The 1,153,433-nt window shown below is 37.1% G+C and overlaps 5 protein-coding genes, 2 long non-coding RNA genes and 1 pseudogene across 30 annotated transcripts; 4 read left to right on the forward strand and 4 right to left on the reverse strand.

The window, feature by feature from the left end:
- The first annotated feature begins 27,861 nt into the window (after positions 1-27,861).
- FRZB (frizzled related protein) lies at positions 27,862-61,154 on the forward strand. Of its 2 annotated transcripts, XM_033230948.1 has the most exons (7): positions 27,862-27,982; positions 28,725-29,481; positions 37,324-37,371; positions 51,945-52,010; positions 56,220-56,424; positions 56,816-56,879; positions 60,201-61,154. In XM_033230948.1, the coding sequence occupies exons 2-7, from the start codon at positions 29,004-29,006 to the stop codon at positions 60,315-60,317; spliced, it is 978 nt and encodes a 325-aa protein (XP_033086839.1). In that variant the 5' UTR covers positions 27,862-27,982; positions 28,725-29,003; the 3' UTR covers positions 60,318-61,154. The 2 variants fall into 2 exon arrangements, with proteins under 2 accessions (XP_033086839.1, XP_033086838.1); XM_033230947.1 differs by lacking the exon at positions 27,862-27,982 and having other exon boundaries at positions 28,029-29,481.
- An 11,338-nt stretch (positions 61,155-72,492) lies between these two features.
- Positions 72,493-85,200, forward strand: LOC117094769. Its single transcript, XR_004441670.1, has 3 exons — positions 72,493-72,505; positions 73,107-73,113; positions 85,057-85,200. It is a non-coding gene; the product is annotated as an uncharacterized LOC117094769 (long non-coding RNA).
- A 39,281-nt stretch (positions 85,201-124,481) lies between these two features.
- DNAJC10 (DnaJ heat shock protein family (Hsp40) member C10) lies at positions 124,482-193,513 on the reverse strand. 7 transcript variants are annotated; one of them, XM_033230949.1, is made up of 26 exons: positions 193,013-193,513; positions 192,438-192,494; positions 192,050-192,161; positions 191,244-191,593; positions 189,365-189,527; positions 187,576-187,626; positions 174,564-174,646; positions 174,228-174,359; positions 172,960-173,053; positions 171,796-171,873; positions 170,335-170,378; positions 166,556-166,693; positions 165,480-165,566; positions 162,977-163,066; positions 162,014-162,127; positions 159,908-160,022; positions 155,840-155,967; positions 155,436-155,552; positions 152,851-152,952; positions 151,480-151,635; positions 150,116-150,249; positions 149,112-149,165; positions 148,694-148,841; positions 145,045-145,164; positions 128,212-128,316; positions 124,482-126,485 (listed from the first exon to the last, which is right to left on the reverse strand). In XM_033230949.1, exons 4-26 carry the CDS (start codon positions 191,445-191,447, stop codon positions 126,474-126,476), a joined length of 2,469 nt encoding a protein of 822 aa, XP_033086840.1. In that variant the 5' UTR covers positions 191,448-191,593; positions 192,050-192,161; positions 192,438-192,494; positions 193,013-193,513; the 3' UTR covers positions 124,482-126,473. The 7 variants fall into 7 exon arrangements, with proteins under 7 accessions (XP_033086840.1, XP_033086846.1, XP_033086847.1 ...); XM_033230953.1 differs by lacking the exon at positions 192,050-192,161 and having other exon boundaries at positions 125,820-126,485; positions 191,244-191,541; positions 191,577-191,593; XM_033230955.1 differs by lacking the exon at positions 165,480-165,566 and having other exon boundaries at positions 125,100-126,485.
- Positions 193,514-386,741: 193,228 nt separating this feature from the next.
- On the forward strand, positions 386,742-784,051 carry PDE1A (phosphodiesterase 1A). 11 transcript variants are annotated; one of them, XM_033230957.1, is made up of 17 exons: positions 386,742-386,969; positions 387,201-387,311; positions 656,084-656,197; positions 680,942-681,124; positions 686,763-686,829; positions 690,129-690,245; positions 691,091-691,231; positions 697,579-697,679; positions 709,313-709,438; positions 713,345-713,446; positions 713,563-713,683; positions 730,085-730,166; positions 732,582-732,702; positions 733,091-733,278; positions 750,278-750,437; positions 752,768-752,771; positions 755,449-755,549. In XM_033230957.1, exons 2-15 carry the CDS (start codon positions 387,211-387,213, stop codon positions 750,424-750,426), a joined length of 1,713 nt encoding a protein of 570 aa, XP_033086848.1. In that variant the 5' UTR covers positions 386,742-386,969; positions 387,201-387,210; the 3' UTR covers positions 750,427-750,437; positions 752,768-752,771; positions 755,449-755,549. The 11 variants fall into 11 exon arrangements, 7 of the variants coding, with proteins under 7 accessions (XP_033086848.1, XP_033086849.1, XP_033086851.1 ...); XM_033230958.1 differs by lacking the exons at positions 750,278-750,437; positions 752,768-752,771; positions 755,449-755,549 and adding exons at positions 776,669-776,782; positions 781,510-784,051; XM_033230960.1 differs by lacking the exon at positions 750,278-750,437 and having other exon boundaries at positions 755,449-755,844.
- An 11,084-nt stretch (positions 784,052-795,135) lies between these two features.
- Positions 795,136-933,463, reverse strand: PPP1R1C (protein phosphatase 1 regulatory inhibitor subunit 1C). Of its 3 annotated transcripts, XM_033230966.1 has the most exons (6): positions 933,097-933,457; positions 931,372-931,432; positions 866,182-866,219; positions 863,875-863,935; positions 805,754-805,848; positions 795,136-795,382 (listed from the first exon to the last, which is right to left on the reverse strand). In XM_033230966.1, the coding sequence occupies exons 1-5, from the start codon at positions 933,175-933,177 to the stop codon at positions 805,760-805,762; spliced, it is 330 nt and encodes a 109-aa protein (XP_033086857.1). In that variant the 5' UTR covers positions 933,178-933,457; the 3' UTR covers positions 795,136-795,382; positions 805,754-805,759. The 3 variants fall into 3 exon arrangements, with proteins under 3 accessions (XP_033086857.1, XP_033086856.1, XP_033086858.1); XM_033230965.1 differs by lacking the exon at positions 795,136-795,382 and having other exon boundaries at positions 805,292-805,848; positions 933,097-933,463; XM_033230967.1 differs by lacking the exon at positions 795,136-795,382 and having other exon boundaries at positions 805,294-805,848; positions 863,864-863,935.
- LOC117094773 lies at positions 838,741-856,400 on the reverse strand. The gene is made up of 3 exons (XR_004441675.1): positions 856,290-856,400; positions 852,282-852,288; positions 838,741-838,753 (listed from the first exon to the last, which is right to left on the reverse strand). It is a non-coding gene; the product is annotated as an uncharacterized LOC117094773 (long non-coding RNA).
- Positions 933,464-943,121: 9,658 nt separating the features above from the next.
- On the forward strand, positions 943,122-956,681 carry LOC117094191 (annotated as a pseudogene).
- A 39,726-nt stretch (positions 956,682-996,407) lies between these two features.
- ITPRID2 (ITPR interacting domain containing 2) lies at positions 996,408-1,035,232 on the reverse strand. 5 transcript variants are annotated; one of them, XM_033230969.1, is made up of 18 exons: positions 1,034,657-1,035,232; positions 1,034,274-1,034,319; positions 1,030,862-1,030,911; positions 1,030,004-1,030,060; positions 1,028,043-1,028,082; positions 1,027,858-1,027,956; positions 1,026,056-1,026,264; positions 1,024,500-1,025,200; positions 1,016,944-1,017,016; positions 1,012,963-1,013,051; positions 1,010,474-1,011,685; positions 1,007,876-1,007,953; positions 1,007,669-1,007,784; positions 1,007,105-1,007,255; positions 1,005,901-1,005,966; positions 1,004,113-1,004,577; positions 998,544-998,661; positions 996,408-997,578 (listed from the first exon to the last, which is right to left on the reverse strand). In XM_033230969.1, exons 1-17 carry the CDS (start codon positions 1,034,865-1,034,867, stop codon positions 998,557-998,559), a joined length of 3,768 nt encoding a protein of 1,255 aa, XP_033086860.1. In that variant the 5' UTR covers positions 1,034,868-1,035,232; the 3' UTR covers positions 996,408-997,578; positions 998,544-998,556. The 5 variants fall into 5 exon arrangements, with proteins under 5 accessions (XP_033086860.1, XP_033086859.1, XP_033086864.1 ...); XM_033230968.1 differs by having other exon boundaries at positions 1,007,669-1,007,796; XM_033230970.1 differs by having other exon boundaries at positions 996,705-997,578; positions 1,005,913-1,005,966; positions 1,007,669-1,007,796.
- Between the last annotated feature and the right edge of the window lie 118,201 nt (positions 1,035,233-1,153,433).

Below are 1,153,433 nucleotides of genomic sequence, written 5' to 3' on the forward strand. Positions count from 1 at the left end.
ATCACCACACCACCATCATCATCATCACCTGCTTGACCACATGACTGCTATGTGATGTTGATTATGTGAACTGGATTTGTTGTAATTGTGTTTTACAGAGAAAATTTATACTTGGCGTCCTTCATATCTATGAGAGTGGTGAATTTTCTGGGTGGAGAAATTACTTAGCTGACTCTTCCGCATAACAAGGAGGCCACCACTTGTTCTACAACTATCACATATTGTTTCAGAAAGTCTTTGCTCTGAATTTACATGCCTCAAATACAAAAGATACAGAAGGCAGTTCCAGAGGAAAAGAATATATTCTCATTTCGATTACAGATATGAATAATCTGCTACGAAAACAACACACTACAAAGAATAGTGGGACATAAAGAGTTAGGGTATGGCCCTCAACCTTGAAGCACCAGAAGTTAATATATGCATTTACATTAAGGGTTAATATGATTATGTGACATAGCTGTGACAAGTGAGTTACTGCAGGCTGCCAGGGTTGGGGAAGAGTTCATGGAGATCATGCTTATTTATCAGCTTGGCCAGAGCAGAGAATGTGTGTTGTTAAAAGAAAATCTTTAGACAAATTAAATTTAGCAGAGTTTTTTTGAGCAATGATTCATGAATTGGACAGCATTCAGAACCAGGACTGAACCATGAGGCCCTTCGACATTAAGAAATCCTGGGCCAGGAGCAGTGGCTCATGCCTGTAATCCCCGCACTTTGGGAGGCCGAGGCAGGCAGATCACCTGAGATGGGGAGTTCGAGACCAGGCTGACCAACATGGAGAAACCCCGTCTCTACTAAGAATACAAAATTAGCTGGGCGTGGTGGTACATGCCTGTAATCCCAGCTACTTGGGAAACTGAGACAGGAGAATTGCTTGAACCCAGGAGGCGGAGGTTGCGGTGAGCCGAGATCATTCCATTGCACTCCAACCTGGGCAACAAGAGCAAAACTCCATCCCACCCCCCCAAAAAATAGAAATCATGGAGATGAGGATTTCCAGGAGGTTCAGAGAGCTCTATCCAGCAATGTAGAACAACATGGCAGGCAATATTTATAGCTAGAAAAAGGAAATAATGTACAGAAACAGCTTGATTGGTTACAGCTTGGCATTTGCCTTATTTGGGCATGGACTGATTAGTTGGCAGCCTGTAATTGGCTGAAGTTTGGCTACTATGATTTGCTAAGATTCAGCTACTTGCTACTCAAGTGTTGGCCTGCATTTTGTTTGTATGCTGTTAGGTTGCAGTTTGCTACAGAGAAATAAAGTAAGGAGGCAGAAACAAAAGTAAGGAGGTGGCCTTGGCCAAATTTAGTTTAATTTAGCAGTATTGAGAAACAGCTGTGTGTTGGCTTGGAGAGAAGAATAGAATGGGTTCTATGGAAGGGGCATACAGTCCAAGAGCAGAAGGACCCTTGGTGTGGTGGTGGTGGTGCTTGGGGAGCATGGACTAAACAGGGGGAGAATGTTAGGGATCTGAGGATCCTGAGTCAACTCCTACAGGGCTTTGATTAAAACTTCAAAGGGTAAGTCTCAGTCCCACTTCTTATGCCTCTTTGAAGAAGAATGAGTTTGGGGAAGGCTAGACACCAAGACTCTGGGTACCTCCTAATGCTGCAGATTGGTTCTGAGCAGCCCCTCTGACCTTCTGGGTCCTCTCTGAAGCTCTATGAAGGGCACAGAGGCTGACTTCCAAGGGCTGCTTTATTTCTTCCCTTTACCTTGGATTTAACCTCACTAGGAAAATGTGTTGTGAAATTAAAATATATATATATTTTTTATCTCAAAATATTCTGAAAGAACAAAAGTTACTAAACTTAAAAAAACAAAGACACATGTTCTATTTTTTCATTCACTCACTAATTCTCATTCACATTACAATCTACACTTACTGAACATCCATGGTATTTAAGGTACCATACTGAAGAAACAAGACAGATGGAGCTCAGTCTCTCCTTTCTCTGGAGGTCCCTGACTTGTGCTCACATCATGTTATGTTATGGTTGGAACACTTCCTGGTATTACAGGATTCCTTCAGTGCCACTTCACCAGCCAGAAATCTCTGCAGCTGCTGTGACATCTGCTCAGGGCCTCACTCGGCCCCTGAGGCTCACTCCACCCACTTGGCCCATAGGCTGTGCTCAGCTTGTGCCCCTACCCAGATCCCACATCCAAACAGGGACTCAACCCTCAGCTGGACCAGGGATGCCATGTGTGGCTTTCACATTGGGTGCCAGAGTCTAGATGAGGGGAATGTGGTGGCACCTGAAAACTCAGAGATGCCAGCAACTGCAGAGCCCCAGTGGGTGTCACACCTCTCGCTCAGGGAGTCCTGAGGTCTGAGCCCCCAAGAAATGTGGTTTTCGTAGTTTGGCAAGCCAGCCAGAAGGGAATGGCGCCCAACTGCTTCTCTTCTTTATGCCTCAGCTAGGCAAACGGGGATTTGTTACAGCTCTCTCTGATGCCCACAGCTTGGCAGATGGGGGTGTGTTACAGCTCTTTTGTTCCTACCACCTGCTGCTTGGTGAATGGGGATGTGTGGTGCCCAGTGGTTTTTCCACTCCCTAGCTTGGGGAACAGGAATGCCTGTTACAGCTCTTTTTGCACCTACCATTTGGTGGTTCCAGGTTCTTGTCCCACAAACAAGAGGAATGAGGTATGTGGACACCAGAGAGTGAGCAAGGCAGAGAAGAATTTTATTGAGCAACAGAAAAGCTCTTGACATGAGCGGGCACCTCAAGTGGGTAGCCCTCTGTGTGAGAGGAAACCTGAAAGCAGGTAGCCACCTGTGAGGCTGAGTCTAGGGTTTTTATGGGTTCAGAATGGGGGAGTGCATGCTGATTGGTCCATGGGCAGGCCTGGAAAAAGACCATTCCATTGGCTGAAAGGCATGGAGGAAGTTCTCACTCTGGTGGTGGATGCCACCCGAAAGTGGCAGCTCAGTTTTCAGGCTTCAGGCTATCTTTAACTTGAATGTTGGATTTCACTGGGAACCTGTCCTTGCCTACCTAAGAATTTGTCTGTCTCCTGTCTCCTTCCTATCACTCATAGGAAAATAAAAATCATTAGGATATGTGCCCCATCACATTCATTTTTCATAACCTCAAAGAATGGGTTCAGTTTTATACAGCTACTCTCTGCTCCTGTGTGCCTGAAAGGAGAAAGTAATGACCAAACAGTTTGTTAAATAAGCCAAATTGTTATTTATTTATTTATTTATTTATTTCGAGACAGAGTCTTACTGTGTCACCCAGGCTGGAGTGCAGTGGCGTGATCTTGACTCACTGCAACCTCTGCCCCCTGGGTTCAAGTGATTCTCCTGCCTCAGCTTCCCAAGTAGCTGGGATTATAGGCACCTGCCAGTGTGCCAGGCTAATTTTTGTATTTTTAGTAGAGACAGGGTTTCACCATCTTGGTCAACCTGGTCTTGAACTCCTGACCTTGTGATCCACCACCTCGGCCTCCCAAAGTGCTGGGATTACAGGCATGAGCCACTGTGCCCGGCCCAAATTGTTCTTTTTGTTGCAGTCAGTTACAGGGCTGAAATTGTCCATGTGCTCATCCTGAAGGATAATGATCTACAGAAAATCCTAGTGTTAAAGTTATTTAATTTTATTCCAATAACAAGTGATGTGTTCCATGAGCAGGAAAGGAGCATAAGGCATTTGGTGGAATAGGTCGTTTTAAGACTCTTCTAGTCAAAGCATCTGATTTCATTATTAGCAGTGTTAGATTTTCTTCCAAAAGCCTTTTTGTGGGAATATTAAGTTGAACTTCACAACATATCTGAAGTGTCATAATTGCTCTCACAATAAAAAGATAAGCCCTATGACTATTTTCATAAATTTTAACATTCACTTCATGTCTTTGCCACCCAACAAAACTAAAAGGAAATGAATGAGCTCCAGAACTTCTGGTATAATTAATCTAAGTTTTTGTTTGTTTGCTTTCTGAATCTTCAGGGAGATAACCCCTACATTATCCCTTTAGGACTAGGCAAATTCAGCAATACTGACTTTGGCGAAAAGCTTATTTTTTCAGAGGTTGTAAATTCTAGAACATTTTCAAAACGTTACACTAAATAAGCTTAAATTGGTAGCAATCAGCTTTTACTTAAGTTTAGCCATTTGATATTTTATGTCTATGTGGAAAAAAAACTGCATAATATGCATCCATCAAAGAGCATTCATTCCATACACAAAAATATGCCATGTTAAATAAAATGGCAGTGTAGGAGAATTTTCAAGTCAACGTAATATTTAATGGGTTTTGGGGAAATACTTAATGTAAATAATTTATTACAGAATCTTAAATTTAGGTTGGTAAATTAATCATACTGCAATGGGAAGTCTAAGTCTAAAGCTTTTCTTATTAATTTACTTTAAATCAATCAAATAGGTATAAAATTTGTTGCTGGATATTCAGAGTTTGAAGAGTTTTATAAATTAAACATCAGAAATCTTTTTCTTTAGAATAGAATGTCTGTCTAAAGAGTTGCTTTTGCTCATTTAATTCAATTTTAAATCTCCTGTCTTCTCTTCCTATCAAGCTGTGCTTCATAAATAAAGGCTACAGGCAGCGGATCTTAGCTATGGTTGATTGCATCATTCACAAGTATAGACTGACTTGCCTTTCCTAGAGGCTATAGTAATGAGACATGGAATCTAATCCTAACCTTATGACGATTAATTTGTCAAATCAGGACCATCTAATCAGAGTTAGAAAGAAGAAGGTAGTGTTGATAAATAGCTGATGAAACTGGCTGGGAAGGCTCTTTCCTTCTCCTTGTTTCTGCTGCAAATGAATTCCCAATCCCGAACAGTTTCTCTATGTCTCCATGACCTGCTTTTTTTCTCTTTCCTCTTTCTACCCTAAATTATCACCAATGAAGAAATTAATATATACCTCTGATCAAATAGTGATTTAAGCTACAAAAATATCATTGAGAGTTGGTTTATCATTGAAAATAAATTTTTAAAATCCTAACACCCTGTGCAAACAACCGGGTAGGTCAAAATTCAGTTATATTCAGCTTAGCTTTTTGTTAACTAGTCAAATTTCTTTATTAGTATATAGATTCAATCATAGAAATGGGTAAATTGTTTCTTTTAAGAACTTAAAATGTAGATACAGTACTGATCTAAAAATAAGTAGAGACCATAGAAAGAACTGAGTATATAGATCTGTGTATGTGTATGTATGTATAGTGAGATAAAAAGAAGAAAGAGGAGAGAGAGAGAGAAACCTTGGGTTTGGTGAGCAAATGGGGTTCGAAGGTCACAAGGGTGGAGGGCTTTTGCAACCTCTGGAACATTTGCAAATGTAAATCATTTCCAGACCATGCCCAGTCTCAAGAACAAAGATTCATTTTGAAGTTTTTAGTTTCAATTTTTCTCTGCTCTTCTGGTATGTTCTCCTTTATTCGCTTAAGTTATGTGCTCTATTGTTTTTGTAGTGGCTACTTGAGACACATTTTGAAGGACGTATTTCACCTCACACAGTCTAATGTCAATAATTAGACAAGCAGATAATCCTTTTAAACAATGAAGGATTTTAGAATGTCTTAATGCTAATCACCACTCCCTTTGGGATTACATGGTTATCGTTATCTAGTAAATACATATTTATGTGTGGACATGCTCTTAAAAAAAAAAGAAATTGGGAGAAATCAGCTAATGATTACCCAGATATAAATCTTCATAAACATCGTATAATACTAATTAATAATGGAAGTATATAGACATTTTTACCCCAAAACATAATGATTTTGTAACCATTCCGTATCACCAGGGAACATATTTATGACTTAAGTCTTGGTTCACAGGCTCATGTGAATGTTCTTGGAATTCATTACTTTTATCAGTGGGGAGTTGCAAATAAAACAAGCAGGAGAGTCTTGGTGACAGTATTACAAACCTGGAAGGACACATGTTGAATTACAAGCAGATTCACTGAAACGCTCAGCCGTTTTCATGGACCTTGCCTCAGGATCTCAGAATATTTTATGGCATTAACCACAGTACATATCAGGTTCCCGACAATACTCATATTATAAAAATGTGTAATACACCTTTGGCCTTATAAAAACATACAGTATGTCAAAAGCAACTTTAGTCCTGGATTTTCTGAGGGATGTAGGGAATGGGGGTTATTCAGCACACCATCTGTTCTATCTTATATGTATGTAGTAGTTAATCTCGAGGGCATTTTTATTTATAGAAAAGCAAAGAACAGGTAATAGGAGAGGAAAATTGGTTGGGGAGGAGTCATGGCATACATGAGAGAAAAAAAAATTGTGAGAGTTGAAGCCCTAGTAAACAGTATTTTATATTCTATTATTCTGTGACTTCTTTGTTCTTTGTGATACTACTTATAAAAATAACCATTAGGGATCCAGCAATTCGACTTCTGGCCATATATCCAAAGGAACTGAAATCAGTATGTCATAGACAATTCTGAACTACCATGTTCATTGCAGCATTATTCAGAACAGCCGAGATAAGGAAACAACGAAAGCGCTCATCAACAGATGGATGGATTAAAAATGTGATATATATATATAAACAATGAAATACTATTCAGCCTTTTAAAAAAACTGGAAATTCTGTCATTGGCAACAACATGTATGGGCCTACAGGACATTATGTTGAGTGAAATAAGACAGGTACAGAGAGACGAATGCCGCATGATCTCACTTATATGTGGAACCTAAAAATGTCGATCTCATCATAGTAGAGAGCGCAATGGTGGTTATCAGAGACTGGGGAGGCGGGTGTAGATGGGAAAGGGGAGCACTTGGTCTAAGGGTACAAAGTTTAGTGAGACAAGAGAAATAGGTTTTCATCTATTTCACAGCATGTGACTATTTCGTCTATTACACACCATGTGACTATTGTTAATAATAATGCGCTGTATATTTAAAAATTGCCAAAAGAATGCATTTGAAATGTTTTCACCACGAAGAAATGATAAGTATTTGAGGTGATGGATATATTAATTAGCCTGATTTGATCATTCCACAATGTATATCCATATCAAAACATCACATTTTACCCTAAATATATAAAATTATTATTTGTCAATTAAAAGTAAAATTCAGGAAAAGTAACCAATATTATTGTAAAGAAAAGAATAGTACTTTAGGATCAAAGCATCTCTTTGGAATTGTATCCGTTTTGGTGCGGTCTCCCTAAGAGGATCTGCACAGAGGTCTCATTACCATCCACACTATAGAGGAACTAGACTCTAGGGGTATGCGCGGTCCCTGAGGGCAACAGGATGAAATTAGACTCCTGGTAAATCTTGAAGGGGCCCAGTAAGCAAACACCTCTTTTTACCAATCCAAATTAAAAACTAATTGAAACAAAAGTCACAGCAGATTAACTGACTGATGTTATTACTAATATAAAGTTGGTTGGAGAATGTGACTTTAGATATGTTACTAACAGGTCTTGCCAATTTTTGATCCCAGGATTCATAAGAATTAAGTACCCAGTCATGGGTGTGCTGGACCACTGCAGGGCTCCTCTGCAGGCTGAGCTACCCCTAGAAGTGACCACACAGGGCACTGAAAAGTGGTGAAGAGTTCCAAAGGAGAGAGGAAAGCCCAGATGTCTTCCTTTGCTCAGATTTACAGGTCTGAAAAAACCTCCATTCAGGTTCCTCCCATGTTGTTTTTAGTCCTGGGGAGAAGAGTGGATGTTTCCTCCTCTCTGTGGGAATACGTTCTTGTTTCTTCATTAAAGTTAAACTCATCCCTAGCATCCTGCAATCTTGTTTTGCTACACTTCTTTTCATTTCCTTTGTTCTTTCCACATCTGTCTTTCTCTGTTTTGGGGGTTCATACTGTATTGATCATGGGAAGCCATCAAACATTTTTCTCTGCCCTTTGTCTTAATTTATTTCAATCATATATAGTATGATATAATAGTAATATTGGTTACAACCACTTACCAGAGCAAAGAAAGTATGTAATTTATATATTTTTAGCTCTATATGTGAAATGAAACACATCTTCATTCTCTGTATTCAGGAAAGAAAAAGTAAATTTGCATTTAGGTTGAAACATGGAATGTGTGAATACCTAAGGAACATTACATTTATTAAAAAGGTAGAATAAATTCATTTATAAACAGAACCTAGAGCTAGTCAGAGCTAGATAGAAGCAATTGATTTGTAGTCTATTTGGATAACTTTTTCCTTTTTACATGTGATCGAACTCTTTTCTATGTAAAGCCATTTCTTGACTGCTTTTAGTTCCTTTGTCATAGTCTTACTGTGAATTAAGTGTTATAATTTTACAGCCTTCTGTTTGGTTCTTCTTAAATACTTTAGGGAAAATTTGAGCCTGTTGTTGGCTTTACCCCATTTTCCAGAGAAAAACAAGCTCGAAAACAAAATGCACAGCAGATGTAAAGCACTATAGAGTTCCCCACTGACCCTTCCACCAGAAATGATATTTTTAATACTAGGCAGCGCCATTTGTTGATGTGGCACCAAGTAACAGAGAGTTCCTTGAAGCCTATACAAACCTGGCAATAGTGGTTTTACAGTTACTTGTAGTTAAAAATTGTTTATACCTAGAAGAGGAAAATGCAATTTTCTGCAAAATGTGTGTTCATGGGTAATGTGAGATGAGAAACAAAAATAAAATGAAAATATGGACCTATAACTTGGTGAAATGAAACATCAAATGTGTCACCTGCGGGACAAATAGTTATTTTAAATATACACATTTAGGCTCTCACTAAATGAAAAATGACTAAATAAATATATGCCAACATTGACATACGTTGGTGAGACATAAGCAGTTTCTCAAAAGCAGTTTATAGGCACTATCAAAAATGCCCAATTAATCGCATTCCACCTGCCAGTTCTTTTAAAGCCCTGTCTCCCAGCCGCCCTCCTTCCACATTAGGTTTATGGCCTTTCTGAAGAAAACTGATGTACATGGCCTCGTTCGCAGGGTAGTGTCGTCCAAACCCTTTGAAGAGAAAAGTATTCTGTCATTCTACATAATTTAATTTTTGAAAAACCAAGTTCAGGAATTTACCAACCTCTACACTAGAACATTCTTCAAATCTGGTGTAAATCTTCTCCACTGTAACATAAACAACGTCGTAACTTAGTTTTCCCTCAGTTAAGATATAGGACCTACCTGTTTATAGTTCTTTCCATCTTGTAAAGTAAACTTATTAGAGTTTAAGTTTTATGATGGCCCAGACCCTGCTTTGTTTATTGCGTTATCTCAGCAACCTAAAATTGTCTGGTAATTAGAAGGTGAGCAATAAACGTTCAATGAATGAATTGGGTGAATTATCTTTTTCAGAATAACAGTATTATTTTAAACCTTCCTCAGAGATTATATTCCACTTCCTTCCCCAAAGAGGCTTCATAGTTTCTTCTGTATCCTGTCCAGTTTGGTCCTAGTAGACACAGTATTCTAGACCTTAATAGCTGTATTTTCATTGTGTTAATCACCATCAGAAACATTAAAATAAAACAGCATAAATGGACTCCAGTGGACGTTCCACTCCAATGCCCTCTTGGGAGACCTTTGAATGTTTTCATTCAAAGCAGATTATATTTTACTTACAAATTAAATTTGTTCTAGTTTCAAAACTGGGAAAAAGGAAATCTAAAACAAGAGATGTAATTTCTTACTCTTGCAAAATATTTAAAGAATTCAAATTGTTTTTGTTTGGCAATTACTAGTGACTTATCAACATTGGAACTTCTATCAAGAGAGATGAAGAATTTATAGAAATGGTGTACTGCAGGCCGGGCGCGGTGGCTCATGCCTGTAATCCCAGCACTTTGGGAGGTGGAGAGAGTGGATCACTTGAGGTCAGGATTTTGAAATCAGTCTGGCCAACATGGTAAAACCCCGTCTCTCCTAAAAATACAAAATCAGCTAGACGTGGTGGCGTGCACCTGTAATCCCAGTTACTTGGGAGGCTAGGGCAGGAGAATCACTTGAACCTGGGAGGCGGAGGTTGCAGTGAGCCAAGATTGTACCACTGCATTGCAGCCTGGGCAACAAAGTGAGACTCCATCTCAAAAAAAGAAAAAAAGGAAGAAAAAGAAAAGAAAAGAAAGAAAGAAAGAAAGGAAAGAAAGAAAGAAAGAAAAGAAAAGAAAGAAGAAAGAAAAAAAGGAAGGAAGGAAGGAAGGAAGGAAGGAAAGAAAGAAATTGTGTATGGCCTTCAAAGTGCAAAAGAAATGCAAATCAAAAACACAATGAAATCCCACTTTACACCCACTAGGATGGCTATAATAAAAAAGACTATCTAAATGTTGTATCTTTAAGTGTTGACAAGGATGTGGAGAAGTTGGAACTTTTATATGTTGCTAGTAGGACTACAAAATGGCACAGTCACTTTGAAAGAATCTGTGTGGCCTTAACTTATCTTCATGTGGGTGTTATTTTCAAAGCTTTGCCAGGTTCTATCTTTATCAGGCCAAGAGAAAGGATGGCTGATGTTCTGTCCCCATCTCTCTTTCCACCTCATAGAGAATAATTGAGTGATGTCACTCCAGGTAACAATCTTTCCTGATCCTCTCTCTGGGAATCTCTCCCATTATGCTGCCTTTTACATGACATGTTACTGTAGGGGAAGGGGGAAGTTTCTCAGAAGGCCATGTGCAAAGTCCTATCAAATTCTAGGCCTCATCAAGTCAATTAAAGAATTGTTGAGACTGTCACTTGTTCTTACTGTCTTTATTCTGTCAAACTCAACATTGTAATAATCAATTGACAGCCAAGATTGAGGATCAAAACAAATATTTATTATAAATTATAGTCATGGATATAATTTTCTAGAGAGCCTTGGAAACTATCTCTTATGAAGGAAATAAGTAAAAGCAGATTTTTATTTAAAGATAGAAGAAATAATCCTCCCCTAGATGTATTCCATAACATCATAATGTAGTAATTAAGCAGTTGGACCAGATGTTTTTCCTTTAGGCTCAAGAAATTATTTATTGTTCCATTCAGTTAATAATATTGTATTGATCTCATATCAGTCATATGTTCAAGGTAGAATTTGGAAATTACAACCTTCCTGTCTTTCCTTTCCTTTCCTTTTCTGAGAGATTGCTCAAGGGTGACAGGCTTTGCAAGACACATTTACTAAGATCAAACCAATCTTGTTGTTAAGGTCTCTACGAATTATCTTCAGATTGAATTAAGATATCTAGGGAATTATGGAATGGAATCAAAAGTCCAAAAATATGTTCAACTGATTTTTTTTTTTTTTTTTTTGAGAAAGGGTCCCTCTCTGTCACCCAGGCTGGAGTGCAGTGGCATGATATTGGCTCATTGCAACCTGCACCTCCTGGGCTCAAGCAATCCTCCAACCTCAGACCCCTAAGTATGTGGGACCTCAGGCATGCATCACCATGCCTGGCTAGTTTCTATGTAATTTTTGTAGAGACAGGGTTTCACCATGTTGCCTAGGCTGGTCTTGAACTCCTGGACTCAATTGATCGGCCTGCTTCAGCCTCCCAAAGTGCGTGGATTACAGGTGTGAGCCACCATTCCTGGCTTGTAAACTGATTTTTGACAAGGGGGCCAAGACAATGAAATGAGGGAAACAAATAATATTTGAACAAGTAATTGCTGAGACAACTAGATAGTAGCATGTAAAAGAATGAAGTGTAACCACTTCCTTACATCATGCATAAAAACTCATCCAAAATGGATTATAGACCTAAAGATAAGAGCTGAAACTATTAAAAATTCTTAGAAGAAAACAAAGGAGCCAATCTTTGTGACCTTGGCTTCTTAGATATGACACTAAAAGTACAAGAGACAAAAGAAAAAAAGATAAATTGAACTTCATCAATATTAAAAACTTTTGTGCTTCAAAAGATACCATAAACAAAATGAAAAGACAACCCATAAAATGATAAAATGTATTTTCTAATCACATATCTAATAAGGGACTTGTATGTGGAATATATAAAGAACTCTTAAAACTCAGAAACAAGACAAGTAACTCAATTAAAAAGTGGCAAATGTATCAGCAATAACACAGACCAAAAAGAAAAAAAAAAGTGGCAAAGAATTTGAATAGCTATTTCCCCAAGGAAGTTGTACAAATAGCCAATGAGCATTTGAAAAGATATTCAACATCATCAGTCATTAAGAAACTGCAAATCAAAAGCACAATGAAATGCCACTTTACACCCACTAGGATGACTATAATAAAAAAGACTATATAAATGTTGTATCTGTAAGTGTTGACAAGGATGTGGAGAAATTGGAACTTTTATATTTGCTAGTAGGACTACAAAATGGCACAGTCACTTTGAAAACAGTTTGAGAGTTCCTAAAAATATTAAAATAGAGTCACCATGTGATCCAGCAATTTCACTCCTAGGTATATACCCAAGAGAAATGAAAGTATATATTAATGCAAAAACTTGTACACAAGTGTTCATGCCAGGATTATTCATAATAGCCATAAAGGTAAAAACAATACAAATGTGTATCAATTGATAAATGGATAAGCAAAATGAGATACATCCATTCAGTAGAAGCTATTTAGCAGTAGAAAGAAATTAAGTTCTGATACACACTACAACATAGATCAACCTAAAAGCACTATGTAAAATGAAAGAAGCTATTTACAAAGACAACAAATTGTATGAGTCTCTTTATATAAATAGGCATATATATGTCCAGACTAGGCAAGTCCATAGAGATAGATTAACGGCTGTCTAGGGCTGGAGGTATGGGGGAGAAATTGGAGTGACTGCTAATGGGTATGAGGTTTCATTTTGGGGGGTGATAAAAATGTTCTGAAATTGTTTGTGGTGTTGATTACATGACTATGTGAATAAACAAAGAACCACTGAATCATATAGTTTAAAAGGGTAAACTTTATGGAAATCAAATTGTGTCTCAATGCAGCTGTTATAAAAAAAGATACCTGAGGGATTGGCAGCAATTTAGTAGGTGAGGCATTTATATTAAAACATGGGGGGGCGGAGCAAGATGGCTGAATAGGAACAGCTCCAGTCTCAAACTCCCAGTGGGAGCAACACAGAAGACCGGTGACTTCTGCATTTTCAACTGAGGTACTGGGGTCATCTCACTGGGGAGTGCCAGACAATCGGTGCTGGTCAGCTGCTGCAGCCCGACCAGTGAGAGCTGAAGCAGGGCGAGGCATTGCCTCACCTGGGAAGCGCAAGGGGGAAGGGAATCCCTTTTCCTAGCCAGGCGAACTGAGACACACAACACCTGGAAAATCAGGTAATTCCCACCCCAATACTGCACTTTAAGCAAACGGGCACACCAGGAGATTATACCCACATCTGGCCGGGAGGGTCCCACGGCCACGGAGCCTCCCTCATTGCTAGCACAGCAGTCTGCAATCTAACCGCAAGGCAGCAGCCAGGCTGGGGGAGGGGCGCCTGGCATTGCTGAGGCTTAAGTAGGTAAACAAAGCCGCTGGGAAGCTCGAACTGGGTGGAGCTCACAGCAGCTCAAGGAAACCTGCCTGTCTCTGTAGACTCCACCTCTGGGGACAGGGCACAGCTAAAAAACAACAGGGGAAGCAGCAGAGGCCTGTGTAGACCCGAATGACTCTGTCTGACAGCTTTGAAGAGAGCAGTGGATCTCCCAACATGGAGGTTGAGATCTGAGAACGGACAGACTGCCTGCTCAAGTGGGTCCCTGACCCCTGAGTAGCCTAACTGGGAGACATCCCCCACTAGGGGCAGTCTGACACCCCACACCTCACAGGGTGGAGTACACCCCTGAGAGGAAGCTTCCAAAGTAAGAATCAGACAGATACACTTGCTGTTCAGCAATATTCTATCTTCTGCAACCTCTGCTGCTGATACCCAGGCAAACAGGGTCAGGAGTGGACCTCAGGCAATCTCCAACAGACCTACAGCTGAGGGTCCTGACTGTCAGAAGGAAAACTATCAAACAGGAAGAACACCTATACCAAAACCCCATCAGTACGTCACCATCATCAAAGACCAGAGGCAGATAAAACCACAAAGATGGGGAAGAAGCAGGGCAGAAAAGCTGGAAATTCAAAAAATAAGAGGGCATCACCCCCTGCAAAGGAGCGCAGCTCATCGCCAGCAACGGATCAAAGCTGGTCAGAGAATGACTTTGACGAGATGAGAGAAGAAGTCTTCAGTCCATCAAATTTCTCAGAGCTAAAGGAGGAATTACGTACCCAGCACAAAGAAACTAAAAATCTTGAAAAAAGAGTGGAATTGATAGCTAGAATAATTAATGCAGAGAAGGTCATAAATGAAATGACAGAGATGAAAACCATGACACGAGAAATACGTGACAAATCCACAAGCTTCAGTAACCGACTTGATCAACTGGAAGAAAGAGTATCAGCGATGGAGGATCAAATGAATGAAATGAAGCGAGAAGAGAAACCAAAAGAAAAAAGAAGAAAAAGAAATGAACAAAGCCTGCAAGAAGTATGGGATTATGTAAAAAGACCAAATCTACGTCTGATTGGGGTGCCTGAAAGTGAGGGGGAAAATGGAACCAAGTTGGAAAACACTCTTCAGGATATCATCCAGGAGAACTTCCCCAACCTAGTAGGGCAGGCCAACATTCAAATTCAGGAAATACAGAGAACACCACAAAGATAAACTCGAGAAGAGCAACTCCAAGACACATAATTGCCAGATTCACCAAAGTTGAAACAAAGGAAAAAATCTTAAGGGCAGCCAGAGAGAAAGGTCGGGTTACCTACAAAGGGAAGGCCATCAGACTAACAGCAGACCTCTCGGCAGAAACTCTACAAGCCAGAAGAGAGTGGGGGCCAATATTCAACATTCTCAAAGAAAAGAATTTCCCAGAATTTCATATCCAGCCAAACTAAGTTTCATCAGTTAAGGAGAAATAAAATCCTTTACAGATAAGCAAATGCTTCGAGATTTTGTCACCACCAGGCCTGCCTTACAAAAGACCCTGAAGGAAGCCCTAAACATGGAAAGGAACAACTGGTACCAGCCATTGCAAAAACATGCCAAAATGTAAAGACCATCGAGGCTAGGAAGAAACTGCATCAACTAACGAGCAAAAAAACCAGTTAATATCATAATGGCAGGATCAAGTTCACACATAACAATATTAACCTTAAATGTTAATGGACTAAATGCTCCAATTAAAAGACACAGACTGGCAAACTGGATAAAGAGTCAAGACCCATCAGTCTGCTGTATTCAGGAGACCCATCTCACATGCAGAGACACACATAGGCTCAAAATAAAGGGATGGAGGAAGATCTACCAAGCAAATGGAGAACAAAAAAAAGCAGGGGTTGCAATCCTAGTCTCTGATAAAACAGACTTTAAACCATCAAAGATCAAAAGAGACAAAGAAGGCCATTACATAATAGTAAAGGGATCAATTCAACAGGAAGAGCTAACTCTCCTAAATATATATGCACCCAATACAGGAGCACCCAAATTCATAAAGCAAGTCCTTAGAGACTTACAAAGAGACTTAGACTCCCATACAATAATAATGGGAGACTTCAACACTCCACTGTCAACATTAGACGGATCAACGAGACAGAAAGTTAACAAGGATATCCAGGAATTGAACTCATCTCTGCACCAAGCGGACCTAATAGACATCTATAGAACTCTCCACCCCAAATCAACAGAATATACATTCTTCTCAGCACCACATCACACTTATTCCAAAATTGACCACATAATTGGAAGTAAAGCACTCCTCAGCAAATGTACAAGAACAGAAATTATAACAAACTGTCTCTCAGACCACAGTGCAATCAAACTAGAACTCAGGACTAAGAAACTCAATCAAAACCGCTCAACTACATGGAAACTGAACAACCTGCTCCTGAATGACTACTGGGTACATAACGAAATGAAGGCAGAACTAAAGATGTTCTTTGAAACCAATGAGAACAAAGATACAACATACCAGAATCTCTGGGACACATTTAAAGCAGTGTGTAGAGGGAAATTTATAGCACTAAATGCCCACAAGAGAAAGCAGGAAAGATCTAAAATTGACACCCTAACATCACAATTAAAAGAACTGGAGAAGCAAGAGCAAACACATTCAAAAGCTAGCAGAAGGCAAGAAATAACTAAGATCAGAGCAGAACTGAAGGAGATAGAGACACAAAAAACCCTCCAAAAAATCAATGAATCCAGGAGTTGGTTTTTTGAAAAGATCAACAAAATTGACAGACCGCTAGCAAGACTAATAAAGAAGAAAAGAGAGAGGAATCAAATAGACGCAATAAAAAATGATAAAGGGGATATCACCACGGACCCCACAGAAATACAAACTACCATCAGAGAATACTATAAACGCCTCTACGCAAATCAACTAGAAAATCTAGAAGAAATGGATAATTTCCTGGACACTTACACTCTTCCAAGACTAAACCAGGAAGAAGTTGAATCCCTGAATAGACCAATAGCAGGCTCTGAAATTGAGGCAATAATTAATAGCCTACCAATCAAAAAAAGTCCAGGACCAGATGGATTCACAGCTGAATTCTACCAGAGGTACAAAGAGGAGCTGGTACCATTCCTTCTGAAACTATTCCAATCAATAGAAAAAGAGGGAATCCTCCCTAACTCATTTTATGAGGCCAACATCATCCTGATACCAAAGCCTGGCAGAGACACAACAGAAAAAGAAAATTTTAGACCAATATCCCTGATGAACATCGATGCAAAAATCCTCAATAAAATACTGGCAAACGGGATTCAGCAGCACATCAAAAAGCTTATCCACCATGATCAAGTGGGCTTCATCCCTGGGATGAAAGGCTGGTTCAACATTCACAAATCAATAAATGTAATCCGGCATATAAACAGAACCAAAGACAAGAACCACATGATTATCTCAATAGATGCAGAAAAGGCTTTTGACAAAATTCAACAGCCCTTCATGCTAAAAACGCTCAATAAATTCGGTATTGATGGAACGTACCTCAAAATAATAAGAGCTATTTATGACAAACCCACAGCCAATATCATACTGAATGGGCAAAAACTGGAAAAATTCCCTTTGAAAACTGGCACAAGACAGGGATGCCCTCTCTCACCACTCCTATTCAACATAGTGTTGGAAGTTCTGGCTAGGGCAATCAGGCAAGAGAAAGAAATCAAGGGTATCCAGTTAGGAAAAGAAGAAGTCAAATTGTCCCTGTTTGCAGATGACATGATTGTATATTTAGAAAACCCATTGTCTCAGCCCAAATCTCCTTAAGCTGATAAGCAACTTCAGCAAAGTCTCAGGATACAAAATCAATGTGCAAAAATCACAAGCATTCTTATACACCAGTAACAGTCAAACAGAGAGCCAAATCATGAATGAACTTCCATTCACAATTGCTTCAAAGAGAATAAAATACCTAGGAATCCAACTTACAAAGGATGTAAAAGACCTCTTCAAGGAGAACTACAAACCACTGCTCAGTGAAATAAAAGAGGACACTAACAAATGGAAGAACATACCATTCTCATGGATAGGAAGAATCAATATTGTGAAAATGGCCATATTGCCCAAGGTTATTTATAGATTCAATGCCATCCCCATCAAGCTACCAATGAGTTTCTTCACAGAACTGGAAAAAACTGCTTTAAAGTTCATATGGAACCAAAAAAGAGCCCGCATTGCCAAGACAATTCTAAGTCAAAAGAACAAAGCTGGAGGCATCACGCTACCTGACTTCAAACTATACTACAAGGGTACAGTAACCAAAACAGCATGGTACTGGTACCAAAACAGAGATATAGACCAATGGAACAGAACAGAGTCCCCAGAAATAATATCACACACCTACAGCCATCTGATCTTTGACAAACCTGAGAGAAACAAGAAATGGGGAAAGGATTCCCTATTTAATAAATGGTGCTGGGAAAATTGGCTAGCCATAAGTAGAAAGCTGAAACTGGATCCTTCCTTACTCCTTATATGAAAATTAATTCAAGATGGATTAGAGACTTAAATGTTAGACCTAATACCATAAAAACCCTAGAAGAAAACCTAGGTAATACCATTCAGAACATGGGCATGGGCAAGGACTTCATGTCTAAAACACAAAAGCAACGGCAGCAAAAGCCAAAATTGACAAATGGGATCTAATTAAACTAAAGAGCTTCTGCACAGCAAAAGAAACTACCATCAGAGTGAACAGGCAACCTACAGAATGGGAGAAAATTTTTGCAACCTACTCATCTGACAAAGGGCTAATATCCAGAATCTACAAAGAACTCAAACAAATTTACAAGAAAAAGCAAACAACCCCATCAAAAAGTGGGGAAAGGATATGAACAGACATTTCTCAAAAGAAGACATTCATACAGCCAACAGACACATGAAAAAATGCTCATCATCACTGGCCATCAGAGAAATGCAAATCAAAACCACAATGAGATACCATCTCACACCAGTCAGAATGGCAATCATTAAAAAGTCAGGAAACAACAGGTGTTGGAGAGGATGTGGAGAAATAGGAACACTTTTACACTGTTGGTGGGATTGTAAACTAGTTCAACCATTATGGAAAACAGTATGGCAATTCCTCAAGGATCTAGAACTAGATGTACCATATGACCCAGCCATCCCACTACTGGGTATATACCCAAAGGATTATAAGTCATGCTGCTATAAAGACACATGCACACGTATGCTTATTGCGGCACTATTCATAATAGCAAAGACTTGGAATCAATCCAAATGTCCATCAGTGACACACTGGATTAAGAAAATGTGGCACATATACACATGGAATATTATGCAGCCATAAAAAGATGAGTTTGCATCCTTTGTAGGGACATGGATGCAGCTGGAAACCATCATTCTTAGCAAACTATCACAAGAACAGAAAACCAAACACCGCATGTTCTCACTCATAGGTGGAAACTGAACAATGAGATCACTTGGACTCGGGAAGGGGAACATCACACATCAGGGCCTATCATGGGGAGGGGAGAGGGGGGAGGGATTGCATTGGGAGTTATACCTGATATAAATGATGAATTGATGGGTGCTGACGAGTTGATGGGTGCAGCACACCAACATGGCACAAGTATACATATGTAACAAACCTGCAAGTTATGCACATGTACCCTAGAACTTAAAGTATAATAAATAAATAAATAAAACATGGTAGACTTTTTCTAGTGGGCACTGGGTTAAGACTGAAGGAGTAAATTTCCATGCAGAGGGAATGCAGTGCTGTGACGGGGAGCACGGAATGTGCAGCCAGATTGTCTGGATTTTAATCCTGACATGACCTCTTATTAAGTCATGGGATCTTGGGAAAATTATTCTGTGACCTAGTGTCCTCATTCACAAAGTGGGAATAATAATAATGGTACTATGTTTTAGAGTTGTGGTGATTAAATATAAGCTTTAACAGGGCCTGGTACATAATAAATCATAGTAAATGCTATTAGGTTGGGGCAAAAGTAGGTGCTTTTTTTTTTTTTTCTCATTACTTTTACTGCAATTACTTTTGCACCAATCTAAATATGTAAGTATTTGCTATTATTATAAAGGCTACCAAATTCAAAGCATAACCTTCTGGAGCTGACTAAATTTCAACTCTGTTTCCAAATGAGTGAGTAATCACATGAAAAAAAGGAGCCAAAATTTTAATAAGGAAAAATGGATTTCTAAGGAGTGGATTTCAGAGATAATAAAATACAGAGGAATAATAAAATATTTGTATTTGCCTTCTCATACAGCTACATTTTAAGAATTAGTATCTTGTATCTGTGAAATGTGATTAAATATACCCCAAGAAAAAGGCAAGCTGTCTGCATTCACCTTTTGAGACTTATAATTAGGAAATTCTCTAGCTACTAAATTAACTATTGAGTTACTAAGGTTGTTAGCATTGCGTGAATCCCACTCTTCTGGCCTGAGTTACATTATAATAATTCAGTTCCTTGTGATGGAAGAATGGACAGAAATATTGAATGAGTATTAGCCAGAGGTAGAGTTATTACCCAGTGATGAGAAGAGTGAGATAGATAGCTGAGAGCCACCTTGAGGATCAGGGCCTCAATTAGAAAAGATCTTGGAGGAAAAATTTCACAGGATGGTTCATGTTCTTGGGTTAGCAAGAGGAGCAGCAGGTCAGGATTCCCAGGTGGGGCCAATTTGTTGACAGTGGTACTAAACCTATTCCCAGGGAAGGTTCTGTGAGCACTAGGAGGATCCATCTTAAGATGTAGGTCCTTTACACTGGCAAATTTATTTTGAAATATCTCACTTTACCCCTAAAACACTTTCAATAGGCACTTCTGACATTCTGATTAGCATTTATTCTTCAAAACTGAGGACAAAAGTTTAGATTTTAAAAAATGCATTGGATTTAATACTTTATGTGGTTACCAAGTTGGCAGGTTAGTTTTCTCATTATTTATATATCAATGAAAGAGACTGATTCACCTTCCATATTAAACATAAGGTGTATGACTCACATTTAACAAATCAAAGATGAATGAGGATTAACCTGGTTATTGCTTTTTTTTTTTTTAGATGGAGGCTTGGTCTTTTGCCCCAGCTGGAGTGCAGCAGTACAATCTCAGCTCACTGCAACCTCTGCCTCCTGGGTTCAAGTGATTCTCCTGCCTCAGTCTCCCAAGAAGCTGGGATAACAGGTGCATGCCACCACACCCAGCTAATTTTTGTATTTTTATGGAGACAGGGCTTCACCATGTTGGCCAGGCTGGTCTTGAACTCCTGATCTCAAGTAATCCGCCTGCCTTGGTCTCCCAAAGTGCTGGGATTACCAGTGTGATCCACTGTGCCCAGCCCTTTTGATTGTTCTGTTGGATTTATAGTCTTGTGAGGGATCATTTTAAGGCCAGTTTCTAATTTGGCCTTCATCACAATGAATTGTTTAGGTGTCTACATTATAACTGGGGCATGAAACTCACGTTGGAATGACCTGTATGCTACTTGGTTGCTCCTCTGTTACCATAAGGAGAAATGAGCAATAGAAAAAGGCTTTAAAAGATATGATAATACAAAAGATGTGGCAAAACATGTAGGTCTATTCTAGAGTAAGATGGTAGAAAGGGTGTTTTAGAAATTATCTGCAATTATATCTTGTCAAAGGGAGCTTAGAAAGAAATTCAGAATCATCTGGGTTTCAACCGACATGGGGAAAGCCTACAGTGTGGGCTCTTGGATGTGCCCCACACTTACCCTTCCAGACCCTGAAAACCTTTTGGACTGCTTGAAAAGTCTAGATTATTTTAAGGTATTACATAAACTGAATACCATTATGTTAATTATCAGATATATTTCTATAGTCATTTTCTGTTTCCAGGTGTATAAGAAAAACACACACTACCAGTAGAGAAGGAGAATGGTGTAAATAGATCAAACTAGCAAACACTCTTAACTGCTGCTTTAGTTGGTTCTCACATGCTATGAAAAAATACCCAAAGCTGGGTAATTTTTATTTTCTTTTTCTTTTTGTTTTATATGAATGTCATATTTTAGTAAACATTAAATAAAATGTAAGGTTTTTTTTTATTATACTTTAAGTTCTGGGATACATGTGCAGAACGTGCAGGTTTGTTACGTAGATATACACGTGTCATAGTGGTTTGCTGCACCCATCAACCCGTCATCTACATTAGGTATTTCTCCTAATGCTATCCCTCCCCTAGCCCTCCACCTCCCTCAAAAGGCCCCAGTGTGTGATGTTCCCCTCCCTGTGTCTATGTGTTCCCATTGTTCAACTCCCAATTATGAGTGAGAACATGCGGTGTTTGGTTTTCTGATCCTGTGTTAGTTTGCTGAGAATAATGGTTTCCAGCTTCGTGTACGTTCCTGTAAAGGACATGAAGTGATACCTTTTTATGGCTGCATAGTATTCCATGGTGTATATGTGCCACATTTTCTTTATCCAGTCTATCATTGATGGGCATTTGTGTTGGTTCCAAGTCTTTGCTATTGTAAATAGTGCCTCAATAAACATATGTGTGCTTGTGTCTTCATAGTAGAATGATTTATAATCCTTTGGGTATATACCCAGTAATGGGACTACTGGGTCACATGGTATTTCTGGTTCTAAATCTTTGAGGAATTGCCACACTGTCTTCCACAATGGTTGAACTAATTTACACTCCCACCAACAGTGTAAAAGCATTCCTATTTCTCCACATCCTCTCCAGCATCTGTTGTTTCCTGACTTTTTAATAATCGCCATTCTAACTGACATGAGATGGTACCTCATTGTGGTTTTGATTTGCATTTCTCTAATGACAAGTGATGATGAACTTTTCTTCATATGTTTTTTGGCCACATAAATGTCTTCTTTTGAGAAGTGTCTGTTCATATTCTTCACCCACTTTTTGATGGAGTTTTTTTTCTTGTAAATTTGTTTAAGTTCCTTGTAGATTTCCATATTAGCCCTTTGTCAGATGGATAGATTGCAAAAATTTTCTCCCATTCTGTAGGTTGCTTGTTCACTCTGACGATAGTTTCTTTGACTGTGCAGAAGTTCTTTAGTTTAATCAGATCCCATTAGTCAATTTTGGCTTCTGTTGCCATTGCTTTTGGTGTTTTAGTCATGAAGTCTTTGCCCATGCCTATGTCCTGGATAGTATTGCCTAGGTTTTCTTCTAGGGTTTTTATGGTTTTTAGGTCTTAGGTTTAACTCTTTAATACATCTTGAGTTAATTTTTGTATAAGGTGTAAGGAAGGGGTCCAGTTCCAGTTTTCTGTATATGGCTAGCCAGTTTTCCCAACACCATTCATTAAATAGGGAATCCTTTACCCATTCCTTGTTTTTGTCAGATTTGTCAAAGATCAGATGGTTGTAGATGTGTGGTGTTATTTCTTAGGCCTCTTTTCTGTTCCATTGGTCTATATCTCTGTTTTGGTACCAGTACCATGCTGTTTTGGTTACTGGAGCCTTATAGTGTAGTTTGAAGTCAGGTAGCGTCATGCCTCCAGCTTTGTTCTTTTTCCTTAGGATTGTCTTGGCTATATGGGCTCTCTTTTGGTTCCATATGAAATTTAGAGCAGTTTTTCTAATTCTGTGAAGAAAGTCAATAGTAGCTTGATGGGGATAGCATTGAATCTATAAATAACTTTGGGCAGTATGGCCATTTTCACGATATTGATTCTTCCTATCCATAAGCATGGAATGTTTTTCCATTTGTTTGTGTCCTCTTTTGTTTCGTTGAGCAGTGGTTTGTAGTTCTCCTTGAAGAGGTCCTTCACATCCCTTGTAAATTGTATTCCTAGGTATTTTATTCTCTCGGTAGCAATTGTGAATGGGAGTTCACTCATGATTTGGCTGTTTGTCTATTATTGGTGTATAGGAATGTTTGTGATTTTGGCACATTGATTTTGTATCCTGCGACTTTGCTGAAGTTGCTTATCAGCTTAAGGAGATTTGGGGCTGAAACGATGGGGTTTTCTAAATATACAACCATGTCATCTGCAAAGAGAGACAATTTGACTTCCTCTCTGCCCTTGACACGTAGGGGTTATGAGGATTACAATTCATGGTGAGATTTACTGGGGACAGAGGGGACACAGACAAACCATATGAGTTGCCATGTCATGCCAGGCCCCTATTGACTTCAGTAAGGATGGTGCCATGTTCAAGAAGCTGAAGAAGGGACCCAGAGCCAGCAAACGAGACATGGAGTTTATTGAGGGAACTTGCATACGGGGTAGTCCAGTGGCAGTGGGCTGGACAGGAGAACCACTACCATTTGTAGAAAGCACGCTGTTTATGCAGAATTTTCACTTGGCACCCTCTCCTTAGGAACCCCTACCTGACAACCTTCATTTAACCCGAAACAAACAGCCTCAATCCCTGGTATGGCCTGTGTTCCATGGGATGGGCTGGGAGTTCATAGGTTCCTCATAAATAATGAATTAATCTCTGGATTGGTCACTTTTGAATTCCTTAGCTCACAACTCCAAACACACCTTGTTTTTAGACCATAGGGTCATTCTCAGGGCATGCTTAAGTTATTGCTGCTGGTAGGTACGTCTGCCATACATGCCATTAACTTCATGATTTTGGGTAAGTGATTTTATCTCGAGTCTTCTCTTCAAATTAAGGTATGGTGGGGCGGGCTAGGAGGTTGCAGAGGTGAAAGACGTGGGTGGATTAGATTGCTGAGATTCATTCCACCACTAAGATATTAAGGTTCCTTCTGGAACTTCTTTGAAGCTGGATCTATCATTCGTCTTCTGCAATGGGGGTGGAGTGATGCTATGACCCTTAGGACAGTACATGAAGACCAGAGGGCCAGTTGATTGTAAGGCCAAGTCTCACTGGGGCTATTATTATGACCTTTGAGTAGTAGAGGTATCTAGACAAACTTTAGAGAGTCATTTAGCTATTAGGCTGCTTTATTAACATTTTGTTTCCTATTTTCCTATGAGAAAAGATAAAAAGAGATCAAATCATGAAATCTTTATAGCATGAAAAGCATTTACTCGGGGTAAATCAAAGCTTACTATCTAGTTCAAAAGAGTGATTTTAAAGTGTTGTTCCTGGACAGCAGTATTAGGATCACCTGCTAATTTATTTGAAATGCAAATTCTTACTTTATCAGAAATTCTGGATGAAGCCCAGCAACCTATGTTTTCAGAAGCCTTCCAGGGGATTCTGCTGCATGATTCAGTTTGAGAATCATTGCCCTAAGGTTGCTACATCGAACAGTTGGGAAGATTTTATTGGTTTGCGTGGAGATGGGAAAGGGTAAGATCTTCTTCCTAAGACAGAACTCAAGGAATTACTGGGTCTGCAGAATACTTCAGGTACAGGCTATGAGCAAGGAGGTCTCCCCATCTGAAATCCAAAGCTTCTCATTGGGCTTGACATCTTGACATTTTTCTATTCTTTTTTTTTTTGAGATGGGGTCTCTTTCTGTCACCCAGACTGGAGTACAGTGGCTTGATCTCTGCTCTCTAAAACCTCCACCTCTTGGATTCAAGCAATTCTCCTGCCTCAGCCTCCTGAGTAGCTGGGATTACAGGTGCGCGCCACTATGCCCGGCTAATTTTTTTTTTTAGTAGAGACAGGGTTTCAGCATGTTGTTGGTCAGGCTGGTCTTGAACTCCAGACCTTGTGATACACCTGTGTTGGCCTCCCAAAGTGCTGGGATTACAGGCGCGAGCCAGCGCACCCAGCCAACATCTTTCTATTCTTAAGAAGAGAGAGCCAATATCTGACGGTGTGGTCAGGGTGCAGGCTGAGACCCAGGCTCACCTGGTATTTCCCTTTCCCTGGCTCTTTTGTGCCTATGAAGCGGATAATTTGAATTGTTAAAAGAGCATAGATTCAAATCTCACTCTGCCAGGCCCTTATCTATCTGTGATAATTTTGGGAAACTTCATCTTATGGAGCCTTATTTTCTTCATCTTTGGAACTAATACCTTGTGCAGTTTATGTGCTTAAAATGTGGTTTATGTACCTCACATAAAATACTCAATAAACATGAATTCCTTGCTCCTTGATACCCTGATAGTATAGAATGGGCCTGGCCACAGCCATTCTGACTCACTGGTGTTCAACTATTTTACGTATTAGCTCTGCTTGTGAAAATGTAAGAATATTTCTTTTGTATTTTTTGCAAACACATTTTCTTATAGCAAAGATGTGGGTAGACTTATTAACACAAACCTGGGGTAGGTTTACAGTTTATTCAAACAGATGAAAAAATAACGTGAATATTTAAATTACTGACAAAAAAAGACATTGCAAAATTGGGGCAGGGAGGGGGAAATTAGCCAAATTTGAATTTTGGTAATATGGCCATATCAAAGTAATATACTCTAGCATGATGTTTTTCTTGACATTGCCAAAGGAACACCTACCTGTCAGGAAGTTAAACCAAATGCCAGTAATCATGATATCATCACACATCCTAAGAAGCTTGACTGGCCATCACTGGGTCTAGGCGCGCTTCCTAAGCAGTGGTTGAGCCTAGAATTAACCCATAGTCCCAACTAGGTGCTAGGGGGCGCTATGTTGCAGAAGCCTTCCAGAGGACAGCCAGGTGTCCTCACTTGGATATGCATTGTGTGGAGCCCATAAAAAAGAATTAAATAATGTATTTTGCAGCAGTTTGGATGGAGCTAGAGGCCATTATACTAGGTGATGTAACTCAGGAATGGAAAATGAAATACTGTATGTTCTCACTTATAAATGAGAACAAAGCTATGGGTACACGAAGGCATATCTTTGAGTGGTATAATAGACTTTGAAGACTCACAAGTGGAGAGCTTATGAGTCTACTAGGGAGACTGAGGCAGGAGAATCTCTTGAACCCGGGAGGTGGAGGTTGCAGTGAGCCAGTATAGTGCCACGGCACTCCAGCCTGGGCAACAAGAGCAAAACTCCGTCTCCAAAAAAAAAAAAAAAAAGAATAATTTGTAAAAACAAACACTGTTCAAGGACAACTAACCAGAAAAATGAACACAACTAGACAAGGTACTCAAAAGGGCTTCCTCAAGACAGTGACATTTATTTTGGGCTTTTAAAAAAACAAATTTGGATTAAAGTTGTAAGGAGACCTATTAGACAAAGAGGATAACTGACTTTTGTGCAGGGGAAGGAAAACAGACTTTGTTTCAAATAGTTGTAGAACCTTTAAAACTATTGGCACATTTCTTCTTACACTGTAAGACTTGAGATGAACAGAAAAATGTATTTAGCAAACAATTCACTACATCTACTCCTGATGTTTTTTCTTCTAATTTATTGAAAATCTCAGCTATATTTTTATTATACAGAATAGCCCCCAAATGTTCTAATGTTGACTGTCTTCTAAAGTTGTTTTTCCTCTAAATTTTACTTGGTAAATCATTTTAAATTCGTTTGTACAATTTTTGAATTTGTTCTCTTACATGACACTAGATAATTGCAGACCAGGCAAAGTTTGTATACTAACTGACTCCCTGTCTACCATCTGGTGTTCCCCGCCCCCGCCACCATAAGTGGAACAAACTTCCTTCCAAAAAAATTTACTGCAGTCACAAACTGCTGTTTATGGTCATTTTAGAGATAAAATTCCATAACTCAAGTTAGCGTTGACATTTTATAAGTGCTGTCAGGCCACTCTAGGGAATGGAAAGGAGCATCTCATTACGTGCTCTGAAGTGGGGACATATTTTCTCTGCTTGTTACGGACGGTGAGAGATGGCTAAATTAAAGCAGGGAAATACTTCAGTGATGCAGAGCAAAGGTGACTTCCTGTTTTGCTTCAGGTTTTGTTTCCTTCTCCTCTCAATGAAGGCTGTGTTTTCTGACATTCGGCAATCCTTTTGCTCAGTGATTTCCCATTGAGAGGGCATAGTGTGAAGGCCTCTGCAGGTCATTCCATTTACAATATAAGCTGAAAGGGGAGGGTGGGGGGGGGGGTAGGGGAAGGGGGGCTCATTAGTGGAAGGAGCAGACCAGGCGGGGATCTGTTTTCCATTTTCTCCTCCAGATTGAACTCATCTGGATGGAAAGGGTTTGATTGTTGATATAATCATCATTATTACCTGCGTGATGTCGTTTTCCTACACTTTTTTTTTTTAAGTGTCGGGCAAAATTGTTGCTGAGAAGAGTTATTAACAGATAATATCTGCCATATTATTCGTGAGCAAAATCAGAAGAAAAAAAAAGTCCAAGTGCATTAGAGCTGTTAGTTTCCGCAATAATGCTTAAGGAGCAAAACTCAGAAGTTCTAATTCCACTGGGGGAAACAAATATAAGAAAAAAAACCCTGTTCCTTGCTTCTGGTGGCCTATTTGTAATCATGCGAAGCATTTCCTGCTTTCTTTCTTTTTTGAAAGGCAATCCTCCGCCCCCCCCCCCCCCCCCCCCCGCGTAGTTATTGAAAATGGAGAGCTCTGTAGTCACTAGCTCTGGGTTGATAAGGCTCCACCGCTGCTCGCAGGGGTCTGTGTTTTCCGCTACTTGGACAAAGTGACATTGCTTAAGCCTTTCCCCCCACCAGGTATGACTCTGCAGAGCCAGTGATTGCAGAGGAAAAGCTGCAGTTTGCTTAAGGGAAATACCTCCAGGAAGGAGGGTCTCGGGTGGGATCCCAAGTGGGGAACTAGGGGGACTTTTCCGTCGGGAGTTGGGGTGGGCTCTTGAGTGAGGGGCTAGGGGCTCGTCTCTGGGGTCAAAGACGGGTTTCCTCGTGTGAGGGCGCGGATCGACTCGGCGCTGTCTTGGGGTCTCGCACTCTCACCGCTTCGCACGGCTTCGCGCCCCACCGCCTGCGACCCCCAGGCCTTCTCTTCCCCCGGGCGCCCACTCCTTTCTTGGGAAGAGCAGCCGGTGCTGGAGGGCAGACACTGCCCCAGGGGCGGAGCTCCCTCTCGGGCCGGAGGTAGGAAAGTGCAGAACTGCAGGGGCGGAGGCAAAGACCTCCCGGAAAGGCTCCTCCCGAGCGTCCCTCTTGCCAGCCGGGGTCGCAGTCGCAGCGGCGGCCGCAGCTCTTAGCCCACAGGATTTGCAAACTCTTACTGCACCCTTCTCTCCCATTAGCAGCTTTTCCTCCCTCCTTCTCCCCGACCCCTCTGTCCTCCTCACTTGGGGAAATTTAATGTTTTCTTTAGCATCTTTTTGTGTGCTTGATCTAGCGGACGTCACACCCCAGAGTTCCAACTATCTGTCAGCTGAATTCTACTTTTGTTTTTATGTCTTCCTCGCCTCCTCTCGTGTCCCTCTTATCTGACTGATCTGCGAAGTCTGATGCTTCTGCCAGAGGGAGAGGAATAAATAGATGCTGCTGCCTCCGAAGGCTTAGAAGTTGGGAAAGAGCAGCCTGGGCGGCAGGGGCGGCGGCTGGAGCTCGGTAAAGCTCGTGGGACCTCATTGGGGGAATTTGATCCAAGGAAGCGGTGATTGCCGGGGGAGGAGAAACTCCCAGATCCTTGTGTCCACTTGCAGGGGGCGAGGCGGAGACGGCAGAGCGGGCCTCTCGGCGTCCACTGCGCGGCTGCACCCTGCCCCATCCTGCCGGGATCATGGTCTGCGGCAGCCCGGGAGGGATGCTGCTGCTGCGGGCCGGGCTGCTTGCCCTGGCTGCTCTCTGCCTACTCCGGGTGCCCGGGGCTCGGGCTGCAGCCTGTGAGCCCGTCCGCATCCCCCTGTGCAAGTCCTTGCCCTGGAACATGACCAAGATGCCCAACCACCTGCACCACAGCACTCAGGCCAACGCCATCCTGGCCATCGAGCAGTTCGAAGGTCTGCTGGGCACCCACTGCAGCCCAGATCTGCTCTTCTTCCTCTGTGCCATGTACGCGCCCATCTGCACCATTGACTTCCAGCACGAGCCCATCAAGCCCTGTAAGTCTGTGTGCGAGCGGGCCCGGCAGGGCTGCGAGCCCATCCTCATCAAGTACCGCCACTCGTGGCCGGAGAGCCTGGCCTGCGAGGAGCTCCCGGTGTACGACCGGGGCGTGTGCATCTCTCCCGAGGCCATCGTTACTGCGGACGGAACTGGTGAGTTTTGACACGGCCCAGCCTTCCCTTACCCTACACCTCCTCACTTCTTGGAGTCCTTGTTACTAGCCTTTACTCTAAATCTTTTCTCTTCGGATCACTTATCTTAATCTCTCCCTTAACTGCTCCTCTATCAAACACCCTTCTTCTTCTTTCTTCTTTCTTTTTACAAAAACAAAAAAAGCCCTTACCTTGTCACCTTCCACACTGATGCATTCTTGCACTCTGTTCCAATAAGTGATCCTTTTAAAACAATCCATGCGTTCCAAACCCATCACACTTATACTCCACAGGAATCCTTCACTTCAACTCTTTACATGTGGAAGTAGCCACATTTTGTAAAGTGATACTCTTTTTCTTTTAAAATTTGTCTATAATCATTGGGTTTTCTTTGCTGATTCTCAGGCAATCTCAGTCATCAGGTTTCTGTATCTTTAGTGTCTTAGATGCTTGTTAAGATTGTATGGATGAAACAGAAAACTGAAGCCCCATTTTCTTCTAATTAAAAATGCCAAGATAATTTCAATAACCTTACTCTAGCCGACAGATGTTAGGGGTATGTGTTTGCTCAAGATTCAATTTGAGCAATTACCTTCACCTTAAATTTCCCCCTCCTTTCAATGAGATAAATTGTTCTTCCATTCCAGAAGGAAACAACTGTGAAACATTGCTATGCACTGTTAATTAGCTTCTGTGCTTGCCATAGAGCTGGCAGACTGAAATTACTGGGCTCTTTTCACATGCCCACATGCCTTCAAGTCATTTTATAAGTGGCACACAGATGAAAGGAATTACATTTAAGGTGTGTTATCATACACTCACATAATGTTATTTTACATCTCACCCCTTATTCCACTCTCATATTTGGCAAAAAAAAATTGTCTTTTATACCTTATTTCATGCTCCTTTTCCATGTGTGCACCCACCACAGTCATTTCAATCTTTCTCTACCATAAAACTTTATTGCAGCTCTAAATTTAATGGAGTCAATCACAAGTTGTTTTCTCACTAGTGTTTAGTCTAATTATGACATTTGTAACTTTAAGACCCCAACTAAACCTACTTCATTATGGTCCATTTAATTCTAACTCAGTATTACTTCTACCAACTAACCCAAACCTCAAATTTTTACCCTTCATATATTTTACAAAGAAGGCAATTTTTTTCATTAGCAGTCCTCTTTCATACCCCGCCCCAACAACTCTGTTCTTAGATGTGTTGACTTGGTTACTTGGTTGCCTCCATCTGTTTATTTTTTTGGGCATCAACTTTCCTTCCTCTTTCAACTTGCACAGTCTAGGCACATGTCCTCAGTCCATTTCCAGGTAGTAATTCTTAGTTATCAGGGTATTGATTTGGAAAAAGTACTTTCTGTGCACATTGACTCGTTTAACAAAGTGAGAGAAGGAGAAGTAATTGTAAAAATAGCCGAAGGAAAAATAGTGAACAGAAAAATTTCAAGAACTTTTTAATGGTGACCTCACTTAATTTATCACTTTTTGAATATACCTATTGTATTCTTGATTTTATTCAAGAACCAAAAGCTGGTTGTGTAAAATCATCACAGAAATGTATTCCTCATTAATCTTTGCTAAAAGAGCATGCTTGAGGCTTCGTACTCACTGAAGTCCCAGACTGCAAAGTCTGTAAGTACCCAGTGCAGTTGCCGCTCTGGTTTGCCAGGCACTTAGAATCAGTTAAATGCAAGTGCTCCTCTCAGGCCAAGGGCTAGGAATGAGGTGGCAGTGGTTCAGGCTGAAATGCATTCCTTCCCGTAAAGCACAAAACTTGCTCTTAAACCTCCCTTAGAGGTGGACCTAGAGTGAGTGAGGTTTGGCAAGGTTAATGGCTCTCAAAAAGCCATAGTCAATATGGATGGGAAGCAGTTTCATTAAGTGTCCCTGAGTTACCCATCATTGTGGAACAAACATAGAAACAGTTGCCTCACTGAAGCACTCAAATAGGACATGCATGGAAACAATTTGTCAGTTCATGGGACCTGATTTCTAAGCTTCTTTAAAATGCCAGAATATTTGCTTTACTGACAGCATCCTTGCTAGAAAAATAGGTGGTAGTTGGAATCATAGTTAGTGATGGCGTTCCTGCTCCTTTCCATAAGCTTCAGTGTGAACCAGAGGCTGTGGTGGCAGGGGGAGCTGAAAGGTGTGGGGAGGTGGGAATTGGGAATGAAGTGGGTAGACTGTAGCCTGAAGGGTCTCCTGGCTTCCAGGGCCAGCTTGTTGAAAATTACATTCCCTATGCTGAGTCAAACTGTCAGACACCTGGAATTACTTGGGAACTACCACATGTGGCCAGTGTAATTTACGATGCAATATCCAGTATACTCTTTGATTCAATGGGAAGTGATAGTTCACAAAGCAAGGTTTTTTTCTTGTTCATTTGGGTATAAACAGAATCCCTATGTCTTTTGACTAGTATATGTCCAACTAGATATAAAAATGAGGTCTCCCTGAATAAAATAGGACAATATTTCAAATTCTTTCTATGCCAAGAGGATTTTCAAATCCTACCCATTCATGGAGATCTGTTCTCTCATAGTATATCATGACTCCGCAAACAAGCTTAGGACCTTTTCCAAAGCAGTCTTACTGAAATGGAGTAATGCTTGAAACTACTTTTTTCCTTTCAAAATACTAATGGTAAACATATTTTTGAAAAGAACGGGTTCCATCCTGGCCATTATTATTCATCTTACACATTTTGTATTTGCTATAGTGCGACTACATGTACAACTGATTATCTGAAAACAGCTCAATTTAGTTATTCAGCAAGTTAGTGATGACATTCAGTCAAATCTTTAATATTGTATGGTGAGTAAAGAGGATAGGCTTGGAGTGGGGCAAACCAGGTGTTGAATGATTCTGCCCCCACATCAACTATTGTTTTAGGAAATTTATATGACCTCTGTAATTCAAAGTTTTCTTATCTATAAAATCAGGACAAAACACTCTATATCCCAAGGGCATGGTAAAGATGAAATTAAAGCTGGTGCAGTGGCTCACTCCTGTAATCTCAGCACTTTGGGAGGCCAAGGCGTGTGGATCACTTGAGGTCAGGAGTGGAGACAAGCCTGGCCAACATGGTGAAACCCCGTCTCTACTGAAAATAAAAAAATTAGCCTGGGATGGTGGTGCACGCCTATAGTCCCAGCTACTGTAGGAAGCTGAGGCAGGAGACTCACTTGAACTCGGGAGGCGGAGGTTGCAGTGACCTGAGATGGCGCCACTGTACTCCAGATTGAGTGACAGAGCCAGCCTCTGTTTCAAAGAAAAGAAAAGAAAAGAAATTAAACAGCATATAAAGCATTGCTTTAGTACCTAGTAAGCACTGAAAAAATTGCTGCTGCTGTTTTACTGTTATCACTGTTATAACAAATTGACTAACATTTTCTATTTTGTTTTTGAAATGGTTATGTTGGTAAATGCAGATGCAGCCTAGAACTTTTATTAGTTCATCTCTGGGGAAGAACAAAACAAAAAAGCTTTACACTGGGACCTAACTGGAAAAGCAAATCTGATTTCTTCTGAAAATATAAAGGTAGTATTTCATTTTACACAAATTGACCTAGACCTCAGGCTCAAGAGCAGTCCCTTTGGGAGTGACAGAAAAAAGAATGAGTCTGGTGGATGAGTTAATTACAAATAATTTATCTCAGAAACCCAGGAATCAAGCAGTTAAGAAAATTTATGGTATGATATTTCACAGCTATTTCCACAACACCTACAGTTTGCCGTGCCAAGGGCTTCATAATCATTCCTCAGTCAGTGCTGGCTTCTGTGGCAGTGTTAACTTTTCTCCCCACCTCTTGCTCAACGAACGCGTTTCTGCAGGCCTTCTCTCTCCTGGCAGAGCCGTGCCAACTTTCATATGCAGGAGCTGCCATTTAATCATTTCTCCACTCCCAGAGAAACAGGCAGTCTTTTCTTTAGCCCTGGTCTACAAATATTTGAGGGGCCAAGTACCAAGAAGGAAGAATTATTTAGTGTGATATGAGGAGGAAAATGGAAAGGAGAAATGGAAATTTTAGATTAGAATGAAAGGGCAAACACGCTTCTGAGGATCCTTCATTGTGTAAAATACTGAAAGGCACTCTGGATGGATTAGGGAAGGGTGTCTCAGTGTTATATTAATAATGTTTAACTTTATTTAGAGCAACCTCCATTATCGGGAGTAATCTTATGTCATCTCCAAATCTTATTTTAATAATTTACTTTTTATCTCATTCCCACTAAACCTTCAGATAGTTGTTGCTACAAATTGCAAAACTGATTAGGTTATATTTGGCTCTTCTGGTTCTACTTTGAGTCTAGAATGAGGAGACCAAGAGCCAACAGATAGACATAGTTTTGAATAATTAAGAATTGGCTACATCTCCTCAATTTAGGAAAAACCACAGTTTTAGAGTTACAGGCCCTTAGTTGGAATTCTAGATTTGCCATTAATTTTGAACATTGAACTAGTCACTTGACATTGACATTGATTGGGGATTGTGAAGAACAAAAGAAATATTAACATGAAATTACTGATAAATGGTAAAGCACAATGTAAATGTTCAACAACAACATCATTGGGGAGGGGATGTGTCATCCTGAGGACAGGAACCATTAGAATCACAATAAAAGCAACCAACACTTATGTTCTAGGTGCTGTCCTGAATGCATTTTGCACATTCACCTAATTCTCATGACCACATGGTAGGGGCTATTATTCCCATTTTGGAGAAAAGGAAACCAAGGCATATAGAGAAGCGAAGTGACTGTCCGAGTTAGCAGAGCTAGTAAGAAAAAGAGAATTCAAAGCAGAGCCTGTTCTACACTACACTTCCTGCCTTAAGAAATGTAATTCCTAACTTTCTAGAGAATCTGTTATTCTTTGCCTAGAAGATTGCAGTTAAAGGAACAAAGGTTTTCTCATTGTGTTTTGAAGCCAGCTTATATACGGCTTAAGAGAATAAAAGGTGGCTTCTAGACAATGGATTCAAAGAGATAAGAGATTCTGACTTCACTGCAATTTTGAGATAGTAGATATTATACATTCCAGATTCTCATGTCCCTATTCTCTCAGTCTTGGCATGTCCCAGAGTGAACTCATCATTTCCCCATCGTCATACACTTGTTTCTTTCTAGTATTTTCTATATTGTTGGAAGGTACCACCATACCTTAGTAGTCCAGGCCTGGGAGGCAGTCTTTTTTTTTTTTTTTTTTTTTGAAACAGAGTCTCACTCTGTCACCCAGGCTGGAGTGCAGTGGCATGATCTCGGCTCACTGCAACCTCCGCCTCCCAGGTTCAAGCAATTCTCCTGCCTCAGCCTCCTGAATAGCTGGGACTACAGGGGCATGCCACCACGCCCAGCTAATTTTTGTATTTCTGTTAGAGATGGGTTTTCGCCATGTTGACCAGGCTGGTCTCGAACTCCTGACCTCAGGTGATCTGCCCGCCTTGGCCTCACAGTGCTGAGATTACAGGTGTGAACCACCGCACCTGGCTGTGGGAAGCAGTTTTGATTCTACCTTTTTCCTCATTCCCCTCGCTCAATAGATATCACATGCTGTTGGGTCTACTCTAACTCAAATTCTCTTCCCTCCCTCTCTAATGCTACTTTCTTAGTTTGGACCTCACCATTTCTCACTGGGATTATGGCCATACGATGATAATGGTCTCTCTTATCTCCAGTGTTTCCCCTCCATATTCCAATAGATATTTTTTCTGAAATGCAAATCTCTTGCTTAAAATCCCTGGATGTCTTCCTCTGGCCTGCGTGATTTCACCCTTCTGACTCCTCTAGCTTGTTTCTCTCTGCTTACACTGGTCTCGTTTCAGCCACGTTTGCAGGCATCTCACCCCAGTACCTTTGCAATGCTATTCTCTATCTGGAAAGTTCTCCCTACATTTCCTAACTCCTTAGGACTCCTCTGGAAACCTCTGTGACCTCCTCTAGAAATCCTGGGGCATAAAACTTACTAATAATATCTATTTTCATTTAAGGTAATTTGTTGTTAGAATTCCTAAGTTTAACTTTCTGATAATATTTTTTTGATCAATTATTAGAAACTTTTTGTTTTCTGTCTTTCAGTTCTAACAGTTGACTTCTAAGCATTTGTAAAAGTGTAGAAACGTTTTCCTTTGAAGAATGAAAGAAGTAAAACACTCTCCTTGGCTTAGCTATTTTGAAGTGATTCCTTTTTACCAAGCAAAGTTTTATTTTTCACTCTTATTTCTACCTTTGAATAATAAACATTTCAAATGTGGGCCAACATAATTTCTTCCTTTATAAAGACATTATTTTTGTATGCATTTTATCACATGATTATTCAGAAATAGAAAAACCACTGGCACGTTACTGTAATACTTGGGTACATTTATCATGAATGAATGTTTGAATATAATGAAAGTATTAGTAATTAATAGTTTATGTCCAAGTTGAGGCAAATGTTTTAGAATTAGTGTTTGTTATCCGCTTATCTGTTTGTTTGCTGACTGCTATCTTTTCTTGGATGTTGCTTTTTAAATACTTGCGGATGATTACTAAACCTGGGAAAGTAATTCATTAATTGTAATTGTCAGTGTTATTGTCCTAAAATAGTATTAACCCCTCGTTTAATTTATTCCTGATAGGACCTATAAACAAAAAGGACAAAGGAAGAATACTATTTTCTCTGAGAATAAATAGAGGCATTAAACTAGTTTAGCATAAAGTGTTACTACAAATGTAAAACTCATAAAAGTACTGAATTGGAGTGTCGCTAAAGATATATTGCTAGGTACAGCATCTCTCAGCATGGTGCTCTGCTGATGCACTAAATGTTGTTCATTAGAGGCTGCTTTCTTTTTTTTTTTTTTTTTTTTTTTTTTTTTTGTTTTTTTTGTTTTTTTTTTTTTTTTTTTGAGGCGGAGTCTCGCTCTGTCGCCCGGACTGGAGTGCAGTGGCCAGATCTCAGCTCACTGCAAGCTCCGCCTCCTGGGTTTCCGCCATTCTCCTGCCTCAGCCTCCCAAGTAGCTGGGACTACAGGCGCCCGCCACCTCGCCCGCTAGTTTTTGTATTTTTAGTAGAGACGGGTTTCACCGTATTAGCCAGGATGGTCTCGATCTCCTGACCTCGTGATCCGCCCGTCTCGGCCTCCCAAAGTGCTGGGATTACAGGCTTGAGCCACCGCGCCCGGCCGAGGCTGCTTTCTTAATTAGAGCACAGAAAACCTTTATCATTACCATTTTCTGGGATTATGGCATCATAGAAAGAATCAATAGCAATTTCTAATTATTGTCTCATCTGTTAAATGCACTGACTTGAATAATCCCTAAATAGTAGGTTTCTTTTCGACTGAAGAACTATTTAGCCTGCAATTAAAGGACATGAGAATGATTTCTGAGTGTTCGTTTAGGAACTAAGGATTTAAATATATACCAGTTCGGTGTGATATGTCTATTTATTGAAGATGTGTTTGGTTCTTTATGTCATCAAGTCATAAGTGTTGGATGAGTGCCTAGTATTTGCATAGGTTTGATTGTGATAGGATGCTTATCATTTATAAATTTTGTGAAATTCAACTAAGTTATTAATTCTAAAATTTTATGCACAGTTGATGAGTATTCAGAAGAGTATTTCCTTATAACCACATGAAAAATTAGATCTCATTCATACATACTCAAAGCCCACAAATGATAAGAATGCCAACCTCATGACATTAATAAGAGTCTACTTCCTTCAGAAAATTGGATTCTTACCCAAATCAAACTTGGAGCTGAGTTAGATTTTTATCTTTAGGAATTCTTGAAATAAAACAAATATGTTATGGTTCTTTGTTCTGTCACTTCTTTTCAGATTTTCCTATGGATTCTAGTAACGGAAACTGTAGAGGGGCAAGCAGTGGTGAGTATATCATTATCTTCCTGGTTTTCATTTGTGGTCAGATTAGTCATTGATGTAATCTAGATACTCAAGTCATTCTTGGGGAAGCTTGTGCCCTATATTTTACAAGTCAACTTTTTGTAAATATAAACTTTAAAAAATTTCCTTATTTATATTAATTTTATTTTTAAAATTAGCATGTAGTAAAATTAACCTTTTCTACTGTTTTATTTTCTGTTTGTGCCCTCTCCTTTTTATTCACATTCCCTTCTTTCTTTTGGATTGAGTCTCTCTCTCTCACACACACACACACGCATGTATGACAGATACATATATATCCTCATGAGATAATTTTGTATTTTTTCTTTCAACCCTTACTTATCTTTTAAACAACTTGAGAACAGTAGCCTACTGTATTTATACGGATGTTTTAATTTCTATTATTCTTCCTTCTTTTCCAACATTCCATGCTTCCTTCTGGTATTCTTTCTCTTCTGTTCTTCAGACAGAAGTTCTATCTAAAGAACTTTCTTAAGTATTTTTTGTACTTGTTTTAAAGCAGTTCTGCTGGCCAAAACTTCTTTTTTCCTTTACCTGAAAATATCCTCATTTCACCTTCATTCCTAAAGGATATTTTCACTGCAGATAGAATTCTAGGTTTGCAGTACATTTAGCACATAAAAAAATATTCCACTTCCTTCTGTCTTCAATGTTTTTCATGGGAAATTGGCAGTCTTGCAAATAATTGTTCCCCTGTAAATAATACATCAGTTTTCTTTGGTTGCATTTGATATTTTTTTCTGTGTCTTTAGTTTTTAGCACTTTAATTATTACATGTCTGAGCATTGATTCCTTGAGTTTACCCTGTTTAGGATTAACTGAGCTTCTTGAATCTATAAATTTATAATGTTAGCCAAATTTGAGAAGTGCTTAGGAATTATTTCTTCAAATACTTGCTTTTTACACAATAGTCTCTTCTATGATGATATGAATGTTATATCTTCTGGTATTGTTCCACAGACTCTAGAGGCTCTGTTAATGTTTTCTTCTAATATTTTTTCTCTCTTGTTTAGGTTAGGTAATTTCTATTGGCCTAGCTACAAGTTCATTGACTCTTTCGTTGGTCATGTTCAATCTCCTACTGTCTGAAGCACATCCAGTTAGTTTTTTATTTGTTAGTAGCTTTTTCAAAGTTAAAAGTTCCATTTGATTCTTCATTATCCTTTGTATTTCTTTGGTAAGATTTTCTATCTTTCCATTTATTTCAAGGGTATTCACCCTTAATTTGTCAGGGATTTTAATGATAGCTACCGTAAAGTCATCTGTGTCATCTAATTGTCTTGTCCCACTCAAGTCAACTTTTTTTTTTCCCCTAATTCTTCATGTGTAGAGTAATTTTGGGTTGAATCCTGGACATTTTGAATATCATGCAATAGAGCTTTGGGTCTTGTTTACTTAAAGTTATATGGAAAATGTTGATTTTGTTGTTTTTTTTTTTTCAATTTTAGCAACAGTTAACCTAGTTATGATTAGTCTGCAAATTCTGACTAGTCTTCTGTGGGTTATGATTTCAATGTCAGTTCCATTTCCAAAGCCTTTGAAGTACCTTCCATATCTATCCCATGTGTACACCACTCAGTGGCCAGTATGAGGTCAGAGCAATACTTTATCCCACAGTGCAGTTTTTGAATTCTGTGATATACTGTTTTATGTCAGAGTCACACATGCCCAGGGGTGACTTCAGTAGTTCATAAACAACTTTACAAAATCCTTTCCCAGGCTTCTTTCTCTCTCTGATCTCCCTAGCACTTTTCAGTTCCTTGGAATTCCCCCGTTTTGGTCCTTTGGCTAGAAAGCTGGAGCTTTATCCCACTCTGTGATTTGCTTCTTGTGACTGCTCCTTCATATGGGGCCAAGTGGTGGGAGGACAGAGAGAGAGAGAGAGAGAGAGAAAGACAGAAAGCAATGGGCCTTTGCCCCAGTCTTTTGGAACTACAAGTCCTCCAATCAGATAGTAAGGTTCTCTCCTTCATCAGAGGTTTGGGCTCCTGAGGGTCTCCCTTGTTGCAATTGTTGCTGTTACCACAGTCCCAGGATGCCTTGAGGAATGGAATGCAAGAGGCCGATATGTTAGAGATCCTTTCCACTTCTTGAGCTAGAACTAGAGGGCTTCTCCTAGAGTGTACTCTGTCTGCACAATGCTCACCTCTAGGATACAGGCTGTGTTGACACCAGACTGGTGGATACTGGAGGGAAAAAATGATGAGCCCACTATTAGTTTTATGGTATTATTTTTCCCCCCAGTCTTCCTATTATGCTTGTATTACCTTTTAGAGTTCTTATGTTGCTGCTTCATGCACTCTGTTCAGGTTTCAGATCTGCTTTCAGTGGGAGAAACAAGATGGAATCTACTTATTCCATCTTACCATAAAATAAACCATTAAAGTATAACATGCATGCAGAAAAGTGCACAAATCATAAAAGTGCATTTTCACAAAGTAACTACTCTCTGCAACCAAGATATATAACATTACCAGCACTCCAGAAGCCTCCAAGTCACTACCCCCACCCTTCTTTTCAAAGGTAACTACTACCAGGGAATTCTGGTACTACAGATTCATTTTGCCTGATCTTGAACTTTATATAAATGGAATTCTACACTATGTATTTTTGTATATGCATGTGACTTCCTTTGCTTTTCATTAGGCTGTGTATAGCAGTAGTTTTTCACTTTAATTGCTATATTGTATTCTGTCATTGAATGTGGTACACTTTATTCATTCTAATGTTCCTGGATATTTGGGTTGTTTTCGGTTTTTGTTACTATGACTAATGCTGCATTTGTTTCTACAATATGATAGCTGCAATGAGTACCATGTATTCCATTCCACTTTCCTCTAGTATTTCGCACTGATTTTGGTCAGTAAGTCCAGCCTTATAAGGTGTCTTATCTGTGGAAATGAAACATTTAGTTTATTAAGTTGTAAATAAGTTTGAAATATCAACTTTCATTACATTGGGACAGCTTTCTCTGTTGACTTCCACTGAATCTTACCAGGGTGGCATGCTTGATCTGAGGGAATGTCTACCAAAAGTGTTCCAACAAATATTTATCCCATTAAAAACATAAGTAAATTAAAATTATTTTAGAATTGTTTTGTTACTTTATGTAATTGGTAATGTTTTTCAGTATCTTCAGATCAGTTGGAAATCACTGGTGTCCAGTAATGTTGCTATTTGAAGGGTCACTCCTTCTATTGTGTTTTCTCAACCCAAACTGAAAAGCTCATTTGTATAAAACTGCAATTGGTGAGTCAAAATTTCTGGTCAAGGACGTGTATATGTTTCCAATTTGTTCCAAAGTTATGGTTAGAGTAATATAGCACTTCAATGTGTGAAAGAAAGGAAACATGTCAACAACACTCAACAATGTAGAAAAAAACAGTTCAACATGTAAAACTACCTAGAACCAATGTGGTGTTCTCAGAGTCACTGTTTACTGTTCCTCTTTTAAAAATATTTTCCAGTTCTCTGTATAATGAAAGTGATGAAAACAAATAGGCAAAACCAAAGCTCATTCTGTTTGTGAAAAAAACACTAACATATTTACATGTTCTGAAAAGAAAATATAATTTGTTCACACTCGAAAATTTATGCTTTGGAGAAATGTAACAGCTGAGGTTGATCATGATAAAACAGGAAATGAGGAAGGCATGAAAACACTGTAACCCATATAAGGACCTCTTTCCAAAGTGTCAAGCTGTTTCTGTCTGGAATTTGGAAAAGAAATTCTTTCACTCTAGTTAATTTATTCTTTGCCTCAAAGCTTAACAATTTTTTCTTTTTCTTTTTTTTGAGATAATGATTCTGAACACCATCCAATTGTAGTTTTACTGTTGCAAATCCACTATTGTAATAAGGAATCGATGCTCTTTATTTCCATAGCATGGAATATGGAGGAAAACAATTTTTGTTCTATTTCACCTAGTCACTTGATCTATCAAATCAGCACACGGAAAATGAAGGCAGATATTCAAGTGGTCCAATGTAAAGGGTTTTGTTTTTAAATTAAAATAATTCCAAAAAGTAATTCTTCCGATTTTCTGCTTTGTGATGTGACCAATTTATGAACGTTTACATTCGAAAAACACAAATTTCTCCAGAGCGGAGATAGAGTTGGTAAATTCTGACACTAAATATACAAGTGTGACCAAATTATATCTTGGGGTCTGTTTCCTAATATAAAATCAGATTGTATTGATCTCTGAGTTCCCTTCTGATTTATCTTAAATTAGGGAAAAATTAGTGTAAGTCAGATGCTCTCCCAGAGTTTTCACTAACCTCTTCTTGGCTGTGTTCCAAAGGTGCTCCGGAGAAGCGCCTCTGGGTAGCTGCCTGGTGGCCACTGAGCAACTGGAGATTCCTGGTGACTGCAGCTGCCAGGCCTGCCCGGCCACTCCCTCTTTTGCTGACATGATTTATGCTTAGCTTGGGTAGTATAGACCCATTCCCTCGACTTCTTTCTCTTAAACTTCTTTCCTCCCTTTTGGCTTACTACCAATTTTGGGAAGGAATTCAGTTTTTTTCTTTGGTACAAATGTTTACTGACTGTAGAGCCAACTTCTACACCTTAATGGAAAAAAAATATGATAGACAAATAGTATTTTTGTGATTATACAGTAGCTTAAAACTATAGGATTTTTCCCCCATTACTTTTGCAACAACTGATACTTTTGACCAGTTCTCTTTCCTAAGCATTCCTCTCCTTGAGCTATTACCCCAATTGTCCTAGTTCTCCGCCTGTCCCTCAGCTGTAGACAGTCATTGAGGCTCTGTGCTTGGCTTCTGTTCCTCTCTCCTCATAGGGATTCATCCTGTTGGAGTTCATCAAGCTACATAGGCTGAATTGTCACTTTTATGATTCCAGTTGTGATTACTCTCTAGGACCACATTTCCCTCCAGTAACACTTCTACCTGGGTACTCTTTGGGTACTTCAAAAATAATGTATTTATTTACTAAAGTAATTTTTTTTTTTTTTTTTTTGAGATGGAGTCTCACTCTGTTGCTCAGGCTGGAGTGCAGTAACACGATCTCAGCTCACTGCAAACTCTGCCTCCTGGGTTCAAGCAATTCTCCCGTCTTAGCCTCCCGAGTAGCTGTGATTACAGGCACCTGCCATCACACCTGGCTAATTTTTGTATTTTTAGTGGAGACAGGGTTTCGCCATGTTGGCCAGGCTGGTCTCTAACTCCTGATCTTAGGTGACCCACCTGCCTCAGCCTCCCAGAGTGCTCCCAGGGATTACAGACATGAGCCACCATGCCTAGCCCTGAAGTAATCTTTTAATTAAAACTTTCTCTTTTGTAACTTTCTCATTTAAGTATGTGACATCATTGCTTTTCTAAGTCCCTAGTACTGAAACTTTATTTGGTTTTAGTCCATCGATCTCACCATTCATTAGAAATGTAATGACCAGTCCAGCTGAAAAGCTTCTGCACATCAAACAGAACAATCAACAAAGTGAAGAGACAATCCGTAGAATGAGGGAAAATATTTGCAAACTATCTGGCAAGAGCTTAATAACCAGAATATATAAGCAACTCAGACAATTCAATAGCAAAAACAAAACAAAAAACAACAATCTAAAAATGGGCAAAAGGTCTGAGTAGAAATTTCTCAAAAGAAGACATACAAATGACCAACAGGTATATGAAAAAATTTTCAACATCACTAATTAGATAAAGGCAAATCAAAACCACAATGAGATATCTCACCCCAGTTTGAATGGCTTTTATCAAAAAGATGGAATAATGGATGGTAGCGAGGATGTGGAAAAAGGGGAACTCTAGTACACTGTTGGTGGGAATGTAAATTAGTACAGCCACTATGGAAAACAATAGGGAGTTTTACAAAATCTAAAAATAGAACTACCATATGATCTAGCAGTTTCATTACTGGGTATATATCCAAAAGAAAGGGAATTAATACATTGAAGAATATCTGTACTCCAATGTTTACTGCCACGCTATTCACAATAGCCAAAATGTGGGATCAACCTAAGTGCTTATTAGTGGATGAATGATAAAAAAATGTGATATATACACACAATAACATATTATTCAGATATAAAAAAAGTGAAATCCTGTCATTCGAAGGAAAATGGAACTGGAGGTCATTATGTTAAGTGAAATAAGCCAAGCCCAGAAAGACAAATATCACACGTTCTCATTCATATGTGGGAGCTAAAAAAGAAAAGTGAACCTCACAGAGCTAGAGAGTAGATTTGTGGTTACCAGAGGCTGGGAAGGGTAACGTGGAGGAGGGAATGAAGAGAGGATGATATACAGTTAGTTAGGAGGAAGACCTAGTGTTTGACAGATCAGTGTGGAGACTATAGTTAACAATAATCTATTTGTACATTTCAATATGTACAATAATTCACACATTCAAACATAAAAAGGAATGTTCAATGTGGTGGATATTACCCTGACTTGATCTTTGCACATTATGTGAATGTACGAAAATATCAATGTACCTTGAAAATATGTCCATCTATTATGTTATAATAAAAAATGTAAGGGACACTTACTTGTATCAGGCACAATATGTGCCAAGGACATGGAATGAAAGAGCAAATAGGTGACTGGCACACCCTTTTCTTTCACCTCTTTTCAATGTACTTGGCATTGAGTTGATGCATAATCTTCTAAAGGCTGTGAAGCCCCCTTTTCTTCTTGTTAATTGACTTCTTTAGAGTCTATCACAAAACAACACTTCAGAAGTCATGAGGGAAACCAAGCATAATTGTATTGACTCTTTCTATATTTTGGATATTCTGAATAACTCTTGGATCCAGAAAACTTGTGAAAGGCAGTTTACTTGAAATTTTCCGAAGACAAAAAGGAATAAACTGAATTTCCTTTTCTTATTAATATAGTGTTAGTTCTGTCAGTCTTAAGCAATTTCTTTTACAAAGTGCAAATTACTATGAATTGAGTCCTTTATTACAATATTTGAGGTTTGTTTTTACAGCTAAGTTGAGCAAATGTTACTTTTACTTTTTAAAGCCTTATTATATCACCTAGGTTCACCAGTCAACTCCATCACATTTTCCATATACCGGTGTAATCCAAAATAAAATTTAATATGATATTCTTTGCCCTGTGTATAGGTTTAGGAAATAAATATTGTTTTAAATACGTAATGAATGATTGCTAAGTCAAGACACATTTTGTTTTATAAAAAAATGAAAGAAATGTCTTATTTGTATGTTAATAGGACTTTATTAAGGAATAATTACAGTAAAATACTACAAATCTTCAGTGTATGCTCCATTTAAATTTTGACAAATGTATATACTTATGTTACCATCACCCAGATCAAGATAAAGAACATTTCTTTAAATTGCCTGGTGTCCAATCATCCATTCTGTCCCGAGGCAAGCACAGTTCTGATTTTCATTGCCATAGATGGGTGTCGTTATTCAGCTTCATGTGAATGGAAGCATACTGTACACACTCGGGCCTGGCTGCTTCGGCATACCATGGCATTTTGAGACTTTGAGTTCTGTGCGTTATTTTATTTTATTTCTAATTGTGTAAAAGTACACCCTTGTATGAGCATAATACCAATATGACTTCTAAATTCAAACCTCCTTAATATGGTTCCTAGTTTAATATAGTTGATTTCTGAATCTGCAGGAGTTTTGTTGTTGTTGTTGTTGTTGTTGTTGTTCATTTTTTTCCCTTTCATCATTGACATCAGGACTCTAGGGTTCTGGTGTTTTGTTTGTTTGTTAATGTCCTAGGAACAATGAGACCCTGTCGATTTTCCATTAAGTGTCCATTTGATGACTTGCAATTTTGAGAAGGGGGAGTGTGTTCCTTGGGTGGAATCTAGGGATGTTTTACCATCGCCTTGTTTCTAGAAGGATAGTAGAATTGGCCTTCTGAATGGCCAAGTGGTATACTGCCCATCTTCTGTTTAAGGGCTATCTGAACAAGTACCACAATGGCATCCATTCCTGCTGCTGTTTTGATAGCTGCGATGATAAGGCAGATGATCCATCTAGTGCATTGATTTCTTCTCTTTACTAACCTGCTTGTCTGTTCTACCCCAGCCACTCACTTCCATGAGCAGTTCTGGGCCTTGCAGTGCTGCTAGCAGCGGTGCTAGCATTGTAATATTAATTCTAATGCTGCAGGGGTGCTAGCATTGTAATATTAATTCTAAGAATCCAGCTCTTTGCCTGCTGCCTCATTTCATTCCAGATGATTTGTTGCAGTATCATCACTGCTGCCTTTTTTTCCCCCCCTACCATGTTGAGATTACCTATCCATCAGCTGCCACTTACTATCTGCTAAGCCTCTGGCCTTTCTTGTCTATGTCAGATATCATGGTCTACTGCAGTACTGATACCCTTGAAAATACCCTCAACTTCTTTGCTTTCTCTTCCTCTTCTATACTCATTTGGCAAATCCCAGCTCCAGTTATTTGAGAAAATTACTCAACTGAGGCGACTGGTTTCACTTTAAGTTCAAGATAGAAAATTCAAATAGACAATCGAGATTGCCATGCATTCTTACCTGCTATAAAAGTTTGCCTTTCTACTTGATGAAATAACTGCTTTATACTTTCTATACTTACATGCCCACATCCTGCTGTTCCTAGCCCCTCATTCCCCATAGCTGATAACTTCACTTCATTCTTCAATGAGAAGGTAAAGGCCATTGGAAAGAACTCCCTCATTATTCCACCAACTAATTTATAAACTTGTCAATATCAGTACCTTTCTCTCCTTTTCCTTCTTGTGTAATGGATAAAGTCTTCTGGTTTTCAAAGTCCTATTCTCTCTTTTGCTCAGGGTTCAGTCATCACCTTGCCAGTTGAATTTAGTGGAAACTTTTCTCTCTGAACTCATTTTAGCTCTGAGGGTCATTTGACACAGAGAACTACCCTGCTTTTATTTTGGAAGACCCTTTTTCAATTCCACACTCTCCTATATTTCCGTCCACATCACTGGACGCTCCTTCTCAGTCTCCCTTGTAGACTTCATGTTCTCTATCTTATATATAAAGATGTAGTTCCTGCCTAAAGAACTACAACGCACCTTTCAGGTTTCAAGCTTTAAATATAATTTTCTTACAGTATATTGGAGGCCAGACTAGTTTAGGTCATTAAGTTATATGTTCTTGTTACACATACACATTGTGTTTTAGTTTCATATCATGTATCACATATGACAAATTATTTTGTGTATAATTTCTTTGTTCAATGTCTTTATCCTCTTCTGGATTGTCTGTAGTGTCCATCATGTGTCCTACATGCCTATTATAAAGCCTGGAATGTAGCAGATGCCCAATATTTGCAGAATGAATGAATTCATATGTAAGTGACTGAAAGGGTTCAACAAATGTTAGTTCTCTTTCCCTTTCTCATCTCATATTTACAGAAGCATTGATATACCAGAGTTGTGGAGTCAGAGGATACTACTATCATTTCTATAGAAGAAAGACAAATTCATGGTATTATGGATGTTACCAGATGTTAAAAATTATGGAACTGTTAAAAATTTTGGAACTGCTCACAGACACCTCGTACAGGCAGTTGGAAATATAGATCTAGAGCTCAGCAAAAAAGTCATAATTAAGGACCTGGATCTTCAAATAATAAAATTTTATTTTTTATATCTTTTAAAATGTGTTGTGTTTTGCCCCTATGTGTTTTAAAATGGAGGAAAAGAGGACAACTGGGCTTCAGGGCTCAAATGCCAGGGTATGAGACATACAGTGCATCTGGTAAAAATTACAATGATTTAAAGTCTGATCTGATTAGGAAGGGTCAGTCTTGAGAAAGTTATAAAGGAAATTGTAACACAAATACAATTGTATTTTCTTCTCTCCTTCCCCATACTTTTTGACAATAAATCCTGAGCACAGATCTAAGGGTTTTTTTCCTAGAGAAAACAGAAAAATATCCACTCAAACATAGTCGTCCTCCAAAGTCATGGTACGTGAAAGGTTGTGAGAGTTTGGGGATCTGATGAAGTTAATTATAGTCTTACAGCTCTGGATAAGACCCAGAAGCATTCAATTTCAAACAAAGGTCAGGGATAGTTAGAAAGTTTTATCACACTTAAGCTTGAACTCAAACAAGGTTGCGTTGAACAGTGGCGGTCCAGTGAGTATCATATTTCATAGCTGTATCAGCTACTTAGACTTCTTTAGCTCTTCTAAGATCATATCAAAAATACTAGTATCCTTATGTTTTTTAAAAAATAAATGAGCATATTCGTATGAGCAAAACAGAATAAAGAAGTCTAAGATTCTTGTCTCCTCTGAACTATTTTGATTTTTATAAGAAGCCACTGTGAGGCCGCGAGGCTGTTCACTGCTTGGGCACTGTGTGTATCATGGGGCATTTCTCTTGCATTGCAGACCAAGTTCTGCAAAGTACTGGGCATGTTAACTTTGCAAACTCAGATTTCTACAAGAGTGATGAACTTACGTTTCTACTAGGTAATAAACAGTCTCCAGGTTCATTAGCAGATATGTAGGAGATCATTAATATTAGGAGAGTCACTAGAAACATCAAGCAAGAGGAGTGGAGGGAATGTGAGGAAGAACTAAGCTGAAAACAGTTTTCTGTCCTTTCCATGGCTGCTCCTAAGATGTAGCACTGCACTCTGTCCCACAATTGAAGGTATTGTATTAATTCCAGGCTTTGAGGTAAATGAATTGCTAATGTTAAAACTGCCTGTGTTTGAAGATCTCTTTGTCACTTCTTAGCCTGTTTTGTCAAAACCAACTCCTTTAACTTTTAAAGTATTTCTTTCCTTAGATAAAGCACCAAGGCAGATTCTAATTCATTTATAAGCTTTTCTTCTCAACAGTGAAATACAGAAAAATCAGTATCTAATGGTTTTTGTGCAAAGCTCAGTAAATAATAGATTTCATTTTTTCATTCTAAAAGCCAAAACTTAAAAAGCTTGTGCCATTAGGTTTTGCCAAAGATTACTAGCAATTAAACTAGAAATGATGGTAATGCTACAGGCCCCCCAAAAAGAATATCAAGAAATCAACTATTGATAATAAAAATAAACTGTTACATCTGATTTACAGTAGCAGGCGCAAGAAAGGTGACAGCTAATGGATGCAACATACCTCCATGATTCTTCACAATTTCACAGCTCTTGGGCTTGTGGGGATGTATATGTTGATGTGTGTAAACATAATTTAGATGAGGATTATGTTTCAGATCTATTGATCTAAGGTACACTTTTCATGAATAACCTAAGATATGAATGTTTGGGTTGAACAAGCATAAATGAGAGGAGGTTCTTTCATATTTGAGCTTTGTGGATATAAACTCAGCTTCTCCTTATTACTGTTATTTTTTCAAGCTACTTGAACTAGACAGATAATTTGCTTATGTCAAGAGCTAGGGATTGGGACATATTATCCCATATATTTAAAATATATATTTAGTATGGCATTGTCACCTTGGAGACCAGCAGAAATAAGAAGCATATTGCAGATGAGCAAAATTTAGTCCTGAGAATATTTGCTTAGCTCATTAGCTATTAGGTAATAGACTAGCTATGTATATGTAGTTGTATGCATAGCTTTGTAAATGCCTACTTGAAATATTACTAAATCATTTTATAATATAATTTTTAAAAATCCCTGCCTGATACCATCTCATACCAGTTAGAATGGCAATCATTAAGAAGTCAGGAAACAACAGGTGTTGGAGAGGATGTGGAGAAATAGGAACACTTTTACACTGTTGGTGGGATTGTAAACTAGTTCAACCATTATGGAAATCAGTATGGCGATTCCTCAAGGATCTAGAACTAGATGTACCATATGACCCAGCCATCCCACTACTGGGTATATACCCAAAGGATTATAAATTACTCTACTACAAAGACACATGCACACGTATGTTTATTGCGGCACTATTCACAATAGCAAAGACTTGGAATCAACCCAAATGTCCATCTGTGACAGACTGGATTAAGAAAATGTGGCACATATACACCATGGAATACTATGCAGCCATAAAAAAGGATGAGTTTGCGTCCTTTGTAGGGACATGGATGCAGCTGGAAACCATCATTCTTGGCAAACTATCACAAGAAGAGAAAACCAAACACCGCATGTTCTCACTCATAGGTGGGAACTGAACAATGAGATCATTTGGACTCGGGAAGGGGAACATCACACACTGGGGCCTATCATGGGGAGGGGGGAGGAGGGAGGGATTGCACTGGGGAGTTATACATGATATAAACATTATGCACATGTACCCTAGAACTTAAAGTATAATAAATAAATAAATAAATAAATAAATAAAAAATAAAAAAAAAAATAAATAAATAATAAAATAAAAAATAAAAATCCCTGCCTGGAAAGTTTTATGGAATCCATTTGTTTATGCTCCAAGCAAAGGCATGTAAGTAACAACATCAAATTAGACTCAATTCAGTAACAGTTGCTATAGTTTTTGCCAATAATTTTTATTTTAACCTATGCAAATTTCTGAAGAATTACAAATGTGCAATTTATTGACATGCATTATTTTTGGTGGATATTTATTTTTAATAGAAACATCACAAGTCTATATATAATATGGATGAAGATAATTTATAAACTAATACCATAGAATTTACGTCTTCAGAAATATTCTCATCTAAAGAATATCTCTTTGAAAATACATATAACATTTTAGTACAGAATAAAATACTGTACAGAAAGCCAAAAACTGGGTAACTTTTTGTTCTCTTCTAAATGAGAATACAATCATTTTGCTAATAACGTTATTTTTGGAATAGTTTTTGTCAAAATAGCAACAAGCACTAATGCTACTCATTGTTTATTGGCTGAGATCTTCACAGAAATTGTGTGCTAAAAATTATCGGGAGAACAAGGGAAGGAGCTGTGTGTGGTATTGAGGAATTCTCATTTCTGTCATGGGCAAGAGCAACAGTTGCTGCCGCTACCTATCCCCAGTAAAGATACTTATTTCTCTGGCAGGAAAGGTGATACTCTTTTCGGGACTGCTGCTTTAAAGTGTATTATCAACAAGTTCAACTGGAAATAAAATTAATTTTCTTTAGAAAATACCAGTGGTCAACAGAAGCTCCTACCTTTTATTGTTCCCCATGTTAACATAAAACAACTCTTTTTTTTTGAGACAGGGTCTCACTCTGTCATCCAGTCTGGAGTGCAATGGCGTGATCTTGGCTCACTGCAGCTTTGACTTCCAGGGCTCAAGTGATCCTCCCAACTCAGTCTCCTGAATAGCTGAAACTACAGGCACGCACCACCACACCCGCTGATTTTTGCATTTTTTTTTGGTAGAGACAGGGTTTTGCCATGTTGTCCAGACTGGTCTTGAACTCCTGGGCTCAAGCAATTTTTCTTTCCCCCATCTACCGCCCCACCCTGCTGGCCTCCCAAAGTGAGTGCTGGGATTACAGGAGTGAGCCCTCAGGCCCAGCCATAAAATGCCTTTTAAGCGAAACTTTTTTTTGTTGATGTCCTTTCTCTAATTTATGTGTTCTTATTTCCTTTCTGTGTCAAAAGAGAAGCACATACCATTTAATTTTTAATAAAGCTTTCTCAGGGGGCATTCTTTAAAGAAATCTTCATATATAATTAAATATTTTAAGAGAATTGTGTATTATTTTCTACTTTTATATTGACATTAACTCCTGACAATTTGCCATGCTTATGATGTATATTTCTTAGCTAAGTAATCTTAACTGTGTTGCTCTTCTATAAAAGGCATAACAATCTACTCTCCAAGATGTCAAATGAATCTACCCTGTAGATGAAACATTTTGAGATAATTAGAATTGTTATTATTATGATGGCCAAAACCACAACTACTTTTGCACCGACCTAATATATACATAAAATATGCATTCTGGTCACTACTCACCAAATATTTTTAAAATGTGAAATTTCTCTTCTTAAAATACATGCATAGTTTCCTCCAACAAGCTCCAAAACACCACTGAGTTGAATGGTAGCTATTTTACCTATAGAAGAGGCTCATTGACCCTCTTAAGAACTTCACCAAGTTCACCGGGTTGTAGTAACACTTGCTTATCTCTTTGAGTTGCTTTCAGATCTAGGAGCTAATAGTAGGAGGAGTGCTGTGTCGCCTGTTAAAAGTATGTGAACATTAGGTGGTAGTCCACAGGGTAAACCAGCTACCTGAGCATAGGCAGAAAATTGCCTGCCAGTTGGCATTCATAATATTAACATTTCCATAAGCATGAAGCATACCTCTTTCAGGATTAAGGGGTCATGCTCTTCTCATGCATGGGGGTGAATAGCATTTCCTCAGGATGTGGGTGGTTTGTTGAGAATGGAAACTCATTCTCATGAGCGTACTGACATTGAATAAGAGGACGTGTAGATAGAAAAAACATGAATGTAGTTTCAGGAGAAAAAGGCCAGACACACAGAATTGACAAGAACTTTCTCACCACCAAATTGAGATCTAGTCTCAGCAAAAAATGTGAGTAAACAAAAGAAAGCTAATATTGGAAATGTGCTTATAACTAAAATGTGTTTTTCAGAGCGCTGTAAATGTAAGCCTATTAGAGCTACACAGAAGACTTATTTCCGGAATAATTACAACTATGGTAAGGAAAACTTTATGGTTGATGTATAAACTGCTGTGTTAAGAAAGGTGTATGGGTGCATCCATGAGTATCTGCACATGTAAATGAGTGGAACCATTTAAGAATAAGGCTTAAAAACAGAAGGACAACTTTTAGGAGCATAGTCCCTCCCTCTGCCCCAACCAATTAAAATGTCTCACATGGGCAAAATGCTTAACACTTGGTTGACGCTGAAGCACATCAGGCAGTATTGTCATCCTAGAGCCATACACTTAAGTACACAGAGATCAAGATAGATGGGACTCTTCCCTACCTGGAGGCTGAAGGAGGATTTGAGCTCAAGTTGGGTTGTATAGGCCATCAGTTGTGCTTCACCGGGTGAACAGCAGAGCACTTTGATGTATAAGGAACTGTTAAAAGACTCAAACTTGATTTCTTCAGTGAGCCTATCCCATGAAAAACACTGACAAATTTGGAAAGTAACACTTGTAGAAGTTGTTGGTATTCAGCTAAGGAAATGTGTTGTTATCTAGCTTGACTTAAAATCTGACATTCTAATAAACTAAATATTAATTGAAGAGCCACCAATCCAAATGTAGCTGATAAACTTAACTGAAGGATTAAAAAGCCTACCATTTTTGCGCCAGGGACTGTGCTAAGTGATTTCCATGCATTATCTTTAATTTTCTCAGCTGCCCCATGAGATATATTACCGTCCCGATTTTATCAATGATTATTGAACTTAAGTTGTCCCTTCTTTGATTGTTCACAATGTACTTTTGGATGCTGGTGTATATTTTAGAGTCATAAATTCATTTATACAGTCATTATATTTAGAAAGAGCAATTAACAGAGCTTTCCGGTTGATACATAAGGGACTGATATTTACTGTATTCCATAGGCATTTTGATTTTTCCTAATATCTATGGTATTAATAAAAGATATGTTACTATCTCTGCATCAACAAGACTATTGATGTTGAGTCAATGAGTAAACATGGAGATTAAACAGAATTTTATAATGAACCTTATTAAAATAAGGGTTTTATTATTGCATTTATGTGCACTATTTTAAAAGTATATAGGATATATAGAGCAGATTTATTTTTTCTATACTTTTGGAAATTGAAAGGAGAGAAATGAATAAGACTGTAAGGGTTACCTTCAATATCTTTCAAAATGCAGTGTATTAAAAAATATAAAGTTGAAAAGTTTTGGTTTAGTTAAATCTCTTTAAAACAAATCCACCTTGTTTCCCAAGTTTTTCTTCAATGGAATTAATTTTTATGTTTTGCTTGCTACTACTCTTACTTTTTTTTTTTTTTTTTTGAGACGGAGTCTCGCTCCGTCGCCCAGGCTGGAGTGCTGTGGCCGGATCTCAGCTCACTGCAAGCTCCGCCTCCCGGGTTTACGCCATTCTCCTGCCTCAGCCTCCCGGGTAGCTGGGACTACAGGCGCCGCCATGTCGCCCGGCTAGTTTTTTGTATTTTTTAGTAGAGACGGGGTTTCACTGTGTTAGCCAGGATGATCTCGATCTCCTGACCTCGTGATCCGCCCGTCTCGGCCTCCCAAAGTGCTGGGATTACAGGCTTGAGCCACCGCGCCTGGCCTTTGCTTGCTACTCCTCTTAAGAGGAATGTAGCTTTTCTTAGTCAATGATGGATGCTCTTTCTAAGTTTGTAAGGTTATGTTTATGTAAGAAGTCAAATGCCTGGCTGCTTATCTAAGAACCCGCTTCTTTACAGATTGATGTGAAGAACCCCAGGGAAAAGGGAGGCCTTAATTTCTAGGAGATTAGCTTGTTAAGATTGAAAAATGTTATATGAACTTTTATATACTGTAACACTAAGAATAAAAACATATACATTTTATATCAGGGAAATGTAATTATTTATATTTATTTTGTGTATCCTATTATCAAGTTTTATTTTATCTAGCTTCTTTAGTGCTGCAATGGTTGTTGCTGTTATTTTTGTTAAAAGTTGAATGACAAGTCATGGAAAATGAAGATCGTAGAGAAGGTAGCTGAATGAATATCATAAAATAAAATGGGATATGGATTATAATTAATGGAAAGGAGCAGATAATTTCTTTTTTGTAGCCAAGTAATAGCTAAGTTGATCATAGTTTCAGGATTGTCATTTGTCTGGGCTTTACTTACAGTTTCTTTGGGAAAGGGAGGTACTCAAATGATTAAATAGAAGGAAGAACTCTGAAAAGGAAGTATATTTTACTTCCAAAATATTTTTATCTTCTGCATGTGTCCATTGAGAAAACAAGTCAAGGTGGGAGCAGTTGGAAATTCAGACAAAACCTCTATTTCATTTAGATTAATTCTGGGAAAAACTCCTTAAGTGTTAACAAAATTACTTGAGTGAAAAAGTAGGTCTTGTAGAAAGATATTTATTTTGGAGTGGGTACATGTGCTAAAAATTTCTAATGAAAATAGTAGACACTGGGTAAATAAATCATTAGTTTGAGAACATTTGCACAGTTCACTAATCTCTAATAGCTGATGGATGCTATGAAGCACGTTCACTTAAGCCAGGACACAAAAAAATGCCCGCTAGCTGGGGTTGAGAACGTCTCATCTGATTCTCCCAAATGGCATTTCAAAAAGGGCAATCTTAGCTTTTGTTAAATACAGAATAGGGAGAACATGAATAGAAAGGGGTTCCACTTGCCAGTCAAACCAAGCGAGGACAGTTGGGTAGTTACAGTTTGTTTGCTACACGTTCTCATATTTGAGGCAACTAATTCTCTGAAAACTGAAATGTGCAGCTTTTAGAATTCATTAGTAATTTAATTTCTGTCGTGTGTGTTGTACTGGTAGAATAAGTTTGTGTGGTGAAATTGGAGCATTAATGGGGGAATGGTTGATCAGCTGGTTTTATATTTTTCACAGATTACTTTCTTCTAATCCTTTATAGTCCAAAACCTCTAAAATATGTGGGAAGGTGCTCAGATTAAAGTGGTTTGCAGTTATGTGCCTAAGAAGTTTTTGAAACGTTGACTCATTTGGATAAAGCATGTTTTCCTCTATATAATGTCCGTGGATAGTGAAGTGGAGCAATAAGGGCACTGGGAGAAATGCCATTGGCTTTTCACTAATTGACATTTTTACTTCTTTCTTCGTGTTTTAAAACTTCTCTTTTTAAAAGCTCATTTACTAGAAGCAGGAATCTAAACAACTTGACTCTTTTAAAAGGGAGAGATACAGAAAAAAGCAGATCTGTACTTTCTAGATTCTGAGTCACATACTTTAACTTTGCAACTGAAGGCAATTTGTTGTTACATTGATAAGTAAAGCAACTCTTGTGAGATAAATTGGGTGCCAATATATCCATCAAGAGAGGTAGAATAGTGCCACTGACATTTGAGAATATATTCCATAGCACATGAGGGAAAGGAATGTTGGAGTGTCTGACTTCAAAGCAGATAGAGGAAATAAGATCTAGTGGTGACAATTTTTATTCAAGAAGTAAATATAGCCCGCTTAGAGGAGAATATAAAAGATAATCTGTACTGAGCACAAAGGAAAAAAGGACCTAATATCTGAACAAAGAAGAAAATGTAGCCCACCTAAAGGAGAATATAAAAGATAATCTGTACTGACCACAGAGAAAGAAAGGAGCTAATATCTGAACAGCGAGCCGAGATGAGGAAGGTGAAAAGATTGGAGGACCAGTTTGGGAACACTATTGAGCAGGACAATTTTATAACACTAAAGAGGCCACCACTTGAGAAAACCTGTTAATAGACCTGATAAAAGAATGTCAACAAGGAATAAAGCGTATTTAAGTATTAGGTCTTTTCACACAGTAAAATTAACATAGTTTAAATTCCTGTTGGCAGCAATTGGAACAGCACATGCATATATACACATCCAAAATGGAATTTTAGAGAAAAATTAGATCAGATTATTGACTCAATTTTTGATTCTCTAAATGAATTTCTCAAAAGCACATGCACACACATGTATAAATACATGTGAATATATACATAGCCACAAATTGGAAAGGGAGAAGGGCTGGGCATTAGGAGGTCAGGTGTGTTGTTTTATGTCACACACTACAGTCTAAGGCGAAAATATCTGGCTGACTTTTCTGTTCCGTCCATTGAATATCAAGTGGATAAGAATTAACCAAAGAGAAGCCTACTTTGGCTTTTTTTGAATGGGGCACCTATTATGTGTCATATTATTATCAGTTTTTCTTGTATTTTATCCCAGTCATTCGGGCTAAAGTTAAAGAGATAAAGACTAAGTGCCATGATGTGACTGCAGTAGTGGAAGTGAAGGAGATTCTAAAGTCTTCTCTGGTAAACATTCCACGGGATACTGTCAACCTCTATACCAGCTCTGGCTGCCTCTGCCCTCCTCTTAATGTTAATGAGGAATATATCATCATGGGCTATGAAGATGAGGAACGTTCCAGGTAATTCACTCTTTAAGGATACAGAATAACTACTTTGCTTATCCCACCCTCATTGCATTTCTCTCTCGAGATCTTACCCTCGCATTTTTACACTGGGATCTGTCTACCTTCTTGGGGATTACAGATAAGTTTTACTTGGGTTTCTTGATTTCATATATGGAATGGGTGTATGTGTGTAGTTTATAGGTTTACATTTTTCTTGGGTGAGGGACCATGACTTCCTTTGTTTCTTAAAGGGGTCTGTGACTCACAAATGGTTAATAATTACTGTTCTAAATCTTAGCTGTCCTATTCAAGAATAAACATATAAGTCTTTCTTGGCACTGTTTTCTTGTACTTTTCAGTAACAGGTTTTAATTTTTCAAAAATGGTTGCTTCTTTTAAAAATCAGATTACTCTTGGTGGAAGGCTCTATAGCTGAGAAATGGAAGGATCGACTTGGTAAAAAAGTTAAGGTAAGCCTGTATTTTATGTTTGAAGTAATACACAGAAAACAAAAGTAGAAAACCAGCCATCTGTCACTGAAATGAAATAGCTGCCTTCAACCATAGGAGAAATATTAAAATTTAGTATGCATGTATTTATATACTCCTAGAGCTGAATTTGTCTTTCATGTCTACTTTATTTAAGGAATGAGTTCCCTGTATGTGTATCAGAGATCTAACTACAGTTGCCATAATGTCTCTTCACAGGGAGTCTAGCTGTAGTCCAGTCCTGGTCAGGTGGTTCCATGGTGTCAGGCTCCTAGTAGCTTATGGCTCTATCATTTTTAAAGGCATCGCTTTCATACTCATACTCACCCGGAGGTCACAAGATGGCTGCTCTGCCTCTAATCTCACGTCTACATTTCAGGCAGGAAAAAGAGGAGGTAAAAGAGATTTCCAAGAGCCTCATCAAGCAACTTTTACTTAGCTACAAAACAGGCTAGGAAATGTAGTCCTTTTTAAACCTGGGGATATTGCTTCTTTGAACAAACTGCAGTTTGTGAGAAGGGGAGAATAAATGATGGGAAGGAAAATAAACAATGATGTCCAATGAATAAACACCAATTCCTATGTACAAAGTGTAGCTACATTCATCTCTGTATAAAAGATCTGAACAAATTAGGTCCTTAAAGCAGTAATATAGCCTTATTTTTAAGCCAATAACTCTTAAGATTGTGGAGTTGATACGTTTTTTAAAATCACATAGTACATTACTGTATTATAGAAGGTTTGTTTCTTCTTACTGAACTAAGCAAATCTGTTTTAAAGAAAAGAATAGGGTGGGGGAATGCAGAGGGGGACAAAAAAATCTCAAAGGATGTGTGGGTGGGTGGGGGGAGTGGGAACTGTAGCAAACGTAATACATCCTCTTCCTTCTGCAAGTCTGAAGGCTTGGGAAACATTTACATGGTAAGTTAAACACCCCTGGCGGTTTATCTTATACATCTGGCACTTGACATGGCAGACACATTTGGTTTAAGTGACCTACGAAAATGCAGAGGGCATTATTCTGTAAGGAGAAGCTACCCTCCAGTAAGTTCTTCCCCCCTTCAGTAGATTTGTCAAAAGTGAGATGCATTTCAAGTTCAGACTTGTGGGCATTCTCTCTGCATCTCTCTTCAATTAGTTTGGTGTTTATTAAAGAAAAAAGTGGCTCTTGTTCAGTATGTTGGAATCTCTTACTGTCTTTTTAATTTGGTTTTCTGCTTGCTAATGCAGAACAGGAATTTGTCCTAAATTCCTGTACCAGTTGGAAGAGCTTTCAATATCCCTGCTGCAAAGCATGTAACAAGGCTTACTGCTCCTCTTTTGGTACCAAAACAACATCACTGGGTTGTTGACAGGATACATGGCTTGTTTGTCCTGTTTCCCATTGCTTTCTGCAATATTTCCCATTGTTTTCTGCAGGGGACTTGCAGAGTTATTATTGTAAAGTCATTTATATTCTTAGTCTGGATTTAAATATTCTAAAGGAAAGAAACCAATGATTTGAACAATTTTAAATTCATATGCAGATATTGAGGGCTAAAGAGTTTGGGTAGAAAATCTCCTTTGGCCAGAATTATTGAGATTCCTATTTTAGTTTTCCAGTCGATTTGAAGATGTGTAAAAAGAGCTTTATGAAGGGTGTTATTTTTTCCAATCAAATTTGCTCTTTGCTGAGTTTTGCTCTCAGTGGATAAATCAAGAATAAGGTTTATGAGAAACCTTATTATTATGTTTTTTTCATGCAAATGGTTGTTCACCTAAGTCTCTTATAGCAGACTATTCAAGACGTTTGGACTTCCTTGGGAAGATGAGAATCAGACTGTTTTTAAAATATGAAGACAAGATTGTGGAGTAAAGTATACTAAAATGAAGAATTACTTTCAATAATGGAAAAACACTAACAAATTTACTATGTGCTAAGCACTTTATATTTTTATCAATCTTCAGATGTATCTTCTACTTATAAGTAGATTCTATTGTCAGTTCCAATATATACCTGATGAAAATGAGGTCTAGTAAGTTCAAGAAACTTCACACAGTAAGCGGTGGAGTTAGAATTTGAACTTGGGCCATCTGACCCAAGGATCTGATGGTCCTTGCTGTTTCAAGTGTGGTCCCAGGACCAGCAACATAGGTATCACCTGGGAGCTTGTTAGTAATGAAAATCTTGGGCCCTGTCTCAGACCTACTGAATGAAATTGCAATTTTAACAAATTCCCCATATGATATCCATATCTGAAGTTTGGGAAGTACAGCTATAGTTTGTATTCCCTACCTATCCTCATGTAATATAACTTCCATTTTACTTAAATTACATAAAAACATTATTGACATTAATATGAAATGTTACTAAACTTGATTGTGTTTATTAAAAACATTGTTAATGCCTGCTTTGTAACATTTAGAATGAGGGCAGGACCTTGTCTGTTTTTTTCGTTGTACTTGGTGGATATTACTTAGAAAAATTTTTTTTTTTTTTTTTTTTTTTTTTTTTTTTTTTTTTTTTTTGAGGCGGAGTCTTGCTCTGTCGCCCACGTTGGAGTGCAGTGACCGGATCTTGGCGCACTACAAGCTCCGCCTCCCGGGTTTACGCCATTCTCCTGCCTCAGCCTCCGGAGTAGCTGGGACTACAGGCGTCCGCCACCTGGCCCGGCTAGTTTTTTTGCATTTTTTAGTAGAGACGGGGTTTCACCGTGTTAGCCAGGATGGTCTCGATCTCCTGACCTCGTGATCCGCCCGTCTCGGCCTCCCAAAGTGCTGGGATTACAGGCTTGAGCCACCGCGCCCGGCCAGAAAAATATTTTTGAGACCTCCCCATCCCTCAGAAAAATTTCCATTTTTTTCCAGTGCTCAAATCACATAGATTTTAAAAGGCTATGTTCTTACGCGTATTAAGAGAGGATGTTGAAAAATAGCCTTCCCTTCAAATTCTGTGTATAAATCTTCCATTTGTTGAGTACCTGTGAAGCATTAGCCTGCTGGCTGTTACCTCAGGAAATACCCAGAGATATAGAGAGATATTTCTGTCATCATTTACAGACATGGACATTTTAAGTTTAAGGTTTGATAAGAAAGCATTACTAAATATATTATAGATGGGCAACTTTGCGCTCATTAAAATCAGAGAATAATGTTCATATTGCGTCAGTTTTCTTGTTACCCTGGGAGATAGATTTATACTTTTGGAAAAGTGGCAAAATGTTTCAGAGATCTGACCTTCAGTCTGACCCAGTTGTTGGAATTGTGGCAATGATGACCCTGGTGATATGTGCTTGTGACTATTTTCTATTTTAAATTTCACAGCGCTGGGATATGAAGCTTCGTCATCTTGGACTCAGTAAAAGTGATTCTAGCAATAGTGATTCCACTCAGAGTCAGAAGTCTGGCAGGAACTCGAACCCCCGGCAAGCACGCAACTAAATCCCGAAATACAAAAAGTAACATCAGTGGACTTCCTATTAAGACTTACTTGCATTGCTGGACTAGCAAAGGAAAATTGCACTATTGCACATCATATTCTATTGTTTACTACAAAAATCATGTGATAACTGATTATTACTTCTATTTCTCTTTTGGTTTCTGCTTTTCTCTTCCTCCAACCCCTTTGTAATGGTTTGGGGGCAGACTCTTAAATATATTGTGAGTTTTCTATTTCACTAATCATAAGAAAAACTGTTCTTTTGCAATAATAATAAATTAAACATGCTGATACCAGAGGCTCTTTGCTGGAGTCCCCAGATGTTAATTTACTTTCTGCACCCCACTTGGGAATGCAATATTGGATGCAAAGAGAGGTTTCTGGTATACACAGAAAGCTAGATATGCCGTAAAACATACTCTGCGATCTAATTACAGCCTTATTTTTGTATGCCTTTTGGCCATTCTCCTCCTGCTTAGACTTCCAAATGTTTATAAAGGTAAAATGGCAGTTTGAAATCAAATGTGACACAGGCAAAGCAATCAAGCTCCAGGAAGCGTTTATGAGGAAACAACACACAAGATGAATTATTTTTGAGATTGGCAGGAAGCAAAATAAATAGGAGCTTAAGAAAAAACATTTTGCCTGATTGAGAAGCACAACTGAAACCAGTAGCCGCTGGGGTGTTAATGGTAGCATTCTTCTTTTGGCAATACATTTGATTTGTTCATGAATATATTAATCAGCATTAGGGAAATGAATTATAACTAGACATCTGCTGTTATCACCATAGTTTTGTTTAATTTGCTTCCTTTTAAATAAACCCATTGGTGAAAGTCTTTATTTTTTTCTCGTCTTTTAAAAGAAATCAGAATTGCCGTATTGACCAGAAAAGATTACGTACGGACATGCACCAGGGTGTTAGTTTTTAAAACTACATAGCTCTATAAAATGCTGTAGATTTAGATGATGAAATGTGCAGGGTTTGGTTTTGTTTTTTTTCTGGTGTATGTGTATCTGTATTTGTGTACATGTGTGTCTGTGCACTCACACCCAAGGTGGATTAAAATATAGGCCTGCAAACTGGCCTGCACGTTATCATTTGGATTTGTGCTGCTTAATGCTCAGTGAAAAATGTCTAGTAAAATGAATTATGGTTGTCAGGAGAGAGGTTATTTGACTTTTGAACCAATTGCACATTTCTCATTACCCAAGCTGCAGTGAGATCCCAGGGGCTGTGGTGAACAAATGATGCTTTTATACATGGTCCCTAGCTTACAACGATTCAATTTACAGTGCTTCAATTTAACAATTTTTTTACTTACAGTGGGTTTATCAGGATGTAACCCAATTTCAACTTACGATATTTTCAATTTAGAATAGGTTTATACAGATGTAACCCCATCGTAAATGGAAGAGCATCTGTACTTCCTTCCTCCAGCAGAGTTCCTTAGAGCCTTTGCCAATTACTTGAAAGTTTCATTCTCTGCCATTTACGTGTGTGTTATTAGTAGAACCAAATTTCTAAGCTGTGGTGTGCTGAAATTAAAATGCTTATGAAGCAAAAATGGTGCTATGTTTCCTTCTACAAGGATAATCAAGCAAGGATGAAATTCATTAGTGAACAAAAGTTTCCTAAAATGGTAAATAATCATCTATCCAAATGTTCTCTTTTAAAAGTGTGAGTTGGGTGTGGTGGGTGCACCTGTAATCCCCACTACTTGGGAGGCTGAGGAAGGAAGATGACGAGAGCTCATGAGGTTGAAGCTGCAGTAAGCTACGATTGTGGCCACTACACTCCAGCGTAGGTGATAGAGCATGACCCTGTCTCTGTAACAACAACAAAAATGTGAAAGTTGATTCTACAAATGAGTCATTCGTGTCATACCCAACTAAAATGGAGTCGGGAGGCCATCGGGAAAGGCACCCAGGTCCTGTTCAAGGAACTGATTTTGCAGTACAACAGAAAAGCCATGAAGACTTAACTCTAACCTTAAGATAAAGTTACCTAGTAGCTGCTGCCACTCACCAGTCAGAACTTGCCAAATCCTACAAGACACTCCTGGCTCCAGTGAACTTTCATTCAAAACCATTTAGATCACCTTCCTCTCTTCCCCAATAAAACCCTAGCCCTTTCTCTTTGTTCTTTGAACACATCTAGAGGCTACACTAGTTTGTGTGCCCAGAATTACAATTGTAATTCTTATATTCCCAAATAAACCCTTTACTTGGAGATTGATCTCGCTACATTTAAAGGTGACAGAGTAAGGGAACATTCCTGCCTTCTGATTGACTCTCTAACGCCAACAATTTCCCCAGCCCCAGAAGAAAACATTCCCACCTTTGCCTATAGGACTGCATAGTCTTTTGAGCTTCCAAAAACCACTTCCAAAGGGCTTGCCATCTGCTCGTTGTTGCTGTATTCTCAGATGGCAAGGACATCTCTTTTGAGGTGCTGTCATAGCCTTAAAAGGTGAGTTGGGTGTCACTGGGGAGTAATGAAGCACGACCGTGGAGGGACTGCCCCTGAGAATCTCTCTTCCTGGTGTGTAAATCTCAACTTGAGCCTGAGGACAGAGGGGTAGAAAGCAGTACTGGTGCCTCAGCCTATTTTCCTCAGGCCTTCTCACGTTAACTCTGAAAAGAAGGACAAGAATTGACTACGGGAGAGGTTTAAAGAAACTGTTATCTCAAATTCACAGCATCAACTCTCTCAAAGCACAGTAAGCAATGTTAAGTAAGGAACTCTTTTGATGTATAAAAGCTGCAGATGTTTCCAGCTTCTGCAGTTTTTTTGTGTGGGTGAGGGTTGGGTAGAGGGGGAATGATCAGTTTCTGTGTAGGAATTTGACACACTTTATGCTTAATATAAACAAAAGATGGCCAGATTCTTAGATTCAGCAGTTTTTTTTTTTTTAAACCACCTTCCATTTGGTGCCATTTTACAACCTACTGTTTTACCACTACCATCTATAGTGGCAATGTTTGATTTTGCTCATCTGTATGAGGCTTCTGTCAGCTGTTTCAACATTTCTAATGGTATAAAGTTCAAGAATAAAGTACATTTGGTTTTTCAGTTTGATAGCTACAATATCTTCATTAATAAACTGTGCAGACCTCTTTTGGGAGGATGGTATGATTTATCATGATGGTCATGTTTCTCATCAGACTGCAAAACCATTTCTACTCTAGTTGCCATAGTACAAAGACATCTCGCTAATGCCTCTCTACAGGGTTTTCATGCAGATACTAACTTTTAAAGCCACTAAAAATTTAATATACATGCATCTTTGTCAGGAACCTTGAGATTGATAAAATTTATATTTCTTTAGAAAATTGTATTCACCTTTAGGATTTTAATTTTCTCAGCCAAATAAAAGTCAGATGCATGCTGAATAAAGTAGCAAATATTTAAATAGCAGCAAACATGGATTCTCTTTTCATGGATACGTATTTTACTGTGTCGCATACGATGTAATCTGATTCAGTGCCATATGTTGCACCCAGTGTTCAGGGATGGGGTGAGACAAACTCTGTCTTTCCACATCTGTCACACATTAAGAAGGGAAATACAAAAGTGATAGTCACTGTGAGCGAATCGCACTTCCTATTACCTTCTGCAAAAAATTATTTGCTATTACATTTCAACAAGTAAAATGACTAAAAGTATTTCAAGATCGATATTTAGCACTGAGTTTTAACATATTTTAATACACAAAAATTCAAGAAGATGGTAAAAATAAAGCAGAGACTTCTAATATGGTGTTACTGAAATCCAGCCTATAAAATGTAAAAGTATGGTTCCCAGATGTATTAATATTAACAAAAACAGTATAGTCATACCTTTCATAATTGTCTGTTTGGGGTAATAACATCTAACAGTGGCAAGAACTCTACGAAACACTTGTGCATATGTTACCTCACTTATTCCTTGAAAGTTGTTGAAGTAGATGTTTTATTCCCATATAAGAGATTTTTTTTAAAATGAGGATTTAGAACTTCAGAGTTCTGTAAGTAGCAGAGCTGGGCTTTAGATCCTCATAATCTTACTTCCCAAATTATGTGTTTTCCACCACTGCAATTTCTGATAAAAAGGTAAATGCATCCTAGCATTGTAAGAAAAAGAAAAAGCATAGTGTCAGGCATATAGTGGTAGCTAATATTTCTTTTTTTTTTTTTTTTTTTTTTTGAGGCGGAGTCTCGCTCTGTCGCCCGGACTGGAGTGCAGTGGCCAGATCTCAGCTCACTGCAAGCTCCGTCTCCCAGGTTTACGCCATTCTCCTGCCTCAGCCTCCCGAGTAGCTGGGACTACAGGCGCCCGCCACCTCGCCCGGCTAGTTTTTATACTTTTAGTAGAGACGGGGTTTCACCGTATTAGCCAGGATGGTCTCGATCTCCTGACCTCGTGATCCGCCCGTCTCGGCCTCCCAAAGTGCTGGGATTACAGACTTGAGCCACCGCGCCTGGCCGGTAGCTAATATTTCTTAAACTGAGGTCTACCAACTATGTCAGAAAACCTTTATAAGAGTCCCAACTCTAATCCAAGATACTGTCACTTCACCTCTTCAGGTTTCCTCCCTTATTAAATCAGAATTTCAGTAGAATTATTTCCATACAGGATGGGTAGGTGAATTAAGTAATTTTAGGGGCATTAATTGTTTAAAAAATGTGACTCTCAGTTTAAAAAGCATTTTTTAAAGTTTCTGTTTTCCCTTGAATTTGGAGAAAAGTAAACAGTTAATCTTATTTAACAACACCTGGAAGAAAGTTGAAATTAAAAGTTGATAATTATTACAGATAAAACCAGAATGACTACTTCCATTGGGAACTCTCATTTCTCCTTTTTAGATTATGCCCCCTATTTTTCCCACCACCAGAGTCCTCCATAATCTAAAAAATCTATTCTACCTGACCTAATTCCCCCTGCTTTTCATTCATAAGTATTTTCACTATGACAGGAATTCAACATGTTAATGCAAGACAACTAAACATGTTTTTCTTTGGATGAAATGCAAACATTTGTCATGTTTTTACTTGGGTGGTTGTTGAGAACTTGAGGAGTTGTCCCATGAAGAAAGAAAGGTTGTGCTTAGGGAAGTTTGTCCAAAAAAAAAAAGGATTTGTGGACTGTTGAGGAAACTGACACAGAAATGAAAGAAAAGAATGTCCTACTAACCACAGGGATGTGGAGGGGAATGACCCCACTCATTACACAGTGGTACTGCGGCCACTCTGGCAAACAGCCACCATCGCCCTCCCCACACACTTAGCATCATGATGTGGGATTGATGTTATGATTGCAGGGTTGGACTTAGGATAGCCTGGGACCTCAGCAAGGATGGGTCGGGTGATGTCTGAAATATAGGTTAGCTCTGAGATGTTAAGAAGTCAACGAAACAGGGAACAAAGGATTTCTTGTTTATACTGGGTGGTAAACCTAATAAATAAAGCAAATCCAGTTCACTCTAATGTCTTTATTTCTACATTGTTTTGGTGATTCTGAGGGAATCATGGCTTCCCAGAGATGGTATCCCTGTCCTAGCACTGAAAAGCAGAATTTGAGTTGAACTCTGGGAAAACTTGGCAAAAGAGAGATCAGTATGAACAGAATTCCTATTGGAAAACTTTCTTTAGGACCTAAAACTCAAGTAATATGTCAAAGCTTTAAAAGATGCATGACGCTCCAGGTGAAGTCTTCTGCTAAAAAAACAACAAACATGTTTAAATTTGCCTTTTTCTTTCCCTCTCATTAATTGCTGGAATTGCCATGAGTCCCTTGCTCTGTGAAGGTTTCTCTTTCTTTGAAAAGTCAAGATATGGTGTTTTGTAAGTGATCTAACCAGCCAGCTCTTTCTAATAAAACGTGGCCTAAGAGAAGAAAAACAAAACAAACAAACCAAAAACAAAAAATAACCATGAAAATATTATACCCACAAATAGTGAATTGTCCTCTCTGCTCACATTCATCTCTTTCCCTCCTGGCCATTCTCGTCTATTCTGCTTTTCCTCGTATTGCTTGGCTAATTAAATCAAACACATACCCACAGGAATATTTTCAGAATTGCTAGAAGATCAGGCCTGATGCAAATAGAACTATCTGATATTCTTTAAATTCATTGATCAATATCCATGAAGCTCATTTCGATTTCTTTCAGGTCATCAGTTCAGGCCATTTGTCCTGAGGTTTTCTTGCCTACATGATACCTGGAACCACAGCTGCCCACCCTCCTTCTTCCTTAGGGACAACATTTGGAGACATTCAATCATTCAAAATGGCCCCCTCACCATACCTTGAGAAGAGCTCTTTGGAGTTAGGGCACTTGGATTCAAATTCTCACTTTGCAACTCATTGGCTGTTTAGCCTTATTTCCAAGCTTCAAGATTAGGAGAGATGAGCTGGACCGATTCTCTTGGGCAGTGCCTGGAGCATGATAGGTGCTTAACAGGAATCAGAATCATTCCACCTTTTACTCCTGGATCCTCTCTATGAAGTACACACTTCTCTAACAGGGTTCTAGTGAGTGCTTACTAAGCCCAGAAGAAAAATGGCTTTCAAGAGATCACACTTCCTGCCTGTTCTCTCTTCTCCATCTTTAAGATGCCGGACTCAAAAAATTCTCAAGTTTTCCTCAGATTGAAGATTCAAGTTCTTTTTCTTTCCCTCCAGTGAGGCAGGTTTGCTTAAAATGCAGCATGATCAAGAGACTGGACAAAAGATTCTGGAAAAACCATATAAGTACTCAAATCTACAAATATATCACTAATATAAATTTACGTTTCATTCCAAATATTATGATTTATTTTGGCAATCAAAGAGCCAAAAGACTTCTGCAACCATGTTTTTTAAATAATAATTATTTTTTAAGGCTAGTCAAGCAATGGGGGTGAAGAAGGAAGAAAAAAGTCTGTAACTGGTTGTGATCAATGATCTGAAAACACCAAGGCACTAGGACCAGCCTCCAACCATTTTTAAATATAGAGAATGGTCAACCCATAGGAATTTTAATGTCTTCATGCTGGTTATTTCCATGGAGATGTTAACTTCCAGATTAATTCATTTATTCCTTGAACTTTCAAGTGGAATCACGTTTTTATACTTTACTATTCATTGTAAGTAATAGGTTACTTTATATAAAAGAGCAAAGAAAAAAATTTTCTCTGAATGTTATTTATAAAAGTTTGACTCCCCAAAAAGGTTATTATTCATAGTTTAGGTCAGCAAGGAGAGACCCCTTGGAAAGATATGTGTTCTCAATAAAAGCTGAATTTTTGTCAGAGGATCTTCTTGGTGTTTTTCATTTCCTAGGGAGTTCCAGAAGTACTAAAATTATATCGAGACAAAGTGTTTATGTTTCAAAACTGCAGGCTCTGCATTCCAGGCTACACACTGAGGGTTCTCAAAACAGAGGCAGCTTTTACTGAAACTGGGAAGTAAGGACAACTCATAAAGGCCTTGGACTAGTCCATATTAGAAAAACACACGATAACCAAAAACCCAGCTTCAAAAGGAAGAAACTAATCCAGGGATTGACCAACTTTTCTGTAAAGGGTCCCATAGTAAATATTTAAGATTTTCCAGGCCATGCAGTTTCTGTTGCAGCTACTCAGCTCTGCCACTGAGGCTCAAAAACAGACATAGACCATATTATATATTTGAATGGGCATGGCTATGTTCCAATAAAACTTTATTCATAAAAGCAGGCAGAGGCCTGAATTTGGCTGTTGGGTTGTGGTTTGCCTACTCTTGTGTGTGCCTAATAAAATGCTTCCTAACTAGCTTGAATTATTTTATCATTCTTGGAACTTAATGAAATTGGTGGTTTGGTAGCAATAGAAACTTAACTACGAACAAAGGTTACCTGAAATCTTACTATTAAAGATTCAGTCTTTTGGATCAATCATTGTTGTCTTCATGAATCCACTTAAAATGCAAGGCATATGAAATATATCAGTCCCTATTCCTTAGTAACAATTAGCTTATTAAGTAACTGGGGCTGAAAGGGGCTCTAGAAGCTGCCCGAGAGAACAGAGTGCCTAGAGCAGGGAAATGGTGACTGAAAGGGGAGAAAGACGCATATGAGAGAGACTTTAGCCTTCCCCTGACCCTCCCAACTGAAACAATTATTCATAGGACCCAATGGGCTCCCAGTAATGTTATTTTGTTTCTGCAAAGGCTCATTCTTTAGGAATAAAGTCCTGCGTGAATGAGCGCTCATGTCCAGGCAGAGAGTACCCACTTGGTTCTTGCACACCCATTCAACAAACACCTATTTTGCTGCAAGGCTCAGTGCTAGGAATCGAAAGTAAAAAATAAAACAAGATAATCCAGCAGGGAAAAATCCGCATGTAATACAGGATGGTGGAGTCTACAAAAGAAAGAAGAACAAAGGGCCATTCTTCTAAAAAAAATTCCTCAAACTACTGGTCTCATCTCTGTCTTGCCCACCCTCCCATTCATTCTAGTATGATGTATTGAAATGTAGTCCTAGCGCTAATTATCGCATTTTTAAGGCTGGCATGCCAGAGACAGTGAAAAATTATAAATATGGTTGGTAGATGTCATTTTTTGAAAACCTATTTACCCTTCGCTGTTTTCTTAAAAATTTTCATTTTAGTTGCTAAAACTAAAAAAGGTCTTAGGAAGTGTTGCTGTAGCACTAAAACGCTCTTGTATGTTTAACCTAGTCACCATAAGCTTGATTTACAACTGCTTTCTTTGCTTGATGAATCCCACATGCCTCATAATTTAAACATCTTAATGTGCCTCTCACTGAAGTGGCTTTTTATTTGAATGCAAATTGATTCTGAAACTGCTTCCAATCAGAAGTTTGTGTTTGATATACTGTAGGTTGGAGTTAAATATTGCCATACTAAGGTCAATATGCAAAGAATAGGATCGAGAGTCAGTTGCTACCATAATTAACCTAGCTTAAGTTCATTTAGCCATAAACTATACACTCTGACTGTTTAACCTGTCCCAAATAAATGAACGGTATAGATCCTGAGCCACTCAATAAATGAAATGTGGTTTTTCATATAAATACAAAAGAAACTTGAGTTCATTTACAAATTTGTTCATTTCTAAAGCTTTTTCTTTTTCTTTTTTTTTTTTTTTTGAGGATTTTAAGGGATTTTCAGTTGAAGGCAAACAGGATTTTTGCAGCATTCTCGACCTGATACCCGACTAAGTCTTATCTAGTCCAAGTAAAAACAAATACAAACCATGTAAGATAGTGGCTTATTCATTCCACCCCACCTCCTTTTTTTTTTTTTTTTTTTTTTTTTTTTGAGGTAGAGTCTTGCTCTGTTGCCCAGGCTGGAGTTCTGTAGCCTGGTCTCAGCTCACTGCAACCTCTACCTCCCAGGTTCAAGTGATTCTCCTGCCTCAGCTTCCTGAGTAGCTGGGACTACAGGTGCATGCAACCATGCCTGACTAATTTTTGTATTTTTAGTAGAGGCGGGGTTCTGCTATGTTGGCCAGACTGATCTTGAACTCCTGGCCTCAAGTGGTCTGCCCACCTTGGCCCCCCAACTATCCCATTTTTTTAAAGCGCACTTGAAGACATTTAATAATCTCCATTTGTAGATAGTTCTACAATTTAATAATTTCTACTATTGGCCATTTACAGTGCAGATTTTAGCACAAGATATCAAATTATGTGAAATATTTAGCTACAATTATAGATGTTATAATTTTCCCCAAGTATTTGTTCAGCCCTTTAACTTAAAAAGCCAAGTTTGAAAGTATTTCACATTTAGCTTGAATGTCATCCTAGCAAGTCTTACTAAAATATCATCCCAGTTTTCTCCTTCAGGTTCGGGAAGAAAGGAATTAGCTTCAAATAACAGCTCTATCTGTCCGTGTGCAGGTATTAGCTCTCCTTGGGAGGTTAGACAAACTACAGACCTCTTGCCTGATCTGCTTTTCAGAGCCACAGCCCAGAAAGTGGGGAAACATCTTGCAGTGATGAGAAAAGGCTGACTAAAAAAAATCAGATAAGAGGGAACAGGTGCACTAATGCATCCGGAGAGGGAAGGCCTGAGCTCAGGAAGCGTCTTGGGCTCCGGAGTGGATGCTGGCACCCTAGCCCCAGTAGCGTCACCACGGCCAGAAGCCAGGTTGAAGCAGCGCTCTTCCTCTAAACACCGAGCATGGTGATTTTGACCAGGTAACTAGGCTCAACCCTCATGAACAACTGCTTATTTGTCTCTGAAATTAGGTTGTGGCTTTAAAAATTCCTGAGGCTGGGAGTAGGTAGGGTATAACAATAGTTTCCCCTGCACCAGAAATTGTGTCACCCTGTCAGCTTCTTAACATAGAAAGGGAAAGACAAAAAGTTGCTTTGAATGACACGACAACTTTAAAATGTTAGTTAATTGCATTTATCTAGCACAATTAATCTCAAAGGACACGTTGTTATTCATTCAATGACAAGTCTTAACTGAATGCTACTGTGTCAAATGCCAGTTATGGTGGTGGGTGGACTGGCAGTATCTACCCTGCTGCAACGTACACAAAGGAAGAGCCAAACAGCACACCGGTGACAAATGCAAGAGGCAGATGGCACACAGGTGACAAACTGTGAGAAGTGCTAAGAAAGATAAATATTAGGTTGGTGCAACAGCAATTGCAGTTTTTGCCATTACTTTTAATAAGATACAATAAAGAATATCAGAGATAGAGGTGGGAGGAGGAGAAAACCTGCTTAATAAGGGTAGTTGCAGAGTTAGAATCATTGTAAATTTCATGAGGCAAAGCTTAAGGGTCCTTCACTTGTACCGGTCTCTTGTAAGGCCCTGGGTATTTCCATGATTATGTGATTTTGCAAAATGTGCACATTTAAGGCCTTTATACATTATTTTTCTATAAAAATGTTTCTACCAAGTTGTATAGGCTTCAGGGTTCACAAAATCTGGATTCACACTTAGTAGCTGGGGAAGACTTCTAGAAGGAGGGAGATTTCAGCTGATTTTCACAGGATAAGAAGGAGCCTGCCATGCTTGATGTGGGGACAGCAGTTCAGGTGGGTTGAAGGACCATTTGAAAATTCTGAAGCTGGAAATTGCCTTGCCAATCAGAGGATTGAGCATGGAGTAGTTGGGGAATGGAGAGAGAGAGAGGAGGTAAAGTTGTAGAAATTAGTGGGAACAAAAGTGGAGGGCCATGTAGCCGTATTAGGGAGCTGGGTTGTAGCAAAGTTCTATGTAAAACCATTGGAGTGTTCTAAGCAAGAGAATGACATGCTCAGATTTATGTTATTAAAAGATTACTCAGGCTCCATAGGAAGAATTGATCTGGGGTTAAGGCATGATTAGAGAAAGGACGCTCTTGCAGTAAAGGTGAGAGAAGATGGTGGTTTGGATCAGGCTGGTGGCAGCGTGTTATAGAGCAAAGTGGACAGATTTTGGATACTTATTAGACTTTGAAATCATTGGACTAGCTGATGAGTTGGATGTAGGGAACTGGGAAAAGATTCAAAGATGACTTGAGCAACTTTTCAGACTTGAGCCACTGGGTTGATGGTAGTGCCACTATCATCTAGGGGGAGGAAAGCCTAGAAAAAGGGAAAAATTGAGTCAGGAGTGGATAAGAAATTCTAATATGGTTGTGATGCGTTTGAGATACTTGTTAGTTACTCAGCAGGAAAATGTTGAGTAGATATGAGTTTGTAACTTAGGGGAGAGCTGTATGTAAAAATTTGAGAGTCATCAACATGTATTTGGTAAATGTAACATATTTTAAAACTATATAAAGTTCCTATTTCTGTTCTTATTACTGGTCTCCCATTCCGTAAGTTAATTGAGACAGGACAAAGCCTTTAAATTGGATTAAGTAGAAGTGCTAAATTGAAAAGTTACTTTCATGTGGAACTACAGGATTCTTAGTAAAAATATATTGAGGGCTGGGTAGAAGTGTCTCCAGGGAGTTGCAATCACCATAAAAAGTTCTATTAGAAATATTTAGGAGGGCATTTAATAATATAATGGATATGGCTTTATGCATGTGTAAATATGTCAGTGTTGACCTCTGCTTGAAGGTGATATAAAAGCAAGATTATGGAGTTAGCCATGATTCTGCATCACTTAATCCCGCTCAAGTGTGCAGGAATGAGTTAGGTATGTGAAATATGTATACCATCTTAATAAATCAGACTTTAACTTTGTTATCTGAGTTCGTTTACATTTCTCAGTGGCCTGGGAGAAATAATTAAATGACCACCACTGAATCATTCTAATTGATGAAGACACCAGACTTTTAAAGCATATATGAAATATGGCCAACATTATGTTTGCCTGTGGATTCAGACCTTGACTTTAAGAGGTTTCAGTTAGGAGATGTTTTCCCAGAGTTAAAAATATATTTTTGCAAATAAGCAAGTAAGAGAAGTCTTGGCTAATCTGGTGTTTTCATTTCTTTCAAGTATACCAAATTTCTAAGTGTCAGCTATAATTAAGCATGATCTGGGGATATGGGATCCTGACAAATCCTTATGTGTGTATGGTGTAAGCATTAGAGACCATTTTGAAAAGCTGTGAAATAGAGATAACATAAGAAAGAAGTCATTTGTTATGCTAATATTCCAAAAAATTCTTGCCTTTTCCTAGGGAATATACCAATCACTATACATAATGAGTAGAGAAAAACACAGTGAAAATTGTATTATTGTAAAACAAAGTTTTCATTAGGCTTTTAGAGAATACATGGTATTTAAGTAATTTGGAATTAAGAAGGAGATCATGAGGCTGCAAAGCTTCTTAGGAGATGTCATCTGTCACTTTGTAACATGAAGAAGGCCAGTCATCTCAACAGTCAACTCTATATGAAGTTTTCCATGAGTGGATTTTGTATAACTGAGTTTCCATCTTATTTCAGAACTCATTTCTTCTAATTCTCTGTTTTCTTTATGAGAGCTGCTAATCTAAAAGTTTGGGGAGCTCATCTTTGCGTGGGACTTCTGTCCTCTACCCCCTCATATGCAAAATTCCTGAAATGTTTATTTTGAAGTCTGGTAGCATTTGACTACAAGTCTAATCCAGAGAAAAAGAAAAAAAAAGGTAGGAGTGAGAAACGTACAGAAAATAATAAAAATATAAGCCCAACAGGCAAGCCAACTTAAGAAATTTAGGGGTGAAAATAACAATTTTGGGTTGCTTAGCACTACAATGCTAAACCCTAAAGAAGTACAAATTAATGGTAAGATAAAAACATTTTAAAGAAAGGTTGGAAAAGGGGCAAGGATGATGATGAATCTGCCTTTGCAAAAATTATAACTGAGAAAATTATGACAGTGAAAGAGATCTGACCTAACCAACTCCATTTTGCTTCTAACCTCCAAGCTGTCCTTGTTCATTCCTGGGCCTAGGCCGAACTAACTTTAGGAGGAACTTAGTTTATAGTTTAATTTTGAAACAAGGATTATAACAGCCCTTTCCCAAAACAACCCCCCTTTCTGCCTGGGGACTAGATTGCCTTAGCAGGACTAACAAATTAGCCACAAGATTAGAAATTATGGTTTAGGAGTCATGCAGCTAGAGGCTGCAAGCGTCTAAACTTCCCCAAATTGCTCCTGAGGATAATATCACTATTGTAAATATTAAGATCAGTGCTTGAGATATTTTGGAGACCCTGTACTTGATGGATCAGCTGATACCACTTAGAGGGATAAACTGGCTCATCTGATCTTATGGTCCCCACCCAGGAATCGACTCATCACAGGAGGACAGCTTCAACTCCCTGATTTCATCTCTGACCTGACCAATCAGCACTTCGCACTTTCCAACTCCCTGCCCACCAAATTATTCTTTAAAACCCCAATCCCCAATTTCTCGGGGAGATTGATTTGAGTAATAATAAAACTCCATCTCCCACACAGCCAGCTCTGCATGATTTAAACTCTTTCTCTATTGCAATTCCCCTGGTTTATTTTTATTTTTATTTTTTGGAGACGGAGTCTCGCTCTGTCCCCAGGCTGGAGTGCAGTGACATGATCTCAGCTCACTGCAACCTCTGCCTCCCAGGTTCAAGCGATTCTCCTGCCTCCTGAGTAGCTGGGATTACAGGCGTACACACCACACCCAGCTAATTTTTGTATTTTTAGTATAGATGGGGGTTTCACCATGTTGGCCAGGATGGTCTCGATCTCTTGACCTTGTGATCCTCCTGCCTTGGCCTCCCAAAGTGCTGGGATTACAGGTGTGTGCCACCGTGCCCAGTTGCAATTCCCCTGTTTTAATAAATTGGCTCTGTCTAGGCAGCAGGCAAGGTGAACCTGTTAAAATGATTCAGGAAACCTTGCCAATAGTGCTACAATAGAAAAATAAAGCAATTTTCAAATTCTGCCTGTTTATAGAATTTTAGGCATAAAAATTGAATAGGTCAGGTAGATAGCCACCTCAAGCTATTTCCTTGTAAGGTTACATCCTTTATCATCTCTGCCTCCAACTCAGAATTTCTGTAGCCATCAGCCAAAGATGATGTCCAAAATCTAACCTAAGTTATTAAAAAGTAAGTGTTAGACCTGGTATGGTGGCTCATGCCTGTAATCTCAGCATTTTTGGAGGCGGAGATAAGAGGATCACTTGAGGCCAGGAGTTCAAGAACAGCCTGGGCAACATAGTGAGATCCCGTTTCTACAAAAATCAAAACAAAACAAAACAAACAGGCATGATGGTGCATAACTGTAGTCCCAGCTACTCAGGAGGCTGAGGTGCAAGGATGGCTTGAACGTGGGAGGTCAGGGCTACAGTGAACTATTGATTACATCATTCCACCCCAGCCTAGGTGACAGAGTGAGACCCTGTCTCAAAAAATATATATATTAAATGTTAGCACCTGAGAAGTCAACAGTGTTGAAAAGGGAATCAGGAGCAACTTCCCTCCCCACTTCTAAGGGTCCGGTCGTCATGCACGCTGCTGTGGTCAATCTCATGGCTGAACACTTGGAGAACCAGTAGTCACCTCAGAGCTCTAACACGTACCCCAGGAACCAGTGGCACGTGGCTCCAGAGTGAGCACAGCTGCATCAGCAGAGCGTGGAGCACCTGCTTGAGAGCTGCCCCCAAATCACCCACAGAGCCAGATCTGACCCTAAGGAGCCTCTCCCATCTGGCCCTTGAGTCCCTTCAGCTTACCTACATGTCACTGTACCATGGGCTGTCACTCACCAATCACATTTGAACTACCAGGAAAAGACTAAATCATTCAGTATGCTTGTGGTTCCCCAAAATATCTTTGTTGACTGCATTATTCATAAAATACCCTTATATGAACCTTATTCTGTTTGGCTTTCTTTGGTTAAGAAATACACTTTTAGGCTGGGCGCAGTGGTTCATGCCTATAATTCCAGCATTTTGGGAGGCCAAGGCGGGTGGATGGCTTGAGGCCAGGAGTTCGAAACCAGCCTGGCCAACATTATGAAACCCTGTCTCTACCAAAAAATACAAAAATTAACTGGGCCTGGTAGCACGCACCTGTAGTCCCAGCTACTGGGAAGGCTAGGACAGGAGAATTACTTGACCCGGGAGTCGGAGGTTGCAGTGAGCCGAGATTGTGCCACTGCACCCAGCCTGGGTGACAGAGCGAGACTCCATGTCAAAAACAAATCACTTTTCACTAAAATAAAACTTCTCATGAATATGAGGTCTTTATCTCACTGTTGCCAAGTGTGGCTTTTATTAAAGCTTGAAGAGTGAGAAAATGAATAGCTTTTCATCGGCCACTCACGGAACAAAAATGCCTTACATGTGTGACTTTCCACAAGACTAATTTAAATTAGGGAGAACTGGCTAGATTTCTCCTGTCTGTTGTGCTCTTTAGTAAATGCATAATATAAATGCAGCACAGCTAATTTTGCCCCTCTGTTAGTAAAATTAGTTTCTGTGCAGTCTGGTTGACCCTGCCTGCTACAGCACACAGCTGCTTTGGCATGCTAATTGAATTGTCAACAATAAACACTGGGAAGGAGGCACTTGAAGCTACCATTTTGGGCCACAAAACCTTTGCTTAAAGGCTGCCTGCTGTTTCTCCCAACTATACTTGAAAAGCAATTAAGGAAAGTCTTGTATAACTACAGTCTGCTAAATCAAGGATAAGCTGTATATTGGAACTAACAAAAGACACACAAAATGCTTGCAAATCTTCTCAGGACCAAACTGTGTGCACTTGTGCTTGTAAGAATGTGTGGCCCAATTAATGGAAAAACACTTAACTAAAAGTTAAATTGCCCTGTTACCTTTTGCCCTATTAATTGGTGTCTAGCCTTAAGCATGAGAACCCTAGCTGAATGCTTATTTTACCGAGGCAGAAACACAATAAACCAGATATGAACCAGTCTAATAATTTTACCAGTCCTGGGCCAACTATTAATGCTAAGAATTTATACAAAATGAATAGATACCTCTTTGTTATTTCTAATTGTCATGGTGAAAAGGTTACTAAATTCCCACACGTGATGGGACAAAAGACACTTTGCCTACACAACAGCTCCATTTGACACCCGTGGAAGGAAAGGACTGGAAGCATTTAGGCCGAGTTAAAAAAAATAAAATAAAGGCTGTATTTGTTGACAGATGTGCCTGGTAACATAACCTTAAGTTACTTGCTTTTAAAATTGTGTAGTTATTCTCTTGTTACTAATAGCTTACAATTTTGACATGTGCTTTGCCACTAAAAAAATTTATAAACTCTTCTAAGCTCCAAATGACATCTTGGTTCTAGATGTTATTGAAATAATTTGTGGGATAATATACCTATGGGACATCTTATACCCCTAAAGCTGATCTCCGGTGGCATAGTGTGTGCAACAGTAATGTCTGTGTTCACCCAGGAAAGGCCATGGAAAATGGCTCATAGAAACTGGAAATGTATTTAAAGTTGCTGGTCAATGTTTTCTTTAAAGTAAGATTTTGAAAATACTGAAAGTAAAAACTTGAACGTTGCTAAAAATAGAATAATTTAAAAAGTTGTTCCCCAAGAAAAGACCTTTTAAGTCTACATCTTAAAATTCAAAATAATTTATAGTCATTCTTATGATGTCGTTAAAATATATGCAAACTTTAAAATGTTGACCAAAGTTTTAAAATTAACATTATACTGTAGAACACCAGAGCTTACAGGAAGTGTACATTATATACACACAGCTATTTATTAGAAGGGAAAACATTTTCTTCCAGGTGATTCCAATTGATCCTTAATTGTATTTTTAAGATTGGGATACGACATATTGTAGCTATTTAATTTTTTAAGGATTATTTTTGTTATTTCAAGTGTCAACCTTAAAGTGCTTTCACTGTAGACAGCAGCATTCTTTGTCCTGCCAAGCAAAATGCAGCTGTAATAAGATTCGATTCTTTGCTTCTGTGTTTCTATTTTTAGTCAAGGACAATCCTAGAAAATGCTTCTCTGGCCATTTTTCTCCCTTTTTCTAACAGTACTCAATGAAAACGAAACATCTTTAGGAAAATTAAAGTCTAAATCACACATACTGATACAAATTTTGTGAATGGATTTTACATCTCTTTCAAATGTCAAAACTGTTGCAACTACATAGTGACATTCCTGCAGAATGGATAACAAGATACTGATAAAGCTGCATATCACATGATCACATACTCACAGAGCACTTCTGTGTTTAATCAATTGATTCGGGTAAAATGTGGTGATTGTCAGTAAGAGGTTGTAAACCTAAGTGGCAGGAAAAGTTTTTATTTCTCTTTTGCTCTTCTCTTTATTTCATCCTTGCTTATAAAAATCCTGTGGCAAGAATGACTGGTATTCAGAACATGTTCTCTAAAGTTACTGTTACTGCTTATCGATTTGAAACAGCTGTGAAATTGAGGGGATCAAGTGAGTTTCAAAACATTGCTGAGTAGAAATGTCTATGTTAGATCCTACATGTTTAGGAGGTTGTTATTATTATTTTTTTCATTCTTGGGACAAAGCTTGCTGGGCTCCTGGGTTTTCCCTGGGCCTCAATGAAAGCTGTGTAACTCCTGTGAGTACTCCTGAAAATATTCAGATACAAAATGAAAGGTTAGCAAAAAAGAGAAAATCAGTCAGCACAAGACATCGCCCTTAAATGCTTGCAGTCAATTAAAGCCCTGTTCAAGGTTAGGCTGGAATTCCTCCAGCTGTAGTGTTCCATGTAAAATAAAATACTGCCAGCTGTGGTCAATTATTTGATTTCCTTGTGAAACTTGAGAAACATGTAATCACTGTTAATATGGTAAAAAATTGATCAAGTGTGACATGCTATGTAATTTACTGATTGCAATAGCCTTTTAGGTACTAACTCTGAGAGTGGTATCTGCTGATTAGTTTCTAGACCTCAAGGGCTAAAGTAAGGTTAACTTTTGTACTTAAATTTAGCTTCATATCACATGACAGGATTGGTTAAGTGATTTAGCCACTTGATAAAATAGCATCAACTAGTAAGTATTTTTGTGAAGAATGTTTAAAGACGTAAAAAATGCCTACAGTAGAATAAAGGAGAACTCAAAGTTGTGTATATAATGATCACAATTGCATAAAAAATCTGAGATCAAAAATGCTAAAACATGAACATATCTTTTTTGCAACCAACTGTTTCAAAAAGTACATTTGGTAGTCTGCATATGATTTGAGGATATAGAGGGAGAAAATGTATTAAAAGAATAAAAAATGCCGAGTGCAGTGCCTCATACCTCTAATCCCAGCACTTTGAGAGGTAAAGTGGGCAGATTGCTCGAGCCCAGAAGTTCGAGAATGGCCTGGGCAATATGGTGAAACCCCATCTCTACAAAAAAATTTAGCCAAGTGTGGTGGCACACACCTGTAGTCACAGCTAGCTGGGGAGGCTGAGGTGGGAGGATTGATTGCGCCCAGGAGGACAAGGCTGCAGTGAGCTGTGCACTCCAGACTGGGTGACGGAGCGAGTCCCTGCCTCAAAAATGAAAAAGAATAAAAAATTGTAAGAACCAAAAAAAAAAAAAACTCAACCGAACAAACAAAAAACAGTAAAAAATAGAGGGATCTGAGAGCCCAGCATCCAATTTCACAACTTGTGCCAATAAATTAATTCCTATACTACATACATGAATATCCCATAAACATTCCTGGGGACCTAAATATGCTTATCTTTGGAAGGGGTAACAAAGGTGGGGCATATAATCACTTTATGGTGGGAGAGCAACCTCAGGTGCTAGTCATAAATCCAGCATCAAATATGTCAGATCTCAGCTTTCCCATCTTTAAGGGGGAGTCATTACCTGCCTAACCAGAACCACTACAGTCAAGTGAGAGCACTGAACACACCGCCTGGCCACTGGTAACAGTTCCATCAGTTTCCTGTTTGTGTGAGTTTTGCTATGCCTATACTTCATATCTTTTAAGCTATCAACTACAATTCATAGGTTTTATTTTTATAATAAAATACATAATCAACATTTCTAAGATCTTTTTGTGGGCCCACAATATTTCTGATTGTCTGTGATAAAAATTCCAGGGCATTCTCTTTAGCTGCCCAGCAGGGTCTAGCAATTCTGCCCTTTCTTAAACTGGCTGGTTTACATATAACTTTTAAGAGGGACTCAAGCATCGTCTCCTCTGGGTTCTGCTTTTTGCAGTTAAATTCCACTAAAATTGACATCATTTCCTTGTGAACCTTCATGTAATGTTTCTTTTTTTATGTAATTTTTAAGCATAAAAAGTCTAGTTTTAACTTTGGCTTAATGTATCTGACTAATTCACAGACTAATCAGAAAATGGTAAAGGGCTGAGGCTAAAGTTCGTGTTTCACGTTCTAGGAGTGTTATCTGTCTTCAAGAGAGAATCTTTAAAAGCCCATTATATTTTAAACCTCAAATTTTACTACCTCGTGACTCCTCCTAGTTGTAATTTCATTAGTGATACTGGCTCAAAAAGGGAGTAAGTGGGCACTAAATCTTTGAGTTTCCTATGTACATTTGGTCCATTTGAGAAAACCAAACAAAATTATTGCTTAATAGAGACTCCTTTTAAAAGTCAATTAAGTAGCTCAAGCTCTCAGTTTGTCTATCAAAAGAATGTGCTTTCATCCCCTGGTTGTTTGCTCCAGTCCAAAGAGTCAGTCCAGGTGGCTCTGGACTCACCGCATGAGTAGGGTCCAAGGGGCACCTCCACAGGCTGGAATCACCTCAGTGGGCCACTGCATGCCCACATCAGAGATAGGGTCCTAGCAGATACCTGGGAAGCTGTAAGTGCTCGCTTAGAGTTTGCAGGTCCTTTGGTTGTGCCTCAGAAGGTGGTCTAAGTGCTAAACATCCTGCATGGTTCTTACCAAGCCTAATGAATGCCCCTGCCCTAACTCTGGTGGTTCCTGCATGTGTGAGGGCTAAAAATATTCACCTTGGGTACTATCCTAGCCAAGAAGCCTTCTCACAAAGTTGCATCTTTGGGCCAGGCCAGGGATTGGGATCTGCCCACCACCGTGGCCCAGACGCCCCCTCTCCATTTGGTGAGCCTCTGAGGTGCAGAGGCCACGTTCCTCGCCCGGCTTTTCTACCACCACTGTGTGTGTTTTAATGTCAGGAGCTTTGTCCTTTCCTGCTCCTGGTCCTTCAGTCCAGTCCTCTTCCTCTGATAGGTGTCAATCACTTGAAAGCTCAGAAGAGGTTGGGATGTCCTCATGCAAATTTATCTCTCCAGCTGCCTTCAGACTCTGCACATCAATAGTTTGTGAGAGAAAAGTCCAGGTTTCACCTCCTTGAGCACTCCACTACTGAATGTCTAATAACACAACTTAATGACACCTACACATTAGGAAATACAATAGTATGTGTCTGACTTGGACGAGTTCTCAAATTGTCTCTTGTATTTCCTTCAACTTTTATTTTGTCTGAATTTTGCAGATAACTTCAGACAAGATTCAAGATATTGTGGAATTCTCGGTAGTTTTTTCACAGTGAGTAGCCATTCCCAGTACAGTTTAGAATATCATGAGCAAAAGAACAGATGCACTGTTACTTGGAGGAGAATCATAGTGCCTGTCTTGTGTCTTTCCTTTATGCTCACTTACCATTCTGCAAGCACAGAATAGATATTTACATTTTATTGTTGCTGGGCATGGAGACAAGCTGGCACTCAAGTTTCTTATAAATACCACATGCTTTTGGTAATTTTTGCTGAACTGGAGTTTGGTGATTGTTCCTGTGGTAACCAGATAACACTGGATTTTTGGCTAATTTTATTGTTAGGAGAAAATCAAGGTAGTTCATGCAAACAAGATGGAAATATTGAAACTTGAATATATTGGTCAACCTTAATTTTCTTAAAAGAGGAAGGTTGTACTACTTACAACCACACGCCATATGATGAATTAAATTGAAAGAAAAATCCCTGAGTCAAATCAGCTGGTGGTAAATGGAGGCCGATTAAGCCAAAAAAGAGAGGTTTGTGTGACTGTGCATGTTATTTAAATATAAACTTCACTATGAACCCCCAAATCAGTGTCTCATTTGCATTTGGAAAATTGTAATTGGTGCATTTTCCATTGTCTATTTTGGTTCTTATGGAAAGAACATGGAAACGTGGCCTGATGAGGTGGTGGTGATGCTTAAATCCACACCCGGTCTCTAACTTTTCTCCCCGCAGGATTCAGTCTACAGAGTCTCTTAACACTTGCTGCTATTAATACAAGCTGAATAAAATGATGCCTTTGTCTGAAGACATTAGCAGAATTGTAGTCGTGTTCCAAAGGACTGGGGGCAGAGAGGAAGGTGTGAGAAGGCCAGTTGCCCAGGGCACCAGCCTAAAGGGTTGCTAAATTTGTTAAGGGTGGAAGGCACCCAGCCAGCCATCAACGAACCACAGGTACCCAGTCGCCAATCTCAGTGTCCATGATGCTTGGAATAGTTCTGCTTACTTTAAGCAGTTCTACCACATGTGGCTCCAAAATTCTAAAGACCATTTATATATTTTAATGAACCAAATTTTTAAAAATTGGACATGCAGTCTTGCTTTATACTCAGGGTAATGACTATTTTAGAATTAAGGTTATAAAGATATCTAATCCAAACCAGGAAAACCAGGAAACCCGCACCATCTTCTACCCCTCTCCCTAACCCTCCACAATAGAGAAAATGTTGGTTTTATTTAGTTCTTATTTAAGGATAGTGCAGTGTTTCAGCACCCTGGTGGAACAGCAAAATCACCTTGGAACACTGGGCCCCAGCACAGTCCAATAGAAATGGAATCCCTGGGGTTAGGGCTCAAGAATCTGTAACGCTAAATGCTCCTCCGGTGATTCTGATATACAGTGAGGGCTGAATGAGAACCACGTGGCAATGGTTACTATAATGGTTACTACTTCAGGATCACCTGAAGGGCTTGTGAAACCAGAGAGCTGGGCTCCACTCCTAGAGTTTCTGATTCAGGAGGTCTGGGGCGGGGCCCTAGAATTTCCACTGCTAAGTTCTAGTGCTTATGGATGCTGCTCTGGGACCACATTTCGAGAACCACTGCTATAATATGAATCCTGAGTCATTTGACACCTCCTAAGGCATTTTCACTCCTAGAAAACTTCCAGAAGTATTATTGTTGTTTATGGTTGAGATCTGGAGAAGGGGCATAGAGTCAGTGCCATGAGGGCAGGAAGTGGAGGAAAGGGACTTTAAGGAAAAAGTTAACATGAGAATGTTATAAAGATTGAAGAGAGGAAGTTTTGAATTTTAAAAGTACAGGCTGGGCAGAGAAGTTGAAGGAGAGAAAACTAGGGGGCACTTTGAGAATGTAAGAGAATTTAAAGGTTATTTTAAAGAAGTATTGTTGCGGGTCTCTGTCTCCTTCAGTGTGTTAAACAAGTATAATTAAAAGGTGGTTTGGGCCCAGTGTGGTACCTCATGCCTGTAATCTCAGCACTTTTGGAAACTGAGGTGGGAGGATTGCTTAATAGCCTGGGTAACACAGTGAGACCCAATCTCTACAAAAACATTAATTAGTCTGGTGTAATGGTTCCTGCCTGTAGTCCCTGCTACTTGGGAGGCTAGGTGAGAGGATTGCTTGAGCCTGGGAGTTCGAGGCTGCAGTGAAATAGGATTGCACCACTGCACTCCAGCCTGGGTGACAGAGTGAGACCTGGTCTCTAAATGAATGAATGAATGTAGTTTTTGATTGTGTCACTCTTTATCAGTGCCACACCTTTCTGGAATTAACCACAGGAATCATGCTTTTGTAAGCATTCCTCACTTTTTTTTTTTCCTTCATTTTTCTCCTCCCTAGAAAAACCACAACAACCTAACTAGGAAAACTCACTAAGGAAAAAGAATTAGAGAAAAATGGGGTTTTGGCCAGGCGCGGTGGCTCATGCCTGAAATCCCAGCACTTTGGGAGGCTGAGGCAGGCAGATCACCTGAGGTCAGGAGTTTGAGACCAGCCTGGCCAACGTGGTGAAGCCCTATCCCTACTAAAAATACAAAAAATTAGGCATGGTGGTGGGTGCCTGTAACCCTAGCTACTTGGGAGGCTGAGGCAGAGAATTGTTTGAGCCTGGGAGATAGAGGTTGCAGTGAGCCAAGGTCATGCCATTGCACTCCAGCCTGGGCAACAAGAGCAAAACTCCATCTTCAAAAAAAAAAAAAAAAAAAAAATGGGGTTTCAAAGATTCAAAAGACTGAATTCTTGGGGTAGAGGAAAAAAGAATTTGCCTGAGTCTAGGAGAGACTGAGTTCAGGGCTATGTTGAGGGTGGAGTGAAACGTGAAACATTCATCCAATGGCTCCCATCTCTCATTGGTCCAAAGGAATCCTAGGGTGTGGAAGCCTCCTGCACTTCAGTTGCATTGCAGGGCAGGGAGGGAGGATAGGAGTGAAGAGATGTCCAGCAGCTCCCCCCTTGGCAGGTGCATCAGGCAGAGGCACAGCAGGCTGCCCCTGCATGGAGCTGTAAGCACCACACAGTGCTAGGACAGGACACGGTGGGCACTGAGGGGCTCTAAGGTGGTGCAGAGAGGAGTGTGATTCGGTCAAGGAGGAGGGGACATGGGTGCTGGTAGAATGGCCAGCAGTGTTTACTACAGAACTTTCAATTGCTCATGACAGGAATCTACCCTTAAAACAAAAAAACACCCCAAACAGCCCCAAAATCCTATCTAAGGCACTTGTTTCAAAGTTGTCTCTAGTTATACCTTTTTACTAGCTCTGCAAATTAACCAAGTAGACCAAAGCAAACTTCCCCTTTGGTTATAATGCCCATCCTCAGTGTAAGAGACTTTAATGAGCAATACAAAGACCCCAAAGCAAGATGGAAACATGGGTTCTGGTTATCAATGGCCACGATAGCTATCTTTTGAATTAGGGAAAGTGGGTACAATTGAGACAGAGAAGAAGCTAGGCTCAAACTTATTTTAGAAGAATCAAATGGGACTCCCTAATTTTTTTGGTCATCAGCCACTTTAAAAAGTCACCTCATGGATAATTTGTCTAGCTTTATCCGTGACTAGTGGTGTGTAGTCCAGCTATCCCTATTTCCTGAGCTGCAAATGTCCTCTTACAAAATGATTATCTCTAAGGTCAGATCTGACAAACATCCTAAGAAACAGAGGTGAAGAATCTGATGTTAGGTCCTACTTAGGAACCTAATTTTTGAAGCAGAATACTGCCTGTCTTCAACAAAGATTCAAATTAGGTAAAACTCAAATTTGTTTCCTTGGGTTTGGGGCTGAGGCCAAAATTAAGCTTAAAAAAGCACAAAGAAATCAGTAGAGCCTTGTCCTCAAAGTCTCAAGGTAGGAGCGTACAGGACAAATGTTATGACAGTTCAATTTTAGTAAACAAGAAATTTGGCAACAGCAGTGCAGCACTGCAATAGAGTTTAATGACTATTCCATTGTTATTTTTTTCTTTTTTGGAGGTGGAGAGAGATTTACATTCCTCAAAGGACATGGATTAAAATATAGCCATGGATTAAAACTTAGCCTGGAATCTTTTTTATAACAAACGACAGATCTTATTTCTGTTTCTCCTTTCACCCTCTATTGGTTTTGATATTGACAAACCAGAACAATCTTTTTAAAAAATACATGAGATTCAGCCATTTATGCTATGTGAAAATTAAGCATATTTTTCCTTATTCTTTGTCTCATTTCTACCTGACCTTCAGAAGTAAAGTTTTATGGCAAAAGTGGAAAGTTGTTCTGAAAATTCTGATGGAACAATTACAAATTATAACCACGGAATGGTTATAATAACTGGATTTTAAAGGATGCAGTCAAGAATATAAAATTGGATATAAACAGCCATTTTATATAATTTCATTATTAAATCAATCAAATGATAGTATCAGAATTAATTTAAATCACCTTTGTAGATTATTTGTGGCTTATCAGTGGCATTCAGGCTTACTGAAACTAAATTTCCATTGAACTACCAATATGAGATTCATCCTTCTACTAGTTCCTGATTCCATCTCCTACCCTCTCACAGAAGTTTCTCATTCTATTTGTCTTTCTCTCTTCTGTGTCTTAAAACCCTCCCCATTGGATTACTTCTGCCTCTAGGTATACATGTGCTCAAGATGTTCCCACCCTGAAAATAATTAGGTCCTCCTGTATGTTTGATACAATTAGATACTGCTGTATCTTTGTTTCCCTTTCTTTTCTTTCTTCCCTTTCTTTCTTCATCTCCTTTTTTTTTCTTTCTCATCTCCCCTCTTCTTTTTCCCTCTACCTCACCACCCTCTCCCATTCATTCATTCATTGGTCAAATACATTGCGGACAGGAGTGCCTACCATCTGTCCAGCACTTTACTGAGCTCAGGGAAACATGAAATACTGGAAAGATTGGGCTATGTCCTTGTGGGGATTATAATCTGGTGAAGACAGGCATTTGATAAATATACCATGGACTGTCATTTCTTCTTCTCTTACCTTCAATTTGTTGCAATTGGCCTTGAAGCTCTAGCCCAAGTCATCAGTGACCTCTCAGTTCCAAAAGCAATGAACCCTTTCATTTTTTTCCACATTTTAAAATTCCTATTGGAGTTTATCACTTCATTCTTCTGGAAACTTCTTTTTCCTTGCTTTCTGTCTTCATTCTTCTTCACTGGTTTTTTTACTCCATTTTATTTCCCGGGCTCTTGTGGTTTCTTTTCCTATACCCATCAATTAAATGGGAAACATTTTGGCTGGGTGCGGTGGCTCATGCTTGTAATCGCAGCACTTTGGGAGGCTTAGGTGGGCGGATCACAAGGTCAGGGGTTCGAGACCAGCCTGACAAACATGGTGAAACCCCGTCTCTACTAAAAATACAAAAATTAACCAGGCATGGTGGTGTGGGCCTGTAATTCCAGCTACTCAGGAGGCTGAGGCAGGAGAATCGCTTGAACCCAGGAGGCAGAGGTTGTAGTGAGCCGATATCGCACTATTGCACTCCAGCCTGGGTAACAGAGTGAGACTCTGTCTCAAAAAAATATAAATAAATAAATAAATAAATAAATAAAATAAATGGGCAACATTTCATAGTGTTCTATTCTCAGCTCTTTTATAATTTTTCACCTCTCATTTCCTGAGGCAAATCTAGCTATTTTCATGTAGTCAGCTACTACCTGGGCACTAATAATTGCATATCCAACCATTTATCTTTCCTGGGGATCAGTTCCATCTATTCAGCTGCCTGGTGGGCATTCTATTTCCAACTCAAACAGGTCCTGAACTGAACACATTTTCTCCAACACTGGTTCTTCTTTGTGTGTTTGCTGTCTTATTTTTGAGAACCACCGTGCATGTAATCACCGAAATGAGACTGTGGTAAATAAGAGCAGCAAGCTTTTCAAGAACTGGCTTATATAGGGAAGATTTGAACTGAGATTTCAATGACAAGAAAGAGCCAATCACATATGTGACAGTATTTTTCGCAGATGGAACAGAAAGTACAAAGGCCCAGAGGTGAAGAGTGATTTTGAGTAGTTAACAGAAGAGAAAGACCAGTGTGGCTGGTGGTAGCAGGCGGAGAGGAGCAATCCCAGATGAGCCTGAGGAATCTGCAGGGGTTACATCATTAAGACTGCTGGCACTCATGGGGAAGGCTTCATGTTATTCTGAGTACAATGGATGCCACTGAGGGACTGTTCATCTGGAGAGTGACATTGAATTTATACTTTATAAAGCTCACTTTTGCTCTGTGAATAATTGTGGAAAAGAAAGTGTGCAACTACAGTGTCCAGCTAGGAGACTGTGCAGTAAAACAGGCAAGAGAGGGTGAGGGCTACAAACAGGGTAGTGCTGAGGGAGCTGGAGGGAGGAGGAAAAGTCAGGATATATTTTGGAGGTGGCATCTATAGGACTTGCTGATGAGCTGGTTATGGAGGGTGAGGCAAATAAAGGTATCTGAGATTACTTTTAGGATTTTGACAAGAGCACTGTAAAGGCATATTACTGAGATACTGAAGACTGAGTGAATGTGGAAACAAGTGAATGTAGATAGAGAAGAGCAGAGAAAAAGATGACAATGGAGGCCTAGATTACTCTATTGTTTAGAGGTCAAACAGGAGAGACGCAAGCAGACTAGTCAGGCATGCACAGTGAGGGGAAAACCAGGAGAGTATGTCCTTGAAGCTGGGAGAGCAGCTTCCTTTACTAGTGAATGATCAGTCTGGTGAGGGGTCAAGTAAGTGGCAGGCAGAACAAAGACCCTAGAATGGAGGTTATCGATGACCTGGAGGAGAGCAACTTTAGAATGGATGTGGTCCAGGCTTTGAGGGTGAGCACTTCAACTTGGCCCTGACATACTTTGCTGCTTGTGTTATTGATACAGTTCTTTATTATAGCTAATAATGGTCACTACTATTGAGGGCTTGTGTGAGAGAAGAGTTTGTACAAAGGCATAGAGACATTTAAAAATGACATGACCATTCAGAAACTGGCATTAGTTGAATACGGCCAAAATGTGTAGTATGAGAGGGAGAATGAGGGGGGAAGAAAATAGGAAAGAGTGGAAGTGAAGTTGCATGGGGAGACGGGGCAGATCTAAAAACATCTTGTACGCTAAACTATAAAGATTTTGCATTTTGTGCTGTAGACAAAGGGGAACCATCGAGAGCTTAAATGCAAATCATATTATTCCAGAAGCATAGTTTTGGCAGCATTAAGGAGGACAAATTGGCTAAGAATAAAGCTTTAGGAGAAAGATGAAAGAGCTTGAATAAAGACGATATCAGTGTGTCTAGAAGGGATAAGGATTGTGAGAGATTAAAGAGTGAACTGAGAGATGAACTGAATGTGAAGGAAAAAAATTATTTGAGTATCCTTGAGTTAATCAGACTATCTCTCCTTGCTCCAACTCTTACTTTATAAAGGTCTCCCTAAATGTATTAATCTACTATCCTACTTTATTAAGAACTATGCAGTATAGATATTTTAATTTCACATTAGATTTTTTCAGTATCCCCATATTAATCTGATAATATATACTCATTTTGGAAAACTATGCAAGATTAATCTCAATTTGTATACATCCCAGGATTAATACTATAAGTTAACTGTTGTTTAATACCCACAAACACAAATACTGCATTAGTATCAGCATAGTTTATCATTTAGTTTTCTAAAATAAAGGTAAAGAGCAAGAACTTTCCAGTTAACTGAGAGCTTTGAGTGGGTTTGGGGCTTATTTAAGATTTTATTATATCTTAAATAAATTGGAATATTTCTTCTGAAATATATATTGCAGCTGAAGATTCAAGGAAGAATTTGTTATTCCTGTTAGAAAAACCTCTTTAAACTTCTTCCACTAGCAACCTTGGTTTTAGTTTGGAATTATTCACATCTGAACACAAGTTTTCTGAATGGCTTAATTTTTAAATCTCTAGTACTTTTAAGTGTAAGCCATATAAACACATGATCAAATACGGCAGTCCCACAGTGTGGTTTTTCTATGACCAAATAGGACTAATCAAATGCAATTACTTAAAATTGTGCAGTTTTCATTACAATCATCATTGTATATGAAAATTGAGGGGTTAGATTGAGAACTGTAATTTCACAGTTTAGAAAATAATGTTTTGGATCTGTAATACTTCACTCATCAATAAATGGATGAATGTTACGTGACACTGTTGAAATGTTCTGGAAATGACAGCCTGAAAGGAAATTCACTTTCCACCTTCTTTTCTTGGGGCTCTAGACTGGAACAGTCTTGGTGTATGTTTCATTTAATGTGTTCCCCGTTGTCTATAGATCTAGCCATTCATGAGCTGATAACCTAAAAATTGAGCTAGGGTGCTTTGAGAGAAGTGCCACCAAGATTGCCAATAGGAAATTTTCTTTCCACTTTTTTTTTTTTTTTTTTTTTTTTGAGGCGGAGTCTCGCTCTGTCGGCCGGACTGGAGTGCAGTGGCCGGATCTCAGCCCACTGCAAGCTCCGCCTCCCGGGTTTACGCCATTCTCCTGCCTCAGCCTCCCGAGTAGCTGGGACTACAGGCGCCCGCCACCTCGCCCGGCTAGTTTTTTCTATTTTTTTTAGTAGAGACGGGGTTTCACCGTGTTAGCCAGGATGGTCTCGATCTCCTGACCTCGTGATCCACTCGTCTCGGCCTCCCAAAGTGCTGGGATTACAGGCTTGAGCCACCGCACCTGGCCTCTTTCCACATTTTAAAGTGCTTCGCCCACAATTCAGAGATAATTCTCCTGGATAAATCATATTGTTAGCACTCTTGTATTTTACTACCTGTGAAAAATAAAATTGCCATTATAAGTCAAGATCTCGGCCGTGTTAAAATGGACATTTGCTAAGTAAACATTAAACAACTAACAAGTTCCATTAAGGGCAGTTTTTATATAGCAAGACAAAAACAGAAATATAAAAGTGAACAGCACAGTAGCTGATTAGCTAACACCTATTTAAGGATGTGGGCAATTAAAGAGTACTTTCTACATAATATTAATAATGTTGAATGAAGCCTCATGCTGACCGGAAATCTTGCCCTCGAAAACACCTTAGAAAAATTTTTTCAAAACCCTTGATATACTTTCAATTACAGTTAGTCTCCTGTATTCATGGGTTTTGCATCCCCAGATTCAACCAACAGTGGATCAAAAGTATTCAGAAAAAAACAATAACAATACAACAATAAAAAATGACACATGGTGTAACAACTATACACATTTTCATTGTATTAGGTATTATAAGTAATTTAGAGATGATTTTAAATATATGGGAGGATGCGAGTGGGTTATTTCAAATACTATGTCAATTTATATAAGGGACTTGAGCATCTGTGGATTTTAGTATCTGTAAGAGGTCCTAGAACCATTTTTCCGTTAATAATGAAGGATGCCTATGCTATCATATTTGAGATGGGACATTACCTAATTACTATCCTAGTTTTGTCTTTAACAAAGCTAAGTCACAACCAATATTAAAGCATGCAGTAGGTACTTAATGTTTGAATTAATGTGTGAATGATAAATGTCACTTAAAAATACCAATTTTTTAAAAGAACAAAATCATATCTTTTACAGCAACGTGGATGCAGCTGGAGGCTATTATCCTAAGTGAATTAATGCAAGAACAGAAAACCAAATACCACATGTTCTTACTTATGAGTGGGAGCTCAACATTTGGTACTCATGCACATAAAGATGGTAACAATAGAAACTGGGGACTGCTAGAGGAGGGAGGGAGTGGAGAAAGGGTTGGAAAACTAACTGTTGGGTACTATGCTCAGTACCTGGGTGACAGAATCATTCGTACCCCAAACCTCAGCATCACACAATACACCCAGGTAACAAACCTACACATGTCCCCACAAATTTAAATAAAAGCTTAAAAGTAAATAAATAAATAAAAATACCCATCTTTGAGAGCTAATCTTCAGTGAAAAAAATGGCTTTATGTTTGTTATTAAAAATCAATCTTTACATGAAATACATGACAAAATACAGTTGGGCCTCATTTGTGGCTTCATATTTATAAATTTGCCTACTCACTAAAATGTATTTCTAACCCCAAAATCAATACTCATGGTGCTTTCGTGGTCACTTATACATAGGTGCAGGGTGGGAAAAATTGGAGTGATCTGAAGTACACATTCCTAGCTGAGGTTGAGCAAAGTGGAACTCTGCTTTCTCACTTCAGCCCTCAGACTGTAAACGAGTGTCTTTCTCATAGTGCTGTGTTTATCACATTTTTGTGTTTTTCGTTGTTGGTAATTGTATTGTTTGCAGTGGCCCCCAAGCAAGTGCTAAAGTGCTGTCTAGGGTTTCTATACACAAGTCTGTGATTGCTTTACAGAGAAAATACACGTGTTAAATAGGCTTCATTCAGGCATGAGTTATGGTGCTGTTGGCCATTAGTTCAATGGTAATAAGTCAGCAACACATGTTGAATCAGGTGTCTAAACAGAAAACACATAAAACAAGATTATGTTTTGACCAGCTGACAAAAATGTAACCAGAGGCTTGTAGGACCTTCTTATTTCTCCTAGGAGGAGTGGTTTAGTATCTGCTTGAATTGTGTTTGTGATGACTCCATAGAACATAACTTCCAAGAATAATGACAATCAACTGTACTTACTGATGAAGTGATGTGATGGAGTTTGCTTAAAAATAATCCATGGAGGCCGGGTGCAGTGGCTCACGCCTGGAATCCCAGCACTTTGGGAGGCCAAGGTGGGCGGATCACAAGGTCAGGAGTTTGAGACCAGTCTGGCCAACATGGTGAAACCCTGTCTCTACTAAAAATACAAAAACTAGCTGGGCATGGTGGTGTGGTGCCTAATATCCCAGTTACTCAGGAGGCTGAGGCAGGGGAATCACTTAAACCTGGGAGGTGGAGGCTGCAGTGAGCCGAGATCACACTATTGCACTCCAGCCTGGGTGACGGAGCAAGACTCCATCTCAAAAATAAATAAATAAATAAATAAATAGTAAGTAAATAAATAAAATAAAAAATCCATGGAGGCATAGGGAATTTGGATCTGGCACAGATGAAACAAATGGGCAATGAGTTGAAAGTTGCTCAAGTTACATGATGGGTACCTGGGGTTCACGCAACTATTTTCTCTATTTCTGTATATGTTTGGCATTTTCTATGGTAGAGCATTTTTTTTAAATACATTTATAAGTATTTAAAAACTTGAGTTCCAAAAATTTTCCTGAACTCTTGCTGCTCCCAATGAATCTTAGTACTTGACTAGAAATTTTCCTGTTTTTTTCCTTCCTATATCTTGTTTTCTCCCGCTTTACCCTATTCTACTGTTATAGCTAAAAGAAAATGAAAGGAAGTTAGAACAAAATCTGAGGGCTATAAGAAGTGAATTGAACTTTGCAAACCTAGAAAAAGTACATTATATCTTGTAAGATTCTGCCACCTCTCCAGTACCATCAAAATGCTAAATAAATGAGCTGTTGCCAGAGAGTTAATCTACAAAACTCTCTTTCCTGCCTCAAGGATTCAGTGACATCCTGTGTTTGTTTGCTCTTCTGAGAATACATTCTATATGGGAATCCTCCTTGCAGGGTTAACCCTTACACACCAAGACTAGCTTTAATGGTAGAACATTTTCTTTTTAGTTTCATATTGACCTTGACCTTTCAGTATGGAGAAGGATCTCAGGCCTGCCCTGGCTAGATGAGACACATTTAAACTGACATAGGAGGCTGGCTTACAGAGAGGGAGGAAGAGGTCACCAACTCTGTTTGTTTGTTTTTAATAAAAGAGCAGCCAAATTGAAAAAGATAGGAGAAAAATACAGGGAAAATAACATAATTGTACCTTGCGCTTTCCTAATGTTTTCTGCCTGTAGAGTTCAAAATATTCTCCAAATATGACCTTAAACAGCAGCTCCAAGGTACAGACAGGACAAGCATTACTCTCATCTGAAAGATGAGGTCAAGCATGGCAGGGAATTGACAGAGTCAAGATGAGGACTCAGAACTTGACTCCTATTCAGCAACCAGCAAAACTAACTCGAGGACCTCTACTCTTCCATTGCTGGGTGCTTTTCCTTCCTTCCTTATCTTAGTATAACCCGTTCCTTCAGCACAGGCCTCTTGTGATAGCTCTTCTCTCATCAGTGAGATCTTCCCTGATCTTCCTATCTAAGCAGTGTCCCTCCATCTCCATCCCACCTCTGCCATCACTCTTTTCCCTTCCCAGCTTTATAATTTTTTTGCCCTTATCATCTGTCATGTTATTTCTGATATCTCTTCATCAGGATGACCCATGACTGAACACTATATTGTTGTTAATTCCAATCCCTATTGAGCCCACAGTGGGTGCTGAGTAAACATTTGTTGACTAAATTTCCTCTTTTATTAAAACTTACTTTTAGTTAAGAATCCAGTATCTCAAGGCTGAGAAGGCTCAATACCAGACATTCTCTTTGGGCTACTTTCATTAGAATAGGAGAAACCTTGCTGTGATTTAAATCAAAGGAGCGAAGCCCTAATTCATAGCAACTCGTATTTGGAGAAAGTATTTTTGCACAGCAAGGGATTCCTTTGATGATCTCTGACCTAACACCAAGGTCAGCCCTTCCAATAGCTATCGCTGGAGACAGGGAGTGAGAGAAGAAAAGTAGATGAGAAATAGACATTGTATGATGCACATCAGCAATGCTGCTTGAATTGTGGAGAAGTAAAACACAAAGTTTTATTTTAATTAAAGCATATTTAATATCAGTAAAACTTCTCAATGCTTTTTAAACAATATCCTTTTCTATTTTATATCTTTCCTTGTGTCTTGCATCTGACTTTTATTTTATCTGAATAAATGCTTTCCAGACACACAAAAAAAGGAGGCGTTGCCTTTGCCAAGTAATCGGATGCTTCCTTAGAGGCTCAGACCCTCATCTAACCGAAGAGGAAGCAGAGAAATGCCTTTCTTCCAGGCTTGTCTTGTCAATTGATAAAGAGTTTCAGGTAGTTTCCCAGTGGCAATTTTTGAACAGCTGTTTGGTATAAAGAGCTTTTCTCACAGAACCCATCATCAGAACAAATTATAATCGGGAGCAAATCAGCGCATGATCAGACTTCTAGTATCTTCTACAGATGCAAGTACCAGATTAAGGTCTAGCAAGATGATGGTCTATGTTGTAGCTATTGTGCAAGTTTTTTTAAAAAAGTAAAACTCAGTATTTTCATTTGGTTACTCCTGATTTATTCTTGATTGCCACACACATTTCGGTATTTTTGTACTCCTTGCTTTTGTTTTTTCCCAGTCTTGTTCCAAGAACCATTTAAGGTGGCTTAATGTATATATATAACAAGAAAAAAGATTACATTAAAAATTGGTGGGAGAGGAAAAGTGAGAGTAGGAAAGGTGAGATGAGGACAATAGTGCCTAAACATAGACAGTTTGCTACATGATCAGCACTGTTCTAAGCACTTTGTGTATATGAATTCATTCAGTCCTGACAACAGCTTCATGGGAACAATACTACAGACTGAGCATCCCTAATCTGGAAATCTGAGAAGCTTCAAAATCAAAAACCTTCGGAGCATGGACATGACACCATAAGTGAAAAATTCTACATATAAGTACTTAACACAAAGTTTGTTTCATGTACAAAATTATTTAAAATATTGTATAAAATTTCCTTCAGTCTCCATGTATTAGGTGTATATGAAACACAAATGAATTTCATGTTTAGACTTGGATCCCATCTCTAAGACATATCATTTTATATATATACATATACACACACACACACACACACACAACTATTTCATAATCAGAAAAACTCTAAAATCTGAAACAATTCTGGTCCCAAGCATTTTGGATAAGGGATACTCAACCTGTATTATCATCTCCATTTTACAGATGAGGTAACTGAAGCACAGGTACATGATTAAAACTATACAAATAGTAAGTGGTAGAGCTCTGAGGTTCAAACCCAGCCAGGTCCTCTGCTCTATCATATGTTACTCAACAATGAAGCTGGGAATAAGGTTAATACACGAAACAGAAATTATAAGGTCCTATGGTTCTGCTAGAGACGAACCACAAATTTACCTCTAAGATTTTTGGCCAAAAAAATTGAGAAGGAAAAATGATCAGTTACATGGTTCACAGTGTTCAGGAGATAAAAACAAGCTGGTTGCTCAAGAGTAGCAAAATTATTTCTGGTTGGGAGACCAGAAAGAAATTTCTCTTGTAAATCTCACAAAGAAGTCACTATGTGATGAAGTGGACACTATTCTCCAATAAGTCCAACAGATTTTCATAGGGCTGCTTCTTACAACATCCCTCACTGTGTCATAATGCATAACACACACCAAAGCCAAATTCAGTAAAAGGCAATTCAGGAGGGGTGGGGATTTCAGAAGATGTGGTCAGGTTTGTGGATCTCTGCTGGTCTGGCTTAATTTAGGAAAACATTTTAGGCTATTTAGAGGGAAGAATGAACTGTAGATCCTACAGGCCACCATCCGTAATTATTATTCCTCTCAATTGGGCTTTTGTAGAACTTAGAGTGGTAGTGAATTTGAGGTTGTTTCCAGGCCAGCACCGGGAGTGCAGCTCTTCTCTGGTGCTGTTTAAATGTGGAGCTTTAGCTTTAGTAGTCAACTGATGGGGGAAGGATGACATTCTTGTAAAAGCTGAGGCACTGCAAGGATGCTGTTTGAATAGAGGGCCACCCAGTCTGTATGGGGCCACATTGAGTGAAACCAAACCTGAGCCCTTGACTGCCTCCAAAATGTATGGAGCCAAAATGACTCTGTGGCTTTTTGTGATCAAAAAGTTCCCCATAGAGCACTCTATCCTGAATTCTAAAGCAGGTGCAACCTTGATGATTTTTAAAAAGTTTCAGTAAAGGACTCCTAGAATTTTTAAACTTAAAAATAAAGCCAAACTAATAAGCATATCAACATTATTTTTAAAATAAAGTAGCATAAAAACGCTAAAAACGAAAAAGCAATAATCCTTTGCACCGACCTTCTTCTCTCTTGTTTCACTTAGATGCCACCCCTTAAACATTTTTTATGTTTTACATTTTATCCGTATTCACCAGTTTTTAATATTTTGCCATATTTATATTACCATTTTCTCACTTTATGTACATATATAGAGACAGATACATATATATGATTTTTTGGAATGTTTTGAATTAGTATTGAATTATAGTACAGAATTGAATTGCATACATCATGGCCCTTTACTGCTAAATACTTCAGTAACATATTTCCTAAGCAGAAGTTGAATATTCTTTTATATAATCTAAGTACAACTGTTAAATTCAGGAAACTAAACAGTTCAACATTTTATCTAATCTGTAGTTTGTATTCCAATTATCTCAAAGGACTCAGTCATGTCTGTTAGAAGATTTATTATCCTTTATTGCTAAATCCAGTTTAGGATTAAGTATTGCATGAACAGTCAGCCCCTATATCCAGTTTCCAAATTCAAGGATTCAACCAACTGCAGATCCACAATATTCAGAAAAGAAATGATAATTGTGTCTGTACTGAATATGTGCAATTTTTTTTCCTTGTCATCATTCCCTAAAAAATATAGTACAATGACTATTTACATAGCATTTACATTATATTAGGTGGTATAAGTACTCTAGAGATGATTTTAAAGTATACTGGAGGGTATGCATAAATTATATACACATGCTATGCCATTTTATATTGGGCCTGAGCATCTGCAAATTTTGGTACCCGTTGTTGGGACCCTCCCCCCAACAATGGGTACCAAAATTTGCAGATGCTCAGGCCCCTGATATAAAATCCCCAACAAATGCAGGGGAGCTGCATTTGTCACTCATTTTAATCTCCTTTATTCTGGAGTACTTTTTTAGACTTTTTCTGCCTTTCACAATATTAACACACTAAAACACTCTCACTTTTAAACAAAGCTTTATTGAGATAAAATTATGACATAAGTTGTACAGTAGATAATTGCACAATTTGAAAAATTTTAATGTGTATACATCTGTGAAACAATCAGCATCATCAAGATAAGAAACATACTGTTCACCACCAAATGTTTCCTTGTGTTCTTTTGTAACTTCTTCCACCCACTCACTCTTTTCTCTTTTCTGAAGCAACCACTAATCTGCCTTCCATCACTGTTTTTAGAATTTTATATAAATGAAATGAAAAAGTATGTAGTTTTTTTGTTTCAGCATAACTATTTTGAGTTATTTATGTTGTTGCATGTATCAGTGTTTCATTTTTAAGTTTTATCTATTTTATGTTATTATTTTATTTATCAGAGATGGGGTCTCTCTTGGTTGCCCAGGCTGGAATGTAGTAGTGTGATCACAGCTCACCGCAGCCTCAAACTCCTAGGCTCAAGTGATTCTTTCACTTCAGCTTCCAAAGTAGTTAGGACTACAGGTGCACACCATCACACCTGGCTAATTAAAACTTTTTGTTTTTTAGAGATGGGGTCTTGTTGTGTTGCCCAGGCTTGTCTCAAATTCCTGGACTCAAGTGATCCTCCCACCTTAGTTTCTCAAAGTGCTAGGATTATATGCATGAGCCACTGTGCTCAGCCTCATTCATTTTTGTTGAGAAGTATTATTTTGTATGGTTATATCATGGATTGTTTATCCGTTCACCTGTTGATGGACATTTGTGTTATTTCCATGGCTGTTACATATGAAACCATGAGTAGTTATCTGCAAGTCTTCATATAGACTTGTATACCTTCTAAGTAAATACCTATAAGGAAATGCCTGGATTATATGATAGGTGTGTGTTTAACTTATAGTGCTAAACTTGCAAAGTGGTTGTACAATTTTGTATTCCAATAGCTTTATATAAGAGTTCCAGATCTTCCATTTTCTTTTTTTTTTTGAGATGGAGTTTCACTCTTGTTGCCCAGGCTGGAGTAGAGTGGCACAATCTTGGCTCACTGCAGCCTCCACCTCCCAGGTTCGAGTGATTCTCTTGCCTCAGCCTCCTGAGTAGCTGAGATTACAGGTGCCTGCCACCATGCCCAGGTAATTTTTGTATTTTTAGTAGAGATGGGGTTTTGCCATGTTGGTCAGGCTGGTCTTGAACTCCTGACCTCAGGTGATCCACCCACCTTGGCCTCCCAAACTGCTGGGATTACAGGCATGAGCTATTACACCTGTCCAGATCTTCCATTTTCTAGCCAATATTTACAATGGCCAATCTTTAATTATAATGATTCTAGCAGTTGTGTAGTAGTATCTTATTGTGGTTCTAATTTGCATTTCCCTAATGACTAATTATCTTGAGCGTACTTTATGTGTTTATTATCTGCATTTTTTTAGTGGTTTTTTCAAAGATGTTTTTGATATTGATATTCTTAAATGTTTCTCAATTTAGGGTTCTCTGATGTTCCTTCTTTATTAGATTCAGATTATACACACCCAGCTGGAATACCATCAAAGTAATATTTCCTTCTCAGGACATTATATCTGGAGATATAGTTTATCCCTTTGTTCCCCATTGGTAATACAATCACCTAGTTGAGGTGTAATCATCTTTCTATTCTATAGTTACTCTTTTCCCCCTTGTAACTAATAAACAGTCTGTGGAGAGACACTTTGAGACCACAGAAATGCTTGCACTCCGTATTGAATTTCCCCAATTTAACATCCTATTTTGGGGGATTACTTTTTCTGAGCCAATTTTCGCTAGTATCATCACAAAATGTTGATTTTTTTTTTTTAATAACTCCAGCACTCCTTCATTTATCGGTTTACATGGTGCTATAAGGAAGAGCCTTTGTTTGGCTTCTGTCTTTCCTTCCCTCCTCTTTTATGCCCCCTCCCTTTCTCATTCTATGATCAGTATGGCCTCAGGGATTCCTATTTTATTCAATGGGTTATAATTTATTACTGACCTTATATTGATGTCTGAGATTTGGACAGAGGACGTCCCTTCAAGCTGCCTTGTGTGGCCTTATGCCATAGGTGTTTTAGTTTTTGAGCAGATCCTTACTTTCTGTCATAAAAAGATGTTGAAGGCCCACCTATACCTTTTCTGTGGCGGTCCTGAAATTAGTAATTTTTCCAACTGAGGAATGAAATTTAGAAGCTAAGATCTGGACATTACACATGCTTATTTCTGCTGAGGTGTAATTGCTTTTAGACCTTTTAAGCAGATAGAGCTACAAAACCTATCTATCCAGTGGTGAGTTGGAAAAGTTTAACAACTAGGTCTGGGGGAAGGGGCCAGGAAGACCTAATTTCTAGTATTTGCCAATTTCCATGGTGTAAGTACTGTCACTGTGGCTGGTTTCAAGCTACTAATGTGAGGTCACTAAATGCAGATTTGGGAAAAGATGCATAGTTGTGTCTAATGAGCCAATAGGACTAAGCTCCAACACACCTCTGTGTCTGCCCATTCATCCATACACACACCTACCTTCCCTGTTGGCTTACACCTCCAATTTCAATCCAACTGCACTTTATTGACTTCATTCATTCTGCATTTGAACTTCTTTTCCTCCATAATGAGAATCCCAGCTCTCAATAACATCAACATATTAACTCATTTGCTCAGTTCCATGGTATACAGGGAATAATTTAGGAATTGCTACACCCATATCATAGTTAAAAAAAAAAAAAAAACTATGAAAAAGAGTTCAAGATTTATTTGCATTTTCCCTAGACTGCACACATATGGTCAAATTAGTTTTTCATAGTTCCATGAATGAGTTTCCCTTTTTCCTTTAGTTATGTTTCATTTGAAATAAAATTGAGTTCATTTCTATTTGTTTGCATTCAGTTTCACAGTTTTATTCACGTTTTTGTTGACTTAATTTTATTTTTTGAGTATGTAGAACATTACCGTAATTCCAATAATACAAAAAGGTGTACTTGGAGGAGTGTTGCTCTTTCTTCTATCCCTTTTTTTTTTTTTTAATACTTTAAGTTCTAGGGTACATGTGCACAACGTGCAGGTTTGTTACATATGTACACATGTGCCATGTTGGTGTGCTGCACCCATTAACTCGTCATTTACATTAGGTATATCTCCTAATGCTATCCCTCCCTCCTCCCCACCCCACGACAGGCCCTGGTGTGTCATGTTCCCCTTCCTGTATCCAAGTGTTCTCACTGTTCAATTCCCACCTATGAGTGAGAACATGTGGTGTTTGGTTTTTTTGTCCTTGTGATAGTTTGCTGAGAATGATGGTTTCCAGCTTCATCCATGTCCCTACAAAGGACATGAACTCATCCTTTTTATGGTTGCATAGTATTCCATGGTGTATATGTGCTACATTTTCTTTATCCAGTCTATCATTGACAGGCATATGGGTTGGTTCCAAGTCTTTACTATTGTGAATAGTGCCGCAATAAACATATGTGTGCATGTGTCTTTATAGCAGTATGATTTATAATCCTTTGGGTATATACCCAGTAATGGGATGGCCAGGTCAAATGGTATTTCTAGTTCTAGATCTTTGAGGAATCGCCACACTGTCTTCCACAATGGTTGAACTAGTTTACAGTGCCACCAACAGTGTAAGTGTTCCTATTTCTCCACATCCTCTCCAGCACCTGTTGTTTCCTGACTTTTTAATGATTGCCATTCTAACTGGTGTGAGATGGTATATCATTATGGTTCTGATTTGCATTTCTCTGATGGCCAGTGGTGATGAGCATTTTTTCATGTGTCTGTTGGCTGCATAAATGTCTTCTTTTTTTTATTATTATTATTTTTTATTTTTTATTTTTTTTATTTTTTATTTTTTATTTTTTATTATACTTTAAGTTCTAGGGTACATGTGCATAACGTTTATATCGTGTATAACTCCCCAATGCAATCCCTCCCTCCTCCCCCCTCCCCATGATAGGCCCCAGTGTGTGATGTTCCCCTTCCCCAGTCCAAGTGATCTCATTGTTCAGTTCCCACCTATGAGTGAGAACATGCGGTGTTTGGTTTTCTCTTCTTGTGATAGTTTGCTAAGAATGATGGTTTCCAGCTGCATCCATGTCCCTACAAAGGACGCAAACTCATCCTTTTTATGGCTGCATAGTATTCCATGGTGTATATGTGCCACATTTTCTTAATCCAGTCTGTCACAGATGGACATTTGGGTTGATTCCAAGTCTTTGCTATTGTGAATAGTGCCGCAATAAACATACGTGTGCATGTGTCTTTGTAGTAATTTATAATCCTTTGGGTATATACCCAGTAGTGAGATGGCTGGGTCATATGGTACATCTAGTTCTAGATCCTTGAGGAATCGCCATACTGTTTTCCATAATGGTTGAACTAGTTTACAATCCCACCAACAGTGTAAAAGTGTTCCTATTTCTCCACATCCTCTCCAACATCTATTGTTTCCTGACTTCTTAATGATTGCCATTCTAATTGGTGTGAGATGGTATCTCATTGTGGTTTTGATTTGCATTTCTCTGATGGCGAGTGATGATGAGCATTTTTTCATGTGTCTGTTGGCTGTATGGATGTCTTCTTTTGAGAAATGTCTGTTCATATCCTTTGCCCACTTTTTGATGGGGTTGTTTGTTTTTTTCTTGTATATTTGTTTGAGTTCTTTGTAGATTCTGGATATTAGCCCTTTGTCAGATGAGTAGGTTGCAAAAATTTTCTCCCATTCTGTAGGTTGCCTGTTCACTCTGATGGTAGTTTCTTTTGCTGTGCAAAAGCTCTTTAGTTTAATTAGATCCCATGTGTCAATTTTGGCTTTTGCTGCCGTTGCTTTTGGTGTTTTAGACATGAAGTCCTTGCCCATGCCTATGTCCTGAATGGTACTACCTAGATTTTCTTCTAGGGTTTTTATGGTATTAGGTCTAACATTTAAGTCTCTAATCCATCTTGAATTAATTTTCGTATAAGGGGTAAGGAAAGGATCCAGTTTCAGCTTTCTACTTATGGCTAGCCAATTTTCCCAGCACCATTTATTAAATAGGGAATCCTTTCCCCATTTCTTGTTTCAGGTTTGTCAAAGATCAGATGGCTGTAGATGTGTGGTATTATTTCTGAGGACTCTGTTCTGTTCCATTGGTCTATTTCTCTGTTGTGGTACCAGTACCATGCTGTTTTGGTTACTGTAGCCTTGTAGTATAGTTTGAAGTCAGGTAGCGTGACGCCTCCAGCTTTGTCCTTTTGACCTAGGATTGTCTTGGCAATGCGGGCTCTTTTTTGGTTCCATATGAACTTTAAAGCAGTTTTTTCCAATTCTGTGAAGAAACTCATTGGTAGCTTGATGGGGATGGCATTGAATCTATAAATAACCTTGGGCAGTATGGCCATTTTCACGATATTGATTCTTCCTATCCAAGAGCATGGTATGTTCTTCCATTTGCTTGTGTCCTCTTTGATTTCACTGAGCAGTGGTTTGTAGTTCTCCTTGAAGAGGTCCTTTACATCCCTTGTAAGCTGGATTCCTAGGTATTTGATTCTCTTTGAAGCAATTGTGAATGGAAGTTCATTCCTGATTTGGCTCTCTGCTTGTCTGTTACTGGTGTATAAGAATGCTTGTGATTTTTGCACATTAATTTTGTATCCTGAGACTTTGCTGAAGTTGCTTATCAGCTTAAGGAGATTTTGGGCTGAGACGATGGGGTTTTCTAAATATACAATCATGTCATCTGCAAACAGGGACAATTTGACTTCTTCTTTTCCTAACTGGATACCCTTGATTTCTTTCTCTTGCCTGATTGCCCTAGCAGAACTTCCAACACTATGTTGAATAGGAGTGGTGAGAGAGGGCATCCCTGTCTTGTGCCAGTTTTCAAAGGGAATTTTTCCAGTTTTTGCCCATTCAGTATGATATTAGCTGTGGGTTTGTCGTAAATAGCTCTTATTATTTTGAGGTACGTTCCATCAATACCGAATTTATTGAGCGTTTTTAGCATAAAGGGCTGTTGAATTTTGTCAAAAGCCTTTTCTGCATCTATTGAGATAATCATGTGGTTCTTGTCTTTGGTTCTGTTTATATGCTGGATTACGTTTATTGATTTGCGAATGTTGAACCAGCCTTGCATCCCAGGGATGAAGCCCACTTGATCATGGTGGATAAGCTTTTTGATGTGCTGCTGAATCCGGTTTGCCAGTATTTTATTGAGAATTTTTGCATCGATGTTCATCAGGGATATTGGTCTAAAATTCTCTTTTTTTGTTGTGTCTCTGCCAGGCTTTGGTATCAGGATGATGTTGGCCTCATAAAATGAGTTAGGGAGGATTCCCTCTTTTTCTATTGATTGGAATAGTTTCAGAAGGAATGGTACCAGCTCCTCCTTGTACCTCTGGTAGAATTCAGCTGTGAATCCATCTGGTCCTGGACTTTTTTTCGTGGGTAGGCTATTAATTGTTGCCTCAATTTCAGAGCCTGTTATTGGTCTATTCAGGGATTCAACTTCTTCCTGGTTCAGTCTTGGGAGAGTGTAAGTGTCCAGGAAATTATCCATTTCTTCTAGATTTTCTAGTTGATTTGCGTAGAGGCATTTATAGTATTCTCTGATGGTTGTTTGTATTTCTGTGGGGTCGGTGGTGATATCCCCTTTATCATTTTTTATTGCGTCTATTTGATTCCTCTCTCTTTTCTTCTTTATTAGTCTTGCTAGCGGTCTGTCAATTTTGTTGATCTTTTCAAAAAACCAACTCCTGGATTCATTGATTTTTTGGAGGGTTTTTTGTGACTCTATCTCCTTCAGTTGTTTGCTCTTGCCTCTCTAGTTCTTTTAATTGTGATGTTAAAGTGTCAATTTTAGATCTTTCCTGCTTTCTCTTGTGGGCATTTAGTGCTATAAATTTCCCTCTACACACTGCTTTAAATGTGTCCCAGAGATTCTGGTATGTTGTATCTTTGTTCTCATTGGTTTCAAAGAACATCTTTATTTCTGCTTTCATTTCGTTATGTACCCAGTGGTCATTCAGGAGCAGGTTATTCAGTTTCCATGTAGTTGAGCAGTTTTGATTGAGTTTCTAAGTCCTGAGTTCTAGTTTGATTGCACTGTGGTCTGAGAGACAGTTTGTTATAATTTCTGTTCTTGTACATTTGCTGAGGAGTGCTTTACTTCCAATTATGTGGTCAATTTTGGAATAAGTGCGATGTGGTGCTGAGAAGAATGTATATTCTGTTGATTTGGGGTGGAGAGTTCTATAGATGTCTATTAGGTCCGCTTGGTGCAGAGATGAGTTCAATTCCTGGATATCCTTGTTAACTTTCTGTCTCGTTGATCTGTCTAATGTTGACAGTGGAGTGTTGAAATCTCCCATTATTATTGTATGGGAGTCTAAGTCTCTTTGTAGGTCTCTAAGGACTTGCTTTATGAATCTGGGTGCTCCTGTATTGGGTGCATATATTTTAGGAGAGTTAGCTCTTCCTGTTGAATTGATCCCTTTACCATGATGTAATGGCCTTCTTTGTCTCTTTTGATCTTTGATGGTTTAAAGTCTGTTTTATCAGAGACTAGGATTGCAACCCCTGCTTTTTTTTGTTCTCCATTTGCTTGGTAGATCTTTCTCCATCCCTTTATTTTGAGCCTATGTATGTCTCTGCATGTGAGATGGGTCTCCTGAATACAGCAGACTGATGGGTCTTGACTCTTTATCCAGTTTGCCAGTCTGTGTCTTTTAATTGGAGCATTTAGTCCATTTACATTTAAGGTTAATATTGTTATGTGTGAACTTGATCCTGTCATTATGATATTAACTGGTTATTTTGCTCATTAGTTGATGCAGTTTCTTCCTAGCCTCGATGGTCTTTACATTTTGGCATGTTTTTGCAATGGCTGGTACCGGTTGTTCCTTTCCATGTTTAGGGCTTCCTTCAGGGTCTCTTGTAAGGCAGGCCTGGTGGTGACAAAATCTCGAAGCATTTGCTTATCTGTAAAGGATTTTATTTCTCCTTCACTGATGAAACTTAGTTTGGCTGGATATGAAATTCTGGGTGAAAATTCTTTTCTTTAAGAACGTTGAATATTGGCCCCCACTCTCTTCTGGCTTGTAGATTTTCTGCCAAGAGATCTGCTGTTAGTCTGATGGGCTTCCCTTTGTGGGTAACCCGACCTTTCTCTCTGGCTGCCCTTAAGATTTTTTCCTTCATTTCAACTTTGGTGAATCTGGCAATTATGTGTCTTGGAGTTGCTCTTCTGGAGGAGTATCTTTGTGGCGTTCTCTGTATTTCCTGAATTTGAATGTTGGCCTGCCCTACTAGGTTGGGGAAGTTCTCCTGGATGATATCCTGAAGAGTGTTTTCCAACTTGGTTCCATTTTCCCCCTCACTTTCAGGCACCCCAATCAGACGTAGATTTGGTCTTTTTACATAATCCCATACTTCTTGCAGGCTTTGTTCATTTCTTTTTCTTCTTTTTTCTTTTGGTTTTCTCTTCTCGCTTCATTTCATTCATTTGATCCTCAATCGCTGATACTCTTTCTTCCAGTTGATCGAGTCGGTTACTGAAGCTTGTGCATTTGTCACGTATTTCTCGTGTCATGGTTTTCATCTCTGTCATTTTGTTTATGATCTTCTCTGCATTAATTAGTCTAGCTGTCAATTCTTCCACTCTTTTTTCAAGATTTTTAGTTTCTTTGCACTGGGTACGTAATTCCTCCTTTAGCTCTGAGAAGTTTGATGGGCTGAAGCCTTCTTCTCTCATCTCGTCAAAGTCATTCTCTGACCAGCTTTGATCCGTTGCTGGCGTTGGGCTGCGCTCCTTTGCAGGGGGAGATGTGCTCTTATTTTTTGAATTTCCAGCTTTTCTGCCCTGCTTCTTCCCCATCTTTGTGGTTTTATCTGTCTCTGGTCTTTGATGATGGTGACGTACTGATGGGGTTTTGGTATAGGTGTCCTTCCTGTTTGATAGTTTTCCGTCTGACAGTCAGAAGGTCTGTCTGTTGGTCTGTTGGAGATTGCTTGAGGTCCACTCCAGACCCTGTTTGCCTGGGTATCAGCAGCAGAGGTTGCCGAAGATAGACTATTGCTGAGCAGCGAGTGTACCTGTCTGATTCTTCCTTTGGAAGTTTCCTCTCAGGGATGACTCCACCCTGTGAGGTGTGGGGTGTCAGACTGCCCCTAGTGGGGGATGTCTCCCAGCTAGGCTACTCAGGGGTCAGGGACCCACCTGAGCAGGCAGTCTGTCCATTCTCGGATCTCAACCTCCGCGTTGGGAGATCCACGGCTCTCCCCAAAGCTGTCAGACAGAGTCCTTGGCCTCTGCACCGGCCCCCGCTGCTTTCCCTATTGGACCTCAGCTGTGGGCTGTCCCCAGAGGTGGAGTCTACAGAGACAGGCAGGTTTCCTTGAGCTGCTGTGAGCTCCACCCAGTTCGAGCTTCCCAGCGGCTTTGTTTACCTACTTAAGCCTCAGCAATGGCGGGCGCCCCTCCCCCAGCCTCGCTGCTACCTTGCGGATAGATCGCCGCAGACTGCTGTGTTAGCAGTGAGGGAGGCTCCGTGGGCGTGGGACCCTCCCGGCCAGGTGTGGGATATATTCTCCTGGTGTGCCTGTTTCCTTAAAGCGCAGTATTGGGGTGGGAGTTACGCGATTTTCCAGGTGTTATGTGTCTCAGTTCCCCTGGCTAGGAAAACGGATTTCCTTCCCCCTTGCGCTTCCAGGTGAGGCGATGCCTCGCCCTGCTTCAGCTCACGCTGGTCAGGCTGCAGCAGGTGACCAGCACCGATTGTCCGGCACTCCCTAGAGAGATGACCCCAGTACCTCAGTTGAAAATGCAGAAATCGGCGGGGCGCGGTGGCTCAAGCCTGTAATCCCAGCACTTTGGGAGGCCGAGACGGGTGGATCACGAGGTCAGGAGATCGAGACCATCCTGGTGAACACTGTGAAACCCCGTCTCCACTAAAAAAAAAAATACAAAAAACTAGCCGGGCGAGGTGGCGGGCGTCTGTAGTCCCAGCTACTCGGGAAGCTGAGGCAGGAGAATGGCGTGAACCCGGGAGGCGGAGCTTGCAGTGAGCTGAGATCCGGCCACTGCACTCCAGCCCCGGCGACAGAGCAAGACTCCGTCTCAAAAAAAAAAAAAAGAAAATGCAGAAATCACCGGTCTTCTGTGTTACTCGCGCTGGGAGTTGGAGACTGGAGCTGTTCCTATTCGGCCATCTTGCTCCGCCCCTCATAAATGTCTTCTTTTGAGAAGTGTCTGTTCATATCCTTTGCTCAATTTTTGATGGGGTTGTTTTTTACTCTCTCCTCTATCCTTTTACCCCATCCTACCATACCCTTGTAGTCTCCAGTTTTGTTAATTTCTCATTTATCCTTCATGTGTTTCTTTTACAAAGAGAGGCATCATACTAGATATTCTTTTGAAGTTTGTATTGTTAACTTAATAACATATCCTAGAAATCACTCCATATCACTTTATATAGATCTTTCTCTTAAAAAATGAAAAAAATTCATACCTAGTATTCTATTGAGTATATATACACTTTAATTTATAAAACTCATCTCCTATTTATAAACATTTAGGTGGTTTATATTATTTTTAAATTACAAATAATGCAACAATGAAGTTTTGTATATATGTATTTTCTAATTGTTGAGGTATATCTTCAGTGTAGGTTCTTTTTTTTTTTTTTTTTTGAGACGGAGTCTCGCTCTGTCGCCCAGGCTGGAGTGCAGTGGCCGGATCTCAGCTCACTGCAAGCTCCGCCTCCCGGGTTTACGCCATTCTCCCGCCTCAGCCTCCCGAGTAGCTGGGACTACAGGCGCCGCCACCTCGCCCGGCTACTTTTTTTTTGTAATTTTTAGTAGAGACGGGGTTTCACCGTGTTAGCCAGGAGGGTCTCGATCTCCTGACCTCGTGATCCACCCGTCTCGGCCTCCCAAAGTGCTGGGATTACAGGCTTGAGCCACCGCGCCCGGCCTTCAGTGTAGGTTCTTAAAAAGAGGATTGCTAGGCAAGGGATACATGCAGAAGTAGTTTTGTTGTTTCCGGAGACAGCCATTTTTACTAATTTTTCATTTTTAGTTTAAATAACATGTTTATAGTACTTTAAAAATATATTAATTTAGCTATTGGCATTTGATTTATTATGATAGGTGAGGATTTAGCACACTTATACCTTTTTCTCTTCTTCCTTACCTCTTCCTTCCCAATATAGTTTTATCACTGCTCTCCAAGTGTTGGGGGAAAGAATTTTAGTTCCCCAATTCTCCCTACTGTCCTCCCCAATAAATGCAAATAATATCCTTGCAGTGCCAACACAGCTTCAAAAAAATTCCCCTCACCTTGACTTTGGCTGGATGGCCCTTCTATACTGTAAAGCTGCTGCTGCTGCCAGTTTAACATCTGTACTGGTTAATTTCGTACATTCAAACACCTTACTTATCCATCTGCTATTGCAGTGTCACAAACTGGAAACCCCAGGCTGGGTATCGTATTGTTTGACCCTCATATTTTTAAGTGTTTTAAGTAGTTATGAACATTTAAAATATTTTACATAAAAACCCAGATTGGGGTAAATTCTGGGTAAACTGGAATATCTGGGTCTCTTTCTTCTTTTGGAGTAGAGAAACTACTGCCTTTTTAAAATAGTGTATGCACTAACTACCGACATGTACTTTGCCTACCAAACACCCATAACTATGTGAGTTTGCAATGCCTGACTACAGCCTCTCTTCACTCTGGAAGATAAGGACATTTGTGCTCCTACCCATCCTTAACCTGGGTCAGTGTATATGTTAAGCTGAAAACTGGTGACAGCATTTGCATTTTTGTGACAAGTTTATTTCACTTCTATGGGTTATAGTAGAATCAAACCTAGAATGACATTTCTTACTCTGTAAGTTTAATGTGGTCATCACACAAAGGAGAGAATCTGAATGGATTATTTCTATCCTTTATCTATTGTTTCCTATGTAGTCAAATTTTTCTGAAGTCCACAAATAGGGATCTGACCTACCGCCTCCTCCTTCCTCCTCAGAGACTTCTTTCCCAGGCTCTCTGCTCTCTCAGCCCCATTTGCCCCTGGTCATGTTTAGGCCTCCTGCTTAGCTGCTATCCTGTGGATTTGTTCACTGCTCTCTTGGGTTGGAGTCATTGTTTCTTGGATCCCCATGCATTTTTGTTTATGCTTTCATTTGGAAGAGGTGTTTCATCACCTAACCACCTAAAAATATATTTATCATCTGCCTGCTACTTGTTAGTCTGGGTATATATGAATAGAATCCTAGATTAAAAATATTTTCCTCTCAGAATTTGGAAGGCTTTCCTCCAAAGTCTTCTAGAATATTTCGAGCTCCAATTACAATCTAATTGTTATTTTTTTGTTGGTAATATGTGTGTGTGTGTGTGTGTGTGTGTGTGTGTTTCCTCTCCGGAAAGTTTTAGGATTACTAAATTAAATAAGCAAGAGGACCTTGGCCTGAGGCTGTCTCCAGACTTTGAGTTCCCATGTAATAAACAGTAACCTAACTTAGTACATAAATAAACTGAAACCTAATTTAGGATTATATAGCTATATTTTTGTAACAGATAGGTCACAGCCAATTGCATGCTGCCAACTTGCCTTATTTGGAGAAGACCACGTCCAAATAAGGCAAATGCCTATCTGTAACCAATCAAGCTATTTCTGTACTTAATTTTTGTTTTGTGTCTATGAATGTTCACTGCATACCTTGCAAAGCAGAGCTCTCTGAATGTCTTCTGGTTCTGAGTGCTGCCTGATTCATGAATTGTTCTTTACCCAAATAAACTGTTAAATTTATTTTGCTGAAAGTTTTTCTTTTACCAGGATCTTCTTTTTGGTTCTGGAATTTCACAATTTCATTGTGAGTAAAAGCTGAAGTTCTTACAAAAGTTAAAAAGTTAAAGTCCTTACAATGATCAGCGAAGCCCTCTATAATGTGGCTCCCCACTTTCTCTCTCTCCCTAACTTCATCTTCTCTCCTGCTAGCTTACTCCATTCCAGTCATGTGAGCCTCCCTGCTGTTCCTTGAATCTGCCAAGCATGCCTTAGAGCCTGTCCTCTGGCCGTTTTCTCTGTTCATATGCTCTACCCTCAGCCCACTTAGTGGCTACATTTTTTCCACCTCCTTCAATGGCATCTTCCCCAGGAGACCAGGCCTGCCCACCCTATTTAATACCCCAACCCTCCTGCTGCTGTCCCCACACTCCTAATCCCTCATACCCTGTTCTACCTTTTTCTTTATTTCACAGCACATCTTCTAACATACTTCTAATATACTTAACATTTACTTATATTGTTTATTGTCTATCTCCCCACTGCGAGAATAGAATCTTCATGAGGTCAGTACATTTAATGCACTATCTTAAATGCACAGAACAAAGCCTAGCACATTGTAAGTAGTCAAATAAATGTTTGCTGAGCGACATGGGGCTCATGTTGAGCTCATGTAACTAGCTCATAAATGATTTCTATTCAGGAAGGCCAAAGGAAAGATGACAAGGAGGATTATGATGTTCCATTAGTGGAAGAGTTGAGTTGAACATCACACACTTCTCTTGCAGATAAACTGGTTTGAGGTTATAGGCCTCTAATTTATTAAGAAAGAAACTGGCATGCATTCAGATGGACTGCTTAAGTCAATAGGTCTATAATCTGCAGGGAGCAAAGAGTTGTTCTTTCAAATAATGAGAGGTTAAACAATACATTTATCAGATGGGACTTTTGTGAACACCGAGGGACAAAACAGGAAGCTGAAAAGGAAACCAGTTCTACCAGGGTTTATAACAGATGTAATGAAAAGTTTTGGGGAAAGAAATTGGAATATATCCTCTTCATTATTTTTGTACCTCAAAATGTTATCCTGTTCCACAACCCTCAAAACCCCTCACAAAGATAACCAACTACTGTAATCTTCATTTAATAAACATAGACTTCAGCTAGTGCATTTAATTCTAATGAAACTTGTGCAAGATTATAGCATAGAGATTAAAAAATAATTATTCATTGATGGTATGCACACTTTTGGGAGGATTACTTATAAATTGACTTGAGCATCTTGTTTTTTTTTAATTTACCCTTTGAACATGTATTGAGTGTCAAGATGATGGCATGAAAAGTGAAGATTGTGTCCTGGCTTTGAAAGTTCACGCACTCTAGGACAGGGAAACAGACCAGTCAACAGGGCTGAACTTACAAGGTGTTTTAGGATCCAATTCTCTGATTCTCTAGATTATTGCATTGTTTAGAGTTAAATTTAAAATTTGTATCTTCAATATGTTGTAAAATGCAAAACATAATTTATAAACATTTTAAACATCCATTGTTGAAATGTAAGATGCAACTTAGTATCTATTTCCATGTTGCAATTAAACGATAACTACTAACTGAAAATCTTATCACATATTAGAAATATGTGACTGAAATGACTAAACTGTTTTTGAGGTGTCTTATCCACATTAGTGTTTTAAAATGTTTTATACAGTTTGTATGCTCAAATACTGGTTTTATTAAACAGAAAATAAATAAGAGGAAGAATAAAGTAGTCAGTGTTGGAGCCAGGTTTCAGTTGTCAAGAAAGAGTTCACAGAGGAGGCCAGTTTGAAGCATATCTTGAAACTCATTAAACTGAAAAAGTTTTGACCAATATTTTGCTAACAACTATATAACCATTATGGACAGAGCTACTTTCCCCAGCATAGTTTCAGAAACACACATTCTAGCTGGGCTGAGCTTTTAAAGTTTAAGATGTTTATATACTTTTAAAATTTCATTTTACAGTAACTCATTTGATACTAATTTGGCCAGAATAGTATTAAAAAATATTGTGTATAAATGGCCACCTGAATACATCTCTCTCTTAATTTTTAACTTTTGAGGCTGGGTGAGTTTTTATGTTAAGGCTTATTCATATCAAGGCATACTAGTTTTTGTTGCCAACTAGTTATGATTCAGGAGGACTGAAAACTAAGCTCTAGAGTTACTTTAATTGGAGAATTACTGCTTGGATTTAAATTTTATGGCTTGATCTCATAATGAATGAATTTCCCTACTTCGGAGGGAACAGATTTCATGCAGGGTCAATCTGTGTGGGGGTATTTATCCACTGAATTTATGTAGTGAATATTTTATCCCAAATGAAGGACTTTAAAAAATATTTACTTGAAAAAAAGTCATAACATTTAAATACCAAAATAGTGAACAAAGAGAGAAAGAGCATAGACTCTTGAACAGGAGGGGAAAAGAGAATATGGTTACTTGGAAGAAATAAGAGAATAAAAAGAAGGAAAAGTCGGAAAAAAAGTCAGCTTAGCAGGCAGTGGAACTGATAAGTAAGGTTATTTGATGATAGTGTTGGAAGGCATAATTATTACTATTGTAATTTTTTTTTTTTTTTTTGAGATAGAGTTCACTGTCGTTGCCTAGGCTGGAGTGCAGTGACGTGATCTCGGCTCACTATAACCTCTGCCTCCCAGGTTCAAGTGATTTTCCTGTCTCAGACTCCCAAGTAGCTGGGATTACAGGCATGCACCACCATGCCTGGCCAATTTTTTTGTATTTTTAGTAAAGACGGTGCTTTACCATGTTGGCCAGGCTGGTCTCGAACTCTTGACCCCAAGTGATCCACCCGACCTCGCCTCTCAAAGCTCTGGGATTTCAGGTGTGAGCCACTGTGCCTGGCCATTGCTATTGAATTTTAGAAAAGGGAAAAGGTGCTTCATTAGATATTGGTTTTTATGTCTGACACTTTATATAGCAGATTTAAACACATTTAAGTATTGTTCAGTTCTGTAAGACCAAGGTATTCGATTTGCAGTTTTCTCAAGTTTCACATGCCGAAAGTCATGTAAACTAAATGAATAAGCTAGAAGCATTTGGCACCCAAAGCACTTCAGCATGTCTTGAAGTTTTTAAGTATAAAACAAATTTCTTCTGCTCTTGAAGACCTAACAATCTAGTTTGGAAGATAACATATGGAATAATTAGAGAATAATATAGGACCGAATAAAAGTTTTTTTTATAAACAAATACTAAGTTTTGTGGTAGACAGTGAGGAAATTTTAGAAATTCAGAAATCAATGTGAAGTAAATAAGTCAGCAAAGACTTTACAGTGGAAGTTGGATTTGGGATTTAAGTTGGATTTGGGATTTAAGTTAGATTTGGGGTTTATAGGATGAGGTGAAGGATGAAAAGGGCATCCAAATGGGAAAGTAATACAAAGCACGGTATGAGAATGTAAAATAACCAACTTCCCACAAAGTGCTTTGTTATGGAAAAAGTTAAAATAAAGACTCTGAAAGTACAAATCAACACTCCAATGGGATATGAACGCACACTCATTGGGATACCTACTATTTTAAAGAAGTGAGTGTTGGTGAGGATGCGGAAAAACCAGAACTCTTGTGCACTATTGGTGGGAATGTAAAATGGTGCAGCTGCTATGAAAAACAGTATGGAGGTCCTCCCATATTAAGAACAGAATTACTATGATATAGACTTTTTCTTCTAAGTATATAGCTGAAAGAATTGAAAGCAGGGTCTCTGATATTTGTACACCCACGTTTATAGCAGCATTATTTACAATGGCCAAAGGGTGAAGGCAACCTATCAATGGACAAATAACAAAATGTAGAATGTATATATAATTGAATATTATTCAGCCTTAAAAAGGAAGAAAATTGGCTGGGTGTGGTCGCTCATGCCTGTAATCCCAGCACTTTGGGAGACCAAGGCAGGCGGATCACCTGAGGTCAAGAGTTTGACACCAGCCTGGCCAACACAGTAAAATCTTGTCTCCATTAAATATACAAAAATTAGCTGGTGTGGTGGCACTTGCCTGCAGTCCCAGCCACTTGGGAGGCTGAGGCAGGAGAATCGCTTGAACCTGGGAGGTGGAGGTTGCAGTGAGCTGAGATCACACCACTGCACTCCAGCCTGGGGGACAGAGTGAGACTCCGTCTCAAAACAAGAAAATTATGACACATACTACAATATGGATGAGTCTCAAGGACTTATGCTAAGTAAGAAATCACAAAAAGACAAATGGTGTATGAGTTCACTTACATTAAATATCTATGGTAGTCATATCGATAAAAAGTAGGGTGGTGGTTGTCAGGGTTGGTAGCATAGGGTTGTATCCATAAAGCAAAACCTTTTTATTTACCAATGCTAGCTTTATGGATACAAAATTTCAGTTTTACAAGATAAAGTCCTGGAGATTAGTTGAACAATGTGAAATTACTTAACATTACTGAGCTGTCTACTACTTAAAAATGATTAAGATAATAAATGTTGTTACATGTACTTTATCACAATTTAAAAAACTCTAAAAGGAATCAAGAGTTTTAAAAAAGACATAAAATGAAACTTGAAATCTCTCTTCCCCACAAAAATCCGTAGACATACTAAGTGATCATAAAGTCATAGAGCTTGAAGTCCATTTTAGAAAACTTCTGAATAGTCTAACCTTCAGTCTTCCCAGGAAGGAACTTCCCTGGATTTCCTCTGAGATAAATAGATATTGCTTGTGCTGTGGAATAAACTCACTTCCTTTTGTTCTCTGGGACTAAAGAACAGAAATATGACCATCACTTGCAGTCGGACTTACTGCTACAACCCATTGCTAACATTTTTCCTTTTTAGATAAGTATTTAAACTCTTCATCCTTATTTCCAAGATATTTTTCAAATTTTAATACTTTTTATTTACATATTTTGTTTTTGCTTCTACTTTCTATTTTTTGGTGGTTTTATAACTTATTTGATGATTAACAGTTCTCATCCACTTTGTTGATTTCTGCAAGTGGTAACAGGTACACAGGTAACCGAAGTATAGAGCTCGTTTGGTGAATCTTCATCCTCACTACATTTTCTGGACGATTGCTCATGGATAAGATATGGGACATCCTTTATTTGCTTGGCCCTGACAGCTTTGTGGAGGCTGGTATCAATGTGCATTTCCTTTGTGGCACAGTTCTGGATTTTTTTTTTTTTTTTTTTGAGACGGAGTCTCGCTCTGTCGCCCAGGCTGGAGTGCAGTGGCCGGATCTTGGCTCACTGCAAGCTCCGTCTCCCGGGTTAACGCCATTCTCCTGCCTCAGCCTCTGGAGTAGCTGGGACTACAGGCGCCCGCCACGTCGCCCGGCTAGTTTTTTTGTATTTTTTAGTAGAGACGGGGTTTCACCAGGTTAGCCAGGATGGTCTCGATCTCCTGACCTCGTGATCCGCCCGTCTCGGCCTCCCAAAGTGCTGGGATTACAGGCTTGAGCCACCGCGCCCGGCCTGGATCTCTTTTAAGTGCTGAGAGGTATGCTTCTTGAATCCCACTCCAAGAATGAGCTTGTGGACGCTGATGGAATATTCTTGGGTCACCACCTCATTGGTGGCAGAACAGCCTTTCTTGCCACTCTGCGAGGCTCAAATTGGAAAGGACTCATTATCTTAAAGAGTAGCTCTTCAAGTATTTGTTAAACATATTTCTGAGAGTACAGTAAAAGAATATGCCTTAATTTTTCTTTGTGTGTCTTCAGTTTGGAGACACCTAACTCCTAAAATCATTCTTTGTCTTTTGTTTGTTTTTTTGAGACAGGGTCTCCCTCTATCTCCCAGGCTAGAGTGCAGTGGTGTGATCACGGCTCACTGCAGCCTCGATCTCCTGGGCTCAAGCAATCCTCCCACCTCAGCCTCCCAAGGAGCTAGCCGGGAATACAGGCATACCCTACCATGCCTGGCTAATTTTTGAATTTTGTTGTAGAGAGGAGGTTTTGCCAGGTTGTCCAGGCTGGTCTTGAAATCTTGGTCTCCAGGAATCCTTCTGCTTGGGCCTTCCAAAGTGCTGGGTTTACAGGTGTGAGCCACCGCACCTGGCCTCTATGTCTCACTTTCATTCCCATACCTATTTTGACTAAATTAGATGTCTTTGATTTGTTCGATTGGTTAGAGGTTAAGACTGTTAACCAAGCATGTGAACTTTCAGTGGTAGTCTTGCAAAGATCTAAAATCTAAAGTATGTGGCTTTGGTAGGCAGTTCTGTCATGACGAATGAATGGTTTGGTAGTAGATTATGGGTTTGTATAAACTTCTTGAATAGCAGAGCTTATAAACTTTTCAGAATCAAAACACCAGGTAAACAGTAGGAAGAGACAGTAGGCCCACCCTATTTTCTTCCATAATTCCAGAGCCTTAAAGTAGCAGAAGGCACAATGACTAGCGGGTGATGTGCACCTTGCTGGAGTCTGAATCAGTATGGAGAGATTGTCAAGCCAGTATAGCTTCCAAAAGAAGCTTTAACGTCTGACTGTGGATCAGCTCCTCTGGCATTCACATGACCAGTGGAGCTGCAAATCTGATTTTTTTCAATATACTGTCTGTCCAGGCTGCTGTAACAAAATGAACTGGGTGGCTTAAAACAACACATTTATTTCTCACAGTTCTGGAGGCTGGTAAGTCCATGATTAAGGTGCTGGCAGATTGAGTGCCTGGTGAGGGCCTTGTTTGTTGGGTTATAGATGGCTCACTCTTAGTGCTCTCCCATGGCGGAAGGGATGAGCAAGAGATGGGTCTCTTTTATAAGGGTACTAATCTCAAAAAGGAGGTCTCTGCCCTCATGACTTAATCCCTTCCCAAAGGCCTCACATCCCTAATACCATCACCTGGGGGGTTAGGATTTCAACATAATTTTAGAGAGAGCAGGAGGGGATATAAACATTCAGACCATAGTAATAATTTCTAAAAATAGTTTTTCATAGATTGGTGTGAAATCTGATGTATGCTGAGAAATCTGTTGAGAGGGAGAGAACTTGGCTTTGGCAAGAATGGGGTTTGAAGGACACAAAGGTGGAAGGCTATTCAAAGCTGTGTAGTTGGCAAAAGCTAGGTGCTGCTGGTTGGTCATCTAGGTCTACTCCTTTGGGAACAGGAGGTCACACCTTAGGAAGATGGTGTACCCTGTGCCTTCAGGCAGGTTCAGTTGATCTTCCTTGAAGAAAGTGGTGAGACCTCATCAGTCTAGTTTGACTAGAAAATCTCTAGTCAATTATTTCCATTTCAGAATTCAGTATTATGACCTCAGTGAAGGGAAGAGGATTACAATTTTCCAGTATATTGAGAGGTTGAGGCTCAAAATGGTGAAATGATGCTCAGGCTCCAAGCTGAAAGGAAGTAATGAAAAGAAAATGAATTCTAAGCATTCTCTTTGAAAGTGGTCCCACTTAGAGCCAACCAATTCCATTTTTATCCTGTAACTTTTCTACCTCTAACTGGTAAACTGATTTCCTGGCAAACAGTGATTATATACTTGTCATTGGGGGTTCTGTATAAATTCCAATGTTATCTTAGTTGTAAAAACAATATTTTGCATTTTTGAAATTAGAACTTAGTTATTAAAACTGTATTATAGAACATTTTTCAGCAAAACAAATATATAATCAACCCACATCTATCCTCTATCAGCTTCAATACTTACGATACAGACAGTCTTGTTCCATTTAACAGCTACCCAAAGTCCCTGGATTATTATCTCCCCCTCTTTGGTTTCTCTCACATCCTGGTTACTGGATTATTTTAAAGCAAATCCCAAACATTTTCATTATTAAAAAAATGTCATTAGAATACGTAACAACAGAACAACCCCTGCAAACAATTCTTAGTTAATATCAAATTCAAATATTCTGATTTCCCCAACTGTGTTTTTATATATATGAAATATATCCTACTGTCTCTGTAGCTCTCTCTCTCTGTATATAATTGTTCAAATCAAGATGCAAATGTAGCCCACACACTGCATTTGGCTCATATGACTGAAAAGCCTTTTTCTTTTTCCTTTTAAGCTATATAATACCTTTCCCTTTTTCATTAAAGAAATCGTATCATTTGTCCTACAAAATTTCCCACATTCCTGATTCTTGCCTGCACATTGATTTGTTTTTCTAAACACATTACCTCATCTTATCTATATGACTACTTAATGAAATATTTTTTCCACTTAACAAATGAGTTAATTAGGGTACAGAGATATGAAGTAAGCAATTTTTTGAACCTCATAGTTAGTAAGTACTTGACTACAGGGCGAGAATTCAGTAAACTCATTGCTTTGACCAAGAGCTCTTTTTACCTGAAGACTGTGTCTCTTATTTCACAAATTAAAGGAGTACTAAAAACCTCAGAAAACCCTGAGACTTTCGAATTGGAAAAAAAAAAGCTATTAGTCCAATTTTATGCTTTATTTATTAAAAGTGATCCATTTATACTGTTACACAGGCATCATTCTTCATGAATGGGAATCTGCTGAGCTCCAATACATGCATGTATCTTACATGTCTATAGTAGTGTGTGTGCCTGTATGATTTTCTAAATTTATTGTCATACCGTTGATACACTTGTCTTATTTATTACACTAGATCACAAACTTTTGGATGCAAAACAGTTTTAACTTTTTTGCAATTTCTCATAGTCAAACATAAGTGACTGATAATTCAGGATATTTTTAGTGAAAAAACAAAGGCCAACTAGGCTGTGTGATTCTTGTCCAGTACTGAGGTAGAAATAGCATTTTATTGGAATAATGAACTGTGTCTGCTTATTTTTCACTGCCATCTACTGGTACCTGATGTTATTTCTGCTTAAAATCCTTCAGGGAAGTCTATCAGAGGGACTTACACAGAGCAACAAGAAATTTTGAGGCCCTAAAAATCCTTTGAGAAAGTTCCTTTCAAAAGAATAGGTGCTACTTTAAAAGGTAAAGCTACCTTAAATTTTACAATAAATATTACTAACATCTAAAAAGGTTACTATAATATCAACTACAATGCCTCTAAGCTATAAGGGCTACAAATTAAACTTATCATTATTTATAATTTTTAAGGCATAAAACAATGAATTTATAATTTCTAGTCAGAAATTCTTATCACAGTAGAACTCTGGCAAATTAATTTTAAACACAGTCAACAGCATACTACTCTGACTGTTTGTCAATTTCAACATACACTGTGCTTCTATGGATCAACAATGTGCTAGGTTCTGCCAGCAATGCAGGGAATAAGACACACATGGCTGCTATCTTCAGAGATGAAAATATGGCTGTGTGTGTGTGCGTGTCTAGGAGGTTTCTTAATTTTAAGTTTATATAAAATATCAACAATTTTTTTTTTTTTTTTTTTTTAGACAGAGTCTCGCTCCATCACCCAGGCTGGAGGGCAGTGGCGTGATCTCTGCTCACTGCAACCTTCGCCTCCCAGGTTCATGAAATTCTCCTGTCTCAGCCTCCTGGGTAGATGATTACAGGTACGCACCTCCATGCCCAGCTTGTTTTTATATTTTTAGTAGAGTCGGGGTTTCACTATGTTGCCTAGGCCAGTCTTGAACTCCTGGCCTTAAGTGATCCTTCCACCTTGGCCTCCCAAAGTGCTGGGATTACAGGTGTGAGCCACCGCACCCAGCCAACAAAATGAATTTTAAAGTTTACTTAATCCCTGTAGTGAAACAGGTTTTCATTTTGCATCTTGAATTTATTACAAATTAACTTGATAGGATTAATTTACAATTAGTTAATTAATACAAGTTAACTTTCCAAAGTCTTAACATGATGATTGTGAGATTATAGGCCTTTTGATATATCATGTTATTCATTCTTGAGTTCTCTGGTGATTACTGACAGATGAATTGCTAAGATAGCAAAAATAACAATATAGCTGATCTTCAAGTAATATCCCCAAGTTTTTATAGTAAAACATGAGATACTGCTGTTCCAAGTCTGAAAAATATATATAAACATGTTTAAAATCATTAAAAACCTTTTCACTCCTGTCACAAAATAGAAAGTATAGTTAAAATATAAAACAAGAAAGTTGGGTTACAGACAAGATAAATCTAAGGTTTCTCAAAAATAGAGGAAAAATGGTACAGACTTTACCTTACCTTCATAATTTTCATGATAACTGAAGAAAGGGAAGATGTCTTGTAAATAAATGATTTTTCCTAAATACATTAAAGCCAACAAATTGTTTCATTTTATTACTTTCAGTTGGCAGTGGCTGCTGAAATATTTGTGTGTGTGTATATGTATTATTTGCCTTAGTGCCATATACTTTATCTAATGACCTGAGAAAGATATTTCAATGCATAGGTGGGGCTTTTTGCTAGTTTATTGGCTTCAGAACGATGTTTTAGTTAGCCAATTTTTTTACCATTTGGTAATATAAACAGCCACTTAGAATTCAAGTTTTCTAAGTTTACAATTTTATATTTTCCAAAAATCAACACTTATTCTTTTAAAGACATTTTACTTCCTCCAAACGTTTGAAATAGCAGTTATGACAAAAACATGATTATCTCAGTAGATGCAGAAAGGCCTTCGATAAAATTCAACACCCTTTCATGCCAAAAACACTCAAAAAACTAGATATTGATGGAACGTATCTCAAAATAATAAGAGAGATTTATGACAAACCCACAGCCAATATCATACTGAATGGGCAAAAGCTGGAAGCATGCCCTTTGAAAATCGGCACAAGACAAGGATGCCCTCTCTTACCACTTTTTATGTATTGGAAGTTCTGGCCAGGGCAATCAGGCAAGAGAAAGAAATAAAGGGTATTCAAACAGGAAGAGCGGAAGTCAAATTATCTCTCTTTGCAGATGACATGATTGTATATTTAGAAAACCCCATCATCTCAGCCCAAAAACTCCTTAAGCTGATAAGCAACTTCAGCAAAGTCTCAGGATACAAAATTAATGTGCAAAAATCACACGCATTCCTATACAACAATAATAGACAAACAGAGAGCCAAATCATGAGTGAACTCCCATTCACAATTGCTACAAAGAGAATAAAATACCTAGGAATACAACTTACAAGGGATGTGAAGGACCTCTTCAAGGAGAACTACACACCACTGCTCACGGAAATGAGAGAGGATAGAAACAAATGGAAAAACATTCCATGCTCATGGATAGGAAGAATCAAATATTGTGAAATGGCCATACTGCCCAAAGTAATTTATAGATTCAATGCTATTCCCATCAAGCTACCACTGACTTTCTTCACAGAATTAGAAAAAACTACTTTAAATTTCATATGGAACCAGAAAAGAGCCCATATAGCCAAGACAATCCTAAGCAAAAAGAATGAACTATACTACAAGGCTACAGTAACCAAAACAGCATGGTACTGGTACCAAAACAGATACATAGACCAATGGAACAGAACACAGGCCTCAGAAATAACACCACACATCTACAACCATCTGATCTTTGACAAACCTGACAAAAACAAGCAATGGGGAAATGATTCCCTATTTAATAAATGATGTTGGGAAAATAGGCTAGCCATATGTAGAAAACTGAAATTGGACCCCTTCCTTACCTCTTATACAAAAATTAACTCAAGATGGATTAAAGACTTAAATGTAAGATCTGAAACCATAAAAACCCTAGAAGAAAACCTAGGCAATACCATTCAGGACACAGGCATGGGCAAAGACTTCATAACTAAAACCACAAAAGCAATGGCAACAAAAGCCAAAATAGACAAATGGGATCTAATTAAACTAAAGACCTTCTGCATAGCAAAAGAAACTATGATCAGAGTGAACAGGCAACTTACAGAATGGGAGAAAATTTTTGCTATGTATCCATCTGACAAAGGGCTAATATCCAGAATCTACAAGGAACTTAAATATACAAGAAAAAAATCCTATTAAAAGTGGGCAAAGGATATGAACAGACACTTCTCAAAAGAAGACATTTAGGCGGCCAAAAAAGATACGAAAGAAAGCTCATCATCACTGGTCATTAGAGAAATGCAAATCAAAAACAATGAGATACCATCTCACATCAGTTAGAATGGCGATCATTAAAAAGTCAGGAAACAACAGATGCTGGAGAGGATGTGGAGAAACAGGAACGCTTTTACACTGTTAGTGGGAGTATAAATTAGTTCAACCATTGTGGAAGACAGTGTGGCGATTCCTCAAGGATCTAGAACTAGAAATACCATTTGACCCAGCAATCCCATTACTGGGTATATAACCAAAGCATTATAAATCATTTTACTAAAGACACATGCACACGTATGTTTATTGGAGCACTATTCACAATAGGAAAGACTTGGAACCAACCCAAATGCCCATCAATGTTAGACTGGATAAGAAACTGGCACACACACCATGGAATACTATGCAGCCATAAAAAGGATGAGTTCATGTCCTTTGCAGGGACATGGATGAAGCTGGAAAGCATCATTCTCAGCAAACTAACACAGAAACAGAAAACCAAACACCGCACGTTGTCACTCCTAAGTGGGAGTTGAACAGTGAGAACATACGGACACAGGGAGGGGAACATCACACACTGGGGCCTGTCGGCAGGGCAGGGGGCAAGGGGAAGGATAGCATTAGGAGAAATACCTAACGTAGATGACAGATTGATGGGTGCAGCAAACCACCATGGCACATGTATACCTATGTAACAAACATTGTGCACATGTATCCCAGAACTTAAAAGTATTAAAAAACAAAAAAAAGGAAATAGCAATTGTTTAATGAAGATTGTCTATCAGTAGTTAATTAACACCTTTTTGGGGATGATTACTAATTTTCAGGACCACAGGCCACTAGGTGATGCACTCAAATGACTACTTAACGCAATCAAGTGGTTCAAAGATGTATTTATGGAGTCCATATTGATGTAGACCAGTTTGGCATGAGACTTTGGCTATATTTTTGACTAGTTACTATTCACAAAATATACCTAGCTGTTCACAAAGGGACTCAGTGACAGTACAAGAATCTAAGTGTAAATTCAGTGTTAAATAGAAAAATGACTCAAGCCAGTGAAACACATATTTTTGTGTATGATTAGTAATTTATACTCAGCTTGGTCACTGGCCTAAATTTTGTAATTCTTACTTAAAATAAACTGTATTAGTCTGTTTTGTGTTGCGATGAAGGAATACCTGGGACTGGTTACCTTATAAAGAAAAGGTTTATTTGACTTGCAGTTCTGCAGGCTATAAAAACATGGCACCAGCATCTGCTCAGCTTCTGGTGAGGTCTCAGGGAGCTTTTACTCATGGCAGAAGGCACAGGGGAAGCAAGCATGTCACACAGAAAGGGAGCGAGAAAGAGAGGAGGTGGTGGTGCCAGGTTCCTTTTAATAACCAGCTCGTGCAGGAACAAACAGCAGGAACTCACTCATTACCACTGGGGAAGGCACAAAGCCATTTATGAGGGATCAGCCCCCATCACCCAAACACCTCCAATCAGACCCCACATCCAATATTGGGGATCATATTTCAACATGAGATTTGGAGTGGACAAATACCGAAACCATATTACAAACTTCTTCACTAGAAGAATTTGGGTATATGTAAGTTTTCAGTATATGTGTAAAGTAGAATATTATCAGAAAGGTTATTTACTTTTCATCTTCATTATCAATTTTTACTCTATAGGTATAAAAATTAAAAATGTATTTTGTTAATTTAATCTTTGTATTATTTCTTAACAGTCACAATGGAAGAAATGTCCCTAATTTAAGACATCTATCTGGTTTTGTTGGCAGATTTAAGGACTAATACTAGACTAAATATTACACAAAGATTCTATTCAAATAACTTAAAAATGCTAACAATTTTACTGTACTACACATCTTTGAAATGTGTGTCCCATAGGAAACGTGTTTTTTTGATAACTGTACTTCTAAAACTATTCCCACTTTGAGCACTGTCAGAAAACAAAGAGTAAATTTAAAGAAAATTTTGAGAATGTAAAATGTTATTAAATAACCATTTCATTTTACTTTTCCTTTATCTTAATCATATACCTTTAAAAAAAAAAGCTATGAATGACCTAAATAAAATTTGAGAAATTAGAATAGACAAACATCATTAATGACCAAAACACAATTTACTTGAGATGGCATCTTGCTATGTTGCTCAGGCTGGATTCGAAATCCTGAGTCCAAGCAATTCCTCCTGCCTCAGCCTCTCAATTAGAAGGGACAACAGGTGTACACCACCATACCTGGCTGTAAGCCACATACTTTAAATGGACCGAATTCCCAAGGCTGGCTGCCTGATAGAATGTGCTTTGGTCAGCTAAAATTGATACCTTGTTATACAGGGTCAGCTGCACACAAAAATGGTGTTGCTCAGAGAAATGGCACATTATACCTGGTACTCCTTAGAGGTGCTCTATCTACTGCATCAATACAGCCATTAAAAGCTCAATCTGCCAGCTGTTTTTGAAAGATTCAATAATACTGTTATGACTGTATAAGATAACCTTGATGTATCTTATACATAAAGTGATGTACCACTTTATGATACATGTTACTTAACATGACTACTAGGGGGCCCTGGCTTAGAGCTGATTCCAAAGGCACATAGCTTAGGTCAAATTATAGGACACATATTATTTACTATTTTATTTACTGCCTAAAATATTTCTCAACTAACAAGTGTAGGAAACATTTATAGGTAGTAATGTAAGTACCCTGTGAGCTCAGTGACAAAATTGTGAATTACAGACAGTTGGGAGATGGTGACCATGTCTTAGATTCCTTTTGTACACTCCTCAGTGTCCAGTGTGGTGATATGCACCTAACCAGTACATTTTAGTAAATATTCAAAGTAAGACTTCTTTAGGCATTCCATTTTGGGATTCTTGTAGAAACAAGCCAAATTTGTAGAACTTCTAGGCTTTAAACATTTGAGAATGAAAGGCTCTTGCCATTACTGATCATAATTCAAAAAGCTGGTGTTAAGTGTGAGAAGTGGTGACTGTTGCATATATGCCCACAGGCATACAGCAGAATCCAGACAGAGTTGAGTATGTAGTAGAGAAAAAGATGGGAGAATATGAAGAACAAAGTCTATTTTAATAATAATTATGGCTATAATATGGTAGTATTTATGAGGAAATACTCATATTTATGAGGAGATACTGGTGAGCAAGATAAAGTGATATTGAAAAGAAAAAAAACTCTTCCAAACACAATAAAGCATATTCTAACAGGTTTTTGAAAAAATTGCAAGCCTTTTAATTCATTGACCTCTTTTGATTGATTGGAATTTTTACCACTCTGTACACTCCGAATATAACTAAACAACTACATGTTACTGACAAATTTGTGATTCTTTGAGTCTAAACAACACAGAAACTAAAAGATCCCTTTTGTAGATTTATATACTTGATTTTCTTATAAAAATAACTTGTTATTATTTCAATATTTATCTGGAAAAGGCAGCCCTCTGACAGTAAACCAGTAACTGGAGTAACTACAGTATCATTATGAGCTACAGTAAAACAACCCTGTAAAGTAATTTCTCCTATTTGAATGATAGACTGGACAAGAGTGAAAAACCAAAACTATGAAAGAAAAACCCAATGTAAATAAAGGATACAGGTCAAAACAAAGTTCAGAAGGCAAATATGTAAATATTAGATGCCTCAAAAATCAACTATCAGTGGGAAAATTTCTATGAAAGCAATTTCAGAAAATACATGAACACATATATCTTTAAAATATAGAACTCTAAATACTTGATAACATATTTAGGATACTCTACAATGCCCAGTTAATTGCTATAATTTTTTTCTCTCAGGTTTTCCTGGATGATACAGCAATCTACAGAATTTGTGCACTTACTGTTGCTCAAATTTGTGTACTTACTGTGTGCACATATACTGCTGCACTGTTTCTCAGCTGTGAAAAATTAAAAACATTTTTTCAACCTTTGAGAAGGAAAGAAAACAATGAAGAATCTCTTCATAATAATATAGCATAACAGGGTATGTTTACTGTGCCACATCATGAGTGTTTTTAAAACAAAATATAAATATATGGTCAGGGATAGCATTTTTAGGAGAACAAGTGACCAAAAACCAAGTTACCTCTTTTCAGGCCAGCCAAAAAACGTGAAGGGAAAGTGTGCTTTGTACAACTTAGACATTTATGTAGATAATAGCACAGCAGACTCATGTTCAAGCTAGCCACCCGAAACATAAGTCCGTAGAGAGGGACAGCAATCTATGGTCCATGGACTGAATCTGGCCTACTTTTGTATGGCTCTGAGCTAAGAATGGTTTTTATGTTTTTAAAAGAGTTGTTAAAAGCAAATAACAGAGAAGAATACATGATGACTCCATTCTTGTTCTCATGTGTGAACCATATAGCCTGCAAAGTCTAAAATATTTATAATCCGGCCCTTTACAGAAAAAGTTTGCAGACCCTTCTTTTATACCAGTGCTGTAGATAATTCTGGCAGTACAATTGCAAGTCTTAGATAATGTTCATTCATTCCCATCATAAATGTAACATTCTAAATAGGTGTCTTCTGATGTCATCTGTCAGAATTTCTTTTAAATTTTTTCTTCATCTTCAACATTATCAAAGTTCATCCTATAATAATAATGTAAAGGCAATAGAGAAAGGAGAAAGTATGAGTTTGCAATGTTAAAAATAAGGTAAAACACCACAAACTAACCAACATTTTATTTTCAGAAATACTCAATATTCTTATTTAATGGATCATGACATGAAATATACTTTGCCAAAATATAACAATAAAAAAGAAAAGAGTATCTCCTAGTTCTCACCTGCCCACAGCAGATATTACTAACTATATAGGTTTACATAATTTCAAGCATATTCAGTAAGCTCTTTAACTTAATTTCAGGTATGATATTCTAGATTATGACAATTTTTAAATTTCAAATATTTAACATGATAAAAGTTATACCTTTCAAAATAAAGTATCTTGAGAAAACGAATATAGCAAAACACTAGAAAAACATGTTTGTTCTGTGGAACCAAGAAAATACAGAATCATAACTCTTTCCTATTTCAGATTTGTACAAATTTCAGATTCGTAAAGAATATTCTTGAAGTAGGTTATTGTCAGGCTTTGTCTATTGGGGTCTGCAGTTTGAACCCAAACTACTGTATAGGATTACAGTAGAACCTATAGTCTAATATGGTGCTATAAAGCCAGACTTCTCTATCCCTTTCCAGAGGCTGAGCTATTTTGTCCTCCTTTCGCCTCACAGGGAAAGAATCCAAGATACCTCATGTGATTGTATTAAATTCCATTTTAAAAGCACTACAACATTCATAGACTCTTTGTTCTGTTTTTAACTATGACCTACAGTAACATGGATTTGAAAAAGGTAAAACTGAACTGCCTTCTGAAGAGTAACAGGAAAAAGGTGCTGCTTCTTGACAGATTAAAGATTCAAAGAGGGGCTATGAGAAATATGGGTTTCAATACATTCTGATTACACCAAGAACAAAAGAAAATTTGCTATCCAAAACGTGTTATGAGGCTCCAGTATATTTACTGCTAACAATTCAATGCTTTATTTACGTTTGAACAAAGTTTAAATAATTTATGGCTATAGTCACTATTTTTTTTATGCTTTGTTGAGATATATTTCACATACTATAAAATTTCCACATTTAAAGGAGTTTAGTGGTTTTTGGCATATTCAGAGTTGTCCAACTGTCGCTGCAATCTAATTTTAAAATATTTTCCATATTCCCAAAATAAACTCCTTACTACCCATTAGCAGTTACCCAATTTGCGCTCTTTTCTATCCCACTCCACTTCAGCCCCAGGCAACCATTAATCTACGTTCTGTCTCTACGGATTATTCTAGATATTTTACATCAATAGTATTATATAATATTTGGCCTTTGTGACTGGCTTCATTCACTAAACATTTTCCAAAGTTCATCCACGTTGTAGCATAGGTCAGTACTTCATTCCTTTTATGGCTGAAAATATTCTATTGTATGGATACACCACATTTCGTTTATCTGTTAGTTGACAGACATTTGGTTTTGTTTTTTTTTGCTATTATGAATGATACCGCTATAAATATTTGTATACATGTTTTTGCATGGACCACAGTCACTATTTTTTGTTAAGTGGTTTTACTTGTCCAAATTTCTAAAAGCATTTCAGTGTCTAGGCTACATTGTGATTGTCCTATTTCCCAAAGTAGAATTTTCAGCTATCTTACTATTTTTTGATGCCTCATTTTGCTTGTCTCTGGATACATGTAATGTATAGGAAAAATAGATTTTGCTAACTTTTGCCAAAGTCAACTCTAGGCTTAGTCCATACCTTATTCCTCTTGCCTTGATTTTGAAGAGTTTCCAATTTTTCATTTATTAAGGCAGCGATTGCTTTTGCATCTCTGGTATTTATCTGCTCTTCTTGAAAATTTCTCTAAAATTAAAAACACTTGTTATCTTTTAAGTATTTAATCAAAATATAACAATTCCACCTAAGAAACTTGATTAAATATGCTTTCAAGTTCTTTTGTTCCACAACTTGAAGTGTTTGAAATTCAAATTTCTTCTCTTCACGGAAATAATGCTGCAAAAACAACCCATAATGTACCTAAAATAAATATTAATAATAGTGTCATGGAAACATGAAACAATTCTTTGTTAAAAAAAAAATGCATCACTGACTCCAAAAGCCCCAAAACATCAAAACTGTGCAAGAACACATGTTCCTGGAGAAAGTTTGAGAGGGCGTTCCAAGATGGCCAAGTAGGAACAGCTCCGGTCTGCAGCTCCTAGTGTGATCGATGCAGAAGACAGGTGATTTCTGCATTTCCAACTGAGGTACCTGGTTCATCTCATTGGTACTGGTTGGACAGTGGGTGCAGCCCACAGAAGGCGAGCTGAAGTGGGGTTGGGGTGGGGGGTGTTGCCTCACACGGGAAGTGCAAGGGGTTGGGGGATTGATTTCCCTTTCCTAGCCAAGGGAAGCCATGACAGATGACCTGGAAAAATGGGACCCTACCACCCAAATACTGCACTTTTCCCAAGGTCTTAGCAATAGGCAGACAAGGAGATTCTCTCCTGCGCCTGGCTTGGCGGGTCCTGTGCCCATGGAGCCTTGCTCACTGCTAGCGCAGCAGTCTGAGATTGAACTGCAAGGCAGTAGCCTAGCTGGAGGGGGGTCATCCACTATTGCTGAGGCTTGAGTAGGTAAACAAAGCAGCCGGGGAAGCTCCAACTGGGCAGAGCCCACTGCAGCTCAACAAGGCCTATTGCATCTAGACTCCACCTCTGTGGTCAGGGCATAGCTGAACAAAAGGCGGAAGACAACTTCTGCAGACTTAAATGTCCCTATCTGACAGCTCTGAAGAGAGCAGTGGTTCTCCCAGCATGGCGTTTGAGCTCTGAGAACGGACAGACTGCCTCTTCAAGTGGGTCCCTGACCCTGTGTAACCCAACTGGGAGATACCTCCCAGTAGGGGCCAAAAGACACCTCATATAGGCGGCTGCCCCACTGGGACAAAGCTTCTGGAGGAAGGAGTGAAAGGACACAAACACATCACAGCCTTGAGCACATCACATCCCCCCATATGCCTCCACTTCCTGGGCCGGACACAAACACATCACAGCTTTGAGCACATCACATCCCCCCATATGCCTCCACTTCCTGGGCCGGACACAAACACATCACAGCCTTGAGCAATGCCTCCACTTCCTGGGCCCGACACAAACACATTCCTCCATATATTTCAAAGAAAAACAACACCTGGAGAACCTCCGATAAGGTTACAACTGTTTGTAAAAGCACAGGAACCAATAAGAAAGCTGCTAAAAGCATAATTTAAAATGTAAACCAATTGTAATGCCTTGTTCCTCTGTAACCTGACAAGTCCTGTTTACCTCAAGCTATAAAAAGCAAGCACACGCATTGTTCCGGGCCCTCTTGTATGTTGTAGAACGGAGGGACCAAGTTCGAACTTGTATTAAAAGATCCTTGCTGCTTGGCTTTGACTCTGGACTTTGGTAGTCTTCTTCGGGGAATAAACGGTCTGGGCATAACATTTGGGGGCTCATCCGGGATTCCCCCAAGCCCACCAGACCCCCGGTCAACGGATCTACTAGGATTGATCTGCTAATAGGTGAGCCGGCTCGTCTCTGTCTGTCTGTGTCCGTTCTGAATCTGCAGCTCTCTGAGTCTGCGGCTCGTCTCTGTTTGTCTGTCTGTGTCCGTTCTGAATCTGCAGCTCTCTGAGTCTGCGGCTCGTCTCTGTTTGTCTGTCTGTGTCCGTTCTGAATCTGCAGCTCTCTGAGTCTGTGGCTCGTCTCTGTTTGTCTGTCTGTGTCCGTTCTGAATCTGCAGCTCTCTGATCTGCGGCTCTCTCTGTTTGTCTGTCTGTGTCCGTTCTGAATCTGCAGCTCTCTGAGTCTGCGGCTCGTCTCTGTTTGTCTGTCTGTGTCCGTTCTGAATCTGCAGCTCTCTGAGTCTGTGGCTCGTCTCTGTTTGTCTGTGTCTGTTCTAAACCTGTATCTGTAACTCGCGAGGTCTGAAACTGAAGCTGACGCAGTCCTGGCAGATGCGCTATAGGACGGCCAGCGGAGACCAGTGGGAGACATCCCCTGGCTCCCCTCTGATCGGATTGTGACCCAGATTTCTGGTGCACGCTGGCGGCTCCCCTCTGATCGGATGTGACCCAGATTTCTGGTGTGCGCGCCTGCGGCTGACGTAATTTGTTCCCTTGCAGGACCTGTTCTAGACGCCTCTCCGGGCGCTACCGTTTAAAATGGGTAATACCCAGAGCACTCCCCTATCTCTCCTTACAAGTAATTTCAAGGATGTTAGAGCAAGGGGCCGTGGTCTCAGTATGGAAATCAGGAAGGGAAGGCTAATTACTCTATGCCGCTCCGAATGGCCTGCCTTTAATGTAGGGTGGCCATCCGGAGGGACATTCTGCCTTCCCGTCATCACTAGAGTCAAGTCCAAGGTTTTCCTATCAGGGCGTGCCGGCCACCCGGATCATATCCCATACATTCTTATATGGCAGGACCTAGCTGAGAACCCGCCCCCTTGGCTGTCCCCCTTCCTATTAGCCCCGGAACCCTGCAAGGCACTGGTTGCTCCGCCGCTAAAATCCAAGCAACCGACGGCCCCCCCATCCTGTTTTACCTGAGCGCGAGGACCCACTGTCCACAGAACCCCCTCCGTACCCCTCCGGACCCCAGGCCCCAGCTCCCCGGGCTGAGCCACGGGAGGGAGCAGGCGAACGGGAGGCGGCCGGAGCTCCCGGATCTGCTGAAAGTGAAAGTAACTCTGAAGGGCCGGCTGGGCGGACGCGGGGGCGCACTTTGCGAGCTAGCCCCCCCCAGCCGCCTGACTCCACAGTGGCTTTACCCCTCCAGGAAATAGGACCCCCAGATGACACGGGAATCTCCAGGCTTCAGTACTGGCCATTCTCCACTAGTGATCTGTGTAACTGGAAGACTCGGAGTGCCCGGTTTTCAGACAACCCCAAAGATTTAATGGCTTTACTAGATAGTGTCATGTTCACCCACCAGCCCACTTGGGATGATTGTCAGCAGCTCCTCCGGATCTTGTTCACAACGGAGGAGCGAGAGAGAATACAGGTAGAAGCTAGAAAGCTGGTCCCGGGGGACGACAGTCAACCAACTGCCAACCTGACCTCATAAATGCGACTTTTCCTCTGACCAGACCGGCGTGGATTACAACACAGCAGAAGGTAGGGGACGGCTACACCTTTATCGCCAGACTCTAATGGCGGGTCTCCGGGTGGCTGCTCGCAAGCCCACTAATTTGGCTAAAGTATACGCTGTTTTGCAAGGAAAGACAGAAAGCCCAGCCAGCTACTTAGAAAGATTAATGGAAGCCTTTAGACAGTATACCCCCATAGACCCAGAGGCCCCAGGAAGTCAGGCAGCTATTGTAATGTCTTTTGTAAATCAGGCAGCCCCAGATATTAAAAAGAAACTCCAGAAATTAGAAAACTTAGAGGGAAAACAGATACAGGACCTCCTCCAGATAGCCCAGCGAGTTTACAATAATAGAGATACTCCAGAAGAAAGGCAATTTAAGGCCACTGAAAAAATGACTAAGGTCCTGGCAGCAGTAGTACAGAAAGAGCATCTACAGCCAGAGAACACTCAACCTAGGCAGTGCCCCAGACACGATAATCTGAACAAAGACCAATGCGCCTTCTGTAAGGAAGTTGGCCACTGGGTAAGAGACTGCCCTAAGAAGAAACAACGAGGACAGGGACCCCCTAGGCCTACACCCGTACTAGTCACTCAAGACGAAGACTAGGGAAGACGGGGTTTGGACCCCCTCCCCGAACCTAGGGTAACTTTGCAAGTGGAGGGGTCCCCAGTCCAGTTCTTGGTCGATACGGGAACACAGCATTCGGTCCTAGTTAAAACTAATGGCAAGTTATCCACCAAGTCCTCATGGGTACAAGGGGCCACAGGAATTAAGAAGTACCCCTGGACGACACAAAGGACAGTAAACCTCGGAGCCAGGAATGTAACCCATTCTTTCCTGGTCATCCCTGAGAGCCCCTGCCCCTTATTAGGGAGAGACCTGCTGACTAAAATGGGAGCACAGATCCATTTCCTCCCTGAGGGGCCCATCGTGACCAATTCCCAAAATCAGCCCGTGCCCATCCTGACTATAACCCTAGAAGATGATACTGGCTCCACCAAGAGCAAGTGACCCCTGACCAGGACATAGCAACCTGGCTCCAGCAATATCCAGGAGCTTGGGCAGAGACAGGGGGCTTAGGACTAGCGAACACCGTCCTGCCTTGTTTATCGAACTCAAGCCTGGGACAGATCCTGTTTGGGTACGGCAGTACCCAATGCCCCTAGAGGCCAAAGTAGGAATTACGCCCCACATCCGTCGGCTCCTCGACCAAGGGGTCCTTCGGCCGTCATTCACCCTGGAACACTCCATTGTTGCGGGTACATAAACCTAATAGCGGACCTGTACAAGACTTAAGAGAAGTCAATAAGAGGGTTATGGACATACATCCAACTGTGCCTAACCTGTACACCCTCCTGAGTACTCTAAACCCCAAACACCAATGGTATACTGTTTTAGATTTGAAAGATGCCTTCTTCAGTTTGCCTTTAGCCCCTCAGAGCCAAAAGCTCTTCGCCTTCGAGTGGACTGACCCCGAGAGGGGCATAAGTGGCCAACTGACATGGACCAGACTGCCTCAGGGATTCAAAAACTCTCCCACCCTGTTCGATGAGGCCCTCCATGAAGACCTGGGTGAGTACCGACGCAAACACCCTGAAATAACTTTACTACAGTATGTTGATGACCTCCTGATTGCAGCCGAGACCCAAGAAGCTTGCCTCCAAGGGACCAAGGGTCTCTTACAAGCTTTAGGAAATCTAGGATACCGGGCCTCGGCAAAGAAAGCTCAAATCTGTAAACCAGAAGTAACATATCTGGGGTACCTGCTAAAAGGAGGGCGGCGCTGGTTAACAGACGCCCGGAAGCAGACTGTTCTGCAGATCCCCAGGCCACAGTCCACCCGACAAGTAAGGGAATTCCTGGGGTCAGCAGGATTTTATAAACTATGGATACCTGGGTTCGCGGCGCTGGCTAAACCCTTATATCAGGGAACCCGGGGACAGCAGCCATTTAGTTGGACAGAAGAAGCCGAGACGGTTTTCCAACAGATCAAAACTGCCTTACTCTCTGCGCCTGCACTGGGACTACCTGACATCACTAAGCCCTTCCACTTATACGTGGAAGAGAGCAAGGGTGTCGCCAAGGCGGTGCTAACTCAGAACTTAGGCCCCTGGCGGAGGCCAGTTGCTTACCTGTCAAAGAAATTAGACCCAGTGGCTACCGGGTGGCCCCCTTGCCTCCGAATGATTGCAGCCACGGCCCCGATGGTACAAGATGCTGATAAACTTGTCATGGGTCAAGAATTACGGGTTGGTACCCCACATGCCATCGAGGGTGTACTTAAACAGCCACCTAATCGGTGGATAAGTAACGCCTGGCTCACCCACTACCAAGGACTACTACTAAACCCTCTCAGGATAACTTTCCTGCCCTGACAACCTTAAACCCTGCCTCGCTGCTGCCTAACCCGGACCTGGACGCCCCGCTCCATGATTGCACTGAGATACTAGCTCAGGTGCACGGAGTTCGAGAGGACCTACAGGACCGCCCACTTCCTGACGCAGACCTCGTCTGGTTCACTGATGGAAGCAGCTTCATTCACCAAGGCCAGAGGTACGCTGGAGCAGCAGTGACTTCAGAGACTGAGGTAATCTGGGCGGAACCCTTGCCCTCGGGGACATCGGCCCAGAAGGCCGAACTGATAGCGCTCACCCAAGCTCTTACCCTAGGGGCAGGAAGAAACTGACAGTATACACAGACAGCCGATATGCTTTTGCTACGGTGCACATACATGGGGCCATTTACAGGGAGCGAGGGTTACTAACGGCTGAAGGAAAAGAGATAAAAAATAAGCAAGAGATCCTAGCCCTGTTAACAGCCCTATGGGAACCAGAAAAATTGGCTATTGTACATTGCCCAGGGCATCAGAAACCAACCACTCCAATTGCTCAAGGCAACTTTCTGGCAGACAAAACCGCAAGGAGTGTGGCAAAGGCTCCCAGTCAACTCCTTGCACTCCAGCTCCCTGATCTGGGCCCCCGGGACCTGCCATATCTCCCTGATTATTCAGAACAAGATCTCCAGTGGATCGCCAAACTTCCCCTGAAACAGATCCAGAATGGGTGGTGGACTGATACTAATGACCAAACCATCCTACCAGAAAAATTAGGACAACAAGTGTTAGAACACATCCACCGAACCACCCACCTGGGGTGCCCGGCGGATGATAGACCTGATCAGACGCTCCAAGCTCAAAATCAGGCATATAGCCGAGACGGCCAGCAGCATCGTGACCAATTGCAAAGTCTGCCAGCTTAACAACGCCTACCCTCAATCCCAGGCTGCAACGGGAACAAGGCTCAGGGGAACCAGGCCCGGTATCTACTGGGAGGTAGATTTTACTGAGATAAAGCCAGGGAAGTACGGGTATCGGTACTTATTTGTCTTTGTAGATACTTTTTCAGGGTGGATTGAAGCATTCCCAACCAAGAGGGAGACTGCTCAGGTTGTAGCAAAGAAAATTCTGGAAGATATCCTTCCCAGGTATGGCTTCCCCGTCCAGATAGGGTCAGATAATGGACCAGCCTTTGTTGCTAAGGTAAGTCAGGATTTGGCTTCCATCCTTGGGGCAAATTGGAAACTACATTGCGCTTACAGGCCCCAGAGTTCAGGACAGGTAGAGAGGATGAATCGGACCTTAAAGGAGACCTTAACTAAATTGACTATGGAGACTGGCGCTAATTGGGTGGTTCTTCTCCCCTACGCTCTGTTCCGGGCCCGTAATACCCCTTACAGACTGGGCCTTACCCCTTATGAAATCATGTATGGCAGACCCCCACCCCTGGTTCCCAGCCTAAAAGATGATCTGCTCAAATCTGAAACAGAAAATGTCTCTGAACTCTTATTTTCCCTACAAGCCTTGCAGAAAATTCATCAGGAAGTCTGGCCCAGGTCCCCCACCGACACCCCATCCGTACCAGCCAGGAGACTGGGTCTTGGTTAAGCGACACCGACAAGAGACCTTAGAACCCAGGTGGAAAGGACCACTCCAGGTACTCCTAACCACACCCACCGCCCTGAAAGTAGAAGGCATCGCGTCGTGGATCCACTACACCCACGTCAAACCGGTGGACCCAACCTCCAACCTGCTTGGACCACTCATGGCAGCGACTGAAGCACCAACCACATGGACTGTGGACAGAGCTAAGAACAACCCCTTAAAACTCACCCTGCGCCAGCAGCATAGCTCACTGCAAACATGCAGCTAAGCAGTCTAACCCTAGCGTTAGCTGCCCTAGTGGCCACTGGGGCAAACACAAAACCAGTTTCTAATCCCTTTGTCTGGAGATTCTGGCTTTATGAAAACCGAACCCACCCTGGGCAACCTCATAAACCCGGAAAATTATTAGCCAGTGCTGATTGCCCCCCCTCAGGGTGCAGTGACCCAATTTTGCTAAATTTTACTGGTTTTCAAATAGCCGAACCAAAGATGCCAATAATATGTTTTGAATTTGATCAGACTAAATACAATTGTAAACACTATTGGTGGCACCAAAACGCAGGCTGCCCCTACAATTACTGTAGAATGCATTCAGTCAGAGGGTGGCGTGAGCGATCTGGGGGGAACTTCTACCGACAGGGTAGAGGCGGCATCTATACTTGGGTAAAGACCCTTGGAACTCCCGCTGGACCAAGCCTCAACATGGAGCTGTATACTACTCCCCTTCCTCCACGTGGCCTAGCAGTCACCTCTGTCTGTGGTGGGGCCTAGTTCAAGTACTGTCCCTGGTCCATGGGAATATCCAACGACAGGAAGACAGACTAACACAAGAGTTACGTCCCTTCTCCTGGTTAAAATTATTACGAGAAGGAGTAGAACTTGCTAACCTTACAGGACTTCATAGCTTGTCCGGTCGCTTTCTATGTGCCACCCTAGGGCGCCCACCGCTAACCGCTGTCCCTCTGCCATGGGGATCCTCTACCCAAATTAACAACCTTCAGAATCTCACAAACGCCCCCATTCTTGATGTGCCACTGTACCTGAACCCCAGTCAGGAGAAGTTTCCCTACTGTTTTTCAGGCACCAACTCCAGCCTCTGCAACATCACTGTAACGCCCCCCAACACCAACCTGAGGGCCCCGCCGGGCATATTCTTTTGGTGTAATGGAACATTATCTAAGAACCTATCTGGTCCCTCTGTAACTAACCAACTGTGTCTTCCCGTTACATTAGTTCCCCGGTTAACCCTCCTAACTGCCGGCGAGTTCCTGGGGTACACTGGTAACTGGACTAGTACTACTATTCACCCAGTCCCTAGACCGAGACCTGCACGAGCCATATTTCTCCCCCTCATTGCAGGAATCTCCCTCACATCATCCCTCATTGCGGCCGGACTGGCAGGGGGAGCCCTAGGTCACACCCTCATAGAAAATAACAAGTTGTACCAACAATTTGCTGTTGCTATGGAGGAGTCGGCTGAGTCCCTTGTCTCCCTCCAACGACAGCTTACATCCCTAGCTCAAGTAGCCTTGCAGAACCGGAGGGCCTTAGACTTGCTCACTGCTGAGAAAGGTGGTACATGTATGTTTCTAAAGGAAGATTGTTGTTTTTATATCAATGAATCAGGGCTTGTAGAGAACCGGGTCCAGCAGTTACGCAGGTTAAGCATAGAAATGAAAAAACAGCAGTTTGCCTCAGCTGCAAACCAATGGTGGAATTCCTCTATGTTTTCTCTGTTAGCCCCCTTCCTTGGACCCCTACTAAGTCTGCTGTTTCTGCTTACCGTAGGACCTTGTGTTATAAACAGAATTTTGCGGTTTGTCAAGGAAAAGTTTGACACCATACAGCTCATGGTCCTCAGAGCTCAATACCAAACTGTGGACACTGAAACGGAGTCAGACCTATAGGACCCAAGATTGGCTCCAGAGGTACCTGAGAGAGGGGGAAATGAAAGGACACAAACACATCACAGCCTTGAGCACATCACATCCCCCCATATGCCTCCACTTCCTGGGCCGGACACAAACACATCACAGCTTTGAGCACATCACATCCCCCCATATGCCTCCACTTCCTGGGCCGGACACAAACACATCACAGCCTTGAGCAATGCCTCCACTTCCTGGGCCCGACACAAACACATTCCTCCATATATTTCAAAGAAAAACAACACCTGGAGAACCTCCGATAAGGTTACAACTGTTTGTAAAAGCACAGGAACCAATAAGAAAGCTGCTAAAAGCATAATTTAAAATGTAAACCAATTGTAATGCCTTGTTCCTCTGTAACCTGACAAGTCCTGTTTACCTCAAGCTATAAAAAGCAAGCACACGCATTGTTCCGGGCCCTCTTGTATGTTGTAGAACGGAGGGACCAAGTTCGAACTTGTATTAAAAGATCCTTGCCGCTTGGCTTTGACTCTGGACTTTGGTGGTCTTCTTCGGGGAATAAACGGTCTGGGCATAACAGGAGCAGGCAGCAACATTTGCTGTTCTGCAGCCTCCGCTGGTGATACCCAGGCAAACAGGGTCTGGAGTGGACCTCCAGCAAACTCCAACAGATCTGCAGTTGAGGGACCTGACTGTTAGAAGGAAAACTAACAAACAAAGGAATAGCATCAACATCAACAAAAAGGTCATCTACACTAAAACCCCATCTGTAGGTCACCAACATCAAAGACCAAAGGTAGATAAAACCACAAAGATGGGGAGAAACTAGGGCAGAAAAGCTACACATTCTAAAAATCGGAGCGCCTCTTCTCCTTCAAAGGATCGCAGCTTCTTGCTGGCAACGGAACAAAGCTGGATGGAGAATGACTTTGATGAGTTGACAGAAGTAGGCTTCAGAAGGTTGGTAATAACAAACTTCTCTGAGCTAAAGGAGGATGTTTGAACCCATCGCAAGGAAGCTAAAAACCTTGAAAAAAGATTACATGAATGGCTAACTAGAATAAACAGCATAGAGAAGAGCTTAAATGACTTGATGGAGCTGAAAATCATGGCACGAGAACTTCATAATGCATGCACAAGCTTCAATAGCCGATTCGAGCAAGTGGAAGAAAGGGTATCAGTGATTGAAGATCAAATTAATGAAAGTAAAGCAAAAAGACAAGGTTAGAGAAAAGAGAGTAAAAAGAAATGAACAAAGCCTCCAAGAAATATGGGATTATGTGAAAAGACCAAATCTACATTTGATTAGTGTACCTGAAAGTGATGGGGAGAATGGCACCAAGGTGGAAAACACTCTTCAGGATATTATCCTCAACCTAGCAAGGCAGGCCAACATTCAAATTTGGGAAAAACAGAGAACACCACAAAGATACTCCTCAGGATGAGCAACCCCAAGACACGTAATTATCAGATCCACCAACATTGAAATGAAGGAAAAAATGTTAAGGGCAGGCAGACAGAAAGGTCGAGTTACCCTCAAAGGGAAGCCCATCAGACTAATAGCAGATCTCTCGGCAGAAACCCTACCAGCCAGAAGAGGGTGGGGACCAATATTCAACATTCTTAAAATAATTTTCAACCCAGAATTTCATATCCAGCCAAACTAAGCTCCATAAGTGAAGGAGAAATAAAATCCTTTACAGACAAGCAAATGCTGACTTTGTCACCACCAGGCCTGCCTCACAAGAGCTCCTGATGGAAGCACTAAACTTAGAAAGAAACAACTGGTACCAGCCACTGCAAAAACATGCCAAATGGTAAAGACCATCGATGTTATGAAGAAACTGCACCACTTAACAGGCAAAATAACCAGCTAATATCATAGTGACAGGATCAAATTCACACATAACAATATTAACCTTAAATGTAAATGGGCTAAATGCCCCAATTAAAAGACACAGGCTGGCAAATTGGATAAAGAGTCAGGACCCATCAGCGTGCTATATTCAGGAGACCCATCTCACGTGCAAAGATGCACATAGGCTCAAAATAAAGGGATGGAGGAAGATCTACCAAGCAAATGGAAAGAAAAAAAAAAAAAAAAAGCAGGGGTTGCAGTCCTAGTCTCTGATAAAACATAGTTTAAACCAACAAAGATCAAAAGAGACAAGGTCATTACATAATGGTAAAGAGATCAAGTCCACAAGAAGAGATAATGATCCTAAATATATATGCACCCAAATTCATAAAGCAAGTCCTTAGAGACCTACAAAGAGACTTAGACTCCCACACAATAATAATGGGAGACTTTAACACCCCACTGTCAATATCAGATCAATGAGACAGAAGGTTAACAAGGATATCCAGGACTTGAACTCAGCTCTGCAACAAGCAGATCTAATAGACATCTAGATAACTCACCTCCCCAAATCAACAGAATATATTCTTCTCAGCACCACATTGCACTTATTCTAAAATTGACCATATAACTGGAAGTAAAGCACTCCTCAGCAAATGTAAAAGAACAGAAATCACAACAAATTGTCTCTCAGACCACAGTACAATCAAATTAGAACTTAGGATTAAGAAACTCACTCAAAACCGCAACTACATGGAAACTGAACAACTTGCTCCTGAATGACTACTGGGTAAATAATGAAATTAAGGCAGGAATAAAGATGTTCTTTGAAACTAATGAGAACAAAGACACAACGTACCAGAATCTCTGGGACGCAGCTAAAGCAGTGTTTAGAGGGACATTTATAGCACTAAATGCCCACAGGAGAAATGAGGAAAGATCTAAAATCAACACCCTAACATCACAATTAAAAGAACTAGAGAAGCAAAAGCAAACAAATTCAAAAGCTAGCAGAAGGCAAGAAATAACTAAGATCAGAGCAGAAATGAAAGAGATAGAGACTCAAAAAACCCTTCAAAAAAAAAAAAAAAATCAATGAATCCAGGAGCTGGTTTTTTGAAAAGATCAACAAAATTGATAGGCCGCAAACAAGACTAACAAACAAGAAAAGAGAGAAGAATCAAATAGACACAATAAAAAATGACAGAGGGATATTACCACTGAACCCACAGAAATACAAACTACCATCAGAGAATACTATAAACAGCTCTACGCAAACAAACTTGAAAATCTAGAAGAAACGGAAAAATTTCTGGACACATACACCCTCCCAAAACTAAACCAGGAAGAAGCTGAATTTCTGAATAGACCAATAACAGGCTCTGAAATTGAGGCAATAATTAATAGCCTACCAATCAAAAAAAGTCCAGGACCAGAAGGATTCACAGCCAAATTCTACCAGAGCTACAAAGAGGAGCTGGTACCATTCCTTCTGAAACTATTCCAATCAACAGAAAAAGAGGGAATCCTCCCTAACTCATTTTATGAGGCCAACATCATCCTGATACCAAAGCCTGGCAGAGACAAAACAAAAAAAGGGAATTTTATACCAATATCCCTGATGAACATTGATGCTAAAATTCTCTATAAAACACTGGCAAACCAAATCCAGCAGCACATCAAAAAGCTTATCCACCACGATCAAGTCAGCTTCATCCCTGGGATGTAAGGCTGGTTCAACATACGCAAATCAATAAATGTAATCCATCATATAATACAAAACCAAGACAAAAACCACATGATTATCTCAATAGATGCAGAAAAGGCCTTCAAAAAAATTCAACAGCCCTTCATGCTAAAAACTCTCAATAAACTAGGTATTGATGGAATGTATCTCAAAATAATAGATATTTATGACAAACCCACAGCCAATATCATACTGAATGGGCAAAAACTGGAAGCATTCCCTTTGAAAACTGGCACAAGAAAAGGATGCCCTCTCTCACCATTCCTATTCAACACAGTACTGGAAGTTCTGGCCAGGGCAATCGAGCAAGAGAAAGAAATAAAGGGTATTCAATTAGGAAATGAGGAAATCAAATTGTCCCTGTTTGCAGATGACATGATTGTATATTTGGAAGACGCCATCATCTCAGCCCAAAATCTCCTTAAGCTGATAAGCAACTTCAGCAAAGTCTCAGGATACAAAATCAATGTGCAAAAATCACAGCATTCCTATACACCATTAACAGAAAAATACAGAGCCAAATCATGAGTGAACTCCCATTCACATTTGCTACAAAGAGAATAAAACACCTAGGAAACCAACTTACAAGGGATGTGAAGGACCTCTTCAAGAACTACAAACCACTGGTCAATGAAATAAGAGGATACAAACAAATGGAAGAATATTCCATGCTCCTGGATAGGAAGAATCAGTAGCATGAAAATGGCCATACAGCCCAAAGTAATTTATAGATTCAATGCCATCCCCATCAAGAAAATGACTTTCTTCACAGAATTGGAAAAAACTACTGTGAAGTTCATATGGAACTAAAAAGAGTCCGCATTGCCGAGACAATCCCAAGCAAAAAGAACAAAGCTGGAGGCATCATGCTACCTTTCTTCAAACTATACTACAAGGCTACAGTAATCAAAACAGCATGGTACTGGTACCAAAACAGAGATATAGACCAATAGAACAGAACAGAGGCCTCAGAAATAACACCACACATCTACAACCATCTGATCTTTGACAAACCTGACAAAACAAGCAATGGGGAAAGGATACCCTATTTAATAAATGGTGCTGGGAAAACTGGCTAGCCATATGCAGAAAGCTGAAACTGGATCCCTTCCTTACACCTTATACAAACATTAATTCAAGATTGATTAAAGACTTAAACGTAAGACCTAAAACCATAAAAACCCTAGAAGAAAACCTAGGCAATACCATTCAGGACATAGGCATGGGAAAGGACTTCATGACTAAAACACCAAAAGCAAAGACAACAAAAGCCAAAATAGACAAATGGGATCTAATTAAATGAAAGAGCTTCTGCATGGCCAAAGAAACTATGATCAGAGTGAACAGGCAACTTACAGAATGGGAGAAAATTTTTGCAATCTACCCATTTGACAAAGCGCTAATATCCAGAATCTACAAAGAACTCAAATTTACAAAAAAAAAAAAAACCCATCAAAAAGTGGGCAAAGGATATGAACAGACACTTCTCAAAAGAAGACATTTAGGCGGCCAACAAAGATACAAAAGAAAGTTCATCACTGGTCATCAGAGAAATGCAAATCAAAAACACAATGAGATACCATCTCACACCAGTTAGAATGGTAATCATTAAAAAGTCAGGAAACAACAGATGTTGGACAGGATGTAGAGAAATAGGAACGCTTTTGGACTGTTGGTGGGAGTGTAAATTAGTTCAACCATTGTGGAAGATAGTGTGGTGATTCCTCAAGGATCTAGAACTGAAATTACCATTTGACCCAGCAATCCCATTACTGGGTATATACCCAAAGTATTATAAATTATGCTACTAGAGACACATGCACACGTATGTTTATCGCAGCAGTATTCACAATAGCAAAGACTTGGAACCAACCCAAAAGTACATCAATGATAGACTGGATTAAGATAATGTGGCACATATACACCATGGAATATTATGCAGCCATAAAAAAGGATGAGTTCATGTCCTTTACAGGGACGTGAATGTAGCTGGAAACCATCATTCTCAGCAAACTATCACAAGGACAGAAAACCAAACACTGCATGTTCTCACTCATAGGTGGGAATTGAACAATGACATCACATACCGGGGCCTGTCCGGGGGTTGGGGGCTGGGGCTGGGGGAGGGATAGCATTAGGAGAAATACCTAATGTAAATGATGAGTTGATGGGTGCAGCAAACCAACATGGCGCATGTATACCTATGTATCAAACCTGCACATTGTGCAGATGTACCCTAGAACTTAAAACAAAAACAAACAAAAGATGTTCCCAGAGGACTGAACTCATTCCACTCTAATACAGTCATAAGCACTGCCAACCATGACCAACAACAATAATGGAAAGCAACATACATCTCCTAGTTTTTATCTGTGCACAGCAGGAAGGTGACTGAAAAGCAGGGAAGGAACAGGTTAATGTATCCTGACCTGCTTATTTGCTTCTGGGGCCACTGGTTGTCTTAATCTTGGTGTGAACCCTAATCTCCAAATACATGCTAGGATTTTGTTTTGTGTGTTAACTGCCCACCTGGATTCTTAAACAACAGTTTCATTTGACACTCTACTCCAACCATTATTCTGCTTTGGCCTTCCTGACTGGCCTCAATGGCTGAATGCCACCCTTGTCTTTCAATTTGGACAGGGATGTTTGGTTCCTAACTTTGTCCCCTAGACTCCTCTGGACACAAGGCAACATCTTTTCAAACAGCTCTGTCTATGGTATGGTTAACTCTTGTGACTGCTCATTAAATTGATGCTTCTCTGATATTATCTGAAGAAGACTTTTATTTATGTCACCCATCTCTCAGCTGTTCCGAAAACTGAGAAACAGAGCTGTTGATTCAAAGAAATGAAGACTCAGGCTCTGGTATAAGCTGCCTCTCACCTCCATCAAGTTCTGCTTGCTCTAGATTGTTCTAAAGACAGAGACAGATTCTTGACAAATCAAAAACCTTCACTGAAAAATCTACATGTGTGGCAATTCTAGATTTCTGAAATTCATCATTAAATTTCTTAATTTAGCCCTACTCATCTCAAAATATCACTACCAATAAATAACATCAGATCTTAACCTAATTCTCCCTCAAAATGTGGGGTGGCGCACGGCAACATATTCAAACTTATGTACATGGCATTTGAGGTCGGGGCATGGAAAAACACTGGGGCACTGTGTGTATGTTATTTGTGCATGAGAATGAAACTCCTTGACCCTGAAAACAGGACAGGGAGCCCAGTGCGTGGTGTGATAAGGAATGCTGAAAACAGCCTCCTGAGAACGCAGTTTGAGTGCTTTTACAAGGTCACAGGTGTCTCACGACCGGACCTCAAAAAAGCCATCTAGTGGATGTTTGTGGTTTAACAAGCTCTTTCAATAAATACTTGGCGGATGGATGCTGGGGCGGACTTCCGCTCGGCTGGAATTGTCTGAGAACTCATTCTTGGTGTTCAGTGCAAGCTATAAGCTCTGCACAAAAAGTATAAACATATTTGAAATTATGTATTTTTAATGTTTTAACAGAAAATATGAGTAGATGGCAAATACTTTATCATTCTTTCCTCTCCACAAAGGAAGTAAGCTCATTACTTTGAAACTTATTCAGTAAAAAGTATACTGAATAGAAATATAGAAAGGAAATATTATTCCAAGCAGCAGTGTGTATTATAGAGTATTCTTAGTGACCTCAACAGTCACCATAACCTTTCACAGGAAGTAGAAAATTACCTTGAATTCCAGCACCCAAAGATAATAATGAATAATACTTTTTTTGTCTCTTTCTAGTAGTTTTTCTGTTAATTAGTATAAAAATATTAAGGCAATTGAATCTGTATCAACCATGAGACAAAAAAACCTTTTAAGATCGCTTGTTATACATGTAAATTTTAAAAACTTGTAACAGTAATATGTAATAATATAAAAAAAAAGACAGGGAGCAGAAAATAGAAAAAACATTACTCAGACTAAAACACATCTTTTGAGCTTGGCCTACTAAGGGAAGGAACAGAGGAAAGTCTGGACATACCTTTGCTCTTTCGTAGAAATAAAATTTAACAGTTGGATAGGCTCTGATACCAGCTTTCTGGCATGTCTGAGCATAAGCCTGACAGTCTACTTTTCCGGCTTTCACTTTTCCTTTAATCATCTGAAAAAGAAAAATATGGTTTGTCATTTTGTTTGGCATAAACTATTTTGGCAACAACAAAGCAATAGGATATAAAACATTTTGTGTCTAAGAATTTATTTAAAAAACTTTAATTCTTCCTACTCAAACAAGCTTATTTCCACATTATCCCTTTAAGCCTCTATTCACCTAGCACCACCTCTCCAAGAGCAAATAAACCCTCCTTTGCCTTATCAAGAAAACTGAGTGGCTTTATCCTGAAATGTCTCAACTTCCTGCTACCCACAACTGGCACATCATACCATAAATGTGTTTCTGTTTCTTTTTCTTCTTTCACTGGGGGTGTGCTGTGGTAGGACTCTTTGGGGACTGTTTGTCTTGTGAAGGCTAACTACTCCATCTGTATTCTCCAGTCCCTCCCTGTCAGAATGCATATTCTCCAGTGAAGATGTATATAATCACGAAAGGATTCCTTCCTGGATTACGGCTCCTCTGCCATTGTGCTTCTCATGCTCTCTCTTTTTTTCCCGAGCAGCAGTCTACTCTTTCACTGCTTCCCCACTGTCTGCTTATTTGGCAACATTTTAGTCTGGCTTCTGTGCTTACTGCTCCTTCCACTGAAACTGCTGTAAGTTCACCAGTGACCGCTTGACCAAACTGGCCACTTTTTGATCTTCTTATTGGGCAACTGATGTTTACTGCTGACCACTCTTTTTTTTTTTTTTTTTAAAACAACTGGTAATCAATTTATTAAAATAGTTGACTTAAGCATCTAAAATGGTGACTTCCACCTCAACTCCTGGCTCAATACTGATGGAAGTAATCTGTTTAACAATCTCAGAAGGACTGTGCGAGGCTGACCACTCCTTTCTTTTCTTATTTTTTAGCATTTATCACTACTCTCTCTTGGCTTTCTTACCGCTCTGTCTGTTCTTCCTTTTTCCAGCATGAGGATCTGCTTTACCTGCCCCTCAAGTTATCAGAGTTCCATCTTTGATCAACAATCTTTTCACTGTGAACAGTTGCCCAGGGTGGTTTTCCGTATCTATATGCTAATGTACCCCAATCACTCTCTTCAATTTCATAGCTAACTACAAATTGGCCTGCTTTGGGTGAATGCTGCATAAGCACCCAAACACAGCATGTCCCCTGAACCCACTCTTCCTCCTGTCCTATTCATTCACTTCAAGCCAGAAATTAGGCTTATCCAGACTCCTCTCTATCCTTCATCTGTCACATTCAATACTATTTATTCTCATCTCTCTTTTGTATTTGTCCCCTTCTTTCTATCATCACTGCCCCAATCCTGATTAAAGTTATCACCTCTCACTTCAGGACAATTAAAACATCTTTGCTGCCTCTAGTTTCGTCTCCAAGGCAGGGGTATACTAATATGCAGACTAACTTGCGTTAGGGCACAAGCACGTAGGCAGACACACACACACACACACACACACACACACACTCTCTCTCGCATACTGAAAGTAAGAAAAATGTAGGAATGTTATTTTCGTAAGTTTCTATGTCATTTACAAAATGTTTGTGTATGTGCTTACTTGTATTTCCAATTACTTATGAGATGGCACCATACTGTTTTTGGTGCTCTAAACATCTTTCTTTGGCATCACTGACACTCTTCTGTCCATGTTCCAGCTTCATTCTAATTTTACTGTAGCAACTATCTTGTATTACTTATATTTATTTCCATTTTCTCTTTTCACTAGATTAAAATCTCCTTAAAGACATGGAATTTCTTCCTTTTCATCTTCCTTTTCTTCATCTGGAGTTATATGGCCCTACTACTTAGCATAATTGCTTTTCACTTGGTACTTAAAATTTGTTGAATGAGTGGTCTTTTTCATGTTTAATAATTTTCTACTAGATATAATACAGAGTTGCACTACAAAGTTTATAATTAAGTAGAGTTTTTAGTACATGAGAAATGGAGTAACACAGAATCATTACAGAAGGAAGCATAAGAAGATTAGAATAAATGGAAAGAATAAACCTCTCATCTGATACACCAGCTAATAACAAAAATAATCTTTCATAGCTAGTAAGACCTTTAAAATCCCTCTGCTAAAAAATTCCCATGGCCTGGGATGCTAAGCTTTAGTGTGAACTGGTGGAACTGGCACTGACTTTCTCATTCTAGTTGAATGTTTTATACCAACACTAGTGGCAAGAGTTCCTTGAGTTATGGAGGCAAGAAAGCTATCAACCTGGATTAGGTCACTAATAAGACTGTTATGACAGAAAGAAACACCAAAAACTCAGACTACATTGAGGGTATGTATTCAGTTTAATTTTATATAAGCATTTACTGAATTAGGCCCTGGGGATACAAAAATAAATAAAACATGGACTTTGCCCTCAGGAAGAGATAGCCATTTTCAAAGGAAGATGGACAATGCTATACCAAAAAAAAAAAACCCCAAAACCAACCAACCAAACAAAACCCAAAATTGCTACAACTAAATATTTCCATTGGTATTCAGCTCCTTTTATTTCTGGTCAAATTTAAAATCTTTCAAGTAATAATAAATAAATAATTAATATGCATTGTATCAGTACACTTGATAACATATCCAGGTGACAATGATTAACTGAGAAGGGCAGAGAATAGAGCAGTGCCATCAGAGCTAAGTTTTGTAGGAAGAGGAGAAAAAATACAGATGACCAAGGTAAGGACAGAGCATTTTAGAGAGAGGGGTAGCATGTAAATAAGGATACATGTTCAGAGAACCTGGAGTACTCTGTTATACTGGAATCTAAGGTGTGCGGTGGACAATAGAGATAGAGCTCATATCAGACACCTGAAGTCAATGTATGCATATTGAGAAACTTAGTAAGCCAGAGAGGGAAATATTTTAGAAGATCACCAGGGCAGCACTGACAAAGGTAGACTGACAGTCTTGAACAACAAAGGCTTGAACTGTGTTGAACTGCTTGAACTGGGAATTTTTTTTTCTAAGCAATTGCAGATGGAAAATATAATATTCATAGGATGTGAAACCCTGCATACAGAGGACCCACTTTGAGGCCTGAGCATGAACAGATTTTGGTATGGAATGGGGGTTCCTGGAACCAATCCCCTGAGTATACCAAGGGAAGACTGTACTTAAAAGGCAAATATGGTTAAGTCTAGACAACAGATGATAAAGGATTGAATAAACAGGTTAGCAGCAGAAATTAATAAGAAATGACATTTGAAAGACATTTAGGAGATAAAACTGACAGAATCTAGTGACTGCCTGGAGGGCAACAGAGTACTTGGGTGGGGAAGAGGAAATAGACAAGAGGGAGAAGAAAGAGAAGTTTCTGGCTTTTATGGTTAGTAGATGATGATGTCTACCAAGATAGAGAAGATGTTAGCTAAAAGCTTTAACAAAGAAAGAGGAAATCTACTACAATGATTATAATCATAGAAATATAATAGTTATTTTTAAATTCAGAGGAAACATTTAAGAAAAAAACCTAAAAATTATGTATTTAAAATGTTTTATCTAATTACTAAAACACGAATGTTGTTACAACAGGTAAGACTTACCCTAGCCAAGAGCTCAAACTCTGGAGCAAAATTCTGGCAAGGTCCACACCAAGGAGCATAGAAATCAATCACCCAATGATTTTTCCCTTGTAGAACTTTTTCACTGAAAGTCTGAGGTGTTAGATCTGTGGATACTTGAGGTAAAAATCTGTGGCAAAGGATCAAAATCATTTTTCATTATATAAAACCAAAGCAAACATCTAAAATGTAGTAATATTGTAATACTTTCTAAGTTAAAAATGATGTCAAGGAATGGCAATGTAATAAAGTACAGTACCATCTTGGTTAATATAATCCTTTACTAACTAATTTAAAAGGCTAGAACTTTAACCCATAGTAAATTTAACTATTGACATAAAAGGGGGGGTAAATAGCTTTGAATCTATTTTATACAAAGATATACATTTTAATTACTCACCCTAGACCCCAGATTCTCAGGGAATAAGCATCCCTATTCCAACCATTGTAACTGCTGAGAGAAGAAAAAATGTTAGTTGTAAATAGGACTCTCTATTATTGGATGTATTCAGAAAACCATCTTATTGTAGCAATTTAAAAAACAAGTTATACTGATTGATTTCATCTGGCATCTCTCTTCTCAGATAGTCCTAGCTACAAATTCTGTTTACAAGGCCTCACAAATGTATTTTTCTCTAGTCTTGGTATCTTTGTGTCCCAGACAGCCCAGAATGTCTAGCTATCTACTGGACATCTCCTGTAGACCTATGGGAACTGCAAAACTCAGAATGTCCATGGTTTTAGTTTCTGAATATTCAAGTTATTACTGTCTGTTAAATTCCTACCGATTTTTAGACACATGTCAAAAACTACCTACAAAATGCAGCCTTTCATAATTTCCTCATAGTTGAGATCCTTTCCTCCCTTGAAATCCATGGTTCAATTTTACTTGTTTAATAACATTCATCATATGTACCTTACATTTGCGTTTTCTACCTGAAATACCACACGGTGTTGTGGAAATAGCATGGGTGCTGAGACAGACTTATCTATCTAAGCCTTAGATAACTTCTAGACCTTGGATTCTAAGGTCTGAGAATCACAGTTTACTTCTCTGTAACAGTAGGAAGGGCAGTAATTCCTAGTTCACAAAGTATATGTGAGGATTATTGGAAATAAGGTGAGTAAAGCATCTAATATAGTACCTGAAACCAAATAAGGACTTAATAAATGTTAGCTCTTCCTTTCCTTATCTTTTTGTCTAGACTATAAGCTTTATGCACAGTGAGACTGTTCAGTACTCTCTTTTCATCTTCTGAAGTGCTCATTAACATACTATCTTTACTTACTGGGCTCTCAATAAATATTTGTTGGGTTAACTTTTATTTTGTTCAGGTAACTTAACTGTTAAGTGTATAATTAAATAATTATAATACATGCCTTCAAATATGAGAGAATACTTACTGATACTGATAAGCTTTATTTGATTTTGGGGGAAAAAATCTTATCTCAGGGTATCTTTGAACATTTTCCTGGGCACAAAAAGAATGATACTGTTGGCAATCTATACTGCCCACATTGATCAGTCCAGTTAATGTCTATAAAAGAAGAAACGGATTACCTCCATCACTTTTTACATATGTTTACAATAAAGAAACAAGCATTATATTATTATAGTGAAATAGTTATTATGTATCAGTGACTTTCACCCAGTAAGGATAAGGGTTTAACATAAAATAGACCACTTATACTAATGAATTTGTAATCTAATTTTGTAATTAAGCACTTACTAAAATTATTGCAGATTAAACAATTTACTTCATTTACCTGTTACATGAGAAAAAACTATGTACTTCTAAAATTCAAAGTGCCAGAAACTAATGAAAGTCTTTGCAATATTTCAAAGAATTACTGTTTCCAATGAAAACAAGCATTGTAGGTATCTAATATGTTATACTGACTCACACCTGAACTTAAAAATTTTATTGAAAAGAGCACAAAAATATGTAATCCTAAATGTTAAGATACTAGAAATCACTTTACCTCAGATTTATTTTTTATCTTGTAAATAAATGTGAAGTAGTAATTGCATTTTTCCATTCTGGTATTTAAGTAATTTGTTTCCAATCTTGTACAACTTAAAACATGGTGCCTATTTTCAGGAAATTTTCTAATACACATGCTAAAAGCTTTTTGTTTTCTTACTTTTAAGTCCTACAATATGTGAGGAAATGTTATCTTTAAGCTCTAAAAATAAAGCAGAAAAAAAAATTAGAAAAAATTGAAACAAAAACTGAGGTAAAGTTTTGGGTTGTTTTTGGCAACAATTTAGTTAAAAGTACCGGATATACTGGGCACAGTGGCTCATGTTTGTAATCCCAGCACTTGGAAAGGCAGAGGTAGGCAGACTACTTGAGGCCAGGAGTTCAGGACCAGTCTGGCCAACATGGCAAAACCCTGTTTCTACTAAAAATACAAAAACTAGCTAGACGTGGTAGCACATGCCTGTAATCCCAGCTACGAGGGTGGCTGGGTTGCAGTGAATCAAGATTGCGCCACTGCACTCCAGAGTGAGACTCTGTACCTCGCCGACCAAAAAAAAAAAAAAAAAAAAAAAAAAAGTGTACCAGATGCTATACACACAAAAAGGGTAGGCTATACCATTCACGTACCAGACAGAAACAGAGCTGTAACCAAAGTGGTATGATCAGAACTGTTATTAAGTAATAATTTAATTGTGGGTTCACTCACATCAGTTTCAAAATAATTCTGTTAAATAAACATTCTTAGTAAATGTTAAGATTAAAAATAAATGATTTTTACTATACCCGGGCCATTCTTTTCCATTCTGGCATTAAGACTTGACAAGGATGACACCACGGAGAATAGAAATCAACCATCCAGACTTCGTTGTGTTTTCTTTGTGTAACTAGTTCATTGAAGGTGGTGGGTGTAAGGGAGACCACTGAAGGATTCATAAGATCCTGAAGAGAATATAGTTTCCTTTATAACATATATATAAAACACAGCTCTTCATATATTCCTGGAAAATTGTTGGTACAGGCTGAGTATCTCTTATCCAAAATACTTGGAAGTATTGTGAATTTTGAATTTTGGAATATTTGCATATATTTTGGGGATGAAACCAAGGCTAAACATGAAATTCAGACTTTGGAACATTTCAGATTTAAGATTTTTGGATTAGGGGTGCTCAATCCGTGTATGTCCTTTAGAAAGTTCCCATTTTTGAGAAACCAAAAGATGCTTAAGGACAGCTAAAAGAAATCTAATGTGAATTAACTTAAAAAATGAAAATAAACCTAACTTAAATTTTTTAAGTTTGGATTTTGCTCATCAGTTTTGTAAGAAATCAAGGTCTATTTTTCCTTTATCTCTACGTATCACTAAAATCATAACAGGCAGGGAAAAGAGGCGATTTTAAGTTCGCCTTAAATAATACAAGAGTTTCAAGGTCTGCCTGGATGTCTACAGAGGCCATAAAGTTCTGTTCTAGAACCAAGAATGACTGGCTTGGAAATGATTCTTTAATTGCTAATGGAAAGCCTCATTAGTCAGGAAACCTCTCATTTTTCTGACATTCTGACTGGCGATACTACACCTTTCTACAGATTCTTTGTTCCAAATGATATTTTAACAAAGCTTCAGCCTACAACAATCAGGTAATACTAATGAAGAGGGTAGCTTCACTGGGAAAACACCACAAAACGTTACGTTAGAGAAGGAGGAACAGATGAGTAGGACAAGGTTGGAGGGTCATTAAATGAATAATAATAAACAAGAATTTTTCATTTTTTTCTAGGCGTCCCCTGTAAGTATTTCAGTCAATCAAGAGTGTTACTGAGAAGAAAAAAAAAAAAAAAAGATGCTGTAGCTGCCGGACACTTGTTCAGAGAAAACGGAGCAAAGGGGTGATAAGGTGAAAGTATACTGCATATGTTCAATAAAGAATTGTGTCCATTGTTTATAAGGCACTGTATATACCAGGTAACAAGTAAAACACAGATTTACGTTGAGTTTAGTAAGAGTAAAACATTAGAAAAATTCTTTAAAAATCATTTTGTCAGAAAATAGTTTGGGCATGAAAAGAATAAATCCTATTAAACAATATGAAATATTCATACAGGGTATAACATATAAAAAGACAAATTTCTAGCCACATAGTCTATAGTTAGAAATACCTCTATGAACTCCAAGATTTGTTCAGCAGAGTGATGTCCTTCATACTCATGAATGTTGGACTGGTTGAATACCACTGTTGTTGGATAAGCCTGAATGTTATACTGATAGGAAGGAGAATACAAATTAAAGATTTTATAGATTTCACCTATTTGTTACAAATTTTTAACAAGTTTGCCTTTAACAGGATTTTAAAAACCCATTTCTAAATTGCTGGTGACAAAAATTTTAGTCTCACCAAATTTAGCAAAGGAGTCATGGCAATGAATACTGCTAACTACTGATGAATACCTGATCCTTGATCCTTATTTATAGCTGCTCCATTAGCCATGAAAACCATAGACATTGAAACATTGAGAAATTGACATAGGTAATTACACAAATGGTCCCTTTTTACTCTCCTGAACCAAGGTAAGAAGAAGCTATAAAGAACAGGCTGTATCTCTAGCTTGAGTCTTTTTTTAAACCATAATAAATACTTTTTCTACAAATAGATGATGATCAGGAAATAAAATAGCAAGAATAAAGACACAAATAATTAGGGGGTACATGATTATATTTTAGGTTAAAGAATTATGAATCATGCCCTATGAATGTAATCACTTTGTCTTCTTTCTTCAAGATAGCCTTTATAGTAGGAAATGCTTAATCTCCTTCTCAGAAATAAAATGGGCACCAGCCCAGGAAGCAACTCTCTCAAGCTATTATTGTTACTTTTTAAGTTATAAAGAGATCCCTGTCTGTAGATTTGCTGTAGCTGAACCTTGCACTCTTAAAGTTTTCAGTACTCATTAGCAAATTGGAATCTTTGACCAGGATTCAAAATAATTTTTGAAAAAACAATGGAAACATTTATATTAGTCTTGAAAAATGTGTGCAAATTCAAATAATTCATTGAGTAACAAAGCAATTACAGCTAAAATTTAATGTGTTTACTATGTGTTGAGCGTTATTTTAGCATTTAACATGTAGTTTCTCATTTATTCTTCACAACAATTCTACTTAGTTGCTAAAATTATAAAACCCACTGTATAGATTAGGAAACTAAGCTACCGAGAGGCTAAGTAACTTGGTCAAGGTCAACCAATTGATGTGTGGCAACTAATTGGTGAGTGTGAATTTTGGCCTCTATTCCAGGTAAATCAGATATCAGTTTTAAATGCTTACACTGAACTCACATTTGTTTAACGAGCTAAGATGGAAAGTAGAAAAACTGAAGGAATTAAAATTAAGATAATTATTGTTTATCACATAAATTTTGTATCTCTGGCATTTCTTTCAAAGTTACAGATAAAATATTCAAAACCAAAGGCCTTATTCATTTCCTTTTATAAAAATGTATTTTAATGAAATTTCTACAGGCATGTGCCACTGCTACTGGCTTAAACTTCCATGATGTTCTAAAAGTGTATGGCTTTCTTTTGTTTTCCTTCCTCTTCCCATTTCTTTTTTCCCTTTATCTTTTCTCCATCTATTTTTTTTAAACTTTTTTTTATGAGTTATTTAAAACATTCACAAAAGTAGAGAGCAACAAACTCTCGCGTATTCATATAGCTACAATAATCACTGACTCGCGGCTTTTTATTTCACTTATACTCCCTTTCTAGTCTACTCCTAAGATTATTTTACAGCAAATTGCAGATGATCTGTAATTTCATCCACAAATATTTCAGTATATTTAAAATGTAAGGACTCCCCTCCATATAACCATAGTATCATTTTTGTTATCAAAAATTAACAATAATTACCTGAAATCATCAGATACCTTGTCAGTGTTCACATTTCCTCAATTATCTTTCTTTGCACTTGGTTTGTTTAAATTGCATCCAAACAAAGTCTAAATGTTGTATTTGACTGATAGTCTGTTAAGTCTCCTTAATCTCTCCTCCACTATATACAATGTATTTGACCAATAAACTGGGTGTTTGTCCTGTGAAGTTCTCCACATATTGGAAAGTACAGATTTCATATCCATGGTGTCACTTAATATGCTCTCCTGTCATTCGATTTCCTATAGACTAATAGATCTGGAGATAGATCTACTAGAGGATTGATTTTTTTTTTTTTTGCCAAGAGTATTTTATAGGTGATATTACGTACTTTCATTCTACGGTATGTAATTTCTAGTTTTTCCTGCAACTGAGGAGTGAATATTTACCTGAGAAAATATTTTCATTTAAAAAAGATTTCTAAAGGCTTGTTCATTGTTTTAACTTCCTTCCAGCAAATATACTTAGAAGTAGTAGGAAAGCCAAAGAAAAAAAATTATAAAATGTCAAAAATATTAAAGAAATATAACAACCTTAAATAACTGGAAAATCATATAAGCATTTTATCAAGTTAATGAAAAAAGTTGCCTGAATTTGATAAATAAGACCTTATTTACATTCGATCCACTGATTAGCTATTCATGGTTTAATCCAATCATATTTGATATCATTTTCTAAAAAAATTATTTGTTTAAATAATTACTACTCTAAATAGAAGATGTATTATTTCTAAGTTATTTTATTGTTTTAACAATAAACAGCCCAAAGGTCTCCATTTTATAAAATTAATTAGAATAATTTTTGATACTTTGCCTTACCATGTTACAGAGTCCCTCATGAACTGTACAATCTAGTGTACCAAACTTAAGCTGACCATAAAGAAGATTTGATGCTCTTCGTAACTCTGGTAGTAAAGCTCGACATGGTGGGCACCACTAGGGAAGAAAAAACATTCATAAGCACCGAGCCAAATGACACAAACCGCACCCCCCCATCATTTCTGCAACAAGTAATATGCTAAGTAACACAAACTATATTTAGTGGCAAACCTTCCCTGGAGGGGTAATTACATTAGCACTCATTTAGAAGCAATGTGCATTAGTGGCCACAATGGATGACACAGTTCTAGTACTAATGATTCAAAGTTATCTAGAAAATGTCTTTTTGCCATAAGAGGAGAAAACCTGACAATGTTAGAATTTGACAGACAAAAATTACTTACAGGGGCAAAGAAATCAACAAGCCATGGTTCTTTGTCACTGGCAGGAAAATTTTGAGGTCCAAGTGTGGTAACATGAGAATTCACACTTTCTTTGGCAAAGGCAAGTATATCATATAGAATCTTCTTTCCTTTCAAAGTGAATGAGAGAAATTAAAATCTAAATTCTGCTTTTTGTATGCACAGAAACATTTCAAAGTTTTTACACTCAAAATATTAAAGAAGATAAATTATGAACAAACTGATTTTGGTGAGGTTTTAGTGTTCTGTATACTATACAGGGCTTAGCTCTGATAGGAGTACCCTTTTCTTGCACACTCTTCTGTTTCCTGGACTAAAAATGTCAAAATTGGCCAGGCGCGCTGGCTCACGCCTGTAATCCCAGCACTTGGGAGGCCAAGGCAGGCAGATCACGAGGTCAGGAGATCGAGACCATCCTGGCTAACACGGTGAAACCCTGTCTCTACTAAAAATACAAAAAATTAGCCAGGCATGGTAGCGCGTGCCTGTAGTCCCAGCTACTCGGAAGGCTGAGGCAGGAGAATTGCTTGAATCTGGGAGGTGGAGGTTGCAGTGAGCAGAGATCTCGCCACTGCACTCCAGCCTGGTGACAGAGTGAGACTCCATCTCAAAAAAAAAAAAAAAAAAAAGTCAAAATCTCTTTGAAATGTTCCCTCATCTTCAGAGGTAGAATAATGACTTTTTTATAGGGTTCTTTAAATTATTTGTGCTTACTTCGGTGATTATTATGGCCTAACTCCTAAATTGTTTTCTACAACCTAGACTTCTCTTAGGAATTCAAAACCCATGTTACCAACTGCCCAGTGAAAAATTTGTACTTGGATATCACCTAAACACATCAAACACAATACAGTCCTGCATAATGATATTTCAGGCAATGGTGGACCACCTATATGATGGGGTCCCATAAGATTATAATGGAGCTGAAAAATTCTTATGACTCAGTGATGGTGTTGCTGTTGTAACTCTGTAGTGCAACACACTACCCCTTTTCTATATTTAGATACATTTAGATACACAAACTCTTACCACTGTTATAGTTGCTTATGGTATTCAGTACACTGTAACACACTGTACAGCTCTGTAGCCTAGGAGCAACAGGCTATACTGTATAGCCTAGATGTGTAGCGGATTATGCCATCTAGTGTTTTTAAAGTACGCTCTCTGATGTTTGCACAACCATGAAATCACCTAACGACACATTTCTCAGAAGCCGTCTCTGTCGCTGACACATGGCCATATATTCAAATTGAGGCTGTGTTGTTTTCCTCCAAACCTGCTCCTTTTCTCACCATCCTTATCTTGGCAATAACATAATTATCCACTAGCTGCCTAAATATAATTCCCCAGAGTAAGCCTTGACTTTTTTCTCTGCCCTGTATCATAGTAATTCTATCCATTCCATCTCTTACCATTTCCAACCCATTGCTACTGCCTGAACTCAGTTTGGCCTACTGCAATAACCTGGCTAGTGTTTCTTCACTCAGCCTTCCTTAACTAATCCATTTTCTACATTGCTACCACAGTCCGCTTACACTGAATAGTAAATCACTCAATCGCAATTTCGTTAAGACAGAAACATAGGTATTATCCTTGACTCTCTCTCTCGACCTCCCACACATCTCAACAGTCACCAAGTAATACTGATTTTGCATTCTTGGTCTTTTACAAATCTACTTCTCTTCATCTCTGTTACTATCAGAGAAGCTAGCTACCATATTGAGAGCAGCTCTACAAAGGACCACATGATGAGGAACTGAGGCCTCTGCCAACAGCCAGTGAGGAACTTAGGCCTCTTGCCACATGAGGCCTCCTGACCATTGCAGGAGTAAGCCTGGAACCAGACCCTGTAGCCAGTCTGGCCTTCAGAGGACCAGAGCCCTTGTGTATTCTGAATACAACCTCATGAGAAAATCCATGTCTGGAACTACCCAGCCAAACTGTTCTCAGATTCCTGACCACCAAAAACTGAATTAATACATGTTTGTTTTAAACTACTGAGTTTTGGGGTAATTTACTACTAAGCAATAGACAATAAACACTCCCCACTGCAAACATTTTTGAAAATCTGTCCATAAAAAAAAAATTGTCCATTTATTTGTCTGTTTTCCCTAATAGCCCACAATGTTCTTTGTATTAGAGATTACTAATTATAGTTCACATTTTTTCGTATTCTTCAGTACTGTACCTGGTACATGTAGATGCTCAATAACTATTTTAATCCAAACAATGTAAGTTCTATTACAAAGTTAGTAAGAGCACATAAAAGGAAGTGCTTGGAGATTCACAATGTATTTCCCAGGGAAGAAACTGCTTTAAGTTTTGAAGGGCAATTTGGAGTTTGCTAAATATTCTGTGGAACAGGAAGTAGTGATTACAATGCAGGAGGAAAAATCATGTGTGAAGGCACCTAGAGGAGTGAAAGAACATGGCATTCACAAGGATCCAAAGGTAGCTGGAGCTAAGACTATCTGGAGGGGCAGCAGTGGGAATTAAGATTGGAAAAACTGGCAGAGCCAGACTGTAAACATATCCCATTCACTTAACAAACATTTCCTGAGTTCTTACTATGTGCCAGGCACCACTCTAGGTGCTGGAGATAGAGCAGTGAGCAAAACAGACAAGATTATTGCTTCTATGCTAAGGAATCTGAAGCTTATGCTATAAGAAATCAGGAAAATCAAGGCAGAAAAGTGATACAAGAATGGAATGGACAATAACTGCAAACAAAACAAGGAATCGATTGTAAGGAAGAAAGGCTAGGAGATAAGCAACCCTCCTAGAGAATATTATTATAATAGATGAAGGAGATAATGGGCCTGAAACAAAGCAGTAAGCACAGAGAAGAGGGATGTCTGATAACTATTTCAGAGATAAAAAATAATATAATTCTATTATTAAAACTTAGTCATTTCTAGCACTTTTAGTGCATGGTATAGTTTAAACCTAGGTTTTGGAGTCCGTCAAATTTTGATTCAAAATCTACCATGGCTAGTTTCCAGTTGTCTGTCATAGGGCAAGTTACTTAACCTTTCTGAGTCTCCATTTTCTCCTTCACTGGGCTGTTGTAAAGATAAAAATGAATCACGTATGCAAGGCTTTTGGCAGAATGTCTGACTTGTAGAAAGCAGTGAATAAACAGTAGTTACTGTGAGGGTTATCTTACCCCAAGCCTTTGCTCACAAAGTGCTTCCAGCCTAGAGGTCTCACTTCTTTTTCCCCTATAGTTGCTCGGGGAAACTGAGCACTTTATGCTCAATTCAAATACCACTTCTTGACCTCTACTATGCAGAAGTCTATTTTATCTTGTTGTAGTTAATATGCAATGACCATTAAGGTATTTTTTATGTTTTCTTATGGATCTCCCTCCTCCGTTCCCTACTACACTATTTTAAACTTCTTGAAGGAGTTCATGTCTTACAAATGTATATCCTCAACATTGAAAGCAGTGCTAGGTGCTAATGGGCACTTCATCGGTATGTGTTATTCACTTAACTGTATGAGAGTTGGTAGTCTGTGTGTTTCTTTTGCTACATTTGACTTCTTTCAGGACAAGGACTCTGCTGTAGTCTGAACTCTTGGAGTTGAGACTGCACTCACATAAATGCAGAGCTAAAGTCCCAAATAAGCTGAAATAAAATTATAAACACAAGAAAGATAACAAGGCAGTTAATCGGAAGTCTAGTGGGAGAAAAACCAAAAGGAATGTCTGGAAATTGCCTATAATGGCTGAGATGATACACATGGCAAGCTGGAATATAAACTGCAGTTGTTGCTTACTTTTGTCAACAAGCAGGACTTGAATTTCTCACTAGCTTGACTTATCACCAGAAACCCTGATCAAAATATTGAATAGAGAAAAGGCATTTATGTTAAAAAGAAGGGTAAAGAGAATAAAATGACTACATATAATTCAAAATATCTGTCCTCTTATTTACTGAGAAGTTATTTACAATAAGCATGTCCATACAAAATAAGTTTAAAAAGCACAATTAGAAAACTTCTATTTGAAAATGAAGCTACATTTTTTATCATTTTTTCCATTCTTACCATGATGAATTTCATATTCTTTGGTTCCTTGTCCTTTAAATACTGCTAGAGATGGCTGAAAAACATACAGATTACTACAGATGTCTGGTGCAGAGGAACAGTCAAACCTGCCAACCTAAAGGAGAAAAAGAAGGTCAAATTTGATAAAAATAGTCTTACCCATTTGATTTGTAAATATTCATGATAATCCAAAAATGGCATTGCCCTAATGACACAGTTTTTAAACAGAAGCTAATAGGCTATGAAAGAGACAGAAATAATTCATTTATATTTAATAATAAAACTCAATTTAGTTAAAAAATGCTTCCTAGAGAGTTAACAAAAACCTGAGGAAATTCCCAAGAAAATAAGAAGTTATTCCAGAAACCTACTTTCTGAAGATGTAGAGAATGTTTACATAATCTTGAGATAGAGGAGAGATCATTTTCAGAAGCAGAAATAATGAAGAAAAAGGTTAATGTTTTCAAAAAGTGTGAAAAAGAAGAACGTAAGCACAACAGCCAAATGATAAACCGGGAACAAATTTGTGGCATTTAAGACAGAAGATCCATTAAGAAACAAGATGGGCCAGGTGCGCTGGCTCCTGCTTGTAATCCCGGAACTTTGGGAGGCTGAGGTGGGTGAATCGCCTGAGGTCAGGAGTTTGAGATCAGCCTGACCAACATGGTGAAACTATGTCTCTACTAAAAATACAAAAAGTAGCCAGGAGTGGTAGCTTGCGCCTATATTCCCAGCTACTCGGGAGGCTGAGGCAGGAAAACTGCTTGAATCCGGGAGGCGGAGGTTGCAGGGAGCCGAGATCACACCAGTGCACTCCAGCCTGGCTGACAGAGCGACACTACATCACATCAACAAAAACAAACAAACAAAACTGGACAAACATCCCATCAGAAAAAAGAAAACGGGCCACAGATACAAAGAGAAATGAGAATAAAAACCATTTAAGAAAACATAACCTTGAGTTGAAAATTTCCCATACGGCCAGGTGCGGTGGTTCATGTCTGTAATCCCAGCACTTTGGGAGGCTGAGGTGGGTGGATCACCTGAGGTCAGGAATTCAAGCCCAGCTTGGCTAACATGGAGAAACCCAGTCTCTACTAAAAGTACAAAAATTAGCCTGACTTGGTGGCACGCGCCTGTAGTCCCAGCTACTCAGGAGGGAATCACTGGAACCCGGAATCACTTGAACCCGTGAGGCCGAGGCTGCAGTGAGTCAAGAGCATGCCACTGCATTCCAGCCTGGGTGACAGAATGACTCTGTCTCAAAATAAAAAAAAGAAAAAATTTCCCACACTAAAGATAAGATCTGCATAATTTGATATAAAAAATAAAGGAAATGACATAAAATCAGTGAGATATGCTAAACAATTATGGCATAGCCATATAGTAAGCCACTATGTAGCCTTTAGGGAATAATGAGGCTATACATGTGTACATGGATATAGAGATTTTATATACATATAAATATATATGGATTTTTGCAAGCCTGCGAAAAAGTTTATGATATTGGTGAATGACAAAAGTTAACAAAAAAAGTATACAGTGAATTCATTTTGATCAAAACGCATATACATTTACATGTGTAGGTCTATTACAATGGCCATTACAATATGTATGCATGTGCACACATATACATATGCCTACATACGCATATGGGCACTCACAAAATGTTTAAATGGTCATACAGTAAATACTTAGCAGGGTTATGAACAATGTTAAGAGTATGGGTGATGTTTTTAGATAATTACTTTATTTTTGTACTTATTTATTGTCCTGATTTTTAAACAATGACCGAGAATTACTTATATAAAGAAATAAGAATTTTAAAAAGGGAAAGATAACTTCCTATAGTATGCATTCCAGAAAAATTGTATGATACAGGTTTATCAAATGCCGAAATAAATGAAAATTAGCCACTTTCAGATTACATATAAACTTTTAATAAAAAAGAGGAAAAAGAAAGCACAAACCAAGACCAAAAGCACTTATAGGCTTCTTATAATTTCAAATAAGACTTTTTATGTAATTTAAAATTTAATTACTATATGTGTTAAATTTACAAGAAAGTACACCAGCAGAAGGCTAGGCAGAAGACATTTTTCTTACTTGAATATGATCATTTTTAAGTAAAGTTTTTAGTTTTTTCAACTCATGATCATTTGAATTTTCATTTTTTCCAAAATGAAAAAATAAGAGCCACCGATGATGAGCCAAACGATCCTAAAAGTGATAAAGAAAGGATATGTCAGAGATGGGAAATTCTAAAGGTTGTAATCTTCATTTCTATGACTTGAAGTTAGTTTTACCTCCCCTACCCATTATTTCAAAATACTGTCTAAAATTCAGACCCACTCATTCTCTTATTTTGTAGTTTACTTAGAATAATGCTATGTAAAATAAACAAATATTACAGGAGGGTTAGTCACTAAATAATAAAATCTTAAAGTAGATGACTGCCAAACACAAATACATGATTTTAACAGCATATAGCTAAAAAGTTGGGTGGCAAAGTTGTCAGTTTTTCAGGCTTAACACATAAGATCTGGTAGTGATACAGACTTCAAAAGATCCGTGGTTAGGAAGTATTTCATTTTGTGCAAAAGTAACTGTGGTTTTTGCCAGTACTTTTAAATGGCAAAAACTGCAATTACTTTTGCATCAACCTAATAGAAAAAAAATGATTCTACCACAAGCAGTATTTCTCAGCATTCTATCCATAAACTGAGTACTTCTTCTTAGTAATAAATATAATCTGTTCTGTAAGCAAGAACAAAAAGTTACGAATCAGATCCAAAGTTGCTGTGATTAAAATTCTGCCTTTTCTGATGTTCCTTTTGAAGCTCACCTTCAGGACTGGGTAGGTTTTCCATAACTACAGATCCATCCTGAATTAGCAACACCAGAACTACAATTATAATTTAACCTACAAATAACTAATATATAATCCTTTGAAACTGCTACTTTCAATTCTCTCTAGAGATGAATAAAACAAATGCTGATTTTAAAATGTTAAGACTTGAAATGTTACCAACGTTCATTGCTACTTATCATTATTAATAAAAACATTACCTCTAGTGTGTTTGCCGAAAGTAGTTCAAAATCTGGAAGATTATGTATTACTTCCAAATATATTTCTTTAGCATCCAATGAGTTAAGAAACTAGAAAAAGAAAATCACATTGTAATCTTTTTGAATAAATATTCATTATATTTGATATCTTTCTTTTGTTTTTTCAATTTCCAATGTAGTATTTTTAGGAAAATGTTATAGAAGGTAAACAGTTTTTCAAACAATTCCAAATGTCTTTTTTCAAAAACAAAAAAGTGTATTTTGGCAATTATCAAAAATATTATATAATGGGGCCATTTCTTAGTGATATACAATAAATTCTATTATCAGGTGTTGCATTAACTGGAATTTTTAATTAATTATGCTGTGTATTCTATAAAAATCCTCAGAATAATCCTGAGTGACCTCTCAATCATCAAGAAAACCATTATGTTTAGCTTAATTTTACTGCTAACCATGTTTTACAGAATGCCAATGCTTTACACATTCACGTAAGAATTTTTATTACACCAGAAGAAGAAGAATAGATTACTGAAGACACTTCTTTCCCCAACCAATAATAAAGATTAATTAAGAGGAACTTAAAACTGGAAAATTGGAATGGATCTTATTGCTCATTATAGAGGTTTTCATCTAAAAACCAAACCACTTAGGAATTTTTAGAGTAAAATATAATGATACAGATCTTATCTTAAACTTGTTTTAGGCCTGAGTCTCTTATTTAAAACACAAATGAGTATAAAAGGCCCTTCTAACAAATCTTCTTTATTTCTGTCAATATTTTATCCTCAGCATACTTTTTTTGTCATAGAACTCTCCCTGCTGGTCTGATTCTCTCAATGAAGCAGCTGTTATTATAAAGAATGCAGCAATCGTTACATCAAGAAAATGTATATGAAAGGTGACAAAACAGAGTTTAATATATGTCTTTAATTATGAACCATCTATGTTTAACAGTTTACGTATTACTTAAACTCATTAAAAACTTGTACGAAGAATCATGGAATCCACAGCTTAATCATGCTAGGCATGAGAACAAACATATGGCTAAAAACAATAGGTACAACATAAGAATAAAAATTCAGGTTTTTTCTTAAGATTCTTTCCTTAAAACTTTAAAAAAAAATCTATAGCATAAACATTCTTAGAGGTCTATATGAAATAGCTCCTGCTACCAAAGAGCTTAAAATGCCAAAACAAATCTTTCACGCCTCAGTTCTACAGCTTATTCACTTTAGTCCTATTCACTACGAAGATTTTACTAAAATGCCTATTACACAGCCTATATAAACTTGCAGTGATTAATCTACTAGAACCTCAATATAAACCTGTTTCTGTTAGAGGATAATTTGACAGTTATACCTATAAAGGATTGCTATCTTATCTAGCCTCTGAATTCCACCTACCATATATATTTAGCTGGCATACTGTTTCATATTTTGTAAAACCTGAATGCTTTTGGAAGGGACAAGTAGTGTTTAATTCACCACTCCCTGTTATTACATTTCCAGAGTCATTCATTCCTGTTTCCTGTCTTTGACCTTGCAATTTTCTATCATGAAGCCCAGAGACTATAACACTGAAGGCAAGAGGCTCTATTGTTGGACAGGGTGTAGGCAATCCTTGTGGACTGATGGCACAGAATAAACTAGCACAACTTTTCTGGAGGGCAATCTGGCAATACCAATTGAGTTTAAAATGGCCACAGCACTCCCATTCTAAAAAGATAACTGAAAAAGTGCACAAGGATAAATACACAAGATTGCTCATTACAACATTGCTTATAATCTTAAGAAAGTAGAAACACACACCAAGAAAGAACTGATAAAGTATGTCACATGTAGTCAATGACTTACCACCCAGGGATCATAAATTACTTCAAGGATAATGTACACATATTCATTTATAAAACAATAAAGTATGCATATAAAATGTATATTTTTAAAGAAAGTACTTTCCTGATACACTGAGTGATAAAACCAGATTAGAAAATAGAATCTACTATATTATCCCATTTATGAAAAATTACATATCTGTATCCATCCATCCATTTTATGCATATAAACACATTTTAAAGATAGAGCCATAGATTTTCTTGATCAATTTGTTATAAGGTATGAGAAAAAGAGAAATCAAGAATAACACCAGGGCATTTGGCTTGAATACTAAAGGACAGAGTTTTCATCAAATAATATGGGAAAAAACTGGATGAGGCAGATTTATGGGGGGATATTGGGAATATGGTTATAGGCATTTAAATATGAGACACACAGTAATATCCCAAGGGAGATACTGAATAAGCAGTGATATATACGTATGTACATACATACATATAAATACAGAAGCGCACATGCACACATCCACACACACATATAGAAGTGCATGTGTATAATATATCTGGAGTGGAAAACAGAGGTTTGAGCCATAGATATAAACTAGAGAATTGCTGGCACAAAGTCATAATTGCATATATATGTCAGTAGAGATCTGGATGGGTATTTACCAAGATTTGGTGGTGACTGTCTATTACTGATTTGGTTTTAGGGAATTCTGCATCTTCTTTATACAGCTCTGTGCCATATGTGAATTTCTGAAAAGAGTATATGTTATCTTTATCAACATCTAAAAAAAGCAGAATTAAAATACAGAGGGAAAACTAAAGGAGATTTGTCTTATTAGAGTCCTTATTTTCTTTTGGGATTCCATAGTGACCCATCCAATATCCCACTATTTATCTCAGTTCCTTGACAACTAGATTGAGCCTCAGTTTCCTCATTCAAACTTAGGGCGGTATGCCACATTAGTACATGTGAAAACTAAGTTTACACCAGAATCCCATGGGGTGCTTTAGAAAAATACTTAGGCCCCAGCCAAAACTACCACTGATCTATATTTTTAACATTAGAAAATAAACAATTAGGCTGGGAGTGGTGACTCACGCCTGTAATCCCAGCTCTCTGGGAGGCCGAGGTGGGCGGATCACCTGAGGTCAGGAGTTCAAGACCAGCCTGGCCAACATGGCGAAACCCCGTCTCTACTAAAAGTACAAAAATTAGCCAGGTGTGGTGGTGGGTGCCTGTAATCCCAGCTACTCAGGAGGGTGAGGGAGAAGAATCACTTGAACCTGGGAGGCAGAGGTTGCACTGAGCTGAGATTGTGCCACTGCACTACAGAGTGGGTGACAAGAGTGAGATTCCGTCTCAAAAAAAAGAAAATAAACAATTAAATCAAAAACAATGAAAACTCATGGTATAAATGCTCTTTTGTATAACCTAGGAATGTACTCCATACTTTTGGGGTTTAAAAATATAATGGTTTTAAATGTAAGGTAATTTTAAAGGTAAAGATGTAATGACTTTAAATGAAATGTAATCTTCAGTTTAAAAATAATCCTTAAATTTTATAATCTGAAGCATGTATTAAAAAGAATCTCAGAAATTAAATACCTGTTCTAAATAAGCGTTCCACAAGACAATATAAATTGTTCATTTCTTTGCTCACTGCTTACAAAAATAATGTATTATTTTTGAGTGCATTTGTATATTATATGTAAAGGAATTAGTTTAAAGTGATTCATACCAAAATACTGTTTTTCTCTCTGTTATTTAAAGTGGCTCCAGGAGGAAAATAAGCAGTAGTACTTGTTGTAATATCTAAGCTTTTACAAAGGTTATCCTGGGTAGCACAGTCCATCCATCCTACATTAACAAGACCATCCTAAAATGGAAAAGAAACAGAAAACAAACCATGTTGTAAATAGGAGGCAAAAAGTTAAAGGGATTTAGAGCTTTACTTAGCTAAAAACACAATTTTTCTACCACAAAATTAAAACTTCATGCCTTAGTTCTACAGCAAAGTTAAGTAGATTTCTAATATTATTAGAAATATTTGAAAGTAGACAATATTTCCAATATTATAAATTAATAAATTTACAAATGTTAAGTGCAGAAAATGGTACTTAGTAACTTGAGAAATGTTTTTTCCCTAATAGAAATCTACTTTTTATAATTCTTTCTACGAATCCACAAAAAACTACATTTACAATTTTTATAGAAAGTGAGCTGTCCAATAGTCTTTCAGGTTAAAGAAAATAAACCAAACTACTGTTTAAGACTTTTCATTATGGCTATCCTTTTCATAATTATACAGTTTATGAGACATTCTCTGTATGTGTCTATAATGTGCATTTAAATTAGTATCTCCCCAGTTTTCATCTACAGTGGCTAAACTAATCCTTTAGTGAGCTCCAAAATCCTACATGAAAAGTACATTTCTCAGACCCTTAAGTTACTGAAAAAATTTTTTGGACTGGGCAAGTTAGTAAACAAATAGAGTTCTAACATACATTCAACTGGGATCTTGGAAAGATAAGGGAGAGTAAGACAGAAACAAGTGAAATAACAGCTGACAGGTTTCCACAACTGATGAAAGATATTAACATAGCTACAGTGATAAAGAAGTCTAGTTAATCTCAATCAGAATAAATAAGAAACTCAGACCTATGTATATCATAATGAAAGTTCAGAAAATCACAAACAATTAAAAGCTAAGAATAGATCTTGATCTAGGTGGTGTTACATGGGAGCATATATATGTAAAAATTAAGTTGTACACTTAAGATTTATTCACTTAACTGCATTTAAGATAGAACTTAGAAAAAATATTTGATTAAAACATGTAACAGCAAAGTTTCAGCGGTAGTAAAATAATTTGTTTAGTACTCTTGCATTAGGTAACAAATGAGTAAGTCAGGATACATGTACAAAATTTCTAGGGTACCCATTAAATGAACAATAAAAGAATGGGTAACTAAAGATCTAGTAGAGATGGGAAATGAAATTTTAAAAATCACTTGATTAATCCAAAAGAAGCAAAAAGGAAAAAGGACTAGAAAACAGGTAGGACAAATATAAAACTAACAAGATGGTAAGTATAAAGCCAACTATATCAGGAATAATATTAAATGTAAATGGACTAAAATAAAGAATGGCAACTAGATAAATACAAAACCTACTTACATGCTGATTGCAGGCTAATAAATATAAGGATACAGTAAGGCTGACAGTAAAAAATGGAAAAATGCCAACATTAAACAAAAGAAAGCTGGTGTAGCTATATTAGTATCAGTCAAGGTAGACTTGGAGGCAAAATACATGAAAGGGGATAAAGAGGGTTATTTCATCAGGTTAGAGATTCAAATCACCAAGAAAACATACAACTCTAAATTAATATCTACCTAATAATAAAACATCAAAATAAATAAAAATTGACAGAAAACAAAGGAAATAGAAATATCCACAAAGTAGTGCAGGATAGTAAAACACTTCTCTGTTATTGATAGAATAGGCAGACAATAAAATTATTAAGATCTAGAGGATTTGATCAACATAGCTAACAAATTGGACCCAACTGATTTTATAGAAATGTGCACTTGTGAATTACAGGATTCATTTCCAAATGCACATGAAACATTTATAAAAATTTACCACATATTGGGCCAGGAAAAAAGGCCTAACCACTTAAAAAAACTGAATCCATGTTCATTATCCACGGTAGAATTAAGCTAGCCAAAAAATAACAACAGTACTTTTAAAAATACCCTTTATGATTAGGAACAAAAAAATAAAGAATCTGTGATTCAAAGAGAAATAAAAATGGAAGATTAAAATATATTTTGAACTGCTAATCAAAATACTATATATATCAAAATAGAAGATGTACCTAAAGTTGTACTAATTTACAATCTAAATTCATATATTAGAAAGGAAAGCCTGAAGATCAATGAACTAATCATTCAAGAACAGCAAATTAAATCATAAAAAAGTAGAGGGAAGGAAATATAGTACTTAAGTCAATGAAATAAAGAAACGTGCAGTAAAAAAAGAAAAATCAATAAAGCTAAAACTTGAGACTTTGAAAAGACTTATAAAGCTTAAAAAACCTCTCCTTGGACAGAATAAGAATAAAAACAGATGACACACACACAAAAAATATGATCAGAAAGTAAGAAAGAACATCACTATAGATACTACAGATATAAAAAAATAGGATATTATGTACAATTTTTATAGCAACACATTTAGACATTTGGTAGAAAGAACGAAGTCTTAGAAAAACAGAATTTACCAAATAGAGGAAGTAGAAAATCAATCAATCAATCAATCAATCAATTGAGATCGGAGAAAAGTCTATAAAAACGGATTTAAAGACAACTCCAGGCCCAGATGGTTTCCTGATAAATTCTACCAAAAAAATTTTTTTTGAGAAAGAAATAACACCAGTTGTACAGAAACTGTTTCCAAACAAGAAAAAAAGAATACTTTCCAACACATTTAAAGGCCAGCCTAACTTTGATGCTAAAAGCGCACAGACTTTACTGAAAAGGAAAAATATAGGCCGATCACTCCGATCACCAAATATTAAAAATACAAAGATACTAATGCTCAGTCCTCACCCTCAAATATTTTGATTTAATTGATCTGAGGAACCTGGTTTTGTTTTTTTTATTATTTTTAAAAGCTCCTCAGGTGATTCTAACGTGTAGTGTTGAAAACTAAAGGCCTAGGCATAGGGTGAAATAAGGAAAGGGAATGAAACAAAAGCATACTAAGTTAGTGATTTTATTATCAAATAAAACAGAATTTGTGTAAAAAAATCCATGATGCACAAAGAGAAATAAATAGCTGCCAAAGGATATAATGTTCATACTGCTGCCAACAATGTCAAAATATGTAAAGGAAGAACTGACAGAAATGTAAGAGATAAATCAATGATTGAAAGTAGAGATTTTAATACATCCCTCTTAGAAATTACAGATCATGCAGTCCAAAAATAAATAACATGATTAATAAATCTGATCTAATAAATACAATATTACACCGAACACAGAAGATATTATTATATTCAAGCTCACAAAGAATCTCCACAATTTTCACAACTGACAAAGTGCCAAGCCACAAAGCCACAAAGGGTATTTCAATGGTGTTAAAAAATCAACATCACTCAGACTACTTCCAAGCCATAACATGAGAGTGAAATAAATTTAAAAATGACTAAAAAAGAAAACAAAAAATAAAGTTGGAAATGACAAAAACACTAACATGTAACTTCAGTTGAAGAGGAATTTATAAATTGCAGAATAATTAAAAAGTAAATGACACTTAGAATACGTCAAAATTTATTGAATGTAGCTAATTATTCAGAAAAAAACACACAGCTATGAATACAGTCATCAGAAAATAAGATTACAAATAGGTGAGTTAAATGTTCAAGAAACAAGGGAAGAAAACATTTCAAATCAATTTCTAAACGTGTTTCTTTACATGGTGATATAATTTTACAAAATGATTGATGCTTACCAACATGCCACTAAGCCTGAGTCGTGTCTGTGAAGTCAAACAATCTGGGGACAAAAAAACCTTATGAGGCAGTTTTACCTTTATGAAGCCTAATGAAAATACTTGCATTTGCCTTTCCCCCAAATTATCATGTTCATTCGAAGGCAATTAATTGAGCTGGCCTCTATGGAAATCCTTCTACTTACACACACACACACACACATACACACTCTCCCTGGCTCCCTCACTCTCTCTCTTTCTTTCATTCTCTCCCTTTAATTTCTAGGATTTCTAGCTACAGACGAAAAGAGTAATCTTCTCTCTTTAGGATAATACTCTCAATCTCTCCTCCTATCCACAATCCGTTTTATCCAAGAGATCTCATAATTGGAGGAAAATAAAATGTAACAGATATTTGATAAAAGTATGTAAAGGATCCTCAAAATACAATAAAATCTTTAAATAGTGCCTTCACTATTTTTATGAAAGTTCTGTAAATATGAACACTATACAATGAGAGAAGATTTAGAAGAAAGAGCTATAGCATTACAGAGCCTACAAAGACAGGGAAAAGCAATTTACCCGAGGTGAGGAGTAAAAGAATCTCAGGGAGTGTAAGAAATTTTGTTCACGTGTGGAAAAACAGAAATTTGGGCAATAGGCCAAAATAAGACAAAATCCCTTGGTGATTAGTTAAGTTTAAGGCTGATGTTCTGCTGCAAGGCAGTGTCTTCCTAGCATAGGACTTACAGGATGGGGTAATGGGTTGATTTTAGTTAAAAGGCAATACCGTTTCGATATAACAGCATGAAGGCTGAGAGATGAAATGTGGGGAAAAGACTCATGATGGGATTAAATACATGCAAATACATTGAGTTACAATATTTTGTTATCTTGGACCAATTTTTAACCAACCACACTGTTTGAACACAGTTACAGTTTGTGGCTTGCTATGCAGAGTACTGAATTTTCAACATAATTTATTCAAGGAAAGGTTCCTAGAAGAAGCTGTCATCTTCAAATATATAATTGTATGAGGCAAATCTATGTACGTTTGAGAGATATATATAAGCATGAAGCAAAGTCCATATTTCCAAAAAATTATTATTTTGGGATGGGTTAGAGCTGTAAACAACTAGTTATTTTTGTGAATTGTCAAATAACATCTGTGGCTACCTGAAGGTACAATTTATCATGAGTCTATTTAAGCTGAAAAAGTGGTCCACTAAACATAAGAACATTAAAAAATGAATTACATTAAAAAGTTGAATGTAAAATTACATTAAAAAACAATAAAAAATGAATAACCTCATGTGTAAAATAATGAAAAAGGCAAATATTCATTAAGAAAAACAATTGCAATCTTGGGCATACACTGTAGTTTCAAGTACTTAATAATTAATTATAGTAGCATACTTAAAACTGTCACTGAAAATTTAAATGTCATGTTCTCTTCATTCCAACAAAATTAAAAAATATTACCTCCTCCTTTTGAACAAAAAGTGATCAGCCAGCCAATACCAGCAGCAAAAGCAGTTTGTATGGCGTTAACAAAATTTCCTTAAAAAAAAAAAAAAAAAAGCAAATTCTGATCACCTATTACTCCTTTACTAATGGAAACAGTCTTCTAAGTAATTTTTCCTTTCTAATCTCACCCTCTTCTAATCCACTCTGAGTTTTACCAGTTATCTTTCCAAAGATACTCTTGAGTATGACAAATTCCTTCAATGGCTCTCCAATTTTTTCATCATATAAAACCTAAATTCATTATTTCATTAAGAAAAAAACTCAAACTGGCAAGTTAGGCCCCTGTGACTTGAACTTTGTCTACCTATTCAGCCAGCTATATTGTATTTCTCCATACCACTTGACCCAATTATTCATCTTTTTGTCAGATTCATGAAGTATTGCCAGTTCCCCAAATACACAGTGATCTACTAAGGTTTCCTATTCATTTTCATGACAGATTAGAAATGACTTCTTTCAAGAAGTATTTTCTAACTCTCTTTTCCCCAACCAGGTTGTTTTACATATGTTATGCTTCCTTAAGCTCTATAACAATAGTTACTATATTGCATTTTAATTGTTTACTAATGTTTTCCTCACTAATGAAGTCACTGATGGCAAGGATTATGTATTTTACTACTGCAGCCCTACTATTTAATAGTTTCTGACACGTAACTTTACTCAATGAATAAAATGAACATCTTGAGCCACGAATACTATTATTTCCTGGATAGCTTAATCTGCCTAAAGGCAGTTAATGAGTTAAAAGCCTAAGATTAGAAGCATTTTTAAACTTTAAACAGAATAGGTTTGAATTTACTGACTGATAAGCATACTTAAAAAAGCAATGAAACACTTGTATTACAAAATATTTAGTTGCACTTTGAGAGATGTCTTCTTACCCTAGCCCTATCTCATATCCATTTCCCATATCTCAATAGTTTCAGTTTCTGTACAAATCTAATTAGTTTGTTAAATTCAGCAGAGTTCAGAGTAAATGACACAATTCCCTTCTAAGAAACATGGAAAAGACACTTTAAAATTTCAGTACTATGACCAAAATGTTAATATTGCCATTAAAAACAAAATACTAATTTCAAAATACCCTGAAAATCAAGCAAATTAAGAAAATAAAATTACCTGTCCAAAGTTCTGTCACTGTACTTCTAACATGCTGCATTGCAAAACTCACTAAACTCTCCTTTGATCTGTCTCCATGATATTTCACTGGGGCCTATTGGTTTTTGGAAGAAGAGAAACATCTTTTACTTTTTCTTTTAAAAACTCAGTAAAAATAATACCAAAGAGTTTGATTTTTATATTTTCTTGAATAATGCAGCAAAGTTCTATTTCTCAATAGCAGAATGTATTTCCAAATGATATCCTGATAATCTTGACAGCACAGATTCTATGGAAGACATTTTAATAATACCATTTATAATGGTTTCAGTTTCATCACTGGAAACTAAGAAAAAAGATATCAGAGCTTTACATTCAATGAGACAATACTTGTAAAATACTTTGTAAACTAAAAAATACAATATACATATTGTATAAATTATGTTCCTTAAGACAGAAACTGGAATTGGCAAACATTTAATTTTAAAATATAGCAAAGTCAATGGTGTTTGGCTGGGCACCATGGCTCACGCCTTTAATCCCAGCACTATGGGAGGCTGAGGTGGGCAGATCACCTGAGGTCAGGAGTTCAAGACCAGCCTGGCCAACACAGCGAAACCCCGTCTCTACTAAAAATACAAAAATTAGCCAGGCGTAGGAGCGGGTGCCTGTAGTCCCAGCTACTCGGGAGGCTGAGGCAAAATTGCCTGAACCCAGGAGGCAGAGGCTGCAGTGAGCCGAGATCGCGCCCTTGCACTCCAGCCTGGGCAACAGAGTGAGAATCCGTCTCAAAACAAAAACAAAAACACAAAGTAATGGGGTTTAAAAATATCTAGGCCGGGCGCGGTGGCTCACGCCTGTAATCCCAGCACTTTAGAAGGCCGAGGCGGGCGGATCATGAGGTTAGGAGATAGAGATCATCCTGGCTAACACAGTGAAACCCCATCTCTACTAAAAACACAAAAAATTAGCCGGGTGAGGTGGCGGGCGCCTGTAGTCCCACCTACTTGGGAGGCTGAGGCAGAAGAATGGCGTGAACATGGGAAGTGGAGCTTGCAGTGAGCCTAGATCGACCAGTGCACTCCAGCCTGGGTGACAGAGCAAGACTCTGTCTCAAAAAAAAAAAAAAAAATTCATAATCCAAAATGTTTATTATCACAGAAGACCAGTGAGATGGCACCTAAAACAAGACTTAAAATGTTCTGCAAATTCCACATACTGTATTTTCTCTAGTATTTAACTTGTCATAATGTTTCACAAATTTAAAAAAGGCTAACTTTATCCCTTACCATTCCAGATCGAAAAATGAAGAGACTGGGATAGCTGTTGACTCCTTTCATTCGGCAAAGCATTCTATCATCACCACAGTTAACAGCTCCAATTCGAAGTAACCCATCCACTTCTTTAGCAAAGTCTCTCCACTATGAGAGAAAAAGAAAACATATTTCTCTGATGAGACCACTTTTCTTCCCTTGAACACACTCCAAGCTATACATTTTTAAATTAGTTTGAAAGTATTTGATAATTATTTTTGATAACTACTATTCATAGAAAAAAAATTCTAACACATAAATTGCAGATCAATTAGAAATAAAACTAGTAATGGGAATGTGAAAAATACGTACTGTGGGAGCTAAATCATGGCAGTGTGAACAGCCTGGGGAGTAAAAGTTTACAAACCACAGTTCTCCAGAATTAACAGCAGCATCTAAAAATAAATAAAACGGAAACAACTTATAATTATTTACTAAAGGTTCATGCATATTTTAGTTAACTTTTTGTGGAGATCAGAATTTTAATGTCATAAAATTTTCATATTGTCTTTCTCATTTTCTGTGTAATTTTTTTCTATATCTTCTACATAAATGACATTCTTAAAAAATTAAAAAATTTTTTTTCCACGAGAAACATTTTCAAATATTAAACCAACAGTAACTTTTTAAAAAAACTCTCCTATGCCCACACTTGAAAAAGCAGCAGCCTCAAACTGCAAGATAAATATGGCCATAAAGTTGTAAAAAGTGACAGCACAAGAAACAGCAGCCAAACCTCACATAAGAGTGTGTGTGCACGAAAGAAATAAAGAAGACAAATAGAGTGACTGAGATTTAAACTCTTCTATTATATGCAGCATAGGTTAAGTAGGTTTAGTCAATTCTGACAGCTACTTTAAACTCTGAAAGAATAAGAGACTTACATAATATAGTAAGGATTGTGGGGATTAAATTTAATCTAAGCCCTAAATAAGACATTACCTTGGAAAATCATTTTGAGGTTTTTTTTTTTTTAACAATTCAAAACATTAATACATATTTGCTAAAATTACAGATTTGAACAACGTATAATATCTAGCTAATAGTACATTTTACATTATCTGTAAAATGACCTGATGCAAGTTACAAATTTTACTCATTTAAAAAATTTAACATTGTAAAAATGTACTTTCACATTCAAGATAAAAAGGCGAGAGTAATTTGCTTTGGGTTAAAGGATTTCCATATAATTTCATGTTAAAATTAGTTATTTTAAAATAAAAATTTCAGAAATTACAGTAAGACATTAAATCACACATGGTATTCTAAATATGTGCAACTAATTCAGGCTAATTAGAAACAGGTGCAGGACTCAGGGTTCATCTACATTTCAAGTATAAGATAGAGCTGTAGGAAAACAGTTAATCTGTACATTATAGGCAAGGTGTATAATTCAGAACTATCAGCTGTTCTTTGGCAGTGTTTTCAAAGTCTGGCAAATGACCATTGTATAGAGGTGGTGGAAAAAATTGCCATATTGGTTTAGACCACAAGCCAGTACAAATTTAGGTAAAAATATTAATAGAATTAATGCAAACTTTAATGAAAGAAGGGATTATCTTATCAGCTATAAACAAGTAATGAGGTATTTTTATATAAAAATAGAAAGCAATAATTACACAAGGTATTACTGTTCATAAGTCTTAAATAAAAATATACTGTAAAACAAATTTGAATGGTATTTGACATAAAACTCTGTTTGCAGTGAAAATGTCTCCCACCCTGCTAACAGGCATACCTCAGATATTGCAGGTTTGTTTCCAAATCACAACATAGCAAGTATCGCTATAAAGGAGTCACACACATTTTCTGGTTTTCCAGTGCATAAAAAAGTTATATTTACACTATACTATAATCTATTTTGTAAGAGCATTATGTCTAACAACAACAACAAAAAAACAATGTACATACCTTAATTAAAAAATAGGCACAGTGGCTCATGCTTGTCATCCTAGCATTTTGGGAGGCTGAGGCAGAAGGATCATTTGAGTCCAGGAGTTTGAGACCAGCCTGGGCAACACAGCACAATCCTGTCTCTACAAAAATAGCTGGGCATGGTGGCACGTGCCTGCAGTCTCAGCTAGTCAGGAGACTGAGGTGGCAGGATCGCTTCAGCCCAGGCGTTCAAGGCTGTGGTGAGCTACTATCCTGCTGCTGAACTCTCCAGCTGGGATGATAGAGTGAGACCCTATCTCTTAAAAAAAAAAAAAAACCCAATGGGGCGGAGCAAGATGGCCGAATAGGAACAGCTCCAGTCTCCAACTCCCAGCGCGAGCGACACAGAAGACCGGTGATTTCTGCATTTTCAACTGAGGTACTGGGGTCATCTCACTAGGGAGTGCCGGAAAATCCGTGCTGGTCAGCTGCTGTAGCCTGACCAGCAAGAGCTGAAGCAGGGTGAGGCATCGCCTCACCTGGAAGCGCAAGGGGGAAGGGAATCCCTTTTCCTAGCCAGGGGAACTGAGACACACAACACCTGGAAAATCGGGTAACTCCCACCTCAATACTGCGCTTTAAGCAAACAGGCACACCAGGAGAATATATCCCACACCTGGCCGGGAGGGTCCCACGCCCACGGAGCCTCCCTCATTGCTAACACAGCAGTCTGCGGGGATCTATCCCCAAGGCAGCAGCGAGGCTGGGGGAGGGGCGCCCGCCATTGCTGAGGCTTAAGTAGGTAAACAAAGCCGCTGGGAAGCTCAAACTGGGTGGAGCTCACAGCAGCTCAAGGAAGCCTGCCTGTCTCTGTAGACTCCATCTCTGGGGACAGCGCACAGCTGAAGGCCAACAGGGGAAGCAGCGGGGGCCTGTGCAGACGCGAACGACTCTGTCTGACAGCTTTGGGGAGAGCCGTGGATCTCCTAACGCGGAGGTTGAGATCTGAGAACGGACAGACTGCCTGCTCAGGTGGGTCCCTGACCCCTGAGTAGCCTAGCTGGGAGACATCCCCCACTAGGGGCAGTCTGACACCCCACACCTCACAGGGTGGAGTACACCCCTGAGAGGAAGCTTCCAAAGGAAGAATCAGACAGGTACACTCGCTGTTCAGCAATATTCTATCTTCTGCAACCTCTGCTGCTGATACCCAGGCAAACAGGGTCTGGAGTGGACCTCAAGCAATCTCCAACAGACCTACAGCTGAGGGTCCTGACTGTCAGAAGGAAAACTATCAAACAGGAAGGACACCTATACCAAAACCCCATCAGTACGTCACCATCATCAAAGACCAGAGGCAGATAAAACCACAAAGATGGGGAAGAAGCAGGGCAGAAAAGCTGGAAATTCAAAAAATAAGAGCGCATCTCCCCCTGCAAAGGAGCGCAGCCCATTGCCAGCAACGGATCAAAGCTGGTCAGAGAATGACTTTGACGAGATGAGAGAAGAAGGCTTCAGTCCATCAAACTTCTCAGAGCTAAAGGAGGAATTACGTACCCAGCGCAAAGAAACTAAAAATCTTGAAAAAAGAGTGGAAGAATTGACAGCTAGACTATTAATGCAGAGAAGGTCATAAACGAAATGACAGAGATAAAAACCATGACACGAGAAATACGTGACAAATGCACAAGCTTCAGTAACCGACTCGATCAACTGGAAGAAAGAGTATCAGCGATTGAGGATCAAATGAATGAAATGAAGCGAGAAGAGAAACCAAAAGAAAAAAGAAGAAAAAGAAATGAACAAAGCCTGCAAGAAGTATGGGATTATGTAAAAAGACCAAATCTACGTCTGATTGGGGTGCCTGAAAGTGAGGGGGAAAATGGAACCAAGTTGGAAAACACTCTTCAGGATATCATCCAGGAGAACTTCCCCAACCTAGTAGGGCAGGCCAACATTCAAATTCAGGAAATACAGAGAACGCCACAAAGATACTCCTCCAGAAGAGCAACTCCAAGACACATAATTGCCAGATTCACCAAGTTGAAATGAAGGAAAAAATCTTAAGGGCAGCCAGAGAGAAAGGTCGGGTTACCACAAAGGGAAGCCCATCAGACTAACAGCAGATCTCTCGGCAGAAACTCTACAAGCCAGAAGAGAGTGGGGGCCAATATTCAACGTTCTTAAAGAAAAGAATTTTCAACCCAGAATTTCATATCCAGCCAAACTAAGTTTCATCAGTGAAGGAGAAATAAAATCCTTTACAGATAAGCAAATGCTTAGAGATTTTGTCACCACCAGGCCTGCCTTACAAGAGACCCTGAAGGAAGCCCTAAACATGGAAAGGAACAACCGGTACCAGCCATTGCAAAAACATGCCAAAATGTAAAGACCATCGAGGCTAGGAAGAAACTGCATCAACTAACGAGCAAAATAACCAGTTAATATCATAATGGCAGGATCAAGTTCACACATAACAATATTAACCTTAAATGTAAATGGACTAAATGCTCCAATTAAAAGACACAGACTGGCAAACTGGATAAAGAGTCAAGACCCATCAGTCTGCTGTATTCAGGAGACCCATCTCACATGCAGAGACATACATAGGCTCAAAATAAAGGGATGGAGGAAGATCTACCAAGCAAATGGAGAACAAAAAAAAGCAGGGGTTGCAATCCTAGTCTCTGATAAAACAGACTTTAAACCATCAAAGATCAAAAGAGACAAAGAAGGCCATTACATAATGGTAAAGGGATCAATTCAACAGGAAGAGCTAACTATCCTAAATATATATGCACCCAATACAGGAGCACCCAGATTCATAAAGCAAGTCCTTAGAGACTTACAAAGAGACTTAGACTCCCATACAATAATAATGGGAGACTTCCACACTCCACTGTCAACATTAGACAGATCAACGAGACAGAAAGTTAACAAGGATATCCAGGAATTGAACTCATCTCTGCACCAAGCGGACCTAATAGACATCTACAGAACTCTCCACCCCAAATCAACAGAATATACATTCTTCTCAGCACCACATCGCACTTATTCCAAAATTGACCACATAATGGAAGTAAAGCACTCCTCAGCAAATGTACAAGAACAGAAATTATAACAAACTGTCTCTCAGACCACAGTGCAATCAAACTAGAACTCAGGACTAAGAAACTCAATCAAAACTGCTCAACTACATGGAAACTGAACAACCTGCTCCTGAATGACTACTGGGTACATAACGAAATGAAGGCAGAAATAAAGATGTTCTTTGAAACCAATGAGAACAAAGATACAACATACCAGAATCTCTGGGACACATTTAAAGCAGTGTGTAGAGGGAAATTTATAGCACTAAATGCCCACAAGAGAAAGCTGGAAAGATCTAAAATTGACACTCTAACATCACAATTAAAAGAACTAGAGAGGCAAGAGCAAACACATTCAAAAGCTAGCAGAAGGCAAGAAATAACTAAGATCAGAGCAGAACTGAAGGAGATAGAGACACAAAAAACCCTCCAAAAAATCAATGAATCCAGGAGTTGGTTTTTTGAAAAGATCAACAAAATTGACAGACCGCTAGCTAGACTAATAAAGAAGAAAGGAGAGAGGAATCAAATAGACGCAATAAAAAATGATAAAGGGGATATCACCACCGACCCCACAGAAACACAAACAACCAGAGAATACTATAAACGCCTCTACGCAAATCAACTAGAAAATCTAGAAGAAATGGATAATTTCCTGGACACTTACACTCTCCCAAGACTAAACCAGGAAGAAGTGGAATCCCTGAATAGACCAATAGCAGGCTCTGAAATTGAGGCAACAATTAATAGCCTACCCACCAAAAAAAGTCCAGGACCAGATGGATTCACAGCTGAATTCTACCAGAAGTACAAGGAGGAGCTGGTACCATTCCTTCTGAAACTATTCCAATCAATAGAAAAAGAGGGAATCCTCCCTAACTCATTTTATGAGGCCAACATCATCCTGATACCAAAGCCTGGCAGAGACACAACAAAAAAGAGAATTTTAGACCAATATCCCTGATGAACATCGATGCAAAAATCCTCAATAAAATACTGGCAAACCGGATTCAGCAGCACATCAAAAAGCTTATCCACCATGATCAAGTGGGCTTCATCCCTGGGATGCAAGGCTGGTTCAACATTCGCAAATCAATAAACGTAATCCAGCATATAAACAGAACCAAAGACAAGAACCACATGATTATCTCAATAGATGCAGAAAAGGCTTTTGACAAAATTCAACAGCCCTTCATGCTAAAAACGCTCAATAAATTCGGTATTGATGGAACGTATCTCAAAATAATAAGAGCTATTTATGACAAACCCACAGCTAATATCATACTGAATGGGCAAAAACTGGAAAAATTCCCTTTGAAAACTGGCACAAGACAGGGATGCCCTCTCTCACCACTCCTATTCAACATAGTGTTGGAAGTTCTGGCTAGGGCAATCAGGCAAGAGAAAGAAATCAAGGGTATCCAGTTAGGAAAAGAAGAAGTCAAATTGTCCCTGTTTGCAGATCACATGATTGTATATTTAGAAAACCCCATCGTCTCAGCCCAAATCTCCTTAAGCTGATAAGCAACTTCAGCAAAGTCTCAGGTTACAAAATCAATGTGCAAAAATCACAAGCATTCTTATACACCAGTAACAGACAAACAGAGAGCCAAATCATGAATGAACTTCCATTCACAATTGCTTCAAAGAGAATAAAATACCTAGGAATCCAACTTACAAGGGATGTAAAGGACCTCTTCAAGGAGAACTACAAACCACTGCTCAGTGAATCAAAGAGGACACAAACAAATGGAAGAACATACCATGCTCATGGATAGGAAGAATCAATATCGTGAAAATGGCCATACTGCCCAAGGTTATTATAGATTCAATGCCATCCCCATCAAGCTACCAATGACTTTCTTCACAGAATTGGAAAAAACTGCTTTAAAGTTCATATGGAACCAAAAAAGAGCCCGCATTGCCAAGACAATCCTAAGTCAAAAGGACAAAGCTGGAGGCGTCACGCTACCTGACTTCAAACTATACTACAAGGCTACAGTAACCAACACAGCATGGTACTGGTACCAAAACAGAGATATAGACCAATGGAACAGAACAGAGTCCTCAGAAATAATACCACACATCTACAGCCATCTGATCTTTGACAAATCTGAGAGAAACAAGAAATGGGGAAAGGATTCCCTATTCAATAAATGGTGCTGGGAAAATTGGCTTGCCATAAGTAGAAAGCTGAAACTGGATCCTTTCCTTACCCCTTATACGAAGATTAATTTAAGATGGATTAGAGACTTAAATGTTAGACCTAATACCATAAAAACCCTAGAAGAAAATCTAGGTAGTACCATTCAGGACATAGGCATGGGCAAGGACTTCATGTCTAAAACACCAAAAGCAACGGCAGCAAAAGCCAAAATTGACAAATGGGATCTAATTAAACTAAAGAGCTTTTGCACAGCAAAAGAAACTACCATCAGAGTGAACAGGCAACCTACAGAATGGGAGAAAATTTTTGCAACCTACTCATCTGACAAAGGGCTAATATCCAGAATCTACAAAGAACTCAAACAAATATACAAGAAAAAAACAAACAACCCCATCAAAAAGCGGGCAAAGGATATGAACAGACATTTCTCAAAAGAAGACATTCATACAGCCAAAACACATGAAAAAATGCTCATCATCACTCGCCATCAGAGAAATGCAAATCAAAACCACAATGAGATACCATCTCACACCAGTTAGAATGGCAATCATTAAGAAGTCAGGAAACAACAGTGTTGGAGAGGATGTGGAGAAATAGGAACACTTTTACACTGTTGGTGGGATTGTAAACTAGTTAAACCATTATGGAAAACAGTATGGCAATTCCTCAAGGATCTAGAACTAGATGTACCATATGACCCAGCCATCCCACTACTGGGTATATACCCAAAGGATTATAAATTACTCTACTACAAAGACACATGCACACGTATGTTTATTGCGGCACTATTCACAATAGCAAAGACTTGGAATCAACCCAAATGTCCATCTGTGACAGACTGGACTAAGAAAATGTGGCACATATACACCATGGAATACTATGCAGCCATAAAAAAGGATGAGTTTGCGTCCTTTGTAGGGACATGGATGCAGCTGGAAACCATCATTCTTAGCAAACTATCACAAGAACAGAAAACCAAACACCGCATGTTCTCACTCATAGGTGGGAACTGAACAATGAGATCACTTGGACTCGGGAAGGGGAACATCACACACTGGGGCCTATCATGGGGAGGGGGGAGGAGGGAGGGATTGCATTGGGGAGTTATACATGTTATAAATGATGAATTGATGGGTGCTGACGAGTTGATGGGTGCAGCACACCAACATGGCATAAGTATACATATGTAACAAACCTGCACGTTATGCACATGTACCCTAGAACTTAAAGTATAATTAAAAAAAAAAAAAAAAACCCAAACAAACCAAGGAACAAAAAATAACTTTATTGGTAAAAAATGCTAACATTAACAGTCATTTGAGCCTTTCAGCAAGTCATGCATGTCATGATGTTGATGGGTGCTGACTGATCATGGTGGTGGTTAAAGTTGGGGTGGCTGTGGCAATTTCTTAAAATGAGACAAAGAAGTTTGCCACATTGACGTTTCCTTTCCTGAAAGGTTTTCTCTGAAGCATGCAATGCTGTTTGATAGCATTTGACCCACAGAATTTCTTTCAAAACTGGAGTCAAAATTGGCCTCAAACACCCTGTTGCTGCTTTATCAACCAAGTTTATGTAATATTCTAAATCCTTTGTTGTCATATCAACATTGTTTACAGGACCTTCACCAGGAGTAGGTTCCATCTCAGGAAACCACTTTCTCTGCTCATCCGTAAGAGGCAACTCCTCACCGCCCCACATTTTATGATGAGATTGCAGTAATTCAGGCACATAATCAGGCTCCAGTTCTCTTGCTATTTCTATCACATCTGCAGTTACTTCCTCCACTGAAGCCTTGAACCCCTCAAAGTCATCTATGAAGGTTGGAATGACTTTCTTCCCAATGCCTGTAACACTGATATTTTGACCTCCTTCCATGAATCACAGATGTTCTTAATGACACTAGAATGGCAACTCCTTTCTAGAAGGTTTCCAATTTACTTTGCCTGGATCCATCAGAGGAATCACTATCTATGGCAGGTAGAGTCTTGTGAAATGTATTTCTTAGAGAGTATGACTTGAAAGTCGAAATTACTCCTTGATCTATGGGCTGCAAAATGGATACTGTGTTAACAGGCATGGAAAAAAACATTATTCTCTTTGTACATCTCCATCAGAGCTCTTGGGTAACTAGGCGCACTGTCAATGAGTACTAATATTTCCAAAGAAATCTTTTTTTTCTGTGTAGTACATTGCAACGGAAAGCTTAAAATATTCATAAAATAATGTGCTGTCATCCAGGCTTTGTTGTTACATTTACAGAGCAGAGCCGATTTAGCCTAATTCTTAATGGTTTTTCGTAAAATGAGCACTGGTTTCAACTTAAGGTTACCAACTGCACTGGCCCCTAACAAGAGTCAGCCCATCCTTTGAAGCTTGGCATTGACTTCTGTCTAGCTACGAAAGTCCCATACAGCGTCTTCCAATGGAAGGCTGTCTCATTTACACTGAGAATTTGTTGTTTAGTATAGCCATCTTCATCAATGATCTTAGGTAGATCTTCTGGAAAACTTGCTGCAGCTTCTATGTCAGCACTTGCTGCTTCATCTTGTATTTTGATGTTATGGAGATGGCTACTTTCTTTAAACCTCATGAACCAACCTCTTCTAGCTTCAAACTTTTTTCTGCAGCTTCCTCATCTCTCTCAGCCTCCAGAAAATTGGAAAGAATTAGGCCTTTCTTTGGTTAGGCTTTTGCTAACGGGATGTTGTGGATGATCTCGTCTACCCAGACCACTAAGACAATCTCCATGTTAGCAATATGGCTGTTTTGTGTTCTTATCATTAGCATGTTCACTGGAGTAGCACGTTTACTTTCTATGTTGCATTTATAAATTTAACGAGCAAAAGAGGCCTTTTAGCCTATCTTGGGTTTTGATATGCCTCCCTCACTAAGCTTAACCATTTCTAGCTTCTGATTTAAAATGAGAGATATGCATCTCGTCCACTTGAACACTTAGAGGTCACTGTAGTTATTAATTGGCTTAATTTCAGTAATGTTTTATCTCAGGGAGTAGGGAGGCCCAAGAAGAGGGAGAGAAAAGGGAGAAGGAAGAGGGAGCAGTCAGAATAGACACAAACATTAAGTCTGCCATCCTATGGGCACACTCCAAAATGATTACAATAGTAACATCAAAGATCACTGACTGCAGATCATCGTAACAGACAGAATAATAGTGAAAAAGTTTGGATACCAAAATGTGACACAGAGACATGAAGTGAGCACATGCTATTGGAAACATGTTGAGCTGACAGACTTGCTTGATACAGGGTTTTGCTAAAGACCTTCAATTTGTAAAAAAAAAAAGAAAGAAAAAGGCATTATCTGTGAAGTGCAATAAAGCAAAGTCTAATAAAATGAGGTACACTTGTACTTTGTCTTCATGGAGCACTTCTCATATTTGCCAAGGTCCCACTGATTGCTGAGTAATAAGAATAAAGTTAAAATATTTTTCATACTGTATCATCACAGCTCAATGGGATGTTGTGCTTAACAGTGACCCAGAATAGAATTACATTTCAAAATGCAACGTTCCACTTCTAAACTATACAACTAGAGGTATTGTCTGTTAATACACATAAAACTATAGTTAATAGCTTCTGTTAGGAAAGTAAAGTCTAATTACTTTGCCTGTAATGTACAGATGAACTGTTTTCCCACAGGTCTATCTTATACTTGCAATGTAGGTGAACACTGAGTCCTGCACCTGTTTCTAATTAGTCTGAATTAATTGCACATATTTAGAATACCATGTATGATTTAATGTGTTATGGTAATTTCTGAAATTTTTATTTTAAAATAACTAATAACTAATTTTAACATGGAATTATATGGAAATCCTTTAACCCAAAGCAAATTATCCTCGTCTTTTTATCTTGAATATGAAAGCTCATTTTTACAATGTTAAATTTTTTAAGTGAGTAAAATTTGTAACTTGCATCAGGTCATTTTACAGATAAAATATAAAATGTACTATTGGCTAGATACTACATGTTGTTCAAATCTATAATTTTAGTAAATATTAATGTTTTGAATTGTTAAAAAAAAACTCAATCTTTTCAAACAAAATGATTTTCTAAGGTAATGTCTTACTTAGGCCTTAGATTACATTTAATCCCCACAATCCTTACTATATTATGTAGGTCTCTTATTTTATTCTTTCAGAGTTTAAAGTAGCTGTCAGAATTGACTAAACCTACTTAACCTATGCTAAATATAATAGAAGAGCTTAGAAGGCATTTGCTTGTTGACTTTCTAGAGAGTCAGAAATGATACCATCTGCTTAGCAGAAAAATGCCTGGGAAAGCTTCGCTAGAGGGTCCTTCTCTATCACAACAGTTCCTGCTCATTCCTCTCATCAAGCAAGGTTAATTATTTATGAATTATCTCTGAAGTTTTGTGGCTGCAATTTATCTCGAACTACCATTTAGGGTTCTATATGAACTATTAGCAGTTCTTAACCTTTTCTGCATAGTGACACATCTGAAAAAGCATGAACCCATAAACAATATAATTATCAGTGAAGTCTCATTCTAGGTAGACTCATGGATTAGTAAGCTTGCAAGTTTTGTTCAGTTCCTCTACCTGTAATTCCAATGTGTTTCTGACTCACTGGTTCACAAAACACTTACTGATGTATTGGGAGATGAGAGACAATAAAAACCACACAGGAACAGGTATAGGTTTATATAACTCACACAACAGAGTTACGATTCTGCCAGCTTGTGACATGAGCATTAATCTATTAACAATGCAAATGAATCAAACTGTCTTATTTTATTTGCAGAATATAGGAAAGATATATTTTTCTATTCACTTAGAACATGTTCAAGTGTTCTTGTAGAAGGCTTTTGACAAAGTAACACATTGAACAGCTATTTTATATGTGGAGCTTACCAGCATGATGTAGAAATTAAGATTAAAATGCCACCCTTGGCCAGGTGTGGTGGCTCATGCCTGTAATCCTGGCACTTTGGGAGGCCAAGGTGGGTGGATCGCCTGAGGTCAGGAGTTCGAGACCAGCCTGGCCAACATGGTGAAACCATGTCTCTACTAAAAATACAAAAATTAGGTGGGCATGGTAGTGGGCATCTGTAATCCCAGCTACTCGGGAGGCTGAGGCAGGAGAATCGCTTGAACCCAGGGGGCAGAGGTTGCAGTGAGCCAAGTTTGTGCCACTGCGCTCTGGTCTGGGCGACAAAGCAAGACTCCGTCTCAAAAAAACAAAAAACAAAAAAAGCCACCCTTGCTTAGAAGGAACGAACTGTATAAAATCAAGTAGCTGTAATAAATTTTTAACGATAATAACATATGAAAAACATTACATAGATTTATATGTATTTTTTGTGACTGGTAGGCTACTTTAGTTTTCTTTTTTTTTGTGGTGCCATCATGGCTCACCGCAACCTCCGACTCCCAGATTCACGCAATTCTTGTGCCTCAGCCTCCCGAGTAGCTGGGATTATAGGTGGGTGTCACTACGCCCAGCTAATTTTTGTATTTTCAGTAGAGACGGGTTTTCCCCATGTTGAGTAGGCTGGTTTCTAACTCCTGATCTCAAGTGATCCGCCCGCCTTGGCCTCCCAAAGTGCTGGGATTACAGGTGTAAGCCACTGCGCCCATCCGTATTTTAGTTTTCCAAATTAAAAGCAATTGTGATAGAGTAATATAAAATTGAAATTTGAAGTATAATTTATTGCTTTGAAGTATAAAAAATAAACCTATTATTACTGTACAAAGGAATGAAGGTATAAGAATCTATTCTGGTATACAATTTTCTTAAATGCAATGGAAAATGCAGAACTGTATTTTTACGGGCATTTCACACAAGTTGCCAAATTAAATCTACTTCCAAAATAACTATACTTTTATCAAAAACTCTAAATCAAAAAGCTCTAAGAAATTTTGCTGTAAGTTTGTAGCAAGCTCACTTGGCATCCAAACCTGATCTGAACTGGTTTTTAAATTTCTTTTATTTAGTATATACTCACACATTTTGCTAAAGAAATATTAATGTTTTTATTATGGTACACTTCCCCACATTCTGCTAGAAATATTTAATATACAGTATATTACATTATTACTGTTCAAGAATCCAAAAGATTTCTAAATTTCAAACATATATATCCCCAAGAGTTTCAGATGAGATCGAACTTGTATTAAGTTTCACAAAACCTTAAGCCCACAAACTTACCAAATTCTCTTCTTTCCAATGTTATGATTTCAGGATCATCATCATAAATACCTAATTTTAAAAGTATATAAAAATTATAAAATCAAAACTTCACTCACTATATAAATTGCCACATAAAAATAGATTACTCATTTTAATCATCAAAAAAAATCAAACTACTATATTAAACCTCAAACTTAGAGAATATGCAACAACCTAAGTGGAAAAAAAGTAAATAATACTATCAATATATTTAGGGTGATCTAAAGATACTAGAATTTTGATACAGACTCTCATAGGTGTGTGTGTGGCAGTTCCTAATATTCACATAATTTCATCTCCATAGAAAATTTATATTATGGTTTTAAAAATAATTGGATTCAGGAAAGTGCAAAAATATAGACTCTTAATGTACTTTTTACTCACCTTCCTCTAATGGTGACATGTTAATTAGCTACAGTACAATATCAAAAACCAGGAAATTGAGAGTGGTACGCTGTTAACTAGACTACAGACCTCATTCAGTTTTCAGATTATATGGTTTTTAATACATGGTATCATGTTAGAATATCTTCTGCTAAAAAGTTTAGAATATTTGCAGAGGCAGACACAAATATTTAGTAAATACAACTTTTTAGGCTTTATGGGATGTATGGCTTCTGTCACAACTTCTCAACTCTGCTCTCAAACTGTGAAAGAAGTCATATATGTTATGTAAACAAATGAATGTAATTGCATTCCAATAAAACTTTATTTATAAAAGCAAATGGCAAGCCAGATTTGGCCTATGAAACGTAGTCTGCTAACTCTTGATATAGACTATCAAGGTGTAGAGAATATACTTGAAAATACTATTTTGAAAAGAAAATTTATATTTACTAAAAGCAAATCCTCCAGATATAAATTTAAAATACTGTGTGTTTACATTCTTTCTTCCTTGGTTCCTTTACTTTATTTCCTCCTTCCACCTTATTTTTTCCTTCATGTTTAAGAAAAAGAACACCTTTCGTCCTTCTCATATGGAATCTTTATTGATAATGTTTCAAGGTATTGACCTTAATGTCAACCGAAGGCCAAAACACCTTAAAACATCAATAAGGGTTCCATATGAGAAGGATAGCATTTCTGTTGAAGAGATCATTATTAAAGTTTAGACTTTCTTGGAAAATATGATGCTCTAAAATATATTGGAAAAAATATTATTCAATACTAAAAAATACTGAAAGAAATATTTAACTACCCTTAATGCAAATATATAGTCATACATCACTTACTAATGGGGACACATTCTGAGAAATATGTTGTTAGGGAATTTTGTTGTTGCAAAAACATCACACAGTGTACTTACACAAACCTAGATAGCATACCTTACTACACACCTAGGCTACAAACCTGTACAGCATGTTATTGCTGAATACTGTAGGCAACTGTAACACAATGGTATCTTTGTATTTAAACATAGAAAAGGTACAGTAAAAATATGGTATTATAATTTCATGGGACCAATTTCCTACATATAATCCATTGCTAAGTGAAATGTCATTATGCAGTCCATGAATGCGTATTTTTTATTAAATAACAATCCTTATTTTAAAAGTATTTAACAAGATTTGACCAATACAACTTCATATCTGTACAGATCATCTCTGTATACCCACTGACTTTCCTTTTAAATTTCACTCCTACAGCAAATTAAAAGGAGCTAATCAAAGTGACACATATTAAATATATAACCTAAGTGGTGAAACAGAATTCACTTTTCTTTTACTCTGATAAAAAACATTTCATAAGTAATATCGTATCACCTTACCAAAATCATAACGATAATAGTTCCAGCTTTCATACTGGCCACCTTGATTATCCTCAAGTCCCTTTTCTCCATATTTGTCATACTTTTTCCGTAGATCTTCATCTTTGAGTACTTCATATGCTCTATTTATTTTTAAAAAATCACCATGTGCATTCGGGTTATTCTGGTAAAAAATATTAGATATAATACAATTATTTCAGATACACAATCCAAGTTTCTTCAAAAAATATATGTAGGTTTAATTAATCTAGTGACTTCTGGGAGACCACATACCAACATGAGGAGGGGTAATACAACATGACATGAGTTACCATGGGTCAAAATGAAGTATTTTTTGAGAAACTATAATCTTCAAAAAGAAAAAAAGTAAGAAAAGTAATGAAATCATAATTGACTCTTGAAAAGGTTGACAAACGTTATCAGACCATGTAAGTTATTTTTCCTAAAAAATGCAGCTGAGTGAAACTAATAAGCCTGTTGAAACTCTTAATTTCATATTTATTGCTCCTATAACAATTATAAATCAATACATTTATAGGTTATTTTTCTATTTAAGGCAAAATCAACTTATTAAAAAAGGATGTGCCCCAATCCATCAAATAATTACATAAAAGCCAATATCAGAAAACACCCCAAAACTGATTCCACTACTTTGGGAGGCCGAGGAGGGTGGATCATTTGAGGTCAGGAGATCGAGACCAGCCTGGCCAACATGGTGAGATCCCCATTTCTACTAAAAACACACAAACTAGCTGGGCAGTAGTGACGCACGAGTGTAATCCCAGCTACTTGGGAGGGTGAAGCAGGGGAATCGCTTAAGCCTGGGAGGCAGAAGTTGCACTAAGCCGAGATGGTGTCACTGCACTCCAGTCTGGTCAAGAGAGTGAGAACCTGCCTCAAAAAAAAAAAAAAAAAAAAAAAAAAAAAAAAGAAAACAATCCAAATTGGATTGGAAATGTTTCTTCCTTGTTACTGTGCTTCATAAAATTTGTCTCTGAAGGATGCTTTCATTTAAATAATACTTGGATGATAGAAGGTCTACTATCTTTTATATGGAAACTTAAAAATCATTATTTGAAATGTTAAAGAAAAACTTAAAAAAAATCTTAAATGTGGATCTCAGGAAAAGATAATCAACTAAAGAAGGGTTTTAAAGAAATATTGTTTTTCTTGCTCAGCTTTATGCAATGAAATAAAATAATCCTATTTTAAAACTTCTACCTAGAAAAGAGAAAATTATAACTACATCTTCTGCTTGTTCATGATGAACGGTAAATCTCATTAAGACATAACCAACTAATTACAAAAACACCATAAAAATTTAAATGAATTTAGTTTTGAAAGATTTACGTTATTGGTACATAAATATTTATGACTGGCATTATATTCAGCTGCTCTCAAGTATTAATTTATAAAACTTTCTAACTGGTTTGTGGACTTGTGCATGGAAGAAAACAGTCAAAGTTAAAACATGCTATTATTAGCTACTACTTCTATTTTTAGCAAGTCATACCCTCTTGAGTTTTAAAAAAATATTTTTTGCAACTGTTCTAAAATACTTGATCTTAACCTACTTTAATAAGAAAACTACTTCAACTACTTCATGGATATTATCGTTTGTTTTGGGGTTAATGTCTTCAACAGAATTGTTGGAAATTCATCCACAAATTACAAGGGAACTGAATTTTTGGTGCTGACATTCCTAAATAATACAAAATAATCCATAACATTTTGGTGCTTTTGTTTCTAGCATACAAGTTGAATTATAATTTTGACATGTGATTATTCTTAAGCATTTGATCATTTAAAGCAATTTAAATAAATATCAAAATGTACTAAAAATAAAATCAAATATTTTTAAAAACAAACGTTTACCTACCGGGTTTTTATCAGGATGTAACTTCAATGCCAATTTCTTGAAAGCTTGTCTTATTTCTCTACTACTTGCAGTTTTGGATACTCCAAGTAAACTGTAAAAATCCTGATCAGTGCCCACTAAAATGGCCATATACACTATCAGAAAACAGAGAATGATCCTTTTCAAGTCTCTGATATAGTCATCTTTATTTAACCAGACTCCCATTCTCTTTCTTATGCAAGTTCTGATTTAAGTGAACATTAGGATTCACTGCTGGTTCTAGTTGATGTAATATGCAAATTTGAGAGCTTCTGTCCACATTACTTCAATGGTGAATCAAGCATCACAAATCTGTCCCCAAAAATATTAATCTAAGAAAGAAAAGCAGGCAGTTAAAATACATTTTGAACTAAACAATAATAGCACAATGTATTTATCAAAGAACATGGTCAGCAATACAATCTCCATTAAATGGCAAATCAGTGTGAATGCCCCACGTTCTACGTTCATGTAGTTAGATTTGTGAAATCACTGAAGATAGCAAATAAAAGGTCATGAGTGGTAGTAACTAGCTAGAACACACACACTCAACAATTTATACATTGAGAAAAGACCTCTGACGAGCACCAGAACACAAAGGTGGCAATAAGCTACATGTCCTTCCTCTTTCTACTCAGTTTCAGCTTTGCCTTTAATAGTTCTTCCTTTTAGCTACTTCTTTAGCCCCTAAAGCTAATTTTCATTTTCAGCAGAATTCACTTGTAGGAAATGTCCTTGTGAGGGACTAGAAGGAAATATAGGGTTCTTTATTTTTCATATAACCCTACCAGAAATGGCAGTGAAGTATATTGTTATAATAGACAATCTACACAGCAGTCGATCTTTTTCCCGGAGTTTTCTCAGAAGGTGCTTATATTGAATTTAAGCAGAGGCCATTTTCTAAAAAGAGTAGAAAAATAATTGTAAGTTACCAGTGTAATTTTATTGCAAAGTTCATGTTTGGTGTAAGTAAAAACAAAAAACAAAAAGAGAAGGGAACAGGTTAGACATACTCTCTGCAGGGCAAAAACAATCATTACTTCATCATATCACATTTCAATCACTATATTTTAGTTCCAAAGATCTCCTAATGCTTTGAAAAATCTAACTCTCCTTGCACCTCATTTCTGTTTTTCATCTAATCCTAAATGTCTATTTTTAAATTATTCTCTTTACCTGTGAATGATCTTCAGTTCATTTCTAATACTTCCTTTTCATTCCACAAAAATATACCTTTGAAAAATATAATGATGTAGAGATTAACAAGTATCCAAACAAGAAAACAACCATCAGAAAAAGAGAGGCCATAGTCTCAATCAACCCTTTCTCGCCCAGGGGTTGTTCTTAGCGTGGGGGTGACCGAACTGCCCGTGGCCCGAGCTACTGGGCAGGTGGAAGCGCCAGGTAAATGCAAGGCTAAAGCTTTCGCGCTGCCATCACTGCGGAGTGGGACAGGGGAGACGGGGAAAGATGGAGACACGGGGGAACAGGGCTGTCAGGAGTTGCTGGTGTCTGAAGTCTCAGGTCGGACTCAGGCAGAAAGTGTAAGTAACTGAGAGGGAACCACTGGGCAGAGAAAGGGTGGTGTGGATAAGAGTGAGGAGGAAGGTGGGGAGCGAGAACACAACACCCAGGTCATAGGAGCGCAGAGGAAGGGGGGTTCAGGCGCTCAGCCATTCCGCCCCTCCCTGACCGGAGGGCCGCGGCCACCACTGGCTCCAGCAAAGCCCTGGCCCCGGGCCCATGCCCACCTTGCCATCGCGGGGTCGCTTCCTGCAGCTACTCCCCCATCCTCAAACCCTGGCGGCGGGCCCCGCCTGGCCGAGCCCAAGCACCGCGTGCGGGAGGGAAGCACACGCACTCTCCGACGGCCCAGCCGCGCGCACGGGATGGGGAAGGTCCAGCCCCACTGGCCACTACTAGCGCGCGGCCGGCACCGGTCAGCTCCTCACGCGCCGGTCTCCAAGGCGAGTCGGGGCGGGGCCTGGCGCGGAGCATTGTGGGAAAGGCGTGGAGGACGCTGCCTGGGAGACTCGCTGCGGGCCTAGCCGGCGCGGCGGCGGGAGTGGGGTGGAGAGGGCGGTGTAAGTTTAGGTTGACGTGGCCGCGTGCGCGGGATCCGGCTCCGGCTCCGGCTCCAACCCGGAGCTGAGGGAAGTGCACAGACCAAGCCGCCCGCGCCCCCTCACCAATGCGGCTGGTGCCTGCCTTGGGCGGGGACGGTGGATGGCGAATCCCGCCTCTTCCTGCTTCCGTTGCCAGGGTGACGGGAAAACCCAGAGGGCGGGTTTTGGGGTTGACTTCCCTGAGACTCTTTTAAGGGAAAACGGAGCTTTGGAGGATTTGTTTGGGTGATGGGTGAGTGAGGCCGAAAGGCGAAATTTGGCGGAGAAAGAACTTGCTTGAAGCGACGCTGATTGCAGTATCAGGCTAGCGGACCGAAGAAGCAGTAGGAAACTTGAAGGAAATTAAAACATTTACAATTTTGTGTAAGCGTGTGTATCAACAAGCATTTGAGACTTCTACAATATTTTCTGGATTCTGAGTCATACAAGCTAGAAACTGGGGAGTTATCCGTGTTCTCCTCTCTTACCTTGACATCCTACCGCAATGGTACAGAAACTGCATTTTGTCCCACAGCAATATAACAACTGAAGTGGTTATATTTACTACATTTTCTATTTTTAAAAGAGAAAACCGAGCCTAGAGGATACCTGCTTATAACATCAACCCTAACATGAAATAAGTTGTGATTGGTAATAGTTTCAGGGGGAGTAAATCAAGTGTCAGCTTCTAAAAACTTGGAAGACCATACAGGATCTGTGGCTAAGCTAATATATGGTAGCAAAGAAGAGGAAGTAGAATGAACAAAGGCAAAAGTGTTAGAAGCAGCGTGATGTAATAGTAGTTAATGTGTCTCAGGAACTGGTCTAAGCACACGTAGTAACTCATTTAGTCCTCCAAATAATCCTACAAGATAGTGGCTATTGTACCTATTTCCCATTTGAGGAAACAGAGGCAAATATTTGAGAACTGGTATTCACATCTAAGCAACCTGGCTTCAGGGACTATGATGTTAAGCATTATGACACAGTGTGTAACCATTTTGTTACACACTGTAACAAAATCTTAAAGTAAATTGAAAAACAGAAAACTGGAAGATGAAGCAGGGACCAGATCACAGACAGGTTTTTATGTCAAGATGAAGGTATAGATTTCTACCTCTCAGGTGATGACGAAGCTTTTAAAAAAGAGACTGAGACTGTATTTTAGATCATCCTGGCAGCTATTGGAGAGAGGATGCAAAGCATACAAACTGGAGAAAGAACAAGAGAATGTTAGACAAATAGGGTAAATGCTTTAAGAGGTGGTGGGCCAGGCGTAGTGGCTCACGCTTGTAATCTCAGAACTTTGGGAGGCCGAGGCGGGTGGACCACTTGAGGTCAAGAGGTCAAGACCAGCCTGACCAACATGGTGAAACCCCATCTCTACTAAAAATACAAAAATAAGCTGGGCATGCTGGCGCACCCCTGTAATCCCAACTACTTGGGAGTCAAGAGAATCGCTTGAACCTGGGAGGTGGAGGTTGCAGTGAGCCAAGATCACATCACTGTACTTCAGCCTGAGTGACAGATCAATACTTTGTCTTGGATAAAAAAAAAAAAAAGGAAGAGATGGTGATTGGCTGGATATGGGAAATAAAGGAAAGATTTAAGGTTAACTTCTGATTTCACATTGTTGACTACTACCCACTGAATGAAGATCTGCTTAGGGAAAAGATAAAGGGTTCTTCTGACTTGGACATGCCTCGTTCAAGGTTCCTAGATCACATTTTAGTGAATATATCCTGCATGAAACTCATGGGTAATGTCTAGATTGGAGAAAAAGGAGAAAAATCATTAGATCACCCAAAGAAAGTGTGCAGAATAAATAAAGTTGTGGACCAAGGATTAAAACCTTGGGGAATTTTAACATCAAGAATGAAAGCACACACGGGAAAAGATTTTTTAAAGCTTCATGAAAGTGGATTTTTGTTCATTTTATTTACTGTTATGTTGTTTACTGTTATGTTTCTAGCTGCTCTTACTATATGGTAGTGTGTCTGTAATTGGTGGGTTCTTGGTCTTGCTGACTTAAAGAATGTAGCCACGGGCCCTCACAGTGAGTGTTACAGTTCTTAAACATAATGTGTCCAGAGTTTGTTCCTTCAGATGTTCAGATGTGTCTGGAGCTTCTTCCTTCTGGTGGGTTTCTGGTCTTGCTGACAGGAGTGAAGCTGCAGACCTTTGTGGTGAGTGTTACAGCTCATAAAGGCAGCATGGACCCAAAGAGTGAGCAGCAGCAAGATTTAATCATAAAGAGCAAAAAAAAAAAATTAAACTTCCACAGTGTGGAAGGTGACCTTAGCGGGTTGCCATTGCTGGCTTGGCAGCCTGCTTTTTATTCGCTTATCTGACCCCACCCACATCCTGCTGATTGGTCCATTTTACAGAGAGCTGATTGGTCCATTTTACAGAGAGCTAATTGGTCCATTTTATAGAGAGCTGATTGACCCATTTTTGACAGAGTGCTGATTGGTGAATTTACAATCCCTGAGCTAGACACAGTGTGCTGATTGGTGCATTTATAATCCTTTAGGTAGAGGCGTAGTGCTAGACAGAAAAGTTCTCCAAGTCCCCACTAGGTTAGCTAGATACAGAGTACTGATTGGTGTATTTACAAACCTTGGGCTAGACACAGAGTATTGACTGGTGTATTTACAAACCCTGAGCTAGACACAGAGTGCTGATTGGTGCGTTTACAATCCTTTAGCTAGACAGAGTGCTAGATAGAAAAATTCTCCAAGACCCCACTAGACCCTAGAGCCCAGCTGGCTTCACCTAGTGGATCCCGCACCAGGGCTGCAGGTGGAACTGCCCGCTAGTCCGGCGCAGAGCGCCCGCACTCCTCAGCCCTTGGGCGGTGGATGGGACAGGGCGCCTCGGTGCAGGGGACGGGGCGCCTCCGTGCAGGGGGTGGCGCTCCTAGGTAGGAGCCCACAGCTGAGGAGGAGGAGGGAAGAGGCTCGGGCATGGTGGGCTGCAGGTCCTGAGCCCTGCCCCGTGGGGAGTGGCGGGCCAGCACTGCTGGGGGACCTGGCACACCCTCTGTAGCTGCTGGCCTGGGTACTAAGTCCCTTGCTGCCCCTGGTCAGCGGCGCTGGCGCCGGCCCGCCACTCTTGAGTGCACGGCGGCAGATCCCGCGCCCACCCGGAACTCGTGCTGGCCAGCGAGCGCCTTGCGCAGCCTTGGTTCCCGCCTGTGCAGCCTTGGTTCCCGCCTGCGCCTCTCCCCCTACACCGCCCCGCAAGCAGAGGGAGCCGGCTTCAGCCTCCGTCAGCCCAGAGAGGGGCTCTCACAGTGCTGCGGCGGGCTGAAGGGCTCCTCCAGCGCGGCCAGAGTGGGCGCTGAGGCCGAGGAGGTGCCCAGAGCCAGCGAGGGCTGCCAGCACGCTGTCACCTCTCAGTAGGTACTATATAAATATTTCTTGAATAAATAAACATTAATTTGAGAAATAGGCTGAAGAAGAAGAACCCATACAGGATGTAAAAACGAGATGATCAGAGATGGGCAAAAGGAACTAAACATCAAGGAAGTTAGAGTGAGTCAGATAAGATACTGACTACAACTTGCTAATTAGGTCTGGCAATTAGGAGGTTATAGGGACCTTAGTAAGTACAATTTTGGTGGATGGTAAGGCTGGAAGTTAGACTGTAGTAGACTACAGATTGGCTAGGAGCTGAGGAAATGGACAATAGCAAGTACATATAGTCTGTTCAAAGTTTGGATGAAAAGAGGAGGAAGGAAACTTGTAACTAGAAGAGGATGTGGATTCAAAAGAGGAAATGCTTTAGGCCTGGAAAGACTTGAGCAAGTTTATAAGCTGAGTGGAAGCCACAGAAGAGAGAGGCCACAGATGTGAGAGGGATGGAGTCAGGAGCACAGATGGATTTATTAATCTTACACAGTTCATTTATTTATTATTGTTATTATTATTTTTTGAGATGGAGTTTCACTCTTATTGCCCAGGCTGGAGTGCAATGGCGTGATCTTGGCTCACTGCAACCTCTGCCTCCCGGGTTCAAGCGATTCTCCTGTCTCAGCCTTCTGAGTAGCTGGGATTACAGGTGCATGCCATCACACCCAAATAATTTTTGTATTTTTAGTAGAGATGGGGTTTCATCATATTGGTGAGGCTGGTCTCGAACTCCTGACCTCAGGTGATCTGCCCACCTCAGCCTACCAAAGTGCACATTTCATTTATTAATTAAAATAGTCTACTGTTCTCTTGGCTAAGTCATTAGGGTTACTGTGGTGAGCAAGGACATAGCTCTACCCTCAATAAGTAGGATAATAGAGGACATATCAATTATTCAAACAAATCTGTAATTATGAAGGAAGAATACATAGTGTTGTGATGTTGTGATCTACTCTAGGGGCAAATATTTGTCAAAGGTTTTACCAAAAATAAAAATAAAAAAGAACAAATTTAACATATATGGCAAAAAATTAGGGAATATTATAGGCAGATTGAACAGCAAGTGCATAGTTCCTATACTTCAAAAGAACATGGGTGTTAAAGGAACAAAAAGTCACCAGAACGTGAATGTAGCAAGCCAAAAGGAAAGAGTCAACAAAATGGGAATGTAAGAATAGGGACAAGATGTAGTTTATTTTAAGGAATTTGGACCTTTTCCTACGAGCAATGGGAAGCCACAGAAGGGTTTGAACAATGGAATGTCATTACAGTATTGAATTATTACTTTAATTTAAAAAAATTGGGCTGGGTGCGGTGGCTTATGCCTGTAATCCCAGCATTTTGGGAGGTCGAGGTGGGTGGGTCATGAGATCAGGAGATTGAGACCATCCTGGCTAACACGGTGAAACCCTGTCTCTACTAAAAATACAAAAAATTAGCCTGGCGTGGTGGTGGGCACCTGTAGTCCCAGTTACTCAGGAGGCTGAGGCAGGAGAATGGCGTGAACCTGGGAGGCGGAGCTTGCAGTGAGCTGAGATCGCGCCACTGCATTCCAGCCTGGGTGACAGAGCAAGACTCTGTCTCAAAAAAAAAAAAAAAAAAAAAAAAAAAAAAAAAGAAAGAAAAAGAAAAAAAGGAAAAGAATTTCAAAGTTACAAGAATGGTAAATGTACAGAACAAATAATTTTGTTTCCTCAACTACTTGAGAGTAAGTTGTTAACTTCTTGTCCCATTATCTCCCAAAACTGGTTTATATTTTTTACAAACAAGGACATTCTCCTTCATAACCAAAACAGAATCGTCAAAATCCAGAAATTAACATTAATGTCTTACTACTATCTAATCCTCGGACCCCGTTTAGGTCTTGCCAATTGTCCCAATAACATCTTTGCAGTACAAAGATCTACCTGGCAACTACTTGTTTCAATTTAGTGTGTTAATATTTCAGTCTCCCTCGGTTGGAAACAGTTCTTCAGTTTTCCCTTGACTTTTAAGGCTTTGACGTTTGTGAAGAATATAGGCCAATTATATTGTAGATGTCTTTCTGTGTCAGTTTGTCTGATGTTTCTTCATGATTAGATTTAGGTTATGTATTTGGGAAGAATCTAACAGAATTGACCCTATGTTCTATCCATTGCAGGCTCCAAATTTTGATTCGTCTCATTGTTGGTAGTTTTAACTTAGATGGCTTCATTATAGAGATGTCTGAGAGGCTTTTCTACTGCAATGTTACATTTTTCCTTTTGTAATTAATAAGTGCTTTGTAGGAGGTACTTTGAGACTCTATGAACATATTCTATTCCTCATCAAACTTCCAATTTATTCATTAATTTATATTATTATGGATTCATGGATTTTTATTCAATGGGTTAAAATCCATTATTACCATTTATTTGGATGTTTAAGTAGTTCTAGATTTGACCAATGGGAATTCTTTCAAGCTGGCTTATGTGTCCTTTTGACAATCCCATCATTCTTTGGGTATGCTTATTTTAGTGCACAATAAGATGTTCCAGGCTCATCCAGGACTTTTCCTGGCTCAGCCATTATACTAGCCATTTCTCTAAAAAGCCTTGGTCCTTTGGAAGAATGGTATTTACATGGTAAGATCTAGGTGCTAGGCATGCATCATAATTTGGGGCTGCTGTTGCTTCCAGGTCTTCTCAGTGGACAAGGTAGAGTACATATATATATATATATATATATATATACACACACACACACACACTCTCACACATATACACTTCCACATTTATATATGTATAAAACTGTGAGTTTACACCAATATTTCCAATTGCAATGTAATATCACAGGTGTCAGATTTATTTTAGTTTTTCCTTTCCATATGTGTAGCTCTTCTCTCTGACAATAAGAAAACTGGTTCTCATTATCACTGAATCAGTATGTGTACATAACCAATCTTCCATTGCTGATGCTCCTCCTCCTCCCCTGTGTGATTGCCCCACTCATCACACTTGAGTTCCCATACCTTATACTGGACTGCTCACCTGAGCAGATGTTCTGTTTACTCTACTCAGGTTCCAACCTATTCCAGGCTGTTCTCTGGCAGGGATACATATCTCATTCTCAACGGGTTCCAATACACAGTGACTCACCCTCTCCGCCTTATAGGAACACTCTCCTCACACTGGTTGGGCTCTGACACTGCTCAGCCTCTCTTCTCATGGCTTTGGTCTTAACTATTTAATTGTTTTAGCTAAAGTTTGAAGAATATGTTGGAGGAGAGCCACAAAAGATAGAGGAAAACTGGCTAGGATACTACTGAAATAGCCCAGGTGAGAGACAATGACTTGGACTAGGGTAGAGTTAGCATAGATGTGGAGAAATAAGCAGATTCAAGAAAAAAGTGGAACCCATGTTCATTGCAGCAACATTCACAAGAGCCAAGGTATGAAGACAACTTAAGTATCCATTGATAGATGAATAGATAAAGAAAATGTGGTATATATACCATGGAATATTATTCAGCCATAAAAAGAAGGAAACCCTGCCCATTGTAACAACATAGATAAATATAGAAGACATTACATACACGAAATGAAATAATCCAAATACAGAAAGGCAAACATTGTGTACTCTTACTTATCTGTAGAATCTGAAAAGTAAAACTCGTAGAAGCAGAGAGTAGAACAGTGCTTGCCAGGGGATGCGGCGGAGGGGAAATGGAGAAATGGTGGTCAAAAAGAACAAACTTTAAGTTGTAAGATGAATATGTTCTGGGGATCTAATGTACAGCCTAGTGACTATAGTTAGTAATATATTGTCTCCTATAATTTGGTAAGAGAGCAGATTTTAAGTGTCCTCACCACTCCCCAACACACACACACACACACGTAACTGAGTGGTGATAGATGTGTTAATTCATTCAACTGTGGTAATCAGTATAGAATATATATTCAATCATGTTGTATATGTTGAATACATACAGTTTTCATTTGTCAAGTAAATATTTTAAAATTAAAAAAATGTAGAAGGTAATATGGGCCAGGTGTGATGGCTCATGCCTGTAATCCCAGCACTTTGGGAGGCCAAAGTGGGTGGATCGTGAGGTCAGGAGATCGAGACCATCCTGGCCAAAATGGTGAAACCCCATCTCTACTAAAAATACAAAAATTAACTGGGCATGGTGGCATGTGCCTGTAATCCCAACGACTCGGGAGTCTGAGGCAGGAGAATCGCTTGAACCAGGGAGTCGGAGGTTGTGGTGAGCCAAGATTGTACCACCGCACTCCAGCCTGGCAACAGAGTGAGACTCTGTCTCAAAAACAAAAACAAACAAACAAACAAAAAGAAAGTAATATTTAGGATTTGGTGATAAACTGGTCATGATGGGGAAGAGAAAGATGTTTGAAGACACATCTCTACTTCAGGTAATTGATGTGAAGGATGTCCACTTGCTTGGGAAACCAAGGCCTTGCCAGTCTCAGGGTAATAAATCGAATTTCAATACAAGAGCACCATCATATATGTATGAGATATGTTTTTACAAAGAAATCGTTCATTTTTTTAGTTTCATCTGGAGAAATGCTACTTATCTTTCAAGATCTAGTTCATACTTCTTCTGAAAAATCATTTTGTAAGCTCCAGCTAAGCATATTTGATCACTCCATCCTTTACTATTGCATTTATCACAATATATTATAATTATGTTTCATTGGTTGGTCTACTATACTGAATTCTTTGAGATCAGGAATCCGGTTTTATTTATCTTTCCTTCAATGCCTAGCTAGAACAGTGCTTGGCATGTATTCAATACATGCATTAGGATGAAATGAAGAATAAATGTTTATTATATACAAAGAAGTAAGAGTGGACCTTTGTTCCTAAAGTTATTATGTCTGGCCCGGTGGGAGTAGGTGAAGAACAAACAATTGATATGTAAAAATATTTGTTAAATGAGTTATATGAACAATATTGTCCCAAAAGACTTAATTTGGGGCTGAAGTGCTTAGAGGAGAATTAGAGGAAAGTATGGGTGTTTCTAATTTTTTTTTTTTTTTAAATAATTCCTTAAAAGATTTGGAATTTTAGAACCAGGTACAATCTTTGAGGTCATGAGGTCTATTCCTTCAATTCATGGGGGAGGAAACTGAGGCTCAGGAAGATTGATGAATGACTTGCCTAAAGACACTCAAATGTAAATAGATGACTTAGGAACATAACCTGTGGTTCCTGTTTTTTTTGACCAGTATGAAATAATGATCATCAAAATAACCAAAACTTACATCTGCTTTATAATTCTCAGATACTATTTTAAGCACTTTAGTTATAGTAATACATTTAATTGTCACAACAGCCCTATGAGGTAAATACTGTTATTAAGTCAATTTTACTGATGAAGAAGCTGACACAAAGAGAGGTTTAGCCACTCGCCAATGACACACTGTTAGTAAGTGGTAGAAGTTGGATTCCAACATAGGCAGTAATACGGTTTGGCTCTGTGTCCCCACTCAAATCTCATCTTGAACTGTAAACCCCATGTGTTGAGGGAGGGACCTGGTAGGGGGTGATTGGATCATGGGGGTGGTTCCCCCATGCTATTCTGTGATAGTGAGTTCTCAGAGATCTGATGGGCTTGTGAAGAAGGTGCTTGCTTCTGCGTCACCTTCCAGCCATGCAGAACTATGAGTCAATTAAACCTCCTTCCTATATAAATTACGCAGTCTCAGGGAAGTTCTTTAGAGCAGTGTGAAAACTAATACAGGCAGTGTACATCTGGAGTCCACAAAGAATACCAAAATCAGTTAACTGAAATATTTGTGACAGCATTTACTGAAGTCAGCAGAGGCATTATTTTCATAGATTTTTTTCATAATAACATAATAACCTATTGATATGGTTTGGCTGTGTCCACCCAAATCTCATCTTGAATCGTAGCTCCCAAAATTCCCACGTGTTGTGGGAGGGACTCGGTGGGAGGTAATTGAATCATGGGGGCAGATTGCAAAGCTAGTGGGGGCAGAACTGGAATTCGAATCTGGGGAGCCTAGTCTGAAATTGTGTATTTTTAATTAACATGTAATAATTGTACATATTTATGGGGTACAGAGTAATATTTTGGTACATATATGTAATATGTAATGATCAAATCAGGGTAAATAGCATATCCATCACCTTAAACATTTATTATTTCTTTGTGTTGGGAACATTCAAAGTCTTCTCTTCTAGTTATTTGAAAATACGCAATAAATGATTGTTAACTGTAGTCACTCTACAGTGCCATAGAACATTAGAAGTTAGTCATCCTACCTAGCTGTAACTTTGCATCTCTTAACCAACCTCTCCTTATTCTCCCCTCCCTGCTACCCTTCCCAGCGTCTAATAACCACAATTTGATTGCTGCTTCTACCTAGACTGTACTTTTGATATGGGGGTAATGCTGGCCTCATAAAATGAGTCAGGAAGTATACTCTTCTCCTGTACTTGCAGAGAGAGATTTATTTTATTTTTCCTTTAAGTATTTGATAGAATCCATGGTGAATCCACCTGGAGTTTCCTTCATGAAAAGGTTTTTATATGACTTAAAAATTATGTATGTAATTTCTGTGCTAGATATAGGGCCATTCAGATTTTCTATTTCTTTTTGAGTCAGTGTTAGTAATTTGTGTCTTTTAAGTAATTTGTCTATTTCATCTAAGTTGTCATATTTATTACTGTAAAATTGTTCACACAGTTCCTTTATTATCCTTCAGCATCTGGGAAATCTGCAGTGATGTTCCTGTTTCATTCTTGACATTGGTTGTTTCTGCTCTTTCTCGTTTTTCTTAATCAAACTATTGACTGGTCCATTTTATAGATCTTTTCAAATAATGTGCTTTTGATTTAATTGATTTTTATTTTTCTGTTTTCTAGTTTATTGATTGCTTATCTTTATTTCCTTTTTCTTGCTTATGTTGGGTTTAATCTGTTTTTAAATTTTTTGCCTTTTAAGATGGAAATTTAAGTTACTGATTTTGGATATTTCTTCTTTTCTGGTATAAACATTTAAAGTTCTAAATTTCTAAGTACTGTTTTAGTGGCATCCCATAAATCCTGATGCCTTGTGTTTTTATTCTGATTCAGTTCATAATATTTTCTAATTTCCCTTGTAATTCTTCTTTGGCCATGGGTTATTTAAATATAATGGGGAATAAACTAGTACCTCCCTCAAATAATCCTGTGGGGCACAATGAACAATGGATTACTGTAAAAGTGAAGTGCTTTCAGAACAGTGCCTGACCATTACTGCTATGCATCAGCCATTGTTTTCACTGCCAATTTTACCCTTGGGTTTCTTCATTCTGCTTTAAAGAGAAAACAGAATTTCTGTTACCTCTGCTGCTCTAAACCCTGGAACATATTGAAGTTACTGCTTACTCTTTCATACTCCTTTGTTACTATCATTGTGAAATCAAAATGCCTAGGCTTTTTGCACATTCCTAGCATGTAATTGGTCTCTTTGATTAATCAGACACTGTGGAACCATGATTTGTTTTTTGCAACTTCTGCTTGCTTTGGAAGCCATGTGCCTTTTCAGATTTTGTAGCCAGAACATGAAAACAAAGAAAGAACATGGGTTGGGTGTTAACAACAAAACAATACAAAACAACTTGTTTCTGTGATTGTCTTTTTAAATCAGAAAAGTTTACTTTGGTCACCTTGAAATATATTACTCATTTCAACCAGTTTCAAGTTATATGATTCACTCCTTCTTGGTTAGCGTGTTTTAGACCTAAAGGAATTTTATTTGCAAAATGCTCTTTCCAGGGGTGTTTTCCTCCTCAACATTTTAAAACCTCAAACAGAATTGAATGTGTCTTTGCCCAAATTAATATAATCAAAACTAAGATGAAATAAAAATTTCGAATTTCAACTTCAGGCTGATATGCTGAGAATCTTACTCAATGTTGAATGGAGATGCAAATAAATAGGACAAGCATTCTCTGTCCCTAAAGGAGGGAATAGAATTTCAGAGAAGGGAGTAGGCGCTAAGACGCTTTTTTTTTTTTTTTTTTTTGAGGCGGAGTCTTGCTCTGTCGCCCAGGCTGGAGTGCAGTGGCCGGAACTAAGCTCACTGCAAGCTCCACCTCCCGGGTTCCCGCCATTCTCCTGCCTCAGCCTCCGGAGTAGCTGGGACTACAGGCGTCTGCCACCTCGCCCGGCTAGTTTTTTGCATTTTTTAGTAGAGACGGGTTTCACCGTGTTCGCCAGGATGGTTTCGATCTCCTGACCTCGTGATCCGCCCGTCTCGGCCTCCCAAAGTGCTGGGATTACAAGCTTGAGCCACCGCGCCCGGCCGCTAAGAGGCTTTTTAAGGTTTAAAGACACTGAACCATTGTTCCCGTGTGTCTAGATCTAGGTACAAATGCCTGACCTGATGATGGCTTTTGGATTTGTTATACCTATAGCCAATATCTCACATTTGACTATAGGCTTCTATTCTATTCTCCATTTAAAGGTTTTAATTTCTATAATAGTCAGATTTAGGTTTAACAGTTCTGTTGGCATAACTGACCACAAAATCTTGTATGTATCAAATTTTGATACCACAGTAGATTGAATGTAGACACAGATATGAAAATCTAGTTGACCTTTATAAAGCCAAACATTAAGAGATTTGCAGAAAGGTAAAATGCTGCCATCTTATTCATTAATTTTGGGGAAAATTTTTCACAAATATATATGTTAGTATGTAATGGATTTATTATTTTTAAATAAAGTAATAAATATTTTAAATTTATGTTTTAATTTTTAATATGGTAAATATTAGTAGACACAGCACATATAAACAAAGATTACAGAGAAAATGCTTACTTTGACCTTCCTCTCCCAATGATCGTGTATTTAAATTTTTGACTAACTTCCTAATACATTTTAACAACCTTAATTTCCATTTTTAGTTCATGGATCTAATTATGTCTTTTCCCCTTAGCCACAGATTCGCTGCCAGATCAATTACCTTGAATTCTGAGTTTCACAGAGCCCTGAATAGCTGCAGCAACTTCGTGACTTGAGAGGCAAAACTACTGGAGAGGTATGAGTGAGGAGCTATGAGTAGGAACAGGGAGCTTTTAAAAAACTGAGGTTTTTTTTTTTTTTTTCTTGGAGACAGAGTCTCTCTCTGTTGCTCAGACCATGATCTCGGCTCACTGCAACCTCTGCATCCCGGATTCAAGCAATTCTCCTGCCTCAGCCTCCTGAGTAGCTGGGACTACAGGTGCCTGCCACCACGCCCGGATATTTTTTTTTCTTTTTTAATAATTTTCAGTAGAGACAGGGTTTCACTATGTTTGCCAGGCTTGTCTTGAACTCCTAACCTAAGGTAATCTGCCTGCCTCGGCCTCCCAAAGTGCTGGAATTATAGACGTGAGCCATTGTGCCCAGCCAGAACTGAGTTTTTATAAATATTTCTCCTATAATTTCACATTCCTGTAACCATGGCCACAAGAACTGACTGGAGCTGGAACCTTATTATTTATGGATGGTCTGTAATGTGCCTTACATTCTATTAGGTGCTTTATGTATTTTATTTTTAATCCTTGTGGCTTCTGTGAAATTGCAGAAGAAGAATCCATATCATGGATGAGGAGACCTAGGTTCAGAAAAGTGAAATGAGTTGTTCAGGATGACACAGCTAATTGGCAGAGTTGGGATTCCCAGGCTGGACTGATTAGATCCCAGGCTATGTGAGGAGAAGGTGCCTTTCAATTCTGTGTATGACATTTTTTCTTCTTTAGATTTTGCCTTGGGTGGGTCAGGACTATAAAACATGTTTGACATCCTCCATTTTTGTAGAGTGGAGGCATAAATTTTACCCAACCCAGGAGCTGGGTCCTGCTTAGCTCTTTTAGGATTCTTTCCCCTTTCCCTTATGTCATTAAGCAACCTGATCAGAATTGGAATTTCTAACCATTGCCTACACTCATAACTGTATGCTCTACATTAGAATCAGAGCTCTTTTAGCATGGAGAATCACTGATCTTTCAATGGCTGTGAAAATTAATGAGTAAAGATAGGCCTGTTTCTTCTGGAATGTAAATAGAAATTAGTCTAACAGGAACTTCAAAATAAATTGCCACTAGAGATTGAAGAGTTGTTAGAAATAAAGATCAAATCACAAGTAGGATTTTTATGTAACATTAAATATATAACTTGACTACTTACCCATACCCGCTCCTGAAAGAAATTGTATCATGCTTTCAATAAGTTATCTAGACCAATTTGGTTGGTTGTGTTCCATTTTAACAATCAGTTTAAGTACATGAATAGGTTCATATCATTAACTTTTATCTCTATGTGCCATTATAACTTGAAGTCTTAAAAAGTAATGGTTATTCTTTCAGAAAGTACTTTGTGTGATTTTCCTATCTGAAAGATCACAAGAAAGATAGTGATAATTTGCACAAATCCAAACTGATATATTTTAACTGTCATCTATTTATTCATTTCACTTCTAACAAAAAAGACTTGAATTTAATCCAATCATATCAATGTGAGAGGAGAAGCAACACTAGCCACTCTTCTAATAAAGAGTTGAGATTGACTCAGAGCAAAAAGTATGAAGATGATATGTGATAAATTTATCAGAGTTCTAAATAGTTAGAAAATAGCTCTTAAAAGTATTGCTCTGATTCAATATTCTTTATGTTTTCTATGCAAAATACTTTTTTTCATAACTTTTATATTTATGAAAAATAAGACAATGTGTCTTTCTGTGACTCCTTATATTAATTCATTGTGCATATTTTATGAAGTACATCACATAATAGTTTCTGTGTGCATTTCTCCTCTCCCTCACTAGAATGCACACTCCTGAGAGTAGAGAATCTGTTACTCATCTTTGTGTCCTTCACCAAAAGCAGCACCCTGCTTTGCATATTTTGTATCCGATAAATAGCCGTGTGAATAGGCCATGTGAGATCACACCTGTAATCTCAGCACTTTGGGAGACCGAGGTGGGTGGATCACTTTAGGTCAGGAGTTCGAGACCAGCCTGGCAACATGGTGAAACCCTGTCACTAACCAAAATATAAAAAATTAGCCGGGTGTGGTGGTGCATGCCTGTAATCCCAGCTACTTGGGAGGCTGAGGCAAGAGAATCGCTTGAACCCAGGAGGCGGAGGTTGCAGTGAGTCGATATCCTGCCACTGCACTCCAACCTGGGCGACAGAGTGAGACTCTACTCAAAAATAAATAAATAAATAAATAAATAAATATGAATAAATTATTACTGTTTATGCATGCTAAAGTTTTTCTTACAATTTTAATCTTAATTCTACAAATTAAATTCTATAAATTGGTTTCTTTTTTTTTTTTTTTTTTTTGAGACGGAGTCTCGCTCTGTCGCCCAGGCTGGAGTGCAGTGGCCGGATCTCAGCTCACTGCAAGCTCTGCCTCCTGGGTTTACGCCATTCTCCTGCCTCAGCCTCCGCAGTAGCTGGGACTACAGGCGCCCGCCACCTCGCCCGGCTAGATTTTTGTATTTTTTTTTTTTAGTAGAGACGGGGTTTCACCGTGTTAGCCAGGATGGTCTCGATCTCCTGACCTCGTGATCCGCCCGTCTCGGCCTCCCAAAGTGCTGGGATTACAGGCTTGAGCCACCGCGCCCGGCTATAAATTGGTTTCTTTAAGAGAAACCTAGAATCTAGAGTCCCAAATTTAGCTGAGTCTTCCTTAAATTTTGTTTATTTGTATTCTTTAAATGAGTGTGAACATAAAAGGCAGGCATTATCTAAACAATGATTAAAATTGATCTTGTTAGCAGTATCTCAGTTAGTTTTGCTGGAATAAAAGCTCTGTGCTTTCATAACAGATCCTGAAGACCACAGCTCCTCTCTCCCATGTCTTTGAAGACTACCTAGAATCACAAGAGGGTGACAGTGAATAGGTGGTTTGGGACAAATCTGGTACTTTAGTCATTTGGACACAGGTTTAAAAGTTAAGCAAGCCAGCCCGGACACAGTGGCTCACACCTGTAACCCCAGCACTTTGGAAGGCCGAGGCAGGTGGATCTCTTGAGGCCGGGAGTTCAAGACCAGCCTGACCAACGTGGTGAAACCCTGTCTCTACTAAAAAATACAAAAATTAGACTGGCGTGGTGGTGTGTGTCTGTAATCCCAGCTACTTGGGAGGCTAAGGCAGGAGAATCGCTTGAACCCAGGAGGCTCAGGTTGCAATGAGCTGAGATGGCGCCACTGCACTCCAGCCTAGGCAACACAGCAAAACATCATTAATAACAACAAAAAAAGTTAAGCAAACCTTAACTTTTAGAATAGAAAATATTACTAAAACAGAAGGTCGGCCGGGTGCGGTGACTCTCGCCTGTAATCCCAGCACTTTGGGAGGCTGAGGCAGGCGGATCACGAGGTCAGGAGATTGAGACCATCCTGGCTAACACGGTGAAACCCTGTCTCTACTAAAAATACAAAAAATTAGCCTGGTGTGGTGGTGGGCCTCTGTAATCCCAGCTACTTGGGAGGCTGAGACAGGAATACGGCGTGAACCTGGGAGGCAATGCTTGTAGTGAGCGGAGATTGTGCCACTGCACTCCAGCCTGGGCAACAGAGGGAGACTCTGTCTCAAAACAACAACAACAAAAATAGAAAGTCAGGAAGTAAACAGAATATTCATATTCATTCAGGAAAGTTTTTTTTTTTTTTAATGAAAACTGATTAGGACATGCATTTAATGAATTACTTTTTTTTTTTTTTTTGAGATATAATCTCCCTCTGTTGCTCAGGCTGGAGTGCAGTGGCATGGTCTCAGCTCCTTGCAACCTCCGCCTTCCGGGTTCAAGTGATTTTCTTGCCTCAGCCTCCCAAGTAGCTGGGATTACAGGTGCCTGCCAACACGCCCAGCTAATTTCTTTTTCTTTTTCTTTTCTTGCTTTTTTGTTTTTGAGACAGAGTCTTGCTCTGTCACCCAGGCTGGAGTGCAGTCGCACAATCTCAGCTCACTGCAACCTCTGCCTCCTGGGTTCAAGCGATTCTCCTGCCTCAGCCTCCCGAGTAGCTGGGATTACAGGTGCCCGCCACCACAGCCGGCTAATTTTTGTATTAGTACAGATGGGGTTTCACCATGTTGGCCAGGATAGTCTTGATCTCCTGACCTCATGAGCCACCCACCTCAGCCTCCCAAAGTGCTAGGATTACATGCGTGAACCACCACGCCCCACCAACACCCAACTAATTTCTTTTGTATTTTTAGTAGAGATGGGTTTCGCCATGTTGACCAGGCCAGTCTCGAACTCCTGACCTCAGGTGATCCACCCACCTCAGCCTCCCAAAGTGTTGGGTTTACAGGCGTGAGCCACCGCGCCCAGCCTACATATTTTTTTAAATGGGAAATTTTAGAACAAATTTGTTGTATGTTGTATTTTGGAAACAGTTAAGCCACTAGAGTAAGGTGTTCTTACAATTCAACCAGCATGAGAGTAAATCACTGGTTTTTATTCTTGGGAAATGTGACCTAGTATGAAAGCACTTGTGTTAATGTCAAGAAGAGTAGTACGATGACAGAGGCAATGAGAAAGTGGTTTTCCTCATTAGAATAGTTTTCATAGAGAAAGGAAAGTTGGAGAATAAAGTCTTGTCCATCTTTTTCCAAGAGAAGAGAAACAGGTTAGATGACAGTAGCACCGGTAGCCAGCTGAGCCTCATGGTCAAGAGCAGGGATTCTAGGAAAAAGAGGCAGGCCTGGTTGGAATCCTAGCTATGCCACTTTAACTCTGGACAAATTGGTTAACCTCTTGTCTCCTTCTTTGTAAAACAGCCATAATAATTCTGTTTATCTCCCAAAATTGCTTTGAGAATTACTTTAAAAAAACCGTGTTTTTAAAAAGCCTGGTACACAATAAGCATTCAGCAAATGGTGACGTCAAAGAAAAACAAATAAACAAATTTGTTCTTTATACAGAAATATTTTTACAGCCCAGAATGACATCTCATCATGCTATTTTAGCATGGTGGAAATATTTCTTAAGAGCCTGTAACTGTCATCTAAAATTCTACATACTCTAGCCTCCTATAGTCTATATTTTTTGAAGAGGAATTAATTCAAATCCAATAACAAATATCTTACAGAAGAAAATAATAGATCTGCATTCTTATAAAATAAAGTATTACTGTTTATGCATGCTAAAGTTTATTGTAAACTATGTCATTTGTATCAAAATTGTCAGTGCTTTATTCTTCAGTGAGCTGATAAAATCAATTTTCATAAACCAAAAGGTAAGAAAAATTTGGTTCTGAAATTTGGTGTATTTACCAAAATGTGACACTTAGTGAACCTCAAACAATCAGCTGGTTGTACCCATTTCTTTACTGGGAAAAGCAATAGAATGATTTGCTTTCTGAAGGTACGGATAGTCAGTTTATTAGTGCAGTGCTTTGCCTAGAAGCATTAGTTACTTTGATGAAAACAATTCCTACCCTGGTTTCCTTTTTGGAGTGAGAATATTACCACCTATCCCTTTTTACCTTGGGTTATGATAAAAAGAGATCTGAGTTAAACAGGGATCAATACAGCATTTATTTTTACTGATAAAGGGCTACCTCAGGGATAGACATGAAGTCTTTAATGCTTAAGAATAACAGTGTTACTGCCTGATCCTCATGTTAGTTGACAAATATTGCCAAATGTCTGTAGTCATTCCTTGGGAACTAGAGGTCTCAGGGCCAAATGCACTGTGTTCTTATGTTCTCCCACGTGAGTGCATTTAGAGATGAAATCAGCTTGAAAAGAACATTAAGAACAGCCTTCAAGGGGGGAATGAAGTCATAGCCAGGCAGTTTTATCTCTTTGCCTTGGTGATGGAGTATGTTTTGTGCTCACTGCATACAAATGTCTCTGGGCTTTAAAAAGAAATATTTTTCCATAAGAATAGGCAATATAAAAGAAGAGTAGAAAAAGGAAAAATAAATTCACCACGCTAATATAATTACTATGTGCACTTTTATGTCCATCATTCAGTTTTTACAAATCTGTAAAATAATGAAAAATTATTTTTTATTCTGCTTGTTCTATTCAAAACCATAACAAATATTTTCCATAACATAATCTTTATAAACATGTTTAATAATGCTCTAGTATATAATATTTTACTGATGGAGTTAGCATAATTTATTTAACTACTCTTTAGTTATTTTTAGTTTTTAAGGTTTTCCTTTGCTCATAGAAATAGTGCTGATGTAAATATCATTCTGCTGATATAATATCAGCCTTTGCTATTTCAGATTTCTTACCTTAATATACACTCCCAAGAGCTGATTTCAGGGTCCAAGAACCTGAGATATATTCCTGCAGGGTTTTTTTTAGTAGATGATAAAGAACCACTTTCTCCTAATACAATCCTAATCAGCTCTTTAAAATCTGGTGTTTGAAGGTTGGACTGAGGAAGAGCCGTATTTTAGGAATGGCAGCAGGGCATGTCAGAACTGTATATGGGAGCTGACATTCTGTTACTTATATTTGTTATCTTAGCAGCAGCACAACTAGGAGAAAATACTAACCTTCAATGCTGCTCTTCCGATGCCTGAGAGGAGTTTAACAGAAAATTGAACATGTTTTCAACTTGATGAATTTCTCAAGAAGAGAGAGAGGAACTAACATTTATTGAGTGCCTATTTGACTCCAGGCACAGTGATTGTTATTTCAAATTTATTATTATTGGAATTACACAGTGGGATTTGTTGCCTGAATTGTAGCACTCATCTATTTTCCCCAACAGGGTTTTCTGGTCAACAGAGTATAGCTGCAGAGACCGGAGTCAAACAGGGCCCAATGTCTTAGCCGTACTGCTAGAGCTGGGTTGAGGTATGTGAAATGCCTCCTAATTCCCTCCAAGCCTAGACTTTGGAATCCAAGGGTCACTGATTTATCTACTTGCCTACAGCAGAGAAGCTGAGGTTGACAAAGCAGGCCTCTCTTGGTCTGCTTCTCACATAAAAATAAAAAAACACAGATACTCACTGTGCAAGTAAGCAGGCCCGAGAGAATGAAAGAGAGACCATCACCTGTCCACCTGGCAACGTGGTGTTTTGCCTTCTGGTCAACATAGTTCTATGGAGAGGGTCCTCTCTGTACATTCAATCAGGTCAGCCACTTCTCCTCCCCTGGGGAAGGACTAGGCAGGGAAGCAGTGTCCTTATGGAAACTGAGGAAGGGATCTAGGATTCAGATCCCTCACTCCTCCAAATTATCACAAATAGTCTTTGAAAGAATACTGTGAGAACTAGAATCATATTTGAGGGTAAGGAAGCTGAGATTCAGATATGTTAAGCAATTTCCTAAGGTCACACAGTTAAGTGGCAAGTGGCTGAGTCAACATTCAAACTTTGGTGTGTGAGACCCCAAGGTCCATGTTCTTTCCATTGTGCTGTTGAGTGCTCCTGCCTTCATGAGCCCCACCTCCCCCAAGTACATTTGTATTTTAGTACAGGCTATCTGCAGACATAATCACTTAAAAGATGGGAATGATTCTCATGGTGGGAATTTCAGCTATCTTGGTATATCAGAGGGGTTGAGATTTGGGGCAGTTTGGCCTTTTGACATTTCTCAAACAATAAGCTTATATGTAACATTTAGAATTGATATAGTAATCAGTTCAAGCTCAAGACAGAAAAAACTGAGAGATAAAAATCAGTGCTTAGTATCTAAGACAAATTTTGTCCTGAGAAATACTTATGAGCCTTTTTATTGTTATGTAGTTATATGATTTAAACTTAAAACATTAGACTTTATGACCTAATAATCTATAACAAATTATATTGCTTCATGCTTCATACATTTCATAGGAAATTTTTGAAAATAGACTTTATTTTAAAGCAGTCTTAGGTTTATAGCAAAATGGAGTGGAAGGTACAGAGATTTCCCATATTCCCCCTGTCCCCACACATGCACATCCTCCCTCATTGTCAAAATCCCCTCCCAGAGTGGTAGATTTGTTACAATTGATGAACCTGCATTGACATATCATTACTATCCAAAGGTGCACTCTTGGTGTTGTACATTCTATAGGTTTGAACAAATGTATAATGACATGTGTCCACCATTATAGTATCATACAGAGTAGTTTCATTGTCCTAAACATCCTCTGTACGCTGCCTACTCATTCCTCCCTACTAATCTCTCCTTCCTCCTAATCCCTGGGAACCACTGACCTTTCTACTATCTCCATAGTTTTGCCTTTTCAGAATGTCATGTAATTGGAATCATACAGTATGTTGCCTTTACAGAATGCCTTCTCTCCCTTAGTAATGTACATTTAAGTTTCTTCAATGTCTTTTCATGGCTTGATAATTCATTTCCTTTGAGCGTAAATAATATCCCGTTGTCTGGATGTACTATCGTTTATTTCCCTATTCATCTACTAAAGGACATTTTGGTTGCATCCACATTTTGGCAATTATGAATAAAGTTGCTGTAAATATCCATGTGTAGGTTTTTTGTGGACATAAGTTTTCAACTCCTTTGAGTAAATACCAAGGAGTGCATATTGCTGGATCTTATGACAAGAGTATGTCTAGTTTTGTAAGAAACTGCCAAACTGTCTTCCAAAGTGGCTGTGTCATTTTGAATTCTCACTAGCAATGAATGAGAGTTCCTGTTGTCCCACATACTTGTTAGCATTTGGTGTTGTCAGTGTTCTGGATTTTGACCATTCTAATAGGTGTGTAGTAGTATCTTGTTTTAATTTGGATTTCCTTATTGACATATGACATGGAATATCTTTTCATATGCTTATTTGCCATCTGTATATTTTCTTTGATGAGGTGTCTGTTAAGGTCTTTGGCCAATTTCTTAATTGTATATTTTGGATAGCAGTCCACTATGAGATACATTGTTTGCAAATATTTTCTCCCAGTTGTGGCTTATCTTTTCATTCTCTTTTGCAGAGCAGAAATATTAAATTTTAATGAGTTTTAAACTCTCAGACATGTCCACACTGAACCTCCTGCAATTTGCAATTATAGTTTAAGTTTTCCTACCTCCATGCTGGTTCCTATGAAAGGTTCTGCTTGATGTTTTCTAGTTTGGTACATTGTGACTCAATTTTGGGGACAGTGGTTTGCCCTCTGACCTCTCTTCTCATGAATTTAAGAAGAGTTGTTGATTTTTCAGTTTTCTCAGCCTTTTACTTGTTGTTAGGATGCAGTGGTGACTTCCAAGTCCCTTACATGTCAGTCTAACCATGCTTGTCTTTTAAATCATGCGAGGAATAAAAATTTAAAATATGCCTTTCAAAGAAAACAATGGAAATACTCACCAATTATAGTTTCTAAATTCTTTAGTTTTGTAATCTAAATGCTTTTTTGAATTAAAATAAATTTTACAGTGGTAACCATTTTTTAGATTATAAAAATAATGTTACTTTCAAAAAATGGGATAGTATGTTACGTAGAAATAGCATCAATAATCTCATCATCATATGCAGTCATTTTTATAATTTCTTGTCTTTTTTTTTTAAAAAAAAACAACTGTTGCCCCCCACTTTTTTTTTCCTCTATGTAATATCAACAGTCTTTCAATTCTTCCACTGAAGCTCTGGGTTTCATAATCCATTTTCTCAGGAGTCTGCTTCCATCAATTACTCTTCTTCTCCTGAATTTTTCTTCTTCCTGAGTTATTTTTTTTTAGCATATGAACATGCTGTATTAGTCAAGGATATGTGCCTTTTTCTGTAAACATTTGTTCTAACACAGATCTGTTCTTTCCAAATCTAAGTAAAGACCCTTCCCCCTGTCAGAAGAGAGCTCTTCATGAATCTCTTTTATTCCTACGTGTCTTCTGGGTGTGTCATACCTGACTGCCCTTTTATGTGGATCATTTCTCAGACGAGAGTAGGCTTCATTACTGCTTGTGTAGATAGAATGGATTCCCATGCTCAGTGTTTCTCAAGTGCAGTGCAAACTCACTACATGCATAGAATCCATCCAAGCCTGTTGCATCATCAAGACTCTGCACTACTGGCATAAAAACAGACATATGTGTCAATATATCTCAATAGAACTAAGAGTCCAGAAACGAACCCATAAATTTATGATCAATTGATTTTCAACAAAGAAGCCAAAACAATTTAGTGGGAAGGAAAGAAGTGTTTTCAACAAATGGTGCTAGGACAGCTGGATATCCACATGGTAAAGAATGAAGTTGGGTCTCTATTCACACCACATACAAAAATTAAGTCGGAGTGAATCGATGACATAAATATAAGATATCTATCTAAGAAGAAAATATAGGTGCACATCTTCATGATTTTGGATTAGATATTTAGATATAATACCAAAGATAGAAACAACCAAAGAAGAAATAAATAAAACAGGCTTCATCAGAATTAAACAGCTTTGTTTTTATAAGAATACTGTCAAGAGGCCGGGTGCAGTGGCTCATGCCTGTAATCCCAGCACTTTGGGAAGCTGAGGCGGGTGGATCACTTGAGGTCAGGAGTTCGAGACCAGCCTGGCCAACATGGCAAAGCCCTGTCTCTATTAAAAATACAAAAATCAGTTGGGTGTGGTGGTGGGTGCCTGTAATCCCAGCTGCTCCAGAGGCTGAGGCAGGAGAATCACTTGAACCTGGGAGGAGGAGGTTACAGTGAGCTGAGTTAGCACCATTGCACTCCAACCTGGGTGACAGAGTGAGACTCCATCTGAAAAAGAAAAAGAAAAAAACAAAAAAACAACAAAAAAAACACTATCAAGAAAGTGACCAGACAACACACTGAAAGGAAGAAAATACTTGAAAAACATATGTCTGATAAGGGTCTAGTGTCCAGAATATATTTAAAAACTCTTACAATTCAACAACAAAACAACCAAGTAACCCAACTGTTAAAAATGGCCAAAGACATTTATGCAAAGAAGTTATGCAGATGACCTGCAAGCACATAAAAGGCTGCTCAACATTATTAGCTGCTAGGAAAATACAAATAATACAGTATTGTGGTTATGTTAAAAGAGATTCCTTATTAAATAAGGAATACAAATATTTATGATGAAATGATATGATATTTGTGATTTGCTTCTAAATCATATGGGATGGGGAGAATTGGGTAGAAGTTAAATGAATGTAAGTGACCAAAATCGATACTTGTTGAAGTTGGGTAATAAAGATAAATGGGAGTTCACTGTACTCTTTACTGATTTTATATATATTTGAAATTTGATATTTGAAACAAAGGTTCATAGGATTCTTATCTTTTTTTTTTGGAGATAGAGTCTCCCTCTGTCACCCAGGCTGGAGTGCAGTTGCGTGATCATAGCTCACTGCAACCTCAAACTCGTGGGCTCAAGCCATCATGCCACCTAAGCCTCCCAAGTAGCTAGGACTACAGGTGCCAAATCATTGGGGCAATAAAAATGGAAAATAGATTTATTTTTAAAATCAATAAATTAGGTAACTTGATTAAGTAAAACATAATCACAGATATCTAGTGAAACATATAAATTATCTGAAATGACCCAAGAGGAGGCAGACATGTTTACACTGATTACTGTGTAAGAACTAGGAAAGGTTCTTAAAGATAACCCTAAAAAGTTTTCAAATCCAGATTGTTTTATACCTGAATTCAACCTAACTTTCAAATATCATATAATTCCTCTATTACTTGCTATTTCAGACCAAAAATGGATTCAAAATGGCCACAATTAATTTTTTAAAGGCAACCTTAATTCTGAGTATTAGTTAGAATAGTTCAAACAAAAAAATACATGAATAGATATAAATATCTAAATAAAATATTAGCAAATGAAATTTAACAATGTATTACTAGAGAAATAAACCATAAACAAGTACTGTTTTGCATTTCAAGGTGGAAAGATAGTTTAACCCTAGGAAATCTATTCATATAAGTCATTGCCATAGCAGATTAAAGAAGAAAAATCATGTAATTATATTAATAAATTTTTTCATTTTTGTTATTGTTGTGTATATTTGGAAGGTGTATTTTAGTTCAGTTCTCTCCCTACTTTGCAGATGACTTCTGGAGTGATCAGAAAATATTCCAGTCCATAAACTTGCCTATTGGAGGGGAAGGAAAAGAAGGGTATATAAAATATTTTTCAATTTTTCTAGAAGAGCAGGCCGTTAAGCCTGTTCAACTTGGTTCAAATCAAGCTTATTATGTGGTATGGAATCATATGATATATGATGATTAAGATTGCTCTAATGACTCGTAGAATAGATTTCGTGTCTTACTAAAATGCAAATTATCTTGGCAGGGATAATATATTCAGCTTCACTTGCCAGTTAGCAGAGGAGACTTTTGTTAGGGAAGTGGAAAGAAATGGACACATAAGATGGGGAGGAAGGTGCATCATCAAAAAGCAAAAGCGCTTTGATCAATTTTGCTGATGTAACACTTTGGCTTAGGGTGAGCCTTGAATGTCTGTGCTCCTATCACAGAGGCCAGCAAGAAAGGTAATGACACACTCAGACAGAGTGCAGACAGGAAAGGATATTTAGCACTCAAGTAGTCCCTCCCATGGTCCTAGCTTTTGACAGGCATTTTAATGATAGCAAGCACTGATTGTTCACAATTTATAGATGAAGAGACTGAATTTTAGAGGGGTTAAATAACTTGCACGAAGTGACTCATCTATCAAAATGCTATGCCAAATTTTAATTCCGAGTTTGTATGACTCCAAAGTCAGTGTTGTTTCCATTGAAATAATTAAAGAAAAGAATAGTTAACTACGCCACTTTTTCAATAATGAGAATATGAGTATTACATAAACATATTATACATAGCATACAAATACATCATTAGCTGATTTACTAAAAACTTCAGTGAGCTTCAAAAGCAGAGAATGTCCTTTTGTTAACTACAAAGACTAACAATAAGCAGTGGGGATTATTTTATTTCTTTAGTATATATAAGTTTAATTAGGCATTAAAAGCAGGCAAGCCATCTGTTTCTCTTCTGATAGTTGAGGTTTTACAAAGTTACTTTGTGGAGATATATCTATCTGTTCTCTCTCTCTCTCTCTCTCTGTATATATATATATATAATATATACTCCGAATATATATATAATATATATAATGTATACTCCGAATATATATATATGTGGAATAACCACAGTGCTGCTGCTGTTAAAATGTCTGTCAAAAGCTGGCACCACGCAGGGCACTTCTTAAATGCTAAATCTCTTCTTTCTGCCATCTCTCTGAATCTACTCCTCCCTTTCTCATTGGGAATGTATGAATGTGTCATTTATATACGTATATATGAATGACACCAATATAACCTCTCTAGTACATCATTTAAAAAATTAATAATTTTAACATTTATATGGTCAATTAAAAATTACATGTTTTTGAGGCAGGAAGATCACTTGAGATCAGGAGTTCGAGACCAGCCTGGCCAACATGGCAAAATCCTGTCTCTACTAAAAATACAAAAAATAGCTGGGCATGGTGGCTCATGCCTGTAATCCCAGCTACTTGGGAGGCTGAGGCAGGAGAATCACTTGAATCTGGGAGGCGGAGGTTGCAGTGAGCTGAGATTGCGCCACTGCACTCCAGCCTGGGTGACACAGCAAGACTCCATCTCAAAAAAAAAAAAAAAAAAAAAAAAAATATATGTTTTGCATCTTAAAAAACTTGTAGAATTTTCTTCTTCAGGAAAGTCTGTTTTTGATGTGATTACTTACAAAAGGCTTGCAGTTTGGATTTGTAGTCTCTACTTCAAAGCAGAGTAAGAAATAAACTAGTGTGTTCTTTCTTGGTGAGAATTGTTTAGTTTAAATATTGTGATATAGCTTATTTTTTCTCAGCTATTTAATTAGCACCTGTATTGGCTAGAAAATACAATAAAATGTATACTATATATAATACACAATGTACATATATTACATATGGGTATTGTCAAATACATTTTCTTAGTATTTTTGGCAGTTTATTTTTGGAATGAAGCTTTAGAAATAGTTTTGGTGTGTCATTTTTATATAATTTCTTTTAGGTATTGCAAAATGATCCTCTGTTGAACCATTTTGCATTTCTTTTCTTTTCTTTTCTTTTTTTTTTTTGAGATAGAGTTTTACTCTTGTTGCCCAGGCTGGAGTGCAATGGCGTGATCTCAGCTCAATGCAAACTCTGCCTCCCAGGTTCAAGCAGTTCTCCTGCCTCAGCCTCCTGAGTAGCTGGGATTACAGGCATACACTCAGGCTGGTTCAAAAATGCTAAGCAGTGTGTGATAAAGAAAAACTGTAAATATTGGGAAAAGTCTTGACATAGTAACATTTTCAGGGAAATGAGAAAATATGTGATATTGAAACCAGCTCAATTATTCCATAGGGCTGATATTTAGGGCTTCTTTGATTAAACATAGAAACTAACATAGAGCGAGACTCCATCTCAAAAAAACAAAGTTGTTCCAATGCAATCATATATTCCAATGCAATTCATATATGTTTGATCATAACACTAAATTTGCATTTTCTTATGCACAATTTTATGTTAGAAACATAAAACTCACACAGAAAACTGTACCCAGCTTAACTGGGCTGCACTATGGAGGAGTACAACATGCACACACACACACACCCCTACACACACATAGTCCTCAGACATTTACCTTAGTTCTCTGCGTCTCTTATCTGATAAGGTTGTGTTTTGCTATTATTTTACACATTTGTAAACTTTTCTATGTTAAACAACAGCAACAGCAACAACAACAACAATACTCATTTAACTTCCCAAACATGCCTAAGCAGGCTGATTCAAAAATGCTAAGCAGTGCATGATAAAGAAAAACTGTAAATATTGGGTAAAGTCTTGACATAGTAAAAGTTTTGAGGGAATTGAGAAAATATGTGGTATTGAAACCAGCCCAATTATTCCATAGGGCTGATATTTAAGGCTTCTTTGATTAAACATAGTAACTAAGCCTCCCAGTCTTAGAATTTGAGAAAGTTATAATTGTCTTATCTGAGTTCCTTTTTCAGGAAATGAACTCTCAGGAGTCCCAGATAGTATCAAGGAACTGAAACTTACTAGATCACTGCATCTGGAAAATAAGACACCAGACCCTTTATCCATCATGACTGCCTAACCAACTACCTCCTTCCTGTTGTGCAACATTTCTTCCTTACCCCTGCCTAATTACTGTTTTCCCACATATGTTTACATCTCTCCCCTGTTATATAAACCCCTGCGTTTAATTGGTCAGGAAGATAGATTTGAAACTGATCACCCATCTCTTCAGACACAGCTCCCAATTAAAGTCCTCTCTGGCAATGCTCATCTTAGTGATTGGCCTTCTGTGTGGCAAGCAATTGGACAATTGGACCTAGACCAAATGCCTGGTATTTCTGTAACAATCTCTCTCAGGTAAAAGGCATATGGAAGTTCACATTGTAGACAGAAACTCCACAAAATAAAAGAAACATCGTGGCTGGAACAAGTTCAAATGCTGTGAAGTCAATAAGAAAAGGTCTCAAGAGATAGAAGAAATGGAAAAATTGTGGAATACAGAATGATGACGAAACTGTGTTGAGAACAGCCTTTCTTATAACCAAAGAGAAAGAGTAGGCCGGGTGCCGTGGCTCACGCCGGTAATCCCAGCTCTTTGGGAGGCTGAGGCAGGTGGATCACGAGGTCAGGAGATCGAGACCATCCTAGCTAACACAGTGAAACCCCGTCTCTACTAAAAATGCAAAAAATTAGCCGGGCATAGTGGCGGGTGCCTGTAGTCCCAGCTATTCAGGAGGCTGAGGCAGGAGAATGGCGTGAACCCGGGAGGTGGAGCTTGCAGTGAGCTGAGATTGCGCCACTGCACTGCAGCCAGGGTGACAGAGTGAGACTCCATCTAAAAAAAAAAGAGGAAGAGTAATCTGTATACAAAGACCTTAAGTAGATATTGACAAATCCTGGATAACTTTTTTTTTTTTAAATTTAGAGGTCCTGGTTTGGCAATTTTAAACATCACTATAGTTTTCAAAGTCTTCAGCTGTCAGGCTTTCTCTGTGTACAAAAGGCCACAAAAGAATTTCCAGATAGGTGTGGTGGCTGATGCCTATAATCCCAGCACTTTGGGAAGGTGAGGCAGGAGGATAGCTTGAGCCCAGGAGTTTGAGGGTTTTGAGGGTGCAATTAACTCTGATTGCAGCATTGCACTCCTGCCTGGGCAACAGAGCAAGACTCTCTCTCTCTCTCTTTTTTTTTCTCTCTCTCTCTCTCAAATAAATAATTAAAAAGAATTTCTAGCAGTGAAACACATGTGAATGGAAGAGGTAGGCTATATATTGTATCAAACTACAGTTTTGAGGAAACAGCTGTTATTGAAAACGTATCTCTTGAAGGATCTACATCTCAAAGGCCAAAAAAAAAAAAAAAAAAAAAACCCAAAATAGGACCCAGTGAAGTAGGGGATAGGACTTGACTCCAGATCAGATTGAAGACTGACTGAAGAAAGGAAGAGACACCAAAAGTACCTCTCCATAAGATACACCCACCAGCCCCATCACAGTTTATCATTGCCATAGCAACACCTGAAAGTTACTGCCCTTTTCCACGGCAGCAACCTGGAAGTTACCGCCCCTTTTCTAGAAATTTCTGAATAACCTGCTTATTAATTTACATATAAATTGAAAGTATGTATAAATAAGACGGCAGAACTATCCCTGTGCTGTTACTCTATGCACTGCCTATGGGGTAGCCCTGCCCTGCAGGAGCAGTCATGGAGCTGTAGTGCTGCTGCCTCAGTAAGGCTGTTTTCTTCTACCACTGGTTCACACTTGAATTCTTTTCCTGGGTGAAGCCAAGAACCTTCCTGGGCTACACCCCAAGTTTGAGACTTGCCTTCCCTGCATCAAAAGGATTTAAAGCTGTGAAACATCACGAACTGTGAGAATCCTCCTTGTACCACTTCCTAGTAACTCACAAGCTGCAATCTTTCCTACATACACTTTCACAAGCAAACTTCAGGTCTTTTTTAAGATTAAGTGTCATTTAAAAAATAGTATCTATGTATGTCTTAACTATTTAACATGTATAAAACTATGCTATGCTTTTTATTAAATTACCATCTTAAAAACAAATGTCCCAGCCCGGGCAACATGGTGAAACTCTGTAATTTTGTACAAAATTTAATTTTTGTAAATTTTGTACAAAAAAATAAAAATTATCCAGGTGTGGTGCTGCATCCCTGTAGTCCCAGCTACTTGGGAAGCTGTGGTGGGAGGATTGCTTGAGCAGCCCAGGTTGAGGCTGCAGTGAGCTGTAAGCATGCCACTGCACTCTAAACTAGGTGACAGAGCAAGACCCTGTCTCAAAAAAAAAAAAAAGTCACTGTTGGAGTTTTTTAATGTTGACCCCTATATGCCCTGTGGGTTTTATTCTGTGATTCTACATAATGGCATAATTTGTAAGAATGGTTATTTGCCATTTTAGCAGAACTGACTGACCATATTTTATCTTGAGTCAAAATGCTGCTTTTATGTTATGTTTCCATGTGTACTTTTTCTATTTCTGAACATTCAATTTTGTTTCATGGTCTGTCTGACTACTCATATGCCAGTGCCATATTATTTTAATTTTTGAGGCTTGATAATGTTTTAATATCTGGTAAAGGTAGTGCTGCTTCCTCCCATCTTCCCCCTACCCACCATTTCTATATTTCAGGGGTTTCCTGTCCTATTTTGACTTCCCTATTTTTCCATATGGACTTTAGAATCAATTTTATTAGCACTAGGACAAAAGTTGTTGATTTTTTAAATAAAATCACATTAAATCTGTGAATTAACACAAAAAGAACTGACATCTTTGTGATACTGAGTCTGCTTCTTCATGAAATGGCTCCAGAAATTTGTTAAACTCTATATTTTTTTTTTTTCAGAAGGGTTTTAATGATATTTTTCTCATGGAGGATTTTACATTTCCTTTTTTAAAAAGTTTTATCTTATTTGTAATTGACACATAATGTACATATTTATGGGTACAGTGTGATGTTTCAATACATGTATACAATGGGTAATGATCAAATTAGGGTAATTAGAGCTGGGTGTGGTGGCTTGCGCCTGTAATCTCAGCACTTTGGGAGGCTGAGGCAGGTTGATCACCTGAGGTTAGGATTTTAAGACCAGCCTGGCCAACATGGTGAAACCCTGTCTCTACTAAAAATACAAAAATAATTTCCAGGCATGGTGGCATGTGCCTGTAGTCCCAGCTACTTAGGTAGCTGAGGAATGAGAATCGCTTGAACCCAGGAGGTGGAGGTTGCAGTGAGCCGAGATCACATCGCTGCACTCCAGTCTAGGTGACAGAGACTCTGACTCAAAAAAAAAAAAAAAGAAACCAAAGTGAGGGTAATTAGCATATCCATCATCTCAGACATTCATCATTTCTTTGTGGTGACAACATGTAAAATTCTCTTTTTAGCTATTATGAAATATACAATATACTATTGTTAACTATAATTACCATACTGTGCAATGAAACACTAGAACATAATCCTCTTATTTAACTATAATTTTCTACTTATTGACCAACCCTCGCCATTCCCCCTCCCCCTCTTCTTTGCAGCCTCTGGTAACCACTAATCTCTACTTGTATGAGATCAACTTCTTATTAAGTGTGTTTTTAGCATTTTATATTTTTTGCTGTTATAGTAAACAATATCCTCGTTTCCATTATATCATTTAACTGGTTGTTGTTTTGATAAATTCTATGGATTTCTGTATATTAATTTTATATTCTGCTACCTTAATAATATACCTGAAATCTTATTGTTTGTAGTTGTTTTTCCCATTAATTTTTTTGGCACATGCAGGTATACATCATATGATATGATTTTTATGTTATTAAGCAATAGAAAGCAATTAGGACATTTTTCAATTCACATGCCCTAAATAGTTTCTCTTTCTTTTTTTTCTTTTTTCTTTTTTGAGACAGAGCCTTGCTCTTGTCACCCAGGCTGGAATGCAATGGCATGATATCAGCTCACTGCAACCTCCACCTCCCAGATTCAAGCGATTCTGCTGCCTCAGCCTCCCGAGTAGCTGGGATTACAGGCGGCCACCACCGCGCCCGGCTAATTTTTGTATTTTTAGTAGAGACAGGGTTTTGCCATGTTGGTCAGGCTGGTCTCGAACTCCTGACCTCATGATCCCCCGCTTCTTGGCCTCCCAAAGTGCTGGGATTACAGGCGTGAGCCACTGTGCCCAGCCATATTTTCTTTTTCTTAATGGCATTACAACGAATACATCCTATACAATCTGAAATAGTAGTTGTGATAGCAGTTTACCTTTTCTCATACTTGCCTTTAAAAGGGGTACTTCTGGTATTTCCTTATTGTATGCTCCTGGCTTTGGGGCTGTGATATATTAAGAAAGTTTCTATCTATTCCTATTTGATTGAGTATATTGTTAGGAAGGAGTATAGAATTCCTGGGTTGAACTGAGATTATTTGATAAAATGGGCAGTCAGAGATGTATAGAAAAATTGATTTTTGTATATGTTGTAAGGAAGGGGTCCAGTTTCAGTCTTCTGCATGTGGCTAGCCAGTTATCCCAGCACCATTTATTGAATAGGGAGTCCTTTCCCCATTGCTTGTTTTTGTCAGCTTTGTCAAAGATCAGATGGTTGCAGGTGTGTGGCCATATTTATGGGCTCTCTATTCTGTTCCATTGGTCTATGTGTCTGTGTTTGTACCAGTACCATACTGTTTTGGTTAATGTAGCCCTGTAGCATCATTTGAAGTCAGGTAGTGTGATGTCTTTGGCTTTCTTCTTTTTGTTTAGGATTGTCTTGGGTATTCCAGCTCCTTTTTGGTTCCATATGAATTTTGAGATAGTTTTTGTCTAGTTCTGTGAGGAATGTCATCAGTACTTTGATATAAATAGCATTGAATCATTTGAGCAGAATGGCCATTTTAATGATATTAATTCTTCTTATACGTGAACATGGAATGTTTTTCCAGTTGTTTGTGTCATATCTGATTTGTTTGAGCAGTGATTTGTAATTCTTATTGTAGAAATCTGTCACCTCCCTGGTTAGCTGTATTCCTGAGTATTTTATTCTTTTTATGGCAATCGTGAATGGGAATTGATTTGACTCTCATCTTGGCTGTTGGTGGTGTATAGGCATGTTAGTGATTTTTGTACATTGATTTTGTATCCTGAAACTTTGCTGACATTGTTTATCAGCTGCAGGAGCTTTTGGCCAAGACTGTGTGGTTTTCTTGATATCGAATCATATTGTCTGCAAACAGGCATAGTTTGACTTTCTGTCTTCCTATTTGGATACCCTTTAGTTCTTTCTCTTGCCAGATTGCACTAGCCAAGATTTCCAATACTATGTTGAATAGGAGTGGTGAGAGAGCATCCTTGTCTTGTGCCAGTTTTCGAGGGGAATGTTTCCAGCTTTTTGCCCATTCAATATGATGTTGGCTGTGGTTCTGTCCTAGATGGCTCCTATTATTTTGAGGTGTGTTCCTTCTATACCTAATTTATTGAAAGTTTTTAACATGAATGGATGCTGAATTCTATTGAAAGCTTTTTCTGCATCTATTGAGATAATCATTTGGTTTTTGTCTTTAGGTCTCTTTATGTGGTGAATTACATTTATTGATTTTGCGTATGTTGAACCAAACTTGCATCTTGGGGAAGAAGCCTACTTGCTCATGGTGGATTAACTTTTTGATGTGCTGCTGGATTCAGCTGGCAAGTATTTTATTGATGATTTTTATATCAATGTTCATTAATGATATTGGCCTGAAATTTTCGTTTTCTCTTGTGTCTTTTTCAGATTTTGGTATTAGTATGATGCTGGCCTCCCAATGAGTTGGGGAGGAGTCCCTCCTCCTCAATTTTTGGAAAAGTTTTAGTAGGAATGGTACTAGTTCTTTTTTGTACATCTGGTAGAATTCGGCAGTGAATCCATCTGGTACTGGCCTTTTTTTCTGTTGTTATTGTTGGTAGGCTATTTATTACTGATTCAATTTTGAACTCATTATTGATCTATTCAGGGAATCAGTTTCTCCCTGGTTCAGTCTTTGGAGGGTGTATGTGTCCAGGAATATATCCATCTTTCCTAGGTTTTCTAATTTTTGTGTGTAGAGGTGTTTGTAGTAGTTTTCGGTGTTTATTTTTATTTCTGATGGGGTCAGTGGTAATGTCCCCTTTGTCATTTCTAATTGTGTTTATTTGGATCTTCTCTTTTCTTCTTTACTAATCTTTTCAAAAATCCAACTCCTGGATTCATTTATCTTTTGAATTTTTTTTTTTTTTTTTTGGTCTGAATTAAAGACTTAAATATAAAACCAAAAAGTATGAAAACCCTGGAAGACAACCTAGGCAATACCATCCTGAACATAGGAATGGGCACAGATTTCATGAGAAAGATGCCAAAAGCAATTGTGACAAAAGCAAAAATTGACGAATGGGATCTAATTAAACGAAATAGCTTCTGCACAGCAAGAGAAATTTTCAACAGAGTATATAGAAAACCTACAGAATGGGAGAACATTTTTGCAAACTATGCATCTGACAAAGGTCTAATATCCAACATCCATAAGAAACTTAAACAAATTACAAGAGAAAAACAACCCCATTAAAAACTGGGCAAAAAACATGAACAGACACTTCTCAGAAGAAGACATGCATGTGATCAACAAGTATATGAAAAAAAGTTCAACGTCAGTTATCATTAGGGAAATGCAAATCAAAACCACAATGAGATACCATCTAATACAAGTCAGAATGACTATTAATGAAAAGTCACAAAATAACAGATGCTGGAGAAGTTGCAAAGAAAAGGGAAAACTTATACACTGTTGGTGGGAGTGTAAATTAGTTCAACCATTGTTGAAAGCAATATGGCAATTCCTCGAAGACCTAAAGACAGAACTACCATTTGATCCAGCAATCTCATTATTGGTATATACCCAAAAGAATATAAATCATTGTACTATAAGACACATTCATGTGAATATTCATTGTAGCACTATTCACAATAGGAAAGACATGGAATCAACCTGAATGCCCATCTATGACAGATTGGATAAAGAAAATGTGGTACATATACACCATAGAATACTATGCAGCCATAAAAAACAATGAGATGATGTCTTTTGCAGGAACATGGATGGAGCTGGAGGCCATTATTATTAGCAAACTAATGTAGGAACAGAAAACCAAATACTTCATGTTCTCATTTGTAAGTGGGAACCAAATAAGGAGAACTCATGAACACAAAGAAAGGAACAACAAACATTGGGTCCTACTTGAGGGTGGAGGGTGAGAGAAGGGAGAGGAGCAGAAAAAATAACTATTGGGTACTAGGCTTAGTAGCTGGGTGACAAAATAATCTGTACAACAAACACCCATGACACAAGTTTACTTATGTAACAAACCTGCACGTGTACCTCTGAGCCTAAAATAAAAGTTAAAATAAATAAATAAATAAAAACAAAAAATTTTACAAAAGAAAATCAAATGGCCCATTAAATCATGGGGTTGCAGCCTAGGGAACTGATTAACATTCGTTGAATACATGTTGTGTGCTAGGATTATTAGGCATGTTAATAAAATCATTGAAACAAAAAACAAAAACGATGTACAGAAGAAAATTAGGTAAGTAGAAAGTATTCCTCTTGAACTTCTTATAAACAGTCATGAAGATGGAACTTCTTCAGGCACATGCCTTTGAATCTACCATTGGATTTGTTTTCCGCCTCACTATGATCAGAGGTGGCAATTCTGAATAGTTTAAGAAGGAGTCTATTTGTGGGACAGGAGTGGGTGGGGTGGTGGGGTGTATATATATGTATCCATTAATGGGATTAATAAATGTGATTCAATGTATAATTTATTTTGTCCTAGGCCCTGCATTCTAAGATTTCATGCTGGTAGGGATGATACTGGCTTTTTTTTTTTTGCTAGTTCTACATACACAGCTATCAGATTATTATACATTTAAGGTAAGAGCACAGATTAAATAAATAGCAATTTAATGAGATAATTGGGGGAAAGTTTACTGGAGGCAGGGACCCTGTTTCATTGTGTTTGTCTATGGTACTTAACAAAAGGCACTATGGGCATTTTACCAAATATCAGTGTATAGAAAGGACTGAATCATGAGGCAAGTTTGAAAGCAATGCAACTGCAGATGTGTCACATAGTGGTTTAGTGTATAGTGTTTCAGTACATAGATTTTTGGTGTCAGATTTGAGTTCAGTTCCTGGCTATACTACTTACTAATTGTGATCATGGTCAAATCCTATACATTTTCTATTCCTTAGCTTCATCATCCATAAAAACAGGGATGTTAATTTCTACCTCAAAGTTTACCATCAGGCTTAAATCAATTCATATATATAAGAAGTTGTATTACCTATGACATAATAAGTACTCTATAAGAATCACTATTTTTATTGGATGGTAAGTTCTCCCTAGTTTTATGGCTGAATGTTCCTGTTTATGAGCACTTTTTAGGGTGATCAGTCTAGAAAATACAGATGAACTGATTTACATAAGCAAGAAATTAGGGTGTTTTTCTTATACTTAAGGTTTCCTATTACAGTAATTTTGGCTTTTATTATGTCAGAGCATATATCTTAGAAATTTGGGTTGAATAAGCAACATATTTAAGGCAATTCTATTTAAAGGAGTCTGAGATAGTCATGTTTATACATGACTTAATTTATACAAAATTAAAACTAAATCTTAAATGGAATTAGATTACAATATATTCAAAAATTACTTATTTAAAATGTTTAATATTATATTGAAATGCTGCCCCATTATACTATGTAAGTGACACATTTTCTGAAAAATAATTCTCTCATGATTTTTTATTGTTTAATTTTTCTTAGCATGCTATTGTCTACATCTAGATGTATTGAACTAAAAGGTAGACACCAGTAAAAAGAAGTGGAGTCATATTTCTTACCTCTTTGTACTTCGCTACCTCTTTGTGGTTCATAAGAGGTGCAGAAACACAAGAGATCCATGCAACATTGTCTTTCAACACTTACACCTTTTGATAATATATTTATTTTGATTAATTTTTAATAACTCACATGTTCAGATGAAGACAATATCAAAACTTCAAATAATATATTTATTTTGATTAATTTTTAATAACTCACATGTTCAGATGAAGACAATATCAAAACTTGAAATTTTAAGCTCAGCCTAACATTGATTACAAAGTCATCAATCTGAAACAATCAGAATTACAGAAGTCACCATAGTGGCTTAGGCAATGATATGTCTAAAATGGAGTGTGGCTAATGATATAATGGCATATCTTCACTAATATTTGGTAGCAACTGGATTGCCACAAAAACATGTGAGGACCCCTTTTCTGTTATATTGCCATTGTATTACAATGGAAAAATTACTCTGCTGTTTTCTCAGAGTCAGTCCTGGAGTGACGTGAGTAGCAGAATGCCAAGTCCATGAGTCACTTGATAACTACTGGACATGCACATGAGAATATGACAAGGATGGTGCCTTAGAATAGGGATTCTCAATCTGAGGTAGGAAGACATTATGAGCCACAAAATTCTTACTACAAATTAAAAGGAAGATCAAGAATCGCTGATAGAATTGAGAAGATCTGAAGGGGCATATGGTGTAAGTTTAGCCCAACTAACGTGGAAATGTTAACAGAAGTACCTGGCAGGCATCAAACAGAGGCAGCTTATCATGAATGCTGCTCAGCTTACTTTCTCAGAGAATCCAGAATTCACTACAAAAGTTGTTACTAATGGCTAGTCAACCTGCTCCAGGGAAGACTGCCCACACTTGTCTTTTTGATGGCTTCCAGCCAATCAGCTTACTCAAAGAAAAGTAAAACAAAACACACTGCTCTCAGATAGTCTATGTGTGTTTTTTTCTACCCTGTCTCTTTCTTTTATAAATTCTGTTTTTGTTATATTTGTTGACAACTGTTTAGTGACTGACTGTCTTTTATGTAAGTAACCTTTTTTGTGAATACTCACTAAAGGTTTCTGAGTTATTTGTCAACAGTCCAAATCCATGATATCTTACACTTTTGTAATAATAGGTTGGTGAAAAGTAACTGTGGTTTTTGCATTAAAAGTAATGGTAAAGTAATGCTATTTTAAGGTGCATACATGCTGCTTGTGAAGTACAATATGTTTGTATAAAAACATCAATAAATTGATAGTAATTTTTTAATGTGTATTTTCTCAACCAATAGGTAACAATGGGAACAATTACCTTATAACTATTCAAGTGTTCAACTAGCCAGTATTTTAAAAATACCTACTAAATCCTCAGAATAGTCACCGAAGAAAACTAGGGATCCAAGAAAATCGTAAAACTTAAAAATAATTGGTAAGTATGCTATTTAGCATGAAAAATTAGGTTGGACACTAAATGTTCTAGCAATTTAGAAGGGAGGTTTAGCGGGCAGAACTTGAGGTGTGGCTGGAGTAAGGGGAGTATTGCTGGGTGTATGGTCACTAAGAAAGGAGAGGGCATTTAGAAAGTCACGGCCGGGCGTGGTGGCTCAAGCCTGTAATCCCAGCACTTTGGGAGGCTGAGGTGGGCAGATCACGAGGTCAGGAGATCGAGACCATCCTGGCTAACATGGTGAAACCCTGTCTCTACTAAAAATACATAAAATTAGCTAGGCGTGGTGGCGGGTACCTGTAGTCCCAGCTACTCTGGAGGCTGAGGTGGGAGAATGGCGTGAACCCAGGAGGCGAAGCTTGCAGGGAGCCGAGATCGTGCCACTGCACTCCAGCTTGCGCGACAGAGCGAGCCTCCATCTCAAAAAAAAAAAGGAAGTCACAACCACCAGAGTGAAGCTGCAAATGATGCTTTTTGTACCTATCGGGAAAATGGGGTTTGTGTAGTTTGAGTGCTGACCACTCAAAAGTGTGATCCGTAGACTAGCAGCATAGCCATCACCTGGGAGCTTATTAGAAACAGTACGGCAGGGCACAGTGGCTGGACACCTGAAATACAAGCACTCTGGGAGGCCCAGGTGGGCGGATCACTTGAGGTCAGGAATTCAAGACCAACCTGGCCAAAATCATGAAACCCCGTCTCTACTGAAAATACAAAAATTAGCTGGGCTTGGTGGTGCACGCCTGTAATCCCAGCTACTCGGGAGGCTGAGGCAGGAGAATCATTTGAACCCAGGTGGGGAAGGTTGCAGTGAGCCGAGATCATGCCACTACACTTCAGCCAGGGTGACAGAGCAAGACTCCATCCACCACCCGCCTCCCCTCCAAAAGAAATGGTGAATCTCAGGTTCCACTGGAGTCCTACTGAATTAAAACCTCCACGTCAACAAACTTTCTCAGGTGGTTCTTATCTTTGTTAAAGCTTGAGAAACATTGGCAGGTGATTGGTTTCCCAAATACCAGTCCCCACACCAGGACCATTTTGGCTAAATAAGAATGTCTGAAGAGCTGGTTAAAAAGAGGCTTCAGCACCCATCACTAGAGATTTTAATTCAATTGGTCTGAAATCCAGGAATAGTAACAAGATCCCCCGGGTGATTGTGATGCATCATTACCATATGCCTAGGACAATCTATCCCAACTTTGACTTGATCTAGTTCTAGATAAATGATTCTCAGCCTTGACTGCACATGAGAAAAGCTTGGAGAGCTTTTAAAAGCTATTGATAGCTGGGCCTCACTCTGAGAGATACTGATTTACTTGCCCTGTTGTAGAACTCAGGACTCTATATTAATTTTTCAAGCTTCCCAGGAGTCTTTAATGTGCAATCAAGGGTTGAGAAATACTAGTCCTTGTAAAACAGTTAAATGGTTTAGGTGGGAACAATTGAAGAAGACCTTGGAATTTTTTTCTCTAAACAGATGTAGGGTAAACCCTCTGGGTACCTTTTGATTCAAGAAGCCAAAAAGAGACCCAGAGCTAGCAAACGAGACATGGGGTTGTACTGGGCACTTATATACAGGGGAGAGAGAGTCCAGTGGTGGTGGGCTGCACAGGATATCTGCATGGCCCTGTGGCAGTGAGCTGGCCAGGAAAACCATAACTGCTTGCAAACAGCATGTAGTTTATATACCATTTTTACTTAACACCATCCCCTTAATGACCTGCACCTGGCAAACTCCATTGATCCAAAACTCAGGACCTTGAGCCCATGTGTGGCCCATATTCCCATGGGATGTTCCGAAGGCTCAGATGTTCCTAATAGACAAGGAATGACTCTCTGGGTTGGCCACTCCCGGATTCCCTAGCTCAGAACACGCATGCAGGCGCATCTGCCATACTGGAGCATTCTCAGGGTATGCTTTTGTCATTGCTCTCCGGGTGTCTACCATACACATGGTGTAAAAGGTGGATTCAAAGGAGAGAGTTAAGTGTGGGAACCAACTATGATAAGGCAGTCAAGAGCTGTGGGAATAGAATGTAAAATACAAGGGATTATAAACAGAATTAATGATGAAAATATGCCTGATGGGGAGTTCATTAAAAATCTTTAACCAAGAAGATGGGAAAGAAATAACATGCTTAATAGAAGGGAATAATAGTCTAGTGAAGATTGCTGTTTTAAAGAAGGGTGAGATCTTAACAAAAGGTAAAGTCAGAGAAGAGACTGAAAATAGAAAACAAAAACTTCCAGCTTTTTAATGCATTGAAACTATAGCAAAAATTCAACAAATTCTCCTTGACTGGTGGGAATATTTGTTAAAAGATGGTTAAAAACCCACATCTGGAGACAGTCTTTGACTTTGTCAAAACAATAATTCCCATCACTTTAAGCAGCACCTGACCCTACTGGGCCATTGTATTAAAAGTTACACCTAACAAACAAAATGGGCCAAAACAAGTAGTATCCTTTTGTTTTGAGGAATGATCTTTGGAGTCCTGTAAATAGTGCATCTGGGGTGAGTGGAGGATTAGTACGCTTAATCTTGCCTTATTAAAGGTTATTTGGTCTCTTCAGTCTAGAATGGCTTCTTTGGGGGAAACAGTTAATTCAAAGTTCAACCTTCCTGAAAGGCTGTTTCTCTCTTCTATCAAAGGCCTCTTTTAAGGAAAATGGATGTGCTGTGGTCAAGAATAGGCTGAGGTAAATATCCAGTCTAGCATGACTCAGTGAGTTTGGAGCACAGGTTCACAATCCTATGCATTATGTAATCTGTTGTTAAGCTCATACTTGGCTCTTAGCCACTATTGTCTGAAGGAGTGTAACTGCCCTGCTGCCGCCAGCTCGCACAGGGCAGGAGAGAGAGAGAGTAAAACTGCTGACTCTGTAAGAGCCAGAGCTGACCACCCTACAGGCGAACAGTGGGGAGCCAGGAAACGGGCGAGTGCTCCAGGGAGTGCAGCTGCAGGTGTTGGGGCAGTAGGAGCCACAGAGCTGGCTGCTGAGAAGGGCTGTGGCAGGAGCAGGCAGCAGAGACGAAGGCTTGTGCCCAGAGAGAGAATAAAGCCATATTTCACCTGACTACAGCCCCCTGAGTGTTCTTTCAACTACCTACCACTCATCCACCAACTCCCCCTTGAAACTCAGTTTGGGCTCGAACCCAACACCTCTCTGCCCTTTCCTCCATTTCTAGAGACTGTCTAGGGGTGTGCATGTGTGTGTGTGTGGCTTACAGTTACTCTTGGTGGCCTCTCTATTTTTTTTTTTTTTTTTTTGCCTTTTTTCGGTCTCATGGTAGTCTCCACTGAAGTGAAGTTGATTGATCTAGTCTAGACTTGCAGAGCTGTGCTTATAACACTCATGTGTAAGTGCCCTCTGCTTAAGTCCATGGTTCTACTATTTGTCATTGTTGTGATGTGCCTGCCCCTATCTCCTGTCTTGACTGCAGATCCCTAGTTGTCCAGCATCCTTCTCAGCACCCCTACAAATCCCACGTCTCTGAGCCCTTGGGAACCATAAGTCAGCTGTGGAGAATTGGTGCTACGTCAGGCTACTCTTAAATACTCACTGCTCTCTGATCATGGACTAATACCTCTCAGCCATGCTACACTGAGAAGGACAGAGCAGCCTCCCGGATAATTTTGGATTCCTTCTCCACTCATTTAGGAATCTCTTTTCCCTTTGACTGAAGTCCAGGGGTTGGGAGGGGTGTTGCATCTTCATCAGCATCATCCCGCTTCTCGCCTCCAATCCTTTCCCTTAGCAGACTCTAATATCTCTAATGGAACTTCCTTGATATTATATCTCAAGTATTCTTTATGGCTTTTAATAAAGCCCTATTTTCAGATCCCAAGGGTTTACTTTTCATTTGAAAGAAAGAGATTTTGGAAATTATAAAGTCTCTCATTTTGGGTTGCAGTTTTGGAAGTTGAGCATTGACATTGTTCTGTCTTTTCCAGATATAGCAATTCTAATCCCTCTGTGACAGAATCTCTTCTGTTTGGACTGTTGACTCACAAAGCCTAAAATATTTACAATCTGGTCCTTTACAGAAAATGTTTGTTGACTTCAGATGTACAGAAAGGAATCTAAAAGTTTAGGACTCTAAAGACTTCGAACAGGAATGATTTGTTACATGGGTACTGTGTCCCTCTACCTTCAACTGCATTGTCTGAGGAGACCCAGAGGATACTCCCTTGAAAGCAGTGAGAAACACATTAGTGAGGGGAACACCCACATTCTGAAGAGCACTGTGGTGGTTCTCATATGTAAGCCATATATGACGGTGGCAAATACCACCATTGTGATGGGTTGCCTGATTCCAGTAGGGATGGTTCTGTCTTTTCCGGATATAGCAATTCTAATCCCTCTGCGACAGAATCTCTTCTGTTTGGACTGTTGACTCACAAAGTCTAAAATATTTACAATCTGGTCCTTTACAGAAAATGTTTGTTGACTTCAGATGTACAGAAAGGAATCTAAAAGTTTAGGATTCTAAAGACTTCAAACAGGAATAATTTGTTAGAATCGTTTGCCCTGGAAGAGCAGAGGCCAATGGACATTACTTAACTGCCAAAGACAAAGCAGCCATATTTGTTATAAAGGCCAGCAGATTCTGATTACTGAAAAGGTAATCAGACTATTTTGACCTGCAGGAATTTTTGGTAGTGACTAATTCTTGTCGTTACCAGAAATGAAAACGATGAGCAACCTACTAAAACATTGCTTAATTTATAAAACAAAAACTGCAGGTCTGGTAGTTAAAAACCTGACTTGAGCCACCTAGTGGAGAGTGATGGATTTCTACCTAGTTTTTAGACCTAAACCAGTTCACAGAGTTAGAAGCCCTTGATTGAAGGGGAGGCCAGGTTCTTTTGAAGAAGGATGCTACAGCAGAACCAAATATATAATGTAAAATTTCCCTTGATTCTTTCCCAAAGGGTGACTTACTAGCATGATTGTGCACTGGGAAAAAGGAAATACCTAGACCATGACTGTGCGCTGGGAAAAAGGAAATACCCAGACTTTTCAGGTATTCCTAGATACTTAATATGAACTGATGCTATTCCTGGGTACTGTACCAGTCAAATGGGAGCTTATGGTGGCCAGGTGATAGATAGAGGCTTAGATAGAGGTAGAAGTTAGCTGGTGATTTCTTCACTGGTTCCTGAATGTAGAGTTGGAATAGACATACTTGGCAATTGGCAAAATCTCTGTTTCTTTTTTTAATTTATTTAATTTTTAATTTTTAATTTTTTAATTAATTAATGATTTTTTTGTTTATTTATTTTATTTATTTTTTAAATTTTTTATTTTATTTTATTTTTATTTAATTTTTAAAAATTTTTAAAATTTAATTTAATTTTATTTTATTATTTTTTATTTTTTATTTATTTTTATTAAAAAATTTTTTTTTATTTAAAAAAATTTTTTTTACAAAATCTCTGTTTCTTGCTATCATGTCAAGCTTTACCCCTTTGAGTGTGTTACTATCTATGATTTTTTTTTTTTTTTGAGACAGAGTTTTCCTCTTGTTTCCCAGGCTGGAGTGCAATGGCATGATCTTGGCTCACTGTAACCTCCACCTCCCAGGTTCAAGCAATTCTTCTGCCTCAGCCTCCCGAGTAGCTGGGATTACAGGTATGCACCACCACTCCCGACTACTTTTGTAGTTTTAGTAGGGATGGGGTTTCACCATGTTGTTCAGGCTGGTCTCGAACTCCCGACCTCAGGTAATCCACCTGCCTTGGTGTCCCAAAGTGCTGGGATTACAGACGTGAGCCACTGGGCCCAGCCCCTTGTCTATGATTTTTTAAAAAATGTAGTAATTTTTAATTCATTAAGCCAAATTTATGTGTACTTATTAATTTAAGCATGTGCATTTTTTGGGGGGATTTTTAAATTTTAATTTTAAGTTATGGGGTACATGTGCAGGGAGTGCAGGTTAGTTACTTAGGTAATCATGTGATACCTATCAACCCATCACCTAGGAATTAAGCCTTGCATGCATTAGCTATTTATCCTGATATTCTCCTTCCCCGCCGGCAGGCCTCGGTGTATGTTGTTCACCTCCCTGTGTCCATGAGTTCTTATTATTCAGCTCCCCATTTATAAGTTAGAACATGGGGTGTTTGTTTTTCTGTTCCTGTGTTAGTTCGCTGAGAATGATGACTTCCAGCTCCATCCATGTTGCTGCAAAAGACATGATTTCATTCCTTTTTATGGCTGCATATATTCTGTAGTGTATATGTACCACATTTTCTTTATCCAGTCTATCATTAATGGGCGTTTGGGTTGATTCCATGTCTTTGCTATTGTAAATAGTGCTGCAGTGAACATACGTGTGCATGTAACTTTATAATGGAGTGATTTATATTCCTTTGGATATATGCCCAGTAATGGAATTGCTGGGTCAAATGATATTTCTGGTTCTAGATCTTTGAGGAATCGTCACATTGTCTTCCACAATGGTTGAACTAATTTACATTCCCACCAACAGTGTAAAAGCATTCCTATTTCTCCACAGCCTCACAAGCATCTGTTGTTTCCTGACTTTTTAATAATTGCCATTCTGACTAGTGTGAGATGGTATCTCATTGTGGTTTTGATTTGCATTTCTCTAATGATCAGTGATGTTGAGTTTTTTTTCATATGGTTATTGGCCACATAACTGTCTTCTGAGAAGTGTCTGTTCATGTCTTTTGCCCACTTTTTGATGGACTTGTTTGTCTTTTTCATGTAAATTTGTTTAATTCCTTGTAGATTCTGAATATTAGGGCTTTGTCAGATTGCAAAAATTTTCTTCCATTCTGTAGGTTGCCTGTTCACTATGATGATAGTTTCTTTTGCTCTGTAGAAGCTCTTTAATTTAATTAGATCCCATTTGTCAATTTTTGTTTTTGTAAGCATGTACATTTTTTATGACAAGAAAATTTATACTTCTGAAGTCTTTTTTACTGAAAACTTAAAAGTGAAACTGAAAAAATCTAGTTTATTGTAGTATTTTATCAATTTTCTATATGTTTATAATTTTTCATAACAAAACCATTTGGAAAAAACAAATTAAAGTTTGATTTGATCAAAATTTTTCAAGAAAATTGTTTATAAACTTTAAAAGAAGATGTTCTAACAACTATCCTTGACAACAACTATTTTGTATTTTGAGTTTACTTTTTTTTGAGAAAAATAACTGTGCCACATGCCATTATTGTAATATGTATTGTTTTAAGCCTGAGAATGAAAAAGAGATATTGTTATTTGACTTATGTATCTCATTAGAATAATTTCAAAACAGAAATCACTCTGGCTAGCACTTTCTTGGTATTATGAAGCCTTTGATATTTTTGATCCAGAGTTCCATGGATCCGAGTGCATTAATTAATTATAACTCATTTTAGGGTGGGGTATTTCTTTTTGCCAGACACCCGGTTATTTAGATGGGCAGTGGTGTCTTTCTCTTCAACGTTAAACTCAATCAAATTCCCTCCTTCCTTCCTCTTCAAACCAAAGGAACCACTATTCTGTATTTGGTACTTATCATTTCATGCCAAATGCATGCCATTATTTTAAGTACACTTGTATTCATCCCATAACAATATAGTGGAGTTTCAAAACTTCAAATAAATGTTAGTACTTTAGTTATCCTTCTGCCACTGTGAGGTTTTCCTATTTTAGTACATGTGGTTGTGTGTTGTTCTTTTTATAGCCATTTGGTTTTCCAAAGTATAAATATACCACAAATTACATACCTGTTCTGTCATTGATGGGCATTTATGTTGTATCCAAATGTGTTACTCTTACAAGTAATGTTTGTATATGACTCCTTGGGCATATTCACAAAAATTTCTTTAGCAGCAGAACTGCAACTTATAGGATCTGTGCATCTTCAGCTTTATCAGATGTTCTCAAATTGTTCTCCAAAGTGACTTGCACCAAACTGCACATGGGTTTACTATTACTTGATTTTAAAATTTTTATTTATTGGATGGATATGTAAAAAATCTCACTGTAGCTTTCATTAGTGTTTCCCTCATTACTAGTAAAGTCAAGTACTTTTTCCAATTTTTGCCCACTTTTCTTTTGGACTGTTTTTCTTGCCAAAGTTTTTTAAAAATATATATTTGGGATATTAATCATTTGCTACATAAAAGAGTTTCAGATAAGTTTTCTTAGTCTATGTCTGGTCTTTTGAAAATGGGGACTCTTAATGTTCAAAAATTTAAATTTTCATAAATTACTTTCTTATGGTTTATTTTAGGAGATCTTGTAGAGCTTTTTCCTTTTTTTAACTTTTAAGTTCAGGGGTACATGTGCAGGTTTGTTATAGGTAAACTCATGTCATGGGGGTTTGTCGTACAGATAATTTTGTCATTCATGTACTAAACCTAGTACTGATTGGCTATTTTTCCTGATTCTCTCCCTCCTCCCACTTTCCTCTCTCCACTAGGCCCCAGCGTCTGTTGTTCCCTTCTATGTGTCCGTGTGTTCTCAGCATTTAGCTGCCACTTATAAGTGAGAACATGAGGTATTTGGTTTTCTGTTCCTGCATTAGTATGCTAAGGATAATGGCCTCCAGCTCCATGCATGTTCCTGCAAAGGACATGATCTAATTCATTTTTATAACTGCATAATATTCTATAGTATATATATACCACATTTTCTTATCCAGTTTATCATAGATGGGCATTAAGGTTGTTTCCATGTCTTTGCTATTATTAATAGTGCTGCAGTGAACATATGCATGGATGTGTCTTTATGATAGAAGCATTTATATTCCTTTGGGTGTATACCCAGTAATGGAATTGCTGGGTTGAATGATTTTTCTGTCTTTGAGCAATTGCCACACTGCTTTCAACAATTATTGAACTAAATTACACTCCCACTAACAGTGTGTAAGTGTTCCTTCTTCTCTGCAACCTTGCCAGCGTCTATTATTTTTTGACTTTTTAATAATAGCCATTCTAACTGGTGTTAGATGGCATTTCATTGTGGTTTTGATTTGCATCTCTCTATTGATCAGTAATGTTGATCTTTTTAAAATATGGTCATTGGCCGCATAAATGTCTTCATTTGAGAAGTGTTTATGTCTTTTGCCCACTTTTTAGTGGAGTTGTTTGCTTTTCTCTTGTCAATTTGTTTAAGTTCCTTATAGATGCTGGATGTTAGACCTTTGTCAGATGCATAGTTTGCAAAATTTTTCTCCCATTCTGTAGGTTGTCCGTTCATTTTGATGATAATTTATTTTGCCGTGCAGAAGCTCTTAAGTTTAATTAGATCCCATTTGTCAATTTTTGCTTTTGTTGCAATTGCTTTGGTATCTTCATCATGAAATCTTTGTTTCTATGTCCAGAATGATATTGCCTAGGTTGTCTTCCAGGATTTTTAGAGTTTTACATTTAGGTCTTTAATCCATCTTGAGTTGATTTTTATATACGGTGTAAGGAAGGGTCCAGTTTCAATCTTCTGCATATAGCTAGCCGGTTACTCCAGCACTATTTATCGAATAGGGAGTCCTTTCCCCACTGCTTGTTTTTGTCAACTTTGTCAAAAATCAGACGGTTGTACATGTGCAGGCTTATTTCTGCGCTCTCTATTCTGTTTCATTTGTCTATGTATCTGTTTTTGTACCAGTACTGTGCTGTTTTGGTTACTGTAGCCCTGTAGAATAGTTTGAAGCAGGGTAGTGTGATGCCTCCAGCTTTGTTCCTTTTGCTTAGGATTGCCGTGGCTATTTGGGAAAAAGTGTTCTTATTTTTTTAAATTTGTTTAAGCTCTTCTATATAAAAATTTCCTTTTAATATGTAGGTTTTTAGTTATCTTGAGAAAACTGGATAACCAGTTACTAACAAACTTTTTTTTTTTTTTTTGGATATTTCAGCTTTTCCTTATGGTGAAATATCAAGTTTCTCAATACATACCTGTTTTTGGTTCTTTCTTCTGTTCTATTTACTTCTGAGGTCATAGTATACCATTTAAACTGTATTATAAGTCTTCATGTTAGGTAGGGTAAGCCCCCTCTCCCCATCATATTTTTCATATATATATATATATTTTTCAAAATGGTTTTGGCTATTAGTGGCCCTTTGATTTTTTTCATATAAATTTTAGAATCAGCTGGTTGAATAAGTAAAATTTTCTTTGGATTTTTAGTTGAAACTATATCAGTTTTACAGATTAATTTGGGCAGAATGTATATCTTTATGTTAATTGGTCTCCTCTAATGTAATTCCGTAAAGTCTTATAATGTCTCACATATCCTTTGCTACATTTATTTCTAGGTACCTGACATTTTTGTTGCTATTATTACAAAGGATATTTCTTAAAATTATATTATACAGCTCTTTATTCCTAGTTTAGGAATATTTTGGGTCCATTACATCCAATTACTGTAATAATTTGTCTATAGTTTCTTGTAGGATTTTTATGTAGGTGGTCACATTGTCTGATAATAATGTCAGTTTTTGTTTCCCTTATTTCCAACCCTTCCATATTTTTATTTTTTCTTGTTTTGCTTCATGGTTAGGACAACCTCTAGTACCACATCAACTAATGTAGTGATGGGGAGTACTTTGTATCTGCTTTTAATGGCAATGTTTCTAACAGTTCACCATTGACCATATCTTTGCTTGTAATCAATGGTTGGGAATTTGTCTTTGATTCCAGCACCTAACCTGATATCTGATACAGAGAAGGTGCCCACTGAATAATTGTTGATTTAAATTCTATTATTCTTTCTACTATATGGGCATATATTAGGTAAGAGCATTTCTGTCAGGCATAAAAATCTCAGAAAATTATACGCCTAAATGCAAAGCGATTAAAGCTTGCAATCTGGTGTAACATCTTAAATTATCCAGAAGAGATGTCAACTTGAATATTTAAGAATCTTTTTAATCTCTGTGATAAACAGGAAGAAATTACTCTGCAACGGAGGAGAATTGATTTATGACAAAATTGCTGTTTTTAAACATCTGTTAATGTCAACTCACTAGGCATAAACATTTAAATGTCAAACATGTCATTCAGAAGCTATGTTTTTGTGTATGCCTTCTTCAAAAGCAAAAACCAATACTAGGCATTTGGAGACGGAAGTCAGATTCCACAGTTCTGCTACTGTCTTACCTTTCTATTGCTGTGTAACAAATTATTACAAAGTGAGAAGCTTAAAACATTGCTAATTTATTGTCCCGGGATTTCCAGGGTGAGGAGTCTGGGCACAGGTTAGCTGAATTCTCTGTTTGAGTCTTAAGGGCTGCAATCCCAGTGACACCTGTGCTGTGGTTCTTATCTGGGTTTGGGGTCCTTTTACAAGCTCATTTAGGTTGTTGACAGATTTTAATTTCTTGCAGCTCCAGGACCGATGTCCATGTTTTCTTACTAGCTGTTGTCTGGGCACCTCACTAAGCAATTAAAGGACATCCCTCTCTGTAGATAGCTTGCAACATGGCTACAGTATTTGCTTTCTTTCTCTTAAGCCAACCAGAGAAAATTCTTGCATTGAAGGGATCACCTGATTAGATCAGAACAACTAAGGTAAACTACCTTTTGATTTACTCAATTAACATATTTGGGACCTTGATTATATCTGCAAAATCTCTTTTGTCATGCAATGTAACAATCACTGAATATAAGGAGAATCTTATATTCATAGGTTCTCCCCACACACAAGGGAATAGGGTTGTACAGGATAGGGGCAATGGGATCATTTTAGGATTCTGACTCTCATGTGTCCTGCATATATGTAGAGTGTCACTCTCCTCTTTCTTCCACTCTCTCAGAGGAGCATTTTCTTTCTTGTTTCATGGCATCATCTGAAGGTGTCAATGAATCTTTTTTTTTTTCTAAATATTTGCATATACCTTAAACTGCCATATGCCTTACATTGATAGTTTGGTTTCAGCCTCATTTCTTAGGTAAGGCTGGGGACCATCTTTTTCATGTGCTCTTCAGTAGCTGGATAATTTATGAATTTTAATCCAAGAGCTTCTGAGTTTCACTGGTTTACAGCTGATGTTTCGGCTATATTCAAAGCCACATGTACACACGCACATCCAGCCATGCCCATGATATATTTGGTAATTTACTGTAAAGTTTTACTAATGTCTTGCTGTTAGCGCAATAGTTTCTGGTATAATTTTATTCTCTTGCAGTTTGAATATGTTAGAGTGTTTACAAAGTTATGAGAGCATTAGATAATCCTAAAGTGACAGAAAAAACATTTTTATAGTATTTTGTTTTACCTTTGGGAGATGTGGTTTTTATTATTAATACCTACATTTCTATTTATTAATCATACCTACATTTACAGTTTACAAGGCATCATGCTACATATGTATCTCATAATGCTTAGCAGCAGTTTTGTAAGTGAGGAAAGGAATACCAAGGTTGGTGATTCCTCAAATTATGCAGGTAGAATTGGGTAGAACTGGGAATTCAACCAAGGAATTTTGAGTTCAAGCTCTTTCATATAAACTTTTCACTGCCATGTGAGTAGAAAGAGTTTATAAATATAGCTCATATTTTCATAAAATAATAGAGATATAACTTTATAGAATTGGAGGGATATAATCTTATTTTATGCAACTCTGAACTCATTTCAAAGAATGACTCTTTCATTTTCCTCTAGATTTATGTACAAGTCTTTATGAATTGATTTTATTTTCTATTATGCCCTATCATTTATAATTTGGCATATGCTTCTTGTCTGCTTCATATTTTCCTTGTATTTTTATGAGGCTACAAATCTTATTTGTAAAGGGAACAAATGTAAAACAGTCCAGTTAACAGATTTATTCAAGGATTTCTCAGCCTTTCACACTTAGACTATTCCTTAACAACATTTCATTGTCTAGAGACAAATTTTCTAAGAAAGAATGACAAAAATATTCAGAATAGAAAATTCATGAGCTTTGGAGATTGATGAAGACATTATGCTTGGCAAGAGGCTTTTGTTAAGTAGATGGAACTTACAAATACAGAGAGAGATGGTAGAAGTGGGTCGATATCAGGTAACTTTTAAAATTCAATTATTTTAAATAGGTAATATGGGCAGATGATAAATTAAAATAAGTAAAAAGAGTATAGTAAAAAATGAGTTTTTCTTTCAATTCTGTGTTCCAGTCCCTGTCAGTAGTATGATGGCTTGCAGTGAGAATTTGCAGAAATTTAGTCGTTTTTTCAAAATGGGAAAAAATATTTGCTAGTGTTTGAAAGTGTAATAGAATTTAAGAAGGAGTGGGAAATGGCAGTAAAGTGTGTTTGCATGCATACCAAGAAAAGCTTCTGGACATCTCATATCCAAAAGGATTTTGCCCTTGAACTGATACAATGTTGAATGACTCAGAGAACTTATACTATTTGTATACATGTTTGCTGTATTCAGCACAAAATGACAAACATTTCTCAATTATTGAGCTGCTTCTACCATGTTCTTGTTGTACTTATTAATAGAGTACCACTCCTTCAATCATCTTTACTTATCTCAGTTACACTGTGGAATCCACCTATGCTATGTCATTATAGAATCAGGATGCTGTGGGTAGAATTGTGTCACTTAAAAAGATACGTTGAAGTTCAAACCTCTGGAACTTATGAATGTGACCTTAGTTTTGAAACAACATCTTTGTACATATAATCAAATTAAGATGAGGTTAAGATTGGAGTAGGCTCTAAATATAATGACTAGTGTCCTTCTAATAAGGCCTTCTAATAAGGGTAAAGGTGCACACAGAAAAATACCATGTAGTGTCTGGGACAGAGATTGGAGTAATACAATTGCAAGGCAAGGAATGTCAGGGACTGCCAGTGATTACCAGAATCTAGGAGAAAATCATGGAACAGATTCACCTGTAGAGCCTTCAGAGGAAACCAGCCTTGCTGATACTTTGCCTTTGGACTTACTTCTAACCTGTAGAAATGGGAGAATAGTTTTCTGATATTTTAAGCCACGTAGTTTGTGGTGCTTTGTTATGGCAGCCCTAGGAAACTAACACAGGAGGAAAGGCAGGAAGAAAACTTTTTTTTTTTTTTTTTTTTACTGAGAAGCTGTTTATGTGCTAGGTACTATGCCATACACACATTATGCCATTACTGTTATTCTCACAACTGCCTTGCAGGGTAGATATTATTCCCATTTTATAGCTACAAAACCTCAGGCTCAGAAGTCTTAAATAAGTTTTCCAAAGTTATGCAATAAATGGTCTCTATCTGGTAAAGAAGGCATTATAGCACATTATTCCTGATGATCTCTCATTTACAAAGGGACAGCTAAACTTAGAGATGTTTTTAGCCACCTGGGGCTTCCCACATGGTTGATTTTAGGAGAATTAGAAGCAAAAAATATATCTCCTGCTAATGCCTAAAATTTCACTTTTTTTTATTATTAATATTTATTTTTATGATATAAATATTCCTAGAAGAAATAATATATGCCCCTGGAAACATAAATTTATTAGGTTTTTTTTTTTTTTTTTTTTTTCTGATGCCACAGAAGCTCTACAGCTTAAGACCATTGGATACATGGTGAAAAGATGGGCACAGATTAGTGGAAAAGTATAGAAAGAGAAGGTAGAGTATCAATATAAAATAAATCCTGCCCACTTTAGGATTTTGTTAAGGTCTGGAAAATATTTCTTATGTATTTGTTTATCCTTAATCACTTTTGTTGTTAGGGCTGACATCATCTTCACTGGATATTTATATTTGTAATAGTGTTAAATATAAGGACTAAGTTGGAATATTTGGTAGAGGTAGGATAATAGAATATATGCCTGACACATTACCTGGCTCAAGCAACTGTTTGGTATTCTAAATGCAGTTGAAAAAATTTAATGTAATGTAGTTGTGTTGTTTGTTTGGGGTTTTTTTGAGACAGAGTCTCGATCTGTCACCAGGCTGGAGTGCAGTGGTGTAATCTCGGCTCACTGCAACCTCTGCCTCTTGGGTTCAAGTGATTCTCCTGCCTCAGCTGCCCAAGTAGCTGGGGCTACAGGCGCGCACCACCAAACCCAGCTAATTGTTGCATTTTTAGAAGAGAGGGGGTTTCACCATGTTGACAAGGATGGTTCTCAATTTCTTGACCTTGTGATCCGCCCACCTTGGTCTCCCAAAATGCTGGGATTACAGGCGTGAGCCACCGTGCCCGGCCAGTTGTGTTTTATTCTGCATACAGTACATTTTTACTGTAAGGAATTTAGAAAACATAGATAAGAGAAAAGAAGAAAATGACTAATCACACCATCCTAAGTCTGGCAAAGCTGTATTTCAGTATGTGTTTTCAGGACATATTGTATGAATACTTAAAAATTAAATGGGATAATACCAGCATGTATTTTTGAACTACTGGAAAGTTTTCAAATAAAATAAAAGTAAATGAAGGAATACAAATATGGTATGCCTAATACAGTTTAATGATTATTTGAATTTCTGCAAATAGGCTTTTCTTGTTTTAGGTACAGCTACTCATTGAAGACTAAGTAAAAGGACATTTTAAAGATTTGTTTTCATTTTCTGCAGAACTTAAAATCTCATCCCAGGACTCAGAGTAGAGTTTGTCTTACTTTATTGGTCATCAGTCTATATTCCTGATACTGACCTCATCCAGTATAGCTAAGTGATGAAAGTGATGATTTTCTTTTGCTTTTCCCATCTTTCCATTTTTATAGTTTCAAAGTGAAATTATCATAGAATGTGCATTATAGCTAAATCACAAGTTGGCTGCTTGACAAAAGTAAGATAGAGTCAAACCACTTAGATTTTTAGACGTTTTGATTGTAATGAATGTTATTTTCATTACTATCAAATATAGATCTGTACTTCCTTTCTAAATCTGTACTTCATGTGTCTCAGAGGTCTTTTGGAAGAAAACTGATGTGTTGTGCTCAGTGGAATGGTGATAACTCCTGGGGTAATGTGGCATCATGATGGCTAAGAATCTTACCTGTAGTGTATTGCACTTGCAACAGTTAGAAGGTAAAATACTGGCAGCTACAGTAATAGAAGATGTGGGGGAAATATTAAGGACTGTATAATTGTCTGGCCTTTGCTAACTGCTTTAAAAGGCTTGATGGGCCGGGCACGGTGGCTCAAGCCTGTAATCCCAGCACTTTGGGAGGCCGAGACGGGCGGATCATGAGGTCAGGAGATCGAGACCATCCTGGCTAACACAGTGAAACCCCGTCTCTACTAAAAAATACAAAAAACTAGCCGGGCGTGGTGGTGGGCGCCTGTAGTCCCAGCTGCTCGGGAGGCTGAGGCAGGAGAATGGCGTGAACCCGGGAGGCGGAGCTTGCAGTGAGCTGAGATCCGGCCACTGCACTCCAGCCTGGGCGACAGAGCGAGACTCCGTCTCAAAAAAAAAAAAAAAAAAAAAAAAGGCTTGATGAAGGATAACCACAGGGTCAGGTCAGCCAACCATCAATCAGGACACTGTGAAACCCAGCAGGCCTTCAAGGCCTTCAAGTTTTTGAAGTGATCTTTATCTCCTGCAGCCAAAGAATAGATTGAGACTGGAATTTAATTGTGAGGGTAGTCAAGATGCAAGGGAGATGGAGCGAGAAGCCTTGGCAGGTTTCCTAAATTAGATTCAGGGCTCAGATCATGGAAACTTGAGAACTGGAATGAAGATATTTGGTGGATGTGCCAGAGAATTTTGAACCTTTTATTCTCCTATGCTGGCAGAGGTGACCCCCACCTACTGGCTAGAGGCGAGTATCCTCTCCTTGCCTGGGGAGAAAGAAAACTTTGCATGAAAGACCTCAACACAGGCAAATGCCTTGCAAAATGATGTATGTTTTCCTTCCTTCTCTCATTGTCTAAAGGCTAGAAAGAAATAAAGGTCAAATCTGAGCATTACTTGAGGAGAAAAGTCTGGGGGGAATAGTTTACTCCTTAAAGGATTGCAGGATCTGGATAGGCTGTACCAACAGGAACTAGGTAAACAGGTGTGGAAGTAGATCTTGTGGCCATTAGCCAGGGGCTCGGTGCAGAATATAAGGCTGGTAAGTGGAGAGTTTATTGACTTGGTTTCACCTTCCCATGACTCAAGATTTAACATCCTAGTGAAAACACCTGGAGTCCATCATAATGCCCTGCTAGGATGGCTCTTTGAGGCTAGTTAGAGAAGCCAGAATCTTTTGACAGAGTATTGAGGAATGGAGTCAGAAGCTCAGGGAAGTGGGAATGTTAGAATGGATTTATTATATGAGACTAGAAAACTCTCAATACTGCCTCTGTTCCTGGGAGAGCCTTGATGACGCTTCATTCACTAAAGCAATAAGGAATGCACCTTGAGGCAGACATTGGCATCTTCGAGAAGCTGTGTAGTTACTATCCTCTTTACACTATGGTTGAGAGTTGGGGATTGGCATCTGTGGTTTCCTGGACAAAATGGGAATGGTAGGATTCCAGAATTTCTGAGGCCAAATGGTGGTACCATAGACATAATAAATGGGCAAAAAGGCCAGATGAATGACCAGGAGGCCTTGACCCACTGGGACCTGTGGCAAGGGTTCATACCTCATGGTGCTCCCGACAGAAGAGACATGGAAAGCCCATTAGGGTACAGCTTGTTAACTTCAACAAATGGAAAAAAAAAGAGTTGTGAACAGAAGACTGATGTCAGATGGGATATGGACTATGAAAAATAGATTCCGGACTGAGCTAGAGAGATCTGAGCTAGTTCACAGAGCCAGAGCCCATTCATTGAAGAGAAGGCTGGTTTCACTTGAGGAAGGATGCTGAGAGGTTACTTCATGTGTATGCCATAAATATGTCTCCATTCCTGCCCCCAAAGGACTTAAAGCCATATATCAGATTACATGTTGAAAAAAGGCCTTTCAAAGGACTTTGGATAAATGATCTGAGCTGGCACTTAAAATAAAATAGGGGACATTTTAAACAGGAATATTACTATGATCCCTAGTTAGAGTGACACCTTGGAAGAGCAAATGCTAAATAGAGTCCTGACCTAAATATATCTTACAGTGAGTCCAACTCCCCACACCAAGAAAAAGAATCCGAAGTGAAACTGCAACCTGGGAGAAATTGCAGAGGTTAGTGCTACTCCCAAAGACTTAAAGAATGCAGGGTTCCTTCCAACACATTATTTTCCAATTCATCTGTTTGACCCACGCAACAACGATAGGAATTTTGGTAGATGGTGGACTACCACAAACTTAACCAAGTGGTGGGCACAATTGCAGTGGTGTCAGGCATTTTATTTCCAGTAGAATCAACTAATATAGCCTCTGGTACTTGGTATTGGTCTAACAACTGCATTGTTTTCAATCTCTATCAATCAAGAGTTTCATAATTAATTCACTTTTGTGTTAGATGGACAGTAGTATACAGTCACTATTTTCCACAGGGCATTATTAACACTCCTATTGTCTATGAAAATGTAGTCTGCAGGGACTCTGATTATTTTAATATTTCACAGATCATTTCATTTGTCCACTACATTGATGCCATTGTGCCAACTGGTCCGTGTCTGGTGGCGATGATGGATCTGATGTGCAGGAAGAAGAGAGTACCCTAGTTGTCCCAGTAAGGCACATTTGTGTCAGAAGCTGGGAGAAAGACCCTATAAAGTTTCAGAGTTTCAGAATAGCAATGATGGTGGAGGTGAAGACTTGTATCTGAGCTTAATAACGTGAAGGCCCACTCATCCCAGCTGATCTGGCTACTAGTGCTGCTGAATGCTGGGCCTTTCAGAAGCAGCGATCAATGATATGTTCCCATCTCTCAAGGAGAGTAACTAATCACTCGATGTCAAATTGATTACATCAATCCCTTTCCATCCTGAAGATGAAAGTGATTCTTCAATTACTATCTTTTCTAGATATGGGTTTCCTTCCTTGATAACAGGGTTTCTGCAACACCTCATTCAAGCTCTTACACAATATATGATTTACAAAAGCAATATTGTAAACATCCTGTCAGATCAAGAGCCTAATTTCATAGAGAAAGAGGTGAGCAAGCAAGTGTGTGGGCAAATAGTCTTCTGGTCCTGCCACATACCTCATCCCTCGAAAAAAACTAGATGATTAAAATTATGGAGTGGTTTAGTCAATGATCTTCAGAATTGCCTTAAATCATTAGTGATATATAACGAGATATCTCTCATGGCTAAAATATACAGATCCAGGAAGCAAGACATGGAAACAGAATTGGTTCCTCTCCCCATCATCCTGAGGTCCACCTCAGGATGGAATTCACATTTTCCCTTTTTAAACAAATTAGCTCTGCTATATTAGGAAATATTTGTCCTCAGCAATATGGTAAGTGCCCACTAAACCTGCAATTGTGACTACTTCAAAAGGGTCAAAAGTGATTCCTATGTTATGGGCTCCTCATGCCAGTAGAACGGCAACCAAAAAAGAAGTATATTCCTGGGGGAAATGAGCCCCATGATCCTGAAGAGTTAGAGTTGCTACTACACGGTAGAACTCACGAGATGCACTTGTGTGTCCATGTCTGATGACGATGATGAACCAGCAATTGCAGTGACCATAGCATGGTAAGAACAAAACAACTAAGAACTCAGAATCAGCTGAAGGTTTGGGTGACTCCATTAGGCAAACACCCTATATCAGCAAAAGAGGGACTGAACAACCTGATGGACAAAAGGGAGAGAGAAATTATAAAGCGTAATAGAGAAGTGAAAAGATGAATATGAATTATGATTTGGGTACCAGTTGCAGCATTTGTAGTTTCTGCCTGTAACTGTTGTATATGAAGCTTTTTGAAGAGGTCACCACCTTGAACACTCAGTGATGAATTGCATTTAATGTAGGGTACAAGTGGGTCTCAAGGGTGCCAGGGGTGGACTGCATCAAGAGGATGTGTCCCACCTCCGTGCTCTGAGCTATACCTTTGTATCTAGCTGTGGCTGGGGAGGATAGTTCCATGCATGTTTTGACTCATTTTGTACTGACAATATCTTGCCTCAGATCTCTGTTGTATGTCTTTGATCTCAGGCCTAGGGTTCCTCTGATGCTGAGGATGAAGGAGGTGTAAAATAGGCAGTTGAAATAGGGATCCAGATCGTAGGAGGTCGATCTGGTGAGGTAAGTGTGTTTCTTGACTGCGGAAGGAATCTAAAGACCTGAGAAGGAAAAATTTCTCTAGGGAGAATTGCAACAGTGAAGTTAGACAGTCATAGGGAAGAGTCCCAAAGAATATTTAAAGCGCTTACAGTCAAGGGACAGGTAATACATATGTGAGGAGAAAAGATTGGCAAAGAAGCTTGAAGAGCAGTCTGCAATAATACTGGGAGAATGCGTCATATTTTTATTCAAGGATGACCTAACTTGGCTGAACTCTCCATTTTACGTGAAAAACAGAAAAAATACTATATATGCATTGCTGTTTATGATTTATACAGCCATTCTATATGTTTTTACAATTGATATAATAAAAATATATAATAATCTCAGCTGTCAATATTATCCCATTTTAGATCTAAGTATGTTGGATCTCTGACTTTCTTGATAAATAGTGGAGTGCTAGATGTTAAAGCAAAGCCTATCCCTTGTTAAACTGCAGATTCCAAGTTTGCAGCTTTAGGCTTTACATATTCCTATTAGGCCTGCCATCACAGTCTTGTGATGATCTGTATGTCTTAAGTGGGGCAAAGACGTTTCTAGCTATGCCTTTATTTTTTTATTTTTTTATTTTTTTCGAGACGGAGTCTCACTCTGTCGCCCAGGCTGGAGTGCAGTGGCCGGATCTCAGCTCACTGCAAACTCCGCCTCCCGGGTTTAAGCCGTTCTCCTGCCTCAGCCTCCCAAGTAGCTGGGACTACAGGCACCCGCCACCTCACCCGGCTAGTTTTTTGTATTTTTTTTAGTAGAGACGGGGTTTCACCGTGTTGGCCAGGATGGTCTCGATCTCCTGACCTCGTGATCCGCCCGTCTCGGCCTCCCAAAGTGCTGGGCTCAAAGGCTTGAGCCACCGCGCCCGGCCAATGCCTTTATTTTAATCAGTGTATGTTAATGCACCTGTGTGTAAAAGCGTTTATCAGTTACCCAAATGCATTGTATAAATTTTAGGTAGAAGCCTCAAATGTTAGATTAACAAATATTGTTTCCCTTTTGGTAACTTATGGACTGACTTATGGACTGAAATGAATGTATAAGGTTTAAAAAAGTGCACACAAAAGATGAAATAGTCATACTGGTACTGGAATTCCTTTGAATAAATTTATATGTGTAGGACATAGAAAGTAGAATACAAATTAACACATTTTCAATACAAATCTTTAATTTTTTTGTCTGTTCTAACTAGGTAGATAGATAATGTTCAAAGATATTTCCCTTGGGAGGAAAAAGATCATACTAAATTTTGTAAAGACATACATTTTTGTAGCAGCAATAGTCAAATTTGTCACGTTTCTCAATTTCAGTGACTGCAGCCAGAAATGAACAAAATATCTACCCTCCTAATTTGGCATTAAAAATGCAAGGCAAGGTGCAGTGGCTCATGCCTGTAATCCTAGCACTTTGGGAGGCCAAGGCGGGTGGACCACTTGAGATCAGGAGTTCAAGACCAGGCTGACCAACATGGTGAAACCCCATCTCTACTAAATATACAAAAATTAGCTGGGTGTGATGGCGGGCGCCTGTAATCCCAGCTACTCAGGAGTCTGAGGGAGGAGAATTGCCTGAATCTAGGAGGCAGAGGTTGCAGTGAGTAAAGATCACACTATTGCGCTCCAGTCTGGGCAACAAGAGTGAAACTCCATCTGGGGGGGAAAAAAACAAAAACAAAAAGCAAAAACAAACAAACAAACAAAAAACCCCAAAAAAACAAAACACAAATAAGACTCTAGAGGGCACTCTACTCCCATTGTTTTTCAAGAAGTCTTTTTAAATGTAACCTGAAGGCAGATATTTAAAAGTCATCGTCAATACTTCCAAGAAGGTTAGAATTCTTACGCAAGATCTTGAATATCAGTTGTCAGCATGGAGCAGTGGGATTTTCGTGTTATCTTTTAAGTGTTTTCAGTTGGGATGGTTTAAGTTTTTTAATGCGTAGGATAGAATTAATTCTGCAAAAGAGTATACTTACATTTAAAAAGTTAGAGTTACAACATGTATAGCTATAATTGTTATCCCCACATTACTTTATGACATTTTACTTAATTACCTTGCATAATTGTTATTACTACTACTGTCATTATTATTATTGTAGACATGAAATCAGAATTTTGAGATGCTTTCTGGGGAATGAGATTGTCAAAGTGTTTTGATTCAAGTAACCTTGTTCTTCCCCTTTGCACATGAAACGTATATAGGAGGGCCTCATTCCTGGGTTATAGTAGGTGCTAACTGAATGTTCCTTAAGTCTGAATCTGAAGTTAAAAAAATAACTTTTAATATTATTGAATACATCACACTACATATTTGTATCTGTGCTATCTTCTTTGGGCCATTCATGGTAAGAACCTGGTCTCCTGGGATTTAATTTAGCCCAGAGACCAGTTTTGCTTGTTAGTAGTTTTTAAAAATCTGAGACTGCCTTTCAGTGATTGCATTCTAAATACTAAACAATATTTGCATTTTTCCATTGTCTGAGACCCTGTGCCCTTATACATTTCCTCATCTACTTGGCATCTAAAGCCATGTGTGTTTTAAACCTATGGATAGATCTAGGATCTTTTTGCTGGCAGCAGACGTCTCTCTCTCTTATTTTTGGAGAGAGAATCTCACTCTATCACCTAGGCTGGAGTATGATCACATCTAGGTATGATCACGGCTCACTGCAGCCTCAAACTCCTGGGCTCAAGTGATCCTCTTATCTCAGCCTTCTGAGTAGCTGGGATTACAGGCATGAACTACCATGTCTGGCTAATTAAAAAAAAATTTTTTTTTTTTGTCTGCTGGGCGCACTGGCTCACACCTGTAATCCCAGCACTTTGGGGGGCTGAGGTGGGTGGATCACGAGGTCAGGAGTTCAAGACCAGCCTGGCCAAGATGGTGAAACTCTTTCTCTATTAAAAATACAAAAATTAGCTGGATGTGGTGGCATGCACTTGTAATCCCAGTTACTTGGGAGGCTGAGGTAGAGAATTGCCTAAACCTGGGAGGTAGAGGTTGCAGTGAGCTGAGATTGCGCCCCTGCACTCAAGCCTGGGTGACAGAGTGAGACTCCATCTCAATTTTTTTTTTTTGTATAGAGAGGGGTCTTGCTATGTTGCCCAGGCTGATCTCGAACTGCTGGGCTCAAGAGACCCTCCCACGTTGGCCTCCCAAAGTGCTGGAATTACAATTGTGAGCCACTGCTCCTGGCCAGTAGATGTCTCTCTTGAACATCATTTCATGATTGAATAAGGTTCACCTGCCCCCTGAAACAACCTCTTCAGCTTCCTGCATCTCTCTGTGTTCTACGGCTGGGACTCTATTCCTATTTGTAGGCTCAACTTTCCTACATTTGACCAAGGGGAACTGAAATGTTAGGAATAGCTCATGTTGCTTTTCCTATTCTGATTTTGGTTTCAGTGCTAATAACTTATGTTGCACAAAGCTACTACCACATACCCTGTTGCCAGGCAGTAGGTACCAAGATTGTTTTTAATATGTCTGGAATCTTATCTTGGTAACCTCTCAGCTATCCAGTTTCTTCTCAACTAAAATATCATTTTCTTGTTCCTATGCCTGAAGATGATAGTCTCAGGTGAATTCTAAGCCACCAGAGGGACCTGCTACCTGCTGCCACTTACACACACCTCACAATTTTTCCATTCTACATTCACATTGCAGTGTTTCCCCACCCACTTGTAGGGACACATCTTGTTTGTCCTGATACCAGCACTTGCTCTCGTATCCTTTACCTAGTAATAATAATTGCTCATATTTAGGTGGCACTTTCAAACACTAGCTCTGATAATAACATCTATAAACTGGATATCATCACTTCGTTTGTATAGATGATAATAATGTGACTGAAAGAGTGGGATTTGCACCCACGTCTTCATATTGCAGGTATTGGGATGCTTTGTTGTTGTTTATTTAAATTAATTGCAACTGGCTTTAACTGCCTTGTCTTGAATTTTTTTTTTTTTTTTTAAAGAGACAGGGTCTTGCTCTGCCACCCAGGCTGAGTGCAGTAGTGTGATTATGGCTCACTGCAGCCTTGATCTCCTGGGATCAAGTGATCCTCCTGCCTCAGCCTCCCAAGCAGCTAGGATTCCAGGCATGCACCAATGCACCACTGCATCCAGGTAATTTTTTAATTTTTTTTTTTTTTTTATTTTGTGGAGACAGGATCTTGCTTGCTGTATTGTCCAGGCTGGTCTGGTCTCAAACTTCTGGCTGCAAGGGATCCTCCAGCCTCAGCTTCCTAAATGCTGGGATTATAGGTGTGAGCCACTGTGACCAGCCTGGACTTGTTATTACTGCATCTACTTAAGCTCTTGCCACAAACTGTGAGGCCTTAATGTTTTTGTTTTGCTCATCTGAATCAGAGCTCCTATTCTGACTCCAACAACTGGACCATCTTATTGAGAATGAGGCTTACTACTCCCAGAGCTCAGAATGTCCCAACAAGCCCACAGAAACATCTTTTTAGCTACAGTGCTAGCTCAAACTTACCCGATGAGGATCACGTGAGGCACTTGTTATAGGCACAGATTGCTAGGTTACCAGGTTTCTTCTCTAATATACTGTGGTTTCTCCAACATACCATGGAGGCCTAAGGCTGAGGCCTAAGAGTATTTTAAACAAGTGTTCTAGTCAGTTCTTATCTTCAAGCAAATTTGTTGTCTTCAAGCAAATTTGAAAATCAGCTTCCTAGAGAAAAGTCTCTCAGAAGGATGTGAGGTTAACCTGCTGATACTCACTTCCTTTCCTGGGCCTTTTTTTTCCTTCAGTAAATTTGGGCATCTTTCTCTCCCTTTTTTGTCCTCCTCTGTCTAGCTCCTCCTGTCAATGACAGAATTTCATTTAATTGTTTATCAGCTGACTATGTAATTTGGGTTTGGAAAGCCAATTGTTCTACAGAGGCTTCTTATGTTAAATTGAATTGGAGTAAATGATTCTGAAATTGTAGCCACCAAGATGATTTAGTCTTTACTGTAACATTGCATCTTTAAAAGCCATACACTAATGAAAGGGTTTTGGAACCAGATGGTATTCAACTTAAATCTTATCTGCTCAGAAAAAGGTGATATGTCTTTCCCTAAGTGACTCCATTTTATCCCTGCAGAAGTTGCTAGATTATCTTGATAGTCTGTCTCAATAACTATCTCAATAACTCTTAATAGACTACCTCAATAACCCTTAAATTAAATTCCATGAGGCTCTTGGCTCATTATAAAAACAAAGCGCATAAAGATACCATAGGAAAAATGACAAATTATATAATCGTTATTGTATTAAGTTGTTCTGGGAAGGTGTACACTCCAATCTAATCTAACTATGCTTTATTGGAAAGAGACCAGAAATAAATTCTCATCTTGAAAACTGCTGATCCATCCATTCAGTAATCTATCTTGTTAAGATCCCTCATCTGTGCAAGCATCACCCTAATAGAGCACGTGGAAAGGTACAGGGGCACAGGTGAGCACACGCAGTGCTGTCCCCTGAGAGAAGAGACTTCCTGGGGTGAAGTAATTTTGGAGGATTTGCTGTGCTGAGAGGCTGGTCCTCAGCTGGACAGCCTTAAAAATCCTAATTTGGTCAGTTCCACAGGTGGATTCAACACTGTTAAAAACAAAGAAACTAGAAACTTCCAACAAATTCTTAAAACTAATGCATAAAATCATCATGCCAACCTGTTACTTTACCATTATCTGTGTGATAAGAACTGGAATCCAGTTATCAGCATGGCTAGATCTACTTTGTCTCCATGCAGGCCTAGATGGAAACCAATTTACTACCAGAGAGCTTGATGGCTAAATTTACTGCTTTTTATTGACACCATCTGTGTAGGCACTGCCAATGTTTTTAAAAGAGTCTCCTATGATTTTTTAGCTGATCTGTCTTTCATTCTGCTTAATACATAATTTCTTCAGCAATATTACTACCTTTAATTGGGTTATACTTATGTTTCACTGACTTGGGAATTAATCTTTTTGGGTGACTTTGCTTAATTCTTTTTTTTTTTTTTTTCCTAGATAGAGTCTAGCTCTATTGCCCAGGCTGAAGTGCAGTGGCGCAATCTCGGCTCACTGCAACCTCTGCCTCCCGGGTTCAAGCAATTCTCCTGACTCAGCCTCCGAGTAGCAGGGATTACAGGCGCCCACCACCACACCTACCTAATTTTTGTATTTTTAGTAGAGACGTGGTTTCACTGTGTTGGCCAGGCTGGTCTTGAACTCCTGACCTCATGATCCGCCCGCCTTGGCCTCCTGAAGTACTGGGATTACAGGCGTGAGCCTCTGCACCTGGCTTTTTTTTTTTTTTTGAACCTTAGCCTCCTGGGTTCAAATGATTCTCCTGCCTCAGCCTCCCGAGTAGCTGGGACTACAGGCATGCACCACCATGTCTGTTTTTTTAAAATGTATTTTTAGTAAAGATAGGGTTTCACCACATTGGCCAGGCTGGTCTCAAACTCCTGATCTCAGGTGATCTACTTGCCTCGGCCTCTGAAAGTGCTGGGATTACAGGCGTGAGCCACCGTACCCTGCCGATTTTGCTTAATTCTTAATGTAATTAGCCATGACCAATCCAACCTGTATTCTTATCCATCTAACTCTGTAGAAGAGTGGCTGAAGGTTGTTTTTTTTTCTTTTTCTTTTTTTGACTATACTGTTTTAAAAATTTATCTTTTATATCCCCCATGTAGCCTATTGGAAGTTATTTTCAACCAAAGTATGACATTTCCTTCCCCAAATGGGGAAGATACAAATCACTAATTCAGCATATTCAGAAAAAGAGAAAATATATTTTAGGCAAACTCTTTACTTTGGATGACATTTAACATGAATAATAATTTACCTTGTTGAGGAGGGAGATAATATTTAAAACATGGATTTTTCTTAACTATGGAACAAGAAGCTGGCATAACCTTCACTGTTTTACCTTTTCACATTAACGATAATGTTGCACCTAGATTTAGTATATTTTGTTCTGTAGTGGCCATATATTAATTTTTTTCTTTTCATTAGAAATTGAAGACTTAAGATAATCTGCAAACATTTTTGTTTTTTGATTACTTTAGAAATCTTGAACTTTTTTCTGAGCATAATGATTTTGATAAACATGTTTCATTATTATCTGAATATCTGACAAGCTTTCCATTAACATTCCAAATAGTACAATAGCTGACTTCAATTTGACAAAAAAAGATAAGTGTTCTCTGGTCGCCAATGTTATTGATGTGTTTTGAATAAGAAATGCCAACCATGCTTGAATGGCTTAGTAAAGATGAAGAAAATGTGAAAAAAGATAGATTGCTAGTGATGATTTTTTAAGTGACAATTTTATTAGAAAGAATGCCCTCAAAGAAGTATTTCATCAGGTAAAAAGGAATATTTACATTAAAACAAATATCCATAACAGAAAGTAACTGCAAAAATACAGAAGAGGGCCAGGTGCGGTGACTCAAGCCTGTAATCCCGGCACTTTGGGAGGCCAAGGCGGGCGGATCACGAGGTCAGGAGATGGAGACTATCCTGGCTAACATGGTGAAACCCTGTCTTTACTAAAAAATACAAAAAATTAACTGGGCTCGATGGCGGGCGCCTGTAGTCCCAGCTACTCAGGAGGCTGAGACAGGAGAAGGGCAGGAACCTGGGAGGCAGACCTTGCAGTGAGTCAAGATCGCATTTCTGCACTCCAGCCTGGGCGACAGAGTGAGACTCTGTCTCACAAAACAAAAACAAAAACAAAAAACAAACAAACACAAAAACAGAAGACATGGGCATGCTTGAGGAAGCAGAAATAATTTATTTCATTTTAAATTACTATATTTTCCAACATTGAAATAATTTAATGCTATTATCTATCTTTCAAATATATGTGTATATATTATGGTTTTTTTCCAACTCTACTTATGTTCAAACATTTTCGTGAGTTTCACTGATCCTGTTTAGGTCTTAAATAGAATTGGGAAAGAAGAAGGAACCATGTGCTAGTCACTCTGCCACTTATGCTACCTCCCTTGTCACAGTTTTTCATCACCACAGTCCTCTGAACAGGTTGTATCCTTCCCACTCATAGATGTGAAAATGAGGCTCAGAGAGATGATGTCATTGCCAAAGGTCACAGTATTAGTAACTTCAGCAAAATTGGTGTCAGAAGCTCAATCTTCTAGTTTAGTAACTCATTCCACACCATGGATTATACTTTTTAAACTATATAACAACATGCACTTGGAGAGTTATAATTATTACCTTCTACTGTAGAATTTTTGGTAGAATCATTTTACTGTATTAGAAGAGCATTACAGTTTATTTCAAACCTGACAAATGTTTGAACTTAACTATTTTTGATCCATTAGTTCTAGAAACCACCATCCCAAACTCCATGGTTTGGATCTAATAACAACTCTGGGTTTCATACTTGGCTTTACATACACACACACATAAACACACACACACGCACACACGCACCCCCCCACCCCCACCCCCACCCCACAGAGTCTTAAGACGCTGACCTGGAGATATCGGAAGTAAAACCCCAGATTTAAGTCATTTTTGGTGGTTGGTAAATCCTCAGGTGTAGAAGCTCACTACAAGGCTGTGTGTGTGTGTGTGCGTGTGTGTAATCATTGATTAGAGAGAAGGTCTCTGACTTAATATAAATTAAATATGACAATTAGGTTATGAAGAGCATCAACTCAACTCACTTGAGGCAAACTGTAGTCTTCTGGGAATTAAAAAAAGGGAAAACTTAAAAGACATTAATCATCAGCATTTATATATCATCCATCATAACCTAAACAAAGAATTTTGGTTGCATAAATCAATGGGACTTGGCTGAATTCCTGGCCTAATTAATAAGCCATCCACAAAAGCAGCTTAAATATATTGCAAATAAATTACAATATGTTATTTTCTCATATTCTTCTTGTTCTAATTATACTTTAAGTTCTAGGGTGCATGTGCACAATGTGCAGGTTTGTTATATATGTATACATGTGCCATGTTGGTGTGCTGCACCCATTAACTCGTCATTTACATTAGGTATATCTCCTAATACTATCCCTCCCCACTCCCCTCACCCTGTGACAGGCCCCGGTGTGTAATGTTCCCCTTCCTGTGTCCAAGTGTTCTCATTGTTCAATTCCCACCTATGAGTGAGAACATGCGATGTTTGGTTTTTTTGTCCTTGCAATAGTTTGCTGAGAATGATGGTTTCCAGCTTCATCCATGTCCCTACAAAGGACATGAACTCATCCTTTTTGATGGTTGCACAGCATTCCATGGTGTATATGTGCCACATTTTCTTAATCTAGTCTATCATTGATGGACATTTGGGTTGATTCCAAGTCTTTGCTATTGAGAATAGTACCGCAATAAACATATGTGTGCATGTGTCTTTATAGCAGCATGGTTTATAATCCTTTGGGTATATACCCAGTAATGGGATGGCTGTGTCAAATGACATTTCTAGTTCTAGATCCTTGAGGAATTACACTGTCTTCCACAATGGTTGAACTAGTTTACAGTGCCATCAACAGTGTAAAAGTTTTCCTATTTCTCCACGTCCTCTCCAGCACCTGTTGTTTCCTGACTTTTTAATGATCACCATTCTAATTGGTGTGAGATGGTATCTCATTGTGGTTTTGGTTTGCATTTCTCTGATGGCCAGTGATGATGAGCATTTTTTCATGTGTCTGTTGGCTGCATAAATGTCTTCTTTTGAGAAGTGTCTGTTCATATCCGTTGCCCACTTTTTGATGGGGTTGTTTGTTTTTTTCTTGTAAATTTGTTTGAGTTTTTTGTAGATTCTGGATATTAGCCCTTTGTCAGATGAGTAGATTGCAAAAATTTTCTCCCATTCTGTAAGTTGTCTGTTCACTCTGATAGTAGTTTCTTTTGCTGTGCAGAAGCTCTTTAGTTTGATTAGATCCCATTTGTCAATTTTGGCTTTTGTTGCCATTGCTTTTGGTGTTTTAGACATGAAGTCCTTGCCCATGCCTATGTCCTGAATGGTATTGCCTAGGTTTTCTTCTAGGGTTTTTATGGTTTTAGGTCTAACATTTAAGTCTTTAATCCATCTTAAATTAATTTTTGTGTAAGGTGTAAGGAAGGGATCCAATTTCAGCTTCCTACATATGGCTAGCCAATTTTCCCAGAACCATTTATTAAGTAGGGAATCCTTTTCCCATTTTTTGTTTTTGTCAGGTTTGTTAAAGATCAGATGGTTGTAGATGTGTGGTATTATTTATCAGGCCTCTGTTCTGTTCCATCAGTCTATATCTCTGTTTTGATACCAGTACCATGTTGTTTTGGTTACTGTAGCCTTGTAGTATAGTTTGAAGTCAGGTGGCGTGATGCCTCCAGCTTTGTTCTTTTGGCTTAGGATTGTCTTGGCAATGTGGGCTCTTTTTTGGTTCCACATGAACTTTAAAGTAGTTTTTTCCAATTCTGTGAAGAAAGTCATTGGTAGCTTGATGGGGATGGCATTGAATCTATAAATTGCCTTGGGCAGTATGGCCATTTTCATGATATTGATTGTTCCTATCCATGAGCATGGAATGTTCTAGATGTGCCAAAGCAAATGTCCTTCATATCAATTCTTTCATTTAAAGATCTGACACTGAGTTTCTCTCTCTTTTTGTTATTGTAGTGTCCCCCTGAAGAGTAGCTATTGTTTCTGGACCTCCATTTTTAAACCTTTTCTTTCTCTTCCTAAAGATAAAGAGCAATGCTAATAGTTCTGGTGAGAGAGCTGTCTCTTTCATGACTCCTGTTGTCTACTTCTACATGCCTTCACTTCCTTCTTAGAACAATAACTCAAACAAAAAACATACCTCACTCCAAAAATAATACCGTTTGTTGTAGAGCAAACATATTGGGAAGAAAGTTATGCAATGTATGACGACGGTTGGGCAGGAAGCTGAGATGAGAACACAAGATGAGAAGGGACAAGGTAAGACTGAGAGCAGTACCCAAGACCAGGCATAAGATGAGCCAGACTCAGAGAGAACCTGGAAGCTGGATATAGGGAGAAAAGCATGAGACCTAGGTGGAAGGCCTGGCTCCCTGCTTACCTGTGCCATGCCAGGCAATTAATTAACTTCTCAGCACTAGTTTTTAATCTATTATAAAATGACAACTATACCCTGCCTCAAAGGAGATTTACAAGTATTTGAATGTACTTGGTAACTTGTAACTGTCTAATACGGAGCTGGAGGAGCAGCAGCAAGCAGCCAGGAATTTAGCAGGACTCAGGCTCCTGAGGACCAGGACCCAGCAACAGCAGTAGTTGTCTTTGGGTCTGAAGGTTAAGGCTGCCTAGCCTGGAGGGCTGCACTGGACAGGGAATATTCTCTAAGATGAGGGTGTGGCTGAGAGAAATGACGGGCATTAGGTCTCCTTGTAACCTCTGATCTTCCATGCGTGGGCACATGCCTGTCCCTGACACTCGGTTTAAGGGTGTCAACTTGTGTTTGTTTCTGCCTACAGAAGGAAGGCATTTCTGGAGCCAATTAAAGGGAGTAAATGGATGTCACTGGGAAATCTAAAGTGTCACCAGAAGATCCAATTTTCAGGATTTAAGCCAGACGATGTTCCCTAAAATAACTTAGGGTTCTAAAATGTGATTATGGAAAGCTTCAAAGACATGCTTTTCAGAACTTTAAAGTTCATTCTACTAGGTTAGATATCTTAGCATCAGAGGGAAGTGAAAAAGAAAATGTATAGATAAACTTCTTCAGCATCTCTTCCCCGATTCCTTTTGAGATGAGCCATCTCTTCCCCAATTTCATAACAACTGGTGTAGCCTGGTTGCGTATTTATGTTTCCTAATCCTCCATAGCACACCCTCCAGGCCTGACCAATCAGAGCGCCGCATCCCGCTGACCTCAATAATTGCTAGGGGGATGAGTATGTAACTCACAGTGGGCAAATTCAGAGTCCTCAGGTTTGTGACATCTGTAATCCATATGGTCTTAGGGATACCTGCAGCCATTTTAAATCCTGTCTGATCTGAGACAAAGCAGTGGAAAGCAGAACCAAAGTCAAGGAGGAAAGAGAACAGAGTCCTGACGATGATGTTTAAATTCCTGGATTTAACAGGAGATTTATCTTTTATGACCTTCTCACTTACATTTTTCTGTCGTTTGATGCTGAAAATGTTCTGGCTTATACAGTTTCCAAAGCACTGAGCCCCAAATATTTCTTATTATATTACATAATTTATAATTTAGTGAAGCAAAAGTAAAAGAAATATTTTAGACTACAAATAATTTAATTTGCAGGATTCCATATCATATGTAGACTCTGCTGAAGTATTGGCTTTAGAAATAACAGTCAAGTTTGTCCTATGAAACCTTTCCGTAAAAACTTTTCTCATAGGTCTTTGTCTTTATGATTAAATGCAATTGGTTAGGAAAGAAATAGTTTCTAGTGACATTAAATAATAGGCCTCAGACGATCTTAGGAGGTATGCCATAGTAAATTAGAAAAGTGTGCAGATAGCTTTTCTTGGATGCACTTTTGACAATTGAAGATTGCTTAAATGTTGACTGTGAAGATGTATATTGTCTCATGTACCTCGGAAAGCAGCTATACTGATGTGCCCAAATTTCCCAATGATTATCATGCCTAAGAATAGTAACAATAAATATGTTACAAAAACAATAAATTTTTTCTAACCTCAGAAAAACTTTGTAGAGGTCTTTAGTCATTATTCAGGGTTGTAAAATTAACTTATTATGTGAAGATGTGAAAGAACACTAATGTTCTCAGAATATGAAACTATAGTAAATTGTTAATTATAAATTAATGATCTTCTTTTTCATCATAATGATTAATTTTATAAATATGAAATGAATAAAAGTCCAAAAAACTCATTTGGATTAGTGGTTTGCTCTTAGTTAAAAAATTTCAATTTATAACTGCTTTCTTGGGAAAAAGGTTGAAATACCCAAAGTTTTGGACAAATATCTAATGATCACTCTTTGTATTATTTATGAAATACAGGGAATAGCCTACCTATGACAACAGGTAAAAAATGGGCCTAGTTTTTAATGATTGAAAATATTTTGTACATTATTTTATTTGATTTTCTCATTAGGTAATCCTAAACTAAAATAAAAAGAATGGTGAAAAAGTCTGTCTCATCCTTTTCCCCCGTATGCCTAGTCCTTTCCCTACATTCTTCTTCCCACTTCTCCTCTTATGTAGGCAACCATATTTTTAGTTTTTAATGTAAACTATGTCCTTTCAGAGTTTCTTTATGCATATATAAAAATGTGTACCTAGAATCTTAATGTTCTTTCATTTTTCACGTTTGAAAACTTACTGCATGGTTTGTTCTCTTGCTTTGTGTTCTTTGTATTTTTTCTTTTTTTTTTCTTTGAGACTTAGTCTCACTCTGTTGCCCAGGCTGGAGTGCAGTAGCATGATCTCGGCTCACTGCAACCTCCACCTCCCAGGTTCAAGCTATTCTCCTGCCTCAGCCTCCCAAGTGGCTGGGATTACAGGTGTGTGCCACCACATCTGGCTAATTTTTGTATTTTTAGTAGAAATGGGGTTTCACTATGTTGACCAGTCTGATCTTGAACTCTTGACCTCAAGTGATCTGCCTGCCTTGGACTCACAAAGTGCTGGGATTACAGGCATGAGCCACTGCACCCAGCCTGTATATTTTCTGATAATTAAGAATTCTTTTTTTCCTTCTAGTGGTTGCTTTCACAAATATAATTGTGTATTATACCCTTTGTCTTACAGTATCGATCCTACTAAGAGTAATGATAAAATTAGCATTTTATCTTCTTCCATGCACACTCCTTCTTCCACCATTTGATATTAGAAAATAAAATCATTTTAGTATTTACTCATATTCTTAAATATACATATGTTTCTACTAATTGATTTGTCAACTTCAAATATTTTTATTCCCAGCTCTTACAGATAGGACAGAGTATTTATTTACTTTCTACCTCTTTCCTTAATGCCCTTTCTGGTTTGATGGGTTGTATCATTTCAGTAAGTTCAGAGCATATAATATTTCCATTCTGATTGTTCACCCTTATCCCCACTTTTATTCAGTGTCAGTTCTAAGAGAAATATATTTCAGTCCTCATTTATGGTCTCTTTGTTGCAGTTATTCCTGACTTTGCTTGGGTAAAGTTTGTATTCTAATATTTTCCTCAAGAAGGCTTGTGGGACCAACATTCCTGAGTTCTTGTATACACAACCTTCACACTTGAATAACAGCTTGACGGAATATAAAATGCTTAACCCATGCTTTGGTTTTTGTGAACCCTGTAAGTATTGCTTCACTGTCCTCTAGTATTATAAGATATTGAGGAGTTATAGGAATATAGCCTGAATTATTTTCCCCAAGAGATTATTTAAAGTTCTTGCTAGACTTCACCATTTTTTTTAACATCCTTTAAGCAGGGATAGACCATATTTTTGAGCATTCTGATTTAATTTTTTCTGAATAATATGTTCTTTTATTATAACATATAGATGATCTCTGTATATATATATAATAAATATATATTTATATAAATTATATATATGTTTCAGAGTTGTTTTATGGTTGATATCTTTATATATTTGTTCTATTCCATTGTATTTGTTTTATTCTCTCAGGATTCCAGTTGCATGTATGATGGGTCTCTTTTTCTTCTATATCTAATATTTTCTAATTCTTTTAAATTTTGTTTTCTTTTCATGTTGCTTACTCTTCTTTTTGGCCTAAATATCTCAATATCTCTTACTGTATTTTTCACAGGATTTCTCTCTTTTTTGATTTTATTTTCATTTCTATGATAGTTTTAAATTGTTTTTCATTTTTCTAAGAGAGGATTTTACCCTGTCATGCAGGCTGGTGTGCAGTGGCGTGATCTCAGCTCACTGCAACCTCTGCCTCTTGGGTTCAAGTGATGCTCCTGCCTCAGCCTCCCGAGCAGCTGTGATTACAGGTGTGTGCCACTCTGCCCAGCTAATTTTTGTATTTTTGGTAGAGATGGGTTTTTGCCATGTTGGCCAGGCTGATCTCGAACTCCTGGCCTCAAGAGATCTGCCTCGCTTGGCCTCCCAAAGTGCTGGAATTACAAGCAAATTTATTTTAATCCTCACTTTCTTTCCTGAGTTCTCTCAGGTCATGTTTCATCTTCTGTTTTCTTACTCTCTGCTTAGGTTTTCTTACCATTTCTCTTTTGCCTTCTTGTATTTTTGCTTTCCAATTTATATTTAGAAAGCAATTGCTTTATTAAGTTCTGAAATTCATGGCAAAATGTTTAATCCAAGTTTTTATGTACTTACGATGTATGGTCCTCTTTTGGTAAGTTTTCCTGCTCTTTCTTACTGTTTCTTATACTGAAATTTTGTATCAGCACTGTCAGATCTTTCAAAATGTCATGAGTTAGATTTCCTTGACCCTGCTGTTGAAAGGAGGTGTCTTCAGAGTCTGGGCTGACATTTTCTGAGTTCTCACCACTGAAATTATGAGTATCTTTGCTACACTTTCCTCACCACATGGCTTCTGTTTATTCATTCTCTATCTGGTTCCCTCCTGATATGGAATCTCTTGTGTAGAAAGGTGATAGTTTTATCATCTCAGTGTGAGCCCCTAGCTTACCAGAAGCGCTAGGCTGGCTTGTCATTTACTTCTCTTTTTACTACTTCTGTTGTAATCTTCCTGTGCAACTTTGTCACTTTGTCATGATTTTAGCTGCTTTTGGTAAAATTTTTATGCAGATTATACCTAATGTTTTTCACTGAAAATAACGGGCTTTTCCCCACTTACCCTGATACCTTTGTGTGACATTCAGGAGGAGAAGAGAAAGTCATTTTTTGTATGCCTGATTTTTTTTTTTTTTGAGATGGAGTCCCACTCTGTCACCCAGGCTGGAGTGCAGGGCGTTATCTCAGCTCACTGCAACCTCCGCCTCCTGGGTTCAAGTGATTCTCCTGCCTCAGTCTCCTGAGTAGCTGGGATTACAGGCACCTGCCACCATACCTGGCTAATTTCTGTTATTTTTAGTAGAGATGTTCACCATGTTGGCCAGGCTGGTCTTGAACTCCTGACCTCAGGTGATCCACTGCCTTGGCCTCCCAAAGTGCTGGGATTACAGGCGTGAGCCACTGTGCCCAGATGTATGCCTGATTTTTATTTTAATTATTTAGTTTGAACTAATTTTATTTTATTTATTTTTATTTATATTATTTTTTTTATTATACTTTAAGTTCTAGGGTACATGTGCATGACGTTTATATCATGTATAACTCCCCAATGCAATCCCTCCCTCCTCCCCCCTCCCCATGATAGGCCCCAGTGTGTGATGTTCCCCTTCCCGAGTCCAAGTGATCTCATTGTTCAGTTCCCACCTATGAGTGAGAACATGCGGTGTTTGGTTTTCTCTTCTTGTGATAGTTTGCTAAGAATGATGGTTTCCAGCTGCATCCATGTCCCTACAAAGGACGCAAACTCATCCTTTTTGATGGCTGCATAGTATTCCATGGTGTATATGTGCCACATTTTCTTAATCCAGTCTGTCACAGATGGACATTTGGGTTGATTCCAAGTCTTTGCTATTGTGATAGTGCCGCAATAAACATACGTGTGCATGTATCTTTGTAGTAGAGTAATTTATAATCCTTTGGGTATATACCCAGTAGTGGGATGGCTGGGTCATATGGTACATCTAGTTCTAGATCCTTGAGGAATCGCCATACTGTTTTCCATAATGGTTGAACTAGTTTACAATCCCACAACAGTGTAAAAGTGTTCCTATTTCTCCACATCCTCTCCAACACCTGTTGTTTCCTGACTTCTTAATGATTGCCATTCTAACTGGTGTGAGATGGTATCTCATTGTGGTTTTGATTTGCATTTCTCTGATGGCCAGTGATGATGAGCATTTTTTCATGTGTCTGTTGGCTGTATGGATGTCTTCTTTTGAGAAATGTCTGTTCATATCCTTTCCCCACTTTTTGATGGGGTTGTTTGTTTTTTTCTTGTATATTTGTTTGAGTTCTTGGTAGATTCTGGATATTAGCCCTTTGTCAGATGAGTAGGTTGCAAAAATTTTTTCCCATTCTGTAGGTTGCCTGTTCACTCTGATGGTAGTTTCTTTAGCTGTGCAAAAGCTCTTTAGTTTAATTAGATCCCATGTGTCAATTTTTGCTTTTGCTGCCGTTGCTTTTGGTGTTTTAGACATGAAGTCCTTGCCCATGCCTATGTCCTGAATGGTACTACCTAGATTTTCTTCTAGGGTTTTTATGGTATTAGGTCTAACATTTAAGTCTCTAATCCATCTTGAATTAATCTTCGTATAAGGGGTAAGGAAAGGATCCAGTTTCAGCTTTCTACTTATGGCTAGCCAATTTTCCCAGCACCATTTATTAAATAGGGAATCCTTTCCCCATTTCTTGTTTCTCTCAGGTTTGTCAAAGATCAGATGGCTGTAGATGTGTGGTATTATTTCTGAGGACTCTGTTCTGTTCCATTGGTCTATATCTCTGTTGTGGTACCAGTACCATGCTGTTTTGGTTACTGTAGCCTTGTAGTATAGTTTGAAGTCAGGTAGCGTGACGCCTCCAGCTTTGTCCTTTTGACTTAGGATTGTCTTGGCAATGCGGGCTCTTTTTTGGTTCCATATGAACTTTAAAGCCGTTTTTTCCAATTCTGTGAAGAAAGTCATTGGTAGCTTGATGGGGATGGCATTGAATCTATAAATCACCTTGGGCAGTATGGCCATTTTCACGATATTGATTCTTCCTATCCATGAGCATGGTATGTTCTTCCATTTGTTTGTGTCCTCTTTGATTTCACTGAGCAGTGGTTTGTAGTTCTCCTTGAAGAGGTCCTTTACATCCCTTGTAAGCTGGATTCCTAGGTATTTTATTCTCTTTGAAGCAATTGTGAATGGAAGTTCATTCCTGATTTGGCTCTCTGCTTGTCTGTTACTGGTGTATAAGAATGCTTGTGATTTTTGCACATTAATTTTGTATCCTGAGACTTTGCTGAAGTTGCTTATCAGCTTAAGGAGATTTTGGGCTGAGACAATGGGGTTTTCTAAATAGACAATCATGTCATCTGCAAACAGGGACAATTTGACTTCTTCTTTTCCTAACTGGATACCCTTGATTTCTTTCTCTTGCCTGATTGCCCTAGCCAGAACTTCCAACACTATGTTGAATAGGAGTGGTGAGAGAGGGCATCCCTGTCTTGTGCCAGTTTTCAAAGGGAATTTTTCCAGTTTTTTCCATTCAGTATGATATTAGCTGTGGGTTTGTCATAAATAGCTCTTATTATTTTGAGGTACGTTCCATCAATACCAAATTTATTGAGCGTTTTTAGCATAAAGGGCTGTTGAATTTTGTCAAAAGCCTTTTCTGCATCTATTGAGATAATCATGTGGTTCTTGTCTTTGGTTCTGTTTATATGCTGGATTACGTTTATTGATTTGCGAATGTTGAACCAGCCTTGCATCCCAGGGATGAAGCCCACTTGATCATGGTGGATAAGCTTTTTGATGTGCTGCTGAATCCGTTTGCCAGTATTTTATTGAGGATTTTTGCATCGATGTTCATCAGGGATATTGGTCTAAAATTCTCTTTTTTTGTTGTGTCTCTGCCAGGCTTTGGTATCAGGATGATGTTGGCCTCATAAAAAGAGTTAGGGAGGATTCCCTCTTTTTCTATTGATTGAAATAGTTTCAGAAGGAATGGTACCAGCTCCTCCTTGTACCTCTGGTAGAATTCAGCTGTGAATCCATCTGGTCCTGGACTTTTTTTGGTGGGTAGGCTATTAATTGTTGCCTCAATTTCAGAGCCTGCTATTGGTCTATTCAGGGATTCAACTTCTTCCTGGTTTAGTCTTGGGAGAGTGTAAGTGTCCAGGAAATTATCCATTTCTTCTAGATTTTCTAGTTGATTTGCGTAGAGGCATTTATAGTATTCTCTGATGGTTGTTTGTATTTCTGTGGGGTCGGTGGTGATATCCCCTTTATCATTTTTATTGCGTCTATTTGATTCCTCTCTCTTTTCTTCTTTATTAGTCTAGCTAGCGGTCTGTCAATTTTGTTGATCTTTTCAAAAAACACATCCTGGATTCATTGATTTTTTGGAGGGTTTTTTGTGTCTCTATCTCCTTCAGTTCTGCTCTGATCTTAGTTATTTCTTGCCTTCTGCTAGCTTTTGAATGTGTTTGCTCTTGCCTCTCTAGTTCTTTTAATTGTGATGTTAGAGTGTCAATTTTAGATCTCTCCTGCTTTCTCTTGTGGGCATTTAGTGCTATAAATTTCCCTCTACACACTGCTTTAAATGTGTCCCAGAGATTCTGGTATGTTGTATCTTTGTTCTCATTGGTTTCAAAGAACATCTTTATTTCTGCTTTCATTTCGTTATGTACCCAGTAGTCATTCAGGAGCAGGTTGTTCAGTTTCCATGTAGTTGAGCGGTTTTGATTGAGTTTCTTAGTCCTGAGTTCTAGTTTGATTGCACTGTGGTCTGAGAGACAGTTTGTTATAATTTCAGTTCTTGTACATTTGCTGAGGAGTGCTATACTTCCAATTATGTGGTCAATTTTGGAATAAGTGCGATGTGGTGCTGAGAAGAATGTATATTCTGTTGATTTGGGGTGGAGAGTTCTATAGATGTCTATTAGGTCCGCTTGGTGCAGAGATGAGTTCAATTCCTGGATATCCTTGTTAACTTTCTGTCTCGTTGATCTGTCTAATGTTGACAGTGGAGTGTTGAAGTCTCCCTTATTATTGTATGGGAGTCTAAGTCTCTTTGTAAGTCTCTAAGGACTTGCTTTATGAATCTGGGTGCTCCTGTATTGGGTGCATAGATATTTAGGAGAGTTAGCTCTTCCTGTTGAATTGATCCCTTTACCATGATGTAATGGCCTTCTTTGTCTCTTTTGATCTTTGATGGTTTAAAGTCTGTTTTATCAGAGACTAGGATTGCAACCCCTGCTTTTTTTTGTTCTCCATTTGCTTGGTAGATCTTCCTCCATCCCTTTATTTTGAGCCTATGTATGTCTCTGCATGTGAGATGGGTCTCCTGAATACAGCAGACTGATGGGTCTTGACTCTTGATCCAGTTTGCCAGTCTGTGTCTTTTAATTGGAGCATTTAGTCCATTGACATTTAAGGTTAATATTGTTATGTGTGAACTTGATCCTGTCATTATGATATTAACTGGTTATTTTGCTCGTTAGTTGATGCAGTTTCTTCCTAGCCTCGATGGTCTTTACATTTTGGCGTGTTTTTGCAATGGCTGGTACCGCTTGTTCCTTTCCATGTTTAGGGCTTCCTTCAGGGTCTCTTGTAAGGCAGGCCTGGTGGTGACAAAATCTCTAAGCATTTGCTTATCTGTAAAGGATTTTATTTCTCCTTCACTGATGAAGCTTAGTTTGGCTGGATATGAAATTCTGGGTTGAAAATTCTTTTCTTTAAGAACGTTGAATATTGGCCCCCACTCTCTTCTGGCTTGTAGAGTTTCTGCCGAGAGGTCTGCTGTTATTCTGATGGGCTTCCCTTTGTGGGTAACCCGACCTTTCTCTCTGGCTGCCCTTAAGATTTTTTCCTTCATTTCAACTTTGGTGAATCTGGCAATTATGTGTCTTGGAGTTGCTCTTCTGGAGGAGTATCTTTGTGGCGTTCTCTGTATTTCCTGAATTTGAATGTTGGCCTGCCCTACTAGGTTGGGGAAGTTCTCCTGGATGATATCCTGAAGAGTGTTTTCCAAGTTGGTTCCATTTTCCCCCTCACTTTCAGGCACCCCAATCAGACGTAGATTTGGTCTTTTTACATAATCCCATACTTCTTGCAGGCTTTGTTCATTTCTTTTTCTTCTTTTTTCTTTGGTTTTCTCTTCTCGCTTCATTTCATTCATTTGATCCTCAATCGCTGATACTCTTTCTTCCAGTTGATCGAGTCGGTTACTGAAGCTTGTGCATTTGTCACGTATTTCTCGTGTCATGGTTTTCATCTCTGTCATTTCGTTTATGATCTTCTCTGCATTAATTAATCTAGCTGTCAATTCTTCCACTTTTTTTCAAGATTTTTAGTTTCTTTGCGCTGGGTACGTAATTCCTCCTTTAGCTCTGAGAGGTTTGATGGACTGAAGCCTTCTTCTCTCATCTCGTCAAATTCATTCTCTGACCAGCTTTGATCCGTTGCTGGCGATGGGCTGCGCTCCTTTGCAGGGGGAGATGCGCTCTTATTTTTTGAATTTCCAGCTTTTCTGCCCTGCTTCTTCCCCATCTTTGTGTTTTATCTGTCTCTGGACTTTGATGATGGTGACGTACGGATGGGGTTTTGGTATAGGTGTCCTTCCTGTTTTATAGTTTTCCGTCTGATAGTCAGAAGGACTGTCTGTTGGTCTGTTGGAGATTGCTTGAGGTCCACTCCAGACCCTGTTTGCCTGGGTATCAGCAGCAGAGGTTGCCGAAGATAGAATATTGCTGAACAGCGAGTGTACCTGTCTGATTCTTTCTTTGGAAGTTTCCTCTCAGGGGTGACGCCACCCTGTGAGGTGTGGGGTGTCAGACTGCCCCTAGTGGGGGATGTCTCCCAGCTAGGCTACTCAGGGGTCAGGGACCCACCTGAGCAGGCAGTCTGTCCGTTCTCGGATCTCAACCTCCGCGTTAGGAGATCCATGGCTCTCCCCAAAGCTGTCAGACAGAGTCGTTCGCGTCTGCACCGCCCCCGCTCTTTCCCCTAATGGACTGCAGCTGTGCGCTGTCCGCAGAGGTAGAGTCTACAGAGACAGGCAGGCTTCCTTGAGCTGCTGTGAGCTCCACCCAGTTCGAGCTTCCCAGCGGCTTTGTTTACCTACTTAAGCCTCAGCAATGGCGGGCGCCCCTCCCCCAGCCTCGTTGCTGCCTTGCAGATAGATCGCCGCAGACGGCTGTTTTAGCAGTGAGGGAGGCTCCGTGGGCGTGGGACCCTCCCGGCCAGGTGTGGGATATATTCTCCTGGTGTGCCTGTTTCCTTAAAGCGCAGTATTGAGGTGGGAGTTGCCCGATTTTCCAGGTGTTGTGTGTCTCAGTTCCCCTGGCTAGGAAAAAGGGATTCCTTTCCCCCTTGCGCTTCCAGGTGAGGCGATGCTTGGCCGTACTTCAGCTAACGCTGGTCAGGCTGCAGCAGCTGACCAGCACCGATTGTCCGGCACTCCCTAGTGAGATGACCCCAGTACCTCAGTTGAAAACGCAGAAATCACCGGTCTTCTGTGTCGCTCGCGCTGGGAGTTGGAGACTGGAGCTGCTCCTATTCGGCCATCTTGCTCCGCCCCTGCTGAACTAATTTTAGACTTATAGAATAAATGCATGAAAAATCTGTCATCCTATTTCCTCTATTTAACATCTTATGCTCACAAAGGATAATTATCAAGAACAGAAAATTAGTATTTGTACAATATTATTAAGAGACTCCATTAGAATTTCATAAATTTCCTCGCTAATGTTTCTTTTCTGTTTCAGAATTTATCCAGGATTTTCGCATTTAGTTTTTATTTCTCCATTGTTTATTCCAGTCTGTGATAGTTCCTTGGTCTTTTCCTTTTTTTTTTGGTGACTTTGACTTTTTGTTTTTTTTTTTAAGACAGAGTCTCGCTCTGTTGCCCAGGCTGGAGTGCAGTGGCATGATCTTGACTCACTGCAACCTCTGCCTCCTGGGATTCAAGTGATTCTCCTGCCTCAGCCTCCTGAGTAGCTAGGATTACAGGCATGCACCACCATGCCTAGCAAATTTTTGTATTTTTAGTAGAGACAGGGTTTCACCACATTGGCAGCCTGGTCTTGAACTCTCGACCTCAAGTGATCTGCCCACCTCAGCCTCCCAAAGTGTGGCACAGGTGTGAGCCACAGTGCCTGGCCTGACTTTGACATTTTGGAAGAGAACTGATTCTTTGGTAAGAAAATTCAGGCTCCTATGCTGACATTCTAACCTTCATAATTGGTATTTTCTTATATTAGCCACATTGATACAAGCTCTTTTCTTTAATTGATCCTTCATATTTCCATTCTATTAGCTTCGTTTTTTGACAACTTGAGGAATATTTAAAAATTCAGATTCTTATGCTTAAATTCTAATCTTCATGATATTTAGCATCTGTATGGATTAGCCACTAATCAACTTGGTTCTTCACAATTCAGTTCATCAACTTGTTCTGGATTGCTATGGAATTTTCAGTCTGCCAAAGGGTAGAACTAGGAGGTTATATTAGCGAATCAATGGAGTGGTATGCCTTTGGTAAAATTTATTTTGCTATGTTTCAAATGCTGGATGTCTAGGAAGAAGAATGACCTCTTTTAAATTCTCATGCCCTAACACCAGACCTATGAAGATGTTACATGATAAAAGGAATTTTGCAGATGTGATTAATGTTACAGACATTAAAATAGGATGATTATCCTGGGTTGTCCTGCTGGACCTAGCTCAAATTACAGGAGCCTTTCAAATTAAAGAAATTTTTTCAGGTGGAGTTAGAGAAGTGTGGCAGAAAGACAAGTCAGAGATATTTTATTGCCAGAGGTATTCAACCTGCCATTGCTGGAGGGGGCTCATGAAAAGAATGAGAAGAATGTGTACAGCCTCTAGGACCAAAGACCAGCCCCCTGCTGACAGCCAGCAGAGAAATAGGGACCTTACTGCTACAAACACAAGAAACTGAACTTAGCCAGCAGCCTGACTGAGATGGGAGGCATATTCTTCCCTAGAGTGTCCAGTAAGGAGCACAGCCTTATCGGCACCCTGTGAGATTCTAAGCAGGGTCTGACAGACTTCTCGACTATAGAACTGTGAGATAATCAATTTGTATGGTTTTACACCTCTAAGAAGCAATCGTAAATCATTATAATACATGGGAGAAAGTTTGCTTTGCTGATTAGGGAATACATGCACTGATGAAAGTAAAATAAGTTTGTCTGAAATAAAAATAAAAATAGTGCTAAATGGTTTTTTTTTTCTTATTGTGAAAATTACATGATGAAGGGAAACTGGGTGACTTCATCATCTTTTGGGTGATTTAAATCATCTTTTATCACTTGAAAGCAGCGTTTGTGAACTTCCCATGCAAACCTAACTATGGTAAATCAGGATTATACTGTTTTCCTTCTGGAAATTATCCAAAAGTTAAAGACAGAGTGAAAAAAAAAAAAAACAAAGCCCAGTGAATTCCATTTTTGTTGAAACTAGGAGACTGCTATTAATCAGCAGACCAAAAAAAAAGGGACATGGATGCAGCTGGAAACCATCATTCTCAGCAAACTATCGCAAGGACAGAAAACCAAACACCACATGTTCTCACTCATAGGTGGGAATTGAACAATGAGAACACTTGGACAAAGGAAGGGGAACATCACGCACTGGGGCCTGCCATGGGGTGGGGGGAGGGAGGAGGGATAGCATTGGGAGATATACCTAATGTAAATGATGAGTTAATGGGTGCAGCACACCAACATGGCACATGTATACATATGTAACAAACCTGCATGTTGTGCACATGTACCCTAGAACTTAAAGTATAATAAAAAATAAATAAAAATAAATAAAAACAAAGAAATTACTTTAAGGCTAAAAAATACAGGTGAGGTTGGGCAGAAGCTTTATTGAAGGAAGTAAAGAAAAATAAGGACTCAGAGCAGTGAGAGAATTCAGTGGCAGCAGACCTCAGAAAACATTAATCAAAATTTACTTCCTTATACCTTAAATATATACAATTTTTGTTTGTTAATTATACCTCGGTAAAGCTGGAAAAAGAAAACTGAAAAGTTTCACCTCTCATATGAATGACACTCTTTGAAGTTAAAAAGAAGTTCCATATATATAAAGAGAGAGAGACAGAGAGAGATATATATACTTTTAAAACAAAGTGATCAATAAATGATTAAAATGAAAAGGTGGCCAACGGAAGATGTGGGAACAGCTGGTGATAAGCTGGACTGTTGACAGAAACTCTCCTAAACCTGTACAAGTCCATAGGATATATTAGTTAAATAAATTACGGTTTTTCATACAATGAAATATTTTTCATTTGATAAAAACATACAAGGAAGTATTCTGTGTACTAATTTTGAAAGATTTCTAAGATACATTAAATGAAAAAGTCCAGGAAACTATGATATACAACTATTAGTATAAATTGGAAACATCAATATATAGTATTAATTATATATATAAACAATTGTTACTGGGAAGGAGATAGTTGGGAACTGGGCAGATGGAAATTATCTTGGAAAGAGTCTTCACTGTATATCTTTTTGAACTTTGTAATTTTTGAGTCATGTGAATTATCTATTATTACATTAAATCAATTATATTGAAAGCAACATCAAAACATTCTAAAGAAAAAAATACAGAAATTTAGTATTGATCAAATTTTTAAAAATCAGCTTTTTTTTTTTTCCATTTACAATGTGGCTATGTACCCAATTCCCCTATTCCCGCAGAGTATGAGAACACATCTTTTATAATGAGTGGCATCCAATTGATTTATTGTCCTATAATTCTAAAATTCAGATTATGCTTTTGAGATCCATAAGCTGCATGACATTACTTATAATAATTGCAACTGCAGTTTATTTCACAGCAAGTGACATTTTATGCTACCTTTTATTTCGCACCTGTTTTCAATATTTCTGGAACAGGTTCCAATCATTAGGATGAATGTAGTAATTAAGCTTTGACTAAAGATGAATCATCATCCATATATGCTGTGTGAATTTTGATCATTTTAATATTTGCCAGTGCAAATTGCTGTTAAAACAATTCATTTGCATTTCATCAGGTACTCTTGTAGACCTTTATTTTCTTTTCAGTCTTCACGTTAGAAACTTGTTTTTTTTCTCTGAGTACCGCATAATGCTAACCAAGTGAAAGAAAGATTTTGCATTTCAAGGCGAGGGTAACATTATTCAGTGAATAATAGTGGCACCTGCAATCCTTAGTATCTCAGAAAATGCTAATAGGACCAGCTTCATGTTCCAAAAACGATGGTTGCAAACCTCTTTCAGCAAAGCAGGACTCCCCTGCTATTGCTTGGTTTATTTCAACTGTCTGTGTGCTCTTTGGTCTGCCTTGTTCCTGGAGTTTTCATTTTCTCTACTTTTAATCTTAGTATTATACACATTTTGGAGATACAAAGCTGATTTCTCTTCCCATTAAAAAATAAAAATTGGAAACACTAGACTGCATTATGTGTGGTTCACACTAGACATAATTCAAAACTCATCAACTGAGTCCCCATACTTGGAGAGATTTTGACTCTACATGAAAAAAACTAGAAAATGAATGTACATTTGTACATTTTAAATTCAGGTGGATTGTTTAAAGGATGTGTAATACTTTTTATTTTTGATTAGTTTATGACATAACCAGTGTTGATGTGTCAGATAAAAGGATTGCTACTGAACTTGAAGGGTTATCTTTTTTTTTTCTTTTTTTTTGAGACAGAGTCTTGCTCTGCCATCCAGGCTAGAGTACAATGGTGTGATTTTTGTTTGCTGCAACTTCTCCCTCCTGGATTTAAGGGACCTTCCCACCTCAGCTTCCTCAGTAGCTGGGACTACAGGTGCACACCACCACTCCTGGCTAATTTTTGTTTTTTGTTTTTGGTAGAGCAGGGTTTCACCATGTTGGCCAGGCTGATCTTGAACTCCAGGGCTTATGGGATCTGCCTGCCTTGGCCTCCCAAAGTGCTGGGATTACTGGCATGAGCCACTGCATCTGGTCTGGTCATCCTTTTAATCACTCAGTTTGGACCTACGTGTTGTGAGATATGTGGAAGTCTGTTTTTGGAAGAATGTAATGTTCTCTTAGGATGCAGGCCAAATGATTAGAAATATTTAATAGAATATCTGAAGCAGGGTCAGGATGAAATGAAGAGCGGGAACAAAATGAGAAAACCATGGGTCCAGAAGTCACATGATTCCTATTTCTGCTAGAAGAAATCCATGACTTAGGTCACAGATTAACAACACTTCTCCTTCCCCCATGGTTTCCTTAAATAAGAGATCAGCCTTCCATGCCAATAGTAAGGATATTCCAAGTGCCAATAATTGGACATAACACCAGCCATTTCTGTTTTGGTGTGAGTGAGTTTTCAGGCTAAGTGTTAAGTGACTGAGACTAGTGGGGAGTCCGCAGATGATAATGTAGGTAGGAACAGGAAGAAAAGCACAAATACCGGTCTGGGGCAGAATGTGACAGGGCGGACATTTTTATTCTAGCATGGCTTGAGGAAAATCTATTTGATGACACAGATAAAGTTGTTTTTGATTTTCAGATTGTCCATGCAATCGTTGTCATATTGTTGACCTGAGCAACTGAAAATCTTATTCATGTTGTGCTAGTTACCCATTTTATGCTGACCTGCTGTGACTCTGACATCTCCGTCCTAAATGTATCTAAGTAAATCCATTCTTCATGCCATTTTATCTTACTTTGTTTTGGTTGGAGCAAATGGAGCCAACATGAAATTCATTTTTATTTGTCATATAGCATGATTTGAAGGGAAGCCTCTAAGACCTAAATGGATACAGCATAATCTATATGGTACCCGATTAGGTGCTTTGAGTTTACCATGAAGTCCTAAAATTGTTTTCCTTTTTCTTGGGCTTTTGGGAAATAATTATGCTTTTTATTGAGTTAATTAAGAAACAGAGAAACCAAACAGCATTGCCACCTTATAGTAGTCATTATTTGAGATTGTTCTGTAATATTCTGAACTTGAAACTTTTATTTAAAATTGTGGGGGCTAAGTAAACTTGTGTATTTGTAAGAATAATAATCTTTTCAAAATATATTTTGAACTTCTATAAACAATTCCATGTGTAGTCTGTTTGTTTTCATTTATAGAGATGCTTAAAAATTATCTCTCATCTTTGTAAAAACCAGGACATTTTGATAAGTTTAGAACCCAGTGGGACATGGGAACAGTGGAGGTCTAAAGAAGAATTTTCAAGGTAGAGAGTATTTCTTCTTGTAGTATCTCATAGTGCCATCTTCTTGCTAGGGGAGAGAGAAGGCAACTGGAGGAGTAGGAGGCATACCTACAATGAAAAAAAAAACAAAAACAAATGAGAAGTAGTGTTATGCTGATCTTTGAATTCATTATCAAATGTTTAAAAAGGAAGATTTACATTTGCAGTTATTCTTTCATTTATTCAGGTGGATGCTAAATCTTACATAAAAGATTGTAAAACATCATCAATTTTATTTGATTGCTACCATAAAAGTGGTTAAAATATTCTCATTAAAATATACTGGTAACTTAAAATTTTGTTTTTAGTGGTGCTACAGTTAACGAAAGCATACTGTATTTTTGTTTGATTTTAAATCTGATGAAATATTTGTTTGGAAAAAATCTCTGTCTCTGTCACTCTCTCTCTGTCTCTCTGAGTGTGTGTTTATGTATCCTGAAGGTTTTCTTCCTTTTCCTCCCATCTCCAGACTAACCGTCTCTCACCCTCTGTGTACTTCAGTCTGGAAGAGAATAAAACCCTTTGAAAGTTGTTTAAAATCGGTATGAAAAAGGGAAAAAGAAAGTAGTCACTATAATTTAGTATCAGTGTATCTGATTCAGCTGTATCTCATTCCACTAATTTGATTAATTGTGCTTTTTTTATTTATGAGAGTTTCTAAAACAAATGGTAATTATTACTGTTTCAGCTGGACTCTGAGTTCCACTTATGTGTTTGAGAATAGCAAGATGTAAATTTTGACAGTTTCTTAGCATTATACTTGAAAGAAATGCAGAGGAATAATTCCATGTGAAAACCATGTCAGAAAGGAAGAAAAGTAAATTGTGACAAAAGTTTTTATTTGTCTAATATACAGTTAATTTTTAACTAAGTTAATGCCTGTTAAATACAAATTACAAAATATATAGTATCCCATCATATGAAAGTGCTTTGCAACTGTAGGAAGCTGTAATGGTTAATTTTATGTGTTAATTTGACTGGTTCATTGTGCCCAGATAGCTGGTGAAACATTGTTTCTGGGGGTACCCCGTTAAGGTGTTTTCCTGAAGAGATTAACATTTGAATTGGTGAACTGAGTAAAGCAAATGACTTTCCCTAAAGTGGCATTGTACAATCCATTGACAGCCTGATTAGAACAAGAAGGCAAAGGCAGATTGGAGTCACCCTTCCTTTGCCTGAATGCTTGAACTGGGATATCGATCTTCTGCCCTTAGTACACCTGGTTCTAAGGGCTTCAGACTTGGACTAAAATGTACACCACTGGCTCTCTGGCTGTCAGGTTTTTAAATTATACCGCCAACTTTCTTGGGTCTCCAGCTTGCAGACAGCAGATTGTAGGACTTCTCAGCTTCCATAATTGTGTGAGCCAATACCTTATAATAAATATTTCTTTCTATATCTGTATATGTATACAACTTATATGTATATTAGATTAGTTCTGTTTTCTGGAGAACCATAATTAATACAGAACTCAAATTCTCATTAAGTTAATAAATATTAAATTGAAATAAGAAAATGGAGGGGAAATAAGGAAAAAAGAAATTTTGTTGTGTTTATGACGTCTGTGTTCTAGTGAGCCCCTGGATCTTGCCAGAGTACTGAAGGGAGAATTGATGCTGGATTCATCCCTATGTGGAAAACTATAGATTTGTATTGAAGAACATGAGATATAAATAAAGAGCTAGAATACATTTTTGGATGAAAAGATTAATAACATTATGAATCTTCTAAATTTTTATATAAAAATGAAATTTATTTTAAATTAGAACCATCAAACTGATGAAGTTTAAAAATTTTTATGAAGGAATAAATGGCTGAAATAAGGTAGGATTTTTTTTTTTTTTTAAAGAGGATTAAAGAAAGGGAGCTTGCCTTACCATATGAGAACATGCCATAATTTATTGTATTTGAATCAATATGGCATTGGCATCAGAACAGATCAGTGGAAAAGAATCCAGAATCTGAAAATAGATACTGGTATGGATGAGGATTTAACATACAGCCAAGGTGGTATTTTAACTCATTGGGAAAATTACGGTTTCTTCAACATATGGTGTTAGCCCAATTGGCTAATCCATCAGGAAGTAAATAAAATTGTATCACTGACTTACACAATATAGATAAATTTGGGATGAATTAAATATTAAAGTTAGCAACATAACAAGAAAAACCTACAGGAAAATCTACAAGATTGCAAGTATAAACTAGGGGGAAAAAGAGGACCATTTAAAAAAGTAAATAGAAAAAACGATAGATTTGGAAAAAAAATTTTGCATGCAGGACACAGATTAATACTATAATAGACAGTTCTTACAAATGACGAGGAGATAATCCAATAGAAAAATGGGCAAAAGAGAAAAATAGGCAAATCATAGAAGAGCTAATCCCAAAAAGATCAAACTTCTTATAGGCCGGCAAGTACAAATTAAACTAACGTTTATATACCTCACACACTAACCAAACCTAAAAAGTAGAAAAGCACCACTTTCTGCTGAAGAATGGATAGGCAATGGTAGTTTCAGATATTTCTAACAAAAATGTAGTAACTTACATTTTAGCATCCTTTTTGGAAAGTAATCTTGTAACGTCTATTAGAAGAAATAAATGCATAGTATGCTTTGATCTAGCAGTCTCACCCTTAGGAATCTAACTAGTAAAAATAACAGCACCAATGAGCATGTATACATAATGTTGATTATAAGAACTGAAAACTAAGTGAATGCCCATAATAGCATATTAATACCACGAGCTATTTTGTAGCCATCAAAAAGACTGTATTAGAATAAAGATAGCAGGAAACCTGGAGGGATTTCCATGAGGTATGGCTGAGTGAGAAAAGCAGGATGCTTATAAATTGTGTAATATCCCAGTTTTGAAACATAAGATCCTCCCACTATAAGTGTAAATGTATTTTGTAAATACTTGTAATTTTATAATCAAAGGAACTTCATCACCTGTTATCTGGCTGGTGGTGGTGGTGGTGGTAGTAATGTGGATAGAGGGGAGGAAGAGAAAAGAGAAGGGGAATGTTCTTGTTTTCTCTTGTTGTGTAACAAATTAACACAAATTCAGAAGTTTAAAACGACATACACTTATTTTCTGTTTCCATGGGTTGAATCTGGGCACAGCTTAGCTGAATCCCCTGCTCAGGATCTTCTAAAGCTACAATCAAGGTGTTGGCAGGACTGAATTCCCTTCTGGAGCTCAGGTTCCTTTTCCAAGCTTGCATTGTTGTTGAAAGAATTAATATCCTTGGGACTGCCTGCCTGATGGCCCTGGCTTCTTACTGGCTGTTAGCTGGAGGCCACCCTTGTGTCTCAGAGGCCACCTGCAATTCCTTGTCACATGGCCCTCTCCATAGGCAGTTCTGGCATGGCTGTTTGCTTCTTCAGTGCCAGCAGGAGAGTCTCCTGCTGCTAAATCAGCTAAGATGGAGTCTTACAAAATGAAATAGTCACAAGAGTGACATCCCATCCCATCACTTTTGCCATATTCTGTTGGCTAGAAGAAAGTTGCATGTCCCACTTATCCAAGGACTGGAGATGATTACGAGAACATGGATCACTGGGGGGTCAAGAGTAGGGTGTGTCTGTTACAGATGACCAGGCAAACAATGAAAACAACATTTTAAAAAGACCAAAGCCAAATCAAAACCAGAAATGATTAACACGATTTTATTACATAAAATTACATCTATGTGTTGGATAATTAAAAAAGACATTAAGAAAATTACTTATACGCCTCAGACCATTAGTAATGTGTATTTCCATAAGCTCTTCTGAGAGTACTAATACTATGCATTGATAAAATATCATGTACGTCCTTGGGTTCTTCATAATGAATGTCCTCTTGGGTTTTGTTGTTTTTCTTCAGACTTTGCTTCCATTCTATATTTCATCCATTCTAACATGGTATTAATTGTCAGAGAATTATTATTTTATGTACTACAATTAAAGGAAAAGAACTCTAGTTAAACTACGCTTGCTTAGCAAATGAATTATGAGGTATATGCCAACTTAAAAAACGTTAAAATGTGAAAATATATTTATCTTAGATTTGATGAAACTACTTGAATGTATTTTTCCCTCCAGAAGGCTCTCTAGTTTTCCTCCTGGAGGTTTTCAGATCCCATTGGGATACCTCCCTTTTCTCAGACATTGCTTACTTCACATCCTTCTATTTCTCTAAAATGAAAATTAGTAATAATAATTGGATTCTGGCCAAGCAAGGATAAGCAAAGTCCTCTGAAGTCAGTCAGTGCTTCTATGTCACTAGAGTTCCATTTCCAGGTCAAAAAAGGCAAACTCTGTGTGTGTGTGTGTGTGTGTGTGTGCGCGTGCACATACACACTTTTTTTTTTTTTTAAATAGAAGCACTGTTAGAGGTGAAAATGACATTACAAATAATTTGAATTAATTTTTTCTTTCTTTTCTTTTTTTTTTTTTTGAGATGGAGTCTCACCCTTCTGCCCAGGCTGGAGTGCAGTGGCATGATCTTGGCTCACTGCAGCCTCTGCCTCCCCGGTTCAAGCGATTCTCCTGCCTCAGCCTTCTGAATAGCTGGGATTATAGGAGTGCACCACCACGCCCGGCTAATTTTTTGTGTTTTTAGTAGAGACAGTGTCTCACCAGGTTGGCCAGCCTGATCTCGAACTCCTGACTTCAGGTGATCCGCCCGCCTCAGCCTCCCAAAGTGCTGGGATTACATCATGAGTCACTGCACCCAGCAATTTGAATTAATTTTTAACTTTCAGCTGCAGATGTCTGGAAATTTTTTTTTAGGTAAGCAGAGCAAATAGACATAATTATAATATCATGTGTGAGCAATGTTTTTCCTTAGACAAAGTGAATGCTAATCAAACTTGAAAAGCTATCTTAAATAAGCTATTTGTTGGAGCAAGCTTGAATGCACTGAAAGTGACTCAATGATTTACTTGAAAGAGATTTCATATATATATATATATATATATATATATATAATAAAACATTTGTCCTTTGGTCATTGTTTTTTCTCAAAGGCAATTGCATATTAGGAAACATTTTCTTCTTATTGGATCTACGGGTTGTTGTTGCTAAAAGTTTGTGTATTTATATAATGTTCTCTAGAATTAAGGCAATCATCATGGTTTTTTTTTCATGCCAGTGTAAGGATTAATATCACAAACTCTAAAATTAGTTTAACATGTTCAACATGTGTTTGAAATAATTAGAATTTTCCAAAGCAACGGCCTTTAAAATAGCATTTTAAACAGATAACATTTTAAAATATATCCTTGGGCTTTTTAAAAAAAAATTCACGTGCCCTTTGCTTCCGTGAAATATTCTGTGGACTTTAAAATTTCTTACTAACCTTTCTCTGAAACTGAATTCAGATTCAATTGGGTGTTATTCTAGTTTTCACTGGCAAAAAGCTTTAACTAGAACTCTCAAAATCTATTCACATTTGCTGTTTCAAAGTGAGCTGAAGATATAGCTATCTGGTGTTTAAGTTTGCTTTTTGTTTTGGAAATTCATGGGAGCAAATCAGACATAGTGTCAAGCTACAGTCTCATTTTCAGTCACTTCCTGCACCTCCAACATGTGGAAGCCCTGCAGATTTCAAAGGCAGCAGGGAGCAGCAGGTTAGCAGGATCAGCTACCTGTTCCTGCTTTGTCAGCGTTACCATTCTGAGGTGTTTTTTCCTCTCTCTCTGCCTTTGTCTTTGATTGTAGACATTGCTTGAATTTTATCCTTGTAAATCTTTCTAATTCCCTGTCTTCTCTTTTGTTTTTCTTACACACAGGCAACAGTAGATGCCAGTGTTATGGCATATGTTGCTGTACATGAGGAGGGATGTCTTTATTAGAAGACATCAAGGTTTGAGCTTCTTTTCTTTTGAGCTAGAAGTATGTGATCATTTGGCCTTTCAGCCCTGTGCCTCTCAAAAGTACATATTAGTTTTAGGATATCATATGATACTGACAACTTAAAAGCAATGTAAACTGAACTCAAATTTTTACATTTTTCTGTTACTAAGTCTGTTCCCACATGAAACCTGAAATGAAATTTAGATTCTGTCAGCACCAGTGAGATGGTCCTGTATCCATCCATTCAGCCAAGAGTTATTTCCCTAGCATAAATTGGTACTACCTCTATCCTGTTCCGCTAAAGCAGAGAGCTTTCTTCAAGGTATGGTCTCTGCATGTAGGCAAGTGCCCTGAACTTAATATCAATTGTTAAGAGTCCAGAAGAGACAACAAATATTTGGAAGAAATAGTCAGAAAAAGTTAAACTAACTACTTAATTCTCCAATCTCTATACCTGTGTCTAGTCCGAGCACCAGAACATCTTGTACTTCTGGGAGGACCATCTCACCTCACTGTCATTAGATGGTGTTTTATAAGATTTTGTCTTTGCTCAGATTGCTATAACAAAATACCATAGAATGGATGTTAAACAGCAATTCATTTCTCACAGTTTGGGATACTGGAAAGTCCAGGCTACTGGCATGGTCAGGATCTAGTGAGGGATCTCTTTCTTGCTTGTAGACAGCCACCTTCTTGAAGTATCTTCACATGGCAGAGAGAAGCAGCTCTTGCGTCTCTTCTTCTAGTCTCATTACCAATCCCATCATGAGTGTTCTACCACTCTCACGGTCTCATCCAAATCTAATCACCTCCCAAAGTCTCCACTTTTTATACCATTACACTGGGGATTAGGGCTTCAACATATGAAATTTTGGGGACACAAGCACGGGGTTGCAAGGGTAACATTAAGATGAAATGGTAGGGGGCAGCTGAAGTATAGAAAGAGTTGAGGTTAGCTAGGTTTTCTGGGCTCCCTGTGGACTGGCTAATTTGAATAGTTTCTCAATCTCTGGGGCATGGGACTGTTCTTGATTGTCTGGTATCTGGCCCCAGGGCAATTAGGACAGGTGCATAGTGGCCCAGGTTCTGAAAGCCCAATCAATAAGAAGAGTGGTTGAGGTATGGACTTAATAATCAGCTGCTCAAGAAGGGGACTGACAGGCCTCTAACCAGGGCCTCAGAACTGGCTCAAGACAGAAATTTACAAAAAATGATATTGCTCATGGTTGCCAGGAAAAGGTTTCATATGACCCAGCTTTCATTAGGGGTTGGTGTAAGGGCTGGCCATAAAAGAAAGATTTCTGCATCTTTTAAAAAGTGCTATTGGAAATAGCGTTCATTGGTCCCCATGATATCAGTATAAAGACTCACCATATGAATTCCTCTTAGCATCCAGTGCTATTGACAAATGTTTCTGAATCCATTGGTATGAGAGCATCTAATTATTGGCTAACAAATGTGGTGGCTTCTATTTCTCCTTTTGAGTACAGACCTTTTCAATAAGCAGCTGCAGCCAGGAGTAGAGGTGCCCACCTGTGCCTTGAGCATAGTAGCTAGCAGGAGACACAAGTTAAGTGTCTTAAATTTAACTGATATTGAGCAGGCATTTATCTTTTTTGGATTTCAGCATAAAATGGGAATAAAACCTTTCTTATTATCTAGAGGGTTTGTAAAATGTTCAAGCAAGCTGATGGTTGAGAAAGCTTATGCCATGGTGTTTCATTAAATAATAATGTAATCCAAATAACCTAGGCTGTAGCCTGTGGGCAGAAATGAAGTCATTGATGTTAACATCCAAATGAAGACCGTTTTTTTGTAGTTACAGCCTGCTCATACAAGACCTGCCCTCCACTCCCAGGGCTGTCTCTCTCTCTCTATCTACATGTCTTCTGAAGATGTCTTACAGGTGTTCAGGAGTCTCTGTGCTCCTTCACTAGTGTCCCTTCACTAATGGCTCTTCTGCTAATATCTGCTATGAGGGCACTCTCTTCTGTGCAGTAGAAGTCAGGTTGCTGGTAACAACCCTGAGTCCCAGGCCATGACCCTAGTCTGTGGAAGAGCAGGTAAAATATCAACTGCTTTAATGTTTTTTTTTTCTGTTTCTTGGACCCTGTGACTTCTTCTTGAGACTCCTTGAGACTTCTTGAGACTGCTTGTGCCTGGAATAGAACACAGGCTCTCCTAGAGAAGTATACTACGTCTTTCCGCTTTTAAACTTCTCTCTCCATGCAGTCTCTACACCAGTCCGTTGGCTGGGCAGAAAGGATGGTAATTGTGCTGTTACCTCCATCCTCATTTCTTTCCTCTCATTAGATTCCCAGCTTAGTGTATGCATATGCCTTCCTATTCATATCTTTTCCTCCTCCTTCTTGCCGGGCCCCAAAGCATTTATGGATGTCAACTCATGCACGTAGATAATGGCAGAGTTTTAGTTCAGCCACTTGGGCAAACTGAAGCTCAGTATGGATCAAGTAAAACACTGCATTTCAATAATAATAATCATGTTATTGAGTGCCATTTATTGTAAATTAAGCCATATCCTCTTTTGGGTGGTGGTGTTCTAACTGTGCTCCCTACCCACAGTCTCTGCTATTATAAAAATGCTTCCATCCACTGAAGATTGTTTTTTGAGACCCCATCTCTGAATATGTACTTGAATTTGTGTCTTTCTTGCTGTTGACTCTGTGCTTATTGTTCCAGTTTTCTTCTCATTTTGGACATATCCTTATGTTGTGTTTCACCAGGCTCTCAGAGTCCCTAATTGCTGGGACAGCCTTGGCTACTATCAAATCTAGCTCAGCCTTCTGAGATCTCTGCCCAGGACAGTACCTTTACTTCCTGCTGACCTGGGAATGGATAATCGGCAGCTTGGATGTAGGATGGTATGAACCGATTTGTAAAATTAATATACATTCATTTCTATCATTTCTATATAGAACCCATATAAAGGGCATTTATTTTCCTTTATGGAAAAAAATTTGGAAGACAGCTTGGAAGTCTACTTCCAAGACTTATGTAAGACTGCTTGGCTTGGTAAGAAATTGCTTCAGGATAGTTTATCCGACTTACATGGGAAACTATCACTGCACAGTTTTTCCTCTTGTGACCTAATGAGACAGAGCAGTGGTGCTCAGCACTGGTGGCACATTTTAAATTACCTTGAGTGGGTTTTAAAAATATACCCCACTCAATTCTGATAAATTAAATCAGTATTTCTGTAGATGGTTCCAGGACATGAACATTAAAAACAGTCTTTCCAGGTGTGTTTAATATGCAGCTAGGGTTTAGAGCCACTTGGATTAGAAGAATGTATCAAAACATTCATTTGCTATCTAATTTTAAATAGTGGTTCTATGTCACACTAAATAGCCTCATTTCTTTCCAGTCTATTCTCTTTATGAATAAAAGTATTTACAGCATACTTAACCCTCAATTCCTCTCTAAGATGGGGTATTTTGCACATCTGGAAATGAGATAACCAGTCTATAATGCTCTGTAGTTTACAAATGAAACCATTAATTAGATTTTCAAATCTTATTCTCCAAAGTCATGAAAATGTGTAATTCTCTCTTGAGGCTATTTCCATTATTAAGTAAATGCATTATAAATTAGCAGACCAAAGGAATATGCATGAACTGTAATTCACATCCTGTAAATTTCATACTAAATCAGAAACCTCATTTTTCTTCAGGATGTAATGCTGTATCCTTCTTGTCTACCATCATTCACTTAATTATATAGGAGTTAAACACTTTGAAACCATCAGGAATTGTATAAATGTTAGAATAAACATTCTGCTATATTCACAAAAATCAAGTTCTAAAAAATTTATTTTGGAAATCAAAAAGTATGACAACACATTCAAAGGGAGAGAAAAACAAGGAATTATTTGTATAATGATAACCAAAAAAAATTTTTTTTAAAGTTATTGTAAATTGTTGAAAAACTATTGATGTTATAGAATACAACAGACCTCAGTTTTAAGGATATTAACAGGTATTATTCCTCCTGATATTTCTCCTGAGCAGAGTGTGATAGGTTGGAGAGTAAAAAGGATGGAGTCTCTGACTTTTGTGTTTCCAAAAGGCTCAGCCCCTGGGAGGAGACTCTGTTAGGTGCTCTTGATAGAGAAAGTGATTCTTCCACTCTCAAAGCAAGATTAAGGGAGTGGGGAGTGTCAACTGCAGATAGCAAAAGATTCTCCTAATTATGAAGGAGCTTATGCAGATAGCAAAAGATTCTCCAGGTTATGAAGGCTTTTGAGTCACAGAGAGAAGGATGGATAGCCCTGCTTCTAAAATATTACCTGGAGACGTGGAAAGATATGAGAGGTTTGTAGAACCCAAGATAGAAAGGGATCTGCTCCCAGTTCTCAGGCTTAGAGTCTTGGGATGTGGCGGAGCTTCAGAAAGGAGATGGCTGCTTTATGCATCTCGGCAGAAGGGCCACAGAGAACCTCACAGAGATAATTTCTGTGTCACTAGGAGTATATCCAGGGAGTAGATGAACTTCTGAACCTTAAAGGGCCACATAGGCAGGAATGCAAATTGTCTCAGGAATGTCTTGTGTGGGCTGATAATTGGATGGGCTGGTGGACAGCGTACTGAATATCTGAGGAATCATATGCATTGAGGACAAAACGTGTTCTGCTTAATCCTCTGGCAGTATGTAGACACCCAGAATTTAGAGCCCCAGAAAAACTGGAGTTGTGAACTCAAATGAGCTAAGATTAAAGTTTGCCATCCTGGTGAAATAGTGCTTAAAATATAAACTGAATTTCAGGAAAGAAAGAAAATTATATTTGTGTATATGTAACTTTGTGGAATTAAATCCATAGCATTACATAAGACAACTGAAAAGGAACATGAAAAGCATAAGTCTTATTATTCTTGTTCTTCTAATGGCATTAAAAAATCTTATGGCTGAAAGAGGCTTGGATTCATAGCATTCTAGCCTCTATTTCCTGTTTTAAGAGCTTTATAAAATGTATTTCCTCTTTTTCAAATCCTTGTTCTTACTCTTTATTCCAGTTCAGCATGACCCAATTTGGATGGGGGATAACAATAGAATACAATTTTGTTCTTAGAGGAAGGTGCCAACTTGTATTTTTGGCAGAATAATTCCACACATATATCTGTACAAATTTATAGATGCTGTAATCAAACTTGAAAAAGTACATGGAATAATAGATTTCAATCAGATGTCTGAAAGCAATAAACAAAGATTGAATGACTATTTGTGAAATCATTTTAAGCTTTAAAAATCAAATAACTAAAATTAAGATTAATATAGAAATGTGTTAATAGTTGTGTTCCCAGAGACTCAGATTGACTCAATTAATTGCTATTTATTAAATAAATAAATGAATACATTTTAAAGTTAATAACTTCTTTATTTTATGAGATGCTATACTTGGCTTAATTTCCACCAAAAATCCCAGTAGACTATGTGTCATGGTTTCAATGTTCATTCCCTCCAAAACTCATGTTGAAATGTAACTGCCAGTGTGACAATATTGGGATGTGAGGCTTTTAAGAGGTGATTAGGCCACGAAGATTCTACCCTCATGGATGGGTTTAATGCCTTAAAAAAAAACTTGTGGAAGTGAGTTCTCTCTTGCTCCCCAGTGTGTTCTCTTGCCCTTCTACCTTCCGCCATGTGATGATGCAGCACAAAGGCCCTTGCAAGGTGCTAGTACCAAGCCCTAGGACTTGCCGGTCTTCAGAACTGTGAGCAATACATGCCTTTTCTTTGTAAATCACCCAGTCTGTGGTCTGGTATAGCAACACAAAACAGACTGACACCATGAAAACTCAGTGGTATGAAACTCCTGAACTTGCATGTCTAATAACACTTATGTGTTAGAAAAAGGAAATTTTGGTAAAGTAAAAAACTTGTCCTATTTAATAGGTAATTCAAAGTGATATAAAATCCTCCAGTGTCTTAGAATCTTGATATTTCACAAAGAGTATTTCCCCATGTCAAAAACCTCTTTGAATAAGAAATCTTTCCATGCAGGTAGCCACTCCATGAGTGGCTCTGACAAATTCTGCTGTATTTTGCTCCGCTGCCATGGTTTGCTCACGTTACTCTGCTCTTCTGGTCGTTTTGAGGCATGACTGCTACACAGCCCTCTGCTTGTGTGGGTCACACAATGTCTTCTCAGAGCTTGCTCTTTCCTCATCTTCTGAGGGATCTATAGCATTTTTCTGGGCATTCTCAGGTTTTAAAATTTCACACATCAGTAATATTTGCCCTCAGTTTTGGGGAATTATTATAGTGTTGTAAATTTTCTGTTTGGCCAAGTAAGCATATTAATAAAGCTAACCAATTATAATGCTAACTCCATTCTTATTACATTGAATACATGGATATTTTAATAGGATGTAAATAGGGAAACCATAATTGCAAGAATTAAGAATGTAGATTTAATTGAGCCTTAGGATGAACCTTGTTATATTATCTTCCAACTGCCCCCCGCCGACACCAATTTTTTTTTTTGCAGAGGAGTCAATGACAACTTAATCCCTGACTGGCACTGGACAAAGGACTGAAATTTGGGAGTAACTGCCATAGATTATGCTGTTTATTCTGGCCAGCTTTAATGCTGTCTATAATCCTAACATGGTGTCAGAACAGAAACTTTCTTTGAGGTTTGTCTTGTCTTTGTAGGGCATTCATTTATTTAACAAACACAAGCCAGGCTTGTACTCTGTGCCAGGAACATAAAGATAAAAGTCTCTGCCTCATGAAACTCACAATCTGTAAACAGATAATTTTTCAGTTGAAACTTGTTGTCGCTGACTCATGTTCCTGGAAATAACCATGTGTATCAAATGCCATCTTTTAAAGCAGTAAACCAATTGCCAGTATGCAGATAAACCTGTCAATTCTATCTTTATTAAATTCTCATGTACACCTATTCTTTTTTTTTTTGCCAGCAGAATCAAAGTTCAATAATGATTCTTAGTGTAGATTCTTTGGCCCTATTGTTCTTTAACTGCCATTGTGTTGCTCACCTTCCTTGTCAAACTCTTTTATTTTCCCTACCTCCACTTTGAACCAAAAGATACTATAACAAGTTCATCCTAAGGCTAAATTAATTCTACATTCTTAATTCTTGCTATTATAATTTCTCTATTTATATCTTATTAAAATATCCACTTATTTAATGGGATAAGAATGGAGTATTATAATAGGTTAGCTCTATTAGTATGCTTACTTGGACAAATGGAAAATTTATGACACTATAATAATTCTCCCAAATTGAGGGGAAATATTACTGATGTGTGAAATTTGCAGTCTTTTCTCCTTCTTTCTGTCTGTCTAATTCTTTCTCTTAGTGGCATTTATTTTTGGTTTTCCAGTAATTTCTCACAAATAATAAAACTCAAATGTAACAACACAATGTCTATGACATTAGAACATTAAGCAGGCAGTACAGCAGTAAATGAGAAAGAAAACAGAATGAATGAAAATTGGAGTTTTTTTGCTGCTAAAATTGAACTTGGTCAAAGTCCTATCAAGGATGTATGAGAGTGAAAGGAAACAAAAATAACAAGCTTTAGGTATGAGAGTTACACTATGATAAGATTATGTTAGAAATGAGTGTAAGGTCCTAGGAGAATATAAAGGGCTAACATGTAATCCAGATGGAGTGTGGAGGTTTCTGGGGGCAAGTGACACCTGAGAAAAGCACATTGAATGAGAAGGAGTAACTTGATGATGAAGATGAGTAAAGACATTCCAAGAACAGGAAGAAGCCAATGCAAAGGTATGGAGATATGAAAGAGGATGCTGTGATGACTCAAATGGAGAATTATCCAGAATGGGAGTTGTTATGTTCTTCACAGAGGAGGCCACCTGCACTGGGTGAACTGAATAGGTCACATGCAAAGTTCAGCGGATCCCTAAGATCACCCTAATTTCTGACATAAACTGCAAATTCTGGGATCCCCAAGACCACTTTTAGGTTCAATAATTCACTAGAAATGCTCATAGAACTCAGCAAAGCTGTTGTACTCATGGTTACAGTTTATTGCAACAAAGGTTATAGATTCAGATCAGCCACAGGAAGAGGTCCATAGAGCAGGGGCCAGGAGAAATCCAGGCATGAGCTTCCAGTTATCCTTCCCTGGTAGAGTCTTGCAGACAGTGCTAATATTTCCCTGAAATGATGTGTGACAATATGTATGGGGTGTTGACATAGGGAAGCTTACTCAAGCCTTGGCATCCAGTTTTATTGAAGTGTGGCCATATAGACATGATTGACTACCCATATGGCTGATTTTAGACTGCAGCCCCTTCAGAGATCAAGTTGATATTGCGTATCTCAAGGCCCCAACTGTAAATCACATTGTTAGTATAGGATATTTGGCATGGTCTAAGATTCCCAGGTACACAAAAACAATGTGATTAGGCAGGACCTTCCAAGGACATAGACGTGACCTCCCAGGAATGGAAGGCAAAGGTCAAACCTCTGTTTGGGCAAGAATAATTCTTTGATACACACTACAGAACTTTTAGATTCCAGTCATATTTCCTTTGGAGGAAGTCTGACATGAGGCATCACTCCTGGACCTGAGGTCAGCTCTTGATTCAAAGACCTCCACTGAGATCTAATGGATCACAACCTGGCTGCACATTAGGCTTCCACAGGGATACTTAATGTTGCTGATGTTTTAGCCCACACCCGCCGTCCCCAGAAATTCCGATTTAATTAGTCTGAGGCAGGTCCAGGATTGGTATGTTTTAAAAGATCTGCAGGTAATTCTAATTTGTGGTCAAGATTGAGAACCACTTCATGAAGTAGCTAGGAAAACTCTGCCTATTAAAGTCGCTCTCTGGAGTGTGATGTCCTCTCCTGGGGAGTCTGAATAAGACAAATAATTGGCTCCAGCAGTGGGTGTAGATAAAGATGTAGTCTCAGGAGAAGAAGCATAAACAGAGAAGCTGAATCAAGAAAATGATTTTCTATTGGAGTTGCTGAGGTATCCAGACAGGCATGTCATGAGACTTTACTCAACTATTGCTAGGTTGATTTTCTGGACATACTGTATCCTTACAGTGGGTATCTTCCATCTGAAGTAACCTGTCCTTGTGGTATGCCACATGAATGAGTTTACTTATTACTCTGGCCTTTGCCTCTCACCTTCTGGGGAAGATTATGTAATTCTTTGAGCCCTAGCTACCTCACTGGTAAAATGGGGATAATAGGAGATACCTCATAACTTGCTATAAGATTATATAAACTTTAGTGTTAACTTTTGTTATAGACTCCAAAAGGGCCAGCAGTGTGATCCTCAGCATCTCACTGAGGTAGGTGATTGAAGCCTTATTCTAGCCACTGTGCCAAATTGCTGACCTTAACACATAAATGAACTTAATTCTTACAACATTCCTATGAAGTAACTGCCATTATAATTTTTATTTCATAGCTGAGAAGCGAAGAATTACAAAATGTTAAATAATTTATTCAGTGTTGTTCATAAGTGCTATGGTTTGAATGTGACCCTCGAAGTTAATGAGTTGGAAATTTCACCCCCAAGGCAACAGTGTTGAGAACTGAGACCTTTAAGAGGTGATGAGTCTTGAGGGCTCTACCCTGATGAATGGGTTAATGCCTTTATCACGGGCCTGGGTTGGTTATCATGGGAATGGGTTTCTGATAAAAGGATGAGTTTGAGCCCGTCTTCCTTCTCCCTCTCCTTCTATCTCTTTCTCCCCGTCTCATGTGTGCACATGCATGCTCTCTTGCCCTTCTACCTTCCACCATGGTATGATGCAGCCCCAAGCATCTCATCAGGTGTGGGACCCTTGATATTGAACTTCCCAACCTCCAGAACTTAAGAAATAAGTTCCTGTCCTTTATAAATTACCCAGTCTTAGGTATTCTGTTACAGCAACAAAAAATAGACAATAGCAATGGGTTATTTTGTTAGTAATGCTACTAATAATACATGTCGGGATAATTATATTTAATCTTAAGGAAATTGCTTATTTAGCATCTGATGACATATGGTCTTATATTGTTTCTGGGTTTTTCCTAAGTGTTGCAGTTTTAGCTTCCCAATAATATTTTAATTGTGTTGTCCCAATAAGATATAAATAACCAGCACTTATGTTTTGTTTGTAACACTTACTGCTTTTGGAGCAGGACTGATCTTGTCATTTTAGTTGGGTTTTACAGCTGAAAACTCAGCTTTGCAAAGATATGCCATCATATACTAGAAGGAGTCAAATGATTCAAAATTACTCATTGGAGTCTGAACAGAACTGCAGCCTACTTTTATTCAGGAGGCTTTCACTGGACCTTACTCCCATGGAAGTAGAAATGAATTGAAATTTATGTAACAATTTCACACATTCTCAAATCATCTGTCATAGCTACATAGTCTTAGGAAATGGTGAAAATGGCATGCATTTGGATTCAATTACAAATGAATTTTCAGGAAAACAGAATATCCTAATTTATGAAATATTCTGATTAACGGAGTGTATAGGAATTATTTATTCTAAAAGTATCATCCATATTAAAACTATAAAGGACATATTTTACTTTATGTTTGATAATTCATAAATCATTTTTGTTTCATGCTATGGTTTGGGATAAGAATTGTGAGCATCTCCTCAGGTATAATAATAATAATAGATAGGCTAGGCAGAGTGGCTCATGCCTGTAATCCCAGCACTTTGGGAGGCCGAGGCAGGTGGATGACCTGATGTCAGGAGTTCGAGACCAGCCTGGCCAACATGATGAAATCCTGTCTCTACTAAAAATACAAAATTGGCTGGGTGTGGTGGCACATGCCTGTAGTCCCAGCTACTCTGGAGGCTTAGACAGGAGAATTGCTTGAACCCAGGAGGTGAAGGCTGCAGTGAGCTGAGATTGCACCACTGCATTCCAGCCTGGGTAAGACAGAGTGAGACTCTGTCTCAAAAAAAAAAAAAAAACAAACAAAAAAAAGCCAGGTTACTTTAAATATTATGTAATAAAGTGATAACTTACATAAATGTAGCAAAGAAAAATGTTTTCATATAATAATATGCAAAACTGAAAAGTCACTTGAAAAGATAAAGAATTAAAATTTATAGAGTTTATATGGTCTTTATATTAGGCAGTTTTACATTCATTATAAACTCTGACTCTCACTATAGCTCTATGAAATAGCTATTATGTTCATTTTGCAGATAAAGAAAATGCCTCTCAGAGGGATAGTCCTAGGTTCCCAAACTTTTTCAGTGCACAATGTTCTTAGCATCTCAGTAATGTTTTCATACCACTCTGCCTGAAGGTATTCCTAAACGTTTCCTTGACTAAGTTATTAATTCTAAAACCCTAATAAGTACATAGATTCTAACAACTTAGTAGCCATTGGAAAATAAAATGTACATAAATTGAAGCTAAGTTTATTTTTACTTCATCCTTAACCACAATTACTAAAAGGATGTACGTGCCTTTTGGGCACTGCACAGCTTTGCAAACTTTACATCAGATGGGATACCTCCACCCCAATTTGGTGTTTTACATTGAATTTGAGGTGGTACTTGCTTATCATACTAATTTCTGAAAACCCAGCTTTGCAAAAATATGCCATCATTGAAAGGAGTGTGGCATGATATAATGTTGACCCTGTTTGCACTGTATTGAAAAGATGTTGAGTATAACTGTGTTGCTCTTGAAAACTTAAAATATCCCATGGCACTCCTTGGAATATCTTGGCATACAGTTTGGGAAACTCATGGTTAAATAATTTCTCAAAATGAACAGCTAATAAGTGTTGAAGTTAGGATTCGAAACCATAGTGTATTTATGCATTCAAAATATCTTAACGACTGAAGATAGTTGATCTTTTATTGACTAAGACTTTACCACCGTACCATTCAGTGGAACCCTATATAAAAACAGAGGATATGAAAACATTATTTAATGATGTTTTCTCTATTTTAATTTTTATTTATTTATTTATTTATTTATTTTTGAGATGGAGTCTCGCTCAGTCGCCCAGGCTGGAGTGCAGTGGCATGATCTCAGCTCCCTGCAAGCTCTGCCTCCTGGGTTCACGCCATTCTCCTGCCTCAGCCTTGGAAGTAGGGGACAACGTGTGCCTGACACCACGCCTGGCTAATTTTTTTGTATTTTTAGTAGAGGCAGGGTTTCACGGTGCTCGCCAGGATGGTTTCAATCTCCTGATCTCGTGATCCACCTGCCTCGGCCTCTCAAAGTTCTGCGATTACAGACATGAGCCACCATGCCTGGCCCCCTATTTAGTAATGTTATTTGAGGTTATGTGTAGAAGAAATAAATGAATCCTTGACAATTGTTCTTCAATAATATAATTTTAAAGACTCATGAAGACAATTTGACAAATATAAAAAATAGTATCATGCATGGTATTTTCCCCTGATAACAGAGATTAAAATGCTTCAATCTTTTATATTACATTTAAATCAGGACTATCCAAGTTGCTACAAATTTTAAATGTTGAATTCTCCTGTAAAATTTGTATAACCACAAAGTTGTGCACTTAAAAATATTTCTTGTCCCGCAGATTCAGTGGGAGAATAAAAGCTCATGTCAAAAAACTCATGAAAAGATAATAAAACTGCAGAAATGAATAAGATTGGTGGCTTGTGGAGGAGGCTGATCTTGCAAATGGTTATTCTCGTCTCCCCCAAATAGAGGTCCATGATTTATCTTAGAGGAAAATTTCATAAAATAATCTCATTTCTGTTTAATTTAATTTATATGTAAATATTCATATTGGTCCTGCTTTATTTTTGTATAAGTCAGTTGACATTTTGACAAATATGGACAGAAAATATCACGTGCCTACGTTTTTGCTTTCCCCATCTTTATAGAAGCCCCAATGAAAATAAAAATAGTGTATAGTGAAAGGTATTTTCATTCTTGCCTTGCAAGATAATTAATTTACATATCGATTGGAGTGAAATACATGAGGCCTTTACTATACGAAGTGTTTTTTGTTGTCATTGTTTTTTCCTGTTTTCATACTTGAATATCATTTGATTGCAGAAACAGAAGATTTCAGTGTCATAGCCTAGGGTGCTCAGACCCAAATAAATTTCTACTGATGCATTTGTGTAATGAGAACTTACATACTGGAAGAATAAACATGCTGGATGTATGAGAATTAGGTATTAGATAAAGTTCATTTTAGACTCCAATCTGTTTCAGAAGAATAGCCTTATGAAAAGTTATTTCAGTCCATGAAATTCCTTCACTCAGACATTTGTCTTCAATACCTGTGAAATTGATATCTCTGTCTAAGCAACCTGATTAGCCTTTAATGCATGATTCACAAGGACTGAATTGTTAAATATTATGTTCATTAAGAAAATAAAATTCCTATAAATGAAATTATTTTGACAGATTAATTCGTAGATTTTTCTGAATGTTAAAATATTGTATATATTTGTTTTGGATGAAATTAGTACTAGGCTGGAGTCCTTTGTAATGCAAAGGATATTTGAGTTGACACTTTGTCATCTGATTAGGGCATCTGGAAAAAATGGAGCTGTTGGTTTGACAGAGTTCAGTGTTGAGGTTGAGATTTTGTCAGCAGGGCACGGAAGGTGTTGAAGTAGCTGGCCTAGCTGTTCTTGTTTTGGGAAAAGTAGTTGTTTGACCAAACATCTTCATTTACTTATATTCAACTTTGTTATTTAAAGCCGGTCATCAGTGTCAAATGTTATTGTTCTTTATTTGCTTATTTTTGTGCTTTGCAATTCTTTTGCTTTCAAATAGACATGATTTTTTTTTCTTTTTTCTTCATTCTTTCTTCAATATCTATTTCCTGGCAATATAAATTAAATGTTGAAATAATTACTAAAGGATGCTGTAAAAGCACCATCTTTGAAATCTTAACCGGTAAGACAGTTTTTCTGGGATTATTTTAGGTCATAAATTAAGGCAGAAAGTTAAAATTGCACAGTTTTCTAAGAGACTACGAATCCCAGGGTTCTGAAATCTGCTACTTCAAGCAAAATGGAAGATGAGTTGAAGTTTAAATTTACAGACTGTTGAAACTCATTAAGAAGATTGGTGTGGTGAAAAGTGTAGCAAACAGGAAATACGGTGCCTTGAGATTGTTTTGTTTATATTCATGCTACCTTTTTGGCATACATATTTGAGATACATTTTGGGGAGGGGTGATTTCTTCTCTTTGAAATCACTTTTTTCTATTGCTATTTTGAAGTCCATTTTTCCTTGTTTCTCCTGTGCTCCTCAAGTGGTAAAGAGTTTGGAGTTCTGTGTGGCACAGGTGCTGAGTGTTGCCCTGTTACCCAGCACCTCCAAATGGCAGTGCATGGAATTGGCAGTGGGCTGAATCACTCACTCACTTAACTATTGTAGGTTTAGGGACTGGGAGCACCAGAGGTTCAGGGAGATACAGAAGAAACTGGGCCCTGTAAGGCAACAGCTCTGATTACCTGAGCTTCTGCTTTTCATCTAAAGAATTTACCTGGATATCCTTTCAAAGAACTTTAAATTTTCAGATGACAGGTGAGGAGTCAAAAAAGCAGAACCTCTGGACATATTCTGCACTTGGCTTGCATTTTGTGTTTTTTACATTTTGTATATGAAATACTTCGTAACCACTGTTATATAATTTATTTTATTCTCTTTTTTTTTTTTTTGACTTTAACCCACAGAAGATTTTCCAGGAAGGTTTCAGCTTGGTCAGTTTCAGCTTGGTCAGTTTCAGCTTGGTCAGGTGCTTTAGGGATGGCCTCAACCGTAGAGAGCACCACCTCCACAAGTACAGCTGTACTTTCCCTTTGCCCTCTGATAGTGCACTGAAAAATCAGCCCACAAAAGGCAGATTAATGGAGGAAAGGCGTACAGATTGACTTAATGTGTACAAAAGAGCCTTCAGAAGGAAGACCCAAAGATATAGGGGAAATTGTCAATGTTTATACTTAGGTTTGACAAAGCATGGACAGCTGTGTAGAAATAGGATTGGAAAAAAAGGGTATGGTCTAATACTAATAGGCTGAGTGGGGAAACCCAGCAAGGCCCATCTGTCTAGACTCTTGTTGGCTCCTCTGAGCATACATTTCTCTCTCTCTTTCTTTCTTTTTTTGAGATAGAATCTCACTCTGTCTCCCAAGCTGATGTGCAGTGGCATCATCTTGGCTCACTGCAACTTCTGCCTCCTGGGTTCAAGCGATTCTCCTACCTCAACCTCCCAAGTAGCTGGGAATACAGGCCCGTGCCACTACACCCAGCTAATTTTTGTATTTTCAGTAGAGATGGGGTTTCGCCATGTTGGCCAGGCTGGTCTCAAACTCCTGACCTCAGGTGATTCACCTGCCTCGGCCTCCCAAAGTGCTGGGATTACAAGTGTGAGCCACTGCGCCCCGCCCATTTCTTTTTGCTGGGAATAATGTGGGACCCACTCTGGAATGGGAGTCTGATGACCTATGGTCAAACAAGGTAGGTAAGATAATTTCTGTGTGGTAATTTTCCCATAGAGAAGTGGCAGAAAAGTTGCAGTAATATTTTTAGATTTTCAGGGGAAAGGGGTCCTGGTTTCTATAACCCCACTGCCCCCACCCCTCTTGGAAAAGAGGGATTCTAGTTTCTATGGGTAGCTTCAGGGGAGAATGGGACTGAAAGACAGGAGGGCAGGAGAAGGTCAGAGGAAACTCTTGCTTCTAAAGCTATTTTTGAAGGCTTCTTTTGGGAGTTTGTTTTCCAATACTCCCCTCCCAGGACTCAGCCCATGCTGAGTGACTGATAGAGGTGGAGGTATAAAAGCCTGGTCATTTTTGCCAAATGTGAGATAACTCTGAAGGGTCTTTTTAGTCCCCATGGAGTCTGCAGAGGCTCTATTTTGGCCTGAAGTCCCAGTGTAACTTCTCCCTTTATTCAATTCCACTTAGTTCCTCCCCCTTCCACAGGTGCTGTTCCCAAGGTCACTTCCTAAGTAACATCACGTGCTGTAAAGTGCTTCTATGAGAACTCATGCTGTGATATTAACCTTTTATTTTATTTAAAAAGCATCAGCTTTATTTACATAAAGGTAAATTTATACGCAGTTGACCCCTGAACTACATAGGTTTGAACTTCATGGGTCTTATACATAGGCGTTTTTCAACCAAACATGGATGGAAAATACAGTATTGATGTGAAACTCCAGTATAGGGAGGGTTGACTATTCACATGTGTGTGAGTTCTGCAGTTCTGACCTTGGGTCTTGAGTTTGCACGAATTGTGGTATATGTGGGGGTTCTGGAACCAATCCCCCTCTATACTGAGAGACAACTGTATAGTGAAATGCACTTATTTTAAGTGTACTTAAAGTGCTATTTCTCGATCAATCCAGGCATAGTTTGGCTTTCCTGCCTTTGAAACCGGTCCAATTGTCCTATAGAACTGATATTTATGGTTTATTTTGAATAAACATAGAAATTGACCCTCCCAATCTTAAAACTTGAGAAAGTTACAATTATCTTATGTGAGTTGCTTTCTCAGAAAACCAACCATCAGGCCTCCCAGATAGTATCAAGGAATTGAAACTTACCAGATCACCACATGTGGACGATGAGACACTAGACCCAACACTCATCATAATTGCCTAACTAACCACCTGCTTCCGGTTGACCAATTCCTCTTTCTTGCTCATCCCTAAATCCTGTTTTTTTTTTTCCCCACATATAGTTACATTTCTTCTCTGCCGTTTAAACTCTTAGTTCTAGACCATCAGGGAGATGGATTTGAGACTGATCTTCCGTCTCCTCAGCTGCAGCGCCTTCTTCTCTGGCAATACTTATTGTCTCAGTGACTGGCTTTCTGCACAGTGAGCAGCAGGACCTGGACTGAACCCCTGGCATTTTGGTGACACCTTTGTACTTGCTCTTCCTTTTTCCTGGAAACTTCCCCTCTGCTGTCAGTATGTGGCCTTCCATTCCTTCAGTGCCATTTTCTCATGAATACTTTAGTTTTCCACTCTATTTAGAAATGCAAGACATTTTCACTCTGAAAACTTAGATATACAATTTTTGTTTTATTAGTTTCATGGTATTTATGACCTGCTGGTATGTTATATAATAAGCTTATTTGTTTATTTCCTGTCTTCTTTTTCTATGTTATCACCTCCACAGGGCATGGATTTTTGTCTATTTTGTTCTTTGCTGTATCCTCAGTAGCTATAAATATTTGTTAAATAATTTAATGAATGAAAAAAACTGGGTTTGAATTTTCATTATATAAATACCTTGAGGAGGCCAGGCACGGTGGCTCACACCTGTAATCTCAGCACTTTGGGAGGCCAAGGTGGGCAGATCACAAGGTCAGGAATTCAAGACCAGCCTGGCCAACATGGTGAAACCCTGTCTATACTAAAGATACAAAAAATTAGCCCAGCGTGGTGGCATGTACCTGTAATCCCAGCTTCTCTGGAGGTTGAGGCAGGAGAATCGCTTGACCCAGAAGGTGGAGATTGCAGTGAGCTGAGATTGTGCCATTGCATTCCAGCCTGGTGACAGGGTGAGACTCCATCTCAAAAATAAATACGTACATACATACGTACATACATACATGCATACATACCTTGGGGAGTAATTTATTCTTTCTGTGACAGTGCTACAGAGTTATATTTCATACCTATCTTACACAGTCATTGTAATAAAGTCAAATGTCATTAAGTGACAGTAATGGCATGATATCCTATTGAACAGTAATGGCATGATATCCTATTGAGAAAGTCACAGGAGATAAGTCTGAAAATCAGATAGGCCTTGGAAGCATTAAAAAAATATGAGAGCTGGAAGATGTGACATCCTTGAGATGTTTTGGTACGTGTATGTGCAGGTGTGTTTAATTGGAATTTTGATTCTAAAATGTAATTCCCGTCACAAGTACAGTTCACATTAACATTTAGTTCAAAGCTACCCCTTTCTCTCTTTTTACTCCACCCTTGGTGAGCAGTTCTGGATTTGTGGAATACTCAGGGACACAATTTGACTATGATACTTGGGTGAAATTTAAGAGGGGATAACAGAGAGGTTTGAAAGTTCTCCCTTTACTCTGGATCAATGGATTGATGACTTTTTGTACTTTATGTAGCTGGTGTGGTTATATAGCCATCAGGATAGTGGAAACAAGCAAACTTAAATGTCTTAATGACTTAACAGGTTTATTTCTTACCCATATTTCATGAGGCCATCCATTGGAGATGTGCTCCACACTGTCCTTACTCAAGGACTGAGGGAGAATCTATCCCTGTGTTTCCACAGTTAATGAAGGAATTTAGAAAAGGGTATGGAACTCATGCTTTAGCTTTTAAAGCCTCTGGCTGGAATGACACCTCTGCCTGGAATGACTTCTGTTCACGTCTCATATGCCACTACTAATCACAGGGTCACAACTAGCTGTGAGGGAACAGGTAGTGTAGGAAGAGGAAAGCACCAGAAATATTTGATTAGCAGACCTGATGGGTAGTACCACAGGTAGGTTGGGCTTGAGGTCACCTTCTGCATTGGAGGGGCCTCTTGTCATTGGTAGGCCTAATTGGACCAGGGCAGGGCCCAGGGCAGAGATGGGCTTGAAATGAATTGTTAAGGTCAAATGCTCTCAGTTTTAGGTGAGTGGTTTTAAAATCTTAGCGAGGAAAAATATCTGCCGAGGAACATGATTAAAAGAAAAATCGACTCCCCTCAGGCCCCCACCCAGAGACTGATGAAGTGATTCTGAAGCTGGCCACTAAATCACACTTTAAGAAATATTAGAAAGAAAATATCTTTCTTTGGTTCACTTTTCTATTCTCTTCATTAGAGTGGAAAAAACTCTTTGAGAGTACCTGACATACAATAGTAAACCCTTGGTAAATCTTTTTTGAGTTAAAAAAAGAGCAACAATCATAAAACACTTAAAAAACCAATATAACCTGACTTTCAAAACTGTCTTGGGTTAAATTTCTTAGAATGCTGTGAATTCTTACCAGGAATGTCTATTTTATATATACGGCATGCATTTTCCTCATCAATTAGCAACAAATGCAGAAATTAAAATTAATCAGTAGTAGCATGCTTAGGATAATAATAAAATACCTATAGACTATCTTTTAAAAACCTTGATTTCTGAAAACCTATAACTTCTTTCATTGATTGTCTTTTTCTATTAACTTTCCACTGTATTTTCCATATCCTTGGACTGAGCAAATGATTACTTTTGTCATTTTAAGTAGTTCTTCATGGGAAGTACTTTTTTCCTTTTCTCTGAATATGACTGTCTTCTGTGATTATAATGATTGACAGCATATTTAAAATTAAGATCATTCGGTTAATATTCTAAGCAATGTTCAAGAAATAGCAAATTCCCTCTTGAAATGTTTTGTGTAATGTAATAAGTTTATATTGCTAGTTTAGGAATGGCTTAAAGTGCTGATAACTCTCAAATAATTAGACTGGTTACCTAAGCACTGCTCTATGTAAAAGGAATATCTATTTTAGTCCACAGACACTACAAATTAACCAGAATTATTCCAAATGAAAAATTAAAATAAAATTTTATTTACATTTCATTGTAATTACTTTCAGATATAATTAAAATTCTTATTCTTTGGTATTCTTCATAATTCTTCGTAATTTGTAAATATTTCCTGTATAGTTCTGGTCATGTATACTTGAGGAAAAGTGGATGAAATTTTTTTTAAAACTAAATTTCTAGGAATAGTATATAATTTATTTTATAAAATATCACTTTTATAAAAGGATTTACTTTTAGCCCAATGTAGTATTAGTAGGTTGAGCTATTTCAGGGTGAAAGAGGAATCTAAACATCACTCTATGAAATTATAGGAGTTTAAATTGCTGCAATTTTAAAATTATTTATTAATATACTGGCTTAAAATTATTTATTAATAGTCTGGGCTTTTTCTTGGTATGAAGTTTACATTTCTGGATAATGTTTCTTGTGGACCTGAGTTCTTTTTTTTAAAAAGGAATTTAACTTAATACCACATCTTGTTGAGCAAACTAAAATTTCAATGTAAACATCCAAAGAATTAACTGTCTGTTTTGCTGCTCTCACAATCTGCATTTTACTTGAGCTTCTTACCTGTATTCTGCAACTATTAATGAACTTCAACTCACTTTGGGAGGCTGAGGTGGGCGGATCACCTGAGGTCAGGAGTTCAAGACCAGCCTGGCCAACATGGCAAAGCTCTGTCTCTACTAAAAAATACCAAAATTATCTGGGGCATGGTCGTGGGCGCCTATAATCCAAGCTACTCAAGAAGCTGAGGCAGGGAGAACTGCTTGAACCTGGGAGGTGGAGGTTGCAGTGAACTGAGATGGTACCACTGCATTCCAGCCTGGGTGAAAGAATGAGACTCCATCTCCAAAAACAAAAACAAAAAGCAAAAAACTTCAATTCACCTCTCCTGTGCTAACCTCCAGCAGTAATCGATGTGGTATCAGTTATACCATTTTTAGGGGTGAATATCAGCACAACTAATGATAATTTCCTAAACAATTATTTACAGACAGGAAAGGTGAGAGAATTTCTAGAAACAATAAAAGAACACACCTCAGTTACAGCCAGGACTTTTATCATTCTATGAACTGGTTTAATCTTTAATTCTGGCCAAGTTGTCTTTCAAATTAATGTCAAAGATGACCACATAGAGAGAGTATATATCAGCTTCCCCCACCAAGCTGGTATGTATGTGTTATATATTTTAGGGCAACCCAAGTGTCAGCTTCTTAGATGTTCCCTAGGTCAACTGAGTTCATTTTGTATTCTTACATTTAGCGTCATTGGCTACAACCTCTAACCCAATGTCCCTTCTGATATCTTCAGTTTCATGAAAGTCACTTATTCTTGATCTGATTTTCTAATGCTTTTTTATCCTCTTTGCCTATTGTACCATTTATCTTCTGCCTCTATGAATTCCTTTCCCATGCCTGTTCTCCCACTATTCTATCTTTAAATTACTGCCATTGCCCAATTTTATTCTGCTTCCAAATTACCACCAAACATGGGCTGATTGTCTAGAAAATTTTTATTGGATATGTGGGACAAAAAATATAAGATTATATCATAGTACAGTATACAGTTTAAAATTGGATAATAGATATTTGCATCTGTTAGCTTTTGCTTCATGAAAAACCACCTGAGAAATTTAAGCTAACAATCATTTTATTATTGTTCCTGAGTCTGTCAGTTGACCAAGTAGTTCCATGTCCATCTGAGGGCTGATTATTCTAGAATGGCTTTGCTTTTAATTTGGCCAGTTGGTGTTGGATGTTGACTGGGGTGATAGGGATGACTGGTGGCAGTGGCCACTCCAGACAGCCCACTGCTGCCATCACGCTGGCTGCAGCAGAGAGACATGGCTGGGGCTGCATGCTCCATGGAGCCAGTGAGAGCCCTCCCCCTTCTGAGTTGGGGCAGAAGTTCCCCAGGTGTTGCTGCAGCTGCCCAAATCGTGGCTGCAGACTCATGCATCCTACACTCTTGAGGGCCTGGGAAGGCCTCCATGCCCTCACAGGCTCAAAAGTGCCTGCTCCCTCTGCCCGGATTCTCCCTGCTATCAGTGCCTGCTCCCATCTCAGAGCAAAGTTGAGGCTGAACCTGGGCACCATGAATGGCAGCAGGAGGCAGGCAGATTCCTGGGTGGAAGGGCAAAGTTCCCCAGTGAGACCCTACCTTCAGGCCAGGTAGGGCCTGCAGGCTGGGGGCTGGGCTGCCTGTCTCACGGAGTGGAGTGGGACCTTGTAGTGCTTTCTCTGGGCCCACCCATGGCTGCCCATGGACCAATTGGTGTGACTTCATCCCCTCTGGGGTTCATAAAAGTCCCGGGCTCAGCCAGAGCTGAACAGATGATGGAATGACCAGCAGCAGAGAGAAGCTTCCCACTCCAGGGTCTCTGCTCTGCTAAGAGCTGCAGAGAGGTTGGGACAAGTTACCAGCAGAGAGGAGCCACCCACCCCAGGGCCTCCTCCTCTCTGCTGAAGGCTGAACACTTGTTGGAACATCCTGGCTGCAGAAAAGAGCTAACCATAGCAGGTCTCTGAGTTATTCTGCTCAATAAAGCTCCTCTTCATCTTGCTCACCCTGCATTTGTCTGTGTGCCTCATTCTTCCTGGTCACAGGACAAGAACTTGGGGCCCGCCAGATGGCAAGTGTAGAAGAGCTGTAACACACACAGGGCAGAAACATATTCCTTGCTCACCACATTGCTGGTGAAGAGAAGAGCTGAGGCCCTTTGGGGAGCCTAGACATGAGAACTCCCTGATCCAGGCTGTGAGTCCCTCTTTGAGGCCCTATGGTTTTTGGAATCTCTGAGCTTCTGTGCACTGCTGCATTCCCTGGTGCCAGCTAGGAAAGCTGCTTGCAGTATAGCTGGTCCAGCTGCAGCCTCGCAGAAAGCTGGCATGTGTGCCAGCACCTGGAGCTGTCTGCTACACTGTAGGGGCATAATCAAGGAAAAGGATATAGGAAGAATTATTGAGCCAACTTGCAAATAATCTACTACACATTGTTTAACATTTTATATATTTTTAAAAAGTGGTCATCTTTTCTTTTAGGGGACATGTATTTTAATGCATGGCTGGGCTAACTTCTTTTCTTCTGAACTTTTTTCTTTTCACCCTGACTCAGTAACTCAATCATGCCCAACCTCTGATTTTGTTTCTTCATTTTATGAGCACTTTTCTTTTAAAACTCTTCTTTGTCATCTAAATCCATCCCCCAAAGACCTAATTTTTGTAAACAAATCTGAAGCTGTTTATGAGTAAAACAACTCTCTCCATGAAGGAAATCCAGTAGACAACTCAATATTTTTCTTTCATCTACACAAATATGAAGATTAAAATGTGAATTCCCACAAAGCAGTAATAGTACTTTTATGTATTCAATGCATAAACAAGGCTTGGGATTTCTAAACAACTTACGATAATTTTGAGGCCTCTCTATGGGTCCTCTGTTGTTGAAAATTTTGTAGCAAGCAACCTGAAAAAAACCTTTCAGAAAATGGATATTCCACAACAGACTGGTACAGAAAGAGAAATGTGTTGATGATGACAAAAAAAGCAGGAGGATTTTGAAATAGTATTACTTATTTTTTAATAATCAGGTCTTATAAAACTACCAAATTTTATTTTCAAAACCTAAGAGAACTTTGCTGTATTCAAATCTAATTAACAGTGATGGAAACTCTAAAACCTGAAAATTTTAACTTAAGAATTTATTTTTATCCTGGGAGTAAAGTAGGATTGTGCTCCTAGACCAGGCTTCAAGGGACTTTCCTGTCATGTTGAAGTAGCAACCTGAAAATCTGGAGGTGGAATATGTGATTTTACTTTTATGATTGCAATGGAGGGAGTAGACTCTAGAGATCTGGTACATGTAATTATTTAGCAATCTAATCAGATATTACATTTGGGTCAATAACTGGCATAATTGAACTTCTCTGATGCCTATAGCACAGGGATATGTGCTTGAGTAGGATTGTCTGATAAAAGATGGGTCATCCAGTTAAAATTAAGTTTCAGATAGACAACAAATAATTCTTTTTAATAGTAAAAGAATGTCCTATTCATCTGAAATTCAAATCTAGTGGGGACATTCTGTATTTTTATTTGCTATTTCTGAAAATTGTATCAGTTTAAACAATATAAAGCTTAAAAGCCAGGACATACATAAGAAATAATAACACAGAGAAACACATTGTGGTGGATTTAAAACATATCCACAAGTTCTTTGGCACTCCATTGAGAGGTGGGATGTATGTCTTGTCCTTTAAATCTGATTGGATTTAATGATTCACTTGTAACCAATAGATGCAGATGAAATGCCTGCATAGCTATTGAGGCTAGGTCATAAAAGACATTGTAGCTTCTGTCTTGCTTTTGCAGATGAGCACCCAGGAAAGAAAAAGACTACCTTAAGACCACCATGCTATAAGGGAGCCCAGGTCACATAGAGAGGCTCAAGCAGCTGCTGTAGTTGATAGCCCCAGCTCAAGTCCCTCTGAGGTGGCTGCTTAGAGCCACCATGACCACCAGTCATGGGAGCAGGCACCCATAGCAGGGAGAAGCCAGGCAGCGGGAGCAGGCACTTCTGAGCCTGTGAGGGCAGGGGGGCTTTCCCGAGCCCCCAAGGGTGCAGGATGCGTGAGTCTGCAGCCATGGTTTGGGTAGTTGCAGTGACACCTGGGGAGCTCCTGTCCCAACTCGGAAGGGGCAGGGCTCTCACTGGCTCCATGGGGCGTGCAGCCCCGGCTGTGTCTCTCTGCAGCAGGCAGTGTGATGGCAGCGGTTGTGCTGTCTGGAGTGGCCGCTGCCGTCAGTTATCCCTGCATAGCTATGGAGGTTCCAACCTCCAACTCATGAGTAATTCCCAGCAGAAGCCCAGGCATTGTGGAGCACAGATAAGCTGTATGCTATCTTAATTCTTGACTTATAAAATCCAGGAGCATAGTAAAGTGGTTTTAAGGCACAAAGTTTTGTGGTTATTTGTCATGCAGTAATAGTAACTGTAATACACATGCTCAGTATAAAGTGAATGGTTAAAATAATCAGTGGTGCAGGAGCTTAGTGGAAGAAGTAGTCACCAGAGGCTTTGATAGGGCAAGGATTCCCCTGCTCTGCCCAACCCCCACACTCAAAAGGCAGAGCTTGATAGGGAGTATAGAACGTGGGAAATGAGAAAGGGAGAGGGTGAAAGCAGAATTAGTGGCAAAGATCAAAGATCCTTGTTCCTGTTTTTTTTTTTTTTTTTTTTTTCGAGACAGAATCTTGCTCCATCACCCAGGCTAGAGTGCAGTGGTGCCATCTCAGCTCACTGCAACCTCCGCCTCCCAGATTCAAGCGATTCTCATGCCTCAGCCTCCCAAGTATCTGGGATTACAGGTGCCCGCCACCATGCCTAGCTAATTTTTGGATTTTTAGTAGAGACAGGGTTTCCCCATGTTGGCCAGGCTGGTCTTGAACTCCCGGCCTTAGGTGATCTGTCTGCCTCAGCTTTCCAAAGTGCTGGGATTACAGGCGTGATCCATTGCATCCAGTTGATAACCTTGTTCTTTTTCCTTTACAATTTTCTTCTTAGGATGATTGTAATTTAAAGTAAATCAGCTTGCAAAGCACTGGAAAAAAGATTAAGAGTTGAACAGAAGAAGGAATAAATTAAACTCCCACTTTAATTTCTGGGCTATGTTTCTGAGCATTTGAAGATGAAGCTGTTATGGCTGTGCATAGGACTTAACGGTCTTTAGGGAGCCTGATAAACTGAGAAACAGATTGCAGTACTTTTGCATTGGTGACCCACTAGGCTGACTTAGTCGTTTAAGTTTCACATTTCTTTAACATGCTGAAACAAGGAAATTTTAAAGTGTTCTTCTAAAAGAACAGAAAAGTTTCATGGGAGAACAGAGCAATTTTGTGAAAAGAGGATTTTCTTTATGCTTCAGTGCCTTCTGAGAAGTCTCCAAACTGCTGAATGACCAAAGATAAATGCAAAAGAAACTATGTTGTCTCTATTTGTGGAAGGATTGTTTCTGGGCATCACCATGCGCAGTTGTTGTAGGGAAGATATTGAAGGTTGAGTCATTTTCCCTGGGGACTTGACAATGCCTGAGAAGTTTATAATTCAAAGCATGTCTTATATTACTCAAAATAAAGTTAACATCTAGGGATTTCTATTTACACGTGAAAAAGTACACTTCTTAATTTAGAAGTGGACTTTGGGCAAAATTATGAGGTGAGTATTGTGGAAACAGTCTCTGTACCCCTGTATTCTTTACTTTCTTTACTCTCTTTCCCCCACACCTCTCAGGACCTTCCCAGGACCCCTCAACTCTTATGCCCTGTCCTGGCCCACCAGTTCATCTCTTCCTCTGCAATAGCCTGCCAGCACTGGCTTCTCTGTCTCCTCCAGTCTTACCTTTTAACCTATTGATGGCTCCTTCACAGGTACCATTCAGATGTATTTCCCCTTAGTGAGGCATAGCAACCATGTAGTCTGTATCTTCTGGAATAAGTCATATACCTATCCTGGTACATTCCATTGTCTCTATGAATTAAAATTCCTCAGCAATTCTAAGATTTTGATGTCAAACTCATTTCTCGTAATTCCTCTTAAGTCTGAAACTCCTAATCATTTTTAGATAATGTGTTTAGATTCTTTTTAAATTTTTTTTTTTTTTTAATTTTTGAGATGGGGTCTCATTCTGTTGCCCAGGCTGGAATGCAGTGGCATGATCATGGCTCACCTCAGCCTTGACCTCCTCAGGCTCAGGTGATCTTCCCACTTCAGCCTCTTGAGCAGCTGGGACTGCAGGCATTCAACACTGTGCCCAACTCATTTTTGTATTTTTAGTAGAGATGGGATTTTGCCATGTTGCCCAGGCTGGACTCAAATTCCTGGACCCTACAGATTCACCTGCCTCAGCCTCCCAAAGTGCTAGGATTACAGGTATGCGCCATTGCGCCTGACAGTGTGTTTAGATTCTTCATATGAAACTGCTATTCCCCACACCTCATTGCTTCTGTTTTTTTCAAAATCAATTTTCTGATTACTCCACAGCTTTCTTTGTAGCTGTTGATTCTTGCCTTACTCTCTTTGTCCTTGCCCAAATTCTGGCATTTTTCCATCCATCCATCCATCCATCCATCCATCCAGTTTATTATTCATGCAGACAGCTCATATTATACAGTAGCCTCATAGTTATGATGGCCCTCAACTTTGATGGCCTTATTTGTTTTTCAGTGGAGTTACCTGCACGTAGTGAATATTATGTTAAAGATATAAAAGTATTTAAAGTATAAACCAATTGTTGAAGAGTATCACCACTTTGGTAACAGAATCAATAGCTCAAATTTCACTGGCTTTCCTTCTCCCTCTGTGATGTGGCTGGCACTTTTAAGACCCTGCAAATTCTCACCTAAGTCTTCAGACTCCCTGGGAGAAGGTATGTCTCATGTGTGCCTCAAAAGAGTCTGTGGGTACATTCCCTGAACACTGTCTTGATCCCTCTGTGCTCTTCGGACTCCCCTTTGCCTGAAGGGCTGCTTGTCAGTGCTCTACCTGCAGCTGCTTGCTGCAAAACACCCATGTCCACTTCATGTGTTCACTCTCTTTGAACTTTCATAGCTGCCTGGTCCCAATGTACCAATGAATGTAACTTACTTGGTTAGACTTTGTTTTAGAGACTTAAGTAACACTCTCATGCCTGTCCTGTCTCAGATATTCCCTTATGAAACAAAGGTTGGTTGTTGTTGTTTTAGCTTTTGACTTTATTTGCTTGTAGTATAAGTTTATAGTAGTGTTTCTCACTTTGAATCACCCACTTTAAGTTACTCCTTTAAAAGTGCTGCTGCCTCAACCCCAAAGATTCTGGTTTAATCCATCTGGGATGGGCCCCAGCATCAGTTGATTCTACTGTGCTGTGAGGGTTGAGAACTTCTAGTTTATAAGCATTGACAGGAGGCCAACATTATAGTCATCTCCTCACCCTCCTAATCTTTATTCTAAATGTCAAAATAGTAGTCCTCCTCCTTCCGATGAAAGCAGACGAATCACCCTCACCCCCCAGCAAGTCATATCAAGAGATCCACCTGATGGCCAGAGAAAGCTGAATTTTAGTTTGGTGCTTGAAGTGAGTCCATAGCAATTTGTATAAGGAAAGAATTTCAAACACAGACTTCAGAGGGAGAAAGAGACAGCCTTATATGTGCTATAGAGTTCCCCATTCTAAGCTATAAGAATAATCTTTGGCCAAGTTGAAAAGGATTGAGTAGGATTGGAAAATAAGTATATATTATCTCATTTTCAGCCTTGACTTATTTATTTTCCTTTTCGCTATGTAAAAACACAGTTAATGTCGCATGTAATATTAATTCTGGATTTTAATAAATTTCTAGTTTGCTAGGGTTAAAATTTATATTGGGCACAGGAGAATCTTTCAAAGAGTCAGTCAATTATGCAGTTTCTTTTGGACAGTCAGCAGAGGAGGATTTAGTGATGATAATGAAGTTGGAGCTTTAGGTCCTCTGGGAGGAACTCTAGAAATGTGTTCATATAGTCCTATTTTTTTTGTAAAATTTGCATAAGATATGTTTTTTTTTCTTAAAAAACATTTTCTTCCTCAATTGCAGAAGCTTCAGACCTTGCTTAATTTGATTATATCTAATCCCTGAGAACACTGTGAAATAGGATAGTTACTCTGTTCCTGAAAGTGAAACAGCTCTTAGTTCAAGTGTCTTTATCTTCCATTTCTTTTCTATTAGAAAAGAAGTAACAAAAAGGCTTACCACAGGGCTTATTTTATATCAACGTGTACCACTAACTATGCACAGTTGTTAAATTATCGCAAAATCTATCTGTTGATAAATAGCCATTGCCTCAAGCACTTGAGTGCCTCCTACTACCATTCCATGGAATCCCTGCAATTCACTCAGGCCTCCCATTATCCAGCAACTAATGAGGGGAAGGAGGGAGCAGTTCAGGACCTGGTCCAGTGTTATGACCACCAGCCATTCTGAATGGTAGATCTCTGTGCTAAATGAGTTATTAATAAGTTGGACTCCATGCCTGCTTAAAAACAACTTAAAAAAAATCCTCCTGTTACATATTATACGTCAGAACACTAAGTGTCTAATTAAATACCTTTATACAAGAAGTGGTCCTATAAAATGCCAATATATTTTATAAATCATTTTTGGAAATTTGTTTCGTGTTCATTTAATATCTGATTTGTGTATGACAAAGGAAAGTTATGTCATGTTGAAACTAGATCTTAGATTAGTCAAAAAGAATTTTGAGGAATACCTTAATAGGGCTTTAGTTTGCAACTTAGAGGTTTCTTAAAATATATGGAAACAAGGAAGCCAGCTGCTAACACAAAGGAGTACTACTCAGTAGTCACTGTGTAGGAGTTGCTATGAGGACTAGAAAGGAGACAGCACAGATCTTCAACAATTGCTTAAATCTTTACCAAGAAATACATTGTGCAAAGTGCCATACTTAGACTCTATCTAGAGATGATCCACATTTTAGAGAGTTATAAGCTCATGGTATTATCTTCACATTTGGCAATCTAGAAATAAATAAATCATTTGGGTTATATTTAATGCACATGAGTCTTAAAAGTAAATGAAAAATAAATTTAGGACTAGGTTGTTTAAAATGTATAAGCTTACTATAGATCATAAACCATGATATAGTCTTTGAAAAGAATTAATCTCACCTTATTATTTCAGCAGGTCTTTTATTTATAAAGTAAAAAGAATCGACAGTTGTATTACATTTCTAGACTTCAGGGCCCTTTCATACGTTTGATTACTAATAAACAGATGTAAGTAACAAAGGGAACAGATAAAAATTACTTCTGGATAGAAAAAGTGACTCCCATGTATTTTCAAGGCAGTTTTATTTGAAGTTTCACAAATGGCCTGGAATCACACAAGGGAATACTCAAATTTGCAGATGCTATTAGTTTTTCTGCATAAAGACTTGCCTGCCTATTTATTCAACACTCTAAAAACCTTTATTGGGTGTTCACTTTGTGTTACACTACAGAGACAAAAGAATGCAGATGACACAGTCCCTGTCCTGTAACACATGGTCCCAGTGGTAAAGACAAACAGGTAAACAGAAGACGTTACTTCATATAACATGTAAGGGGTCTGCAAAAGTAAATTAGTCACTCTACATAATTATATATCTTTTTAGTATAAGATGCTGCTTGGCAGAAACTCCAAAGGAGTTTTCAAATCCAACACAAATTCCCTCCCACGGGTCTGACTCATCAGAAGGGCTTATTCTGTACTTATGTTAAGTGGAACCACATTATCCTATCTTGTAGTTTAGATTCCCTGAGTACTTAATTCATACAGCAGTGGATGGATGGGGCTTCTGTATGATCTCTGCCAATCTCTCCCGATTTTCTGATTCAATTGCAGTGCTCTTCTGTTAGTATTCTTGACAATATCTGTTCTCTGATTCTTTAGTAATGAAAGGAAACTATAACTGGATTCAAGTACAGACTTGCCCAGTTTAATCCCTGGGTTTGATCCCAAGTTCCACCAGCAGATGATGGAGAAGTCAAAAAGAGCTAACTTATTTGTGATTGTTTGGGGATGATACTGCAAGTACAGTAATGATTTTGACACTTCTGGGTAGATAACGACTTCTATGTTTATAACAACACTTGTGCCCAGTCTTTTTCCCTGGAGGACTCTCAGGGGCATAGAACTCTCACTATCTCCTAAGCAGTCAGTGTACATTAACGGTGTTGTGTATAGATACGTTTAATTATTGGGTAGAATTTATTCCTGTTTCTCCCCAGAGGGTCAGCTGAACCTCCTTCTAGGTGGGCACCATCCTTGGCATTCACAGTTATCTTTAGGGGTAAGGCATCTGGGTCACCTCATCCTTTTATGCTTTCAGTTTCTGACTGGGTGGATTAGTAGATTCAAGTACACTGTCCGGAGAGGCTGAACAGAACAGCGTGTGTGGAAGAGATGTCTGCTTTGACAAATGTATCAACTACCCTCTTTCCTTTTTTGACTCGTTTTCTGATTCCCTCTTTCTTTTTCTTTCTGTGTCAGGCATAAAACCTCTGCCACCCTGAACAGGAGTATAATTTATCCCAAACACCTCCAGGTGACTGTGATTATTTCATTGAATTCACTTGATTTGCCCTGTACTTTTTTTTTTTTTTTTTCCTGCATTTTGTATACAGAAAGCATCTCCAGAATATCCAGTCCTGGATGGGGAGTAGCTGTCTTTTGTCAGCATAATCATACTTTTACTCAAAATTGAAATAATCTATAACCACCTCTCAATTTTCACTCATGGAAGCTGGTGTTGGGAAGATACATAATCGACTTCAAGTTTAAATGCAGCCCATGTGGATATAGGATTCTAGAACCATTTAAATCTTAACACCCAAATATTTATATACTTGCAGAACTTTTGCCCATAATTCATTCTTTGAACTGAACACCTGCTATAATGAATATGCTTGTGCATGAGCAAAATCATTTTTGTTGGGTAAAATTCGGAGAGAAACTGTAGAGAATGCTACATCTCAGCTGTTCTCCCAGTAGGATTACAGCATGTATGCTTGTGTTGTTTAAGGTATTTGCATTATTGCTATCACTTTTTTCCTGAGAGTTTAGCCTTAAGCTTCCCGGTGGTTGCTTCTCTGAGGTTCTTGGGAGCACTACCAACCTGGCATCAAAATTGGAGAAAAAGTGTTCATTTGATTTGAAGTCAGAGGATGCTTAGTTAACATTTGAAATACTCTAATCAGGCATACACCCACCACAAGCAGTTAGTTAGCATTTGAAAGAATCTAATCAGGAATGCACTCTCCAGAGGCACCTGCTACTAGCACTCTCATATCTTGCTTTCTGATGAGCACTGTTAGGTGTCCTAATTATAGCGTAAGCAATGTTATAAACGATTCTTCACTGGTGGAACGAGAATGCTCAAGATGTATGAATTGGTTAGAAGTGTTGTGTAGGCACAACTGACTTACCTTAAAAAGAGACTAAATTTCCAGTGAGCCAGGCAGCTTGACTAGTGGTTCTTGACTAGGGTGATTTTGCCTCTCAACCTTCTGTCCCAAAATATTTAGCAATGTCTGGAGACATTTTTGGATGTCACAACTTGGGGGAGAGGCTGCTACTGACATGTAGGGGGTAGATACCCAGGGTGTTGTGGAAAACCCTACAATGTATGAAATCTCATCACTTAGCTCCAATGAAGAATTATACAGCCCAGAATATTGATAGTGCTAAGGTTGAGAATCCCTAGCCTACACCCATCAGGGTGGTATCCCAGGTCTAGGATCCTATTTGGTCCTATGTGTAGCCATTAACTGAGGATCCTGCCACCTGGTTCTGACTAGAAATTTAGTTGACTCCTTCTGCCAGAATACTGCTGCAGTTCTCTCAAGTGAATCTTTGATGGAATGTGATAGTTGGAGTTCCTAAGAGGTCAGCTAACTGGGACTTAACTGTTTTTGTGCCTGCTTGCTAATATATGTTTGAGTGTGTTATAGAATTCGATCTGAGACTTACACTTATTGTAACAGAACGTCTGGTAGACTAATAAATTTTGAGAATGAAGACCTATGGCCTTTATCTACCTCTTATTATTAGGGATTATTTATATTTATCAAAATATCCTAATGATTGTGCATGACTAATTTTTTTAGGTTAGTTCTAAAAAGAATAGGTCCAATTTCAACCTTTTAACACATTGATGACCCACCCATTGTCTTAAGGAACTATTGGCATTCTTAAATATTTGTTTTGTATAGTCAATAGGTTATATTGAGCATCTTCTATGTATGAGACATTGTTATAGTTCCTGTGGACAAAATGGTGAGCAAAAATAGATACAGGGCTTGCTTGCTGCGGGTTATATTAGAAATATGTCTCAGATTCAATTGTGAACACAACTGAGTTGTTTTGCTGGTAGGCAAGTCATTTCCAGTGCAAATTAGTGGGTGCAAATAAATGGGACTGTGGGAGTCACATGCTTTTCTCAATTTTAGGTAACAGATACATTTTCCTCTCAGAACCAGATTTTCCCTATATTTAATGGAAATCTTTGCATATAAAATATCTGGTGTAGTCATTCATGAGTTAGAATACCTATAAGTACAAATTCTGCAATCATTGCTTTTATTTTATGAGATAAAAAGATGAATGTTTGGTAAAATCTCTTGGTTATTAAATTGTAGAACTGATCCCTCTCAACTGAGTTGCATGCAGAATTAAATTCTCCCTCCACTTGCTTCAATTTCACTTCCACAAAGCACCATTATAGTGTTTTCATACTATATCATGTCCATACACTTTTTTTTTTTGAGACAGGGTCTTGCTATGTTGTCCAGGCTGGAGTGCAGTGGCATAGTCATAGCTCACTGCAGCCCTGAACTCCTGGGTGGAAGAGATCCTTCCACCTTAGCCTACTGAGTAGCTGGGATTATGGGCGGGCACCACTATGGCTGGGTAACTTTTAAATTTTTGCAGAGATGGGGGTCTCACTTTGTTCTTCAGGCTAGTCTTGAACTCCTGGGCTCAAGCAATCCCCCCTGCCTCGGCCTCTTAAATTGCTGAGATTATGGGCATGAGCCACCATGCCTAACCACGCTTATACACATTTCTGTCCCCTCTGCCAGGTTGTAAGCTATATATCAAGGTGGGTATGCCACGTCTCCACTACTTACTAAAGAATCTAGCACACAGAGGGAGTTATGTATGATGGAAGAACATCCAGAAAGGACACATATAACTTGTCTTTATGGTTTGTACATATTGCATAATGTTGACAAGAAATGGGCAAGTTTTAGTTGTAGAAATTTCAAATGGAGAGCACCAAAAGCTAATGCCATTGTTAGGATATCCACTGGAGGAAGCCTGGTTGATTATTATCCTAGTAAGTATATAAATCTGGTATAAATCTGGTATAGTGACTCTAGGTGGGTATGTTAACCACTGGTATGAGGGACTTCCATTGACCAGGCTTGTGGGACTGATGTATGGAATAGAAATGTTAGTATATCAATGTTTAGGAGCATTATTAAATCAGAGTATTCTCAAATTAGAGTATTCTCGATTTGTAGGCACATCCATCTGAAATCAGAATCAGAGCAGTGAGATTTAGACAGATACAAATTTCTTTAGCCTGATGTACTCATCTCCCTGACAGGAAGAGCATTTTTCATGGGATTGCATTACTCTAAGTACAGTTGGCTAAAATGCTTTTCTTCCTGGATGAGACTTGGATGGGCACTTCTAGTTTTTTTTCCTCCTTGAATTTTCATTTTAGATGATTTTGTGACAGAATACCTGTCTTTTTCATATCTTCCACCAAGTCATAATGGACATCTTCTTTCTTTAAGGGCGTATTATATTCATTCAGATTGGATTTGATCTTTTGGGCTAGGGAATTTCTACACTTGCACACTATTCATTGATTCTAAATCTCAGTGGAGATTGTCACACTGTAGTTTCTATGAATTACGTCAATCATATCTCTTTTCCTTCCTTCCTTCCTTCCTTCCTTCCTTCCTTCCTTCCTTCCTTCCTTCCTTCCCTCCCTCCCTCCTTCCCCCCTCCCTTCCTCCCTTCCTCCCTTCCTTCTTTTCTTTCTTTTTTCTCTTTTTTCTTCTTTCTCTTTCTTTCCTTCTTTCTTTTCCTTCTTCCCTTCCTTCTCTGCTATCTTTCCGACTGTTTTCTCTTTCAGGCCCAATCTTGCTAAGTTAAAAAAAAAAAACAGTATAATTGTGTCAAAAGATCATTAAAATTACTATTATTATTATTATTTTGAGACAGAGCCTCACTCTGTCACCCAGGTTGGAGTGCAATGGTGTGATCTCGGCTAACTGCAACCTCCGCCTCCCAGGTTCATGCGATTCTCCCACTTCAGCCTCCCAAATAGCTGAGATTACAGGTACCCACCGTCATGCCTGGCTAATTTTTGTATTTTTGTAAAGATGGGGTTTCACTCTGTTGGCCAGGCTGGCCTTGAACTCCTGACCTCAGGTGATCCGCCCACCTCGGCCTCCCAAAGTGCTGGGATTATAGGCATAAGCCATAGCGCCTGGCTAAAAGTTATTATTTAAAATTATTACCTAATGATTACCTTTTGTTGAATATCTTTAAAAATTTAAATACTGTTAGGAAAAAAGAATTCAGTTCTAACCCTTCTTTAATAGGTTTTATAATCTTAATTAGACATTCAGATATGACCACTTAGAAACGATGAGATACTTTTTAAATACTAGGTGACAGATAGTGTGAAGAAGGGTCATATGGTTGTTCATTTTTAAGAAAGCTTCAGTGATATTTAAGTTTATTTTTGTTGAGAAAATTTAGACAGAAGTAATAAGAGTTTCGGGGAAGGTTAATTTCTCCAGCACTTTAGAGTCTTTCTAAATATTCACAATTTAAAATGTAGGATAATTTATGGAAATTTAAAACTCCAGGAACTTTTTGTTCACCTGTGAGAGAAAGATCACTGGAAAAGAATCACTTTGAAATGTGCTAAAGATCAAAGATAAAGACCCCTGAGCCACTTACTCCAGATGAAAAGATGAATCTTTACAAAACTAGAGAGAGAAAAGCTCAACTCTGGTTTTATTTTACCCAGTGCTCTCTTTTTCCCTGTTTTATGCTGTAGTGAACAGATGATGAGAAGGAAATGAATTCAAACTTACTTACTTGCAAATAGACATATTCTACAAAGCTATGGTTTGAGTAAGGATACTTAATTGCAAATCTATGCTATCAATTTTTCATCCTTCACATTCCAAACTGATATTATCAAAACCACATTCTGTTAAAACACAGTCACTGCTTGGTTAAAAACATTCTCCCAGTATGTTGAGCATTTATTTGATTTTCTTCCTTGTGACTCAGATGTTATTCAAAGTCACATCAAGTTGTTTTCTCTCTCATGCTAAATGTCTTCTTTAGTTGTGTGGTATATTAAACAAACATTGCCTGCATATTTAGTGTTCTTAATTCACACAAAGATTAAATCCATTGCTTATGTAATGAATGTATTAGACATTTAATTTTTTAAAAATTGAGTTATTGTGGCTCAGAAATTCCCCAGTGAACTATAGACAAATATAGCTAGATATAACATCAAGATTAGGAAAGAGGAAGTCAGTAGAACTTGCCTAAACCAGATCAGCCATCAATTTGATTTTTTCTTAGTTTCATCTGTAAATGGCAATTAACTTTCCTTATATTCTTAAAGAACTAATTCTTAATTAGTTAGTGCACGGAGAAGTTGGTACCCCACTTAGTTATAACCACATGGAATAACATTATAATTTAGTTATTTGTGCAATAGTGAAAAATGTTGAATCATTTTAGTTTAAATTGTATAGATAATTTCTCATTCTTTTATGGTTAGACCTGGAAGATTGATGGTCTCTGTATTGGACCTGTTAAAAGAGTAGATAAAGCTTGAAAAGAGTGCTGTGTTGAAGAAGTTCTAGGCTGTCATGGAAGTACCCAAGGACTGACGTCTGTTAGAAGGACATTTATTTCAAGTTATAAGAGTCAGGGCACGGAACCCCAATTAGCATTGTCCTGAGGAGCAAGGTCATAGCTCATCATTATCTTCAGAATAAAGTCAAATGCCTTAATATGAAACACAAGACCTTGTGTGATCTGGTTCCTGCTTACTGTTCTCAGTGACCCAATAATGCTGACCTGCAAGCATTTGCCTACTTGGTCTCTTTCTCTGGAGCACTCTGTGCCTTTTAAATTTTTCACTGAGCTAATTCCCACTCATCTTTCTAGTATGTGCTTAAGTACTTTTTCCTTTGTGAAAAACTTTATGCCCCCACCCCTGCCAAACTGGGTTATGTGCCCTTTCATTATGCTTCAGTAGTGCTTTGTTTTTAATCTCTTTATATACTAAATTATAATTAACAGATTACTTGTGCACACTGATAACCAGACTTTAGGATAGGGCAACCACTGTATCTTTCTTACTATTGTTGTCCAGTATTTGACATACTATGCATCTGATAAACATTTATTGAATGGATGAATGCATAAATGAATAAATATCAGCGTAAAATAGTGATTTTCATCTAGGGGCCGTTGATCTTGCCTACTCGGGAATGTTCAGCAATGTCTGAAGACATTTTTGATTGACAAGATTTGAGAGGGGTGGTGGTACCAGTATCTAGTCAGTAGAGACCACTGTAGGATGTAAACATCCTACAATGCATAACAAAGACTTGTCTGGTCCAAAATGTCAATAATGCTGAGATTGAGAAACCTAGCTACAAATAATACCATGTTCAGTGTAACATGTAACAGGCAGTGCAAAGTTGTCCTCAGAGAAAAGTAGTAGAAAAAATAGACAAAGTAAATAATTAGGAAGTTTGAAAGCAGTTTAAGACAAGGAATAAGAAGCGTGATTCAGAAGCAAAGTCATGGAGAGCAAGAGGCGCTAATTTTCCCTTGATAGCGGTGGTCTGTATGGTGGGCTGAGTAGAGTAGTGCACAAGGTTCAGGCTGGGATGTGTTCTCTAAAATATTTATTGCCTTTTTCTTATCCCTTCTAGTTAATTGCTCTTTTACATTGCCTTGACTTCTCCTTAATGTCCATCAGATATTTCTGTCACTCAATTTTGAAGCTTAAAAAATTAATATTCTATTTGAATATTATAGATTATCTACTCAGGATGGATACTGAAAATGAATACCTCATAATTTATAGGAGAGAGATGGGGGAGATAGAACCGAAAGTGCTTCTAGTGAAATGAGAAAACATTCAGTATTTTGACCTGTCTCAGATATAGGTATACATTATTCTATATCATCTATATAATATCTCTTTTTGTTCACAGTTTACACATGGTCAAGCATGATAAGACCATTTTATTCTACATGTACATATGAAATGCATCTAAATTTAAATCAAATCACCTTTCAATATCATGTTACTGTAACAAATGGGAACAATACTAAACAAGAATATGTTTAAAATATTATATGAGGACAGATATTTAACTGGCTTTGTGATTTATGATCTATTCTGATTACTAATCAGACTTACTGTATCTATGGGAACAAAGAGGAAAATTATTTTTGCCACCAACGAATACACAAAGATGAGAAATGTTTTGCTTCTCTGAATAATCAGCACAGATATTGCCCTTCTTGTTAACCTTGTGTTATTATCTATTTTGCCAGGAGAAAAGCAAAGTCTTGTGGGTGGGGAATAGAAAATGTAAGATTAAGAAAGTGGACAGAAAACCCACTTTCTTAAAGGTGGTTATAGACTATCAGTTTTTTGAGAGTTCTGAATCTCTCCCTGAATGAGGAAATAAAAGTGCTCAAGCCTAGGTAATTCTTAAGACAAATCTATTATTTGACTCATGAATATGATCACTTTCTGTGGTTCATATACAAATTTTTATATGTAAATTTTAATGGATAAATCTCTGATTGAGGACACTGAAGAATAAAAATTTCCCAAATAGGAGTGAGACTCCCAAAATACACTTCATAAAAATAACACGCCATGAATTGTTGAATGAGATACTTTATGGGACACGTTGCTATCACAAATCTAATTTTCATCAGGATCTCTAGTGTGATGAAATTTCCTGGAAGATGTCAATTCTTTCCAGGTGATTGTCGCCAAATATTAAAGACATTATAAATGGGATATACATGAGAGTTAGAGCTGAAATGCAATTCCTGCCACTTTATATCCAGTTCTTATTCTCCTACTGAAGTTAGAACATTACTGTGTTCCTCTATTTAGGTTTTAAAAGTTTTTGCTTTATAACATTTTTCAAAAAATCAAGAAGTTGAAGAACCCTCTTACTTTTTTTTTTTTTACATCAGTTTTATTGTTTGATTTTGTTTTGTGTATTTTTGTTTTTGTAGAACCAGCTCAAAAACAAAGCTTTTCTCATATCATCTTTCACAGTGGATTGAGTCTGTTCTGTTTGTGGAGTTAATGATTGGGCTGGATTTTCCTCCTGTGCTCAAGATAGCTTGAGGCACTTGCTCTTGGGTGAGGACAGAGGACAGCCAATGCCTTGGTATAGCCAGGCTTTCTGCTGAGAGGTGAGCCTCAACCGCAAGTGCTGACAGTTGCTGGCAAGAGACCCCCATCACCCGAGGAGGGCAGAGTTCACTTTGGAGAAGTCTCTGATTCTTCCCTGGCACATCCTGTCAATTCCCTTTTAGATGGTGAGCATGGCATAGCTGTCTCAGACACTAGTGGCCTGAGGAGGTGACGACAGCCACCATCTGCCTCACTTACACACATCATCTCACATATGACCTACAGCACCATGTCCAAGTGAGTATTATTATCTATTTAAAGACAAGGAATCTGAGTCTTAGTTAAGTAATTTGCCTATAAAGTCACAGAGATAGTCAGCAGAAGAGCTAGAATTCACACTGAAGTCTCTCTAAGTCCAACACTGCTGTGTTCTCTCTCTGCAACTCCTTGTGGCTCCTTGCAAGATCTCTAGAGCTGCCTTTTTAACTAATAAGAGAAAGTAACATTGGCCGGCTTTCCAAATGAGATCACATAGTATCTCTGATTTCTTATCAGGAAATCAGAGGTGGAAGGATTTAATAATATTACTGAATCGCTTGATAGGAATTGTGACCCAATTCTTATTAACTTTGAGTTCCAAGTTTTAAATCATCCCAATTTCAACTTCTCCTGTGCAAAAATTTAATCAGCACAATATGCTTACCTCAGGCAGGACTTCTGTGGAACACTTAATAGGTGATTTTAAATTCATGTGAAACATTGTATAATGAAGGCAAAGACCTGTCACTGATTGGGAATACAGTGTAGCAGAAATATGTGACTGTTTTTTTGATGTGAATAATGCAGAAAAATTGCACTGGAAAAAGTTAAACAGTCAAGGAAGACTTTATTCAAGGCTATTTCAATAGAGGAGAGAGATGGAACTCAACTTCCCCGAAACAAAGGGCTGGAGAGTTTTTAAGAGCCTGGGTGAGGAGAATCATAGGTTGCCTTTGTTTGCTAATTGGACTTACCCAGAGGAAAAGTAAACTTTCCATATTTTCATGACAGGAGGTGGGTTTACAACTTAAAGCAAGGCAACCATGGATGATGATGATTGCATTTTGGACAGATGGCTCCACATCCTTGAGAAAGACATTTTGCTCTTACGTTTGCAGTTGAAGAAAGAAAAGCAGATGTTTCAGATAAATAGTGAAACAGATTTCTACAATATCTTTATAATAATTTTAAGTGGTCAGTTTGCTTATATTATTCTGATAATTTCCTCAATTATTGACTTTTCTTTGGTTATAGATGGTTTGCTGCTCTCTTTCAATTCTTATTAAATGCGTTATAGCTGAATCATATAATGTCAGTTAATGAAAAAAGAACAGCCTCTCTTATTAAAAACAAAAGCCAGAAACTCCATGGATTTTACCGCTGGAAGGAGATGATTTTTGAAGAGGAAGGCAGGTGAACAAGCAGCTTTTTCTTTGTTCTCCTGGATTTATCTTTGTCTTGGGGTTCTTCTGTTCTAATTACTCCCACCATCATCAAACCATTCTCTGGGGCTCTGCTGTAGTTATTTTGAAGGTCTGATTCAGGCACAAAAAGGAACCCCATTTTCAGTTCTTTTTATTACAATTAATATAGCATGAAATATTCAAATATCAGCCAAACACAGAACCACAAAAATAAGGATACAAGCACAGAAAAATATGGGAAACAAAAATGATCTGACTTAACACAGGGTACATCTCTGATCCTATGGTAAATGGTGTTTTTCCAAGTCTCATAGGCTCTGTCCTCTAGCTTAATAGTAAGTTTCTTATAACTGGGTCTCTCCCTTTAATCTCTTCTCAAGCTTTCTCCTATGTATTCTGTGATACAGACCTTAGCCCCACTAGGGCACTCTCTTTCCTGCAGACATCTCAGATTTTGCATTTGTACATCATTGTACAAGCTGTTCCCCTTGGCCCGAGTGGCACTCTCCCATCTCTTTTGTCCATATATCCTTACTGATTCTTGAGATCTCACATATTGATCAATTCTTAGTGTTTCAGACTTCCACAAAATTAATTGCTTTCCTGTTTCTGTAGCGTCTTTGATATTATTTAAAAATTTCAGTTATACTGTGTTATTTTAAAATCTGGTATCTATCCCCTTTGTTAGGCCTGGGTTCCTTGGAAGCAGAGACTACATCTTAATGACCATCTGCATGTAACATAGCAACAAGCACATACCAGACATTCAAAAGCTTTTTGGTAAATTACATTGATCAATTTTTACATTGATATCTTTTGGAGAAGATATCCACATTTTCATGCCAACTGACACAACTTTGAAGACTCTTGCCTAGTTCGTTGCTTTATATTTCCAACTCCTTGGAAGTATCCATCTAACCAGACATTTTCATACTTGCCACCTTTGCATTTAAAGCCAGGAAGTCCTATAAAATGAAATCCTGAGGTGCAAGTGGATGGTTAGGGTGGATGGGGCTGTCAAGTAATTTGTTTTATTTTTAATATTAAGCTAAACATTTTAAAATTCTACTACATAAAATTGCATGCTTTGGTATGTAATTCAATATTTCCTTATTGTCATTTTTAGTTTTACCTGGAGCAGTTGGAGAGCTTGCTTTAGTATTGTATTTAAAAAATGCACAGGATTGCTATTTTTCTTAGTATCTCAAACCAGATAAAACTATTCTGCCTCCCCCAGGTGACATAGAAATGAGGTTAATATGGAAGCTGCCCTCGACTGGAATGAGATAAGCTTACATTCTGGTTGAGTCTCTAGTGAGCTCTCCAGTTGCTAGCCCTGTTATTTCACTGCCCTAGGCTTCTGTTTCTTCAGCTGTTTCTGTCCAGATAAAATAATCTAAGGTTTTCCAAGTATAGGTTTTTCTTTTTGGGTGTCCTATACTAACTTGGTTCTGATTTCTCAATCTGATATGTTCTTTGATTTCTGCATAACAGGGAAGACTGACAGTTAACCAATGTGAGATATAGAGAATTATAACATAGAAATAATAGATCAATTTGATTTCTGACATGGGTGTAGGTCTCCCAATTATTACTTTAGGTAAAAATGGGAAGTATGTTGGAGGGCTCACACACAGGGGCATTTGTGTGCAAAGGCTCTTCATTGGAGAATAAGTTTGCTTAGCTGGTGCTATCTTTTGAATGCACAGAGCCTTTTTGCATGCTGAGCAAGTCTGCAACTATTTTCTTTGACAAGAGAGAGTCTACATGAGGCCATTTGAGGTTTGTACACAATTCTGTTCTTGTCTGAGTCTACACTTGAGGAATTAAACCTGTGAGACTACTCCAGCAATCCTTAGTTTTTCTTTAACAGGTCTTTTGGGAAGATAGGGTGGTCTTCACTGACTTTGTGCAACAATTGTGAAAATAGGTATCTTCCAGGGACTAAAATTTGCTTTGGTATAATTAAAACTAGCCAGCAGGTAAGGTACTTCAGACTGGGAGAGTAAGAGTGATAAGATATAGAAAAGAGGCATATATATTTTACAGCTGGGAGATCATTTTTTGTAAGGCATGTAATCTATATGGAATAATGGGGAAAAGGGGACAAAAATTACTTATCTTCCCAAAAGATAAGTAATGAAGTTATATGACTAAGGCCATTGTTGAGCAGGTGTCAAGCAGAGGATGTTTACAAATGCTGTTAAAAGGAAGTGCACCTTTATTAAATATCCCTTGGCTCTTAGTAATACATTTTAATGAAAAACCTACATTATTCCTGGTACTTACAGTGGCACTAAGGACATTGAAAATGGATTGACTGAAAGCCAGTCTTCCATTTAAGTTATAGTAAAATCTTTCTCAACCTTGCTATGGGCTGAATTGTTTCCCCTGGCTCTCCACCCCCAAATTCAGTGTTGAAGTTCTAACCTGCAGCACTTCAGATTGTGACTATATTTGGAAGTAAAGTCTTTAAAGAGATAAAATGAAGTGATCAGGTGGGCACTAATCTAGTATGACTGGTATCCCTATAGGAAGAGAAAATTTGGACACAGACAGGCACAGAAGGCAGACAATGTAGAGACTCAAGGAGAAGACAGCTACCCATAAGCCAATGAGAGAAGCCTCAGATGAATGCAGTCTGGATCTCAGATCTCTAGCCTTCAGAACTGTGAGGAAATAAATTTCTGTTGTTTAAACTTCCTACCTGGTCTGTGGTACTTTGTTATGGTACTCCCAGCAAACTACTAATTAATATAAAGTCACATTCTGAAGTACTGGGGGTTAGGACATCAATATATCATTCTGGGCGACACAATTCAGCCATAAGAAATTCTCTGTGATATAGTGAATTCCTTGTTAAGGAAGGGCACATTTAGGAAATTCAAATGATTAATTTGTGTGTTTATTTTTAGTTATCAAAGGAGTAGTTATAGTTTGTTTTGAAGATGTTGTTAGCCTGAACGAAATGGAAACAGGGTCTGTGTATTTTTCTGCATTTAATGAAGTCACATTGCTCATGATCAGCTATAGTGAAATATATGCTGATAGCATTTTTGGGGACAAGAAGCGTTAGCTAGACGTTCTTTCACTGCTTGTTGTTCTCATGGAATTAATGCCTTCCATTCATGTTTCTTCTAGTCCTATAATTATCATTCTTTTGTCCAAATTATACAAGCGTATACCACTTTATTATAATAATTTATATGGAAGTAATTTATATTTAAAATGCTCATTTCTCCTTTTTTTGGGCATACCATGTACTTGCTTCTAGGTATGATGGAAAGCAACTATCCCCTTCTTTCAAACTTGTTCTCCTTTCAGACTTATGCCAACAAAGACAGTCAAAGGCTCTATATACTCATAGCCCTTGGCTGATCTTGAAGCTGCTGCAGACCATGCCACCTGGGGAGAACTAAAAATGATTCTGATCCCTTGCAGAAGAAATCTTCATTAGCTGTGTTTCTTGCTAATTTTTAGGTATTTGTCTCTCTGCTTTGCTATGAGCTACTTAAGGGCAGGGACTGAACTCTCTAGCAGAGTGCTTAACTCCTAGCATTTATTGTACATGTATTATATGTCTGCCACCTTGCTAAGGGAGTGACCTCCCACTTTGTAGATGAGCAAGTGGAGGCCAACAGAGAGAATAAATAAGGAATCAGATGCTACACAGCAAGTAAGTAGCAGACAGAATTTGAATCCAGGCAGTCTGCCTCCAGAGCTGGGGTCAGTCCCATTCAGCAGCAGAGATGGCCAACTAGTAAGTATTTCTTAAATCCATGGTAGCATGTTCGGTAAGCTCACTGTTTTCCTCTTATAATCAAGTTAGAATTAAGTGGCTCTGAGCTTTCAAAACTGTTTTCAGGTTATTTATTCACTTTACTCAAGGTGAAAGCATTTGTTTTTCCCTTCTGCGTGAATAGACAACTAAGTGCCTTTTAGGAAAAAGAAAGAGAAGCAATTCCATTGCCTAAAACTTGACTTTACAAATTGTATTTGTTGAGCAGAACTTCAGAATTTTGTCTTCACTAGATTAAAAAATTATATAGTAGTACTTTGTTGTTGCAACAAGGTCATAATGTGAGATCTAAGAAGAGGCTGATAATACTCCCTTCAACCTTCCTTCAAACCTAAAGTAACCCGTTAGCACCTCACCGTCTACGGTTCCTTGCCCTTTCCGAGCTCATAATAGGGCAAAACTATGCGCACTGCTGCAACTTACTGTTTACATGGAGTGGAAATACCATTCTTTCAGGTTCATATAAAAAAGCTAGCTTCTTTTTTAAATACCAGTATAATTTGCTATTGCATAAATGTTCTTATTCAACCATTCCCTTACTGATGAGCTTTGGTTTGTTTCCAGGGCCCCGTCCTCTTTGCTGTTAAATGATAAGCTTATGAAAAAATGAATCTGTTGGTCAAAGTGCATGAATATTTTAAAATAGACGTTGCCAGATCACATTATTCCAAACTTTACTAATTTAAATCTTAATAATATAGACTTTCTTTTTGAAACAATAAAACATTGCCTTTTTGACGTTAAGAGCTTTAAGTCTCTATTTTGTTTCCTATGTTCAGAATAAAATTTGTAAGAAACTCAGATGATAAGCTTAATAGATGCATAAGGTATAAAAGAGGACCCTTAAATTTGCTTCCTGCCAAAGAATAAAAGAGAGTTTAGAAGGAAAGAGATCCATGTTATGCTTTATTATAGAGGTTCCATGATTTAGGCTGACTCATGACTTCGGACTTCTTCTAGACCAAAGCTCATGGTTCAGAAAATGGAAAAAGAATAGCCTTCTTTATGGTCCCTGTGCAAAGACACTTTTTAATTTTTAAATTTTAACTAATTCTTCCTTGCTCTTTCTTTTCTTTTTTCTTTCTTTCTTTTCTTTTCTTTTTTTTTCTTTAGATGAAGTTTTGCTCTGTCGCTCAGGCTGGAGTGCAGTGGTGAGATCTCAGCTCACTGCAACCTCTGCCTCCCAGGTTCAAGCTATTCTCCTGCCTCAGCCTCCCAGGTAGCTGGGATTACAGGTGCAGGCCACCACAGCTAGCTAATTTTTGTATTTTTAGTAGAGATGGGGTTTTGTTATGTTGACCAGGCTTGCTCTTATCTATTGAGAAGGTTCTACCAACTCTCTTTGTCAATTCTATAAGTGCAGTTTTATGAGTGTAATTCTATGAGTGAAATTTTAGAGATGATCTCACACATCAGACCTGCTGCCGCATTCAGCATTCCCTGATTATCATAATGTTTGACCCCTTCACCTCTTGCTTTAGTTATTCCAAACAGTGACATTCTGTCTGAAATCTCATGTCACTATTTGTCTTTCTCCTTTTCTAAGCAGTTCACATGTCAAAGTATACAATATCTAAGACATTTGGCTGTCCAAGCCTTGCCATCTGGGGGAAAGAGTTTCTCTTAATTAAATTAATCAGACTCTATGTTTGTAGAACTGACAAATCTGCAAATTCAGGATGGGACAGAAAGTTTATTCTAATTAATTCTTCTTAATTTGATAATAATATAAATATTTAAATCAATACTGCAGCATGGCTTAGTAGAGATGTCAGATGGAACTGAATTTGAAACTCGGCTTCACCTCATAATGGTAGTGTAGACTTGGCCAAGTTAATTATATTCTAAGCTTCAGATTCTTTCTGTATAAAATTGGGCTAACATATACATCTCTCAAAGTAATATGAAAAGTAAATCAAGTAGCAAACAAAAGAAAAAATGATCAATTGAACTACATTGAAATTAAAAACTGTGCATCAAATAATACAATCAATAGAGAAAGCAACCCATGGAATTGGAAAAAATATTTGCAACTCGTATATCTGATATGGTTAATATTCAGAATATATAAATAATCTTTATAATGCAAGGGCAAAGAGCAAACAACCAAATAAAAATGGGCAAAAACTTGAGGAGACATTTTTCTAATTAAGATATATATGAAAAGATGCTTATAATCACTAATCATTACAGAAATGTCAAAGTCATAAAAACCACTGATATCACCTCCTATCAACTGGTGATATCAGTGGTTTTAATGGCTTTAATTGGGATGGCTACTATAAAAACCACAAAACAAAATAACAGATTTTGTCAGGATTTAGAGAAATTGGAACCCTTGTGCACTGTTGGTCGGGATATAAAATGGTGTAGCCACTGTGGAAAACAGTATGGTGATTCCTCAAAAAATTAAAATTAGAAGTACCATATGATCCAGCAATTTCCCTTCTGGTTATATACGCAAAAGAGTTGAAAGCAAAATCTTGAAGAAATATTTGTACACTAATATTCATAGCCACATTATTCACAATAGCCAGAAAGGTGGAAGCCACACAAGTGTTTGTTGGTAGATGAATGGATAAAAAAAAGTGGCCTCTACATACAAAGGAATATTATTCAGTCTTAAAAAGAAATGAATACTAACATATTCTACAGCAAGGATGAATCTTGAGGACATTTTGCTAAGTGAAATAAACAGTCATAAAAAGACAAATACGGTGCCATTCTACTTATAAGAGATATCTACAGTAGTCAAATTCATAGAGACATAAAGTAGAAGGGTGGTTACTAGGTGTTTAGGGAAAAGAGGAATGGAGATTTTGGATTCATGGGTCTAGAGTTTCAGTTCTGCAAGATGAAAAGAGTTCTGTAGATGAATGGTGGTAATGATTATATGACAATATGAATTTATTAAGGCCACTGAACTGTACACTTAAAAGTGGTTAAGATAAAAAAATTTGTTATATGCATTTTACCACAATTTTAAAAAAGCAAATCAGATAATATATATATAGCACCTAGTGTAGTTCTTAATATATGGTAGGCGATAAATAGTTACTATTAACAATAATAATAATATCCAGTCTTACTGGGCTAATAGTTTTCTCTGGTCTGTTTTATCCTAAATTTAAAGATATCTTTTAATTATGTAAATTTTCAAACAACAGAAAAGATGAAATAGCACAGTCAAAACCTGTATGTCCTTAGCCAAGATTCAACAAAGTTAAAGTCTGCCATATTGGATTATGATGGTTAATACTGAGTGTCAACTTGATTAGACTGAAGGATGTAAAGCATTGATCCTGGGTGTGTCTGTGAGAGTGTTGACAAAGGAGATTAACATTTGAGTCAGTGGGCTAGGGAAGGCAAATCCACCCTTAATCTGGATCGGCACCTTTTAATCAGCTGCCAGCGGATATAAAGCAGGCAGAAAAACGTGAAAAGGAGAGACTGGCCTAGGCTCCCAGCCTACAGCTTTCTCCTGTGCTGGATGCTTCTTGCTCTTTGAACACAGGGCTCCACATTCTTCAGTTTTGGGACTCAGACTGGCTGTCTTTGCTCCTCAGCTTGCAGACAGCCTATTGTGGGACCTTGTGATCATGTAAGTTAATACTTTATAAATATATATTATATATAGCTATAATATATATAGTTAATTATATATATATAGTTTATTGCGTGTGTATATATATATATGGAATAATTGTTGTGTCTCCTGGTGGCAGCATTCCTCCTCCTGGAACTAAGACCTCTAGGCTAGCAGACCCTGGTATTGTTTCTCCCATAGCCAGGATTCATGGGTCCAGGAATCAAGGCGCAGAAGTGGAAGTAGCACCACTCACCATCACCCCCTAGCAAAATTTTTGCTTCCTGTTCCTGCGGCATTATGTTCTGCTGGCCTAGAGGTCTTAGTTCCAGAGGGAGGAATGTTGCCACCAGGAGACACAACAATTATTCCATTAAACTAGAAGTTAAGATTGCCACCTGGACATTCTGGGCTCCTACCTTTAAGTCAACAGACTAAGAAGGGAGTTACAGTGTTGGCTGGGGTGATTGACCCAGACTATCAGTATGAAATCAGTCTACTACTCCACAATGGAGGTAAGGAAGAGAATGCATAGAATACAGGAGACCAATTAGGGTGTCTTTTAGTATTACCGTACCCTGTGACTAAGGTCAATGGGAAACTACAACAGCCCAATCCAGGCAGGACCACAGATGGCTCAGACCCCTCAAGAATGAAGGTTTGGATCATTCCACCAGGAAAAAAACCATGACCTACTGAGGTGCTTGCTTAAAGCAAAGGGAATACAGAATGGGTAGCAGAAGAAAGTAGTCATCAATACCAGCTACAACCACATGACCAACTGCAGAAACAGAGACTGTAGGCCGGGCGCACTGGTGGCTCAGGCCGGGCGCAGTGGCTCACACTTGTAATCCAAGCACTTTGGGAGGCCGAGGTGGGCGGATCATGAGGTTGGGAGTTCAAGACCAGCCTGGTCGACATAGTGAAACCCCATCTCTACTAAAAAATACAGAAATTAGCCGGACATGGTGGTGTACACCTGTAGTCCCAGCTACTTGGGAGGCTGAGGCAGGAGAATCACTTGAAACTGGAGGCAGAGCTTGCAGTGAGCCAAGATTGCACCAATGCACTCCAGCCTGGGCAACAGAGTGAGACTCTGTCTCAAAAAAACAAAACAAACAAACAAAAAAAAACAGAGACTATAATTGTCATGAGTATTTCCTCCTTCTTTTGCTAAAAACATGTTTGTGTGTATATACACTTGTACTAAGAAAATATTTTATTTTTTTCTTTATCATTTGACATAAGATTTATCAACTTCATATCAGCATTTAAGTATTGTTAACTTCATGTAATAGTATTTGGGTTGGGGATTGGTGCGTTTCTGGTTGTACAAAGGGTAGTTGTATTATGTTAGGTGTAATTGTGATCTTATCATTGTCTTTATTTGAAGATTATGTATGATCTCAGGAGAGGAGTATGGGTTCAAGTTGACAAGGGTTGGACTTGTGATTGTTAATACTGAGTGTCAACTTGATTGGACTGAAGGATGTAAAGCATCGACCCTGAGTGTGTCTGTGAGGGTGTTGCCAAAGGAGATTGACATTTGAGTCAGTGGGCTGGGGAAGGCAAACCTACCCTTAATCTGGATGGGCACCTTTTAATCAGCTGCCTGCGGATATAAAGCAGGCAGAAAAACATGAAAAGGAGAGACTGGTCTAGGCTCCCAGCCTCCATCTTTCTCCTGTGCTGGATGCTTCCTGCCCTCACACATTGGACTCCACGTTCTTCAGCTTTGGGACTTGGATTGGCTCTCCTTGCTCCTCAGCTTGTAGACAGCCTATTGTGGGACCTTGTAAGTTAACACTTAATAAACTCCGTATATGTGTGTGTGTGTGTGTGTGTGTATGTATATATCCTATTCTGTCCCTTTAGAGAACCCTGATTGATATTACTAGAATTTTATACATTATACAAAAGTATATTTTTGCTGAATCGTTTAAAATAAATTGCAGAGATCATCACGTTTTACCTAAATATTCTAGCATGCATTTCCTAGGAACAAAATTATACATAGTTACAATTCCAGTATAATTAAGACATTACTAATGACTTGCTAATGCCATATATTCCTCACTAATATATGAATATCATCATCTGTCCCCTAAATGTCTTTAATAGACAAATTTTTCAAACCAGGATCTATTAAGATTCCTGCATTGCCTTTTGTTTTTACATCCCTTTAGATTCTGTCCTAGTTTAGTCATAGCCCCTCTTTTGTTTTTCCCTGTGAAATTAGCTTTTTGAAGAGACCAGTATAGCTGTCTTGAGAAATGTCCCACATTCTGTATTTTTTTTTTAAATGATTTCCTTATGGCATGGTTCAGCTTGTTTCTCTCTGTCCTCTATTTCTGCCAATCTGGAAGTTAGTCCCAAAGCCTCAGTGAGATTCAGATGAAGTAGTTTTGACAGGATCAGTGATGCCTTTATATTTTACACCCAACAGTTACATGAAGGCAGGTTTTCCTCCCACAGTTTGCTAAGCTTGATCAGTGGGTTAAGAGAGGGTCAGTCAAGTCTCTACATTGTAAAGGGTATCAGGTATTTGCCAAGCAGTCTATGGAATAATATGTGAGGCAGAGCCCATTTCTCACCAGCCTTACCCCAGATAGCTTTAGCGTTCTTTGGTCTTTAATCAAATCATTGTTTCATTGGGGATTTAAAAACAGGAATGAATTAAATTCCTCTAAAAAGGCAAGTTCGATGTTGAATTCTTTCCTTTTAGTTATCACTTTCTAGAGTAAAGATTGGGCACCGTTGTCTAGTGGTGGCAAATAAGATTTATCTTTCACTTTTAAAACACTGTAGGCCATATAAATGTTTAGTAAGAGGTTTTACAATGAAGTAGGAAATTTCCTAGCAAGTCCAGGGCTGATAGGAATTGCGTAGTAATTATTGCTGTACTTTCCTAAACTGGTTTATAGTGATTGTGATTTAAGGTAACAGACTTTGAACCATGAGAAGAAAGAGACAAGTTGCCTATTTGCCTTCCTCCTTTACCTGTTTTCCTGCAGAATTACAAGAATGTTCCCCTAGATTGCCAGAAGAGGAGAGATTATTGTATGAATTTTCCCCTCTTTAGTGAAAGCTCTTCTTTCCCTTGTCTTCTACCTCACCAGTTCATTCAAAATGGGCTTCATATAAGCACATAAAACACACTCCTAAGAAGACATTCTCCCAACTTTCATTCTTTCAATAATAAACAAATATTGAACATTTGCTCAGTGTCAGGCACAGTGTCAGTTCCTGGATCTACAGAGACGTAAAAACCACCCAGTAAAAAGTCTCTGTCTCTCAGGAATTGTAGTTCAGTTAGAAACCATCTTTCTAAGGGGAGTTAGCTGATACTTCAGTTCTAAGAGAAATAAGCTATGGGCTGTCATGAGGTCATCACAAAGATGACTTTGCCACATGGTTAGCCTTTCTTAGGAAGTGAACATAGAGTAAGGTCAATTTTTAAAAGGATCTTTTCTGAGTAATGAGACATGGTGGAGTGACTGCTGTGTTGTAGATTTAGAATTCTGCTGGCATAATGGATCATGATACCATTCTTGAAAAGTTGCTACTACACCAGAGACCTGAAAGTTACCTGAGCTTTTTTGCTACTCTCGGAAATCAGATTTACTGGCATTTAAAACATTTTATATGGTTAACATTATTATTATTTTTATTATTTTAAATTGTTTAATTTAGTAGTTAGCATCCTATTTTGCTCTCACATAATAGGAAAGTGCCATTGAATATTATCTTTAATCTAGCAATAAGCAATTCTTGCATTTTATCAATATTTTAATTTTAACGATGATATAGAGAGAGACATCGGCTTCCTTATAACTCATGACATTTGCTTCATAGATCCATACTCACTTTAGACAAAGAATTGGAAAACAAGAGGCTTAATAAACCTCCAAAGTCTCAAAGTAGTAATCATTTTATGCTATTTTCTTGAAATTCTCTTTGTCCAGTCTTATCATCTCTTCTATGATTTGATTTGTAGAATAATAATGAGAATATTTACATTATTCTTTTCACATTCTCTTCCTCTTGGTGATATTTCAGTTACCCCTATTTTAAAAGAAAGCATATGAAAAACATGATTCTAAAATTTTGAATTACAAACTAAAAATTTCAGTTTCATCCATGAAAATTGCTCTTACCATTCTTCTCAGAATCAGGAAGCATTCAAGTATAAATTATGGACACCCATTAAAATAAAACCCCCAGTCAGCTTTCTAATCTTCATAAGAGTATTTCAACATTAGCATGTACTTAAAATTAGCAACTTCTTTTATAGCGGTTGCTGTTGCCAGCTCTTGCTCCAAGAACCTTACTAATGATATTGTTATAATATGCATATCAACTCAATGAGCTAGGTACAATTATGAGTCTCATTTTACAGATGAGGAAATTAAAGCAAAGAGATGTCAAATGACTTGCCCAGTGCTCCACAGGCAACAAGTGCCTTTATCTCTATCCTGTGCCATTTTCTCATACAACTTCACATGTCTAATTTATGGATACACAAACTCTTAAACTCTCCACTATCTGGCCCAGCTCAGAAGCAAGATCGAGAAAGCATTAGGTGTTAATGACTGAAGGACATATATTGCTCCAATTATTTTAGGTTTCCCTTTTACCCTGTTTCAAACAATAAGAAAATGATCATATTGAATACTGACCCTTTCTAAAATAGACTTCATTACTGTATTTGATGCCAAGCCTTTCTTTTATTGGTGGATGCTCTGAGAAACAGCTTCATAGATCCGTCACTGTATTTGATATGAGAATGCTACTGAGGACTTTGTCTACTGTATTACTTTGTTTCACATTGTAAAGACCTGAGTGAAGAACTTCTTTTAAAATTTAGGGATAAGAAAGGGATTTGCTTTCACTGATAATCTCCCTGCCTTTTTCAGTAGTCATTTACAACTGTCCCTATTTCTCTTTTCACTTTGGTTACCAGGAATAACATATTTAGTTTAGTCAAATATGTGTCTTAGAGTCAAATATGTAGCTCAGTATTAAAAATGTTTTAAAGTAGGTTCTTACAGTCTGCATTTTTATATTTTATGCTCTCTACTTCCCTTCTCTTTTTGGTTTCCTATTTCAGTTTTTATTTTCCCTGCTCCAGATTTTTACTAACATTTTATCACCCCTTTGAATGTTTTACGTAAACCACCTCAAATGTCTTGTAGAATAAGATAGAGACAGTTTTGTGTCCCCAAACACCAGGGATGCAAGGAAGCAAAAGGTATGGTCTCTGATTTTATGAAGCTCAGACATGATTGGGAAAACAGCACAAGGATGCAGAAACAAATTCACCTTGTGAATATCACAAGTGGTATAGATTAAAAAAATGCTATAGGAGTTTTGCATGAGGTCTGGTACAGTTGGAAAAAACTTAAGAAGTAGAAACTACACTGGCCATTGAAGAAAGGCTAGAACTTCAGTAAGAGTAGTATGGAAAGGAGGAAGATTTTTAAGAAAGGAAAATATATTGAACCAAGATATTAATGGGAATCTGGTTTATTCAAATAACAATGGCAGAAGATGGTTAGTTGTCAGCTCCAATATCCATTCTCATCTCTCCCTCAATTGCTGAACTTCAGTTTCATTTCAGGGCAGCCATGTAATCAGATAAAAGACTATGTTTTCCATTTCTACTTTGAAACCAGGTTAATCAAAGTAATCTGTTTTCGCCAGTGAAATATAAGCATGAAGTGTTGTGTCACTCTGTGGGACTTTGAGAAAGTCTCATCAAAGAGAGAAAGTTTGCTCTTCTTTTCTCCTTTTACCGTCCTACTGCTTGAAGCCCAAGAAGCTCAATGAGCATCTTAGACCCTGGGGATAAGGAACACACTCAGAATGATGGAGCAGAGAGCTCAGAACAGATTGGCCATAGCTGAATGTAATGCCTCCCGTATAAAACCATTTCGCTAGATAATTTATATAGAGCATAATGAAAAATTGTAGGTCAGAGCTAATGTTCAGCAAACAAGTATGAGCTTTATTTTATTAAAATAGGAAATATATGTGTGTCTCTATATATATAATTTGTTTTTGTTTATGTTTTTGAGACAGGGTATCACTTTGTCACTCAGGCTGGAGTGTAGTGGCACAATCTCAGCTCACTGCAGCCTCAACCTCTTGGGCTCAAATGATCCTCCCACGTCAGCCCCCCCAAGGAGCTGGGACTGCAGGCATGTGCCACTACACCCAGTTAACTTTAAAATTTTTTTTACAGATATGGGTTCGTCATGTTGCCCAGACTGGTCTTGAATTCCTGAGCTCAAGTGATCTACCCTTCTCGGCCTCCCAAAGGGCTGAAATTAGATTTTATTTCAAGCAAAAATGTAAAAAATATCAAGATGAATATTATTTTTTTCAATTTGCAACTTTGCAAGATGAGATTTATGATTAGTCTCTTAAAACATTACAGGCGTGAGCCACCGTGCGTGGCCTATAGGAAATAAATATATATGATCACATCTGTGATTTTTCAAGAAAAAGTTTCTAAGCCATTTTATTCAGCTAATTAAACTTGTATGAATTTTTTTAGTGCAATTACATATTGTATACCAACTGAGCATATTTGCATTGATGATAAATACAGAAATATGTACATACTCTGTGTTTACTATTACTATAAAAACATTTTATAAAAGGACAGAAGATAAATTTAAAATGATTTTTGTGTTCAAAGTTTTAATAACAGCTAAGGAAATAAGAAATAGGAGTTCAATGAAAAATATTTTTTCTTAAGTTTATAAATATAAACTTTAGTTTAATAACTCATTATTAAAGAACAGATTTAAAACCAAAAATTTTAACAATACTGTTTCATTTTAAATTTAAGTTTAAAGGAAACTCTACAAAAAAGGTTATACGAAAAGGTGTTTAGAAAACTTAAACATTGCTGGGTGCGGTGGTTTGCACCTGTAATCCTAACACTTTGGGAGGCCGAGGCAGGTGAATCATGAGGTCAAGAGTTCAAGACCAGCCTGGCCAACATAGTGAAACCCTATCTCTACTAAAAATACAAAAAATTAGCTGGGCGTGGTGGTGGGCACCTGTAATCCTAGCTACTCGGGAGGCAGAGGCAGAAGAATCACTTGAACCCGTGAGGCAGAGGTTGCAGTGAGCCGAGATCTCGCCACTGCATACCAGCCCCGGTGACGGTGCAAGACTCTGTTTCAGAAAAAAAAAAAAAAGAAAGAAAAAAACCTTAAACATTAAAATAATTTATTCATTATATAAAAGATATTAAAAACTCTTTATCAGGGAAATTAGATTTTATTTCAACCGAGAATGTAAAAAAATCAAAATGAATATTATTTTTTCAATTTGCAATATTGCAAGCTGAAATTTATGATTAGTTGTTAAAACATTATTTTTGTTGAGCAATTAGAAATTACCATGTATGATTTAGAAAACCTATTAAAGAGATTTTGTTTATTGTAAATGGAAAGAAGATGAGAAGACATATATTTTTGAAGTTTCCCAATTTGGTGGTATTTCATATCTAAATAGGTAAAGGTTTTCCTTTTCATAACCATTTGACTCTTCGTTTGAAAATCAGGTATATCATTCCAGATTTCTTCTGCAGGTGCCAGAAAAGTAAATGAATAGTACTTCTGCTATAAAATCTTCTTCCCTTTCTGAAGAATTACCTTAGAGCATTAGGTCACCAGCTGGGAGAGGTATCAAGCAAAAATATGCCAAGAAAATGAAGTTTGTAGTCATCCAATTGGAAGCAAACTTTTTGTGGGAATCAGGTGCTTTTCTTGCTGATTTCCTAATTCTTGGTAATGTTCTCTCATGGTAATGTTATAGCAAATTGTTACGAGATGGCATTACAGAGTGATTCAGAGTATCATACAGCTAAATTTGGTTATGGCAGCAAAAATGTTCTGCATTAGAAAAATGCTTTAATTATTAATAAATAAATTAATCAACCTAGACTTATCCAGGACTTTTAACACTTCAAAACGTTCATTCTAAATTATAATTATATAAGAAACAAAATGTATAAGATTATCATGGATTATCTCTATGTTGCGAATCAAGAGTAAACAGTAAACTAAATGTAGGTATTCACAGGAATAAATTTAAAAATTTGGATTGCTTGAAGATGTTATGCAAAGCTAAGTTTAAAAAAAATATTTCCATAGCAGTGTTGCTATTTACAGAAGGTGAAAAATAAACTCACAACTGGTAGATGGTCTTAGATTGTTAAGAAAGGAAGGAAAGAAAACTTGGCAAATTCTCTCTCACTAGGATTAGCTTCCTAGCTTTATAGAAGTTTAGACTCAAATATAAACTTCAGAACTTTAAAGACATATTATCAGATAAATAACTAACACTGAAGCCTTTTCCAGTTCCATGCTAGAAACCATATCTTGAAAAACCAGAAAGAAATATTTAAAATCTAATATAATTTACTTATTTCCTGTTTCATAGGAGGTATGATAAATATATATTATATAATTTATATTATGCATAGCATGTTATTAAAACAAATCATATATATTTGTAACGTAAAATTACTGAAATCTTCCCCTCCATTATTTCCTGACTTCTTTCTTTTCTTTTTAATCTTCATTGTTAATTATTTTGAAATATTGATGACTAGGAAGTTTACCTGTTTTATATGAAATATAACTTAAAAATTACAGTATTAGAAGGTGTAGGGTCAAAAGTATGGCAGGTAGATAGATTCATTTCCCATATCTATGGGAAATGAACTGATTTAAAACAGGAGAAGTTTAACCTAAGGTTCTGACCAAGGTTTGTTACGGTTCAGTGGAGGGAGAATGTAGTTGTGACACATGAAGGAAGGCTTGTAGATGAGAGAGAATTAATGGCCTGTGTGAAAATAAGTAAGTGAATTAGAATAAGAATGTCAAGCAGAAGATCTGGAAACTACCTTGAACCACCCTTGAAATCTCTTGCATCTCACTGAAATCACTGAGCTCTGAGGCTCACTGAACTCATAATTCCATACATTCTGTATTGCGTGTCTACATGTCTGATCCAAGTTACTCCCTCTCTCTTTCTTCTTTTTCTTAGTAATATTTACAAATGAGAGCTTATCAGGGTGGTGACGGTGATGGGGGGCAGTGTCTGTGGTAATTTCTACAAAGAGTGGATCAAGGAGCTGAGTTGTTTGACCCAGAGAAAAACTGAGGGCAAAGTAAGTTTTCTGTGTTCAATCCCTGGAAGAACTTTTACTAGAAATTCAAGTGGATTGTTTCATGTTTCAGAGAGAATAACTAGAAAAAATTCTGACTCTAATAAATAGCATGTGAGTCATTAGATTCTTTTTTTTTTTAACTTCCAAAAAAGAACTAGTCTCCCTTATAAACCGTGTTTCTTATCACCAGTGGTTCAACCAGACATATCGAAGGCAGATTGTAACAGACGGCTGCAAAGTAGGACTCTTTGATTCTGTGCTTTTCATGTACACATCACCAGTCAAGACAAGAATCCCTATCCCTTCTTCATCCGTCCCTCTGCCACCAAGAAAATGTGTTTACTGCTTCTCTTTCCCCACATACTACCTTCTAGTCACTGGCTGCTCCCTACCCACACCAAGGGTAACTCTTATCCTGTCTCTTCCAAATATAGGTTAGCTTGGCCTGTTTTTAAAACATTTAAATGAATTCATTCAATAACATTCTTTTGTAACTGGCTTTTGCTCAGTGATACTTGTGCGATTCATCCTGTTTTGTTTAGTTGTAAATGATTAATTCTAATTGCTGTACATATAGTGCTTCACTGTGTGAATATGATACACTTTGTTGCACTGTTGAGCATTTGGGTAGTTTCCAGTTTGATGCTATTTGCATAATGCTATAACAAGCATTCCATTAAGTATCTTGTTATTGAACATATGTATGCATTTCTACTGGAAATATATGTAGGAGTGAATTGCTGGGCCATGGGGTATACCTATGTTCAGCTTTAGTAGGCACCGTAAAGTAGTTTTCAAAGTGATTTTATCCATTTACAGTTCTACAAGCAATGTCAGAGAATTCTGGTTGCTCTATACCCTTGTCAACATTTACTGTTGTCAGTATTTGTAATTTTAGCTGTGCTGATGGATGTTTTGTGGTCAGAGTGATGGTTTAAAATCATGATTATATCTTTTCTGTTTTAAAAACACTCTCCCATGGCTTCTAATTTAACCTAGAATAAAATCCAAGCTTCTTACTGTAGTTTACAGACCTCTGTATAATCAATCTAGCCACTGCTTATTCCTGATTTCATTTTATATCAGTCTCCCTTGTTCTCTGGATTCCAGATCTGCAGCCTTTACTTCTTTTCAAAGTTAACTTTGGAAATTTTGCATTAGGTTTTTGTCTCAGCTTTTTACTTATTCAGCCTTTGATTTTTAATGTTATAACGGTTTTTTAAAAAACTGATCACTGGGCAAATATAAGGAGTCAAGATAAATTAAGGTGATATGATTTAAAAAGCTGTCTTTGGTTGAGGTGTTCTCAAAATTTGAGAACAGTAAGTCCTTTAAAATCATCATTTTGTTTTCCATTTGGATTTAGGCTTAGGCTTTGATATTAACAATGATCAAAGAATTTGTTTCCTGGCAAGGAGGAAAAAAAAACGTTCCTCAACAGCCTTTTGGAATCACTGGGATTGAATAAATGTTGACATTGATTCAAGCTCACATTCTGATTTGCAGACATTTCTTTCCCAAACAGAGCTAGGAGGAAGAGTACATTTTCTTTTATGGAAGACTGCATGATTTGAGTACTGACAGTTTAAATACTGTACACTATGATTTATTGAGAAATGGAAAGCACATTTATTATTTTTGCAAATCCTTTCTCTTTGGCATGGCTTTTATAAATCTCTCTTGTCATGCAGTATGAAAGAACTATTAGCTGTTTCGCTTTCGCTTTTACAGTTTCCATTGTCAGATGTTTTAAAATTGCAGTTGACTATATATTTGTTGAAAGGAAAAGAGTGACATGATCTTGTACCTTTCACTTCTTATAATAGTCCTGGTTTTACATAGATTAAAGGCAATTATGGCTGTAGCATGTTATGCTAGAAGTAAAATAATGATTGTATAAGCTTTAATTTTGTGTTATTTTATATTATTACAAACTATCAAAGAACTAAATAGAGATATAGAGTAGTCATTAATATGTATATTAAATGAGAATATTACATAAATTTGGGAAGATCAACTTAATTTTTGTGATGGTGTTAATAAATCTTAAATCTTAATGCCATAATATATATTAGATTATATCATAATTCAAATCTTTGTAGACTCTTTTAGTGTACTTGCCTTATTAAAAAAAAAAAAAGAGTTGTCAAACTGTTGTAATGTTTCATTGAGAATCCTGCATATCCAATGAGAATGAAATAACAGAAGGATGCCAAACTCATCTCCTCAAAATTTACAGGAAAGAAAATCTTACAAAATTATATACATCAATAATAAATTATTTTCAACTCAAACTATTATAAGACTATGAAGAACTATGTTAGAAGAAGAATGGATTACCCCAAACACATTTTGTACTCACTAATTAAACTTTTAAATAACAGATTTTATAACAACTTATAAAGAAAAGTTCTTAAAGTTTTGTGGCTATGGCAGTTAAAATTTCAAGAGAAAACTTATGATTGCTATAGCTGCCAGCCACTTTCAGTAGTTGATGATGAAAGATTTTTAAGATTTGTTCAAACTATGGATGTTTCATAAAATTATCTCTGGAAATATGCTACTAAAAGTTGTTTTCTGAATAATATTTTTCTGTGCACAGAGAAATTTGGAGACGTTTTTATTTTATTTATTTATTTTTATTTTATTATTATTTTTTGAGACAGGGTCTTGCTCTGTTGCCTAGGCTGGAGTGCAGTGGCATGATTTTGGCTCACTGAAATCTTTGCCTCCCGGATTCTAGCCATCTCCCCACTTCAGCCTCCCAAGTAGCTGGGACTACCAGTGCATGACACCACACCTGGCTTAGTTTTGCATTTTTTGTGTAGATGAGGTTTCAGCATATTCCCCAGGCTGTCTTGAACTCCTAGGCTCAAACGATCTGCCCACCTTGGCCTCCCAAAGTGCTAAGATTACAGGTGTGAGCCACCGTGCCAGCCTAGAGACATTTTTAAATGGGCCACAATCTGTAAACAGTGATTGCCGAAATAATCTAGAGATGACAGTGCTGATAAATTATATTCAGACAATAATATAACAATTTAGAAAAGCAAGCACTAGAATTTTTAATGATCTGAAATAAAATATTTTTGATAACATTTAATTTATTCTTTTTGTTTGTTTATTTGTTTGATACAGTGTCACTCTGTCACCCAGGCTGGGGTGCAGTGGTGCAATCTCCACTCACTGCAACCTCCACCACTTGGGATCAAGGGGTTCTCCTGGCTAATTTTTGTATTTTTAGTAGAGACAGGGTTTTGCCATGTTGTCCAGGCTCGTCTTGAACTCCTGACCTCAAGTGATCCACCCGCCTCGGCCTCCCAAAGTGCTGGGATTACAGGCATGAGTCACCGTGCCCGGCCTTGTTTATTCTAATTCCAGGTGTTCTCTCCATGATGATAATACTTGGCTTTGGGTAAATATCAATTCTAGCATTCAGCTTTCAGTGAAAATGTGTATTCACTGCATCACCAATGTTTGTTTATTAGTTAACAATATATAAGTACTATGGTCCTAGTGATTTAGTACCAGGCTTACTATATGAAATACCCAATATATTATAAAATAAACAGAGAAATAGAAATTGAAAAGGCTGAGATGAAGATGACATGAACATATTTTAAAATGTCATCTTTCTAGTTACGGCTTCTTAAGTACATTAGATAGTATTTTAAGAAATAAAATTAGGGCAGTGCATTCATCATAAATGAAAGTTCATGTAAATTTGTTTTATAGTCTCCATAATTTCAAAAAGTTTAAAGGGCTGATTGGACTCATTGCTTTCAATTCCCAGTGTGGCCATTGAGGAACATTTCCTAATAGGAGGGTTAGCTTCCTTGGTTTCTGATTGTTTTCTGGTGCTTGCATCATTATTACACTGTCTTTAATATTTAATTTATTTATAGGAGTATTTTTAAGACACTTGTGCCTTTCCTGAGAATAAGTTTAGTTAACACTATATAGACTAATTTGTAAACCAATTTAACTGCTTACAAGTAAGCTGAAAAGTCACGATATCCTAGCTGCCTGTGGCTCTCTCTTCCTCTCTCACCACCCCAACAGCCAAATTATCTTTCAGATCTCAGCCTCATTGCCATGTTTTCTTTGGTGGATCTTTGGTGGGAAATTTTAGGTGGTCTGAATAGTTCTTTCCAAAGGTTTTTTCTTGCTCCATGTTTGTAGCTACCATCTCAAATAATTTCAATATGGTCAGTTCTGATTTTCTTTTGTCAGATCTTATGTACATCAATCCTTTCATTTTTTTTTGTTGATTTTCTTCCAGTGAGTTTTTTTGTTTCCCTCTTCAATTCACCAATGCACACAGTTCTAATTATCCATCCAAGAGAGTAGATTATCTTAAGTCAAAACAATGCCACTCTTTTTTTTTTTTTTTGAGATGGAGTTTCCCTCTTGTCTCCAGGCTGGCGTGCTGTGGCGACATATAGGCTTATTGTGACCTCTGCCTCCTGGGTTCAAGCAACTCTCCTGCCTTAGCCTCCCGAGTAGCTGGGATTACAGGTGCCTGCCATCATACCCGGCTAATTTTTGTATTTTTAGTAGAGATGGGGGTTTCATCATGTTGGCCAGGCTGGTCTCAAACTCCTGACGTCAAGTGATTCGCTTGCCTCGGCCTCCCAAAGTGCTGGTATTATAGACGTGACCCACCACGCCCAGACAACAATGACATTCTTAAAGAATATTATCTTAAAATATTCCTGATAACTAATAATGACATTTCAAACATTTTCTGAGAATATGTTCTGGGCAAAATTTTCTCAGTGCAAAATATATGCCTTCTTAGTACATATTCTTAAATGGTGAAGAAAGAGTTATGGGATTTTTAAGATTGTTGACTTTTTTCACTGCACTATAACATAAAAGACATTTTAAAAAAGAATTGGTTAATTTACATGAAAAAGAGGTTCATTTACATATATCAGAATTTACTAGTTATGGCAGGTAGCATCCACATAGATTAGAAGTTATTTTATTGTAGGTCCTGAAATCTTGATTCTGTTATCTTACTTCTATTATCAAATGCTCAGAGTATCTTGACAAAAACATTCACCGACAATGTGTTTGAATGATGTAATTAACTCAGGTAGCATGGAAAGCTGTTGTGAATTTAAGAAAAGCTTCATAAAATCCTTTTTTGGTTAAGATTCTGTTTATTGTCTAGAATGCCTCTGTGAACAGAAAGCTCTGAAGTCAGGGAATGTTTACTGTGAGTGCTACTGTAATTAAATTTGCCATTTGAGTCATTGCCCAGGAGTGATGTCAGGTAACAGATTATGTTTGTTCACATCTCTTTAGTTTATATGAGTGTTATGAGACAGATATTACTGACAGGGCTTTATAGATTCAATATTTCAACTATTTCTGTGTTTACCCTTTTGAAATGATGTCTTGACATCCTGAGAAGATATCGATAAGACTGTGTAAATCCTTTTCAAAGAGTTTCCTCCAAATTTTATGGTGATTTACCACTAATGGAATACTGACTTTATTTTGCCAAATTATATTATGAAATTAATGTTTTTCTATGAATTGACAGAATGAAGAAATTTCTAAGGTAGCTATCCAACATTAGAAGATGAATGCCTTGGAAAGTAATAATAATAATGACATGACTAAAAATAATGATAACATTATGAAACATTTTTGAAGGCTGTGCATGTATTATTTCCTTTGTATAACTCTATGAGTTAAATAATATTATTTTCATTTTACAGAGCATAAAGCTTTGAGAAAAAAGTTAACTAACTCGCCAAAGTTCACAGTAGAAGTGATGAAATAGGAACTCAAATCTAGGTCTGCTTAATTTCAGAACCCACACCTTCACCACCTCACTAGATACTTCACTCCTGGAGACGATCAAGCCTGGTCCAGAAGATAGCTTGGCAAGGAGAGCTTAGAAAGGCTTCCAATATCAGATGGATGGTGAACCAAGTGAAGTAAAACTTTCAAGCCCTGAGAATCTGTGATTCTATGTTTATATCAGTAAGAAATGTATTTTTATGTACCTTTAGACTTCAGAAGGGGAATCGTGACTGGAGTTTCATCAAAGATGGATTTAAAATTAGTTTTAATTTAAAGCACTAAAATGGAATATGAAATAGTTTAGAAAATTTGGTTTCCAAACAAATGATCTCTTCGAATTGTAGGTTAAATTTAGTCAAAGGAAAATGGTGTGACTCCTTCGAGAGATCCTTCCTTCAGGCCCTCGTGTCTCATCTAAGTATTATAGTCCTTTCTCTACTGGTCTACCTGCCTGGAGTTTTGTGCCTTGTAATAAACTCTCCACTATAAAGTTGAGTTATCTACTGAAATACAAACCTGATCCCATAACCCACCTACTTAAAACACTCTGTGATGATTTCCATTGTCAGTTTTTTACTTCAGTGCTCAAGGCTTTGGCCTCGACCGTCTAAAGTCTCCTGATACTTTTTGGCACGCACCCACCATTCCAGACACATGGGGATTCTTTATAGCCCCTAAATGTGTTATACAGCTATACATAACTCTGTCATGCAGGTTGCTCTGCACTTCTGTGTGCGCATTTGTACCTCTGACTGAATGCTTGTCTTCTCATTTTCCATCTAGAAAATGCCTTACTCATACTTTTAGTTCCAGTTTAAATGAAACCTCCTGTGAGAAGTCTCTCAATATCTCCCAGGCAAGTTAATCATTCTTTTTGCAATTCCTCCAGTGCATTTGGTATATGTTTTCGTTTTAACACCTTGAGCTATAATCATATCTCCACATGCTCCCAACTATGAGTTAGTTCCTCAAGGAGAAAGACAACATTTTATTTAAAAAAATCTGTGTAGGCCAGGCATGGTGGCTCATGCCTGTAATCCCAGCACTTTGGGAGGCCAAGGCAGGTGGATCACCTGAGGTCAGGAGCTCGAGACCAGCCCAGCCAACATGGTGAAACCCTGTCTCTACTAAAAATACAAATATCAGCCAGGTGTAGTGGTATGCACCTGTAATCCCAGCTACTTGGGAGGCTGAGGCAGGAGAATCACTTGAACCTGGGAGGCGGAGGTTGCAGTGAGCCGAGATCACGCCACCACCCTCCAGCCTGGGTGACAGAGTGAGACTCTGTTTCAACAAAACAAAACAAAACAAAACAAAACAAAACAAAACAAAACGTCTTTGTATAGTTTTTGTTTTACAAACAATTGCCTAGTGTAGTTCCTGGTACAATAGCTGCTCACAATTCCTTGTTGAATGACTAGTGGAATGCTGTGTCAAGAAAGAGCATGTGAAAGAAGAGTTGAAAATTTGGGGAGTTGCTTGTGCTAACATGCTTTCTTTAGAATCTGTTTTTCTCCCTGTTTTTGAGAGTCCTGGAAAGATATGTTATAGGTTGGGAAAGACATTATATGTGAAAAACTGAAGTGATACTCAGGCCCAATATGACTTTTTGGAGAGGTAATAGGCATATTTGAGTTCATTATTTGATAAAAATGAAATGTTAAAACAAATAGCATATCTTTTAAAATACTTTTTAAAGGATTCAAATAATTCTATGTGATGGCTGGCTGGTAGTGATCATTGGAAGTCAAAAGGGGGCCACATTCTGGATCAAGACCACACACCCCTGTGACTTTTACCTTTTCATCCAGAGTAATCTCTAGCTTCTCTTGGTATAGAAACAGATACTGTGCTTGGTATAAACTTACCCTTCTTAAAAGAGGTCCAGCTTGAAGTTAAGTACTCAGTTTAAGAAAACCTAATCCTAAGACTTCTATCTACCTTTATTTTTTAGCAGGGGTCAAGAGTGAGTTGCTAATCCTCACTCCTTACTGTCCTGGACACTTGTAGATTGCCACCATTTCAGTCTGACTCCACCAGGACAAATCTCAGTATGCCACTTACCTCTCTTCATACTGGTCACCATAGAAAGTTCCAGATTTCCTAAAATCCTGATATCATTGACATTCTTTCTATAAGAATGCTTTCTAGGGGGAACTGGTCTCTCACAAGAAGGCATTCCTTCTCTGCAGCCCTCTCAAGTGGTGGCTGCTTTTAATTCCACAGCTCTTACATAGCTGGACCTGAAGTTAGGAGTAGGCATTCTCTTTTCTCCTCATTGCTGCTTTCAGATCATTCTTTTTCTTTCCTGTAAAACTCTAAATTCCATGACACCCACTGCTTTTCTCCATTACTGTTATCAACTTATGGGACAGTCCCAAGCCCCATTTCGCTATGATTTTAGCTTCTGGATCACCATCACTCTCTCCAACATTATCCCATTATTGGCAAAGATGATTTCTCCAATAATTGGCCTCTCATTCCTTTGATTTACTCTTTGACAGTGATCCATCCTCCACCCTGCCACAGCTACCTATAGCTGTTGTCAAAAGATACCTCTCCCTTTTACTTTGCTCTGAGCTTTCTCTGCACCCCCCAATTGTACCTATTATTTTATAATAGATTACACAATTTATAATTTATTATGCCTATTTCTAATCATTTGTTTCCCCCAGATAGAACGTAAGTTCCTAAAGGTCAGGGATTTTTTTTTTTTTTTTTTTTGCTGATTGTAGGAACATTGGCCTGTTATTCTCAGAATCTGTTTCATTTTTCCCTGGGTACACTGGTAGACTATATTTCCAGGCTCCCTTCCTGTTTGGTATATCCTTGTGATTTGTTTCTGGTGGAAGGAATGTGAACAGAACTTACATACCATTTCAAGGTCTTGCCTCTATGCTCCTTTTCCCCCCATTTGCCATATGGACACAAAAGATCCAACAGAAGACTCTGATGCTCTCTACAGGGTAGTGGAACCACAGGGTGGAAACAATTCTGGATTCCTGAGTCAGCTCCTGATAGCTGCCCACCAAACACACTCATTGATCTTTTGCCTGGCACAGAGGTATAGAATCCTATTGTTAAGGCATGAAAACTGTTGTATTGTCTGTGTTATAACAGTGAGGCCATCCTGAATAATACAGTAATGTGTCTCATGCACCTAGAACTGTGACTGGAGCATGGTAATCATTCATTAACATATTATTCCTTTTTTCCTTCAGTATAATGGAATTAAAGGTCTTAAAATCACCAGTACTTGCTTAACCAGTATTTCAGAGCTTAGTAGTAGAATAAGGCTAACAAAGAGTCTGGCTTGGCTGGAATTGCCCTGAATTCTGATGATCTGTGCCAGAGAAGTATAATAGTTGCCCAGAGCATGATTTCGCTGGAGAATGGGGTTTTATTACAGCTGTAAATAACCAAATAGAAAGGCTAGCAAAGTGCCCTGTGAATTATTCTATTCCAGACTAAGTTTGAAACTAGTTAATTATTTATTTCATCATATTTAACACCTTTGTTTAGAGTTCAGGGAATTCTTGCTGGACCCGGAAAAGACAAATTCAACTAGTTACATGTCATTCTCACAGTTCCTTTCTTTATTTATAGGAGGAATTCTCTAGTAGGCTAATCAGAGGTAGAACTTGGATTCTAATGCTGGTCTTGATTATCTTGAATATCTGGGGTCAGAAATTTGCTACTTCTTTTCTAGGAATCTCCAAGACAAAAATGTTCCTCGTTTTCTTCAGTGATGGCTAGAAGAATCTAATAACTTTGAATGACTATGAGAAAATAAAAATGTCTTAGGGAAAAGCTAAGGAAGGCACAAAGATAATAACTAAATTGAGAATAATCAGATTTTCTGCTTGATTTCATTTGTATATCAATTTACCTTAACCAAATGTTACTATTTATAAAATGGAATTAAATAATACAGATAGTAAAATTATTTAATAACCCTGCCTATAAGTAATATAAACATATACACACACAAATATGTCCAAAAACACTATTTCATTGAAAGAACCCTAATAACTTGGTGAACGAATGAAAAGAATATGTACTTAGAATAATAATGTTGCTTCTGTCTTCTATATTACATGTCTATTTAAATTGGAAGAGAGTTCCTCAGTTTTGCCTTTACTTATAGTGAATGATTTGTAACAAAATATAATCTAGACAGAAAAAGGCATTTGTTTCCTATTTAAGTACACAATTTGCTCAAATCTGGAGACATTTTCCAGAGATCTGCAAATCATATTTTGATTTCCTAATTTACCCTTTCCCTCTTCAATATGCTATACATTCTATGCATAATACAATACTATATTGCTGATTATATTACCATTAACTCCTGATTTATGTGAAACTCATGACTTTTTAATTTCCTATGTTCTTTTAGAATTATTGGTTTTGTACCTTTTTGCATAATCAATTCTTGTAATTTGAAAGAGACAAAATCTAAATTAATAGAAACATAATTCTGGTTAGTAAGTTCAAGTAGAAGACTATCTTCTATGAAAACATGCAATAGAAATTGTGCTTGTTATTATTTTTTCAAGTTTTTTTGGCTATTCAAATATATTTCAAAATTTTTTGAAATATTTTCTCCATAAAAGTGATGTTTTTCAAGGGAAATGGAAACATTGATGATTAAGGGATTCAAAACTTCTATAATCCAAAGTGAATTATACTTGAGAGCTGCAAGGTGGTTTATAAATATTAATTTCTTTTATGATGTATACATACTAATATGCGTTTACCTTCACTGCATACTCTAAGCTTTATTAACTGGGCTTAACATCTTAAACACATCTCTGCTTCCTATTAGTCTTACAAATTGTGATTATCAAAAATACTTAATTGATTATCCACATGGAACATTCTTTAGGACCGGTCTGCACACATTTAGATGACATGTAGTGGTTTTTCCATTGTGGAATTGCTGTTTGACCTTAGCATGACCTATCTGAGGGAATGCAGAACCACGAGTGGAATCTGGTTCCAAGTGGGGAAAATATACTAGTGTTGCATGAACTAGGGGATTACCAAAGGGCCCTAACCTACCCCAGATAAAGGTTTAGTCAATGGGAGAAAAAATCTCACCCACAGAGAAAGGTAGAAATCCATAATTTTGGTAAGTGCTCTAGCCCCCTTATTTAAAAAAGAAAAAAATTCTTAAAAATCTGTGGAAAAGCAGCATCTGTCTCCTTGGTCTGTGTGTGTTTTTGAATAAACTCCCAAATGTTTCTTTGACCTCAGCACAGTTTATTGAGAGCAGTTGTCAGGCACAGATTGGGATCCACATTCCCCTAATCTGCCTTCCAAATTCCTTCTTACATTTTATTTGGTCGTATCCTGTGCGTTTCGACTTGGCATTTCAGCATTTGTCACTGATCCTATTTTAAAAATCAAGCTTGCCGTTGTTTTGGCTCAGGTACTTTCAAAACAAAAATTGAAAGTCAAGGAACTATTCAGGAGGTCTTGGGAAAAAAGGCAAAACCAGCTGTTTTCTGTTAGTAACAACTGAATCTGGAACACAGGTTTCTTTAGGCGCTGATCTGCTGTCCACTATTTCACCTCTGGTGTCTGAGCAAATATTATATTCACTGACTCAAGATGAGAATAAAAGCAAATCTTTTTCCATCTTCCAGTTCCTTGGGAAAAAGCACATACTTGGGAAAGGAGATGTTTATTTTAAACGTGTGATAGGAATTAAATGGTACCAAATTCCAGTCCCAGGAAAAATTGTGATTTTATTTTAGTGTAAGCAATTCCCATATCTATACATCTCCCTCAGACCCTACTTCTCTGTTTCTCGATATTGTTGCAATAAAAATGGCTATTTAACTTTTTTCTTCAAAACTTCCTTGTCCTAGGTACTAACCTCTCAGAGAACTGGGAAATAATTTCTTTATCAATTCATTCACACCATGCCATTAAGAGTAATAATTGATAAATATATTAGTATTTATTCTAGTCATTGAAATTTCTGGCTCTTTCACAGGACATTTCTGAGAGATTTTTGGTCAGAGTGGGCCTTCTGGTAACTGCCAAATTACATTACAAAGGCATCAGCCTAGTCTGCCTGAGTGTAAATAAATGTAGATTTATTTTTTTTAAAGGATATTTGCCTATGCACACTTCCTATGCGATATGAAGAGTGTGTCAAGTGTCTGCATAGCTTATGTGTTTTAATTAGTATTTACTGAGTACTGTTGGTTAACCTGGCCTGATTAATAAAAACAACTTAGATGAAATAAATTCTGATGTTGTGAATTAATTAGTTCCTGTCTGGAGTCTTTTCATGGAGAAAATATCTTATTCTCCTCGTCAAAGGCAGGAAGGCGTACGATGGAGGGTTAAAACGCATCAACTTTGGTTGGTTTCCTAAAAATTCTCTTTGATTCTCTTTTTTGTGGGGGTAGATTTATTTTAGGAGATGACAGTTCTGCTACACACATATGGACAGCAAAAGAGTGCTAGATCAGAAAGGGTAGGCTGGTCGTTTAGAACAGGAACCCAACAATGAGATGGAAACCCAGCACCCAAGATGTGCACATGCCTCCTTTTGTATTTTGCAAATGCAATGATTAACTAGGGCTGTTAATGAAGGCTCTTTTTGTTAAATCCTATTTTTAGATGTATTTACCCCTAATAATCACTAATATACTTTCAATTTTATTTTTAAAAAATTGTAAAGTGAATTTATCTACTGAAGGAGCACTAACTTCAGTTAGCTGCGAGTGCCTCTTAATCAATTTTTTTGATTCTATAAAAAAGAATGTGAAAATCAATAGCAAAGACTTGGAACCAACCCAAATGTCCATCAATGATAGACTGGATTAAGAAAATGTGGCACATATACACCACAGAATACTATGCAGCCATAAAAAAGGATGAGTTCATGTCCTTTGTAGGGACGTGGATGAAGCTGGAAACCATCATTCTCAGGAAACTATTGCAAGGACAAAAAACCAAACACCGCATGTTCTCACTCATAGGTAGGAATTGAACAATGAGAACACTTGGACACAGGATGGGGAACATCACACACCGGGGCCTGTCGTGGTGTGGGGTGGGGAGGAGGGAGGGATAGCATTAGGAGATATACCTAATGTAAATGATGAGTTAATGGGTGCAGCACACCAACATGGCACATGTATACATATGTAACAAACCTGCACGTTGTGCACTATACCCTACAACTTAAAGTATAATAATAATAATAAAAAGAAAATAAAAGTTAAGCACAATAAAAAAAAAGAACTAAAAAAAAATAATGTGAAAGTAACCATTTTGATGAAATATCAACTTGGAGGTAAAAACAGGAAATGAGTGAACTTTTTAATAACTTCTAATGTCCTTTAGGTGGTAGTTCTTTCAAGTTAACCATATCTTCCGCTCTGTAGTAGTAAGCTTCCTTAAGATTATTTCAGTTCAATTCTATAACACCCTGTCATTTAGAGCTAATAAAATGTTTTATTTAGGTGAATCCTTTCTTGTTCTCCATACTTGTTCCTCTGATAGGGGTTTGGCAAGGCAGAAGAGGAGATGACAGGATCTGCCCTTTGAGCAACCAACAACAGGACAACGACACACAGCAAGTTGGCTGGAATCTCTTTGGTTGATGGTAACTCTTGTTCTTGGATGAGAACCACTCCTCATGGGTGGTGGTGAAGTTGCTGTTCCTTTATGAGTGATCAATGCTTTGTTATCCATGTGGCTTTCAAGTGCCATCACCCTTCCCCAGTTGTTGCTTCCTCACAGGGCCTTATAGGGGCCTTTTGATGCACAGCCCTCTGATAGGGGATATCCATCTTAGTCTCAGCTTTATCTTTACCTTCTTTCCTTCCACAGCAGATGGACCACCAAGAATGCCTTGCTCTTGGGGTACATCCATCCAGTGAGTGGTCTCTTGGAATGAATAGAAGCAAAATGGCTTTAACTTTGCTACCTTCTCCATTGTCTAGCTGTGTATCAGGCACCCTGGTGCATCCTAGCAATAGCACAATGGGAATGCAGGCTGGACTCTTGGCACTTCATGCTTCTGATCTGCCCCTTCTCTCCTGCTGCTTCTTGTTATTTTGCTTATCAGGAGCTCAGCGACTTTCAGGCAAGAGATGCTTACCAACACTTGTTTCAGTAACAAGGGGAGACACTTTTGGTTGAAAGACCAGAGCTGGAGAACTGATTCAAATAACTTTCCTCAACCACAGAGGGGATGAAGGGAGCAATGGGTTGTTCTCCATGAACTCTACAGTACTCGAAAAGGTCACTTCCATCTTGCCTCTCTGTATAGTAAAAGTCCTCTTAAAACTCTGTATGATAGAAGTCACTAAACAAGTTTGGCCTCTCTCACTTACTAATTACATTATGTAATTATACTAACAACTGGCATGAATAGATCTTGGAATAAGTATAACCGACTGCTGGTAAGAACATAAATTACGGTGTGGGAACAGAAGTATAAACTCCTGGAAAAAAGATCACAGATTTGGCCTTTCACTGTGCTGCAAAAGTCAGTCAGTATATTTTACAGAGGAACAGAGAGTTTTAATATGACAAGTCTGTTCATAAGGTGAGTTAGAGAGCTTTCACTTTAAACTTTGAGCTCTGAGCCATAAAACAATGTTATGAACCCTAGCTTGAATGAGCTGACCGGAACTTTCTAGCTACTTAGTAACAATTAAGACATGAAATCAGCCTTTCTCATCTCATGTGTTTTCCACTATAGTATTTGTGTCCATCAGGGTTATTAAAAAAAATAGAAACCACTCTGGATATTTCAACTGGAAGGAATTTGTTAGAGAGAATTTGTTACACTGGAAATGTAGGAAAGAAGACATTGAACAGGGAAGAGGGCAACGACTCAGAGGACAGCAAGTGCAGGGAACTGCTACTATTCCTAGCACTTGAGTGTGTCACTGGAGCCCATGGGGTGGGGGCTAAGACCAGGGAAGGGGCTGCTTGGGAGAAACTGGGGTCACAGAGGATGGGATTGTCCAGTGGGATCCGGAGCCATGAAAAAGATGCAGCCATTATCAGAGAAGTCAGCCACAGCAGAGACAGGGAGTAGTATCTGGGTTCTTCCTTCATCCTGTCTGCTGTTCTTACACTTGTGTCTATCTTTCCTTTTTGAATCTTCCTAGTGAATACATGGCTATGAACTAAGAAAACACATGGCACATCTAATAACTAAGCTCTAAAGGGGCATATTTAAAGGATAAAAAGAAGCACACTTCCAGTAAGACTGGTATTTAATTATTATAAAAATAATAAATAATTACACAAATAGTAAATGATAAAATGAGACATGATTATTTGGCTATTCATTCCTTTTCATCCTCATCACAACTTTTGCAGTAATTTTACCTCTTTGTTTCTTTCCACCACATGAAAAGGCAATAAATAAAGAAGGAGATGAACTAGAAAGATGAGATGGGAAAAAAGGCAAAGGCAAGTGGAAGCATCAGTGAAGCCAATGTGGAGAGGATCAAGAAGAACAGACAAATTGAGGCAGAAAAGCAAGGCCAGGAACTGTAATGATAAAGTTTTGAAATGATACTAATGATACTACATTTTAATGGGTATCCTCCCCATTCAAATGAGAAGAAGGGGGAGGAATTGGGAAAGTGAGTGGAAAAGAATATTTCAAACAAATTCTCCCTACACAACATCATTTTCCTTTAGGCTGACCTTGATTTCTTGTCACCAGAGCAGGTGCTACACGTTTAGCTCTCTGAGCTGGTGGTATGTCACAAATCCCATGTTTTTATGGTGTTTTACACAACTTTTGCCTTGTGACTTAAACTCATCTAGACTCAAAAGTCTAAGTTTGGACAGCAGAAGGAAGCCAAAACAGCAAAAGAAAGCATGCTGTAGAAAAGATACTAAATCTTGACCATAAACAGTGGAGGGAAACCAGACAGCTGTATTGTACTTCAATTAGTTTTGTTTACCACTATCTGTCAAGGCTAGTCCTGCTGCTACTCTGAGCAAGTTGTCCTGCTTTAATTTCAGTAGTATCTGTTTATCGCCCAGTCTTGGTTGCCAGTTATGCTTAGGTCATTCATTGCTTGGTTACCTCTTAACCTCATTTGGGAAAGTTTATATGTGGATAGTCTTGTAACTTGAACCAGGTCACTTATTTTTAAGAAGGTTAGGATTCTTTTTATCTTTTCCAACTCATCACTAAAAGAGGTTAATTGAAAAATACAGAGACCACTACTTAAGTAATTTTTTCACCAAAGACATTCAATATCATGACACAATTCAGGATGTGGAGGGAGACTGGCAGGTGGGGAAGGAGAGACAGAGAGGAAGAGTTGGCAGGACCCATGTGTATCATCTTCTCAGTTTAGAAGCCCATATGGTGCTTCATAATGCTCTGCTCAATTGCCATATAGTTTTAGTCTACATCCTATTAAAAATAAACCCTATTAAGAAGAGCATTTCAGTTAAGTTATAAATCTCATAATTCACAAGATTTTTTGAGGAGTGTCTGGAGTGTAATATAGACTGACCTTGAAAGATAAATTGAGACATCTTTTTTTAATGAAAAACATTTCTAAAAGAACTGTTCAATGTTTAATTTGTCAAGGATGTAAAGATTACATGTCTTTGATTAAAATAAGGTTAAAGTTTGATTTTAATGTTCAAAATAAAATAAACCAAAATATAAAAAAGAAAATCCACCAAAAACTGTTACCCATAACTGAGGCATCCCCTGTTCATTTGATAGCTTGATGTACAAAGGTGTGAATCCTAATTTTAAACCCTGTGTTGGACTACCCAAACCAATCACAGTCCCTGCCCTCAAGAATCTTGTAATTCGGTTTATTGAATGAAATATAGCTACAATAGCAAGTTGTAGTGGCTTATAACAATGGTCAGTGATATATTAGGGTTTCATCTTACAATGAGCAGAATAGCTGGCTAGTTAGAATTAATCCTACAAATCTGCATGTTTTATTTCATTTCCACGGCATTTTTGGAAAAACATTAATAAATATACTTAAGAGAAAATGGACTTTATTTTCCACAATCTTATGTATATTTCTATATCTGAGCTGTGTACACTATCAATATTTCATATATAGTGCAGTTACAAAGCATAATTTGAGTGGTCTGTGTAAGAAGGTCGCCCTCTCCTCTGATGGCCACCCTTTCCAGTGCCCACTGCTTCCCAGATTTGTAACTTGAGGGAAATAGACCAGCTGCCTTGAGCTGACTCACTCAGGGTACACTCATAAAAACACAGCCTCTTAAAAAAGCGAAAGGAAAAATGAGATATGGAAGCAATGCACATCAATGATAATTCTTATAAATGTACATACACTCTAATTTCCTTTATCATTGCATTGTGAGTTCTGGCTTTTGGACATGAAGACATATGCTTATTTTCATTAACATGATTTCCCCCAAGAGATAAATATATGATTTTGGCAGAGAAATCAAAACAAATGTGAATACTGAGAAACATCCAAGTTATTGTCTTGACAATTGGCTTTTATACGCCAGTTGGACATCTTCAAGAACCAAAAATTTATCATTCATTGACGTAAACCCATAGTGTAGAAATTCTAATGATATGTCATGGAATCAAGAGATTTCTATTCCCTAAATAGGTATTGCTATTTTATTGCCTAATAAAATAATAGAACGTGCTATGAAGGATAAAATGAGATTTATAAAAAATTTAAAAACTAGAAATACAAATAAAATAATTCAAGACATTCAACACTTGGAATATATCAGATACAGTATGTAATTTAATATATTCATTAAACTTATACAAATGTTTAATTCATACAGAATGCTAGATATTTTCATACATCTTCAGTGATGTTTTTACCCAAATTTATTTGGAAAATCTACTGTAGGTTAGCAGTTCAGAAAATCTAGGCCCTTTCTCTAATGTTAAAAGTAATTTGGCCTTAAAGCACATACATAGAGATAGCTGTCAAATAAAAGATCAAATACATCTTTTTGGAATTTGAACATAGTTTAGAAAACTCACAGAAAATATAACATATTTTGAAATATTTGAGGTTAGATTTTTAACTTAAAGTATATATTTTCTCTGAAATCACATAGGTATAGATGTATACAATAATAACTAATTTGAAAAGGCAATACTTGATTTTAAAATAATCTAATAAAAACCATGTATTTTATAATCACATAAAATTATTAAACTAGGTCAGTTAAGATATTTTCAGCAAATGTTTCTAAATTCCTGATATTAAATTCCCAGGTTGATTTTAATTTTCATGCTTTGGATTTGGAATTGGTAGGTTTATTAGTTGGAAAAGGGATTTTAATATTTGGGCCTGGCCTGAAGCCAGTCTTTCCTGCTCAAGTCACACATAAAGCTTCATTTGCAATAGTTAATTTGGAATTTTTAAACTTAATATTTCCTTTTCTAACATGTAAAGATAATTAAGTCATAAGCAGATTTGCCTGCAAACATTCATGACTAACACATTTTCAAATTTTCTACGTTCAGAGCATTAATACTCCATTATCAGTTAAATTAACTTAAATACGAACAAATACAGACCTAACGGTCAGTCCGTAATGGATTTTAAAATAGTTACGTGTGTAATAGGTTTTTATAAACCTTATTAGAGATTGAGCCTCACAAGAAAACTCTAAGGTTAGTAGGGCAGCTTTTCTTATTATAGCCCTTCAATAGCATAATGGTACTTTGCATTTATTGAATATTTCCTTCCACCAAGACCCATGGTCACCATGTTACATGTATTACCTCTTAGAAACTTGATGACTACTTAGTGAATGAAGTTCTGTGATTAGTCCTTTACGTCAGAGGAAACTAGAAATATTATGTAGTTTCTGCCAGGTTACTGAGTTAGAAAGTGATAAGACTGGGTATAGATCTAAGCTTATCTTAACCTCTTTTGGCTTTTTATTTACAGATGAAGAAACTGAAATATATAGAGAGAGCTCAAGTGTTTAGATCATTAGCAAAGAGTAGGACCAGAACCTGAATCCAGTTTCCAGGAATCCGAATCCAGCACTGATTCTACTCCATCACCATGGTGTGCCAAATTATTGTAAGGGTCTTTATAAATACAACTTTTTCATTTAAATCATGTGAGGTCAGTAGTGACTTTCAGTATGTTTAGATTAGATATTGTTGTATATGTTTTGAACTCTGTCCTCTTACATATAAATGTATCTTGTTTCTTTGATTTACGATTTTATAGCCAATCAGCCGTCCTTCCTTCCTCGGATCTTCCTTTCCTTCCAAGATAATTGCTGCAATTATATTGGGGGTTTTAGCTAATGGTAATGGGGAAGGCAGTTTTTTTTTTCTTTTTTTTGCATGTAATAAGCATAAATATGCAATTAGGTAATGAATATTTAGTATTTTATGGAACCTTTCAGTTGGGGGAGGTCCTATGCATGTATATTAACATACAGTACTGCAAGTACATAGTCATGTATTTGTGTCAATGTGAATTAAGAGCAACATAAATAAATACATATTTATGTTCATTATATTTATTAAAACTACGTAAGTGAATGGAAAATTTTATACCAGTTTTTGACAAACTGTGTACATGCAAAGAAAGATAAAACTGTGTAAGTCAACACCATATATGATTTTGAATGTAAAAAATATGGCTTTACTTAAATCAAAAAAGAACAAACTTAAAAAATTTTAAATATAGACAATTTGGTTAACTCAGACACTATTTGTTTTAAGAAGTAGTTATTCTATATCAGTGTGGCCAGTTTAATAATTTGGCAAAGTTTTAAAGTAGGAGAGTTTAGTCCCTTGCAAAATAACTTCCCTTTTCTGTATCCCTTGTCTCCTTCTTCACGCACCGAAGTACTCATGACCTCTTCTGACTTTCTGCTTCTTCTTCTTCTTTTTCTTTTCTTTTCTTTCTTTTTTTTTTTTGAGATAGGGTGTCCCTCTGTTACCCAGGCTGGAGTGCAGTGGTGTGATCTTGGCTCATCGCAATCTCTGCCTCCTGGGCTCAAGCAATTCTCCTGCCTCAGGCTCCCGAGTAGCTGGGATTACAGACGTCCACCATCACGCCCAGCTAATTTTTGTATTTTTAGTAGAGTCGGTATTTCACCATGTTGGCCAGGCTGGTTTTGAACTCCTGACCTCAAATGATCTGCCTGCCTTGGCCTCCCGAAGTGCTGGATTACAGGCGTGAGCCACTGCACCTGGCCACTTCCTACTTCTTTCAATAAATGATTTTATGTCAGTAATTTATGCCTTTGTGGAACTTTAGGTCAATGTCTTGTTTCTCCAAGAGTTATTTGCATTTTGATATTTCTAAGTAATGCTACAATAAACAGCTTTCTCCTCGATATAATTTTAGTCATTATCAAGCAAGTAGGAGATGTATTTGAAAGGAAAGAAATGACTTCTTGAGCATAGCTGAATGAACATTACTCCATATCTGCATAATACTGACAAGGAAATCAACAAATCATTTGATAGTTGTTTTTACAAGTATTTGTTAACAATGCATTTCATTGTCATTCAGTGTCCATTGCACTGAAACTACAGTTAGGCTATTCATACTGAACTATAAGATGAGCTTGGCACTACCTAATCTATAACATGTACCGTAGTGGAGTAATGCAAACTTTTTTTCCTGGCAAAATGAAGACTTCTAGTATGGGACATGATGTATATAACAAAATAAAATTGTAGCTTTTTCTAGCTAACAAACAATGAGCCAAATATTCCCATAGATAGCTTTAAGTTAGTATAGAAACTATTGGTTTTTATTCAATTGCTTTGAAAGCTAGTGGAGTTATACTCACAAATGTTCCTTTTTGGGTTGATATTCAGAACTTTGGTTTATAATACCCGTGCTGTCTCTGAATGCTCACTCTTTGTTCTGGGGACGCAGAATAAAACTACTAATACAAGCCCACCACTTGGCCTAACAGCTAGTGGGAGGACAGAGAAAATCTTGAAAGCTCCCAAGGATTTGTGATGACTCAAAAGCCTCTTTTGCTTATAATCTTTTATGATATGAATTTTACAGAATTTAAGTTTGATTCCGATAACTTGGAAATTTACTACGAGTAAAATAAACCATGTCTGTGAAACCCTACCTCTATGAAACCCTACCTGACTTTAAGTCAGGAAGGAATTTTGTATGTTGAAGGAGTGGATAAAAGGCCAGTGTGGCTGCACCAAATCAGTGGGAAAGAGAGTGCAGGGGAACATGTCATACAGAAAGGCACTATTAACAAATAAATCAGAGCTCAAAACCTTCAAGATCTTGCAAATGAGATCCTTTAACGATAGTGTGGATGTGCTGGCAATTTCTAACACAATACATTGATTTCAACATCATCTTAGGTATGGACCTGAGGCAGCAAAGGGTAGAGACATGAGTGTTGGGTCAGGCTGTAATTCATTACTACTGTAGGCTCAATTCATATAATGTTGATATTTGATTTTACTAAATGAGTAATTTTTACCACTTAAAATGAGTTTTACAAAATCCAACACCATATGTATTTGATTCACCCAATTTTAACAAATGTCATGGAATACAGTAGAAGAGTACTAGACCTAAAATATTTCCAAAGATATTTAGATTTAAAAGTCTCTATGAATATTTATTAAAGTTTTTCTCTTGTTTAGAATCTATTCATAAGATAAATATTTAAATAATTTTATAATTAAAAGTGAGATGTGTATTTATTTATTTATTTATTTTTGAGACGGAGTCTGGCTCTGTCGCCCACGCTGGAGTGCAGTGGCCCTATCTCAGCTCACTGCAAGCTCCGCCTCCTGGGTTTACACCATTCTCCTGCCTCAGCCTCCCGAGTAGCTGGGACTACAGGCGCCCGCCACCTCGCCCGGCTAGTTTTTTGTATTTTTTAGTAGAGACGGGGTTTCACCATGTTAGCCAGGATGGTCTCGATCTCCTGACCTCGTGATCCACCCGTCTCAGCCTCCCAAAGTGCTGGGATTACAGGCTTGAGCCACCGCGCCCGGCAAAAGTGAGATGTGTATAGTCAAACAAATGAAGATATTTTCCTTGTAATGCATGAGGCAAATAAGAATATAGAGTCCAGCAAAAAAAGAAGCAAAAATAAAAAAATTGGAGAAAAAATAAAATATAAAATTCTCTAAATTAATGGTGCATGTCATTATCTTTTCATACCTTGTATTTCTTCCTTCTCATAATATCTACAGAAGATATCGTTGTTCATGCATTTATCTAGCATATGTTGGTGGAGGACTTACTTTGTTTCAACCACTGTTCTACATTTCTGTGTATGTATCAGAAAGCAAGAGAAAGACAGTCTCTCTTGCCATGCAGTTTATATTTGAGAAGGAGCAACACACCATAAACATGTAAAAACAGGGAAATATGATTGGAAGTGTCACCTGATGTGGCCTGATATTTTAGGCTGGATAAACAGACCAAGGAATGTTTGGTTCAGCATCCATTTAAGGATATGAAGAGGCAGGTGCTGGCGGAGGGACCAGTAGTCTCAAAGACCTAACTCTGGAAAGAGTTTTGTATGCTGAAGGAATAGAAAAAGGGTTGGTGTGGCTGGACCAAATCAGTGGGAAAGAGTGTGCAGGGGAAGAAGTCATACAAAAGGGTGCTTTTGACACATAAATCGGAGTTCAAAACCTTCAAGATCTTCAATCTTGAAGAGCTTCAATCTCTTGTTCAAAATTCTTCAAGAGCTTCCCATTACACCTAGAACAAAATCCCAGGACTTTTCAGGGATCTCCAAGGCTCTATATGACACGACTTTTCCCATCCACTCACCCACTTTTCTTCTGACTACTTCCTATCAGCAACACACCTTCTTGCTGATTGTCTAATATGCCAAGTATCTCCAGCCTCAGGATGTTTTTATTCGCTGCTCCTCTGCTTGAAACTCTCTTTCCATGGATATATACAGGCCTTCTTAATTTTTCTTGTTCATTTTCATTTTTTTAAATTATACTTTAAGTTCTGGGATATATGTGCATAATGTGCAGGTTTGTTACACAGGTATACAAGTGTCATGGTGGTTTGCTGCACCCATCAACCCATCATCTACATTAGGTATTTCTCCTAATGCTATCCCTCCCTCTGCCGCCAACCCCCTGACAGGCCCCAGTGTGTGATGTTCTATTGTTCAACTCCCAGTTATGACTGAGAACATGTGGTATTTGGTTTTCTGTTCCTGTGTTAGTTTTCTGGGAATGATGGTTTCCAGCTTCATCCATGTCCCTACAAAGGACAGGAACTGATTCTTTTTTATGACTACATAATATTCCATGGTGTATATGTGCCACATTTTCTTTCTCTGCTCAAATTTTAAAAACTTAGAGAAGCCTACCTTCAATATCAATGTAAAATCTAACCTTCTCCTATCCCTCAATATTCCTTTACCCTGCTCCTTCCAGTTGGTATGGCTGTGTAAGCAATTACACCAAAGCTTAGTTATTTAAAACAGCAATAACTATTATTTCTCACAGTTTCTGTGAGGTCAGGAATTTGAAAATGGTTCAGCTAAGTGGTGCTGGCTCTGGGTATTTTATGATGTTGCATTCATGTAGTGGCTGTGGCTACGGTCATCTCTTAGCCTTCACTTACATGGTTGGCACCTGGTCTGGGAAGACTAAAGAAGCTGGGGACTAGAACACCTGGGTCTCCTTAGTCATCTTTTTTTACAGGGACTCTCCAGCATGGTGGCTTTAGGGTAATCAGAATTCTTTTTTTTATTTTTTTTATTTTTTATTTTATTATACTTTAAGTTCTAGGGTACATGTGCATAACGTGCAGGTTTGTTACATATGTATACTTGTGCCATGTTGGTGTGCTGCATCCATCAACTCGTCAGCACCCATCAAGTCATCATTTATATCATGTATAACTCCCCAGTGCAATCCCTCCCTCCTCCCCCCTCCCTCTGATAGGCCCCAGTGTGTGATGTTCCCCTTCCCGAGTCCAAGTGATCTCATTGTTCAGTTCCCACCTATGAGTGAGAACATGCGGTGTTTGGTTTTCTGTTCTTGTGATAGTTTGCTAAGAATGATGGTTTCCAGCTGCATCCATGTCCCTACAAAGACGCAAACTCATCCTTTTTTATGGCTGCATAGTATTCCATGTGTATATGTGCCACATTTTCTGAATCCAGTCTGTCACAGATGGACATTTGGGTTGATTCCAAGTCTTGCTATTGTGAATAGTGCCGCAATAAACATACGTGTGCATGTGTCTTTGTAGTAGAATAATTTATAATCCTTTGGGTATATACCCAGTAGTGGGATGGCTGGTCATATGGTACATTTAGTTCTAGATCCTTGAGGAATTGCCATACTGTTTTCCATAATGGTTGAACTAGTTTACAATCCCACCAACAGTGTAAAAGTGTTCCTATTTCTCCACATCCTCTCCAACACCTGTTGTTTCCTGACTTCTTAATGATTGCCATTCTAACTGATGTGAGATGGTATCTCATTGTGGTTTTGATTTGCATTTCTCTGATGGCGAGTGATGATGAGCATTTTTTCATGTGTTTTGGCTGTATGAATGTCTTCTTTTGAGAAATGTCTGTTCATATCCTTTGCCCGCTTTTTGATGGGGTTGTTTGTTTTTTTCTCAAGGCTCCAAAGGCAAATGTCCTCGGGGAGAGAGTTAGCCACCATTTATGATCTAGTCTTAGAAAGTCAGTGAGTGTCACTTCTGCTGCATTCTCTTAGTTGAGGGAATTACAAAGGTTAACCCAGCTTCAAGGGAGGAGGGGAATGTGACATTATAAGAAGAACATGTGTAATGGAATATATAAATATATTCTCCATGTTTGGAAAATGTAATCTTCCACGTTACTTTTTCTTTCTCCAGTGCAGACTTTGCTCTATTTATTGTCTGTTTTCATCACTAGAATATAAGCCCTATAAAGGCAAGGCTTTTATAGTCTTCTTTACTGCTGATCAATCAGGTTCTTCTACATAGATCAATGATTGGCATATGGTAGGCACTCAACACTTTCTGCTGTTGAATGAATAGATATTTCCTGAGTTAATGATCTATGAAGCAATAGAAATATTATGAAAACTAGTGTTTTAGAGATGGAAAAAAGTTTTATAATATTCCGTAAACTGTTTCAGAAACACAATAAGAGGATAGAATATACTAAAATTTTCCTAAATGTGAATTGGTTTTTATGACATGTGCCTAAGTAGAAAAAAGAAAGTACATGCTTCCTGTATAACATTTTGGAAAAACTATAGCTTTTCAACATCATACTTCCTCAGTTCTCAGTTGATACAAATCACAAAAGTTGAGAGGTGTGAGTTTAGATTGTAATCTGCTCATGTGCACAGATTGTAACATTGTAAATAGTGTGTCAGTCACAGCCATGCAAATACCATAATGTAGCTCATGCTGTATCAGTGAAGATGAGCTGTGTGGTACAGTGACCCTACTCTCCATTTTGGACTGTTCACTTTACCATGTTCAGTGCACCTAAATTTCTGCTTCTTTTAAGGCAGACTGTAATCAGAAGGGAAGAAGTATTACTTGGATCTTCAATGAAAGAATGGAAATGTTCTAAAGCCAAGAAATGTTCATTTAAAACCCATTTTCCATAATGCACAGTGTAGTGTTTTGTGACACATACATGGGGATATGCATTAAGGTTGCCATCTTAATAATAGCCCTCAAGGACATGACAGTCAGAGGAACAGAGAAATGGGTGATTTTTCATTCCAACTGAAAACAATCTAAATATTCACAGTCAGTAGAATGGTTGAGAAATTAATTATATACCACCATCAAATGTACATACATTTAAAAAGACTTTGCAAAAGAGAAAGCAAAAGATCATTTTTCACAGCCAACAGCAGGATTACCTAACTAAAACTCCAAGATAATTAACTAAAAATAAAATTCAATAAGTTAATTGGATAGAAAATAAGATAAAAATACCACTAGTTTTCATATAAACAGCAATGATTAGAAGACATAATGGAAAAAATAAGAAAGCATAATAGCAGTACAATATAAAATGCTTAGGACTGATGACAAGATATAATGGAATAAGTAAAAGACAAGTAAAGTATTTAAGAGTACAGGCTTTGGAATTAGACATGCCTGGGTTTAAATCCTGACTCTGTCTTGTACTAGACAGGAGGTTAATTTCCTTGAATTCACTATTCCTCATCTATAAAATGAATGTAATATTAATGTGAGATTAACAGATAATGTATGCCTGGAGAAAGCACTTCAAAATAGTATCTATTAAATGTAATTTAAAATGCATCAAAACCTTATTACTAAAATTGTAGGACTTACATAAAAATAGACTGATTGGGCAATAAAATAGTAGAGGTACTTCAAGGACAAATACAGTACTTATATATAAAAAACTACTGTTTGATAAGGGCCACAATTCAAACCAAAGAAGGCAACAGGAAAATTTTAGTAAATGGTTCTGGACCATCATTTAATCTTTGGAAAAAAATAGCTACATGTATGTTTTTTATTTAAACACAGGTAAATTTCATGTAAACTAGAGCATTAAGTTGACAAAGCTGCATGTAAATTAGAATAAAATTTGGGTCAATACATATTGGATATTGACTTTAGGAAAAATCTCTAAGGCAAAAGAGCAACAGCAGAAAAACAGAGAATTCAACAGTTTTGACTACATAAAAAGTTAGGTGTAACATCAAAAATTCAATAAAAATTGAATTACAAATGATAAGAAAAAAGTATTTGCATCATACATGATAGGCCAAAAATTAATGTAATTAATTAATATAAAATAATCTTTACAAATTAATAATAAATATTGTGAACTCTAGAAAACAAAAAGATTAAAAATTGCAGCAGGTATTTTTTTAAAGCTGTACAAAAATTCAAAAAAGAAACATTAATTCTCATTAGTAATAAATTTAAATTAAAGACTTTCTGGCTTATCAAACTGGTAAGTAATTTGAAAGAAAAAATTTAATATCCATTGTTAGTTAGTGTCCCTTGAAACGTGAATGTTCAGACGTTGCAGATTAGGAAATAAATTGGAGTAAATATTAAGGATCTTAGATTTATAACCCTTGACACAATATATTTTCTATGCAAGTTTGTTCTTAAGAAATAGAGATGCAGAAAAGCACTGAGATGCAAAACTATTCATTAGAGAATTCTTTATAATAAAGGAAAATTGGGAAAAAAAACAGGGGTTGGCTAAATCATGATACAACCAAATGATGGTATACTATGTAGCCATTAGATGTACAGTTTTGAAGAAAAGTTAAGGGAATGGGAAAATGTGCATAATACAATTTTTAAAAGGGTAAAGGAGTGTATACTTTTGTATGCCCCTACATCATAATCTAATTTGTAGTTGTTATTTATTCTCAGGGGTTATGAATGACTTTCATTTTTTACTTTGCATGTTTCTGATATTGTTTCAAATTCTGTACAATAATTATGTATTTTATACTTAGAGAAAACATAAAATGTTGCCATTGATATATTAAATGAGCAAAACCACATGCAGATGGTCTTAATTATATAAATAAAGATATCTGAAAAGTGCACACAAAGAAAGAGTTTTACCTCTTCAATTATTTTCATTTTTATTTAATCTGGTGATCCAATCCATATCCATGAAGCTCAAATTTTGATACCTTGATCTATCAACATTAAACTTTATACAATGTCTCTATACCCTGAAAGACCAGAAATTTGTGGTCCTCTCCTCCTAATTTTTAAGTTGAATTATTAATTTTTGATATTCCATTGATAATGATTCTAATCTATTAAACTTCTGTATCTTGATTTTTCATCTTCAAGTCTCTATATTTTGATTTTTCAGCTTTAGACTATCACTTAATTTTCCATAATATGAGCTGAGAATGTCAGTGATCATAAACTTCCCTCCACTTCTCATCCTCATTTTTCTCCCATTATCTGACAGCTATTCCATCACTTTTACTAAGATTCAGAAAATTATCAAACAGGAATTGAGAATATTGTGATTATGTAAAAGTTATTGATATATCAGTAGAACATACTGCATATTTGAAATCCATTGAAAAAAATGTAATTCTTTCTTCTTTGCTTTTTTTTTTTTTTTTTTTTTTTTTTTTTTGAGACAGGGTCTGGCTCTGTCACCCAGACTGGAGTACAGTGGTGCGATCTTGGCTCACTGCACTCTCCACACCACTGGCTCAAGTGATCCTCCCACCACAGCCTGCCAAATAGCTGGAATTACAGGCATGCACCACCATGCCCAGCTAATTTTTGTAGTTTAGCAGAGATGCGGTTTTGCCAGGTTGGCCAGGCTTGTCTCGAACTTCTGACCTCAAATGATCCTCCCACTTTGGCCTCCCAAAGTGCTGGGTTTACAGGCCTGAGCCACGCCCTGTCCTCTTGTTTTTTTTTTTTTTTTTTTTTTTTTTTTGAGACGGAGTCTCGCTCTGTAGCCCAGGCTGGAGTGCAGTGGCGCGATCTCGGCTCACTGCAAGCTCCGCCTCCCGGGTTCACGCCATTCTCCTGGCTCAGCCTCCCGAGTAGCTGGGACTACAGGCGCCCACCATCTCGCCCGGCTAGTTTTTTGTATTTTTTAGTAGAGATGGGGTTTCACCGTGTAGACCAGGATGGTCTCGATCTCCTGACGTCGTGATCCACCCGTCTCGGCCTCCCAAAGTGCTGGGATTACAGGCTTGAGCCACCGCGCCCGGCCTCTTCTTTGCTTTTTAACAACTTCATTGAGGAATAATTTACATACTATAAAATTCATTGATTTTTAAGTATATAATTCAAAGTTTTTTAGTAAACATACCAGGTGATGCAATTATCGTCACAATTCAGTTTTAGAACATTTTCACATTTTTATCACCCCAGTAAGATCCTTGTGTCCACTTACAGTTAATCCCCTTCCCTACCCTCAGCCCCTGGAAACCGCTAATCTACTTCGTGACTCTATAGATTTGCCTTTTCTGCATTTCATATAATTGGAATCATACAATATGTGATCTGTTGTGTCTGGTCTTTTATAATTTTAAAAAAGTTTTTAATTAAAAAAATTTAAGCATTCTTAAATAGACACAATGTACATATTTATGGGATACATAGTGATGTTGTGATACATAGAGCGTGTACTCTACATCGGTAATTAGCATATGCATTATGTCAAACATTGATCATTACTTTGTATTGGGTATATTTAATATCCTTCTAGCTCTTTGAAACTGTGCAATACATTATTGTTGATTATAGTCATCCTATAGCATTACAGAACACTAGAATTTATTTCTTCTAAATATACATTTGTATCCTTTAAAAAAATTGTTTTTACCAAAATGGTGTTAAGATTTATACATGTTGTAGTATACATCAGTATTCAATACCTTTTTACTGCTGAATAGTATTCCATTTTTGGACCCATCACATTTTGTTACTTATTCAACCAATTGATGGGCATTTGGGTCATTTCCATTTTTTGGCTATTATGAATAATTCTGCTACGAATATTTGTGTGTAGATCTTTGTGTAGATGTATGTTTTTATGTCGCTTAGATGGATACCTAAAAATTTTATTTCTGTGTTTTTGAAATCAGTCTACTCAAAGGAAAATGTCTCAGTCAGCAAGAGTATTCTTATATGATGTCTATTACTTTAAATTATTCTATATTTTGGTTTAGCTAATAATATAATCACGGCTTTTTGTTCAGAATTTTTTTTTCTGAAACAAATTTTTAATTAAATATTTCATAAACACAAAAGACATAATATTACCTGTGCACCTGCATATTCACACCCTGCTTAAGAAACACTTTCAAAACAGTTGAAATGCCTGATATATTTCACTTCAATAGCATTTCCCTCTTTTTCAGATATTACCATTATTTAGTTTGATGGTTATAATTTTAAAAATTTTTAAATTTTGTAAATTTTTAAAATTTCTGCTAACTACATATATATTTTCTAATTAGTAAATAAATAAATGCCATTATACTGTTTAAATTTCTACTGTACTTGAATTTTATGCAAAATTATTTTCATGAGATTCATCATGTATATATACATGTGTATATATATATGTGTGTATACATAGGTGTGTGTGTATATATATATTTATTGCAGGTTATACAGTTTCACTGTCATATACTGTCCCATTTTTATGAATTCACCGGCATTTATCCATGTATCAGTTGATGGAAAGTTATGTAAGTGTGTGTGTGTGTGTGTTTTTTTCTTCCTTCTTTCCTTCCTTCCTTCCTTCCTTCCTTCCTTCCTTCCTTCCTTCCTTCCTTCCTTCCTTCGTTCCTTTCTTCCTTCTTTCTTTCTGTCTTTCTATTCTCGTTTCCTCTTCCTTTTCCCTTTCCTTTTCTCTTTTCTCTTTTCTTTTTTTCTTTTTTCCTATGGCAAACAATACTATAAGCACAAGTCCTCATTTAATGTCATTGGCACATTATTGGAAAGTATGATTTTAATTGAAAGGACATATAAGGAAACCAGTTTTCGCACAGGTGAATTGATAAAAAAAAGGAGTTTAGTTGCTATGGCATACTTCTTGTCATAAAAACATCATCAAACTTCTCAGTGAAGACCCCAAACACTTCCACTATGCAACACTGAAAAAACAGTATAAGCTATACATACATTTAGGAAAGATTAATAAAAACAAGTAAGATAATGACTTACCTCAGTTTTGGTGAATCAGTGAGTGCCAGGGTCTTGTGGTGATAGGTTTAATCAAGAAATAAGTGTTTGCAAAGCAAAAATTGTAAGGAGCACTTCCTATTACCACAAAATTAAAACACAAGCAATAACAAATACGGTGGGTTTACTGAGTGCTTTCATACCTTGTCATTTATTGTCATGCATTTGTATGATTATCATCTACTTTACACATTTTGATTTTACAATAATTTTGTATTCATCCACTCATTAGTTTTCCAATGAGCTTATTCCAGTTCAGGGTCCCAAGTTGCAGGAGCCTACCCTGGCAGCTCAGGGGCAAGGCAGGAACCAGGCCTGGAGAGGATGCCCTTCCATTGCAGGGAGCACTCATTCACACAGGGACAATTTAGACACGCCAGTTTACCTAACATGCACATCTTTGTGGAAGAAAATTGGAGTAGCTGGATGAAACTCATGCAGACATGGGAAGAATGTGCAAACTGCACACAGACAGTGGACCTAACTGGGAATTGATTTTTTTCATCAGTGTCATAATGAAAGGAATTTAAACAAAGTGTCATTATTTGAAGATCTGCTGTATTATTGTGTCTCATTTCTACATGTAGGAAAATGTTTTAGAGTATGTGCGTTTTCAATTTTTCTAGATATTGATAAATTGTTTTTTAAAATGATTTCATCACTACTAACAGGGCATAAGGCTTCTAGTCCCCTACATCCTTACAGTGTCTGGTAGAGCCAAATTTTTCCCCAAAATTATTGGATATAAAATAGTATATCTAGGTATGTTAGTCACCTTAAAATTCACTGAATACTAATAATTTTGAACAACTTCTGTTATGCCTATGGTCTGTTTCTATTTCTGCTTCAGTGGCTTCCTTTTTGAGGCAGAGTCTCGCTCTATTGCTCAGGCTGGAGTACAGTGGAGGGATCTCAGCTCACTACAACCTCCGCCTCCCAGGTTCAAGCAATTCTCCTTGCCTCAGCCTCCCAAGTAGCTGGAATTACAGGTGCCCACCACCATGACTGGCTAATTTTTTTTTTTTTTTTGTATTTTTAGTAGAGATGGGGTTTCACTATGTTGACCAGGCTGATCTCGAACTCCTGACCTCGTGATCCACCCGCCTCGGCTTCCCAAAGTGCTGGGATTACAGGCATGAGCCACTGCGCCTGGCCAGTTATCCATTTTCCTACTAATTTGTCTGTATTTATCTTATGGTTTTCTAGGAATTATTTACAGAATTTAGATATGAAAACTTTGTGGGTTGTGTTATATGCATTGCATATAAATTTCTTAATCCAGTTTTGGGGAATTTTAGTGTCTCCCTCTGAAGCAAATAACAGACATGCTGACTATCTAGAATAGTAAAGATAATGTTTCCCTCTGGAGCAAAGGTCTGGGATGCCTACTGCCCATTATAAAAGATTCAGGTTCCCAAGCTCAAGATTTCTTTCCTGAAGCACAACTGGCTGGGTGTGCAGGTATTACCTGGCTCTTAGGTGTCACTAACAACTATTGGGGTTCAGAGAAATTGCACAAAAATGCTGATACTCTGGTTACTGCTTTTGCTGTGAGGAATAAATATTGTTCTTTATCTCTGACTCAAGAGTGTTTTCTAGTATCCAGAAAAATGTGGCAGGCTAACTTATAGCTTGTAAGAATTATGAAACCTCAGAACCATCACAGTTCTTACTAGCTTATTGTATTTATTCATAAGATAAGGGATATTAATTTTATTAATCTTTTGATTTTTATTTCATTGATTATCTCTACTGTTTTTCTGTTTTCTATTTTATTGATTTCTGCTCTGATATTTGTTTCCTTATTTTTATTTATTTTGTTTTAAATTTGGTTATCCTCTCTGAGTTTCTTAATGTGGATCCTGAGGTCATTGATATAATATCTTTATTTCTAATATGGATACACAGTGCTATCAATTTCCTTATAGATATTGCTTTAGCTACATCTCACAGGTTTTGATGTTATGTTTTCATCTTCATTCAGTTCAAAATAATTCTTAATTTTTTTCTTGATTTCTTTTTGGATCCATGGATTATTTCAAAGGATATTGTTTCCAAGTATTTGGGAATTTTTCAAAGTTTTTTCTCTTAGTGACTTCTAATTTAAATTCACTGGGATCAGAGAATATACTTTGTATTATCTGTATCCTTTGAATTCAAAATAATTTATTGAGACTTGTTTTATGGCTCAGAATATGGTTTCTTTTAGCAAATATCCATTGTGCACTTTAAAAGGTGTGTATTGCTCTTTTTGGGCAGAGGGAATAAAAGTTAATTAGTTTGAGTCTACTGATAGCATTGTTCAGATCTTTTATATCCTTACTCTTTTACCTCTATTTGCCCTATTAGTTATAAAGTAATGAATATCAAATATTAGATTATGGTGATTGGCTTCCAAGACGGCCGAATGGGAAGAGTTACCGTCTGCAGCTCCCGGCGAGATTGATGCAGAAGATGGGTGATTTCTGCGTTTCCAACTGAGGTACCTGGTTCATCTCATTGGGACTGGTTGGACAGTGGGTGCAGCCTACGGAGGGCAAGCTGAAGCAGACAGGAAGTGCAAGAGGTTGGGGGATTTCCCTTTCCTAGCCAAGGGAAGCCGTGACAGACTGTACCTGGAGAAATGGTACACTCCTGACCAAATACTGCATTTTTCCCATGGTCTTAGCAACCAATAGACCAGGAGATACCCTCCCATACCTGGCTCAGTGGGTCCCACCCCCATGGAGCCTTGCTCACTGCTAGCACAGCAGTCTGAGATCAACCTGCGATGCTGCAGCTTGACAGGCGGAAGGGTGTCCGCTATTGCTGAGGCTTGAGTAGCTCACAGTGTAAACAAAGTGGCTGAGAAGCTCAAACTAGGCGGAGCCCACTGCAGCTTAGCAAGGCCTACTGCCTCTCTAGATTCCAACTCTGGGGTCAGGGCATAGCAGAACAAAAGGCAACAGACAGCTTCTGCAGACTTAAACGTCCCTGTCTGACAGCTCTGAAGAGAGCAGTGGTTCTCTTGGTATGGCATTCGAGTTCTAAGAACAGACAGACTGCCTCCTCAAGCAGGTCCCTGACCTCCATGTAGCCTGACTGGGAGACACCTCCCAGTAGGGGCTGACAGACACCTCAAACAGGCAGGTGCCCCTCTGGGACAAAGTTTCCAAAGGAAGGATCAGGTAGCAATATTTGCTGTTCTGCAGCCTCTGTTGGTGATACCCAGACAAACAGGGTCTGGAGCAGACCTCCAGCAAACTCTAACAGACTTGCAGCTGAGGGGCCTGTTAGAAGGAAAGCTAATGAACAAAGGAATAGCATCAACATCAACAAAAAGGATATCTAGACCAAAACCCATCTGTAGGTCACCAACGTCTAAGACCAAAGGTAGATAAAACCAGAAAGATGGGGAGAAACCAGAAAAGAAAAGCTGAAAATTCCAAAAACCAGAGCACCTCTTCTCCTCCGAAGGATTACAGCACCTTGCCAGCAAGGGAACAAAACTGGATGGAGAATGAGTTTGACGAGTTGACAGAAGTAGGCTTCAGAAGGTTGGTAATAGCAAACTTCTCTGAGCTAAAGGAGCATGTTCTAACTTATCACAAGGAAGCTAAAAACCTTGAAAAAAGGTTAGACAAATGGCAACTAGAATAAGCAGTGTAGAGAAGACCTTTAATGACCAGATGGAGCTGAAAGCCACGGCACAAGAACTTCGTGGCGCATGCACAAGCTTCAATAGCCGATTCGATAAAGTGAGAGAAGGATATCAGTGATTGAAGATGAAATTAATGAAATAAAGTGAGAAGACAAGATTAGAGAAAAAAAGAGTGAAAAGAAATGAAAAATGTCTACAAGAAATATAGGACTATGTGAAAAGACCAAATATGCATTTTATTGATGTACCAATAAAAGTAATGGAAAAAGTGACAGGGTGAATGGAACCAAATTAGAAAACACTTTTCAGGATATTATCCAAGAGAACTTCCCTAACTTAGTAAGGCAGGCCAACATTCAAATTCAGGAAATACGGAGAACACCACAAATATACTCCTCGAGAAGAGCAACCTCAAGACACATAATTGTCAGATTCACCAAGGTTGAAATGAAGGAAAAAATGTTAAGGGCAGCCAGACAGAACAGTCAAGTAACCCACACAAGGAAGCCCATCAGACTAATAGCAGATCTCTTGGCAGAAACCCTATAAGCCAGAAGAGAGTGGGGGCCAATATTCAACATTCTTAAAGAAAAGAATTTTAAACCCAGAATCTCATATCCAGCCAAACTAAGCTTCATAAGTGAAGGAGAAATAAAATCCTTTACAGAGAAGCAAATGCTGAGAGATTTTGTCACCACCAGGCCTGCCCTACAAGAGATCCTGAAGGAAGCACTAAACGTGGAAAGGAACAACAGGTACCAGCCATTGCAAAAGCATGTCAAAATGTAAAAACCATTGACACTATGAAGAAACTGCATCAATTAACGGGCAAAATAACCAGCTAACATCATAATGACAGGATGAAATTCAAACATAACAATGTTAACCTTAAATGTAAATGGGCTAAAGGCCCCAATTAAAAGATACAGACTAGCAAATTAATTGTATAGAGTCAAGACACATTGGTTAAGGGCTGTATGCAGGAGACCCATCTCATGTACAAAGACACACATAGGCTCAAATAAAGGGATGGAGGAAGATCTACCAAGCAAATGGAAAAAAAAAAAAAAAGCAGGGGTTGCAATACTAGTCTCTGATAAAAGAGACTTTAAACCAACAAAGATCAAAAGAGACAAAGCCACTACATAATGGTAAAGGGATCAATTCAACAAGAAGAGCTAACTATCCTAAATATATATGCACCCAATACAGGAGCACCCAGATTCATAAAGCAAGTCCTTAGAGACCTAAAAAAAGACTTATACGCCCACACAAAAATAATGGGAGACTTTAACACCCCACTGTCAATATTGGACAGATCAATGAGACAGAAGCTTAACAAAGATATCCAGGACTTGAACTCAGCTCTGGACCAACCAGCCCTAATAGACATCTACAGAACTCTACACCCCAAATCAACAGAATATACGTTCTTCTCAGCACCACATCATACTTACTCTAAAATTGACCACATAATTGGAAGTAAAACACTCCTCAGCAAATGTAAAAGAACAGAAATCGTAACAAACTGGCTGTCACCACAGTGCAATCAAATTAGAACTCAGGATTAAGAAATTCACTCAAAGCCACGCAAATACGTGGAAACTGAACAACCTGCTCCTGAATGACTACTGGGTAAGTGATGAAATGAAGGCAGAAATAGAGATGTTCTTTGAAACCAATGAGAACAAAGACACAATTACCAGAATCTCTGGGGACACATTTAAAGCAGTGTGTAGAGGGAAATTTATAGCACTAAATGCCCACAAGAGAAAACAGGAAAGATCTAAAATCGACACCCTAACATCACAACCTGAAAATACATCAATGATAGACTGGATTAAGAAAATGTGGCACATATATACCATGGAATACTATGCAGCCATAAAAGAGGATGAGTTCATGTCCTTTGCAGGGACGTGGATGATGCTGGAAACCATTATTCTCAGCAAACTATCACAAGGACAGAAAACCAGATGCTGCATATTCTTGCTCATATGTGGGAGTTGAACAATGCGAACACATGGACACAGGGCAGGGAACATTACACACTGGGGCCTGTCGGTGGATGGGGATTTGGGGAATGGATAGTATTAGGAGAAATACCTAATGTAAGTGATGAGTTGATGGGTGCAGCAAACCAACATGGCACATGTTTACCTATGTAACAAATCTGCACATGGTACACATGTACCCTAGAACTTAAAGTATAACAAAATACCCACAAATATTAGATTATATGACTATAATGTGAACTTGTTTCCTTCTCCTTACAGAAGAAAATACATGAACAATACATGAAAATCTTGTAGAATACATGTAATCTGTTTTATGTATTATTTTTGCTTTATGTATTTCGAAACTATTTTTATGTGCATAAACATTTGGGATTTTTATATCTTCTTAATGAATTTTAACTCTTTATCATTAGGCTATGCCCTTTTAAAATTTATTTTAATAATTTTTGCTTTAAAATCTACATTTTCTGATATTTCTATAATGACTCCAATGTTCATTTGGTTAGTATTTTTGTGGTATATTTTTCCTACCTTTTTACTTTTAATCCATTTGAGTTTTTACATTTGAAGTGCTTTTCTTATAGACCAGCATTTAGATGATTTACATTTAATGTAATTATTGACATGTTAGGATTCAAGTCTTTCTTTTTTGCTTTCCTTTTTTCTTCTGTTTTTTGTTTCTGTTTTCTTTTTCTTGTCTTCATATCAGTTACTTGAGCACTTTTCTTTAGAATTTTATTTTGACTCATCTATATCTGTATTTTTAAGTGTATTTGTTTAAATAGCTATTTTCAATAGTTCCTTTCGATATCATTATCTATGCATAGCTTATCACAATCTCCTGATATGTCATTATTTTATCAGTCTGAGAGAAGTATAGAACTCTCACCTCATTTATATCCCTTTACTCTCTCCCATTTATAATAATTTTATATATTCTACTAAATACACTTAGAACCATATCAGATGGTATAGTTTTTGCTTCAACTTTTAAACAGATTTATAAAACTCAAGAGGATGAAGAAAGGCTATGATATTATACAACTCAAGAGGATAAAGAAAGGTATGCATTTTTGCTTACTGTGCCTTTTCTTTTTTCCTGATGTTCCAAGTTTCATTTTATTATTTTCTTTCTGTTTGGAGAATTTCCTTTAGCTATTCTTGTTAATAGTGACAAATTCTTTTAGTTTTTCTTTATCTGTTATTGTCTTAGTTTCACCTTCATTTCTGAAGAATATTTTCACTGCATATAGATTTCAAGTTTGACAGATCTTTTCTTCGTACTTGAAAAAAGTTTTGCTACATCTTTCTGCCCTCTGTGGTTTCTGATGAAAATCCATTTTCACTCTAAATGTTTTTTCTCCGTAGGTAAGAATTTTTCTGTCACTGCTTTCAAGATTTTTCCCTTGTCTTTAGTTTTCAGAATCTTCACTATGATATATCTTGTTGTGGATTTTTTGGGTTTACCCTTTTTGGGATCCACTCATCCTGAGTCTCTAGGTTTATGTCTCTTGCCAAATTTGGAAAGCTTTTATTTATTATTTCTTTGAATTTTTCTCCCCCCTGCTCTCTTTATTCTTTTCAGCTGGGGTCCCATTACCTTCACTGTGGTTTAAAATTTCTCTCAAAGGTGCTAATCTGGGGCAACTATACAGTTTATTCTGTTTGTCTCTCATCTCTTAAGGATGCTGTCCCTTGTTGCCTGATGGCTAATGGCTTGAAAACAATACATTTTGTCTGCTTTCTGGCTAATTTAGATGGTCCTAATTACTCAATCTTGTTTGGAAGCAGAAGCCTGAATTTCTTTTTAGTAAGAGTTTGCAATGTGTTTTGCTTCCTGAATTTGAATTTTCTTGTTTTCCACTGATTCTGGAATAGTCTTCATTGCTTCCTTTTCATATTTTTCTGCTTCTGTATTCAATCTATTTTACAGTTCTGAAAATCCAAAGAGATTGTGTTAGTTCATTTTCACGCTGCTGATAAAGACATACCGAGACTGGGTAATTTATGAAGAAAAAGAAGTTTAATGGACTCACAGTTCCATATGGTTAGGGAGGCCTCCATGGTGGAAATCAAGTCACATCTTATATGGTGGCAGACAAGAGAGAATGAGAGCCAAGTGAAAGGCTTATAAAACCATCAGATCTCTTGAGACTTATTCACTACCATGAAGACAGTATGGGGAAATCAGCTCCCATGATTCAATTATCTCCCACAGATCCTCCCCACAACATGTGGGAATTATGGGAACTACAATTCAAAGTGAGATTTGGGTGGAGACACAGCCAATCTATATCATTCCACCCCTGGCCCCCTCCAAAACCTCCTGGTCTCACTTTTCAAAACCAATCAAGCCTTCTCAACAGTCTCCCAAAGTCTTAACTAATTTCAGCATTAACTTAAAAGTCCACAGTCCAAAGTCTCACCTGAGACAAGGCAAGTCCCTTCTGCCTATGAGTCTGTAAAATAAAATGCAAGCTAGTTACTTTCTAGATATGATGGGGGTATGGACTTTGGGTAAATATAGCTATTCCAAATGGGAGAAATTGGCCAAAACAAAGGGGCTACAGGCCCAATCAAGTTTGAAATCCAGTGGGACAGTCAAATCTTAAAGCTCCAAAATGATCTCCTTTGACTCCATGTCTCACATACAGGTCATATTGATGCAAGAGGTGGGTTCCCATGGTCTTTGATAGCTCTGCCCTTGTGACTCTGCAGGGTGTAGCCTCCCTTCTGGCTGCTTTCATGCACTGGCATTGAGAGTCTGTGGCATCTATCCACATGCGTGGTGCAAGCTGTTTGTAGATCTGCTATTCTGGGGTCTGGAGGATGGTGGCCCTCTTCTCACAGCTCCACTAGGTAGTATCCAAGTGGGGACTCTGTGTGGAAGCTTCAACCCCACGTTTCCCTTCCACACTGCCCAAGCAGAGGTTCTCCATGAGGGCCCCACCCCAGAAGCAAACTTCTGTCTGGACATCCAGATATTTCCATAGATCCTCTGAAATCTAGGTGAAGGTTCCCAAACCTCAATTCTTGACTTCTGTGCACTTGCAGGTTCAACACCACCTGGAAGCTGCCAAAGCTTGGGGCTTGCACTCTCTGAAGCCATGGCTTGAGCTGTACTTTGACCCCTTTTAGCCATGGCTAGACTGGCTGGGATGCAGGGCACCAAGTCCCTAGGCTGTACATAGCAAGGGGTCAAGCAATGGCCCACAAAACCATTTTTCCTCCTAGACCTCCAGGCTTGTGATGGGAGGGGCTGCCACAAAGGTCTCTGACATGCTGTGGAGGCATTTTCCCCATTGTCTTGGTGATTATCATTTGGCTCCTCATTACTTATGCAAATTTCTGTAGCCGGCTTGAGTTTCTCCTCAGAAAATGGGCTTTTCCTTTCTATCGCATCCTTAGGCTGCAAATTTTCCAAACTTTTATGCTCTGTTTCCCTTTTAAAACTGAATGCTTTTAACAGTAGCCAAGTCACTTCTTGAATGCTTTGCTGCTTAGACATTTCTTCTGCTAAATACCCTACCTCATCTCCCTCAAGTTCCGAATTCCACAAATCTCTAGGGCAGGGGAAAAATGCCACCAGTCTCTTTGCTAAAACATAGCAAGAGTCACCTTTACTCCAGTTCCCAGCAAGTTCCTCATCTCTATTTGAGACCCCTTGGCCGGGATTTCATTGTTCATATCACTGTCAGCATTTTGGTCAATGCCATTTATCTCTAAAAAGTTCTAAACTTTCCCATCCTTTCCTTTCTTATTCTGAGCTCTCTAAAGTGTTCCAACCTTTGCCTGTTACCCAGTTCCAAAATTGCTTTCACTTTTTTGGGTATCTTTACAGCAGTGCCCCATTCTACTGGTACCAATTTACTGTATTAGTCCATTTTCATGCTGCTGATAAAGACATACATGAGACTATAAAGAAAATTTATAAAGTAATTTTCATATTTATAAGAATTTATAAAGAAAAAGAGGTTTAATGGACTCACAGTTCCATATGGCTGAGGAGGCCTTACAATCATGGTGGAAGGTGAAAGTCACATCTTACATGGTGGCAGACGAGAGAATGAAAGCCAAGCGAAAGGCTTACAAAACCATCAGATCTCATGAGACTTACTCACTACAACAAGAACAGTGTAAGGGAAACCACCCCCATGATTCAATTATCTCCCACTGGGTTCCTCCCACAACACATGGGAATTATGGGAGCTACAATTCAAAATGAGATTTGGATGGGAACACAGCCAAAAAAGTATTAGACATGTACGTTAGGAATTTTTTGTCTTTCTTGACTTCTAAGATATTCTTTCTATTCTTTCATAATCTCACTTCTGTGTCTGTCTGTACATTTTGGGCAGTTTCTTCAGATTTTTCTTTTCTTTTTTTCTTTTCTTGACATGGGGTCTCTCTGTCATCCATGCTGGAGTGTAGTGGCATGAACAAGGCTCACTGCAGCCTACCATGCCTGGCTAATTTATATATATATATATATATATATACACTTTTTTTTTTTTTTTTTTTTGTAGAGACAGGGTTTCATCATATGGCCCAGGGTAGTCTTGAACTCCTGAGCACAAGTGATCTGCCTGCTTTGGTCTCCCAAAGTGCTGGGTTTATGGGCATGACCCACCACTCCCGGCCTCTTCATATTTTCTTATTAACTAATTCTCTTTCTGCTGTTACCTTGTACATTGAATATATAATTTCAATGGTTCTTTTTTAATTTTAAAGATTTCTTTTTACTTCCTTTCCCTGAGTGGCCCTTTAAAAAAATGGAATGTCTTTTATTGGTCATGTTTTGAGTCTCTTTTTTCTATTTATTTAAAATTTGAACATTATTTTAACTTATTAGATAATTACAATACCTAAGGTCCTTGAGGGTGTGGTTCTAATGACTAGTGACTCTCACTAGTGATGACTTGATTAACTATATGTTTAGTGACTCTCACTGGTGATGACTTGATTAACTATATGTTTTATAATTTTGAATTGTAAGCTCATATTTGACTAGATTTATCTGTAAGATTTTTAAGAAGTGTGTTTGAGGATTCATTCCTCCAAACAAATTTGCTTTTCTTATTCTAGGTAACCTTGGATACCACTAACCCAAGATCACTTTAAGTTTTGCTGTTTCTCAGACAAAGCTAGTAGTTTAAGTTTAATCAAACTCATAGATGGCAGTCCCATTGTTAAAATCTATCAAAGAATGCTTTTATTTTGTTTTTCCTCTCCTAGAGACTAAACTGAGAGAGAAAATTTTTTCAGATATCTCTTGGCCACACTTATGCTTTCTTGTCCACAAACTGACTACATGGGTAGCCTTTTATAGTTTCTATCTTTCTGGGGGAAACCTTGGTTTCAAGTCTTCATACTGTACAGACTCAAACCCTTATTTTCTGTTTCCTCTATACTGATTATAATACAAAGCTGTAGATTACTATGTTTGATAACTGTCCTTACAATTCTAACGCTTTTGTCCCTGTTCATTTTGGACTTCATTTTATATAAGTTCAGCTATGCATTCAAAATAATATTTATTAGAATTTTCCCAATATTTGAAAATTATTTTTGGTCTGAAAGTTTTAAGAGTAACTTAGTCTGCCATATTGTTCAGAAATTAATATATTTTCTAAATTATTTTCTTATCAATGAAAACATAATGTACTTTTATTATCAATAAAACAGTATTTTTAGTTTTTAATATTCTTGAATCCACTTTTTCTTGAAGCCATCTTTTTGATCCCTATAATTTCTTGTTCTCACTTGCACTGATTTCTTCCTAGCCCTTCTTAACAGATGCCAACTTGGGATTTTGTTCATGAATTTCTGTTGCTAGGTTAGGTATATGTTTCTGATTTTTCTCATTTATTACTTTTTTTTCTTTTTTCAGGTATATTAATTCATATAATTATTTTTAAATAGTATTTGAATGATATGCTTTCTGAATTTGGCATTTCTGAATGTGTCATCATTTATCTTTGTCATTGAGTGATGGCTTACTGGCTAAAGAATTAAAGTTATTTTCTTTACCATTTATTACATGGTGCCAATGTATTAGTCATTCTTGCATTGCTATAAAGAAACACCTGAGACTGGGTATTTATAAAGAAAAGAGGTTTAATCGGCTCATGGTTCTGCAGGCTGTAAAGGAAGCATAGCTGCTTCTGGGGAAGCCTCAGGAAACTTTCAATCTTGGTGGAAAGTGAAGGGGAAGCAGGCACATCTTACATGACCCAAGCAGGAGGATGGTGCTAAACCACTAGAAATCACCCCCTTGATCCAATCACCTCCTGCCAGGCCCTACCTCCAGAACTGGGGCTTACATTTTTTTTTTTTTTTTTTTTTTTTTTTTGAGACGGAGTCTCGCTCTGTCGCCCGGGCTGGAGTGCAGTGGCCGGATCTCAGCTCACTGCAAGCTCCGCCTCCCGGGTTTACGCCATTCTCTCGCCTCAGCCTCCCGAGTAGCTGGGACTACAGGCGCCCGCCATCTCGCCCGGCTAATTTTTTAATGCATTACTAGTGTTCCTTTTGTTTAGAATCATTTGGGAAGTAATTGTCATTAAAATCTATTGAATAATTATACTATAATGAAAAGGAAAAAATCATGTAATTTCAATAATAATAAGAACTAATAACTATTAAGCAATTATTATGTGCCAGATACTGTTTTAATTTCTTTACCTGTATCAGCTCATTCAATACATGAACACTATGAGGAGATGTTATTATTATGCTCATTTTATACATGAAGAAATGAACAAAAATTGTAACTTGAAAAAAATCACATAATTCTTTCAGTGAAAGAATAAAGATTCAAACCCAGGTAGTCTAGATTTAGAGTATATGTTATATTACATTTTGGCATTAGTAGATACTAAATTTATTCTATACATTTTTGTCACCATTCCTAATAAAATATTAGGTAATCAGAAGGAAGGAACTACTTATTCTAAGACAAATAATTTACCTGACTGTAGAGTTAAAGCAAAATAAATGGAAACTATGAGAAATGAGGGACATACAAATTGGATCAATTTTTATTGTATTTTTGTGACTGTTTTCTCAATTTTCCCTTGCAGAACTTATATCAATTTTTTAATAAATTAACAAAGAAAAATGATTTGAATTCTCTATGTTAACAGAAGTAACTTTTTGATACTTCCTAAGGATGAGCATTATCTTGTTTAAGGATTTAAATAATAAGCTATTTTATCTAGTTATTCAAAATTTTATTTTATGAAACATTTAATGAAATGATTAAGGATTCTTTTCTAGTAAGTGACTGAATTAGTATACCTTGAGGTCTTAAATATCAATGTGTGATAGAAGTTACACAGTGAAAGCAAAGGGCGAATGAATTGTAGTGATGAAACAAGATTCTTTGACATATACTTAAGTAGAAGAGTTCTCATTCTTTAGTTTGCAATGTTATTGGTAAGCTGGTCAATGTGAGGACTTGACATTTCATGTCATATTTAGAAAATCATCTGTATAGCCTCAAGGACTTAGGTATCTTGATTCATAAAATAATAATGATAGAGTACTTGTTATCTATAGAGATTTTTGGCTGCAATATTTCTTTGAAAGCAGAATATAGATGTTTGTTGACTATTTCATTAAAGAAATATCAGGTAAGAGTTTATTACATGAATATAGCTAAGATTACAAATGAAGGCACAGTGAAGGTAAAATTGGTACTTTCAGAGCAAAGATTAACGTATTTCTGACAACTCTGGTAAATGCTTATAGGAATGAAGTTTTAATTTCACAAAGCTGTCCGCTAGCTAAAGGCATTACATTCAGATTGAATTCTGGAAGTATCTTGTCTGAGAGAGGAAAACGGAAGCCTCACTTGATTTCCTCTCTTATAATCTGCAAATCAGAAGGCATTTTCTGTGACATTTTGCAAAGGTGCTTTTTACATACACATTATAACTGACTACTAGATATCATCAGTGTCATTTGCATAGACATAGTGATTTTATATTGGAAGACTAATTGTTAATAATAGTTCCAATTTTTAAGAATTAGCTTTAAATCTGGAGAATGTCTCTGTTTCTCAGTTTTCTCAACTATTGGACAGGAGTATTGCCTATCTCACAAGCTTCTTGTAAGAATTTAAAAAGGTAATGTGTAATAGGTACTGAGAACATTGTCTGAAACATCAGAAATATTCAACAAATATTGGAGGTTATTACCTATCTTTGAATATCTCTACCTTAAAACTCATAGTAACAGGCAAGTTTTCTTGCAAGGAGAAATAAAACTACATCTGGGTTTTCAAACAAACAAGAAGAAATATTGCTTATAGGTATATTTTCTATAGCAGCTTGCAGATAGCAAGAGCTGTTATGGTGCTCATACTTAAGGTCTGTGCTTGTTTCAAAGAAAGCTCGCCATGTGTTAGGAGCTTGGCAGACGATTCAGTTCTGATTCCTTTTATGTCCACTCTCTCTCATTTTTCTTCTAAAATGCAGAAGCAGCAAAGCATCAATTTCTCTCTTTTCCCTCTCTCCCTCTCTCTCTCATAAACACACACACACACAAACCTATTCCCTTTTCCTTCAAAACACACACACACACACACACACACACGCATTTACACTAGTTTCATTTTATTTATTTTTTAATTCCCAAAGGATTCATGGAGCAGGCTGTGTGCAGCTGCTGTACTTTCCACTGGTTAAATTGGCAGTTACCTACTGTGTAGAGTTGCTAGGAGAAGGTGAATAAGCATGATTACAGCATCAGTTGATGTACATATTCTTGCAATAACAACCTGTGGAGCTGTGTTCTGTATGGCTCTATATGTTATTTTCTCTTTGTTATCATTAATATTTGTTGCAGTTATTGTTAGATCATGATACATTTTTAAGTGTTAGTTTCAGATCAATTTAGAGACAAAAACCTTGGCATTTAAACAGGCACTTTTTTTTTCTCAGGGTGGTGCTGCTGATACTGGCTCTTACCATCTGTTTCCTTGTTACATCCTGCCCTCGTTCTGTTGGTAGAGAGGAATTCAGCTTCTTCTGGAGCGCGAAAGTCATTCACGTTTCTCTTGTGCAGAATAGAGCTCGTAAACTGTAGGAATTCTGATGTGCTTCAGTGCACAGAACAGTAACAGATGAGCTGCTTTTGGGGAGAGCTTGAGTACTCAGTCGGTCAGTAGTACAGTAGCAGGCTCACATGTACGGATTGTTCTTGTGAGGTCAGAGCATCTGTTTATACTGCTGTCTGCTTAGAGGGGTGGTGAGGTGGTGAGCAGTGGATATATGCCTGTCAAAGTCAATAGCAAATCTGGCAGAGTCTTCCCTCAGCTTTGTACATCCGCACTGTTTTAATAGATAAGAGAGGCTACTGTATAAGCGTGTAAGATTTGTAATGGACTGAGGAATGCTTGTTCTAGCTGCTGAAACTGACTGTAACTGTATTGTCTTAGGAGCATCATCATGGGCTCTAGTGCCACAGAAATTGAAGAATTGGAAAACACCACTTTTAAGTATCTTACAGGAGAACAGACTGAAAAAATGTGGCAGCGCCTGAAAGGAATGTGAGTATGCTCTTTGCTTTTTATTTCCCCCTCAAAGATTTGACTATTAACGTGACTAATTGTTGGTGCCATCCGCCTTTGTGGACTAGTTTCCTTTAGAAAGATTTTCTCTTGAAAAATAAAATGTGCCTATCTCAGCTAACAACTTGTTGAAGGACGAATAGTGTTTTGTACTTGCACATTTTATTAAAGTAAGGTAACTTCTGGGGAAGTCACTTTACTGTCATACTACATGGTTTCTTTTATGCATTCTGTATGTGCTGCTTAGATATGTGGTTCAGATATGCAGAAAGGTAACTAAGAAAGCCAAATAAAATTTCCCTCAGGTAAGCAGAGAGAGAAATAAGACTGGTACTTCTTTCTCTGTGATTAGATTTGGAAAAGCAATGAGAGGATTAATATGAAAATAAATAATTATACTTTATTGTGCTTATTCTTTTGCTTAAATGATATTTCTATAAGAAAAAATGCTTACATGGTAAAAATATTAACAGCATATCAAACTTATTGGAGAGTTTTGGCTTTACATTAACCGGTTCACGGTTCACTTCTCCTGAGAGTACAGAATAGTCCATAGTATATAATAGCCCTTAGTAAAATGGGTCAAGAATTATGCATTTATGTCAAAAATGGGATGTAATTACCTAAGTCAAACGTTAATTGCAATGCTATTCACCTTGATATTTACACCCTTACATTTTTTTTAGCTGTGTATGCTACTAGTTCCTGTTTAGTGTTTCAGCACCACACTGTTTATATGCTTTGTCTTAATTGTCATAATTTAAAAATCAGATTTAACATTTGACTAAAAATGAGAAATTAGAATATGAATTTTACAGGCTATTGTATTGCTTAGTATATTTGCAGATCTCAAATGAAAATATTAATATATTTGCTTTTCTATAATAACAGCTGAAAGAATACTACACTATGTAAAATAGAGATTTTCTATGATTTATATCTCTAATGCTGTGTTTTCACACTATTTTTAAAAATTCAGTACCTGAGTAAATTTGATGTCCCTGTTTGATATTTTTTTAAAGAAAATTACATCAAACTTTGTTTAGAGGTAAAAATTCCTTCTACTTTCCTCCATTTGAATGTATTTAATGATGTTTATGTATTTAAATATTGTTCTTTGTATATTTTCTTACTTCTTGAAGTAATACATGGCTTTACAGTGCACTAGTATAAGAGCACAATAATGCAAAAAATATATAGCAGAGAATAACTTTTGGAAAGGAAGCCATCTTTACATTATTTGGATGAACTAGAAATCTGTTTCCAAGATCCATTGAAGATTTAGAAATTACAGCTTTTTGGTGAGGTTGTTCTCTAGGGGAACAAGTAATCCTATCAAAGCAAATAACAGCTCTCAAAATTAATTAGCATAGATGCAAATTAAACATTAGCAGTCATCAGATGATTTGTGTTTTAACCCAATGAGTGAATGAACATCAGTACCGGGAAAATTATGTCTCTCATTACAACCTATTTTAGATTTTCTTCTCCTTAGAAGGATGTTTTGCTTTTGTTTTGTTTGTATTTTTCTAGTTTCCTGTAGTTACTTGAATGTAAGATGATGTATGCTGGTGGATTTATGCATATGTCTTTAAGAAATGTGAAAAATGATGTTGTGTTTATTTAATACTTTAGGGCAAATTTATTGACTCACTGTATCAGTTGATCTCAAAGATCAATCTGTCATTTTATTTCAGAAAAGGGTGATAGAGTCATCCAACGGTAGATCTTCATGAATTGATAGAAGGATATATTAAAATATGTACATGCAAAATTAATTTTGAGTTGTGTTTACATAGAGTCACTAAATAATCATTAACCAAGTTTCCTTTTTTCTTTTGAAAATCATTATCTAAGTGACTAAAACGAATGCTTTTTCATTGAATAAAGAAGAAATTGCATGTTGTACTATCACTTCAACTTGTAGTTTGACTTAGCACATTTTCAGTGTTCAATGCTTAGAATTGTCAAAGCGAGAAACTCTAAGTCTAAAATCTGCATGACTAATGACAACCAAATTGTTTAATTATGGTATTTTGTACAGTTTGCATTCAGAGGAGTGATGTGAGGGACTCCCTATTCCATTGCTGAAATTGTCTTGTCTATTTAAAATGTAATATTGATTCAAACAGAATTTTGGCTTATCAAAATTGCTAGTCCTAGAATTCTACGCTTAAGTTTTGGCAATTAAAATCATGCTACTCATTAAACCTATCAAACAGTTGTGTACCAGTTTTCTTATTTTTGCTAAAATAGACTCAAGACCTTTAGGTATTTGTTTAGAAAGTGATTTTTAAAATCTTTTACTTTACAAATACATTGACTTATTTTGGCATAATATACTGTTTTTAATTGAGCTTCCAGTATGTAAATTTTAAGGTTAAATAAAAATAGAGACAAAGGTGAAAGTAAAATAATGTTTATTTAATTATACCTTAAATATAGAAATCAGGAACCATTACAGGTAGACATTTAGAGAAAATATCTTATAGGGATTGTTATATAACATAACATTTTAGAGAGTCTTTTGAGTCCATGGAAATAATTTTTAAATTTTGGAACACATATAGAAAACTTTGGTAACTAAATTAAAATATTAATGCTTGTCTGCCATTTTTGTTTTCTTTTATTGAGCTTCTTTTAAATTATCTTCATATAATATTTGACACACCATATAAAGTTATATGCCAAGAAATCTCTTTTTCTTTTGTGACAAGAAAGGTGAAACAGTTTCTTACTCCCATTCTGATGCAGACTTCTCTGCATTAGTCTATTAATTTTCTTCTTATATTTACAATCTTTTTATTTAGCTTTTTCCATATTCAACCACTAATTTGTTACTCAGTACAATAATTTAATTCTACACTATAAGTCATCATCTATGATGGTGGAAATATAAGCAAATAACTATGGCATTCGGTCTTTCATAAATTAGATTTAAAAATAATTATATACTTGGCCATAAGTTACCAATTATTTAGGGCTGGAAAACACTTCCTATTTCTTATGCCATCTCAACACCAAATGAAATTTCTGATTCAGAAGTTTCTTATGAATTTGGGACCTAGACTTCTTCCTACATACTAAGAAAACATAGCTATCGATAGTCTTTCAAATATTGTTAATTTCATTGATTCCCATATGGAAAGTTGGTTTGAAGATTTTACAGTATTTCACCTATGCAATGTGTTTTTTTTCCGTTTAAAAGATAAATGCCTTTTTGTGTCATGTACTGTTGCTTTTTTTCTCTAAACATACAGAGTTCCACAACTGTGGATTTTATTTAAAAATTAAACATATTTAAAAAACACTGGTGTTGCTCTTTCCAGTTAGTGACATTGCTATAAGAATTCAGTCTAAGAGGTGACAGCATTTTCAGAAAACTGAAAATTAGCATTTTTCAGGTATAAAATTCAGTGAAAATGATATAAAGCTTAGGGAAAAATCTAGAACAAAGTATTATCTTACTCAGGCATTCGACAGAAGAGAAGAAAGTATGAACTGCCAGAATCCATAAACTACAGACAAAAATGTAATACTCACCACTTCATAGTACTTATTGCCCCAATTCCTTCAGTTTTTGTAAACATAGTACTAGAACCTATCACAATTTCAGTTAGAAGCTAACTTTATATCTGATCACGAATTTTACATGTCTGGACACATACCTCCTTATCTCCCCCGTGTTACAAATGTCCAGATATTAATTTTAAGACTTGGGATTGTGAATGCAATGCTTGAAAGACATTAAGTTAAGCTTTGTTGTTTTTTTTTCTCTGTGATTGGTAGGGTAGTGAATATGACTATCAATAGTGAAGGACAAAATGTTTGGAAACAAAAAGTGAAGGAGAGAAGAAGAATTAGATGGTAATCCTTTAATTCTAAGCAACTGTTATTGTTGAAGAGGGCAGTATGTTGTGTAGTTCTCAGATGGAGTTGTCCAGACCCTTATCACTAAGAGGATGTAGCAGAAATATACATTTAGAATAAAAATTAGCCAAAAAGAAAAAAAAAGGAAGTGACAGGAGCTAATAGCATCATATTCTCAAATTGGAACCATACTTGAGGATGAAGTATTATAGATAAGACACAAATTTGATCCTTTTACTCTTCTGCCTAAACACCTTTAAATCTTTGCATCCTTCACAGGGTCACTGCCTACCAACTTGATATTTGGATTCTCCTCTGATGCCTGTCCTTCTGTGACACGCCTCCTATTCAGACCCAGGGTCACCCAAAAGAAATACTGCTTACCACTCCTCTGCCTTTGCTCATTTTGTTCTATCTTCTGGAGACAATTATTCCTTCATTTTCCTCTTTCAGCCAGAGTTGCTCTTATTCTATATGAAGCTTTTGGAGTTGTGTGTAGAAGTTTCTGGTGATTGCAGTGATGGCAAGGTGTTTCTGTATTTAGTGGGCAGCAGGGTCCTGGTAAGGCTAGATATCCTACAGACCTCAGGACATTTCCTTATCAGGAGGAGTTGTCCCACTCAAAATTCTGATTCATATCCTATTAAAAAATGCACAAAGCCTGCTGTTTAAATTTCACTTGCAAAGGAAATTCTTCCTGACCTTCCAGACTAGATTAGTTTTTTATTTTCAGTTCATAAATAACCTGAATTTCTCTTCTCATAACAAAATCCACCTTTCATATTCAGCCACAGCTTTTGAGTGCAAGAGCTACGCTTACTTCATTGGATTTGCTCTTGGATTCCAGCACATAGCACAGTACTTAGCACATAGGAGACAGTGCAAATAATATTTTAAATCAATGAATGAATAAAATTCTGAATCTTATACTGGCTTTAACTAGAAAATTAGATCAGCCAGGCTGCCAAAATAGGGACTAAAACCAGATGGGAGGATTGGAGATAGATTCACAGCTGGAATAAAGATGGAGAAGATGGAAGGATGTTTGCTTTATCATCTTTATCATCATATTGTTAGAATTGTGCAGATATAACATGTTTGTATTCTTACTCCCCAACAGTGTTCTTAAAAACATAAATATCTTAAGTAGTTACACAGCTAATGTCTGATAGAACATGGGTTTAAACATAGATCTACCTAGCTCTGACATTGTATTAAAAAAAAAAAAAAAAGATGACAGTCTCAGAATGCTTACCCAAAAAGATGACAAAAAAAGATGACAATCTCAGAATGCTTACCCAAAAGACACCAGAAAAGGCTCTACAGTGGTGCTCCTTAAAATTGAATTCCCAGGCTTGGGGTAGGCAGACTTATCACCCTCCAGAAATGTCCATGTCCTAATCCCCTGAACCAAAGGATATGTTACTTTATTTGAAAAGGAGAATTAAAGGAGCAGATGGAGTTAAAGTTGCTAATCATCTGACTTTAAAATAGGGATAATAGCCTGGATTATCCAGGTGAGCCTAATGTAATCACAAAGATTCATTTCCTTCCTTCCCTTCCTTCTTTCCCTTCCTTCCTTCCTTGCTTCCTTCCTTTCTTCCTTCCTTCCTTCCTTCCTTTCCTTCTTTCTTTCTCTCTTTCCTTCCTTTCTTTCTCACTCTCTTCCTCCCTCCCTCACTGTCTCTCTCTCCCTTCCTTTCTCTCTCTTTCTTTCTTTCTCTTTTTCTTTCTTTCTCTCTTTCTCTTTCTCTTCCTCCCTTCCTTCCTTCTCTCCATCCCATCTTTTTCTTTCTTTCTTTCTTTCTTTCTTTCTTTCTTTCTTTCTTTCTTTCTTTCTCTTTCTTTCTCTCTCTCTCTCCCCCTTCCTTCCTTCCTTCTTTCCTTCCTTCCCTCCCTCCTTCCCTCCTTTCTTTCTTCTTTCTTCCTTCCTTCCTTCCTTCCTTCCTTCCTTCCTTCCTTCTTTCCTTCCTTCCTTCCTTCCTCCCTTCCTTTCGTCTTTCTTTTTCAGACAGGATCTCACTCTGGTGCAGTGGAGTGATCTCTACTCACTGCAGCCTTGACCTCCCAGGCTCAGATGATCCTCCCACTTCAGCCTCCCAGGTAGCAAGAACTACAGGCATGTGCCACCACACCTGGCTAATTTTTTATACTTCTAGTAGAGATGGGGTTTTGCCATGTTTCCCAGTCTGGTCTTGAATGCCTGGGCTCAGGTGATCCGCTGACCTCAGCCTCCCATGCCTGGCCAATCACAAAGGCTTGAAAAGTGGAAGAGAGAGGCAGGACTGAGTGACAAGGACTTAAGGCGTCTGTGCTACTGTTGAAGATGGTGGAAGTGGGCTATGAGCCAAGGACAACCTCTAGAAACCTGAAAAAATGATAAAACAGATTCTGCCTAGAGCTTCTGTAAAGAATGCAGTCCTGCTGATACTAGAACTCAGTGAAATTTGCACCAGATTTCTGAGCTACAGAACTAAAAATAATTCATTTATTTCAAGCCACTGAGTTTGTGGTAAATTTGTTACAGTAGCAATAAAAATCTAATACATACTTTCTATACCAGAAGAACACATCAACATGACCATTCCTATCCCCTCCAACACACACACACACACACACACACACATACACACACACCACACACAATCCCTAGTGGTGAAGCCCTGCCTTACTCTATGGTACATTGGATTCAGATACTCTTTATTCTTAGCCTTTAAACAAGTCACTGTACCTCCATCTAACCCTGACTTACATGCCCAAAACACCAGTTTCCTCACCAAACTCTGAGATGGAGGGTATTCACTGGATTTGTTTCAAATGTCAAAAGAGAATGCGATCTTTCTTGGAAATTGTTGATAAGTCTGTACGTTGTTCAGTATGTGACTGTTTTGATGGATTAATCAGGCAAATCAGTTTTTAAAAATCTGTCTTTTAATCATAATCATAATTTGTTTTGAAGAAAACTACTTCATCAAAACCCATTTTGATGTGTAGACATAGTCTTAATAGTCAGTCCTACATAGCATTATGTTATAGTTAATAGAACTAACATTATTAAGGTGGAATACCTTACAGATTAGGTGGCTTAGAAATTGAACTCTAGAGTTAATCAGATATTTTCTAATACTACAGTACTACTGCTTTTTAGCTAAGTGTCCATGGAAAAGTTATTAATTTATCTAAACTTCACTTTTCTTATTTGTAAAATCCATTAATTGAATTGATCATTCATTCACTCATTCAACAAATAAACTCTGACTGTATACTGTGTCAGGTACAATGTTAGACACAGAAGCTTTTGTTCCTGTAGAGGAGACAAACAACAAAAAGTGAATTATAAAAAACAAGTTAATATGGAGTAAGAAGTGACCAGAAGAAAATGCACCAGGTGATGTGATCAAGTTATTTGGGGAAGGTATTTTGGATATTCAGGGATGACTTCTTTTAGGTTATTTTTCAGCTGAGACATGGACAAAACTGATATCTGCCTCATAAGATGCTCGAGTGAGAGGAAGTGCTAATGAATGATACCCCTAATTCCTGCCCAAGTTCAGAATTAAGTGAGAGATAGGTTTAGGAGTCCTATAGATGAACATCAAAATATCAGCTTTATTGCAGATTAAACTTGCACGGAAGAACATGTTTGGGTGTGCAGCTAAATAAACCAGAATTCCTTTGAATCCAACTTAACCTTCAAAACTACAGAACTATAGAACAAAATAAACTTTCTGTTGATTCTGTTGATAGTCTCTTTTTCTGTGCAGAAGCTCTTTAGTGTAATTAAGTTCCACTTGTCTATTTGTGTTTTTGTTGCAATTGCTTTTGGAGTCTTCCTCATGAAATCTTTGCAGGGTCTATTTCCAGAGTGGTATTTTCTAGGTTTTCTTCTAGGGATTTTATAGTTTAGGCTTTACATTTAACTCTTTAATCCATCTCAAGTTGATTTTTGTATATGGTGAAAAGAAGGGGTCCAGTTTAAATATTCTGCATATGACTAGCCAGTTATCATTGTTTATTGAATAGGGGGTGCTTTCCTCATTATTTGTTATCACTGACTTTGTTGGAGATCAGATGGTTATAACTTTATTTTGGGGTTCTCTATTCTGCTCCATGGGTCTATGTGTCCGTTTTTGTACCAGTGCCATGCTGTTTTGGTTATAGCTTTGTATTACAGTTTGAAGCTGGGTAGTGTGCTGCCTCTGGCTTTGTTCTTCCTGCTTAGGATTGCTTTGACTATTCATGCTCTTTTTTGATTCCACATAAATTTTAAAATAGTGTTTTCCAATTATGTGAAAAATTTCATTGGTAGTTTGATAGAAATAACATTGAATCTGTAAATTGCTTTGAGCAGTATGGACATTTTAACAATATTGATTCTTCCTACCCATGGGCATGGAATGTTTTTCCATTTATTTGTGTCATCTCCGATTTCTTTAAGCAGTGTTTTGTAATTCTTGTTGTAGAGATCTTTTACTTCCCTGGTTAGTAGTATTTCTAGATATTTTATTCTTTCTGTGGCTATTGTGAATGGGATTGCATCTCTGATTTGGCTCTCAGCTTGGATGTTACTGGTGTATAGAAATGCTGTGGGGTGCTGCAGTCTTACACTATAATTGTGTGGTTATCTACGTCTTTTGTAGGTCTCTAAGCACTTGTTTTATGAATCTGGATGCTCCAAGTGTTGGGTGCATATATTTAGAAAAGTTAAGTCTTCTTGTTGAATCAAAACATTTATCATTATGTAATGCCCGTCTTCGTCCTTTTTGATCATTGTTGGCTTAATTTTTGTGTTGTCTGAATTAGGAGTAGCAATCTCTGCTCTTTTCTTTTGTTTTCTGTTTGCTTGATAGATCTTACTCCATCCCTTTACTTTGAACCTATGGTTATCATCACATGTGAGATGAGTTTCTTGAAGACAACATATGGGTTGGGCCTTGCTTCTTTATCCAACTTGCCACTTTGTGCTTTTTAAGTCGGGTGTTTAGCCTGTGTACATCCAAGGTTAACATTGATATAGGCAGATTTGATCCTGACATATTGTTAGCTGGTTGTTACATAGACTTGATTGTGCACATGCTTTATAGTGTCAAAGGTCTATGTACTTAAGTGTGGTTTTGTGGTGGCTGGTAACAGTTTTTTGTTTCTATGTGTAGCACTCCCTTAAGGACCTCTTGTAAAGCAGGTATGGTGGTAACAAATTCTCTTAGCATTTGCTTGTCTGAAAAGGATTTTATTTTTCCTTGTTTTATGAAGCTTAGTTTGGCTGGATATGAAATTCTTGGTTGAAATTTTTTTTCTGTAAGGATGCTGAATATAGGCCCCCAATCTCTTCTGGCTTGTAGGGTTTTTGCTGAAAAGTTTGCTATAAGCCTAAGGGAGTTCTTTTTGTAGGCAGCTTGCCCTGCTCTCTAGCTGCCTTTAATATTTTTTCTTTCACATTGATCTTTGAGAATCCGATGACTATGTGTCTTAGGGATGGTCATCTCGTATAGTATCTCACAGGGGTTTTCTGATTTCCTGAATTTGAATTTGAATGTCAACCTCTCTAGTGAGGTTGGGAAAAATTTTGTGAGCAATATTCTCAAATATGTTTTCCAAGTTGCTTGCTCTCTCTTCCTCTCTTTCAGGGATGCCATTGAGTTATGGGTTTGGTTTCTAAATAATCTCATATTTCTCGGAGATCTTGTTCATTTTAAAATTGTTTTTTCATTATTTTAGTTTCACTGAGTTGATTCAAGGAATCAGACTTTGAGCTGTGAGATTCTTTCCTCAGCCTGGTCTATTCTGTTATTAATATTTGTGATCGTATTATTATACTCATGTAGTGAGTTTTTCAGCTCTATCAGAACAGTTTGGCTCTTTCTTAAAATGGCTATTTTGTCTCTCAGTTCTTGAATCATTTTAATAGATTTCTCAGATTCCTTGAATTGTGTTTCAAGTTCCTCTTGAATCTCAATAATTTTCCATGCTATCCAGATTCTGAACTCTGTGTGTGTCATTTCAACCATTTCGTCTGTTAAAAAAAATGTTGCTGGGGCCGGGTGCGGTGCCTCAAGCCTGTAATCCCAGCACTTTGGGAGGCCAAGACGGGCGGATCACGAGGTCAGGAGATCGAGACCATTCTGGCTAACACGGTGAAACCCCGTCTCTACTAAAAAAATAAAAAAAATTAGCTGGGCGAGGTGGCGGGCGCCTGTAGTCCCAGCTACTCGGGAGGCTGAGGCAGGAGAATGGCATAAACCCAGGAGGCGGAGCTTGCAGTGAGCTGAGATCCGGCCACTGCACTCCATCCAGCCTGGGCGACAGAGTGAGACTCCGTCTCAAAATAAATAAATAAATAAATAAATATAAATAAAAAAATGTTGCTGGGTAGTTTTTATGGTAATTTGGAGGCAAAAGACACTAGATTTGTGAGTTTCCAGAGTTCTTGCATTGTTTTTTTCTTATCTGTGTAGGCTGTTGTTCCTTTAATCTTTGAAGTTGCAGTCCTTTGGATGGGGCTTTTTGCTTTTATATTCTTTTATGCACTTGAGGGTTTGACTGTGGTATAAATTGGGTTGAGTTGACTGGCTTTATTTTTGGATTATTTCAGGGGGCCAAGTCTCAGCTCAGCACACCTGGGCTGCATGCTCTAACACTGGGGCCTGAGACCAGGCCCATGACTTTGTTTTATGGCCTGTTGACATTAAGCACCTGCTACACTGGAGGGGCTGAGGTGTTCCCACTTCACTGGCAACAACACTTTGATAGGGAGAAAGGTGCTGGAAAAAGCATTTTATTGAGGTTGTAGCAGTGGGGTTTGCATGTGCACATGTGCAATAGTGGTGGTAGGGTAGTGGTGAGGTAGTGGGTTCTGTGTGCACATTCACCAGTGACAATGGGAAGGCAGCAGCAGTGGTGGGATCTGCCTGTGCACTGGTGGTGGGGGACAGTGAGGTCCACGCATGTATATTTTGGCAGCTGCAGGACACATTTGTGCACGTGTTGGCAAGGTGGTAGGGGAGGCTGCAGGTAGGTGTGTACTGGTAGGGGCCCATCTACAGAAGCTCTATGATGGTCAGACAGAGTCTGTTGGTGAAGGAACTGTGCTAGTGGCCACTGAGAAGCACCCCAGTTCAGTATCTGTGGTTGCACTGCAAATGGGTGTGTCCAGGCAGGGACTCTGGGGAGAGGCTGGCAAACAGGGGGGCTCCCAGATCAGATTGGCTCTGTCTCATGGGGAGAATAGCCACATTCTGTCTAGATTTGAGTCAACACAAGCCAGAGCCTGCTAGCGGAGCATGGCAAGGCTTGGGAGATGGGCATCCCTGGCTTTACTCCACTGTAGCTGTTCCCACACTGAACCCTCTGAGCTCTGTGCAGGCTTAAGTCCCACCCCTACCAACTCTCCAAGAAGCTCTCCCTGCCAGCTCAAAAGTCAGTATGTGTCAAGGGGTCTCCTGCAGCTAGGATTCTGGAGGTCTGTGGTGAGAGTGGGTCACTCTACCCCCTATTTTACTCACCCTGTCCCCAGGAGCTGCTCTGGGCCAGGAATGAGCCCTGGTGCTTGGCAATCCCATGCAGCATTTGCAGCCTCCTTTCTCTTCAGCTCAGGGTCTGTTTCCTCTGTCTACTCTCAATGCCCTTCTGAAGATCTGCTTGGAGTGTGCTTGTCTTTTTGATGGTTTGGTCTCTTGGTGAGAGAAGGTTTTCTTGGCTACATCTAGTTGACCATCTTGGCTCTTTCCCCCTTGATTGATTTTTCAATTCCTCGATTTTCTTATCTGTAAATGGAAATAATATCATTACCTATCTCATAGGTGTTGAGAGAATTAATTAAAATAACATACAAATTGTTTAGAAAAGTGTCCAGAATTCAAGAAATCCTAGCTTTTATCAATCATTATTATTGCTAATATTAAATGCAGAAACAGAATTCTATAATTTTTCATGTACTTTTCTTATCAGAATCAATGCACAGAGTAGGGTTGTCAAGAAGCAGAAAGAAGACCTTCTCTTAGCTCAATGGAAGTATTCTCACTCCCCATGTTTCTCTTCACCAGAATCACTACACATAAGGATTTGTGTTTCCCTGGAGCAGGAGCTAGGGTATATAAGGAGAGAGAGCTGAGAAGAAGTGGTCTTTGAGAGTTTCACTGATAGAAGAATTGTCTTGATGGCATCTTTAAGTCAACATCTTGAGGTAGCCTTATGGTGGATTTTAGGTCTCTATAATCGTGTATATCTCAGGGCTAGACTTATTTTCCTGAGTCACTCTGGCTTGAAAATTATTCTTTAGGCTTTTTCTTATTACAACCTGGGCCTGGTTCACAACAGACTTGACTTCTCGGTAATTGCTGTCATGTCCAATGTCCATCCCCTTGCTGATTCATTTTAGAAAATGCTGTATTTCCATTACATTACCAGATTTTGTCATTTAACATATTTCAATTAGCTAGTCAAATGCAATATGTGAGCAAGTTTGATTATCATCTGGTAAAGGACTATGCTATAGGCCTTTTGGATATGAAAGAAACTCTTAATTAACATTATTAAACAGATGATAGCGTTAAAGGCTCATGAGAATCATACTACTCCACATATCCAGTCTGAGCAAGTTTTAGGCATGAATGACTATAGTTAAGGAAGGCATAACAATGATAAAAGCTCATTAGAGGCATATATGTGAAACATTATGACCCTTTTGGTTTATCCTTTCAGCTACACTTTCTTGAAGCCTTTTAAAAAGATCAAATTTTATTTTATATATTATAAAATATTTAAAAGCATGGACTTGTACTAAATAGGCCCAGAAAAAGCTCAGTTGTGCAGATAATTTTTGTAGGCAAATTTTTGAAATTGATAGTTATTCAAATAAGTTTATAATGAGTCATGGAAAAAAAATAGTAAAATCTCTAAGCATCAGAGTCTCCAGGAGAAGAAACCTGAGGTCAACATTAACTAAACTCTGCATAAGTATGGATGTTCAAGGGATTCTTGTAAAACAAGTTGTAGATAATTTAAAAGAAAATAAAAGTGAACTTATTAGAAAAACAATAATGTACTAATTCTGGTCCATTTAAAACTGGACTTTCTAAGGGTTGGTTCAAAATAAACTGTATTTGGACCAAGATAAGAAAAAGCTGAACAACTTTGGTATCAACCACATTTCTGGTTACCTTAAATTATTTAAAAATCACCTCAAAATTGAATCATAGTAGTAATCATACTTTATAATTGTTTTCTGTCTGATACTTTCTGAAAGATTTTACTTTTATCTGTATGAATCAGCACAATTATCTCCAGTCTTTCTGATGAGAAAATTGAGCCTCCAAGATATTAAACTACTTGGCCACTATTTCACAGTTAGTAAGGGGAGGGCCAGATTCTGAGGCCCATACTTATTCCATTGAACGCTGACTTAGATAATTCTACTTAATACTCAAGGCTCAGTGTAAAACCTGACATTTCAGGAATTAAAAGCTGTTCTCTTGTTTTGATTTTTTCCACAGCCCTGCCATCTGTTTGTCTAGTTTTGCGTACTCAAAGCTGAATACCAAAGGGAGTTATCATGTGGCATATGGTTTAGATGTCAGAAACTCCCCAATTTTGTTTCTCTGCTCTAGGACATGTGCTACCATTACCTTTTAAATTAATTTATTTAAACAATGATTCTAGCTAATATCTATAAGAGAATTTGATGTCTTCTAAACTCTTTTAACTCCTTAGAGCTTGGCCTTTTGCAAAATCACTGTAACTTGTTTGGCCTTTGGTACCCCCAACCAACCAAGAAAACCCTGCACAGTAATGTCTGGGTTCCCATTTCAGAAGATTTTTTTTTAACCAATGAAAATAAATTCAATAATTCTAACCATCAAAACTAGGTATTTCATTTTTGCTTAAGCTACTACTCTATTCTTGTTCTAATAAAACTTAAGCACATAAGAGTGCTCTTCCCTGAAGTAAAATGAGTAGTCTTTCTTCTGTTTATTTCAGAAAAATCATCTTAATATACTTTATTCTGTCTTACTTCCCAAACAGAACTTAAACTACACAGTATTTTTCTCAAGCATTCTTAGATTGCACTTAGAGATGGCTAGTATGTGGGTTAAGGGGTTCCTTTCTAAGTTTTAGAACTTGAAAAATTTCCAGTACTTCCCACTGGTTGCAGTATGAACAAGCATCTTTATGTGTGGCCATTTGATACTTCATTTCCTAGCAAATCTCTGCTTCAATATCTTGAGTTTTCCCAAGATACTATTTATTTCTTTTCCGGAAATTCTGTCATGTTGTTGTTTACTGTTGCAGTAATGGCCCAATTTATTCATGACTTCCTGCATCCATTCTCTTGAATAATCTCTCTCATACTTACTCTTGGCCATACACCTTGTTTTAGCCAGTGGGGCCTTACCAAATGTGACACAATCAAAGACTTAGAAAGGGCTTATGCACTGGAGTTTATGCTCTCTGGAACCCTCAAACTGGCATGTGGAGAAGCCTGGTGAGACCTATTGGAGGATGGGCATGTGGGGCAGATATAAACCACTCCAGCTGAGGCCCCTCTAAACCAAACAGTTAAACACCAGACACGTGAGTAAGGACTACCCAACTTTCTCAAAATTGTTAGAAAACAATACATGTTTATTGTTGTTGGCCACTAAGTTGTTGGTGTTTTGTTGCACAACAAAAGCTAGTTGATAGGCACCCACAATCATCTCTTAGCCGCTAAATTTTTCACATCATTCTCTCTGGTTTCTAAAGTTTTTTTTTTGTTTTTTTGTTTTTTTGTTTTCTGCCTATTACTCTGCTTACTACTTTCTCATCATCTGCTATCATTTATTTCTTTGAACTAATCACCAATTAGTAAATATTTTAGAGTTTACAAAAATAAACATTGAGGTCTCTCTTTTTAGAAAGACAGTCCAATAAAATTCATCTACATATTATTTTCACCAGCAAAGCTATCAATGACATGTGTCCATATACAATATTTCTTCCAGAATATGCTCCTTCAGCAGCTGTGTACTGATCTCGTATTGCTCTTCGATTTCTGTGAACAAATATAATTTCCCACCAAATAGAAGAGAAGCATAGAGTAAAGCCGGGAAACTGCATAGTTGCATAAAAGAAGATGGTTCATATCCTGTTACCCTGGCAACAGCACTGGAAAGACCAGGGCTCCCCACACATCCTGTTGCCCTGACAACAGGTCATACAGGGCATGGGAAGGCCCAGTTCCCAGTCTTCTAGGCCTCTTCTTTGCAACCACAAAGACAAAGAAGAAAGTGGTGTTGCATCTTGTTCCTCCCCACCTACATATTTTGTCTGTTATCGAAACCATTTAATATTATCTTTCCAGATGTAAGAGGGGGGCAGGAAATAATGACTTCAGTTTTTACATTAGTAAGTTCTGAAACATATGCTAATTTTTGATTAGTTCAAAGGAGTAAATGATAAGGAGAGAGAGAGAGAGAGAGAGATTGAGAATCAAAGTAGTAATGAGAATAAATTGTGGAAACCAGAGAAGCATTAATATCATAAGAACAGTTTAGCAACTGAGAGCTGATTTGGGGTATGTGTCCATTAGCCACACTGGTTAGCCTTTAAAATTTTTAAGGAGTCACCACAAGGAGTCACATCTATAAAATGGCTGTTTATTTGGTTGCCTATGTTTTGCAAGCAGACAATGTATAACTAAACATTAGAAGATGGTGTTATGCTATACAAGTTTTCATTAACTGAATCCCCAATTCTATACAAAATTTTTCCTTTTTCATTCTTCTTCAGCCTTTTCTTTCGTCATTAACCTTTTCTTTCCACGTAGAGTTCATAAGAAAGCAATTTGATCAAATTCTTTTTTTCCTCCTCTCTTTCTCTTTGTTCCCTAGGCAATAGGTTTGATTATAAGGAAGAAATACCATTTGTCTTTATTACTTATATCGTATTTTAAAATAGTTGACTTGGCTGGGCGCAGTGACTCATGCCTGTAATCCTAGCACATTGGGAGATTAAGGTGGGCAGATTGTTTGAGCTCGGGAGTTCGAGGCCAGCCTGGGGAACATGCCGAAAGTACAAAAATCAGCTGCATATGGTGGTGCAGGCCTGTAGTCCCAGCTAATCAGGAGGCCGAGGTGGGAGGATGGCTTGAGCCCAGGAGGTGGAGGTTGCATTGAGCCAAGATTGAGCCACTGCACTCCAGCCTGGGTGACAGAGCCAGACCCTGACTAAAAATTAAATAAATAAATAAAATAGTAGTAAGTTCAAAACTGACAAATACCATTAATTCTTCTCCTTCTAAACTTCATTAATTGTTCTGTGAATTAAGATAATATTTTAGTTGACTTCTCTGGTTTAAAAGGTAGAGTAACAACTGTAAGTTCTGCACTAAACTAGAAGTCTTACTTAATGAAAATGGAAATGTTGGCAAAGTCTTCTTTTAGAAAACAGGGAAAGGGATTTGTGAAGAAAATATTTTAAATTTAAATTGGATATGAAAGAAGTATAGATGAGTGAAGAGAAAGTATCTTTGGGAGAATGTAATCATGTGAAAGTTGAATTTCTGAAACATCAAGTGGAAAAGTTGAGCCCTAATCCAAATATCATTAGGAGGCTGGGTGCAGTACCTCACACATGTAATCCCAGCACTCTGGGAAGCTGAGGTGGATGGATTGCTTGAGCCCAGAAGTTTGAGACCAGCTTGGGCAATTTGGCAGAACCCCGTCTCTACAAAAATATTAAATATTAGCTGGGCGTGGTGGCACGTGCCTCTAGTCCCAGCTACTTAGGAGGCTCAGGTGGGAGGATAGCTCAAACCTGGGAGGTCGGGGCTTCAGTGAGTCATAATGGAGAGACTGCCCTCCAGCCTGAGTGACAGAGTGAGACCATGTCTCAAAACAATAGCAATAACAACAAAACAGCAACAAAGAACCCAGAATATTATGAGGGTCATTAACGTCAGAGAAATACTCATGATTATCTGAGACTACATTAGGCAACCCTTCTAAGTACTCTAAGTGCACTTCATGTTTCACTGTTATTGTTCATTTAATTGTTCTGCCTTCTAGGTAACCCTTTATCATCCCTTTGAGGTAACAAGAGGGAAGAAGTAGAATCCTTCAACTCATTAATGTATCCTCCCTCAGTGCTTAGCATAGCACATGGTATAAAATACGAACTTCAAAATGGTGTAATATAACAAAGAATGGTAATCAGGCAGTGTGTCACAACATTACAAAGGAATAATACAGCCAGTAAAAGCCGTAATTGTTCAACATCAGTGTTAGTTCAGGCTGGAAGGTCGTGAAGGTTTTATGGAAGATTTTTGAGCACTTTTGTAAAAAGGAAGACAGAAAAGAATTACCAGAAAAACCTTACCAGTAGAAATTATTGGGGATGTTATTATATCACAGACAAAAACAAACAAAACACAACAAAAATGAAAACCAAACATTGTGTAATGGAACTTAAGAGTCTTCGGAGGATTGTTGTGAGGGATAAGTAATACAATCAAAGTGCCCAGGTCCTTTGTCTGGCTCAGAATAAGCATCTACAAATGAAAGCTCTTACTGTAAATTACTTTTTTGGCATATCTATGTGGGAAACAATGTGTTTGTTTTTGCCCATTCCTCTGCCAAATGTAAGATTGAGGTAAAAGTTGACTCTAGGTAACTATATAGTGGGTAGGAGGCAGAAGAGATTTAAACACTGACTGAATTAACGAATTTCTTATACTCCAAGGCTCTAATTTTCTAAGTTCTGCACCATGCATATACCAGGAAAACTGAAATTTCTGTTTCAGGATGTAGCTGAATAATTAGGATTATGTTGACAGTATCTTTCAGTGATTAACGAATGTTCTGGCCTCATGTGGCCTTGTAGTCTGGAAAATTCTTGGTGAGTGGAGACGGCTGTGTGTCCTGTGAGAGAAAATTGCCTGCTAAAGTTTCCCAGTTGTAGTGACTCAGACAGGGGGAGATACGCTGACTGGATTTGGAGGCAATCAGGCTAAATACTTTAGAATTGGCTTCCAGGCTACAATGTGTTGTTCGCTACTGAGTTGAAGACTAAATAATCTTCCCTTCACATGGGTCCTTAAAAAGAAACTTATAAAGCAAGATAATCTTGAAATTTTTCAATGTAATTGGACAATTTTAACATTTCTCAAGTTTCATTTTTACCAGACATTCAAGTCCAAGGTGTGTGATGAAGCTTGGACAATAGTCACTATTTTGAAGCTGTCGCTTAATTTTTGTTCTCAGACTTTATCCTATTATGTGAACCAAATTTCAGTTAGGGATAAATACTCGTAAAATGTTTATCAGAAGATGCCTCTCTCTAAAAGTTAACTCATCTATCCAAAAGGAGATCATATATGCTTAATCATATGTGCTTAATAACTGAGAGTGTTCCAAAATGAAATTCACAACCAAAATAATAATACCCAGTTTAAGAGATTAAAATATTCCCAGCATTAGTCCCTAAATGACTTTATTATACATACTTTCCAATTATTTTACATGAGGCAATAATTTTTAAAACTCCTTACTGCAAATTGTATCTTTACTAAATAAAAAATGATGAAATACTAAAAATGATTTCTCGTTTATCTCCATTCTTATGTTCTTAAAATTCCTAATTCTATGCTAAATTTGCATAATATACACTTTCTGTAATTAGATAATTTGGTTGTATCTACCAATATTACCTGGGAAACAAGAAATCACATGGAATCACTTTAGAGCACCTTGGAATTAGAAACATATTGCTAAGTAATCTTAAATTCCTTAGAAAGATAAATTAAGCTCACAATAAAAGCAAAGAATTGAAAGAAAAGGCTACCCTTGATGAATTCAGATTGTTTTGTTAAGTGTATGTCTTGTGGGTATAGCAGTAAACACTAATGCACACAGTATGAGTCACACTATGGTAATCTTAGCCACTGATTAGAACTAGCTTAAGAATGAGAGTCGTTCAGAAAAAAAAGAAAGCTATAGCCAAATCCATCAGACTATACTGATACTTTTAAAAACACTGAGATACTTTGGAAGGTAGGGCTAATATTCTTTTATCAACTCAACTCTTTTGACTTATTAATACAACTTAATTATTTGTTCATTCTACAAATATTCATTCACTTGCATATGGAGAGTTCCAGCATTACTCTAGGAACCAGGAACATAACAATAAACAGTCCAGATACAATCCCTACCTTCCTAAAGTGTATATTTTGATGGTGGGGTTGTATAATAAATAGGCAAAATAATATAATGTAATTTTAATAAAACAGGGTACAGCAACAAACTCCTGGGAGTTTCAAAAGTCTGTATTTTAGACCAGAGTGGTCAGGAAAGAGCTTCTCGTGATGGTGACTTGTGAAGAGAGACCTTAATGAAGTGAATAGTGAGTGACACCAAGGCCTGGAGCATTGGCCTTGGTGTGCAGAGGGAAGCAAGGGCACACACCCCAAGCAGGGTGCGCTTGGCCTGTTTGAGGAATACCGGTAAGAGCAGAAGGGCTGGAGCACAAGTTGGAGAAAGAGTGGAAGAACTCAATGTGGAGAGATGGGTAGAAGTCAGATGACCCAAGACCCAGCAAGCCTTGATAAGAAGTCAAGATTTTATTTTCTGAGTGGTGGGAAGCCCTTTCAGCTTAGGAGCAGCAGGGTGGCTGGCAGATCTGATTTATGTTTTAAGAGGACTTCTCTGACCATTTTGTGGAAAATAAAGCGAAGAAGTGGAGAGGCAAGGAAGGACAAAATTAAAAATAGGAGGATGTGTCGCGAGGCTCTGACCTCTGTCCAGGTGAAGGTTCTGTAGCTTTGGTGACATTGGTGCCTTTGGAAGTGGTAAGAAGTATGAAGATTTGGGACATATTTGAGATTAGAGCTGACAGAATGCACTGATGAAATGGATATGGGGTTAAAGGACGGAAAAGAATGAGGCACAATGCTGTGTGTGTGTGTGTGTGTGTGTGTAAAAGAGTGGGGTTGGGTGGGGGCGGGGGGGTGGGGGAGAGAGAGAGAGAGAGAGAGAGAACCTGAACAACTGGGTCTACAGTTCCTTATCTAAAACGTTTGGGCCCAGATGTGAACCAAATTCACAACTTTCCAAATATTAGAAAGGTAATAATGTGTCTATTTCAAAAAATTATCACATATTCCCAGTGGGGTTTGGGGTAGCTCCATAAGCACAAATCTGCAACAAAACATCTACGTATTCACTTAAAGATAATATATGCTCTCATCTCAGTTCAGGTCAGGTTTTGCTGTCAAATGAGCTCAGGTCTGACCAAGTTTTGCTGCCAAATGAAAAAAGTCTGATTTTTAGGGTTTTTGAATTTTCAGTGTGGAAAACGGATTGTTAACCTGTACTATTTCCTGAAATGGGGAAGATGGCAGTGGAAATAAAAACCTCTTTTAAACCTATGTTTTTGGGATGCCCATTAGATGCTCAAGTGGCCTTAACAAATAAATACACAGCTGGAAAGATGGGGAATCAGGGCTGAACACATACATTTTGGAGTTGTTGATATATGGATGTATTTAAAATCATAGGACTCAATGAGAACATTCAGGGAGTGAAAGTTGGTAAAAGTGAGAAGAGGACTGAGGGCCCTCAGGCACTCCAACACTTACAGGTCTGTAGGGAGTGGAGACACAGATACAGATACACAGACACACAGACACACACACAAACACACACAAGAGAGAGAGTGGGTGAGCAGTAAAGAGACATGTTTTTACCTCTTTCAGCAGTCACTTAAGTCTAGGAGCAGGGTGGCTTATCTATGATAGCAAAAGGGAAGACAGAATGTTTGGGAACATTTGCAAATAGATAAGTGAAAACTCTGGTTACTTTTATTTACTTAGCGAAATGAAAGAAGAGGCTATTTGCAGAGAATGAGGAGGGGAGTGGGTTGGCATTTGAGAAAGGAGGAGAAGATGGAGTCACCTGAGACAAGTGTGGCTGAGGACAGGAGGTGGACAGGGCAGGCAGCCTGAGGGCCCGCCAGTGGTGTCGTATTTAAAGTCAGATCTGTTTCCCTTTTTTCCAGTTATATTCAGTTCAGCTGTTTCCTTGGAGGCTCGGAGGCTCAGGGCAGATTGAGAACTAGGTTTACAGAACTCATATTTTGCCAGAAAACATAAGTGTGATGGATGAAGAGAGGGAAAACTGAGGCTTGAGGGCCTCTTTAAAGGACAAGGTGTTAAACCTTGATTGACCATGAGATCTAAGTTGGGTAGAGAGAGAAATGAGGACATGGGAGGAAATATGGACAGGGAGGAAGTGGGTGAGGTCAATGAATTGGTGGTAGAGAAGAGGGTAATGAATTGCTAGAATAGGGTGCTAGAATCAGTGACCTTTTCTTCTTCTTAAAGGCACAAAATGATATAATAAACACATATTGGATTAGACAAGCATACACAAGAAATATAATTTGTGTAGTGAATATATGGTAGGAGACTTTATTTTCCTCTGCAGAAGACCTCTGTGAGCACCTTTATATTTCATTAGGAGGCTTTCTCTTCAAAACAGAAGAGGCTGTTTGAAAGCATGGCTATTCCTGAAAAGAAAACAAAGCAGTCAGATCTAATTTTTAGGATGCTTTTCCTTGACCACAGCTTTTAAAATATTGCCTATACAACAATAAAAGTTACACTTGAACAGTGTCATCGAAACTCATAACAGGGTTTTTCCTTCACCTTGCTTTAGTGACTGCGCTTTACTGTTTGCGGTGTTGATGGTAGTGGATGGCAGATTTAACGTATGGATCAGTAGCAACAGGCCAAGCATGAAATGCAGGACTGCTGTGAAATATGTTATTAACCACAAAGATATGATGATTGTGTCACTATATAAGGGTCGTTGTGCCTCTATTTACAGTAATAGTAGTTTTGGTTGACTTAAATAATTCAGGCCTTCAAATTCCATCTGAAAAGCCAAATTGTTTTGTAAATTTGCACATGCTCAGCAAGCAATTAATTGTTCCTTTTTCTGATGATTTTGTTACCAAGACTGAAGTTTGTTTTGGTTGAAATTTTATAACAAAATAGCTACACACATATATACACACATATACACATAAAATAATGATACAAAATTATGTGCATGGGTGTAAATGCAACTGCTATTCACTAACTACAATACAGTGTTGATCAGGTGTGAGGAGAAGTGAAAGTCATTGTTTATTTTGATTTGTATTACAATTAGTGTCATTATATATAGAATTTGGTGGGTCACAATGTTAAACAGTTGTAAGACTGCCATGTAGAGGTCACTGGATAGATTTTACGTCTACTTTGGCTCTTTGGAAATGGAATCTTCTGTTTTTATGCAATAAGCTAATTTGGGGATAATTATTTGTGAGTTATGTCAATATTTTAAAAAATCTTTTGCAGTTTTGGTTGAATTTCTTATTTGGCATTGGAGGGTGGCTCTTATTTGAAGTTTAGTGTCAGGCTGCTTATCCCAAAGAAATTCTTGCAATTCTTGGACCCTTAGTGAGATGTTCCCATCAGTAATACTTTGCATTTTTTGGTTGATAGATTAAACTTCCTTCTCAGCTCCTGGAGATCCTTGTTCTGCTTTTCTTTATTTTTAAATAATAATTTAATGTAGTTTTTTTTATTTATCTATTTTAAACTTCTTTACTGATTTCATATAACATGGATGAAAACTGAGCATTTTTAGGCCAAGCTCCTGCCACCCTCTCCTGACTGACCCTCCTCTCAATGTAGTTCTATGACCACTTCAGTCAATCAGTATTTGAAGTTTGTAGTCTTATGACTGAATTGGCTTCACTTCTGAGCCAAGTAGTAAAGTATGAATATGTTTCCTATAGAGTATAACTTCTTGTTTTTCCTGGAATTAATAAATATCTCATTTTAATTGTTAGTTTGTTGGACTCGATTACTGCAAACCTATCACTAATTCTTTCCAAGTTCACCAAAAGAACTGCAAAACCCTTCAATATATTACCATCATGTGCTTCTTCTGTCCCACCCTTTTCCTGAGAGATATTTTTTTGTTGTTGCTGTTAATTGGCATTGTTTTTCAAATCTTTGTCTCCCAGCTCCAACTGGGACTTGCTAAAGCTTGAGACACAGCCATCCCCTGGAACTGCCCTTTGCTTTCATTCTGGGTAATCCCTCCAACACCCTCATGAATTGGTTCTGCTGTTTCCTGGATCCCATCCTTTCTTGCTTACCCTATTTAGGGGATGAGCTTCTCCAATAGTTCCTGAGATAGGGCACTTGAGAAATACATGTGTAAAAGTGAATTCATATGTGAAGATATATTTATTTTGATATAGGTTAATTGGCTCAAACATAAGTAAAAGGTATTTTCTCTCAGAATTTTGCAGATATCAGTTCATTGCCTTTTAACTCTTGGTATTGCTATCAAAGAGCCTGATGCCTTTCAGTCTTCTTTTTGTGTGATGTTCTTCCCAACTCTCATAAGCCAGGAATTTTCTTATTTCTGCTGTTCTGGAATTTCGTGATAATAACCTTAGCCCGGGTGCAGTGGCCCATGCTTGTAATCCCAGTACTTTCGGAAGCCAAGGTGGGTGGCTTACTTGAGGTCAGGAGTTTGAGACTAGCCTGGTCAGCATGGTAAAATCCTGTCTCTACTAAAAATACAAAAATTAGCCTGGCATGGTGGTGCATGCCTGTAATCCCAACTACTTGGAAGGCGGAGGCAGGAGAATTGCTTGAACCCAGGAGGCGGAGGTTGCAGTGAGCTGAGATCGCACCATTGCATTCCAGCCTGACTGACAGCACAAGACTCCATCTCAAAAAAACAAAAAACAAAAACCAAAAAAACCTTAGTAGTGTAATTTTTATACTGGGAAATTGGTCCTTTCAGTCTGGAAATACATGCCTTTCAGTATGGGGAATATTTCATTTTTTTAATTTGATAAGTTTTTCTTCTTAATTTTTTTCTTTCTGGGATTTTTAGTTTGTACCTCCTGGATCAAGCCTGAAATTCTCTTATATTTTTTCTCCTCTTGCCAATTTTTGCCTTTTTTAAAAAAAATCAAAACTTTGACATCTATCTCTCAGCCTTTCTAATACTTTTCTGAGACCTGATAACATTCTTATTTTGATTCTTGTTTATAGCATCCCATTCTTTTGCTATGTATATAATAATAATTTTTATAGCCCTGAAGTTGTTTTAGTTGACTAACAATTCTTCTTCTTGTATATGAATAGACTGTTTCTCTGCAGTTGCCACTTTCTTTGTGTTCACTACAGTGTATCTTTCATGTTAAAGGCTTTCCTCAGAAGTTTAGTGATTCTTGGCTGCTTTCTCACATTGCAAAGTGAGACATTGTAGAGCTCATTGATGCTCAGTGTGAATGGACAGTAGGCTTCATAACAGCATGGTGGGTGCTCAGTCTTTTAATTGGGTGATTACCAAATGCCAGTACCTGTGCCCACAGGTCTTTCTTTGGAGCTATGTATTTTCTATAAGGGAAAATAATCTAATATCCTGTCTAGTATGTTTAAGCCTTTTCGTGTCTATTCTAGAACTGAGTGAGGAAAAACATTGGGGCTATAACATTCATTATGTAGTTTTTACTTATTAAGAATAGAAGTTTAACCTGTCTTACCTCTGTGGTTTAATTTCACAAGAAAACAAACACCCCGTTTCCCAAAGCAACATGGGAACAATAGTTACCAGGTACTGAGGAGTAAATTAAGGACTTACTTTGTCTTTACATAGACTTTCAACCAAAACTCCATTTTCAGCACTACTCTGCTTCCCTGACTGCTACGATACCTGGTACCTTCAATTCCTGCATCTTTTCGGGGATCTTTAGGGTGAAACCCTTGTTTCTGCTGTCATCCTTTGCTAAGGTTTCTACCCCTCCACCTAGTTTCCATACTCCCCAAAATGAATTGATTTTCTTGGATTTTGTTACTTCTTTCCTATTCACACTGTCCTTTTGAGGAATTTATAACATGTTTTGTTTTTACTGTCATGTTAGTGGAGTTTTAGAAGATAACAATGATAAATACATGTATTCAATTGGCCATGGTTAAAAGAGTTGCATTAAAGTTTTTCAATAATTTAAAACTAATTAAATTTTTTTTTCACTTTAATTATCTGGAAAACTCTGTGAAGTAAGACCATATACTAACTCCATTCATCGTATAAGGAAGCCAAAATAAGTAACCTTAAAGTAATTGTGTCATATAGGGTTCAGTGCAGGAAAGAAAACCCACTGGTATTTGAAACAGAAAGGGATTCAATACAGGAATTAGATACTTACAAAATCACAGGAATGCCTGTAGGAGCTGGAAATCAGGGCCACTACTGTATGAGCAAGTTAAAATCTTAGCTGTGATTCAGTCAGGAAGCTACTACTGCCTCTGGGCTGCCATCACTACTGCTATCACCCCGCTGCCTCTAGATACCTATGGAGCCAGTGGCTGGACCTGCAAAGGCAAAATCCAGCCAATACAATTGTCTCATGACCTTGTTTGTTAGCCAAAATAGCAGCAGAAAGATGGCTCTTCCTCACTTTGCCTTCCAAATGCTTTGAGGCCCCTTTCAATTGGCAGTACCTAATTCACATTAGAAGCCTAGCTAAAATGGCCCAGAGATATAGATTTTAGCTTTCAAATCTCTCCAAATAGAATGAGTCAACCTAAATTATCTATCATAATAACAGTTGGTTTATGACAGAGCTATAACCAGATTCCAGTTTTTGTCACTTTCAGTATTTTTATTTCTACTGCTTCTTTTCATTAAGAAAAGAATAATAAAAAAGATACATAACCACATTGCAATTTGTTGTCCAAATGGAATGATTATCTAAAATACAATAACAATGTGATCAACAGGTTTTCCTTTTAAGGCTCTTTCTCCTAGCAGTCTTTGGTGGTATTTAAATGCTGGACAATATTTTGTAGCCTAGTTTAATATTATCTCTTAAGTAATATCTCTGCAGTGAGTGTATGAACCTGTATTACATGTTTAATATTAAACTAGGTTACTTAAGAGATACAAAAATAAAAAACAGTCCTTCCTCTAATAGGGTAGATAAAACAAATTCCTATTAATTGGGGGTGCATTATAAAATTTGGAAGATATATGTTTTACTTTATGGTTGAGAGGACTTATATCTGTTGTATGTCAGCAACTTTATATTTGTTATCCCACTAAATCTCCATACAAGCCTTGTAAAATAATATTGCCTTTGCCATTTTGAAAAACAGTGCATTGACACTCCAGATTAGATAACTTCACGAAATTATACTGACATTGGACTATAGAGTGGGATTTAAATATTTTTGCTTTTTCTTTTATATCAGGCTGTCTCTCAAGGAGATTTCAAGTGAGTCTTAATGAAGGGTAGGATTTGGATAGAGAGAGGGAGAGGACAGGTGTCTCAAACTCAGATTGTATCGGGGCCATACTTGAAGGAGGTGGGATGGGTGCTGACTGTAGCAGCTCAGAGACTACCTGTTGCCTCTTGGGGCAGGAGGCTAAGAGGCCTTTATTTGAGGCCTTTACTTTCTCTTTTAGAGAAAAGTTAAAGGTCCATATGTTAAAAATGTATAATCCTTTGATTTAAAAATGTTCGCAAACAAATCACAGCATTAAAAATCACTGATTGGGTCAACACTATGAAGACTAAATAAAACCCATGTGTTACAGCATGTTAAAATGGGATTGGTTCCATTTAACTCTGGGTGAGGCACTGAAGGCCAAGAAAATTTCAAAAGGTGCCAACCAATGCCAGATTCTACATGCTGGACCACCCATAGAGAATAGCTAAGTGAGTGCAAAATGGGTTCTCTGGCATTAGAGACAGGCTTCCTCTGGTCTGTATTGGATGAGATACTGAAAGGGAGGATTTCAGGATTTATTTGAAGTGAGCGCTGTCAGTGTGCGGGTACCCTTACCACCCCAAGGAAAAGGCTAAAGGCAAGAGACTGTGACTGGAGCTGCCTTTGGCAGCAAGGAGAAAGAAGATCCAATGGGCTTGTACCAATGTCAGGGACATACATCCTTCTGCTGGTCAAGTGCACTCACTCTTAGAGGTCAACCTGGACCAATTCAAGAGATCGTGCCTAATATGACTACCTGGGAGTGCTGAGCAACCCCAACAGAGTGGACCACTGAAGCTAGGGATGAGAAAGGGAATCCTTAGTGGTTAGGTAGAAGATAGCATTACCTGCCTTAGAAACTGCAGTGAGAAGACCACAGAGGAAAGAGCTAAAAAAATCCAAAAATCCTGTCGGGAGAAGGGAATCTCAGAAGAGACAAATTCAGCATCTAGAAGGAACCAACACAAGGAACCAATTGCATCTGCTATATAAAACTGTGCCATTTCTCCTAATTCCTTTCCCCTGGAGCCTAGTAAGTTGGAGAGTTGAGAGGAAGAAAATTCCAACTGGAAGCAGGCCTGGGCTTGGGAGGGAGGGTAAGGCTTTTCAAATGCTTCACTTTGAAAAAAATATGGAATACTGATTATTACATTGGATGCTGGGCATGTTGGCTTCTGAGATGAGAACCATCTTGTGACTAAAAGGAACCAGAATGTCTGTGGGAGGTGGATTTCATCCAGTGGTGGAAATAAAGAAATCCAGAGAGTGTGAAGGGACAATGGGAAGAAAACCGTAAAAGACACAATGCTGACATCAGTATGTTTCTTAAACAGTTACTCGTGTCTGCAAGCCAGAACTGTGGGCTCGCCATTTGTATTCTGTGGGATAAGGGATGGTGGTTGGGCAAAGGGGCTGAGCACTGGGTGGGGAAAGTATAATCAATTATATTAAGTAACAGAAGGTGTAAGTCTTTCTGTGTAGTCCATAGTCTGTTTCTTTTTCTTTCTTTTTTTTTTTTTTTTTTTTTGTAGAATCCAAATGATCGTATAAGCTTACTACACATTTAGATGAGTGAATGAAAGTGACAGCTCTAAGACTTTTAGATATGTAGATGATAAAAGGTTACCTTTGCTGGAGAGACATCCCAGTAAAGACCATTCAACCTTCTTCAAATGATAATACATGACTCAGTTGAAGACTCAGTTAATAATTTTGAATGCTCCTTTAAAGCCCACCTCAGTTGATTGTTTTGAATGTACATTTCTGAAGGACTTAACAAAGCCACCAAATTAAGGAACATTATCATTCTCTGTTTATATAATTGCTCACATGCCATCATCTGGAATGTCTTCAAACAGTGGTAAATAATGCATTGCAAAACATAGTCCATGCCTGGGCTCAGTGGTTCACATATGTAATCCCAGCACTTTGGGAGGTTGAGGCAGGAGGATCACTTGAGACCAGGAGTTCAAGACCAGCCTAACTAATATAGTAAGACACTGTCTCTCAAAAAAAAAAAAAAAAAAGTTAATCCAGAAAGTTCTCTTGCCGATTAAAATTTACGTCAGTTAAGGAGTGATTTAAAAACTGTGTATAGCAAGGCATACTTTGACTAATTGTTAAGGTTTTTGTTCTGTAAGTTTCTGGCAGTGTTTTGTTGTTTGGGGCTCTCATAGCTGTTGTAATGACTTAGGATGATATAATCAAAGAGTAGATGTTTTATGCAATAAAGTAAATGTGGTTGAAAAGCCTGCTGGTCCCCTGCCCTTTTGTTGCCACCGTAATTGTACATGTGGGCATTACACTGACACTGATTCTAAGCCTGGAAATTGTGTAATTCCCCACGCATTTTAGTATGTGGATAACAAAGGCGGTGCTAATGACTTTTTGGTATGCAGATATCTCCTGTCACAGAATCTAAGAATCAGACTTTACAAAAACATGTTTCACTGGATTAAAAAAAATTAGTAAGCCTTGTTTTAAAATATAACAATAAACAAAAGTTTATGGTTCACAAAAGCTGTGACAGAAAAGTTGATTCTCCTCTAAGTGAAACTAATTCATAAGGTGACTATTTTACTCTTCATCCAGAGTTGTTTTAAGATCATATAGGCAAAAGTGATAATTTATAAGATGATTCTATAACCCTAAGTAATTTTGATCAGTAGGTCAGAGTTAAGCTCAGAATTTCAGGAAGTTTGATAGACTCTTACTATTATTAAAAATTTTATGTGAGGTTTAGATTTGAAATCCAAAAGTATAAACAGATCTTTATCCATTTATCATCCATCAGTTCACTCATTCACAAACTCACTCACCTATTCAAAATAAAATGTTCTGAGCTTCTACTGTATTTAGAGCTTGATGCTTGCTTTTTAGATGGATAAAAAGATAGTTGTAAACCTTAAAAGGTCAAGTACTTAAAAGCTAGTATTAGAGTTAGACTTTGAGACAAATAATCACATAAATAATTATATATTGTATACATAATTATAGTGTAGTTCAATCTAGTATCAACTAAGCATAGGAGATAAGCCTGAGGTTTTGTAGTCAAGACTGGAAATTATCCCACTGGGCAAAAAATTCACATGTCTAAAGGAATTTCATCATGGGGCGACTGTATTGATATTGGCAATGCAAAGCAAGATGATAGAAAATGATCAGACTAGCCTCTAAAAGCAATAATCAAGCAGTGGAGCATCAGGTTATGGTAATAATGATAAAGGTCATAAGCGCATGGAGTTTAATGGACAGCCCCACATATCTCTTCCTACACTTTGCCTTCTTTTCTGCTACAGTCAATGAACTGTCAGTGCTCCCGTCTAAGACCATCCCCTACTTGTATACTAAAGTATATTGTCATTCAAGGACATCACTCTTAAAATTGTGCCTGCTTTAGCTTGCGTTATTTTCCCTCTCTAGCGTATAATTCTGATCAGCCTGTAAGTGTACCATAATATTTTCTTTTTCTTTTTTTTTTTTTTTTTTGAGACGGAGTCTTGCTCTGCCACCCAGGCTGGAGTGCAGTGGCCGGATCTCAGCTCACTGCAAGCTCCGCCTCCCGGGTTTACGCCATTCTCCTGCCTCAGCCTCCGAGTAGCTGGGACTACAGGCGCCCGCCTCGTCGCCCGGCTAGTTTTTTGTATTTTTAAGTAGAGACAGGGTTTCACCGTATTAGCCAGGATGGTCTCGATCTCCTGACCTCGTGATCCGCCCGTCTCGGCCTCCCAAAGTGCTGGGATTACAGGCTTGAGCCACCGCGCCCGGCCCCGTGTACCATAATATTTTCAAGTTAAACAGATAAAAATCTTTTAACCTATGTCACCCTCCATGTAAGTCAAAGTTCTCCTTTACAGTAAAACTCCTTAAAAGTTGACTACTTCACTTGCTCTCCTTCCATCTGATGTTGAATCCACTCTAATAACTTTTTTATATCTCCCTTTCCACATCAAAACTGCTGTTGTTAAAAGTCATTGATGGCCTCCATATTGCCAAATCAAATGTTCGCTTCCCATCTTTATCTCTCCTGGCCCATTAGCAATATTCAGCTTAAAGTTTTTTTTTGACACTTTCTTTACTGCTTCCAGAATAACACTTTCTTGTTTCTCCATCTATTTCATCGGCTACTCCTTCTCAGTTTTCTTTGATGATTTCCCCTTATTTTTACACATCTGAATTTTGGAATATCCCAGGGCTCAGTTCTCAGATTGTCTTTATCTGTGCTCCTGCCCCATGTGATAACATCCAGTGTCATGGTGCTATATTCTATCAATCTATCACACTCTACTGATTAGTGCCACATTTATATCTGCAGCCTGGACCTCTGCAGATTTTAAAACCCATAGTTTATCCAACATCTCTTGTTGCTCAGACTGAACATTTCCAGAACCAAACTCATTTTTCCCCTTTTGTCCTTCTGGAAAACTGTCTCTTCTTGTAGACTTCCTCCTCTACGTCAACGACAACTCCATTCTGTCATTTTCTTGTACCAGAAGCTTCTAAAAGCTTGAGAGACTTTCACTCACAGCCACATCCAATTCATCAGGAAATCTTGTGGAATCTACATTCAAAATATATCTAGAATCCAGTCACTTCTTACCATGTCCAATGCAACCTCCCTGGTCGAAGCTGCTGTCATCTCTCACCTGGAATACTCCCACCTGCCATGGCTTGCTACGGTCTCCCTAATCCACTCTTCCACCTCTGCTCTTTTTCACACAGTGTCAGTGATCCTTTAAAAAAGGAAGCTAGATCTTGTCACTTCTCTGTTCGAGAGCTTTCATTGACTCTTTATCTCAGAGTAAAATCAAACATCCTTGTTCTTTATAATTTAGCCCTTATCTTGCATCTTTTTAACTTCAGGTCCTACCACTCTTTTCTTTTCTCACACACTGGCTGCATCCACACTGGCTTTCTTGCTTCTCCTTCTAACCTTGAGGCATGCTCAGGCCCTAGGGCTTGTGAATCTGCCCTTTGCTCTTCCTGGTACACTCTTGTCTGAGATACATTCATAGTGCACCCTCTCACCTCCTTTACAGCTGTACTCAAATGTTGCCTCTCAGAAAAGCCCTCTTCGACCACCTTTTATAAAATAGCTCCCCCAATATCAGTCTGCACCTTTTTATTCTATTTTAGTTTTGTGTATAAACTTTTCACCTTCTGACATACTATTTATTTGCTTAAATGCCCATGCCCATTAAACAGCAAACTTCATAAAAGCAGTCACTTTTACTTTGCTTTTGATCATGCTCTCTTTCCAAGGCCTGTATCATTCCTGCAACACCTGGTTGACATCCACCATTTATTATTGAATGGACAAATGAATAGCATCTATACATCAAATTGTTGAATCATATTATCAAATTGTATATTACATAATTTCTATGAAGGCCAGTTTCATCGCACAAGTATTGGATATTATTTGTAATTTTTGCTAATTTGGTGGACAAAATACAATAGAATATTTTCGATTACTTATATATTCTTCCTTCATCTTCACATTTCATGTATTTACAGTTTTCAAAAACTGTTAATTTTGCATAAGGCTTCAGTAGATAGACATGTATTTATCATTGTTTTAGTAATAGTGTAGTGTTAATATGCGAATTAACACTATAGTACAATATCTAAATGGAAATAAGGCATAACAAAACACTTTGGAGTGTCTAATTTGCCAAATAGAGTGGATATCTGAACTTTTATTATGTTATTTTCTTTTTCATATATTGCCTCTTAGATATCATTATCTAGTTTATTTGTCATCAGTTATTTGCTTTTACCTTGAGTCAGTATATTCAGAAGGTTGCAGTTGTGAAGAATCTACTGTAGCCCTTGGTAAATTAAATTTTGACACAGAGTAAAAAACATATTCGAGTGCTATAGTAATCTTAACTGAACCAAACTGGTTAATCACATTTTAATATTGACAGATTACAAATTGTGAATTGTACCCTAGTTATAACTTTCTGATTTATTAACACATATTAATCTGATGGAACTGGTTTTGATAATTTTTCAGAAAAAAAGTTAGTAAAAACTGTTAAACTACACACATTATGTAAATCCAAAATTATGAGTGTTCTATTCAACTTATCCTTTTTTGTTCAATATTGTAAACCACTCTGATAAGATTTACTTATTATAAAAGAAAACTACAAACAGTGGTATATTCAGATCTTGACACATGCATTTAATAATTATTTGATTTTTTTTCTGACACTAATTTAATGAACCCCTTTTGAACATATTATGCATGAGTCTTTCTGCTACAGGATATCTTTCATTACAAACTTTCTTAGGAAGTCAGCTCCAAACAGAAGTTTTTGGCTTAATAATGACAGTTTTAAACAGATTTGTTAAGGCATAATTTACATATCATAAAATTTATCCTTTTAAATATATGATTCATTGATTTTCAAAAATTTTTATTAGAGTTATGCAATCCTTAAAAGTTCCCTTGTGTCAGTGTGCAGTCATGGCCCACTCCTACGCATCCCCACACCCCAACCACAGGTAAATGATCTATCAGGCAATATGCAGTTCTCAGTGTTTTTGTAGTGGATATCAGAACTTCATTCCTTTGAAGTTCCTTTTTATATCCGAATAGTTTTCAATTTTACAGATGTCATATTTGATTATTAAATAACCAGCTGATTGACAGGTTTTGTTTATTACAAATAATACTGCTGTGAACACCAGTTGACAAGATTGTGTAAATGTATGTTTTTAACTCTTTTGAATAGATTCCTAAGAATGGAATTGTTAGATCCAAAAATAAGCGTAGGTTTAACCCATTCATAAGCTGCTAAACTTCCAGAGTGGCCGTACAACTTTGTAGTCTCCCCAGCAGTGTATGAGAGTTCCAGCTTCTTCACTTTCTCACTGGCACCTGGTACGGCAGTTTTAAAAAATGAGAATCCTTCTAGGGGGTGTGGAATTGTATTTCACTGTAGTTTTAAATTGCATTTCTCTAGTGACTGATGATGGTGAACATCTTTTCATGTACTTATTTGTCCTTTGTACAGCCTCTTTGATAGAATATCTATTCAAATCTTTTGCCAATTTTTAAGATGAATTAAATCCATATTTTCAGTTTTAAGAGCCTTTATCAATTCTGGTCACAAGTGCTTTGTCCAATAGATGATTGCAAATATTTTTTCTCAGTTTATTGCTTGTCCTTCACTTTTTTAATGGCATCTTTTGAAGAATAAAGGTTTTCAATTTTAATGAAGTCAAAGTTATCATTTTCTCTTATGGATTATGCTTTTAGTGTCTTAACCTTTGCTTAATCCAAGGTCACAAAAATTCTCTCCTGTTTTCTACTAGAAGTTTTTGTAATATTAGCTATTATATCTAGGTCTATAATCCTATTTGAGTTAATCTTTGTGTATGGTTTGGGTTAAGGGCCTAAAGTCATATTTTTGCAAATGGAGAGCTAATTGACCTGGAAACATTTGTTGAAAACATCATCCATTTCCCAATGGTAGCTTTGTTAAAAATCAGTCGACCAAAAATCTAAGGATTTATTTCTGGTCTTTCAATTCTGTTCTGTTTGTCTGTATGTCAATTTATGCCAGTACCAACTGTCTTGATTACTGTAGCTTTATAGCAAGTTTGTAACTTCATGGTGTAAATCCTCCACTTTTGTTCCTTTAAAAAATTGTTCTGGCTATTCTAGATCCTTTGTAATTCCCTCCCAAGTTTAGAAGCGTATTTCTAACTTCTACAAAAAAAGCCTCCTGGGGTTTTGATAGAAATATTATTGTTTCTATAGATTGATTCTTGGGAATTTTCTTGTTAATCAATGTTAAGTCTTCATGTTTATATTTATAAAATGTCCATCTACTTTCATATTCTTTAATTTCATATTCTTTAATTTCTCTCAGTAATATTTTATTATTGTCAGTGTACAAATTTTACACTTCTTTTATTAATCCATTGCTAAGAATTTTATACTTTTTGATGATTTTTGAATAGAATTTCTTACTTTCATTTTTGACTTTTTAGTCGCTATTATGTAGAAATACATTTGAATTTTTTAATATTGATCATGAATTCTGTAAACTTGCTATATTCATTTAATAGTGTCTAGTATGTCTTCCTTTTATAGATTCTTTAGGTTTTTCTACCTACAGGATCATGTAGTCTGTGAATAAAGAGAGTTTTACTTCTTCCTTTCTAATTTGTATGCCTGTAATTACTCTAATTTGTCTAATTGTCCTGGGTAGACCTTCCAGTTTGATAATTAATAGTAGCAAAGCAGGCAGATACCCTTGCCTTAGTTCTGTCTTAAGTGGAGGTTGTTCAATGTTTCTCTTAGATGCCCTTTAAGTTGATGAAGTTTCTTTCTATGCTTTGTTTGTTGAATTTTTTAAAGTCGTGAATATGTATTAGATTTTGTCAAATAGTTTTTCTGCATCTATTAGGACAATGATATGCTTTTTTGGTCCTTTATTCCATTAATGTGTTGTATTAATTAATTTTTATATTTTAAACTCGTCTTGCATTCCTGGGATAAATCCCACTTGGATGTGTTGTATAATTTATTTTATATGTTGTTAGATTTGGTTTGCTACTATTTTGTTTTCTGCAACTTTCACAAAAAATGGTGTATTTATTTTACTGCTTTAACTGATACTTGATACTACAGCTTTTTTAAAAAAACTTTTATTTTAGGTTTGGGGGTACATGTGAAAGTTCATTACATAGGTAAACGTACGTCACGGGGGTTTGTTGTACAGATTATTTCATCACCCAGGTATTAAGCCCCGTACCCATTAATTATCTTTTCTGCTACTCCCCCTCCTCACACCCTTTGCCCTCAGGTAGATCCCAGTGTCTGTTGTTTCCGTCTTTGTGTTCATGAGTTTTTATCATTTAGCTCCCGCTTATAAGTAAGAACATACGATATTTGGTTTTCTGTTCCTGTGTTAGTTTGCCAAGGATAATGGTCTCCAGCTACATCCATGTTCCTGCAAAAGACATGATCTCATTCTTTTTATGACTGCATAGTATGCCATGGTGTATATGTACCACATTTTCTTTATCCAATCTGTCATTGATGGGCATTTAGGTTAATTCCATGTCTTTGCTATTATGAATAGTACTACAGTGAATATTTGCATGCCAGTGTCTTTATAGTAGAATGATTTATATTCTTCTGGGTTTATACCTAGTAATGAGATTGCTGGGTTGAATGGTAGTCCTGCTTTTAGTTCTTGAGGGATCGCCACATTGTCTTTCACAATGGTTGAACTAATTTACATTCCCACAAGCAGTGTATAAACGTTCTCCTTTCTCCACAACCTAGCCAGCATGTTATTTTTTGACGTTTTAAATAGTGTCAATTCTGAGTCGTGTAAGATGGTATCTCATTGTGGTTTTGATTTGCATTCTGTAATAATCAGTGATTTTGAGCTTTTTTTTTTTTTCACGTGCTGGTTGGCTGCATATATGTCTTCTTTTGGAAAGTATTTGTTCGTGTCCTTTGCCCCCTATTTAATGGGGTTGTTTGTTTTTCTCTTGCAAATTAGTTTAAGTTCCTTACAGATGCTGGATATTAGACCTTTGTCACATGCATAGTTTGCAAATATTTTCTTCCATTTTCTAAGTTGTCTGTTTACTCTGTCCATAGTTCCTTTGGCTGTGCAGAAGCTTTTCAATTTAATTAGATCCCATTTGTCAATTTTTGTTCTGTTGAGATTGCTTTTGGCATCTTTGTCATGAAGTCGTTAGCTGTTTCTGTATCCAGGATGGTATTGCCTACATTGTCTTCCAGAGTTTTTATAGTTTTGGGTTTTACATTTATGTCTGTAATCCATCTTGAGTTGATTTTTATATACTGTTACTATTTTATTAATGATTTTTTGGCATATGTTCATGAAAAATATTGTTTTATAATTTTCTTTTCTTGTGGTATCTTTGGGTTTGAATTTATGCAAAGAGTTGGGAAGTGTTCCTCCACCTCCACTTGATGAAAAAGGTTGTGTAGGATTAGTATTATTTCCTTTCAAAAACATTTATAGAGTTCACTAGGGAAGACATCTGGACCTGAATTTTGCTTTGTGGGAAGATTTTTAATTACTAATTCAATTATTTACTTCTTTGTCTATTTAGATTTTTGTTTATGAGTCTTTTGTAATGATTTGGATATTTTAATGAATTTATCCATTTCATCTAAGTTGTCCAATTTTTTGGCATAGAGTTGTTCAAAATATTCTCTTATAGTTCTTTTAATTTCTGAAATGTTCATAGTGATGTTTACCCTTTCATTCTTGAGTTTGACAATTGTGTCTTTTCTTAGTTAACATAGCTAAAAGTAAAATAATTTTGTTGATCTTTTCAATGAGCTAGCTTTTGGTTTCATTGATTTTCTCTATTGTTTTATGTTATCTATGTAATTGGTTTCTAGATCTTTATTTTTTCCTTCCTTTTGCTTGCTTAGGCTTTTCTTTTCTACACTCTTAGAGTAGAAGCTTGGATTATTTATTTGAAATTTTTAAAAATATTTACATTGAAAGCTATATTTTCTTTAAAATACTGCTTTAGGTATATCTCATACATTGATGAGTTGTGTTTTTATTAAGTTCAGAATGTATTCTAATTTCCATTATAACTCCATTTATCTGTGAATTATTTAGAGTATGTTATTTGTTTTTTATATATTTGTGGAGTCCCTAAATTTCTTTCTGTTGTCAATTTCTAATTGATTATTGTTGTGGTTGTGGACAATACCTGAATGATTTCAATAATTTTAAATTTATCAAGATCTATTCTTTGGTTTAGCATATATTATGTGTGCATTTGGAAATAATGTGTAGTTCACTGTTGTTGGGTGGAGTGCTCTCTGAATGTCAGGTCTAGTTGATTGTGTTGTTCAAGTCTTCTATACCCCTGTATCTTTTCTGTCTAGTTTTTCTATCAAATATTGAGAGTACAGTATTAAAATATACAACTATAATTGGTTAATTGCCTATTTCGCTTTTAAATTCTGTCAGTTTTAGCTTTATGTATTTTCTGTCTCTGTGTGTAAGTATACAGCTATAATTGCTATATTGCCCTGATGTACTGGCCCTCTGACCATTATGAATGATCCTCTTTGTCTCTAGTTACATTTATTGTCTCAAAGTATTTTTGTGTGATATTAATACAGCCACATCAGCTCCCTTATGGTTATACAGTCTAGCTTTTTCCATCCTTTTATTTTCACCTGCTTATGTCTTTGTATATACAATGTATCTCTTATAGACAGCATTTGGTTGGATCTGGTCTTTGTGTGCAGTCTGATAATCTGCCTTTTGATTATAGTGTTTAGTCCAATTACATCTAATTGACATGGTTGGATTTACATCTGTCATGTTGCTATTTGCTTTCTCTATCTCACATGCTTTCTGAACTCCATGCTCTGTTCCAAATCAAGTCAGCTACCTCCAGCAATGAAGCTGCTGGTTTCAAGGCCAGTCCCACTGTGGTAAAATATCCATGTTGACCCAGCTAGGGCAGTGGATGGGGGTAGTAGCTTTAGGCCAGAATTCCGCAGACTCCCACTGTTAACTGGTATTCCATAGTTTCTGGTGAATGCATGCTTCTCAATTTGCTGTTTGCCTGTGGTTGATTTCTAGAGCTTGGAATGATTGTTCTGACAATGTGATCCAGTTGTATAGCTATTTTCATTTTTTTGTGTGGAGAATATTTGTGATTCTTTTACTCCTTCATGGCTGGAAGTCTCTAACATTTTGAATTTGATAAAATATTTTGATGAAACATGTAGGCTTTCTTTTTCTGACAAATGAAAAATGGTAACTTAAAAACTCCATAATCATACTTTTTTCTTATACTTTAACTAGGCTTTAAAAATAAAATTAAAGGTTTTTGGAACTATAAATTTTTCTCAATACTGATAAATTGTTTGTCTTACAGCAGTTTAAAAACTAGGTGATAACCTAAAAGTTATATAAATCTTATAAAATCTCAGTTTTTTTGAATCTATACTTTTCACTTCCTACATTTATTAATAGAGTGATTTTATTTTGTCATTGTGCTTAGTTAATCAATTTCATCAGACTCTAAATTTACCATAGAATTAAGGATATACAGACTGTTAATAAGAAAATAGTGACAATGTGTAAATTTCACTTTCTTGTGAATATGTAGTGAAGGGAAAGAAAAGACAGAGACTATATGTTAGAATCAGGGGATCTCAGGATGTAAAGGTATCATATATCTCCAGTTCTGTAGCTGAGATAGGAATGTCTAATTGAACCCCTCTCTGTCATGGAACCTGTATTTGAATACCTCCATTCGTGTAGAGCTCACTAGCATACTGATGAAGTCTAATCCATTTTTTTGAATAGCTCTAACATTTGACTATGAAGTCTGAAATGAAAAAACCTCCCAAATGCTGAAAATATTTCATTCTAACTATAGAAAAAGGAAAGAATTTCCATTAACTCAAAATGGTAATGACTGATTTGATCATCATAGAGAAACATGAAGGAATTTATAGTTTGGAAGTTTCTGTTCTTGTGGAGGAAGGACCTGATTTAAAGCACAGTACAAAAATCCCAGATTGTGGAAATAGTTAGTGACTGAGGGTGTCCTGGAATGGAAGAAAAATGAATATGTGGGGGAAGGTACAGAAAAGCACCAATGTTGCCTTATAGTCCAATCTCCTCTCTTTTCTTTCAGATTTTGCCCCTGCAGAGCAGATGGCACATGACCGCAGTGCTCTATTAAGTTAGAGTAAATCAGAATGAGAAAGTCCCATACTAATGATAAGAGGCATCTACTAGTTGGATAAGAGCATTGACTTTAGAATCAGGTGAACTTGGGTTTGAATCAGCTCAATCCCTTGGCAGCTGAGTGACCAAGAAAAGGTAGTTTTTCCCTGTTTTCATTTTCTCATCTTTAAGTGGGGCTAATGATAACAGGGGTTGTTATGAGGAATAAATAAAACAATATACATCAAGCTCTTAAGGCAGTACTTGACACTTAATAGAACATTTGATAAATAATGGCTGATATATATTGACTGAGTTAATTCAACAGATATTTACTGAGTACCTACTGCATGTGAGATACTGCACTGCATGCTGGGAATAGAGCAGTAAACACATACATTTTGACTTTTATGGAGCTTATATTCTAGTGGAAAAGTCTAGGTAAAAAGTAGGTACGCATATACATGTATACACTTGTTGAAGACCATGATAAATGCTATTGTATTTTAACAATAATGGATATGTAAGTGGTTTCTTGAGGCCTAAACATAAAACTGCTTTTATACAATTGTCCCTAGTTATGTTATTACACTCCTCCTTTTCACACAAAGTAGTGCCCCCCTTTAAAAAACCAGTCTTGTTTCAAAACTTTTCAATCACTTTTGTTTATTAGTTTGATTCTTTTTGTTTCTTTAAAACTTCATCCAGTTTATTTTAAAGTATGAACCTTACATCCAGTGTAAAACTCGTCACATCCCTCTGCAAACCCAAAGTGCAAGAATGGAAGGAGTAGTCTTCTCTATTTTTGTCCCACCTTCCTTGCCAGCACCAGATCCTTAGAACCTGGAGAGAGGACAGAGGAGGTAAAGGTTTCCACAAGTGGCTACAAAGTACCCGTTGTGACTCCAGCAGGGAGGGAAGAGAGGAAATATCCCTTCCATGAATGCAGCCTCTCTAAAGCATAGCCTCCTTCTTCTTCCTATCAATCATCTTTTTAGTAGGTGGGAGAGTGTTTGTGTGTGTACATGCACATGCATGGCAGTACAGTCATCTCTCACTATCATGGGGGATTGGTTTCAGGACCTCAGAAGATGCTCAAGTCCATTATATAAAGTGTTATAGTATTTGCATATAACCTACACACATCCTCCTGTATACTTTAAATCGTGTCTAGTTACTCATAATATCCAATACAATGCCTACACATCACTTCATTTGCATGGATTAAGTGTAGTACTCCACAGGTGGCAAATTAAAATGTTGTTATTTGGAACCATGTGGAACTTTTTCCCAAATATTTTCCATCCACAGTTGGTTAAATCCACAGATGTGGAACCCAGAGATACAATAGGCTGACTGTATTTCTGGTTCTGTTAACTGACCATTTTTCAGAAAGCCTTTTAAGGAGGTGGGTATCTCTAACAGGCAGGGCTCTCTGAACTTTAAATATGTTCTTTATATATGATGTTTTTGCTTCCAACTGTAGGTTTTAATCACTATGTACAGTTTCTGACACTTGATACTATTGTGTTTTAGGTGTTAAATAAAATGAGTGTTTTTTTTTTTTTTTGAGACGGAATCTCGCTCTGTAGCCCGGGCTGGAGTGCAGTGGCCGGATCTCAGCTCACTGCAAGCTCCGCCTCCTGGGTTTACGCCATTCTCCTGCCTCAGCCTCCGGAGTAGCTGGGACTACAGGCGCCCGCCACCTCGCCCGGCTAGATTTTCGTATTTTTTTTAGTAGAGACGGGGTTTCACCGTGTTAGCCAGGATGGTCTCGATCTCCTGACCTCGTGATCCGCCCGCCTCGGCCTCCCAAAGTGCTGGGATTATAGGCTTGAGCCACCGCGCCCGGCCAAAATGAGTGTTATTTGACCTTATACAGGTTAGTAGTAGATTTTTGTAATTGGGAGAGAATATGATACTGGATTCTCTTTGGTAGGAAATTTTTGTTCTCGTCATAAACAAACTTTTATTTGCCTTAGCAGTCATACATGAAAACACTGTTGATCAAGATGGGAAAACTTTTTTGTCCATTTGTTTGTTTTTGTGATTACTGTTCTTCAGCATAATGGTGCTGAATGTTTAATAGAAAAAGTCCCTTGTATTTGAGAGAGGAAAACAATTGGTACTATGATATTTTAGGAAGTTTTGTTCTCCATATGGAAACAGATATGATAGAATAATTTTCAACAGCTTATCACTGACAGCAGGACAGAATTCATACGTAGTCCTTTCTTCCTATGTACATAAAGAATCAAATGACTTCTGCAGGTTAAGTCTTTTATCAGGACCTTTGATAATAAAATAAGTAAAAGCGAGAAATTGTAATGCAAGATATGTATTTATATAGTACAATAATTACTATTTCTATTATGTATGATTTATACTTTATTATGTGCTCAGCAAATACTAAACACATGTAGAATATGATAAAGACTGAAATGCTATATATATTTACCTTTTAATTTTTTTTACAGTGTTTAGTGTTGTCACAATCTGCACATTAACACATTTTTATCATTTAGGACTAGATCAAAATCATGTGTCCTAAGTCTGGCTGTCTCCTTCCTGCCTGTCTTCCTTCTTCCCTTCCTTCTTGCTTGCCTGCATTTCTTCCCTATTTTTCCGTTTTATGAAGAAGAGGGTAAAATTATATCTGTGAGTTTGACATCAATGACTCTGTCAATGAAGGGTTAAATTAGAGCTTTCACATTTCAACATAACTTGTAATGCCCAAATTTATCCAAGAATTGTTATGATTGCCAACGTGGTAAGCTGTCAACATAACTATCTTTTGGATGAACTTTCGAGTGGGAGTAAATGTAATGACAGGCATGTTGCTTTTATGCATCCTTCCCATGCCTGCAATTGCTGATTTTTGTAGAAGTAAAGTTCACTTTTCATGATTTGAGTTTGTCTAAGAAAATCCTAACACTTTCTATATAGACTACTCTATAAACATGATCTACAAGGGTCATCCATTTGTAGGATTAGTATTCACATATATTTTCATTTGAGATACATAAGGCTTTTATCCTTTTTCCTCACTTCTAACTAAACAGGATTAATAGGAAGTAATATATATGCATGGTTTCAGTAGCTTCAATTTAAAGGAAATGTCATCAATCATATCTATTGTGTTTTGAAGCAAGATGGTGTATATAAAATAATAAAACAGGACAGGAGTCATTTTTCAGACATTGTGCCATTATCATTTTAGTTTTGGGAAGAGAATGTTGTTATAGTCAAATCATCTAAGGCCAGATTAAGGGGTCTAGTAACCTTTTTAAAGTCATAAGCTAGATTTATAACCCCTTCATTTCTTGCATGATGAGAGATGTGAAGTGTTCACTCTATTAGCCTCCAAATGGGATCTGGGGCATGAAAAGTTATATAGAAAAATGTCAACTTTTACACACTAAGAAAAGAGTTTGTGCTAGCCAAGAAATTGCACAAAATTTTGGAGGCAGCAGGACAAATGCATTGGTAGTGATATCCAGACATGATCAGTCCAGGTACTATGTTTGACTCTTGTGTTGTGATTTTTCCAATTAAAACCTTGTCTGGTCTGAACTGAAAGGTATAAATGACATGAGGAGATACAGTAGGTATGGAAGGGCCCCTGAAATAAGAATGGTATATATGTGGCTTGCATATGAAGTTTTCCCATTCTCAGCCCAGGTAAGATATTGTTCATCCATCGCAGCACCCTGTCCTGCTGAGGCTGGACATGGTCCTCAATGAAGTGCTCCAGGAATTCACTGCCAATCCAAGAGAATGAGAGAGCACTTTTTTTGTTTTTCTGCGTAGCAGGAATAAACAGCTCAATATTTGACTCAGAAATACGTAATGGATATTTTATCATAAATGTATTGAAAAAGATGGTTGAAAATTTATAAAATTCCATTTGTGTTTTGGGGATTATAGCAAGAATCGAGACATAAAGAAATGCATCTTTAGAGTTATCTGTTATTTTCAAAAATTCTGCTTAAAAGAAACACTCATGAAAGAAACAAAAAACGTTTAGCAATGGATCATTTTCACGTTCTTGTATACTGATTTGAGTCGCTTCTTTTTGAGATGAGTTTCATCTCTGCCTGCAGTTACTCTCTCAGCTCTACTCCATGTTGACGTGCAGCTATCCTTTGTCATGGCAAGAGTGTGAGTCAGGCTCCATGACTTCTGCAATAAAACCCCACCTTTTCTTCCTACACACCTGGAATCTAGAGAATGACTATCCCCCAGTCCTCCACAAAAGAGACATGCATCCCCTGAATGATGTTTTTGTGATTGGATTGTGAACTATGCCGTACAGCTTCTGTCAAAAGCATGAAAAGGCTTTGAGTTTTCAAACCTTGAGTGAGTCTTTGCACAGTTTACCCTCACTATGCAATCTTATGCATCTTTGGATTCAGTTTTCTTGTCTGCAAAATGGAGGTCACTGTGATAATGCTCTCAATGTGTAGGGTTTGTTTTGTGGCATGAAATTAAATATGTGAAAATTTGTGTGCAGTTTCAAACGAATGCCAGTTAACCTTCAGCCCTACCCACTGTGTTTTCTAGAACATGACACTTACCTTATATGGAGGCAGGACAGCAGAGAAGTTGAAAGCATTGTCCTTGAAGCCAAGCACACCAGATTCACATCTCAGTTTCACCATTCACTTAATTACATAACTCAAGGCACTTTCCTTGACCCTTCTGAGCCTAGTTTCTTCATTTGTCTTGATTGAAATGGACTGTTATAATAAATTGTCAAGTGTTTAAAGCAGCTGGCATAGTCACTTGTTCCCAGTAAATAGTCAGTTAATGCCGGCTTTATAATCAATAAATACTAGTTGATTTAATGAAAGTTATAATCCAAGACATGCTAACCAGCCTGCATTTTTCTCTTTGACCCTCAACATGAGTCAGATAATCAAAAGGCTACATATATGAATTATTTTACATTACCCCACAGTACACTTACTGCTATAAGTTTTCAATATAGGATATATTGGCTTTTTATTGATGTTCTTTTGAAGTGATGAAAATCCATGAATGCCTTTGACTTATGAATTATGCTGTTCATTTTGCTTTTGATGTCATAACCCATATGACAAACTCTTAACCGAATTTAAATATTAGAAAAAACGTCTTTCTTTTGATTTACTGTTTTATCCTCCTTCATGAGGCAAAATGTGTCATGTATAATGCATAGCATTTCCCTCTTTGGCTGTCAGAAGCTCAGAGATATGTTTTTGTGTTTGTGTGTTTTTTTTTTTTTTTTACAAAACTTTAGCCGTGTTAAAAATTGGAACCTTCATATATAATTGTTGCTTCCTGGTCACTTTTATTATTGGTCTTTTATTCTTTCATTTTTATGTTACTGTATTCCAGCTCTGTATCTTCATTTTTATGGTAAACTTGCCCAAGCTCCTTTTTAAATAAATAGATCACTGAAAATTAGAAAACGAGAAAAATAATGTTATTTAATTCCGATAAGCTTTGATTCTACTTTTGCTATCCTGCAGCATTCCGCATTAACTTTGTTAAATCAGAATTTTGAGACTCAAGTAAATATCCTAATCAGCAAAGCAGTGTACTGTCTATTAATCAAAATAATGTGTGCATTATGAAACAACATGCTAAGATGGGCAACACTACTTTTATTTTATTTATTTATTTATTTGAGACAGAGCCTCGCTTTATTGCCCAGGTTGGAGTGCAGTGGGGATCTCAGCTCACTGAAACCTCTGCCTCCCGAGTTCAAGTGATTCTCCTGCTGATTTTTGTATTTTTGGTAGAGACGGGGTTTTGTCATGTTGAATAAGCTGGTGTTGAACTCCTGACCTCAAGTGATCCACCCATCTCAGCCTCCCAAAGTGCTAGGATTACAAATGTGAACCACCCCGTCCAGCCTTAATTTTAAAAATATAATTAATTCTAATTAATAGTTAACCAACCTGAGGATACAGAACATACATATTTATTGCTGTGATATTTCAACTTTAAAAGATCATCGGTCACAATATAAAAATAACCCTTTTAAAATTAATATAATTTTTTTTGTGCTCATGCATAAAATTTCTTTTGGAGACAAAATTTAAAAACTTGTTCTTTCTCATATAGCCTTAAGTTTACCTAGTTTTAATTTTTATCAACATCCTACTTCCTCAAAACTTTTACTGTGTTATCTTAAAAACAAAGTAAAAAACTATGTTATCTCAAAAACGAATGAACAGAAAATCATTGTATAACATTTTGGTAAACAAGCAGTTAAGGATTTTGAAAGGGCTCCATTTGCATTCTAGTACTTTCTGCTAGTATATGGCCTAAGGAAACTGATAAAACAGTTTTAGTAAGTGAAATAAAGTGAAGTTGTATATTAACCTCATTAAAGGCAGAGAGTTGAGAAAAAGATCTGGTATGTTTGAGAAGTGTTTTGTAGTCCTTCATGTTGGAAGAAAGAATGAATAGCCCATGTTTGTATCTTAAGAGATAATTTCAGTCACAAAAATATAACCCTAGCTCTCCCAGAATGTATCAGGAATACAAACTATTAAAGTAATAATGAGAATGGTAAAGCTATAGTCTGGCCGTGGATTCCAGACCTTTGAAGCTGTTTGGATGACAAATCACTTCTCAGTTTGCAAATTCACTCCCCTTAGTGAGATACTATATATAAAACACAATGCCTGATTTGAAAGGTTTGGGCAGAGGAATGGGGACACCCTCAATTACTTCACTTTTCTTTCCCTGTCTTACCTCCATGAGTGGGGCTGTCAACACTGTGTCACCTGATGGCCTCAGTCTGCACCTGTTGCTGCTGTCCCAGATGGCCCTGATCTTGGTCTTTTTTCCTGAGGTCTCATCTAGACAGCACAGATGTGGAAGTCATTCCATTCCTGAAGTCCATTGTTGCCATACTTGTTGAAGTAGTTGAAGGTTCAATCCTCTTACTTGGGTCCTGAAAGTGTCTAAGCTTTTACTTTACCTTTTCAAGAAGTTGTAGACAGGTCCTTGAGATGGGAGAAGCATCTACCTAAAGAGAAACACAGAGAGCTACCTCTAAAAGTGCTGTGACAAGGGATACCCCAGAATGATGTCTAGCCACACTGAGTCTTTTCTCTCAGATATGATCCATTTCCCATTTAGAGAGAGACTGTGGCAGTGTTTATCTTCCCTTTTGTGAGGAGTCTTAATTTCTGTATGTCTGAGTCCAGTTTTCTACATAACTTTTATTTTTCTCTTGGAATTCTATGTTGTCTTCATGTAAGTAAGATTTTATAGCATCAACCTGGGCAGTTGAGTGTTCTTGGTCTTCTTCTCCTTACCCTTTTCTTTGAAGGAGTAAGCCAAGGAGTTTTATTAGGGTACATGTATATATAATTGATATTCTATCTTTTTTATAGTATTAAGGAAAAGCAGTAACCTGATATAACATGTCTATATCATCAAGAGGACTAACGTAATAAGCACCTACTGTGTGCTTTATAATAATCTCATTTAATTCTCACAAGATCCTTAAAAATTAGGAATATGCATTTTATAGGTAAAAACCACCAAGGTTCAGAGGAGTTATGTGGCTTGATCAAGATTACATGCTAGTTATGAATGGAGTCCATGTTCAATTTTGGTGCATTTTGTTGGACCCCAAAGTGCATCCTCTACTTCCAGGGCAGCTTTTGGCCGCCTTAAGTAAATGACTTCTCCACTACTGAATAGCCTACTTTGCTGCTCCACATGATGCCAGAGGCATTCCTATTAGTCCTTTCCTTTGATAAACATGTTTACAAATACATTTTTTTCTCACTCAGAGCCTTTCTTAGTGGAAGTGAAAGAGTAAAACTTTTGTCATGGTAAAATACCTAGACCCAAGTAAATATTGACTCTGCATGGTTATCCATCACTTTACACAAAGTAGATTCATAATATATACACACCAAACAAATGTTTATATTGAATTAAAAGAACGCTTATATACTGTTGGTGGGAGTGTGAATGAGTTCAACCATTGTGGAAGATATTGTGGTGATACCTCAAAGACTTAAAGGCAGAAATACCATTTGACCCAGCAGCCCCATTACTGGGTATATACCCAAAGGAATATAAATCATTCCACTATAAAGATACATGCATGTGTATGTTCGCTGTAGCACTTTTCACAAGAGCAGAGACATAGAATCAACCTAAATGCCCATGATGATAGACAGGATAAAGAAAATGTGGTACATGTACACCATGGAATACTATACACCCATGAAAAAGAAGAAGATCATGTTCTTTGCAGGAACATGGATGGAGCTGAAGGCCATTATCCTTAGCAAACTAATGCAGGAACAGAAAACCACAAGTGCAGCTAAATTATGAGAACACATGGACACATAGAGGGAAATAACACACACTGGGGCCTATCAAAGGGTGGAAGGTAGAAGGAGGGTGAGGATCAGGAAAAATAACTAATGATACTAGGCTTAATACCTGGGTGATGAAATAAAGGATACAATAAACCGCCATGACACACGTTTACCTATGTAACAAACCTGCGCATGTACCCCTGAACTTAAAAAAGAAAAAGTAAAAATTAATAAAATTTTAAAAAGCTCATGTATGGGTCTGGAGGTAGCTTTTTATGTTAAAGAAGTTCTTCTCAGGTTCTAAATGTATTTATTTTAAAAAAAAGTTTTGTTTTTGTTTTTTGCCTAAAGAAAATCTTTACTGTGAGAAATGACAGATCAGATTTGGTTTAGAAGGTCTGTGAATTTAATAGCAGTTGTGCTAGAGTTGATTATGTGGAAATTTGCTTCTTTATTTGTATATATTCATGGGTGCAAGTGCAATTTTGCTACATTGATATACTGCTCTGTCATGAAGTCAGTCTTTAGTGCATCCATAACTGGAGTAATGCACATTGTACCCACCAAGCAACCTCGCGTCACTCACCCCTCCTCATCCCTCATACCCTTTCAAGTCTTCATTCTCCACCATTCCACACTCTGCTTCTATACGTACACATTATTTAGCTCCCACTTATGAGGAGAACGTGCAGTATTCGTCTTTGTGTTTGAGTTGTTTCACTTAGGATAATGGCCTCCAGTTCCATCCACGTTGCTGCAAAAGACATGATTTTATTCTTTTTTTGTGGCTGAATAGTATTTCATTGTGTCTATATACCACATTTTCTTTATCCAGTTATTCATTGGACACTTAGGTTGATTTCATATTTTGCTATTGTGAATAGTTCTGTGATAAATAGACAAGTACAGATATCTTTTTGATGTAATTATTTTTCTTTTCCTTTGGATAGATACCAAGTAGTGGGACTGCTGAATCGTATGGTCATTCCATCCTCAGTTCTTTGAGAAATCTCCATACCGTTTTCCGTAAAGGTGGTACTAATTTACATTCTCACCAACAGTGTATAAGTTCCTTTCTTTCCACATCCTCTCCAACATGTTAATTTTGTCTTTTTAATATTAGCCATTCTCATTAGTGTAAGATGGTATCTCATTGTGGTTTTAATTTGCATTCATCTGATTATTAGTGATGCTGAACATTTTTTCATATGCTTGTTGGACATTTGTCTTTTTAAAAAATATAGTCTATTCATCTCCTTAGCCCACTTTTAAATGGGATTATTTGGGAATTTTTTGTTGTTGTTGAGTTGTTTGAGTTCCTTATACATTGTGGATGTTAGTCTCCTGTTGGAAATATTTTCTCTTTCTAAATGGATTTAAAAAGAAAAGTTTAGAGGAAGAGTGTCTCATGAAACTCTTTTAGCCATCATATTGCTGAACCATTGACTTTCTTGTTGACATTCACTGAAGAGTTGGAACACCATTCCTATTCAAGAAAGTTTTCAACAAAAAAATTCTTAAAAAAGAAGGAAATGATGACATAAAAATTCTCTTTCCAAAGTCCAGTGTAATAAAGTGGTGAATAGTACATAGTATCTTAATGTGTAAAAGGAATTTAGTTGGTATATCTTGGAGACGAAACACTTAGAAAACTTTTACCTTATCTTCTATGCTACACTCAAAAACTAGTTTCATTTTAGTCAAAATTTGAGAAGCTATAATTCAAGAAACTTCTATATTTTGCCTTATTTTAATTCGGCTTCTTGTGAGAACATCAATAATTGTACTGTGTATAAAAGTTTTTTCAGAACGTCTAATGATTGTGGGACTAGGTGAGGTCAGTTCTGTGGTAGGCATAGGGAAAGCTTCTTGTTCATGTTTTTCATCTGCCTGACATATAATACCTTTGTGATATGTTATCTATTTTATTAAATAAACAGTTATTGAAATGTATCTCTTCTTTATAACTTCTAAGTGTTCTAAAGCCACGTGACTATGGATTATAGCTGATGGCCTTAGAGAATATTTTTGCTCTAGATATAAATGTGTTAGTCTGTAGAGCAAGTTGACTTTCATGTTACCACTTATAAAATTTAGTTCACTAAATTTTGAAGATTGTCATTTGCCTACTCTCTGTTTTTTAGATAAGTGTATATAATTTTAACTATTTGAAATGTTTTTCCACCTGCGTGCAGTGGTTAAGTCCAAAATTCACTTAGAACACAGACAAGGTAATTCATGAAAAACAAATTGCTATATCAAAATAGTCATAGTATCTCTATAAAAATGTGAAGTCTAATATCATCTCCCACTAGATTGAGCCTAATGCTCCTTGTGCAAAACCTTTCTTCTAAGTGTTCTATAACAGAATAGAGATTCTCTTTACTCCATGACTGTGTTCATATGTGGTACCTATTTGCTGTTCCATGAACACTGCATACTGTCTCTTGCATCTACCCTCATTTCACAGGATGACTTCTTCCCATTCTTAATATTTCAATTTATAGAGACCTACTTTCAGAATAGATCCTGGATTGCAAGACAGTAGTGGAGACACCTCCACTCTGAATGTACAGATTCCTGTATGTATTTACTGACTTCACAGTGTTATCATATCTTTATTGAAATTTCTTATTTCTGTCTCTTACGAAACTCTAAGTTCCTAGAGAGGAAGAACTGTCTTCTTGTTTACTGTTAAATAGCTATTTCTATAATAGCTTTTGCTAGAGATTTAGCTGCTCAAAATTAATATTTGGAGAATTGAATTAAACTGAACATTTAGAATGCTAGAAAGCATTGAAGCTTACGCCATTGAGTTTGATGTTAGCTGTAGTTTTTCATAGCTACACTTAATCAGGTTAAGGATATTCCTGCTAAGCTCTAGATTTCTTAGTTTTTATTATGAAATGTTGGTCTATTTTGTCAAATTCTTTCACTAAATTTACTGAAATGGTTGCATAAACACCTCATTTCATTACACTTTGCTTTACTGTAACTTCACAGATATTGTGCTTTTTATAAATTAAAAGTTTGTGAGAACCCTTTGTTGACCAAGTCCACCAGTGCCATTTTTCCAACAGCATGTTTTCACTTAATGCCTTTCTCACATTCTGATAATTCTTGCACTATTTCATACTTTTTCATTACTGTAATATTTATTATGGTGATCTGTGATCAATGATTTTGTTGTTACTGTTGTCATCGTTGTGGTGTGCCAACCACATGCAAATAAGACAGAGAACTTAATAAATGTTATGTGTGTTCTGATTGCTCCCACTGACCAGCTGTTCCATCTCTCTTCCTCTCCTTAGCCTCCCTGTTCCCTGAAACAATATTGAAATTAGACCAATTAATAACCTTTCAATGGCCTCTATAGCCTCTAAGTGTTCAAGTGAAAGGAAGAGTTGCATGTTTCTCACTTTAAATCAAAAGCTAGAAATGATGAAGTTTAGTGAAGAAGGCACAATGAATACCGAGATAGGCTGAAAGCTTGGCCTGTTGCACCAAACAGTAAGCCAAGTTGTAAACACAAAGGAAAAGTTATTGATGGAAATTAAAGATGCTCTCCTAGTGAACATATGAATTACAAGAAAGCCAAACAGCCTCATTGCTGATATGGAGAAAGTTTTAGTGGTCTGGATAGATGATCAAACCAGCCACAACATTACCTTTAGTCAAAGCCTAATTCGGAGCAAGACCCTAATCCTCTTCAATTCTATGAAGGCTGAGAGAGGTGAGGAAGCTGGAGAAGAAAAGTCTGAAGCTAGCAGAGGCTGATTCATGAGGTTTAAGGAAAGAAGCTGTCTTCCTAACATAAAAGTGCAAGATGAAGCAGCAAATACTGATGGAGAAGCTGCAGCAAGTTTTCCAGAAGATCTAGCTAAGATTACTGATGAAAGTGGCTACACTAAACAATGGATTTTCAGTGTAGATGACATAGATTTCTATTGGGAGAAGAAATCTAGGACTTTCATAGCTAGAGAAGAAAAGCCAGTGCCTGACTTCAAAGCTTCAAAGGCCTGGGTAACTCCCCTGTCGGGAGTTAATGACAGTGGTGACTTTAAGTTAGAGCCAGTGCTCATTTACCATTCTGAAAATCCCAGAGCACTGAAGAATTTGGCTAAATCTACTCTGCTTCTATTCTAGAAATGGAACAATGAAGCCTGGATAAGAGTACCTCTGTTTACAGCAAGGTTTACTGAAAATTTTAAGCCCACTGTTAAGACCTACTGCTCAGAGAAAAGGATTCATTTCAAAATATTACTGCTCACTAACAGTGCATATGGTCACCCAGGAGCTCTGCTGGTGATGTAAACGGAGATTAATGCTGTTTTCATGCCTGCTCAAACAACATCCATTCTGAAGCCATGGACTAAGGAGTAGTTTTGACTTTCAATTCTTATTATTTAAGAAATACATTTCATGAGGCTGTAGCTGCCACAAATAGTGATTCTTCTGATGGATCTGAGCAAAGTAAATTGAAAACCTTCTGGATAGGATTTGCTATTTCAAATCCCATTAAGAACATTTGTGTTTCATGGGAGGAGGCCAAAATATCAACATTAGCATAAGGAGTTCAGAAGTTGACTCTAACCCTCATGGATGACTTTGAGGTGGTTCAAGACGTTAGTGGAGAAAGTGACTACAGATTTAGTGAAAATAGTAAGAGAACTAGAAGTAAAAATAGAGCCTGAACGTGTGGCCGAATTACTTCAATCTTGGAATAATATTTCAACGGATGTGGAGTTGCGTTTTATGGATGAGCAAAGGAAATGGTTTATTGAGATGGAATCTACTTCTGGTGAAGGTGCTATGAACATTGTTGAAATAACAACGGATATAAACCTTTACACAAACTTAGTTGAGAAAGCAATGGTAGAGTTTGAGAGGATTGACTTCAATTTCAAAAGAAGTTCTACTGTCAGTCAAATGCTATCAAACAGCATTACATGCTACAGAGATATCTTTTGTGAAAAGAGGAGTCCATTGATGCAGCAGACTTCATTCTTGTCTTGTTTTATGAAATTGCCACAACCACCCCAACTTTCAGCAACCACAACCCTGATCACTCAGCAGCAATCACACTGAAGTAAGATTCTCTATCAGGAAAAATATTATGATTCACTGAAGACTCAGATAATCGTTAGTATGTTTTAGCAAAAAGAAATTTTAAATTAAAGTATCTATGTTGTTTTTTAGGCATAATGTTATTTCACACTTAATAAATTACCATAGAGTGTAAACATAACTTTTATACATAGTGCAAAACCAGAAAATTTATGTAACTCACTTTATTGGGATGTTAGCTTTATTGTGGTGGACTGGAACTGAACCTGCAATGTTTCTGAGGTATGCCTATGTATGGTTTTCTCTCTTTGTTCAAGTAATACGACTAATTACATTGATTAATTTTCAGATATTAAATAAATCTTACATTCCTATGACAAACATCTCTTTGGTAATGATATATAATCCTTTTTACATAATGCTCAATTTGATTTGCTAATTTTTTTTTACAGTTTTAATCTCTGTTTTCAAGTGATATTAGTCTGCAGTTCTCTTGGGTTATATTTGTTTGGCTTTGGAATCAGGATAATTCTAGCTTAATAAAATAAATTGGGAATTTTTTTCTAATACTCTAGTCTCTGAAAGAGTTTGTGGATGATAGTTACTATTTTTCCCTTAAATGTTTAATGTAATTCCCCATTGAAGCTATCTGGGTCCAATGTTTTCCTTTTGGGAAGGTTTTAATTACAAACTAAAATTTTTAAATTTAATATAAAACTGCTCAATTTTAAAAAGTGTTCTTCATGTGATTTTTAAGAATTTCCCATTTCATTTAGGTGCAAAACTTATTGGCACAAAGTTGTTTGTAATATCTTCTTCATATCCTGCAATTTCCTTATTTTCCTTTTAATGTCCATAGAATCTGTAGTGAGGTGGTCTCTTTCATTCCTGATATTGGTAATTTTCTTTCCTCTCTCCCTCTTTCCCTTCCTCCCCACTCCCTTCTTCTCTCCCTCCCTTCTTTCATTCCTCTTTTCTTCTTCCCTTTTTCTTTCCATCTTTCTTTCCTTATTTTCTTTTCTTTTATCCCTTCCTTTTCTTTCTTTCTCCTTCCCGAGATATAAGCTATGCATATACTTTAATCTCTAGTTGCCCTTTTAATCTAGTAAGCCTAGCAGCTCAAAAGACAAATCCTAAGAGCTCCTCTTCCTTTCACCTGTATGGGAAGAGCAGAGTTGATTTTTCTCTAGGCTTCTATTCAGCAAAACTGTGTCCATGCCCTGTTGCCTTTTCAAAAATAAGGATTCCCATGAGAAGAAAGAAGGCACTAGTTAGGAAGAAGAATAGAACTTTGGTTTACTTCACAATTCTAACCAACAGTTCCACCTCCTGTATAATGATCCATTTTTGTGCTCTTTTTGGATGCTTCAGTCAAGAACTTCCCCTCCTGAGAATGGAGTGGTGAATATGAGTAACACCCCTTCTTTGAAGATCTTACTGTTTATAGACCAGAGTACATAGCTCTCTGTCTAGTATTCTAAGTCCTCTTCTCTCTGGTCTTCCCAACTTTCCAATATTCTGTTTCACTGTTTCCATCCTCATCTTTCCAGGTAAGATGGTTTACTATTTTTCCAACACACTTCATGGATTTATGTTTCCATGCCTTCACATTTGTAGGACTATTTCACTCCTCAATATCCCCAATTTCTAATTTCTCTACATTTTCTAGAACTAAAGCCCAGAGAGGTGGCAGAAGTTGATCAATGAGAGAATGAGAAAAGAAGACAAATGTAGGGTTTTTCTTTCCTAGCTCTAAGAGTTTGATTTTAATCTGGTGAGAAATAGGATGCCTTTTAGGTTCCTGGGGAAGATAACTCTTAGGAAGAAAATGTGGTCTGGGAAAGATAAACTCAATAAAACTCAATATCTTTAAATAGTAGGATAGAAGATGAAACTTGTGACAGGTGCAAGAGCAAAGAGGATTGAGGTATTCAGGTTAGTTCAGAGGTTGTGGGACAAACAGAAACGTATGCATTTAAAGACATTATGAAGAAAACAAGTGACAAACATTCAAGACCTTAGGAACAAAGAACTGGCGGGTTACACACATACACACAAAAGTGTAGGCAACACCTTAAAATTGTTTAGTTAGATTACCCTAAATTGTATCATATTGTTTGGTATAGTAATTATTTATGTAATTTTATTGATTTTTACAAATATTTTTTGAATACTATTCTTTTCCGGCATCACTCTAGACACTGGGGCCACAAAAGTAAACTGTTTATTTAATGAATTGACATGTTCTCATCATCAAAATGGATATGCCAAAATTTTATTAAGGCTTTTAGAAAAAATTGATTCTGCATAGTTATTTTTAAAAGATGAAGTAATAATCCTGACTTGGGGGATATTAAGAAATATCTTCCATGTTTGTCTGTGGATGCCTAAATTCAGCAGGCATGAAGTCAGTAAATATTTGTGTCTACTGGTCAAAAATTATTACTTTAAACTACATCAAACATATTTTAAGGTTAATATTTTATGGAGTAATTTAGATAGTGCTATTCTCAAACATTATACTTGCCAAAGGACAGAATAAAGAAAATAAATACTTTCTGAATCAAAGAGTATCTTATTTTCTACTTAAAAAAATTTGTAATTCCTGTGGTTCATTAGGAATTATACAACTCCTAATTGAATGTATCAATATAATTGATTGAATGTATCAATTTTTTAAAAAAATTAAAAATTTTTTGAGACATTGCTCTGAATTGTTTTTTGAACCAAAGTAAATGGAGATTCTCAAATTCCAATTCTTTTGTATGCATGTTTGGAAAGGAAAATTGTAAAAATTATCAGGCATAGACATTTACAATATTATTGGATGAATGCAAAGCTAGTTATTCCACTGTGATTTGAAAAGTAAACTTTAGGTTAGATTTTAAATATTTGGTAGTTCAAAATTGTCATCACCCATTAAATTATTATTACTCAGTCCTTATGAAATAAAGGCACTGTTCCGTTCACTAGCCATCAGTTTATTTTTTATAATTGTAAAGGATTAAGTCAAATTAAAAAAAAAAACTGAGGTAATGTCAAGTTAACAAAATAGAGGCAGAAAAACATACTTTTAATATGGTTATATTTTAACGTACAGTTAATATTTTTTAGTAGTGTTTAAGTCTCACTCTTTAATTAAATATTCATTCAGAAACATTGATTGAGTGTTCACTGTATATCAGCAATTCTGCTTAGCGTGAGACATACAGCAATGAAAAAAGCTAAAGGGTCTATGCACAGTGGTGCTTTTGTTCCGGTGGTCTCAGCACCCTGGCCTGAATTGAGCAACATTCCTATTAGGTTGGTTTAGCCAGAATCCCTCCTTATTGCTGATGTTTCTATTCACTGACCACCCTGACCCTGATCCTTGGCTATGAATTCTCACTTGCCTATGATGTATTCAGAATTGAGCCTGATTCTATATTGATTCTATATTGATGTTTCTTTTCTCCCTACTGCAGTTGTCATAAATTAAATCTGATATTTTTCTCCCTACTGCAGTTGTCATAAATTAAATGATATATATATATATATATATATATTTATTTACCATGTTATCTACTATCTAGCTCTGATTTTTCTTTGACAAAGAAAATAAATCAGCTATAGAATAGAAATAAGAGGTTGGTGCATAGTCTATTTTAGGTAGGGCGGCCAAAACTCCTGGTGGGAGGTGTTTGGTCAGGTTAGGCAGAATTCTCCTTACCCCTAATATTTACTTTTGACTAATTTCCCATGTATTGACCTGCACTCGGCTTTTTGGCTATACATTTTCACTCGTCTCTGCTGTTTTTGGAGCTTGGAGTAGGATATTTGCCCTATACCCCACCGCAAGATCTCGTTGCAGTGGTCCCTATACCTGTCACAATGGTCCTAAATAAAGTCATTCTTACTATGCTTTAACAAGTATCATTGAATAATTTTTTCATTAACACTACTCAGAATTTCAGGTGAACAATTGTAGAATCTCCATGACAGCCTATCCTAAAGTAAACATGGAAAATTTTGGGAGTTCTAGATTCTTGGCATGGCTTGGTATAGGTGAACAGGTCAGGATAGGGGAGAGAGCTTTCAAAGACTAGCATAGCCATCAGTGTGGCTCTGAATACCCATTCACTTATCTAACAGATAGAGTGAGAAGTGGGGCTGGCATAGAAGCAGTTCTTCCCTCGTCATTACCAGCTTCATATCCTTGCCAGAAATTTCTTTGCCAGGAGATAATTCTGTTACCATAGGCTCCTCGAAATGTTCTTTGGCAGCCCTGGGTGAATCTGATTTCATGCTTATGCTTTTCCACAGCTTGTACTTGTCTATGATTTTGAAAATTAACTCTGAATTTGTAATAAGTGGTACATATTTTGCATATTATTTTAACCTTGCAGGGACTTGGACACCAATTATCTTTTATAGATTTGTTGATCAATATTAACAAAACAAAATTTTGCCTTGCGAAATGTACTTGTTCTTCCTCTTGTAGAGCCGTAGGTGAGTGGAAAGATCTTGAATTTGTTCCTGCTATTCTTGACAGTAGAAAATAAAAGTATGTCTTCCTCAACAAACCTGCACATTATGCACATGTACCCTAGAACTTAAAGTATAATAATAATAAAAAAAAAAAGTATGTCTTCCTCAACTCTTTTCTTATGGTAACCATTCTTGTTTGAGGCTATCAAAATTGCAGCAGGTGATTTCTTTTCTAGTTGAAGTACAATGCAGCATAAATATTCCCTTCTTTCACACAAAGAAGTTTAAATCAGAGTGGGTTTGCTTTCTAAATCTAAGGGTTGAAGGCCAAGGGATAAGATCTGTGTAGTATATTTGTTGTGCTGTGAATACTGTAGCATTCCAGGGGATTAGAGGCTAACTTTACAATAAATATTTGTTTTTTTAATGAACTAATATTTTTAGATACATTGATACCCTTAGATTTTTTTTATTTTTATATTTTATTTTATTTTATTTTATTTGAGCTGGAGACTCGCTCTGTCACCCAGGCTGGAGTGCAGTGGCACACTCTCGGTTCACTGCAACCTCTGCCTCCTGGGCTCAAGGGATTCTCCTGCCTCAGCCTCCTGAGTAGCTGGGATTTCAGGCACGTACCACCATGCCTGGCTAATTATTGTATTTTTAGTAGAGACGAGGTTTCTCCATGTTGGCCAGGCTCTTCTCGAACTCCTGGCCTCAAGTGATCCACCCGCTTTGGCCTCCCAAGGTGCTGGGATTACAGGTGTGAGCCACCGCACCCGGCCTACCCTTAGAATTGTAGTTATTTTGTTAATACAATGCAGAAAATTTGTCATAAGAAAAATATAATTAGCATTTGATTTTAAAACGCATAAAACAGATCGTGAATAACATCATCCCTTTTCACTTTTATTTTAAAATTTCAAAAAATAAAAAAAAAATGTTTCAAGGTTTTGATATTTTTGAGTTTTTAAAAAATCAGTAGAGAAAAATAATCCTAGTATTTCTTGTTAGAGAGGGGACATATGTGTCCCCTCTCACTCCAGTACTGCCTCTAGGGCTCCCTGCTTAGCCCCTTTTTTTCTTATCCTTCTCCTAAGGTGGCAGTATGCTAATTTGACTAGTCAATATCTTAAGAAAATTGTTGAGAACCACTGCATGCTAAAAGGCAGGGCCCATGCTCTGTTCCTTCTTTTCCCCTTCTTCATGCACAGAATGAGTAGGTTACCCTAAACATGGCTGTCCTTGTCACTTGTCCCTCTCCATAATCAAGCCTAAGCCTAACAGACTGTTAAATGCCAAGAGTTTGGTTTGAGGATGCTAATCAGAACCCAGTCCTGCTTTTAAGAAATATATATATATATGTGTGTGTGTGTGTGTGTGTGTGTGTATATATATATATATATATATTTTTTTTTTTCTTTTTAAAGAGAATGAGCCCCCTTGGTTTAATCCAGCAAGCATTGTCTATCTTGCTGGATTAACAGATGAGCATGCAACCCAATCAGAGCTATAAGACACAAGAGAAATTTTTCTGGGGCTTCTGGGAAAAACTAGTTTAGGTCTTTCTTCTACTGGATTTGTGAGTATGACAGGTGAGAATAACCTTTTTGCTGCCAAGGAGATCCACCATGAGGATGAGGCTTACTCACAGGGGAAAGGACAGCTGAGATACACAGAGGAAACAAATCTCGATGATATTATTTGAAACTCTGAATCAAACCATAGCTGAAGAAAGCACTAGCACTGGAATCTTCATTTATAGGTCCTGCATATTTCCCATTTTTCTTTGAGTCAGGTTGAGTTCTATTTCTATCACTTGCAACATACAGGACGCTGTTACAGGATAATGTAGGAGGGTTAGATTGTGCACTCTATCATGGGTTATGAGATGGCTGGTGAGGGATTATTGGTTGCCAGCTCAACTAATAATGATGGGATATTTTGTTTCCCATTTGGTTATTATTCCCAAGCATATCACTCTTGGATACCTTATATGGGAGAGAGATGGGAGAGTCAAAGTGAATAGCAGGGCAGATTCAACTTTCCTGGTTGCAAAGGTGTTTAGGTGCATCAGACATCCATGCTTTATCCTGAATAATATGGCCCAAGGTTTTTAAATTTTTTTGATGGAAACAACTTAGTTGACAATATTTAAACATTTCTTTTTATGGCTGTACAATATATTATTTCATGTAATGAAATCATATGTGCCAGAGTGGAAGTGGTTGAATTTTATTTTAGTTTTCTGTATTCCTTTCAGATTCCTATAGTTCTACACTGTAAAATAATATTTGCTAATGAATACACCTCAGAACTCCAGGCTCATAAACACTTCATGAGAAAATGATTCCATGGCCAAATAAGTCTATGAAATGCTGCGTATGAGGTCACCTTCTGACCACTCATAGGGCACTTTAGATATTAAAAACATTGGCAAATAGTAAAGAAGCTTATTTATTTTTTCCTTAGTTCATTTGACCATGAATTCTCTTCCCTTTTAGCTCTCCACCATTTTCTTTCCTTGTAATATCAAGTGGAGGAGAGTGGGTTAAATAAGAATGCTACTCTTAGGTTGGTACAAAAGTCACTGCAGTTTTTGCCATTAAAAACTACAATTACGGCCAGGCGCGGTGGCTCAAGCCTGTAATCCCAGCACTTTGGGAGGCCGAGACGGGCGGATCACAAGGTCAGGAGATCAAGACCATCTTTGCTAACCCCGTGAAACCCCGTCTCTACTAAAAAATACAAAAAACTAGCCGGGCAAGGTAGCGGGCATCTGTAGTCCCAGCTACTCGGGAGGCTGAGGCAGGAGAATGGCGTAAACCCGGGAGGTGGAGCTTGCAGTGAGCTGAGATCCGGCCACTGCACTCCAGCCTGGACGACAGACAAAGACTCCATCTCAAAAACAAACAAACAAACCAACAAACCAACAAACAAATTACAATTACTTTTGCACCAACCAAATACAATGATAACATTCTCTCTCATTGAAAACCTGGTATTTTCTAATTTGTAGTTATAGTTATTCAGGAGAATGGCTTATTCCTTTTGTTCAAATACAATTGAACATTAGAGGCTCTATTCTTTTTAGTTACTCTTGTTTATGCATACTTAATCCAATTCTGTTCACCAACAGTTCTACTTGAACTCTGGTTTCATACATGAAAGAAAAGTCATCTTTAGTAAAGCAAAGAAAACAAGGTAAATGCAATATTAAAGTTACATACAGGTTGCAATCAGGGTGTGGTGGTGCACACCTGTAGTTAGTCTCAGATACTTGGGAAACTGAGGCAGGAGGATTCTTTGAGCCCAGGAGTTAGAGGCAAGGCTGGGCAACATAGTGACACCCCATCTCTTAAAAATATGTTACATATAGGTTTCAATATTCTATGGGATCAGAAGGCTTTTAATGTTCTTGAATGAAAGGCTGAGCTGGTGATGGAAAGTGACACTGGGGAAGAGAGGCTTGACCCATCTTGAGGGTTGAATGTGCACCTGTCACTGAAGATGCTGCTGGGAGTATTGAAAAAGAGAGGACCTGTGACTGAAGTCTTCAAAGTGTGAGATATTCTCTTGCCTCTGAGGGACAAAGATAACAAGAGCTGGATTGATGGATTTTATGCAGATTTATTTTTTAGGAAAGTCACTCTTGTGGTAGGTTGGAAGAGGGATTGGAATGAATGAGCAAGATGTTAAAAGAGGTAGTATCAATTGTGGCCATGGATTAAATAACAGCAATGAGGAAGAAGGAAGAACAAAAGATGACTTGGCAGTTATCGTGAATGGAGATTGAGGTGGCTAAGAAGTGGGTTCTTTGACTTTAAGGGTTTAAAGTGAAATAATATGATAAAAACAAATAAGTATTTATTGAGCTCCTGTTTGTACTAGGTGCTAAGCACCATGGGGAAGATTACTATTCTCTAGAATCTCAGAGTTTTGAGAAAAAAAAAAAAAAACACTGAAATACTGTGAATGCTACAGTGGATATTCATTAGGGGTTTTTTGGCTGCTTTCATTCAATCCCCTTTGTAGCATTCCCCATTGAATGTTGGTAGTTACTCCTGCTATGGAAGCTAAAGGTGGCCGGATATTCGCTCTCCTTCTTCATTTCCTGGCAGCTAGAGTTCCTTTAGAGTCCTAGGCTTAGTCAACTGATGCTCTTGAGCAGATTCAGAATGTGAAGTTATTGATGGGAAGGCATTGAGTGGTTAGAGATCATTTGTGAATTAAGAGTGCAACCACCCAGTATCATTTTAGTAAATTCCTTTTCTGACCAAGTTTCACCTGACAGATATAAACACAGGCATTAATGAATACAAGGCAGAACATAAAACTGGATTTAGGAGAATAAGAAAGGGAGAACTTTAAAGCTTGCTGTTAGAATTGAAGGAAATTCTCATGGTTCAACTTCCTCTCAATATGTACTGGAGGGAGCCTTCTCAAGGGGCAGGCTTATAACATTCTCTCCTCTGGGAACTTAGATTATATAGGTTCTCTGAACTTCTCTCTTAAGATGTTAAGCATGTAGTGCTTTGTAGTAGGACTTCTGTCTTTGATGTTGGTGCTTCAAAATTTCATTAACTAAATATTAACATTTTAAAAGAACCCTCTACCTGTTTGTTGAGATTAATTTAACAGCCAATAATAGGTATAGGTATTATTTATCTTAGAGATGAATAAAAATTGTGATAAACCAAATGTATTAAAATCATAAAATACTTCATGAGTTCAGGCAACAGATTGCTATTGTGTTTATTATGTTAATGTGAAATGCTTTTACTATATTGTGTAAGAATAAAAAAAGAACAAGAGAAGATATTGATAAGCTTAAAGAGTCATCTTTAGAATATGATAGATGAAAAGCTGGACCACAAATGGCTAGAAGAGTGGATTGGCACAGTTATCTGTGTAATTATCAGAGCACTTAGCAACATTTTAATTAATGGGAATTTATGGTGGCTTAAATTGTTTTTGCTGTTCGGTGTTTTAAAAAAGTGGTTGGCTACAGCTTTGACCTTCCCCACATTTTGCTTTGTTAAGAAAAACTCTTCAAACAAGCATATTTTCCCAATCAGAGGCAGGGTGATAAAATAAAATGAGTATAAGATTGAGCTGGGAATGCTGGGACTTAGTCTTGAGTCTGCTGCTTCCTGTAATCATCTCTGAGCTTTAGTTTTCTCGATTACACTCAAATGGACCCTCTTTATTTGCTTTAGAGCATTATTGTGAAGATGTAATTAACACCAGTTATAAAATATCACTCTGGTCACTCTATATACTCCTCACATAGCCTGTTAATTCCTATAGTTCTTATTGTACCTGTCCTATTACTGAATTTTTCCCATCCTGAGTTAGAATGGAAGCTCCATGGACACAGGGACTTTACACATTTTGTTAACTTTTTTTTTTTTTCAAAAGCACATGGCAGTGCCTGCCACAGACGATGCACTGAATACAATTTAGGTAATAAGCAATGAAAATGTTGCTTTATTTGTTTTTTATTATGAATGCCTTTCTTGGGAGGCTTGTTACAGATTGGGGGTTAGTTCCAAAGTGCTGGATTTCAGGAAGCCTTCTCATATTCGATTGATGATCTTAGTTTGTTTGTTTCCCATTGCACCATGGTTATTCCACATTATCTCAAGACAAGACCAGTGGCATTCTCCTAAAATTTTCATTCAAGCTACTTGCTGTAACTACTGTTGTAAATACGTATCTCAATATCATGTATTTTTTAATGTACATTTGCTAATATTGATGCTTTATAGAGGACTGTTTCCCTTATCAATAGAGGAACGTATAGCATAAATTTTACTTTGCCCAACACAAGTCATAAATAAAGCTACATCTTAAATAGAATCTAATGAATTATTAATGCTCAGTATTTATCCCCTCATTAAACCAAACCTATTTTTACTGTAACCATTTTAAATTTCTTCCCTTGACCATAGCTGTTATTTATCCAGTTATTGTATGTGGAGAAATGGTCCTTCATACAACATCAAAAACAATATATAAGTCTAAAGCACTTCCTAGAGTTATTTCTGCTGAGTACTGCTTGTCAGTACATGCTTTTTTGTAAGATAATTTACTTACATAAGAGTGAAGACTTTCTATTTTGAGGTTTGCCAGTCATCACTCTATTTTAATCATCATTACCAAAACCATACATCAGTACTAATCTACTTTGGCATTATACTGTCCAAAGGACCTTTCATAGAACTGTAGACTTTCAGAGTTGGAAGTTGACTTGAAGAATCTAGAATGCTTAATTACCATCTACAAACTTAATTCTTTTCCTGAGATTTTTATCTAGTCTTTTTTGTGTACACACAGATTTAATTGTTTGTAGGCAGATGGCTGAAGAAATCTTGCTTATTTACAGTTTTCTACCTGTTTAACTAAGTGCTTAATATAAACATATATGATAATTGAGGAAAATGGCCTCCCATATTGTATGCAGGTAATTTCATGACAAAGTCAGTAAAATAAGAGGCCACCAGCTAATATTTAGGAATATTTTAGAGTATAAAAATTTTGCAAAAAGAATCCAGCAGGGCAGAAAATTCCTTGTATTGTCTGAATCAGTAAGCTTCTCTTCTACCAAGAAAGTGGAATTGTTTCTTGAGATAGAGCACACCCGGCCTGGAAACATGTACGCATCCTAACAAGAAAGGGAACGTGTACCAACCTGATCAGTCCAGACTGACTGGTTTTCAGTGTTCTCAAAGGCATTCAAACTTACTGTTAGGAAATGTTTAAAAATGCTGGGGGATGGTTTTATGCTTGTTCCAATGATTAACCAAAGGCATTAAGATGTGAGATGCTATCCATCCTACAATATAAAACATTGTATCTTTCCTGCAAGAATTTTAAATTCCTCACCAGACATTTGTGTAGGAGAAAACCTGTTTATATTAATTGGAGTCTAGAGACTAATTTGATTTTACATATAAACACACATGCACATTTTTTGGCAGTTGTAGTATACACTGATTTTCCAGGAATGCTACTATTGTACATATTGATAAAAGAGGATTGTATTTCTGTGTAGTTTAAAATTTCCCATAGTTATTCAGTTGTATCACATCACTAATGTGATCATGATATTTGAGTCAAGAATCCTTCATTGCTCTCCTTATCTGCATGTGTAGCTGTTATGCTCACAGTGATTGGTTCAATTGTTTGAATACTTCAGAATCTCTAAGTGTCATTACGCCTGAATGCTAATATAGAGAAATTAATATAATTTTATTATACTACTTTTATTTAGGCATTACACAGCTAAGGTATTATATTGATTCAAAAATTTATGTGGGTAGGTTATGTCATTTATAAAATTTAGGCTAATAAAGGGAGCACTATGAAATAGTTGTTATTTAAAAGGTCTTTGTGTCAATACAGTGACTTTGAAACTAGTGTGCATCAGAGTCTCTAGAAGGTCTTTTTAAGATCCATATTGCTGCCCCTAGAACCACCACCCCCAACAGTTTCTACTTCAGTAGGCTTGGGAAGTGGGGCCAATTGTTTGCATGGCTGATAAGTTCCCTGGTAATGTGGATGCTACTGATCCAGGGACCACACTCTGAAGGACCTAATCTAATAGATTAGAGAACCTGATTAGAGCTAGGCAACCCTGATGGCTAGTTGGGCAGCATTTTACATCCACATTGATTTCACATCTATGTGGTTTCAAAGATATGAATTAGATCTGAATTTTCTTGAGTTAATTTGAATAAATGCATAGGTTTAATGGGTTGAAAATAATCTAAATATAATTTACTTTGAATAGTCAGGACACACACATACTTGTTAGCAAATTCCTGTGTTAAAGTAATTCCCTGCACACAGATTCTTTCTTTTTTTTTTAATGAATAAGTTCACAATTCTTTTGGAAACTAAGTAGACCAAATGGGCATTATGTGTCCAATTTGGCTGTGGAGTTGTCTTGTTGACTTTTTCCAGGACTGAGAAAAAAAATGGTCTGCATCAAAAGGTATCCCAAAAAGCTTTTTGAGCTCTTTCATCACCGTATCAGCTTCGTAATGAATGACTAATAATGATAGTGCCAAAACAAAGGAATTACCCTAATGAGGAGTCTTGCTACCACCAAGCTTTGCTGAGGTGGTCAATGAAAACTTGAGCAGAAACTATAGTTTATCTGATCATTTTTAGGTAATAAAAATACATCAAGTCACTTCTGGACACACACAAAAAAATTAGTCTCAGTAATGATATGCCTAGTTGAATGAAATAAAGTGTCTGTCTTCATTTAAGGTGAAAGGTTTTCTAACTAGTCAGCTTGGATCTGTTTGTGCGGACTGTCCATGGCCAAAAAAGAAGTGAAAGTGCAGTCACCATCTGTTCTTTTTTCTTGGCTAGTACCTATTTACAGGGCTGCTGTTTGCTTGACTGGATGTGGGGGTGGGGGGTGGGTGCGGAGAAAAAGGTAAGGGCAGGAAAGTTATCCCTTGATTATTCTGGTTTTGCTGTGGTGATTACACACTGGCATTGCAGGGCTTTTCAGATTAATTTTTATAAAAAATGATTAACATTTTGAAAAAGGCTTAGTTACTTACACAGTTAAGTGAGCATTTTTCTGATGATGCCAGTTAACAGCAGAAATAGATCTGGGGAGTGTGCATAGTTGTGTCTTTTCATATATTCATATGCATAGTAATACTTTATGCATTTGTATATTTAAAATATTTTTAATAAAAAGAAAAATACCTTTCAGGCACGTATTTCCATAGCATTGGTCATCTAAACAAGACTCAGAACCCAACTTTCACTAACTTCAATGGGAATTACAGAATACAGGCTTAAGTTATTTGTAAATTAAATTTGTCAGAAGGAAAGGACTTGCATATGGTGATTCATGTACTTTTGATATGTTCTCTATTGTTTCAGAAACTGCTACAACAAACAGTGCCAGCTGTAGATCACTACTTTTTTTCCCTTTTTATAGTCCATATACATTAATTTTTGCAAATGTGAGAAATTCTTTTTTTTTCTTTGTGTCTTTTTTATACGCAGTGAAAAGGTACCAGGTCATACAGTGATGTTCATGGAACATCTCTCTGATGAAGAAATTATAATTTCCAAAGCATGGCTCTTTGGAAATATGAAAAAGAGAACAGTAGCTTTAAAAGGAACGAGCCTGATTTGATCTTCACTCTTGATTTAATCAAACTGCAAGGAATTTTCATTGCCCTTGTAATGTTGGTTTTTCTTTTTAATGAAAGCATTTTTGAGGACTAGCTTGATGTCATTGGTATATTGTTTCCTACCTTAAGCCAGTAAATTCACTTTCGTGGGCAAATGCTTGCATTTTGGCCTCTGGGCTAACTGAGGCACATGACATGAGATGGAGTTATAAATTGGCCAGCCCTGAGTTCCATTCATGGAAGATTTCATAGCTTGTTTTTTCAGTTGGAAACTTTCTGGCTCGATGTGGCACTTTTATGTCTCCATTTCTTCCATTCTTTTCCTTTGTCCATTCTCTCTTTCTCTCTGGTTAGTAAATATTGTTGGTGTCACAGTCTTTTGAAAATGTAATTATGTGCTTGACAGTGCTTTTGTTTCCTTTGGTACTGAATAAAAGAGAAGACAGTTGGCAGTAGGAGTAACTAAAGATAATACCAGTGGTGATGATGATGATAATGATTAAAAAGCCAACATTTATTGAGTGCTACTTGCTGTGTGCCATGTTCTATGCTCAGAAATTAATATATTTCTATTATTTTATTTAATCTTGACAGCAACCTAAAAATAATTTTAGCTAGCACATTTTATGTTGTAGTATTATAAATGCTTTACATGGATGATCCAAGTTGGTGTAATTTAGTTTGGTATAATAGCCAAAGTCTAATCATTAAAAAAATTTAAAATTAAATGCTACATATACTATAGAGGGGTCAAAATTCACTCTGATTCTTTTCGGTTATTAAGGCAGCCCTATGTAGTAGTAATTATTCTCAAGCCTATCTTAGTAATATGAAATCGAGGCAGAGAGATTTCAGAAAATTATCTAGTGTCGAATAGCTAGTTAAGTAATGTAACCAGCATTCAAATATGGGTCTCTTTCACATCTGATTTTATGAATACTAGGACTTTATGATTCTGTGGAATCAAAGAAATAGAAATAGAAATAAAGATAAAAGTGTGAAAGAGTGAATGTTTAGTTTCTCTCAGAGAATGTGGAAAATAAGCCTGTATGGCATAAAAATCAGACAGAGGCACTTTCTCCTTTCAACCTGAAATGCTGTTGACAATATTTGAACTACAAACACCCTCCTTTGGTGAAGGAGTATAGGAAGAGGTAATGAGGTGAGGGAGGTTATTCTTATAGCCTCTCCTCATTTTTTCACTATTCATGATACAGAATGAATTTTTCCATGGAGCTGTTATTATGTGTTTCTTCTTTCTTTCTTTCTTTCTTTCTTTCTTTCTTTCTTTCTTTCTTTCTTTCTTTCTTTCTTTCTTTCTCTCTTTCCTTCCTTCCTTCCTTCCTCCCTCCTCCCTCCCTCCCTCCCTCTCTCTCTCTCTTTCTTTCTTTCTTCTTTCTTTCTTTCTTTCTTTCTTTCTTTCTTTCTTTCTTTCTTTCTTTCTTTCTTTCTCTCTTTCCTTCCTTCCTTCCTCCCTTCCTTCCCTCCCTCCCCCCTCCCTCCCTCCTTCCTTCCTTCCTTCCTTTTTTTCATTTTTGGTTAAATTGATTCAATTGTCTTTTCATTTGCTTTTTCTTTTTTTGGTATATTTTTTCTGGGTCAGCCTAGATATTTGGCAAGGATACATCCACATTTAGATAAGCTATCATTTGGTGATACCTTTTATTCACAGACTTATTACAAGGTTTGATAAGACTATCCTAAGAAGATTTAGAAGGATTACCTGGGTTGTGTGTGTGTGTGTGTGTGTGTGTATGTTTGTGTGTGTGATGTGATCCTGTAGGTAGTACAATTCTGTTAATCTACAATAGTAATTATTTTAAATTTAAACATATATCTTTAAATATAGAGAAGAATCAATTTTAAATTTGTAGGCTAGAGGAAAAGGATATTGCTTTAGTATGTCTTGTGGTCTCAGTTTCCTCAGAGGAAAATAGAGTCTGAACCAAATAATCTCTAGAGTACCTTTCCACAACAACACCATAACTTATGTTTGTATCTGCTAAAAACGGAATCACAGTAGATTAAGACAACTCTGTAGTGTTAGTTTTTAAATAAAAAAGATCGTTTCGATTTTATCCATCAAACTGCACTAAATTAAATCAATTTGGAACTCTGCTGAAAGTGAATACCTTTGTTAGTAGATAAAAATTGGCTGGCATGCACAGTCATTAGCAGTGGGTGATAGTTTTTTTGGATGTAGTATGGAAAGAACAGGGAGCTGTTTTGGAATGCCTTTGAAGTTTTTTCTTTCAGTTCTAAATTTCTGAGATTCTTTACAAATTTCACAGAAGAATGGTCCATAACACAATATTTCTGTTGGGTTCTAAAATGTCACATATACTTTTCAATTTTGGAGTTTCGGGGTATGTGTAAACCAGACTTCAAAAAGGGAAACATAAGTTAAAAGAAGAATTCAAAGGTAATTCTAAACTACAAGTCTTTAAAATCTGCTTTCAACATGAGAACAAAAAAAAATCTAAATGATAAGACTAAGCAAATGATGTGATGTTATTTGTTTATTGATTAGAAACGTATGCTCCAAAATGGTTTAAAATAAAGAAGAAAGGAGTGAGACAGGAAGGAAGGGAGAATGGAAGAAATAAAATCAAGTTACTGAGCATACCCAATGTGCCAAGCATGAGTGTTAGAATCTTGAAATATTAGGAAAACCAAAGATTTGCAAATTAAAAGAAGGTTCGCTGAGCTTATACTGTAGCACTAAAATGTTAAAAATGCAGCTTGTCATCATAAGGCATGACTGGGATCTGGGAAAACAGCAATAACATCAGGGTTGTGAAGCAGTATCACATAGTTAAGGAGACAAAACAAGAGCTCCAAGAAGTTTGTGTTCTAGCCCCATAATGTCAAAAAGTTGACCAATGTTTGTGCTCATCAGAAACATCCATATGACAGATTATGGATGAAACTCTGAAGCGCAAGCCTATTTAAATAGTTTAGGCACAATTCAAAGGGAAACATTTCATATTAATTAATTAATTAATTCAGAAATCACTTATCTGTAATGCACAGAATCCTAGTAGCGAAATGTGTCATGGACATAAGAAACTATAATATATAGTAGAAAGTGAGCCATGCCATAAGAAAGTATAGATAGATTTGTGGTTGTTCAGAGGGAAAGAGCAGAGAGCACCAGTGAAAATCAGGTTGAAAATACAGCCTTTGAGATGGGCTTTACAGGGTAGGCATGCATGCCTCGTAGAAGGAATCCCTTAGTCTCCAGGCCTACAACAACATCATCCTTACTGGGAAGTGTAAGGACCTTTATTTGTTGGTGGTCTACAGCCTGTTTCTTCTATTCCTCTTTACTTGTGGCATACATTGCCATCAGCAAAAAGGGCTCCTCATGAACTGAACTGGTAATCAGGAAGGTCACTGGAAAGTGTCAGAATTTGGCAAGAATGGGAAGTAGCGGGTCAGGTGTGTTTACAGTCTGGAAAAGCTCTCAGTTGATTCTCATATGGTCTTATGTGGCCATATCCCAGCTTCATCTGCTTGGAAATGATTGCTCATAGATGACATGAGATATTAGGACATCGAAACTAAGTGCAACATTATCTAGGAATAATGAGGAACACGAAAATTTATAAAGGGAAATATAATAAAGTGATATGTAAAATATGAATAGAGTATATGTGTTTGTGTGTGTGTGTGTGTGAGTGAAAAGAAGTTCTCAAAGTAAACATTTTCCCAGAGGCCGTCCTTTTGAACCTAACCAACTTGTAAGTGTAATTCTAGAGTTTAATGTATAGATTAAAATGACAAAACAAAAGATTTTGTGCAGGTTTACTATGTATCAGGCATTTGTCTATGTGTCTATATATATTATCTCACTTAAAAAACACAGAAATCCTATATAGTGGTCATGATTCTTTTCCCTTCTTTGAAGATGAGGAAATTTAACCTTAAATATTTGAAATAATTTTCTGGGGATCACATACCTTGTTAGATGAGGAGCTGGGATTCCAACCAAACCAGAGTTCATGCTCTTTATTCTCTACCAGACAAGACTACTTAATCATTGAAAGGCACATAAACTTAACATTTAATCATTTGAACTAAACAGTCCACATGTGTAATGTAGGTAAGTTAATTAACCAAACGTCAATATTAGCAAATCTGTTAATTGTTTTTTCCTTCATTTCCATTTACAAAGCAAATTTTCAATCTAAATACATGCTCTTTGCTTCAAAGCAAATAGATATCTGTCCTCAGTTCTTAAGTCTGACATTTTAGACAGAGAATACTTAGTCTCAGTCAAGGTATGTTGTAGTAACCACTCCTGACCAAAACAGGAGACTGCACTCAATTTAACAAATGTTTAATAGCAGTAAAATTTATCTCCATCCTCTGACCTGATTTTATCTGGGGTAAACAGCATGCCTTTATGATGTCAATGGCTAAGATAAGTTTATCTTTGTCCTATGTTAATTGAACCTTGACTTCACTGGTATGCTGTTCTAACAGAGCTGAGTGGTCCACAATCTCTTCTAGGCAGAAGATGTGGTAATTGTGCATGCTTTTCATCTAGCTAGCATTTTAAGATACTACAAAATAACCCTTGGAAATCATTGCTAACCACTTTGCTTTTTAATTAATATATTCTGGCTATTATATTTAAAATCTTAATATACCGATAAAAGCAGAGATGATTAAAACACAATGCCATCCCTATAATTTTCAATGAATCCAAAAAAGTATACTTGGCATTTTTATCTTACACATTAGCATTTTAAGTAGTGATAAATACTGAATATTCATGGCTCAACATGTTACCTCATTTCTATCATAACTAATTGCCTAATGAGGTCCTTAACAATATTTAAATGTCATGAAAAATATTTTTAAATGTCATGATTGGGGGTTAAAGAAAATACTTTTAGGAAGCATGTGCAGTTTTATGCCAACACACTAATCTTTAAAACAGCCCAAGTATTTTTAAGCTTCAATAATGGAAAAAACAACAATATTTGGCAGGAATGAAACCGGAAATGTTTAAATTGGTATTGCCCTGGGCAGCAACTTATCCAAATAATAATGTTAAAAGCTATATGGTATTTCAGCTCTTAACATTGCCTAAATCGTTGAATTATATTCTTGTGTTATGTATTTTCCTCTTTTGTATAGCTTTCACATTGAAGCTAATTTAATTTTTATTGGCATAAAATATTTTCCTTTCAACTCCCAGATCAGCTCTCTAAAACAATATTTATCAGTTTCAACTCTCCTGAAGGAAATCACCGACATCCGTGGAACCTAGAAAAAATAATCCTGTTTAGAAGCAAAACAATGTCATTTGAGTCAATGTCAAATGGGAAAATGGAATGTTTATTTTGAGGTGATAGCTCAAGGCATAAACAATTTACTCTAAATGATTTGTTTTACTGTTGTTTTTCTATCAATAAAAAGCTGACTTTAGACTTATATTAACCCTGTTGAGATCTTGATATCTATATTTAGAAGAAAGTTCCTTTATAATTCCTCATTGTCTTTTGGAAATATTTGTATTTCTGTATTTTCAGTAAATGGTGTTAAGAAGTAAAACTTCTTTTCTTTTTGCCTGCATAAGGCTTAAATGCTGAGAAAAATATGATCAATCACTTTCCAGAAGATATAAACTCATTTAGTCACACTGAATGCTCGACCATCACATTATGCATTTCCAAACATAATTATAGTGTGGCTCAACATGGTCTAAAATTCCATTTTCTACAGCCAATAAAAACAATTTCTGGCCCAGATCCAAAGTATGCCAAGTTTAACTTGTGTATCTCAGTACTGTTTTAGCATATAAAACCCCAGAGGATTAGCTATCTTTTCCACTCTTTTTCCTTGTTCTATTCAAAAAGAAGAATAAGAGTACTAAATTAAGTACTGAAGTACGTTGTTTTGGGAAACATAAGTTATTCAGCTACATATGCATACAAGTGTGGATAGATGGAGATTTCTTTTTTAGTGGATAATGATATGTAGAAGCTAAGGTCTTGGTGCTAGGTATGCCCATGGCTACTGATCTGTCATTATTTCTAAGCCTTCTCAGAGGTCTGAGCAAGAAAGAGAGAGAGAAAGAGATATATATCTATATAGATACATAGATACATAGATAGATTTCTCTTCAGACTCAAAATTCATAAGTAGCATTTTCCTCAAGTACAATATAGATATGCATTTATTAATTGCCAAGCTACTTTATACAAGACAGTATTAAAGAAAAGTATGGAATACAAAAATGAGTTATTCCCTCAATACTGTACAAAATACGAAAGGAAAGTTATAGTTAATGATTAATGAAAAGAAGTTAAGTGCTATTGTAATCATGCTACAGATGATTTGAAACTGGAAGTAAACATACACAGCCACAAAGAAGGGACATCTGTCTCAGATTTGATTCTCAAGGAAGACTTCTAGAAGCAAGACATATCCATACTGAGGGTTAAACATTAAGCCAGAAATGGCTGGGGGAAGAATTTGAAGGAAGCATATTCTAGGCAAAGGGACTAAAAACTTCTTGGAGGGAAAAATATAGTGATTTAGATGAACTGAAAGTCGTCCAATATTACCAAAGCCTGGACCGTGTGTCTATTTAGTGAAGGAGTGGGTGGTGAGATTTTGAGAGACCTGGCCTATATTAGGCTGTTCTCACACTGCTATACATAACTACCTGAGACCAGTTAGAATGGCGATCATTATAAAGTCAGGAAACAGCAGGTGTTGGAGAGGATGTGGAGAAATAGGAACACTTTTACCCTGTTGGTGGGACTGTAAACTAGTTCAACCACTGTGGAAGATAGTGTGGCGATTCCTCAAGGATCTAGAACTAGAAATATCATCTGGCCCAGCCATTCCATTACTGGGTATGTACCCAAAGGATTATAAATCATGCTGCTATAAAGACACATGCACACATATGTTTATTGCAGCACTATTCACAATAGCAAAGACTTGGAACCAACTCAAATGTCCATCAATGATAGACTGGATTAAGGAAATGTAGCACATACACACCATGGAATACTATGCGGCTATAAAAAAGGATGAGTTCATGTCCTTTGTAGGGACATGGATGCAGCTGGAAACCCTCATTCTCAGCAAACTATCATAAGAACAGAAAACCAAAAACTGCATATTCTCACTCACAGATGGGATTTGAACAATGAGAGCACTTGGACACAGGAAGGGGAACATCACACACCAGGGCCTGTTGTGGGGTTGGGGGAGTAGAGAGGGATAGCATTAGGAGATATACCTAATGTAAATGATGAGTTAATGGGTGCAGCACACCAACATGGCACATGTATACATATGTAATGAACCTGCACATTGTGCACATGGACCCTAGAACATAAAGTATAATAAAAAAAAGAAAGAAAGAAAAAAAAGAAAAAGAAAAAAGAAGTTTGGCCGGGTGCAGTGGCTCATGCCTGAAATTCCAGCATTTTGGGAGGCCAAGGCAGGCAGATTGCCTGAGGTCAGGAGTTCAAGACCAGCCTGACCAACACGGAGAAACTTTGTCTCTACTAAAAATACAAAATTAGCTGGGCGTGGTGGCACATGCCTGTAATCCCAGCTACTTGGGAGGCTGAGGCAGGAGAATTGCTTGAATCCAGGAGGCGGAGATTTTAGTGAGCCGAGATCACACCATTAAACTCCAGCCTGGGCAACAAGAGTGAAACTCTGCCTCAAAAATAAAAAAAAATAAAAAAATAAAAAGAAAAAAGAAAAAAGAAATAAAAGAAGTTTAATTGACTCACAGTTGCACAGGTTGTAGAGGAGGCATGACTGGGGAGGCCTTAAGAAACTCACAATCATGGCGAAAGGTGAAGGGGAAGCAAGCACATCTTCACATGTGGACAGGAGAGAGAGAGAGCAAAGGAGGAAGTGTCACACACTTTTAAACCATCATATATGAGAACTCACTCACTATCTCGGGACCAGCAAGGGGGAGATCCACCCCCATGATCCAATAAACTCCCACCAGGTACCTCCTCCAGCAATGAGAATTACAATTCAACCTGAGATTTGAGTGGGGACACAGAGCCAAGCCACATCATAGCCAGACTATATTTTTATATATATATATGTGATTTATGAAGCTTAAATATAGTATATAATATTTTATGTAATGTAAATTAAACAGTTTGACTATCTTAAGGGCAGCTGGGAGCCACCGAAAGATTTTTAAGCAAATAGGAGTTCTATGCTTAAGGAGTTTTTTTAGTTGATTCTCAAAGATAATGTGTGTATATGTAATTATTATCCAAGGTAGAAAGTTTTATATGTCCTAGGAAAATTAGAAAAAACAATGGTATGTGAGTTGAGTTGTATGATTAGTTCTACTTGAAGAATTCAGGTAAACCTTAGAATGGGGATTTACCTGAACCCCCTTCAGGTTGAAGGGGGAAGATGTTGGTTGGGCTTAATACTCAACATATTCACAGATTACCCATCTTACTTATTACTGATTGTTTTGTTTTGTTTGTAAATCACTATAAATAGAGACAATACACAGATGTCATTCTCCCAGAGTTGTTAACCTTGCTTCCGAAATATGGCATCACAAAGTTTTGATGTAGCAAAATTTATTGTAAGATATAACATTTCAAGATAATGCTAAATTATACATTTCCTTCGACCTTTTAAAATCTATAATTTCCATATGATTTAAAAATTAAAGTTGCAACAAGTTTTTAAAAAATTTTCAAATTTAATATAATTTTAAAGTTGTAAGAATAGTGCAAGGAACTCCAGGAGCAATTGTTTATGTTTTGCCCCATTTCTCATTGTCTTTTATTCTCTTTACTCATGTATAATTAAACATGCATATAAATATGAAGTTTATTATATGACTAGAATCAAATTAAATATGTATTACATAATGCATATAATTTTTATTACACCTTTGCACATATAGAGCACAATTGAAATCAAAGAATTTAATACAGATAAAATGCTGTTTAATCTGTAGTTCTTTTTCAAGTTTTGTCTTTGTCCCAATAATCTTTTATATGTATGTAATTCCTAATGTATAAGCAAATCTAAGATGATACATTACATTTACTTGTCAGTTCTCTTGGGTCTTTTAATTTGGAATGGTTCTTCAACCTTTCCTTGTGTTTTTTGACCTTGACATTTTTAAAGTACAGGCCAATTATTTATAGACTTTCCCTTACTTTGGTTATGTTTGGTATTTCCACCAAAAGAATTAGACATTTTTATTTCTACTAAAATGAATTGACTTGTTTTTGTGATATTGGGTCAGAAGGTACATAATTAATCCTAGTTTGTCCTAATAGTGATGCAATACCAGTAATATTCCCATTTTTAATTTTTTGAATTAATTAGACATTTATAGAATGATATTTTGAGACTGTATAAATATCCTGCTTCCTTCTCACCAAATTTTCACCCAATGGTTTTACTATTCACTGGTTTTATAGTTCTATCATTCCTTTGGTATTTATCAGTTGGTGTTTTCCAGTAGGAAGACCTTTATTCCTAATGTATTCATTCATTTATTTTTATCAGTAATGACTCATGGATTCTGATTTTATTCAGTGGGCAATAAGACATAAAACATTGCTATCATTATTTATTTAGATGCTCAAATTGTCCCAGATTTGATAAATGAAGTCTCTTCAAGCTCATTTGCATGTTCTTTTGATATGCTCCCATAATTCTTTGAATGTATCCTTACTTTCCAGTGTGATGTATTCCAGATTTATCTTGCACTTTCTCTCTCCCCAGCCCTGGATTCAGGCTGTTTTATAAAGAATCTTGATCACTTTTAGTAGGGAATCATATATAGAAACTAAAACGTGAGTGCTAAGTGTGCTAATTGCTACTGTTGTGTCATTTCTTGCTCCTCTCACTGGACATAGCTGGGGTTGTATATATTATATTTATAAAACCTGTGGTTTATACCAGTATCCCTAACTTCTAGGCAATGCCGTAGTACCTATTTTAGTTCTTCCCCTTTCCATATGTGAAATTCCATCTCCAATTATGAGCCACCTGACTCATATTATTCTCAATATTCTTTTGCTCAAATTAATAGATTTATACATATACAATGATTATATATAAAAATAAATTTATGGAGAAGAATAAACATGCTGATATGGTTTGGCTTTGTCCCCACCCAAATCTCACCTTGAATTGTGATAATCCCCACGCGTCAAGGATGCGGCCAGGTGGAGGTAATTGAATCATGGGATTGGTTTCACCCATACAGTTCTTGTGTAGTGAATAAGTCCCATGAGAGCTGATGGGTTTATAAATAGGAGTTGTCCTGCACAAGCCATTTTGCCTGCTGCCATGTAAGATGATCCTTGGCTCTTCCTTTGTCTTCTGCCATGATTATGACGACTCCCCAGCCATGTGGAACTGTGAGTCCATTAAACCTCTTTCCTTTATAAATTACCCAGTCTAAGGTATGTCTTTATTAGTAGCATGAGAATGGACTAGTACACGTGCAAAGTGATTTCTAACTGAGGAAGACACAATTAGGGCAACTTTTCTTTTGGTTTATATTTCTGTTGTGTTCCTATACATGTCCTCCCCAAAGGAGAAATATCCTCAGAAACTTTAAATCAAGGCATTAAAGGTAGAAAACAACAACTTCCTCAAAGTAAAATATTGTCATGTAAACAGATAGTCATATGTACTTTTTCTGTGACTTCAAATATTTGTACAGTTAGCCCATATCTTCCTTCCATATTTATTTCCATAGAAACAATTAACTGAAGTGCTTGTTTTGTGTGCCTAATCAGAAAAATTCTCCCAACTTTAAAGATTTTCTTGGTTTCAGAACTTTTTGTCTTACTGAATATGGGATTGTTCCAGCACAGAAACTGCCTTAATTAAGGCCACCAGTGACTTCCATGCTACCAACTTTACTGGAAATGTTTAGGGGAAATGTTCCACTAATCTCTCTGACTGCTCTGCAGCTTTGGTACCAGTGACATCTTTCTTCCACTCGATGCCCTCTCCGCTTCTGTTGTAGGACAAACTTCTCCTCCTGACTCCCAATTCTCTCTGACATCTTTGCTGAATACTCTTCCCTGCCCATCTCCTCAATTGCCAGAGTTTTGTTCTTGGGACTTTTCTTCTGTAATCTAAATGTTCTCTCTGATCAAGACCATCCACATTCATAATTTTATATTTATGCAACTCTCCTCCCCCACATTTTATCTCCATAATGGTCTTCTTCATCTTTCATCACACTACCCCCCTGCACTATTCAGATATCTAATTGCCTATTAAATATCTTCACTTGAACCATCTTTTGGCATCACAAACTCAGTATGTGTCACCAGTAAACTTACCACTATGCTTCTTTCTTCTTATTACCAACCTGGGTTTTCTTACACCATCCTCCCAGATAACAAATGAGAAATCTCATTATTATCCTAGAATCCTTTTTCTTTTTCATTCAGTACACCTTATTATGCACTATGACCTATGCACTATCCCTGTTAATATCTCTTGAGTACACTCTCATTTGCAATTAATGCCTTTGCCTTACTTCAGGCCACAGCCATCTTTCACCTAGACGACTCTAACATGCTTTTTACTGATATCCCTGTACCCATACTTGTAATCCTCAAAAATATTTTCTATACTTTTCAGTGAGATCTTCCAAAACTGCAACGTAGAAGGTATCATTTCTCTGATGGTAGCCCACTAGTGGCTCCCCATTGCCTATTGGATATAATCTCAGCTCTTCAGTATGATTCAGTCTCTCTAATTTTTCAGATTCATCTCCTGTAATTTCTCCTCATATTTTTACCTTTAAGTCACACCAGGATACCTTCCTGAATACTATGGCATTTCATGCTTCTGCATTATTTTCTTCCATTTTTTGACTGAACTTTCTTTCCCTACATTGTATTTCTAGTAAATAATTTTCCCTTGATGAACTTCCAAGCACTGGCTAAACCTTGCTAAAACAGCATAATTTCCTCTATGAGTCTTCCTTTCTCTCCCTTCTTTGCCTCTTTTGTTCCTTTTATTTTATGAATGCACTTCCTTATTGTACTAAAATTACTTTTAAAAATAGATTATCTTTCAAAATTTAAAAATTAAAACCAAAATTTACCTTTCTATATGCCTTAGAAGTGGCCCCATTGGAGACCAACAGAGGACTTCTTAGTAAGCTGAACACAGCCAGTTTTCCCTCCATTCTTGGAGGAGATTGTTGTTTTTTGATTGTGTATTGGCTAAATAACTTGGTATAAGAAGTCTCTATCTTTAAATACAAGTAGTATTCAACAAGATGAAATGCTCATATTATGAGAAGTCTTAAATTTGGAGATCAGGGGAACAGTAGATTTACTTTTACCAGCTCAGGGATACTTGAGAGGTAAGTGCTCTCTGAGAGAAAAAATAAGAGAAATTCTGTAATGGCTAGGAGGGTGAATAACTTGACCTTGAAAATCCCTTCAGATTCCAGAAGTCTGTGATGCTATTTGTAACAAATAACTCATTACCTCAAGGTCAAAAAATTGATGTTCATGAACTATACTGAAACAATGTGTACATTCAAAACAACAGCATTGTTCTGTATTTGCAGAGCAACCAAGAGAAGTGAGTTCAGAATCTCCATAAACTTAAGGTAAGAATTAGTTAATCATACACTTGATGTTTATCACTGGAAAAGAAAATTATTTATGAAACAGAGCAAAAGAAAAGAGTGAAGATAAAAACATAAAATGATTGTAAGAAACAGAGAGAAAGAATCAAAGTGAATCATATTAGATGGACCCAACCCTACAAGTAATTAAAGCACTAGTAATTAATTCTGTGGACTCTGGTGAAAAGCAGTCCCAGGTTCAAATCTTTGCTTTGTCAGTCCCAGCTGTACAATATTAGCTATCTCTAAATTAGATACTAATATTGTCCCATATTGTCATCTGGGGAATTCAGTGTAATAGGTTCTGTAGAATCCTCGGTGGTGCCTGGTACGCATGTGCTCTGTAATAGCAACAGCTTTTATTGGATATAGGGGCTAGGTAATCTCATAGGTAACTCTGAGCTTTACAAGTCTATGAATGGAGCCTATCTAGCCTTTTCAGTGAAGGTGAAACATCTGATGAAGTGATTTAGAAAAAAAGTAGAGAATTTTTTTTTTTTTTTTTTTTTTGAGACGGAGTGCTCTGTCGCCCAGGCTGGAGTGCTGTGGCGCAATCTCGGCTCACTGCAAGCTCTGGTTCCTGGGTTCACACCATTCTCCTGCCTCAGCCTCCCAAGAAACTGGGACTACAGGCGCCCACCACCACGCCCAGCTAATTTTTTGTATTTTTTAGTAGAGACGGGGTTTCACCATGGTAGCCAGGATGGGCTCGATCTCCTGACCTCATGATCCGCCCGCCTCGGCCTCCCAAAGTGCTAGGATTACAGGCGTGAGCCACTGTGCCTGGTCTAAAGGTAGAGAATTTTAACTAATCAATTAATTCTTTTTACAATTTGAGTGGCTGCAAACATGATTTCAAAGAGAAAATTACCTTACAGACACACCTTTGTGTTGGAGACCCATTCTGTATGTTGGGGATATATATCACAACTTCATTTGCACATTTGCTAACTTGATTTTTTTCCCCAAGAGTTTCTCAGTGATGTTTTGACCAGAAGTTTTGTTTATACACTTTTATTCAAGGAAGATTATACAGCAAACAAATGGCAAAATTTGAACTTTAAAGCCTCCAAATATTTAGTCTTCTGCTTTTCATGGTTCATTGATCCATCCACATGCAAGGCTTGTATTGTGAGATTGACCCAAACCAGTTAATGTGTCTCTGAAATCAAGTCTCAATTTCTGCTAGAGTTCAACTTAATTTAAATCATCAGAGAATTATAATTTTAAAAATACGGTTGGCCAAGGTGTTTTTTTCTTTCAGGCTGCTATTAAAACTAAGAATATGATCATGGAGAGGCAGTGCAATATGTTAGTCAGAACAAAGATGTCAGCATCAGAAAGACTGCATTCAAAACCTATTACTGTAATATACCAACTATACAGTCTTTGGCAAATTATATAACTTTTCTAAAGTCTAGTTGTCTTGAGTGTGAAATGAAGATATGAGATTCTACCTTTCAGGTGTGTTATGTAGAATTAACTGAAACAGGCCATATAAATCATAGTACCTGACACATAGTAAATGACTGCCAAACACATGCCAACTTTCCTCCCTCCACATTTTCCATTGGGTCATGTAGAGAAAAGAGCAGATGAGGGAAAATTATTATTTTCTAGTACCATAGAGCAAGATGAAGGTTCATCGTGTTGAAAAAGATGCAGCATTTCTAAGATAGACTTGATTTCCAGTATTCTATTCTGGTATTAAGCCATGCAATAGATGATACAGTAAATAATGTGTCCAGTATGGGACTTAGGAAAGCACTACTGACCAGTTTAAATCCTATGTGGAATTTGAATTTTGAATTTAATAAAATAAAATTACAAAAAATTATGGTAACTATGGCATATCGCAGAACAGTTAATGGTAATAATACATTGATATTCAAAAGAAGACAGTAATTCCAAAGATGAGATTGTCAAGGATAGATTATTACAGTGCACTTGGGGTGGAGGGAGTATTCTGTAGAAGCAAAGAGAAAAGCTGAAACTAGAATGAATTTTTTAAGGAGTGAGGGTATAAATACATGTGGTATTTATTAGAAAGGTAATGAGGGTTGTAACCTATATCTATACATTTGGGTTATTTACACAGAACCTTACCAAACACACTATTGGAAGTCTGGCAAAGTCAGTGGATGCTTCTACTCAGTATGAGTCATGATTAAATCTATTGCTGTCTAATTCTCAAAGCTTAGAGAAGTCAATAGGTTAGCATTTAGAAATTTTCCATTACGGACATTGATTCAATTCATTTCTTGGTTGTAGCTCTGCACATTTATTCATAAGCATTACTGAAAGCTTAAGCAGACTTAAAAAATTACTAATCCAATTTAGCATCATACTGAAGCCAAACTTAAAATATGGAAGAAAGCTGGTAAGGAGGACTCAATATTGAAGTTAGGTTGTTGATTTAGTGATGGACTTCAGAGTTTCGGAGAAGCTAACCAAGTCTCAGTATGCAGCTACTTTTGAACAGCTTTACACTGACTGAAGAATTGCAGATAAGAATATCTTTGGCATGTTTGGGGAGTAAACCTCTGAATCACATGCTTTTAAACTTTGATATCACATGGATCACTTCCCTAATTACAACCCCTCTTTTTATGTGATGGTGTGAGCCTCTGTAACTCTGTAGGCGAATGCCGCATGAGTGACACCACACTGTTTCACCCACCATGTGCACTCAAAATCATGTATTATTGCATGACACTTAGGGCTTATGAAACACTCTGCTTGCTCTTCTTATCCTGCCTGTTGAATATGTATTCATCCTTCAAACCCCTGTTCAGCCATCTCCTTTTTAGACCTCTGACTCAAGAGAATTTTATATTAAGGAGACTTGTTTTTGCAATGTTCCTTTAACTACCTACTATACAAAAGCCATTACCTTTAATAGTAGATTTATATATTGGTTGATTACACACTGAGCAATGGATGTTTGGCTATGAGAATCTGTTTTAAATTATTTCCTTTGTTGTTGTCGATGTTTTCATAGAATGTTACACTACTTATAGGAAGGTTTTTGATGGGCAGCACTTAAGGCTGTCAGAACTGGTGGGAGCGCTAATTGGAACCAATCAAACTTTAACTGATCTGCTTCTACACTTCAGTGACAAAGAGGAATTTCTTCTACTTTTGACGCAGAAAGCCTTGTTTCTGATGGATTTAAATGACCAGGGAGTTAGCCAATTTGGGGAACAGCTTTTCTTTGTCATTAGAAACTATAAATATGAACTTTATTATTAATTAATCTAAGAAAATAATAATTCTGGTATATTTTGTTATTGAATTTGTGGTCAATAAACTGAGTCTGATACACAAGTCAAGGGAATCTAGTATAAAGCTACTGAATGAATAGAAAATTTTCCCCTGAGATAGAAAACATTTCTGGTGAGGTTGAGAACCATTTTCAAAGTGATTGTCAGTTGTATTGTTAATTTTACAATTCTCTTTTGCTGTGGTTTGAATGTGTCCTCTCCAAAATTCAGGTGATTTCAGTGTGGTAGTAGAGGTAGGGACTTTCCAGAGGTGATTAGGCCAGGGGGCTGCTCCCCACTTAATGGGATTAAGGCCCTTTCAGGAAAAAAAAACAAAAAAACAAAAAAAGGCTTTATTTTCAATTAGCTTTCCTTTCTGCCTTCTGCCTATTTGAGGATGTAGCAAAAAGGCCCTTACTAAACCAGAGGCTGACACCTTGATATTGAACTTCCCAGCTTCTATAATTGTGAGGAAATGAATTTCTATTCTTTATAAATTACCTAGTCTCAAGTATTCTGTTACAGCAGCACAACATGGGCTAAGATGCCATTGTATTTGCTCTCATTTGTGTAAAGCTCCAGATTTGAAGAAGTGTAATGGCAAATGTGAAACACGAATATAAGTTTTACGAAATGCTTTGAAGCATTGTAAGAGATCAGTGAGTCTATTTTTAGGGTCTTACAGTCACATATATGAGAAAAATATATTTTTGGTATAACTTGATTAGGTTTATTTTTATAGTAGTCAGGGTAAATTACATGTTCTGATCTTTTCCTCAGTTATTGCATCCTGCAGAATGGATTTATTCATGCATTGAACAGATACATTTGTGAATAAAAAATTAAACAGATTATGATGCACACAAATTATGATACTTGCTGAGGGAGGAAAAACAGTGCAGGTACAGGTACATGAAATTAAAATAGGGTTGTCAGGAGTCACATCTCTGAAGAGGGACACTGCAGTGATATCTGAGCAATGAGCAGGATGAAAAGCATTTCAAAGAGAAGGAACAGTATTTACAGAAGAGGCAGGATAAGAGCATGAAGTGTTCAAGGCACAAAATGCCAGCACGGCTAGTGGGGAATGATCCAAAGGTCAGGGTTTTGAGATGAGGGCTACAAGTACATGAGGGCTGAATCAGGCAGAACGTGGATGTTGTAGTATGCTGTCCTCATTATGCACCCAGTGAAATGGGTAAAAAAGCTTCATCATATATGGGGATAATATCTTTGTCTCTCTTCTATTTTGATGTGTATGACCAGAAGCACGGGTGTGGACCAGTTTTGAAAACCTAAATGGAAATTTTGAGCCCCTTTAAGACAATATTTCTGAAAGCCAGACTTTCTTCACACCAAAAATTATTTCTCAGATCCTTGAAGCTCTACCTGATATACATGATCGAGGCCTGTAGACTTGAACATTGGGTCTGTTATAGATGGATGAAAGGCATGCAAGAGATAAATTAAGATATTTTCTGCCTCATAGGATAGGGAAAGCATCTCTTCTGCCCTGATGAATTATAGAAAAGGGAACCCCCAGTAGAAGGTGTTTTGTGCAAATGGTCAAAGTATTTTGACTTCTTTCCTAAAAGCTGAAATCCCAGAGGAGGAGCAGGTTTGATTGAAAGTGAAAAGCTAAAGCAGAGTGGATTTTGCCATGATTTATTGAGTTAGCTATGACAGAGTAAAAATGGAGGTATGGCGTGGCCAATCCTAAGTCTTCCTCAGTACCTGTGTGGGATGGAGGCTCAGGAAGTTCTGTTAGCCCTGGGAGGATGTCAAAAGCTAGCTGAGATGGGGCAGTCTATCTGTCATGAGCCTGACCATGACCACAGCAAGAGGCTAGGGGGTCCTAGACAGATGCCAAAAGTTTGATAGCCTCAATAGAGATCCAAGTGGAGGGTGTGGATGAGACTTAGAGGATATTGAAGCAGCAAGGAAGGCTGAGATTGACTCAAGGCCCCATGACAAATGACTAAGGTTCCCAAACTGCGTCAATTGATCAGAGAAGCCATGAATTTTAGCTGTAGATGTGTGCAGGAAACCAAGTGACAAGACAGACAAGGGACATAGTTGCAGAGACCAGAGGACACAAAGGAGATCAGGGACCTGCAGGTTTGGAGCTGAGACCACCTCTTTCCTGCCACCTCAAGGTCATAGAAACCCACTTCCTTATAAACTCAGGTGTCTCCTTGAAGAAAAACAATGGGCTGGAGGAAATATGAAAGATTACACATTTAACAGATATGACTGAGTTTTTAGAAAAAGAATATGTATTTATATAAAAAGATGATGAGATAGCATTAATGATCACTTTGTTCATGTATTCGTTCACTTAACAAATAACCAGTGAGCGTGTTTTATATACCACGTACAGGGAATACAACAGACATTAATCCCTGACTTTCCAGAGCTTAATGAGGGTAGTTCCTGGTTGAAGCTACAAGGAAAACAACAGCAACAAAAAGCAACAGCTCAATTAAAAAAAAAAAAGATGCTGTAACTTATTTTCACATTTGAGTAATGTGCTGTATTTTTAATCCTACGACAATGGAGATGAAAAGTATTCCGGTGGTATGCATGACCTTGTTGTGGTTAAGGAAAGTTAAAAATGACTACAGAGTTTATTCTTGCTTGGACACTAAATTTAAAGAACTTGAAATTTTATCATAGGGTTAGTCAGAGAGTCACAGAATTTTAGAGCTGGAAAGGATCTTAGAGGTCATCTGGTCCAACCTCTTAGTTTGACTAGTGAGGAAACTGACTAGGGAGTTGAAGGGAAACTTGCCGCTAAAGCTGGGGTTTAAATATATGTTCTTTGACTTTAGTCTAGGGATCTTTATAATAGAACAGAACTTTCATTCATATCTTAGCAGGAGATAATCTATAAGCCTGTTCAATTCACCATGGTATCAAGTGAATCAGGGCCCTTTGGAAGTGTTTCTAGGGCTGGTGTTTATAGGTATTGGGAACATAATTGGTGATGTTATGACACTTGAGTAGGTCAGGCGGTTAGAAGAAGAACAGAAACTCTCTAGAGTGGTTAGTTATTTCTTCTCCCAATAGAATGTTAAACACAGCCCAGAAAAATCCTGAGTGACCCCAGAGACAGAGTGCTTGCCAAGATGACAGTCTACTGTAAGGAGTAAAAGCTTGGGCTCAGGAATGAGACATCTTAGTTCAAATCCCAGCTCTATCATGTATCTACTACTTCTTAGTCAGTTGTAAAACTTGTATCAAGAAATGTGTTGTAAAGAATGAACAAAATGCTGAAAGTTGTGAATGACTTACCTTGGAAGGATAAGTCAGATTTAAGTTATTTCAAAAATGATTCTACTCTCACTCACTTATGTGCAGTAGTTTTTCTTCTAGAGGTAAAGGGGTAGAGTTATGGTTAGTTTATGAGGAAGAATTTACACCCTGCCATTTGTCTCATGGTATAGTTGACCAAGTGGTGTTCCACTTTATTGACGTGATATTTCTAGTCATGACAAATGAAAACGATAGTAGTGTTTGCATTTAATGCCCATGTTTTGCTTTTCATGATTTTAGCAAGACCTTGGAACTTTCCTGGGAGAGGATCACATGTACACTTCATCTTTCATGTATGATATGTCAAAAAAAGAGAAAAGATTGGCAACAACTAAACTGGAGTTTAGGTGTGTGAGGTACTCTAATCATACACAAGGCTAGCTTTAATTTGGTGAATGGCAGAGAAGGAAGAGTAAAAGAAGCAGTGTGGTGTTTTTTTTTTAATTAAGATAATATCATATATGTGTCATGATAAAACCTAAAATGCCATCTAATCCTTTCTTTCTTGCATTTTCTTTTCCCTCCTGCACTTAATTTAAAGCTCATTAAAATATATAACTTGTAACATTGTGTTGAATTAAATGTTGTTTAACAAAAAGAACACACATGTGGTCTCACGTGCTATTTGAGTAGACTTACGTGGTTAAACTGAGAACCTGCAGACCCATGCATTTTCCAGTGCTTGTGATGGCATAATATCAAATGACCTTTTTGCCATTGCATGCTTTGGCACTTGCGTATTACAAACACAGCCAGACAATAACAATGAAGGAAATTAGGAAAAGAAAAGCTTACCTTTTGTCCATGATGCTTAATGGAAAATACCACGACACTCTTAGGGTCCTTTTGGTTGGAAAGGTTACATGGGTTAATCTATGCATTTTGTCACACAAAATGAGTTGGTTAGATGGAATTCTTGGTGTGTTTCAGCTGAGTGTTTTAGCAAATTAGCATATGTATTGAGCACCAGTTAGAACAGTTTCTAACAGCACTGAGTTGGGTAGGGTATGTGTGTGAACGTGTTAGACAAAGTCAGCCTGACTTTGTTTTTCCACAACGGGAAAAATAAAAACACCTTTTCTGACCCCCCCTCAGGAAAAAAATTATTCGTAATGAATTATAGTCTATTGTATAAGAGACTTGGCCTTTTTATTTATGCATATATTTTAGTATTTTGCACACTACAGTTGTGTTAATGTAGGGAATATATTTTTGTAATTTAATTAATAATCAGGAAATCTTTCTGTCTTATTGAATACTACATTAAAGGTGAATAAGTTGATAAAGTCAACTTTTTTCCAATGTTAAATTTAAATGTTCTTTGAGAAAAAGTTAATAAAAACATTTAAGACATACGTATTTTTATTTGTGGCCAGTGAATATTTAATTTACTGGTGTCATCTGAATGCTCTATAGGGTCTAAGATTGGTTTTAAATATAGTGCTTTCCATAAAGTGAATCTAAACTTTCTAATGTAATCACAGAAAAAAAAAAAAGAATATAAACCTAAGGTAATGAAGTATGTTATGGATTTCCTATGATTAACAGCTTTCAGATTCTTCAGCTGGTAATCAAACCTTTGGGCTTCAAGTTATATTTCATATTTGCTTGCCGTTTGAACTGTACCTTGGCTAGATGTTTATTAGTATTTGTCTTGAGTTCCCTCCATTGTGTTCATGTAGAAATTGTCTCACATTTCCAATTCAAAAGAAGACAAAATGAAAGTTAATTTTTAAAAGTTGATGGGCTAATTATTTTCTTGAATTGTCCCTCAGGAGGAATATTTATGCTATATTAATGGTAATATAGGTAAACCATGACTACAGAAATTGAATGCTACCCACAAATGCAAAAACCCTTCCAGAAGACCAGTCCAATGTGTTATTACTTATGTGCTTTCCTAAATACAAAGAAAGCCAAAGCATATGGTAATAATAAAGCATCTGCTTCAAAGGTCTGCATCTAAGTTTGTTTATAGATGGTCTGTGTATTTAACTGCTATATAGCACACATGTGAATTTATCATTGGATACTTATTGATCGTAAAGAGAACAGTGGCATAGATGTCACTATATAACTATGTAATATCTGTATAAATATGTTATATATAATATAAAATCACCCTTTTATTTATAGCTTCCTTATTTATTTATAACGGTACATAATAAGTGTAGTTTTTTAAGTATCAGGCGTCATAACTTCTATGACAGTTTCTTGGCAAGAAGCAGACTAATCATATTTAGAAATAACATGATAGTACCATTAAAGCTGGAAGGAAATATAGAATTCAATTAATACTATAATTTCATTTTACAAACAAGAAAATGGGCTCAGACAGGTCAAGAAATTTGCCCTCAATGGCCTGGCATATTTACAATAGAACTAGGACTAGAACCCATTTATTTTATTTTTAGTTTAATGCTCTCAGACTGATTACATTTCCTAGTTTGGATTAGAACGGCTCAATAAAATCCATGATTCCCTTATAATTCTCTTCTCCTTCCTTATCCCTCCTCAGGGAGGAAAATAAAAAGGTGATCTTTCTCCCTGGAAGTATTTGGAGAGTGCCAATAACTACAGATTGTATCCTCCTTCGTGACATTTGATCTTTATTTTTATGGATCATTCAACTAAAGGCATGCACATTACTCATTTTCCCCCTCTTATTACACGCATATATTTAAAACATTCTAATCATGCTTTGAAATGATCTAGTTTATTACAAATCTCTGATCTGGAATCTTATGACATTATTGACTGAACAGGAGTTTGTTAGTAATTCAGATACAAGAAGTATCTGAAATAAGTTACATTAAATACGTTACATTATAAGTTACATTAAATAAGTTACATTAAAATACGAGCATTCCCTTTATCTGGAACTAGAATAAGAGTTCCCACAGTGTAAATCTGTCTTCTAAAAGAAAACAATTTTTAATATCATTTATTTTCAGTTGTTCACAAATTCTTTTATACCTGCTTTGCTTTCCTTTTACTTTTATAAATCCAAATTTCATCATATAATATATAAACCATAGGCTCCCGGGCACTTTGGAGGGACTTTTTGTTAAAAAAGCATGTGGCTGTGTGTGTGTGTTTCCATCTCTTTTTTGCAAGAGATATTTCCTCTTAGTTGGAATGCCACATTTGGGTACAGACATCTGGGTATAATGTCACCAGTAGAAATTAGCATTTTTTGTTTTTCTAACTTTTGAAGCTCTGGTCAGCTTCACATGGGCTTCTATCAGTTGATATGGCATCTTCAACTTCAGCCAAGAGGAGGCTATTAGATTATAAGTGCTAAAAATGATGAGTCGTCTTCACACTTCAGGCAGCATGAATGCAAGCAAGATTGTAAAATAATTATAATCTGAAGCAGAGCCAGCCATGCAACCCCAGCCTATCTTTCTTCATTAATTTGTATACAGTTCTTATTTTAAGAGAACAAACTTTCAGAGGGTACTCACATGGGGCTGCTGAACCAGCTGTACAACTTTTATTTTGAAGAAAAAAAGTTGAGCCTCAGAACAGTCTGTTTTAAAGACAGGGAGGGACTTAGCCTTTCGGAGCTTGACCAGCATGTGGAAGGAGAGCTCTCATGGCTGCAATAACTTAGGGCGTTTCTACCTGGATGACACTGGGGCAGGAAGTTTTCTTTTTGTTTTGTTCTGTTTCGGAGGGTCCCGTGCACTTCTCTTGCCTGGATCAACGTGACTCTTGGTGGTTTTTGCACACCCTGCTCTGTGGGGGAGTGCCCCAACGTGTCTGTCTTATGTGGCCTCTATGGACACACTGCTCAGCTGGCAGAGAGCAGGGAAGTTTTCTCCCAGCACCCAAAAAGAGAAAGAGGAAACTACTTTTTCTTTCTGGGCTCCTTGCAGCACAATAGATCAGAATAAGCGTCCACATTTCCTCTCTGGAGTTTCTGGAGTGGTTTCCAGGAAGAAGTTAAACCTTCACCTTTAAATGGATGACCATGTCACAATCAGGAAGAAACATCTCCAAAGACCCATCTTTAGGTAAGTAATGCTGCATCCCAGGTGGCTCTAGGGCTGTCAGGAACAATAGTTTCTCCCTTCATCCTTAATTTGGGGTTTCTGCCACTAATCAAGAGCGATCAAGAGTGCTTAAAGTTTAACTTCAGGCATACCGAGGGAGCCTTTTTATTTTTCATTTTCTGAAACTTTGTGTACAAACTCTTATCAACTCCTGAAAATACATTTAAAAAACATCTTAACTATTCAAGCACATAAATGACATAGTACTGGAAAAACTTTGGAAACGTTATGCAATCTGTAGCTGTTTCTGTGGGCTGTTGCACAGCCCTCTAAATAGGGAACGTTGTGCTTAGTTCTTTCAACTGATTACAGGCAAGAGCAGTGTTTCAGTGCTGTGAATACTACACCTTTCTGGAGTTAAGTGTCAGGAGATAAATTTGAACTTGATAGCTACTTTATTAGAGTACACATTTTACAGTGTGTTCAGGAATATCAGACCAGCAGTTAAAGAAACAACATGGTAATAGGAAAAATTTTACACTGTGGTGGAATCTATGACCAGGCGAAATGAAGATACAGTGTAATGGATTGAGCTAAAGTTTTATTTTGGAGGGAGGTACACCCTTTCTCTAAGAAAGCAGCCGTTTCTTCATTGACTCTTTAATTCTGGATTCTTTGGTTATCTATTATGTACTTTAGAATTTATAATAAAAAATTAGTAATTTAAAAGTATCTAGAAATAGAACACTAATTTTTGCCCCTTAAAACAGAAGATTTTTAAGAAAGTCAGTTATATATCAGTTTTGTTCTTTACACAAAATAATATTATAAATAAAGCAGAGATACTACATGTTAGCAATGTTAAAGTCAAGTTGCAACCACTGGTTTTGGTCTGGAATTAAATACAGGATGATAAAACGTATGAGCAAAATTTCTCTGTGGTTTTTACATAATGAATGAGTAGACCTCGAGGAATATAATTATATAAAATGTGGCCATTTTTATGTATTGATTAAACATTAGTACTGAATTATTAATAGCAGCATTATACTTTTGTAATGCTTAAAACAAGATGTTAGCTTAAATCTGTTTTAAAGTCTTCCTTTGAACATAAATTATATTTAAATTCACATACATGGATTTAGTATTATAATCCCCCTCTACTTAAATATGTTTTCATAAGTCTTATGCAATGATGTTGGTAAATAACCAAAAATCTAAAATGACCCCCAAAATATATTCACCTACCATATTTCCTGAAAAGTTCTTCCAATTGTATGTAGTATCTATATTTTCCCAAGTGCATGTGCAACTTCAGAAAGGCATGATAATTGCCCAGATGATTCTAAACTCAACACCAGTGAGGCACAACAACAGTGAGGGCACCCGCAGTGGTTTGGAAAGGCAAGGTTGTGTTGGATAAAATCAGATCCACCTAGCCATCATCTTTATTGTATTACCCCTTTGGAGAGCTGTGGGGATTGAAGCAGGTGCTTTTCACCACTGATTTATGCCAAATCCTCATTTCTTCCTAATTAGTTAATTACATGCTTAGGTGCTACGGGCAGGTGGATTGCCACTTAACTGCACATCTGTGCTTATTTATGTAAAGAATAGAACTTTGTGGAAGCTGAGATTCTTTGCCCAGATAATTAGAATGAAATTTGTCAAATTCAAGTGATTTGCTTCATGATCCTGGTGCTCTCATACTTTCACCAGGGAATTGTTACAAGTGAGTCTAGAAATGGGTCTTTGACTGACAACAGATTAAAGCTATATGTGGGAGCAGGGTTTACTGGTCACCTGGCACATTGACAGTTGGCATTGCTTTTACCAGGGTATGATTGTGATGAGGGAAAAGGGAGATGAAGAATATCTTAAAAGATTCAAATAACTAGGCTTAATTGCACAGAGAAAGTTTGGAGCTGATTTCCATAACACAGACTTCCCAATAGCTAGTTGTACTTTTAGGGAAGCTGGCAGTGAGTTAAGCTTGCTTTTGATGCATTGCTTCTTATCTCATGCCTCACTTCATTTTCTTTGTCAGCTTCCTTTCTTAGGCACCTTGTTCTCTGAGGCTTTCCCTGGGCTGTCTGGCCTCTCACATTGAGATGTCTTTCTCAAGACTGACTTTTCAGAGACTCATGTACTAGAACTTTCCTTCTCAATATGTACTTGTAACTGCACTCTACTTCCTAGGGGCCTTGCACACTAGATCTCAATCCACTTTACAGGCAAATCTGTGCCAGTGTATTTTATGTGTGCTGGTGGGGCCAGTTGTAAGCTTAATGGACATTTTATGAAAATGGTGTCTTGGCTGTTTAAAAGTAATTCATTTAAAATTTCAGTCATTAAGAAATATTTGACCAGGTGCCATGGCCAAATATTCGTAATCATGCTTGTAATCCCAGCACTTTGGGAGTCCAGGGTGAGTGGATCACCTGAGTTCAGGAGTTCGAGACCATCCTGGGTAACGTGGTGAAACCCCGTCTCTAATAAAATACAAAAAATTAGCCAGGTGTGGTAGTGTGCACCTATAGTCCCAGCTACTTGGGAGACTGAGGCATGAGAATCGCTTGAGTCCTGGAGGCGGAGGTTGCAGTGAGCTGAGATTGCACCACTGCACTCCATATTGGGCTATAGAGTGAGACCCCAACTTAAAAGAAAAGAAAAAAGACAGATTAATCTAGGATTTTTTTTTTGAAATATTTGGCTCATCGACATAGTTTCAAATTTCTGTATACAGGTTAATTCTCCTATAATTGAAGCTCCAGCTTTAATTCTAGTCACCTGGCCTTCACTGATTGACTACCAGTGTCCACTTCTGAGTCCATGGTGCTTGAGAGTTCAAATATGGGGGAAAAAAAAACTTACAGGACCTCACATGACATATCATTGAGGATATACCTAGATAAATGTGGTACAGGCAAGCGATGGGTGCCATAAAGGAGGTGATAACATCCTGGGAGATTGAAATGGAAGTGACAGATTTCAGGAATGACTCATTCTAAACACCTAAGTGACTGGAAAGATATGAGAGCAAGAGTTTTTTTTTTTTTCCCCAATTTAATTTTCAAGATTTAATTAAAATCAGTTTTTCATCAGCACAGTCATCCTAAATTTCGGAAAGTAAGAGTCACCCATCAAGTGGAAAAAGTTACTGAGAGGTTTTGGAGTAGATGGTGAACACTGAAATTTTTTAGCTGGCTACGATATTAGGAGGCTTGGGAGGAATCTTGCATATCATTTAGATCCTGCCTTTAAGAATGTCTGGGACTCCTACAGTAAAGATTCCAAATCATTTCCTGTAGGTAGGTTATCAAATCTATTTTTTAAAAAATTTCCTTGGAAATTTTAGATATATATTTTCATATCATGTCAATGAGGCAAGGAACACAGGCTCAGTTTCTTTCATGGCCAAGGCAGGAGTTTATATTATCTCCTTTATGGCTATCATGTGGAAGTGTGGTATCAATGAGACTATCCATCCCTGAGCATATGTGCACGGTGAGTGCCTTTTAGGCACACTGTGATTCTGCCTGCACAGGCTCTTCCAGCTCAGACTGGTGTTGAGAAAACACGATGCTCCTTTTCCTCAAGAGAAACACTTTGAGTTTTATAATTTTCTGGAAAGAAAACACAATCACAAAAGTATATTAATATGTTTTCAATCAATACTACTAAGTTCCTCAGCATGTAACAAATTACTGTACATATATTTTTAAAATCCAAGATATGAATCAACACTTCATATATGAGACCTCACATAGATACATTCCTTTAGGCTTTTGAAAACCTTTGTTTCTATATTCCCAGAGATGTTTATCTCTGGTAATTATAATAATTTATCTCTTTATATGACTATATTCATTAATTTGCATTTTAATATTAAATGATGTAACACATTCAAATGAAGGATCTTTGTGTAACTTTAGTAAAATAATTGTTGAAGACATTTACACCTTATAGCATACTCATCTTGATTAGTAAGCTTTCTGTATTCCCATGTGATAAATCAACCTTAGACTATAATACCAAGAAAAATCTGTTTCTTCTAATAAAATTGCACCAATAAAGTATTTGTCTGAATTTCACTGCCTCAAAGCATTTAAGCCTGGGCTTTTGTTATAATTATTTTCTCTTACTTGATATTTTGTTTTATCAAATTCTATTATATGTGCATTTTCCCCATTTGTTTCTCCAAATTCTTTCTAGAAGTAGGCAGTGAAAAAATGAATTTAAAAAGTAAATTGAAATAATTCTTACATGTTAAACTTTAGTGTTATTTGGAGCCGACAACCTTTTGAAGCTCTTTCATGGTTCAAAAGTGGTTAGGTCACTTTTGTGGTAATTTCCCATTAGAAATGTAACTGAAAAGCCACAAACAAAATCATGCAGATAGTTCCTTATTAGGCCTGTAATTGAGAACAAGTCTATACATCCAGGATCAAAGATACTAAAGACAGCCAGGTTTCCAGACTAGTGAACATCATATTGGGATCTCGCAGCATTTAGACCACACAGTTTCTTCTCTTTATTTCTTCTCAGAAGCTTTATTTTCACAAGTATCTGTTAGCAGAGGAATTCTGAGTGTGTATTTGGCAGGTGTATTTTCTTCATATAATAATGGAGAAAGCAGTGGGATGAAATAAGAAAGCCTAGAAAAAGAAAAGCACATCCTAATTTTGTTTGTGGACCTAATGGCTATGGTTAATACCTATTGCTATTAGTGACTTAACTGATTTTGAAATGTATTCCAAAGATCAAAGCAAAAAAGATAAACACATTTGAATGTAAGGCAGATAATGTTTACCATGAAAGAAAATTTCAGACATTACAGTGCCTTGTTATTTTTCCAGTTGTGATAAAAATAGCTCTAATTTTTAAGTGGTCATCACTAATAGATAAACTATGATTTGTTATACATTTTAATAGCAGGCAGTAAATTTAATGCCAGGCATTTATTCCTGCTGGTATTATTTCACCCACAGTCAGCACAATTTAAATTATCTCCAGTAAGCTAGCATCATAATTATCAGCAACAGTAGCAAGTATTGATATTAACACTAAGAGGGAAAATTCATAGAAAACTTGGTGTATTTTTAGGCAAGCTATATGCATGTAATCTTTTGGATAACTCCATGAGGCAGTATTAAATCTACAATTAATAATTTTGGGTAGAGTCAGGAAAAGGGTACGATTGAAATGTGGGGAGGTGTCTCCCACTCTGGAGCTACCCAAATGTCATTTTCTCAGCTAGAGCAGCTTGATGACATGTACATTTATCTTAGACATTGGTAAGATTTAGAAATGGCTTTTCAGAGATTTGGAATGAGCAAAAGAAGGAAAATTAAGATTATGCAGAGTAAAACAATTTCCTGGGATTATTAATGATTTTATACTATCTGGAAAATTTTACATTTATAGTAGTCAGCCTATTTCACATAGTGTTTAGGTAAAAACAATGAAAAAAAAAAACAGTCATACTGGTGGATACTTGTTTAAAAGACGACCTGTAGGTATGTAGAGATGGAATAAATTTAAAGAAATCTGTAGTATTTTTGAACCTAGTCTCCTCAGTTCTGTGACTGGACATAATGTAGTTTTGACAGTTAGTTCTCATGGGAAAGCTTCAGTTTATTTATGTATTTGATTATGGCCACTTGGACACGAACTATGATTGAGGAAAATTCAACATTTCCTGAGTTGGAGCTGCTGGAAGTGTACGGGGCAAGTTCCAGTGCATTTGAAGGAATAGATGATAATACTTCCAGATTTATTATCTTTGTAATAGCCAAGCCAGCTGCACTGAAGCCTTACTTTTTGTTATGTAGAAGCGTTAGTTCTGGGTCAAGTTGGCATCCACGTTTAGTGTTTGGTGTCTCCTGCCTTTAGGATATTATTTTTAGAAGAGTTTTTACATTAAACCAGAACAGATATTTAAATATTGACTGTATATGTATTAACTAGCTGCTTATAGGCTTGAAAAGTTATGTGCTTTTGTTATGAAAACCATCACTTTAGCCTTAAAATATTAATACTTAATTTGACTTTTTTAAGGATCAGAGAGCTTAGAACAAATTGATTAGAAACCAATGGTAATGAAAAACAGTAGGGCTGTATCTTTGTCATATAAAAGTGGCAGTTATGTCAGTTCTAACTGAGGTAGGAAAAGAAAATCCCAACCTGGTCAAGTCACTATTATATCATTAAATTAAATTTGGATGAAAATAGGGATATGTGATGATCTGGGCCCACCTGTTTGTTAGAGATCACTAACAAAGATGCCAACGACTTATATCTATTCCAGCAGTGATGTCTCTGTGGAAAAAACAAAACAAAACAAAAGAGGAAACAGAAAAAAAGAGACTCTTGCTAATTTTTGGACCCATTGGGCATTTACTGCCCAGTCCAGCTGCATCCAGTTATTTCTAACAGCGCAGTGGCATTTTAGCCGCACGTCTTCTGCTGTGCATCTCTCTCATTCCATTATAATTAAGTAATTAATTAGTATTAATTAATTCTAGTATAATTCTATTATAATTATTATGATTCTATTATAATTAATTAAGTAAGGGGATCAGCTCCCCTACGAAACTATAAGATCCCTGAGGCTAGAATCAATACTGAATTCATCTTTGTATTTCTCATAACTTTTAGTAGAATGTATTTTATAAGTAAGCATTCACCTAATTCTTCAACTTAAATACCTACAGGGACCACACTGGTATTGTAAATGTGTGAAGTAGGATATGGTGGGAACGTAGTAGGTGCAAAACAAAAGGCATTTAGTTTGACATTTTTAAAAACACTAAAACACTAAACAGGATCTAGCTGCAGACTGCTAGCTGATGCCCCTTGAAATGAATGAATGATAGAATGAAGAGTTTGTCTTGTTAGGTCCACACAGTGGTCTTCTCTCCATTGTTAGGGTGGACAAATGGCCAGTAGAGCTTAGCTGAAAATTCTGGCAGTTACATTCAAGAGGTATACTAGGAGGATGAGTACTTGGTTCTTGTTTCTAATCCTTATTAAAGAATGAGAAAATCATATTAGCCGGGTGTGGTGGCAGGTACCTATAGTCCCAGCTACTTGGGAGGCTGAGGCAGGAGAATTGCTTGAATCTGGGAGGCGGAGGTTGCAGTGAGATCACGCCACTGCACTCCAGCCTGGGTGACAGAGAGAGACTCCGTCTCAAAAAAAAAAAAAAAAAAAAAGAATGAATATACCTTACAGCGTAACTATACTGATAACTTCTATATAATTTTGTAGCATTAAAGGAATAGTTGAATTATATAATTCTTGAATGAATAAAATGCATTTGTATTAGCACCACCTTGAATTATTCCAGTATCAGGAAATTCAGTACCTATAGGCATTTCAAGTTTGAACTTAACTTGTTAGAAAATATTTTCTTAAATTGAAATCTGTCTTCCTATCAGTACAATGTTTTTTCTCTTTTTTGGTGGAACTGGAAGAAGAAGGATTTAAACTCTGTCTTCCATAGGTTAGTTCTTTAAACATTGAAGACAATTGTATCAGCAATTGCTGTTTGTAAATCTTCCCAAAGCTTAGTGGCTTAAAATGATGTGCGCCTGTGGGTCAGTTGAATGTTTCTGCTGATTTGTGCCGGGCTTGGTTGATGTCAGTGGGGCTTTTCCATGCGTCTGTGGCCAGGTGGTGGGTTTTCTGTGGGCCAGCTTAAGAGGAAGAGGAAACACGAAGTTTTTCAAGGTTCTGATTAAGTTTGATTGAATTTTGTTACTGTCCCATTGAAAAAACAATAAAAAAGCCACATGGCCAAGCCCAGCATTGGTGTGGGAGGGCATAACCAAAGGGTGTAGATATAAGGAAGCATTTACATTTGCTCCAGTTAATGCGATTATTCTGCTCTTAAAACTCTTATACCTTTTTTGATTCTTCTTTCCCTTACTCTATCTGCAGTCCATTCCGCCGTTGAAGAGAAAGCACATAGTATGATCTTTATTTCATGTTGTTAAGTGGTGTAAGTGACTGGTGAGGTTAGGAAAAAAATATATATGAACAAAGCAGTGTAGTGCAGATGACTCTCATGTAACCCAAGGGTCAAACATGGCTCACTTGACTCCGGGGTTATAGCATGCCTGAGATTCCTGGTTTAAGAAGTTTTAAAAAGTTAAAAGGGAAAAATGTTCACCTAATTGCCTAAAACATGAGCTATTACACCCATAATGACTGCCCACATTTTCCCAGTTCTTTTTCAATAATTGATTTTTACCAAGTGTCATGCTAGCCGACTTGATGAAATTAGTTATTTTAATAGAAGCTGAACATAATTAATTACATAATTTTGGGCAATTCCATTCCAAATACACTAAAACTATGACATGGAAAGGAGGCTTTGGAAATAGTAATAATGAAACAAAGCTTCCTTATGCATTTGAATCTAATTTGAATTCAAGCCATAATGTATATTCTCTTGGGAGTTAAATTTATTATCTTAAAATTTTTTTATGGGATAGATTTATGATAACGTTTCTATCATTGAACTCTCCTAAACACCACTATAATAGGTAAATATTTTTGTAAAACCTGCAAATTATATAACATTTATTTTGAAACAGTGATTCACAAAATGATTTTTTTTAAATTGACATTAGACTTGCAGTTTATAAAACAAAAACAAAACACAACAAACTTTTGCATTTGTGACCAGAGATTTTGATTTGGTAGGTCTGGGGGTAGAAAGGTTTGATGTATTTCTACAAGCTCTCCAGTTTATGCTGATTCGTTGCTAGATTTGGGACCCATTTCCTTAATGATATAATTTATATACACTAGGAATGGAAAGACAAAATAATTTGTAAAACATTTTGATAAGATCAACGTCATAATTGGAAATATAAGCCATTTTTTTCTTTCATTTTTCATGAAAAATCTCTGTTGGGTACAGTGAATTTCTGAATATGAGGAGGGATAAATTTCTCCCCTAAAAAATCTTCAATGCTTTTTTAGGATATAAAACAGAGAGAAACTACTGTGAACTTCAAAGCTGTGGTTCTCAATATTGGCTGTGTCTTGCACTCACTGGGGAATTTAAAAAAATCCCAAAACTCAGGTGGTATTTCAGACCTACTATATCAAAATCACTGGGTGAGACCCAGGAATCAGTGTTTTTCTTAAATTCCCTAAGCCACACTGAAAAACCACAGACCTAAAGAGAAGCACACATAAAGTACAGTGACAGAAGAGAGGAAAACACTTGCAGGTGAACACTGAAGGGTCAATAGGATTCTGACAGGCAACTGGAAGAAGGAAAGAAGATTAGCAAAGCGGTATAGCATCAGCTAAGGTATGGGAATCTAAAAGTGCATAAAATGTTTGGGAAAGGTTCAGGAATAGGGAGAATTCTTCACTGGCCATCCAAGTGCTGAGCATGTACATGTGGAGGGATGCGTGGCTCAGTTTGGTTTGGGCTAGAGAGTCCAGGGCCATACACTGTCTATTTTGTGACTGTGTATTGTCACCTATGTGGCATGATGTTGAAACTGACAAATCCGATGAACTGAACTCTTGAGCTCAGCATTTCCAAAATGCAATTTTGTCTTAGGACACCATTCCCCTGAGATACTCTGAACAAAAGCATCAAATAAGTTTGGGAATTACTTCCAGTCACACTCGTTTCCCTCTCAGAGATTTACAAAGCATATTAGAAGTTTTGTAGTAAAACTCATTCACTCTAGTATTTTCCTAAACACTCTATTTATGTATAATGCTTATTAATATTCCCCAGAAAGTAGTGTTCCAAAGAAAGATATTTTAGTTTTCCTAAATTTCTCCAAAACATGCCTTCTTTATTTTTCTGAAACTCACTGTGCTTCAGCTAGTCTTTTCTCCTCCTTTAATTATTTATTTTCTTATTTATATTTTCTGGAAGATAGCCTGTCCTCAAGAAACTTCTCCGTAGTTAACATTTTTCATCTCTTAGAGAAGTCAGGCAAAAAATGTTGCATAGTTGAGGGAATAGTTAATGTTTTATTACATAACTGTGATGATGTGAGTTTAAAAAAAGAAGAAGAAATATTTTGAAAAGATTGGGAGAGGATGAACAATGTCACATTATTGAAACAGCTGAGTGTAAATTAAGAAATAACAGATGGAAGTTATGTGTGGATTATCACACCCAGGTGTCACTGTACACCCATTTGGCAGCATTTTACCTCGCCTTTGTGCCTTTTCCCTTGCTTCATCCTGAAGAGATTTTTAAAAAATCATTGCCCTGAAATTCACACTTAGTGAGAAATAGACAGTTCAAAATCTACAAATAACGCCTTGTTGAATAATGATAGTTTGCAGGTGTGTAGAATCCCATATTTAGTTTATATTTTTAATTTTATACAGCTGTTATACTATTTGCTCACACATTTGCCCTGTAAAATGAAACTGTATAGCTCCTCATTTCATAGATGAAGAAATTGAAGTTCAAATGGTCACAGGAAGTTAGAGAAAGAGACACAGGACACTGACATTAAGAACAAGCAGATTAAGTGTGGCTTGCCATTACAGATTTCATTTTTGTAACAAATATGTTAGGAGAACTTGGTGTGTATGTCAGGCCAGCCATATGGTTCTTCTTTGAGGTATAACCCATTCTTAGTAGCCAAGGAAGTGATTTGAATGTCCTTGAACATTGTTTTTAGCTACTTAGGGTTATTTAATCCCTATGATTTCCATGCAAGTTTTCTTTTCTAGACATGGAGAGAGAAAAAGTTGAGATAAGTAAATTATGTGTTTTCTGTGTCATATGATTTACTGTGATGACTACACAAATATAGATTTGACATATCACATATGATACACTTACTAGAACATTTAGGACATAAAGAACTGCCTAGAAGAAGTAAAGACAGGAGGGAAAAAAAGAAAGTTCAGGCAGTTGCTTCGAAAGTGTTTCTAAACAGAAGAGATTTGTTGCTATCATAATATAAATAACATTTTCCTAGGCAGCAGAAAGATGTAGATCTTGAAGGATATGGCTTCTAGGTTGTACAAGACTAAAACTTGATTTCATTATGATTTCATTAATAGAAATGATTAAAATATATTTTGAGCCATCCTATTAATCTATATTTTCAGACATTGTTTTCCATCAGTTTCCTAGTATCCAAAATGCTAAAAATTCATTGTTTTAATTGTCTTTTATTTTAATGTATTTGAGACCATTCATGGGTGCTATGAAGCTTGCATGTTTTGTTATTTTAAAATATTTTACTTATTGTAATTTTCTGAAATATACCAAAAATTTATTTTCAAAAGAGAAAACGTATTCCACAGTTGGCTAGGCAAACAATACAAAGCCCTCAGAAGGCTATTTTCTCTCTTTTAGGAATGAAATATTTAGGAAGTCTTTACTGAAGGCAATATCTTTTATGTGGGACAGAGTGGTAAAGACAGATTTTTTTAAAAAAATGCTTCCATCTCTAGTGTAGAACTATTATTTCATGATATTTACTTCAATAATAATCTATCCCAAATTGGTGCTTACTTAAAAAATGGAAAATACTTTCCGAGTCTTCTAAGGAGTTGAACAGTTGTACCAAATGACCACTGAGCTAAACATTACATAAAATTTCTTTTCAATTATTCTGTACCAGCTTTTAGACAAATTGATATAGAATTTGAGCTTCTAAAGTTGAAAAATTTTGATCCGTGTGTTTAATCTGGATAATTTGTTCTGCTTTATCCTTCTTCCTGCCTACCAACACATCATTTCCCACTCTCCCTGTTAGCGCAGTTGGAATTTAGCTCACTCATCCATTTAATGGAAGCAATGTCAATACTGAGCTAATAAAGGACCTTCACTTGAATTTTTCTTTTTTCCTCATTTAGATGCCTAGATAACAATATGATGCTGCCCCTTCCCACTGCCCTCTCTTTTCTTTCATCCTTTCTCCCTTGACAGAAACCAGAATGCCTACTATTTTCCATGTGAGAACAACTTGCTACATATCCAGAAAACAAGCGGTTATGCCAAGTTACTATTTTATCCTGAGGAGTTTTACCTACCTCTGTAAATAAACATTAGGACATTGAAGGCCACCTTAGATCTGTGAGTTTTATCTGAGCAGATAGTGACCTTAGGACTCCTAGGTAGATGTTGTTTCTGGGTTTTCCCTTAAAGAATGAGACCCTTGGGGGGTTTGGAATTCCACATTTAAAACTCAGACTATAATGCTTAGGTGACATCTTCATAACTTATTGAGTTACTTGCAGATGTTCATTCTATGCACTCTAAAATAATTTCCTCTTATCTACTCCATCTGGTTACAATTCAGTCTCTTCCTTCCATTCATTTATCTTCAAAATGTAGACCGGGAATCGTCCTCTGCTTCCATGTCTTCCCGTTAACTTCTTCAGTCCTTTGTGAATACACCTCTTCTCGTAATCTCAGTTGTCTTCTGTTAGGTGATCCTCAAATTTACATGTGCAGATTTCAACTTTATTCTGAGTGACAACTCACATTTCTTTACATTTCTTAAGCATGTCCACCTGATGACCTCCTGATACCCAATACTAATCTATCTGAAAGAGATTTATAATGCATGTATAATAACAATAATAATAAGTTCAGAAGCAGGTATGTGAATATCTCTCCAAACCTTGTCCCTTGTAACACTAGTGTGCCATGAGATTTAATAGATTTATCACACACACGTATACGCACACACAGACACATACAGGCAGACACAGGGTTACAAGAGGATTTCCCAGAACTTTATAATGTTTATGTTAAATCTAAATATTTAAGGCAAAGATATGATATTTAGTGTTTCCTAAATTGACAGTGGAATTTTCTTGGTGCCAAATATCTATAAACATATGAAATTCTTCAGTAAATTGTTTAAGAAATATTGCTTAGAGGAACAGCTTAGCCTAGCTGCTTTCAGCCTTTTTGTTGATGGCTATTAAGGAAAGCATAAAACACTTCCCTGTACTTTTAATCCTCTTGTCATTTAGATTTCAAATCTCTGTTATTTTTCATGCTTCTCTACTTCTTATCATTCATAACAAAACAATTATCAAGTCCTTTCATTTATGTCCTTAGAAAATGTCTTTCTCTACTCTTTTCTTCATTCTTCTCCACTTCAAAGCCCCCTAGGCTCCCATTTAAAATTTTATGATAATTTAAAAATTAATCTTCTAATCTTCAGCCCCTCTTCCACAGTTCCTTGGTTCTCAAGTTAGCAGATTAATCTTTAAACTTTGTCATGGTTATGTCACTCCTTTTTGTAATTTGCAATGGCCCTTTATTTTCTACCAAGTGAAACATGGATTCTTCTGAGATTGCAAGCACTTTATACCTACTCTCCATCTATTCCATCTCTTTCCTCCTTTCACAACTCATGCTACGGTCATTCTGGGTGACTTATTGCTCCTAGGACCTGTCTTATGCTTCCCTTCCTGAACCTTAGTCTACTCTGCTTTGTCTACTTTTATGCTTCTCTCTGTTTTGTCTGAACTGGTCTCTGTCCTTGGTGATGCTTCAAGTCCTAGTTCAAATGCCACTGTCTTTATGAAGGGCTCCCTGATTCTTCCAACCAGAATAAGCTTTTATGCCTTTGAACTTGTCATGGCAGTAGTACTTTAGTTGTAGCTCTGAATTTCTGAGTATATTTCTCAGAAATTTGTGTCATTATTTAAAGCATGTCCTATTTCCCCTTCTTAGTGTAAACTTGATGGCTAAGACCTTGTCGTATCCATAGAATTATAGAATAATCAAGTAAGAAAGACCTTGTATCTAGTGTAACTGTCTTATTTCATAGATAAATGAAAAACTCTAAGACATTAAATATTTTGACTAAGTCCTCACAGGTAGTTAGTGATAGAGTCAGGACTAGAACACACATCAACTCTCAATCCCATGCTGTTTCTAGTCTAATTTATTTGTGCCTCTTGTTCTTATAGCCCATGGCAGTAATAGCCATTGAGCATCCACTATGTGCCAGGGATCTTACCTACATTATATCTAATTACAAAGTAATACTGAAGTGTGGGCATTAGTATCCCCATATTATGGGTAAAGAAACTGAATTTCAGTGAGCTGAAATAAATTTGCTGGGTAGAAGAATTTGGAGTCAAAGCCAGGTCCACTTGATTTCAGCAACTATGCTCTAGAGTCAGATATTGAATGAATAAACAGAATTCTCTACTGTTTAGGGAGTAGTCATTTTGGGAAAGTAAAAATTTAGATAGCTGTCTAAGAAACAAGTCTCAGCCTTCAAAATGATTATATTTAGTTGTCAGGGAAGTGCAAATTGAAACCACAATGCAATACATTATATGCCTGCTGAAATGGCTAAATATAGAAGTCAAAAATTTGCCCAGGTTGGTGAGAGTTTAAAGCAGAATTTCTCGACTTCACTTTTTTTTTTTTTTTTGAGATGGAGTCTCACTCCATTGCCCAGGCTGGAGTGCAATGGTACAGTCTTGTTCCACTGCAATCTCCACCTCCCAGGTTCAAGCAATTCTCCTGCCTCAGCCTCCCGAGTAGCTGGGATTACAGGCACATGCCACCACACCTTGGTAATTTTTGTATTTTTAGTAGAGATGAGGTTTCGCTATGTTGGCCAAGCTGGTCTTGAACTCCTGACCTTGTGATCTGCCCACCTCAGCCTCCCAAAATGCTGGGATTACAGGCATGTTGTTGGGGCCGTTTTGTGCATTGTAAGATGTTGAGCAGCATCACTGGTCTCTACCTACAAGATTCCAGTAGCATCCTTTTAGTTGTAAAGACCAAAAATGTCCCCAGGGATTGCCAGATGTTCCTGGACATTTGCATAATTATGACCTATTGAGAACCATTGATTTAGAGCAATTGGAACTCTCGTACATGGTCAATGGGACTGAAAGGAGGTACAACTTGAAAAACTGTTTGTAGTATCTCCTAGAGGTGAACATGGGTATATCCAGAAATTCCACGCCAAACAGAAGTAAATACCTACCCCATTGTCATCAAAGATATGTACAACCATGTTCTTAGAGGCACTATTCATAATAACCTCAAACAAAAATACCACCCGAATGTTCATCAGCAGTAGAATAGATAAGTAAATTGTGTGGAATGCTATACATCAGTGAGAAAGGAGGGACCAAAAATACATGAAACAGTGTGTGCAAATATTACAAACACAATATTGAATGGAAGGAGGCAGACAAAAAATATATTGTGTGAGTTCATTTCTTTAGGGTTCAGCAACAGACAACACTAATATAGTGAAAAGTGAAAGATTTATATAATCTGAAGAAAAACCAGAGTATGCAACACTAATGTAGGACAGTGGTTATCCTTGGAACCACTTAAAATGAATATGAAAAGTACTTCTAGGGTGTTGGCAACAAACACTCTGTTTCTTCGATCTGGCTTCTACTTACATGGATGTGTTTAATTTATGAAAATTATTATTTGTGTAGTTTTCAGTATGAATGTTACACCTTAGTAAAATGTTAGGGAAAAAACTGGAGCAGATTCTGTTTGGGAGAAGGCACAAACTTCCCAAATTAACCAATTACAAATGAAGCTCCAGGGAAAACCTTATGGTGGTGTTAGAGTGACATTGAGGAGACGCTTTGTAAATGGCCTTAGTGTGGCGTGGATAGGCTCAAAGGGAATGGATGATACTTCTTTTCTGTGTCCTGTCAATGGAAATCTGTCAAAAAATAATAACTGTGGAGAACAATTAAAGCTTGATGGGAAGACATTAATGTTTCAGTCTTCTATGTTTACCCAGATATCTTCCAAGTTTTATTATTCTACATTGCTAATGAAAGTAATTATATTATCTTGATGAGGTTGAGTTTGAGACAGAAATTCTTTGCAAAGAATGACACTGATCATGTGAGCCCAGCTGTATTTTTCTATAACACAGCCATTTGTTAATTGTACTACAATTGTTATATGTATATTAGAGATACTCTCACATTAAATATTTAGATTGCTTATTATTGTTATAGTTGGAAAGAATTCATACAATATGCATATTTACTTTAAAATAAGTCACACTCTAATAAATGTTCATTCATAGTTTCAAACCGTAGGTACATTTTCTTTTATTTATTTATTTATTTTGAGATAAGGTCTTACTCTGTTACCCACCCTGGGGTGCAGCAGCATGATCATGACTCACTGCAACCTTGACTTCCTAGGCAAATTGATCCTCGTGCCTCAGCCTCTCAAGTAGCTGGGACTACAGGTGTGCACCACTATGCCTGGCTAATTTAAAAAAATATTTTTAATTGTAGAAACAGGGTCCCATTATGTTGCCCAAGCTGTTCTTGAACTCCTGGGCTTAAGTGATCCTCTCGTCTCAGCCTCCCAAAGTGCTGGGATTACAAGCATGAGCCACCATGTCTGGCCTGTGCATGCATTTTAAAACAGTAAATTAGTTGAACTGTTCATTATACAATTTTTTGAAAGTTTTAATACATTTTTCTATAAAGTATGCATTTATAAACCATTTTTAGAAGACATCTTATGAAATACCTACTCTGAAGATGGAAAAAAAGCAGAACACATTTGATTTTGAGCTCTTTATATTAAAATTATTATTCTTACTATTTATTATGAATTGGCTATATAAACTATGTGATATAAATGTCTTTGTCACGAAAGAAGAAACATCACATTTAATTTGTATTCATATTTTTTACTAATAGACCATATGGTACATATAATTTTAATGTTTCTGACCACTGCACTTGAATGAGATCAGTGAGACTGAAGGTTCATCAATAAAAAGACATTTTGACTTCCCTTATGCCTATGATATACCCAGTGATCCTCCCGTTCATTCAGTTGCTATGAATGGAAGAGTCAGCGAACAGGCATCCACAGACCCATCAGGAAGTAAGAATGTGGTTATTTCATAGCACCTGTAACTTGTTTGAAGACTTTTTCATGGTTTTTAGCTATACATTTACTATTACAATCTGCATAGTGTCTGCCCTCTCCACTAGAATGTACATTCTGTATTCACAGAATGGAGACTCGGTTTGTACATATTGTATCTCCAATAGTTTGCACAGTACCTCCTACCTAATAGGTGCTAGATAAATATTTGTCAAATAAATAACATTAAATTTCCTCAGGAGGCTTGGGCCTTATTTAATTGGCTATCTAATTAAGTTTGTATCCAATATTTGAGATTAATCATTGAAGTCATTATTCCATTCAGGTAGAAATTTCTAGCAGGCTATTCACAGTATAGGAGTGGAACTGAAGTGAGAATTAGGAGACATTGAGGAAGGTGCTAGTTGAAGGGGTAAAAGGATTCTATTTTAAGGAAGAGCATGTAAAAGGAGAAGGGAAGAGGACTGAAAAATGAATCAAGGGAAATGCCCAGCATTATTAGGAGAGAGAGGAATTATAGGAGAATGAAGAAAGAATGGAGAGTTTCGGAGCAGCAAGTGACCAATAATGAAGCTGGAGCCCAAGAAGCTACTGTGGAGGAAGAAGACCTGTGGCTCTGGTGAGCTTTACTGGGTCCCTGCTCAGCCACTAGCTGGTGGAACAAATCGCTTCACCATACTGAGAATCAGTTTTCTCTCTGCAAAGTGGGTGGATTGGCTTCTAGCAGAGACCCCAATTTCCTCCTAGTGGATTTTGCAGTCCCTGAATTTTGTGAAAAGTTTCTGTGGGAGTGAACAAAGGCCATGGTGTTGATGCTTTTTTTGGTAACATTTAAGCCCCACCTTTAAAAGAATGGAAGAAAACGAGCCGTTTATGAACACTGGATAGTGATAGAGAGAGCAGTAGGTGTAGATCATTTATTTAAACAGTTTATGAGAAACTAAGTTGGTAGTACAGAAGACACTGCATGCTAATTTAACATGATCTTTTTGGGAAAAAATTAACGTCTTCATTTAGTCCACCCTGTATCACAGGTAGTTACTGCCCAAGGACCCTGAAATATTTAAGGGTCTGTAGCAGGTGATAGATCAGGGCCATGGCTAAGGGATAATCATGATAGTTACCATTTAATAAGCACTTGATATGTGAAGGTACTTTTCATTAGTTATTTATGAAATGTATGTCATTCTAGTGAGTATTGCTCATATTTAAGAAATTAAAAGTGAAGCTCAGAAGTGTTAGCTAACTTGTTTAAGGTAATACAGCTAGAAAGTAGCAGACCCAAGATTCAAAACCACATCTATCGAACTACAAAATCCATGGGTAGTCCAGGTATGTCTTATCATTTCCAAATAGCTTGGAGTAATAGTGTGGGAAAATACAAGGTAGGCTTTAGGTAGCCACTGCTTTTTTTTGGCAGATACTTTTAAAAAATAACTTTGCATAAATTGACTGACTAAACTCCAGTGGCTTTTACCAGTGATTAGCCATGTGTGGGGCAGTAGGGGAAGATCTCCCTGGTCTACTTTTTATGATCATCATGTGCCAGGAATTCTAAACAGCGTCAGCAATAAAATACTCCTCAAAAGTTCTGTGTTTGTCTAACTCCTAAAGAATTGCTGTGGATGCAGTTGAGTTTTAATTATCTACTTATCTATATTCATACAGAATATGTATGGATATATAGTGTATGCATACATATATAACATATACATACACATACATATGACTTATTCTTTAAGAAACATTGTATTCTTCATGGGAGAAACTTTCAGGGCATTTCCAATTATTGGCTAGTCTCCCAACGTGTGAAGACTTAGCAACATACATTTGCTTCAAGAGTAAGTAGTTGATCAAGTTCTGTTTTTTGGTCACTGTGGTAGCATTTGTTGCAAATACACTACTTAAAAGTATGTTGGCCAAGCACGGTGGCTCACATCTGTACCCCCAGCACTTTGGGAGGCCCAGGCTATGGATCACTTGAGGCCAGGGGTTCAAGACCAGCCTGACCAACATGGTGAAACCCTGGCTCTACTAAAAATATGAAAATTAGCCAGGTGTGATGGTGGGCACCTGTAGTCCTAGCTACTCCAGAGGATGAATCACTTGAACCTGGGAGGTGGAGGTTCCAGTGAACTGAGATGGTACCAGTGTACTCCAGCCTTGGCAATAGAGTGAGACTCCATCTCAAAAAATAAAAATAAAAATAAAAAATAAATAAAGTATGTTGAAGGAAAGAAAGCAAAAACTGTACTTAAAGCCAACTCAAATTATCCTGAATAATTATGAACTTTGGAAATGTTTACCAAGTATAATACACATATATGCTGACTTTTTTTATGAAGATTTTTTAGTAGCATTTTTTTTCTTGTGACAGAAACATTTGAAAGCTGTTAGAATCAATCTGCAGAAACAAAGACATGAACGACATTTAATTATGAAATGGGATTTCATAAATCTCTGCCAAACTTATATTTAAGACATTTCCTATCCACTTTTATATCTATTGCTTCATGTGAAGAAAATATTTTGAAAGTAAATTGATTAAAACAAACTCTTTGAACTACTCTTGGGGAAAATAGATTGATAAATTTGGCTATACTATCTACTGAACATGAATATTTAAAGAAGATCAATTTAGACAACATCATTGAAAAGTACATAGGATTTACAGTTAAAAAACAGAAACTGAAATATTGATTACTGTGAATTACTGTGACAGAGCAACATGAAGGTATCTCTTTTTGCTTTTGTATAAATAAAATAATTTATTAATATAATTTAAAAAGTCAATGCATTTTTAAATTTCTTGTAATATCTGTAGTTTAAAAAAATTATTTGTATTTTCAAACTAGTATACCAGCACAATTTCAACTAAAGAAAATGTTTATTGCCTCCTTTTCTTTTCTAGCTGTTATTATTATCTCATTTCATGATTATTTCTGATAATAATTTTTTATACATATAAAAGGAATGTTAAAAAATGATTTACTTCAGTATTGAACATGATAACTATGCCAGTAGCTAAAACTAAGGTTATTTCTGTAAATCTTCTTGGACGATTATGGGAAATAGCTTCTTATTTCTTTGTGTCCACAAGAGTTCTGAGCACAGCAGTTAATAATATGTACTTGTCGAATGAAAGAACAGATAATGAATGAATAATAAGCACATGCCTAAAATGTGTCATGCTTAGTCTGCTAGTATTACTGGAAATCTACATATTTTTTACTGTGAGCCAAAAAACCTAAAAAATAATTGACTGCTAATCAGACCCACAAAACTACTCTGTTAGGTTTATGCTAAAGATGAGAATGACTAAATAAATATAGTAAATTTCAGAATGCTTAAGCCTTGGTCCCCTAAATATAATCTGTAAAAATGTTTTGTAATTTTAGGCCTGGTTTGAACTTTTATTTCATCTGTTAAATGGGAAGAATAATAATAGAGCTATATATGATTGAAGTGAGAATAAAATGAAGTAATATATAGAAAGTGTTTAACAGCAGGCTCAAAATATTCTAAGCATTTGATAAATGATAGCTGTTTTTATCAAATAGGAAATTTAAATTTTTTTGGTAAAATTTCTTTGACCTAAGATGGATCCATAAAGCTTTCAAATTGAGGAGAAAATACTTGTAGAACAATATTTTATTCTTTTTATTAGCAATATTTTATTTTAAAAATTATTTTTACTTTTAGTTGACAAATGATTATTGCATATATTTATGGGATACAATGTGATGTTGTGATATATGTACATAATGTGGAATGATTAAATTTATTTAATTAAGATATCCATCACCTCAAATACTTATTTTTTTGTGGTGGGACTATTTGAACTTTACTCTCAGAAATTTAGAAATACACCTTATTAACTACAGTTACCATGCTATGCAGTAGGTCTTAAAAAAATGTATTCCTTTTATCTAACTGAAACTTTGTACTCTTTGACCAACATTTTTCCAGCAGCCCCCTCCACCCAATATTTTATTCTTAAAATTTTTAGGGCACAAGGATTTGGTGAGTGTAATTTTTGACAGAATTAAGTGAAAGCCAGAAATGATGAAAATTGAAGGAATAAAAACCACAGTGGATAAAAGGTGCAAAATATCCTATGAGATGCATATTTGTAGTTTCCTGCAAGTGAAGTTTATGTCAGGACCACTTGATAAAATCCTGTTCAGAACTTAGCATTGTGAACTACAGTTCACTGACCCTGGGGGCACCGTGCAGTATTAGACGGCAATAAGCCTCCTTTAGATAGCAGCTGTGTCTTCTTGTTCTCCTTATATAAATGACACCGGAGAAAGTAGAAGAGTAACAATAAATTTAAATCTTTGATTTCCTTTGTATTCCTTGTGTTATCCTTGAGAAGGGCTTTGCTGCTGAGTCATATATGTACAATCACGTGCTATATAACATTTCAGTCAACCATGGATGGCATATACAATGATAGTGATCCCATAATATTAAAATGGAACTGAAAAATGCTATTGCTTAGTGACATTGTAGCCATCATATGTGATAGCACAATGCATTACTCACGTGTTTATGGTGATGCTGGTGTAAACAAACCTACTGCACTGCCAGTTGTATAAAAGTAGAGCACATATAATTATGGACAGTACATAAAACTTGATCATAAATGACTATGCTACTGATATATGTATTGTTATACTATACTTTTTATTGTTATTTTACAGAGCATTCCTTTTACTTATATTTTTAGTAAGTTAACTGTAAAACAGCCTCATGGAGATCCTTCAGGAGGTATTTCAAAAGAATGCATTGTTAACAAAGGAGATGACAGCTCCGTGCGTGGTATTGCCCCTGAAGAACCTCCATGGGGACAAGATATGGAGGAGGAAGACAGTGATATTATCCTGATCTTGTGTGGCCCTAGGGTAATGTGTGTGTGTATCTTAGTTTTTACGCAAAATGTTTAAAAAGTAAAAACAAAATACAAGTTTTTAAAATAGAGAACATCTTATAGAATAAGGACAGAAAGAAAGAAAATATTTTTGTACAACGGTACAATGTGTTTTTGCCAAGTGTTACTGCAAAGAGTCAGTTTTTTTTTTTCATTTAAAAGTTTATAAAATAAAACAGTTACAGTAAGAAAGATTTAATTTGTTTATTGAAGAAAGAAACAATTACAAAACAAATTTAGTGTAGCCTAAGTATACAGGGTTTATAAAGTACACAGTAGTGTGCAAGAATGTCCTAGGCCCTCTCTCACCACTTCTTTTCAACATAGAACTGGAAGTTCTGGCCAGGGCAATCAGGCAAGAGAAAGAAATAAAGGTATTCAAATAGGAAGAGAGGAAGTCAAATAGTCTCTCTTTCCAGATGACAAGATTGCATATTTAGAAAACCTCCTCATCTCAGCCCAAAATCTCCTTAAGCTGATAAGCAACTTCAGCAAAGTCTCAGAATCAAAATCAACGTGCAAAAATTACAAGCATCCCTATACACCAACAATAGACAAGCAGAGAGTCAAATCATGAGTGAACTCCCATTCACAATTGCTACAGAGAGAATAAAATACCTAGGAACACAACTTACAGGGGATGTGAAGGACCTCATCAAGGAGAACAACAAACCATTGCTCAAGGAAATAAGAGAGGACACAAACAAATGGAAAAAAATTCCATGTTCATGGATAGGAAGAATCAACATCGTGAAAATGGCCATACCACCCAAAGTAATTTATAGATTCAATGCTATTCCCATCAAGCTACCATTGACTTTCTTTGCAGAATTAGAAAATAATACTTTAAATTTCATATGGAACCAAAAAAGAACCTGTATAACCAAGATAATCCTAAGCAAAAAGAACAAAGCTGGAGACATCACGCTACCTGACTTCAAACTCTCCTGCAAGGCTACAGTAACCAAAACAGCCTGGTACTGGTAACAAAACAGATATATAGACCAATGGAACAGAACAGAGACCTCAGAAATAGCATCAAATATCTACAATCATCTGATCTTTGACAAACCTGACAAAAACAAGCAATGGGGAAATGATTCCTTATTTAATAAATGGTGTTGGGAAAACTGGCTAGCCGTATGTAGAAAACTGACACTGGACCCCTTCCTTACACTTTATACAAAAATTAACTCAAGATGGATTAAAGACTTAAATGTAAAACCCCAAACCATAAAAACCCTGCAAGAAAACCTAGGCAATACCGTTCAGGACATGGACATGGGTAAAGACTTCATGACCAAAACATCAAAAGCAATGGCGACAAAAGCCAAAATTGACAAATGGGATCTAATTAAACTAAAGAGCTTCTGCACAGCAAAAGAGACTATCAGCAGAGTGAATAGACAACCTACAGATGGGAGAAAATTTTTGCAATCTATGCACCTGACAAAGGTCTAATATCCAGAGTCTAGAAGGAACTTACACAAATTTACAAGAAAAAAAACCCCATCAAAAAATGGGCAGAGGATATGAACAGACGCTTCTCAAAAGGGGACTTAGCTTATTTTCACAAATAGAGCTACAAGAAGTGATGTGCTGGCAAACTGGATCTATAAAAAGATATTGTAAAAGCCCTGATTTGTAGCATTTGCCAATTTCCATAGTGTAAATATTTCCATCATGGTCAATTTCAAGCTGTGATGTGTTGTCACCTGTCACTGGACTGGAGTTGGGAAGAGATGAACACAGTGAAATCTCAAGAGCTGACAGGAGCTGGCTAAAGCACACCACCAGAAAGCTTAGCAGAGATACCCTGACCCTTCAAATCACAGGGAAGGAAACTGGGACCAAAGCGAAAGCTAATACACACTTTTTCCACCTATAGTAATTAATTTAGTGACTTATTATAAAATACCTCAGAGGTGGGGCAGAGCAATCAATCAGAAAGAGGAGGCGGTGGTAAGAAGCAGGCAGTAACTGTAAAGAGTCTATGGGACATGAAATAAAGCTAACATAAGTTGATAGAAGCAAAATAGATCAATGAAAAGAGGAATGCTATTCCTACCCACAGGTATTACTCTGCAACCCAAACAGGTTTAGACTGACTTTTTTCAACAATCAACTTAAAAATCATTGTACATTAGACAGGAGAGATATCTGTAGCTTCAAAAAATTTACTGCAATTCAAGTTTTATTTTTATTTTTCAGTCAATGGGAAAGTCACCAAGTAACTTCCTCGTTGTCCATTCAGATACTAGTCCAGAAATGTTTGGTTCAGAAATTCCCCTTCCTAGGACACGTAATGTATGAGAGAGTGCCTTCCATATTAGCCAGAATAATAAAGAATAATCATCAGATTTTTTTCTTGGCATTTTCTCACTTTCTCTTTAAATTCAATTTGTAATATATATATTCTTTTAATTGTAGTGATTCATTTATTTTTTGGAGTTAAACTAAACAGGAGTCATTGACTTTTATCTTCTAAATTTAAATCTCCAAAATTAATTAGGTTAGCATTGTGTATGTCAAGTTTTTGTCTATCTAAAAACAGGCATTGAATGGGAAGCGCAAATAAGATTATAATTATATATCTACAAATAAGAATGAGTTGTTGAGTAACTGAACAGTATTTGCAGTTGTAGTGTGTGACCAGATTTTTAATCTTTTGGACTTCGAAAACAAATTAGATATTTAAACAGTTGTCCAAATATTATTTAAACCTTAATTATTTCAGTCTTAGTTGAATAATTTTTGGGGGAGAGGGGAGTTAAATAGAATCTAAAAGAAGAATTGAAAAGGCAAATCTAAGATGGCATTTTTTTTGTAGTGTATTCTAACACCTGACTGCTTGCCAGCTTCAATTCATTATGTAGATCATGTTGATTTACTGTAGCAAAGGACTTGTTGCCAGGGTCTTATATAATACCAAGGATAATAAACCTGAATTTTTATTTTTCTAAAGTTGCAGTGGTGGTTAAATTGAGATAAATTACAAGACACTAAACACCAAAATAGATGAGCAACAAATGCTCAGTTTTCACATTTCAAGCTACAAATCAATTGCATAGAGAACATTTAAAAATTTGATTTTATAAATTGAGACAGAAATTCTCTGTTGACTACTCTTCATGTACAAGTTAAACAATCTGGCTGTGAACTGTGAACACTTTCATAGTTTGTAATGCATGCTTTAATTTTATTTTCAGACATAGATTTACAGGTTTCAGAAAGGTTTTAGTTCTATTTTATTTCTCTGACTAGTTTAACAAAAAAAATACCATCATGCATCACTTAATGAAGGGGATATGTTCTAATAAATGTGTTATTAGGTGATTTTGTTGTTGGGTGAACATTGTAGAGTGCACTGATACAAACCTAGATGGTGTAGCCTACAACACAGCTAGGCTATATGAAATAGCCCATTGCTCCTAGGCTACAAACCTGTGCACTGTGTTACCCTACTGAATATTGTAGGCAGTTGCAACACAATGATAAGTATCTGTGTGTCTAAACATTTCTAAACATGGAAAGTACACAGTAAAATACAGTGTTATAGTCTTATGGGATCATTGTAGTATATGTGGTAGGTTATTGGCCCATATGTTATGTGGTGCATAACTATCCATAGAATCCAGACACTACATGAAGAAACCATTCTCAAGCCAAATGAATATGCTATCTCCCAAGGTTAGTCTAAAACATACCTAAACCCTCAAACAATAATACAAAACAGCAAGACAAGAGGCATCAGAAATTAGTAGGTTACTCTTTGGTAGTAAATGATACTGAAGGAATACTATGAATTTACTGAGATGAGGGATCAGTGACTTTGAATGGCAGAGTCTAGGAAGACTTTGCAAACAAGGCAGAAAATGATTTCCACCATGAAGGAGGATGGGAGCTACATGGTTTTTAGGTAAGGAGAATAGCATGAGGATATGCTTAATCTATATTTACACTCTTATTTCTGGATATAGGGACTTGAAAATTTGGCTAGAAAGTGAATTGTTAGAAAAAATTTAGATTGCAATTGTCAGGTGAGATAAAAAGTTGGTCTTCTGCTCTCTTTTTTGATGTAGAAGGGTCGTCCTGGGATATCATTTTGAGAGTCAAAGAATGAGTCATCTCTCTTAGAAGTTGGCCTATGGAATATAAAGAATTTCATCCATTTCCTATAGTGATTTCACCTTTGCTCTTCTCTGCTCTTTGGCTAATAGGCAAAGAATACCCAAGAGAGAAAAAGGCAGAGTTGTCAGATTTGGGGCTTGCATGAGTTTTCAGCCTATTTGAAGCACAGAATTTCTTCATGGCTTATTTCTTATTTACCAGGACCATTTCCAAAGCATATTTTTCCTCTTGTAGGATATGGCTTTTTTAAAAAAAAAAAATTTGTTCCTATTGACATAAGTTATACCCCAAATTAAACTGACCTTTTGTTTTATTTTATTTTTTATTATACTTTAAGTTCTGGGGTACATATGTAGAATGTGCAGGTTTGTTACATAGGTATACACGTGCCATGGTGGTTTGCTGCACCCATCAACCCATGATCTACATTAGGTATTTATCCTAATGCTATCCCTTGCCTAGCCCCACCACCCCCTGACAGGCCATGGTGTGTGATGTTCCCCTCCCTGTTTCCATGTGTTCTCATATTTAACTCTCACTTATAAGTGAGAACATGCAGTGTATGGTTTTCTGTTCTTGTGTTAGTTTGCTGAGAATGATGATTTCCAGCTTCACCCATGTCCCTGCAAAGGACACAAACTCATCCTTTTTTATGGCTGCATAGTATTCCATGGTGTGTATGTGCCATATTTTCTTTATCCAGTCTATCATTGGTGGGAATTTGGGTTGGTTCTAAGCTTTTGTGATTGTAAACAGTGTGGCCATAAACCTACGTGTGCATGTGTCTTTGTAGTATAATGATTTATAATCCTTTGGGTATATACCCTGTAATGGGCTTGCTGAGTCAAATGGTATTTCTGGTTCTAGATTCTTGAGGAATCGCCACACTGTCTTCCACAAAGGCTGAAATAATTTACACTCCCACCAACACTGTAAAAGCATTCCTATTTCTCCATATCCTCTCCAGCATATCTGTTGTTGCCTGACTTTTTAATGATTGCCATTCTAACTAGCATGAGATGGTATCTCATTATGGTTTTGATTTGTATCTCTCTAATGAGCAGTGATGATGAACTTTTTTTCATGTTTGTTGGCAGCATAAATGTCTTCTTTTGAGAAGTGTCTGTTCATATCCTTCACTCACTTTTTGATGGGGTTTTTTATTGTATAAATTTGTTTTTGTAGATTCTGGATATTAGCCCTTTGTCAGATGGATAGATTGCAAAAATTTTCTCCCATTCTGTAAGTTGCCTGTTCACTCTGATGATAGTTTCTTTTGCTGTGCAGAAGCTCTTTGGTTTAATTAGATCCTGTTTGTCAAATTTGGCTTTTGTTGCAATTGCTTCTTGTGTTTTAGTCATGAAGCCTTTGCCCATGTCTATGTCCTGGATGGTATTGCCTAGGTTTTCTTCTAGGGTTTTTATGGTTTTGGATTTTACATTTAAGTCTTTAATCCTTCTTGAGTTGATTTTTATATAAGGTGTGAGGAAGGGGTCCAGTGTCAGTTTTCTACATATGGCTAGCCAGTTTTCCCAACACCATTTATTAAATAAGGAATCATTTCCCCATTGCTTGTTTTTGTCAGGTTTGTCAAAGAACAGATGGTTGTAGATGTGTGGTATTATTTCTGAGGCCTCTGTTCTGTTCCATTGGTCTATATATCTGTTTTGTTACCAGTACCAGGCTGTTTTGGTTACTGTAGCCTTGTAGTATAGTTTGAAGTCAGGTAGCATAATGCCTCCAGCTTTGTTCTTTTTGCTTAGGATTGTCTTGGCTATATGCGCTCCTTTTTGGTTCCATATGAAATTAAAAGTATTTTTCTCTAGTTCTATGAAGAAAGTCAATGGTAGCCGGATGGGGACAGCATTGAATCTATAAATTACTTTGGGCAGTATGGTTATTTTCACAATATTCATTCTTTCTATTCATGAGCATGGAACGTTTTTCCATTTGTTTGTGTCCTCTCTCATTTTGTTGGGCAGTGATTTATAGTTATCCTTGAAGAGGTCCTTCTCATCCTTTGTAAGTTGTAGGTATTTTATTCTCTCTGTAGCAATTGTGAATGGGAGTTCAGTCATGATTTGGCTCTCTGCTTGTCTATTGTTGGTGTATAGGAATGCTTGTGATTTTTGCACATTGATTTTGTATTCTGAGACTTTGCTGAATTTGCTTATCAGCTTAAGGAGATTTTGGGCTGAGATGATGAAGTTTTCTAAATATGCAATCATATCATCTGCAAACAGAGACAATTTGACTTTCTCTCTTCCTATTTGAATACCTGTTATTTCTTTCTCTTGCCTGATTGCCCTGGCCAGAACTTCCAACACTATGTTGAATAGGAGTGGTGAGAGAAGGCATCCTTGCTTGTCTTGTGCTGGTTTTCAAAGGGAATGCTTCCAGCTTTTGCCCATTCAGTATGATATTGGTAGTGGGTTTGTCATAAATAGCTCTTAACATTTTGAGATACATTCCATCAATACATAGTTTATTGAGAGTTTTTAGCATGAAGGGCTGTTGAATTTTATCGAATGCCTTTTCTGCATCTATTGAGATTATCGTGTTTTTTGTCATTGGTTCTGTTTATTTGATGTATTACGATTTGCATAAGTTGAACCAGCCTTGCATCCCAGGGATGAAGCCGACTTGTTCTTGGTGGATAAGGTTTTTGATGTTCTGCTGGATTTGGTTTGCCAGTATTTTATTGAGGATTTTCGCATTGATGTTCATCAGGGATATTGGCCAAATATTTTCGTTTTGTGTTGTGTCTCTGCTGGGTTTTGGTATCAGGATGATGCTGGCCTCATAAAATGAGTTAGGGAGGAGTCCCTCTTTTTCTATTGTTTGGAATAGTTTCAGAAGGAAAGGTACCAGCTCCTCTTTGTACTTCTGGTAGAATTCAGCTGTGAATCTTTTATTTTCTTAAGTTGAGGAAGCCTCAGAGGATATACAGGTTATTTAGTGAATCAGAACTTTATGAAACAGAACTAGGGACTTATAACAAAAAGAGAACACCAATGGAATAATGAAAACTCCTGTCTGGTAGGAATCATTAATGTTTGGTAACTGGACTTGAAGATGAGAAATGCTCTGACATTTTAGCAAAGGTAGTATTCTCTACTAAAAGAAATCTCTGTGACAGGTTTAGAGCAGGAAATCAAGATAGTACCTGCCATTACTCACTCCAACAGGTGGTCCTTCTCTTGCCCTACCGTGCTTTGGCCTCGATTTCCTAATATTTTCCTCAGTCTCTCCTTCCTCCCACTGTATTAAACTCAAAAGATATCATTCCACTTTCTCTTCATGCCTTTAGAGAGTGGTTCCTTTGAATGAAAACACAGTTATGCTTGATTCCTTTGTTACTTAGTTGGAAAACTCCCATAAGAGTGGCTCCTGAGAGTCTTCTGGAGGGCTAATTAGGGTTGCAGCATCTAACGAGATATTGAGAGACTCCTTTGAGTAAAGACGTAAGGAGGGAAGAGAAAACAAACACATGTGTTCTAAAAGCTCTTTCTGGGGCCATATACAAAGGCACATTATCTTGGAGAATTATCCATAAAGGATTTGTCTTGACATTATTACAGTGTAAATGGAGCAACTGTTTCTCATTTTACAGAAGTGTATTCTAATATGTGAAAGTATATTGCCACCATGTCAGAAATGTTGCTAGCTTGAGACAACACTTGGGAAAAGATAAAGGAAAAGTTTAATTCAGTTTGCTCAGGATCTGCTCTGTGTCAAGCACATATAACGTTCTTTTATCATGGGAAAAGGAAATATAGCCCAATAGAAATTTGTTTAGTGATATTGGCAAAGAATTTAAGGAAGAAAAAAACCAAATAGCCAATAAATATGTAAAAATCTTAATCTTCAATAGTAGTCAGTGGGAGACAAATTAAAACAACATTTCATTTTTTACCTGTAAAACTAATTTAAATTAAAAACTGATAGGATTCATTGTGGGCAAAGGAAAGAGTGTGAATTTTTACTATCTCTTGAGGAAACAGCCTTATAATATTTATTAAAATTATAAATACATACCTTTAGACTAGCAATCTTGTTTTAGAAGTCTTTCATGCAGAAATAAAAACACCAGTATATAGGACTATCTCTTGATTTCAGCATTGTTTATAACTGCCTAAATTAGAAACAGTCTTAATGCTTGCCATTACAGGAGACTGACTAAATTAATTATAGTATAATGAAACTATGGAACATAGGTAGCTATTAAGAGGAATAAAATAGAGTTCTACATTAATCTGGAAATACTCCCCAAATATGTTAGCATGGAAAAGTTAAGATGTAAACTCTACACTAGAATGGTTTCACTTAAAAAAATAGGAGTGAGACTCTGTAAGTTTAGATACATTTGTAAATACTTGTATAAGTTGAGCATTGAGAAAATTGTGAAAGGATACATATCCTACTATTACAATTGATAAGCTTAGAGGGATGATATTAGTAAAAGGAATGAGAAGACTAACTTTTAAACTTATATACTAATGTATACCATTTAAAAACTTTTAACAACAAGCATGTATTAATTTCATGATGTAAAATGTATTGAATTGTGAGCATATCAGCAGTTTCCAGGAATTAGAAGTAGAGGGGGCAGGATTTAACTAAAAGCGGTCACATAAGGGAGTAGTTTTGACTGATGGAACTGTTTTATATTCTGTTTTGATGGTGAGTAGTGACACATTAATCTCTTCATGTGTCAAAATTCATAGAATTTTATACCAAAAAAGCACATTATTTTGTAGCATATAAATTTTAAAGAAAGTATACTAGTGAAGGAACAAAAGGGGTTTAAAAAAAATACTAGAAATGAGTAATAAACACAGTCCTCCAAAATATTCTAATTATAGGCTAAACTGAGACAAAAAAATTTTAAAGAGAAAACTGGTTGTAATTTTGAAAACTTTAGGGTTATTTTTCAGTTTCAGCCCACTTCATCCTTGACAGTCATCAAAATATCACTTAGTAGGATAGTTCAGTAGGTATTATTATTAATCTTGCTTTATAATTAACAAACTGAAGCTTAGGGGAATTTGGTAGTTTACCAAGAACTACATAGGTAAAAGAACTTCGTGTTGAAATTCAAACCCATGTAACAAACCTGCACGTTATCCACATGTATTCTGGAACTTAAAGTAAAATAAATTTAAAAAAAGAAACTTGGGATTTCTAAAAGTAAAGTATCTACAGGATTCAAGCCATTTGTATGAATTAATTATAACAAGGCAAAAATGAAAAAACTGGTAAGATTTAAGATAGCGGTATACTCCTACATGTAAGAGTAATCAAACAGACCTAATATATAAGTAGTCACTTGTGGTTGGTACTGATCCAAGCACCCCTGGAGGTTCAGTGGACTGAGTGTTCTGTAATTATCACAATCATCTCTGTTTACAATTCAATTGAGGATGCTGAAAATCAGGTCATATATTTCTATAAGGAATCTTAATTCAACTGTGCAAAAGAACATGGTCTATACTCTTGTAAAAGAGCTTTTAATGAAATACTATTGGATAAAGAGTCAATGGTAAATGATTTAATGTGAGTCATCATAGTACAAAAAGTATTATAAATTTAAAATATATTTAGTAACCCTATATTCACATATATGACAATATTGAACTGTGGGTTTTTCTTGTCAATAGGAGTCAAGTGGCATAGGAGATCAGTAGTTGCATATTTAACGTTGACAGTTTGCATTGTAATTCATGGATATGGCTATTTCCAGTATGAATATTAAATATCTGTCTACCTCTTAAGTGATCATAATTCAAGACTGCACATTTTAAGTAAAAACTGATATACAAGAGTAGAATAAGAATTTCCTCACTGACTTCATCCAACTCAAGCTTTTTTGATTTCTTACATTTTCTCTCTTTTTGTCATTTTTTTCAGTGTCCTATGATGTATTTCATTTCTTGCCTCATCTATCTAAACCATGTTCATCTGTTCTCAGCACAGTTGAAATAGCATGTCTCTCATGCAAACATCTTTAGAAAGAATTCTTTGTATTTTCTGAAATATTACTATACGTAGAATAGAATAGTCATAGTCTTAGTTTTATGCAAGTTAATTTCATCTCCCCAAATAAATGGTAAGTGCAGAGACTGTTTCAAGCTCCTTCTACATTTTTCTAGCATCCATTCATTCAATCAGGTAGATATTGATCATTTTTCTGTATGCAGCCCCATGCTACCTGGTGAAGGAGACACACAGATGACCAAAAACTGGTCCCTGATCTTAAAGAACTTACCCAGTAAAAGAGATAAGAAGCTGTACGTGTGACTCCAGTACTAAACATTATGTGACACAGCATAATAGAAAAAAACCAAAAAGACACTGTAGTGTTGCTGCAACAGGTAGAGGACATTTCTTCTAATGGATCTTCGAAATATTCAGTGAAACTATTCTCCTTATCGGTTTTCTTATTGCAGAATTTTTTCTTATGTCTGACATTAACACCAATAATTCTTAAAATCATATATAACTGTTTTTTTCTGGGAAAGGGTTAATTGAAAAATACCAAATTTAAATTCTCATTTACACATTTTTTTCCCCACATTGTAATGTCTCTGAAATCATGGGTCATATAAATGGTGTTTTACAATCACTTTTGGGGATATGGCAATCATGACATGTAGGTTTAAACAATATGAAATTGCCAATATTGAACTGTTTTCAAGCTACAAAAACAGAAATATTATATAACCATAGCCAGCCCATTTGTAAATTATATTATTTCTGTTCATCTTGCCATCACCTCAATTATGTTAGGCACATTATTGTTACTACATATTTTGAGTTTGCTGCCTCTCAAAATGTTCTAAAAATATACTATATATATAATTGAAATAAAAGGTAATAGTGCATGCATAAAAGCATGGGAACAGAGAAGTGAGGCCTATATTTGACATTGTAATGAATATTTCCTATGAGATATATGACCTCAATTATCTATTTCTTGCACAGCCATAACCAAGACTTGAAGAAACCTTAAAAGGGAAATACCCACAGGTAGATAAATCTGTGCTGTGTTGTTCCTTAAATGAATGAAAAAACACTGCTTTTCACTTCCCAGTCAATACAACCAGAGGTAAAAGCAGTTGCCAAATCACCTGGAAGTGAAGGAATACACTCAATATTAACCATTGTAAGTCCACCCCTTGTCAACGTAAACCCATACACATCTCCTGAAATCATATGTAATCTTCAAATAAAGACAATAGTAAGGTCATAATTATGCCTAACATAATACAGCAATCCTTCATACAACCAGAAGCATACTAATCCCTAATGCTATTACATAAAGATAACAACACTTAAATGCTATTACATAAAGATAACAACACTTAAATAATGATATGAAGTCAATGAATCTTAAGTTACATGATAAAGGAAAAAGAAAGGAAATAAAATGAAGATATTTTCTTAGTACAAGTGTATATATGCATGAACATGTTCTTAGCAAAATAAGGAGAAAATACTCATGACAATTACAGTTCTCATTTCTGCAACTGGTCTTGTAGTTGTAGCTGGTATCTGCTACCCATCTGTAGTCTAATTGGCAGCATTGTCTGTCATGGCAGCTGCCTCAGGGGAGGCCACCACTGTTGCCTCAGGCAGTGCATGGTTGTTTTCCTCAGAGAAGGTGAGAAGACTGATGGTAGTGTGGTTGAGGGTAGGGATGTTGTCACTACTGGGCACAGTGGCTCCAGCCTTATCAGGGTCTTCCCACACATCCCCACTCTAAGTTATCCCATCCCCATTCTAAGAATGGATTCTAGGAATCCATTCTTTTCCAATCAATGCCCTCACTTGAACAGTAGACACCTGGCGAGGCTGAGCGTGCACCTTTCGTTGCAGGTCAGCCACTCACACGATAAGGGCTTGTGTCTGATTTTCCACAATATCAGCCCTTTGTCTATAGGAGATAAGACTCACTCAGGGCAATCTTAGATTTGAGGCTCAGTATATGCTTCTGGAGCCGGGAATTAGAATCCCTGAGCTCATTGTTTTCTTTCATCACTTTATGCAGTGAACTTAGGAGCAACCAAGCAACTTCATTATATTCCTTGGTTCTCCACATATGGTTGAAGGTATTATGTATACAGTCACTAAACTCCTTGCCCCTCAAGAGTGATGATTCAGGAGTATCAAATGCATTTATTTTGCATAACTCTCTAAACAGTTCATGCCAAGGACTATCAGTGTTCTCCATACTGTTAGAAGTGGAGTCCTTAGTATTTTGGGTTTTAATCAGATTAAGAAGCCAACTCCAGAAACCCCAACACCAACTAATGAAATCCATCCTTAAATTCTGTTCCTCTAGAACCACTTCTGGTACCAAAATCTGTGTTAGTCTGGATTCTCTAGAGGGACAGAACTAATGAGACAGATGTATATGTGATGAGGAGTTTATCAAGGAGTACTGACTCACACGATCACGAGGTGAAATCACACAACAGGCCCTCTGCAAGCTCAGGAGCAAGAAAGCCAGTCCGAGTCCCAAAACCTCAAAAGTAGGGAAGCCAACAGTAGAGATGAATTTTCACCACATTGGCCAGACTGGTCTCGGACTCCTGACCTCAGGAGATCTGCCCACCTCAGCCTTCCAAAGTGCCGGTTTTACAGGCATGAGCCACCACACCCAAACTCACCCTCTCTCTCTTTCTTTCTTTCTCTTTCTTTCTTTCTTTCTTTCTTTCTTTCTTTCTTTCTTTCTTTCTTTCTTTCTTTCTTTCTTTCTTTCTTTTCTTTCTTTCTTTTATTCTTTCTCTCGCTTTCTTTTCTTTCTTTCTTCTTTCTTTCTCTTTCTTTCTTTCTTCAAAACATTTTTCTTTATTGGTATGTTTTGAATCCTTGCTTTTTATTTTTTTGTGTATCCACTATAGAATTTTGCTTTGTGATTAACATGAAGCTTGCAAAAAATCTAATAGCAGTTTCTTTTAAGCTAATAACAACTTAACTTTGATTTTTAGAAAACCCACAAAAATCTGTACCTTTATTCCATTCCTCCCCACACATTTTGACTTTTTGATGCCATAATTTTCATCTTTTTGTATTTCATATTTCTTAACAAATTATTGTTGCTATTATTATTTTTAATAGTTTTGACTTTTAACCTTCACACCAAAGTTATAAGTGATTTGTCCATCACTACTACAATATTAGAGTATGATGAATTTGTCTGTGTGATTAGCAATGAGATTTGTATTTTCGTATGTCTTCATGTTACACAGTAGTATCCTTTTCTTTCAACTTGAATAATTCCCTTTAGTGTTTCTTGTAAGACAGGTCTGGTGGAGATGGATTCCCTCTGCTTTTGTTTTTCTGGGAAAGTGCTTATCATGCCTTCATTTCTAAAGCTTTGTTGGATACAGTATTATTGGTTGATAGTTTGTCCCTTTAGGATTTTGAATCTATCATTCTGCCCTCTCCTGGCCTGTACAACTCCTGTTGATAAGTGTGCTCCTAGCTGTACTGGAATCCTATTATATGCTATTTCCTTCTTTTCTCTTGCTGCTTTCAATCTTCTCCTTGTCTTTGATTTTTTGATAGTTTGACTATAATATGTACTGGAGTAGTCTTATTTGAATTGAATTTGATTGGAGATATTTAACCTTTCTGTATTTCAATATTTATATCTTTCTTCAGGTTTAGAAAATGTTCTGCTACTATTTTATAAAATAAGCTTTCTATCCCTTTATCTTTCACCTTTCCTTTTTGAACTACTGTGACTGGAATATTTGCTCTTTTAATGCTGTTCCACAAATCCTGTAAGCTCACTTTATTTCTTTTTATTATTTTTTCCCTCTTCTGATTACATATTTTCAAATAACCTGTCTTGGAGTTCAGGTTATTTGTATCTACTTGATTAACCCTAATGTCAATACTCTCTATAGCATTTTAAATTTTGTTCATTGTATTTTTCAGCTCCTGGATTTCTGTTTTATTATTATTATTATTTTGCTTTTTACTAAATTTTGCTTTTTGATAATTTATTATTTTTCTGATTTTGTTGAATGATTTTTTTCATATATCCTGAAGTTCGCTAAGCCTACTTAAATGGTTATTTTGAATTTTTTTTTGTCAGGTGGTTTACATATTTCATTTCTTAGAGTCAGTCACTGGAACCTTATTTTGCCTGTTTGTTTGATGATGTTTCCTTAATTGTTCTTGATTCTTGTGGTCATGTGTCTATTTGTGCATATTTGAAGAAATAGATACTCATTTCAGTACTTGTAAACTGGCTTTGTCTGGGAAAGCCCTGTGGCAGTTATGACACGGGGGTGGGCCAGAAGCTCAGAGCCACTGAGGGCTTCCTGTCACTAAGGACTGTCTGGGTCATGGAGCTGCTGAAGTCAGCCTGCCAGCAATGTGGTCTAGAGATCAAGTCTACCACAGAAGCCTAAAGTCTGGGGCTGTGTGCTCCAGTCTGGCACCAAGGTATTTTTACAGGCTCAGTCCAAAAGTACCATCACGGAGTATGGGACTGTAGAAGTCTTCCCAGTACTGAGTTTTACTGTGGTGGGCCGTGTAGTGGAGTCCAAGGCAAAGTCCTGTGCTCACTTCTCTCTGTTCCCTCCAAGCAAATGGCATCTCTCTCCATGCTGTACTGCCTGGGGTTGGGGGAGGAATGACGCGGGTAATGTAAAATTGTCCTTCCCATCCTGCGTATTATATCTTTTCTCATTATTTTGCTACAACCAGGTACTGTGATTTCTCACCTGGTTTTCTTAGCTCTTGTGTAGGTATTTCCATGCATGAATGGTTTTCAAATTGATGATGTTGTCGGGGGATAACTACTGGAGGGCCATAGTCTGCCATCTTGCTCTGCCCACTTCTCTCCAGTCAGCATATTTTCTTGCAACCAACTAGATCTAAAATGTTATCTAATTCACTTTTCCTTTACCTTGTATTACGTATGTTTTAATTTTATTTTTACATTTTCTTTCATATTTATAAATGTTCAGATAAACTGTCATGTACTGATCATTTCCTGTATTTATGACATGATCTCTGTCCTTCATGAAACTACAATCTACATAGAGAGACAAGATCAGTTAATTAATGGCTCGAGATGATATTTGAGATGACGGAAATACATAAAATGGAAAAGCAAAAACTCAGCACAGATAAGAAGCACTTGGGAATTTGAAAAAAGATTTTCATAGCAAGAGAAGGTTGCAAGAACTTCAGGAAGGACTTTAACTATGTCTTGAAGTATGGGTGGAAATTGGATAGAAAGAGAAGAAAAGAGAGCCCAGGCAGTGAGGAATAGGTTACTAGAAAGATGGCATGAGAAATTCCCAAGCTATTTTCAGATTATGGGGACACTTGGAGTGTGGGATTAATTACAGATGAGGCAAGGAGAAGACTTGGGACTAGAATGAGGGAGATATGTAATTGGGGTTTTAACGTAGTAGTGGTATGGTGTAGTTAATGATGATCTTGGTTGATTTTACTTATTTTGCTATGGAAACTTTAAATTTATCAAGCACCATTTCTTACTTTTAAATAGATTTTTCATACATGTGTTTCAGACTTTTAATTATTAACTTACACAAAAATGCTATAATTCATATTTTGGAAGATATCTATTTAAATCTTCTGGTACAGCCTATATGAGAGTATAAAAATGGAAAAAAAAAAAGATGTTAAGTGAATAGTAGTGTGTTTCTGGAATATTTTGCCCCAAAAGAAAATATCCTCAAAATTTAGTTTGTTTTTTTTTTTCTAAACAGTAAACTAAGCTGTGTGTCTCTTGATTTCAGATGCTATATTACTTTTCTTTGGTTAAGTAACAAGTTATTATAAACAGTAACTTATGACACCTATTTATTAGTGAAAAGTTCTGTGGGTTAGAAATTCAAGCATACTAGGCTGGAATTTATGTATGGAGTATCACAAGAATGAAATCAAGGTGTTAGCTAGGCTGGGCTCTTATCTGGAAGCTTTGGGAAAATCTCTGACCCCATGTGCAATATAGTTTGGCAGAATTCATTTCTTTTCATAGCTGTGAGATTAAAGTCTTCATTTACTTGCTAGTTGTTAGTCAGGGGCTACCCTTTAACTTCTGGAGGTGCTCTTCTTCCTTGTTCTTGAGCCCTTCCATCTTCAAACAATCTGTCAAAACTTTCTCTAGCTTTATATCTTTCTTATTTGCTCCTCTGCCTTCTTCTTGTATCACTGTTCAAGGAAAACTCTGCTTTTAAAGGACTCATGTGATTAGATTTGAACACTTGGATAATCTACTAATTTTAAGTCTAGCTTTACCATAAAACATAATCATGACAGAGTAATATTTTATCATAGTCACAGTTTCCACCTATACTCAAAGGAGAGCTTATAAAAAGGTAAGGGTTATTGGATGTCATTCTTAGAAGTCTACCTACCAAAAAAATGTGTATTTGTTTACTGTCAAAACTTAATATTATACATAATATAAATACTGCAAATAATAATTGTTACAGAAATGGATAATAACTTAGGGATAAACACATGTGATCCAGAAACAATGACTATGTTTCAGCAAGAATAAAATAAAAATTAAAACATATCTAAATGGTTACTCTTTGGGAACAAAATTGAACTCAGTTAATATAATTTTTTTGTTTGTTTTTGTTTTTTGAGACAGAGTCTCACTTTGTTGCCCAGGCTGGAGTGCAGTGGCATGATCTCGGCTCACTGCAACCTCCGCCTCCCAGGTTCAAGCGATTCTCCTGCCTCAGCCTCCTGAGTAGCTGGGACTACAGGCATGCACCACCATGCCTGGCTAAGTTTTGTATTTTTAGTAGAGATAGGGTTTCACCCTGTTGGCCAGGCTGGTCTTGAACTCCTGATCTCATGATTCGCTCGCCTTGCCCTCCCAAAGTGCTGGGATTATAGGCGTGAGCCACCATGTCTGGCCTAATATAATGTTTATAAGCAACTTGTACTTTCTGTGCAACACATGACATTACACTGACACATTCAACAAAGGCCCTTTAAAAGGGCAATTTGCCAGCATCCTATGAGCCTTATAATGTAACTCTTCACTGACTACTCTGGTAACTATTCCAAATCACAGTTTGGCCTATTTAGATATCCCAACAATGAATTCAGATGTTTCATGTCTGGGCTAGAAAGAGCATGATGATGAAGTGGGAGCTGATAGAAAGCTCCCCTTCCTCCCAGTATTCTAGATGAAAAATAACATAGTCTGTGTTAAAAATCTGTTACAACTTCAGTAGTTCTATTTCTTCTGAGAAATGTAAAAAAAAAAAAAAAAAAAAAAAAGTACACATTCATGAAGAAGGAGAAAACCAATCACAATCATATCAGAGTAATCATATAATTTGACCATCTACATTCCCATCCTGACCACTTCTAGATCCTAAGTGCCTAGAGCTCATTACTACTTCTCCATGCCCATCACTGCTTTGGCTCGAATACAACCATCACATCTGCCATCGCTAGTAATCTTGACTACGAAGTCAAAGGTTTTCTCCCAGACACCCTACAGTATGCCCTGTGTCTGACTTCTCATTTCTAGGATACTCGTGCATTTTTTATTGCTCTTCAGCATAGTAACTGGTCATGGCCCAGCTGAGGTTCATTCAGTGATATTTATAGCTTTATTCAATAACTATTAGTCTGATTACCTTGTGAACTGGATTCTATTAGGCACTGCCCATGCCTAATAATTATCCTAAAGATACTAATCCTTATAATTATCTAATTATAACTATCCTAGAGATGAAGAAATAATTTTCCCAATTAAAAATTCTACAAATGTTTATTGAAAACAGACAGTTAAGGAAAAAAATTATAAGATTACTTGCAACATAAATTTCAAAGTTTTACAAAATACCTCTTTCAAAAGATCCCATTTAAGATAAACTTTAAATTGTTTTTATTTGTTATAAAATTAACACATATACCATTCTTCTCAAAATGAACAAGAAAATGTATCACATTGCCATGAGTGGGCGAAGAGTATGATCTATTCTACCTGTACAGAAGAGACCGAAAGCTAGGAACATTAAAGAGGAGCTGGGTCTTCTAAGATGACTTGGTGTTTAAGAGGAGAATCAGGGAGAAAATAGGTAAATGTAGAGAGGTGTGATAGAGTAAGGGACCATAGTAAACATTAAGGAAAGGGTAGAGAAAAGAATATTAAAAGAAAATATGATTTTGATAGATCTTCTCTGCCATGCTTGGAAGTGTATCATAAGGATGGTGGTCCAGAATTTCCAGCTTTGCCTGTGAATTGCTACCAAGTAAGGAGCTCATGCAAGTCCCTGGACCATCAAGGATGGAATAGAACAATAGAAAAGATCTTCATCCTCACTGAAAACTCTCCTACAGCTTTAGACTAAGCAAGATGATCCTGAAAAATACCCACTTTTGGAAAGAAAAATATTTCATAAATACATGCACATCTTTATTTTAGATGGAATACTGAAGTGAGGACAATCCTGTTAACATTTTATGCTTAAATTATTTTATGTTGTATTACTATACATTTTGTTCCAGTTTACCTTTACAGAATGATGCATTTTTATTTCCTCCATTTACAGGAATATTAGTCATTCAAAAACCTTGCCTTTGAGTACTGCTTTATTCCTGTTTGTGCTGTTAAAGTTCAGCCAGATGGAACTTGTCCAAGCCCTTATTTCTATCAGACGTTTGAACAGCTGGGATTCTGTAGTTTCTAAGTTTGAAGAAAAAAGATCTGCAGAGATCCTGTCAGCAAGGGCCATGTGCTTTCATGATCTCTCCTAGAGGCTTGATATTCACACGGTTTCATTTGAAAGAAACTAACATTTGTAATTTATGCCAGGATGGAAAAGAGAGTGAGAAGGAATTGCATCTAATATCTGGCTTTTAACATTGCAGGACTTTTGTGATTGCTTTGCTAAATCCATTTTACAACATTGTAATTATGTTGTTATTCTATCTTGTGAAGTATTTGGCATGAAGCATAGACTTAAGTAGTTCTAGGATGGAATTTTTTTACACTGCTAAAAAAACGGAAGTTGTTATTTTAAATTGTGAAAGTAGGTATCAGTGTGATTTACACAAAACTATTTCATCCTTATTCTCATTTTTCAATTGCTTAACATAATCTTCATGAAAACTAACTTTAAAAGTTTTGTCAAAAATAAAATTCAACTTCTTTCATGTAGCCCTTGGGGACATGCTGAGAGTCCGAGCAAATGCTATGTTTAGATTAGGACTATCTAGTTTTGATACAGATAAAGCTATGTTAAAATAAGAATGACCTTTAAAAATCCAAAAATACTGAATAGTACAAATATTTTGTAGTAAAATACTGTAATAACAAAACAGCAGGATTTTCATGGTAATGTAGTTCTGACTGGAAGTAAAGTCAGAAGATTTGAGATTGACAGCTGTTGAACAATACAGTGCGTAACATGAGTCACATGTGGTAGCATTTCATTTGGACAGTTCATTAGTTGCATACTGAGCCTCAATTACCTAGTGTTAAACTTTAAGACAGTAACATGCAAATGGGTCAAAGTATAACTTACAGAGTTCCTTCAATAATTATTTTTATCACAGCTAATACTTGGAAAATTACTGTGGTCATGACAAGAATATTAGAATAGAAAGGGACTCCTAGAAATCACTTGGTCACAATTTTTAATTAATTGAGATGTAATTTACATACAATACAACACAGGTCTTAAGTACTTAGTTCAATAAAATGTGACAGTTGTTGACACAGTATGCAAACACATCACCAACTGAAACACTTGACATTTTTATCTTTCCAAAAAGTTTGTTCATGACCAAGTCAATATTGACAACCCGCCTTCACCCAGAAGCAATCTTATTCTAATTTCTATTACAGTATCTTAGTTTTACCTGCTCTAGAACTTCATAACAATGAAATGACTCATTATGCACACTTTTGCGTTGGGCTTGTTTAGCTCAATATAATATTTTTGAGATCATTCATGTTGTTTTGTTATCAGTATTTGATTCTTTTTTAAAAATGTCTGAATTGCATTTTGCTGTATGAATACAACACAATTTGTTCATCACATTTCCATTTGTGGACATGTGGTTTATTTCCATGTTGGAACCTTTATGAATGAAGCTACTATGAGCATATTTGTATGAGTCTTTTTGTAGACACATATTTTCATTTCTCTTGAGTACATACCAAGGAGTGGAACCGCTGGGTCATAAAGAGATTGTATAATTAGCTTTATGAAAAACTGCCAAACTAACTTCCAAAATGGTAATACAATTTTTCACTTCCTCTAGTAATTTAGGAAAGTTCTACCTGCTTCATTTTCTTGTCAACACTTGACAATGTCTGTATTAATCTGTTCTTGTGTCACTATCAAGAAATACTTGAGACTGGGTAATTTATAGGAAAAGAGATTTAATTAGTTCATGGTTCTGCAGGCTGTACAGGAAGCGTAGCTCTGATCTCTGCTCCTGAGGAGGCCTCAGGAATCTTTGACTCATGTCAGAAGGTAAAGCAGGAGCAGGCATATTATATGGTGAGAACAGGAGCAAGAGAAAGAGAAAGGGTCAGGGGGTGTAGGTGCTGCACACTTCTAAGCCACCAGATCTCATGAGAACTCACTATCACCAAGACAACATCAAGCCATGAGGGATTCACCCTCATGGACCAAATACTTCCCACTAGGTCCCACTTCCAGCATTGGTGATTACAGTTCAACATGAGATTTGGGCAGGGACAAATATCCAAAGTATGTTAATATCATTTTCATAATTTTTTTTATCCAATCAAGTGGGTTAAAAGTTGATATGGTTTGGCTCTGTGTCCCCACCCAAATCTCATCTCGAATTGTACTCCCATAATTCCCATGTGTTGTAAGAGGGACCCAGTGGAAGATAATTTGAATCATGGAGGCAGTTTCCCCTATACTATTCTCGTGGCAGTGAATAAGTCTCATGAGATATGATGGTTTTAACAGGTGTTTCTGCTTTTGCATCCTCCTCATTCTCTCTTTGCCTGCTGCCATCCATATAAGATGTGACTTGCTCCTCCTTACCTTCTGCCATGATTGTGAGGCTTCCCCAACCACGTGGAACTGTAAGTCCAGTTAAACCTCTTTCTTTTGTAAATTGCCCAGTCTTGGGTATGTCTTTATTGGCAATGTGAAAATGAACTAATAAAGTAAATTGGTACCAGTAGAGTTGGGAGTTGCTGAAAAGATACCTGCAAATGTGGAAGTGACTTTGAAACTGGGTAACAGGCAGAGGTTGGAACAGTTTGGAGGGCTCAGAAGAAGATAAGAAAATGTGGGAAAGTTTGGAACTCCCCAGAGACTTGTTAAATGGCTTTGACCAAAATGCTGATAATAATATGGACAATGAAATCCAGGCTCAGGTGGTCTCAGATGCTGAGATGAGGAACTTGTTGGGAACTGGAGCAAACATGACTCTTTTTATGTGTTAGCAAAGAGAATGGCAGCATTTTGCCCCTTCCCTAAAGTTTTTTGGAACTTTGTACTTGAAAGAGATGATGTAGGGCATCCGGCGGGAGAAATTTCTGAGCAGCAGAGCATTCAAGAGGTGACTGGGATGCTGTTAAAGACATTCAATTTTAAAAGGGAAGAAGAGTATAAAAGTTCAGAAAATTTGCAGCCTGACAATGCAATAGTAAAGAAAATTCCATTTTCCGAGGAGAAATTCAAGCCAGCTGTAGATATTTGTTTAAGTAACAAGGAGCCAAATGTTAAACCCCAAGACAATGGGGAAAATGTCTTCAGGGCACGTCAGAGACCTTTGTGGCAGCCTCTCCCGTCACAGACCTGTAGGTCTAGTAGGAAAAAATGGTTTCATGGGCAGGGCCCAGGGTCCCCATGCTGCTTGCAGCCTAGGGACTTGGTGCATTTTGTCCCAGTCACTCCAGCTTTGGCTGAGAGAGACAAACATGGAGCTTGAACCATGGCCTCACTGGGTGTGAGCCCCAAGCCTTGGCAGCCTCCACATGGTGTTGAGCCTGAAGGTTCACAGAAGTCAAGAATTGAGGTTTGGGAACCTCCACCTAGATTTCAGAAGATGTATGGAAATGCCTGGGTGCCCAGGCAGAAGTTTGCTGCAGGATGGGGCTCTCATGGAGAACCTCTGCTAAGGCAGTGTGGAAGGGAAATGTGGGGTTGGAGCCCCCACACAGAATCCCTACTGGGGTACCACCTAGTGGGGCTATGAGAAGAGGGCCACCATCCTCCAGACCCCAGAATGCACCTATAGCTTGCACTTTGTGCCTGGAAAAGCCACAGACACTCAATGCCAGCCCCTGAAAGCAGCTGGGAGGGAGACAGTACCCTGCAAAACCACAGGGATGGAGCTGCCCAAGGCCATGAAAGCCTACATCTTGCATCATTGTAACCTGGATGTAAGACCTGGAATCAAAGGAGGTAATTTTGGGGCTTTACAATTTGACTGTCCTGGAAGAATTCAGATTTTCATCAATTTCTCCCATTTGGAACAGCTCTATTTACCCAATAGCTGTACCCCTGTTGTATCTAGAAACTAACTAGCTCACTTTTGATTTTACAAGATCAAAGTTGGAAGGGACTTGCCTTGTCTCAGATGAGACTTTGGACTGTGGACTCTTGGGTTAATGCTGAAATGAGTTAAGAGTTTGGGGGACTGCTGAGAAGGCATGATTGGTTTGAAATGTGAAGTCATAACATTTGGAGGGGCCAGGGGCAGAATTATATGGTTTGGCTCTGTGTCCCCACCCAAATCTCATCTCAAATTGTGCTCCCATAATTCCCATGTGTTGTGTCAGGGACTTGGTGGAAGATAATTTGAGTCATGGGGGCAGTTTTCCCATACTGTTCTCGTGGTAGTGAATAAGTCTCATGAGATCTGATGGTTTTATGAGGGATTTCCACTTTTGCATCCTCCTCATTCTCTCTTTGCCTGCTGCCATCCATGTAAGATGAAACTTTCTCCTTGCCTTCTGCCATGATTGTGAGGCTTCCCCAGCCATATGGAACTGTAAGTTCAATTAAACCTCTTTCTTTTGTAAATTACCCAGTCTCGGGTATGTCTTTATCAGTAGCATGAAAACAGACTAATACAAAAGTGGTAAATCATTGGATTTAATTTGTATTTCCTTTTTGGCTATAGTGATATTGAACATCTTTTTATGTGCTTATTTACCACCTGTATGTCTTATTTTGTGAAGTGTTTATTCTAGTATTATGTTCATTTTTATTCTATTGATTATTGATTTGTAGAAGATTTTAATATGATCTATATGTAAGACTTATGTCAGATATATGTCTGATGAATTTTTTCTTCTAATGGTTACTTGAAGTTTTATTTTCTTAGTGGTATTTTTCAAATTGTCTCTTTTAAATAGCAGAAGTTTAATTGTGATGAAGTTAACTTTATCAATTTTCTTTTATGGTTAGTATTTTTGTGTCTCAAGAAATTTTTGTTTGTGCTGGAGTTACAAAGATTTTCTTATATTTTCTTCTATAAGCTTTATAATTTTATCGTTTATGTGTAGGTTTTTGTTTCATCTTGAAATAATTCTTATCTATGGTGTGAGGTGGGGAATAAAGTTTATTCTTTCTAGATGAATATTCAAGTGTTCATGATGATATTTATCATAGAAGGTACATATCAGTCTTTGAGAGTTATCTATTTCAATTTGACCCATGAATAAATGTACATATAAATTTTAAATGTCACATATGAAAAAATAATAAGTATATGTTGTAAAGAAATTTTGACTAATCATATATGTGGATTGACTAAATTTTTAATTTTTTTAACATTAGTACTTTATCTAATATTTCTCTCCACCATTCATCAAATACTTAGTAAATATTTATTGATTAAATAATTGAATGACTGCTGTGGCAAAGCCATTATTATTTATTGGTTTTTGTCCTGTTCTATTTACTGTATATCTTTTTAGTCCCTTTACAACATTTGCAAATGATTTGGCAACTCAATGAAGTAATCATGTGAAAATCTGATTTCTTTTCCTGTGATATTAGTAACATTTCCTCTTGTTTTCTTGTCATATATCTCCCCCAAGCATTTCTTGTTACATGTATTTTTAATCTGTCCCTGCCTTAATTCCTCCTTCTGCCTTTAAACAAGCTCATGAGAAAAAAAAGGCCGGGCGCGGTGGCTCAAGCCTGTAATCCCAGCACTTTGGGAGGCCGAGACGGGCGGATCACGAGGTCAGGAGATCGAGACCATCCTGGCTAATACGGTGAAACCCCGTCTCTACTAAAAAATACAAAAAAAAAAAACTAGCCGGGCGAGGTGGCGGGCGCCTGTAGTCCCAGCTACTCGGGAGGCTGAGGCAGGAGAATGGCGTAAAGCCGGGAGGCGGAGCTTGCAGTGAGCTGAGATCCGGCCACTGCACTCCAGCCTGGGCGACAGAGCGAGACTCCGTCTCAAAAAAAAAAAAAAAAATTTTCATTTTCCATCCTTACTAGTCACCAACTTCTATCCTTTCTCCTTCTTCACTCCTTTACTTCTGTGTTTCTCAGTTGAAGTGCTATGATACATTTCTAGCAATCTATGACTTTTTCTATGAGAAATTGGAGTGTTTACTTTAAGGACATTTTATGAAATAGCCTTATTCTGTTTCAGCTGTGTGAGAATTTTAAAACAATGATTAGAGTTTTAGAACTGCCTTTAAATTTCTGTTTTTAAGCCCATCATTACTAAATCACTTAATGATTAAGTTTTTCAAGTTCTTGAACATAAGATGTGTGGTTTTACTGACATTAATAGATTGTTAAAGAAGTAATTACACTTCCTTAGCAGTCCCTTGTCACTTGCCTTTGCCTTCCACCATTTTATTAAAGTTGGAAGTTGTTCTCCTGACAGTACCGCAAGCAGCCCAGGCCACCCCTGAGGCCTTTCCAAAAGAGGCAGATTGGATAGTAATTAGTTCCCCTTCCATTATTGTTACAATGCAGTGTTTGGTACTAAACCCCAAAATTCAGGATGCCTAACTCAAGTAAATCATTGAAGCCCCTGTGATGTGTTTTTCATTCTAATCTTCTTCACAGACAACCACAGGTAAGAACTGGCATTTTGTGAGGTCATGAAACTGCTCAGCCTCAACAATTTCTTCTTGTCACTACGTAGTGTCCCAAGTGCAAGGGCTTGGGCTTTTGTCTTAGTCCCTTTTCCTAAGTCATGAGTGGATCCCTGGCCTGCACACTGTTCCTTAATCACTGTCCTTATGACATTTCTGTTTTCTGTGCTGCCTTGTTCCAGCCTGTCCCTCTGTACAGGAAATGGAATTTTGTCTTACGACTCATCTTGGTGTTTGAGCCTTTTCTCCTACGGGAACACTCCCCAGTGCTAATTATTGGTCTGCCTCACTCCTGAGCATTCAGTCAGTTCCTGAATTTCTCTTTGCTCTGAATTGCCCCTCAGATTGGTTCTCTAGTATGAATAACTTTGGAATTTGGGCCTGAGATTATGGCATAGCACCCTCTTAGACACTGTACCTTCTCACTCTTCAGGGTCAGACTAGGGGGTCGAATTTGTTTCTCCAGTCCCCATCTTGCATAGCTCTGAATTCTTCACTAAATTAGAAAGTTGTGCATCCTTTGTACTTAAGGAACTGCTGTAATATCAACATATAACAGTGTTAACTGTTTAATTCTTTGTTGTCACTATTTTTACATCCTGGTCTGTGACATGTTTGAAGTTTTTCTTAAAAATGCCTTTTAAAAGAGAACACTGAAACTCATTCCCACTTAAATATAGATAAAATGATTACAATTATCATTTTATTTATCAAACAGTTATTGAATTTATGCTCTACACCTAACATTTTAGTTAACTTCCGCATTTTTACCAATACTTCTTCCCTGTGTAATGCCAAACATAATACCTTCTTCCTCATAGCAGTTATGCAGTAGATGAGTTGTGTAAATACAAGAGTTATATAAATAAAAGTAGCACCACAGTTTTACAGTATCTTCGGAAAACTCACATTTTGGTATGCAAGTCAAGATATGCACACTTGAAAAGCATGACGCCAATTAACAGTAATATAAATATGTAAAATTTGGCCAGGCATGGTGGCCCATGCCAGCACTTGGTTTTTTTTTTTTTTTTTTTTTGAGACGGAGTCTTGCTCTGCCACCCAGGCTGGAGTGCAGTGGCCGGATCTCAGCTCACTGCAAGCTCCGCCTCCCGGGTTTACGCCGTTCTCCTGCCTCAGCCTCCCGAGTAGCTGGGACTACAGGAGCCCGCCTCGTCGCCCGGCTAGTTTTTTGTATTTTTAAGTAGAGACAGAGTTTCACTGTATTAGCCAGGATGGTCTCGATCTCCTGACCTCGTGATCCGCCCGTCTCGGCCTCCCAAAGTGCTGGGATTACAGGCTTGAGCCACCGCGCCCGGCCGATGCCAGCACTTTGGAAGGCCGAGGTGGGCGCATTGCTTGAGCTCAGGAGTTTGAGATCAGCTTGGACAACATGGCAAGACTTCATCTCTACTAAAAATACAAAAATAAAAATAAAAAAAGCCAAATGTGGTGGTGCATGCCTGTGGTCCTAGCCACTCAGAGGCTGTGGTCAGAGGATCCCTTGAGCCCAGGAAACAGAGGTTGCAGTGAGCCAAGATGGCACCACTGCACTCCAGCCTGGTGACAGAGTGAGACCCTGTCTCTAAATAAATAAATAAATGTTAATTCATTTTGTAGGTCATTTTAACATTTATCATAAAAGTAAGACAATCATGCATGATTTTTAATCAGACAAGACATGACTATGTGTTAGGAACACCTAAACAAATGGTTATTACTATCACCTTTGAGAAGAGTCATTTTTATCCTAAAGAGCATCCATGACCTCCCAGATCTCCAGTATGCAAATTGTTAGGGAAAAACTCTAAAAATGTCTATTAGGGCAAAACTGTAAATGTGTCAATTCTTTTGCCTATCTGCTGAAACATTGTGGGGCAGTCTGCTTGTACTTTTATTGGGAGCTTTTCATTGCTTGTTGCAATCTTCTCCCTTTGCTCAGCTCCTGAAGTCCTGTTAACAACAAACTTTTAACAGAATAAGTTTTCATCTCAGGAGACCTGATAGTCATTTTATAAAAATAATATTTCAATCAAAATATTGCTTGGGGAAGTTTCTTCTGGTTTTCTTCTGTTAATAAAACAAAATTTGGCAGAGCCTTGATCTTAAATAGAAACTAATGCCTGTAGGTATTAAAAGAATAATTTAATATGGAAGAAGTCTATATTTAAGAAATGTTTATAGTACATATTTTATAACTACTTTTTTCATAGTCTGTTTTTGGAACTGTTGTTCTAATGTTTTTCAAAGATTTTAGAATCAAATGACATTAAGTTGTGATTCCATCCAGCTGCTGCTTTGGATGGGCTAAGATTTTCTGCCTAGCCTATACCTCTGGGAAAACTTTTTCTTTGTATTTCTCAGACATGTTAATTGATTCTGTTTGAGTAGTCCTCCTTCTCTTTTGCTTTATCTTTAGGTAAGACTTTACAGCCTCTTTTCTCAGTTTTTCTTTCCTTTTTCTTTATGTCTGGGTCTTTGTTGGAAGGTTTCTGAAGGCTCTTGAAAGATTGTAACTTCAGCATGTTCAATGATAATTCTTTCAACAAACTCCTAATCTCCTACAATCCCATAACTTTTCTGTTTCAACAGCACACTCACATGGTCCTGTCTTTGAGATCTTGAACTTTAAAAGTCCACTTTTGTGTCCTTCTATAACACACACGATCTCATCATAATCTCTTCCTCCCAGTTTGTCACTCACTCTTGGCTTTCCTTCTCTTCCTACCCAGGCTGGAACTCATTTTAAATCTAACAGCAGTCTCACCAGTTATAGCAGTCTTGCCACATTCTCTGGGTTCTCGGTTCTTGTCAAATCTCAGCTCAATCATCTGCCCCCTCTGAGCTACTCCTTGCCTGGGTGGTGCTTAAGAAAAATTGCCTGACATTGTTGCCAGTCACCCTTAAATAAAACTTCAGTCACCGTCAGCTCTTCTTGATTCCCCATCAGTCTCTCACATTCTCTCACCAACTGTTTGAAATCTTTACAGGTTTTCTCAAACACTCAACCTAACACTCAGCAAACTGTCTGTTATTATCCTTTCAAGGAACTAAAGTCCATCAGGCATGTGACCTATTAATTTAGTTCATCTCCATGTCAAAGTTTAACTAACTAATCAGCCACCCTTTCTTCCTATTTTCTTATCTCACAGTTAAAAAGATGAACTTCCTTTCTTTTTTTCTTTTTTTTTCCTTTTATCTTTCTTCTTTTTGAGACAGTCTCACTCTGTTGCCCAGGCTGGAGTGCACTGGTGTGATCTCGGCTCACTGCAACCTCTGCCTCCCAGGTTCAAGGGATTCTCATGCCTTAGCCTCCCGAGTAGCGGAGATTACAGGCCGCCGCCACCACGTCCAGCTAATTTTTGTATTTTTTTTAGTAGAGATGGGGTTTCACCATGTTGGCCAGGATGGTCTCGATCTCCTGACCTCAGGTGATCCACCTGCCTCAGCCTCCCAAAGTGCTGGGATTACAGACGTGAGCCACCGTGCCCAGCCAATGAACCTCCTTTCTAAGGGTTCTTTTACACTTACCTTCATTTCAAGTAATGCGTTGATCTCTAACTTTTCATTTGCACTACAGTTGGCTTTGATTTATTACTTCTAATTCCTCATTTCCAATTTATTTGTTATGACACTGCAATTTGGCTTTAGTTCTCACCATATCAATGGAACTCCTCCAAAGTCTTAAGGCATTGCCTGATGGCCAATTATTATTATTATTATTATTATTATTTTTTCTGAGTCTCTTTTCCTTCTCATCTTCCTTGACTTACACTGCAGGATTTCTCACTGCTGACCACTTCTTCAAAGTGTTCTACAATATGCTACTTTATTTATATGACACCCCAGAGACCTGAAATTCACTAGGGGTAATCTTGGTAAAGATAAAGCTACCATGAGACATCACCCCCTTATTTCCAATAAATGCTTTGTCAAACTGGAAAGAGACCACTTTACTTATATTTGTATTGCAGCTGCCTTTTAAGCAATCAATTCTGTTTTAAGTAGGCTACACATAATTATATTTTATGTCTTCTAAATAGATGTTAACAAAATGAAATAATAAACCTGTGCGATAAGAAGCTATTATATAAAAACAATGTATCAAGAAGATTAATTTAATAAGAATGTACACTTCATGGGCTTGTGAAAAGAGGAAAGGGAGTCACTGAGTTAGGCACGCTTGTTAGGTGACTTTTGGGGATGTGATTAGAGACAGACAGATGCAGAAATAGAGAGGGATAATCCTAATGAATCGGGCTTGCTGAGACAGATCAAATTTGAGATAGAAAGACGGGGAGGTAATCTAAGGTGATATATACAATGGTTTCTGCTTGATTTGATATTAAAAAATATTTAGTGACTATGTAACAATTTTTTATCCAAGTCTAATTCCCTACAACTAGGCTGGTCGAGTAACCAAAATATGCTACTACTTTAGATAAAAACTAACATTTTCCTTTCCAAAAGGATAGTTTATGAATCTTGAAATAATAAAGTGAAAGCAGCTACCATTTAATGAGTGTCCACTATGGACAAGGAAGGGATTTTATATATTTACCTGTTAATCATCACTCCCAATTCTGTAAGGAGAGTTTTATTATCCTTATTTTTCAGATGTGGAAAATGGGTCTCAGAGAGTTTAGATAACATGCCCAAGGTCCCTCAGCTGGTAAATAGAATGGGTTCCCATCCCAAGTTGCCAATCTGCAAACTTCTTGTTCTGCTTTTTCATGAGATTGCATAAAGCTCTAGATTCAACAACAGAGAGTGAGTTGCAGCCCTAAGTTTATTATTTACTTATGCAACAACGGATGAATCATTTAATCTCTGTCAGCCTCATGTAGTCTTCTGTTTTTTTGTTTTTGTTTTTGTTTTGTTTTGTTTTTTTAAAAAAAGGTGATGAGAAGTATAAGGAGAAAATCAGTGAAACCTGAAATGTAGACATTCTATAGGACAAGTGAGATCGTTCCTTCAATAGATAAATGGTGTGAATAAAAGAGTGGGAAGGGGAAAAATGTTATATATTGAATATCAACCAAATGCAATGTCTGGCCTTTGGGTGGGTGGGGCTGGGGTGTTCTGGACTTAAGAAACTGAAAAAATATGTATGAGAAAATAATAAAATTTGAATATGAGCTCCATATTTGATGATACTAAGGAATTATTGATAATGCTGTAAAATGTGATAATGCTATTAGAAAGTGTTATGGAAAAAGTGTCATCTGTTAATTATCCATACTGAGGCGTAAACTGGTGAGGTGATATTGAATGTGAGATTTACTTTAAAATACTCTTACAAATATAAACAGGTAGAGATAGATGAGAAAAGATTGGCAAACTATTGATAATTGTTGACACAGAGTGGTGGATTTATGGTAATTCATTATACTAAGCTCTCTCCTTTTGTATATGTTTTAAATTTTCCGGAAGAAAACGTAAAAGAAAGACAGAGAGTGGTGATGGTTTCATGGGTATATATTTATCTACCAAATAATCAAGTTGTATACATTAAATATATACAGCTTTTTGTATGTCAATTATATCTCAATAAAGTGGGGTTTTTGGAAGACAGATAATAAAAATAAGATAGATATTTCCAGGTTAATGTTTACATGTGACTTTAAAAATTATATATGAAGGCATCTGTGCATGGCAAAATATAATTTTATTTTTTCAGTTAATTTTTTAAAAGTATTAGATACTAATCGGATTTTTAAAACTCACTGACTAACCCGTAAACCCTACTTGTCCCATCAAATGCAGTTTCACGCTTGAATTGGCTTTGCTACATTGTCACATTAATTTGTCAGGATTCTTCTATCAAGAAATTAACTACCCAAGTTGTAAGGGAGTTCTTTTGTTCCACTTGACATTTTATTAAGAGAACAAATTCCCACCACTGTATTTTAAAATTTATTAGAGTGTTTTTTTTCTAATGTTTAACACAGGTTTTAAGTTTTTAATGCTGGTTTGAACTTGAAACACATACAAAAGGATTAAACAAACCATGTGAGCAATTTTACTGATTGTATCATGTAATATGGATATCATGCTCTTGTAAACAAATGAACAAATTATTTTTACATCTGATTCTAGTGATTCTAGTTATAAGAGACTAAATAGTTGCAACAATTAACAATAATTCAATAAGAAATAGTTTTCCTAAAAGAGCCTTAATATTAAACTCAGCTGGCATTTAAAAAAAATCTTTTCCATATGACTTCTAAATCAAGGAATCAACAAAAACAAGCCTGTTTATTTTTTCTAACTTGAAAATTTTATAAACCATTTAATATTTTTGACCAAAAGAAGCAGGCTATATTTTTGCCTGCATTAGTGATCACTACATTAGTGATCAATGTTAATTTGAAGAAAGATGGTCAACAAGTACTTGAAATCTCACTGGTTTTTGTTTGTAACTTTTTTCCGATTTACGATTATCTTGTCATAGTAATAAAGCCCACAATGATTTCATCCAAGCTGGTGACGATGATGCTTTACTGTGTTTATTTCTGTACCACTCTGATTGCTCAAGGATCTGCTCTCATTGTTCCACATTAGCCACGACTGCCAAGCCCACTAGTCAAAACAATTTCACAATTGAACATTAATGGACTGAAGAACATTAGCAGAAGCAAATAGAAGCAGGATACCATAGTAACCCATGTAGTCTGAGGAAATGATGTTCTATTAAAGGGAAAGCTAATGTCCCAAAATAAAGCTTTACATAAACAGTCTGGCTTCTCATGCTTAAAATGTCTCTTCATGTGAAATGAGCTTTCAATTTCATATTGTCCATATTGCTCGTTTTAGTCATAGTACTTTTAAAATTTTATGAATATTTAATTCATTTCTCAAATTTTAAAACAATAGGTTATTAAATTAATGAGGATGGGGATATGATTATAGAGAGGTGGTTAGTTTAGGGTGTTTAAGGTTATGTGATGAACTTTAAGAGATCCAACAGGCAAATCATAATTGATAAATCAATGTGATTTTTGATCCAGCTGTAACAGAAATGTCACCTAGCCCATAAAGGTAGTTGGGAAACACATTTCTCGTTCTATCTCTTTTTTCTCATCTTTTTACTGATAGTGGTCAATCGCCTGTTTAGAAACATTTATTACAGTGGGTCTTATCCTTTTTTGAGGCAAACTCTTTAATACTGGAACTTTTGGAACCACCCTTGAGAGGACTAAAAAAGTCAAAACAGCACTAAACACATAAGGAATAATTAAATTTTTAAAATGACTCTGGAAGAGAAACTTCTCACAGTGCCAGTTCCTATAAAAGTAATCACAGTTTCTCACAAGTCACGTCATCACCTTTCAACAGTGTGTCACTGACTTTAACTGTTTATTGCCAGATGAACATCTCTTAGTACTCAGAAGGCAAATTCCTGCACGTTGCACTTCTTTTAGCATCTGTCAACAGTTGGCAGTACACCTCGGAGGGGTGCGGTACCTAGCAGAGGTGAGAACCATTGATTTATTGAGTGTTTATGGGGTACAAAGCCCTTTAATAAGTTTTAGTCACTTTTATTATCTGTAGTTTGATTTCAGTTATATGGAGGACAATACAACATGAGGGATAGATTTCTAATCAAGGAGGCTAACAAGTAGAGATTTTTAGCATATGTTCAATCAAAATAATTCTGGCATGGGTCAGCACATTTTTAATGATGAGAAACAAAATCAAGTCTAAACAATATTAATTCTATCATGGCAGGCCTAAGACACTGGTAGGTGAGAGAGAGGAATAAGGAGAAGAACACAGGATGAATAGAAATAAGGAAAGAGGGAGCACATGATAAGCCTGCATTTACAACCAATAATTAACTTGGGGATGTGCATTGCTGTTAGTTTTATAATTTGTCCATTTTGTGACTGAGAAGTTGACTTAGTTTAATCTAATTCTCCTTGCTTTGTAATATGTATTTAATATATTTATACTTTCTAAGTTAAATGTATAGGTTTCAAAATTATGCCAGCAGAGGAATCGTCTAAAAAATGGAGCTGTGTTTAATTTCATGAAAATAGAAGAAAACAGCAATAGTAGAAATAATCAGTTATTTTAATTGTTAGTTTGCAAAAGAGGAATCACCTATGTTCACTGTGACTTATGTGCAGGATGACTGCACCTGCACATTTGCCGGGCATCATCTCAGCTTACACCCGCTATCCCTGTGTAATTACTGAGAGCATCCTATTTCATTCTTAAAGAGTTCTGGTTTGCATGATAAAGAATATGAACACCATACTCATAAATTGAAGTTATAGTTATATAGATTTTTACTCAAAATTAGGAAGAACCTTGTACAAATTGAAACTGCCCAGTAACGGAAGGCATTGCCTTAAGAACCAATGGAAAAACTAGCAGTCATCAATCATATGCTGAAAAACTATTAGCTGTGAGTTTTTAGGAGGCCTAAACCAGATAATGGTTAGAGCAGCAGATGTATTAATTTGAATTATATGAAAATGCCAATATTTGTCTGTTTTAGACATGTGAAAATGTCAGCTTATTAACTAAATACAATGTCTGTTTTAAATGTACAAAAATGTCATTGTATTAACTGAATACAATGTCTACCAACATCTGGAAGTCTATTTTATATTTATTGTGTTGTAAAAACACATTCTGTGTTTGAAAAGTAACATGCTTTTTTTGAAAAAAAAACAAAACAAAACAAAAACAAAACCATGAAATCTTGAAAGTTCTCCATCAGGAAGTATAAAAATTAAACTCTATATTTATTTGTTACAAATGTAAGGTATTAAAATAAGAGGAATAGCATTGAAAGTTGACAGAGAAGTTGGGTGTATTTTAATGCCATGCTGTCCTGAAATGTCAGAGCTATGTATTAGCTTTTCCTGTAAGGGGTAAGATTCCTATCAAAGAATTCAGTTCACAGTAAGGTGTTTTTTTTTTTTGTTTTTTTTGTTTTTTTGTTTTTTTACCGAAGTGTTCTAATATAGTCTGAGAATGCTGTGAAAGCCATATTAAATTAAACCAAAATTGATAGAATTTAAAATTACTGAGAGGTGTTTTATTGAACCAAACAAAACACAACACACAGCAAGAAACAAAGGAGAAGATACGAAGTTAACACACATGGGATAGGGTGTAAGATGGGGAAAGGACTGCTCTACCTGAATCTTGTAATGCACTTGCTTATTATGCCCTGCCTGGCTCTTGGCTACATCAACCTTTCTTACTGAAGATATGGTTGTAAAGACCAGAGTTACCTTGAAGAAGAGGACTCAGGGAAGGAAGGTACTTAGAGCCAACATATCCTTGTTCTATTGGAGATATTTAGGGCTAAGACCTGGGTAATTGCTGTAGCTTTCATATGACCTCCTAAATAAGTCACGTGTTTTCTCTGTATATGTGGAGGCAGAGCATAAATGGAACCAAAATGGAACCATGATGCATATTACAAATGGGTGGTTGACAATGGAACAGAACAGAGTCCTCAGAAATAATACCACACATCTACAGCCATCTGATCTTTGACAAACCTGAGAGAAACAAGAAATGGGGAAAGGATTCCCTATTTAATAAATGGTGCTGGGAAAATTGGCTAGCCATAAGTAGAAAGCTGAAACTGGATCCTTTCCTTACTCCTTATATGAAGATTAATTCAAGATGGATTAGAGACTTAAATGTTAGACCTAATACCATAAAAACCCTAGAAGAAAACCTAGGTAATACCATTCAGGACATAGGCATGGGCAAGGACTTCATGTCTAAAACTCCAAAAGCAACGGCAGCAAAAGCCAAAATTGACACATGGGATCTAATTAAACTAAAGAGCTTCTGCACAGCAAAAGAAACTACCATCAGAGTGAACAGGCAACCTACAGAATGGGAGAAAATTTTTGCAACCTACTCATCTGACAAAGGGCTAATATCCAGAATCTACAAAGAACTCAAACAAATATACAAGAAAAAAACAAACAACCCCATCAAAAAGTGGGGAAAGGATATGAACAGACATTTCTCAAAAGAAGACATCCATACAGCCAACAGATACATGAAAAAATGCTCATCATCACTGGCCATCAGAGAAATGCAAATCAAAACCACAATGAGATACCATCTCACACCAGTTAGAATGGCAATCATTAAAAAGTCAGGAAACAACAGGTGTTGGAGAGGATGTGGAGAAATAGGAACACTTTTACACTGTTGGTGGGATTGTAAACTAGTTCAACCATTATGGAAAACAGTATGGCGATTCCTCAAGGATCTAGAACTAGATGTACCATATGACCCAGCCATCCCACTACTGGGTATATACCCAAAGGATTATAAATCATGCTGCTATAAAGACACATGCACACGTATGTTTATTGCGGCACTATTCACAATAGCAAAGACTTGGAATCAACCCAAATGTCCATCTGTGACAGACTGGATTAAGAAAATGTGGCACATATACACCATGGAATACTATGCAGCCATCAAAAAGGATGAGTTTGTGTCCTTTGTAGGGACATGGATGCAGCTGGAAACCATCATTCTTAGCAAACTATCACAAGAACCAGAAAACCAAACACCACATGTTCTCACTCATAGGTGGGAACTGAACACTGAGATCACTTGGACTCGGGAAGGGGAACATCACACACTGGGGCCTATCATGGGGAGGCGGGGGGGAGGGATTGCATTGGGAGTTATGCCTGATATAAATGATGAATTGATGGGTGCTGACGAGATGATGGGTGCAGCACACCAACATGGCACAAGTATACATATGTAACAAACATTATGTAACATTATGCACATGTACCCTAGAACTTAAAGTATAAAAAAAAAAAAAAAAAAAAAAGAGTTTGCAGTAGGGCAGTAAGGTTTTAGGATTTTTCTACAGTGAATTCACTGGCTAAGATTTCCTCATCCTATCTTCATTGTGAACCCCCGGACTGCATGCCTGTCACCTGTTTTAATTTTGACAAAGAAAAAGGGAAAACAGAGGAAGTTAAAAAAAGGAGGGGTATTAAAAAAATCTATGAATCTATGACACAAACAACCCATAGTTAATTGCAAAAGAGTAACTAATACTTATATTACATGATTAGTAAAAATCCAGTTGCCTGTAAAAATGTTAGGTTTAACCACTATGACTTGTATCCAGTCAATAATTAAAAATAAGCCCTAATTTAAAAAAAACAAAACAAAACAAAACAAAAAAAAAACAAATGGGTGGTTGACTTGGTGATGATATGCCTTTCAATCTGGAGGTGGCATGATCTGTACCATGGCTTGTTCTTTCTATCTGTTTCGATCTATAAGTGATATTCTTGCTTATGCCATTCATTTAAAAAATTAAATGTTCCATTTATTCTGTCTATCCACAAGATAGATGTCCATGTCTTTCAAGTTACTAATTTACTTTCTATCTATAATTAACATGTCTTATGAATTTTAACTATATCTGACAAGAAATTGCTTGCTTACTGTCTACACTTAATGCTTGTGAGTTTTATCCATTCCAATTCTTTTTCTTGTTTTCTATATAGAAAAATTAAACATTATTAAGTAATATGACAAATACACATTGCAGCCCCCATGAGAGGGAGGAAGGAGAGGAAATTAAGAGTGAAAGGCTGAGTATCTCCATTTTAGCTTTAACTTGAATATCCGTGATTTCTACTTTTACTATTTTGTATATTCTGTATGAGATCTTGTATGACAAAGGTCTTCCAGTGGTTCTAGTAAGAGGATCAGAGGCCAGTTATGGTGGCTTACACTTGTAATTCCACCACTTTGGGAGGCCAAGGTGGGCAGATCACCTGAGTTCAGGAGTTCAAGACTAACCTGGCCAACATAGTGAAACCCCATCTCTACTAAAAATATAAAAATTAGCCAGGTGTGATAGTGGACGCCTGTAATCCTAGTTACTCAGGAGGCTGAGCCAGGAGAATCGCTTGAACCCAGGATGCAGAGGGTGCGGTAAGTCAATATTTTGCCACTGCATTCCAGCCTGGGCAACAGAGCAGGACTCCATCTCAAAAAAAAGAGAGAGAGAGAGTGAGAGGATCAGAAAGCCAATGCTGCATAGGTTTTTTACTTTATAAGTTTGATTAGGAATTCCATAATTCTAAATTAATTATGAAATGATTGATTGCAACACTGTTGGGGGTTGAAAAGAAGATGCTATAGAAATTGCAAAAATGACATAAGCCCATTATTTCAAACCATGTAACACAGGCACCTAACCCTGATGAAAATATTAGTGATGAAAATTTACTGAAATTCAAATTTTAAGTTTAAAGTGAATGATAGCAAAATAAAAATATCTTCTTAGATGAAAAGTTATGGTTTAAATAAATAGAGTTCCCCAGGATAATATTCATTATTTCAATCATTCATCAAACTGTCCATTCATCCACCTTTCTAGCAGGTATTACCTAAATGTCAGATTCAGTTCTAAAAGTTAATGATACAAAGATGCACAAGTCCTAGCACCCATGGTGAAATAATTCAGCCTGCTGGGGAAGACAGAGAGGAAAAGTCTCAGTTAAAATCCAATGTAACTCTTTTAAAGGGGTCTGCTCTGGAGATGCAGAGGAGGAGTGGAGTGGAGAGGCACTGTAATGGAAAGCTTCATAGAGGAGCTGAAGAATGAGCAGGAATTCATAGAGGTAGAGGAAGAATTGAGATGAGGGTAGGAAAAAAACCTATTAATTGCAGTTAGACAAAATGACATTATTGAGGGGATAAAAGAGAGAGTAGATGTAGATTCTACATGAAGAATCATCAGGAAATGAGCCCTGGACACATTAAATTATGAATGGTTTTTTTGTGCTCTGAAATAAAGATAATTAATCTGAGGTTGAAAAAGTATGCTTGAATAATTTTAAGTATGAGAATGTCATGGCCATGTTTGCAAGAGAGGAATGGAGAGGAGCAAGGCCAGGTTGATTAACAGGCTATGACAACAGTCCAAATAGGAAGGGGTTGGTGCAAGGAATAGAGAGTGAGATTCTTAGGTTATTTAGGGAGTGATTGAGGATGACATCATGTCTCCCAATTTCTAAGTAGCCCAGCATTTCTATAGGTCTTCACGCTACCATGTCACAGTCAAAATACTGGCTAATACCATACACACCTATAAAATATCTTTTGACTTAGATTTTAAATCTGTAAACTCTTTGTTGACTTTTTAGTCATTTCATTTGTTACATCAGAAACGTTTTCCCCAACCTTAGCCCCCATTATAAAATGTAAGACTGACGACGTTCACACATATTCAGGAAATGCAACTAGTGTGTTTCATTAATATCACTGTTGCTTCTTATTAAGATAAAAGGCAAAATTGTTAGCTAATATAAAATGATGTTATTCTTTTTTTTTTTTTTGAGACAGAGTTTTGCTCTTGTTGCTCAGGCTGGAGTGCAATGGCGTGATCTTGGCTCACCGCAACCTCCGCCTCCTGGATTCAAGCGATTCTCCTGCCTCAGCCTCCCAAGTAGCTGGGATTATAGGCATGTGTCACCACGCCCAGCTAATTTTGTATTTTTAATAGAGATGGGGTTTCTCCATATTGATCAGGCTGGTCTTGAACTCCCAACCTCAGGTGATCTGCCCGCCCCGACCTCCCAAAGTGCTGGGATCACAGGAGTGAGCCACCGTGCCTGGCTGATGTTATTCATTTTAATATGGAACAGTTATTTTCCAAAGTAATATATCTAGGCTCATTTTTAGACATGGTAGATGCTTGTTCCATCTCTTCTATCTATAAAACTCATGACATGTATACATCATAAAGTTACTATACATACTCAACAGAGTTCTCAGCCTCTAAAATCTTTTTTTTTCTTTTTTTTTTTTAATTTTTTTTTATTATACTTTAAGTTCTAGGGTACATGTGCATAACGTGCAGTTTTGTTACATATGTATACTTATGCCGTGTTGGTGTGCTGCACCCATCAACTCGTCAGCACCCATCAATTCATCATTTATATCATGTATAACTCCCCAATGCAATCTCTCCCTCCTCCCCCCTCCCCATGATAGGCCCCAGTGTGTGGTGTTCCCCTTCCCGAGTCCAAGTGATCTCATTGTTCAGTTCCCACCTATGAGTGAGAACATGCGGTGTTTGGTTTTCTCTTCTTGTGATAGTTTGATAAGAATGATGGTTTCCAGCTGCATCCATGTCCCTACAAAGGATGCAAACTCATCCTTTTTGATGGCTGCATAGTATTCCATGGTGTATATGTGCCACATTTTCTTAATCCAGTCTGTCACAGATGGACATTTGGGTTGATTCCAAGTCTTTGCTATTGTGAATAGTGCCGCAATAAACATACGTGTGCATGTGTCTTTGTAGTAGAGTAATTTATAATCCTTTGGGTATATACCCAGTAGTGGGATGGCTGGGTCATATGGTACATCTAGTTCTAGATCCTTGAGGAATCGCCATACTGTTTTCCATAACGGTTGAACTAGTTTACAATCCCACCACAGTGTAAAAGTGTTCCTATTTCTCCACATCCTCTCCAACCCTGTTGTTTCCTGACTTTTTAATGATTGCCATTCTAACTGGTGTGAGATGGTATCTCATTGTGGTTTTGATTTGCATTTCTCTGATGGCCAGTGATGATGAGCATTTTTTCATGTGTCTGTTGGCTGTATGGATGTCTTCTTTTGAGAAATGTCTGTTCATATCCTTTCCCCACTTTTTGATGGGGTTGTTTGTTTTTTTCTTGTATATTTGTTTGAGTTCTTTGTAGATTCTGGATATTAGCCCTTTGTCAGATGAGTAGGTTGCAAAAGTTTACTCCCATTCTGTAGGTTGCCTGTTCACTCTGATGGTAGTTTCTTTTGCTGTGCAGAAGCTCTTTAGTTTAATTAGATCCCATGTGTCAATTTTGGCTTTTGCTGCTGTTGCTTTTGGTGTTTTAGACATGAAGTCCTTGCCCATGCCTATGTCCTGAATGGTACTACCTAGATTTTCTTCTAGGGTTTTTATGGTATTAGGTCTAACATTTAAGTCTCTAATCCATCTTGAATTAATTTTCGTATAAGGGGTAAGGAAAGGATCCAGTTTCAGCTTTCTACTTATGGCTAGCCAATTTTCCCAGCACCATTTATTAAATAGGGAATCCCTTCCCCATTTCTTGTTTCTCTCAGGTTTGTCAAAGATCAGATGGCTGTAGATGTGTGGTATTATTTCTGAGGACTCCTCTGTTCTGTTCCATTGGTCTATATCTCTGTTGTGGTACCAGTACCATGCTGTGTTGGTTACTGTAGCCTTGTAGTATAGTTTGAAGTCAGGTAGCGTGACGCCTCCAGCTTTGTCCTTTTGACTTAGGATTGTCTTGGCAATGTGGGCTCTTTTTTGGTTCCATATGAACTTTAAAGCCGTTTTTTCCAATTCTGTGAAGAAAGTCATTGGTAGCTTGATGGGGATGGCATTGAATCTATAAATAACCTTGGGCAGTATGGCCATTTTCACGATATTGAGTCTTCCTATCCATGAGCATGGTATGTTCTTCCATTTGTTTGTGTCCTCTTTGATATCACTGAGCAGTGGTTTGTAGTTCTCCTTGAAGAGGTCCTTTACATCCCTTTTAGCTGGATTCCTAGGTATTTTATCCTCTTTGAAGCAATTGTGAATGGAAGTTCATTCCTGATTTGGCTCTCTGCTTGTCTGTTACTGGTGTATAAGAATGCTTGTGATTTTTGCACATTAATTTTGTATCCTGAGACTTTGCTGAAGTTGCTTATCAGCTTAAGGAGATTTTGGGCTGAGACGATGGGGTTTTCTAAATATACAATCATGTCATCTGCAAACAGGGACAATTTGACTTCTTCTTTTCCTAACTGGATACCCTTGATTTCTTTCTCTTGCCTGATTGCCCTAGCCAGAACTTCCAACACTATGTTGAATAGGAGTGGTGAGAGAGGGCATCCCTGTCTTGTGCCAGTTTTCAAAGGGAATTTTTCCAGTTTTTGCCCATTCAGTATGATATTAGCTATGGGTTTGTCATAAATAGCTCTTATTATTTTGAGGTACGTTCCATCAGTACCGAATTTATTGAGCGTATTTAGCATAAAGGGCTGTTGAATTTTGTCAAAAGCCTTTTCTGCATCTATTGAGATAATCATGTGGTTCTTGTCTTTGGTTCTGTTTATATGCTGGATTACGTTTATTGAATTGCGAATGTTGAACCAGCCTTGCATCCCAGGGATGAAGCCCACTTGATCATGGTGGATAAGCTTTTTGATGTGCTGCTGAATCCGGTTTGCCAGTATTTTATTGAGGATTTTTGCATCGATGTTCATCAGGGATATTGGTCTAAAATTCTCTTTTTTTGTTGTGTCTCTGCCAGGCTTTGGTATCAGGATGATGTTGGCCTCATAAAATGAGTTAGGGAGGATTCCCTCTTTTTCTATTGATTGGAATAGTTTCAGAAGGAATGGTACCAGCTCCTCCTTGTACCTCTGGTAGAATTCAGCTGTGAATCCATCTGGTCCTGGACTTTTTTTGGTGGGTAGGCTATTAATTATTGCCTCAATTTCAGAGCCTGCTATTGGTCTATTCAGGGATTCAACTTCTTCCTGGTTTAGTCTTGGGAGAGTGTAAGTGTCCAGGAAATTATCCATTTCTTCTAGATCTTCTAGTTGATTTGCGTAGAGGCATTTATAGTATTCTCCGATGGTTGTTTGTATTTCTGTGGGGTTGGTGGTGATATCCCCTTTATCATTTTTTATTGCGTGTATTTGATTCCTCTCTCTTTTCTTCTTTATTAGTCTAGCTAGCGGTCTGTCATTTTGTTGATCTTTTCAAAAAACCAACTCCTGGATTCATTGATTTTTTGGAGGTTTTTTGTGTCTCTATCTCCTTCAGTTCTGCTCTGATCTTAGTTATTTCTTGCCTTCTGCTAGCTTTTGAATGTGTTTGCTCTTGCCTCTCTAGTTCTTTTAATTGTGATGTTAGAGTGTCAATTTTAGATCTTTCCTGCTTTCTCTTGTGGACATTTAGTGCTATAAATTTCCCTCTACACACTGCTTTCAATGTGTCCCAGAGATTCTGGTATGTTGTATCTTTGTTCTCATTGGTTTCAAAGAACATCTTTATTTCTGCTTTCATTTCGTTATGTACCAGTAGTCATTCAGGAGCAGGTTGTTCAGTTTCCATGTAGTTGAGCGGTTTTGATTGAGTTTCTTAGTCCTGAGTTCTAGTTTGATTGCACTGTGGTCTGAGAGACAGTTTGTTATAATTTCTGTTCTTGTACATTGCTGAGGAGTGCTTTACTTCCAATTATGTGGTCAATTTTGGAATAAGTGCGATGTGGTGCTGAGAAGAATGTATATTCTGTTGATTTGGGGTGGAGAGTTCTATAGATGTCTATTAGGTCCGCTTGGTGCAGAGATGAGTTCAATTCCTGGATATCCTTGTTAACTTTCTGTCTCGTTGATCTGTCTAATGTTGACAGTGGAGTGTTGAAGTCTCCCATTATTATTGTATGGGAGTCTAAGTCTCTTTGTAAGTCTCTAAGGACTTGCTTTATGAATCTGGGTGCTCCTGTATTGGGTGCATAGATATTTAGGAGAGTTAGCTCTTCCTGTTGAATTGATCCCTTTACCATTATGTAATGGCCTTCTTTGTCTCTTTTGATCTTTGATGGTTTAAATTCTGTTTTATTAGAGACCAGGATTGCAACCCCTGCTTTTTTTTGTTCTCTATTTGCTTGGTAGATCTTCCTCCATCCCTTTATTTTGAGCCTATGTATGTCTCTGCATGTGAGATGGGTCTCCTGAATACAGCAGACTGATGGGTCTTGACTCTTGATCCAGTTTGCCAGTCTGTGTCTTTTAATTGGAGCATTTAGTCCATTTACATTTAAGGTTAATATTGTTATGTGTGAACTTGATCCTGTCATTATGATATTAACTGGTTATTTTGCTCGTTAGTTGATGCAGTTTCTTCCTAGCCTCGATGGTCTTTACATTTTGGCATGTTTTTGTAATGGCTGGTACCGGTTGTTCCTTTCCATGTTTAGGGCTTCCTTCAGGGTCTCTTGTAAGGCAGGCCTGGTGGTGACAAAATCTCTAAGCATTTGCTTATCTGTAAAGGATTTTATTTCTCCTTCACTGATGAAGCTTAGTTTGGCTCGATATGAAATTCTGGGTTGAAAATTCTTTAAGAACGTTGAATATTGGCCCCCACTCTCTTCTGGCTTGTAGAGTTTCTGCCGAGAGATCTGCTGTTAGTCTGATGGGCTTCCCTTTGTGGGTAACCCGCCCTTTCTTTCTGGCTGCCCTTAAGATTTTTTCTTCATTTCAACTTTGGTGAATCTGGCAATTATGTGTCTTGGAGTTGCTCTTCTGGAGGAGTATCTTTGTGGCGTTCTCTGTATTTCCTGAATTTGAATGTTGGCCTGCCCTACTAGGTTGGGGAAGTTCTCCTGGATGATATCCTGAAGAGTGTTTTCCAAGTTGGTTCCATTTTCCCCCTCACTTTCAGGCACCCCAATCAGACGTAGATTTGGTCTTTTTACATAATCCCATACTTCTTGCAGGCTTTGTTCATTTTTTTTCTTCTTTTTTCTTTTGGTTTCTCTTCTCGCTTCATTTCATTCATTTGATCCTCAATCGCTGATACTCTTTCTTCCAGTTGATCGAGTCGGTTACTGAAGCTTGTGCATTTGTCACGTATTTCTCGTGTCATGGTTTTCATGTCTGTCATTTCGTTTATGATCTTCTCTGCATTAATTAGTCTAGCTGTCAATTCTTCCACTCTTTTTTCAAGATTTTTAGTTTCTTTGCGCTGGGTACGTAATTCCTCCTTTAGCTCTGAGAGGTTTGATGGACTGAAGCCTTCTTCTCTCATCTCGTCAAAGTCTTTCTCTGACCAGCTTTGATCCATTGCTGGCGATGGGCTGCGCTCCTTTGCAGGGAGAGATGCGCTCTTATTTTTTGAATTTCCAGCTTTTCTGCCCTGCTTCTTCCCCATCTTTGTGGTTTTATCTGTCTCTGGTCTTTGATGATGGTGACGTACTGATGGGGTTTTGGTATAGGTGTCCTTCCTGTTTGATAGTTTTCCGTCTGACAGTCAGAAGGACTGTCTGTTGGTCTGTTGGAGATTGCTTGAGGTCCACTCCAGACCCTGTTTGCCTGGGTATCAGCAGCAGAGGTTGCCGAAGATAGAATATTGCTGAACAGCGAGTGTACCTGTCTGATTCTTCCTTTGGAAGTTTCCTCTCAGGGGTGACTCCACCCTGTGAGGTGTGGGGTGTCAGACTGCCCCTAGTGGGGGATGTCTCCCAGCTAGGCTACTCAGGGGTCAGGGACCCACCTGAGCAAGCAGTCTGTCCGTTCTCAGATCTCAACCTCCGCGTTAGGAGATCCACGGCTCTCCCCAAAGCTGTCAGACAGAGTCGTTCGCGTCTGCACCGGCCCCCGCTCTTTCCCCTATTGAACTGCAGCTGTGCGCTGTCCGCAGAGGTAGAGTCTACAGAGACAGGCAGGCTTCCTTGAGCTGCTGTGAGCTCCACCCAGTTCTAGCTTCCCAGCGGCTTTGTTTACCTACTTAAGCCTCAGCAATGGCGGGCGCCCCTCCCCCAGCCTCGCTGCTGCCTTGCGGATAGATCGCTGCAGACGGCTGTGTTAGCAGTGAGGGAGGCTCCGTGGGCGTGGGACCCTCCCGGCCAGGTGTGGGATATATTCTCCTGGTGTGCCTGTTTCCTTAAAGCGCAGTATTGGGTGGGAGTTACCCGATTTTCCAGGTGTTGTGTGTCTCAGTTCCCCTGGCTAGGAAAAGGATTCCCTTCCCCCTTGCGCTTCCAGGTGAGGCAATGCCTCTCCCTGCTTCAGCTCACGCTGGTCAGGCTGCAGCAGCTGACCAGCACCGATTGTCCGGCACTCCCTAGAGAGATGACCCCAGTACCTCAGTTGAAAATGCAGAAATCACCGGTCTTCTGTGTCGCTCGTGCTGGGAGTTGGAGACTGGAGCTGTTCCTATTCGGCCATCTTGCTCCGCCCCGAATGGGACATTTGTAGTAAAATAATTTATAATCCTTTGGGTATATACCCAGTAGTGGGATGGCTGGGTCATATGGTACATCTAGTTCTAGATCCTTGAGGAATTGCCATACTGTCTTCCATAATGGTTGAACTAGTTTACAATCCCACCAACCGTGTAAAAGTGTTCCTATTTCTCCACATCCTCTCCAACACCTGTTGTTTCCTGACTTCTTAATGATTGCCATTCTAACTGGTGTGAGATGTTATCTCATTGTGGTTTTGATTTGCTTTTCTCTGATGGCGAGTGATGATGAGCATTTTTTCATGTGTCTGTTGGCTTTATGAATATGTGTAGTTTGCATTACACATCTTTTATTGATACTATTGCCTTGTTAATTTCTGATTCTAGAAACTTAACTCTAGAATATAGAAGCATTACTTTCTCATCCTTCCTCATGAAACCACTCCATACTCAATGCTGTTGTTATTCAATGTCTTTAGCAGCCTAACCCTTTACCTACTCAGCACTGCATGATGCAGAAAATGGTATTGAAGAATTCAAATGCCCTTTCTAGCCTTTTTTCTTTTTACTCTGTCTCCAGCCACAATAAATTTTCACTCTTCCTCAAACAAATAGAGCTTGCTCACCACTTAGAATCTTGGCATGTGTTATTCCCTCTGCCTGGAACGTACTTTTCACAGACATCCACATGGATCATTCTTTTACCTCCCTCATGTCTAAATTCAAATTTCACCTTCTTAGAAAGGTCTTCTCTGATTGACTTACTTAAAGCTGCTACCCTGGATCAACTCTATTTCTCCCTTCTATTTTTTTTTCAATAACACTTGGAATCTTCTAATATATTATATACTTCATTGTATTTATATTATCTCTTTTCCCTCCTGTAGAATGTAATGTCTTTGAAGTAAGGATTTTTATCTTGCTTTATTTTTCTCTATTTTGTATAGGAATATATATGCATGTTATTAGTTACTAAAAGTTAACCACATTTTCTTTTCTTAAAATTTAACTTTTGAGTTCAGGTTCAGTGGTACATGAGCAGGTTTGTTACATAGGTAAACGTGTGTCATGGAGATTTGTTGTACAGATTATTTCGTCATCCAGGTATTAAGCCTAGTACCCACTAGTTATTTTTCCTGATCCTCTCCCTCCTCCTGCCCTCCATCCTCCAATAGGCCCCAGTGTGTGTTGTTTCCCCCTATGTATCCATGTATTCTCATCATTTATCTCCCACTTATAAGTGAGAACCTGTGGCATTTGGTTTTCTGTTTCTGTGTTAGTTTGCTAAGGATAATGATCTCCAGCTCCATCCATGTTCTTGCAAAGAACAGGATCACATTCCTTTTTATGGCTGCATAGTATTCCTTGGTGTATATGTATCACATTTTCTTTATCCATTCTATCACTGATGGGTATTTAGGTTGATTCTGTGTCTTTGCTATTGTGAATAGTGCTGCAATGAACATGAGCAAGTATGTGTCTTTATGATGTAACAATTTATATTCCTTTGGGTACAAACCCAGTAATGGGATTGCTGGGTTGAAGGATATTTCTTTTTTTAGGTCTTTGAGGAATCACTGCATTGTATTCCACAACAACAACCACATTTTCTATAGATAAGTTTGAATATAAAAGGAAGATAAAAACGTAAATTAACAATTTAAAGAAAAACAACATGTTAGGCATTTTGTGCCAGTTTGCATGGGAGTTTCTTAGTTTTAACATGAAACTCCTTTGTCCTGGGAACCCTCTCAATCCTGTGCAGGCCAGAACAGTTGGTCACTTTTTATTCTTATAATAGTCTATTATTGTTTAAACTTTGTAATCACCTGTTCCTTTCTTAGTGTGAGATAGCTACTCTACATTATTTTATTTTATTTCTGTTCTATTTCTACTTTTTTCCTGTGCTACTGCTGACACTACTATGGTTTCCAGTAATTTTAAATAAGATTACAAATGGTTATCTCACAAAAAGGCCTGGGGGACATCCTTCTTTAACTGATGTCTCTAAATGGTATAATTTCATTGGTCTTCTGGATTGATTTGCATAATGAATACATGTTCTTCTTACTAATACTTTTCATGTTATTATGAAGAAAGTACCAGACTAGCAAACATCTGAATTCTAGCGCAAATTCTGCCACTAATCTCAACTCACCTCACCAACCTGGCCTTTGTTTCTTCTTTCATAAAATGAAAACTGATGCTAAAGCAAACTCTTTACACATCCAGCATTCCAGGATACTAAGATTCTGTGAGGTTTCCTCTGACCTGCAGTTGAAACTGTTCCTTTTGCTTGGTAGATGGCTTGGCCACTGCTATGTCCTCAACCAAAGAATTTGGCAGTTGGGGAAAAGCAGGATCCTCCCTGGATCTAGAAAAGTCAAAAGAATTTTGGTTCCCTTATGTTTTCAGTGTCTGTGCCTGACCTGCCTTTTCCCAACTAAGATTTCCTCATGATAAAAAGTGTGAAAAAGTATGATGTAGCTCTTAAACATTTTCCTATTAAAGTGGCTGTGTTCCCTGCTAAATTAATGTTTACGGGATTCGACTGTTTTGTGAGCAATTTAAAACATAATTTGATGATTTACTATCAATTTCCTCATAAAATGTAGATGGTTATGACTAAAAATACACACAGATATGAGGCTGAACTGTGTGTGTGTGTGTCGAAATTAAAGGAAACCTGGTCATTCATATTTTTTCCTTATCCTCTAAATATTTAGCTGTGTGCTATCCTTTCATAAATTTGAATAAAACTTAGTAGACAAACAAGTAGTTTCATCTAAATACAACTCTCATGTTTAGATTTAAAAATCCTTTGGGGGAAAAATATTAGCAAAAGCAAGTATCATCATTTGCGATTAAATACTTCATATTTAAATGATGCTTAGGTGTTTGGAGATCACATTTTTTGTTTATTAATCCTCACAGTATGGATACCCCAAATACCTTAATTTGATCACTATGCATTACGTATGTCTAACATTATTTCACATGTGCTATGTACCTATATACAAATAATCATATTAATAACAGAATCCTCATAGTGATGTTAGAAAAAAGCAAGTGTTAAAATCAGATTGGGTTCCGATTTTTACACTATCACTCACTAATTGTAAGTACTTGGGGGAATCAAATCAGACCTCTGATCCTTAGTTTTGGCTGGTGTGTAATGGTGATTGCAGAGTCTGTCTCATTTATTCAACCCTTTTCCAAGTTGTTAGAGGACTAAATGAGGTAATGCTAATAATGTATCTAGAAGAGCGCCAGACAAATAAGCCTTTATTATTATTATTCCTGTTCACAGATAAATAAATTGAGGGTCAGGGAGGTTAAGTGATTTGTCCAATTGACATAACTTGTAACTTGAGGAACCAGGACTTGTTTACAAGTAATATTTTAAAACTTGTCAAGAATCCATACAGCAGATCAGCTGAGCACAGGGCTGAATTATGACTTTTTGGGCCATGGGCATTTTTGCCTTCATGGGCCCCTTCCACCAAAGGAGGGGGGAACTTCTAAAAATGCAGGTGGGATTGATTTGAATATATACATTACTATTATATTCACTTTGCCATCATATTTTAAAGGAAATTAAAATAATAGTTTTGTGGGTCTCTACATGCAACATAGTCCCTGGGCACCATGCCCATTGTGCCTAATGGTTAAACCAATCTCAAGTTACGGAAAAAAAAAATAAATAAATAAAACCTGGAGACAAACCTAACATGAATAAGGGATCCTTCTATCTGTATGTTTGGTCTTGCAATTCAGAGTGTTCCAGTGAGGTCGCCCTGCCACCCCCACACGCCTTCCTAAGAATACTATAGTTAGCTCCTAAACTGAGTTAGATAAAACTGGGACACTTGCCAAATCCGATTGCCTCACTCTCTGTGAGTGATGGATGAGATTATACAAATTTAAAAGTCTGGGATAAAGAAGTTAATATTTAAAAACATGTAAAACACAACAATTCTTCCACGTCAGATAATGAAATCTAAGATTAATCACAAACAAATGTGTACTAGGAAATGTAGTAATTCATCACGTCTTCTCCAGCAGTCGTATCTATGTTAAGTGTTCCAAAACAGTGTCAAAGTCTGTGTCTGGAGTTGGTGTAATCCGGAAAGAAAAGGAGCCCAGAGTCATGCATTTTAAATGTATAGTTTTCATAGAATAATCTTTGGGCAAAACAGGAATGCTACATTAAAACTTTTGTAGCATTTTCTTCATGCTATTTGGGTTCCATTTTGAGGGCTCTATAGAATTTAGAAATGCCAGGTTTGAACTGTATAAAATCATTGGACCATCTTCAAGAAACAAAGCTAAATAAACATGTCATTCCTTGGCAATCTCAAGATAAGCCTGCCCTTCTTTGCCGGGTAATGTTTGGTGTGGTGTGATCATCTGAGTTTCTTCAGACAGGAAAGTTTATGAATGCAGGGAACAGAAGCTCATGGGAAAATGCCTTCTGTAACCTTTTCCATGTTACTTTTCTTGACCGCTGGGAGCTTTAGTCTCAGTGACATAAAGTGTGTCTATGACACACAATCCCATACAGATCTTAACTACTTGATTACTATATATGTGGATGCCAAGCAAAAAAATACTGTATTAATATAACATCAATAATCTTTCTGATGCATGAAGATGATGTTTCAAACTGAGGGAAATGTATTAGTACAGTTATATACTTAGACATCCAAATTCTTAGACCCAGAAACTAATTTCAAACTGAAAAAGTCATTTACATAAATCACTGATGAGTCAGCTAAGAGCTTGTAAATTTGCTCTCTAAAAGCAATTTTACTTTATAAAGTCACTCAATAAAACTTATCAAGAATAGGATGGAGGGGTTTATTGCTGTTATTTATTACAAGTTTTAACATGGTCATTTTGAGTTTGCTTTTTAAGAGACTATGCACTAAGTGAGTTAGTGTTCTCTGAATGAGTGTACTTAAATTTTGCTTCAAATGGATTCTGGTTATTATCAATTTCAAACTAAGGAAGCAGAACTGTTTATGTAAAGTTAACTTAGATTTATTAAACTTTTAAAGAGTTTGCTTGGGAAGAAGCTGTGTCTACCTTTCCCAAAGACTTACACATGTTCAAACAATGTTAACTTGCTCAAGAAACATCCACAGGTACATGTTAGGAATTATAATAAGTATCAGAAAGTCAGAAAGGAAAGAAAGAAGAAAAAGAAGAAAATGAAGAAAGGCAGAAGGAAGGAAGGGAAGGAAGACAGGGAATGGAAGGAAGGAAGATGAAAGGACAAGCAGTGTAGCAAATTAGTTAAATAACTAGGGTTATGGAGTCAGATAGCCTCAGTTCGAATGCCATCTCTTCTAATAACAAGAAACAAAACCTTGAGGAAATTACTTAACTTGCCTTTCCTTCAGTTTCCTCATCTGTAACACGGGGATAATAATAGTCTAACCTTCTAGGACTGTTATGAGAATCAAATAGATTTATGTATGTAAATTGCTTAGGATCCTGTCACTTAGTAAGCCTTCAAAAAATGTTAGCTATTAGCTGAATATTGTTGCTACCAAAAACTCATAGTGTAATAGGGAAACAGCAAGATACAGATGCAACTATAATATAGCATGATAAATATTGTGAAATAAATCTGAACAAAGTACTAGAGGAGGCACAGAGATGATACCAATGGAAAAAAAACACAGTGGTGACTAGGAAAAGAAGATAATAGATAAGGGATGAAAAACATAAATGCAGAACAGCACAAAGGAGGCGAGATTAATTCTGATTAGTTGGGTTAGACAAAACTTCAAAAAGGAAGTTTCCTGATGCATATAAAGATTTAGAAAGTATGCAGTTGTAAGGACATCAGCAAAGGCATGGGGGCATGAAAATAAAAGGTAAATTGAAGAAGCAGTGGTTGGTTAAGTGAGCCTTGAGGGAGAGTGGCTGAGCAGAGGGAGATAAATCTGGAAAGGAAGATTAGAATCAGGCTACCCATGGCTTCCCAGAACTCTAGCATATGAGCACTATAAAGCCATTACAGGATTTATATGAAAAGATGGTATAATTGGATTTGTCCCTAAAAAGGTAACTTTAAGTGAGGAAGAGTGCAATCATGTCCACCTAAAACACAAGCCTAGGAAATTCAAGCAATGAAGAGGAAAATGGAAGGTGGCTGAGAAATGGTTTAGAGCCAACCAAGAGATAGCCAGCCATTCACTTAGAGGTAAGAACTGCAACACAGCTCATCACAAGAAACGGGGTTCTGACTTCCCTACCTTGATCTGCAGTCATCAGTGGAGCCACATGGTACCTCGGGACAAACTGCTTGTAGATCTAACAACATATATCATGATCTGCTGATAATAGTCCAATTATTTCTTTTAGGCATGTGCCTTAACTCGGTGGAGCTGCCTTTGAAAGACATTATGGAGCAATTTAGGTTAAAATCAAGTCTGGAACCCAATATTATTCAGAATACAACAGAATTGGTGACAAAGTCACAATTTTGAAAATTTATCATTTTTAGTTAAAATTTCTTATAGTATTTTCACCAAGACATTATTAATGTTAATTATTCCTGCTGGAATTTGATATATGTGAAATAGTGATATTCTTATTTAAGTCACAATGATCCTAATAGCCAAAAATAAGTAAATAAATAAATAAATAAACAAACAAACACACACACACATTTTCTGCAATGCTCAAAATCTGTTGGCAGTGTAATAACCCAGTACAGCTCAGTCTTGGAATATTGTAGGTTGACTTCCTCCTCTAAAGAATTTGTGATTATCCACGTAATACTGTGTTTTAAGCTTTTCCATATACATTAAGAAGACTTAAAGCAATGAACTGATTTCAGAGATGATTGACAATATTGATATCATCTACATGTTCAGACTACTGTCCTCTTCTCTCTCCCTTCTGGTTTTCCTTTACTTATTTCTCTGTGTTTTTTTTTTTTCTTCCTCCTTGCTCTTTCTCCCTCTCTCTGTAGTTCATTGAATCTTTATTTTTTAAGAATCATTTTTCTTTTTTTCTTTTAATTTTTTTTTGAAGCAGTCTCTATTGTTCAGGCTGGAGTGCAGTGGCGCCATCTCGCCTCACTGCAGCCTCCACCTTCCAGGTTCAAGAGATTCTTCCACCTCAGCTTCCTACATAGCTAAGACCACACCCCACTAATCTGTGTATTTTCTGTAGAGATGGGCTTTCTCCATGTTGCCCAGGCTGGTTTTGAACTCCTGAGCTCCAGTGATCCACCTGCCTCATGCTCCCAAAATGCTGAGAACCACTTTTCATAAAAAGTATTAGATCATAAGACAGCAATGAGAAATCCCTATTTTAATATTAATACATTAGTAATTACTAATTGATATTAATAAAAATTCATAATATATGATTTTACTCTTTAAAACTTAGATGCAAAAAGTTATGTAACATGGTATATAGACACAAGGTCATGTAATCTTTTGATTTTTTTTCACTGACCAGACTTGTGCTACTAAAGTGTTCTCTAGTCACTACTAATGTCTTCTGTTTTGAATTCCTGGTTTCAAGTGAGCCTCCTGCCTCAGCCTCCTAAAGTGCTGGGATTATGCACATGAGTCACTGCACAGCGCTTAAAGTCTTCTTTCTTCTGAAATTTAGTAACATTGCAAAACATCTTTTCATTTTTGTATGTTTAATTGTGTTTTAATATCAACACTCAGGGAGGCCGAGGCGTGTGGATCACGAGGTCAGGAGTTTGAGATCAGCCTGGCCAAGATGGTGAAACCCCCGTCTCTACTAAAATTAAAAATAAAATTAGCCGGGCTTGGTGGTGGGTGCCTGTAATCCCAGCTACTCAATATCAACACTCAACAGAATAGTTCAAAAGCTCTTGTTACAATCAAACTGACCTGTAGCTGCCTGAAAGTTGTGCAACATTTGCATGCTAGATATTATTATCCAACTTGGACTTTCCTATTCTAGAATATAAACAACTCAAAAATTATAGGCAAACTTAGTTTCTCTTCAGGTCCCTATAACTCAATGCAAATGAAAATATTTCAAACAAATTATTTTAAGGGAGAAAGTCATTTTAAATCAAAAGCCTAAAATTTCATTAAATGTATTCTCAATTAGAATTGTTAACTTTTAATATTACATTGAAGGAACTAAACTGAAATTATGAGTTGTCATAGAAACAGCATTGCTGCCAAAACTGTACCTTAATTAAAAGACTTTAAAAAATTTTACCATGAAATTATTTTTAGGAAAAAAATGCTTTAGAAAATTTGAATTCAGTAGCAATAATTTTTATATTAATGGATACATGTAAAATTCAGATGTGTCATGAGATACGGCATACTCTGGCTATAGTAATGCCTACATAAAACATGTAGAGATAAAATCCAGTCATTTATAAATAAGATTGAAGTATTATCTTGAGTATTTCTTAGTGTTACAATTTATCTTCAAACTTAGGTTTATTTTATAAAACCAAAACAGCAGAATAAAATTTAAATATTTTAAAATTTAAAATTTAAAATTATAATTATTTTGCCTAAGATTTTACAAATATGAGTCATTTGAGAATATATTTATATACCTACACTTACTGTCTTCTTTATACTGTGAATATCAAGACAAATTCAGAAATGAATTTGTTTTTACCCGTTGATAGGGATATGTTGCTAAGTCTTAGTTGTAAGAGTAGCCATATTTCTTTTAGTATAATTCAGCAATTGATATAACTGGCAATAGAATATTTACATATATACATTTCTTTTTTATTTAATTATGTTTTATTGTGTACATGAGAAAGATTGGCTAATGTTAAATATTAATGTCAGTTAAAATACAAAGTCTCAACTTATCTCTTATTTTATCCAGGGCATTGTAAAATGAAGTGCATTAACACTTCAAATACATGCTGGCTATGATAGTCATCACTAATTATGGATCAAAAGTTCTCTAGGAACCTTATTAAAAATACTTTGGTTCACTTTATTATGTTGGATAGGGTCCAGGAGCCTATTATTAAAAAGTACCCTTACCCTAAAGTCATACTGATACAGCTAATCAACAAACCTATAATTAGGAACCTCTCGTCTAAGGTTCCAGCGTTCTTTTAAAAATGGTCTTTAAGGTAATAGTAGATACTCATATTTCAATGTTATCTGACATATAACCTATTTATTAAATGTCCACCTTTAAATATTTTTCTGTATTTAAAAGCTACTTTAATGTTCCCCCCTTATCCGTCAAAAATCCTGAGCACATTATTTGTTCTTGAATATATGGTCTTTTCTCAAGCACCTGTTACCATAGATGTTTTTCACTGTGGAGTTTCTCTTAGAGTGGAGACAGTGCCCTTATTTGCCAAGTTGTTCTGACACTTAGTGTGAAAAATCATGAATAACTATAATCAACTTTTGATGATTGACTTGCATCCAGATGGTTGTCAGTAAAGACTGATTTGGAATGCAGCCTTAAGGTAGAAAACGTGATTTTCCTGTGAATAAAACTGGCTTGTTATCTTCCTAATTGAAGGGGAAACTACATGCTTGATAGGATGTGCCCCTGTTCTTGTTTTCAAATATTTCAGATGGGTAGATTCTAGAGTCATGGAATGTCTACTAACAGTCACCAGTGTGACATCGCACTTAGTACAAAATAGCTGGGCATTTGTTTCTGATGGGCATTATGGTTTTCAGGATAGGGTTGATTATGCTGCAGTGACGAACAGCCTTAAAAGTTCAGTGGACTAAAAAACATTATTTCTTACTTAAACTGGGTGTCAATTATCAGTTGAAGATTGGCAGGGGGTTCTGCTCCATGTCATCTTTGTGTATAATCTTTATGTGAGTATGTATTCAGGAGATCTCATTCGTGAAAGTGTGGTTGACAATTTGGTTATCAGACTAAAGTCTTATAGTTAGTTGCAAAGTGATATATTTTCAAAGGTGTATAGTACATAGATTTACTGATATAAGTATAGCCACCCAAGAAGAGTTCCTAAAATGCAGGATTCTATATACTACTTCTTGGAATCACCATATAACTAGATTTATTTAAATTAGATTAAGTTTAATAAGTTAAAATTAGATCCATTATTTAACCAGAGAATTTAGGTACTCAGAAATTCCAATTTTCAACCATTCTGATTAACTGACATCTTGATGTAGTGAGTATTTTATTCTGTTTACCCTATGCTCGATCTCACAAAAGTGAAACAGATAGGTTTTTGTATTACAAATATATACTTTTATTTTAATTCCCATTCTAATTAAATTTAAAATGTTCATTGTTTCCTTTCAGTACGTGTATTTGTGCATGCTGTAGACATGAATTTAGATCTATAAAATTATATGTCTTAGAATTAGAAGGGAACTTATGAAATTACCTTATTTTTCTATCTGTCTTCCACAGATAACGCTATAACAAAACATCAAAATGTGTGAAATACCAAGCAAAGAAAAATTCTTAGGAAGTTAGTGAACTGTTTTTTGTTTATACCTCAGAATAGAAATGCAAGAGTTAGGACATACATAATATTCAGATTTAGAGCAATCAATAAGTGAGCCTACATTTACATTTCATAAGTATATTTGTATTTGTTTTTTATAATATGCATTTCACACCAAATAATTCTGGATTTAGCAAATGCAGTAAAGCTGCTACCATTGATAAGTACTGATGGTCCAAATAATCAATTAACTGATTAATTTTTAGAAGACAGACAAAACAGAACATAATTTAACTTACTAGGACTGTCTACTTTGCCATTAGCAAGTGTCTGTTTTTTAGTTTGCAACTGTAAAATCCACACATGACTTTTCCATATGTAATTGTGATAGCAGTTGTCAAGGTACATCTTTGCTTATCCAGATGTTTATATTTAACTAGTTCTGCTTTATAGTTATCTCATTGAACTCTTAGGCCCAGCCCAAATGAAATGAGATGTTAAAGTATTGAATTTTTATTTGTGTCTCATATATTTGAGATACACTAGGGCAAATTGTTGATTTATTTTTTTAAAATGATTTTCAAGTTCTCGGTTTAGAAGCACAATTGGCTGATAGTTTCTTTGACTCAAGATGAAATGTATGCACTGCTTAATTAAATGCAGCAGTTGAATTTTGTTTACAAAATCTTATCTAAAATAAATGCTTTCTGCCACACATCAAGTCGGCTACTGTAGGCAACTCTTTTAGTCCAGCTAACAAATGGGCAGAATGCCCACACAATTAAGGGGAAAATTAACTGAAAAAAAAAAACAGAGTGAGCATCACTTTACAGTAAATTGGATGTCGTTGTGTTGATGTCCATAGTTTCTTTCTTTCCTTTCTTTATTGGTTTATTTCTGCTGTCTTTCCTTTCTTAGTTTAAGTTTTTAATATTTCATTTTTATTTGGTTTCAGTAATTTATATTCGAGCCCCATTTTTGTAGAATAGATTTAACCCTACTTGGAAGCCAAGAAGTTAGCCTTTCAAGTTGTATGAATGCTGGCAGAAGGCATAAGTCTCCTGGATTCAGAGGCAAAACTCTTCTTGTGCACAGCAGCATGAGTATCAACATGTGCATTGATTCTTCTAGTACTCAAGTCCCACAGGGGCAACGTGACATAGACTCAGGTGGACACTGCTCATGCAGTGGCTTTGCATCACAGTTGAGGAACACTGAGCTTGGGAGCCCATTTTACACCGTGAACAGTAGGCAAGCCTGCTCTTTGTCCCAATGGGAGACATTACCTCATCCCTCAAGGTGGCTTGAAGCAAACACAATGTGAGAAGTAGCCTGGGTAAAAAGTGGTTGTGGTTTCATAGTCTTGGCACATACAGTAGGACATGTAGGAGTAAACAGACCCATGAAGGTCTGTATCTCATAACATCTTTATGTATGAAAATTACAAATGTTTTGACATGCATGACTCTATTTTAGGTGGGTATGTGTGCATATTTCTTCTACATTTTTGGCATATGACTAACTAAATGTGTATATGGTAAACTATTAATATACATCTACTATTTCCTTAATCCAGATAATGTCCTAGAACTTCAGCATCAAGTGAATTATTAACATTAATTATGGTTCAGATTCATTGCCTTAAAGATAACCTTTTATGGCTCAGTAAAGTTTCTCTGCACAACAGAACAGAGATGATAGGGTTTTGGCTGTGATTTTACTTTTAGAAGTGAGTACAGATTGCTATGATTGATCACAAATGTCACGGTAAAGTGCCAAAGCTGACACTTGAAACACCTCAGATGAAATGATTGGTTTGTGACGTGCATGGAAAAGTATTCCAAGTTTGTGATGAAAAATGGCATTCTCTGATATCACTCTGTCAGAATATTTTCATCTCTTATTCAATGTTTTCTTCAGTGTTTATATTCTAAATTGGTACTGATTTCCCCCCCACTTCCAGCTTGATAATCAGATCCTAAAAGATAGCTGCAAAATGTGTCCAATCAACCTATAATTTTCGTAGTTATCTTCTAAGAAATTGGATTTCATCAGTTTGAGACATTTGGATAAAAACAAATGACTAGAAACTACCCCTTACTTGTGCCCATTGTTAATGTACCAGAAGGTGTAAGCATTTATCCACATTTACATCTATTTTAAAAATGGAAATTTAGATGTCTACTTTGGGAAACACAGGTTAAGCTGTAGGAGCAGTGAACTAAGAGGACAAAATTGGCTGTAGTCCTCAAGTGCTGTTAGGCAAAGTTGGAGTTTAATGAAATTATTTCTGGAGTCCCTAGAAGATAGGGTCTGCTTATGTCAAATGTACTTTTCTTCAAATTATCCCAAGAAGAACACATTCTGTTGCTCAGTGTGCTTTCTCTTAATACTGCTGAAACAAGAACAAGCAAAAACGTCTTTTACCATAAGCCAACCTTGCATTTATCATAGTTGATAAAAACAAAGAGAAGCTATAAAAGTTACAGAGTGGTGACAACCAGAGCCTTTCTTGGGGATAAAGAGAATCAGGGAGCAGAATATTATAGGGCAGGGAGTAATGATAGGTGGGTGAGTCAGTGTGTGAGGGTGATATTGGTAGTAGCTAGGGTGGGGGCAGTACTGTCCCCCTACAATGCGGTTGTGGGGGCCTCTACCTTGGTCCCTCCTCTGGCACTACTCTGACCATGCCCCACCTAAAGATGAGAAATCCATGGAGATAACTAGAAATGTCCTCTTCGAGTCTGAACACACCACTCTTCTTGACTATGAGTGAGAGACCTGGAGCCTTTCTTTACTTAGAATGTAATGATATAGCAATTAAAAATCATCATGACAAGTCAAGAAAAACGTCATGGAAGAAAGAAAAAAACTTTATACCTCGAACTGCACTTTTTTCCTGCTTTTTAAAAAGGGACCTTGCATTTTTATTTTGCACTGTACCCTGCACATTCTATAACTGGCCTTGTATGTAGCCATTCTTTGTGAGAAACTACTTCTGCTTATTCTCAAATAAAGATACACTAGCTAGCACACAGGATATAAGTATCCCCAGCAATTCCACTCCAAGGGAAATATCTAATAGAAATGCATACATTCATCTAAAGCCATGTGCAAGAATGTTCACAGAAGTTCCATCTCTCATAGCCCAATACTGAGAATCATCCAAATGCCCAATTAATTCTGGAACAGAGTACATCCACAAGCAACAATATACATTAATCTCCCAAAGATAATGCTGAATCAAAGAAACCAAATACAGAAGAGTACACGTGCCTGTAATCCCAGCACTTTGGGAGGCCGAGACGGGCGGATCACGAGGTCAGGAGATCGAGACCATCCTGGCTAACACAGTGAAACCCCGTCTCTACTAAAAATACAAAAACTAGCCGGGCGAGGTGGCGGGCGCCTGTAGTCCCAGCTACTCGGGAGGCTGAGGCAGGAGAATGGAGAATGGCGTAAACCCGGGAGGCGGAGCTTGCAGTGAGCTGAGATCCGGCCACTGCACTCCAGTCCGGGCGACAGAGCGAGACTCCGCCTCAAAAAAAAAAAAAAAAAAAAAAAAAGAAGAGTACACGTAGTATAATTTCACGTATATACATTTTAAAAATAGCAGAACTAATCTATGGTATTAGTTACTATGGTGTTAGAAGTCACAGTAATGGTTACACTTGGTGGGGGCAGGATAAGTACTGAAAGAGGCCATATATGGAATTTTTGCGTCCTGATAATATTTTTATTCTTAATCTGGGAGCCAGTGTTAATTTGGAAAATTTCATGAGGTTGTAACTTAAGAGTTGTGCATTTTCTGTATATATGTTATATGTCAGTAAAAAATTGAAAAAAAAATACAGTAGTATAAAAAAACCTTGCATTCTTCTATTCACTGCTACTCATCTACTGCTATCCTCCAGAGGCTTAGGCTATCTTTTCTTTTAAATCTGTGTTTGCATGTGTCTTTATGTTTGTGTGGTTTTGTTTTTGTTTTTGTTCTGAGATGGAGTCTCACTCTGTCACCAGGCTGGAGTTCAGTGGTGCAATCTTGGCTCACTGCAACCTCTGCCTCCCGGGTTCAAGTGATTCTCCTGCCTCAGCCTCCGATGTTTGTGTTTTAATTTTCAGATCAAGTACCATGTCTAGAAGGCTATGGCTTTGGGAAGGAATGCAGTTCGACAAATCTTAATCTTCTAATCAGAAGATTGATGGTTTACAGAGATTTCACGTGCCTTTCAGTGTCATAAACACTACTAAAAATTCCACCAATTTGGTCTCTGACCAAGAAAAATAAAAAACATGACAGAAAATCTAAACATAAATGCTTGTTACTGAAAACCTTTTCCATTCAATTTGTTGTTGTAGTTAAGATCCCAAGAACTCAACAGCCATATTACTTTGCTGACCTATGCTGGCACAGTTGGAGGCCAGTATTTGATTTTGGCAAAGAGAAATGGAAAGTGTGTCTTTTTCAGACAGATTCTATGTTTATCCTGTTTATTTATGATATTTGAAAAATTTAAATTGTTCACCCATGGAGGCTTCCCTTTTTCTCAGTGACCTCCATTTTGTAATCTTCAGTATATTGAAATACTTCTCCTGGCATCCACAGTAAAGAGCTTCTAACTAAATAAACTTAACAGTCAAAGGTCTGGTCTGTATGTACCCTTGAGTTATTTTCAATTCTCCTGAGACTGAAATCACTATAGCAATGACATTTTATTCTACCTAGGTCCTTATTGGAGATGTCTATTAATATAACATTTATCATAACAGATTAGTTTATTTTGGTGTTATAGTAACACTTTTTACAGAAATTCAAACTGTCGGACCTCCTTTACACAGCCTTTTCTGTCTTGAGTTCTTTCCTCTATCCAAAGACAAAACCATCTGGCTCAATCTGTTTTCGTAGAGGAAAGTACAGAACAATTTGAACTAAAAATTTAGAATAAGGTTCAATTACCCTCTCAGACATCTTGTAGCCGAAAGCTCTGGCACAAGGTAAGGTTTTGAGATCCTGGGACGCAACTGGGAGTGTAGCTATACATAGAGCTAAGATGAACTGAGAACTACTTTATGAATCAAAGAAATGGAATGAAATGAAATGGACAGGATAGCATAGAGTCCAAATAATCAATTGGATAGATGTAATCTATATAACTTAGTAAGATGTGCCAAAGACAGGAAAAATAGCTGGAACGTGTGAGAAGAACTAGGAGAGAATACGGGAGGAAATCTTTTCTAAGGAATTTATGGCCTTCCTGTTAGGTGATCTGGGCCGATTCCTATAAGTAATGAATACGCCTAAAGTCAGAGATCACAGAATACTGAATTGTTCTATACATGTTCATTTGCCCCATTCACCTTCTCTATCTGCCACTTTTCTCTTAAGCCTGATTATTTCCTTTTACTGAAAGTCTAACAATCTGCCTAAGTTCCTGAAGATTCCTAGCAAGACACATACAATGGAGAAATGATTTCTACTTTTTGCTTACTTTCCTTTGCCCATACTGGCTTATTGAAGGCTATTAACATAAAGCAAGTCCTTAATTTAAGAGATACATTATTTTTCTTAAAGATTTGTGATTACAACTAAGTAGTAGGTCCCAAATAAATGACAAAAATGATGGCTGGTTTTACATCAGCATAGTATGGGTGAGTTGAAGTGCAGTGGTCTTCTCAAATCTCTAGGAGGCTAATTGACTTAAATGTGTCACTTCATTTGTGGATAGCATTACAGATCTTTTTTCCCCAAAACTACGTGTGGCTCCTTTCAGAGAAAACTCTGTATTACCATCCTATTTTTTTCCCTCATCTAGCATAAAGCCTTTCTAATTTTCAGTTTTTATGCCCCTCCTTCATGAAGCTATTTCTGATGCTGTCTGTTAAAATGAAGACTCAAAACTTTGTGCTCACATGCTGCTTTGTTTATCTCTTTCCTATGGCTTTGCACTATAATTATTTATGTACATTCTTGTCTTTTCCAGCGGTTGGCAATTTCTTTGAAAATGGAGCATACACCTTATTCATTCTTATTGCACAACATCCAGCATGGCACTGTCTTAAATTAGGCAATTGATATGCATTGGAGAGTTTCAGTATGTGGACAAAAAAAAACAATGTTCCAAGGACATAATTCATCCTACAGTTAACAAAGATTTCAATCCATGATTGTACCACAGGCAAAGAAAGTAATGTTATTAAAGGAGATTACAAGGGAGGGAAACATAACTTTAATAAATGAAATGGATACCCAAGTACATTAATATTGAGACTGAATATATGAGTTATACAGAAACATAGCACAAATGAGCTATTATACTGAAGACTCCGAAGATTTTAGTATTAATTTTGGAGTTTACCACATTAAATTAGACTCATAGTTGAAGTTAGGGAAATTGCTTTCTTTGTAGCAGAGTCTGTGCATACTCCTTTCCCCTTGAGTTACTAGCATGGTACGTCAATGTACTTATCAAAGAGAGATCTGGAGCTTTAAACAAAATTAAAATTAAAACATTTCTGATCAGGATTTAAATCAATATTTTCTGACTAAATGGCTTTTACACATAGACCAGAGGGAAAAGCAAAACTCAGCTTTTTGGTAACTTGTCTTTCTTTCTGACATGGATAAGGACTTAACCATTTGACCATCAGGTCTGTCTTATAGACCTTTATCTCAGCTTTGGTTTCAAAATAGTTTTCTGAAAAAGAATACAGGGTCTTAATAGTCTACTTCTTTACCAGCTGCCAAATGAAAGAAAAGTGCTTCTATGAAGGACAAGAAAATTTTCTCAGAAGTCTTGGGTGAAATACTTGAGAGTTTTTTCTTTGGTATGGGCTTAGATGTAGACAGGTATGAGCGCAAATCCTGGCTCTGTTATTTATTCTCTGAGTGATCATGGGATTGTCATTTAAACCCTCTGAGTTGATTTTCTCATTATTAAAGTAGGGATCAATGATCATTTTTGTACACATATGTAAATATGCACAGATACTTTCATTTATATGTGCATAGATCATCCCTAATAGGTTACAGGAAAAATAGGTTGCAACTTTTCCCTCCAGGGAGAGGAACTAGGTGTGTTGCAGGTGTCAGAGATGGGAGAGAGACTTACTTTTTAGGGTATACTCTTTTATACCTTTAGAACATTGTACCATTACATGTATTATTCTTTTAAAAGTAAACTGCTTGATTTTAAAAATAATACAATAAAATATGAAATAAAATTTCTAACACAGTTCCTGACTTGGTACTCAGTAAATGTTGTCTTCCTCTTCTCTATTTTACCTTCGACTTACCCTCCCTGATCTGGTATCCATAAGAAAACATGTCTACTCTTTTATGGCAATTTTAGTTCTACTGTATTTTATCTTGATCTATCCTTGTCTTCCATTAAAGGAAGTTTTGGGTTTTCCTTTTGCAATTGTTTTTAATCACAACGTAAGCTAAAATTTAAGATTAATTTCCAAACCTGCTGAGTTTTTTGTTATTTATTTATTTTGCCTCTTGTTGGTGGGGATAATATACCTTAAAAACTAAATGTTGCCAGGCGCAGTGGCTCACGCCTGTAATCCCAGCACTTTGGGAGGCCGAGGTGGGCGGATCACGAGGTCAGGAGATCGAGACCATCCTGGCTAACATGGTGAAACCCCGTCTCTACTAAAAAATACAAATAACTAGCCAGGCGAGGTGGCGGGCGCCTGTAGTCCCAGCTACTCGGGAGGCTGAGACAGGAGAATGGCGTGAACCTGGGAGGCGTAGCTTGCGGTGAGCTGAGATCCGGCCACTGCACTCCAGCCTGGGCGACAGAGCGAGACTCCGTCTCAAACAAAAACAAAAACAAAAAACTAAACGTTTACATTAGTAACAACTAAAATAGATAAATGCTAAAGATATTTATGTTTCTAGAAAATCTAAACTTTAATAACATAGCTTGTCTGTTTTTGGTAAGATATACAGATCTAAAAGCCTGATGACAGCATATTCCTTTAAGAAACATTCATGTTGTTTTTTATATGTGTGTCTGATACCCACACTCTTGGGTTACTTCATTTGAATTAATCAGACAAATTTCCTTCTCCTTGCAGAGGTAACATTGCAGGAGACAGATAATAAAAACAATAAAGTAATAAATAAGTACATTCTTTAGTATGTTGAATGGTGGAGTATGCTGTGGAAATAACACAAAGGCAATCACGGGGAGGGGGCATGAGAGCACTGGCAGAATCTTCAGCTTTAACTCTATGGTGGTCAGAGTGGCCTTGATGAGAAAGAGACTGGAGCAAAGACTTGAAGTGGATGAGGGAACAAGCCACACAGAACCTGGGGGAAGAGTGTTCCTGGCAGAGGAAACAACCATTACAAAGACTCTCTAAGGAGGAGCATGCTGGTGTGTTCAATGACTAGCAGGGGAGCCAGGGGAGCTGCAGAAAGTGTGATTAAGAGGAGGCATGGCGCCGGGCACGGTGGCTCAAGCCTGTAATCCCAGCACTTTGGGAGGCCGAGGCGGGCGGATCACGAGGTCAGGAGATCGAGACCATCCTGGCCTACACGATGAAACCCCGTCTCTACTAAAAAATACAAAAAACTAGCCGGGCGAGGTGGCGGGCGCCTGTAGTCCCAGCTCCTCGGGAGGCTGAGGCAGGAGAATGGCGTCAACCCGGGAGGCGGAGCTTGCAGTGAGCTGAGATCCGGTCACTGCACTCCAGCCTGGGCGACAGAGCGAGACTCCATCTCAAAAAAAAAAAAAAAAGAGGAGGCATGGGAAGAGAGGAGGTCTGGTAATAACTGAGATAAGGCTGTGTAGAGTCTCTTAAGTCATATTCACAAGCTCAATTTTTACCTTGAGTGAGATAGGGAAACATGGATGGTTTTTGGCAGAGAATCTGACTGTTGTTCAGAATAGATGACAGAAAGCTAAGAGAGGAAGCAGGAAACAATATTTATTGCTGTACTATAGGCAAGAAATTGTGTCCTAAGTCCTGGATTTCTATGTGAGGTGAAGGAGAAAGATAACACAAGAAAACTTAGAGGTGTGTGGGTTAGCACCTTGAAGAACATGCCACCATTCATCAAGATGAGGGGATATTAGAAATGGAGGGGGAAACCCTGGCAGGTCATTTATCAGTAAATTCAGTGTGAGATGTCTATAAATTATCTAAGTGGAGATGGTGATGGGACAGAGAGCTTTAGGCTGAAGATATAAACGTGGGAGTCATTTATAAATAAAGCCTAAATAAATAACTAAATAAAACCTAAATAAAGACTTGAAAATAGTCATCCCATTTTAGCCCCCAAAACAAGCCATGATATCCTGGTTGATTCTAAGAGAAGAATGCAGACCTCATAGAAAACCAAGGAAAAGACAGTGCACTGAATTGGGGTGTTTTCTCTGAGGTCACTTCAGAATGAGGTGGCCATTTACAGATTATGGGTTTGGGACAAGCTCTTTTTTTCTGCAAGGGCTTCTATCAGGGAAGTCAAATAATAACTGGCACTTTGAACTTGAGGCCTGGATGAGATGCTTTCTTAAAATCTTTGAAATCTTTGTGTGAGTGTGTGAGCACACTGTGTATGTGTGTGTGGGAGAGAGTGAGAGACAGAAAGGAAAGAAAGAAGAAAATGAAGCAAAAGAAACAAAAACCTAGTACACACAGACACTATTACTTTAAAGATGCAAGCAGTTTTCCATCTTGCAAAGGTAAAGATATGAATACACCTTTGGTACTGAATATTCCTTTGTCCAGAAAATAACCATGAGTGTTGACATAATGGTAAAGCAGAGGCCATGACTACAAGTGGAGGTGTTAAAAAAGCCAAGACGAGCCGAATGCTCTGCTCTGAGTGATTGTGTATAAAATAGTATGGAGTCTAGAGACAATTAAATTATGTTGTAATTAAGTATAATAGCTAGGAAGATTGAAGCCAATTTGCAGTCATTAGTAAGAACAAATCAACATGCAATGTATTTGTGTATACTTACAATCCTGAGTTTTCATTTTAAAGTATTTATTCATATTTTCTTTGTAAACATTATATATATTTTAGTGCATATTTATAAGATTCCCTATATTCATATATTTTATAGTATGATGCAAAAATATAAACAATATTTTCAATTAAATTTCAATGATGACTTCAAAAATATTGATTAAGAAGGCCAGGATTCATTTCTCATGCTTGTAATCACAGCACTTTGGGAGGCCAAGACAGGAGAATTACTTGAACCCTGGAGTTTGATACCAGCCTGGGCAACATAATGAGACTTTGAATCTACAAAAAATATTAAAAATTAGCCAGGCATGGTGGTGTATGCCTGTAGTCCCAGCTACTTGGGAAGCTGAGCGGAGGATCAGCTGAACCCAGGGAGGTTGAGGCTGCAGTGAGCTGTGATCGTTCCACTGCACTCTAGCCTAAGTGACAGAGTAAGACTCTGCCTCAAATAATAATAATAATAATAATAATTAAGAGATTACTATGTCTTTGGACATAGTAATGTGGTCTTTGGATATTCTTGCCAACGATAAAATACGGTCTATGGTCCTTGGATATTCTTGCCAAAGATAAAACATTTAATATCTTAGTTACTAAAAATAAGAAATCATAAGTGGTAATATTCTAATTCTGGTACAATACCCAATTTAATTGTTATCACAATTAATTGATAAGTATATTCCAAAAGCACAATAATAGTCTAGAAGACACAGACCTGTATAAAATGCTAACCTTGTCAATTAGGCTGCAAAATTTTTTAAGTGTAAGAATTTTTAGAGGTTGGAGCAATTTTAATGACAAATTTTCCAGTTGTTTTTTAACTTAGAAGAAACATATTATACTAATGTTGTAAAAATAAAATTCAAAGATCACCTAGTTAGGTCTGCTGCTTATGGCATCTGAAAACCTTCAGAATTATTTCCTATTTAAATTATATATGTACTATGAAGTGGTTAGTTGGTATATCTATTAAATGTTAGCCAGGGAATAAGGTGATAACTATTAACTCTAATTTATAGTGAATAAGCAGGAGTTAGACCTGCCTGCTTAATGTTAAATTTCCACCAAAATGCCCAAACAAAACAACCTTGAACTGTGACTATACCTGAATTGACTGTGTCCTTGCAGGTGGTGACATTGTAAATTGAATTATGCACACTCTAAGTGGATGAACTGATTCACAAAGAACATTCAGGTGGTCAACCAATAAGTATTATGGGCCTATTTGTATATAAGACAATTAATCCACTCCATAGTCTAATTATAAAACATAATCAGAGTTGCATTTATTCTTCATATGCAGTTTGTGCATGTATTCACACACAAACATATGTGTACACATATATGTACATATACATATTGTATATTCACCTTAACCTGCATAGGAGTCTAAAGGACAGAGAAAGTGTCTTATTATTCTGGAGCCCTGAACCTCTCTTTAGTATAACATATTAGAATCTCTAAGTTATAGGTACGAAAGAGTCTATTGACTTTCTTGCAAAACAGTTCTATATGAAACTGTGTTATATAATATGGTTCCATATTAATGATGACTATTTGTATATTTTAAATAGAAAACTCAGTATAAATTAACTTAGGTTTTTGTTTGTTTGTTTTGTTTTCCTTTTTCGAGATGGAGTCTCATTCTGTCACCCAGGCTGGAGTGCAGTGCCATGATCTCGGCTCACTGCAACCTCCACCTCCCGGGTATAAGCAATTCTCCTGCCTCAGCTTCCTGAGTAGCTAGGACTACAGGCACATACCACCACGCCAGGCTAATGTTTTGTATTTTTCAGTAGAGATGAGGTTTCACCATGTTAGCCAGGATGGTCTTGATCTCCTGACCTTGTGATCCTCCCACCTTGGCCTAGCCACCATGCCTGACCTATGGTTAGGTGATGTATTTTGCTTCAGAATCTTTGAAAAATCTTTCTTTACAACAAACCCTTATGACACATGCTTACCTATGTAACAAACCTGCAAATATACCCCTGAACTTAAAATTTAAAACACAAAAAATACTATATAAAAACAAACAACAACACCACCACTTTCTGATTTGGCTACCAAGTCTGGTCCAGGTATGGTACAAAGAAGTGAAATGTTCTCAGCCAAAACATAAAAGATTGTTTAATAGTCATAAAAAATGACCATTTGACACAAGATTTCTGAGAGCAAATATGAGCAAATTCTTCTAATACATAAAAGATAACTAAAGAAAAGGGCTGGGTGTGGTGACTCATGCCTGTTAATCCTAATGCTTTGGGAGGCTGAGGTGAGAGAGTCACTTGAGGCTAGGAGTTCCAGATCAGCCTGGGCAACATAGTGAGGCCTGATCTCTACAATAAATAACATTTTTTTTTTTTTAAGTAGCCAGGTGTGGTGGCATGTGTCTGTAGTCTTAGCTACTGGAGAGGCTGAGATGGGAGGATTGTTTAAACCCAGAAGTTTAAGGTTGCAGTGAGCCATGATTACACCACTGCACTCCAAGCCTGTGTGACAGAGCAAGACCCCATCTCAAAAAAAGAGGATAAAGAAATTTTACCAAATTTGTAGTTTATTCAAAGAAAGTGTCGCATGTGAACACAATAAAGCACCAGAGTAAGAACAGCTTTCTCACTAGCAATTGCTCACTCAGTGAAGTTACAATGAAAACTTCACCAGTAAGAGCTTATGCTATGTGTGGGTGATGGATAAGATAAAACTGCATGTCATACCTGTTTATCAAAATATATGTCCAGGCCAGGTTGGAGTTTCTGGGGCTGCTGAATCTTCAGGGAAGGGAACTATGAGGTAGATTGGAGTTCCCATATGAGTGCACCATAGGACTAAACAAAGATGGTTAACAATGGGGACATCTTCAAAGATGCCATTAAAAGAGTTATTGCCACAAATATTGCTGTTTTTTTAGTTAGAAATTTAGAAAAAATAGCCTTTATATGCAAGCACAACTCATAGAAATGACTTCATCAATAGTATGCTGTGGATGAGGAGTTAGAAAACTTGGCTTCTTGAGCCAGATTGGCTACTTCTTGGTCTTATAATTTAGATAGGATCCCAAATCCCTTGAATTTTGCTTTTCTCCTTAATAAAATGAAGGGAATTATTCATGTGCATGTTCCTCTCGATACATTGTGAGAATTGGGACTGAAAGTGTTGATGTTTATAAAAGCACTTTGAAGGAGTAACATACTATTGAAAACTTAGGTTTTATTATTAATGAACAGTCCAATACCTGTATGCTCAGCACCATATTAAACAATGCCAGAGCATGTTAGAAAAATACAAGATACAATTGCTGACCTAAAACAACAAAAACTTTGGAGGCTTCTAGGAGGAAATAATACTTTGAGTCAGAGTCCAAAGAACTGGAAGACACCTTAGAAGTTAAATTACATATCCAAACTCTCCATTTTACAAATGAGAATTCTGAGACCTAGAAGATCCATTTGATTTATCCATAATTCCGCAACTAGTAAGCCTGGCATAACCAGGCATCATGACTCTAAACGAGAGGTAAAAGAAATTCTTTACAGTATATCCATTTGATCTGTTAAAACATTCATCATCATTAAATTATTTTTAATACCCAAATTTCGGTTAACTTCCATCTGTTTTAACATCAGGGCTATAGAGAAGTTAGCTATTGTCCCTTACATTCTAGCTATTTAATTTATATGCAACATGGTCATGTCATACAATTTTCACAGAAAATGCTTTCTTAACCACTTTTCCTCCTACTTAAAAATCTGAAGGCACTAGATCTAGTTAAGAGCTAGCTTCTCTTTTGTATTCTGTTTCTAATTTCAAACTTTCCATTTTCTGCAATTTTACAAGAGATATTTCATGAAATGAGTTTTATGAGACAAGGTGCCCTTGGCTTAGTTTAATGGCCACATGAGAAAGGAGGTTTTGGAATCCAAAATAGCCTTTAGAAGCTTTGTTTTTCAGTATTCATTTCACTTGGAGGCTCTCTGAAAGTTTTGACAGCAAACTAGTCTTCAGTGATAAGAGCAGGCATTACCCATGCAGAAGTTATGGTGGTACATTTTATTAGACATACTTTCTGAAGAATAACATTTAAATTGGATATAATTTGCCTGAAAGCAAATAGAAGTACAGTTGTATATATTACAAATGACCTTAAAAGCAGACGTTTGCTTATTTTGAAACTATTTTGACAATTTTATAAATCTACAGACTGCATATACTTCATTTTAACGTTTACCTTGGCCTTGTCATAATTCAACAATCCTCATAAATTGTTCTTTAATGAAAGTTGCATTTTACAGCATAATCTCAGCCATCTATGCCCAAACTATGCAGCAGGAGCTTGCTTTATCAGGATTATTTTGAGGCGTGTTTACATCTCTAGAATAAAGTAGGATATTGAATATATGATTATCGTTCCCTCTGCCCTAAGTACATTGGGTTTAGGACTTTAGAAAATGAAAACCCTTCTCCATCTTTCACAAAACATAAGAATAATTGCAAAAGTTTCATGAAATCTACATGGTGTAGACCTGGTAAATCAAAATTTCATGGAGTGTTAATATTTTTAAAAAGCTCTACAAGAGATTATGAGTGGGCAGGTTTTGGAACCACTGCCATAGATGGAGGTAGAATATTTAATTTCCTCTGAAAGAGGGACCAGCCCTTGCCTTATGACTCCCAATTGTTCAAGATTTAGAAGTGCAGTAGGCTCTAGCAGATTGAACAGGACTTGTAGAACTCGGGCCATTTTTATGTGAGCATTTTAATACAAAAATTGAATTGAGTCACTTTTCAAAGCAATTATGTTCTGATGATTATTTGAGTTACATATTATTACAGTAATGAAAGCATCTTATTCAAATTAAGTAAGTTTAATTTTTGTTGAATGTAGATTGTGTTTGAATTTTATAGCTCTTTTAAAAATCAAGAATGAGATTTTTATTGCCATACTTTTATTTATAGAATGGAAATTCATGGATAAGAGCATCTAGTTTATACTAAACATTTTCTTAGGCAATTTGAGAAATAAAAAAGTAATATGAAATGAGGCAAGGTGAAAAATGCACCTTTGAGAAATACAAATTTCATTGAAAGCCTTCACAATCTGTTAAACAAGTGGAAGAGGTTCTATTCATTGTGTCTCTTTTAGTTCTACTAAAGGACTCATAGTAACACACCCTGTAAAATTTTCTTTTATTCAGTGGTACATAGAAGAGGAAATATGCCTTGAAGTTAGGGCAAGGTTATCCTTTTGTAAACATATAGAAAGAACCAGTATCTTCAGCACAAATCCATGAGGAAGAATTTAATTAAAATTCATATTCTTCAGAAACACACTGATAATCATCAAGTGAAAATAAGGCTAAGAGTTTCAAGGACCTCATTAAATGCAGTCTAATTACCACTGAAATATTGGTTGCTACTACTGGGTGCAGTCAGGCAAAATAAAACAGATGACTTACTTGTCTGTCATCTCAGGCCCTTGCCTTCTGGTTAAAAATAAAACCGGCTGGGCGCAGCAGGTTACACCTGTAATCCCAGCACTTTGGCAGACCGAGGCTGGTGGATCACGAGGTCAGGAGTTTGAGACCAGCCTGGCCGATATGGTGAAACCCTGTCTCTACTAAAAATACAAAAATTAGCCAGGTGTGGTGGCGGGTGCCTATAGTCCCAGCTACTTGGGAGGCTGAGGCAGGAGAAGGGCTGAACCTGGGAGGCAGAGGTTGCAGTGAGCCGAGATCACATCACTGCACTACAGCCTGGATGACAGAATGAGATACCGTCTCAAACACAAGCAAACAAACAAACAAACAAAACCATGTGCTTAGTGGAAGGGTGGAATCAGTGATAGCTGATATTGTGATGAGTAAAGTGATTTTGATCACACAGGTGCTTATGCAAGTTAAAATTCTAAGTGCAGAACCACCAAGAAAGGAACTTTCATGTTAGACCAAGTAAGTGAACTAACGTTTATTAAAAACATTTTACATGCTCATTTCATGAAGTCCCTGTGAAGTGAGTGATATTATGCCTATTTTACAGATGAGAAAGCTGAGGCCCAGAGATGGCTTACATAATTCCACATCAAATAGTTACTGGGTGGTAGAGTCAGGGTTCACGTGTAGGTACTGCAAGCTCCAGCATCCTCACTTCTCTTGTGGCCCATTCAAGGCAGTAAGAGGATGAACTCAATGGATCCAAAGTGTCATACATCTTTGAATGACTGTCTCTTCTCTGTAGACTTAACTCTGAAATTATGGCATTAGAATATTTTACTCCATTCGAACTGTGCTAATAGTGTGCAGATCTTGCTGAACGACATTTAAAACATGGAGGACCCAGTAGGAACGAACCTAAAGTCATATGACATAGACCTAATGGCTCTAGAACATCAAATGACAGGTAGCTCATTGAGGGTGAAAATTGACAATGATTGTTTTGGTTTAGTGTCTAATAGTTTGATATAGACATTACTAATAACAGAGGGGTATCACACTTCCTTTTTAAAAAAAATCCTATATTTACCTTTAGTACACTGAAAAGGATCATTTTGCTTTTTGTCCAAAAGGTAACAACATTAATTTAGTCCAATTTGACAGAACTTTATCCTGTGATACTTAGAATAGGTGATCTTTTTAGATCAGCTGTCGAAGGTTATGGACCATGGTGGGGAAAGGAAATGAAGCAGTTTTCTAATGAGCTTCTGTTTCTTCCCAAGTGCTCTGGCATCTGAAAGCACAAAAAGCCATTCTCCAAATTATTTGGAAACTCTAGTGAAAAGCTAATTTCCAGATTCTAGGGGCTAAATTTTACAGTGGAGAAGATGAGATAACATGTTATTTACCAAAAGTTTTAGCTAATTAATAATTTCATGACTTTGAAAGTGACAATTATTTACATTCTACTAAAGATTTCACACACACTCTACCATTTAGATGGTAAATTGAACATAACTCCATATTATAATGTGGTTAACTAAATATGTTTCATATAATGTTTACATGAAATTAACTGTGAAACTCTTAACATGTAGGATATTTTCTTTCTTTCCAATTGATGTTCTGCTTTATTTTGTATGTATTTCTTTCATGTGAAAGTCACAATCTTTCAATCTTTTCCCATTCAAATCCTTTCACTACATTTGAGGTTTGCACTTTACAATGTACATGTAAGGCAAAGTGTATACATTAAATTCCAGATAAGGAAAATACAACCTAATGTGTATATTTACCATTTACTATGTACCAAGTATTTACCACTTACAATGTACTCTTCTAAATACTATTTTATATATGCATTTTATTTTAATTCTCAAGGCCAATTTGTATCATAGGGACTTTTATTTTTATTCTTTATTTTTTCTAAAATAATAATTAAAAAAAGGATACATGTGCAGAACCTGCAGGTTTTTTACCTAGGTCTATGTGTGCCGTGGTGGTTTGCTGCAGCTATTGATCCATCCTCTAAGTTCCCTCCCCTCGCACCCTACCCCCAACAGGCCCCGTTGTGTGTTGTTCCCCTCTCTGTGTCCATGTGTTCTCATTGTTCAACTCTGATAGGGACTCTTTTTTAATATATATACTTTAAGTTCTGGGGTACATGTGCAAAACGTGCAGTTTTGTTACATAGGTATACACATGCCATGGTGGTTTGCTGCACCCATCAACTCATCATCTACATTAGGTATTTCTCCTAATGCTATTCCTCCCTTAGCCCCCTACCCTCTAACAGGCCCTGGTGTGTGATGTTCCCCTCCCTGCGTCCATGTGTTCTCATTTTTCAACTCCCACTTATGAGAGAACATGTGGTGTTTGGTTTTCTGTACCTGTGTTAGTTTGCTGAGAATGATGGTTTCCAGCTTCATCCATGTCCCTGCAAAGGACATGAACTCATCCTTCTTTATGGCTGCACAGTATTCCATGGTGCGTATGTGCCATATTTTCTTTATCCAGTCTAAAATTGATTGGCATTTGGGTTGCTTCCAATTCTTTGCTATTGTGGCGAGAGCCACAATAAACATACGTGTGCATGTGTCCTTAGAGTAGAATGATTTATAATCCTTTGGGTATATACCCAGTAATGGGATTGCTCTTCAGCATGCGTTTTTCCTGATTTTTAAATGATCATCATTCTAACTGGCATGAGATGATATCTCATTGTGGTTTTGATTTGCGTTTCTCTAATGACCAGTGATGATGAGCCTTTTTTCATATGTTTGTTGGCTGCATAAATGTCTACTTTTGAAAAGTGTCTGTTCATATCCTTTGCCCACTTTTTGATGGGGTTGTTTGTTTTTTCTTGTAAATTTGTTTAAGTTCCTTGTAGATTATGGATATTAGCCCATTGTCAGGTGGATAGATTGCAAAAATTTTCTCCCATTCTATAGGTTACCTGTTCACTCTGATGATCGTTTCTTTTGCTATGCAGCAGCTCTTTAATTTAATTATATTCCATTCATCAATTTTGGCTTTTGTTGCCATTGCTTTTGATGTTTTACTCATGAAATTTTTGCCCATGCCTATGTCCTGAATGGTATTGCTTAGGTTTTCTTCTAGGGTTTTTATGGTTTTAAGTCTTACATTTAAGTCTTTAATCCATCTTGAGTTAACTTTTGTATAAGGTGTAAGGAAGGGGTCCAGTTTCAGTTTTCTGCATATGGCCAGCCAGTTTTCCCAACAACATTTATTAAATAGGGAATCTTTTCCCCATTGCTTGTTTTTGTCAGGTTTGTCGAAGATCAGATGTTTGTAGATGTTTTTGTCGAAGATCAGATGTTTGTAGATGTGTGTCATTATTTCTGAGGCCTCTGTTCTGTTTCATTGGTCTATAAATCTATTTTGGTATCAGTACCATGCTGTTTTGGTTACTATAGCCTTGTAGTCTAGGTTGAAGTCAGGTAGTGTGATGCCTCCAGCTTTGTTCTTTTTTGCTTAGGATTGTCTTGTCTATATGGGCTCCTTTTTGGTTCAATATGAAATGTAAAGTCATTTTTTCTAATTCTGTGAAGAAAGTCAATGGTAGCTTGATGGGGATAGCATTGAATTTATAAATTACCTTGGGCAGTATGGCCATTTTCATGATATGGATTCTTCCTATCCATGAGCATGGAATGTTTTTCCATTTGTTTGTGTCCTCTCTTATTTTCTTGAGCAGTGGTTTGTAGTTCTCTTTGAAGAGGTCCTTCACATCCCTTATAAGCTGTATTCCTAGTTGTTTTATTCTCCTTGTAGCAATTGTGGATGAGATTTCACTCATGATTTGACTCTCTGTTTGTCCATTATTGGTGTATAGGAATGCTTGTGATTTTTGCACATTGATTTTGTATCCTGAGACTTTGCTGAAGTTGCTCATCAGCTTAAGGGGATTTTGGACTGAGACGATGGGGTTTTCTAAATATACAATCATGTCATCTCTGCAAACAGAGATAATTTGACTTCCTGTCTTCCTATCTTAATACCCTTTATTTCTTTATCTTGCCTGATTGCCCTGGCCAGAACTTCCTATACTATGTTGAATAGGAGTAATGAGAGAGGACTTCCTTTTGTTGTGCTGGTTTTCAAAGGGAATGCTTCCGGCTTTTGCCCATTCAGTATGATATTGGCTGTGGGTTTGTCATAAATAGCTCTTATTATTTTGAGATACATTCCATCAATACCTTGTTCATTGTGAGTTCAGCATGAATGCATGTTGAATTTTATTGAAGGCCTTATCTTCATCTATTGAGGTAATCATATGGTTTTTGTCATTGGTTCTGTTTATGTGATGATTACATTTATTGATTTGCATATGTTGAACCAGCCTTGCATCCCAGGGATATAGCCAACTCATTAGTGTTGGATAAGCTTTTTGATGTGCAGATGGATTCAGTTTGCCAGTATTTTATTGAGGATTTTCACATCAATATTCATCAGGGACATTGGCTTGAAATTTTCTTTCTTTTCTTTTTCTTTTTGTTTTTTGTGTGTGTCTCTTCCAGGGTTTAGTATCAGGATTATGCTGGCCTTATAAAATGAGTTAGAGAGATGTCCTTCTTTTTCTATTGTTTGGAATAGTGTCAGAAAGAATAGTACCAGTTCCTCTTCGTACTTCTGATAGAATTCGGCTGTGAATCTGTCTGGTCCTGGGGTTTTTTTGGTTGGTAGGCTGTTACTGCCTCAATTTCAGAACTTGTTATTGCTCTGTTCAGGTATTCAACTTCTTTCTGGTTTCATCTTGGGATGGTGTATGTGTCCAGGAATTTATTCATTCCTTCTAGATTTTCTAGTTTATTTGCATAGAGGTGTTTATAGTATTCTCTGATGGTAGTTTTTATTTCTGTGGGATTAGTGGTGACATCCCCTTTATAATTTTTTATTGTGGCTATTTATTCTTCTCTCATTTCTTCTTTATTAGTCTGTCTATTTTGTTAATCTTTTCAAAAGATTAATCCAGCTCCTGGATTCACTGATTTTTTGAAGGGTTTTTCATGTCTCTATCTTCTTCGGTTCTGCTCTGAATTTTGTTATTTCTTGTCTTCTGCTAGCTTTTGAATTTATTTTCTCTAACTTCTCTCCTTTTAATTGTGATGTTAGGGTGTTGATTTTAGATCTTTCCACTTTCTCCTGTGGGCATCTAGTGCTATAAATTTCCCTCTAAACACTGCTTTACCCATGTCCCAGAGATCCTGGTCCATTGTGCCTTTGTTCTCATTGGTTTCAAAGAACTTATTTATTTCTGCCTTAATTTTGTTATTTACCCAAGAGTCATTCAGGAGTAGGTTGTTCAGTTTCCATGTAGTTGTGCAGTTTTGGGTGAATTTCTTCATTTTGAGTTCTAATTTGATTGCACTGTGGTCTGAGAGCCTGTTTGTTTTGATTTCTGTCCTTTTGCATTTGCTGAGGAGTGTTTTAATTCCAATTATGTGGTCAATTTTAGAATAAGTGTGATGTGGTGCTGAGAAGAATATATATGCTGTTGATTTGGGGTGGAGAGTTCTGTAGATGTCTATTAAGTCTGCTTGGTCCAGAGCTGAGTTGAAGTCCTGAATGCCCTTGTTAATTTTCTGTCTCGTTGATCTGTCTAATATTGACAGTGGAGTGTTAAAGTCTCCCACTATTATTGTGTGGGAGTCTACATCTCTTTGTACGTCTCTAAGAACTTGCTTTATGAATCTGGGTGCTCCTGTATTGGTGCATATATATTTAGGAGAGTTAGCTCTTCTTGTTGCATTGATCTGTTTACCATTATGTAATGCCAGCGCAAAAACGCTGAGAATTCCAAAAAACCAGAACGCCTCTTCTCCTCCAAAGGATCACAACTCCTCGCCAGCAAGGGAACAAAACTGGACGGATAATGAGTTTGACGAATTGACAGAAGTAGGCTTCAGAACATGGGTAATAAACTCCTCTGAGCTAAAGGAGCATGTTCTAACCCAATGCAAGAAAGCTAAGAACCTTGAAAAAAGGTTAGAGAAATTGCTAACTAGAATAACCAGTTTAGAGAAGAACATAAATGACCTGATGGAGCTGAAAAACACAGCATGAGAACTTTGCGAACCATACGCAAGTATCAATAGCCAAATAGATCAAGCAGAAGAAAGGATATCATAGATTGAAGATGAACTTAATGAAATAAAGTGTGAAGACAAGATTAGAGAAAAAAAGTATGAAAAAGAACAAACAAATCCTCCAAGAAATATGGGGCTATGTGAAAACACCAAACCTACATTTGATTGATGTACCTGAAAGTGAGGGGGAGAATGGAACCAAGTTAGAAAACACTCTTCAGGATATTATCCAGGAGAACTTCCCCAACCTAGCAAGACAGACCAATATTCAAATTCAGGAAATACAGAAAACACCACAAAGATACTCCTTGAGAAGAGCAACCCCAAGACACATAATTGTCAGATTCACTAAGGTTGAAATGAAGGAAAAAATGTTAAGTGCAGCCAGAAAGGAAGGTCGGGTTACCCACAAAGGGAAACCCATCAGACTAACAGCGGATCTCTCAGCAGAAACCTTACACACCAGAAGGGAGTGGGCGCCAATACTCAACATTCTTAAAGAAAAGAATTTTCAACCCAAAATTTCATATCCAGCCAAACTAAGCTTCATAAGTGAAGGAGAAATAAAATGTTTTACAGACAAGGAAATGCTGAGAGATTTTGTCACCATCAGGTCTGCCTTACAAGAGCTCCTGAAGGAAGCACTAAATATGGAAAGGAAAAACTGGTACCAGTCACTGCAAAAACATACCAAATTGTAAAGACCATTGACACTATGAAGAAACTGCATCAACTAATGGGCAAAATAAGCAGCTATCTTCATAATGGCAGGATCAAATTCATGCATAACAATATTAACTTTAAATGTAAATGGGCTAAATGCCCCAATTAAAAGACACAGACTGGCAAATTGGATAAAGAGTCAAGACTCATAGAGACTTTTAAAAAATCTCCATTTTAAGGAGATGAGTGAGCTAAGGCACAGAAACTTAAGTAATTTCCTCAGCATCAAGATGTAAGTCAACATGATATTTCTAGTCATCCACTCCCTAACTGTGTGATCTCAGCTAAGTGACTAAGCCTCTCTATGCCTCCATCTGCTCATCTGTAAAGAAGGACAGTGGGGATACAAAATATATAGATATGCTTCAAAGAGTTCATAGCCCTCTTGGTGGAGATGTTCGGTGAGCAGGTAAAAAGGTAACTCTGGAATTTTTTTTTTTTTTGAGACGGAGTCTCGCTCTGTCGCCCAGGCTGGAGTGCAGTGGCCGGATCTCAGCTCACTGCAAGCTCCGCCTCCCGGGTTCCCGCCATTCTCCTGCCTCAGCCTCCCGAGTAGCTGGGACTACAGGCGCCCGCCACCTCGCCCGGCTAGTTTTTTGTATTTTTTAGTAGAGACGGGGTTTCACCCTGTTAGCCAGGATGGTCTCGATCTCCTGACTTCGTGATCCACCCGTCTCGGCCTCCCAAAGTGCTGGGATTACAGGCTTGAGCCAAACTCTGGAATTTAAGAGGCAAGGTGGAGCACAGTGTCTGGAAACTAGCTACTTACAGCTCCCAGTGGAAGCCCAGTGAGATCTCCAGGAAGAACATGTAAAGCAAGATTTCCCTATGGGGCCGGGGAAGGGAGAAATACTCAGAAATGAAAGGGATGCTGTAAAGGACCATGTGGGAGAGAGGTTCAAGAAACTGGAGCAGAACCAAGAGAGTGATGCTAGAGAAGCCAAGAAACTAGCCAGCAAGGCCAAAGATAACTTTTTTATATTTTGAGGACTAAAATCAGACGACTGTGTTCGGCAATGAGGTCATCACTGACCTTTTGAGAGACCCTTTCTAGAGCTGCAGTGATGGCAGTGGGATTGTAGTGGGTTCAGAGGCAGAGAGGGCAGGAGGGCAGGAGGGCGACAGAGGGGACAGTAAGCAGTCTTGCAGAAAGAGATGGTTGCAGCCAGAGAGAAAACAGCTGAGAGAAGGGCTTGCACATAAGGGTCATTTATGTGTGTTTCTTAATAACATTTAAAGATCAGAGAAATAATGGGGAGATTGAGAAGGCTAGAGAGTGATAAAGTAAGATAGAGGTGAAAGAAGTAGGCTTATAACCTTTCTGAAAATGTTTGCATTTTAATAAATTATTCAGTACTGTAACCTAAGAAATAATTGATGGTATTTTTTTTTTTTTTCAGCCTGAGTTTTGTTGTTGTCACCCAGGCTGGAGTGCCATGGCATGATCTTGGCTCACTGCAACCTCCACCTCCTGGGTTCAAGTGATTCTCCTGCATCAGTCTCCCTAGTAGCTGGGATTACAGGCTTGTGCCACCATGCCCAGCTAATTGTTGTATTTTTGGTAGAGATGGGGTTTCACCATGTGGCCAGGCTGGTCTTGAACTCCTGACCTCAGGTGATCCTCCTGCCTCGGCCTCCCAAAGTGGTGGGATTACAGATGTGAGCCACGATGCCCAACCGAGAAATAACTGATGGTAATTTGAGGTTCATTCAACAACTAATGTTTATTTAATAGTCACTATTATATCAGACACCATTTTAAGCGTGGGGAATATAACAAGAGCAAAAACAAAACAGAAAACAACCCTGCTTTCATGGAACTTTCATTGTGGAGTCTATCTAAAATAAGCAATAAGCATGCAAATTAATGGATAGAAAATATGTCCAGTGGAGATAATTAGTATGAAGAGAACTAAATTGGAATCCGAAAGTAGGAGTGGTCTCTGCCCTGGTGATGGTGCTTTGCAGATAGGAGGTAGAAACCCCTATTTGATAATGAGACAGGCCAGGCACTGTGGCTCACGCCTGTAATCCCAGCACTTTGGGAGGCTGACGCGAGTGGATCACCCGATGTCAGGAGTTCAAGACCAGCCTGATCAACGTGGTGAAACCCCCTCTCTACTAAAAATACAATTAGCTGGGGCTGGTGGCGGGTGCCTGTAATCCCAGCTACTCGGGAGGCTGAGGCAGGAGAATCACTTGAACCTGAGAGGCAGAGGTTACAGTGAGTTGAGATTGCCCCATTGCACTCCACCGTGGGCAACTAGAATGAAACTCCATCTCAGTAAAATAAAATATAAAATAAAATAATAAAGAGACATTTGAGTAGAAATCTCAAGGCAGCAAGAGACTCAATTTTATGAATATAGATAGATAGAAAAAGTTTCCGACAGAAGAACAATGAGTGCAACAACCTGCAAGTGCAGAGATTTTGACATATTCAAGGAACAACTACGATGCCACAATGGCTGGAGTGAAATTTGAGAGCACAGGGAATAGGAGGTTGGCAAATAAATTTTACAGTCAAATATAGTCATCTACTATGCCTACTGGGAAAGGCAGCCCTAGGCATTGATCACATGTGAATTATTGTTTTATTTTTATTATGTATAATTTTTTATGTCTGCTGGTAGTTGTTTATATTTGAAGTTATTAGTTAGACCAGTTTAAGAACCTATGAAAGCTGTAGATTCTTTCCCTAGAGAAAAGCACATATTTACACAAAGAAAAGAAGTTGCTTACAATTTTGTAGAGTTCTTGAACTCTAGAATCTTTTCCATAGACCTCAGGTTAAAATCTCTTGCTATGGAGGATGAGTTGCTGTCCAACACCATTCTTCAATGTTACTTTGATTCTAAATAATGCAGAGGCCCTTACTCACCTGTTCTTGAAGAGTTTAGCATTGGTTTATTGTTACTTTCTCTAGAAGTATTTCATGGTGGTTCCCCATGGAACTCTGGCCTTTCAGTTCCTTGATCTCCTTATTCTAGATTTTCTCCCCACTCTCTTAACCACCTGCTCCCGTGGTCATCCCCTAGACCTAATAACTGTACCCCTTCCACAATCTCGGGTTCTAGAATCTCAGTCTCCAGCCTTCAAGTTGCATCTCATCCTTCAAGTTAACTCCCTCTCATATTCCAACTCCAAAAATTCTTGATCACAGTAGAACTTATAATCTGTTCATCTCACCACTTTTTTTTACTATGTCCCTTAACTATACCTTTATTTCTCTCCCCAGCTTATACTCAATAATCCATCATTGTGATATGACTTTCCACATACTCTCAATGCCCTCGTTCCATTACTTTCTATGTTATTCTTCTGGCAAAACCTAAATAATATTACATTGAACTTTTAAATGATTCACACCAGCACTTTGGCGGTGTCACTAAATAAAAACAAACCCATGCTTAATATTCTGTGTTTAAATTCACCACCAACCTCAAATAATCCTTTACTGTTTCCTCACAATCATTCCATGTTTCCTACTGCTTAACTACTCTCAGAATCTATTTCACACTTTCTTTGTCTCTGCCCTGTCATTCTTGGATGTAGTCTTTGTGACTTTGCTTCTTACTTCACTGAGGGAATAAAAGCAATCAGAAGAGAACTTGAGACATTTCCCACACATCCACCCACCTAACGGCACCTATATTTGCATATTCTACCTTCATTCCTATAAATGTAGAAGAGCTTGCCTGTTAAAGACATGACTTCTACTTAGGCACTAAATCTCATTCCTTCTCGCCTTTCACTTTACTCCAGACATCACTTCCTCACTTCACTCCATCAGTTTGTCCTATTGGTTTATTGCTTTCAGCACAGAAACATGTTTTTATCTTTTCTACTTAGAAAAAGCCCTCCTCAACCCACATTTCTCCCCTACTCTTCATCATCTATAAAAAAGTCCTAATGTGTTGTCTGCAGTGCATTCTCTGCTTCCTCTTCCTCCATGCTTCTCAAACTCACTGGAATCAGGCTTTATCCCTATGTCTCCAGCCAGTCTTCAGTGGCCTTGTGTTGTTAAACCCAGTGGTCATAGCTCAGTCTGCTTATAAAAACTATTAGTAGCATTAGAGGTGATGAAATACTCCCTCCTTTTTGAAATAATTTCTTCACTTGGTTCTACCCTCACCTCACTCATTGGCCACTCCATCTCAATGACTTCTGTTGATTTTTCCTCATCTCCTTACCATTAAAATGTAAAGTATTTTCTAAAACCTCTGCTCCAGCCATGCTGACCTCTTTACTTTTCCCTGAACACTCAAGCATATTCCTATCTGAGGGATTTAATTGATTTCTGAAAAGAAATGTTTCTCTGCCTGGAATGCTCTTCCTGCAGATATCCACATTGCCTACATTTTCTTTCACTCAATTATCTACTCCAGTATCACGTGATCACTTTTTCCAATACACTTCGACTTGCTCCTTCCAACCAGTCACTCCCTCTCTCCCTTACACTGATTAATTTTTCCATAGCATTGATCATCATCTAACGTTACATATTTACTCATTTGCCTATTTTCTGTCTTCCTTCAAAGAAATGTCAGCTGTATTAAAACAGGAACTTTGTTTTATATACCACAGTGACCCCAGGACCTAGAATAATTCCTGGTCATGCTAGATATTCGATAATTATTTGTTGAATTAATGAGAGATAATGAACCAATTTAGCATCACAGGTATCTTTGTTGAGATAATGTTTACCCAAAATTATCTCTGCTTTTTGAGCAGAGATAATATCTTGTTTACATTACAAATAAATAAGAGCCTTAACATTTGCTTTTAAATGTTGAATAATTGAAAGACTGAATCGCCAATATTCAGAGAAAGGTAATGTGTGTGCCTCCCTCCAGTCTCTGATCCTAATCCACATATGGACTTTTTTCTTCAGGGCTTCTAACTCACTCTTACCAAGTAACTGCCAGAATAGTCTTTTAAAAAAATTCTTACTGTGGACCGGGCACGGTGGATTATGCCTGTAATCCCAACACTTTGGGAGGCTGAGGCAGGCAGATCATGAGGTCAGGAGATCGAGACCATCCTGACTAACATGGTGAAACCCCATCTCTACTAAAAACGCAAAAAATTAACCGGGCGTGGTGGCGGGCGCCTGTAGTCCCAGCTACTTGGGAGGCTGAGGCAGGAGAATGGCGTGAACGCGGGAGGCGGAGCTTGCAGTGAGCCAAGATTGCACCACTGCACTCTAGTCTGGGCAACAGAGCGAGACTCCGTCTCAAAAAAAAAAAAAAAATTATTATTGTGATAAAATAACATAAAATTCACCACCTTAAACATTAGTAAGCATACCATTCTAGTATTAATTACATTCACAATGTTGTACAACCATCACCCCTATCCATCTCCAGAACTGTTCCATCATTCCAAACAAACTCTGTACCCATTAAACAATAATTCACCATTCTCTGAGAACCACTGTTTTATTTTCTGTTTTTGTGAATTTGACTATTCTAAGTTCCTCATGTATAATTCTAAGAATCATACAGTGTTCATCTTTTTTGCATTTAATTTATTTTACATAGCATAATATTTTCAAGGTTTATCCATGCTGTAACATGTACCAGAATTTCTTTGCTTTTTAAGGGTGAATAATATTTCATTGTATGCATATATCATATTTGTTTCCCCACTGACTCATCAAAGGACATTTGAATTTTTCCCCATTTGGCTGTCATGAGTAATGGTGCTATGAACATTAGTCTACAAATATCTCTTTGAGTCCCTGCATTCAATTCTTGTGGGTAGATATGGGTCCACAGTTTTATATTCTCACCAGCAATGCTCAAGTGTTCCAATTTCTCTGCATCTTTGCTAACACTTGTTTTCTGTTCTTTTTAAAATATATATATACTAGTTGTCATAACTGGTGTGAACTGATATCTCTTGTTGTTTTGATTTGCATTTTCCTAGTGATTAGTGATGCTAAATGTCTTCTCATATGTTCATTTGCCATTTATATAGCTTTGGAGAAATGCGTATTCAAGTTCTTGGCCAATTTTTAAACTGGTTTGTTTGGTTGGGTTTTTTGTTGTTGTGGTGGTTTTCTGTTTTGTTTTTGTTTTGTTTTGAGATGGAGTCTTGCTCTGTCACCTAGGTTGGAGTTCATTGGCTTGATCTTGGCTCACTGCAACCTCTGCCTCCTGGGTTCAAGCAATTCTTTTTCCTCAGCTTCCCGAGTAGCTGAGACTACAGGCACATGCCACCATGCCCGGTTAATTTTTTGTATTTTAGTAGAGACGGGGTTTCACTGTGTTGCCCAGGCTGGTCACAAACTCCTGAGCTCCGGCAATCCGCCTGCCTCGGCCTCCCAAACTGCTGGGATTACAGGCGTGAGGCACTGCGCCCAGCTGAGTTTTTATTTTGGTGGTGTTGAGTTGTAGGAGTTCTTTATGTATTCTGGATCTTAATCTCTTACTAGACATATGATTTACAAATATTTTCTCCAATTCTTTGAGTTGTTTTTTTACTCTGTTGATAGTCTTCTTTGATGTACAGGTTTTTAATTGTAATGAAGTCAATTTTTTCCCATTTTTTTTTTGTTTCATTACCTATGTTTTTGGTGTCATATCCAAAAATTTTTTGCCAAATCTGATATCACAGAGCTTTTCCCTTATGTTTTCTTCTACGATTTTTTAGTTTTAGCTCTTATGTTAAATCTTTGATTCATTTTTACTTTTTGTGTATGTTGTATGTTAAGGGCACATATGCTTTTTAGTCACATTTAGTGTTATAGGTTGACAAAGTATCTATGTAACTTTAAATTAATTACTAACCAACAAGTCTATATTTTCCATTACTCTCATACTTAGGACTTTTATCTTGCTATTTCTAATCACTCAACATGGCCTGAATTTATTACCATTTTTGTTCTTGTTGACTAGTCAAATGTACATTTGTACCCTGGGATTTTAGCCCTGATGTGTGTTAATAGGATAGGAAAAAGGGCAGTGAATTCAAAGTCAAAATCTTGGATTGAATCCCAGAAATAACTAGTTCCATGACCCTGAGCAAATCATTGAACCTTTCTGAGCTGCAGGAGTAATAGTATCTACCTCAGGATTTGTTGTGATAACCTTTGTGAAAGCAACTGGCACGTAATACACACTTAAATGTTTCCTGAACTTATTGCTCAAGACTGAAGCACTGATTTTTTTTCTGAGTGACTAATTTCAGCTGACTTGGTTTTGCATTGAGGGCAGTCAACCGTACAGTGGATGGAGGATGGAGGGGACAAACATCTATGCTGGGGGAACAAAAAAAGAACAAGTTTCAAGAGATATCACAAAGGAGTACAGACGTGGGATGAACGTGTGCTACAAAATGTACCCAAAGAACAGTGATTTATTTTCTTGTAGGTTTGGGGCAAAATATGAAACCTCAAGCAAAAAGTAACATGCCAGATTTGACCTCTAACATAGAGTACGCTTGGCATTAGGTAGAATGTCTAAGTATTTAAGATTACATCGAAGGTCTGTGATTTTCATCTGTTTTTAATTTTCTCATATACAGGTAAATTATGACCACTAAGTTACTATGTTTTGGAATCCCCTAACTTAGGCATTAAGATGATTTTATGTACATCATTTTCATAGTTAGCAGAATTAGAATTTTAAAATATGCCTAAAATTGTATACATTGATTATCTTGTATACATGGTCCCAAAATGGAAATTTTAGTGGACTATATGATGAAGACAATATTCTTGTGAGGGAATTATGGTTGAATAGATTCTCCTCCCTGTTCTCTAATCACTGAGATATAGAACCCTTAGGATTATTCCCTCCTCAACAAAACTGAAATAATACTTCTTTTCCTATCTCCCTCACAGTGATATATTGAGGTTCAAATGAAATGAAGCATATAAACTTGTAATGAATAATTTTTCCAGGCATCTTGCTGGAAATAAACAGTAAAAATTAATAGCACCACCGATATATATGGGTCTGTCTTTCACTCTCCTATGGTTCTTAAAGCAGAAATGTCTTCCCTAGTAGTGTAGCAAGTCTCTGATTGATTCCCTGGCCCACTGAGAAAATCTATGCTGTGCCTGTAAAGGCCTGCACAGCCCTACTGCAATGTCAGGCCCTACAGTTGTGCCCTGGATAGTGTGGCTACACACCGACATGCTGGCCTGCTCTACCAGGGTGTGGGGCTTCTGGTGGAAATCCCCTAGAAGCTGGCACAGTCTCACGCCTCTGGCAGAAACAAGGTGCCTCAGAGCTCCTGAGATGTAACACTTGCGATACTATCCTCCTTGTGTTCCTGGGGGCGTCCTGCCCTGTTCGTTGACGATAGCCATACCTACCTCTCCAGACAAGGACCCTCCAAGCAGTGCTAATGCTGAAGATGGACTTTTTCAGCCCTCCTCTGACAGGCACTTAAATCTTCCAAAGAATTTCCCCTGCCTCAAAGAAGTTGAAAGAAAGAAACTTTTGGCTCAACTGGTAAACATCAGGGCAGGGGTAGAGATGTTTCTCAAAAATTCCTTTTTTTTCTTGTCTGTCTCCAGCCTATGTTCAACTTACTAATAGTCTTTCTGTTCCTTCTTAGAGAAAACATTCCTTTTTATAGTTATTACTTCTCTAATAAGGAACTTCTCTTTAGAACTTTTGTGACTGAGTCCCATTGATAGAAATAGCTAATCTCTTATTTGGAGAGAAGAAATTGGAGTTTTTTGTTTGTCTGTTTTCATTTCCATAAATTTACAAAATACATTAAACAGCATTGACAATAAGCCACAATTATTAGTCACAAAGAAGAGATAAACCGGATATGTTTTTCTGTCCTTCATATATATATAGTTGTTTTCCACTGCTTTAATTTGTTTACAAGTTCAAAGGCTTTTATAAAGCCATTTGTTTTAGATTTATTTGTTCAAACTCATAAGGTTAAAATAACATTTGTTTATTTTGTAATAAGTCAGCAGACAACTTTTTATGAGTCTTACAAGATGTGAATAGCTATATTATGTATAGCACTCAGAATATTCAGTATTCCAAAGCATTCAGATAGAGCTAATTTTGTAGAAACTGAGCATAGTTTAACAATCAACTAACACGTAATTATGATATTTTCATGAAATATGGTCTCTGATTTTATTTCTGGGTCTACAACCTAGTTATTTATTTATTTTTGAGAAACCATTTAATGTATCTACTTTATCATTTCTTTTCTAAAATAAAAAGAATATAGTTTCACCTATCTGTATCATTGGAGTGTTCTACAAATTCTTTTACTAAACTTTGTAAAAATGGTGAGTGTCTTAAGTAAAAAGCCCATCAAGATAAACATAAAAACTATTGGTGAATCACATAACTTTTTAATTGTGTAACAGAGCCTGCCTCATAAGAAGTGAATTCAGCTTCTGTATTAGTTTATTTTCATACTGATATGAAGAAATATCTGAGACTGGGTAATTTATAAAGAAAAAGAGGTTTAATGGACTCACAGTTCCACATGGCTTGGGATGCCTCAATCTTGGCAGAAGTGAAAGAGGAGCAAAGGCATGTCTTACATGGCAGCAGGCAAGAGGGCATGTGCAGGGGAACTGCCCTTTATAAAACCATCAGATCTCTTGAGACATATTCATTATCAGGAGAACAGTACAGGAAAAACCCACTTCCATGATTCAGTTACCTCCCACTGGGTCCCTCCCACGACATGTGGGGATTATGGGAGCTACAATTCAAGATGAGATTTGGATAGGGACAAAGCCAGACCATATCAGCTTCTAATAGTCTGGAATCTGTGAAGTCTCAAGTTGATTCTGTGGCTTACTATGTGCCCAACACCATATTAAGAAATTTTCATACAATATTGAATTCAATCCTGCTGATGTGGATTCTTCTCTTATCTCTTTTTATAAAAGAGAAGACAGAGATTTAGAAAAAAAAGAAAATTTGCCCAAGATTGCACAGCTTGTAAGTAGTAGAGAAGGAATTCAAAGTGCAATGTGACTTTGGAGTACTTATTTCCAATGATTAGGGACAGAACAGCAGACTGTCCTTCTAAAGGTAATTACCTTGAAATTTTAAATCCAGAGTAAAACATCATTTCCTAGAACCCTAGAATGGTGAAGCTGGAAGACAAATTAAAATAATATCTAGCCTGGTGGTTTATAAATTGGTTCCTAGCCATGAAACTCTTCCCTTAAATAAAAATCTTACCTGTAAGCTTAAAGCTTAAACATGCAAATTTGGAGAACTCTATGAAAAGAGAAGGGGCAATGGGAAGTTTTGTATAACTTTCAGCTTGAGGTACTTTCTAGATGAGTGTCAAAGAATCCTTCTAGATTCAAGTCCTAAAGGAATAATTTGCAAAACCACTGTGAAGGCCAAGATCTTTATTCCATTAATGAAAAAACAGGTGTTCAGGAATGTAGTTAAAATGAAAGGATCATTTACTCTTTGTCAAAGTAATAGACTCCCTTCTTTGTGTCTCCTCTCTCTCATCTTTGATCCATATAGTAAGAGGATACTGACCATATTTTGTTCTTTTCATTAATTGTTGAAACTCATTATTAACAGTTCCTGATACTTCATAAAAACAAAAAAAGCTAATATTTTGGAAGGAAAGGTAATTTTTCATAGCTACATGTTGATTTGTAACTAATCATCAGACTTGTTCTAACATATATTGCCTTGGGGAGAACTTGTGAACTATTAAAAATGAAACACCATGTCCTTTCACAGAGAAATAAGCAAGAACTAGAGAAGTATGCCAGTTGAAACTACAGGAGAGCTTGAAAATTCTGGCTGTGATCTCATGAATTGGAATTCAGTCAGAAGCACCAGTAAATGTTCTTTCTGGAAAATGCCATTACTCTTGTTTTTAATGATCATCTTGGTTTTAGATTTCATGCAACATGCAAAACATCTATCTGCTTTAAATAAATAGTCACTCACAAGTCATTAGCAGTTATTTGCCCTAAATGCTATTTTTTGCTTTTTGTTGATAGCAGATTATTTATGTTCTTTAAGCATTTTATTAGAACCTATTGCATGAGATTGAATGTATAAATAGATACATTGGTAAATGATTTAATTACTGATTACATATTATATACCTACTAGTGAAATAGGACAAAATATTTCATTTGCGTAATAGCTTACATGTGGAATATTTTTGGTTTAGGGTATACCTTGGAAATCAGATCTCATGGAAACAAAGGAGTCACAAAATAAGTAACAGTGAATTTGCTATTATAAACCATCAAGATCTTCTGTCAAATGACATGTGTAAATTTATATTAATCATAGGTCTTTTGTAACTAGTCCATTGAAAATTATTCAACTGAAGTTAGCTAAGAGCATTGGAAAAGTGATTTATTGCTAAAATTAATAGCTAACTTTTAAAAAGTTGGTTGTATTGAGTCCTGAAAAGAGCAGATTCTAAGCAAATACCTACTTATTGCTAATATCTACTTACAAACATAACAAAGATAAATTTTTTCAAAAATGTTTTTTCAGTTCCAGATAATATTGTTTCTTATTTTTACTTGGATTTATACCACAGTTTTTAAATTTTGTAAATTTAGAAAATATTATTTCTTGAGCCTATGTGAAGCTGTATTTTTTTCTCAAGTCTTCTTTGGCAAATTTCCTCTTGATCAGTGTGGCCTACACAAAGACAGAGCCCTCGTATCCCAGCACCTTAGGATCCAGCAGCTTACACCAGCTGTCTGCTGAATGAGTACGTTCATGCTTTGGTACTTATCCTCCCCTCAAATAACCAGCAAAACCAACCAGCCATGTTCTTGGGTCACAGGATAAAAGGAAATGGACAGTATCTTCCTATATCGAGCTCATGTTGTCACTAATATTAGTGTCAATACCTAGCCTCATGCGTTACTTAGAATATTCGTTAATTAAACAGTTACTATATTTGTCCAGTCTTGACTATGAGCCAAGACAACTTGTGTAGCTTCCAGTTGGCCCTTATTTTATAGGTCCTAGTGAATGAAAGACACTGAATATAGGCAACATAGAGCCTACCAGCCTTTAAATCCACCAGAGAATGCAGAACACTGACATAGTCTATGTTATTCTAAACAAGAATGAAATGTGAACATGGAAATCTGCTTCTTGATTTATCATAGTCTTAGAATCCTGGAGAGACTGAATAAATATTCAGAATCTTACAGTCTAACTCTGAAGAAAATAATCCCATTACATGCCAATTAAATAATGTGTATCATCTTTATTTTGTCACCCCAATTTTTATGTTTCGTGATGAGTTACTGTGCTTGCCAGCAGGAGCTGAAGTCATTCTGGGCAGCTTCTAAACAACAGCTGTACAGATACAGATGATCCAGCTAGGAAAAGTGCTTAAACATACTTCTTACTTCTATTATCCTTTTGAGACCTCAGAAAATATGTTTGGGGAAAATTATCCCTTAGATTGCCACAGGAGTAGATGAAGTCTACATAACATCACCCCATTAGTGCATATTATGCTAATTGTTCAAGCAAAGTAACTTCCGTTTAGAAATATAAGAGTTAATAAAGATACACTTACGGCTAAATATGAATAGATTTAAGATAGAAAATTAAGGCCAGACCACAATGAGCATCGTTTAGTTTTCAATTAACTTAAGCCCAGAAAACAAAAGGTTAAACTGGGGGTTAGATTTAAAACCAAATTTAAAAATCTCTTTTGTTCCCTATAAATTTTATCATCCATGTCGAAGTTAACAGTGTTGGTTTAATAACATCAGTAAAGACCTGATAGAACATGTTTAGGTTATGTAAAGATAGGTGTTATTCGTTTTTCTCCTAACTCTGTATAATTCTGGTGAGAATTTGAGTTAGTAGATCCTCTTACAGAAATCAAAAAGAATCATTTTATCCTGAGATAAAAGGCATATTGCACAGTTTCTTTTTTTTGTCAAAACCAAAAATTACCAAAGTGGGAAAATCAATACATGATGAGAAATCTTGCATTTTCAAAACATGAAGGCATGAAAGATAAAATGAGAGAGGGGGTGATGAAAAGAAAATCTTCATTCTCCAAGGCAGTTCTCAACACATTTTTATAAACATAGGAAGAATGACTAAGAAAATAGGACAATGAGTAACTCATGCTGAGAATACTAAGACATATTGAAATAAACGTGGGCTGAACAAAGTCTTTTTAAAGGCTTTAACAAAAGAAAGGAATAAAGAAGAGCTCGTATCATATAGATTGCAGCTGAGGGTGACTCTAGTGAAAATTAGGACCACTAGTGTTCTGCACAATTTTAGAAGCCACAGAGAATTATCATGTTGCTGCAAAACTATTCCTTTCCTCCTGGAGTCTCCAAGGCATTGAAGTGAGCATTTGGCAGCAGCTGTGGTCTTGTGGGTGAAGTTCTTTTTATTCACATGATTGTCATATGGGCCTCAAGACGAAGAGCTCCAGGGAGAGTGTGAAACCAGCATGCTACTATTGCAGCATTTAATTTTCAGCAAAAGAGCCTTAGCACCTCCTAACAATGCTATCTGTGAAAGCTGTTTCTTGATTATATGAACTTATGTATATAACACTGTCGATCTTTCTAAATGAAGGATATTGAAAATGACAAATGGCAGGAATCATTTCTCGATATGAAGCATTAGTGAGGCCAGAGAATAGCATGATGTGAGGCAGTGATTTTCAGTAGGGGACAAGTGGGGTCAGAGGGTGTGTGTAGGTTGAAAATGCATCATTGGCATTGCAGTTTTATAATTGGAAGTAACAAATATAATTTGATTTGTGTTACAAACTATAGGGATTGAAATTCTTGGCTAGTCAGAATACAGATTGTAGTGATCTATATTGAGGGGACATATTAAATCAGCTAAAAGTGTGAGCCTGAAATTTTCATCTTTGTCAAAGTGGAGAAAGGTTTTAAATGTTTGAGAAACTGGTGTATTTAAAAGAAAATATGTATTATAGCCAGAGAATTCTGTATTTGAATATCAGCCTGGCTTGTTGTACAGCTGGGACACCTGATTTGTACTTCCTAAGTCTTATTTTATTGATCTACAAATTGGGAATAATCAAATTTGCACAGAGTTAGAAAATCATATCCATACATTAAGACATATAAATGCAACAGTATTTAAAGTGTCAGGCATATGAATTTATGAAAAAGTGATTGATTTTCTCCCCATATCTACCTATTCCTTTCTCCTTCTAACTCTTGCTCACGTTCTCTTTCTAACTTTCTCATGTCTATTTATTTTCCCACCCAGAATGTAAGCAAACTCAAGAATCAATTAAAAACTAAAAGGGAGCCACCTCCGTTGTTCCTAGGTCCCTGCCCCATTACCACACTGGCTGTTTCCTGGTAGTAAAACTTTCTGGTCCTACATTCATTATCTCTACTTTCTCATGGTGCAGGCAAGCCTCCACCCTTTGCAACTGGCTTTGATCTTCATCCGTCCCACTGAAGCTGGTCTCACTGAGGTCCCAATTCCCTTGGTTGCCAAATGTAATCAGTAGTTTTCAGGATTTTCTCTCTGGACCTAATCTTGAGGATCACTGATACTATAATTATTTGTAAACATTCTTCCTTGACATTCTCTCCCTCAGCTTCCTCTCTGCCTTTCCTTTTCTTATTCTCCTCTTACAGAGCTTATCTTCTCCTGTCTGCCTTTTACATACTGTCATTTTTATGGTTCTATCTTTGTCATTGTTTCCTTCTGTCTTTATTACATCTCCTGGAAGCATTAGTCCACACCAATAGTTTTACCTACTATTTATTACTGCACATGTGGCTGTGAATAACCTGCTTCAGAATCACTTAGGGATACTTAAAAGACATGCACATTTGGGACTTGACCCCAGACCTTCCTCTGTCCTGCATTCTGATGAATTCCACGTCTATGTCATCATCTCAAATCTCTTTCCTGAGTGCCAGAACTAAGTGCCCTATTTCCTATTGGGCAGGTTCTCTTGCGTGTTCCATAAGCACCACAAATTCAGGATGCCCAGAATTGGATCCATCATTTCTCTCAGCCCAGCCTGCTCCTTCCTCACCCATAATCACCATCATGGTGATGCTCACTAATCCCACACTTACCTAAACCCAAGCATCTCTCTCTCTGTTACTGCCACATCCTGTTAGTCATCAAGTTCCGCTCTCCACCCTCCCTGCCTTCTCATGTTCCTCACTTGGATAACAAAATATCCTCCAAGTTTCCTGCCGTATTCCCATCCCTCTTAGATTTATTTTTCACAGTACTGCAAAACTGCTGGAGTGCTACTGGAGGAGTGCTATTCCATGCTTTAAATCAGTCACTGGCTTTCCCACAGGCCTCTATATTAATTCCAAACTTCTTAATGGTGCAGAGGGTCCCTGGCCTCTAATAATTGGCAGTTTACTGAAGGTTTTCTGCTCTTGCATGCCTCCAGGCTTTCGGACACATTGTTATGCATGCCTCTGTTTGTCCTTGTCACGGCACTCATCATCTTATATGATGATTGCCAGCGTACTTCCCTGTCTGCATTTGTAGTCTGTAAAAATGAGAACTGCATGTTTTATTTTAGAATTTGCCACGACATGCATAATATTTGGTGCATAGTAGGTGTTCAACATTTATTTGTTAATGTAATGGCTGTAGTCCTTTAAGGTGGATGATGGTAGCATTGAGTGGAGAGAATGATACTATTCAGAATGTCCTAGCTCAACGAATCATAGTTTTATCAAATAGTACTCTTAGTCTCAAAAAAAAAAACAACAAAAAAAAACATTTGTGAGTCTTGGAAGAGTGTAAGTGTCCAGGAAATTATCCATTTCTTCTAGATTTTCTAGTTGATTTGCATAGAGGTGTTTATAGTATTCTCTGATGGTAGTTTGTATTTCTGTGGGGTCGGTGGTGATATCCCCTTTATCATTTTTTATTGCGTCTATTTGATTTCTCTCTCTTTTCTTCTTTATTAGTCTTGCTAGCGGTCTGTCAATTTTGTTGATCTTTTCAAAAAACCAGCTCCTGGATTCATTGATTTTTTGGAGGGTTTTTTGTGTCTCTATCTCCTTCAGTTCTGCTCTGATCTTAGTTATTTCTTGCCTTCTGCTAGCTTTTGAATGTGTTTGCTCTTGCCTCTCTAGTTCTTTTAATTGTGATGTTAGAGTGTCAATTTTAGATCTTTCCTGCTTTCTCTTGTGGGCATTTAGTGCTATAAATTTCCCTCTACACACTGCTTTAAATGTGTCCCAGAGATTCTGGTATGTTGTATCTTTGTTCTCATTGGTTTCAAAGAACATCTTTATTTCTGCCTTCATTTTGTTATGTACCCAGTAGTCATTCAGGAGCAGGTTGTTCAGTTTCCATGTAGTTGAGCGGTTTTGATTGAGTTTCTTAGTCCTGAGTTCTAGTTTGATTGCACTGTGGTCTGAGATAGAGTTTGTTATAATTTCTGTTCTTTTACATTTGCTGAGGAGTGCTTTACTTCCAATTATGTGGTCAATTTTGGAATAAGTGCGATGTGGTGCTGAGAAGAATGTATATTCTGTTGATTTGGGGTGGAGAGTTCTATAGATGTCTATTAGATCCGCTTGGTGCAGAGATGAGTTCAATTCCTGGATATCCTTGTTAACTTTCTGTCTCGTTGATCTGTCTAATGTTGACAGTGGAGTGTTGAAGTCTCCCATTATTATTGTTTGGGAGTCTAAGTCTCTTTGTAGGTCTCTAAGGACTTGCTTTATGAATCTGGGTGCTCCTGTATTGGGTGCATATATATAGCTCTTCCTGTTGAATTGATCCCTTTACCATTATGTAATGGCCTTCTTTGTCTCTTTTGATCTTTGATGGTTTAAAGTCTGTTTTATCAGAGACTAGGATTGCAACCCCTGCTTTTTTTTGTTCTCCATTTGCTTGGTAGATCTTCCTCCATCCCTTTATTTTGAGCCTATGTATGTCTCTGCATGTGAGATGGGTCTCCTGAATACAGCAGACTGCTGGGTCTTGACTCTTTATCCAGTTTGCCAGTCTGTGTCTTTTAATTGGAGCATTTAGTCCATTGACATTTAAGGTTAATATTGTTATGTGTGAACTTGATCCTGTCATTATGATATTAACTGGTTATTTTGCTCGTTAGTTGATGCAGTTTCTTCCTAGCCTCGATGGTCTTTACATTTTGGCATGTTTTTGTAATGGCTGGTACCGGTTGTTCCTTTCCATGTTTAGGGCTTCCTTCAGGGTCTCTTGTAAGGCAGGCCTGGTGGTGACAAAATCTCTAAGCATTTGCTTATCTGTAAAGGATTGTATTTCTCCTTCACTGATGAAACTTAGTTTGGCTGGATATGAAATTCTGGGTTTAAAGTTCTTTTCTTTAAGAACGTTGAATATTGGCCCCCACTCTCTTCTGGCTTGTAGAGTTTCTGCCGAGAGATCTGCTGTTAGTCTGATGGGCTTCCCTTTGTGGGTAACCCGCCCTTTCTCTCTGGCTGCCCTTAAGATTTTTTCCTTCATTTCAACTTTGGTGAATCTGGCAATTATGTGTCTTGGAGTTGCTCTTCTGGAGGAGTATCTTTGTGGCGTTCTCTGTATTTCCTGAATTTGAATGTTGGCCTGCCCTACTAGGTTGGGGAAGTTCTCCTGGATGATATCCTGAAGAGTGTTTTCCAAGTTGGTTCCATTTTCCCCCTCACTTTCAGGCACCCCAATCAGACGTAGATTTGGTCTTTTTACATAATCCCATACTTCTTGCAGGCTTTGTTCATTTCTTTTTCTTCTTTTTTCTTTTGGTTTCTCTTCTCGCTTCATTTCATTCATTTGATCCTCAATCGCTGATACTCTTTCTTCCAGTTGATCGAGTCGGTTACTGAAGCTTGTGCATTTGTCACGTATTTCTCGTGTTATGGTTTTCATCTCTGTCATTTCGTTTATGATCTTCTCTGCATTAATTAGTCTAGCTGTCAATTCTTCCACTCTTTTTTCAAGATTTTTAGTTTCTTTGCGCTGGGTACGTAATTCCTCCTTTAGCTCTGAGAGGTTTGATGGACTGAAGCCTTCTTCTCTCATCTCGTCAAAGTCATTCTCTGACCAGCTTTGATCCGTTGCTGGCGATGGGCTGCGCTCCTTTGCAGGGGGAGATGCACTCTTATTTTTTGAATTTCCAGCTTTTCTGCCCTGCTTCTTCCCCATCTTTGTGGTTTTATCTGTCTCTGGTCTTTGATGATGGTGACGTACTGATGGGGTTTTGGTATAGGTGTCCTTCCTGTTTGATAGTTTTCCATCTGACAGTCAGAAGGACTGTCTGTTGGTCTGTTGGAGATTGCTTGAGGTCCACTCCAGACCCTGTTTGCCTGGGTATCAGCAGCAGAGGTTGCCGAAGATAGAATATTGCTGAACAGCGAGTGTACCTGTCTGATTCTTCCTTTGGAAGTTTCCTCTCAGGGGTGACTCCACCCTGTGAGGTGTGGGGTGTCAGACTGCCCCTAGTGGGGGATGTCTCCCAGCTAGGCTACTCAGGGGTCAGGGACCCACCTGAGCAGGCAGTCTGTCCGTTCTCGGATCTCAACCTCCGCGTTGGGAGATCCACGGCTCTCCCCAAAGCTGTCAGACAGAGTCGTTCGCCTCTGCACCGGCCCCCGCTGCTTCCCCTATTGGACTTCTGCTGTGGGCTGTCCCTAGAGGTGGAGTGTACAGAGACAGGCAGGCTTCCTTGAGCTGCTGTGAGCTCCACCCAGTTCGAGCTTCCCAGCGGCTTTGTTTACCTACTTAAGCCTCAGCAATGGTGGGCGCCCCTCCCCCAGCCTCGCTGCTGCCTTGCGGATAGATCGCCGCAGACTGCTGAGTTAGCAGTGAGGGAGGCTCCGTGGGCATGGGACCCTCACGGCCAGGTGTGGGATATATTCTCCTGGTGTGCCTGTTTCCTTAAAGCGCAGTATTGGGGTGGGAGTTACCCGATTTTCCAGGTGTTGTGTGTCTCAGTTCCCCTGGCTAGGAAAAGGGATTCCCTTCCCCCTTGCGCTTCCAGGTGAGGCGATGCCTCGCCCTGCTTCAGCTCACACTGGTCAGTCTGCAGCAGCTGACCAGCACCGATTGTCCGGCACTCCCTAGTGAGATGACCCCAGTACCTCAGTTGAAAATGCAGAAATCACCGGTCTTCTGTGTCGCTCGCGCTGGGAGTTGGAGACTGGAGCTGTTCCTATTCGCCATCTTGCTCCCGGCTTTTAAAACGTTTTCATATATTCAGAGTGTGCAGTCTACATAACACTTATGGAAAGTAAAGTACAACATACAATATCTATTATCATGCAGTTTTAAAAAGAGAATAAAAATTTAAAAATAAACTCATCATTCTTGGTTCTCTGAATATCCTCTCTTCAATCCCAAACCAGAAGTGAAGACACCAACAATATTTTTCAAATATTTTAGCTATTAACAAAACTGACATTGCAAATCCATTCTTAACAGTATGAGCTTAGTAGAATGTGAACTACTTTAGCTTAGAATTCAAAAGACCCACCCTTATCTGGGCCATTTACCAAACATAGGGTCTTGGGCAAATTCCTTATTTCCTTTGAATCCCAGCTCACTGTTCTGTAAAATAGTGATAATAATTCATGTTTGCTTACTTAACATTTACTTAATCAAATGAGAAAAATATGTAGAAGATCTTTGTAAAAGTTTAAACGTATAATTTAATACATCAGTATAATGTACAGAAACTTTATAAAACATTACACTCTTTCAAAGTTTGACCACATAAATTACCTCATTTTTATGTTAAAGTCCTCTGTTACCCTACTGATCACATGATTGAGTTAGAATAATCTGATGTGCATCTTGCTCAATGAGAACCTGTGCAGTACATCTTCAACTCCTAGATGCACCTTCTTAGCAAGGTGCTCCAACCAGATTTAGAGACTTACTCAGTTACTGCTCAGAGACACCAGGATGTGTCTTCTGAGTTCACAAACAACTTCCAGATTCTTCTGGTTTCTTACCTCTTGGTCAATTTTTATTGCTTGTAAAGCCACTTGTGAACAGAGCTTTGCCAGACACCTATCATCAATGTCCCCAGTGGAAATGGTGATGTGTTTGCCAGGAGATACTCTTTCTTGATGCTGTTAACACGGCAAACCCTTTAAGGGCAAAATGTGTATTGAATTTCCCAGATCCTCTCTTCTGGAACCCCATAGTGGACCTTGAAACTGTGGGAAGAATATTTCTGTCTCCTACTTTGTGCTGGAAGTCTGGGCAGGCACTAAAGCATCCTACATGTGCCCCAGTGTCCCAGAAAGTCCCTCATTAAAATAGATATCCAAGATATGTAATCTTTTTCTCTAATGGAGTCAGTTCTTGAAGTTGAGCATGGGGACCATTAGCTGAGACAGACACAACTTGTGCTTTTTATCCTCATGATCTTAACTCCTCCTCACAAGGAGCCCAGAAGTAACTCTTCTTTATTCAACCAATACATGTAAAATAAACTGGTGTGACTTCCTTGAATGGATGATCAGACATTGCTTTCTTTTCTTTTCTTTTCTGCTATAGAATTTAACTTTTAATTATATGCATTTTGCTTTTAATTTATTTACTAATATTTGTCTCCTAGCTTTCTAGAAGTAAGTTCTGAGAGAGAAACTCTGTGTCAGTGTTGTCATTATCATAGCTTCAGTACTTGGCACATAGTAGGTGGTAAAAAAAATAATTCTTGAAGAATGAATGGATAAATAAATGCTTGAAAAATATACTCAAAGTAATAATAGTTTCAAACTTATTAATGAAAATGATTGGAGAGACCACATGCATATAAAGGCATTTTAATTTTGGCCTGTAAAAATCTTGATATCATTCCATTTTTTCTGAAGATATATTAATAGTTTTATAATTTAAAGGGTAAAATTTTAAGAATTAATCAAGGAGTATTAATCAGGATATTTTACTAAGTCATTCTATGATGATTTTTTAAGAGTTTAAAGTGTTTATGGAAAATTCAGGGTCTAGCTAAGAAAACATACCTTCCAGACCCCTAAACCCTCACCTTTACACACAATTTTGTTTTTATATGCTTGTAACTGGGACAGTCTCAGAAGACATTTAGTTCTAAGACAAGTTAATCTAATTGAATAAATATTACAATTTTCCCCAAGGTTTCTTTCTAAATAACAGCTTTATTGAGGCATAATTAACATATAATACATTGCATGCATAAAGTATACATTTTGATAAGCTTTGATATACATTCATCAAATTACTACTCCAATCAAGATCACAAAAATAGACATTACCCCCAAAAGTTTCCATATGCTCCTTGAGAATTTCTCCCTTTGTTTTTTCCCTGGCCTCCTGGTCCCAGGCAACCACTTATCTGCTTTTGATCACTATCAATTCATTTCCATTTTCTAGAATTTTACGTGAATGACATTCCTTTTGTCAAGTGGCTGTGGTGTCTTCTGTTACTGCTTTTTTCTTTGAGAAACAGAATCTCACTACGTTGCCCAGGCTGAAGTGCAATGGCTATTCACAGATGCAATCCTATTACTAATCAGCACAGGAGTTTTGACCTGCCCTGTTTCTGACCTGGTCCAGTTCACCTCTCCTGAGACAACCTGCTGGTCTCCCACTCCCAGGAGGTCACCCTATTGGCATAGTGCATCCCAGAATTCCTGGATTCAAGCAATCCCCTTGCCTCAGCCTTAAAGTAGCTGGGACTATAGGAATTGACTTTACTCAGCTTCTGGTTTTGTTTACTCAGTATAATTATTCTGAGATTCATTCATGATGCTGTGTGTATCAATTATTCATTCATTTTTATTATCTGGAGTAGTATTCCAGAGTCCAGCAATGCCATTTCTAGATAGCTACCCAAAAGTAATGAACACAGTATGTTTATACACAGATTTATACATTAACATTCATAAGAGCTTTATTCTTACTAGCCAAACAGACTAAAAGCAAACCCAAATTTTCATCAACCAATAAAAATATAAACAAATCATGATATACCCGGCCATAATTTACTTTTTAAAACTCCTAGAACTAATAAGTAAGTTTAGCAAGATAACAGGATATCTAATATTTACAATAGCAATAGATATTCTGAAAAATTTTAGAGTAAATCTGATAAATGATGTGCAAGATCTATGTACTAAAAATTTTAAAGCATTACAGAAAGAAATTAAAGAAGTCACAGATAAATAGAGAGATATACTATGTTTATGGTCAAGACTCAAGATGTCAGTTCACACTAAATAGTTCTATAGGTTCAATTTCAATATAACCCCAGTCAAAATCCCATCAGGTTTTCTTTTTTTGGTAAAACATAAAAAGTTTATTCTAAAATCCATATGAAAATGCCAAGAAGCTGTAATAGCCAAAATAAATTTGTAAAAGAAGAACGAAGTTAGAAGACTGACACTACCTGATTTCAAGGTTGATCAAAAGCTACTGTAATCAAGAGAGTGTGGCATCATTGGTATTTGGTAGATAATAGAAAAATGTAATAAAGTGGAGTCCACAAATTAACCCACATATATATGGACAATCTTTTTACACAAAGGTACAAAGACAATTCAGTAGAGAAATGATAGATAGCTTTTTCAACAAATGGTGGTCTCAATAATTGGATGTCTAGATATAGAAATAAACTCCTAGCAGTATCTCACATCATATGTAAAATATTAACTCAGAATGAATGATAAACCTAAATGTAAAGCCTAAAACTATAAAGCATCCAGAAGAAATTATAAGAGAAAAGCCTTGTGATCTTGAGTTAGGCAAATATTGTTTAGATATAACACAAAACATATAATCTACAAAATAAAAAAAGACGATGGACTTCATTAACTATTTAAAAACCAGAAAGATTTGCTCTTTGAAAAACATTGTACAAAGAATGAAAACATGCCATGGACAGGGAAAAATATTTGCAAACCATATATCTGAAAGAGGACTTATATCAAGAATATATAAAGAACTCTCAAAATTCTATTAAAAGAAAAAGGAAAATAAAAATAATTCAACTAAAAATGGGAAAAAAATTTAAAAGACACTTCCATCAAAGAGGATACATGAATAGCAAGTAAGCACATGAAAAGATAACTCATAGCAGCAGAAGCATTCATCACTAGGGAAATGCAAATTAAAACCACAATGAGATACCACTATACATTTTTAGAATGACTAGATTTTTATTTCACTCTGATCATGTTAAGCATTGGTGATAATGTGGAGGTACTAGAACTTATGTAATGCTGTTGGGAATACAAAACAGTACAGTCACTTTGGGGAAAAGTTTGGAAGCTTCTTAAAAAGTTAAACTTATACTTAATATGCAATCCAACCCTTCCACTCCTAGGTATTTTTCCAAGAGAAATGAAACCATACAAGATACGTAGACTTACACGTGAATGTCCATCACCTGGGGAATGAATAAACAATTGTGGTTCATCCACTCAAAAAAAAAGTACTCGGCAATAAAAAGGAACCAACTTCGGATAGAGGCCATAACGTGAGCTATTCCTAAAAGCATTATGCTCAGGGAAAGAAGCCAGTCACAAAAGGCTACAGATGGTATGCTTTCATTATATGACATTTTAGAAAAGCAAAACTATAGGACCAGAAGTAGGAAGGGAATGGATGGAAAAGGCAATGATGCAGCTTTTAGGGGTGATGGAAATGTTCTGTGTCTTCAGTGTAGTGATGGTAACGTGACTATATACATTTGCTAAAACTTACTGATCTCTACACTTTGGAAAGATTATTTTTGTTACATAAATTATACATCAATAAAGCTGATTTAAAAAAATATATTTATGCACATGAAACAGTAAACAGAACAGATTAATAGTAGGGAAAACCGGGACATGCTGAAGTGGTCAGGAAAGTTTTTCTGGAGTAGGTTCACTTGAGTTTGGTTAGAGAGTTTCTATCTAAATAGGTGAAAAGCAGAAGAGTGAAGTTATAATATGAGTTAGGAAAAACTTACTGCTATTCAATAATCCAACATTTTGGTGGCTTAACAGAGGAAAGATAGACTTCTTGCCCACATGGCAGTTCACTTCAATATTCCGGAGGCATTCTTCCCACGGGTGAGGCAGGATCTCAAACCTAGAGAGTGTAGGTCGTTGGCATCTTCCACTGTGTCTTCTATATCTGGCCTTGAGATGGGAAGAAAGATATGGAAGCAGAGTGCTTATGTGGCAGATTGAGTGGGAGATTTTGGAGCACAGGCATAGAAGTTGAGTATGTCATTCCTGCCTGCACTCTATTGGCCAGAACACAGTCATATGGCTTTGTTATCTGCAAAAAGCACTGGGAGATACAGTTTGAGCTGGGTTCCTAGAAGGAAATGAGTTTGATGAGCACATAACAATGTCTCTGCCACAGGTATGGCAATGTGAAAGTGAGATGTGCAGCCATGGAGCAGTGAGGAGTTCAGTTTGGCTGTAGGAAGCTGGTAAAATTTGTAAGAGAATGTGGCAGAAATTAAAGGAGGACATTAAATGCCAATTATACTGTCTTTGGGGGAATAAATTTGCGTTAAATACATCTTTGTAAACTAAGATAATATTTGCCTACCACTCAACGATATACTAAGGATGGGATAGTATAATATAGTCAAGCTGTCTCTCAAGGTTTGTAAAGCACTAAATGAGTATATGACACATTTTGTGTTAATCTGAAAAAAAAGTTGCTACAATTGCAAAGCATTTCTTTCTTTTTCAATGATTTCCCTCCAAAGTTCAAAGTTTTTCCATAACTTTTGACCTTTGCTATTTCCTCCATAGCCCCCTGAAGGAACAGTTGTTTCCTTTGACTATCTTGTTCCCCTCTAAAGAGAAGATATTAATAAGTTATTAACTATAAAGGAAAGGAAACCACAGGATTTCTTAGAACACTTCTTTGGATTCCTGCTGTTATAGCTAAGCATATAGTGTTACCATCTGTGCTAATAAAAATAACAATAATGTGTGCAATGTTGAAGTGAATGATAGACTCTTATTTCAAAAGATGAAATTAAGCCCCAGTTTTGTCTCTTCTTTCTGCAGATTTCATTTTTGCCTTATCCATATTTTCTGCTTATCTTTAGTACGTTCCTTTGTGTCTTGCCTCAATTACTCTGATAACTCTGTCTCTTCCCTTAGGGCTGTCTGCCAACTAGTCACTTCTAAAACCAATTTGATGTTTTTTATTGCATTGGCATTCTCTCTCTCTCTCTTTTTAAATTACCTTCTTGGTGACTTTGAATACTATTTTAACTATTTTATTGAGTTCCAAGTCAACTTTTCCACCATACTTGAGCTATTCACATCAATCACATGCAGTTTTTTCACTTCTCCATGGCTTTATGTCAGAAACATTTGTAAAATTGTGGTTTTGATATTTTCCATTAATTGTATTTCATGCATATTTTACCTGACTGCATGTATCTGAAAAATAAGGTTTTCTTCATTTATTCATTCTTCTCACCCTTCAAACAACTGCACATGTGATTTTGACTGAAATTACTGATTTGATATGCAAATTGAATAGACTTACTCTTTCTCATCTTTGATATTTTTTGATCAGAGATCATGGATACAGTAAATGCTTTATAATCTTAGAAGGCAATTGCAACTTCATCAGTAGGAAGCTGGCCTTCTAAGTTTCTTCTAATACTTTGGGTACTTATTTGTTTTGTTTTATTTTATTTTTATTTTCTAGATGCCACATTTTATTGGCAGAAATGGAGATGCCTTAAGTGTTGGTTAGGTGTAAGCGCAATGAAGTATATTTTTGTGTGTGTGATTACCCATGATTGTGGAATTATAAGATGGTATGCTCAATGTTATTTTCTATTTTGTCACAATTTATTGTCTCAATATAAACACAGCACACTGATTTTTCTTTACTTAAGGTTACAACTTTAGAAGGAAAAAACATCGTTCTGCAAAATAAAGGGATAGTTAATAAGTCTTGTCTCCTTTCAGAATTAATGCAATTGAGTCTCTTAAATAAACAAAGAATCATATCCAACTTTTTACATAAAAGGAAAACCTGAATTTCATGAAGCCCTTCTTAGATTAATTTCCAAACTCTACTTTTTCCCTGTGTGAACTTATTTGTCACTTATTTCTTTTTAAAGCAAGACTCATGCTATTTCATAACCTTACTAATAGATATTTATGTGGCATTTAGTTATAGAAATAAGGACATAGGTAAGATAAGAGCATAAATATTATTCCAATTTAAAAAGGAAAAATAAACAGCAGATTTCTCGGCCCGTATATGTGCTTTGACTAAGCTGAATTTTAATCAATATTAGAGATTTATAGGTTGCACGCTGCACTTTATAAGGAAAGAAACACATATATTTTGCCTTCAACTAAATATAAAAAAAAAATTTTGGGTTTCTTCAAACACTTTCATACTTTATAACTCACATCGTATCTGTAAATAAGATATAAAAACATACAATTGGATGAAAGTGAAATTTTTTTACATCATTATTGTTTAAAGTTTAAAAAACTATGCTTGACCAAATATCACTTTTTATTACAATTTACTAATTTTTTCTGTAGCTATTTTTGCTAATTTCTAGATCATTTTATTTTATTTTATCCTTTAAAATATTCTGCCTGGTTAAAAATGAAGGGGGAGAAAACATGATCCACATATGTATGGATTTAGTTAATTTATAGTTGCTTATTATACCAAGATTTACTTTATAAATTTCTCAATGACTTTAAATTACATTTTGGACTTGAAAAAAGATTTATAGCTCCCAGCACTTTGGGAGGCCGAGACGGGCGGATCACGAGGTCAGGAGATCGAGACCATCCTGGCTAACATGGTGAAACCCCGTCTCTACTAAAAATACAAAAAACTAGCCGGGCGATGTGGCGGGCGCCTGTAGTCCCAGCTACTCGGGAGGCTGAGGCAGGAGAATGGCATAAACCCGGGAGGCGGAGCTTGCAGTGAGCTGAGATCCGGCCACTGCACTCCAGCCTGGGCGGCAGAGCGAGACTCCGTCTCAAAAAAAAAAAAAAAAAAAAGATTTATAGCAATGTATTTTATTTGGCACTTCAATATTTAATATATTTTTAGCAATTTAAAAGTGATGATTTGCACAAAACACATCCATCTTTATTAAAATTAAATAAAAGCAATTTCTCTTATATTGTTTACATAATTGATTTCATTATAGCATTACACTTGAAAGAACAACTTTTTATGTTTCTTAGTTATTATATATGTTATGTGTAGTATTTCTTCCTGAGCACTCTACGATGGATGTGATTTTGTTCTGATTTAGGCTATAATTGTTAAACTTGTGCAGAATAATGTTGTCAACAAGGCCTGCCATATTAAAAAGAGTAATTTCTCCAGTGGGCACTATTTTTCAAATTCAATTTTCATATAACTGTCAATATCTTAATGCTAAATGTTAAAAAAAATTATATTTAGTTTTCTTGAGGAAGCTCCATGTAGTTTTCCATAATGATTGTACTGATTTACAATCCTACCAGCAATGTACAAGGGTTCTCTTTTCTCCACACCCTCACCAACAACTTGTCATCTTTCATCTCTCTTGTTATTTTAGTTTTTGTTTTTGTCTTGAGACAGTCTGTATCTGTTGTTCATGCTGGAGTTCAGTGGCATAATCACGGCTCACTGTAGCCGTAGACTCAGTCTCAAGCTGTCCCCCCACCTCAGTTTCCCAGGTAGCAAGGACTATAAGTGTAAGCCATGATTCCCAGCAAAGCATTTTTTTTTTCAGAGATGGGATCTTGCTATGTTGCCCAGGCTATTTCCATGTTTTCGATAGTAGCCATTCTGACAGGCTTGTGGTGATATCTCATTTTGATTTTAACTTACATTTTCCTAATGATTGGTGATAATCTTACTCTGTTTTGTGCTGCTATAACAGAATATCACAGACTAAGTAATTTATAACGAACAGAAATTCATTGACTCACAGCTTTGGAGGCTCAAAAGACAAAAATCAAGAGGCTGGGATCGGTCAAGGAACCTCTTGCTGCATCATCCCATGGTGGAAGGGCAAGAGAGGGTGTGAGTGAAAGCACATTCCACCTTTGTAAGGAACCCACTCCCACAACAAAAACCCATTCCTGTGAGAACAGCATGAATCCATTCGTGAAGGCAGAGCTCTCCTGGCCTAACCACCTTTTAAAGGTCCTGCCCTCTAATACTGTTATAATGATAATTAAATTTCAAAATGAGTTTGGGAGGAGACAAACATTCAAACCATAGCAGCAGCGCTGAGCATTTTTTCATATATTTGTCGGTCATTTGTATGTCTTCTTTTCAGAAATATCTATTCAGGCCCCTTGCCCATGTTTTAATCAGGTTATTTGTTTTCTTGCTATTGAGTTGTTTAATTTCCTTTTATATTATACATGTTAACCACTTAACAGATAATATGCTTGTAAATATTTTCTCCAAGTTGGTGGGTTCTCTCTTCACTCTGCTAATTGTAGCTTTGCTATGCAGAAACTTTTTAGTTTGGTGTAATCCCATTTGTCTACTTTTGCTTTTGTTGTATGAGCTTTTGGGGTCATATCTAAATAATCAATACCCAGACCCATGTTGTATAGTGTTACCCCTGTGTTTTCAGAGTAGTTTCACTGTTTTGGGTCATACACTTAAGTCTTTAATCCATTTTGAGTTTATTCTATAAAGAGTGAGACAAGGATCCAATGTCATTCTTTTTCTGCATGTTTTTCAATACTTTTTATTGAAGAGACTGTCTTCTTCCCATTGTATTCTTGTACTTTCATCAAAAATTAACTAACCCTAAATGTTTGAGTTCATTTCTTGGTTCTTTCTTCTATTCCATTGGCAAATGTGCCTATTTTTATGCCAGTCCCATGCTGTTTTAATTACTCTAGACTTACATTATAGTTTGAAATCAGGTAGTATGGTGTCTTCAGCTTTGTTCTTTTTGCTCAGTATTGCCTTGGTTGTGTGTGTGTGTGTGTGTGTGTATGTATGTGTGTGTGTGTGTGTGTGTTTCCATATGAATTTTAGGATTTTTTTCCTTTTTCTGTGAAAAATGACATTGGAATAACAAAAAGCTATTTGGAGATTCCTCAAAAAACTAAAAATAGAATTACCATAGAATCCAGCAATTCCACTTCGTGTATGTATCCAAAGAATTTGAAATCAGTATGTTGAAGAGATAACTGCATTCCCATGCTCACTGCAGCATTATTCACAATAGCTAAGTTATGGAATCAATCTAAGTGTACATTGTTGTGTGGATGGATAATGAAAATGTACATATATACAGTGGCATACTACACAGTCTTGAAAAGGAAGAAAATTCTGTCATTTGTGGCAGATAGATGAACCTGGAGAGCATTATGCTAAGTAAAATAGCCAGGCAAGGAAAAACTAATACTACATGTTCTCACTTATGTATAGAATTTAAAACAATTGAACTCAAAGAAACAGATAGTAGAATAGTGGTTACCAGAGGCTGGAGATGGAAGATATGAGGAGATATTGTTTAGAGAATATAAAGTTTTAGTTAAATAAGAGAAATATGTTTTTTGAACTCTATTGCACAGTATGATGTCCATAGTTCAAAATGGTGTATTGTGTATTTTAAATTTGCTAAGAGAGTAAATTTCAGATGTTCTTATCACAAAAAATAGTAAATGTTTGAGGTGATGGATATGTTAATTAGCTTGATTTAATCATTCCACTTTGTATACCTATATCATAACAACACTTTTACCTCATAAATACAATTATAATTTGTCAAATTACCATATAATAAAAATAATTATCTACTTTTAAGATAGTAAAAACAACAATAATAAATATATCACTTTTATCATTAGTGAATACATTTTGAAATTCTAATACTTAGCAACAATTTTAGATTGTTTGATTTTTATAAACTTCATAATCTCTTTACAGAGCTACTGATAATCTCTTGCAATTTGTAGGATTTCCAAAGTGTTGTCTGAATTCAGAGGCATACAGTACTGAATTTTAGACCATTAAAGAAACTTGGAATTAATTTAGAGCAATGATCAGCAAACTATAGTTCATGAGCTAAATCTGGTCAGCAGTCTCTTTTTATAAAGCTTTATTGGAACACAGGCTCATTTATTTATGTATTATCTGTAAGGATAAAGCTGAAAGTATGCCTTACAAGGCCTGTATTTGGCCCTTTAAAGAAAAAAAAATGGCTTATTCAGGATGTAGAGGAAAAACTTACTTAACAAAGGGGGAAGTTGAGGTACCGGGAGATTAGTTGCTGTCTTATTTTGAGTTTCCTCAAAAATAGACTCTGAAAAAAAGATTTGAATTTAGTTTGTTTATTGTGGAACTAATCCCAACAAACATCAATAGAAGATTGGAGAAGAGAGACAAGAAAGGAAGGAAGCCAATAATGTAAGTGTTATTAGGCAAGTGTTATTAATTCATGTGTTTTCTTTGTGGACAACTGAAACTCAATCCTACTGAGGGACTCTGGGGAAAAATGTAATGCATGTTCCTTAGAGTTATTTCATCTGAGGGACAATGGAGTTGGGGTCTTTATATACTAATTTTATTGAAGGTTGATGGCAACACTGCCTGCATCAAGCAAGTCTATCAGTGCCACTTTTTCCAATAGCATATCCTTATTTCATGTCTCTGTATCATATTTTAGTAATTCTTGCAAACTATATTGTTATTATTGTATCTGTTATGGTGATCAGTGACGTTTGATGTTACTATTGTAATTGTTTTGGGGCAACACTAAATCATGCCATATAAGATGGCAAATTCAATTGATCAATGTTGTGTGCGTTCTGGCTGCTCCACCAACCAGCCATTCCCGTGTTTTTCTCCCTCTCTTTGGCCTTCCTATTCTTTGAGACACAATATTATTGAAATTAGGACAGTTAATAACCCTAGAGTGGCCTCTAGCTGTTCAAGTAAAAGGAAGTCACATGTCTTCCACTTTAAATCATAAGCTAGAAATGATTAAGTTTAATGAGGAAGGCAAGTTGAAAGTCAAGACAGGACAAAAGCTATGTCTCTTATGCCAAACAGTTAGCCTAGTTGTGAATGCAAAGGAAAAGTTCTTGAAGGAAATTAACAGTGGTACTCTAGTGAAAACATGAATGATAAGAAAGCAAAACAGCCTTATTGCTGATATGAAGAAAGTTTTAGTTGTCTGGATAGAAGATCAAACCAGTCACAATATGCCCTTAAGCCAAAGCCTAACCCAGGGCAAGGCCTTGACTCTCTTCAATTATATGAAGACAGAGAGAGGTGAGAAAGCTGCAGAAGAATTTTGAAGCTAGCAGAGGCTGGTTTATGAGGATTAAGAAAAGAAGCCATCGGCTGGGTGCAGTGTCTCACGCCTGTAATCCCAGCACTTTGGGAGGCTGAGGTGGGCAGATCACAAGGTCAAGGGCTGACATGGTGAAATCGTGTCTCTACTAAAAATACAAAAATTAGCCAGTCATGGTGGCACATGCCTGTATTCCCAGCTACTGGGGAGGCTGAGACAGGAGAATCACCTGAACCCAGGAGGCAGAGGTTGCAGTGAGCAGAGATCTTGCCACTGCACTCCAGCCTGGTGCCACAGAGAGACTCCATCTCAAAAAACAAACAGACAGACAAACAGAAAAGAAGCCATCTCTATAACATAAATGTACAAGATAAAGCAGCAAATACTGATATAAAAGCTGCAGCAATTTATCCAGAAGATAGAGGTAAGATCATCGATGAGGTGGTTTCATTAAACAGCAGATTTTCAATGAAGATAAATCAGCCTAATAATGGAAAAGATACCATCTAGTACTTTCATTGCTAAATAGGAGAAGTCAATGCCAAGCTTTGAAGCCAGATATTGACTTCTCAAAGCCTCAAAGGACAGACTGACTCTACTGTTAGGGGCTAGTGTAGCAGGTGACTTTAACTTGGAGGCAATGCTCATTTGCCATTCTGAAAATCCCAGACCCCTTAAGAATGAAATAACAGAGCTATTCTGCCTGTGCTCTAGAAATGGAATGATCAAGCCTGGATGACAGTCCATCTGTTTACAGCATGGTTTGTAAATATTGTAAGCACACTGTTGAGGCCCATTGCTTGGAAAAAAAGATTTCATTTCACATGTCGCTACTCATTAACAATGCACCTAGTCACCCAAGAGCTCTAATGGAGAAATATGAAGTTAATATTGTTTTCATGCCTGCTAACAAAACATCCATTCTGCAGCCCATGGATCAAGGAGTAATTTTGACTTTCAAGTCTTACTATCTAAGAAATATATCTTGTAAGGCTATCACTGCCATAGATAGTGATCCCTTTGTTGTATCTGGGCAAAGTAAATTGAAAGCATCTGGAGAAGATTCACCATTCCAGATGACATGTATGATTCCTGAAAGGAGGTCAAAACATCAACATTAACAGAAATTCGAAGACATTGATTCCAATCCTCAGGGATGACTTTGAGGGGTTCATGACTTCAGTAAAGGAAGTCACTGCAGATGTTGTAGAAATAGTAAGAGAATTAGAATTAGAAGTAGAGCCTAAAGATGTAGCTGAATTGCTGCAATCTCATGTTAAAACTTAAGTGGGTAAAGAGTTGCTTCTTGTGCATGTGCAAAGAAAGTGGTTTCTTGAAATGGAATCTACTCCTGGTGAAGATGCTGTGAACATTGTTGAAATAACAGCAAAGAATTTAGAATATTACAAAAACTTAGTTGGCAAAAAAATACTTAGTTGGTAAATCAGTGGCAGGGTTTAAGAGGACTGACTTCAATTTGGAAAGAAGTACTGTGAGTCAAATGCTATCAAACAGGGTTGCATGCTACAGATAAATCTTTTATGAAAGAAGGAATCAGTCCATGTGACAAAATTGATTGTTGTCTTATGTTTAAGAAACTGGCACAGCTACCTCAGCCTTCAGCAACCACCACCCTGATCAGTCATCAGACATCAACACAGAGGCAGAACCCTTTACCAGCAAAAAGATTACAACTTGCTGAAAGGCTCAGATGATTGTTAGCATTGTTTAGCAATGAAGTGTTTTAAATTAAGTTATATACATTTTTATACATAATGCTGTTGCATACTTAAAAGACTACAGTGTAGTATAAACATAATTTATATGTACTGGGAAACTAAAAAATTTGTGTGACTCACTTTATTCCAACACTTGCACTATTGCAGTGGTCTGGAACTAAGCCCACAGTATCTCTGAGGCATGCCCATAATTGAGGTTTCTCATAGGGGTATTAATTCTATTGCAATCTGTCTTACCAAGTGCAAGGGCAGAAGAGGCTTCAATAGCCAGAGAAAAAAGTCAGATAAAGAGACACAAGAACTGCAGTTGAAAGTTGGGCTGGCATGTATTGAAATGTTAAGGGCTGAGTTATTATGGGTGTTTGCTATAATCCAACCTACCACTATTAATATCCACTGATGCCTCCATTAATTTCACCCCATCCTGCTACATATTCTTCTAGGTGGCAGGAGATTACAATTTCTTTTAAAAACCCAACAACTTAGTATCAGAGAGCTAATGGTGGATTTTGTAGTCCTTACTGCTGCAATTAATCCTAAAACTATAATTAATAATCATCATGCACCTCCTGTATCACTCATTCTAGATTCCGCTCATCCTTGGCCAGTATTTCTGTAGGTGTAGGCTTGTCCTGTGGGTAACAAAGACTTTCATCCCGAGGGGCTTGAGCCCCTGGTTCCTACGACCTTTTCAGACAGAGGTCGCAGTAATTGTTTGTCCATGGTTATCACCAGGCTTGGGGGCACCAAGAGCTCCCCAGTGAGTCGCCTGAATTCTAAGACATACTATTCATTATCATTTTGCATCAGTACTTCTTTCTTGTCATTATGATTATGATTTATCATTTGTGTCAGCATACTCACTCTTTCATATTTTCCTTCTAATATATCAGGATCAGGATAACAAAATGATCAGGTGGCAGCCATAGTTTAGTAGAGCCCTTACTCTAACCTCCCTTGTAAAAGCACTCCTGCACCACTACCACACCTTGGAAATCAAGTGTTTCTTTTACAGCTGAGTTGAAAGTGCAACATGGGAAGCACAGATCACCCAACTGGGTCGCTTGGACAGATAATAAAAGGGCACTTATAGTTTGACCTTTTGGTTCTCAGAGTCATGTATTCCACCTATTAGAGACACAATACCACATAGTAGCCATTGGCATTTAAAGGATAGTATCCAAATTCCACAGAGTAACAGTGCCATCCACAGATTGGTTTGTTTACTTGTGCCTTTAAGAAATGAATTCAACATTCTGTCAGGCCAGCAGATTTGGGGTAATGCAATATATTGTAAAATGAGTGATATTTCATAGTCATTTATATTTTGTCATCTTTCCTTTGCTGTAATATGGGTTCTTTAGTTCAAGGAGGTATCATACGCCATCTTGTGATGATAAATCTCCCATTTTCCGAGTCCTTAGATAATATCGCTAGATGAGACATTTAGACAGAAAAGTTAAACCCATATCTAAAATATTTATTGATCGCAATAATGAAAAATTACTGCTCTTTCCAGGTAGGAAAAGGTCAGATATTATCAACTTGCAATCAAGTTGCAAGTTTGTCTCTGATTATGAGAAATCAGTCATTTGACAGAGGAAGTAGCTTCAACAACATTGTAAGAGAGAGCCCATGCATAGCGTACATCCATGTCACAATAATTATTCATTTCATGGGCCATTACACAATAAGTGTAGTAGCCAAGAAAAACAAAAACAACTTGTTCTACTAGAAACGTAATTCTATCCATTTGTTTGTTCAGTGCATCTAATTCAGAGGACATTTATACAAGAGGCCAAGATCTACATATTTTGTGCCTGCTTCTATAATTATTTCCACTATTTCTTCTCCAGACATTGTTATCCTTAGTCTTCCAGTCTTGCTTTTTCCAAAGCCACTTACCAAACATTCATTTGTAACTGCTCAGTAGTTCGTATATATCCTGTTGAATATATGTTCTCCCCCTGCACAATTGATAGCTACATACACTGCTCAAAGCTGTGCCCAAGGGAGGGTTTGTCCATACTGTTGTCTTTCAGGGCTATCACAGAGCGAGGATCTATTACAGAATTTTCAACTCCCAACAATTTATCACAATGGCCTATCAAAGAACCAAGTCCAGGTTTTACTCTAGCTCCATCAGCCAGTCATATGGAACCTCCCACGAAGCCATAGGTATGAAAAACGTGTCAGTGAAACATAGAAGTCTAGTCTACCTATTCTTGAAGCTTATTTACATTTTCTCAGTATATTTAGTATATTAGGCTTTATCTGTTTAACATCCAACTCACCTGATGAACAGATCAGTGAATAGTCTGAAATGGGCAGAACTGACTTGAAAATCTGAAGAGGCAATGTTAAGGGTCATGTTTCTTTCTTAGTGCTGGATGTGCAAAGTACAATAACTTGTTCTTTACCTTGGGGCATTTAGGACAGCATGTCCCAGACAACTGGACTACTACAAACTTCACCAATGTGATACACCCCTGAATTAGGAAGATTTACCTCCCACTGTCTGTCTGAGATATGTCACAGTGTGGTTGCCCTTATTACTAGCTGCTGCTCAAGTTTAAGTAGCATGCTGTCATCAATACAATGCACCAGTGTGACTTTCTGAAGGATGTCCAAATGATAGAGGTCTCTTCAGATTATATTGTGTTGGACAGCAAGAAAGTTAGCAGTCTTGGTGTATAATCAAGAACACATTGTTATGCAACCATGTGGATCTGAACTGCTACTGATCCTTCTTTCTGATGAGTATGGAAAAAGTATTTATCAATTCAGTAGTGGTATATTGTATATCAGAGGCTTTCTTGCTCTGCTGTAGAACAGATAACACATCCAGCGCAGAAACTGTAAATGGAGCTGTTGTTTCATTTAATTTGTAGTATTTGACTGCCATGTGCCATGTTGCAGGCTGTTTTTGCAGCTCCAGAATGGTGAATTAATTGGGGATATGATGGAGATGATCATGCTGCACCTTTAAGTCATTGGTGGTGGGACGAATCTCTGCCATTTCATCTAGGATGCCACATTGCATTTGAATTACATTCCTGGCCAGAGAGGAGGAAGCAGTATTAAGAACTTGTACTTGGTCTTTCCTACCATAATGGCTCTTACTGAAAAGATCAGGGAACCAACTGAAAGGTTCTGCTGGTTGCTAAGTATATCGATCCAGATTCTATATTCAAGAACTAGGGAAATAATCACCAGATGAGTTCGTGGACATATTAGGTCCACTATGAGACACACTTGGGCCAGGCCTCCATTTATTACCTGGCACCTATATACCCTATAACAGTCAGGCCTTGATGGTATTCAGGGTCTCTTGGTATCCAACACACCTTAAAATATGTATTTTTCCCCAGTGTACAGACACCCTGGTATTTCGGGAGAAATATTGGGGAATTGATACTCTATACATTTGCTGTGGTGTTGCAGGATTCTTCTACAAGGGGATCTAGCTTTGCTAGTTAATGAGTTTTGAATCTAACACTGTTTCTGCTTGGAACACTGGCTGAGAAATTGTAAATTTCCACTGTAGTCAAATATTAGCTTTTTCAGCTCCCCTGATCTTGATCTGTTTTTAAATGTGTGTGTGTATGTGTATATATTCAACCTTATATTCCATTACTTATATTTCAGCACTTAAAGTCTAGAGTCCTCAAGACTTATTCTCAGGCATATTCTCTCAGCTTTTGCTAATATATAATATTGATATCCTATGGTTAATTTGGTTAATAATCACCTTCCTCTTATAGAAGGGACTGTTTCTCCAGCTGGGTCATGCTGAGACTTAACCCTATTATTGATCTGGAAGTAATGAAGTAAAGTGGGGCAACATTAGCTTGTGAGCCATCTGCTTCAGGTGAGGTCTTTGCATAGTCTCCAGTAAAAGAAAGGCTGCTATCCTCTAACAACTGGGGGTGAGGCACTTCTGTTGGGGTTCTAAGAAATTAGAGGGCTCAGTGTTACCAAATGCATCCACCCGCATTGTCCCCATCCCACATATCATGGTCTTATTCTTTCTTCTCAAGGCCTTACTTCACCATATAAGACTTACTGGTTCTGTGTTTTAGCCTTTCCCACAATAAGGCAACATATTACTCCAGCTGGAGAAGGCAGGTGTGTTTAAAGCCACAGAGACTTTTTGGTCTTCGTACCTTGCCCTGAGTTTATAGAGAGCTCAACTGACACTGTCATTTTCTTGCTTTAAGCACTTCAGTGGCACTTATCAATAGCTGCTCAATTTCATAGGTTCTATAACTACCATTGCCTTTACAGCTCTCAGATGCTGTGTGTAAGTATCTTCTTCCATCTGTATTTTATCCCAATTCTTCACAGATGAGATAACAGTTGTAGTGCTGTAGTACTCCAGGGATTATCACCACTGCAGTTACAGCCAACAATAGAATTCTTGTTGTCATATGGCTAGCAAGTTACCCAATTCTGCTAACACATCCTGAGTATCTACTACTTAATATAAGATAATAATGTCTTTGCATATGATTCCTCAAAGTGGACCAGCTGCTGGTCAGGATCATTGGTAAGGAAGGGGGAAGTAATAGAGGAAATAATGTGTTACTTAGCAAGTTACCACTGGGCAGCGGGAGCTTGCTGGGGAACTCTAGGAAACAGTATGGAACACACACCTCAGAATTATTCCATAAAGGGAGTGAGAGGGTAGGGTATTCATATACCAATCAAGGAGTGATTCTGGAAGCATAGGCACATGCATAGGCAGAGTGGGCTCTGTTATACAGGGAAAGTTCCCAGGTAGAGATTTAGGTGCTGGATGTTGGAAATAGAGGAGACATGAAATGAAATGGTAAAGGCTGAACAGATATGGGCAAGGCACTGATAGCATCTTTTATAAGTGACATCTAATGTCTTAGTGTATGTGAAATGGAATGGAAACAAGAGCACAGGCTTTTTGACTTTTTTGGTAATCCTACATTAGACTGTTACTTTCACATTTGTCCTTAGGGAATGTTGTCTAGTTTTCACTTACTTAAAAGTGGCTTTATAAAAATAAGCCCCAATCCAATTTAATGATCAAGCCTCCTCTTTGTGGCCAGCCCAAGGACAAAGATTGAAAAATAGCTTTTTTTTTTTTTCTCCTTTGAGCTCAGGAAATGGAGTTTAATAAGCAAATGGGTGGGAGGAGGAAGAGGAAAAGAAGGTTAGTAGGACATTGTTTTCACTAATGGGAAAGATCAAAACCAAGAAAAGACAGTGGAAGCTTTGTGTAATAAGTAACAGTTTTTATAACCCTGTAACTGCCAAAAGTTACTTTATAGTTAACCAATCCAGTGGCAGAATATAAATCATAATATGTCATATTAGTCAGTGTTCTCCAAAGAACAGAACCAAGAGGATGTATTTAGGAAGAGATTTACTATAAGGAAAAGCTCACATGATTATGGAGGCTGAGAAGTCCCAAGATCTGCTTTCTGGAAGTTGGAGACCCAGGAAAGCAGGTGGTGTGATTCCAGTCCAGGTCTGAATGCCTGAGAACCAGGGAAGCCTATGACATAAATCCTTGACCAATGGCAGAAGAAGACTGATGTTCCAGCTCAGTTGGAAAAAGGGGTGAATTCCTTCTTTTTTCACCTTTTTGTTCTATTCAGGCCTTCAATGGACTGATGATGTCTACTCAACTTGAGTGAGGGCAATCTATTTTACTGGGCCCATACATTTAAATACTAATCTAATTGGGAAACACTCTCACAGCATACCCAGAAATAATGTTTAATCTGATCACTGTATGTCAAGTTGATATAAAATTAATCATCACACACATCCAGTGGCTGCTGGGATAGATTTTAGAGCCTCCAAAGGCAATTTTGCTAGATGTTCCTCATTGAAGATCAGTGGCCTCTTTATTAGTTAGCCTTATTTCTCTTAGGCAATAGGTCATAGGCCACTCATTGCTATGCCCTTAGGGAAAGGTCTATATCTATATCTGTATCTATATCTATATCTGTATCTGTGTCTCTATATATCTATATCATCTATCTATGAGTAGGATTTCCCCAGTAGCAGCCACATGTACTCAGACATCCAAATATTTGCCAAACCAAAAGTACTTTCTTTCTTCAGTTCACCCTAGTTGATAAGTAGGCAAATGTGTGCTTTGAGTTCATCCCCACTGCCCTATATGAATGACAATGGGGAGTTGTAACTAAGAAAAAGATGACAGAAATCTACAGCATGGCATTGGGGCACAGCAGCCCAGAGAGCCTGAGGTGAGCTCAAAAGCAATCCCAAACCTCAAATCAAAGCAGTATACTTTTTAGTTAGTGTTTCTTTGCCTCATTGCATGGACTTTAATGCATTACACCTGCCTATATTTGAGTTTACCGTGATTATATTTTTAGTTTCTGTATACTGACTGGTATTAAAATTGAAAGCTTGAAAGCATTACCTTGCTTAAAATATTCGACCAATTGTGAACTCAGAGTTAATTAATGAGTAAATTTCTAGTATCTAGCAAGCCACATCTGTATGACTAGACTATGGTGGACTTCTTTCTAAAGCTCAAATATTGGAAATGTGACCAATAAATTCTAATTTCTTTTCCTTATAAGGAATCAATAGTTAACAACATCCAGGTTTCTTCATTTTTATAGTTCTTGTTCAATTTTTTTCTTTCTCTCTCAGTATATATATATATATATATATATATATATTATTCAAAAATAGGACTTTAGCTAATTTTACAAAGAGACAAATTTGGAAAGTTTTAAGTTATTTTAAAAGTAGACAATTTAACTCTCAATCTGAATGATCATCAGAATAATATCAGGGAACTCATTTAAAATTCTGAAATTAAGCCATTGTCATATCCCTGAAGACTATGAATCCATAGGTCCCATTCAGGGCCTGGAAATTGGCCTGTTGTAAAACTCTCCTAATAATTCTGACAACCTTTTAGATTTAAGAAAGCATCTGTGAAGAAAACATTTATTTGACTTTAAGAGGTTTGCTTTCCATTACCAACTAAAACACTTTATGACCATCTGATAGTAGATAGGTGATTTCCATTCTTTTGAACTTCTGTTATTCAATTTACAAAGTAGGGATAAGATTACCTTTTATTTTGATTGTTTTTGTTGTTGTTGTTGTTGTTGCAATAAACAGAGACTTAACCAAGTTACCTAAAATTACCTGCAGAAAACTGGGACACTCAGCTGTGGGCACTACCTATCCTCTCTCTCATGGGCCAAAGGTTTCTCTTTCCTGGCATTTCTGTTTCCCTCTGTTCCCTTATAACTTTGATTTGTCATCACACCTTATGACCCTGATTGCCCCTCATAGCTCACCTCTGTAAACACCCTTTCATCTTTACCTGCCACTATTAACTGCTTGATGATTACTCTTTCTCAATTCACATTTCTTAAAAGAGAAAGTCTATTGGTCCCAGCTTAACTTTTGTGCCAGGCTACATCATATAGTACTTGATACTCTATAAACTTCCCACCCTTGAATCAGTGTTCAACTTTGCCCAATTAGCTGATGCTAAAAGACACAGAGTAATGCAATATTAAATATGGCTGCCTATAGGAATCCTATAGAAGGGAGTTTGGACTTTTTCTTAAAAAAGAATGTGTGAGCAGCATTGTCAATGTCTACCTAGCACATTTACTTCATATGTGTGTTTTCATGCTTACTTGAGATCTTGTATATGAAAGCAATCTGTGAATTATAAAACTCATATGAGTTATTGATGCCATTATTATTAAAAGCATAACAATGCCATGAAAATATTAGTGTTTCATTCAAATAAAAAGCTAAAATTAAGTGAAAAACATACTTTCTGTAAGTCAAAGTTATTTTGAAAACTTCTCATTAATGAACCCAGATTAATTGCTCTCTGATTAATTTACATTTATCACGTTTACTTATATTGTACAATAATTCCCCCCTCATCCAAGGTTTCACTTTCTGAGGTTTCAGTTAAGTGTGGTCAACTGCTTTCCAAAAATACTAAATGGAAAATTCTAGAAATAAACAATTTATAGTTTTTATATTGTGTGTCATCCTGATTTGTGTGATGAAATCTTTTGTTGTTCCACTTTGTCCTGCCAGAGACATAAATCATTTTTGTCCAGTGTACCTGTGCTATATATGCTACTTACCCGTCAGTCATCAATATCATCTGCTCCTGACATCAAATCATAGACATCATCATGGCTTGATGATCCAGGAACCCCGAAAGCAGGTGATCCTCCTTCTGAGTATTGTCAGAAGGTCATTAGTAGCCTAACACTACCTCACAATGCCTATGTCATTCACCTCACCTCACGCATCATGTAGGCATTTTATCATCTTGCATTATCATAAGAAGGATAAGTACAGTACAATAAGGTGTTTTGAGGAGAGATATCATTCATGTAACTTCTATTACAGTTATATTGTTCTTTTTTATTATTAGTTATTGCTCTTAATCTCTTATGTCTCTAATTTATAAATTAAATGTCATCACATGTAGGCTGTGTATTTGGTACTTTCTGTAGTTTCAGGCATCCACTGGGAGTTTTGGAACACATTCCCCATGAATGAGGGGACACTATTGTATTACTCATACTACCATCATGTACATGGAAGTTGCATGTGATAATTAGCTCATTAAATGTTATAGATTTTTTTTTTTTCTTCTTCAAATATATGTTAGCAAATGAACAATTTCAGTACCAGGTGAGAGGAAAAAAATATAGATCATTAATACTTAAGTAAAATGTTCAGAGTAATAATGTTGTTGCAGAATTGCTGTTCTCTGAAGTTTTTTTAAAAATCAAAGTGCTATTGTTTTTCCTAATTTATTTTCTTGAAGATAAGTTTTAATGATACAAGAGTTGTCACGTTATTTGTTATCTGGATATTCTATGCTTTTACTTTCAAATTTCTGAGGAAGAATTTGATGCAACTTTCTTTCTAGATGATCCAGTGCTCTCAACTTGTAATTCTTAAAGAATTCTTACAGAGGGTAACAGATGACTGTCAATTCTATGGTATACCTTTAAAATATCAGCTAACAAATGGAAAGGTTCTAAATCTTGAAAAGGGTACGTGTTTACACTGGTCTATACATTTGTTGAAATTCATTGAACTGTACACTCAAGATGTATCCATTTCACTGTAGGTAAATTATACCTCAATTTTAAAAATTAAAGGAGTTACATTTTTATGTATTATGTACTGAATTGGAAACCTCACAATGATACACTGACAATTTGTTTTAAGTTTGCAAAATAGTATATACAATGTGACTTCATTTTTGTAACAAAAAGCTATGCTATATGTACAAATATTTGTATAGATGCATATTATAACCACTGGAAAAATGTGGAATGAGAAACATCAAACTTTTAATTTAAAAGGTAAGAAAGAGAGAGGAGAGAGAGAGTTTTACTACTTAATTTATTTTTTCCTGAAAGACGCTGCAATTGCATGTGTGGTTTCTACTTTCTTGTTTCTGTTTTCTGCATTATGATATTATAAAAAATAAAAATTGCAAATTTTGTATTATTATTCAGAAATATATAATTTTGATGAGAATAGATTCTGAATGTACTATAAGAATACACCTTGAATATTGAATAGTCTCACTATTGTGGAACATATAATTTAAAAATAAATAATTATCAAATTCTGTGTCACAGATAACCTAAGCAGAAATTAGGGCTAAAACATGTTAAAGTGTTATTTTAATTAAAAATTATTTAAAATATGAAAACATGACAAATGCAGAAACTAGTAAAATAGTTTTTGTTTATAAATGTCATAAAATTTGTTAGATCTATAGACACTGGGTTCTTAGAAGCTTAATTGTTGAAAATTTAGGCATAAAATATAAGTCAACATAAATAACCAAAAAATAAATTTCTCCAAAATATCTGCATTCTAATCAGACAATAGGATTATTAGAGAGAGAGATTCTGGTCTTTCAGAAGCTTATAAAAAGAGCACTTGTGAAGCCCCTTATACATACAAAGCATATCCAATTATATGAATATTTCAAAAACAAGAATATCTCTTACCTTTATCATAGAGACATTTATTTCCAAGTTGGCAATACAGTTTTATAGACCATACTATACTACTAGTCTTCTTTTTTAAAACCAAGAAATATGTCATTTTGTAAACTACAAGTAACAGTCATGCTTCCTGTGCATCTGTTTCACCTCCCAATGACGCAAACGGATATTTAGGGGAGGGGAAACACAATGAATATATTTATTCTCCAAATTGCCTACAAATATTATTAAACAAAATTTTAAAAATTTTCTTTGAATGTCAGAATTTAAATCCTATGAAGAGGCAAACAGTTTTCTCCCAAATCCAGCAGTGCCCTTTCGGTAGACCCCCAGCACTGTCTTTATCCAGGACTTTGTCATTCTTCCATGTTTGTACTGCAGCAACTTACTTCCTACTTGTTTCCTTGTCCCTATTTTCCACTCATTCTTCCACTTTATGCTCTAAACTGTTGCCGGATTATATTCCAAGTTAAGCAAATTCTGTTAGTCTCTCATGTTCCCAGAGGGAATTGGTATATTTTTCTGCAGAAAACTTAAGGTGTCTAGCCACAGAGATAAATAGTTACAGCCAGAGCCTCAAAGAGTTGACAATCCAGAGGCAGTACAGTCATGTAAACACATAATCACACCAGTGTGGTAAATATAAAAAAGAGATACGCACTACGTGCAATACTGTTACCAAAAGGGGTGATTAACTCTGCATCAGTAGATCATGAAGATCTCACAAAGAAGTAAACATTTGATCTAGTTCTTGAAGACTGACTAGCAGTTAGCAGAGTTTCCAGGTGTAGGTATGATGAGAAATTTCCTTTGGAAATCTCTGAAGGCAATAGGAAGCCTGAAGAGTTTAATCTTGGTTGAATGTGTAGTTTATGAAGATCAGTGGTAATGTACATGAAGGATTGCCTAGGCAGGGCAAGAGGTTTGGAGGGTCGAGAAGGAGGGTGGGCCAGTTAGTAGACTGAATTACTAGTTCAAGCAAGAGATGGTCAGGATCAGAGCTACCATTGTGGCTGCAGGAAAGAAGAGAAAAGTTTAAATGGATGAGCTATGATGGAGAATCAGTGGCATTTAATGTATAACTGTACATGATGAGTTAGTGTGTGAAGTCAGATCACATGAAAACCACATTTCTAGCTTGCAGGACTGGGCTAATGCTGGTGCCATTTATCAAAAATTCAGTGTAGGTGGTAAAGAGCAGATTTGGGGGAAAGATCATGAGCTCCAACTGTGGTTATGGAGGGTGAAGTTACTGGTTAAAGTTCTAAATAGAGAACTCAAGTTAGGAGGTGCTGATAGGTGGCTGGAGATTTTCAGGGGCATGTAGACTAAAATGAGAAGAGAAGCAACAATAGAACCCTTGACAACACTATCATCTTAGCAGAAGAATGAGAAAGGAAACAGTAAAAGACTCTGAAAAGGAGGGACTAGATTGGAGCAAAATAAGAAATCAGTGCAGTGACAGGCATACAAGCCATAGAAATACAGAGTTTCAAAGAAGGGACATGGGGAGGCCCCTTTAGCAAGCAGAGGGAGGCTGGATTCTTTATGCTTTGTATGTAGGGCAAAGACTCATCTGTTATAGTTTTTTCATGTTTTAAGATTAACCAAGGTTACCACTAGTTCTACCCTTGTTTTTTTCATTTTATCCCTAGTTAGTATTGCTAGACAATAGCCATAAGGTTGAGAGAAATTAGTAAACACCTGAAGACTTTTAGTCTTTCTACCAAACGATTTGGATATTACTAAATATTTATCTTATTTTATTTTATTTTGAAAAAAAATGACTTACCCAGAAGATGCATACAAACATACTAATACATGCATACTCAATACTCAATATACTTTTCTTTTCGTTTCGATATTAATTAATTTTGGTAATTCCTGACCTTAATGGACAAAAAAAGGCTATAGAATATGTAAAATTGTCTTCAGAGCTAATTTTCTGATGATCTCAATTACTGAGCATATTGCTTTAGAGTAAAAGAGACTTTTTAATTTTTAATTTAATTACACAACTGAGAGTTATTTACTTTTTATATTTTTCGTGTTACTATGGCATGCATTTTTTTCCTAGCAAAACTGAACATTTTTATTAGGATAATTTAATGTAACCTTTAACAAATTTGTCTGGAAACCTACTATGGGGTTTATGTCAATACAGAATATGTTTGATCCATACATAGCTGAGTCTGTCTTAAGATGAGATTACATTTCTAGTTATTTTTCTTTGAATATTTTTTATAATTTTTGAAAATCACTGATTTTATTTACATTGATTTAAAACACCAAAAAAGTAACTTGTAGATTAGGAGTAATAACAGAATCAAAAGAGAAGATGAGAATTTTAGAATTACATACATACATTTGCCATTAGTAGACAAAAGGTGATAATAAGTTTCAGTCCTGGAAATCCAATAAAGAAGTTGAACAAACTGTTACATTTGAAAAAATAACTGTAGAAAATGTCCTTCCTGTTAAAAGTTAAAATGGCCCCTCTCGAAATCTGCCTTTTCTTGAACCAGAAGAGAAAACTAAACAAAGAAGAGTTTGTGATTAAAGGAGAGATACAATATTAAAACACGGGGAGTGATGTCTAGCCCTGGTTAAAATATTTATATCCACCTTATTTAACTTGTTCTGGCTGCTTTGTTACCACTGCTTCTCTGCTTCTGTGTCTTTTATGTGAAGCTGGGCTCTCAAGTGATGTCAGGGGCTCTGAAAAATGCCTGCCCATAATGTCTTTCCTCTTGGTCTGCTATATTACCACAAATCTTAGTAATTGCAATGGTGTGTTTTTAAATAAACAAAATTTTAGCTAGAAAGGGAAAGAAGTATTTCAATCTTTAGCCTCCATTAATATAGGCATTAGAAATTAATTTATGCAATTTTCTAATCTCTAAACAAACAGAAAGAGAACACTGAGAATAAAGGAAACAGAATAGGTAAATACTGGTGTTGTAATGGGAATGGTGGGGATTCTAACTTCGGGAATTATGTAGATTCTAAAGGTCCAGGGGACGCCAAAGAATTATGAACAACCAGAAGCAGCAAGGTGAAGAAGAGTGGTATAGCAAAAGGAATGTGAATCCAGGAGCAGGAGGCCTGGAGTTCTAGTCCTGACTGCTCTTAATGGCAAATCTCTCTGAAATGATTTGATTCATTGTCAAAAGAAAAATCTTAAACCAGATTACTATTTTTAAAAGTCTTTCAAAATCTGAGATTCTGAAACATATTGATTTCTTAACTTTTCATGTTGCATCATTTCTAATATCTGATTGTACTCAAGCAGGAATGGGCTGAGGAATTGATGAAGTAGCAAAGTCAGAGAGGGAAGCAAGCATAGTCATCCACAGTAATTCCATAAGCAGGTTTGGCAGCTCCTTTCAGATAGTACGTCTGACATTGATGCTACCTTGGTGATCTGTTTAAGAGTTCAAGTTTCCCCCAAACTAGTTGTACTTGCGTTTTCTGTGGTGTCTTCCATGGGCAGAAACTAATGTTATTGGTAATTCTTATTGCAAGTATTGAATTGCTGGCTATGAAGGTAATTCTGGGTAGATTTGCCAGAATCTACTATGCCTCACATCATCCAGGAGAACTGGATGATTATTATAGACTGAACTTAAAAGTATGCCTTATGAAAATGATGACATTCAAACTTAAGATGGAATGCCTGTTGATAGACGAACCTGTTAACTGCAGTTTCTTGTAGTCCAGGACATAGAGATTGCACTGTGATTTGTAAATTGAATCTGCACTGTGTGTGGTGGTTACCTTTGATAGCTTTCTAATTTGGGGAAAGTAATTTGACCTCTTTAGGCTTCACTTGCCTAAGTTCACAAAGATCTTGTAAAGTAAGCGTGGATAGTGACTGGCATATCAAAACTTCTCAGCAACTATTAACTGCTATGATTTTATTACTACAAACATTCTATTGGAAGGAAATAAAATAGAAGTCTTCATTCCACATTTACAAACTAAAATTGTACTAAAACACTTATCAAATATTAATAAATGTCTTTCATTGTTTTAGGTACCAATAATTTGGCTTTCCTTGTAAAACTCTTTTTAATTTTTAATTTTAAATGCCATGTAATACACTTGTTCTCCCTTTGAACTGAGATTTATCAATGTAAACAAGAAGAACAATTCAATTCATTAAATCAAAGAGGATATTTGTTCCAGGCTGAAAAATTAAGTGGTTTACTACACATAAAAATAAAATTTCCTTGAAAGGAAAAACACGGGTTCCTGCCTAAGTGAGAAAAAATGTATTGTCTACCATCATACATTACATTCAGAGTCTAAAACTCAGTGGAAGGTTACAAGTAAATTGGTCAGCTAAGCAGTTCTTTAGCCATAATTTGACCAGTTTGTTTCTTAGTAAACTTGACTTTCAGCCACAGGTGTCTTTTGTAATGCTAATGTAAGAAACACACTTGTTTTGTCTTTTTCAGTTCAGTAGAGTTGGTTGGTGGGATGAAAGTGTGCCTACCTTAGTGCACAGAAAGTTCAGCAAACTTTATTAGTGAGTCAAACTTTACTCGACGAGCCCTGTGCCAAACAGGGCTAGTATTCTAGGTAATAGAGTTCAGTGGGGAATAAAACACTCAAGGATCTCTGTCTGCATGTGGAGGCATAAATGAATAAAACACTCAAGGATCTCTGTCTGCATGTGGAGGTAGATAGACTTGATAGATAGATGATGGACAGATGAATAAAAAGTAAATAGCTACCTGACAGAAAGAAACCCACCAAATTCTTTTTTTTTTTTTTTTTTTTGAGGCGGAGTCTCGCTCTGTCGCCCAGACTGGAGTGCAGTGGCCAGATCTCAGCTCACTGCAAGCTCCGCCTCCCGGGTTTACGCCATTCTCCTGCCTCAGCCTCCCGAGTAGCTGGGACTACAGGCGCCCGCCACCTCGCCCGGCTAGTTTTTGTATTTTTAGTAGAGACGGGGTTTCACCGTGTTAGCCAGGATGGTCTCGATCTCCTGACCTCGTGATCCGCCCGTCTCGGCCTCCCAAAGTGCTGGGATTACAGGCTTGAGCCACCGCGCCCGGCTCCAAATTCTTATAAGTTGTACGTAGAACGTTAAAATACATCAATGTGGTAGAAAGTGACTGGGTGATTATTTTCGACTGGGTTGTCAGGGAGGGCTTTTCTAAAGAGGTGTCATTTAAAATGAAGTCTTAGTGGGAGGAAGATACCAGCTATGTGAAGGTTATGGAAGAGTGTTCTAGAAGGAAAGAAGAGCTGGTATAAAGATGCTAGGGGAAGAGTTTGTTTCAGATGGTCAAGGAACAGAAAGAAAATCAATGTGAGTAAACCATAGTGCATGATGAAGAGATTGGAATGAGACAAGTTCAGCAAGGTAAAGCAGGGGCAAGATTATGAAGTCAAGGTAAGGAGTTTGGGTTTTAGTCAATGCCCTACTGAAAGATATTGGAAATGTTAAACCTAAGAGTGAGATGATCCAATTTATGTTTAACAAACAAAACTCTGGCTTCTTGTAGGAACTGAATTGTAAAAAGACTAGGCTGAAAGCATGGAGGCCACTGAGGAAACTGGGGCAATGTATGGCTAGTTGTTGGTCATATCTATTACCTCTTTTTCTTTGGCATACAGTCAGATTGCCTTTTCCAGTCTCCCTTAAAGTTAGATGTGATCATATGATAGATTTCTCCTCGATGTAATATGAGTGGAAGCTACGAGCACTACTTCCAACTCTTAACCATAAAGCTTTCCACATACAACCATCCATGTTCTTTCCCTCTCTACCGGCTTAACGTGAGTACAGGGACCATGGAAGAAGCCCCGTATTGAAAATGGTGACACCATGTGATGGAAAGAGCTTAGGTCCAAAATCATTCACTAATCAGGAACTCACAACTAAGACTTCTTATGAGTGAGAAGCAAACTGATTAGGTAATGACTGGATTGAGGATTTTACCTCTTACAGTGTTTAGCCTCACCTTTACTAAAATAGGTATTGATGCAGTAAAATAAGTGATTTAGATGGTGGCTGTTATGATGAAGGAAAGGTGATGAATAGATAACATATACAGGAGATAAAATAAAAAAAAATCTTGATTGAAAATTGCAGAAAAGTGGTAAGGAAGAAGGTAGGGAGGACTCCTAAGTTGCTCGTTTGTGAGCTGTGTAAAAAAGGCTGTCATTTACAATGTTAGATATCAGAGAAAGAAATGTAATGAATTCATTATGACACCTGTTGATTTTGAGGTCTCGAAGTACCCTCCAAGAGCAGCTTTCTAGCATCATATTTGAGTCTGGAAATAAGGAAAACATTCTTTGCTTAAGTTAGCATTAATTGGGCTCATACTATGCGATTGTGCTAAGCACTTCACATATATTACTTCATTTAATTTTCTCTACAAATCAAGTAAAGCAAACTATTCATTTTCCAACTTTACGGATCAAAACACTAAGACTTACAGAAGATAAATAGCTTGCCCATATTAAAGTTTCATGATAAGTAGTGCAGTTGAATCTGTACCTTTCTATTTATTTATAATAGTATTTGATTTACCATTCATGGGTCTGCAAATCTGCTGTTTCTCTGATGAACTCAGCTAAGATCAGCTGGGCCTGGCTCCAGGCTGCAGGTTAGACTCAAGTCTGCTCCACATATTTCCTCACTGTCGTCATCCACCTACTACTTGGGATATGTTCTTACTATGGTGGGTCACAGAAGCCGGAGATGCCAAGCCAACCTGCTGCATTTAACGCTGACACTTGTTTCAAGATGCTGACTTTCCATTGGCCAAAGTAACTCATACTGTCAAAATCAACATCTACATGGGAAGTGGTTAGGAAAAGAAGGTTATACTCTACTCACTGAGTTTTTTCTCAAATTCCCTTCCTTCCCTCCCTCCGCTAAGTGTCCTTAGGCATAATGTGACCAGATCATTTCTTAGTAAATCTGACTTTTGGCCACTTGCTTCCTTCCCTCTGCTACGTGTCCTTTTGATTAAATTAGTGGTTAGCAAATTTGGTACAAATAAGGGTTGGTTCATGCATTTTAAGTGTCCTCAGCAGAGGAAGGGAAGAAAGGGGAATTGAGGAAAAAAACCAACTTTATTGCTCAAACAAAAATAAGATGATGCCAGAGAAAACAAAAAAGGAAAACACTCTAAAGAATGTCCAGAAGTGAAAGATGCTGAAGAGCTTTGAGAAACATAAAAACCAAGGTGTATCCTTAGATATAGCTATGGAGAAGTCAGGATGGCAGAAGCAAGAGTGGCTGCAGTGCCACCTTGAGGGGTGGAAGACAGGCACTGGGGAGGGAATCAGAAGTGGCAAAACGATTATCTGAGTGCAAGTTTGCTATGACGAGAAAGTACAAGAGTATAAGAATGCTGGCTTGAGGAAAGTGAAGATAGCTAAGCTAACTCGTGCAGTGGTTAAGACTGCATGGCTAACTATCTAAGAAACTACCAACTAATTGTGTGACCTTAGGCAAGTTACTTAATCTCACGGTGTCTCAGATTCCTCATCATAAAATGAAGATAAATGTAAATTACTTCACAAAATCAATGTGAGATGAAAGAAATTATTATATGTAAAGTGCTTATGTTAGTTATTATTGTTTTATTTCCAGAATGGGAAAATATTCAACATGATCCTATATTGATGACAAAAGGATTGTATAAAGAAAAGATTAAAAATTTAGGGGGATTTTATATGATGTCCTTGTTATTAAAAAATTACCTCCCATCTATATTTTCTGTTGACTTAGGTAAATGGGAGAAATCTGATTATTTTCTTCTGAATCATTTAAGCCAACATGCCCTCTTTAAGCAAGATAAATTTGTTGTGTATCTGATAATTAATGATATTATATAAAATTTCAATTTATACTCATTTCCCTCCAAAATATATTTATATGCATTTTAGCAAAGATAGTGAAAATAACAAATTAGCCAATGCTTCTCCAAATTTGTGTTTGCTCAATTTAATTTATGTTCTAATTTTATATTTTAATTATCAGTCATCTTATTGAAATCTTGGTGATATACCAGTCAGTAAAAATCCTCTAATGCAGCTATTTATTTATAAGTATAAATGTTATTTTGCATTTAAGATTTGATCTAGCCAAGAAGTAAGCTAAGTCAATTTACCAAAAACTGCTTTTATCTAACAATTTCTTAAAATCTTTCATGTATTGTAAGACACAGACTCCTCAAACTAGAATTTAAAATCATGGACAATGGAGCCTCAGATTATATCCTTCTGTTCTTTCATATATGCCATTTCCTTTCCTTACTGCCACTTATTTTCTCAAACTGATTCTTGGCAATAGGCCAGGTAAGGGCTGCCTGGTCACTAGCCGCTTGAAAGCTGGGACCTAATACGGCTGTACCCCAGAGAAAAAGAAGGTATGTACTTGATTGTTATAACTTTTACTGTTAAAAAACCACCTCCTAGAAATCCTAAGTGGCAATAGGCTTCCTGTGTCATCGAAGTTTTTCACTATCCGTAGAAAAAGATGTTAAAATGAGGTTTGATAATGGATAATCTTTTACAAGCCATGACGCTTTTCAGAGTCCTAGCTAACCACTAATTTAATCAAAAGCATCCTCCTTTGTACTTTCACTTCATAATCTTTACATCTTTGTCAAAATGTGTCAAGTTGTAGTGATGGTTCTTTGTCTTTTGTTTTCAGATAGAGACCCCAGTTCCTAAGCATGATTAATTTCCTTCTGGGTGAATGTTTCTTTTGTTTCCTTATAGGAAAACTTCAGGTTGTATCTTTGTAAAACTCATGATTTAACTCATTTTTTTCTGAGCTAAAAGTTGAAAAGATTTTTTTAAACTCATAACAGTTTCATAAATAAATAATATCAAAAGTCCAGAGCCCTATATTGTTTTGTCATTTTCTCAAATCTAATAGTTTGTGTTATATAGCATTTAATGAAGGCTGCCACCGAGTCATAAAGTGTGTGTGTGTGTTTGTGTGTGTGTGTGTGTGTAACTCAGGTATCCTTTATACCAAAACCATGTTCTCATATTGATAAGGTAGACTATTCAAAGAGATATACCAGTTTAAGCAATTTGTTTTATTATTTTGGGAAAGATTTGGTGGTCAAAACATTGCATCAGAATCACTTAATCATAACCTGTAAGTGACCATTTACTACTGTGTGTAAAACTTACCTGACCACACATATGTGGACACTCAACAAGTGTCCAGTGATTTTACTTTGCCATTACATTTCCTAGTTCTTAGGAACGATTACATTGAGTTGACAGTTTATACTTTAAGGATTTGAAAGAAAGTATTTCTTTCCTATTGCTTATTAATATTGATTAATACTTAAGGTATTTACTAAATGTACTACCCATAATCTTAGTGTTTTTTCCATCTTTATATAGATGGAAATAGCATGGATTCTGAGAAAGTTCTACTTTTTTAAGACATGCCTCTTCTATGATTCAACATTATGGCTATGCACAGTTTCTTTAAAATTTTAAGGCTCAGTGTCCACATTTTCCAATTGAGACTATTTCATTAGGGCTTTTGTGAAGATTAAGTAAGTTTTAATAGTTTATTGAATAAATTGGGCTGCCAATTATAATTAAGGACTAAAAGATTTATTAAGACACAAAACATGCATATAGACTATATATTTATACATCAAGTCAATCATTTATAAATTGCAAAAAAATAAACAAATTAAATTATTGGTGTATGTAGGAAAATAATGCCAAGTTTTGGAAATACATATAGATACACACACATAACGAACACGTATCTCCAATATTAGTATATGAAATATGATATGGATGTCTTCTTATATATAAATATTGGGATGTTTGAGTGTGTTGCATGCAATAGAGCTGAGAGTTGAAATTTGGTGAGAATGTATGCTTTGGTGCTGAGGTTTTCATAATCTTGAGTTAAGTAACAATGACACCTATAAACTTAATTAATTCAAAAGGATGAATTTTATTCACATAGAAAGTTTTCTTAGGGAAGATGTTTGATAGCTAAAATTACAGCAGGACATCAGAGGATCCAGGTCACTTATCTGAAAATCACATGCATATAAGGAGGCTACAGTGATTTTTCCTGACAGTGATCATGTCTTCTTGGAGCAGAGAGATAGCCAAGACCTACTTGAGCTTGGATAGTGGAGAGAGGAAAGAGCTCAAGAGTGACAAAGGAGTGAGGATAAGTGAGTGGAATAGTGGTAGAAGAATAGGGTTACGGTTAAATATCTCCTGTAAGAGTTAGAAGTGAGTGAGTTGAGGCCGGGCGCGGTGGCTCAAGCCTGTAATCCCAGCACTTTGGGAGGCCGAGACGGGCGGATCACGAGGTCAGGAGATCAAGACCATCCTGGCTAACACGGTGAAACCCCGTCTCTACTAAAAAAAAATACAAAAAGCTAGCCGGGCGAGGTGGCAGGCGTCTGTAGTCCCAGCTACTCGGGAGGCTGAGGCAGGAGAATGGCGTAAACCCGGGAGGCGGAGCGTGCAGTGAGCTGAGATCCGGCCACTGCACTCCAGCCCGGGCGACAGAGCAAGACTCCGTCTCAAAAAAAAAAAAAAAAAAAAAAAAAAAAGAAGTGAGTGAGTTGAGACACCAGAGTTAACTAGATGGGCCTACTCTCATATCAAGATTAAACTGTCATCATCCTGTCTGTTAAAATAACATCATTGAGGGTAACATTGTTCCAGATGACAGGCACAGGTATTGGGTGAATGATTTGGGTGGTCAATAATAAGCGTACAAAATGGTATCAATAATATATTTGTTTCTTTTATCATTTTAGTCTCAGGTTTATTTTTCTAAAGTTTCTTAACTATATTTAATATTAAACTCTAAGACATTTAGTGTTGGAAGCAAAATTGACCATTTGCTTGTTCACAGCATTAAAAAATATTTTCCCTTCCAGTCAATATTCACTTGCTAAATCAGAGTGAGTATAAAACAATATAAGCAGCCATTGAGAAGGGTAATTTTAAAAAAATGAAATTTTCACAAACTGATTTCTTTGGACACACTGATATTTGTCACACTCCACTGACTGTAAAAGCATGTGGCGAATGTGGTGTACATAGATTATGCATGGTTATTTTTTCGTTCTTAGCAGCAGTAGGAGGAACATCTTTTCAACAGCTGGCTCTTTCACGAAGCAGTTGATTACTGGAGTTTGGATTTAGTTTTCTGGTATAGGTGGTTAGCATTCAGATGGGTTTCTTGAGATTACTTAGCTGTTTTGCTGGCAGCATTTTAAAGTTGCATGACCGTTTGTTCCACAGGCTTGTTTTAAGTAGTTTCTTTGAAAAGCAAGGTTCTTTTAGACATCACTAAGACAAAGCACTCATTATAACATTCTTTAGCATTTTTTTCCATTGGGCATTTCAAAAGAAAATTGTAGTAGAAAACCAGCATCTGTGTTATAGAACTTGACAGAATATCACACCTTCAAAGGAAAATGAAGTAACTGATGAAAACACAAAATTAATGCTAAAATTAAAACATGAAAATGACTCATGCATTTTAGAATGCACAGACTCCCTTAAGTTTCTAGATCAAACTTGATTCTCCCTACTATCTAAATGGACTTTCTGTTACAATTCTTTATTTTTTATTTCCTCAGTTATTCTTTCTGCCCCGGAAAAAACAAAGAGATTATCTTCTATTTGTGAAAAACATCTCTATAACTTTTCCAATACCAAATAGGTAATGTCCATTTGCACCAGCCCTGTAACTTTCCTGTTTTGTCATTGTTAATTTGTGCAGTTATTTAAGTACATCATTAAAAAGAATTTTTTACCTTTTTGCCACCTTATTAATATCATTTTGGCAATTTAGTCAGGCAGCAAGAAAATAAAATTCTTACTTTTGAATAAGATGATGGATGGTCATATGTATTGATTTTCCTTCCAACTTGAAACCCCCTAAAATTGAAAATAAAAATTTATAAACCCACGAAATCAAAGAGGAAAAAAAGTGAAGGTATTAGAGAATAGGATATTTTAGCAAATTTTTGAAAAATGTGAACAGAAGAAATAGTGGTAACTGGCAGAGCAGAATCACTAAGCATAGGACTCCCCCAACAGAAGAAATGAAGAAAAGCTTTTAAATTTTGAGAGAAAATTCTTTTCAATCTAGAATATTCTGTCAGACTATCAATCAAGTGGGAAGAAAGAACAAAACTTTTAGCATTCAGAAACTCAATGATTTATGTCACATACACACTTCTTGGAAACTACTGGAGAATGTGCAAAACAGAAGAGAATTCAGAAGTGAGGTCATAGAATCCAGAAACAGGGGATCCATCAGGGAATGTGGTAGAGGGCAGCCTCAAGATGACAGCTTTGTAAGATCTGGAGAGCAACTGATCTGAATGTGAGCCAGAGATAGAGGTCCAAGATAGGTTTCCAGCATAAAAGAGGAAGTGCTGATTGATATTTGGAAGATGTAAATGGGGCTTAGGGGGAAAATATGGATAGACATTCAGAACATAATGTTAGTAAAAAATGCAGTAATTCATTACTTTGCATAACAACAACAACAACAACAAAAAAAAAACCCAGGCATGGAAATGTAATCTTCATACACTATTCCGCTATGTAATGAACACTATATGTATGAACATAAAAATGTAAACCTTGATTATTAAAAAGTTATGAGTATTATAAAACAGAATTTTTGGTAACTTAGGGTAAGGTAAAATGGGTCAGATACGTAAAAATTACCTAAGTCCTTATTCACCATAACAGGAGGCCAATAGGTAGTATCCAGTATCAATAAACCAAGAGATAGCAGAATAAGCACACCATTTTAAAATGTAGAGTAAAATCCCAGAAAAAAAATCAAAGTATTTTTAAAGAGATGGCCCAGTGAGCAGAACATAGAGTGGGACTAAGTAAACGGAGAAACTGCTAATTTTTATTTTTATTTTTTTATGTACTTTAAGTTCTAGGGTACATGTGCACAACGTGCAGGTTTGTTACATATATATATAGGTGCCATGTTGGTATGCTGCACTCATTAGCTTGTCATTTACATTAGGTATATCTCCTAATGCTATCCCTCCCCCCCCCTCCACCCCATGACAGGCCCTAGTGTATCATGTTCTCCTTCCTGTGTCCAAGTGTTCTCATTGTTCAATTGCCACCTATGAGTGAGAACACGCAGTGTCTGCTAAGAAGGATAGTATCCAGCTTCATCCATGTCCCTACAAAGGACATGAACTCATCCTTTTTTGTGGCTGCATAGTATTCCATGGTGTACATGTGCCACATTTTCTTGACCCAGTCTGTTACTGATGGACATCTGGGTTGGTTCCAAGTCTTTTCTATTGTGAATAGTGCCGCAATAAACATATGCGTGCATGTGTCTTTATAGCAACATGATTTATAATCCTTTGGGTATATACCCATTAATGGGATGGGAGGGTCAAATGGTATTTCTAGTTCTAGATCCTTGAGGAATCACCACAATGTCTTCCACAATGGTTGAACTAGTTTACAGTCCCACCAACAGTGTAAAACTGTTCCTATTTCTCCACATCTCTCCAACACCTGTGGTTTCCTGACTTTTTAATAATCGCCATTCTAACTGGTGTGAGATGGTAATTGTGGTTTTGCTTTTCATTTCTCTGATGGTGAGTGATGATGAGCATTTTTTCATGTGTCTGTTGGCTGCATAAATGTCTTCTTTTGAGAAGTGTCTGTTCATATCCTTTGCCCACTTTTTGATGGTCTTTTTTTTTTTTTTTTTGTAAATTTGTTTGAGTTCTTTGTAGATTTTGGATATTAGCCCTTTGTCAGATGAATAGATTACAAAAATTTTCTCCCATTCTGTAGGTTGCCTTTTCACTCTCATGGTAGTTTATTTTGCTGTGCAGAAGCTCTTTAGTTTAATTAGATCCCATTTTTCAATTTTGACTTTTGTTGCCATTGCTTTTGTGTTTTAGACATGAAGTCCTTACCCATGCCTATGTCCTGAATGGTATTGCCTAGGTTTTCTTCTAGGGTTTTTATGGTTTTTGATCTAATATTTAAGTCTTTAATCCATCTTGAATTAATTTTTGTATAAGGTGTAAGGAAGGGATCCAGTGGTTTTAAAGTGTTTTTTTCCAATTCTGTGAAGAAAGTCATTGGTAGCTTGATGGGGATGGCATTGAATCTATAAATTGCCTTGGGCAGTATGGCCATTTTCATATTGATTCTTCCTATCCATGAGCATGGAATGTTCTTCCATTTGTTTGTGTCCTCTTTTATTTCACTGAGCAGAGGTTTGTAGTTCTCCTTGAAGAGGTCCTTCACATCCCTTGTAACTTGGATTCCTAGGTATTTTATTCTCTTTGAAGCACTTGTGAATGGGAGTTCACTCGTGATTTGTCTCTCTGTTTGTCTGTTATTGGTGTATAAGAATGCTTGTGATTTTTTGCACATTGATTTTGTATCCTGAGACTTTGCTGAAGTTGCTTATCAGCTTAAGGAGATTTTGGGCTAGATGATGGGGTTTTCCAAATATACAATCATGTCATCTGCAAACAGGGACAATTTGACTTCCTCCTTTCCTAATTAAATACCCTTTATTTCTTTCTCCTGCCTGATTGCCCTGGCCAGAACTTCCAACACTGTTGAATAGGAGCGGTGAGAGAGGGCATCCCTGTCTTATGCCAGTTTTCAAATGTCAGTTTTTGCTCATTCAGTATGATATTGGCTGTGAGTTTGTCATAAATAGCTCTTATTATTTTGAGGTACGTCCCATCAATACTGAATTTATTGAGAGTTTGTAGCAGGAAGGGCTGTTGATTTGTGTCAAAGGCCTTTTCTGCATCTATTGAGATAATCATGTGGTTTTTGTCTTTGGTTCTGTTTATATGCTGGATTACATGTATTGATTTGCATATGTTGAACCATCCTTGCATCTCAGGGATGAAGCCCACTTTATCATGGTGGATAAGATTTTTGATGTGCTGCTGAATCCGGTTTGCCAGTATTTTATTGAGGATTTTTGCATCGATGTTCATCAGGGATATTGGTCTAAAATTCTCTTTTTTTGTTGTGTCTCTGCCAGGCTTTGGTATCAGGATGATGCTGGCTTCATAAAATGAGTTAGGGAGGATTCTCTCTTTTTCTATTGATTGGAATAGTTTCAGAAGGAATGGTACCAACTCCTCCTTGTACCTCTGGTAGAATTCGGCTGTGAATCTGTCTGGTCCTGGACTTTTTTTGGTTAATAGGCTATTAATTATTGCCTCAATTTCAGAGCCTGTTGTTGGTCTATTCAGGGATTCAACTTCTTCCTGGTTTAGTCTTGGGAGGGTGTATGTGTCCAGGAATTTATCCATTTTTTTCTAGATTTTCTAGTTTATTTGTGTAGAGGTGTTTATAGTATTCTCTGATTGTAGTTTGTATTTCTGGGGGATTCGTGGTGATATCCCCTTTATAATTTTTTATTGTGTCTATTTCATTCTTCTCTCTTTTCTTCTTTATTAGTCTTACTAGCAGTCTATGAATTTTGTTGATCTTTTCAAAAAAACAGCTCCTGGATTTATTGATTTTTTGAAGGGTTTTTTGTGTCTCTGTGTCCTTCAGTTCTGCTCTGATCTTAGTTATTTCTTGCCTTCTGCTAGCTTTTGAATGTGTTTGCTTTTGCTTCTCTAGTTCTTTTAATTGTGATGTTAGGGTGTCAATTTTAGATCTTTCCTGCTTTCTCTTGTGGGCATTTAGTGCTATAAATTTCCCTCTACACACTGCTTTAAATATGTCCCAGAGATTCTGGTATGTTGTGTCTTTGTTCTCATTGGTTTCAAAGAGCATGTTTATTTCTGACTTCATTTCATTAAGTACCCAGTAGTCATTCAAGAGCAGGTTGTTCAGTTTCCATATAGTTGAGTGGTTTTGAGTGAGTTTCTTAATCCTGAGTTATAGTTTGATTGCACTGTGGTCTGAGAGACAGTTTGTTATAATTTCTGTTCTTTTACATTTGCTGAGGAGTGCTTTACTTCCAACTATGCGGTCAATTTTCGAATAAGTGTGATGTGGTGCTGAGAACAATGTATATTCTGTTGATTTGGGGTGCAGAATTCTGTAGATGTCTATTAGGTCTGCTTGGTGCAGAGCTGAGTTTAATTCCTGAATATCCTTGTTAACTTTCTGTCTCATTGATCTGTCTAATGTTGACAGTGGGGTGTTAAAGTCTCCCATTATTATTGTGTGGGAGTCTAAGTCTCTTTGTAAGTCTCTAAGGACTTGCTTTATGAATCTGGCTGCTCCTGTATTGAGTGCATATATGTTTAGGTTAGTTAGCTCTTCTTGTTGAATTGATCCCTTTACCTTATGTAATGGCCTTTTTTGTCGCTTTTGATCTTTGTTGGTTTAAAGTCTGTTTTATCAGAGACTAGGATTGCAAACCCTGCCTTTTTTTGTTTTTCATTTGCTTGGTAGATCTTCCTCCATCCCTTTATTTTGAGCCTACATGTGTCTCTGAATGTAAGATGGGTCTCCTGAATACACCATACTGATGGGTCTTGACTCTTTATCCAATTTGCTAGTCTGTGTCTTTTAATTGGAGCATTTAGCCCATTTACATTTAAGGTTAATATTGTTATGTGTGAATTTGATCATGTTATTATGATGTTAGCTGGTTATTTTGCTCATTAGTTGATGCAGTTTCTTCCTTGCATCGATGGTCTTTACATTTTGGCATGTTTTTGCAATGGCTGGTACCAGTTGTTCCTTTCCATGTTTAGTTCTTCCTTCAGGAGCTCTTGTAGGGCAAGCCTGGTGGTGACAAAATCTCTCAGCATTTGCTTGCCTGTAAAAATTTTATTTCTCCCTCACTTATGAAACTTAGTTTGGCTGGATATGAAATTCTGGATTGGAAATTCTTTTCTTTAAGAGTGTTGAATATTGGCTCCCACTCTCTTCTGGCTTGTAGAGTTTCTGCTGAGAGATCTGCTGTTAGTCTGATGGACTTCCCTTTGTGGATAACCCGACCTTTCTCTCTGGCTGCCCTTAACATTTTTTCTTTCATTTCAACTTTGGTGAATCTGACAATTATGTGTCTTGGAATTGCTCTTCTCGAGGAATATCTTTGTGGCATTCTCTGTATTTCCTGAATTTGAACGTTGGCCTACTTTGCTAGGTTGGGTAAGTTCTCCTGGATAATATCCTGCAGAGTGTTTTCCAACTTGGTTCCATTCTCACTGTCTCTTTCAGGTACACCAATCAGACATAGATTTGGTCTTTTCACAAAATCCCATATTTCTTGGAGGCTTTGTTCATTTCTTTTTACTCTTTTTTCTCTAAACTTCTCTTCTTGCTTCATCTTATTAATTTGATCTTCAATCACTGATACCCTTTCTTCCAGTTGATCAAATTGGTTACTGAAGCTTGTGCATTTATCATGTAGTTCTTGTGCCATGGTTTTCAGCTCCATCAGGTCATTTAAGGACTTCTGTACACTGGTTATTCTAGTTAGCCATTCGTCTAATCTTTTTTCAAGGATTTTAGCTTCTTTGTGATCCTCATTTAGCTTGGAGAAGTTTGATCATCTGAAGCCTTCTTCTCTCAACTTGTCAAAGTCATTCTACTTCCAGCTTTGTTCCATTGCTGGCAAGGAGCTGCATTCCTTTGGAGGGGGAGAGGCACTCTGATTTTTAGAATTTTCAGCTTTTCTGCTCTGTTTTTTCCCCCAACTTTGTAGTTTTATCTACCTTTGGTCTTTGATGATGGTGACGTACAGATGGGGTTTTGGTGTAGATGTTCTTTCTGCTTGTTAGTTTTCCTTCTAACAGTCAGGACCCTCTGCTGCAGGTCTATTGGAGTTTGCTGGAGGTCCACTCCAGACCCTGTTTGCCTGGGTATCAACAGCAGAGGCTGCAGACCAGCAAGTATTGCTGAACAGCAAATGTTGCTGCCTGATCATTCCTCTGGAAGCTTCATCTCAGAGGGCCATGTGAGGTGTCAGTCTGCCCCTACTGGGGGGTGCCTCGCAGTTAGGCTACTAGGGGGTCAGGGACCCACTTGAGGAGGCAGTCTGTCCGTTCTCAGATCTCAAACTCCATGCTGGGAGAACCACTACTCTCTTCAAAGCTGTCAGACAGGGACATTTAAATCTGCAGAGGTTTCTGCTGCCTTTTTATTGGCTATGCCCTGCCCCCAGAGGTGGAGTCTTCAGAGGCAGGCAGGCGTCCTTGAGGTGCGGTGGGCTCCACCTGGTTTGAGCTTCCCAGCAGCTTTGTTTAGCTACTCAAGCCTCAGCAATGGCAGGCACCCCTCCGCCAGCCTCACTGCCACCTTGCAGTTTGATCTCAGACTGCTTTGCTAGCAATGAGGATAGCTCCATGGGTTTGGGACCCTCTGAGCCAGGCACGGGATATAATCTCCTGGAGTGCCATTTGCTAAGACCCTTGGAAAAGCAAGGTATTAGGGTGGGAGTGACCTGATTTTCCAGGTGCTGTCTGCCATGGCTTCCCTTGGCTAGGAAAGGTAATTCCCTGACCCCTCATGCTTTCTGTGTGAGGCGATGCCTCGCCCTGCTTTGGCTCTCACTCGGTGGGCTGCACCCACTGTCCTGCACCCACCGTCCAATAAGCCCCAGTGAGATGAACCTGGTACCTCAGTTGGAAATGCAGAAATTACCCATCTTCTGCGTTGCTTATGCTGGGAGCTGTAGACTGGAGGTGTTCCTAGTTGGCCATCTTGGAACCCAGAAACTGCTAAACTGCTAATTTTTATAAAAAGATTTCAGAGAGAGGTAGAGAGAAAGAGAAATTAAATATATTTAATTTCATTTTAAAACTATATGTATTTGTAAATTAAAGATGCCTGTTTATTTTTTTTCCATAATTTACTCCAATAATGTTGTTTTAAAAGTGAAGTTCAGCAGATGAGAAAGACAAAAGAAAACCTTAAAATTTAGGCTTACAAAGATATTTTCCTTAAGATATGTAGACCCTATACCATTGAAGCTCTAAAGCCTACAGGATAGGTATTCAGGGTTGATATTCTTCCAAGCATATTGACTGTGGAAAGAAAAAGAAAGCAGTATTTTAAAAATCTGGTCAATGAATATATATTCTACAAGGAAGGTTACTCTTACCAGTAATCAAAGCCATTCTGTTTTGATGGTCATTGGCTCCCCAGGGAACAAATCCTAAAGAAGACTGATGGGACTCCTCTATTTTCTATGGTGCTGGCATGCTTTGGGAGTTTCTGTACATTACAATAATTTAGGTTGTGCTTGCCTAAGAATTACAGAGTGACATTTTTTCTCCTACTACAGACTGTTGTTGAAAATCTGCTCATCCTCCAACTCTTGACAGTGAACATTCATTGCCTACATAAGATTAAAAACTAAACTAAAAAAATGATAATTTACTTTTTAAGAATCCTGCCTCTATGTCCTATTTTCATTGTACCTTGGTTATTGTTTTGGTTTAGGATTTTGGTTATTGTTTAAAAGAACATAATTTACAAGAGTCTATTAGGAACTATAAATGTCTCTGTCATTTACCAACTTAAGGTATCTGAGTTGTAAAGAAATGAACTTAAACCTTGGAATTTAAACTTTAAGGTTTTACATTAATGCTTCTGTTCCTAATACTCTGTACAAATCTGTATAAACTATGTTTGGCTTACTTTAAAAAGTTAAAAATTTTAAAAAGAACTTCACATATTCTTGTTTCAGTCAATTCTACCAGATTATTCTTCCCCTCCAAATTAATCATTGCTGAGTTACTCTAGAGAACAGAGTTGAACTTACTAAGGTGAAGGCTCTTTCTGGAATGTCAAACAGGTATTCACCTGAGGCCCCTCTTACATTTGGACCAACGTGAATTACTGTTTCAGTGAGATTTTTAGTGTTGATAAGTATCTATATAATTTTGAAGTCTAGTCCATAATATATTAACAATATCTCTATTTATCACTATACAGTGGATCAAAACTATGAATGAACTGCTAAGCTATCAAAATGACTTATAAACCTCTCATATGATAGAAATGTAAATTTTACTGATGATACTTCTTTGTAGACTCTATTTTAATGCTAAACTTTCTCTGTATCTTAGTCCACCAAAACATAGAATTGAAGTCTTCCATTGTTTATGTTTAAATACCTGCAAATATAATGTCAAAAGTTTATGCTGCAGCTCGTCTTCTCCTGCAGATTGATGACTGTTTGTGTTATATACAAATCCTAAAGAAGACTGATGGGACTTCATGAAACACACTTTTTTGTGTGTTTCATCCACTGGAGACTTTGAAATTATAAGACTCAACTCAATCATGTAAGCTTGTTAAATCACATCCTTAAATGTGATCCTTAAGTGTGAAAATGTGCCCATTTTCAGACCAGTCCTTGTCTTGATGTGAGTTGGAATTTTTGTAGGGACACAGGAAAGGGTTGAGAATTCAAGACTTACTAAGAAATTGTTCTGTTTAATCACTATATTAAATATGTTTTCTGAAGAAATTTTGATCTTCCAAGAAGAAGTCATCAAGATCTCTTGGCCAGACTGCATATGGTAAATATATCTGTCTGGTACTGTGAATTGATTGACATTGAATACACTGTAATGGAGGATGGTACTTGACAGTTATTCAGTGTAACCTCATCATGGTAGGGACACAGTAGAGTAGGATAAGACCAAATGACATTGTGAGCCATTCTAGGTGAGGAACTTTCTGACAGTGTTACGTACCACATTGTTTTTTCCACAGGTCAGTTTAATTCCATCCGAAACACCTGCTGAAACTCAGTGCATCTCAATATAGCTGAAACTGCGCTTACCTCAGTGAATGAGAAAAACTTCACTTAAAAATCAGGTGTCTCGTCCGGGCGCGGTGGCTCAAGCCTGTAATCCCAGCACTTTGGGAGGCCGAGACGGGTGGATCACGAAGTCAGGAGATCCAGACCATCCTGGCTAACACTGTGAAACCCTGTCTCTACTAAAAAATACAAAAAAAAAAAAACAAAAACTAGCCGGGCGAGGTGGCGGGCGCCTGTAGTCCCAGCTACTCCAGAGGCTGAGGCGGGAGAATGGCGTAAACCCGGGAGGTGGAGCTTGCAGTGAGCTGAGATCTTGCCACTGCACTCCAGCCCGGGCGACAGAGCGAGACTCCGTCTCAAAAAAAAAAAAAAAAAAAAAAATCAGGTGTCTCTCTTGCACCCAGTAGCTCTCTAGCAAGGATCTAGACTACTAAGAATTCCTTGAAGACAACCTAGGACAATTTTTTTGTTGTTGTTATTTAGTACATTATTTTATGTCTAAGATCAGAAATTCATCTTGCTGAGTTACTTGCTTTGTTTGCCTCAAATAAAGAAATAAAGAGGAAGAGTACAAAGAGAGGAATTTTATCGCTGGTCCTCCAGGAGTGACATCACATATCAGTAGGACTGTGATGCCCACCTGACCCAAAAAAACAGCAAGTCTTGTTAACTATTTCAAAAGGGGAAGGGGTGTACAAACAGGGAGTAGGTCACAAAGATCACATGCTTCAAAGGGCAAAAAAGGAGAACAAAGACCCCATGCTTCTGAGGAAACAGGGCAAGGACAAAAGCGAAGATCACAAGGCAAAGGGCAAAATTAGAATTACTCATAAGGGTCTATGTTCAGCTGTGCCTGTATTGTCTTGATAAACATCTTAAATAACAGAAAACAGGGTTCAAGAGAAGAGAACTGATCTGACCTCAAATTTACCAGGGTGGGATTTTTTCCCCACCCTAATAAGCCTGAGGGTACTGCCGGAGACCAGGACATATTTCAGCCCTTATCTCAACCGCATAAGACAGACACTCCCACAGTGGCTGTTTATAGACCTCTCCCCAGGAATGCATTCCTTTTCCAGGGTCTTAAATGATTAATATTCCTTGCTAGGAAAAGAATTCAATGATATCTTCCCTACTTGCACGTCCATTTATAGGCTCTCTGGAAGAAGAAAAATATAGCTCTATTCTGCCCAACCCCACAGGCAGTTAGACCTTATGGTTGTCTTCCCTTGTTCCCTAAAATCGCTGTTATTCTGTTCTTTTTCAAGGTGCACTGATTTCATATTGTTCAAACACACATGTTTTACAATCAATTTGTACAATAGTGGTCCTGAGGTGACATACATCCTCAGCTTACAAAGATAACAGGATTAAGAGATTAAAGTAAGACAGGTGTAAGAAATTATAAGAGTATTATTAGGGAACTGATAAATGTCCATGAAATCATCACAATTCATGTTCAGAGACTGAAATAAAGACAGGCGTAAGAAATTATAAAAGTATTAATTTGGGAAACTGATACATGTCCATATTAAAATGAAATCTTCACAATTTATGTTCCTCTGCTGCAGCTCCAGCCAGTTCCTCCATTTGGAGTCCCTGACTTCCTGCAACAGTTGCTATTTGGAGCATAGCTTCTAAGACCAATTTTTGTTAATTTTTTGTCTACATTCTAGGAACTCATGAGAGCCATGTCTTTATTAGTTGTCTTGAAAAAAACCAGAAACAAAGAAACAGAGAAAAGTGAGAAAATGGAAACAGGAAGGAAGGATGGGAGAAAGGAAGGAAGGAAGGAGAGAGGAAGAAAATGTTTTTTCTGGTCATTAATTTTATATCTCTTAGATTCCTCCTTCCTTTCTAGGAGTTAGTAGCATTATTTATTATCCTATATGTTGAAGGCATTGAAATTAATTGTATCAAAATTTGTAATGCCTTGTTAATATATAATTTTCCAAAGGTAAAAGTATCACTCTCATGCAAATATAAATTGAACATATGCCAATGTTTCTATTTAAATCATTAATAATGAGGGAATCAGTAAGAAGTTATGATTGGTTGAAAGAGCATTTAGAAAGTTAGATATACATAAGCAATGTTTCAATAAAATGATTGGGTTAGAAGAAAATCTAGTTGATGTCTAATGAGATTATGAATTTACAGGGTGTCTATACTGCCAAATAAAAATTATTTTTATTCACACCAGACAAAAATCTGCAAGTTAACAAAGCAGTCTTGCTAAACCTTGGCCCTTTAATCAACATCAAACAGTAAAATGAACTAAATGCCTTATTCTGGATACCTTTTGGTTGGCTTTGCCTTTATGTGACAGAAACAACATGCCACCTACATTTCTGCCTTATTTGCAAATCTCAAGAGAAACTTTCTGACACCTTCTGGGTACTGTGTATTGTGGTTCTGGGTCTGCTAGTCTGTGATCTATTCCTTGCCTTATCCCTGCCCTGAAGTGCTCTGTATAATCATAGCTGAATTTTCCAGATTCCTGTCAGCTGGCTTGTGCTTGGATCTGGCCAATGGCATATAAAGTCAGGATAGGTGTGGAGGAAGGTAAAAGCCAGGGTATTCCTCTACCCCTCTGTCTGCCTTGAGGAAGCCTCTCTTATATTAGTTGTGTCTCCTCTGTGGTTCAAGATGGCTGTGGGCAGTCCCCACTGGTGTTTCTCTTTTCTGCAGAAACTCCCAAAGCCACTGGGGTCTGGTGATACTGTCTCGCTCTTTTGACCCTCCAAAAGCTTCCTGCAGTTGTTTATTTGGGGGATTCTCATTATTCCCTGGTTGTTTTCTCATCTCCCATCATCCAAGTAATCAATTGCAAGAATTAAACTAAGTTTTAAGTGTTCAGAGTTGTTTTCCTAGTTAGACTTTAACTACTTTATTTAGTAGTGTTTTATTTTTTATTCTTATTGTTAAGCCTTGCTAAGCAACTCAGAAGTTTATACCAATGATGATGCATTCTCAAAACTACTTCTGTCAATGTCAATATAATGCTTCAAAGATATAAAGAAAGAATTATTTACAGTGATTCTGAGAGATTATGGCTACAAAAGCTATATTTCTACAGAAGCAAGGGAAATTCTGTAAAATCAAACATGAGTTTTTTGTCATTCAATTTTAGTTCTGTCTTGAAACTTAGGTATTATACATGCACAAAAGAAGGCAGGGAGGGAAAGAGAGAGAGAGAATCAATCAAATTAGAGTCTAAAATATTTTTATAATACATATAACAACCTTCACAATAAAAATTATATTCTCAATCAATTCTTTTGACCTTGATTTGATTGCTTTTTATGCCACAAATTGCATCTCCAAAAAAATTGGTCTTTCAAGAGACTCTTCTTTAAATGACCCAATTTTTCTATCACTGAGTATCAAGAGTAACAGAAGGACTTCTCTGCTCTCTGATAGTATCTGCCATGGAAATATTTCTGTTTTTAGATATTTTTATGTTGTGTGATCTATTGTAATTGGAAAAACATCATGTTGACTTTTCTTTCTGTGTTTTTTTCCGTACGCATGTTTGTGTAAAAATCTATTTTTAAAAGTTTTCTTCTCTGCTAGTGCACTTTTGAAGTGTGTTGGTACATGGTACTGCATTAATTAAGAATAAATATCCCAAGCCATTTGATATATTTGTGTCATCCCAAAATTCATAGGTTCAAATTCTAACCCTTCCAAGGTGATAGTAGGAGGTTGGGCCTTTGGGAGATGATGAGATCATGAGGACAGAGCTCTCGTGAATGGGATTAGTGTCTTCATAAAAGAGGCCCCAGAGAGCTGGTTTGCTCCTTCTACCATGTGAAGTTACAGTGAGAAGACAGCCATCTATGAACTGGGAAGAAGACCTTCACCAGATATTGAATCTGCCAACATCTAGGTCATGAATTTCTGGCCTCAAGGACTGTGAGAAAGAAATTTCTCTTGTTTATAAGCCACTCAGTATATGGTATTTTGTTATAGCAGCCTAATTGGTCTAATATACTACTTTAAACCATTCCTTTGTTATTTTTGGTGGAACTGGTGCTGAGATTGCTTTGCTCAGCCAATATAGTAATAGATTTTACTGGTTTTCACCCCCTTAGTGCTTCAGGGGCACCCAAATCTCAGACTTCTTTGCCCAGCCAACCTTTTATCTACTCACTTTCATTCTTTCTAAGCCACAATTTAATTTGATTTTTGTAAAAGTACTTAACACACTTTTTTCTTTCCTCTGATTTTACAAAAAGAAAAAAGAAAAGATAATTTCATCCATCATTCTTTCATCATATTTCTCTTTCTCTTTTCACTTAATATGTATTTTCTTCTGTTTATCTACCTCAAACCTGAAATATGTGCCTATTTTCAGTTAGTTAAGTACATAAGCATGATATATGTGACAAATATATATATATATATAATGTTAAATCTATTTGTTTTTACCCTTGGCTTTACCATATGCCTAAAAGAGCCTAGAACTGTATCTCAACATCAGTATCAACTTTGAATGCTTCATACTTTTTCAAAATCTTTTAAATTCAAGATGAATTTTGACATCTTGTTTTTCAGTCTTTTAAATTTGTCATGGTCAGTGATTCCAAAACTACCAAGTAAAGGACCTGACTTCTAAGTTAAGTCACTTTCCTTGTGACTTGGACATTTTACTTAAATAAGGCACTACATCATTAAAATTCTTTTTATTATTATCAAAAGGTATTAGTCAATTCCCCAGAAGTAAATAATCACAATGTTTTAGCTCTTTTAGTCCTTCCTTCTTTTGGAGGAAGATTTATATTTCCAAATAAAATGCTGTACTCTTTCTTGATTTATCAATTTCTGACTTTATGGACATCCACAATGATAACAGAGGAAATAACTCTTGTACATTAACTTCATCAACTTACTTACTCTAATCTTCTCAAAAGAGATATTGTTTCTTATTTTGTTTTAAAGTTACTAGTGTTTATGGTAATAGGACTTTGTATATATTATTCATCTGTCAATCAGATAGTGAACTGTGACTGTTTCCTATCTCATACAACTTCTTTCTTACTCCTAGATTCATAATTATTGTATCTTTTCATACATATATTTTACAATTTTATAAATGTTTGATCTGTCAAAGTGAATTTCCAAACATTCTATCAGTTCCATTGGTCATTAATTCAATTTTTTCCCTTACAGGTTTCTATCACACTTCCTTTCCTCTGTACTCATACTTCAATTTGGACTAGTTAGTTTCTAGGATGGACACATACCTCTTATTGTAAGACTTCCCTTCCCAACTTATCTGTCTAAGATTTTCTGTTGTGTTCGTGTACTGGTCAAATGCATCTCCCCAGTGGCTTCTTGAAAAAGAGTGCATGAAAATTCAAATTTTTGAAGTTGTTGAATATTTGAAAATGCCTTTATTCTTTCCTCAAACTAGACTGACAGTTTGGCTGATTATAGAATTCTAGGTCAGACCCAGGACCATCTGCATAACATTCAGGACCCAGTGAAAAATGAAAAATGAAAATATGCACTTTCTTGCTCAAAATTATCAAGAATTTCAAGATAGCGACGGCAGAGCACTAAGAAAAGTGTGGGGCCTTCCCAAGTGCAAGGCCCTGAGTGACTGCGCAGGTTCATGCCCATGAAGCTAGCCTTGGTAGGTCCTTTCAGCATGGAGATTCTAAGTTCTGGGAAAATGACTCTTCGATAATTTTTTCTAATTCTCTTCTGTATTCCTTAAGTGTAGAACCCCAATTAGCTGGATATTAGATCTCCCAAACAGGCTCTCTAATTTTTGTCTTTATTATTCTAGTATCCCTCTTGCTGTCTTTTTGTCCACTTCCTGGGATAGAAATTAGACTTTTCCCTCTACCCCTTCTGTTGACATTTTCACGTAAATTCTTTTTTTTTTCATTATTATACTTTAAGTTCTAGGGTACATGTACACAACGTGCAGGTTTGTTACATATGTATACATGTGCCATGTTGGTGTGCTGCACCCATTAACTCATCATTTACATTAGGTATATCTCCTAATGCTATCCCTCCTCCCTCCCCACAATAGGACCTGGTGTGTGATGTTCCCCTTCCTGCGTCCAAGTGATCTCATTGTTCAATTCCCACCTATGAGTGAGAACATGTGGTATTTGGTTTTCTGTTCTTGCAATAGTTTGCTGAGAATGATGGTTTCCATCTACATCCATGTCCCTACAAAGAACACGAACTTATCTTTTTTATAGCTGCATAGTACTCCATGGTGTACATGTGCCACATTTTCTTAATCCAATCTGTCACTGATGGACATTTGGGTTGATTCCAAGTCTTTGCTATTGTGAATAGTGCTGTAATAAACATACGTGTGCATGTGTCTTTATAGCAGTATGACTTATAATCCTTTGGGTATATCCCCAGTAATGAGATGGCTGGGTCAAATGGTATTTCTAATTCTAGATCCTTGAGGAATCACCACACTGTTTTCCACAATGGTTGAACTAATTTACAGTCCCACCAACAGTGTAAAAGTGTTCCTATTTCTCCACATCCTCTCCAGCACCTGTTGTTTCCTGATTTTTTAATGATTGCCATTCTAACTGGTGTGAGATGGTATCTCATTGTGGTTTTGATTTGCATTTCTCTGATGGCCAGTGATGATGAGCATTTTTTCATGTGTCTGTTGGCTGTATGAATGTCTTCTTTTGAGAAGTGTCTGTTCATATCCTTTGCCCACTTTTTGATGGGGTTGTTTGTTTTTTTCTTGTAAATTTGATTGAGTTCTTTATAGGTTCTGGATATTAGCCCTTTGTCAGATGAGTAGATTGCAAAAATTTTCTCCCATTCTGTAAGTTGCCTGTTCACTCTGATGGTAGTTTGTTTTGCTGTGCAGAAGCTCTTTAGTTTAATTAGATCCCATTTGTCAATTTTGGCTTTTGTTGCCATTGCTTTTGGTGTTTTAGACATGAAGTCCTTGCCTATGCCTATGTCCTGAATGGTATTACGTAGGTTTTCTTCTAGGGTTTTTATGGTATTAGGTCTAACATTTAAATCTCTAATCCATCTTGAATTAATTTTCATATAAGGAGTAAGTAAAGTATCCAGTTTCAGCTTTCTACATATGGCTAGCCAATTTTCCCAGCGCCATTTATTAAATGGGAATCCTTTCCCCATTTCTTGTTTTTCTCAGGTTTGTCAAAGATCAGATGGCTGTAGATGTGTGGTATTATTTCTGAGGGCTCTATTTTGTTCCATTGGTCTATATCTCTGTTTTGGTACAAGTACCATGCTGTTTTGGTTACTGTAGCCTTGTAGTATAGTTTGAATTCAGGTAGCATGATGCCTCCAGCTTTGTTCTTGTGGCTTAGGATTGTCTTGACAATGCAGGGTCTTTTTTGGTTCCATATGAACTTTAAAGCAGTTTTTTCCAACTCTGTGAAGAAAGTCATTGGTAGCTTAATGGGGATGGCATTGAATCTATAACTTACCTTGGGCAGTATGGCCATTTTCACAATATTGATTCTTCCTATCCATGAGCATGGTATGTTCTTCCATTTGTTTGTGTCCTCTTTGATTTCACTGAGCAGTGGTTTGTAGTTCTCCTTGAAGAGGTCCTTTACATCCTTGTAAGTTGGAGTCCTAGGTATTTTATTCTCTTTGAAGCTATTGTGAATGGGAGTTCATTCCTGATTTGGCTCTCTGTTTGTCTGTTACTGGTGTATAAGAATGCTTGTGATTTTGGCACATTGATTTTGTATCCTGAGACTTTGCTGAAGTTGCTTATCAGCTTAAGGAGATTTTGGGCTGAGACAATAGGGTTTTCTAAATATACAATCATGTCATCTGCAAACAGGGACAATTTGACTTCTTCTTTTCCTAACTGAATACCCTTGATTTCTTTCTCTTGCCTGATGGCCCTAGCCAGAACTTCCAACACTATGTTGAATAGGAGTGGTGAGAGAGGGCATCCCTGTCTTGTGCTAGTTTTCAAAGGGAATGCTTCCAGTTTTTGCCCATTCAGTATGATATTGGCTGTGGGTCTGTCATAAATAGCTCTTATTATTTTGAGATACATTTCATCAATACCGAATTTATTGAGAGTTTTTAGCATGAAGGGCTGTTGAATTTTGTCAAAGGCCTTTTCTGCATTCACGTAAATTCGTACTGTTAATTTCCAAAAGCCCTTTCATCACCATTTGTTCCATTTAAAAAGTTGCATGTTTTTGCATCATGGATCAATCTCTTTTCTCAAAGTTTTTGTTTGTTTCTTAATGGTTCTTTTCAATTTCTATTTCAACTTATTAAGTCATTAATGTTTCAGTGGTGAGCGCCAGTAAAGAAATTTTTTAATCTACCAGGATTTAATGCAAACCATAAATACTCTTTTGTCTATTTCTTTTCGAACAATATAAAAATTATACCACAGTTAAATAATATAATATGACTAAGTTATTTCAGACGGGTAACACTGACCAGAAACACTTGATTGGTTCCTTGTTTAGATTCAATATGATATTACTGTTTTCTCATCTTCAAGGAGAAACAAATTGATCTAAAAAACTAAGATCTTCTAACTCTTTGAATATTTACATCTCTGTACTGTACTTGTTGATGAGGAACTCTTCAACAAACTGGAAATTACATAATGTCCATTTTTGTAGAAAAGGTTAATACCTCTTGAAGTAAAGAAATAGTTTACCTAAATTGTGACTTTGGGGTAAGGGAGAGAATAGTTATAAATTCCTTTGTACTTAAAAGAGTTTTTTCAGCCACATATTCTCTGCCTCAATGGGATTATTTTGCTCCTTTACATGTAGACTGTAGACACATTTTTAAGAGTAATACTGTTTGCCATACTGTTTTTTCTTGTATATATTTAAGGTATGATATTTTGTATACATATACAGTGAAATGATTAGTACACTCAAGCAAATTAACATATCCATCATTTCACCTAAGTAGCTTTTTTTTTGGAGGTAAAAGTACCTACAAGTCTACTCTCTTAGCAAATTTCCAGTATACAGTGCAATATTATTAACTGTAGTCCTCATGCTGTACTTTATGCCATTGATCTCATTTGTTTTCATTTTGCTCAGTTATAGAAATTGTTTGGGGAATTATTTACCCTATAAAATAAAGGTATCATGGAGCTTTACATTTCTATATGCCTATATGAAAAAAATACTGGAAAAGTCTTTACGTCCATAAACTCTGCATTTTAGACTAAGTTTAGGGTTTAATTTCCTGAGCATCAACTTGCAGAATAAATAAGACTTCATGATTTAACAGATTTTATTATCAATTTTTTATTGTTTTAGAGTCAAGCAGGACTTACTGAAAATGACTCAGTAGCTTCTTGTTCTGACAGTTTCTGTTTATGCGATTTCATGCACTTCTGCTTATGGCCAGATTTTAATGTTAATATTAATATATATTATAGGTATATAATTTCTTTTAACTTTACCTCTTCTGATTCTTAGTATGGATTTCTTATGACCATATCCTTTTCACTTTTGTATTTCAATCAGATCACAAATGGGAACATTTATAGTAATGTAATAATTATAAATTATTTTAATAAATTTTATTTATGAATTATTATTTGTTATTCATGCTGTGTCACATGAGGGATATCCTGTGCATTTTGTATCCTAAAATTTAAAAAGGCATGCATAGACACGCAGGATTTCTCCATATGAGAACATTGTTAGTTATGTAGGTGGTCATTTTGCAAGATTCAGTTATGTAACGATAGCTTAGAAAGTATTCAGAGTACTCGGTTATAAAAACTGCATCATTTAACATTGAGTAACTTTTCATTTGGAATGCAGCAGTTCTATATTTGAATAAAAATACTCAATTTTCTACAACTCAGTACTCTTTGTTCAGAAGTAGAAGTTATTTGTCTTCTGCAATTGCTTGATTTAATCACAGAACCAATAAATTGCTTTCAAAGATGGTATTGCTATTTTTGTTTCTGTCTTCTTTTAAGTGTCCTGATCATTAGAAGATAAGGAAGTCCCTTTAAAAACTAAGAATATCAAAGTGTTCTCAGCACATTTTTTCAGGCTGACTTTTAAAGTCTTTTGAATTATCAGAGATTTGTGTTACTCTCTTTGGCAAAAGATCATTAGGAACTTAATGATGCTTTGGATTTTTTTTCATGTCTTTGATAATATAACTTAGAATTTGAAATATTTTAATAAAATTGATGAAAAATGAAGGTATATATCAATAGCATCTATTTAGCCCATAGCCTTTTTCTTTCTTAAATTACTGATTATATCTTTTAGCTTTCGACTTGCAAATACCTTGAAGTGCAGGCACAAGTATACACTTGTGAAACCATCACCATAACAAGAAAATTAACATTATCCATTACTCTCAAAAGTTTCCTTGAGGCCGGGCGCGGTGGCTCAAGCCTGTAATCCCAGCACTTTGGGAGGCCGAGGCGGGTGGATCACGAGGTCAGGAGATCGAGACCATCCTGGCTAACACGGTGAAACCCCGTCTCTACTAAAAATACAAAAAAAAAAAACTAGCCGGGCGCGGTGGCGGGCGCCTGTAGTCCCAGCTACTCGGAGGCTGAGGCGGGAGAATGGCGGGAATCCGGGAGGCGGAGCTTGCAGTGAGCGGAGATCGCGCCACTGCACTCCAGCCTGGGCGACACAGCGAGACTCCGTCTTAAAAAAAAAAAAAAAAAAGTTTCCTTGAACCTATTCCTCCCTGATTCTCACTTTCTCCATTCCTAAACAACAAACAGATATAGTGCTTTCTGTCACTATTAGGACTGTTTGCATTTTCTAAAATTTTACATAAATAGAATTCTCCTCCTCCTCAATGATTGCATCTAGTTTTGTTATAAAAAAATTTGGTCACCTAGAATGAGTTGGGAAGTATTTACAGTTGATCAATGTTCTGGAAAATATGTATAGAATGTTATTATATCCTTATTATTATTATTATTATTTTTGAGATGGATTTTTCACTTTGTTGCCCAGGCTGGAGTACAATGGTGGCGATCCTGGCTCACTGCAACCTCTGCCTCCTGGATTAAAGTGATTGTCCCGCCTCAGCCTCCTGAGTAGCTCGGATTACAGGCATGCACCACCAAGCCTGGCTAATTTTGTATTTTTAGTAGAGATGGAGTTTCTCCATGTTGGCCAGGCTGGTCTCAAACTCCCAACCTCAGGTGATCCGCCCGCTTTGGTGTCCCAAAATTTACCAGAGAAATCTTCTGGGCCAGGAGTTTTCTTATGTGAAGGGTTTTTAGTTACAAATTTCATTTATTTGTTTCTTCTTGATACCTGGTAGTTTGTGTTTTTTAAGAAAATAATTCATTTTATCTAAGTTATTGAATTTATTGGCATAATGTTGTTTATATTATTTTGTTTTTATAATAACAGTTAACATTTTTGTCTACTAATTTTATCATCTCTGTCATATTGGGTTAATTTTAACTCATTTATTTTTATCCTCATCATGGGTGAATTTTCCTGCTTGTTTGCATGCCTGAAAATTTTTTATCTGATGAAAGACCAATTGGGGAAATACCACATAAAAAACTGAAATTATAATGAAAGTCAGAGAAATGCAAATGTCATCAATGAGAAACAAATAAAATGTGGTTTAGTTTCTATGTAGGGAGCAATCACAATGAACAGACATCTTCAAAGGACTTATGAGATAGGTAGCATCTCAGATATGCCTGGTAACCAAACATGATATAGACAGTAACAGATGGTAGGAACATGGAGAAAGAGATTTCAGCAAGAGAGAAACACTTGAATCTAAGATGATGTAAGGGTTTTTGAGGAACAGCGACTACACCAGTTTGCTTAGGAATTAGGGTGTGCATAAAAGAAGCAATGGGCAATACCTGCAGTTTGACATTTGAACACATTGTTTGCATGTCATACAACCCTCAGAGACTGCAAATACCTTGAAGAAGGTATTGTGGTACACACACAGGTATCCACACATTATATATGCATACACATATATATCAGTGTGGTTTTATGTGTATCCTTATATATACACACTTATATACATATATACTTATATATGTACTAATATATATATACAAATATATATTCTTTTACACAGCTCCAGGTGCAGTAATAGATACCCAAATTATGTATCTAACTGCACTGGGTTTTTAACACCATTTTAGCAACGTTGTCTATACTGGTTGATATAACAGCAGTTTACTTGTTTTGCTACCAAACACGGTAGCCGGTAGAGTCCTCATCCACGATTTTCTGGGTCAGAAACTGCTCAGATCAGAACATCAGTAACATGCCTTCACCCTAAGCTTTGGGAACCAGAACAACTTATCTATGCCAGAAATTAAGAACATTGTTTTCTACTCAGCTTGCCCACACTGATTGTTGAAAGAAGCAAAATCATTATTAAAAAGAGTTTTTGCTAAATTAAGGGAACTTGTTTATTTTATGCTAAATTAAGGGAACTTGTTTATTTTCAACTCTGAGAATTTGCCTATTGGATGGCTTAAGAATTAGGCAAATAGGATGCGATTGTCTTCTTTAAAATAAAAAAAAATTGTACAGATATATACAATAAAGCCTTAACACTTTGGAACCCACCAATACTGAACATATGGTCATTTGAAAATTATTCATTAAGATGTTTGACCTTGTATTAACTAGGAAGTAAAATAATAGCTGAAATAATATTTTTGAGGATTATTGTATATATAATTTGATTACAAAAGTATATTTGCAATTAGGATAGTAATGATATAAATGATTACAATTAGGATAGTAGTGATATAAATAATTCCATTAAGCTGGTGTTCTAGTTGTAAATAATATTTTTACAATAAAAGGTTTTCCTTTTTATGTAAATAGAAATGTGCACTCATTAATGAAAATTTAGTGCAACAAGCAAAGAAAAAACAAGTCCTAGTAACCCCCCAATATACATTGCTATCCAGTCCTTTGGGGTTGGCATAGTGAATATAGGTGTGTGTGTGTGTATGTATGTGTGTGTGTTTGTGTCTATGAGGAGATATATGAGTTTACTGAGTTATAACTATATGTAATTACATTTTCTAGTAGGGTGGTAAAACCTTACTGAAGTATTTTTCCCCAGTGGAAGTTTTATATCCAGTTATAGGTTTATATATCTAATTGTGAATTATCAAGACATAATTCATAATGTTTTGTTTTTCAACCACATTGAGATCTCTGTGTGAAAGGGCATGTTCATTGTGCAAGTATTAGAGCCTCTTGATTATCACAAGTCTTATCAGTTATAGTTGCAGATGGGATGACTCCCCTAGGAACAGCCACAGGCTGTTGTGAGTTAGGAAATGCACTTGTTGATGGTCTCCCAGGGTACTCATCGTCTCGTTTCATAATAAAGATTTATCCATTCTTGACTACCTTGTTTTGCTTCATTCTCTATTCATTTATCAGTGTGTTTTGGGTTCATCCGCATATAAAAGAAACCACAAAATAATTGTGGCTTAAATGCAATTTTTGTTGTTCTTGCATCAAAAACAAGTCCAGAGACGGACGATTTCATTCAGGTGGACCTGAATAGCATGATATCCAGGCCACTTCCATTTTTCTTTTCTACCATTCTTAGTGTGCGGCTTTCTTTTGCCAGGTCATTTATGATCCCAGATGGCTGCTGGCCTTTAGACAGTTCCGCTGCATTCCACGCCATAAGGAACAGGCAAGAGATGCAAGAGAACTCCTTCCAGTGCAGTTAGCTCTCTCCAAAGAACTGTTCTGAGAGTCTCACCAACAGCCTCTATGCACAGCTCTGACAACAATTTAGTAATGTGACCATACTCTTCAAGAGAGTTTAGAAAATGTAGTGTTTTTAGTGGGAAAATCGCTAACAAATAAAAATAGAATACAGTTTTTCAGGGAAAAGGAAAGGCAACCCTTTGAAGTACTTATTGTTTTTAAACCACATTGTACAACCAAGCTGAACTCAATAATTTTCACAAGAAAGACATTTGATAGTATATTTCTAAGCCATTGCAGGACTATGGAAAAACAAAAACAAAACCTCTTTCTTTTCCTTTCGTAAATAAAGGACAGTGTGACGAAGAATAATGTTCCTGGGTCATAAGCATTACAAAAATCCCAAAACCCTCTGCATCTTGATCCATTATCATCACATTCGGTGTTTCAGACAAGCCTCAAAGCCAGGCTTCATTTTTCCTTCCTAAGGAAACTGTTTTGCTTGTATTTTTGTTGTGCTTTGTTTTGCTTATTCTGTATTAATAGGACATATGTATTGATACATACAATTTATTTTTCAATGTTATTGCCTGCTGATATTTTATCATGCAAAAGTAAATGGCACAAAAAAAGTAATTGTTTACAGCTTCCTGAATAAGAAGTTTTCATCTAGGTGTGTCTTTTTTTCCCATAGAGAAATGAACTCTTTCTTTTGGGTGGAGAAATGTCAGATATCTTTGCTGAAATTCTTAACTTGCCTTTGTATCTTCACCCTTGGTATTGAAAATTATCCAAAATAAATTGGTAGGAAATCTGCTAAATTGTCTCTAAGGTAGTGCCTAAAAGTAGCCACACTCTACTCTCTATTTTGCAATACCTCTGAATAGAATGGAATTAAATTCTGTCTGATGACTTAGGAAAATAGACAAGTAGTCTTCATGTTGCTTATCTATAATATGGAGCAAGTAAGGAATATGTTCCTTTTGTACTTGGTAAAGAGCAGTATCTTCAGAAACACACAGCTTACAATTTAATGCACAGAAGTTGCCAAAGCTGTTACAAACTTGTTAAGGTAATTTGTATGACCTTACTTTGTCAGCTACCTATTACTGTATAACAATTATCCCAAGGCTTGGGGCTTAACACAATAACATGAATTATCTCATGGTTTCTGTAACCCAGGAATCTAGCTGAGTCCTATACTTTAAAATTCCTCAGAGCATCGGGACATATCATCCTACGGACTCAAACACGAGAAAATATTTTCAAATTTTCCTCAAGTGGAAAACAAGTGCAGTAAATACACTGAGGATACATACATGTATTTTTTCCTTGTCTCAAATTAACTTTTTACAGAACTTTTGCCTTTCATCTTTGTCTTTATTGCTTCATACAGTGAATAATAGCTAATCTAGCAGTCAGAAGAGCATTCTTTATTTTTTTTTTTATTTTTTGAAGTCTTTTAATTTTATTTTTAAATTTTTTATTTAGCAGCTTTGTTGGAGGGTACAGGTGGTTTCTGGTTACACAGATTAAGTTCTTTAGTGGTGATTTCTGGGAATTTTGTGCACCCATCACCTGAGCAGTGTACATTGTACCCAATATATAGTATTTTATCCCACACCCCCTCCCACTCTTCCTCTGTGAGTCCCCAAAGTCCATTATATTATTCTGATGCCTTTGCATCCTCACAGTTTAGCTCCCACTTATAAGTGAGAACATATGATATTTGGCTTTCCATTCCTGAGTTACCTCACTTAGAATAATGGCCTCCAGCTCCATCCAAGTTGCTGCAAAAGACACTACTTTATTCCTTTTTGTGGCTAAGTAGTATTCCATGGTATATATGTACCACATTTTCTTTATCTACTCATTGGTCAATGGGCACTTAGGTTGGTTCCATATTTTTGCAATTGTGAATTAAGAAGAGCATCCTTTGAATATTCTCCTAGTGCCAACACTGAAAAACAGAAAGTAATAGAATAAATTATAGGAATATACTTTTCTGAAAATGTCTATATTGTCTTGAATTTTCAGGAGGACTATCTCTGAAATATTGTACTTAAAGTAGCCTATACTCCTAATATTATTGAGAGCTGTACTTCTAATATTATTGAGAGCTGAGGAGTATTACCTATACTCCTAATATTATTGAGAGCTGAATATAATGCTTAATAATTCCTTAAGTAATAAAGACTGGTCTTAATTATATCAAAAAAATCTCTGAAAATATTGCTATTTGTTGACCTAGAAACAACTTTATTAAAAATCTTAACTTAGTGTACTTAATACTGTATTATTTGCCATATAGTTACCATAAATTTCTTGCTGTTTCTCTCTTTGGCTACTTTTTTGAAATAGACTAAGATGCTTAGTGAAGCAGCTGGAAAGAGGTGACGTTAACGTTGTTGACTTAAAGAAGAATATTGAATATGCGGCATCTGTACTGGAAGCAGTTTATATTGATGAGACAAGGTAAGTTTTAGCCTTCCTCTCTTTTATCTTCTTTGACTCACTTCCCTTTTTGTTCCTCTTTCTTGACCCTCCTTTATCTCAAACAGGAATTTAGCATATCTTCATGTGAAACCAAAATCAAATCTTATTAAAATTTGAAAGGTTCTTCTTCACGTAGCTAATTAACTGGACTGTGATTCTCCAAAATTAATACACATTTTAATCCAAATGTTTGAATGTCATAAAATAGTCAAACACTAAAGTGAAAAAAAAATCTCCTCTTCCCCCACCCTCACTCTCCTTGGGCTCAGACTTTTAAATGTCAGAGTTATGTGTAGGCTTATATTGGTTTTCACTGATGTCAGGATTTTCCCTATTATCTCACATTTCAGAGTCCCTTTAGGAAAATGGGTGTTACATGCCCACACATTGTCATGAGATGTGTCTATCAGGCCCTTTATGCAGGGATTGCTAAGGGGCATCCCAAATGTGTGTTTTTGATCATCCAAACCTAGCCTCATAATTAGCAGTGGTAAGGAGATTAGGAAAGGGGGACTTATTTGAAGAGGGTTGCCAGCTTAGTGCTGTGACCCTCAAAGAGGCCATTCACCCGCTGGAGGATATTTGGCAAGTCCAGGAGATGTGACCAGTGTCTCTTGGTGTTCAAAGATATCTGGTTCATAATTCTCCTTTCAAAAGGGATAAAAGTGACAGGCTAATCAGGGCTACCTGTGAATTCAGAGGTAAGAGGGAACCTGTGGGGAGAGAGGCATGCATTTCCAGCGTTTGACATGGAAAAGGTGCTAATTTTTTTCACAGCCATAAAGCAGGTAGAATAGAAGTCTCTTAAAGTACCAAAGAGTACTTAAGTCAAATAGTGAAAAAGAGGCTACAAAGAATAAGTGATAGTATAAGAGCCAGGGTAGGAATTATAAAAATTCAGATAAAATCGTAGAAAATATATATTCAAAGTACTCTCTTGGTGTTAGCAAGTTGTCTCTGAAGGACCCACAAATGGTCCCCAGGAGAAAAAAATAGGCAGCATTTGGGCATTTGTCACATAGATGGCAGCAAAACCACCAGTCTGGCCAGACCCTTTGGTCCTATAATTTCCTGCCTCTCGCACCGCATTGCTAAACAACCAGAAGCAGCAGTGAGTGGGAATATGGAGGTGAGGATACCCAACAGGCCCCTTCCACTCTGCAGGTGTCCGTGCCTGTGCCAGACCTAAGCTTGGGGAACATGAGCAATGTTAAACCGGATGGGCAACTAAATAACACTTAGTTTTTATTTACCTATGTGTACTGGACTTCACAGGCATGCAGATACTCTCTCTCTCACACACACACACACACATATTGTTTAATAAGTAAAAAATTCACATGATGAAATTCTTGCCTCTACCCTGGTCACAGTCTACTCTGTTTCTCATAAACTTCTTATATATCTTTCCAGTGATTTATTACATATTTTTATTTTGTATTTTCCCCTCATGTTTCATGGAAGGTAGTATACTACATAAACAGTCTTTCATTCTGCTTTTTTTTCACTGAAAAAGGAAACTTAAAAGTATCCTTTTATTGTATTCTGTTTTTTAAAATACTTAACAATGAGAATTTTTACTAATAGCTAGCAGAAGAGGCCATATTGAGAGCTTTGTTGCACAAGCGATTCTTTCTTTGTCCACAGAATGAAACTCCTCTACTAAAGCATAGCTTGGAGAAATTATTTGAGGAAAAGAAAATAGGCCAGGCACAGTGACTCACACCTATAATCCTAGCATTTTGGGAGGCTGAAGTGGGAGGATCACTTTTGAGCCCAGGAGTTCACAACCAGCCTGTGCAACATAGCAAAACTTCATCTCTACAAGAAAACACAAAAATTAGCCAGGCATGGTGGAGTGTGTCTATAGTCCCAGCTATTTGGGAGGCTGAAGTGGGAGGATCACTTGAGCCAGGGAGGCTGAGGTTGCATTGAGCTGAGATTGTGCCACTGCACTCCCGTCTGGGTGACAGAGTGAGATCATGTCAATAAATAAATGAATAAAAGAAGGAAAGAAGATAGAAAAAAAGAAAGAAAGAAAGAAGGAAGAAAGAAAGAAAGAAAGAAAGAAAGAAAGAAAGAAGAAAAAGAAAGGAAGAAGGAAGGAAGGAAGGAAGAAAGAAGGAAGGAAGAAAGGAAGGAAGAAAGAAAGGAAGAAAGAAAGAAAGAAAGAAGAAAAAGAAAGAAAGAAAGAAAGAAAGAAAGAAAGAAAGAAAGAAAGAAAGAAAGAAAGAAAGAAAGATGATTTTCTTGGTGAATGTTCACTGAATGTATATGAATGTACATGATTCTAAGTAAACAGAATCCAAGGTGCAAATTTTAAAAATACCTGATGTTTTTCCCTTGCTCCCTCATTTTTATGTGGCTCTTATTGTTCACAGATGACTGAATTTAACAGGTTTAAGATTTATTCAATCTGTCCTTGAACAGATATTTTCTTTTCTATTTATCTATAAAACTTAAGAACCAAAGAACGATTTGAAGATTTCCATTATTCATCTTCTAATGGCGTAACGCTAACCACCTGGTTTGTCTAAGTGACCTGTCTGTCATTTGATAGAGTATTATATGCTTTATTTATTTATTCATTTTTCTGGTGCATTTCCAGTCCCTGAAAAGTATGACTCCATGAATATTTGCTAACTTAGTTCCCTATGATCCCTAACTTATTTTAAATGTATGTTATATCTAAAGTATAGCTCTTTTTCATTTTAAAATTGCTCTTTTGAGGGGAAAAGAGGTTGAGCACAATGCTGCCCTGCTTCGTGGTAGAAATTCATTTATTTTTTTCCTTCTTATAACAAAACATTCCATCTCTTAACACCACATTATTCCTAATATTTACTCCAAATTTTTATTATTTTACTGTAATTCTTCCATGGCATCATAAGTTTTAAATTGGATTAATAATAATACCCCATATTTGTATCATCTTCAAAGGGCTCTTTGTTTCATTATCTCACATTAGTGTCACCACAATCCTATGTGATTGGCAGGACAATTATTACTTTCTGCGTTTTACTAATGAGAGAATTAAAGCTGTCAGAAGGAAAATGGTTTGACACAGGTCATGGATGGAAGTGTTGGCAAAACTGAGACTAAAACCTAACCCATGACTTCTTATTTAGTACTCCTTCCTCTATACCTGGCTCTTCTCAGAGTGTTCCTATAAAACAGAATGGTTTTTAATGACCTCTGAAAGATTTAGATGACAACATATAAAACATTGTGATAGCTGGAATTGTAAATCCTGTAGCTAACATGTATTAAGGGCCTAGTATGTGCCAAAAAATCTTCTAAGCATTTTATATGTACTATTTTATTTAAACATCATAAAAGTCCTATGAGGTAGAAACTCTATTATTATCAGATTGTATATGAGAAGACTTAAATCACAGAAAAGTTACATAGCTTACCAAAGGGAAGACAGGGAGTTGAAGAGTTGGATTAGGGCCTTGGCAGTCTCACTCTAGGGCTTGGGCTATGAAGTGCAAATCTCATCCTCATCCCTTTTCCAACACTTGACGAAAAGGTGACTTCAGAGACACTGAATTTTGATGAAAGTGCACAGGTTGTCAGGATCATCAGCCCCAGTGGTGCTGATTGTGTGCCATCTCTTTCCAATTCTGCCTTCAGTAATTTCACGTGCTAGCTTGAAAATGGTTACAGTGGTAGTATTCACACCCATGAAAAATAACATGCTACAAATCACAATTTATTTTTTTCTGGAGAGTCTGTTGTTAAACATTTAACTTCATACCACAGGTCATACCTAAGATTACCTCTTATAAATCTCCTAAAAGCTGTGATTTTGTGATCAAAATATCAGCTTAAGCATTTTTAGAACAATAATAATTTATGTGGTTGATTTTCTATATACTTAGTAAGACACACAGCAGTACACTGAGGATGTTTCCATTGAGATGTCCATACAATTATTAAAGTACCATTTCCCTTAAAACTATCAGTAAAACAGAGATCATGTAAAAGGAGTCAAGTCCAAGAAGTATTTAGTTGCTTTTAAACTTTAAAAACCTTTTGACTTCTGAAATGTTTTCTGAGGGAAAATTCTCTTTCTAGAAAAAAATGATTCCATGAGTATTCCAGAGAGGTATTGTTTGAAAGTTGGGCTGGACTGAAAGAAAAAAGTCAGCACAAAACAAAGCAGTATAAAACACAAATCATTAATTGGTTTAAAACACACACATACAGAGCCTTAATGACTGCAGAATTTCAGTTAAGAAAGCAATCAAAGTAAAAATCTCCCTTTAAAGATAATTTTGGTGAGAAAAATAAAAACAATTTCTGAATTCTGACTCTTAGTGGAGATTATAGCACAATACCCTAATGAATTTGACTGTTGGGTTTTTAAAAGACATTTTCAAATGCAAATGCCAATCCTTTATGAGTCTTGTGTTTAGATGTGTCTCTAGAGGCTATTGTTTTTCAAACTTACAAAGTTTTAATCCAGAAACATGTGGCCTAAAAAATATGTTCAATTGTCCTTATTTGGATTGGGATACTGCCAAGCAAAACAGCGTCTTTGGCCTCATGAAGAGCAGGGCAGGCAGCTGCCTGAGAGGTATACTTTCAAGATGGGAACTGTGCTTACTAATAACTCCTAAAAACACAATGTATAACTTTCTTTGGTTAATGTGAACCAATCTGTCTCATAATTACCATGATTAGAGCAGAGACTCTGGATTCAGAAAGACTAGGCTGTTCAAAGTCTGGATTCTCTATTTAATACTCTTTCTTTAAGGAAGTTACTTTACATCCCTGGCTTTATCATCTACAAAATGGGAATAAGGACAATGTTCACTTCATAAAGTTGATATAAGAATTAAATGTATAACAATGCCTAACAGAGCAAAATTTAAATAATAACAAGATATTTCTATTTTAAATAAAATTCTTATTATGTATGAGCAAAATGCAAATAACTCTCGGATACATAACACATGAAGGTATATGATTAACATATTCTAGTGAAGGTATTAAATGCTTCCCTGAGAGCAGTTTTTAATCCTGAGAAAATGAAAACAGGTGGGCTCTGGTCACCAAGGAATGAGAGCATAAAATGATGGAAAAGAGTGCCTTTCCCTTAATACAGAGTAATTATCTCTGTAAAAACATCCTCAGTTGACTTTTGTGCCTTGCTAAATCTAAGGGTCCTTAATTTGGGGATAGATACTGCATTGATATCAATCAGTACTTTGAGAAGTTAGTCTGGTAGAAAGAAATTGAGTGACATTCAGGGTACATTAGAGGCTAAGATCTTTGAAATCACTGAGTAGAGGGACTTTCCAAGGAATCTTCACTCATTTAACAAATACCTGTTGAGTACCTGAAATGAATACCAGACACACTGGTAATCAGAATCAGGAGCAAAATTGTGCAGCCAGTTGGTGGCTAGAAATGGGTCTAGAATTGTGAAGACAAACCTAGGCACAAGAACAAATGCTCAAATAAGAAACAGAGAAATTTAGAGAGAGACCCAAGCAACAGTGATAGATTACAAGCAGGAAACACCAAGTATCAGCAGTAACTCATAACCAGAGGGAGTAACATGGGGTAAGAATTTATATAGAGTCAGACTTCCAAACCAGATATGTCTAGATTTCTAGACTTGCAGGTATTTTTGAGTGTTAATGAGTTTGTTCTCTGGCAAAGCTCTCCCTGCCTATTCTTAAAGACATGGTTTCTAACAAGAGGACTAAAGGTAAAATATGTCTGGAATATGCTAGATATATGTGCATGGAAGCCCAGAAATATAGTGCCAATTAGAGATGTGAATTATAACTCAAGGGTCTCATAATTTTTAAATACCTTTACTTTGATGCTAACCTTCAATAGTTGGAGCTCCTTTGCTATTTGAATATATTCTCCATCCTAAAGTTCTTGAGAATGGCCAGTGAATGTTTACTTATTTCACAGTCTGTCCTGGCTATCACTTTCTGCAGCCAGCTCTCTGGCTCCAAACTGATGAATTGTTCCCTTGCATTTTTTTCCCTTACCTATTTTTTCCCTCAACTCCAGCTATCTATAGCCAGGCTTCCAAGCATGAGCTCAATCCCTTCCTCCTGTTCTCCAAACTGAAGCTAAAACCAGCTATAATTGCTGTAAGGCATTAGCGATAGATGCTTTAAAATCTACAACTTAAGCCCTTTAATAGAGGTCCCTTATCAAGCATCTTGCTGCATTCTCTAATGCCTGGTGCCCGTCTCACAGAAACCTTCCACTACAGAAGTCCTCTTGACATGTCTTGCTGTCCTGAGTTCAGGACCTCAAGTTCTATGACCAAAATAAAGACCGGGGGCAATCAAAATTAATGTCATTCATCTCTGAGGATTAACCCCTATATTAAAAGACTGTTCAGTCTAAACTCACGTTTAGAAAAAACACGACAATTTTCTAAAGGACACAGAACCCGAGAGTGATGCAGCTGTGCTCATGGCGAAGACAACCTTGTGCATTACTTTCTGGAGATGTTTAACCTCTTGGAATCCCATTGTCTCAGTCTAAATGCCAGAGGACAGCCCTTACTTTGTTTTAGTGTAACTAAAAGAGCCATTCAAAATATTTTTTATGAAACAAAAGAGTTAGTCTGTACTGAAGGTAAAATAAAGCCTATCTGTGTAGAATAAGCCAATTTTTTGACTTTTCAAATATCAAAGTTTTTTTACTTTCAACTATTAAGGTTTAAAAAACTCTGGGAATTCCATATCAAAATGGGCTACCGTGTTATCCTAGTAATTGAAATAAAAGGAGGGGATAAAATTGGAGGTGTGGAACAGGAGGGTAGTTAAGGACAGGCAGATAGTTAAGGAAAACGTGAGTATTTAAGGCAAGGCATGGAGCTACCAAAGAGGAGACTAAAAAGAATAGCCACCAAAGCAACAGGCATATAGGACAAATATGAATTGCCAAATTAGCAGAAAGCAGAGTTACTGAAAAGAGTAAATCAAATGTGACAGGGTGAACCACTGGATGAGTTGGGAAATTCCTAATGCCCTGAAGTAGAGTTTCAGCAAAGAGAAAAAGCTACCAGCCAGAAGATGATACTATGAAGAATTAATGTGGAATGGCTTCATGAAGAAATTAGTATAGACTATTTTTCCAGAATTTGCTAGAGTACAAAAAAACAGAGATAGACCAATCTACTGATTTGGACATATACTTGAAGAATCCTTTTTGTATGTTTTTGTTCACATTGTTTTTGGGATGAAAGGCTGGTATCTGTAGCCCAGAAATGAAAAGTTTAAAAAATATTAAGCATAACAAGAAAAAAAATGCTTCCTAGAAAGATTAGGTCAATAAGTTATCCTTGGGGAGTTATCTAGGAAGAGAGAAATAGTCAAACATTGGTTGAACTAGAAGTACCATATGAGCCAGCCATCCCATTACTGGGTATATACCCAAAGGATTATAAATCATGCTGCTATAAAGACACATGCACACGTATGTTTATTGCGGCACTATTCACAATAGCAAAGACTTGGAATCAACCCAAATGTCCATCAGTGACAGACTGGATTAAGAAAATGTGGCACATATACACCATGGAATACTATGCAGCCATAAAAAAGGATGAGTTTGTGTCTTTTGTGGGGACATGGATGCAGCTGGAAACCATCATTCTCAGCAAACTATCACAAGAACAGAAAACCAAACACCGCATGTTCTCACTCATAGGTGGGAACTGAGCAATGAGATCACTTGGACTCGGGAAGGGGAACATCACACATCGGGGCCTAGCATGGGGAGGGGGGAGGGGGGAGGGATTGCATTGGGAGTTATACCTGATGTAAATGACAAGTTGATGGGTGCTGACGAGTTGATGGGTGCAGCACACCAACACGGCACAAGTATACATACGTAACAAACCTGCACGTTATCCACATGTACCCTAGAACTTAAAGTATAATTAAAAAAAAAAAAAGAAAAGAAAATGTTGCTGTGGCCAGGTGCGGTGGCTCATCCATGTAATCCCAGAGGCTGAGGTGGGTGGATCATGAGGTAACCGGATCACAAGGTCAGGAGTTCAAGATCAGCCTGGCCAACACGATGAAACTCCCTCTCTACTAAAAATACAAAAATTAGCCAGGTATGGTGGTGCATACCTGTAGTCCCAGCTACTGGGGAGGCTGAGGCAGGAGAATCGCTCAAACTCAGCAGGCAGAGGTTGGAGTGAGCTGAGACCATGCCACTGCCCTCCAGCCTTGCTGACAGGGCAAGATTCTGTCTCAAAAATAAAAGAAAAAGAAAAGAAAGCACAGATGAACTTGAAACTAACCAGTGCACAGCCAAGGGTCTTCAAGTAAGCAAAACATGAGTAGCATTGTAAAATCAGAAAGATTCATTGGCATTTCATTTTAAACTCAGCTGTTTAGCATGAGTAAATGTGCTGCAATAGTTATGGCTAATGTATGAATAATGAGCTGCTGAACTTGGGGAATGATGTGGAGAGCAAACTCTTTATGTTTAATACATACAACCTGCACATCATGATGGCACTCACTCATGTGTGCTCCTTTGGCATTTAGAGTCAGAATAAGAGAGAGGAAAAAGAGAAGTAGATTGGGCTAATTAATGAATGGCTTTTATTAAATATTTCAATTGTAAGTGATAGGAAACCCAACCAAGCCAGTTTAAACAAATGATTAACTTATTGACTTTCATGGCCCAAAATATTGATGGCTAGTGGTGACTATAAACATAGGTTGAACTAGGGCACATATGACGTCAGCAGGTCCACCTCTGTTTTGCTTGCTCTGGAATGGCTCTTTTGATGCTTTATCTAGTAGCAAGATGGTGACAGGATTTCTAAGCTTCACAGCCTCACACCATCAAATCAGGAATGAGAAAAGTTTTCTTTCCCAAATGATCCGATAAACATATCCTTATGTTTCATTGGCTCTAGTTAGGTAACATATTTATCCCTCAACCAATCATTGTGTCTAGGGGGGCCAAGGTCAAGCATCCCATGAGCAAGATAGGTGGTCAACTCTATTTAAATCATATGCTTAAGAACTGAGAATGGAGGAGAGTGCTTTCTAAAACCACAACTGTGTTCTCTCTGCAGTGAAAACTAAAATGTCTCTGCTAGTGTCACAAGCAGGGAGACTTGGATCGAGGTTTGTGTGGGATGTCGTGGAAAGCCCTTGACTGGCAGTTCAGCAACTCCTTTCTTGGCTTTGTTCCTACTAATGATTAGTCTCTACTCATTATTTTTTTTCACATGAAAGATAAAGTCTCCAGTCTCTTTTTGTTCTGGAATTGTGTGATTTTTATCCATGGCTCCAAAGTCCCCTTGTAAAGACTTGCTTATGACGCAATTACCCTGACAACCAGGAGGGTGACAAGAGGAAACTGCTTATCATTTGCTTAGCATTGATAAATATGGGCTCTTGTATTCTTCAAATTACTTCCATTTGGAAAAGTCCCTGAGGAAATCAGTTTGAGGAAAATGTGCTAAGACGTTGCTGGAGCTCAGTGAATCATTAAAAATCAAGTAATGATTTTTCTGAATTCCATTTTTATGGTGTGAGTTGTGGGGAGGGATGGCTGTTTGGAGTGTTGTGTTTGTAGGCTGTTCTCACCCTGTAGGTGGAGTGTGAAAATCACTTAGAAAAAGTTGCAATACTTTTTGGTTGGTTTTCCTATTTTCTGTCCATCTGTGGTGTGTTACTTTCTACAAACTTTCAAAAACAGCCTCACTCGTGAAAAGGGGGAAAAAAGCCTGACCAGATCTTTTGAGAAATGACTAATAAAAAAGCTCTATGTGTTGAATAAGATCTGACTATTTGTGATGTTTTGATTCAATGTAATATAAATGAATATTTCCTGAATTTTAAAAAGATGTTTTAAATGTTATTCTTTTCTAATAATAATAATAATGATGATGATGATGAAAGTCATTTGACAGTTAAATCCAAGGCAATGTATTATTCAATTTGCATACATGATTCTATATAATTCTCAAAAATGCCTATAAATTTGATACTTATATTATTTCCACTATAAAGTTAAAAAATTTAAGGCATAAAGAAAGTAATTGACTTGCTTAGGATTATATAATTATTAAGCATCAGAGACAAGTTCAAATTTAAAAGGAATATATCAGACATCTATTTTTCTCTTTTTTCCTAGCCAACAGAACCCATGTTTTTCCTAATTATTTTCTCCCTTTTTTAAGGCCAAGTGATTCAAGAGACACCAACATCAGCCCTAGGCTCAGGATGGATGACTCCTAATTGATATAAACCAGTTACTATTCCCCAGTTCACTAATCAGTGAGTTTAGGCTTGGACATGTGATGCAATTCTTGCCAATGAGAATTGCATAAAGGGCAGAATGAAGATGGTGTTAGCAGAAGGTTTCCTCTTCATAGAAAGGGTGTCTTATGCTTCTAGATGGTGTATCCATATCTGATGCTTACAATGAATACAGCCATCTTACTTCAAGCACAAAGCTAAACCTAATACTAAATCTGTTCATGTAGAAAGATGAAGGAAACCTTAGTCCTTGGTGATATCGTTGACTTCCTGATTTTAAAAAAATCCCTTACTGGAGTCAACTTACGTTTAACCGTTTTTTTAAAGGAAATCAATCAATTTCTTTATTATTTGAGCCACTTTCATTTAGGTTTGATGTCACTTGTCATTGACAGCATTCTTACAGCCAGGAAGATTGGCCTTGCTCCAAATGCATATTCTTCATTTCTAATTCTTTCCAGGAGTCACTTTATCCTCACATTAAATCCTAATGAAAATGTTTGATTTCTAAGTTAGCCACTAATAATTCATAATCTATTTTCCCATGAAACAAGGTAATAGGTTAAGTTTCCAAGGTAACCCTCAAAACATTGATCCCATCATAAAGTCGAACAACATAGGTGTTTCTTGAGCAAGTATCAAGTACTAGAAATAAGGGACTTACATTTTTCTACATACAAAGATGTTTGTACATTCTTTACTATATTTATATAGCCTACTTCCAAATATATTTTTCTTCTGTCTACTCTGCATCTCTTTTATCTCATTTCCGTCCCCATCAGTCTAGCTGGAGTCACCATTATCTGTGAGGCTGTCTCAGGCCTATCTGTCTAGACACACGTTAGTCAGTTCCACACAGGGACTTTGCCGTCCTGCAGGCTCCACCCAAGAGTAGGGGCTGGGGATAGGGTGGGGCATTCAGCTGGCTTCTGCTTCAGGATCCTGGAAACTTATCTGGGGCATGCTCCCACCCTCCTCACAGTTTGTCCTGGATTAGAGGTCAGGCAGGATCCAGTGTTCCTTCTCAAGATCTCTCCTGCCTTGCCTTTCTGACTACTCTTCATTAATCTGGTGTATCTTTGGATAATCACAGGAGTGGAAACTTTGCTCTGACTCATCACATATTCTTCTATTATCTTTTCTTGGGTCTCTCTTCCTTCCATGCGACAAGGATTTTTCCCTCCTTCAGGTTATTGTGTGTCATTTACAACTTGAGTCAGTGAGTGAATTCATGGCTGACCATCTATACAAAGAGTTACAGGCTCACAGAAAATACTTTTTAAATTGTTTTTCTAAAATTTTTTACACATGAAAAATATCTTTTTCTACATTAAACAGGACGTAACTAAAAACATTGACATATACAACATATGCATCAAAATAAACAAATAAAAGTGACTTTATTCCTCATCTGGGCTAATATCTAACTAGTGGAAATACCTGAATATTTTTAAAATCCCTAAAACCAGAGACCCTATGCCTATGTTTTTTATACTTTTATTCATTTATTCAACAAATATTTATGAAGGACTCACTGTATACACTGATACTTACTTCGCTATTCTGTTTGGCTACTGTTACCTCCCAGTTGTCATCATCCCTACTACTTTGGCCTCATGGGTTTAGAAAGAAATATATTCCTTACCTCCCCTTACATTCTTGTCTTCCAAATATACCCCTGCTCTACTGAGGACACATTTTCCACCCATGGTCTGTTGAAAATTGCCTTTTTTAGTTTGCAATCAAATAACATACAGATAATTCCCGTTTGTAACATCATTATAAAAGATTCATTAATTAAAATACTTATAATTCACCAAGCCTCATCACTGACGGTGAAATAATGTGCATAAGGAAATAAGCAATGCCATTCAGTACATGTCAGAAAATAAGTAAATCGCATTTTCTTGGTATAGAGCTTCCATTAATTGGCAAGCTGTGAATGAAGGAGAACAGTGTTCTCAAACCTTAGTAGTCATTGAAATCACTGGAAGGGCTTGCTAAAATAGGGTGCTGGGCCTCACTCCCAGACTTTCTGATTTAATCAGTCTTAGAGCATAGGAAGTTTCATTTTTAACAAGTTCCCAGGTGATGCTAATTCTTCTGGTCTAGTGACCACAATTTGAAACTACTCTACTAGATGATGTCACAATGAGACCACACACACACACACAAAAAGAGAAACAGAGAGACCATTAGAAATTTGATGGTTAGAAATTTAAGGTCTTATCAAGACTATGCCCCAAGTGTTGTTCCAAGTTGTAAATGAGATAACTTTGTGCTATAATGTCCCCCCACTCCAACCTCCAGGAAATCTCATCAGGAAATAGGGGCAATAAGCAAGAGGTGCTGAATCGGAGATTAGCAGTGCCTCACAGCAACAAGTCTTGGGTTCTTTGGAGGCCAGGCCTGTCCTTTGGTCTGTGGTTTGGTCACCTCTCCCAGGTCTGGGAAACCATAGGCCCTTAGGCTTCATCTAGGAGCTGCAGCCCCACCCTTTTTCTCCAGGCTGCCTCTCTTAGTAATCCTTGGAAGGACACAGATGAAGCATGGAACGCCCTTCTCCTATGTCTTATTTCCCCAATTAGAAGAGGCAACCTATTTATTCTTTGGAAAGTGGAGCAGGAAGAAGATCAATACTAGGAAACTATTGTTTTATTGTGAAAAGATATATATATAACATGAAATTTACCATTTTAACTATTTTTCAGTGTAAAATTCAGTGGAATTAAGTAAATTTACAATGTTATGCAACCACCATCATCATCTGTCTCCAGAAGTTCTTGATCATCCAAAACAGAAACTCTGTAAACCTTGAACAATAACTCTCCATTTCCCACTCCCCTCAGACCCCGATAACTGCTATTCTGCTTTCCGCCTCTATGAATTTGCCTATTCCACTAGGGAACATCCTAAAGTAAGTAAAAATTAATTTTGGAGATCTCTCCCACTGTCTCTTCACAACCCTTACTTTAGGAGAATCCTTACTTTATTCTTTGGCTCCCCAGAGTCCACCTTGACCAACTTCTTCCCACAATGTCTCCAACACTTCCATTCCCATGAAGCCCTCCTTGTTCTACGTGTTAGAAAAAGGGAATCTGCTTAGACTAATTTATGCAGATGTGTAGGTAGTGGGAAGTTTACCAAGGGCTTGCTTTGTAACAGATGAGCAGATGCTGTTCTAAGGGCTTTCTCTGCATTTATCCAGTTTATTCTCACAATGTCACCACTAGGCATACTATTAGTACCATCTGTTTTGTACTGACAGAGGAACTAAGTCTGACGCAGACGAAATACTTTTTCCAAAACTACACAGCCAATAGGTGATGAAGCCAGGAGTTTGACTCCAGAGGCAGTCTTTCTAACTACAGAGGATGCTTATTAATCAAAATTTGTTAATCAGTGGAGCATTAGGCTCTGTGCCTAATGGAATAGTTTCAAAAATGTTTTTGAGCCAAGAGGATTTCCTGGTGGGAAGCCAAGAGTCATCAGCAAGGCCTTGGGCAGTTTTCTGCCTCACCCATTATCCCCAGTTCCATCCCCAAATGACTCCAAAAATACAGTCTTGATCCCAGCTCTCCAAGCAATTTGACTCTTTCTCAGGCCCTTCCCCTCAACATTCTTTGGGTCCTTTCTGCCTCTCCTGGTGGACAGAACCTCCACTGCCTCCACATTTGCTTCCTAGATTGGGTACGAAGGAGGCACCAAGCACTCTGTAGGCCTTACCTTGGAGAAAGCCACATCTAACTTCAATATTATCCTTAGTTGACCTCATTTACGCCAAGATTTGCCTTTTGGGAATTGAGCTAAGGTCGGCATGACTGACTTCTCCACCCAAAAGTTCAGTCTTCATAGTCACTCATATACAATGGTCATCTTCTCACAGTTAAAAAAAAAAAGCTGGGTTGGGGAGAGGCTAACAATACCAGAGGAACACTGAACAAATCTATCAGGAAACTGTTTTTTTAAAAAAAGCTATTGAGATAAATTTGTAAGCTTGCCATTTTAAATCCTTTTTGCAACAAAACAGGGAATAAATAAACATGCTTCAGTGGTGGTCTGAAAAATAATTCAAAAGTATTTAGCACTATAGTAAGTAGGTTACTGACAAGTAGATATGGCATTTCAAGTGTATTACCTATCTCCATCCTTACATTTATTTTACTTCAAAGTGTCCTGAAATTTTGTCATCCAGATATATTTCTCTATGAGAAAACAATTCAACATACTAGCATTGTAAATTAAATTTAAGCTTCCTCCAACTAAAGATTTACTGATATATCAAACTCCTTTAAGACTTTTTAAGTTCAATTATTTTTAACCCTAAGTTTCAAGGCAGAGATGAGATACAGAAAATGATTACCGGCATTAGCATTGACCGAATGTGAAGGCAGTCTGGGTACTCACTAAGAAAAATATGCATTTAAAGTGGAGGATAACTTATCAGTTAGTAATTCAGACCCTGAAACCAGACATACATGATCAAAAAATGCAACATGGACACTCCTGGTTGAATGACTTTGCACAAATCACTCAAGACATCTGTGCCTCAGTCTATTTATCAGTAAAATAGAAGTAGCAATAATAATTAGATCTTCCTCGTGGTGGTATTATGAGGATTAAATAAGCTAAAGCTTGGTTTCTTGCCTGGTTCTTAGTAAGACAGCAACAACGCAACTGGCATTATCATCCATTTCGATCCTCAAACAGTTCTGAAGTCTGAGTGAAGGATTGGTTTTACCTTTAGAGTTTTGGTTTGTTTTTTGTTTTTTGCGGCGGTTTTGGGATAATGGTGGAGAAGGGTACAAGCAGCTCAGAACACAGACATAGGTTAATGGAAGAAATAATACTAATGGACTCTCCTAGGAGGAAACCACTTACTCCAAAAAGAGTATTTGTACTATGGAAAGATCAACCACCTTTAATTTCTCCAGCTGTCCTGGAAGATATTTGCAATGTATGAGTTCAGTACCACCCTTAGCCCCAGGCCAGTGAAGCTGCTTCCCCTCGCACCCTTCCCCACTTCAGGGAGGCTGACAAGGGTTCTCTTTGGTGTTCCCCTCACCATGGTGTGTCCCCGCAAGACCAGGAAGAACCTGAAGTCCATGACCCTCTTCCCCCTCCAGGTACTATAGGACCCTGGAATTCCCTGCTCTTCCCAGTATGTTCCTTTACCATATTTAGGGCAGAAGACCCCGGAATTCTCTACCCAAAGGTCCCCAAGCCTGTCTCCTACATTTTACTGGGCTTTCTTATTAGGTCTTTCCTCCCAAGGAACCCAGGACACTATTGGTGTTTGTACCCTTTCAAACCAAGGAGTGGCCAAGAAGCAGCTCCTTTCAAAGCTAGGTAGGTTGATGGAGACTGTACTTCGGTGCTGAGGTTTCCACCTGTGGTGCAGAGTGGAGCTGCAGGTTGCTGGCCCAGTGTTGTCACACAAGGAGCTGAGAACTTTCAGTTCACCCAACTTGTCTGCCTTTTATGAAACTTATTAAAAGGTAGAAGGATAGAACATATAGCAGTTTATTCACCTGATATATAACTTTAAAATATTTAGTTAAATGGTATTTGGATGAAATATGATCCTACCCTGACCCCATCCAATCTTAAGGGAAAGAACTGAAATGAGTTCGTTGCTGGGTGAAACATGTCCTTTATAAGAATAGTAAAGCAGGAAAAGAACATTTCAAACTTGAGAAACCAGTATCTCCTAACTGCACCTAGCACTTGAATTTTAGCACTTAGAAGGTGTAATTGCGGGTACCAGTTGCCCAGAAATAACCACATCAGTACATGAGTGTAATCATTTTCCAAGAGTCCACTGTGGACAGAAATATTTTCACTGACATGTAATTGTAAGAGTCAAAATCCCATGACCTCTCCTTCTGTGGCCACCTCCTTCTTTACTTCCCTTCCCTGCAAACTTTTTATTTCAAAATATAAGCCCTTTGGGAGTTATGTCATCTGATTTCAAGAAAAAATTATGATTATAAATAACTCTGAAGGATTAGTTGAGTCACAGATTGGATGCAGGGTCAGTTTTCACAGTTCACCGGGCCCCATCTGCACCCAGGTCATGTTTAGAAACCCTTGACTTTACACTTTATTGAGTCCACTGGGACTAAAACTAAAGTCGTATCAAACACCAGTGGGAGCATTTTTCAGAGGTAAACAGTGATAACATTTTACACATATATTCCTTATCGTTTCTTTTTCTGTATAGCACATTTTAAGAATTCCTTTTTTTTTTTTTTGACAGTCTTGCTCTTGTGGCCCAGGCTGGAGGGCAGTGGTGCGATCTTGGCTCACTGCAACCTCTATCTCTGGGTTCAAGTGATTCTCCTGTCTCAGCCTCCCCAGTAGCTGAGACTACAAGCGTACACCACCACGCCCAGCTACGTTTTGGTATTTTTAGTAGAGACGGTTTCACCATGTTGGCCAGGCTGGTCTTGACACATTTTAAGAATTCCTAAGGAAAATGTACCAGTCATCATTTTTCCATGTTGTATGTTTCTTAAACACAAAATCTTCATTTTTAAAAAGCATTTACAATGTAAATGATTATGCACACTCTGCCCTTTAACATTAGAATAAAGAGCAATGAAGTCATTAGATGTTTGTAAAACAAAATTAGTTATGATAGTTGAGATCCTATTTTATCATCCTCCTTGCACAAATTTCTTTCAAAAATGAAATGAGAACAAAATGTAGTCATATATGTTTTACATGTGCCATAATCTTATACAAGTATTCAGATATTTTCATGTCTTAGATAAACATATAGGAGAATTCTTTATAATAATTCTCTGTCTATGAAAAGTCCGGGATGACAATGACTAGTCCATATTACATTATAGTTTTTGTTACTGCACTGTCTACCATGGTCAAATGAAACTTGAGGAACTGCTCATGTTGCTCAGAAGGAAGAAGACACAGAGTACAAGGCGGGTATGAGGGAAAGGGAAAATGAATAAGTAAGAAGAGGTAAATGTAGGGGAGTAGGGAGAAATATGTCTTTAGATTTATTAGTTTATTTTCAAAATTTATTCAAATTTAGGTTTGAACTACCTGTTTTTCAACTTTCTTCTCTCCAAACTGGACTAACTATCTTAATGAACCTGTGTATACTGACCTGTGTCTTCATTAGAAGTTTCTTACTCTTCTCTGTCGTGTTTAGAAACCCTTGACTTCATGCTTTATTGAGTCCACTGGGACTCAATGTATGAGTTTGCAATGTATGAGTTCACTCTCTTCTCTGTGTGATAAATGAGCATAAAAGAGCTAATATTTGACAGAAATACTGAGTTTCTTGGCTAAAGGCATATAAACAACTCATACTTTTTTTAAGTTTTCTTTCCTGTGACTTTAAAATGCAATCAAAAACGTTTATTTTTCTTTTCTACACCAAATATATATGTTTCCCCACAATTTGTTTCAATAATATGACGCATGATTATTCAGGAACAACTTAATCTAAAGGCAATGAAGGAGATGATTGGCAGCAGTGAATTTGCTCCCAAGATGTTGCTTCTGCATAAGCAGCAATAAATTTGATTATATCAATCAAATAGCACAGGATTATACACTAAAACTTCTACCATTTCCATCCATACTCCACTCATGAAGGTAATCAGTTACAATTAGTCTAATGTAAATATTTCTAGACATTTTATAGCCATTCAATGGATATATATTGACCCCCTGCTCTGTGTCACACATGATTTTAGAAGCTGATGATACAGCAGTGTACAACAGAAGGCCAAATTTCTGCTCTCTAGGTCTTTGCAGCCCAGGCTGCTAGACTGTAAGCATAAAATGAACAAACAAACCAGTGGACATATGGTATGGCATCTAGTAGTGGTCAGTGCTAAGAAGACTATAACAGGGCAAGGCTGGGCACAGAGGCTGACACCTGTATACAATCCCAGCACCTTGGGAGGCCAAGGCAGACGGATCACTTGAGGTCAAGAGTTTGAGACCAGCCTGACCAACATGGTGAAACCCAACCCTGTCTCTACTAAAAATACAAAAAATTAGCTGGGCGTGGTGGCATGCCTGTAATCTCAGCAACTTGGAAGGCAGGGGCAGGGCAGGAGAATCGCTTGAACATGGGAGGCAGAGGCTGCAGTGAGCCGAGATCACGTGACTGCACTACAGCCTGAGCGACAGAGCAAGTCTCTGTCAGAAAGGGAGGGAGGGAGGGAGGGAGGAAGGAAGGAAGGAAGGAAGGAAGGAAGGAAGGAGAGAGAGAGACAGAAAGAAAGAAAGAGAGAGAAAGGAAGGAAGAAAGGAAGGAAGGAAGGAAGGAGGAAGGAAGGAAGGAAAGAAAAGAAAGGAAGGAAGAAGACTATAGCAGAATAAAAAGGCAAAATAAAAACGAAAAATGTTTACTACTGGGAGCGGGCACATAGATGCCCTCTCTACCTAAATGCAGTAAGGAAATGATTCACACAAACGATTCACACAAATATCTGAGTACAAGATTCTAAGTAGAGTGAATAGCAAGTACACAGGCCCTGAAGCAAAAGCAAGCTTGGCAGCTTTGCCTCCAGCAAGAATAATGTCACTGGAGCAAAATGAATAAAGGGGAACTGGTTAAAAGGTGAGGTTAGAGACTTAGCTCGAGATGATTTATGTGGAGCTTTATGAATAAGGCATTGTGGTCTGACTTAAACCTTAAAAGAGGCATTCTGGCTATAGAGGGAAGAAGAGACTGACAGGGGTCAGGAGCAAGAGGGGGAGGCCAGTTAGCAGGCCGCACAGGAGGCCAGGCAAGAGATGATGGCAGCTTGGCCTCTGACTCATTCATTGCAGGTGGGAATACAAAATGGTATCGCAAGACAGTTTGGCAGTTTTTGAAAAACTAAGCACTTATGATACCATCCAGCCATTGTGATCCTTGGCATTTCCTCAAATGAGTTGAAAAAAGCTGCACCCGTTTATAGGAGCTTTATTCACAATTGCCAAACCTTGGAGCAATCAAGATGTCCTTCAATAGTAGAATGCATAGACAAACTATCTATGCATACAATAGAATATTATTTAGCAATATAAAGAAATTAGCTATCAAGCCATGAAAAGACATGGAGAAAAATGCGTATTACCAAGTGGAATAAGCCAATACTAAAAAGTCTAGCCTTTTACTATATGATACTAAGTACCTGATGGTCTGGAAAAGGCCAAACTAAGGAGACAGCAAAAAGATAGTGGTTGCCAGGGACCAGAGGTGAGGGAAGGAAGGAAGGTTGAATAGATGAAGTATAGGGATTATTTTAAGGGCAGTGGAACTACCCTGTATGATACTGTAATGGGAGATATATGTTGTTATACATTTATCAAAACCCATAGAATGTACAACAGAAAGTGTGAGCCCTCATGTAAACTATGGATTTTAATTAATAATTATGTATTAACATTGGCTCATCAACTGAAATAACTGTACCACAATAATACCAGATGTCAATAATAGGGGAACTGTGAAGGTGGGGGTGGAGATGAGATGAATGGGAATTCTCTGTACTATACACTCGATTTTTCTATAAGCTTAAAAAATGAAGGTGCCTGAAATTGTGGCTCTCAGGCAGGGATAGCATAGTACAGAATTCTCTAGCTAATCATGCTCATTCAAAAAGGAAAAATTAGAAACTTCTTGAGTAGAATTAAAAGGTCAAGGTATGCTGGCTGGCTATGGAAGCTTCCCCCATTTCACATGCTGGAGTAGCAGAGATGTATGCACAGGCAGATGAAGATCTCAAAGGCCATTGTAGTAACTGTGCTATAGTGCAGAGAAAAATTGTTGAGAAGCAGACCTGCAGCTGGTATTTCTGTCAGCTGAAGAGAAAGTTAAGTCAGTTCTTGCACACAGGGACACACAGCTGACCTCATACCCAGATTCACTTCTTTTCTGCTGTACACATTCTCCTGGTCCTTGTCTTCAACCTTCTGATTTGGAAAGAAGTTCTCTCATACAAGAACGAACCATTTTCAAAAAGAAACCAACACGGAATCCATACAAAAAAATACCACAAGAACAAAGGTGGAAAGGATAGGGAAAAACACATGTCCAAGAACTCATGCCAGAGGAACGTACACATCTGTGAGCTCATCCGATGAACTCAAGAACTTCATGACATCATCAATTCTGTAGAAACAATAATACGATTAAAACAAAGAAAAAGGTTTCAAGAGGTAAATAATATGATAATACAAGGAGGTGAAAAGTGTACACACAACACAGTCAGCAAAAAGGAGGAGGAAAATGAGGCTACCCTGTAGAGACAGCCAAGCCATAAGCCACAAACCTTAAAAGAGACATTACTGAAAATACAGTAGAGTGTTTTACAAATAAAACACTCTAAAGGTTAAAAAAAAGAAAAAGAAAAAGGTAAACAAAACACGATAAGATCAAGACATTAGTTTTTCAAAAAAAAGATTTAATGGAAAAATGATAGATATGGAAACTAGATAAAAGAGACCTCTGATATGCATAATCTGTTTCCCTGAAGAAGAGAACAAAACAAATGGAACAGAAAAAAATGTGTAGTCTGAGAAAACATTAATAATATACCATTAAGTTCGGGCGTGGTGGCTCACACCTGTAATCCCAGCACTTTGGAGGCCAAAGCGGGCAGATCACCTGAGGTCGGGAGTTCGAGACCAGCCTGACCAACATGGAGAAACCCCATCTCTGCTAAAAATACACAATTAGCCAGGCATGGTGGCACGTGCCTGTAATCCCAGCTACTAGGGAGGCTGAGGTAGGAGAATCGCTTGAACCTGGGAGGCAGAGGTTGCGGTGAGCCGAGATCGCGCCATTGCACTCCAGCCTGGGCAACAATAGTGAAACTCCATCTCAAAAATAACAATAATAATAATAAGTAAATAAAATAATATACCAGTCAGACTTTGAGTCATATGTTTACAGGAAAAAATGATGCCCAATTCCATACCAATTAGGGTCTTCGAAAAGTAATGAACTTCCAAAATAAAAGACCATTTTTGCAATTGTGCTCAGTTAACTAAACTAACTAAACTCAAAACACCATTCTTACAACTTTTTTTATTCCTCCCACAGCATGCACATTGGTCTTTTAGATACATAAATCATATCACATCCTACTTGAAACAATTCAATGACCTGCCATTGCAAATATGACAGAATCCTTCCAAGGCCTGCTATTAGCTGACTTATACCTATGTTTGCCTCCCAACTTGAGTCACTCTCTCACTCAGTATACTCTAGCCACATTTGGCCTCCTTTCTGTTCCTCAAACATGCCAATACCGATCATGCCTTGGGCCTTTGTACTTGCCCTTCTTTCTATCTGGAATAGATAGAACAGACTTCCCCTAGACTTTCCTATATCTAATACTTTCTCATTGTTCGGGTCTTAACTATCTGATCATCTTATCTAAAGTAGTGTTTCCTCTCATAATTAACCTATATAACAATCCTTATTTTATTTTTAGTCTTTCTTTTAAAATATAAGTTCCACCTGAGAAGGGATCATTCTCATTTTTTCCATTTTTAACCACTTCATTTAGTTTTACAATAATTCTGTAATGTTTAAACAGTACGGTGTTTAGATTTATAACTGCAAAAAAGGCATTTTAGTTCATTGCAAATAGGATTTTTACATGAGAAATAGGACTGGTATGTTCTATTAAATAAATATTAATAGAGAACTGAGTCTTTATATTCTACTTTATTTATAACCTACACTGGTAGTTATCACACAGCATTCATAAATGATGGAAAGATTCTTATCCAAACCAACAGGTACACAACACATACACACACACACACACACACACACACACGAGATAGAGAGAGAGAGAGAGAGAGAGAGAGACAGAAAGAGAGAAGAGAGGAGAGAGCGAGATATGTATTTTAAGGAAGAGGCTCATGTGATTATTGCTGCTGGCAAGTCTGAAATTTGCAAAGCAAACTGGCAGGCTGGAAACCCTGGCAGGAGTCGTCATTGCATTCTTGATTTCAAAGGCGTTCTGGAAGCTGAATTCCTTTCTCTTCGGGGGACCTTAATCTTTTTTCTTAAGGTTTTCAACTGATTAGATGAGGCTTACCCATAATTTAGAGGGTAATCTGCTTTACTCAAAGTCTACTGATTTAAGTGTTAATCACATCTAAAAAATAGTTTCACAGCAACATTTAAATTGGTGTTTGACCAAACAACTGGCCACCATAACCTACCTATGGTGACACATAAAATTAAACTTCATGGAGGTAGTTGTTGCCTTTTCAAGATTCCCTTTTCAAGTTATACAATAGCATATTCCATGCTCTTCCCTTAACACACTCTCGTCCTTTATTTGTGTGTCCCTAATTAATCCATATCATTCTTTCTCCCTAAAATTATATTCACTCTCTTCTCAGTAAATGACCTCATACATCATGACTAAGGATTTCCAGCCTCCTAAGTACCACTCTACTATGTGGAATATCACTTTCATATGCTGGTTTTGTTATGTTTCATGATCTCTCTTGGATCATTTATGAGAATAGGACATATAGCCCTAAAGCCATCAACATGAAATTTACTGTGGAGGAACTGGCACCATCAGCCAGGTTTCTGTCATTCTAAGGAGATTAGCTGACAAAACTAGGCTGCAGTGGAATGCTTGGAGCACGGTGACATCACAAGATTACACCACAATGATTCCTATTCCACCTGTCCTACCTACCCTGTATTTGATCACTACATAAGAGATAGTAGAAATGGCATAATCTTTAAAGTAGTGAAATTTTCAAACCATGTAGTTTAGTGACTTGCGGAAATGGGCTAGGGAATCTAATTTCAAATGGGCAAAAAGAAAAACAAACTATTTTGCTCTAATTTTCTAGTTCAGTGTTTTAGGGGTAAATCAAAACCATCCAAATGTAAGATCAGAAAGAAAGTTAAAAATCGTATAAAGTAAGTATTAATCAGTATTAACATTCAACTCTAAATCTTTTTGATCTTTATAGGTATACATGTATCTTTGTGACTCCAGAACTTATGTTTATTTTTTTCATAAGGTATTTCATAAATACATTCATGCTTATTTAATACCATGGAAAAGAAATATTGGCAAATGACCATTTTCTGCAGGTTTATAGGAAGCAGCAGCATATACGGGAGGTCATTTAAAGGAACATGAAGAGTTCCTCTTCTGCATATTACCTTTTGAGCCTCTCTTTGGCCAGATTGACTTCTTTGTGGAGACCTCCTGTTTTTTGTCCTTTGTTTTGTCCCTGCTTCTTGAGATGGCCTGTGCCTTGTTTCTGAGGCGTTAGCATGTACAACCATTTCTGTCCACCTTCCAACATCAGCTCATAAACCTTAGGCCTAGGTCTGTGCAAAGAGATCTTCAAAAGCAGATGAAACCCAAAGGTTAAAGCTAACATGTGCCAATGAGTTTTTAGATTGGTGCACAGATAAGGAAAGAACCGAGTGAAATGGCAGGCAGAGCGGCCTGTGTTCCTCGTAGAGGCAAAGCTCAACTGTTCTGTAAAGCTGTTTCTGTATTTGGTGGGGAGCCTCTGGGATGTTGCCAGTTCAGACCGTTAGGAAGTTCTTGACGGCTGAAGTTGACTGGCCTTAAAATAACGATGTTTCCTGAGTTTCCGCTTTAATGGCAGCTGTTATTACTCAGCAGTCCAGTCAATTTTATCTACCTGGAGCTTATACAGAGCGTGGTCATTGTTTCAGTTCCTGTTCACTACCTCACTCACTGGGTTTATTTCCTTGGCCAGCAGTTCTAAACCCATGAGATCTCCACCCACTGGTCACCTGAAATGTGCTTTAAACATAATCTATTTATTTTCATGTGTTTTCATTCTTTTTTTTTTTTTTCACTTTTAAAATCTGTGATATTGATAGAATGGATATCATTGAGAGCACTTAAGCTGTTATTTTCCTAAAATTTAGGGGTACTTATCCAATGAAATAGTACCTGTGAATGACTTTTACACATTGCAAAGCCTTATTCAAATATCATGTACTATATGTAAGATATACACAAGATTATTAAGTATACGACAGCTATTATAGATTCAATCCCCCTTTATTCTTTTCACTCCAGTTGCTTGTTTTAATAGCAGACATCTGTTTATGAATTCTCTTCCCTGTCTTTCCTTAGTTTTATTCATTATCAGAACAGCACACTAAAGATATTAACAGTCGGTACCTCCAGACTGGTGTATCATTGTGCTGAAATGTTTGGGAAGCAGCAAATGCAAAATCTATTAGTTGTTGCCTTCATATGATCAATTTGAGAAATTAAGAGCTTTCCAAATGTTAATGAATTTTTTTTTCTTTAGAGAGTACATATTAAGGAATAAACAGAGCGGTATTGGCTATATTTTCAATTCCATTGCAATCCTCGTTTTCCTGTTATTAGTTTTTCTTCACTTTTTAAAAATGTTTAATCTGTATAAATTTTTGTAGAAGACTTCTGGATACTGAAGATGAGCTCAGTGACATTCAGACTGACTCAGTCCCATCTGAAGTCCGGGACTGGTTGGCTTCTACCTTTACACGGAAAATGGGGATGACAAAAAAGAAACCTGAGGAAAAACCAAAATTTCGGAGCATTGTGCATGCTGTTCAAGCTGGAATTTTTGTGGAAAGGTAAGTGAAATTGTTGGCATCTCAAGACAATAATATTTGAAAGGCAGCAGATACATTCATTTTATAAAAGATATGAGCAGTCTATATTTCACTTATTGAGGAAAACTGTAATCATAATTATAACTAGAATGAACAAATTTGGGACTTTATGATGAACTTACCTATAACAAAAACACCTGGTCACAGATGCATTCTTTTTATTTATTTTAAGTCGACATGAAGACTGACAGCAAAGACTTTTGAATGACCTTTCTCCTCAAATGAACCTTTGTGAACAACTGTTTAAAAACAATTCTGACACATGTATATGTTACACAACTAATTTTACCTGAATAAAATGTAACATTTCATAAAATACATTCTACATTGGGTAGCAATCTACATGTCAAGATCACTTAGGCCTTCCTCTGCCCTAAAGATAAAAGACCATTCACTTCCCATCTTTCCATAATGGAGCAAATCCCTCTCGTGCTCACTTTTGATAGTTTTTTTTTTTCCCCCAACATTTCTGTCACTGAAGCAAGGGATATTTGATGGCCCCTAGAAATGCCTAGTTATCTCATCAGAGTTTTCAACATGAAATATATGTTAATATGACCCAATATTACGTTCTTTCAGTCCTTAGGAATACAGCTTATTTTTTCCATCTAGGAAACAAGATATTCCCTAGAACTAAAACTACAAAAGACCCGAAATAGATATTTTATGTTTGACAAAATTGAAAAGTAGTTATCAGAAATCCCTTAGATTAAAAAATAATTATATGAAATTATATATAGAACGATTATTTGAATATTTTAGAAACTAGTAAAGTTGAGAAACAGAGAACATTTTGCCAATATGCTTAAAATTAAATTTTAGAGAAAATGCATTATTTCTCATCTTCTGATATCTCTAGGTATTACTGTTAATAAACATTACAAACTTTAATTTTCTTCTGCTAAAGGGACAATGGAAAGCACGTTTGAATTTCTAAAAGTGTAAATGAGAATGCATGGCAAGAAATGTATTATAAAACTTAAAGATGGTTAAATACACTACGCAATTTAAAGAAGATGACTTTTCTCTAGCACCAAATTAAAAATATCTAAATAGTACATCAGAAAATCTGTGAGAGAATCACAGATGAAACATGAGAGTATGTTTGATTTGCTAAAGAAATGTATATTTTGCCTTCTTTGTTTAAAAAAAAATTGCAGAACTTGGCAAACTGGGAAAAAATGTAAACTGTGGAGGAAGATCAACTGAATTTCCATTTCCATTCAAGAGAAGGTTATAATACATAAAATATATGAATATGCTAAATTTCCATTTTTTCATATGTTTATTTAGTAGCCTATAAAAGTAAAATTTTTTAGTAGCCTATAAAAGTATAAAATTATACTTCAGGTAACTAAATTAGTAAGCAGTCTTTAAGAAATCAGTGTGCTAAGAACATATGGAAATAAAGTCTTTTTTTAATCACTGTTGAATCCCCACTAGTAGGTGCATAAAAATAGTGGGACAAGTTTATTGGAACTTTTCAAAAGTGATCATCTTCAATCCTGACAGCTGAGTCTACTTGAATTCTTGTTGCTTCTTCCTTTAAACACTTCCTCCCAAGATTCAATTCCCCAGCAAGTCCTGGCAATTACCCACATGCATTCTGAATCCACTCACTTCCTCATCTCCACTCCTGCAACCACAATCTAAGCCTCCACTATCTGCCTTCAGAAATATGACAGTAACTTTCTAACTGGGCTCCTCTCCTCCTCACTTGCCCACCCCAACCAAGCCACTCCACAGTGATGTTTTTAGAATACAAATTAGTTCCTGTCATTCTTCTTCTTCTTCTTTTTTTTTTTTTTTTGACCGAGTCTCGCTCTGTCGCCCAGGCTGGAGTACAGTGGCGTGATCTCGGCTCACTGCAAGCACCGCCTCCCGGGTTCACGCCATTCTCCTGCCTCAGCCTCCCGCGCAGCTGGGACTAGAGGCGCTGGCCACCACGCCCAGCTAATTTTTTGTATTTTTTTTTTGGTAGAGACGGGGTTTCACCATGTTAGCCAGGATGGTCTCGATCTCCTGATCTCGTGATCTACCCGCCTAGGTCTCCCAAAGTGCTGGGATTACAGGCTGTGAACCACCGCGTCCGGCCTAGTTCCTCTCATTCTTAAGCTTCAAACCACCAGAGGGTTTCCCAATTCACTTGAGCCTGGTTAGGTCCCATTTTGCTTTCTAGCCTCATATACTGCAACCTTCATCCTTGACTGAACACCTATACCAGCCTGATTTCAATTTCAAGAACATTTCTAAGCTCTTTCCTGCCTTGGAGCCATTCATCCTGTTATTTTCTCTGTCAGAAGTGGTTCTCCCCACCCTTCAACATAGCGGGCTGGCCCTTTTACTGTTCCAGAGGTCTTCCCGGATCACTCTATGCTGTTCCTCACTATTGCTGCCCCCAGTCAGTGGTTTACCTCCCAGCACTTATCCCTGTTTGTAATCATATATTGTCTCTTATATTTCATTTCTTCTCACTACTGGAATAAGCCCTGTGAAACAGCAGCAATATTTTCCTTGCCTTCCACTCAATAAGTCTGTTGCCTCTCAGAGTGCCTAGTATAAAATAGTGTTTTTTGTTTGTTTGTTTGTTTGTTTGTTTTGTTTTGTTTTTCTTTGAGATGGAGACTGGTTGTGTCACACAGGCTGGAGTGCAGGGGCGTGATCTCGGCTTACTGCAACCTCTGCCTCCCGAGTTCAAGAGATTCTCCTGCTGGGATTACAGGCTCGTGCCACCACGCCCGGCTAATTTTTTTGTATTTTTAGCAGAGACAGGGTTTCCCATGTTGGCCAGGCTAGTCTCGAACTCCTGACCTCAGGTGATTCACCCGCCTCGGCCTCTCAAAGTTTTGGGATTACAGGCGTTGAGTCACTGAGCCTGGCCTTAAAATATATTTTTTTAAGGAGTTTTTGAATTATATCTTGTAACTATTATGGAAACTTCCAAAAATAATCCACTACATTTCCAGTTAGACTTTCACCACCTTTAGAGCCCAGGAAATTCACTGTCATTTTTCGGAAACTTGTAATATACCACCTGTTTACTAAAGTGTGAGACAACTGGGTTAAGATATCTCTGATGCTCATTCTAATTCAAGGATGAGTCATCTTAATTTTCCATCTTAGTTTACTATTTCTAATTTTCCATCCTAGGATTCTATTCCTGATTATAGAATTAGAAAAGTATGATAATGGGAAAGTTTTGCTGTCTCTTTGGAAGGGTAATCCTCTTTGTCTTCCTTTACATTCCATGTAATGAGAAAGTATATTGGTAGTCATTTCTCAACCTATCCCAGGTTTAAGAAACTCAGTAGCACCAGAGGTCCCATTGAGGCCAGAGAGCTCTAAAGATATAAGATTTCGAACCAATGATATTGGCTGCAAAGTAATGAGAACAGTTACAAAAATAATAAAAATGATGACTTTCTTGTATTGAGGATCATTTATTCTTCATAAAAAGCTTATTATTATTCTCATTTTACAAATGAGTGACATTAAATAGTTTTCAAAGGTCACACAGCAGTGAGTGGCTAACATGTGATTCAAAGCATGTGTTCTCTTTGCCCTTCTGTGCCATGAAGTCAAGTCGAGTTAATGTTAATTAACATTTTAAAATTTCTTAATCCTGAATGATTTTTATATTGATCCTTTTCCCTGTTCATCATCCTTCAATTTCCCCTGCACCTCCATTTTTTAGTATTAATGGTAATGACTAGAAACAGATGGAAAAGACTGTTTCCAAAAAAAAAAACCTAAGTATCATTGTCGATAGTAATTATTCTAGATCTTGTATAGTATGATTAGTAGTTTCCTTGCTCTGAAAGATTAGAATAATTATACCTATATCAATGAAGTAATTAATATAAGTATTTTTAGTTTTAACTGTTCTAAAATCTTTCAATAGAGATATAGGATAATTTCTTATTCTACCTAATCACCCACATCCAAAAATAATTTATGATTATTTAAAATAAACATAAAGTGGAAGCATGAAACCTTTGTGCTTAAGGTCTCTAGAATAAAATGGAGAGATACTTCATCAAGAAAACCTAGGCAAGAGATGTAATTAAACACAATATTTTCATTCTGAACTTCCAACAAGTCAAGACTTAACAGGAAAATATGATAAATTGCTGAGCTTTGATTATCTTTAACAAATGATGACTTTTACATAGAAACTGAGTAATATGTCCCCTGAATTTTTAACATAAGGAATATTGAATAAAAAAATTTAGTATCTTCTATAGCGGTTTTATAAAAGATGTAGAATATTGTCCATGTGACCATTTCTTACATTGAACATATTTTTCATATTTAATTAAGCTATGGCATTCTCCAGGCCTTTTGTAGGGAGAATTTACAGATATAGCCTAGAAATTCAGCTTGTTGTGGACTAACTTGATATAAAAATTAAAGGACATGATTAATAATCAATTGAATTCTTTCTTCCCAGGCCTTGGAGGAGGAAACATGTTTCTTTCAGGGTCCCGAATAGAAGCACTATTGCTATATCACACACTAGGCTATCATATTGATTCTTTTCTCACATGAATTCGTGGAGGGGGTTCTTATATTTGGTTTATGCTATTTGGGTTGCCCAGCAGAAGATAAAAAAAATCAAATCACTGATTATTAAAAACACTTTTGTTGGCTCGGTGTGGTGGCTCACACCTGTAATTCCAGCACATTGGGAGGCCGAGGTGGGCGGATCATGAGGTTAGGAGTTTGAGACCAGCCTGACCAACATGGTGAAACCCTGTCTCTACTAAAAATACAAAAATAAGTTGGGCATGGTGACATGTGCCTGTAATCCCAGCTACTAAGGAGACTGAGGCAGGAGAATTGTTTGAACCCCGGAGACGGAGCTTGCAGTGAGCGGAGATCACACCACTGCACTCTAGCCTCCACAACAGAGCAAGACTCCATCTCAAAAAAAAAAAAAAAAAAAAAAAAAAACAGAAACACAAAACAAAAACAAAAAACCATTTTTGTTATTGATACTATTATGGAAATGAAAATAACTTTGTTTTCTTTCTGAATAACCTTTCTTAATATTGAATGACAATTTGAACAAACTTAAATAATTTTTGCTGATATGAATTTCCCAATATCATTAAATAAAAGAAGGGAGCTATGTAAATTCTGATGACACTACATCTCCCCCACTATAATTTTAATGTAAAAATATAAAGGAAATATTTTAATGACATTTAGCTTCCAGACTAAAAATTTTGTCATATAAATGGACACAAAACAAGAATGTTCTGCTGTCAGGGATATGTTGGCATGTTAGAAAGTTGTTGCATATGCAAAGTGTAGTGCATCTTTTAATACGATAAAGTTCAGGGAAGGATATCTTTACATGGAAACTAAAGTCACATTAACTTTACAAGGTGATTGTGAATAGAGAATATATTACATTGTCAAATTGTAGATGTTTAGTAAAAGGTGACTATAGTTATCATTGTTGGCACAAAGGGAGTCTGTAACTAACGATAAGAGGTGAACATGTCAAAAGTAATCTCTTCCCTTACGTTTCAGAAATAGTTGAAAACTTTGACCCAATGAGTTTCATATATACACTTATTTTTGTCTTTTTTAGGATGTACCGAAAAACATATCATATGGTTGGTTTGGCATATCCAGCAGCTGTCATCGTAACATTAAAGGTGAAATCATTTCATTATTTTCATGTATAAAATGGTCATTTTAAAAATGTTGTTAAAAAGGCTAGGAGAAAATGAGAATAGGTCTTTACTGCAGCCTACATCTTAGAATGTTAAAAAGTTCAACATATTCTAACAATTTAAAAAATGAACTGTGTTCCAAATCATGACTCATTGTAGATTTAAATGACTGATTTACACAAACTATATCAACGTATATATATATGCATGTTTGTATGCACACACACTTTTTTTCCTTAATTTTATTTATTGGGATCTTGAATGTATTTTGAAATAACACTAGTACTTGTCAAAATGCACATATTTTGTTATGAATGTATTATGGAAGAGTTAAATGCATGTTATAAAAAGATGTTTTAGTCAATTTTGTTTAAATGACAAAACATACAGAAGGAAATTATTTAGGATTGTAGGTCTGAAAAATACAAAGTGTAAGATAAAATCAAGAAAGAAAAAAAAACTTATCTCTCTTATCTTTGGCTTCTCCTGTGGCTACACTATTCTAAGGCCCAATTGCAGTGCTACATATGTTAGAAATAATCAGAGTTGAAACTCGGAAGTGAGTGAAGTTGTTGGCTCACATACATGCCCCATTGTGTGTGTATGTTTGTGTGTGTGTGTGTGGTGTTCATGTGCCTTGTTTCTAAATGTTATTTCTACAGAGGCATTTTGTAGGTTCGTCCTTCTAAATTCCTTGTTTCTATTGCCTAATTTGGTTAAGGGAAATTAACATTGTCTCCTAAAACATCTTCATGTTGGTTTTTCTGCATTAACTAAGAATTTAAAGGATATTGGCAGCAGCGGATCTTGGGTTGATTTATTTCTGACGTATTGTACTCCTTTTTAATTTTAAATTTGTGTTTTCAAAATTTTTAAGCATCTTCTTTGCATTTGTTTTTTCTCTGCTGCATGTTAGATTTTAATCTCATTAATTTTAAAAGATAGCTCATTTTTCTTTGGTGCTTTTTTATATTTGTGTTTCTCTGCCTCCTGTCAGATCAGAGGGGACACTAGATTCTGATAGGAACGCAAACCCTATCATGAACTGTGCATGTGAGTGTTGTGCACTGCTGATGAGGTGGAACAGTTTCATTCCAAAACCACCCAACCCCAACTCGACCTGTGGAAAAATTTTCTTCCACACAACTAGTTCCTGGTGCCCAAATATTGAGGACCACTGCATTAAAGGATATTATCATTCCTCAGTTCTTGAGAGATTTTGCCTTCTCTATTATTTCCTTAACAGTGAGCAAGAAAATTACTCATTTTAATTTTATTTATTTTAAGAATCTTCGCTTAAAAACCAACTAACAAAATATTTTAGTATGAGAGAATGTAGTATTTTTTTCTAACATGTCGTATAGTAAAAAAGATATAAACTAACAGGTTGAGAGAGGGAATATCACCAAATAAAGAATGTTTTAGTTAAATAATTCTTATTTTCAGAGAAGCCTCCTTGTCTTGTTCATTCTCAATCTGATGACATAAAATCCAAGCATCTGCAGTAGTTTACAAATGTAAATCATCAGGGTTTATAAAAAAATTCTCAAGAAATAAAGAATTAACCTTTTACTCAGTAGGAACACCCAAGTTAGAGCTGTAAATATAAATAGCAACCTTCTAAGAGTCTGGACTAACTCTTGTTTGTTAGCTTTGGAGTTTGATAAAAGATTTTGTTGGCCTCCTTTGAGATTTACTGATGTAAAATGCCTTCTAACAGAACTTATAATAACTTTTAATATATAAAGAGATAAAGCAAGCATTTGGGGATCAAATAAGGGCCAAATGCAAGGAATTTAATAACGACATACAAGCAAACCAAAAACTATTTCATTGGTGCTTGTTTCCAAGTGATTAAAAATACCATTTGAAGCTCTTACTATTATTTTTTGAAGGAAGTATTTTTATGAGAGACTGAATACTTTTTATCAGATTTTTAATTTGGTTCTAGCATATTATAGCACATAGAGTTGACCTCCAGAAAAAATGTGTTGAACGAAATTTGAAACATGCCTACTCAAATAGAAAATCAATGCATAGCTTTATGGTTGCCCACTTGCTGTTCAATACTAAACCTACTGTATGTGTGTAAACAGTAGGCCTTCTTGCTAGCAGTTTCTGATAACCATTAGAATGGACTACAGTGCTTCCATAGATTTTCAAAGCAAAATCATGAGGTAGTTGGAGTGGTTTATATCCCTGCTCACTGCCCTCTCTCTCTGTTATGGGGTACTTTCTAGTTTCCCTTCCGGCCTGCTTGCTTCCCTAGGGAATTGCATGAAATACGAGTATTACTATCTTCTTCCTCAATCAAAAGGCCCACTTCCTTTTTCTCACCACCTGTCCCTCCAGCAAAGTATTAGTAAGTCAGCCAAAGATAGAGCAAATAATAATAGGTGAAAAGTAGTGTTAAAAAAAAAACCCTTTTAATAATTAAAGATAGTGTATACTTTATCTCTCTATGATATTTATATATTTTCTTTCTTTCTTTCTTTTTGGAAATGGACTCTCACTCTGTCACCCAGGCTGGAGTGCAGTGGCGTGATCTCGGCTCACTGCAATCTCCGCCTCCTGGGTTCAAGAGATTCTCCTGCCTCAGGCTCCTGAATAGCTGGGATTACAGGCGTGCACCACCACACCTGGCTAACTTTTGTATTTTTTGTAGAGATGGGGTTTCACCATGTTGGTCAGGCTGGTCTCAAACTCCTGACTTCGTGATCAGCCCATTTCGGCCTCCCAAAGTGTTGGGATTACAGGCGTGAGCCACTGCACCAGGCCAATATTTACATCTTATAACAGGACATAAATATCAAAACTTTATGCCAAACTGCAAACTCTTATGGTGAAATTTCAAGCAATGTAGCAAGTGAGTAAGAAAGAAAAACTGGCACTATTTCTTCTGTATTTTCCAATTGACATCACCTATGTAACTAGCAATTCTACGCTAAATTGAGGTCCACTCTGAGAAAATGATTTATGGCAGGAAGTTGGAGAGAGATTAAAGATAATGACAGTATTATGGTATTATCAAATGCATTAAATCAGTTTAGTAACTTTGGGATTAAAGAAAAGGTTTTGGTGCTTTATTCAGCATTATGGCCTCAATTTTCTGGACCCATGGATACTAAGTGGTCCTGTCCTATGAAACTTTGGTCAAAGTGTAGTTTGGCATGCTAAATTGAAAGATGACCTGCTAAATGTACAATGCCTTATCTTTTGAATAAATTCTCATAGAAACATTATTATATTGGCACCTGAAGTATTTATTCTCTTTTCTACAGGATGTTGATAAATGGTCTTTTGATGTATTTGCCCTAAATGAAGCAAGTGGAGAGCACAGTCTGAAGTTTATGATTTATGAATTGTTTACCAGATATGATCTTATCAACCGTTTCAAGGTCAGAAACATGGAACACAAGTGAAATGCTCTTGGAATTGGTTATCTGAATAAAAATGAAAATGCAGAACATTTGAGTAATTAAGCAATTCTCACCGAATTAAGGGGATGAGGTCTTTACATGATAGAACCATTCTCCACAACTCACTGACACATCTATATATCCACCTAGAGATCATGAGACCACACTATAGCCTCATTCCAGCAAGATGCCAACATCTCCTGACTTACTCACAAAACACTCACATAGGGTTTGGCAGCTATATCTTAAAGAAATATGACTACTCCAGCATTCTTAAAACACAAAATGAACCTTTACTGCCAGCTTTTCTTAAATTAGATTGAAGGGTCTTCTAATTAACTTCATTTAGAACCATCCAAGCAATAGATTTGATACAGACTACTGAGCAGACTGTAGCTTATTACTTTCATCATTTCCTATAGAATAATCACATTTTTAGAGCTGTAAAGTACTGGGAGATAATCTATTTTAACCTCCTTGTATTAAGATAGAAAAACTAGACTCCACTAATTGTAACTGGAAATATTTACCCTTTTAAGAACTAGCCTTCCTACTCTCTGGAAGATAACAAAAATTTCAATGTAATAGTACGAGTAAGTCTGTTATTTAATCTGTCCTAGTTAAATACTTGGGGGTTACAATCCTTCTTTTTGGGAATGAAAGCTAACATGTTCATGAAGTGGTTTTTCAGAACAATCGACATTTGACATAAAGAAACTATTGTCCACATCTGACTCACTAATATGTTCCATGACAAACTGTGCTCAAGTTGATTTAATACCACTTTTTTGGTCAAAATATAATTATAATATTACTTTCCACAGATTCCTGTTTCTTGCCTAATCACCTTTGCAGAAGCTTTAGAAGTTGGTTACAGCAAGTACAAAAATCCATATCACAATTTGATTCATGCAGCTGATGTCACTCAAACTGTGCATTACATAATGCTTCACACAGGTATCATGGTAAGAAAGTCTTTGTAACTGAAGTTTGTTCATTTGGAAGCATCACCTTCCATTCCTGTAAGTTCCTATTGTCTCTTTAATGCCCATAGAGGTATTCAAAGTAGTAAGTTTTATAAATAATAATTGTTTGGATTTTTGAAGCTTCGTGGGTTATAATACACATTTTTCAAAAAATACTTTAAGTCAGTGCAAAAAAGATAACCAGAGGCAAATAAAAATATATGTTTCCCCCAATTTGGACTACCAAACATTTTTGTTTGTAAATTCATTTTTTCCATAGGAATCAACCAAAAAAGGTGACCTAGAGAAAAAGTCTTTAGAATAAAAGTTATAGCACTCTGTTCTCACTCATTATGTGCTCCTAACCTGACCTTAGTCACTTTTGCTCTCTTAGTCACAGTCAAATTCTAATAGGGATTTGGGGAAATTATTCATGTGAATTTTTCCAAATTTTCCTTCCTCTTCTTTGCATTTGATGAATCAATGAATGGGTGACTAAATGATTCAGCAAAGCAAAGCCTGAAATAACAGTGAGTGTATGACAGGAGCTCTGAGAGAGCTGGGAATTTTTGTAATGTCTTAAAACTCACAGTGATTCCCAGAAGGTAAAAAGTGAGGAACTGACCTTCCTGTAAAGGTGCCAAACTGAGCTGGGTTCAAAAAAGGAGCAGGCCATGTGAGATTTCTAAATCCTAGCACCTGCTTTAATTGTGAAGTGTAGTGAGAAAATGCCATTTCAACCTAGGAGGCAACCAGAATTTTGTCATTCACAAAAAATATTCCTGCTTGAATGCATTTTTTTTTTTTTTTACATTTGCTGCAAGTGTAAAGAGAGTCAAATAAAAGTCTCCTATATCAGCTTCAGAACATCTGGTGTGAAGGTGACATTGAAGAGATGTGGGTGTCATATTAATTGGTAAACAGAGAAAATCAAATCTACAATGCAGTTTTACCCTCGGAATTATAAGGAAGACTGTTGTGGGACCTAATAAGCCATTCCAACTTCTCTGTAAGACTGGGGAATTTGGCCAAGCCTGGCATGACTCCTAGAAAGTTAAAGTTGTTAGCAAAGATCACATAGTCACTTTCTGAGAGCTATGACTTACCAAATATAAATGTAACTTTCTGATTGTATTCATCCTTTAGCAAAATTGTGTCACTGGGCTCTTTACTCATCCATTAATTTGGCCATTAAAAAAATAGTAATGATAGTAGACCTTTAGTGTTGTCCAGAATCAAGAAAATACATTTGAACTAAAGAGAATAATGAGAAATTCTACCATAGATGGAGAAAGGGAAGACAAAATGAGTTTATGAACGTATTGACTATTTTGTCAAAACTAGGTTACACTGTCAGCTTCACAATTTTTGGAAAGTTATCTTAACAAGTTTTGCCTACATTAAAAAGTAGTGATAGGTGACTATTACATTTCATGTAATCAAATATGTTGGTTCTTTGTAACAAAAAAGCTTTATAGAAATTTTCATTAGCAAAAACTCTTTAGTTCTTTCTCACCCCTCAGATTTGATATAAAGAAGACTGGGTCATCTACTTTAGTGTTTTGGTTGATGCCCTGCTATTTCAGGATGGCCCTATCAGTATGACATTTATGAAGCACTCCGGTAGCAGCCCAGTACTGTCAGGAGACTAATGCATGTTGTCATCTGCAAGATGTTTTAAGGACCATTCCTGAAAGGGATTGCAATTAAGCCATCATCCTTCTGTTTGTTAATGTCATAACGGACGCCCTCAAGTCTGGGAGTAGACAATGCAGAGGAGAGTTGATGCTCATACACCTGCTTGTCCCCGTCTCTCTCCTTTTGTCGCTTGATTCATTTGTAGCCCTGTGCCATGGTGACAGTGATGTGCAATAACTCAGTCCATTTGCTAAGGAACAAATGTTTTATAAAGTGCTGTCAAGCCACCTTCAAATGTCTCTTTGAATATGAAATTATCCAAGAGCCTTGGCTAGAAAACATTTGCATTAGAGGGTTCCTGGCACTGCGTTCTCTCTAATACTAGGAGTACAAGGAAGAGAGATGACTTTACATCCAGTTCCTTTGGAATTTTTAGTGCACTGACTACACAGAAACAGTCTTCCACACTTTGGAATGACTGCATTTTTCTCTGATTAGTCTACAGTACATTTAGCACTACATCTTTCTACAAATTATGTGGAAATTCTGTTCTTATAAATGGCTTCCAATATGATAGTGTTTGGAAGAGGAAAGAGAGTGTGGACTCAGGAAGGAGTCAGACATGAGTTTAAACCCATGCCACACCACTTTCTAATTCACTAGCTCTACATTGCTTCCCTTGTCACTAAAATGCAGTTAATAGTACCGGCCACCTTATAGAATGGAAATGAGGAGTAAATAAAATCACATTTGTAAAGCACCTAACCTAGTGCCTAAAACATAATAGCTATTAACATACCTTCATTAATTAATTGTAATATGCCAATTTTCTATACTGGTAACTTACAGCAAACTTCTTCAGCCTATTCAAAGGAATAGAGAAAAATAGTGTCAAATCTCATAAATTCTAGCTAAAAGAGTTGTTAATTATGTGTTTTTAGATACTCAAGGAATCAAGAAATAAATGTGATTTTCTGACTTGAAATTCTCCCCACCCTTTATATAATATACATATATATTTTGTATAATACACATATTTACTTTTTCTATCCCACAGGCACACATACACACACATCCTGAGTAATTCAGATATGAAAATTACATTATAAGTCCTAAGTCAAAACTCTATTTGCCTCTACCCATTCATATAGTAAAATTAGCTAGAAATTCTACTTTTGAAACCTTAGAAGAATATGTTCAGCATATTGCCTTCTTTATGTAATGAATGCTATCGTGATCCGTGGAAGAAACAGAAACTTTGAAATCAGACAGATTTGGGTTTGCATTCCTGCTCTGCCACTAGATAGGTATGTGAACTTTGAAATGTTGATCGATTTCTCTAGGATTTAGCTTTGTATATATAGGTATAAAAATATTTACATATAACCATCTTATAAAGTGGTTATAAGAGTTTAATGAGACCAGCTAACTAAAGTGTCCAGTTAATAATTCCCTTCCTTTGTTTCTGTTTTAATACATGTGGCTAATAGCAGTCAATGCCTCCTTATAAGTTGATGACTGCCCACTCTAGAGTAAGCCAACCTGAGCATTTCTCCAGACAAAATACAACCTACAGTTCTGATGAAATACAGTGTCTGCATTGCTCATGACTTATCATCTTAACCCTTTATTGCTGCCTGTTAGGAATCAGAAGAAACTTGGATTTGTATTGACCACTGCTGTAGTTGGAAAGTGTGACAGGATTTAACCTCATTCTCTCTGGCTTGCCCTCAGGAGTCATTTATAAAATCTATGAATTTAAGCACCTCTTTTCTGAGTTAGAATTCTTTTTGATACTAGCACAAAATGAATCAGCAGCTAAGAAACTAACAATCAGTCCAGAATTCTACTTTTGCTAATACAAAGTAGATGTGTTTTTAAATTAAGTGTGAAAGTTCAATGTTTCTCTCTTCCTATACTAGTTTGTACTGGAACTTAATGATTTAGTCCATAGTGCGGAAATAAGTAAGGGAAATTTGTGGAGAAAGTACTATTTATGGGAGGCAGAAATGAACCAGAATAAAAACAGGAAATGTGTTTATAATAAATTTTCACAGCTAGCAAGATAATAATTTTAAATATTTATGAGTCAATCACTAATTAATTCCATCTCTGATTTTCTAATTTAATTTTTTACTATTTACACTTTATATTCTGTATTATCATAGTAGATAATGAATGCTGCCTTTTAAAAACCACAGCTATATTTAGAAAGACATAATTTGAGCCCACCCCAAAATTTAAATAAGTGATTTTTTTTTAAAAGAAATCATTTTCTTTAATAAAACAGTGGGTTTCTAGGGTTCAAAACTAGTTTAACTTCAATTGCTATTCATTTCATGGTGTTTATAGCTCCATAGTTTCGTTGGGAACATTGGAAGCTCAGTCCCAATTCAGACCTCTATAAGGTCACTTTCTTCCTTTTAATGACTCACAATTAAATGTGTCTATGAACACAGAACAGCTAGTTATATTAACTCCCTTTGGCTCGGAAAATTATTTCTGCTTCACTCATCCAATTGTGAGGCATTTGTACTTGCATTACAATCACTAATGATATTTAACTATTATTTCCCAGATTTAATGCCTTAATCAATGCATTTAACATAGTAAGTTCCTAGCAAAATGTCATTTATTCTTTATTTTACCATATGACAAGACATGATAGGCACAGTGCATACATTAACTCAAAACTTCTTCTTAAACCCCATAGGGGAAAGGTTACTAATGCCATTCTCACCAGAACTGTAGCTGAGAGGGTAAATAACTCATTTTCCTGAGGATTAACAGAGATTTAAAACCAGGACTGATTCCATGGTCTCTTACCACTGTTACCTTTTTCTAATGCAAAATTAGCTAATTGCAATTTAACAAATACTAAGTTCCTAATATGTGCCAAATATCACGATAGGTTATGTGAAGGGAGCTAAGATTAATAAGATTATAGCTTTGGTATCTATGAGATTCAACAATTGTCACTGCCTTCATTTTTGACTCATGGACCTACAATGGCTTTCTTTTACCTTTTACACAAAATCTAAATTCATCAGTTCTCATCAAATTAGCCCATTCACTTTTTCCATACTCTCCATATTCTTCAATTTCACTTCACTTGATTCTCCAACACAATTGTACGATTGATAATTCTATTTTAATACAGACCTTATAGTATGATTCTACATTTGCTCTTTCTATTTAAAATTCTTCTGTCTCCATCCTTGCACTTAACTCTCAATCTTTTTCCATCCTTTTCCCAAGATCCACTGCCACCAATTAGCCTTTCTGTCTATACTCTTAAATTGCATCTTTATTCTGCAAACTTTTATCAAGTGTGCACAAAGTTTACATGCTCTCTTTCTGTTGTCTTTTGCAAGGTCTTTTATTGTTTTAAGTGTATAGAATAAGACCACTCAGAGTGAGCTTCATAGAATTTTGGATTCCGCATTCCTACCATCAAGTGCCATCTATTTATAGTGTTCTCTAGTAGAACTTGCTGTGATGATGGAAATGGTTTGTGTCTTTGCTGTACTATATGGTAACCACTTGTCACATGTGACCAATAGGCATATGTAATGTGGCTAGTGTAACTGGGAAAGTGAATTTAATTTTACTTAATTTTCTTTATTTTTAATTTAAATAGTCACATGTGGTTACCACATTGGGCAGTGCAGTATAAGGGTTTTACAAAATGTGAGTGATGAATAAACTATTGAATTATTTCTAAATGAACTAATAATAGCAGAGAACTTTTGTTAAAGCATCTAATTAGTAACTGAAAGATGAATGTATATAAAGTGCATAGTCATGGATTTTACATGAAAGGATTTATTCTTTTAGCATTATTGAAGTTAATTGCACAGCCATTTTTATGTGTTATGAATAGACAATTTTGTGAATTTCAGAAACTTTTCTAAATCTCTAAACATGAAAATGAAGTGCACTTTCTCTAGTAAGGAAGTGAATATTTTTAAGTTTTAGATGAAAGTTTTTTTTATAGTAGATTGTTCAACAACACTTGGGCTAAAAGACATTTTAATGTTGCATGAGCTGTATGTTAAAAATCAGGCCGGGCGCGGTGGCTCAAGCCTGTAATCCCAGCACTTTGGGAGGCCAAGACGGGCGGATCACGAGGTCAGGAGATCGAGACCATCCTGGACAACATGGTGAAACCCCGTCTCTACTAAAAAATACAAAAACTAGCCGGGCAAGGTGGCGGGCGCCTGTAGTCCCAGCTACTTGGAAGGCTGAGGCAGGAGAATGGTGTAAACCCAGAAGGCGGAGCTTGCAGTGAGCTGAGATCTGGCCACTGCACTCCAGCCTGGGTGACAGAGCGAGACTCCGTCTCAAAAAAAAAAAAAAAAAAAAAATCACTAAACTGTAATTGATTTCAGAAGAACCCAAACATGTATGGCTGTAAATTCAAAATCCAGTTAGGGTTCACTTTTTAAATAATAGGAATCTGCTCCTTTTTCAATTAGCAAGGACAATTATATTCTGAATTTTGAACTTATATGCCGTGAAACAATCATTGACCTCATGAAGCATCCATCGTGCACAATTAGTGGAGGTAAAAATAGGAAAAAAATTAAAAGAAATAAAAAATAATTTTATATGATTACCTAAACAGGGTACGCTGAAAGTCGTTTTCAGAGAAAGGAAAGATGGTATTTATTTCTTGAATATAATAGATTCTTTCTGTGATTTACTAGCACTGGCTCACTGAACTGGAAATTTTAGCAATGGTCTTTGCTGCTGCCATTCATGATTACGAGCATACAGGGACAACAAACAACTTTCACATTCAGACAAGGTAAGTTTGAAAAAGTATTAACTTTCATTAGTTAAAATTTGAAATTTATTCTTCTGTATATTACTTAAGAGAATTTTTAAAAAATAAAAAAGATTCTAATAAGAACAGGTTTAATGAATTTTTAGCAAAATTTCTTAAGCTGCTAACACTTGAATCAATCAACTGCTATTTTTCAAGAATGTTGTGTATAGTATTTTGTGGCATATCTAGCAATTTAAAGAACATGAAAATGTTTAAGGCAATCTGTCCCTGCCCAGAACTTACACTGTGAACTACCACACAAGTCAGACATCTATTCACTGATGCAAATCTTGCAACATAATGCTTAAGGTACTGGTTTCGTGTCATTATGTATTTGAAAGTAATAAAATTGTACTTCTGAAAATAAAATCCAAAAATTACATCTAATTTTCAGGCCAGCATAAAGTATTAAATTTAAAATAACTAGAAAATGAAATTATTTAATGATGGTTACAATGGAAGTTATTTAAATCAAAATACCAGAGTGAAAGTATGTTAGTCTGTTAGGGATGCCATAACAAAATACCACAGAATGTGTGGCTTAAACAACATGAATTTATTTTTTCACAATTATGGATGCTGGGAGTACAGGATCACAGTGTCAGCTGGTTTGGTTTCCTCTGAGGTTGCTCATCTTGACTTACAGACAACACCCTTCCTGCTGTTTTTCACATGGTCTTTTCTCTGAGTATATGCACCCCAGTGTCTCTTCCTCTTCTTATATGAACACCAGTCATATTGGACTTGGGCCTCTCTCTTGTTACTTCATTAACTTTAATTACACCCTTAATAGCCCTATCTCCAAATCTAGACATATTGAGGGTTAGGGCTTCAACATACGAATTTTAGGGCAAACACAATTCAGTCCATAACAGAGAGTTACCCTAAACTCTTTTTAGTTAGGGAGAGAAGTCAGTTATCTGAAAAGCAAGATTTGGTCTAGGCCCCATCAGGATCCAACTTACTTTATATGTGTGGGATCCTGAAATTTCTGTCTCACTAGTCAGGATGCTTAATAAGGAGATATATGTTAAGAGCTGATGTGTCTCTTGAACCACTGCATAAATCTCCATTCTTGTTGAGGAAAGATTAAATGTGATTTTTTTTCTAATTAACAGACTTTGTTTCTTAGAGCAGTTTTAGATGCACAGAGAAATTGAACAGGAAGTACAGAGTTCTATGAGTTCCATATGCTTCCTCCTGCTACCCTAAAGTTTCCTTGTTATTAACATCTTACACTGGTGTGAGATATTTGTTACAATTGATTAACCAATATCGATAACTTGTTATTAACTAAGGTCCATTGTTTGTATGAGGGTTCACTGTTTGCATTATGGGTTCTATGGGTTTTGACAAATGTATAATGTCCTGTATCTACCATTGCAGTATCACAGGCAATAGTTTCACTGCCCTGAAAGTCTCCTGTGCTTCATCTATCATTCCTCTCTTCCTGCCCCTTTACCTCTGGCAACCACCAGTCTCTTTAATGACTCTTTAGTTTTGCCTTTTCCAAAATGTCATATAGCTGAAATAATACAGTATACAGTTCTTTCAGACTGGGTTATTTCATTTAGAAGAATGTGTTTAATGTTCCTCCATGTCTTTTCATGGTTGACAGCTTATTTCTTATCACTGAATACTATTCCATTGCATGGACATACCATAGTTTGTTTCTGTATTCACCTATTAAAGCAAATCTTGGTTGTTTCCAAATTTGAGCATTCATGAATAATACTGATATAAGCATACATGTGCAGGCTCTTGTGTGGTCAGTTCATTTGGTTTTTTAATATATATATATTTAACAACTGATTTTCCAGATGTGGGAGTTATTGTTTGATGTGGGGAATATAGAAACAGTTTATTAAAATATTAGACAGTTTAGAACTTAAAGGACCATAAGATGAGTGAGATCCACAGTATAGATCATCTGGTCTGATTTCCATCATCTAAAAATAGAAAATGAAGATCTCGAGAGGTGAAGTGACCTGTCTATATGCACCTGGTCAGGTGATGGCAGTGGCAGAATTGAGGAGTGAGAAGAGGGACACTCACTGTCAATCCAATTTCTTATACAAGTATGCTCCCATGGCCAGAGACAGACACATGATAATTCTAACCTGTTAAAGCTGAAATGGGGTGGGCTTACACATGTAGCCCTTTAATGGAGACACAGGAAGAGTTACAATTCAAACAGTGAAGTGTTGGGGAGGGCATTCTGTCTGTCCCTGGAATGGAGGAAACCCCAGGGTCCCCTAGATTGACAGAGGTTGAAGGGAAAAGGAAAACTTCAGAGTCTGGTTATGTAGCAGGAATGTTATTTTTCTACCCATATTTGCAGAGTATAGGGAGATTTTTGCTTTTATTTGTATGTAATATCAAAGGAAAACAGGACTATGCAAATCATTTTGCTTACCACAGGGTCTCTATATCCACTGGATCCAGAACGTGGAGGATTTTAATTAAAGATTGCTCATCACTGAGCTAGGCTTTGTACAGGAAAACAGTTCTAGGGGTTTGAGAAGAAAGCAAGTGATTTGTTATCAGTGAATACCAGTTGCCCTTTCGACTTTGAAAAGTAAAGGCCAGTGGGCTGGCCTCTTCCAGCAGCAGTGTTAGATCATCACTCTAGCTTTCTCCTTTTACTATTTATCTGCGACTGGATGAAGAGTCCTGATTTACTTATGCATTTGGCTGTGGAGAGGGAGGAGGAGAAGGTGGAGGAAAGGAGGGGGATGACAAGGAAGAGGAGGACAAGGAAGGGTAGATGGGGGCAGAGAAAGAGAAAGAAGAATCATATTTTTTTCAATTTATATTTTAAAACTCTGTATAAAAATGGGGAAAAATTGTCTAACAAACTATTTAATGAATGAATTTGACATGAGCTTGAAAATTCCGTGAACCAAAATGTTGTAATGACCAAAATGCAACAATATAACATGATTTTTACCTCTCAATATTGCCTTCATCCAAGAAGAAATAAGGTAATATGTCATTTATATCAGTAATTATATTTTATTTTATATTATTCATTGTTACTTGGATTGAGAGTGTTTTTTCCAATCTGGAAACTAATTTACTACATAATACAAAATGGCTAAAATGCGATTTGGAACATAGGGCAAGGCTAAATTTGAGTTCAATGCAGATATTATAATGCATGAAATCCTTGAAAGTGTAAATAAATGGAAATAATTTCCTCTTTGTGAAAAGAAATTGCCAGGCTACATGTTACCATGGATACTGGATGTTGCTCAGAGTCTGTTCTTTTCTTAGCAGTCAAAGACCATCTCAAGCATTAGACCATGCCGCATTCTCAGCATCCTTGTTAGCTTTATGAGACAAAATCATGCACACTTTGCTACAATTAAATCTGGTTCAAAAACACATTTTAGCTTGTCTCTGAACAAGTAAATGGTGATACTTGGAGCCATATCATGTATTAACCCTGACAAATCTGCTATGGCTAGATTTGGTGCCATATAGTGCAAATGTTACTGGAAAATCACAGCTTTCCCCATGATCTCAGCAAACTTCTAGAAATGCACACAGTGTTCTGCTTGGGAAACATCTAGTTGATTATCTCTTCAATGAGGATTATACATATGCTTTGCTAGTTCACATTTCTGTATACTGAGGTATGATTACTGATTAAGTCCTTTTTAGGCCTTAACTAAGATTGTTAAATGGAAATCTATTCTAGAAATATGTGCTATTAAAGACATATGTTATTTCACCTTTATGATAGTGCTAGAAACAAAAAAGAAAGTAACAGTGCCTGGTAGGTCATTTATCATATGTTGGATGAATAATAAAGCTTGGTTTATCTGGCAGACTATCAGACACAGATTTTAAACAGGCTGCTTGTATAAAATGTCAGATTTCTTTAGTTTTTGTTTTCTTTGTTGTTTTTAAATAATTTTTATTGTGCACATTTATGGTATATAACATATTATAAAATAGAGATAGATAGTAAAATGATTAGTATACAGAAGCAAATTAATATATGCATCATCTCACATAGCTACCCATGTGTGGTAGTGGTGGTGTTTTAGTAGGAACTTTCGTTTTTTATTTTGTCCTTGTCTACTCTATCATAAATATTCAGTGGCAGGGCCAGTGCTAGGTTATAACTAGGACTTTACCCACTGAAAAGCCTGAAACAGTAAGTCTGAGTGAGGCAGTTTTAAGTCTAAGTATCTACCAGGAGATAGGAGAGTGAGAGAAGCCTTGGTGTTGGGTAAGTGGTAGCAAACTTGCTACAAGTTTTAACTTGACTTTCTTTTTTGCTCTATTGGTTGCCAACTTTCAACTTGCCAACTTATATGAATGAGTTCACCATTTTAAGAGATTGAACATAGTGATTTTGCTTCCATTCCACACTTGCATAATGATCTGGCAACCTAGGAGATAGAGGAAGGAGAAGCCTAGGTTCCATTATACAGATCTGAGAATGCTTGAAATATTTCAGACTTAGAGTTAGAACACCAAATTCATCAATGCAACTTGAAGTATACCAATTTATTTGATAATCAAATTATATTAAAATACAGACAGGTGAGAAATAAAAGCCTTTCCTTGATGTATTCATCATTTTAAAAAATAAAATGTTCCTTTTAAATGAGTGATGAAGCATACATTTTAAGTGTTCTTTAAAAATGATTTTTCCATCTTAATTTTAAAGCAAAAGGATCTATAACATTAAAATTTAATCACAACATTATAAGAGAGTAAAAAACTAGAATCATAAATAGATCAAATGATTTTCTTCATCCCCTTCCTGCTACCCAAAGTAATTTTAGTTTAAAGGAAGAGGGATGGTATCAACACTCTTGAATGGGTACAAAGGGGTTTGTTCATTCACTGATTGAATAAGATGTTAGGTAATTTTATTCTCTTTGACATAGCTAGAGTATTTTGCAGGTGTCTGGATTACAAATCAGAAGGAAAAGGCATAAGCACATTTAAACTATAATAATGATAATTAAAAGAAAACTAAGCACCAAAACTAAGTGGGATTTATCCCAGGTATGCAGGTCTGGCTCAACATTCGTAATTCAATTAATATAATCTATCACATCAACAGGGTACAGAAAAAAAATCATGTGATCTTATCAATAAATGCAGAAAAGGCATTTTACAAAAGACTCCAACCCACATTTATGATATAAACTCTAACTAGGAATAGAGAGGACCTTCCTTAACTTGATAAAGAATATCTATACTAGAGTAGAATTGTGGTTAAGAGGGACTGGGGTGGAGATAAAAGTTAGGAAGTTGTTGGCCAAAGGATACATAATTTCAGTTAGATGGGAGAAATAAATTCAAGAGATCTATTGTACAATGTGTCAACTAGAGTTAATAACAATGTGTTGTATTCTAAAAGATTGCCAAGAGTAGATTTTAAGTGTTCTCACCTCAAAAAATGGTAAGTTGTGAAGTAGTACATATGTTAATTAGCCTGAGTTAGCCATTCCACTATGTGTGTGTGTATATATAGATAGATAGATAGATATACATGTTTCAAGACATCATCTCGTACATGATAATTATATATATAATTTTAATTGTCAATTAAAAAGTAAATAATTAATTAGAAGAAAGGAATTTGTTAAAAACCTACAACTAGCATCATACTTAATGGTGAAAATTTGAAGCTTTCCCAGTAAGATTGTGAACTAGACAAGATGTCCTCTCTCACAACTACTTTTTGTATCGTACTGGAAGTCCTAGCTAATGCAATACAACTAGAAAAGGAATTAAAAGGCATGCATCTTGGGAAGAGAGAAATAAAATTATTTTTGTTTGCAGATAATATGATTGTCCATGTAGAAAATCTGAAAGAATTGACCAAAAACCTCCTGAAACTAATAAGTGATTACAGCAGGGTTGCAAAATACAAGGTTAATACACAAAACTCAATGGCTTTCCTATATGCCAGCAATAAACAAATGTAATTTGAAATTGAAAACACAAATACCATTTGCATTAGCACCACCCAAAATTAAATATTTAGGTGTAAATGGAACAAAACATATACAAGACCTTTATAAGAAAAACTGTAAAACTTTGATGAAATAAATAATACAGGGACAGATATTTCATGTTCATGGATAGACTCAAAACTGTCAGGATGTCAGTTCTTCCCAACTTCATCTATAGATTTAATGCAATCCCAATGAAAATACCAGCAAGTTATTTTGTGATTCTGACAAAGTGATTCTAAAGTTTGTATGAAGAGGCAAAAGACTCATAATAGCTAGCACAGTTTTAAAGGAGAAGCACAAAGTTGGAGGACTGACACTACCTAACTTTAAGACTTGCTACAAAACCACAGTAATCAAGACAGTGTAGCATTGGTAAAAGGACAAATAGATCAATGAAAACAGAATAGAAAGCCCAGTAATGAACCTACAAAAAATATAGTCAACTGATCTTTGACAAAGGAATAAAATCAATATAATCTTTTCAATAAATGGTGCTAAAACGAATTGACATCTACATGCAAAAGCAAAAAGAAAAGAAGAATCTAGACACAGACTGCTATGGTTTGAATGTGTTCCCCAGAATTCATATGTTGCAAACATAACCCCCAGTGTGACAGGGTTGGGAGGTGGGGCCTAATGGAAGGTATTGAGGTCATGAGTGTTCTGTCCTCATAAATAAATTAATGCCATTATAAAATGGGACTTGCCAGAGAGGGTTTGCTCTCTTGCACTCTCTGCCTTTCTACTATATGATGCTTTACACTATTTGGTGATACAGCAAGAAAGCCCTCCTAAGACAAAGGCATGTTGATCTTCGACTTTCCAGTTAAGAATTGTGAGACATAAATTTCTTTTTTTTTAAATAAATTACCCAGCCTCAGGTGTTCTGTCACATCAGCATAAAACACACTAAGACACAGGCCTGATACCCTTTACAAAATAAACTCAAAATGGATCACAGACCTAAATTTAAAACAAAAATCTATAAAATTCCTAGAAGATTACATAGGAGAAAAATCTAGATGACCTTAGATTTGGTGATGACTTTTAAAATATAATATCAAAGGCACAATATATGAAAGAATAAATTGATAAGTTGGATTTCATTAAAATTAAAAATTTATGCTCTACCAAACACACTATCAAGAGACTAAAAAGACAAGCCACAAACTGGAAGAAAATATTTGGAAAGAACATCTGATAACACATTGTTACGCAAAATACACAAAGAATGCTTAAAACTCAACAATAAGGAAAAGTAACAACCTAATTTAAAAATGAGCCAAAAACTTTACCAGACACTTTAGCTAGGAAGATATACAAATGGCAAATAGGCATATGAAAATATATTCCATATCATTCATCAGAGAAATCCAAATTGAAACAGTGAGATGCCAAATAGATCAACAGGCAATACACGTCTATTAGAATGGCCAAAATCCAGAACACTAACACCACCAAAAGCTGGTGAGAATGGAGCAGCAGGAACTCTCATTCATTGCTGGTAGGCATGAAAACTGGTATAGCCACTTCTGAAGACAGTTTACCAATTTATTACAAAATTGAAACTACTCTTACCATGTGATCCATGAATTGCACTCCTTGGTATTTGCTCACAAAAATTGCAAATACATTCACACAAAAACTTATGGCACAGATAATTATAGCAGCTTTATTCATAATTGCCAAAACTTGGAAGCAAGCAAGATGTCCTTCAGTAGGTGACTGAATAAATAAACTGTGGTATATGCAGATAAGAAAACTTTAGTGCTGCAAGGAAATTAGCTATCAATCGGTGAAAAGGCATGAAGGAAACATTAATGCATATTACTAAGTGAAAGGAACCAATTTGAGAAGGCAATTGTATTAGTTTGTTCTCACACTGCTATAAAAAGCTAGCAGAGAATGGATAACTTGTAAAGGAAAGAGGTTCAATTGACTCACAGTCCCACATGCCACGCAGAAGACATGGTTGGGGAGGCTGGGAGGCCTCAGTAAACTTACAATCATGGCAGAAGGGTGAACGGGAAGCAAGCATGTTTTCACGTGGTGGCAGGAGAGGGAGTGAAGGGGGAAGTGCACATTTTTCAGCAACCAGATCTCATGAGCACTCACTCACTATCATGAGAACACCAAGGGGGATACCTACCCCATGATCCAATCACCTCCTACCAGATCCCTCTACCGATACTGGGGATTACAATTCAATATAAGATTTGGGCAGGGGACACAGATCTAAACCATATCAAATAATATGCTTAGCTCTGTGTCCCCCACCCAAATCTCATGTTGAGTTGTAATCAACCTTTGGCTCATAATATGGTTTGGCTCTGTGTCTCTCATCCAAATCTCATGTTGAATTGTAATCCCATAATTCCCCTGTGTTGTGGGAGAGACCCAGTGAGAGATAATTGAATCATGGGGGCGGTTTCCCCCATACTGTTCTCATGTTAGTTAATAAGTCTCACAAGATCTAATGGTTTGATAAGGGAAAACCTGTTTCACTTAGTTCTCATTCTATCTCTTGCTGCCACCACGTGAGACTTGCCTTTCACCTTCCACTGTGATTGGGAGGCCTCTCCCCAGCCATGTGGAACTGTAAGTCCAATAAACCTCTTTCTTTTGTAAATTGCCCAGTCTCGGGTATGTCTTTATCAGCAGTGTGAAAATGGAGTAATACATTATTCCACTTCTGGCCCCTCCTGAATCGCATGTCCTTCTTATATTTCAAAAAACCAATCATGCCTTCCCAACAGTCCCCCAAAATCTTAACTCACTCCAGCATTAACTCAAAAGTCCAACTCCAAAGTCTCATGTGAGACAAAGCAAGTCCCTTTTGCCTATGAGCCTGTAAAATCAAAAACAAGTTAGTTACTTCCAAGATACAATGGGATTACAGGCATTGGGTAATGCTCCTATTCCAAAAGGGAGAAATTGGCCCAAACAAAGGGAAATTGGCCCAAACCCCAGCAGGGCAGTTATTTAATCTTAAAGCCCCCAAATAATCTTTTTGACTCCATGTCTCATATCCAGGGTATGCTGATGCAAGGGTGTGCTCCTACAGCCTCGAGCACTTCACCCCTGTGGCTCTGCAGGGTACAACCCCCATGGCTGCTTTTACTGACTGGTGTCAAGTGCCTGTGCCTTTTCCAGGTGCACAGTGCAAGCTTTCGGTGGATTTACCATTCTGGGGTCTGAAAGACAGTGACTGATATGGTTTGGCTCTGTGTCCCCACCAAATCTCATCTTAGATTGTAATCTCCACATGTTGAGGGAGGGACCTGTTGGGAGGTAACTGGCTCATGGGGACAGCTTCTCCCATGCTCTTCTCATGATAGCGAGGGAGTTCTCATGAGATCTGATGGTTTAAACGTGGCTGTTTTCCCCCTGCACTCTCCTGCTTGCTTCCCCTTTGCCTTCCATCATGATTGTAGGTTTCCTGAGGCCCTCGGAACCATGCAGAACTGTGAGTCAATTAAACCTCTTTCCTTTATAAATTATCCAGTCTCAGGTACTATCTTTATAGCATTGTGAAAATGGACTAATACAGTAACTCTCTTCTCACAGCTCCACTAGGCAGTGCCCCAGTGGGGACTTTCTATGGGGGCTCCAACCCCACATTTCCCCTCCACACTGCCCTACTAGAGGTTCTCCATGAGGCTTCTGCCCCTGCAGCAGACTTCTTCCTGGACATTCAGGCATTTCCATACATCCTCTGAAGCCTAGGCAAAGGCTCCCAAGCCTCAATTACTGTTGTCTGCAAACCTACAGGCCCAATACCATGTAGAAGCCACCAAGGCTTGGGGCTTTCACCCTCTGAAGCAATGGCCTGAGCTGTACCTTGTCCTCTTTCAGCCACGACTGGAGCTGGAGCAGCTGGGATGCAGGGCACAATGTCCAGGATGCAGGCACAGAGCAGTGGGGGCCCTAGGCCTGGCCCATGAATCCATTTTCCCCTCCTAGGCCTTCAGGCTTGTGATGGGAGGGGCTGCCATGAAGGTCTCTGAAATGCCCTGGAGGCATTTTTCCCATTGTCTGGGCTATTAACATTATGTTTCTCTTTATATATAGAAAGTTTTGCAGCCTTGAATTCCTCCCCAGAAAATGGGGTTTTTTTTCTACCACATGGTGAGGCTGCAAATATTTTAAACTTTTATGCTCTGCTTCTCTTTTAAATATAAGTTCCAGTTTCAGGTCATTTCTTTCTTCATGCAAATGAGCATAGACTTTTAGAAACAGCCAAGCCACATCTTGAACCTCTGCTGCTTGGACATTGCGCTCACCAGATACCCTAAATCATCTCTCTCAAGGTCAAAATTCCACAGATTTCTATAGCAGGGGCACAATGTCATCAGTCTTTTTGCTAAACATAGCAGGAGTGACTTTTACTCTAGTTCCAAATAAGTTCCTCATCTCTATCTAAGACGTCCTTATCTCTGTCTAAGACTTCCTCAACCTAGACTTCACTGTCTATATCAATATCAGTATTTTGGTCACAACCATTCAACAAGTCTCTGTGAATTTCCAAACTTTCCCATATCTTCCTGTTTTTCTGAGCCCTCCAAACTGTTCCTACCTCTGCTCATTACCCAGTTCCAAAGTTGCTTCCACATTTTTAGGTATCTTTATAGCAATACCCCATGCTCAGTACCAATTTTCTGTATTAGTCCATTCTCACACTGCTATAAAGAACTACCTGAGACTCAGTAACATATAAAGAAAAGAGGTTCCACAGTTCCACGGGCCATCCAGGAGCCATGGCTGGGAGTCCTCAGGAAACTTACAATCACCCAATCATGGAAGGGTAAAGAGGAAGTAAGCACATCTTCACATGGTGGCAGGAGAGAGTGCAAAGAAGAAAGTGCTACACACTTTTAAACAACCACATCTCATGAGAACTCACTCACTATCACAAGAACAGAATGGGGGAAGTCTGCCCCCAAGATCCAATCACCTCCCTCCCCTAACACTGGAGATTACAATTCAACATAAGATTTGGGTAGGGACACACAGCCAAACCATATCAGCAACATACTATATGATTCCATCTACATAACATTTTGAAGAAGGCAAAGCTATGGAGGCAGTGAAAAAAATCAGTGGTTGCCAGGGTTAGGGGAGAGAAAGGGACAAAGAGGTGGAGCTCAGAGGGATTTTTGGGCAGAGAAACTACTCTGTATGGTACTATAATAGTAGATATATGTCATTATTCACTTATCTAAACTCATAGAATGTATACCACCATGAGTGAACCCTAATCTAAACTGTGGACATTGGATGATAATGATGTGTGTGTATAGGTTCATCAATTGTAACCAAAATGCCACTCTTGTTGGGGATGTTGACAATGGGGGAGGTTATGCATGTGTGGAAGAAAGTATATGGGAAATTTTGTACCATCTTCAATTCTGCTGTGAGCCTTAAACTTCTCTAATAAATAAAGTTTATATAAAATTTTAAAATATCATACAGTAAAAAATAAAAGAAACTAAGTCCTTCCATAATTCTCACTGTTCAATTATAGGATGTTTACTGGTCAGATGACCTGATACTTGAGTAAGTCTTATTAGACATTCATGATGTCTAAAGAAATCCTCTGTTGGGCATTTTGTTTTTAATTCTTAGGTCAGATGTTGCCATTTTGTATAATGATCGCTCTGTCCTTGAGAATCACCATGTGAGTGCAGCTTATCGACTTATGCAAGAAGAAGAAATGAATATCTTGGTAAATTTATCCAAAGATGACTGGAGGTGAGTTTCAGAGAAAACCTAGGGGAAATTGACTGGAGGTGAGTTTCAGAGAAAACCTAGGGGAAATTTAATTTCAGGAAAGGAATAAATTATGTGATTTAAAGTCAAGAAAAAAGATGAAAGTTGATGCATTCCCCATATTACAAACTTAATTACTGTTGACTGGATGACTCTGAGAAGGATTAGTACTTAGGGACTTTGTTCAGAGCCAGACTCTGTTAAAGGGAGCTGAAGTATTTCCAGGTCAACTTAACATCTGTATGTCTGAATAAGACCACACACAACACAACAAATACTTTTACATACATAATTATACACTCTCTGGAATGGAGCTCTGCTCAATGTTTATCAGTATGGGGTATCTTTATAGTGGTGTTACATAAATTCAACATTTTGGCATTATATTCATTCTTTTCATATATTATTTTTTAAAAGATATGGAGTTAAGGGTTTTTTAAAAACAAAAAATTAAACACGTGGGAAAAAATTCCAATACACTAAAATGACCCAAGTGCAGAGGAAATCTTACATGCTTCTCCAAAGCATCTGTTTGCTTGAAAAAACTTACATGGTATGTTGATACTTATTGCTATGTAGGGAAATATGAGATGTACCCCTATCCTTCTGTATAACCTTTCTTCTCTTTTTCTTGATCCTTTGGTCATTATCATCTCCTTCAATTGACAATAGGGTTGCTGGACTTCACAAATAAAAGTAAAGGACAATCAATTGAATACGAACTTCATTAATCATATAATCTTCTTAGCCTATGTCCCTAATATTCTATGGGACTCACTTATAATAAGAAAAGAAAAAGACCTATATTTATCTTTAACAAAAATCGTATTAAAAGTCATTTAATTGACTAGAAAAGGTTTCCACTTGAATGTAAATATCAAAGCCTTTTGCTTTCATTTTTGGTTTTTAAATCAAGGTAAAAAGAAATATCGAAAAGGAAAGTGACAATAAAAATATTTTAAAACGTAAAAGATAAAAATCAGAGTTTAAAATCAGCCTAAATCTCCTATGAGTACTTTTTCAAACTTTCAAAATTTCCTGGTTCTTCAAGGCCATTTCTAGAAATATGGGCTCATTTTTGCAGCTCTAGAAAATGCTGTCAGATAGAGGGAAGGTGGAACTTTCTCTTGGAGACACAGTTCATTCCTTTCATTTTACAGTAGACCCTTGAACAACACAGGGGTTAGGGGTACCCCCATTCAGCTAAAAACCCATGTATACCTTTTGACATTTCAAAAACTTAACTACTAATAGCTCATTCTGGATAGGAAGCCTTACCAATAATATAAAAGTTGATAAATACATAATTTGTATGTTATATGTATTGCATACAATATTATTAAAATAAAATAACTAGAGAGAAGAAAATGTTATTAGGAAAATCATAAAGAGGAGAAAATATATTTGCTATTTATTAAGTGGAAGTGGGTCATCAAAAAGGCCTTCATCCTCTGTCTTTATGCTGCATGGGCTAAAGAGGAGAATGGAAGAGAAGGGACTGGTTTTGCTTCTCGGTGTGACGGAGGGGGAAAAAATATGTACATAAGTGGTCCCACACAGTTCAAACTCATGCTGTTCAAGGGTTAACTGTATTCTGTAGGAAATAGTAGCCCAAGAGGATTTACAGTCTAGAAATGCCAGGATCTAACTGTAAAAGAATTTTAAAGAGACCACTGTTGGGCTATGTAGCGATTAGATGGTCAAAGGTAGGAACAAGCAGACAAGTTCTGAGATATTTCCTAAAGCCTGAGAGATTATTTACATCTAGAGTATTAGTTTATTTTCTTAATCAGTGATTACCATTCCCATAGATAATTTTTATAATATTAATTTTTGTTGTTATTCGAAGAAATAAATCTTTTTTCCTCAAAGTTGACTTGTTGCTATTTCAGTGCAATTTTATTTCCTATTATATTTTGTTATTTACCATTCTAACTATTTTATTCTAATAATTTACTGCTGTAATTGTCTAAGTTTCTGTTTGGTAACTTCAGAGTCATTTTAATTGAATGTTTTTAAAGAATTGTTTTGATAAATAGTGTACATATTATATACATTTTAGAATTTAATAGATTCAATACTTTCTAAAAATCTATAAAATACATATTTGATACTATACCTTTAATAATATTTTACTAAGAATCAAAATATGAATATCTTCTTAAAGACTCGTTTTCTGTTTACATATCTGTTTATTTCTTAAAGTACTTTTAGTAAAAATAAATGCATTAATTTAAAAGTTTTAACAAGAAAATTTTATAAATTAAGTAACGTTTTCTTATTTTGCCTAATTTAGTGACATATAATTAGTTGATTATTGATAACATCTGGCATTTATTGATCATCTATATGCAAAGCACAATACATTTATTAGATTCTATTTATTTCCTTAAACTCTAGTCTCATTTTCCTTAGTTAACAGAAATGTTTTTATTCAGTTGCTTTTCAAATATGGGTCTTGTCATATATTCAGAGAAAAAAATGTAATTGAGAATAATTTTATTAATAGCTTCCTTTCCCTTACTACTTGAATAAAAGTAAGCAAGCTATCCATTATCATAAACAGTAAGCAGAGTATTGATTCTTATGGCTTCCATCTAAAAATTCAATAGAAATGTTGAGTGCTCATGATTTTCAGCAAGAACCATCAATATGTAGTTTTTTAAAAAACAAATCATCGAATAGATTATATCATCTTTAAGTAAAATATCTTTGTGCAAGATCATAATTCAAGTTTCCTTCACATTTTTGGTTCAGCTTATCCTACTGGCCACACCACACAATGAAAATGAAATATATTTTCCAGTACAAGTTATTTTTTTAACTTATCTGTATGGAGCAAGCAAGGAATTGTGGAACACGCAAGCCTTTGCTGGGGTGCCTTATTTTCTACTAAGTGTGAGGCTGTGTGACATGGTTATTATATTTACAGTGTCTTGGTTACAATAGTCAGTAATACCAGTGGCTCTGTCTATGTTATGTAGGGTCAGATCCCAAAAGCTTAGACAATCACTACTCACTTTAGCATCTTGTTTTCTCTGGGGTTCTTATGATGGGAGCTTGGCACAGTGGAGTGGTCCACGTGTCTGCTTTGGAAGTGGGAACTTTTGGGTTGAATCTTATCTGAGCCATGTACTAGCTGTGTGACTGGGTGACTCAGTCTCCTCTGCTGGGAAATATTAATGCTCCCTCAGGGATTGTTAGGAGGATTAAATGTCTTTATGTACATACAAAGCAACTAGTTGCTGAAGTATTCTAATATCCATATGTATTATATGAAGACATTTAATCCTTACAGTTCAGTGCCTTGCTGAATAAATACTGAATGAATAGCACTGGTTTTATTAATAGTAGTAGTTTTGTTTAAAAATGCAAAATGAAGAAGGATCAGAGAGGGTCTTGAAAACTCATGCCCTTTTTATCCCTATCTCTTTTCTGAGACATCAAACCTTTTAGTTTGGTTGACCATGTGGATTTAGAATAGTCTCAGACCCCACTGGATTACTTTTTTCCCCCCAAAGCATTGAAATACTATATAATACTGTATTTGGAATAGTTTTTCTTTAAAATGGCTAAAGTTCCTTTCAGATTAAAAATAATAATATTTAGGAATTATGACTGCAGAAGAGTTGTGGGAGTGAGAAGGGAAAGCACTAGCTCTTCAGGGAGGTGTGAACATCATTGCCATTCACGCTGCTGGCAACTTCTTAGATCCATGACAGTTAAAAGGTAAAATAAGGTCAAACTTGTGTGTGGACTTGCACATTTAAAAGGTAGCATCTTTTGTGTTCATATCCATTAAGAACAATAAAACATGGTGAGTGATTATTTATAGAAATGTTCCAATAAAGGACTGAATGAACCTTTCTCCTTTTGGTGACTCTATAGGGACCTTCGGAACCTAGTGATTGAAATGGTTTTATCTACAGACATGTCAGGTCACTTCCAGCAAATTAAAAATATAAGAAGCAATTTGCAGCAGCCTGAAGGGTAGGTTTTGTTTGTTTGTTTGTTTGTCATGTTAAAATTCCAGGGGCTTGGCCTCAGGAAAGACTGTAATTGGTTCCTTTGTTTTGAATAATATAAGCATGTCCTTGGTTTGACAGGATTGACAGAGCCAAAACCATGTCCCTGATTCTCCATGCAGCAGACATCAGCCACCCAGCCAAATCCTGGAAGCTGCACTATCGGTGGACCATGGCCCTAATGGAGGAGTTTTTCCTGCAGGTGCCTCTTTCACACTCTGTGCAAATGTTTTTGGAAATAGTGACTGTGCATATTAGTGTACACCTTTTCTGTATGGAATCCAGGGCTTGTGACTTACTGTTATCAATTGGCCACCACACATTCTTGGGGGTTTCAACAAAATTTATTAATCTTTCAGAAAAAATGTATTAAGTCTATGTAGTGTGATACATGTTTTAAAGAGATTCAAATTTTGGATCTCAGATGCTACTCTCAGGAAAGAAAAACAAAAACAGCTAAGAATTGTTATCTGCTGTTAAGACGTAAGTGCCACAGCAGAGACAGCAAATAGCTTTCATAATAAAAAGAGTAGATGAGGATGTATAACCGTTCTGCATAAATCTTGTTGGCCAGAATTTTAATGGAGCCCGAGAAATATTGCTTTAGCTGGGTGGACACATGCCTAACTGAAATAGGCAACAATAACAGCAACAAAAATCTAATGTTACGTCAGAAACAAGTCTGGATAAGGATTGTGACTGGTGTTCTCTGCCATAAGTACACATCTTTTCTTTATACACGTGCCTGTTTTGCAACCCCCACAATCCAAGCTGGAGTACTACAATACAAATGTGATGCTAACCACTCAGAGTTAGCATCAAATTGCACAAATTAAGGGCTCAGTCTTCCACAAGATTGGCTCCACTTCACATACCAGCTGTAAATGGGGTTGTGGGACACTGGCACTTCTGACCAGCCAGGTACAAGTTCAGCGGTTCCCACAACCCTCTCTAGGTTCAATAACTTGCTAGAATGACTCACAAAACTTTGAAAGTGCTATCCTTACAATTACAATTTTATTATAAAGAATACAATCCAGGAAAAGCCAAATGAAAAGGCCCATAAGAAAAGATCTGGGAGGGTCTTGGATGCAGAGCTTCCTTGCTATCTCCAATGGAGTTAGCCAGTGCCACCATCCTGCCTTGTCCATGTTTTCACCCACCAGGAGGTGCTACTGAGCTTTCCTGTCCAGAGTATTTATCAGAGTTTTATTACATATGCATGGTTGATTAAACCACTGGACATGTGATTGAACTCAATCTCCAGCCTCGCTTCCTTCCCAGATATCCCCTGACTAGCTTAAAGTTCCAACTTTCTAGTCATGTGGTTGGTTTCTGGTGAAGAGGCCCTATCCTGAAACTATCTAGGGGATAGGCCAAGAGTTGCCTCATATGCATAGACTCTCCCATCACTCAGGAAATTCCACAGGTTTTTGAAGCTCCGTGCCAGGAACTGGGAATGAATATCAGATACTTTTTTTTTTTTAATTTTATCACAGTCCCATCTAGAGAAGTTCTTTCATTTCTGTATTTTCAGATTATTTCATTTCTCAGTATTGTTCTTTGTTTTGAATGTTTGTTCATTGATTTTATAGCTGTTCTGAAGATATAAACACCAAATAGATTACTATGTTTGGATGACTCAGGTTTCTCTCTCCCATTGTTGATGGATATAATGTGTGGTTTCATTTTTACATTGCAACTCATATTCCTAGAGAAAGTTACTGAGTAGCATCTTCTAAATTCAAATATTTTGATCCTAAAAATAGTATTGGAAAAATGTTTTAATAATTTACTTTGTGCTAAAAAAAATACACTAAGTGTAAAAACCTACCAAATTCTAAAGGTCAACTGCTTATTATGGTACATTAAAAATTATAATAATATACTCAACCAATCAACCAGAAAATGATAATTGTATAGAGACCTTAGAGATCTTTCTGAATAGCCCCGTGATATTAGAGATGCAAAAACAGAAACATAAAGAGATACAAAGGTTTTTTAGGTTACGAAAAAATTTTTAAATATCTTAAGTTGAATGATTTTGAAAACATAATATTTGAAAATTGTTGGATGCAACTGAAGCAGTGCTTAGGGGAAATTTTATAGCTTTACACATTTATATTAGAAAAAAACAAACATGTAATAAAGTAACTTATATCTGTTTCACCTTAAGAAGCTAGAAGTTAAGAAAACTGAATCAAAATAAGTTGATGGAAGGATATAATATTTATAAAAGTCAAAAACAGTGAAACAGAACAAACAATAACAAAAGTTAACAAAGATAACAGTTGGTTCTCTGAAAAAGTAATGAAATTACTTGCAGGATCAAAAAGAGAAAAACTATAAATGAAAAAGAGAATATCATTATAGGGCCTATATTCATCAAAAGGATGAGGAATATTATGCACAATTTATGCCAATAAAATTGAAAACTTAGATGAAATTGTCAAAATTTTTAACAGATATAAATTACCAAAACAGACACAAGAAAAAATCATGTAGCCTGAATATTCATATATCTGTTTTCAAAAGTTGAATTTGTACTTTAACTCTTCTTATGAAGAAAACTCCAGGCTTAGATGACTTTAATTCTATTTCTGATTTCAATTCTCAATATTCAATTCAATTGAGAGATGGAGAATTCTCTCAAACATTTCAGGAAGAAATAATGCCAGTTTTACACAAATTCTTTTATGACATAGAGGAAGAGGAAAATTTGACAGCATAATTCTCGACAATACCTGACAAAGACTTTTCAAGTAAAGAAAATTACACATCCACATCTGTCATAAAACTAAAGGGGAAATTTCTTTTAATTTTTAAAGTTTTTAGCAAATCGAATCCAGCAATTTAGGAAGAAAGTGCATATCATATCATAATGAGTCAGTTTAATATTTAAAAATTAAGGTAATTCACCATATTAAAGGAAATAAAGGAAAAAAAATATATTATCAACCCTATAGATGTGCAAAATGCATTTGACAATATTCAACAGCCATTAATTATAAAAACTGTTAGTAAACTTGAAGCAGAAGACTTTTCTCAACCTCATCAAAGTTTTATAGCTAATGTGATATTTCATGATGAAATATTGAACATTTTTATTCTAAGGTCATTATAGGTAGCCTTACCTCTTCCATTCAACATTGCATTTGAAGTTCTAGCCAATGCAGGAAGGTAATGAAAAACAAAGTATAGTTTGAATAAAAATAAGTAAAACTTCAAAAAAATATTCCAATACATTCTAATAAAATAAAAATATTTTATCTATTAGTACATTTTAAAATACATAACTGTAATTATTTATGAACTACAACTTAGGGAATTAATCAGTAAGAGAAAAAGAGGAAATTCAATAAATCGATCTTTTTTTATTCTTCTATCACTTCTGATATTAGCTAGCATTTCATCTTCAATCATTACATAAAATATATACTGCTTTTGCTGAACTATACTTCAGTATAAGGGATATTTTTAATTATGATTTTATTCTACAGCTTACTATAAATAATACTTTTTTTGTCTTTTTTATTTTTTTGTTATACTTTAAGTTCTAGGGTACATGTGCACAACATGTAGGTTTGTTACATATGTATATAAGTGCCATGTTGCTGTGCTGTACCCGTTAACTCGTTATTTACGTAAGGTATATCTCCTAATGCTGTCCCTCCTCCCTCGCCCCACCCCACGACAGGCTCCAGTGTGTGACGTTCCCCTTCCTGTGTCCAAGTGTTCTCATTGTTCAATTCTCACCTATGAGTGAGAACATGCAGCGTTTGGTTTTCTGTCCTTGCGATAGTTTGTCCACATTTTCTTAATCCACTCTATCATTGATGGACATTTCTAAGTCTTTGCTGTTGTGAATAGTACCGCAATAAAAATATGTGTGCATGTGTCTTTATGGCAGCATGATTTATAATCCTTTGGGTATATGCCCAGTAATGGGATGACTGGGTCAAATGGTATTTCTAGATCCTTGAGGAATCACCACACTGTCTTCCACAATGGTTGAACTAGTTTACAGCCCATTAGCAGCGTAAAAGTATTCCTATTTCTCCACATCCTCTCCGGCACCTGTTGTTTCCTGACTTTTTAATGATCGCCGTTCTAACTGGTGTGAGATGGTATCTCATTATGGTTCTGATTTGCATTTCTCTGATGGCCAGTGATGATGAGCATTTTATAATGTGTCTGTTGGCTGCATAAATGTCTTCTTTTGAGAAGTGTCTGTTCATATTCTTTGCCCACTTTTTGGTGAGGTTGTTTGATTTTTTTCTTGTAAATTTGTTTAAGTTATTTGTAGATTCTGGATTTTAGCCCTTTGTCAGATCAGTAGATTGTAAAAATTTTCTCCCATTCTGTAGGTTGCCTGTTCACTCTGATGGTAGTTTCTTTTGCTGTGCAGAAGCTCTTTAGTTTCATTAGATCCCATTTGTCAATTTTGGCTTTTGTTGCCATTGCTTTTGGTGTTTTAGTCATGAAGTCTTTGCCCATGCCTATGGCCTGAATGGTATTGCCTAGGTCTTCTTCTAGGGTTTTTTATGGTTTTAGGTCTAACATTTAAGTCTTTAATCCATCTTGAATTAATTTTTGTATAAGGTGTAAGGAAGGGATCCAGTTTCAGCTTTCTGCATATGGCTAGCCAGTTTTCCCAGCACCATTTATTAAATAGGGAATCCTTTCCCCATTTCTTGTTTTTGTCAGGTTTGTCAAAGATCAGATGGTTGTAGATGTATGGTATTATTTCTGAGGGCTCTATTCTGTTCCGTTAGTTTATATCTCTGTTTTGGTACCAGTACCATGCATTTTGGTTACTGTAGCCTTGTAGTATAGTTTGAAGTTGGGTAGCATGATGCCTCCAGCTTTGTTCTTTTGGCTTAGGATTGTCTTGGCAATATGGGTTCTTTTTTGATTCTGTATGAACTTTAAAGTGTTTTTTTCCAATTCTGTGAAGAAAGTCATTGGTAGCTTGATGGGGATGGCATTGAATCTATAAATTACTTTGGGCAGTATGGCCATTTTCACATTGATTCTTCCTATCCATGAGCATGGAATGTTCTTCCATTTGTTTGTGTCCTCTTTTATTTCATTGAGCAGTGGTTTGTAGTTCTCCTTGAAGAGGTCCTTCATATCCCTTGTAAGTTGGATTCCAGGTATTTTATTCTCTTTAAAGCAATTGTGAATGGGAGTTCATTCATGATTTGGCTCCCTGTTTGTCTGTTATTGGTGTATAGGAATGCTTGTGATTTTTGCACATTGATTTTGTATCCTGAGACTTTGCTGAATTTGCTTATCAGCTTAAGGAGCTTTTGGGCTGACACGATGGGGTTTTCTAAATGTACAATCATGTCATCTGCAAACAGGGACAATTTGACTTCCCCTTTCCTAATTGAATACCCTTTATTTATTTCTCTTGCCTGATTGCCCTAGCCAGAACTTCCAACACTATGTTGAATAGGAGTGGTGAGAGAAGGCATCCCTGGTCTTGTGCCAGTTTTCAAAGGGAATGCTTCCAATTTTTGCCCATTCAGTATGACATTGGCTGTGGGTTTGTATGTCCTTGCACATGAGATGGGTCTCCTGAATACAGCACACTCATGGGTCTTGACTCTTTATCCAATTTGCCCGTCTGTGTCTTTTAGTTGGAGCATTTAGCCCATTTACATTTAAGGTTAGTATTGTTATGTATGAATTTGATCCTGTCATTATGATGTTAGCTGGTTATTTTGCTTATTAGTTGATGCAGTTTCTTCCTAGCATTGATGGTCTTTATAATGTGGCATGTTTTTGCAGTGGCTGGTACTGATTGTTCCTTTCCATGTTTAGTGCTTCCTTCAGGAGTTCTTTTAAGGCAGGCCTGGTGGTGACAAAATCTCTCAAGCATTTGCTTGTCTATAAAGAATTTCATTTCTCCTTCATGTATGAAGCTTAGCTTGACTGGATATGAAATTCTGGGTTGAATATTCTTTTCTTTAAGAATGTTGAATATTGACCCCCACTCTCTTCTGGCTTGTGGAGTTTCTGCTGAGAGATCCACTGTTAGTCTGATGGGCTTCCCTTTGTGCATAACCCGACTTTCTCTCTGGCTGCCCTTAACATTTTTTCCTTCATTTCGACTTTGGTGAATCTGATAATTATATGTTTTGGAGTTGCTCTTCTTGAGGAGTATCTTTGTGGTGTTCTCTGTGTTTCCTAAATTTGAATGTTGGCCTGCCTCGCTAGGTTGCAGAAGTTCTCCTGTATAATAATCTGAAGAGTGTTTTTCAACTTGGTTCCATTCTCCCCATCACTTTCAGGTACACCAATCAGAAGTAGATTTGGTCTTTTCACATAGTCCCATAATTCTTGGAGGCTTTGTTCATTTCTTTTTACTCTTTTTTCTCTAAACTTCTCTTCTCACTTCATTTCATTCATTTGATCTTCAATCACTGATACCCTTTCCTCCACTTGATCAAACTGGCTACTGAAGCTTGTGCATGTGTCATGTAGTCCTCCTGCCATGGTTTTCAGCTCTATCCAGTCATTTAAGGACTTCTCTACACTGTTTATTCTAGTTAGCCATTTGTCTAATCTTTTTTCAAGGTTTTTAGCTTCTTTGCAATGTATTTGAACATCCTCCTTTAGCTCAGAGAAGTTTGTTATTACTGATCATCTGAAGCCTTCTTCTCTCAACTTGTCAAAGTCATTCTCCATCCAGCTTTGTTCTGTTGCTGGCAAGGAGCTGCATTCCTTTGGAGGAGAAGAGACACTCTGATTTTTAGAATTTTCAGCTTTTCTGCTCTGGTTTCTCCCCATCTTTGTGGTTTTATCTACCTTTGGTCTTTGATGATGGTGACATACAGATGGAGTTATGGTGTGGATGTCCTTTCTGTTTGTTAGCTTTCCTTCTAACAGTCAGGACTGTTAGCTGCAGGCCTGTTGAAGTTTGCTGGAGGTCCACTCCAGACTCTGTTTGCCTGGATATCACCAGTGGAGGCTGCAGAACAGCAAATATTGCAGAATGGCAAATGTGCTGTCTGATGCTTCCTCTGGAAGCTTCGTCCCAGAGGGGCACCTGGCTGTATGCTGTGTCAGTCGGTCCCCACTGGGAGGTGTCTCCCATTTAGGCTACTCGGGGTTCACGGACCCACTTGAGGAGGCAGTCTGTCCGTTCTCAGATCTCAAACTCCGTGCTGGGAGAAGCACTACTCTCTTCAAAACTCAGTTGGAAAAGCAGAAATCACCCATCTTCTGTGTCACTCACATTGGGAGCTGCAGACTGGAGCTGTTTCTATTCAGCCATTTTGGAACCTCCCCTAAAACTGTTGCAGAAACATGATCATCTACATAGAAAACCTCAAGAGACCTACAAAAGGCTACTAGAATTAATAAATGAGTTTATTAGTTGTAAAACCAATTGTGTTTCTGTATACAAGCTGCAAACATTTTGAAAATAAAATTTGAAAACAGTATACTTTGTAACAGCATAAAATAATAAAATATTCGGGGATACCTTTAATTAAATGTATATGAAACCTCCACACTGCAAACTACAAAATATTGTTGAGAGAAGTTTTAAGACCTATATAAATGGAGAGATATATTATGTTAATGACTGAAAGACTCAATGTTTCTAAGATGTCAATTCTTCCAAAATTTTAATAAATTTAGCATAATCTTTATCAAAAATGTTAACAGGCTTATTTGTAGAAGTTGAAAGGCTGATTCTAAAATCTGTGTAGAAATATAAGAGTCTAAGGCAGCCAAAACAATTTTGAAAAAGATTAAAGAAGTTGGAGGACTTACACTTCCTCCTTACGTGAGTTAGTATAAAGCTACAGTGATCACAGCACTGTTATTGGCATAAGGCATAGGGATAGGCAAATAGATCATTAAAATAGAGGAGTGATTTCAGAAACAGGCTCACATATGTAAAGTCATTTGATCTTCTACAAAGGCAACAAAACAACTACGTGGGGAAAGGAAAGTCTTTCCACAAAAGGAAATGGAACAGCAACTATTGAATATTTTGGAAGAAAAGGAAACTGGTCCCCTACCTACACCTTACACAAAAACTAATTGAAAATTAAGGAGTTTAACACAAAACTAAAATTATAAAGCTCTTAGAGGAAAACACAAGAGATCTCTCTAATCTTGGGGGTAGGTAAATATTTCTTAGAGAAGACACATAAAGCATTACCCATACAAGAAAAAAAAAATGAAGTGGAAGAAAGCAAAATTCAAAACTTCTGTTTTTCCAAAGGCACTATTAAGAAAATGCAAACCACAGACTGAGAGAAAATATTTGTACTACAAATATCTGTCCAAGGACTTGTGTCCACTTGTGTATAGAACTCCAACAAATCAATAGTAAAAAGAAAATCAGGTCAATTTGGACAGATACTTTATAAAAGCAAATCTACAAGTAGGTAATACATACATACAAGTATGCTCGCTGTCTTTACTTATCAAAGAATTGTAAATTAAAGCATAATGAAATATCATATAGCCCCATGAGAATGACTAAAATTAAAATAATTGACAATATAAAGTGTTGCCAAAAATGAGGAACAACTGGAGGTATTATACATACATCACAGATGGGAGGATAAATTATTACAAACACTCTGGAAAACTACTGGACATCATCTACTGAAGTTAATATGAAGGGATATTTAATATCCCTTAGGACCCAACAGTTTTACCCCTAGAAAAATTAGTGTTTATGCTCACTAAATGTCTTATATAGGAGTAGTCATCACAATACTATTTACAAAAACTCAATGCTAGAAACAGTCCAAATATTCATCAAAAATAGAAATGGCTAAAAAACAAAACATGGTGTAGTCATGCAATGGAATATCATGCAACAATAAGAAATAGACTAATGATACAAATGACAATAAATCTCAAAAGAGTACATACTCTAAATCAATTTATATGAAGTTCAAAAATTGGCAAAATTCATATATGGTGATAGAAATCAGAACAATAGGTACCTATATGGGTTAGGATTCCTTGGACGAGGTTAAGGCAACTTTCTGGGGGTAATGGAAATGCTCTATATCTTAATTGAGTGTTATACAAGTGTTCCTGTTTATATGCTTCAGATTGGCACACAAATTTCCCTTTAATTTTTTTTTAAAAAGAGTATATCATAATGAAAGTAGCTCATCTCTGATTTAAAGAAGACCCGAAAATAATTACTGTGGAAAAAAACAAAACTAAAATCCCAGACTCTTGAAGATTACCATTAGATCTCCAAATAATATCATGATTTGTATTATCCTTTTGTTTTACTGATTTCAAAACAAAGAATACCCGACAGGATGATGAGATTAATGAATTCAATGAAATTGAGTTCAGATCTTTTGAAAGTTCACCAATTTCTGGATTTTTAAAAGCAAATGACTTTCAAATCCCCTTCAGAAACATATGCAGCAAAACAGAAAAATGTGGAGTTAAAGGTCAAAATAAGTAAGTTTGTACTGCCAACAAATTTGTCTTTCAAGCTAAACAAGTTTTTCTTTATGAAACTTATGCTGAAATATGATATTGATTCCAACAGGTAAAATGTTTTCTTGCATTGAACTAAATATATCCCGTAGTACTCTTACTTATTCTTAGTCATACTGCATAATGTACAACTTTGGAGGTAAATAAGCAATGAACCTGAAATTCCTTGGTGTATGTATTGCTCTGATTTGACGTAAGATATTGAACTGTGTCTATATATCTATGCAGATGTCCTAGAAATTAGCAGGACTGCAGTGGTTCTTGTATGTTTTATTTTTGTTCATCCTCACATAACCATCTGTAAAATTATCACTTTGTCAGACCCACAATACTGATGCCATTCTGCTATGCATTTAGCCAAGGTGATTGGGTTTTTCATCTCATACAGTGAAAACAGCACTTTTAGAAAGCAATTTGCAAATATGTGTCTTCATTCCTTTGGAAGGTACTAAGAATCTAAATACTATGTCTTAAATTCCACTGGCTGTGCTAGAGATTTTGAGGTAAATCAAAGGAGGTCTGTCCAGAACTCATCATGGCCCTCAGCTACAGTTTAAATGTAAACATCTTGTGTTTCTTGTTAAAGACTGTATTTTATGTACATTGGTCAAACATAAGAAGCCTAATAATGTGAATTAGAGAGATAATTGGACTTGACTTCAGAAAACTCAAGGGTAAGCCCTAGCTTTTCTTTCTTCCAGGAGTGGGAGAGATGAGTTTTCCCCTTCCTGTCTCCATATACCTTCTTACCTTTTCACATCCTGCCTACTTCCCAGGATGACTGTGAAGAACAAAGTGATAGAACAAATGTAAGAGGGCTTCAAATGTGAGGAATTGGTGGTATTTGTTATCCTGCTAGTCTATTTTAAGCTTTATAGTTTTCCAAGGCAAAGTATCAGTATACTACACCATTGCTTATGAAGTATTTTGTTGTTTGATAGTTAATGCTGATTTTCTAAAGATCTGGGCGCAATTTAAAATCACATTTCCAACACAATCATCAAGTTTAAAAAGTAGCCAATTAAGAGTAAGTATTTTCCTTTTTGCTCTGCAGAATGTAATGCTAGACTTGCAATTCCTCCTATTGGTTTTGAACAAAATTAGAGCCTGGATAGAAATTCAAAAAATCAGAAAAGTAGCAAAGGAAGGAGCTGATTTTTAGAATTTTCCAAGAGCAACCTTTCAAGAAAGGTTCGTGTGTGCGTGCGTGTGTGTGTGTGTGTGTGTGTGTGTGAATATTTCAGAAAAATGCAGATAAATTTTGTGATGTGTTAACTTCTAAATAATTTTCTTATTAGTTTGTCTACCAAACTCATTTTATTTAACAAATGGATTCAAAGAGACACTAAGAAATTTTTAAATGCTGTATATTTCTGGAAGACAAGCTATTTGTATTATTCTTAAAAATCCTATCAGCATTATCTCATTCTTTAGTGGTACTACTTTAGTTTCACCCTCTAAAGCCATGGGAAACTAGCCAGAGATCAGAATTGTATCCAGAATTTGCAGTCGTGAGAAACACTGATTTCTGACTCTTGAATAAGCCACTAATGGTAAAAGGCAGTAGAGCAGGTTCTCATTTCCAAGGCATTTTTGCAACAAGCCTGTGATATTTATCAATATGATTAATGTCTCCTCGAGTTTTCACGCAGATCAACATGGTTGCCTCTACTGACAGTAATGGGTAGATTTGGAGGATGCTGCATTTATTTTAACTATGACTGATATAAGAGAGAGATCAGAGGTGAACATACTAGCCAAAAAAAAAAAGAATCAGTAGTAAAAGAAGACAGGTTTTTGCTTTGTATTCTCCTCTTGAACACACATGTCAGGTTGGCAAGATAAGAAGTCAATGCAGTTAATTTTTTTACAAAAATAGTCGCTTCCATCAAAATGTGTTTGTATTTTAAACTAAATAACAATAACTACCTGTATTTTTCCCTTCCACTAGTTGTTTTGTGACACATTAAAAAAATATATATTTGAACAAAATCTGCATTTATTAATCATTATTACCTTGTTAGCCAAGAAGAAAAATATAATTGGAAATGCAAGTTATTTGGAAGGAAAGGTCAAAATGTTTATTTTACCTTGAATTGTATACAGTCAGGCCTCTCTATTTTTAAATGTTGCTAGAAGTAGTATAGAGTGTGTTATTTCAAAATAAATTTCATTTTCCATAGTAATACAAATGTATTTAGTTAGTCCATTCTCAGCCAAGAATCTGTTTTTTTAAAAAATCATAAACATAACCCCTAAAATTGCAGAAATGAAAAGAACTGTAGCTATGAGCCAAGATAACTTTAAATGTAAAAAAGGTTTTAGTTTCAAAAGCCATAAAAGTACTGTAAACACCGATTACACCAGGGGTTCTAATATTCCATAAAATATTTATAATGCTCACAGAAATACAGTTATATCAGATCAATATTTTACTGAAATTGAATGTATTAGTTGCTGTAATTATTAAACACTTAAATGTTTTTCGTGGTGTTCTTCGAATTTAGAAAGGCCCATTTATAGAAGAAGTAAAGAAGGGTAGAGGGCCTAAATTCCTTAAGTTTTCCAAATAAGGCTAAATTAATGCATCCTTCTCTCCTCTCCCAAACAAATTCTTCTATAGAGCAAGAGGTCTCTCAGATTTCACCCTCAGCTGTAGAATGTCTCCGAAGGCTGTCCTTAGGAAGAGTGTCTCCTAAGCCCCTGTCCCTGTGGTCAGGGGCTTCCTGCATATTTGTTATTGACATTGCTTGTTTCTCTAATACTGAAGTTTCAATGAAGAGTTTTCTCAAGATTTCTGTACTTTGCCCTGTCTTATCTTCTTCATTAAAACAAAACAAAACTGGCCAGGCACAGTGACTCATGCCTGTAATCCCAGCACTTTGGGAGGCTGAGGCGGATGGATCACAAGGTCAGGAGTTCAAGACCAACCTGGCCAATATGGTGAAACCCTGTCTCTACTAAAAATACAAAAATTAGCCCGGCGTAGCGGCAGGTGCCTGTAGTCCCATCTACTCGGGAGGCTGAGGCAGGAGAATCGCTTGAACCCAGGAGGCAGAGGTTGCAGTGAGCCGAGATCATGCCACTGTACTTCAGCCTGGGTGACAGAGTGAGACTTCTCTCAAGAAAAAAACAAAACTATAGAAATTTTTTTGGTTTCAGAGAAATGCAAACAATAACAACAAAAAGGTGCTGTTATGTCATTGGATTTCATACCTTATTAATGGCTGTCAGAGCACTTTACAATGGTAGGAGAGCATTTAAAAACAATTGCTAGTTCTCCCTTATAGACTTTCAGAGAAGAAACTTGAAGGATCTCCAGGGAATTGTAAAGACAGGTACAAGTCGTGGGGCCTGAGAACCTCAGGCTGCCTTGAGTTTCCATTTCAATGGGGCCACTTTTTCTACTTCCTCCTCCTTTTTAAAAGTGTATTTTGGCCCCCTGAAGGCAGCATCCTCAAATGACACCAAAACCTCCAAGAAAAATATAAACTCTTCTTTCACAATGCTCATTGCGATGACCTCTGCTTTTACCTTGATGGAAAATAAATATTCCCTGTCCTGGGACAGAATGAGGAAATTATAAAGGTGGCCAAATCTATACTCAGAGATTCTAACATTCCCTTTATACAGAGTTCTAGTTCCTTCATAGTTTACCTACAGGGCCCCCTACTAATCCTGCACTCATGGCCTTTATTCACCCTAAAGGGTAAATAACACTTTGAAATATTTATAAATAAATTAAATAATTAATGTACTTTAGCATTCAGTGTGCTTTGACAGTGAAAATTTAATATTCTAAATTAATTGTGGGGTACAGGAAGCAAATAGAATATAAAACCCCTTGCTCCATGTGTAGGAATGTCATCCCTGCATGTAACTGTCAAATGCCTAAGTCCTATAGGAAAAATGTTGCCATTCAACATTCTATAAAATTTAACTCAGGAAAGTGGCCGGGCACAGTGGCTCACACTAGTAATCCCAGCACTCTGGGAGGCCAAGGCAGGTGGATTACCTGAGGTCAGGAGTTCGAGACTACCCTGGCCAACATGGTGAAACCCCATCTCTGCTAAAAATACAAAAAATTAGCTCAGCAGGGTGGCAGGCGCCTGTAATCCCAGCTACTCGGGTGGCTAAGGTAGGAGAATTGCTTGAACCTGGGAGGCAGAGGTTACAGTGAACCGAGGTTGCACCATTGCACTCCAACCTGGGCAACAAGAGTGAAACTCTGTCTCAAAAAAATAAAAAAATAAAAAAAAAGAAAGTAAATTATCATAATGCCTTTCTCAGGCCAAAGTTACCATTTGGGGGCCAAAGAGCTTGTACCAAAGAGTATAAAAATACATCTATTATATTTGTGTCCTTAAAATACCAGATAACAGCATCTTAACTAAAGAAAAAACAACAACAACAACCAACCAAACAAAAAAAGTTAAATGTAGCTTAGCTGCATTTAATAGATACAGTCTTATAATATTTAGGGTTGTGCAAAAGTAATTGTGGTTTTTGCAATTTTAATTGCAAAAGATACAGCTGACTGTATCTTCTGACTCTAAGACTACTGACAATTTTAATTGCAAAAACCACAATTACCTTTGCACCAACCTAACAAATATACACAAGAATAAAATGCAGTTGTATCTGCATATATTATATAAGCATCTCTAATATCAGGTTCCCAAAAGCCTATCAGTAGCTTTGTTCCTATTTTATTTCATCAGTAGTAATATTAGTATTTATATTTTAACATAAATGATTGATGACATTATTCTTGCACCGTATCCTCAACATGTCAGAAACCAAATCCATAATAGTATTAAATCTTTCCCCCACCCAGATGATCTGGTTTCCATTAGTGGCACCAACAGACCCCTTCCTCTTTTCCATTCACACTGGAAGCCAGTGAGTCATCCTCAACTCACCCCAAGTCATGTCTCATACTGCAGACAAACCAATCTTTCAAAAGTGGAAATCCTTTATTGTCAATTCCTTGCTAGAAAAAAAGAGGGCAAAAAAGCTGATGCCTCTTTATTACATGCTAAATTAAGCACACTTCAATTTCCTGTGTTTTAAAACTATTCAATATATTAGACATTATTAGACATCATAGTATATTAGACATCATAAATACCTTTAATTTGTACATATTGCATTCATATTGTTCCTATTATAAATTATGTTGGTTTTTTTGTTTGTTTGTTTTCTTTTTCTTTTTGAGTTGGAGTCTTGCTCTGACACCCAGGCTGGAGTGCAGTGGTGCGATCTTGGCTCACTGCAACCTCCACTTCCTGGGTTCAAGCAATTCTCCTGCCTCAGCCTCCTGAGTAGCTGGGACTACAAGCACATGCCACCACACCCAGGTAATTTTTGTATTTTTAGTAGAGACAGTGTTTCACCATGTTGGCCAGGATGGTCTCAATCTCCTGACTTCGTGTTCCACCTGCCTTGGCTTCCCAAAGTGCTGAGATTATAGGTGTGAGGCACCACACCTGACCTAAATTATGTTTCTTATTAGCTAAACTTAATGACTACTAAGTGGCAGGCACTGTCTTTATGCTTCATATAATCTTAGATAACCTCAGGATAGATACTATTATATCTATTATATTTTATCCCTAAAACAAGTAAATCAAGATCACAAAATTAGGTAACAGATAAGGAGAATTCATTTCAGCAAAGGTTGTGCTATGTCTGAAGTAACAGCAATAACCCCTAGAACAGCAGCAACTCAGCTGACTATATCTTCCAACTCTAAGACTAGTGGCATTAATAATTCCCTTCCGTCTGTCCTTTAACCTGAGTATAAATAACAATTTCACATGGAATTAGTGTTGTCATTATCCAGAGGAATTAGGGGAGTTACTAGCAGAGGTCACAGAAATTCTTATTCCTTATATTTTCTCTGAGTTATGACATAGTGAAATGTTCCTGTTTGTAACTAATTTTCCTATTTCTTTGATGGCCATATCTAGATTTTCCCCAACAATTCTGATTCCAGACTCTCTGCCTATAACTCTTATTCAAAGGTATGGTTTAGGGGAACTGCTCTAGAAGATAGTCTCAAAAAATTGTAAAGCTACATGTTGACATGACATTGTAAAGATTAGGATAGAAAGATATTAATGGAAACAGAGTGAAAGGAAATCGTGGGTCCTTAGGTATTTTATCCTAAGTTATGGACTTATGATGGAAGGCTGGTGTTGCTCATGAAGGTATATAGCCAATAAATTAGGAGAAAATAGAACCTAAAACGTTCTTTCAAATGGCCAGGCAATTGAAATGAACAAGAACAAGGAAGTATCCTCTCCTCTTTCTTTCATTAGCACATCTCCTTTAATGCAAAAGGAAAGAACCAAGGTTTAATAAACCTTGTGATAGTAAAGGTTTGACCAGAACAGCAACCTTTGTTTTAGAAGATGAAAATTTAATTACTTCTCTTGAAGTAAAACCCAAATATAAATGGAATTCTTTAACATATGTGCTCAATTAATCTATTTTAGATGAGATCAAATAATAAAAAAATTGATATTTCAATTTTCTCTGAGGAGAAAATATTAAAATAAGTTTAGGCACACTGAATGTAAGAATGTTGAAGAAATTCATTATATGTTGTGGAAGATTTAATAAAACTTGGTTAATGAATAGAAAGGTGTTTCAAATCGTATACTTTTAATTTTGAAAAACAGTTCTGTCACAAAATTTTGATACTAAAGGTCTCTTGATATACTTGGCATAAATAAATTAACTTGGATGGTTAATTAAATGTCAGATAACACACTAAGATGGCTAAGTATTTTATGGTGACTTTGGAAAATTCCAAAAGCAAACGTTTGTCTCTTAAAAGTCAAGGGATTGTAATGCCAAAGCAAAGTCTCCAGGTCCTGAAAACATTCATCATTTTTCTCCTTGCAAAATGTCTCCAAAAGGAGACTATCCAAGAAAAATTATATAAACTTGAACTATAGCTTTTGTTTTCATAAATAAGACAAAAGTATTCCTAATTAAGAAATGAAAGATGTGAATTTTCTAGGCTTTATATCTTAGGTTGCTCATTATTTTAGCTTCTCCAACCCAAGTCTATATTAATGTGCTTTTCTTTCTCCAGGGAGATAAAGAAGCTGAATTAGGGCTTCCCTTTTCCCCACTTTGTGATCGGAAGTCAACCATGGTGGCCCAGTCACAAATAGGTAATACTGATGATTTGTGGTGGTGGAAAGTGAGTGTGTGCTTGTCAGTTTTCAAATGTGTAAACCATGTTGTTCAAAGGGGTAACTTCCATGAAAACCTCACTCCATATTCATAACACATTTGATTTTTAAATGGATCTATATGGTGCTGAATAAGAATTATTGAAGCATTTTCACAAAATGAATTCAATAAAGTAACAGTAAATGTAATTGTTATCATGGTTCTAATCCTTTTACAAAATATAACATTGTCTTGTGTGGGAGACTATTTTATGTTGTTTTATTGCTGATTCCTGTTTTCTGTAATTTAATTCTTTAGATAGAGGTCAACTCAATGAAAATATTAGTGCACTTGTTCTATCACTAAGTTTCCATGGTATGCCTAATATAGTAGTGCACATTTCATTTGGAAAAATTTTCTCTCATGATGTGAATAGATTAACCAACAACAGGAAATTTGCAAAATGATAATGCTCCCAACCACATTCATTCTTATCATCTGTATTTGGGTTGGGGACTTCAAGTCCAGTTCATTATTAAAACATATTATTGCTGTGTTGCATGACTCAAATACTTGTAATAATTATTCGCTGAGCCAGCATTTTTGTTACTGAACAATATGATCAATAAACACAAGGATCACTTCTTACCTGTGTAGTTATGCTGCGGCACCCACCCATCACAAAGCTTTGGGGCAGTCAGCTGTCGGAAAGCTGTGTGCTCCGACCTTTTCCCCTTCCCATCCATGTTTCAACAGCTGTTTTTCTAGAGACCATAACACAGGTGCCTATTCTTGCTTAGTACGTGTAAATGTGGCAGGCTAAGGAACTGATTTGGCAAGCTAAGAATGGAAGTTTCTGAGGCTTGTTGCTGTAATATAAATTGCAGCCATGTTAGTAAAAGTGATGCCTCAGTTGACAGTCTACACATCTCAGGCATTTAAGAACATAGACAGAACTGGCCGGAAGCAGTGGCTCACGCCTGTATTCCCAGAACTTTGGGAGGCCGAGGCAGGTGGATCACGAGTCAGGAAACTGAGACCATCCTGACTAACAGGGTGAAACCCCATCTCTACAAAAAAATACAAAAGATTAGCCGGGCGTGGTGGTACGCGCCTGTAATCCCAGCTACTCAGGAGGCTGAGGCAGGAGAATCACTTGAACCCAGGAGGCAGAGGTTGCAGTTAGCCGAGATCGCGCCACTGCACTCCAGCCTGGGCGACAGAGTGAGACTCCTTCTCACAAAAAAAAAAAAAAAAAAAAAAAGAACATAGAACTTAAAATAGTACCCTGGGTGGTCAGTTAACACTGATTTAACATAAAGGCATCCATTAAAACTATTGAAGCTTTATTAAATTAAAAATGTGTTTCATTATACACTATAAGTAATCCAGTTACTTGAAATGTGAATTACTTTCATCCAAGCATCGGATGGACAGTCTTTAAATGTGCATACTTTATAGGACATTATCCACTTAAAAAGCCCCCCTCCAGCTATTCTTCTTTATTCAGGTGGTAGTCCATTGCTCTCAGATGTGCTTCCAACAACAAATTCTTGACTTGAGGCACCCACAGCTGTCCTGGGATCTGGGATATTGTCATGTACACAGACCTTAGAATAGGCTGTTGTCTCCTCCTCTGCCTAAACACGGGATGGAAAATGCTTCCAGAGGACAATGCCCTTTTCTCTGTGTGTCATTTTCTATCTTGATGAGTACTTTAAATGTGAAAGTCTTCACTCAATGCTGACATCTCAAAGTGGTGGGATTAATGCTGTCTCCCAGAGATGTTACTTTTCTCTTCACTGATTTGACAGAACACACCCACATGCTGTGAACTAACACTTTACATCCAGAGAATAATAAACAGTAATTTCAAATATTAACACACTGGCAGAAAGCTCTGACTGATACAGTAAGAAACAAAAAGTAATTGTCGTCCTGTTACCTGAGAAAATCTTCAATTATTTAATTTCTTTGGAGCTTAGATATGATTTCTTGTTAGTAAATAATGAAATCCAAAATGTACATGATGTGCTTTTAAAAAGGATAATGATCCTTGTTGTTGAGAGGAAACTATAGTCACTATCATTGGATCTAAATTTATTGTTAGCAATAGTGTATTATTTAAGGCTGAATAGTAAATAGAAAAGTCAATATACTTGAGTTAACAAGCTTAAATTGCGTCACTTCCATGACTTCAAGTACCATTTTATAGAGCAGTTGAACCCCATCTCTAAAGATTGTTATTAGATTAAAACAATATAAAGGGTAAGCAGAACCAATATTTTAGTTGATACTCGCTATCCCAGGATTGTCAGAGGCTCTTCATTATTTCTGATTTCAGAATTCAGGAAATTGTAACACTTGAATTTCTCTCTCTCTCTCTCTCTCTCTCTCCATTTTGGCTTTTGTAGGTTTCATCGATTTCATAGTAGAGCCAACATTTTCTCTTCTGACAGACTCAACAGAGAAAATTGTTATTCCTCTTATAGAGGAAGCCTCAAAAGCCGAAACTTCTTCCTATGTGGCAAGCGGGTATGATATTTTCTTTTTTGCATCACTTTTCATCTTTGTGATGTTTAGTAACCTTTTCCTTAATGATTATCTATATTTCTCACATCTAGGCAGAGAATTCTCACAAGAATTATTAGGGAGTATTGCCACCTAGTGGCTTTATATTATATTGCATCTGCCTTTGAGAACTGAAGTTTAATACACAAAATATGAAATACTAAGGTGTGTACTAAGGAGAATCCAGTGTGGGGTGGGAGAGAAAGGAGGTGAGCAACTGCCACGTGCTCAGAACTTGTACTGAGCATCTACTACCCTGCTTTTCTAGTCGGTTTTGTAAAGGTTTTCAGGTTTTCCTCGTTCACCCCATATCCTGATGGTGTTTTTTGGTTTGTTTGGTTGTTACTGTTAGCTCAACCACCATTGTGGGGTTACACATTGCTGATGCACTAAGACGACCAAATGCAAAAGGTTCCATGAGCGATGGGTCCTATTCCCCAGACTACTCCCTTGCAGCAGTGGACCTGAAGAGCTTCAAGAACAACCTGGTGGACATCATTCAGCAGAACAAAGAGAGGTGGAAAGAGTTAGCTGCACAAGGTAGTGTTGTTTATGAGGCTTTACTGCCATCTCTCTCTGTCTTCACTTCTCTAAGAGTTTGAATTATTTCTTCTAGATTTCTTCTCCTATAGAATGTGTAAGACCTTGATGGCATTTGGAATTTGGCTACTCTTTGATTATTCATGAGAAAGTTGGCTCATTTATTAGATAAAAAGAGGTTCTGGTTTGTTTGTGCCACATGGGCTGCAGATACGTGCGTCAGTGGGTGGTGGCAAACTAGATACTGAAAGATGAGATAATGAAATGGTGACAAAACTTTGTGGTACAATATAGACTCCTGTGCTTTCGTAGAGGTGCTTTCCAGCCTGGATTTTACTTGGCAAGTGGCTTTTGTGTTGCATTAAAGGTGTTATCACTTCATGTCAGAGACTTAGGTGTGTTTTTTTCTGTTTCACTAAGTTGCTTTTTTGACTCAGAATTTTGACAAGAATTGGGGAAATCATTAGTAATCAACCACCACAGAAATCGAATGGGAAGGTAGCTCTAGTTATTTCTGACATATTAGCTGCTTCAAATTAATTAGTCCATTTAGTAGGTTTGTAAGTCGGTATCCAAACAGTTATCATCTTTCGTGCAGGAATTAGCTTTTATATCCAGATCTGGCCCCTGCCTCTTCTCACACTCATTCCCACAGCTCCGTCTCCCTCATACACTACACTCCCTGCACAATGGCCTCTTGGAAGTTTAAAATACTCCAGGGTCTTTAATTATTTTTTCAGCCAGAAATTTTTTTCCTTGTGCTTTTTGCAGCTTTAAGATACTCAGGAATAAACTTATTTTTCTTAAAATGGATAATATAACATCAAAATAGAGTGTTAAATCATATTTATAGTCAGAAGAACACAATATTGAAAAGTTTTCAATTATCCCAAAAGTCAACCATAAATATAACATGTTTCCAGTGAAAATTCCAATATATTTTTCATGGAATTTAACAAATTGATCCTAAAATCTATATAGTATTGCAAATAGCTAAGAATAGTCAAGACAATCCTGAAGGATAATATAGGAGGAGCACTTGCCGTATATCAAAATTTACTCTTATACTGAAGTAATAAAGTCAGTGTGACTGTGATACAAAGATAATAAGATGGGCCTCAGGAATAGATCAGAGAGCCAGAAATAACACATTAATTTCTGCAGAACTTGACAGATGACAGACGCACACATTCATATATTCAATCTTTTATATGTTCTCACATATTTGACATTATGATGTTCTTCATTTCTTCCTGTGTGTCTGAACTACTATTTGGTGTCATTTCTCTTCACACTGGAGTATTTCCTTAAGTATTTTCTTATAACACAGTTATGCTGACAATTAGATTTTCTTAGTCTGGGAATGTCTGTATCTTACTTTTATTTATGAATAATTTTACTTGATTTAGAATTGTTGAATGATTTTTTTTTCTGTTAGCACTTTCAATGTGTCATTATATTGCCTCTGGCTTCCATAGTTTCTGATACAATGTTGGCCAAAAATAAATTGTATTGTTGCTTCCTTGTATGTACTGAGTCTTATTTTTTTCTTTCTGTTTTCTAGACTTTATTTTGACTTTCAGCAATTCGATGATGATATATCTAGGTTTTTTTTTTTTTTCAATATTCTACTTAGTGTTCATTGAGCTTCTTAAATCTATACATTAATAATTTACATCAAATTTGGGAAGCTTTCTGCCATTTTGTTCAATGTTTTTCTTCTGCCTCTTTTTCTCTGTTCTCTCATTCTGAAGATCCTGTTATGCATAACTTAGGATTCTGGAAATTGTCCCGGATGCTCTGGATCTCTGTCAATTTCTTTAATTGTCCTTCCTTCCTTCCTTCCTTCTTCATTCATTTTTCATTGGCTGTTTTCTAATGATTTATCTTCAAGTTTACTGTTTCTTTCTCTGCCACCTCAATCCTACTGTTGATTTCACTGAATTAACTTTTTATCTCAGCTATTTTTTCAATTTTATTATTTTCATTTGCTTATTTTTTATAATGTCTATTTCTCTGTTGATATTTTATATTTTCATTCATTGTTAGCATATTTTCCTTGAATTCTTCAAAATTATTTTCTTTAATTTTAAAAACATATTTAAAAAACTTGTCTTGAATTTTTTGAGATCAATTTTAAAGCTGACTATAAATGGCCTCTCTATGGCTCTCTAATTTCTAGGATTTTTCTATGAAATCCTGCTGGTCTACCATTTACCCCAACTTGTACCCCAACCTTAGGCTGGCAAAGCTTGGGACTTTTCCCATCTAGTCTAAGCAGATTTACCATTTTATGTTCAAGTAACCAGAATTACTTGCGTCTTTCCCATTCCAAGTTGATTCTACCACATCTGGCAGGAAGGTTGGCTTTTGCTTCTATTCCCAGGTCAGAGTTGGTGAGGAAGATGGAGGAGTGGGAGTAACTTCAGGCAGGGAGGTCACAGGTTCCTGCTATTTTTACCTGAATGTCCAAGAATTTTTCAAGAATAAACGTTTCTCAAATTATTATGTCCCTTTGATTGATTTCCAGAGTCATTGAACAGTTGTTTTTATTAATGCTGTCCAGTTTTATACTCTTTTTTTAAGAAGAGAAAATACTCGACTTCTTTACATCACTATAGCAGGAAGTCTTCCTCTTCACCATAGGTTTTAAGACAATTAAATGAATTTATTAATATAATTTGCTTAGAAGTGTCTAGAGTACTAAGTGCTATATGAGTTTGCTGTTATTACTGTAACTATTATTTATTATGTTTCTGCCATGCGTTCTAGAAATAAGGGTTATAGGGCTACTATATAGTAACTAGGGGTCTCCCTAATGCTGAATTCTAAATCCAGCAAAACTATTCAGAAATAAAGAAAATTAAAGACATTACCAGATTAAGAAAATCAAATTACTATGGAAATTGGGGATACTTTCTCTATAATAAGCTGGTAAGGAAAAGCTTCACTGAGGAAGAAATAATTTAAATAAATACACAACGGAGGTTAGAAAGAGAACCATAGAGAGGTCTGGGAGGGTGGGGGGTAACAAATTTTTAAACAAAGGGACTGGCTAGCACATTATCTAGGAGACCGAGCTTGCCTGACATGCCAGAAACAATAAGAAGGGCAGTGAAGCAGGAAGAAATTGAACAAGTAGGAATAATGTAGGCAATGTGATGGGTGGGCAATGTGGTGCCTGACCTTTGGTTTTGGCCCAAGAAAGACAGGAAACCAAATGTAGAGTTTTGAGAAAAAAAAGTTGATTGATACGAACTGAGGTTTCAAAAGGATTACTCTGCTACAGAATGGAAAATATTCTTTTGTTTGAGTAGTAAAAGTAGAAACAAGGAGATCAGAAAGAAGGCTGTTTTTCATAATCCAGGAGAAGCATGGGAGCTTAGACCAGGTAGTAATGGTTGAGAGGGTGTATAATTTCTGGATACATAAAGACTGTGGCTTAAACCAGTATGCATGAGTAGAAGGAGGGTAAGCAAAAAGAGATTGGATTCTGGATATCCAGGTATTTTGAAAGCTGAACTGATAGGATTTGTTATCAGATTAGATGTAGGAAACAAAGTAAAGAGAAGAATCAAGAATGATGCCAGGTTTTTTGGTTTTCTTACACATTATTTGTATATAGGTAAAATTATATAATCATTTCATGGAACAATTTGGCACTCTGTAGGAAATTTAAAGATGCATGTGCATCTTTACTTCTTGACAATTTTACCTCTGTATTTTTACCCCAGAGAGACTTTTGTGCATATGCATCAAAGATATGTCTAAAATATTCATAGCAGCATTGTTCATGAGTGCAAAATAAAGTGGAAAAAACAGTAAAATTGATGTATATACTATAGTATGTACATATTATGAAACAGCATAAAACTGTTAAAATTTAACTAATCACCAACAGGAATGAAGGACACAGTGTTGCACAAAATAAGCAAACTGCTGGGCTTTAGTAGACGGTTTTCCTCTGACAGTGCGAAGGAGTCTGGGAGGTTTGGACTAAGCAAAATTCACCACAATGCAGCAAAGCAGCTGTACCCAGCCTGCTTCTCTAGGTTCCTCCTCACTGGGTGGGGCATCTCTGCAGGAAATCCAGCAGCTCCAGTCAGGGGCTTACAGACAGGACTCTCAACTCCCTGGGACAGAGCACCTGAGGGGAGAGGAGGCTGCAGTTGCAGGTTCCGCGGATTTAATCTTTCCTGTCTGCCGGCTCTGAAGAGAGCAGCTGACCCTAACAAGGGCGACTGTCTCAGCACAGTGCACTAGCTCTCCTAACGGACAGACTGCTTCCTCAAGCAGGTTCCTGACCTTGTGCCTCTTGACTGGGAGAGACCTCCCAACAGAGGTCAACAGACACCTCATCCAGGAGAGCTGAAGCTTCCAGAGGAAGGAGCAGACAGCAATCTTTGATGTTCTGCAACCTCCATTGGTGACAGGGTCTGGAGTGGACCCCCATCAAACTGCAGCAGACCTGCAGAAGAGTGATCTAACTGTTAGAAGAAAAAACTAACAAACAGAAAGCAACAATAACAAAAGCATCAACAAAAAAGACCTCCCACAAAACCCCATCCAAAGGTCATCAGCCTCAAAGATCAAAGGTAGACAAATCCATGAAGATGAGGAAGAAACAGTAAAAAAAGGCTGAAAATTCCAAAGGCCAGAATGCCTCTTCTCCTCCAAATGATTGTGACACTGCTCCAGCAAGGACACAGAACTGCACAGAGTATGAGATGGATTAATTGACAGAAGTAGGCTTCAGAAGATGGGTAATAACAAACTCTGCTGAGCTAAAGGAGCATGTTCTAACCCAATACAAAGAAGCTAAGAACCTTGATAGAAGGATACAGGAGCTGCTAACTAGAATAACCAGTTTAGAGAGGAACATAAATGACCTGATGGAGATGAAAAACACAGCACAAGAACATCGTGAAGCATACACAATTATCAATAGCTGAATAAATCAAGCAGAAGAAAGGATATCAGAGTTTGAAGATCATCTTGCTGAAATAAGGCATGCAGACAAGATTAGAGAAAAACTAATGAAAAGCAATGAACAAAACCTCTGAGAAATGTGGGACTAGGTGAAGAGACTGAAGCTGTGATTGATTGGAGTACCTGAAAGAGACTGGGAGAATGGAATCAAGTTGGAAAACACACTTCAGGATATTATCCAGGAGAATTTCCCCAACCTAGCAAGACGGGCCAACATTCAAATTCAGGAAATACAGAGAACACCACTAAGATACTCCATGAGAAGATCAACGCCAGGGCACATATTTATCAGATTCTCCCAGGTTGAAACGTAGGAAAAAATGTTAAGGACAGCCAGAGAAAAAGGTCAGGTCACCTATAAAAGGAAGCTCATCAGACTAACAGCAGATCTCTCAGCAGAAACCCTACAAGTCAGAAGAAAGTGGGAACAATATACAATTTTCAATATTCAGCAGTCTTTAAGAATTTTTCAACCCAGAATTTCATATCCAGTCAAATGAAGATTCACAAGAGAAGGAAAAGTAAAATCCTTTGCAGACAAGCAAATACTAATGGATTTCACCACCACGAGGCCTCCCTTGCAAGAGCTCCTGAAGGAAGCTCTAAATATAGAAAGGAAAAACCAGTATCAGACACTGCAAAAACACACCAAAATATAAAGACCAATGACAGTAGGAAGAAACTACATCAACTAGTGTGCAAAATAACCAGCTAGTATCATGGTGACAGAATCAAATTCACATATAACAATATCAACCTTAAATGTAAATGGGCCAAATGCCCCAATTAAAAGACACAGACTGGCAAATTGGATAAAGAATCAAGACTCAATGGTGTGCTGTATTCAGGAGATCCATCTCATGTGCAAAGACACACATAACCTCAAAATAAAGGAATGGAGGAAAATTCACCAAGCAAAACAAAGCAGGGATTGCAATCCTAGTTTCTGATAAAATAGACTTGAGGGCTGACGCAGTGGCTTATACCTGTAATCCCAGCACTTTGGGAGGCTGAGGCAGGTGGGTCACAAGGTCAGGAGATGGAGACCATCCTGGTCAACATGGTGAAACCCCATCTCTACTAAAAATACAAAAATTAGCTGGGCATGGTGGCGTGCGCCTGTAATCCCAGCTACTCAGGAGGTTGAGGCAGGAGAATCACTTGAACCTGGGAGGCGGAGCTTGCAATGAGCCAAGATTGAGGCTGCACTCCAGCCTGGTGACAGAGCAAGACTCCACCTCAAGAAAGAAAATAAAAAAAAGGAAAACAGACTGGAAACCAACAAAGATCATAAAAGACAAAGAAGGGCATTACGTAATGGTAAAGGGATCAATTCAACAAGAAGAGCTAACTTTCCTAAATATATATGAACCCAATACAGGAGCACCCAGATCACAAAGACACTTAGATTCCCGCACAATAATAGTGGGAGACTTTAACAGCCCACTGTCAATATTAGACAGTTCAATGAGACAAAATTAACAAGGATATTCAGGACTTGAACTCAGCTCTGGATCAAGTGGACATAATAGACATCTACCAAACTTTCCATCACAAATCAACAGAATATACATTCTTCTCAGTATTCTAAAATTGACCACACAATTGGAAGTAAAACACTCCTCAGCAAATGCAAAAGAACTTAAATAATACCAAACAGTCTCTTGGACCACAGTGGAATCAAATTAGAACTCAGGATTAAGAAAATCACACAGAACCAAAAAACTACATGGAAATTGAACAACCTGCTCCTGAATGACTCCTGGGTAAATAATGAAATTACGGCAGAAATCAAGAAGTTCTTTGAAACCAATGAGAATGAAGAAACAATGTACCAGAATCTCTGGGACACAGCTAAAACCATATTAAGAGGGAAATTTATAGCACAAAATGCCCACATCAGAAAGCTGGAAAGATCTCAAATCAACGCCCTAATATCACAATTAAAAGAACTAGGAAAGCAAGAGCAATCAATTCAAAAGCTAGCAGAAGTCAAGAAATAACTAAGATCAGAGCAGAACTGAAGGAGATAGAACATGAAAAACCCATCAAAAACACAATGAATCCAGGAGCTGCTTTTTCAAAAAAAATTAAGAAAATAGGTAGACCGCTGGCTAGACTAATATGGAAGAAAAGAGAGAAAAATGACATAGACACGATAAAAGATGATAAAGGGATATAACCACTGATCCCACAGAAATACAAACTACCATCAGAGAATACTATAAACACCTCTGTGCAAACAAACTAGAAGAAATTGATAAATTTCTAGACACATATACTCTCCCAAAAGTTAACCAGGAAGACTCGAAATCCTTGAACAGACCAATAACAAGTTTTGAAATTGAGGCAGTAATTAATAGCCTACCAATGAGAAAAAGCCCAGGACCAGATGAATTCACAGCCAAATTCTACCAGGGATACAAAGAGGAGCAGGTACCATTCCTTCTGAAACTATTCCAAACAATTGAAAAGCAGGGAATCCTCCCTAACTCATTTTATGAGGCCAGCATCATCCTATTACTAAAACCTGGCAGAGACACAACAAAACAAAGAAAATTTCAGATGAATATTCCTGATGAACATCAATGCAAAAATCCTCAATAAAATACTGGCAAACTGAATCCAGCAGCACTTCAAAGAGCTTATCCACAATGATCAAGTCAGCTTTGATGCAATAAACATAATCCATCACATAAACAGAACCAATGACAAAAACCACATGATTGTCTCAATAGATGCAGAAAGGGCTTTTATAAAATTCAACATCCCTTCATGTTAAAAAACTCTCAATAAATTAGGTTTGGTGGAACATGTTTCAAAATAATAAGAGCTATTTATGACAAACCCACAGCCAATATCATATTGAAGAAGCAAAAGCTGGAACCATTCCCTTTGAAAACTGGCACAAGACAAAGATGCCCTCCTTCACCACTCCTATTCAACGTAGTACTGGAAGTTCTGGCCAGGGCAATCAGGCAAGAGAAAGAAATAAAGTCTATTCAAATAGGAAGAGAGGAAGTCAAATTGTCTCTGTTTGCAGATGACATGATTCTATACTTGGAAAACCCCATCACCTCAGCCCCAAAACTCCTTAAGCTGATAAGCAACTGCAATAAAATCTCGATATACAAAATAAATGCGTAAAAATTGCAAGCATTTATATACCCCAACAATAGACAAGGAGAGAGCCAAATCATGAATGAATGAACTCCCATTCACAATTGCTACCAAGAGAATAACACGCCTAAAAATACAGCTAACAAGGGATGTGAAGGACCTGTTCAAGGAGAACTACAAACCGTTCTTCAAGGAAAAAAGAGGACATAAACAAATGGAAAATCATACCATACTCACGGATAAGAAGAACCAATATCATGAAAATGGCCATACTACCCAAAGAAATTTATAGATTCAATGCTATTTCCATCAAACTACCATTGACATTCTTCACAGAATTAGAAAAAACTACTTTAAATTTCATATAGAACCAAAAAGGAGTCCATATAGCTAAGACAATCCTGAGCAAAAAGAACAAAGCTGGAGACATCACACTACCTGACTTCAAACTATACTACAAGACTACGGTAACCAAAACAGCCTGGTACTGGTACCAAAACAAATATATAGACCAATGGAACAGAACAGAGACCTCAGAAATAACACCACACATCTACAACCATCTGATCTTCAAAAATCCTGACAAAAACAAGCAATGGGAAAAGGATTTCCTATTTAATAAATGGTGCTGGGAAAACTGGCTAGCCATATACAAAAAACTGAAACTGAACTCTTTCCTTACACCTTATACAAAAATTAACTCAAGATGGATTAAGGACTTAAATGTAAAACCCAAAACCATAAAAACCCTGAAAGAAAACCTAGGCAATACCATTCAGGACACAGGCATGGGCAAAGACTTCATGACAAAAACACGAAAAGCAATTGCAACAAAAGCCAAAATTGACAAATGGGATCTAACTAAACTAAAGAGCTTCTGCATTGCAAAAGAAACTATCATCAGAGTGAATAGGCAACCTACAGAATGGGAGAAAATATTTGCAATCTACCCATCTAGCAAAGACATGGAATCAACCAAAATGCCCATCAATTACAGATTGGTTAAAGAAAACGTGGTACATATACACCATGGAATACTATGAAGCCATAAAAAAGAATGAGATCATGTCTTTTGCAGGGACATGGATGGAGCTGGGAGCCATCATCCTCATCAAACTAACACAGGAACAGAAAATCAAACACCACATGTTCTCACTCACAGTGGGAATTGAACAGTGAGAACACATGGACACAGGGAGAGGAATAATACACACCAGGGCTTGTCAGGGAGTGGGGGGCAGGGAGAGGGAGAACATTAGGACAAATACTTGATGCATGCAGGGCTTAAAACCTAGATGATGGGTTGATAGGTGCAGCAAATCACCATGGCACATGTATACCTACGTAACCTGCACATTCTGCACATATATCCCAGAACTTAAAGTAAAATTTTAAAAAGTAAGCAAACTGCTGAAATATAGCAAGATTCCATTTGTAGAAAGTTTAAAAACTAAAGAATAGGTTTTAGAATATGTATATGATAAAACTAAAGGACTTTTTTTGAAATATTCAGAATGGTTCTAGGGAGTAGGATGAATTTTTTATTTAGAAATAAGTAGAATTTTACTTCCTAGATTGGGCACTAGACACACAAAAGTTCATTTTATCATTATGATTATGTCTGACATATGTGCTTTATATATGCATATATAATTCATTCATATACATGAAATATTGCATAACATTTTAAAATGATAAGCTATTAAAGTACATCTACTAAAATAGTCATCAATTTTAAAGTCAGTGAGTATCAGATATTACCATTTTAATTTTCCAGTACCTACCACTTCTAGTCTTATATGCTGAAAATGAAAGTTTCTTTATTACAATTGCATTGAGATGAAAATAAGCAGGTCATATGATGTTTAGCACTTTGGAATATTAATTAAGCATCCAGGCTTTGAAGAGAATTCCAGATGTTTGGTCATCATTATATTAACCCTTAAGCTATATTTCACAGATATCACAGAAACATCTCCCTAGTCCTAGAGCAGTGAGAGATTGTAGATCTTTAGGCTCCAAGGTATGAGGCTCCTGGGTCATCAATAATAACAAAACTTTTTTAAAGAAGAATTTTATTCAGTAACTCTTCTATTAAGGAGCTTGGAAGATCTGTCTAAGAATGTTGTATGTAGACACATTTTTGACAAGGGGCTTTTCAAAAAGTAAAATAATGCTTTTCATCATCTCCCAACTGTTTCCTTTTTTGCTTAATTTTATCCACTTACGGTGAGGAAAATGTTTTCATCAGTTCAGCATTTCTCAGTATCTTAAGTCTGCACCCTTTTCTGCACTGCTGAAGAGCTAACAGGAGATTTTAAGCGGGTGCATGGCTAGTCTTCTAGTGAAGCAGGTGGAGAGCAATCATGAGAATTGTCCCTCCCTTCTATTTCCACCCATAAAGTCCCAGGTAAATCATGTAAGCTTTCTTGGCCTCAACATATGTAATTATGGAGACAATAACATTGGCCATAATGAAAGTTCACTACTCAAGGAAACAGACATTCTCATGAATCCTTGACCAATCACCAGTTTGCTCCAGACTCTTGAAGATCTAAGAAGCAGCTTTGAGAGGAAGATACCCATGGAACTGAGGAAAAAATTAGAGCACTTTTGCCTATACTGGACCAGTAGGATGATAAATACCCCCTAATAACAAAGGAAATCATATACAGAAAAGCAATGTCTAAATTTTATAGGGTCACATAAATGTAGCTCATTTTCATTAGTGGCCTTTATATATGTGTGTGTGTGCCCGCGCGCACGCGTGTGTGTGTGTGTGTGCGCATGCACACAAAACATTCATATATGCAAGTTTATTATATATTTTACTGATAAAAAGAATGTATCATGTATAATTTATAATAATAATAATAAAATATACAATAGCCTTTATTGTAAATTTTATATAGCTGATTCTCAAAGAATGCTTTTTGTTGACTTTTGCCAAATTATTTTGTCCATAGTCATTTATGATTGCTACTGAAAAATGAGTATAGTTTAGAAATGAATGTTGGTTGATATTTCATTTATGCCAGAAGTATAGAATCAGGTGTGGTAGTGCATACCTGCAATCCCAGTGACTACAGAGGCCAAGGCAGGAGGATCACTTGAGCCCAGGAGTTCCAGGATGCAGTGAGCCATGATTGCACCACTGCATTACAGCCTAGGCAACACAGTGAGGCCCGGTCCCTGGAAAAAAACTGTTAAAGGCCAGGCACAGTTATCCATGCTTACAATCCTAGTGCTTTGGGAGGCTGAGGCCAGAAGTTCAAGACCAGTCTGAGCACCACAGAGATACCCTGTCTCTAAAAATATGATGAAAGCATAGAAGACATAGGTCAGAACTTGACTTGTGCATCAAAAATGGAAACAACTCCTTGGTCATTTGATTTGATACTGGTTTTGAATACTAGAAAAACTTTCTCAAATCATATGCTATTTATAATGTAATAGCTAAAGATATGATACAAGTTTAAATTTAATCTCTATTTTAAACATTATCTCCATCATTTTAAACAATAATAAAACAATAAGTTAAGACTTGATCCATAACTTTTGATGATATCCATGGTGTAAACACTCCCATCATGACCATTTTCAAGCTATCAATATGATGTGTCTGAGTGTGGAGTTGGGAAAAGATGTGCACATCATATATTTCCATCATACAGATATGGCAGACATATCAGGACATGTCTTAACCTCAAAACATAGATAACAGTACCATGCCTCAAAATAATTAGGCAATGGTGAATTTTACTAATAAACATTTATTATCTTTCTTTTAAATATAATTTATTTAATTCTAAACTTATGTAATTTAATTTTTAATAATGAATGTCTTTAACAACCAGCTTGCAAAAATTCCTGAAAAGTAACAATCTGATCTGATGAGCCTGTAGGGGCCAGCTGCACCACACTGCTGTCCACAAGGCCCTGTATGAGCCATGTCTGTCTCCAACTCCTTATCTGGCTTATTCAATTTCCCATTTATCCTCCCCTCGCTGGCTTTTGTATCTACCCCAGCCACGTTAACCTCCACACTGTGTCCTTCTCATCTTTATTTCCACACATCAGGTATTTCCTGCTGTAGGAGTTTTTACAGCATTTCTCTGTCAGAAACATTTTACCCCCAAACACTATGAGACTGCTTCCCTGTCCTCCTTCAAGTCTAGCTTACATTGTAACCTTGTCAACAAGGCTGGCAAAAAATTTCAAATTCCACCCACAGCCCTCCCTTGCCCTTCTGATTTCCTCCTCAAGTACTTTCCCATGGCATTTATTCCTGTCTAGCTTATAAATAGTTGACCTATTATGCTTCATTTTTATTATCTGTTTCACCCCCTTAAAAATAAGGTTCATTTAAAAAAGGATGTTTGTTTCTACCTCTGATGTATACCAAGCTCTTTGAACAGAGACTGGCACGAAGTAGGAATTCAAATGATTATCTGCAGTAGGTGGGGAAGAAAGAGAGAGAGAGAGAGCAAGAGGGAGGGAGAGAGAGAGAGGAGGGGGTAGAGAAAGGAAGAGAAGGGAAGAAAGAAGGAGAGAGGTAGAAAATCTACCATCTGAACCCCAAAATACGAAATATATGATCTTGCCATGCCCTTGGAGTCCTCTCTATGCCTTCTTGTAATCATTTATTTCCATCTCTTCCACCTATGAGCTAATTACTATTTTGAATTTTGTGATAATCATTCTTTTTTAAAGCTATTATACCTCTTTGTATAATTTTAAACAATGTATAGTTTAGTTTTGTCTGTTTTAAAACAGTATAAATGGAACTGTGCCATATACATTCCTTTACGAATTGCTTTCCACTCAACAAGATGCTTTTTAAAATTTATCCATGACAACACAAACGTTGTTCTGTTTCAGCAGGAATTTTTTGGATTTTGCAGAAAACATGAGACAGGAAAAAAATCCAAATACTGCGCAAACATTTTTTAAATATTAGTATTTTGTTTAAGTCTGTACATATCATATCCTTAGGCCACATATCAGGTGCATAAATAATATACCTTTCATTATTTCTCTATGACCATAGTTTCTAGCTATGTCCCTATGCTACCTGTTTGAAGAAAATAAAGCTTATCATTTAAGTGTTTTGACTGAATCAGAGTAACCCTGGTCAATCCAGTGTTTCTGACCTCTCTTTCCTCCTTCTTTAGATGGTGTTGCAGTCCCTGGGGACTAGCGTCGTGGTATTAATGGATTTTGGATGAGCATCAGGTCCTTGCTTGACCTCTGGCCTCTCTCTCATCTTTCCAGACAGACAGCCCCCATTGGTTTTTGGCTTGTATTACCTTCTGGCTCTCTCAGGCTCTCCTGCCCTGACATTCTACACAGCCGCCCCTCCTCTATTCCTTGCATGCTGAGAACACCCACCTTGTTCAGAATGCTGGATAAGGGAACATGACAAAGATCTTCTCTAATCCCTTCTTTCTTGCTTTCCTCTCGGAAATAACTCAAAACGCACAGGGATGGCCAAATTCAGAGAGCAGGTCCCGTCTCAGAGACTATAACTGTCTAAGTCTCTTGAATCTTCCAACTCTTTTCTCCCTTACACCTTACTTTTGGTTTCATAGGGGGTAAAAAAAATGTCACTGGAAGGGTAAGGAGTTAAACTTTTCCCTCCTCCAATTTGAAAGGCACCTTCATACCCCTTTTTGCTTCTCTTGGGGAAAACCTAGATCCATGTCCAGGGAGTGAGAAACCTGGATCCCCTCTGCAAGTATGAGTGGCAAGGTAGAACTTGATTAAGTATTTTCCAAAACCTTTTAGCCATGCATGGATGTGGCTTTTGAATTTGAAGACAAAGGATAGATGCCTTTGTTTCTGGGGTAGCTTGGTAAGAACCCCTGTGTCTCCTTGTCTAAATAGGCATGAGCCTGTGATAACAAACAAGAAGAAACAAAACCAGATTAGCTAATAATTCACAGTATCAGCTCATCAGGACACACAATAAGCTTTTGCACTTGTTTCAGGAGAGAAGTGAAAAACAATGATTACTAAATTAAGTGTATTTAAAATATTATTATTCAAAGAACATTTATCAAGTATGTTTCATCACTTTACAGAAAAAAGATTAGAAGCTTATTTTTTCTTTTAATTATAATTTCTTTTAATTTATTATAATTTCTATAAATTGCTATAATTTAATTATATAATTTTAATTATAATTAATTATAATTTCTTATAATTTCTTTTAATTAAGTGATTTAATGTGATGGAACTGAATCATGTGATATAAATTAAATGCATAATTTTATACCCATTGAGGTTAATAATGTCAAAGACATATTTCAGGAGGAAACTGAGCAACAAAAGAGACATTTTTTATTATGGGGAAATCCGAATGAAAGAACAAAGCTGGAGGCATCATGCTACCTGACTTCAAACTATACTACAAGGCTACAGTAATCACAACAGCATGGAACTGGTACCAAAACAGATATATAGACCAACTGGAACAGAACAGAGGCCTCAGAAATAACGCCACACATCTACAACCATCTGATCTTTGACAACCCTCACAAAAGCAATAGGGAAAGGCTTCCTTATTTAATAAATGGTGTTGGGAAAACTGGCTAGCCATATGCAGAAAACTGAAACTGGACCCCTTACTTACACTTTATACAAAACTAAAGAGCTTCTGCATAGCAAAAGAAACTATCATCAAAAGAAACTACCATCAGAGTGAACAGACAATCTACAGAATGGGAGAAAATTTTTGCAATCTATCCATCTGACAAAGGGTTAATATCCAGAAACTATAAAGAACTTAAACAAATTTACAAACAAACAAACAACCCCATCAAAAAGTGGGTGAAGGATACGAACAGACACTTTTCAAAGGAAGACATTTATGTGGCCAACAAATATACGAAAAAAAGCTCATTGTCACTGGTCATTAGAGAAACACAAAGCAAAACCACAATGAGATACCATCTCACACCAGTTAGAATGGCGATCATTAAAAAATCAGGAAACAACAGATACTAGAGAGGATGTGGAGAAATAGGAATGCTTTTACACTGTTGGTGGGATTGTAAATTAGTTCAATCATTGTGGAAGACAATGTGGCGATTCCTCAAAGATCTAGAACTAGAAACACCATTTGACCCAGCATTCCCATTACTGGGTATGTACCCAAAGGGTTATAAATCATTCTACTATAAAGATACATGCACATGTATGTTTATTGTAGCACTGTTCACAATAGCAAAGACTTGGAACCAATCCAAATGCCCATCAATGATAAACTGCATTAAGAAAATGTGGCACATATACCCAATGGAATACTATGCAGCCATTAAAAAGGATGAGTTCATGTCCTTTGCAGGAACTTGGATGAAGCTGGAAACCATCATTCTCAGCAAACTAACACAGGAACAGAAAACCAAATACAGCATGTTATCACTCATAAGTGGGAGCTGAACAATGAGAACACATGGACACAGGGAAGGGAACATCATACACCAGGGCCTGTCAGAGGGTGGGGGACTAGGGGAGGGATAGCATTAAGAGAAATACCTAATGTAGATGACGGGTTGATGGGTGCAGCCAACCACCATGGCATGTGTATACCTCTGTAACAAACCTACACATTCTGCACATGTATCCCAGAACTTAAACTATAATAAAAATAAATATAAAACAAATGAGATAACCTGTTCTGTTTTATGCAACGTGTAGAACAATCTTAAGGTGTTAATTGAATTATGTAAACTATTTCTTCCAAGGAAATACTTAAAGGATTATAAAAGCCAGCTTAAAAACTTGAGGACTGTAACAGAGTATAAATAGTGAATTTGCCCTTCTTTCTGTACAGTGTGTAATGTAGAGAACTTTTAAAATAAATGCAAGAAACAGTTGTTTTACCCTCCCCTGATTGACTCTCAGAGTTTCTCTTGCTCCCTCTGAAAAGTATCACAGTTTGAATCAGGCCGAGTCTTCCTTTTGCTTTCAGAGGATGTGAAAAAGTTGTTATTGAAATAATAAACAAGTAATCAATCTGAGTACCACCTTTATATTCCTCCTTTGCTTCTCTGTGAAAAACCTAGGTCTGCATCCATGGACGTCATCGGGAAATAAGGCTGAATGGCTTCTGGCTCCATTCCCAAGCTCTGATTCTGTGGACACTTAGAGAGGCTTTTTCAGTGAATATTTTCAAATCATGTTTAGTACTGCTAGATAACAAGCTGCTCAGGGAGAATGAATAGCAGTGTTAGCCTTGGCACCCCACCCAAACCAGTTACAGAGCAGTGACTCTCAAAGACCTCATTCCCCTGTGGTATTTATCCATAGTTTTTATCTCATGTGTCTCTGTGAGCTTTCTGAGCATATTTTTTTTTATTTGCCAGCAATGCCTATTAGTACTCACCAGTGGGCCTCACTCTTCCACATCTGTTGCTTAGAGAAAATAAAAATTGATTTTTTGAAAGTAACGAAAACATGTCAATGTTGCTTTTGCTTTGTATTGAATTACTTTAAAAAGTTGTGTTTATAAGGCATGTGTTCGTAAAATATTTGCTATTCCTTTCCACTATCTTTTTAATTCAATCAAAACCCTTCATGTAAAGCCTACCTCACTTTACATTATAACTTCTAAGTTCCCACAACTGAATCCTAAGCAATTCTGAAAGAATATACGTATACATTTTAGATTTCAAAAGGGACAAATAATCAAACAGAGGAAAACAAAGTCTTTCAGAAATAAAAACTAGAGCTTGCTATCATTCTCTAATTATAGTTCAAAATGCAATTAGAAGTTTAAATGAGATCATGTTAGTAATTTTATATATTTTAAATTATTAGTAAATTAAATGAATTATTATATTATACATTTCCTTTATTGTTCTTATTTCCAATTTAACCTCTTCAGCTTTGTCTTCAGGTCATGTTCTACATCATGTTAGCAGTACAATAGTGCAGGAGTATGCATTTGATAGATTGGAACTTTCAGAAGATAAGAATCATGAAGTTCTAAGAAGCGATACCCAGAGTCACTTAACCCTAGAAGAGCTTAAATAATTGTTTGAATGGTGAGTGTGTGCTTGTGTGTTATCCATGCATTCACTCATTCCTTTATTACAAAGGTATAACTCAATAGTTTTCAACCTGGGCAGCCTATCAGCATGATCTGGACTACTATTTTTTAAAGTTCAACATGACCTTTCTCCAGTTCACAGAGGAAGGTCCAGGTAGAACACTTTTGTGCATTTAAATCAGTGCAACAGGACGTGTAGGGGAAGAGCAGGAAATATCAGCTCATGGTCAGGATAAGCCAAGTACAGATCTAAATCTGAGCCAGCTTCACCTTGGCAGGATGAAGTCAGGAAATGGCAATGGGAACCTTTGTAGTTATATCCATCTAGGGATAGGACAGTTCCATTGTGTCTATCCCGCATGATATCTATATCTTGGTTCATACTGCCATACCCTGGAATGTTTGCTCTCTACTCCTGGGAAGACCAGTGGACAAGGTCATGACTGGTCCTGGAACATGAGGTTACTCTTCACACAACTTGAAGTCTAGCTACGCCTATGTTTTCCTATGTCTCTACCTTCGGTTTTGTTCTTCCCTCCTCATAGAATGCTCTTCCTGGGCCCCCTCCTCCTTTCTGCTTATTAAAATCCTACCTGTTTTCCAAGATTCAATTAAAATGCCATCTTCTCCAAGAAGCCTATCACTTAGTTTTATAAACATAGCTGTCTCTTTCATACTGTAGTGTAGTTAGACTGCTTATCATATTCTACCTTGCATTCTCAAAATAAGAAGTGAGAAATGCATTTGCAGGAGGCCTACTCAAATTAGAGTTCTAGTAAGAGTGGAGCTGGAGAGGACACATAACTACACATGCCTTATCGAGGTTCTGGTATTCTGCTTTGGGTACATGCACCATTTCTCTATGCATTGAGAGCCACTGTGTATTATGAGATATGATTGGAGTATGTTTCAAATGTAAAAACTATGGATTTTGACAAAAGGTTGAGAACCACTAATCAAGTCATTACAAAAATATTTATAGAGACCCCCTATGTGTACCAGTGCAAACAAATGCCTATCATCTTTTTTCTTGAGAGCAGAACTCAAGAGGTGCTCAGCATCAGATTTCTGGTGCCTCCTACTCAGGGCTAGGTAAGAGCTCCGTCAGTGTTGATTAGAGGAAAGTTGGTTCCACTTTGTGGAAGTCCGATGTTAATGGTGAGTCCTCATAAATGAAATAGTATCACCCACTATTTGGTACTATGTTTTTGTTTGTTAGCTAAATGACATTAAAAATCTAATAAATCACAAAAGGGCAAACTGAATGTAAGGGTTGTTCCCCAAAAGTTTCTCCTCACGTTTTATGTCTGCATTTGCTATGTTTTCTGATACCTCAAACTTAGTCACTTGCTCTAATTGTACTTTGCAATATAAGTAATGCATGCAAGAGTGCATGGGAGTTTTGTGGCTTCTGAAAACTCTGAGACAAGAAGTATGGAAATTTGGGAAGTAGAGGTAATAATGGGGAAGGGAGTATTGGGTTGGATGTTGCACTATCAAACAGAGATGATGGGGCAGAGTAAGCTAAAGTCTTTGGGTACAAGGTATGGAACAGCTCTCAGAGACAGTTCTCTCATTCTGGTGCCGCTCTCATCTAATAGGAGTTTGATGTGTGACCACAGTTTGACTGGGTTCATGGGTTCATGTCCTCACACCAAGGACAGACTCAAGACTTTGTCGTATACCCCCAATAATGGCCCAGTTCCAAGTACTAAAAGTACTTCCAAATTATTGGAAGCTCTGTTGTCTTAACCTTACACCTTGAACAGAAATCCCTTCTTTTGTCACCACTCTTCTCTTCTCTCTCCAAAACCTATAGGTTTCTGTTCCTCTTGATTTCAGGTTTCTGTCCATCTCTCTTCTCATTCTCCTTCTAAAATACTCCCAATTTTTCAGAACAATTTAGTTCTGGTCTAAAGATTAATCAATTCAACAAAGGAAAAGCCTGATGGTTTCCCTAAAATGATATCTATAATTCTTCAAACAAAAATCATGTACCCTACATAATATGCAATGCTGCATATTGTCTGGGTTGATCATGATTTGTCTGTTATTTTCAACTTAATTAGAATTTCTAAATATATTAATTTCCTCATTACCCTCAGGACATTTTTCAAAATCTTAATCACTGTACCTATGACCTACATTTGTAATTAGAAAATATCACATGAGTTACGGAGTTAGATGGTTGCTTTATTTTTTAACATTTTATGGTTTATTTAAATTATGTTTTCGCTAGAAAAGCTCATAAATTTTCTCAGTAGAAAACAAAAAAATGGGAATAGGTTTTATATCACTGGTTAAAAAATTTAAAAACAAAACTAGAAGCGTTTTTCACTAGAAGAGAAACATTTAAAATTGATGGGAAAGTATTAACATTATTAGAAGATCAAATTTGCCTTACGATTAGCATAGTATTTTAATATATCATGATAGTTCACTAATTAAACTTTCTATATTGTTTATATTCTTAAAATGCAATATTGTGTATTATGTATTGTAAATAATCTTTATAATTATGTTGGTGTTAATGCCAAATCAAATGTAGATTCATATTATACTAACTACATATTTATGTTCCAGGAAATACACTTGAGTTTTATTACAGTCACTATCCCGTTTAGTCAGACAAATAACCCTACAATTTAGATATTATCATATCTAAATCCAAGGTGAGATCTGAGGTCTAAGGCAGTGAAGTAAGTCTCCAGCATCACAGATGTATACATGTATTACAAATGAATCTAACTTTCTCATTTCTTTTCACAGTTTCATATAGCACACAGAAAATTCTATGGTATAACTACATGGTAGGAGTAAAGACAGAAAGAGGAAAGAGTTTCCTGTGAAACCTTACCCCAAAGACTAGCATAATTGCTTCATCAAATCTACTTCTGTTTAATCTTAGCACAATTTATCCAATGAGCTTACAAATGTGCTCATAAGATTAGTTATATCTCACAGATATTTTTATTTTTAAAAGTTGAAAATTATGAATTTGGGAGTGAAATTTTATATCATTTATTTATTCACCCATTGGCCATCTATACGAAAAAATTACAGCTAACTGTACAAGAAAAGAATTTAATCTGACAAAAGTGAAGCTCACTCAGAGAAGCTAAGTTATTTGTCTAACATAACAAAATTAATTTTTGAAAAGGTGGGGCTTTTCATCTACATTGCTCAAATTCAAAATCAGTAACCTGTATCGTTCTATAAGTTAATTGTGATGGGTTGGTTTAGTTAAATTCTCTAAACTTCCCTCCAGAGCAAAAAGTGTGTTCCAAATCTGATGGAAGGATTCTGACAGCAGCAGAACTTAAGGATATTTTAAGTGATATTGTGTGTGTGAGTCTGTGTGTGTGTATGAAAAAGAGAGAGAGAAAGGGAGAGTGTGTGTGTGTGTGTGTGTGTGTGTGTCCCGTCCACTGTATTTGCATGGATGACAAAAGTAAGAAAGAAGGTAGAAGGAGCATGCCTGCATTCCCATAGAGATTATTAGCTGGCTTGGTGACGATAAAATGTTTTCCCAAGAGAGGCAGGACTAGGACAAGAAAGAATCTAGGTTGGTAGGAAGATGAGTTATCAGATGATGTACTCTATACTAAATTTATGAGTAGGGGTGGTCTGTGAAGCTCAGCTGTCTTGGAGTAACTCTGAGATGTTTGCTCATAGTTAGATATAGTCAGGATATTAGAAGTTATTTCCAGAGATTCCACTAATCCTCTTCATCCAAGGTATGCATTTTGTCCCTCCCATTTGTTTAATGGGAACCCTAGCAGATGGTACTTATTGAGTATTATAGATTTTTTTCTTTCTCTGTTTCATATCTCATTGTTATGATTAACAATTTTAGCCAATACTGTCTTTACTATTATTTAGTTGTATCACTCAGAGCTTATGACATTTGTTGTGTTGATACACAAAATCTATGCCACATTTGTGTGCAAATAAATAAATATAACTAATTCTTATGGTGTAACTTTCAGCATTTATGTTTCAGTATGTTTTTTTCAATGTACAATATTCTTTCCTTAAAAGTGTATTTCCCTAACTCTACTAAACTAGAAATGGAATCAATATAAAGTCTGGTAAATAGTAAAGAGAAGAAACCTAATTTCAATGAGTTTAGGATTGTTCTAAAACCCACATGTAGCCAAAATTGTCCTTCTATAGTTCATCTTAATGCTTATGAGTTTACCAAATGCTTATGAGTTAAAGAAATTATTTATGATTTTTATATTAAATTACAAAAAATTAAGATTATATTGGGAATGATTATAACTTGTCAGATACACACACATACACATACACACATGCACACAAGACTTAATAATTTTCTTGATGCCTTTTCAGGAGATTAAGGAATGATAGAGCACAATTCCACGTGAAAATCATGTTGTAACCTATGTGACAGCATTAGCCCTTCCAGGTCTGTAATTCAATCAGAAATTTTGTTGTTGTTAGCATATTTCAACATTTTTTTAATAGGAGAAAGATATTTTCTGTGGAGAAAGGAAAAGGAAACATGATTTTATTCTATTTTATTTTGAAAATAAATCACAGATAGAATATCATTTCTTTACATAATAAAATTCTACATCCAAGTATTTGCATACTATTTGTTAGCAGACAATATTAATAGGTTTCAAGATAATCTCTCATTAGATTCTGAGAGTGTCTGCTCTAGTTGATAACAACTAGAGTTGGACCCTATAGGAATCCAGGCAATAATTCAAGTAGAGTAAAAAGTAAGTTGAATTATTAAAAAAAGAATCATCTTAAGATCACCACTGATGAACACAAGAATCACAAAAGTTTCAATAGCAAAAGCAAAGTATATTAAAAATTAAAGAAAATATGTCAATTATGTTTCTCTTCCTAATTTTACCACAGTAATTTTTTACAAACATGGCTGATTATAAATGGGAATTACGTTTTTTTCACAACTTCTTTACAGCATTTTCTCTAAATTATTAAAATAAGTACCCCCTTTTTTTTTTCAGAAGAACCAGTTCACAGAAGCGTGAGTTTATCCATCAGTAAACACCTTTAAGTAAAACCTCATGCAAAAGGTGGCAGCTTTAATTTGACCAAAAGACTTGGCGATTTTGATATGCTTGCTGGAAATCTACCTTGTCCTGTGTGAGAAAGGGAATCCATTTTTGCAGATTGCACAATAAGCATCATGAGCCATACAAATAACAGCTGTAAACTCCTTAATTCACCGGGCTCAACCACTATCAAACAGATTCATCTAGTGGCTACATCAGCACCTTGTGCTTTCAAATATCTGTTTCAATGGGATTTTGTGGCATTTGTCTTTACCGAGTGCCAATAAATTTTCTTTGAGCAACTAATTGCTAATTTTATCATTTCTACAATAAAGCCTAGTCCACCTGCTTTCACCTTAGATTGTCCCTTTTCTAAACCGTCAGAAAGGTAATGCAAATTGTTTAAAAAATTATCTTTTACATTAATTCTACCATTTGTCCTAAGGTATAGATATCTTTGAAAACATATTTATATTATAGTGAGAGTGAATGGCAGGGATGAAATGTATCATCCAAAAACCCACCAGGTTGGCGAAATAGTAGAAAGATGAGTTTTACTGGCAATATCAGTTTGCAAATTGGGAAGAGACAGTCTCCAGTGTGTACCAAAGATGCTCTCTCTTCAAAGAGGGAAAGGGTAGTTGGATTTTTATGCCTCACAGAGTCTGTATTACACAATAGAGGCATACATATTTAGCAGGTTTGGGGAAAAAGCTATACATATTTATGAGCAGAGTCAAGCACATGCCCAATGGGTAAACATATATGTAATGTACATCCCATATTTATTCTGGGGTGAGGATTTAGCATTAAAGTGAGAAGGAATTTGGCTCTTTCTGTTAAAGAAATATAGGATACAAAGACAGTTTGTGGACAGTCTCTGCAAGCTGGCCAAAACTGGTTTCAGATCTTCAGTTACTTCTCAGGAAAGAATGTAAGATTGGCCCTCAGTCTTCTTAAAGTTGTAGTGGTGTGGGCTATAAATCAGTTAGGAAGTGTCTGACAATTTTTCTGATATCTCTTATTGTTAGGGAGTTTAGCAAGAGTGTGGTTTTTCTTGTAGCTGTAGAAATTTAGGAAGTTTCCATGACAGTCAAGCTCTCAACACTCAACCTGGAAGTAACTTTTGTTTCCTTAACCTTAGGGTTCATCTTAGTTAATAAATGGGCATTTATTTTGTTCTCTCAGAACATATATGGTTTACTGTACTGTTTTTGTTGGATTTGAAATTGACTTTTTTTCTACATAATTCAGCTTAAGGTTAGCTAAGTTATTTCTTCCTGGAAAAAGTCTGGTTTTTAAGAGCTGCTTTCCTACATCTTCTTTTACTGTTATCAGTTTACTTAATAGTTAACTAAGCTAGATTAGTAGGAGCACTCCAATAATTAATTAGCTAAGAATAACTGATGTCCAGTACTAAATAATGTATTTCACAAATAAGTATATGTATTTCTTCTCTCTGGCCTTGCCTTCTCATGGGAGGTGGAAAACTTGTCTATAAAATATCATCAGATTAGTCAAGGTTCTCCAGACGGACGGAAACAATAAGGAATACATGTGGAATGAAATTTATTAGGGAGAATTGCCTCATGCAGTCACAAAGGCAAAGTCCCATGATGGGCCATCTGCAAGCTGGAGAGCCAGAAAAGCTGGTGGCTTGATTCAGTCCAAATTCAAAAGCCTGGAAACCAGGAATGTGAACAGTGGAGCCCCAGCCTGAGGCTGAAGGCCTTAGACCACCCCGCTCCCAGGAGGCTGTTTGTACAAATCTCAGGGTCCAAAGGCTGAAGAACTTGGAGCTGAATGTCCAAGGGAAGGAGGATAAACAGCAGCTTCTGTGATGGAAGTTTCCTACTCAGAAAGGGAGAGAGAGAAAGCCAGAGCAAGCTGAGTGTCTCCCTTCTTCTACCTGCTTTGTCCCAGCTGCTCCCCCAGCTGATTGGATGGTGCCCACCCACATTCAGGGTAGGTCTTCTTCTCTCTCAGTCCACTGACTCATGGGTTAATCTTCTCTGGAAACAGTCACCTAGGCACACCGCAAAACAATGCTTCACTAGCCATCTAGGCATCCCTCAATCCAGTCAAGTTGGTACGCAAAATTACCCATCACAAGTCTATCCCTTGCCAGCTTGGCACCCATTATGCACCTCTTTAAACCATACCTAATCTCCAAATGAAGACTATAAAAAGGTCATAATTCTGTCCAACATGGTAAAACTATCCTGTTTACAAGTCAACATGTACTAATCCTATCCTCAGAAGAAAAGATAAAGTTCATGAGTGTTGTTTACTCTTTGGATCTCCTGCAATTCAAATCTGATATAAAATTATAAAATTAACAATATTCAAAGGCTGATATTGTCAATAAATCTTACGTTACATGATAAAGGAAAAATAGAGAAAAGAAAACAAAGATACTTGTTTAAGACATGTTAATATACATACAAATGTATTCTTAACAAAATAGGAAATACTTATGAAAATTACAGTCCTCATTTCTGTATCTGGCCACATGGCTGCATATAGTATTTATACATGTCTTCTACTACCCATTCTATATTCCCTTTGCCTTCAGTAAGCACCTCAGCTGGTCATGGTTCTTTGCCTGGCAGGGTGACCCAAACCTTCATTCCTGAAGAGTCTGGGCAATTCATAGTCCAGCCTATATTGAGTGGTCGTAGTTTCCCATTGACCTTCATCACAGGGCAGGGTAATACTAACAGCTGCTCTAAGGAATCTTCTGTATTCCAGAAATACCATTCTTTATCTCCATTGTGGAGCAGTAGGCCAATTTCCCCTTAGTAGCCTAGATCAATCACCCTAGCCAACACCCTAACTCCCTTTTTAGCCTGTTGACTCAAGAATCATGAGGAACCCAAAGCAGCCGAGTCACAGTTTTAATTCCCAGTTCAACGGAATCATTTTTGTGTCTCCTAGTAAAAGCATTCCTCCCTCTGGAACCAAGTTCCCTCCAGAACTAGGTCAGAAAAACATAATGTTGCAGGAACAGTGAGAAAAAATTTTGCTAGTGGGTCACTAGGGGTGATGGTAATTAGTTCTACTTCCATTTCTACCCATTGATTCCCAGACCTATGATTCCTGGCTATGGGAGAAACAGTACCATATATTGGATGCTGATTCAGAACATATACAGCCTTCTGGAAAAATCTGTCTCAGCCCTGTAAAATATTGTCACCTAGCTGGTACTGTAGAAGCCAGCTTCTTCAGCATAATGGGAAACATGCTAAGACCAGTGAATTCTATGAGCATGAGCTGTTTGCCGCTCTTTTTCCTTGTGAAGTGAGTTCCTTGGTCAGAAGCAATGCTGTGTGGAATAGGATGGCGGTGAATAAGCCATTACATAAGTCTACAGATGGTAGTTTTGGCAATAGCATTGTATGCAGGGAAGACAAATCCATATCCATAGTAAGTGTTTATGCCAGTAAAGACAAAATGCTGCCCCTTCTGTGATGGAAATAGTCTGATGGAATCAATCTGCCCTGGGGAATGATGCCATATTAGGGCTCACTGTTTGTCTCTGAGTGCTTAGTCTGTTAGCCTCTGAGTGCTCACTATTGGTCTGTGAGTGCTCAGTCTATGGCGAGGCAGTAGCCAGATCAGTCTTGGTGAATGGAAGCCCATGTTGCTGAGCCCATGAATCACCTTGATCCCTACCACCATGGCCACTTTGTTCATGAGCTCATTGGGCAATGACAATGGTAACGGAGGAGGAGGCTGACTGGTATCCACAGAATGAGTCATCCTATTCACTTGATCATTAACACCCTCCTGTGCTGAGGTCACCTTTTGGTGAGTATTCATATGTAACACAAATATTTGTGCATTTTTTGCCCACTCAGAGAGGTCTATACACATAACTGTTCCCCAAATTTCTGTATTATCAATACTCCAATTATGTTCCTTCCAAGTCCTTGACCATTCAGCCAAACCACTGGACCAGGTATTCTCATCCTCTGTCAACTGATTGTGGGGAACTCCCCATGAAGGCATAGTACAAACTGGGAGAGAGGAGGCAGTGGCAGTGTAGAAGGAGTGAGGACTATGGGCATTTGGGCTGCTTCATGTAACTTACCAGTGTGCCTTCAGGACCTGCTTCAGCCCGATCATGTGTATACCAGTACCATCTGACGATAGAATACTGCTGTGTCTCCCCAATTATATGGCTTAATGGACCAAATAACACCCAGTTAATGGTAGGCAGTTCAGGTCACATGGTAATTTGCTGGTCCAAGGCCAAGCATTCAGCTTTTACTAAGGCCTAGTAGCAGGTCAAGAGCTATCTCTCAAAAGGAGAGTAGTTATCTGCAGATGATGCCAGGCCTCATTCCAGAATCCTAAAGACCTCTATTGTGATTCACCTGTAGGGCCCTGCCAAAGGCTCCAAACAGCATACCTATCTGCCACTGATACAGCAAGGACCATTGGAGCTCTTGGGTCACATGGCCCAAGTGGTAGAGCAGCTTGCATAGCAGCCTGGACCTGTTGCAAAGTCTTTTCCTGTTCTGTGCCCCACTCATAACCAGCAGGGTTTTGTGTTACCCAGTAAATGGGCTAGGGTAACACACCCAAATATGTTGTCTTTATAATCCAAATAGGTCCACTAGGCATTGTGCTTCTTTCTCAGTTGTAGGAGGGGCCAGATGCCAACAACTCATCATTTACTTTAGATGGGCTACCTTTACAGGCCCTACACCATGGGACCCTTAGAAATTTCATGGAGATAGAAGGCCCTGAAGTTTAGTTGGATTTATTTCCAGGCCCCTGACAATGCACATGTCTTGCCAATAAATCCATAGTGGTTTTTACTTCTTGCTCACTAGGTCCAGTTAACATAATGCTGTCAATGAAGTGAACAGGGTGATATCTTGTGGAAGGAAAAAACAATCAAGATCCCTGCAAAACAGATTATGACATAAGGCTGAAAAGTTGGTATACCCCTGAGGTAGGAAGGCAAAGGTGTATTGCTGTCCTTGCCAGTGAATCAAACTGCTTCTGATGGGCCTTATGGACAGGTATGGAGAAAAAGCATTTACCAGAACAATAGCTGCATAACAGGCACCAGATGTGTTAATGTATTCAAGAATGAAACTACATTGGATATAGCAGTTGCAATTAGAGTCACCACTTGGTTAAGCTTACAATAAGTCATTGCCATTCTCCAGGATCCACCTGTCTTCTGTACAAGCCAAATAGGAGAGGTGAATGGGAATATGGTGAAAATCACCACCTTTGCATCTTTCAAGTCCTTGATGGTTGCACTAGTCTCTGAAAACCATTCAAGAATGCTACCTTATTTTCTATTTACTATTGTCTTAGGTACAGGCAGTTCTAATAGCTTCCATTTGGCCTTTCCTATCATAATAATCCTCATCCACTAGTTAGGGAACCAATGTGGGGATTCTGCCTGCTGCTAAGTCTGTCTATTCCAATAATGCATTTTGAACTGGGGAAATAACTACATTACGGGTTTGGGGACCACTGGACCTGAGCTAAAGCTGCATTAATCACTTGACTCCCCTAAACCTCTACTACAACTGGAGGGCCACAGTGATGTTTTCAGTCTCTTGGAATCAATGTCAGTTCAGAGCCAGTGGCCAGTCATCCCCGAAAAGTCTGATTATTTTCCTTTCCCTGATACAAGGCCAGAGGTCCCTTTGGGGAAGTATAGGAGAAAGACTAACAGTATAAATTTTATGTAGTGCACCAGGGCCTTTCCTCAACGGGACCTGGTCTCCCCTTCATTTAAAGGGCTCTGGGTCTATAAACTGGCTCAAGTCTAGAAATTGATCAAGGGGCAGTGATTCCCTGTTGTCATGATTCGAGTTAGGATTTTGTTCACTTGACCCAGAAATTTTGTGCTTCTACAGTTCAAGTAAGAGCACAGTAAGCTTCCCATATATTTTACTTATAGGAACATCATGATTAATTAGTCAATGCTGGAGGTCTACACAAGTCAGAGTATTCTGATTGTTGCTTTGCCTCTGCTGTTAATTCCAGTAACTATGTCCACCTTGCCTTTGGCATTTGAGTGCCATCACTTGGTCCCTGCCATCAAAGGATCCAATTATTCCCATTGCATTTGTTTTCTAATTGAGTGATTGTAGTTCCCACCGTAGTTCTGGAATGCAGAGAAGAACAGTCACAGAAATCTTTAAGGATGCTGGTGCTCCCCTCACAAATTTATTTCTTAAAATATTAGTGAAAGGTGTATCTTCTGGACCCTCCCAGTGTGGGTGAGTAGGTTTTATGTGACAAGTTCACTGTAGCATTCCAATTTCCTTAAGCCTCTTAATTCCCTCCTCTAAATGAGACCAAGGTAGATCAGGCCTCCCCAGCTCACTCATGGGGTGGGCTATCTTTTTATTCATGTTTCAGCCAGTCAACCAAATAAACTTATAGTGCCTTTTTTCACTCCTTGAGCTGCAATATTACATGCAGAATATATGCTTAGTGGGCTCATATCAATAAATTTGGCCTCATCCTTTATGTTTCTCCCATCACAATCCCACATCCTTAATGTCCATTCCCACGCAGGCTTCCTGGATGTCTGCCGGTATCAATTAGAACACTCAAGTAGTTCTTTTGGAGTATAGTGCACCTCCTTGTGGGTCGTACTCTGAACCTCGCCTCTGGGATTTGAGTCTAGTTATAGGTTTAGAAGCAAAGAGGGGTGGTGGGGGTGGGTCTTGAGGAGAACCAGCATTGTCTTGCCTGGCAACTGCTGCAGGGGAGACCATTACTCTTTTTTCTGGCAATGCAGTTAATCTCAGAGAGGGGTGGAAAGGAGATACCACTGTGGGTGGGGGTGCCGCTGCCTCTGGGGGTGGAGAGGACACTCACCCTGGCAAAAAATACTCATCAGAATTTAGGAGCTCAATGCCCCCAGCTCCATCAGGATCATCCCTCACATCCCCATCCCCATTTAGATAATTCCATTTTTTCCCCCAACTAATGTCCTCACTTTAACAGTAGACACCAGTAGAGGCCGAGAGTTCACCTTTCTTTATGATTCAGCCAATGGAATGCTGAAGGCTTATGTTTGATTTTCAGCAGTTTAAGTCCTATGACTACGGAAAAGGAGATTCTCCTTCAGGACACACTTAGAAACTTTTAGGGTATGTATGTGCATCTGGAGCTGGGAATTGGAATCCCCAATCTCATCTTTTTCTTTCCTCACTTTGTCCAGTGATACTAAGAGCACCCAACTAACTTCATTATCATTCGCTGGTTTTCCACAAGAGTTTGAAGGTATGCATAGAGTCACTAAACTTACCTCCTGAAAGTGGTGAATTAGGAGCATCAAGTGCATTTATTTTGTGTATCTCTATAAACAGTTCATGCCAAAGACTATTTAGGTTTAATCAGATTATAGAGTCAGTTCCAGAAATCCCAAAACCCATTAATGAAATTCATTTTAAAAATACTGTTCCTCTAGAACCATTCCTGGCATCAGTGTCTGTATTAGTCAGGGTTCTCCAGGAGGACAGAACCAACAGGATATACATGAAAGGGAATTTATTAGGGAAAATTGGCTCACACTGTCACAAAGGCAAAGTCTCACCACCATAGGCCATCTGCAAGATGAAGAAACAGTTGGTAGCATGGCTTTGAGGGAAGCTGGTAGTGTGACCACTGAGTCTGAAAGCCTCAAAACCAAGGAGGCCAACAATGCAGCCCCAGTCTGAAGCCAATGGCCTTAGAGTGTCCCAGGAGGCGGCTACTGCAAGTCTCAGAGTTTAAGGGCCAAAGAACCTGGAGTCTGGTATCCAAGGACAAAGGATAAAAAGGTGTTCTACTCAGGAAGAGAGAGAGAGAGGTCAAAAGACAAAGCTGAGCAAGACGAATGTCCCCCTTCTCCTGCCTGCATTGCTCTACCCACATCCCTAACTGATTGGATGGTGCCTGCCCACATCAAGGGTGGCCCAGTTCACTGACTCATGGTTCAATCTTTTCTGGACACACCCTCACAGCCATACCCCAAATCAGTATTTCACCAACCCTCGATCGAGTCAAATTGACACCTAAAATTAATCATCACACTAAGAAAAGCCAAAAACATAAGAGGCAGTACATTACACCCAGGGAGGGAGCACAATATACGGTTAGGATCTAGGACTCCAGAACTAGACCGTCTTGTTCAATTCTGGTTCCTTACTTTTTAGTTATGTAATCTTGGACAATTTGTTTAATCTTTTTTGTGTTTCAGTTTGCTCATTTATAAAGTGAGGATCACAAAAATAGCCTCTGTCTCAAGAGCTGTTAGGAGGATTAAATGAGTCAATATATATAAAGTGTTTAGAACTTAGCATTTTCTACAATAATTTTTTTTTTTTTTTTTTTAATTTGAGACAGGGTTTCGCTGTGTCACTAAGCCTGAAGTGCAATGGCATAATCATAGCTCACTGCAGCCTCAAACTCCTGGGCTCAAGACATTCTCCTGCCTCAGTCTCCTGAATAGCTAGGACTACAGGCACACACTACCATGCCTGGCTAAATTTTTACTTTTGTAGAGATGTGGTTTCACTGTACTCCACAGGCTGGTCTTGAACTCCTGGACTCAAGTAATCCTCTCTCCTCAGCCTCCCAAAGGGCTTGGATTATAGGCATGAGCCAATGCACTCAGCCTACATTAATTCTTATTATCCTGGGCTCACATATGCTCCTTGAGACTGAATGGATAGGCTTCCTTAAAGAAGTGTACTACAGAAAAATATTACTTGCTCATGACGATTTTGATATATGTAAGATTATGCTTAACTCATGACAAAACATGCAACGGCGCAGTCCATCAATCGAGTGAACTGCTGTATGATGAATTACCTTGATAGGTGATTTTTATCACCTTTCCATTCTTAATTAACCTATCAAGATAGTCTATAAAGTTTATCCCCAAATATCTCTAAAATCCATCCAGTTTTCTGTGTGAGTAAATCAAGCAATGGAATTAGCTTGTTCTGAATGGCTACTAGAGCTGCTCACTCTATATAGTTATAAATGAACCATCTTTATCTAAATACTTTCTATTAAGGCTTCTGCCACTTCATATATCTGTCACAGAACACTTTGGGGGGAAAAAGGATTCTAAAAAAATGTTCTGTAAGCCTAAATTTTCTCAAAAAAGGGCACTTTAATTAATCCAGTGAACTTGGTTTATGACAATTCAATTCTTTCCTGAAGGGATTTTTACCATTTAAATTTTTATCTCTTAAAGTATGCCTAGATTTAGACTGTATACAGCCCAAACTCTTCAGCTTCCCTAATTTTACTTCTTCTAGGACTGCTATTTATACTTTGACTAATATAATTTTCTCTTGTTAGTGATAGGAATCTAGGAAATTCCCAGTAATCATGCAAAAAATGTGTAACTAAATTATTTGATCTCTGTCATATGTATCTATTTTCTATATTTTGTTCTTTCTCCAAAGAAAAAAATTATACAAAGTGAAAAGGAAAGGAAAAGTGATCTAAAAGATCTCTTCAGGTAGGATTCAGTATGTCTTCACGCGAAGATGGTGAAAACCTACAAGAATCTGATGCTCCAAGTTTATTACAGTGTCACCTTCAAAACACAACCAAGGCCTATTCTTTAGAAGATAACTGGGTAGTGAGTGATCTTGGAAGCCATGCACTAATTTAGATTCATGTCAGGAAATTTTTGTAGAGTTAGCAGTAGAAATTCAGTCTAAGTTAATATCAACTCAAATATATTAACTCATCACTCTGGACATGGGATTCATTCAGAAGACTCCTGTGTTCCTACATTACCCTTCCATCTGAGATGAGGCTTCTATAAAATATGAAGGCATGTCTGTCGATTCAGAGAAACTCAGAAACATCAATAAGAAACAAAAACTTCATCAAATAAAGGCAGTACAACAACAGTAAGAGAATAGTTTCGATGTTATTTTGATGTAGAGATAATAAAATACCCACAACTTATTTTAAATAAGTTTGCCTCCATCAGGACAATCAACTTGTTACATGAGTCTTTAGAGATTAGAGATTCTACAACTTACCACAATTCTGACTAAAAGTTGTAGATCAGTAAAGTACTTTGTGACTAACTGCTTAAAGTGCTTTTTATTTTAAAGCATGAATTTACAAGTTCACTTCAATAGGAGCAACTTGCATATATACTCAAGGGAGACAATTTCTTCCACTACTACATTCACAAACTGTAAGTAGATGAAGCTACCACTCTCCACATATCCCATCAAATAACCCCCCATCATAGCCAGCCAAAGTTAGGTATCGACATGTACATAGCAGAGAAAGAAATAACATGGAAAGACTTTTGTAAGAACCCAAGAGCCTTTCTCGCCCCAGGTTAAAGGATAGCTGAATATGTGGAATTGATTTCTATCTTGGCTGATTCTTAGGCCCAATCAACATAGCTACTACCAACTCTCTAAAGCCTTTTAGAGTTAAGATTAGGTGGCTTCAAGCTAAAAGATGAGATGAAAAACATTTATTTCTGGGGGCATTTGGTAGCTCCAGTTCAACTCAGTTTACAAATTTGTTAAACATTGTTTACAAAATACCATCAGGGATATCTTTAGACTCCTAGAATTTTGGATTATGCATACCACCAGCCTCTGATGACTTGTTCTTCCATAACAGATACTTACATGGTGAATATTATTTAGGTTGGTAAAGATTGCAAGTGAATTTAGTCTCCATGAAAAAAATGAAGAGAAAAAAATCAAAGGAAACTTACTTTCCTGACTCTTCTCTCATCCTCCCCAGAAGGAAACTCACACAAAAAAGTGCCCTCTCCATTGAAAAGTTTGTTGATTATAAACACTAAAATTGGGTCTTAGAGTCTATAGAAACTTGTGATATTTGCAGTCTCTAGGTTAGAAACAGTTCATAGCTGCTGTTACGTTTGAATATGCAAAGTGTGCACAATTTGAGATCTTTGAGATCTACAACGGATGCTTAGCCATGGTGTTGCAGGATGGAGAGTCACAATTCATCAAAATAGGCCTGGCGTGGTGGCTCATGCCTATAATCCCAGCACTTTGGAAGGCCAAGGCAGGCAGATCACCTGAGGTCAGGAGTTTGAGACCAGCCTGGCCAACATGGTGAAACCCTGTCTCTACTAAAAATACAAAAATTAGCCAGACATGGTGGCTTGTGCCTGTAATCCCAGCTACTGGGAAGGCTGAGCCAGGAGAATCACTTGAACCCAGGAGCTGGAGGTTGCGGTGAGCGGAGATTGCACCATTGCACTCCAGCGTGGGTGACAGAGCAAGACTCCATCTCAAAAAAATAAAATAATAAAATAATAATAATAATAATAATCAAATAAATTCATCAAAACAAAAATGATAACAGGGTTTGTGCTCCTCTACATCTCTGGATTTTTTAAGCATAGATACTTCAGTTATATATTTATCCTGGATTTTAAATAAAATAACTTCTCATTATTCTTGGAGCCCCAATGTCTATTATTTCTCCTTTATGGTATTAACAGCCCTTTACTTTGAAATCCCCATGGGTATAGGACTTGGGCAGGCCTTGCTACTGGATTCTTTTTAGCTTATCTTCTACTGCTGGGTTTATCACAGATAACAGTAGTAAAAAGAGAATCTTATTTCTTACAAGTGCTGCTCACACTCCTTACTACCACACTACCCAGCCACCCCCGAAGAACTGAATTTCAAATCCTAGCAGCTTGTCAGAGAAGGAAGATGAAAAATGTCATGTTTACTCCATGTTTCCCAACTGGAAACGTCACTGTTGTACTTTTCCAGATGACTAAGAATGCTACTGCCCTTTCCAATCAGTAGTACTTCCCCTTTGAGTCAGGGCCTTAGCACCACGTTACCAAACTCTTCAACTTAGTAATAAAATTCATGGCTCTGGGGTTGAAAGCCCAGCTCTGTCACTTAGATGGTGTATGACCTTGGGTTAAAAAAAAAAAAAATTTTGAAAGGATAAGATGATAAAATATGTGAAGCACTAAGCACAGTGCTTGGTACAAGGTAAGCATTTTCTGAATGTTCACTATTGTTTTTACTGTTGCTACTAATATTGTTCTTAATAATTACAAACTTAAGTTATTCCTCCTTACTATGTTCTTATGCAATTTCCTGTACAGATAACGTAGGATTAAATAATTTGAGCTACAGTAACACTTCATGCTAAAATACATATAGACAGATTACTGATATGGCTGTTGAGGCCTCACAATCATGGCAAAGTCATGGCTTACATGGTGGCAGCAAGAGAGCTTATGCAGAGGAGCTCCCACTTATAAAACCATCAGACCTTGTGAGACTTACTCACTACTACGAGAACAGCATGGGAGAAACTGAAACCATGATTTAATTATCTTCACCTGGTTCCCCCCGTGACACGTGGGGATTATTATTATTATTATTATTGAGACGGAGTTTCTCTCTTCTTGCCCAGGCTGCAGTGTACTGGCACGATCTCGGCTCACCCGCAACGTCTGCCTCCCGGGTTCAAGCAATTCTCCTGCCTCAGAATTGATCCCCGAGCAGCTGGGATTACAGGCATGCGCCAACACGCCCAGCTAATTTTCTGTATTTTTAGTAGAGATGGGGTTTCTCCATGTTGGTCAGGCTGGTCTCGAACTCCCGGCCTCAGGTGATCCACCCGCCTCGGCCTCCCAAAGTGCTGGGATTACAAGCGTGAGCCACTGCACCCAGCTGACACGTGGGGATTATTATAGTTCAAGGTGAGATATAGGTGGGGACACAGCCAAACCATATCAATTTCCTAGAGCCATTCATGATAACAATGAATTATACATGTTTATCCTACATGTATATATCTAGTCCATATTTAGTCAGATAGAATTTAAAATATAAATGTGGTTGGGTATTGCATCATTTTAAGGTTATTGCATGAAGAGCCAGAATTTCCCAGCTAGACATGGTGGCTCATGCCTGTAATACCAACAGTTTTGGAGGCTGAGGTGAGCAGATTGCTTGAGTCCAAGAGTTCAAGACCAACTTGGGCAACATGATGAAACCCCATCTCTACAAAAAATATAAAAAAGTACCTGGGCATGGCGGTGTGCTTGTGTGGTTCCAGCTACTTGGGAATCTGAGGTTGGGAGGATCACCTGAGCCCAGGAGGCGGAAGCTGCAGTGAGCCATGATAGCACCCCTGCACTCCAGCCTGGGTAACCAGAGTGAGACCCTGCCTAAAAAAAAAAAAAAAAAAAAAAAAATCAGAATTTAAAATTTGAAATATGTTTTATATTCATGCTTGGGCCCATTTAAAAAAACAAGCTCACAACAATGAAAAATTATGGGTGAGTGATTTCAAATAAGTGGTAAAATTACATAATATGAATGCCTTATTGTTTTTTCTGGCATTCTTAAAGCTGAGCAACTTGAAAAATAATTTGTTAGTAGTAGTATTATGTTATAAAATCCCACATTGAAAGTAGATCCTTCAATTAATTTTTTAACTTGTAAATTGAGAAATGGTAACAAACCAGAAAATTTAAGAATTGATTTTTAAATGATTTCTGTAGTAGTCTGTCCTCACACTGCTAATAAAGACGTACTTGAGACTAGGTAATTTATAAAAGAAAGAGGTTTAATGGACTCACAGCTCCACATGGCTGAGGAGGCATCACAATCACGGCGGAAGGCAAAGGAGAAGCAAAGGCGTGGCTTACATGGCGGCAGGCAAAAGAGGAAAGAGGCACGGGAACTCCCGTTTATTAAACCATCAGATCTCGCGTGACTTATTCACTACCATGAGAACAGTATGGGGAAACTGCCCCCGTTTCAATGATCTTCACCTGGCCCTGCCCTTAACACGTGGGGATTATTAAGTTCAAGGTGAGATATGGGTGGGGACACAGCCAAACCATATCAGCTTCCTAGAGCCTTTCATGATAAAGATGAATGATACATGTTTATTTGACAGGTATATATCTAGTGTACATGTATAGGAGAGAGAGAGAATTAATGGTTTATGTTTAGAACAATGCACCTCAGGATTTTTTGTTTTTGTTTTTACATGATTGTCATCATCAAAACAAATTCAATCATATTCAGCATTCTCCATTCAGGCACAGAAATGGATTTATGTATTGACATTTTTACTAAAGGCAATTGAAGTTTGTTTTTTGTTGTTGTTGTTATTGTTTGTTTGTTTTCTTCATCCAGCTTTACAAAGAAAACTCAATCAACCAGAATAGTTTATTCAGAGTACTTAAAGGAAAGCCAAAATGTTTGCATCATTTTACAAATTATTTTTTCCAAGTTCTAGCTTTTGAAACTCACTTAGGTAGATAGTTAAAATCAATATTCTATAGTTAATTTGTCCTATTTATAAAGATAAAGAATATGTGAATTTTTGGCACATCTCTCACACTCAAGTACAGCCATCACCCTAATAGTGTACATTGTACCCTTTATGTAATTTCTCATCCCTTGCCTGCCTCTGAATCTCCTACCCTTCAGTATCTCCAACATCAGACTCAATTTTCATCCATTTTTCATCCTAATTGAGAAATTAGAGCAACCCCATGTTGCCTTCCACCTCAGCTTGCCTCTAAGAGCCAAATCTGAGCATTTCCATGACTGATTCCTGCCACTCCTTACAAGAGATAAAGTGTGATTTGAATGGTCTTAACTTCACCACTCCAGAGCTGCTGTCTCCATTGCCACCACCATCTTCTCTACCTTCAATTAATGCCCGTACATTCTTACCATCTCCCTGCTCTCAGACCCTGCTTTCTTTTAAGAAGATCTGCAATTCAGTCACAAAGTTCCCTTCTAGGAATAATAACATTTTAATAGGTATCTGAGCCTTCCTCTAAAAGAATGACACTCTGATGGAGAAATAATTGCTTTAACCAGTGGGTAGGAGCTCACAGTAGTTTTCTCAACGGGGCTTCATTCCTTTCTTGGCATATATCGTTTTTCTTTTCAACCTCCTGCCTTTGCTCAGACTCCACTATACCTCCTCATCCCTTCACTAAGAGCATACTCCTACCTGTGTGCCAACAAAATATATACAACCTTTTGACCCAATTTTAGACAACTCTTTCAAGGAGCCAATTCAACTACCTCCTACATTGTTAAACTCTTTCAGTGTAACTTAAGCACTAAGATTTCTGGCTATTTGATAAGGTATTAGCTGCCCCAAGTTGAGTATAATTTCACTGGTTTACAGATGAATATACATATGAACTTTTCGTTTTCCATAGATCACCTGTAAAACTCTCTACATATCCAGATGCCTAGCACATATGCATTGGGTGTAAGTCTAAATCTTGCTAAAGTAAATTGCTGTATTTTCCTCAAAATCAGATGTTTTTGTTTTTCTTTAGTGAACCAATACATAATTTACCTATTTCTTGATTTGTATCTTATGTAACACTTTAAGGTATTACTTTCTCTAATTTTACAGGATTGGAGCTACCATATTTGGGAATTAAGTGGAATTTTGTTTTCACAGTCTTCTTTTTCTTCTGCCTGGTGTGCAGTCCTCTCTTATCTTACTGTTGCCTTCATGCATACTGCAAAGTAAAAGAACACATACAACTGCTTCTTCTCCAAATGCATTAAAATTAAGAGGAAAAAAATAGGGAAAGTATTTCCCCTGGTATTAAAACAGATTTCTTTTTCCCAGCATGTAAGGCAAACTACATTATATGGGTGCCAGAACACCAATTAAAATCAGAATATCTGATTTATCCTACATTACATTTCTCCAGTGACTGTAACTTTAACCTTTGATCACCAATTTATTCTAGTTATCTGCAACGTAAACTATATAAATGGTCTAAAAGTAAAACGGAAGCAACTTAGAGACGTGCCTGCTTAAGGAAATACTGTTAAACATAGCAAAGATAATATTCTTCTCATGAAGAAATAAGAATGCAGTGTTACTCAGAGCTAGTATTTCTGTTGAAAAGACTGCACAAACCAAATCTGTGTCAAGTATATTTCAAACACCGTTTACTATTGCTGTTAAATTGAAAAAATTAACCAGGGCATTGCTCTGAGGAATAGCTTGTGATTCTGTCTCCCAAATTCACCTAGGCTGTGGTGCCTTGGAAGAGTCAGTTACCCCTCTAATCATGACTTTCTCATCCCTAAAATGAAAATCATAACAATGATTTTCCTACTCACATGCAGGGATTGTTGGGCTAGGTAAGACAAAAATAGGGAGTGCAAAATAAGCTATTAAATCATTTTGTTTTTTATATCTACATGAGAAATGATCTTTTAATTATGGATTTGAGGTATTAGAAAAATACAAAAAGAACAACAAATTTATTTCTGTGGTAGGAAAATTACTATTGAAAACAAAACTAATTTTTTAAAAGAGTGAATTTAAAGTCTATTTAAAGAAAAATATTAGGTAAGTGAGAGGATAGGTGGCATATGAATATGGCAGAAATGGTGAGGGTAGGTTACTCATGATTGTAGCTTGGGAAACAGTCAAACTAGAGGCCAATATTCTGGTTGTCCTTTTTCAGAGGGATCCAGCCACTTGCTGGCTTTAAGACTTTGGGCAGATAGCTTTCAAGCTATGTCTCAGCTTCCACAATTGTTTAACCTTACTTTGTATGGTTGCTGTGAAGGAGGCCAGGTGTGGTGGCTCACACATGTAATTCCAGCACTTTGGGAGGCCAAAGCAGGTGGATCACCTGAAGGTCAGGAGTTCAAGACCAGCTTGGCCAACACGTGAAACTCGTCTCTATGAAAAATACAAAAAAACAACAAACAAAAAACAAAAAAAAATTAGCTGAGCGTGGTGGCGGATACCTATAGTCCCAGCTACTTGGGAGGCTGAAGCAGGAGAATTGCTTGAACTCGGGAGACTGAGGTTGCAGTGGGCTGAGATCAGGCCGTTGCACTCCAGCCTGGACAACAACAGCAAAATTTCATCTCAAATAATAATAATAATAATAATAAATTTGCGGCCGGGCGCGGTGGCTCAAGCCTGTAATCCCAGCACTTTGGGAGGCCGAGACGGGTGGATCACGAGGTCAGGAGATCGAGACCATCCTGGCTAACACGGTGAAACCCCGTCTCTACTAAAAAATACAAAATCTAGCCGGGCGAAGTGGCGGGCGCCTGTAGTCCCAGCTACTCGGGAGGCTGAGGCAGGAGAATGGCGTGACCTGGAGGCGGAGCTTGCAGTGAGCTGAGATCCGGCCACTGCACTCCAGCAGACAGAGCGAGACTCCGTCTCAAAAAAAAAAAAAAAAAAAAAATAAATTTGCAGAGAGGATTCAGGGAAGTGAGGTGAGTGAAGCACTTAGATAGTGTCTACCACCTAGTAGGTATTCACAAAGTATTGATTATTATTGTCATATTTTCAATTGTATAATAATTTATCCTAACAGGTTATTTCTCAGATAGTGAGACTGACTGGAGAACAAAAGTCTCTAATATCCACTTGATAGTGTGTTTGTTGTAATTCCCTGCAAATGTTATTTACAGCACCAGGATGATTCTAATATGGGAAAAGCAAGCTCAAATTGCAATCTAAAAGCCTAGATTAGCTAAATTTAGAGGATTTCTGTTGGTTTTGGTGTCTCTCCTATAACAACTATCCCCTCGCTGCTCCTTGAAGAATTGAGACTCTATTTACAAAGCAAACCCATAATATTTCTTATCATTTTACAAATTACTTTTGTTAGACTTGAACTTTTGAAACTGGTTGAGATGAATACCTAAAACTCTTTGAAATGAACAGAATTATTGATATTCCTTTATTTTCACTCTTTTTCCTGGCTGACAAACAAGTTTATATGCAATTTCTTTGAGCAGGCCACTTGCATTCATTCCTAATGAGCAGCTTTCTATATATAGGACCTTGCAAACCCTTTCAGTAAAATGAAATTCAAAGGTCACATTACTGGTCTTCTTGAAATATCAGTGAATTAAAAGCCAGCCGTTTTGACTTCAGGTTATCTATTTATAATCTGCATTGTAGAAAGTCAACTGATTATTCTGGGCCTATTTCTTGCCTGAAAAATGAAGTTAGACTAGCTCAAGTTTTAATGCAGGGTTATATAGGGAGGGTCAGAATACTTAGAGAGGGATTTCTTTTTACTAGTCTTTAACTGAAATTTATCATTTCCTTCATTTGTAGGAAAGAATGTACATCAACATTTATGGTATTTTTGTTATCAATAGAACTATATATCTATTTATTTATTATATACTTATTATACACTTACATTTAGTGTAGCAACTTTGAAGTATCATTTGATATCATCATTTCAAAACAGATAGTAGACCTTCAATTAGATATTTTAATTTAAAGCATTAATAAACAAGCATATATAATACTATAGCACATCACTAGGTTTACGTAAATATGTTGATAACTGTATTTTGATTAGAATTCGTAGTAATCATATATATTTTATTTTATTTATAAATTTTACTTTGAAAAGCTGGCCATAGATTTCACCAGACCACAAGAGGGGCCTATGATTCAAAACCGTTTGGAGCCTTGGTATATGGATGTTTCTCAAAGCCTTTATATGGTACACTCTTGGGCCATAAAAGTCATCTTAGATGATATTTAATGGATTGAAAATTCAAATTATTTCCTCGTTATGGGAGAATGATATGTCAGAATAATATGACTTCCTTTTTTATGACGTACTAAGGGTCACTAACAAGTATTATTGCCCAAGTTAATTGTAAAGGCTTCTACAACTAAACATTTATCAACTAGAAGTAATGTAATTTGGATTTGCTGAGGACTCTACTATCTGGCTGTCATGAAATTCCTTAGCAATTATGTGTCTACCCCAGAAAAGAGCTGGAATTATAGTTTTCAAGGAAGACCCTTCTTCAGTGCTTCAAAACTCTTATCATGAGTTCATCATAGTTTTTAATTGTTGCTAATCACATGTACAGAATTATTGTTGGGTATAATATGTGTATCATTTGGGGATTTGTTATTTTTTATAATTGCTGCCTTGTTACCATTTGATTACTTTCTTCATTTTTCTTTTACTCATTTATTACTGCTGATTTCTTTATCCACTAGAAATAAGATAAATACTTTGGTGGTGGATGGCCTTAGGGTCCTTTATCCATTGTAAAAAGTTCTCTAAAAAATTTTGAGAACCAGTGAATTAGTGGATTACTTCTATTCCTTTCTCGTAATTCAGTCTGTTCTTTTTACTATGTTCTGTTCTATTCTAGACTGTTTTGTTCTGTTCTAATCTAGTCTTAAGTAACAGAACATTAAATCTGAAGTTTAAGCCAAGACTCTAACATGATAAATGTCAGAAAAAAACCTGATTTTTGAGACAAGAATTTCAAAGAAGATTCATAACTCAGTAATAAGATGCATAAAACCCTTTCCCAATTCAAACAAATGAAAGGATCAGGTTATTGAGCTCGAAAAAAAAGATTTATGAAGAGGATTTCTTTAAAAACTTATCTGCTGTTGGGAAAAGTGTAGAAATGCTTCCTTCTTCACCTCAAATCAAGGGAGGAGAACTTCATCAAGACCCTTGGGGAGTTTGAAGTTAAGAAGATATTGGGAATGGAATCTAGTTCCTACCTGAGAGATCTAAAGAGTTAAGTGTTGGCAGATGAGCCAAAAGAGAGACGGCTGTGTAGGTTTCAGCTTTTCTTCCAGTCATTCATGGAAACAAATGCCTCAAGAGTGTGTCATGTGAACCAAATGTACCCACCCACATTTGGAAGGGTGATGGGACCTCAGCAGACAGAAGCTGGAAATGTACCAACAAATTTACAGGAGCTGTGGACATTGTAAAGAAGCTAGAGATTCATGGGTCTTACCAACCTGGTAAAAAGCCATGGTCCTTGGCAAGAAGTCTGTTAAGAGCCCATGAGTGTGCTTCTTATAAGAAAATAAAGGCAGCTGTAAATGCCTGCCAGGTCTAGTGAGTGCAAAGCCATCCTACAACACTGCTGCTCCCCTTAGCCTTCTTCTCTCCCCTGCTCAGGAGTCCAAAGTAGCCAGTGGAGAGAGAGCAAAGAAGAAATGAGAGAAACATCAACCATACACACCCCATCCTGCTCCACACACATGCACCATTTTTGGGTTCTGTAACAAACCCAAGGTGGGAAAGGAGTCTTATCTTTGTTTGACGATGTGTATTACATGAGACCAGACCTTCTATTGTCTGATTTGAGACTTTGGCAACTTAATGTGATCACAGGATGTTTTTAGTTCTCTAAGAATGATCAGGAAAGTAATGAGACTACCTGACATTTTTATCTTGGCTGAGAAGATAAGTCTCCACCCTCCATATTTTAAAGACACAATTGCTTTGTAATAGCGCCTGATAAATTCTATATGTCCACTAGTTGCATAACCTCAACAAAAATCTGCTGTAACTGAGTTGATACAATCCTACAATACATGTTAAAGGAATTATAACAAAGTTAATTGGCACAAAGTTTAATTGTTAGAATATCTTTACTCAAACTTCAGACAGAAAGAACATTCCATTGTGTATGACTATTTCCTGAACTATCAAGATATTTCAAGTAATTGACTCAGAAATTAATTTTTGTTTATTTTGTTTACTTTGTTACTTATGTAATGAGACTCTTTTATCTAAACATTTTGCTTTATACTTCTATTTTCATAGATTCTCTACAACCTCTCCAGAAATGTTGAAAGATTTTTCCATGCTAATATTTTATTTGTCTTCAAAGTTTATATGGAAATTGAGTGATTCTAAGATTAGTTTGTCTTGATAGATTGTATCTTAAACACTACTATCCTTTCATACTCATTTTTAAAAATTCATAGCAACTAAGAAATGTGTGGTAAAAGACATTGATCATTAGAAGGTTTAGTTAAAGGAATTTGTTTCAATTAAAAAAATTCAGAAAAAAACACATGATTTTTTACATGAGATTTAATCATGTTTAAACATGTTTCATCTATTTTATTTCTGTATTCTCAGATTAAATCGCAGCTTGAGAAAGTTATGTAACCAACAGAAGACAGCTTGTTATACTATGTAGATCCACAGGCTGAAAGGAAAGTGTTTGGTATCTTTGAAAACATGTGCCACAAAATTCATTGTAAAATTCAGTCTTCAACATTTTACAAAGTTCTTCAGTCTTCTAATCTTATTAGTTTTTTCCAAAGCTTTATTTTGTTTTGTTTTGGTTTTGTTTCCTTATGTTTTTAGGTGAACCTGATCTTCATAAGAACTCAGAAGACCTCGTAAATGCTGAAGAAATATATGAGACACATTCATAGGCCTGAAACACCTTAAAGACTTCTGTCATTTTAAACATGAGAGGTAATTTTATGTTATAGACAAGAAACTTAACTTCTAAAATAAGTGCTTTGCAGAATACCATTAGAGATGAAATTATCTTATTTGAATGCCTTCTTAGATTTTTTTTTTAAATCTCTATTAATCCTTTGAGACAAAATCTTAACAGGTAAACTTTAAATATTTACCTTTTCAAAGAGTTCTTAATTTGTTAATCAACAAAAATTATATTTACTGGGACTGAAATTTTCATTCTTTAAAAATAATTTTTAAAATGGCCGGCCACGGTGACTCACACTTGTGATCCCAGCACTTTTCAAGGCCAAGGCAGGCGAACCACAAGGTCAGGAGTTTGAGACCAGCCTGGCCAACATAGTGAAATCCTGTCTTTACTAAAAATACAAAAAAATTAGCTGGGTGTGGTGGCAGGCACCTGTAATCCCAGCTACTTGGGAGACTGAGGCAGGAGAAGCGCTTGAACTTGGGAGGCAGAGGTTGCAGTGATCTGAGATCAGGCCACTATACTCCAGCCAGGGTGACGGTGCAAGACTCCATCTCAAAATAATAATAATAATAATAAATAAGCATGGGAATGTTTAATCCTCATTTCTTTTTCCATGTCATGTAGGAAATATAAATGTTTTAGACTGATTTCTTGTTTTATTTCATGTAAAAATATGTTTATACCCAGTAATTAAAACAAAGCAAGTACATATTATAAAGCAAATATCATGTTCGTTAAAATCTGTGAACATGTGCATTTATGGTTCTCTTTTTAAAAATTCAGCTTCTAGGGCTTGTTTTCAGTCTATCAAATTATTAACTCTGGGAGTGATGCCTTGAAAATTTGAATTTTTGATAAGCCAGTCTGTTGATATTTCTGTCCACTAAAATTGAGAACTCACTTGTCTTGAACCGATGGCGGAGATATGGGGAGTTAGAAAGGAGGGATGTATATTTACAATAGAGATGTCTTAATATCTACTAAAAATAAGAAGAAGTAAAGAACAAAATCCAAGTGTTGTAACACATCCTGTTGTTGGGGTGGTGGGTTGGGGCAAGAGAAAATGCTGAGGGTACCATTCCAAACCTTAGAGATTTTGCTATTAGTTCCACAGCTGTTACTTCAGATGTGAAAGTGTTAAAATGTGATTCGCTTTTAAAATAATTTCTTCCTCAATATTCTTGAGTTACAAAGACAGTTAGTTGTAAAACTGTCTTTTATTCATAAGAATAGTTTCATTAATAGCAACAATAAAGTGTCAGGCACTGTAGTGAACATCTTGTATATATTATCTCACTGAATCTTCTCAACAATTCCAGAGTTAGTGAGTGTGATCTCTATTTTGTATATGAAGCTTGGAAAGAAATTGAGTTCAAAGTGACTATTCAGCAATGAAAACCCCTGTCTATCTTTAACAAATATATTGTTTTATATGCTACATCAGTTCCTCCCCCTACTGTCTATCTAGACTATAAATTTATTACCTCGAGAGCCCATGATCATTTTAGAAGACTCCTTATGTCCTCAAGATACACAGTGAAGCCCCGGAGGTATATTTTAGGGAAAAGTAATTCAGTGGAATATTTATAGATGTTTTAAGTCACAAAGGGTTTTGTTGGCAAATGTGTATCTTTATAAAACCAAGTACAACAAAATTAAGAATTTTTCCTACAGGTCACATTCAAGCCAGTATACATCACATAGCATCCAAACAAAACTTTAGGATCAACATTTCCTAGACATTTATGATAACGGATCTTAAATATTTATGAAAATTTTCCAAAAATTGTGTGTAGATAACAGATTACCAATACATTTGTAAAAATAACTGTTCATTGTATGAAAATCCCTAAGGCAATTTATATGCATACATTTGTATATCTATATATGTGTGTGTGTATATATATATAAATGCATATCTGTAAATAAGAGTCTGGTATTTCATCAGAAAAGGTTTTGATGAGATTCAGTTGGCAGTTAATGAAGTACCTTTTTGCATTTTTCTTTTTCCTTCTTTTTTTTATTTTTTGGAGACCGAGTCTCGCTCTGTTGCCCAGGCTGGAGTGCAGTTGCGCGATCTCAGCTCACTGCAACCTCTGCCTCCCAGGTTCAAGCAATTCTCCTGCCTCAGCCCCTCAAGAAGCTGGAACTACAGGCGCACGCGGCCACTCCTGGCTAATTTTTTTGTGCTTTAGTAGAGATGGGGTTTCACCATGTTGCCCAGGCTAGTCTCAAACTCCTGAGCTCAGGCAATCTGCCTGCCTCAGCCTCCCAAAGTGCTAGGATTACAGGCGTGAGCATGAGCCACTGCACCCGGCCCCTTTTTACATTTTTCAACTAAAAAAACCCCAAAGCTAGAACAGTTTGCGGCCCCCTCAAACTAAATATAATATTTAAGCCCGAGTAGATGATTTGGCAATTTTTTTTTCTGTCAAGGCCAATTAAATTATTTAGCTTCCTTCTCAGTTTGAGAAAGCCCTGTCTTTGGCGCACAGTCTTCCAGGAAATGTGGTCTTCAGTAGCACCTTACAAATTTTGTATGTTCACTAACTACGTAACCTCAATAGAATTCTGCTGCAACTGAGTTGATACAGTCCTACAATATATGTTAAAGGAATTATCTCAAAGTTAATTGGTGCAAAGTTTAATTGTTGGAATATCTTTATTCAAACTTCAGACAGAAATTCCCATAGCTTCAAAAACAAGTAGGTCTTTTAAATGAGGGAAGTGGGCAAGGTCTAAAAACAACAAAGAGTGGTGACAATTGGCAACTGTGACTCAGGCATGGTGTCTGGGAGATAGCAGACAGTGATCAGTCCTGGAAACAGAGAGGACACAGCACCCCCAATCTGAGGGCTACAGTCAGCCACTCTTTGGCTCTGACAGATTTTTACTCTGAAAGAGCAAGGGCCCAGTGTTGCCAGCTGTTTCTAGTGGTTAAGAAAGATTCTTAATATAAACTCTTCCAATTTTTCCTGTTGACTCAAAGTTTTTTGAAATGCTTTGTGGACAAGAAAAAATATGTCTGAGGGTCAGATTTGGCTTGCAGGGTTTCTGTTGCAAAGTTAGCATACCTTCTTTGTGACTGATAGCTAATTCTTTGCTGGCTGCAATCACAGAAAGTGCAGGATGTTATAGCAGCCCGGCCATGTCTCTGAAAGCCATTGCCTGCTTTGTTCTCAATGTGTAAGTGCCACTGTGAGGCACTTTCCCAGAAAATATTGAGCTCTAATTAAATCTGTGCCGTGTTAAGATTTCATAAATCAATGTGCAACACTACACTTAGGACAAGAAAAAAGCCCTTGAAATCTACTTTTCACATTGTTGTAAAATTTCACCACCATTTTTAAGAGATTTTAGTCCACGAAAGTGTTTTGTTTTGCTTAAATTTTTCTTTTACGTTTTTGTTTATTAAAGGAAACAAAATAGAATGGTTGAATGTATAATCCCAGTCTGCTTTATTATTTAAAAAGCTAATGGCATATCATTTATCACATGATCTTTCTTGAAAGATATGTCAGGAGATTCTGGCATTTCAAAAGCAAGCCACTGTCGGACCTGTTATGCACTGGGAGGAAAGCGTTCCCTATCGTGACCATAGCCTACTGTTTAATGTTGTGTGCTATACAACAAAAGATCAAAAATTGATGATTTCTGGGCTGTATTTAGTCAGTAGACTTGCCTGGGCTTTCACACTGATTTAAAATATCTTTTGAAATGTCTTTAGGCAGGGCTTATGTTCTTTCGTTGACTATGGTCCCTGTGAGTCTAGTTGTTTTACACTCACACTGGCCCACTTAACTCATTTACACTACCTGCCAGGCCCGTATGCCTGTCTGATCTAGAGAACCAGTTTTTACTGGGATTGAACACACACATATACAAACACACGCACACACACCCAGAGCAGAAATAGGAAGAGAAATTCCAACTGGTATAAAACCACTCTCTATTAGAAAGATAGTAGATAAAGAAAGCAGGCCGGGCACGGTGGCTCATGCCTGTAATCCCAGCACTTTGGGAGGCCAAGGCGGGTGGATCACAAGGTCAGGAGATCGTGACCATCCTGGCTAACATGGTGAAATCCCGTCTCTACTAAAAATACAAAAAATTAGCAGGACGTGGTGGCAGGTGCCTGTAGTCTCAGCTGCTTGGGAGGCTGAGGCAGGAGAGTATCATGAACCAGGAAGGCGGAGCTTGCAGTGGGCTGAGATGGCGCTACTGCACTCCAGCCCGGGCGACAGATCCAGACTCTGTCTCACAAAAAAAAGTAAAAACAAAAAAAAAGAAATCCCTTATTTTTGACAAGGTATATAAAGTGCAATGTGAATTGCCACACAGTAATTGATACCTGTGTATGACTAAGTGATGACCTTCAGTTTCTATGTTTTCTTTTCTTTTTATTTATTTATTTTTAAATTCACAAATAAAAATGGTGTGAACATTTTTTTTGAAATTGTGGAATGGCTAAATCAAGCTGATTAACCTATGATTAACATATGTGATTAACATTACTTCACATGCTTATCTGTTTTTGTGGGGAGAATATTTAAAATCTACTCTCTTAGCAGCAGTTTTCAAGAATATGATGCATTGGTTTTTAACTGCGGTAACCATGTTTTACAGTAGACCTCTTGAACTGATTCCTCCTATCTAACTGAAATTGTGTACTCTTTGACGAGCATGTGCCCAACCACTCCCCACTCTTCCTTCTCTGATCTACATTTTCATTTGGATTTTATTTCAGGACAATGAAAACATCCTAAATTCTCAACTTTCCACAAAGCTATAGCTCCTCTTTCAACATAGAATTGGATTGGGCCATTTTAATTGACTCCTATACAAGGAATTAAGAAGGACATAAATTTTGAGCTAGCAACTCTGGTCAAATAAATACACTCAAGTTTTTATCAGAGTTTTTGACCAGTGCTTCTGCCACTTTTTTCCCTCCACAATTTGGCCTTCTTCAATCAAGCCAGAGAAATTTTTGAGACAAAAGTCAGACAGTTTTTAATTTTTCTTGCTTTTACCCTGTCATAGTGACTGTGCAATGCATGTGCAGAAGATGAGATATTTTAAAATTTACTTCCTTGCACTGTCTTACACAGAGTGCTATAACTATAAATTTTTCAAGGTCTCAAATAAAAAGAAGCAAAAACAACATTATGGAAAAATTTTTTTTTGCTGTGCTGGGGAATAGACTATTTAGATTGTCCTTCTTATTTTAAATGCATGGGAACAGAATGACAGGCAGGATGCTGAGGAGCTGGTTGAAGCATCAGAGCAATGCTACAATCCAACAGTGGAGCATTAGATCCCCAGCTAGGTAGCCTGATGGACACTGCATTTGTAAACTCTCATACTGGGAAATGGCAGTGAAACCTTCCTCTGAACCCGTGTACCAGCCTGCGTCCAGCCCCATGGTTTCAAAGCACGAATGCATTACCTCCATGGGTGTGGTTACAAGTAAGTTACATGCTATCTACAGTTCATGATAACAAGACCATCAGCTATTGGTGGAGACAGACACTAGAATGGAAAATGAAATTTGCCAGTGGGATGTTTATCCCATCAGAATGTAACAAAATACATTACCAATCAAGAGATAAGAGACAAGAATGTGTGTGTGTGTGTGTGTGTGTGTGTGTTCAAAAATGTCTATGAAAATGAAGACTCACTTTTCTGTACAGATAACATTATTTGACCTGACTTTTATATTTTACTACACAGAAACAAACTGCAGCCCTCAGAGGCCCTGCTTCCTTGTCATGTTTTGCCTGAGCATGTGCAAACCCTTTCCTTTGCTCAAAGCTAAAAAACTACCTTTATGTGTTATCTGACAAGAAAGGTCAAGCACAATTAGATGTTGCAACTTTTCACTGTACAAGCATTGCAATGATTGTGAGCTTCAGTGAATTTATCTTTGTGAAAGGTAAAAATTGGCTGGAAAGAATCAAGAGTAGCCATCAATTAAATCAGGCGAAGGCGGATCCATCCATCCTAATGAGTTTTCTGCTGCACCTGCAGAAAAACTTCCTGGATTCCACAATGTTAAGCAATATTTTAGAAAAGGGTTCAATCGGAAGCTTTTAAGCCTAAGTGGTGAGATTTTATAACTCACAACTCAGATCTCTTTTAATGTGTAAGCCATATTCTATATGCATAGTTAGTATGCATCATTGTAATTTAAGATATATTTGAATGTAGGCTGTATAAAATGCTTTTAATTGTTCTGTGAATAGAGCCTTGGCTTTAGTGTCACCTGAATCTTGTGCAAAACAGAGCTTAATAATTGAATTGTATCATAAACATTACAATGTAATTGATATTTTAAATGTAAGCAGTAAGATTGATCTATAATAATGTGCTGGGAAAAACATTTATAGATATGTACATCATGATTACTTTTTGTGCTTTCAAATGGACTTTTTATTTCTATTTATGGAGAGAATGTAACTACTGCTTTTAATGTCTTTTTAAAGCAAGCTATTTACCAGCTAGAAAATATTGTGCATTTAAAATAGAATCTATCTGGGGAGTGTAATTATTGTTGTTCCTATTTGAGTCAGTTGTCTTTCAGTAAAGCTCTAGAATCTCTCAAATAAGTAAATAGAAATGCTGCTTCTTAAATGTCATAGGAGGCATATCCACTTTGTTTCTATCAATATTTAAGATCTATAAGACCTTATTACTAAAAAGTAGAGGAATATAAAGAATTCATCAATTTCCGTATATGGGCTTTAACCTAATTTCCCAGGTTATGCAACTTATAAAGCACTGTGACCAAACTTCCAGAGTGCAAAAAAAAAAAAAACAAAAAACAAAGTTTTACTCCTTCAGAAGAATTGTCATGCTGCTGCTGTACTTATTTTCCTAATCTCTCTCTTTCTATCTGCTACACTCCCTCCTTCTCTTTTTTTTTCTTTTAAGCTTTTATATTTCTTCCTTTGTTTTCCTCTCTGTAAGACAGCTGCTACTTAGCACTAATTAGTAGAAAATCAGAGTGGAGGTTTTCTGTGCCTGTCCTTTCTGCAAACATTACTATTGAGCCCATCTGAAGAGAGGGATTGATAGGTTAGGCTGCTGCGCCTTGAATGTCCTGCTTTGCATTTTTAACCTCAGCTTCCCAACACATGTATCTTGGAGTTTATATGCCTTTTCATTTAACTGAAACCTCTTTTATTTAATTTTTAACAGGACAACTTACAATTCTTGTGTTTTTATTATGCTGTATTTTTCTGTATTTCTTATTACATGTGATTGCTAAATAAATCATGTTTGAGGGAAAACTTTGTGAAACATTTGGCGTTTTATGTAATTCAATTTAGTGGGGCATTGAAAAGTTGGAGAAATTGGGGGAAACCCAAAGGAGAACAACTTAAAAATTGATAGGAGTTTTGTAAGAAAGTGCTTTTTGCTCCATTAAAGAAATACTGATTGAATTACTTATTATTATACCTATTATTCATAAGCTCCTGGCTAGAAGCATGGTGCATATATGAATATGGAAACCTTTCCTCTAGAAATTTCAAGTCGTATAAAGGAGATAATCTACACAGACTATAATTTATACATAATAACTAAAATGCCACATAAAAATGTAACGAGTTGCAAATAAAATGCACCTATATATATTTGAGGAGGTAAAAAACTGCTTCTGTTTTCAGAGCTTTCAAGACTAAGTGGTGCATCAGTTGGCATTTAACAAATAAAAACAAAAGTTTATAAACATTGCCTATTTTCCATGTGTGGCCTCCATGTAAATGCTTAACAATATTATCTCAAATCCTCACAATAATACAGTAAAGTGGTGTTGATATAAACAAAGGAAACCAAGTCTCAGAGGAAAAGCTTTGTCCAAGGCCATACAGGTCTCCATTGGCAGACTCCACACTGGATTTGCTTCTGTGTTTCTCCGGCACCTTGTTTTCTTTCTACAACATCCACGTGGGGCTGGGCAGAAGCACAGCAGAAGAAAAAGCTCTGTGAGGAAGAGCAACGTGAATAAGGCAACACCAGAGAAGAATAAAGAAGCAAAGAGTGTTGAGTCAAGGTGAAGACCCAGTGAGTCTCAATTAATTGAAATAAGAGTAACTGGCATGGTATGTGTGAAACCTTAGGCTGTGTCTCTATGAAGCCAATGAATTCCAGAACAAGATGTAAAAACTTAACTGGTCATCAAATATGTGACACTTAGCTGAATTTTTTACTTTAAGTATGATTACATGATGCATTTCCACCTAATATCAAAAGCTTTCAAAGGCTATATTTTAAATATAAAAGTCTGTATTTATATTTAGAAATATAATTTAGATATAAAACGTGTATTTCCTTTGGAAGCTACACTATATTAAGCCTTCTGTCCTCTGTTTAAATGTTTTTCTAAATACAGCAAAGCTTATCTACCATTTAGTACAAGTCCTAGACAATAAAGACAATGTATATTTTAGAATCAAAAAGCAAACACCTAATAATGTCCTGCATTATTACATTATCCTTTTAATTTCTTTGGAGGTAATTGTAAATATTTAAGATACATTTTCTATATATGGGCCAACATTATGTTTAAAGCTCTAGTTGGGTCTTTTTATCCCTTAATAACATTAATTAATTTCTGGATAATTTGCTTAATATGTGCGAAGGTTCGAGAGTTTCGTTTGCATCTCAGTTGATATATTTTATCTCTGACAATTAAACAGTATAATTATGTAGTGTTTGTTTATTGTAGTCATACTAGTGCATTATATTATTTTCTTACATTATCTCTTTTACTTCCTACAACTACTCTGTAAGACATTATTATTCCTTATTATAGGTAAGGAAGTGTGGCAGAGGAAGGTAAAATAATTTGTGTAAGATCAAGCAGCTAGTAAGTAGAGGAACCCAGATTTGAAGTCTAAGGGAGTCTGACTCAAAACCACTAGGCTAGGTTGCCTCCGGCCACTGAAGTAGGATCTGTCACATTTTTTCTACTTGTTATATTCATTACCTTCCTTTTTTACTCTTTGTTCCATTTTGCAGGCTCTTGTCCCTAAAAACTACCACTTTGAGGGGGCAGAATTTTCAGTGACCAACAGCAGGATTGTGTGTGCTTTGGTGACCAATTTAACCATGTATTACTGTAGACAAGCTGTCTTTTATTTTTGTGGATGGGAGAAGCCATATTCCATGCTTAATATATAACTGTAAAATGTCCTTTTCAAAAGTAACCACCAGTCCTCACTCTAGATTCTTGTTACTTAAAATATGGTCCACAGCTGTGAACTTCTTAAAAATAATCTCAGGTTTCTCTTAAACTGGAATTGGCATTTTACAAAGGTAACTATGCAATTTCTATATAAATCACGGTTCTAGACAGTCATTACATACTATGGAGATAATTCTAAGTACCTACTAGCCACTTAAATACAAGGTTGTTTTTCTTCACAGTTTTTAATAAGTGACTTTGACTCCTGTACCCTTCCTCAGATCTATCAGCAAACATCACGGAACAAAGGCTAAAGGTTCAGGCTCTTGTGTCATTTAATGAGGTATATATATCTGTATTGATGAAATGTGGTTCCTTACACGGATAATTAGAGAAGGACTTGGAAGAAAGACATTAAATGTGTGAGCATGACCATATGGCTTTTAGAGCAAAAAAATCTTTGAAAGCAAAATTATTAATAAGAGGCATTAACATAGTTGATTGATCCTGTTTTCATTGGCCTATCAAATTTTGTATTTTAATTATATAGCATACGAAGGTCAACTTTACCTTGCACAAGTGATAAATACATAACTGTTAACCTAAAAACATAGTTTGATGTGTTTCATTCTTATCTGTCAGCTTTTTTTAAAACCTTAAAATATAGAAAAAGTTATAGAGAATATGCTTCAAATGTATGGGATAGGATGAGGGAGAGGACATTAAACATTAGAGCTAATTGCCAAGTCTAGAGTGGAAGGAAAAGAGTTTGTGTTCACTTTGGAAGCAGCAAGTCATCCGAATTCAGAAACATAATATACAAGGGAAAAAAAAGAAAACAGGTCGCTGAGATTGGTTTATAGAAGGAAAGGGAGCTGGGTGTATTTTCACAGCGACATAAGCCCAGAGAGTGTGCAGGATGGGTAGCTGGGAGACCTCATTTCATCTGAAACTGTGGGGTGAACCACACGGTGAGAAAAAGGTTCATATTAGGCAGTAGGAATGAGGGAGAACTGAAAGGGCAAAAAGATGGGCAGTGTGTGAGATGACATTTGTTCTTTGGTTTACTGAAGAAGCATTGGCTTTGGGCAACTGAATTTGGTTGGGCAAATTTTTCTGCATATGGTACAACTTTCTGTCTTTTTGAGTCCTGTATTTGCATTCCATCATAAGCCAATGAACAGTGTAATTGTTTCTTCTGTGGGTGTCTTTTTTCTGCTTGGGATTTGCACATTGAAAAAGGCTGAAGCATGCATAGGATTCTCAGGAGCCTCACCTGACCACGAGGACTTTTAAATTAAACAAATACAAAACTCACAACATTCAGCTTTTCTCTAGCCAAAATCAGGCTCAGAAAGCCCTACTAATGTGGCAACATCATGCCTTCAGGTGTTTCTTGAGGAGGTACAAAACCGAGGAGCTGTAGTATTAATCCATGTGCTGTAATTTTAAATTTTAAAATAACAGAGAGACCCAAGGCATGTTTAATAAACTTCCGGAAGGTAAACAATAATAGCCACTAAATGATATTATATCTTGAAATACACAGCTGAGGTGTAGACACATACACATACATATATAAAATCTTCCTGATCTCATATATATGGAAGAAAAAATTATTATTATGAAGATCTGTAGTGAGCAAGAGTTTATATGAAGAGCAGGAATCTATTTTTTTCCAAGTCAAACTTTTTTCTTTAGATATGATCCTATAAATTATCTTTTAGAGACCACACACCCCCTAAAAAAAAAACTTTTTTTTTTCAAAATCCTTAACTTCGGATGTTGACGAAGTGTTTACTTTTACCCTCAACTTCATTGGCATTCCATCTTGCCATTTCTAAATTGTTACCTAAATATAGATATAAAATATATCCTTTTTAATGTGCACATCCCAAAAGTTATTAAAGTGCACTAGAATTCATTACTGAAAATTGATTTTCTGATGAATAATATCATACATGTATATGAACAAGTGAACATAAAAATATCTATTTATAATTAAGAATATTCCTGTGCATCATGAATTTTACCTTAGTATGTGTGTGTTTGTGTAAATATTAAGTTAGAGATTTCAGACGGGCACAGTGTCTCAAACCTGTAATCCCAGCACTTTGAGAGGCTGAGACAGGCGGATCATGAGGTCAGGAGTTTGAGACCAGCCTGGCCAAGATGGTGAAACCCTGTCTCTACTAAAAATACAAAATCAGCTGGGCTTAGTGGTGTTTGTCTGTAGTACCAGCTACTTGGGAGGCTGAGGCAGGAGATTCGTTTGAACCCAAGAGGTGGAGCTTGCAGTGAGAGGAGATAGCACCATTGCACTCCAGCCTGGGTGACAGGGCGAGACTCCATTTCAAAAAAAAAAAAAAAAAAAAAAACACATAAAATAAATTAGAGATTTCAAGTTTCTAAACTCCTTGTTTTCTAACTCCTGCTCCACTCATTGAAATCACAATCTTCCCACTGAGAAACAGGAGCAAATGACAGCTACAGTGCCTTTTAAGCGATAGTTTGAATGACATTTGTCTCAGATTACAAAAGTAACATGCATTTATTTCTTCTTTGTAAACAAACTCCATTTTGTTGTTGTTACAGATAGCATCTACATGGCATTCTTCACTTAGTCTGCAAGGTAGACTAGACATTCCATGGGTCAGGGGTTTGTTTTGTTACTTTGTTTTCCTATAGCCTAACACAGCTTGCACACAGCATAGCTTGACTGCTTTTGATTGAATTCGTTAAGTTGAAGTCAGCTATATATTCCTGAAGCCCTTTGGGGTTTACCTCTTAAGGTTGTTGTGACAATTAAGTATACTGATAGAGGTAAGGAACTTAGAGCCTATTGACTCATGTACTTCAGTGTTAGCTATTGTTTGTTCATTTATATTGGCATTTGTTCCTGGCTATGCGAGGCAAACCTATTAGGTTGGTGCAAAAGTAATTACAGTTTTTATATCTGAACATGCAATCACTAAAATTCATTGAGTGCTTACATAAGTCTGCTAAGTTCTAAGTTTCGTATCTCTACCAACTTATTTCTCACAGCAATCCTAAGAGATAAATATTACTGTTATATCCATTTTATAGAGAGGAGGACTGAGACAAAGCTAGGAGAAGCAATGCATTCATGGTCTTCCATCCTGGAAGATGCAGGCTTGGGATTCTGATTTCAGAGGTCATGCCCTCAGCATCGTTTTACTCTTTCAAAACGAAACCAAACTTCAAAAGATTGTTGAACTTGACAAAGTCTATGATTTCTTCAGCTGTTGAGAACCTGCCATGGCATTGTGCTTGGGTCAATTTAAAGTTAAAGCGTATAATTTCTCTAAGGATTATAGACGCATTTCTTCTTTCTAATCAAAGAGTATTGCATCGCTCAAGTCTACCACTTTACCTGTTTTGAACATTTGGCTTCTCTTTCTAGCTCTTTTTACTTTGTCTTTTCTGTATACTGTTACTATGCTAAATCTCCCTAATGAATTCTTTGGACATATTGCTCGTCTTCTTAAAAACAATTTCTCCTTGTCTACATCAGAGGTCAGCAATATTTTTCTGTAAAGGGTCAGACAGTAAATATTTTAGGCTTTGCAAGGCACATACCATTATACCACCCTCATCCTGCTGCTCCTCCTCCCCCTCTTCTCCTTTCCTTTTTCCTCCTTCCCCTTCATCATTTTCTCCTCCCCCTCCTCCTTCTGTTTCTTCTGATCCTTCTCTTTTCTCTTCCTTTTCTCCTTCACAACCCTTTAAAAGTGTAAACCATTCTTAGCTGGTGAGGAGAGAACATGCTAAGACCAGCTACATGGCAAGTTTGGCCCACGGGCCTGTTCTACACAGCACTACTATTTCAGGTCAAAGAACTTGGTGCCCTAGGAAAAAGAATGAGGCTGCTTCTGCCAGGGACAGTCAGCCCAGGAGCTCCAGCTTCCCCAGGCCCTGCTAGCCACCCTGAGGACTGCAAAGGTCACTATCTATCTCCAGCACACCTGCCACTCATTCCCAGTACATACATCTGTTTGGAAGGCCTGGCTACAGCACTGGTTCTCAACCCTTAGCATGCATCAGCACAGCCTTGAGGTTTGTTAAACTACAGAACTCTAAGCCCCATCCCCAGAGATTCTGATTCAGTAGGTCTGGGATGGGGCCTGAAGCAAAGCTAATGCTAGTAGACTGGAGATCTCGCTTTGAGAGCCACTGGCCGGCAGGTAAAGCTTAAACTCCTTAGCACAATGTTCAAAGTCCCTCACTGCCTAATCCAGTCCATTTTCAGTTATAGCCTTCATTACAGTATTCACTGTTCCTGATGCCTTTGCGCTGAGTGACTCTTCTGCCTAAGTCTTGCTGCTTCCTTTGCCATCTTTACCTGTCACAGTCCCTCCTTCCTCTAAGGTTCTATGCATTTGCCCGCTGTCTCGCAAAGCCTCTTCTCATTCTTCTAACCAGAACTCCATCTCCTCTTTGGATGAACGCTGATCTGCTATCCCTCTGTGCGAGAGAATTGCAGCTCTCTATCATACACTTGCTGCTGGGTTTTTAGGGAAAAAAGCACTGAGTTTTACACACATTAAGTGTTCAGTAAATATGTGTTGAATAAATGGATGTGAATAAATGAATGAAGGCAGGGAAGAAAAGTGTATTATTATTTGTCCTGCTTGGTATGTGATTGAGTCAGTCCTTTTCAGATAACATCTCCAGTTAATTAAGTAAAAATAAGACCCACTTTTCAAGCACTTTAGATCTGCAAAATTCCAAAAGCCATTTATGTTTTTTTTTTTTTCTCAGAGCAGACAAATGAGGAGTGTGTTAATTCTTAATAGCATACTAAAAGCAAACCTGAATTATGTGAGAGAAATAATAAGATCTCTTCATCTCTCTCTTGTCTGTATGCTTGGGGAGATGGGCCTCCTAGTGTAGAGATATGTTCGCAACAGGAAATCCTAGACTTTGCTAAGGAGAAAAGCCCACATTTCCTAGTCGATTTCCTACAGCCTTGACGATTAATAACGGAACCATACAGGACTTAGAACAATAATGAATCTAATTCTTAGTCATTGGTGGTTGGTAGCTGCTAATCTTAACATTTCCTAATCTGAAGACATTTCTTAACCATTAATACTTCGATAGAATGGTAAAATAATGACAAAGAATATTTGAAGGGTTCAGACAGTACCTGACCCCTTGTTGGCCCTTCATGAACAGAAAATGATATTATTTTGTATTTATCCAGATACCATTAAATTTGTTAAATTTTATGTGGAAGACCTGAGGCAAGAAATATCTCACCCAAGATATTTCATGAAATTTGGCCTTCAGTTCAATTTTGGACTTAACTTTGTCATTTACCAGTGCTATGGTCTTGGACAAGCTTACATTTTTTCATCTATAAAATGGAAATAATAAGAGTGCCTATCTAATAGGTACTTTTGGAATTATTAAATGAAATGTTCTATATAAGATTCTGAGAATATCACCTGACACATAGAAAAACAGAAATAATATGAGCTATACAAATAAAAACCTACCTAGAGCTTCATCCCTTTCTTTTAAAATTAATTGATATTTACAGTTTCAAGAGCATAGCATGGCTTTAACTTCGGTAGCAATATCTTAAAAGTGCACATGATGGAGAGGTTGCTCCATGCAGAGTAGACCAGCCATTCCATAGTAAAGATTATATTATCATTAATTTACCACTTATGTCCTTGTTTGAGAGGAAAGGCTAAATTATACATATATATTAATTAGATACAAAAAGATTAATATAGAGATTTACATATATAGGTATAGGTAGATATGTTTATTTGGTTGGTTGCTTTATCATGTAGCTATTCTATTTGGGGGAACAATTTTAATGCAAATATTAAAGAGAAAAATATCAACATAAAGATAAAATAACAGTAACCTTTATATTTCCTAGACTGTTCGTTAAATAAAAAAAATCATCAGACATCCAAGTGCACTGAGAAGCAACAATAGCAGTTTCTCAAAGAGGAAAACTATGTACACATACACACATACGCCCATACACACACACACACACACACACACACACACACACAGAGCAGCTAACTCCCCCGATTTCACGGACTTTTCATTAGCAAAACAAGCTTTCTGCAGAGGAAATGAAAAAGGAGAGGACTTTTCATAATGTGGAAACTGTCCATGTGAGAGGAACAGACGCATTCAACAAGGATGGTAAGTCAGATGCAGTCTAAAAGTCGAGTGAGTCAACACTGAAATAATCATCAAACCTTTCCTCAGATAGAAAGGGGGCAAAAGGAAAACAGCCATGGTGCAAAAGACATATTCATGTGGCGATGACTTAGCAGCAGTGGACAGGAAGCTGCTAAGAATAAGTTGCATAGCCAGAGAGGGAGAGGGAAGGAGCTGGCCTTGCCCTCCCTCAGGTCCTCTCCCTCTGGTCATCTTTCTCTTTCCACCAGAGGTGCCCTTTGTGAGAACCTCCTCACCTCTATTACTGTGTCCAGTTTACTCTGGATGTCCTCCTCTGTTCTCACCTGGCTTCTCCCTAACAGACGGAAATGCAGAAATTATAACTTTTTGAGGTATTTATTTAGTAAAGTGTTTTTTGTTTGTTTGTTTGTTTGTTTTTGAGATGGAGTCTCGCTCTGTCACCCAGGCTGGAGTGCAGTGGCACGATATTGGCTCACCGCAACCTCCAACTCCCCAGTTGAAACAATTCTCCTGCCTCAGTCTCCTGAGTAGCTGGGACTACAGGCATGTGCTGTCATGCCCGGCTAATTTTTGTGTTTTTAGTAGAGCCAGGGTTTCACCATATTGGTGAGGCTATTCTCAAACACCTGACCTCAAGTGATCTGCCAGCCTTGGCCTCCCAAAGTGCTGGGATTACAGGCTTGAGCCGCTGCACCCGGCCCTTTAGTGAAGTTTTATTCCCTGTGCTTAATTTAATAAAAATCAGGTTAAATTTCTTCTCTATCTTTCTTTTGAAAAGCTTCTTTTTAATTTCTGTATAGCAAAGCATTTTATGTATATACACATATACATATTTAGTGTACATTTTTATATATGTGTATATATACATATTTTGCATACACATACCTGTGTATATAGAGATGTATACAAACACTTATATAAATTATAGACACACACACACACACGGCTCAATAGAAAAAAATTTTAACTCCACATTGCACAATGAAAGAAAACAAGGTGATTAATTTTGGCAACTATATTTTCCCCAAAATATTGCATTAAATTATCTTTTACAGATACAGGTTTGGGTGTTTATGATGACAATGTCTAATTTTTAACACTGTTCTGCCAATACTACGAAAAAAATCACTTTGAAAAATCTTATTTAGGTACTAAGCAGTTGTAATGAACTCCTTCCTATATATTCCATTTATTCTGACAATGAAAATGTGTAGCTCAAGCTTGTTATCGTATGCAAGTCCAGGATTTAGTAGTATAATTCCTGTCTTAGAATTGACCTTCATGTCATTTTAATTTTTAGAATATTGGGTGTTCTCAAAAGCAAATAAAGGACCAATGTAATGTTTAAAACACTTGACAAATGTAACAAACAGGTGACAAATTCAAAATAGAAAAATCTATGTTTCATTAGGGCAAAAGAAGAGAGCAACATATGGTAATATAATTAGTCTGCTTAGGAAAACACATCCACAGAATATATGCTGCAGGAGAAATGTAACAGGAGACTCACTCGTCTACTGCAAGGCCTTGAAAACTGTTGGTCTCTGTAAACAATAAAGAAAGAAAAAATATTCTTCTCTAATTGTTAAAGAGATGTTCAACCATCTGCAAACTATTTTTTAAGTTCTTGTTGTTCCCTTCCTTTGATTCCTACCAAGCCATGTTGTACCTTTGCTACTTTTGAGAATAATGGGACTTTGAAGTCAATTAAACTCATTCCTCAGCTTGAAGGGAACAGCAGGTAGAATGTTGTCTTTGGCCCTCATTAAGTAGTATATTGTTCCTTTCAATGATCTAATATCTAGAGCATAATCCACAATTCTGCATGTAGGTCTGGGTGATTATGCTTTTTCATATTATTTTTATTTCTTTGGCAATACAAAGTCCAGGAGTAGGAACTAAAAGTTAGTACTTAAATCCTGGGGCAAGTAGGGAGGATACTGATAATGAACAATTTGTGAAATTATTTTTATTTTTGTTTTGCAACTTATGAGAAATCAAGAAAGGGAAACAAATTAAAGATCGATGCCTTGTTCTTTAAGAAAAGGTTATACCTAAGATTGTCATAAACTCAGCAATTCTCTCATTTTACGTCATAAAAGTTATTTTTAAAATATAGATTTAGACATACGAAATATTTTTAGATGAACCAAATACTTTTTTAAAAGTTTCAAATTTATTTCTTTTATTTCTCTTTTACTTCTTTACTTTCTTTATTATTACTTACTTACTTACTTCTTTATTTACTTTCTTTTATTTCTTATAGGTCATCTCAGTTTGAAGCAGAACTCAAGAGTTTTCTTCCCACCTTAGCCTCATTAGCAAAAGTATCTGCCTATGCTTCATGTCTGAATTGCAGGAAGTTTAGCTCTAAGTCAATATATAAGACAATATAAGAAAGAATAAAAGTCTATGGCTCCTAAGGAGAATGGGCTTTTCTATCCTAAAATCTATCACAACTCAAACAGGTCAGAGGCTAGTTAGTGGAAGGGTTTGTAGGATTATTGGTTCATTTGGGGCCACTTATTTTCTTTGGACTCTAGTTTTCTTATCTATTACATAAATCCTACCTGTCATACGTATTTAATGTGATTATTAACAGAGAAACATAGGTGAAGCCACTTAATTAATTATAAATAATTGAACAAATCTTTACTAGCAAGATGGCAACGACAATAAAATAACCTTTTTATTTTTAGAAGTCTGCTGTTTAATTCAGTAGTTGGCAGGTAGTAGACTATCAATAAAATTTGTAGAACTAAATTAAATCAAGACCAATGGAATTTGAAAAAGAAACAAAGCAGTAAGTAAACACAGTGGAATTTGAAAAAGAAACAACAACAAAAAAAATGTGTTTGAAAGACTTCCTGTTGTAAGAGAAGGCTCAGATTCCAGAATTAGAAAAACTCAAAATGAATCACTTAAAATTTACCTACACTCAAGATCCCTTTTTTAGTAGTAGAGAGAAATAAACTAAAACCACAGGGAAGAACTTGGCAAATGGTGTAATATAAATTATTAGAAAAAAAGCGATAAGTGAAGAAACAGCTTCCGAAAAACATGTCAATACTTATGTACGAAATATCTAAAGTGCTTCAGGAGGTAATCCAGTAGGAAGAAATGTGGCATCATGATGGAATCGGAGGTGGTGTTTGTTTTGTGTTGGGATTTTTCCAAGCTCAAGTAGAAGCACAGCACTAACAAGTCAACTTCTGGTTGTTATCAACTCATTTTGCACCTGGAGGAGAAAAAGAAAATACTTCAGAACACAGTGGAAACTTTCCAGAGGATTTAATACCATGTCATGTAAATCTCTATAAAGGGAAAAATCTGGTATGCAGCACTTAGTAGCAACAAAGTTTGTGTGCTAGGATAGAGTCAATTATCCAGTTAGTGATTTGTAAGAGGAAAGTTTTCCTGGAAGAACTTCTAAATTTTAAAAACAAACAACAAGCAAAAAACGGATCGTCACTATTTAGGTCATTTTCTAAAGGGAAATTTTTAAAGACAGAAATCAACTGGTTACAGTGCTCATTTTATTACATACATACATGCATACATACATACATACATATGCATGTGTGTGTTCATGCATTTCTAACTCAAGCAATTTTATTCTGTTGGCTGTCATGCAAGCACACAGGTATCTTTTCTCTTCTGAGCCCATATTCTCATAATACTGCTGCTTTCCGATCTCTTCTTTTCTCCTTTACAACTTGCCTGCAGTTCTTATAAGAAAATTAGAAAGGAGAAATAGATCTTAAGAGTCAGAGGGGCCCTGACAAGATTATCTGATCTGCTATTGTATCATTCTCCACGCTTTACTGAGCAGACAACTCAGTTCTAGACTGGTTAAAGGACTTGCCCAATGTCACACAGTTTTGATAAAAAGGAAACACTACCTTTTGCAATATTACCTTGTTTCATTTCCTTCCAGAAATTTATCATTATCAGAAGTGATTTCATTACTTTATTAGTTTACATGCATTTGACTGTGTTCAAACACTAAAATATACACCCATCAGTTTAAGGACTCTATCTTATTAATACCTAGAATCCCCAGCACTTAAACAATGTTTAGCATGTCATAGGTATTCATACATATTTATTGAATAATGAACCTGAATTTTGGTCTTGTGTTTGTAAAGGATACCTTTTAAAACTTCACCAAATAATCCTGTGAAAAACAGCATAGAATAGTTAATAATATCTGACTGGTTCTATCCAGCCCACATTACCTAATATATGCATTTTTAATTAGCAAAAATGCCTATAGAATGTTAATATTTTCAACTCCTTGACAAATATGAATAGTCTGTGGTTCATTTACATGCCTTAAGGAAAAGAAAATCCCAAAACTCTGTTCACTTGGGAATCAGATAGTGCTGAACGTTCAACAAATACCTATGCTCACTCTCACAATGAGAACCCTAATTTAGCTGGGATGTGGCAAGGCACCTGGTTAAAAATATTTACTTTCTCCAACACCATTACATCAAGGGATAGTCCGGTGACACAGTTCTGGCCCATGAGACATTAGTTGAAGGTTTCTGAAAAAGTTTTGCTTCTTTGCTATTGGTTCTTCCCCCCTTTCTTCCCACTGTTCTTTCTACTTGGACCGACCAGATGCCTGGAGCAGCAGCTTGGTTGAGATGTGAGTTTATAACTCTGAGAATGTTAAGGAAAATGAAAATTGCCTGTTGCTTGTTGGCATCTTAATTCACTGTTCCAGTTCTAGACATTTTATTTCTTGACATAAACATACCTCTACACCATTGTTTGCTGTTTTTTTCTTTTATTTGCTGCCAAATAATTTTCTACATAACACAATTTTGAACTTTCTAAGTGTAAATTTGAAGAAAAATTCTCTAGGCCTCACTTTTTCTTCCTGTAAAATGAAGGACATAGACCAGAACTCGGACTCATTTTCCAGCTCAGAAAATGCTAGCGCCTCTAGACTGCTCTCACTTCTTGAAAACAAAGTCATGGTAATGTGCTCCACAAACCTTACGAGTTTATGTCAATAAACTTCAGCTGGACTTCTGGTACCTGTCTGCCTTGTAAGTTAACACTTGTTCAGAAGAATTATGTGCTGAATACACTCTAATATTCTGTTACTTTTAGGATGCTAATATGATAATAATTTTATATACTGCTGGGATTCTCTCTATGTTCATTCCTTAAGGTTAGCTTCATTGTTACTGAAATTCTGAGAAAAGGGAAAACCCTGTTAAGTCATGTTTGTAGAGTAAGAAATTAAAAACAAAGATGAATCTATTATCATTTTAATTTACTCCATCAAGAATTTTTCCCTTGTCTGCAAGTTACAAATTCCCTTCTTTGCCTACTTTTCTCTCTAATCCACTCTCTTGTTCATCTTCCCTCTATAGCCCAAGTCTCCATTGCCTGCATGAAATATATTATTATACTCAGTAGGGGAAGTGACTGCACCCCTACACACAATGTCTGTGTCCACAAAATAAATGTCAAGGAACGACCTACAGTTGAGTGGTAGCCTCTTTGCAAAATGTCATCAGGCACCTATCATTCATATAGATTATTTCACAATTTACAGGACAATGCTGCATTACTGTATGAATTATGTGAGATGTTTACTACTTAAAATGTCATTTAAAATCGAACATTCTCCCCAGCATTTTTATAAAGCTCTTCTCTGTTATAGTTCTTCAAAAGGTTATGATGTCATAAAATCTAACAATTTTGTTAACATAGACAAAATAGACGTTTCAGCAACATAGATATTTCTTATTTAATTATTGCAACTAATGGAGCTTTGAGGACTGGTTTTTGGAATCACTGACTTAGAAAATAAGTAAGGGCATTTCTTCTACATTCTGCTTACTCAGAGAAAGCAAATACTAAAAACTGTATATGTATATAAACACTTTAATGTGAGTAGATATGCTTTTTCTATTATTCATTTTGCAATTAAACTGCTTTTTGATAGTAGCTAAAAAAACATATAAAGACTTTTAAAAAATACAACATACATGATTTATTTATGAATGCATAAATCTATCAATCACAGTTAAATGAACTCTGTAACACTTACACTTAAGTTGTTTGCTATGACAATATTTAAAACCAGTACTTCCTAAATGCCCACAAAAGAAAGTTGGAAAGATCTAAAATTGACACCCTAACATCACAATTAAAAGAAGTAGAGAAGCAAGAGCAAACACATTCAAAAGCTTGCAGAAGCCAAGAAATAACTAATAGCAGAGCAGAAGTGAAGGAGATAGAGACACAAAAACCCCTTCAAAAAATTAATGAATCCAGGAGCTGGTTCTTTGGAAAGATTAATGAAATAGATAGACTGCTAGCCAGACTAATAAAAGAGAGAAGAATCAAATAGACACAATAAAAAATTATAAAGGGGATATCACCACTGATCCCACAGAACTATAAACTACCATCAGAGAATATTATAAACACCTCTACACAAATAAACTAGAAAATCTAGAATATATGGATAGATTCCAGGACATATACACTCTCCCAAGACTAAACTAGGGAGAAATCGAATCTCTGAATAGACCAATAACAAGTTCTGAAATTGAGGTAGTAATTAATAGCCTACCAACCAAAAAGCCCAGGACCAGATGGATTCACAGCCAAATTCTACCAGAGATACAAAGAGGAGCTGGTACCTTTCCTTCTAAAACTATTCCAAACACAGAAAAAGAAGGACTCTTCCCTAACTCATTTTATGAGGCTAGCATCATCATGATACCAAAACCTGGCAGAGACACAACAAAAAAAGAAAATTTCAGGCCAATATACCTGATGAACATCGATGTGAAAACCCTCAATAGAATACTGACAAACCGAATCCAGCAGCACATCAAAAAGCTTATCTAGTATGATCAAGTCGGCTTCATCCCTAGGATGCAAGGCTGGTTCAACATACACAAATCAAAAAACATCATCCACCCCATAAACAGAACCAATGACAAAACCACATGATTATCTCAATAGATCCAGAAAAGTCTTTTGTTAAAATTCAACACTCCTTCATGCAAAAAACACTCAATAAACTATGTACTGATGCAACTTATCTCAAAATAATAAGAGGTATTTATGAGAAACCCACAGCCAATATCGTACTGAATGGGCAAAATTCTACCATTCCCTTTGAAAACCTTGTCTTGTGCAGCAAGACAAGGATGCTCTCTCTCACCACTTCTATTCAACATAGTATTGGAAGATCTGGCCAGGGCACTCAGGCAAGAGAAAGATAAAGGGTATTAAAATAGGAAGAGAGGAAGTCAAATTATCTCTGTTTGCAGATGACACAATTATATATTTAGAAAACCCCATCATCAGTCCAAAAACTCCTTAAGCTGATAAGCAACTTCAGTGAAGTCTCAGGATACAAAATCAATTTGCAAAAATCACAAGCATTCCTATACACCAATAATAGAGAGCAACATCATGAGTGAAGTCCCATTCACAATTGCTACAAAGACAATAAAATATCTAGGAATGCAACTTACAAGGGATATGAAGGACCTCTCCAAGGAGAACTACAAACCACTGCTCAAGGAAATAAGAGAGGACACAAACAAATGGAAAAACATTCCATCCTCATGGATAGGAAGAATCAATATCATGAAAATGGCCATACTGCTCAAAGTAACTTATAGATTCAATGCTATTACCATCAAGCTCCCATTGACTTTCTTAACAAAATTAGAAAAAACCTACTTTAAACTTCATATGGAACCAAAAAAAGAGCCCTTATAGCCAAGACAATCCTAACAAAAAGAACAAAGCTGAAGGCATCACACTACTTGACTTCAAATTGTATTACAAGGCTACAGGAACCGAAACAGCATGGTGGTGGTACCAAAACAGATATATAGACCAATGGAACAGAGCAGAGGTCTCAGAAATAATGCCACACATCTACAACTATCTGATCATTGACAATCCTGACAAAAACAAGGAATGTGGAAAGCATTCCCTATTTAATAAATGGTGTTGGGGAAAACTGGCTAGCCATATGCAGAAAACTGAAACTGGATCCCTTCCTTACACCTTATACAAAAATTAACTCAAGATGGATTGAAGATTTAAATGTACAACCTAAAATCCTAAAAACCCTAGAAGAAAACCTAGGCAATACCATTCAGGACATAGCGATGGGCAAAGTTTTCATAACTAAAACACCAAAAGCGATGGTAACAAAAGCCAGACTTGACAAATGGGTCTAATTAAACAAAAGAGCTTCTGCACGGCAAAAGAAACTACCATCAAAGTGAACAGGCAACCTACAGAATGGGAGAAAATTTTTGCAATCTATCCATTTGATAAAGGGCTAATACCCGGAATCTACAAGGAACTTAAACAAATTTACAAGAAAAAAACAAAAACCCCATCAAAAAGTGGGCGAAGGATACGAACAGACACTTTTCAAAAGAAGATATTTATGCGGTCAACAAACATGATAAAAAAAAAACAACTCATCATCGCATGTCACTAGAGAAATGCAAATCAAAATCACAATGAGATACCGTCCCACACCAGTTAAAATGGTGATCATTAAAAAGTCAGGAAACAACAGATGCTGGAGAGGATGTGAAGAAATAGGAACGCTTTTACATTGTTGGTGGGAGTGTAGACTAGTGCAACGGTTGTGGAAGACAGTGTGGTGATTTCTCAAGGATCTAGAACTAGAAATACCATTTGACCCGGCAATCCCATTCCTGTGTACATACCTAAAGGATTATGAATCATTCTACTATAAAGACGCATGCACACGTATGTTTTTTGCCACACTATTCACAAAAGCAAAGACTTGGAACCAACACAAATGTCCATCAATGATAGACTGAACGAAGAAAATGCGGCACATATATACTATGGAATACTATGCAGCCTTAAAAAGAATGAGTTCATGTCCTTTGCAGGGACGTGGATGAAGCTAGAAACCATCATTCTGAGCAAACTAACACAGGAATAGAAAACAAACACTGCCTGTTCTCCCTCATAAGTGGAAGTTAGACAATGAGAACATATGGGCACAGGGAGGGGAACATCACACACGGGGGCCTGTCAAGGGGTGGGGGCTAGGGGAGGGATAGCATTAGGAGAAATACCTAAGGTAGATGACAGGTTGATGGGTGCAGCAAACCACCATGGCACGTGTATACCTGTGTAACAAACCTGCACATTCTGCACAGGTATCTCAGAACTTAAAGTATAGTAATAAACTAAAAAAGAAAAAAAAGAAAGAAATACTGCCAGGAAAATACAGAGACAAATCCAGAATATAGGACATCTCACAGTACCACTGACCTAGTTTCTTGAACATTTCAGCTACTTGATTTATCTAACAATATTTTGTTATTTTTCTTTCTTGCTTTATGTCTGTTTTGGCTTATGTATTTAAAAGTAAATCTCACACATCATGTCATTTTATCCTTTCATATTTAAATATGCATCTGTTAAAATGGGCACATTGTCCTTACATAACCAAAGTGGTTACCAATCCCAATAAAATTATCATTTCCTCAAAAACAAAAACAAAAACAAAAAACAAAACAAAAACTAGTGCTTTCAAACTTTCATTCAATTATATATTACTTTTGTGATTTGGCGGTACCATGTCTACTATATTTTTCTTTAAATAAATCTAAAATATACTCACACTTTAAACTTGCCTCATCCTAAGCAATAATAGGTATGGAATCATGGATTTGGGGTTGCTGGATATGTATTTCTTCTAATGCATATTATAATCATATTTATAACTACAAAAATAAAAAGATTTGTTCCTGGCCAGCCTAAAATTATATTGTTTTCCATAATGTATAAAACATTGGCATATATTAAATTAACACTAAAAGTGAATGGTAAAAAAATTAGTCTGAGTATTTTTTTTATAAATACCCTTACCTTGGATAACTCTGGGAAGAATAAAGGGTTACAAAATTATCGTCCAATAGAAATAACTCTAGTCAAGAATCCTGCCTGACTCTGCCACACTCTGCCTGTTTCTCATGTATAAGAGGATAGAATCAACCCAAATGTCCATCTGTGACAGACTGGATTAAGAAAATGTGGCACATATACACCATGGATACTATGCAGCCATCAAAAAGGAGAGTTTGCGTCCTTTGTAGGGACATGGATGCAGCTGGAAACCATCATTCTTAGCAAACTATCACAAGAAGAGAAAACCAAACACCGCATGTTCTCACTCATAGGTGGGAACGAACAATGAGATCACTTGGACTCGGGAAGGTGAACATCACACACTGGGGCTATCATGGGGAGGGGGGAGGAGGGAGGGATTGCATTGGGGAGTTATACATGATATAAACGTCATGCACATGTACCCTAGAACTTAAAGTATAATAAAAAAAAAAATAAATAAATTTCTATCAGTTAGGAAAAAAAAAAAAAAAAAAAAAAAATAACTCCTAACTTATTCACCTGACAGAGCCTTTCTGAGAGTCAGTGTAAACAATTAAACAGGATCCAAAAGTGAGTGGCTAGAAGGATAAGAGAAGTTTGGGAGGAACTGATGACATTTTATCAAAGAAATGACATCACAATGTTCTTTAATATCTGGAGTTTTCAAAGATGAATCAAAGAAGCAGGAAAGGTGTAGAAGGGGAGAGTTTAACACGCAGAAGAACAATCGGAGCTCTTTGATTGGCTTGGAACTGGAGTTATTCAAGAATAACTAGGGTAGGCCGGGCACAGTGGCTCATGTCTGTAATCCCAGCACTTTAGGAGGCCGAGGCGGGCGGATCACGAGGTCAGGACATTGAGACCATCCTGGACAATATGGTTAAACCCCATCTCTAGTAAAATACAAAAAAAAAAAAAAATCAGCTGGGCGTGGTAGTGGGCACCTGTAGTCCCAGCTACTTGGGAGGCTGAGGCAGGGCAATCGCTTGAACTGGGGAGGTGGAGGTTGCAGTGAGCCGAGATGGCACCACTGCACTCCAGTCTGGTGACAGAGCGAGACTCCATCTCTAAATAAATAAATAAATAAATAAAATAAAAATAAATAAGTGGGGTGATTAATCACTTGTTCATAATGTTGAAGAGGATCATGAAGTAGATAAAGTTAAGATAGAAGTCCTCTGAAGTCCTTTCTAACTCTAATAATAATATACACCAATTATTAAATGCTCACTAAGCTTGGCTAAGTATTTTATAGGTCTTATCTCATTTAAGCCTCACAATAACCCAGTAGGTTAGATATGATTGTACCCACTTTACAAATGAAGAAACTGAGTCTGAAATCTGGTAGAGCCTGTAGTTGAATCCAAGTCAGAATAACTCAAAGCCCAGCTACTAACAATTATATTATAAATGTCATCTGGGAAATACAGTTTCTGTTTTGTTTTGCTTTCGTCAGTTTCTTTGCCCATTCTGCCAAACTGAAGCCAAGTTGCCTCCTAGAAAAAAAAAATTTGTAAACTATAATTGTGTGAAAAGTAAAGTGAAAAGCCATTATCTCAACTGGTTTCCTTCAAATTTCTGAGAAAGTCAACATATTTCCCAAGGAAAACTTAAGCTTTTAATTGTGATCTCTTTGTGTTTTGAGAGTGGAGAACAGAATGGAAGAAACCAACATTTCCCAAAGAAAACTTACGCTCTTAATGTTGATTTCTTTGTGTTTTTAGGAATGGAGAACAGAACAGAAAAATCCAGAAACTATCCTGTATATTACCCTAAATGATGTTACAAAATCAGCAAAAGCTTTCATTTCTTTTTGTTTGCCTGAGTCCTTTTGAAAAAGCATTTTTAAAGCATCTGTTCAAGGAAAGGGAAGGGCAATGCTATGTTTTAGCACCTCAGGGTGTCTCAAATACTCTCAAGGGGCATTAAGATGTTTTCCAAACACAAATAATTCAAAATCACTTAAAATAAGGGCCTTAATCAAGTTTTAAGTAGAGAGAAACTTGGGAAATAAACAGAGTCATAGCAGGTGGTATAGAAAATCCAGAAAGTTTTGGCTTAACAAAGAAAAAGTCAAGGGAGTGGTGCAGAAAGGCAGAGAAGGAGAGGGAGAAGGGGAGAGAGGGAGAGAGAAAAGGAAGAAAGAAAGGAAGGGAAGGAGGGAGGGAGAAAGACAGAAAGGAAAGAAGGAAGAAGAGAGAGAGATTAAACTAGAATAGTCATTTATACTTGTGGTATGCTTATCAATGGGTTTCACACTTATTTTCTTGGAGAAAAATACTATGGAAAATGTTGTCAACTCACTGCATTCTCTGACGGCTCCATAAAACTCTCTTAACTTCTACATTACAAAACTCATGTTCAAAATTAAAAGCAATCATTTTACAAATTTGAATCTTGATATTAAGATCCCACAGTGGATTACACATTTGATTTTTTCTTCCTGCCTTCATTTTTCCTTTACTAAGTTTTGAGAAATCTTTCCATTTTTTTATCCATGATACATTTGAATTTCATTAATATTAGTAATAAAGGAACCAAATTGGGTTTTCTTCCATTCCCCCTAAATTTTGTAGTTTAGATACTTTGCCTTCACAAATAATGTATAATTAAAATTGTTCAAAATGCCCAGAACTTTAAATTATTCAATAAATAATATTATCATATAAAATCTTGCTTTATGCTAATGCTGTCATCTTTTCTGCCAGTTCTATAGGGGTAAAAGTATGTTTCTTTTATTTTCATAATTCCCAGCAGAGTACCTTCCTAGGGATAAGCTCATAAAAGATATTTATTTAATTAATGAATAAATGATTATATGCATGAATTAATGGAATTTCTTATTTTTTGATATGGAAGATTTATAAACTGCTAATTATTTATCAAAATGTAATAGGAAATAGATGACCCAAATTTAAAGTAATAGCTAAAAAAGGGGGGTAGGAAGATTTGGCATAGATTTTTAGATTTATCATTTTTCTTTCTTAATAACTAGAGAAAATGCTAGGAAATATATATCTAGCAGCTTAGAAAATGAAGAGAGTTCTAAAGTTTTATAATCAACCATTAATGTGTTGTTGGTGGGAAAAAGATGTTTAGTATCTAAAGTTGTAGTGTACTGAATCAAGAAAACTGGCATTTCTTCATCATTTAAAAATAAACATTATATTCTGTTCTGGATACAGAAATTTGATCAATGCAAAACTTAAGATAAAAGTTTTATTAGATATTTCTCTTTAAGTTAAACCCACACACACATACACACATACACACACACTCATGTCTAAATGTATTTACTATTTATTTTTTACTCTTAAAGTGATGTTATTTACATGTGTTGTTAGAATGCAAACCTTATCAGTAGGACATCAAGGATTAAGCTCTGGCAGTATTAAAGTTAGAACAGTCACATGTCTGCAAATTTTTACATAGTTAAAAAGCAGAATCACTGTAAAATAAATGCTTATTCTTTAATTGTAAGTGATGTGGAACAATGGGTACTTAGTTCTAAAGTTCAGTTAAGGAGACTTCCAGGAGGTGCATAGCTACTGTATGAGTGGGGGTGCAGAGATGGAGGATGCTTCCGGAAATCAAGCAGTGGAATTCCATGGAATATTCAGAAAAGTTAATAGTTCAGTTATTTCCAAGAAGCCTTCTTGCTGCAGACCAGTAATTAATGGTCCTTCTGCTCCTCTCTTTCACTGGTGCCTTCTTCTTCTTCAGGGAATGCTGATTCATTCTGGCCTTTCAGATGCTTAACCCCTGAAATCATAAAAATTATGCAAAATTTAAATGATTTTCATTTCTGGAATAGTAACCGCTTTGCTGCAAGAGATAAAGAAGAGTGGAAAGTTTTCATTTGCTGTTTATATGTTTTTCTCCAAGAATCTTAACAATATAATCCTATAAAAACCTTTTAATTCACTGAGCAATAAAAACATACCCAGATGAATTTCCATTAGAGGCAGGCTATCTTTCATCATTAAAGCTTCTCCATTAGGGATTGCATCACAGCCTATTAAAAACCTGTGAACTAAAAATCTGCTCACAGATTCTTATTATAATTCTATAATTCTAATGCATCACTTAGTTCAAATATTGCTTTTGGCATCCCTCAATTATATTACAATAAGAACTATTGAAACCCCCAGGAACAAAAGGGTGTGCGTGCCATTTCTGTATCTTATAAACAACAAAACAATCACAATATTGTGAATCTTCTCTCAGAACCTAAACATACCAATGTGATTATGGAACTTCTCTACTCAAAATTCTTCAATAACTTCCCCTACAACCTACACAGTGGGAAAAACATTGGCATACATTTGCCTGCTATACAAGGCTCTTGTAATCTGGGCTCTCTACCATTTCTCACCAGCATTTCTTGCTTTCAGGGTAATTTACACTTAACAACACTAACCTACTTCTCCTCCTGGCCACTCCAGGGTCCCTCAGGCTTTCACACTTTTCTTGTTCTATTCTCACTGCCAGACATCTTCATCCTACACACACCTGATAATCTCCCACTCATCCTTCTGGTGTCAGCTTGCCTCCTCTCTGATGGCTACCTCAATTCCCCACGTAGATAGAGACTTTCTCATATTCCCCCTGCTCTTGGAACATCTATTGTTGATTACCTTATAGAACTGTATTTGTTCACATATCTTTCTCATTAGAGAAAACTCCTTGATGCTGAGAAATATGTAATTTCATTTTGGAGTCCCAGGCACAGTGCCTGGCAAACAGTAGGTACTCATTAATATTTATTTACTAAATGATTGATTGAATTAATGAAGTAACAATTTGGTATATGCCTTTGGCAGTTCCACAATAATCTATCTTTAGACTTTTTTCAAAATTATTTCAAATTAGGGTATAAATCAGAAGACAATTACAACAACCACACTCAATCTACAAAATTATCTTTCATTTCCCTCGAGTCTATTCTGTTAAGACATCAGAGGAGCTGAAACTTTATGCATCTAGTAATGGTTAATGTGCGAAATTTTACACTTTTTTGTATCTTATAAAATTAGTTTATGAGATTTTTTAAGTATTACTAAAAAAAACTCCAGTAAGAATTGATAAATGAAATGAAGTCATATTCACGTTTGCTATAAAACAAAAAGTCTCAAGAAATGTGTAAGTTTGCATGTACGGCTGTCAGCAAGCCTTAGAGGGCTATTTGGCAAACAGTGACATCCTTGGACTTTATGGATTGCAAAAATATTTTATCACTTGTAATAATATCTAAATACGTAATTTCATCTGAAAACATACATTATTCACAATTCTTCTTGATCTAACACTGTAGGGAGAAATTTGTTACTAAGACATGGAATTCATCTCATACTACCATAAATTACCTGAAAAAGAAGTCTCAGTGCTCAGGGAAAGGGAAGAGGGTTTATTGAGTGTCCAACCAGTCACTCTGCTGGAGTCTTATAGACATGAGTCACTAAACCTCACAACTCCTTGTGGTAAACACCTGTCTAGTAAAATTTAGACTTAGAGAAGATAAATGATTTGTACAAGGTTATAAGGGTATTGTGATGCTAAGAGAAGTTCTGACACATAGTAGTCCCTCAACAAATACTGAATGAATTAATGAGGGTATGAATGAGTAAGTCATAAAGTTCCATTAAGAGACACTGATTCATTTTCACCTTTATCTTTCTGGCTGCTGACCCAAACTTTCCATCATTCTCTAGGATTTATCATAGGTTTGGAGTACCAATTAACCTGGCACCAAGGTCTTGGGGGTTCCTTCTGAAATATTAAGGCACAGTAATCATTCAGCCACCTGCCACTCTTCTTCCTGAGCTGAAGTTGACTATATCTTGCCAGGTTTGCAAAGGTTCTAGTGACTCCAGAGCTCATCTTTTTCATCCACAAGATAACTACAGGGTAATAAATAATAAATTGTAGTTACCACAAGGTAACTACAGAGTAATAAATTGAGATAATGTTCTTTAAATAAGAGGTAATAATTTAATGTCCACATCGACTTGTCTAAATGAGAGGATTAAATATAAAGGAAAAAATCAATAATTAAGATGTTTAACTCATTAATCCATTAATTACCCACTTTCCACACTTGAGAATAGGTCTGCTTGTTTATCCTGATCCACATTTAATTATTTTATAATAATAATGGTCACAAAATTATATGAAAAAGCCATTTTGCAAAGTAAAATCACTCACTTGGACAAATGTTAGAAGGTCTTCCTTAGCCCTATACAATTGTGACACAACTATTTCCAGGTGAAACATTTTGATGAGGCAGGAGCAGGTGACATGTTACCAAAGAGCTGTTCAGCAGAATATCTACAACAAATTCTTTGATTCCCAAAGCAGTTTACTCTAATATCGTCTTTCAATTGGATAATGAACGATTGATTGATGTGTGCTTTGAAGCAACCTTCAAAGCAATCTCTCTCTTTTCCCATCATCAATATTCATCTGATTATAGATGCAATAATGCTGAGATCAAAGTGAAAAATCTGCTGAGGACTATGTAATAATTTCTTTCTCCCTACACCTCTCCTGCATCCCAAAACACATGTATGATTTGTGTTTTAATTTTCTTTAAATCCCCATTTGATGTTTGAGGATGGTTACATTTGATGTAATTCTAGAGATGGATGAAAATGAATTGGTCTGGGGGTGTTGTTGAAATACTCAGAGCTTCCTCCTCTGCCAGATGCTAATGAGCATCAGGAAAAACCCTCCCCTGCACAGGGTTTGAGGCTTGGTACATGGCAAACAACCTCAGGAGCAAGGGCAGACTCAGCCAGGGCTGCATATGGGCAGAAGGCCAAGGAATCCCAAAAAACACATTGGAGGTTCTTTTCGTCAAAGCAAAATGAGCACACAGTAAAAGGGACCATGTAGAAGACAAGGCTATGCCATATGAAAATATGAAGGAATGAAGAAAAGAAAGTAGACAATAAAAGAAAAGGAAAAGAAAGAAATTTTGACCCCAAGCAGAACACAATATTTACTGTCTTCTCTATTCTGCAGATCAAATGGTTAAATGTGGATTCAACAAAGCTGTGACGTAACTGAGTGAAGATTTTTGAATACTGAATCCACAGAGGGAGTTTTATATTTGGCAAACCACAGGTCAATATTTTTAATCAATTAATTTGAAGCCAAAGACAGGAGGCTCATTACATTTTAGATAACACAAAATTTGGAAGAAAAGATGACATGAATGACAAAGTGAGTAAAGGTTTCCAAGAGCTGGAATGATGGCCTAAGCAATTAAGGTAGAGTTCAACAGAATTTTTGTTTTTAGAAAGGTTAATTTAGTTCTTAAAAAAAAAAAACAAAATAGAGTATAAGGGCAACCTTAATTAATTACAGTTAGGGATTTTAGGTGACTACAATTTCACTTGACCTGGTGTATCCAGGCACAGAGCTCCTGGCAGTGTTGGTGGTATTCCTAGTAGCGAAGTTGGCAGTGTAAAAAAGGGAACTGCTCTCTAACCACGTGATGGTCAGACTTTTCCTGCAACATGTTGCCTAGTTCTCATCTGCATTTTAAGAGGACTGTTTAAGAAGAGAATTGAGATAAAAGGTAGTTTTATGACATCACTTTTCTGGAGGAATTATAGATGAAACTGGAATATTTAGCATAGAGGAAATTAATAGAGGACAATAGAGGCTGACTTCGATTTCCTCAAATACTGGAAAAGGAAATAAAATTAATCTATGTAGCTTCTAAGAGCAGAAATAGGTTCCACGGCTGACATTTATGTGTATAGGCAGATTATAGCTCAATATAAAAAAGAAAATTCCCAAATTCTTTATGTTTGCCCAGAAATAAACAAATGAATAAGTTCCTCATCACTGTACATGTTCAAGTCAAAGCTATAGTTTCATCTCTAAGGCAGGTTATAGATGATTCCTGCATTGAGTAGCAGGGTGAACATGTAAACTTGCAGATCCTAGGATGCTACTAATCCACAAAGGAAATATTCAGCACTATTGAAAAATTAGCTCTGTTTTGAGTACTATAAGTTACAAAAAAGTAATAAAACGTCAAATGACATAATGGCCCAAATACACATTTTAAAACTAATTCACATAGGGAGTAGCACACGTAAATAGATTTATTTTGTTTTATCAACTACATATTTTAGACCATGTAAATCATTCTAAAGTCCTCTAGGGAATCTATGGGTGGATTTTAAAGAGCTTCTGACCCTCTTGGAATTCTATTTATAGTGTATTTGTGCTTTTTTCAGGGAAGGAGGTCAACAGTTTTCAGCAGAATCTCAGAGGGGTCTCTGATCTGCAAGTAATTATGAATTGAATTCTAATCTCTTTAAAGACGAAGAGACAGTTTCAGATGGTAAAATGACTTGCTTAAATTCTCACAGTGGTTGTTGGCTGAGCTGGGACACAAACTGTGGCCCTTAACTCCTACTGGGACTCTTTACCTGAGTCACCAGGACCTACTCTTCCATGGTTATTGATTTTTTAGAAAGTTAGAATCTGAGGAAACTATGGTGACTCAGGATCACGAGGCTATTTTCATTATCAGAGGATTTTACATCGCAGGTAGATTTTGGTATAACTTTTCAATCTTTTTTTATTGTTGTTGTCATTATTTTCAACAGAATTTGGAGTCAGAAAGATAATAGAATTTAACCTGGCCCAGGAACACTCCCAAAATAAAACCAAGTTAGAACTAGCATTTAGATCAGTTTCCAAACCCGGGACTGAACTCTGGGAAACACAGAAAAAAATATTATCTCATCTGTAGAGACGAGACATAGTCATCAAGCAGTATATGTTAAATATAATAAAGCCCCTACTGCGTGCTGAGCATGAAAGATAAATAGCTACAAATCAGATGGGAATGTTGGCCAAAAGGTGATGGTGTGCATATAATGAAGCTGATTCAGTGAAGAAGTGCTATGGATCAGTAAAGCAAATGATGCATTAGGAAAATTCTAATAAGGAAGAGAAGAGCTCCAAGTCAATGGATAGTAATTTGGACAGTCATTTATTGAGCAATATGCTCATTGGTGGAAACAGCAAATCTGGTGCCTATTGCAAAAACTATTTGCAAAATAGATTTAACAGGCATTGGTTTTCTGAAATCCTGCTAGATACAAAGGAGTTATTTCGGTGGCCTTAGAAAGATGGCTTTCTAATGGTTCCTTGAGTATTGACACCCTAAGGTTTATCACAAAAATAATGCTAGGAATATAATTTATATATAATTATATGTATAGTTATAATTATATATATTTATAATTTTATGTCTCAGTATAATTTAATCTATAATATAAAACAGAAAGGCCCCTCAGTAAAGGTCCACCATCTCTCAGATTTCAGGTTTCTCAAAACGCTTTTATATTTATTGTAATTGTTCAATCCTCTTTTCACTCATTTACAATAAAGAACTATACATTAATACCCTGAGGGTCACAGACAACAAGGGACTTATTGATTTTATTTCAAAACTAAAAGCATATTATTTCCTGAACTCACCATAAATGTGTCCCTTTCTATTTTATTTGATGTAAATTATATGTAGACAGCACAGTCGATCTCTATTCTAATATGATGACTGGCCAATTAACATAAGCTGCAAATCAACACATGATCATTTAACTCCCCATTACTTAAGGAATCATTTCTTTGCAGAAGAATAAACATGCAATATGATTTTCTCTTCATCATGCATGGAAATAGGGGCAACATGTTTACGTGATATTCATAAGTATGTTTTGTATATTTTTACCTATCATATATTTTACCAAAGCTGTTACCCAATAGCAAAGCTGAGATAAAATGTTTAGCAGTAAATACTAAGAAGGTAGGGAAGTAGGTACATATTAATGTTAGAAATATGAATTCAAACAATATCTTTGGAAAGTAATATGGTATCACTTATCAAAACGTAAAGAGCCCACATCTTTATCATCTCTCTCTTTTTAAAAATGTCACAAGGATTCTGCTGCTTGGCCTAGGATGAGAATCACTTTAATAGACTGGTTGCTGCTTTTGCCCTCCACAGTCAAGTGCCCCTCTAGTACCCATTTTTCTTCTGAAGCTAATGCATTCCCCATGAATTTAGAAGTAGAGTTAAATTTTTAAGCCTACACATAATGGAGCTCAACAATGTTTAGGCAATTTCACTTTAGAAAGAGACAGAATGGCTCCCTCGCCTGCAAGACTTGACTACAATTGATTGAACACAATAGCATATCTAAAATAAAGAATGCATCGATCAGCAGGAGTCAGTGGTTAGCCTTGAAAGCATTAAAAATAAAATAACAAAAGGAGAGTTGCATTTACAGCCACAGAAGCAAATGTTGTATGTGTTTCTTTTACCATGTCCAGAGAAGAACATCCTGTGCTGGCATTTTAAAGGCTCCGTCCTCCGGGCAGGGTACTTCCCTACTGAAGCAATGGTTACCACAGGCTACCATGGACTGATGCCAGTGTAGGCCCCAGTCACATAATTCAGTCACCCAGCTCTGACTCTGAGCTCACCAAGGAAAACCTCTGACAGCAACAGAGCTAGCTTATAAGGAGAGAAGGCTCTGACTAGAATAATATTGTCTTCACCTGATGGCAGTTATTTATTTTGAATTGATAAATTAACATTCTGATTTTATATGTCAGTTTTTAAAGTTATATTTTATTTTTAATTAATACATCAAAATGTATTATTTATTTTAATAATAAACCTTATTAAATTTTATTTTTTATTAATTTTAATATAAATATGGAGTACAGAGTGATATTTTGATACATACAAATATTTTGAAATGATCAAATCAGAGTAGTTAGTATATCCATTACCTCAAATATTTATCAACAATTTATTTGTGGTAAAAACATTTAAAATCCTGTCTTTTCCCTGTCTTGAAATATACTCTGTATTATTATCAATTGTAGTAAACTTGCTGGGCAATAGAACACCAGCTTGCTTACTAGGAGAGAAGGCACTGACTAGGCTAGTCTTATTTTCACCTAATGATCATATTTCTTATTTTGAATTAATAAATTTGCATTCTAGTTAAATATATCAGTCCTGTTATGCTTTTTATTGAGTACAAATATTACAACTTCAACTGACTCTGAGTCATCATCAAGGAGATAATTTGTGAACATGCCCAGTGGAGGCTGAATCTGGCCAGCAGCTAAAGTGGGAACTTGCAGGGACCTCTGGAGGCGGGGAACTGACGCTACTTTAGTTTAAGACTTACTATAAAACTACAGTAATCAAGACAGTGTGTGGTGAAAAAATAGACAAAGAGAACAGTGGAACAGCATAGAGAGTCCAGAAACTGACTCATGTAAATGTAGTCAACTAATCTTTGACAAAGGAGAAAAGGAAATACAATGGAGCAAAGACAGTCTTTCCAACAAATGGTAACTTGAACAACTGGATATACACATGCAAAAAAATATAATAATCTAGATTCAGACACTATATTCTTCTCAAAAAAAAAAAAAAAAAAAGAAAAACCAAATTGATCCAGACCTCAGTGTAAAACACACATTTATGATACTCCTAGAAAATAACATAGGAGAATACCCGGATAGCCTTAAATATGGGGATGGCTTTTTAGGTTCAACACCAAAGACATAATCCACAAAAGGAAAAAAAAAACTGGTAAGCTGTTCTTCATTCAAATTAAAACATCTCCTCTGTGAAAAACAATGTAAAGAATGAGAATACAAGCCATAGACTGAGAGAAAATGTTTTTATAAGACACACCTGATAAAAGAGCTACTATCCAAAACATACAAAGGACTCTTAAAACTCAACAGTAAGAAAACAAACAATCCAATTAAAAATGGGGAAAAAAAAAGGCCTGAACAGCCAAGGAGATACATAGATGGCAAGTAAGCATATGAAAATATGTTCAACATCATCTTTCATTAAGAACTGCAAATTAAAACAGTGAGATACCACTGCACACCTATGAGAATGGCTGAAATCCAAAACACTGACAACACCTGACAAAACACTGAGAAATGCTGGCAAAGACTCGGAGCAACAGGAATGAGAAATGGTCCAGCCACTTTGGGAGAGAGTTTGGCAATTTCTTACAAAACTAAACATACTATACAATCCAGAAATCACTTCTTTGTATTTACCCAAAAGAATAGAAAATTGATGTCCACACAAAAACCTGCACATAGATATGTATAGCAGCTTTGTTAATAATTGCAAAACCTTGAAAGACAGAATCAGTAGTATTTGCTGGAAAACTGGATATGGATTAAAAGAAAAAGAAGAGAGTCAAGTATGTCACCAAAGTTTTTGGCCAAGGTAACTGAAAAAATGGAATCATCATTAACTAAAATGGGGAAGATTTAGATAAAGAAAGCTTTATGTAGAAGATCTGGGTTCAGTCTGATGGCAAACCTAGTAAATTTGATATTTACAATGTATACCCAAATTAATGTATGGTTATTATGTGTCTGAAATTCAGGAGAGAATCCTGAGTTCAGGTATTAATGTGGAAATCATCATTATTTAGACAATATTTCAAACCGTTCAACAGTTGAAGATCACCGAGAAAGGGAACAAGTAAAGAAGAAAACATGTTCAAAAGCTGAGCCCTGGAGTACTCCAACATTAAGAGTGAAAAGAGAACAGGATGACACAGAAAAGAAGACTGTCCAGGAGCATTTTATGAATAGGAGAAAACCGTGGAGTGTAGAAGCATGCAAATGAATAAATAAAGAGTATACTTATAGGTGATATGACCTTACTGTGTCAAAACCTACTGAGATGCCAAATAAAATGATGACTGAAAATAGACCCCTGGATTTAACAAGAATCAAGTCCTTTGTGACCTAGACAAAAGCAGTGTTGCTGGAGTGATAGGGTGTGAAAGCCCAGTTGGAAGGAGGTTAAAGAATGAAAAGAGAAGAGATGAAAGCAGTGAATGTACCCAACTATTCAAAGGAGTTTTGCTGCAAGAGAGAGCTAAGAAATACTGTATTAGCTGTAGCAACAGTGAGGTCAAATAGAATTATTTTCTATTTTATTGAGGTATATTTGAAGTACAATAAACTGCACATATTCAAGGTGTACAATTGTATCAGTTTTGACAGATGATAGCATCTGTGACACCATTACTACAATCAAGATAACAAACATTTCCATCCAAAGAGGAATTTTTTAACCTAGGAAACAATAGAGGATACTTGTGTGCTGATGGGTGTGATCCCATAGGGAGGAGGAAAATTATGACATAGAAAACAGACGGAAGAATTTCTAGAGCAATGTTTCTGAATACAGGTGGGGATAGCTACATTGCACAACTGAAGGAGTTGCTGTTAGAGAAAAGCACAAAATGTTCACCTATAATAGCAGGCAGAAAGTCAGGCTATGAAAAGGAACAGATACGGTAGGTGGGAAGACCTCATGGTAGGAGTCTGTGAAAGTTCTCTTCTCTTGGCTTTGGTTTTCTCAAAGTAGGAAGCAAGTTCGTTAGATAAGAGTGAGAAAGAGGAGGATGTGTTGGAGGTTTGCAGAGAAAGGATACACTGTAATAGATGTCTAAGAGAGTAGAAGACAGAAGGAACTCAGGAAATGTAGTGTGCTTCTCAGGAAGTACTAAGTGCCCACCAGAGATTCTGTACTCATGAGTTCAAAATAAGACCAGTCAATAAAGCTGTGTCCATTTGCATAAGAGAAGGTGAGGAGTAGGCCAACACTACGTCTCACCACTTGTAAAACCTTGTTCATTTGTTTTTCATTCTGTCTTGACAATGTTTTGTGTTTTTCAAAGTGTTTTTATAAACATTTTTCTCATATCCATGACATCTCCAGGAAAATAAGGCAGGAATGACTCTCAGACAAGAATGTTTGAATTTGGCGGGGCGCGGTGGCTCAAGCCTGTAATCCCAGCACTTTGGGAGGCCGAGACGGGCGGATCACGAGGTCAGGAGATCGAGACCATCCTGGCTAACACGGTGAAACCCCGTCTCTACTAAAAATACAAAAACTAGCCGGGCGAGGTGGCGGGCGCCTGTAGTCCCAGCTACTCGGGAGGCTGAGGCAGGAGAATGGCGTAAACCCGGGAGGCGGAGCTTGCAGTGAGCTGAGATCCGGCCTCTGAAAGAAATGATTAATTTTAAGCATTCTAAAACCTAAGTTAGAACAATTCTGGGCAAAAACACTTCATTGGAATCATGCAAATTCTGTCGTCTCTTTTTTAAAAGTCAATTTTTGCTCAGACCATGACATACTGAAAGATTGCAAATTTTAAAAATTAATAAAGATTACCAAAAGTTTCCGGCAAGTTCATTTTCCCCTGGCAACGTATTACCATTGGAAGAATTTAAGGAAAGCCCACTGTTATAGATTGAATTCTGTGCCCCAAAAAGATGTTGAATTCATGGCCCTCAGTATCTGTAAATGTGACTTTATTTGAAAATAAATTCTTAACAGTTCCTCAAGTTAAAGTGAGGTCATTAGATTGGGCTGTAATCCAAAATGATTGTGAAATGGGAGGAGTTTTTCCTTATCCCCCATGCAGTGGGGGATGCAGTGGGGGTATGGCTTCCTTCTTCTGGTGTCCCCGCTGCTCAAACCTCTATGGGGAGCATGCAGATCAGCAAGTTGTGGGGCTTCACGGCAGGGTCTATGGTTGAGTGTTTACAGCTCCTGAAGCCCTAGTGGGTGCGTATTACAGTGTGCTTTTTTAGTTTTGCTGTCTGCAGGTGGCTTGTGTTAATCAGCTCAATTAGGCCCCATGCCTTATGGCACAGACAGAGCTTCTATATCCTGAGGTTCTTGCCATAGTGTACCAAAAAAAATTGGATCACATGTGGGCTTGGAGAATGAGTTTAAGGTTTTATTGAGTGGTGGAGGTAGCTCTCAGCAGATGAATGGGGAGCCCGAAAGGGGGATGGAGTGGGAAGGTGGTCTTCTCCTGGAGTCAAGTCACTCAGTGGCTGGGCTCTCCTCTGACCACCCTCAGCCAAATTCCCCTCGGTGCCAGCCTCTGCTGGTGCTTGTCTGTGCATTCTTTTGCTCCTTTATTCCTCTCAACGTCTAGCTGCTTGTGTGTATGCCTCCTAGGGTCTTGGGGTTTTTACAGGCACAAGATGAGGGGTATGGCAGGCGAGAGTGGTCTTGGAAAATGCAACATTGGGGCTTGAAAGCAGGAGTACCTGTCCTCACTTAAGTCCCTGGGCATAGACCCAAGGGTGGAGTCCTTGCTGTGGACACTGCCCTTCTCTACCCAGCACTTCCCTGCCCCAGTCCTGTATTAATTGTATCCTTATAAAAGGGAGAAATTTGAACACAGAGACACTTGTGTACAGAAGGAAAATGATGTGAAAACACACAGAGAACACCATCTATAAGCCAAGGAACATCTGAGGCTACTAGACACTAGGAGAAAGGCATGGCACAGATTCTCCTTCAGCCCTCAGAGAAAACAAACTCTGAGGACGCCTTTGTCTCAGGCTTCTGCTCTCCAAAACTGTGAGAAAATACATTTCTGTTGCTTCAACCACCCAGTTGTGGTGACGGCACATTGTGATGGCAACCCTAGCAAACTAATACATCCATAGCGTTGAATTTGTATGGGAAATCTCTATCCTCACCGCTACGATTGTGATACACCCTCAGTTGGATTTAAAACACAGCCACTGAGTTTCTCCTGCTGCCAATGAAACAATCAGTTTCTTGGAAGCACCTACTAGCAGAGTATATCAAATCTTCCTTTCCTTTATGTAGTCATCTACCAACCTCATGATCATATCAAATTCTTTGGAGATTATAGCACCTTTCTAAATTTCTTTATACCAGTACTCCTAAAATCATTCTTGAAGACTTCAGTCTCCACCAAGGTGACCCATTCCCTCTCCTGTCACTATAAAGCTTCCTTATCTAGACTCCCACAACTTTCCCCTTCTCCTGTGGTACTCATCTGACAAAACTACAATTATGATAAAAATCCACCTCTCTGTAATTATAGAATGCCTGAAGTCCAATGGAGAAGCACAACTGACAAAAGCCTAAAACTATGCTGACTGATGTCACATAAAATTTTTGACCACTATTTTTAAATGGGCTTCAACGTTTCCCGAAAAATCTATTCTATTTCCCTCTCTAAATCATTCTTAAATTTTCTCAGAATGCTATTCACTCCTCAAATCTTCAACATCCCCATACCTTCCTCAAACTCAGTTGATTTTACATAATAGAGCAAAACAATCATTAAAGAAATGACATCAGCCTGGCCAAATCTACCAATATATTTGAATCTGTCCTATATTATATCTGCCTTATCTCCTAAGATTCCCCTTCATTTTTTTCACCCCTCTTTTTTTTTTTTTTACAATATCTCTTCCCCTTTCAAAGAATATTCCTAAAATTGTAGCCACTCTCTTTTGCATTGTCAATTTCTTCCATTCTGCTAAAATATTTCTAATGCCACGAAAACATGTTTTAAGATCTCCCATTTCAGGAAACCCTCTTGACTCTTATGTTCCTCTCCAGACACTGTCCCCTGCCTCTTCTCCCTTTCATAGCAAACCTCCTTATAGTGTACTAAATAGATTGTCACTTTGAAACTTTTTCTTAACCCAACCCAGTTAGACTTCTACGCCTATTATTCCATTAAAATAGTTCTTGTTAAATTTTCCAACACAATGCATCTAAGGAAATCCACTGGTCAGTTTCACATCCATTTCTAGGCAGCTACATCACAATTGAACACTTCTCTTTCTTGAAACACTAACTTTAAGATGACCAAACAATCCTGTTTATCCACCTACGTCATTGGCTACACATTCTGTCTTTTCTCCTAGTTAATTTTAATCATTCTTTTTTTGTTTTCTGTTTTTTGTTTGTTTGTTTCTTTGAGATGGAGTCTCGCTCTGTCGCCCAGGCTGGAGTGCAGTGGTGTGATCTGGGCTCACTGCAAGCTCCGCCTCCCGGGTTTATGCCATTCTCCTGCCTCAATTTCCTGAGTAGCTTGGGACTACAGGCACCGCCACTACCCCCGGCTATTTTTTTTTTTTTTGTATTTTTTAGTAGAGACGGTTTCACCGTGTTAGCCAGGATGGTCTCCATCTCCTGACCTCATGATCCGCCCGCCTCAGCCTCCCAAAGTGCTGTGATTACAGACGTGAGCCACCGCTCCTGGCCTGATAATTTTAATCATTCTTACTCTTTCATGTCAAACATTCCCAGGGCTTGGTTACTGGATGTATTATCTATTTACACTAACTCCCTATGTGATCTGATCCAGTATCATTGCTTTAAATATAATTTATAATTTTTCCAGCTTTTTTGAGGCATAATTTGCATTGTCCTGATGATTAGTGATGCTGAGTACCTTTTCAGATACCTGTTATCCATTTTGTATGTCTTCTCTGAAAAACATTTGCTCATTTTTTAATGAGATTATTTGGTTGTTGTTGCTATTGAGTTGTATGGGTTTCTTACTTATTTTAGATGTTAACTCCTTATTACATATATAGTTTGAAAATATTTTTTCCGTTTTGTAGGTTGCCTTTTCATTTTGTTGATTATTTCCTTTGCTGTGCAGAAGCTTTTTAGTTTGATGTAATCCCACTTATTTAATGTGTGTTTTTGTTGCCTTTGCTTTCAGTGTTGAATCCAAAAAAAAAAAGTCATTGCCAAGGCCAATGTCAAGGAGATTTTTTCCTCTGTAGTTTTCTATAAATTTTACTGTTCTAGGTCTTACACTTGAGTCTTTCATCCATTTCAAAGTAATTTTTATACAAGGTATAAGATAAGGGTTCAGTCTCTTTCTTTTGCAGGTGAATATCTGGTTTTCCCAAGATCATTTATTGACAAAACTATCCTTTCCCCATTGTGTATTCCTGGTGCCCTTGTCAAATACTAGTTGACCATGTATACATGGGCTTATTTCTGGGCTCTTTATTCTCTTCTATTTGTCTATGTGTCTGTTTTTATGCCAGCACCATAGTGTTTTCTTTAGCTTTGTAATGTATGTTGAAATAGGAAGTGTAATGCCTCAAGTTTTGTTCTTCTTTCTCAAGTTTGCTTTGACTATTCACGGTCATTTGTGGTTCCAAGCAAATTTTAGGATTGTATTTTCCATTTCTGTAAAAATTGTCATTGGAATTTTGATAGAGGCTGACTGAATCTCTAGATAACTTTGGGTAGTATGAACATTTTAACAATTTTAATTCTTCCAATCCTTGACCATGGCATATCTTTCCATTTATTTGTACTTTTTTCAATTTTTTAAATCAATTTGTCTTACAGTTTTCAATGTACAGATATTGTACTTCCTTGAATAAATTTATTCCCAAGTATTTTATTTTATATATTACTGTTAGAGATTTTCTTAATTTGTTTTTCAGATAGTTTGCTATTAGTAAATAGAAATACAACTAATTTTTATATGTTGATTTTGTACCTACAACTTTACCAAATTCATTTATTAGTTCTAGCAATTTTTTGGTGGAGTCTTTAGAATTTTTTATATAAGATCATATTGTCTGTAAACAAGGGTAATTGAACTTCTTCCTTTCCAATCTGTGTGACTTGTATTGCTTTTTCTTGCCTACTTGCTCTATCTAGGACTTCCAATACTATGTTGAATAGAAGAGGTGACAGTGGGAACACTTGTCTTGTTCTTGGTCTTCCATTGAGTATGATGTTAGCTTTGGGGTTATCGTACATATATGGCCTTTATCAATTTGAGGTATACTCCTTTTATACCTAATTTGTTAAGTGGTTTTATCATCCATTTATTATGAAATGATGTTGAATTTTGTCAAATACTTTTTCTGCACCTACTGAGGTGATCATATGATTTTTATTCTTTATTCAGTTAACGTGGTGTAGCACACTTACTGATTTGTATATGTTGAACCATCTTTGCATCCCAGGCATAAATCCCACTTGATCATAATGTGTGATCCTTTTAATGTGCTATTGAATTTGATTTACTAGTATTTAGGTGGGGATTTTGCATCTATGTTCATCAGGGATACTGGTTTGTAAGTTTCTTGTGACATCCTTTTGTGGCTTTGGTATAAGGTTAATGCTGGCCTCTTAAAATGAATTTAGAAGTGTTCCCTCATCTTCAGTATTTTGAAAGACTTTGTTAAAGTTTGGTATTAGTTCTTTCAATGTTTGGTAGAATTCAGCTGTGAAGCCATCATATCCTGGGCTTTTCTTTGAAGGTAGACTTTGTATTACTGACTCAATTGACTTACTTGTTATTGATCTGTTCAGATTTTCTATTTCTTTATGATTCAGTCTTGGTGGGCTTCTAGAAATTTATAAATTTCTTCTAGTTATGCAATTATATGCCAACTTGTTTTTTTCTTTTTATTTAATGTAGGTATTTATTGCTATAAATTTCTCTTTTAAAACTGCTTTTTCTGCATCCCATTAGTTTGGCATATTGTGTTTTCATTTCTGTTTGTCCCAAGACACACTTTTATTTCTTTTTTGATTTCTTCTTTAATCCACTGGTTGTTAAGGAATGTGTTGTTTAATTTCCACATATTTGTGAATTTCCAAAATTCTTCCTGCTATTGATTTCTAGTTTCATACCACTGGGATCAGAAAAGATACTTGATATCATTTCAATATTTTAAATTTTGTTGAGACTTATTTTGTGACCCAATATATGATCTATCCTGGAGAATGTTCTATGTGCACTTGAGAAGAGCATATATTCTGCTATTATTAGATGGAATGCTTTCTATATATCTGTTAGATCCTTTTGATTGACAGTGTGATTCAAATCTGCTATTTCATTATTTATTTTCTCTTTGGATTATCTTGTTAAAAATGGGGTATAAAAGTCCCATACTATATTGTATTGCTGTCTATTTTCTCCATCAGTTCTGTTAATATTTGCTTTATATATTTCAGTGCTCTAATGCTGGGAACTTATATATCTACAATTGTTATATAGACTCCTGATTAAATCACCCCTTTCCTTTATTGTTGTATAGTAATCATTTTCTCTTGTGACAGATTTTGCCTGAAAGCCTATCTTGTATGATGGAAGTATAGCTACTTCTGCTCTCTTTTTCATGTTTGCATGGAATATCTTTTTTATCCCTTTACATTCAGCCTATGTGTATCCATAGATTAAAGTAAGTTTCTTGTAAGCAGTACATTCTTAGATCTTGTTTTTAAATCTATTCTGCCACTCTGTGTTTTGATTGAAGAATTTAATCCATTTACATTTAAAGTAATTATTGATAGATAACTTGCTGTCGCCTATAACCTATAAAGCAGTGACTTCCAGTTGTGTAGCATCAGTCCCAATCCTTCACCCAGACTCAGATTCGTGTATTCAGTAGCCAAACTGTATTCTGATAGTTAGATGTCTAATAGGCATCTCAAACTTAGTGTATCCAAAATATGATCTTGATTCTTCCCCCTCTCCAAAAAAAAAATAATAATAATAATAGTAATGAACAAATAAAACAAGCACCTGCCCGCTACTAACCTACTCTTCTCCAAAATTTATCAGGCCCAATATATGTCCTCTTTGCATTTCATACTTCTCTTCCAATTCATGACCAAATTTTGAAGCTTCTACATTCAAAATGATATCCTAAATCTAAAATTTTTCATTAATTCCAGCATTATCACCTGAGTCCAATGCACCACTATTCTCCACCTAGAGAAACTCAATTGCCTTTCAACTGGTGTTCCACTTTCTCTCCTACCCAAAGTCAATTCCACAATCTACAGATTTAAAAAGATTTATCTTTTTAAAAATAAATCAAGTTACATTAATTCCCTGATGAAAACCTTTGATAACTTTTCATTGTCCTAAGAATGAGATTCAAATTCCTTATCATAGATTTTAAGATTCTTTATGATTTGTTCGGTCTCCTGATCTTATCTCCTCTCAAATCTCCTCTCACTTGCCTAGCCACATTGACCTTTTACCTGAAGATCTCTTTAAGTCTCAGAGCCTTGTCCTCTTATATGCTCTTTACTGGGTTTCTCCTCCTCTAAGGGACCCATGTGGCTTCCTTCACCTTATTCAACCAGTCAGGTCTCAGCTCAAGTGTCACCATTTCAGAGAGGCTTCCTTGACCATTCCATCTAAAACATCCTATGCTTCTTTCCCTTACTCCCTATCCCCTTATTATGATCTGTTTCATTTTTTCCCTTTCTTCAGAGCATTTGTCACTCTCTGTTGCTATATTTATTATGTTTATGTTATTATACTTATTTGGGGACTCGTGGCATGTGTGCACACCCCTACCCTGAATGTTTGCACCATGAAATCAGAGCCAATATATTGTTTTATTCAGTGACCTATCAGCAGAGCCTAGAATAATACCTGAACCCCGTAGATGCTCACAGTATTTTAATTGAACTAAGAACTGACTTCAGTCTCACTTCCATTAAAGCTATCCCTGATTCAGAGTATGAATAATTTTCAATCTGGTAAAACCTTTTTCAGATGAGGAAACTTTTGCCCAATCAATGTAGGTCATACTAAAATTGCATTTGCAAAAACTGTAACAGTGAGAAAATAATGACCGTGAAAGAGATCTGACCTAACTGACTCAATTTTGCTTCTAACCTCCAAGCTATCCTTGTTTATTATTGGGCATAGGCCAAACTAACTTTGAGAGGATCTTATGTTATAGTTTGATTTGAAACAATGATGATAATAGTCCTTTCCCAAAACAAACTCCTTCTTAGCTGGGTAACAGACTGCCTTTGCAGGGCTAACAAATTAACCACAAGACTAGAAATTATGCTTTAAGAGTCATGCAGTTAGAGGACACAGGGTTATAAACCTTCCCAATTGCTCTTAGGGATAGCATCACTATTGTCAAACCTAAGTTTGGTGCTCAATATATTTTTCAGATCCTGCATTTGATGGATTGGCTGGTGCTACCCAGATCAATAAACTGGCTCATCTGGTCTTGTGGTCTTCCAACCTAAGAACTGACTCAGTGCAAGAGGACAGCTTCAACTCCTTATGATTTCATCCCAACCTTACCAATCAGCACTCCTTACTACCTGGCCCCCTACCCACAAAATTATCCCTAAAAATTTTAGGGGAGACTGATTTGAATAATAATAAATCTCTAGTCTTCTGTTCAGCTGGCTCCACATGAATTAAATTCTTTATTGCATTTCCTCTACCTTGATAAATTAGCTGTATCTTGGCAGTGGGCAAAATGAGCCCATTGAGTGTTTACAATATTTCGATGATAAATAGAAAAGGGTTAGAGTGTTTTGGTCTAGAGTTAGTTTGTTAATCTTGGTATCCTATACTATTTTAATTTACTAGGCTCTACTTGCATAGCAATTATGATTCTCAAATTTTACCTAGTGGCAAAAAAAGCACAGTAAATCTTAAAAATGGAAATAAGGAATGGTGTTTTCCCTGGTATGCAATGTTGTCTGATCACCAAACGCACTTACTTAATCCCATCAGGTCTATGGCTTTTACAAGTAAGTGGATGACAATGGAATTGATTAAGTATTTTGATCCCCTCGGTGATTCTCCTGTTGCTGAAAATTTTCTTTTATTGAAAGTGTGAATCCTGATGAGTTTATAGTCTCAAAATCTGCTCCATTCCCTCCATATCCTGAGGCTGTTTTCTTCTACTTTCTCTGTGGAAGGCCTCCACTCAGTTTGTTTCTCATTACTGAGCTTGCTGGCCGCCAGAAACTTTCTTGAATGAGGAGATTGTTCTGCTTTTCATCCTCTGCTTGACCTGAGGACATGCAGTTTACACTCTGAGCTTTGCAACTGTGTTGCTCTGACTCTGCTTTTCTGTCAGACTTACCATTGTTCACTTAAGCATTCTTGTTCACAGGCAGTTTTACTCTCTAACCATCCTTTTAAATAATAGCAATTTATTGTATCTCCAGGGGGCTTGCTGACCTACTTTCTTCTTTGATTTGCTGCCCTACAGTAGTAGGTCTGTTTTAGTTGTCTTCCACATGTAAAATCACAGCCTCTCTTCTTTTTACATAGATTTTAACAAACTCCATAGATAAGCTAATATCATTTCTTTCATTCTTCCTATTTACAAAATTTTCTGAAGAATACTTAAAGCAAAGGAGCAATGTATTGCTCAACTTTTATAAGCAGTAGCAATTTCATAACAGATTACATGAAGGAGAAAAAACATTAACCAAAATTCTTGCTTAAAATGATAACTTTTTGTTATTTCCACTCTATTCAAATTTAATAACTAGGGAAAAAGTATTTAATTTACTTAGTTTCTCAACACAAGTATCACTAACTTGAGTTTGGTTTTTTTTTTTTTTTTTTTAAACAACAAAATCAGAACCTCCCCCAAATCTTTAGACATTATAAATGAATTACTTTAAGATCATGGCTTGGCCTGAAGTGGGGCTCACACCTATAATCCCAGTAATTTGGGAGGCTAAGGTAGGTGGATTGTTTGAGCCCAGGAGTTTGAGACCAGCCTGGGGAACATGGTGAAACCCCATCTGTACAAAAAAATAAATTAGCCAGGCATGGTGGTGTGCACCTGTAGTCCCAGCTGCTTGGGAGGCAGAGGCGAAAGGATCACTTGAGCCCTGGAGTGCAGTGAGCTGTGATTGCGCACCACTGCACTCCAGTCTAGGTAACATAGCAAGACCCTGCTTCAAAAAGAAGAAAATTAATAAAATACCATTACTTCTAAATTTTCAAATGCTCTTCTAGATAGGGAAAACAACCTTACTTTCAGCATACATATATTACATTACATTTACAAAAACATAATCATCTTTGTATTATAAAATTTTTAAAATAATGATAAAATTGATAGATTTTCAAAAACCCATATTGAATTTCATTTAAATCCATAATTTGCGAGGAATAATTATCCTGAACTTGTGTCCGTGACTTATGACACTGCATATGATTTGTAATCATTTCAATTTTTTTCCCAAACTAATTGTCCAGCTAGTCATCTTTATTTGGATATTATTCTCTTATTTCTTCCTCAAATGATAGAAACTACTCTGGGAAAAAAATAGAATTGATAAGATAACCAATCACATGATTAGGGAAAATGAGATCATTGAGAATGTGCAGCACTATTATTTCTGGTTTGATACTCTAACTAGAAATAGTCTACAGGTTCACTAACATGAGGGAACAGGGCATCTCATAAAAGTTACTAGAAGGACCCTTTGACTAGGGCTTCACACAAAAGTGGCCATAAATTAGGTCTTTGATGCTATCTCCAGGTGAGTTCATATATACAACAGACATATTTATTGACAATATCTTTTACATGTCTCTCATAAAATTTCACACATACACCCAATTACTGGATTACTTTAGATACCATAAATCATTTTTTATATATTATAATTAATTCTTATATTATAATTTCTAAATGAAAATATTCACAATTCCATAATTTTTACAATCCTATTTTGTCATTCCTTCATTTACTAATGCAGGGAACCTCAAAAAAGGAGAGTGGCGAGAAACCCCCCTTGGCTTTACTAGGGAGGCCTTCATATAGATCACAGACACTGAAGGAGCGCAGCCTGTTTTCCTGCGCTGTTCTCTTCTAGTCTCCTCCCCACCCCGTTACTGGCCCAGAGAGCAGCCTTCCCTTCAGCAGTAACAGGGCTATGAGAAAGTGCTTTTCTCAGCACAGAAGCATGACTTTTTAGGGTGGAAAGAATTTTAAAAGGTAGTCCTGAATTTAAAAGGCAGTCCAACTGGCTCCCAGCACACGTATATGCACATGTACACACACCAACACCATATTACAGATGTGAAAACCAAGGCCTGTTTTCTGAAGTCACAGAGCAAGAAGCAGTTATTCAATCTAGAACACAGGTTGTCAGCCTTTTATTCCATATTCTCTGCATCAGAAAGCAACACAGAAAACAAATAAACTGCTGCTTCCTGGGAGTCCCAGCAGAGTTCCCTTTCATGCTTTATCCGCCCAACCATGACCTGATGCCGTAAAAAGATATCACAACTAGGAGGTAAAATGTATTTCATGGTACCCAGAAGCTGGACTCTTGAGAAAGATTCTCTTATGGATATTTGGTGACATTGAAATGGACTGTTAGTATAATGATTTAGGCATATTAAGGATTCAGCTCCTATAAACTGGCCTAAAAGCAAAAACACCATTGGTAGCATTGTTTCTATGTATTCTCAGATCCAAACTCCTTACAAGTCAATTTTTGGAACACAATTCTTTTCTACAATTGGAGGCTGCCTGCTCTGGAAATTCACCAATGGTACTACCAGAACATAATTTGAAGTAAGCAGAAATAAGGGGTATAATTTTCTAAGTTTCCAAGGAAGACTTGTTTATTTCTCACCAAGTAACATTATCCCCTAGATATTCCTAATTTGTTCTTTATGATGGGTATCTACTGTTTAGTTCTTTCAGCAGTGCTTTCCACCTTCCCTTTCTTATAGGGAGTGACTTTCCCCACTCCCCTTCCTTCAGGAACCACTCTCCTCATGACCCCAAACATGGGAAAACAATCAGCCCTGCCTGCTTCTTATGTAGTCTTGTCCTCTGACTATTGGGACAATCACGATCCTTCCTCCATGATCTTGCTGTCTAGAACCAAATCATCATTACAGCGTTTTTGAATTGTAGATGGTATAAGATATTGTTTGCTCTTGATGACGGTGTTTCCTACTTAAGGTGGCAGCAGCTGGTGTGGAGGCTGAAGTAGACAAGCAAACAAAAGGAACAAAGGGAATGGGCAGCCTTTACTTCCTGAGGTTCAGCTGCCTCCTTCCTTTCCTGGAAGTTGGTTTTCCCTTCATAATGGAAGTGACCAAGTAATCTTTCAATAAATTTCCCTTTTGCCTAAGCCAATGGTACTTGATTTTTGACATGTCAAAGTGTCCTAACTTTTGTGCTCTCCCTGTCTTTTTTTTTTTTTTTTTTTGAGACGGAGTCTCGCTCTGTCCCCGGGGCTGGAGTGCAGTGGCGCGATCTCGGCTCACTACAAGCTCCGCCTCCTGGATTCACGCCATTCTCCCGCCTCAGCCTCCTGAGTAGCTGGGACTACAGGAGCCCGCCACCGCGCCCGGCTAATTTTTTGTATTTTTAGTAGAGACGGGGTTTCACCGTGGTCTCGATCTCCTGACCTTGTGATCCGCCCGCCTCGGCCTCCCAAAGTGCTGACATTACAGGCGTGAGCCACCGCGCCCGACCCGCCTCCTTGCATTATGATCACAGCCAATTCTAGGTAAGAGTGAGGTTTGGTTTAAGCCTGACTTACCTCAGCCTCCCCATGAGACAGCTAACCTGTCTTGTGGGGGCAGGGGGGATAACTTTGGAAATTTCATCCTCTTTCTTTCCTTTGCACCTTCATTCTATATTATCAATATTTATGATTAGCATTAGCCAACCCAAAGTCGATTCCCTTCTGCTTCCTCTATTAGTTTCCTGATCCTAAAGTACTTTTCAATTTTTCAAGGCAAAAATCAAACTGGGAAGTACTACTGCTACTAACTCCAGTCCAAAACTTGAGAAATTGTGGCTGCTGAATATTAAATAAGTTGCCCATGATCTCTGGGCAAGTCAACATCACAGCTAGCACTGAAACTCAAAGTTCCTGAGTTCGAATCTAGTTTTTCCCCACTCGATTGCATGATTTCTCATTCTGCCAGGATCTTAATTCTTCTAGTCACAAGTTATTACTAATTAGGTGACCTTCCCCATCACCCTGCAATAAAAAATGATAAACATTTTAACAATATTTTTCTGAAGAATACAGATTACTTTCTCATACCTGAGAAGAAAGGTTCAAGTAATGGCAACTTTAGTCCAGGCATCAAGAAAGACCATGATAGTTAGAGATAATGCAAGGCATGGGACTTGGTACTGTACCTTAGACCATAATATTTAGATAGCTTCCTAGTTTCTATTTGTAGGGCTTACTTTGGAATAAGGCAGACATTTTTCAAAGACAGTACTAATTTCAAGTGTTCTGAAGTACTTTTCCCATACATTATGGAAATGTCCCAGGAATTCCAACATCAGAAGTACTTCTTGCACTAACATTATTACAAAATTACAAATATTCTTAGTTCTGATTTTTTCTAGAAACTATGATCACCAGAAGAATGTAGGGAGACAAATTACATCTGTTGAAGAAGTAGATTATTAGAATCACATTTTTCATTTTTTTCAACAAAATTATTTTAGAAAGCTTGTGGTGATGTCTCAATTATTTTAGATATTTGTTCTTAAGTTAATACTCTTTACATAAATAACTTTAGATTAGTGTGTGTTGAAACAGAATGGCTTGTGCCTTTTTGTTATATATGAAATATCAGCATAAGAAACCACATCCATCATATTTATAGAAAATCCAAAGTTAATGAGCATTTTTTCTGTTTCTATTACTCAAGAAATCCCCAAATTAAAATGAGTTTCTGCTTCAAAAATACATGTGGTATAGAGAACTCAACCTATATTTCTACAAATACAAATGCAATAATGTGAGGATTTTTTTTTTCTAGGCTGCTGGTATACAAATCTTCCAGAAGGAAAGACCTACATTTGCTGTTTCAATAAACTTGTTCAGGGTGGAGGCTAGGGGTGGGGGTGTCTGTTATCAATTGATATCTAGGATATGGAGACAATGGTAGGATTATTACATGTGTGAAAGAAAAGACACACTTTTTCTTTTGGAAGAGAAGAAAAGAAGGACTAAACAGAAGTTGAGCCGTGTCTGGGGGAAGAAAAGAGGAAGAAACAAACATCTGTTTGATCATGTGACAGGTAAAAGAGACCTGAAAGAAGAGCGATGTCTCAAGATGATTTTAGAAGAGTTTGCCTTGGAGTATTTGATATGAAACCCTCTCTTCAGCTTATTCTGTAAAATGATCAGTATATTATAAATTGCTCACATACACCTGTGTGCAATGATTTAATGAGAGAGCAGGAAGAGAAGAAGTGGAGAAACATAATCTAGGTTTTATGAGAGTCATTCTGGGAAGACTGAAATAGCTACTTAACACATAGAGACACAGAAACGCACAACCAACCGATCCATTTCAAGCCAAATTAAGACAGGCCTTGTTTCTCTAACAAAATACATTCCAAGTTAAATGGGAGGTGCCAGAAACAATTTCTTTAAATCTCACCAGTTTCATGGAAAGACCAAAGGGGTAGAACCAATGATTCTTAGTCCCCATCCCAGTAGTAAACTAAGTTTTTATTCCCCTGTCAATTCACTTAGAACTGGTATGTATGTGGTTGTTGGTGGTGGGGGTAGCAGTGGGAGGATTCTCACTCATTTGTTCTATACAGGAGTGATTCCCCATTGTTATGTTTTCTATAACTGACTTGAAGACATATCAGAAGAGAGAATGTGTGATGTGTGAGGGTATGTGTTCAGGCGGAAGTCTGTGTTTTAACCTAGCACAGTAGGGCTGGTAGGTAAATACTTCAAGTACATTAATAAGAACTACCACTCGAGGACTAGTTGGTGAACATTTAAAGGACTCTAATGAAAAACCTCCTCCAGAAGAGCAATATTTGTAACTCCAATCAAGATCAGAAAGTTTATTAATTAGCACATAGTGTTCTAGAAATCATTTTTCTTTGGAGAAATGAGTGATAGCAGAGATATGTCTGTTAACTGGACATATCAAATAGGTACCCTTGCATTTGCATAAATGGGTTTAAAAGTCTAGTAATAGTGTATGTTCTTTAGAGTGCAACCCAGTTTTAGAATTCCAATCTGTTTTGTGTGCAGTCGTTGTCACCCGATTCTGACTAACAGTTTAAATTAATCCTGCCACCAAGAAATTGTCAGCTTTTTCTTGAGCAAGCTTTTCACGGAAGTGAGAACTTGAAAGGACAGAAGGCTGAGTTGCATTGGAATTTCAGAACAACTTACATGACTTTGACAGAAGGAGCTACTTGATAACAAATGTGTGTGGGGGTGGCAAAATTAGGACAGGAATCAGGGTTTTGTGGAAAGAGAACTATGGCCTTCACTCTCACTGTTGGGAGATAACAAAGGAACAAGCCATGTTAATCACCTGGAGGAAGGGAATCCCAGTAAAGTGAACTAAAAATATAAAGTCTGAAAGCTACTTGGCCTATTTAAGAACAAGAAAAAGGACCACTGAAGACAGAAAATACGAGTGCATTTAAATCCAGGTGTAGATTTGCGAAGGGAGGTCACAGGAGTTGGAACCACCAGATCATGTAGGGCCTGATTAGCTAAGCTAAGAAGTTTAATCTATTTCTAAGGGCATTGGAAAGCCGTGTAGGGACTCAGAACACAATACCCCAAAAGTAGGCACTTTAACCAATAAGAAATCCACAGAAGCAAGGTCACTTGGACTTTCTCCTGCCTTTCTCCCCTGAAACATGGTCATAAAGAAATTCTCTGACCTTCCCTGCCTGAAAGTGGGGTCATATGACCCTCAATCCAGAGAAGTCCCACTCTATACCCAGAAGCCAAAAAGAATCTGAACAAACAAGCCTTGCTAAATTCCCCCGAGTTTTTATCATTTAATTATACCCCTTTATGTCCAATTACATTTCCCCACAACTACCTACTTCTTTCATCAGACAGCATAAAAATACACAGTTTTCTCTAGAATTTTGGGTTTTGATTTCTGAAGGCTTTTAAAACTTTGTTTAAATACATTTATTATGCTTTTGTCTTTTTAATCTGTCTTTCCTTATGGGGTATCAGCTACTACCTTTTTTTTTTTTCTTTTCTTTTTTTAAGAGTTTTTTTGTGTGTCTGAGACAGAGTCCTGCTCTGTCGCCTAGGCTGGAGTGCAGTGGCACGATCTTGGCTCACCGTAATCTCCACCTCCTGGATTCAAGTGGTTCTCCTGCCTCAGCTTCCTGAGTAGCTGGGATTATAAGCACAGGCCACCACACCCAACTAACTTTCATATTTTTAGTAGAGACCGGCCTTTACTATGTTGGCCAGGCTGGTCTCAAACTCCTGACTTCAAGTGATCCTTTTGCCTCAGCCTCCCAAGGTACAAGGATTACAGGCATGAGCCACTGCTCCTGGCCAGCTACTACCCTTTTGATGGGTGAGGAAAATATACTACTTTTTCTCCTTTATAGCCCCATTGGAAGACAACTTATTTATAAATTGAAAACTACCAATATTATGGATTATAGACACTACCACATAAAGAGGCCAGGCTGAGGAAGTGACAGAAGTGATGAAGGAGCCACACTAAAAGACAATAGTGCAAGCTTAATAATAAGAGACAACTGACATTAAACTTAGGGTTTAGGGATACAATAATGAATGGTGGGAACTTTGTAAATGATGACGATATGGCGACATCTTCTTATTTTCCGAGAGAAGTCAAACATCTAAAATGTCATGCTAAATTCAACGTTTAATGATAGAAGCTAATTTTAAAAAGATTATATAGGATAAGTAAACCATGTCACTCCTTTTTTTTTTTTTTTTTTGAGCTGGAGTCTTGCTCTGTCACCCAGGCTGGAATGCAGTGGCACGATCTTGACTCACTGCAATCTTTGCCTCTGGAGTTCAAGCGATTCTCCTGCTCAGCCTCCACAGCAGCTGGGACTACAGGCGTGTGCCACCACACCCAGCTGATTTTTTTTTTTTTTTTTTTTTTTGTATTTTTAGTAGAGATGGGGTTTCACCATGTTGGCCAGGCTGGACTTGAACTCCTGACCTCATGATCCACCTGCCTCGGCCTCCCAAAGTGCTGGGATTACAGGCATGAGCAACCACTCCTGGCCAACATACCGCTTCTTAAATTGGGCTCATGAACTTCCACAAATAACCTTTGATCTATACATAGATGCTCCTTGGCTTACAATGGGGATACATTATGATAAACCCATAGTAAGTTGAAATGTCACTAGTCAACAATGCATTTAATATACCTAGCCTACTGAAGATCAGAGCTTAGTCTAGCCGACCTTAATCCATTTATGCCTACTGTTCCATTATTGGAACGCTAAGCATGTGGGAGTTATATATATCCTACTGCTCAAGGTCATCGCAAGGTCTGATTTTTTACACGTCTGCAATTCAAAAAAGTGCAACCTCCAGCATAAACACTTACATTAGCCTACAGTTGGGCAAAATCGTATCACTCTAGACTGCCGGTTGTCTGCCCTCCTGACCATATGGCTGAGCCAGAGCTACAGCTCACTGCCACTGCCCAGCATTGCAAGAGACTATCGTACTTCCTGTCATTAGCCTGGGAAGAGCTCACAATTCAAAATTTAAAGTCCTTTTTCTATTGAATTCATATAGCTTTCCCACCATGTTAAAGTTGAAAAATTGTCATATTGGGAACCAGTCTGTACTGAATGTTTAACTTTCAGCATATTTGAAATCTCTCTGATATGGTATGGCTCTGTGTCCCCACCCAAATCTCATCTTGTGTCTCCCATAATTCCCATGTGTTGTGGGAGGGACCTGGTAGAAGATGGTTGAATCATGGGGGCAGGTCTTTCCCATCCTGTTCTTATAATAGCAAATGGGTCTCTGATGGTTTTAAAAATGGGAGTTTCTCTGCACAAGCTCTTTTTTTGCCTGCCACCATCCACAGAAGATGTGACTTGCTCCTCCTTGCCTTCCACCAAGATTGTGAGGCCTCTCCAGCCATGTGGAACCGTAAGTCCAATAATGACTAGCCTACTGAAGATCATGACTTTCTGTTGTAAATTGCCCAGTCTCTGGTATGTCTTTATCAGCAATGTGAAAATGGACTAATACAATAAATTGGTATGAGTAGAGTGGTGCACTGCTAAACAGATACCAGAAAATGTGGAAGAGACTTTGGAACTGGGTAACAGGCAGGTGTTAGAACAATTTGAAGGGCTCAGAAAAAGACAGGAAAATGTGGAAAAGTTTGAAACTTCCTAGAGACCTGTTGAATGGCTTTGACCAAAATGCTGAAAGTGATATGGATAATAATGTCCAGGCTGAGGTGGTCTCAGATGGAAATGAAGAACTTGTTGGGAATTGGAGCAAAGGTGTCTCTTATTATGTTTTAGCAAAGACACTGGTGGCATTTTGCTTTTGCCCTAGAGATCTGTGGCACTTTGACCTTGAGAGAGTTGATTTAGGGTATCTGGCAGAAGAAATTTCTAAGCAGCAAATCATTTAAGAGGTGACTCAGGTATTGTTAAACGCATTCAGTTTTATAAGGGTAGCAGAGCATAAACGTTTGGAAAATTTGCAGCCTGATAATGGAATAGAAAAGAAAATCTCATTTTCTGAACAGAATTTCAAACTGGCTGGAGAAATTTGCGTAAGTGGTGAGGAGTTGAATGTTAATCCCCGATACAATGGGGAAAATGTCTCCAGGACATGTCAGAGGTCTTCTCAACAGCCTTTCCCATCACAGGCCTGGAGCCCTATGAGGAAAAAGTGGTTTCATGGGCCAGGTCCAGGATTTCCATGCTGTGTGCAGTCTAGGGACATGGTGCCCTGGGTCCTAGATACTCCAGCTGTGGCTGAAAGGGGCCAACGTAGAGCTCAGACTGTGACTTCAGAGGGTGCAAGCCTCACGCCTTGGAAGCTTCAACATGGTGTTGAGCCTGAGAGTATACAGAAGTCAACAACTGTGGTTTGGGAACCTCCACCTGGAGCTGTGATGAGAAGAGGCCCACCGTCCTTCAGACCTCAGAATGGTAGATCTACTGACAGCTTGCATTGTGCACCTGGAAAAGCTGCCGACACTCAATGGCAGCATGTGAAAGCAGCCAGGAGGGAGGCTGTACCCTGCAAAGTCACAGGGATGGAGCTGCCCAAAACTATGGGAACCTATCTCTTGCATCAGTGTGACCTGGATGTGAGACATGGAGTCAAAGGAGAGCACTTTCGAGCTTTAAGATTTGATTTTCCTGCTGGATTTTGGACTTGCACTGGGCCTGTAGCACCTGTGTTTTAGCCAATTACTCCCATTTGGAATGGCTGTATTTTCCCAATGCCTGTACCCCCACTGGATCTAGGAAGCATATAACTTCCTTTTTATTTTACAGGCTTATAGGTGGAAGGAACTTGCTGAATGATATGATTTGGCTCTGTGTCCCCACCCAAATCTCATCTTGTATCTCCCATAATTCCCATGTGTTGCGGGAGAGACCCAGTAGGAGATGTTTGAATCATAGGAGCGGGTCTCTCCCATGCTGTTCTCATGATTATGAATGGGTCTCACAGATGTATGGTTTTAAAAATGGGAGTTTCTCTGCACAAGTTCTCTTTCTGTCTGCTGCTATCCATGTAGGATGTGGCTTGCTTCTCCTTGCCTTCCACCATGATTCTGAGGCCTCCCCAGCCATGTGGAACTGTGAGTCCAATAAACCTCTTTCTTTTGTAAATTGTCTGGTCTCAGGTACGTCTTTATCAGCAGCATGAAAACTGACTAACACACTCTCTTTAGCCCTCCTTCCATGCAGCGTAATTATTCCTACTTTGTCGGTAAAAAATGTAGACTTTCAGACTCATCCCTAAATTTTTTAAAATTCTACAATCCAACATGTTTTTATTCAACACATAATTATTGAGTGTCACTATGTTCTAAGTGCTTAAAATATATGAAAGAACAAAAGACAAAGATCTGTGAACTTTATAAAGCCCTGGGAAGACAGGTGCATTTAAGGGGTAAGTGGAAATGGTGGGAAATAACAATATCCCAAAGGAGATTGAGGGTGGAAAGGTAAGGGAGAGAAAGAATAATTGGAACAAATAGGTGAGATATATAGAACTATTGAAGGTAATCAGTGCTACAGAGAAAAGAAAAACAAGCAGGGCATGGGGGCATTGGAAGGGCTGATGGTGCCAGGTGGGATGTCCATACACATCCTAACTCCAATCTCCTCAGGGTTTTGTAGAACTTCTTTGTATTCTCTCTACTCCCTTCTTCCCTTCAGTTTACAAAACATAACTAAGTATCTTCTATCCTAGAAACAAGCAAACAAACAAAAACATCCATTAACCTTGTGCATTCCTCTTGCTAGTGTATTTACCGTTTTTTGTTTGTTTGTTTGTTTGTTTTTAAAGAAAAACCACTGTCTTTGCAGCTGGCCTCACTTTCTCACCTCCTGTTCACTCACCCACCTATCCAGTGTGATTTATACCCCAATCTCTTTACTGAAATTGTTGATAGATAGACTTTGATTGACTTAACCCAACCAGTGTTTCTTACATTTTAATATTTATCATATTTCAGTCTTTGCCACTGTTAAATATTCACTTTTTCCTGAATATGTGACTTCCCTTGGCTTCTGAGATATAATTCTTCTGGGTGTGGGACAGTCTCCCTACTACTTTTAATTAATTATCCTTCTCAGTCTTCTTTGTGCTCTGTTTTTCTGCTTTGCCTTCTTAGATTTAAGTGAAAGTATTTGCTCAAGGTAATTTATTACTTCTTTAAGGTTGAAGAAAAGTCCTTCACCAATACAGGCACTATAAACTCAACATGTCCAAAAGTATTAGCTCATTTATTCTTTTTTAATCCTGGTCTTGGTTAACAGTTTTGATTACTTGTTTCTGGGAAAGGAAGGTGGGACTTACAGACAATTCCACTTGCCCTAGGAAGTAGGCTGTCTATTTTTATTCTCAAACTTCAAAGATTTTATGTTTTTAAATAATGGTTTATGTTCTATTCAATTGTGAAGACCGTACATGTGTAAATTGAGGTTTGGTTTCTTTTCTTTTTTTGAAGAAACTTTTTAAAAGTCTTTGTTTGAAACTTTAGATGTTTTGGAAAATGTATTAGTTATCATCTGAAAACACTTAACATTCAAAACCTGGAATATTGTCTGACTTTATTCTCAGGGAAATTGCTGGAATGTCATTGCTGGAAGATTACATCTGGAATGTTTTATTTATTTATCCTAGACTAACTTTTCAAATAAGATGTGGCTTAAATATTAAGCACAGCATTTAAAGAAAATGAACTCATCTAGTCATCAAGGGTATTAAATGCTCTGTTCAGAAAGTTGTAGCAGAAAGAAATTCTTGTCTGGTTTTTACCTATTATAAACAGAAAATGTCACCTAATTTACTACTTGTTTAAGATGGAGAAAACATTCTCTACCAATTACCTCCCCACAGCCTTATTTTAAGAAAGCATATCAAACTACATAGCTTCATCTCTTTCTGTCTCTCTCTGTTTTTCTGTCTTGCTCTCTGTCTCTCTCTGACACACACTCACACACACATACACACACACACAATTTATAGCTCAAGAGAATTGTTTAACTGTAGTTTGATGTAACATCAGGTAATAAAATGAATTTTGGCTTTGGTTCCAAACTGCTGCCCAATCAGAATTGGCATTTATTTGTATACAGAGTATTTCTGTAGGATAGGTTTGTTAATTCTACATAGATAGGAATAAACAAATTAAATGTAAAGCACATACACTGAAGGAAAATGAATCTATTTCTTGAGAGACTAAATATTTATATTTGAAACCATTTGCTTTTGGTTAGGCTTTCAGGTGAAAACCAGATTCAAATATATTACTTATGAATATGTGAGCATTAAAAGATAATATAAGCATTTAAACATTGAATATATTTAAATATATTAAAATTGCTTTAAAATATTTGTGCCATTAGAAGATAATGATGAGTACAGAGTAAAACTTATGAGGATTATTTACCTGGAGAACAAAATTATAAAACCTAATTTGTAGAAATTGATATGTACTGTTATTTATGTTATTAGTAACAAAGCATATGACTGAGACAAAATACAATCAGACTAATTAACAGTGTAGTGATGATTATTATGAATAAAGGAAACTATCCTCTAATTATCTACCATGTTACTCTTTGAATATTACTGTTTTAAATAATACTTGTTTTGTGCTGTGTAATGAAAATGAGACTTTAGCTATGGAAATATCTATACCTGCTTGCATTTATAAAAAGATAAAGAAGGCCGGGCGCGGTGGCTCAAGCCTGTAATCCCAGCACTTTGGGAGGCCGAGACGGGTGGATCACGAGGTCAGGAGATCGAGACCATCCTGGCTAACACGGTGAAACCCCGTCTCTACTAAAAAATACAAAAAACTAGCCGGGCGACGTGGCGGGCGCCTGTAGTCCCAGCTACTCGGGAGGCTGAGGCAGGAGAATGGCGTGAACTCGGGAGGCGGAGCTTGCAGTGAGCTGAGATCCGGCCACTGCACTCCAGCCCGGGCGACAGAGTGAGACTCCGTCTCAAAAAAAAAAAAAAAAAAAAAAAAAAAAAAAAAAAAAAGATAAAGAAGTTGAATATGAGACAAAATACATAATCCATAAACAATTATGATTACTGAAGATATACATGAAACATTTAACTCAAAGTTAGAAAAATCTGAAGATTTCCTAGAAAAGGGCTAGCTTTTCCAACTTTGAAATATGCACATCTAAGCATGCTCATGCTTGGAACAATTTTAGATACCAAATGGATTGTGGTAGCTGGGCCAGTTAAAACCACAAATAAGAATTAATCTCTTCCTTTTACTACCCTTTCCAAGCTGCTGCTAAGTAGGGGTGGTCTTTAGGGATATGGCATTCTAGCTACCTACAACTTCAAACGAGAATTTACTACTGATAGTGCTTTCAGGCTTTCAGTGGCAGTATTTAGTTATTCTTGGGTTCAGATAATCCAAACAGCTGGGATCTATTTCAGAATTGTCTGGCTCCAGCTGGACATGCCTTTCAAAAAAAAATTCTTGAACAGAGCTGGATTTCCACTGTAATCACAGGATTTAGTTTACAAAACCAAGAAATAAATGGTGGTCCTGCACAGGGCCAGTTTGACCTGGCTGTCTAGATAAAAGAAGGTCCAAATTTCTATTTATTCTTTCTCTCTAGCGTTTGAGATTATCTGACTCTGTTTAAAAGGCCTAGAGTTCCAGTTCCTATTGGGATTTTTTTTAAGACAGAGTAAATGAATTTGAACAAGGAATGTTGCATGCACCAGGGAATGACTGTGATTCTTTTAGGCTAAGCATATTTATAGCATACTTGCTACTAGTAATCCTATCAGCAAATTTGTTTATATTAGTCTTAATAACATTAAACCAAACACACAAGACTAAGGGAAGAACACATTACTAAGAAGTGGAGAAAAAGAAATCGTCAATGTAGTTGGAATACCGATACAACTTCCCAGGGCAAAACATATCGAGTGATAAGAAAACTGCCAAACCCCCGTTAGCCTTGCCTCACTGCCAAACTCTTACTAGTCATGGAAGTCACTGACATGTATTCCTTGGCTACAGCCTCATTCTATGACCCCATCAACTCGACTGCTACCCACAAACTCTGATAACCAAGGATAAAAATAAACTCCACATTTAGGGTGGTTTAGATGAGCATCAACAACCTTCTTCCCAAATTTATCCAACAACGGTCACTAGTTTAGTGACGGTTCAGCCTCTTGAAATTTAAGCATTGACTAGAAGATTTTCACAGCAGGAGGTCAAAGAACATGTTAGAAGTATTTGCTTTTAATAGCCGAAAGTATTGAGCTCAAAATCTACTGATAGTAAAGTCCCTGAGTAGGAAATGGAGAATTGTCATAAGATTTGCTTGCATCTTCACTGGTTATCCCAGCAAACCACAGAGGGAAAAATTCAAGGCAGTTACCTAAGAGATCTACCTGTAAAGCTTTAAATACCATGCAGTGTCTGTCTGCAAGTGGGAAATGGATGTAGGCTTTACATTTTTCAAAATAAAATGTTGGGGGGAAACTTCCACAGAAGTTTAAAAAAAAAAATCTGCTGAGAACTGTCAAAAATAATCTTATTACTTAAAAGAAAGTCAGCAAGAGATCACTCTTCTTCTGGAAGATGGTGATAGCATTTGGATGAGGTCATTTTCATTGCATCATTTGCAGCACTAGAATGCCATCGCTCCACTTCCTAGCCTATGGTTATGCCCTGTGATAGCTCATTAAATATTATGCATTACTTTTGTGTAGCTTATAAGCTTTGCAAGGATTTCCAATTCTGAGCAACAAAGAAAAATATATGATATTATAAACTATAGACTATGACCAAAAGTTGTGTCATGATTAAACAACCCACTTCTAATTCTTCTTCATTTATTCAGTGCCAAGTGCTAAATAGCATGCTGGGATCTGGGGATCCATTAATGACCAAAAGAGACATGGACACTTTTTCAAGGATCTTATAGTCACAGTCACTCAGAGTCCATTCATTCACTCAATAGATATTTCCTGAGTACCTAGTATGTGCCAGGCATTCTTTGGTATACTGGAATATGCACACAAAAAAGACAAAAATTCCTGACCTTATAGGGTTTATTTTTAGTGGGAAAGTCCAGATAATAAGCATCAAATGTGATTAATAAGTAAATGATAAAAATCGTTAAAAAGATGAAAGTAGCATGGGAAAATATAGAGCAGAGGAAGGGAATTCAGGAGTTGTGCAAAGACCCTAAAGGCAAGTGGGTGACTGGCATTTTTAACAACAAAGAATCCAGGTGCTTCAGGCAGAGCAAGCTAGTGGGAAGTGGCAGGCAAAGAGGTCAGACGGGTCACAGGCTACAGCTCCTGGGCTTTGTAGGCATTACGAGAACTATAAAGAATCACTCTGATGTATTAAGAATAAACTGCAGCGTATAAAGGGGTACACTACACGCTTATTTAGAGGTTACTGCAGTAGTCCAGGTGAAAACTATCGACAGCTGAAACAACAATGACAACTGACTTCATGAGAAGTAACTGGATATTTTTTGAGGGTAGAGCCAATGGGACTTCCTGGTAGCTTGGTTGTGAGACGTGAGAATTAAAAAGAAATACAAAAAAGACTAAAGTGTTAAGCCTGTGCAACTAGAAGGATGAAGAGGCCATTAACTGAGAGAAAGAAGTGTTTCTGGTTTTTTTGGTATTTTCTCCCCTGTAGTGAAGAAACTGGTAGGTGACAGAAGAAAATCTGGGTTTCTGTCAGAGACGTGTTAAGTCTAAGATCTCTGTCAGACCAATCACATAGCAGGTCTTACATAGGTAGTTACTGTGTTAATCAATGAATTTATATGTTTCATATCATGGATACATATATGTATTCATTAACATAGTGTACATATATACAGTCTTATTGTTTTAATCCTTTCATTCCCATCTTGGTGAAAAACAGTCTCTCATACTGGTAACTATTGCGCATATTTGCTGTATTTTCTTCCATTTTCTCTACAAAATTGAGATCATACAGCAGATAATACAAATATACAGGTAACTATGAATCCAGCTTTTTTCACTTAATGTTTTAGGGTATGCAATTTCCTCACATCACATTTATAACAGATTCATAAATGCAGAATCCTATAACAAGAGGTCACACATTTTTCTGTTTCTTGAAAAAGTGGTATCGATTTCCATTTAGGTAACAATGTATAAGAGTATCTTTTCCTATACTCTTACCAAGTTTGAGTATGATCCTTGTACAGAAAAATTCTAAATTGGTAGATTGCTTTGTTTTATATTTTTTCAATTATAAATGATATTTAACTTTTTTTATTTTGAGAACACAATCATTTTTCTATAAATTGCCTGTTTACAAGTTTTATTCATCTTTCCTTTAAAGTGTTAGTATTTTTTTCCTTAACTTATGACAGCTCTTGATATAATGATGATAACATTTTTTTCTACTTCTTTTCTAGTCTATCCTTTATCTTTCAATAACGTTTTAGCTATTGGAATATTTTTCTCTTGGTATCTATAATCCTGTTTCTCATGTTTTTTTTTTCTTTATAAACTCTTAACTTTGCACTTATATTTTAAATACATTCTGCAAATGTATTTATATTTCCAGATCTAATATCTTATTAGTATCCATATTTCTTCCGTGTTATTTTGTGATATCATTTAAAATTTTTTACTTGATGATCCGTCTATGGGTTTTCTTATGGATTTATCAACACACTTTCATTTGACCAGAAAACTAAGATATTCTGGAGGGCAAAGTAGAACAAACATGTGTGTTATGTGTTCAGCTTTCCTATCTGTTCCCTGCTTCTCCTGCCCCGTTTTAAAAGTTTCCACCTATGGCATGTTGCAGGGTCATTTATTCATTGAAAATAAACTACAAACATTTGAATTCTAACAAATATAACTAGGGTCGATTCTGTCATACAGCCAGAGCAGACAGTTGCCTTAGGCAGCAAAAACATTACTTGCAGCAAATTCTTTAGGGTTTGTTTTTAGTGTGAAAAGCTAGAGGCAACAAAAGACAAGACATTTCCCATTTTGTCTAAAGTAAATTGAACCAGAATTTAATTATCTTCTAGAAGTACCACCTTTGGCACCCATATTCATGTTTATACTTGAATGGGGGCTGAAGGGTAAAGCTACTTACACTTCTGATAAACATTTTAGAAAAAAATTGGTAACTACACATTTTCTACAATTAAAGGATGAATATTCATAACATTTACTTTTTTAGAGAGTAGTGTGTGTGCTTATGTGTATACAAATTGATGTACAGAGGAAAAACTTGTAAAGTAAAATAAATAAGAAACAAATAAGTTTTACCTTCAGGAATTCCTAGCCAGAGCAATTAGACAAGAGAAAGAAATAAAGGGCATTCAAATTGAAAAAGAGGAAATCAAACAATCTCTGTTTGCTAGTGATATAATCATATACCTAGAAAACCCTAAAGATCCATCCAAAAGACTCCTAGATTTGATATATGAATTCAGCAAAATCTCAGGTTACAAGCAATGTACACAAATCAGTAGCACCATATGGTGCAGTGTACATAAATCAGTAGCACACCAACAACAACCAAGCTGAGAATTAAATCAAGAATTTAATCTCTAACAATAGCTGCCAAAAAATAAAATAAAATATCTAGGAATATACTTAACCAAGGAGGTAAAAGATCTCTACAAGAACTATAAAATACTGTTGAAAAAAATCACAGGTGACATAAACAAACGGAAATACATCTCATGCTCATGAATTAGAATAATCAATATTGTGAAATGACCATACTACCCAAAGCAATCTATAGACTCAAAGCAATTCCTATCAAAACATCAACATCATTTTTCACAGAATTAAGAAAAATTAATCCTTAAATTAATCCTGAATTTAATAATCCTTGAATTAATAAGAACAAAAATGAATGGCCAAAGTAACTCTGTAAAATGAACAAATCTGGAGGCATCACATTAGCCAACTTCAAATTATACTACAGGCTATAGTAACCAAAACAGCATGGTATTGGCATAAAAGTAGATACATAGACCAATAAAACAGAATGGATCACCCAGAAATAAAGCCAAATACAACCAACTGATCTTAAAGCATACAAAAACATAAAAGGGAGGAAAGGACACTCTGTTTACTAAATGGTTCTGAGAAAACTGGATAGCCACATGCAGAAGAATGAAACAGGGTCCTTGTCTCTCACCACATACAAAAATCAACTCAAGTTGGATTAAAGACTTACATCTAACAATTGAAATCATAAAAATCTTAAAATAAAACTTAGGAAAAACTCTTCTGGAAATTGGCCTAGGCAAAGAATTTATGACTAAGACACTAAAAGCAAATGCAACAAAAACAAAAATAAATAAATGGGACCTAATTCAACTAAAAAGCTTCTGCACAGAAAAAGAAATAATTATCAGAGTAAACAGACAACCCACAGAATGAGAGAAAATACTTGCAAACTATGCTTCCAACAAAGGACTAGTAACAAGATTCTGAAAGAATTCAAACAAATAAAAAAACCCCACAAATAATCCCATTAAAAATTGGGCAAATGACATGAATAGATAGCTCTCAATAGAAGATATACATAAATGACCAACAAACATTTAAAAATGTTCAACATCACTAATAATCAGGGAAACGCAGATGAAAACCACTATGAAATACCACCTTACCCCAGCCAGAATGGTAATTATTAAAAAGTTAAAAAACGTGAATGCCTATGTGGATGTGGTGAAAGAGAACGCTTATACACTGCTGGTGGAAATTTTAATTAGTACAACCTCTATGGAAAACAGTATGGAGATTTCTCAAAGAACTAATAGTAGATCTATCATTTGATCTAGCAATCTCACTGCTGGGTATCTACCCAAAGGAAAAGAAGTCATTATAGCAAAAGGACACCTGTATACATGTGTTTATCATAGCACAAAATTCACAATTGCAAAGATATGGAACCAAACTAATTGCCCATCAATCAATGATTAGATAAAGAAAATGTGGTATATATACACCATGGAATACTACTCAGGCATTAAAAAAGAAAAAAATGTCTTACAGCAACTTGGATGTAGTTGGAGGCCATTATTCTAAGTGAAGTGACTCAGGAATGGGAAATCAAATACTATATATTCTTGATTACAAGAGGGAGCTAAGCTATAGGTACTCAAAGGTATACATTATGGCACAGAGTGGTATAACAGACATTGGAGACTCAGAGATGGGGAGGATGAGAGAGGTGTGAGAGATAAAAAAAACTACATATTGTTTACAATATACAGCACTTGTATGATGGCGGCGTTAAAATTTCAGACTTCACCACTATACAATTCATCCATGTAACCAAAAACCACCTGTACCCCTAAAGCTACTGAAATAAAAATAAATATATATGAAAAAATTAACTTTCAACCTGATTATTCAACTCTTTGTTTTGAAGACTCAAACCAAAAACTTATACACAATTGAAAGTATGACAATAATCCAATCTTTCTTTTGTAACTTGACTTCTAGACTTTAGCAGCCCGGAGAATTTATGAGATTGTAATATCACAAATACCTCAAACCTCTTTGTGACTCTAGGACTCACCTAAGGCCCCTTTAAAAATCTATTACGCTCTGGTCATGTCCCAAGGCTTTTCAGAGTATACATATGTAACGGTTCCCAAATACCTGTATTCCACTTGGGCTGTGTTGATTCCATCCCACCGGGTACCGTGGTCTCCCGCTGGATGTTATTAGACTCCACCAAGTGTTGCAGCTTCCCAACAAGTACCTTTTTGCTCCATAAAGCGTTGTCAACTGGAATTCTTCTGTGACCCAGTCAAAGGGTGGTCTGGGGCAACACAGGAAAGGAGGTCCTTTCTGCCTGTATGTTATAGTTGATCAGAGAAGTCCTCTAGTAATATTACTTAGGCCTTCAATGTTTAACAGTGCTTTTATTAAAATATATCAATCTTGAAATTCTTATACTTCTATTGCTGGAATAATAAACACATATGCAGCACTTTTTGAGTCTATGTTCTTCCGCGACTCATGCAGAGCCAGCAAAGGCAGGGCAGTAAAAAAATGTGAGTGACAGAATTGACCCTGTCTTCAGAATCAGGCCTCCTCCATGACCAAGGCTGTCTTACCAGGCCAAGCAGAAACTTAGAAAATCTTGTCTGTTTGGCCTTCAGGGTAACTTTCCAACCTTGATTTTACGCCAAACACATGCACACATGCTTTAGAGACGATGTCGCATGTTTGTCAAACATAATTTGAAATCTGCTTGAAAACCAGGTGAGATAATTTTCTTTTGAGACCTTTGAGAACTTTGAGTCCTGAAAGAAAATATTATCCTAACTGCATCCCCTCTGATCACCTAAGTTCTATCACTTTAAATATAAATGACTTCCAATTTCACATGCATGCATTCATCTGTTGCTTTATGAGTTTGTTTATATTCTTTGCACGGGTGAAGTAAGAATTCCTAACTAGCTTACAAGATTACGTGCAAAAAATGTCTTTGTGTCCCCTTATGGAAAACAGAGTGGTAGATAAAGGGAAATACATAATCCTGCTCAAATCTCATTATGTTGGTGTCTGCTTTGTCAAAGTAATAGCTTTTGTTTATTTCTTAAAGCTTCAGGAATAAAAAAGACTTAAAAAAAAAAAGAATAGGCATAGGGAGGTATGTAGTCAGAACTTGGTATTTGCTTTCCCATTAACTACAAAGTTTCTGCACATGAAGCTTTTCTCTCTGATATTTATGACTTTATATGTGGACATAAGGAATTGGTAATATGCAGGATAAACTAATCTGTATCCATAGTGAAATGGGCACAGCCTTTTATGCAGGCAGGATATGAGGTGTACATGATGAGTGGTTGAAGCGGCTTTTCAACCACACACATTAGACATAGTCAATGTAATTCCTGCTAAGTGCAGGAGTTTTTATTATGACATATTTTAATACAACACAATACTTTTTTTTACAAAAGGCATCCCGAAGTTACCAAAGTTCACTTCTAAGTTAACTCTGCTAGCTGTACTTTAGAATTAAGGTTCTCTCATTTGCTTTACTAAATGATCACTTTTATCTGATCAATGCTCTTCAGAATCAACACTCAATAGGTGCTGAATATGTGTTGATTAATCTAGCAAAAGAAATATAAGGACTTCAAATTTTCTATCACAATTTTATACTCTTCTCTGTTTAGCTACTTCCTATAACTTCTGCAACTGCAATGTATTGAATCTTCTCTTTGAAAGAAGACTGAAAAGAGGTTAAGGCACTCATTTGTATTCATCTGGAAGCTGAAACTTGAAAAAAAATTATATGATACTGATAGCCACTATTTGTTGAATGTTTAGTGTGTGCTTTTTCTTGTTCCTTTTAACCCTCTGTTGTATAAATATGGACACTAGTTGGCACTATGCTCAAAATGAGTATACTACTTACCTCTCCATTTGCCCAATAGTAGCTAAAGATGTAGACACCAAGTTCTTCCCAACAACTGTGCACACTGAGCGCAAACCGCACTCCCTTGTTAAAATGCAATCAAACTTGGAAATATGCTTTAAATGAAGTTAATCATCAAATGAAGCAGCAACCAAATAAGTCCAAGAGTTTTAAAGAGTTTACGTCAGTACGGTGCTAAAATTATATGTAATAACTAGCATTTATTAACCATGGATGAGGGGCACAGTACCATGCTGAAGTATTTTACATATAGTTTTTTCATTTCATTTTTATGAAAACCTTATGAGTAGGTTTCTTTATGATTAGATAATTTAAACAACTTTCTCAAGGTCATATTTTACCAATAAGAAAACTGAAGCCAGAGCTATAAAATGGCTGAACATAATCAATGCATATTAAAATGGCTTTATTTAAATTTTGTGGGTTAGAAGCAGTTAATATTTTCCTTTTTTTCCCTTTAAACCTTCTCCTTTACTACAATGAGTCAGCTTGCATGCAGAGCCACTAAATAAGGCCAACTTACTCTATACTGTATTTCATATTTCTCATTGTCATTAAAGAGACATGTAGTCTGAATTAAAGGAAATATAGTTCTGTTTCTATCTGAAATATGTGTGTATTTGTATTTACCCGATGTACTGTGTTATGGTATTATTCTGTTTTTTATCTGGGTGAATGTTAAGGAGAGCCTGACCTGGAAAAGGGGAAGTGAAAATGTGACAAGTGAACCTCTCTCAAGATCCACTCTACAGGACCGAAAGGTTACTTAGTTACGGCAACAAAGAAGATGAAGTCCTTATAAATGATGTCGAGGCTTTGTATCTGAGCAAATGGGGGATAGTGATACCATTTACAGGAATTGGGGGATCCTCTGGTTTTCATTTGGGGATGAACATAACGACAGTTTTAGATGGCTGAAGTTAAAGATAGAGCAGGCTATTGGGGGATGTGATATCGAGAAAATAAGCAATGGGACATCTGTAACTTAGGTGAAACTGGAAATGGCTTGAACTATACATGGAATTTTAGAAGTCACCTTAACTAAAACTTCTGCAACAGGCATTGTTCTAGTGCTTTAGGTACAGCAACTTATTTAATCCTCAAAACAACCCAGTGAGGTATGTATTGGGTTGAATGGTGTCCTCCAAAAATTCATGTCCACTTGGAAAATCAGAATGTGACCTTATTCGAAAATAAGGCCTTTGCAGATGTAGTTAAAATGAGGCCTGACAGGATAAACTAGCCAATACTCTAAATCCAGTAACTGATGTCCTTATAAGAAGAGGAAACAACACAGAGAGACACAGAACAGCAGGCCACGTGAAGAGTGAGATAGAAACGAGTTCCGCTGCCAGGAACACCTGAGGACTTGCTGAAGAACACCTGGGGCCACCAGAAACTGGAAGAGGCAAGGAAGGAATCTTCCCTACAGCCTTCAGTGGCAGCATGGCCGTACTGATACCTTGATTTTTAGATGCTCAGCTTCACCAACTGTGAGAGGAAACATTTCTTTGTGTTAAGTATCAAGGTTGTGGGAATCTGTTAAGGCAGTCCCTGAAAACTGATATAAAGTACACACTTTTATTACCTCCATTTTAGAAGCGAAGAAAACGAAGCCCAGATGAGGCATCCAACCCACTCTCTCAAGGTCAGACAGTTAAATAGAACTAGAATTCAAACTCAGATTCTCAGGCTTCAGATTTTTGCATTTAGCCACTACTTATACTCCCTCTATTATTTTTTATTACCTAATAATAAAGAATGACCTAACCTGTGCATATGGAATGAGACACAGCACAGCATTACCTGAAGGCAAACTGTTGTTCAGAATATGTAAGACATTAGGCTCAAACCACTTTCCCTTATCTAGTTATTAGATTATAAAACCATTGTTTACTGTCTTTTCAAAACCTAATATACTAAAATAAACACATTTGCTATGTAAGTAGCAATAGAGAGCTATCAGAGACATGAATTTATTTGTAATAATCTATGACAGTATGTACAACTCATTATCTAAATCCTCTTCATCAGAATATAGTGTTTACATAGCTTCTTTTATAGCCTGATTTAATGATTTCTGGAACCTACAATTCTGTAGTCAACTATATTTCTGATCTTGTCTCCATATCAAAAAATAAATAGAATTTGATTGTAGATTGTGTAACTATGGAAAAGTCACATCACATTAACTTCTTTAAATAAAAACTCTGTATTTTATATGATTGACTGTATGCTGCCTGGCCATACTTTCAGAATGTTTGGAAGGGAAATGATTTCTCTTTGACCTTCCCTGGGTCATTCTGTCAGTTGGGCAGAAACCCGCATTTCTCAGGAGTTGTGTTTACAATTGAAACGCACCTGCTACATATTGGGCACTATACGTATATTACTTTATTTTGCACTCACAACGACTCTCTGAGATTATCTTCAAATTATAGATGTGAACAAGAAAAAGTATAAAGGTTAAATAACTGGAAGTAGACTACACAGATTTGAATTGTCAGAACTGGGATTCAAGCCCATGTTTCTCCTACTCCAGTTCTCCTTCTTTCTGTTATTTTTTCCTGTACCAAATGAAGGTGGTTATCAATACCAGAAAGATGAGATGCACAGGATTTTAACTGGTCAGTCTGAAGAAGACGTTCATTTCTTTACATCTTTCATTCGCCACCCCTTTATATGGAGTAAAGGTACCTTAAGGACCCCTATGAATAATAATCTGCTTTATGAAGGAACAGAGCTGTTAATATGGGGCTCATAGACTCATGAAGCTCACTTTGGTTAGGGTTGTCCTGAAAAAAATACCTGCTTACTCTATCTAGAGCCTGCTTTTTACTGCAAAAAAATAATCCATGACAGGAATACACAATGCTTGGATGATTAAAGACAGATGGTAAGGTGGCTCACAATTTAATAATCATAAAAATAAGACTTTCTGTTGCTTATTCCTTTAGTTTAAATCCCATTTCATACCAAAAATGACACATTTTTCTCCTAAGGGGCTCTGGTTCTTTTCGCTCAGGCTGGAGTGCAATGGCACCGTCTCGGCTCACTGCAACCTCTGCCACCCGGGTTCAAGCGATTCTCCTACCTCAGGCTCCGGACAGGCGTGCGCCACAAGCCCGACTAATTTTTTTGCATTTTCAAGTAGAGATAGGGGTTTTACTATGTTAGCCAAGCTGGTCTCGAACTCCTGACCTCAGGCTGTCAGCCTCGGCCTCCCAAAGGGTTGGGATTATAGGTGTGAGCCACCACGCCCGGCCGGGGTTCCACTTCTTAAACATTATTTTCTACATGTACTTTTTAAACTTTGTGGACCAGCAGAGGGAGCTGTAGGGTCACAAGCACTGTGTTCTTTTTTAAATGATCTAATAAGCACTGAATGTGAAGCGCTTCTGGTTTCATTGCCAATGAAGAAAATACTGAGTCAACCCTCCTTGCCTATGTAGTGTTTATTTAAGGGATAAAAACACTCCTAGGAGGCTCTACTGGCCAATTATCAGGGGTAGAACAGCACATTATTTATACAGCACACACTGCAGTGGCTCCATGGGATCTGCTCTGGTCTATTGAGTAATTATATAATTACGGGAAAAAATATACTTATCTCAGAGATCTGAAGGGATTAAAATGCCTGTCTGAAAAGCTAAGGATGCTGATACAGATGCAAAGAATTCTTTGGTTTGGCCCTACAAGTAAAACATGGGACATGTGGTAATTCGACAATTAATTAATCTTAATAAAATGAAATAAAGCTTTGACATTGCCAATGAGGCCCTGTGATATTTACTTTTTGGGCAATTTTCATAGCTAATTTCAAAACATTTATATGTTAATTAAAATTGATTCACATAAAAAATTAAGACTATCAGGTGTTTCTCCTTTTTATCATGGTTCAGCTCTCACAAAATGTATCTTAATCCAAAAAAAGTAAGTTTATGACATTTTATGTTACCCAAGAACAGTTTAATGTAGCAATGTTTAAATATCTGAAACTTGAAACTCATTTTGCCATTCTTTGAGGTTCTTTGAAGTCATAAAAGAGACTTCGTTTTCATTTAACCAAATGAGTATTCACGTAGTACTTTTCTAAAAATTTGAAGGTAGACTAGAAGTTTTCATTATGTCTAGGACACATTTGTATGCCCAAGTAATTGTAAAAAAAATCAATTAATAATAATGAAATTACACTGCCTACCATCTTCTAAGAAAGGCTCAAAGGAAAACTAATCGCATTATTATTTTTACAAAGTTTAGGATGAGTAAGACTGGGACAAAGGAGTATACAACATCAGATAGACTAAGAATCTTTGGCAAATAACACTCTTCCATATTTCTTCGTGGTAGAATTTACAGATGTGTTATTTAAAATCCAATTAAGTTTGTTAGTAGTAGAAAAAAGCATAAGCAAGATACTACAGGCATACATAATTGAGAAAGATTAACAGAAAAGTATTTTGAAGAAAATTATTGTAAAAGTACTAATTAACTTATTGCACGAAGAGGGAATTACAATGAATAATAGTAGAGTTAGGAGGTTTGTTGGGGTGGGTGGGTGCTGATTGACTTCATTAACCATGAGGACTTAAAGCATAAATGAATGCAGTGTACAAAATCACAGATCCAATGCTCTCTCCCTCCATTCCCCTGATTTTTACATATATTATTTTCTCAATAACATCAAAGACAGAAACAACTACTTCTTGCTTGCATTATTAAAAAAGATGAAGAGATGGAAGGAGAGAATTTCTCTTTCGGTCCCTTTTTTTCTATTATAGAAGTTCAAAATCCTTGATTTATAGATAAGTTTAGAGATATTAGGAACTGTTCTAAAAGATTCAGACTAATTCCCACAATCACAGAGTAAATTTTTTCAAGGCAAAAAAGTAATAAGCTGTGGGACTAAATGTAAAACCTAAAGATAAAATAGTACATTATAAGTATATACTAAAAAATAAAATACATTTAAACTACTTTAAATTTTTTTATTTTTGCATACAAAAATATGTTTTGAGACCTATTTTTACATAATGTGAGCATTATTATCCAGTGACAATTTTTGATACATAAAATACATTTTTTTCACAGAAGTACTGTAAGTTGAGGCAAAGCTTATCATCTCAAGATTGTCAATTGAAACCCAAAAGGAAACTCCAAAATTTGAAGTAGGATGCTCAGACTTCAAAGTTTAACCTGAAATGGACATAGAGTAGTGCATAGAGTTAATAGTCAACAAGAATTTTAAAACGCTTTTGAAAAGTGGGATTCAAACCACTTTCCTGCCTTTTAAAATATGCATCACAATAGAAATAGTGCAATGATTTTCTTAATGACTGAATCATTGTTTTGATCATCTTTGTCCTACACAGTGATGGTGTGTAAATTTCATGTGTTTCTGCCTCTGCTCATCAGGCAGCCAGCTCTCATATCTCCTGCAGCCATCTTGTACCTTACTTCTACTTCCTACTTCCTTTTCATTTGTTCTTAGACTGCCGTGGTGTAAGAGGACCAACTGGCTTTTAAGAATTAAATACTTAGTAATAGGCTGACTAATGGCCTCAGATTCAAAAGGCAAATGATAGCCATTTCAAGGTTTCAGAGGCTCTATCACAATCTAGCTTCAGCTGTATTTGGAACTGAATTGTCTTGTGGGTATTATATGAATGAAAGCAGGGAGAATCTTTCCCTAAGATAGCCTGTTGGAAGTCAATTAAAATAATTTTAAGTTTGGTTTTGAAAATAATATGTGACAAATTTATACATAAAAAAGAATAAAATGATAGCTTCAGTATACCTACCAAGGATAATAAAAGTAGAACATAGCTTCCATTGGTAATTATACCGCAAAGGATGCAATGTAGAATACAGATCATAAATTCAATGCTTATCACATAATTTTTATATTGTGCACATAGTAATTTCCTGAAACTGCAACCTTTGAACATTCTTATCCTGCTTGGTATTTTTTCTCTTAGTGAAAAATCCAAAACTGTAAACCTTTCTCAAAATTTGACCTAGGGTGTTTAGAATTTGGTAGTTAATTTGTTTAAAGTAAGACAGATCTCAGAATGTTGCACAGAGTACAAGTTTAATAAATATTTGTATATTGTTTGACAGCATTGCTGGTATCTTTTACTGTCCCACAGAAAACACTCAACAGAAAGAGTGCAGCTAGTTCTGCCACAACTGAGGTGTTGGGTATTTTGTCATGACAACCTATTGAGAAAGGAATTAATAAAACTGTTCTTAAAATTATCTTGCAGATCAGGCTTCTTTTTGAAGTTCAGGCAAGAATATAAAATTTTAGGAGGGAAAATGTTTAGACAAGTTTTATAGACCAGGACAAGTTTGTGAAGAATGCAATATTATCTTAAGTTTGTCCCACTAAGAATCAATTTCTCAATTTATCTTGACATTTTTATATTTTAACACATTTTACAGGGATTTCAACTGATCTATTTTGGACGATAATGTGATGAGTATTTTGGCATCTCAAAGTCATAGCTTCTACTTAGAAAGTCTAAATGCATGAAAGAAAAAAAAAAGTTGGTGCTAGCAGTTGTCCATTCTTGTAGAAATAAGAGCACTGGAAACAAGCAGATAAACTGAGGCAAATACAACCTATTATAGAAGAATTTTTAAAAACTAACTCTGAATCAACTACTTTGTCCTTTAGCCCTGGCCCCAAATCTTCAAAGCACTCACAAGAAATATGGCAACAGATCAAGCAATCTTCAAAATTATCCAAAAGTGCTCTATTGTCTTGGGATACAATCCTAACTTTTGTGCACAGGACACAGGAGACCTTTGACAAGTCCCCTGCATCTGTTCAGTGTTTTCTCCTCCACAGGTCCTGTCCCCAGTCCACAGTGTTCAAAGTTCATGTGCCCATTCACATTCTGTGCCTTCAGATCTGCCAAACTCTCTTTCTGGAATCCACCCCTGACACTTCTCTAGCAAAATCTCACTCATCCCTCAACTTGCAGATGCAATTCATTTCTTCTGTACAGTCTTCCCTAGCTGTGACAGGAAGTGCCAGCCATTTCCTTCTCTGTGTTCTAATGTCACTGTCCATATCAATCTCAGGGAACTTACAAGTATTTTTTACATACCTTTCTTTTTCATTTGACAACATTTTTCATATAAACAGGGACTGTATTAGCTTATCCTGAACTAAAAGAGCCTAATAAATGACCTGGAAGATAGACAGTGAGCATTTTATTAGAGTCTAGAATGAAGGTGTGAGTCAGTGAAAGAATTTACAATTTTGTTCAATGTGGCTAAAACTAAGCCAAGATATGCTTATTTTTAAAGCAGAAAGATTACTTACTCACTGACTCACCACTGACTAGGAGCCTTCTAAAATTCAAATAGAAGACAAATCAGAATGTTCCTGGAAGACAAATAGGACATGGGCCCTGCCCTCAAGGGCTCCACAGTCTAGCTAGAAGGAATTACAGATATCACATATATAGGTATATAAAATGCATTCTCAGTCTCAAAGAAGCACAGCTAAAAGGATTTAGAACTGGGAGGAAGGCATACAAAGAAACACCTCTATGTGAATAACACTGCAGAACAAAAGCATAGAGATCAGAAACCACTTATTATTTTCAAAGAACTGAATGCAGCTCAGCATTGCTGCAGCATGGAAAAAAGAAGGCTGTGGCCAGAGGCAAGGCTGGACAGGAGTGAAGAGGCAAGGTCATAAAGAGCCCTATACATCCTTTCCAGGGACTTATTCTAAAAGAAGTAGTGAACACTTGAAGGAATCTAAAACAAAAGAGTCAGATGTGTGTGGTCAGCTATCTGGGAGGGGGGAGAAACTGGAGAGAGACAACATTAAAGGCAAGCTTGGTTTCAGTACAAGATTGTTATTACATAAGGATCAATAACATGAGTTTAAAATACAAAAATTATTAAAAACAAAGGTACTAAGCATTTTGTAAAAATGCTTGGTATAAAAAGATCTTGTAAAAATTTTCCATCAAGTTATAAGGTTGCATGGACTCTGTATTTTAGTTAGGGCAAACAGGATAAATGGGCAAATGGAAAAAATGAGGCCCGTTGCTATTCTAACAAAACTTCACAGGACACCCTAAAAAAAGGCTCAGGTCATGATTTAGTTTTGTAAAAGGGAAGGACACTTAACACAGGAACCCTGCTCCTCTGTAATCCACACTTTCCTCCAAAATAAACTATCTTAGTTACCTTTCATAGTTTTCTATAAAAGCCAAATAATTATACAAAAGCACATTGTATATGTTGAAGCACTACACAACTATAAGGTATTATAAACATCTTTTAAAAAATCTTTAAGTAAAGCAAATAGTTAAGCATCAAGAAGGCTACCAATCTATTATTAATTCCACATTTATAAAGGGATAATACAAATCTCATCTCAGAAAACATCAGGGAATACTCCATTAGGCACAAAATGAAGGAGAGCAAGTCCATAAAAATGGCATCTGCTTATTCTAGTAATGAGGAATTGTTTTTACTTCCTGAAACTCCTATTAGCATTAGTATGAGTGGAGTGTGTACACCTTAGCAGACTGATAGCTCCTACATTAATGGACATGGTGTACACACATTTTTGCAAGGAGACAGATTTCTCCATTTTTAGCAACCACGTGCTTATTCAAACATACATTTTGTAGAATACTGACTCAAATAGGAATTAAAATTATATTTGAGGGCTCCTTGGAGAAAAGGCAGATTCTAGGACTGGAACAAGAAAGCCTAGAGAATCTTGTAGTCCCAGAAAGTAAGGATATGCTAAAACAAACCAACACCTTGACATTCATGGAGTATGTCAATGGGACACGGGAGTCAATGGAAAAAGTTCCCAATGGCCAAAACAGGAACTATTTCAGCAACAAAATAAGTAATATAGTATTGAGTTATAATCCAAAGTATAAAATAAATATCCATGTGTCTGTAATGATGAAAATAAATGAACAAATAAATCAATGGAGGAGGAGAAACAAATCTGTGCAGAAGAATTTCAAATGATTTATGTGTGTACAGGACACTTCTTTCAAGGAAGTAGAGTGCAGCTTCCCACTCTTTAAATGTGTACTACACACAGTGATTTCCTTCCAAAGAGTACAGTATGGAAAGGGAGTGGAAAAGGATAATTTTACAGTGAAGAATCTCCAAAACTACTACCTCAGCCAGGTGATCAAGGTCAAAATTAACAGCGATAAACCATATTGATAGTATGTGCCCCTCGTACCATGGGATGCAATGTTACTTTATCTCTGTCGTCTTTCTTCCAAAAACTCAGTATCCCAATCTAATTATGACAAAAACATCAGACAAATCCCGGTACAGGGATATTCTAGAAAATACCTAACCAGTATTCCTCAAAATGTTTAAGGTCATCAGAAACAAGGGGTGTCTGAGAAATTGTCACAGCCCAGAGGAGCCTAAGGAGACATGAAACCACACATAATGTGGTATGCTGGATAGATTCCTGGAACAGAAAAAAAGACATTAGGAAAAAACTAAATAGATACAAAGAAAATATGGGTTTTAGTTAATGACAACGCATACATGTTGATAAGGTGTGGATCTGTGTCCCTATCTAAATCTCATGTTCAGTTGTAATCCCCAGTGTGGAGGTGGGGCTTGGTGGGAGGTGATTAGATCATACGGGTGGATCCTTCATGAATGGGTTAGCACCACCCCTCAGTGCTGTTCTCTTGATAGTGAGTGAGTGAGTTATTGTGAGATCTGGTTGTTTAAAAGTGTGTAGTGCCTTCCCCTCCCTCTCTTCCTCCTACTCCAGCCATGGAAAGTGCTGGCTCCCCCTTCACCTTCTGCCATACTGCAAGTTTTCTGAGGCCTCCCCAGAAGCCAAGCAGGTGCTAGCAAAAAGCCTCCTGTACAGTCTGTGAAACTATAAGCCAATTAAACCTCTTTTCTTTATAAATTACCCAGTCTCCAGTATTTCTTTATAGCAAAACAAGAACTGTCTTAAACAACTATTGATTCACCAATTTTAACTGTGCCATACTAATATGAGACATAAATAATAGGGAAAACTGGATATGGGGTATATGAAAACTCTCTGTACTATCTTCAAAACTTTTCTGTAAATCCAAACCTGTTCTAAAATATAAAATCTAACTTTAAAACATGTGATTTTAGTTGGAAATTATTCTGTTTTAAGGTAATATTATTAAGAAGAAAGACAAAGACGTGAAGCAGAAATTTTAAAATGGAATCAAATGAACGAAGACTTAAAATGCTTTGGAAAGTGATATTATCTACGTAGTCTTTGCATGGCAGCAAAGATCTTTGTAACGGTTCATGCAGAATTCAGCTGTCCACATTACAGCATCATCATCAATGCTTCACAAGTTTGCATGAGCAGGAGGAATGATCATGGTATGAGCCATGTATTCCACTTTTCCAAGACCTAGTCCATTTTACTCTCCAGACTTATGTGTAAATATGACTGCCCCTTCTGTGATCTGAAAGTGGCCTTACCCTCCTGTCCAGTAAGCCTATGGCAAATCTCCCATCCCCAGATGTCTTTGTCTAAATTCCCATTAAAGGACTTACCATGGTATGCTCTATCCACTTGCATGTTACTTCCTCCAGACTGGTCTCCTACAGGGCCAGGGCTCTGCTTTTCACCTCTGTATCCACACCACTTTAATGCAGCGTTCCATACATGGCAAAGGCTCATATGTGATTGTGGCAGTGTGTTATTACTACTTACACAATTGAACGTTGCTATTTGCTTATTTGGGAAATATTTAAAGAAACTGATTCTTGATTCAGTTATTCAAACCAAATGCAAAAGTTTATCTTTTTCCCTGCTTCTCAAATAGAAAGCAATTTTGAAAGCTGTTATGTTATTTATACAGAGAAATATAAATTTAAAAGATTAATTAATTTTAAAATAGGTAAATATATAGAGACAAATGAATGGAACCATATTGACAAATGGTGCTCTCCTTTTCAAATGTTTAAGTCACATCACATGAGATTAATTAAGTTACTCAACTCGATTATAAATTTGCAATTTGATTTATCTCAAGATCTTTTAGACCTTTTAACCTAATAATCCACGACAATGTCATAAAAGATGAAGTTCACTCATACTTGCTGGTATTTTCCTCGTCCTTCATTCTCTCTCAATGTTGACCTCCAAAAAAAAGACATCTTAGTGACTTGCAAGAAAGGTACATTCTCAAATTGCTTCTCTAACCAGACTGCACCCTCCACATCCAAAGATATGAGGAAAGATGAGCATAAAACTCAGTGGAATAAATTAAAGAGAAGCAAAGGAAGTGGGTCTGGAAATAGGAGCTTACTTGGGTTAAAAAAAAAAAAAGAAAGCAAGACTTGTATATATTTAGAATGTTCCTTGTTATCTAGAAATCTGTCAAAATGTTTCTTGAGCTGCATAAATAAGCCCCACCCTACACAGTAAGCAAACTGAGCCTGCACAAACAAACAAGCCAAGATTTAGAAAGGCAAATGTGATGAATACCTGAAGAACACCCACAGAGGCACAGGAGTGTTTATAAAAGGAATGTAGTGTGGTGGAGACGCCTGATGAGAAGCTAAGAGATCTTGCTGCCTTCTCTTCCTGCCTTCAATTTTCAATGTGCAACGGGTAATGAGAACAGGATATTACAGCTGGTCTACTCCTTTTGAGAGTTTTTTGAGTCATAATTATAAGGAGGTTTGAAATCAGGAAGAGTGAATTGGTCACATTCCAATATAGTCATGGTTAATTTACCTACATTGCCTAAGTGTAGGCTGCATTTATATGGTGTGATGATTTCCTTCTCATCCCTCTGGCAAGAAATATTTATTGCATAACCTGCTATAGCACCCCAAAATTCACCACCAGCTATCATTTTGTTTTTCAGCTTTTTTGAAATACAAGATTTATTAATTTAAATATCAGTATCTCTTACAGGAATGTTATAATAGTCGGAAAATAAGGGGCATGGTGTCTGAGGACTGGAGCTAGGTGACAAAGGAAAAGCCACATTTATTTAAAAGAAAGCAAAATATTGAAGATAAACCTCATACACCTACCTGAGGCTTGGTGCTAAATAAAAGTGGAATGAATGTTGCAAGCATGGTAATCCACATGGATTTTATATCTAGGCATCTTAAACCTGACTTTTCAATTCCCACTGGGATGAGAACAAAGCTATTTCATTCTCCTGGAAGTCCTTCCACCTCTCCTCTGTCTCTCTCAGAATCATTCCTTCATGCTGCAGGGTGAAGCAGAGATGGAGGAGGAGTATTCGCCACTCTCAATTCAGGGCTCAAATAATTATTCAAAGTAGTTCCGGACGGGCGCGGTGGCTCAAGCCTGTAATCCCAGCACTTTGGGAGGCCGAGACGGGTGGATCACAAGGTCAGGAAATCGAGACCATCCTGGTTAACACGGTGAAACCCCGTCTCTACTAAAAATACAAAAAACTAGCTGGGCGAGGTGGCGGACACCTGTAGTCCCAGCTACTCGGGAGGCTGAGGCAGGCAGGAGAATGGCGTGAACCCGGGAGGCGGAGCTTGCAGTGAGCCGAGATCGCGCCACTGCACTCCAGCCTGGGCGACAGAGCGAGACTCCGTCTCAAAAAAACAAAACAAAACAAAAAAACAAAGTAGTTCCTCATATTGTGTGCCTGATCTAAGCATTTTCTTTACACGTTATGTTTCATTCAGTCCCTACAGCAATCCTGTGTGTTAAGCAAGACTTTCATTTTCCCCATGAGAGAAGCGAGACAGGCTAACCCTGTGAAAGTTGCAGATACCATGATGAAATCACTTTTTTGTCAGGCCCAAACACACTAAAGCAAAAAGCCAAAAGGAAGAGTTCATGCTGGCAAGGCTGAGATAAAGACTGCCTCAAGGACTTGCTAAAATAACCCCACAAGAAATTCTTTCTTTAGGACTACTGCAATTCAGATAAGATGTTCTCAAAATAACACTGGTTCAGTAATGGCCTCTGCAGCCCTTACTGGACAGGTATGTCCAGCAATGTAATTAAATTGTCATTTAATTATAGTGGCAATTAATTGATGCCAAATCTGGCTCTGAGTGTTCGAAACCAATAAACTGTTTCCAAGCAGCTTACATGAACTTACCCCTGTGCCAGTAAAACTTCCCTTTACCCTTCCCGCTGCAGATGTATATGTGGCTTGCCTTAACTGTGCGGCTTGGGTCATTATCTTCATTTCTACTTCCCAAATACATCCAACATATTTGAATGTATTTTTCTTTGTTGTTGTCTTCCGGGGTGAACAACCCATTGATTTTCTGAAGGTTGCACAGCTAATAAGTGGTGGCATTGAGGTTGGAACTGTGATAGCTTGTCCACCAAAGTCCATGTCTTTTCATATTGAGTTCCAGGAAATCACCATGATCAACAGTTTTCTCTGATTGGAAGACCATGCTTCAGTTGGTGATCTGAAGTATGTCTTAACCTTGCTATTCTTGCCACTTTTATCTTCCACCCTCCAAAATCCAAGCTAGGCTTCTTATTGGGCCAAGTTGATTTGCTCTCTGATTTATTCTGTATTTGTATTTATTGCTTTATTATGAGAAGAGGTTGAAAAAAAATAAAATATCAAGATCATAGCCATCCTTGGAGAAAAAAAGAAAAGCTTAAGTGTTAAAATACTGTAAGCATTCAAAGGTATTTTTGACATATCAGAAGAAGTCTTTTTGACATAGAAGAAAACTATCTAGACACTGAAGTCTTTACAAGAAATTAGGAAGAATGGGAGGAAAAAGATGTTTTACAGAAGTAAATGAAAAATCTGACTGGCTATGCATTAAGAATGGTAATGCAATACTAATAGGCCCTGCTCTACAAAGTCATTTTTAAGTCAGCTGCTTTGTTTAATGTTCAAATTTCCATTTAAATCAATAGCACTTACTTTGCTTTCTTCAGTAGAAGGCATTTGCATTCCAGTAAAACACACACACACACAACACACACACACACACACACAATGGGGATAGAAATGAGTCAGCCACTTCCTAACATTCAAATCCACTTTTCTGAAAACATGATTCAAGCAGTCCAACAAGAATTTAATTGGCTGTTCTGTAAATTACAGGGCTGACCACCATATAAACACCAGAGAAATGTACATGGGTATTAGTCATTAGCTGTCATTTTTCTGATAATCTGAACTTTCCATGTGTATAATCATGAAACACTATATTACACAAGGTAATGAAAAAGTCTGTTTTCTATGTAAACTTCAACTTCTGTCATTTTTATGCACAATATGTATCATAAATTTATGACTCATGGTTAGCACAATGTATCTGAAATACAACAATGTATCTAATAGGAGTGCTGATGATAACCTCTGATAAAGGGATGGAACCCTGATATAATAAGTCTATTTGATAAACGGTTAAATGGTGGCGACAAGGGGATCAATATGAATTAGAGGGGGATATGTGGACTGCTGCAGGGCTCTCTTTTAGCTGTGCTTTGTTTCATACGTTTGTTATGGATCAGATAAAAATAACAAAATAGGTTTATCTTATCTGTGATGGCACACAATTCAGATAGTTGAAAACAGAATGAATAGCAGAATCAGGATACAAAATATAACATGCCAATGTAACAGTCTGTCTCCAACAATAGGCAATTCAATTGGGATGACGGTACTGTATTGTTTTAGATATAAACAAATTTAAAACATCAATATGGGGAATACATGGTGAATAATATGGAAAGCTGTACCTGTAAAATACTTGGACATTTTTATTTTAGAGTCACCTCACTGTTTGCCAACAATGTGTAATGCTGCCACAAAAAGCTGCTAAGATTTTGGGTTGCACTAATAGAATTAAAGTATCTGGGTTGAAGGAGGTTTCAGGCATAACTGAAGTCTCCACAAGTTTCTGATCAGAACACATCTTAACCATTAGGTTCATTTTGAATGATGGACTTCTAGAATGATATAGGCAAAGTGGAGCTTATTAGAAGATCAAGAATGAAGGCAAAATAACTAAATAACAGGTATAATTGACATCAAGATATTTCAACCTGGAAAAAGAAAATTTGGCATGAGACAAAGACCTAATAGATATCTTGAAATATTTAGATATTGGTCATTTAAAAATTCACAAATGGCAACAAGATGTAGAATAGGAATCTATGAGTACAAATTCCTTTTTTCGTTTTAGAAATTTTTTTAGAGACTGGGTCTCACTGTGTTGCCCAGGCTGGCATGCAGTGGCTATTCACAGGCATGATCATAGTGCACTATAGCCTCCAACTCCTGGGCTCAAGCCATCCTCCTACCTCAGCCTCCCAAGTAGCTGAGACTACAGGCATGTACTATTATGCCCTCAGCAAATCTTTTTACTCTCAATAATTGCATGTTCCATTCCACTGAAATTTGAAGAATTATACATTACAGAGCAATTGTATCATTATATTTAAGATCTTCAAAACATTTCCTTTGCTCATTCATCTTTCTTACAACCGAAGCCTTTTAATGTGCTCACAACATGCCATATGTTACTACTGCTTCATTTTGTCTTAAAATACTTATTTCTAGCTGTTAGGGACCAGTAAACCAAATAAAATATGTGCATTTAGCTTTCTCTTTTCTTTTATCATAAGCAGGGCCTTCCAAAGGTATTTACTGGTTATAAATGAGAACCTTCATGACTTGTGATAATACCCTGATATCCTCTTGAAACAATTACTGTGCTTTCTCAAGGCATTAAATTATGACCACAAATGATTATCATTAAATGAGTATCTTGGGGGGACTTGACAGTATAAGGCTTTATGCAAAAATGTGTAATAGGACTAACTTCCCTAAATGTTAGGATCCCATATTCTTTTGATATTTGAGAATTAAATATAATGAACATCATGGGCCCTTGAGACTTTCAGTTTAAGATTTTCCTTTAAAAATAATACTATTATTCTCTGACGACATGAGAACAGTATTACTTTATTTAGTTTAAGCGAACCTAAAATAGAGCAGAGGAAATCATTAAATGAGTGAACATATATTTTTCCTTGTTGCCCATTCATGCCAAAACTGATGTGTCTTGGAAGTACAAAATCACTTACAATGGGGAAAATATCTTTAAACGGATTAAACTTATCTTCAGAGAGAGATGCCTAGTAGTCTCAATAATTACCCTGGAATAAACTACAATGCTGATGATTGTATTCTGTACTGCAGTCTTACGAACAAGCAAACATGGTGTTTCATAGCTGCACGAGGAAGGAAGTTTACTGAAAGTAGCTATTAATGTGTCCATTTATATCCTGCCTCCCTGAATCGGCTCCAAATCTAGAGCAAATACAGAGTGGGAAATTTCACTCCCAATTTAGCCCTCTCTCCAAACTCCAGAGGAAGCTGCTCAGCTGGCCTCTCATGCAGTTGAAACTGAGCTGGACAAATTGAGCATGATCAACCACTGGGCCCACAGCCCAAGCACCAGACTGGAAAAAACATGAGAGAGTAGACTGGACAGACTCTACCTCAAATCAGGACCATTTCAGTGTGAGAAATAGGAGATGCTTTCCCTGGAACTGATATTGGTCAAGATACTGATGGGTCTTCTTTTAGTAGTTCCAATTCCGGGGAAAATTCCAGAATCTGAACTAGATCCTTAGTTCTTGTTTCAGTAGGAGTGACATGTACAGTGAATAGCTGTTTGATTGAGTTTCTCAGAGCTGCTCCTGACATAAGACAATGAGGCAATGGTTCATACTCAGTCTCCCTGAAATTCAAGTTATTCTGCTTTGCTTTAGCCAAGAGAAAAATGGTAATCATCTGCCAACACTAGCAAGAGTAATTAGGGCTTCTGGAAAAATCTCTTTAAGGAAGTAAGTGAATAAGGGTAAAAAAAAAATCTTTGTCATTATTTTGGAAACTCTGAATTTCTAGACTGAAGTTCTGAGATCCCTAGTTATTTCTTATTCAACCCCATATTTTACTCTTGATGAAACTAAGTTTTAAGTAGGTAAGGTATCTTACTGAACATCACACTGCTAAGTTGCAGAGCTGAGACTAGATTTAGCTTATCATCACATGTGTGGTCTTAGAGAACAGATGGCCGACCAGCCATGATTCAGCACTCATGACAACCCGAAACAGTACCTGAACAGTACCTTTTATGATGGGTGGTGTGTACACACTCTGCTTCCTTTGCTTAGGGGATGCATTCTGAGACTGTGGAGAAAGAGAAAAAAGTAAAAGCCTTAGATCTGCATACAAAATACGATGCCATCAGACCTGTGAGGGAAATAAATACTGGGCCATGTTATGAAAAGCTTTCTGATTTCTCCCTGTCATGAAATAGAATCTAATTAATGAGAAATTATATACACGTTAGTGATATCACAGACTTAAGAGATATATGGAGTTGTAGGGTCTACTTAATCATAAGATTCTTCATTCACGGCAGCCTTGAAATCATTTTACTTTCCGACCTAATAACATTAATTTATTTTTAAAAAGAAAGAGAAAAAGAGACACCAATCCTTTTCACTTGAGAGAAAAACAGTCTTGAGTTCCATGACAAAGTATATTCCAAAAGCTATGTCCAGGAAATAATAGTATCTGTTCGTGGGGTTATTGAGTGATTCAAGGGGGACAATGAGGGTCCTTGGAAAGTAAGAGCAATCTATAGCCATCTTGAATTGACGTGTTCAACTATTACCTCCATTTACTTGGAATTATAACGTTGAGGTAACATTCTTCATATGTTTAAAAGATAAGTCCTTTCCTAAGAAAACTGCTATGTGACACTCTTACCTAAGCATTATGGGATTAGGATAAAGTTATTGAAGAAGAGATTCTGCATTTCAAAATGACAAAAATAAGAACTTATTTCAGGATCAAAATACAGATAAGGATACAGAGCTCTATATAATGGATATACATATTATTCATTTAATAAATTATATGGTCTAACCCCCAACTGGAAAATGCCAAAGACTCCATTTTAATAGCATGTTGATTTATATTTTAATGTGGCAAGGGTACGGGTCTTAATCAATGAGTTTTCGCATCTGGGGCAATTACTTTTGCTTTGAAAAGCTCAAGTGTAAATAGTTACAACACACTTTTTAAAGATTGTTCCAGGCTTGCTATGCACATTAGGAAGAACATAATGTACAAGGTTTGAAAGAAACTAGAAACTGTTTTACAAAGTTGTAAACAGAGCTTGAGGCATCCTTCCTTGTGCCTAGTAAAGATTAACTGCCCTCAAAGGTATCATCAAGATGTTGTTTATCTGATGCAGAAGCCATCAATTGAAAACTAAAACTTTCAACAAAACAGTTACCAAATCCATATCAGACGAGCAAATAGTATAAGCAAATTTCTCCAGAATAGTTTTGTGATACCTACATACTATGCACAGGTATAGACAGGATGACTCTACATTACTGTTAAATGTGTGGATGATTGACATTTCTGGGGCACTTATACTGTTTCAGTCACATCTGGCTGGTTTTGAGAAGCAATCACTTTAGGAATTTTTAATGTTTACTTCCATGCACATATTTAAAGATCAAATAGAAAATCAACTCTTCAGAAATTTTTTGTTGTTGTTGTTTAGTAACACAGTGTAAACTTACTAATAAAAACTACTTTGTATTTATGTAAGAGTTTAGTTTTCAAAGCATTTCCACTTTTGCTGTCTCACAAAATTTTCAGAAAAATCTTATGATACACTATTTGATATTTTGCCCATTCTACATTTTTCTCTTTAAGTATTGCTGTATGCCTACTCCTGCGATCAAGGGAATTGATTAGTAACTCTGTACAGCATCCTATTCAATATTTATTTCATTTCTGGGAACTAGTTTATTCACTTTGTGTTTCATACATTCTCTATTATATACTCTCCTAACCTCTCCTGGTTCCTATTTTCTATATAAACTCCTACACATGTATGTGGAGGGAATAGGGAGTGACAGTATTCAGACAGCCTGCTGAATTTAAATTTCTAGGTGAACTCCTTGGATCTGGTTACTCAGGCTTTGGAGGACTTCAGTCCCCCTAGACTCTGGCCTCAGACTTTTGGCTCCACATACCAGAAGACCCTTTAAGAGGTGTCATCCCTCCACCCTCATCTCCTTGCTCTGGGATTCCAACATTACATGGCTTAGCCGGTGGTGTGTATATATAATCACTCAATAAATTGAAGTTGTCAATACCATATTTTGCCATTAAAAGTGATGTTTTATTTTAAAAGTTTTTTCAGGGATTAGCATTACATAGGTAGAGAATAAAGGTAACCGAGAGGCAGAGATTTTAATGATACTATATTACTGTTTATTCAGTCAGAAGGAGCAATCTAAAGTTTCATTACAGTTGTATCATATTATTTATATCACATCAAATCAAGCAAATTTTTGCATTTTAATTGATTTGAACACATTTATACAAAAATATTTTTAAAAACTTACTTCCCCTTGTGTGTTGGGCACCCTCTTGTCATCTATTTCTGTAAGAGAAGTAGGTATAATGTATTAGGCATGTAATATTCTTTCTTGTAATACATACATTAACATTTTCAACAACACAGATAAAAATGATTTAATAATTGCCTCATACAAAAACTATAACTTACAGCTAGGAAGGAGAGGAAGACAGAGGTGGGTGGTTTCCTTCTGATATAACCTTCTCCCAAAGGTTTAAAAAAGGTATAGAAAAAGCTTTCTTCTTGACATCCCAGATTTCTCACCTTTCAGCAATTCAGAAAGGGGGCCAGGGAAGTGACTCTTGGAACAAAGTTAGGTGTCATCAGCCTTACACTTAAGGTGTCAGCAACCTCCTCTCCTCATTGATTCTGCTGCTGCTGCTGCTATCCATTAATGAGAGTCTTTGTCAAATTTCCTCAAGTTTGTCACTACCCAAATCAAATCTCCTTTCCCACTCAGTCCAATCACCATGACTACAAGGAAGGCAGTACCGTCTCTAGATATGTATGTGGAAAGAACTAATTGCTCCATCAAATATTTCTTATGACAGTGCTTGGGTGGCTTCTTATGATTGTGCTGTGAGGAATGGTGAGGCGGAGGAAGAGATGCTTACATATGCCCCTTCCACAGTAGGAAGATGTTCTGGGCTGGGTTTCTTTTTCACTTTGTCACCTACATTGTATGGCATCTGCCTCTTGGCTTCTTGACCTAGTTCCCCTTTCCTGATCCTTATGCTAGGCCCAAGGCTCAAAGACTAACTCCATGATTCAAAAACTGAATGAGAAGTTCATCAAAGAATATCTGCTTAAAGACAATGATGTAGATCTGTATTGACATGAAAATATATGCCATGTAAGTGAAAAATATTTCAAAACTAAATGAATGGTATTTTTATTTAATAAAGGATAGATATATGTAGATAGAGTGATACATATATGCATAGAAGACTACTCAATTTGTTAACTGTAGTCATCCTGGGGTGACTGAATAACATATTCTGTTTTATCCCTATCTGTACTGCTTTTCTTTTTATAATGAGCATGCGTTACTTTTATAACAAAAAGCAGTATATATGTATGTATGTGGATATATATACACACAAATACATACATATATGTAGTATAATTTCTCTATAAATCCAACCATGCATGAAGTTGATATTTCATATAGTAAGAGAACAAACTGACTAAACAGCTAGGATGGGAATAGTATATGGAACCATTGTTTATTCTAATCTGATATCTTGGTTACTAAATGTTAAAAAGTTATGGAAACTTCTGATAAATTGTACTTTCTTTATATAAGGGAGGACAGACAGTTTAGTATGGCAATCACAAGTGTCTGATGCAATAACTGTAAGTATGTGGGGCATTTTCAGGCAGCTATGAATATATTAAATTGAACAATCCTGTCTGCAACATTTTTTTGCTATCTCAAAATATCAAATATGATCCACTGTAACAATGTGATGCTATGATCCATTGGATTATTAAATACCAATGGGGTTTCTTAATATTTTGCTTTTGATTAGGAATTTACAAAATCCAACCCAGGACCTAGAACTTTATGTTTTAGAAATACAATGAGATCTGATCATTCAGATTTTACTTTTCCTACTGTCTCACTACAATACCCACTAAACCAGTGTTTTCCCAAGGCAACTATGAGGGCTTCACTTATTAAATATTTCAATGAAAAAATGTTTGTTTTGTTGTTGCTGTTGAGTTATGCTTATTAAATTAATTATTTATGTTGTGAAGGCAAGGATTAAAAAATTCAGTCTTATATTCTTGTCTTGAAATTGAAAAGTGAAAATTAAATAACTCACTTTTCAGGTAAAATTGACTCAGACAAAAGTACAAGGGAAGCCAATAACAGATCATAGTTTTCTTGAGACTCACTGATTTAAATATATTTCTATTTTTCTTAATAGATTGTTACTAAATTGAGGAGGTTAATGTTTTCTGCTTCCCAAGAATCTCATATAGACACACACGCATGCACACACACACACCATGCACATCAGCACATGCAATGGGACAACAGACCACCACAAATACAGTTTCTCTCTAATTTGTACCAAGAAGGTTATAACCAAAGGAGAAGACTCCCAAAATATATGCAAATCTTGCCAGCTCTTTACATAAAAACATAAACATGTCCTTAATAATATCTCCTTTCTTTTTCCTCAGGGCCTCAAATTCTGACCCCATTGGCAGTCCCAGAAGTCTTTAGGAAACTGGATAGCACATGAAACATAAGAATATACCCCTGTTTTCAGATATTGTTTAGCTCTCTCATCAAACCAGAAAAAAAAAAATACTATTTTGGAGTAGGGTTAAACAAAATCAGTTTGTAAGCAGATTATCCATAATCAAAAATTATAATTTTTCTGAAAGAGGCTTTTGCAGCTACTCCATCCATATCTTGTCTATATTTCTCCATTTCTCAAGGACCACTTAGTCTGAAAGAAGAAATTTCTTGGTTTGGAAGGAAAATGTAAAACTCATTTAAGTAAAACATTTTAAGAAATGTTGTCATCATTAAAGATGAAGATAGAAACAGAAATTTCTGTTTTGAGTATTGATTAGTTAGAATACTCTTAAGATATTTAAATTCATGAAAGGAACAGGACAATGAGAATGCATGTGGATACACACATAAACTATAAACACCCAGCGTCTCCTTGTCTTAGTCAATGATATCTCATTCAATTTTGGAAAACTAGTTGTAATAAAAAAATTAAGTGCCTACAAAAATGAAGTGTAAGAGCAAAGGAAACAAGAAGAACATTGTCAAAAACTAAGGAAAAGTCAACTATAATAGAATGAGAACTGTAAATACTAAGACATGGGCAGAATGCACAGACAGAACACTAAGGAAAACCTAAAGAGCCATGGTTGAGGCTGGCAGAAAAATCTGTCTTGGAGAAAGCACTGGAGAGCATACATGATACCTAATACTGTTTCTTCCATTTGTCTGTCGTGACCACACTTAAGCCATGTAAAATTCCTGAAATACAGAGTTTTCCTCATGTGTGAAATGGGAAAGAGGAAGCATAATAACTCTGCCTTCCTCATTTTCTCATAAGTTTGTTTTGAGGAATAAAAAAATGAAAAAATGAGAGCACAATTTCCCACTCCTTAAGTACAGACTATAACTTCCTTCCAAAGAGTGCAGTATGGAAAAGGAGAAGGAGGAAATGAGTCTCTTTATGGTGCGGAAACTTAATTCTGCCAGGTGACCAAGGTCAACGCAAGTCATAAATTGTGTTGATCCCTTGATATGATGCTATGAAGGTGGGACTTTATATCAGTGATCTTCCTCCTCAAACCATTTAAGCCCAGTCTAGTCATGAGAAAAGCATCAGATAAATTCCAATACAAGGGCATTGTACAAGATTGCTGACCAGTACTCTTCAAAACTGTCAAGGTCATGAAAAACAAGAAAAATATGAGAAATTGTCATAGCCAAGAGGAGCCTAAGGAGACATGATAATTAAATGTAATGAGGTATCCTAGATGGGATTCTGGAACAGAAGAAAGGACATTATAAAATTATCTCAATAAACTATGGATTTCAATTAATAAAAGATATATCATTATTGGGTTATTAATTGTAACAAACAGTAATGACTTGGAATATTAAGAACAGAAAAACTATGTGTGAGGAAGGTGCTACATGGGACTCAGTGTGCCCTCTGTTCAATTTTTCTGTAAATCTAAAACTCTTTAAAAATTAAACCCATTAATGAAAACTTGAAAAGTAAAAAATCACTAAATACAAATAAAAGTCACCCTAAGAGTACATTTTTTTTCTTACTGTCAGAATTCTGTGTGTATTTTGAAGAGCAACAGAGAGTGATGATTAGAAAGTAGGCAATGTAACTAAAAACAAGGTCATGAAAATATCATTTTTAATTATTATATAGAGCCAATTAAAGATATATAAGGAAAGGCAAGAGTGAGCTTACAAAGAGAATATTTCAAAGTTTAGTTGAAGTTGTTGAAAGCTGATGCAAGTAAAAACGTGTTAGAGGAAAAAATGAGGAGTTAAACAATTTTCAAATAAGTCCATAATAATGGGAGCACTTTTCCTTGATTTATTTACTGACTGAATGTGGGGAGATAATGCAACAAAGTATACAAGAAAATACCACTAGTATCTGTTTGATTATACATATCCCCCAGCTTGCTGCTTCTGTGCATTTACCCCCCATATCCAGAAAACTCCTGCCCTCATACCAAATACTACTATCCCTCAGAGTTCTGTTCAAATGGCATTTCCTCTGGGAAATCTTTCCCAATTCATGTCTCCTCTATGCTCAACTGGAACTCCTCTCTTACCCAACCAACACCCACAGCACTTCCTTTACTCCTGTCTCATAGAACTCATCACCATATACCCTATATCGTGTCCATTAGTGTTTTTATTTCTCCAGGCAACCTGTAAAAGAATGAGGATTATCCTCCATGTTTGACTTTTCCACGTTTCTAAGCACAATAACAAAGCTGGCACACAATAACAACCTGTCAAATAAATTTATCTTAATGCCTATGTTTCATAAAACCAGACCATCTGTTTGCTGCTTCTCTGTATTCCAAATTACAATAGTAGTGCAATTATTTGCTCACAGTAGGTGCTAAACAAATACTTTTAACAATTTTTAAGTGTTCGATTTGCAAACTTTTTAAGGCAGAATCCATTACTTCCATTAAAAAAAATCAATTTACTAGGTTCAAATGCTACAGATACTCAAATTCTTATAAATATTGCCTAAGTGGCTCAAAGGGAATCTTAGAGGAAAAATAAGGATGTATGACTTCCCTCTGTTGGTTTCTAGAGATTGGGAAGATATCTATTTCAAGGACAATATGTATAAGACAAATTAAAAATAAGTGGTAGGCAAGGTCAAATCAGATATATAATTTTATAGAAACTAGCCTTAGACAATAACTAAAACCATGGAAATGAATAATTTATTCAGGATATTGGCTGCTAAAGAGCACTGACCCATATATAGAATGCTTTAGTAAGAAGAGACTCAGTTTCTTAGACTAAACTCCAAAGATACAGACTTTTGATGAATTTAGATAACAGAGGGTCACTTGAGTCTTCATTTGAGGCAGCTATTTTGGAAATGTGAGGGAAAAAGTCAGTTTAGTGGAAACTGGAGGGCTTCCAATAAAAAGTCTTGTAAGTTCATGCTTTGAAGACTCTTCTGCTCAAAAGCAATAGCAATGGCAGATTAAATACAAAAAGAGATGACTAAAAAGATAAAGCCACAGTTGAAAATTAGTTAAACATCTCCAAGGAACATAAATACAAGAAAAGCAAAATGCAATAAGCAGGTTGGAAACCATGGGCCTGAAAGTCTTTAGATCCAGAAGTCGACCAAGGCAACTAGAACTTCTAATCTCTCAGCTGAACTGACATCATGTGAAAGAAGTGACAAAGGCCAGACTTGCTGCCTGGAAGTGGAAGCAGGGATCTCTCATCTGTGTTGAGAAAAGGCACTGATCTGTGCATCTAGTGAGACGGGAGAAAATGGACATCTTAGAACAAGCCACCGCAAGCTAGGTAATTGCCTCTGCTTTACTTCTAGTATCATCATAAAACAGGAGTCCTTGATGTCCCACTTACGATCTCATTCTAGATGAAAAGTATATATAGTACTGAATACAGAAAGACTCAAGAACATTAACAAGGAAGAATGAGCATAAAGGAGAGAAAATTCCCACTCACAAGGAGTTGAAAATTAAAATTTCGAAACATAAGAAGAAAAGGAAAATTCTTTTTGAGGAATACTGCTTAAAAAGCAAGAGGAATATGAATTCTTCCAGGTGAAATGAAAACATCAGAGCAATCTGAAAACATCAGAGCAGTTTTAAAATGTCTCTAAAATGCATATATTTTGGACTTACAAAGAGATGAAGAAGAAAGCATAATTTCTCATGAGAAATCATGAAGCCAGAAATCTCATTTCATGAGAAATCATGAAGCCAGAAGGAAGCAGCACAACAGTTTTCAAGTGCTGAACAAAATGAATTATCAACCGTAGAATTCTACATTCAGTAAAATCATCCTTTAGGAATGAAAGAGAAATAAAGTTTTTCTTTTTTTTTTTTTGAGATGGAGTCTCGCTCTGTCGCCCAGGCTGGAGTGCAGTGGCCGGATCTCAGCTCACTGCAAGCTCCGCCTCCCGGGTTTACGCCATTCTCCTGCCTCAGCCTCCGGAGTAGCTGGGACTACAGGCGCCCGCCACCTCGCCCGGCTAGTTTTTTCTATTTTTTTAGTAGAGACGGGGTTTCACCGTGTTAGCCAGGATGGTCTCGATCTCCTGACCTCGTGATCCGCCCGTCTCGGCCTCCCAAAATGCTGGGATTACAGGCTTGAGCCACCGCGCCCGGCCTAAAGTTTTTCTTTACCCACCATTAGACAAAGGAAACCAAGAGAATTTGTCACTAGCAGATATACCCTCACTAGCAGATATACCCTAAATGAATGGCAAAGGAAGTCCTCTACAACAAGAAGAAAAATGATTGAAAAAAGGAGTCTTAGAACAACAGAAAGAAAAGAAGAATAATGAACAAAGCAAAAATGTGAGTAAATATCATAGATTTTGCTACTTCTCTTGAGTTGTCTACATTATGTTTGACAAGTAGATAAAAAATTATGGTTCTCAACCTATATAGAGGGAATATTTAAGATAATCATATAAGTAAGAGATGGTAAAGAGACTTAGAGGGAAGTAAAGACACTTAGAGGGAAGTTTCCATACTTTATTCTGATAAAAGTTGGCACCAGCAAACTGTGATAAGTATGTATGCATAATAGCACAATTGCTAAAAATCCATACAAAGAGATAAACTAAAAAATGTTATAGATACATCAAAATGGAATTATAAAAATGTTCAAGTAACCTAGGTGAAGATAAAAAAAAATAAAGCAGAAACAACAAACAAAGTGACAACTGGAAAACTAAAGTGGTAGATGTAAGTCCTAACATATCAGTAATTATATTAAATACAAATGGCCCAAATAAACCAATTAAAAAACACACTGGGCCAGGTGTGGTGGCTTATGCCTGTAATCCCAGCACTTTGGGAGGTCAGGGCAGGCCGATCACCTGAGGTCAGGAGTTCAAGACCAGCCTAGCCAACATGGTGAAACCCTGTCTTTATTAAAAATACGAAAATTAGCTGGGTGTGGTGGCATGCACCTATAATTCCAGCTACTGAGGAGGCTAAAGCAGGACAATCACTTGAACCCAGGAAGCAGAAGTTGCAGTGAGCCGAGATCATACCACTGCACTCCAGCCTGGGTGACAGAGCAAAACTCTGTTTCAAAAAGAAACACATACACACACACACATTGGTACAGTGGATAAAAATCAAAATAACCTAACTATACACAAGGGCATTATGTTGAGTGAAATAAAAGCCAATTTCAAAAGGTCACATACTGTGTAATTCAATTTATATAACATTCTTGAATGACATTTTGTTATTCAAGATGGAGAAGACGGGAGGCTGAGGCAGGAGAATGGCGTAAACCTGGGAGGCGGAGCTTGCAGTGAGCTGAGATCTGGCCACTGCACTCCAGTCCGGGAGACAGAGCGAGACTCCGCCTCAAAAAAAAAAAAAAAAAAAAAAAAAAAGGCCGGGCGCGGTGGCTCAAGCCTGTAATCCCAGCACTTTGGGAGGCCGAGACGGGCGGATCACGAGGTCAGGAGATCGAGACCATCCTGGCTAACACAGTGAAACCCCGTCTCTACTAAAAATACAAAAAAGAAAACTAGCCGGGCGAGGTGGCGGGCGCCTGTAGTCCCAGCTACTTGGGAGGCTGAGGCAGGAGAATGGCGTAAACCCGGGAGGCGGAGCTTGCAGTGAGCTGAGATCCGGCCACTGCACTCCAGTCCGGGCGACAGAGCGAGACTCCGCCTCAAAAAAAAAAAAAAAAAAAAAAAAAAAAAAAAAAAGATGGAGAAGAGATTAGTGGTTGCCAGGGATCAAGAATAGTGAGATGAGGAAGGAGTAGATATAACTATAAAGTAGTAGCAAGAGGGAGATCTTTGTGGTGATGGAATAATTCTATTTGATTGCCATAGTAGGTATACAAATCTACATAACTGATAAAATGCCATCAAACTATAGGCACACATGTACTCATGTCAATTTTATGGTTTTGTTATTGTACTGTAAATGTTACCATTAGAGAAAACTCAGTGAAAGGAACCAGGAACCTCTCCAGGCTATGTTTAAAACTTTCTGTGAATCTTTTATTATTTCCAAATTAAAAGTTAAAAGAAACAAATTATGTCAACAAAAATTCGAGATTGGAAATAATTTAAGAGAAAATTAACAAATCAAAAATATTACTGAGAAATTTATCCAAATCAATACCAAAAGATAAAGATATAAAATACACAAAACAATGGTTAACAGACATAAGGAAGAGATTAAGAATCTGGCAAGGTGCGGTGGTTCATGCCTGTAATCCCAGCAGTAATCCCAGAGGAAAATACAAAATTAGCCAGGCATGATGGCAGACACCTGCAGTCCCAGCTACTCAGGAAGCTGAGGGAGGAGAATCGCTTGAACCCGGGAGGCGGAGGTTGTGGTGAGCCGAGATCACGCCATTGCACTCCAGCCTAAGCAACAAGAGCAAAACTCCAACTCAAATAAATAAATAAATAAATAAATAAATAAATAAATAAATAAATAAAATAAAAAGTAAATAAATAAATAAAAATCTGCAAAAACATATAAAAGAGCAGATTTAGAATGAGAGGCTAAAAGAAATTTTAGAAAATGTTTTATAAGTGAAGAGATACATAAATATTATAAATAAAACAGATGCCAAGAAAGTTAATGAAAATAACCCTACACCCAGACCATAGAAGTAAAAGTTTATAACATCACATTTAAAAAGAAATCTTGAGGGTAACAAGAGCTAGAAAGGACAATTATTAACTGTGGGAAAATCTCACCTGCAATAACAAATGGCAAAGGCGTGGAAGTGAACAAAACTATTTTTCTAGCCACTAAGTTGTATTCAAAAAGGATACAGCCATTTTCAGACAATTGAAAAAGATCGATCATTACAATGACTTTTATTTTATCAATGAATAAACTCGATTTATATTTATACATTCCAGAGTGTTTAAAAATAAAAGATCAACCATTCACTGAAAGTGAATAAAACAAATATTTGTACATTTTATAAACCCTTTGGCTGAAAACATTTTTCACAGCAACTAGATTATACATCGCCAAACAGAATGGAAGATGGAGGAAACTGTAGACAATTGTTTCCAAAGCTAATTTTATCCTACTCTAAGAGCAGAACTGGTTTATTTTTCTTACTAATATCTTTCTTGAACAGATGAAATTATCAACATAAAAGTCCTTTCTTTTAAAAACATACACTTTTGTTTTGTGCAATAAGCTTGTTTTTCTTGGTTCCAAAATAACTTCAATTTCCTCCTTATTCTGAATTTTTGGAGAGTATCAAAAAAGAGAAAATTTCTTTTTAAAAGGGAAACATATTACTACATTTTATTTAGAATTCAAACATTTTTTTTTTTTTTCTTGGCTCACTCATTTGGGAGCTATTCTAATGAGCTGACAGGAAGTCAGTCTATTTTAGTCATCAGTCAATAAATTATGATTTTATTTTACTAAAAATATCAGAACATGTTAATAAAAATTGTATGTTTTGTGATTTCAATTAATTTTATGACAAAAGGTTAAAACACAAATATTAATCCTAAGATTAAGTGGATAATATCTTTTTCTTAATTTACAACAGGGCAGGTTGAGCAGCGAAGTGGCACCCTGCTATGTTGGGGCGATGGCCTCATTTTCGTCATATTAATGCGAGATACATAAGCAGGTGAGTGTCAGAGGAGAAGGTAGGATTGCGGGCAATCCTAAACCAGTTAGTTAGATAGAATTCACTGAAATTGAATTAAATTTCTCAAAACCACCATCGCTGTGTGGGATGATATGATACACAAAAGAAATAAACTTGATTATTTCACTTATCAAAGCATTCCTTTGGCATTGTCTAAAAATTTACTATTAGCTGATAGAGCCAAGCATCCCTGCTCTAATAGGAGAAAGGAAATTGAGATTTCCTTATATTCTTTTCTTTCCATGGCAGAGACTAGAGTTGTGTTCAATGATACATGTTTTTCTCACCATTTCATTAACACTTTTTTAATCTGAGGATTTACTTTTATTCCATCCCTTAAAACTAATCCTAGGAAAGAGCTTAGAGAAATTTCCTGAATTACCTGGAGCAACAAAGAAATACTAAAAGGTAAGTTTTTATTTATATTGCTAGCATTTTTGTTAGATACAATGGTATTTGATACCTTTTAACTTCTATCAAATTTATTATTTAAAAATCATCAATCTACAATTGATGCTTAATAATTTTGTCAAAAATATAAGAAAAATATTCAGTATTAATCATTGTATTATCGCGATTTTTTTTTTTTTTTTTTTTTTTTGAGACAGAGTCTCACTCTGTCGCCCAGGCTGGAGTGCAACGGCACGATCTCAGTGGCTCACTGCAACCTCCGCCTCCTGGTTCAAGCAATGCTCCTGCCTCAGCCTTCTAAGAAGCTGGGATTACAGACGTGTGCCAGTATTATCACAATTTAAAAAAGGGTTTTGTAAAATATTAACTCTCAATCGCCACTAAATCTAAAACATCTCATATATACTTTAATTTTAAAAAAAAGACAACAAATGGTTTAACTGTATTTAAAGAGTGGGAATAAATATAGAGAGGTCATTATGTCAATGTTATAATTCACTCTTATGTGTGAGTAAAATTTATGATTAAGAAGTGTTGTCTGGCCGGGCGCGGTGGCTCAAGCCTGTAATCCCAGCACTTTGGGAGGCCGAGACGGGCGGATCATGAGGTCAGGAGATCGAGACCATCCTGGCTAACACGGTGAAACCCCGTCTCTACTAAAAACTACAAAAAAAAACTAACCGGGTGACGTGGCGGCGCCTATAGTCCCAGCTACCAGGGAGGCTGAGGCAGGAGAATGGCGTGAACCCAGGAGATGGAGCTTGCAGTGAGCTGAGATCCGGCCACAGCACTCCAGCCTGGGTGACAGAGCGAGACTCCGTCTCAAAAAAAAAAAAAAAAAAAAAAAAAAAGAAGTGTTGTCTAATTGTTTTCTAAGGCAGTGGGAGTCACCTAGCACAGCTGTGAAAATTCTACATCTTTTCACACCTAAGTTTAAATTGAAAAATAGGGCCATGTAAGTTTATGAAATATGGTGATAAAGTAATTTCATGACTTTTTTTTAAAATGTCTATCAATAGAAATACCATAACTGATGTGGTGATAATATTTAGTTACCAGAAAAAAACATGGCTAAGCCTTATGAATATTACCACTTCTCCCTGTATAGGCCTGCACTGGAAAAGTCATTCATTAAACTACACTATTACACCTGTCATGGTAAGTATTAATGAAGGCTGATTCTTTATCTCTCCACCTCCTTTAGTCTGTAACAAGAGAGTGATCGCTACAATTCCACAGACTTTAAACAGTGGTCAGCATTTAAGTTTTTCTTCCATCTTTCAGGAGGCACTAAGAATATATTTTGCACAGAAAACACTAATAAGATTGCAGAATAAAAGTCTCAATCATGCATATATTCTTTCCCCACTTCTTTTACTCTTCTGTTGAGTTAGTGCTTAAAACAAATACTGCATCTTTCTCCATCAATTTCCTCCATGAAATTCAAAGTATTCAGGTGGGGATAGGTTATTTTCACATCCAGCTTGTGTGCCTCACTGGATTATGAGAGGCTCAGCTGCTGCTGTTTTGTTTTTCTCTGAAAGCAGGATGTGTTTGATTCCCTTCTTTTTAAAGTTACTCAAGAGAAAATGTTGACTGCTGTGATAAAATATGGATGAAATTGTAGTTCAATGTGTTCTAAGACTCATACTCTAGGAAATGTATGCAGAGTACATGGAAATTAACAAATGAAGTGGAAAAATCTTCTATATTAAAATGTTTTTCTTTTGAAATTTTCTGTCAGTTTTGCATGTGTTTTATACTCTGTTTTTTGCCAAAGTTTAAGTATTGGCTTGAGGATGACAGGTGAACAGATATGATTGAGGTAATATTATTGTTTAATTTGGCTAGGGTCTGGAAGAACCAAATAAATAGGCAAGGCTGTGAGATCAATGGATGACTAATAAGCCAGAGTGTGACACTATGATCAGAGAACCAGGTAAGGCTGGCATATGAGGAGGTAGTCCTGACACGCTGTTCAGAATTAACACATGAACAGAATACACAAGCAGAGGCTTGCAGGGTGGAGAGTGGGCTGCAGAGGCAGCACTTTTGTATCCAAAAGACCAAATTGAAATAAAGTCAGCAGATGGAGTGGAGTTCTGAGAGATAATTTAGTCCTAAAGACCAAAATTAGGCTTTTTAAAGAACAGTGCAAGATAGCAAGGTGGTATAAATAGATGGTGAAGATAAACTTCTATGAAATCAAGCATTAGCATCAGAGACACAGCCACTGAGAGCCTGGCTGTGAGGGGAGAATAGTTACTAGAAAACTGAGTAGGAACTATAGGGGATAATCACAAAACTAGGAAAGTAAACAAACAAAAAACTTGCCTTGATATTAAATTTTGAAGTTTTTCTTGAAGTAGTATGGATCAGTTTACAGCAGGTCAATGATATTGCTTAACAGAACTAGAAAAACAGGATAAATTATAAAAGACAGCAAGACCTGACGAAGCAAGAAAACTACAGAGAGCAGAGACATTCAGAGCTCGAGGCTCACAATTCAAATTTGGCCTCTGGCAGAGCACCACTATAGGAGAACAGAAAATCCACAAGATATTTTGGCAATTGCGTAATACTAGAGTGATAAAATTGAAGACTTCAGGGAATTAAAACATGCAATTTGTCTCTGTCTTAAGATATTTGAGAGTTTCTGAAGCTATACTGGGTGAGTGAATAAATAATATGGAAATCTCTTGAAAATAGAATGTAAATTTTAAAAATACAAAGACCACAGACCATTAGTTGAAAGTCCTAGAAAAGATACAAATCAGAGGTAAACTGAATCATATTAAAACTAAAATCGGGACTTTCCTAGCACAATTTATTATTGGAATACATGATCAGTTTCCTATTCTGCCTCGCAGAGGAAAAGGTAAACCCCTGTATGTTTCGGGGCCTGAAAGAATGCTTAGCATATCTCTAAGTTTGGTGTTCCACCCCTCCGTGTAATAAGTTGAATAGTATCCCAGTTTGCAGCCAAGAGATTATATTCAGCCAAGGCTGCAAACTGGGACACTATTAAAAACCTTAGTATATTTTAATTAGCTTTTGTTTGTAATCTTTTCCTGCACTATTTTGTGGGAAAAAAATAATTCTGTAGAGAGGTAGCAACAGAGAAAAACAATTTATGGTCTTCTTTTTGAGGTGCCCTTGAAAGTTTTTTTGTTTGTTGGTTTTTTTTTTTGTTTTTTGTTTTTTGTTTTTTTTTGAGATGGAGTCTCATTCTGTTACCCAGCCTGGAGAGCAATGGCATGATCTTGGCTCACGGCAACCTCTGCTTCCCAGGCTCAAGTGATTCTCCTGCCTCTGCCTCCTGAATAGCTGGGACTACAGATGCCCGCCACCACATCCAGCTCACTTTTGTATTAGTAGAGATGGGGTTTCACCATGTTGGCCAGGCTGGTCTCAAACTCATGACCTCAGGTGATCCGCCTGCCTCCACCTCCTAAAGTTCTGGGATTACAGGTGGGGAGCCTCCACGCCCGGCCTGCCCCAGAGATTTAATCATAAGGACATCAGTGCTATCTTTGACAGTCTCCAAAGGAATTTACCATCACGTATCTGAAAACAACAGTGAAATCTCAATTATCACATTTCAGTAGATTCTCCATTTTTGTGTCTAGCATGTTTCCCATCCAACTACTCACCAGGCCGAACCCTGCTCAGCTTCCAAGATCAAATGAGATGGGGCGCTTTCAGGATGGTATGGTGGTAGACTGTATCTAACATGTTTGAAGGTAAAATCTCTTTCTTCACAGTGACCTTTGGATTACAACTATTGACTAGGTAAACTACAGGTGAACAATATAAGGAGGGGACAAAAACAAAAATTCCATAGAAGGCTTTAGATCTACTAATTCAAAACAATCATTGACCCATGAGCCTTCAGAATTGAATGGAAATAAATCAAAGAGAAATGAAAGAAATTGTTATGCACAGCTCAATTTCATTTTGCATGTATAGTTGCCATTTCCTTGTGTTATTAGCATTCTAGCATAGAATCAATCTGTTCAATGTGCCACAGACATCTATCATGTATTTCTTACCTACAGTAGAGGATTAGAATTATAATTTCTTTTTAGTAGGGCTAAATGCAGTAGGGCTATGAAAAATCTCCTAAGCCAGCTATTGTGAAGCCTGTCTTCCTGACTTATCAAACTCTCCTTTCCAAAATGAGCTCTGTTTATAAGCCCTTTGCTGGGCTGTGTTGAAGGCCTATCATTTGGGGCTTCATGTTAAGCCACTAGGCAGTGGTTTCAGTTGTGTTTTTCTTTGAGTTCTCAGAGTTAGTCAAAACTGGGCTCCAAACAGAAACCACCAGAACAATAAAGTTATATGCACTGGAAAGAGAAATGTGAGGAAAAGAAGAAAATTGGAAGAATAGTTTTACCCTGTTGTGCCAAGATTCACACAGCTGTATTTTTCTTTCAATATTATTTATAGCTTTCCATTTTAAATGATGAAAGTAGGAACATACCTCATTACTTAATATATTTTTATCTCTCTGAACCCCCTAAAATGGCTCATTTTAGGGGATACCAATAAGAACCTGGCATAAGATATTCTCTGTGGAAATTACAAAGAAAACACAAGATGGATTATGCTGATTTATTCAAAAAGAACTCTCAACCAGGAGTTGTCTCATCTTTCAGGTTGGAAATCTTCCAAACTACCTTTCTGTTTATATTTCTTAGTTTCTGCTGCCACTTCCAAGCACAGGAAAAGAAGAGCAGAAAAAGTAGATTATTTGAAACCTCAAGAGTCTGCTTTTCCTTAGTATTCTCAATTTTTATGAACTCAGTTTCTCTTATAAGACATATTTTATCCTACCACACAACCATTTTAGGTGAGAGCCAAGAACTATTGCATCATCTTATCAGTTGTGATTTTCAATCACTGGTACATTTTTTTCTGCCTTCTTGGAGTTTGAATTTGCCACGTTTGCTCCAGAAAAATAAGTTGATTCATTTAATGGATGGGTTTTCTTTGGGGATGACATCAGTTTAAACAGTAATACTTATTCCGGTAATTCTAGTTTTTTTAAAAAAATCTATCTTCTTTTTAGAGAATTACCTAGAGAACTGATTGTAAACATACTTTTAACATAACTTTTACAGATTAGAAATAATAATGAGATGTTTTAGGCAATGTTGGAAAACTAATGAAGTAATTATTCAATGTGCATTTAATCCCTTCCCAATAATATATTTTTATGTCATTTTGATCTATAGATTCCTTTAAATAGGATTTGAATAATTTAGGTATTAATCATTTTAAAACACTAATATTTCATTTTTCTACCTAAGATATCACAAAAGTATTCTCATCAGAGTCCCCAGATAAAGTCTTATGACCAATTTCTTTACAAGTAAAAGTAGGGGAAATAATTGATGTGAGCATGAGAAAATTATTCAAAGATTAATAATTTGAATGAGGATGACAGGAAATTTTGAGAGCATTCACTTTAAAGATGGTTCTGAGAGGCAGTGGAATTAGAATAGAATTAGCTGCTTACCACTATTTGAAATATTTAGTTCTCTTTTTACTTCACAGAAATGTTTTCTCTTTTTTTTTTTCATGTAGGTCGCTAACATTGACAGTGATTTACTAAATCTGCTTTGTAACTTGCATTAGTCAGCCAGAGCACTTGTAATAGATTTTCATTTCTAGAGAAGATACTGGAATATAAAGGTAAACTTGTAAAATATTTCTTTATATCTTGTAAATTTAATCACTTGCCATGATTGTCCCACTTAAAATTATTATCAATGTATTTCTTTTTTTTTTTTTTGAGATGGAGTCTCGCTCTGTTGCCAGGCTGGAATGCAGTGGCGCAATCTAGGCTCACTGCAACCTCCACCTCCTGGGTTCAAACGATTCTCCTGCCTCAGCCTCCCAAGTATCTGGGATCACAGGCAGACACCACTATGTCCAGCTACTTTTAGTTATTATTATTATTATTATTTTTTAGTAGAGACAGGGTTTCACCATGTTGGCCAGGATGGTCTCGATCTCTTGACCTTGTGATCCGCCTGCCTCAGCCACCCAAAGTGCTGGGATTACAGGCGTGAACCACCGTGCCTTTGAATTGCTAGGTAATAATTTTCTATGACTAATTTGAGGATTATCATTCATGCATACAAACTGAAGCAAAGCTATGTTTAATATTGGGTTTCACAGAGAGTAGAACAGTGGTTACTAGGGACAGGGTAAGGTCAGGGGGAATGGGAAGACATAGATCAAAGTACAAAGTTGCATTATGTAGGATAAATAAGTCTAGAGAACTAATGTACAACAGGAGGTCTAGAGTTAATAATGTAATCACACTGGTACTTTGCTGAGAGGGCAGATTTTAGCTACTCTTACCATGAAATAAAGGAAGAGGAAGGAAGAAGGTAGGAAGGAAGGAAGGAAATGTAGGAGGGGAGAGAAAGAAAAAAGTAATGATATGAGATATTTGGTTTGTTAATTTGCTTGATTGTAGTAAACACTTCACTATGTATATGTATATTAAGGTAAGTATATCAAAACATCATGTTGTATTTTTAAATATATATACAGTAAAAGATAAAATAAAATTAGGTTTCAATGTATCCTTATAAAGCTAAATATGATTGGACATTTGATAATTTTGAAGCTTTTTTACTTTGATCAAACTGCCAAATCACAGAATTGCTCATTTAAGTCATATTCTTATTTTATAGTTATGCTATTTTATATCTTCCATGAATGAATAATTTATTTTTTCCAAACCCTTTTGTATTCTGAACTGTGTAGATATAACCATTGCAAATTTCAAAATAATTGTATGTGAGTATCACTATTATAAGTAAACCAACCATTATTAAATAACATAAAATAAAGCAACATTCTCTTTAACTAGAATTCTGTATAACAAGAGGCAAATTTTTATTTTTTAGTTATAGATGGAAAATTTATTCTTAAAATCACAAGATGTTACTGTACACATTAAACACATATGGATGATCTGTTTATAAACAAAGTGGTAATCTTTTCATGGCTTAATCAACTGAAGGCATCCTATCATCAATGGAAGACTTATTTTTTTATTACTAACAGAGAGGTCAATGGAACAATATCCTTAAAATCCTATTTCACGTTCTATAACTTTTTATCAACTTGAAAAATACAGAAGTTAGTTTCTGTCACTTGATCATCTGAAACAAACATTCACTTCTCATCCTAAATAACATATCTCAAAAAAACCAATGCTTCATTAATTGAGTTTTAAAGATTGATGGATTAGATATCTGTGTAATTGGATTCTGTTTTCAGCTCTTGGTGTTTTTACCTATCCCGAAAATCTTAACCTTCATGTAATTTCTCAATTTTCTTGTCTCAAATGTAATTTACTTGAGGGTTGCACAGTGTGTTCTAAAATGCAGTGATCATTTCTAGTTGCTATATGGAAGAACTGTGAAAGGACAGACCTGTAACAAGGTACCAGCTCAATATGTTTGGCACCAAGTTCAGATAGGAAAATGGAATACACATATATCTATAGATAGAGAGACAGAAAGATGAAGGAAAAGGAGTTTTATCTTTGTATAAGCTTTAAACTAAACCATTTTTTTCTTATAATGGTGACACAAGAGAAAAATAGAATAAAAACACATTTAAATACAGTTTGCAGATTAGCGCCTATGATAGTCTGTGTCTTATACAGAAGGTTGTTTGTCACCATGGATCAAAATGTGCCCAATATTTTAACAATAATTTATTGCATATATACTCTGTGCTATGCATCCTTTTAGGAACTGAGGTCCAATCCTACTGGAAAGTTTAAACTCTATTGAAAAAGACAGATGATTAAAAAGCAACCACAGTACAGTATGATAAATAAGGGCTGCAACAGAGGAAGCACAGAGTGTGGGGGAAGTATATATCAGGGGCATCTATCTTATCATTTTTTTCCTTAAAGGAAATAAATATCTATAAGCTTGCTGCTGAGATGGCCAGCAAAGGTGAGTGGGCAAGGAAGATGGGTGGGGTAAGACTGGAGATGAGAAAAGATTTTCATCAGACGAAACAGCTTATGGGAATGTCCCTGAGCTGTGAGAGAGCACGACGTTTTTAAGAAATTAGAAAAAGCTCAAATATTTGGACTATAGAATGCCAGGGTCGAGTTCAGAGAGAAAGGGTTGAAGATTTAGTAAGACTAGATGATTCAGGGATTTGAAACTGTGTGAAGAAGTTTGTAGTTTATTCCAAAAGTGATGGAAAACCAATGAAGGGTTTTAAACAGAAAGAGGCATGATCAGCTTTCTTTCGTATAAAGACCATTCTGACAGTTATGTGGAGAATGAATTGGAGGAGTCCATCCTGGATACAGTTAGCTCAGTTAGGAAGACATTGCAGTTATTCAGGTGATGGATGATGAAGGTTGAAACAGGTGAGAGAGATGCTTAAGAGAAAGAATGGACTCGACTTGCACACTGACTCAACGTGGGTGAGGGTGGGGAAACGAGTGACAGGAAAAGTGAGCCAAACATTATATCCAGTTTCTGGTGTAGATTTTAAGTTCAGGAAATTTTTCATATTGTTGTATTTACTGATTATCCAAGTATGTAGAATTCAGTTATAGTCACTCTCAGGAGTGAAAGCAGAGCTGAAGACACAGATTTGGGAGTCTTCAGCATCTAGGTTGTCAATAAAGCCATGAAAGAGGATGACAATGCCCAGGAAGAGGGTGGAGGACTAGAGAAGTAGAGGGCCAAGGTAGCAACTCTAAGTAATAGCAACAAATGAGGAATAGACTGCAGGGAAGAGGCCTGTAAAAAGATACAAGAGAAGCCAAGGATTCGAGGGGAAACCTCATGGTAACCTATACAACTTACATCAGTGTCATTCTTCAGGGTATGCATGAAGTTGTCCTGGATCACCTACTCCACATTTGCATGAGTGACACATGTGTAAACTGCTTACACATGGCGTGCTGTTTAGGTAGATTATTTGTATCATACCATGTCTGGGCATATATGTGATTAAAAAATAGATACTTTATAGAGTTTTCTCCTATTTTTTTTCATGTTTTATGCTCAATTTCAACATAAATGACATTATGGCAGATCAATCAGATATAGTTTTGCTTGTTATTTTGCTTGTTAAAGTTTTTAAAGCAGTATTTTGGGTTCAGTATATAATAACCATATTTCAGACCTTTTGAGGAGGTTTGGCAGGAAGTTGAGGGTATCACAAGACTCTCTGGAAATCTGTTCTTGTAAAATAAAATTTTGGTGGTTTAAGAAAATAATTCAGAAACAGATGGATCAAATTTACTTCCACATACATGAATTTGAATACGAAGTGGTTGACCAAATGCATTCTACATTCATCTAAATACAATTCTGTGAGTACTGAACTGGCAAAAAATGCTGAGTTGTGTGTTCTTTTGCTTTTCTAATATTTGGCCATTATGTTGTAATAGTCAATTTTTAAAAAATTTTTTGGCAGCTCATTGTTTGCAGTTGCTTACATATTTTTAAGGTTAAGGAGAACGTTATTAAACAAATATTGTTTTTCAAGTTTCTTAAGGATTCTTATTGTAGCAGATGTTTCAGATGCCTTGTGTCCAGAAAGGCCCACAATCATCTCTGGTTGACTGAACCTATCTCATTTTCTGTCGTTCTCCTAAAGCTAATACCTCCAGCTTCCCTGGTACCTTTTAATGTGATTTGGTTTTAGTACCACGTTTTCCTGTTTGTCTCATGACTTGATGCCACCTCTTAAAAGCTGGTGCACAGAACTGAACACAACATTCTAGACCAAGGGATAAGGCATTACAATTCTGCTATTGTAGCAGAGGACTAATATCCTCTTGTTTACTTCATTCTACCTCAACTTCATGCCACATGCATGTTCCCTCTTTCTACCTAGGGCATTCTCTGACTCTAGGAGAATCAAATGCAGGTGAAGTTAATGCTCTTGGGGGACAGTTCACACCCACTAGAGGACTGAAGCCAGTGAGTGAAAACTTCAGCCTCCTGTTCTTCAGGTGGGCAGCCCCAGCAAGGCAGGCTAGATGCATCTTAGGAGGCCCCAACATAGTCAAGCCTTCATTTCACAGCAATGACTTTGATAATGAGTCTTTTATTTCCTCCTTCTCTCACTTATTCTTGCTTGCTGAAACTCTATCCCAGATAAAGTACTTCTATCCAAAGCCTTTTCACAGTCTCTGCATTCCAGAGACTCTAAGTCATTCATTTTTCATATTTATCTGTGACATGAAATAATACATCCTTGAACTTCATTGAACAAAGATCAAGAAGTATTTATTCTTCTTTTATGTTAATTGAAATTTTACCAAATTAGTAGGGCAAAAAAAGGAGTCATACTTTCTATTCTATTCCAGAAAATCTCCTTCAGTGAATACAACTACATAATTCAATTATTACAATTCAATATGAATAAGATGTGTTAAATACAACATATACTGACAAGTAAGTGGAAGAGAAGGAGTTACGTACATAGAAAAGGAAAAAGTATGACTGACCCTGATTACAAGAAGTTCAAAAAATAGTTGGAAAAATGGGATACAAACACATGTATGAAATAACCACATATTAGATCAAAGGAATGTAGATAAATACATTATAAATTAAACTGTAAGCACTATAAAGCTGCCAAAAGCAGAATAAACAGTCAAAGGTTATCAATTTGGAGAAGGAAGCAAACATGACAACATTTTGTTGCTGGATAAAGGGTAACTATATGAGCACATGAAGGAATATATGGACATATGTTATATGATCCTTTGGTTTACTATGATAATTTTTTTATTTTTCTTTTCTTATTTTTAACCTTTTATGATTGCAGTTTCTTAGCTCATACAGTTTATATACCAAAAGTGGCTACATTTGGGACAATTTTTTTTTTTTTTTTTTTTTTTGAGACGGAGTCTCACTGTTGTTGACCTGGGCTGGAGTCAATGGTGTGACCTCAGTTCACTGCAACCTCTGCCTCCCAGGTTCCAGCAATTCTCCTGCCTCAGCCTCCCAAGTAGCTAGGATTACAGGAGCCTGCCACCATGCCTAGCTAATTTTTGTATTTTTAGTAGAGACGGAGTTTCACCATGTTGGCCAGGCTGGTCTCAAACTCCTGACCTTAGGTGATCCACCCACCTCGGCCTCCCCAAATGCTGGGATTACAGGTGTGAGCTACTGCACCTGGTCTGGAACAATTTTTAGTAAGAGAAGTGCTTCATATAAAATTCATATCTAATGTCAATGACATATTCCATTTTTTAAAATTGTGAAGAAACTTAGATTAAAACACATCCAATGCAATTTCTATAAAAATATCAACATCGTTTTTCACAGAATTAGAAAACAACAACCCTAAAATTCATATGGAACCAAAAAGGAGCCTGAAGAGCCAAAGCAATCGTACACAAAATGAACAATCTGGATGTATCGCATTACTGGAACTAAAATTATTCTATAAGGCTATAGTTACAACTATAAACAGTAAACAACATCTTACTGGTAGAGAAGTAGATACCTAGACCAATGGAACAGAATAGAGAACCCAGAAAGCCAGTTATTTACAACCAAATGATCTTTGACAAAGCATACAAAAACATAAACGAGGGACAAGACACCCTATTCAATAAATGGTGCTGGGAAAACTGGCAAGCCACATGAAGAGAAATAAAACTGGGTCCCTATCTCTCACCATATATAAAAATCAAGCCAAGATGGATCAGAGTCTTAAATCTAAGACCTGAAGCCATACAAATTCTAGAAGATAACCTAGGAAAAATTCTGTAAGACATTGGCCTAGGCAAAGAATTCATGACTAAGACCCCAAAAGCAAATGCAACAAAAACAAAAATATATAAATGGGATATATGTAAACTAAAAAGCTTCTACACAGCAAAAGAAATAATCATCGGAGTAAACAGAAAACCCATGGAATGGGAGAAAATATTTGCAAACTATGCATCCAACAAAGGACCAATATCCAGAATCTACAAGGAACTCAAACAAATCAGCAAGAAAATAAATAAATAATCCTATTAAAAAGTGGGCAAATGACATGAATAGGCAGCTCTCAGAAGAAGACATACCAATGGCCAATAAATGTATGAAAAAAAATGCTCAATATCACTAATCATCAGGGAAATGCAAATTAAAACCACAATTAGATACACCTTACTCCTGCAAGAATGACCACTATTAAAAAGTCAAAAAACAATACATGGTGGTATGGATGTGGTGAAAAGGGAACGCTTAAAAGCTGCTAGTGGAGATGTAAACTAGTACAACCTCTATGGAAAACAGTATGGAGTATTCTCAAAGGACTAAAAGTAGATTTACCACTTGATCTAGCAATCTTACTACTGGGTATCTACCCAAAGGAAAATAAGTGAATATATCAAAAAGCACCCACATGCATATGTTTATTGTTGGACAATTCACAATTGCAAAGATATGGTACCAACCTAAGTGCCCATCAACTAATGAGTAGATAAAGAAAATGTGGGATATATACACCATGGAATACTACTCAGCTGTAAAAAGAATGAAATAATGTCTTTTGCAGCAACTTGGATGGAGCTAGAGGTCATTATTCTGAATGAAGTAACTCAGGAATGGATAAAACAAATATCATATGTTCTCATTTACAAGGGGAGATAAGCTATGGATACACAAAGGCATACAGAGTGATATAATGGACTTTGGAGACTCAGAATTGGGAGAGCATGAGGGGGATGAGGGTTTAAAAACTACATATTGGGTACAATGTACACTACTCGGATGTCAAATGCACTAAAATCTCAGATTTCACCACTATACAATTCATCTATGTAACCAAAAACCCCTTGTGCCAGGAGTGGTGGTTCACACCTGTAATCTCAGCACTTTGGGAGGCCAAGGCGGGTGGATCACTTAAGCCTGGGAGTTCAAGACTTGTCTGGGCAACATAATGAGATCTTAGCTCTACAAATACACAAAAACATTAGCTGGGCATCGTGGCACATGTCTATAGTCCCAGCTGCTTAGGAAACTGAGGTTGGAGAATTACCTGAGTTGGGAAGGTCGAGGCTGCAGTAAGCCGTGATCACACCACTGCATTCTAGCCTAGGAGACAGAGTGAGATCTGTCTCCAAAAACAAAACAACAACAACAACCCAAAACCCACTTGTACTCCAAAAGCTACAAAATGAGACTTCTCTAACAGGAAGCGGTTTGAGCAGTACCATTTGCAGGTTACCTCTATGACACTTTCAATCAAAATTATATGGAACAATCCAAGATGACAACATAGGAAAGGAATTCAAAACAGGCCAGTAACAAGTTCATACTTCTCATCCTAGTGGAAATACTTATTCTGCTTAATAGCAACAATAGAAAAGGAGATCAGTACTTACATAAATTGAAAAGTAAATATTGCAATATTATGGACAAATAAAGAGTATACAAGTTTAGAATTGTGTGGAAGGACATAAAGGACATCTACTCCAAACTCGTACTCAAAGCAAGGATCCTTTCTGTGTGTCTTAACAGACTGTCTTTCAAAACAACTTACACAGTTTAAATAAAAGGGAGTGAATTAAGGACTTTTGAGACAATCTCTTATAAAAAATGAAATAAAATAACCATTAGAAAATTATCTTCTGTTCTGAGCTAAAATCTACCTGCCTGGAGCTTCTGCCCACATCCTTGTTACTTATGGCAGTTGATGACTCTTAAAAGCTGATTCTTAGAACTGAGCACTGCATTCCTGATGAGGCTATGTCACAGCTCTCTTAATGTCACAAAGGACTGCATCAGCTGCCAAACACATTAGGCACACACAGCCTACTGCCTTTTTACATCCATGAATTTGATTCACAAAAACCTTTTTCTGTCTTCTGTATGCAGTCAACTTTAACTAGTTAAATACAGGATCTTACATTCTTCTCTGATAGAGTTAATCTTGAAGGGTTTCAACCTATCTAAATGGCTTGTCAGGATCTCTTCAGCTTTGATCCTGCCATTCACTGCCTACATATATCTTTTCAGTTTGGGGGCATTAACAAGACTTCACTTAAAGTCATCAATAAAAAATATCAAACAAACATAAGGATGCAAATAATGAGATAGAAGAAGCAAACCACTAAGAGAGTTTACTCCAGGTGCCCGTATACGTATAGTTAGTTTAAAAATTATGAATCAGCTTGGGTGCAGTGGCTCATGCCTATAATCTCAGCACTTTAGGAGGCCGAGGCGGGCAGATTGCTTGAGCTCAGAAGTTCAAGACCAGCCTGGCCAACATGGCAAAACCTCATCTCTACAAAAACCACAAAAAATTAGCTGGTCATGGTGGTGTGTGCCTGTAGTCCCAGCTGCTCAGGAGACTGAGGTGGTGAGGTGGAAGGATGGATTGAGCCCAGGAGGTGGAGGCTGCAGTGAGCCATGATCAGGCCACTGCACTCCAGCCTGGGCAACAGAGTGAGACTTTATCTCAAAAAAATAAAAATACATATAAATATATATATATATATATATATATATATAAATTGCCTGAATGTATTAATATTATAACCCAATTATTCTCCACAGTAAATATAGAGATATCAGGAGATATTTTCCAAATATCTTACTGATATATATGTGGTTTCAGCATGACTTTGACCAATTAGTAGAATAATCTAATAAAAGTGTAGAAATAAAGTTGTGAGGAAGTGATTTGCTTTTAATGAACTTACTCTTGTTTCTAGGAAATGACATTTTAGATAACTGCGATGTCTGTAATAGATTTTGCTTCAAATTCAGGTGACATTAACGGTTCACAGTTTCCAAACTGATGTTTTCTTGTTCATAAACATCACAATTACGTGCAGTTCATTTATTTCACCTGTATCTTTATATGTTGCCATCAATTGCTTGTTGATTATAATTGCTATTCTTTAATTGCTTGTCATTACACGTTGTTTTTTGTTTTTTGTTTTGAGATGAAGTCTCGCTTTGTTACTAGGCTGGAGTGCAGTGGCCCAATCTCAGCTCACTGCAACGCCCAGAGTTAAACATCCAGATGATTTTTAAACATGGACATCTAAAGATCAGGCAATATTTTTGGCTCAAGACACTGATTTGAAAGTTATCAGTATATGACTGACAGTTTTAGACTATGAGAATAAACAAAATTAAGAGAGTAAGTATAGGTGTCATGAGGAGAATAGGTATTACAAGTTCTAGAAAGATTAGTGTTTGTGTGGTAGGAAACTTAGGAGCTGAGCAAGATATGGCAAGGAAAGGAGGACACCACAAAAATCAAGGAAGAAAAGAATTGCAAGAAAGTTAACATAGCTAACAATGTTAAGTAGTAGAGAGGGATCAAGCACTTTAAAAATGATCACTGGATTTGACAATTATTTAATAATTATTAATAGTAACTTTTAACAAAGCAACTGAAGTGGAGTGAATTTGGGAGTAAAGTCGGACTTCAACAGGCTAAAAAGAAATAACAGAGAGAATTTGCAACAACTCTCTTAAGAAGTTTGTCTCTGAAGGGCAGAAGATGAGGTAATGCCCAGAGAGCTCAAGAGAAGTTTTGTTTTTCAAATAAGAGGCTTGAATATATTGATAACTTAAGGAGAAAGCATTAATATTTATCAAGCACTTAGTATGTTTGGCATTATTCATCCCATCATGCTATTCTAATCCTCAGAATAGGTAGTGGAAGTATTAGCATTTTTATAGATGAGAAAATTAAAGCTCTGGCATTGTATAATCCAGTGCAGCTCACACAGCTTGTAAGTAGTGGAACTAGAACCTGAACCCAAGCAGTCTAACTTTGAGCCCACACTGCTAACTATACTGCCTTTCACCAGGAATGGAGACACTGAACATAATGGAAATAAATTCACCAAAATAAGTATGTGGTGGGGCCAACTATGTATCAGAAAGTGCCCTAGGCTCCTGGAATATACCAGTGAACAAAAACCTGACAAAGATCTTTTCCCCTTAGTAATGGAGACATAAAATAAACAATAAACACAATAAATAAGTTAATTATATGGTATGTTGGATGGTAACAAGTATTATGGAAAAACGAACCAGTAGAGCAGAGTAATGGGTTGGCAAATTAAATATGGTAGTCAGGGTAAGTCTCATTGAGAGACTGACATTAAAGCAAGGTTTGAAATAGGTGAAAAAGTTAACCATGTCTAGAAACAAATGGAATAGTTGATGTTCAGTTCTGATGAAACCAATATGTTAACCCTTCCTTAGATTGGATTAGCTCAGTTGAAAGGGTTAGCCCCCTTGAGTTCTGGCTGAACTGTGAACATTTCAGAAGGCCAGTTTCCATGTTTATCTGCTATGATTTGTTGGCATATTACATCACTGTAACCACAGATTTAAATGTTTAAGAAAGAACAATTTACCTTCTACCAATGCAAAAATAAATAGCAAACTTTAAACTGATACCCAGGGGACTTTCCCAGGAAACGGCACCAAAATTTCTCTCTCCAACAATCTCCCCATTTAAGATTGGGCTATGATCTGGAATGTGGAAAAAATAAGACATGGTACAATTTCTTTATCATACATACATGTTTCTTAAGTGAATATCAATCTTTTTTTTTCTTTTAACAACATTTTCTAGGTACGTTTGGTTAAGTAGTGGAATTACTCATAGTAGAATATATAAACTATAAATTATAGAATTTATAAATCATGAAGTTTCCAGTAAAACATTTCACCAGCTGTTGATCTTGGGAAAACAATGTGTGTGGTCAAAGAGCTGTATCAGTGTTTATATTGCAATGGGACTAAAATGATATTTCATAAGAAAATAAGAAGTGAGGCTACTGTAATACAAGTCATGCCTAAGTAATTATAGCAAGGCTTTTGATTTCTCCTTTAACATACTGTTGAATTCTTTGGAAAAATGTGTTTGAAGAAATGATGATATCCTAAGTCATAAATACAAATTCTCCAGGCTATAACTAAACTAAGTAAATGATTTAAATTTTTTTACTTTATTTTTGCCTCCTAACATTTTTATCCAAATGTTTAGCAACTTAACGACTTTTTTCTTCACATAAAAATAATGTCCACTTCTTAAAATTCAAGCAAAACAGTCCACTATAGTGAAGAAAGTCAAGCACTATTACTATCCAAATGTAATCATCATAATCAGGTGAATCTTATGCCAGATAATTCTTGTTACATAAACGGATATAGAAGGATTGATTAATTTTTTAATTTAATGGATTTCTACTATTCACAATATTGCTAGGTTTTTTTCTTTTTTTTTTTTTTTAGACAGAGTCTTACTCTGTTGCCCGGGCTGGATAATCCAGGGCAGCTCACACAGCTTGTAAGTAGTGGAACTAGAACCTGATCGTGATCTCATCTCACTGCAACCTCTGCCTCCCGGTTCAAGCAATTCTCCTGCCTCAACTTCCTGAGTAGCTGGGACTACAGGTGCATGCTGCCATGCCTGGTTAATTTTTTGTATTTTTTTTTTGTTGTTGTTGTTGTTGAGACGGAGTCTCGCTCTGTCGCCCAGGCTGGAGTGCAGTGGCCGGATCTCAGCTCACTGCAAGCTCCGCCTCCCGGGTTTACGCCATTCTCCTGCCTCAGCCTCCCGAGAAGCTGGGACTACAGGCGCCCACCTCGCCCGGCTAGTTTTTTGTATTTTTAGTAGAGACGGGGTTTCACTGTGTTCGCCAGGATGGTCTCGATCTCCTGACCTCGTGATCCGCCCGTCTCGGCCTCCCAAAGTGCTGGGATTACAGGCTTGAGCCACCGCGCCCGGCCTAATTTTTTGTATTTTTGTATAGACAAGGTTTCACCGTGTTGCCCAGGCTGGTCTTGATTTCCTGAGCTCAGGAAATCTGCCCACCTCAGCCTCCCAAGATATTGCTAGTTTTTAAAGTTTCTATAATACTTCTTCAACTTAATGAACAAAAAGATAGTGATGTAAATTTCTAGAAGTTAGTAAATGTCAAATAAATATTTCTTCACCAAGAGGTAACAGCTCTTTAAAGATAATTTTAACATTATGAAAAAAATAGACATTATTTTAACAATATTTCAAGTGTAGTTGTTATCAATTGACTGTGCTCTGAAATATTTTAAAAATTAGTACTTTCATCTTTCCTCAAACTGTTTTCATAACCCTTTCATTTTTTGGTTCTAATTATTATATTTTGGGATTTATAATGTTTACATTCTCTTCCAAAACATAGCTATTTAATGTTAATTCTAAGGATAGATATATACTCATAAATACTGTTTGTATCACAGCTTCTTCATCCTGAGTCCTTTTTAACTTGTTTAGATTTAGCTGAATTTCATCATTAATTATTTTTTAGAAGGCCTCATAGAAAATTCTTTTTAATTCTTACATGCTTGAGAATATCTGTACCTTGAAATACAAAAATAATTTGACTGGTTTAAATAAATGTTGGGTTACACTTTCCTTTAGAATCATGTGGATATTGCTGCTATCATATTCTGTAATTTAGTGCTATTATAAGAAGGAGAAATTTGCTTTTTATGCCTGTACATCTGAATAATTATTTATTATTCAATTTCAGGCAGGGAACAGTGACCCATACCTGTAACCGCAGTACTTTGAGAGGGCAAGGTGGGAGGGTTGCTTGAGCACAGGAGTTCAAGACCAGCCTGGCAACATAGTGGGACCTGGTTTCTACAAAAAAAAATTAAAAATAATAAATTAAACATTAGCCAGGCATGATGGTGCATGCCTGTAGTCCCAGCTATGTGAGAAGCTGAGGTGAGAGGATTGCTTTAGCCCAGGAGATCAAGGCTACAGTGAATTATGGTTGTGCCACTGCACTCCAGCCTGAGGAACCAGAGGAAAATCCTGTCTCAAAACAAAAAATCAATAATTTAATAATGATATTTTATCTTAAGCACACTAGGCAAGTTGTTATTGGATCATCAATGTCCTTTCATCTCCAGTATTATAATTTAAAATTTGCTACTATATGGTTTGTTTTCTTGTTTTCTTTTGGTGGGTGGGGTGGGGGGAGGTCAAGGGTGAGACCAATTGTCCTTATGTTGGATTGTCTTTGCCCTCACTCTTTTTGTCAAGTTGTTTCCATGTCTTTTCCCTTCACATGAACTCAAGCTTTTCTTCCAGATCAGTAATTTCACTTTAGCTTGCTTATTATATTTTCCTTTTCATTTGTAATGTATTCATCAATTCAGTAGTGGTACCATTTTGGTATATTCTCTCCATTTTATTCCACTGTTTCTTCTTATCATCTGAAGTTTTAGCTGTGGGATCATGAGATTCATGTTGTTACTCAGTATTTCTGCATCATTGAGCATTGATGAGTAAATTTTTTCCTGTTTCTTGCATGATATATTTTTCTGTATTGCCTACTTAATCTGTCTGTAGCAAGCTACATTGTGGTTTTTTACATTTGTCTCTATGTGTTGTATTTACAAAGTTGCTATTCCATTTCTTTATATTTTGATATGACAAACTATAGATTATTCTTGATATTATTTCCACTTTATTATCTTCTTGCCACAAGTAGAAGTGAGAATTGGGTATTTCTACATCCACTTTTGCATGATCTAAGCATATGTCTAAGGAGGAGTGGGGAAGGAGGGCATTGCTGGTCTTGGCTCTGATATTTCTTCAATATATTGTTAAATTTCTTGCATGAGGGTTCACTCCACCTGTTAGCAACATTCATCATTTATAAGGGATATACACTTATTTTTCTCATTAATAATGGAAGCCTGGCTATGATGATTTCTAATGGTCTCTCAAGCTTCTACTAAGATCCTGAGATTCTACAGTAGTGGTTAATAGTTCCTACTCTTCAGGGTTTTTTGTCTCCCGTAAGATTTGGAAATTTGTATAGAAATCACCTGTAATCAAAGTATTTTCAAATTGGACGTTTTAAATACAAATACACAAGATTATTTTGTGCTATGTATGTGTGTGGGGGATTGAGTAGGAGTAAACAGTCACTCTGAGTTGGGATAGAATCTTTCTTTCTTTCTTTCACTGCCACATTTTAAAGTTCATGGCATGGAGATTTACTGGTTGGTCTCTTTTGGTGCTGCTAGCTTTTCTCTTATTATTTTCCTACAGGTTTTACTTTTTTAATTTCACAAAGAATGAAGTCAACTTTATTAAATTGTCTACACCCAGATTTATGAATTTTGTTTTACCTTTGACTCCCCCCAGAGCCTTGCAAAGTGGTTAGCCTACACTCACTAAATATTTTTTAATTTAATTGAAAATGTAAATTGAATTCAAGTGAAGATGGTATTAACCAAAAAATTTTCATCAATTTATGTCTTACAGCATGTGGTTGTTTCTTTAATTAAATTATTTGTTTAATTTAAACAACAGCACAAATTAAGTAAACACTAGATACTAATTCAGTTGGACATTTCTTAAGAAAACATACAATTTAGATCATGACTGAAAGAAATATCTTCTCATAAGTGGTTCATTGCCAATGCATTTTAGAATCTTTCTTACTTTTTAACTCTGATTGTAGCCCTGTTGGCTTAGAGCTTTTCTACTGGGGTCTCTCCGCCCCCTGCTATTTCTGGCTGCCTCACAGATAATTATCGAGCTAATCAGATGATTAGCTCTAATGTCTAAAGTGTTACTTCATTTCTTTAAAATGACCACTTTTTGTTTTGTGTAGGAAAGGATAAATATATCCTGATACTTTCTAGATTGTATTAACTGCTCCTTTACCTGCCTTCTTTTCAGCTCTTTAGCTCTTTTCTGTCTGATACTTTTTCTTTTCAGGAGCACTTTTTGAAAGGCAGAGAGAAATTACCATTATCTTCTTTCTTATATTAGGGAGTCTAAAATCTTAAGAAAATAACCATTTTTTGGCTGGGCATGGTGGCTCACGCCTATAATCCCAGCACTTTGGGAGGCCGAGGTGGGAGGATCATGAGGTCAAGAGATAAAGTCCATCCTGGCCAACATGGGGAAACCCTGTCTCTACCAAAAATACAAAAATTAGGGGGGCGTGGTAGTCCCAGCTACTCGCGCCTGTGGTCCCAGCTATTCGGGAGGCTGAGGCAGGAGAATTGTGTGAACCGGGGGTCGGAGGTTGCAGTGAGCTGAGATTGTGCCACTGCACTCCAGGCCTGGGGACAGAGCGAGACTCCATTTAAAAAGAGAAAGGGAGAGAATAACCATAAAAATTGATGACTTGGGCCGTATGAATAGATTCTTACACCTTGAAGAAACTTCACAAGGGTCTACTCCTCACTTCTTCCTAAACAATGAAGGACTCTTCCTACCACATGCATGAGAGTCAACCATCTAGGTTCTGCCTGAGTTACAGAAGATTCATTTACACTCCAGCCCATTCTTTCTCATGATGGCAGGTAGGAGGGACAGGGGCTACCAGCCAACAGTATTGAGAAAGAGAAGTCACCCAGGCTATTAAAGAAAAAGAGGGCGTGGGATCATGAAAAAAAAAGGGTAGAGAGAATTTCAAGAAGAAAACTGTCAGCAGTTTCAGAAGAAGCTTAGATATCAAGACAGATAAGCACAGACAAGTGTATTTGGATACAGTGACCTTCCAGAGAGGAGATTTAGAGAAAGCCAAATTGAAGTGGGTTCAGTGACTAATGGGAATCCAAAAACAAAGTCAGACTAACCTTTGGAAAGCTGACTCATAACAGCCAGAAAGAAATCAAATAGCATATAGAAAAGGTTGGGGAAGGTCAGAACAAAAGAGTTTTTTCTTTTTCTTCCTCTTAAGATATGGGTTCCTACTCACTTTATTTATTTTTTTTTTTTGAGACGGAGTCTTGCTCTGCCACCCAGGCTGGAGTGCAGTGGCCGGATCTCAGCTCACTGCAAGCTCCGCCTCCCGGGTTTACGCCATTCTCCCGCCTCAGCCTCCCGAGTAGCTGGGACTACAGGCGCCCGCCTCGTCGCCTGGCTAGTTTTTTGTATTTTTTTTTTAAGTAGAGACAGGGTTTCACCGTATTAGCCAGGATGGTCTCGATCTCCTGACCTCGTGATCCGCCCGTCTCGGCCTCCCAAAGTGCTGGGATTACAGGCTTGAGCCACCGCGCCCGGCCCCTACTCACTTTAAAAAGCAGAAGAAAGGAAGACAGAGGGGAAAGAGAGGATCAGGATACCAGAAAGGATAGGAATTTAAAACCCTCATGGAAAGAGAAGAGAAAAAGAATCGAAGAACATCAGAAGAAACTTCATGTTGAGAAGAGTTATGATTTCTTCTGAGGCTGTCAGGGAAACAGATGCAAAATAGTGTTCAAAGTGTGAGAGGCCTCTAGGGAATCACTTATTCTACTCCAGGCTTCTGCAAACATTTACCTTTACCCTTAGGTCCTTCATGCTCAAAGAGAATCCTCATGTGGCTCTCAAAAAGAAAAAGGGATAGGAAAGTACAAGTTGCACAGTCCTTCTCATTCTCTAACCCCCAATTCCAGAATTCATGAACATGTCTAATAACATATTTTATCTAAGATATTATTCTTCTTTCATCTAATTCTATGCAGTTATAATGTGGGAATTATATAATCTGTTTACCTCAGATCTTTCTTATCAGGAATCACAGTATGAATATTTTTAAATATAGTAAAATAACTTACCAAATCAAAATGATGCTACTTTAATTTAAATACACATAGGGCACTCTAGTCCTTTAAATCTTTACAGTCATTGGCAATCTCATGTTCCTCTGAAAACTAATTATGTCTAATGAGGCTTCAATATTAAATGTCAGACAAATAGCTAACTGGTTTAAACCAGTTTCAAACGGTCGTAGTTCGGGGAACTGATTTCTTAAGCATCTCATTTATTTGGTATATCTGATGTTCTCAAGCCGCTGTTACAGAAATGGATCTATATGCCACTGCTTACTCTGAAGGACACTTTATCAAATTAGTTGCTAAGCTTGGCTTCAGCTCAGGAATTTCTATTTAATATGTTTTGCTGATTTGATAAATGTCTGGATCTGATCCCTGGAGCTTACTTCAATGCTGTCTTATGAAACTGGATGTCTTTCATAAAAATGTTGCGTTTAAGAACACTGGATTTGTGATCAGATCTCTGAGTTCAAACTCTAGCTCTGCCGCTAATTTGTTACAAAGTATCAGGCTCATTACCTAACCTCCCTGAACTCATTTTCTCTTCAAAAATGGGGAAAAGAGCTGTAAGTAAAAACAGAATGAGACACTTACTCATTCTCTGTAATAGACTTGTCCTATGTATTTTGGGACCCTTCTAAAGGGTTAATAAAAAGAATAAACATTTTTGAACAAATAGCATAGTACCATTGTATCACCAGCACGCTCAGAGCTAGGGTGGCCACAAACTAAGAAAATATATGCCTTCTGCTTAAAAAGACTCGAAGTTGTAACAGCTGTGCCCAGTAGAGCTGTAAAAATCATGGGAAATTGTACACATGTGATACTCCACTCAAGTGATGCCAAAAATATTTGATGAGAGAAAGTACTTTGCATGGGGCTGGAGGGACCACATTAGCAGGTAATGGCTACCATGCAAAGAAACATCAGGAATTATTGTAAATAAGATCACATCTAGCTCCACAGATTGACAAGACTTAGGTAACTTCAAGCTGTATCTATAATGATATAAATCTTTACTCTTTCAAAGAATCTTTATATTTGGTTTTATTTTTGAAGTTGAGTTGTTGTGTATAAGCATTTTTTCATGGAATAAATATACTTATAATAACATCTCAGTAATGTAATGTTACATTCACTGTGTTTAATATGTTATAATATAGGTATATATTCACTATACTTTTGTAAATGACTAACTTCATTTTCACCACAAAAATATTTTCCTTTTCCAAGTTGCTAACTCCCCAGTTATCCATACTTAAGAGTCCTGCCTGACTCTTTCAGCATCCTCATTTTATACTCATTAGCCAATCAATGATTCAAGTTATCAGTTGATTCATTTTTCTCAATGCCTCAGAAATTGGTCTTTTTCAATCGATTGCTTTCCCATCCCCAGTCAGATCCTTATCATTCATTCCTACACTATTCCACTGGTCTCCTAACTGACTTTCATGCCACTTCATATTTCAAAGTGCATGCTACAAGACTGAACCTCATTTAATCCACTCGTGTTCTAGCTGATAGAATGACAATAATTTTTATTTTGCAACAGAAATTCAGAATTATTCATCCTGACCCCTCTGGTCCCCACACACCTAAATTCTCACTGTTCTGTGTTAACCATCTGCTCTAGTCTAACTGGCCTGAACAATCTAAACTTTGTAAGGTCTCCCTCCATGATTTTCCACAAACTATGCCTGGAATGTAACTCCAACTCTTCCATGAAGTCAATTCTAAAAACATCAATCTTCTTAGAGTTCTCACTCCTCCAAACACTTATAGCATTTACTGTTGACATCATCCATTAAATAATGAAGCATCTACTTATTGCAACTTCTTTATATTGTTTCTCATTTCTGTTAGCTGTTCTAATTTCCTTGTCTTTTTTCCTTAAACTAGTTTCTAAGCTTGCTAATCAGAGATCTAGTTTATCCTAACATATCCAGCATAGAAACTAGACTTAAGAATTATACTCTCAATATTTTTATTTGGTCTTAGTTTAGGTAGATCATTATAGTTGAGAGCTTTATAATATAAAGTTGCTTTTTCACATTACTGTCCATTTTTGGCTTTAAATATTTAAGAAGACAAGATCACAAAGATAAAATTTGAAGGAAATCAATTGAAATAACTATCATTGATTAGTCTGAATATATAATATGTCAAGTCTCAAAAACTTCAACTATAACTTAAATTATAACCATGTTATTTTATCTGACATTAATTTAGAATAGTGATAATTCCTCAGTATAAACAGCACATTGTTTTACATTGCAAAACAGAAAAGTATTATTTTTCCCTTTGTTGACTTATCCCAGAAATCTAGAACATTTTCATCATACATCTCTTTTGAGACTAACAATGGATATACAGTATGACAGTTCTATGAAAACAACATGTTCTGCAGTAAACTCCTATTAAATACATGGAAGTAAATGAATGTATTTTGCCAAATATAGCACTATACGTTTTAATTTATTTCTCTTGCTGACAAAACACAAACTCACAGAATAAATTGTTTTCTTCGTCACAGCATCTCCAGTACCTAGAATATGTAGTTAGTGCTTAATAGTTACTATTGATAATAGTTATTTATCAGTAGTTATTATGGTACCTAGAACATGTAGTTAGTGCTTAACAGTTATTATTGATAACTATTTATCAATATCAAATAGTTATTGATGATAACTATTCAATAAATAGTAATTGAATAAGTGAAAAATTTTTTCAATTCACTTCTATATTCTTTAAATTTTAACATTCTACTATGCAATTGTACTGCTAGCCTCTTACCTAACTCTAAAATCACTCATTTTCTGTTTATATACAAACCTCAAGTCATATAAGCAAAAACAACGAGCAAGGAGAAAAAAGTATAAATCTTAAAGTAAGTTCTATACAAATTAGAGTGAATTTAAAAATTCTGATGACGATTTTAACAATATGAAAACGTAGCTGGATAGTGGTTATAGGGTTAAAATATGGACTTAAACCAGTCCCCAAATATAAATTATTAACTCTAAAATGTGTTGATAAATTTTTATTATATATATACATACATATGTATGTTTCCAGAAATGTAATTTTTTATAATCAGTAAACTTATTGCTACATGTATACTAAATACATGTATAAATAAATAAATGCACTAAAGATATAGTTGATCAACTTAGAATGTCTACTGTTAGTAGAAACTTATAAAGCCTGTTGGCCTACCAAGTATTTGGCAAAGACTTCAAAGATGGCTCAACCTCTTCAAAGATGGGTAAACTATATACTATCATGAATTTTTGATGACAAGGAAAAATTCCTTTTGGATTATGGATAAAAATAAGATTAAAACTTTACTTCTGTAATTGGAAATTTGGCTATGAATCACACAAATTAGATACTTTAGGGCCTACCCTATAAAAATGACATAAAACTTAAACAGATGTCTAACCACTTTTAAGTTGCTAATAGAAGGATAAGTACAATTGACCATAAAATCAGGAACTCAGACTCACAGTTTGTTATCAGAAGCAAGGACAAAGTTAGATGTGTATTCTGACTAAATGGTTCCTGTGTTTTATGGAATCTGTAGTATTATCATGTTTCAGCTAGAAAAGACTAGAAATCAATTTCTCTTTCAAATATATACATAACTACTTGTGTAAAAATACCAGTTCAATGGACTTTCTTGTTTAAAATGGAAGGAAAAAGAAAACTTTTATTAGACAACTACCATGTGCCAATAACTGTATTATTTCATTTAATCTTCATATTAATATTTATATAAAGTGAATAATACTACACTACATTCCAGATAAAGAAATTGCATTTCAAGAGGAAGCAGAGCAAGATGGTCAAATAGAAGCCTCTAGCAGTCATCCCCTCCCCACCTGTAGGAATACCAAATTGAACAACTATCCACACAAGAAAGCAACTTCATAAGAAAGAACCAAAAGTCAAGTGAGCACTCACAGTCTCTGGTTTTAATGTCATATCATTGAAAGAGGCATGGAAGAAGGTAGAAAAGACAGTCCTGAATTGCTGATGCTAGCCCTCCCCCATTCTCCAGCAGTGACCACATAGTGGGGAGAGAGAATCTGTGTGCTTGCGGGAGAGAGAGTTCAGAGATTTTGGGTCTTTGCATTGGAACTTGGCGCTGTCCTGTCACAACAGAAGGCAACACAAAGCAAAAGTCAGCTGATGTCCATGGAGGGGGCCTTTAGACCAGCCCTAGCCAGAGGGGAAGCATTTATCCTAGTGGTTGGAACCCTGAGACTCAGCTAGCCCCACCATTACTCTGGGGTCCTAAATATGTTTGAAAGGCAATCTAGGCCACAAAGACTGCAATTCCTGGGCAAGTCCTGGTGCTGTGCTGGGCTCAGAGCCAGCACACATAGGGTGCAAATGACCTAGTGAGATACCAGCTGGGGCAGCCAAAGGAGTGCTTGAGTCACCCATCCCTTAAACACAGGTAGTGAAGCTCGCAGCTCTGGGAGAGACCACTTTACTCTGCTTGAGAAGAAGAGAGGATAGAATAAAGAGGACTTTGTTTGCAACTTAGATCCAGCTCAGCCACAGTGGAACAGGACACCAAGCAGAGGCCTAAGGCCCCCCATTCCAGGCCCTAGCTCCTGGATGGCATTTCTAGACATACCCTGGGCCAGAAAGGAACCCACTGCCTTGAAGGGAAGGAACCAGTACTAGCAAGATTCATCACCTGCTGACTGAAGTTTTCTTGGGCATTGAATAAACATTAGCTGTAGCCAGCAGTATTCACCATGGGCCTTAGGTGAGACCCAGTGTCGTGTCAGCTTCAAGTGTGACCCAACATCATCCCAGCTGCAGTGCCCATGGGGAGAGACTCTGTATTAGTCCATTTGCACACTGCTGATAAAAACATAGCAGAGACTGGGTAATTATAAAGGAAAGAGGTTTAATTCACTCACAGTTCCACATGGCTGGGGAGGCCTCACAATTATGGCAGAAGGCAAGAAGGGGCAAGTCACATCTTACATGGCAGCAGGGAAGAGAGAATGAGAACCTTATAAAACCATCACATCTCATGAGACTTATTCACTACCACGAGAACAGTATGGGGGAAACTGCCCCCATGATTCAATTATCTCCCACCGGGTCCCTCCTACAACACATGGGAATTATGGAAGCTACAATTCAAGATGAGATTTGGCTGGGGATACAGCCAAACCATATCAGACTCCTTCTGCTAAAAGAAAGGAGAGGGAAGAGTAAAGGGGACTTTGCCCTGCAGCTTGTGTACCAGTTCAGTCACAATGCGGTAGAGCACCAAGAGGACTTCTAGGGTCCCTGATTGTAGCCACAGCTTCTGGACAGCATTTCTGCACCCGCCCTGAGCAAGATGGGAGCCCACACTGCCCTGAAAGGAGAGACCAAGGCCTGGCAGCATTCACTACAAGCTTACTAAAGAGTCCTTGGGCCTTGAGTGAACATTGGTGGTAGCCAGGCAGTACTCACCATGGGTCTAGGGAACTGGTAGCCACGAAGAGAGTCTCCTTCTGCTTGAGGAAAGGAGATGCAAGAGTGGGAAGGACTTTGTGTTGCAGCTAGGGTGCTAGCTCAGCCACAGTAGAAAGAAGCACCAAGTAGGTAACTAAGGTTCCCCTTTCTAGGCTCTGGTTCCCAGACAACATTTCTAGATCTACCCTGGGATGGGGTAGGGTTTGCCGCCGTGAAGGGAAGGACATCAGCCTGGCTGGATTTGCCACTTACTGACTGAAGAGCACTTGGGTCTTGAGTGACAATTGGCAGTAGCCAGGCAGTGGTTGTCATGGGCCGTGGGCAAGACTCGGTGCTGTGCTGGCTTGAGTCTGAACCAGTGCAGTCCCAGTGGTGGCCACAGGATGCCTGTGTGACTTCTCCGAGGGTTCTGCACAGTTCAGCACAGAGAGAGAGAGACTGTGTGTTTGGGGGAAAGTAATGAAAGATAACAAGAGCTTATGCTTGGTAATCTAGGAAATTTCCTCAGATTTTAATAAGACTCCCAAGGCAGTACCTCTATGAGTCTTGAAGAATCACAGAATTGCTGGGCTTTGGGTGCCTCCTAATACAGATACAGCTACAGTGACCACATAGATAACAACACTCAATGCCCTTTGAACACTTGGAAAGCCTTCTTAAGAAGAACAGGTACAAACAAGGTTAGACTACAAAGATCAAAATCAATACCTGATTCTTCAGTGCCCAAAAATCGAAGAATATGTACAAACATCAAGACCATACAGGAAAACTTGACCTTGACAACTAACTAAATATGGTATTAGGGACCAACCAGGAGTGACAGAGATATGTAAACTTTTAGACAGAGAATTCAAAATAGTTGTTTTGAGCAAGCTCAACAAAATTCAAGATAACACAGAAAAGGAATTCAGAATCCTATCAGATAAATTTAACAAGAGATTGAAATAATTTTTAAAAATTAAGCAGAAATTCTAGAACTGAAAAATTCTATTGATATACTGAAAAATGTATCTGAGTCACTTAACAGCAGAACTGATCAAGCAGCAGAGAGAAATGGTAAGCTTCAAGACAGGCTATTTGAAAATACACAATCAGGGGAGACAAAAGAAAAAGAATAGATAAGAATGAAGCATGCCTACAAGATCTAGAAAACAGCCTCAAAAGGGCAAATCTAACAGTAGATGGCCTCAAAGAGGAGGTGATGAAAGAGATAGGTATAGAAAATTTATTCAAAGTAATATTAACAGAAAACTTCCCAGACTTAGGGAAAGATATCAATATTCAATTATAGGGAGGGTATAGAACACCAAGCAGATTTAACCCAAAGAAGACTATCTCAAGACAATAAACTCTCAAAGATTAAGGATAAAGGATCCTAAAAGCAGCAAGAGAAAAGAAAAAAAAATAACATACAACAGAGCTACAATATATCTGGCAACAGACTTCTCAATGGAAACTTTACAGGCCAGGAGAAAGTATCATGACATATTTAAAGTGCTGCAGGAGGAAAAAACACAAAACTTTTACCCTAGAATAGTATATACAGTGAAAACGTCCTTCAAACATGAAGGAGAAATAAAGACTTTCCCCAACAAACAAAAGTCGAGAGTTCTCATCAGCATCAAATCTGTCCTATATGAAATGCTAATGGAAGTTCTTCAATCTGAAAGAAAAAAAATTAATGAGCAATAAGAAATCATCTGAAGGTACAAAACTTACTGGAAATAGTAAGTACACAGACAAATGCAGAATATTATGACACTATAACTATGGTGTGCAAACTATTCATATCTTGAGTAATAAGACTAAATGATGCACCCATCAAAAATTGTAACTACAAAAATTTTTAAAGACAGAAAGTACAATAGCTCATAAATAGAAACAATAAAAAGTTAAAAAGCGGTGGGGGTGTATGAAATTATAATCTACAGTTTTCATTAGTTTTCTCTTTGCCTGCTTCTTAGTTGTTTGTTTTGGCAATCAGTGTGAAGTTGTCATCAGTTTAAAATAATGTCTTATAAGTTGTTATTGGCGAGCCTCATAATAACCTCAACTCACAAAACATACAAAAGACACACAAAAAATAAAAAGCAAGAATTAACATATACTACCAGAGAAAAATCACCTTCATTGAAAGGAAGGCAAAGACTGAAGGAAGACCACAAAACAACCAGAAAATAAATAATGAAATGGCCATAGCAAGTCCTTACTTGCCAATAATAACATTAAATGTAAATGGACCAAACTCCCCAGTCAAAAGCATAGAGTGGCTAAAAGGATTTTTTAAAAAAGACCCAACAATGTTGCCTACAAGAAACACACTTCACGTATAAAGACACACATAGACTGAACGTAAAGGGATCATAAAAGATATTCCATGCCAACAAAAACCAGAAATGACATACAATATAGGCTATACTTACATCAGATAAAATAAACTTTGAGAGAAAAACTATAAGAAGAAACAAAGAGGGTCATTATACAATGATGAAGGGGTCAGTTTACCAAGAGGATTTGACAATTGTAAACATATATGCACCCCACCATGAAGCACACAGCTATAGAAAGGAAATATTATTAAAGAGAGATATAAATCACAATACAATAATAGCTGGAGACATCAACATCCACTTTCAGCATTGGACAGATCATCCATACAGATAATCAACAAAGAAACGTAACACTTAATTTACACTATAGATGAAATGGACCTAATAGATATTTACAGGTTATCCAATGACCACAAAATACACATTCTTCTTCTCAGCAGATAGATCATTATCAAGGATAGACCATATGCTAGGCCACAAAACAAGTCTTAACAAATTCAAAGAAAATGAAATCATTTCAAATATTTATCTGACCACAGTGGAATAAAAAAATCAATAAGAAGAGAAACTTTGGAAACTATATACACACATCAAAATTAAATAATATGCTCCTGAATGACCAATGGGTCAATGAAGAAATTAAGAAGGAAGTTGAAGAATTTCTTGAAACAAATTAAAAGAGAAACACAACATACCAAAACCTATGGGATACAGCAAAAGCAGTACTAAGTGGAAAGTATTATAGCAATAAGTGCCTACATACAAAGTAGAAAAACTTCAAATAACCAACTTTACAATGCATCTTAAAGAACTAGAAAAGCAAGAGCTAACAAAACCTATAATTAGTACAAGAAAATAAACTGTAAAGAACAAAGCAGTAGTAAGTGGCATTGAAACAAATAAATTAATTAAAGATCAATGAAATGAAAAGTTGGGTTTTTGAAAAGATAAACAGAATCAACAAACTTTTAGCCAAATGAAGAAAAAAAGAAGTCTCAAATAAATAAAATTAGAGACAGAAATGGAGACATCATAACCAATACTGCAGAAATTCAAAGGATCATTAGAGACTACTATGAATGGCTATACGCCAATAAATTTGAAAACTCTGAAGAAATGGATAAATTCCTAGACACATACAACCTACCAAGATAGAGCCCTGAAGAAATCCAAAACCTGAATACAGCAATAACAAGTAATGAGATTGAAGCCATTATAAAAAGTCTCCCAACTAAGAAAAGCCTGGTAACCAACAGCTTCACTGCTGAATTTTACCAGTCATTTAAAGAACTAACACTGATCCTACTCAAACTATTTTGAAAAACAACAGAGGAGGGAATGCTTCCAAACTCATCCTATGAGGCCAGAAGGAACATGATACCAAAACCAGACAAAGACACATCAAAGTAAAGAAAACTACAGGCCAATATCCCTGAATATTGATGCAAAAATTCTCAACAAAATACTAGTAAACTGAATTCAATAACACATTAAAAAGATTATTCATCATGACTAAGTGGGATTTATCCCAGGGATGCAAGAATGGTTCAACATACACAAATCAAACAATGTGATACATTATAGCAATAAAATAAAGGACTAACACCATATGATCATTGCAATTGATGACAAAAAAGCATGTGATGAAATTTGATATCCCTGTATGATAAAAACCCTCAGAAATTGGGAATAGAGGATGCATACATCCACACAGGAAAGCCATATATGACAAATCCACAGCTAGTATCATACTGAATGAGGAAAAACTGAAAGACTTTCCTTTTAGACCTAAAACACCACAAGGCCGAGTACTTTCACCATTGTTATTTAACATAGTACTAGAAATCCTAGCTAGAGAAATTAGATAAGAAAAAGAAATAGAATGCCTCCAAATTGAAAAAGAATCTGCTAAATTGCCCTTGTTTGTAGATGATATGATCTTATATCTGGAAAAACCTAAAGACTCCACCAAAAAACTAGTGTAACTGATAAATTAATTCAGTAAAGTTGCAGGATACAATATTAACATACAAATATCAGTAGCATTTCTATATGACAACAGTGAACAATCTGTAAAAGGAATCAGGGAAGTAATTACCTTTACAATAGCTACAAATAAAATAAAATACCTGGGAATAAACTTAATTAAATAAGTAAAAGATTTCTGGCCGGGCACGATGGCTCAAGCCTGTAATCCCAGCACTTTGGGAGGCCGAGACGGGCAGATCACGAGGTCAGGAGATTGAGACCATCCTGGCTAACACGGTGAAACCCCGTCTCTACTAAAAATACAAAAAACTAGCCGGGCAAGGTGGCGGCGCCTGTAGTCCCAGCTACCCGGGAGGTTGAGACAGGAAAATGGTGTGAACCCGGGAGGCGGAGCTTGCAGTGAGCTGAGATCCGGCCATAGCACTCCAGCCTGGGTGACAGAGCGAGACTCCATCTCAAAAAAAAAAAAAAAAAAAAAAAGATTTCTACAATGAAAACTACAATTTTGATGAAAGAAAATGAAGAGGACACAAAAAATGCAAAAATATTTCATGTTCATGAATTGGAAGAATCAATATTGTTAAAATGTCCATGGTATCCAAAACAGTCTACAAATTCAATATAATCCCCATAAGAATACCAATGCCACTTTTTACAGAAATAGAAAAAAACTATCCTAATATTTATAGGAATCACAAAAGACTTAGAATAGCCAAAGCAATCCTGAGCAAAAACAACAAAACTGGAGGAATCACATTACCTGACTTATACTACAGAGCTATAGTAACCAAAACAGCATGATCCAAGCATAAAAACAGACAGATAGACCAATGGAACAGAATTGAGAACCCAGGAACAAATCCACACACCTACAGTGAATTTATTTTTGACCAAAGTGAAAAGAATGTACAACAAGAGAAGGACAGTCTCTTCAATAAATTAGTTCCGGAAAAACTGGATATCCGTATACAGAAGAATGAAACTAGACCCCTATCTCTCACCATAACCATAAACAAAAATCCAATCAACTAGATTAAAGATTTAAATCTAAGACCTCTGGGGAAACTCTCCAGGATTTGGTCTTAGCAAACATTTCTTGAATAATACCTCACAAGCACAGGCAACTAAAGCAAAGCTGGACATATAGAATCATATCCAGTTAGAAAGCTTCTGCACAGCAAAGGATACAACCCACAACGTGAATAGACACCCCCACAGAATGGGAAAAAATATTTGCAAATTACTCATAATAACCACAACATGTAAGGAACTCAAGCAACAGTATAGGCAAAAACCCTAATAATCTGATTTTAAAATGGGTGAAAGATCTGAATAGACCTTTCTGAAAATAAGACATATAAATGGCAAATAAGTATATGAAAAGGTGCTCAAAGTCATTGATCATCAGAAATATGCAAATCAAAACTACCATGAGCTATCATCTCATGCCAGTTAAAGTGGCTTTTATCCAAAAGATAGGCAATAACAAATGCTAGTGAGGATGTGGAGAAAAGGAAACCCTCATACACTCTTGGTGGGAATGTAAATTAGTACAGCCACTTTGGAGAACAGTATGGAAGTTCCTGAAAAAAACTAAAAATAGAACTACCATATGACCCCGTAATCCATTGATAATTTGTACCAAAGGCATTGGCAGTGAACTTGAGGGGGTCTATCCCATATTATATCAAGCATAATACAATCCACTTATACCTCACACTAAATGTAATATAAGCTGCAATAATTGACTGATTATTGACTAAGCTGCAAATAATTGACTGATGTTATATTTTATAAACATTTATGCAAAGGCATTGATTTCTATTTTGGTACATTTTTATATATACTGAATGCACTGAAAATTTTCAGGCCTTACATTTTTTGATAGGTCCAGATAAAACTCCTAGTCTCCAGGCACTTTGCCTGTGTTGCCTAATAGGGAAAACATGGCCTGGGAAAATAAAGACAAATTACCTTACTAAGGTTACTTGGTTAGTGGAAGTCAGGACAAAATCCACTACTATCTAGTTCTCTTTTATTCCACCACCATATGCCTTAATTTGGTATTATTCTCAAAAGCATAGAATTCCAAATAGGGCACTATGTACAAGACAGATTTGGGGATTGACATTCAAGTGGTGTCTGCTATGAAATGTTAGGCTTAGAATGGAATTTCAATTGGATAGTAAATATAATTTAAATGTAGAATAAAATGTAACTATAGAATTAGTGGTATATTAGTATTGTTATTGATATTGTCTAAAGTAAACAAGCCATAATATGCAACCACAGAATGATGAAACATCATGAGAAATCAGTTATGTGGTATGTTAGTATATATGTAGATAGACCTGTGTGTATGTGTGTGTGTGTGTGTGTCCAACAATAACTAAAATTGTTAAATTTCAACACAAGGATCAAGAATGTCATCTCATCAAACCTCTTAATTTCATAGATTCAGAAAATGAAACTCTAAAGACATGAGGCAATTAGCCCTTTATATAACTAGATCATGGCAGACTTGAAATTAAAATCTAGATTAGTTATTATTGTTTTAGTTTTTTAAGTATTCCCGTATGTCCTCTGCATAAATAAACAAAAACCAATACACAATTTTTATAGCTGAAACATGAGAATGTATACAATAACCTAACCAGTTACACAAGGAAATACCTACTACATCTTCATTTTGAAGACCAACATGATGAATACTATGAAAGCTATCAACAAGCAGTAAAAAGGAAGATGAACCAGCTGAAATCCTAACATTACAATGTCCATGGTTGTCACTTTGACCATTGCTCAAGACTTTAGGATTCTTGCTGTTTGGAATAACTCAAACACTTCAATAATGGCCCATGTGCAGGGCTGTGTTTCAACTTCTTTGTGTTATACTCCTAATGGCACCTGGCTTCATACACATGTTTCAACATATCTGCCTTACAAGAAGAAACTACTTAAAACTCAAGACTGTTGTTAAAAAGAACAGATCAGCCAGAAAACATGTCTAGAGATTTTTCAATTGGTCCGTGTGATTTTGCTAAAAATCGTAACCACATTCAGCAGTAACACTTATCCTTCGGGCCTGAGAACCAATGTGTGTCACCAGAAATTATGGACAAACTGGCTAAAGTATGACTTGTTTTTCTTCTTAGGAAATCTTGTTTCGTCAGTGCTGCATACCATATATGCAGATCCGATTAACTTTAAATCCATGTTTAGTCTCTCTCATCTAATCCTTATTTTCCGACTAAGAAATAAAAAGGCACTATTTTTAAGAGTCTTCAAAGGTTCTAGTGAAGATCAAAGTGTATGTCTTTGATTTTTTATAACCAAAGCCTCACTTCCATATATCAAGTCTTTATTTAGTAAGATCATAGATAATAATATAAAAGTAACCCAAATTCTCTTTCATTGACTTTTAAGTTGCTAGTTCTTTAATGTCAACTACTGGTCTTTGGTGATCCTACATTCCCCAATTCATAAAATCACCAGCAAACATAACTAACGAATGCAATGATGAGACTGGCAGAACCTCCAGCTGAGGAAAGAAAAAAGAATATTCTTTTTGTTTCAACAACATCCAAACTATTCATGTTTTATTTACTGTGACGCCATAACGTCAAACATTTCTATTTATTATTTTCATCTTTTAAACTACCCTATGAAGTAGGCATTAATAGTTACATTTTACATATGAGTAAACTGAAGCTCATAAGATTGGGTAGCTTGCTTAAAGTGACAGACCTAGTAAATGACATTCAAACCTAGGTCTTTTTGGTTCCAACCTTAACCTCTTCTGTTATACCACACTACCTGGCAAGCAATATAATTTTTCTAAGATTGGCACTGAAGAGAATAAGAGAATGGTTAGTGTAGTAAGCGTATATTTGAGACTTGAAAATAGTGGTATAAATAACACAAATGAAACAAAATATGTGTTTATGTTGTATATAATAGATGCCCCTAGTTACAGGTTGAAACAATTTGCTACTTCTAACTTACAAATCTTCAAAATTCCAAAACCATATTTAGATAACTTGTTCAGCCACACAAGCTCACTTTCCTAAAAATTGAAAATGAAAGTATAAAACTCATCAAAGAAGAATGAAAAATATTGTTCCCATTAGACTTTGAATATGAATGGATATATTGAACTGAGGCTATACATTTTAAGATTAGCTATTCCTTAGAACCCATATATGTGGAGCAGTTGTCAGAGCGGGGATAATACCCCATGCTCCAGATTGTCTGGCAGCATGTTAGTGACTCAGCAGATCAGTAGATGTGAGTAACTAATCTAAATTGCTTAGCTAATGATGGACATGTCTAATTGAATTTATTTTAATGATTAAGAGCAGTAATTGTTTTTCAGATAGTTATATTGAGCCTATAGTATATATATTGCCAACATTACTGAAGTAATAATTACTAGGTAAACATTTCTGTTTTTAATAAGCACATTGTGCTTACTCTAAAAACATCTAGTAAATTAGTTTATAATACTAGCAGCTCCATTATTGAGCCATTACTTCCAGAAATCTTATGAATATTTCATATGAGATTAGAATGAGCACTATTTTATCTACCACATCTAAAGTAATGGGTTCCATTCTGAATTCATTACCATTCTCACTCTTCCAAATGGCTTCTCTCTTGTTAGAAAAGGTCCCAGCATCTATAGCTTTAATTCAGTACTCTTTCTTATCACCTCCAACTTTGCCATCCAATAAATCATCAAGTTCACTAAATCTCTATGCACTCAGGTTTCTTTATCTGCAGCCACAGGGAACTTCTTAAAATAAAAAATGAGCACGTGAGCCCTCCTGCTGAAAACCATCTTGTGGTTCCTAATCCTAACTCTTTAGAGATGTTTCCAATGTCTGCCAACACGGCACCTGCCAAATCTCCACCCTCCACCTAATGGCACACCATGCCACACATAACAGGCTACATTCATGCCACTGAATCTCCAATGCCTTGTCATGTTTCTGGGCTTTTGCCTCTACTTTTCTTTGCGTCTTGGATAGTCTTCCCTGCCTTTACCCTAAGATTTCAGCATACTCTTCCTTCCCTTCCCTATCATTGACTGGGCTCTGTGTTCCTACTGTGTGCTTTTAAACCATCCTATATTTCTGCCATCACAAACTCCATCACCTTTCATTGTGAATCCTCACACTTAGCACACTACCTGGCCTCAGTAACTATCTGTTAAATGAATGAAATTTTGGTGCTATACTGAAAATCTGTATATTACTGGGGAGCAGAATAATGAGATATCTAAAAATATTTCATAATTGTAAAGTTAAACATACCTGCAAATTTTAGATAAGAGAGGACTGAGACCAAATGAAATGTCTGCCCCTAAACACATTAAGGGTTTTCAACTGGAAGAAGTATTATGCTTTTTCTGAGATCTTTTAAAAGAACTGATCAAGACTAACAGGAGAAAGCTTCAGGAAAGATATTTTAACTAGGTATATGGCATGCCTTTCTAACAATTAGAGTTCTCCATTCAGAGCTGTGAAGCTTCAAAACCAGACAAAATCCTAACCCCTGGAAATAGTCAAGTGGAATCTGACAATCAGTTGAAATTCCTGGATAATGTAATCCAGCATAGAGTTGAGATCAAACTGGGTTATGTGTTCCTACTCAAGCTTTTATCAATTTTACTGTGTACCTGATTTGTTTATGAAACAATCTATTTCTAAGTTAATGAAAGGGGATGGTTTTAGTGGGAGCTGGGGAGGCTATTAAGCATTCTTTTAATAAAGTAATTAAATTTGTGCAAAGTCCAAATAGTAGTGTCCATTTTACTCACACACACACTACACACACACACACACACACACACATTCAACAAAAATCATAGAGGCTGACTATTGAGTTGATTAGCTTGGAGATGCTGCAAGACTGATTTATGTCCAGTTTTGGTAGAATGTAGGAAATTCAGAAATATAAACTGCTACCTAACTGTACTCTACTTAGTGATATTTTTTCAGCTCTGAGCTGCAAGAAAACATATTTATTGTATGTCCATGTCCAAAAATGAATGAAACAAAATGGAATCTGAGTATATTTAAAAATGCAAATATTTAGTAAAATAGGTACTGGTGAAGGCATTCAAAGTGGAAAAAAAAAATCTATCAAAAATTTAAGGTAGAATTGGTGGAAGACAATTAGCCAGTCTGGTCAGAGATGCAGGACCAGGCCTAAGAGTAAAGGAAAGTAGATTTACAGGTTTTGTATTTCTTCAGGCTAAGAAATCTAAGCATTATAGTTGTGGGAGCAAAAGGTGAGCAAAGGTAATGAAATACAAGACTACTGTCTGGAAAAGATGAGGCAAGATTATACAGAGCAGATCTCAAATGTAAGCACAAATTGCAGATATCTTTATCACAGTAGTTTAGAAATTGACAATTTATGTTACTCCTTTATAATTCAGTGGGCCCATGTCCCTTACATGTTGATAGTTGCACAGAATGTTGTTAACCTCCATTGCTGAAGGAAACTCCCTGATGTTTGCTTGACTATGGGAAAGAATATGGGTCAATTCTCTCCCAATATAATAATTGATGTCAGTTTTGGGGGGTTTCAGGTTTTGTTTTTGGGTTTTTATGGCATCACTCTTGGTGATATGATTCTACCAGTTATGGAAGACGAAGGTGAGAATGACTACATACAGATACTAAGGGGTGATCTTATAAACACAAACTTCAAATGTATCTTTCTGCTCTCAAATGTTTGATGGCATTTCAAGAGGACATTAAAGTATTTACATTTGGAGATTTTAAAGGCATGTAAATCAGTCTAGATCATGAAGCATATTAATAAATAATGTCATGAAAAGCCTCTAATACTTTGTTTTTCCATTCTTTGAAATATCATTTTAGTGCATTAGTCTTAGCCATTTTTTTATTTATCAGACATTTAACCAAGATTATTAATAAAGAGCCGGAATTCAAATATTCTACTTTGAGCCCAAGGAATCTTGCTCATTATTACATAATAATTTTTATTAATAAAAATACAACTCCCATAACTTCTGTGGAAACAAAATCTGAGCCCAAGCTAAGCCATGACATCCCCTGTGACTTGCACATATATACGCCCAGATGGCCTGAAGTAACTGAAGAATCACAAAAGAAGTGAAAAGGCCCTGCCCCGCCTTAACTGATGACATTCCACCACAAAAGAAGTGAAAATGACCAGTCCTTGCCTTAAGTGATGACATTACCTTGTGAAATTCCTTTTCCTGGCTCAAAAAGCTCCCCCACTGAGCAATTTGTGACCCCCCCACTCCTGCCCGCCAGAGAACAACCCCCCTTTGACTGTAATTCTCCTTTACCTACCCAAATCCTATCAAACGGCCCTACCCTTATCTCCCTTCGCTGACTCTCTTTTTGGACTTAGCCTGCCTGCATCCAGGTGATTAAAAAGCTTTATTGCTCACACAAAGCCTGTTTGATGGTCTCTTCACACGGACGCGCATGACACTAGGGGGTGATCTTATAAACACAAATTTCAAATATATCTTTCTGCTCTCAGATGTTTGACGGCATTTCAAGAGGGTATTAAAGTATTTAAATTTGGAGATTTTAAAGCATGTAAATCAGTCTAGATCATGAAGCATATTAATAAACAATGTCATGAAACGCCTCCAATATTTTGTTTTTCAGTTCTTTGAAATATCATTTTAGTACATTAGTCTTAACCATTTTTTCATTAATCAGACATTTAACCAAGATTATTAATAAAGAGCTGGGATTCAAATATTCTACTTTAAGCCCAAGGAATCTTGCTCATTATTACATAATAGTTTTTATTAATAAAAATATAAATCCCATAACTTCTGTGGAAACAAAGTTTTGTTTTTTGTTGTTATTGTTTGGTATTATTTTGTTCCCATTTATATATATTTCTTAGAGTATAAAATTTGGAGCAGGTAATCATTTTTTATTCCTTCTCTATTTATTTTATGTCAGTTTCAAGTTCATATAATATTTTAAAAAGTTATTTCCTCATAAGGAATTTCATACTAAAGTTTTTCAGATTTTTTAATGGAGTGAAAGGTAGACCTACAGTCCTAAAAACAATGAGACAATTCCAAACTCTAGCTGCTACACAGAAAAATTTTAATACTGAAAAGAAAAACAAAAATACCTTGATGAAAAGAGGGTTGTGGTATGTCAGAAAAAATGCTAAGAAGAATATCAACTTTCTAAGCTGGAAATGAGGAAAGGGAGCTGGTGCCTGCTATAAGTTCATTGTTATGCAATATAACAGCAATATGTCCACAATGATACACATGTTAATAAGCACCCAGATAACAGAAATACATAGAATATAATCTTACCTGACTCGGTCAGAAAATAATATAGCGGCTGAAATGTTGTAATGTGAAGCTATATATATATGACTGCAAATGATTCAGTAGAGTAAAAGTAAGTTGTTTCTATAGATTCCTTGTGTATAAAGTGAGGGAAAGGAAGGATATAGTACAAAGTCCACTCTAAAATGATTTCTTGTAAAATCATTAAGTTCTGATTACATAGAAATCTTACCAGAAAACACATCAAATGGATTTTGGGGTGAAGTTGTATAATTTTAAATGCATCTGATATGTAATGAGCTGTTTGATTTTCAGTACTGACTGTAGGGTTGCTAACTATTCCCTGATAGCTTATAGCTAACAAAGGAAATAGTTTAAGGACAGTTACTGGATAAAATGTTTATTTTACAACTCAAAGGAAGTGAAAATAAAACTTAGCCCCTATTTATCTGGGCACATACCAAGTTAACAAAGAAGGAAAGTATATGTCCATCCAGTAGGACAAAGATGGTTACTATCTGATGGCATCGAATTGAACTCTTGAACACCTATATTCTTATAAGAAAGCAGCCAAATTGATTGCGTATTCTGTTTTCCAGCATTACTATTTTATTGACACTTTAAAATCAGATGTGAATAATTCAAAGAGAGCAAAAGAATAAAATTGGTCATTAAACAAAATATGCTCAGGCTTTCAATTGTCCTCTGAAACTCAAGAAGTCACCAAATCATTATTATGCAAAATTGTCTGTGCATCTGCAGTCACTAATTACCCGTGATGCCTACCTCAAAGCAAGTCTATACTAAAACAGTGAAACAACCAGCTCAAGTCTTCTGCTAAAATTCATTCTTGTTGAGATGATTCCAAAACTTTGTTCAGCCTGTGTTTTGTGCTTCAAAGTCCACTTTAAATTATGCCCATAAATATTTTATGTAGGAGCTCATAATAATCCAATGGGTTATGCATCCACAAGTGTAAGTACCTGTGAACTGGGAGGACAAGAATAAACCTTGTGGAACACTGAGGTTAGTTTTAATGACCTCTATTTTCCTTCCACAGTGAGAGTTGCTCCATCCTCAGAGCCTTATTTGCAGCCATCCTATCCAGAGAGGAATTATAAGGCCTCATATACATGGATCTTTCTTCTTTCCATCCACATTAAATTTTATTAATTCCAAGATCTATTCCTTCAGGACATTGTCAGGTGACAGAAAGGCATTGGGCAATCAACTGGAGCAAATGTGTTAATGGATCCAATCATTGAAACCGAGGGCTAACCTGATTAAGCCCACCAAGCTTAACCTGCCTTGTTCGCTTTTAATGGCTTACTTCTAGTTGGAATTAAAACCTAGATAGCTAAAAGTCACATAACCAAATAACACATAACTAAACTTTCATTAGCTTCCTTACAGATAATATCTCTGATGTGTATGTCTCTATGGTAACTGTTGCTAAAAGTTGTTTTTCAGGAGCAAGGGGGCAAACTCCTGTCCAGCTCAAATTAGTCGAGATTACCGATGCTCCAACTTGGCCTGCCTGGTTGCCCAAAACGTGACTTTTTGATGTCAGGAGGCTGACAACCCCACCTTCAGATCATGCTAATGCCACTGTTTTTGGAACATCCATCCTATGAAGAGCCATGTAGATTGATTACACTTGGACAGAATTCTGATTATCTCACCTTTCCTACCCACCAATAACCTTTCCCCACACTTTAGACCAACCCTGTTTCTATCCCATAAGTACTACCAAGCCCTGATTTCAGGGAGATGAGTTTGAGATTTGTTCTCTCATTTACTCTCCCAGCAGCCTTGTCAATAAAATCTTTTCTCTTTTGCAAAGGCCACCATCACAGTGATTGGCTTATCACTAGCTGGCATCATGGTGTCATGATGTATTACGCTTACTGGTGCAAAACATTTTAGCTGGAGTAGTCCATAAAAGTTTCATGAAGGAAGGGAGATTTGATTTCACAGGACAAGAACTGAAATGGAAGGGAAGGGAAGATGACTGTATGTGCACAAATCGGTCATGTTTTGAGTTAACTAGAATCCAGATGTCCCTCAGCCTTGCAATTAATGATGGTTTAAATAAAGACAATTTTTTTTAAAAATGGATATATATATATATATATGTAAGAAAACACAGAGATGAATAAATAACAGGGTTCAACTCTAAGGAGGGAATAATGGATGATATTTATTTTTTTCTATTTGGTTATCTGATTTTCTTTTATTTTAGCTTGTAGAATAAAATATCTGTATTAACAATGCTAAAACAGTCTTCTTAACTAATCAATACAAAAGAAAAGAAAAAAGTATAGAACTACCACTTCAAAACCAACTCACTTTAGAATAAAGATGAAATGCATATTGGGATATATCAAACAGAATCTCACATGGCCAAGCTACAAAGAGGAGCTTGTTTATATTTTATTCCATGAAAAAAACAAATAAAATAGAGTGTGGTGTTACTTATTTACAGAAATAAAGATGTTATTAATATAGTAGGAAGTACCTTGACCTTGGTTACACAACCTATGTGTACATTACAGATCTACTTACCAAAATAGCTCTTTTGACCTTGAACAGCTCACCCATCACCCTCTCTCTGTAAAATGGGGTTTAAAATATTCATTTGATAGAGTTTGTAAGGACATATATTATAGAACAAATGGATTTGCAAACTATAAATCTACCAAAAGTAAGATACATTTCTATAACCCCCTTTAAATTTGCTTTTGGTATGATTTTCTTTTTAAATTATTTGACTTGTAGCTTAGAGGCATTTTTTTTCTCTTTTCTGTCCTAAACATGTTTCAAAATATATTTTGAATATGTTGCTTATTCTGTAACTGTCTAAATGAAAAGTACAGCTGGTGTTTGTCTTGATTCCAGTGATGGCTGTGTACTGTAGATCTAGAATGTGTGAAAATATTTGCAGACATCTCCAGACCCTTAAGTAAAAAATTGTCCTTTATTGGCTAAGTGAAGCAGGAACTCTGGGCTATTCACCAAGTAAAATGACCTGTGGTGGAATTGAGATGGCCCATTTTAGCCCAATCATTCATGCTGTTTTGCTTCACTGAAATGTGATGGTGAGTGAGTCTCTGGCATTCTTTCTTGAAAACCTTTTAACCATTGGAGGCAGGTGAGAAGTGCTTAAAATTCATGGAGAAAGAGTGGATATTCTTAAAACTGTTTTGGGAAGCAAATCCAGCTTAAATCTGATCCTAGTTGATCGGAAATCTTTACACATTTTGAAAAATTATTTTCAATAGGAAGTTCTCTATGGTTAATAAACAAGGTTCTTGTGTTCTGCTTTATGAGCCCTCCGCAAAAATAAGGGAGTAACTTAAGTGGTAACATTAACCATAATCTAACAATCATCTTCCTTTCTTCTGTTTGTTTCCTTTAAACCAAGTCTCAGCTCTAGTGCAGTTGTCAACAATTTGTGTAATAAGATTCTATAGACTGTGGAGGAAATGGCTGACTTATTCAAAAGAAGGAATGAGAATGATGTGTAGATTATGATGAAATAGCTGAGCGAGTCATGAGAAGACTCCAGGTGCCTTATCTTAACTAATTAAAAGCTAGGGCAGGTAAATTACAGGATACAAATTAGAGCTTATGACAAATCAATTATGAAAGTAAAGCTGCCATAGTCGATCACATATCATATAATTATGTCTGCCAAAAGCCTCTCACACAAACCAGAATGGGCAAAGACCGAGCCTAGCATCAATAGTGTTGCCAACATGCATGATCTCACTTGATTCCAGCAACACAACCAATGCCAGTGTTACCAGGATCCCTGCTTCCTGGAGGAGGAAACTAAGACTCAGACATTTACTCATGCCACAAGTGAAATCCACGTTCACTGATTCTAAGGTTGGGGTTCTTAGTCCTACACAAAACGACCTCCCAGTGTTAAAGGGAAAGAAAACTAGTTTGAAAGTTATTGTGTGAGTTCAGAATAAAGCACTATGTGTCATAGACACAGCAGAAACAATAAAAACACATAGGACAGGTTCAACCTGTAGAATAGAGTTAACAGAAAAGACACTGATATATTTAAGGCATGAAGGAGAGAGAGAGGAGCCAGAGATGATTCTAATGTTGTTTGGTTTAGTGATTAGAAAAATGGGGATAAAACTAACTGAAATGCTGAAGTCAATAGTTGAAAAGTTGTCTTCAAATATGGATGATGCCTTTTAGTTAGACATTGACTTTCAGGTGGTAGCTGGAGGAGCTCAATTTCTACATCTAATTATAATACTTCTGTCCATAAATCATGAAAATGCACATATTAAACCTACTTAAATGAGAATATAATCTTAAAGTATTATTAATATTCAATACATGCAACTTATTCTTTAAAATACTTTTTTACTTTTTAAAAAATAATTTAATAAATCTCATTACTTGAATCCATGCCAGTAATTTCAATGCTTTTTATTCAAGGTTGGATTTTAAAATAATACAATTTGCTTTTAATCTATTGGTTTTTAAATTCAAGATGTTAGAAACATAAAAAATTATTATTAGCTTATTCCATTTAAAACCTGAATTTTCAAAGCTTTTCAAGACACTTTGGCAAGTTCAGGCCTCTTTTGTAAGTCAGATTACTTAGTGGATATGGATTTATTACTTGGTTAAGTAGTCCACGTGGTGTCTTTTTTTACATACAGTTGGTTATCTACCTCTGTGTGCATCATGCGTATGCGTGTTCATGCATGTAAATATTTGTGTATATGTCTTCTAATACTCTGTTATTTATCATCAGACAGGGGAAAAAGCATAAAATGATATTGCATCATTGAGGTAAAGTATTCTAAAAACTGGATTCCAAAATAACTTCTCATTCTTCTATGTTGTGCATCCAGTTCTATTTTCACAAGCAAGTCAATATGTATTTACATGTAAGGAGTGTAATTCTGAAAATTGTTTTCCATAATGATGGCAAATTGCTGCCAGAGAATGAAAAAAATATGAAAGATTATAAATTCCCTAGCTTTTTAGTTTGCACAGTCCTTTTTTTCCTCAGCATTATTTCCAAGGTCAAATTGTAATTGTGTTCTAATCAAATTGTCAATATATATCTTTCATGATGTGGATTTTGGCAACTTATTTCACAAATGGCTTTGTTAAACACTAATTTTTACTATATCAAATTATTCTAAATGACATAAAGTAATTGAGCTAAATTCAAAGATAGTATTCTACCCAAGCCCAGAGAAGACTCACAGATACACGTGTAATATTTTCCAACATGTGCTGGGAACCCCTGTGTATTAGGGAAGATCTGAAGGGGCCCGAATGAGTATGGAGAGGGCAGAGACAGCATACAGACTGGGAGGGAGATGATGAATTCTGAGCCCCCTGATTGTCACAGCTGGGACATTTGTTTTAGGACATGCCTTTCCCTCCACCTCTGGCTTTCACAGGTCCTTCCTGATCCCCAGATAGGCAATTTTTCTAAGGTGTCAAGGACAATGTGTTATATCTTCAGAATACTTGCATTTTAGAATTTATAGCAACAACTATAAAAGGTAAGATTTCAGGTAGTATGGAAACTAATTTAGGGAGATACTTTCCAGTATCTCTAAAATCTTACCACTTAGGTGTTCCAACCTGTTATAGTGCTTTCTCAATGTCCTTTGCAGTTTTATCTGTTTAATTTGAAAGCCTTGGATGGAGCTTCTATTATCCAAGTAGACTACAGTCCCCATCACAGCCTACTGTCCTTCTCAGGGCCCAGGCTCTCATCCATGTCACCTGCCCAGGTCCCGGGGCATTTCTGCTTAAGGCCCTGGTAAATTCTGTCTGGAATTGTGTCTGGAATTGTGGAAAGTGTGTCAGATCACTACTTAGTGAAAGTGATGCCTAGAAAATGATGAGAGAAAAGACAGAAAAATCCCAAGGCTCAAGGGCTTGCTCTTGAACAACTCCAAAAAAAAAAAAAGAAATTTAGAAATAACATTTTTCTATCAAGCACACAACTTAGCTAGATTCATTGTTAGAGGTCCACTAATGTATGATCTGGTGGAATCTGACTATCAACTAGAAGCAATTAGAAAGAACTGTTAGTAATTTTTTCTATCAAATTTGAAACTGAACAACTGTTAAGTTACTCAGAACAACTGACAATTATGTCATCTGTGTTTACTTCTATGCAGACACAAAAATGGGCATCTATTTATTCAATGGACTCAGACTAGCGTTCTTTGAAATGGATGTATTCTATATTTAGTGAAACGTAGTGGTGTGGGAAAACACATGCATTTTGGTAACACATGAGCCCAACTACCTCATGTGACTTCTTGGGCCTTAGGAGGATGAGCTAGTTTTCTGAGGAAACTCAGGCAGTAAGCAGCCATCTAAGATTTATATCCAGACATAAGTGATTCCAAAGCCTCTACTCTTAAGTATTACACGTCTGCCTCCCCAAAATAATCATTGTCATTTATCAGGCATCTAGTCTACGTATTGTACAACATTTTAATCTAATCTTGAAAAACCCTGTGATAGACACTTCTTTACTGAATGAAATATATTTTGTATTTTTGGCATATACTATTGGTTTTACTATAAAAACACATGTATCAGATTGTAAATATGTCTTAGATAAGTTTCTCCATGTGAGTAGGTTGATAATTTACCTGTTTTATCCTCTAGAAGAGTAACATTGTGCTTTAATCAGAGCTGGTGCCAAAAAAGTTTGAAGGATTGACTTTGAATAGTTCACAGGCATTTAATATCTACTCTACTAGTAAGATGTAACAAATAGTAAAATTTTAGTTCTGACCTCAATCCTTAATAGCTTAAAGCCCAAAGATCAAAATAAGTCATGCAAATGCTTTATAGACCAGGAAGCATAATAAATAAGTGCCTCTATGCGTTGGCCAGAATTAGCTTTACTGTGGTTTCAGCAACCGGGATTTCTGTTATTACAATTGTATCATGGTACATCCAGACATAATATTCTCTGTTACCTAGACTACATGTTCCCAGAGGATTTAGAATAAGGACTCAATAAATCGAATTGAATGTATAAACCAATAAACAGCTTTAAGAGTAGAAGCTGGCCGGGCGCGGTGGCTCAAGCCTGTAATCCCAGCACTTTGGGAGGCCGAGACGGGCGGATCACGAGGTCAGGAGATCGAGACCATCCTGGCTAACACGGTGAAACCCCATCTCTACTAAAAAATACAAAAAACTAGCCGGGCGTGGTGGCGGGCGCCTGTAGTCCCAGCTACTCAGGAGGCTGAGGTGGGAGAATGGCGTGAACCCGGGAGGCGGAGCTTGCAGTGAGCTGAGATCCGGCCACTGCACTCCAGCCTGGGCGACAGAGCAAGACTCCGTCTCAAAAAAAAAAAAAAAAGAGTAGAAGCTAAGAGAAGAATATTAGACTAACAAAACCAGACAATGGGTCAAATTATTCAGGGAAATCTTTTGCAATTTAAGTGAGTCTTGTGCTGAAATTTATTTAAATTGAGAAGTTTGTGTAAAAGACAGACTGAGTTATGCAAGTGAGTCAATCTAGACTAAGTCTTAAGAGTCAGCATAAGAGAACTGCTTCGATAAATAAAGGTTAGACAGAACATAGAACAGAGATGATGTATGAAAAGAAGTGAATAAGAATGGAGTGGAGTCAAAATTGAGCAACAAGAGTATCTGATAGATATCTCTAAAAGATTCTTATACTCAATCCTCAAAATTTCTTTTCTTTCTACATACTGTTGGAATATGAATTTCATTTCTGGTCAAACACAAATTTGCCACAAATATGTCAATTATTTGCAATAATGTTTTCATAACCTTATGAAAAACCTAAGCATCAGTAGCATGCTCATTTTAAAAAAATCTTAGGAACTCGTATTTTACGAAAATTATATTGACAAACAGGGCATGCTCAGTTAAACCAACACTACAATATAGGATACATAATACTTCCACAATTGTATATTCGTCTCCTGATGAATTAGGGGGTATTATAGATTTTTTTTTTTCTTACCCACTACTACTGTTTTTTGGGAAAACTATTTGCCAATCACTAACACTATATGGATTCTAAAAAAGCTGGGCCATTTTTGAATGAGAAATGCAGGTCCCTTTCATTTTTGTTTTCCATTTAATTTGAAGATTGAACTAGTTACTTTGAACATTTACAATGTAGCAAGCCTTGTCACTATAAAGAATCGGAACCTCATCTTTGGCTCACAATTATTCCAACTGATTGGGCTATTTGGCTGCACATACTGAAGAGTTAAGGGAAAATAAGTCAATTAACTGTACAGTACATGAATCGCTGAAAGCCACATGTGTAACTTTTTAAAACATAATTCAGCATTCAATAACTCATAAAAATAAATGCTGAGGGAAATAGGCTTTTTGACAATTTCTTGAAAATTAATACTAGCTAACACTTCAATGATCTTCAAACACTGGGCCATTTTTTTGTATTATATTGTCATTAATACAGACAAGGCAAAATAAATGCTGAGCAATCAGCAATGATTGTGAATTCAAATGAATTACAACCACATTCAAATGAGACCATTTAAAATGCAACATAACTATGTGGACAATGGGCCAATATAGCATTTAATTGAATACATTTAACTGGAGGTCCCTGGGGGTGGCTTGTACCTCAAGATCTGGGCCTGACAATGTCTTACTCATCTTTAAGAGTCCCCAGAAACTTCTCAGTATGATCCCTGGAGCCCAGTTTTCTCTTGACAACACAATCATTCATTTTACAAAATAGAGGGACTCCATGAAAAGAGATTTTGTGCATGTGATGCCTTAATACTGAAATAAATTTCTACTTTCATTCTGTTGACTCTGAAAAACTTCCTGTTATTTTTGGATTAAAAAATCATCACCAGAAAGTTCTGGAGTCCCCTTGTGTTTTGAACAATTCAACCTTAGTCCAGCATTATTTTCTAGCTATCATCCAATGTCTCAGGAATCCAATCTAGAGGCTTCAAAATCTCAGTATTTTTTAACTTAGTTTCAGAATCCTGAAATGCATTTAGAAAGTAATATGCTACATACAGTATAAACTGTGGCTTCTTTTACAGTTTGTAGAGCTGAATAGCCAAAGCAATTGGACATCTCAGTTCTCTCTAATGACCAGGCCTGCTATCAAATTTGAAAGGAGATAGTATGATATTTAGTATCATATATCTCTTACGTCTCCTATTAACTAACTTTTGGGAACCTGAGGCATGTGAGAACAACCTTTGTTTTTATTCTTGATTTCAAAGGATATTTGATGCTAAACGGGTCAAAGATAAAGTCGATTTCCCCAAAATTTGGCTGTGATAGGAAGTTCAATAAATATACTCAAAAAACTATTTTACCTTATGTTTCAGATCCCACTTTTTAGATACACAGCGAGCTTTTAAATGACGTCAAAACTCCTGGGTACTTACCCAAATCTGCACTTAGCTCCAGGCCTCATACAGCTCACTCATGTTTAATAGGCATCAGGCCCATTAAATATAATTGTAACCATGTTGTCTCTGCTTAATGGTAAATGGAAAACAATGGATGCCACAAACTTTAATATTCAGAAGACTTGGTCTAGGCTGGCTTTTTACTGGAAGACTGTGTCCAGCTCTGGGCTTCAAAGGCAGAGCAATAGGGAGAATTCGGATAGAGTTTATTAAAGCCCTTAGGGAGATTGGGAAGAAAAGAAAATAATCATTCATTCATATTTCTTAAAAGGTTAGAAATGACTTTTTATTGCAGAGAACAAATGAAGAGTTATTTTAGAATAAAGTGGGGAATTTATGTTTAAGTTTGGTATAAGAAACTATTTTCTAACATCTGAAATTATCAGAGCTGGAGTTGAAAACCCAGGGTAATTATGGATTCTTCTCTGAGGTATATAAAATGGAGCGAGTCTCAGGGACTTGGGTTGGTTTATATACATCTGTCATGAAGATGTGTGGTTAAAGTAGGTATTTTCTGAAATTATTGTCTAACTTCATATTTCAAACGCTAGTAGCCAAATATACAGTCTATAGATGTGATGGAGTAAATTACAGAAAGTGTCTTTGCCATTTATTTCCCTATAGAGAGGATTTACACATAAGCAGGTCTCTAGATAAAAAATATATATATATAGGAACCAAACCAGTTCACTGCAGATTATACAAAAGTAAGAGCAAACAGCACACAGTATAAGAATAGATAACAATGCTCTCCTGTATAACTTCAGAGAGCTTATCATAAAGAGGCCCTTAATCAGAAGAGGAACTGAAACACAGAGAGGCAATTTGCTACAAGGTCACATTGGTAGCCCCAGAAAACATTTGAAAAAGACGAAATATAGGGATCTTTGGCGATTCCTTATATCCCCTATCTCAGTTTTTCAGTATCTTTTTGCTGCCACCTGACTGTTGAGAGTTATTCCTAGGAGCAAATAAATTGTTTCTGCTTTTTCTACCCTAAAGAAACACCTTTGCTATTAAACTTTCCCAGACCTCATGCCCTCAATTTAAAAATTTTAGTTTCATTTCCCACTATTTTGAGTTAAACTGATTTACTAACCCATGTCAGAGGGTGATATATCCTTAACAGATTAAGCATCTGTTTACATAGTGCTTGTACTGCTGAGAGTTCTAGGTTATTTTTTAGAAAGGGACTGATGGGACATTATGCTGCTCTGAGAATACAGTTAATCAGGTGCCTATCTCATCTATGTGTTTAGACTAGCATAGATGAACTAGCAAACAAAAATCTGAATATACATGCTGAAATATCTTTCTATTTTTCCTCTACAAAATATAAACAGAATATATATATAATCATTCTTTCAAATAATCCTATAATTTACTCTTCCTGCAAACACTTCAAAAGATTTTTTAAAAAGCAAGCTATGTCTAATTCATTTAACAGTGATTGCAGTACACTGATCTTGTCATATGAATTGGAATGGTTTATTAATTATGTTTCTATAACAAATAATTTAATTTTCTTTGCTTTATTAATTGACAATAAAGAAAGATTTGCAGGGTTTTGAATTTTAAACAGCATTAATGACAGGTGAGTCCAAGAACAACCGATTTTTCCCTGGCCAATTTCAGTGAATTGAAGAGATTTGTTTAGTTTTACCAGGATTTAAAGCTATACCCAGTTTTTGTTTTTCAAAGAACATACTGCTTTTGGAGGACAGGAGAAACAGTTGCTTAAAAGTGGTCATTTAACACTTATGAGGGTTTTTGTTGATACTTGTTTTGTTGTTTGATAGAGAGTCTTCAGATAATGTTTGGAAAAGAAACTGTTGGATAGTCCAGAAATATTTAGAACAGATGAGATTATGAAGATTCTGTTTTTCTTGTTATATCTTCATTCTTAAATATCACATGCAAATATTACATTCCCAAACACATCAGTTAATGACACCTAATCTGTGTTGCACTTTGCAATTTTTAAGGCATGTTCATGTTAACTCTTTTGATCATTACACAACCCTATGAGGCTGAAAGAAAGAACATTATGATCACTATTTTATAGATGAGAAAATAAAGCTTGGAGGCCGGGCACGGTGGCTCACGGCTGTAATCCCAGCAGTTGGGGAGGCCGAGGCGGGCGGATCATGAGGTCAGGAGATGGAGACCATCCTGGCTAACACGGTGAAACCCCATCTCTACTAAAAAAAAATACAAAAAAATTCACCGGTTGTGGTGGCGGGCAACTGTAGTCCCAGCTACTCGGGAGGCTGAGGCAGGAGAATGGCGTGAATCCAGGAGACAGAGCTTGCAGTGAGCCCAGATCATGCCACTGCACTCCAGCCTGGGTGACAGAGTGAGACTCCGTCCCAAAAAAACAAACAAACAAACAAACAAAACCTTGGAGATATCCCTTTCCCAAGATCACATCACGTGGCTGGTTAAGACCAGTAACCAAGTTTGATTTGGTTTAGTGTTCTTTTTTTGCTGTCTGTTTCTTTGTTGTTGTTGTTGTTGTTGTTTTATCTTTAGAGTTATTTCCCCAATAAGCTTGGTGCTACATCATTTTTATTGGGAAAACCATAAGCTTTCAAGGGTTTTACTACAAAAATCCATTACTAGTCCAAAATCTCTAGTTGCCATGCACATTTATCCAAGTCCTATACACAGCCAAAAGCTTATTAATTCTTTGTAGACTATTCTAGTTTCCATAAAGGGGGAAGAAGATGCAGACAGGTGATTTACTAAAATACAGTAGTTCTCTGTGAGATGCTATTTGCATCTAATTTGTCTCCAATGGTGCTTAAAAAACAGAGAAGGATGAGGTCAATTACATAAAAGGGACAATGCCATCTAGTAATTGGGAGATCTGACAAGAAAAAGGTTTCTAGATAAAAACTGAATCTCATTCCTAGGGATATTTAAGTACAATCCCTAATCTACTAAGAAAAGTGGTACAGACAATGGACTTATTTTGTTTGGTTTTCCTTGTTTATAGGGCCTGAATGACTAGTCACATTATAAAGCCTTCACTATGTAGTGCAAGCTGATATTTTCAAAGCCAGTGCCAGTGGAAATGTATGGACTTCAGTATCAGAATTACCTGCATTTGTCTCTGGAATCCATCACTTCTAGTGGAATAGCCACAAAAATCACTTCACCTCTCTGATAAACATTTTCCTTATCCAAATGGCACATATTTGGCACTCAAGAAAATGTAGGTGCTATTTTGGGAGTTCAAATGAGAGGATGAAGGTCACTTACATGACTTCACTATGTTCAAACAGCAACAATGCCTGTAGACCTCTGAAAACTGCTTTCCAAGAGATAGAACACCTAGAAATCAAGTTGTGCAGTACACCTCATGGCAGGCATGGGGAGGAAAGTTTCAGGACATTGCAGAAGTGTCTGCTACTGTGAGCAAGGCAGTGATGGAAAATTGCTATAAAATTACCCCCGCAAATCAGGAAGACTTCATTATCTTCATACTTGTATTTATTTTTAAGCTATAATTACATATCATTTGTACCTCTTATCTAACCAAATATAAGTAAGTTAACATTTATTGAGATAACATATTTGAAAATAATTTTAAATGCAATGGCACTCTAAAGTTATAGGATCAAGTTATAATTGTTTGTTTTCAACAGAAATAAGTTAGCTTACTTATTTTCCATCACCTGAAAATGTTCTTGGATTTGGGCTCAAGGATGAATAGTCTGTTAGTTGACTTTCTTTTTATATGTTTCTCTAATTAGAAAAGAGTCTGAAAAAGTCAAGGACTATTTCACCCTGGTATTCTTAGATCACTCACTACAGTCTATTATTAGACATATTATGTTTCCACTGTTTAAACTCCTTTTGTCCACCCATTATTGTTTATACCTGCAGAAAATCCAACACCAAGTTCTGCCTGGTTACAAATTAATGCCATCACCGTTCCTATCCTACTTGTATATCCAGAAGCAGCACTTCAATGTGAGACTAAAAATCACCCCGTTCAATAAGTAAATAATGTTTGTGGATTACAGATCATAGTCTTTTATCAGGAATAATAATGCAGTTTTCATTTTTACAGGAAATAGAAAATGAAACCTCAACAAATGGGTTTAGCCATTCAGAATGGCTCTCAAATAGGCAGTGCTGAAAACTGATCTGGTTACTTGTCAATTGCATTATTCAGAGATGACATCAGCAGCAAAGCTGAAGCCAACTCTGGGTCATTGCCCACCCCATGTTAACCTTTTCCATATAAAAACCTTACTCTGTAAAGAGACAAGCATCTCTAGGGCTGTAATTTAAGCTTTGAAACCAAATTGAACAGCTTTCCTCCAGCCTCATTAATAAGCTGTGATCCAGGTCCCATACAAACACCTGAACATATGACAGCCAGTGCAAACAAAACATTTCATAGCATATCATCACTGGTGATATTCTAGAGGAAATACAGGCTGCTGCTTGAGATGATTCCTGTAATATTTATTTCTGATTCTGTTTATGATCCATTTTATAGATTAGTTTTCTAGAGCATTGCTAACTGAAATCCTAAATTGAAACTTTTCAGTAATGACATGTACTTTGATGTTCTTCAAACAATTCCATTCTGTTCCATCAGTGTGAAACACATCATGCTTCTTTACCTGGGGGGTTATGCTCATTGAGAATCACAAGTGATGCTGGTGTAGGTCTTCTTTTCCTGATCTGTGAATGACAAAAGGCGAGCTAATATCAGTGAATATTAGATACTGCTCCAGGTTACTCTGCAGCTTGCAAAGATGTCTCATCCTCATCTTTTCCCCACATGCAAAAGCAAACTTCTGGAGGACACATGGAAAGTGCTCACTAATTTTATTTTGAAATAATAGAAAGCCACAGAATTGAACTGTCTGATAGAAGTATTACCCACCCTCTTTGACCAAAAAGCTACATTTCCACAGAAGAGAAATAATTATATACAATTGAATGATACAACAGAAAATTAATTTACAGTGAAGGTACAGGGTTGACCTGATAATGTTAGTGGCTCACTTAGAGCCTCATAACATTGGCGATGCTTTCAAGATTCATTACACTTATTTTTAAGCAGGATAAGGAAGAGCTTGCAAACCTATTTCTAGCAGGTACCAGAGTTAAATTAGCAGCATAAGCTTTGAATTTCAACTGATTTTGTTAACTTTTTTATTTTCTAGATAATATTTAGAACATAAAAACAAATGAAGACTAAATATGGATCTTATGAGAATATGTAACTTACTCAAACTCTAAAGTTTATTTTTCATTTTAAGAGTTACAGGAGCATAGTATTATCAGAATCCCTTGAATATAATATCCTTTATTTGTTTATTATATTCATTTATGGGTAAATTCCCAAAGTAAATGTCAGTAGGATAGAGAATAAAATTTATCAATGACATCCTGTCCAAGATAGAAGCAACATCCCGTCCAAGATAGAAGCAACATTCCGTTCAGCATAGATAGATACATGTTCAAGGTTACATTTATCTGGCCTGAGTCTAGGTGCATCTACATCAGATTGTCAAAACATCCTGAAACACTATGAGTCACGGATTAAATAATTATTTTTAAGACTTTATTTCAAATACTTGGAACAGGATTCAAAAATAATTTAGGTTTTAAGAAATGAATGGATTAGGTTGATGTCCTCATAAATTTCTTTGCTTTTGCCTCCTCACAGTTGCAGTTCTACGAGACGCCATTGCATCAAGAGTCGAAGTAAATCTGAATATGAAAGGTGATACAGATGTAAACCAATATTAGACACGGACAAAGAATCTAGGAAATGTTAAAATACTGTTTGTAATGTCTGAACAAAACAATTTTAAAATTGTACAAAAAGCTACAAATCCTCGCTTTAATATATTATATAAACTTATAATCATTGTTTTGGGTTCACAATAAAAAACATATGAAAATAAAGTATTCGACCTATAGTCTGAAACTATCTCAGGATTTAATGTTATTGCTAAATCAATCATTTTATTTTATAAAAAATGAAATAAAATGTTGCTCATTTTGATAATTTTTTTGAAAGTTGCTCTAAATGTTGAAACCGTTATTTTAATGAACAAAAATGAACAGATTTATGAATCCATATCTGAATTGCTTACAGAGCCAATTTCCCCTCAGAGGTGCCAATTTTGTATCATATGAAGTGCTACATTTTCGACAATAGTTCTCCCAATGCAATTTAAATGCAAGTATGTATAAAAACCAACTTATTTCTTGTTTACATATCTTGAAAGTCACAGCAAAATCAAGAGGTAAAGAGCATTTCAATTAATAACAAGAATACATGTTCATATTACCTTATGTACAGGAATTGTACCCCATGCAATTTCACTTACCTGCTCTGCTGCTTCAGGTGCAATCTGACTCTGGAATAAAGGCACAGCAAATTGTATCTTTTTGGGACTGTTGGGCTCCATGATAATGAAGATAATTAGTCAGAGATGTGAAGAGCTCAGAAAGACTAACCCTAAGTGGTGTCCGGATGTGTTTCCTCAGACACACTCCACTAAGCCACACAGAGTGCTTCGTAATAAATAGCTGTAATTCCAGAGCGAGCAAGTGAAGATGCTGAGGTTTGAGTAACCCCCTTCTTCAATATCCACGGTGATGCCTGGCTTGCCTGTTCCCCCACCAATCCCTTGGATCCTCTCAGCACAATACAGAAAGGAACAATATGCTAATTGTGTGCCTCTTCACTAATACACATGCCAAGCATTCACTCAGCAGCTAATTGAAAATGCACTGCTAGCCTTGAAGGACCCACTGCCCTGGGATTTGAAAGAATGGCTCTATCCACTGTACATTACTAACCGGCTGTTCAAAAGTGCAATGTAAGCTCCCTCTGAGTATTGCAGGGATGGGCCATTCATTATTGATGAACATCAAGCAGGAAGTTTTTAGAGTTGGGGGCAGGGTTTGGGTATAGAATCATTTCTCTCGGCAACTCATAAGTCAGACACCTTTGCTGTTTCACACTCAGCTACGAAACAGTTGAATGGCCGTGGAGGGTAAGCCACAACCAATAATATTAGCTATATTTATGCTATCACATCTGATTAGTTTAGACTCATCCTAGGAGGCAGAACATCTGTGGTGTAGTGAGGGCAGCATTACTACAGGGCTGAGCAGATCTTACTTGGAGTTCCATCTTCATAATTAACAAGCTCTATGGCCTGCAGAAAATTACTGGCTATGTCTAGGCCTCCACATTTCCATCAGAAAAATGAGGGGGTGGGACTCAATGACCTTTAAAGTCCCACTCTGTTCCAACATTCTAAAATTGTAGTTCACAGTTTTCATTAGAGTGGAAAGTATTGTACTGCTAAATTTAGCAAACAGCTTGGAAGTCACTGCTGCTTCAATGACCTCTATTTTATTTCCTGGTGGAGCCAGTTACATTCTCTGACTTGGAAGAATACAGAAATGACTGGAAAACATTAGTAGAAACCTAATGGTAGTCAACATTGTGACTTGTTGTCAATAGAAGAGATGTACGCAAAGATAAGGACTTGAAAAAAGCATGAAGTGGGTAATGTTCGGGTAGATATTGGCTAGTGGTCAGGAAACGGTGGGACATTAGCCTGATTGCCACATTAGTTAATGTCAAAGGGGAGAGAGTAACATAGCCAGATGACCTTCATGCATACGAATACTTTTGTGAAGGAAGCATGAAAATGAAACTGTTTTAATAGAAAAGATAACTAGAGATCTCTGCTTTCTTGAGAGGCATTATGTGATGAAAACTAGGTTTTTAAATATGTTTTTGGATTTATTTAATATATTTAGACATCGACTATAATTCCAGGTATTTACAATTAAAGTTTTTATTTTTTAAATTCTGATTCTGTACCAGGAATCCATCTTAATGATTTAAATAGGCAACATTCTTTTGAAGGAATATAGAAAGGAATATGCATTATTGAAGTAGTTTTCTATATTCACTAGGGGATAAAGCAAAGATGTGGATGTGAAAGCACTTTCAGTGGAGAACAGTGCTGACTAGCAAGAAATCTTGTGATGAGTTCATCCGTGTAGTGTCGAAGGGAAATTTATAAATTACAACATTTTATGTAACAGTTTACAAAAGTCTCCAGAAATAAAATCTAAATTAATATCATTAATGAAGTTATTTCTTTGAATGTATCTTCAAATTACATAAAAGGGAAACAAGACAAGACAGTATTTTTAGTGAGGAGTTAATCCAAAACTTCACATAATGTAGTAACGAAGAACATGCACTTGGTAACCTTGAGTTCAAGCTCTAGCTCTGCTACTTACCAAGTTTATCAATGTGGGCAGTAAGAAAACTTTCTTCTTGTGAGGTTTATATTACTCAGTTCCTGAAAAGAGCTCATTACAAGACTGGCATGGAATCACCCAATAAAAGATAGCTATTATTTTTCTTTCAGCCAGATTTTTCAAAAGGCTTAAAGATACACATTTTCAACCAGAATCACTAAGAATATCTACCTACTTGGAATAATTTGATTCCATTTAAAATAATAGGTGATAAAGTGAAATTTCATATATATGTTTGGTATGAATACCAATAAAATGATTCTCATTAACTAATTGCCCTATTTTGAATAATTTGATCAGAGACCATACTGTAAATGGGCTATCTAAACCCTTTAAACTTCTTGTTTTTTATGAGGCCAACTCCTGTGTATCCATTAAGATTCAGTTGAGTATCATTGCTTCTAGGAAGCCTTTGTAGATTTACTGTTTTCCACATTGGGTTTAAACGCACCTCTCTGTATTCTCAAAGAACCAAGCATAATTCTATTTACCATAATAACTGCCTACCTGTCTTTTGATTGTTTAGTATTTTGCAAATTAATTTACTCACATAGCAAATATTTGTTGCGTAGATACTATAGTCTACTCCGCACCAGGCCTTTTGCTATGGCACTAGAGGAGAGATTGTGTTAAAAGGTATTTGAAGTCCTTTTAAAGCTAAATTGTTACTCCAATAAATACTTAAAGTGCAACTTAAATGTAAAAAATCTAAAAAATGTTACTATAGAGTTTGCATGGGGGGTATAATTTTCCTATTAGGTGCACTTCTTTTATCCCTATCAGAGAGAACAGTAATAACCCTTATATAATACCATGTGCCAGGAATTATTCTAAGTGCTTTATCTGCATTAATTTATTCCAACAACTCTGAGGTAGATATTATTGCTAGCCTCAATTTAAAATTAGGTAATTGGGAGTCAGAGGGTTTAGGTAATTTGTCCAGTGTCATCCAGCATGTATATATATCTCTCTCTAAATATATAGCAAAGCCTGGTTTCAAACCCGGGCAATTTTGCATAGGGCTTGGGCTTTTAATCACAACAGCATCATGATGGCCACTATAATATAAGGCCTGTAGAGAAGTCAGTGGAAGTCAACAGAATCTCCACAGTGGTTAGAGATTCTGACCACATCAGTTCCATGGTAAAAGATCTTAAGATGACATGGCATATGAAGGAAAGAGAAGCAAGTAGCATGACTAGGATACTATTAATCAAGATACTCAATCATTGCAAATTAGATATCAATATAGAATGGAGAGCCTACAGTTGGATGTTGTACCACCAAACTGACTGAAAAAGGAATCCTCTCTCTTGCTCTTTAAAGGTAATGGGTTCAATCATTAAAGATTAAAAAGACCTCTAGAACAAGCAATAACTATAGTCTCTCTTCAATGTAAGTGATACTGTGAGTAAAAATGGTTAAACATTAGGCAAATAGGCCATTAGACCTTCTTAATTTTCACTATAATATCTATCTTGCCCTACTTTGCATGATTTCTCAAGACCCCCGTAAAGGCCGCAGTTCACCTTACCACCGTCTTTCTGTGGCCTCCCCTACCTCTCTGGAAGCCATCCTGCCTCCTCCCTTCCTTTTTTAACCCAAATTATATTCATCCTCTAATTCCACCTCCTTAGAAAGAGACCTTCATATTCTTCACACAAGAAGAATCACTCAACTTGTTTCCTCTCCTTATATTTAGTTATATATAGTTTTATGTTATTCTATAATAATTTCCTACGTGTTTCTTTTGCCTCTTCTCCTAGACTGCAAATCCCATCCTATCTTAAATATAAACATAACAAGCAAGATGCTGGTCATCTAGTAGTTACTAAATAAGTCCAATTAGGCTTTATCTAATATTATCAAGAAACATAAGGTGCTCCAATAAACTGAATTTTCCCCAAGACTACGGCTCACCCTTTCAAGCCCTACACCTTGCTATTAGTATTACTTGCTATAGTAACTGCCTTCAAATACCATATATACATGGTTCTTATGACTGTTTTTAGAGTTGTTTTTCTTTACCTGATAACTGCCAATACTTGTTTTTCAATTATTACCTGATATTAACAAGTGCTTTCTTTGAGGGAAGAGAAGGGAAAGTAAGGGGAAGAGAGGAGAGAGGTGGAGAGGGAAAAGCAAATTCTTAAACTTTTAAATGTATTTTCTATTCAAGGCTTTGTTTTAAATGTCTTGAATTCATGAATCTTGAAAGATATGCAGATACACGAGACATGACTTTGTTTAACAGTTAGTTGGCTAACCAAATGCCATCAAAAATAAAAGGAAATATTTATTAAGCATGGCTACATTAAATGCTGGAAGTACAATAATGAACAAAAGCAGAAAAAATACAATACCATCTAGATACGAGTCCATTGAAAAGATTTCTAGCCCTAATGCAATGATTTTTCTGTCTCATCTGTTTAACACCTAAATGTTAGCAGTCACATTTCAGATGCACTCCCTTGCATGTCCTCCTTCGATTCTAGCTGTAGCTTCCTTTATTTCCTCCATCAAAGAAAACAGATGCAAGGGAGAGTGACAATATTATTGGGCTTTCATATAATTATCTCAATGATATTCAATGTAACCTATTGGATAAGTTATTAATTTATTATTAATATTAGTATTAAATTATTAGTGAACCATTGATACCTAAGACAAAGAGGCCTATCTATAAAATGTGGTTGAACCCCAGTAATATAAGTGAAATGAACCACTCTTTCCAAGTACTCATTTAAATGAAATTTTCCCCACAGAAATTATTAGCCATATTTTAACTCTTTCAGAATGTCTTATAAGTTCAACCATGCAATTTTAAATATTATATTTTTTCAGATCAACAGCTACAAGCAGCCTTGCCAGACTAAGCTCACTATATTGCAATCTCTATTAAAATGTGAATTCCCACAGCACTTAAGTATAAAAATGCTGCAATCTCTATCATGCTTAAAGGCAAACATCACTGATTCATTCATTCCACATTTATTTAGTGCCTACTGTGTTCTTTAAAACTTTTCCTTAATTGTTTTGTGATTGCATGTTCTCATCTTCACTAACTCTAACAATTTTGACTTACTCTAGAATCCTCATATCAATCAGTAGAGTGTGTATGAGTGCTGAATTGAACTGAAGAATTATTCGTGTGTTACATAAATACTCAGTGTTTTTTTCTCCTCTAACCATGCAGACACTATTTTTTTAATGTATAATTTTCCTGAGTAGTCACTCAATTATGTTTAATCGTTATTCTTGTTGAGGCAGTTTCACTAAAGAAAGCCATAAACCCATGAAGAGTTTGTAGCAAGTCCATATTAGCCATGATGCTATAGCAGTGAGTTGACATCAGAGAGAGGGAACTACAGAGATTTGTAGAGCTGAAGCACGGTAGGTCTTTACTGATGCCACCCTTGGGGAAACAGCCCAATGGACAGCCCAGAAATAGGAGTGTCATGGGGACACAGTCAAACACAGCCCAATGTGGACAAGGAGTCTTAGAAATTTTAGACCATGCAGACTTTTAAAAAGACTTTAGCTCAGGTCCAGTAAAGGCAAAGGAATAACATGAGGAAGACTTGGAATTCGCTCTCACCCCTTGTCTATCTATCTCCCTTTTCATTTGTTTTGGTTACTTTCACTTTTATGGATTTCCATAGCTTAATGTTAGCCTCTCCCTGCTTTTTGTTTTGGATAGATGATTATTAAATGAAATTGGACTTGTAATTACTGAGTCTACCCAGAAATATATTCATTTCCAAAATGCTTTCATAAATATTATTTATTCATCCAACAAATATTTATTGAGTATCTCATCCTATGACAGACACAGTGATATAAACACAAATACAATAAGATCCCAACCTCTAAAGAACATATAGTTGAGAGAAGAAGGTAGAATCCTATAAAAATAAGCACCATAGAGCTGGTGATGCCATGATCAAAAGGAGTTATGGGAAGTGGAAAGGGGATCTGGGTAGGAGGCTGATGTCTAACTGTGAGCCACAGACATTCTTTTATTTGTCTACAGGTGTTGTTGTTGCTGTTTTTAATTGCTACCACATTCAAAAACACACAAAAATAAAGATATTCAGCTTCTCAATAAAATAGAAAGCCTCGCAAAGCTGGGCCTTCATATCCACAAGGTCACAGAGCTGCCCTCAACTGAGCCTGACCTGTGAGTCATTCTTGCCCAGGTGTCAGCCATGTGAGTTAAGAAGCTTCCAAATCATTCTAATCCCTAGCTATTCAAGTCATCTCCAGCTGTTTGAGTCTTCTGATCTGATGTCTCAGACATCATGGTGCAAAAAAAAAAAAAAAAAAAAAAAACACTTTGGCATTTCTCCATCTGCCTACTCTCCAAATGTTCTGTCACAAGGCACTTTCAGAACCCAGGAGGTATGCAGTGAAAAGCCTAAGTCACATGCAGAGGTGATATGGTTTGGCTGTGTCCCCACCAAATCTCACCCTGAATTGTGATAATCCCCATGTGTTAAGGGCGGGGCCAGGTGGAGATAATTGAATCATGGGGGTGGTTCCCCCATACTGTTCTTGTGGTAGTGAATAAGTCTCATAAGATCTGATGGTTTTAGAACTGGGAGTTCCCCTGCACAAACCCCATTGCCTGCCACCATGTAAGACATCCCTTTGTTCTTTCTTTGTCTTCCGCCGTGATCGTGAGACCTCCCCAGCCATGTGGAACTGTGAGTCCATTCAACCTCTTTCCTTTATAAACTACCCAGTTTCAGGTGTGTCTTTATTAGCAGCATGAGAACAGACTAATACAAGAGGTCACATGCTGATTCCTGTCAACAGCCCCAGTGGAGCCCAGACTTTGAGTCATCACGGCTACCCCATGAAACATGTGAAGGAAGAAGCCTCCAGGTAATTCCAGTCCCCAGCCATGTGAGTCAGCTCCAGTTGTGAGAGTTTCAGCTGAGGCCCTCAACATAGTGGAGCAGAGACAAGTCATCTTCACTTTGCCTTATCTGGATTCTTGACCTACAGAAACTATGGACATGAAAAATGGTTGCCAGCCTCCCAAAGTGCTGGGGTTACAGGCATGAGCCACCACACTTTTTAAAGTGCCCTGTTAGGCACTTTTAAAATCATTGGTATTATTCTTACAGTTTTCTATTTTATAACACAGAAGAGTGGTCTGTCTTGAAGGTATACACATAATATATGAGTCATTGTCAAATAAGCCCTGAAAGACATGGGGATAGATAAATTAATCCAAGCAGTTTGTGGAATGCAAAGATAAGGAAAATGTGTAGATTCTGATAAACCCAAATGTTAAGGGGGAAAAGAGAGGACAAAATGGAAACAAACACACACAAAAAATAGTCAGAGGAGTAAGAAGACCAGGAAAGAATAACAACACGGAAATAAAGATTGAAGAGAGTTTCTTTAGGAAACAAGCAATCAGCATGTCAAAACTACAGAGGATGTAATTATGAACATCTAAAAGTTATCCATTGAATTTTAGTAGTTATATTGAGGGAAAGAGTGGGAAATAGATAGATGAAAAAAAATTAGCTTAGTTCTTTTTTTTTTTTTTAGATAGATTCTCACTCTGTTGCCCAGGCTGGAGTGCAATGGCAAGATCTCAGCTCATTGCAACCTCCACCTGGGTTCAAGTGATTCTCATGCCTCAGCCTCCAGGTGTCTGGGATTACAGGCATGTGCCACCATGCCCAGCTAATTTTTGTATTTTTAGTAGAGACAGGGCCTCGCTATGTTGCCCAGGCTGGTCTTGAACTCCTGGCCTCAAGTGATCCGCCTGCCTTAGCATCCCAAAGTGCTGGGATTACAGGCATGAGCCATTGTGCCTGGCCTGTAATTTGGGCTAGTTCTTTAAAAAACACCTTGGCAGTTAAAATAAAGCCTCCCTCAAACATGAGACCTTACAGTAGAGAGCAAGAGCAAGAGTGGAGTGGAGCTTTTTAGATTTGTTTTATAGATGAGCCAGACTTGAATATGTCCTGGGCTGCAAGAGGGTAGCCAGTGCGGAAAGAGGTTTAAAATACTCAAGAGACAGCGAAGAGTGAGGAATAGATAGATACAGATATAGATATAGATATAGATATAGATATAGATATAGAGATAAAATGTATATTAAGGTGAGGAGAATTACTCAGGATTCCTGAACAGTAGGCCAGTAGCCTTTGTAGGAGATTATAGGTATGCTTCTCTTACTCAACAATATAAATAAATATATGAATAAATAACCCATTTGTAAAATTCTTCACATTTAAATAGTTTGATAATACAATGGAAGAAAATAATGTTCTAATACGATTTTATTAGGTTTGGATTCAGAGTAACTTCTAGAACCCTGTTGTTGGTAGGGTTTCCAAATAATTTTCAAAAATTTCACACAATGTTTAAATATTATAGCTGTGTCTAGTATAATTTCATTGTAGATTTGTATCATATATACACACACGTGCTCATGTATTAAACACCTACTGATATACACATACACGCTTACTTATACTTTTGTGTGTGATGTGTGAAAAATGTTGGAAGAACATATTCTGAGATGTTAACAGTGTTGTTTCTGGATGGTGAGTTTATAGTTCATATACTTTCTCTTTATGATTTTCTATGTTATACAATGAGCGCATTTGAATTTTTAATAAAAAAATTAACTGCCAGAATAACAAAGTATAATTTTAAATAATATTTTTAAAAATTCTTTTGCATTTTGATGCAGAAAAAGATTTTTCACACCCTCTCTTAAATCAGAGAAATTAAAATAGAGTACTATTTCAAAAAAAACATGCTTTGTCTTTTAATGAAAGACAAGCTACTTTGAATGAGATCATTATTTCCAAAATCATACTGAATTTACCTCCCTTACTTAATGCAAAAGAACACTGTTCCTAACATTCTCACATTTACCTATAAGAGCAATATTATAGGTACACAGAGGGCCTTTCGATATGCATTGCACTCGACATATGTAATACATTGGAAATGAACTACAATAATAATTTAGAAAGGATCAGGAGAGTAAGTGTTTTCTTATAGCTTCTTGTTAAATAGCTATTACTTTCTTGGTAATTCTTTCTTTGTTAATTCTTTCTTTAAGCTATGGATAACAAGTGCAACATATTCTTATTTTTTTACATAGTTAAAACGGAATAAATGAATGTGTTGTCTGAGAGAGAAAAAAAGAGAGAAAATAAACACGGTCGAAGATGAAGCTCCATAAATTTGAATGAACTTCACATCATCTACTCAGAGGAAATGTTTGAAATATAAATAGTATTATGCACCATCACTGATGTAGGCAAAGCATGAACTATATTCTAGCAATAGTTGTCAATCAGGGAAGACTTGAAAGAACAAATTCTGTCAAAGTCTTGCCTAGTCTTACCTTTTTAGATGTCTTTCAAAAGAGAATCTTGAACAGAGAAAACATTCTAAAAAAATAAATAAATAAGCAACAAATAACCCTCAGGCTGATGTACTATCTCTAGTTTAGTTCTTCAAAACATTTCATCAGGAGCATTGATCTAAATTACCCCCAAGATTTTAGATTATAATTTTTCAAAGTAGGGTTTTAAGAGTCCCCGAAGTCAGTGCCTTGTAACCCCATATGATTGATGTCTGACACAATCTGGACAGTCATCAAAATTTTAGTGGACTCCTTTCATTTATTTTGCAGGTATTAGGAAAAGCATTTTGGGTACTGCCTTTACTGAGAGACATTACAAATGATTGAAGACAGGAAAGACTGCACTCCTGATAATGGTGAAGCACTTTAAAATATGTATAACCTTTTAAAGTATGTTCAGGTATAGCTAGTGGAAAACCAGGTAGTTCCAGGCAGCTACTGCTGCCTAACTACTCTCACTTTCTCTGGAAACCAGTGAGATTTCTGATTTATAGTTCTCAGGCAAAGGGTGTTCTTCCAACCCAAAGTGACTATCTTTTCCGTTTCACTCCTTTACACCTGAACATTCTCAAATTGTTTCTAAAAATCACATAGCACAATTGGAAAATCTGAGTTCCTCAGTTCCAGGAAGGGCCCACTGTATATAAGGTTGACATGGAGATGCTTCAGATTCATATTAATTCTAGAAGAATCCAATCTCAGAGTGGATACCACATCTTTGTGCAAGGGAGTATGATCACAGTCTTTTCCAATTACAATTCGTGACAAGACTAAAATATGTGTTCTGTGATAATATTAAAATGTAGTCAAGATACTTTCATTGAATTTCTGGTTGTTCAGTGAAATGTTTTAACAGCATTTTCTGTTCAATTCATTTGCACCTGCAAATATACTCTATGGAATCCAGTTTGGAATTTATATAACACAGATAAATATCAAGTAAGAAATATTCTCAGAGTATAATCTTCTGTATGTTATTTTAATTAAGATTCACAACCATCTCTTGGATTCCTGTGGGAAAGAGTGACAAACAGCAAATACATGATTTAAATCAACTGTAGATATTAGTTTCATTTCTCTTTCCTTAATGATATTTTTTTACCTAAATTTTTTTTTTTACCTTAAAGTCTCTACCCACTTATATATAAAGATTTATAAATACTCCAAGGTAGCATAATTGACTGATATAAATTTCAACTCTTATCTCTCAATCTTGGTAAAACGCTACTATTTAACATAATGTTTAAAAGGCAAGATGCAAGGAAAAAACAAGTCATCAAATGTCTTCATAACCCACAAACTAATTAATCAATCCCCAGAAATAAAAAGTTGGTGCTAACAGTGATCGATTAGACAACCTTTTCAAAATATTTTTTTAAAAAGAAAACAGGGATGTAAATTTAAATTAAATATAAATATAATTTGAAAATTTCATAGAATGTAGATGTCAGTGGGGCCATACATTACATGCTGTATTCATCCTAAGTATGCCTTTACGTTTTCAAGAAATGTATTTGATTAGAACATGTCTGCAAAAGGCAGCCAATTGTTTTTCGTACTAACAGTGTTAGGGAAAGACATGCTTTGCCAAAAGTCCCTTTTCTTCTGCCTTTAAGCTTCAACAAATGATCAGCTCTCAGTTGACACTTAAACATTCATTGTTTTGCCTTTTTTATTATCACTATAAAACTTGACAAACAGTTCTCTCCTGTCTTGCTTCTTCTGCTTACCTTCCTATTTGCTATGTAAATGGTATATACACATTTAGTACTTTGTATATGTTCTCTGAGTTCTAACATCTATTTAAACAAAAATAAATTCTTTATAAATGATTGCAAGTTTTTGGCCTTATGTTGCTGCAGTTTAGCAATCTTCTGGCTCTGAGTAAACTCTGCAAAAGAGCTGTTCTTGAGTGCTTGCCTATGTTTCCATGCAGAATGTAGGCTTATTCATATCTACAAATAACAGAGCATTAAAAATAAAATAATTTCCTGATTAGGATGAGTCACTTCCAGTAAAGGAAAATGTCTTGGTAAGAACATGAAACCTATATTGAATGTCTGAGAGCATTTGCCTCTATGTCTTGGTCATGGTGGTCTGGAGTGGGTCTGGTGTGGCCTATGAGTCAAAGTTGCTTACTGATAATATTTATGCCACAGCAACCTGCTTTAGTGATCACCAGTGCCATCCCATAGTCTCTGCTTCTTGAGATTTTGAACTGTTATACATCTTTTCTTACGATTTCCTAACGACCTAGTTTTAAAAAGTGTAACATATGACTCATTATACTGCTTGTGTAATATATGCATAATGAGTTTGGAAGCAAACCGATAATTCTTAATTCAGAAAGAACATGAAATTTCTAGCAGGTTGTAATGTGCTAAGCTTTATTTTCCAGTACAAATAATGAGTCATGGAACAAAATGAATGATAGGAGTAGGTAATTATGAAAGTATGATAAGGAAATCAATTTAGCTCATCATCTGGCACTCTATAGAAAATAGAATTTAAAACTTTATTTTCTAGGTGCACCTCAGGCCATGCACTCCATAATCACCACTCAACTTACTCTTTCTTGAATAACCCAAGTCCTTTCACTTTGTACACATGGTCACTGTAGTAACTCGGAGCACCCTTCCACCTTACCTTTTCTACTTAGCAAACATCTCTGCTTCTAGGACCAAGTTCAAATGCCCCCTCTGCTGAAATGTCCTCCAAGTGCTTTGTCACTCTGTCCTCTGGACTTTGTTGATACATTGGTTTTTTTTGTCTTATTAAAAAGTAATTACACTAATAATTTATTTAATAGATGAATACACATGTATTGTCCACATATACCTCCAAAGAAATAAGATGCTTAGCATGACCTTTTCCACAGGCTTCACTCATCTGCCACCGTGAAATCACCTCTTATTTTTGGCCATTTTTCCTACATCACATATTTTGTCTTAGATTTATTCTCTGACTTACTGAAGTATATTCTTTAGTAAGCTTTATAGAAATGATTCATAGGTATTAAACTTTCCAAGACTTCGAATATCTAAAAACGACTTTCTTTCCCTTCCCACATTAGTGAATTTGGCTGAGTAAAGAACTCCAGGTTGAGAGAGGAGACAGAGAACAATAGCCAAATAAAAGTCTCTACCAATTGTCCCCCTGGCAGAAACACCAAATTAAATAACTATTCACACAAAAGTCCTTCATGAGAACCAAAAATCATGTGAGCAATCACAGTACCTGGTTTTAAGTTTGTATCACTGGAAGAGGTACTGAAGAGGGTAGTAAAGATACTTACTCTTGAATTGCAGACACCATCCCTTCTCCATCCCTCAGCAGTGGCCATGTGGTGCAGCAAGAGAATCTGTGCACTTGAGGAAGGGAGAGCAAAGGATTGTGGGACTGCATTGGATCTCAGTGCTGCCCTAGCACAACAGAAAGCAACATCAGGCAGAACTCAGCTGGCACCCATACAGGGAGCATTTACATGAGCCCTAGGCAGAAAGGAATCATCCATCCCAGCAGTCAGAACCTGAGTTCTACCAAGCCTCAAGACCATGGCCTACAGTACTCTGGGGCCCTAAATAAACCTGAAAGGCAATCTATGCTGCAAGGACTGCAATTCCTTGGCAAGGTCTGGTGCTGTGCTAAGTGTGGAGTGAGGGGACTTGCAGGGAACGTGACCTAGTGAGACACCAGCTGGGGTGGCCAAGGGAGTGCTTGTGCCAATTCCCCAACCTCAGGCAGCACAGCTTGTAGCACCAAAAGAGACTCTTTCCTTCTGTTTGAGGAGAGTAGAGGGGACATTAAAGAGGACTTTGTCTTGCAACTTGGATACCAGTTCAGCCACAGTAGAACAGGGCCACAGGCAGAATCCTGAGGCCCCCATTCTAGGACCTAGCTCATGGACAACATTTCTAGACACATCCTTAATGAAAAGGAAACCCGCTGCCTTGAAGAGATGGATCCAGTCCTGGCAGGATTTGCCAAGTGCTGATTAAAGAACCCTTGGGCCTGAATAATCAGCAGTGATAGGCAGTACTCGCTGTGGGCCTTGGGTGTAACTCAGAGATGTGCTGGTTTCAGGTGTGACTAGCACATTCCCAGTGGTGGTGGCTGTGGTGAGAGACTCATTCTGCTTGAGAAATGGAAACAGAAGAGTAAAGGAGACTTTGTCTTGTGGCATGGAAACAGCCTGGTTACAATGGGATAGAGCACCAGGTGGGCTCTTTGGGCTCCTGATTCCAGGCCTTGGCTCGTGGATAGCATTTCTGGACCTGTCCTGAAATAGAGGGGAGCCCACTGGCCTGAAAGGAGAGCCCAGGCCTGGCAGCATTCACCACAAGCTGACTGAACAGCCCTTGAGCCTTGAATGAACATCAGTGGTAGCCAGTCAGTACTCTCCATGAACTAGGGCAGTGGTGGCCACAGAAGGAGGCCCCTCTGCTTGTGGAAAGGAGATGGAAGAGTAGGAAGCAATTTTTCTTGTGGCTTGGGTGCCAGCTCATTTGCAGTTGAATAGAATATTAGGTAGATTCCTAAGATTCCTGACTCCAGGCCCTGGCTAATGGACAGCATCTCTGGACCCACCCATGGCCAGGGAGAAATTGCCACTGGAAGAAAAAGACATAAGCCTGGCTGGCTTTGCCACCTGCTGATTGTAGAGACCTAGGCCCTTGAGCAAACATAGGTGAGAGTCAAGCAGTGGTTATCACGGACCTTGGTGAAGATCCACAGCTGTGCTGGCTTTGCATAGCTCAGCACAGAGAGAAAGACTCTGTTTGAGGAAATGTAAGAGAAGAGAAGAAGAGTCTCTGTCTGGTAATCCAGAGAATTCTTCAGGATCTTTTCCAAGACTACCAAGGTGGTACCTCTATGAGTATGGAAGATTCACAGCATTACTGGGCTTGGAGTGCCCCCTAATGCAGATATGGCTGCAATGACCAATATCATAGATCACAATATGCAAGTCCCTTCAAATACCCTGAAAGCCTTCTCAAGAAGGATGGGTACAAATAAGCACAGACTGCAAAGACTACAGTAAATACCCAATTCTTCAATGCCCAGACAGCAATAAACAGCCACATGTATCAAGATCATCCAGGAAAATATGACCTCAAAGGAAAAAAAAAAAAAAAAAAACTAAATAAGGCACAAGACACCATGGGCCAATCCTGGAGACAGAAGGATACGTGATATGTGACCTTTCAAGACAAAGAATTCAAAATAGCTGTTTTGAGCAACTTCAATGAAATTTAAGATAACACAGAGAAGGAATTCAGAATCTTATCAGATAAATTTAACAAAGGGATTGGAATAATTAAACAGAATCAAACAGAAATTCTGGATTTGAAAAATACAATTGACATAATGAAGAATGCATCGGAGTTTCAAGAGCAGAATTGATTAGGCAGAAGAAAGAACTGATAAACTTGAAGACAGGCTGTTTGAAAACACATGGTCAGAGGAGACAAAATAAAAAGAATAAAAAACAATGAAACATGCCTACAAGATCTAGAAAATAGCCTCAAAATAGTAAATCTAAGAGTTATTGGCTGTAAGGCAAGGTAGAGAGAGAGAGACGGGGTAGAAATTTATTCAAAGAAATAACAGAGAATTTCCCAAACCTACAGAAAGATATCAAGATACCAGTACAAGAAGGTTATGCAACACCAAGCAGATTTAACTTACATAAGACTACCTCAAGATATTTAATAATCAGACTCCCAAAGGTCAAGGATAAAGAAAGGACTCCAAAAGTAGCAAGAGGGAAAAAGAAAACAACAAATAACAAACAAAGAAGTTTCAATATATCTGGCAGTAGACTTCTCAATGGAAATCGTACAGGCATACAGGCCAGGAGAGAGTGGTGTGAGATATATAAAGTGCCAAAAGAAAAAATTATGTATCTTAGAATAGTATATCTGAGAAAATATCCTTCAAATACGAAGGAAAAATAAAAACACTTTCCCAAACAAAAGCTGAAAGATTTCATCAACACTAACCCTGTCCTATAAGAAATGCTAAAGGGAGTTCTCCAGTATGAAATAAAAAGACATTAATAGCAATAAGAAAGTATCTGAAGGTATAAAACTCACTGGTAATAGTACACAGAAAAACACAGAATATTATGATACTGCAATTGTGGTGTGTAAACTACTCATATTGAGTAGAAAGACTAAACAATAAACCTATCAAAAATAATAACTACAACAAAGTAGGAAGGAAAAGAAGTACAATAAGACACAAATAGAAACAACAGAAAGTTAAAGAGCAGGGGGAGATCAAGTTAAAATCTACAGACTTCATTAGTTTTCTCTTTGCTTGTTTGCTTGTTTTTATGATTATGAATTCATCAGTTTAAAATAATGTGTTGTAAGATGTTATTTACAAGCCTCAAGTAGCCTCAAATCAAAAAACATACAACACATACACAAAAATGAAAAGCAATAAATTAAAGAAAATTTAATTTAAAACCAGAGAAAATCACCTTCACTAAAAGGAAAGAAGAAAGAGGAGAAGACCACAAAACAACCAGAAAACAAATAATAAAATGGCAGTAGTGAGTCCTTATTTATCAATAATAACATTGAATATAAAAGGACTAAACTCTCCAATCAAAAGCCATAGAGTGGCTGAATGGATCACAAAACAAGACCCAATTATCTGTTCCCCACAGGAAACACACTTCACCTATAAAAATACACATAGACAGAAAATAAAGGGATGGGAAAAGACATTCCATGTAAATGGAAACCAAAATAGAACAGGAGTAACTATACTTATATTAGACTAAATAGACTTCAAGACAAAAACTATAAAAAGGACAAAAAGGTCACTGTATAATGAAAAAGGATCCATTTTAGCAAGATGATATAACAACTATAAGTGTCTGTACCCAGATATGAAAGCAAATATTATTGGCGTTAAAGAGAGAGACGGACGCTAATACAATAATAGCCGGAGACTTCAACACCCCACTGTAGCCTTGGACAGATCATCTAAACAGAAAGTCAACAAAGAAACTTAGGACTTAATCAACGCTATTGACCAAATGGTCCCAATAGATATTTACAAAACATTTCATCCAACTACTAAAGAATACATATTCTTCTCCTCAGCACCTGAATCATTCTCAAGATCAGACAATATGTTAGGCCACAAAACAAGTCTTAATACATTTTTAAAAAACTGGAATCATATCAAATATTTTCTCTGATCACAATGTAGTAAAACTAGAAATCAATAACAGGCCGGGCGCAGTGGCTCATGCCTGCAATCCCAGCACTTTGGGAGGGTGAGGCAGGCGGATCACCTGAGATTGTGAGTTCGAGACCAGCCTGACCAACATGAAGAAACCCCATCTCTACTAAAAATACAAAATTAGCCAGGCATGGTGGTACATGCCTGTAATCCCACCTACTCTGGAGGCTGAGGCAGGAGAATTGCTTGAACCTGGAAGGCAGAGGTTGCAGTGAGCCAAGACCGTGCCATTGCACTCAAGCCTGGGGAGCAAGAGCGAAACATCTTCTCAGAAAAAAGGAAGAGAGAAAGAAAGAGAGAAAGAAAGAAGGAAGGAAGAAAGGAAGGAAGGAAGGAAGGAAGGAAGGAAGGAAGGAAGGAAGGAAGGAAGGAAGGAGAAAGAAAATCAATAACAACAGAAACAGAAACTTTGGGACTTTACAAACACAAGGAAATTAAATAATATGCTCCTGAATGACCAGTGGGTCAATGAAAACATTAAGAAGGAAGGTGAAGAATTTCTTGAAACAAATGAAAATGGAAACACAATGTACCAAAACCTGTAAGATACAGCAAAAACAGTACTAAGAGAAAAGTTTATAGCAATAAGCACCTACATCAACAAAATGGAAAATCTTCACATGACCAACCTTATAATGCCTATTAAAGAAGTAGAAAATCAAGAGCAAACCAAACCCAAAATTAGTACAAGAAAAACAAACAAACAAACAAACAAAAACCCATAGATATCAAGCAAAAACAAATGAGATTGAAACTAAAAACATAAGAGATTAATAAAGGGAAATTTTGGTTTTTTGAAAAGATAAAACCAACAAACCTTTAGCCAGACTTACTAACAAAAAAAGAGAGAAGACTCAAATAAATAAAATCAGAGACAAAAAAGAAGACATCACAACAAATAACACAGAAATTCAAAGGATGATTAGAGACCACTATGAGAAACTATATGCCAATAAATTGGAAAACCTAGAAAAAATGGATAAATTCCTAGACACTTACAACCTACCAAGATTGAAGAAGTTCAAAACCCCAAAAGACCAATAATAAGTAACAAGATCAATGCTATAATAAAAAGTCTCCCAGCAAGGAAAAGCCAAGCACCCCCCATGGCTTCACTGCTAAATTTTACCAAACAAAGAAGGACTAATACCAATCCTACTCAAACTATTCTGAAAAATAGAGGAGAAAGAAATACTTCCAAACTTATTCTATGAGGCAAGTATTATTACCCTGATATCAAAACTAGACAGACACATCAAATAAAGGAAATCATAGGTCAATATCTCTGAACATCAATGCAAAAATCCTTAACAAAATACTAGCAAACTGAATTCAATAACACAGTGAAAAGATCATTCATCGTGACCACCTGATACTTTTTACAGGGATACAAGGATGGTTCAACATACAGAAATCAATCAGTGTGATACAGCATATTAGCAGAATGAAGGATAAAAGCCATATCATCATTGCAATTGATGCTAAAAATGCATTTGATAAAATTCAATATCCTTTTAAGATAAAAAAAAAAAAACACTCAAAAAACTGGGTATAGAAGACACATACCTCAATGCAATAAAAGCCATATATGACATACCCACAGCTAGTATCATACTGAATGGGGAAAAATTGAAAGACTTTCCTTTAAGATTTGGAACATGATCATGATGTCCACTTTCACCACTGTTATTCAACATGGTACTGGAAGTACAAGGGACAAATCAGACAAGAAAAAGAAATAAAGTGCCTCCAAATTGGAAAGGAAGAAGTCAAATTATCCTTCTTAGCAGATGACATAATCTTAGATTTGTAAAAACCCTAAAGCCTCCACCAAAAACCTATTAGAACTCATAAACAAATTCAGAAAAGCTGTAGAATACAAAATTAACATATAAAAATTAGTAGTGTTTCTATATGCCAACAGTGAACAATCTGAAAAGGAAATAAAAAAATAATTACCTTTACAATTGCTACAAGCAAAATAAAATAAAATAAAATAAAATACCTGGGAATAAACTTAACCAAAGAAGTGAAGTATTTACAATGAAAACTATAAATCACTAATGAAATAAAATAAAGAGGAAACAAAAGAATGCAAAAATATTTCGTGTTCATAGATTGGAAGAATTAATATTGTTAAAATGTCCATACTCCCTAAAGCAATCTACAGATTCAGTGCAAGCCCTATCCAAATACCAATGACATTCTTCATGGAAATGGAAAAACCTATTCCAAAATTTATTTGTAACCAAAGATCCAGAATAGCTAAAACTATCCTGAGCAAAAAGAACAAAACTGAAGGCATCACATTACCTGACTTCAATTTATACTTTAAAGCTGTAGTAACCAAAGCAGCATGGTACTGGCATAAAAACAGACATAGACGAATGGAACCAAATTGAGAACCCAGAAACAAATATACACATCTACAGTGAAGTCATTTTCAACAAAGGTGTCAAGAACATACATTGAGGAAAAGACAGTTTCTCCAATAAATGGTGCCAGGAAAACTGAATATTTATATGCAGAAGAATGAAACTAGACTCCTATCTCTTGCCATGTACAAAAATCAAATCAAAATGGATTAAAGACTTAAACACCTTAAACTATGAAACCATTAAAAGAAAACATTGATGAAATCCTTCAGGACATTGGAGTGGGCAAAGATTTCTTAAGTAATATCTGACAAGCATAGGCAACTACAGCAAAAATGGATAAATAGGAGCACATCAAGTTAAAAAGATCCTGGCCAGGCTCGGTGACTCACGCCTGTAATCCCAGCACTTTGGGAGGCCGAGGCGCGTGGATCACGACATCAGGAGATGGAGACCATCCTGGCTAACACGGTGAAACCCCGTCTCTACGAAAAATACAAAAAATTAGCCGGGCTTGGTGGCGGGTGCCTGTAATCCCAGCTACTCGGGAGGCTGAGGCAGGAGAATAGCGTGAACCCGGGAGGCGGAGCTTGCAGTGAGCCGAGATCGCGCCACTGCACTCCAGCCTGGGCGACAGAGTGAGACTCCGTCTCAAAAAAAAAAAAAAAAGATTTTGCATAGCAAAGGAAACAATCAATAAAGTGAAAAGACAACCCATAAAATGGCAGAAAATATTTGCAAACTATTCTTATGACAAGGGATTAATAACAAAAATATATGGAACTCAAACAACTCTATAGGAAAAAAAATCTAATAATCCAATTTAAAAGTGGAAAGAAGATCTGAAAACAGATTTCTCAAAAGAAGATAAATAAATGGCAAACAGGTATATGAAAAGGCACTCAACATCATTGATCATCAGAGGTATGCATACTAAACTCTAATGAGATGTTAGGCTGAGCGCAGTGACTCACACCTGTAATCCCAGCATTTTGGGAGGCCAAGGTGGGTGGATCACCTGAGGTCAGGAGTTTGAGAACAGCCTGACCAATATGGTGAAGACTTGTCTCTACTAAAAATACAAAAATTTGCCAGGTGTGGTGGCGGGCTTTTGTAATCCCAGCTACTCTGCAGGCTGAGGCAGGAGAATCTCCTGAACCTGGGAGGCGGATGTTGCAGTGAGCTGAGATTGCACCACTGCATTTCAGCCTGGGTAACAGGGCAAGATTCTGTTTCAAATAATATTAATAATATTAATAAATAAATTAATTAATTAAATAAAATAAACTACAATGAGACGTCATCTCACCCCAGTTAAAATGGCTTTTTTTCCCCAAAAGACAGATAATAACAAATCCTACTGAGGATGTAGCGAAAAAGGAACCTTTGTACCCCATTGGTGGGAATGTAAATTAGTAGAGCCACTATGGAGAATAGTATGGAGGCTCCTTAAAAAACTAAAAAATAGGGCTACCGTATGATCCAGTAATTCCACTGCTTAGTGTATACCCAAAAGAAAGGAAATCAGTAAATTGAACAGATATATGCTCCCTCATGTTTATTGCAGCACTATTCATAATAGTCAAGATTTAGAAGCAACCTAAGTGTCCATCAACAGACCAATGGATAAAGAAACTGTGGTGCATATTTTCTTTGGAACACTATTCAGCAATGAAAAAGAATGAAATCTTGTCATTTGCAACAGCATGGATGGAACTGGAAGTCATTATGTTAATTAAGTGAAATAAGCCAAGCACAGAAAGACAAACTTTGCATGTTCTCCATTTTTTATGGGATCTAAAAATTAAAACAATTGAACTCATGGCAATAGAGAGCAGAATGATGGTTACAAGAAGCTGGGAAGTGTACTCGTGGAGTGAGGGAGTACGGCTGGTTAATGGGTACAAAAACATAGTTATATAGAATAAATAAGATCTAGTATTTGATAGCACAACAGGGTGAATACAGTCAACAATAATTCATTATACATTTAAAATGACTAAGAGTTATAATTGAATTGTTTCTAACACAAAGAAAAGGATAAATGTTTGAGGTGATGGATACCCATTTACTCCTAGTTGATTATTATGCATTGTATGCCTGTATCAAAATATCTTATGTACCTCATAAATGCATACACCTACTGTGTACTCATGACAATTTTTTTTAATTAAAATTTTTTAAAAAGCAAAAAAGAACTCTAGGTTAACATTTTTTTTCTTTCACAACTTCAATATTATTCCTTCACTTTCAACATGAGAACTCTATCATTAGCAATCTGATTTTTTTTCTCTTGAAAATTTTTGGATTTGTTTGTTTGTTTGTTTGTTTTTTGAGACAGAGTTTCACTCTGTAGCCCAGACTGGAGTGCAGTGGCCCAATCTTGGCTCACCGCAACCTCTGCCTCTCCCGGGTCCCAGTTCAAGCAATTCTCCTGCCTCAGCCTCCTAAGTAGCAGGGATTACAGGAACATGCCACCATGACAGACTAATTTTTGTATTTTTAGGAGAGAGGGGGTTTCACCATGTTGGCCAGGCTGGTCTTGAACTCCTGACCTCGTGGTCCACCCACCTTGGTCTCCCAAAGTGCTGGAATTACAGGCATGAGCCATTGCACCCGGCCAACTTTTTGGATTTTATATTTATCCTTGGCATTCTGAAATTATATTAGGGTATGTTTAAATGTGGATAGTGTTTTTTCTATTCATGGTACTCAGAAACATTTTGGATCTTTTAAATATTTTTAATGACTTGCTTTTATCCTAAATTTATTTAGCAAGTTTATGGTTTGGGGTTGCTATTTATAATTATCTTTATCAAACAGAATTGTTAGATAATGTCTGTATTGTATTTCATCAGATCAAAGGAGAGCCTCTTTTATTGTCGCTGAATATAAGTTCTGAATATAGAAACTTGCCTTGAATGTTTGAGAGGAGGCCAGACTGAGAAACCTCGAAGGTGTACAAATAACTTTTATTTCGAGTCTGGGGGATCCCCAGCCCTGCTATGTGTTGTGTATTACCTTCTATACTGCCCACCCTGGGAGTATCTTGTGTCTAAATTACTTCAGAGTTCCTCCCTCTCAAATGTGTCCTACAGACAAAGGGAATCTGTGATTCTCCTTCCTTCCCCTGTCTTCACGTGGATGTGAAGGTCCCTAGTTAGCTCAGGCTCTGCTTTCCTTTATCTCCAGCCACAGCCTCATACAAGGGACTCTTCTAGGAAAATTCACTGCATATCAAACAAACACCCCTCTAGGCTTCATTCTGGAGTAAACACTGCTGGGGTCAACAGCTGCTTATAGAGGATAGAGGGTGGGACCCAGATTACTCAAATAAAGTCTTTAATTTATTGCCCTGATGGCTGGCCCAGGGGCCCCTCCCACTCTTTGCTTTATTCGATCTGAGCTTGATGTTTCTCTGCAGCTTCCTTAGAAAACTGCTATGATGGGTCGTCGGCAAAGCCTGAGACCTGCTCTCTCACTCTCCTCCCCGACAGCATGAGCTTCACCACTTGCTCCATCTTCTCCACCAAATACCAGTTCCCGGGTTCTGTCCAGGTGCCCAACTATGGCACCTGGCCGGTCAGTAGTGTGGTCAGCGTCTATGCAGGCGCCAGGGGCTCTGGTTCCTGGATCTCTGTGTCCCACTCCACCAGCTTCCGGGGCGGCATGGGGTCCAGAGGCGTGGCCGCAGGGATGGCCGGGGATCTGGCAGGAATGGGAGATCCAGAATGAGAAGGAGACAATATAAAGCCTGAACGACCATTTGGCCTCCTACCTGGACAGAGTGAGGAGCCTGGAGACCAAGAACTGGAGGCTAGGGAGCAAAATCAGGGAGCACCTGGAGAAGAAGGGACTCCAGGTCAGAGACTGGAGTCATTACTTCAAGACAATCAAGGACCTGAGGGCTCAGATCTTTGCAAATACTGTGGACAATGCCCATATCGTTCTATAGATCAACAATGCCTGTCTTGCTGCTGATGACTTTAGAGTCAAGTATGAGACAGAGCTGGCTATGCACCAGTCTGTGGAGAGTGACATCCATGGGCTCCGCAAGGTGACTGATGACCAGTGTCACTTGGCTGCAGCTGGAGACAGAGATGGAGGCTCTCAAGGAGGAGTTGCTCCTCATGAAGAAGCACAAAGAGGAAGTAAAAGGCCTACAAGCCCAGATTGCCAGCTCTGAGTTGACCGTGGAGGTAGACGCCTCAAATCTCAGGACCTTGCCAAGATCATGGCAGACATCGGGACCCAATATGATGAGCTGACTCAAAAGAACTGAGAGGAGCTGGACAAGTACTGGTCTCAGCAGATTGAGGAGAGCACCACAGTGGTCACCATGCAGTCCACCGAGGTTGGAGATGCTGAGATGACGCTCACAGAGCTGAGACGTACAATCCAGTCCGTGGAGATGGACCTGAACTCCGTGAGAAATCTGAAGGCCAGCTTGGAGAACAGCCTGAGGGAGGTGGAGGCCCACTACACCCTGCAGATGGAGCAGCTCAATGGGATCCTGCTGCACCTGGAGTCAGAGATGGCACAGAGCCGGGCAGAGGGACAACACCAGGTCCAGGAGTAGGAGGCCCTGCTGAACCTCAAGATCAAGCTGGAGGCTGAGAGTGCTACCTACCACTGCCTGCTTGAAGACGATGAGGACTCAATCTTGGTGATGCCCTGGACAGCAGCAACTCCATGCAAACCATCCAAAGACCACCAGCCGCTGGATAATGAATGGCAAAATGGTGTCTGAGACCAATGACACCAAAGTTCTAAGACATCAAGACAGCAGAAGCAGGATACCCTTTGGGGAACAGGAGGTCAATAAAAAGTTCAGAGGTGGAAGGAAGGAAGGAAGGAAGGAAGAAAGGAAGGAAGGAAGGAAGGCAAGAAAACTGCTATGATGATGTGACACATGCTCCTGTTACAGCCTTTATTTTGCAGTTGTCCCTCTTCTGATTTCTCCAGCAAGGTGATTCTATCTGCCCTTTACCTTCCAACAATCACTCAAAATTTATGATCTGAGTCCATCTTTTAAAATCAGCGTATATTATGGAATTGTCTACTAAAATTTTTGCTATCATTTCAATGCATTTCAATGCAATTTCTGTAATTTGGACAGGCATAGAAGGGGAGCTACAGCATGTTTTGTTTCATAATTTTCATGAGCTGATTACATTGTACTTTAGAGCAAGTGTTCTTTGTTTACATGAGTGAACCCCATAAGAAAGTGATTCCCAGATGGCAGCATCAACATTTTAGCTGTCCCCACTGCCTGACACAGTTGCAGTGGAGAGACTGCATAAACAAGGACACAAACATCGAAAAACACAAGGGCCCATGGCAGAGAGAATTCTGAGTTTTGTGTTCATGGAAAACACTAATGGAAACTGTTGAAGAGAAGGGGAGAGAGAGGTGTTTGGAGACATTGGTGGAAATGGAGGATGGAGAACGTTTTATGTGACATTGAGGTTGTTCTTCACTCTTTGCTGAGCTCCAGTTCTCCTATTTGGATGAAAGAACAGAAAGTACAAAATTGCCAAGATTCTTTCTCTTCTACTCATGGCATGCTTCTATGAATTTGATACTGGAAATCAACAGACATTACCAGACCATTGATCTCACAGTGCCTCCAGATAGAAGCCATATGGTTTGTGCTCATCCTAAAATAAGCAGAGGCAGGCTTTGGAAAAATTGGGAAAAACTTATTATTTTTAAAATTTTTGTTGTTCTCTGTAATTTATGAGCAGATCTTCTTTCCCTCCAGACAGTTCTCCACTATAATTTTTGGCTTTTCTTTCTTTCAACCACCACATCGTAATGACTTACTCTGTAGCTAACTCTATAAATCTCTGATAAGGCATTAATTTATAAATCAGGTGTTAGCTGATAAGGATTGAGGGCAGATACTTTATACAGGTATCCACAATTTTTGAGACAATATTTACCTTTTATTTTGTAAGACTTTTTTAGTTATAAGGAGAAAAATTAACACAAAAATCACATGGCTGAACAAATTTGCTGTCTAATAAAAGCCTAATTTTTTTTTAGATCATTGGAGCCTTCTACAATGGCTTCTTATTTTTCATCCTGGCTACTACCTAAGTTAAAAACATTATTAACTGGATACTGCAGAGTCATAAAACACTTAAAAAGATAAAATCATAGTAGTAAAATGATATGTAGTGATAATGATATTGGAGGACAGACATACTGCTCAAATCTTTCTCCAATTACAGTCCATGCATGGACAGACAGCCACCTCTCTCTCACCTGCTATCAGGTTTCAGTCTACACAAAATTACAACTTTTAAAAATAGTCTTATACACCTAAAACTGGCTTTTTTTCAGCTGAAACTAAAATGACTCATTTCCTATTATGTATATATACACAGATGTCAAAATATTCCCACATATTTTGCTGGAGTGCCTTAATTTTAAATTGGAGCTAGAAAGTTCTAGGCTAAAGACTAGCCAACCTAAAATGTTTTCTAAAGATATGTATTAATTAGTTGGGTTATGTAGCATTAAACTTTGCTCTATATAAAGCAAATTTAAATAGACATAACCCTTTATTTCTAGCAATACACAATATGAGAGACATCTTGTTGATTCAGATCCCAAATGCTTAAAAATAAAAAAAATTTATCAGTTGAGTAAATAAATATGTTATCATATGTGTGGGGAGAGTAGTTATTTACTAATATTAGCATTTCTCAAATTGAGGTTGCTAATATCAAGAGAAGTTTCTACAAAATTCCTAATCACGGGGTTTCAATTTACTGACAGTTTAAAAAACAAGCTACATATTTAGAATGACTAAAATTTACAGTCTGAGGCTCCCAAATATTGCAGAGAATGTAGAGTAACTGAAATTCACATATACTGCTAGAGGGAGTTAAAATGCTATAATCACTTTGGGAAATGACTTGTTTTTCTAAGACCACCAGAGCGGGCACAAAAGAACCAGCGACTAGGCAAGGATAGGAGCAAAACTGCAAGTTTATTTTGGTCACCTAGCTTCAGGGGAAGAAGGTGGGTAAGGAGAGGTCTGTTGGCCTCTGGCAAATGAGGCCCCCAGAGTTCTCCATGCTGCTCTCGGACGGAATTCCGACAGTCCCGACCGCACCGCAGTGGGGAAGCTGGGAAGTCCGCGCGTGGCACTGGTCCGGAGCGGCTTTTCTGGGAGTGGGAGGGCGATAGGCGGGGCACGGGCGTGTCCGGGGGCGTTCCGCAGGTGCGACCAGGTAAATCTTGGTCTCTTCAGATTGATGTCACCTGGCGCATGCCCAGTTGGTCTGCACCTTCCAGGGCGTCGGCTGCATTTTCGCGCGCGCGGGAAAAGTTGGGGGGGGGGATGAAGAACCCGGAAGTGCGCCATCTTGCCTCCGTTCGTCCAAACAGGAAACTATATGGCAATATCTATTATACTAAAGCTTAACATATGTGTAGTCTATGTAATCAACTCTACTCTTAGGTATTTACACACTTCTTGCAGAAATGCAAACATTTATGCCTCAAAATACACTTAAAAGAAATTTATAACACCATTACTCATAACAGCCCCAAATTGGAAATGGCCCAAGCACCCATTGGCAGTAGAATAAATAGTGAAACAGTTATATAACTGAATCCTCCACAGCAATGAAAAAGAATGAACAATCTCTAGATGCTACAATGTGAATGCATCTCTCAATAAGTCAAATACACAAAACAGACAAAGAAGAGTACATAGCGTATGATTTATTTACATAAGGCTACAAAGCAAGCAAAACTAAGTATAATCAGAGTACTGGTTACCTTTTCAAGGGGTCTACTGATGGGAGGTGAGTACAAGAAAGGCTTCTGGGGTACTTATATTATTCTATATCTTGATCTGGTGCTATAATTACCTTCAGGAAGAAGGACCCACTGCCCAAGTCATGGCTGCATGGATATTGTTCATCCACTCTGTTCCCTCTCAAGTTCACGCCATTGCAGTGCATACAGATGGTGCTTCATCCACATCCCTATGATTCCTATGCCCATCCCCAGCTTTTGTATTTGTACTTCTAACAGCTCACAATCTCGATCTTCAGGATATTGTCCTTGGTTTACTACAGCCTTTTTGGCCATACTTACCAGCAGGAAGTGCCAGGGAGTTTATGGCCACCACAGGGCAAACTATGGAAAATGATTCCCTTTCCTCAAGCCAGGACAAACTCAGAAATGTAATTTCCTTTGCACAGCTCCCTGCAGGATGAGGCTGAGAAAGGGAGTTGACCTGAAATTAGTCCTTGCTTAGCTACTTCCACTTCCCTGTTCTGCTTCCCTTAAGCCCCTACTGATTTTTCTTGAGAGCACTTCTTCAGCTCACCTGCTCAAATGTTCTTATATCAAAGTCAGCCTCTGAGACTCAGACTGAAAACAGCTATATTGGAAACCCAATTATCACATGGGTGTAGCTTTCTTTCCCTCACTACCCTTCAAAATACTTCAATCTACTTTCATTATTGCTCAGTCCCTCTTAGGAATTAAGCCTTCGAAGCCTTCCATTAATTAAATGAGTACACAATCTGGGAGGCATGACTCATGAATCATTTACCAATTATTTGCACTTCAGCGAAATACAATGGCAAGATTAGCAATGCAGTCATGCAACAAGACCCCTCAGCCACCAGAAGAATCAACATTGGCTGATGAGTATGGGGTAAGGTGTGGTGTTCAGAAAAGTCCAAAGTACAAGCCTTGCCAGGAAAGAGGAGCTGAGTGGGGCATGGGAGACAGATTCCTAAGGCATGCAATGGGCATTATCAGAATTTGATTACTTGGGCATAAGAAGAAATAAAAGAATACTCACAACAGAAACAGTTTTAAGCAGAGGACAACCTAACTTCACAAATTTTATCTAGGACTACCCATTAACTAATATTTAGTAATTTCATGTATAAACAATGGAACGAATGTCTGTTATGATTCAGTAAGTTAAAGGGACTTACAATATTTCTAAATGGTTGAGAATGGGTAAATTACTACCTGTCCCAGAAGAAACTGAGATGGCTTCATGAATTGAATGGAATTTCAAGGGCTTGCTTGATAAGAGCAAATTTTTTTTTTCTTCTTTTGAGACAGAGTCTCACTCTGTCACCCAGGTTGAAGTGCAGTGGCACTACCTCGGCTCACTGCAACCTCCACCTCCTGGGTTCCAGCAATTCTGCCCCAGCCTCCCGAGTAGCTGGGATTACAGGTGGGCACCACCATGCCTGGCTAATTTTTGTATTTTTGGTAGAGACAGGGCTTCATCATTTTGACCAGGCTGTTCTCAAACTCCTGACCTCAGATAATCCACCCACCTCAGCCTCCCAGAGTGGTGGGATTACAGGCGTCAGTCACTGCGCCCAGCCTGAGTTAGCACAATTATCCAGTGGCAAAGCACATGCATACTTTATTTAAATTAAAACAGCTGATGAAATTTTTCTTCCCCAAATCAATTTTAAGGTTTAACAGGGTAAACAGCTCATGGTATGAGCTTTAGAATTAATTATAGAGTGACTCAACAAACTCAAAATTAAGTAACATTTCAGGTGGAAATTTCAAAAATAATATATTTTAAATATATACTTCACAATTTCAATTTACTTACAGTATCTAAAATAAATATAAACTGCCATTTTTTAAACACATGAAAAAGTATGTTAAATATTACATGACTGACTTAATTGGAGTGAATGGTAATCAAAATTTACCAAAAGAAACTGTAACATGAAGGATATGAACAGATACTTTTCAAAATAAGTCATTTATGTGGCCAAAAAACACATGAAAAAATGCTCATTATCACTGGTCATCAAAGAAATGCAAATCAAAACCACAATGAGATACCATGTCACGCCAGTTAGAATGGCGATCATTAAAAACTCAGGAAACAACAAATGCTGGAGAGGATGTGAAGAGATAGAAATACTTTTACACTGTTGGTGGGAGTGTAAACTAGTTCTACGATTGTGGAAGACAGTGTGGCAATTCCTCAAGGATCTATAACCAGACATACCATTTGACCCAGCAATCCCATTACTGGATATATACCCAAAGGGTTATAAATCATTCTACTATAAAGACACATGCACATGTATGTTTATTGCAGCACTGTTCACAATAGCAAAGACTTGGAACCAACCCAAATGCCCATCACAGTAGACTGGATAAAGAAAATGCGGCACATATACACCATGGAATACTATGCAGCCATAAAAAAGAATGAGTTCATGTCCTTTGCAGGGACATGGATGAAGCTGGAAACCATCATTCTCAGCAAACTAACACAAGAACAGAAAACCAAACACCGCATGTTCTCACTCATAAGTGGGAGCTGAACAGTGAGAACATATGGGTACAGGGAGGGGAACTTCACACACCAGGCCTGTCACCAGGGGTGGCAGGGGGAGGTGGGGAGGAAATAGGGGAGGGATAGCATTAGGAGAAATACCTAATGTAAATGATGGGTTGATGGGTGCGGCAAACCACCATGGCACGTGTATACCTATGTAACAAACCTGCACAACTTAATAAAACAAGAAACTGTAACACAAAATGAGATGAATAAAATTTAAAAAGTATATAATATTAAAACATGCATAGACAAAAGACTCGACCAAAGCACACTAACATTTCAATGGCGCTGATCTCTGTGTGCCAGAATTGAAGATCATTCTATTTACTTCTTAATAATCAAGAAAAGTGTTAGTTATGAAAAAGATAGTGTATAAGGTCCTGCCACTAATTTAAATTTCCTCCAAAAAAGGGCTTAGTAGACAAATGTTACTTTAGAATAGACAAGTTTTGAAAGTGTATTATTATCAAGGCTTGTATGAATTGAGGTGGAGACATTTACTTTGATCTCTTTGAATTACCACATATTGCCTAGAAAACATTCTAAAATAGAAAGCCTCCCAGACTCTAATGGAATAGTTTTTGTTGGTAGTGATGAGATAAAACAATCAAACATTTCAGTAACATCTATTTCCCAAAAATCAAAAGGGAAAGGGTAATTACATTTAAACACACACACATGGTCTTTACTTGGTGGAAAAAAATTGTGTTTGTGTCTGTCTCCCTTAAGTAATTGTTCAATGGTCTCCTTTCAAGTTATAAATGTCAACCAATTTGAAAGCATGGTAAACAGGAAAGAAATACGGAAACAAATTTCATAGGAAAGGTAGAGCTGATGAAAACAGGAATCTTATCAAGGGAGTTTTCAAATATCAAGTTTCCATCACATTGAAAGGTATTAGTTGTGACTCAGAAGGATGATTTATTTCAGATTTGGCATTTCCTGTGAGTCACACTTTTCATCTGAGCATCTTAGAATATTTTATAAACACGAACCTCAATAACATCTGTATTATTCTCTTTGTTTTATAAATGGACTAATAAGTCATCAAAGAGCTTATAAAATTGACAGAGGTCACCTAGGCTGAGACTGATTTTTCTATCAGCACCTTTACCCGTGACAGCCCTCAATTAGGATTTGAGAACTCCACAGCTCCTGTCCTAGCCATTTTGAAACATGAAACCCATGTCTTTAACTTTTTAAAATATGTATGTATGGAGACGTGCCTAGGGGGGAAAAAATCTCTCTTTAAACACATACATACTGCTACATATCATCTATCTATTCATATAGATTCGAAGATATCATAGAAAGAGTTCATAACCAGTAAAGGCAATAAAATGATAACTGCCACAGCCCAGCTCCTGATCACGGATGTCTGCTTCTGTTTAGGCAGCGAAAAATATAATGGGGAAGTCTGTAGGAAATAAATAGAAATGTTTGGAATTTTTTCCTAACCTTTTGTCAACTGTGATGATTCTGACGTCTCTTAACTCTTGATCAGATATCAGAGGTTTCTGAAGTTTCCTGTTTCGTGGCTCTCTTAGGTCTCGGTACATTTTTCACTGTGTCCTTAGGCCAAAAGGAGTACCTAGCCGTCCAAAGTGTAAGGTAACAGTTAAATCCCAACTTACCAAGAGTAATTGGCATGATGTCCAACAGATGGCGCTTTGCTTCCCCTCGAAAATTTAAATTATTCGGCGGTGCTCCTAAACTTCACTGCTGGAGGGGGTCGGGGAATGTATGTGGAGGTCGGGGTGGTGGGGCAGTATGTGCGTGCGTGCGTGCGTGCGTGCGTGCGTGCGTGTGTGTGTGTGTGTGTGTATGTGTGTGTGGCGGGGGGTGGTTAGTCGGTGGGAGGGCGCGGGGGGAGGGGTCCCTGCCTGGCCACCTGAATTCAGTTTGTAAACCACAGCTGTAGATCACACATAAATTAGGTGAAGCTGGCAGAAAAACTGGTCTTGGTAGAAAGAATTTGAAAACAGTTGAAAAAGATTCCATGGAGGTGCCTTTCTCTCATTTGAGAAACACCAGAAAGTTATCTGGTTCTAATAAAAACGTCTATTGGTGTCCTTTAACTCTAATTACTGTGGCGCTTGCCCCAATGAAGAGGGAGAGGAGCTGTCTCTTCTACTCGTCACACATGGGAAGCTTTTGCCAAATTTTAGCTATCTCCCTTCAGACAAAAGCCTCCAAAATTACAAAAGCACTAAGCTGTTTTGTTTGACTTAATCTTTTCCTGTTTCGTTGTCTACAAATCCTTCTCCAATCCACATAGTCTTAAAGATAACAATATGAATAAAATTAATTTCTGCTTGCATCTGAATCACACCAAAAGAAATACACAGATTTTTGTACATACAGTAACTTTGGGACAGTCAGACTTATAAGAATAAATGAAATTTGTTTTCTGGAACATTGAAGAGATACTCAGAAGAAATAGGCAGCCTTCTGACCAACTGGTATGAAACTTTGATAACAAATCTGTGTGCTAGTCAGTTAGACGAGAGCAGCTGCATGTATTAGGATGCCCTGGACAGAAGAAATAGTGGTTTTAAATGAATCTGCTGGTGAGAATTTATGAGAGTAGAATCCTTATTTTTGTTGGTTTGAAGTTAGAAGAGTAGAATCCTTGTTTTTGTGTGTTTGTTTGTATTTGAGAGAGGGTTTCACCCTGTCACCTGTCCTGGAGTGCAGTGGTATGATCACTGCTCACTTCAGCCCTGACCTCCCAGGCTCAAGCAATGCTCATGCTTCAGCCACCTGAGTAGCCGGGACTACAGGTGGGCAACACCATGCCAGGATAAATTTTTAATTCTTTGGTAAAGACAGGGTCTTGCTATATTGACCAAGATGGTTTCAAATTCCTGGCCCCAAGTAATCCTCCGACCCCAGGCTCCCAAAGTGCTGGGATTACAAGCATGGGCCACCACACCCAGCAAGAGTAGGATCCTTTAAATTGCAGGTCTTGATTTGCTGTGGAACTGTTTCTCCTGCAGGCAACTCCATGAGGCATGTATTTGGGAGAAGAACAGCAGGAATTTGTCATTTATTTGTTTATTTATTATCAATGATTAGTCTCCTAAGTTACACCAGGAATGCCAGAGAGTTTCTGATGAGAGTAAAACACTTTGTTTAGAGATAAGTGCTTTTTTCCAGAACTGTAAGTGGAGTGTCTGCTAAGTGCCAGTCACCGTCTAGGTTAAGGAGAAGATCAGGGGCCATGGTAAGGGATGAACTAGAATGACTCTTGCTGTCACTGAACTTAGCCTGGTGGTTAAGAACAACAGGAGATTTTTACATCTCAGAGGAAACAAAGATATCAAGGAAATTCACTTTACTCTCTTACGTTAATTTAATCTTTTTAAATGAGAGGGCTGGAATACATGATCTCTAAGCCCTAATGCTCTGATTCTAGCACCATATAAAGTTCACTTCAAAGTCAGTGAAAGAGCTGCAGCAACATAAATAGACCTCAGGGTATAAACACTATGTAATCCAAAGGGAAAATAAAGATGACAGACTACATGTTTTAAAATAAACTCACTGTGGTTTTTAATTCTCATTTCCAACCTTGAGTTTTATGAATATTGATTTCCTAAGAAAAGAAAGCCTACAACTGCTACCTTCCTTAAGTACCTTTATACTCATTTTAAATAAGGCCATTAAAAATTTTCAGGCCTAGTACATACAATTTTCAGTTTAAATGTTCTCTTACCTTCACTTAAAGGACCTTTCTATGTAACTAAAATGAAAGTTTTAATTTTGGACACATACAAAATTAAGCCTGACATCTACTGAGCATTTATAAGAATACCTTGCTTTGCTCAAAAAAAAAAAAAAAAAATCTTCCCAGTGAAGTACTTCAAACAGTGATATAACATGTCATTGACAACACAATGGGGAGGGCAAACTGAGGGACAGGGACATGACACTTGTAATTTGCTTAAGGTCACACAGTTACTTTATAATTCTGTATCATATTCATCTTATTTTATTTATCCCCCACTGTGGTACTATGGGGTAATTTTTCGACTCTACAGACAAGGAAATTGAGTTTCAGAAACAGTATGTTCTTATAGTAGTAATGGATTCGAAACTAGGTCCACCTCTCCAAAAATTCTTGCAGTTTTCCCCTATACCAAGTGAGATGTTAGCACATCATCTCTACTTTCCAAATCATATGAAAAGGGTATCTTCATTTTTTTCTCAAAGAATAAGAGGCAGTTGCAGAAGAGGGAGTAAGGCAAATAGTAAAGAATTACTATTCTATTGCCCCACAATGTTTCTAGACTTATCTTTCCCTAACCCTTCCTAGACCTTATACGTATCCAAATTAGGCTACCACAGTTTGTAGACTACACCCTATCCAGCCTCAGTTTCTTAGTTTAGTCACTTCTGTCCTAGAATTATTTTCCTCTCATCTCTGTTTGCTAAAAACTTATTCATCCTGAAAGTCCATTTCATGAACCATTCCCCTTGCATGAACATCCTTGTTTCCCCAAATTAAATAAAATATTGCCCACTTTGAATTCTCAAGTTCTTTGTTGGTCCTCGAGGTTCAGTGCAGCATGCAGGAAGGGAACAACTGATTGGCTGAAACATTCATGTTTCATAGCCTTGTTCTTCTGACTGTTGGTTGTGGGACCTTAGGAAACTTACTTAAACTCTGTGAGCCTCAGTTTCCTTAATTACAGAGGGAAGAAAATAATTCCTACTGAGATAACATCTACCCTGTGGAGATGTTAATATGGTTATATGATATCTCCATCAGTGATAAAATGTGAAAAGAAAATGAATGTATTATTTCTCACTATTAAAGATAAAACTATAGATAAAGTCCATAGTTGGTGTATGCATTCTTAGGTAATGTTTTGGCATTAAACATACCAGCTACTCTAATAATACCCAAGCTAGAGTTCAGTTCAGTAAAGAAATAGAATATCTAAACTCTTATTCAGTGTCAAGCTTTCCTCATTCCCAGAATGGAGGTTTAAGGTGGGGTGGGGATGTGGCTGGTTTCTTAAGAAGTTCCTAACTCTACCTCCTCCCACACTGTGTAAGCCACGGCTCTGGCTTCTCCAAAGTCAGACTAAGGAAAGAGGGACCAGAGGAAGGAGCTGGGTTATGCAGCTGATAAAATGTGGCTTTGGTGCTCTCTGGACAGCAGATGCATTACTGACTCTTTCTTGGTTGCACACTTTTGTTGCTTCTTCAGAGCTTCTCACTACAGATCTGTAATGCAGTTTCTTTGACCTTGGCAATGCCTTCTTCTAGATAGCTCCATTTTGAGCAACCAGTAACACACTATTTTTTCATGTATACAACCCACTGGAATAGTCATTTAAGAGTTTCTGTTTTAAGATAACCCCAGGTCAATTCTCTTTTGCAGGGTTAGGGGAGGAGAGGGTCTCTCCTTTTTTTTTTTTTTTTTTTTTCTTTTTTTCAGGAGCCAATTTGAGTGGAAGTGCAGCCTACTCCCAGTGCCCCAGTGGATTCCTTTTATATCTCTTGGCTTTAGACTTTTCAGACTTAAGTTAAACACTGTTGACTGTGTTCATTAATCTCCAGGATACAGATATCAAAATCTCCGCACAGTCCTCTTGAAGCCCCGCTCATTGGCTTGAGCTGAAATAAAACATCCTGCTATTTCCATGAGGAGGGGCAGAGGAGACCATTCAAAGTTCACACACAAACCTCTGTTCTCCAAGTTTTCCCTCTTATACTAGCTGGGGTACATGACCTTGCTGACAGAACCATCTTGTTATACCTTAGCAAATCATGCACAGGCAGTCTAGCACCCCACTTTAGCTTCTGAGGCATTGGGTAGGGAGAGATAATTATTCCTTGGATCTATTACATTGTTCTTTATCTTTGTGCCTCATTTGAAAAATCTGTTGCACAGATAATGGGCCAAGGTGCAGCTAAACCATGAATGTGAAAGTCGTCAGGAACCAAGGATACTTTTCTTTGTCTTTCCCTCTTTGGGGCCAAATACTACCTTGACTCTGCTCACAATCCATCCTGTTTCTCTTGAACATATGAAAAATGGCCACCCCAAGCTTCTAGTGTTCTATTTTGGAATATATCTGGTCTGGTCCCACAGACCAACAGAAACTGACTAGTTTGAATCCCACCTCAAAATTTCTAGAGATGGTATTTTTTAAATACAGTGAAAAAAAATCATAGAGAAGACAACTGGCTTAATCTGGACCAAATAACTATTCTTAATCCAATCAACTTCATCAAACAAACAAGTTATAATAAGTCCATTCTCTGGTAAGGGAAACTCTCAAAGAAAGGTAGTAATAGGCTGGGCAGACACCTTGAACCATTTCAGAAACACGTATGTAGAATCTTTAGCACATATGCTAGTCCCTGACACAAAGGTCATATGATATGGTTTGCATATGTGTCACCACTCAAATCTCATGTTGAATTTTATCTCAAATGTTGGAGGTGGGGCCTGGTGGGAGGTGATTGGATCGTGGGGGCCGATTTCTCATGAATGGTTTAGCACCATCCCCCGTGATACTGTCCTTGCACTAAACAGTGAGTTATCCTGAGATCTGATCCTTTAAAAATGTGTAGCACCTCCCCACTCGCTCTCTTGCTCCTGCTCCTGCCATGTAAGACATGCCTGCTCCTCATTCACCTTCTGCCATGACTGTAAGCTTCTTACTCCATAGATGTGTTTCTCCACATTGTTATGAGAGTTGACACAACTATTTTGTGACTACAAAGTAGAGCCAGCTTCAGAAGAAGCTGACCCTGCCAGAGGCAGAGAGGAGATAAAAGGAAACTGTTGAGTAGCTGACTCAAGCCAACCCTGGAGCCAACTTACATGTCAGCTTCCAATTATGGGCCAATAAATCCCTCTGTCATTTAACCAGCTTGAGTTGGATTCCAGAAATTCCTAATTTGTATATTCACCCCAAATTCTAACACGTCAGGACAAAATGTCAGTGGGTATATTTGAAAAAGATTCTGATGGTCCCCAAGAAGAAGTTGTAAATGGACTCCAGAGGAAAAAAAGAATCAAGAATTAAAACTCCAAAAAGAAGATGGTAAAGGCAATACCAATGCCTCTCAGAGAATATGCCAGATATCTACAAAATTCCAGTAGCCAGGTTCGGTCGCTTACACCTATAATCCCAGCACTTTGGCAGGCCAAGGAGGGAGGGTCACTTGAGTCCAGCAGTTCAAAATCAGCCTGCTCAAAATGGTGAGACTCCATCTCTATTAAAAAACAAAACAAAAAACAAACAAACAAAAAAATGTAGACAAGCACAGTGGTGCACCTGTAGTCCCAGCTACTTCAGAGGCTGAGGCTGGATGATCCTTTGAACCCAGGAGTTCAAGGCTGCAATGAACTAGAGAACATGTCAAAAAAAAAAAAGAAAGAAAGAAGAAAGAAAGAAAGAAAGAAAGAAAGAAGAAAGAAAGAAGAAGAAAGAAAAGAAGAAAGAAAAAGAAAGAAAGAAAGAAAGAGAAGAAGAAGAAAGAAAGAAAGAGAAGAAAGAAGGAAGAAGAAAGAAGGAAGAAGAAAGAAGGAAAGAAAAGAAAGAAAGAGAAGAAAGAAGGAAAGAAAAGAAAGAAAGAAAGAAAGAGAAGAAAGAAGGAAAGAAAGAAAAAGAAAGAAAGAAAGAAAGAAAGAAAGAAAGAAAGAAAGAAGAAAGAAAGAAAGAAAGAACGAACGAACGAACTTCGGGAAAGGAACATCAAGATGTTTCAGTTGAAACATAGGAAACTGGTTGATTTTGCAGTACAAGGTGATACTTCAAGGTGACTCAATCAAATGCCATATGACTTGTCCTCTGACTTTGCCTATGAGGAATATTATTCTAATTTCTCAAGAAATTAAAAAGGCTACAAAATGCTTATGACACATGGGATTATTAATAGAATCTGAGAAAATGAAAAAAGACTGCTCGACACAGAAACCACACACACACACAAAATACTGCTGGGAAGTATTATTTGCTAGAAGAGCTCAAGCACACTCTGGGACTAAGAGAGATGGAGGGATCCCAGCAAACCCCAAAATGACACTCCAAGGTATGACACAGAAGATGGTAGACAGGCAGCAATCCAGAGATCAGTGGAGTGAGGGGGAGCAAATTCACACTAGCTATAAGGAATCCATGCCAGAAACCCTGCCAAGGAGGAAAACGACTTCAACATCTGAGTTCTGGCAGTTCCATGGGGAAGGAAAAGAGAGAAAAGTGGCTTAGAACTAAATACTGCTATTTTAAAATAATTGTTTGTGGTTACCTAATTCTCTTTTTTTTATGTGTGGGTAGAAAATCTTGTATTCTATTTGTGTAGTGAGGTAATACTTTTGAATACATTACTATGCTTTTCTTTTTGGCACTTCCTTGTATCTTTTTAAAATCTTATGCCTATTCAATTAGAGATATTCATTACTTCTAGGAAGAAAAAGATTATAGTTAGAATAGATAAAGTGTTTCGAGTTTGGCTTTTTGCTTTCAAAAAATAGATCCCTCAAATTAGTTTCAGCAAGAACAGTCTTAAATTTATTTTTAATTTCAAGAGGCAGGCAAGAGATAGAGATACACAGTTTGTTTTGTTTTGTTATTTTGTTTTAAAAATTCTATAATTTTTCCTTTCAATATCAAGAAACAAAGCCTGGAAGGCTGAGAAAATTATTTTACAAAAAATCTTTAAATATAAGTGATACAGGAAATGATATGAGAACAGTCTTCCAGCCCAAAGAAAGAAAACAAAAACTAACAAACCTTCTTAAGTAGGAAAAGAATATTGAAAGTGAGCAGAGCAGGTAAGTGAGTCATAGGTGAGTTTACAGAGAGGCCCCTGCTCTGCTTCCAACTCAAGTAGGAAGAAGGGTGGGTTGGACAGTAAGCTGCACGACAAAAATGCCCGAATAGCTCTGAACTGTGGGCAGAAACAACTTTTCTTCACTCTGGACCTGGAATTCTAATTGGAAGCAGCCTCAAAGAGTATTCCATACTAGACTAGGGTGGGCACCATATGATGGAGATAGCACAGGGCTTATTTAAATATAGAAGACCTATCACAGTGCTTGTGTTCCATTAACCCTTATTTTAATTAATAATGGCTCCAAAGTGCAAGAGTAGTGATACTGGCTATTGGATATGCCAAAGAGGAGCCATAAAGTGCATCCTTTAAGTGAAAAGGTGAAAATTCTTGACTTTAAAAAAAGGCACAAATTATATGCTGAAGTTGCTAAGATCTACATTAAAAATGAATTTTCTGTCCATGTAAGTGGGAAGGAAAAAGAAATTTTGTTCTCATTTTGCTGTCTCACTTCAAATTGCGAAAGTTGTTACCACAGTGTGTGATACATGTTTAGTTAAAAGACATGAAATGTGTGTGCAGAAGACATGAACAGAAATGTGTTCTGACTGACAGCAATCAGGTTCCTACCTATTCACAATTTTAGGCATCTACTAGGAGTCTTGGAATATATCCCCTGAGGATAAGGGGGAACTACTGTATTAGGAAGAAAATCTTTAACATAGCCGGAGGGGTAGGCAGTGGAACTAGTATTATTTATTATAATATTTATATATTATTTATATTATTATTTATATTTATTATATATTATTTAACATAGCTGGAAGGGTAGGCAGTGGAACTGGTATTATTTACGTCTTATGTCATTACATCTTGAGACATTCCTAGAGAGTAGTTGCACCACTTCAAAACCTTACATGAAACAATGATGTCCTCATTTAGAAGGCATCTCTTTTACACCTCTACAATACTCAAATTGGAGTTAGAGGTCACACTCTTCTGACTCAAGTCAAAAAGCATTTTTCAGCATCTGGAACAATTTACACAAAAGTAACCTTGTCGCTTCAGCGCATCATCATTCACAGATTTTGTTTTCTTTTGTAATTTAAAATTGAATAATGCTATTTCTCATGATTAATTAAACTTTTAGCACTTTTAGAGTATTTGATTTAATACTTTGTTTTTCTACATTTTTTGTTGGTTTATAATAAAATGATAGTCTTTGGCATTTATATTTTTATAAATTATGATTTAAATTATATTTTGTAATATATGAATACACTTGGTATTTAAAACTCATGAAGTCTTTCGTTTCATTGACCATTTTATTTTAAGACTTCTGAATACACTTAAAATTTTTCTAAATCCATACTGGTTCACAGTTCTGCATGAAATAAATGCCAAAATAATTGATATTACAACGTACCGCCTTATTGGAATTATAAATCAGAAGAAACTACCCTGTACTTCCAAGTTTGAGAGAAAATATAATTAATTACATCAGCACATTAAAAGAGAAAATCCCAAAGTTGAAAACAGACAACAGGTTGATTCTTCAAGAGCATATAGCTTTGTTTCAACTTACTATTTTCTGTTACTTAAAGTATATTACAATTCTAAAAAAGGAAATGTTAATTTGTAGAAAGCTGACAGAAATTCAAATAATTTTTGTTCAATAACATTTCAAATTAATTTTGCTCTGTAGAGATATAAGTAAGTTCTTTCTGATAGAAAAGAGTAAAACCCCAAATTTTAAATTTTAATATAATGATCTTATTTCAGTATTTTTTCCAAGTACTATAATATTTCTGCTTGTCCTGTGCATTTTGCAATTAGCTTTATTATCCCTCTAGTTTCCTTGGTTATTAATTCAGTCTTCTACATTTGTTGATTTTATATTTGAGTCATGTTTTTAATTTTTTGAAATTTATACTTTGATAAGCACCAAATACAAATGAATATGATGAGCAAGTTCAGTTTAAGGGAAATAAAAAAATTCCATCTCTGCACATTCAATTCACATTGAATGAATTAAGTACCATCTCATTTGTGTTGTAGGATCAGTCAAACAGCATGGGATCAACAGATTTTCACCAGATGAGAGTCCCTCTTTGTGTACTATTCCTTGGGCTTTTCCCCGAACAGTGTCTAAACATTGGGCACAGTTTCACTACCTGATCCCCGAGAAAAGTACTGTAGCCCACCCCTGACCCCTCATCCATGATTTTGTTTTTTGCAATTTGAGTTACCTGTGGTAAATGGTGATTCACAACTATTAAATGGAAAATTCCAGAAATAATTAACAAGTTTTAAATTGTGTGCCATTCTGAGGAGCATGGGGAAATCTCAAGATGTCTCTCTCTGTCCTGCCCGCCATGTGAACCACCCCTTTGCACAGAGTATCCACGCTGTACGTGCCGCCTGCCCGTTAGTCATTGACATTATCTGCTCCTGACATCCAACCATCGATATTGTCATGGCTCCACGATGCAAGATCACCCAAAAGCAGATGATCCAAATGTAGCCTACCTCTACGTCAGAGTGCCTACATCATTCATCTCATTTTATCTCATCATATAGGCATTTGTCATCTCACGTCATCACAAGAATGGTGAGTACAGTAAGATATTTGGGAGAGAGATCCTATTCACATAATTTTTACTTCAGTGTATTGGTACAATTGTTCTATTTTATTATTGGTTATCATTGTTAACCTCTTACTTACCTAATTTGTAAACTAAACTTTAACATAGGTATCTAAGTACAGGAAAAAGCATAGCGTATAGGGGGTTCAGTACTATCTGGGATTTCAGGCATCTTCAAAACCTCTTGGATCATATGCCCCATGCATGAAGGGGAGGTTGCTGTGCACAGATCTTTTTCAATGTATGTTTATCACTAGTGATCATTTTAGGAAAGCAGATGGACATTAAAAACCAAACAAACATGGAAAAACTACAAATTTAAGAAATCCCCTAAATTCTTTTGTCCCTTGTCTTTTGTCTATAGTCCCTAACTTCCTTCTAATCCAGTGGCAGGAAGTTCTATTAGATTGTTTACTTTTAAATGAACTTTGAAGTTCACAAAAGTTCGTCCCTTCATCTCCCTGGGAACTGTCTTATACAAAGGGTGTGTGGTCTTCTCTCTACAGGAAGTTCTTTTTCTCTAAGAGTAATCTGAGTTGAACAGCAAGTATCTCATCTGAGAATACCCAGCCTGTACCATACTTGGTTCTCCAGGGACCCTGCCATATAAAGGTTGTTGTTGCTGTCTGGTGGTGCTGGTAGCAGTGGTTTTTCTCAAATAACAGTCAAAAGACAAAGGTCAGAGTGGAGTACTGTGGAGCGCCTAGTTTAGAACAGCAGTCTATTTTCCTTTGGTATTGGGAAATCAGTCCTGCATCACAACCCTGAGGCAAGCGATTTTAAGGCTTGGCCTTTGTCTTCTAAATAGAGTGAGCAAAATACTAGGAAAACAAACATAAATTAATATGAAAAAAGTTATCCTGCTATAGTAAATCAGAAATGAAGACCTGACGTGCACTCTGTTATTCGGTACAAAAGTAGACTAATTAAATGAAAAGGAACTAAAAAGTTAGATTCCACCATCAATCAACATTAGGTCTTTAGTTAATAACTGGAGCAAATTGGGTTTGTTTCTTTGTAAGTAAATAACTTTGAATCCAGCAAAAGGGACTGGTTGTTCAAACAGTAGAAAGCCACTTGTATAGAACATCCATAGAATTGTTAACTCACAGTGACAAATTCCATGTGTGTCCCTATGAAGCTTGGGAAACACAAACAAGGAAAGCTCATTCACATTTTTAGGTTTTCATAAACAAAGATGACAAAGAAAAAGATGGGCTGCTGATGTTTTCCCATTTCATCCTGTGAACACTTCACTCTGGAAATTATCAGCAGGGCTAAGGTCTTTGGGTTTGCCATAATAAGATTGTTTCATGAGGAATGTAGTTCAACTGGTACTTAGTTACTCTTGACACTGCAAATGCATACTGAACAGGGAGAGACATACTTCACACAAGGTCTGAAACAATTCCAAATATGTACCTGCTGCAACACCATCTTCCAGTCCCCAAATGTCAAATGCAAAAGGAAATGTTCCAGATGTATTTAGGCTCCACTTCACCTCCTCAAACTCAACATCATTGAAGTGAATAATAGAAAACACAGAATAATCCTTCATCACTATTCAAACAGGATTCTGCCAATATTTACTGTTTCTACCAACCACATTTGGTAAGATATGTGCTTCCTACTTTATTTGCCATAATCTTTGAACTGTTCCTAATCTAAGCAGTTAAAACGGTAACCTCCTTGTTCTGAGATTTATGGCCAAAGATACTTATGTAATCTTCTGACTATACCATATTTAGCAAAACAATATAATCTATATATAAACAATATAGTTTTCATGATCATCAAAAAGAGTACTACTGTGGTAAACAAACATATAATATTGTTCTTATCTGGCAAAAGCAGCATACATCTGTTCTGAGGCATTAGATGTAGTCCTGGCCGATGCATTTTTAAAAAATACAAAATCAAGCCAGAAAATAGATACAAGGGAATCATCAACTGTAAAAGGGTTGGAAGAGAACTCATTCTGAAAGGAAAAAAAGGTCGTTTTTCAATCTGAGTCAGAGTGACAGTTTATTTGAAGCCCTTAAAACCTACTAAAGTGATAGATTGGAAACAACATCTTGTTCTTCAAATCCCAGTCATATTAGAAATAGGAAATGCCCTTTGAAGACAGAAACATGAAGATTTAAGACACATAGAGGAAAATGATCTACCTAAGCATGGCAATGCATAATCTGATGCTACAAAACAGTAGTGTGAGATGGCCTGCTTCCAAACTCTAAACATTTGAAGATCCAAAGCCTTCTTTGTTTTATATTGTTTCCTCTACCTTTAGCTCAAGTTAATAAATTATTTAAAAATCCTTGTAGGCCGGGCGCGGTGGCTCAAGCCTGTAATCCCAGCACTTTGGGAGGCCGAGACGGGCGGATCACGAGGTGAGGAGATCGAGACCATCCTGGCTAATACGGTGAAACCCTGTCTCTACTTAAAAAAATACAAAAAACTAGCCGGGAGACGAGGCGGGCGCCTGTAGTCCCAGCTACTTGGGAGGCTGAGGCAGGAGAATGGCGTAAACCCGGGAGGCGGAGCTTGCAGTGAGCTGAGATCCGGCCACTGCACTCCAGCCTGGGTGGCAGAGCAAGACTCCGTCTCAAAAAAAAAAAAAAAAAAAAAAAAAATCCTTGTAGATTTCTGTGTGTCAATTGATAATCAACTCCATTAGACAAAAACCAAATTTGCAAAGCTCTTCAAGATAAGCCCTTATCTATTTGGGGTTTTCTTGAGACTGCTATGGGTATATATCCTTAGGAGTCTGGCACTCTTGAGCACCCAGTTATTTAACAGAGAAGAGGTGGCCAGGCAGGCCTTAAGATCCATAAAAATACCTTTTTCTGTTTGAAATGTTTTGTGAGCCACTCTCTTAAATCTTTCTTAAGTATTGGCAAAGAATCTTATGGATCCACCCTTGATTTTATCTTTTCCAGAGCCATTTTTAATTTGGTAATTGTTTTTAGAGGATCTGGGTATAAGACACAATTTTATTTCAAACCTGGCAAATTCTGTCTCTTTTACATTTAAAAGCTATTTTTAGCTCATCTCTCTTGTCTCACATTTTATCGTAGGTGATAAAAAAAAATCAGGTGGCATTTTGAATATTCTGCCTGGAAATCTTAACTAGATCATTGAGTTTAGCAGGTTTATTTCCTCTTTGCCACATTACCACAGATGTTATATTGGCAAACTCTGTGCCATCACCCAACAAGGATTCCCATTCCTTTACCTTCCAATACCATTGTCCTCACTTTCCTTTAAACCTTCACTGAGAACCTCCTCAAGGTCTTTCAGGTTTCCACTAACACTCTACTTGAAAGCCTTTGGTTTTCACTAGGCATCTCTTCAAAGCCCTTCCAGCTGCTTCCCACAGTCCAGGCCCAAAGCCAATGCCAAATATAGGGTTTTGTTATGGCAGCATCCTACTTCTAGATACCAAAATTTGTAACAGATATCTCTGGGGACATAAAGTATCCTGAAAGTTTAGTGTCTTGAAGCAACAGCAATCATTCATTTTGTTCATGAATCCACAATTCAGGCAGGGCTTAACACTGAAAACTTGTTTCAACTCAACATGCTATCACCTGGGGTGGCTTGACTAGGACTGGAGAATCCATGTTCATGATAACTTTCTCAAGTGATTGGCGATTTGGTGCTGTCTGTTGGCTGGGAGATCCCCCAGGGCCAAAGGCCAGAAGCTTCTGTCTTCCTCCATTTAGGCCTCTTCCCAAGCTTCTTGGTCTTCCTGACAGTATGGTTGCTGGGTTACAAGACCAAGAATTCAGAGAATCAGATAAAAGTGCGTGGCATTTTTCATGTTCTAACCTTGAAAGTCACAGGTCATTACCTTCACCACACTCTAGTTTTCATATTGTTCAAAAGCAGTCACAGAGACCAACCAGTTGCAAGAGGAGGAAGACATATAGACTACAGTTCTTAATGAGGAAATTGCAAAGTTTAGAAGAGTATTTGGGATAGGAGATATTTTTGGACCTATCTTTAAAAAATATAATCTGCCACATTGAGTAAACAAAGACTTGCATAGAGACATTAATAATTCAGAGGATATATTTTTTATCACTGATGTCAAAATTATGGAAAAGAATTAAACACTCCATAATATAGCTCTTCTTCTTCTCTGACAGTAAACAAAATGTATCTAAATGGATTATAGGTCTGACTGAGTTTGGAAATCCTTATGTTCATAAAGTGAACATATTCTTGTAAATCATTATCACACTAAAATTTAAACAATTATATATCTCAATCAAAATAATATGTTGTTTTTAATAATGGGGGAAAAGTCAATATTTTGCATCTAGTTCAATTCCACTTAACAAATATTTATAGAACGCTTACTACATGCCAAGCTCTGGGCTGGGTATATGATAGTAGGTAAGACATGTTTCTTATTATAATTGGGAAAACTAAATGATGAATTGCAATATAGTATAATAAATGGAAAAAATTAAAAGACATGTACATGAAATAAAATAGAAGTTTATTTCTATTGAAAATATTGAAAAAATTCTATTGAAATTATTTCACATGAAAATAAATAGAATTGGACCACTAACTGACACCATGTACAAAAAGTAACTCAAAAGGAATAAAATGCATACATTTAAGAGCTAAAATTACAAAATTCTTAGACAATAACTAAGAGTAAATCTTTATGACCTGGGCTAATCAATGGTTTCTCAGATATGACACCAAAATGCAGATGCAACAAAAGATAAAAATAGATCAATTTAATTTTATCCAAACTAAAAACTTTCAGGCTTCAAAGCACACCATCAAGAAGGTGAAAAGACAACCCACAAAATAGGAGAAAAATGTTGCAAATCCTATATCTAAGGAACTTGCACCTAGAAAACTTAAAGACTTCACATAACTCAATAATAGGAAGACAAATAACTCACTTTATAAACAATGGTTAAAGGATGTAAGCAGACATTTCTCCAAAGAAGATATATAAATGCCCAATAAGTACACAAAAAGATGCTCAACATCATTCAGGGAAATGCACATGAAAACCACAGTGAGCTACCACTTCACACCTACTAGGAAGGCTAGAATAAAAAAAGACTGATCATTACAAGTTTAGCAAGGATGTGGAAAAATTGCAACCCCCATACACTACTGGTGGATGTAGAGTTGTTCAGTCACTTTAGAAGACAATCCTCAGCCGGGTGCGGTGGCTCATACCTGTAATCCCAGCACTTTGGGAGGCCGAGGCGGGTGGATCATGAGGTCAGGAGATCAAGACCATCCTGGCCAACATGGTGAAATCCCATCTCTACTGAAAATACAAAAATTAGCTGGGCTTGGTGGCATGTGCCTATAGTCCTAGCTACTCGGGAGGCTGAGGCAGAAGAATCGTTTGAACCCGGGAGGTGGAGATTGCAGTGAGCCAATATTGCACCACTGTACTCCCGCCTGGGTGACAGAGCAAGACTCCATTTCAAAAAAAAAAAAAGACAATCTTCAAAATGTTAGACATAGAGTCACCATATGACTCAGCAAATCCACTCCTAGCTCTCTACACAAAAGGAATGAAAACACATGTCCTTAGAAAAACTTGCACATAAATGTTCATAGCATCATTATTTATAATAAACGAAGAATGGAAAGGACCCAAATGTTTATCAGCTGATAAATAGGTAAACAAACTGAGGGCATATCCATATAATGCGGGCATATCCATATAAGGGAATCTTATTTGGCAACAAAAAAGAACAAAGTACTGAGGTATGCTACAACATGACAGACCTTGCAAACTTTATTCTAAATGAGGAAGCCAGCCAGAAAAAGTCACACATGGTATGATTTCGTTTATATGAAATGTCCAGAATAGGCAAGTCTACAGAGACACAAAGCAGATTAGTAGCTACCTAGAGCTATGGTGGGTGTAGGTTGAGGAGAAATCAGGAGTGACTGCTAGTGGGTACTGGGAGTTTTAGGGGGTAATGAAATGGTTTAAAATTAATTGTGATGATGGTTGCAGAACTCTGCAAACATACTAAAGACCATTGATTTGTATGTATTATTAAATGAGTGAATTTTGTGAATATTTCAATAAAGCTAATATGCATCTGCACACACACGTATGTTCACACACACATTTAAATGTATGTCCTAGGTACATTGGAAGCACATAAAAAGTGGTGATTTCTGTTTGGTGGGTCACAAAGGGCTTCATGGAGAAATAGATGTTTGACGCATGGGTGGCATTGGAGAAAAAGGAAAGGACTTCCAAGCAGAGAGGGCAAAACTTGCAAATACAGGGAAGCGTGGAGCAGCATGGTTACTCAAGTATGACTGAAGCACAGTTGCATATTGAGGGCTTTGAGAAATGAGGATTGGAGAAAGGAAAGGATGCATTTGGTTGGGCACGGTGGCTCACACCTGTAATCCCAGCACTTTGGGAGACCGAGACGGGCAGATGGCTTGAGCCCAGGAGCTTGAGATCAGCCTGGGCAACATAGTAAGACCCTATCTCAACAAAATTACAAAAACTAGCTGGGTGTGTTGACATGTGCCTGTAGTCTCAGCTACCTGGGAGGCTGAGATGGATGGATCATCTGAGTCTGGGAACTTGAGGCTTCAGTGAGCTGTGATTGCACCATTGCACTCCAGCCTGGAAACAGAGTGAGGCCCCATCTCAAAAAGAAAAAGAAAGGGATGCATTTGGACTTCAACTCAAAACAATGAGACATCCATGGATGACTCTTAGCAATAGGAGTGAGGAGGTGACAGGATCATATTTGCATTTAGAACAATCACTCTAACAAAATTGAAAAATATGGACTACAGGCAAACTCTGGTAAGCAGAAAGGCCCAGGTGGGAAACAGTGCCATAATTCAAGAAGTACGAGGGTGGAAAGTAAGACATTAACAGTCGGGACAATTGGATATGAAGGAGTTATTATAGAATCTTGGGGCTTGGTGAAAAGAAGCCAAGTACCTGGCGAACAATAGATAAAATATATTTGCTAAGTGTAATTGGATCTTAGCTATTTCAACAAGGGGAAAATCTAAAATGGCTAATGCTTCAGATGGCATGATCTTTGTATATAATATCCCCTTGAAGGGAAAGACATTATATACAGTATAATCTATAAATGTACTTTTATGTACTTAGAATCTGTAGAGAGGGGCTCAAGTATATAAAACCACTCACACATTTCTTCTTGAGAAGCCAAATATACAATTTAGTAACAAAATAACCATGAAACCAGGGGCTTTTTACAGATGTTGTGAAGCTCTCTTTATAGTTGTATTTATAGATCAGCACCATCAATTAAAAGCCTCTTAACTTTTAGGGAGATAGCTATGAAGTTTCTCACCAGCAACCATAAAAATAGATGGGCTGAGAAGAAGCACTTGCTGCATACAGAATGTTTTTCTAGCATTGTACCAGAATATTTTGGAGATGCCTAAATGTTCCTTGTTTGAATAAGAAACAAAAAGTTGGCAGCGGCCGTCACTTCCCCTAAGTGTCTCTTCTTTTTCTTGCTTGTAATGAAACGACAAGGTCACAAAATACTGATGTCACACTTCCTGATTCTCGGTCTCTTAAGATACACAAGTCATAGTGAAGTAAGTGTTCTCTCAGCAACCAGCTGACCCAGAGCTGTACATTCTTCCCTCTAGCAGGAAGATCTGCCTGTTCCACAGTAGTGTTTTAAAAATTGTTGTCCAATATTTCTGCAATATCTAGCCATTGAATATTTATTCAACTTTAGATTGTATGTCTTTCAGAATTAAATCAAGTTGAAAATCACTTGGCTATCAAACATCCATTAGAATTCTAATATTCTGAAGAGCAGAAACTTTCAAAAGTAAATATTACAATGAACTCTGGATAGAGTATATTTTATTTGTAATGTTTCTATGTTGATAACAAATTAAACCATTTAATTCTGTGTGCTAGCAAGTATAAATGGCTTAATTTGTTAGAAAGTTTGTTCTCAACTTTTAAAAAACCCATATTCACCAGCTCAGGAAATTTTAAAAGGCTCTTTTCTATAGTTTGTATTTCAAAAGAATATTTTCCAAACAAAAAAATCACAAAACTGAATAAAAATGGCATGCCTGTACATATGTGTGTACATTCACACATGCGAATATATACACAAAACACATACTCTGATAACTGCCATTGTCCCGCTGAGAATCACTATGCTGGAAGGCTTTTAAAAGCTCCATTCAGTTGTTCATTAATTTAAAAAATAAAAAATAGAAAAGAGAAACAGGATAATCCTAAGAGAATATTAGTATCAAGGCATTCTTATAAAAAAAAATACTAAAGGGCTACAAATAACCAAACTAAAAATGCCAGTTTTCTGAAGCCCCAAATCTAAGTAAATGATACAGGGTGATGCATTTTATCATTGGCAACTATCTAATTAGTGATCTCAATTAATGGTGCCAATTATGTGGATTCTTCAAAATAGTTGGAGAGACTTCTGAAAAATGTACCCCACATTGAACTTTCCCTGAATTAAATAAAGATTAGGCAGGACAAATTACATAATTTTTACATTTAACAGTTTAACATAAAGTTGGAATAAAATCAACTGTATTTTCTCTCATGTTTGACTCAGATAACCAATGCAGTGTATCATCTTGATATTTTAATATACTGCTATATATTTTATATTTTTCTTCTACTACTATTACCTCTTGCTAATAGCTAATATTTATGGAGCTCTTACCACATACTAGGCAGCTAACTAAATATCCTTGTGCTATTACACTTGTTAATCTCCCCAGTAAACCAAAGAGGTAGGTATAATTGTTACTTCTCGTTTTACAGGAAGGTGAGACTTAGGTATGAAAATGGCAATGCTAGGTCTGGGATTGAGGTCTATCTGCCTCTAAATTGGACTCCTCGACATTTACATTTTTCTACTCCCTTCAGTTATGTATATTTTCATCACTATTTGCTTTGAAAAAGAAGTGAATACAGATGTCTTTGGTGTTTAGCAGGCTCAGTACACAGACTCAAACATACAGGTCTATTGGGGCCCGTGCCGGGGGTGGTGGAGAATGAACAGACACAAGAGACAAAGACAAACAGAGAACATGGCGGCCGCGCCTAGAGCCTCCGCCTCACTTTATTTATACTCCATAAATTTCACGTCAGCAAAAATAACACAATGCAAAACAAACTTTTTGCACCCAGATATAACCTTCTGCTTAGTTTCTTGTCTCTAAGTTTTTTCTTATTTTGTCTGCCTTCTTGGCGCCTACTAGAGTTCATTAAAAGTTCAACTAGAGATACTGTCCTTGACTACTGGAGTTCATTGAAAGTGCAACTAGCTAGAGATACTGTCCTTGAGCCTTATCTATTCTTAGCATATTATTTTCAATGGCCCCTGCATTTCCCCCTTTTTGTTTTGCCTCAATCCTAGAAAGGTAGCCCATACTTGTTTCTGTGTTTTTCTTTGTTTTTGGATGCGACAGAGGGAGCATCAGATCACCATGAAAAGTAAACCCAATTCGAGTGCCCAAAGCAAGATACTTCCAGAGATGGTAGAAATCCATGTTTTCGTCTGGGTCCATGGGTTAAGGGCAGCAAAACTTTGACCCAGCTCCTGCAAGGTAGCAGCCCCGGACAATACATGGAATTGTTGTCAAAATGCTTCAGAAATGTTTTGAGTGAGTTCTTGGATGTCCAAACTAATATTTTTATGGCCTATTAATAATCTTCGGATTTCGGTCCAATTTTGAGAAACATTAAAAGGCACAGGTGTTACGCAAAATTGAGTGGAGTTCCAATCACATTGCAATGTTATTTGAGTACTGAGGACAGTGAGCTGATCTCCAAGCCACGTTAAGGCTTGCTCCACGTTGTCCAATCTTTTAGCGAGTTGAGAGTCAATGTTCCGTTGTTGAAGCCACAACTGATGAGATTGCTCATGCCATTGCTGCACAAATTTAGCATTTTGTATGCTTTGATGTAGAGCAAGTCCTGCCACGGCTGCAGTGGAGGCGATGGCGACAACACCCATTACCGAGGCGACTATAAGTCCAAGGGCACAACGGGTCCGTTGGAGGGAAGTCCAAATACAAGTTTCAAGAGGTGATGTCCCCCACGGTCGCGTAAGGTTGACAGGTAGCCAAATTTCCTTATGAGCCCTGAGGATATAAATATCCCCAGTAAAGTTGTGCCACCAGGAATGATTGAGGCAAGACAAAAATGTACACGTATCTGTACAATTAACAATTTCTGTATCATTATCCCATGTTCAATTCCCCGCTAACAATAGGTAAGGCTTTGAGACACAAGCAATAATATATCGGGAGATATTCCGATGTAATTGAATATAAAAGGGGTTATTCGGGTTAGAAAGATTAAGGGACATATTCCCCACAAAAGTACTAATGGCATCACCTGCAGCTAATAACTTCCAAAGATGACTTTGTACTTGTAAAGAGTATCTAAGATGAGGCATAGGTGGCGACAAGCCTCCTTCACGCCATACCAAAGTTTCATTACTGTCAGCAGCAATACTTTTATTTACCTGGTGCCATTTCAAAGGTATGTGACTAAATTTTGTTTGAAAATCACCGTGCACACTCCAATCAATTACTTGCAGCCCATTATATTCTAATAAAATCTGGGGCTTAGTTTCCCAATAATGTTGTCACTCCAATACCTCAATATTAGGGGAAACCTCTGGAATAGGACAAAAAGGTAAGGAACTAGGAATAGTCTCATTAATATATACAGTATGATTATAATGAAAACTTCTAGTTACAATAATAACAGTATTGGCAGCCACATGGCTATGATTATAGCAAACAGCCCAAGCTTTATGCGATTTCCGGAGACAATGAGGACTATTTCCCATGCAAATCGGAAGTCTTTCCACTCCAAATTGGTATGTGTTGTTTATTATTCCCGTTTCCCGTTCTATGTTGTCCTTGTCCATATGGGGGGACGGCATCCAAGTAGTGTCATTGGTGAAAACCTTAACTTCCGCCTCCCCCCAGGTGACTCCCTGATACAAGGGTGGAAAGGGAATATAAGTCCAATATTCATACAAAACCTCACTAAGGGAAATAAGTCCCCCGCTGAGGCACCATCCAGCAAAGGAAGAGATGCATGCTGGGTCCAGTTTTCTTTTCAACAGGGTTTCAATCGCCTTGTAGGAAACCACTCAGGTCCGCTCCCTGTAAGGACAAGAACATAGCCCTGTCCCTGTTTTAGAACTTGCCCCTGAGCATACTTACCTTCTTCATTAGGATACCAAACCTTTAAATTGTCGGCGGGGACTATCGCTGAGGGAGGTGAAGAAAGATGAGTTACGGCAGCGGAGTCCTGCAATTGTCTCCATTGATTCAAAAAATTTAAGGTAAACAAAACCTTTAAAATCTGATTTCTGGGGGACTCATTTTCCCCTTTTTGTTTTAGCAGTTGAGTTTTTAAGGTTAAATTTGCGTGTTCAATGATGGCTTGACCTTGACTGTTGCCCGGGATACTGGTGAGATGTTGAATATTGTATTGCTGTAAGAAAACTTGTAACTTACGAGAAACATAGGCAGGGGCATTATCAGTTTTAAGTATTAGAGGAATGCCCATGATGGCGAAACAAGCTAAGAGATGAGTAATAACAGAATCAGCTTTTTTAGATGGCAAAGGTGTTGCCCATTGAAAATGAGAGAAAGTATCAATGGTATGATGATCATACTTTAATCGTCCAAAAGAAGGGACGTGTGTGACGTCCATTTGCCAAATCTGATTAACTTGAGTACCTCGCGGATTAACCCCAGGATGGAAAGATGGAATGCTCAAAGGAGCACAAGAAGGACAAGCTCGAATAAGAGAACGAGCTTGTTTACGAGTTAAATGAAATCGTCGTTGAAGGCCAGAACTATTAGTGTGATGTAGAGCATGTTCTTGTTCTGCAGCCTGTAGGTGGCCGATTAAAAGTGAATCAATCTGAGCATTACCATGAACTAACGGTCCAGGAAGTTGAGAATGAGAACGAAGATGAGTGATGAATAAAGGAGCTCGACGTTGGCTCAAAGTAGAAGACAACAAAGAAAAGAGTTTTTGAAGAGAAGAAGTAGCACAAAGAGGTAGAGTGGCTTGAGAAATATAAGAAGTAACATACACGGCCTATTGAGAATCACTAACAATGTTACAACTGGTGGAAGGGAAATCAAGTAAGACCATGAGAATAGCAAACAGTTTTCCCTGTTGCACCGAGGGATAAGGATAAACTGTAACTCGAGATTGATGAACACTCCAATATCCAGCTTTACCATTGCTACCAGCATTAGTAAAAAAGGTAGGGCCTTGAACAGGAAATAAAGATATTGGTGAAAAAGGCAACACAGAATGCTGTCTAAAAAATGAAAAGATTGGAGACTTAGGATATTGGGTAGAAAATTGTCCGACAAATGAGGCACAAGCAACTTGCCAAGAATCAGAAGTGGCAAGAAGATAAGTAATCTGACTATGAGTGAATTGAGAGATAATGAAGGAAGGATCTCCTCCCCAGAGCTGTCGACAGCGATGCCGTCCTTTGATGATCAATTCAGCTAAATGATCGATATAAGTAGTCAAGCGTTTAGATGTTTTGTTGGATAAAAAATCCATTCTAACGGCCGATTTGTTTGATGAATCATACCTGTAGGAAAATGTAAAGTATGAAATAAACAGAAGGAAAGGGGAACGTTGGGAAGGATATAATGTAGATGGGCCTTTTGAAGTTGTTCTTCTACAAGCTGGAGTTCCTGTAAAGCCAAAGGAGTTAAATGACATGAGCTGTCCAAATGACTGTCTCCTTTTAGAATAGAAAAAAGATGTTGTAACTGATACGTTGGTATTCCTAAAACAGGACTCATCCAATTAATATCTTCTAAAAGCTTTTGAAAGTCATTTAATGTTTTTAAATGATCGCGTCAAATTTGAATCTTTTGGGGTCGAATATTTTGCACTCCCAAGGTATAACCTAAATATTGAATAGGAAAATGTATTTGAATTTTTTTGGGGGCAATATTAAGTGAGTATAAAGAGAACTGCGTTTGTAAGGATGTAAAAGCATCTTGCTGCTCTTTTTTGTGGGTGCGGCAAGAAGAATGTCATCCATATAATGATATAAAATAACAGAAGGATGACATTTTCGAACAGGATTCAGAGCTCGATAGACAAATTCTTGACACAAGGTAGGGCTGTTTAACATACCTTGAGGTAAAACCTTCCACTGATATCAAGAAAGTGGCTGAGAATTATTAAAAACAGGGACAGAGAAGGCAAAACGCTCACAATCCTTTTGATCCAAAGGAATAGAAAAAAAAAAATCTTTTAAATCAATAACCATAGGTAACCAATCTTGAGGAATCATAGAAGGGTTAGGAAGGCCAGGTTGTAAGGATCCCATGGGTTGAATACATGCATTAATAGCACGAAGATCTGTCAATAATCTCCATTTACTGTTTTTTTTTTTTCTTAATCACAAAGACAGAGGAATTCCATGGAGAAGTACTAGGTTCTATATGACCTAGGGATAATTGTTCCTGAACTAAGTTTTCCAAGGCCTCAAGCTTCTCACGTGTTAAAGGCCACTGTTCAACCCATACAGGAATATTAGTTTTCCATGTCAAGGGAAGGGCTTGAGGCTGCTGAACAGTGGCTACATGTTTAAAGATTTTTCAAGGGGATTGTAGCCCATGCGGAACATCATATTCTTGGCAGAATTAGAGACATGAGGAATAGAAACAAAAGCTCCAAATTGTTGCAATAAATCTTGCCCCCATAAATTTAGGGCAATAGGTGTTCTGTTTTTTCTAAGACCACCAGATCGGGCGCAAAGGAACCAGCGACTAGGCAAGGGTAGGAGCAAAACTGCAAGTTTATTTTGGTCACCTAGCTTCAGGGGAAGAAGGTGGGTAAGGAGAGGTCTGTTGGCCTCCGGCAAATGAGGCCCACAGAGTTCTCCGTGCTGCCCTCGGACGGAGTTCCGACAGTCCCGACCGCAGTGGGGAAGCTGGGAAGTCCGCGCGTGGCACTTGTCCGGAGCGGCTTTTCTGGGAGTGGGAGGGCGATAGGCGGGGCACGGGCGTGTCCGGGGGCGTTCCGCAGGTGCGACCAGGTAAACCTTGGTCTCGTCAGATTGACGTCACCTGGCGCATGCCCAGTTGGTCTGCACCTTCCAGGGCGTCGGCTGCATTTTCGCGCGCGCGGGAAAAGTTGGGGGATGAAGAACCCGGAAGTGCACCATCTTGCCTCCGTTCGTCCAAACAATAGGAACAATATAAAACTGAACTTGGGCCACTTGACCATCCGGCCCTCGGCAATTTAAGGATTGAGAACTTTGATACACCTCAGAGGCGGAACCTAATCCTGTAAGAGAAACAGCAACAGGCTGTTTAGGCCACTGCAAAGGCCATTGATCAGAGGCAATAATGGAAACGTCAGCTCCAGTGTCGACCAAGCCCTGAAAAATTTGTCCCTCTACTTCGAGGGGAAACAAGGGTTTTTGTTGAGTTACTAAAGTTTCCCAAAAAATATGTTTACCCGTGCTTCCAAAACCTCTGGTTCTTTCTTGCCTCCGTGAAGGAAATTGAAAATAGGGTAGTACAAGGAGTTGTGCAATTCGCTGCCCCTCTTTCAGGGATATAGGTTTATGAGCCTGAGCCATAATTTGAATTTCCCCTTTATAATCAGAATCTGTAACACCCAAATGAACTTGTAAACCCTGTAAAATGCTACTACTGCGTCCTATAAGCAATCCAACAGTATGTGGAGGTAATGGCCCAAAAACACCTGTAGCCAATTTAACAACTCCCGTTTCTGGGGTGAGTTCAACAGCCTGTAAAATCACCACATCAGCAGCGGCGCTACCGGAAGTAGCAGAGAAAAGCTGAGCTAATGAAAATTGGGGGTTAACATTGGCTGACTGGCCTGCTGATGCTGGACCCCTGAGCTGACTGGAAATTGCAAATGAAGAGGGCTTGTATTGTTGTTGGGGCCCCAAGCTGAAGGGCACCTCTGCAAGTTTCCCGATCGGAAGGTGAGAGAATTACCGTTTTTGTCCCGCCCTTTGCCGCAACGACAACAGGGCTCAGTAGGAAGCTTTTTAAATTCTACTTTGGAGGAGTCACTCCTATTAGATAACTTACGGCACTCCTTTTTAAAATGACCGGTCTTTCCACATTGGAAGCAAACTCCCTTTTTTCCCATGAATGCCTTAGATAAAGCTCCAGCAAACAACTGAGCGTTGTAGGCAGCCCCTCCCACTCCTGCACAGGCTCTAATAAAATCTTCTATTGTAAGTTTCCAGCAGCCTTTAGAGGACGCAACAACCTCTGACATTCCTGATTAGCATTCTCAAAATCTAGTGTGGTTACCAGGATTTGGCCTGCAGCCCCATTACCCACAGTCTTTATTACAGCATCTTGGAGCCGAGCCACAAAGTCAGGATAAGGTTCGTTTGCGCCCTGCAAAATCTTAACAAAAGACAAAGCAGTTTTTCCTGATGGTTCTACTTTACACCAAGCCTTTTAAAAAAAGTGCTTTAACTTGTGATAATGCCACGTCCTCAAGTCCAGATTGAGCCGCTATGGTAGCAAACTGACCAGTGCCTGTTAATTGCTCCTCTGTAGGTCCTAGAGGATTTCTAGCGGCATTGCGGCGGGCCTGCTCTTTGGCATCTTCCAGCCACCAACTGCATAGCTGAAGCCACTGAGAGCGGTCCAAAACAGCCTTCCCCAAAGTCTCCCAATCAAGAGGCAAAAACAAATTCTCAGAGGAGAAAGAATCCAGAAGCCCCATGACAAAAGAAGATTGAGGGCCATAATTAGCAACAGCTGCCTTCATTTCTTTAAGAAATTTAAATTGAAGAACATTATACTGCACATTCATACCCCCTTGAGGAAATTGGTCATTAGGACCAAAAGGTTGCCTAATAATGGGGAACAATTGTAGAGGATCCTCATCCTCTTGAGAATCCAATACCTTAATTACAGCTTTAGCAGTAGAAGCGGGAACAACAAAAACCGTGCCTGAACGGGGCAACATTTCCACCGGAGGTGGTGGTGGTGGAAAACTATCCTCCTCCTCCGCCTTAGGTACTGATGGGGGTGGATGAACCATGGGAAAAGTAAAAACAGGAGTGGGTGGAGGAGAAGGTTGAGGGGGAGATAACTGCAATTGTAAAATTTGTTGTAACAATTGAACAACCGGCTGAAGCTCCTTTTGAATTTCTGATTCCTTTTCATGAGACACATTATCACACAAAGGACCTTCTCCTTCAGTTACAGAATTATCTAAAGGAGGGGAAATGGCTATCGGAGACTTCAAAGACTCCTCATCCTCGCCTTCCCCCTTTTCAGACTCTGTCTCTAAGAGCTCCAAAGCCTGAGTAATAGAGGCACAAAGGGCCCACAAAGGTGCTGACATTACATCGCCGCGCTGATGCGCTTGAGGAAGGGTCTTAACAACCTGTTGCCACTCTCGCTTATTTAATTGTACTTCAGTTTGATATTGAAACCAAGAGCAATGTTGTTCCACATGAGCAAACAATTTCCGCAAAGTTCTCTCTTTTGCATCAACCCCAATCGAAAGTAAAAGCCCTTGTAATAATCTTAAATATTCTGAGGGCAAGGAACTGGAATTCCCCATAATGAAAGCTTAAGAAGGTTCCCCTTAACAATTTCCGGGTTTTACCCGCTCCTAGGGGGTTCCCCTTCTTGTTCCCCACTACTCACCCTGTGCACCCTGCTCGCTGCGCCACTTATTGGGGACCGTGCCGGGGGTGGTGGAGAATGAACAGACACAAGAGACAAAGACAAACAGAGAACATGGCGGCCGCGCCTAGAGCCTCCACCTCACTTTATTTATACTCCATAAATTTCACGTCCGCAAAAACAACACAATGCAAAACAAACTTTTTGCACCCAGATATAACCTTCTGCTTAGTTTCTTGTCTCTAAGTTTTTTCTTATTTTGTCTGTCTTTTTGGCGCCTACTAGAGTTCATTAAAAGTTCAACTAGAGATACTGTCCTTGACTACTGGAGTTCATTGAAAGTGCAACTAGCTAGAGATACTGTCCTTGAGCCTTATCTATTCTTAGCATATTATTTTCAATGGCCCCTGCACAGGTCTAATCCCATCAAGAACTAACTTGTTTTATACAACCTGAAATCTCAAGGGAATTTTTTGAAGGGCAAGAAGAAAAGAGCAGAATGGTAATGCTGAAATTGAGAACACACTATTTAAAAAATATATATTGCTCTGAGAGTACCAATGGTTAGAATTTTTTCATTGTAGAAGAATTTTTCTCATGAAAAGGTCTAATTTTAGCCTATTACTAATTGTCCCAACTGCCTCTTCCTCTTTTCCCTTTCCTTTTGTTATTAACTGGAAAGTATAAAGTATTTTCGAGAAACTTGTTTTGCAGCCAGCTTTGCCATAATGCAGCTAATCCATTAACCAAGAAGTAATATAAATGGACTGTTAGACACAAATTCAAAACCTGTGGGAGGTTAACCCTGTTTGGGAAAAATGGTCCTAAAATCCTGAGTAATGATTACAACTGTATACTATAATCCATGTACACTTCTGATGATGAGTTAAGTTTCCTTCAATGTTTCTATGCCCCTCTAAAAATAATTTCTGCCATAATATGTATCCAGAATCCAGAGAATCATGGGCCAATTTATTCATTTCTCTTTCCCATTATAGAGCAGAATGGACCAACCAAAGACTTCTAGAGAATTAATATCTACTCTAAAAAATGGTTGAATATACCTGATGAAATAATGATGTTATTTGCATTCTGCTTTCAGCTTTATCATGCAGCAATTAAAAAATGAATAGGTTGTATCAAAATAAAAATTCACCTTTGTGAATTTTGAAAGACTTGACTCAAATGCTAGTAAAATTAGTAAATTAGTAAATGGTATAATCAGGTCATTAAAAATCAAGTCATTAAAAATTGTTGTTAGTTCCTTATACTCAATAGTTGTTTATTAATGTTGGTCAAATGAAACTAATTGTGGTAAGATTTCAGAATAGAAAAATTAAAATATGAATGCTCAATCTTTTTCATTAAAATGCATGTCTGGTTCTGAAAGTAGGAGGGGACAGTTTGGTCCCACACTGTGTTCCTACTATGATTCAGCCAAGGTAAATTTGAATGAGTTGATTTAAATGGGGGCATTTTAGCAGAGAGCAAGAGAGCTTGCCAGTGTTAGAGGAGAAAAGAGGATAGGAAGGACAGCAAAATGTCTGCCTCAAGCGCTTTTACCCATGGCCAAGTCCCATAGAGATGTGTCTGAAAGCAGAAATGACCAAAGATTCTTTCACAAGGGATTCATGTGAGAAAGCTCGATTATGAGCAATGCTGCTATGTTGCCAAGGTAGTAAGGGGTAATTCAGCAAGAGAAGCACTCCCTCCACTTCCATATAGTATGTTATCATCATAACCTTTGCCAATTGAGGTCCCCAGCAGAAGGGCAGGGGAGCACTGGATCCCTCAACAGAGAGAGCAAGAGAAGAGGAAAGCACTTAGAATTGACCTATTAGGACTGTCATGAAGATGTATGAATAACTCTCAGGGAGCCCCAATATTAACGGATGAGATTTAGGAGAAGAACATATCTTTCAACACATGATGGAAAAAGAGAAAAATATATCTGTCATCATTAATGCATTTCCATTTGTCATCACAGACTAAAGAAGACTGGGTAAACACATCATTTTATTGAAATGTCTATATTTTACAGATCTCAATAGGTTAGGGGAACATCACACACTGGGGCCTGTCGTGGGGTGGGAGGAGAGGGAGGGATAGCATTAGGAGCTATACCCAATGCAAATGATGAGTTAATGGGTGCAGCACAGCAACATGGCACATGTATACATATGTAACAAACCTGCACGGTGTGCACATGTACCCTATAACTTAAAGTATAATAAAATAATAACAATGCAAGTCCTTTTTGACTAAACATAAATCAAGACATGCACAACTGAGATTTAACTGATGACCCTGGTGATTCTATCAAGAGCAGTCTCTGCCCAGGCACAGAGTTCTAATAGGTATTTGTGAATCTACTCCTCAGATATCTGCTTTATAATACTTCAGGGGCTTTTTTTTCTTTTTTATCTTGGACTGCTGAAATAATAAAATTATTTGAGATGTACTGAAAGAAAACCATGAATCATCAGTACATGGATTTACTAAACAATTAACTCAGGAACACGAATAACAAATTAGTGTGCTCTGCAGAGGTGAAATATCACGAATCTCTCTGAAAGGAATGATAAGCTCCTTTAAACTCCAATGGTTATAATAAATGGCTATAAATAAATTCCATATCCCAGATCCGATCTCTTTCTGCAGCATCTCTAGACTAGGTCTTTATTGGGTCTCATTCTGGTTCTTGACTGGGTGACTCTAGAAGCACTCAGATGGTCTTTGCATTTTCTCAACATCCAGTCTACACAATATAAGGACTTACTACTCATTGCCATCAACAGCAATTGGCAATTTTTTTTTTTTTTTACTGTCATCATTGCTGTCACATAGCCTTCCTTGGCCGTTGTATAATTCCACAATGCCTTGGGTGGGCCCTCCTGTTGTCTTCTTTCTGTGCACTTTGCTTACCTTTGTTCTTCATTTTGAACTTTGGCTATAATGAAAAGTTTCTTGAAGGAGCCTCTAAGATGACGTCCCCTTGGAGATTGAAATCCTTTTCCTACTTAACAAATTCCTTCCTTTGAAGCATCTAGCAGACAGGTAGTGAAGACCTACTATCCTAAGTCCTTGCTACTAAAGTGCAAGGCAGCACCATCAACCTCACCTGGGAGCTTCTTGAAATGCAGAAATTCAATCCCAGAAGTTAGGACCCAGACTTCAATCAGAATTTTCATTTTTACAAATTCTCAGGTAATTTGATTTGTATGAATAAAGTTTGAGAAGCACTGTCCTAAATGGTATTCCATGACCAGTTTTTTGGTTTCAAAAAATTTCTTGAAAATTTAAAATCAGTAATTAATGTTCACCCTTTATATCATAGCGGAATTGGCAGTCTATTACCAGTCCCTAGTTCAATTGCTTGAAAGAACACAATAAAGTTGAAAAGGTCAGTCCTGGATCTATAAGTTCATATTCTGTCCTTCCCATTTAATGCTTCAACTTGCTAAAACTCTTTTACCTGTCAACTATCTTTATCCATCTTTACTATCACCATAACAGTTAACTTACTGAGCTGTGCCAAATGCTGTGCTAAGTTCCTTTACATGCTTCTCTAATAACTGGGAAATAGGCACTAATACCACCATCATGGAGTGAGCAAATAAGCTCGTTATTCACAAAAATTTAAGTCTTTCTCCTTTGCGTGTGCAAAAAGACCCTTGTGAGAAAAATGGACTCTGATATTTGCCTGATATGCATTATCTTTTAACATATTTGTAACTCCCTGCTGAGCACTGATATTCTGTATGCAAGTTATTACTTATGATTTGTGACAGTATTATTTATTATACTGACACTGTATGTAAACTGTTATTTACTCAATATGAGTAATAGAACATCAGTTGTGGAAATAAGAACAAAAAGTAAAAGGCTTCATGCAATAGCAGTAAGTAGAAGAAACTGAAACTGTATAGGATAGGAACTAATAATTAGATACGACATTTTAACTTTATACATTTAGAATGCAATGAGAATAAGTGCTAATTAAATGTTTTCAATATTCATAAGTAACTCTAAGTCATGCTTAAAAGCATAGAACCTCTGCTTCAGTTAAAAGGTGATAGGATGTTTCCTCTTCCCACTTCCTAGAAGTGCTATAATTTCCTTCTTTCCAAGAGAGGAAAAATTCTAGAAGGAGAACATACACTTCATTTTGCTTAATTCCTTCCCTAAGACCACACTCCCATTTGTACAGGTGAAGAACATGGGCAAAAGAGCATTTCTCCAGAAACTGCCCAAACTTACTCTCTCTTTACATTCTTTTATATACACTTTACTGCATTCTCATTTTCCTCTGAAAAGGTTGAAGATGGCCAGCTGAGCAAATACTCTACTTTTAAATGTATGAAATTCAACTGAATACATTTAGAGGAAAGAAGTATACTTCGGCCGGGCGCGGTGGCTCAAGCCTGTAATCCCAGCACTTTGGGAGGCCGAGACGGGCGGATCACGAGGTCAGGAGATCGAGACCATCCTGGCTAACACGGTGAAACCCTGTCTCTACTTAAAAATACAAAAAACTAGCCGGGCGACGAGGCGGGCGCCTGTAGTCCCAGCTACTCGGGAGGCTGAGGCAGGAGAATGGCGTAAACCCGGAAGGCGGAGCTTGCAGTGAGCTGAGATCCAGCCACTGCACTCCAGCCTGGGTGGCCGAGCAAGACTCCGTCTCAAAAAAAAAAAAAAAAAAAAAAAAAGAAGTATACTTCAAATCTGAGAATTTTTCAAATGTACTTCAAATCTGAAATGTACTTCAAAATCTGCCTGTTTTTCTCATGGTATATATCATTCACAGCAACTCCAAACATCAAAATCACCATTTCAAGATTCTTTCTCTTCTATGCTTTGTGCAAGTTCTTAGCACAATATGCACAAACTATGAACTTGGCATTTAAAAAAAAATTGCCTTCATCATCATGTACATGGTAATTCAAACTCAATCTATGTATTCTTAATAACTTTTGCTAATGTTCTTGACTACTTTGAGACTTTACTCAAATCGCATCTCCTTCGTATACTCTCTCAAATTATTTTAGTTATTTGTTGACACTTCTAAATGTATCCATAAATTAAAAGATGCCTTGACTTTGTCTTTTTTTCAGACCCTTTCCTTTTTCATTTCCACATAACAGCTAGCACAGTGGCTTGAACATGATAGCTTTCAAAAGTTTAGTACACAATAAAATGGGGAGAAGTAACATACAACTGATAGTTGTTAAGACTCCTCTTATTTCATTCATATACTATGTAGGTAATTTGCTCATTGTCTCAGCCTATTATTGCAACTGTTATATTTCTAATTTTGATTATTAAAATCTGGGTATCTTGTATTGTCAAAAATTAACTAAAAGTGACTTCAAAACTAAATAGTTAAAATTGATTACTGTATTTCTATTAATATGGGGCATTTGGTTAATAGGTGTTATTACTGCTGTTATTGAACAAAGAGTTAAATAGTATTTTAATATCTATTCTTTGTAGTTTAATAGCATATTTTTAGAGAGAAGTTTTATTTGTCCTCGGATGGTAATTACTATGACCACAGAACTAGATAGCCAAAGAGGCCTCAATCACGCCCTCTCTCCAGGGTGGTCTAGTCTTAAACAGCATTTTTTAAAGCATTTTTTTTTAAAGCATCATAGACACTTCCCTAGGAAAAGAGAGTATCACCCTATTGGGTTATATGCTGCAATTCTTTTGGACCTCATTTGTTACCTATCAAATCTAATTCAAAATCTTCATGTTGCAGTTTAAGAAACCACTAAAAACATTTTAGGCAAAATAAATACTTTATTGTTTTAATATATATATTTTTAGAAATCAGCCTTTGTGTGATATTTCAAACATTTATAAGCCTTTTAGAGATTCTTTCAAAGAACAGTGTTAACAACTCAACCACTTTTGATTAAAATATCACACACAAAGAAACACAATAGGAATTGAAAAAAGTATAAATGCTAGAAGAATAATTCTAGTAACATTTGGTGGTTACTTTACACATTTATTTAACACATATAAAACCAAATAGGAAACCATTTTCCTTTTTTTCATAAAAACAAAGTGTTCACTGGTTAAAACTGAACTAAAATCATTTTATGTATGAGGAGCACAAATCTAAATTAATTCCATTTTGAAAAAACACCAGCTTATTCATTTCTATTCATTCAAGTCACAGGCCCCATTATTTGGATGATACTCTATTTAGTCTGAAAGACAGAAAAAGAAACATCTTCATCTAATAAAGAAGTCTGGACACTGCAGAAAGTAAAAGTACATAGTGTTTAACATAAGGCACATTTCCAAAAGAAAAAATACTACATAAGCAATGATAAAATTACATTTGTCTTGGGTAAAGCAACAAGGCTTACAGTATAAGAACATTAAGTAGTTGTAGGTAACCTCATATAATTCTATCCTACTGCTATTAGTAACCTCTCAAGAATTAAGAGCAACTATATTTTTTACAACAGAACAGTTTTTCTTCTTGGAAGTGACATTAATTAACAGCAGTGGAGGGAAAAATCATTGGTTGCTTCAAGCTCTCAAAAAATGAATCAGTTATTGCACAGTAAATACCTCATAGAGGTCAGTGTTTTAAGAAGCTAGTCTGAAGAAATATGTTATTTATAAGTTGGATAAGTCTGGAAGTTTTCAAGTTTTATAATTAATTCTAATAGGGAATCAAATGAAAAATATTGACATACAAATAAATATTAGGCTTTTCAACTGCTAGAGTTTTTGATAGTTTAGAAAAGAAATAGCAAAGTGCCTAAGAGTCTATGTACGTTTTTAAAAAATATACGGTTGAAGAAATACACATTGTACACTGTATACAGTAGCCCAGCTCAGCAGCAAGTATCTTCTAAAGCACAAGTAACACCTCCACCAGTGCATATCATTGATAATTCCAGTATTACACAGCTAATAGGATCCATGCCAACCTTAAAAAAGAAAAGAGAAGTCAGTTTTAAACCTCTTTCAAATTAAAAGCTTCGTTAAAGGGGGATGAGAATTTTATGCAAATATATATACATAGAAACATGATTATCCTGTAATCTCTATACATCTTCCTGAGAGTTAATTCTTTTATCCGTGGCTTTAAAAAGATAATTCCTATTAATTGCTTTGTGACATAATTTATTAAAATATTTTCCAATTTCCTACATCTGAAATTGTATATTTTTCAAATTACATTTGTTTCTCATGTTTTATTCAGTGAATATTTTTAGTTCTATTCTATTCAACTGTATAATTTCCTTTTGCATTCACCAAAAAGTATTATTAATATATATTATATAAAATGAAATTAGAGCTAAAGCAGGAGGATCGCTTGAGACTAGGAGTTTAAGACTAGCATGGGCAACATAGCAAGACCCCATCTCTACAAAAAAAATTTTTAATGTAATTAGAGCTATGAGATAAAGTGAAAGTAATTCGTTTTACTAAGACACATACAACAGATTTTTGAAATAAATTATGATTAGAAATGAATCTATGGGATACGTTTCTTTAAAAGATAATAATAATTAGGAAAGATACTTAGAAGTTGTGATTAATTCACAAAATCTTGTTCTTTAAAAATATACATCTGAAATACTATTATAATCAAAGTAAGATTCAGGTTTGAAGGTCCAATTCCAGGATTTATTACTATAATGAAATTTCAGTAAAATGACCCAATAGAAGTAATTCCTTCGAGATTCGTATTATGGGATTTGACTTACGCTTCAAATAGGCTTGTGTAAAATTTTCACACTGTAAAATGACATATTACATATATACATACATTCTAAAACTCAAAATTTAGAGGACCAACTGTGTACCAACCTGTGTACTAACAAAACAAAGAATAAAATGCCAATTACTATTTACATTTAGCTCAACAAAGAAGTTCAGAAAAATTTACCTATAATTTCCGTTTAATGATTATCTTGCTTAGAATTAGACGCTTTACTTGAAGACACTGCTGCCAGAAGTCCACTTACAATTTCCCGTCTGATTTCCCCAACAATAGACTCTTTAATCTACATTGGAAAAACAGTAAAACAAAAATTTACCAATATGAATGTAATCTATTTTTTCCTGCTTTGGGAAAAAAAAACAAATAGCATTCAATTTCTTAATTTCACCTTCATGTGAATCTCCCTGCAATACAGAGAGGGAGTGGGGAATCGAGTCCATCTATCATCCAACCCAAATCAGACTCTGACGACTGATCTAGAATCATTCAGCTAACTAGATTACAAATATCACAATTCATAAAGTGAGGACATTAGAAAATGTTATTTCATAAATTAAAAAACTTTTAGTAAATACTTTACCTCATGTCAAACAAATAATCTGGAAGGACTTCTTAAATGTTTTTAGTATTATCTAACTTTGTAAGGTAATCAGCAGAGACATAAGTGCTCTCATTGCTGAGAAAATCCTTTAGAGGCAAAATAATATACAAGTATATTGCCTGTTTATGCCAACTGACAGCAAGGTATCTAAAGACATTTTGTTCTAACCTAACACACACATTTTAAATGGGAAGAAGAAATTATCATTTAGTACAATTTATTTTAAAACACAAAAAAATCCTCAAAACAACCATAAACTCTAAAAAAATAACTTTTTCTTTAGTTTCATGGTATCATTGCCACCCGTCTAAGCTTTTGTTTCCCATATACATATAGGGTATGAGGATATACATTTCATTTTATTGTTGGAAAAGGCAAATAGACCTGAGGCAATGACAATTCCATCAGGACTTTCTTCTCCAGATGTCCAAACACTTACATATGCCTATCTCCACCTTTTCTCTCTAATGATACAGCATCACTTTTAAATAGCCCTTTGTGAAAGCTATAAATGTGTATTTCCTGAAATAAAGTGATAATGTGTTCCCAAATAAGCACTCGAGATACTCTCAACCAGCTTTTAAAAATTCTGCGTTTCCAGTTTCCTGTCAGCCAAATTGATTTATTTCCTAAAATGTTCCTAAGTACATCTCAAACACATCTTAACTGTTATCTTTCCAAAAATGGCCCTGTATTAGTCTATCATGCAAAACTGGTACACAATACATAGATTTATACATAGCTATTTAAAGAAACAAAACACTCCTTAGCTACCAACCATCTGTACTAGAATATATTTAAATACTGTAAGCTTTTCACTTTACCTTTTATCAATATTTCTAAACTTTAAACATCATCAAAAGATTTTGAAGCACATAGCACTTCAGATTTACTTTTCAAACAAGTATGTGTTGGATACAAATATTATAAAAACCAGAATCTCTTAGTCACAGTATATAAACAGAAATACAATATACTGAATTACAACCACTGCAAATCTGTATTCACAAAACAATGAATATAGTCTTTCCAGTCCTGCTATCAATGCAATATGGCCATTTTATTATATCTCATTATTCTTCATCACTCAAAAAAACAAACTAGCCAAACTATATTCTTGACAAACCAGAAATGTGTGTCAAACTTTTTTGGGAGTACAGGCATGACTGGAGTAAAGTATAAAAGAATCTCTACCATCAAGCATGATATAATCTCAATGGACGCAAAATGAACACTGTTTCATAAAATATCTTCCTTATTTATTTTTGAGATAGCGTCTTGCTGTGTCACCCAGACTGGAGTGTAGTGGTGCAATCTCAGCTTACTGCAACCTCTGCCTTCCAGGTTCAAGTAATTCTCCTGCCTTAGCCTCCCAAGTAGCTGGGATTACCACCACACCTGGCTAATTTTTGTATTTTTAGCAGAGATGGGGTTTCGTCATGTTGGCCAGGCTGGTCTTGAACTCATGACCTCAGGTGATCCGCTCGCCTTGGCCTCCCAAAGTGCTGGGATTACAGGCGTGAGCCACCGCACCTGTTCGGTTTCATAAAATACTAAAGGAAAAATAATTTAAGAATTCATTAATGACAGAATAACAGAAAAAATTCTGGTAAATGAGAGACTAGTGTGGGCTAGAATTCTCAGAGAATGGTAGCTTTTACATGGTATGCCACAACAAAGAAAGAACAATTTCAGATGACAGTGGAGATAGAAAACTCTGTAGCAAGATGGTCTCAAATGAGAGGGGATTAAAATGGAGTCTGACTGCCAAGACAGTTCCCTCTAGACAGCAGAAGGGAATCAGAATAGGAAGGGTGAGGTCAGATGGAAGGTGTACTGTGAGCTCCTTCAGCGAGCAGGTCAGGTCTCATTTATCAGTGTATCTCAGCATACAGTAAGAACTCAGTGAAGTGTCTGAATGAATGAATCAATGAGAGAGTGAGAAAGCTCAAGGGCAAGAGACAGTATCAGACACAGAAAGGAAGAGAAAGCAGAAAAACAAGCAAACTATAAATAAAATGGCCCTGAAAATGATACAATGTCTTTAATAATTTATTGAAGGAATAAGTGTATGGACAAATAATTTAGTTCTAAAGTCTCCCATGCTATGGAGAGGTTAGAAGGATTAGAATTGAGGAAACTCCCCTGGGATGGATGGTAAAATTACCTTTATGAGCACAATTTCCAAAAAAATGCAGGCTAAATACAGACTACCTGAGATTGAGAAAGGCATGCTTATTGACAATACAAAAAGACTGACTTCAAGTCTTAAGTATGGGGGAACGCATTCACTTATTATGCATCTATTGAGTGCCTACTAAGTGGCAGCTATTACAACAAGTGATCACTAAAAAAAATTTCCATAAGAATACATGAGTAAGCTGTGTATTTATCAAAATACATGGGTAAAACATGTCAGATATGTTCTAATAAAGATCCCAAAAGGCATGAACCAAGTCTATGAACTTCAATTAACAAAGAACTCTCTAAACACAAAGCAATCTATGTTTACTCTCTGACATTTAATTTTGCTGAATTGGCTTCTGTGGGCATGTATTCATTCATCCTATTAAGTAATCTTTTTATTTACACACATTTATACATTTTTAAAGTAACTGCAAACAGTTTCAGGCCACTGATCACATACATCACAGATGACCTGGGCAAAGTTTAAGACAGTGTGTACTTTTTTCCTACTACAACGCACATGCAGAAAAGAGGTATCTTTAACATGACAAAAGTTTAGCTATGTAATGAGTGTGTTAAATATTTGTCTGCAAAGACTTTCAATGCTGTCCTTCAAAAAAAGAATTCTACTGTATTAACACATTATAAATGATGAAAACGCTCTTTTCAAAAACTCACTTAATGGTACAATGAAAGAAACAAAGGCCTGACAGATACCATTGTTCTCATGCATCCATGAATGCAGTAAGAAAACTTTCCTGAAAGTGCCTGCCAAACATGCTTAATCCTCACCTGCAAAACTGTTCAACCCAAGATTAAATCTTGCCTTTCTGAATGGTGGCTTTGTTAATGGGATTAGGGGCTCAGATCTGCTAGGAAGACAGAATCTAATTTAATTTTCTTGGTAGCTGCACACCAAGATTCAAAAAAAATTGGAATTTAGTAGAATATGTTTTTAGGTAAAAAGTTTACCAATTTGAATGACTGGAATAAAATCCAACCTAAATTTTAAATACTTTATAAACAAACAGAAAACTATTGTAACTAAGAGAATATTAACATAAATTATTTTTTAAATTATAACTGGCATTAAACTAATTTATCTATTAAATGTGCTTTTAAAGTACTTCAAAATAATTTGTTTTCTTAAGTACAACAATACTCCTCTTATGCCTTGTTTGATCGATACATATTTTGCTGGGTAGGCCCTTTGTAGAGAGTAAAAGAATAAACGTTAAACCCAACTTCCTCAAGACAATGCCAAATTCAGAACTAAGTAGTTTCTAATTAATGGTTTAAATAAATTCTGAAAAATTCTTTGAACATTTGCCTTGCATGTCAGTTTAAGTGTCTGCAAATTATAAAATCTTCCATATTTAATGAGAGGTTCTTTTAAATGATTCTCTAGGACCAAGGCAGCCTAATGGGAATAACTAAATTTTCCCTATGCTATGTCTCATAAGCCAAAGAATCAATGTTCTAGTCTGAAATGAATACTTTATTCTTAGGAAATCAACTCCAGGACGTATCACACCATTAAAATTCTAAAAATGAGGATTCAAGTGTGCACTGAATGGAGTATTTGTGCTAAAAGAGCAATATGAAGTTTTCAAAGAAAACTTTCATACCAAAGCAAGCTGAGGGGAACAAAGACATCACATTTCTAGAAAAAAAAAAGTTACCTTAAAACCCGCTTCCTCAGTTAGCAAATGTAGTGTGGAGAAGAATAATTACATAATTTCACTCAAAAACGGATCTTTGATATAAAACATGTAAACAGGAATGGATTATCAATCATAGACACACCTGACTGAGTAGGGTGAATGCTGAGTTTGCTAAACATTAGGCAGCCACAACCAACTTACAAAAATAATTACATTTGTAGGAAAAATAAATGTATAGAATTAAGACCTTTTAAACATTTAGTTGGTAGAGTCATATCATGAAAATAAATTACAGACATGAAGTCTTCTACTATAATGCTTGTTTTGAAATGTGATTTGTTTCAACATAAATGAAATACTAGAAAGCTGCATATATGGCAAATTTCACATTTGCTTATGTACAATTTAATCCACAGGATACTACAGGTAAACAGAGATAATTGCATTGAGCTGTTTAAATGATATATTCTATTCCTTCCTATTACCTGATCTCAGTGCAAAAAACATTTATTTTACTAATTTTCTCAACCTTTGAACTTTCACTACTAATCATATGTAATTTTCTTTTGCAGTTCTTTTGGTCATCCATAACTATGGTAATTCTTCAAGTTCTTAAGCTGCTATCACTTAGGGCAAACCCTCTTCTCTTAATTTATTTTGATTTTTGAACAAATAACACCAAACCAAATCAATCTATTTACACTTATTAAAATCACAAAATCATTTTCTCCTATCAATTGAAATTATAAAATGCAGTTTCTTTTTTTTTTTTTTTAAACATGGAGTCTCGCTCTGTTGCCCAGGCTGGAGTGCAATGGCGTGATCTTGGCTCACTGCAACCTCCACCTCCCGGGTTCAAGAGATTCTCCTGCCCTAGCCTCCCAAGTAGCTGGGACTACAGGCACATGCCACCATGCCCGGCTACAAAATGCAGCTTTTAATCTTCGAAGAGATCTAAACTGTAATTCCTCATTTTGTAGATGTGGAAACAAGAGGTCCAAAGAGTATGTTGTATGTTTGAGTCCTTCACACATCTTTTTCACCAAAGTGAACACCGAGAACTGTCATTATTTCACATTAGAGTATGAAATTTGCAGAAATGCCATTACAAATATATCTTAATTGATACAAACTTGATCAATAGGAAAGCTAATTTAAAAGCTCTGTGAAAATTATTGAATACAGTGAATCAAAAGAACATTCTGTAAATAATTAATATTCAAACAAAATCTCCTCTAACACATACCTCCAAATAAATGAATTAAACACAGATTTTACCCACCTCCCGTATGACTTGCTGCAACTCATCTTGCTCCACATTTTTATGCATTTCCTCAGCAGCTGGCATTAATGGGAGTTTTCCATGCCTTTCTTCCACTTCAGATTTAGGTCCTACAAGTTCTGGGGCTTCTTCAGCTGCATCAACTTCCTCAGAACTTTCCAAATCTGGAGGTGTCTGCACAGAGCCTGTTCTAGAAGGAGCTGTTGGCGTTAGAGCCACCGATGCTCGGAATACTTTCTTCCTTGCCACTAACGGGGTTTTGGGTTTGCCCACTGAGGCAGCAGAAGGTACTCCAGTTCTTCTATTAGCATGAGAGGGACCAGAACATACAGAAGATGATTCTGATGTTGCTTGGGAAAAAACAGATTCTGAGCTTTCTCCAGGAGGAATTTCAAATCCCATTTCTCCAAGTCCCAGGCCCAATTCAGACTTCAGGTATGACTGCTCCTGCATCAGTTCAGTGACCTGGAGATCATAAAAAAATGTTATTCTTCTCTCAGAATAATAAGAATTAAGAATTAAGAATTCTTAATTCTATTGGAATTAAGATTGGTAGCTTAAAAGGTTAAAGTCCTGGTTGTTGTTATTGCCTAAAATCATGTAATTTGTAAAGACATAAATCTATTCCATTAATTTAGTAACTACTCAATTTTATTTGCAAAAGTGGTAAGTAAAATGTAAATTCCTATTGAGATGAAGCAACAAAACAGGTAAACAGAATACATAGTGGGATGAAATTTTACTTGTTACCACCAAGGTGTCCAAATCACTTGTAAGGAAGAGTAACTAGTGAAAAATAGTTACTCATAGTGCTTTTGCCCTCAAATGAACCAATCTGTCTAACACAATAAAGTCAGATTTCTGTTAAAAACGTGGTCATGTTACAGCTCTAACTACCTAAAGAACCCAGGATGATACTGTGAAAGCACATTTCTCCTGAAGTGTAAATTAAAAATCAATTTTTTTTTTTTTTGAGATGAAGTCTCACTGTCACCCAGGCTGGAGTGCAATGGCTTGATCTCAGCTCACTGCAACCTCCACCTCCTGGGTTCAAGCAAGTCTCCTGCCTCAGCCTCCCAAGTAGCTGGGATTACAGATGCCTGCCACCATGCCCAGCTAATTTTTGTATTTTTAGTAGAGATGGGGTTTCATCATGTTGGTCAGGCTGGTCTTAAACTCCTGAACTCAGCTGATCCACCTGCCTCAGCCTCCCAAAGTGCTGGGATTACAGGCATGAGCCACCATACCTGGCCTATTATTTTTTAACGACAGGGTCTTGTTGTGTCACTCAGGCTGGAGTGCACTGGCACAATCATAGCTCACTGTAGCCTTGAGCTCCTGGCCTCAAGCGACCCTCCCACCTCAGCCTCCTGGGTACCTGGGACTACAGGCACATATCAACATGCCTGGCTAATTTTTAAATTTTCTGTAGAGAAAGGGTCTTATTTTGTTGACTACGCTGGTCTCAAACTCCTGGCTTGAAGCAATCTTCCCAACTCAGCCACTTAAATAAAGTGCTGGGATTACAGGCATGAGCCACTGTACATGCTTTTTACGGTGCATTACCTCCTTTAGTCAGAAAGATAAATCACTATTGTAATTAAGGTGGCTGTCTAGTGGCTTCAGACAGCAATGGACTTTCAAAGGTGAAAGTCACTTCTAATCAATATAATTTATCAAATTATGTATTTAAAACAAACATATATTTCATCTAAACTAGGGAAACTATGTGTCTGTGAAATGTTGTATCATTCCCTTCCCCAGTGATTTAAGAGAAAAGAAGCTTACTGGTTCCATTACATTCAATGGAGAAGGGCATGACAAGTTATCAGCGCTTCTACTGCCACACATTCCCTGAAAAGGTAAGAACAATAGATATATGTGTATGTGTGTATATATATATACATGCATATATAATTATAATGTACATATATATTTTTTCAAATTGCAAGACTTTCATAATAAAATTAATTGGCTAATTAAATGCCTGGAAGCATCCCTTTATGTCACAAAGGTTACCCTCAAGTGTCACAGATCCCATAAAATGCATTACTATGAGTTAAAACTTATACAATATGCAAAGCGGATGTTCTAGTTCTCCCCCGTCACCAACACACACTTCTCAGAATGATAAAATCAAATCATGTTGAAAAGTACATTCATTAGCAATATAGAACATTCTTAGTCTATACTATACATATATGTGTGCTTATACACAAATGTTTATTCTACTTCATTTGTAGTATATATACACATAAGTGTATGTGCGTATATTCAGGCCATTTCTTTTTAACAAAATCAAATACATTGTTAAGATAAAGAATAATAATTCACTACTTCAGCATTTCAAAGCAACATATTCTACAACTTCAAAGGTATTTGCAAAAATAAGAATACAACTGTTGAAGTTCAAATGTCATGGAAAGAAACATTAGAAGTATGAAAAGTGGTACAAAAGATACTTCTTTTTATTCTCTTGGATATATATCTATATATTTAGAAAAAAATATATATATATAAAATAAAATATACAGGTACCATTTGATTCCTTTAAAAACAAATGGAAAAGAATCCAAAATAAAGAAAAAGTTTAAAGGGAACGCTTTTTATTTAAAGGTGAGAAAAAAAAAACTGAGCAAAATACATATCTGTGTTCTCCGCAGTTACATGCAACAATTAAAATTTACATTAGTCATATGTTAATTCACTATCATTTTTCCTTTAAAAACACTCAACTTTTGTATTAACCCTTATTCTTTCCTATTATTAAAATTTATCATTAAAATTTTTCAACATATTTCTAAATATACTATTTATGACAATTATTACAAACTGTACATTCAACTGGTTTGTGGGAAAGCTCCTTAAACAGTATGCATGCTTTTAATACCATTAAAATAAACGACTTGAAATGAAGGCACAAGTCCTAAATTATTAGAACATTATAAATAAACCTTTGGTGAAAATTCTGACCACCCTCCAGGTAGCGTACCATGAGTGCAGAGGAGCGGAAGGGTGAAGGCATGCGCACAGCACGAAGCTGCTCCTCCAGGCCCAGGAGGCGCTCCTCCAGCTGCAGTTCCAGGTCCTGAAGTTCCATTCGGACTGAATTTCTCAAACTCTGGAGCTGATCAACTTCAAACCTATTGGTATGGTGAAGGGGACAAAGTTTGAAAAATGCAGTTTGGAGATTCCTAATCACAAATCTTTCAACAACTACTATATGCTAACAGAAGGTACAGAAATCTCAGGTTCTATAAATTAGTACAATATCAACTACAATAGGTATATCCACAAGGATATTGGTCTTTCTTCCCCCATCCTCTCACAAATATCTCAAACACTGGAAAACTGGTTACAACCACCCTTAGGATACTGAAGGCACACAAGTTTACTTAGTAAAACACTATCTATGACTAATTTTATCTACACTGGTTCACAAAACGGATACAAGGTACACAGCAGTAGAATCAAAACCTAATTTTTAAAAATATAAGTTGAAAAGACTTTGAATGAAAAGCTTTTTGAGGAGTGCTAAGACAAAATGAACTTTTACCTTTCCTCCTCAGTCATATGATGATAAACCATGGTTTGCTGACGCAGCATTGCCAATTCTAAATCCATCATTTGTGTTCTAAACAAATTCAGGCTCCGCCTCATTACCTGGAGCTCCTGAAAAGTATTCTAGAATGCAATAAAACAAAATTACACTTCTAAATTCTACAAATTATTTTGAAACACAAAGATGTAAGTAAGAACTTACTTCATAAAGAGGTAGAACAGATGATTTCTGAGTACTATATGGAGCAGCAGCAAGATCAGGTCCTCTCATCATAGGGTACTTCAAAAAAGTAAAAGTAGGATTAAAATCAATGTTAAAGTGAATACTTCCAAATCACTGAAAGGGTTAAAAGGCAGAATGTGGGGCCTACATATTTTTCTCATTAAGACAAAAGGATCTAAAAAGACTTCATATTGTAAGCAGGAAAAAAGAAATCAGTTCCCAATGACACCTATTACTGCTAGCTGTTCTGGGTATAAGTCAATCTATGTGGGAGGAGGAGGCGAAGGAACATACATAGTTCACAGCAAAAGTGAAAAAAAAAAACCAAAATCAAAATGCAAAAATGTGTAGAAGTCATTGCAAATATCATCATGAGAGCAGAGTGATTATTATACTCCCTGGAGAGAGTAGCAAGCAATCGTCATCGTCTTTCTTAGACATCTCAGCATTTCCTACATGCCACTATTTTAGGCAGTGAGATAAAAACATAAAAGGTATTCCCAGCCTTCAGGTGTTCTCAGAGTGTAAAGAAAAATAAAGGAAATGTTGTACAAATGGTAATACTGTGGAAGGAGTGCTATGATGGACACACAAAAATTCATATTACATGAACTTTCCCAAAAGTGGTGACACTAATTGAACTGAGCCTTAACAGTAAGTAGGGCTTGATTATGCAAAGAAAGGCAAAGGCTGGGTGATCTAGGTTAAAAAAAAAAGTGGCTTGCAGTCCTAGCACTTTGGGAGGCCAGGGCAGGAAGATTACTTAAGCCCAGGAGTTCAAGGCTGCAGGGAGCCGTGATCACACCACTGTCTCCAGAACTCCATGTGGGTGACAAACAGAAACTTCATCTTTTCATTAAAAAAACAAAACAAAACAAAACAAAACAAACAGCATGTGCAGATACCTAAGAACACACAACTGTTTAGAGCCTTGTGCATAGTCCTTCAGGATGGCTGAAACACACAGCTAAGGAATGAGGCTGGAGAGATAGTCAAGTTCCACATCATAGAAAGCATCTGTCCACTAGTGTGGGGTGGGGTTGGCGTGGGGAGATTTATTAGCTGAGTTATTGCCGGGACATCCAGGAGAGAGAGACCACAGCTGGAGCAGAAGAACAAGATGGCCTAGAAAGAAAGATGCACCACGGTACTGGTGGACAGGGCCCTGGAAATCCCCAGCTTGACATAATTACAGCTGTGAAGTTAAACATCTCCGTCACAGACAGAACTATATTTTGTAAGGAAAAACAAGAAACACCCACATTCTGAAATTGTCCCCATTCAGAAAACAGTTAGGGGACAATTGTCATGAGGATAAAACTTAGTTAGGAGAAGGTATATCTTATTATGACTTGAGAAGTTACACCTTTGATTTTTACTTTCCAGGTGGCTCCCTGTCTACTATGTCACGATAAGAGGTTTATTAGATTCATTCTAGGCCTCCTGACTCCTTGTTGAATGCTCTCATGACTATATTACATTGTCATTTCCTTCAATTCTTCAATTGTCTAAATATGATTTGTTCAGAGAATGTTCAAGAAAACGTAAAAGGCAAAACTGAAGACAACTTACTTATTTTCAAAGCTTTTTTGGGAAAATTATTTCCAGTCCACTAACAAATCTGAGAATGACTTTAAAAGTGACAAGACGGCCGGGCGCGGTGGCTCATGCCTGTAATCCCAGCACTTTGGGAGGCCGAGATGGGCGGATCACGAGGTCAGAAGATCGAGACCACCCTGGCTAACACGGTGAAACCCCGTCTCTACTAAAAATACAAAAATTAGCCGGGCGTGGTGGTGGGCGCCTGTAGTCCCAGCTACACGGGAGGCTGAGGCAGGGGCATGGCGTGAACCCGGGAGGCGGAGCTTGCAGTGAGTGGAGATCGCGCCACTGCACTCCAGCCTGGGCGACAGAGCGACACTCTGTCTCAAAAAAAAAAAAAAAAAAAAAAAGTGACAAGACATACAGAGCATTTTAAATCAAATCCACACTTTACCTGATTTGTTATTTTCTGGTCTGGAGTAGTTCCAGTCTCTGAGTCCAGTGGAAGTAGACTAACTCTGTGCACAGCATCGAGGGTCAGGAGGTGAAGGGGAAAACTTAGTCAGAGAGCTACGAGCAGAACCAGGAGAACGTGGTGCCACAGAAGCCAACAGGGAGAAAAACTTGGAAAAGGAAAAGGTAGTCAACATGTTCAAACAGCAGAGAAAAGGAGAGAAAGAACTTTGAGAGGGAAGATTTTTTAATAATAGAAATGGCTTGACAAAGATTCTAGCCTAAAACAAAGACAATGGATGGTAGACTAAAAATGGGAGGATAATTAATGAGCAAAATCTCTCCTCTCGGAAAGGAGACAGACTTAAGAGCAGAGAAATCAACTTTGATCAGGATTAGTTACAGCTTCTCCCTTGAAATAGGAGGGAAGATAGAAAAGGAAGACAGATGCAGATAAGTTTAGACATGTCAGAAAATAAAGCAGAGGTAGTTCATACTTGATGTGTCTTAGCTTCTCTGTGAATTAAAAAGTGCTCAGAGCAGTAAAAGAAAAAAGCTAATAAAGATAACTTTTTCTCATACCTGTGAAAGATTCTGCAGTGAGTTTCTAATATCGTGTAATACTCTTCGCAACTGCATTTCTATGGCTGAAGGAGGATTCACAGAGCATGCTCGGTAAGAGTAGGTGGCATGTCTATGTGAGTAAGGACACCCGAAAGGGGAAGCGAAGGCGCTACAGGTAGCCCCTGATATGTTGGGAACACTGTGAGTGCTCAGAGTTCTTGTGTGCTCACACAGGGGCCTTTCTTGCCACTCAGAGTGGACGGAGTGAAGGGAGCAGGTAGACTGAGACACTGGTGGTGGAGCAAGCCGGGAACAGGTAGGAGTCCTTCCACGGTGGCACTCCTCCACCCGCGGCGCCTCACTCTGGGGGGCTTCTTCTTTCTTCACAGATGATGGAGAAATGAAAATGGTCGATTTCACTAAAGACTGACCATCATGTTCCATCACCCCCTTTTCCAATTCCTGCTCCTCTTCGGGTGTGTACTTATAGGTGAAGGAAGGTGGGCTGCATCTGGTCTCCTTTCCTGGAGACAGTCGAACATTGACAGAGGACACAACCCTTACTGGGCTCAATAAGGTGGTTGGTAAAGACTGAGACCTTCTTAGAGGATAGCCAGCTTTTGCAAATAAGTACCTTTGTTTTAACAAATCTTTTGATTTCAGCAGGCTACGCCCTATCCTTTGATGAGACAGAGTGCAAACCTTCATTTGAGCTCTTTGCAAAGCTGTATTAACTCTGTCCACGGAAGAGGGAGGCCCAGTTGTATTTTCAGAGCTCATATCACTGCATTTAGTTTCAATAGAAGCCAAGGATTTCAGAATATGGTGTGTGGTATACTGAGTAAATTCACATTCACTGCTTTTATCCACATCACTTTCAGCACTTGCTTCCCTCAGTAGCTCTACTGTCTCTGCTGGAAACAAATCCTCTTCCACTTCAGTAACTTCAGTAACATGATCCCCTGAACTACAGGTGGACTGTTTAGTTCCTGGATTCTCAATGGTCTTGCACTGAGGGAAATCCTGGCTACCTGATTTTCTTTTGTCTGCAACTGCTGCTGCCTTCTCTAGTCCCTTCTGAAGAGGGATGAGAGACTCCTCTTCTGATTCATTAAAATAAGGCTGGTCTTGTGCTGTTGGTGTGGCAAGGTCTTCACCAAGTGATGTAACTGTTGTCTCACTGTCACAACTATCAGCACTACTCCCCATAGCCTGCAAGGACTCCTGAACCTGTGAAAAGAAAACAGATGGAAAGATGAAGAATATATGTAAGAAGAGTCATTAACAAAATACCAAACCAACATGGTGCTTCTATAATTTCACTGTCTCCACTGCAGTTATGGCCCTGCTGTTGCTCAAAATTGTTTTATTGCCCCTGAGCAGCAACTACATCCCTCCTTCCTCTCACTTTCTCACAAAGACTATTTCAGAACTTCACTGTTTTCCTAAAATTCCCTTTCCAACAACCTCCCCCTTTCCTTTCAATACGACACACTGACTCATAGAGAAAATGGACAAACATTTCCTAATGTTCTTCCCCAATATCTATAAACTTCCTTGTATCTTTCCCCATCATTCCTTCCTTCTCTCCTTTCTGAAAGGAAACTCAAAGCGAACCGCTCCAATCTGGGTTCCTGATCAATATCCTCTCCAAGAGCAGGGTCTCTCTCCAGTTTCATCTCGGATTTTTCTGAACCAATTCTTCTCATACAGTTCTTTCCCTTAGCTGAACACCTTCCCCAAGTCATTCCATGTTATTATAAAAAGACAAAAAGACCCCTCACTCTTAAGCTATCATTCATACTTGAAAAACAGTCAACGTTTCTATCTTTTCTTCCATACCTTCTGAAAGTTTCTCCTTCATCTCCCAGTATTTCTGTTCACTTATTCTTTCCCAGTGACCTTAGATATACCTCCTGTCTGTTTCCCCCTTAAATGCTATGTTCCTAAAAGCTCTTTGGGAGTTTTCTCATCCCAATTTTCTTTAGAATTTGCTTAAAAATGTTTCAAATGCTTCTTGTGTGCATTCTGTGTACTCTACACATAGACCATACGTTTTTTGAGGATAAAGATGCGCCTGTTCTCTGGGTTATCTCACACAGCCTAGTGTAAAAATCAGTATAACGCTCAGCAAGCTATAGGTCCACAATTAATGTCAGTTATTAAACAGGCAAAACAATTACTGTAAAATACTGAAATACAATGATGGTTAAAAAAATAAGAAAAACAACAGACAAAACAAATTAATGATCACAATAATCTCTGTTTACTGGTGGTCCAAAAATTAAGGGTAAGATAGATATTTTAAAAAAATATTCAGAGAGAAGAATTAATGAAATCTAAAATTTCTAGTCAAATGCTTAGATAACATCTACATGCCAGGAGCTTTGTTCTGTCACTTGAAAAATAAAGATTACACAGACTCAATATTAAAATATATAGTAATAGAAAAATTGCCTTAAAATGAGGAAGTTAATCATAGTGCCTATTAAAACAGAAAATTTTACCTGAAGATGATTAAGGGATAGGCAGTCTGTAGAATCTTCAGCAAAACCACTGCTATCAGAATGCTGACTTGCAGTACGTAATAGATGATCTATGAATTTAAAAAGTGGCTATAAAAAACTACCAAATAAGACTTTACAGAGAGCAATATTACTACAGATATATGATTCCCAGCAGATATAAGACACACAATATTTGAATGCTTCTTAGAAAAGTATGCATTACTTATGCAAAATTATGGCTTCAAAGTACAGGAGGTAACTGAAATTCAAACAAAAACTGTATCAGATCTTCTATCATAATCTCTCAGTATTCACTCATTATTTAAGCTCTGATTATAATCTATTTTGGTAAATCCAATCAATGTCTTACCCTTGGAGGAAAACTGGATGAAGTAAAAGATGGCTCTAATAAAAACAGAAGTCCCAAAGTAAACTATTTCCATTATGTAAATATGTAAAGATATTTGGGAGGTAAATTTAGAAGTTCAAATAGAGAGTATAGTGTTATTATCTTCCCCATTTAAAAAATACAATTAGGGCTGGGCATGGTGGCTCACGCCTGTAAGCCCAGCACTTTGGGAGGCCGAAAGTGCTCCCAAATGGATCACGCTCAGGAGATCGAGACCATCCTGGCTAACACAGTGATACCCCATCTCTACTAAAAACACAAAAAATTAGCCAGGCGTGGTGGTGGGCGCCTGTAGTCTCAGCTACTCGGGAGGCTGAGGCAGGAGAAGGGTGTGAACCTGGGAGGCGGAGCTTGCAGTGAGCCAAGATTGCGCCACTGCACTCCAGCCTGTACGACAGAGCAAGACTCTGTCTCACGAAAAAAAAAAAAAAAAACCACAATAAAGGGTAGTACATTAAATAATCTGAAATGCAAGCATACTTAAATGTCTCTGGTGTTTTGTGATGTTTTAAATGATGCAAATGTATAAAGTATGAAACAATTATTTCATAACAATTACATAAAACTCAACCAAATAGGTTCAACTACAACACAATATTGTTAATCTTATAAAATGTTTCTGCTTATTTTTCTGCCTCGAAATTCTAATTCCTGGTTGGTGTGACCTATAAATAATGTTTTACACAAGTAAAAAGGCCAACTAAGCATAGTAAGTATGTTCATATTCCATCCACACTACAACTACCACAATGAGAGAGACTGTACAGTTCTTACATTCATCAAGGCAGAAGCTTCAAGAGACAGCAAAGTTCTGTAGAACTTCAAAAGCAAAAGGCTGAAGTGTGCTTGCCAAAACCATATTAATTTAAGATATGAACCACATAGAAAAAGAGCCAGATAATATAATTAAATAAAATTTAAAATCTATTAAAGTCAACTTGGTTTGAAAAACACCCCACTGTAGACTCAGTTTCCATGGAATAATACTAGCTCATTAAAAATTTAGACTAATTCTGTAATATCATTTTGATAGTAACAAGACTGCAAAATGAAATATAAGGAATTATTCCATATCCTTATAAGCCTTGGTAACTGGAATACTTGTGAAACTAAACTGCAATAAGCTGTTACCGTCAGTACTGATAAGGGATTATATTACTTGGTAAAATGATTAACATCTTATGCTATAGCAGTTATCACTATAATCATGTATTTTCATGTCTTTAGATTGTGAGCCTTCTGAAGGCAGAAACTATTCTTCTTTGTATCCCAGTACCTAGAATAAGCTGACAATAAATGTTTGCTGAGTCAATCAATGATACCTATTTTCTTAAAGCAACAAAAGAATAATGCAGTCATTTAAATGATTTAGAAGTGAAACTGTCTATCTGGCTGGGCAGGGGCAGGTGCCTGAGAACACAGGGAAATATTCAGAGACAAAGCAGCCAGAGTGAACAGCTCTGACTGGTTCTCTCTGCTAAGGTCTGTTTTATCTGCAGGACAGTAGAGTCTGTGCCAAGTCCACCTCACAGTTGTTAAGCCCTGTCTAAGTACATACAGTTTAAGGTCATAAAGTATGTAGACTGCTTAGACTTCAGAGCAGTTTTGGGGCAATGGGTAAAACAAGGAGGCCTGGGTTCAAGTTCTTTCTGTGTTCCTCATCATAAGCAATAGCTTCTCTCCTCTGCAAAATGAGATAATTATAATTCTTCTATCTATCTCACAGGGCTACTTCAGAAACGAAGTAGAATGTAGGGGAAACTATTTTGTAAACCATAAATCACAATCTAGGTTCTTCAGTCAGACGTTTCTGTTTCCAAAAACACAGTTCTTAACAGAAAAAGGTGGAACTAAAAAAAAAAGATTAGATCTCTGTCCTGAAGATACAATATGATTTCTAATTAAAAACTAGGAAGTTAGAGGAAACATTAAAGTGAGAAAAAAATCTGGAAACTTTGTCTAGTATCATCATAAAGACACCGAACAACTGTCTATCTACTATCTGCTAGACTAAAGAAAATATTGTAAGTCCTCTTTAATAAGAAAAATGTTGAACTTTTCCCAACATATCTACCGAATGCTAACTTGTAACATACATTAAGTCATTAAACCTCTCTGGGCTTCACTATGTAAATCTTGGATTGGATTTGAGATTAAGATAATTTTAATTTTAAAAGTCCTATTACCAAACTGCTATATGTACTTGTACTAAACTTTTTGAAGCAAATATATTACCACTGTTTCTAACTCTGCAGTTATGATCTAAGATACTTACATGGGATATAGGCTACTTTTCAAAATGATGAAAACACTATGTTGTTCTCTCTTCTCTCTCATGCACACAAACACACAGAACCATTTTACTGTTAATTTATAAAAATCTGACTGAGAAAAGGAAAAAACCCAGATATGAATATAACCCACATCCAATCATTCCTACCACAGGGATCTGGCTCTTAAAACATCTTAATTTTATTGTTTTCTTATCCTCCTTTTAATGCATGGCAAGCTGCTTTTTCCAATGTATCCCCTGTGTATCCATCTAAAGCAAAGACTTCTTGATGACCGTGAACTCAGTTCAGAAACACATACATAAATTTATGCACTTACAAGGGGAAGAAAATTAAATAGTAAAGTTCATTTTGAGTCTAACCAGATCTGCAGTGACCTAGTGAGAGTGAAGCTCTTGTTTCTTAATACCATATTGCAATAAAAGAAAAAAAAAATTATGCAAATTGTCTCCTGTGAAGTAATTTCAGAGATCAGGAGACAACAAACACGTAATCTCCTATTCTAGGAACATACATACGAATCTTTGTTTAAAAAAAAACAGGGTGGTTCAGCATGTGTAAAGTTTCAAAAATAAATAGTCTTACCTTCAGTAGTCATTTTCACCTCTTCCTCTTTCCCTTTCTCTAAAGCTCAAAAGCTTTGTAAATCCAAAGATCAGAATTTTTTTTTTTTTTTTTTTTTTACTGTTGTTGCAAGTCAGAAGTGAAAGGAATGGATTCAAAGGTTCTTTGGTCAATAATTAATAATTTAAGAGAGGAACAGTATCTACAACCACTCACCTTCAACCCATAGTTTGAATTTAACTAGCTTTAACTATTGCTAAAAAAATTGGTGGTTTTTGCTAGAGGAATATTCACGTGTTATACCTAGGAATATATTTGTTTATATTTATAAATACGTCACTATATTTATATAGTGAAACACCAAAGACAGATAATACCAGTATATTTTTCAGTCATAACAATGTAAAAGGTATTCCTAATCCATTGGTTTATCACTTCCCAACTAGCTCTTATGCAAAAGTGTAAAATACTTAGAGCACACAAAATTGTGAAATGAGGTCATTCCAGAATAAGCAAACAAATTAGCAAACTAATTTTTTAAGTCTTAAAAAAATACAGAAAAAGTTCCATAACCAAACAGTAATGAATCATGCCTACCTGTGTTCTTTACCTTTTTACACTCATAAATACTACGAATACTGATACATAAAACCCCCTTTTCCAAATCAACTAATATTTGATAATGTGCTCAGAACTAGTGGGTACTGGTCCACTTACCCCTTTTCGACTTCGTAAGACCTAGCTGGTAAGTGGCTGGAACATGAGGAGCTTCTCCCTCCGTACTTTGAACCTAAAGAAGAGTTGTAAGTAGTTAAAACCACATGAATCTAAGGCAAACAAGTATAGCTTCTTGAATAACCATCCATTAAACAAATCAACCTAACTCAAGTGCACTAAAACATTATGTATATTCACACTTTAAGAAATCTGACCTCAAAATTATTAGAATGCTCCACAACTAAATTTTCTGATCTATTTTCCAGTTAACAATAGCACTCAAGTTTGTAGCAAAGAAAAATAACTGATGGAAATTAGTGCATCAGACATGCACTAGCTTCCATCATTTTACCCTGTAATGGTTAGTTCTTAAATAGTAAAGAACATCCTAGTCAAGTGTGCAAACCAGCCAAACATATGGGTTTTCAACCTTGAATAAATTTTAATAACTGCTTCATTCAAAAAAAAAATGTTGCTATTACATGAAAAACAGATCCATAAGGAAAAATTCTCTAAACATTCAGCTTCAAAGTAGGGTAAATCCCAGGAGAAATACTAATACACTCACTAGAGCACATCATGACCAACACACAGTTGAGGTAATTATAAGTCTTGCATCTTTGAGAATGGAACACAGTGCTACCACTGCAGAATTTCTAACTTTCCCCAAACTTTCAGATATCAAAAATTGCTCATGTGTATGACTGCTTTGTCCTGAAATTCTTTCAAGACATAACTTGGGATCTGTACGTGGAAAGGCAGGTTTCATTACAGAACTAAAATAATGAAAGATATTAACCATAAATCTTCCTTGAAAACACTGTTCAAAAGAACGTATCAAACCCAGTTGTTGTTTTGTGCTTTATTTTTCTATTTGCACAAGTATATAATCTAGAAATTTTCAGATTCCTAAATCACCACCTCCAACCCACAAACACTGTCTATTCTGACATACTTAACTCTACGTCAACATTAAATACATGGGGAATGGGGAAGATGCGCAATCATTTCTGTCACTTTACTCTGTAATGATTTGTTCTTAAATCATAAAGAACATCCTAGTAAAGCGTGGTAACTAGCTGAACATGTGGGTTTTCAACCTTGAAAACAAAAATTAGAGCACTAATAGTTAACACATTTTAGGGAAAACTCTAGTAGTTTTTAGTTATGAAGCTATTCAAGAATAAGAAATATTCCAAAGGAATAAGAGTGAAATAACCAACATTTTTTAAAGCCCAAAGATTAAAGATAGTATTACCCAATTTAAAATTTGCTCTAATTTGTGCTATCTTTGCTCTGTATAGCTCCATGAACCCAAGTTTATAAATCTTTTGAAAACTGAAAGCACACTGCTCATGCAAAACCATCACCTGTAAATCAGATACATAAAATAGATTCTACTATTCTTTATTATTATGTTAAAATTAGAATAATTCTTCAAAGCAGCAGACACATATTCAACAGGAAAACCATTGTCTTATATGCAAGGGAACAATTGCATTTTCTTTTTATATTCAACAAAAGGTCTATTATTGGCTTCTATTCAGGCTTGATCTACTTCAAGTAACTTTCTGTCAAGTAAATATCAACCAGATCAAAAAATTATAATAGAATTCCAATGCCTCTTCATTTATGTTGTAGGAATACTGGCTTAGGCACAGCATTAATATACCAAATCTCTCACTGTTATTTTTTTTTAATTTAATCTATTTATTTATTTTGAGACCAGGTTATGAGACTGGATAATCTGTGTATTTTTGGTAGAGCTGGGGTTTCACCATGTTGCCCAGGCTGGGGTCTCAACTCCTGGGCTCAAGCAATCCACCTGCACAGACTGCCAAGTGCTGGGATTACAGGCATGAGCCATGGCACCCGGCTGCTCACCTATAAACACAGAATTATCATGTATTCTATTTCCTTAGACTTATGAAATTAATCACAAAATAACATGACTTTAATAAACACATATCATCAGTGTACTATTCTTCAAGATGCTACTCTACGGCAAAAACAAACCTACTCCCTCCTTTTACTACAAACTCCATAATTAATTGCAAGAAAGGAGCACTTCAAAAAGCTGAGAGGGTCATATTTTACTAATAAAACTACTAAAGTTGGGATTCTTCTGTTTACTCAGCAAAATCAGAGTACTCACTTGCTGAAGAGAGAAATAGACATGTTAGTGATAATGGGTGAATTTCTTATTTTATTATTGGTCACAACTGTGCAAAAGAAGGCAGTCAAATTTGAGATGGGGTATACCACAGAGAATTATGAAGCAAATATAGAACATAGACTTTAGATTTATGTGACAAGATTTTCCCCATTCAATGGTTTCAAATGACCCGTAGAATTCTGGTCATTTGCTATAAGCAGCCTTTCATAATTAACAAGAATAGCCAAATAAAACTGAATTAGAATGATGGATAATGGGTGTTCATGATACTATTTTCTCTAATCTTCAGGTAAGTTTGAAACTTTTCATAATAAAACAGTTTCACAATTAAAAAAAAAAAACACTAATAAACCAAAGTGATAAAATTGCTTGGTCTCAATGTTTTGGGATTTAAAGATGTACGAAAAACAGCTTCAGAATAACCCACACCATTTGGGTTACTTCATTTAAAAAAGTTTTCAAGAAACAATGAATGTATCTTTCTTAATCAATGCTCTGCTAAAATGACAGGCACTCAACTTTGGTTTCTCTTTTTTAAAAAATGTACTTTTTGTTTCAGCGAACCACTTTGGCTTCTTTACAGCTGTCATGTTTACCTTGACTAAGAGGGATCTTCTAAGCACAATACTACTGTATTGTATTCCACAGAACAGCAATATGTGGATGTTCTAAATCAAATAACCCTTCCTCTAAAGTTTAAAAAGAGAATGTATAGCTGTTGTCATTGTATAAACATTGTATATCAAAATGGTTTTCAAAGAAAATCAAAACTAGAGCTTTAGAAATTACAATTCTAATTTTTAATGACAGCTCAGCTCAAAAAATGTCAGAGGAAATCATTCTTTTTCCAAAGTAGTAGCATGGTGCTGTGCAGTAGATGATGAGTTCTTGTACAACGCCTGACCATACCAACATATCCGACCTTTAGCAAGTTGTATATATAGTCAAAAATAACTCAAATTCAAGTCTTATTCATGCCACTTACCGGCTAATGGCCTCTGACAATTATATGCAATAATTATCCATTTTTTTTCTTTTTTCTTTTATTTTTTTGAAACAAGGTCTCGTTCTATTGCCCAGGCTGGAGTGCAGTGGTGGAATCATGGTTCGCTGCAGCCTTGACTGCTTGGGGTCAAGTGATTCTCCCACCTCAGCCTTGGGAGAAGTGGGACCACAGACATGCACCACCCTGTGCAGCCAATTTTAAAACTATTTGTAGAAACAAGTCACGCTATGTTGCCCAGGCTGGTCTCTACTTTATGGGCTCAAGTGATCCTCCTGCCTCAGCCTCCACACAGTGCTGGGATTACAGGTGTGAATCACCATGCTCAGCCTCAAAATTAACTTAAAGTGCAAAATTAAAATTAAAATTAAAATTTCTACCTCACAGGTCCTTGGGGTGATCAAATGTAACTATAAGTCAAAGTACTTTGAAACAGCAAAGTAGTAAGAATGTACAACATGAGATCCTCCTCTGTCATCCTCCACTGACACCTGCTGTGCTCCTTCCCCCTGTGAAGCACTGATATCAAAGGGAGTATTATAGCCCTCAGAAAGATGGTGAAGAACCACTGCTATAAAACAATATCAAATGAGGGAGGGGATGCTTCCTCATTTGTAAAGGGAAGAAACTAGAAAATGAATTAAAATATCTCTTTTCATACTAGTTTATGATTCTATAAATTACTTGCAAATGTTTATCTTAAACAAATATTCTCGAGTTTTACACATACACACAAAAATATCATTTATTTTTACTGTCAGGTAAATCATTTTTTAATAAAAATTAACTTAGGTCTTTTAGGTAAATACCAAATAACAAAACAGTGGTTAATTGGGCTTTAGAGTAGCAGACATCTGTGTGTGTCATGTGTTAGAATTCATATTCTAGGGCGGATTTATCTTCAAAACATATACAGTTAAATTTAAAAGGCCAAAGGAACAACTTAATTATCTGTCAAATATCTGATTGACATGGGATTATTTTAACTCAGTCCAATAAACAAAGAAGAATCCTAAAACAGCTAAAAATGAGTAGTGAGGTACATTAGTTCAATCAATAATTAGTATGAAGACAGGATTAGAAACAGTTACTAATACATCAGTAGCTTCAAAAAGATTATGTGTATATCCAATAATGGCTATATTTAAATAAAAATTCATTTATAGGCCAAGAAGAGCACACAATCAACTGCTTACAGAAACGCTGAGTTAAAAGTTCTCCTTCTTAAGTTTTTCCCTTACACTTAAAAGATGAACATCTGCTTGAGAAGGATCATTTTGGTTTAACATGTGAATCATTCACACAACTAATCTATGGCTTCAGAGAGTTACCATGATGTATTCAAAATAAGCCATTCAAAAAGAACACAAGAATTAATGAAGCAAGTCATTTGGAAGAATTAGAAATTCAATAATAGGGTTTAATAACTTTTTATAAATAGTTACAGGCTGGGTGCGGTGGCTCACACCTGTAATCCCAGCACTTTGGGAGGCCAAGGTGGTCAGATCACGAGGTCAGGAGTTCAAGACCAGCCTGGCCAACATAGTGAAACTCCGTCTCTACTAAAAACACAAAAAATTAGCTGGGTATGGTGGTGTGTACCTGTAATCCCAGCTACTCAGGAGGCTGAGGCAGGAGAATCACGTGAACCCAGGAGGCGGAGGTTGCAGTGAGCCAACATCACGCCACTGCACTCCAGCCTGGGCAACAGAGTGAGACTCCGTCTTAAAAAAAAAAAAAAAGAAATATCATTCTAAACATTCACAACCATTTTAAATAGTCTACAAGACACCTTATAAGGCAAGGTGACTTTCGCAATCAGAAAGTAGTCTCTGGCCTTTACTTTTTCTAACATAAGAAACAGACACTTTCATTGTACCAGGCCAGGATCAGTCTCATCATCTATTTAGCTCTCTTTACATTTAAGTATTTTGTCTCTTTGCTTCTGGTGACTGTGGGATCTTACCTCCTGTCTCAGATGGATTAGACAGCTTCATGCAGTCAACATGTCACCAACATTTTCTCCTTCCTAGCTTCCCAAAGCAGCTCATGCTCAGATAATCTTTCTGAGAACTGATTTACTGAGAGAGAGAGAGCTCTAACCTATATTTACTCATTGTTTTCACAAGAATAAAATTTCCATCAAGAATCAAACCTCATGGAAAGAGGTCCAAAAGAAAAATAGTAACAAACTACACTGAATGGGATCTGAAAGTCAGCTTCACTAAGATTGTTCTCTTCATCTGTCAATATGATTCAAATGCTTGGGAGAAGAGGAAATTAAAGTAACACATTATTTCCTTTCTTTATCCATTGTTCTACCAGCTCTCTTTAATGTTCCCTAAGGGACGAAAACACAATTCCAGGAGGTTTTTATCCATATTTTAAATATATCTGAAGATACATTATTTTCTTTAAAACTCCCCATATTCACAATGTAGCTGTGGTCGACCATAAATACTTTTGAAAAAAAAAAAAAAATCTTCCATATTCTTCCACCAATGCACGTAATCTTGCACTTCAAAAAAAGTTCAAGTCAATGCCACAATACTTTCTTCATTAACCTTTTTTTGCCAGTAGAGGGGGCAAAAAACCCCAGACTATCATGAAAAGTTAACTTGTCACAAAAGTACATCTAGCACTTTCTAAGTGTTTTAAAAACCTTTTGTGTAAGGTATCATAAAAAATTTTAAAAACAAACTATAGCTTAGAATTCAGGAATTTTAGAAATTAAAAATAAACTTCCTTGACTTCTTTGAAGAGTGACTTACTTGAAAATATGAGTGTTGTTCATTCAGAGTCACCAGCATCAGATTTGCAATTACCTAACATAATTTGTTTAGATCTTTATGCTCTGCTATTGTATTAAACAGGGAAATTAACTGTCATATCTAATTGTCATAGAAGAAGGGCTCTAATGGTAGGCAAAAATTTACACTTTAATTATGAGTGCTGGAACAAGTTTAAGTTTAGACCAAAACGAAGTCAAAAAGGAATCAGTGAAATAGAACAGACAGAGATTTTAATGTGTCATCATAGTCATCTTCCACACTCATTATGATGATAAATAAATTATACTAGGAGGTAAAGAGATATAAGAAATATAAATATATACAAAGAAATAAAAGAAAAACAGCTCAAAAGAAAATGTAAAATATTTCAAGGTGCTGCTCCTACTCCCTTTTTATTTCACTATTCAGCTGTAATTAAGTATTAACAGACCACAAAAAAGGCAAAAAATCTGTATCAGCAACTGAAATTTTACAATAAATGAAAAATCTTCACTCAAGTGAGGGAAGGAGGGAAGAAGGGAGGGGGAGAGAGAGAAAGAGAGACTCACCTAAGAGGACATTTATGAGCTGAATCAACGATCTCATTTTCTAATTCCCTAAAATAATGGTGTGTGATGTTAAAACCACTGTGAACTATTACTAAAACGAATCTAATGTAATAAATTATAAAAGACAAATTGTGCATTATATAATTTATAGCCACAACTCTTCATCAGCACACACATGCCTCAGTTTCCTCATGTACAAAATGAGACTACTACTATGTGCCTCACAGACTGCAATGAACAGAGCCAAGAACAGTGCCCAGCACAGGGTAGATGCTTGGTAAACATCAGTTTTCCTGCCGCAAGCTATATAATTCCAACACAAAAGTATTCAGCTCCTACTATTCAGAAGCAGTTTTAGCTAAACCTCATTCAAAATAAGTATCTTTAACTTTTCCAGCTAAAAATTTGTTAACTAGCAGGTATATTACTGGATACAAATAAAAAGTAACCAAACATTGGTCTTCTGGGCTTGCAGAAACCCTATTCAGTGGCCTTTCAAACCTTCTTCTTCGAGAGTCCCTATCCTTCCCATGTAGGTACATAATATCTTTATGTTCTTTCCAGTCATATACCAAGACCTATCCCCAAAGCCTTCTTCACATATCCTTACTCTGAGATATGTCAAGAAAAGCTTGCCCAAAGGCATACAGTCATTCAGTGGCAGACAGAACTCAAACCCCTGTTTGATTGCAAAGCCTGTGTTTCCAACTATTACGCAATATTGCTTTGAATTTAAATATACTCTCCCACGGCTTTCTTGAGCATCAAAATCTTACCCTTGAGAGAGAAAACAGGCTTATGGTTCAACTATCAACAAGTGGATGAACATCTGGAGAAGCTACTGAACTGTCCCATTACCTCAAAATCACATAATCCTGAGACCAATTCTTGGTTTGTGAAACATTAACCTGGAAAGTCAAAATCAGGATAAATTTTTCTAGTATAAATCTATTAGCTACCTCTCATTTTATAAACATTTTTGGTACTTTTTTCCCTAGTTAGCAACTTGAAACCAGTCTCAGTCATTTTTTACTTACCTCTTCCATTTCGAAGGAGTCCTTCTGCTGTGTCATTATATTTCTTATGGATGGTATTGTCAGCGGTGCACATGGCTCTTTTTCAGGTGTGGATATATGGACACTTTTCAGCTCACTGCTATTTTCTAGCTCACTGTGGCTGGATACGTTGAAATCACTATCTAATTTGGATTCTATAATACCAGATTCCTCACCCAGTTGACGCTCATGACTTTGAGTTTCTTTACTTTGTTCATTTTCAGTTTCTTGGTTAAAATTACTATTTGCTTCATCAGAAATTCTATCACTATCAGTGTTCTCTGTAACAGTTACTGAACTACCAGAGACTTCTTCTTTAACTGTAGCCAACATAGAAGATGATTCTTTCTTCTTCATAATTTTTTGAGACTTTTGATCACTTTTATTGCCACTTTCTTCAATCACTGAAACATTTAGAATCTTTCCTTTTTCAACTGATGGAGAAGGACTACTACATTCTCCTTTCTCTGTTTTATCGACACATAAATTCAGTTTTGAGAGTGTTTTCATTAAACGATTTGCAGTGTTACTTCGAGTTAAAGGTGGAGGTGAGTCTGTCTCCTTGTTAGAGGTCACTGAGGACATACTTCCAATTCTCTGCAGGGGAGTCCCGGAGACTTGGGAATATAAAGAAGAAAATGCATTGGCCACAGTAGTAAGCACTTCAATTTGACGAAAACGGCCTACCAAAAGAAAAAATATTAATTATGTTTATATTTATATATACACATACACATATATTAAACATATATTATTGTTTAGAATTCCAAAAACTACACTTAGATCACAAAGATTATAAAACTCTCTTTTTTCCTTATCTAACACTTAAACCTTCTCTACATTCACTGGGTGGGAAGAAGGAGCAAGATTTTTACTCCAAGCACTAGAATTTGTATTTTTTAAAAATCAGAAACACAAAGCATAATGGCAACATTGAATAAAACAGAAAGAACTAGCTATTGGATCTACAGCTGTGATTCTATTCTTAAGTCTTGAACTCTGCTAAGACTCTTTCAAAATTCTTCTAAGAAAATGCATGTAAATATATATTTTATACCTAATTTGCTGGGGGGGGGATTTATTAATCTCTTAAAACTGATCCATGAACAATGCAGGGAATCCTATTTTTGGAATCTTTGGCTAACAGAAAGAAAATAAGCAAAGATATGAGTGAAACTGATCAAATCAGCCAGACTAGTTCCTGAAATTAACTGACTTCATTTAAGATTAACAAGGCTCCTTCCCTACTTCTTTTCTTCTTGAACAAAAGCGATCTGTAGATAAGAATAAGGTTCTGCAAGTAAGTTATGGTAACACTTGAGTCAAGAATTGGGGAGGAGGGGAAAAATAGGCAAATTAACCACTATAAAGAGCAATAAAATAGCTTAATTTTAACATGTAAAAATGGCTTTTGTGTTGATCAATCTCTTTACTTTCCAGTGCTATTCCTGAAAATTATTAAGGCTTTAAAATAAGACCATCTTGCTGTAGATGCTATAATTTAAGAAAATAATATACCTAACACTTAAAAACCTTACTTGTTAAAGCATAATTTGGGTTTTCTACTTCCATCCGTTGCATCTGAGCACTCAAAAATACTTTAATATCTATCCCTTTGGCAAAGGATGATGAGTTAAAAAATCTGGAAGGAATTTTAGAAGCAATATCTGGTTCATCACGTCCAAATCCAAGATTATAAAGAATTTCTTCAGGATCTTCCTCATAAAGTTCCAACAATTCTGAAACACTACAAAAAAGGGGGGTAAAAAAGGAAACATGCAAATATAAAATAAACTGATAGTCCATACCACATTATAAATGAATACATATTATTGATTTCCTGTGATAAAATCTTTTTTCTCAGCTTCTGCTCTGTAAACCATTATTTATTTTCCCATGTTTACACATGTGTACTAAGGAATAAATAGCCCTTATAAAGGGTTCATTGTCTCAAGTTGCTAGAGTTGCAGAAAAGAGCTAACCCCAACGAACACATTCAGAGATTCCCTACGTGATTCCTCACCTTATTTTTTTTGTCATTTTAAGAGATTCCCTGTAAAGCAGCTAAAAAAAGTAGAGGACAGATGACCAAGAATAAAGAATAAACAGATTAAAGAAGAAATGAAAAGGAACTGAGGGAACTGAGGGACAGTTTGTGAAACTTGAGCTTTTCTGCTATCCTTGTCCTAGGAGTGGCAACTGTCCTCAGAGGGACAATAAAGATAACAAGCTGACTTCAGAGAAGTGAGGGAGGAGCTTACTTTCAACTTCTCTCCAACCACTTCCACTTAGGAAGTAGGAAGAGTAAGGTATACAGAGTGTGGGTTACACAAAGGTAACTACTCTAATTCTATTGGGAATTAAATATTTAGTATCCCTTCTCTCTCATACCAGTGATAATCCAAGCTTTCTAAGACTCACTGAAGAAAACAGGAAAGTCAAAGACGGAACTTCAACAGACAGACATTTCAATTTGTTTCAGAGAAAATACTCAGATTCTAATATTATAATTTGGATAACAGTTTAAACTGGATTCCATAGGCACACATACTGATGTATTTTAATATACTGTGTGTGGGGGGGGTGGGGTTTTTTTGTTGCGTTTTTTTTTTTTTTTTTTTTTTTTTTTGAGACAGCGTCTCACTCTGTCACCCAAGTTGAAATGGAGTGGCACAATTATAGCTCACTGCAGCCTCAACCTCCTGGGTCCCATTTCAGCCTTCCAAGTGGCTGTGACTACAGGTAGCCCCCACCATCCCCAGCTAATGTTTGCATTTTTTGTAAAGACAGGGTTTCGCCGTTTCACCATATTGCTCAGGCTGGTCTTGAATTCCTGAGCTCAAGTAATCCACCCACCTTGACATTCCAAAGCACTGGGATTACAGGTGTGAGCCACTGTGCCTTATTATACTAAATATTTGAAAGATCTTTGGTTTAGTATGTTGAAAAAAAATTATGCTTAAATATCAAGCTGTAACTCAGAAAAATTTATTCTGATTTTTGTGTCAGAGTTAACTCAAGTCCTTAACAGAATGAATTTTGGTTCTCCACAATTACAAGTTACTCCATTATGGAGTTCCTCTTTCAGGTTGTTGAGAGGGCTCCAAATACTCATTTATGGATTCTGGCAGCATTATAACCCTATCTGTTGCTTTTTATTTAATTTCAAAATAAAGCAAAACAAAACAAAAGCTCCTATCAGTTGTGCTGGTTCAGGAAACACTCTTTTTGTGTTCTTTCTGATTTCATACTATCAAGGTAAAATTCAAGATTGAAAAAATGATAAGAGTAGGTCATCTATAACACAATGTAATTCCAACACAATTTCAGAGTAAGTTACCTTGAGACTGTCCCACTACTTTTCCCAGATCCAGTGGAATTCATACTTCTCCCTTTCTGATGAAACTGTAATCTTCTCTCTTTGGCCAAGATATTATTGCTATAAACAAAATCAGATTATATAAAACTTTATTTTCATTAATGATCTTCATTTTTTAAAAGAAATAGAGCAAAACAGCTACATACCAGTTTTCAATTTGAGCATCACTTTCATGGAGGTGGTTGGCTATAGGTAAAAATAATAAATGTAGAGCACAACTGTTAGTAAGACTATAACTACTATGATACAATTATCAAGAAATCAAATTACCTACAATATTAGAATTAAATGCCTAATATATTAAACACTTATCTTGGTCCATTAAATCTGCATCATTAAAAGTAATATACAGATAGATAAGAACAGGGCCAGGAGCTTTTGAAGGGTGTTTTTGTGTTCTGGCAACATAAACTAACTACTCTCATTTGAGTGCTCAAAATAAAAAAAAGTATAGGGAACCAATTAAATTTCTTTAGCAGGTTAGAAATAAGTAATGAGAAAGATATGTACCATATATGTAGTACTAATTATTAAATTTAAAAGCTATTAATGAATAATATCTTAAGAGGAAAATATGATTTAACATTAAGTGTGATAATAGTATACATCAATTTCTAATGTAGATTTTTTTAAGGTTATAACTGACTTTTCACACATATAACTTGAAAACTTCTACTTATTTCAACATAAATTTTCTTTTAAAAATTGCCTTTCAACTTTATAGTACAACTTTAGCTTAAAGTTCTAAACAGATATGTGCTGTTAATGTTTAGAGTTAACTTTAGTTCATTTAACTTTTATAGACAAATGTAAAGAATAAAATTAATTATAAACATATCTATTTCAGCACACATGAATTGCTTTTCATTTCTGATCTGCAAAGTCATGACAATTTTCTGTTTCTTTGTACATCCACCAGAAAGGTGCCTAACTCACAGTACTCAGTAATTATTTACTTAATGACTGGAAATAGCCTTGAAATAATTTTCAGTAAAACAACGTAATAGCTTTACTCTTTCATGAGATTCCTTTTAGGTTCTGGTTTCCAATAAAATCATTCAATATTATCAAACTACCAAGGCAAATATCAAAAGTGCAAAGTGCATTTTAATAAGGGATTGACAACATGTTCAATTGTACTGACTGGGAAGCAGTAAGTTTAAGCTTTTTATAGAGCCTGAAAACATATAAACAGAAATAATAAGAATGAGAATATTCACATATTCCAGAGTTTTAAATGTTAGAAGGTTCTAAATAGTAATTTACCTTACACATGCATTTAAAACAGCAAAAAATCAAGGACATTAAATTAGATGTATAAATTCACTATTCATCGATTGTAAGCTTTAAAGATTTTTTTTAAATTCTTGTTTTTTTAAAAAAAGTAGATATTAATAACTGAGCTATACAGCTATGAATAATCTATTCAATTTGATCAATGAGCTATAAAATAGCTTTTAAAATACCCGTAAAATAATTAAAAATTCGTAATTTTTTGTGTGAGAAACCTTTATTATAAATCTACTGGAAAACATTACATAACCTGTAAAAATTTTTAAATAGCACAACACACTTTTTAAAATCTAATGCTTTCTGGAATAAACACCAGCATGATTTCTAATAAAATTCTATTAGCTTTGCTATTTTGTCTTTCCCCTTCAATCTTCTAAAAATCAGGAAAACGGGGAAAAGACAGGAGACACTTAAATACAAAGAGAAAGACAAGCTGCAGCTGTAAGTATGACATAAGTCTATTTTGCGCTAAAAATAAGCTTCAATTTCATTTTCCCATGTATAAATATTTAAGCGTCCTTCCTTTTTCAGGACATTTCTTCCCTCAGTTATATTACCACGGTTTGTTACAAACTGTTCCTTTAAGCATTTAGTACAAGAAAGAAAGATGGACACTTCAAATGGTTCTTCAGAGTCATCCCTACATATATCCTACAGACTATGACTAGATTATTAACACAGAAAGGTAATGTGAAATGTACGTGAGTCATTTTCAAGACCCTTAAATTTAGGTTGAGGATCATAAACCTGAGCTTTCTCATTTTTTTAAAATTTGAAAACTAAACAAAAATACAGTTCTTCCAAACAAACATACCTTCAGCTCCCAATGACAAATCATCTTCAAAACTTCCTCCATTTCTCACAAGCACACCTGAAAGAAACATCTGAAAACTCATCCTGGTGTTTTGTTCCTCTCTAACCTCATATAAAATCACTATTTTAGTTAAAACAAATTCACTCAGCAAAATATCTTATACAGTAAAATGTTTCAGACTTGAACGTACTCAGACATTATTCTGATTATATAACTTCAAGAAGCAGGTATACGCTTTTCCTTTAATGTAAATAAACCACTTTTCCAGCAACATAAAGTTATCAGAAGCCAACCTACAGGCTGTATTAAACTTACATTTTTAAAGATGTTCAATTAGATTACAACCAGATTCTGGAGCAAATATTCTTCTTATCCATCTCATATTAAGTCAGGAGCTGGATTTTCCTGACACTGTAAATGTATTTTTATATGCCTTGCCACTACCTGCACATGCTTGTTGTACTTTGAACTTTAGAATTCTGTCTTGAACAGGTGGTAAAATTTTAGGTGTGGCAATTTCAGTTAATGTAAGCAAAGAAATGCTGCACTAAAGTTGACTCAACTTTTGTTCACTCAAGTATTTTCCTTATATTTGCATATATTTATATTTAATTAGTCTTTATAATATCTAACTGGACAAAAAAGAGGTAAGTTTCACGCTGTGAAAAGGCTAGGCAATTTGCTTAAACTCCCTACTGTTTTACAGTTTACAACAAAGTTTCTCCATTTTGCTTCTAGCTCAGAACAGCATTATAAACATGAATATCACTTTTATCAGTCACATATACACTTTTACCCAGAGGACAAAGAAGTAGAGCTGTCATAAAGAACAGATTTAGAAAGGCAACCTTCTCTTACCCTTGAGTGTACTACTGCTTTGTTCATCCAGTGAGGCTCCCAAAGGTGTACTGAAACCATATAAACATATTAGCCTTAGTCTTGTGAAAGGCTGTTTGGAAAGTTGTCATTACATGGCCTTACTTAAAAAGTTATAGCTCAATAAGCTTCTAATCACAGTTAAACTCTCCTCCAAAAACACACAAGGAATGCAAGTAGATTACATAAGTAATATTCAGTAACTAAGTAAATACCTATCATCAAGTCAGTTCAGCAGGAATGATTTAATCACATCTGATGTGCCAACAATTAGGGGCAAAAATGGCAATGACAAATAATGTGAATTGGCATTTTTCTCTGCAAAAAAGAGAGAATGACTGACAATAAGCATTAAGAAAATGTCTGTTCCTCTCAACCCCTTCCATCAAAAAAGAAAACATAATTAGAAGAAAACAAATCTTCAGTCATAGGTAACTTAACTTTAATAAGATTAAAAAGTGAAGAGTAGTTGGAAATGAGGCCCAACAGTTTCCTTAAACCTCATCTGTTAATCTATTACTAGCATTTCAAAGCATCACATAGTGCCTCCCCCTTGCCCCAATTTTTTCTTTATTTAAATGTAGAAGCTTGAGATTTGCTTTCTGTTTTTAGCTAAAAGATATATATATTTTCATTTAACTTTGAAAATTACTAAAAAGTTGACTTGAGAATCAACATTAAGATTAGCCATTGTTAAAATTTTTTCATTCTTGTAGTTCAAATACAGATGAGAGAAATATCTTTTTTTCAAATACAAAAATAAACACTTTTAATTCTCTCAAATCAAGTTATAGTAAGAAACACATTGTTTTATATTGGAGAGTCTGTTTTGTGATACAAACCTTTCTTCAGTAACAATTTATATCTGTTAAAAATTCACGAGACATGGGAACAATTATGAAAATATCGGTTTCAAGGAAATGCCAATTAAAGGTTAAAACTTTCTACAAGTATACTAACAATGGCAGCTCCTTAAAAAACTAGTACTTTTGAAATGTAAAAGAATCACAAGCAATTACTATAAATATACTAATAAAAGCTTTAATCCATTTTTTGCATATATTTTAATAAAATTCTAATGTATGTCTTTAAAAAGCCATCCTTCCCTGATGGCTACTTTCTTGGATGTAAACATTGCATTACTCTGTCCACAGATGTCTCTACTGGTCTATGCACTAACAGAAAACGGTAGATAAGCAGAATAACAGGAATCCTCCTTCGAAAACAAATATCTTACTTTTATAGTTGCTCCCTTCCAAATTCTATCAAAATCTCTATCACTTCTTAAATGTTAATTCAAGCAGTTTTTACTTAGTCCCCCCACAAATGGTTATCAAAATAAAGACTCCCTTTAAGGAAAGAAAACACGGTATATTTATTCAGGATACGGACGGCACTAAAAAACAAAGACTATTTGAGAACTTATCAAGTGGGTAAAATGCTGTCTTAAGGTCATTTGTACATAATAGACAACATACAGAATGTCCAACTCTGGGAAGGAACTTGAGTTGATTATTTAAAACAAAAATACAGATGCAACATATCCTAAGTCGAACTTGTGATAATATAGCCAAGATTAAAAGACTACTTGTTCTAGCTTTCCTGGATACAAATGAATGCCACTCTTGCGTAGAATAGGTGCAACTGTAGGAACAAGAAGGAAATCCATGAGGGAAGGAGCAGCAAACTACAGAATCTTCCCACATAAATCAGTATTGGCAACAACACTTCTGAAATTGTCAGGGATTGACTGTGTCCTGGTGAATGTCAACATTTGCCTACTGCACTTGTCTCAAAAAAGATGCACTTATTTACTGTCTAATTGATATGATCTCTTACACAATCTTAAATCCTATAGGTCACTAAAATATAGTGTGATTCTTCTCTTGTTCTTAATTTTTAAAATTCTTTTGAATATGCACTTGAACTTAAACGATAAAACATTATAAACGTATTTGTAACGCTAAGCCTATTTTAAGAAACCTAAAGTAAGCCACTACTGTACTGAGGACTGTAGGTAAATAAAGAGTCAGATTGGAGGCTTTAAAAGACCCAAGTAAAAGTAACAAAACAACTGCTCAGATACATTTCTAAGAGGAAATGAAAGATACTAGTTTCATCAGATCTCACCCAAAAGGCCTGAATATGTATATTCAAAATTTCAAGCTTTTAAATTATAGACTGTTTTGGTATTGAACAATTAAATGAACCAGTAGCACAGTAATACAATTTCTTGATCCATACTTTGAGTGAAGTGTCTAATATCTAAGGCTTATCTGAAAACCAGGAGATTGATTTACAGCTAGATTGTAAATCTGGGGTCCAAGGACTTAAAGCAGTGTAGTTGCCTCTGTGCATCTTTAAAGAGAAGTTATTCCATGTATTTCATCATATTTCAAAAGGGTCTATGACACTTCCAATAAAGAATACGAGTTCTGTAATAAAGAGTGCTCAATAAGGTTCCAGTCGATTCATCAAAACAGGGCATTAATATCATGGTAGCCAATATTCTGTCTTTAGAGGAGGCAAACTGGCATATGAATCACTTGCCACAACAAAACAAAACAAACTACCCAACTCTAATATTTGAACGAAATATTAAGAAAGCCTAAATTGAGAAGGCAAAAATATGCTCAAAAGCAAACACCAACAAAACTTTAAATGCTATATTCTTGATTTTACAACTAGCAATTAAAGTGGAAAAAATTGGAAACAAGCACATTTCGCTGTAGTCAGATTTACTTGCAGTATGATTCATCTCCTCTGTATTTTATCAAACATTTTTGTACCAGTTGCCAAAGCATGTAATTAAACAGATTTATGCAGTCTGAATGCTTTTAAAAGTTCTATTTCCTAAGAATTTCAGTGTCAACTGACAATTCCATGTTCAAGAAGTAAACTATAAGTACAAAGTTAGCTAGTTTTAATAGCTCCCCAAACAGAAATAAAATTAAAGCCCATTTAGTGTAGTTAGGTAAATTAAACTCGTCTTAAAACACATTTGAAAAAAATGATTCCGTGCCAGTTGTACAGATGCCAAAACTAAAGCAAAATAAAATATCCTATGAAATGTGAGAATTCTTTCAAATAAAAACAGAACAAACATAATATGGCACGATTATCTGTTTTGGATTTCTGATCTCTGATGCTAACACCATGAGCGAGGAGCTGAAGTCCTAACTGTAAAGTCAACACGGTCACCAAATAATCAGCGGTCACAGCACTTCCATTTCTAATCGCTTAGAGGAGGAAGCTATCCGCCGGCTCACTTTCCGGTTTGTAGCTTACAACGGTCGCAGGACCCACAGGGACGCGGCCCAAGTGGCTCTGCTCCAGCGTCCCGTCCGCATGTATCTATCTCCTCCAGGGCGCGAGCGGCCCAGGGAGCACTCACCGGCAGTCCTTGAGCCATATCGCGATCTTCTCGTTGGGCACGTTTCCTGGGGGGTAGAGCAAGGGGACAGCACGTTACCACCCAGAAGCACTCCGACGGCAGGGTCACCCTGGACGCTCTCAAGTAGGAAAATCTACCACGGCAAATGCAGCCTAAGCGACACGTCTCAGTGTCCCTTGGCAGGGAATCGGATGGCACCCAGTAGTCTGTGTTGACGCTGGGGGGGCCTCGTCCAGCGCGCGCGTTTGAAGGTCGGAAGTGTCCCCTCTCCCCTCGGCCTACGGTTCCCGAGACTCTACCAGAACTCGTGGCAGGCGCCCAGAGCGCACGAGACTCTCCCCATCCCGCCAGCCTCCCCCCGCAGCCCAGCCTGGCGCACCGACCTCTTCCCTCCGCTGCCGGCAGCTGCGCGCCGGGGAGGTCCTCCTCCTCGTCCTCCTCCTCGTCCTGCGTCGTCGCTTCTGTGGACAGATCCTCCGTCTCTGAAGCTTGCCAGGAGCTGCGGCACTTGGCCCAGGCCTTCCTCCTGCGACTCGCCACTTGCCACTCCAGTTCCTCCTCCGCCTCCGCCGACGACGCCAAGGGACGGTCCATGGCCGCACTGGGGGCTCCGTTACCCCAGCCGGACCCTGCGCGAGACACGGCGGCGGCTGGGACCCCCGCCCTTGCTGTCAGCGCCCGGCCGGGCAGGGGGCCCCGGGGAGCTGAAGCGGGCGCCGCAGGAGGAGGAGGAGGAGGAGAAGGAGGGGACAGGGAGGGAGGGAGGGAGGGAGGGAGGGAAGGAAGGGGAGGGAAGGGGCGGAGGGCCGGCTCTTCACATGAAGCCGGCCGGGCGCGGCGCGGGAGCGCTAGTGGCCCGAGGGAGCGCGGCTGGGAGCCGAGCGCCCGCCCGGCCCCTGCTCCCCACCCCCAGCCTGACGCGCCCCTGGCAGGCCGGCCGCTGCGCGTCTGCGCGCCTTCCCTCGGCGGCGGCCCACGCCCCCTTCCGGCCGGGGGCGCGCGGGGCGTGGTGCGGAGCAGGCCAGCCCTCCTCTGCTGCCCGCGGAATGGGCGAGATTAGTTTGTTTGTTAATAATCTTTCCTTCTCTTCTCCTCCTCCTCCCTCGCCCAAAAATAGAAAGAAAGTGGGGAGGCCAAGTCTCACAAATCGCCCCCGCGAGAAAACGAGTGTCTGCTTAGACACCCTGAAAGGTACACTTCAAAGAGTCGCCTGAATGTAGACTAGTGTCCAAGGAATTGGGGTAAGGACGGAAAGAGAGGTGCTTGATTGGTGTAGCCAAAATGTCAAAACTGCGAAAGACCAAGCTTCCTGGAGTGCTACTTTCATCCTTAAAGTTATTTATCGTGGTTATGTTATGAATGAAAATGAATTGTGAAAGGATATTTAATCTGGAAATTTCATATTGAAGTTGGACTTAAGGGAGGGAGAATAGAGCAAACAATAATTGGGACAATGTGGAGATAGTTGCTTGGATTTTGGTGAGACAGCATGCTACAAGAAACAAATGATGTCAGGGTTCAAAACTTTCTAAAGCCAGCTTCAGCATTCCCTTTTGTTATGTTTAAATTCTTATTAGCAAAAAGACTCAAATTCTATCCAAAACCAGACACAGTGTGACAGACCTATCAAGCAACATTGTTCCCCTAAATGTTACATCTAAACTATACATATAAGTAAGGTTTCCAATATTTTATTGTACTATACTCTGAAGAACAAGAACACTTTTTAAAATCTTAACCTGATTGAAAAGAGTATTTTGCATAGAGATTATATTTTAAGGAAGGAATTATTTTTCATTTGAAATTAAAGTCGAGCATAGTAAAAGTCCTTATGGAAGCATTCGAATTACAAGGTAATTAAGTGCATTGTCATTGATAGCTACAGGAAACCATAACTTTTGGAGAATTTGGAATGAAGAATGCTCTGGAGATGAAATAGTGCCTAGTTTTTGTCCAGGCATTTACACGTAAGTCATGGACTACTAAAATAGCACACTGATTTTCCTGCCTTCATTCTTTCTTATCTCCATTCTAGCGCATTGCTCTAGATTTACAATTCCAGGACATCTTCTGATGGTTTACTAATATCCCCAAGATCAAATCCAAAATCCAGACTATCTTTCCAAAACCATCATAATATTCTCCTGAGTCTCATATATGTACTGCCAAATGTCAGGGGAGTTAGAATCGTGATATTAGTATCTCTATGGCTTGAAATTTCACTACTAGAAAATCATTTCTTTGAACTTATAAGACTTTCTCAGCCTTCAAGGGTCCTGTAGTAGGATGCAGCTAACAGTTTAATGGCTCTCCAAAATAGGCCAGAGTCTCGCTGCCCGTGTGGAAGATGAAAAAGAGAATGAATAAAGAAGGTACCTAAGAAGAGGCATTGAAAGGGCTGGTCAAGTGCCACAAAATATGCTGCCTTCCAAGTTTTATCCAGGGTTCTTATGTATCCCACCCTGTTCCTCTGCTGCTCCCAGCTTCAATTCTATCATATCGAAGTGCTGTTGCCTACTCTGTCTTTGCTTCTTAATTCATTCCTGTTCTTTCTATCCACTATCTTCATGACTTTCAAAATCTAGCTAAGCCAGAACTTTTTGACTCCACTATTCCACCACTCCTGATCACACCACTCCCACAGGGATCTGATATACAACAACATGTCTACGTCATTTATTTGGGGACTGGATTGTACAGTAAATAATATGACTGGCCCTGGAAGGTATGTTTGGCTTACTAGCCAGATTGTAAATTGTGAGAGATGATAGAACATTCTTCAGTATTCTTGCACCCCCTACACTTTTAAATGCTGATCCCACAAAGGATAATGCGTCTTCTTGAGGTAGTTTCTTTTTTTGTGTATTCTTCAAAGAGACACCTAAATTGATTATTTAAAAATTTGCTTCATGTTATTTCTATAATGCTTATATTTTATTTAGGTTTGCAGTTGTTTAAATATGCTTTCAGATGACAACAACAAAGAATTATTGTGAAAGGCAATAATGAGCCATAGTTTTAAAAAAATCAAACAACCAGAGTCAAGTAATAAGGGGGAAAAAATACCAGCAGGTAACAAAATAGAGTATATACATTTTCAGTTTCCAGTAGCACAAATGTATGTTTTCTTCTACATGGCATTTTTTAGTGAAATATGTTGAGGGTATGGAAGTAATAGAGAAGGAAATCCTTGAAGTAGTATGCTATTGCCTTGAAAAGTAAGGTTTTTTCATTGTATTCTCAACTTTTACAGATATTTTTAAATGCCCAGAGTATTTCATTTATTCGATAATGAATACTACACATGAAGAAAGTCTACATGTTTGCTTCTTTGAGAATTTTTTCCCAAACAAGTACTATATTGTACACCAACTGCAAGTATACATTGCAAAGCTCTACATAAAGAGTATTATCTGGGCCAGGCATAGTGGCTCACACCTGTAATCCCAGCACTTTGGGAGGCTGAGGCGGGGCGGATCACCTGAGGTCGGGAGTTTGAGACCAGCCTGACCAACACGGAGAAACCCCATCTCTACTAAAAATACAAAATTAGCCATGCATGGTGGCAAATGCCAGTAATTCCAGCGACTTGGGAGGCTGAGGCAGGAGAATAGCTTGAACCCGGGAGGCAGAGGTTGCGGTGAGCTGAGATTGTGCCATTGCACTCCAGCCTGGGCAAAAAGAGTGAAACTACATCTCAAAACAAGACAAAACAAAAAAAGAGTATTGTCTGAATCAATGATGCTTGCAAAGTGGAAAAAGAAAGACATGTATATTAAGTGTGGCTAATTCCATCCAGCATGACATAGTGGAAGCAACTTGGTCTTTGGTATTAGACTGAAGTTTGAAATATTTCCCTCTTTTTCTAGCTGTATGGTATAAGGCAAGACAGCTAATATCCCTGGGCCATGACTTTTCTCATCTTTGAAATAGTAATCGTGATAACTGCCTTCCCAAATTGATGTGACTCTCATATGAAATAATGGAGGGGCTCAGTATAGCTATTGGAATGATTATATTGCAGAAAGCAAAAGTCAATCCATTTCATATGGGGGAATAATTCTCATATTAGCAAATGGCATCTATCATCATGCTTATGCAGCTGTATTTTAAAATTGGCATAAGTTCAGGCAAGGATAGAAAACATATACTTTGGTTAAATCAGGCAGTTTTATATGGGAAAGTGTAAATCATAAGGGAAACATTGTTCTTGGTTTAATTAGATATTTAAAATTACAGAACAAGATTTACTATTGAGTAGGCTAAGCCATTTGGTTCTAGTTATGGTATTGTTTCTTTAATAATATAGAATTAATATTATAAAATTATATTTTATGCATCACAATCTTAATTATTTAGAATCTGATTAGAGAGTGGTAGAGTTGAAGTTACTTCTTCAAATTCTCACCTTTCATTAAGACAAAGGGGGGCTGAGAGTTATAAGGTAAGTAGAATATCAGGTTAAATGAACAGAGTAGCATTTTATATTTTGATAGTATTGCCTGGAGAAAAAAATTCTATATAAAATAAGAATGGAAAACACTGTGTATTATATCTCCTCCTCTTCCTCCACCCCAGCACAGTCACAATGAACGTTAAAGACTTGAGAAGTCTTCAGAACTTGTTTTTTAAAACTGTTTAATTTTTTAAACCCAATAGTTCTAAAATTCATTTCAACAGGAAATCTTTTTGGCCCCTCAGTGTATCCATTAACATTTCCAGGGATACCAGTGAGATAATTTGCAATAGCATAAAAGAGAATAAAAGAAAAAATATTAACAAATAAGAGTAAACACTTCAAAAATTTTCAGAGATTTATTTACAAATCATGTAATTGAACTATGAGGAATGCTGGTTAGTCTGACTTCAATTGGGTTATTGATATATTCCTCTATTATTGAAACCATTATTAATTATTAAAATATTTCTGATTTTAGTATTTCCGGTTATTGTATATATGTTAAAGCAATAAAATTGCATGTTTAAAGCCTGTAAACCTTTTGATCTTAGAGTTCTTCCACATTAGCAAAAATTCAAGTATTTTTATATTAGTTGCTTTTCCTCATAAGGAAGCATTAATATGTAGCATAGTCCATTATTTTGATTTATCTTATTTTCCCAAGTACAGATAAGAAGGAGAAGCAGGTGTTAATACCACTAGAATTTTGCCTTGCAAATTATACAATCTGGGTAAATTATCAGTTTACATACTTTCTGATTTTGTGCATGTTAAAGGCTTGTCAGTTTTATCACTCATTCTCAGATCACAATTTATTCAGTTTGACACATGATGCTAAATTTACTCTTTTCTCAGTGAAACCTTGTGGCCAGTTTGTTTTCTTTTCAGTGGCTCAATCCTCTGGTGTTTCTGAGCAACAGGTAAGAATGGCTCATCTATTCTTAATCAACAATAAAGTGAAGCAAGATTATGTAACAGAATAGACTATTTAGTCTGTTCCACAAATTCATAAAACAACTCAAAGGAGGTTTTGAAATCCTTTTCACTGAACATAGTTACACATGAATTACAAACATTTTTGCTTTCTATCTGTGAAGCCTAATTCTCAAGTTAGGATCAATCCTTTTACTTTTTCTTCTCAGCCCTGCCCTTAAATGTTGCTTTTAAAGGTCTCTGACGTTTTGAATCGTAAAACCTTTTAAAAAGGTATATCTGTCCATATGAAATGCACAGTCTATACCTATGCAAGATGATATTAAGAATTTTTCTGCAACACACAACCGAACAGGAGGATGTCATTATTGAGTTTCCCAGTGTTAGCACTGTCTTATTTTATAGTTAATTTCTCTTCCATATTTAAGATTATATTCTAGCTCTTTTGTTTATGTATATGATTACTTTCTCTTCAGAGCCATTTAGAACTTTACAAAAATTACAGCTCACTATGCATATATTTGAAATTATATATTTTCATGTAAATTTCTCTTTCTGTATTTTATGAAGAGCAGGAAAAGGAAGGTTCGTGACTAGATGAACCATACATCTCTCTAACACTGCTGTATCTTGAAGAGCTTTAAATGGTACACACCTTATAACGGTTCTTTAGCGTACACACACACACAAGTCTTTGAAAAAAATAATAAATGTGGTATGTGCCTGAACCTGAATAAATATAAACTACACTGGCCTCTCCCAGCACGTTTCCCTTCTCTAATCTCCCTTCTGCAGCTCCTTTATGCCCATCTCAGAACAAATACAATCTGCATTCTGAACAGGACCGTTTACAAGTTGAATGGAGTTATTTTGGGTGAGTCATTGAAAACACAGTACAAAACCTTTCCTCACTCACCAGAAATGCATTTTAAAAATAAAGCCAAAGCGAACAAGGCTTGGCAAGTTTGAGGGTGGACAAAATGGGGAGAGAACAGGTTTTCTGCCAGACTCAGACAGGATTCTGGTAAACCAGTTTGGCTATTTCTTTATATTCAACTCCACCAAATCCCATCACTAACTAAAAAGTACCAGGTTGAGCAAGCAGGACTTCAAAACGAAGACACTTCATTTAACACTGTGATGATGAGCAGATATACAAGAGATTAGCAACAGTTTAAGTCCCCCTTTTTATCTCTAATTCAGAAGCTATAAAACATACACACTTGGCCGGGCGCTGTGGCTCACGCCTGTAATCCCAGCACTTTGGGAGGCCGAGGCGGGCGGATCACAAGGTCAGGAGATCGAGACCATCCTGGCTAACAAGGTGAAACCTTGTCTCTACTAAAAATACAAAAAATTAGTTGGGCATGGTGGTGGGCGCCTGTAGGGCGCCTGTAGTCCCAGCTACTCGGGAGGCTAAGGCAGGAGAATGGCGTGAACCCGGGAGGCGGAGCTTGCAGTGAGCCGAGATCATGCCACTGCACTCCAACCTGGGCGGCAGAGTGAGACACTGTCTCAGAAAAAAGAAAAAAACATATACATTTAATAACGCAATTCTTTTGATTAAATATGTATTTGACAAATAGTGACTATGGGCAATTAGAAAATTATATAAATGCAATATGTAATCCTTTCAAATTGCTTTTAAAACAAGTCTCATGAGAGTTAAATAATAAAATATTAAAGGAGATAGAGCTATGGAGATTGAAAATAATAAGCTACTTTTTAAGAAATTTTAAAAATTGAATTATTGTAATTAAAACAAGTCTATACCATGGCTTTTTCAATTTTAGATATTTAACATGCAAATATTACAGATTTATATATCAATGTAGATTCTTATTGGTCTATGGAACATATGACTTGTCCTGTATCCTGTGCATAACTTTCTACCAGAAATATAGTGATTACTTTTCCACAACCTGCTATAGATCAGTTGAGGCTCACATCTTATGAAAGAAAAGAAACCTGGAATCATTAAGAAGAAATTCTTAAACACATAATGGTAACATAGAACACTTGCTATAAAATTTGAGAGTCCTCAAATAATCTTTAGCACAAGTTGACCCCGCAGATTATTGTGAGCCAATTAACAGGTGCTATAGAGAGTCCTACACTTCGTAGTGTTGCCTGTTCACAAATGGTCCATCCCCAAGTTGTGGGAACAAGCCAGTTACTACTGACTTAATTATGCAAGTCATCTCCTTGAACTCCCTTGCAAATGATTAGTTTCCACAAGGCAGGCTTTACCTTTGTTGGTAAAGGGAATGAAAACTGTTTAAAAGTTAATGTGACTATGGAAGTACAGGGTCATAATAAACACGCAGATATTTCCTGCTATAATTAATAGCAAAGCAAGTATTCTGGTTTCCTACATTTTGGGGACTTTTTTTTCCTTCCCCTTTCTTTTATGGTTAAGTAATTGTTTTAAAATTATAAAATAACAACTTATACAGCCTTCAAAAATTCTCTCACCAATCTAGGAATGACTTTATCTCATTTATTTTTATTTAAATTTTATCTACATATAATCAAAAACTAAGGAGACTTAGTATTATTGATAGGAACTCAAAATTAAGAGCTTCTCCATAATCGTCTTTCAAAACAAACTGAAAAGTGAGGCAAATTTTCATCAAAATTTCTTTGGGGCAAGAAAGTCTAGGACAGCTGTTAGGTAGCATATTTGGCTTGGATTACATTCGTATTAAAGAACTAAAGCTGTGTTTATTAATAGACTGTTATTAAATAAAAGAACCACAGGGTAAAGGTCAGCATGCAGGTTGTTTTGCTTAATTGTTAAAGATCCCCTGACCCCATGTCTTTCCAATTATTTTTAAGCAAGTCAGCCCAAGTTGGCACCTTAAAATCCTTTAAGTACTGTAATTACAATAGTACTGATAATCAGTTTGGAGAAGTACTACTAAAAGAGCTGTTATTTCAGTGGAGCCAAGGAGATAACAGTGTTAAAAATGGATGCTTTTGACTGAGCACTTCTATTGTATCAGACACAGTATTTTGGGCTGGATTTACACTGTCTCATTTAATAAAAAAATTTTAGTGTTTGTATTATTCTCACTTTATAGATAGGGAAACTGAGCCTCTGAAAGGTTAATACTTGCCCCCAGGCTACCTAGTAGAAAGTGGCAGAGAAGAACCAGGACTTACTCTACACCTAAAACCCATGCTCTTACCTGACATATGCGATGGTCTCACAGTATTTCAGCCCCACTGTTAGAGAAACATTAGTAGTCTTCATACTGAAAGGATTCTTCACTTATAGCTGATAAGCACAGGGTCAGTGTGACCCTTAAGTGAATGGAATCCTGGGGAGGGAACTGCCTCCTACAGCTCCATTTTACAGGGAAGGAAAATTGAGCTTGAAACTTTAAGTAGCCTGCCTGAGGTCAGCCAACTAGTTAGTGAGAATTAGTTAGGAGCAAGAATCCATATCATCAGTTCAGTGTGCTTCCCACTCCACCACACAATACTTTCATCAGGAAGGTATGGGCAGCAATTAGGGTCATATGGCACATAACAATGTTTTGGTCAATGATGGACCACTGAAATATATAATGGTGGTCCCTAAGATTATAATACGGAAGTTTCACTGTACCTTTTCAATGTTCACATATACAAATACTTGCTTCTGTGTTACTGTTGCCTACAGTATTCAGTAGCGTAACATACTGTACAGGTTTGTAGCCTCAGAGCAATAGACTGTATCACCTAGGTATGTATAAGAACCCCCTATGATTTTTACACAAAGACAAAATTGCCTAAGGATCTTCAGAATATATCCTAGTCACTAAGTGATGCATGACTGTATAAGAATGTTAACACTTTAACGTTAACATATTAGTGTATATCATAAACATTTCTCATGTATATACTTTAGAGAAATGATACGAGTGAAGACATTGCAGATAAAATGAATACATTTTAAGAGCATTAATCAATGAATAAATGGTATTATAAATCAAAATGATTTATACTGAGAATATGAAGCACATATTCTCAGAATATTTGCAACAATCACTCAAAAGCCTTTTGGGGAGACTTGGGAACATCTGTTGGATTGTGGAAGTTCTGGTTAAACGCAGGCAGGACATGTCTCTACTGCCTCCTTGACAATTTAAAAGAAATTGGGAACCTAGTATACGCATTCTCACATGGGTCCAAATCTAGCTTATGAACTGATGGGATACCATCAGGCATATAGTTCTCACTGGATATATGCCATTATATTTTTCAGTTTTCACTCATTCATTCAACCAGTGTTTATTGAATATGCCAGCTACTGTAAAGTCGCTTGTCCTGCCATTCCATCCTATAATGGAAGACTTTCTGGGTGATCATCTCATCCCTCCTCCTCTTCTTCCTCCTCCTCTTCATTCCTTCTTTTTTCTTTCCTGTTTTCTTATTTTGCTTTTCCTCTTCCAAATATGGTACAGCTAGTTCGTGCTTTTTGTATTACCACAAATTATGCTCCAATCTTTACCATGTGCCTCATAGAGTAGAAGGAAAAAACTGAGTAAAAATATTCGTTCAAGTCTTATTTATGTAGGAAAATCAAAATAATAAATAATAAGAGAAGGTGTAGTTACATTATGATACAGCTGCTCTATAAAATATTTTATAGCCATTTTGAAATAAATTTTACAGACAATCTAGCAGTATAGTATGATATGTCAACTTTTCAATATCGTTTGAAAGATGCCGTCCTACTGTACTCTTTCCAGGACCCTGGTAAGGACTGAACTACACTAGTTCAGTCACATAGGATGGCCTTTGGAGCAGCTATGACCAGAGTTTAAACCAGAGGAAACATCATTTTCTGCTAGACCTCACATAGCCATTTTAAAGATGGTAGGGGTGAGGAGTGGCATGGTGTAGCTGTGATTAAGGGAGGAGTGAACTAACTCTGATGTAGCCTATGATGCTGGTGCCCATAGTGGAGATGTGGGTAAAATTTACCGCAGATTTTCCACGCAGTAATATGCAATACCACAAGCCTTTATTCATAAGTTGGTTCTTTGATAAATCTTCCACTTCATATAGAGCTATCACATTTAATAGTCAAGTAGTCATCCTATTCCCCCTCTGGGAATCTCTGAAAAGGACTGCACTAGACCTGCACCATTCCTGTCAGATGATTACATCTGCCTTGAGATATGTACAGTGTTGTTTAAATATCTTTAAAATGTCACCGTGTATCTAAAGTTATATGCATTTCAGCAGAGAAAATGAATGTGTGAGATAAATCATACCTAGGTTGTGGTCAGAGGAATTTTCTTTTCATATGAACAAGGTATCTGAACAGCCCTAAAAACATAAAGCCAAGTATTTTTTAAACTGTTTTTATCTTAACAAATCTTCTCAAACGCTCAGAAAATGGAAAAATAAAGATTTTAATATCCAGCTTTCTTACCAGCATGCATTATTAACATTCCTCAGTGAAGTTGATACTTCAGGTCCAAAATTTATAGCTCTAGTCACATTTCTGGAGAAGACTCAAGACTGGCCACAGCAACCTCTATGAACCTGAGTATGTTATTCAACTTATGTCTTAGTCCTCTTAGGATAACATCCTATTCTCCACAAGAGACAAAAGTCCAAGACTGTAACATCTCTGTCCAGCCACATTCTCAGACGACTTCCTCAAAGGGAACCATGTTCATAATCAGAAAGTGAGGATTTTTGCTTCTCAACGTAAACTCTGGCCTTCCAAGGAAGCATCAACTGTCAGATATAAAACCTGGAGTTTTAAGATTTCATGTAGGAAATATTAAAACCATTTAAAACTGTATCTTAAAGAAAAACAATATTCAGAAAGGTTTTCTAAAGGATAACAATTCAGCTACTACTGTAACTTTAAGAGATGAGTGCCTTAATAATATCAAATGTTTTTTCAAGTATCAAATGTTTTTCCAAAAGATGGTTTTTACAAAAATCATTCTGTGATTTGTGCAATGGCACTTGCCTGTTCTGATTATCAACATGAGCAAAGACATGAAATAAGAACATACTATCTCTAAGAAGGAATCTGTCTACTTGAATGTTGATAATATGTCTCCCTGTATTCTCTTTAGAAGGATCTCAAGAGAAATTTCTTTTGAAAATATTTGTTCCAAGAATGATCAAAATTACTAGGACATTTTTTTACATCACATGGATACTGGGAATTGGATAACAAACAAATTTCTGTTTTCACATTGACTGCTGGAGAAATTGAGAACCAAATGTGGAGCTCACCTGTGAGAGATGAGTAGGTCATCATGGTATACATCTTAAACCTTATTCATAGATCTTTTTTGTCCCCATCCTTGTTTTATTCTTTCTTCTTCCATTTTCTCCTTTTCTCAAAATCAAATTTTGTTACTTTTGATGTTCCTTTTTTGCAACATGACCAGGAATAGCCAAATAAAATATATGAGAAAATTATGCAAAAATTTATATTTACTATACAGATGTGTACATCCATAGAGGAATATTAAGAGAGAAATGAACAAATATGTTCTGTTAAAGTGGCAGCATTATGGCTGGCTTTTTTTCTTTTCCAAACTCTTTGAAATTGTATTTGTAATTTCGGGACAAAAAAAGTTATTTGAATTTTGAAAGCTCTAGTTACTTATTCCAAAAGCAGGAAGAATGTGCAGAAGTACATGCATAACCTCATGCAATGTTTGATTATACCAAGACAAAAGGGGAACTGTCATAAATTGTGTGAAAAATCTGTAGTAAATTTTACCCATATCTGCACTGCGGGCACCAGCATAATATGCTACATCAGAGTTAGTGTACTCTTCCCTTTACCACACCTTGCCATACCTTTCCGCTACCATCTTTAAAATAGCTACGTGAGGTCTAGCAGAAAGTGATATTTCCTCTGGTCATAGCTGCTCCAAAGGCTGTCATCACATGTGATTGAACTAGTGTAGTCAGGGGCCTGGAAAGAATACAGTAGAAATGAAGTGAATCAAATAATATTGAAAATATGACATATCATACTGTATTGTTAGAATGTACAGAAGTGTAGGCATAACTCCATGCAATGTTTGATCATACTAAGACAAGAGGGAAACTGTCAAAAATTGAAGTTGGAATGGTAGGTGAGAACCAATTTCTAAGGTCTTAGTGTACTACTCTAAGGGATTGTCTTATTGCCGGTAGGAAGTAGAAAGCAGCCTTCAGTTTGTAACTAAAGTGTTTATAGACAGATAACTAGCAACTGAATAACGGAAGGAGTAGGACATAGGAAGTCCTCAATCAAGAGAACTAGTTAGGAAGCTTATTAGTAGGGGAAGGAGGTAGGTTGATAAAGACTCAGTGGAGACAGAAGCTACAGTCAGATTTGACAGATTAGAAATGGGTGAGGAGGAAGAACTAGAATGACTCCTAAGATTTGTTTTCTACTTTAATCAATGGGTAGGTATTCTTGGTCAGCCCTATTCCTATTTTCCAAGTAAGCTATTACAAACCTACTGAGGCAATAATCATCAATGACCTCTAAAACACCAAATCCAGTGGATACTTTTCAGCTCTCATTTTATAGTATTCTCATAGCTTTTGGTAGGATTGACTCCTCATCTAATTCCTTTCTTGACCTTACATTTTCTGGTTCTCCTACTTCTCAGTCTCCTTCATTGGCTTTTATTCTTCTACCAGCTTTACTGTTCTGAGAAGAGCTCTCTCTTAAGTTCATACACTCTTCTAGGTGAGGAGAGTGGTAGGAAGTAAGCAAGGCAGAGGAGAACCACTTGAAAGAACAGAGATTATTTGGGATGTTTAGCAGAGGGATGACATGGGCTGACTTAAATTTTAAAAGATTAAATACTATGTGTAAAATTGATTGATGAGGTTGAGATAGAGGTAGAAAAAAAAACAAGAAGATTATGAAATAATCTAGGATTGTACCAGAGTGGGAGCTATGGAAATAATGATAACTGGTGAGGATTATGAATATGAAGTCAATAGGATTTGTTTATCCATGTGAGGTGGTATGTCAAATAAAGAAAGGAATACAGAAAGAATTTTTTTTTTTTTTTTTGAGATGAGTGATTAGAAGACTGGAGTAAGAAGACTGAGATGGTTAAGACTTCCAGTGGAGCAGTTCTCAGGGAAACAAAAGTTTGTTGACTATGTTAAGTTTGAAAAGCCTGTTAGGCATTCAAGTAGTGATACTGAATAAGCACTTGGATACAGATACAGAGTTACGAGAACAATTTTGGACTGGAATATAAATTAAGGAGTCATAAGCATATAGATGGTATCTAAAGCTGAAAACTAGTTGGGGCCACCAGGGAGGGGTTGGTGAAGAATGAAAAGAGGAGATGTCCAAGGATAGTGTCTTGGGTATTCCACAATTTAGAGGCAGATAAATGAGAAGATCCCAGCAAAGGAGGCTGAGAAGAATCAACTAGTAATGAAGAGAAAGTGGTGTCCAGAAGGTGACTGTAAGAAAAGATTTTAAAGAGAAGGAAATAATCAACTCCACCATCTTTCTGAGAAGTTAAAATGAACACTGAGAATTAACCTCTGGATTTGGCAATATAGATGTTTATTGCTGACTTTGACAATTGTGGTGAAATCATGAAGAAGGACACCTTGATTAGAGTGGGAATCTGTGGGCTGGTTCCTTTTAAGAGAGAGAAATAGGAAATATCAGGGGTATTCAAAATAGAACAATTAATTGACTAACATAGAACAAAAGAGCAGGAAAGCCATTATACAAATATATGGCTATTCAAAATCACAGATGTCTATACTTGGCTAAGCCTGAGAAAAAGCAAAATTCTGAAGTTTTGACCCTTCTGAGTTAACTACCAGTTAATTGTAGTGTCAGACCTTCTTATAATTTCTCATTAATGCAGTAATGAGGGAGGTAAGGTAGAAACACTAAATGTAGACATGCATATGTATAATATATGTGTGTATATGTGTATACACACACATACATATATATACACATATATGCATGATAAAAGGAAGGATGGAAATAGGAAAATAGCTAAAAGAAATGTATGATTGAAAAAGGATTTATTATTTTTTATCAGGGATACATGGAAATAACACGTTTATTAGCTAAAGACAGGAACAAATAAAGAAGAAAGGTTAGATATTTGAAAAGATCTTGAGAAGAAGAGAAAAATTAATTTTAGAAGGTCATTTTTTAGATGGAAAGGAGATATAAATGCACCAATGTACTTAAATTTTCAGGGGGAGATAATTTAAAAGCATTCACACCTAATGTTCCATATGTATTCTGAGAACTAGGCCAGATAATCTGCTGAAGTGATGGAGCCTGAGCTGTTTAGATAATTTAAAAGGGTAAAGATTTTGAATAGCTATTATTCAAAATGGAAATAAAACTACAAGGGAGCAGTAAAATATTCATTTATTCAACAGTTAAGCACCTTGTAAAGATTAACTCGTTTGTTCATAGTAACATACCTGTGAGATATGTTCAATTATTATTCTCTTTTTGCAGAAGAAGAAAGTCAGGCACAAAGTGGTCATGCTATTTTCCCAAAGGCACACAGCTAGTAAATGGAGGAGCCAGGAACTGAGCTTCATGCTCTGAATCACTTTGCAACGCTGCCTCCTAATTTTTCATAATTCTAAAAGGACCACTTGGCAAAGATATGACTTTATTTAGCAGGTTTAGGTATATAGGTGTTGAATTTCAAAGGACCAGTGTTTTAAGATTCATCCAGGATAGAAGTTCAGAGGTTGAATGTGATAGAAGTTTGAGATATGGAGGAAAATGAAGGCTTAGTTGTTGAGATAATACACAGAATGCAGACTAGTTGGAAGAGAAAAGGCAGGAGTGAAGCAAGTGGGCTTGTAGAGGGGCTCAAATATTTGGTTCTTTGCTGTTTTCCTAAGGTTTTAAATTCCTTATGATGTCAGTGGGCTAGCCCGATAGAAGTAAGGGACAGTAAGATAGTTGAAAGGGGCAGGAGCTTAGATTGCAACACATGATTTTGAAGTGTCATTGTGGGAGGTGAAGAATTACTGGGTGACTAGGTAGCACTGGGGTGTGGCACCGGGAGAACACTGAAGTCCAAAGGCATTAAAAGCCTCTGTAGAAGAGGAGGTCAAGAAATTATGAGTCTAGGGTGCTGGGTGGGGCATCCCTATAAATACTGAAGTCACATATGAATCACTCAGGATGAGACAGGAAGGGGTGGAGAAAAGGACTTCAGAGACCAGTGGATTGTAATGTGAGTCTGATGAGAGAATACTCTTAAGTAAGTTAAGAGACCAGACAGCCATGATGAACAGACTGCAGACAGCATACAGGCCACTCTTTCATTTAGCCACCTACCTGTCTGAGCATGATGGGGAAGCCAAAAGTGCTGTGCCACTAAAGTGCCTAAATTGGCAGCATTCCTGAAGAGCTTTTTAACGGGGTTGAACTTTCGAAATGATAAAAGGCTTAAATTACCCCAGAGGTCCAACACATTAGCAAAGTAAATATTAACACGGTAATATTAATATAGTAATATTAACACAGATTAGTTTATCTAGCCCATTTAAAATCATTATCACTTAAGTATAAATAGGAGCTTGAAGATAAAGACACATTTTAAAAGAAGGATTAGCAGAAGGAGGAAGGGAACATGGAAAATTAAGATGGAATTTGGCTAAGGATAATGTGAACAACGAACATATAAGGGAGGAGAAAAGAATGGTGAACGTGGAGAACTACTTACTACGTGCCCCGGGAATATTGTGGAAAAGGGGAAACTGCAAATGAGCTGTCTCCTTCCCTCATTTCAGTCTCAATAAAAATCATTTCAGATTCAGTGATAGGGGATTTCCCAGCTCTAACAAGAGTCTCAAAACAAAATACACATTTTTCACAGAAGAAAAATAAGGGCCAGGACCGGGCGCGGTGGCTCACGCCTATAATCCCAGAACTTTGGGAGGCCTAGGCGGGCGGATCACGAGGTCAGGAGATCGAGACCATCCTGGCTGACATGGTGAAACCCCGTCTCTACTAAAAATAAAAAAAAAAAAAATTAGCCGGGCTTGGTGGAGGGCACCTGTAGTCCCAGCTACTCAGTAGGCTAAGGCAGGAGAATGGCGTGAACCCGGGAGCCGGAGCTTGCAGTGAACCAAGATCACGCCACTGCACTCCAGCCTGGGCGACACAGAGAGACTCCATCTTAACAACAACAACAACAAAAATAAGGGCCAGAAAGTTCTACATAAATATGACAGTCGTTAACTTTCTGTCCTTAAATCAGAAAGCAGGGTAAATTACATCCTGTTACAGAACTAAGTATTTAATATTGGCAGAAACTATGTTTTAATCAACAAAAAATCAGATTTGCCTTGGTGATTTATATTGTTGGTTAGCTGTCAAACCACCATTCTTCCACCTTCTTCTTTACCAAAAGAATCACTTTTATGCCAGTGGATATTGGCATCTTCACATAACACTAAGAGCTATGGCAGCCATCTCGTGGTCATGAGAGAGGCCAGCCTAAGAAGGTAAACCAATATGCTGACATGGTTCCCACATTTGGAAAACCGAAATGCAGGGCATCCAATTAAATACCAGTTTTAGATAGCAAATAGCATTGCATGGGATGTACCTTAAAAAATATGCATTGGTTTTCCAAAATTCAGATTTCAGTGATGTATGTATTTAAATTGGCAATTCTAGTTGGTGTGGATGAAAAAAGAGAAAGAAAGATTCTGGCTCAATGAAGAAGTAATTGAGCTGCTGTATGAGCCAAATCTGGAACTGTCCTAATTCAAAACATTTTAATTAATATTGGGCAAATTTTCATTGCTGTTAAGCCAGTTCTCTCTGCATTTTCTGTTACTTACATTCCAAAGTGTACTAACTGATAGAGTTTTATCATTTCTCTCATTGAGCAGGATGATAACATATTGTCCATCCCTAAGTGTCAACTTAGAAATTCTAATTTGTATTTTCAAAAAATCTCTGTGAAGACTCTTCAATATAAAATGCCTCTCTTTTAAGAATTCATAATTTATGTCTTTGTGTAGCACCTCATAAAGATTATTTTTGCAAAATTCATAACATGTTAATGTATTCATCTGTATGGTTTGGCTGGATTGGATGATTTCTAAGATCTATTGTAGTTCAGAAAATATTATTGTTACTATATTATATATATATTATATATTATTATACTCCCCAACAAGCATATTTTAGTGTTCATTCAGCAAAACCAGGTGAGTCCCAAAAAAGAAAAAAATTTGCTCCTTAGAAAAAATTAATATTCTCTGTATCAGAATGTAGAAACAAAAAAATGGCACATACATGCATGCAGACACACATACCCCAAAATAGGAACAGTGAACTTGAGAGAAAAAAAGGAAGGAGGAACAGAAACATTTAACATTTTAATTAGGTGGTCTAAAACCATTGACAATTGAAGAAATATATTTAGAAGATAAATCTTTTCGTAGGATGCTTTTTGTTTGAAATTCATTTTAACCTATGTATCCAGATGTTACTTTTTAAAAAATATTGATTTGCTTTCCCTTAAAAATTAATAACCACACAATAAACTCTAAGAGTCATTCATTGAGTTTACCTTGGAAAGATATTTCCAGTCCAAGGATTCCCTCTTTTTATTATTTATTCATACAAGGTAAAATTTTGTCTCTACATCTTTCATAACAATAACAACAAAAAACAGAAATAAAATCGATGAATGGAAAAGAACATTTCTCTAGCATCTTTTAACTCAAATCTTTGGTAATATCCAGTGTTTTTCTAATATAGTCAAATAGTATTTCTATACTACCCTAAGAAAGACTGTTTTACTTCAAATATTTCTCAAACTAATAGAGATTACTATAAGCAAAATACCTTAATGTATATGCACTGCTGCATTTCAGCCTGGGAGACACAGTGATACTCTATCTCAGACCAAAAAAAAAAAAAAAAAAAATGGAATGATAAAAAAAATCCTTCTTCAATATGACCCCATTTACCAATTGAAGCCTATCCACTTACAGATACACTTTTCTTCATTTGAATCTATCATTTTTCTCTTTAGTGAACATGACCCCTGCCCCTCCCCCACTTCATCCTTGTTGTTTCTGTCCACCAAGAATGTCTTCTCCTTTATCTTCCTCTCTTGCTTGAGCCTCTCAACATTTACCTTTTCCAGAAAGCTCTTTATGAGTTTTCCAGTCCATATGGTGTTCTACTCTTAGTATGAGTTTAGCATTCCGTTGTTCTGACTACTAACTAACTAGTTTATTCTTAATGCTCTCCTATAACTTCCATCTGCACTTGCATTCTGAAACTTACTAGAAATTTCTCTACCAAAGTTTGTTTATTCATTGTTCAAATCTGTGAATTCAAATTTCCAGAAACCCTAAAGTCAACAACCAGAGAAAAAGAAAGAAAACAAACAAACTTTTACTTGTTTTAAAAAAGTACATGCAGGACTCCTTTCCTCTTATTCTGGAGTGCAATTTCTAAGCATTTCTCATGCGAGTTACCAATAGTGACATCATTTCAGATTTAATTCTCCATGATAGTCTCTCTCTTTTTTTTTCCCCATGGTGCATGTGGTAATACTATGGTTTTAAAAATTGCTTTTTACAAGGATTTCTTTTTCTCACTCATTCTTACCCAAAATCTCAAACATGTGGAAGAGATGCCAATGCAAAGACTCTTGTTAAAGAGAGTGCAGTGTGAGGCGAGAGGTGAGGAACTGCCTGCTTGACCCTTCCACAGGTAGCTCCTGTGGCTCCTCCAGGAATTCAAGAGACACTTTGTAGAAACAGCAGAAAGCTTGGTCTTGGCTCTGCCACTCTCTGTACGGGTTTGAGCAAATCTCTTTCCTTTACCTTAAAAACAATGAACTTGGCTGTCAGAGGTCATACACAGAGGCTAAAAAGCTTCATAATGCAAGCATCAGTCAAGACAAAAAAAAAAAAAAGATTCATGCCTGTGCTATTTCAATGTCCTGTAGTTGTATTAGGTCAATATTTTTTCTTAGGTTTCCTTAGAAAAAAATATTTTATAGGGTTCCAAGATGGTCAAATAGGAACAGCTCCAGCCTCCAGCACACAGAAGATGGGTGATTTCTGCATTTCCAACTGAAGTACCGGGTTCATCTCACTGGAGCGTGTCAGACAGTGGGTGCAGCCCAATGAGGGACAGCCAAAGCAAGGTGAGGCATCGCCTCACGCGGGAAGTGCAAGGGGAAGGGAATTCCCTTTCCTAGCCAAGGGAAACCGTGACACACAACACGTGGAAAATTGGGTCACTCCCACCCTAATACTATGCTTACAAAGGGTCTTATAAAACGGCACAGCAAGAGATTATATCCCACGCCTGGCCCATGGAGCCTCCCTCATTGCTAACACAGAAGTCTGAGATCTAACTGCAAGGCTGCAGCCAGGCTGGGGGAGGGGCGCCTGCCATTGCTGAGGCTTACGTAGGTAAACAAAGCGGCGTGAAAGCTCGAAGTGGGTGGAGCCCACCACAGCTCAAGGAGGCCTGCCTGCCTCTGTAGACTCCACCTCTGGGGACAAGGCATAGCCAAACAAAAGGCAGCAGAAACCTCTGCAGATTTAAATGTCCCTGTCTGACAGCTTTGAAGAGATTTAGTGGTTCTCCCAGCATGGAGTTTGAGATCTGAGAACCGACAGACTGCCTGCTCAAGTGGGTCCCTGACCCCCGACTAGCCTAACTGGGATACACTCCCCACTAGAGGCAGACTGACACCTCACACAGCCAAGTACCCCTCTGAGATGAAGCTTCCAGAGGAACGATCAGGCAGCAACATTTGCTGTTCAGCAATATTCACTCTTCTGCAGCCTCCTCTGCTGATACCCAGGCAAACAGGGTCTGGAGTGGACCTCCAGCAAACTCCAAAGACCTGCAGCTGAGAGTCCTGATTGTTAGAAGGAAAACTAAGAAACAGAAAGGACATCCATACCAAAACCCCATCTGTACATCACCATCATCAAAGACCAAAGGTAGATAAAACCACAAAGATGGGGAAAAAAAACAGAGCGGAAAAGCTGAAAAGTCTAAAAATCAGAGCATCTTTCCCCCTCCACAGGAACTCAGCTTCTCGCCAGCAATGGAACAAAGCTGGATGGAGAATGACTTTGAAGAGTTGAGAGAAGAAGGCTTCAGACAATCAAACTTCTCCAACATAAAGGAGGAAGTTCAAACCCATTGCAAAGAAGCTAAAAACCTTGAAAAAAGATTTGATGAATGGCTAACTAGAATAACCAATGTAGAGAAGTCCTTAAATGACCTGATAGAGCTGAAAACCATGGCACAAGAACTACATGACAAATGCACCAGCTTTAGTAACCAATTCGATCAACTGGAAGAAAGGGTATCAGTGATTGAAGATCAAATGAATGAAATGAAGTGAGAAGAGTTGAGAGAAAAAAGAGTAAAAAGAAACAAACAAAGCCTCCAAGAAATATGCGACTATGTGAAAAGACCAAATCTACGTCTGATTGGTATACCTGAAAGTGACGAGGAGAATGGACCCAAGTTGGAAAACACTCTGCAGGATATTATCTGGATAACTTCCAGATAATTCTGGGAGAACTTCCCCAACCTAGCAAGGCAGGCCAACATTCAAATTCAGGAAATACAGAGAATGCCACAAAGATACTCCATGAGAAGAGCAGCTCCAAGACACATAATTGTCAGATTCACAAAGTCAAAATGAAGGAAAAAATGTTAAGGGCAGCCAGAGGGAAAGGTCGGGTTACCCACAAAGGGAAGCCCATCAGAATAACAGCTGAACTCTCGGCAGAAACTCTACAAGCTAGAAGGGGGTGGGGGCAGTGTTCAACATTCTTAAAGAAAAGCATTTTCAACCCAGAATTTCGTATCTAGCCAAACTAAGTTTCATAAGTAAAGGAGAAATAAAATCCTTTACAGAAAAGCAAATGCTGAGAGATGTTTCACCACCAGGCCTGCCCTACAAGAGCTCCTGAAGGAAGCAATAAACATGAAAAGGAACAACTGGTACCAGCCACTGCAAAAACATGCCAAAATGTAAAGACCACCAATGCTAGGAAGAAAATGCATCAGCTAACGAGCAAAATAACCAGCTAACATCATAATGACAGGATCAATTTCACACATGACAATATTAACCTTAAATATAAATGGGCTAAATGCTCCAATTAAAAGATACAGACTGGCAAATTGGATAAAGAGTTAAGACCCATCAGTCTGCTGTATTCAGGAGACCCATCTCACGTGCAGACACACGCATAGGCTCAAAATAAAGGGATGGAAGAAGATCTACTAAGGAAATAGAAAACAAAAAAAGGCAGGGGTTGCAATCCTAGTCTTTGATAAAACAGACTTTAAACCAACAAAGATCAAAAGAGACAAAGAAGGTCATTACATAATAGTAAAGGGATCAATTCAACAAGAAGAGCTAACTATGCTAAATATATATGCAGCCAGTACAGGAGCACCCATATTCATAAAGCAAGTCCTTAGAGACTTACAAAGACACTTAGACTCCCACACAATAATAATGGGAGACTTTAACACCCCACTGTCAACATTAGACAATTCAACGAGATGGAAAGTTAACAAGGATATCGAGGAATTGAACTCAGCTCTGTACCAAGCAAACCTAATAGACATCCAAAGAACAGAAATTATAACAAACTGTCTCTCAGACCACAGTACAATCAAACTAGAACTCAAGATTAAGAAACTCACTCAAAATCGCTCAACTACATGGAAACTGAACAACCTGCTCCTGAATGACTACTGGGTACATAATGAAATGAAGGCAGAAATAAAGATGTTCTCTGAAACCAATGAGAACAAAGTCACAACATACTAGAATCTCTGGGATACATTTAAAGCAGTGTGTAGAGGGAAATTTATAGCACTAAATGCCCACAAGAGAAAGCAGGAAAGATCTAAAATTGACACCCTAACATCACAATTAAAAGAACTAGAGAAGCAAGAGCAAACACATTCAAAAGCTAGCAGAAGGCAAGAAATAACTAAGATCAGAGCAGAACTGAAGGAGATGGAGATACAAAAAACCTTCAAAAAAATCAGTGAATCCAGGAGTTGGTTTTTTGAAAAGATCAACAAAATTGATAGACTGCTAGCAAGACTAATAAAGAAGACAAGAGAGAAGAATCAAATAGATGCAATAAAAAAATGATAAAGGGGATATCACCATTGACCCCACAGAAATACAAGCTACCATCAGAGAATGCTATAAACATTTCTATGCAAATAAACTAGAAATCCCAGAAGAAATGGATAAATTCTTGGACACATAAACTCTCCCAAGACTAAACCACGAAGAAGTTGAATCCCTGAATAGATCAATAACAGACTCTGACATTGAGGCAATAATTAATAGCCTACCATCCAAAAAAAGTCCAGGACCAGACAGATTCACGGCCTAATTCTACCAGAGGTACAAGGAGGAGCTGGTACCATTCCTTTTGAAACTATTCCAATTAATAGAAAGAGAGGGAATCCTCCCTAACTCATTTTGTGAGGCCAAGATCATCCTGATACCAAAGCAGGGACACAACAACAAAAAAGAGAATTTTAGACCAATATTCCTGATGAACATCGATGCAAAAATCCTCAATAAAATACTGGCAAACCAAATCCAGCAGCACGTCAAAAAGCTTATCCACCATGATCAAGTGTGCTTCATCCCTGGGATGCAAGGCTGGTTCAATATATGCAAATCAGTAAATGTAATACAGCCTATAAACAGAACCAAATACAAAAACCACACGATTATCTCAATAGATGCAGAAAAGGCCTTTGACAAAATTCAACAGCCAAAGGGTTGTTAAAAACTCTCAATAGGCCGGGCGCGGTGGCTCAAGCCTGTAATCCCAGCACTTTGGGAGGCCGAGACGGGCGGATCACAAGGTCAGGAGATCGAGACCATCCTGGCTAACACGGTGAAACCCCGTCTCTACTAAAAATACAAAAAAAAAACTAGCCGGGCGAGGTGGTGGGCGCCTGTAGTCCCAGCTACTCGGGAGGCTGAGGCAGGAGAATGGCGTGAACCTGGGAGGCGGAGCTTGCAGTGAGCTGAGATCTGGCCACTGCACTCCAGCCTGGGTGACAGAGCGAGACTCCGTCTCAAAAAAAAATAAAATAAAATAAAAATAAAAACTCTCAATAAATTCAGTATTGATGAAACATATCTCAAAATAATAAGAGCTCTTTATGACAAAGCCGCAGCCAATATCACACTGAATGGGCAAAAACTGGAAGCATTCCCTTTGAAAACTGGCACAAGACAGGCATGCCCTCTCTCACCACTCCTATTCAACATAGTGTTGGAAGTTCTGGCCAGGGAAATCAGGAAGGAGAAAGAAAGAAAGGGTAGTCAATCAGGAAAAGAGGAAGTCAAATTGTCCCTGTTTGCAGATGACATGATTGTATATTTAGAAAACCCCATCATCTCAGACCTAAATCTCCTTAAGCCGATAAGCAACTTCAGCAAAGTCTCAGGATACAAAATCAATGTGCAAAAATCACAAGCATTCTTACACACCAATAACAGACAAACAGAGAGCCAAATCATGAATGAACTCCCATTCACAATTGCTACAAGTAGAATAAAATACCTAGGAATCCAACTTACAAGGGATGTAAAGGACCTCTTCAAGGAGATCTACAAACCACTGCTCAATGAAATAAAAGAGGACACAAACAAATGGAGGAACATTTCATGCTCATGGATAGGAAGAATCAATATCGTGAAAATGGCCATACAGTCCAAGGTAATTTGTAGATTCAATGCCATCCCCATTAAGCTACCAATGACTTTCTTTACAGAATTGGAAAAAACTACTTTAAAGTCCATATGGAGCCAAAAAAGAGCCTGCATTGTCAAGACAATCCTAAGCCAAAAGAACAAAGCTGGAGGCATCATGCTACTTTTCTTCAAACTATACTACAAGGCTAAGGTAACCAAAACAGCATGGTACTGGTACCAAAACAGAGATATAGACCAATGGAACAGAACGGAGCCCTCAGAAATAATACCACACATCTACAACCATCTGATCTTTGACAAACCTGACAAAAATGAGAAATAGGGAAAGGATTCCCTATTTAATAAATGGTGCTGGGAAAACTGGCTAGCCGTAAGTAGAAAGCTAAAACTGGATCCCTTCCTTAAACCTTATACAAAAATTAATTCAAGATGGATTAGAGACTTAAATGTTAGGCCTAAAACCATAAAAACCATAGAAGAAATCCTAGGCGATATCATTCAGGACACAGGCATGGTCAAGGACTTCATGTCTAAAACACCAAAAGCAATGGCAACAAAAGCCAAAATTGACAAATGGGATCTAATTAAACTAAAGAGCTTCTGCACAGCAAAACAAACTACCATCAGAGTGAACAGGCAACCTAAATAATGGGAGTAAATGTTTGCAATCTATTCATCTGACAAAGGGCTAAGATCCAGAACCTACAAAGAACTCAAACAAATTTACAAGAAAAAAACCCATCAAAAAGTGGGCAAAGGATATGAACAGACACTTCTCAAAAGAATACATTTATGCAGCCAGCAGACACATGAAAAAATGCTCATCATCACTCGCCATCAGAGAAATGCAAATCAAAACCACAATGAGATACATCTCACACGAGTTAGAAGATGATCATTAAAAAGTCAGGAAACAACAGGTGCTGGAGAGAATGTGGAGAAATAGGAACACTTTTACACTGTTGGTGGGACTGTAAACTAGTTCAACCATTGTGGAAGACAGTGTGGTGATTCCTCAAGGATCTAGAACTAGAAATATCATTTGACCCAGCCATCCCATTACTGGGTATATACCCAAAGAATTACAAATCATACTGCTATAAAGACACATGCACATGTATGTTTATTGTCACACTCTTCACAATAGCAAAGACTTGGAACCAACCCAAATGTCCATCAATGATAGACTGAATTAACAAAATGTGGCACATATACACCATGGAATACTATGCAGTCATAAAAAAGGATGAGATCGTGTCCTTTGTAGGGACATGGAAACCATCATTCTCAGCAAACTATTGCAAGAACAGAAAACCAAACGCCACATGTTCTCACTCATAGGTGGGAACTGAACAATGAGAACACTTGGACACAGGAAGGGGAACATCACACACCAGGGCCTGTTGGGTTGGGGGAGGGAGGAGGGATAGCATTAGGAGATAAACCTAATGTAAATGACGAGTTAATGGGTGCAGCACACCAACATGGCATATGTATGCATATGTAACAAACCTGCACGTTGTGCACATGTACCCTAGAACATAAAGTATAATAAAAAAATAAAGAAAGAAAAAAATGTTTTATAATGTTTTATAAAAATAAGAATCTAGGATTGATTAACAATATGAACAATTGTGTTTCATTTGTATTCTGGTTTGTGGATTACCTTTTATCAGTAAATTTCAGTTTTGAAAATTCTAATTTGAGGTAGCATTTCTTAAGTAACCAAAGTTTGTATTCAATATTCACAACTTCCTTTTTTTTTTTTTTTTTTTTGAGACGGAGTCTCGCTCTGCCGCCCAGGCTGGAGTGCAGTGGCCGGATCTCAGCTCACTGCAAGCTCCGCCTCCCGGGTTTACGCCATTCTCCTGCCTCAGCCTCCCGAGTAGCTGGGACTACAGGCGCCCACCACCTCGCCCGGCTAGTTTTTTGTATTTTTTAGTAGAGACGGGGTTTCACCATGTTAGCCACGATGGTCTCGATCTCCTGCCCTTGTGATCCGCCCGTCTCGGCCTCCCAAAGTGCTGGGATTACAGGCTTGAGCCACCGCGCCCGGCCTCAATATTCACAACTTCTAAACTTCTGTATTACTTCAAGGATGCAAGCAGTGTAACATAGTGTTCCTACATAGAAACAATCTGGTATAAATATCATTCAGATATTTGCTTTGGCATGTGTTCACTTAACAGAATGTGTGAAGAAATACACAAACCCAGTGTCAGGCAAATACCACTAAAAAGTACTACCACTCCAGTTAATAAAATATATTGGTGAATTTGGGACATTTCAGTTTGGCTATATTTAAAAACTATTTCTATGGTGCACTGGTTCATTTGTAAATGGAAAAAAAAAAAAAAAAGGCAGGCAAAAACAGTAAGTTCCACTTGATTCAGGCAACCTGTTAAACTGTTGCTGCTTTTAACTGCAGCATACTTTAATGTGACTGCCAACATCTATAAATTTTTTTGAATGCCTGGTTTTCTCATCAGATCAACTTGACTCAGCTATCAATAAAAAAGTGCCATATTCGGCTTGATCACAACAACTGTTGATACTGCTGCTAGTTTTTTAACCAAAATATTCCAGTTTACAAAATAGATTTATAACGTGAAAATCTCAATGGAAAACCCAATTCATCTATGTGTGTGTATTTGTATATATGTGTATATGCATATATATAATGTTATAAATATTTATTGTTAAAGTCGTTTCTAATGAATTAAACTTTAGAAATGTACATATAACTTACAAAATTTAGTGAAATTTAACACAGTGCCCTTATTATTGAAAAGTTATATAAATAACTTAAATATGCTTACATTGAGAATATTCAGAATTTCATCCTTTTTTTAATGTTCTTAACTCAAATAAATGATTCATGTTTGAAATAACAAATATGCTAATTACTCTGATTTGATCATTACACATTGTACACATGTATTGAAATATCACACTTAGCCCATAAATATGTACAATTTTGTGTCAATTATAAACAATAATTAAAAATATTCAGTCCATGTACATTTTTCTCATTCATTAAAGTGTTGTGTTACCTTTCATACAAGATGATTTACCTAACTTAATAGGAATTGAGTACTAAGATTTGATACCAGAAACTTGCACACTAATAAGGACCATAATAAGAAACTGCAGTATAAGCCAATTATCATCTTAGTGATATAGGCATTGCTTTAAAATCACGTTCTTGAATGTGAAAAAGCATTTGAGATCTGAGGTGAATCAAGGGAAAACTTTTTTGCCTGGAAAGGCAATGAGGAATTCTTGGTCACATTTACTGTCCCTCCTCCCATACATACATCAACCAGCTTTAAAAGCACCATAATAAAAAATTAAAAACAAAAAACAAAAAAACAAAAAAGAAAACAGGTTTGACATGAAGGATGATTTTGATTAGGGAAAATCTGAAGGTGAGGAGAAGGGTAAAGAAGTTAATAAGAAAGAAAGGGAGCTATTGGGCTTTTCTGTCTATTATGAAAGTTTGCTTATTCTTAGAGGAAACTAGCTATAAAACTACTGAATCCATTGATGCATAAGCAGGAGTGCAGCTAGGACAAACAGGATGTAATGCTTTTATTTTGGCTCCATTCAACTCTGTCTCAATTGACCATTCCTTGAGAGAAGAGTACCTAGCATCAAATAATGGAGAATGTCAAGTAAGATTTTCTCTCAAACTCTATCAGTGCCTTGGATTTAGTAGCTCATCAGTGTTTTGTTTGGCTTAATTAATCTGAAAGTTATAAGAAAAAATGAATAATGAATAAATGAAAGGTGATGCTCAGAAGATACTACAGTTTCTGGAATAGATGCCACCCGTAAACACTTGAATATAATAGATATTGATAAGGCCCACAAGAATAGAAAGGCCATGAAAAGAAAGTGGAGAATTGGTTGTGTATTCCTTTTTAGAAAGATGTTGACTTTGTGCCTTTAAGGAAAAGAACTCAGTATTTTTAAATAATTCAAATACATCAAAATAAAAACCAAAAGAAAACCATCCTGGTGGTTAAAATGTTGCAGTTTCATTTTTTGAAAATATAACTTTACATTTGTGTATCATTTATCTATCTCAGTTCTTTCTTTTATGCTCCAAATCAAACTTTCCGCAAATTTCTAGTAATAATAAAGAAAAGTCTGCTTTTTTTCCAATTTTTTCCAAAGTTAAGTATTTTAAGGGGAGAAAGGCAAGAGGCAAACCTTGCCATTTGAAATTATTATGTGTCCCTACTAGAAAATATAAATTTAGTTCATTTTGTGTTCAACTGGTGGGAATTTATTATCCATGGTACAATTTTATATATCATAGAATTGTAGCACATCTAGTCTGAACATGATGTTTCTAAAGAAAGAGCCAGACATTTGCGTTCGAGTTTAAAACCTCCAGAAATGAAAAAGATGCCCAAAAGTAAGATTAAGTTAGCCTTACTGCATAGTCTAAGGTTACAGGAACTGTTTGGTAATTGTTTCTATGAAGAACAAGCATAACGCAAGCTAATCTAAAGTATCAATATGAATGGAATTGCAAGCCATACTAAATTAGAACAGTATTAGTTTCACTATAAAATGAGACTTTTTTGGAGTACTTCATGCTAGTCATATCATTATCAAAGAACCAAAATTCTTCTAATTATTTTGTTAACATGTATTTTTTGATATGCCTTTATTGTAAAATATCAACATTAAATGCTATGAAATTCTATTTCATCTCTTGCAGTATGCAGATTCCTCATAGAAAATATACATATACCATGGTACATTATAAATTTTGACATCATAAAGTGAGAAAAATAATTTTAAATTGGTTTCTTAAAATACAATTCTTAAGCACAAATTTCTGTATAATAAGGTCAGAAATTTTTTTCATAAGAGGTCAGGTAGCAACTTTTTTTTGTTTTGTTTTGTTTTGTTTTTGAGACGGAGTCTCGCTCTGTCACCCAGGCTGGAGTGCAGTGGCGGGATCTCGATTCACTGCAAGCTCCGCCTCCTGGGTTCACGCCACTCTCCTGCCTCATCCTACTGAGTAGCTGGGACTTACAGGCGCCCTCCACCAAGCCCGGCTAATTTTTTTTTTTTTATTTTTAGTAGAGACGGGGTTTCACTGTGTCAGCTAGGATGGTGTCGATCTCCTGACCTCGTGATCCGCCCTCCTCAGCCTCCCAAAATGCTGGGATTACAGGCGTGAGCCACCGCGCCCGGCCCAGGTAGCAATTTTGTAAGCATTATAGACTTAGTACACTTCTTGGCCTTATAGTCGTAGTCTTGTAGTCTTAATAGATTTTGTGGCCTTAGTAGACTTTGTGGGCCTAGGAGTCTCAATTACAACTACTCAATTCTGCCATTATAGCACAAAAGCAGCCAAAGGCAATATGTAAATGAATGTACATGCTGCTGTCTTTTAATAAAACTTTATTTTCAAAAACAGGTAGTAGATTAGATTTGGCCTTCAGGCTATAGTTTGCTGACTACTGTTGTAAACATACCACCTTTTTCTATTTTCTCTGATTAGCAAAGATGATTGAAAAACACTTCTCACTCTCCAGAGTTATTGTGAGGATTATGACGCTCAAGCAAATACAAAGCACTTTAAAATCTGGAAGCATTTTCATCTATAAGTGAACTGTGGTATGATTACAAACATGAAATAGTCAAACATTTATGTGTAAAATGGGTATTACTTACCTTCAAATATATTAGGATGCCTTTTTAAATATTACAATAGATGAAAATTATTTCATGTTTCTAACATTTGGGGAGGTCTGGAAATATTATGACTCTATTCTGGTTAGTTCTATCATAACTAGGAAATTTGTTTAAAATTAATTTGATACATTTCAACATGGTGTGTTTAAATACATGGAACTGGCACTATTTCTTTTCTACAACTTGAAAAATAGGCAGATACTCATTTTTAAAATGAAACACATATCCCATATTCAATAATCCTTCTGATTGACTTTAAAATCAGCATTCCTGCCATATAATTTTTGGGGATGAGAAACTTGGGAAAGAAGGAAACAAGTTGAAGAAGTAATGCTTACTTTGTTTGGAACAGCCAGAAGAAATTAACAGCTTCATTGATGATGGAAACTGATGTCAACTTTACATGGAAAAGTCAAGGAGATACTAAACATGAACTTCTCTGTGTACATGAGGAAATAAAAGATCTCATCCAAGCTAGCTATATACATTGAATATTGTTCAGATTAAAAATTATGCTTTACCCATTATAAATTAAAGAATTCAGATTACAACAGCTCACAGATTAATTAAAACTTTCCTGCTTTAAAGGCAACAACAAAAAAATTTCTTCACATTTTTAGAGAAATGTGTTTTGTAACTGAAACTGCAGAAAGCAAAATAAAAATAAAAAAGAGAAAATATGTTTTGTAGCTTTCAGTCTCAGAGAAATCTTATTTTATATAAATTATGATATCCACATTCAGTGTTCTTAGGAACACTATCACATGTTAGCTAGTGAGATGACTTTAAAAAATATTTTATGATACGTTACATAATCTAAGGAAACATTTCTAATTAAGCAGATGCACATTACAATATTTGCATTTTTAAACCACTTATAAGGGAGACCAGAGTGTTTTAAAAGATATGGGAACTAACAATTCCAGTAACACTATCACTTATTTGAATTACGATCAAAACCTAGACAAGTTAATGCTAATCAGATGTTTTTCTGACCTACATAAAATGATTCAACCCTCCCACATCTAGTCATTGGAGAAAAAAACACCAAACTGCCTAATTATCATCTTTTTTCTCAGATTTGGGATGCCCTCTCTTGATTATCAAGACTGATATGAGTTTGATGCATATTTCTATTTTTGTACTTACTATGTTACATCATGAATATTTCTGTTTTTATCCATATAAAATGAGTTCTTTGTAGGGACAACTATATATTACTCACAGTATCCCTAGTACCTGGCCCTTAGCACACACTTTATTGGTTAACGATATCACAAGAAGTTGCACTGAATCTAAGACTAGTATTGTTAATATATATGGTTTCTCAACATGCTGGCACCATACAAATAACTTTATCACAAACTATACAGGGAGGCATTAGATGGACTACTTTTTCTATGTACAAGGTTGTCTTTCATAGTTAAGAAAGTACTATGTTGAAATTTCCTGAGGTGCCTAACTCGTTTTATATTTTAATTACTTCTTGATAAATGTTTTCAATAGTAAACTTGCACTGACTAGTGAAATCCACATTTTTAAACTTTTATTTTAGGTTTGGGGGTACATATGAAGATTTGTTACATAGGTACAAACATGTCATGGGGGTTTGTCATACATATTATTTCATCACCCAGGTATTAAGCCCAGTTATCAAGTTATCTTTCCTGCTGCTCTCCCTGCTCTCACCCTCCCCCATCAAGGAGACCACAATGTCTGTTGTTTCCTTCTTTGCGTTCATAAGTTCTTATCATTTAGTTCCCACTTTTAAGTGAGAAGATGTGGTCTTTGGTTTTCTGTACCTGTGTTAGTTTGCTAAGAATAATAGCCTCCAGCTTCATAAATGTTCCTGCAAAAGACATGATCTTGCTCTTTTCTTTGGCTGCATAGTATTCTGTGGTATATATGTATCACATTTTCTTTATCCAGTCTGTCATTGATGGGCATTTAGGTTGATTCCGTGTCTTTGTTATTGTGAATAGAGGTGCAGTGAACATTCACGTGCATGTGTCTTTGTAGGAGAATAATTTATACTATTCTGGGTATATGCCCAGTAATGGGATTGCTGGGTCAAATGGTAGTTTTACTTTTAGCTCAGTCACCATACTGCTTTCCACAATGGTTGAAACCCCACTGTTAATATATCTTGAGATAATATATCTTTAGGAGTAGATCCTTAACTCAACACTTCTCCTCTGTAGCCCATCTATGGGCACTGACTTGGTTACTAGGTGTAACTTGGTTGATCTATTGCCATGATAAAGGTTAGAGTAAAACACTACCAGTAATATTTTTCACACAAGTCAGAAAGATGCTTTCCTATTAGAAACACACGAATTTGAACATATAATTCTAATGTAGATAAGTTTCTTTAGGAAAAGATACCTAGAAGCAGGAAGTAGGGAACAGTTCTGTCATTTGCTAATGAGGTTATTTTTCCCGTGAAGTATATATTACCTATAGACACATTTGACTTCCTCAAGCCTGTGGCATACATTATATTTAAAAGGATTTTAGCCTATGCCTCAATGTCTATGAGCACCCGCCTATACATCTAAGGATACTGATTATTTGGCTCCAGGGTATACATCATTGTGTACATGCATTTGTACTCCTCCTCCTTGACTTATATTTCCATGGTTGGTGAAAGAGAACTTCTTTAACCTTATCCCTTTAAAATCAGTCCTCAACCCTATGCTAAATTCCATATTCCAGTCTCAGGAGCTATTGCAAATACTACTGTCCCATGTCTTCTCACAGCCTTTGCCCCTTTGCACGTACAGCATTCTCTCCACTCCTTTGCCTGACATTTCTTCTGCTTAGGATGCTTTCTATCCCACCCAAACCCATAATCTAATTCCTACCCACATTTCAAGACCTAGTTTACCTACAAACCTCTACATAAGCCATCCCCAGCCCTTCAACACTGGGTTAAATGCCCCATTACCAGTGCTCCCAGAACACCTACATAGAATTGTCCATTCACTTCTTGTTTTTTGTTTTTTTTTTTTTTCTATTTAAAGTGTTATCCTTGAAGGCAGGGCCTGTGTCTTATCCATTATTATATCTCCAGCAATACAAAAACAATGAGGCTATGTGGGAAAAGAGCAAAGATTTTGGAGTTGTGGAGGCTGAGCACTTAGCAGTAGTATTATCTTGGGCAACTCTCAATCTCTTCATGGCTTGTTTCCTATCTGTAAAATAAGTAGAACACTGCTTACTTTGTAGGATTGTTAATACATACTCAAATGTGTACTTGGTGCCTTTTCTAAGCACCTTGCATGCATGATCTCATTTATTGTTCGGCAAAACTTTATGAAGTATGTAGTGTTATTACCAATATTTTATAGTTCAGGAAACTAAAACACAGAAAGATTAAGTACCTTGTCCAAGGATACACAGCTAATAAGGACATAACTAGGATCTGAAACCTGACAGTCTAACTCCAGAGCACTCATAAGTTCTATACTGCATTTCACTTTGTTGCACAGCTTTAGAGTGTGGTTCAAATAATTGGATTGAGCTACCAGTTCTACTAGATAACATAAGGATGTTATATTTCAGGATCTTTATTTTCATGTATTTTCAGCTTTCAGAAAATCTTATGAAGCAGCACTTTTGCTCTTTCTATTGAGTAAGTTGTATAGATTCAAAAAGGATCTCATTAAGTACAATTCCTTCTTAAAATGTGTTTTAAGGTATTTCATTCTGAATTAAGGAAAAATACCAAATATCTAGAATAATTATAATTTCCTTACTTAAGCCCATAAGTCTTTCTCATAGGCCTCAATATATAAACACATTAAATTCTTGCTTCACTTTTAGCCTAACCTTGATACTAAATGTTCTCATTCAATGTATTACTTCTGTAAGCTTCTAAAGCATCCTGGTGATATCTAGGAGGTCCCCAAGTTCACTTAGACAGGAATCCTAGATTCCTCTGCTTTCTGCATTCTTGTTCCCTTTGTCAACTTATTTGCTTAAAAAATATATTTTCACATTTATTTTTATTTCAGATAGGAGATAAGCAAACAAACAAACTACACTAAAAATCAAAACTCCCCTTACATTAAGTTCTCAGTTATGAACAATCTCTCTCCTTTTTCTAAATATACCAGTTAAACTTTTCTTGAAGAGATTAGATAATTTGTGGTAGGTTCTTGAAAGTGAGGGATTTATTCTGCAATCACTGGAGAGCTACTAATGGCAATGAGTTGGGTAAAATGTTTTACAAAGATTCAACTGGAGGGTTTCAGTAGGGATTTAGAAGGGAGTTATGGAATTTAGACTGCAGCTAAAAGACTGTTGCAATATTGCAGATACAGGGTGTGAGAACATTGACTTGGGTTGGGGCAGAAGGGAATACAAAGGGTGCTTTTGAAAGATAATATGAAGCAGGAATGTATAGAATTCAATGTCTGACAAGATACTGGAGCATGAGGAAGAGGGAAAGGGAAGAACCGTGGGCTTGATTAATGTTTTAAGATTGGGTGACCACAGTAATGACGATTATCATAAATAGAGATGAGGAATGCTGACTTGGGCCACAGGTGTGGAAAGAAGGCTACTGGAGAATAAGAGGAGGAATAATTTGACTACATTCATGTTTCAAATAATGGCAGTATATCAGCATCTTATATTTTATAAACAAGAGCAAGGTTTCTTTGAAATAGAAATTAATATATTCTAAAACCCCAAAAGTCTTATTCTTGAATTCTCTTCCTCTTAATAACTTCTAAATCATAAAAGATCATGAGTTACTGACTTTCTAAAAATAGTGGGGCCAGGCACAGTGGCTCATACTTATAATCTCAGCACTTTTGGAGGCTGAGATGGGAGGATTGCTTGAGCACAGGAGTTTGAGACTAGCCTGGACCACAAAGTGGGACCCTGTCTCTACAAAAAAAAAGAAAAAAAAATTAGCCAGGTATGGTGGCATACACCTGTATTCCAGGTATTTGGGAAACTGAGGTGGGAGGATCACTTGAGCCTGGGAGGTTGAGGCTACATGGAGCCATGATCGTGCCACCATACTCCAGCCTGGGTGGCAGAGTGAGACCCTGTTTCAAAAAAGTAAAAATAAAAATAGGGTATCTAATTTAGTCCTATTCAAAATTGTGAATGCCTTCTAAGCATTCAGCAAGAATTGACACACATCATACACCACTTCTTTCTTGAAAGGACATATTAAGAAAACAGTTCCTCAAATATCTCATTGTACCTAAAATAATCGTTTCATAATATATCTTCTGTCTAGTGAATAAATGAATTAATAAGAATTTAGCCAGTGAATAGTTTTAAACTATATAAAAGCTATCAAAGATAAAGATGTAAATTGTGGAGCTATCCACATATTAATGACAATTGCAGTTGAGAAAATGCTAAGGGAGCGAGATCCAATGCAGAAGACCAAAAGACTTAGGAATATGTCTTGTAGTATGACTAAATCTAAGATATTGAAGGAGAGCAGAGGTAGAAGGTTGCGTAATGTCATAGAAACAAGGAAGTGCAAACAATAAGTGTGGACTGTGGTGGCACATTCAATGGAAGATCTAGGAGAGAGAACCAGAAAATGTTGCTGTGTCTGTGTGCATTCTAGTGGAAAAGCCAAATGAGTAGGAGAGTAGTGAAACTGTTGGGTTTTGGCATTCGTCTCATCCCCACAATTTACAGCATTTATTTGGTTCACAAATGCAAGTTAACTGCAAATCAGCCCTCACCTTCATTCTGCACCCTGACTATGTGTATAGTTTGCCTAAATTCTCAGTGCAGCTGACCATGTATCATTGTGCCAATCACAATTCAGAAACCTTTTTTTGTTTGCCAGGTATTGTTTGAGTGTGAAAAAATAAAACGAAGTGACGCAAGTAGGCTTTCTGTGGCCGTATTGTTTGCTGAAGCTATGATTGGATAAAGTCCAGTAAAACCTTTAAGATAGGCTCAGATATAAATAAATAAGCAATGTGTATTTTGAAAGAAACTTCTGAAGAGTCACATGATTCCAGAGCTTTAATTGACTTTAGATATCAAAGCTCAGCCCCTCATTTACAAAGAAAAATTGTAAGGCCAATAGGGATTAAATGACCTGCTCAAGCTCACTAAACTAGTTATTGACAAAACTAATAGAACCAGAAGCCAGTGGAATTCTTATTCCCACTCCATTGCTCATTTTATATGTCATTCCCTCTTCAAATGAGTTCACAAAACTCCCAGTTGCCAACAGTTTTAGCTCAGACATCAGACATACCCAATATAGTGGGTACCCAATCTATAGACCAATCTAGTGACAACATAAAAGTACCTTTACTCTGAGACATTCTGAAATCAACATTCACTACAATTCCAAACTGAGTTTTGAGAAGTAACATTTTAATCAAATATTTAATATCAGCTGTTAAGCAAATTAGTTCAGTTGAAGAACTTCCCAGATTTTATCTAGCTGTTGTTTAGTTTCTAGGTTAGAAATGAGAAAACACTTTGATAACCTTTCCTATTAGGACTTTGAAAAGGTTTTTATGATAAAATTCACATTTAAGAACAGAAATTTTTTTTGAAGACACATCATTTTACAGTGAAACAGTCTAGATAACACTAGCTCAGTTATTGTTAGGCAAGGCCAGTTAACATTTTCTCTCTTTTTCTTTCCCTCTCCTCCTCTGTCTCTGCCCTTGGTGAGTAAAACAATCCCCTCAAGGCATTAAAATATGTAATGATATTATTAACCGTTTTAAACCCTGGTGGTCACTCTGTCATCCCGTGTAAAGATACTTGTTGCTTATGGTAGGAATAGCATATGATGTGAGTTTATTTGGTTTGATCAGTATTTATAGTTAATACATCATTGTGTTTTTTGCAAGACAATTTCGTTTCAGCCGTAACTAACATTAGCAACACCTTAGCAAAACAACCCAAAGTAACCCAAATCACACACATACAAACACATTCCAGTCCTTTTGCAACTGCCAGGTACCTGCAGATAAACAAAAAAGGTCACCAGATACTCACTACATCCTTAAAGATTCATCTTTCAGGCCTCTATGAACAGAGAAAAGACCATATAAGTACTATAATATAGTAACAGATAATATAGTTTAAAATAAGAGCTAATTTATTTATCTTTTTTTTAAGAACTGCTAAGGTTTTCTGCAGTTCATTTCTTAGGTGGTTATGAGGTTACCCAGACTAAGAGAAAATGCATAGGAGTCTGACTAGCCAGGTAGGAGGTTCTGGCAGTCACTGACTTAGAGAGCCTTAGGAAGGCTAAGGGAGATAGAGACAAGGCTGGGAGGGGCACAAAGTTGTTATACTTCAGGCTGGAGTCCAGGGAAGTCAGGTAAGGCCAACCACGAGCTTTCAAGGACCATTGTTCTGAATAACCAAAGCCCAGAGTCCAGGAAGACAGCGAGTTGGAAAGAAAGGTTCAGAAGAGCAAGTGACACCAAAGGGCAGAAGCCATTTGATTTCTGCCCTACTTTGTTCTCCCCACCAAGTGGGGACATCATAGGCCCTTGACCACTAATTACTACCAGAAAGAGGTAAAAAGTCTGCTTGGGAATTCTGCTCTCACTGAGACAGAGTAACTGGGACCATTGAGGGCACAGAGTTCTGGATTTTACATCCCAGATTCCTTACTTCTCTATTTTAAACCAAGATTCCAACTTTGAAAGAAAGTGACTGGCTATATACACCTGTTATACTCAAGATGTGCCAATAACAAGAGTTATTTTATTATTTTCATTCACATAATATTTGATTATTATATTAATAGATTATATATCAAGATTAATATTTGATCACTTATGATATTTATAGGTGTGTCCATTTCACAAGCTGTGTTATCTTGGGAAAGTTACATAACCTCATTGAACCTCATTTTCTTCATCTATACCAGAAGATTTAATGCCATACAGTATAGAAAATACTAATCAACCTAACACTATCCTACTAAAACACTATTCCTCAGGCCAGAGCTGGCACTTGATAGAAATTATTTCCATTAGTTATATTATTCTCTTATTATTTCTATTATTCTTTTGTTAGCCAACAAATACTTACTGAGAACCCTACTATATATAAACTGTTCTAGGTTTCTAGAAATATGGTGGTGAGCAAACAGGACATCCTTATCCTCAGGGAGCTTGCACTCTTGCTTACTTGCTGTGTTTATTTATACATGCCAATTAACCACTTTCTTCTTCACAGAGTAATAAAATGTTTGAGAACATGGTTAGGCAATAAGGAAGCCCAAAGATGTAATTATCATAATCCAGGATGTGGATCACTTAAAATATTAGCAAAATACCTTGTCTCATTGCAAATTCTGGCAAATCAGATCACAACAGATTAAATTCACTGTTTCAAGTTATCTGACTATTAAATATAGCATTATAGCAGAATAGTTCAATGTATGTATTTGTAACATTTGCTCAGACATCTGCTGCCATTTTTATTAAGAATTGCTTTACTACATTTTATATAACCTGATAGCTTCTCCTATGTCCCACACTCATCTTTGACTTCTGCACTCCTGAAATACAAACCCTAGCTAAAACGTTAACTCTTTTAAAAATTCACATTCACACATAATAAAGTAATTGTTTCATCTTCATATGCTCCATTTTTCTAATTATCTTCTCTCTATATCAACCTATCACAAAAGTAAATATAGTTAAGGCTTCAATATTTTTTATTCAAAAGACTGAAGATCGAGCTTCAATTCTCTCCTTTGCCAAAGGTAGTTGGTGTTAAGAACTTTTAAGAAAGCCCCTTCCAGCACACATACAAGAAGAGCAAGGACACTCAGAGGATGTGAAGCCACCAGTGAGAGAGGAGAAACCTAGCTGAAGTGGACATCACCAAGTCAGCTTTTATGCTAGTGCAGGCAGTGCAGTGCAGTGCAGTCCAGCAAGGAGCAAGACTGATCCTTCAGTGTATAAATTAGAGAAACTTGGTAGCTTTCCAAGCTTTTCTGAGAGGGGCTTCAGTCCTTTTTTTTTTTTTTAAACAAAACAAAGTATTTCTATATCTACAATCAACTAATCATTGTAGTATATACCCAGTCATAAATGCATTGTATTACTCACTCTTTTGGATCATTTATAACATTATAGCTCTCCCTTAGATAAGATGATCAATACGTGATTATACAGGACTTGGCATTGTTAATATACATATGTGTGTTCACACATACTACTGAATATGACTCTTTATCCCAGGCAAGAGGGTCTCTGTTCTGGGCCTCATGCTTCAGAGAATCTCTCTCTGTCCTTCCTCTGGCTACAGTTATTTGACCAGGACAAAGAATTTCGGAATCAAAGGATTGTACCCACCCATAGCTTGTACCCACAAGGATTGTACCCACACATAACCTCTTCTTTGCCTTCTGTGGTTACTTGAAATCCCCGAATTTCATTCCTCACCCCCAAATGGCCATGTATCTCCTTCAGCTTCTTCCACAGGCCTGTTCCCAGGAATGGACTATCCCATGGGTCTGAAAACTTCTAGACCTGAGGAATGCCCAAATGGCAGTTGTTTGCAGGGTGTCTGGATGGAACTTGGATATGTGGGCAGAAGTGGCTTCATGCATACTCTTGAGATCTCTCATCTTGCAAGGAAGAACTGGTTGTGGGAGCTGGTGATGGGAGCAGGTGCAATGAGGGGCCTGGGCTATGTGCTTTAAATCAGGATCTTCCAGCATCTCTACTTCTTCAACATGAAGCTACAAGGAATCAAATAATTTTAAATTTGAACTTGCCTTTAGGTATATTTTCTAAGGTAGGAGGATAGAGTCCACTTTATTGAAGATATTTAGGAGGATTTAGAATTCAGCATATTGTATGTGGGCCACTACTTGTACTCTTTCTGGTCCCACAAATGTTAGGGAAAGGCTTGTATGTATATATTGAATCAAGAGTTCATTTCCCTAGCATTACTGCTATATAATTTTATAAGAGGATGGCAAAAGTTCTCTACATTTTATAAGGTGAGTTTCAGACTGTGATTTCATGCTGAGTCCATATCACATTGGACTGCTCTCCCTAACATGTCTCAGCAAAATGTTATACAACCTGATTAAACAAAACCTCATTCCCACACAGCTCCACCTTCCTTACTTGGCAAAGCTTAAATCTGGTAACACCCTTTAAAGACGGTCACTTCAGCCACATTTAAAGGAAATAGCAATTAGGACTCACAATGTTTCTTTTTTAAAGTTAAAATCTATTTCTGATTACAAGGCAGGTAAAACAAGAAAAAATATTACTAAAGAAATAACACACTTTAAACTTTTTTCCCACTCATCTTCTATTTAAAAAAAAAAAAGATAAATAAAACCAAATCTTACTAAACAAGCAAAACCAAAAACCGAAATAACAACAAAATTGAACCCGATGGGATCATTGTGCCATTTATCTCCCTAATACTTCTAAGCATAGTAATAACAAATTAGTAAATACTTTTTGAGAACCCTCTACAGGCAGACTATGAATATGCTTCTAGGTCATGACAGTCAAAGGACTCACATACAATTTAATGTGGAAAATAGAACAAAGAAATGTCAGTCAAGAGAAAATAGTCTTAATGTGAAGTCAGGGTCAAGAAGGATTATTTTACCATCAGCAGTAGATAAGAATTGAATATATTTGGTGTAAAGGCAAGAGGGCATTCCATACTTGCATTTTAACGTTTTAATTTAATTTTTTTTTGCTGTGTATGTGTCTCAATCATAGACCAACTTGCAGTGGTACCCCTTGGAAACATTGAAACTAAGGGATGTTGGCCGGGTGCGGTGGCTCAAGCCTGTAATCCCAGCACTTTGGGAGGCTGAGACGGGCGGATCACGAGGTCAGGAGATCGAGACCATCCTGGCTAATACGGTGAAACCCCGTCTCTACTAAAAAATACAAAAACTAGCCGGGCGACGAGGCGGGCGCCTGTAGTCCCAGCTACTCGGGAGGCTGAGACAGGAGAATGGCGTGAACCCGGAGGCGGAGCTTGCAGTGAGCTGAGATCCGGCCACTGCACTCCAGCCTGGGCGGCAGAGCGAGACTCCGTCTCAAAAAAAAAAAAAAAAAAAAAGAAACTAAGGGATGTTTGCTTTATCTGCCAAAATACAGAGAGCAAGTCTAAGTGCACCTAAGATCATCTAGTAAATGTGAAGATTTTGGGAAAACTTGGAATATTCGAGTCTAAATAGGGAAGGTATTATATCATCTTACTTTCACATATCTAGGCCACAGAAGATTAGCCAGCTGCCCTAGGTAATCTGAAATAGAGATCACAAACAGAGGCAAGGATGAACAGAGAAAGATGGGGCATGGATTTTCAGGGTATTGTTCCTGAAAAGTAATGACTATTGAAGGCAGTAATGACTGTAAAATGCACTGAACTTTTTTGTAGCAAGTAGATTTTTTCTTTGGATATTAATATTCAGTGGGAATATAGTACATAGGTAACAACGTCTAATTTCCAACATTAGCTTCAGTGAGTCATTGAATCACCAGAGCCATATATGGCGTAAGTGATGAACTGATCCCACTGTACACACCCAGTGTGTCATAACTGATGATGTTCAAGGTAGGCTGTTTATAAACCATCCAGATTTCTCAACATATAACTCCTTGGAATTAAGTCATTCTTGTGACAATGTTGACTACATTCTGCATTCTCAAAATATAAATCTAGTTATCATAAATTACTACGTCCTTACTAACTATTCCTAACTACCTAAACCATTGTCAAGTCTTTAGTGGAAGTTCTAAACCACAAATATGATCCACAGATTACGACTTGGGAAATATCGCCATAGACACTCAATAAAGTTTGTTGAATTGGATTGAAGTTACAACATCATAAATAGTGCTTCTGCAAGGATGGGAAATGTATTATAGTAAAATGTTCTGTTAGTTGTTTTAGTTTGTAAATATGTTGAATTTTGAAACATTATCTAAACAAATCTTCTTAGGTATGATACAATGTATAATCCATTATGGCTAAATCCTTTTTGAAAAGAAACTGTGGTAAATGGAGTTAGTACAGAAATTATGCCATTTGTGTTAGAAATGGAAGAAAGGGAAAAGTTGAGCTGAACCAAGCACACTCAATCTCAGATCTCAGCACTTGCTGTTCCCACTGTATGAAACACTCTTTATTAGTATATCTGCTTTACTAATAAATAGTTATAAATAGTTGTCTATTTATATAAATAGATAACTATACTATACTATTATATAAATAGACAACTATACTATTTATAGTATAGCAGATTTATATAAATAGATGCTATACTATAAAGAGTTCCCTGAAGTCTTCAATTTCTACCTGTTACCTTCACCAAAGAGATCCTCTCTGACCACTCTATAGAAACTAGTAACCCCTTTCTGTATCACTCTGTATCCTCTTACTCTTTCATTTTCTTTATAACACATATTGATACCTGACCTATTATATACCTATTTTCATACATTTTTCACCTCTTCTTTCTAGAAACTGTTCCTTGAGGACAGGGACTATGTTTTGTTCATTACTATATCCTCAGTATGGAATACCTGGCACATAGTATTTCCTCAATAAGTGTTTGTGAAGGGAATAAATGGATGAATTGCTAAGTTCTGTGTAGGTCAAGATTGAATTACTTTTGAAAATTATCATCCGTTTTCACCTTAAATATAGTAAATAATTTTTTGGAGGTAATAAATACATCCAAACATCTGAGATATTTAAAAGAACAATACCAACATAATATTCAAAAGTAAGAACAGTGTACAATATGTACTAATTTACAGAACAAATATTGGTACATAAAGCCCCTCAGAGTTGAATTTGCTTGCTAGGATACTCAGTAACAGATAACTAACATAACTACTAAAGTTATAGCTTCCTTGTTAGTGGTTTAAAACCACAGTTAACTTCGAAATATGGTACTAGGACAACTGAATATGTGCAAAAGAATTAAGGTAGACCTCTACCTCATACTCTGTACAAAAATCAATTCAAAATGGATCATAGAATTAAGGTAAAAGTTAAAATTATAAAACTCTTAGAAGAAAACATGAGTAAAGATGACATTGGCTTAGGCAATGATTTCTTGGATATGACTCCAAAAATATAAGCAACAAAACATAGATAAATTGGACTTCTTTAATATTAGAAAGTTTAATGTTTCAAAAGACAACAACAAGAAAGGAAAGACAGCCCACAGAATGGGAAACAATATTTGCAAGTCATGTATTTGACAAGGGACTTGTATTTAGAATATATAAAGAACTCATAACTGGATAATTTTTTAGAAAATAAAAACTGGAAAAGAATTTTAATAGGCATTTCTCCAAAGAAGATGTACAAATGGCCAAAAGCACATGAAAATATGATCAACCTTATTAGTTATTAGGGACATGCAAATCAAAACTATAATGAGGTACCACTTTAAACTCACTAGGATAGCAAAAAAAGAGGTAGTTAGGATGCAGAGAAATTGGAACCCTCATACATGGCTGATGGGAATGTAAACTGGTGTAGCCACTTCGAAAACAATTTGGCAATTCCTCAAAATGTTAAACATAGAATTACCATATGACCTAGCAATTCCACAACTAGGTATATATACAAGAGAATTGAAAACATGTCCACATAAAAACTTGTATATCAAAATTCTTAGCAGCATTAGTCATAGTAGCTACAAAGTGGAAACAACCCAAATGTCCAGTAACTGATAATGAATAAACAATTGTGGCATATTCTTATAATAAAATATTATTTGGCAGTAAAAAGGAATGAAGTGTTAATACATACTACAATATGGATGAACCTTGAAAACATTATGCTAGATGAAAGAAGCCAGTCACAAAAGAAAGATTACATATTGTATTATGCTATTTATGTGAAAAATCCAGAGTGGGGAAATCTATAGAGCCAGAAAATAGACTATCTGTTACTCAGTGCTGGGCTGGGGTAATGGAAGCAGAAATGGAGAATGACTGCTAATGAGAGTATAGGGCTTCTTTTGGGGACGATGAGAATATTTGAGAAAAAAAAAAAAAGAACATTAGATAGTAGTGATGGTTGCACAATTCTGTCAATATACAAAAAATTATTGAAACGTACATTTTAAATGGGTGAATTTTAGGGCATGTAAATTATACCTAAATAAAGCCAGTTAAAAAATATGGTCAATTCAAGTAGAAATCACAGATGGTTAGCAAAATATCACTGTAGTCACTGAAGTTGTCCTACATAATAAGGCCATAGAGAGGTGCATGAACTCTTCTTCTAGAGGGGCTCAGATTATACAAAGGCAATAGAATTCTTCCCTCCAGGACCAGTTCTATTCATAGGCAGCGCAAAAAGCCTATCATTTAAAAGGTGCTCAAAAGCCCGTTGCTCAAAGTTTCTCCTCGGTGTTTTGCTTCAGGGTCTGAAATGCCTTTTATAGTTACCCTGTGGAGTAAGTCATGAAGGGCCTTGGTGAAATAGAAACACTGCATGTGGAAATTCACAGTACATTAACTTATTAACACTCATAAGAATAAGCTTATGAACTTAGCCAGGCATTTCGGTAAGGCCCTGAAGGAATGAAGTGCTAATTAAAATTTAAGGAAAGAGAAAAAGATTTAACACCTGGCATATAGCCCAAAGCAGTGATTTTCAGAAGTAAAATCAGAAACGATACAAATGTGGGATGGCACTAAAGACTAACTTTTGTATATCATAATTGATCACCTTGCCTTACCTTTCCTGCCATGTAAATCAACTTTAGCCAACTAGGCTAGATTTATACAGTTTTAGTCTTTTGTTCTTTAAGCTTTATTAGGCAAGTTGGTAAATCTAGGATTATAAATCATAATCCTTGGCAGTGAAAAGCCACTGAAGTGTTTTTAAGAAGGGGAGTGCCATGATCAGGTGTTTTAGAAATGTCACTCTGGCTGTAATGTGGAGGACAGATTTGTGGGGAATAAGACTGCAAGTAGGGACATAGTATAGGGACCAACAACCCACCAAAATGGTATGAAGATTTATTCCAGGTGAAAACATCTGAGCTCTAACAGATGCAGAAAAAAGTCTTATCTGAACTTCCCTTATCTGAAAAAAGTAGAGTCAGCTGCCACAAATCACACATCCTGGGTAGTCTCTATAAAAGAGGCACTTGAGCCTTGAGCACTGGGACATTAAAAAAAAAAAAAGGAAAAAAAGAAAAAAGTATAAACAATCCTAATTAAAACCTCTGTTATTCGAAACCCTGAACTCCCCCTTTATTAAGCTTATACATAAACCCTTACCTCTAGCTGTTTATAGAGCCACTTCTTATGGGGTACTCTCTCATGCATGTGAAAATAAACTTTTCTCCATTTAATCTGTCATTGTCAATTAATTTTCAGCCTCTCCCACACCTCCCAACCACTACCAACCAACAAAGTTAGTAGAGGAAAAGTTTTTTTTCTCCCAAAAATAGGTTGGGAGGCTGTTGCACTAATCCTAGTGAAAAGATAATGGTGGCTTGGACTAGGGTAGCAGCAAAGGGTAGTGAAGTGTTTCAAGTACTGTAGAATCAACAGGGCTTGGGGTTGGCTATGATCAGAAAGGAATGGGGAGAAATGGGAATGAATCCCAGGTCTCTTCCAAGTGTCCTTCAAAGCCTAAATTTTTGCTGGCTGAATGGCTTTCAACAGGTAGAATGTGCTGTAAAACCTTGTGTTGGGATCTGTGTGGGTGTCGTGATAGACAGGAGGGGGCAGATAGGTTAAAAGCAGGTGAAAGAATTTCTCATGGAAAAAATTTCCCAGTTTAGCAAAAACACCTTGGTGATCCACCTTTGGTTCTGCATTTGCAAGTTGTCTAAAATAAGCTAGCAATGTGAGAAATTAAATTATATTGCTTGTATAATAAAGTAAGAAGAATGTTTTGCTTCAGTTAGAGATAGATGAGTCAAGTGTTCCAAGACTAGGGAAAGCAGTGGGAGAAAACAGAAGGTAAGGAAGATGGCCCAGCAAGACATCCAGAGCCAGGTCCTGAGAAAATGGGCTGGCTGGTGTCCAGTCCTGCTAAAGAACAGGGATGTTTGATACTTAGGTTAATGCTATGGGCCATGCTGTGCTGTGAATATATGTATTCCAAGACTCACAACAAATCTTCAGTCCTACTGCCTGGTGTGAATGTGTTTTGTGGAAATAAATGAAAACACATGTGTTTCACATCTGGGTCCATGCAGAATGGATAGAAGGGGATAGCAATAAGAAGTGAAATGGGAGGTGGGGATGGCAGCAGAGGTAAAAAGAAAATGATGTTTCACACTATTCATGAGTCCCAAAGTAGGGACAAAAGTGGGGTCATTTTTATTCAGCTATCATAGGGCTATAAAACTCTGAGCAAGTTAGACGATTAGAGTCACCCAGATAGCCAATACGTGGGTAAACATCTAACAGAATCTTTTCAATTATCTTTCTTAAGAATTCTAACCTATAAATTTCCTCATTCTTCACTTCTGTATAAAAATGAAAGTATTCCTCTATTTGTGAATGTAGATTATCTGGGACAAATATCTAATGGTTCAGAGTATTAAAAGAGCTATGATCGCCTGGGCATGGTGGCTCAGGCCTGTAATCCCAGCACTTTGGGAGGCCAAGGCGGGTGGATCACGAGTCAAGAGATCAAGACCATCCTGGCCAACATGGTGAAACCCATCTCTACTAAAAATACAAAAATTAGTTGGGTGTGGTGGTGTGCACCTGTAGTCCCAGCTACTTGGGAGGCTGAGACAGGAGAATCACTTGAACCCTGGAGGCGGAGGTTGCAGTGAGCCGAGATTGCACCACTGCACTCCAGCCTGGTGACACAGCAAGACTTCGTCTGAAAACAACAACAACAACAACAAAAAGCTATGATCTGTATCATATATGAAAGGTACCAGTTAAATGATGGAAGAGCTGAGTGTTGGAACACAAAATAATATTGTCTGGAGTAGAAATAATACTCGAAAATAGTTAATCATAATGAATCTCTTCTTAGTGCTTCAGCAATATGTAGAGTTTTGTTAATTAAGACTTCTGAATTAGTGAAAATATCTAAATTCCAGTAAAAAGCTAGTGCCTTTATATCTGGAATATGTACTGAGCTTGTGAAATAGATTCTTTCAGAAAAATATATTAAAACATTTTATCTAATTTTTTAAAGTTTGTTTTCTTATTGTTTAAATGATTCTCTATTGAGGTCTCCTTGATGCAGGGCAGTGAAAATAAATGACGTATTTGGAAATTATCCTCATGGGTTAATCTTTTATACAGCCATGTTCTTCATCCTGCTTTTCACAGGCCCATAGAGACATAGCTATATTTACCAAGTTACTGGCTCTCTCTGTGGTTAACATAGGAACTCTAATGAAAAATTAGATTATTTTCTCCCCCTGTTGAGATCAGTTAAATCTGTAGGTTACTCTTGATGTTCAAATAAGATTTAATACAATGTACCTTGAAAATGAACTGGAAAATGAGGGTTTTTTAAAGTTAAAAGCCATAGGTGCTTGGTTTGGAGTCTCCTCTGTATTTGTATATTCTTCCATTAAAATGAATAAAACTATTTACATTATTTTGATTCTATAATATGGATTTATTTTTAACTTTACATGAATTAGGTTTTATAGATTCTGTGGAAATGTTAAAATTAAATTCATTTACTTTTTTCAGTAGTGACAGAAAAATACATACATTAGCATTGTAATTGGTCACTGGGTCTTATTACATCCGCTATGTAGTGTTTACAATTATTTGCGATTAATAACAATAGTCAATGGTGTCACTGCAATACCTTCACCAGCCTGATATATTAAGCAGGTGGCCTTTAAAGTGAAGAATGGTTTTTGTCTTTGAAAGACTATTTAACTTGTCACTAAGACTGGTTCATAACATCATCTAATAGAAAAGATATGCTTTCAGTTTCAGACCACCCTGGGCAACATGGCAAGATCCAAGATCCTGTCTCTAAGAACAAAAAAACAAGATATACTCCTTGATCTTTCATGTTAAACCATGTCTACAGTGACACTTTGGCATAAATTTAGTAGGCTTTCCACATACAACTTTTTAGTAAAATGCACTATCTCTAACATTTGTGATGGCAGGAAATTTTTGCAATAGCTTTACAAAATGGGAAGTGGATAAAACATTTCTGTTTTTAGACATAAAAATTCAGGAAATGAAACATAACTAGCTCCTTTTCCTCTACCCAGTCTGTTAATTACACTGTCTGACTGAAATTGCTTAGTTTACAATTATCAGACCTTTCAAATAGTTTTCTCATAGCCATAGTTCTCTCTGGATATAGCCATCATTCGAGGAAATTCCAAAAAAAGCAATAGGAAATTCATCAATAAATTTTTCTTCTTCTCTTCCCCCACTAAAAGCTATGATAAGGAGCCAGATTATAAGAAAAAAAAATTGTTTGTGTGCATGGAATAAGTACATCTTTAGCAATATTTTATTACTAGAATGTGAGTATTTTGAACTTTTTTGGAGAGTTTCAACATAGGAGTGCTAAAAGAGAAATATAAGCCATTTACAGGAGTAAGCACATTTATCACAAATTTGGGTGGAAAAGATGAAAAATTATATTTTATTAATAAGAAGGAATAATAACTTCAGCTAGCTGTTATTTCCTGAGAAACTAATACATATGTTATTCAATGGTCTATTCTAGAACAACATGTTTCAAGCCTTAAAATTGGTCACAAATTTAAAAAAAATTAGAAGACTACAGCTTAGAATCTGTCTCCCCTTCAGCTTCAAATACATAAGCTTTGCATGAAACTTCATCCAAATAATTAACGTAACTAATAAATGTGGGTTCACCAACTTGAGCCCTTTGCAGCAGCAGTTGTGTGAGTGGGAGAAATGAGAGAAAATTCCTAACGTGTCTCCCTCCCACTGTCCTTTCTTCCTGATAAAGGTCACAGAATTGTTTTAGTTTAGCTTTATGATAGACTAGGGTATAGCTTGTAAGAGCTCAAAGAGATTCTTTTAGTCATCTAGATTCATTCTCTTACTTTATACAGAAGGAGAAACTGAGATCCAGAGAATTTAAATGACTTGCCCAAGGCCACAAAGCTAAAAATAGTGGAATAGGAGCTAGAAATTAAGAGCAGGGAAAGTTTTCTCTGTTAAATATTTGTTGTTGTTAGTTTAAATATGTCAGCCCTGTAAGAGATTAATTCAGGTAAGCCAGCTAAAAATACCTGTACTGGTTATTTCTCAATATAATAAGGATAGAAAACAATCTAGAACATAGGAATGAAAAGAGAACTACCCCACAGATCAGAGGGACATATCATATGTGCTTTGCTTTTTAAGCCTTTGGGCCAAAATCACACTTACTATGATCTTGGTAACTAAAAAGAATCTTGTTTCTGGAGTGCTTGTAGAGACCTGAATTAGTCATAAGATTCTTAGGAAAGAATTCATCTTTTGTTTGATATTGTAATGATTCTTGATCAGAAAGGCAAGAAAGCCTCTTTTATTGTTACAGGCCTAGTTATATTGCAATTGCAGTTGTAACAAATCCTTTGGAAACCTTTGACTCAGTTTTGAATGATTTTGGTATGAGTTAGATGATCTAATGAGGTCCCTCCTGGGTCTTTCTTTCCCTGTGCCTACTGGTGCCAGCACAGTGAATTTCACATGTATGTTTAAGGGAATTACAGTAGCCAGGAATTACAGAATTTCGAATTGTAGATGTACTCAACTTCAGAAATAACCATAGGAAGTTTATTCCAAAGTATTACCAAAATCATTCTTCTAAAAGATTTAAATGAAGAACACTCAAAAGGCAGTATCAGGACAGAACAATGCAGTTGATGTTGGACCAAATATCTGAGTGAGAGGTCTAGCTTCTAGTTTCCCTTTGACTCAGTTCTTTTTCCTACCACACATAAATCTGTATTGCCTGTAGCCAGAGGATAAAAATTCTAATCTGCTTTCATAGGTAGGAGATTGATCAAAGGCTCCATTTAGTCTTTGCAGTTTTCCATTTTGCTAAAAGATAAGTAAAAAGTACTCTACCTTTATTTCTGAATTCTCTAGGAACAAATTTAGCTTGATATTATATTAAAACACAACATTTAAAATAATGGCATCTTCTTGACATTCCAGAGACATACTTGAAATAAGTGATGCCAAAAGGAGCTAAAAATGGTGAAGGAAATTACAGAAGTGTTTGACTCTCATCCAAAAGATTCTAACAGTTCACTCAGAGGAAAATTTCCCTCCACCCCGCAAGCATCTTAAGCCTCTGTAACAAAGAATGCTAAAGATTTTAATTGACTGACAAAATACAAAGCAAGTGGCAAAATACTTTTGACTTGATAGCTATACTTTTTTATTTACATACTTGACCATTTTATCAGGAAAATACTAGGTTGAATATTTAAAAATCAGAAATAATTTATATATTATAGAATTTATTCTATTTGGACACAGCAAAGTTCATCAATTTTTTTATAGCAAATAGAACTGTGAATAATACTTTATGCTCCTTCTTATGAATCAACATGAAATTTGACAACACTTTCCTTTCTTCATTTTGGATATGACTCACTGCTCTCAATGTAACCTCCAAAGACCAAGAACCCCTGCTTTAAAGCAAGAAACAAAAGGAAATGCATCTTTAATTCAAACTGGTTTACCCAGAGAATTCTAGTAGTTATTATTCACTGACTTCTTAAGTATGCATTATAAAGCTGAGTGCCTTAAGTGTCCTCTCTTCAACTTTCCCTGGGGAAATCAATGTAGAAAAGCTGCAGAAGAAAGCGGACTGATAAGTCCGGGACTTGAAGTTTATCAGCAGTTCTACTTACCCATCTATTATCTCTAGTATGCTATTAGATGTTAGCTTTGAGAGGATTTTATTTATTTCCAAGATTTTGGATCATCTTCCCTCCAAACCCCTCTGACTTTGCATACAAAAAGTAATAGATCTGAGCTATTTCTCAAAAGCCTTTCAAATTTAAAACCTGACTCTTTTTCTGCTGTTTGATAACCACTAACCCCACCCCCAGTCTCTCTCAGATATAGAAAGTGCTGCAGACATCAATTCAATACACAAATCTTAAAATCATCTAGAAAGGCCTGTGGTCTTTCAAACAGTATTAAAATAAAAAGGAAAAAAGAATATGGCATTCTAAGTAAAACTCCACTTACCCTCACTGGAAAATAAGAAAAAATAAATATAAAGCTGAGGCCCCTTTACTTTTCCAAATCCTAGAAACATCTAGTCCCAAGAGAAACTGCTTCTTGGTTTAGAAGAGTTGAAGTTAAACAATGATCCTTTTTCCATTTCAGAAAAAAAAAAAAAAAAAGGCCAGCAGAGGCAAATGCTCCGTTGGACAAATTGTTTCAGCAGATGTTCATTGTCCCAGGGAGAAAACAGTCCCTACTTTGCAGCTTAGCAATTGCACATTTAGAAGCTTAAATATTTTTAACTTGAAATGATCCATTTGGTATGAATGAGATGTAAATATTAAAATCATTTATATGAGCAAGTGGCTACATTTTACTGTTAAAGTCCCCAGAATGCTGGTGACTGTTGTTTGGACTTCATGTCATAATATGGTGATACAACAATTGTAGCCCATCTAAGCTTTTCAGCTACAGAAGCTGGGCTACAATCTAAGGGGTTTTAAAAAGTCATTTTCAATGGCACCCCCGAATAATATTAATAATTAAAGTAATATTTATAGAGTACTTATGATATGGTAGGCAGTTACAATTATCCTTGAGATAAGGACTATTATTATGCTCATTTTAAAATGTGGAAATTGAGGCTTAGAAAAGTTAAGTAACTTGACTAAATCACACAGCCAAGAAGTGTTGACAGTGGCATTTGAAAGCAGGCAGTCTGACTTTAGGGCAGGGGTTAGCCAACCTTTGCTGTAAAGGCTGAGGCAGTAAATATTTTAGGCTTATAAACCATAAAACCTCTATCTTAACTATTTAACTCTGTCTCTGGAGCACAAAAGCAGAGTTAGACAATATGTAAATGCAGGTATATGGCTATGTTCCAATAAAACTTTATTTAGGGACACAGAAATTTAAATTTCACATAATTTCCATGTGTTGCAAAGTATTGTCCTTCTTTTGATTTTTTTTTTCCAACTGTCTGAAAATGTAAAAACAATTCTTACTGCACAGGCTATACAAAAACAGGTAGTGGACTGGATTTGGCCCATAGACTGCGGTTCATTAACCTCTGCCCCAAGATTTTATTGATTATACTCTCTCTCCCTAGTAGTGTCTTTTTATAATGTTTTTAAACATCTAATAGAACTATATCTATAACCTTATCAAGTCATGTCAGTCTTTTGTAATATAGAATTATTTGCCAAAATAGGATTGGCTATGTTATATTGACTGGGTTGACTCATGAAATTTGTCAATATTGGGCTGTTTTGGCCTATAGGAGTAGCAATTTCATAGGTTTTAAAATAATATTTATAAATGTCTGTAGCCTTAGGAGGTAATGCTTTTTATTTTATTAAAGCTAATAACGTATAAGCTAGTTACCAGGGGAACATTAAGCTATGCAAGCATCACGTGTGGTATACTAGATGATCTTTAAGGTTCCTTTAGAGTCTTTTCTGTGAACAAATTGTGATAGCCTAGGCCTAAAGTTATGAAGAAAGGGTAACTTCATATAATTACATAATTTCTCTGTGACAAGTACCAAACTGGATCTGTACATGTAGTTTCCATAATGACATTATGAGATAAATATTTTTATCCAGTTCACAGTAGAAGAAATCTAGGTTCATAAAGACTAAGTAACCTGCCCACATTTGGAGAGCTAATAAATGGCAAAGCCTGGACTTCAAAGAACAAATGACTCCTCTTTGTTTTGCTGGCATAACAAAGGCAATTTCATCGCAATCTGTCAGTTACCACTAAGGCTTTTAAGATAAGATTAATTTTTTTTTTCAAAATCATCACTACAAAATTACAAGGCAAAGTATTTGAATATCTCTCATTTTCAATAAACTCCAAAAATATACTCACACCATTTTTAAACATTTTCTATAGCTATTGTTTATATTGTTTCTTTAGAATTTTGTATGGCAATAAACTCCTAGTGAGCAAAATTCAATTTCTAATTGAAGAGAAGAGGAATCATCTTTTGGTAAATAAAATTATAGTAAGTTAAATGATTACTTAAAATTTGTAGTTTTACAAAGTCAGAATTTTAGAGTATCAAATTTTTCTTCATATTTTAACACAGTAGTAGAATATTTAACAGGAAGATGCATGTATTTCTGCATATATCACATAAACGAGATTGGTCGAGGTGGCTCACACCTGTAATCCCAACACTTTGGAAGGCAAAGCAAGAGGATTACTTGAGTCCAGGAGTTTAAGACCAGCCTACGCAATATGGCAAAATCCCATCTCTAGAAAAAATACAAAAATGGTGGTGGTATGTGCCTATAGTCCCAGCTACTTGGGAGGCTGAAGTGAGAGGATCACCTGAGGCCTGGAGGCAGAGGTTGCAGTAAACTGAGATTATGCCACTGCACTCTAGGAGTGAGCCCATGTCTCAAAAACAAACAAACAAACAAACAAACAAACAAAAGCATTAAGGAAGGAAGAAACCACAAAATAAGATGAAATAGCAATATCAGAATATTAAAATTATAATACTGTGCTTCACTTATGCTTCTCATTCCCTTCCTAAAAACGAAACTAATAGCTTCACCCCAGACTATTGAGTAATAAAATATAAAATAAGTAAGGAATTTTAAAGAATTCAGTAGAGACAGATATTCACCAGAGGTAAAGAATTACTCTGAGTTATGGTTGCACTGGAAAGATACCTTACTGCTCTTTATCTTTTCCTCTATTTTGTTTCATTTTTTCATTTCATTTCATTTTTTCATTTTTTTCTTGTCCTTTTCTTTTTATAGGTGCTCAATAAATATCCATAGAATTAGCAAGTGATCATTCTATAGAATGAAATATGTGTAGAATGAGCAAATGACTATTGAAAAATGATTTGGGCATGGAAATCCAGGAGCACAGTGATTCAACAGATGATTATTGTCTTGCTTTAATGAATCCTTCTTTATCCGTTGCTTTTAGAAGCAATGAGGGAAATAATCCACAAGTCATTCAGACAAAGCACTATTTAGTTATATGCACAGCTTAAAGATAATGTGACCATTGTCATTTTAGTACTGGTAATAATCAAGGAAGGGAAAACTGGATAATCCAGTCAGATCATGATTCCTAGACTTTAAATAGGCAGATTCCAGAAAGTTCAATTAACAAATAGGTGTGATCTTATAGGCCAATATTATGAATAAAAGGAATAAAGTTACATGGGACTTGAAGACATTCTCAAAACAAAAATTCTGACCCATAATTATGTGTTTAGCCACAATCAGATATGTGAGACCTGTAAAGCAAGATTTCTTATTGACATTTGGAATTGAACACTTCTTTGTTGTGGGGGAATGTCCATGTATTGTATGATGTTTAGCAGCCCGCCTGCCCTCTACCTGTGAGATGCCAGGAGTACTCCGCCCCCTCTGTTGTGACAACCAAAAAAACATCTTTGCACAATGCCAAACTGAGAACTACCCAAAAGGAAGAGAAAGAGAGAGCAAGGACTCTCAAGTATTAGAAATGTCTACAGAAAATATGGAAATAGGAACATATGAGAAACAACACCACATCAGTTGAGGAAAGGGTTAAAATTTCAGCATAACAAAAATTTTAAAGCAACAAGAAAGGAATGTGTCCCTATGGTTATCAGAGCAAGATTGAAGGTTGGTACTAACTGTGTTTATATAAACAATGGAACAATTAAAATTACTGGAATATTTTGCATATATCTATCTACTTCATTTAGGTGAATGATCTCCTAATATTATAAAGAGAACATTTTTAGGAAAATAGATAATAAGAAACCACTTTATTAATATATATTATTCTGAATTTCTAATCAGGTAAATTTCATACCAAAAGACTATGAGGGAAATTAGCAATCAAAGGCACAATAATGTTTTCAGAAATCTTTGAAACGATGTTCAAAAGATATACCATATGCTGCACACAGTGGCACATGCCTATAATTGAACACTTTGGGAGACCTAGGCAGAATTGCTTGAGGCCAGGGGTTTAAGACCAGCCTGGGCTACATATCAAGAACTGTAAAAAAAAAAAAAAAAAAAAAAAAAAAAAAAAAGTACCATAAGATAAATAACGCAATTTCAAAAAAAAAAAAAAAAAAGTAGAGTTTTAAAAAATTGACAAACAACTTAGTAAGGATCCCTGAAATAATTCTAAATTCTAGAACAATGAAAGAAATGCTGAGTGCCTGCAATAGGAGAACTGGTTATCAAAAAGCATCTTGGGTTCACTATAAATGAGATATGTCAAGTTAACCTCATACTTGACTGGATTTCTTGAATGGTTGATCAGAGTAATGCTATAGGGCAAATCCAGTGTAGTCTATTGTCATGAAAAGTTTGCCAAAGCCTCTTACACTATCTGTGTTCTTGCAGAAAAATTTAAAAACCATGGACTAGTTGAAATATGGCTTATTTACTCTACACCAAGAGCTAACAATTCTCCCCTCTTCTACACATCCATCCTTGTTATAATGCTTTTGTGAATAAGGCTCCTCAAAATAAAGTTTTAAAGCCATTAGATTCAATAAGCAATAAATGCCCTTATGATTTTATGGAATATCAATCACTATGTTCTACAAACTACCAATGAATGCAATTCAGTCTCCTCTTAATTAAGGATGAACAAAAATTTTATAGCCTAATTTCCCTCCCAACTTAGATGGACATTTTTCTTTTTACAAAATTTTAATCCACAGAGAAGCAAATTAATATCAGTTAATATTTATTAAACAAAAGATTTTTAGAGATGAAATCAAGGTTTTTTGTTGCCCTACCAAATATTTCCTATGTAGGTATTTTATTAATGTCACAACCACTCTGCTATACTGACAAAGAAGAAACAGTGTGCTAGATATGGAAAGAAATCTACTTATAAGATACCATCTCAGGCTGATTTTCACACCACTCTACCCACTTCACACAATCACATGTCACCTTGCTCTAGCAGTGGCAAAAAAAAAAAAAAAAAAGGACTAAGTAAAAATTTTTACCAGCATAGATATTTTAAGCAGCATAGTACCAATAATATCAAGAGTACATTTTCAGGACAAAGAGCACTTTTTGGCCAGAAAAAAAAGTGAAGAAAAGAATGTAAGCTACAACAGAGTTGTTTAATTACATCTTGCTTGGAAAGAAATGCACAATCCCAACAGAACTAAAAATGGTAGTGTCACACCAAGTATACATAACCACAAACCTTGCATTTATTTAAATGAGCTACTTCAATTTTACTATTACATGAATTAAAAATGCAGTTTAATGAATTTGTGACAGCCGGTGGTACTGTGATTCTTTATTTTAATTAAAACGTAAATAGTAATTCAAGAAAGGAGACTCTAGTATGAAGAGTTAAATGAATGGATTGCATGTTCATATTCAATTATCACTTCATTGACTTTATTTCACATAATAGTTTCCTTACCAAAGTGTTGGTTCACATGTGGAAAACCCAAATCATATTATCAGATAAAGGCATGCGGCAATCATTTCTTTCCAACATTAACTAGGTTTCACATTACACAGGTCATATTTATACTTAGGTGGCTTCAAACCCTGAACAAATGGAAACTTACCTAATGAGACAACAAATATTTGACCTGACTTGTATCCATTTTGATGATCTTCCTTTTAAAGGAAATATGTTCCTAAAGAAACCCAGAAGTATACAAGACAGGAGGTAAAATCTTCGAAAGAAAGGATCAGTAACAACTTTCAACTAGGCTCATCTGCAAAGTTGGCAAGACCTGTTTTCAACATGCAATCAATGTAAACTCCATGATGCTAAATATAAGTTCACAAGCTTGCAGAGTTCAACCTAAACCTATGAAAGCATGAATTCAAGAATGGGATGATGCTTTGACCCAACGAACTTAATTCACGGAGTCCTTTTCAACCCTTGCCCCATATTACACACAGTGAGCACTGCATTTGTGAGCCTGGAAGCTACTAACTTTGAATCAAGAAATGCTGTTTTTCTTTTAATTCAAATGATTCAAAGTAAAAGAGAGAGAAAAGAAAAGGAAATGCTGTTTTTCTTCCTGAGGATGACAAATGGCATTTTTTTGTCTGTATCATACCTATGAGTACAATCCATTAAGTGCAAGGACCCTGATTTTACCTTCATTGTTAAAGGAAAATCATCAAGAAAATAGTCAACAGAAAAGAAGAAAAAAAGATGATGAAAATATATACAAATGTGTTTTTTTAAGAGCCTGAAGTAACCAAGTTATACTTAGATACAAGATCAACTAATCGTTTTGAAGTTAACAAGCTATAAAGCCCATTTTGTAGTTGGAATCAAACAAGATTTGAAATCTTTCCTTTAAATAGAAATAATGATATTTGCTTCCAAAGCAATAATATCAATATTTCAACCCTAAGCCCACTCACAACCTCTTGATTTGCATATATTTACTACTCTGAAACCAACAACAAGCTCTAGAACCAGTCTCACAGACATCTATTATTATCTCTACCTCTTTTTCTCTTTTTTCTCAGAATCTTCAACTGGAAGAATATCAATTTGGCATGATCTTACATGAAACTATGTCAAGTAGTATCATTATTTTAGATCTACTCATTCACTCAACATAAAAGCATTTAAGTGATTTAGGAAAAGTTAAGCACAAGAAAGAAGGTAGCACTTTCAAATCCAAATCCTACCTGGTAAATTGAAATAGAACAACACTCCCAAAAGCCTTCTTGATTTGCTCTCCTGTCCTCAGGGGACAACTAAATCACAGCAGCCTATATTCTTAAACCCTAAAAGAAAAATCAGGAAGCTTGATCTGTGCACATAATGGCCTGCATAATGTAAGAAAGCACTGTTTCTTGGCAACTAGAAAACAATCCTTTTCAATTAACTCACAGCAATTGGCCCACATTTGTTGTTAAACAGAGTAAAGAAAATGTTTTAAGAGATAAAAGGAACCTGGTAATAACTCATCAAGAAAGTCAGATCAATTTGTTCATTTTGGAAAGTATTTTTAATTAATAGACTGCTGACTCCAATTGCCTAACTCTTTGCTAAGAACATCTATTGACATAACCTTCTCATTTCCTTATAGCATATTCTTTACTTAAAACCCCAATCCCAAATAGTTTCATCTGTTGCTGCAGAAACACACTGGAAAAGTAAAAGGTAGTTCTAGCAAACCAGTGGTGTGTGATATTATCTTGAGTATTTTGATATCATATTTTGCTTTCTAAAATATCAGCTTAAATGTAGCTCTAGGTGCTCGTTAGGATACAAAATTCAAAACAGTTTTATGTTATATTATCTTAGCTGTTAAAGACCGCTTCCAGAAGGCACTAATTTTGGAAGACATGTAAGAAGTTTAGCTGTGGTAGGTTGATTCTGTGCTATCTTGACAGTTTTAAAAGATTTATATCCACATGAGAATTTAATGAATTTGAACAATCTTCTTAGGGTGCTGTGTATTCTCACATACATACTTGAAATTTCACATATCAATAGGGGTTCTTATGTGGACCCTTGTTTAAGAATCTCTGCTCAAGGAAGCAAGTCTCAGGAGAATATATTACACCTAGATAATTTTTGCTATTAATCAAACTTAACAATTGCAAATAGTAAAGCTTTACCTATTTATTATGGTTATACCTCCCAAATGAGAAGACAACTTAAGATGTAAAATTTCCATATCCAATCAAAACCAAATTAGATGAATTTTATCTTCATTATCCCTCCACTTTGCCAGGATTGAAGAAAAGTATATACCATGATGCTTTACTTCCAACAGCTCTTTTGTTTTTTCTCTCTTTTATCATCCAAATCTCCCTAAAATGTGTCCTCCTTATCTTGGTATCATTAATGAGAAATTCTTCTTAGGTAATATTTAAAACACATATCCTTTCTAGGCAATATCTTAGCACAAAGCACTTTCTTTATTGTTGGGAATTTGAAGCAGTGTTGTAAACCGCTGAAGGTGCTGTGTTTGGATAGACCTTCTGGCATCTTCAAATCATGCTCTCTACAGCTGTGTACACTTTCCCTGGACAGAACTGGCTGGGATCATTTTACAAGTGTTTCTTCAATCTTAATACTGACTCTTCCACTTGTTAGCTCTATGACCTCAGGCAGATTTTTAAAGCATTCTGTGTCTCAGTTCCTTCATCATAATGTCAAATGCAGCTAATAATATTTACATCATAGGGTTGTTGTGAGGATTGACTAAGATTACATATGTAAAGCTTCTTTTAAAAATTTGCAGCAGATGATAAGTGCTCAAAATTTAGCTATATTATTAATATCACTGTTGTTATCATTAGTAGTTCTGAACTTGATAAATTTCAAGGTTCATTTCAAATTTAGGATTTCCAAAATCCTATATAATCCCTATGTAAAAATCTTAAAGTAATGTAAATAAAGACTTTTGGTGTATATACTACAAAATTATTTTCTCTTCCTTTTTTATATGTTATTCCTTATTTATTCATCTATACTTCTAGCATCTGGAGGTTTTGTAAGCCTTTTTGCTAATAAAATAAAACGCACAATTATTTTGAAAAGTGGAAAGTTTTTTTCTCTTTTTGAAAAATGCATTCATGTTAAACACATTGACTTAAATAATTTAACCAGAGGCATAGAGGAGCAGAAATTCTGTAAGAGTCTTTTCTTATGAGACATTTTATCTCATGCAATGTAATTAGTAAAAGATTCATCAGCCTTTTCCTTACATTCTTAAAATGTATGGACCATTTGCTTTTGGTACCTTTTTGGATGTATTTTTAACCAGCAGCTGCAATTCCTAATGGTTGAAAGGAAATACATGCTTTTGTGTGTTCACTATAAACACAGTTCAGCCAAAGTGGAACATAAAGACTCCATCATCTGATCCTTTCCAGCTTAGAAGGCTGGTTTAATTTAAATCTCAGCCCAATCCATTATGCAGCTCTTGCAATCAATATACCACACCCGTTCTGTGCCAGGAAATAATTCAACATTATTAATAAGAGACCAATAGAACCAGTCTTCTTTGATGGGACTGCATTTAGCTACTCAGCTAGATATTTATTATCTGCTTGGCATGACTTTACCTCTGCCTTGTTCTTTATTTATGACAACTTTGATTTGCCCTAATATCTTGAAATAATTTCTGGTGCAGGGAAATCAACCTATGAAATCTGAAGAAAATGAAAGGACAAAATTTGTTTAAAAGTGCTAAACTTTGGAAATTGTAACAGAAACTCTGGAAAATATCAATCTAGTGTCTGTCTTCCAGAAGATTGGGTGTAATGTGAAAGCAGTTCTGCATACACTTTTGGGAAACATAGATTCCTCATCACAAATTCTATAACAATCTAAGTCACAGACTCATTTCCCCTCTAGGACTCAGAGAAAAGCATAAAAGCATAGCATTGATTAGTAATTTTTGAATGACCTTACTTGTAATACAAGTAAAATGTTGAAATATAATTTACCATAGAAACATTAGCATGCAAATAAAATAAAATCAGTACTGTTATACAAAAATATATGGAATAATCTGTCATGGGATTAGACTTAGTAAAAAACATGAAAGTCACAATCTTTTCACAGTTTATAAAATTTTAAGCCAGACATTGAATCTCATGTTACACAAATTGATGAGAAATGTGCAAAATGATTCTTATGGATAGTACTTAATGATGAAATACTGGGCTGGGTGCAGTGTCTCACCCTGTAATTCCAGCACTTTGGGAGGCCGAGGTGGGTGGATCACTTGAGGTCAGGTGTTCAAGGCCAGCCTGGCTAACATGGTGAAACCCCATCTCTACTAAAAATACAAAAAATTAGCCAGGTGTGGTGGTGCGTGCTTGTAATCCCAGTTACTCTGGAGACTGAGGCAGGAGAATAGCTTGAACCCAGGAGGCAGAGGCTGCAGTGAGCCGAGATCATGCCACTGCATTTCAGTCTGGGCAAAGGAGTGAGACTCTGCCTCAAAAAAAGAAAAAAAAAATTATGAAGTACACCACAAAATGAAATATTTTATAAGCATTAAATAAACTAGAAATAAAAGCCTAGAAGATTATACTCAGTCAAAATAGAGTCAAACAAATTATTTTTAAGTTCTCCTTTTTGGAGATAAGAAAAAAAATAGGTTTAAGAAATGGCTTGGATGCCCATCGGGAGGGTGGTGTTTCTATAATCTAGGATTCTAATTTTCAGACTTTACAAGAAAGAAATGCCCTGGGAAAATTTTTGAACATGCGGATTCTCAAGCTCCAGTTGTAGAAATACTGATTGAATATGCATTGAGGGAGGCTGACTAATCTTCATTGTAACAAGTTTCTGGGACTGACACAGATGGGCTTATGACCACTGTTGAGAGCTGCTGATCCAGGGAATCACAGGTAGCTTGGCGTATCTGCTTCTCTAACAGAAGGAACCTTTGGATAATTGAAAGAGGAGGAAGCTGGCCAAAAGGAAGAATTATGATTGGTCATAAGGGAAAATAGGAAAATATATTTCAGCTTCCCTGGGCCAGATAACAGAATGGAGAAGGGTGGAGATGTACAGAAGATGTAGACAGACCTATAATGGCCTCCTACCTCTACCTGCAATGCCATTTAATGTAATGACATAGAAGCCAAAGTCATCACAATAGACTACCAAGTTGACCTCCTCTTACTTTCCATTTCTCGCACTCTCCCCTGGCTGACTGCACTTGGTCCACCAACTGTTCCTTAAAACACAGCACCCTCCTTCATTTCCCTCACATCTTCCCTTAACTGTCATCTTCTCAAAAGCCCTTCCCTAACCACCTTTTCTAAAACTGCAGCCCCCACCCACCCCACTGACACTCCCCATTCTCTTCCTACCTTATTTTTTCTTTCATTCTATGCTTATTGCCACATTCTATACTTACTTATATTGTTCATTTTCTGTCTCCCCCATTAGACTGTAAGCTCCAGATAGCAGGGGTTTTGATCTGTCCTGTTTACTGGTATATCTCCTGCATCTATAATATTACCTGGCATATTGTAACTGCTATTAGAGAGGATTAAAATAGTCCCCATTAAAAAATATTACCTAGTTAAAATTTAGGGATAAAAATGATATATTCAGCACTAGAAGTGGATAAAACATTTATTTAAAAGTATTGTTCTTTTTCTTCCAATTCTGTGATCTTCTAGGAAAAAGAAAAATAAGAAAGAGTCAAAGTATGGGAACCTTTTCAACTGTTACAGGGCTTCAGTTATATTTGTTTTCTGTACTTTCACAAAAGTAAGCATGGGTAGTTATTGTTTAACCCTATCGAAAGCTAATAATTGTGTCACCTTAGCCTTGGGGAATGAAAAACAGGAAACATTTTATCAAGGTGCATAGATTCATAAGTAATATTTTAAAAGGTTGTATGAAGGGTGTTAAAAGCATTGTTTTTGAATAGAACAGCATTTAAAGGGAATAAAAATGTGGCACATATACACCATGGAATACTATGCAGCCATCAAAAAGGATGAGTTTGCGTCCTTTGTAGGGACATGGATGCAGCTGGAAACCATCATTCTTAGCAAACTATCACAAGAAGAGAAAACCAAACACCGCATGTTCTCACTCATAGGTGGGAACTGAACAATGAGATCACTTGGACTCGGGAAGGGGAACATCACACACTGGGGCCTATCATGGGGAGGGGGGAGGAGGGAGGGATTGCATTGGGGAGTTATACATGATATAAACGTTATGCACATGTACCCTAGAACTTAAAGTATAATAAAAAATAAAAACAGAAAAAAAAAAAAAAAAAAAAAAAAAAAAAAAAAAAAAAAAAAAAAAAAATAAAGGAATAAAAACCTATTTTGGTGAAAGCATTTTTTAAAATCTAGAAATTTCCCCTCTATACTCTATTTCTTTACATGCGTGTCTAAATCTTATTTTTTTGAACAGAATCATTATAGAAACAAGCCTTAGCAATGGAAATGATTATCCTAATTGATAATGGCAAGATTACAGCATTATATTGTGGATGTCTTTCTTCCAAATTGCCTAACATATAAGAATTAAGAGCAAGGATGGCCTTATCAGTTCATTTCAAAAAGGAAGAAAGGGCTAGGCAACCTCTAAATCTCTTCTCCACTCCTTCACCAGTCTCCTTTCTCAGGAAAGTTCCCTTTTGTTTGTATATAATACTGAACTTTCCTCCAATAATTAAATAAAAATACCTTTAAGTTGATTACTGTGACAAGTAACGGCCTGGTGGCTTTCCAACTTTTTCATCTAGTAGACAGCTGAGCCTGGCTGAGACGTGAGAAGTGCTTTGGGCTTTCTACTTTGCACTAGGTACAAGAGTCAAGTGACTCTCTTAAACTGATGTATATCATTGCAAGTCTCTTGACATTGTATTCTTGATCGGTTCCAACATCTTCAAAATTCAAAATCTCATCATCAGTATATTAAAAACTGACCATGATATCCCTATTGTCTTCAATAATATTCTCTATGTATGTAATCCCCCCAAAATAGTCTCATTCTTTCTCTCTTACACACACACACACACACACCACACATACACACACCACAACCTATTGAAAATTGTGTGCTCATTCTTACCCAAATTGCTAACTGTGCATCTACTCTCTACTAAGCACTGATATTCCATGTTATAAGTGAGGAAAATGAGCCACAGAGAGGTTATATTCCTAAAGTCACAGTTATTTACTAGAGGGGCTAAAACACAATCTAACTCTAAAACCCAGACTAACTCTAAAATATATGCTTTTAACTACCGCACTATATTGCCTCTCCTCAACCTCTTGCCATGTCCAATAAATATTTGTACTTGAAAATTCCCACTACTTTTGTGTGTCAAATAACAACATAAATGAGAATGACTGATAAATCTGCACATGAATGGATTTATTTAGTCCAATTAATATTTTTTGGCTATTTCTAAAATAACAGCAAGTAATTTTACAGACAAAAGAAGCAAACATTTTCATGCACAGTCTTACCTAATGATGTGCAATTTAGATCTAATCCCTTTAGCCCAGAGATGGAAAACTGACACTCTAAACGAACCTTATTGTGTTCTTTTGTGCTGCCAGGTTTTTAAAGGATGAAATTCTGACTGGCAGATGGACTTCTTGGCATCGCTAGACATGCATCACAGAAATTGTTTTGTTTCAAAAGCTTCAAACAAGATGCCTGACATTTCTCAGTAGATATTTCCATTTATGAGCATGGTAACTTGTTGCTTGGGAGTGTTAAGGGACAATAACAAAGCTTTTTAAGGATTTTGTTCTGTTTATAACTTTTTATGATGTATAAAAAGCACATTTACTGAAACTCATCCTTGCTTGGAGTCTAGGTATTCGGTCTTGGCATGTAATCTTCCCATAGCTCCTCTCCTCCACATGAAGAATTTCCCTATATCCAGTAACACAAGAAAATTAAGACACTCTGTGATACTCAGACTAACTTAGAACAGAGAAAGACATTCAGTTGTATACTGTGTGGCCAAAGTTCTCCCTGGAACAGAGGACTTGAAGAGCATCCCTACTTCTTCCAGATCACTTGTTTGCCATATGTTACTTGAGGTTGCTACCAGATTATCATTAACTCCACATCTTCTTGGAGTATGGAAATCTGACTCCTTTTCAAAAATTCAAGTAAAAGATTTGGCAATTGATATGGCTTGGCCTGTGTTCTTGCCTAAATCTCATCTTGAAATTTAATCCCCACGTGTTGTAGGAGGAGCCTGGTGAAAGATGATTGGATCATGGGGAGAGATCTCTCCATTCCTGTTCTCGTGATAATGAGTTCTCACTAGAGCTGATGGTTTTAAAGTGTGGCACTCCCCCCTCCCCCATGCTTTCTTTCTCTCTCCTACCACCATGTAAGATGTGCCTTGCTTCCCCTTTGCCTTTCACCATGATTGTAAAATTCCTGAGGCTTCCTCAGCCGTGCAGAACTGCGAGTCAATTAAACCTTTCTTGTTTACAAAATACCCAGTCTCAGGTCTTTAGAGCATAATGAAAACAGACTAATACAGCAATCTAGGAATCTCTCTTAGGTGTAGAATGGTCAAAAAAAAAAAGAGAGAAAAAACACCAGTCAGTCCTTTACCTTTAAACAGGTCATTACATCATACAAGGGAGGCAAAAGTAGTGTCTCTTCTCTTCTTGAGGGATCAAGAGAAAGAGATCTCACATGGTGTCTTATTAGTTTCAGTATCACTCACAGAATTCCTTTTCTTTCCCTACCAAAATTCATGACTTTGACAAATGCTTATAGAACATCCCTTATCTGTCTGGTACTATCACATGGCTGGTAATGCATGAGAAAGCCTAACAGCAAGGCGCCCTGTGGTGGGCTTTTAAAAGTGGCTGCAAAATTTTTAGACATTTCTGAAACTGAGATGTGACTATGCATTCCCTTACTTTAAATCTGAGTGTGTTTAACTCATAGAATTCCCTCACTTTAAATCTGAGCATGTTTAACTAATAGAATTCGGGACAAATGATGCTATATAATTTCTAAAGCTAGATCATAAAAGATGATATGGCTTCCACCTTGTTCATGAGAATGTTCACATGTGGGGTTCTGAGTTGCCATTTAAGAAGTCCACCTACCGAAGCTGCCATGATATGAGGAAGCTAATCTATACGTAGAGGCCGCCCCTGTGGGCACTCCGGTTGGCAGCTAATGTCAACTGCTGGCCGTGAAAGCGAGTCTTAGACATCCAGCCCAGTCAAGCCTTCAGATGATTACAGCCCTAACCAACATTTGACTAAACTGCAAGAGAGGCTTGAGGCAGGATCTTGCAGCAGAGGCCTTCCCAAAATCTGTTAAACAAAATCATGAGCAAGACAAAATAAATCTTGTGTTACACAACTAGGTTTTGGGTAGATTTTCTATGTAGCAAGAGTAACAGATTATTATTTCTTGGAAGTAAAGTGTTTCTAAGACTAGTGAGCCTCAAAGAGGGTGTCAGTGAAGGCTTAAAGAAGAGTGAGTGAAATGTTATTTGAGCCTGTAAGATAGGAGCCCTTGGATATGTAGTGGTGGGAAGTTTAGGAAATCTGTCACCTGCAAAAATAGAAATGTACCTAATGAATTAATTGATCTGGCCAAGGATATTTCTAGGCTAAGTGTTGAAAATGACAAGTAATTTATTTAAGCTGAATATCATAAAATGAAGGCAAAGGAATATAAGCTAAAGAAGAAATTACTCATTTTTTGAGCAGAATGAAAACAATGTAAGTGGGTCAGAATTTACTGAGTTCAGAAATAAAACAGTTTTTCATCTCTAGTCTCTCCCAGAAGACAACCCTCAAAAATAAGAAAGAACCCTGGGGCAAAGATCAAATCCAGAAAACATGATAAATATGAATTCAAGTGTGTGGCTGTAAAACCTTTTCTTAAGACATTAGAAGGATTTAAGGTAATATCTCATAAACTCTTTCAAAAAGCCTTCTGTGGATTTTCAGGATGTACGTCAATGACTCTCAATGTTATATATTATCTTTCTAAAAATCCTAAAGAATAATTTTATAGCAGACTCCTAGGGAGCCCAAGATAGATATCTACTCAGAGATCAACTGTGCCATTCATTTTCACACATGGACACACTGTTCATTATTGAATATTTTAAGCTAAATGAGGTATCATACCATTACATGACCCCCAAAAACCCCAAGTTACAGGTGAGGGTCTTTTTTAGAAGTTTACCTCAGCATACTCTAAAATACAAAATACCTGATCAAAGATTGCTACCTAGATGCATTTGTTGAGAGTCCCTCTGATCCCGGGGACTCTCAACAGACCAGATCCTGATGTATTGAATCAGTTATCAGGTTAAGCATTGCAGCCTCAGGAAAACTGCCTGTTGACCATTAGCTAAACACATCTTCAGGCACTCCAGTTCAGGGAATAGATAGAAGGATTTTGAGTTTGAAGAGAGCATCCTGTGTTGCAGTAATGGTAGGTTTCAGAAGCAGGAATGTGAAGGAGATGAAAAGAAAGTTTATAGGGCCTGGCATTAGGAGGTACACGTGATCTCAGTCCTGCCAGGGCTTCACTTCATTGACGAAATCCTTGACAACATCAAAAAGCATACTTGATACTGTGAAGAGTTGCTGGAACTTGTAAATCCACTTGCCCACCATGTACCAACAGGAAGGAGAAAAGCTCCCTGGATGTGTGTTGATACTAGAGTATTTTGCAATAAGCCATATGACAAAGTGCTATTGAACCGTTTGGAAAATCAGGTTCAGCTGAAGCATGTTATTACAAGAGCAATGTACAGTAAGGCATTATAAGAGAAGCTTCAAAACTCATGGGATAGCTAAATTCTCCTTGTTAGCAAATCTTTATGCAAGAAGAGAAGAGGATGATCGATGTCTTTATGCAACCAAACCAAATGGCAGAGTTGAACTGAAGGTTTCAGTTGAGACTTGGAAATTGATGATGATGATGCTGGTTTAACAGCCTTCCCAGCCAATTAACTTCCCTGCAAGTAAGATCCCAGGAAATTTTCTCCAACCTCTTCTCTGCCCTGAAACCCAGAAAAAGTGGGGAGTCCTAGGGAGAGACTAGGTTCATTAATTTACTTTTAGTTTATGATATCTGACTGCAGAGAGAACACCTGTGACCATTCAAGTACAAATCACCTTTAACTTAGCTGGTTCCCATTTGTGTGGTGCACATTTAAGAAAATTTATAGAGTTGCCAGGTGAAATGAAAGTGTCTTCCCTTCCCCTCTTCAAATTTGGTTATAGAAAATATCAGTATTTTCTAGGAAATGATACTTGCTAGGGGAGACTTTCCATAGCTAACCGAAAATTGAAGTAAAAAACAAGGAGGAACCAAGTAGATAGGTCATCCTTGCAAGCAAAATGCCCCATAGATATTCCGGATCCTTTTTGTAGGAGGCAGAGATCATGCAGTTAGGGGCTGAGAAGAACAGAGGCTGATGCACCTTCCCTGTATGTAAGTCTGGGTTACTTCATTAACCCAGAAGTAAGCCTTGATTCTGAGACTAGAAGATGGTAGAATATACTGAAGAGAATTGTATTTTTTCAGGCCCCATATTTTCTATTACTATGATCTTTAGGAACAATTGAAAACCCCCCCGGCAATTCACATATCATGAGATATCTTACTAATGTAAGGAGATGCCTCCTGATTAGGCTGACGCAGTGACAGTACTGGTATGAGGACAAGCACTGCACAGGTAAGGAGGAGAAATCTTCCCAGTATCCAAGTGATAGAGCAGAGCCAGAAATCAACACCTCAAGGGCTAGTCCAAATCAAAGAGAAAAGGGACTTATTTGGGCTCAGAGAAGGAGGTCGAGGCTTGGGTGCTACAGGTACAGTCCATGTTGTCTTTCCCCCCATGCTTCAAGAAGTGGATTTTCCTAAAACACGACCAGTGTCTGTGTTTTTCCCAGTCAGGGATGCTACATTTAATGATGTCATGTGCCACCCAGATCCCCTTTTAGAATCAAGGTGTTCACTATCCTAGTTGACTGGAATTTTGGAGGCTGAGGGCTCCCAGCTGTGTCCTATTTGAGGCCTTGCCCTTAGGTGAAGGAAGCTGTCTCAGCCAAGGCTATCTGCTTTCCCTGCTTTCATTTTCACACATGGCACACAGACCACATCCAATGCCTAGGCAATGCAGAGAACAAAATTCTGTCCCCCAAGCCTTGATTCAAGACACCTCAAAATGGCCACTGCACCTGCAGAAAACCCTGTAGGATAGACAGAGTCTATTCCTGTAACTACAGCATGAGTAAGCTTCTCTTCTCATGTGTCCTGGGTTAACAGTAATTCCTTTAACGTGTTAACTGGTTCTAACTGGATGTAAAGACACTTTGTAAGATGTAACAAAAATCAAAATTGTGACCTGGTCTCTGACTTCAAGGAGATTTTTAACTGACAGGACATATAAATGACTCCAAAATATAATACAAGGCTGTATGTCCCAAGTGTAAGGTGCTAAGACATTTATTCATCCAACTTTATACACCTGCTGTGTGCTTTGTGCAGCCATATAAAGATAGTAAGATGTGAGCTCTACCATTAAAGATTTCAGGGCGTTCAGAGGAGGGAAGATCTATTTTTGACAGGAGTGTCTTCATGGAGACTCAATTTATTAATGTCTCACTTCCTGAAAGATTTGAGTTGGATCGTAAAAAGTATTTTATGGAGGGTTGGGGGTGATGGAATAGGAGGGAAATTCATGTGGAAGTAATAACATAAAGGCAGTTAGTGGACATCCTTTTAGATTATGAGAAATACTTTCTCATAATAGTTACTAATGGGATCTTTCCAAGTGGAGCAGGAGGAGAATATTTAACAAGCAAATGGAGTTCATGGTAGAGGGAGGCCTGAAGATAAAGGTACTCAGGTGATCTGTTGGGGGAGAGGGAGGAGGACTCTTGGTATTCCCCTGACCAATTTTGGTGGTAAATGGACACATGCAGAAGTTAGTCCTGAGAAGGGCACAGCAACTAGGGGCCCAGACCCCCTCAGGGAGAAGGGTCTGGGTCGTCTCACCAGGTACGCAACCAAGATGAACAGATAAGATACTTAAGGGTGAGGTGAATCTAGTAGATGGGGTTAGTAGATGAGAGAGACTATAAACATCAGGTGCAATCTAGAGAATACCTGGAGGGGTAGAGGTGGGGGTAGGTAATGGCAAGGGGTTGGGAGGAAGGGCTGACATTGTAGATTGTCCCACTAAATTTCCTCTTAAAAACTTCCAAAATTGTAAGTAGGAGACAAATTACAATTTTGGAAGGGTTGTTCCCTTGTGGGGAGAACATACTATATGAGGCTAGTGGAATGGAGTAGCATGGGCTGGATTGTAGTGGATACATTTGAATACCTCCCAGATCACCCTTCATGATCAGAGCACACACCAGATGCCTGGGGTATTGGCTCTGACAACTAGCAGCTGTGTCCAGCTCTGGAAATTGCTCTCAGCTGAAGGAAGCTGTCTTGCCCAAATCTATGCTTCAATTCCTTGGGGCAGCCTATACCCAATGATTGATTCCATAATGAAGGACATCTTTGTAGGAGCATTTCGACCTTGCAAGATCTCTGTGGCATTGGGTAAGGCAAATGCTTCAACCATACTTCATTTCACTTCTGCTTCTACCCTGTGTTGTTTTATTGCACCTTCACAGATACAGCTTTCAAAAGCACTTCTAGTAAACTCCTGCATGCAAAACCCTAGGAAGTTTTATCTGTGCCAGTAGGGTATATTTATAAAGCTGAATCTCTAAAAAGGAAAGATCCTGATGCCTCCTTTACTTATCTTTTTAGAAACAGGGTCTTGCTTTGTGGCCCAGGCTGGAGTGCAGTGGTACAATCATAACTCCATTTAATTTTTTTTGTAGAAATGGGGGTCTCACTATGTTGCCCAGGCTGGTCTCAAACTCCTGGCCTCTAGTGATCCTCTTGCCTCAGCCTCTCAAAGGTTCTCAAAAGATTACGGTGGTGAGCCACTATGTCTGGCCTGCCTCCTTTATTCTGATAACCTCCTTAAGGGGTTGTCTATATAATGCTGAGTGTAGGAGATATATATTCTGCCTAAAATAAGTGAAAGAATTTGGAACTCACAGGAAGCAATTTCATAGGAAGGGAAGGAAGATCACAAGAGGGAATGAAAATGAGGTAAGAAAAACTGATAAACGTGTAAGGAGGGGTGGAGCGTGGGGAGGATGTACAGTAAATGCACCTGATAGCAGTAGTAACTTAAGCATACCCTTAGAATGAACCTGTAGGACAGTCATATTTGAATGTGTTTTTTGAGCTCGGGAATCCAGGAATGGCCAACTCAGACATTCGTTCTTTATGATAAACATCTGAGCCCTGGCCCATCCTGTGGATCACAGGCTGTACAGGGGATCGAGGCCCTGAGTTCTGGAGTAAATGAAGGTTGCCAGGTGGAGGTCATCAGGTGGGGGTTGTTAATTGAAAATGCTGTATCAACTGCATGCTGTTTGCAAGTGGTTGCTATTTTCCTGACCAGCCCGCTGCCACTGGGCTGTGCAGTTATGTTGTCCATCTGGCTGCCACTGAACTGTAAGTAAGGCAGATGTCTTGTCTAGATCACTGCCACTGGAACATTTCTGTATGTAAGGAGGTTATCCTGTCCAGGTTGCCACCACTGGACTCTTCCCTGAGCCTCTAATAAAGCCCCATGTCTCCTTTGCTGGCTTTGGGTTTCTTCTTAGGCCTCTTGAACCTGGTGCCTTCCCTAACTGAGGTTAATAGGGCTTTAGCATAACAGGAGAGGAGATTTCTTGTTGAAACCGTGAAGGGACTGAGTTTTTTATCCAGACTGAGGTGGAGAAGAAGAGTTAGACATATGTCAATATGGGAATCATATACAGTATCTAATCCCTCCTCCACCTCCTTGGGAATTATCATGAAAAGCCTTGAACTCCTATAGGTCATTGAAATTTGAACTTTGAGGTGTAGAAAAATTCATACCAAATATTTAGATTACAAAATATATTTGGTGTATCAAGTGGTTTTCCTCTTTTAGACCTGAATTTGTTTTTATACCAGTATCCCTTCCTAAATAATTATTTTAACTATTTGTTGTCATCATTGTGATTTATCATCACCTCTACTGTAAACTCCGGGGTCACCTTTGGCTTTTCCTTCAATGGCTATACCTAATAATTTGTCTGGAAATCTCATAGGGTCTGCATTTAAAATTTTAAATTTAGGAAGTTCTTCAATCAAAAGGAATATTAGACCACCCATAAACCTGGATCTATATAAAAAAAAGAAGAGCCGGGCGTGGTGGCTCACCCCTGTAATCCCAGCACTTTGGAAGGCCGAGGCGGGCGGATCACAAGGTCAGGAGATCGAGACCATGGTGAAACCCCGTCTCTACTAAAAAATACAAAAAAAAGCCGGGCGCCGTGGCGGGCGCCTGTAGTCCCAGCTACTCGGGAGGCTGAGGCAGGAGAATGGCGGGAACCCGGGAGGCGGAGCTTGCAGTGAGCCGAGATAGCGCCACTGCACTCCAGCCTGGTGGACAGAGCGAGACTCCGTCTCAAAAAAAAAAAAAAAAAGAAGAGTGCTGAAAGTTAAATAAATCAAAGTAATAGAAAATTTTCTTTAATTTGCTCTAAAACATAATTGATTATCTAAAGCAAAAACAGTAGTAATGTTTATCGCAGATGTAAAAGTAAAATGTGGCCATGTGTGGTGGCTCACGCCTGTAATCCCAGCACTTTGGGAGGCCGAGGCAGACGGATCACAGGGTCAGGAGTTTGAGACCAGCCTGGCTAATATGGTGAAACCCTGATTCTCTGCTCACTGCAACCTCCACCTCCTGGGTAGAAGCAATTCTCCTGCCTCAGCCACCTGAGTAGCTGGAATCACAGGTGCCTGCCACCACACCTGGCTAATTTTTTTTGTATTTTTAGTAGAATCATTAAAAAGGGGCAAAGAACATGAATAGATATTTTTCAAAAGGGGACATACAAAAGGCCAACAAGTATATGAAAAAATACTCGAAATCACTAACCATCAAGAAAACCCAAATCAACACCACAATGGGATATCATCTTACCACAGTTGGAATGAGTATTATTAAAAAGTCAAAAAATAACACATGTTGATGAAGATGCGGATAAGATGAACTGTTAAATTATTAATGGGAATGTAAATTAGTACAGCCTCTATGGAAAATAGTATGGAGATTTCTCAAAGAACTAAAATAAATAAAATAGAACTACCATTTGATCTAGCAATCCCACTACTGAGTATCTTCCTAAAGGAAAAAGAAGTAAATATATGAAAAAGATACCTGCAGTTGTAGCACTATTCACAATAGAAGAGATATGGAATCAACCTAAATGTCTATCTCCAGATGAAGAGATAGAGAAAATGTGGTGTATGTATATATGTAATGGAGGACAGGCATGGTGACTAATGCCTGAAGATTGCTTGTGGCCAGGAATTCAACACCAGCCTGGGGAATATGGTGAGAACCTCTCTCGGAAAAAAAAAAAAAAAAAAAAAAAATTAGCTGGGCATAATGTCATGCACCTGTGGTCCTGGCTACTCAATAGGATTGCTTGAGCCAATGAAGTCAAGACTGCAGTGAGCCATGTTTGTGCCACTGCATTCCAGCCTGGATGACAGAGTGAGATTCTCAAAAATATACATGTGTGTGTGTGTGCATATCTGTGTGATGTATAGATACACACATACATATCTTGGAATTGAACTACTCTGAATATAACCCCTTTCTCTGTCCCTTACTAGTTGTGCAATTTTCAGTGTATGCTTTAATAATCTGAGTGTCTGTTTCCTGTATAAAGTATGTGTATATGTATGTGTGTATAGACCACACAAATACACACAGTGAAATACTATTCAGCTGTAAAAAGTGAAATCATGTCTTTGTAGCAGCAAAGATGGAACTGAAGGTTATTATCTTAAGTAAAACAAATCAGGCACAGAAAGACAAATGTCACATGTTCTCAAAAATAGGTACTAAAAAGTATTCATGTGGACATAGAGTAGAATTATAGATAATGGAGACTCACAACGGTGAGAGGCTTGAAGGGAGGATGATGAGAAAACTGGTTATTGGCTACAATGTACATCATGTAAGTGATAGATACCTGAGCTCTGGCTTAATCACTATGCAATCTGTGCAGGTAACAAAATTACACATATATACCATAAATTAGTACAACTTTTATAGAAGATGGTGTGACTTGGAGTCAGACTGCTGTGAATGTAACCCTTGCTCTGTCCCTTACAAGCTGTGCAATTTTTAGCATGTGCTTAGCAATCTGAGGCTGTTTCCTGTGTAAAAGGGGGATGCTTATACTGACCTCATTGGTTTTCTTTCTGTGAACACAAAAAGATATGATACATGTACAAGACTCAGCAGAGTATATGAGACTTGGTAAGCATTCAAGTGAAAGTTATGAGTATTACTAGTGTTTGTAAAATCCTGCTTTTAAGTCACTGATTTAAAACTCAAAATAGTGTACCTTTGTAGTGTTATCCATATAACACTTCTAGACAACATAATATAGCATGTAGAAAGTCAATAAAAATATTCGTTACATTCTACATGTATGGGCTGACTTATAAATTTATCCTAATAGATAAACTAGGATACAATTGGATAGGCTATATAAACTTATCCTAATAGAAAAGAACTTCCATGGGGGAAAAAATCTCCATTCATTCTCTTATTCACTGAACTAATAATTACTCAGTATCTTTGTTTCACAGAGTACTATGAATATAGCAGCAGTAATTTCCTTCAGGAAAATATTCTGTTATGAAATCTCACACAGAAGCTTTAAATGAGAAACCAAGACACCTCCCTTCCTAACCAGTACCCACCCACTAACCTATCAGTAGCTGTGTAGATGATCTCAGCTCCAGCTGCTGCCATTGGAATTAGTTCTGTGGCCTTGGGAACGCCTATTCCCAGGGTATTTCTAAGATTTGAGCTGGTCTCCCCAACTTGTTTTCTAATAGCAATGTTCTCACTGCCACCAACCTTCTCCCTATCTCCATCTTGAGTGGCATAACTCAACCTCAATTTTGCCCCAAAGTTAAATGTCCTCAAAGGAAGCTCCACATCACTATCATTAATATCATGTGACCATGTTATTATTTATTTTATTTTGAAATAGTGTCTTGCTCTGTCACCCAGACTGGAGTGTAGTGGCATGATAATAGCTCAATGCAGCCTCAGCTTCCTGAGCTCAAGTGATCCTCCCACCTCAGCTTTCCCAGTAGCTAGGAGTATAGGTATGCAGCATCTTGCTCCCAGCTTAATTTTTATTGTTAAATTTTTTGTAGAGAGGGGGTTCTCCTTATGTTGCCCAGGCTGGTCTCAAACTCAAGGGCTCAAGCAACTCTCCCGCTTTTCAGCCTTCTGAAGTGCTGGGATTACAGGGGTAAGCCACTGCATCCAGCCTGACCACGTAATTTTCCTAGCAGCAATGGGGTGAGATGGAAGGGTCAATGATAACAAGAGAAGGCTAAAATCCCAAATTCCCCCTCCTCTCAAACTCAAAAGTAAGTTATACAGGTATAAAGAAATCTAGGTCCTGAAGTTTGCAGTTCTTTGTTAATTTTTAACCATAGCTGCTTTTTTTTTTTCTTGAAAATTCTCCATAGTGCAAATGACAATTTTCATGCCTTAAGGTTTGCCCACAAAGTGGTTTCATTATTAAATCTAACAAAAAAAATGATTGACAGCAACAAGTTTAGGTTTGATTTCTTTAAATGGACCAAACTGATAAGTTATCCACTAGCATCCCTTTCCAGACAATAATAAACCAAAATACTATTTAAGTCTGCCTCAAAGAGTGGAATACCATCTACAAGTGTGTGTTTATCAGTGTGGGAAGGGACCTTGCTTTTTCTGACAGTTTGGATCCGTGGAAACTTCACCAGAATGCTACCATAACACCTGACAGTATCTCACCTTTTCCCAATCACCCTGTGGCTTTCTGTCTAAAGCATATTACACGTTCTTCTTTCAGACTTTGAAAGTTCAATTCAGAATCATGTCACTGGCTCTGTGAAGAAGTTTAACAGGCTATATTCAGCCTCTCATTATCTTTCAATTAATTATGTTCCTCAAGACACAACAGCCATAAGAATTTAAACCATCAACTTTAACTTCTGAGATGCTTTCCTTTCACAAATTAGTGTTTCTCAAAAGTATAATGTAAAAATAGTGACACTGACATTCTAGAAAAACAAAGCAGCTACCTTTCTTTCAACAGTTCTCTTTGGGCTAGGAGATACGATTTTATATCTATTTTTACATCTGTATTTACCTCGCAAACTATTTCAAAACACTGCTTTAAAGAGAGCTGGTATTCTTTGTCCTAAAGATAATGAAACATAGAGTCAGTTGTTGAGGAACATATATTTTGAGAATGATAGTGGGCCCTAATTAAAAACAAACAAAAAAGCACAGAAATTTGACTGATGGCCATATATAAATGATGAATCTTTAGCAGTTCTTAAAATGTTTCCCTTACCATCAGGGCATGGTGGCTCATGCCTATAATTCTAGCCCTTTGGGAGGCTGAGGTGGGTGGATCACCTGAGGTTGGGAGTTCGAGACCAGCCTGGCCAACATGGTGAAACCCCATTTCCAATAAAAATACAAAAATTAGCTAGGTGTGGTTGTACATGTCTGTAATTCCAGCTATTTGGGAGCCTAAGGCAGAAGAATCATGTGAACCCTACAGAGGAATGTTGCAGTGAGCTGAGGTGGCAGTGCTATACCCCAGCCTGGGTGACACAGTGAGACTCCGTCTCAATAAATACATAAATAAATTTGCCTTTACCATTCAAAGCACTTTCTGGAAATGGAAGCCACAGCCTGCTGACCCATTTATCTAGTCCCACAGATAATAAAAATTATCTGTGCCCACCACTATCATTACAGAGCATGTGACTAGAGATTTATTTCCATATAGCAACTGGCAAAATAAGCAGATCATATTCACACACTAGATGTTTATTGACTCTTTATGAGTGAATATCTCTATGATGTATCTTGTAAGAGTAGAAAATATGAGCCATGGCTTCTGTCTTCAAGGAGTTTGTAGGTAAATAAGAGAAGTGATACTGGCATAAATAACTATATTATAAGAAAGAAAGGTCCCTTTAAACATCTGTTTTATTTCAATGTAGAAAATAAAAGCACATTCCTAGATGAGGTTTAAGGGAATCACATAAGAAAGGTACCCTTTGGTCTTCTTCATAGCCATTTCACTTTATTTAGTCCCTTTTCTACTTCCTGCACTCTCTCTCTGCCCCTCCCTCACACCCTGCAACAAATAAATATAAGAACCAGTCCTGAAGATTTACTTTTCTAATGGCAGATGCATCAGAATTCCACACAGGTACCTTGTCTGAGGCTCTTCCCATGCTAAGCACAAAATAAAGTGTACTACTAACTCAGATACAAATCTCATGCCTTATTCTTCTAAAAGTGTTGTATATCTTTAATCTTAACACAGGACATCAGTAGAGATTGTTTATCAAAAGAGGAACTCGAAACACACAGAGGCTGTTAGCCCACATTTTAGATATCCCATTAATTATGAGGCTGGCATTAGAATCTTTTTTTCCAAAAGGAATTAGGCTGTGTTCCTAGTTTTGGGGTAGCTAGGAATTACTATTACTAATTACCCCATCAGGGGACTGAAAAAAAAAAAAAAAGCAATCAAAGAGTTTAGGGATATACAGTATCAGGAAACAGTCCCTGCTTTATCTCCTCAGAGTTCAAGCTACCCCAAGGTGAGGAAGTAACGATCAGAATCCCTCAGGGCTCTTCTCCGCCACGAGAACACATAGCTGATACTGGAGAAGCCAATGATGCTTACAATTTGGATCCAAAGCCCCCGTTTCCAGTTCTACTTCTCTGATATATTTTTCCCCCTTTAGTACTACAGATTTCTTTTTTTTTTTTTTGAGATGGAGTCTTGCTGTGTCGCCCAGGCTGGAGTGCAGTGGCACGATCTCGGCTCACTGCAAGCTCCGCCTCCCGGGTTCACGCCATTCTCCCGCCTCAGCCTCCGAGTAGCTGGGACTACAGGCGCCCGCCACCACGCCCGGATAGTTTTTTGTATTTTTAGTAGAGACGGGGTTTCACCATGTTAGCCAGGATGGTCTTGATCTCCTGACCTCGTGATCCACCCGCCTCGGCCTCCCAAAGTGCTGGGATTACAGGCTTGAGCCACCGTGCCCGGCCTACAGATTTCTTAAATCAGAGATTATACCACTTTCCTCGAAAGTATAGTTTTGCTGCTAACTCAGAGCCCCGCCTTCATTTCAGATCTTTCTTTTCTCTTTTCCCCTGGTCAGAGGCCCCCTTATTCCTTCCTCCTGAATCTTCACCATACTATAGGCCTTTATAAAACAAACTGTGGGGAAGTGTAGTGTCCAGAGACAGAAAGAATTTAAAATGATACAGTATAAGCTGCTCTTTCAGGCTTTATTTACTTTTCACATCCTATGTTCACTTCTGACAGTGAAGGGCAACCATTTCCTTAGTATATCAATCAACCAAAAACAATACATCAAAGCTCTAACTATGTTCCAGGAACTGTCTAGCACATTATCTTCTAATGTCTAGACAAAATACCTACTGAACCTCTTCCCACACTTTATATGATCATCCTTCTCCCTTGTTATGGCACTCTGATCTTTTTCGTCCTATACTTTTCAGTATAGAAAATTCTACTTAATAAAATGGAAAAAAATATTTTCAATCCTATTTTTAATCCTAAAATAACAGGATTCATAAAAGTATTCATAAAGCATATGGGATATTAGCTCTGTTAATACCATCCATGGTTTCATACAACAATATTTTCTTCAAAGTTATCCTAAAGAACAATAGTGAACAAGATCCTAAATCCTCAAGTAAGCACTAAATGAATGCACATATTCAAAACAAGAACTGGTGAAAGGGCGTTTGTTTTCACAGAATTTCAAATCCTAGTCAATTATGTTAATAATACCAAAGCTTTTGTAAGAAAGAAATTCTTATTCAACATCTCTTTTCACCAGGAAAAACCCAGCTAACGAAAACCATAAGCAATAGCATTATGCCTTATTTACTGCCAAAGAAATTGTAAGTGACTCTCTTTAAGCCAGTAAGTTATTTCCAAGTGAAATCTGTTTTTTATAGACTTCACTACACAAGATAATTCTTCACTGTACTGAATCCAAAGGTTATCAAAAATTCTACATTAAACAGTAAAACAACAGGTCAGAATTGAGAGGAGCCAGCCCTGGTTCCTATAATTATTTCTTCATGATTCAAGTTAATGGGATTTTTTAAAATTAACTGTTGATTTTTCTATATGTCCATTTTGGCAATGACTTCTCTGAGGGAAAAATAAAGCTGCTATTTGAAGTATTAGGAGTGGGTCTAAATTCCCTAAATTCTTTAGTTCTTTTTCTTTTGAAATATTCCTTCTCACCAGTTGGATTCACTTTGAAAACTCTGGTCCTGTTGTAATGTACGTATCATTGGCAATTACCTGCAAAATTTTTCCAGGAGTAGAGTTGACCTTCAATCCTTAAAGCAGGATCTCTTCAAGATCTAGAAAGGCTAAATGCAGGATTTCCCACATCCTGAGATGTGATTCTTTTACTATCTCCTAGATATAGCTTATTAAACTTTCTACCGAGATTTACCCAGAAATTTTGAGAAGAAATAAGAACTTAGAGAAGAGAAGGCTGAGGAACAAGGACAGAGTAACTGAAAGCAGAGTATTACAGCACAGGCCACTCATTTCCAGTCATCTTACAAAGAATGTGCTAATGATATTCCCATTATCAGTGTTTCCTTAGTATATCTGGTTACAATACTATAATCATCTACAGGGCAAAAATAGGCCTTATAGGGTTCTATTAATTCAGTCCTTAATACCGTGCCAAAATTGCTATATAATAGATGCTTTCAGGTAATGCTTGCTGCAACCTAATAGAGCCAAACACATCACAAATTAGGAGAGTAACAAGCAAATTCCATTTAATTTGTTTTTATAAATGTAGAAATTGAATGACGGAGTTTTGTATGAGTCACGGCCACACACAAACTCCAAATCTCCCTTCTAAGACGTCCCCAGCTGAAAGCCAAATTGTGCTGGAAACTGTTTTGCCTCATCTTTTGGTAACTGCTCCCACACAACCCCTCTATGGGCAGAGCACACATTGCTGTTCCTTTCTTTGACCACTCTCCTTTCTCCTCTTTAATTTTTCATTACTGTTTCCAAAGAAAGCTGTCAATAATCCTGACTTAATCTCCCTTCTCTGAAGTCTTATAGTCTTGTCTAAAGTCAATAGTCTTGTCAATATGCATAGTTATGTCTATACCACATAATATAATTACATACAGTGTTCTGCCTAGGTTGTGTGGGCTTCATTTCCCCAGCTAGACTAGAAGTACTTTAAAAGCAGAGTCTACCTCTTATTTTCATCCTTCGAGTGGTTTCCCCATTTATGGACACAGAAGGAAATAAATAAAGCCTTCTAAGTTCCCATACGTTGCCAGACTCTAGACCTCTCTAATATCATGTCCTCCTGTGTTCTGCCCAGGTACAGCTCTCACTCCAGACACTCTTCCCTTACTCCCTGTTTTCTCCCTGCACAGTAAAATGCTCATGTTCTTGGAGCTTTAGTTGATAAATAGTTCTTCTAATAGTAATCATCCTTGACTATGATGTTTTAACAGTGACCAGCTAAAGACAAAGCCCCTATCTATCTAAAGTGATAATGACCAAAGATCATTGCAAATCAGTGTTCCAAAGATCTGGAGACATGGGGTTTTTGAAATCCCTAAACTTACATAAAGTAGGTGGTTATGTATACCAGCTGGGTATAAGCCAAGATTTAGGCCCCACATCCTGATCATTCAGCATATTGCCTCTTCTAGTTACCTCCTTTTGCATGAAAAAGGTCATTCTGATTTTTCAAAAGTATAACTTATAGAAAAAAAGATAAGGTGAAACATTATTTTTAAAAGATAGAACTACTATGTTTGACAGGCTTGCAGATAGAAAACAGAACTCTGAAAATAGCATAGAACACACATCAGGAAAAAAGTCCCCAGTGTTTTAAAAGAGCTGATGTAGTGAATCAGAAAGAGAAATAACAAAATGAGTTGATGATAATGGAGAAAACTTTGAATTTTTTTAGAAACACTGTCACTCAAACATTGGTCACACTACACATTGATTTTAACCTTCCCACAATTGAAAACATGATATTCAAATGTGTGAGTAGTGAGGCAGGGAGAGGTGGAGAGAGGGAAATGAGAAAATTTGTAAAAGTTTATTATCTTCATATTATATATTTTTAAAAAATGTTACATCCTACCCAAGAGCATGCAGTTAGAATGAGGCTGTTAGTGAGTGGCTTACTGAAAGGGTAGGACTGATTTAACCAGTCTTTAGTTGCTTTGTGTCAAATACTCTTCTAAGCTCTTTATGTTTATTCACTGATTTCTTAACCAAAATCCTTTGCCAAGAACTGGGAAGAGTCTGAGATTTTATTATACTTGTAAGCTAACATACTAGCTTATCACAAATGCATGGATCCTGACAAAAGATACGAGACTTCTGGGTCAGAGACAGAGGACTTCATTACAGATGAAGTATCTCTTATCTTGGGACAAGAGGTGTTTCAGATTTGGGATTTTTCAGATTTTGGAATATTTGGATGTATGAAAGGAGATATCTTGAGAATGGGACCAAAGTCTAAACACTAAATTCATTTATGTTTCACGTATACCTTATACACATCACCTGAAGGTAACTGGTAATTTTATAGAATATTTTCTAAAATATTTGTGCATGAAACAAAAGTTCTTACTGCGTTTTGACTGTGGGTCATCACATGAGGTCAGGTGTGCAATTTCCCAGATGTGGTGGTATGTCGGTACTCCAGACATTTCAGATTTTGGAGCATTTTGGATTTTGAATTTTGGGATTAGGGATGCTCAACTTGTATTCACATCAAGAATAATAGAGTATCACCATTTGTACCAGTTCTCTGAGGGCCAGATGACACCTACATTTGGAGATGGTACTCTTACAGGACAGAAATCCTGAGATTAGGGAACCCAAATATTTCAAAAAGGCAGGAAGTATGCTCACCTTTGCTCCAGAGGGAGATATTGTCTTTATCATACTAGAAAGTCAGCACACTTGCCCTTTGCTCTGGAGAAAAATGTATCTTTCAAGACAGTTTGCTATACTAACATCTTTAAAAATATAGTCTGAAACAGGAATTGTCAGTGTTGCTGCACTCAGGACAAGCAGAAATGTGAGAAACTGTGGAGAATTATCTCCCAACATCTGTGAGTAGATACTATCACTAACTAATTTTATAGGTGCAAAAACTAAGAAAATGAGAGGTTAAGTAATTAGCCCAAGGTCAAACCTAGATAGTCAATTCCAAGAGCTGAGGATATTAACCAATGTGATTATTTTCTCTTGAATGTAAGCATTATTATTTAAATATACAGCAACATGCAAAAGTTCTTAGTGTCATCATTCCAGCATCTTATGTTTCTCATCTAGAAAGTAGGCAAGGGGCCAGTGGGAAGAGGGCTTGAGTTAGAGGCTGTCTTTGAGATCCTTTCAGATTTAGCACGCCTTGATTCAAAGATTTGTCTATTAGAATGAAGAGACAAGTGTGTGTAAGTGGATGTCATGCAGACTGGAAACAGAAAAATAAGAGCATCTATTTCATTGTCAGTGTATATTTAAAAACTTTTATCGGGATCTTTGCATTCCTTATTTTTTATGAGATTCTTGAGAAAAGTGAGTGTTGAATTACCACTTAAGGTATTTTTGGTCTTTCTAATTATAGTTCATGGCTAGGGTAAGCATATACTTTATTTTCCAACTACCCCTATCATAAAACTTCCTTTTTCTGTAATATGAGTGAGAATATTATGTAAGAATAAACTGAGAGCAGTCTTTAAGCTGTTTATGCCTGGAATGTTGCCAGGCCAGCATGTGCTGGATGGAGCATTACCAAAGAAGGGAAAGAAAAGCAAAGAAACTGCTGAAACATGAGTGACATAGTCAGACTATGACTCTTCTTCATTTCCACAGGACATCAAGAAATGTTTTTCTCAAGTTGGAATCTACTTTTAGAACTATCAGTAGATATTGACTGGCACTCTAACCTCATGCATAATATCAGACACTTCATCTTATCAGCAGTTAGATCGTGGTCACATGCCTGTTGTTATGAAGACCTTTTGAAATCTCAGGGCCAGAGACACATAAGAGCGGCCCTCCTGCTGCTTTATATGTTGATGTTCCTTGGGAGATTGTCCTTGACCCGCTTCTTCTCTCATTCTGCCTACTCTCTTCAGGGTGTCTCATCTACTCCCTGAGCTTCAAAGGCCACTTATACCCTAATGACTCCCCAGTCTCTAAATGTGGTTCACCATGCCCTCCTGAGCCCTTGGCCCATACAATCAACTTTCTGTTGGAAATCTTCACTTGAATATGTTGAGGACATTTCACATTCAACTGTTTAAGATGGGTATCACCACCTTCTAAACCCACTTCTTCTCCTTATATATTCTCCACATCATTTAGGGGCATCACCGTCTACTCAGGAATCATCGTGTCCTGCTAATATTCCTTACTAAATTTCTCCATTTCCAATGACAACATCTTTGCAGAAATTGCTATTAATTTTGATCTTGACCATTATGTCATTGTCTAACTGATCTTCTGAAGCCAGAATTCTCTCTATAAAATGCACACCTGATCATGTCAACCTTCTTCATAAAATCGCTCAATGTTTAGAAACACCCCAGCTATCAATAGGGTAAACCCTGAACTCCTAATATGACTTCAAAGCCTCTATAATTGGGCCCTTGCTTGCCTCTTTAGCCTCATGGTGACTGAGTGACCTCATTCTAGCCATACTTGTCTAATTTCAGATCATCACACCAACCTCTCTCTTTTTTCCCCTCCCTTACAGATTGTCCTTCCTGGGTTGGGCACCATTTCTATTACAAAATGACCAATTCCTGCTCATCGTACTCAGCTGGAAAAAGATCCATATTCAGAGAGCCTTCCCTGGCCCATAGATGACTATGGGCTCTCATAGTGTCTTTTTTTTTTTTTTTTTTTTTTTTTTTTTTTGAGACGGAGTCTCGCTCTGTCGCCCAGGCTGGAGTACAGTGGCCGGATCTCAGCTCACTGCAAGCTCCGCCTCCTGGGTTCAGGCCATTCTCCTGCCTCAGCCTCCCAAGTAGCTGGGACTACAGGCGCCCGCCACCTCGCCCGGCTAGTTTTTTGTATTTTTAGTAGAGACGGGGTTTCACTGTGTTCGCCAGGATGGTCTCGATCTCCTGACCTTGTGATCCGCCCGTCTCGGCCTCCCAAAGTGCTGGGATTACAGGCTTGAGCCACCGCGCCCGGCCTCTCATAGTGTCTTGAACTTCCTCTATCATTAGTCTTGATCCCGTTTTCTAGTAATTCTTTACAGCAATGCCATCTGCTTCATTGGATTTTAAGCCTGGAAATGGCATGACCATGCTTGAATCTCCAGCATTTGGCCTGGAACATGGCACTTAGTAGGAGCATAATAAATTCCTGTTAAATTAATGAATGAATGAACCAATAAAGGATCTGCCCAGGTTCACTTTTGTGAGTAGGAGAGTGGCCAGGTGAAGCAGCATCCAGCCTTTTAGCTTGACTTTTTCTAGACTTCTTTCCTAAAATGTAAATGGTAAGGCCCAGACAATTTCTTGGATTGAGACTCAAAGTGCCTCCTTTGGATTTCTTAGAAAAGTCAGAATTTAACAGCAAAAGTTAAGACAGTTCAGGACCAATCTTCAAAATAAAGAGATAATGCCAGATTTTTAATGTATCTCTTTTATACATTGTATTTCTCTTTTCCCGTGTTTAAAAATTAGAATTTTACAAAGTGTTTAAAATGATAACATTTCTTCTTTTTCGCCTCCATTTTTTAAAAGTTTCTTTAGGAGAATGGCAGGACTCTGTGCCATATAAAATAGGAATTTAAATTAGGAGGTATAACAATATTCCACTGCCTCTGAATTTAGTCATTGTTTTGCACGCCATCGAGTATATCATAAAAGTATATCCTGGATTATACAACAACAGGAAGGAGGAAATACTTTCCAGATCATGAACTTAAATTATGGAATTGCAAAGCAAACTTTTATGACAAGTCTCCTCCCTACCTTCAGCCCACCAACTCCAGGGACATTTCTCTGATGTCTGAGCTAAGTGGTTTTTTTGTGAGTTCTAAGCATTGCGGTTGCTGTTCAGGCAAGAGGGAGATTTCATTTTTTTTTTTTTTTTCAGTTTAGGGGAAAAAGTGAGATTTAGGTTTTTTTCAATTTAGAGGAAAAAGAAAACTGGGCCATCTACATTCCTTTCTCTACCCTATAACTTATCGCAGATTATTTCGTATGCATGATCTAATGACAACCATTAAGTATCTGAGAGAAACCTAGAGAAAAGTTATGTGATTGCAAATTTACAATCTCAAGAAATAAGGACTTCTGACTCCTACTTTTAACCCCATCAATAGAGCAGCATGATTATAATTAGAATGACATGCCTTCAGATTTGCTCAGGACAGCGCTTGTTTGATCTGTTGTTCTGAACTAATTTTTATTTTTATTTTTATTTTTTTGAGAAAGGGTATCGCTGTCTCACCCAGGCTGTAGTGCAGTGTTTTGATCTCAGCTCACTGCAACCTCTGCCTCTCGGGCTCCAGTGGATCTTCCCACCTCAGCGCCCCAAGTAGCTGGGACTACAGAGGTGTGCCACCACACTTTATGTAGAGATGAGGTTTCGCTATATTCCTCAGACTAGTCTCAAACTCCTGAGCTCAAGCGATCTGCCTACCTCGGCCTTCCAAAGTGCTGGGATTACAGGCAGGAGCCACTGCACCCAGCCCTGAGCTAATTATTAATAGTGATCCTTTTATTCTCAAAAACATCTTTGGGATGTAAATTACATAGTCATTTTAAATATAGTGGTTATTTAGCATAACATCAACTCACTAGGTTTCTTTTTTCATTCCTCGTTTTCTTTTCCGAGAGCTTACTGTGTGCCAGGCATTGAGATGGCTCTTTTTCACTTGCACTCTAATTAAATTTTTATAACAAATTCACTACGCAGATAATGTCACTGCCTTAAACAACAGGAAAATGTGATTCAGAAATGTTAAGGCATTACCCAAGGCCACACAACAGTACATGATAGCCAACATTTAGATGTGTTTCTGGGCAACTGGAAAACGGTTCTCTTTCAATTATATTATGTGCGAGTTCAAAATGGAGCCTTAAAAACACACATCCGGGCGAGGTGGCGGGCACCTGTAGTCCCAGCTACTCGGGAGGCTGAGGCAGGAGAATGGCATAAATCCGGGAGGCGGAGCTTGCAGTGAGCTGAGATCTGGCCACTGCACTCCAGCCTGGGCGACAGAGCGAGACTCCGTCTCAAAAAAAAAAAAAAAAACAAAAAAACAAAAAAACAAAAAACACATCCCCTAAGCCTTCTCCTCCCTCCTCCAACGCTACTTCTCCCTCCTCCTGCCCACGTGAATAAATAAAACACACAGACAGAAGCAGCAAGCAACCCAGAGTGGCTTGGTGCAAGACAGAGGCTAGCTGACCTCTGGGTGATGGTACATGATGGACTTAGCCAGATACTGGAGTAAATCATGAATTTTAACAGCGCAATTGTCCTGAATGTGTTTCGGATCACTCTGTGTGTCTCTAGGGCTCCCTTGAAAGAGAAAAAGCTACTCTGGAGAACTTCCACTACGTGCTTCTCACTCTCTTTGTGGCCCTGGAAACAGAACGGAACTCCTCCCTAACCTGCTGCCCACTGCTACCAGTCTTTCCCACACCCCAGATATTAAGAAAGATAATCAGGCCTTCAAATAGAAGTTTCCCGATTATGAGTCATGGCTTACTCAGCCTTTGTTACAGAGAACCTGGAAGCCTTTGAAATACGCTGTTGATTTTGGCAGTCTTAACTCCCTGTGCTGTTATCAAGAAACAAGTTACACGACTAATTTGCTTGAGAAATTACCTCTGTAATAAGTGTATTAAGAAGAGCCTATGTTATAGGGCCTGGTGTTTAATATACAGTGTTTAATGTCAGTATATATGAATATCTACTTATTTCCTTGCAAGATACTTCATAGCTAATAGTTCCCCAACAAATAGCTGTTACATTGAATTAAATAAAAATATCAATAAAAGCTAACGTTATTATAGGGTACTTTCTATGAGCCAGGCATTATAGTAAGAGATTTTTTTTTCTCACTCTCTGTAAACACACACATATATTGTATATATGTAAAATAAACATATAAGTGTATTATGTGTGTTTTCTACATAATATATAATATACATAATAAATACTAAGTATAGACATTTGAATTTAATTAAACTAGATATGAAAACAACATACATCAGCATAACTTCCTTAAGACTAGTTATTTTTATTTTATTTATTTATTTATTTTTGAGATGTAGTCTCGCTCTGTCACCCAGGCTGGAGTGCAGTGGCACTATCTCAGCTCACTGCAGCCTCCGCCTCCCGGGTTCATGCCATTCTCCTGCCTCAGCCTCCCGAGTATCTGGGACTATAGGTGCCCGCCACCACGCCCAGCTAAATTTTTTGTATTTTTTAGTAGAGACGGAGTTTCACCATGTTACCCAGGAAGGTCTCAATCTCCTGACCTCGTGATCCACCTGCCTCAGCCTCCCATAGTGCTGGGATTACAGGCGTGAACCACCGCACCCAGCCCAAGATTAGTTATTTTTTAATATGTACCTCATAGAGATAATTTCTGAAACAATTATGTATTATACCAGGGTGGACATTATATAGTTTCAAGAAAAATAAATTGTTATATTCATTTAAGTTAAATTAGATATATACTATTATAGTATAGATGCTTTATAGCCCTTATCTGCAAAACATGGATAATAATATGACCAAATTATTAAGGTTGACAAGCAGATAAAATTGATCAATGCAGTGAAGTGTGGCTCCCAGCATTTTGCAAGCACTCTATAAATCAGTGACCTCTTCGTAACTACAGTGAGACTTGGGATATAGATAGGTATTTAGGAGAAAAATCTTGTTCAGTAGTTTGTGTAAAGGCACTGTTTAAATACATGCATTTGTTCTATAATTGTAAATATTGTTATATTGTTATTAATATGTAAACTTAAAGTATTAGCTTTAAAGTTGACTTGGGAAGGTAAAATTTTTATAGTCTACAGTTTTTCAAAGATAGATTCTGAAGATTTTGCCTGAAAAAAGAAATGCTTTTTTAAAAAATGTACTTTGAACCTAAACAGTAGAAAGGAAGGTTAAATAGAAAAGTTCTCTTTTTTCATCTAAGCCTAAGCCAATCAGCAAGTAGAGCTCTCCTGCCCATTAGAATTTGTTCAACAACAGAGAGGTGATCTCATGTAGGTCAAGACCCAAAGAAATTTTCAAAGTCGTTGATAAAGGAATTTCCTTGTTCTTACAAAAATTGCTGAAATAACTGGTTTCTCCTTTGTTGCATATCTTTGTGCATAGATTCAAGGCTTAAAACTGCTGCAGTCATCTTACTACAGTTTGAAGATTAGGAAGATACACGGAGGAGATAATAGCTAAGAGAGATGCAGAGGAATAGAGCTGTAGAATTGTATTAAGCCAGGCTAAGGCAGAAATCTTGACTAAGGTCAGTGAGTTTTCTCAAAGCGTAGTCCTAGACCAGAAGCATCAGCCTCACCTGGGAATCTGTTCAAATACAAAATCTAAAACCCTCTCCCAGAAATGTGGAATCAGAAACTCAGGGAGGAGCTAGCTCAGCAAGCCCTGCTGTGAGATGCCCTCAGGGGATTCTGATGCAGACTAAAGTTTGAGAACCACTGGTTTAAGCCAGTTTGAATAACATTTTCTTGTTACTTGCTCTCAAAAGTATATTAAATGTAACACCTAGTGAAAATATACTCAAATTGACTAATGATTAACTAACATAAAAAATTCCAGAAAGGGAAATCATGGTATAATATGCCTGGAAGAGTGCCCTGTTATAGTATAGTAGCTATACTCAAAGGCTTTGGACCCAGACTGCCTGGGTTCATATCCCAGTTCCACTACTCATTAACTGTGTGACCTGGAGAAAACTAGTTTAGTTTCTTCCTCTGTAACCTGTAGGTAATCTTATGGCTTTTCTGAATATTAAATTAGTTAATAAATGGAGAGCAATTAGAAATTTTCCTGATTGCTAATGTATTCTGAGCACTCGGTACGTGTTAGCAATTATTATTACCATCAACACATAAAATATTCATCACATCAGAGGAGTCCTAAAGAACAAACCACACCAGACTGAACTGACCACATTAATATTATTTTAATAATGTGATATTGTTGGCACCAAATTACTCTCATGATGGCATTTGGATTCAAAGTAAATAATTTTATTATGAAATGTGTATCTCATTATGGGGACAACACTGTAATTGTTTATTAAAAAATTCCTCTGAAAAGTCAGAATCTAATGTTAATTTTTCATTTACTCAACAAGTATTTACTAAGGACCAATTAATAAGGTGCAAATAATTTTTAATGTAAACACATACCTACACACACTTCTTTCTAATAAAACTAGAAAAAAAAAGACTGGATGTTAATAGACCTGTTAGTGTTGATCTTTGGGCAATGGAACTATGGTTTATAGTTTTCTTTTTATATAGTCTGTATTTTTAAAAAGTATCTTGTTACTATTTAATAAAAGTACATTTCTAAAAAGCAAATAAAAATTACTTTTCTTTGAAGGAAAACAGAGGTCCAAATAATCTAAGGGCATCCAGATATCATTTTTCACTTGTGATACAGTAGCCAATCAATTCTGCATTGCACAGCACTCAGTTCCTAGATTCATTATTGTTCCTACAGGAAGATTCAAGCCAGATAGAGTTCATTCCCTGAGTTCAGGACCAGCTCATGTCTAACCCCCAGACTTCAAGAGTAGAAATCAGTTATGGATGCTTTAGGACAGAGCATAGGCACTCAAACCCACAGCCAGTGGAAAGTTGCTTCATGAACCAGTCCATTCTGCCTAAGTATCCTTTGGGCTTCGACTGGGGATGCACAGTAAGGAAGCTGGCCAAATGTTTGAGGTTACAAATCTCAGGAAGAATCTTAATCCAGAAACCAGCCTAAGATCTCTCTCACACACACTTGGGTTCATCAAAGGACAGATTCTCCTGGCCAGATTTAGCAATGTTAGGTAATTATGTACTCAGGAACCATAGTAGCAAGCATTCACGACCCACAATGCTAGCAAATCGCAATTTACAGTCAAGTAGACAGTACACACATTCTAATTACTCTCTCTTTACTGAGTTGATTTGTAACTATTCATTTTCTTCCTATGCTCCTGTTCTATTCCCATCACAAACTAAATGGAACACGGAAAGAATGGTAGCCAATATGTAGCACAATTAAGAGCTTGACTCTGTAATAGGCAGTTGTAGGTTTCCATCCCATTCTAAAGAATGGGATAAAGGTGAGTTTGATGGGTCATGCATACAAAACTGTGTGACCTATCAGACTCCCAAACTCTTAAACCAATTTCTTTGAGCTGTTTTGAGGGCTAACTAAAATAATACATGTGCAATGGTTAACTCAGTGTCTGGTGCAGAGGAAGCACTGAGTAAAGATTTTTTTTTTTTTTTTTTAACTTAAGTTCAGGAGTACATGTGAAGGCTTGTTACATAGGTAAACCCACATCATGGGGGTTTGTTATACAAATTATTTTGTCACCCACATATGAAGCATAGTACCCATTATTTTTCTTAGTCCTCTCCCTCCTCTCACCTTCCACATTCCAGTAAGCCCCAGTGTGTATTGTTCCCCTCTATGTGTCCACGTGTTCTCATCACTTAGCTTCCACTTACAAGTGAGAAGATGTGGTATTTGGTTTTCTGTTCCTGTGTTAGTTTGCTAAGGATAATGACCTTTAGCTCCAGACATGTTCTTGCAAAGGACATGATCTCATTCTCTTTTATGGCTGCATAGTATCCCATGGTGTATATGTACCACATTTTCTTTAGCCTGTCATTGATGGGCATTTAGGTTGATTCTATGTCTTTGCTATTGTGAAAGTACTGCAGTGAACAAATGTATGCATGTGTCTTTATGATAGAACAATTTATATTCCTTGGGGTATATACCCAGTAATGGGATTGCTGGGTTGAATGGGATTTCTGGGTTGAATAGTGGTTCTGTTTTTAGCTCTTTGAGGAATTGTCACACTGCTTTCCACAATGGTTGAACTAATTTACACATCCACCAGTAGTGTATAAGCATTTCTTTTTCTCTGCAAGGGCTAATTTTTAATAATGTTGTTCATTTTGGTGATGGTGGGAAGCTTTCTTCTTCTATCTATATTCTCTGCTATTATCACTACATAATGGGGTATAAGCAACAAATGCCATGGAGGTAAAACTCTCCTAATATATGCACTTTCCTATCCCTGTAATGAAGAGAGAAGCAAAAATAAATGTGTGTGTGATAGTTTCTACACAGTGAAGTTTTAGTGATTTCAGAAATGCTGGGCTTCTAGAGAACAAATAACCAAAAGGAAATTAGTATAGTTGACAAATTGTTACTTAGTAGCCTGTGGCTCAGGCCTTCCTTGGGCAAGTTGGCAGTAGGGGAAAGAGTACTCAGACTGATCATCAAGCAAAAGGGCACTGAGCTTGGCAGCTACCTGTTGGTAATAACGAAGTGCCTAAGAGGTACAAAATCCTTGCCTTTCCCTGTCAACTTCAGACCCTCCTTGCTGCATCCATGAAGTCTATGTCTAAAGCAAGTAGAGGCCAGCCTCATCCTGGACCTAGAATAAAATAGGTCTCCTGAGGTCCCTCCAAACTTGGGGCAGCCAGTGTCACACCAGGCTTCATGTGCTGCTCTCACTAGGTCTTACTGTCCCATTCCCTTTAACTCTGTCTTGTAGCTGTGCAAAAACTAGGAAAGAGGAAGTTCCAGGCCACATAATCAGATATCGTCTTATTTCACACAGCCACCCTTATTTGTAACCTACAAAGGGAAATGTGGCATTGATGGACAATGCTTTAACATACATTATTGAAAGAAAAAGCTTAAGTACTAAATTGTATTTTATGGGAAGGGAAACAGAGGAAGCTTGCAAACAACAAATGACTTTCAACAATGCAGTTATGTTTCTACTTTACTAGGCTCATTTGGAGGATAAAATAAATAAGACCTTGAAGCCAGTTTTGGAAATATATCAAATCATAGAACTGAAATGATCTAAACAAATGATGTATCTGTTAAAAAACCTCATGGAATCCAAAAAGCTAATACTTTAAAGGTTAACAAGGTTACTTTGCTCATTAGGGTCTTCTCTCTTCTGCCAGAATATCTTGTCATAAAACCTCAACTATGCCAAATGTCTAAGGCTTAGAATTATCACTGCATCTGTTATGTGCTCTAGAGAATATCAAGGTTCTCAGACTTTCTCTCAGTGAAGTAAAATTAAGAATCCTGTGTTTGTTGTGAAGTTTAAAAAAATAAAAAGTATGATTCACTTCCTATTCAGACTCTAGTTTCTTTAAAAAGTAACAGTTGAACGCTTTTGCCCAGCCCATACTTCTTCTTTATTGTATGTTACATTCTATTGTTAATTAACAATAAGCATGTTCACAACGGGAAACTTTTGATGGATTCAATTTTAGAATCAAGTTAACACGGAACTATTAAAACTTAGTATAGAATCAGAGATCTGGAGTCCACTAGATGTATTAGCCACCCTAGAACTTCTAATTCAATGCAGAATTAATTCTGAAATGCTCTCTGTCTTATACCAAACAACTAAAATTATTGTTTCTCCTCAAGTTTTAAGAAATGCAGAGTTTCAACAAGAACCAAAACATCGGGGGAAAAAAAATAAGAGAATCCTTTTCTACATAGTTTACTGATCATAAAATCACCATATGCCCCATTGCTTCTAATTGACTGCTCCTCAAGCATTTTCACCAAGTTAGAGGGAAAATCAGGATGCAGAATTATTCAGGAGGCATTTTGGAAGTACACTAAAGGAAATGATAGTCTCATCGAAGTAAGAAGATGAACATTTTGATAAACAAATGAGTTATTTCTAAAGAGACAATTTACCTTTTAAAATATGTACAATTGAGATACATTCCAAGATGGCTGAATAGGAACAACTCTGATCTGCAGCTCCCAGCATGATAGACACAGAAGACAGGCGATTTCTACATTTTGCATTTCCAACTGAGGTACCTGGTTCATCACACTGGGACCGATTGGTCAGTGGGTACAGCCCACAGAGGGTGTGTTGAAGCAGGGCACGGCATCTCTTCACCCAGGAAGTGCAAGGGGTCAGGGGATTTCCCTTTCCTAGCCAAGGGAAGCAGTGACATACAGTACCTGGAAAAACGGGACACTCCCACCCAAATACTGTGCTTTTACCTAGGTCTTAGCAACCAGCAGACAAGGAGATTCTCTCCCGTGCCTGACTTGGCAGGTCCCATGCCCACAGAGCCTTGCTCACTGCTAGCACAGCAGTCTGAGATCAGACTGTGAGGTAGCAGCCTGGTTGGGGGAGGGGCGTCCACCATTGCTGAGGCTTGAATAAGTGAACAAAGCGACTGGGAAGATCGAACTGGGTGGAGCCCACCGCAGCTCAGCAAGGCCTACTGCTGTTAGACTCCACCTCTGTGGGCAGGGCATAGCTGAAAAAAAGGCAGCAGACAACTTCGTCAGACTTAAACATCCCTGTCTGACAGCTCTGAAGGGAGCAGTGGTTCTCCCAACATGGCGTTTGAGCTCTGAGAACAGACAGACTGCTTCTTTAAATGGGTCTGACCCTCATGTAGCCTAACTGGGAGACACCTCCCAGTAGGGGCAGACAGACACCTCATATAGGTGGGTGCCCCTGGAATGAAGCTTCCGGAGGAAGGATCAGGCAGCAATATTTGCTGTTCTGCAGCCTCCGCTGGTGATACCCAGGCAAACGGGGTCTGGAGTGGACCTCCAGCAAACTCCAACAGACCTGCAGCTGAGGGACCTGACTGTTAGAAGGAAAACAAACAAACAGAAAGAACATCAATATCAACAAAAAGGACAGCTACACCAAAACCCCATTGTAGGTCACCAACATCAAAGACAAAAGTTAAATAAAACCATAAAGATGAGGAGAAACCATAGCAGAAAAGCTGAAAATTCTGAAAACCAGAGTGCCTCTTTTCCTCCAAAGGATCGCAGCTCCTCGCCAGCAACAGAATGAAGCTGGCCGGAGAATGACTTTGATGAGTTGACAGAAGTAGGCTTCAGAAGGTCAGTAATAACAAACGTCTCTGAGCTAAAGAGGCATGTCCGAGCCCATCACAAGGAAGCTAAAAACCTTGAAAAAAGGTTAGACAAATGGCTAACTAGAATAAACAGTGTAGAGAAGACTTTAAATGACCTGATGGAGCTGACACCATGCACGAGAAGTTGGTGATACATGCACAAGCTTTAATAGCCGATTTGATCAAGTGGAAGAAAGGGTATCAGTGATTGAAGAACAAATTAATGAAATAAAGTGAGAAGACAAGGTTAGAGAAAAAAGAGTAAAAAGCTTCCAAGAAATATGGGACTATGTGAAAAGATCAAATCTACATTTGATTGGTGCACCACAAAGTGATGAGGAGAATGGAACCAAGTTGGAAAATACCCTTCAGGATATTATCCAGGAGAACTTCCCCAATCTAGCAAGCAGGCCAACATTCAAATTCAGGAAATACCAAGAACATCATAAAGATATTCCTCAAGAGGAGCAACCCCAAGACACATAATTGTCAGAATCACCAAGGTTGAAATGAAGGAAAAAATGTTGAGGGCAACCAGAGAGAAAGGTTGAGTTACCCACAAAGGGGAACTCATCAGACTAACAGCAGATCTCTCTGCAGAAACCCTACAAGCCAGAAGACAGTGGGGGCCAATATTCAACATTTTTAAAGAAAAGAATTTTCAACCCAGAATTTCATATCCAGCCAAACTAGGCTTCATAAGTGAAGGAGAAATAAAAATTTTTACAGACAAGCAAATGCTGAGAGATTTTGTCACCACCACACCTGTCTTATAAAAGCTCCTGAAGGAAGCACTAAACATAGAAAGGAACAACCAGTACTAGCCACTGCAAAAACATGCCAAATTGTAAAGACCATGGATGCTATGAAGAAAATGCATCAAAATAACCAGCTAACATCATAATGACAGGATCAAATTCACATATAACAATTAACCTTAAATGTAAGTGAGTTAAATGCCCCAATTAAAAGACACAGACTGGCAAATTGGATGAAGAGTCAAGACCCATCAGTGTGCAGTATTCAGGAGATCTGTCTCATGTGCAAAGACACACACAGGCTCAACATAAAGGGATGGAGGAAGATCTACCAAGCAAATGGAAAGCAAAAGAAAGCAGGGGTTGCAATCCTAGTCTCTGATAAAACAGACTTTAAGCCAACAAAGATCAAAAGACACAAAGAAGGCCATTACATAATGGTAAAGGGATCAATTCAACAAGAAGAGCTAACTATCCTACATATATATGGACCCAAAACAGGATCACCCAGATTCATAAAGCAAGTCCTTAGAAGCCTACAAAGAGACTTATAATAATAATGGGAGACTTTAACACCCCACTGTCAATATTAGATCAATGAGACAGAAGATTAACAAGGATATCCAGGACTGGAACTCAGGTCTGCACCAGGCAGACCTAATAGACTTCTACAGAACTCTCCACCCCAAATCAACAGAACATACATTCTTCTCAGCACCACATCTCACTTATTCCAAAATTGACCACATAGTTGGAAGTAAAGCACTCCTCAGCAAATGTAAAAAAAAACAGAAATCACAACAAACTGTCTCTCAGACCACAATGCAATCAAATTAGAACTCAGGATTAAGAAACTAATTCAAAACTGCACAACTACATGGAAACTGAACAACTTGCTTTTGAATGACTACTGGGTAAATAATGAAATGAAGACAGAAATAAAGATGATCTTTGAAACCAATGCGAACAAAGATACAACGTACCAGAATCTCTTGGATGCATTTAGAGCAGTGTGTAGAGGGAAATTTATAGCACTAAATGCCCACAAGAGAAAGCAGGAAAGAGCTAAAATCGACACCCTAACATCACAATTAAAAGAACTAGAGAAGCAAGAGCAAACAAATTCAAAAGCTTGTAGAAGACAAGAAGTAACTAAGATCAGAGCAGAACTGAAAGAGATAGAGACACAAACAGAACTTCAAAAAATCAATGAACCCAGGAGCTAGTTTCCAGAAAAGATCAACAAAATTGATAGACTGCTAGCAAGACTAATAAAGAAGAAAAGAGAAGGATCAAATAGACGCAATAAAAAATGATAAGGGGGATATCACCACCTATCCCACAGAAATACAAACTACCATTAGAGAATCCTGTAAACACCTCTACACAAATAAACTAGAAAACCTTGAAGAAATGGATAAATTCCTGGACACATACCCCCTCCCAAGACTAAACCAGGAAGAAGCTGAATCTCTGAATAGACCAATAACAGGCTCTGAAATTGAGGCAATAATTAATAGCCTACCAACCAAAAAAAGTCCAGGACCAGAGGGATTCACAGCTGAATTCTACCAGAGGTACAAAGAGGAGCTGGCACCATTCCTTCTAAAACGATTCCAATCAATAGAAAAAGAGGGAATTGTCCCTTATTCATTTTATGAGGTCAGGATCATCCCGATACCAAAGCTTGGCAGAGACAAAACAACAAAAAAGAATTTTAGACCAATATCCCTGATGAACACTGATGCAAAGATCCTCAATAAAATACTGACAAACCAAATCCAGCAACACATCAAAAAGCTTATCCACCACAAACAGGTCGGCTTCATCCCTGGGATACAAGGCTGATTCAACATGCACAAATTAATAAAATAATCCATCACATAAACAGAACCAATGACAAAAACCACGATTATCTCAATAGATGCAGAAAAGGCCTTCGACAAAATTCAAAAGCCCTTCATACTAAAAACTCTCAATAAACTGGGTATAGATGGAACATATCTCAAAATAGTAAGAGCTATTTATGACAAGCCCACAGCCAGTATCATAATGGGCAAAAACTGGAAGCATCCCCTTTGAAAACTGGCGCAAGACAGGAATGCCCTCTCTCACCACTCCTATTCAACATAGTGTTGGAAGTTCTGGCCAGGGAAATCAGGCAAGAGAAATAAATAAAGGGTATTCAATTAGGAAAAGAGGAAGTCAAATTGTCCCTGTTTGCAGATGACATGTATATTTAGAAAACCCCATTGTCTCAGCCCAAAATTTCATTAAGCTGATAAGCAACTTCAGCAAAGTCTCAGGATACAAAATCAATGTGCAAAAATCACAAACATTCCTACACACCAATAACAGAGATCCAAATCATGAGTGAACTCCCATTCACAATTGCTTCAAATAGAATAAAATACCTAAGAATCCAACTTACAAGGGATGTGAAGGACCTCTTCAAGGAGAACTACAAAACACTGCTCGATGAAATAAAAGAGGACACAAACAAATGAAAAAACATTCCATGCTCATGGAAAGGAAGAATCTCTATTGTGAAAATGGCCATACTGCCCAAGGTAATTTATAGATTCATACTGCCCAAGGTAAGGTAATTTTTAGATTCAATGCCATTTCCATTAATCTACCAATGACTTTCTTCACAGAATTGGAAAAAACTACTTTAAAGTTCATATGGAACCAAAGAAAGCCCTCATTGCTAAGACAATCCTAAGCAAAAAGAACAAAGCTGGAGGCATCACACTACCTGACATCAAACTATACTACAAGACTACAGTAACCAAAACAGAATGGTACTGGTACCAAAACAAACATATAGACCAATGGAACAGAACGGAGGCCTCAGAAATGACACCACACATCTACAACCATCTGATCTTTGACAAACCTGACAAAAACAAGCAATGGGGAAAGGATTCCCTATTTAATAAATGGTGCTGGGAAAACTCGCTAGCCATGTGTAGAAACCTGAAACTGGATCCCTTCCTTACACCTTGTATAAAAATTAATTCAAGATAGATTAAAGACTTAAATGTTAGACCTAAAATCATAAAAACCCTAGGAAAAAACCTAAGCAATTTCATTCAGGACATAGGCATGGGCAAAGAATTCTTGACTAAAACACCAAAAGCAATGGCAACAAAAGCCAAAATTGTCAAATGGGATCTAATTAAACCAAAGACTTCTACACAGCAAAAGAAACTACCATCAGAGTGAACAGGCAACCTGCAGAATGGGAGAAAATTTTTGCAATTTAGCCATCTGACAAAGGGCTGATATCCAGAATGTACAAAAGAACTCAAACAAATTTACAAGAAAAAATCAACCCCATCAAAAAGTGGGCGAAGGATATGAACAGACACTTCTCAAAAGAAGACATCTATGCAGCCAAAAGACACATGAAAAAATGCTTATCATCACTGGTCATCAGAGAAATGCAAATCAATACCACAATGAGGTACCATCTTATACCAGTTAGAATGGCAATCATTAAAAAGTCAGGAAATAACAAGATGCTGGAGAGGATGTGGAGAAATAGGAATGCTTTTACACTGTTGGTGGGAGTGTAAATTAGTTCAACCATTGTGGAAGACTGTGGCAGTTCCTCAAGGATCTAGAACTAGAAATATCATTTGACCGAGTGATCCCATTATTGGGTATGTACTCAAAGGATTATAAATCATACTGCTATAAAGACACATGCACATGTATGTTTACTGTAGCACTATTCACAATAGCAAAGACTTGGAACCAACCCAAATGTCCGTCAGTGATAGACTGGATAAAGAAAATGTGGCACATACACACCATGGAATACTATGCACCTATAAAAAAGGATGAGTTCATGTCCTTTGCAGGGACATGGATGAAACTGGAAACCATCATTCTCAGCAAATTATCACAAGGACAGAAAACCAAACATTGCATGTTCTCACTTATAGGTGGGAATTGAACAATGAGATTACTTGGACACAGTGTGGGGAACATCACACACTGGGGCCTGTTGGGGGTTGAGGGGCTTGGGGAGGGATAGCATTAGGAGAAATACCTAACGTAAATGACGAGTTGATGGGCACAGCTAACCAACATAGCACATGTATACCTATGTATCAAACCTACACATTGTGCACATGTACCCTAGAACTTAAAATATTAAAAAAAAAATCCTGCTACTTATACAATTTGAAAATCAGAAAGGGAAGAACAGAAAGACTTTATATTCCTTTCCGCCAGAAATAACTGCTTTTAATACCTTTGTGTACTTCCATCTGCAGGTGTATTTTGAATTCAAAGGAAAATGGATCACACATGTTAAAGCTTTTGTTATGCAAATATTTCATATTATTTTAACATAAATATTGTAATTTTACCTATAAAAAATGTACAATTATATCCAGCCCAAATTCATGCCCTTGTTATGATTTCAGTATGTCCTGGCCAGAACACTGGTTTAATTATTTCACAGATCAAAAAGGAAAGGCTTCTAGCACAGAGACCTATCAACTCAAATAACTACTCTCTTCAGGATAATTGCCAAGTGTCTGTATATAGTTTAATGTTCCTATGAGTTGAACTCTGTAAAAATTCACACACTGGAGTTCTAACCCCCAGTACCTCAGAATGTGGTCTTATTTGGAAATAGCATTGTTGAGGATACAGTTAAGATGAAGTTATAATGGAGTCCTGTGGGCCCCTTAACCATTATGACTCATGCCTTTATATAAAGGGGAAATTTGGACACAGAGACATGCACACAGGAATATCATGTGAAGATTGGAATTATACTGCCATAAGCCAACGAGCTCTCAGAAGCTAGTAGAGGGGCCTGGAAAAGAACCTTCCCTAATGCCCTTGAAAGGAGCATGGCCTTGCCAACATCTTGATTTCAGACTTCTGGCCTCCAGAATTTTGAGATAATACATTTCTGTTGTTCTAAGCCCCCAAGTTTGTGGTACTCTATTATGGTAGCCCCAGAAAACTCACAGCTGTCAGACTTTTTAAAAAAAACTAAATTTTAGCACCCCTTTCACACATGATACAAGTTATTAAAGCAAAGAAAGACTCATGAAACAGAGGCATGACCATGTACCCTTCTCATTCATTCACCTCCCTTACCCTCCTGTCACCTATGTACCTAGACCCCATGCCATCGTAGAGGTGATTTCACAAGGCAACAGACTTGCTGACTTTCTTAGCCCATGCTCTCTCTAAAGGGAAAGCACAGCCAGCCTTTCATGTGGGCCCCATTGGCTACCTGGCTATAAGAAGCTCACCCTTCATTGTAAATTTTCCTGTCTGACTTCGTTGGGAAGTTAATGTGTCATTTTACATGGACATGGGCCCCTAACCCTAGCAAATTCCCTTTCCTTTGCCCAAAAGAACTGAAATTCTCTCCACAAAGCCAATAAGAGCCTTTCATTTATGTTGGCCTATGAAAGAAATTACTCCCTCCTGACATGCACACCCACTCACACTCACACACAAACACATACACACTCACACTATAGAAAACGTTCCAGTGGCATTAGTGTGTGCTCAGTGGTCTGGTAAGATGTTAAGAAAGTGGTGTGAGAGCAGACTAGCACAAGCTATTGAAGAATAGTGTATTTGAAAGACTGACAGAGTATATGCAGAAATAAAAGAAAGAGAATGATGGAAAGTAAAAGAATTGTGTTGTGTTACGAACTCAACAGACACTCTGTTGCTTGTTATTAAGAAAACTGAAACTAATAAACTGAAACTGCAGGATATTTAGTATGTGTGCCCTCTAGTTTAGGTTTGCTGGAATTTGACCAGTACTGTGTTTACAAATTGGCCCAACTTTTGTAAAAACCTTTTTGTTTCCCTTGCTCTCAAACATGTTATAAATTCATTAAATGGCCTAAGAGTTTGTTGCTAATTTTCTCCTGTAAAAGATTATAAAAGGAGTATCTGAGGCTGAGGCCTCCAAGCAGGATTCAGTTGGGGAAGAAATGGTATTGATGATTCATCAGCCTCTAAGTTGCTAAAGTATCATATTGGATACCGGCAACCTGATGACCAGATCATACTTGAAGTCAGCATCAGTTCTGAGCACAAAGTTAAGTGGATCTTTAAGGATGTCTTATAAACCCAAGGCCATGAGCAAGTGTGACTCGGTCAGAGTGAAGAAAGGACAGGAGATTCTGAACCATGCACAATCTGCTTGCAGGACTGCTTTCTGCTAACAATCTCAATTCTGGGCATCTGAAATATGCTCAGATATGGCCAAGTAATAGTTCATTAAGTGGGAAAAATAGCATACAAAAATCAAATCTTCAGATAATTCAAGAAGCCCATTTTGGATAATACATTTGATGCTCTGTATTTTTTCTTTTCACCCTGCAAAAATAATCTATTTCCATCTAATGAGAGACTGGCAGAGAGGATAATGAGGAAAGCTAAAGAAATGCAGAATTTACAAACTAGATGGTCTGTCCTTGAACAATTGAATGTGCTGAGAATGTGTCATTTCAGAAAGATTTTAGCATGGAAAATCCTAAAGACTCTATGTTTAGCATAGTAAAGTGCTGCATAACACTGTTTCAGTTAGTGATGAACCACATGTGTAATGGTGGTCCCATAAGATTATGATACTGAATTTTTAATGTACCTTTTCTATGTTTAGATACATTTAGATACACAAATACCATTGTGTCACAATTGAATACAGTATTCAGTACAGTAACATGCTATATAGGTTTGCAACCTAGAAACAATAGGCTGTACAATATAGCCTAGGTATGTAGTAGGCTGTACCATCTAGGTTTGTGTAAGTGCACTCTATAATGCTTGCAAGGAAAAAATTGCCTAATGATGCATTTCTCAGAGTATATGTCCATCATTAAGTGATACATAATTGTATTTCTCAATTTAGAAAACATCAAGATTTTTCCTCTTTCAACTGATCCCTGGTTACAAACTGGTCATCCACGGAACTGGAAACCTGAGGAAATGTAAGGTGGGTATTAAAAAAAATTATTTTTGTGGTATTAATATCCTCCAAGATTAAAGTAAAAGCATTTCCCACTTCATTCCATCTTAAAATACAGTAGTGCATACCTGCTGAAACAATTTCCACCCTTCTACCTCTAAAAAAATTACTTAAAACAATTACTTTGAAACTATTGGCAAGATCAAAATGGCCAGCCCTGTGATTCAGGGCATTGTAGGGCACCTAATCTCATTATTTGTCCTGCAAACATGTGAAACTCAGCACCCCAATATGAACCACTTCTCCAAACACATTTTTAAGTAAACTTTTCTTGTTTTGAAAAAAATTGGGAAGATAGTACAGAGAGTTTCCATATACACAACACCCAGTTTCCCTTATTATTAATATCTTACATTAGTATGATACACCTTCTACAATTAATGAACCAATATTGACACATTATTAACTAAAATGCATACTTTAATCAGGTTTCTTCCATTTTTACCTAATGTTCATTTTCTGTGTTAGGATCCCATCCAAGATACCATATTGCATGTAGTCATTACGTCTCTGCAGACTCTTCTTAGCTATGTCAGTTTCTCAAATTTACCTTGTTTTTTGGTTTTGTCTGTTTTTTGTTTTTGAGACAGGGTCTCACTTTGTTACCCAGGCTGGAGTGCACTGGCATAATCATGGCTCATTGCAGCTTCAATCTCCTGGGCTCAAGTGATCCTCCTGCCTTAGCCTCCTTAGTAGCTGGAACTACAGGCATGCACCACCACACCCAGCCAATTTTTCTTAAATTTTTGTAGGGACGAGGTCTCACTATCCCAAACAACTGGGTTCAAGTGATCCTCCTGCCTTGGCCTCCCAAAGTGCTGGGATTACAGGCATGAGCCATACATCTGGCTCATACCTGGTTTTTGATAACATTTAGTTTTGAGAAGTACTGGTCCGATAGTTTATAAAGTATCCCTCAGTTGGGATTTGACTAACAATTAAACTGAGATTATGTGTTTTTGGGAGAAAGATCAAAGAGTTAAAATGCCATTTTCATCACATCTATCAAGGGCATATTGCCATCAGTACGGTGATATATTGATATCACTGTTGGTATTGATCACCTGGCTGAGATGTGTTTATCAGGTGTCTCCACTAGGGAAGTTGTTCTCCTCAACCCTTTCTATCATGCACTCCGTTGGTAGAGAGTCCCTATGCACAGCCCCCAGTTAAGGACCGGGGAATTATGCCGTACCTCCTTGAGGACTATCTACCTAAATTATTTGAAATATTTCTGCAAGGGAGGTGGTCTCTTCTCCTTCTATTTATTTAATTATTCAATCACCTGTTTATGTCAGTATGGATTCATGAATATTTATTTTATACTTTGGATTATAATCTGATGCTACTTTATTTTGGTTGAATAATTTTTATACTTTGGATTATAATCCAGTGCTACTTGAATATTTATTTTATACTTTGAATTATAATCCAATGCTACTTGAATATTTATTTTATACTTTGGATTATAATCCAATGCTACTTTATTTATTTTGGTTGCTCAGATTGTTCCAACTTTTACTATTGGGAGCTCTTTCGGCGAGATCTTGTGTCCCTTTGAAGTACCACTATCATTGTGTTTTGTTTGTTTGTTGGCTTTTTCTGAGTACTTCCTTTTTTGTGGTACTACAAATACGCAAATCTTATCTTGTCTATTTCTTGTTCCAGTCTTAGAATCAGACATTTCCCCCAAGAAGCCTTCATTCCTTTTATTGCAGAATGGTATGGGAACCCAAGAACTGGATGCTTACTGTCCATGCTACTAAAGTGTCATGGCTCCTTGGCCCTCTCAGCTGACAGATCAGCGAGATAATCTGTGTGAGTACTAGCCTATACATAGGCACATATCTCTAAATATTTCCATGTGTAACCATCTTTTAGCTATATGAAGCTAAACATGAATTCATACATAGCCTCTGACTAATCCGTTACCACATGGGTTATTCTGGCCTCATCCTCTTGTTTATTTGTAACCTGTCTTTCCAAAAGTGAGATACCTGACATCTAATAGTCATCATCCATTTACTTAATTGTTCAATTTCAGTAGATATATATAATAGTATTAAACCTTTAACCTTGTGGGAAACAACTTCATCAATGAGTGTATAGTGCTTATGTATAATTTCTTTTGCCATCTTTTTTAGTCATACAGACCTCACTCATTTCCAGTTACTTAGGTCAGTAACCTTCCCCTGCAGGACCTACAGTAGGTTGTTTCACACATTTGTAATACAGTTACAATCTTTGTCACATTGGACATTTCATCCTGGGATTCTCCCAACCTCATAAATGATTTTTCTTTAATTTGTATACATTAAGCTCTACTCTCTGTACTGTACATTTCTATGGATTTTGACAAATATATAGTGACACATATCCACAATTTTACCACACAGAATAGTTTCATCACTCTAAAACTTCTCCTGTGCTGCACTTTTTCCGTGCTCCCCTTCTCCCACACCAAACCTCTGGCAATCACTAATTGCTTCCATCTCTGTAGCTTTGTCTTTTCCAGAATGTCATATAATTGGAATCATACTGCATATAGCCTTTCAGACAGACTTATTTGGCATAGCAATATGCATTTAAAATTCATCCATGTCTTTTCATTGCTTGATGGTTTTTTATTGCTGAATAGTATTCCATTGCATGGATGTACCATAGTTTTGTTTTGTTTTTTTATTCATTTACCTGGTGAAGAACATCTTGGTTGCTTCCAGTTTGGGACAATAATGAATGAAGCTGCTCTAAACATTTGCATGGCATTTTGGGGGTAGACATAAGTTTTCGATTCAGTTGGGTAAACACCTAGGAGAACAATCGCTAGGTCATATGTTAGGACTATGTTTGGCTTCCTGCAAACTGCCAAACTGCTTTCCAAAATGGCTAGACGATTTTGCATTTCTGCCAGCAATCAATGAGAGTTCCTTTTTCCACATCCTCACCAGCAATTGTTATTATCTGTTTTTGGAATTTTAGCCACTCTAATAGGTGTGTAGTATAATCTCATTGTTGTTTTACTTTTTAATTTCCCAGTGACAAATGATGTTGAACACCTTTTCATATACTTGTTTGCCATCTGTACATCTTCTTCGGTCTTCCAGTCCATTTAAAAGTACTTAGATAATTTATTGATTATTAAAGCTATATTTCAAGTTTGTGTCACTTTCTTATCAAATATTCTTTCCTAAGAAAAATTTCTAAAATTTGCCACAAATTTGGGTTACATGGACAAAACCCTCCATACACTATCAATTGTGACATTACTGGTAGAAGGAATCTCTTTTAAATGAGTATAATGTATGTTTAGCAAATTCTTTTATTGGTAGTCTACCTATAATCTTAAATACTATTAGAAACTTCCTCTTTTCACATCCAAGTATGAAGACAGTGCCCACTATACTTTAGCATACATTACCTAACAATGAAGAAGAGGATACACATATGCCTTAGTAATAACATTGTCTTGCTTTATGTCCTTGAACAAGTAACTTTGCCATGTGAGGCCTAAGTTTCTTCATCTGTTGTATCATGAGGTGAGTGCAGATAACCTAGAGTTCCTTTGACCACTTTCATTTTATTTTTTACTCTTTCCTATCGTCTCAGTCACTGACCAGAGGCTCATTAACACAGGATTCTTTTCTTTGGTTACCTTTCCTCCTACCATGACCACACTGAATTTTCCTCGTTTAGTTGTTGGTTCTCTTTCCAGACCACTCCTTAAGTTCAATATGTACTTTCTTTCACTTTTATTATCTAGAGATCATTTCCCTTGTTAATATGCTGTTTTAACTTTTTCATATCACATCTAATTAGAATTTGTTTTGCTTGAGAGTAATTAAATTTTATGACAGCAAATTAAATACAAGTTGATGGCTTTATGGTTTATCTGTAAATCACCCCAGACTGCTTACTAGAACCTAAATTAAAGTTGTTTCCATCCTCCACTAGGACTCCTTCATGAACAGGGTATGTTTTTTGATGAATTTCAGCTTTTGGGCCACTTTTTTTTCTTTTTCTAAAGGATAGATCTGAGACGCCAAGAAATTGAGGCTGAAAAACAATCAGCCACCAAAGAGTCTTACTCAGGATATATTTGATAAACTCCTTTTTCCTTGTTGTTAAATGTATCCTGTTGCCTTGAAAGAAAGGAGTACGCCTACCTATACAGTGAGCAATTTTCTCTCCAGGGAGTACTTTACTCATTCAAGTTCACCATAGGTCAGGCTAAAAGCAGTCCTGGTGTGATTTGTATTTCTCACCACAGTCATCCTTAACTGCTTCAGGATGTATGACTAATTAGAAGAAATATACACAGCAGGCACAGTATATGACACACAGTAACCACCTGCATAGGTTGCCATTGTGTTTAAGTTGCACAGATGGCCCCGTGAGTCATTAACTTTTATAAAACAACTTCAAAATCAAGGTACTGACAAAGAATGTATAGGAGTGTGCCTTCAAAAAGTTCAGGTAAGTCAAATGGTAGACAACTGGAAAGCAGCGTCTCCCCCTTACAAAGAGTGATTTACAAATCTAAGGATTATATCTTCAAAACCAGAAAAACAAAACTATAACAGGCAACACTTCTGTTTTTCTTTTTTAGTCTCACACAGAACTCAAAGCACAGGTTGTAGTTCAGGGGCTTGAAGGTGTTCACAGCTCCCCTGACCACACTTTTCATTTAGTTTGCATATGACGTTTACCTGGCTGTGACTGGCCAGACACATATTCCTGGCCTTGTCAATACCTAAAATTTGATAAATGTTTATGACAGAATTGGAACAAAGAAGAGTGAAAGGGCTTTGAATAAGGGCTGAAGGGGCCTCATCTTTGAGTAACATCCGTGACTGATACCAAGGCATGCCCCAGCAAACAACTGAAAGTAGCTTCCTGTGGGGCTACGTGCTTATCTGATCTGCCCACTCTGGGTGGGCCCGCAGACTTTAACAGCTAAACTAGATGCATATACTCTCAGGTGTCATAATACCTGGAAGCATTTTAGGTTGGAACCTTATGAATATGACAAATTTGAAACTAAGGAATAACCTGTGTATGCAGATTACCATAGAGTTAACCCACATATGAAATCAACCACAAAAAAGTCTTCAAGTGTATTATAAGTGTCCCTATCTACTAAGGAATATGTTCTCTGCAATTTGTTTCCCTTCAAAAACCTTCCTACCTGGCTGATTTTTGCTGTTGAGTTAATTGACTTCCTGCTTGTTGAGGATTTGTTTTTAATAGTCTTTTTTTCTCTTTGCCTTATTTTCTACATTGGTGTATTTCTTAATGCTAAATATTCTTTGGCGATTTGGGGGTCTAAATTTCTAAGTTTCTAATGGTTCTACATATTTTTCAGCTGTCCAGTTTCCATTGTTGCTGTTTTGTGGGTCCAAGTTGTTTTTTTCCTAGAAAAAATAATAATAAAAGCTAACTTTTCTTAAGGACTTTCCACATTCGCAGAACTCTTCTAAATCCTTTATGTGTATTTTAACTCATGTTATTTCCTGCTATCATAGACTTTATTACTATTTTTCAGGACATTCTCTATCTCTGAGTCCACAGCTGCTCAGTGTTAGACCTTAAAAGCTGTCTTATCAGTTTCGAAAGTGCTGATATGGCTTTCCTTCAGTGCCCTCTACTGAATGTGGGTGTGGAGTTAGTGACTGTCTGGGAATGACTGCTCTGTCTGTGTGGCTTTGAAACCGTTGTCTTTCTGTCCCTGCATCCCACTTGCTGATTGTAGGAGTGAACTTCCGGCACGTAACATCTAGAATAGTACCAAGTTGGAAAAGTTTTGTCCATTGTACATGAGCATGGATAATATGATTTTCTCTGTGAAAGATCAATAATAATAGTGCTACATGAGAAGAATCATGATTTCTCTTGTAGGTAACTACAACAAAAATCTACTATTGGCAATTACTCATCTACTGTTTTGGACCCATCACTTGTACAAGGTATACATGTACTGTCTGATAACTAATTTAGCTGCATTGATTCATTTTTCACTTCTCATCTCTTAAATATATTTTGCATAGATGGCATTCTGGATAACAAAGAGTTTCTACAGGTCTCTTAGGGTAAATGACATTATTGGTGTACAGCTTATTCTACGTAGAAGGATTCTACACTTGACAATGGAAATCTCATTTTACAATCTGTGTATCTCCTTTAGCAAGCACCCAGTTCAGAAATAACACAATTACTAATTTAAAATGATTAATATTTGAGTCCTTGCTGTGCTACGTACTTCATATTTGTTATCCCCCTTAATCTTCACAGCCTTCCCATGAGATAGATCCTATCCTCAATCCAATTTGACATACGATCAAAGTCTGAATTGAATTGATGATGTGAAATAACTCAACCGTTAAGAGTTGAAAACAGGTCTGCTGATTGTAGAATTTGGTTTTTACCATTATAGCTGTATATTACAGATAGCATTTATGCTAACGAAACAAAATGATTCATTTGTTAGATGAAGGAAGATCCTAACATTCTTTCTCCCTGTTCATGTAAAATGACTAAGGGAAATGAAGAAAAACAAAAGAAATCCTTGGTCTTCAGCAGTAGCTGAGCTCTTATAGGTCTTCCAGGCTGTTTATAAATGCAGCTGAGCAGTAACATTGAAAATGTTGCTTTGAGCCATGGGGATAGTTTGAGTTTCACCACCTATCATACTAGCTCGTACTTAGAAGACACTCAATAAAACATATTGAACTGAATCCAAATATGTTCACCAGAAAAGCTAGCCTCCGTAAGGAAGGGAAAGGTAACAGAATTACCTAACCTTTGGATCATTTTATGGTTTGCAACCTGCTTTTGAAAACCATGTGTGTAACAGTACTGGGCTTGAGCTGTTCCTGCTTGATGGTATTACTGGCACGACTGTGTTACTACTATACTACATCCTTTTTTTCTTTCAGGCTTCACAGTGGTGCATGATACAGACAGGACAGATATTATTCATTTTAGTAATAAATACTAATGTCTTTGGTAGGACACATATTTAATTATGTATAGTGGATATTTGATTCCAATAATTTTGAAGATTGAAAACTGACAAGCCAAGAGGAGTAGTGGGCAGTTTATACTTCATTTTGCTGTTAAAATCTTGAAGGTACAGATATAAGTAGAAACTCATATTTTCAGGAATCTCTGGATTGTAAAAATTTAACCCAAGTGCTGCTGCTTCAGACAGATATATTCAGTTCCATTTAATTCCATAATTGAAACTATTAGCAGACTTTGCCCCTGGAGATTTAGAGAATTCTTCTCTGCCCCAGTCTTAATTTAGACTGCCTTATGATTAAAAAAAAAAAAATCTTGTTATTGGAAGGTTTATGTCTCTTGTTTTGAGATGGAATCTCACTCTGTTGCCTAGGCTGGAGTTCAGTGGCCTATCCCAGCTCACTGCAACCTCCACCTCCCAGGTTCAAGCAATTCTCATGCCTCAGTCCCCCGAGTAGCTAGGACTACAGGTGCACACCACCACGTCCGGCTAATTTCTGTGTTTTTAGTAGAGACAATGTTTCACGATGTTGCCCAGCTGGTCACAAACTTTTGGGCTCTAGTGATTAACCTGACTCAGCCTCCCAAAATGTTAGGATTACAGGCATGAGCCACCGTGCCCAGCTAGTTTGTCTTTTTTAATCCAGATAGTTGTTCACAGGACTCTAGGAATTGAGACCAGGCTGTGACAGGAAGGACCTACCAATCTCATCGTTCTCCCACCTCCCATTGCAGGTGAGGCTGTGACAGGAAATTGGTGTTGGGTTTGTGCTCTGCTGCCTGGACCAAACTGTTAGTAGCTCAGATGTGTGCTGTTTAAAACAAAACAATCAGGATTTTGATAAACAAGGGGAACAACTGTGATGATCTCTCCCAGGCCACTGCTGTAATATTACACACAAATAGAGGCTGAGGGGGAAGTGGCATCTCATCTGAAGGAAACAGATAGTGCCACTGTCAATCAATGAAACAAGTATGATGTCATTAAAAACAACAGGAACCACAATAAGCAGGCCTGGACTAGAGTTTGGAGGTGTCTGGAGACTCCCATTTGTGGGTTTCAGCTGGTCTTCATGATCCCAGAAGCTGTGGGAGTGAGTAAGGAACTCTGCAGTCCAGTTGGGTCTGTGAGTCCTAAGTAACCACCACTGATAACAGCTGTTGGTTACTTTGTATTAGACTTCTGTTATTTCCAGGTCTTCAAGGAGATCTTCTCAAACTCACAGACTGGTGTCACCTGTGCTAAGAGGAATTAGATCCCTCCGTAGTGCTGAAGAGGTATCAGTGGTGATCACTTCACCTCGGACAGGCCTACCCCAACATCCACAGGCCTGGGCGGGGGCACAAAGGAGACTTACACACCTATGTTCAAATATTTAAATGTTATAAATCAAACTACCTAATTTCCTGGAATATGTCTCATCCTCCTACCTTGACAAATCTCTCTTCATAATGACTTGAAGGGTTGAAATTTAGAATTCTCCACCCCCTCCTCTCTCTCCTGCCTGACACCCACAGCCTTCTTTTTCCATGCTCACTGTCTCTGTCTCATATGAGGAAGGGCCTTGCTCATCATGTGTGGATATCCCAGGTCATGCTTCCAAGCTCCACACACCTTCCCACAGAAAACAGTCACCTTTTGCTGCACTTTCAGCCTCCAGAGTTGTATACTGGCATGTTTTAGCCTCAGAATGAAGGGCCAGAGAAGAAGCCTGAAGTCCTTCTAAGCAGAAGAGTCTTGAGTCCTCGGTACCCAGAGCATGGTCTAGAAAAGGGGAAGTAAGCCCAATGGATTCCACACCCCATGGAGAGCAGCATGACTGGAGGAAGGTTGAAGCAAGCACCCTTGCCCAGTTCTAAGAGCAGGAATGCCTGTAGAGTACCATTTTCCCAAATGATTACCTCAAAAGTGTGAGCAACAACAGAATCAGCAGTTAAATGGAAAAAAGAGATCAGAAGAAACTGTAAGGATTCTATCAGAGGTCACAAGATCCCTGAGGAGCTCTCAGAAATAGCTGGGGTAACATTTTGAGAGGAGCTTATTTCAAACAAATAGACCATTGGAAGGTTCACTCTAAAATTACAATTTGAAAATTAAGGGATGCACCTTTGGAATATGGATGACCTAGGAGCAGCTTACATTGCATCATTATTTCCTTACAATGCATTCTCTAGGTAGGAGAAAACAGGCTTCAAGGTGATAACAGACTCATCTACAATCACATTTCCACAGCACAGCAGAGTGAGCATTCCGATTTCTAGTCCAGTGCTCTTCTGTGTCAAAAATGTACTGAGAAAAGCAGCCAGAGGAGATCAAGAAAGTTTAGGGCAGGTCTATTAATGAGAACTCGGCACAGCACCTTGCTCATGCCTGGACGCACAAAAAAAAGTATCATTCCATTAATTTCCCTTCACAAACCTTCCTACCTGGCTGATTTTTGCTGTTGAGTTAATTGACTTCCTGCTTGTTGAGGATTTTAAAAAAATCTTTCCCTTTGCCTTATTTTCTACATTGGTGTATTTCTTAATGCTAACTATAATGGAGTTCTACTTTGAGTTAACATCATTATCCCACGTCCCCAGTATGCAGTTACTGGCCTTATTGAGAAACTCCTTGCCTCAATCTCATGACTTGGAAATTTTTCTTGCCATTTTTAATGCTTCTTTCTCATACTGTGTGACTAATCTTATACCCCTAGACATCTACTACACATATACTTTGCACTTTCAATGAAATTTTAAAAGGAGTCAAGAACATATATAACCTATTGAGCACCTAAATTGTGCTAGACACATTTATCTTCATAGCAATCCTCCGTGATAAAAACAACAAAGCAGAGATTGCATTCTACCTGGACAGGCGAGGAAACTGGCAGAACTGCTTAAGGCCAGTAATGGCGAAGCTAGGATTTCAGCCTCAGTCTGACTCATTCCATGTCCTTTTCATTAGGCTAGGCTCCTCCTGTGTTTTGTAATACAGTAATTTATTGAGCATGTTTTTTTCTGGAAGAAATAAATCATTATTTATAGTTATTACTCTCTGACCCATAAAATGTGGTTGTCCTGAAAATGTTAGAGCTAAAAAGAATATTAGAAGGAATGTCTAGTCTGATACACTTATTTTATGATCCAGGAAACAGGAGCTTAGAGACATTGAATGATTTGCTAAAGATCTTGCAGTCAGTTGTATAGAACCTTAGATCCTTGTTCTCTGAACTTTTATTCCAGTTTGTTTGTTAGTTTCCACAAACATTTTTAGAGGCCTATATGAACCTAATTTGCCAATCCTGAAAATTTAAATGTATAATGTTCTCTGTATCACCATTTTTAACCTTTCCATTTCAATAATAAAACCCAGTATTCTCTAAATAACAATTTTATAACTTTGAATTACAAGCCCACAATTAAAATACAGAAACTGAAAAAGTATATACAGATAGAGTGTTACCTTTCAAAATGTAAATGAAAAGTTATTAATATTGTGTTATCAGAAGACTGATAAAGGTCTAGGATATTTTTAAAGGTACAGTACTTGGTACTTTAAAGGTACTTTTAAAAGAAAACCTTTACTCTATTACTATTCCACTAATAACTATATAATTGCCCTATGCATAAATTACTGAAATGAATTATGGTAACTGCTGTGATTTATAAAACAAGAAATAAAGTGTGGCAAAATTTACCTAACTTCAATGATGTAAAGTAATTCCCAGTAATACACTCAAATAGAATACCTTCCTCCCAGTAATACACTCAAATAGAACAGCTTATGAACTATAGATCAGAAAGCTAACATGTATAGGATCAAAATGAAAAGTACTAGGTTAAAGTAGTGAATTGACGTTCATTGGTAGTTAAATCTTGATTCTCAAGCATGCTTCCGTTTCTACCACATCATTATCAGACAATAATTGTCATGTCAAAGAAAATGGGCGGGGTGGGAGGATTGCGAGGGGAAAGGCTCTATGCTTGCCATTCTTGGGGGTGATTATGCCATAAGGAATTTCATAATGAACTAAAAGGATTAAGGTCAAAAGAAAAACAGCTCATCAAAAAAAAAATATATATGTGTGGGACCACACACATTTTCAAAGCAGTATCTGGCTTATTATTCAGTGTTGCTCAGGCATAACGTTAGAATTCTTACATGCCAGGAGCCAGAAAACTCAAAGGTTAAATCAACAGCCAGCTGCTATATTCAGCTTATCATGTGCCTGGTAACAGGAGCAGTAGGATAGATGTTAAGGAGTTTTGCTACATAGCCACCTACCTAATCACTTACCTGTGTATCTATCATTGTACTTGCTTTAAACTGTGTGTAAATGTATGAATAGCCCCACATTCCAATATTTACTCAGTTTGCTTTGGGGATAATCATAAAACAATTATGCTATTATAAGACTGCTTACATTTTTAAAAATTTGGTTAAGTCAATAAGGAAATCCTCAAAACAATTCTTTTCATGAATATACCTTTTTTTTTTTTCTTTTTGAAAACATAATTTTTCTCTCTTGGGAAGGTAGCAAAACATTTCATTCTGTGGATATGTGTGAGATTTTCCGGTGATGTTAATCACCAAATATAATCGTAGCACTCTTTATTTTATAAGCATAGCATAGCACCCTGACACAATATACCTAGTTACATGGCCTAAAGTTTTAGAGAAGTCATTACCCTAATATATCACTGATTTGAATTAATTATAGGCAGAGAAGGGGATCTCAGCATAAAGTAGTGTACAATATGAACTAGAAGAAGGTAAATGTATAGCCTTTTAATATTCTGGGAAAATATACATATTAGATGATAACATAGCCTTGGCCTCCCATCAAAAAAAGATCTGTGACCTGCTTGCCCACAGCTACTCTCACCTGTCTTTAACTTCCCTGCTGTCACAGTGGAGGAAAGGTTCCCCCTTCCTATCTAAGTCCAAATTCCTCCACGTGTCTTGTGAATCCCATCTATGAACACCTTCTTCTATATAGACTTTGCACTATTATCTCTACTCTCCCCTCACTGTATCCTCAAACTCATTTCCTCTCATTAATTCTCCCCATTAACTTTCCCTTTCAAAAGTATTTAAACTTGCCTACGTCTTTTTCATCTTCACACACACACACACACAGTCTCCTGTCCTGCTCTCCTTCACACCCAAACTTTGCAAGCCTTGCTATCTTGAATTTCTTTCTTCCTTTTACAAAATGTGTTAAATTATTTCAAATATGTATATACTTCTCAACCTACTTCAATCTGAATACCAGTCTGACTAAACTACTCTTGCTTAAGTCACCAGTGACCTTTGTGTTGCTAACACCAATGGCCAGTTTCAATCTGGATCTTATCTGACATCATCTCAGCATTCAACACGGGGAATGTTCTCTTCTTCTTGAAACAGCCCCCCTCCCTGGCTGATATGCCACTTCCTTTCCTGGCTTTTCTCTGTCTTCTCTATTTTTTCCTCCCAGTCTCCTTTAGTATCTCTTTCTCCTCTACTCCATGTTTGAATGATGGGACTCCTTGGGGAACTGTTTGAAGTGCTCCTCTTTTCTCTTTCACACCACTCACTTCCTAGGCAATCTTAACCACTTCTGTGTTTCATGTACCATTTGTAAGCCTACAAATTTCAACATATGTACCCAGCCCAAACCTGGACTCTAAATCCATAATGGTACATCTGATTGACACTTCAACATCTCCACTTAGATATGGCACAGACAACTGAAACTCAACATGTCTAATTCTGAAATCCATTTTGCATCCAAACCTCCTATCCACTAGTGTTTCCTAATGAAAAATGCGTGACTTATTCCCTATTGCACTTGCCAGAAACCAGAGAACAGGGTTGGACCAAAACTCAGACAATAGCAAACCATTTGTTCAACATTTATTTAGTGGGTGTATTAGTTTCCCAGGGCTGCCATAACAAATTATCACAGACTTGTTGTCTTAAAACAATAGAAATTTATTCTCTCATAGTTCTGGAGGCCAGAATACTGAAATCAAGGTGTCAGCAGGGTGAGTTCCCTTTGAAGTCTGTAGGGAAGAAAGGTTCCTTGACCTTTCCAGCACAGGAGGTGGCCCCAGGCCTTCCTAGGCTTGCAGCTGCATAACTCTAACCTCTGCCTCAGTCTTCACACCGCATTCCTCCCTATGTCTCTCTTTCCTTTACTCTTCTTATAAGGACACTAGTCATTGGACTTAGGGCCCACTCTAAACCTAGGATGATTCTATCTTGACATCTTTAACTAGTTACCTCTGCAAAGTTTCTTTCTAAATAAGGTCATATTTTAAAGTTCCAAGTGACATAAATTTTGGGGAGGGCACTATTCAACTTACTACAGAGGGAGAAGAAAGGAAAAATTTCATAAGTGAAAAAATATAGATAGAAACATCCTCACTTCCAGTGGTCAAAGTAAGAAAATATTCTGGGGGGAAATGACAAAACGCATTTATTTCACAGTTTCCACAGCGTTTGTTATCTCAAATTGTATTTTTTTCCTTTGCTCCAAACTTAATAATTTACTGTTCAGTATACAGAAGGATTTTAGAGTAGCACTTTCCAGTTGAAAGTCTTAAATCTCACTTTAAAGTACAACATAAGAACACTTACATTGACAGATCTCTGTCAATGTGTGAGTGCTTGCAGAAAACTTTGATTTTTCTCCTCTTGATTGTATGCTACATATATGTTTATTATATAATTTGTCAAATATGTGTTTATCAGCCCCTATTTGAATTAAGTCCCAAAGTGGCAGAACTCAGTTTTATTCCACATACAGAAAAAAAAAGTGCATCCCTTGTACAGTTTGATGTACAACAGGTAACCCATTCATCTTGGTTTGCCCAGGATTTTCCATTTTAGCACTAAAAGTTCAATATCCTGAGGACCCCCTCAGTTAGTTAATCACTCCACTGTACAATTAATTTGCCTTGATGTGCAACATCTCATTATCTCCACTTGCAGGAGAAGTCCTTTCTATCCCTCATCCAGAGCTCCCATTCCTTCCTGATTGCATATCCAGGGATTCATTAATGCTTAGGGAAGTGTTGGAATCCAGGAAAAGGGAATATTGCCTACCTTGGTCTCTGTCAAAGCCCTGATAACAGGGAATGATACTAGTGGCTTAAGAACATGGCCTTGGAAACTTGTGAGTAAATGATACAAGCCGATAGCAAACCCCAGCTTCTGTAGCAACCACAGGAACCAAGGTAGCATCCTACTCTATGGAAGCAAATATTCAGGGTGGGGAAGTGCTTCCCATCTTCAGTGATATGTGGGCACATCCTGGTGGATTCCTCCTACAGAGTGGCCATGCCTTGTGAGTTACAGCTCTTTCAAGTTTTGGCCAACTCATTGGTGTTTAACAGTGTAAATTCAGGTTGTATTGTACTTATCTTGCTGGGCACCACTTTGTTGCTCATTAGCCATGAGAGGTCTTTATGAATGCTAGGTTCTAGGGATCTCACTGGCAAGGAGGCAGGGAGTGAGCAGGCTTAAGAAAGGGGAAGTGCTGCCTATGCCCTAAAGGTTGCCTCAGAACCCTGCACAGGCAAGGCCCACTGTTCCAATGGCTACCACTAGGACTACAGCAGAGGCCTGCCACAGAGGCTCCTAGGGGAAAGGCACCCCCACCCCCGCCACCACCAACAGTGTCATACTCAGTCATGGGTTTTTATTCCCTGCCTGGTGTGAACCCAAGGGATTTATAGCCCTGGTGCCCAGCCTTCTCACAGCTCACAAACAGCCACCTGTTAGGTACTCACTACCTCCTCATGGACCCCAGATCACCATCTTTCCAACTCCTTCCCTCTTCCCAACTTCTTCCCTCTCCTGGGTGGCAACTCCTCTTTAAAAATCGAGCTTTCTTTCCTTATATCTGTCATTTCAAGGGAAGCCACCTTGGTGATTGGCTGGTGATTTCCTGTCTCCATTTATATTGTGACTTATTGCTAAATCATCTCCTAAAGGAAGGAAAGCAAACCTTCAGTTTAATATCTAGCTTTGTGCTCCTTCTTTATTATATTTTAGTAAATGATTGATAGAAAAATTAGAGTCATGGCTACAAGGAAAACATCAAGATGAATTCCAGGCGTCTATAATGGAAGAAATGGTATGGTAGTTCTTCCAGGTTTCTATAACAGAAGAAATGGTTCTGTAGTAATGGTATTTTTGTAGTGAAGACAGGATTCTTTTGCCTCTTCTGACTAGAAGGGCAAAACACCCTTGACTGGGGTCCAAGAACTGATTTCCTTTATACTAAAATACTTTACCGGGATTGAGTAGAGTCCAAGGCTATGGGGTCATTTACTTGAACAGTACTCCTCCATTGTCTTAGTTTCTTGCCATTTTGTCAGAGCTCAGCAGCAGTTAATCTGATGCTATATGTGGCTGCTGTTTGCTTATTTTTTCTATCCACAGCTTGAGCCATCCATTTGTTTATTTTGGTTCTTTTTAAAAGGCCCTCTTTGTGGTCTTAGCACTGTAAGTAGATGGAGTGGAACAAGGAGTTAATGTGTAAAGTTTTTCATCTTCAGAGAGTTTCATTTCAAACTAATTCTGGGTCACATGTGCACTGAGTTCAGTTTTTGTTTGGATACAATGCTGCAGCTTGGAGAGAAAGAACAGGAAGTGGGACATTCCAGCCCCCAGGCAGCAGCTTCTGCTTGTCAAGCTTTTCTTGACAATAAGGTCACAGACATTTAGTAAAGGCCACTCTGGGAAGTAATTTACAAATTATGCTAGGAGCAACAACAAAAAAGGTTTATTATTAAACTAGGAATGATACATGCACATTAGCAGAAATCAGGTTTTAAAATAAGTTTACCTCCAATCCATGTATCAGGAGACTGCCAATTACAGAGAGAGACACTTTAGATGGGAGGGAAACCAAGGCCAGAAGTAGAATCATGCTTCCTGCAAATCATCTGCGTGTGCAGAGTACATTAAGGAGGATAAGTAAAACACTCTGCCTGGGTTGTCAAGGCTGGTAACTAGAAAACTGAGCAAAGAGCTGCTCTTAGGGACACAGTGAAACCCATTCAAGTTTCAGCCATGAAGCAACCTTGGAGGGCAAGAACAGTCATCAACCCTTGGTTGGTGCTTTCTGAATAAGGAAGCCAACAAGAAGACATAAAGCATGGCTGCAGCTCCTACAGATATAACGTGACAAAACATGCATTCAGGTCAAAGTAAATGATTGATCACCTTCTAGTCTTTCCTGAAGTCTGGGGTTGACAAGTTCTTGGCATTAAGTAACTGTTTCCTGTTTCTTTCATTCCATCTCTGGGAAGGTCGGTCCCAGCATACATTCTATATCATTCCACCCACTGACAAGGAGACCCTGTGTGGACCTGGATGAACCAGAAATGAGCTCTGACATCTTTCCTGAATTCAGAAGAGGCAGTGCTGTCTTTGGGGAGGAGACTCAAATACCATCTAGTGTCATGATGATGAGTTTGTGGTTAACTTAACATAGCCCAATTTCTCCATTATGCTAATGGTCAAATTATGGTCAGACTGTCAACATCTTCAAAGAGAAAAGATGGCAGACAATGTACTTTCTCATTGTAAGCATACTTTATCATTCTAATGTTCCACAAAGAATCTGCGTGTACCTGAATCAAACATTCTAACCAGGCCAAAAAATCATTCACGGAGTCAAAAATGGAAATTTGTCAAGTTCATTACAAAGCACAGCTGCTTGCAAAATTAATGAACTCTTATTGATGTCTTTTTTTTCTTAAGCAAGAAGGGATAATCTGTCAAATGAAATTGTTTATGGATTCAAAATTACCCAGGTCACCAGTTAGTTATTATGCTCAAGATGGTAGCCTATTCTTAAAGGGACACCATATCCTGCTAGTCTCCCAGCACATTGTGTTATTAGTAATGCCATTTGTGTTTGAGCTAGGAGGAAATCCAATGTCAAATGAAAAGGGTTTCTCCTTTTCATGAATTAGCCTTTCTTTAGCCACGCCATCAAAAAAGTGAGGACACTGCTAATTTCCCAAATCTTTTCCAGGCTGGCACCGAATGGATTCAAGTAAATCACTGAATGCCTTTATCTCTGAGTGACTCATGCTGCTGAGAGCCAGCTTTATGGGTTTGAAACCCAGCTAAGCTCTCACTGCCTCCTTTGTCTTTTTACATAGCACAGCTAGGTTTAAGTGAACTCAGAAGTTGTATTTGAACTGTACAACTTGTTAATAGCTGTCCCATAGAATTGTGTCTGTCAGTTCACTGGATCTAACTATTATGCTGATAAAATCTTTTCTTTGCAATTTAAAATATAATGTTGACATGCTTCTGGGAAACTATGACTCTATGGTATAAGTTTATAATATGGTATGTCCCCATAACAGTTAACATCTGTTTCATTTTTAAAGGAAAGGTGAAGATATAAGCCCATT

The sequence above is a fragment of the Trachypithecus francoisi genome, unplaced genomic scaffold (genome assembly GCF_009764315.1).
Source record: "Trachypithecus francoisi isolate TF-2019V2 unplaced genomic scaffold, Tfra_2.0 Lachesis_group13, whole genome shotgun sequence".
Lineage (NCBI taxonomy): Eukaryota > Metazoa > Chordata > Mammalia > Primates > Cercopithecidae > Trachypithecus > Trachypithecus francoisi.

What these genes read in the sequence shown, in the direction of transcription:
- FRZB (XM_033230948.1), top strand. Translation starts at nt 29,004, where the DNA reads ATGGTCTGCGGCAGCCCGGGAGGGATGCTGCTGCTGCGGGCCGGGCTG. An exon ending in CTGTAGAGGGGCAAGCAGTG is followed by an intron (nt 37,372 to 51,944) that starts GTGAGTATATCA and finishes TGTGTTTTTCAG; the next exon opens with AGCGCTGTAAATGTAAGCCT. An exon ending in CCGGAATAATTACAACTATG is followed by an intron (nt 52,011 to 56,219) that starts GTAAGGAAAACT and finishes ATTTTATCCCAG; the next exon opens with TCATTCGGGCTAAAGTTAAA.
- DNAJC10 (XM_033230949.1), bottom strand. Translation starts at nt 191,447, where the DNA reads ATGGGAGTCTGGTTAAATAAAGATGACTATATCAGAGACTTGAAAAGG. An exon ending in GCCATGATTTAGCTCCCACA is followed by an intron (nt 174,360 to 174,563) that starts GTACGTATTTTT and finishes TTTCTCTCATAG; the next exon opens with TGGAGAGACTTTGCTAAAGA. An exon ending in TTTCGGCAAACACACTAGAG is followed by an intron (nt 162,128 to 162,976) that starts GTAATGTTTTTA and finishes TATCACTTTTAG; the next exon opens with GATCGTTTGGCTCATCATCG.
- PDE1A (XM_033230957.1), top strand. Translation starts at nt 387,211, where the DNA reads ATGGGCTCTAGTGCCACAGAAATTGAAGAATTGGAAAACACCACTTTT. An exon ending in AACTTTCACATTCAGACAAG is followed by an intron (nt 697,680 to 709,312) that starts GTAAGTTTGAAA and finishes TTTAATTCTTAG; the next exon opens with GTCAGATGTTGCCATTTTGT. An exon ending in TTATCCAAAGATGACTGGAG is followed by an intron (nt 709,439 to 713,344) that starts GTGAGTTTCAGA and finishes GTGACTCTATAG; the next exon opens with GGACCTTCGGAACCTAGTGA.
- PPP1R1C (XM_033230966.1), bottom strand. Translation starts at nt 933,177, where the DNA reads ATGGAGCCCAACAGTCCCAAAAAGATACAATTTGCTGTGCCTTTATTC. An exon ending in CACCTGAAGCAGCAGAGCAG is followed by an intron (nt 931,433 to 933,096) that starts GTAAGTGAAATT and finishes TGTCATTCACAG; the next exon opens with ATCAGGAAAAGAAGACCTAC. An exon ending in CAATGAGCATAACCCCCCAG is followed by an intron (nt 866,220 to 931,371) that starts GTAAAGAAGCAT and finishes CTTCTCTTACAG; the next exon opens with AAATAGATGACAAGAGGGTG.
- ITPRID2 (XM_033230968.1), bottom strand. Translation starts at nt 1,034,867, where the DNA reads ATGGACCGTCCCTTGGCGTCGTCGGCGGAGGCGGAGGAGGAACTGGAG. An exon ending in CATATGACTGAGGAGGAAAG is followed by an intron (nt 1,007,256 to 1,007,668) that starts GTAAAAGTTCAT and finishes CCATACCAATAG; the next exon opens with GTTTGAAGTTGATCAGCTCC. An exon ending in TGCAGCAAGTCATACGGGAG is followed by an intron (nt 998,662 to 1,004,112) that starts GTGGGTAAAATC and finishes TTTCCAATGTAG; the next exon opens with ATTAAAGAGTCTATTGTTGG.